This window comes from Typopeltis vanoorti, chromosome 8 (assembly GCF_054136105.1).
Source record: "Typopeltis vanoorti isolate ZY-2024b chromosome 8, IOZ_Tvanoo_1.0, whole genome shotgun sequence".
Taxonomy (NCBI): Eukaryota; Metazoa; Arthropoda; class Arachnida; order Uropygi; family Thelyphonidae; genus Typopeltis; species Typopeltis vanoorti.
The window spans coordinates 66,536,459-67,684,484 of NC_143556.1; the positions used below are offsets into that span (position 1 = coordinate 66,536,459).

Genomic DNA, 1,148,026 nt, shown 5'->3' on the forward strand with positions numbered 1-1,148,026 from the left:
TCAAAACATTTCTGGAATTATCTTTTGGAATGCTTTATTACTGTCACCAATATATTTGCATCCTTTCGAAGCATCCTCCAGATCTGAGAACAACCAAAAGCACAAGGATGATCCATTTTTCTGATCTGTGGACAATAGCATCATGTGCAGGAGGCGTGTCACACATGCAGTCACATAGCTCTGACTGACCATACGTGTGATAATACGAGGCTATTTCGATAGTTATATATATATATATATATATACTCAAAAGCTACTTCTGCAGTTCCAGCTAGATCCTTCAAAAGCACTTTCAGAGATAGTTGATTTGTTTCTGTATTTTTTTTTATACTTCTATAAATAAACGCTTTTGTTTACTTCATGTTCTGCTTTGCAATATTTCATGAATAACTTAACACGTTTTTTTGCTTCCAGAGTAATTACGAAATTTACTTCAAGGAATAAATTATGATGTTAAATTATCAAAGGTGTACATATTTATTACCTATTTTGTATTAGTGTTACCCCATTAAATGTCTTCCACTTAATATTTCTCCACTCTTTTCATAATCTCCAAGTTAGGTTTCTGAAAATCCCATTCCTTATTTCTGAAGTCAAATGCTCCAACACGTAGGAGTTCTAGGCAATTGATATAGTCTGTTCATTAATTCCTCTAATGTAATTATGAAATAAAATGAACCTATTTTCTGTAGTACTTACTCCTGTACAATGAAAAGATAATACATAATACACCTGTATTGTTTCAGACAGGTTAATAGTCATGTATTGTTTCAGTTGTTTTCATCATCATTTTCAGCTGTTTCATCACCTATCAATATATTTCAGGTTAAAACTGCACTTAATAATAGTTGGCTTTCCTTAACAGATCCAGAATAGCATCACCATGTTATCCATTATGATAACACATTTCCTACTAGTACCATTCAGTTTTCAGTCTACTGGAAGCCCATTTACAGGTCAGCACTTTCAATTATCCTCACATCATTATCCATCACAGAAGGCAGCCATTATCCAAATACTGATGCATCAAGCTCACTCCATTACAGAGTCCAATGGTAGATGAGATAAACAACATAACCCATGATTGCTAATTGATACAACTAAGCTAACATTCAATGGAACTTAGGTCATGCCAGCCCTCAACAAAACTTCAATCAGATGTTAAATTTCCATACCCTACCTTAAATGAACATCAGATCAGGTGGCATAAACTCTGCAAATGTGATCTATATATATATATATGATATACTAAAAATTTATTCAAAGTATTTTCTAAACTGTCAACCTTTCTATTACTAGGTAAAAATTATTCTTCACCATCCTTACTTGGTGATTACTATTTTCCTTTTTTAAATGCCTTATTTTGGATAAACTGCTGAAGTCAGAATTAGAGAACACAACGATTACATGAAATACTTAGAATATGAAAATATCATCCTAAATTCCATATCATTGACACTAGACTCTGAATTTACTAGCACTAAATGATGATAGTTCACAAAAGTCAATTCAAATTTGATCAACTTTTCATAGACCTGTCACCTACTTCACCTCAAAATCAGACCTGTTCAGATGACAGTATCAAATTTTAGAGTGATTACAATAAACTGAACTTTATTTAATGTTATTACATATATAATCTCAGTAGCACACTCAAGATTTAATCTTAGGGAGAGAGGCCCAGAGTTGAGTAGATGATTTGAGAATACACACTACATATGATCTATGACTGAGCATCTGCAATGATCGCTAATTCATAAGTATAGAAATAGACATAAATTTTTTTAAAAAACTAGTTTTTTCATTTTTCTTTGGGGGGGAGGGGGAGGCTAAACCAAAGAAAAATGCAGTGCCCCCCCCCCCCTGGGTGCAGCACTCCATAATAATGTTTTCAATTGTTCACTGGTTCCTTAGAATTCTAATAGCATGTATTCTCTTGTACATACTGTGAAATATAAAATAAAAGCCAATAAATCTTATTTTCTGTATGTTAAACATGTTTTTAATGTCTAACATGCATGTTTCTTGAAAAATTTAACTGCTTCTTCTATGTATAAATAACCTTCTCTTGTTAATCTCAAATCCTATTAACAGTTTTGCTGATGAGAGCACAATCCAATTTCCTCCCACACTTTGAAAGTGCTTAAATATCCCAAACTTCAAGAATAGTATGGAGACAAGTGTCTTAAACACTGATTTCCATATCATTCAAGTGAGATGCCCTTAATGTTATCAATCAAAACATAGTTCTGTCTTTTTTATTCAAAAATGATCATTCATTTTCCCTTACCTTTCATAACACCCAGCTCATCAGACAAGAGTAGAATCTCTCTTCTTTGGCTAATTTACCTTTAGCCTCCTTGACAAAACAAACATTGCATGGGTGGCTTCTTAAGTGTTAAAAAAAAAGGTTGGGGGGCATTCTTTTTCATTCAAGATTTTATTTTTTCATTTGTCCAGCTAATAAATCTGAACAAATGCAAAATCTGTCCAACTTTACAATACTGTTATCACATTTGAGATGGTGCACCAAAAACGCTCCCTATAAATCCTTGATGATTCATCTTTCACAGAATCAATCCCTGATTTACATATATAGTCTGTTTTTAGTGCATCTTTCCTACAGGTACTCACATGGGTGCTGTCCCGCTGAATAAAGTTCATCATTCCTCTTCCTTCTGGCAGGCCTACAATAACATGAGCAACAGAAGTCTGACATCCATTTGCAACCCAACAAGAACTCCATCAAACCATTGTAGTCTGCCTCTATTCTCTGGAATAGTCTTTCTTATGAGTGTTTTCCAAGGAATACAACCTCCACATGTTCAAAAAAAAAAATAAAAATAAAAAATAAATAAATAAAATAAATGAATAAAAATAAAATAAAATAAATAAATAATTATCTTCTCACTCTTGACCCCCTGCCCGATGCATGGGTACTGTACATTCCATGCATTGGGCAGGAGGTCAAGAGTGAGAAGCGAATTATTATTGTATTTCTTTTTAAACCAATCTTTAGAATGGTGTTTTCAAATGATCTCAGAGTGCAATATGCCTTGATATATTAGAGTATGAGACCTAACATTACCTTCATATACTAAACATTCTGAAATAAAAGACAAATCCTGTTAAGTTTCAAAAGCAAGTTAGGAGTGTTATTTGGCAGGATATTTAAAAAAAAAAAAAACAACCAACATTATCACAAAGATCTCTCTTAGCATCATATCATGTGATCTTTTGACTACAGAATTTAATTATATATTTCAAATTAAATAAAATACATTTCATTTCTGCTCAGGACATGGACTGGTTATTACTAACACAATGTTCTAATATAAACATGTGTGCAAATTCACATGGAAAGAAGAGGCAAGGAATAAGAAAAGCCTCACTGACTATGTTATTGTTTATAGTGATGTTTTCTCCCTGGTACAGGACATTAGAGTGTGTAGAGGATTTGAAATTGGAAGTGATCACCATTTAGTCTTGAGGAGGATAAAATTGAATTTCATATTGAAAAGAAGAACATGTAAGAACATTTTAAAACAACTCAAAGTCCAGCAGCTTTCAGATGTGAACTATAGACTAAAATACACAAACATTATTCAAGAAAAAATGGAAGAGATTCAGTACAGTTACCAAACTTTGGAGATTCAGTGGCAAATCCTGAAGAAAATATTGATTGATTCAGCCAGATAGGCATGTGGTCAGGTTGTCTGCAATGATAGAAAAATCAGAACTCCATAGTGGACACAGGAAGTTAAAGAAGCAGTGAAGGAAAAGAAGAAAGCATATCAAAAGTTCCTGACAAATAAGCCAGCTTGTGCTCTTAGAGAATACAGAGACAAATGTAAAAAGCTAAACACTGTGTAAAACTAGCTAAACAAAAGTCATGGAAAGACTTTGGTAAGAACATAGAAAATAAATATCAAAAAGGTGGCAAGATATTCTGGAGGGTGTTGAAGAAGCTCAGAAATGGAGGGAGGAGAGTGCTTTAAAAGTCAGAGAAGATAAAGGTGACATGAAAAAGATATCCTTGAAGTATGGAGTAATTACTTCGAAAAATTGCTAAATGAAACAACCAGTAACAGCAGTGGTAAAACACACTGACTAGGCATGCAAAAAGGATTATATATATATATCTATACTTGAAGTAGAAAAAACCATCAAAAGCCTGAAATGTGGAAAGGCAGCTGGAGGAAATGATATTTGACCAGAAATGCTCAAGTATGGAGGTATAAAAGTCTTACAGTCACTGCACTGCATAGTTCAGAAGGCCTGGACAGAGGGACGAATTCCAGATGATTGGAGTAGAGCTCTCATAGTACCCATATATCAAATGGAAATAATACTGAATGTGAGAATTACATTGGTATTTCATTACTGAGTGTTCCTGGTAAGATTTATGCAAGTATACTTGAGAAACGGTTGAAAAGGATTGTGGAAGGGAAGCTTGATGAAGAATAAGCTGGATTCAGGCCAAATAGAGGCTGTCAGGATCAATTTTCACTTTACGACAAATAGTTGAGAAATCATGGGAATATAACAAAGATCTGTATTTAAGTTTTGTAGATCTGGAAAAGGCACATGACAAGGTGCCAAGAGAAAAGCTATTCAAAACACTGCAGTTGTATGGTGCCAATGGAGCATTATATCCAGCAATACTTAGTCTTTATTTGAGTTGTAAGTCAGCAGTTAGAAATGAAATACAGGAAGATGGTTTTATGTTAAATCTGGTGTCAGACAAGGATGTACATTATCCCCTCTGTTATTTATTATCTATATGGATCACATTATGAAGGAAAGTGGTATTAAAACTGATATCAAAATTGGAGATGTTAATCTCAGCTCTTTACTTTATGCAGATGATGTTAGACTTCTAAATAAATCCAGTCCAAGTCTCCAAGATTCCCTGGCTAAACTGAATAACTGTTGTAATGGATTTGGTATGAAGGTCAGCAATAACAAGACAAAGAAAATAGGCAGAAGTATTGAAAATATGAATACATTGTGAATAGAGAACCTATAGAACAAATAAAACATTTCAGCTACTTAGGCATGATTTTTAGTGAAAATTGTAAATTAAATATGGAAATAGACAACAGCATCAATAAATCAATGGTAGGAAGTCAACTGAATAAATTTATATGGAATAAGAGAGAAATTAGTCAAAACACTAAATTAGCTGTTATACAAGACAATGTTCAAACCAATTTTAACTTATGGATCTGAGAGCTGGGTCAGAAGTAAAACACCATTGGACCAAAGACTAGAGACTGCAGATATGAGAGTCCTGAGAAAGATTAGGGGCATGATCATATCCTGTACATCCCTTGAGGATGTACAGGATATGATCATGCCCCAATTCCGGATACATATCAGGAATTTGATGATGATAAAATACATTTTATAATAATCAAGAATGGGCTTCAAAATTAAGAAAACTTTCTGGGGAGAGGAGTATCAACAGAAAATGAATTAGGAATCTCTGGTGTATAATGAAACATTAAAGTTGTGAAATTGCATAGTGACAGGCACAGTCAACTCTAAGGGACCACAGAAATAGTTTGTTATTATAAATAGCTTGCCTTTAAGTCGTTATTATATGTTATGAGGCTTTGGTGAGGACTATTCAGCAGTAGTCTTTTATGATTCAGTGTTTTCGATAGTGAAGGTTGGCTGTGTTAATGTTAATTTTCACAATTTTTTTTTCTTTTTTCTCTTAACTGATTTTATTTAAGTGGAGGGGAAAAAAAGACAGAGAGAGAGAGACTGGGTGAACATTTACAGTTTTTGGCAATTTAATGAAATCCAACACTCAAATCATTGAATCAGTAATTTGCCCAAACATGTTTATTTGAGAAAACAGAACATAGGGCTAACCACTTTTTCTGTAACCACTTAATTATTTTAATAATGTTCTGTTTACAATATGCCTTTTACATTCTTATATTTCGTTGTTAAATTAGGAACAGATGGGGATTAGGTACATTAATTATGTGTTGTGTTACTTACAAATAACAGAGCACTGAGTTATTTTGTAACATATTTTCTATAATAGCTACAATTATTACTCTGCCAAAATAGGCTAAAATGGATCAAGATGCACAGTACATGACGGTGATGCATTCCTGATCAAACTTGCTTGTGATGAATAAACTGACTCTACTCAACATAAAGTTACACTGTCATAATACATTATAACTGCTATTTTCTATGCATAATGAAGAACATCACATCTGTAACATATATTGACATGTCATTAAGAAACAATATATGAAAATAACAGTTTTATATCATGCATATAAAGTGATAAAATATATAAGAAAGCTTGGTCACTGTCTTTCATTATGATGTCTTATTAGGCTATACGCTCAGTGATTAAGAAGCATTATGAAGGTCAGTTCTTTTTTTTTTTTTTTGTTTCAATATATATATTCAGATTTAAATGAAACAAGCTTAACTAACAAGATTAATCTATTACACCACTACCTCAAGCTCTTTGACAGCACATGTGAGCTCATTTTTTCTAAAACATTCCATACTTTCAAGTTTATTTTTTTTAATTCATGGACTAGGAAAGAATTATGGAACTAAATCAGGTGCCTTGGCAGAGAATCTAAGCAGTCTTTATGGCACATTGGTAATGTTTTTTGTCGCACAAGTTGGGTGTTGCTTTGACAGATGAACAGATGTTACATTCACCTTTCCCATCTTCTCATAGCAGTTTTCAGTTTTGTAAGATTCAAATAAAACAATAACAGAGCATCATAGAATTATCCATACTATTATTCTAGAATTGTATGACCGGTTTTAAAGTAATTAATCACTATAATTCCTTTAGCATCTCAAATTATACAAAAAGTCATAACCTTTCTTACAGAAATTTTTGGTGATACTTAAAATTCCTTTCAGATGTCTCCATTGCTTACTTTTATACTTTAGTCTCAGAGTCAAGAGTACACCTAGGTTTCATTCACAGTTATACACATGAAGAAAAATTGTTTGAATCCATTCCTAAATTTTAAAAGTGCCTTGCTGTTGTCTTAATAAGATTATTCTGATCAAGCAGAAATACTCTCAGCGTGTCAAATGACAACAAAACTTGAATGACCAAATTTGCAAGGTCTCAGTTATTCTGATTGTTAAATTTCAAGCATCCATAATCACATTGTTATATTTTCTGTAGTCACAACTGTGAGTAGCTTTCTTGATTAATGTTCATCTTCACATAGCCATTTTTCCCTTTCAAAATTGCAGTACCATTTCTCAGTCACCAAACATGAAAGAAATGACTGTAATAACATTTTCTCAGCTTTATTTAATTTCCTTTGGCATCATATTTTTACAATAACATGCTTAATGAATTTGTAACATAAATAACATAAATTTTTTTGAAGGAAGTGGTAACTTTAGTTTTTTTTTGTAACTTTATATCTAATAGTAGTGGTAATATTCATATATATTTTCTTATTATATCAGGTTACTGAATTTTTCATAACTCCTTGTAAATGAAAAATAGATTCTGAAATGGAGAGCTTTGTCTGTTCTTTCTATCAGCCAATCTGAAACAGGAATCCTTTGTTTGTGCATTCTGATCATACGGGAAAGCCACCCTGTGGATGTTAACAGATTTATTTTGTTCTCTTATGGTACTCATATGTCACATTGTCTATTACAGGAAAAGTAAATAAATCTACTGAAAGAAAAATGTTGCCCATTATTCCTATTATGCTGAAGAACATCAAAGCTCAGTAATGTAGTAAATTAATTTTTTAAAGTTTATTGTGATTAGATGAAGGAAGAGGTTGATCTCTAAAGATATATCTATTCATTCATTCATATGTCACAAAGTAAATACTCTTTTATAACTGGGAAAAATGTTTACCAGTCTTATAAATCCATACAGACAGTATACTTACCTCAATACTGAAAAGAAAGTAGAGAATAGAAGTAATAATATAATCACCAACACATCTGATCTTGTAATATTGACAAAACACCATCCTTACCATCCATCACTGCTGTATGATGACTAAAACAGTTACACAATGACAATCTGCTTTAACAGTACAGAAACAAATAATATGGAACATAACATTATGCAATGCTGATATATCCACTAACAAAAATTCAGATTTTGATTCAAGATCTACAGATGCAAATATCGTTCTCTGTATGCAAACAATCTATGGAATATTAACCTAGTCTGCAAACAGTTAATACTTCTAATACTCTTAAAAACAGAAACAAAAAAATGTTTACAAAAATGAATTATCACATAAATTCTTTTACATTTCATTCTAAAATAAAAACAAACTGAACCACCATTATCTATAATAGTGGTTTAATGTCTTCAGTGGTATATTAAGCTGCAATCAATATTGGAACTAAGCTAGAAACAAAATGAAATTCAAAATTTGAAGAAGTTAGCTACAGAAATGAATTCTATAACTTTCATTTCTTATGGATTAAATATATACAGCTGCAAATAGTTTTTGCAGAGTAAATACTCCTATCAAAATATCATAATGTAAATTAATTTTTAAAATGTAATTGTAATTTTACATAAGGTTTAACGCAGTTAGTAGATAACTTTAAGAAAATTTCACGCATGCCAACAAAAAAAAAAAAAAAAAAAAAAAAAAGAAGCAATTTGGCCATATCTAAATCTCAGTCATGCTTTCAACAATTATTAAATATTAATATTAACTATCAAGAACATTATCCTTTTCTTTAGGTAAATATATAACATCAAGATTTTTCAACAAATTTAAGCACATGTAAGGATAAAATTTCATACTGTTTGTTTAAATAACAATATATGGAATTAAAAAATTGATTTGCACGCATATCCTTTGAGATCAAATGAACAATAAAATACTATTTTTTAGTACAGTTAATAAATATATATGCATAATAATACATAAAACTTCACTCTGATAAATATATGCTAAATGAAATGTGCTTCCTATACAAATTTTTAATTATGGCATATTACTATGACAACTCTGAATTCTGTTATGTAGAGCAGTGCTTCCCAAACTTCTGAATGTCAGGGCCCCCTTTGGAAAAATTAAAATATTTCACCCCCCCTTGAAAAAAAATCGTAATATAGACATATATTATTATAATATTTATTGTATTTATATTCAATACAAAACATACACAGCGAGTATTGCAAAAATCAAATGCAAATATTACATTTTTAGCATCTTACATACACATTTGACATGGCATATTATCTCATATTTTTATATAGATAGATATATTATTATTGTACATTTGCAGTACAAGCACATAAAACGTAAAATGATTAGTAATAAAGAAAGAATTAAAAACATAAAAGAAGTTTAATAACAATTTAATGTGATGGATGTGTTTCAATACTGCTACACCAATATCAGATGAAATATTTAAAACTTCAATTCTTAGATTTCTGCTTTGAAATGAAACTTATATGAATAAGCATATATTTACTAATATTCATTAAGCACCAAAATATGCAGGGAACATAATTTGTGAACCCACATCAATGTGTGATTTTTTTCCATTAAAATATAAAAAATAACAAAAAAAAAATTAAATATGTTTCTTTTAAGATAAAAAAAATCTACTTGATCTTAAAAGATTTAAAAATTTTTTTCATTATTTCATGCCCCCCCCCCCCCAACAAAACCTACAACTCCCAAGGGGGCTACGGCCCGCAGTTTGGGAAGCACTGATGTAGAGCATCAAATATCATGATGAGTATTGTCTTGTTATTGAGTATCATATTTTTCATATAGAACATTAAAGGAAAATACTTTGAGAAATGATCTTGAATGATTATCTATTACTTCTTTCAGAAACCAAAGCAAAACAAGACTTCTAAATGAACTGGATAAATTATGTTACAATACATCTAAATGTATAAGTAGTAACTACAATATATGTATATATATGTATATATATATTATAAAAACTATAATAAATGAAGCATCTTTTCCAAACCCTTTTTCCTTAATGAACGTTAAAATTTTGGCACATACTAGTCAAAACAACCAGTTATGCAGAGGCGAAAAATGTAAAGAGGTAAAATAATAATAACCAACAGAAATAAAAACAAATTTTCATTAAATATTCAACAAGTTAATCTAAAAAATACATCAAAAGAAAAAACTGCTGTCACATAATTATAAAAAACATTCACAGATGATTAAAATAAGCTGCTAAAATTATGATGTGATACAAAATGGTCTTTTCCATAGTCATGGAATAGAAGAAAGAAAAAAAAAATGTAAAAATAGTAACATTGTGACTCACAGAGGAAGAAATCAGATTTTACATTTCAGATGATGTGGAAGACATCTATGCTATCATTTGTATACTGTAACAGCTCACTTCAGAAATTTTCAGAATTAATACTACACAATGCTCAGCATACATAGAACTGTTTGAATGCTAGTCCACAGAGAAGTGTCTGTATTAGAGCAAACACCACATTCAAGTCCTCACTTATCTTCATAGTCATCATCATCATCTGAGTGAGGAAAATAAGATACAGTTATTAGTCATAAGCAATTTTCAAAATTATTAATCTTATTTTTGAATAATACCATAACATAGTTGGTAGCAATGATAATGTTTAGTGAAAAGATCAATCAGTATAAGCCTATCTATAATTGTAATTGGGCTTTGCCTCCCACAATGAGTCCTTATACTCCTTGGAGGTGTTACGCAATAATAATAATAGTAATAATGACTTTTCAACTCAAGGAGAGTTGGCCAATCTCACAAAGATATGACAAGGTTTTTATTCCCCACCAAGTCAAGTCTTTGTCCTTACAAAGCAGTCGATGGATATAAGATTAACCATGCTACAGTGCTTTAGCAATAATTAGGTTCGTGAAAACCAATATTACACTGCATTTTTTATTTTTATTTTTTGTATATATTTATTCTTACTTGAGAAGTAGAACCTGAAACACCGCAGTGCTATGTGGCAGGGTATACAGGTGAGGAATGAAAAAATGAATCTATCAACATTTTTCTTGAAGAGTTGGAGGTTTTGTAATTGTTGAGAAACCCTTTATAAGGAAGTCGTGAAACAACACTAGGAAATGATTTCCCACCCCACCCCCCGTATTTGCAGGTTTGCTTTCCGCAGTTTCAGTTACCTGCGGTCAACCCTGGTCCAAAAATATTAAATAGAAAATTCCAGAAATAAACATTTCATAAGTTTAAAATTGCATGCCATTCTGAGTAGTGTAATGAAATCTCACACATTCCCACCTGAGACGCGAATTATCCCTTTGTTTAGCGTATTCACACTGTACTGTATACACAACCCACCTGTTAGTCACTTAGTAGCCGTTAGAAAATATTAAATGGAAAATTCCAGAATTAAACAATTCATAAGTTTTAAATTGCGTGCCGTTCTGAGTAGCGGTTATCAGATTGACTGTTGTAGTATCAGTTGCTTGTGTTCAAGTAATCCTTATTTTACTTAATAATGGCCAAAGTGCAAGAGTACTGATGCTGGCAATTTGGATATGCCAAAGAGAAGCAGTAAAGTGCTTCCTTTAAGTGAAAAGGTGAGAGTTCTCGACTTCATAAGGAAAGGAAAAAGAAATGTATGTATGCCAAGGGTGCTAAGATTCCATTCACATAACTTTTATTACAGTATATTGTTATAATAGTTATATTTTATTATTAGTTATTGTTGTTAATCTCTTACTGTGCATAATTTATAAATTAAACTTTATCATAGGTATTTATGTATGTATGAACAGGAAAAAACATAGTACAGGGGGGTCCTCGAGTTACATCGGAGATCCGTTCCTATGGACCGACGTAAGGTGATTTTCAATGCGAACCTAACCTAAAACACCCTAAAAATGCGTGGCCAATGTTCGTTGGCATTTCTCCCTTTTTTGCCCTTTTAATAATGTCTAATTTCATTCTAATGTAATGGCTTTCCTTTTCTTCAACACACTGCCATCGGAAGAGTCTGCCTTACGTTTGGGAGCCATATTGAAGGGTAAAAAGTCACAAAAAAACACAAACACAAAAGTGAGAGAGTGGATGTAAACAAAGCATGTGGTACCCAAGTGATGCCACTTCTCCCAAACACACGCTGCGTAATGGCGTATATTCTTCCGCCGCACTCACAAACAAGTTCGCCCGCGACGTTTGAATTTTACGTTGCTTCAAGTCTAAATTTATTTTTAAAATTATTTATGGGATTACCACCGTAAAGTCAAAACGACACATGTCGAGGACCCCCCTGTATATATATATATATATAGAGAGAGAGAGAGAGAGAGTTCGGTATTATCTGCGGTTTCTGGTATCCACTGGGGGGTCTTGGAATGTATCCCCTGTGGATAAGGGGGGGGCTACTGTAGTATTTAATGCTTCCAATATAAGTGTTTGACCGATTATTTCAGCATTAAATTTTGCAAGAGGGAAAAAGTATTCCAGTCAGTGTGCCCCATTTTCCATATGGGCATTGTATAAAATATGGTTCCAGTGAAGACAGTGCAAATAACATAACAGGGAAATGATTTCATTACTTCAATAAATATTCTCTACAACATCCCAAATGAGCAGTGGAAAAAATGGCAGACTGTAAGATCTATTGCAGAAGTGAGCAAGTAGGCATAAGGAAGAAGGTGCTGACTCCATTATTAAGAAGAGAGAGAGAGAGAGAGAGAGGGGTCACGATTGTAGAGCATTCACCCTTGTCCGTTCGTGTTGAAACTATCCACAGAGTGTTATGTCCATTAAAGTCATCCATGATAAGTACGCACTCAAGTAATTGCACTATAAGATTATCAAGTACAATCTCATTTAATTCACAACCCAGTAGTGAATAATGGAACAAATTATAATAAGAAATCCCACAGATAGGTTAATTGCTACTGCTTCTAGAGCAGTATTAAGCTGTATATGTTGAAAGGAGAATGATTTTGCCAAAAGATTGATGATATCAATGTTATGGCAAAACCAACAACAGTTCCACTGTAGAACTGTTCTTATTGTTTGGCTTTGTAGACCTGTCTAATTTCAGAGATGTTGAGGATTTACCTTTGTCGGGCTCATAGTTAGCTTTAGGGCAGTATGGATGGTCAGAGTCCATCTCTTTTGAAAAAACATAATACACCTGGTCGTCGACTTACGACCTATGCGACCACACATACACACAAAAAAAAAAAAATAATAATAATAATAATAAATCAGGCAGCTGCACATACAATAACTATGGGATACGATAGTTATTGTACGATAACTATCTCTCACATACATTCAGTCACTTTCAGGCATCTGTTGCGTATGATGTATTAATTAATACTACCGAAATACTACCCATAAAATGGGTAGTATTTCGGTAGTATTAATTTAAGGATACTTAAGGACAAAGAAAGAATTCGGGAAGCTGTGAAAGGTTCCACACCTATGAAGTCTACAATTTTAATCAAACAACGGCAGGTACCCATCCATGAAATGGAGAAATTGTTGTTTATGTGGATGGAAGGTGTAATACAGAAAAATTACATCTGTATTTTTCTGTATTACATAAAAATAAAAAGTGTGCAATGGCTCATGGCTGAATTAAGAAAAATTCACCCATGAGCCTTTGCACAGTGCAAGCGAAGGCTAGAAGTCTGTTTCAGAGTTTAAAATCACGCACCGGAGACGATTAAGCAGAAGATTTTCAGGTTAGTACTGGATGGTTTAAGCGTTTTAAAAAAAGATTTGCTTTACATAATGTACATGTCACAGGAAAAGCAGGAAGTGCAGATGAAGATGAAGCCCAAAAATTCGTTGATAGTTTCGATTCTTTAATCAAAGAAGGTTATCTACTGGAAAAAAATATTTAACGTAGACGAAACCAACTTGCAATGGAAACGCATACCTAATCACATGTACACACACACCAAGAAGCAAAAAGGATGCCAGGATTCAAAGCCTTTAAGGATCAGTTGACTTTGTTGCTTGGTGGGAATGCTGCGGTTTTAAGCTGAAGCCTTTTCTCATTTATCGTTCAGAAAACCTGAACGATTCACAAAGATTGAACGTATCATTCAAGATGTTGTGCATTGTTATCGTGAGATATATGAAGAAAAAAAAGAAACAAAGTGTTCAAACAAAGCTCAGCATGTTCCTCATCAAGAGAACATCTGCTACCTCAACCCAAGAACATGACCCTGACGATCCACAACCCAGCACAAGCAAAGATTAAAAATTGATTTTGTAAATTTCATTTGTATTAATTTTTACATTAATTTTAGATTGTATTTTTGTGTTTACAGTACAGTATTATTTTTCACATTAGGTACAATATACATAATTATAAATTTAAAAGATTATAAAAATAAATTATAAAGATGATAAAAAGATTAGAAAGGTTAAAGAATACTGTTAATAAATATATGGCCGACATACAACCAAATCGACTTCGACCTGTCAGCCAGAACGGAAGTTGGTCATAAGTTGACGACCAAGTGTACATCATCTGATGTCTCAGGGTCCTTGAGCAAGTTTAGCTTACCTGCTGTTGATATGGAAGTGTCCATTTTTTCTATAATGTGTCAGGTGGTTTATCTTTAGATGAGATCCTTGCCATAATTTTCTTGACAAGTATGTTCTTATCAAATAAGACATTTCTGGAGTTGTTTTGGGAGTGAGACAGGTGGTTTGAATGATGTGCTCCACAGAGAATCACTCACGATCATAAAAGTTCAAATATAGAGAAATTATTAGATGGTGCAATAGACATACAGGTTTGAGTTGCTATTGATGTTTTCTTAAGTTACTTTCTCAGCATAAGAAGATTTCAAGATAGGTGTGGCATGGTGACTGGCTTCCTCTTTGAATCCTGATACGATATACTTTGTTCTGATTTTATATTTTTTGTTATTTCTTTTTCATTCTTCAGCTCTGACATGAACAGGAATTAGGCTAGATTATCTCGCTGACAACTGATACATTTAGCTTTCTTTGCAAAGCAAGGTTTATTATCATGCTCTTTACTACCACACTGGGCACAGGTTGTAGTAAAGAGCATGATAATACACAGAGACATATAGGTAGACTCTGCTTTTACAGATGTTAGAGGTTTATGGGCATGAAAAGTAAGAATGTTTTTCTAGTTGGAACCAGATGACTCTCTCTTCATATCAGGATGTACCTTGTACCTGTCACTCCCCAATCTTTAAGCTCTGAACTTACTCCTCATCTGGAACATCAAGGAGATCGCAATCTGATATCACTTCTCTAGAAGAGTTTTTAGTGTCTTATGAAGCATCATTGTAATTGGCATTGCATCCGATAATATTGAGTTTAGTCATTTTTCTGAGTGTTGCAGACTAGAGAAACACTCAGAATGTAGTTTCTTGACTGTTTTGGGAGATCCTGCCAGTGTCCCAAAACTTTTTAAATAATGAAGAGTGACATTGGCCTTTCACCTGTTGGTGTACAATGGTATATTTAAACTGGTATTGCATTTCTTCTGTTTCTTATTTCTGTTATCAAATGATGTAACTATAGTATCAATACTTGGTTGAAACTAGTTAGGGCTCCTGAAATATCTAAGGATGAAGAATTCATGCTCAAGAGATTTTTTGTTTGGCACCAGAACTCCCCACTCACCACAGAGCCATGCATGGATACCCACTCACTAGCAAGCAATCATTGCAGAAAGGCTAAGGAAAATTGTGGAAGGGAAGCTTGGTGAAGAACAAATTGGATTCAGGCCAAATAGAGGCTGTTATAATAGAGGATCAGATTTTCACTTTAAGACAAATAGTTGAGAAGTCTCGGGAATATAACAAGGATTTGTATTTAAGTTTTATTGATCAGGAAAAGGCACCAAGAGGAAAGCTCTTCAAAACGCTAAGTTATATGGTGTAAATGGGACATTATATCAAGCAATCTGTAAATCAGCATTTAGAATTGAAGGAAGTACAGGAAATGGTTTGAGGTAAAATCAGGTGTGTGACAAGGGTACACGTTTATCTCCACTGTTATTCATTATCTATATAGATCACATTATGAAGGAAAGTGGTATTAAATCTTATATCAAAAATTGGTGATGGTTAATCTTAGCTCTTTACTTTATGCAGATGATGTTATACTTCTGAATAAATCCAGTACAAGTTTGAAATTCCCTGACTATACTGAATAACTGTTGTAATAAATTTAGTATGAAAATCAGCAATAAAAAGACAAAGACAATGAAAATAGGCAGAAACATTGAAAACATCAACTGTATCTGAATGGTGAACTTATAGAACAAGTAAAGCATTCAGCTATTTAGGCACAATTTTTAGTGGAGATGGTAAATTAAATATGGAAATAGACAACAGAATTAGCAAAGGTGTATGGTAGGAAGTCAGCTGAATAAATTTATATGGAATAAGAAAGAAATTAGTCAAAACAGTAAATTAGCTGTATACAAGACAATGTTCAAACCAATTTTACCTTATGGATCTAAGAACTGGGTTAAAAATAAAACTCTTGATCAAAGACTAGTGAACTCTGATATGAGAGTTCTGAGAAAGAGTAGTGGAGTGAACAGATGGCAGTATCACATTAAAAATAAGGATATTAGGAAAGAACTTGCCATTGTTAGCATTTAGGAATGTGTCAGTAGAGCTAATCTCAGGTTGTGGTCACTTAAACAGAATGGAAGAGGAAAGATTAGCAAAACAGGTGTTCTTTGTCAGGTTGGCAGATAAAAGAACCTAGAAGAAGAGCAGGATGTAGATGGATTGGTAGAGTAAAAAGTGACTGAAAATACAGAAATATCTCATCTCATCTCTCATCTTCCTTTTCCCCTCTTTTACCTTGCAGTGTCGAGGGTCCATTGATCATCGGACCTCACTCCGTTTACAGGATAAGGTGGTCAGCCTTATGCCCCGGTGTATCCTATGGCCTGTAGTGTTCAGTTCTCAAGGCCAGTTTGCCTGCTTTGTGGGATGAAAAACCCCAGAATAAACTGGGGAAAAAACCCTGTTGTCCACACCCAAGACTGGCTAACTTGGCTATGGCTGAGGAAGATCCTTCAGCTCCTCACGTCACCGACGGGAATCGAACCTAGGACACTCCTTCCCCAGGCATATGGTTGCGAAGCGCAGAAATATAAGAAATATAATATCTGATAATATTGGAGTCTTGACAGATAACAGATTAATTTGGAGGAAAATTATTGATCAGAAGTTAGTAATGTGTAACTTTTTCATGTAATGCTATAATAATTATCCTGTACAGACTCTGAGAGTACTATTAGGAATTTGATGATGATGATGATTGTTTTCTGCTCTGAGGATGCTGATTTGAAATCTAATGAAATATAAGCCAGTTAATAAACATCTTTTTTATAATTTTGTTCATTTGGTGTTGCAATACTATTAAAATAAGTTATGAATATAAATAAATGATACATTTCAAGTATTTGTTTTCACTTCCAACTGCAGTCTTTAAAATTATACCTACTCTTAAAAGAAACTAAGTATAAGTTTTCTTAAACTCTACTCAATATTGGGTTGGCAAATAAATTCGTTCGGTTTTTCAGAGTGGAATGAAACACATTTTATTTAATATATAATACATACTAGTCAGTTATATTTTGACCCTATTTATCAATGACCTCTTGCCATCTGTCCACCAACTTCATTATGTCGCATTCATAAAACTCCTGAGGTTTACTGGTGAAAAACTAATCCAGGTGTCTTTTGGCAGCCTCCTCATTAGCAAAGGTTTCCCGTTCAGAAAAATTTTGCAATGATCGGAATAAGTGGTAATCGGAAGGTACAGCAAAACATCCCAGCCAAGATGCAACAATTTACTCTGGGTTGTTAACGATGTGTGGGGGTCTGACGTTGTCATGGTGAAAGACAACTCCTTTCCGATTTGCCAATTCAGGACGTTTTGTGCTAACTGCACGGGCCATTCGCGTTAACTGTGAGCAATAGACAGTTGAATCAATTGTTCTGCCTGATGGCAACACCTCGTAGTGGACAACACCTTTATAATCCCACCACACAGAGAGCATGATCTTCTTTGGGTGCAATCCCGCTTTCAAGGTTGTTTGCGGCGGTTCGCTCTTGTGCCCCCATGATCTTTTACATACCACGGTATCATACATGACCTATTTTTCATCTCCCGTAATCATCCACTTCAAACATGGGTCATTTTCTTGGCGACGTCGCAGCGAATCACAGAAGGATATGCGAGCAGTCATATTGGCCTCAGTCAATTCATGCAACACCCACACATATCCCAGCTTGTGCAAATGGTTTTCAACGCTTGTATGGGATATATTCAGTACTGCAGCAATCTTTGATTGGTGCAGTACTGAATATATCCATTGCCCAATCAGCAATGATTGGTGCAATGACTTTTAACTCTATTTCTTTTAGAATCCAGAAAATCACTGGCTCAAAACCAAATAAAAAATATATACTTTAATGAAACTAAAATATATATATACATTCTAAGTAAAATTACATAAATAAGTAGAAAATTAATTGGATCCAAGGCCTTCTAAAATAAGTATACACTTATTTTTTTATTAAATTTTCTTATTAAAAAAAATATAAAATCATTCATTTCTTTTTTCACAAGAAATTTTCACAACAACAAAATGCTCATTAGAATCAGCTTCTTTATTAGGCCCTTTCCAAATATATAAAATTTATTTCTTCCTTCCCACAGGATCCCTTTTTTTAATCTCCCCATTTATCATACATTTGCTCTGCCTCACTGCAGTACAAATATTCTTATGTTTCACAATTCAATATGATGCAAAATCATCAATTATTTACCAGAGAAACACAGTTTCTTCTACTTTTTCATAAATAACATATCGAAAGTAGTTCTTCATGTTAAGCCACTTTACAGTTTCAGATTTCAGGAATTGCTTTTTCCCATGGAATAATAAATAGATCTGGAATCCTTAAGACAGGAGACAAAACTTTTCATTCATTACTGAGATAAGAGCCAACAGGCTTCACTTCAGCAAAGTAAAATATTCAAAATTAAGTGGATATTGAATACCACATTATTTCTTAGCCGAATAAGAAACTCAAAGATAGGAAATCTAATCTAAGAGTTTCATGCCGAATATAGAAAACTATATAAAGTTCGGCGAGACCAAGCGTAAGCCAACACCAGGTAGTGCAATGCTGGGCAAGTCGTAGTAAAGGTGGAGTAAGCTTCAATCACTGTCTTTAGTATTTACCCATAATGTAAAACACAGCTCCTAGGAGATGTATTATTGTTCTACATTATGAGAGAAGGTCACTACCCAAAATGTCTACCTAGATGTAATACATCTAGGTCTACCTACTCTCTTAGAATAGATTTCCTATCTTTGAGTTTCTTATTCGGCTGAGAAATAATGTGGTATTCAATATCCACTTAATTCTGAATATTTTCATTCAGTGTTTCCACAAACATTGAATCATATTGTCAACTCCAATATCTTCTTTTATTTATTAAACACTTGTTGACAGTTAACTCTTCCAGTTTAAAGATTTACTGTGCTAAGATTCCTTTTCAGAATCTTCTATTAATATTCCTCTGACTGTGACGTTTTCTTAAAATCTTCTTAAGAACAAAATTCTCTGGTTGCTGTTCTCAAATTTTCACTCTCTCTCTCTCTCTCTTTCTACTTGTTTTCCTCATTATTACCGTGCTGAATGTTCTCTCTGTCAACCGTCAATCATCTATCAATCTCCTCAATGAGCATGCACACTTCATATAAATGGCAAGCGAAAAGTTACGTAGTTATGGATGTGTTTGTTAGCATAAAGAGAATGGCTTCACAAAGAACAAAGATATCTCAACACTTAAAAAATGTGAACCTCATTTAAGAAGAATGAAATTATTACAAACCATCAGAATGTAGTAAGTACATCAATTTCAAATGCTTTACATTTCTTTACAAATCAATAACGGTACATCGCAAGTGCCGATCATATGTGTTACAAAAGCAAAACTAATAATATACTAACACAGACAATCGGAAGAGCCTCTGTAGCTCAGTCAGTATAGACAAAGCCTTTGGTCGGTAAGACCTGGGTTCGATTCCCATCGGTGACAAGAGGAACCTTTATATGTTCTCTTTCAATGAAAGGTGAGTTAGCCAGTCTCATATGGAGGTGGGGGGGGGGGGGGATCGCCCGGAAACTCATGTTTTCTTGTCCCCAAAAAGAGGCAAACCGACCTCATGAACACACACACACACACACAGATTGCAATGCCCACAAAGTCATCTAGGGTCAGAAATGACTGAAAGGGAAAAACCACAAGCAGACAATTGTAAAAAAGATTCATAATTTTAAATTACGATTATTGTTACAAAACCATCTTCCTGTATTTCCTTCAGTTCTAACTGCTGACTGACAAATTAAATATAGACTGTATTGCTTTCTATAACGTTCCATTCACCCCATTTAATTGTAGGGTTTTAAAAAGATTTTCTCTGGGCACCTCAAATGTCTTTTTCAAATCTACAAAACTTCAGTACAGATCCTTGTCATATTCCAACGATTTCTCAACTTATAGTGTCTTATAGTGAAAATCTGATCTTGACAATCGCTATTTGGCCTGAACCCAGCTTGTTCTTTTCCAAGTTTCCCTTCCACAATCTTTCTCAATCTCTTTTCAAGTAGGCTTGTATAAATCTTACCTGGAACATGACAAGTAATCTACTAATGATTGTAGATTGCATCTACTACAATCTACTAATGATTGTAGTAGATGCAGAGCTCTACTACAATCATTGGAAATTTGACCTTCTGGCCCTCTGAATTATGCAGTATAGCCACTGCAAAACATTTATACCTCCATACTTAAGCATTTCTGGTCAAATATCATCTACTCCAGCTGCCTTTCCACATTTCAAGTTTTTGACAGCTTTTTACACCTCACATATTCATATGTACTCCTCTTTGTCTTAAAGCTATATCACTGAGAGGATATCTCCACATAGCCTTTAAAGGAATGCAGAGAACCGACCAGGGCTTCTGACCTAATGTCCAATCCTCACCTTCTCATGGAGCACCCTGTTGGGTATTTACCTGGATACTGAACGAACGAGGATGGGCTGCCAATTTGGGATTTAGCTGACCAAATTGTATTCTTATAGGCTTAAACCACAATATTAAATGATGGTACAACAAGACAAAATTTCATGCCGGCTGGGCCTCGCCCAGTTAAACAAGGCTCCCGTTGTTTTCACCAGGGAACCAGGGTGAACAGCGAAAAGTCAGCTACTGGATCAAACCCTAAAACACATCCCAACTCAATATCACCAGAGTTGAAGATCAGCACTATCAACATAAGAAATCTGAATGGCAAAGAAATAGCTGAGGAATTAGATAAGTACCAGATTGACATAATAGGGGTGACTGAAACAAAAAAGACAAAAACTGGTGAGATCTTTCTGAGTGATAAATACAAAATGTTATATTCAGGCAATGACAATCAAGGAAAAGTATCAGTAGCCATAGTATTCAACACTAAATACGAGGCTAATCTTCTTGAATGGCAGGCAGTCTCAAGTAGAGTGATATGGGCAAATATCAGAATGAGAAACTGAACAATGAGACTTATTTGTGCCTGTGATCCCACAGAAGGCTCTACTAAGCTAGAAGTGGAAGAATTTTTTGAGGCTCTAGAGAAAGCTACTGACACAATGAAAAAGGAAAATTTGGTCCTTGTGGAGGATCTAAATAGCAGAGTAGGAAGTGATTGTCAGACATACAAAAATATTTTGGGAAAATTTGGAGAAAAGAGCTAAGCTAACAATAATGGCAAATACCTGTTGAATTTCTACTCAGGAGATGGACTGGTTATTACTAACACCATGTTCCAACATAAAAATATGCACAAATTGACATTCGAGAGAAGAGGTGAGGAATAAGAAAAGTCTCATTGACTATGTTATTGTTGATAATGATGTTTTCTCCATGGTGCAGGACACCAGTATACAGAGGATTTGAAATTGGAAGTGATGACTATTTAGTCTTGAGCAGGATAAAATTGAATTTCATATTGAAAAGAATAACAAGTAACAAAGTTTTAAAGCGAAGAAAAATAGAGCAGCTCTCAGATGAACTGTAGACTAAAATACACAGATTATTGAAGAAAAAATTGAAAGAGTTTGAGAACAGGAACCAAACCTTTGAGATTCAGTGGCAAACCTTGAAGAAAACCCTGATTGATTCAGCCAGAGAGGCATGTGGTGAGGTTGTCTGCAAGGATAAAAAAATCAGAACTCCATGGTGGACACAGGAAGTTAAAGAGGCAGTGAAGGAAAAGAAGAAAGCATATCAAAAGTTCCTGGAAAATAAGTCAGCTTTTGCTCTTAGAGAATACAGAGACAAATGTAAGAAAGCGAAACACTGTGTAAAACTAGCTAAACAAAAGTCATGGGAGGACTTTGACTAGAACATAGAAAATAAATATCAAGAAGGTGTCAAGATATTCTGGAGGTTGCTGAAGAAGCTTAGAAATGAAGGAAAGAGTGCTGTAAAAGGAATTAGAGATGATAAAGGTGACATGAAGACAGGAGAAAAAGATATCTTTGAAGTATGGAGTAATTACTTCGAAAAATTGCTAAATGAAACAAGCAGTGATAGCACAGTGGTAAAAAACACTCAACAGGCATACAGTCAGGAATAAAGCCATCAAAGGCTTGAAATGTGGAAAGGCAGCAGGAGTAGATGATATTCGACCAGAAATGCTGAAGTATGGTGGTATAAAAGTCTTACAGTGGCTGCACTGCATAGTTCAAAAAGCCTGGACAGAGGGACGAATTCCCGATGATTGGAGTAGAGCTCTAATAGTACCCATATATAAAAAGGGAAATAAAACTGAATGTGAGAATTACAGAGGTATTTCCCTACTGAGTGTTCCTGGCAAGATCTATGCATATATACTTGAGAAATGGTTGAGAAGAATTGTGGAAGAAAAGCTTGGTGAACAACAAGCTTAATTCAGGCCAAATAGAGGCTGTCAGGATCAGATCTTCACTTTACGACAAACAGTCGAGAAATCATGGGAATATAACAAAGATCTTCTGTATTTAAGTTTTGTCGATCTGGAAAACGCATATGACAAGGTACCAAGAGAGAGAAGCTATTCAATACGCTACAGTTATATGGTGTCAATGGGGCATTATATCAAGCAATACTTAGTCTTTATTTGAGTTGAAAATCAGCAGTTAGGATTAAAGGAAGTACAAGAAGATGGTTTAATGTTAAATCTGGTGTGTGACAAGGATGTACATTATCCCCTCTGTTATTCATTATCTATATGGATCACATTATGAAGGAAAGTGGTATGAAACCTGATATTAAAATTGGAGATGTTAATATCAGCTCTTTGGTTTATGCAGATGATGTTATACTTCTAAATAAATCTGCTACAAGTCTGCAAGATTCCCTGACTAAATTGAATAACTGTTGTAATAGATATGAAATGAAGATCAGCAATAAAAAGACAATGAAAATAGGCAGAATCATTGAAAATGTCAATTGCGTTGTGAATGGAGAACCTGTGGAACAAGTAAAACATTTCAGCTACTTAGGCACAATTTTTAGTGAAGATGGTAAATTAAATATGGAAATAGACAACAGAATCAACAAATCTGGTATTGTAGGAAGTCAATTGAATAAATTCAAATGGAATAAGAGAGAAATTAGTCAGGACACTAAATTAGCTGTATACAAGACAGTGTTCAAACCAGTTTTAACTTATGGATCTGAGAGCTGGGTCAGAAGTAAAGCACTTAACCAAAGACTAGAGACTGCAGATGAGAGTCTTGAGAAAGATTAGAGGCATAAACAGATGGCATCAATGGCAATATCTTATTAAAAACTAGGATATTAGGAAAGAACTTGACATTGTCAGCATCCAGGAATGCATTAGCAGAGCTAATCTCAGGTGGTATGGTCACTTAAACAGAATGGGCGAAGAAAGATTAGGAAAACAAGTGTTTGCTGTCAGGTTGGCAGGAAAACGACCCAGAGAAAGACCAAGATATAGATGGATTGATACGGTACAATGTGCCTTAGACGACAGAAATATAAGATCTGATAATGTTGGAGTCTTGACAAGTAACAGACTGATTTGGAGGAAAATTGTAGATAGGAAGTTAGTAATGATATTAATTTTTCATGTAGTACTATCATATCCTGTTCAGGGTACATGGCAGGAATTTGATGATGATGATGAAAATTTTCTAGTATATTTCTATCACTGCTTGGTTTGTATAACAGTTTTTCAAAGTAATTATTCCAGTATCTAGGATATGCTTATCTTCAGTTTTCATGTCACCTTTATCATCCTTTTATAGTATCTTTCCTCCATTTCTAAGTTTCTTCAATAGCCACCTTCCTGATGTTTATTTTCCATACTCTTACCAAAGTCTTTCCATGACTTTTGTTTAGCTACTTTTACACACAGTTTAGCTTGCTTACATTTTTCTCTGTATTCTTTTATGGCATCTGTTGACTTATTTTTGCTAAGAACTTTTGGTATGCCATCTTCTTTTCCAGAACTGCTTCTTCAACTTTTTTATGCTAAGTTTTAGACAAATTAATTAAAGCTATAACAATGATTTTATATGAGAACAAATTAACATCCCACATATAATCTGGATGTTTAATGAAAAGAAACAACTTACAAAATTTTATTTTCAGTAAGAATTTCATCCAAGTCTCAGAACTATATTCTGTGCCAATAGGATAGATTGTTTATAAGCTCTGACTGGAACAGTAAGTTAAATTCTCATATGATAATAATGCAATAGTCATGCAGTTGCAGGTGCTAAACCATACTCAAAATGAAAATGTTAAGGTGAGTTTTAAAAGTCACAAACTAGGAAAAGCCTTGGATGATCATTTCTATTTAAATTTGATTTATAGAGAAGAATTCCTATAGCTGCATTTCCTTTCCTCTCTTTGTAGTCTTTTTTTTTTTTAAATAAAAACTGGAACTCTTATTAAATGCTATGTCTGGATGAAATTACATGTATGCAAACTTGCCCATTTCTTGGTAACCAATATAGACTTGGAACTAGAAGAGTGGTAGGTGTTTACTAATCTTTCTGTATCTGTACAAACTGTATGAGTACAAAAAACCACGTTAAACATAGCATTTCGTCAAATTCTACATAAGGCAGTGCATTAAACTTTTCCTTAGAAGACTATGAAAAGAAACAAAATTACATACTGTAACATGCAATCTTACAGAGTATGGAAGCCTGCTTATCGTTCCAGAAATGCACTGGACCACACAGGAATGGAAATCCTGTAAATACTGTCCGAAAACGATGGATAACGTTGTCCAACACATTTTCTATTTTTTCTATTAAACAGCTGTTACCGCAAAGCTTTTTATTTTAAACTAACAGTTGCTTGCTCAACAATGATGCTCTCTGGTTTGAAAAATCTAGTTTCAAAACCACATATTACATATGTGGTTTCAAAATGCAGAACCTTTATAAGGACTTTTCAAATGAAGGCGAGTTAGCCTGTCTCATATATAAGTGGCAGTGTTCTTCCTCCTTAACTCCTTAGAGGGCTACAGAGAAATGCTGAAATATGTTGACTACCATTATCAAGGTAAGTTATCTGCGTGGTTAGCCTAGTGGCTTTGCGCTTCGCAACCATATGCCTGGGGAAGGAGTGTCCTAGGTTCGATTCCCATCAATGATGTGAGGAGCTTAAGGATCTTCCTCAGCCATAGCCAAGTTAGCCAGTCTTGGGCGTGGTTAGCAGGGTTTTTCCCGCCGGTTTATCTGGTGTTTTTCATCCCACCAGTAGGCAAACCAGTCCGAGGACACACACGGATTACAGTCAGGAAAACTGACCCAGCCATAGGTCTGATTCATCAGCCTATGCCGGTTCCGGAGCCCGGATAAAATTTGGGGGGACTAGATGTTACCGTGAACTCCCATAACAAGGGGGAACGCAGTATCATCACACAGAATTTAATTTATTTAGTTATCAAGGTAAGTTGATTACTTAAATATGTTCAATTTGGTTTATATTGCCATGTGTTTGCACATAGTAGTTTCAGAGTATTATCAGTTTCATAATACTCTTACTGTCACCATGAAGGGCAAACAAATGAAATTCAAAAAATATGTTATCACAACTAAAAACTTGATTTTAGACTACTTATGAAATTTATATATGATTTATGAAACTGTAAAAAATGAACATAATAAGTAATTTATAATTATGTGAAAGTTTACAACAGCATAGACATAAGCAAGATTTTGGCAGGTGGGAAAGAACTTCAGGTCAACCTGTAAACAAAGGGTATAGTTAGGATGTATATGATGTTCAAGTTCTTCCATTGCAAATAGATTACCAATAGATTATGCTTTGTCTTTGGTGAATATGTTCAAAGAATGATAGGATAAATATTTAGGTGCTGAATGACATATAAGAGAATTGTCTCTCATGATTCCTTGGATTCTCTGGAGAAGCTGACACAATAATAATAATTTGAGATAAATTTAATAATTATCATTAATAAATATTTATTAATAAACTTACTATGCTTTCCACCTCTACGTCCTTGACAAGGCTTGCTAACTACTTTGGTGCTTTCACATTCTGAAGGCATACTACTTAAGAGGCGCATAACTTTGGTTTTCTGACCACTAACAGGATCGCATGGACCCCATTCTGATTGTCGATCATAACGGCAAACTAAATTAAAGAAAGTAAAAAATCATATATGTATATTTTTTATTTTTTTAACAGTCAACCTGGTTGGCTGACTGGTTAGTGTATCTGCTCTCTAGCCAAAACGCTGCAGGTTCCAATCCTGCAGTGGGCATGGATGTTTGTGATTGTCTGTGGAAATACCAGTGGTGCTGGTAGGCTGCATTGGTGTGGTTGTTGTTAGTTGTAGTTGGTGGGTTGAGTAGTGGAGACAGAGAGTTGTAGAGTAGGTGCCCTCCCTGGAAGTGTCAAGTAATAATAATAACAATAATAATAGACAAATTTACCTCTAATTTTGAGAGGACATACCATCCTCTCATTGTAGTGTTGGATCCTAATTCGTCTTAACCTATACTTTAGATCCGTCAATTTGTAAGTACGATGTTCTTAAACAAAAAAAATTAAGTTGCTAGTTGATTTCTAATCCAAATATAGAGAAAATTTATATTTATTGACTGCACCACTCTATATCTAAATTAGTCCAAGAATTAAAGTAAAACCAACTCTCAACTATTTCCCTTTTATGTGTTGTTATTATGTATATAGGCTGAGTTTATTTAACTTATTTTATTCACCCGCTTTGGTTCGATTATTTTATGAACGGTGCAGTAAAAGAGATTCAGGCAAAGTACAACTTTAGATCAATAAAACAAACATTTAATATAGGCTTACAAATTATACACTTTAGTTTAAATCACTGAATAAGTTATTACAAACATTTTAGCTCATCTGGTAATATAGTCATATAATTTCAGGCAATGGTTAATCTGTTGTCTGAAATACAGCCTTCACAAAATTCAATTAACCATTTGAAAAAGTTCAATGTCATAAATTCCTTAGTAACCAACTACATTAATATCTTATAGTTACTTAAGTTTCAATTACATATATAAGGGCGGCAACGCTTCTTCACAAGTATACACCCTTCAATCCACACTCCAGCTATTCTCCACAAAAGTTACTGTTAATGTAGGGATATTTTAGGAAGAAACACACATATATCTCTGCATAGGAGTAACAAAGTTGGTTAATTCTTACCGGTAAATTTCCTTGTTCATCTAATTATGTACGGACACCTTTTATAACTGTATTCACTTAAAACAATTAACAGCACTCATTAAAAAACAAAACAAATCCTCTTAGTAATAACTGAATAAATTAATGGTTGCAATTCACATAGTTAAAGGTTCTTGCTTGGAGCAAAACACTTGTACTATCTTTGACATCACTTGACCAATTTAGTATTCTACCAATAACTCATGAACTAAGGTAACACACAGTAATTCTTTAACTTGAAGTTTTTATGCACAGTAGCCTATTCTTCCAGCATTTAATTAATCTCTTAGGCACTATATCTCTTAACATAGCTATCGTTTAAATTTAACCTTGCTGCCTCTACTTATTCTCTTAGTTACTTCGTGCTATTCTTCAAGTTTCTGTGTGTTCCTGAAAGGTCGGTCCTGAGTCAAAATCCCAACAAAATTATCGCTAGTCATCCAGTTGCTACTTTGCTATCTTCCGTTGCTTTATTTGTTATTCAGCAACTTACTAGCTAACTCGCTCCTTGACTAGTAGACCTTAGCAAGCTATTTGACTGACTCGCCGACTTGCTGTTATCTCTCTGCTCATTAGTATCTCACTCTGATTCCCCCGAATGAATCGTTTTCTCTGTTCTTCGCTTAAATATCCCTTCTTCCCGCCGAAATTATTCTCATGCTCTCCTCTACTCAAATCCTTTTCAGCCTTTCAATACCGATCTGCCATGCTCTGTTCTAAACTCGCACTCGCTATCTTACATACGTCTTAATGACAACTAAAACAAAATATAATAAAACTGAGGCATTGCACAACGTTATACCTCTACATACAGGAACAAATAAGGAATATTTACATTTCAATTAATATGCAGTTAAATTGTTGAATACAAATTCTTATAACATTAACATAGCAATAAATAAAATAAACTTAATAATATTTTAATACAGAGTCTTTTCACTATTATTATATATCCTGATTAATTAATTATTAATAGAACTTAAAGATAGTTACATGAGCATTAATTCATAAACAAGTGATTTACATTAAATAATAATTACAAGTCTAGCTTATGTGATGGAAGATCATGTTGGATTCTGAAGTAAATATTAATTACTCAAATCTCTATATATTCAGAATCCAACAGTAGGATGGTATGTCTCCCAACTTGTCAAAAGTTAGTTCATCAAACAAATGTTTAACAAACATTTCCCATCTTTTCAAAATAAAACATTAAGTTTATTTAACTAATGAAACCTTAGATCTAAAATAACCTGTATCAACATAGCCTATATTGGGAATACTTTTGTTATTTGAAGTAAAGCACTGCATATTTTGCTAAGAGCATTATCAGAGTAAATATCTACCACAAACAGAAAGCACAAAATGTAAAAAATCTATGATTCACTATATAATAAAAAAATTTAAAAAACAAGTTATGTTTTTTGGAAATAAGTAATTTATAACTAAGAGAAGCTTATTATGTGTGTGATGCACCTAACACATATAATGGTTACTTTTTTTTCAACAGCTTGAAGAGGTTGGAATAGTAAAGGTCTAATGCACAGGACTGAATAAGTAATTTTCAAATGGCAGATAAAATGAGACCCTGATTTCTTTTTCAGACTGCTGAGCAAGCAAACAACTTTTCTTTGAAATGGTGGCAGGCAGTCATTTCATGTAAGGCAGTAAACTGAAACTAATTAATTTCATGATTTTCTACAGATGCATAAAAGTCCTGACTTATCTTCCAGCATTTCTCACAGTTGAACTACGAGAAATGTTGCTATGGTATTCATCTCTTAATTTTGTAGCTTCTTCCAGTCTTACTTATGTAAGCTTTGCAACAGGAACAGTAAATTTTATAGACAGTAGGATATTTCTAGAAAGAATACTATCTTTAGGAAGCTGTACAAACACTGAAGTTAAGTTTACTAAATTGTTTTATAAGATATCCACCCATATCTTGTAGTATGGGTAGAGAAATAGAGACCTTGCATCTGAAATATGTAATGGTGCATTTAGTGTCTGTGTACAATGATTGATATAGACAGCTCTTTATGGAAAACTGTCAAAAATGAATTATTTGTAGAGATGGTCAAGTGCTTATCTTCTTTTTTGTCTTTTTCTTCTTCTTCTAAAATTTGAACAGATGTATTTTTTAACATGGTAATAATGCCAAACATTTGCCAAGGGTGGTAAAAAGAGCTAGTTTGTAAATAAACTGGGTCTATGAACATTAAGTGATATGTTACTTCCTGTTTATTTCATTGATTAATGTGTCTAGAAAGGATAATTTGGTGTTTCTATTTTGATAGTGAATTTTATTTTGTGATGAAAATTCAAGATATTGTAAAAATATTCAATAATGAATACTGTAAAAATATCATTCATATGATGCAATCATGCTGATAGTCTCAGAGCAATCTCTGATAAGCTACTACTACAATTTCTCCATGTACAAATTTGCAGTTGAATGGAGAATCCATAGCTAATCCATATTGTTGATTAGAAATTCTTGCTTGTCATTTGAAGGAGGAAACAGATCTACGTAAAATCAGGTGGAAACAGATCTACATAAAAAACTGTTTCTTCTACTTTTATTGAGAACAACTCAAATGACAACCTGTTCACAAGTTGATGGTTTCAGAACAGCTTCTGATAAGAAGTGCTTCTAAGACCATCAACATCATATGAATACTATTTTTTACTCTTTGGCAATATAAGATGTGTATAACTTCTTGAATTTTCTTAATGGTTACCATCACAAAATCAAATTTACAACTGAAATAATAATAATAATAATAAAACAACCTTCCCTTTCTAGATACGTTTTTCTCGTGGAAAGGCTTAGACGTTGGTTATGTATTTTTACTAAATAGCTTAAGGAAATTACAACGTATACTAGGATATACATTAAAATAAATTTTAATACACTTCCAATATTTCGGCAACGTCACGTTGCCATTTTCACAGGAACTTAAAAGCAAGACACGTGCACGCAAGCACAACAAACAGTAAACGAGGATGAAGCAGGAAGCTATTCTTTCTCCTAAAAGTCCTGCTGGTGGTGTCCCCTAGCGGGCAATGTTGGTATTCTTGGGCGATTGGGCTGAAGGCCTTCTGATGTAGATTTCCAAAATTTGGGGCAGTCTCGTGCACCCAAATTTGTTGAGGTTTGGATTGTTTCTTAGGGCTGAGGCTGATTCCATGAAAAGCCTTTCGTATTTGAGTTTACTACGGTGTATTATCGTGGCTTTCTTCCACCGTATTCTATGGCGGGTATCCAGTGCATGGTCTGCAAGACCAGAGTGGCTGTATTGGTGAAACCGGATGTAGTCCTTGTGTTCTGAAATTCTGATATTAGCTGTCCTGCCTGTTTGGCCAAAGTAGGACAGCTTACAGCTGCAAGGAACCTGGTATACACCAGGTAGGTCTAGGGGGAGAGGTTGGTCTTTAGTAGAGCGGATAAGGGATGCCAATTTTTTATATGGTCTGTAACAAGAAGTTAAATCATGTTTTTTTAGGATTTTTGTAATTTTTTCCGAGGTGCTGCGGATACAAGGTATGGTGATGGATTTAGAGTAATCCTTGTTGTGAGGGGGGGGGAGGGTATTGGTTTCAATATTTTTTGGATTTTTTTTTTTTTGGGAGGGGGGTATTCATTGGCTGAGAAAGTGTTGAGAATATGGTTTAGTTCTGTGGTTAGGGCATTGTCATTTGAACAGATAAGTTCAAATGACAATGCCCTAGTATCAAAATCTAGATATGTTAATTAATGAAATAAATATGAGGTGGACTATTACTTGATGTTTATAGAAAACTGACCCATTACAAATCAATATCTACATATATTAGCTCTTTTCATCAACTATATCCTATTTTTTAGCATTTTACCATGCAAAAAATAGGGCTATTCATATTTTACAAGATGAAGATAAAAAAAAAAGAGCTTGATCTCTCCACAGCCATTTCAATTTTTAATTCACAGATTTATGATACTTTATTCTATTATACAATCTCCTAAAGACATTATTTCTTTCCTAAAGTATCCATCCATCCTATCCTATTACCTGCAAAATTTGCTTTCTTGTAGCAAAGCTTACATAGGTTAGACTATGAAGCTATGAAATTTGAGAAAATTTATAAACCATAGTAACAGCACTCATTGCTTATGTGTCTGAAAAAAAAAAAAAAAAAAAAAAAAAAAAAAACCATGAAATAAGACTGGTCCTTGATTTTGGTATCTTATCTTGAAAATGACCTTCTACTTGGCCCCATGAAGGAATGTAACAAAGTTTTCTCACAGCAGTGTGAATATCTATCAGGATTTCCTTTTATTATTATCATTATTACTATTATTACGGGCAACTCCAGGGAGTCATTAGACTCATCGAGGGAGGCCCCAAATCATATTCATCACAACTATTTGACATTCATACAGTATCTATCATACCTCGCCTTAAACTCATTCACTGTCACAGCATCCACTACAGACTCAGGGAGTGCATTCCACTCATTCACTACTCTAAAAGTAAAGAACCCAGCTCTAACACCCCTACTAACCACACTTTTGCCCAGTTTCCATGGATGTCCCCTAGTCCTCCCACAACCAGCCCTGTTCTCAAAAATATCTTCTGAATTAATTTTATAGAAACCCTTCAGTAATTTGAATGTCTCAATCATATCTCCCCTCCTCCGCCTATCAACCAATTTTTGCAACCCACAAATCCTCAACCTGTTCTCATACGGTTCATTCCACAGACCTGCTATCATCTTGGTCACTCGCCTCTGGATCCTCTCCACCTCCTCCCCATCAAGAAGAAACCTAGGTGACCAAATCTGAGCACAGTAGTCTAGATGGGGTCTTATCAAGGCTCGATAGAGAGGAACAATAACCTGCTTGTCTCTGCTTGTCAACGTATTCCTCAGCAACCAAGTGATTTGATGAGCTGTTTTGGTCACTTTTGCAATGTGTCCCCTAAATTTCAATTCCTTATCTACCAACACTCCTAAATCTCGTGCCTCATCAATTTCCTGGAGCAGGGTTCCACCAATGCAGTAATCTGCTGCCAATCTTTTCACCCCAAAGTGCATAACCTTACATTTTGCCACAGTAAACTGACATCCATTCTCCTTAGCCCAGACCTCCAATCTATCCAAATCATCCTGCAAAATTTTGACGTCATCTGCATTCACTATTGCCCTACCCAACTTTGCATCATCCGCAAACAAATGAACTGTTCCTCTCAGATCATTTCCTATATCATTTATGAACAAATTAAACAGCAGTGGTCCAAGAACAGATCCTTGTGGCACACCACTAGTCACAGGCCGTCTTGTGGACTCCACTCCCGAGTAAACCACTCTCTGATATCTCTCCGTCAACCACCCTCCTATCCATCTCACCAACCCCATGTCCATTCCCATATGCTGCAATTTACTGATTAGAATTCCATGTGGAATCTTGTCAAAGGCCTTGGCAAGGTCCAGCAGAATCACCGTAAACCCATTACCCTTATCCAGTTCAGCCGTCACTGTGTTATAATACGTGAGCAAGTTACTGAGGCATGACCTACCCTTCACAAAACCATGCTGTCCCCGATACAGTATCCCATTTTCTTCTATCCAATCTTGTATTTTCCTCTTGACTATTTTCTCTAAGACCTTGACAATGATTCCTGATATGCTAATCGGTCGGTAATTTACAACAGCAGTCTTGGAACCACCTTTATGCAGTGGAACTATTTTCCCCTCTTTCCACCTGCTCGGGACTAACCCAGACCCGAGACTCAAATTAAACAAAATGGTCAAGGGTACTGACAATTCTTTAGCTGCTTCTCGTACAACACGAGCTGGTATACCATCCAATCCCACAGATGTATTGACATTGAGGTTATGCAATAGACTACTCACCTCCACTTCATTAACCACAATTCCCGTATAATCTACTGGTTTATTCGTTTCTGCAATGTCACCACCTGGATGTGATGATGATGGAATCAGTAATCCAGTCCTGTAGTGGACTAGACTCAAGCATTTATCAACAAGCCATTCGAAACAATGACCTGTACGACAGGTGCATTACACATATAAGCTATTCTTGTCTCTGAACTTCTTGCAGTGAGAAGAACAGCTTCATATATTCTTTATTAGTGAATCATAAATTTTACATTGTAGCTATTGTAGATATTCACTCTAAAGATGCTGTCAAAAAAAAGGTTTTTTAGAGTGTGTTTTAGTTAAAAGAAATATATTGAAAGTATTCCTGATACATGGTTTACCTCTTGTTATAATTTATTTATTTTTATATTACTCCCACACATCGAACAAGTTGTTCTCAACAAGGATCTTAACTTTGCAGTCTGTCCTAAAAATTACTTAAAGAAATTCTATTAGCAAAAGTTGAATGAGCTACTTCTGTCTTACCTCTATGAGAGACTTCACTGACTCAATTCAAACCAGCACTTGTGATAAATGCAGTGAAACCGCCTATTGATAATCTTTCACTTTAGAACAGGCTGCTCTGAATAATCTTAGAAAAAATTCTGAAATAATGATCCTGCCAGCAGACAAAGGAAATGCTATTGTTATTCTTGGCACAGATAATTATAACTATGAAATTAAACAGCTTCTTATTACTGACACTTCAGTAGGTCATGATCCATTATGGATCATGACCTACTGAAACCTACTAACAAGCTTCAAAATTGCACCAATAATCTCTTGAAAAAACCTATGAGTTTAACAGAGATACCAGACTAACTCCCCAATTTCTTCAACCTCTTCTTCATGCCTATATGGGACTCCCAAAATTCATAAAGAAGGTGCACCCCTATGTCCAATAGTAGAAGGGATAGATTCTCTGACAGATCTTTTTATCAAACAACTAGCTAAAATACTTGATGATATAACAGGACAATCACCATCCTCTGTTTCCAGCATCAGCAACATTATCCTTGATTAAATTGACATTTTAGAAAGCTTTAATATAGTAAATCTGTTTACCAACATTCATACCAAGGATCTACTTATAGTGCTATAAGATAAATTTTCAAAGAAGGTTATGGCACTCTATTTCATTTGGATATTTAAAATATAAAAACACAATATACAAACAGAACTATGGTCTAGTCAACGGCAGTCTTTGGCCAGTTTTAGCAAATCTTTATAGAGAAACATTTGAAAAAAAGGTCCTAAAAGAATACCATCATAAATCAAAATTATGGAAAGGGTACATTGAAGATATCTTAGTCTGGAACCATGGACTACCTTCATTTCTGCTTTTTCATAAATACTTGAATCACCAGCACCCTAACATAAAATTTACCTATGAATTAGAATCTAATGGTTCAATCCCATTTTTGGATCTTCAAAATCAGGAATCAAGAAAATTAAAATTCTCTTATTTAGAAAGCCTACACACACTGATAGATATCTACATGCCTCTTCCCATCATATAGACCTCAAAAATTGGGTATCAGTTCCATACTGGGAGCAATAGCCCACACACACTCATTACTAACAAGGATGAATTAACTACAGAACTTCGACATTTAAAAACCACTCTCCTTCAAACTGCCTATAATGACCACATTATAGCCAGTTCTAATCATCACAAGATTAGAAATGTTTCTATCCTATCCTATTCCCTCAGGCATATGGCTGGTGAGGGTAGCTATATGCTACCAAATTAGGGAGATGATTATGAGCAAGGTAGTTTCCCATTGCCTTCCTTGCCATAGTATATTTTATGACTGTAGCCACGTGTGTTCACAGGACCAGTCTGCTTGTTTTGAGGGATGAAAAACCCAAGTTACTGGGAAAAAAAACCCTCACCTCTGTATGAGACCAATTAACTCACCTTTAGTCGAAAGAGACCAGATAAAGGTTCCTCACATCACTAATGGGAATCGAACCCAGGTCTTTCTTACCAAAGGGCTTTGTCTATACTGACTGAGCTACAGAGGCTCCAGAAATGTTTCTAATGAAGAGGAAAACAGAAGCTTCATTACACTTCCATATATTATTCCATATATCCATTTCCATAAAACTGGCAAAAATACTTAAAAAATATAAAATGAAAGTAGAATTTAGCCCCTTTATCAAGATGAGGTCACTAATCCGATCTACAAAATTTCAACGTAGCCCACTTAAATATCTGGAGGTTTATCAGCTGCGGTGCAATTGCCATCATCTTATTATGGACAGACAAAAAAAATCGATTGAACAACATACTGAAGAACATGTCGAAGAAATTGGATGCCGCAGGGGTAAGGAGTCAGCTTTGTCATCACGTGCTCTCTTCAGCTGACCCACAAGATGCTTCAGCAATGAGACATCAAGTGTTATGGGATAAATCAGAACTATTACACCATTGCTATGACATAACTGAGAGAAAATTTTGGAAATGGCATTAGATCTTAAACATCTAAATATAAACCCAATTATCAACTTATCTGAATACATCATAGCCATATGCATGCATGCGAACACCCACAATATGCTTGCAGAACAGTGCAATACACAATTAGGAATACTTTAAAACACATCAGTCTTTTTTATAAAGTAGCTGTCACCTTTGTTAGTCTTTACTGTTTTTCTACTGAAGAAATCCTACATAATTAGTATGAAATGTCATGTTGTTAATTAGAATAATTGTTACCTTTTTATTCTGGTGTTCTGCCTTATATATATATATATATCTTCTTATTATTATTCCTTCTCTCCTCTTTTACCTTGCGGTGTTGAGAATAAGATGGTTAGCCCTATGCCTCCTGGTATGTTCTATGTCTGTAGATGCATATGTTTATGGGCCGGTTTGCCTGTTCTGAGGGATGAAAAACCTGAGTTTCCAGGTGAAAATATCCCCTACCTCTGTATGAGACCGGCTAACTCACCTGCAGTTGAAAGAGTTCCAGATAAAGTTCCTCGCGTCACTGACGGGAATTGAACCCAAGTCTTTCTGACTAAAAAGCTTCATCTATACTGACTGAGCTACGGAGGCTCTGCCTTATATATATATATACAGGGTGTTCGGGATAAATTTGACAGTTTCGTAAGGAAAAAGAAAATCTTCTTTGTATCTATTAAATTTAATGAATTGACAAAAAAACATTACAGGCAGAGTTAATTACAATACTATCAACAAGATTTACTCAAAATAACCACCATTAGCATCGATCACAGCTTCAATTCTGCTTCGGAACCTCGAACAAGCTGATGCTACAGTCTCCCTGGGAAGGGCCGCAAAAACTGTTTTAATTTTATCCATTAACTGGGCTTTTGTATTACTGGAAGTGCGATTGGTGTCTTTTTCAACTGCGCCCCATACAAAATAATCCATGGGGTTAAGGTCTGGGGAGTTTGGAGGCCAAACATTTGGACTGGTGAAGTCGTAGAAATTTTCAGACAACCATTTTTGACTTTTCCCAGAGGTGTGGCAAGGGGCCGAATCCTGCTGCCATACATACGGCCTACCATTGGCTACCCTTGTTATCCAGGGCTTGACTACAGTTAGCAACTCCACGAACAAAGCCCGAATTCCAATGCCAGGGTTCTTCAACACCTGTTCCTGCAGATTTGCGAGGAATTCTGCTGTACGAACGCAATCAGATCGTCTGCTAGGGATCTTTCTTCTTGCTACATCCTCGTAGTCACCATTGCAAGTCTCTAGTTCATGCCTGATTGTTTTTACTGTATTCAGGGAGCATTGGGCAGCAGTCGTAATATCCTTATTTTGATGGCGGGCACGAATCATCATGATACAAGTTATTCTCTTCCATGATTCAGGTGGGTTCCAGCTATCCATCCTTTCTGACATCTTGTATATGAATGAAGAAGGGTCCAAACTTTTAAATGAAGAGAAGTGTGTGTTAATACATGTAACTTACGGAAAAATATAATTAATTATAAATATGTCAAATTTATCCCGAACACCCTGTATATATATATATTTTTTTTTTTTTAAATATATATATAACAAATCTGAAATCACACCCCAACTCAATATCACCAGAGTTAATCATCAGTACATAAGAAGCCTGAATGGCAAAGAAATGGAGCTAGCTGAGGAATTAGATAAGCACCAGATCGACATAAGGGGTGACTGAAACAAAAAAAGACAAAAACTGGTGAGATCTTTTTGAGCAATAAATACAAAATGTTATATTCAGGAAATGACAATCAAGGAAAAGAAGGAGTAGCCATAGTATTCATCACAAAATATGAGGTTAATCTTGAATGGCAGGCAGTCTCAAGTAGAGTGATGTGGGCAAATATCAGAATGGGAAACTGAACAATGAGACTTATTTGTGCCTATGGTCCCACAGAAGGTTCTACTAAGGTAGAAGTGGAGGAATTTTTTGATGCTGTAGAGAAAGCAACTGACACAATGAAAAAGGAAAAGTTGGTCCTTGTTGAGGATCTAAATAGCAGAGTAGGAAATGATTGTCAGACATACAAAAATATTTTGGGAAAATTTGGAGAAAAGAGCTAATCTAATAATGATGGCAAATACCTGTTGGATTTCTGCTCAGGACATGGACTGGTTATTACTAACACCATGTTCCAACATAAAAATATGCACAAATTGACATCGAAAGAAGAGGTGAGGAATAAGAAAAGTCTCATTGACTATGTTATTGTTGATAATGATGTTTTCTCCCTGGTGCAGGACACCAGTATACAGAGGATTTGAAATTGGAAGTAATCACTATTTAGTCTTGAGCAAGATAAAATTGAATTTCATATCGAAAAGAATAACATGTAAGAAAGTTTTAAAGCGAATAAAAATTGAACAGCTCTCAGATGAACTGTAGACTAAAATACACAAAGATTATTCAAGAAAAAATGAAAGAGTTTGAGAACAGGAACCAAACCTTGGAGATTCAGTGACAAGCCTTGAAGAAAACCCTGATTGATTCAGCCAGAGAGGCATGTGGTGAGGTTGTCTGCAAGGATAAAAAAATCAGAACTCCATGGTGGACACAGAAAGTTAAAGAGGCAGTGAAGGAAAAGAAGAAAGCATATCAAAAGTTCCTGGAAAATAAGTCAGCTTTTGCTCTTAGAGAATACAGAGACAAATGTAAGAAAGCAAAACACTGTGTAAAACTAGCTAAACAAAAGTCCTGGAAGGATTTTGGCAAGAACATAGAAAATAAATATCAAGAAGATGGTAAGATATTCTGGAGGTTGTTGAAAAAGCTTAGAAATGAAGGAAAGAGTGCTGTAAAAGGAGTCAGAGATGATAAAGGTGACATGAAAACAGGAGAAAAAGATATCCTTGAAGTATGGAGTAATTACTTCGAAAAATTGCTAAATGAAACAAGCAGTGATAACACAGTGGTAAAAAACACTCAACAGGCATACATATCCATACTTGAAGTAGAAAAAGCCATCAAAGGCTTAAAATGTGGAAAGGCAGCAGGAGTAGATGATATTCGACCAGAAATGCTGAAGTATGGTGGTATAAAAGTCTTACAGTGGCTGCACTGCATAGTTCAGAAAGCCTGGGCAGAGGGATGAATTCCCGATGACTGGAGTAGAGCTCTAATAGTACCCATATATAAAAAGGGGAAATAAAACTGAATGTGAGAATTATAGAGGTATTTCCCTACTGAGTGTTCCTGGCAAGATCTATGCAAGTATACTTGAGAAACGGTTGAGAAGAATTGTGGAAGAAAAGCTTGGTGAAGAACAAACTGAATTCAGGCCCAACAGAGGCTGTCAGGAACAGATCTTCGCTTTACAACAAATAGTCGTAAAGTGAAGATCATGGAGAAATCATGGGAATATAACAAAGATCTGTATTGAAGTTTTGTCGATCTGGAAAAGGCATATGACAGGGTGCCAAGAGAGAAGCTATTCAATACGCTACAGATATAGTTTCAATGAGCATTATATCAAGCAATACTTAGTCTGTATTCGAGTTGTAAGTCGGCAGTTAAGATTTAAGGAAGTACAGGAAGATGGTTTAATGTTAAATCTGGTGTGAGACAAGGATGTACATTATCCCCTCTGTTATTCATTATCTATATGGATCACATTATGAAGGAAAATGGTATTAAACATGATATCAGAATTGGAAATGTTAATGTCAGCTCTTTGCTTTATGCAGACGTATATGTATACTTCTAAATAAATCTGCTACAAGTTTGCAAGATTCCCTGACTAAATTGAATAACTGTTGTAATAGATATGGTATGAAGGTCAGCATTAAAAAGACAAAGACAATGAAAATAGGTAGAATTGTTGAAAATATCAACTGTGTTGTAAACGGGGAACCTGTGGAGCAAGTAAAACATTTCAGCTACTTAGGCACGATTTTTACTGAAGATGGTAAATTAAATATGGAAATTAAACAGAATCAACAAAGCTGGTATGGTGGGAAGTCAATCGAATAAATTCATATGGAATAAGAGAGAAATTAGTCGGAACACTAAATTAACTGTATATACAAGACAGTGTTCAAACCAGTTTTAACTTATGGATCTGAGAGCTGGGTCAGAAGTAAAACACTTGACCAAAGACTAGAGACCGCGGATATGAGAGTCTTGAGAAAGATTAGAGGCATGAACAGATGGAATCAATGGCAATATCATATTAAAAACGAGGATATTAGGAAAGAACTCGACATTGTCGGCATCCAGGAATGCGTTAGCAGAGCTAATCTCAGGTGGTATGATCACTTAAACAGAATGGGCAAGGAAAGATTAGCAAAACAAGTGTTCTCTGCCAGGTTGGCAGGAAAATAACTCAGAGGAAGACCAAGATATAGGTGGATTGATATGGTACAATGTGCCTTAGATGATAGAAATATAAGATCTGATAATGATAATATTGGAGTCTTGACAAGTAACAGACTGATTTGGAGGAAAATTGTAGATAGGAAGTTAGTAATGATGTAAATTTTTCATGTAGTGCTATCATATCCTATACACCCCTTGAGGGTATATGTCAGGAATTTGATGACGATGATAAATTTTATAGTGGCATTACAAATGAAAGCTGTTAAGCAACATATCTAAATACATTTTTATTTATTTAATGATTTAAACAGAAATAAGTACAATGAAAATTTGAGCTACCCTATCTCATTTATATATACAGTTGACCCTTCTTGAACAACGTGGGGGGTTAGGGGCACCGACCTCCTGTGTTGTTCAAAAATCTTGTTTAACTTTTGACTCCCCAAAAACTTAACTGCTAATAGCCTACTGTTGACCAGAAGCCTTACCAATAGCAAAAACAGTCGATTAACACATATTTTATATGGTATGTATGCATATATACTATATTCTCAAAATAAAGTAAGCTATAGAAAAGAAAATGTTATTAAAGAAAATCATAAGGAAGTGAAAATACATTCATAGTACTGTATTGTATTTATTGATACTGTAAGTTTATGTTGTCTGTTTACAAGATGAATTGTATGTCTATCAGTACCTACATCAATATTGTCTTATATGATACAAAACACTGTAGATGTTATATATATTACCAATGTTCCCTCTAAGCTGTGCACATGTGCGCATGCACACGTTTTACAACTAGTGCACAAAGCAAAAAATATGCACACACTAGATTTTCAAGATGAAATTAAAATTTATTAATTAAAGAAGTTCCACCTAAACATTAACCTATAAATTCTTTAAAAAATATGGTAACTCGGCAATGCTCAGGCCTATAACCTCGCATTTTTTATTACATTCTCGAAGTTGCACAAAACTTATAAATGATTAACAGTAACAATTTTGAGGCTAGCGATTTGATGCCAAAGTGAAAGTGGTGTGGCTTAAATGTGTAATTTTTAAGTAGTATACAGAATGGCGCGCGGTTTGTTTACATCTCAGGCCTGACTCATGGAAAATTCCCAAACTAGATTGGCTGATCAAATTAGTTCAAGATCATGACGAATTAAAACAATGGTTTCATAATTTTAATAAAAATAATTAAATACTTTTAAAAACTTAAATTAGAGTACAATTAAAAATATTGTAGCGTTTCAAAATTCTCTAATTTTTAAAAGGAATTTTAAAATAGTAGACTAAATAATAACACTCGTGTACATGCATTGAGATACAATCAAGTTAATTAAATCTAACCTCTAGGCATATCTTTTAGCGCTTGTGTTGCCCTCGGCAATGTTTAGTGTTGGTTCAGCTTTTGCCTTGCCAAGTTATTCAGTGAATAGTGTAAATTTGAAGAATGTTTTGTATTGTTTTTATAAATTTGTAAATTTATAAAAACAATACAAAACATTCTTCAAATAACAAAATTGCAAAAAACTGATGCATCATGTCAAATTCAAAGGAAGCAAAAGGTGTGAAGCGAAAACGAACTGTCTAGTTGCTTTACAAGTGAAATGGCTGGATGAAATAGTGAAAACTGTTACTCCAAAAGTTCATGAGTTGATAAACATTCAGCTGCGTGAAATATTTATGTATGATGCTACAATTGGTGTTGTTTGTATTTATTGTCGTGATGCAAAGGTTGCCGGGGATTTTGCTAATGGGAAGAAGTTTGATGTCACTTGGAAGTTGGACTTGGAATTTGACAAGTAAAATACATCTGGATGGTGTACACAAACGTAGGCAAAAAAATTGTTCATTGCCAGCTACAGGAATACTGCGTATGCTACGTGAAAGTTCAGATGACTGAGAAAGAAAACGATCAAACCCAGAGCAGATTAAAGTTTTATTGACAGTGTCTTATTAGTTGTTAAGATGAATAACTCTTTACTTTCAGTTCAACATATTAATGAACATATGGAAAAGTATGTTCAACTCCCAAACAGTTGGCGAAGCAAAAATTATGCGTTTGAATTTCTGGAAACAATCAATTTAATTGTTGAAAATGACATGTTTGAGCAAATTGCATCTACAAATTTCTACACCTTAACCATTGATGAAAGCACTGATATAACTGTTAACAAATGTCTCGTTTAGACCTAAAGATTGTAATGAATATAAAATATATTTTGGCAGAATAATTCAGTTGCAGGCATGTGATACCTCCTCTATTGTGTTAGCTATTAAACAGTTTTATCAAGAAAAGAAACTTGATCTCCAAAAAATGGTGATGTTTACCTCTGATGGAGCCACAGTGATGCTGGGCAAAGTTAACGGTGTCACTGCAAAACTTAAATTAGAAGTTCCACATCTTGTCCAGCAACACTGTGTAGCTCACCGTGAGGATCTGTGATATGTGAAAGGAAATTAAACTAATCAGAGATATTGATACATTAATGAGAACAGTGTACACACTCTTTTCTCATTCCACAGTGAAAAGACATGAATTTAAAGAAATTGTCGAGGCATCTGAAAATGAAGTTATTGCCTTCAGACCACTCAATGAAGTGTGGTGGCTATCTAGACATTTTGCATTACAGGCAATAATAAGAAACTATGAGGGACTGATCACATATTTTGAAAAAGACAAATCAAATGATCCCGTGGTTAATTATTGTCACAATAAATTAACTAACGTGACATTCAAAGTAGCTGTTAATGTTTTAATGATGTTTTTGATGAAATGGCTTCCCTGTGCAAAACCTTACAAAGGAGTAACCTTACACCACTATACAGTCATCATTTTGCCAGAGGGAAGATTAACAAAATCAGGAATCAGTATTTAGAAGGATTTAGTGACACTTGCTGGAGTGACAGAATAAATGCTTTACTTAAACAAGAAGAGACTGAACCAGTAGATACTAGGCCCTGTTAAATTTTATAAATTGATTATGTGCACATTTAGAGGGCAGATTCTCTAAGAATGAGATACAAGAATGGTCAGTGTTTGATATCTCCTCTATTTCACATTGTGATTTCTCATTTGGTAGTGAACATGTTAATGCCCTTTGTCTTAAATATCATGATTTTCTGGATGATACTACAGAAATAATTAGTCAGTTTAACCTACCTACTGGCCAATGTGGATGAAATAGTGACACCAAATTGCACTTCTTATCCATGTTATTCAATGGGTTTTAGAGCTTCATATCCAGATTTAGCTCGACGTCTATAGATGTCGTGGCCGGTTGGGGGGGTTAATGATTTCAAATTTTCTGTACAAGAAAAAATTAAATCCAAAATGATATCAAATTTTACACAAATGGTTGTATTTGCTCTTCAAAATGAGCAATTTTGTGATTTGGCAAAGTTGATGGATATTGGAGGAGCCTTCCTTGCAGCTAGTGCAGATTGTGAGCAAGGTTTTAGTCTAATGAATCAAATAAAAAACGAACTTAGAAACCGTTTAGGAGAATGTTATTTGGATATGCTAATGAGAGTGAAAAGTTACCAATTATATGGAAATTCAATTAATTTAGATAGTGTGTATAAAGAGTGGGTGAAGACAGAAGAGAGAAAAAATAAAGAGATAGAAGCTAGAACTAAACAAGATGAGAATTAGTAATGGACTTATTATGAATGTTTAACAAGGTGAGAATTAGTAATGGGAATATTTTATTATGTATGTTTAGAGTTATTTGCAAAGTTAGAAAATTTAATTAAAGGCAATCAGTCACTAGTGTTATCTTTTTTTTTTACTTTATTTTCTTACTTCTAATCAGATCAATATTAAAGACATATAAAATATTTATGTTAGCTCTGTGATTGATGTCACACAACTTACTTGGTGATGGTAATAATACACACACTTAGAATCCTATCTAGTACAGTCGGTATCGTGTTGGCCTCCCATGCGTGAAATCCCTGGATCGAGTCCTGCCCACGGCTTGTGAATTGTGATTTCCGACTGTTTACTGGGGAGGCTACTGCCATGTGTGGGAACACGGTGGGGAGTTGGGGTGACCTGGCTGACATCCCATTGACACCAGAAGGTAAAGAGTGAACTAAAATCTTTTAACTTTTTTGCTTAAATGATCAGTATGGTGACTCGTATGGGTGCGCACATACATTTCAAAATAAGGCAAATTTTGTGCACACTCACAGCAAAAAATTAGAGGGAACATTGCATATTACTAATACTAGACATCAAAATGAAAAGATAACATGGAAAAGAAAGTATTCATGTTTATTTACAGGTATAACAATTCATGCATTGATAACAACAAAGAAGCAGCAATATGATTGCTTTGTGGTAGACTAGTGCAATCTGTACAATTACTTTGTGGCAGCCTAGCCAATACACTAATGAATCAATTGTTACAAAATTTTTATTTTATGCTAATTAATTAATGTAATTAATTAATAACAGTTAATTTTATGCAATTATGATTTAATACTGCATGTTTACGTGTCTCTCGATTGCAAATGGCCATGTACAGTCTGTAGGTGTTTGTGTAAGTTTTGATAAATTTTAATTTTTTATAAGCGATTTGTGTATACTTTATGGTAGTAAATGATAAAGTAGACTAGTATCTACATATATTTTATGCATTCATAACACACCTAACTTTTTCTTAATTTTTTTCGATATTTCTAAGCTACAATTTTTTTTTGCAATTTTTTTTTTTTAAATTGTCACAAATATCCAAAAAAATTTCCAATATATTTGTTCATAAAAAACCGCATATAAGTGGACCCATGCTATTTAAACTGTGTTCTTCAAGGGTCAACTGAATATATATATATTAGAAATATTTTAAAATATTAAAATATGTATAATACTCACTCTTTTTGCACTTCTTTGTAACTATTCTTTGTGACTCACAAGAAGGATCGCTACCAGTTTTCAACTTGTCACTTCTGGTACGAGTGTTGCTAGCAAAGTTACAGGGATTCCATTCACCTTTTTCATATCTACAAGCTTTAGCATTCAAAAAGATAAAAACAAAATGGAATAAACATTTTAGATTTAAAATACTACCATTTATAGTTTTATAAAAACAGTGTTTTTATATTCCAGCTTAGACTACAATATTTTGGGGGATTAGTAAGAATAGCATTAATAACACAGGCCTGCATAGTTTTTGAAAAGAGGAGGTCTGAAAAGGCTTAACTGTCATTTATTAATTCAAGTTTACTAAATAAAAATAACAAATATTTTTCCCTATACTACACAAATTGTTCTCAAAATATTGTAGACTCCTTCAGACATTCAAATAAAATTGTAATAATAATATCTAGGGCCTCTGTAGCTCAGCTGATTTCAAAGATGTCCTTTAATTGAAAAGATCTGGGTTCAAATTCTGTTTAAGATATGAAGAACCTTCATTGGGGCTTTTCAAGTGAAGGTGAGTTAGCCAGTCTCAAGAAAGAAGCACGATTTTTTTCATCCAGAAACTTGAATTTTTCTATCCCACAAAACAGACAAACTGGCCAGAAGAACACATGTAATCGACAGCCATAATACAGATAGGATTAACTGCCCTATCAGAGTATTAATTAGGTTACCAAGAAGCCAAGTTACTTGGCCATGATAGGTCACTGAGTGTAACATGCAAGGGGCAATGGAATAATATTCTATGGTAGTATTAATATTCCTAATACCACTAAAAGAGGAAATACTATTAAAAAACTGTTTAACTAGAGACTACAGGTAGCAGCAACTCTACCAATGAAAATATGTTGTCTATCTGGGAATGTTCATTTAATTTCAAGTCTCAGCAAAGTGAAAATCCAGACAATTATAATAAAACTGATACTAACTTCAGAAAAGGTAAATGAAACTGAAAAAGGAATGTACAAGCAACATAGAATGTAGTAAGTATTATTTCATATAAAGAAGATGAAATAAATGAATTGTTAAAGCAAGCTGAATATGTTTAGTAACAGAAAGTTAAAAAGCACAAAATAAACAAATAACTATACAAATCTATACTCAAGAAAAATCGACCATAGAACCGACATTATTTCAGACAGTAACATATCCTGTTAGAGTTAGGTATCAAGAGATGGCAGCACTTGTTTTCCCATCTCTTCATTGGTTGCCACTTACAATTAGTGATAGTCATGGACCAGCTATCTCTGATTGGGCTACCGGTGAATATCGAACTGCCCACTCGGTCTCCAAAAGCTAGATAGGGTTAAAAGGCCTCATCTATTCCCTATAAGGGAATAAAAGGTGTTAGCTTATTATTACTATTATTTATACTGGGATTAAAAAGAAAAAAGGGCAAAGGTACATATGATTATGATCCACAAATTCATAAAAAAATATTGATTTCTGAGTGCTGCTGCCCTCAGAAATCAACCAAGTTTAAATAAAGGATGCATAAAACTTCCCAAAATTTGGGAAACAATAATTGTCAGCGGCTCCACTTTATCAGGTGATCCCAAGAGTAATGTCATTTTTTTAGGTAAGTTTTGAAAGGATATAAAAGATAAATCACTTGCTAATTTAATCAAGTATATATTTTCCATTTGAATCAAAAACACTCTTCCAGCATTGTGAAAGCTTCATAATACAATTTCTATAGAATTCAGGAGGTTTGGAGGCAAAGAAGTTGCAAAAGCTCAATTTCAGTGCTTCTAATGTATCGTATTTTTTTCATTAATGAAATGTCGCAAACTTTGAAATAAGTGGTAATCTGAAGGTGCAGGATTAGGAGAATACAGAGGAGGTGAAAGCATTTCCACAGCTGAGTTCCTCAATCTTGGTATACTATGAAGATGTGCATTATCATGGTGAAAAATACCCTTTCAAATGACCAGATAACATATATTTTCTTTTAATTTTTCATTCAATCGATTGGGTTGTTCCAGTATACTTTAGCTGTGTTTGTTTGGTTTTGTGGCAAGAGTTCAAAGTGTATAATACCAGCCATATCCCACCAAACGTTTAACAAAACCTTCTGAGGGTGAAGGTCTTGTTTCGGCTGAGGTTAAGCCTGTTCCCCTGAATGAACCCACTGCTTCAGCTTAACATTCATGTGAAGTAGCCACTTTTCATCACTGATGACTATACAACTCAAAAATGGAGAATGCACCCCTCAAGAATGAAGAGCAGTGCAGCAGATGTTGATGTGCTCTCTTCGATTTTTGTTGCTCATCAGTTCATGAGAAACCCAACTGCCAAGCTTACCAACTGACACTATTTCAAGTTCTTGCCAATGGTAATGGATGGTCGATGACAATGAATTAAGATCATCTGCTAAATCTTCAACAGTTTGCATTGCCATTTCTTGCAATAGCAGCATCCAGCATATTGTCATCAAGAGAGACAGGGCACCCACAATGAGGAGAGTTTTTCAAGCTAAAGTTCCATTGTCAAAATTTTTGGAACCATTCAAAATATTATTGCCATACACTTCCTGCACAAAAAAGGCAACAATTCTGTTAGCAGCATTGTTACCTTTTTTGAACTCATAAAGCACAATGTGTGCAGTGACCTCCATAGTAATAAAGAGTTATTTACACAATAACTTGTGTATGATGTTCTTGCAAGGTGGAATTCCTTAGAATGAGGCTGCCTTGGCTTAGCAATACTTATAAAGCTTTAAAAATTCATGTTTAGACAAGCTGAGAGACATTTGAACAAGCACAGTATATATATATAAAAAAAAAAAAAACGACATTACTTTTGGGATGACCTGATACATCCTAGGCCAACTACAAACACCCATAGAGAGTGCACCACTTGGTAGGACTTTAGAGTAACCCATGTGTTTCATTTAGTATTGTGTTATCTTTGTGTGTGTTATACAAAAGTTATTTGTAATCTCTGAAGATGGCTCAGTGACTGAAATATTGGAAGCATTAAAATTAGTTTGTAAATATTCCATTAAACATCCATCATGATGTCCTCCCAGCACTAAAGTCTTAACACACGGATGGCTGGTCATAAATAGCAGGTCATGCCGAAAATACTCTGGACAGAATGAAATGTAAAAAAAAAAAAAAAAAAAAAAAAAAAAAAAATGCTATGCTTTACCAGAGTAAATATTATTATTATTATACAGGCACCTTCATGAAGTCCAAAGACTCATCGCGGGAGACCCAATCTATCCACAAAATCTATCATACCCCTCCTTGAACCCGTTAACAGAAAAAGCACTCACAACTGACTTTGGCAACCCATTCCACTCATTCACCACTCTCCAAGCAAAAAATCTAGTCCTCACCCCTACTGAACACACCTTTATTCAACTTTCAGGGATGACCCATTGTTCTGGTTCCTAGCCAAATGCTGAAACATTTTCCCTGCATCTATCCTAAAAAAAAACCTTAAAGCAACTTAAATGTTTCTACCATATCCCCTCTTTTTTTCCTATCAACCAACTTCTGCAATCCACACACTTTCACTCTATCGTCATAGGATACATTCCACAGGCCACTCACCTCTGAATCTTCTCCACTATTTTCACATCCCCAAGAAACCTAGGGGACTAGACTTGTGCATAGTAATCCAGATAAGGGTGTATCAAAGCCTTATAAAGAGGAATTACAACTTCAATATCTCTATTTGTTAATGTGTTCTTTACTAGCCAAGTAATCTTATGTGCTACCTTAGCAATATGTGCTCTAAACTTTAACTCTCTGTCTACCACCACCCCTAAATCTCTAGCTTCATCTATTTCCTGGAGTACAATGACATCAATGTGATAAACGACTTGTAATCTATTTATCTGAAAGTGCATAACTTTACATTTCTCGACATTAAATGGACACCAGTTAACTTTTGCCCATACTGAGAGCCTATTTAAATCATCCTGCAAGCTCTCCACAATGCTTTGATTAACTATTATTCTACCTAATTTTGCATCATCAGCAAACAACTAAATAGGGGAGGCTCAGGGTGGACAGCGGTACACAGCGTGAGAAAGGTGGATGCTCCAAGAGGAGGTGAGAGCATGTGTAGGCAGGAAAGTAATGGGATGACCAGGGATCAAAAGAAAACAGATGGAATCGCAAAGGGTTCTAAAATGAAGAAGCAGAAAGGGAAATGGCCCCAGTCCAGCATGGAGAGATCACATCGAGTGAGTGGTATCAGTGGAACTATCTGTAGATCCAGAAATGAGTTGTTGTGTTTGTATACCAATGCTAGAAGTATAAGAAACAAGGTGGCTGAAATGGTTGCACTAATTGCGTCTGCGCACCCAGAGATTGTCGGAATAAGTGAGACATGGTTAGATGAGGACGACATCCTGACAGGAATAGAGATGGAAAGGTATGATGTGTTTCGTGAGGATAGAAGGGGTAAAAAGGGAGGGGGAGTGCTATTGATGATAGAGAAAGAGTTATGTCTATACAAGGTAGAGATGCAAGAGGGAAATAGAGCCAGTGGTTTTGAGGCAGTATGGTGTGAGATAGAGGTGAATAGAATCAAATACTTGGTGGGATGTTGTTATAGACCTGGTAATGTGGATGGTGGTGATAGTGAAATGTATAGCCAAATAAGCCAAGCAAATAAGAAAAGGGTGATCATTATGGGTGATTTTAATTATGGCAATACAGACTGGAATGAAGAGATAGCAACTGGAAGTAAAGAAAATGAGTTTCTTGAGTTTTTGAGGGATAACTACCTCAGACAGTATGTAACAGAGGGCACACGAGGATTAAGGGTTTTGGATTTGGTCATCTCATCGGAGGATGTAATTATCAATGAGGTGTCAAATCATCCACCAATTGGTGAAAGTGACCATGAGGTGATTACCTGGGTGGTTGCCAGCAGTGCAAGGACCCCTGTGAAAAAAGGGTATATGTGGAACTACAAGGAGGGTGATTATGAAGAGCTCAGGAGACAGCTTGCAGGTGTAGCATGGAATGAGGAATTAGCTGGAATAGAGATCAATGCAGCTTGGGGATTTTTCAAAAACTATTTAGTAGATGCAATGTCTAAATGTATACCACTGGTGAGAAGGTTAAATAAGGTAGGTGTGAGATGGATGAATGAAGAGATTAAGCATGCAATACAGAGAAAAAGGGCATTGTGGAGGCAGCATAAGAGAAGTGGAAGTAACCAATTTCATGAGGTCTACAAAGACCAGGCAAGGCAATGGTTGGTGAGAGTAGCTAAAGAGAGGTATGAACAGCAGTTAGCTAATGAAGCCAAAAAGAATCCTAGGGAGTTCTTTCGATATGTAGCCAGCAAAAGAAAGAATGATTATGGAAGGATGACATTGATTGGAGGAAATGGTATAAAGACAGCTGTTGCAGAATGTGTGGTGGAGATACTTAATGAGCAGTTCATAAAGATCTTTCAATCTTGTGAATGTGACTTCATGGAGAGATTAAGAGCAGTTGATGATGGGGAGGAGAGACTGACTGTAAGTGAGCAAGAGGTGTTTGGGGAGTTGAGTAAACTAGATGTACATAAGGCTGTGGGACTTGATAATATATCACTGCGTATTCTGAAGGAATGTGGCAGAGAGTTGACACCTGCCTTGACATATTTTTTTAATACGAGTCTTGCACTTGGTCAAGTTCCTAAGGAGTGGAAGGAGGGCAAGATTGTGCCACTTCATAAAGGAGGTGATCGAACTCAAGCATCAAACTATAGGCCTATCTGTGTGTCAGGTGTTGTGGTTAAGTTGTTGGAGAAGCTTGTGAGAACTAGGATCCAGAGTTGGGTTGACAACAATGGTATAATCTTTGATGGACAGCATGGATTTGCTAAAGGGAGGTCATGTTTTAGTAATATACTTACTTATTACAATAAAGTGACTGCTTCCTTGGACAGAGGAGAAGGATACACAGTAATATACTTGGATTTCGCAAAAGCTTTTGATAGAGTACCTCATGATAAGTTGACAGTCAAACTAGAGCAGATGGGGTTGGATATTAGATTAGTGCATTGGATTGGAGACTGGCTATCTGATAGATATCAACAAGTTGTGTATGGGGGTGCAATATCCAGGAAAAGGAAAGTCACTAGTGGAGTGCCTCAGGGGTCTGTTTTATGGCCATTACTATTTAACTTGGCGAAGATTTGGATGGAGATATTCAGTTGTTTGCCGATGATGCAAAGTTGGGACGAACCATGAAGTGTTGTGGCCTTGCAAGAAGACTTGAATAAATTAAGTGATTGGGCAAGCAAATGGGGATGTGAGTTCAATGTTGCAAAATGTAAGGTTTTAAAATTTGGAAAACAAAGACAAAGATGGGATGTAGAATTTATGCTTAGTGAGAATGTATTGTTGGAAGTAGAGGAAATAAGAGATCTGGGGGTTATAATGGATAAGGATCTAAAATTTAGGGGACACATCGCCAAAATTGTGAAGACAACACAAAGACTTCTGGGAATGATGCGGAGGACACTGACGTGTAGAAGTAGGGAGATTCTTGTTCCATTGTATAAGGCTTTGATTAGGCCACACATGGACTATTGTGCCCAGATTTGGTCACCTGGTTTTCAGTAGGATGAAGAGATGTTGGAAAGGGTTCAAAGGCGACTGACTAAGGTAATTTCTGGCCTCTGGAATGTCGAGTATGAGGAAAGATTGAAAAGATGTAATTTGCAGAGTCTAGTGGAGAGAAGGAAGAGGGGCAATATGATAGAGACCTACAAGTTGGTAAGGGGTTGTTATACGATCAATGGTGGAGAAGTTCTATAGAGAATAGTGGGAGATCAGGGGAGAACCAGAGGTCATCCCTGGAAACTGTATAAGGAGGGTGTGAGTAGGGGAGTGAGAGGCAGGTTTTTTCCGTGCAGAGTTGTGAGTGATTGGAATGCCTTGCCTGAGAGTGTGGTGTCTGCAAAGAGTTTGAATGTGTTTAAGACACGGTATGATGAGATGTGTGTGAGATAAAAGGACCTCCTAGATGAGTCTTTGACTTCATGGGGGTCTTGTTTAATAATAATAATAATATTTCTTTTCAGGTTATTTCCTATATCATTTATGTACAAATTAAACAGCAATGGTCCCAGCACTGAACCTTGTGGCACACCACTAGTCACTGTTTTCGCCTCGATTCTGCCTCTCCATATACCACTTTTTTGATATCTGTTCAGCAGCCACCTTGTTATCCACTTAAGCAGTGTCATATCCATCCTCATTTGTTCTAATTTGTGTAACAGTGTTCCATGTGGCATTTTGTCAAATGCCTTTGCAAAATCTAGCAAAATCATCGTGTAGCCATTTCCTTTATTCCAACTCAGCTGTTACTCTATTATAGGGGAGGCCAACTACGCTTCCTTTTGGAGCCAAAATAATTCCAGTAAGACTTAGAAGAGTTGCAACCTTTGACCAATGCAATGGTAGTGGAATAAGTGAGTGTGCACATGGAGAGGTTGTAATGAGCTTGTAAGAACTGCTTTGACTAATTACACACCTAATGGTGTGTAATTAGTCAAAGTTACAACAAAATGGATGCAAGAATGGCCTCTACTGGTGAATAAGTAACTAAAATGACTGTGTTCAACTTTAAAATTACTCTAATTGTTCAAAGTAAACTTCATTTAATGTGTTTCGAATTAAACTTTTTAATGCAGTAATTTTTATTAACTCTATTTCTCTCTCTCTCTCTCTATTTTTTTATTTTGTTCCTCTTTTTGTGTTGCCTCTTTTTCTTTTTGCTTATTTTTTCCCGGTAGATCGTAAAGAGCTGCATGCAGCTTGCGAGTCACGTTGTGGCCACCCCTGCTCTATTATAATTCAACTAGGAAAGATTTTTTTTTTGGTTTGTGTTTTTCTGTCTTTTGTTTTTTTTTTTTCCCTCAAACAGTTCTCTTGGCAACTTATCCTATGCCTTTTCCAGATCTACAAAACTTAATTACAGATCCTCATCATAGTCCCATGATTTCTTGGTTGTCTTAAAGTAAAATTTGATCTTGACAAGCCCTATTTGGCCTGAAGCCAGATTATCTACTACAAAATTTTCTTAGCCTCTTCTTCTTCGGTATGATTGTACACCTTACACACTGAGTAGGAAAATTTCTCTATAATTCTCACATTCATTTTTATTTCTCTTTTCATACATGGATATTATGAGAGCTCAATTCCAATTATCTGGAATTGAATCTTTTGATGAGGTGTGTTCTGAATGGTGCAGTAAACTTTATCTCATATTTTTAGCATTTCAGGTAAACTATTATCTATTTCAGCTGCATTTTCACATTTTAGGTTTCTGATGGCTTTTCTACTTTGGGTACTGGCATGTAGTCCTGATTGCATTCCTAATGTATCCACTGTTCTACCACTCTCATTTCACAGTCTTTCAAAGTAATTACTCTAGATTCTTTCTTTTAAGGTCACATGGTGATCAGCATTCATATTTATAAATTTAGGGACACAAAACACACGTGTTGAAAAGATTATTTTACTAATTATTAATAAAATAACAACTTGACGTTTCGACCTCTGTATTGCGGTCATCAGAAGGATACCTGTATAGGAACCAAGCTACATGCTGTTGCACTCTATAAAGGTGAATTAAATCTATGCTGTTAATTAATCTTTTTCTTAGCCTGACCTCTAGTGATAAAAAAAAAAAAAAAAAAAAAAAAAACTACAATAAACTCTGCTAAAGTCCTCACGTACTAAGATTCTTCTGGAATTGTACAGTTCATATTGTCATACGAGGTGGTATCAAAAAGTTTTGAGACTAGTTCTGTTTACGAGAAATTACTTTATTTATCTACGTTTACACACTATCACATAGTCCAACATAGTCACCTTGCATATCAATACAGTGCTCCCAGCGTTCTTGCCGCTTCTGGAATGTGTCCTGTAAGTCTTCTTTTCGAAGCATGTCAAGCACCTTCTGCGATTCGTGCTGGATCTCCACAATGGTGTCAAAACGGTGACCTTTGAGCTGGATCTTCATCTTCGGGAAGAGGGTGAAGTCTGCAGGAGCCAAATCTGGTGAGTAGGGTGGGTGCGGAAGTGAGATCTTGTTGTTTCTGGCGAGAAACTCACGTGTGAGGAGAGCTCGGTGACAGGGTGCATTGTCGTCATGGAGCATCCAGTTTTTCGCGCACCACAGATCTGGTCGCTTTTGCCGAATGTCCTCCCTCAGACACCTTAAAACCTGGCAGTTGAACTCGTTATTGACGGTCTGGCCCCTGAGGATGAATTCTTGATGCCAATGCCACGAATGTCGAAAAAGACGATGAGCATGCACTTTGTCGAGCTGCAGACCTGCCTCGCCTTTTTTCAGTCATGGAGATGATGGGCTCTTCCACTGTGAAGACTGTTGCTTCGTCTCAGGGTCATACCAGTATACCCAAGTTTCACCTACAATGACATACAATACCCGTATGTCAAGTTCCGGTAATGATCCTTGACATGAAGGATGGGTCATCCGTGGCACGCTGACGGAGTTCTTGGCAGACTTCGACGCGGTGTTCCTTCTGCTCCTTGGCCAGCAGCCTTGGGACAAACTTGGTAGCAACACGGCACATGTTCAAATCACACATGATGATTGCCTGGACTGTTCCGTATGACACACCGACAATGGCAGCAATGTTGTGGAGGGTGTCCTCCAACGATCCTCATGCACAAGTTGCCGAATGGTTTTGATATTTTTTGGGGTTGAGCTCGTTGAAGGTCTTCCTGATCTCTCATCGTCTTCCAGTGATGTTCTTCTGCTCTTGAAGTATGCGTGCCACTCAAAACACCTCAAACGACTAATTGCAGCATCGCCGTAAACTTGCCGAATCATGTTAAACGTCTCTGTGGCAGGTTTGTCCAGTTTCATGCAGAATTTCACGTTTGCTCTTTGTTCTAACTTGCTGTCCATGATGAAATTGCAGATGTGGTAACACAGGTGGTCAGAATAGCATCAGTTGCACAGCTCCCGATGTACACAGGATGATGTCTTTTGGCACACTGACTTATGAAGGTAGGTGCTCCCTGTGATTGTGCGTGCATCTGTTGGCATGTTAAAATCCTAATCTCGAAACTTTTTGATACCATCTGGTATTACAATTATCTTCTGGATTAGTACGGTTCAGATTGCTATTGAATGTTCAGGAAAAAAAAAACACTTCACCAAGTCTTCTTGTATTGAGATTTTTCTTTGTGGTTGCTATGAAGGTTGCAGATGGGCCCCTCCACATTCTTGGAATGGTTAGACCATCATTTATATTCAGATTCGGATTATGTTTCAAAGAAGCATGTGAAATGCTTCTTTGAATTTATGCTCAAACCAGGTTTTGGTGCGATGTAGGGACTTGGTACCTTCCAATCAATTCTGTGGTATGTTTGGAGTGCGTGGTCAGAAAGGCTGGTTTTTCCAAAATGGAGGTATGTAATGTAATGTGTCGTTTGTGTTCATCCTTCCTGATTGGGATGGTTCACCCTGTTTCCCCTATGTATGGTATGTTACATGTGCATTGTATTCACTCGAGGTCAGGCTAAGATCTCTAGGATAATCTAAGATAATCTTTTCATCACGTGTGTTTTGTGTCCCTAAACTCATAAATATGATAATTACTCTAGATAATTAGAAGATCATATTTTCAGTTTGTATGTCACCATTATCCTCTCTGATTTCTTTTATAATACTATTTCCTCCATTTCTCAGTTTCTTTCAATAGTCTCTGGAACATTTTTCTTCTTTTTCATGATATTTATCTTCTCTATTACTACCAAAGCTTTCCCATAGCTACTTTTACACATACTTAACTTTTTCATATTTTCTCTCTAACTTCTGAGGATATCTGCTGATTACTTGCCAGACATGTCCAATACCCCCTCCCCCCGACACTGCTTCTTTAACTTTCTGTGTCCACTACAGAAAGTTAAAGTCATACAATTGCACCATACATCTCCCTGAATGTTTTGTACAGTGTCTGCTACTGAGTTTCCAAGGTTTGGCTCTTCTTGTTTTCAAATTCCTTCACTTTTTACCCTTTGATAATATGTATGAGTCTACAATTTACTTTTGTAAGCTGCTCAATTTTGATTATTTTTAAAATGTTAAAAAAAAAAACTACTTTTCTTTTCAGTATGGTATTTATTTTTATCCTGCTAAAAACTCCTCCTAGTACAAATCCCTTGTACACTTTTGTGTCTTGAACAAATATTGAAAAACCACTGTCAACAATAATATAGTCAATAAGATTTTCTTTATTTCTTCTGGATTCCTTCCATGTCAATTTGTGCACATCTTTCTGTTGGAACATTAAGCTAGTAATGCCTAGTCCATGTACCAAATAGAAATCCATCAGGTACTTACAGTTATTAATTAGCTTTGCCATTTTCTCCAAATTTTCCCAAAGTATTCTATAACTGTTTTGGCAAAATATGATATATCTAGTACGATATGATATATCTGCTATTTATATCTCCAATAAGAACCAGCTTTTCCTTTTATTCCCCCCCCCCCCTTTTCTTTCCTTTTGCACCTGTCTTCTCAAATGATTCAAAAAATTCCTTCACTTCATCCTTGGTAGAAAAAGTCTCATTATTCAATTTATCATTTTGAAATTTGCCTGCATCATTCTACTTGATATTACCTGCCATTCGAGAAATTTATTTTCATGTTTAGTGTTGAATGCTATAGCTACCCATTTCTTTCCCTAATCCCCTATTGTCTGAATATAACATCTTATAGTTATCATTTAGCAGTAAGTCAGTTATTTTAATGCTTCATCTCTGTAACACCAGGTGCTAGCATGGTACTCAGAAGTGCAGAAACACTATGTCATAGGGACAGTTGCAAAGGGTGCCAGTAACATGATATTTTAAGTTACCAAAATTGTCACACTGGAGAAAAAAAAAGGCACGTAGTTATGAATTTGTGAAGAGTGCCAGTAACTAGCTATGCTCTGATGGTACTTCTACAAGTTCCACTTCTTTCCACACTGATATTTCTTATGCTACTTCTTGACTTTTTTTGCCGTTCACTCTGGTTTCCTGACGAGAGAGAGAGAGGAAGATTTTTAAACAAGTCTTCTACTTAATACTTCATGATGTATCATCATGACACTCCATGATGTTTTATCACTGTTTTGGTTTTGGGTTTAAATCAATACCAAGTAAAATTTGGTTGGCTAAGTCCAAATTGCTGCTGATCCTTATCAACATCAAGACGGTTACTTAACACAGAGGCACACCATGAGAAGCTGAGAACTGGACATTAGGACAGAGGCTCGGGTTGGTTCTCCACATTCCTTACAGTTTATTTGAAGGTCTCCTCCCAGTTATCTAGTTTGATAAGTAAAGTGATCCTTTGAAATTTTGTACTTTCAAATTTTTGAAGTAAATGCAATAAAGTAAACTTTTAATTTTAACAAAACATAATAATAAAATCTGTTCCACTTAAGAAGCCTTGCAATTTTTCTGTTTTGGTAAATGTATTTTACTGTGTAAGTTAAAATGATCAGAAGTTATTACTTATCAACTTTGAACTTGCATGCTTCTTATAATAAACAATGACAACAAAAAATATAAAAAAATTAGCATACCACTACCTTTCTTGCACTTCCTTGTTAACATTTTAGTCTGTTCACAAGAGGATGCATCACCTTTCTTCAGTGTTAAAGTACGCTGCTGAGTATTTGTTGATGGATTGCAGTCTTCCCAAGAACCTTTTTTATAGCGACACTCTCCACCTTTAATTTTCAGTGAATATAACCAATCATATAATAATGCACTTAATCTGTCTATAGCAAAAATGTACATGCATCTGCTATCATAGTAACATTAACAATATTTAATAATAACTAATGCAGTGCCATTATTTAGACATTAGTAATCAATACTAAATAAGACAATAAAATAATGATAATGCATAAAGACAAAGAAATCATAATTTAGTTCCAAGTAACATTAGTAACATTAACAATATTTAATAATAACTAATGCAGTGCCATTATTTAGACATTAGTAATCAATACTAAATAAGACAATAAAATAATGATAATGCATAAAGACAAAGAAATCATAATAAAAATGGATATCATAGTGAAGAGAAAAATGCATGTGAAATTTTTATAAAGAATCAAAGTCAAGCAACTTTTAGAGGTGAACTGTAGACTTAAATAGATAAATATTATTGAGGGATAAAAAAGTGAAGTTTGAAAACAACTTTAGAGACTGAGTATCAAAATCTGACCAAAATTGATTGATTCAACCAGGAAAACGTGTAGTGAAATTGTCTGCAAAGAGAGAAAAGTAAAAACTCTATGGTCACCACAGAAAATTAAAGAATCTACCATGAAAAGAAGAAATCATATAACAAATTCCTGATAAAAGTATATAAGTACTCCTTAAGAGATATGAGTACTGTAAGATACAGAATAAAATGGAAACCTAAGTTATGTGTAAAAGTAACTAAACAGACAACATAGGAAAATTTTTGAAAAGAATATAGAAGATAAATATCATAAAGATGGCAAAATGTTTTGGAAGCTAAGAAATGGAAAAAAGAGTAACACAAAAGAAATTGAGAAACTGAAGATAAGATATTTTGGTTGTCTAGTGTCAACAGGCTATGTGTATGGATGTTGTGTGAATGTCATTAGGCAGCAGATAAATTTTCCTAACCAGCACAAGACTACCAAAATGCTTGCTAAATGCCTGAAGTAGCTTGAAAAGCTCTGCATTTGGTATCCAGATTATCTAGCTCTTAGCCTGATCATAGTACTAATACTAATGTAATGTAACTACTTACAGACTTTTGTAGGTGAAATTCACATAAAAAAAATATATATATATATATTTATTAAATGAGGTAACAAATTATAGAACAGTGGTAGGAAATAACTATGGAGTCACAAAACACCAGGGCTCCGCCCCCCCCCCTGGTGCCTAGGGTGCCCAACCCCCCAAGTTCCGGACTGGTAGGCCGGTTCTCCTTGAATTCTGATGACTCAAATTTTGAAGACTCGACACTCAGGGTAGCCCCTGAGTTTCAAAAAACATGAATACAAATGTGACATAAAAAGGCTTATCATTTTATATATATAGGGTAAATATATATATATATATATTATTTATTTATTTTTTTTTTTTGTATATTTAATTTATTTTTCACATAGTTCAGAAACCCTGTTCTAGAGATCAAACATAGAACTTTTTCAAGCTACTTCAAGCTTCCAATAAGCAGGGTGGCGGTCTCACACCAGGTGATGAAATACATCTCCCACCTAAAGACAATCACAAATATCCATGCCCACAGTGGGATTCAAAACCCACAGCCAGCTAACTGGAGAGCAGGTAAGTTAACCACTTGGCCAACCAGTGACAGAAATTTTTTGAGTAACTTCTGCAAGGTGTCCCTTGAATTTCAACTCCCAATCTACATCACTCTTGCACTCCTTACCTTCTCCTCTTCCTCTACCTTGGGCTTAGTTCCACTAATATAATATGCTTCATTCTCATCCTATCTCCTAAGACCATTTCATCTCATCTTACCTTTGGCAACATTTAATTGTTATGTTGTTCATCTTCCTGCCCACAGCACTTTTCTCTTCATTTACAACAATAATTAGTCATGAAGAATTCTATGAAATGTAAAATCAGGGGAAAAAATTATCATATAAGCAGCTCCTCTGGTCAATGAAAGTTATCATCCAATTATAAAATATTGTTTGACCTGAAGTTCCATATATTTTCTTCAGTAAAGCCCTAATCTGTCTGGGAAGAGTTCTATTATCACTCTCTTTCTATTTTACATTAACATGTAGACCTACTACCATGCATGCTTTTGAAACCTGATCCAACAGAATAGGATGCTTAATCCTTATTCCCATAGTCTCCTATATCTGTATATTGTGTGTATGTGCATGCATGTGTGTGAGTGTATGTTCTGCTGACGCTTGTTTGCTTAGGTTTTGCATCCCACAAAAGAGGGATGCAAAACCTAAGTTTCTGGGGGAAAAAACGCCCTGCCACCTCCATATGAGTCCAGCTAACCCATCTTCCGATGAAAGTTCTTCAGGTCCTATAAGGGATTCAAACCAAGGTCTTTCCAACCATCGTCGAAACCAACTAGTGTTATCAAGTTGTTCCATTTAGCAATAATGTCTTCTGTAGTGATAATATTGAGCTTCATGGAAAGGGTCATATTCTGATCAATCTAATTTTGTATTCTATCTTCAGCTCTTCTCCAATGAGACAAGAGCTCCATGACTGACATATTAGACAACTTCGGTGCCTGCAACATCAAAGAGTCTATGATGGCAATCCACTCACAAGGCACCAACAAAAGCTTGGGAATGATTTTATGTGATATTTGGAAGTCACATATTAGATCTTTCCACATGTCAGACTGTTTTTAAATTTTCTGCTAACTATCATACATACGATGGAAGTTTTTTCACTTGGCTATGCTACCAATTCTATATTTGGTTTAATCCTTTATCCAAGTGCAAGCAAACAAAGTTTGCACCTGAAGTATTTTCAGGACTGAGGCAACTCGTGGTAAAGGTGGTATAAGTTCTGATCATTTGTCTTAGTATCCCATAATGCTTTGCATTATGGAAAGAGTCACTACCCAGACTGGTTTCGACCTTTATTGAGGTGCTGTTTAAGTAAAGACCTCTCTAAAAATTAGGCGATCCCCCCACCCCCAGACCACTTCCTACAAGTGACCAAAGGACCATCCAACTCAGTAGTGGTTCCACTCAGTAACAGGCTCACCCCACCACCAAGCAGAGCCATAATCTCAACAGTGGCCCCACTCAGAGACAGGCAAAAACCCCAAGCAGAGCCTCTCACATCTCAGAGAAAGCAACCACTTCTGCGCAAAAGCAAATCAGTGGGAGCCAGACCCAGAGGTGGTGATAGTAAGGTGGAAGTAATGCAGAAGTCATATCACCATATACCAGTTGCCAAAAGGAGTCAACACCTTATTATTAAAATTCTCTGGATTAGAGATAGTTAATGGAAGTTTTTTCACTTGGCTATGCTACCAATTCTATATTTGGTTTAATCCTTTATCCAAGTGTAAGCAAACAAAGTTTGCACCTGAAGTATTTTCAGGACTGGGGCAACTCGTGATAAAGGTGGTATAAGTTCTGATCACTTGTATTATGGGATACTAAGGCAAGTGATCAGAACTTATACCACCTTTACCACGAGTTGCCCCAGTCCTGAAAATACTTCAGGGGCAAACTTTGTTTGCTTACACTTAGATAAAGGATTAAACTAAATATATAATTGGTATCATGCATACGTATTGAACAATGACTGCCCCTTGACAACTTCCATGCTCGTGTGTTTTTTTGTTTTTTTTTAATTTACTTTGGTGTAACAGTCCCTACATGTTTGGTTTTAGTTATGTAATGGTTTGTGTTTTCAGCTTACTGTATTTTTTGTTCCTCCTAATCCAGAAGAAGCCACTAGTATATTATGACGACCTACTAGGAGTTAAACATCAGTTGTCATATGGGCTGCAACGAGATAAGGAAATTTTATATTTAAATGTGTACCAAGATTGTGCACATTTAAATACAGTGAGTAAATTGTACATTAAGTATTACTCATAAAATATTTGAGTGTGGAACATGGTGTTTGGATATATTTCTTAAACAATATTATCAAAAATTCACTGTTTTTGTTAGTACACTGATACAGCATGGTGGTGAAAGGCATATCATAGCATAGATCTGCACAGAAGACAAATAAGTAAACAGTGTGGATTTCTCAAAGGTATGGTACTGTGAATGTAGTATGTATACGTAGGAAGATATTGTGGATAATTATGTAGAGGCTGGATAAGAGAAAAGACCAAGTGTGCATATGTAGGAAATGCGATATTCTGATGGACCATGTGGCTTGCTTAAATGTGAGTTTAAATATGAGTAGGGAACATGGTGTGGTAAGTGACACAGCAGGTTGAAGATTGTGTGAATGTTCAGAGTGTGTGTAGAAGTGATAGTGAGAAAAAAGTTCAATTGATGAAAAAGCAGGAAATAACGATGTTGAAAAACAGAATGAAGTTAATGATAAAGTGGGCAACATTCCTTTAAATAAATATCCCATCCAATCCCACTGTTGCATTTGAATCATGTTCTTGCAATAGCTTTAATACCTTGCACTTCCCCTTGACAATCAGAGAGATAATGAGTCTTTGTGGATCTATACCTTACTAAAGTTTTCAGTCAACAATTCAGCCCCAGCATCAGATGCTTTCCTTTCTTTCCTATTACACTTTACACATTCATTAAACGAATTCTTCCTTTTTACTTGTCACAAAGAAAAAAAATTCTATTGGATTTTCCTTAGCCTATTCAGCTAATTTCTTTTCAAAGTCATGGCCCATTTCATTCTTCCTCTTTTTCTCTTCCATTCTTCCTGTATTCTTTGCTTTAGATCTACTGAGTCTTTTTGTTTACTATCCTGTCTTCCAGACCACCATCACTGGGATCCAACAACCTGCTGCCATGTTTACTATGCAGTGCGACCCACGTACATCCAGAAAAGGTGATCCTGATAGTCTTGCAATACTTTGGTCTCTGCTTCAGCAAGATGAGCAGCCCTGGATAGCTGGGCCAGGATCAATCCTAGTAGACTTTCCTGCAAGGAAAGCCTACTAGCATTGATCCTGGGTATTGATCCTAGAGACAGGATCCAAGGCTTGCTGTGGTGCTCTTATAGTGACCAGGGTATCCCTGATTTCCACTTTCAAGAACATTGTGTGCTTGCTTAGTGGGCATCCATATATGACTCTGTGGTGGATATGGAAGCTCTGGCACCAAACAAAAAATCCATTGAGTATGAATCTTTCATCATCAAATTTTCTGTGGTCTCACAAGGCCATAACTAAATGCTGATACCAAAGCTACATCATTTGATAACAGAAATAACAAACAAGAAATCTCACACCAGTGTCAATGTACAAGTGTTTCTCATCATTCATACAACAGGTGAAAAGCCAATAGAGAAATGTCACCATTCTTTATTCAAAAGGGTTTAGGACTGGCAGGATATCACCTACCAAAACAGTTAAGAAACTACATTCTGATGATATTCTTGTTGGAACATCATGTCAACAACATTCAGAAAAATTATTCAGAGCAACATCAATGGATGGAATACTGATTACAATAACACCTCATAAGACACTAAACTCTTCCAGAGGAGTTATGTTAGAATAAGATCTCCAGATGAGGAGATCCTAACATCTGCAAAAGCAAGAGTACCTCAATTGTCCTGTTAGGCAGTACATTCCTAATCTACGTTTTAAATGTCAAAAACATAGGCATATCCAAACTGCTGTTGTAGCTCTACCACCTGTGCCCGATATGGTAGTTAAGAGCATGATAATAAATCTTACTCTGCAAAGAAAGCAAAATGTGTCAACTGTCTGGGAGATCATTCAGCCTACTTCCGTGCATGTGAGAGGTGGAAGGATGAAAAAAAATACAAAAGATAAAAATATAAAAATTATCAGGATACAAAGAGAAAGCCAGCCAGTCAGCTCCCACAGCTGTCCTGATATCCTCTTATACTGAGGTGACAGTTAAGAAAATATGAATGGCAACTCGTAGGTGAGCTCATAGCTCTTAGATGTAAGATAGTTTAAGTTAGCTGTAAGCTAGCATGTAAGTTAGATTAGAAAAAGGATCATTTAATTGGGAAAAGAAACATGAAATATACAGAAAAGGTGGTGATGAGGCCACTAGAACAGAAGCATCAAGGCAGCCATTGAGACTATGTGGCAGCTGCTTCCTATGCCGCACAATTCAGGTGTGACGTGCAGGCACCAAATCGTCTGCAGAGGACCTAGGTACAGGTCTGGGTGTTGTGCAGCCATTGAAACTATGTGGCAGCTGCTTCCTATGCTGCACAATTCCTATGCAGGCACCAAATCGTCTGCAGAGGACCTAGGTACAGGTCTGGGTGTTGTGCTTAGAAGAGCAACCACCATATTGCAATCTATTGAGACTCGTATTACACCACCTGATAATTTCACCACATCTGAACTTTTTAATCATGAGTGCTCTTCTGTGAAGAACATCAGTCGTGCAGCTTATGATCTCTTCTGAAACAACTCCAAAAATGATCCCATCTGAGGAGAACCACTTGTCAAGAAAATTATGACAAGGATATCAGTGAAATATAAACCACCAAACATACTCACAGAAATAAATAGAATACTCGTATATCCACTTAAAGTAAACTAAACTCACCAGATGATCCTGACACATGATGTATTAAACATTTTTCCAGAAAAAATGCACATTGGTCATCCATACTTCTTAAAATCAATAGATAAATATAAGCCTAACAAAGGTAGGCCATCAACATCTCAGAAATTGGCCAAGTCTACAAAGCCAAAATTATAAGAAAATTTTTACAGTTGAATGCTGTGGATTTTGCCAAAATATTGATATCAAGGTTCTGCTGCAGAAAAACAAACTTCTCTATTTCTATCTCCAGATATCATATTTATAACCCAGTAAAGATCCCGCCTTAAGGAATTTCACTGGTGTTTGTAAGGACAGAACTGGAGATGGTCATGTTCTTGGTAGAGTAACTCTCCTAGAGGGCAATTGCGCTCCTTTTCGACATGTCCAGCATAATATTGCTCTAGAAGCCATAACAATTTGCCCTATTCATGAATTTCTTATTACAGTACGTTCATGTCATTAGCACAGTTATGAGTTAATACATCTAGTGGGTGACTTAAATGGACACAATATTTGTGGGATAGTATCAACACAAATGAATGAGGTCTCATCATTAAGCAAATGCTTGACAATCATGACCTCTCTCTTCTTCAGTAGAGTAAGTAGCTTCTTCCATATGTCTGCCCACTCATATTCTGTAACAGATCTTACAATATGCCATTTGTCCACTGCTCATTTGGGATGTTGAAGAGATCATCTATTGAAGCAATCATTTTTCCATTATGTTATATGTCTTCACAGAAACCATATTCTCCTACACAGATGCCCATGTGGAAAATGAAGCGAGCTGACTGGAATACTTTCCCCCATCTTGAAAATTTAATGCTGAAGCAATCAGTCAAACACCAATTAATGAAGCTGTGAAATATGTAACAGATTGTACTGTCCAGGCAACAAAAGCTACAATTCCAAAAACATTATCTTGATTTCCACTCTATCCAAAGCCATGGTGGAACTCGGTGTGCAAAGCAGCCAGAAAAGATCAAGACAAAGCATGGGGTATATTTCGTAGATACTATGATATTAATAGCTTTTAAACGTGCTCCAGCCAAAGCATGTTATATGAAATGTCAGAGTCAAAAACAATCTTGGATCCAATTTATATCAACAATTAATCAAACAACCAGTGAAAAAATTGTATGCGATAAAATCTGAAAAATGAAAGTTAGATATAGGACATACTGTTTGTTTACCCCCTGAAACATGATGAATGTGTTGTTGCTGATCAAAAGCTATTGCAGATACTTTGGGAGGAAATTTTGCTAGAATTTCAGCAACAGCTTCATATTGCACTGAATGTTTAATATCAACGCAGCATCAAGAAAAACAGCAGTGATGCTTTTCTACCAAATGGGCTAGAGTCATATAATCAGCTGTTCATTAAGTAGGAACCAAAAAGAGCTCATTTACTATCTCATGCCAGTGCAGTAGGTCCTGACGACATCCATTATAAGATGATAAAACATCTTCCATTATCTTCTATAGATCTCTTTCTCTTAGAGAATACTTACAGAAGAAGCATTTCCAGATTGACAAACTATATATGCTATTACACTATATTGACTAACTGTCTGTGCTTAGTCTATACTCTGCTAATAATCTTTAATAAATCTTTATCATCTGGAGTCATTCTTCAGAATGGAAACTCACTCATTAAACCTATATTCAAATAAGGAAGTGCTTCACAAATTTAAAAAAACAAAACAAAACAAAAAAAAAAGAATGGTATTTTTATATGAATAGTTAGTTTAAACTCTTTGAAAGCATAACCTGTGATATAATTTCACCTTTCTGTTCCAAATCAAACTTATAATGACACAGAAAAATAGATTGGTACATGGGAGATCTACTACTACAACTACCGCTAGTAATCTATTCGTATTTAATAATTATGCATCCTAATTCCTTGAGAGTAATAACAAGTAGATTTTATCTTAACTTACTTCCCTAAAGACTTTATCAGTATAAAAAATTTTATTTTATCCATAAACTCCAACATCTTAGATTTTCTGGAAACGATGGAATGGCTTAGGAGCTACTTGCTGAGGGGAAAAAGTAAGTAATAGTTAAAATTGGAAGCTCTCTATCATATATAATTCATTCTACATCTGGATACTTTAGTATTCTCACTTCAGTCTTTTGCTGTTTCTCTCTTTACTGCTGATATCTCCCAATCTATCCAACATTACATGGCCTTTTTGAGCTAATCTTGAAAAGGCAATGATAATGGTGCAAATATTATAATTATTATTATTATAAAACAAACTACTTTTTTTACAAAATAGCAGTTTACAAAATCTAAAAATTCAAGTGTAGAAATAATGACATTTAATTGAAAAGAAAGAGCTGTTTTTTTGCATTTCCTGCCATAGAAGGAAAACTAATACCTTATCTAATTACAAAATTACTGATGAATAGTTAAAGTGTTTACATTTTTAACACAAACACTTTAATTATTCATATATGAATAGTTAAATTTAACTTAACTCTAAATTAAATAGCTAAGAAGTCATACACTGATATGACTTCTTAGCTTAATCTTGAGAAATACAAAATCTTTCAAAGCATCTTGCCTCTACTGCTCACTGGTCCACAGTCACAAGTGAGTATACCAATCCAATTCCTTTATATCATTCTCTGGCATATTTTACAAACAGATTTTGATCATTCACTTTCAATTTGTATCCCTCGATCACAGTCTGACTTAATACTGTTATATAAAATACAATTGGCTCTCACTATAGCAAATACCATTATGACAAACACATCACTAAGCTAACAAATTCGAGTCATATACAATACTAGTCTAAAAGAAATCCACTAAAGAAAACAATTTCCATTGTTCCTATGAGTTCATTATAGTGAGAGTTGGCTGTAATTAATAACCAAACTAACTTCCTAAGCTCTTTGACCTAATTCCATTCTGTCCCTTGAACATTTCCAAAATGTTCTTCTGCAATTTTCAACCTAATATGCATACTTATTTATGTGGTCACTATATACAGTATAGCTAGTATAGTAGTATATAGAACTCCAAGTTTCTTTATATTTTAACACCTTCGATGGATCTTTTCTTATATGTATGTATGTATGTATGTATGCATGCAATAAGCAAATAAATAAGCATAAATATAAAATATGGCCATTTTTGAAATACAAGATACTAGCAAATTCAAACCAACATTAACGATCAAAGAAAAGATCATGAATGTGTCTTTCTACACTGCCCATAAAATATGTGAATCCATTCTTATTATTGTATGTTGCTGTTTAGAATTATGGATGAAGCAACTGAGGTTATAAGGACAGTGGATTATGTCTGTTAACTGAAGGCTTGTGCATGTTAGTTTAGTTTGAGGGTATTGATTATCTACAGCTATCTGTTCCAATGACCATGCCTTACTTACTTGCACCATACTTTCTTAGCTAATGGTTATAATCCCCATAGGATAGAAAAAATACTAAATGCTCCCCAGAAATCTCTTCCATTGCTTATTACACAAGACTACAACAAAACAGTTACCACCCCATACATTCAAGGCACATCTGAAAAGATATTCTAGAGTGTTTAATAAATATCAGCTATGCACCATATTTAAACCATATGTCAAATTGGCAACATTCATCCATTCACCTATGGATAAACTCTCTTCTTTATCACATCCAGGAGTTTATGAAATGCCATGTTCTTGTGAACTAGCTTACTATGGACAGATAGTAAGAACTGCTGACATCCTTAGTGAACATAAAAAATGCATTCAGCACTATCGTTATGGCAAGTTGGGTCTAGCAGATCATGCCTTGGATATCCCTTCACACAGGATCAAATGGAAGAAAACAAAAGTGATACAGAGAAGTCATTATAAATCAGAGAGATTGTTTTTTGGAATCAATAGCAGCTTTCAAACATACTCCAAACCTCAACAGGCATGGCTGTATAAATTTACCAAAAATCTGAGAAACAGTGATTTTAAGATCTACTTAATACTTGTTTTCTCTATTTTTCCAACATAGATGGCACTAATTAAGGATTTGGTTCCTTGTGCTGTCCATTAAAATTTTTTATTAAAATTTATTATGGTGCTCTGAAGATGCTAGATATAATACCAGCAAAATATTAGCTAATAAGTTAATAAATATTAATTTGTCTGTTAACTGTTTGTTCTTCTGGCAGTATGAAAAGTCTGAGTTTCTAGGAGGAAAAACAGTGCCACCTTCACTTCAAATGTTATCAAATAACTCACCTTTCAGCTGAAAAGCCCTTATAAAGGACCTTTGTATCCTAGAAAATATTTTTGAACTCAGTCTTTCCAACCAAACAGCAAGGTTATGCCAACTGGCTAGCAGACAGTTCTTTGGAGGTTCTGTGGCTCAGCAATTTCACAGTATGATATTCAACAGGTTAAGTATTTCTAGTTACAACTGAGATAAGACACATGGTGCACAGATGAAAGACAGTAACTCAGACTCTAATAAAATTATTATTATGCTTTTTTTTTAGGTGCTTCCACCGATCAATGTCCAAAAGATCACAAAATGGTGCTTCTTTAAACAAAATATAAATCCCTTAAAAAGGGATTTATACTTTGTTTAAAGAAGCCGCATGATTTCAAAAGAAACAATATATATATATAGTTTCTTAACATATAAGATTTAAAAAAGTTTAAATTATTTAAATTGTTTACTAAACCATACTCATTACAATATTAAAAGTACTTAAATAATGCTGTAGTATTCTTACCAACCTCTTTTTTTACCTCCGTGAACACCTCTTGTCACACGATATATGACTTCATGATCTGATTCCTTAACTAATTCATCAAATGAATTGGCTTCAGCAACAACAATTATAGCGATCAGCAATACTAGTGCCAATATATTATTTGTCCTCATTTTCATATTCTCTATAAATAAGAGATCACAACTGATCAGCGTGTTACAACATGTGGAAAAAAATGGATGTATATAAATATATATCAAAAATATGGAAAATATGAGGTAAAAATGCATAACACAGAAAAGGAGAGAAGAGAATACATTCAAAATGGCAGTAGTATTTAGTAAAGAAAGTAAACAAAATATAGTCATTTTTGTTTTAATTTATGCATTTTCAGTTTAATGCAACAAAACAACAAATACCACTTTTCAATTTAGGATATTTTATTTCTGTTTTGAATGCAGTTAGTAACAATACACATAGCAAAGCAAATGTTTGTGGATGTAGGTCAACATGCTGTGTATGAGAAAAAGTGAGGAATCAATGCCAAGTTGCAAACATACAGTTGTATGGAACAACTGTATGTTTGTTCCATATAACAGTGCTGCTTGGGTATGAAAGAGAAAGGGATGACCAGACATACTGTAATGTCATTCTGAGTTCATTTTTGAAAATTATGGAGACAACTACCATGTTTGAATAAAAACTTTAGTTTAATTTTAATATAACTAAGAGAGGGAATGAGTGAGAGGTATGGGAATGCTAGCAGACGAGAGGATGGAAACAGTAGGAGAGACGGAATGAGAGAGAGATATGGAAGTGATAGAAGAGGAGAGAATGGAAACATTAGGAGAGATGGAATGAGAGAGAGGTATGGGAATGCTAGAGGTATTCCCATACCTCTCTTCCGAGGTATGGGAATACTTGAGAGGATAGAAACAGTAGGAGAGACGGAATGAGAGAGGGATATGGAAGTGCTAGAAGTCGAGAAAATGGAAACAGTAGGAGAGGGGGAATGAGAGAGATGTATGGGCATGCTAGACGAGGAGAATGGAAACAGTAGGAGAGAGAGGTATGGGAATGCTAGAAGAGAGGATAGCGTAGAGGAGAGGGAATGAGAGAGACCTATGGGAATGCGAGAAGAGAGGATAGCATAGAGGAGAGGGAATGAGAGAGACCTATGGGAATGAAAGAAGAAGAGAGAATGGAAACAAAAGGAGAGAGGGAATGGTAAGAGGTATAATGTATGGCGACTCAATGATCCATGGTGTTCAAGACAGGATGTGCGAGGAGTGTTTGCCAGGAGGAACAATAGAAAGGGTGGCTATGGCAATTAAGAGAGAGGTGAAAGGGTGGATGAGATGATTGTGATGGTAGGAACAAATGACTTGAGTGGTAATGTAAGTCGGGCAGGGAGAGATATGAGATTTTTGCTCAAGGCTGTACGGAAGAAGACAGAGAGAGGAAAAATAGTGTGCGTGTTGCCTAGGTATGATAATGATGAGCTGAGCAGAAGAGCAATAATATTGAATGACATAATAGCTAGAATGTGTGACAAGAGAGGACTGGTATATGTGGATGCTTGGAGTGTGTTTGAGGAAAGAGAGGAATTGTATGCGAGACAACGCTTACATTTGAATGAGGAAAGACGTAGGCATCTGGAGAGATTGCTGTTCTGAACGAGTCAGTGTGTCCCAGGGAGGATGATAGCAGGGGTGGCCTCTTGTGGGAATGGATACTTGGGAGAAGAGAGACGACATCAGGTAACACTGAGCCCAGTGGAGTCTAGAGGGGATAATGCTGGGTATAGAAACAATGACATTTATATGCTTTATACTAATGCCAGGAGTATCTGGAATAAGGGAAAGGAATTGGTGGCGCAGATAGCATCAGCCTGGCCAAAAATTATTGGGATCACTGAGACGTGGCTGACAGAAGAGGATATAATAACAGGAATAGAAGTCGCTGGGTACAGCATTTTTTGGCAGGATAGGAGGGGAAAGCATGGTGGTGGGGTACTGCTTATGATAAGTGACGACCTATGCCCTCTAAGAGTGGAGGCTTTGGAAGGAAGTGAGACAAATGATTCTGAGAGCATATGGTGTGAGGTAGAGGTAGGCAAGACAGGATATTTAGTGGGGTGTTGCTACAGACCCAGGAGCACAGAGGATGGGGACCAGGAGATGTTTAGACAGTTAAGTTTGGCAAGTGCAAGAAGAATGATTGTTATGGGAGATTTTAACTACAGTAGTATAAATTGGAGAGAGGAAGATGCATGTAGCAATAGGGGAATGGAATTTCTAGAATTCTTGAGGGACAAATGTCTTAGGCAACATGTAACAGAGGGAACAAGAGGTTCAACAGTTTTGGATTTGGTTATAGCATCAGAAAAGTTGATAATAACTGAGGTGACATCTCTCCCACCAGTTGGAGAGAGTGACCATATGGTTTTGACTTGAAAAATGAATAGACATGCAGGAGTATCAAAGAGACAGGAATGTATATGGAATTATTAGGCAGGTGATTGTAATAGTCTTAGACGTCAACTTGGGGAAGTTTCATGGAGGGAGGAATTGGAAGGCCGGGATTTCAGATACTGAAGAGTATTCAGTATCTGAAACACACTCTCCTCCTGTACCTCTAAACCTCGAACCTGCCCTATCCCTCTAGCATTAAAACTGACTCCTGTGGGATGAAATACTCCAATAAAGTATGTTCATTGAACAATTCCATTATGTCCTCTGCATCAGTCACTCTATTCCCATTTTTATCCAACAATATCATTCTCTCACAATCATTTCTCCTCCTACTGGCCACATAGCTAAAAAATTCCCTAGGATTTTCTTTGGATCTTAGGGCCAATCTACTCTCATATTCCAGTTTTCACTTTCCTTACCACACTAGTCACTCTTCTGGCCTGTGTCTTATATTCTTCATGTATCTTCTCTTCACCTGTCTCCTTATATCTCTTCCATAGCCTCTTTTTCGCATGGAATTCCTGTTTAATATTGTTTGTCATCCACTTTACTCCAAATTGTGTCCTCTTCTTCACTTGTGGTATACAACTTACCATTGCTGCTAACAAATATTCTTTCACAATTTCCCACAAATGATATCCCAGCCTTCCAATTCCTCCCTCCATGAAACTTCCCCAAGTTGACGTCTAAGACTATTACAACACCTGCCTAATAATTCCATATACATTCCAGTCTCTTTGATACTCCTGCATGTCTATTCATTTTTCAAGTCAAAACCATATGGTCACTCTCTCCAACTGGTGGGAGAGATTGTCATCTCAGTTATTATCAACTCTTCTGATGCTATAACCAAATCCAAAACTCTTGAACCTCTTGTTCCCTCTGTTACATGTTGCCTAAGACATTTGTCCCTCAAGAATTCTAGAAATTACATTCCCCTATTGCTACATGTATCTTCCTCTCTCCAATTTATACTACTGTAGTTAAAATCTCCCATAACAATCATTCTTCTTGCACTTGCCAAACTTAACTGTCTAAACATAGGCCGGTCCCCATCCTCTGTGCTCCTGGGTCTGTAGCAACACCCCACTAAATATCCCGTCTTGCCCACCTCTACCTCACACCATATGCTCTCAAAATCATTTGTCTCACTGACTTCCAAAGCCTCCACTCTTAGAGGACATAGGTCATCATTAACAATCCAAAGATTTTAAAAATTGTTCACATTTATCAATATCACACCAAATAAGCAGCAATGCTGGTTATTTGGTGTGATCAGTCTAACAGTAAGCCAAGTGTTAGTGCACTTATTAAAACCTAGTCTTCTCGGGTGATTTTTTTTTTTTTTTCAGGTACCTCCTACTCAAGAAAGGTTTTGTAAATCTATAGTACATTCATACCGGGGATCGGCTGAAAAAAAAAAAAAACTTTTTTTAAAATTAATTATACATTTTTTGTATTTTTTATTTATTTCTACACAGTTCAGAAACTCTACTCTAGAAACCAAACCTGAACTATTTTAAACCAGTTTAGACCTCCAACAAGTGAGGTGGTGGTTTCGCAGTATATGATGAAATTCATCTCCCACCTGAAGGCATTCACAAACATCCATGCCCACAGTTGGTTTCAAACCTGCAGCCTGTTGGTTGAAGAGCAGACACAGTACCCAGGCCAGCAAATAATATCTGCTAATTAAAGTCTTACAACTACAACCACTGAAAACAGTAAGTACCCTTCTTTCTCTTTAATAACATATCTGATTTACTAGTGTGTCAAGTATTAAGAGAAATAGTTGTTTCAGTATCACATATAAGAGGGATAAACTAGCAAAGTAACTGCCATACTTGTCCATTCAACATGAACTCCCCTGCAGATCACTCAGCAGAAATCTAGTCAAAAAGTCACCGAGATGGTCAAAGTCACTCATGCACATACTCTGTCCTACAACAGGTATGGGGAACCAACATGTGATGAAGGGGCCATATTGCACCAGTGCTCCGGAACACTGGAAATCACCTTGAAGTCAAAAGGATTAACCAAATGAATAGAATAATATCCACAATGTTGAGAAAAAAATGAAATGTAAACAATGAAAAAAAAATAATAAAAACAATCACCAGGCAAATAGTGAAATGCAGCAGGATAAGTCCCTTCCTGATCTCACTATTACTGCTAATTTGGAGTTGCTCAAAAACATGGTAAAAGGAATATTTAATTCATACATGGTGCAACTCAACACCAAAAATTTCAGGAGTATGATCATTACAACAATGCACAATATAAAGTGCAATGTTGTAAGCACAAGAATGAAGAACTATGAAAAGTAAAGATTCTTAAGTACTAAATGGAGCAGAAAGAATGGGGGGGTAAAAAAATGCAAACTGATGGCATACCAGTCACAAGTATCACCTCTGTTAACAGAGGATCACAAGAAAACAAAGAGAGACCATCAACACTACCAGTGATTGCACACTTCAACAGTAAAAGCCTAAGAGATTACATCCTAGCTGCAAGCAAGGAAGCAAAGTCAACAACATCAATCCTCAACAAGGCCCCAACTCCACTCTACATAACAGAATACTGGACCCCAATACTTCAAAAACCTATTGTATAAAGCAAGGAAAACAAAAACATAAAAAAAAAATTATATATATATATATATATATATATATATATATATATATGTGTGTGTGTGTGTGTGTGTGTGTTTCTACAGACTGACTCCTCATAGGTATTTATGAGAAAATATGAAAATACTCGCATATACGTAATCTCATGTGAATCTGTGACCTAACCAGTCTCCCAGTAGAATGCATAATTCCACCATCTGTTAAAGGCAAATTTTACACCACTTCTAACTCTAACATGGCTACTGTAAATCTCAGCAAACAAGCTCAACTCGAAAATGTTAACTCTGAAGTTTTCGAATCTCTAAACAAGTTGTTAGACAGGAATGTATACAAATTCTGAAGTCACCATACTACATGCTAATATAAGAAGTACAAAAAAAATACTGATCAATAATAACCTGATAAATAATGGTGTTCGTGTTCTAATTTTAACTGAAGTTTCTATAAGCAGTGCAGAGGTGCCATGTACAATATTAACAATTACCAGTCCTATACCCCAAAAGAGGAGGCAGCATTAAGAAATCAACTGTTTTCCACAGTGTGACTGAAACTTTAACCTTTTTCAAACATGCATAATCACTACTCTTGGAAAACACAACTAATCATAGAAGCAATCTCAAATACACAACAAACACAATATACAGATCCACTCAGTTAACTTCATAATAAAGAAACGTGGCTAAATGGTATCAATAATTGCATAACACATAGGTTCATCCTAATAGGAGACATTAATATAAATATTGTGACTGACTGTAGCTCTTCAACCACTGACACATACCCTGGCATATTAATCCAGTACAACATAAAATTCTTCCAAGCAAAAGATGCCAGCTGATGGAAAAAACTCATATATCACAAAATTTGTGAAACAATATTCAAGTATGGTATAACTGTCTATGCAAGCACAGCAAAAGGTATCAAACTTAGAAAAAATATGCTGACAGCCTGTTTTAATGTTGCTTTGGAGGTCAAATACATACACAATTCAATAACTGATCCTATTATGGCAAAACACAAAATCTTGAGCATAAAAAATCTAAGACACTAAGTATGGTTACTAAGAAATTATTTCAATAATGCTTACCATAACAACATGTATTGCTACAACCAATGACAACCCTCTGCACATCCAGGTATTCCCCCCCCCCACCCCCCCCCCCCCCCACCCCCCCCCCCCCCCACCCCCCCCCCCCCCCACCCCCCCCCCCCCCCACCCCCCCCCCCCCCCACCCCCCCCCCCCCCCACCCCCCCCCCCCCCCACCCCCCCCCCCCCCCACCCCCCCCCCCCCCCACCCCCCCCCCCCCCCACCCCCCCCCCCCCCCACCCCCCCCCCCCCCCACCCCCCCCCCCCCCCACCCCCCCCCCCCCCCACCCCCCCCCCCCCCCACCCCCCCCCCCCCCCACCCCCCCCCCCCCCCACCCCCCCCCCCCCCCACCCCCCCCCCCCCCCACCCCCCCCCCCCCCCACCCCCCCCCCCCCCCACCCCCCCCCCCCCCCACCCCCCCCCCCCCCCACCCCCCCCCCCCCCCACCCCCCCCCCCCCCCACCCCCCCCCCCCCCCACCCCCCCCCCCCCCCACCCCCCCCCCCCCCCACCCCCCCCCCCCCCCACCCCCCCCCCCCCCCACCCCCCCCCATTCGGGCAGTTAAGTGCTAGGAGTGTAAACACCACTTCCATTGAGCTACTAATAATATTTATTTTTTAAAAAAAACTTACTGCTTGTAAACCCTCTATATCTCTTCCTCTCTAGTGATCTTTTTCTAAGTATGCATGGAATGATGATGATTATCTATTCTCTAGCATTTCAGAGTACAATCTTTTGGAAATTTTTGATTCCATATAGCCATTTTACATACTAAAAATGCCAAATGAGATGACGTTTGAGTATAATTGTTTTCAGCTTTTTGATCTAACCAATGAATGTATCACTGAAGTAATTTGTATTGGTGGAAATATTCTTTCTCCATTCCACAATAAATTCTATCCATAAAGCATCGGCTCTCCAAGAAATGTACCAAGGCTGTACAAGAGAACCAAGCATATCACAATTGGCTGTCATCAAAATCTACTTGTTTCTCTATTTATAGTAAAACTCAAAATAATTGCAAGCAAATTCTCAACTTATCAAAAATTAATTTTGAGAGCCAAAAGTAGAAAACTAGCATCTAGGCCAAATGGCAATATCATTTCTTGCAGTCAGATGGTTATACTGCACTGTTATCCTCTCCTTCCTCTAGAAAGAGCAAATCACTAGGTTTTTTACCTCTCAAATTCTTGAATTTTATGATCTTGTCCTAAGTGGATACCAAAAGGTCTCCTGGCCTTAATGACATTTCTATGATTGTGAAGGTTAGTGTTCCAGAGTTCACTCCTGTTCTATGCTGTCTATTTATTCTCTCCTATTCCAGTAGTATTTGTTTCTGCAGGCTGAAAAATAGTCCATATCCAATCCTAAAATAGCTAACAAATCTTTATCATCAATCCAATTTCTCTTACTTCAGTTCTTTCTAACGTAAAAGAGAAAGCCATTAACACTCAACTTCTACACCAGCTAGAGACCTATCAATTAATATGCAATTTTCCTGTATGGATTCATCCTGCCATCAATCAACTGGAAATATTCTTGCTTGTATCACCCGTCTCTGGACAAATGCCATGGAAAAATTTGGATTATCTCAAATAGTTGCTCTTAATATTTTTAAAGCATTTGACCAAGCTTGGCAAAAAGGCTTATTAAGTAAGCTCTATCAAGTGGTCTGTCTTTTCACTTCTGCAGCTGACCTTTTCCAGTTAGTGGCAAATCTAATCCATAGTTTTGCTAATGACAATACTCTGCACTCCTCTTTCTCATTTGACAAATCTTTCATCACACAAATCATCAAAACTTGGAAAATATCAATTGTTACAATTCTAAATTCTGATGCAGAAAGCATTTTTCATTGGAGTTCTGATGATACTGTGATTTCAGTGCTAGAAAACTAACTCACTGCTGTTTTTGTAATTGTTAATATTTGGTCCCTTTACACTAAGTATATGAAATTTTCTTTTGGATTTATTAGTGAACCATAGTTCTTTATAAATAAATACAATCTTCGACAAGTTTCGCCAGCTTCTTCAGGACAAGAAATGGGTACACTGATGTTAAATGCTAAAAAAAAGAATGGAGTAACAACAGTTAAATTAATTAAAATTACACATAACATCAAGAGCATGGAGCGTGAAGACTTAGCCATCGTTTGTTGATCGCGTTTTATAGTTTTTCGCGAAGTTGCGTTCTTCTAAACATAGTGAATTTATTAAGCTTTTCCAAATGTCTTTTAGTATCATGCCTTGATTTCTGTTGAGATTGTCTCCTGTCTGGAGTACCACTGCAGCTTCTTTAAAGTTTCTACATCTGAAATCTTCTTCAATGTACGTCATGGAGCTGTTGTCCCAAACAATGGAGTGGTTCGAAATCGAGAAATGATGGGCTAATCCTGAGGTATCTGTTCTGTTGTTGTTGACATCCCCTATATGTTCTTTTTTTTGGATTTCTGGGCTTCGTGATGTTTAGCCTATATAATTCAGTCCACAGAAACATGGGATGTTATATAAACCTGCGTACTTGTAGAAGGCGATGCTGTCCTTAGGAGATCTTAACATGTGCTGTGTAGTTTGAATAGGTTTGAAGGCAACCCTGATCTTGAAAGACCTCATGATTTTTGCTATTTTTGTTGAAACTGAGCCAGAGGTTGTTGCTGTGGGATGTTTCTAATGAGAATCTTTTGGATTATATTTTTTGGGTAACCATTTCTGGCTAGAGTTTAAGATATAAGTGAGAGTTCATCAAGCAGATCTTTTTCTTCTGTGATGATATTTGTTGCTCTATTTTTAAGCATATGTATAATGCTAAGTTTTTGTGCATGATGGTGAGTAGATTCAAAGTGAAGATAACATCCAGTGTCTGTAGGTTTGCGGTAGATTGTGAGCTTGATTTGTCCATTCTCTTGTTTTGTTATTAGTGTGTCCAGAAAAGGTAATTGATTGTTATTTTTAAGCTCTAACGTGATTTTGATTTTTTGGTGGAAAGAATTTATTTTTTGAAGGAACTCATGTAAGGCATTTTCTGTGTCTTTCCAAATGATGAAGACATCATCCAGGTATCTCCACAGACTAATGGTTTCAGATTTATTTTGGATAGGATGTCAGCTTCTAGTTTTTTTTTTCCATGAACAGATCCGTGCAAGGTGGTGACAAGTGACTGCCCATGGCTAAGCCATCAAGTTGTTCATACATTATATTATTTACTTTAAAGTAGTTTGATTTGAGACAATGGCGGAAAAGCTGAGCAATGTCATGTGGATAGAGATTTTCTATGATCTTAATCACTTCTTCAACTGGTACGTTTGTGAATAATGACACTATGTCTAGGCTTGCAAGTATGTCTGTATTTGAGATGTTGATACCTTTTAATCTTTCAATGAAATGCTTAATATTCTTTATAAAAGAGTCCGATCTCTTTATCTTCTCTTTCAACAGACTGGCGTGTTTGGCTAGTAGGTATGTTGGAGAATTTCTACCATCCACGATCAGGAGTGGAACTCCAATTTCACGAACTTTTGATACACCATATAAGTGTGGTGGTAATGGATGTAGAGATTTTAGATTTCGCTGTAATTCCGGAGGCCATCTAGTCATATTACATATTAAGAGATTCGTCTCTTTGTGGTTTTTCATGGTTGGATCTACATCGAATATATGATAGGTAGACGTGTCAGAAAACCGATCTTCGTTAATTTTTAATTTTAAACTTAAAAAAAAACTTCGTTTTTTTTTTAAGTTTAAAAGTGTTCTTAAGAGTGTTCTTAAGTTTAAGAGTGCTCTTCTTTAAGAGGAGGTAATATTATATTTCGGTGGTATTGAGGTAGAGAGGATGACAGTGCTTTTTAATCTTATGTCATTTGCTACTGTCTCTGAAAATGAAGAAAGTCCTTTTTCAATGTTGCTTATGAAATCTATTTTTGGGATGTGATTTGGAGCTATGGAGAAGTTAAAACCTTTTTTTAATATGTCCGATTCCTGTTTAGAAAGAGTGTGGTCCGAAAGGTTGAAAATAATTTTATCATCTGGGAGACATGGTCTAGAGTTGCATTTTCTTTGATAAAGTCTATCAAATTTTTTAATTTGTGATTCTTTACTAGATCGAAAAACTTTGTTGTAACTATTTTGTATACCATGCGGTCAATTATGTTCCAAATGTTATTAGAGATGTCATCAAAAAGATCCACGTTTGAGATCTATTTTGTTCAGTACGCATCTGACGTGCCTGGATTCTTTCCCGAAGTAAGGCTAAAGAGGTTTGAAAATAAATCCGTTTCGCTCTTACAGATTTTATCTGCTCTTTAATGATTAGGAACTTATGAATGATATTAAACTGTCTGCATCTTTTTAGGAAAGTTAGATGGTTAAGCAATCTTGCTTTTTTGCATTTTAGTTTTTCAAAAGAACGTACCTTGTGCTTTGTATATCCATCTAGATTATTCATTGTAACTGTTAATATTTGGTCCCTTTACACTAAGTATGAGAAATTTTCTTTTGTATTTATAGTGGACCATAGTTCTATATAAATATATACAATCATCGACAAGTTTCGCCAGCTTCAGGACAAGAAATGGGTACACTAATGTTAAATGCTAAAAAAAGAATGGAGTAACAACAGTTAAATTAATTAAAATTGAAATCATGCGTAACATCAAAAGCATGGAGCCTTAGTCATTGTTTGTTGATTGTGTTTTATAGTTTTAGATCATAGAAAATCTCTATCTACACAAAGTTGCTCAGCTTTTCTGCCATTGTCTCAAATCAAACTACTTTAAAGTAAATAATATAATGTATGAACAACTTGATGGCTTAGCCATGGGCAGACCCTTGTCACACCTTGCGCAATCTGTTCATGGAAAAACTAGAAGCTGACATCCTCTCCAAAATAAATCTGAAACCATTAGTCTGGTGGAGATATGTGGATGATGTCTTCATCATTTGGAAAGACACAGAAAATGCCTTACATGAGTTCCTTCAAAAAATAAATTCTTTCCACCAAAAAAATCAAGTTCATGTTAGAGTTTAAAAATAACAAGCAATTACCTTTTCTGGACACACTAATAACAAAACAAGAGAATGGACAAATCAAGCTCATAATCTACCGCAAACCTACGGACACTGGATGTTATCTTCATTTTAAATCTACTCACCATCATGCACAAAAACTTAGCATTATACATATGCTTAAAAATAGGGCAACAAATATCACAGAAGAAAAAGATCTGCTTGATGAACTCTCACTCATATCTCAAACTCTAGTCAGAAATGGTTACCCAAAAAATATACAGTAATCCCTCGATTAGTGCGCTAATGCGTTCTTTAAAACAGGCACATTAATCGAATATAATAACCTATGGGAAAATGCATAATTCGTTCCTCAGATTTCTTTTTTGACCCTTAATTTTTTTTATAAAAGAATTAGGGTATGTCTCAGGGCCTAGTTAAAGGAAAACCATGAAGCCTGAAAGATAATAAAACATATTTAGAATATAAATTTATTATTCTGTTTCTTAACAAAGAATTGAGCTAACATAGTTTGGCGGGCATTCTGTTTCTTTTTTTCATACACTGACGGTATGTCTTCTGTTGCCTCTCCTGCAAATTTTACTGGTTCTCTCTCTTCACCAAGGTCACTTTCTAAGCATTGCTGCTTAAAAACTTCGATTGTACGAAGACTATTTTCAAATTGTTTCTGTTGAACCTCTTTGGGCTTGTCAGCGATTAAATTTTCTTCATATTTCGTAAATATTCAGGGTCTTCCCGCTGTGTATCTAATTTTAGCAGGTCGGAATCATTCAACTTCTCAGAATGAGATTTAATTAACTTTGATTCATTTGAAAAGCCTTTAAAACCATTTGCACAATGTGGAAGAATGTGCTTCCAAACGGCTCGCATATTGCTAGCAGTAATTTTATTTGACTTTGAGACTTTATGACCAGGCTGAGATTTCTCTGATTAGTCTTGGAAGGCATTCGCTTCCAAAAAAAGGCCGGTTTCATCGACATTAAATATTTGTTGATCACAATAGTTTCCTTCTTACACAAATTCTTTTACTCATGATTAAAGGTTAGAAAAATAATTTAAAATAAAAAAGTAAGGAAAACAATTGCACGGGATATGATCAGCAAAATGTTATGTAAAGCAGACGACATAAATTTTGGCGGTAAATTTGGAACATTATCGAAATAAAATGATGCACTAATCAAGGGATTGCTGTAATCCAAAAGATTCTCAATAGAAACAACCCACAGCGACAGCCTCTGGCTTAGTTTCAACAAAAATAGCAAAAATCGAGGTCTTTCAACATCAGGGTTGCCTTCAAACCTATTCAAACTACACAGCACATGTTAAGATCTCCTAAGGACAGCATCGCCTTCTACAAGTACGCAGGTGTATATAACATCCCATGTTCCTGTGGACTGAATTATATAGGCCAAACATCACGAAGCCTAGAAATCTGAAAAAAAGAAATAGGGGATGTCAACAACAACAGAACAGATACCGCAGGATTATCCCATCATTTCTCGATTTCGAACCACTCCATTGATTTGGACAACAGCTCCATGCCGTACATTGAAGAAGATTTCAGATGTAGAAACTTTAAAGAAGCTGCAGTGGCACTCCGGACAGGAGACAATCTCAACAGAAATCAAGGCATGATACTTATTATTATTATTTAGTGTATAGCAAAAGGCATGATACTAAAAGACATTTGGAAAAGCTTAATAAATTCACTATGTTTAGCAGAACTCAACTTCACGAAAAACTATAAAACGCGATCAACAAACAATGATTAAGATTCCACACTCCACGCTCTTGATGTTACATGTCATTTCAATTTTAATTAATTTAACTGTTGTTACGCCATTCTTTTTTAGTATTTAATGTTCGCGTACCCATTTCTTGTCCTGAAGAAGCCTGACAGACTTAATTAAGCTGGCGAAACTTGTCGACGATTGTATATATTTATAAAGAACTATGGTCCACTAATAAATCAAAAAGAAAATTTCTTATACTCACTGCTGTTTTATTTCTCACAAAGAACTTTTTTTTTCCAAGCTCACTTTTGACAACATCCAATCTTTGATGAAGATGAGATTTCTCTTCTTGGAATAACTCCAATCTTTCTTGGCATAAATATATTATATTACCTCCTAGCATTATTATAACATTTCATAACAAATATGACCTTCTCATTACAAAAAATAAGGTTTTCTCAAGACAATAATTTACTTTGCCTGTGAATAGCTATTAACTCTATACAAAATTCAAATCCACCATTGAATGCAATTCCAAATGGAGTGGTTCTGCTAAGAACTTCACAAATACTTGAGTTAGTATAAAAAAGAGCAAACTCTTACCAATTCACTCCTCACTCTGGTGACATATGTCAATCAGAACACTTCGAGGACATTCAGAATGAAAAAAAGCACAAATCAAGACTGGCAGCACATATAACAGAAACAAACCACCAAGTAGAATGTCAATAAACTGAAATGCTCTACATTGATTACATTTTTACTCAGGAACATTCGAAGAATCAGCTGAAATGATGATGCATCCTCTACAGTGTAACAAAAAACAAGGGATGATTTTACATCAAGTCTAGTCTTCCTTAATCCATCATGACACGCTATCTACTAGCAGTATATTATAGCAACCCAGAACCAGCAGTCAGCATAATAGTGAATGCACACTTTTCATTGTTTAAACATTTTCAAATATTTTTCACTAGAAATGTTGTTAGTACTTGCTTTCTAGTTTTTAGTTTATTCATGTTATTTCCTGATGAAGTGAAACAAAGTAATTCATGAAACTAGTCAAAATAAAAACATAATTTCTATTTGACATCTTTGTTTGTGGTTTTATGTGAGAAGAAATAGTTCTAAAAATGTCCTATTCCCACAGAAGCCTATGCAACAAGGTTTTTTTTTTTTTGAATAACAGGTGTTCTACGCTGTTACTTTCTATGACTCCTGCATCTATATTTCACTGATGATTCAGTTCATCAGATGCCTTGTGATTTTGCAGTGACAATTATTTCAAAGTAGTGGTCTTGCTTCTCTGTAAATTATCTCTTCCTTCTGCCTCTAGGTTTTTTTCTTCTTTACGTCACCATCTCATGTTTTTTTTTTCTTTTTTTCTTGAAGAAATTTTTTGCTAATATCTTAATATCTTGTAGTGAATATCACTCACAAAGAACAAGCACAACTCTCTTTAACGGTGTCATTGTACTCATAACAAGTCCACAATGATGTTAGCATCTACGTTACAGTATATTCCATTGGTTTATGCTTGCAGTCAATATTCCACAGTTATAATACTATCTTGTCAATCTTTGCACACACTCTCTGTTACCTATTTTATCTCTATTTTTCAGTATTGCCCTTTTCTTGTCCATTACTAATCTCAGATCTCTATTTCTTTCTTTCTCAGCTTCCTGCAATAGAGCGTCAACAATAATAGTATGTAATTTAACATGCAAAACTCCATCAGCTAATGACTTTTATTCCTGTATAGGGAGTAGGGGAGGCCGTTTTAGCCCTATCTAACTTTTGGAGAACTGAGTGGGAAGTTCAATTTCCACTGGTACCCAATCAGAGATAGCTGGCTCAAGGCTATCACTAATTAAGCGGCACTCAGTGAAAAGAGAGAGACGACTGAACAAGTGTTGCCATCTCGTGGTCCCTAACCTCAGACAATATATTTTTTAATGTCTGAAAATAGTGTGGGTTCTACGGTCGATTTTCTTGAGTTTAAGGGACAAAAAACCTGAGTTTCTGGAGGAAAAAACCTGCTTGCCCATGCCAGAGATTAACTAACTCGGGAACCGGTTGAAAAATGGCTTAGAAAAATTTTCTCTAGTCGCAACTAGATTCAAAACAAAGTTTTCCTTCATGCAGTCAAGAGCTGTGTGTGGGGGGGGGGGGGCGTGCAAACGCCACATCCACTCCATATGTCAGTTAATTATACAAGATATATAACACTGAACTGATATCTATTCTTAAGCATCCACAATACCAGTTTGCTCAATCCTCCATCTTTTATATAGTTTTCATAATTAATATTAAATCTTTATATCTAAAAATTTACATTAAATAGAAATAAAGTAATTAGTGAACACACAGAGTGTATATGTATATATATATTATGTGAATTCTATCCTTGAAAGGTATTAACACTAATAAACACAGTACTGAAACAAGCTGGGTTTTGAGTTAGATATTCTTGAATCATGGCTCTAAAAGAACCAAATAGGTAACAATCCTATTGTTACCTATTTGGTTCTTTTAGAGCCATGCAGGTATGCCATCCACTTAGTCTGGTTGACTAAGTGGATGGCATACCTGCTCTTCAACCAATAGAATGTCTGAATCCAGTAGAATGGATGTTATGAAAGTATTCAGATGACTTTCTTGACTAGTGCAAGATTACTATCCACCTTATTGGAAGCCTGAACTGGCCTGGGGGAAAAAAGTATCAAGTTTGTTCTTTATTAAGGAATTATCTAACCTTCAGCCCATCCAACCACAGTACTAATGTACTATAGTTTTAGAATCGTATGAGCATAAAACTCACATTAAAAAAAAGGGTAGGGATTAAGTGTAAATTTGTATGCTTCATCCCCACCATAACCAATAACTGCCAAAGTTGGTATCCACACAGTGTCCCAACAAAGACAACCAAAGACTACTGAAATAAGTCAAAGTCACATAAATAAATAATCAAACATTCTGTAAGACATTATGGAAAGAACTGCAACTTTCAACACCATGTCTAAACACTTAACACCATAAACAAGTGAAAATCTTTATATGATTAAAACACACCACACACAAGAAAGTGACTATGCAGCCTTGTCCTAAGAGGTTGCGGGAAATTTTAGTCAAGAAAGGGTTTATGCAGAACTACAAAAAGGTGATTATGACAAACTTAGGCAGCAACTTGGAGCAGTGCCACAGCATAAGAAACTAAATGAAATGAATCTCATTAGTGCATGGGGAAGTGGTCAAGGATTGTTTGAGCGAGGCAGTATCAGAATGCATACCCAGGGTCAGGAGAATAATCGAGTAGGGATTAAGTTGATGACTAACAATAAAAAGTAGAAGCTGCAAAAAAAAAAAAAAAAAAAAAGCATTGTGGAAGGAACATAAACGATAAAGTCATCAGCATGCATAGTATATAGTACAAGTAGTATAAAGCACAAGGAAGAAAGGTAGCTAGTATGGTAAGGAAGGCTAAATCAGATTTCAAGAGAAAATTAGTAAGCAGGCCAAAAGAGTTTTTTCACTACGTAGCAAGTAAGAGAAAGAATTATTATGGAAAGCTAACTTTACTCATTGTCGATGGCAGGAAAGTGACACAAGCAGAAGAAATAGTTCAGTTATTAAGTGATCACTTTACAAGGATATATTATCCATAGTGACTTTGCAGTTACAGGGGGTCCTCGAGTTACGTCGGAGACCCATTCTATGGACCGATGTAAGGCAATTTACGATGCAAGTCGGAATTACCATAGCCTAAGTTACTTACCTAACCTAAAACACTCTAAAGTCATACATATATATCAAGAAACAGAACTAGACCATAGGAAAATGAAAGGGAGAACATAATTACTGTATAGTACAGAAAAATGACAAAAATGAAACTGTAATAAAAAACAAACAAAAATGAGAACAATCCCCAAAATGACAAATGAAACTATACATTCTGTACAGGTGATTAAAAAAAAAAAAAAAAAAAAAAAAAAAAAAAAATGAAAACAATTCTTTACCTTTTATTCTGTGGTTGAAGAGACAGTTGAGGTACCAGCACCTGCTGCAGGCCTCTCTACCTTTGTGAAAAAACGTTCCAGGCTAGTCTGGAATGATACCATCCTCTTCTCCTCGTATATTTCCCTATAACACTGCAGGCAATCCATAACCCCTCGGAAGACCTTTGTGTACCTAGCAGTGTTGGGATCCTCAGCCTCAAACTTGGCTAGCCCATCCTCAATGATGAGGGCAAAACCTTCTGCCAAGCCCTTGGTGGTGAATCTCCTGGTTTCAGGGGTTGGAACCGTTTCCTCCTCCTCGATCAGCTGCTTCTCTAACTGAATGAATCTTCTGCTGACAACTCCTCCCCATTAGATGCTAGAAGCTCTGTGACATTTTCGGCCTCCACTTCCAAATTCATCTGCTTCTCCAGGCAACAACCTTCTCTGTGACAACCTCAACTGTCTCCTCATAGCCATGGAAATCATTCGCAAACTGGGGACACAGTTTTTTCCACACACCATTCAAATTTGTCTGCTTCACTTCATCCCAAGCATGCCCAATGTTTTGTATGGCATTATAAATGCTATATGATTTCCAAAAGTCTTTGAGGGTTAAGTTCCTGTCTTTTTTTCAGTTGCCCTGAAAGCCATAGCAAATGTCCTGTGGAGGTAGTAGGCCTTAAAGGAAGCAATAACACCCTGGTCCATAGGCTGCAAAAGGACTGTGGTGTTTGGTGGAAGGTAAACCACCTTAACATTATGGTGAAAGTCATCCAAGTGGGCAGGGTGACCAGGGGCATTGTCTAGCACTAACAATGCCTTAAAGGGCAGACCCTTGGCTGTACAGTACCTCTGAACTTCTGGCACAAAATGGTTGGTAAACCAGTCCTCGAAGATTTGAAGTGTCACCCATGCCTTCTTATTGGACCTCCAGATGACAGGCAGTTGACCCTTCCAAATGCCCTTGGATTTTCAGCCTGATAGACCAACAAGGGCTTCAGTTTTAAGTTGCCAGCAGCATTAGACCCAAGAAGCAAAGTTAGTTTCTTCTTACCAGCTTTATAGCCTGGTGCTGCCTTCTCCTTGTTGGCGATATAGGTACGATTAGGCATACGTTTCCAAAATAGGTCTGTCTCATCCACATTAAACACTTGTTGAGCACTGTAGCCCCCTTCCCTTATTATCTCAGCCAACCCTTCAGGAAACTCACCAGCTGCTTTATCATCACCACTAGCAGCTTCACCTTGCACCTTAAGGTTATGTAAATTGCCCCGAGCCTTAAACCGCATAAACCAACCTTTACTAGCATTAAACTCTTCACCTGCACTCGTTTCCCCCCTTTCACTTTTCAATGCCTCAAACAATCTTTTTACCTTTTCTTAAATTAACATGAGGCTATATGGCATTAATGCTGGTCTTCCAGCCAAAGAACAAGAAACCTTTCAATCTCAATCATGAGCCTACTACGTTTTTTCGTAATCACAGTCGATTTCATGGGCGCCAATCCTTTCACATGTTCAAGGATGCGAACTTTATCCTTGATAAGTCCCAACTGTGCTACGACCTTTTAATAATGTCTAGTTTCACTTCTAATGTAATGGCTTTCCTTTTCTTCGACACACTGCCATCAGAAGAGTCTGCCTTACGTTTGGGAGCCATATTGAAGGGTAAAAAGTCACAAAAAAACACAAACACAAAAGTGAGAGAGCAAATGTAAACAGAGCACATGGTACCAAAAGAGTGTATGCTGGGACCCAAGCAACACCACCTCTTCCAAATAAACGCTGCATAACGGTGTATTCTTCTGCCACGCTCACAAACAAGTTCGTCCACGATGTTTGAATTTTACGTCACGCTGCTTCAAGTCGAAATTTATTTTTAAAATTATTTATGGGATTACTGTAAATAATTTAAAGTCGTAAAGTTGAAACGACGCATGTCGAGGACCCCCCCTGTACTTGGTGACAGAGACTGATGTGTGCACTGAGATATATGAACTGGAGATACTCAGTATACTGAAAAATATCAATGTGAATACAGCAGCAATCCTGAACAGTATGCCAGCTTCTGTGTTATGAGAATGTGCAGGTGAACTTGGTGGTGCCTCTGACAAAGTTGTTTAATCTAAATCTTAGCTCTGGCAAGGTTCCAAGAGAATGGAAAGAGGGTAGTTCCATTACATAAAGGTGGCTCCAAGACAGAAGTAGCAAATTACATACCAATTAGTATCTCTGGAGTGGTGGTTAAAACTAAAATTCAGGAATGAATGGATAGATACTCTATAGGCAGGACCGGTGGAAGCGGGCATGCAGAGCATGCGGGCGCTGCTACAAAGGAGGTGCTGCCGCCAGGGCACGGATCATAAGTCATTTTTTAGAAACAAAATTTTTATCATAAAAACAAAAAATTCTTAGAATGATCAATATTAAAATAAATAAGGCTGGATGTACCGAATAAAAATTTAAAAAAATTGTATATTGCCTCTATGATCAGCCGACTGTTTACAATTTTGCAGCAAGAGCAGGCTAAATGTTTGCCTGCAGAATTTGTTGTGTCTACTGCAGTCTATCTAAAGTGATTTTCGTACAAAACATTTGTTGCTAGTTAACCAGTCATATGGTACGCATCTCAGTAGGCTAGCATTGTCCTATTGAAATAATAGTCCGCACTGCACTACTGACAGTAGCGCAGTGCGGAATATTGTTTCGTCTCTGTGTCGTGTTGTGTAATAATTTCTTGTGGGTATAAAATAGAAATGGAATCAAAAATTTTAAAAAAAGTTATCCAGTGCACAAAATCATAAGTGTCATGCTGCGAAAGAAGCAGATATTAAGAAACAAACTGGGGCTCTTAATAAATTTATTAAAATATTAAAATATTCTGATGCAGATTGTAACCAACTCGATACATCAGAAATCAGATTTAAAGAACCATGCACATCATCCAGTTTGCATGAAAGTACTATTGCAACTATTGAACAAGATAACAAGACACATGATTTAAGTGAAAAACAGTTAGGAGAAGATTTAGTTGTAGTTGACCATGAAACTAACACATTGTTAGTCTCTGTAAATTTAGAAGATCCAGGTGAATGGTGAAATATTGATGAAAAATTACAAGTTGTTTTAATTGAAATGGGGCCTGTTCAAAAGAAAAATATAATATATCCCAGAAATACATATGATCGTAAATTTGGCGACACCTATTATAATAGAAAAATGGAAAATGGGAAGCACGTGCCAAGAACATAGCTCATTTATTCTGAAACTTTAAATTCTGTTTTTGCTTTTGTTGCAAACTTTTTGCACCTACTGAATCAAGTTGTCTTGCAGAAGGTTATAATGATTGGAGAAATGTAGGTACAACTTTGCATAGACATGAGACTAGTTTAACTCACATGAAAAATTTCTTAAAATGGAAGGAACTTGATAAAAATTTAAAACTCAAAACTCGTATTGATTGCCAGACTCAAAGCATGTATCAAATGGAAAAGAAACATTGGACGAATGTTTTAGAACACTTGATTGAAATTATAAAATTCCTTGGTAGCCAAAATTTAGCTTTTCACGGATCATCTGATAAATCATATGAAAGGAATAACGGCAATTTTTTAAAATTAGTCAAACTGTTTGCGAAGTTTGATCCCATTATGGAAAATCATATTGAAAAGGCCCTACAACAAAACAATAGAGTACACTATGTGAGTAAAGACAGTCAAAATGAAATATTGGAAACTTTAAGTAATGCAATCAGGGATAAATTTTATTATCAATATTGATTCTCGTAGACAGGCTTATACGTTGGTTATGCATTTCTAAATCACTTAGGGACTTGAAACAACGTAGATCCGAATATAAATTAAATTATACTTTAATAAATATTTCCGATATTTCGGCAATGTCACATTGCCATTTTCAAAAGGAACTTACAAATAGGCAGGTGCACACAGGCACTAACAATACAGTAACTGAGAATGAAGATATGAAGCTATCATTCTCCTAGAAGTCCTGATGGTGCCCTCTGGTGGGCTAAGTAGGCGTTCTTGGCCGTTTGGCTGAAGGTCTGCTGATGTATGCCTCCCAAATTTGGGGCAGTCGCATACAACCAAATTTGTTGAGGTTTGGAGAGTTTCTTAGGGCAGAGGCTGATTCCATAAATAGTCTTTCGAATTTGTATTTGCTCCGGTGTATTACTGTAGCTTTCTTCCACCGTATTCTGTGGCGGGTATCCAGAGCATGGTCTGCAAGACCAGAATGGCTGTACTTGTAAAACCGGATGAAGTCCTTGTGTTCAGAAATTCTGATATTCGCTGTCCTGCCTGTTTGGCCAAAGTACGACAGTTTACAACTGCAAGGGACCTGGTATACACCAGGTAGGTCTAGAGGAAGTGGTTGGTCTTTGGTGGAGTGGATAAGGGATGCCAATTTTCTGTAAGGCCTGTAACAGGAGGTGAGGTCATGTTTTTTTAGAAATTTGGTAATTTTTTCCGAGGTGCATCGGATGTAGGGAATGGTGATGGATTTAGAGTAATCTTTTTTGTGGAGGGGGGAGGGAAACTGTGGTTTGTAGGTTTTAATATTTTATGGATTTTTTTTGGGGGGTAGCCATTGGCTGAGGAAGTGTTGAGGATGTGATTTAGTTCAGTGTTAAGGGCCATGTCGTTAGAACAGATTAGTTTAGCCCTATTGTATAGTGTTTTCACCACTCCATATTGTTGTGAGGGAGGGGGGGGTAGGATTGTTGGTGAATGTATCTGCCTGTATGGGTGGGTTTTCTATAAACCGAGAAAACCAAGGTTCCATCAGGATGGCGGGTGACTAGTGTGTCTAGGAAAGGGAGGCAGTTGTTTTCCTCTTTTTCCAGGGTGAACTTGATTCTGGCGTGTTGGTTGTTTAAGTGTGTAAGGAAGGAGAGGAGTATTTCAGAGCCATGTGGCCAAATAGTGAACACATCATCAACGTAGCGAAGCCATATGGTTGGTTTTTGTGGGGCAGAGGCTAAGGCTTTTTCCTCAAAGGTCTCCATAAAGAAATTGGCCAAGGGTGGGGAGAGTGGTGAACCCATGGCTGTCCCCTCTATTTGTTTGTAGAATTTTACCTGCCAAACGAAATAGCCTGAGTTCGTTGTGAACTGAAATAGGGCTGAGATATCGGGAGAAAATTTAGCTTGGATTAGCTCTAAAGTTTCCTTGAGTGGGACATTTGTGAATAAGGAGGAGACATCAAAGCTGACCATTATGTCAGTATGTTGGAGTGTAAGGTTTCCTATGCTGGCTTTGAAGTGGGCTGAGTTTTTTATGTGTGATGGTGTGTTGCCAGTATAGTGTGCGAGCTCTTTGGCCAAATGTTTAGCTAATTTGTATGTGGGGGAATCAATGCCATCCACTATGGGACGTAATGGCACATTTTCTTTATGTATTTTTGGGAGTCCGTAAATACGGGGGGGGGGGGGGGGGGTATAGAGTTAAACGGCTTTAATCTGTTGGTAACTTCTACAGGCCAAGAAGTGACTTTCTTAAGGAGCCTGTGAAGTTTTCTAATTTGTGAGTTGGTGGGATTGTAATTGATAGGGAGGTAAGTAGCCCGATCTAATAGAAGAGCATTAAGCTTACCTTTGTAGTCCTTTTGGTTAAGTACTACAGTTGCATTTCCCTTATCCACTTTGGTGATAACTAATTCTTTATTATTTCTCAATTCCAGTAAAGCTTTAAATTCTTTGTTGGATATATTGGTTTTGGGTGGTTTTGCTTTAGAAAGGACACAAGCTACATCCAGTCTTACACTGTTGGCGATTTAATGTGGAAGGTGGTGGATTCCTCATTCGATTTGGATCATAATTGCTCCCAGAAAAATACCAAGTGAGGATATTATGATCCAAATCGATCTAAATTTAATCATTAACGATACAGTCAAAGTGAATGCAGATACAATTAGTTTCTTTGCAATTATTCAAGAAATATACAATTTCTTTTCATTCTCTTACAAACGTTGGGCAATCCTTTTAAAGTTTGTAAAAAAATTAACATTGAAACAGCCATCAGAAACGCAATGGGAAAGTAAAATTAATGCAATCCAGCCTCTACGATATCAGTTAGGAGAAATTTACGATGCACTTTTTGAAATTTTAAATAATGAAAATTTTAATAAAGAAACTCAGCATGAAGCACAAACATTACGTGCTAAAATAAAGTACTACAAATTTATTTGATCTCTTATAACTTGGCATGATTTACTTAACAGAATAAACCCTGAGTAAAATGCTTCAAGACAAAAATATGAACATTACACTTGCTTTATCGAAAACTTAAAAATATTCTTACAAAAGAGTATCGATCCGATACAAATTTTAAAGAAGTTCTAAAAACGGCAAAAGAACTGAGTGAAGAGGTGGATGGAGAACAAGAATTTAAACCTGGTATGGAAGTTCGACGACGAAAGAGGACACGACAATTTGACTACAAGCATCATGAAGAAACATCACAATCACCAGAAGATAAATTTAGAGTGAATGTGTTTTATAAACTTCTAGATGTTGCAATGTGTTCGTTAATAAAACGTTTTGAACAACTAAAAACATATTATGATAATTTCAATTTCTTGTATAGATTACTACAAATTAATAACGAAGATTTACGAAAAAATTGTGACAGACGATATAGAGATTCTCTTGAAGGACGGCGACAATAAAGACGTAAATGCAATAGAACTATATGACGAGTTATGTGCTTTCCGGGATATTTTTCTGAAAGATAATTTAAATATTCAAAACTCTTTCAATATTCTTAATTTTAATGTGTCCAATAATTTATCTTTCCCTAACTTTTCAATTGCTTTAAAAATACTATTAACCTTACCTGTTAGTGTAGTGAGTGGTGAACGTTCCTTTTCCAAGTTGAAATTGATTAAAACAAGTATTTCATAAAAAACCTTGTTAGTTTGGCGTAAATAGCTATTGAAAATGATATATGTGCAGAATTAGATGTTAAGACCATTATTTCTAATTTTGTGAATATGAAATCAAAAACCCTAAAATTTTAATAAAAAAAATTTCAAGTATAATTATGCAATTTAATTTATTTTCTGTTATTCTGTAAAGATGTTATTTTTTTAATACTTATATTAAATGTTCTAATTATTTCTGAATTCTTTTCTTATTTTCTCATCTATCTTGAGTTTCTTTTATTTTCCTAAAAGATAGTTCCACTTATAAAAATTATTACAAGTTACTAAGAATTTAGTAACTTGTAAAATGCAAGAATTTTTTAAAATTCAGTTCAAATAAATTTTAACTTTAATTAAAATTCATTTTAATTTTGTTAGCAATTTGGGTCGGTGAGAAGGCTATAATCCCTGTATCATTATATTCAACGATTAAAGTGAAGTGGCTTTATCAAAATTTGCTTTAACTTTTGAGAATTTTTTGAATATTTGGGTTTTTAACGATTATCCTGCCTAGTCAACACCCCGGGTCGTTACATTTAGCGAACCAACGTGTGGCTGTTCTGCCAAAATTTATTTAAGAAATTTTAAATAATTTAAATTTTTATTATCGTAAAAGAACCACACACGCCCGGATCTTTACAGGGGCGCTTAGATAGAAATTGCATGCAGGCAGCAAAGACCCTAGTATCAGTTCTGTCTATAGGATATGATACTTTATAGGGGCAGCATGGCCGTATAAAAAATAGGTCCTGCCTCGATAATTTATTCACATTTTATAATAACGTGACAACAGAACTGGATAAAGGAAATGGCTTCACCATGATACTGCTGGACTTCGCAAAGGCATTTCATAGAACAGCATGGAAAACCATTACAAATTGGAGCAAATGGCCATGGATAGAAGGATGGCTGACAGATAGACATCAGAGGGTGGTGTATGTTAGAGTGGAATCAAGGTAGATGAGAGTGAGTAGAGGAGTGCCCCAGTGATCTGTACTAGAACCACTGCTTTTTAATTTGTATATTAATGATAGCAGAAAATTTGAAGGGGGATATTCAGTTTTGCTGATGATGCAGAACTAGGGAGGGTGATAGTTGATGAAGGTAATGCATTTATCTTACAGGATGATTTAAATATATTGGCAGTGCGGGCAAAGGACAATGGTTGTCAATTCGATATTGTAAATGTAAGGTAATGCATTTTGAGATGAAACGATTACACACTTCATATCATACTGATGGTACTAGTCTAAAAGAAATTGGTGAGGCTAGAGATCTGCGGTGATAGAGATTTGAAATTCAAAGGACATATTGCAAGAGTTGGCAAAATAACTCAGAGGATTATTTGTATGCTGAAGAACACACTGACAAGTAAAAGGGAGGTTATTATTCCTCTTGATAAGGCTATGATTCAGCCACATGTTGACTACTGTGTATAGATTTAGTTGCCTGCATTTCTTGGAATTGAGAGGTGGTGGAGAGGATTCAGAGATGAGTGACCAAGCTAGTGAGAGGTCTGTGGAATGTTCCCTATGAGGATGAATTGTGCAGAGTTTAACTGACAAGCAGAAAAGAAGGGATATGATAGAAACTTATAACTTATTAAAGGGATTCTATAAGACTGACACAAAATAAATTTTTCAATACATGGCGAGTAGTGGAAAAATAAGGGTTGACACCTGGAAGTTGTCTAAGAGTGTGGTTGTGGACTAGGTTCTTTACTTGGAGAGTGGTGAATGAGTGAAATGGATTGTCAGAGGTGGCTGTCAGCACCAAAAATAGGTTTAAGATGTATGATAGGTATTGTGTGTTAATGGATAGAGTAGGTCTCCTGCAATGAGTCTTTTGACTCCATGGAGTGCCCATATAAATAACACACACACACACACAACAAATGCAATTTAATATAATAATTTCCAATTTTGGTTCCAAAAATTCCATCATTATATTGAGGTTTGGCAGTATAATAAGACTCCTGATTTTTTGTTAAATAAATCTTCATATTTGAAGGCATTTTTGTATAGCAACTTAGTATTTTACAACTAATATCCACTCCACGCTATGCAAGATTTATGAGGTCAAATCATGAGAAACAGCAAGAACAAAGACTTTAGTAGAGTCCAGTACAGAAAACAGAACTGTTACCAGCATGTTTCAAAAGGGTGTACACAACTTTGCAGAAAACTCAGAAAACTCAGAAGACGTACAAAAGCTGAGTGAGTGTCATAATGTAGTGAAACACATCAATCCCGAACTTTGGTCACATAACTTTATTACCAAATGACAACACTAGATGGCATGATATATTACACCATTCGAAAATGGCAACTTTCAATGGGGTGCAGAGCAAGTACATTGTGTGTTTTGGATTGAGAAAACGAAATCAGCAACACAAGTTCTGAGGAATTTCCGCATGCAATATGGTAAAGAACCTCCTAGTAGGTGCATGATCTACATGTGCATAATGATTTTGTGGAAATAGGCTGTTCTGTGCATCATCCAAGTTTAACAGGAAGGCTGCATGCTGCCGTGGAAGAAGTTCGGGAAAATTTCCAGAAAAGTCCTTGAAAGTCAACCAGATGGGCGTCTTGTTAAATTGGAATTCCACATGTGACTATGTGGCATGTTTTATGACAGCATCTACATTTAAAGCCCTACAAATTTATCCTCATACAACATTTACAGAAAGACGATAATAAGATATGCCAGTATTTCTGTATGGAAATGATCAGTAGAATAGAACAAAATTAGGACTTTTTTGGATATGATCGTTTTTGGTGACGAGTGTACTTTTTACATAAGTGGGCAGGTAAACACTCACAACTGCAGAAGTTGGGGAAGCAAAAATCCACACTTCATCATAGAATGTGTTTGTGGCATCCCAAAGGCTAACATTTTTTGTATCATAAGGAAGAAGAAAGTGTATAAACCTTTCTTTTTTTCGGAGTGTACCATTAATGGTGGTGTGTATCTGGACATAGCTACAAGGGTACCTAATACCACAATTAGACGACAATGACCACGGAGGATGCTTACATTTCCAGCAAGACGGAGCACCTCCTCATTACCTGACAGACATAAGGTCATACCTCGACACCCATTTTCCAGGTAGATGGATTGGTAGAGGGGGGGGGGGATGCCTGTAGTATGGCCACCATGTTCCCCTGACCTTACATGTTAGATTTTTTTCTTCTGGGGCTTTGCAAAAGATCAAGTGTTTGTATCACCACTACCAGACAATTTGGATGAGCTGTGTTCCAGAATTACTGCCATGACTGCTTAAGTTACACCAGATATGCTCTGCCATATATGGCAGGAAATTGATTACAAATGGGATGTCTGCATAATTACTGGAGGCAGTCATATCAAACTTTGACTGCCCTTTGAACTTTGAAGTTGAAACTTGAAGTGTTTACATTTGCATGGTAATAACAATTGTTCAACTATTGTTATTTACCTTCTATTGTCATTCAAAGTTTATATCCCCTTTTGAAACACCCTGTATTTATGAGAATGATAACTGCTGGATGAAGTATGAAAGTGATTATTAAACTGAATTTTTTGAGAATGTGGGCAATACATTCTAACATCTTTAACATATGGAATTGCTACTCTCTGTATATTAGGCAGGAAGCATATGTCTGAAGTTTTCGATAATTTTTGGCATGGCACCAATATTAGAGACATGGTGCTCTTGATTTTAGAGATTTCTAATTAAAGTAGGAGTCCTCAACTGTTGCTGTTTGTATACTGTGACAAAACTGCTTGTGGTATGAAGATGCTGGATAGAAAACCAACAAAATATCAGCAAATAAGTAAATAAATATATTATTTATTTTCTTATTAGTGTCTCATGTTGTGAATCAAACCATGATAAAAAATAACTCAACATGAACTGTCAACATACTGAAAACAAAAAAAAAAATTGAATGATTTGAGAGTGGCAATGTATGGAGATTTGATGATAAGAGGTGTGGTGAATGAAAAGGTGCACAAAGTCTATTTTCTGGGAGGTAGATTGAGCAGAGTAGTTGAAGCATTGGATAAGAGGAGTATGTGAGCAAGAGTTGGTAATGGTAGTTGACACGAATAATTTGACTAGTAACAAGAAGAATGTAAGGGGATGTCATGAGGCTGTTAAGGTGAGTGAAAGATAACAGTGTGGTGGGTAAGGTAGTCAGCATGTTGCCCAAGTATGATAATGATGAGTTGGAAAAGGCAAACATAGATTATGAAAATGGTATGCTAGCAGAGTTGTGGGTGGAGAAAAGAGTTCATTTTGTGAATGTGTATGAAGAGTTTGAGGGGTAGATAGAGCTGTATAAAAGAGATGAGCTACATTTGAATGAATTTGGTGTGAGTCAGTTGGAGAAACTATTGCTGCAAGAGAGAATGACTAAAGGGAATATAAGACCTGAGGAAGCAAGTGATATTGTAGAAGAGAAGGAAAGTAAGGTAGGCAACTTTGTGAATGGAGAAGTGAGTGGCACAAAAAGGAACAAAGAGTGGATAGGGAAATGGGAGAGGGCAAGGTGCACACTATGTGAAAAGTGTAGATGATCGTTTCAGGAATAGATATGTGAATGCACAAAAAAGGATTAAGACAGTCAAGGATGTGGGGAGTGACATTTAGATCTGGGGAAGGTTTAATATCAATGATGATAGATAGGAATGGAGAGGGCAGACTGTAGAGGAGTCATGTCTGAGAAGTTGGGTCAGTGGGACTTATTATAGAAACAGAAATGAGCTAGTGTGTGTATGTTTACAAATGCTAGAAGTATTCAAAACAAAGGAAATGAACTGTAGTGTTGGAAGAGTTCATTCACATAAAAATTGTTGGTATAAGTGAGACATAGTTAAATGAGGATGACAATCTGACAGAAAGAGAGAGAGATGGAGGGATATGTAGTCTTTCAAGAAGACAGGCAAAGCAAAAAAGGGAGGAGAAGTGTTATTAATGATGGCAGAGGAGTTGTGCCCATCTAGGGTGCAGGTGCAAGGAGCAAATACTGACAGTGGTTTTGAAGCAGTATGGCATGAAGTGGAGGTGGATATGATGAAATGTTTAGTAGGGTGTTGCTATACACCTGGCAATGTGGAAGGCAGTGAGAAGGAAATGTTTAGACAAATTTGTCTGGCTAATAAGAAAAGGATGATCGTTATGGGCAATTTCAATTATGATAATACAAACTGGAATTGCTACAAGTCTGCAAGATTCCCTGACTAAATTGAATAGCTGTTGTAATAGATATGGTATGAAGGTCAGCAATAACAAGTGAAAATAGGCAGAAGCATTGAAAATATCAACTGCAATGTGAATGGAGAACCTATAGAATGAGTAAAACATTTCAGTTACTTAGGCATGATTTTTAGTGAGGATGGTATATTAAATATGGAAATAGACAACAGGATCCACAAAGCTGGCATGGTAGGAAGTCAACTGAATAAATTTATATGGAATAAGAGAGAAATTAGTCAAAACACTAAATTAGCTGTATACAAGACAGTGTTCAAACCAGTTTTAACTTATGGATCTGAGAGTTGGGTTAGAAGTAAAACCTAGACCAAAGACTAGAGATTGCAGATATGATTCCTGAGAAAGATTTGAGGCGTGAACAGATGGCATCAATAGCAATATCATATTAAAAACAAGGATATTAAGTAAGAAGTTGGCATTGTTAGCATCCAGGAATGTGTTACCAGAGCTAACCTCGGGTGGTATGGTCACTTAAATAGAATGGGAGAGGAAAGGTTAGCAAAACAAGTGTTGTCTGCCAGGTTGGCAGGAAAAAGACCCTGAGGAAGACCAAGATAATAGGTAGATTGATACGGTAAAAAGTGCCTTAGAAGATAGAAATATAAGATCTGTCAAGGCTTCAACATTGTCAGATAGATAAGAAGTTAGTAATGATGTGAATTTCTATGTAGAACTATAAGGCAGGTGATTATGGCAAACTCAGGAGGCAGCTTGCAGCGATATCATGGAATGAGGAATTGCATGGGAAGGACATTAATGCTGCTTGGTCTCTACTCAGCAATTATCTGGCAGAGGCAATGACTGAGTGTATTCCAAGGAGATTAAATAAAGTGGTAGGTCTAAAACGGATGACTGAAGAGGTGATACATGCAATCAGGAAGGAAAAGGCATTGTGGAGGCAGCACAGGATGAGTGAAGATAATCAGTTATATGAAGAGTAGAAAGAGCAAGCAAGGAAGGTGACTCAGTAAGTGTAGCAAAAGTGCAGTATGAGTAGCAGTTAGCAAATGATGCCTAAAATAAATCCTAGGGAGTTTTTTAGATTTGTGGCCAGTAGAAGAATGAATGATTATGGGAGGATGAAGTTGGTCAGTGATAATGATAAACACTCAGGAGGATATAGTAGAGGTATTTTTGATGAGCAGTTCATTAAAGCATTCCTTCCTTGTGAGTGTAGCATAATGCAGAACTTGAGAGCAGTGGGAATGGGGAAGGAATCACTAAGGAATTAAGTAAACTTGATGTCAACAGGGCCATAGGACTTGATGGTATATCACCATGTGTCTTGAAGGAATGTTCCATGGAGTTAACACAGCTTTAACATACATTTTTAACATAACCTTATATTAGCCCAGGTCCTAAAGGAATGGAAAGATGGCAAAATTGTTGTGCATCATAATGGGGGGGGGGGGTAAGACTAAGGCTTCAAATTATAAACCAATCTGCTTGTCTAGAGTTGTGGTCAAGGTGTTGAAGAAGCTGAGGACAAGAACTGAGAACTAGGTGGACATCATGGGTTTGCTAAAGGAAGATGATGTTTTAGCAATTTGTTTACTTATAATAAGGTGACGAATGCATTGTACAAGGGGGGATGCATATACAGTAGTACATTTAGGTTTTGCAAAGGCTTTCAATAGATTGCCACATGACAAACTAATAGTTAAATTGGAACAGATGGGTTTGGATAGTAGATTAGTGCACTGTATTGGAGATTGGCTGTCTGATAAATATCAGCAGGTTGTGTATGGAGGACTGATATTCCAAAAGAGGAAAGTCACGAGGGGCATGCCCCAGGGGTTTCTTTTGTGGCCATTATTGTTTAATTTGGTCCCAAAACAAACAAAAATAACATCTGTTTGCAGATGATGCAGAGTTATGAGAAGTAGAGCAGATGTAGTTTTGCAAGAGGACCTAAATAGACTGCCTGAATGAGCAAGTGTGTGTGCGTGTGTGTGTGGGGGGGGGAGAATGTCAGCAAAGTGCATGTTTTAAAATTGGGGTAGCAAAGATGGGATGTAGAGTATAGGATTGGTGGGGATATTTTAGAGGAGGTGGAGGAGATGAAAGATTTGGAGTTATCGTGAATAGGGATTTGAAATTTCACAGACATTTTGCTAAAATTGTGAGGAAACCACAGCAGATTATGGGAATGATGTAGAGAACATTGATGTATAGAAGTAAGGATGTTCTGATTCCATTGTAAAAGGTTTTGATCAGACTGCATGTGGATTACTATGTACAGATTTGGTCGCCAAGTTTTCAAAAGGATGATGAGATGCTGGAGAGGGTCCAGAGACAATGACAGTTGGTGTCTAGTTTCTGGAATGTGGAATATGAGAAGACAGATTGAGAGAATGCAAATTACAGAGCCTGGTGGATAGACGGAAGAGGGAGACATGATCGAGATGTATAAGTTGGTAAGGGGTAATTAGAACTGTGCATGTCAGGTGGGACCTCCATGACAGGGGTCAAGAGGGTCCCACCCTCTTGACTCCATGAAGGTCTGTTGATAATAATAACAATAATAATATAAACTTTCTATACAACCCAGTCAATATTTATTCAACTACTATAATATAAATAAGCTTTGAGTCTAGTAGAATGAAACAAACTCTTTGAAATATTAACTAAAGCTAAATTATTTCCACAATTAATAAAAAACAACTGGTAACATATACAAAAATAATACCATAATAGTAAACACATAACATCCATAGAATGGATAAAAATAAATAGAGGAGTGTGGCAAGGATGTAGTTTGTCTGCAGTCCTTTTTTAATATTGAGATATTTAAAAAATAACAGTATGTAAACAACACAGGAATACAATTAGAATCAATTCACTGACTAAATGCATTATTATATGCAGATGATAAAATCTTAATTGCTAATACAGAACAAAACTACAAGATTGTTACCAAATATGGCATGAGAATATCTTCTAATAAAACAAAAGTAATAGCATTTAAAGGAAGTCAATAAGAAACAAATTCTAAACAACAAACAGTTGAACAAGTTAATTCTTGTCTAATTATCTTGGCTGTAATATAAGCAATACTGAAGAAACATACAACATAAAATGAATGCATTCACCAAAATATAGGCATGATTATTGATATATTTAAACCAAATTTAGTACAAAGAAATACCAGATCAAGAATATTCACTGTATTAGCTAAACTTGTATATTATATTTTATGGAAGTGAAACATGGACGATGAAAAAAAAATAGTGCAACAAACACCAACATCAACAGAAATGAAATTGTTAAGAACTGCGGGTTATACTAAATCAGATAAAAAAAGAAACAGAAATGTTACAATTTTACAAAAATTTCATTGAACAGACTACCAAAAAGAATACTAAACTATAAACCAAAAGGGGAAAAAAAAATAAAATAAAACAAAACCCTTAAAGAGAATGGCTTAAGGCTGGAAGACCAATAAGCCTTATATCATGAAAGGATGAAGAAGCAAAACCACCGAGATGATGCTGTTATTAAAACTATGTGAAATATAAACAAGAATATTTAATAAAATTAACAATTTTCTTTCTTTTTTTTTTAATTCACATTGTCAAATTCGGTTACTAACTAGACCATGCAACATGCCTCTATTTCTCAACATATAAAGAACTGGAAAGCTAGATCCCACACATTTACAAAAATAGCAATATTGCACATGATAGCAAATTAAAGTACAAAAAAAATCCCACAGACAGTTAATCCTGTAATGATTGCATTGCACTTCAAAATAACATGCTAACTTCAAATGATGAAAACACACCACAATGTATTTCTATGCTGAATGGGATGGCATTATATTTCAAAGAAACCTAAATTACACACATTTCACCCATCTAGGCATACTATCCACTAGTTTGTAAGTCAGATATTACCGATCATTCTCCTTTAATATAATCAACACATATGCTCAGTGCACTGATCTAGCCTGAACACCAAATATTCCACTTTGCCTCACAAGTGTTCTAGTCCGGTGCTTCCCAAACTTATGGATGTAAAGGCCCCCTTTGAAAAAATTTTAATATTTCACGGCCCCCCATTGAAAAAAAAAATCGTAACACAGACATATATTATTATAATATTTATTGTATTTATATTCAAGATTTTGGGTTTGTAAGCTTTTTGGTGCTTCTTATCAATAACTTTGAAACGAAACTTATATGAATAAGCATATATTTACTAATATTCATTAAGCGCCGAAATACGCAGGATGCAAAATTTGTGAACCAACACCAACGTGTGATTTTTTTCCATTAAAATATAACAAAAAAGAAATAATAAATAATAGAAATTAAATAAGTTTCTTTTAAGATTAAAAAAATAACTACTTAGTCTTAAAACATTTTAAATTTGTTTTCATTATTTCACAGCTCCCCTCAACAAAACTTGCGACCCCCAAGGGGACTGTGGCCCACAGTTTGGGAAACACTGTTCTAGTCGACTGAAATTTGTACTCAGTGCAAGGCAATCAAGTTTTTCCAAATCATTTTCCTCAAACAATATCATAACAGTACCTACAATAGGATTTAGTAATTGAAAGAAACATGAGTCTGTTCTGTAAAACTGCCACAATATAAAAAGTGTTCTAATTCATCAGCATTCATCCTAGCATGCACACACCACAATTTGATGCTTGACCCACACCACATGAAACTGCTTCAGACTTGCCACCGAAATTCACAGAAAGAATGATGCACTTGGGAATTAGGCATTCCCAAGGCACCTTTCCCCCTCTCCTCCCACGTGGCTTACAACTATGAAAGGCCATAAACCTATAGTAATACACGATTTAAGGTTTTTATAACTATTTTATGTATTTTTTAATATTTTTATTTATTATTTACATAATCCAGGAACTCAACTCAAAAGACCAAACATTTAAAGCCATATTAGGCCTTCAATAAACAAAGGGGTGGGGAAGAGGTCTCCAACCTAAAATCCTATCTGCCACACCCACACACACATCCAAATGAAATGGGTGTAATGTGATTCACTGCTCCATTTCAGAAACTTATAATGCTCTATGGACGTGTGGACCTCACAACTGGCTTTACATCAGTTTTTCTATGCTGTTAATTGTATGGCTGATATGTGGCTTACATAAAGCTGCCTTTTTGCAGAAACCAAGACTGTGCAACTCTTTACATAGTGTCCTACTGCGAACCTGAATCCTATGGATTACTGGTTGTTTGCTCCAGTTCTTTGTTTACATGTGCATTTCCTGGCTAAGCAGAAACACTTCACACTTCCATCAGGCTAATAATGTTGCCTATAGTTGATTTTGGGTAATTAATCATTTAATAATGTCACAAATAGATAGGCAAGTAGCAGTACACAGAAGCACAATCTATTCTAGGGGTATATCTGTTTAGCTTATATAGAAGATAGGCCATGTGTAATGACAGTGTGTTTTCAAAAATACATATATACATACACACTGTAAACCCAGTGTGTATGTATATATGTATATAACATGTAGACTGCCAGTTCATGAATATGTGAATAAGAGTTTATAAAGCAAAAAAGCAATCTTGTTTATTCCTTTTACCCAAGTGTATGCAAACAAAGTTTTCACATGAAATTATTTTAATTGACAACACGACATTTCATCCTAATTGAACAGGATTTCTTCAAGTGTAAACATACAAACTAGTTGACAAAATAGTAAGGACTAATAAAGGTGCCAACTATTATGCAGTTATGGAAGGGACTGATGTTATTTTAAAATATTTCTAATGGTATGTTGCATTGGTCAGAATGCTGTGCGTGGTTACACGTTCACATGCAGCTATGGTGCCATTGCCGGTCATTTTACTATGAGCAGACAGAAAATCCAATTGAACAATGTATTGAAGAACATGCCTGAGATATTGAATACCATAGGAGTGAAGCCCAAACTTTGTGGGGAAGCTAATTCAGCTAATCCACAAGATGTTTCGCAAATGAGACATCAAGTGTTATGGGATAAATTGTAACTATTACACCATTGCTATGATACAATGGAGAGAAAAATCTGGCAGTCTTTGGAAATGGCATTAGATCCTAAACATCTAAATATTAACCCAAGTACTTGTCTGAATACATCCTAGCATTGATTAGCTAAACACATGCACACGAATGCATAAGCATGCACAATGTTCTGAGCAATGCAACATACAATTCAAAATATTTTAAAATAACATCAGTATCTTCTATAACTGCATAATAGTTGTCATCTTTGTTAGTCCTTACAGTTTTGTCTACTAGTTTGTATGTTTACATCTGAAGAAATCCTGTGCAATTAGAATGAAACATTGTGTTGTCAATTAAAATAAATGTTATCATCTTATCTCAGTGTTCTGCCTTATAAACTCTTAGTCATATATAATATATATATATATAAGTGAATTCCATTAAATTAAATTGTTTTGATAAATGTGTTCTTAATAAATTATATTTGACAAGAAATCATACTTTTGTTTAATCTTTTTACCCAAGTGTGTGCAAAGAAAGTTTTTATATGAATATCTTTACAACTAAACTACTATTTGTACAGAGTATATAGGAACTGTTGCCTTCACATCAATTGCTCAGTATATCCAATAATACACAGCACATTACCTTTTGAGGGTGTATATTGCTATGCATTATAGGTATGGTCACCATCAAGATCTTATAAAGTGGGGGTTATCTCTAAAAACTTTGAGTGATCTAAAAGATCACTTTAAACATCAGTGAGTGAGTGATTTAAAGGACTCACTCTAAGCTCATTACTCCTGACTTGAATCACTCCAGGGAACTCAGCAGTGGCAGGCAAAACCTACCACCAAGCAGAACTACTCTACTCCCAGAAAGCCCAAAGACGAACAATATTAAAACATCAATGGGAGCCAGACTGAGGAAGATAATGAAGCTGAAGATCATCAATGCAGAAGGCATATATTTTACATATGGAAATAGTAAAAATGTATTGCATATTATTAAAATATTCTCGATCAGAAATATCTATAGAAAGTTTTTTTTCACTTGATACTTGACAAGAAATTATATTCTTGAGACCTCAATAAAGATCAAAACTGGTATGAGTAGTAACTCTTCCTATAATGCATAGCTATATGCCTCTCCAAAAGGGAGTGTGTTGTGCATTATACAGTTAATGTGAAGTCAACAACATCTATATATAAAGTGCCTAGTTCACAAGCAAACTTTGTTTGCTTACACTTGGATAAAGGAAGGATTAAATAAGAATATAATTTCTTGTTAAGTATAATTTACTTTGGAACCAAGTGAAAATTCTTTATACAAATATGTTCTTAGTTTAGATTTGTTCCTAATATCTCCAAAATGACAGATGACACAGATACCAGAATAGCATTTCTTTTTTTTTTGGTAATGAAATCTGTGAATTTGCAAGATATCATATGTTGTGGAAAATGCCATTCCCACAAGGCTGACCATTACCCAAGTAATCTGCTCACCTGACCTATCCTACATATCAGATACTTAATGAGATATGAGTTAATGCTGGAGTAACTTTCCATGTGATATTTGTCAAATGTCTGACTCATATCTCAAAATATCGGAGCATGTTCCTAAATTACTATATAATGCGAATCTAAAGAGAAAAACAAGAAACATGAAAGCATGACAAAAAGTTTTTAATTTATAAATAAATAACTTTTGATATTGCTTCAGGGTCAACACTAAATAAATGGGAGGAGTCCTCCAATAGTGCCTTTTAAAGAATGTGAAGAACCAATCAAGGCTTTGTCAATCCTTACCTTCTCATGGTGTACCCTATTAGTAGATATCTGAATGTTGAAAGAAAAATGAAGATAAACCAGCAACCTGGGATTAAACTAAACAAATTGAATTCTATACTGGCTTAACAAGATACAACAAGATAAAATAACATGCTGGATGGGATGCCACTTAGTTAAACAAGGCTCAGTGTTGTTTCGATCAATAAGCCAGGGAAAATAGTGAAAAGTCAACTACTGGTACAAACTCAAACTTACATTCAGCATCAACAGAATTCAAAACAGATACCAACAACCTAAAAAGTACCAAAAGAAGTGGGACTGATATTAGAGACATATCTTGTTGATATAATTGGTGTTACTGAAACAAAGAAGACAAAAACAAGTGAGATTCTTCTAAATAAGGATTACAAGATGTTATATTCAGGCAATGATCAGAAAAAAGGAAGGAGCTGTATTATTTGACACCAAACATGAATATAACCTTCTTGAATGACAAAAATAGTAGAGTGATGTGGATAAAGCAACAAATTGAAGAATGATCAGTCTTGTGAAAATGGAAAGAAATTTGTGAACATGAGAGACATATGTCTCTCAGGTTCACAAATTTCATTACCAAAAAATAAATTCTATTCTGAACCTTAACACTTATTGATATTGAACAACCATTCCTATTCTTCTACCCACAGTACCAGCCTATCCAAATTCATCTGAAATAATGTTGCATCAGAGTTATTTTTCATACCTCTTCCTAACTTTGCATCTGCAAACAATTGAATATCTCCCTTTAAATCAGATGCTATATCATCAATATATATATAAAATAAATAGCAGTGGCCCCCAATACAGAATCTGTGGTATTTGACCTATCACTTTCCCCTTGTGGGACACCGTTCCCCATAAGTAATATACTGATATATATTACTTAGCCAGTCTGCAATCCATGTCACTAATCAACTATCAATCCTCATCCCCTGCAATTTAAAAACTAATTTATCCAAGTGTACTTTATCAAATGTTACAGTATAACCTTCACCCTTGTACAGTACAATCATCACCTTGTTATAAAATATAGTCAAATTACTAATGGAAGACTTCCTTTAATCACTGACTATCTGAGAAATCCTTCCTCTCATCAATCCAATTCTGCATTCTAACCTTGACTAACTTCTCCAAGACTTCACTATGACCTGAGAAATACATACCAATTGGTAATTTGATACCTATGTTTTGAAATCACCTATATGCACTTCGTGACTTATTTTTTAACGGTATTAACAACACCAACAACAGTTAACAACAACGTTTTATTAACTGCTTATATTTCGCTGAATTTCAACTCGGCATCATCAGAGCACAACACACTTATACACGCAACAGTGAGTGAGTGAAACAATATAATTGCAATGGACAAAAGATCTAAAGTCCTATTTTTGGCACCATCTAACGGAAAAAAAAAAAAATAACAGCCATGCGGGAGTCTCTCTAAGGATAACAATCTCCCAAATTTTTGGCAAATTATCATTATTATTATTATCGGCAACTCCAAGGAATCCTTAAACTCATCAAGGGAGGCCCTAACATCATGTCAAGAACAACTATTCAACATTCACACAGTATCTATCATACTTCACCTTGAACTCATTCACAGTCATGGCACCCACAACAGACTCTGGCAGCTTATTCCACTCATTCACCACTCTCCCAGTAAAAAACCTAGCTCTAACACCCTTGCTAACCACACTAATTAATGCAACCATATTTGTTAAGGTTGGGAGAATTCTTCAAAGCCATTGTTGACTCAAAAAATAATCTTCCCAATCTGTAGTGACTCCTAAATAGCACAATCATTTTCTTCCATCTAATCTTGTGTGAAGGAGTGTCCAAAGAGTGGTCTGCCATTTCTGACTTGCCATAGTAATAGTAGCGAATGTATTTTTCATGTTCTTCCAGGCGGATGTTAACTGATCTTCCTGTTGCCCATAATAGGGCAAGTCACAGGGAACTTCATACACTCCTGGGTGTGCTAAAGGGTGAAGTCTATCCTTAGGCAAGCGGATCAGAGTTGCTAGTTTGACATGAAGTTTGAAAGTGGTGCAAAGATCATGTTTCATCAATACTTTGGCTATCTTTTATGATGTACCTCTGACACAGAGAATAGAGATGGTCATGTTGTGTTCTTGTGTATTAGGGGAGGGCAGAGTAATGGGACTATGTAGTGTTTTATCTGTTTTGTAGGGATTATAGCCATTGGCCAAGAATGTATGGTGCAGATATTTGAGTTCCGTGATCAAAGTTGTATTGTTAGAACAAATGGCTCTGTGGGTGTAAGTGTTTTTAAAATGCCATACTGTTGGACTGGATGATGATGTGATTGTTTATGTAGGTATCTTCCTGTGTGTGTAGGCTTTCTGTAAATGGAAAAAGATACTGATCCATCTGAAAGGTGGGTGACTAATATGTCAAGAAAAGGTAAACAGTTATTCGATTATTTTTCTACTGTGAAGTAGATTTTTGGGTGTTGGCTGTTTTATCCATGGGAGCCAGATGGCAAGCACATCATCTACATAGCATAACCATACTAGTGGCTTGTATGAAGCTGTGGTAAGTACTTTGTTTTCAAAGTGTTCCATGTAAAAATTTGCTAATGTGTGTGTGTGGGGGGGGGGACCCATAGCAGTACCATTAATCTGTTTGTAGATTTTTCCTCCCCGTGTAAAGTAACCTGCATTCATAGCAAATTTAAATAATTCAAAACTATCAGGGGGAAATTTAGACTTGATTAAATCAAGATTGTCTATAAATGGTAGATTGGTAAATAAAGAGGTCTCCCCCCTCCCATTCACAAATTTTTACATGATACACTTTGAAAACAAAGTACTTACCACTAGCATGGTTATGCTATGTAGATGATGTGTTTGCCATCTGGCCCCATGGATAAGACACTTTGCATGCATTTGTCACCTACCTAAACAGCCAACACCCCAAAATCTACTTCACAGTAGAAAAATAATTGAATAACTGTTTACCTTTTCTTGACACATTAGTCACCCGCTTTTCAGAAGATGGATCACTATCTTTTTCCATTTACAGAAAGCCCCCCCCCCCCTCACACACACACAGGAAGATACCTACATAAACAATCACATCATCATCCAGTCCAACAGTATGGCATTTTAAAAAACTTACACACAGAGCCAGAGCCGTTTGTTCTAACAATACAGCTTTGACCACGGAACTCAAATATCTGCACCATACATTCTTGGCCAATGGCTATAATCCCTACAAAACAGATAAAACACTACATAGTCCCATTACTCTGCCCTCCCCTAATACACAAGAACACAACATGACCATCTCTATTCTCTATGTCAGAGGTACATCATAAAAGATAGCCAAAGTATTGATGAAACATGGCCTTTGCACCACTTTCAATCAAACTAGCAACTCTGATCCGCTTGCCTAAGGATAAACTTCACCCTTTATCACACCCAGGAGTGTATGAAGTTCCCTGTGACTGTAACTTGGCCTATTATGGGCAAACAGGAAGATCAGTTAACACCCGCCTGGAAGAACATGAAAAATACATTCGCTACTATTACTATGGCGTAGTCAGGACTGGAGGACCATGCTTTGGACACTCCTTCATACAGGATTAGATGGAAGAAAATGAATGTGCTATTTAGGAGTCGCTACAGATCGGAAAGATTATTTTTTGAGTCAGCAATGGCTTTGGCATTAATTTGCCAAAAATTTGGGAGACTTATCCTTAGAGAAACTTCTGCATAGCTGGTGTTTTTTGTTTTTTTTCATTAGAGGGTGCCAAAAATAGGACTTTAGATCTTTTGTCCATTGCAATTATATTGTTTCACTCACTGTCACATGCGCAGTGTGTTGTGCTCTGATGATGCTGAGTTGAAATTCAGCAAAATATAAGCAGTTAATAAAACGTTGTTGGTGTTGTTAATACTGTTAAAAAATAAGTCATGAATTACAGTCAACACCTAAGCTTATCTGTTAGATTCACCTATATGTAGTGGTACCACTTTATCTTCTTTCCACTCCTCTGGGACTTTTTCTGGTTGCCAGACTTTCATTAAACAACAAAATCAAAGATATGCTTAACTCCCTAATGCATTCTCTTGAAATGCATGATGACATCTAATCCAATCCTAATTCCTATACTGCCATCAAGTTTGCTCAGTATATTATATATTCATGAATTCTTCTACTTTCGCGCCATTATTTTCTTCTTCCATATTGCAATCAATCCGAACATATTTCCACTACAATAAAATATGCTATCAAAATATAATCATTAAATATTTCTACCATATCATCTGCCTTAGCAGATGATAGAGTAGACATAGTATATAGTAAACAATATAATAAACACAGTATAGACAATAACATTTTTCAATAGTTGCCCTTTCTTCTACTGGCTATATGACTAAAGAACTCCTTAGGATGTTTCTTAGCTTACTGTGCCATTTTTTTTTTTTTTCTAATTTCTTAATGCTTATCATCTTGTTACTTTCCTATCTGTGCACCAATAATGAAGTCCTTTTTAGCAACATACTAAAGAACAGAGGCTGCCCAAAGAGGAGAGACCTAGCTTGGAGGATAGCATACACTAATCTCCCGGTAAACATTAACAAGTGGAGACACAACAGTAACTACAGCTCCATTTTGTAACGTGTGCTACAATCTTGATAGTGTCACCCATTTTTTTTTTAACTCTTGCCCCATTGCATGAATGCAGTTATCTGATAGACTACATATACTGCAACTCACTAAGGAACAAGTTATTTTTCTACAGTTCCCTATGCCCGTTAACAACAAGCAAAGAATCCTGATATCAATAATTAATGAACTGAAGTACCACACATGTAAAGTTCGGAAGAGACAAAAAAGATTCGCAGCCTCCAAGTCCTTTTCCAGTATATTAGATTGTATTAAGTTATACAATTCTCTTTGTTGTTTTCTGAACATCAAAAAGGAAACTTAGGCAAGTTTAAATTCAGGAAAACATGGGCAGTCCACCTATTTTATGTACCTTTAGAGATGGGTCGGTTAAATTTTGTCTGTTTCTGTAGTTTTACTTTCTCATCAGAATGTAATTTTGAGTTCTAATTCTTACAGAATCTTCTTGGGTCCTCTCTCCTCTATGGTCTTTCCTCAAATGAGTGGATGGCAACTCCAGACAGGGCAGGCTAATTCCAGGAGATCCAATCAGAAGGGGCAGATCATCCAGTTACTGCTCACCCTCAGGACCCATCTAACAAGGGTTTGTGAGTTTTATGTTACTTAGCACACGATGAAAGAGGCTAACAGATAGCTTTTAGCTAATAAGATGAGAACTGTGAGCTGAGGCCTTTTCCTACTACTTCTACTATTGCCACTTTTTTTTCTTTCTTTTCCTCCTCTCCTATGAACAGGCTCACTTGCCGGCAACTCTGTAATTCTTTCAGAGGACGATGATTTGAACCCATACACTTTCATCGAGAAGGGAACTGATGGAGTTTGAAAGGCACATTGTGGCAAGATGCCATGTTGCAGTCATCTGTTTGGTAAATTGTTGACAAATTGGACCATCCCAGGTCAAAATCAGTGATACCATAATGAAATGGAAGCAAAGGGAGTCAACTGCAAGTGCTATCTGCAGTGGATGACCCACCACACTCACCAAATGTCACCATAGGGTACTACAAAGGATGCATAAAAACCGCCATTTCTTTGCTGACACATTAAATGCAGAATCCTGGGCAACAACTGCAACATGAACCTGCCCATAAACACTCAGAACCAAGAATTGAATGCAGAATCCCAGGCATCAACAGCAACATGAACCTGCCCATAAACATTCAGAACCAAGGTTCATAACATGGGTTTCCATGGTAGGACCGCAATATTCAAGCCCCACATTACCCAAACCAATATGCAGCATTGCCTTCAGTGGTGCAAAGAGCATATACAGCAGGATGTGGAAGCTGTGTTATGGAACGATAAATCACGCTACTTCCTCTACTGAACAGATGGATGGGTGGATGTGAGCGTGGCAGATGCCCGAATGAACATCTCTTATCAGAGTGCATAAACCCCGACTATGAAATTCAGAGATGGTGGTGTGATGCTATGGTCCTATTTTTCCTAGTTTGGCCTCAGACCTGTGTTTGTGGTGTCACAAACATTGAACTCTGAGAGGTATCAAAACATTTTGGACAATGCAATGCAATGCTTCCTATTTGTAGCATTTCTACGGAACTGACCATTGCCTCGTTCAGTAATACAATGCACAGCATCATAAGGCTGTTCCTGTAACTGCATCGTTTATGGACATGAACGTCACCACACTTGATTGGCTTCCACAGAGCCCTGATCTCAACTTTATTGATCATCTGTGGGATGAACTGGAACATTGGGTGAGGTCAAGGCAGGGTTGCCAGATTGGCCATTTCATGGCCAAATTTCAAAAATTTGGCACTTTTTTGAACTCTGGGCCATGAAAAAATCAGTTTGGCCATTTATGCAAATATGGCCACTAATTTGGCTATTTTTACAAAGATTTAAAATCACATGCATAATTTACTTAGTTTAATATTGTTGTTGCATTGTAAGGCTAGCTGTTGGTACCCCTTTTATGCGGCGTTTGGTTGGCAGTGAAGCACTTGATGCAAATTGACTGTTACTGAAAATGTTTGTTCGATGATGTCATAATGAGCCTTTGGTTCCATTGCGTGATATCAGACATTTGGTGCTCTTTGGTGATAGTTCTATCTCATAAGCTTTCACACTGGAATATTTTGCATAAACTTTACCCACATTGTGACAATATGCAAGTAATATGCTCAATTTCGTAAGAATGGTAATTAAGATTTTAGTATAATTAATGAATAATTTTTTAAAATCGTTTATAAACTCAATCTTTATAATGCTTATATTTTTGTTATTTTCCCTTTACCAGATTGGTGTTTGCTGTGCCAGATTAGTATTTGTACAACAAATTTTGTAGTACTATTATCTATAATTTGTTTTTTGTTTCTTCATTTTCTCAATTGAGATATTTTGTTTTTTTCAAGCTCTTTAAAATGCCTAAGTATAAAAGTGATAATAGAGGCGGAAGAAAATATAAAAAAGAGTGGAAAGTAAAATATTTGTGGCTGAAATCTGATGATGGACAACATGCACATTGCATGTATTGCAAAATTAACGTGTTGCTAAAACTTTATAACATATCTGTTCATGAAAAATCAAAGAAACACCAATATAAATCTCCCAGTACATCACAAACAACTCTAGATAAAATTTGTCCATGAATGACCACGAAAAACAAGCAGAAATAGAACTTAGCCTTGCAATAGCATGTCATTCCTCAATTCGTGCTGTACATCATATATTATTATAATTATTATTACCACCCCAAGACCTCATGGAGTCAAAGACTTATCTGGGAGGTCCTTTTATCACACACACAGCTCATCACACAGTGTTTTAAACACATTCAAACTCTTTGCAGACACCACATTCTCAGGCAAGGCATTCCAATCATTCACAACTCTGCACGAAAAAAACCTGCCTCTCACTCCCCTACTCACACCCTCTTTATACAGTTTCCAGGGATGACCTCTGGTTCTCCCACTATTCTCTGTAAAACTTCTCCAGCATTGATCCTATAACAACCCCTTACCAACTTGTAGGTCTCTATCATATCTCCCATCTTCCTCCTGTCCACCAGACTCTGCAAATTACATCTTCTCAATCTTTCCTCATACTCGACATTCCAGAGGTCAGAAACTACCTTAGTCAGTCTCTTTTGGACCCGTTCCAACATCTCTTCATCTTTCTGAAACCCGGTGACCAAATCTGGGCACAATAGTCCATGTGTGGCCTAATCAAAGCCTTATACAACGGAACAAGAAACTCCCTACTTCTACATGTCAGTGTTCTCCACATCATTCCCAGAAGCCTTTGTGTTGTCTTCACAATTTTGGCTATGTGTCCCCTAAATTTTAGATCCTTATCCACTATCACCTCCAGATCTCTTATTTCCTCTACCTCCAACAATATATTCTCACCAAGCATAAATTCTGCATCCCATCTTTGTTTTCCAAAGTTTAAAACCTTACATTTTGCATCACTGAACTCACATCCCCATTTCCATGTGCCCAATCACTCAATCTATTCAAGTCTTCCTGTAAGGCCACAACACTTCATGGTTCGTCCCAACTTTGCATCATCGGCAAACAACTGAATATCTCTATCCAAATCTTCACCTATATCATTAATATACAAGTTAAACAGCAATGAACCTAAAACAGACCCCTGAGGCACTCCACTAGTGACTTTCCTTTTCCTGGATATCGCTCCCCCATACACAACTTGTTGATACCTATCAGATAGCCAGTCTCCAATCCAATGCACCAATCTAATATCCAACCCCATCTGCTCTAGTTTGACTGAAAACCTATCATGAGGTACTCTATCAAAAGCCTTTGCGAAATCCAAGTATATTACTGTGTATCCTTCTCCTCTGTCCAAGGAAGCAGTCACTTTATTGTAATAAGTAAGTATATTACTAAAACATGACCTCCCTTTAGCAAATCCATGCTGTCCATCAAAGATTATACCATTGTTGTCAACCCAACTCTGGATCCTAGTTCTCACAAGCTTCTCCAACAACTTAACCACAACACCTGACACACAGATAGGCCTATAGTTTGATGCTTGAGTTCGATCACCTCCTTTATGAAGTGGCACAATCTTGTCCTCCTTCCACTCCTTAGGAACTTGACAGAGTGCAAGACTCATATTAAAAAAATATATCAAGGCAGATGTCGACTCCCTGGCATATTCTTTCAGAATACGTGGTGATATATTATCAAGTCTCACAGCCTTATTAACATCTAGTTTACTCAACTTCCCATACACCTCCTGCTCAGCTACAGTCAATCTCTCCTCCCCATCATCAACTGCTCTCAATCCCTCCACGAAGTCACATTCACAAGATTGAAAGATCTTTATGAACTGCTCATTAAGTATCTCCACCACACATTCTGCATTACCTGTCTTTATACCATTTTCTCCTATCAATGTCATCCTTCCATAATCATTCTTTCTTTTGCTGGCTACATATCAAAAGAACTCCTTAGAATTCTTTTTGGCTTCATTAGCTAACTGCTGTTCTTACCTCTCTTTAGCTACCCTCACCAACCAAGTCACTGTAGACCTCATGGAATAGGTTATTTCCACTTCTCTGCTGCCTCCACAATGCCCTCTTTCTGTGTATCGCATGCTTCATCTCTTTATTCATCCATCTCATACCTACCTTATTTAACCTTCTCACCCTTGGAATACACTTAGACATTGCATCTACTAGATAGTTTTTGAAAATCCCCCAAGCTGCATTGATCTCTTTTCCAGCTAACTCCACATTCCATGCTACACCTGCAAACTGTCTCCTGAGCTCTTCATAATCACCTCCCTTGTAGTTCCACATATACCCTTTTCTCACAGAGGTCCTCGTACTGCTGGCAACCACCCAGGTAATCACCTCATGGTCACTCTCACCAATTGGTGGATGATTTGAAACCTCATTTACAATTACATCCTCTGATGAGATGACCAAATTCAAGACCCTCAATCCTCGTGTGCCCTCTGTTACATACTGTCTGAGGTAATTATCCCCCAAAAACTCAAGAAACTCATTTTCTTTACTTCCAGTTGCTATCTCATCATTCCAGTCTATATTGCCATAATTAAAATCACCCATAACGATCACCCTTTTCTTATTTACTTGGCTAATTTGATTGTACATTTCATTATCACCACCATCCACATTACCTGGTCTATAACAACATCCCACCAAGTATTTGATTCCATTCACCTCTATTTCACACCATACTGCCTCAAAACCACTGGCACTATTTCCCTCTTGCATCTCCACTTTATATGGACATAACTCTTTCTCTATCATCAATAGCACTACCCCTCCCTTTTTACTCCCTCTGTCCTCACGAAACACATCATACCCTTCCATCTCTATTCCTGTCAGGATATCATCCTCTTCCAACCATGTCTCACTTATTCCGACAATCTTTTGGTGAACAGACGCAATTAGTTCAATTTCATCTGCCTTGTTTCTTATACTTCTATCATTTGTATACAAACACAACAGCTCATTTCTGGATCTACAGCTAGTTCTTCCATTGATACTACCACTCACTCGATGTGATCTATCCATGCTCGACTGGGTCTATTTCCCTTTCTGCTTCTTCATTTTAAAATCCCCTTTTCAATTCCAACTGTTTCCTTTTGATCCCTGGTCATCCCATTCCTTTCCTGCCTATACATGCTCACCTCCTCTTGGAGCATCCACCTTTCTCATGCTGTGTACCTATAGGTGAAGTGGTTAAGAAACATTGCCAAAATAGTGTTCTTGGGCATTAAACTACACAGAACCAAATGTATTGCAATTATAGAAAATGTAATTGCTGCTTTATTGAAAGAGCAACTGAAGCATGATTTAGAAGGTAAAAAGTATGTATTAGTAGATGAATCTACAGATATTGCAATACAAAAGCATTTGTGCATAGTTCGTAGATTTTTTTGCAATGAAACAAATAAAATTCACTCAGCTTTCTTGGGTCTTATAGCTGTTGTAGAAACAACAGAGGAAGTTTTATTTAATAAAATTTCAGAAGTGTTAGCTTCATATAATCAAACTCTTAAGAACTGTATTGGATTTGCTAGTGATGGTGCTGCTGCTATGGTTGGAAGTAACAATTCCCTGTGGACTAGGATTAGAAATGAAAATCCGAACTGTATTCAAATGAAGTGCATTTGCCACTCTCTCGCAATTTGTATATAGCATGCATTTTCAAAGCTGCCATCCAATGTTGGATTCATTTTGACTGAAATTCCTTCGTGGTTTTCAAATAGCAATATGAAAAGAGAAGATTTTAAGGCTTTTTTTAAATTGACGAATTCAGCAGTTGAAGATGACCAGGAACGAGATGCACCCCTTCCATTTATGAAATTGTCCAAGACAAGGTGGTTAGTGAAAGGTAAAGTCTTCAATAATATACTGCTAAATTGGGAAGAAGTAATTGCCTACTTCACCTGCTGTGAACAATCTGGAGGTCAGGATACAAGGTATAAGGCATGGTTGATAAAAGAGATGTTACAAGATAGGATGAATTATTTTTACTTTGTATTTGCTACTCCCATTGTTAAAGAGTTCAAAAGGCTTAATATTATGTTCCAGCAAACCTATGCTGATCCTTACGATCTTGCCAAAGAACTGCGCACACACAGAGATGGTCTTTATCAAAGGCTGTACAACAAAGATGGAACATGCAAAATAGTAGAAAATGTAGACTTTGGAATTAAATTTGATCAAGAAATTAGGACGTACTTGATCAGCTTTAGCAATTCTCCTAATATGGAACAAGAAAATAATAAAATAAAGTCTGTGAAATTTAGGTGCCAAGCCATGCTTCAAGAATCATTGAATCAAGTGAACAAGCAGCTCCCTGAGTCAGCTGATATATTTAAAGGTCTGTCACTTTTAAATCTTACTGTTATTCTAAGCCAAACAGAAAAGGGAAAATTTTCTGATCTGCCGTTTTTCCACCTAATAAACGATGTTGATGTAGTCGAAGACCAATACAGAAAAATTAGCTTTGTTGCGTGGAATGAAGAAGAAAACTTCAAACAAGATGGAATCCGTAAGGAAGCTTTAGAATTTCGGCAAGCAGTATCCAAACACAATAAATTTAAAGAACTGTTGAATTATGCCTTATTGTGTAAGCAAGTAACGCAATAGTTGAACGAATTTTTTCTTATGTAACATCTATCAAAACTAAACCCAGAAACAGGATGCAAAGTAAACTGTTGGATTCAATTGTAAGAATCCGTTCATTCTTAAGTGATAACAATATGTGCTGCCAAAACTTTAAATGTACTCCCGAAATGCTACAAATGCACAACAGCAAAACCCTTTACGACTCGACTGCAGAAAAAGAAGAACCAGAACAAGATATTCAATATCTTGAGGAAGTGCTGTCAAATTAACAGCTGAGGTTTCACTGTAAGTATTTTAAGTTTAATTAAAAGTATTTTTGATGATATGTAATTGAATATATAGCATAATTTATGCACACTTAATTGTTGGTATGTTAATTCACACAATTCAATCATTTGATAACTTTGGCCATATTTTTGGCCTAATACTTTTCCAAAGTGGCATTTTTTCTTTAAATTTTGGCCATAAGCTATTGTGTTCATCTGGCAACCCTGGATCAAGGGATGCCAACAGTCTAGGACCTCGTTACATGCCTACAGGAAGAATGGTCCAAAATTCCCATTGATGGCTATCATATGCTCGTGGAAAGTATGCCCTGTAGGACTGTTGCAGTCATCGCAACAAAAGGAGTCCTACATTATTAAAGTATGTGTCATGGCTGTTTGTTCTGCAATATCTCTTATGGTGAAACAAAAAAAAATTTTTTCTCACCTATATCGATTTTACATATGTCATAAAATATACAAAATTAGAAGTGTATATAACCTGCTTTAATGTATTGAACTTTATATTATATTGTGAAAATGACTGAATGTAGAAATACAAGTATATGACTAAAAGGATTAGACAGGATTATGCTAGTGAGCTGGAGGTGAACAATAATCTCTAAGGTCACTAAAATATAGGAGTTTTGCTGCCAAGACCTAAAGTAAGCATAGGTGATGTCAGGGCGCTTCCGGAAAATCTGGGAAGTTTGGATGGTAAGACAAGGGACATCGAATGATATAAAAGGCCGTGATTGGTGAGTGAAAAGAGCTTTTTTTAAAATTTTTCTGGAGCCTTGGAGGAGAATAGCAGAGATCTTGGAAGTTCGCTGGTAGGTATCCCCCCCCTTGCACTGGGGTTAATCAGGAGAGGCTGTATTCAAAGGAACCTTTCTGAGATGGTCTTCAACAAAAGTAACGACCCACATGCATGCTGATATGCTACAACCAGAGCAGTTCCTAACATTGCCAAAGAACTATATTACTTTTCCAAGGAAGAGAACTTGCAAGACAACAACCGTCGAATAGTACCTGATCGCAGCCGTTTCACAAGAATGAGGAAGGAAGCAGATCTCACCCATACCCCTCGAAAACCCTAAGACTTTACAAGATACTGAGAGCTAGTAAGTAGATTGCTTTATGCTAATGTCCAAGATTGTTTGTGTAGATAATCAATGCTAGTCCTGTTAATCAATTGTAGTACGTAACTTTTTTGTTACGTAGAGAGCAGAGCGTTATTCTGTATGTGCATAAAAGATTGGTATAATTTGTATATTGCTTGTGTTAACTAATGCATAGAAAGCAATACATATATTCTATCTTAAATTCTATAAAATTGAATGCAAGACTTTGTGGGCTAAGGTCCTTTCACGTGATAAATAAGTTGAGTGTGAGATTTCTTTGTTTAATGTCTCAAGTGATTAGCATTACTTCATAAATTGTGATTCATGCACATGATATGCCCATTGCTGTTTGTAAAATATTTGTCTCAGGTTAAAATAAACATGTTGTTTGTAAATAGCTTGCCTGATCTTTTTTATCCAATGCACTGTCTCACAAAAAAACTAATTGGACCTGTGTGACCAAGGTAAAGTAACCGCCACGACTGCACAATTCAGAGTTGCTTGAGATTAATGAACAAAGGGCTCTTATATGTGCTTAGCATTTGTAAATCTTATATTGTAAAGAATAAAATATTTACATAGTCCTTGATGGCGAAGTCATTAACTAATATAAATTTTTCAAGGACTATTAAACATGAGCATTAGCATTCTAAATTGAGGATTTCCCCTTAAATAGGGGGTTTTTCCTTATTTCTCGACACTAGCACGTATAAGGGTATACCTTATGATGTTGAGAAGAGGGGGGGGGGAGTAAGTTAAGCAGATTACAAGTGAAGGTCAAGTAATAGTATCAGACGTGAGTTTTAAGATTAGAACATCTTAGGCAAAAATAAGAGATACCGTCTCAGAAGGAACTTAACATATGCTCAAGCAGACACAGATATCAATGTAGGGGGGGGGGACTCATTAAAGATAAGAGTAACTCAAAAACAGAGACAATTACAAATGGCGGAGTTCGAATAAATAGAAAAAATAATAATAAATAAATATCACAATGGCACAACCAAAGTAATTTTACAGTTTCTCACACTATGGTGTCCATTGACTTCTTTCCACATATCATATTATTCTACATATAGAATAATGTCATATGAGGAAGTTTAGGAGAAAATAAATATTGTCGACTCTACCACACTGGACATTAAAATTATGAAAATATTAATAACACAAAAGTGAAATAATTATATATTATATCATGGAGAACAGCACATCAAGTTAACAACAAATTTAATACTTACAACTTTAAAAAATGCAAAGCAACTACCTTATATATTTTATTTTTTTTTTAATCATCCTATCTGCATAATTATTACAATAATCATACATGTGCATACTTATTATAATTATTATTACTATGGCTCCTCCATGGAGTCTGTAGACTCATTGCAGGATGCCTACTAGCATTCAGAAAACAAAATACTAACCTTCACTTGCCAGCCTGGTTGGCCGAGTGGTTAGCGTATCTGCTAACCACTCGGTTTGAGTGGTGGAGACAGAGAATTGTAGAGCAGGTGCCCTACCTCAATGAGTCTTTGGACTCCCTGGAGGTGTCATGTAATAATAATAATAATAATACTTGCTTTTAACTCATTCACCGACAGAGTACTCACAACTGACTTGAACATTCCAAGCAAAAAATCTAGTCCTCATACCCTTGCTAAGCTCTTTCTTAATTTCCAGAAATGACCTGGTTCTCCCTATAACTTGTGATGTACTGAAAAAGTTTCATCCATAACAATCCTATAACAACCTTTAAGTAACTTATGTCTTTATCATATTCTTCTTTTTCCTTCTCCTATCCACTAATTTCTGTAAAACATAAATCTTCAATCTATCCTCATAAGGCACACCCAATACCTGCCACTATCTTGGTCACTAGCCTCTGGATCCTTTCCACCTCTTTTACATCTCTAAGGAACCCAGGCAACCAAATTTGTGCACAATAATCAAAATGGGGCCATATCAAGACCTTATAAGGAGGTATGATGACACTCATATGTCTGCTTGTTTGCATTCTTCAATTACCAGGTAATCCCATAAGTTATTTTAGTCATTTTTGCAATATCACCTCTGATCTTTAACTCAGAATCCACTAACACCCCTAAATTCCTAGCCTCCATAATTTCTTGCAGTTCAGTTCCGTCAATGCAGCACATAGCTGATAATCTTTTCATTGCAAAATGCATAACTTTACACTTTACACATTAAACTGATAGCCATTCTTCTTTGCCCAACACTGTTAGTCTATATAAGTCATCCTGCAAGATTTGCACATTATACAATGTTCAACATTATATAATATACATTATACAATGTTTATACAATATTATACATTGTAGAATAATACAATGTTCATGTATTAACTTTTTTTTTCTTATTCTTCAGTTATATTGTTCCTTTTAATCTTACAACTTATTTTTTAAAATAATAAAAATATATACAATATATATATATATATATATATATATATCAAAGAACGATCATTAACTTGGTTAACATACATATTTTGATAAAGAATTGAATGACTAGAACCAAGATTTAAGTAAAAAGGTTTTAATATAAAAACATGACTAGTTTTGACTTGTAACAGCCTTCATCAGGCGACGTTATAAAAGAGAGAAAATAGAAAAAACACTAAAACATGTTCATGTATTAACTTTTTTTTTCTTATTCTTCAGTTATATTGTTCCTTTTAATCTTACAACTTATTTTTTAAAATAATAAAAATATATACAATATATATATATATATATATATATATATATATATATATACTATATATATATATATATATATATATATATATATATATATCAAAGAACGATCATTAACTTGGTTAACATACATATTTTGATAAAGAATTGAATGACTAGAACCAAGATTTAAGTAAAAAGGTTTTAATATAAAAACATGACTAGTTTTGACTTGTAACAGCCTTCATCAGGCGACGTTATAAAAGAGAGAAAATAGAAAAAACACTAAAACACTGAAGCTTAAATAAACTATGAACATCATAGAGAGTCTCTATCTCGTGACTGGCGTTCATGAGATACTACTAGTGTATCTCGTGAAAGTGTAGCACGCACTTTCCAAACAATACAACTAACGAAAAAACAGCTTTAAATACAACCACAAAGATTTAATGTCAATTATGTATAGAGACTCTCTATGATGTTCATAGTTTATTTAAGCCTCGGTGTTTTAGTGTTTTTTCTTTTTTCTTTCTTTCATAATGTCACCTGATGAAGGCTGTTACAAGCCGAAACTAGTCATGTTTTTATATTAAAACTTTTTTACTTAAATCTCAGTTCTAGTCATTCAATTCTTTATATATATATATATATATATTGATTGTGTGTGTGTGTGTGTCAAAATCATGAAAAAGTAATTTAAATATATATATTGCAGAATATAAGTGTAAAGTGCACATATTTCACTAATTTCATAGTTACTTTATGCCCTGCAAGGAATGTATGAGACATTGTGATAGTAAACGATATGAATAAACTATACAGACAGAAAGTTTATTAACCTAAATAATCAGATATTTCAATCTTAAACTTTCAGATCTTCATTGTAATTTACATTTCCAAAACAAAAATATAATGAAAATAATAAAATTTAAATCAATGCATAAAAAAAAAAAATTAATAAGGATAAGACTACCAAATTTTGGTAGGAACCATCATTATGGTTCAAGTTGGCAATGTAGATGCACTTCAGCATTCTGTGAATAAGCACTCAAATTAAAATAGCATCTGTGTAAGAGGCATGTCCTCAACCAGAAAATTCTATGATTTGATCAAGCTGACCAGACTTTTTTTGTAGTATGCAGAACTGATGTTCTTGTAAGTTCTCATTAGAGCATTCTGTTCAAAATATTAGACAATGGCACCTTTATTAACAGTGACCAACGGATGCAGCACATTTAGAAATTGGTACTATTCAGTAATATTTTACATATTCATCTAATATATATATATATTTTTTTAAATTAATATGCAAAAACTTAGCAAGGAGAACCCTTAGCTTATTGAATTGTGAATTGTTTTTTACTGGCCTGGTTGGCTGAGTGGCAAGCATATCCCGCCGTGGGCACAGATGTTTGTGATTGTCTGTGAAAATACCGACCCCACCACCACCACCACTAGTGGTGGTGGTGAGGTCGGTGATAGATGGCATTGGTATAGATGATGACGGTTGGTGGAGACAGAGAGTTGTAGAGTAGGTGCCCTCCCTCAATGAGTCTTTGGACTCCCTAGAGGTGTTACATAATAATAATTATCCATATTAACTATTGTTCTACCCAGTTTTACATCATCAGCAAATAATTGATTATTTCCATTCAGGTCATTTCCTGTATCATTAATGTACAAGTTAAATAGCAGTGGCATGAATACTGTGGCACACTGCTAGTCACATGCCATATCCTGGACTCAACTCCTCCATAAACTACTCTCTGGTGCCTATCCATTAATATACCATATAATATAAATATATACTATGTGTATATATATATTATAGTATATATGATATATTACATATAATAACAATAATAATAATAATTATTATTATTATTATAGTATAGTATATTTGATTATATAGAGAAACCTCTGGAGAATTCATGACTAAATTTAACACACGTGAACCACAGTAGTAGGTTTTTTATTACGTAAATATTTCGTTCTAGGTATCTTAGGACATCATCAGTACAGTATGGCAATACTAGGAATGACAAAAGAAAGGGCGCGTATGTACAAAGGAATCCAAATTGCATGCAGTGGCGTGTTGTCGCCTGAACTTAAATTAAATTGAATTAAATTACTTACATTAAATAAAAATTAATTACAGTTAAGTTATTATTTTACACAATTTTGTATGACAATTTCCCATACTTTAGGGATGGCAAGAACATCATTGCGGTTTAGATTTGGTTTGTGGAGTAGGGCTTCAGCACTTTATATAAACGTTCATATTTATATGAAGATCTGTGTAGAAGTTTTGTCTTTTTTCAATGGATCTTGTGGTTTGGGTTTTCAACTCCGTGTTGAAGAGAGCTAATTTATGCGGTTTGATGAGGCTGATATGGTCCTGATGTTCCGAAATGCATTTAAAAACTGATCAGCCTGTCCGAAATAAGAGAGTTTACATGAACCAGGGAGCTCATATACACCAGGTAGCAGCATAGGTGAAAGTTTGTCTTTAGGCGAGGGTAACAAGTTTTGGATCTCGCTGATGGGTTTGTAGGTGGCAGCAAGATTGTATTTCTTCATAATTTTCGAGAGCCGTTTGGAGATGCCTTTGATATAAGGTATGGGAATCCTATGGGGTTGTTCTTGTCTAGGTTGAAGTGCAGAGAAATTGCTGATGATTTTTTGAGTTGTTTTGAGATTGTAACCATTTAGAGTGGCTGTGTTTTTGATTATTTCCAATTCTTATTTTAGAGAATCCTCGGAGGAGCATAATCTGTGTGCTTTGGTTACCAATGATTTAATGATGCCAAATTTTTGAGAGGGATGATGAGCTGAAGTATTGTGAATGTAGCGGCCTGAAAATGCCGGTTTGCAATAGACAGAGGTGGAGATGGAACCGTCTTCTTTTCTTTGGATGTGTAAATCCAGAAAGGGGATGCCTTGTGGGGATTCTCTTTCTAATGTAAATCTGATGCGAGGATGAAGAAGGTTGATAAGCTACTTCAGTTTTTTTCTAAAAACTGAAGTAGCTCTTGTTCGTAATGACTCCAGACTGTGAAGGTATCATCGACATATTGAAGCCAAAGTTTTGGTTTGAATGCGAGGATTTTTTTTTCTAGATGTTCTATAAACAGATCTGCCAAGTTGGGTGACAAGGGAGACCCCATTGCTGTTCCCTCCTCTTGCTTGTAGATTTTTCCTTTCCATGTGAAGTAACCAGAAGTGATAACAAATTTGAAAAGTTCAACAATGTCCGATGGAAATTTTTGATTTAATAGGTCTAAAGTTTCTTTATGGGGGATATTGGTATAGAGAGAGACGATGTTGAAGCTAATTAGCATGTCTGTTGTCAGCAGTTGAATGTCTTTTATTTTGGTGTGAAAATCTGTGGAGTTTTTTATTGAAGAGGTTGAATGGCCTATGTGGGGATGGAGAAGGTTTGATAACTTGTAAGTCGGGCTGTTAATTGAATCAACAACAGGTCTGAGTGGGACGTTTTTGTGAAGCTGGGGTAAACCGTATATTCTCGGAGGTCTAGCATGGTATCTTTTGAGTTTTTTTGAAGTTTCTTCATCTAACGACATTGTTTCATCGAGTAGCTTGTTCAGTTTCTTCAGCTGTCTTTCTGTGGGATCATAGTCCAGTTTTGCATAAGTATTTCGGTCTCAGAGTAGAAGATTCATTTTTCAGTCATATGAAACAGTATCAAGAACCACTGTAGTATTTCTTTTGTTGGCTCTGGTGATGATATTTTTATTATGTTTTAAGGTGGTAAGAGCTTTCAATTCTGATGGTGGAATGTTTAAAACTGAAGGTTTGGCATCAAAAATTATTTTTGCTATTTCAAAACGAAGTTTGTTGGCTTCAATACTGGGGAGGTGCTTGATGTTTCTTTCAATGTTGTGTATGAAATCTAGATATGGGAGACATTTAGGAGAATGACAAACTTATGGCCTCTTGCTAGAACATTTAATTCATCTTCTGTTAGTGGGTGGTTAGATAAGTTTACCACCCATTTTTCGGTCGGTAATTTATTGATATTTTTCTTAGATCGATTTAACAGGTTCAGGTATTTTTTCTGTAGGTTAATATTGCTTTTATGAAAAGCTTTGATCCCTGAGTTTTTTGAGACACTCATAATCACTTGTAGCAATTCTTGATTTAGCGTGTTTGACAAATCTGCATCTAGTTCTATACTTTTTAAATTATTTGTTGCCATTCAACCTCTTCAATAAAAATCTCCACAGATTTTCACACCAAAATAAAAGACATTCAACTGCTGACAACAGACATGCTAATTAGCTTCGACATCGTCTCTCTCCCTTTTCACCAATATCCCCCATAAAGAAATTTTAGACCTATTAAATCAAAAATTTCCGTCGGACATTGTTAACTTTTCAAATTTGTTATCACTTCTGGTTACTTCACACGGAAAGGAAAAATCTACAAGCAATAGGAGGGAACAGCAATGGGTCTCCCTTGTCAGCCAACTTGGCGGATCTGTTTATAGAACATCTAGAAGAAAAAATCCTCACATTCAAACCAAAACCAAAACTCTGGCTTCGATATGTCGATGATATCTTCGCAGTCTGGAGTCATTCTGAACAAGAGCTACTTCAGTTTTTAGAAAAAATCAACCTTCTTCATCCTCGCATCAGATTTACATTAGAAAGAGAATCCCCACAAGGCATCCCCTTTCTGGATTTACACATCCAAAGAAAAGAAGACGGTTCCATCTCCACCTCTGTCTATTGCAAACCGACATTTTCAGGCCGCTACATTCACAATACTTCAGCTCATCACCCCTCTCAAAAATTTGGCATCATTAAATCATTGGTAACCAAAGCACACAGATTATGCTCCTCCGAGGATTCTCTAAAACAAGAATTGGAGATAATCAAAAACACAGCCACTCTAAATGGTTACAATCTCAAAACAACTCAAAAAATCATCAGCAATTTCTCTGCACTTCAACCTAGACAAGAACAACCCCATAGGATTCCCATACCTTATATCAAAGGCATCTCCGAACGGCTCTCGAAAATTATCTAGAAATACAATCTTGCTGCCACCTACAAACCCATCAGCGAGATCCAAAACTTGATACCCTCGCCTAAAGATAAACTTTCACCTATGCTACTACCTGGTGTATACGAGTTCCCTGGCTCATGTAAACTCTTTTATTTCGGACAGGCTGATCAGTTTTTAAATGCATTTCGGAACATCAAGACATATCAGCCTCATCAAACCGCATAAATTAGGCCTCCTCAACAAGGAGTTGAAAACCCGAACCACAAGATACATTGAAAAAAGACAAAACTTCTACACAGAATCTTCATATAAATATGAACGTTTATATAAAGAAAGTGCTGAAGCCCTACTCCACAAACCAAATCTAAACCGCAATGATGTTCTTGCCATCCCTAAAGTATGGGAAATTGTAATACAAAATTGCGTAAAATAATAACTTAACTGTAATTAATTTTTATTCAATTTAAGTAATTTAATTCAATTTAATTTAATTTAAGTTCAGGCCGCAACGCGCCACTGCACGTAATTTGGATTCTTGTACGTACGCGCCCTTTCTTTTGTCATTCCTAGTATTGCCATGCTGTACTGATGATGCCATAACATACCTAGGACGAAATATTTACGTAATAAAAAACCTACTACTGTGGTTCACGTGTGTTAAATTTAGTCAGTATAGTATATATTATATTATATTATATACTATGTATATAATATCTATAATGTACAACTATTTCAAGAAACAAACTGGATTACTAATAAACAAAAGAAATGTTATTTTCGCTGGTTGTTGAAGAAGGGAGAGAGAAAAAGTGGGGGAGGAATGTCAGTGAAATTAACCCCCCCCCCCTAATCTATGAAAATACTCTAGTGCAGTTAACTGTCAAGATGCTTCGGGTTTTCTGCTCATTACCTCTCAACAAGTCTGCATATTAGTATCCCCCCCCCCCTCCCATTCGACTGAAAAATAACAATATGACCACCACCACTCCCCGATCCCGCCTTCTTTCTCCTCCTCTAAGCAGAAACCGAGAACAAACAGGTTTAACACATCCGCGAGAACAACCTCTCAAGACAACATGGCGCCTCTTTGTTTGTATTTCGACCATGCTAACGCGGTGATTCACTGAAATTTTTGCAAATCTTTAAAATGAAAACATGGGATAAAGCGTAACTGGGTACTGATTATGGACAGAAATAAATGTCTGTAGTCAAAAGAAAACGAAAATTCACTGATCTTATTAATTAGTAATAATTAAATTGCATTATCGGTCAGCTATTTCGTTTCATCTTCACAATTATAATTAAAAATGAAAATACGCTAATGCAATTGCATATAAATGAATAAAAAAAAATCCTTAATTATCAAACTATTTCCAAATATTAAATGTGAACCGAAGTGTTTCATTTCACTTCATTCAGCTGTCGTATTAAATACATTCTACACGAAAAATTATATTTTGTAAAATTTATTTAACTTAATATAAATTCTAAATGCACAATTCATAAAATGCTTACCTATATACGATGTGAATGATCTTGTTAAATTATGCTTAACTGACAAATAAGCTGAAATAAACGTAGTTAATTATAAACAAAAGGAAAAAAGTTTTACACATCAATAGCAAAGAACTATAAAGGAATATTCACCTTAAGTATCAATTAATCATAAATTAATAAATATTTGGAACCAAGAAGAGTCGTTTTTATTCATTATCTTTTAATATGGAATAAAACATAGTTTGTTAGATACTGTCTGATATAAAATAAACAACGAAAAAAAAATCTATCTAATCTTCCCTGGGAAAAAAACAAACAAACAAACAAACATAAATCATTCTTTGATGACTGTTTACATTCAAACATGAGTAAGAATCTGAATGATCAATGACCCAAGTTATTGATTTGGATCAAAATAATTATTCAAGTTCTCTTTTAAAAAACTAAAAAAGTAGTAAAAGAAACAAAAATCCTACTTTCAATGATAAAATGCAGCAGAATTTCAATGCAAAATTTTGCACTGCGAATGATACAAAAATGTGTTTTGGGTTAGGAGAGACGCATAAAGATTTTAAATATCAGTGAAAGGTATGAAGAAAAGTGCATAAAGATTTTATTATTAGTAGTAGCTGCTCAAAAAAAAATCACGAAAGAAGAACAGAACTTTAAAAGCGAAAACCTTGAAATAAATATATCGAGGAAAAAAAAAAGCTGACTTCTTTCCTTATACAAGATTGCTCCAGAAAACTATTAATTATCCCTAATGAATAATTATATTTTGAACTATGATCAATATATCATTCTTAAATCACTATTTAGGAATGGTTTAGATAGAAAGAGGATAAATCACATAACCTAAATATGATTAGTAGCACAGTTTGTAAGAGTTCTAAATTTAGCACCTGTTACAATAAGTTAAAATGACAATCAGCGGAATTTCCGAGGCCAATGCACAGTTTCATCTCCAAAGCTGGCACAAAATGTGTTCCTTAAAGTTAAGGGGCAGTATCTGCACATATACACACATTACACATAGTATTTGCTTCGTAGTTGAACAAAGTATAAAGTCTTTATCGTATTCAGAAAGAATAGAAAAAAATGTAGTAACTTAGTTAAGAGGTGACGTCCCACATTACTGTCCAATTATGAAGTATTTTTATCCAAGGGATAGGGATATCCAGCTACAGGGATTCCATCTCCCAAATTCTTCAAAGCATATGTATAATTAAGGACTGTTTATAAATTCATAATAAGCCCATCCACCAGCTATAAAAAAATTAAAAAAAAACTTTTCCTAGATATGCCAGTTTAAAAAAAATTTGCCTATATCCAAAACTTGCGTTATTAATATACCATATATGGAAAATTTCCACATCTACATCTTACGCAAATATCATATTCCTAAATTTATTTTTAAGTTTGTCAATTACTGCACATTTAGTTTTCAGATCCGATATAACGTGGCTAATCTTTCCAGTTCTGATATCAGTGATGCCAACGGAACACGTTATCCTCTTTGAGGATGAAAAAAAGAAACTTTAGGTGGTAATTTTAGTTTACATAAATGTAGCATTAAATATTTGTTAAAGTTGGCTGGTCTCTCTCTCTCCCCTACAAAGACCGTTTTGATCACGCGTGAAGTTTTATTAAACAGTGATGGCGAGATCAATTTATTGAAAATACCGTTCCTCTCATGCTCCGACTCGACTCTCACGCGCTTTCTCTCCATCTCCTATACTCTTAGCAAAGTGGTGAAGATACAGTATACATGAGCTGCAGTATTCTGTGAATAGTTGGTTTCTAAACATGTGGACGATGCAGTAGCACTACCAATAAAGTATGATTTCCACTAAACAAAGAAATTGGACACTCACCACCCACCGCACATCCAACCTCTTAGCTTCACCTCCTTAGATGAGACTAACAGCTTCAACGTTGTGACTATAAACCCACCCCATAGTAACCAAGAAACTGGTCGTAAACCGGCCACAGCTGGATACTGTACTCTCGAACACTGCACATTCCCCTTCTGCTGTTTTCATACTCGCAGCATCCGGGTGGTTTGATGGAGATGACACCGGAGTGCAAGTGGAGCGATGCTATGCTTTCGTGTTGTTCTACTTTCCTTTCAATAGGATGTTAACAATTTATCTTTTTAAGATGCACTGTAAGTTTCGTGCAATATTATGGTTTTCTTCCTTGGTTCATTACCTCCTGGTAAGGTTATAACGTACTATCAAAATCACAAAAAACTTCATTCCTTTCGCCCATAAATCGTTTGCAGATGAAACAAATCAACAACTTTTAGATTATAAATGTTTTTGTACCTATTCATATATATATAAAGTATTTGTGTATCTGTAAATAGCTTCTGTAACTAACGCATGTTTTGGTGCTCCCAGAAATAAATATGCTTTAATATAAACACCTGGCAAACAGTTGGTCGTTTTTTTTTTTGTTTTTTTTTTTTAATATAGAAATTTAGTTTTATGACTCTGTCTGGATCTTAGGTTATTATATTCCGTTTCGATCGTTTGAAAAAAAAGAAAAGAAAGAAAGAAAATAAAATGAATAAATAATAATGAGTCTCCTGACTTCAAGAGGTGTTTGTATAATAATAATAATAATAATAATAATAATAATAGAGCAATATTTCATAACATTTTAAAGGTTAACATATTTTCTACCCCAAACTTCAGTTAGAAACAAAATCATATCTCTGATGAATTTATATTATGATTAAATTTCATTTTCAAAACACTCTTGGAATGAAGAATTCTCCCTTTCCTTCAACCAGGAACAAATTCCTGGTTGTGACGACTTTCTACTGGCAAAAAAACGATCCAATTTTAAAGTTATAAACTTTTTTGTTGTGGCAAGAAAGTTTGTGAAAGTCTATCTTATACACGATTTTTTTCGTAGCCCTATGTGATACCACCAACAGTTTATTCAAAGCCCAAAATGGCTTGAAAAACAAAAATAGAAAGAAAGTGTTATGTTTTTCTGGAATGGGATTTCCAGATTATTCTTATTAACACAATATCTCCATGGAGTCAAAAGTCTAATCTTGTATGATCCCCACTATCTCACACACAAAAAGTAGTTGAACCATGCCTTAAACTCCCTCACAATTTTCATACTCACCAACCACTCTCTATCTATGCAAAGAACCTCCTAATTGCTCAGACCTTCATATGGTTCCAGTAATAATGGGATATAATCCTTAACCTAGTTATCATATATATATATATATGATAACTAGGTTAAAAATGCCCCACTCCTGAGAGTTTATTATAGCTACATACCAGCATTTTTATGGGGGGGGGGGAGCAAGAGGGAATACTACATATTATAATAATAGGCATTCTTCAGGATATTGTTGCATATTGCTCCTCATGACATCCTCGCCACATACTATTTTTTCTCTTATAAGGAACTGTGTATTGTGTTGTCCTCACAATTTTGGCAATACATCCTCTAAATTTTGGATCCTTATCCACCATCATCCCAATATCTCTTATTTCCTCCACCTCCAACAATATATCCCCACGAAGAGTAAATTCTACATCCCTTCTTTCTTTTCCAAATTTTAAAATCTTATTTGCAACATGGAACTGAGACACCCACTCTTGTGCCCATTCACTCAGTCTATTCAAGTCTTCTTGTAAAGCCACAACATCTGCCCTACTCCTCATAGTTCATCCTAACTTTGCATCATCTGCAAAACTGTATAGATCCCCATTCAAATCTTTCTAAATATCAGTAACATAAATAGCAATGGTCCTAAAACAGATCCCTAAGGCATACTACTAGTGACTTTCCTCTTCTAGGATATTGCTCCCCTCATACACAACTCACTGATATCTATCAGATAGCCCAGTGCTTCCCAAATTTTTCCTACAATGGAACACTTCACAAATCATGAAATTTTTAATGGAACACTTTGGTTAGAGTCACAGCATTTAAAACCATTCCAGGCTCATATTAATATTAATTTTGATAAATTTTCACAGAACACTTATTCACTTTCTGCAGAACACAATTTGGGAAACCCTGAGATAGCCAATCTCTAATCCAATGCACTAGTCTAATATCCAACCCATTTGCTCTAGTTTGACTATCAAATTATCATGTGGTAATCTATCAAAAGCCTTTGCAAAATCTAAGTATACTGCTGTGTATCTATCTACCTCATTCAATGCAGCTAGCTATTCACCTTGTTGTAATAATTAAGTAAATTACTAAAACATGAATTCTCTTTAGCAAATTCATGCTGTCTATCAAAGATAATACCACTGTTCTCAATTTTGGATCCTGATTCTCACTAGCCTCTCCAACACTTAACCACAGTACCTGACACACACAAATTGGCATCATATTAAACAAATATGCCAAAGCAGATATCAACTCTCTGGCACATTCCTTCAAAACTTGTTGTGATATAGCATCAAATCCCACAGCCTTGTTAACATTCCATTTGTTCAATTCCCCCATATACCTCTTACTCACTCACAGTCAATCTCTCCTCCTCCTCCTCCTCATCATCATCACCCAGTGCTCTCATAAAACTCTCCATGATGTCACAATCACAAGGATGAAAGACTTTAAACTACTCATTAAATACCTCAACCATATCATCTGCAGCAGTTTGCCATATTCTCTAATCATTGTCATCCAACCATAATGATTCTTTTTGAAGTTATATCAAAAGAACTCCATAGGTTTTTTTTTTTTTTGCTTCCTTAGCTAAGTGCTGCTCATGTTGCACTTTTGCTATCCTTAGGAACTGAGTCACCCTCCTTGCCTGCTCTTTGTATTCCTTATGAAATTGATTATTACCAATCATCTTATGTTCCTCTTCATAATCCCTTCTTTCTCTGTATTGCATGCTTAATCTCTTCATTCATCATTTCACACCATATGTCATTCATTTCAAAATAATCAGCATTATTTCTGCAGTGCACTTAATGAGCTAGGAAATCTGAGCATCGACAACTGAGCAAACCGAAGCATTCACTTTTTGTGAACTGCATTGCAGCAAGTTTCCTTTTCCATATTATTTTTTGTTATTATTACATGGCACCTCTATGAAGTCATAGAACTCATTGCAGAAGGCCACTGAATGCTACGCAATCCACTCAACTCCATACTATCACTCCAATGTATTTATGTCTGTTAATTTCTTGTGTTCTCTTACTGTTTGCAGATGACTTTCTGAAAGAAAAAACACTGCTACCTCCATATGATACTGATAATTCAATTTCAGCTGAAATAAAGTTCATATAAAAATTTGTTGTATTATGAAAAAATTATCGTTTTTATGATTTCCTGAGCTTTGAAACTGTTATTATTTTTACGTGACATCTCCGGGAGTCCAAGGACTCATCATGGCAGGGCAGGCACACTACTCTACTTCGCTAAACACATCTTGTCCTCTCCACCACGACACTACTATCAACGCCATCTATCTCCTATCATCACCAACAACAGTATTTTTTGTTTGTAAATTGTGTGTGTGTTCTGAAGGCTGATTTGTCTGTATGCGGGATGAAAAACCCAAATTTCTGGGAGAAAAAACCCTGTTACCACCATAAGAGATTGGCTAACTCACCTTTAACTGAAAAATCCCATGAGGATTCCCCCTCATCACGACGAGAATCGAACCCAGGTCTTTTCCAATCGAAGGGTCAATGTTTCGCTGTTCTTCCAATTGCACTAGTAAATGGAATGTTGTCCAGCAGAACTCTGAAGTATTCATCTAATTTTGAAAAACAATTTGTTCTACTTGTTTATATCAAACATTAACAGTCCTAATGCACTATCTATGGAATGCTCCCTTTATTTCTATAGATTTAAGGTTAGTGGTTACAAAATTTGGTTGATAGGGGGAAAAGTGGGATATCGTAGAGATGTATAAATTGCTGATGGAAATTTTTAGGATAGATGTTGAAGAAATGTTTCAATACATGACAAGAGGAGAGAGAGAGAGAGAGAACAGAGACCATCTCTGAATGCAAGGACTGGATTTTTTCTTGGAGAGTGAGTAATGAGTGGAATGAGTTACCAGAGGTAGTTGTGAGTTCTGTCAGTGAATGAGTTTAAAGAGAGATACGATGTTCATTATGTGAATAATGGTAAGTGTGGCCTCCTGTAACAAGTTCTCAGTCTCCATAGAAATGCCTTGATAATAATAATAATAGATCATTTTTAAATCCAAAGCTTCCTGCTTGGCCACTTTCTTAGTCAGTACCCTGTGATTAATCTCATTGATGGTGAATGATAGATCAACCGTATCACTAACTGATATGGTTGATCTATCACCTAGAAGTAATATCAAGACGCAAGACGTTACTGACTATAAGGGTAAAGCAAAATGCTTTTATAATCCCTGCTATCTGATAAGGTTGCTGTGTGAGGAAAAGTTTATGAGCCAAGTGCTCTGCCTGAATGGGTGCGATTTAAAGATCTTCATTTGGAAGTAAGATGGCCTTGGGTTCCCTATATTTGGAGAAGTCTGTTTCATCATAATTTGCTGCTTGTTGCACTAATTCATTTGGATGTGAAGAGGGTGCTGAGAAGAACTTTACTGCTGAAGACTGCAGGAAAGAGTAGATGTAGGGGATATTTGTATCCCGGTGGAGTTGGACATTTCTGATATATCATGGTGCGTTTAAGATCATGCGGAGACATTTGTTTTGCACTCTCTGTGTTTGAGGATATTTACTTGAGGTGTGGCTCCAGGCTGGGGATGCATAAGTAATAATGGGTCGATTCATCAACTGATAAAGGAGCAGTTTTATTTTGGTATCCAGCTTGCTATTCCTATTATAAGAGGGTAAAGCTGTGCAATGACTCTTGATGCTTTTGTACACGAGGCTTTTATATGTGGACTGAAGGTTAGTTTTCTGTCCAGCAGTACACCCATATATTTGGCTTCTGCTTTCCAGGGAATCTTGATATTAAATAGGAAGATGTCATCTTTGGGAGATATTGAGTTTTTAGTGAAAAGCATGGCGATATTCTTCTGAGGGTTTACTTGCAATCTTCATTCCGAGAACCAGTGCTCTAATCTCTGCAGGTTTTCTTGCAGTTTCTTGGTGACAAGGTGCGGTTTAATAGATCTGGTTAGTATAGCTGTGTTGTCTGTGTATAGGGCAATGATGGATGACATTGGATTGTGCGGAATGTCCGTCATGTAAATCGTGAAAAGTATCAGTGCCAGTAAGGACCCTTGAGGCACTCCTGCCAAGATGCATCGCTGGGTAGATAATATATCATTTAGTTTGACTTGCATTCGTCTGTCACTAAGAAATGACTTTATAATTTGGACTAGATCTAATAGAATGCCAGCTAAAATCAACTTGTATAGTAGTTCAAAGTGCCATAATTTGTCGAACGCCTTTTCTAAGTCAAGAAAAACTGCTCCGGTGTATTGGTGCCAATTGTAACTTGTGGTAATGAATTTGATTAGTCTATGAATTTGTTGGGTGGTACTGTGAAACTGGCGAAAACCAAACTGTTCTGAAGGAAGGATGTTTAATTTTTTTACTGAAAGTTGAATTCTGGAAAGGATAGCTTATTCTGCTATTTTGCCCAAATTAGAAATCAGACTTATGGGACAATAACTTTGAGGCTGCTGAGGATCCTTGCCAGGCTTGTATGCAGCTTCAACTTCCATGCAGAGGGAAAGTACTTAAACCTGAACATAGCATTTATTATTGTTGTAAGATATATGATGGCCTTTCAGGATAGCTGTTTAATAACTTTGTTGGATATGCCATCAGGCCCTGGAGCTTTTTTATTCTTTAAGTTCTTTATAATGTCATAAATTTCAGCTGGAGAAGTAGGTGTGAGTTGGCTGGTACAGGTATCAGGCCGTTTTAACACGTGTCTGACATGGCAGCAGACTTTGTAAATATGATTGAAATTTAGATTATTGTATGAAGGGCTACACTGTTTTTCTAAATTTTTAGCTATAGTTTCGGCTTTTTCTGCATCTGTGTAAACAATGTTCAGGTCAGATTTGAGAGGAGGAAGAGATTTATTTTTGTTTTTGATGTTTCTCAGGAACTTCCAGACGGTTTGATCACCAGGTGATATGGAGGCTAATTTGTCTTCCCATAGTTTGTTTCTGTGGACTTTAAATGCATCTCTCACTGCACTGTTCATTTTGTTGAGATATTTTTTATCTTGGGATGCTCTGGTGTTGTGGTATCTTTTCCTTGCTTTATTTTTTTCCCTGATTAAGTTCATTATGTCATCTGGTAGTCGTTTAGGCTTGAAAGCAATTGAATTTGAGGTGATAGATGCTATGGCTGTGTTGATTTGATCATTAAGTTTATTGACTGCAGAAACAATTTCTTCCTTGGAATTAATATGAGGGATGGGATCAATATAGTTTGGAAGCATTTTGGATAGTTTTTCCCAGGGAATGAAGGTGTGAGGCGAAGGGGGAAGTCCCCTCCGATAACCCAGTTGGAGCAGGTTGACATTCTGAAGGACAGCTATATCCAAGACGTCGGATGAGCCAGTGGGACTGTGGTGAGTTGGCACTGAGGGGCCAGCCACAGCTGCGCAATTTGAGCTTGTGTAGTTAAAGAGGATGCGGCCATTCCTATTTATAGACCTACTGCTCCAGGTGTGATGTTTTGCGTTTAAACCTCCGGTGATAATAACCGGTAGTTTAACTCCGAGGATAGCATCCAGATCTGTGGTCAGCAATGTTTTTGATGGTGGGTTATAAGCAGCATAGATTTTTATGTTTCCGATAGAGTTTGTGATGACATTGATACCTGTGACTTCGAGATTAGTGGTTGTAGGAATGGCTACAGCATGATGGTTGATGCGAGTTTTGATGAGGATGGCTGTACCACCACCTCTGTAATCCAGCCTATCATTCCTGTAAAGTTGATATCCTTTGAATTTAGGATTGTCAGCAGGTCTCAGGTGAGTTTCATTAATTAATAATATATCCGGATTATATCTGTCATTGAATTCCTGCACTTCTAGTATTTTATTTTTAAGGCCATTGGCATTCCATGCAATAATCATTAGAGAATCCTGGGGTAAATTTTTTCCTATGCATTGGAGAGTGCAGATAAAATGGACTGTGTTTGCTGCAAGAAACTTTTTTGTAGTGCTTAGTGATGGATTTGCATTACTGAAATCCTGTAACATATTTACAAGAGAAGAGGTGATGATGGCTGTTATATTTGAATGTGGATTTGGCCTATTCTGGTTATGGACTGCTTTTTTGGGGTGGGCCACATCAGCATATGTTCTTGTTTAGTGTTGAAGATTTATTTTCTTGGGGGGCTCAGTTGATGGTGGGGGAACACCTGTCATCTTGTTCAAACTAATAGGAGCCTGATGAACTTGAGCTTCTGGGCTCTCGTTTGTAATAGTGAGGTAGATTGACTGATTAACTCAGTTTGCCTGATTTTTGGGTGTCAAATGCACCCTCTGTTGGGGTGGGTGTCACCACATTTTAAACATCTGTATTGAGCTTTGCACAACTTCTGGGCATGACCAAATTTTTGGCATCTATGGCACTGCCCAGAAGAGGCCCTCTTCTTAAGTGGCTCCAGTGAGCCCTTAAGCCCACAGATTGTCTTCAAGTTATAAATATTTTTATAGATATTGTGTATTTCCACCAATACCAGAGGCATAGGGGTCTTGTTTGATCTGTACATTCTGCTGACCTTTATGGGAGGCAGATTTTGCATGTTGAGGTCAGCAGAGTGATATCAAGGTTGAAGTAATGCAGAAGTGATATTTCCATATACAAGTAGTCAAAAGGAGTCACACTGTATGCTACCGCATGTGTTGCACAATAATTTCTACTTTCCTGGGAGAGTTTATGTTAATAATTTCTTAAGTTTCGTTTCTCACTTTAACGTTATCCATATTCGTGAACCTTTCCTTAACAGCCAATTGTTTAAAGGTTAGAAGAAAGACATAATTACATGTCAAGTAACCAAGGTACCATGTGTCACTTCCTTTTATTTCCTTTTCCAAGCCTTTTATTATATCTTCTTCTGTATCACTTCCACTGAACTACACAGGCCTACAAGTTAGCATGTATTTCAAATTTAAAATAAAAAAATAAAAAAAAAGAATTTCATCATACATCATAGCATGAAAGTCTGTTTGCTTTGGTAGGGATTTTTATTCCTGTTATTTATTTTATTTTTGTTCTCACTAAACTTAATGACTGGGCTACTATATGAGGTTGATGAATTCACATCAGTTGCCTTAGTATCCCATAATTGGTTGCATTACACTTTGAAAAATATGATAAAATAGAGATTGGGCACATGTTCTCTGTATTAAAAAGAAAGTTATTCTAGAATTAAACGAAATGATAAAAATTGAGGAAATCCCATGTGTTATCCATGCAAAGAAGATGATCGGAATTTTGGTGATTCCAGGAAGACCACCTTCATGCTATAGGTGTAACAAAATAGGTCATCTAAGAAGGCACTGCGTGGAACCAAAATGCAAGAATTGCTTTTGCATTGGACATATGGCTGATAATTGTACAGGAAGTACATATGCTTCTGTTTTAAGGAGTAAAGTGGATGATCAGGAAATGAATGAAATAGAACAACTGGAAGGTCGTGCAAGATGAGGAAACAGCAATAAAGTCACAATCACGAGAAGAAATGATTCAGGATAAGAAAGTTATGTCACAGGAGAGTATTCAGACAAATTCTCATCCTCTGACAGAAATTACTGGAAAAACTGAAGCAGAAGATGATAACAAGCTTGGTACACCAGAAGATGATGCCACAAAAGAACCTGAAACAACCACGAAAAATGAAGAAAGTATTAAAAAATAAAATTTAAAAAAATACTTAGAAACAGAATCTGAACAACAGATTGAAAAAATTAGAAAAACAGATGAAAGTATTAAAAAAGAGCAGAAAACGTATATATATACTGGAAACAGAATCTGGACAGGGACAGGAAATTATTATTATATGACGCTTCAGGAAGTCCAAAGACTCATCGAGTGAGGGTACCTACTCTACAAGTCTGTCTCCACCACTCAATCCATCAACTACAACAAACCACAACTACCATCATCATCATCTACACCAATGCCATTTGCCACCCACTACCACCACCACTAGTAGTTTCACAAACACCCATGCCCTTGGTGGGATTCGAACCCGCAGCCATCTAGCTAGAGAGTGGATACACTAACTGTTCAGCTAACCAGGCCGGCAAATTACAAATAATTGAAATAACTCAAATTGAGAAAAATGAAGAAACAAAGGGTGTTCCTGAAACTACTGGTGACAAAATGCCAAGAGGAATAAAATATACATCACCAATGATAACAAGTGGCCTTTGTAACCCAAAACAAAGATGGATGAAAATAAAAGTCACTCCAAATATCACAAGAGCAAGAAATAAAAAAGGCAGTGAAAAAAAGAAATCCATACGAATGATAATATAAATAATACACAGCACGAAAGTTATGAGCCTAAATTATAATGGTCTAAATCATAAGGATACTCGAAATTTACTAGTACACCAAATATTTAAATCTTTTCTAGATAGTATTTCCTTACTGGGAGTAGGCGAGGCCTTTTAACCCTATTCCAGATATTATAATGCTACTTTTTTTTTCCACATTTGACGTCCGTAGATGCCGTGTGGTCACTCCTGTGCCTCACCAGATTTTTTTAAGACCAACCCCACCCCAGTCAACAAGCTTTATCTCTTAGCAGGCATAGCGCTACCAGGCATAAGACATCAAGTGGCCAGTGAGATGGAGAGAAAAAAGCAGATGGCAGACGAAAGACATACAATGTATTGTCATATCATCACGGCTTCTCGACTCAAATCGAGGTGTAGTTTTATGCAAAGAACTAAACCATTGATCCATAAACCTGAGGAGTGATGCCTTGTTCTATGGAGGCAATCGGTTCAACTTCAAGAAGTCCCCATAACTAAGGAAGAGTTAATCAAGGGATATCACCTACCCTACAGCACCTGGAGGACTCTGAACTGTCTTAGAGTGGGAGTGTCCAAATGCAGAAGCAACCTGATGAAATGGGGTTATGCAGATGATGACTGCAGAGATGTCCAAACTGACGAACATCTTTTATGTTTCCCAAATCTAATCGATGTGTGCTCCATGGATAACATTCTGACGGTCAATGACGAGGCGATACAAGCCGCTGTTTTTTGGAGGGAGAGGATATGATTATGTTCCAGACTCGGAAAGTAAAGTACCGGGTTTCAGGAGTGAGGTCTCCTACTAGAATAAGTGTAGGGTCGCAGATTCCCTTTCCACACAGAGTTTGTAGGACAATCACAAACATCCATACCCATGGTGGGATTTGAACCCACAGCCTCTTGGCTGGATAGCGGACATGCTAACCTTGGTCAACCAGGCCGGCTATAATGCTAGAAGAAACAAAAATTTGCTCTGTAGAACCCATACAAAATTTTGAAAAATTAAAACTGATCTATCTTAATCCACGAATTTTCAAATAATAGTAATAGTGTTGGACTGATACCTCTAATAAAACGCAACCCGGACATTCACTTATTTTCTCATGAGGTCAGTGGCTCACCCAGGGGGGACAAGGGGCCCTGTCCCTCCCCCCAAAAAATAGAAAAAGAAAAAACATTAGAAAATTTTCCAAAAATATTTTCCTAATTAAAATTCATTTTTTTATTTATGTTGTGTCGTCTTCTATTTCTATACTACTTATGAATTAGCGGTCACGTAAGGTGAGAATACCTTATAGCTCTCTGGAAATCACGGTCGCTGTGAATGAATTAGTGCGCGGGCGAACCGAGCACTGCTTCGTTTGTTCGAGACGGGCCAGAGGAGATCACGGGTTTTCGTGTATCGGCGATCACTGCAGATGTTCAGTAATAGGTCGTATGCAATGTTTGGTGGGTATTCTCAAATCGTCTACCCAACTCGCCCCCCCCCTTCCCCTGACCAAAGATTAAATCCTGAGTGCGCCACTGCATGAGGTACCCATAAGGCATAAAGTAGAAACAGATAGTAGTAGAAAACAAAGTATGCACATTTATTAATGTATATGGACCAACAAAACCTGCAGAAAAAAAAAATATAGGAAACAAATGAAACATCATCTATTGCAAAAAAAAAAAAAAAACATTGTCATAGTAGCAGGGTCTGCGCGGTTAGCCTAGTGGCTTTGCGCTTCGCAACCATATGCCTGGGGAAGGAGTGTCCTAGGTTCGATTCCCGTCGGAGACGAGGAGCTGAAGGATCTTCCTCAGCCATAGCCAAGTTAGCCGGTCTTGGGCGCAGGCAGTAGGGTTTTTTCCGCCAGTTTATCTGGTGTTTTTCATCCCACAAGCAGGCAAACCGGCCCCGTGAACACACAGGGATACAGCCAAGAATACCTTGAGACATAGGAGTGACCATTCTATCCTCGTATTTCGGTTACGAAATCCAAGCATGCTTGGAAGGTTGTGGGCCTTAAAGGCCTGTTAAAGCCATTGGGATAGATAGTAGCAGGGGACATGAACTTTATAGAAAATAAGGTAAAAGACCGCGAGAAAGTAACTGAAGTACCACAAATGAAACACACTAGCATCTTTTTAAGACTGTGGACTTACTGATGGTTTCAGGTTTTTATATCCTGTGAAAAAAGAATTCACCACTTCGCTCCAGACAGTGCATTTAGAATAGACAGAATTTACTTCCAATCCATCGAGGAACAACTGTAAAGAGCGTTAAGCATACTCCAGTCGTATGCTTAACATACGTATTCAGTGATCACCGCACGGTAGAGGCTAAACTTTGGTATTCCCAAAAAGAAAAACTAAAAACATTTATTAATCGGAACTTTCCATTATGGAAATTCAATGAAAAGCTAACAGAAGAAATTGAATTTAATACGGAAATAGAAAATATAATAGCAGAAGCAGAAAAACATGAAAATGCAATCAGTGCGTGGGAAACATTTAAATTAAATATCAAAAGGGCAGCTATCCAAAAAGGAAGTAGAAGAAAGAACCAGCAAAAGAGAGAACAGGAAGGAATCTAAAAAACGTTATCTAGCCTATAGTGCTCGGACAGAACAAACAGACAAGTGAAAGCAGAAATAAATCGATTAAAAAAAATAAAATAACAACACTATATGGAAATAGAAGGTGCATGGCTATTGGCGCGTTTAAAAGCTGAAGAAAATGATGAATACAAAACATCCATTGCCTGGCTATTCGAAAGAGACAGCAACGAAAGAAAGATAAATGCTCTGCATTATGAAGGGGAAAAACATTGCAAGAAGATGCAGACTTATCGAAGGTGTCTCACAAACAACTATTCACAGAAAAAGAGTGATGCTATTGAACGAAATAAATTCGTGTCATTTTTACCCACGATAATTCGAATGGATGCTGGAGAGATTGATGATCCCATTGCAATATGAATGCAAGAATAAAATAAAGCATCTGCCAACAGGAAAATCTCCCGGAGCAGATGGCTTAACTAGTGAATTCCACAAAAGATACTTTCAAAAGTTTGAAAACTTGTTTATGAGGATGATTAAACAAATGCTAGACATACAGGCAAAACCAGAAAACTTCAACACTGGATACATCACCTTAATACCAAAAGTTTCCGATCCAGAAAAACTGAATAATATAAAAAAATGGAGAGGTATAACATTGTTAAATACAGATTATAAAAGAATTTCAAAAATTCTCACAAACAAAATACAGAGATTTCTACAGAAACTTGTACTGCCTAATAAAGCATGTGCACTGAAAGGAAGAAATATAACAGATAATACAACACCTCTGAGATGTATATGTTACCGCTAAAGTGCGAAAACCGTTAATGTGCACATTACCTAGCTAATCTGCAGATTAACTGATTTGCTCCGTTTACGTGCGGAATCAAGAGTTTTCCGCATTTTACCTAGGTAATGTGCACATTAACGGCTTCCGTATCGTTAAAGTTCAAAAGTTTGTTTCTCTCATTTCCTTCCCCCCTCTCCCTCCACTTTTAGTTTGGTTTTTTAATAAGTAAACATAATTTTATCATATGTTTTTTTTCTTAATTGTAATAATATTTTAAACCGTTTGATTCCTTGTATTATATTAATTGATTGATGATTGATTCTATCAACTAATTGATTGTTTGATTGTATTAACTTGATTCTTTAGATATCAAAAAATAAATAAATAACATTATCTTAATTTAAACATACAGAAACGTTGCTGTTGTTCCAGCAAAGATCTTATTTTCACTTTAACGAGTGCCTAGTAGGTAATGTGCAGATTACCTAGGTAATTTGAGAAATGAAACAATTTTCCGCACATTAACGAATCACCGTAGTTAATCTGCACAATACCTAGATAATCTGCAGAATAACTGATTTCTGCACTTTAGCGGTAACATATATACGAATAATGTCAATTCACCAACAGACCATGCATATTACTAAGTCTAGACAGCGAAAGTGCTTTTGACACAGAATGCATCTTTGAAATAAAAAAAGAAATAGCATTTGGAGCAAATTTCAAGAACTGGTTAAAAATATTTTCTGAAAATGCAGAAAGTCGTATTATCATAAATAAAAAAAAACTCCCTGCACCTATCGAAATCAACTGTTCTGTACGACAAGGTGACCCCCCTCCCTCCCTCTCTCTCTGGCCTTGTTTGTATTAGCACTTGAACCACTAATTAGAGCAATAAATACATCATCATCATCATGTGGATCAAGGATTTAGGCCTAGCATGGCTTGTTCCGGCTTTGGAGGTCATCGTTTAAGAGGACGTCCTGGTTTTCTTTTTCCTAATGGATTGTACTTTAAGGCTTGTTTTGGTAATCTTTCTGTTTTCATTCTTTGAACGTATTCTATCCATTTATGTTTATATTTTTTAATGTTTTCTATTACTGGTTTAATTCTTTCATAGCAATAAACACATATAAACAAATTCAAGCAACAAATATTCATGGAGAAAGCGAAGAAAAATTGCTAGCTTATACCAATGACATAACACTCACTCTAGAACAGGGTTTCTCAAACTGTGTTCCGCCAGAAGTTCTGTAATTTTTCATTTTAGTTTTCTAAGCATTTTTCAGGAATAAATATTTTATAGTAGAAATATTCTGAGCAGAATAATATTCGTGAATATGTCGAAAAGCTCAGACCCAGAACGCCTAATAACATCTGTGTATGGTTAATTTTCACACATCGAAACCTTTCAACATTTGGGAAAGGGAATACCGCTGTTTATGACGGGTCATAAAAACTGCCTGCAAGCGGATTATAACAATGGGTGGCATAGCCTCTGTTCTCAAAACTGAAGGAAATGACATCTGTGTAGTAAATGGCAGTGATCAGGTGGCATATTTTTAAACATGGAAATATTCATGAATTATCGTTAATTTTAACACATCGAAATCTTTCAACAATTCGGGAAAGAGAATACCTCCGTTTATGACCGATCATAAAAATTGCCTGCAAGCCGATTACAACAATAGGCGGCGTGTTCTCAAAACTGAACGAAATAACATCTGTGTTGCAAATGTCAGTGACCAATTAGCAAGGAAGTATAAAGAAAATTTTTCCACTGAAATTGAAGATTCGAGGTAGTCTGTATCCTTCTCAACTCTATTAATACTGAATACTTTCTTCGCAAGTTCGTATTGCAGTGTGTAAGTGCTTGTTCTGAAACCGGAGTGCCGTGATTTTTTTTAAAGTAATAGGAATACTGATTTAAATTCTAATATGAATAAGAGACAAGGCACTTTGTTTAATCTTGGTATTAAGAAATCTCTTATTGAAGGTGTTTGTGACGGAACAGATAGTGAGTCATCCACCTCAAGCCTACAAAGATCTCCAGGATGTACAAGAGGAGGGGAAAACTACCAACACACAGGAGAAAAAGTCTACATTCACTCGTAAGTACTTATAATATAAATTTTTGGTGATCAGAATAGGATATGTCAATGAAAATCAGCACAAATTAATTTAATGATGGTGTAAATGATGTTTAATTAATTATTAATTATATCAATTATTAATTAATAATAATAAATCAGCTAAATTACCAATTAATTATTAATTAATACATTACAAAATAACCAAGGTGTTCCGTGAAAATATCAGGATTTGTGAAGTGTTCCGTCGTAGAAAAAGTTTGAGAAACCCTGCTCTAGAAAATGAAAAATCCATTCAGGAAACAATGAGAATATTGGACTCTTTTGCAAAAACCTCAGCTCTTAGGGTGAAAGTGGCGGAGTCTTGCTGTTTGGTAATCGGCGAATGGAAAAAGGAACCGAAAATACCGGCGGGAATGTTGAGAAAAAACTACTTGCCAGTATTAGGAATAAAAATTGGAGGCCCAGATAGATATGTAGATCAATGGAAAGAGTTGTGTGAAGCCATAAAAAAAAAAATGTGATATGTTAAATAGACATCTTTCTGTGAGAAGCAAAGCGAGGATTTGCAATATGTACTTAGCCTCTCGATTGTGGTACAAAATACATAACATTGCATACCACGGACAATGGGCAGATAAAATTCATAGGCTCTTTGCAACATACATATCGGGTTCACAATATGAACCAATGCGTCGTACAATGCTCTTCCACGAAATAGAAACCGGAGGTCTCGTTAACTGCTGTAAAAGCACATAATAAATCATACCAAGGATACGCAATTGATTTTTAAAAAAAAAGTTCCTTCCTGACAAAGTCAGTTCTCTTCCTTCAATCAAAAGAAGACCACCAAGAATGTTTCCTGAAATGGCTGAAGGATACTGGTTTATAGAAGAAAATTACGGCATTGAGAAGTTACAAATCAAGAGCAACATATGCAAAGCTATGTAGAACCATTTTCCTAATACCTCAGCATCGAGTAAAAAAAAAGAAAGAGAGAGAGAGATCAAACTAAGCTCAGTTTAAAACAATACTTCGTCTTCCAATAAGTCCGTTCTGCAAAATATTTTTCTTTTAAAATTCATCATGCATGTTTGCCAGCCGAAATGTGCGTTGTGGCAAAAGGAATACTGCTGGATGGTCTTGCAACATGTAAATTTTGTAAACAGACAGTAAAAAAAAAAAAAAAAAATATATATATATATATATAGAGAGAGAGAGAGAGGATCAGTTAACATGACAATTTCTGGAATGCTAAGTGAACTTTAAGAAAGCAAAATGCGTAAACAAATAACGGTGTGCTAAAATAGCTAATAATTAAATACTTCCATATCCATATGTTCACTGGGCATACAGATGCCGTATGGTCACTCAGATGCTCGGTGATGTGCCACACCAGTCCTCCCATGTAGTCCTGTTGTATACTTTTCTAGAGGCTTCAATTCTCTGAAAATCAGTCACTCCACACACACACACACACACACACACACACACACACACACACACGCACCATCCATCCACCTCATTGACGCTCTACCCCTTCCTCTTTTTCCAGGATCTTTACCTTCTATTACTTTTCTGAGAAGTCCTCCTTCCATCCTTTCAATGCATCCAAAATATTTTAACTTTCTTCTATCAATATCCTTAAGGAGCCTTGAAATTCTACTGATCATTTTCTAACACCCATTCATTTGTATCCCTTTCAGTATATGATATCCTCAACAACCTTCGGTAACACTACATCTCAAAAGCAGCTATCCTTTTCTCATCTGACTTCTTTAGGTTCCAGGTCTCACATCCATAAGTCGCTGTTGGAAAAATAACCGCATTCGAAATCCTCAACTTGATTCCCATGGAAATAGATCCAGATTTTAGACAAGTCTCTGACTGTTGTTTTAGCCATTCTTAATCTTCTTCCGAGTTCTTCTAAACAGCAATTCTTCACATTAATAATGGATCTCAGGTACTCAAACTTGTTGACTTCCTCAATTCTTTCTCCATTAAGGTACACGTTTCTCAAGAGCTTCCCTGTTTGTATTTCCTTTGAGAACCATAATCTTGCTAGGATTGAGTTGAAGTCCTCTGTTATTACTGATCTTGTTAACTTTTTCAAGAATTAGTCCTAGATCTTCCATGTTATTACAAAGGAGTACTGTATCATCAACATACTTCAGATTACTGATCAATCTACCTCTTATCCTAATTCCTGTCTTGAGCTTATCCAATGCTTCACGCATATGTCATTCGCATATATACTAAACAAGTGAGGATAAAGTAAACATCCCTGCCTAATTCCTTTGCCAATCAGTCAATCCAACACCTGTTCTTACCGTGGCTTCTTGCTCCCTGGCTTGCTCCTTGGTTATCAGCCTGATAGTGTGTTTAGGAAAACCCATTCTTTTCATTACTTCCCACAGTTTCACATGCTGAACACACCCAAAAGCTTTAGAGCATTCCAGGGTTCTCAACCTATGGTACACGTACCACTGGTGGTACGTGAGCCACTGCCGGGTGGTACGAAAACAAAGTATAAGATAAAAGGGTAAATTAACATACTTTTTTTTTACTTGCAACATGAGTTGAGAATTAAAAATGTATGCATCAATATTTAACAGTTCTACTTAAAATATTTCATGAAACTAAATGAAAAATTTCATTTAGTTTCATGAAATATTCAGTTATTACATTATGATTAAAAACTTTTGTATTATAATAATATACAAAAATAGTACGGGAGTTCAATTTGAATTTAATAAGTATTAATCAAATAACAATGACAAAGTAACGGTAACTGGAATATATTTGATCGGACAACAATGGGAAACAGTTTGTCCGTTGTCGTTTGTTTAGCCGCGAGCCGCAGTTACAGTTAAGAAAGTAGTGGTGTTAGATTATTGTCTTTGAATGCGAGATTTTATTTGTGAAATTGTCATATTTATATGTAGTTTTTGCCAGACGATGGAAACCGGAACATGAATAAGTGGTTAACGCGCAGGTCCTCAAAATGATCGAAGGGAGAAATGAGTATAAGCAGGGGGAAACAGTTCTTTTCTGCCAGAATCCACTACTTCAAATCCTAACCAATCGTGTTAAATCCTGAAAATCCTCATTTTCAGGATTTAACACGAAGGCTCTGGAGGCATCTCATGAAGTCAGTTTAAGAACAGCTAAGTCAGGAAAACCTCACACGATCGGAGAGTCATTAATATTACCAGCAGCTACAGATATGGTTAGAATACTTTTTTTTTGGGGGGGGGAGGCAGCAAAACAACTTGAAATTATTCCATCATCCAATGATGACACCGTATCACGAAGAATTTCAGATTTGTCTTCAAATGTTAAGGAGCAGTTAACAGAAAACGTTCAGGCTAGTAAATATTTTTCCATACAATTGGATGAAACTACTCACATTACCAGCATGGCCCATCTTTTTACGTATATAAGATTTATAGATGGGAAAACAGTGAAGGAAGAGTTCTTGTTTTGTGAATCACTGCCTGCTCGAACAACCTGAAATGAAATATTTTCAAAATTAGACCAATGTATGAAAATGAATGATATAGAATGGAAAAAATGTGTTGGTTTTTGTTCTGATGGAGCACATGCAATGGTTGGGAAACACACAGTGGCGTTGTTGCAAAAATTAAAGAAGTAGTCTCACAAGCAAAATTTGTACATTGTAGCATGAGGCTTTAGTCGCAAGAAATATGTATGTTGCTCTGAAGACAGTTTTGAATGAAAGTGTGAGAATTGTTAACTTCATTAAGTCCGGAGTTATGAATTCACGACTATTTTCTATTTTGTGCAATGAAACGGGTGCTGAACATGATTCTCTTTTACTTGACACCGAAGTTAGGTGACTGTCGAGGGGAAATGTATTGAGCAGCCTGTTTGAAATTCGTTCAGAAGTGTAGATTTTTCTCTCTGACAAATCCTCAGACTGAGGCTTGAATTATTTCACTGATGCACTGTGGCTTGCCCGGTTGGCTTACTTGGCAGATTTATTTTGCCACCTCAACCAGCTGAACACGAGCTTGCAGGGTGCGGGTACTTCCTTAGTCTTGGTACAGGATAAAACGGCGGCTCTTAGCAAAAAACTTCGCTTCATCATTAAAGAAATCGATACTGGAAACACGTATTCCCTTCCATTGTTGGATACTTTCTTAACTGAGAATGATTCTTCTTCATAGTAAATATGAAGAAGTACCTTGGGAGTCTAATCACAGATTTCAAGGAATACTTCCCTGAAAACCTAGCTTCAGAATTTTGGATTAGAGAGCCGTTTTCCATTGATGACACATTGCCGCCAGAAACGTTAACTCCTTCTGAGAAAGATAAACTGATCGAGCTCTCCTGCGACGGAAGTCTCAGGCAAATGATAAAGAGGATAGATTTAACAGACTTCTGGTTGGCAAGAAGAAATGAATATCCAATAATCTCAGAAAAAGCTGTCAAATTTTGTTGGTGTGTGCAATACTTACCTTTGTAAATGTGGGTTTTCTTCTCTCATTTATATCAAAAACAAGTACAGGAATAAGTTGCATGTTGAACCTGATTTAAGATTCAAATGAAGTCAATTGAAGCCAGACATTAAAAAGCTGTGTTTAGCTAAACAAGCACAACCTCAACACTGAAACAAGAATATGAGTGCTGTAATTAAAAATATGTTACATTTATAGCTTGTACTAATTGTAAGTTTATTTGAGAACTGGAGTAACATTATCAGCAATATGTGTTTGTCAAAATTTGTTTATGTATTCACTCATTATTATTTTAATAATAAAATATGTTACGAGCCTGTGTAGTTCAGTGGATGTGGCGTTTGCACACCACCGCGCTTGGCTTCACGAAGGAAGGCTTGGTTTCGAGTCTAGTCGGCGACCAGAGGAAATTTTTCTAAGCCTTTTTTCGACCGGTTCCCGAGTTAGTCGATCTCTGGCACTGGCACGGACAAGCGGGTTTTTCGTCCTGTAAACTCAAGAAAATCGACCGTAGAACCCACATTATTTCAGACATTAAATATATTGGGTTAGGGACCACGAGATGGCGGCACATTTGAGTCGTCTCTCTTCACTGAGTACCGCTTGATTAGTGATAGCCTTGGGCCATCTGTCTCTGATTGGGTACCAGTGGAGATTGAACTGCCCACTCAGTCTCCAAAAGTTAGATAGGGCTAAATGGCCTCGCCTACTCCCGTATACGGGAATAAAAAAGGGCATTAGCTGATTTTTTTATTTTAAAATAAAATATGTTCTGTAAAATTGTACATTTTACAGAACAATCCATTGAATAGATTCAAAGAGTATCATCTGTTTCTCCAATAAATATCTCAATAAAATAATAACTAAATAAATAACTAGTATTGTAGAGAAATGCTTATTTTGCCCCTGGGACCAACAAATCACGCTTTTCCAGAATAAATTTGTTTACTGGTATATCTAATATCCTGAATTAAATATAGGGATACGCCACTGGAAAAGGTTGAGAACCCCCTGGAGTAGTCTAAGGAACACATTACCACAGGGAGTCTGAATTCTTTATATTTTTCTATGATAGTTAAAACCTGGATGTAACTAATAATGTAATTAATGTCATAACTGTTCACTGTTAATGACTAAGAGAAGTAAATTCACAAAATGAATTACATGTAACAAATAGTAATACCCTTAAGAAGGTTAAAGCATATGTAAATATATGATGTATCTATTTATGATATATTTTAATTTTACTACTATGTATTTATTTGTTATTCAACCAATAACAAATAAATACCTAGTAGTAAAATTAAAAACATATCATAAATAGATAATATAGAAGGTCTTTCTTTGACCGGTTCCTGAGTTAATCGATCTCTGGGACGGGTAAGGGGTTTTTTTTTTTGCTCCTGGAAACTCGAGTTTTTCATCCTGTAAACTCAAGAAAATACTGTAGTACCCACACTACTTCAGACATTAACTTATCCTGTTAAGGTTATGTACCAAAGAGATAGCAGCACTAGTTTGCCGGTCTCTTCATCGGTTGTCGGTTTTAATTAGTGATAGTCTTGGGCCAGCTATCTCTGATTGGCTGTCAGTGGAGATCGAATTGCACACTCACTCTTCAAAGTTACATAACGAAAATGCCTCGCCTATTCTCTATAAGGAAACAAAAGGTGTTAGCTGATGATAACTTGTTGATAAGATAAAAATTACTCTTTATAAATTTGATTTTTCTTAATTTATAATTAAGCCACTTTAGCTTCAAAATGAAAATCAATCACTCTGAAGTTTGGAAACACTTTAAGCTGCTTATTTACATTTTCTTAACGTGCAAAAATTAGGAAGCAGCTCAGTGCAGTTATTGTCCAAAGCAGAATTCATATAAGGAATCGAATACTAATGGACTGATTAGGCAATTAGAACCCATGCATAAATCATGTTTCAAAAGAAGGGATGAGGAAAATACTGAACCCTCAAATAACTCAAAAACAAGAATTTATTATCTCATGGCACCTCCGAGGAGTTCAAAGACTCCACTACACAACACTTACCATTTCCACTATATCATTCTCCAATTACACAGAATGCTAATGCATTCTGTGTAATTGGAGAATGCATTAGCACCATCCACATAACACCATTTATCGTCCACTACTACCAATAATATTTTTATCTGTAAAATGCATAAGTTCTGTGCCAATTTTTCTGTATGCGGGATGAAAAACTCTAACTAACAGGAAAAAAAACAAAACTTGTTACCTTCAGCTAATTCACCTTAAACTGAAAAATCCCATATAACGATTTTTTTAGTCAACGAAAATCGAACTCAGCGCTTTTAGAATTGAAGGGAGCAATGACCAGTCATCCTTCGAATGGTGATTAGTTAATTATAAAATTTTGTAATACAAAAAAATTACATGGAATGGCATCTTAATTTGAAAAATTGCCAGTAGATGTTATAAAAAATAAAAATAAATCAGCTAACTCCTTTTATTCCCTTACAGGGAGTAGGCCTTGCCTACTCCCTGTAAGGGAATAAAAGGGATGTTTTAGATGCAACTCAATTTCATAGCAGAGTTATGGATTACTGAAGGACCAGTTATTTTTAGCATATCAATATCAAAAATTATTCTTAAAAATTAAAGGAACTAGATGAGCGGACTAGTAAAAAATATCAGCTAACGACTTTTATTCCTTTATAGGAAGTCTTATGGAAACTGAGTGGGCAGTTCATTCTTCATCACAAGCTGGCACAAGATTATCACTAATTACAAGCGGCATACAATGAAGAAACGACTGACAAGTGTCACCATCTCGTGGTCCTTGACCTTAAAATAACATGTTATTGTCTGAAATACTGTGGTTACTATGGTCAATTTTCTTGAATTTACGGAAAAAAAACCCGAGTTTTCTGGAGAAAAAACCGCTATCCGCTGTTTTTTTCTTCAGAACATGTGCCACAGATCGACTAACTCGGAATCTAGACAAAAAAAGCTCAGGAAATGTTCCTGTAATTGGCGACTAGATTGGAATTTAAGTCCATCTTTGGGCGGCCTAACGCATCCAACGCAAATGCCACTTTCACTGAGCCACAAATGGCTGAGTGGATTGGTGTCAGAAATAAAAGGTTATTCAACATTGTTGTTCATTCTGGTAATGCAAAAAAATTTTTTAATGTAATTTAATTAGTGTCCCTTCTCTCTGTCTCTCCTTGAAGGATTCTTTAACTCCAGATCCTTCTTGCTCTCCTCTTCAGGCTTTCTGGATGTAACCTACTAGGATAAGCACATATTCTCCTGTGTACCAGCAATTGTTCACTTTTGGCTCATTGAATGACTTATCAGAAGTAGTTGTAATTTTCGTTTGTTTTTCGTCTTTGTTACTTTCTTTGGCAGCTTTTTTTTTTCTCTGTTCTCTTCCACTGAAACTATTGGATAGTTTTGGGCTCCTCCAAAGATTAGATTTCACTAGTGTAGTTTTGAAGATGCAGTATTGGTGTAACGTTTTGCACTTAAGAGTTTGTCGTCTGCTCAGATTGTTCTCTTATTTGTTGTCATTGCCTTTTTGTTTCCTGGTATATTAGTGTTGGTTGCATTTTCAACTGATTTCTCGTTCTTGTGAATATATGGAAATGATTTTTTGATACGATTGTCTTTCTGGAAGTAGAAACAACGAAACGCTACATTGTTTCTACTTCCACAAGTACTTTGTACTGTATCAGTACGTATTATATCATGTAGTGCTACAATACGTTCTGGCCACTTCAGGAATTTGTGTTTATTACTTTTGGTTTGGATAACCAAACATAATAATAAACAGAAATGCATTGTTGCTGAATAACATCAATGCCGTTCGTGTTCATTAAGCTCAGTAAATTTTTTTAACAACTCACATAGTAACGAGAGAGTGTATATATCTTTGTCAACTGTAGAAAATCAGGAGAAACAGAACTTTTAACCTGAGTCTTATAAAAGATAACCTGTCACGATAAATTTATTCGTTGATCAGAAAATTTTCAAACTTATTTACGATTAAGAGAATATACTCACCGTGAAATCGAATATAGTTGCATAGGCTTCTGTGGACTGAGGACATGCTAAAAAGGTATTTCCTGATATTTTTCCACGTGAAAAAACATGCAATTTATACTACTCAACTAGTTTTGTGAAAATTCTTCTGTTTAATATCATCAGGAAAAGTGAATAAATTATTGGAAAAAGGGAATAAGTGAAGAAACGCGCATTTATTATGAACTTTGCTGGTTCATGGGCTGTTGTGAACTACAGATAATAACCGCGTATTTGTCGTGTGTAACTAGAGAAGACCAGGATTGATGGGAAACGATCCCTTTTTGTTGTTGTTAATGCACTGTTGAGGTTGTTTGATCATTTCAACTGACTCCTTGAACGCTTTTGATAAAAATGTGTAATCTAACTTTTTGGAAAGAAGTCAGCAAAAATCCCCATGAGCAAGGTGCATCCTGCCATGTAATTTATATCGACTACGTGTTTATAATTAAAAAAAAAAAAGAGCAGGGGTCAACTGCAAGTGTTACTCATAGTGGACGACCCATCACACTCATCGAACGTGACCGTAGCGTGCTGCGAAGGATAACATGGAAAAACTGCCATTTGTTGTCCAACACATTGATTACAGAGTTGTGGGAATCTACTGGAACACGAATCTGCACAAAAACATTCAGAACTGAGGCTCATAACATGGGTATCCATGGTAGGATCGCAATATGCAAGCCTCACTTGATCCGAACCAAAACATGCAGCGTCGTCTTCCGTAGTTCAAAGAGCATGCACAGCAGGACATGAAAGCTTGGAAAATTGTGTTATGGAGCGACGAATCGCGCTAAACCCTCTACCGAGCCGAGCAGGATATGTCGGTGTGGCGTCTCTTACCAGAGTGCATAATCCCAGCTATGAAATTCGGAGGTGTCGGTGTGATAGTATGTTCCTGTCTTTCCCGAGTTGTCCTCAGACGTGTTTGTGGTGCCACAAACATTGAACTCCGAGAGGTATCTGAAGATTCTGGACAATGCAATGCATCCTACCTTGTGGCATTTCTATGGAACTTACCATTGTCTGTTTCAGCAAGACAATGTGTCGTAAGGCTTGAACTGTAACTACATGGTTTGCAGACTTGAACGTCACCACATTTGACTGGCCTCCACATAACTCTGACTCAATCCTATTGAACCTCTGTGGGATCAGCTGGAGGTCAAGTTAGATGATGTCAAGGAACGTCTGCCCCACAACAGTCCAGGACCTTATTATATGCCTACAGGAAGAAGGGTTGAAAATTCTCATTTTCAACTATTGTACGCCTGTGAAAAGTATACCCGTAAGATTGCTGCAGTTATCGCAGCAAAAGGACGTCCTACATCTTAAGATGATGGTTTGGCTGTTTGTTCCACACACTATCGTCTGTTGACTTCTTTCCAAGCAGTGTATATGGAACCTTTTCGTTTGTTGCCATAATACTTGTTTGGTTACAGTTGTTTGTGCTGCTAATCTAGATTTGTGTTTTTCTTCGTTCTCTTTGTCCTTGATGTATGCACATTGATGTAGTTCTCCCGACCTTCCTGTCTGTCCTAGCGTAAACGAAGATTACACTTCATCTTATAGATACCAGAGTTTTTGACAGGCAAATGGGAGGGTTTTGTGGGAGATTAGAGACCTTGTTGAGGGGACGATATTCGATCTCATAGTAAGTTTATACCAATATAGGATTTTAATTGTAATGGGAACTCTAAAGCCTTATCTTTGTAAGGGTGAAGAAGAAACAATAAGGAATTATCAAAAAATTGAAATAACTGAACTATCTTAAAGAGATCACTGAACATATACTGAGTGGTCACTTTATTAGAAACACCTCATTAGAGGAAAATACTGTTCTTGAAGACAGTGAAGCTGCAGTTTGCTATATAAATCAGGCAGATGCATCTCATGGTTCTGCTTTTTTGTTTGATGCATTACATCGTATGATTTTTCATGACAGACGTGCTGGTATCAGTATCTCCCATACTTCTGGACTTTTCATGCACGGGTATACCAGGAGTGGTAATAAACAGATGACTTCAAGCCCATGGCAGTCCTGTGGAAGGAAACAACTTATTGATACATGAGATGCGAGAAGAATGTCAATGATATGAAAATTGCCAGGCCGACAGTAACCAGACAAATCAGAGATAAGCACAACAATAGTAGTCAGAATATACCTTGAAGTGCATAGTTCGTTGCACGTTGTCACGAATGGTGGTGACCATCTTGTCTCAATGCTGCGAGCTAAAAACAGGAAGATACAGCTTCCATGGCACATCTTCACCAACACTACACAAATGACAACTGGAAAAATGTCGCCAGGTTTCAAGAGTCCTGGTTTGTACTGTATCATGCTGATGGTAGATCCAGAATATGGCAGTAACCACGAGGCCATGGACCATTCGTACCAGCTCAGACTAGTGGCAGGGTGTAATAGTGTTGGGAATATTTTCCTGGCACACGTTAGTTCCCCTGATACCAATTGAAACCACCTGTCTTACATTTTGTTTATCACATTCACAGGTGCAGTTTGCTCATTATGAAATGGGCACTTCCTATAAGACAGTGCGTGATACCACAAAGCGGATTTTGGTTGAAGTGGTTCCATGAACAAGACAGCAAGTTTCTTTTCTTTTAGTGACCAGCTCAGTCAACAGGCCTCAACAAAATAGAACATATCTAGGATGAGGTGGAACGAGCAGTTCACAGCAGTAACTTGTCACGATCCTATCTGCAACAATTTTACAATGTCATTGTTCCAGTGCGGGCAAAAATCCCAGAAGGTTTCACACATGAATGAATGCCACAGAAAATATAGGCTGTTCTTAAAGCACAAGGAATTCCTCTTGTTGTTAAATGTTGATCCTAATAAAGTTGCAACTCAGTTATAGTACCATAATTTCTCTTTCTTGGTAATTTATTATAAATAAAAACATTTATATTCATTTATAAATTTGTTAATTAATATTATATAAATAAATCAACTGCCTTTTTAACCGTATCTAGCTTTTGGAGATGAGTGGGCAGTTCCATATTTGCTGGTAGCCAATAAGAGGTAGCTGGCCCAAGACGTCACTAATCATAAGTAGCAACCTTGTAGAGATGGGCAAAGAAGTGCTGCTTCATTTTGGTACCTAACAGGATATTTTGTTTCAAATAGTGAGGGTTCTCCGGTTGATTTTCATGAGTTTACAGTTCGAAAACCCCGACATTCCATGAGATAAAGTTCCTCCAGTGGGCGACTAGACTTGAACCTGTATGTGTTCGGTTGGTCTACCACACCGAAGACATACAGGTTATGAGGCATGGGAGTGATGCAAGCACCACTCCCATGGCTCATATTATTTGAAATAAATTAATAAAGATTAATAAATAAGCTAAGCTAATACCTTTTTATTCCCTTATAGGGAGTAAGCGAGGCCTTTTAACCCTATGGGCACTTCAATCTCCACCAGTAGCCAATCAGCGATAGCTGGCCCGTGACTATCACTAATTATAAGCCACCACCGATGAAGAGACTGGCAAGCAAGTGCTGTAATCTCTTGGTACAAATCCTAACAGAATATGTTACCGTCTGAATTAATGTGAGTGGGTTCTCAATTTTCTTGAGTTTACTAGATGAAAAACCCCGAGTTTCTGGGAGAAAAAATCCACTTGTCCATGCCAGAGATTGACTAACTCGGGAACTGGTTGAAGATATGCTTAGAAAAAGTTCCTCCAGTCGGGCGACTAGACTTGAACTGAAGGGTGGACTAGGCACAAGATGCAAGCATCACTTCCACTGAACTACACAGGCCTTGGATATTAATAAATTCATTTTATAAATTTTATTCAATTTGTTTAAAATTTAATTATAGTATAAATAAATATAAAATCTGAAAATATTCATCTAGTACACTTATCTGATATTTGGAATCTGTATCAGTAAAGCTTGCATGTGCGTGTGGGTATCAATAGTCATATAGTAACTATAGAAAAGGCAGGCAACTGAAACTGACCAGAACCTAGGAAGAGTAATAATAAGCATATTTTCTTATTTATCATTTCGTTTCTAAACTTAAGTGCTTTCTCTTAATGTATATCAAAATAGAATTTCTTTCCAGAGAATTCCCCCAGAGACGAAATTCTGAGGAAATTTACGAAACTTTCTAGTCGTGACTCGGAAAAAGCAGTTCGAGACATTTTAATTTTACAAGTCTGAATCAGAAAAAGTGCCGGATTTATTACAATTTTTAATTTTTGTAAAATGAGTATTATATTGTACAGATTACAGACGATGGATATTAAATTTCAATACGAATTAAAATACTCTGCTTGGAAAGAAGTCAATGGATACCCTCCATGGGTGAGGTACATCATACCATGTAACGAGTCACGTGTTTGTAGCTGGTATACATTGGAGGCATGTGATGCTCCCGACTGTGGCCAGGTAGGTTGCGAGAAGGGAACTGCCAGAATTTGAAATAGGCGTTGTGATAAGATGCCATGTTGCAGGACTATCTTTTCAGCAAATCAGACCAACCCAGGTCAACAATCAGTGATGCTGGAGAAAAAAACCACTACCTGCTTTTTTTTCTTCAGAAAACGTGCCACAGATCGATTAACTCGGGGACTAGACGAAAAAAGGCTCATACTGAGATGGAAGTGCAGGGAGTCAACTGCAAGTACCACTCGCAGTGGATGATCCACCACTCACTGAACATGACTAGGCAGCTAGAAGGATAACATGTAAAAACCGCCATTCATTGAATGCAGAGTTCCAGGAATCGACTGGAACACGAATCTACATAAAAGCATCCAGATCGATGTTCATAACATGAGTTTCCATGGTAGGATCACAATATGCAAGCCCACACATTACCCGAGCCAACATGCAGCATCGTTTTGTGGCAAACATCATGTAGTAGAATATAGATCGGAAAACTGTATTATGGAGCAGCGAATCACACTACCCCCCCCCCAACTACCGAGAAAATAGTGTGGGTGTGGTGAACGTTTCCTACTAGTGAGTGCAACCCCAAATATGAAATGTGGAAGCAGTGTGATGGTATGGTCCTGTTTTTCCTGCTTTGGCCTCAAACCTCTGCTTGTGGTGCCACAAACGTTGAACACATTCTGGACAATGCCACGTTACCTACTTTGTGGTGTTTCTACAGAATTGAACATTTTCTCTTTCAACAAGACAATGTACTGCCATAAAGCTGTTGCTATAACTGCATGGTTTGTGGACATGAACATTACCACACTTGTCTGACCTACATAGAGACCTGATCTGAACCCTGCTGAACATCTGTAGGATGAACTGGAGCATCGTGTGAGGCTAAGGGACATCCACCCCAGAAGAGTCCAGAATCTCATCACGTGCCTATAAAAATGGTAGAAAATTCCCATTGATCGATATCCTACGCTTGTCAAAAGTATGCCCGTACGATTGCTGCAGTCACGCAGCAAAATGAGGTCCTATATATATCTTAAGGCAATTGCCATGACTTTGTTCCTTACACTATGGTAGCTATTGACTTCTTTCCAAGAAATGTATTTATTCACTGCAACGAATACAATAGTATTTATTTTATACCTCTGTTTGCCAATATTTTCGATATAACAGTATTATGATTATTACTTGACACCTTCAAGGAGTCCGAAGACTCATCCCAGGAAGGCACTCTACTCTATTCCGGTACATACATCGTGTCTTCCAACCTACTTAATTCTCAAACTATACACGACACTACTACTATTCCTATCAAGCAACATTTTTTTTGTCTGTAAATTGCTTCTTCTCATGGTCAATTTGTCTCTACACAGGATGAAAAAAAAAAAACTTTTGGAGAGAAAAAACCCTGATACTTCTGAAAGCTTAGAACGAAAGATTCCTCTCGAAAGGATGAGAATCGAACAGAGGTCTTTTCCAGTCGAAGGACGCATATTCTGTTGTTCTCCCAATTGCACTACAGAGGCTGCTATTAATGTACTACTAACTTGATATGACTAATAATGACTATGAATCAAATGCAATAACAGTCACACATAAAGACATTTTTATTGCACTTAGCTACTCGAAGTCGATTCGTAGAGGGAATTATTCCTCTTATCATGCGATTTGTTAGTTACGAAAATAAAAGCTCACCTACAGTAGTCAATGGATTTTCATGCTATTGCTTAAATTATTCTTTTTTTATTTTTAAATTTCAATTTTATTTAATAAGTACATAAGATAAAAATTATTTCTAATTTTAATATAGTAGAAACTTGGTTCATAGTTGCTTTTCTTAACAGTATAAGTTTCACTTATGTAGGATGTTCAGGGTTTTTATTTTTTTTTGTAATAAATGTTTTAAGGCGTAAAGATTGTTTGTAATAAAATGTTTCTTTCTTATTTTCCATGCTTTTGTTTCTTCTTATGAAATCAGATGGTGTTAACTGGTGTATCATGCTTAATAGATCTACAATACAGTTGCTAAACCAACCTTACTTTATGGCAGTGAGATATGGACAATAAAAAAAAGCAGATGAAAGAAGAATTGAATCATCCGAAATGAAATTTCTGCGCAGAACTGAAGGAGTCACAAGCAGAATACCTAAACAAATTCTAAATTACCACCCAAAAGGTAGTACTCAATGCAGAGGAAGACCCTTAAAAAAGATGGAATTGAGTCCGGAACAGGCCACTTGGCCTATAAGCCTGGAAAGGAAGACATAGTAGTTTCAAAAGGAAAATCAATCCGAACTTTAGAAACACCAAGAAATGTGAAAATGTTGAAGCGACTCAATGCAATTATTATCCAAAGTAAATTTCATGTAAGCAGATTTAAGACTAGTGAAGTAAGGAGGCACTTAAAAGAAGTGCTGAGGAAAATATAGTCTTCCAACAGCTTAAAAAGAATATAGACTAATCAGTCAATTTTAAATTTCTATATAAAACAAGAAAAAGTGAAACCGTATCTAAACTGGCCGATGAAGATGGAATCTCAGTTCGAACAATTGCTATTAATAATAATAGTAATAATAATTAATTATTTTATACGCGTATCAATTTCAAAGCAGAATTATATGTATTGGAAAAGAAAAAGTTTGATATTTTAATGTTTAACTTTTGTGAACAGAAGTAGCAAATTATGTGATAATCAGGAATGGTGGTTAAGTTATTGGAGAAATTGGTGAAAGATTTCAGGATTAGGTGGATAGGAATATGATGCTTTATAAGGGAGAACATGGTTTTGTGAAGGGTAGGTCTTGGTCATAGTAATTTACATGCTTTGCATAGTAAGTGACAATGGAGTTGAATAAAGTCCTTTCTTTTCTTTTAGTGTTGCACGGTGATCAGCATTCATTTTAGAAATGATGGACTTTACAAATGTGTTATAAATAACTATTTTAATTTCTCGACATTTTGATCATATTAAGATCATCATCTGGAGTCTATACAAGGACAAGCTGAGTTACATTTCACACAGTATGTAAAAGAGACAATGATTTGATCAACGGTTATAATACTGGCATGACCTCTAGTGAAAATATAATATAAAAAAAATTATGTGTGTGTATATATATATATATAAACAGATAAAATTAATCATTTAGAAACTACATCAAAGCAAAGTTCTATTTAAGATAACATAAGAGAAACATTATTTCATATAGATAGTTTTCTTACAGTAACAATGATGTCCTAAGCATGACAATTGTTATATTAGATTTAAGATTCTGGATTATCTACAGTCCTGTTTATAGTTAACTCTTAGGGAAAAAGTTTTGTGGGTAGAATATGTGCCTTCCATATGCTTGGAATTTTCAGACCATTATAGTTCAGATTGGGATGGTTGATAAGAATCTCACAGGTTTCCTTAAATTTACATTCATACCATGTTTTGGTGTGATGTAAACAACTGGTGCTTTTCCAGTAAATTCTATGTAAAGTGTTCAGGGAATGATCAGAAAGGCCAACTTCACCATAGTTATTATATTTAATGTCTCATTTGTTCTTTTTGTCTGACAAGAATTGTGCATCTTGTTTCCCCTATATATGGTAGATTACAGGTGCAATAAATACGGTATACTCAGTGTGGGTCTTTAGATGAGTTGAGTAAGCGTTTTAATTTTGTAGAAGGTTTAAAGGTGGTTGTATTTCTGTAGTATTCTGTTTATTTTATCCGATGTCCCTTTAATGTAAGGAATAGTTATAGATTTATTGTATTCTGGTTTATCCTTGTTTTATATTGAGGTCTTGTAGAGAATTTGTTAATAGTGTTCTGGCTGTAACCATTTTTTAAGAAAGTATTGTTGATAACTTTAAATTCATCTTTAAGCACTTGTTCATTGGAACAAATCTTCAAAGCCCTGTTTTTTAGAGTATTAATGGCATTAGCTGATTTTTTTTTTTTTTTTTTTTTTTTTAATATTGGCCAGTATGTGTTGGTTTCTAGTAAACAGTGAAGGAAGACGTGTGATAAGCGTATCTAGAAATGGAAGTGTGTTCTGCTTTTCAATCGCAATTGTGAACTGTATGTGTTTGTGTTGTTTGTTTAGGTGGCTAAGGAAGGTGTCTAGTGTCTGGCAGCCATGGGGCCAGATTGCAAAAACATCAACATACCTAAGTCAGACTTTGGGTTTTAAAAGAGAGGAATCTAGAGCATGTTGCTCAAAATGTTCCATATAAAAGTTAGCAATAGGTGCAGATAATGGTGAGCCCATGGCTGTGCCTTCTTTTTTGTAGGTAGAAAGCATTTTGCCATACAAAATAACCAGAATGCAATACATGCGCAAAGGGTGCCATAATATCTGGAGGGAATTTGTCCTGTAAAAGAAGGATTGTGTCAATGATTGTCTTAGGCATCTTGGAGGAGAGTACTGCACACAACTGCTGCCACCTTATAGTCCCTAACAGGGTTTCTGAGTCTCTTTTATTTTTGTTCATGGGAGTTGAAACTTTTTCCAAGTCTGGGACTATACAATTTCTCTGGTGAAAATTATTTTTTAAAGTATATTTTTATGTGTTGTTTATATTTTTTTTATAAACCACATCACTGACTGCTAAATAAATAGCTGATAAAGACAGTAAATTTGCAACTGAGCATTAACATTGAAATTCCAGCATCATACATGCTCTATCTGTGGTTATTGCTACCAATAGAAGCGTCATCTATTCACTTAATAGATGACTCCCTCCAGTCACTTTCTCACAGGTGCTCTGTTTCTGCATTTTTTTTTTTTTTTTTTTAAAGGTGAAATACCTAAAATGGATGCCGCTCCACTGAACTGGCCACCACTATTCCTCTACCATGTATGAGCACAAGCAGTTGCTGGTCAAGATTCATAAAATCATTCAGCTCTGGATTCTCCAAAACTTCTCGTCCTCTTCCTTCATTCCACATGTTTATGTCCTTTGGAACAGTCTCCCCTGTACCATTTTCCCCAGTCCTATAACTTGAATTCTTCAAGAAACACACTAAAGATTTTGGAAGTTTATTTTTCACTTGGTTAGACTATAATAAATTTAGTTTAATCCTTTATCCAAGTGTAAGCAAACAAAGTTTGCACCTGAAAATATCTTCAGGACTGAGGTGAGGTAAGGTAGTGCAACACCAGGCAACTCAGACCAAGCTCTCATCACTCCTTGTCTCAGTATCTCTCATAATGCAACACACATCTCCTTGCGGACATGTATACTGCTATGCATTAAGGGAAGGGCCACTTCCCAGACCGGTTTCGACCTTGATTGAGGTCTTGTAAGTGGGAGGCAGACCCAAATGTGGAGATACTAAGGCAGAAGCAATAGGAGAGGTCATATTTACCTATATAAGTTGCCAACAGGTGTACCACCTTATTATTGAATTACTCTGGATAGAGAAAGATGTTGGAAGTTTATTTTTTACTTGGTTAGACTATAATGAATTTAGTTTAATCCTTTATCCAAGTGTAAGCAAACAAAGTTTTAGGCTGAAAATATCTTCAGGACTGAGGTAAGGTAGTGCAACACCAGGCATTATGGGAGATACTGAGACAAGGAGTGATGAGAGCTTGGTCCACCTTTGCTTGGAGTTTCCTAGTGTTGCACTACCTTACCTCAGTCCTGAAGATATTTTCAGGCGTAAACTTTGTTTGCTTAGACTTGGATAAAGGATTAAACTAAATTTATTATAGTCTAACCAAGTGAAAAATAAACTTCCAACATCTTCTCTAAATCCAAAGTAATTCAATAATAAGGTGGTACACCTGTTGGCAACTTGTATAGGTAAATATGACCTCTCCTATTGCTTTTGCCTTAGTATCTCCACGTTTGGGTCTGCCTCCTGACGAGACCTCAATAAAGGTCGAAACCGGCCTGGGTAGTGGCCCTTCCCTTAATGCATAGCAGTATACATGTCTGCAAAGAGATGTGCATTGCATTATGGGAGATAATGAGTTGCCTGGTGTTGCACTACCTTAACTCAGTCTTGAAGATATTTTCAGGCACAAACCTTGTTTGCTTACACTTGGATAAAGGATTGAACTAAATTTAATACACTAAAGATTCTTTTTCTTCTCTGTGACTACTTGTTCATACATGGCACAGCTGTTATTAATGGTCTTGAGACCTCTTGTGTGTTGGAGGAAGGGGAGTGATATAATAAAAACATCCATTACAGCTAATAAATTCATGCAGTGAAAGTATAATGTTGAATAAGCTGTCTGCTGACACCTACAAGAGTTAAAATAAAATTTTAAAATAGTGCTATTACAGTTAATTTTTTATATTAGAAACATACTAGAAAAAGTTTTATATATAAGAGAACTATTACAAAATGAACATATTCTAACTATAAATTAAGTGCCTTTATTGGGTATTTGGAAAAATGATGGCACATTGTCCTTTGAGTGGAAAAGACCTGTTTCAGTTCTTGTTGTGATGAGAGGAATCTTTACAAAGACTTTTTCAATTGAAGGTGAGCTAGATGATTTCATACACAGATAGCAGGATTTTTTCCTTTGCTACATTATCACACTACACTGTATACCTGTATGGTGTAATGTGTAAATGGTAGGTTAAGTAATGCTACTATAACTTACCATTTACACACAATGTAGAGCATCCTCCCATGATAAGTCCTTCAACTTCTTGGAAGTTTTACATAGTAATAAATGCTAATTCCAATGTAAATATATATATAAATTTAAATCTGACAGAGTCCTAAGACTAAATATAGGAGGCCCACACAATGTCTGTCACACCTCTTCTCAAACTGATTCACTGAATTGTTCTTCCCCACCACCACCACTACTAGGAATCCATTCCAATTGTTCATTACTCTCCAAGCAAAAAATCAATCTCCAATTATGACTCTTTGTTCTCTTCCCTTCTCTAACATGTAACTTATAACATATTTCCATTATATTTTCTTTTGTCAGCCAACTCTTGCAACTCACAAATCTTTAATTTATCCTCATATAATCAACTTTCACTATAGCAAACCATATAATAAATTATCATCATTACTAATAAGTCATCTCCATGGAGTTAAAGACAAATAATGGGAGACCCGCCCTAACCGTTATTTACACAATACCCATCACACTACTGAAAAGTTCTAACCAAAGCTCCATAGGTACAATGCTATTGTATCCATTCAAAACCATCCAAGCAAAAATTTGAATTTGGTCCTAACACCCTTTCTTACCAAGCTTTTATATTATTTTCAGGGGTAAGTGGGAGTGCATGGAGAGTGGTGAATGGGTGGAATGAATTGCCAGAATTATTTGCGCATTCCCTGACAATGAATGAGTTTAAGGAGAGAGAGAGAGAGAGATGATAGGTTTTCTCTGTAAAATATTTAGTTTGGGTCTCCCACAATGAGTCTCTGGACTCCATAGAGGTACCATATAATAATAATAAATTCGGTTTTCTTCCTTAAACCGAATTTATTATTATTATATGGTACCTCTTTTTAATATTAATCTCATATACACTAGAGATTACAAAACCCATAGCAGCACAATAATGCCCTTGATGCTTATTTACTATTTCTTTATAGATTAAAATCTCCCATAACAACCACTTTCCTTGTGCCTCAGTGAACTAATTTTCCAATCCATTTCATTTATATCTTGCACTTCACCCTTGGGAATACAACAGAAACCAGCTATATATTTTGTTCTGGCTGGCTATTTCACAAGAGACAGCTTCAAATGCCTTACCTCTCAACACTCCACTAATGCCAAGCATTTACTCCTTCACAATTCTGCTTTTATTTCATTCTCTATCTGTCTGCTATGAAAATGATACAGTCACAAGGTTAGAAGCCCTGTGACTGTATCCTCTCTCTCTCTTTAAACAAGTCTCCTTAATGCCTACAATTTTTGGTCAAGTTGAAATTGTAGGCATTAACGAGACTTGTTTAAAGAGAGAGAGAGGATACAGTCACAGGGCTTCTAACCAGTTAGATAACTGCTCTAATTTCTGATGTTACGTTAGTAAGTAGGCAGTATGATTCCCTCTTAGGCTCACAGGTACTACCAAGACCTTTAACAACGATCACATTCCAATTTGTAACCACTACTATTAATTAATATACAATAATTTACCATTTATCTGACATTCAAAAACAACGATCCTTGAATTAATACATCTCTGTATATCAATCAACTTCTGTTACAGCACCATGTAATTATATCTTAACTTATTCCAATCTTTCAATAATACAAATGTCAAATTACTTTCCTGCTGTGGTCAAATAAATGGTAGTTTACTGTATTTAAGTATCAAAAAAAAAAAAAAAAAAAAAAAAAAGTATATTGTTTTTAATCTGATGCATACATGCCCACTGAAATGATGTTTCAGTAAGCATGAACTTTAATTTAGTTTTCAGATAATTTAGAAGTAAACAAAATAACTGAATCAGTATTGTAAAGCTTATTTACATTATCTTAAACCAGAAAATCTTGCAAATATTCTTTCAGATCACATTAAAAAATTCCCAGAATATCAACATTAGTATTATTTTTCTGAATATGAGACTACTTGAAAATTTGTGCAGTTGTTACTCTATACAATCATGACTGAAGCAATTAAGGCTATGGTGCCAGTAATGTTACGTTATGTCTGCTAACTGCATGTTTTCTTCTGGCCAGTTGGTTTGTTTTGCAGGAGGAGATGAGATAGCTCACCACTAGTTGAAAAGCTTATTCTCTTATAAAAGGTCTTCACGTCCCAGACAGAATTCAAAGTTTTCCAACAAAAGAGCATCAAGATTGATTGAGCTACAGAGGCTTCCTATTCACTTGTGAAAGACAAAAATAACTTTTGAGAACAATAAAAGTTAGCTATAGAAAATATGCTAATTGGATAACTGATATTTTGATAAATGTTTTTCTTTCTTCTGTCTTTAGACAGCTGATTTACTGAAAATTAAAACAATTATTATTAATTGTAAATAATAATAAAAGTGTTAAGGAATAATACTTTTAATTAGGTATGAGAAACAAAGGAAAAAAGAAAGGTTTGATATTAAAAAAAAAAAAAGTATTAAGCATGTAGATTCTGCATTATAACTGATTTAATAGTCATTTTTAAAGAACAATTTTATTTGAAATAACATCTTATACTTATAAAAATATTAGCCATTTTAAAACAGGCATAAAGCATATTACAAATGTACAATTCCTGTTACATAAATAAAACTTTCAACAGCAGAACAGAATACAGTATTTAGTTAGATTTTATCAATAAAATGTACAATAAAAACAGTCCAATTACGTAATTAAACTTTCAAATTAATTATGTATTACTTAAAACGTAATAGATTAGTTTTATTATCATCTCTTACAGAGACCACCATATGAATATATTCATAATACAGTATGTGAATAAATATTTGTACTAAAAGTACAGAGTTGCTAAACCTGGAAAAATAAAGCTGATTTCTGCTATGGAAAATTCATAAACAATTCATGAAGCTGGAAGTATTATAATTAATATAACATTCAGCTATTACAAAATTATGATTCATTAAATGAATTTATACAGGATTTAACAGGTATAAAAACTCATTAAAATATTTATACAGAATCACTGGTATAAACTTATTTCTTCAATATATATTTTACAATCAATGGGAATATCCTACAAATTATTATACCACAAGTTTAGTGACACAGTTTAATAAAATATACTTAATGCTAATATTTAAAGCCTATTTGAATATTTTTTTAAAAAAATATCTAGTGTACTTTGAACTTACTGTATGAAACAATCCTGAGTATTTTATGTTATATGTTTGGCATTATTGGAGGAAAAAAAAGTGTAAATATTGCCACAAATTATTGGCACCTTCTTTATTTTCATAGGAAGCACTATTCAGTCAGCAAACTAATATATATATATATAATTCAATATCCTAAACAGCACAATGTGCCCATTGTCTTTGGCAGAGATTTGCCTCAAAAATCTACTTAACGTAATGCAAATGCTGACTTAACAATAAAAGTTTGGAATTAGGGATTAATCTTCAAACAGAAGAGCACAATGGATTTTTAAAATAATAGTAATTATAATTTATTAAAAGATAATTTATAATTATTTTGTGAACAATTCATGGTATTCTCTCTCTCTCTCTTGCAAGCATGCACGCACACACACACAATTTTTTTATAAAGATTAGCTACCCCTGATCACTGTAACCTAGCAGAAACTGATCTACTGCAAATAATGTCTGTGTTTAATGCTTGAAAAGTTTAAATATAGAATTAACTGATTTTTTAAAAAAAAAATTTAACCTATATTACATTCAATATCTTTCATTAGGTTTATGTATTTTAAGAATAAATTATTTTAATTAAACTTTACTAAATATAATAAAAAGTGCTGTGGATAGTTAAGCTATTACAGATGTAATAGCTTAACTATTACATCTGAATCAATCATGTTACAAAAAGAGAAAGTCTTTACCTTGGGATAATAATTAACTAAATATATTTAATTACCAAGCCAGTTTTCTGCCAGTTTATCTGGCGTTTTTCACTTAAAAGTGCATCACCCGTGCCAGCTCCTATGCTCCACATGTTTCTGTTTTTACTTTTATTTTTGTGTAATGGTTGCTACATATTTGGTTTTTAGTTATGTAATGATTCATATTTACCACTTGTATATTTGTCTGTTCTTCCTAATCCAGACGAAGCCACTATCATATGTGGCAAAACTAATAAGTTTAATTAAATAACTATTACGACCTATAAACCCGGTGTTAGTTATTTTTGTTAGATTAAAGTTGTACAGACCTGGAAAAAGGCATACAACAAGTGCCAAGAGAATAGCTGTTAAATAAAGGTCATTATACAGAGTAATATATAGTCCATAATTTTGCTATATGTCAGTGTCTAAAAATAATCCAAAATATTCGAACTCAGACCTTTGTATCCTGTATAAGTTTTAAAGACTCTTATCACTAAACTGAATAACTGCTATAAACAATCTGGCATGAAAATTGGCAATAAAAAAAAAAAAAAAACTATAAAAACAGTTAGGAACATAGAAATCAATTGCATTCTCAAAAGAGAATCTAGTAAATATTAATTTTTAGGCATGATTTTTTAATGAAGATGACAATAATAATGCTGCTGAAATCAACCATTTTTCTGTGACACTTTTTCAGTCAATGATCCCCACCCCTCAGAATCCACACATCCAGGCAACATCTGAAATTTGCATGAGTGCTTAAAAGTGCATCATCTGAACTACCCTTCAGGCCTTTTCAGAAATTACTCTCTTTCTCACCAAAAGGCTCTCTCTATCATCTAGATAAGCACTTCTTAAACTTTTTTCACTTGCGACCCCTTTTCAGTCGAGAAATTTTTACACGACCCCGTTTCGTTCGAGAAATTTTTACGTGACCCCAATTCACCTGAGAAATTTTACGAGACCCCAGGTACATAGGTATATAAAATAGGTATACAAATCAAATATTTACTGATAATATATCATAAAGAAATTTATTTTAAAACAATTCTTTGGTATACATACAATTTTACCATTTACATAAATAATTAAAAACAATAGCATCGAATCTGAATTAATTTTTGGTCGTTTCACATTCAGAAACCTTTTACTGTTGCCGAATTTTTCGCGACCCTCACATTTGGATACGCAATCCCAAATGGGGGTCATGACCCACGGTTTAATAAGCGCTGATCTAGATCATGCAGGCATCTATTAAGATTCTATACTTTGGAAAACTAGTAGCCATAGCTGCGAAAATCTGTATGGATAAACCAAGTTTTACAAACCATGCTACTGACTATGATGATTATCATACTAAGTGGGAAAAATTCTCTAATATACAGGTACAGATTTAAATCTGAGAGACTATTTTTGGAATAAGCCATTCTACAACATTTCTCCCAAACAACTGATGGGGGGGGAACTAATGACACCTCCAACTATTAATCAGATAATAGAAAAAACAATGAATACAATATACTACTTTCTATGGTATTTATAGATTATGAAAAAGCATTTGATACACTAGAAAGAACAGCAATAATAGAGGCACTAAATAACCAAGGTATTTAAAAACCATACATAACATAATAAAATTAATACAACATATATACCAGAATGCAACAAGTAATATACAATTAAATAATCTAAAAGCAAAGATTAAAATAGACAGAGGAATAAAACAAGGAGATGCAATGTCATCAATAATATTCAATGAATGTGTACAAGAAATATTTCAAAATCTAAATTGGGAGAAAAAAAAGTATCAGAATAAATTGTCAATATCTAAGCAATCTAAGATTTGCAGATGACAGTATACTATTTTCTAAAACACCTGAAGAGCTAAAAGAAATTATTAAAGATTAAGTACAGAAAGCAACAAGTCTGGTCTCAACATGAATATTGATAAAACTAAAATAATGTACTACAAAAATATAAACTACAACCAAAAGATAGAAATAAATGACAGAGAAATAGAAAATGTAACTAAATTCAAATATCTAATTCCTATTAAAAATCTAGACATAAGCGTAAGAAATTCATCATAAAATATTAATACCAGAATCACTTACGTTTAATATTTTTATTTATAAAATTTTCAGCTAAGTTTCATATCCATTGTCAATACAGTTATAGGAAAACTCTAAAAAGAATAATTTAATTGAAAGCACATGATATTATGTGCATTATAGGCTGCAGGAGAATAGCCCCATCTGCATTAAATAGATACTCAAAATAAATTAATTTAGTTAATTATTTTTAAATATAAGCAAAATTTAATTACAATTAAGGAACATATGAATGGTGAGTATTAGTTAATATAAAAATATAATATAAAAAAATTACAAATAAAAATATTAAACATATTAATATTAAACATGTAAAAATGATTCTGGTATTAATATTTTATGATGAATTCAAATATCTATGTCAAATAATTAAGATAGACAGAAATTGGGAACATTAAATAAAAAAAAAAAAAAGAATAAACCAAAGATGGAGACAATTTAGAAAATACAATAAAATTTTTAAAGAAAACATACCTATCTCTGAAAAGAAAAGTATGAAAAATATGAACACCGCATCATACCAGCTATGACATATGGAGCTGAAACTTGGACATCACAAGATGGCTGGACAATAAATTAGGAGCTGCAGAGAGAAACATGGAAAGTTAGATATAAAAAGAATAAATAAAATAAAAAACATAGATATCAGGAAAAAACAGGGTTAAAAGACATCATTAAAGAAATAAAGGTAAAAAAAAATGGAGAGAGGCAGGACACATTGCAAGACAGGGAGATAACCACTGGACAAAAATTTGTATAGAATGGTAGGCACAAGAAGACCTAACAGACCATCAACAAGGTGGAGAGATGCTACATCATTCAACGGGAAACAACTGGTGCTTCGTGAGACAAGAGAAATGTGGAAAAATATGGAGGAGATCATCGTCCAGCAGTGGATGGCTAAGGATTGATTATGATGATGATCTCTCTCCCCCAAACTGCTAAAAATCTGAGATACTGTCACTAGGAAACCAACAACATTCAAAATCACCATACTATGTCCAAAGAGGATCCTACAATTTCAATTAGTACTGCAAGATACATAGTCTATTGTTTGCCCATTCTATCTTTGTACCTATGAGAAATACTTCAGTGATGAACATATTGGCTCAGTAATTAAATATATTTAGATCCCCCCCCCACTTAGTTTTCTAGCTAGTTTGGCAAATAGACAGTGCACCTAGTCTCCAACGATCAGGCTGTGGGTCTGAATCCCCACTGTAAACATGGATGTTTTGTGGGTATAAATAGCACATTTGTGTACTAACTACTAAATAGTGTCTACTTTACATCTATAGGATAATTAGATTACTTCACCTAACCTTGCTCAGTACTTAAATGTGTGGGACTTATAACCTTTACTGGGTGGGATTCACAAAAAATAAAAATAAAAATAAATAAAAAAATAAATAAAAAAAAATGCAAGACATTTTTCATATTATATTACATAATATGCATGCACACACACGCACAAACGTGTGTGTGTTATTGGCATCCATGAATTTTTTAATACTGTTATTTGATTTATAAAAAGGATTATTTACTAAAAAAAAAAAAAAAGATACTTAAAGGAATGATAATCATTTTTAATACCTTAAACAGCATTTTGACATATTTAAATATCACAGATGAAGTGCATAGTTAAGAGATAAAATAACTAAATTCCTTCTTGTTGAAAGAATTTTAATGCTCCACTTATGCTTAGACATAAAATCTTAAGTACACTTGATCACAGTATAATTAAAGTAGTATCAGAGAACATAGTGTTTCTCATAAACAGAATGTGTTGGATGCTTTTAATGTTTTATTTGCATTATATATATATATGTCACTTTTTTTCATTCCATAGGAGATCCTCACCATAACTGTTCATAAGATAGCTGAACTGATTCTAAAACAAAATGGAAGTTCCTGCTCCTTTAATGTGTTACTAATTCAATCGATTTAGTAATTTCAATTAATTAAGATTCACTATACACAATGAAAAAACAACAAGCAACATTAGATGGAACTTGAAACTATACAATTTTTCATAGATAATTTCACAACACAAAAAAACGTAAGTGGAATTTTTCCAATTTGGAGTAATTTAAAATATGTTCAGTAATGCTGTTCTTTACTCTGAAACTGGAATGTTACTGCTGTTAACACAGTTTTAATAAACTCATAAGTTGTTATAATTTTCAAATTAAAACTACTGAATGAACATATCACACAAATAGTTAATTTTTTTATGAGTTTCCTAATGGAAAATTTAAGAATAATAGTCACTTTTACTATTAACTTTCAATTTTATATTCTGTATACAATCTTCATTATGTATCAACCAAGGCATATTAAAAGTAAACAAAAGTCTTAATGCTAAATTTAGCAGCTAATACATCAGAATATGAATACAAAAATGCACTATGATGCACTTAACTGAAGCAATTTTATAAGCACTCAATGAATGCTGTTCTACTACTACCTTTTATTTAATGTATTAAAATATTAAACTTAAAAAAACAAAATCTACAATAAAAGGTAGCTACCACAGAAGTTGGATTATAAATGAGCTACTATTTTTAAATGTTTCATTTAAAAATAGGACAAAAGTCCTGAACTTTTGCTACCATTTTTTAATTTTATATCAAGAGATACAAACAGACTGCACAGTCAAAGGTGGGAAGAATAATCACTAGGTGAGAAGATTATAGTTTATTTTTATGGAGAAGTGTGTGTGACAAGCCAAATTCATTCAAACTAATGATATACTTTGTTGCTAAGTATGCTCTGATTAAAATAAAATTTTTACTTTCGACTTCAGCTATCGCTTTGCTACTTTAAAATATGCAACAAAATTGAAGATATTTTTCCTGTTTATCTTATTAAAAGTTCTGTACAGGATAAGACTGAATAAATTTCTATTTAACCAGTTAACACACTTTCTTGTTCAGTTAATCAAAACTGAAACATTAAAGAAATCTCCCAGTGAGACAACTAAACTTATCTCAGTGGGCCTGAATTATTTTAACTAAATAAATCTTGTCAAATCAAATACTGTAATGAAATACCAACAATAACAAAGAACGAGTGAAGATAAAAAGTTGATTTATTTTTCTTTTAACATTAAAATAAACTTCTTTATACTTCTGGAGCAGTTTGAATAATTTTTCTTTGGCCTGTTTAGAAAACATAGAATACTGTAGAAGCAAATCTTGGAATTCAAAATACAAATACACTAAGTGATACAATATCCAGCCACTCAACAGTTATTCAATATCTGGCAAGCAACACAAACCATTCAGCTCATCCACAATGAGTCTTGTTGCCTATAGCACATTAGTATTATCCTAGATGGGCTTAAGTATTAGTAATATTGTGACTGCATTCCATGGAAGCTATATATAACAATAATAATAAAATTTATTAGGGTTGTCTGAAAAACTAGGTAATGAATGATTTTCATTGTCCCATCTTTGTTTAATGGAGACCTGAAGTTTAACAAAAAGGTTATTCTTTAAAATAGGTTTTCCAACTAACCTACAGACCAGACAAACACACACTGCTAGTGTAATTGTACATTTTAAAACCTTTGATGATTGGGACAGATACAGAAAATAAAACAATGTTAGCACTTTGATAACTATGAGAATAAAATTTTTAATATGCAACACCTATTAAAAGACATGCCAGAAAAGCAGTGATCAGAATGACAGTGAGAAACAAAGTCTATGAAGTCAGTATGTCTTAACTAAGTGTATCCTCAAGCTGGTTTATTTTATGAGATAAAAATCCAGGTTTTCCCAAAGGCAAACTGCCAAGAAAGGAAAAATGTAGATGAGTCAAAAATATATTTAGGTGTCCATTTATATTTATATAAATATATTTAGTTATCCATTCATAGTTTCAAAATCATCATCATTCATTAACCAGGCAGTCTTTGCTACAGAAATAACACTACTACTACCACCAGTGAAACAATAATTAATCATTAATATTAGATATCTCCTTTATCTCAAAATAATTCTATGAACACGGGAATATAGGGCTAATGTTCAATTAAAAGAATACACCCAGAGAAGAAAAAGAGGAAGATAAAGATGTAACAATTTCATACAAGATATTTCATTTGAATTAGTATCTCTGTATTAAGCTTTTATGGTTTAGAACCACAAAAATGATAACTAGGACTAAAAAAACATCCTATATATATATCAGTGGGCAAGTAATTCTGGATTTGGTACACAGAAATGAAGAAGAGAGAAAAGAAAACAGAGGCATATAAGATAAGAAACCATACTTTGTTTACATCTAAAAGGTGAGAGTGGAGTCTAGTTCCTCCCTTTCTTAAGAAAGATGTATGCTTCTATATCCACTTCAAAATAAGTATGGAAACCACCCAAGAGATAATAAAAAAAAAGGTACTTTCGGGCTTAAACTTGGGCTTCTACTAATATATCAGCCTATTTATAATATGCTATACTTACAAAATGCTGTTGTATTACTCTTAATTGAATTAATTATTTATTATTAATTAATTCTTAATTATTTCAATTCTTGAATTGAAATTTATTGATTAGTTCGATCAACCAGATAAAGCAGAACATTGTTGTACCATGAGGTCATTTGTTATGTTTTTATTTTTATGTTTTTATTATTATACACCTCCAGGGAGTCGAAAGACTCATCGAGGGAGAGTGTGCCAACAGCATCGAATGATTGGATCTCTTCCAACTACTAACCGCGCTCATACTTACTTAACTGAGCCATTAGTAGCAGAGGCTCTACCAATCAACCAACCATTGCCCCACAACTGAGAAGAAAATCTGTAGTACAAAAGCAAACACAGCTCTCAACACCACTGATGGTCTATGATCAGGTCATTTATAGTCATTTGTAACACCATATATTTTGAAACTAGTCCAGTTTCAACTAAAACAAATCTTTACAAAATTTAGTAAAGATACCAACTTGCATTATATCTGGCCAGAGTAGAGCAGCAGTAGTATGTATACAGAGGAGATAGAGAAACAAACAAATAGACCAAATATAACTAATAATGTGAAATCCATCTAATGACAGATGGTACACTTAACTACCATTTTTACATGCATAGATTTATCTGTATGGATTTTTTTGTTTGTATGTTTCTACTTGATAGAATAACAAACAGTTAATAATAAAAAATAAAAAAAAATGAACCATCTTCAGAAAAATCAAATCCCTTTGACCCCAAAAAAGTTCTATAATAATTGTATCTATGTCCTGTTAACTGCAAATACTCTCAATCTAATTTCTCTGACAAGAAGAAAAACTCAGGTTGTGAGCAAAAACTGCTGTTTCCATCTAAAAGCTAACTTATCTATGGTGAGTGGTCTGTGGAATGTTCCATATGAGGGTGTGTGGATTGCAGAAGTTGGTTGATAAGGAAAAAAAGAGGGGATATGATAGAAACATTTAAGTTACTTAAAGGGTTTTACAAGATTAATGCAGGGAAAGTGTTTCCACTTGATTAAAGGGGCCAGAACAAGGAGTAATCCCAGGAAGTTGAATAAAGGTGTGGTTAGCAGGGTTGTGAGGACTAGATTTTTTGCTTGGAGAGTTGTGAATGAGTGGAATGGGTTGCCAGAGTCAGTTGTGAGCTTTGTCTGTTAATGGGTTCAAGGAGAGGTATGATATGTATGGACCATTTGGATCTCCCGTGATGAGATTTCAGACTCCATGGAGGTGCTCATACAATAATCATAATAATAATCTTAAAAAAAGGCTTAGGTCACAGCTGAAATTTGCATCTAGCTCATTTTCCCAGGCAAAGTGATAAAGCTAACTCAGTCTCAGAGATAGGCTATTAGTATTGAAGAGTTAAAGTTCTGTTAAGATGAAGTTAGTAGATATAATTGCCTACAAAGGACACTTCTTGAAGGAACTGTTGAGGGAAAGAGAAGGAGAGGAAGACAAAGACTGGAGTGGATGAAAAACATAGAAGACTGGACCTATTTCTCATACGAGGGATGCAGCAGTGAGGCACAGAATATATGGTGGAGACACATGGTAGTCGATCTCCTGGTGGGAGAAGACACCTGACAGGACAGTAGATATAAAGAATTAGCCTGAATCTTTAATAATGAGCCTATGGACTCCAATCAAGGCTAGCAATATGATTTTATGTCTTACAATTTGTAAGGTTGCAATCCCATCAATTAATGATTACAAGCTCAGTTCATGCAATTAATTATACTTATCTTTTCATCTTAAAACTGTCACAACTTTAAGTTCAAATTGTACTTTTTTATTAATAAAAGAATTTCAATAATCCAAAATTGATTACAGAAAACTTTCTTACTGCTCCAGAGATCGCTACAGATATCAATAAACCTGCAGAAACAAAATTGTCACCAGTGTTCTCATTAAAAGGCTGATTGGTTTGTTGAGATGTACTTATTTTATTAATATTACAGATTTTCAATAACCCAAAAACTGATTACTAAAAACACAGAAAACTTTACTGCCCCAGAGATTGCTACAGATATCTGTAAACCCACAAAAGCAGTATCGTGACTAGTGTTCTCATTAAAAGGAAGGCTGATTGGTTTGTTAAGGTTAGAGGCAATTAAGGCTATATGCCTGTTAACAGCATATATTTTCCTAGATGGAATCTGAGTTTAGATTCCATCAAGGAAATTAGTCTTTTCAATAATGAGTATGTGTCAAAGACAACCACATAAAAAAGAATAAAGTTACAAATTAATTTTCTCGATGACTGGTTATGATGCATTAAACTTCAAATATATATCTTTATATATAAATATAAAGGTATATATTTGATATATAAATATATATATATCAAATATATACCTTATTAAATGCAGAAAAATATATCTTTCTGCATTTAATAAGGTGAATTATATACCATAAAATTCTACCATTTATTTAAAATAGTTATCAAAATTTATTACTTATTGAATTTACTTCTTCTTTTCTCTCTTTCTTTCTCCATGCTCATGTGCACGCACGCACACACACGCTCTCATATTGTTCACTGTATATGATTAATAAAGAAACAAGGTCAATGGCAAATCTCATTATAAATATACTACTTCACATAACACTGTGAATTGTTATATTTAATATAAATTACTTTGATATTGTGCATGCAATACACAGAATGGCACAGACTTGATGCTTTTAATTTTCTCTTTATGTTTATATTATTTGAGTTGTAAGTCAGCAGTTAGAATTGAAAGAAGTACAGGAAGGTGGCTTAATGTTAAATCTGGTGTCAGACAAAGATGTACAATATCCCTTCAGTTATTCATTATCTATATTCATTATGAAGGAAAGTGGTATTAAACCTGATATCAAAACTGGAGGTGTTAATCTCAGCTCTTTGCTTTATGCGGATGATATTATACTTCTAAATAAATCCGCTACAAGCCTGCAAGATTCCCTGACTAAATTGAATAACTGTTGTAATAGATATAGTATGAAGGGCAGCATTAAAAAGACAAAGACAATGAAAATAGGCAGAAACATTGAAAATATCAACTGCATTGTGAATAGAGAACCTATAATTATGGAGAACCTATACATTATCAAGAAAGTACTTTATATTGTCAGCATCCAGAAATGCATTATCAGAGCTAATCTCAGGTGGTATGGTCACTTAAACAGAATGGGAGAGGAAAGGTTAGCAAAACAAGTTTTCTGCCAGGTTGGCAGGAAAAAGACCCAGATATAGGTGGATTAAAAAGTGCCTTAGAAGACAGATATATAAGACCTGACAATGTTGGAGTCTTGATAGGTAACAGACTGATTTGGAGGAAAATTGTAGATAGGAAGTTAGTAATGGTGTAAATTTTTCATATAGTACTATCATATCTTGTACACCCCTCGAGGGTATATATCAGGAATTTGATGATGATATTAAAGGTCACAAATAACTTGGTTAAGATAGAAGTGTAGTATCTGCTCTAACAAGAGGAACATTAGGTTCAATGGAATTATTCATTTGTTCAATGGAATTATTCATTTGTCTTTTCTGTTATGAAATGAATGTGTTGCAGATCCCTTTCACATATCAACTACTGGCAAGTTAGCTATTTATTTACTATCTGGCCCACATATATAGTGTTATATAAATTTGGCCTCTGGTTGTAAAGATGGACAATTATGATGTTTAATAATAATCCCAGAGAGTAAATGCATTTCCAGAAGATACTGTGCAAATATAATTAATGAATTCCTATACCAGAATGTAAAAACTGTAATGTAAATCATATTAACTGTGATTTTTCAAATTTTTTTAAAAGCAATTCTGCATATTTGCTAATGATATTTTTCTTGAGGGGAAAAAAAAATTAATCTCCACCCCTTCTAAGAATAATGCAAAGAACTATGTCCAATAGCTATTAGTCCAAAGTCTGGACTAATAGTAAACAAAGACATATTCTTAAAATTAAGTAAACATACACATCTAATGTGTCAGTATGAAATTAAAATACTCTGCTTTCCATACCAGTCAAAGAAAGATAGCCTGGTGGTTTCCATTTAAAAAAAAAAAAAAAAAAAATTCATGATTTATTAGAAAAGTGTTGAAAATATTAAAAGGCAAAAGAAGTATGGGGGAGACCACACTCCTACCAGGCACATCCTCTGGGTGGCAGATGGGGGAAACCCAAATGGGTTGCTCTGAATAAAGAATAAAGAGCCGTGGACCAAATGATGTCACAGAGGCATGGCAAGCTGGCTACATTATTATGCCAGTAACTTTCATGAGCAGGAGAAAGTCTACAAACCGAGATAGTGCTACTGCATATGGGACAACCGACGTGCCTACTCGAAGACCACATAGAGTAGGTGAGAAATCAGCAATGTGGTCAGCCAAGGATGTGAAACATGTAGCCACGCTCAACACAAGATCACTATACCGACCTGGAAAATTGCGATTAGTCCAGGAAAATTTAAAAAGACTGAAATGGAGTATTTAGGTTTATCAGAGACACATTGGTGCGGAGATGGATTCATGGAATTACCAGATGGAAGACTGTACTTCTCAGGAAGAAAAGATAACATACACAGAGAAGGAGTTGCATTATTAATTGGAAAGAAACTTACACACTCAGTAATTGAAATAAACCAAGTGTCTCCTAGAATAATCACAGCCAAACTTCAAGCAAAAGAAAAGGTCAAACAATTAAAATAATCCAAATATATGCACCAGACAGTAACCATTCAGAGGAAGAAATAGAAAATTTCTATGAAGAACTACAACAGGAAATAGATAATCCCAAAAATAGAGAACTCATGATAGTGATGGGAGATTTTAATGCTAAAATAGGACAGTTCACAGCAAACAAAAAAGATGTGATGGGGAAATTTGGATACGGAGAGCTTAACGACAGAGGAGAACAATTACTCCACTTCTGTAAAGCAAACGATCTAATGATTACAAACACATTGTTCTATCAACACCCTAATAATAAATATACATGGACATCCCCAGATGGTAACATAAAGAACTGAATAGACTATATCATCATAAACAAACAATGGAAAAGATCAGTAAATAATGTACGAATATTAAGAAGTTTTGATTTTGACACTGACCATGAAATATTAACTGCCAAAGTGAAGATAAAATTCAAAAGGAAAAACAATATCAGAAAAGAAGAAAACATCAACTAAAAGATAGCTCAAGCAGAAGTCGATTTTTAGAACAGATGTGTTTGAAATTAAAACCCTCCATCTTCCAGAACAGCAGAAAATACTGGGAAGAAGGAAAAGAAACAGTGTTATCAATTGCAAAAGACACTCTAGGTTCCAAACCCAAAATAAACAAACAGTGGATAACCCAAGAAATCATAGCTACCATAGAAGAGAAAAGAGAGGCCAAGATACTTGTAAACCAACAAAACAATGAAGAGAACAGAGAAAAATACAGAGCACTAAAAAATAAAGTTGATAACCTATGCAAAAAAAGCCAAAGAAAAAGCTAAGAAATACCAACAAAACAACCTAAAAGTCTTCCATGATACTGTAAGAGAAATTACAAAGGAATTATCAACAAAAGCAGTAACAATGATAAACAACAAGATGACTGAAACCGGGAATATTGAATATATAAGATAAATCTGGTCAAACCATTTTAAGACTATCTTCCACCAAGGAAACAAAACTACAATGCCAACAATAGAAAATAATGATCACTCAGAAAAATTTTACAAGAAGAAGTTAGATACGCATAAAACAGATGAAAAACAATAAAGCACCAGGCATTGATACTATCCCTACTGAACTGTGGTCATATGGAGGTAGCATATCAATAGAATATTTAACAACCCTATTCAATAAAATACTACAAACAGGAGAGATCCCAGATGACTGGAGAACTGGAAAGATCATCCCAATATACAAGAAAGGAGACAAAAGAGACTGCAGAAATTAGACCAATCAATTTACTCCCTCACACTTATAAAATATTCATAAGAATTATACAAAATAGATTAAAAAACATCTATGAAGAAATGACAGGCATAGAACAAGCTGATTTTCGAGGAAACTATTCAACAATAGACCAAATTTTCACATTGCACCAACTAGCAGAGCTCAGCTGGGAAGACCATAAAGAACTATATTGTTGTTTTGTGGACTTTAAACAAGCTTTCGATAACATGAATAGAGAAATACTTCTTAAAATTCTACTAGAAAAAGCAATAGACAAATATATAATACAGTTTCTGATAAAATATTACTCTAAGACAAATGCAATAATTAAAAAGGACACACTCACAACAGAACCCATAGAGATCCAAAAAGGAGTAATGCAAGGATGCCCATTATCCCCATGCCTATTCAACATATATCTAGAAGAAGCTGTAAAGAAGACAATAGACAATGAGCCTGGAATCAATGTTAATGGTTTAAACATAAATAATATCAAATATGCAGATGATCTCGTCCTTCTTGCAAGAACCCCAAATGAACTACAAAAGTTGATCAACAAGCTAAACGAAATCTGACAATAAATATACAAAAGACAAAAGTGATGAAAATAGGGAGGAACGGAACTACCATCTCAGCCACCCTAAACGGAGAACAAACAGAACAAGTAGACAACTTCACATACCTTGGATCAAAACTAACAGAAACAATATATGAACTCAAAACAATCAAACACAGAATAGCGATAGGATGGACCACCATGGGAAAATTACAGAAATTCTGGTAAACAAACAAGATATCTAAGCAAGCGAAAATCAAATGATATGAAGCAATAATTATACCAACAGTCATCTAGGGAGCAGAAGTGTGAACAGTTAAAAAAAGAGAGGAGAAAAAACTGCTGGCATTTGAAATGAAATGCTTAAGAAAAATAAATAGAACAAGTTGGATAGAAAAGAAAACAAACATCACAGTGAGACAAGAACCATTGTATAAAAAGACAATAGAAAAAATTAGAAAACAACAACTGAGATGGTTTGGACACACTGTACACATGGACGCAGACAGACTTCCTAACATCCTAATCAATACTTTTCCAACTGAACAAAGAAGATCTGGAAGACCAAGAATTACCTGGCTGAAATTAATAAAGAGCATCTCAGGATGTAGAACATATAAGGAACTTTTTTGAACGGCAAGGAATAGAGAAGACTGGAAGATCCTGCTCAAGAGAAGACTCAACCCGTCTTAGACGGAAGAAGAAGAAGAAGAAAAGAAGCATTACTGACAGACCTGGGACTTATTCTTGGGAGGGGTGGGGGATGCTTTTTTTTTTTTTTTTTTTTAAGAAAAATATTATTAGAAAATATGCAAAATGTATGGTTTATAGTCTAAATTCAGTGCTGATGCAGCACTGAAGGAAAAGATCAAGAATGAATGCTCTCAAGATCAGTGCTTTGTTAATTGCATTTGATTTGATTTTATTCAAGGGATCTAGACTGGAAGGGCATCTACGATTCTCTACACACACAAGCTAGACATGGGACTGGTCATCTTTATCCCTCTATAGATGGCACATATTATGAAAATATTCTTTCTGTAGTTGCAAGACACTACAAAAACTAATCAATAAGTAAGACTTCGCTTATCTGTTGTAAGAATTTTATGGAGCTAATGTTCTGACTAATGTATGGAATTCTGTGAGTCAGCATTGCAGAGAATGATGTGACCAAGATTAATATCTGACAAACTTCAGTGCGTATGCCTTATTCCATGTGACCTGAAGAGTCAAGCAGCATAATTGTTAATACTGATGCACATAGAATCCCAAATGGATAAATATCCTAAAATATGTGATATGTTATTCACAAGTATTCTATTGGTCCCTTTTCTTATAAAGAGAATGCTTACCCCCCCCCAACTCACAAAGGTAATTTTTTTTCTCCAGGCAGTTTCAGAAGACTATACTGGTATAATGTAAGGTGGCTCATTCATGTAAGGAAAGAAAAGTCTAGTGGCTATAGATCTAGAATGTATGATGAAATACTAGAAATGTATGGTTTATAGTCTATATTCAATGCTAATGCAGCACTGAAGGAAAAGACATGGAATGAATGCTCTTAAGATCAGCATTTTGTTAATTGCATTTGATTTGATTTTTGTCAATCTACACTGGTAGGACATTTACAATTATCCACACACAAAAGCAAAAATTATACATAACTGTAATAGGACAATGCTAACTAAATTCAAGCAGTATGGGGAAAATGCCAAAACCATTTTTGTTTCAAATGTGCATATATTTGCTTTCCTTTAGCTGTGTACAAGACAAAGGATTTTTATCCTAGTAATTATAACTTGTAATTTGTTTTTCATGCTAAATTTTTATAGTTCCTAGGTAACTTAATGTAGAAATTAAGCTCAGATAGTATGAAAAAGTTCATTATGACAAACTTTTGTATAAGATGGGAAAGAACTTTTTGTCTTTATAAAGTTTTATCCAACCAAGATAAAATTTAAAGTTTATATTAGCATTCAATGTTTTACAGAAAATTAATCAATTCTCATTTTAAGTATAATATCAAGTATATAAAATTTAAGAAATATTAGCAGCATTGTATTGGTGACTTTGCCTGGCTGCACTGCTTTCACAAACATTAAAATGCAAATCATTAGATAGTTTTATTACTTTATGCATTATTCAAATTTAGTTATAAAATTTTACTAATTGTCTCAACTTACTAGACCTCTATGGTAAAAATAAAAAAATAAGATGCCTCAGACTTCCAAATACATAATAATTCAAATTAATTCATAGTGATACTTTTAAGTGTGGTATATGCTACACTTTTAAGAAAAAATTTTAGTCTTTTCAATTTATTCACTTAAATTTGGTTGCAATTTTCATTAAACATAATTATAAATAAGATGAAATAATGCTTTAAGATTACTATACAATGCAACAAACATTTTTATATGTTATGTAAGATTTTAACCATATTAAGAAAAATTCCATTAATATTGGATTTTTGAATATGGATATGTATGCATGTCTGTAAAAGATCTATAATTCTAGCAAGTTAAAATTCCTTTAAGAAATCATATGAAGATGCATTATTACCCAAACAATAAATATATCTGAAATATACATCAAGAAATTTTCCATCACCAACTATCAATTGCTGAATAAAACATGCTGGAGCAGTGTTCTAAGAATAACATATACTTTTCTATTTATACAGATTTATTTTTCAATATAAATTTAAGCCATAAACCAACTCTATTTCATTTGTATACATAACAGGTAATGTTCAGTTCAGATTCATGCTACAATGTTAAGTTGAAAAACATTTTGCTTATCAATCACCTAATATTACATATCTTCAGGATGATGAGCCATTACATGCATATAGTGCTAAACTGTTGCAAGATATGTATTGTATTGTATTTAAGCTCTGCTCAGAAGTAATCTACTTTTGCATTATAATGTGGAGACAGTGCACTGGGAAGAAAAGGGCAGGAAGAAGAAGGAGAGTGTGTGCTTACACAGCTCTGGGCACATTTCCATGTATGTTTCACAGGATTCATACCAGACAAATAAAGAAAGAAATCCTTGATGAAATACTGAATATCTATATTGTGTATGATGTTATCTTCTAAATGGATATCAAAACTAAAACTTTACTTTCTGAATCTATAGTTATATTCAGTTCTAAATTGCTTTTGCTTTCCTATACAATTTTATCTATTTTTTCTGGTTAATAATGGAATAAAAAATTTCAGATAAAAAAAATGGGATTCTTTTCTTTAGTCATGTCATGTAACTGCTACAACAGGAAGGGGCTTATTCATATAAATGATCATTTCCCTTCTCCAAATATGATTCACATGTAAATTAACTATAGGATCAGATTCTAGCCTTGGTATCCTTCAATATTGACTAATGGCAATTATTTAACTAGAAACCTTGTTAAAATTAAATGTGGTCTATTTTGGGGTGGATTTATTTATGGAAATAGACTTTACCCTTTTATCTGAAAAGAGAGGAAGTGCATACAATGATGATCATTAGGGAAAAAAAAATGAATGCATCCTGAAAGCTTCTCTATAAGATTTTTAGCAAAACATTAATTATCAGCTTCATCTGGCAGATAATAATATTAGTAAATACTATTTACTAATATTAGTGTTAGTGTTTACTAATATTAGGAAATAATATTTAATAAATATTAAATAAAATCCTAGATTTGTTGACAACTATTCTTTGTGAAAGAGGAAAATGTAATATGTAATACTGGATATGTTCACCCTAAATAGAACCGTAAGCACAAAACTGCTTGCCATATTGTTTTTCAGTTGGAATGGAATTTATGGTGATAACTTGGTTTAATGAGTATTAGAGCAAATGTTCAATTAACAATGGCTTTAGTGGGTCTGATAATATGATATGAATATGATGATATTCATTACATTAATTTGCAATGAAATTTTTTTTTCAGACCTGAACTATTATAACTTATGTATGACAAATGAAATAGAAACAGGGATTATTTTATGTTATTTCTGTTCACCATAAACTCTCATATTTGTGTCTTTACATATATTAGTTAATTTTTTATCTATTTTTTTTTTAAAGTGCATATTATGTAATCATATTAATAACACATTCTTTACATGAAAGCTGATGACTTCGATCTTTTTTTTTTTTAGCAAGACAAAGAATAAAATAGTACTTATAAGAATACATTTTAGATGACATTGCAGTTTTATGGAAAAATGAAAATAGAAAAAAAAAAATGTTTCACACTACACAGTGTTTCATTTCTGTAAAATATGAAGGAACGTTTAAGTTAATTTTATTTATTCAGATTTAATAACACATTAATTTCAAATAAAGATAATTATATGTCCATTAAATGGAAAATTTCAACTAACTTAATTTATTAAATCTCTGATATATATTTTAAAAAATACTGCAGCATTTTGTTTGAATATTTGATTTCCAGTACATTTAACAAATAAATAATTTTTGATAATTAATACAGTAATTAAAAAAATTCTGATTGTTAGCTGAAGTCACTATAAGTGCTAGTTACAATATTTTCTCTTTCATTTTCTCATTTTTCTACTATTATCATTTTTATTCCTTTCATGCTAAAGTGGAAACTATGAAAGGAAGGTTCAAGAATGTGACTTACCACACTGATCTTAAATATTCCTGAGTGCTCTCATCACTACTAAATATTTATGTACATTAGGGTAATAGACAATACATCCTAAAAATTAGCTCAAATTTATGTAAATATACTTCATCAACTGTAAAAAATTATTTTATAAACACTAACATTTTGTAAGCTGTGATCATACAGATGCAATATGCACCCTAAAAATTGTCAAGTCTTGAAAATATTACAACACTGCTTAATAATTTAATGAACTAAATTTTTATCAACATATTTGCTCACCACACTAGAATCCCACTTGCTGACTGAATCTCCATTAGAAAAATTATTCACATGAGATGCATTTGTTACTTGTGAAGCTGTATCCTTATGCTTAACAGATCCATTATAAGCAGAAAATACAGGATTTGTTTCATGAAAAGCTGTCTGTTGTGAAAGATATGCAGCTTGGAGACTATCTTCATAATCAACATTATCATACAGAGAAGGGGTTCTTGATAATCTATGAGTACTCTCTGGAGAACCACTGTTTCTATAATCAAGGTACTTTATAGTGTTGTTATCACATAAGGGCATTTCAAAGGGTGCTGAAAGATCAGCTATTGAAGTATTTGATGTATCAGCAAGAGAACTGCAGGAATCCAGAAAATCAATCCCCAAGTTACTCTGGTTATCTACTACATTATGTTTTGATTTTTTCCAGTCACTAATAGTTGAATAAATAATTCCAGGAGAACTTCTTCTTTTCCAAACAGGTGATTCATCTCCACTGGGAAATGACTGTTAAAAAGGAAACATTTATTATTATATTAAATAACAAAATAAGCAAATTAATTTTAACAAATCTTGACCGAAAAACAGTATTATTTGCATTTCACTGATGTTAACATTTACAAATTGTAGTAGATAGACATAGTCACCCAATCTGTAAATGTTCACTAAGCAGACCTAGTATTTTTCAAAAGTTGCTAAACTCTAAAGTTAACAATTCTATATGAAGGAACAAAAAGTAGCCAAATCTAATGACAAAAATGGCTATGCATATTTCATGTTCTATGAATGTGAAAGTGTACTTCGGTTTCAAAACATAATGCAGTGTATGATTGTAAACTGTTGAATAAGTGGTTAGCCAAACATTGTTAATTTCTAAACAAGCATGTGAAGAGCCAAATAGATTTTAAACCAAATAACTGCTTACAGCTTGTTTCTGATTATTAGAAATGTAATTAACAAAGAGAACTTTTGTATAAGTAAATGACTACCAATGAACAAATACCAATTACAATGATCTACTATTTTCCATTTGTAATATGTTCCTTAATATGACAGAAAATGATATAATGACAGGAATAGATGTAGCAGGGTATAGCGTTTTTCGGCAGGATAGGAAGGCCAAACATAGTGGTGGTGGGGGTGCTGCTTATGATAAGTGATGAGTTGTGTCCTCTCAGAGTGAAGGATTTGGAGAGCAATGGCACAAATAGTTTGAGAACATATGGTGTGAGGTAGAGGTATACAGGACTTGATATTTAGTGGGGTGTTGCTATAAGTCAGAGCACAGAGGATGAAGAGCAGATGTTTAGGCAGGCGAGCTTGGCGAGTGCAAAAAGAATGATTGTTATGGGACATTTTTTTAATTACAGCAGTATAAACTGGGAAGAGGAAACTACATGTAGTGGTAAGGAATGGAATTTCTGGAATTCTTAGTGAAACTGGAATATGAGAAGAGATTGGCCCTAAGATCCAAAGAAAATCCTAGGGAATTTTTTTAGCTATGCGGCCAGTAGGAGGAGAAATAATTGTGAAAGAATGACATTGTTGGATAAAAATGGGAATAGAGTGACTGATGCAGAGGACATTGTGGAATTGTTCAATGAACACTTTATTGGGGTATTTCATCCTGGAGAAGTAGGTTAGAGGGATAGGGCAGGTTCGAGGGTTTAGAGGAGAGTGTGTTTCAAATACTGAGTACTCTGGATGTCAATAAAGAAATGAGACTGGATGAGATTTCACCATGAGTTTTGAGAGAATGTAGTAAAGAACTGACAGCTTAATTGACCTGGCTTTTTCAACCAGAATCAAGGTGCAGGAAAAGTGCAAAAGGAGTGAAAGGAGGGTAAGATAATGGCATTGCATAAGGGAGGTAGTAGAATGGAAGCATCAAACTACAGACAGGTTTGTATTTCATCAGGAGTTAAGATTTTGGAGAAATTAGTGATTAAGGGATCATTTACAATATTGGGCAGATGAGGGTAATATTATCTGTGAGAGTCAGCATTGATTTGTTAAGGGGCACTGTTGTTTTCATAATCTATTTGCTATTTATAATAAAGTAATAACAAGAGCAGTTGATGAGGGAAAAGCATACTCTACCTTCCCCCCCCTTTTTTTTTTTTTTACAAAGCCATTTGGCAGGGTACTGTATGATAAACTGACATTTAAGTTGCAGCACATGGGTTTGAATGTCAGGTTAGTGAACTGGCTTGCTGTCTGATAATATATCACAGAGTTGTGTATGAGGGTACGGTATCAAAGAAGCAGAAGGTTAGAAGTGGAGGTCCCACAAGGCTTAGTACTGAGACCTGGATTGTTTAACCTATATATATCAATGACATTTTCAATAGATTGCAAAAGGATATTCAGTTGTTTGCAATGATGTGAAGCTGGGAAGGGTTATAGTAATAGTGCAAATGTGGTAGCTCTTCAAAAGGATTTGAATAAACTGGACATATGGACAAATTAATGGGAATACCAGTTTAATTCAGCTGTAAAACCTTGAAGTCTGGGATATATTGATGAGAGGCTGCATACCCTATTGGAGGAAGTGGGGGGGGGGAGTAAATGATCTTGGGGTGATGATTGACAGAAACCTGAAATTTAGGGAACATATCGCAAAGGTGGTGAAGGTAACTCAGAGGATTGCTGCAATACTGAGAAGGATGCTGACCAGCAGAGAACAGTTGTCATTCCATTGTATAAAGTCCTGATCAGGCCATACCTGGGCTACTGTGCTCAAATTTGGTCCCCAGGATTTGAAGGAGATAATTAACTTGGAAAGAGTGCAGAGGCAGATAACAAAGATGATATCAGAACGGGAATGTGGACTACAATGAGTCTTGCGACTATATGGAGGTCCCGAATAATAATAATAATATACTTAATTAACATCAAATTAGTAACAAAAATAATAAAAATACCTTGTTAAATCCATGCACAAGTGTTAAGTATATGCAATGAAATTATTTTCTGCTATCATAGGTTAAATTTCACTATAAGATGATGAGAATTTAATGCCAACAAAAGTAATTGCATCATCATTATATTTAAGACATTCCAATTCATAATATAAAGCATATATAATAATTATTATTGTTACAGACAACTCCAAGGAGTCCTTAGACTCATTGAAGGAGGCCCTAACCATCATGTCAAGAACTATTCAGCGTTCGCACAGTACCTATCATACTTTGCTTTGAACTCATTCACAGTTATAGCACCCACAACAGATTCTGGCAGCTTATTCCACTCATTCACCACTCTCCAAGTAAAAAAACCTAGTTCTAACACCCTTGCTCAGTTTCCATGGATGGCCCCTAGTTTTCCCCGCCACCAGACCTGTTCTGAAAAATTTCCTCTGAATTAATCTTGTAAAAACCCCTCAGTAACTTGAATGTTTCAAATCATATCACCCCTTTTCTGCCTATCAACCAATTTCTGTAGTCTATAGATCTTCAACCTGTTCTCGTAAGGTTCATTCCATAGACCACCTATTATCTTGGTCACTCATCTCTAGACCCTCTCTAACCTCCTCTTCCCCATCAAGAAAAAATCCTGGTGCCCCAGATTTGGGCACAGTAGTCAAGACAGGGGGTCTTATCAAGGCTCGATAAAGAGGAACGATAACCTGCTTGTCAAAGTGTTCTTCAGTAACCAAGTGATCTGATTTAGCCACTTTTGCTATATGTCCCCTAAACTTCAACTCCCGATCCACCAACACTCCCAAATCTCTAGCTTCATCAATTTCCTGGAGTATAGTTTTGGCAATCTGGTAGAATTGCAGGCTGGCTATAAAGTGTATATGGAGTATATATGTATATATATATGGTACATACATATATATGTATATGGACTATAAAGTGTGTGTGTGTGTGTGTGTGTGTGTGTGTGTGTGTGTGTGTGTGTGTGTGTGTGTGTGTGTGTGTGTGTGTGTGTGTGTGTGTGTGTATAATATATAAAGTAAACATATATATATTTTTGATCCTCTGTGAGCAAATGAGGCACAAATTTAGCAGACACTTTTCATTTGCAAATCTTCTGTTAAATCCACTGGCACGAACTCCATGACAAATTAGTCTCTTTAGAAGCTTGCTTAATGGTCTTTCGACAATCTTCAGTGATTGTCTGGCAAACCTTTTCGATGTTTTTATAATTTCTGCTTGTTAAGAATTATCTACACTAGCACAAGAAAAGTATATTTAATATACTGCCAGATATTTCAGTTTGAAAATAACAAACTATCATCAGTGGCTAGACAGAAAACAGTTTTTAACAAGGTAGAATAGAGACAATTGATCATTCAAAATTAGAACGAGCCACGTGATGTTACCTTGGTAATCATGATATCATTTCACTGAAGAAAGGCAAACATAAGAGTACAGAATAGTTACATGTATAAATTTACAATGTCATACAAAAAACTTAATTTAAAAAATCATACTAAAGATATCATTAGACAGATGTAGTACCTAGATTTCTTCATTAAAAAAAAAAAATAAAATAAATAAATTAATTAATTAAATAATGTGTTATTCGGATCAAACTTTCCCATATTTTTGACATAGGTAGGCAGTCATTACAATTCAGGTTAGGGCAGTGAAGTAAGGCCTCAGCACTCTCTTTGAATAGGTGTTAGAATTTATGGTGAATGCTCTATAGAAAAAACAAACAAACAAGAACATCAATCTTATATTCTTCACAACAAATCAAATTAGTCTGGATTGGCGCAACATGGAATAAATTCGAACGCCTATTCAAAGAGAGTGCTGAGGCCTTACTTCATTGTCCTAACTGAATTGTAATGACTGCCTATCTATGTCAAAATATGGGAAAGTTTGATCCGAATAACACGTTAATTTATTTTTATTTTTTTTAATGAAGACCTTCCAGATACTATATCTGTCTAATGATATTTTTAGTATGATTTTATAAATTTTTTGTATGACATTGTAAATTTATACATGTAACTATTCTGCACTCTTATTTTTGCCTTTCTTCAGTGAAATGATATCGTGATTAACAATGTACATCACACAGCTCGTTCTAATTTTGAATGATCAGTTGTTCTACCTTGTAAAAAACTGCTTTATGTCTAGTCACTGATGATAGTTTGTTATTTTGAAACTAAAATATCTGGCAGTATATTAAATATACTTTTCTTATGCTAATGTGTAGATAATTCTTAATTTCGTGTCACAAGTTTCTCTCAGAAGTAAAATTTCTGCTTGTTGAAGATCAGCCGAATTGTGGTTGGTCTTCAACTGATATGTCCCCATTTTTTGAAATGGGAAAACCACTCACAGGCATGAGTTTTACCTGAAGAGTAGTCCTTAAAGGCTTGCCAAAGCACAACAACAGTTTCAGCTGCAGTTTTACCCAAAATAAAACAATAATTTCACGCACGTTCTCTGTTCCTTGTAGTCAGCCATCACAAAATTGCCAATCTTGCTTGTAAGCACTAGCAAAAAAGCAGCCAGAACAATGAACCAGTTCACACAGCAGGGCACTACTTGCCAGACTGGTGCAGAAAACTTGCACACTTACAATGCCTAGCAGCAGCAGCATCATCTGTAACTAGAAATATGCACAAAGTTCATATTCTGGTTATTTTGGGGTAATCCCTCATATAGCTGCAATTCATCACTTTTCACAATTGGCTTAATGTAACAAGCAATTATGATCATTCATTCAGAAGTAGTGTTTAAAAAAATTGTAAATAAATGCAGATATTCACTTTTTTTTTTTTTTTTTTTTTACATAATCTACTCTTGTTTTTTATTTATTTCAACTTTGTGGAAACCATCCATAAATTTACAGCATTAATATAAATAATTTACATGGTTCTGCCTGACTAACCATACACACAATAGTATAAAATTAAGGAAAATAGATTACACATGGATAAAGGAACACCCTCACTCTAAGTACTCCAGGTATATACAAATCTTAGTTCCAATTGTCACAATGTGTTCATCGCATTGTGACAATTGGAACTAAGTCTTTAGTCTGGAAAATCATATTTACTTTTCTAGCAAAAATTCAAATTTCAGCTTCAGGCACTGTTGAAAATGGCATCTGGTTACTGTTCTTTTCTATCAAATTCATTTGCTGTTCCTACTGCTCTCCTAATGCTAATTATTTTGAACTATTTTGCTCTGTCTTTCTTAAATATGCTGACTGTCTTCAGTTCAACTTTCCTAATAGTGAGATGAGATCATCTTCCTTGGAGATTATTAATGCTTACAACTCAAACTGTTTTTTTTTTTCCTTTTCCAGTTGCACAGATCAAGCAGGTAGAGATACTGAGACATTTGCTATTACAAATGATCTTACACAGAATTGTTCACATGGCTACCAGAATACTAGAAAACTCTAACTACTCTGCAAGCATTCTAGTAATCCTTCTAGGTATAACATGGATGTTGTTGTTTGTCCTGTAGGCAATTCAAATCATAATGTAGTATTCATTCTTCTCCCAATAAGCAATACTCTCACAAGCACTCATCCACATGCTGTAGCTGATCTTTGTGACTTCTGAGATTCATTTCTTTGGTTAAATTGCTGTTTTCAGTCTTCCAATCTAAACATTTATACTAAATGTATCACTGAAGCAATTCTTATCAGTATGGAAACATTTGTTCTCCATTCCACTTATATTTGTTATACTTTATCTAAGCCTTGGTTCTCCAAGAAATGTGTTAAAGCTGTATAAGAGAAGAATTGGGCATATCACAAGTGCTACTACTGCTCCTTGGCATTACAGCCCATTTAGCACCTGGGCCTGTCTCAGGATAGCCTTCCATTCTTCACGATTCTGTGCCTTGCTCCTCCAGTTCTTTACTCTCATTTTCTTTAAATCATCCTCCACATCGTCAAGCCATCTCCTTTTTGGTCGTTCTCTGGACCTAGATCCACCTGGTCCAGACATGAAGACTTTTTTTACGGCTCTATCATCTCTCATTCACTGAACATGTCCTAGCCATCTCAGTCTTCTCACCTTTATTTCGGTAATAATATCCACTTCATTGAATTTCTCCATTATTTCTTTGTTATTCCTCACTCTCCAAAGTCCATTCTCATTAATTGGGCCAAAGATCTTTCTTAATACCTTTCGTTCCCATATTTGTAATTGGTTTTGATCTCTCTGGATCATTGTCCATGTTTCACAGCCATACAAAAGCACAGGTTTGAGGATTACTTTATATAGCTGGATTTTACTTTTTATCGAAATCAAATTCGATTTTAATAGTGGCTGAATACTATAATAAGTTCTATTTGCAGCAGCTATTCTATAGGTAATTTCAACTGACATATCATTACTTTCTGTTATTACTGAACCCAAATATTTGAACTGCTGAATTTGTTCAAAGGTTTCTCCATCTACTGTGAAACTTTGGCTGTTTCCCAATTTTTGTTTATCTCTGGCAACAATTAAGTATTTTGTTTTAGTTTCGTTTGTTTGTAGTCCCATTTTCCTTGCCTCCTCTCTCATTTGTCTATAACCTTCTCTAAGGCTTCTCTCAGTCCTTGCAATACAGTCCACATCATCCGCAAAAGTCAAAAACTGTAGACTTCTATTCATAATAGTTCCACCTCTGTTTATAATTACATTTCGTATTACCCGTTCAAGGCATAGGTTGAAAAGCATTGTTGATAGTTGATCTCCTTGTCATAATCCTTTGGTAATCCTGAACTTAGGTGTGAGTTTGCCCTGTATTTGCACTCTACCCATGGTATTTCTGAGTGTCATTTTAACTAATCTTATCAGTTTAGGTGGAATTTGGAATTCCTTCATGACTTTAAATAGCTTATCTCTATCGATGTTATCATAGGTTTGTTTAAAGTCCACAAACAAATGGTGCAGATTGATGTTGAACTCGTAGCATTTCTCCATTATAGTTCGTACTATAAAAATTTGGCCTGTTGTTGATCTATCATATCTAAAGCCACATTGGTAGTAGCCCAGAATTTTTTCTATAAAGGGTTCCAATCTAGTTGCTAGTACCTTTGCAAATATTTTGTAAATTACTGCTAACAGTGATATTCCTCTATAATTTTGGCACAGAGACTTGTCATTTTTCTTATGTATAGGAACGATAATAGCAGTGTACCATTCAGTAGGCATAGATTCAGTTTCCCATACCTCTGACAAGCACTTATGTATTTTGATTAATAGTGATTGCCCACCATATTTTAATAGCTCAACTGGTATTCCATCTTCACCTGGTGAAGATGGAAAACCAGTTCTCTTTAGGGCTAATTCCACCTCGTTTAATTCTGGTGCTTCCTCTGCCTTAGCTTTTCCGATACTTGCCAGGGATTCGTTAAACTCGTCTTCTTCTGGAAGAAGATCATTTTCCAAGCTTGTTTTATCCTGAAGGAGATCTGCAAAATATTCTGCCCACCTTCTCAAAATGTCCTCCTTTCAAAATTTTGCAGGATGATTTGGATAGATTGGAGGTCTGGGCTAAGGAGAATGGATGTCAGTTTAATGTGGCAAAATGTAAGGTTATGCATTTTGGGGTGAAAAGATTGGCGGCAGTTTACTGCATTGGTGGAACCGTGCTCCAGGAAATTGATGAGGCACGAGATTTAGGAGTGTTGGTAGATAAGGAATTGAAATTTAGGGGACACATTGCAAAAGTGACCAAAACAGCTCATCAAATCACTTGGTTGCTGAAGAATACGATGACAAGCAGAGACAAGCAGGTTATTGTTCCTCTGTATCGAGCCTTGATAAGACCCCATCTAGACTACTGTGCTCAGATTTGGTCACCTAGGTTTCTTCTTGATGGGGAGGAGGTGGAGAGGATCCAGAGGCGAGTGACCAAGATGATAGCAGGTCTGTGGAATGAACCGTATGAGAACAGGTTGAGGATTTGTGGGTTGCAAAAATTGGTTGATAGGCGGAGGAGGGGAGATATGATTGAGACATTCAAATTACTGAAGGGTTTCTATAAAATTAATTCAGAAGATATTTTTGAGAACAGGGCTGGTTGTGGGAGGACTAGGGGGACATCCATGGAAACTGGGCAAAAGTGTGGTTAGTAAAGGTGTTAGAGCTGGGTTCTTTACTTTTAGAGTAGTGAATGAGTGGAATGCACTCCCTGAGTCTGTGGTGGATGCTGTGACAGTGAATGAGTTTAAGGCGAAGTATGATAGATACTGTATGAATGTCAAATAGTTGTGATGAATATGATTTGGGGCCTCCCTCGATGAGTCCAATGACTCCCTGGAGTTGCCCACAATAATAGTAATAATAATAATAATAGTAATACATTTTCTTAATTTGTCCCGTATTTTTCAAAATCTCAATTTCATTTAGCCTTGCCTTTTCCCATTCACGTTTCTTTCTTCTACAAATCTTTATGGCTTGTTTTCGTTTTTCTCTATATTCATTCTCATTTGCTCAAGTTTTTCGTCCAAGCATCTTTAGACAAGCTGTATTTCTGTCTTCAACACATTTTCTACATTCTAAATCATACCATTCATTTCTTTTATCATTGTTTCTGGATCCCAGGACTTCTTCAGCCACTTGAGAAATTTTATTCTTGATCCATTCCCATTTTTTTTTTTTTATCTATAGTCATATTATTTATACGTTCATCCTCATTTATTTCTTCTCTCAATCTTTCAATATATTTTTGTCTGATTTTTCCATCTTTTAATTTTTGGATGTTATATCTTGGTGTTCTCTTTCCTCTACCTACTTTATTAATTTTTATCCTTTGTTTATATTTAATTCTTAACAAGTAATGATCTGTATCACAATCCACTCCTCTAAAATTTCTTACATCAATGATATCTGTCGCATGTCGTCTATCAATCATCACATGATCTATCTGATTTTCCGTTATTCCATCTGCCGATCTCCAGGTAACTTCATATACTTTTTTATGTGGAAAACAGGTTGTACATATAATCATATTTTTGCTACTTGCAAAATCAATTAGTCTCATGCCATTTTCATTACTTTCTTCGTGTGCGCTATCTCTTCCAATTGTTGCTCGGAAGGTCTCTTCCTTTCCTATTTTGGCATTCATGTCTCCTAGAACCATTTTTACATCCTGTTTCGGTGCCTGATCATGCATCTTCTCCAATAATTCATAGAAATTCATCTTGTCTTCTTCACAAGAGTCCTCAGTTGGTGCGTGTGCACATATAAGTGAAATAGTGAATATCTTAAACTTTATTCTCAGTACACAAAGTCATTCATCAACTGGTCTAAAATCAAGAACCAAGTGTTTCCATTTTTTATTAACCAAAAATGCGGTGCCAAAGGCTTTTTGATCTCCTCCACTGTAAAAAATAGTATGTGTTCTGGTATCAAATATGCCACTTCCTTTCCATCTCAGCTCCTGCAATGTTATCAGCACTCTATATCTCTGTATATCTGCACTCTATATTTGTAATGTTCTACAGTGACTTTAAATTAAAAAAAGGATGAATATTAAGTAAAAATTAAAATTTTGGAAGATTTTAAAAACAAACATACCTTATCTTGTGCAGAAATATTTCCTGCTAATATCTGCTCAAAATTGTGACTCATGATTAATCCAAATGGTCGCTGAGGATATTCATGAGGTGCAGCAGCACCAGGAAGTTCCATTCCTTGTTTCTGCAGCTCTTCCTTGCATGCCTGAAGTGCTTCAATAGCAGCATCATCATAATAACCAAAATCTTGTTCAAGTCGAATTTGTAAAAATTCAATCAAATCTTCCATTTCCATTTTCAGTAATGTTTCTAAGTATACAAAAAAGAGGAAAAAGACAGATGCACATGCAAAAATGTAAATATATTGAAACTAAACACATACAGCATCTTCTTGATTTAATGGACTAACTGGGGAAAGAGGGTGTCCATAAAAATCAAAAAGTCTGCTAATCAAAGAATTCATAAAAGTGTTTATATGAAACCAGATGTCTGTTAAATAAAAAAATTATATAGTTTGAAACACAATGAAACTCTTGTTTACAGGCCAAACACCAAATTTCACTCTCTATATAGTAATACATACATATTGCATTATTTATTTACTGCATATATCTTGATTTAATGGATTAACTGGGGAAAGAGGGTGTCCATAAAAATCAAAAAGTCTGCTAATCAAAGAATCCATAAAATAGAGTGTTTATATGAAACCAGATGTCTCTTAAATAACAAATTATATAGTTTAAAACAATGAAATTGTTGTTTACAGGCCAAACACCAAATTTCACTCTCTATATAGTAATACATATATATTGCATTATTTATTTACTGCATAATAGATATTTCATTAGGCAATACATAATCATAACAAAAAACTGAAGATCTGCAGTCATGCATAATGAATCATGAGAAAAGGAATTACTTTTGCACTTTTTCCCATGTTACTACTTCTTCACATCATATTCTTTATAAGCATGCATGACGGGTACTTCAGATTAATTTATCCATCAGTTCTAACTTTTGTTTTACAGTGAAATGTGTTTTTTTCTCCTCTTTTTCTATTCATCGTGGATTAATTAAAAAAAGAATCTGTAGCATAGAACAAACTTCGAGTTTCACTAGGCACAAAGTACTGTGTCCAGTGGCAGCCAAACATTCTGACATACATGTAATAGTGAAGTACAAAAGTGGTGACAACTCAAATTTGCTGTTGATTCTAGTTATGAGGTCTTGGTATTTCTCATATTTTTAGGATTCCTTTAAGCCAAAAATTGTTACAACTTGATTAAGCTGAGTAACAATATATAGATATCGTGTCATATTTACTGAAAAACTACACTTTTATATATTGGTTTTCCATGCAAACACAACCTGATGGTGCCAAATGAAAAATTTCATCTGTGAAATCCAAAATTCTCAATTTGACAGATCCATTAAATCAGGATCTGTCAAATTGAGGGTACCTGGATTTGACAACTTCACCGTATATAAATATGTACATAAAATCAAAATGTTTAACATTCCACAAAATGCATACTACATACCATCTTTATATTTTCGATTTTATTTAAGACAAGCTTGTAAGTATCGAAAATTTATGCTGACCAGATCAAAATTTGAGCAGAAATGATAACATATGGTCATTAAGTTAAGTTAGATAGCAATACTAAAGATCTGTTTGTTTGTCTGTCTGTGTGTGTAGAAGAGAGAGAGGAATTAACTTATATATGTGTAATGCTACACATATATAAGTCTGTGTAGTGTAACAATGATACACTACACAGACTGCATTTATCAAAATGACAAAAATAAATATTGCACATGGGAAAAATCTGTCTAGTCTGATGCACCATTAGATCATTTCATGTTAATGTATACTTCATAATGAAATAAATTACAAAAGTAAAATTCTTGTAACAATTATAAATATTCATAACATCTGCACTGTTTCTAATATTTGCATTTCATCCTACTCGTAGTTCTTTATTCTAATATATATATATATATATATATATATACACACACACACACACCTAAACCTCTTTTTTACGCGATAGATACATTCCTAAAAATTACACGTAAATAGAATTCACATAAAAAGAACTACTGACTCCATAGAAAAAGTGAAGATTGGTTCCAAACCTGAAATATAAGCAAAATAATGAAAAAAAAACAAACATTAAATTCGTTAGGATCATAAGATTTTTATTTACATTTCATGGAGAACACACACACATATAATGAATTTTAATAACTTAAAAAAAAACATATCCATTTCAGTTGTTTGCTAAGAAAAATTATGTTATTCGCTATCAGTTTCTGACAATAAACGTGAAAGCTTTCGTTTTCGCGAGACTGTAATATCACTAGAACTACTAGATATGGTATTATCGTCATCGCCTTCCACCTCAACTTGGGGAATTCTTCTTGTCATGCCTTGAACAAAACTACCATTGGTTGTTTCAGTAGTTTTAGGCATGAACTCAGTTATTAATCGCTGTGCTGATGCTTTAGATAAGTCGTGATATAATTCTCTGTATGAAGACATTAACAACTTAAACTCACGTGAAAACTCCCAGCACGTTTTTCATTTCGATCATGTTGGGCAAAATAATTGCCTAAATTACTGACCAGTTTAAGACCTTCTTTAATAATATCAGCAGTAAAAGTAGGATTATCTTGATCATTATCATTAACTTCTTTGCTTTCAGGAGTCTCAGAAACAATCTCCACTATTTCATCTTCGCTAAGAGGTTTATCAATTAACAATTCTTCAATATCTGCCAATGTAAGATCATCGAATACTTCTCCGTCAATTTCACATGCCAAACTTATTATATTGGGGAACAGGAGCATTCTCTTTAACACATGAGGGCCAAATAGCTTTCCAGCACGCATGCATAGTTTCTGGTCATAATTCAGATAGCGATGAGCATGTAGCTTGGTTCCGTATACACTTGTATTCTTCTGATGATGACCTCGATACAGGGGTTGAAACGTCAAGTTTTATTTTATTAGTAATTAATAAAATAATCTGTGCAACACGTGTGTTTTTGTGTCCCTAAATTTACAAATATGAATGCATGTAAATGATAATGTCATAAAATAATTTATATTTTTAAAAAAAATATTTCACTCACTTGAAGTCTTCCTCTCCCATAGAATGCAAACATTAATTTAGAACTAATCAAAATAATCTTCTAATGCCTTTTCATTTTAAACAAAAAGTATATAGAACTCTTTCAGCACTATCTTTAGAGACTACAAATTAAGACGACGAATCCAGCTCTGTTATGTCAATAACATCATCATCTGGCCAAAATACAGAAAACAACTAGAAGATTTTTAAGGCTATGTATGCATGCATGTTGTTTACAACATACAGCCATATCTGCTTCACATTAGAATTAGAACATAATAGGTCTTCCCTCCTATAAGTCTCTGACTAAAACAAACTCGTATGTGTTGTTTAGAGAAAGCTAGCATATACCAACAGAAACATCTATGCCACATCCTAACACTAAGGTCATTATCATATCTCTAAATGACAGGACGTACAACATCAAGTGATACTGAGAAGTGAAACCAAGAATTTAAGCTTCTGAGCATACCTTTATCAAAAAAATGGATATAAACCAAAAGCTACGAAAAAACATCCTATAACAGCAATTGAAAAACCCTCAAGTAAATAGGACAACTTTGGACTACAAAGAACCATAACTTTACCTTACATGCAATACATGATTCCCTGTATTTTTAAACCAGCCTAAACCATCTCATTCTACCAATAAAAAACCAGAAGTATACAAAAGCTACTACTTTTGTGACACTACTATCTAGAAAGACAGGCTGTTTTGGAGAGATCTGTATGGTAGAACACATCAAAGATGTTGAAAAGAAAAGAAAACATAAGTTAGGCCTAGCTTTCCAAACAACAAATTAACATCATCACATACTCTAACAGGGTGCTTAAGGGTCAAAGCTGTATAACTGAGAGGAGACCTCTACATAGCCTTTAAAGGAATGCAGAGAACCGACCAGGGCTTCTGACCTAATGTCCAATCCTCACCTTCTCGTGGTGCACCCTGTTGGGTACCTACTTGGATTCTGAACGAACGAGGATGGGCTGGCAATTTGGGATTTAGCCAACCAAATTGTATTCTTATTGGTTAAACCAAAATAAAAAATGATGGTACAATATGACAAAATTTCATGCCGGCTGGGGCATTGCCGGGTTAAACAAGGCCCACTTTGTTTTCGCCAGGGAACCAGGGCGAATAGCGAAAAGTCAGCTACTAGAAAAAATCTGAAAACACACCCCAACCCAACATCACCAGAGTTAAAGATCGGTACTATCAACATAAGAAGCCTGAATGGCAAAGAAATGGAGCTAGCTGAGGAATTAGATAAGTACCAGATCAACATAATTTTTGTCTTTTTTGACTAAAACAAAAAAGACAAAAACTGGCGAGATCTTTCTGAGCAATAAATACAAAATGTTATATTCAGGCAATGACAATCAAGAAAAAGAAGGAGTAGCCATAGTATTCAACAAAAATACGAGGCTAATCTTCTTGAATGGCAGGCAATCTCAAGTAGAGTAATGTGGGCAAATATGAGAATGGGGGAACTGGACAATGAGACTTATTTGTGCCTATGGTCCCACAGAATGTTCTACTAAGGTAGAAGTGGAAGAATGTTTTGATGCTTTAGAAAAAGCAAACTGACACAATGAAAAAGTAAAAGTTGGTCCTTGTTGGGGATCTAAATAGCAGAGCTAATAATAATGGCAAATATCTGTTGGATTTCTGCTCAGGACATGGAATGGTTATTACTAACACCATGTTCCAACATAAAAATGTGCACAAATTCACATGGAGAGAAGAGGCAAGGAATAAGAAAAGTCTCATTGACTATGTTATTGTTGATAGTGATGTTTTCTCCCTGGTGCAGGACACCAGAGTGTACAGAGGATTTGAAATTGGAAGCGATCACTATTTAGTCTTGAGCAAGATAAAATTGAATTTCATATTGAAAAGAATAACATGAAAGAAAGTTTTAAAGCAAATAAAAGTTGAGCAGCTCTCGGATGTGAACTGTAGACTAAAATACACAAAGATTATTGAAGAAAAAATGAAAGAGTTTGAAAACAGAAATCAAACCTTGCAGATTCAATGGCAACCTTGAAGAAAGCCCCGATTAATTCAGCTAGAGAGGCATGTGGTGAGGTTGTCTGCAAGGATAGAAAAATCAGAACTCCCTGGTGGACACAGGAAGTTAAAGAGGCAGTGAAGGAAAAGAAGAAAGCATATCAAAAGTTCTTGTCAAATAAGTCAGCTTGTGCTCTTAGAGAATATAGAGACAAATGCAAGAATGCTAGACACTGTCTAAAACTAGCTAAACAAAAGTTCTGGGAGGATTTTGGCAAGAATATAGAAAATAAATATCAAGAAGGTGGTAAGATATTCTGAAGGTTGTTGAAGAAGCTTAGAAATGGAGGAAAGAGTGCTGTAAAAGGAGTCATAGATGATAAAGGTGACATGAAAACAGGAGAAAAAGATATCCTTGAAGTATGGAGTAATTACTTTGAAAAACTGCTAAATGAAACAAGCAGTGATGACAGCATAGTGATAAAAAACACTCAACAGGCATACATATCGATACTTGAAGTAGAAAAAGCCATCAAAGGCTTGAAATGTGGAAAGGCAGCAGGAGTAGATGATATTCAACCAGAAATGCTGAAGTATGGTGGTATAAAAGTCTTACAATGGCTGCACTGCATAGTTCAGAAAACCTGGACAGAGGGACGAATTCCCGATGATTGGAGTAGAGCTCGCATAGTACCCATATATAAAAAGGGAAATAAAACTGAATGTGAGAATTACAGAGGTATTTCCCTACTGAGTGTTCTTCCTGGCAAGATCTATGGAAGTATGCTTGAGAAATGGTTGAGAAGAATTGTAAAAGAAAAGCTGGGTGAAGAACAAGCTGGATTCAGGCCAATTAGAGACTGTCAGGATCAGATCTTCACTTTACGACTATTTGTCGTAATTCTGAAATAAAACTGAATGTAATTCTCACATTCAGTTTTATTTCCCTTTTTATATATGGGTACTATGTGAGCTCTACTCCAATCAGCGGGAATTCGTCCCTCTGTCCAGGTTTTCTGAACTATGCAGTGCAGCCATTGTAAGACTTTTATACCACCATACTTCAGCATTTCTGGTTGAATATCATCTACTCCTGCTGCCTTTCCACATTTCAAGCCTTTGATGGCTTTTTCTACTTCAAGTATGGATATGTATGCCTGTTGAGTGTTTTTACCACTATGCTGTCATCACTGCTTGTTTCATTTAGCAGTTTTTCAAAGTAATTACTCCATACTTCAAGGATATCTTTTTCTCCTGTTTTCATGTCACCTTTATCATCTATGACTCCTTTTACAGTCGAGAAAGCTTGGGAATATAACAAAAATCTTCTGTATTTAAGTTTTGTCGATCTGGAAAAGGCATATGACAAGTTGCCAAGAGAGAAGCTATTCAATATGCTACAGTTATATGGTGTCAATGGGGCATTATATCAAGCAATACTTAGTCTTTATTTGAGTTGTACGTCAGCAGTTAGAATTGAAGGAAGTACAGGAAGATGGTTTAATGTTAAATCTGGTGTGAGACAAGGATGTACATTATCCCGTCTGTTATTCATTATCTGTATGGATCACATTATGAATGAAAGTGGAATTAAATATGATATCAAAATTGGAGATGTTAATGTCAGCTCTTTGCTTTATGCAGATGATGTTATACTTCTAAATAAATCCGCTACAAGTCTGCAAGATTCTCTGACTAAATTGAATAACTGTTGTAATAGATATGGTATGAAGGTCAGCAATAAAAAAAGAAGACAAAGACAATGAAAATAGGTAGAATCGTTGAAAATGTGAACTGTGTTTTGAACAGAGAACCTGTGAAACAAGTAAAACATTTTAGCTACTTAGGCATGATTTTTAGTGAAGATGGTAAATTCAATATAGATAACAGAATCAGCAAAGCTGGTACGGTGGGAAGTCAATTGAATAAATTCATATGGAATAAGAGAGAAATTAGTCGGAACAATAAATTAGCTGTATACAAGACAGTGTTCAAACCAATTTTAACTTATGGATCTGAGAGCTGGGTCAGAAGTAAAACACTTGACCAAAGACTAGAGACCGCAGATATGAGAGTCCTGAGAAAGATTAGAGGTGCGAACAGATGGCATCAATGGCAATATCATATTAAAAACGAGGATATTAGGAAAGAACTTGACATTGTCAGCATACAGGAATGTGTTAGCAGAGCTAATCTCAGGTGGTATGGTCACTTAAACAGAATGGGTGAAGAAAGATTAGCAAAACAAGTGTTTTCTGCCAGGCCGGAGCAAAACGACCCAGAGGAAGACCAAGATATAGGTGAACTGATACGGTACAAAGTGCCTTAGATGATAGAAATATAAGATCTGATAATGTTTGAGTCTTGACAAGTAACAGACTGATTTGGTGGAAAATTGTAGATAGGAAGTTAGTAATGATGTAATTTTTTTCAAGTAGTTCTATCATATCCTGCACACCCCTTGAGGGTACATGGCAGGAATTTGATGATGATGACATACTCTAACATAATATAATAGTTACATATGCAAATTCAAGGCAGTCTCCGAAATGCTATGTACTTCAACCTAATGTAATAACAATCAATGTTTTATTTTGTATCAAACATATCAACTGCATTGACATTACTGCACATGTACAATATTAATATAGACATGCATATAATTGTTGAACTAATTAAATGTTTATTCTTTTACCATTGTTTGAGCATTGTATTTGTCTTGAATTTTTACTTTTAGATTTTTATATACCTATGTGGGGACACCTGTAACCAGTGGCAAATTCTCCATGTGTGCTGTACAAGTTCATTAATTGAGAAAGAAGTAATATTTATTTGTTAATAAATATATGCATTTATAAGCATTCCATTTAGGAGTTTATTTTTGTAGACAGAAGACGTTTTAAGCTTGCATGGCAATAATTGAGCTTTGTGATGTGTATCGAAAGCCGACGCTAGTCAAGCTACCTTGGCTTGCTCGGTTGTGGGAGCATCCAGGTTCTCGCTTCAGCACTGTGATGTGGATCCCTCCACGTCATCTCACCCTGTTGCTTAAACACAGGCCATACTCAGTCAAAGTAGCTCTAGCTAGTGAGTTTCAGCCAGACTTTACAAGTGTGCATGTTGCTTGGGAAAATTAAGTTACAACCAACTTTTTATGGCGATGTTATTGACCAGTTCATAAAGAAGAACCATAGGGTAGAAGTTGTATTCAAGTAGCTAAATTGAAAAAAGATAGAATATCATTTGTAAAATAAATGTTGTATTTGTATGATTAACTGTGCATAAATTTCTAAATACAGGTAACCTTCGTATAACGTGGTTTCGATATAACGTGATCTAAAATTGTAGTAACCCTTGTTGAACACAGTACTTATACAACGCGATCTACAAATTGTAGTAGCCCTTTATCTTTTCATGTTTTTCACTGCGTGATTTAAAAATCAAATTTTATCTTCATTAAATTTGTGTCTGCCTGTATCCCGCATGTAATTATAAGTAGCAAATTTATATTAGGGGAAATACTCTTTGGAACGCATGTACCTCAATTGTTTACCATATAAAAAGTTTATTGTTGAAAATTGTTCTCATTTCTGCCGGGAAACTACATTAAAAATCATAAGTGTGTTCATCTCAAGCTGAGCACTTTATTTTCTGGTGAGTTACACACAATATGTAATGCTTGCTTTTTTTTTTGTGTAAAAAATCATTTATATAGTAATGACCACAAACTGCAATGAAAGGGAAAAACCAACATTGAAAACAAAATTATTTCTCTCGAAGAAAAAAATTCAAAATCTTGGATTGGTTGAAAAATGGAGAAAAACCCAGGAGTTTTTGCATGGACTTTGAATTTAAATGAATCAACAATTCAAACAATCAAACAAAATGAACATAAAATCTGAGAAAGTGTTTATTGCTGGGCCAACGATAAGTGCAAAGCACGTTGCTCGTGTACGTAATATTCTAATGGTAAAATGGAGAAATCGCTAATGATTTCGATAGAAGATTGCACCTCAAAAGAAAATTCCTATGGATGGAAATCTTATTAAACAAAAAGCTCTCAAAGTTTATAAACATTTTTAGTGCAGACCAGGTGTTCAATGTGGATGGATCCGGGTTATATTGGAAAAAAAAATGCAAAAATGCATCTATATTTTGAAAAATGAAAGATCAGCTCTGATTCAAATTCTATCTTTGGAAACTTTGAATCCAAAGTTTCCAAAGATAGAATTACTCTACTGTTTTGTAGTAATGCATCAGGTGATTACATCACAAAACCAGTGTTTATTAACCAATCCTCAAATCCTCGTGCTATGAAAGATTAAAATATGCACTATTTTATTTTGCCTAAAACATTTATGCATTATGTGTAATGAAGTTTAAGTACAATTTGTAATTTTTATACTATGTATTTGTTTCATAGTTTATATGTTTTCTTAACTTACATGAATTACCTGAATTAAAAAAAAATATTTTTTTTGGATATGTCGTTGTTTATATAATTTAAAAAAAAAAACGATTTCAGAACATAACTCTACTTTTTTCTGTGATCTGAGGCTTGCATAACACGATTTATATAACACGGCATTTCTGCGGAACCTAACATCTGCATTATACGAGGGTTACCTGTATATAGTTTTAAATGGTCAGTAATTCATTATTCTGCTAATTAAACTTCAATCACACCTCTCATTCCCCGAATGATAACAAGAGCAAGCATGAATTTCAAGACCAGCATTCGCCCCTGCCTGTAACCCCCATCGGTTACGTCCCCTGGTAGTGGATCGGGGAATGCTCATCATAGTTTACTATGAAGGGTAGGAGGGAAATAAAATACCTCCTGCAGACCAACAGGATAGCACTTCTCTCATAGGCAGGTCTGGGGACCTCGAAGGTGGCAGACCTACCACCAGACTCGGGTGCTGAAGGCTAATCCTCTACACACCATAAAATTTCACCCATAACAAAGAGATAGTTGAACTGCCTAAATGGTTAATGACAAAGCGAGGAAAAAGGTACATGAGATACGGAACATGGAACATTAAAAGTTTACATGGAAAATAAAACAAATTAATAGATGAATTTAAAAAATCGAGATTGGATCTGCTAGCAGTCACAGAAACAAAAAAGAAAGGTCAAGGTTGCAAGAAAATGAAAGATGGATATATACTTTTCTATTCAGGGGTAAACCCAAGAGAATGGAGAAAACAAGGGATAGCATGTATAATTAAACCAGATCTCAAAGAATATATTACTAAACAGCAACTAATAAATGAAAGGTTGTTGACAATCAATATAGATTTTAAATCAGATAACCAAGTATTCACTGTAATTGTTGCATATGGCCCAAATGATAATGCTTATAAAGAGATTAAAGATGCATGCTTTGAACTCTTACAAAAAAACAACTGAAGTAGTATAATATGCCCTTGTACTTCAGTTGTTTTTTTGTAAGAGTTCAAAGAATGCATCTTTGAACTCTTAATGGCCTCAATGGCCAGGTAGGGAATCAAGAAGATGAGGAAACGAAACAAGTGTTGGGATCACAAGAAGAAATAATCAGGAATAATAATGGAGAAAGAATAATAAATCTTTGCCTTATAAATAATTTAGTAATAGCGAATACTATGTTCAAGCATAAAGAAATCCATAAGTTTACCAGGGAAGAGGCCCAGTAAAAAAAATGAAAAATCTATAATTGACAACCCTATCAGCAGATCGTACTGGAAGTATACAAAATATGCAAGAGTCTATAGAGATCCTGAAATAGGTATTAGTATTGGAAACCATAAAATAAAAGTTGCAAAATGAAAGAAGTAGAAAAAGAGATACATGAAGATCAAGATGTAGAAAGCTGATACAGTTTCAAAACACTTCTAGAAAAACACAGAAATTTGTGGTGTATCATTAAACAATAAACAGAAGAAACATAAAACACCTTGGTGGACTGAAGAACTAAAAGAAATTAAAAAGAAAAAGCAATTGTGGAAAAGATATATAACATCAAAGCTGCATGTTGATAGAGAATTATACAACAAACAAAGAAATGAAGTTAAAACATTAGTGAAAGAAGAGAAAAGAAAATGGTGGGAAGACTTCTGACATACTTTAAAACACATTTTTAAAGGAAACCAAAAACTCTTCTATAATGTTTTAAGAAGAATGAGGTCAGAGAAAGAATGCCCAATAAAGTTTATCAAAAATAAGGATGGAAAGTTACTCACAAATTCCAAAGACATCATAGAAAGGTGGAAACAGTAATTCCAAGAATTATTGGAAGATGCAGGACACGGAAAAAATAGAATCCTAAGAGCAAGACATGTAAGCAAAATAGAAGATGAAAGTGAGGAAATTCATGCAAATGAACTGTTAGCAGCAATAAATAAAATAAAACTGGTAAATCAGCAGGCTATGACCATAATAACACCAGAAATGGCAAAGAATTTGAATGAAAGCCATAAAATTTATTTTACATCTATTCAATGTCGTATGGAAAAAGAAAATTATTCCCAAAGACTGGAAAGTAGCAATAATAATCTCTATATTTAAGAATGGAGATAACCATAAATGTGAAAACCATATTTATATGGTTTTCACATTTATAGGGATTTTGCTTTTAAGTGTTCCAGGAAAATTGTATGCCTGTATTTTAGAAGAGAGGCTTAGGAACTAAATAGAGGATACACTGGACAAAATGCAATATGGCTTTTGAAAAAAAAAGTACACAGGATCTTATCTTCAGTCGTAGACAAATATCAGAGAAAACATTGGAATACAGAAAAGAACTACATGCATGTTTTATAGATTTCGAAAAGGCCTTTGACCAAGTCCTCAGACACTTAATATGACAAACATTAAAGAAAAACAAGTTACAAGATAACTTAATAGCAGCCATACAAAACCTCTACAAAAGCAATAGATATTATGTAAGAACCTGTAATAATAGATCAAAAGAATTGGAAACAAATGTAGGAGTGAGGCAAGGCCGTATCCTCAGCCCTCTTCTTTTCATTATAGTAATGGATGAAATTTTAAAGGCATGCCAAACAAAAACAAAAAAAATTCCATCTAGGATACAGGAAACTGAAAGAAACCAGGATTTCACACATGGCTTTTGCAGATGATGTAGTGATTCTAGCAAATACAGCTGAAGATTTGCAGTATAACGTCAACATTTGGTATGAAGAAATAAAGAAAAGGAATATGACTATAAATATAAATAAAACTAAAACAATAATCATATCTAGAAACCAATCAAAACACATAATAAAAATAGAGAACCATGGAACAAGTTCACTCCTTTAAATACTTGGGATCATATATAGAAGATGAGAGACTAGACAGAAATTAACAACAGGATAACTGGGAGGAGCAAAGCTATTTTATGCAATGAAAGGCCCACTCCTAGATAAGAAAGAAATTACCCAGAATATCAAAATGGCAGTGTACCATTCAGTGTTTGTACCAACATTAACATTCAGTTGCGAGTCTTGGTGTTTAACAACAGGAAACACGAATAAATTACAAACAATTGAAATAAAATATCTTAGGAAAGTGGCACAAAAAACAAGATTAGACTGAATAAGAAATTAAACTATAAGAGACAACCTTCAAGTTCCACCACTGAACCAATCCATAACACAAGCCCAAATGAAGTGGTTTGGACATCTTAATCGAATGGAAGAAGGAAGAATAGCAAAAACTGCATATGAAAGCCAGAAAATAGGCAGGCCCAGGAAAGGCTGGCCAAAGGAAATTAAAGAAAAATTGGAAAAGAAAGGAATTAACTGGAAAAAAGCAAAAGAACAAGCCTTGGACAGGTCGGCATGGAAATCTCTTTCGCAAAATCTTGATGCTTAAAAGCACAAGAGATAATAGACGAAGAAGAAGATTTTTATATAAAATTAATTTTATATTCCTCCTGATGAAGCACACATCACAAGCTACAAGATCTGATTAGAAATTTGAATTACTGTATTTGCCAGCATATAAGACGCATATTTTTTTTTTTCTTTGAAAATAGGTCTGAAAAACAGAGCACGTCTTATACTCAGGTTTTTATTATTTTCATTTCTGGAAATTTTCTCTGTTCTGAGTTACACGATTTCTTTCTTACTTCCTTGCGTAGTCATTGACAATCACAACTATGTTCCTGTTCGTTTAAACTTTCCAATTGTGGTCACGGTTGTTGTGAACGATGATAAATTTCTGCCGTTAAATTTTCTCTAAATTTCTTGGCAAATTATGGCTGAAAAATGCCAGCATTGCTACAGTATTGCATACAAGCTATGTGTAATTGCGTATGCTAAAGAACATGGAAACAGGGCTACAGAGAGGCATTTTGGGCCACCCCCAACTAAGAAAAGGATAAGAACTTGGCAGAATCAAGACGATCTAAAAAATCTTTTTTTTCCTAAAAAATATGTACAAAAAAGGGGATGTGTCTTATAGGCCGGTGCGTCTTATAAGCCGGCAAATACGGTAATATATTTTTTTTTAGTTTATATTGTTTTTATGTGGCTAATATCTACAATCTGTTGACATGATCCACAGAAAACTAAGAGATAGATAATTATTTCTTATTTTTAATCTGACATTTAATAAGTATCAAGGGGGAGGGGGGAATCCTGGAAACCACGTTCAAGCTTGACATCCATGCACACTCATTGTCAGCTAATTAGTGATACACATAAATGAATTAATGAGACTTCCACTGTCTCTATCTACCACCTAGCAAAATCACAGCCAAGAGAATGGGCTGCTGAACCAGCAAGAAAACAAAACCTTGTCAAAGCATGATCGTAGTCTGACTTTTTGTGAAAAGATATGAAAGGTGTAGAATTAATGAACCAATAGATTATACGGGAATTGTGGTGAACGAAATGGAGGTGAATAGTCTATTACAAAACCTAAATGTCAATACTTCTGTGGGATTGGATGGTATACCAGCTCGTGTCATACATGAAGCAGCTAAAGAATTGTCAGTGCCCTTGACCATTTTTTTAAATTTGAGTCTCAGGTCTGGGTTAGTCCCATGCAGGTGGAAAGAGGGGAAAATAGTTCCACAGCATAAAGGAGGTTCCAAGACTGCTGTTGTAAATTACCGACCGATTAGCATATCAGGAATCGTTGTCAAGGTCTTGGAGAAATTAGTCAAGAGAAAAATACAGGATTCGATAGATGAAAATGGGATACTTAATGGGGGACAACATGGTTTTGTGAAGGGTAGATCGTGCTTCATTAATTTGCTCATGTTCTATAACACAGTGATGGCGGAACTGGATAAGGGTAATGGGTTTACAGTGATTCTACTGGACCTGGCTAAGGCCTTTGACAGGATACCACATAGAATTCTAATCAGTAAACTGCAGCATATGGGGATGGATAAGAGGGTGGTTGATGGAGAGATATCAGAGAGTGGTTTATTCAGGAGTAGAGTCCAAAAGACGACCTGTGACTAGTGGTGTGCCGCAGGATTCTGTTCTTGGACCATTACTTTTCAATTTGTTCATTAACGATATAGGAAGGATCTGAGAGGAAGTGTTCACTTGTTTGCTGATGATGCAAAGTTGGGTAGAGCAATTGTGAGTGCACAGGATGTCAAAATTTTGCAAGATGATTTGGATAGTTTGGAGTACTGGGCTAAGGAGAATGGATGTCAATTTAATGTGGCAAACTGTAAGGTTATGCATTTTGGGGTGAAAAGATTAGCAGCAGTATATCACATTGGTGGAACCGTACTCCAGGAGATTGATGAGGCCAGGGATTTGGGAGTGTTGGTGGATAGGGAGTTAAAGTTGGGGGGGGGGGGGGGGGGGCACATTGCAAAAGTGGCTAAATCAGCTCATCAAATAAATCACTTGGTTGCTGAAAAATACTTTAACAAGCAGAGATAAGCAAGTTATTGTTCCTCTGTATCGAGCCTTGATAAGACCCCATCTAGACTACTGTGCCCAGATATGGGCATCAGGGTTTCTTCTTCTTGATGGGGAGGAGGTGGAGAGAATCCAGAGACGAGTGACCAAGATGATAGTAGGTCTGTGGAATGAACCTTATGAGAACAGGTTGAAGATTTGTGGGTTGCAGAAATTGATTGATAAGCGGAAAAGGGGTGATATGATTGAGACATTCAAATTACCGAAGTTTCTATAAGATTAATTCAGAAGATATTTTTGAGAATAGGACTGGTGGTGGGAGGACTAGGGGCCATACATGGAAGCTGGGCAAGAATGTGGTTAGCAAGGGTGTCAGAGCTAGGTTTTTTTACTTGGAGAGTGGTGAATGAGTGGAATAAGCTGCCAGAGTCTGTTGTGGGTGCCATGACAGTGAATGAGTTCAAGGCGAAGTATGATAGATACTGTATGAATGTCGAATAGTTGTTCTTGCCATGATGTTAGGGCCTCCCTCGATGAGTCTGTTGACTCCTGGAGTTGCCCGTAATAATAATAATAATTAGTGGAAGGTTATCCTGTGGAAGCTAGTGAAACAATGCTACTTTCACAATTTCTTTACTGACTTAGTGGAGTGAAGGTAGAGAGGGTAGATCCTCTTTTTTATGATTCTAGACCTGAACTCTAGGTTTCTGTTGCCTGATGTGTAATCTATTCCAAGGAGAGTACAGGGCTACAAGGTTGACTGGGGGGGGGGGGTAGTAAGTATATCTGTCAAGAGGTAATGTGTCCTAGGTGATGTGTGAGTGCAAAGAGGACAGAAACTTTGCATACAGCAAAAGCCAGCTTGCTCTTGATTTCGTGTATCCAATTGTGTCATTCAATTGCATGACTTTTAAGCAAGAGTCACAATCAACTGTGGCAACAATCCAGTCAACTGGATTGTTGCAACAGATTATGCATAGCAATGTACTTTTTGATCTCTTTTGTTTTTTCCTATCATTGCAAAACAGGGTTTGCAATGATAGGAATTCTTCACTCCCTATTAGGAAATCTGAGCTGGGTTTAGACTGACATGAGCCAGATTATTTGTACCTACTGACGACTAGTCACCAACCGTAATCTAGCTCAGTACAAGAAGAACAGCAAGTTCAGATGCTTGGTACACATGCTTTTTTTTTCGTGGTGCAAAGATACTATCCACGGGATTAAGAATGACCACCTCTAAGTTAGAATCCTGTCAACAACAGCAATTGAAAAATGCCTAAAGTAAATAGGACAACTAGGATACAAAGGAACCATAACTTACATTTGAATGGATTTGGTGTGTGAAGACGGGAAAAAGTGTTGCTGAGTGAAGTGAGAGTGGATGCAAAATCAGAGAAACTAGAATTATTAAGGAGGGGAGGAAGTGGATATACAGACATCAGTGAGGCAGATGAGTGTAAGAATGTATATAATGAGCCCGAGCCAGTACGAAGGACAGGAAATCAGAATGGGATAGTTAGTATAACACATCAAGATAGGGGTGGGACAAATCGACCAGTGCATTTCATGTATACTAATGCCAGGAGTATTAGGAACAAGAAGGAAGAATTTTTGGCTTTGGTTGGCTCTTCCTGGCCACAGGTTATTGTCATTAGTGAAACATAGCTGAGAGAAGATGATATAGTTAGTGAGATAGAATGTGTAGGGTATAGTGTGTTCAGGAGGGACAGAGAGAATAAAATGGGGGAAGGAGTGTTATTGATGATAGCTGATGAACTGCAGCAAAGGAGAATAGAAGCTGTATTGCAGGATAGTGAAAAAGAGTTCATTTGAGGCTATTTGGTGTGAGATTGAGACTAATGGAACAAAATGTACAGTTGGGTGCTGCTATAGACCAGGTGATGGAATAGATGGTGGAGATAGTATGCATAGACAAATTGATGAAATGAGTGGAAGGAGGGTAATTATTATGGGGGATTTCAACTATGGTAACATTGATTGGAAGGAGGAGAGGACACATGTGAGGAAGGAACTGGATTTTATTAAGTTACTAAGGGATAACTATCTGAGACAGCAAGTAATGGAAAATACTAGGGGTTCGAGAACGCTCGACCTAGTAATAGCATCTGAGAATTTGACTGTAATGAATATGACCATGTTGCCACCTATTGGTGAGAGTGATCATAGGGTCTTGACCTGGGAGGTGGCTAAATGTGTGAAATTTTTGATTAAGACAGAGTACATGTGGAATTACTGTGCTGGCAAGTATGACAAGATTAGGAGATTGCTTGGTTCAGTGCCATGGCATGTAAAACTGCAAGGACTGGATGTTGATAGGGTATGGGAAGTGGTCAAGGAGCATTTGCAGGAGGTAATGGCTGACTGTATACCTAGAGTCTGAATAGTAAATCAAGTAGGGGTTAAATGGATGAATAACACCATTAAACTTGAGTTGCAAAAAAAGAAACAACTATGGAAGGAATTTAAGGAGAAAGGTGACCTGCAGGCACATGACCAGTATAAAGCGCAGGCCAGAAGGGTAATGAGTGTGGTAAGAAAAGCAAAAACGGATTATGAAAGGAAATTAGCCATGCAAGCTAAAGAGAATCCCAAACAGTTCTTTCAATATGCTGCAAGTAAAAGAAAAACTGTACACAGCAGAATGATTTTAAGGAATGCCGATGGTAGGGAGGTCACTGAATCAGTCGATATAGTGGAATTACTGAGTGAGCACTTTGCAAGAGGATATCATCTAGGTGGTGACATTGATGGAATGAATGAATCATTAGTTTATATGGGAATTGTGGTGAATGAAGTGGAGGTGAATAGTCTATTACAGAACCTTAATGTGAATACATCTGTGGGATTGGATGGTATACCAGCATGGGTTTTACGTGAAGCAGCGGCTAAAGAATTGTCAGTGCCCTTGACCATATTGTTTAATCTGAGTCTCGGGTCTGGTTTAGTCCCAAAGGGGTGGAAAGAGGGGAAAATAGTTCCACTGCATGAAGGAGGATCCAAGACTACTGTTGCAAATTACCGACCGATCAGCATATCAAGAGTCGTTGTCAAGGGAAATATACAGGAATGGATTGATGAAAATGAGATACTGCATGGGGGACAGCATGGTTTTGTGAAGGGTAGATCATGCTCAGTAACATTCAGGTTTTATAACACAGTGACGGCTGAACTGGATAAGGATAATGGTGATACTTACAGTGATACTGCTGGATCTGGCTAAGTTTTAAAAGAGGTAAACCGTGAGTAGACATATTGGTACACAATAAATAATGGAAAAAAACTCATGTAGAAAGATTATTTATTAGTATAATTTTCGCCTGTGTGTCACAGGCATCTTCAGTACATTAAGCTCAAAATTAAACACTAACTGACAATTCCAAAAAGTGCCACCTAAGTAGCTGGTGTAAGATAACTAAAAAGGTCAATAACTTTCCTAAAAAAAAAAAAAAAAAAAAAAAATTAATACAATAAAAGTTAGGAAAGATTAGCTGATTTGTAAAGTACTATCTCCCATAAAGGGGATAGACGTAAGCCGTCGGATCTGTTTAAGTTAGGAGAATGAAGTATAGTTTCACATGTTTCTTTATAAAGGCGTTCCATGAGAAACTGACTTTTGTGAAGAACTCTTGTCTTTCTCCAATGAACTCTGTGTCTAGTGAAGATGGCATGTTCAGAAAGTCCAGACTTTTCAGGTTTAAAGTATTCAATATAAGATTGGTGTTCTTCTAGCCGAATAGAGGCAGATCTTCCCGTTTGTCCGAAATAAGATAATGCACAAGAGCACAGAATCTGGTAGACACCTGGATGATTAAGATGTGGAAGCTTGTCCTTAGGAGAAGTAAGAAAGGTGGAGATTTTTCTAAACGGTCGATTTCCTCTGTGTTTGAAGAGGAAGACATATTAAAACTACTCAAAGTTCTTTTAATGAAGTAATTCTTATAACCATTAGATAGAAAGGAAGAAGTTATGTATTGTAGTTCTTTCTGTAAAAGATCGTCTGTAGAACAAAAGGAGTGGGCCCGATGAACCAGTGTTTTAATAGTTCCTGCCTTTTGACTGGGATGGTGACGAGATTCCGCATGGATATAATGGCCTGTATGAGTCTTCTTTCTATAAACTGAGAAATGTAGGTTACCATCTGGTTGGCGAAGAATTAGAAGATCTAAAAAGGCTAACTGCTTATTTGATTCTACTTCTAGGGTAAACTTGATCCTAGGGTGAAATGCGTTTAACTTAGTGAGAAATTGTTGAAGTTCATCAGAAGAGCCATTCCATACAGCAAAAATGTCATCGACATATCTGAACCAATGCGTAGGTCTGGGAGAAATATTGTCAAAGATACGTTGTTCAAAATGTTCCATAAAGAAGTTGGAGATAGCAGGAGAAAGAGGATTACCCATTGCTGTTTCTTCAATTTGTTGATACAACTTATTTTTAAAGGAAAAATAAGCAGAATTTATTACAAAATCAATTACGTTTACAATGTCCGAAGGAAATTCCTGTTGTAGTAATTCAATACTTTCTGAAAGAGGCACATTTGTAAATAAAGAAACAACATCTAAACTGATCATGATATCAGAAACGTCCAAATGAAGATTTGAAATTTTATTTTTGAAATCCAAAGTATTTTTTATATAAGTATCAGTTCTTCTAGTTGAAGAGGAGAGTAAATTAGATAAAAATTTTGAGATTTTGTAAGTGGGGCAACCTATACAATCTACGACTGGTCTCAATGGAATGCCTGGTTTATGAACTTTCGGAAGACCATACAATCTAGGTGGATGACCGAAGAAGGTTTTAAGTTTTTTCTTTTGATCTTCATTCCATGTAGATACATTATCTATAAGAGAATTAAGTCTCTTCAATTGAAGGAATATGAGAGAAAAATGTCTCTTTTACTTCGCGACTATTCAACTTATAGGCCTCTTACATCGGATCCTACCCGGAGTCAATTGAAGAGACTTAATTCTCTTATCAGTGAACGTATAGCAAAAGTTTTAAAACCACTGAATATTTTTGTTGCCTTTCGACCGTTTAGAAAAATCTCCACCTTTCTCACTTCTCCTAAGGACAAGCTTCCACATCTTAATCATCCAGGTGTTTACCAGATTCCGTGCTCTTGTGGATTATCTTATTTCGGACAAACGGGAAGATCTGCCTCTATTCGGCTAGAAGAACACCAATCTTATATTGAATACTTTAAACCTGAAAAGTCTGGACTTTCTGAACATGCCATCTTCACTAGACACAGAGTTCATTGGAGAAAGACAAGAGTTCTTCACAAAAGTCAGTTTCTCATGGAACGCCTTTATAAAGAAACATGTGAAACTCTACTTCATTCTCCTAACTTAAACAGATCCGACGGCTTACGTCTATCCCCTTTATGGGAGATAGTACTTTACAAATCAGCTAATCTTTCCTAACTTTTTATTGTATTAATTTTTTTTTTTTTTTTTTTTTTTTTTTTTTTTTTTTTTAGGAAAGTTATTGACCATTTTAGTTATCTTACACCAGCTACTTATGTGGCGCTTTTTGGAATTGTCAGTTAGTGTTTAATTTTGAGCTTAATGTACTGAAAATGCCTGTGATACACAGGCGAAAATTATACTATTAAATAATCTTTCTACGTGAGTTTTTTCCGTTATTTATTGTGTGTGTACCGATGGATCTGGCTAAGGCCTTTCACAGGATACCACATGGAATTCTAATCCGTAAACTGCAACATATGGGAATGGATATACGGTTGGTGAGATAGATAGGAAGGTGGTTGATGGAGAGATACCAGAGTAGTTTACTCAGGAGTAGAATTCAAAGATGGCCTGTGACTAGTGGTGTGCCGCAGGGTTCTGTTCTTGGACCACTGCTGTTTAATTTGTTCATTAACGATATAAGGAAGGATCTGAGAGGAATGGTTCATTTGTTCGCTGATGATGCAAAGTTGGGTAGGGCAATAGTGAATGCAGAAGATGTCAAAATTTTGCAGGATGATTTGGACAGATTGGAGGTCTGGGCTAAGGAGAATGGATGTCAATTTAATGTGGCAAAATGTAAGGTTATGCATTTTGGGGTTAAAAGATAAGCAGCAGTATATCACATTGGTGGAACTGTACTTCCGATAGATAATGTGTGAATGTCAAATAGTTGTGAAGGACATGATGTTTAGGGCCTCCCTCGATGAGTCTAAGGACTCCTTGGAGTCGCCAGTAATAATAATTTTACCTTATATGCAATACATGATTCTCTGTATTTATTTCTCTGTAATAACTCCATCTCCAACTGGCCAGTTGGAGTTGGTTTCATGCTTTATGGTATGACTCCCATTCTAGTGGCATCTCTGCTCCAGTAGTGAGACCACCAGAATGGAAGCACTAAGGCAGTCATCATTAAGATTCTACAGCCATTGCTTCCTATGCTGTGTAATGTGGACATCGAATTAAATGCAGATGACCCAGATACTGGTCTGGATGTCATGATTAGAAAGGAAGTCACCATATGATCTATAGGCTCATCTCCAACCTCAACAAAGGTCTAAACCAGTTTAGGTAGCAACTGTTCTCATGGCAATATACATGTCTGAAAGAAGGTGTGATGTGCATTATGGGATACTAAGGCAGTTTGATTTGAAGTCAGGTCATCTATCTCCCAGCATACAGATAGCTTATCAAATGTTACTCCACATGCTTATGGTTAGGTAAAGGATGAAAAAACAAGGATGCTGAGAAACATCAGCATCAAAAAGAGAAATCTGAAGAGAAAAGAAAACTGTCCACCATTACATGTAGTGAGCACAAGAAAGAAAACTGGCAACTGGATGAGTATATGACAGATCCTAGCCTTAGAAGTATCAAGCATAAGCAGAGATCCCTCCAAAACATTTTCATGGGTGATGTAAGCAAGAAGGGCTACTTATCTTGGGCAAGATAAAGGGCTGCTGGTCAACAATTACTGTTGATGATGTTCTCCATTACTTCAGAAAAGAACAGGCTAATGGTTTTGATGGCTGATTTTTTTTTTTTTTTTTGTGGGGGGAGAGGAATGCATGCTGTAGAGTGGATATGCCGGCTAAGTGAAATGGGGTAATGTAAAGCAGTGCTTCCCAAACTTCTGGATGTCAGGGCCCCTTTTGCAAAAATTAAAATATTTCACAGCCCCCCCTCGAAAAAAAATCATAAAGAGATATATTATTTTAATATTTATTGTATTTATATTCAATACAAAACATACACAGTGAATATTGCAAAAATCAAATGCATATATTACATTTTTTGCCTCTTACAGTTTGATTCTGAAGGGCTGTTCTGGTAAAATATGAAATACTGTCCTTTTTTGAGTCTGTTTCTGCTTCTTCTGATTGCTCGCAGGACTTTTTTTATTTTTTATCAGTCACTTATCAATCTCAGGGTTAAATTTTTTAATGTAGAATAGATCAAATAATATCACCACTTACCGATACTGGCACACCACAGACTGATAACATGAAATTAGTGAATATTACCTGAATAAGGGAATCCCCGGACCAGGAACATTTTTCTCTTTTTGTGACTTTTCTCCCTTTACGGTAATTAAGCCTAACGCGAAACAGACAGCAAAGGCAGGTTATTAAATCGTGCATATGATTGGTGTAATAACAAAAGATCACGCAACCGAAAGATAAAAGCATAGCTGACAATTGAGTTGAAATGCTAACTCTCTTCAACTGAATTCCATATGTGAAACTGCCATAACATTCATTATATATATATTATTTAGTTTTAACACTTTTACGAATTTTAACACATTCGGTTGAATTTTATTGCCGCCTTGGGAAATCGAACTCACACACATCTAACTAATAACAATAGTGTTTAGTTAGATACTGTGTTTGCTCATGCAACATATGGTTTTGTTTCAGTCTATACTGCATAGTTTCTGTATGAGGGGACATGTGATTCATTAATTAGTGTGTTTTTATCCCAGTTGTCTCTAATTGCACTATTTGTTGAGAAATATATTACACAGACTCCTCATACCTTATTCATTGGCATAATAAAAGTACTTGTTTTTATTGCCTCTGCAGTATAGTGGCTGTTAGGGAGGGCGTGTTGTTTACCACTGCAAGCGAGTTATTATCTCCCCACATGAACTTGTTTAAGCTTTTTTTCATGTGTGAAGTATATGCGAAAACTTTTATTGGTAACAGAAAACTAGCTCGGATGACAGTGATAATATAAAAAGAGTTTTGATATGTATATAAAGTCAATATCAACAGTCCCTGATTATGAACGCGTGATGAAAGGGACAAGAAGATTTGGAGCTTCCCTGGAGAGCATTTGAAGTAAATACAATTAACCACTGCTTTGAAATGAAACATGAATAAGCAATATTTACTAATATTCATTAATCGCCGAAATACGCAGAAAGCAAAGTTTGTGAACCAACACCAATTTGTGAATTTTTCCATTAAAATATAAAAAATAACAAAAAAGAAATAATAAATAATAAAAGTTAAATACGTTTCTTTTAAAATAAAAAAAATCTGCTTAGTCTTAAAACATTTTAAATTTGTTTTCATTATTTCACGGCCCCCTCAACAAAACCTACAGCCTCCAAGGGGGCCGCGGCCCACAGTTTGGGAAGCGCTGATGTAAAGGACAGGTGATAGTTCTTGGGCATATCTCTTAACTACAAAATAAGACCAGAAGGCTTTTTGTATATAGACTGTTCGAAATTCTTCTGCTGTCTTTTTTTTCCAAGGGTAAAAAGGCCATAGGAGGCACATAGTGCTATTGCTAAATTAAAGATACTAAGAAATTATATACTTGGTTTTATCCATTATTATTATTATTATTATTATTATTATTACGGGCAACTCCAGGGAGTCATTAGACTCATCGAGGGAGGCCCCAAATCATTTTCATCACAACTATTCGACATTCATACAGTATCTATCATACCTCGCCTTAAACTCATTCACTGTCACAGCATCCACCACAGACTCAGGGAGCGCATTCCACTCATTCACTACTCTAAAAGTAAAGAACCCAGCTCTAACACCTTTACTAACCACACTTTTGCCCAGTTTCCATGGATGTCCCCTAGTCCTCCCACAACCAGCCCTGTTCTCAAAAATATCTTCTGAATTAATTTTATAGAAACCCTTCAGTAATTTGAATGTCTCAATCATATCTCCCCTCCTCCGCCTATCAACCAATTTTTGCAACCCACAAATCCTCAACCTGTTCTCATACGGTTCATTCCACAGACCTGCTATCATCTTGGTCACTCGCCTCTGGATCCTCTCCACCTCCTCCCCATCAAGAAGAAACCTAGGTGACCAAATCTGAGCACAGTAGTCGAGATGAGGTCTTATCAAGGCTCGATACAGAGGAACAATAACCTGCTTGTCTCTGCTTGTCAACGTATTCTTCAGCAACCAAGTGATTTGATGAGCTGATTTGGCCACGTTTGCAATGTGTCCCCTAAATTTCAATTCCTTATCCACCAACACTCCTAAATCTCGTGCCTCATCAATTTCCTGGAGCACGGTTCCACCAATGCAGTAAACTGCCTCCCATCTTTTCACCCCAAAATGCATAACCTTACATTTTGCCACATTAAATTGACATCCATTCTCCCTAGCCCAGACCTCCAATCTATCCAAATCATCCTGCAAAATTTTGACGTCATCTGCATTCACTATTGCCCTACCCAACTTCGCATCATCCGCAAACAAATGAACTGTTCCTCTCAGATCCTTTCCTATATCATTTATGAACAAATTAAACAGCAGTGGTCCAAGAACAGATCCTTGTGGTACACCACTAGTCACAGGCCGTCTAGTGGACTCTACTCCTGAGTAAACCACTCTCTGATATCTCTCCGTCAACCACCCTCCTATCCATCTCACCAACCCTATGTCCATTCCCATATGCTGCAATTTACTGATTAGAATTCCATGTGGTATCCTGTCAAAGGCCTTAGCAAGGTCCAGCAGAATCACTGTAAACCCATTACCCTTATCCAGTTCAGCCGTCACTGTGTTATAATACGTTATTATCCAAGTGTAAGCAAACAAAGTTTGCACCTGAAGTATCTTTCAGGACTGGGGCAACTCTTGGCAAAGGTGGTATAAGTTCTCATCACTTGCCTCAGTATCTCCCATAATGCAAAGCACATCTCCTTGAGGACATGGATAATGCATAGCATTATCCATTATCCTTGAGGACATGGATAATGCTATGCATTAAGGGAAGGGTCGCCATCCAGACCAGTTTCGATCTTCATTGAGGTCTCATCAGTGGGAGCCAGGCCCAGAAGTGGTGATACTGAGGTGGAAGTAATGGAGAAGTCATATTATTAAAAATACTCTGGATTAGAGATAGATAATTGTTGAAAGTTTTTCACTTGATTATATTATAAATTAAAGATACCAAGAAATTATATACTTGGTTTTATCCATTATCCAAGTGTAAGCAAACAAAGTTTGCACCTGAAGTATCTTTCAGGACTGGGGCAACTCGTGGAAAAGTTGGTATTGCTGGTATGGTTAGATGTGATTTACCTTGATTGTCTATGCATGAGTTGAAAGAGAAGAATGATGTCAGGAGGTCAGCTCTGTCTTAGATATTAGGAGTAGAAGCTGCATTCAACAAGCTTTTACAAAAGATGGGGGGACAACTGCCATATGTGCAGGAAGCAAGTTTTTTTCATTTAGCACTTCTGAAATCAGCCAGGTTTGTTAACAGTTGCTTCACAATTGTTGCAAGCTTCAAAGCTGAAGAATTTGTTTCACACTACTTGGAATACTTCTTTGGCTGCTTTGATATGTCTGGGCTGAATACTGGCCAGGAATGTTGAATGGAATGGAGAATAAAGGCCTTTATTCCAACCTGGATAATTCTGCTCACTCAATCAGAGAAGTATTTGGATCAGCAGTCTCTTCAAAGAAAGGAGTAGAAATCTTAGGGGTCATTCCATTTGGCACTGTTGTAATACCAAGAGACAGAAAGTTGAGAACGGTTGAGGGAAGGGAAGGGAAAGGTGTTTTATTGGAGATTAAACTTAAACAAAATTATGGTCTGAGCTACAGAGAAGAGGCATGATTTCAACAGTGTGTTTGGAAAAAATGCTTTGGGGAAGAATAAAAAGACATACATTGGTAATCACACATCTGCAAGCACATGAGCAATATGAGATGGTACAACATTTGGACCAATGCTGATGATGCAAAACTGGGAAGAGTGACAGTAAATGAAGGTGATGGAGAGATCCTGCAAACTGACTTAAATAGAGTGGGTATGGACAAAGGTAAATGGTTGCCAGTTTAATGTGGCAAAGAGTAAGTACAATCTGGGAAGAAGAGATCACAGTGTGTACTATACTAATGAAACTGAACTCCTGGAAACTGATAATGCCAGGGACTTTGGGATGTTTTTGGACAGGGAGCTGAAGTTCAGATAGCATATTGCAAAAGTTGGCAAAATAGTTCAAAGGATTACCTGGATGTTGAAACACTGACTAACAAGACAGAGAGGTGATTGTCCCTCTTTATAAGATATGATTAAGCTGCATCTTGACTACTGTGCAGAGATTTGGTCACATAGGTTTTTTGGGGATCAGGAAGTATTGGAGAGGATTCAGATATGTGTGACTAAGCTGGTGACAGCTCCATGGAATGCTTTCTATGATTATCTTATAGAACTCCTTAGTTAAAGAGATTCTGAGATAGACACAAAGGAACTTTTTTTTTTTTTTCATTACATGACAGTGAATGAGTTTAAGAAGAGGTATCGTGTGTATAAAGGATAATGTGGATCTCCTGCAATGAGTCTTCTGACTCCATGGAGATACCTGTGTAATAATAATGATACAATAATAATAATAAAGATAGATTTCAAAAGATATGAGCTGCATGCCAGAATGGAACAGTGCTTTTTTGTATAAGGCCTATACAAAAAAGTTAACATTTACAATTGTGGACCTAGAATGATTCATTCTATAGAACAGGGGTGGCCAGAGTTTTTGCAGCAAGAGCCCTAGTTATCTACCAGAAATTGTTAAGAGCCACATCCCAAAGGTCTATGTCAGTCATATACAGGGTGTTCGGGATAAATTTGACAGTTTCGTAAGGAAAAAGAAAATCTTCTTTGCATCTATTAAATTTAATGAATTGACAAAAAACATTACAGGCAGAGTTAATTACAATACTATCAACAAGATTTACTCAAAATAACCACCATTAGCATTGATCACAGCTTCAATCCTGCTTCGGAACCTCGAACAAGCTGATGCTACAGTCTCCCTGGGAAGGGCCGCAAAAACTGTTTTAATTTTATCCATTAACTGGGCTTTTGTATTACTGGAAGTGCGATTGGTGTCTTTTTCAACTGCGCCCCATACAAAATAATCCATGGGGTTAAGGTCTGGGGAGTTTGGAGGCCAAACATTTGGACTGGTGAAGTCGTAGAAATTTTCAGACAACCATTTTTGACTTTTCCCAGAGGTGTGGCAAGGGGCCGAATCCTGCTGCCATACATACGGCCTACCATTGGCTACCCTTGTTATCCAGGGCTTGACTACAGTGTTTAGCAACTCCACGTAGCCACGTAGGGTTCTTCAACACCTGTTCCTGCAGATTTGCGAGGAACTCTGCTGTACGAACGCAATCAGATCGTCTGCTAGGGATCTTTCTTCTTGCTACATCCTCGTAGTCACCATTGCAAGTCTCTAGTTCATGCCTGATTGTTTTTACTGTAATCAGGGAGCATTGGGCAGCAGTCGAAATATCCTTATTTTGATGGCCGGCACGAATCATCATGATACAAGTTATTCTCTTCCATGATTCAGGTGGGTTCCAGCTATCCATCCTTTCTGACATCTTGTATATGAATGAAGAAGGGTCCAACCTTTTAAATGAAGAGAAGTGTGTGTTAATACATGTAACTTACGGAAAAATATAATTAATTATAAATATGTCAAATTTATCCCGAACACCCTGTACATACACATATAAATATAATATAATGTTTTTTTTGAAACATTAAATAAATATAATGTTTCAAAAACTTTTTTTCCCTTATTCATATCATTTTTAAGGAATAAGGGAAAAAAAGTTTTTGAAACATTATATTTATTATTACATATTTATTTTACATGTATTTACATTTTTTTATTTATTCTTTACTAGTAGAAGGTTTATGGATTTCTAAGTTAGCAACTAATTTTTGATAATTTGGTTTGTAATTAGTAATTGAACTTCTTTAAAATGTTTGAAAGAAGTTCAATTTAGTAAGTGAACTTCTTTCAAATGTTGGTTTGTTAATTGAGAACGATACTTGGATTTTACAAATTTCATTGTTGAGTACAGTGATTCAACATCATACGTCGATCCAAAAATTGATAATAAACGATATGCTGCATTTTTAAATGGCTGTACTTTATGATAGGTACACATTTCCAAAATTCATTGATTGAATTTACTGATTTATGTAACATTTTAAGACCTTCGTCTTCTTGCATTTCTATTAACTCTATTTCTCCTGATGCCGTTCCAGGAAGTAAGCTTTTTAAAAGCAGGAAACCGTTGTTAATTACATCATTTCAAATGGATTTAATAGAAATGCGATAGATGGTTTTAATTCTTGTAAGTCTACAAATTGTTCTTCCAAATCGTCCAACAGGTTGTTTAATTTTGCTCGATAGTTACTCATGGCTGTAGGAAGAATATCACATCTTGAAGTCGCTTTTTTCAAACGTGGAAAGTGATTGAATGTCTTTTCATTTATATTTTTTTGAAAAAGTTGTAATTTTTTTTTAAAACTAAAAATGCTCTGACTCAATTCTGAAGTATTCTTGTCTTGCAGTGACACATTAGATTTTTGTAAATGTTCCAATATATCGGTAAAAACATTAAGTCCTTCCTTGGATCCATTCATTGTTTTTTAATTACGGACATGATTGCTTCTTTATATCTAGGAATTCGATAATAGGTTCCAATAAAGCAACAAATTTGTTAAATACATCATACGTAGATAACCATCTCACTATGCAGTACAACGATAAATCATTTATTTGTTCATTCAAATCAAGTTCATCAATAAACTTTCGAAACTGACGGTGGTTTTTTTATTGGTCCAAATGAAATTTACGATTTTTATGAGTGGTGTAAACACATGTTCAAAATTAAAGTGTTTTGCAACAAGATGTTCTCAATGCAAAATACAATGAATTGGAATGAAATCGGGAATGCTTTCATCTTTTTTTAAAAGTCCAATTAATCCGATATTCTTACCTACCATTGCTGCTGCTCCATCAGTAGCCACACCTACTAATTTACTTTTTGGAACATTTTTAAGGGCAACATCAAAAGCTTCCTTAATATCAACGCCACGAGTACTATCTTTTAATGTTATTAAATCTAATAATTCTTCTTGCGTCACTCTGTCCTCAGAACAAAATGAATAAAAATTGTTAATTGTGGTTGGTCTGAAATGTCAGTTGATTTGTCAAGCGCCAAACTAAATGCTACATAATCTTTTATATCGTTTTCTAATTTTGATAATAAATCCACACTTATTTCTGAAATTCGACGTTTAATTGTATGTCATGAGGTAGGAATGTCGGTAATTAACTTTAAAAGTTTTGAATTATTAGGGTCCAGTGACTCAATTGTATTAAGAATGTTTTGCTTAATAAATTCCCCTTCGGTATCAGGCGTTTTGCACGTGCGATGTTCCATGATATTTTAAAACTAGTCTCTATTACAGTTTTAGATTCTTCAGTAAATTTTGTCATGAAGTTAATTTGGTTATTAACTGAAGATTTCAACGATTTAAGCTTTTTAATTCGCATTTCAGATTTTTCTGGAAATTGAGACAAATACTTGTGATGCAATTTTTCACAATGTTTTAAATTCTCTACTTTGAAATTGCTCACTGTTGAACTACAGATGAGGCAAAAAGCTTTACCAATTTCTCAATAAAAGCATTGTCTTCTTCCCATTCTTCCTTAAAATTTCTATGTTCGTCGCTATACTTCCGCTTCTGTTTATTTTCAAGAGTCATGCTGCAAAATATTCTATAATAAAATTTTAAAAATAAAATATTAATATTTAAATCATCATCATCAAATTCCTGCCACGTTCCCTCAAGGGGTGTACAGGATATGACAGTACTACATGAAAAAATTACATCATTACTAACTTCCTATCTACAATTTTTCTCCAAATCAGTCTGTTACTTGTCAAGACTCCAACATTATCAGATCTTATATTTCTATCGTCTAAGGCACTTTGTACCATATCAATCCACCTATATCATGGTCTTCCTCTGGGTCGTTTTCCTGCCAACCTGGCAGAGAACACTTGTTTTGCTAATCTTTCCTCTCCCATTCTATTTAAGTGACCATGCCACCTGAGATTAGCTCTGCTAACGCATTCCTGGATGCTGACAATGTCAAGTTCTTTCCTAATATTCTCATTTTTAATATGATATTGCCATTGATGCCATCTGTTCACGCCTCTAATCTTTCTCAGGACTCTCATATCTGCGGTCTCTAGTCTTTGGTCAAGTGTTTTACTTCTGACCCAGCTCTCAGATCCATAAGTTAAAATTGGTTTGAACACTGTCTTGTATACAGCTAATTTATTGTTCCGACTAATTTCTCTCTTATTCCATATGAATTTATTCAATTGACCTCCCACCGTACCAGCTTTGCTGATTCTGTTATCTATATTGAATTTACCATCTTCACTAAAATCATGCCTAAGTAGCTAAAATGTTTTACTTGTTTCACAGGTTCTCTGTTCAAAACACAGTTCACATTTTCAACGATTCTACCTATTTTCATTGTCTTTGTCTTCTTTTTTTATTGCTGACCTTCATACCATATCTATTACAACAGTTATTCAATTTAGTCAGAGAATCTTGCAGACTTGTAGCGGATTTATTTAGAAGTATAACATCATCCGCATAAAGCAAAGAGCTGACATTAACATCTCCAATTTTGATATCAGGTTTAATACCACATTCCTTCATAATGTGATCCATATAGATAATGAATAACAAAGGGGATAATGTACATCCTTGTCTCACACCAGATTTAACATTAAACCATCTTCCTGTACTTCCTTCAATTCTAACTGCTGACTTACAACTCAAATAAAGACTAAGTATTGCTTGATATAATGCCCCATTGACACCATATAACTGCAGCGTATTGAATAGCTTCTCTCTTGGCACCTTGTCATATGCCTTTTCCAAATCGACAAAACTTAAATACAGATCTTTGTTGTATTCCCATGCTTTCTCGACTATTTGTCGTAAAGTGAAGATCTGATCCTGACAGCCTCTATTTGGCCTGAATCCAGCTTGTTCTTCACCAAGCTTTTCTTCCACAATTCTTCTCAACCGTTTCTCAAGTATACTTGCATAGATCTTGCCAGGAACACTCAGTAGGGAAATACTTCTGTAATTCTCACATTCAGTTTTATTTCCCTTTTTATATATGGGTACTATGAGAGCTCTACTTCAATCATCGGGAATTCGTCCCTCTGTCCAGGCTTTCTGAACTATGCAGTGCAGCCACTGTAAGACTTTTATACCACCATACTTCAGCATTTCTGGTCGAATATCATCTACTCCTGCTGCCTTTCCACATTTCAAGCCTTTGATGGCTTTTTCTACTTCAAGTATGGATATGTATTCCTGACTGCATGCCTGGTCAGTGTTTTTTTATCACTGTGCTGTTATCACTGCTTGTTTCATTTAGCAGTTTTTCAAAGTAATTACTCCATACCTCAAGGATATCTTTTTCTCCTGTTTTCATGTCACCTTTATCATCTCTAACTCCTTTTACAGCACTCTTTCCTCCATTCCTAAGCTTCTTCAACAACCTCCAGAATATTTTGCCACCTTCTTGATATTTATTTTCTATATTCTTGCCAAAGTCCTCCCATGACTTTTGTTTAGCTAGTTTTACACACTGTTTAGCTTTCTTACATTTGTCTCTGTATTCTGTAAGAGTAAAAGCTGACTTATTTGACAGGAACTTTTGATATGCTTTCTTCTTTTCCTTCACTGCCTGTTTAACTTCCTGTGTCCACCAGGGAGTTCTGATTTTTTTATCCTTACAGACAACCTCACACATGCCTCTCTGGCGGAATCAATCAATGTTTTCTTCAGAGTTTGCCACTGAATCTATTTAAATCATTTGGAATTTAAATTATTACCTTTTTATTTAAGAAGTATGAAATTCAGTAATGTGGCTTTTTAAATTTTCTGAGAAGGTAATATAAATATAACTACATTGCCAAACAGCATATGAACAGCAAATTTCATCAAGCCACTCAAAAACATTGACCAATCGAGCAGCAAAATACAGCATATTAGGGATGGCAAACAAACATTGATGTTTTTTAGAGAAAAACGTCGCTTTTTTTCCCTTTTTTTGGACTTTGCCTCAAGTTTTATTAAATTATCATCAGCATTCAGAAAAACTTTATTAGGTGATTGCCCCATGTCTGCTAGAAAATTAAGAAAAATTATAAATATTTTTTATTTGTTGGTTGAGCAGCAATAAAACTTAAAAGAAGAGCCGCATGCGGCTCGCGAGCTGCAGTTTGGCCACCGCAGCTATACAAGATCAAAACAGCACATTTCTTTCTACACTCAGATTGAGTGTAGAAAGGCTTATGTGTTTGTCATAGATGTTGATTAATTTTGATGGTATATATTAGAACACAGACTGATAAGTAAATGTTTAATTTGATTTATTGCTGATATTCCACTGGTATTCTAACCAGCATCTTCAGAGCACAACAATCAGTTTGTCACAGTGCACGAGACAACAATCATCTGGTGTGACAATGAGACTAGTTAGAACAATTGTAGCTACGACCCAACAAACTAAAGTCCTAATTAGGCACCCTCTATGTTAAAAAAAAAAAACCAGAGATAACAGGTATTAGTTATGTCTTAAGATGAGAGTCTTCCAAATCTTAGGCAAATTTATACAGCCATACTTGTTGAGATTCGGAGTATGTTTTAAGTTTCTGTTGATTCTAAAAACAACCTCTCTGACTTGTAAAAGATTCTGTGCAGTACTTTAGTTTTCTTCCAGTTGATCCTGTGTGTAAGGGTATTCAAAGCATGGTCTGCTAGACCCGACTAGCCATAGCGATAGTGCCAGATGTATTTTCTATGTTCACGGTTCTTCCTGTTTGACCATAGTAAGCTTGTACGTCGTAGACTCCTGAGTGTGATATGGGAGAGATGCTGTCCTCGGGTGAATGGATGAGAGTAGCCAATTTGACACATAGTTTAAATACGGTGCGTAAATTACTGAAAAAAGTCACTTCCTGGCCTAAAGAAACAGTAAATAAACTCAAGCCCTTTCACATTAAAATATCCAGGATACACGGGGCACCAAAAATTCACAAAGGTACACCCTTAAGCTCTTTTGCTCGTTACAGCCGAGAGTTTGTTATTTTTGTGCTCGTTACAGCAAAGTTCAACTGTATTTTATAAATATCTTACAAATATTTTATAAAATATCTTAAAATTATTATTATAAATATTTGAATAATCAGCACATAGTAGCTATTATTTAGGTATTAAAAAACTAATTTTCACATACTTCGGTGTAATTTCAATAGAGTGTATGACATTGCTGTAAGCACCACCTCGCCTTCCAATATATAAACATCCCAAAGACGAAGGGTCAAACTAAATGGAACCTGAAAGGGAGAAATGCAAATATGAGAAGTAATAGCTGTTTACTAAACTTGTTCCTGAGTTTTATGAATAAATGAATAAAACATTATGGAACTGCAATTCAAGTGCTGCAAAAGGTCAGTAGTGAACACACGCACACACACACACACACACTGCTCAAAACAATTAAGGGACATTTTAGTTTCTGTCGGATAATTATAAATTTCTGCAAATAATTATAACTATTGGATACTTTATACATGAATAAATATTTCTTACTTATGGATAGGGTGTAATTGATGAGATATTGTTTAAATAATCGATATTTATTACAAATTTAACAAATTATACATTTTAGCGTGAAATAATTTTAACAAGAATAACAACAAGAATAGCCAAAAACGCATTTCTTAATTTTTAATATGGCGTATGGTCTCCATTAACAGCAGTACATCTTGATTGCATGGACCGGATATGATGATCAAACAGTTCTTGTGGGATATTTCTCCACTCTTCTGTGAGAGCAATTTCGAGCTCTTAAAGCAATCGTGGTGGCACCAGTCGAGCAGAAATGTGCCTATCTAAAGCATCCCAGGCATGTTCAATTGGATTACAATCCGGTGAACAGGCAGGCCAGTCCATTCGTTCAATAGCTTCGTCTTCAAACCACTCTTGTACCAAATTTGTACAGTGTGGACGAGCATTGTTATCCATCAAAAAAATGAATTCTTGGCCAATTGCAGCAGCATATGGACAAACTATAGGTTCAAAAAAAAAAAAAAAAGTTTCTCTAGCTTACTGTATGTAATGTAACTCAGCTTGTCCTGTATATTTGTATATGTTCCAGATGATGATCTTAATATGAAGATTGAAATGTCGGGAAATTAAAAGTTTTTTATAACACAGTTGTAAGGTCCATAATTTCTAAAATGAATGCTGATCACCATGCAACTAAAAGAAAGCAGTCATATTTAAACTTGCATCTATGTTGATGAGCTTTATCCCACTGGATATTGTGTTTAGTGTCAATACTATGTTGTGCTACACCAGACTTTGTATTCCATATAATACTGATGTTCATTAATTCTTTTTTCCACAGAACAGCTTGTTTGTCCAAAGTATGTTAGATTACATTCACACGGCATCTGGTAAACGCCAGGTAATGATAGAGGTGCCAGTTTGTCTTTTGTGGATGGCAACAGGTGAGAAATTTTGTTGATCAGAAAATATGTGGGAATGAGATGATACTTCTTCAAAATTCTGCCAATTGGTTCTGAGATGCCAGAAATATAAGGGATTGGAATCCTGCGGTCTGTTGAAGAATCCTGAGGTGTTGGAACATAGGAGTTAATTATCTGCTGGATTTGATTAGGGTTGTAACCATTAAATTCCATTTACGTTTTGATAGTGAAAAGTTCTTGTTGAGGGAGAGGAGCACACTTTATGTACTCTTCTTCCTCACACCTCTCAAAAAATTGGTGTTATCAAGTCTTTAATTAATAGAGCTGATCTCAAAACTCTTCAAATATAACAACACTGCATGTGAAGCTTAGAGAATGCTGAAAATGTTTATAGTGATGAAACAATATCTCATGCTCATGTATGTGAGTGACAAAAAAAGATTTTTGGATAGTCAAAAGACATGCATAAAGATCCAAAATCCAGTCAACCTAAAACTGTATAAAACTAATCAATATATGTACAAAAAAAAATAGAAATATGGTATGACTGTTTGCTGTTTAACAGCTAGAATAAATGTTAAGATGCTAAACATGAATAAAGAATCAATTTGCAAGATTCTGATCAAAGTTCTTGATACCAAGGAAAGTGTGCAAGAAGTGTCCAAGGTTGTAAACATGACAAAAAGACGAAGAGTCAAAATCAGCAGCGAGTTTCTTTGAACAAACTGAAACGTGTTCAAAATTGGCATTACTAAGTACAACAAGTTATAGGCATTCAAATATGATCCCAAAACTAAAACACAAAACCTCTAACAGACACTGATGATGTCTCTCTCTGACTAGAAGGAATAAACGTGCACTCCATAGTGAAAAGTGTTCATTGCATTTTTCAACTATTTTCAACAAGGTACTGTGCACTATGAATATCTTCCAGCAGGACAAATGGTTCACCACTATCTATATAAAGATGATTTTGGAGCATTTAAGAGAAAAAAGAAGAGAGCTGTGGTCCCAAAAAAAGTGGATTATTCATCATGACAATGCTCTTCCTCATTTAGTATTACTGGTGAAGCAATTTGTGACTCAGAAACAAATATAATAACCCACCCACCCCCACACACACACACATACCATTTGCCAAATCATATCTTTTGTGACTTTTTTGTTTCTAAACTTAGAAAGTTTCACAATGTTCTATACAACATACACCTGTAAAGACTTCCCCAAAGTTTTTTGAAACATGGAAAAAAAGGATGGAAAAGTGTCTTAGAGACAATAAGGGACTACTTTTGAAGAAGATAACTACTGAATTTTTTGTCTTCAATAATAAGTTTAGTTGTCATTTCCACATTTCATTTAAAAAAAAGATAAAGTCCTAAGTAGTTTATAACAAAATACTTAAACTAAAGACATCAATGGTAATTATGATTGTTGGGAGATAAATAATAGTATTTAATATTATAAAGAGCCGAGAGGCTATTTTTTATTTTTTTCCTGGCGGTGTAAATTAAGTTAAGGGGGATAATAAATCCCTCATTATTTTAAAGCCGGATACGAAACTCGGAGATTGAAATCTAAGAGTTTCATGCTGAAGAACTATTGGCCAGTCCAAGCGTAAGTCAACACCTGGGTGGTACAACACTAGGGCAACTCGTGTCAAAGGTGGAGCAAGTTCAGTCACTATACTTAATATTTTCTCATAATGTAAAACGCAGCTCCTAGGAGATGTATTACTGTTTTACATTATGAGGAGAGGTCACTACCCAGACTGGTTTAGACCTTTATTGAGGTCTCATCAGTGAGTAGGTAGATCTGGAATACCAAGATTTAAGTGAACCGAACTTACACATACCTCTACTAACGAATTGCCACACTGGTGTACCCATATATTATTATTACTACGATAAAGAGCCAAGAGGTTTTTTCCCCCCTTCTTTTCCCTTAACGTAATTTTACGCCGCCGGGGGAAAAAAAAATAGCCTCTTGGCTCTTTATCATAGTAATAATAATATATGGGTACACTGGTCTGGCAATTTATTAGTAGGGGTATATGTAAGTTCTGTTCACTTAAACCTTGGTATTCCAGGTCTACCTACTCACTGATGAGAACCTCAATAAAGGTCGAAACCGGTCCAGGAAGTGACCTCTCCTCATAATGTAAAACAGTAATACATTTCTTAGGAGCTGCATTTTACATTATTAGAAAATGTTAAGGATAGTGATGGAGCTTGCTCCACCTTTGACATGAGTTGCCCTAGCGTTGTACCACCCAGGTATAACACTAGGGCAACTTATGCTTGGACTCGCCGATAGTTCTTCGGCATGAAACTCTTAGATTTCGATCTCCGAGTTTCGTATCTGGCTTTAAAATAACGAAGGATTTATTATCCCCTTAACTTTGTATTTAATATTACTCATAGGGTAAATTTAATTACTTATCATTATAATATTATACTTTTTTCCATTATATTCATTAAATTTAGAATAAAGTAACAATTTAAAAATTAAAAAAATCTAGCTTTACACACAACACATAAAATTTAAAGCATACTCTATCCAAAAAACACTGAAAAAACCATTTCAGTGTATAAAGACTAGAATGGATTTCAAACTTGTCAAAATGAAGCTTCAGCTTTGGCAAGAAGTACATTAAGATTTTATCATGATGCTCTTGGAAGCGTTGCAATTTTGGAAATCCAGGAATAAAGAAACCTAAAAAGTTTTATTAAAATAAAACATATAAGCCTTCCAAGAAGAATTTAATATTAACAAATTAAATAAAGCAAATTTTTAATAATCATCTAAATTTAATTAAAAACAAGTAAAATTTTCATGATTTTAAGGCATAAATTTCTCAAAAATTAAGGGCATTAGGTAGTAGCTATAAATGAAGATAAAACTTTTTTGCAGTGCATGCAGTTTTTTTTTTTTTTTACTTTATTTGATTATTCTGCATAACCAAGAAATATCCCAAATATACAACGAAGTTTTAATGTGGACAAAGATGACTATAAGAAGATATAATTTTTGTTGTTGTTATTATTCAAATAATAACTTTTTGTATAGTGATGAAGCTTTTTTTATAGCTTAACTGGTAAAAGCAACTGCTTGTATACCACAAAGGCTGTGTATAAACATCCCATACAAAATCTGGATGTCTGTAAATCCAGTCTTGTGTAAAAATTCAAAGAAATGAACAAGCTTGTACATTGCCTTGAATTTATAAGTTTATTATTTTTTTATTTTATTTTTTGGGAGGGGGGGGGGGGTCATCATTCTGAAATATATACAGGTAACCCTCATATAACGTGGATGTTAGGTTCCATAGAAATGCCGCGTTATGCAAGACTCGGATCACATAGAAAAAGTAGGGTTAAGTTCCGAAATCGTTTTTTTTTAAAGATTATATAAACAATGATATATCCAACAAAAAAATATTTTTATTTAATTCAGGTAATTCATGTAGGTTAAGAAAACATATAAACTATGAAAAAAATACATAGTATAAAATTATAAATTCTACGTAAACTTCATTGCATATAATGCATAAATGTTTTAGGCAAAATAAAATAAAGTGTATACTTAAATATAAAGAGCTAATAAGCTTCATTTCGGCAATGAAAACATTACTTAAATTAAGGGGATATTAAATCCCACATAGTTTTAAAACCGAATAAGAAACTCAAAGATTGGAATCAGAGAGTTTCTTGCCGAATATAGTAAACTATAAAGTATCGGCGAGTCGTCCGATATTGTACTACGTACTAGGATCACTTGCATTTGCTAACGCTAGTGTCGCCGATACTTTATAGTTTACTATATTCGGCAAGAAACTCTCTGATTCCAATCTTTGAGTTTCTTATTCGGTTTTAAAACTATGTGGGATTTAATATCCCCTTAATTTAAATAAAGTGTATATTTTAATCGTCATCACTCTCTTCAAAACTAACATTTCATAGATGTTCTTTATTTACATGTGGACCGATGTCACCATCACTTGAAATCTCTTGCACATCATTTGTATAATTTTCATTGCATACTTTGGCTGGTTTAGTTATCACTAAGTCAGTAATAAGACCTTGCTTACCACTATGCTGCAATTTTTTATTAAGTTCATAATATGGAATTAAACAAATATCCAATTGTCTCGTGAATTTTCTGGAGCTCTCCATTGAGAGAGCATTATCCATAAAATAACTTTCTTGCCAAGTTCAGTCCTTCTGCTAATTTCTTTAAACTGAATTCTTTAACAGCTTCATCGCAATCAGAATCTTCGGCAGAACTTCCCCGCCATTTGGTTCGACGTCATCTATTAACTGTACCAGTTCCTTCTCATTTAAATCTATTTCCCCATCAATTAATTCACTAATTTCGTTTTCAACCATACCATATTGCAAAAGCACTCTAAGTGGCCATTAGTATAAAAATAAATTTTTTACATAAAAAAAAAACCCATTACATATTGTATGTAACTCACCAAAAAATAAAGTGCTCAGCTTGAGATTAACACACTTATGATTTTTAATGCGCTTTCCTGGCAGAAAACAAAGACAACTTTCAATAATAAACACTAACAGTAAACAATTGATGTACATGTGTGCTAAAGGGTATTTCCCCTAATATAAATTCACTACTTATAACTACATGCGCGATATAGGCAGACACAAATTTAACAAAGATAAAATTTGATTTTTAAGTCGCGCATTAAAAAATATATGAAAAGATAAAGGATTACCACAGTTTGTAGACCATCTTATATTGAAACCGCACTGTATAAATACCACGTTATACGAGGGTTACCTGTAAATTCTCATGAATGCTTAGTATCTTATTCAGGGATTGCATTGCATCACACTTTAATGAAGTTAAACACTAAGCAAATTAAATTACGGTATCAGTAGTACGGATGCTTCATGCAAAAAGATATATCATACTTCTTAAAAAAAGATAGAAAAGTAGATTCCATAAATAGAAAAACTAAGAATTTCTAAAGGAATACTTTAATGTATGTTTCAAATTTTATTTGATTCATTTAATTCCAGACTTTATTTTACCACAATCTTGTGCCATGCCATTCATTCTTAATAAATCATTCTAAGCCAAACCACTTACAGACCGTATAAAAAATTGGCATCCCTTATCGGCTTCACCAAAGACCAGTCACATTCCCTACACCTACTTTGAAGTTGCTAATTGTCCTACTGCAGCCAAACAGGGACAGCCAAGATAAGAATTTCTGAACACAAGGACTACATCAGTTCCACCATTACAGCCACTCAGGACTCATTTACAATTGGTTTCCATGATTAAAGATGTACATCTACAAGAAGATAAAATCTCAGCCAGCTTTGATGCCACTTCTCTGTCTACTAATGTACCCACATAAGAAGTATTAGTTCTTTTACAAGATAAATTATAAAAAAAAATCTCGACACTCTTAAGTCATTGTATAATTCAGGATATTTCATTTTTGGAAACAAGATCTATAAGGAAAATTTCAGGTTAGCCATGGGCAATCCTCTATCACCAGTACTAGCAAATATACATCTAGAAGCTCTCCAAGAAAAAGCAATAAACTCCTTTCCGGTAAAACCAAAACCCAAGATTATGGACAAGATATACAGATATATAGACAACCAACATCATAGGATAACATTTACTAGAAGTTAACAGTTCACTTCCTTTTCTTGATGTGAATCTTACTTATTCATCTGGAAAACTAAAAATCTCCATCTATATAAAACCCACACATATCAACAGATATCTTCAAATACACTCCCATCATTATCCACCTCCAAAGTTTGGTATTATTTCTACTTCAGGAACTCGTGTGCATACTCTCTCATCAGCAATTGAAGAAGAGATCGCCAAAGAATTAAACTTGCTTTTATCAATTTTTCAGAAGAATGGTTATCCTAAGCAGACAGTTTCAGAACTCTTGTTTAATCCTTCTACACACTGTACTGAGAGAGCAATGATGTGAAAAGTTATATCACCATTCCGTATATCAACTCTATTTCTAACAAATTGGCAAAAATCCTCAAGAAATATAAAATGTGTATACTATTCACCCCTTCAAGAAAGCTTCAGTCCTGGCTTCATCCAGTAAAACCTAAACATAACAGTTTGAAATATTCAGGTATGTACCATTTTTGGTGTAGCTGTAATATTCCATATTATGGACAAACAAAAAAATCAATCGAGCTTCCTATCAAAGAACATTTCAAAGATATCACCTATGGTAGAACCAGGGCCATGGCCTCATCCAGTCATGTGCTTAATTCTTCTGATCCAAATGATCATCAGTCCACTATACATTCAATAAACTGGAATAGATCTGAAATTATTTACAAATGCCATGATAAACTTGAAAGAAAAATCTTAGAATCAACAGAAACTGCACTAAATCCTGTTCACCTTAATGTCAACCTCACCCACAACATTTGATTGTTACTCCTATGTTATTCAGCTATGGTGATCACTTAAACAACTTTCACTCAGACATCAAGTTTACCATCGAAATTGAAGAAAATGGGTCTCTGCTGTTTTTAGACATCAAACTTACTAAGATGTCTGACTCCTTAAAAATCTCGATCTTCATCAGAAAATCAACACACACTGATAGATACCTGCATGCATCCTCACACCACTATCCAGCACAGAAGTTATGTATTGTCAGATGAGGAGGAGGAGCTGAAAAATGAACTACAACATCTCAAAAGAACCTTCATAAATAATGGCTACTCTTCAAAAACTATCGATAAACAACTATACCGCCATCCTCAAAACAACACAGAGACACAGGACAACCCCAAGGGTTATATCTCTTTACTGAACATCAGCTCATTCTCCTGGAAACTAAGAAGAATTTTGAAAAAATTTAATATGAAAACATGCTTTTCCACTCTTCCTAAACTCAGATTAATTCTAAGCCAACCAAAACAGGCTCACAACCATCTTCAGTTTCCAGGTGTATATAAAATCATATGTCACTGTGGGAAGCCATATTATGGCCAAACTGAGAAGTCCATCCTCTTGTGTCTTGAAGAACATCAGAGAGAGACATTGCTCATAGTAGAACTAGAGCAAGCGTCCTCTCAAGCCATGTCCTGTTCTCAGTGAACAAAAATAATGAAGGCCACCAACATGAAATAGACTGGAATACAACAACAAACATTCATATATGTTACGATGAAGTAGAACGCCGCATAGTTGAATCCAAAGAAATTATCCTAGACTCTTCTCACATCAACAGTAACCTTAGTTATAGTTTGGCAGACTCATATAGCTCTGCCATCAGATACTGGCACACTCGTGAAGTCACATGCTCGCATATGGCCTAACAATAGAACTTTAGCCCGGACTGTAGCTTCAGTTCATAGTCTGTTATTGTAGTAGTACAATGTTTCTTTACAGTGTTTTTTTATGTTTGCTTTTAATGTTCTCACGCCTGAAGAAGTGGGAATTCTGACGAAGCATGTTGTGTGTTAAATTAAATTAATTTGTTTTTCTAATTCTTGGAATTCAGTCAGTAAATACTATGAACATTATATATATATATATATATATATATATATATATATATTTCTCTACACACATTTTTTTTAAATATCAATCACAGATATTCAAGGTTGCAAAAACCTTTACCACATCACTATTGTATGTGGTCAAGAAGGAGCTTACTGATGTTTTTTGAACAACTGAAAGCTGTGTTCCTTAGGAGAAGATTGTGTGCAGAATTGTTCCAAGGCAGAGAAGTAGGCAGAATGAAAGAAGTAAATAAAAATTTGGTTCAGAACATTTGGAACTATACTAAGACATAAAAAAATAAGTCACAATATGACTATATTATTATTGATAGTGACATTTTCATGCTGCTTCAGGACACAAGATTACATACAAGATGAGATATAGCAAGTATCAATCACTTCCTATTTTCTCCTTCATTTAGTTTTGAGCAGGATACAAACTGAAAAGTGTGTAAAAAAGTTTTTAAAAAATCAAAGTTGAGCAGCTTTCAGAGTTGAACTACACACTCAAATACAAATATTATTCGATAAAAAATGAAGGAGTTTGAAAACAAGAACCAAACCTTACAGAGTTGCAGTGGCAGAGCCTGAAGAAAACATTGACTGATTCAGCCAGATAATAACATGAAAAAGTTGTCTGTAAGAAGGAAAAATCAAAATTCCATGGACTCTGGAAGTTAAAGAGGCAAATGAAAAGAACAAAGTCTTTTGAAAGGGAAGCAATATGTAAAAGCAGTTAAACCAAAAGTCATGGGAAGATTTGGGTAAAAGCATAGAAAATAAATAGCAAGAAGGTGACAAAATGTTCTGGAGGCTACTAAAAAAGTCCAGAAATGGAGAAAAGAGTACTGTAAAAGGAATCAGAGAAAATAAAAGTGACATGAAAACTGAAGTTAAAGCTATTCTAGATGTTTGGAGTAATTACTTTAATTTTATTTTCTAAATGAAACAAACAGTGACAGCAAGAGAAATGCAATCAAGTACATATATCAAAACTTAAATAGAAAAAGTCACATAAAACCTGAAATGAAGGCAGACAGAGTAAATGATCCTTTCTTTTAGGCTTACATGGTGATCAGAATACATTTTGGAAAATTATGGGGGCAACTATCGTGTTTGAGTAAAACTTTAGTTTAATATAAACCAAAATCAACACTCGACGTTTCAACCTTCATATCAAGGTAATCTTCTGCAGCATATATATACAGAGAAACAAACTGCACTACAATCTGCATGGTTTTCTAAAGTTACTGACCAACCATTATAACAATTATTGGCCTGACCTCTGAGGAAAAAAAAAAAAAAACCTGGACTACATCAACGCTAGAGTCCTATTATTATCGATTGGTTACAAAATTACATTGGGCTGGAGAGCAACATATATATATATATATATATATATATATATTAAAAACATGATTATACATATAAATTTCAACCAATTGGTATGGAATAGTTTCCAATACTAGCTGAAGGGTGCTTAAAGTCCTAAAGTATGCTAGATACTAAGTATTAAGTAGGCTGAATATGTGCCATCCAGATTCTTTGGAATTTTCATGACTTTTTTCTTCTGGGATATTGCTTCCCCATACGCAACTTGTTGATACCTATCAGACAGCCTATCTCCAATCCAATGCACTAGTCTAATATCCAACCTCTATCTTCTCTAATTTGACTAAACTTATCATACAGTAATCTATCAAAAGCCTTTGCAAAGTCTAAGTAAACTACTGTACATCCATGCTGCTGCTGCTCACCTTATTGTAATAAGTAAGTAGATTACTAAAACATGAATCTCCCATTAGTAAATCCATGCTGATGCTGTCCATCAAAGATAATACCAATGCTGTCCACCTAATTCTGGATCCCGATTCTCACCAGCCTCTCCAACACTATAACCACAGCACCTGACACACAAATTAGCCTATAATTTCATGCTTGAATTCTGTCATCTCCTTTATGAAGCAGTAAAATCTTGCCTTCCTTCCACTCCTTTAGAACTTGACCAAATGTAAGACTCATATTAAAAAAATATGTCAAGGCAGATGTCAACTCCCTGGCACATTCCTTCAAAATATGCAGTGATATATTATCAAGTCCCACAGTCTTATTAATAGCATGCTGTTGATTTTATGGAGTATTAACAGCACTAGGAAAGGATTAAATTATAATTTTAATGCTTCCAATATTTTGTCTCAGTCACTGATACATCTTCAAGACAACATGATACTTAATGAAACACATGGGTGACTCAAAAGTCCTTCTAAGTAGTGAACTCTCTATGGGCATTTGTAGGTGGCCTAGGATGTAAACTGGGACCCCTGACAAATATTGTTTTCCAAATTGTGGGAAGTTTTATGCATCCGTATTTGTTTAAAATAGGTTGATTTCTGAGTGCTACTGCAGATTCTAAAAACAGTCTTTCCTTTTTAAATTTACTATGGTGCAGAATGGTGGTTTTCTTCCAGAAGATCCTGTGAGTTGTGTCTAATACATGGTCTGCAAGGCTGGATTGACCATAGTTGTGATTGCAGATGTATGACTTGTGTTCATCTAAATGGATAGTAGCTGATCTACCAGTCTATCTGAAGGAAGCCAACTTGCAGGAGCAAGGTACTTCATATACTTGAGGCACTGAGAGAGGAGGGAGCTGATAGAACGGATAAGGGTCACAAGTTTCTGGTGGGGTTTAAAAGCTGTGTAGAGGTTGCACTTTTTTAAAGACCTGGCTAGTCTTTCCGATGTGGCACAGACGTAGAAGATGGTGATGGCCAAGGAATGGGGAGGAACTGATTTTTTTTAAATTCTGTAATCACTGTAGCCATTGGATAGGAAGGTATTGTGTATAAGTTGAAAGAGAGGTTCCAGTGGAACAAAGATTATAAGCTCTATTGATTCAAGTTTTAATGATACCATATTGTTGAGAGAGGTGGTGGGAAAGTTTGTGAATGTATCTGTCTGTGTGAGTGGGGTTTTCTATAGACAGTGATCTTACCATTCGGAAGGAATGTTACTAAGGTGTCAGGGAAGGGTAAACTATTGTTATTTTTCTTTTCTATCATAAAGTAGATTCTTGGATGTAAACTATTGAGGTGACTGAGGATGGAGTCTAATGTGTCTGGGCCATGAGGTCAAATAGAGAACACATCATCTACATATCTTAGGCAGAGAGAAGTTTTGAGAGGGGGGGGGGGCTGAGTCTATGGCTCATTTTTCAAAATGTTCCATGTAAAAATTGGCAAGGGGGGGGGTAATTGAGAGGTAGGGGAACCCATAGCAGTTCCCTCAATCTGTTTGTAAATTTTGTTCTTCTAAGAAAAATAACTAGAAATGATGGCATAGGAAAAGAGATCTAAGATATCAGAAGGAAAAATGTTTTTAAGAGTGTTAAGGTGTCATTTAAGGAAATATTGGTATACAGTGAGGTGATGTCAAAGCTTACCAATATATCTGTATTATTTAAAGTTAAATTTTCAATCGAGGTTTTAAAATGGGTAGAGTTTTTATATAGGATGTGGTAAGTCCAGTGAGGGGGGGGGGGAAGAGAGTTTGCCAGCTATTTTGATAGTCTCTAGCATGGAGCATCATTGGGGGGGGGGATGAGAAATGAAAGGTTTGAGTTTTTTTTGTAATGTCAGGCAACCAGGAAGATACTTTTTTTTAAGTAAGTTTTTTAATTTTTTAACTTACATTTATATGGGATTTTGATCTAATGGGATGTCGGTAGCATGATCTCAGAGAATAATATCAATTTCTCGATTATATTCCATGGCATTAAGGATGACTGTAGAATTCAGAAAAACTAGCCAGGTCTTAAAAAAAGTACAACCCTTACACAGCTTTTAAGCCCCAATGGAAACTGGCAACTCTTAGGTATTCCACCAAAGATCAGTTCCTTCCTCTCAGTGCCTGGAGTATATAACATTAACTCCTTTTTACCCTTTCTATTTTCATGAAATACATCATACCCTTCCATCTCTATTCCTGTCAGGATGTCATTCTCATCCAACCATGTCTCACTTATTCCAAATGATTGCATTGAATGAACTCAATGCAATCATTAATTTCTCTTGTTTCTGATACTTCTAGCATTTGTATACAAACATATCAGATCATTTCAGGATCTATAAAAAGTTTCACTGATACTACTGATTAGATGTGACTTCTCAATACTTTCCTTGAGCCATTTCTTTTTCTCTTCACTCATCCCATAACCTTCTTCAAATCCAACTGTTTTCCCTACATCCCAGGTCATCCCCTTCCCTTTTTTGTCTACACATGCATTCTCATCCTTTGGAGCATCAACTGTTCTCATACTTGGTTCCCCCGTCCGCTGAGTCTACCCTTTCCCTGTGTGTCTTGCATACTTGTTCTCTCATTTGCTATGCTTATGCTACTCACTTCTTCATTCATAAGCACCACTTCAATCTCTCCTTCCTTACACTCCTGCTCTTTCACATTGCCTCTTATTTGCTTAGATTCATTCTCTGCACTCATTACTCTCCCTTCTAGCAGCAGTTTCTCCAAATGACTCACACCGAAACCATTCAAATGCAGTCCATCACTCATACGATTCAGTTCTTCCTTCAAACTCATTCCACACATCAACAATCTGCACTCCTTTCTCTTCACACATTTCTGCTAGCATATCACTCATAATTCTTGCTTCCACCTCATCTCATCACTGTCATACTTGGGTAACACACTGACTACCTTTCCTATCATACTTGATATACTATACATCTCTGCTCTCCACTTTGTAACTCAAACCATAATCTTGTCCAGATCACTTCTCTACAGCACTTCCTCAACTGAACTGAGCTCCCTCAATCTGAGCCACAAAGCTGGACATTATGATCTACTTAGGAAAATTCTATCTTTTGTCCCATGGTATCAGTTACTGAATGGGAAAAATGTCAGCAATGCATGGGAATCTTTGAAGAAGTACTTCTATGAGATGGTATCTGAATGCATCCCTAAAATAAAGAATAAATAGTTTGGGAGTGAAATGGATGTGCAACCTTATTAACCAGAGATCCACAACAAGAAAATGATGTGGAAAGAATATCATGAGAATAATCAGAATATCATGAACTATATAAAGTGCAATCCAGAAAACTAATGAGTGTTGTGCAGAAAGCTAAATCAGAATATGAAAAGAAATTGGCCATGCAGGCTAAAAGCAATTCAAAAAATTTTTATCGTTATGTCACAAGCAAAAGAAAGAATTAGCATGGAAGAATAACTTTACTGAGTGCAGATGGTACTCTAGTGTCAGAAGCTAATGAGACTGTTCAATTATTTCAATACCTTGCTCAGATATATCAACCAGATGTATGTAACATAGTGCTACTGCTACATTGTATGAAGAGTTTGAGGTGCATGAAAATGAGTTGAAGAGCTGTTGGATAAGAATTTGTCAATAGGGACAGATGGAATGTTAGTACATTTGCTAAAGGAATGTTCAACCGAATTGGCTAGGCCTTTCAGATGTTTGTACAACTTGAGTCTCAGGAATGATACCACAGGAATGTATGATAGTTCTATTGTACAAGGATGGTGCACAAACTGATGTGTCTAACTTCCGACCCATCAGCATCTCTGGTGTGGCAGTGAAGATTTTATAGAAGTTGGTAAGAACTTGCATGCAGAAATGGGTAGACAAACAGGCTATACTCTGCAAAGAGTAGCATGGGTTTACTAAAGGAAGGTCGTGTTTTAGAAATTTGCTCATATTTTATAACAATGTTAAGACGGAGTTGGATAAAGGGAATGGATACACTATGATAATGATGGATTTTGTTAAGGCATTTGATAGATACCACACAAAAGGTTGTTGCATAAACTGGAGAATATGGGATTGAATATAAACTCTTGACTTGGATCAGTGGATGGTTGATAGACAGATATCAAAACAGTGGTATATGTGGGTGTTTATTTGCCAGATTTAAAGTGACCAGTAGTGTACTTCAGGGTTCAGTCCTTGGGCCACTGTTGTTTAATCTATATATTAATGACATTAGGAAGGGGTCTAACAGAAGATGTGCAACTGTTTGCCAATGATGCAAAGATAGGCAGGACAATCAGGGATGCTACTGATATCCAACACTTACAATATTATTTGAATAGGCTGGAAATTTGGGCAAACGAAAATGGAAAATGGCTATCAGTTTAATGTTAGTACATGTAAAGTTATGCACCTTGGTGTGATTAGATTTTCAGTGGCATATTATATTAGAGGGGTTATGCTACAAGAAACTGAATTCTTTTTTTTTTTTTTTTTTTTTTTAAATATGGTCAAAGGCATCAAAGGTCATACTGCACCAGGATACAGGTTACAGCAGTACATAGGGTAAACAGTTCTACTGTTTACCCTATGCAATCACAAACATCCATGCCCTTGGCAGGATTCGAACCTGCAGCCTCTTGGCTGGAGAGTGAATATGCTAACCATTTGGCCAATTAGGCCAGCCAAGAAACTGATGAGGTTAGGTATCTTGGTGCAACGGTGGACAGGAATTTGAAGTTCAAAGGTCACATAGCAAAAACTGAAAATACAACTCAGAAGATAGCTGCAATGTTGAAGCAAACTTTGACATGTAAGGATAAGGAAGTCATTTTGTCTCTTTATAAGGCCTTGATAACACTGCACCTGGATTATTGTGCACAGATTTGGTCTGGGTTCTAAGGGAATAAAGAAGAGTTACAAAGATTATATCTTTGTAACTGTGGGTAACAGCAGAGAGAAAGGTGATACAATAGCAGTCTATAAACTTCTGAATGGGTATTATAGGATATGGTCTGATGAAATATTTTGTTATGTGGAAGGTGGGGAGAGAACACAGGACATGCATGGAAGTTAAGTTTGTTTGCAGTGAAGAAAGGGATAAGAGCTAGATTTTTTTTTTTTCCCTCACAGAGCAGTAAGTGAATGGAGTTTGCCTTTAGGGGGTAGTGAGTGAATCTAGTGTGAATGAATTTAAGGGAAGATATGACACCTGATTTGGGTGATTTATGGCCTCTCTTGGTGAGTCCTTACTCGCTGGAGGTCCCAGATAAAAATAATAATATCTACTCCAGTGGGACTAAAGGAGTACCAAATAGGATGACCTCCATAATTTTTACTCCTCCTTTCCTTGGGCTGATTACTGTTTTTGCTCTTTTGAGAGCAAAATCCAAACACCTATTCCAACAGAATAACTGAAATAATTTTTACTGAAACAAAGATCTTAATCTGGAAATCTAGACCATTATTCAAACCTTGGTTTCTTCTATAGATGCATCAAGGCAGTCTAAGGATATAATTCGTGTTGCAGACAGATTCAAACCCAAACTCTAGCATTCCCCTCAGCCCACAATGCAGCATGCAACAGCAGCAAAAAGACTGCTGGCAAAAGTAAGACTGAAAGAAAAGGAGTTTTTTTTTTTTTTCCTTGCAAGAAATAAAACACAAGTTGATATTCTAGACCTTTTCTTGATGTTGATGTCGAAAGAGAAAGACAACTTCATCAGAATGTCATCACCAGCAGCAACAGCAAAACTGTGGATTGGATTTGCAATCAACAAGAAAAAGGTTAATGATGCACACAAAAAAAGATGGTAGGTAGAACAGATCCTTGTGGAACCTCAGCAATAGTTGCAGAGTCTGAAGATAAAGAATAATCAGCTATTACACATGATATGAATCTAGACAGAAAGCTGATAACCCAAGTACAAAAGTCAGAAGAGAGACTATATAATAAGCCTTTGTGCCAGACTCAATCAAAGGCCTTTTGGGACATCACATGCAATCAATCGAGTTTTCTGAAACTTTTTCATAAGATCTGTGCCAAGACGTGAAGAAAGATGATTCCCTGCTGAGTGACAATGGCAGAATCCATACTGGTGATAATTTATTAGTTGAAAGGTTCCTAGGTAGTGTAAAAATTGGGGGATAAACATTTTTTCCATTACTTAAGAAATAATCGAAGTGAGAGAAATTGGATGGAAATTTTATGGTACAGATCTGTCACCTTTCTTAAAAATGGAATGAATGGGAACTAATTTCCAGGCAGTAGGATAGATACCCATGGAAGACGTGAGAATAACAAAAGGCAAACTGAGAGCAATTCATGAATGCACAAATTGAAGATAAAAGTAAGAAGCTGGAAGATTGTTTTTTTTTTTCTGCAGGTAGCAATGCAGCAGAACTATATGAGTGCAAAAGAGGTAGAAGTAAAGCAAGACAAAAGTTATGGTAAATAGCTGTGGCAGGAGACCAAGAGGCATGACCATATTTTGACGTGATGCAAGTTAAGAAATAATCTTTCAACATTCTTCATAATTTACTCTGCATGATTCTTCTCTTGTACAACTTTTACATATTTTGAAGAACAAAGGTTTATATAAGCAATAAGAATTTAAAGTGGAAAATGGACTGAATGTTTCCATACAAGTAAGAATTTCTTCAGCAATATATTCAATGCAAATGTTTAGAAACTGAAAACAATAATCCAACTTAGGAAATGAGATGCAAAAATGGCAACAGTCGCCACTTGACATTCTTGTAATGCTAAACATGGATGAGGGTGGCTGTGTGAGTGTTCACTAGAGAAGAAATCAACACTAGATAGTAGCTTGAAATGTCTATATTTAAAAGGGTCACTAGAGTATTTGGAAAGTAGTTAGGATTACCCTTTATGATTATGGACATCTCTACCTGCTGAATTAACACAACAGAAAAGGAAGGCCAGATGGAGTAAAAATCTTCAAGGAAGATGACTTTAGTATCGGGAGGGTTGGTCTGGAGAAATGAAAATTTCTCCAGACCAACATTTTCATTTAAAGAAATGAAATAAATAAATAAAAAAATTCAAACTGATTGATGGTGAGATTTCATACCAATAAGAATTATTTCAGTGATCAGTGGAGATGTTTGGATGAGAAGACTGACAACAACAATCTAAAGAAACTAGGCATAGAAGTCAGAAAGATCATGGCATTCTTATGATGCAAGACATGGATGAGGGTGACTATATGATTGTTGCTCTAAGGAAGAAAAACTTAACATTAGAGATTTTGAATTTGTTAGAGGCTAGCTGTCAGAGAGGAAGAGATCTAGAGCATTTGCAGAATTATTAGGGTTATCTAGTATGCTGAAAAGCATATAAACAATATTTAAGATTACCTGTGACAGCAAATGTCTAAGTATCTCAACCTGCTGGACCAGTGTAGTTGGTCCAGCAGGTAGAGATCTAGGTCTAGCTTTTCTTTTTGGAAAGCTAGTTGGTTTTTCTGAAGACTAAAATCTCCAAGGACTCCACAATTAGGAAAGTGAGATGACAGAACAAAATCATCTAATCAATATTTAAAGAAATGAAATCAAAAAGTTAGAACGATTGGTGACATCGGTAAAGCCATAGGGATAGCTATTTTTAGTATAGCTTAATATATTTTAGTATAACCAGAAGGGGAAAAAAAAAAAAAAAAAAAAAGAGAAGATTATAAATGGGAAGCTTTCCAGTCTGGTATATTGGAGAGCAAAGGCACACATACAACCATCACAAACACCCCATCAACATTCCTCTAATCTAAATAAAACTACCTCACACTACAAAAGACTGGGACACTATAATAATTAAAATTCAGATATATAACCTGCTAATACATTAATGGATTGATGCAGCAAAGAAAAAAAAAGTTATTTTCATAGAATGGTGAGCGGGAAAGAAGGAATAGAACAAGAGGCCATCCATGAAAGCTTTTTAAAGAAGGGTGTGAGAACAGAAATGAGGAATACAAGTTTTTGCAAGAGATAGTTGGAGAGTGGAATGCATTACCTGAGAGAACAGTAAATTCAGAGTTTCAGTGCATAAGTTTAAGGCATAGTTTGATGTGTGTATGTGACATAGTAGGACCTCTAACGATGAGTGTTTCGACTTCAGAATACTCAGGATAACGATGATGAAAATGACTGCCAATGCACCAAGTAAATCAGGACTGGAAGATTATGCTATTTGTTACTCAGTCTAGTGTTTGCTTACCTTCTGTATGTACACTTGGAAAGAAGTCAATGGACATCCTTGATGGGCAAGGAGCATCATTTCATGAAATGAGTCACGTGTCTGTAGCCGGTATAAATTACAGGAATATGGTGCTCCCAAGTCAATGCAACTATATCCGAGTGAAATGGCCAAGAAGGAAACTGACAGAATTTGAAAGACGGTTATGACAGGATGCTAGGTTGCAGGCCTATCTGTTTGTTAAATTATTGACAAATTGGTCTATCCCAGGTCAACAATCAGTGATACCATACTGAGATGGATGTCCAGGAGGTCAACTGTAAGTGCTACCAAGAGTGGACGACCCACTACACTCACCGGATGTGACCATAGGGTGCTATGAAGGATAATATGTAAAAAAAAAAAAAAAAAAAAAAAAAAAAAAAAAAAAAAAAAAAAAAAACACCATTTGTTGGCTGATACATTGAATGTGGAGTTTTGGGCAATGACTGGAACACAAATTTGCACAAAAGCATTCAAAACCGAGGCTCACAACATGGGTTTTTCATGGTAGGCCTACAATACGTAAGCCTCACGTTACCAGAACAAACATGCAGTGTAGTCTTTGGAGCATGAGCAGTAAGATTTAGAAGCTTGGAAAACTGTGTTATGCAGCAAAAAATCACACTACACCCTCTACCAAACAGATGGATGGGTGTGGGTATGCCTGGTGAACATCTGTTATCAGAGTGCATAACCCCAACTATAAAATTTGGAGGGGGTGTGATGGTATGTTCCTATTTTTCCTGGTTTGGCCTCAGATTTCTGTTTGTGGTGCCACAAACATTGAACTCTGAACATTATGAACAATGCAATGATTCCTACTTTGTGAATATTTCTATGGAACTGACCATTCTCTTTCAGCAAGACCATGCACTGTATTATAAGGCTGCTGCTATAACTGCATGGTTTGTAGACATGAATATCAACCAGACTTCACTGCCTTCCACAGAGACCTGATCTTAACCCTATTGAATATCTTTGAGATGAACTGGAGCATTGGGTGAGGTCAAGGGATGTCCATTCTACAATAGTCCAGAATCTCATTACATGCCTACAGGAAGAATGGTCCAAAATTCCCATTATCAATATCATACAGTTGTGGAAAATATGCCCAATGGGATTGCTGCAGTCATCACTGCAAAAGCAGGTCCTAAGTGGGCACCATGGCTGTTTGTTCCTCACACTATGATGTCCACTGACTTCTTTCCTCGCAGTGTATATTCTTACCTTTATGTTTGTGCAGATGAATTGTGAGCAAGGTGTTGGGGGTGAAATACAGGCATAACAATTAAATAAAATTTATTGAATTATCATCTCCAGATGTTTCGTTCCATTAAACAAAAATAAGAATAATCATTGCCTAATCAGTATCCACATCAAGTTAGCAAAGCACTTTATTTTGTAGCATTTAACAGTATACATAAACTACAGTCTACAGGACACCCATATGAAATAAATATAATTATGGAAAACTTATATGAAAGAAACAGATGATTTGTAGATAACCATACTAAAAGAACATGCAAGCAATGGTAGCTATCACTGCATTTGCAAGATGGGTCTTGTGCTAGACTTGTGATATAGACTGGAACACTTAGATTTTTTATGCTAAATCATATTCAAAGAAGCTATGAAACTGACTGTTTACATGGTGACTTAAACTGAAAACCAAAAAAATCAAGTTACAACATTTGGAAGTTCCTAATAAGACAATGCAAACTAAATAGATTATGAAAAATCTGATATAGTAAAGCAATCCAATCAATCAATCAATCACTCACTCACACACACACACACACACACACACACACACACTTAATACATTGTATGTAGCATTCAACATATAAGGTAATGTGCTGAAAATCTTGGCATGAAGAACTACACAGTGCATTTATACACTGGTGCCCAAAAGCTAAGAATGAACTACATTATTACCTGTACATGAAAACTTTTCATGACTACAACCAAATGTGGACATAAATTTATTGCCAGCATACTAATAAATTATATTACATAAAACATGTGTTATAAATTTCATACAAATTAAATTGCAATACGTTTTTCGCTGGCCACTCGATTCGATTAATATTCTCAGTCTCCAGAAGTATCTCCACTGCTTGAGTACAATGTGGTCTGGCATTGTCATCCATAAAAATAAAGCATTCACCTACAGCACCACAGAACAATAGAACATGACATTGAAGAATTTTGTTGCAATATTATTCACCAGTCACAGTCCCTTTTTTTCCAGTACTTGTAGCTCAGTGCATCCATTAAGCATAATGCCTCCCCACACTATGACTAAAGCAATGCCGTATCTATCAATTTTAAGAACATTCTTGCAATGATAAGTAGTACCACTACCACACCAGATCAAGTGCTGTCCAGAATCGGAGAAAAAACTAAAATGACTCTCATCTGTAAAGAGCACATTAATCCATTGGTGTCTTGTCCAATTTTTATGGATACAACACCACTGAAAATGTGCTGTACAATATGGTGTGGATAAAAGGATGCAGACTACAGGCATGCAGGTCTACTTGTTGCAGACATCTTGCCACAGGTTGTAGAGATAACTGCATACCTCTGCTTGAATGGACCTGACTTGCAAACTGACCTGCCCATGGAGTGTCAATTATGTTTTACTGTTATAACCAATAATCTGTCTTCATGTTGTAGTCTTCTGTAGTGGAACAAGAGTGACGTCTTAGCAAACATCTGGAACACATTCCATTGGTTTTAACTGCTTGCCCAGAGACTGGATACAAAGCTATGTGAGATTCCAAATTCTCTGGCAATATTAGTAATTACCAGATTCTGCAGCCTTCTTCAAGCTTTTCAATAATTCTTCCCCACATGAAATCACACAAATGATGTTTTCGAGACATCACAAGACATCCAAGATTGCAACTTTATTCCTTCACGAAAAGAGCTTCCCTTAAAAACAATTCGCTTAGCGCAGTGTTTTGCTTTTTATGTTATTGAGTGCCAACACACGAACCTTTTGCACGTGATTTGGAAATTTGAATGTGTACCTGATTTTTACTTGAAGTTGTCAGTTATACAAATTTCCACAAGCTCATCCATCTGAAATTTGGTTGTAATCTTCAGAAATAGTGTTCGTCCTTAGGTTTTGGACACCAGTGCACTTTACTGTATGGGTTTTGTAATATTTGTTCTTTGGACATTACCTAAAGATGATATAACAAACAGAATGATGAAATGTAGATAATCAGTGTTCAAGTTTTCATTACAAGAAAATGTCCCTAATTATATATTGGGTTTTATCCTTTATCCAAGTGTTAGCAAACAAAGTTTGCACCTGAAATACTTTCAGGACTGGGGCAACTCATGGTAAAGGTGGTATAAGTTTTCATCACTTGCCTTAGTATCTCCCATAATACAAAGCACATCTCCTTGGGGACATGTATAATGCTATGCATTAAGGGAAGGGACTGGTTTTGATGGCTCTGCAATCTGTATATTCTATAAATACTTTCACAGGAAATGTTCATCTGAAACAGCATCAATAATTCCTCCACCCTGTACTAAACCCATTAGAATACGTACAGCTGCCGACCAACGTCCTTTTAACAGTACACCTCGAAACCCACAGAACAAGTTTCTTTTCCTCCTCTTTCATCCCTGCTACTGCAGTACTGTGGAACAGTCTTCCCCCTGACATATTTCCCAAGGAACACAATATGCAGGGCGTTTAAATCAAATGTAAACAAGTTTCTCCTTTCACAACCCATCACCCATATACGGTACTAACGTACTATAGGTTAAACAGCCAACCTCTTGCATATGGGCCCAACATAAAAAAAAAAAAAAAAAAAACTCATGGTGGTAAAGGTGGTATAAGGATAAAGGATAAAACCCAATATATAATTAGTAACATGGAAAAGTGAAAAAACTTCCATAAACTTATCTCTAATCCAGAGAATTTTAATAACAGGGTGTGACACCTTTTGGAAACTCGTATAGGTAAACATGACTTCTCCATTACTTCCACCTTAGTATCACCACCTCTGGGTGGTTTGGCTCTCACTGATGAGACCTCAATAAAGGTTGAAACCGGTCCTGGGTAGCGGCCCTTCCTTTAATGCATAGCATTATACATGTCCACAAGGAGATGTGTTTTTACATTATGGGAGATACTAAGACAAGTGATGAGAATTTATACTACCTTTACCATGAGTTGTCCCAGCCCTGAAAGAACTTTAGGTGCAAACTTTGTTTGCTAACACTTGGATAAAGGATAAAACTCAATATATAATTAGTAACATAGACAAGTGAAAAAACTTCCATAAAGAAAATGTCCCATTTTTATAATTAATTTAAAACTTCATACATTACTGTCATATAAACACACACATGCAGGTCTCATGTTGCACTGGTAATTTTTAGAGCATTGCTCTTGCCTAATTTTTTCTTCAATATTTGTATTAATTAATTTGTTTAGATTGTTTATATATTTAATGAAACCCTGAAGAAAGTTATCTTACCATGCATAGCATGATTATCATCACTCATGAGAATTGACAGAGCCCAAAATGCATCCTAGAAAATAATAGTAATAGTCAGATCTTTTAATCAAACAAGTCTTCTACAAGTATATAAAAAACATCCAAACTTATTCCAATGCTATGATCTCTTTCAGCCCAATACAATACAATACAAAAAAGTGATGCCAATATTTGCTACATATATTGGCATCACTTTTAAAAGACATAACTATGAGAAGCATCTCATAGTGATGTCTTTTAAAATACTCAGTTGCATTTTTTCTTCCATATTCTTAAAAATTTATATCCCTATATATTCTTATCAAAATCTGTTTGAATGAATTTTTCTTCTACATGATTCTGAATTGCACTATATATATATATATATATATATATAGTGTGTAGTTCAGAAATGGAACAAAAAGTAGGAACAGAAAGTAGGAATATCCACTGAGATTACTCCCATCTTCTTTGTTAAGTTATCAGATGCATCAATTGAAACGTATCACTGTCTTATGATCTGTGATTAAGATTTGGGAAGACTCAGTGTTTTGAGATTCTAAGATTCCGAGGATGAGTCAAGCCTAGATGTTGAGTCCAAATCTAAAAATGTACAAAAATTATTTTACAGTCATCCCTCGACTTACATCCGGGTTCTGTTCCATCTGGCAGGACGAAAGTCAAATTGGACGTAAGTCAATACATTAACCCAACAGAGTTATAGGGGTTAGGGACTTAACCGTAATAAGTATACCCTCATTTTAATTTTTAAACCTTATTCTAAAACTATACTGTGCCTTACTGCCACTATAAAACAGGAGAATAATCACCTCCACAATCACATCTTCATTACCTTCCCTGTGTGAATGATTGGGCTGTGGCTCTTCTGGTGTTACCTTTTTTTTTGATGAAAATGTCCGATGTGCTTTGCACATTCCTCTTTTTCTTTTCTTCATAAATTTGTTCATAGCAAGCAAACACATCATGTACTTTCGTTTCTATTATTAAGTAGCATTCAACATTGGAATCCATGTCTTCAGCCATTTTGAGAACATCGCTGACGCAAAGAACATTTCTGCAAGACGCTTCACTGTGAATTGTTTAACTACCTCTTCCTTTTCTTCCTTTTTTCTCTTCTGCAACAGCTGTCCCTCCAGTTCAACCAATCCTTCGTTGGTCAACTCTTCGGGAGGGAAGGGGGTACTTTCTATGAGTTGAATTATGTTGTCATCATTCACTTAGAGATTCAGATTGTTTGCTAGGCTCACTATTACAAACTTCCAAAATCATGCACAAACATTTTTAACATCTTTTTCCATATGCCACTCATACATTGAGAGGTTACTTCATCCCAAGCCACAGCAATATTTTTAATAGCATGATAAATATTGAATGTTTTCCAGAATTGCATGAGAGTCTAGTCATTTCCTTCAGTAGTAGAAATGGCTGGTGAAAACATTCTCTGTAGATAATAAGCCTCAAACACTGCAAGAACTCCCTAATCCATTGGTTGGATCAATGAAGTAGCGTTTGGAGGGAGAAACATGATCTTGAACTTGGTGAAGATCACCGCTATAAGAAGTATAAGACAGATGACTTATACTTCTTATAGCATTATCTAGAATTGATAAAATTTTAAATTCAACATTTTCTTTCACACAATAACTATTTATTTTGCTTGCATAAAGTTGATTAAGGCATCCTCAAACAATTTTTGAGTCAACCATGACTTGTTATTGCTGCGATAATGAACTGGAAGTAATGTTTTTGAAGATTCGTGGATTCTCATTGTGCCATATCAGAAATGGTTTCAGTTTATATCAGTCACATTACCCATAACAGAATCATAATACAGGCATTAAGAGCTTTAAAATTAGGTATAGATTTTAGCTTTTTGTGGATGAATGTCTGCTCGGGCATTTTTTTTTTTTTTTTTTTCAGAAACAAGGACTTCTCATCCATATTAAATATTTACTGAGACAAATAATTTTATCCAATTTTTTCACAAACTCTTTGACAAGCACTTGCAGATTCCAATATATTTTCACATTATGCAGCACAAAATGCTGCTCTTGAATCTCATGAAACTACCAGAAGAAGAGTTGAATTCGTAGTCATAATCGGGTTCTGCTTTCTCCTTCAACATATTGAAGAGACAGTGCCTTAGCAGTTATGGTCACAGTGCTAAGGGGGGGGGGGGGCATGTGCCTTTGGTTCAGGTCCTCTATGCATGATGCAAGTAGCTTTTCCATATCACCGAGAGGAGCTTGCCTTTGCTTGGTCACTCTCGTCGATTTAACGGAAGCAGATCCTTTCACAGCCTCTATGATTTTATCCTTATTTTTTAAAATGGTTGTCACTGTAGAATGAGACCATTCGTAGTCATGTGTGATCATATTGACTGGCTTACCAGCTTTATAACTTGCAACTTCTTTTCAAGATCAATTGCTCGCCTCTTTTTCTGTGATTCTTCACTAGGTTTTTTGATTGGGCATGTAGGGGGGCCGTGTTGCACAAAATATCGCGAAATGTTTAACGATAAATACACAAGTAACCCATTTCTCATATACAAAATCTACAGAGGAACTGTTGAAGACATGTGATGACTGCCGAAGGAGGCTGCCACTGTGCATACTTTACCTTACGCTCGCATGCGTCTTGTTCGAAAGTGTAGCCAAAAATGTTATTTATTCTCTTATGGGATCACAGACGTATCCTCGAAAGGACGTAACTCGAACAGATGTAAGTTGAGGGATGACTGTATTTGATAAACTAAAAAAAAATTTTTTTTTGAAAACAATTTCATCAAAATGCTTTACATTTGTAAATAAATTTTAATTGATGATAATTCACACTATTCTTCTTCTTCCTATCGCGAATTTTAGGCAAAGTGGCCTGTTCTGGTCTCATGTCATCGCTTTCTTGGTCTTCCAATCTTTTTCTATTTATTTCATATCCATATGGTATTTTTGGCACTCTGCTACTGTCCATTTGATTTAGACGTAACCATTTTTGTTTATTTTTACTTATACAGTTAATCAGTTTTGCATTCAAGGATTGTAAAATTCCTTCCTTTCTTTTTTGTTTAATTCACACTATTTTTATTTTTTTATGTTGGGCCCATATAGGAGAGGTTGGCTGGTCAGCCTATAGTACGTTAGTACCGTATATGGTTAGTGGGTTGGGAAAGAAGAAACTTGTTTGCATTTGATTTAAAAGCCTGTATGTTGTATTCCTTGGGAAATACGCCAGGGGGAAGACTATTCCACAGTACCTCAGTAGCAGGGATGAAGGAGGAGGGAAAAAACTTGTTCTGTGGGTTTCAAGGTGTACTGTGAAAGGATGTTGGGCAGCAGCTGTACGTGTTTCGATGGGCTTGGTACAGCATGGGGGGGGTATTATTGATGCTGTTTCAGATGAACATTTCCCATGGAAATATTTCTAGAATATACAAGTTACAGAGACCAAGCATCTATGTGAAAGTGAGGAGAGCAAGTTGGTGAGAGATAATCTAATTGGTCTCCTTATTGAGTGAAGCATTTTGAGGGAGCTTTTAGGAGCCCCACTCCAAATGTGAGAGCAGTATTCAATAGCTGGGCGGATTTGTGATTTGTATAATGTTAACAGCTGTTTAGAGGTGAAGTAGCATCTTGAGCAAAAGAGAAAATCTAGTTTTTTGGAAGCTGAGATGCAATGGTTGTGATGCGTTTATGCCAGGAGAGTCTCGATGTCAGGGTAATTCCGAGAAGAGAAATCTCGTCTGGCAATTTGAGTGTTATCAAAAACAATGGTGGGGGAAAATGGTTCTTTTTTGTGAGAAATAACACAGAACTGGGCTTTACTAGCGTTGAAGTTGACAAGGTTATCTGAGCCCCATTGGAGTATGTCTGGAGATCAGAATTAAGAGCAGTGGTGGTGGTTGATGTTCTGTGGGTTGAAGTGAGTTGTTTAGAGTAGGGTTTGTCAAATGAGAGGGAGGAGTGTAACGTGCTGTCATCTGCAAAACTGTGTATTGGGTTAGAGGTCAACTGAAGTAGGTCATTGATATATAGAAGGAAGAGGGTCGATGAGAGAACTGAACCTTGTGGAACCCCCAACATTAGTTGGATGGTGAAAGGATAGGGAGCCATCTACCATCACACATAGTGTTCGTCCAGACAGGAAGCTGGCAATCCATCTGCAGAAGTCCTGAGACAGTCCAAATGATGGGAATTTGCTTAGTAAGCCTTTGCGCCAGACTCGGTAAAAGGCTTTAGAGATATCAAGTGCAACTACTTGGGATTCAGCAAATTTCTCCATGGCATTTGTCCAGCGATGGGTGATGTATGAGAGTAGATCTCCTGTTGATCGGTTTCGACAGAATCTGTACTGGTGGTCGCTTAATAGTTGGGTACCTTCGAGGTAGAGTAGTAGTTGAGAGTTTATGGTTTTCTCCATCACTTTAGATAGGAATGAAGTGAGTGAGATAGGGCAGTAGTTAGATGGTATTTAATTTTGCTCTATTTTATTGCACTCATAAACACAGACACACACATATATATTATTAAAAAATTTTAATGACTGATACCGAGAGATAAAGAGATGACATGGTATATTTGAAAAGATACTACTAGTTTCATTGAATTGATCAACATCTTCAGGTATCACAATCAAAGAAATATATAAAAAATTACAGACTTAAAATTGCATTAACAGAACAAGTACAAAAGACAGTAGCGTGTTTGAAAACAAAATGCGAGCTTGAGTTCCAAATAAACGTAGACTACTACGCACTGTCACTAGTGTGCCAATACTGAACAGTGGCAACGTGTGCATCAGAGTGAATCTTTCTCTTGAGCTCATCATAGCACACAGGGATGTTAGAAGTTTGAGTCCAGTTCACAATGTGTTGGCGGCCTTCGTCTGAGTTAACTGAAAAGAGAATGTGGCTAGAGAGAGCGCTGTCTCTAGTCCTGTTGTAGGAGATATCTCTATGGTGTTCTTCCAAATGTAGAAGGATGGATTTAGCAGTCTGGCCATAGTATGGCTTTCCACAATCACATAAAATCCTATACACTCCTGGAAACTGAGTTGGAAGATGTTTCTCTTTAGGTTTACTAAATATTATAATATATATATATTTTTTTTAAAACATAGAATTAATGACTTAAAAAAACGAGATAACTTATAAAGATTTTAATGAGAATAATACAACTAGTTTTGGCTTATAAAAGCCTTCCTCAGGTATTCATAAAGGAAAAGAATAGTAATAAACATTGAAGTATCTAAAAAAACTGGAAATAACAGGCAAAAATTGCCATACATAATTGATACATAAAAAACGTTTTATTTATTTATATATATATATACAGGGTGCTTCAAAAGGGTGTATACAACTTTGCAGGAAAACAGAGAATAATTCAGAAGACATACAAATGCTGAGCGAGTGTCATAATGTAGTGAAACATCGATTTTTGGTCATGTAACTTAATTATCAAATCATAACTAAATGATGTGATATGTCACACCATTTGAAAATGGTGACTTTCAATGGCACAGAGCGAGCATGTTGTGTGTTTTAGTTTAAGAAAACAAAATCCAAAGTGCCACAAGTTCAAAGGAATTTCTGCATGCAATACGGCAAAGAACCTCCTAGTAGGCACATGTGGCACAAGAATTTTGTGGAAACAGCCTGTTCTATGCATCATCCAAAATCAATGGGAAGGCTGCATGCAGCCAATGCTTGTTGTGGAAGAAGTTTGGGAAAGTTTCCAGAAGCTTTGAAAAGCCAACCAGATGGGCATCCTGTCAAATTGGAATTCCACATGTGAATATGTGGCGTGTTTTATGACAGCGTCTACATTTAATGCCCTATAAATTTACTCTCGTACAACATTTGAAGAAAGATGATAAGCCAGAATTTCTGTATGGAAACGATCAGCAGGATAGAACAAAATGAGTACTTTGTGGACAATCATTTTCAGTGATGAGTGTACTTTCACATAAGTAGGCAAGTAAACACTCACAACTGCAGAATTTGGGGAAGCAAAAATCCACACGGCATCATAAAATATGTTTGTGGCTCCCTAAAGGCTAATGTTTTTTGCCCCATAAGCAAGAAGAAAATATATGAACCCTTTTTTTTTTTTTTTTTTTTTTTTTTTTGGAGTCTACCATTACTGGTGGTGTGTATCTGGACATGCTACAAGTGTTAAATTGTGAATGAAGAATTTTATGATTATTAATACTTCATTCATGATTTAATATAAATTGCATATCCTGAGCTAATTTTACTCCTAAGTAAATTCTAAATTAAATACTTACTGTTATTTTTTTTATTGAAATAATAATTGTAATTTTTTTAATTATTTATTCTGTATAAACTCATTATATAATTTGTAAATGTATCCTAAGTGGACTGTAATATGTGCATTTTATTTATTGTAAATGAAAATGAAAGTAAATTTAAGAAATTCTGCTAATGAGATTTCATTGGTCATGTCAAGGAAACAGAGTTAATTTTAGATAGCACGCGCGTGGAGTGTGAGCTATGGTATTCGAAGGGAGAAGGAGTTGATATGAGCTGAACTGGCTAGAACTGGATTTTGGCGGGAAGAATGAAGGTATTTTATTAGAAAACGAAAGAAAACAGGGGAGAAGCATTCAGGACAGCAGGGAGAAAAGTAATGGGTGGCAGCAAAGGGATTTTGATATGCTGTAAATAGATTAGGAAGGAACCGGGAAATTAATAGGCAATTAGGAATATTTATATGGAATTCTAAAATTACAACGAATTCCAATTGTTTTGAGGAAGAATAGTGCAAGGCTGAATTTAATGCATAGAAGAAAACAAGGAATAAGTAGATTATCTAAAGCAAGTGCGTCAAGACTTGTGAAGCTCTATGTTTAATATTTCAGTTATGTAGTGAAGATTCCTTTTGAATAGTGTTACTTCAAAGTGATAGTTAACTTCAGTTTTAAGTGTGCATATAGTGAATCCGATGTGCAAAGGATGTAACCCAGTAAGAGCAGTCCATTTTTTTCATATTTCAGCGTGAAGAAATAAGAGTTAGCTCCGCCTGATATATCCTAACATTAACTGCGGTATTCTACTAAAATCAGCCAAAGTATGGAGCTTTAAGGTGTTTACCCCTTGAAGTGATAGCTGCCTCGTAATTGAATTAAGTGTTTGTTGACTAAGAGAGAATTAGAGGGTTCTACTATAACAGTATTTACTGTCAAGATTCTGTAACATTGAACTGTGTGAACCATTTTAATTATTCGGAAGAATGTAGAATTGACAGCTGGATGTCTGATGCCTAATGTTTTATGTTTGTTATGAATACCTGAACTAAGTTGATTTGCATTATCTTGTTTTCAAAGTTATACTTAATGTACATGTTATATAACCCTGCATTAAATGTTTTGCTTTATTGATTCTAATTTGGTATTTGCCTGATTCTCCTTCATTGCACCACTCATAAAAAATATCGGACCTTGCAGAAGTCTTATATGATAATATTAACCTCGGCCTGTATAAAGTGAGATTGAAAAAGTTAATTGATGATTGATTCCTCTATATTATATAGTTATATAGACTAGCCTGAATATAGGGTGGCACAGGATAATATAAATTTCTCTATATTCAGATCAGTATCATTCAGCATCTAACAAATAAAAACGGATAATTTAAATAAGAATAACGTTCCAACAAGATGGTGGATTCAAAGCCAGGATGTACAACACAAGGGTACCTAATACCACAATTAGATGACGATGACCACGATGGATGCTTACATTTTCAGCAAGATGGAGCACCTTTTCATTACCTGACACATTACCTTGATGCCCACTTCCCAGGTAGATGGGCACCTGTAGCATGGTCACTGTGTTCCCCCGACCTTACACTTTTAGATTTTTTTCTTATGGGGGCTTTATGAATGATCAAGTGTTTGTACTACTATGACCAGTATGAATGAGATGCATTCCAGAATCACTGCCTCTACTGCTGAAGTTGCTCTAGTTGCATGTGGCAGGAAATTTATTACACAATGGGATGTCTGCTGAATTACTAGAGGCAGTCATATCAAACTTTAACTGTCTGTGTTGAAACTTCATTTGCATGGTAATAAAAATTGTTCATCTATCACTTTATCTCCTATTGCTATTCAAAGTTATACCCCGGTTTTGAAACACCCTGTATATATTTATATAAATATGTATATATATGATCCTTAGTGATTATACTGGTATCAATCTCAATTACATATGATTACATCAGTATATTTATTGGAATGTAACTGAGTAGAATAAAATATGTTTTTATATTTCATTTAACAAAAATGAATTCAAAAAAGAGCTAATCATTTTAGTTACATTTTGTATGTACATTTATATTATTATTATTTATATTATATTATTTTATATGTACATTTAGTTATATTTTACATTTAATGGTATTGAGTGTCAAGGGTACAGTATTTTGAGGAAGGATAGAGATGATAGGAGAGGAGGGTGTGTGTTGCTAATGATATCAGATGACCTGAATCCAGTTAGAGTTGAGTCCTATGATTGAAGTAGTACAACTAACAATATTTCATGGAGCACTGAGTTTGAAGCCATCTGGTGTGAGGTGGAATCTAACAAGACAAATTACATAGTCGGGTGTTGTTACAGACCTGGTGGATCAGTTGCTAGTGATGAAGAAATGTATTACCAAATAGAAAAGATCAGCATGAAAATTGGATAATGCCCCTGGACATCCTCAAAACCTTGCTGAAGTAAGAACACCATTGGATGTCAAGGTTGTTTACTTGCCCCCAAACACAACATCGCTTTTGCAACTGATGGATCAGGGGATTATATCAATCTTCAAAGCCTATTACCTCCGTATAACATTTATGGAAATGGTAAGAGTCTTGGACACTTAAGGAAAAATTATTAAAGACTATTGGCGGTCATTCCATATCTTGAAAGGCATTAACAACATCAAGGCAGCTTGGAACCAAGTGTCAGCAAAGTATTTAAAAGGAGAATGGCAAAAACTTCTTCCAGCAGTTATGCACGACGTCGAGGAATTAGAGCAAGAGGAGAATGTTATTGAAGACGTTACCAAGCTTGCGCGAGGGGTGGGATTGGACAATGTTACAGCTAAAGATGTCACAGATAAACCGCTTTCCAATGAAGACTTAAAAGAATTAGCCAAACAATTAAGTCAACATCCAAAGGAGGAGAAAGAAGACGAAGAAGGTCCTCTGAGAGATATAAAAACGGCTGCTTTTACAGCTTATCCTTGCAAGCATAGAGACATTGACTGATGAACTCTGTCAAATGGACCACGATTAGAAACGGAGTGCGAATGTAAAAAGGACTGTAATCGCATCTATTCGACCTTACAATGATCTTCTTAAAGGAAGAAAAAGAAAATCTAGGCAGTTAACACCAGATACTTTTTTTCAAAAAAAAAATGCAGGTGATCCGAAACCAGGAACTTCAACATAGAAATGTATAATTTCTTTTCGAAGTTTTTTGTTATTAATAATTTTATTTTAACAAACATATATGTATGTATTATCAAAGCTTTAAATATAATAATTACACATACTTCATGTGCATATTTTTTGACTGCTCGGAACATAACTTTGTACCTCCCATTAAAATTGGGTTTTGTTTTACGCCGATTCAGTTTACGCCCGTTTTTTTCAGGAACAGAAGTGAGGCATAAACGAGGGCTGCCTGCATTTACATTTTCCAACAAATGAATGTTGAGGTGATTAAATTTGTACTGCTAATATCTTCACAAACTCTTCAATAAACTTAAATATCTAGAAATGTTGAAACCATATCAAGCAGTGACTTCCAACATTTTAACATCCTTTTTTCTACTGTCAATTTGGGTTTTTCATCCCACGTACATACAGGCAAATTGGCTATTAGAACACAAGAAATTTACAGACAAAATAATACTGCTGGTAGGGATGGGTAGTAAATTGGCAATGATGGTAATAGTGTCATTGTGTGTGTAGTTGGAGAATAAAAATAGTAGGGAAGATGGTGAGATGTGTGTAGCAGAGTAGATTCGAGTGCCCTTCTGCAATGAGTCCTTGAACTCCTTGGAGATGGCATGTAATAATAATAAATAAAAAAAATAATAAATAAATAATAAGACTACTGATACAGTTACAGTCTTAAAATACCTAACTACATAATGAATATTTTTACTTAAATCATGAGAGCTAGATAATTCAAATTTGTCAATTTTGAATTCTTGTACTTCAATGTCTGAGAAATCACCTTCTTGACAAAGGTATCACCAAAATTATTCTCAAAGCCTTTGTTTTCATTTTCATCAAAAGTGCCTTTTTTCTGATAAAGAACTACAAACACCTAAATGCACTGTACGATTAAGGCATAAGTGATACAAAACTGGTAATTCATTAACCATAACTGACTATGATGCTAGTATAGTCACTAGATGACCCAACAATATGCTTCTCAACATTTATATTGAAAGTGCTCAAATTTGACTATTTCTACCAGTTGAGATACTGAACACAAATTATAAATTCAAATCAAGAGTGTAAATTTCATACTCATGAAAGCATGGAATGATACTATCATCTCTATCTTTTTCTTCTTCTTGTAAAAATTGTGAATCAACCATATAACATCTCTATCAGCCTTAGGAAGTTTATAACCTGAATTTGTTATGCCTTCTTCAATATAACTTGATTTTTGTGAGAACTGTTAGTGATACATTATTAACAGCAGCCAGTTCAACAACAATTTGCTCTAATTTTTTTTTCTTTTTCCTCACTAAATAGCTGCCAATAGTTTTGATTCTTTTAGATGCACTGCTTTCTTGCATTTCAATATCATTCTGCAGAGTAATGCCATGTTAACTTATTAAGTGTTGCATCATTAAAGCATTTCATCTTTATTTCATATGTTTATTGAACATTTAATGCATTGAGCTTATGAGTTTTCTACTCATAAGCTCAATGTTATCATGTTATCCTTATTTTGCAAGTTAAACAAGTTTTTAGTTCAGCTCAAAATGACTATCATATATTTCCCCTCAAAACTTCCATATTTCTATGTTGTTGCACCATGCATCTTCCAAATCGTCCTCTTCTATTGCTTATCCTATACCCAGCAATCAATTATTATTATTATTATTTTTTTTTTTTGAATGTTGAGCCCATACACAAGAGTTGGTTAATCAACCTATAGTACATTAGTACGGTGCATGGGTAAGGAGTTGGGAAAGGAGAAACTTATTTATATTTGATTTAAAAGCCTGTAAATTGTATTCCTCAGAAAACACATAAGGGGAAATTTTTATTGTACAATGAAACCTGTGGAGGATTCATGACTAAACAAACACAAGTAACCACGGTGATAAGTTTTAAGTTTTAATAAGTAAATATTCCATCCTAAGTATCATAGTACATTGCCAGTACAGTTAATTCAAACAATACTAGGAATAACATACAGCTAGGGTGCACGATTACAATGGAATCCCAATATGCATATAGTAGCATGTTATAGAATTAAATTAAAATATATCTGGAGAAAAAATAGATTACATTAAAATAAGATAACATATATAAAAATTATTTTACACAATTTTGTATGACAATTTCCCATACTTTAGGGATAGCAAGAACGTCATTACAGTTCAGATTTGGTCTGTGGCATACGGCTTCAGCACTTTCTTTATATAAATCTTCATGTTTATATAAAGATCTATGTAGAAGTTTGGTATTTCTCCAAAGGATCTTATGGTTTGAGTTTTCAACTCCGTGTTGTGCGACTTGCAGTAAGCCATTCCTTAGGCAGTAAGGAATGGCTTGCTTTCTGATAGATTTTATAAGCACCTGGTGATTTGATAACTTCCTTTAGTAAACGTTGGAATGAGTTTATCGCATCTGCACTTTTTTTAAAAAGAGATTCTGGCACATGGCTTACTCTGTTTCAATTGAGGTTTGCCTAGTAAGTCAGTCTTCTGTGCTGTCAGTTCTCCATGAAGGAATAAGACTTTACTATACAAAGAAGTAATGTTTAGTCATAAATACTCCACAGGTTGTACAATAAAGTCTTATTCCTTCATGAGTAACTGACGAGTTTCTAAACATGAATTAGCACCAAATAATTTAAAAATTACAGAATTAGAAGTGGAATTGTCAAATACGTTAAATCAAGAATTGCTACGATTGATTATTAATGTCTCAAAAAATTTGGGGATCAAAGCATTTGATAAAAGTAATATTAATCTACATAAAAAATACCTCATCATCATCATCATCATCATCAAATTCCTGCCATGTACCCTCAAGGGGTGTACAGGATATGACAGTACTACATGAAAAAATTACATCATTACTAACTTCCTATCTACAATTTTCCTCCAAATCAGTCTGTTACTTGTCAAGACTCCAACATTATCAGATCTTATATTTCTATCGTCTAAGGCACTTTGTACCGTATCAATCCACCTATATCTTGGTCTTCCTCTGGGTCGTTTTCCTGCCAACCTGGCAGAGAACACTTGTTTTGCTAATCTTTCCTCTCCCATTCTATTTAAGTGACCATACCATCTGAGATTAGCTCTGCTAACGCATTCCTGGATGCTGACAATGTCAAGTTCTTTCCTAATATCCTCATTTTTAATATGATATTGCCATTGATGCCATCTGTTCACGCCTCTAATCTTTCTCAGGACTCTCATATCTGCGGTTTCTAGTCTTTGGTCAAGTGTTTTACTTCTGACCCAGCTCTCAGATCCATAAGTTAAAATTGGTTTGAACACAGTCTTGTATACAGCTAATTTAGTGTTCCGACTAATTTCTTTCTTATTCCATATGAATTTATTCAATTGACTTCCCACGATACCAGCTTTGCTGATTCTGTTGTCTATTTCTATATTTAGTTTACCATCTTCAGTAAAAATTGTGCCTAAGTAGCTGAAATGTTTTACTTGTTCCACAGGTTCTCCATTCACAACACAGTTGACATTTTCAATGATTCTTCCTATTTTCATTGTCTTTGTCTTTTTATTGCTGACCTTCATACCATATCTATTACAACAGCTATTCAATTTAGTCAGAGAATCTTGCAGACTTGTAGCAGATTTATTTAGAAGTATAACATCATCCGCATAAAGCAAAGAGCTGACATTAACATCTCCAATTTTGATATCATAAAATATCAAATATCAAAAAAAATATCATAAAAAATACCTTACTTTGTTAAATCGATCTAAGAAAAATACCAACTTATTTAGCCGTCCACTAACAGAAGATGAATTAAATGTTCTAGCAAGAGGTCATAAGTTTGCCATTTCACCTAAATGCATTCCATATTTAGATTTTATACACAACATTGAAAGAAACATTGCCATCTTTCCAATATTGAAGCCAACAGACTTCGTTTCAAAATAGCCAAAATAATCTATGATGCCAAACCTTCGGACTTGAATATCCCACAGTCAGAATTGAAAGCTCATACCTCCTTAAAACGTAACAGAAACATAATCATCACCAGAGTTGACAAGGGAAATACCATTGTTGTTCAAGATACCAATTCATATGACCGAAAAATGAATTTACTACTCCGAGATATGCCAAATATGCCAAACTTGATTATGATCTTACAAAAAGACAGCTCAAGAAACTCAACAAGTTACTTGATGAAACTACTTCCTTAGATGAAGAAACAATAAAAAACTCAGGACACACCATGCTAGGCCTCCTAGAATATATGGTTTTACCTAAACTTCACAAGAATAACGTTCCACTCAGACCCATCGTGGATTCTATTAGCAGCCTGGCTTAAAAATTATCAAGATTTTTTTATCTAACCTTCTTCATCCTCTCACAGGCTACTCAGCCTCATCGATTAAAAATTCAACACACAAAAATAAAAGACATTCAACTGTTGGAAACTGACATGCTAATTAGCTTCGATACTGCCTCCCTCTTCACTAATATTCCCCATAAGGAAATGATAGACTTGTGAACTCAAAAATTTCCATTCAAATTTGCTGAATTATTCTAATTTGTAATTACGTCTGGAAGAGAAAATTTACAAGCAAGAGGAAGGAATAGCAATGAGGCCTCCCTTATCACCAAACTTAGCCAACCTGTTTCTAGAACACATCGAAGAAAAAATTTTCACATTTAAACCTAAACCAAAAATTTGGCTACGATACGTTCATGATGTCTTTGCTATCTGGGGTCATTCTGAACAAGAACTACACCTGTTTCTAGATAAAATAAACCTTCTTCATCCTCGCATCAAATTCACTCTAGAAAAAGAATTTTCACAGGGTAACTATCTCCTTTCTGGATTTATACACATCCAAAGAAAAGAAGATGGTTCCATCTCCACTTCTGTCTACAGCAAGCCGACATTTTCAGGTCGCTTCACAATTCTTCTGCTCATCATCCATCTCAAAAATTTAGCATCATTAAATAGTAACCAAAGCGCACAGATTCTGCTCCTCTGAAGAATCTCTAAACTAAGAATTGGAAAAAATCAAAAATACAGCCATACAAAATGGATACAATCCTAAAAGAACTCAAAAAATCATCAGTCACTTCCGCACACATCAACCTAGACAAGAATAAGCCTGTAGGATTCCCATACCTTATGTCAAAGGCATCTCCAAACGTCTTTCAAAAATTATGAAGAAATACAAACTTGCTGCTACCCACAAACCAATCAACCAGATCTATAAATTGTTACCTTCTCCTAAAGACAAAGTCTCACCTCTGATGCTACCTGGCATGTACGAGGTTCCATGCTCCTGTAAATTGTCTTACTATGGACAGACAGGTAGATCTGTTCATAAACGCATTTCGAAACATCAAGACCATACCCATCTTATCAAACTGTAGAAATCTTGCATTGCACAATCACGGAGTTGAAACCCCAAACCATAAGATCCATCGAAGAAAGACCAAACTTCTACATAGATCTTTATATAAACATGAACGTTTATATAAAGAAAGTGCTGAAGCCCTACGTCACACACCAAATCTGAACTGTAATGACATTCTTGATATCCCTCAAGTATGGGAAATTGTCATACGAAATTATGTAAAATAATTTTTATATATGTTATCTTATTTTAATGTAATATATTTTTTCTCCAGATATATTTTAATTTAATTCTATAACAAGCTACTGCATGCATATTGGGATTCCATTGTAATCATGTGCCCTAACTGTATGTTATTCCTAGTATTGTTTGAATTAACTGTACTGACGATGTACTATGATACTTAGGATGAAATATTTACTTATTAAAAGTTATTACTGTGGTTGCGTGTGTTTGTTTAAACATAAGGGGAAAGACTATTCCACAATACAGCAGTAGCAGAGATGAAAGGGAGGAAAAGAAACTTGTCCTGTGGGTTTCAAGGTGTACTGTGAAGGGATGTTGGGTGGTAGCTGCATGTGTTCCAATGGACTTGGTACTGAGTGGGCGAATTATTGATACTATTTCAGATGAACATTTGTCATGGAAATATTTATAGAATACATATATTGCAGAAACCAAACAACTGTGCAAAAGTAGGAGGAGTGAGTTGGCAAGAGATATCAATCTAAATAACCCATCTCATATGTTCTCCTCTGTATTGAGTCAAGCATTTTGAGAGGGCTCTTAGGTGCCCCCCCCCTCCACTCCAAATGTGAGAGCAATATTCAATAGCTGGGCAGATTTGTATAAGGTTAACAGCTGTTCAGAGGTGAAGCAATATCTTGAGCGAAAGAGAAATCCTAGTTTTTTAGAAGCTGAGGAGGCAATGGCTGTGATGTGTTTAGGCCAGGAGAGGCTTAATACTGGGACAAAATGGTTCTTTTTTTTTTTTTTTTTGTGAGAAATAAACCAGAACTAGATTTTGTTAGCACTGAAATTAACAAGGTTGTCTAAATTCCATTAGAGAATGGCTCAGAAATCAGAACTGAGGGCAGTTATGGTTGATGTTCTGCAGGTTGAGATGATTTGTGTAAAGTATGGTTTATCAAATGATGGGAGTTTGTTTAGCAGGCTTTTATGCCAGACCTCGTCAAAAGCTTTGGAGATATCAAGTGCAACCACTTGAAATTCACCAAACTTCTCCATGGCATTTGTCCAGAGATGAGCGATATATGTGAGTAGATCTCCTGTTGATTGGAAGCAACAGAATCCATACTGGTGATCGTTTATTAGCTGGGTACCTTTGAGGTATTGTATAAGTTGGGAATTGTTTGTTCTTTCCATTACTTTATAGGAATGAGGTGAGTGAGATAGGATGGTAGTTTGATGACAGCGATTTGTCAACCCTTCTTGGAATGGGTTGAACATAGGCCAATTCACAGTCTGTGGGATAGATACCACTGGAGTAAGAGAGAGTATATACAGGTGACAATTGGAGGAATGCCATAAAGGCCAGGAGACTTTTTTATGTCTAATTAAACAATATTTTCCTGATCACTTTCTGGCAAAAGGATATAGGGGACATTGTATACTGGGCATCTGGAATGATTTGGAGGCATTTACCATAGTCAGTTATGTGTCACTTCACACTTTGCATTGGGAGCAAAGTGTGAAGCGAGATTGGCTTTTTCTGTCAGTGATGATGCAACGGAACCATTTGAGGATGATGGGGTGGAATATGTTGGGCAAAAGTTGCAATCAATTGTTTTGGCAAGACAAAGAGGCTCAGTTACCATTTGGTTTGCGATTGTTTAGTGTGTGATTGTTTTCAACTGTGTGAAAACTTCCTTATACCACCTCTCTTTCTGACTCTCCTTTCTTGAAATCTTAATACTAGACTCAAGAATTCCATTTTTATTACTAGTAATCATTTTCAACAATGTGTATGATTGTCTGGGCTTGTGCAATTGCAACTTTGGTATCTTTAAGGTTAATCACATGACTCGAGGGTGGAGAACTCAAAAGATCGCAGGGCTTAATGAAGACAAGACGGAACAACTAAAAGAATATAAAATCAGATATGACGAGGATCCTTTTACTGTAGACACAATTGAGGCAGGTGAAAAACTGATGGACAAACTCACTGATGGTAGAAAGACGAGATGGAATGAAGCTACTTCAGGATTTGGATATGAAACAGAACTGCAAACGAGCATGGAAACTGATGAAGAATTTAAGCAACGACCCAACTAAAACTGAAGTTTACGTAACAGAGGTCACGCCAAACCAGATTGCTCACCAGCTATTATTGAATGGCAGGATAGACAAGAAGATATCAAAAACCAATCTTACATGCATTAAAGAAGCTGAGACTAATTTATTAGCCTCTCCGTTCTCCAAAGAAGAACTAAGAAAAGCTATGTGTCACCTGAAAGAGAATAGAGCTGCTGGCCTGGACGACATTTGGACAGAACGGATAAAGCATTTTGGTCCGGTAACCATCCATGGCTGGTGAAATTGATGAATAAGTGCATAGAATCCGTACAGTTGCCCAAATTATGGAGGAAAGCTCAAGCTTTATTTAAACCAGGAAAGGAACCCACAGAGTCGAAGAATTTTCGTCCTGTTTCTCTCCTCTGCTAATGTATAAAACTTTTGAGCGAATGATTCTGGAAAGAATAGCAGCCAATATTGACGAGAAACTTATACCCGAGAAAGCCGGTTTCCGTCCCGGAAAGTCCTGCTGTGGCCAAATTCTGAATCTCACGAAGCACATTGAAGATGGCTATGAGAAGCTTGTGACTAGAGCAGCTTTTATTGATCTTTCAGCGGTATATGATACTGTTAATCACAAGAAACTATTGGTCAAGCTGTACCAAACAACAAACGATTTTCACCTCATGAATGTAGTTAAAACCATGCTCCAGAATCAACGATTTTACGTAACTTTGCAAGGAAAGAAGAACAGATGGAGAAACCAGAAGAATGGTTTACCTCAAGGTAGTGTATTAGCTCCGATGCTCTACAATATTTATACTAACAATCAGCCACCCACCCACAAGCAAGGAGGTTTATCTATGACAATGACACAGCTATATGCAGTCAGGCAAAGAGTTTTGAAGAAGTTGAGAAGAGGTTGACAGAAGCCTTAGAAATACTCTCCACACTTACTATGAGACCAATTGCCTGAAGCCTAACCCAAAAAAGACCCAGATTTGCACTTTCCATCTGCACAATAGGGAAGCAAAAAGGCGGTTAAACATTGTCTGGAGAGGAAAATGCCTCTAACACTGCAGCAACCCCAAATATCTTGGAGTTAAGCTGGTCATATAAGATGCATTGCCAGGAACTAAAAGGAAAAATCTATGCAAGAAATAACATCATAAGAAAAATGACCGGCACGACATGGGGAGCTCAACCAAAGGCACTTCGTTCGACGGCTTCAGCATTATGTTTTGCTGAGGGGAAGTATGCTGCCCCAGTGTGGGAAGCATCCGCTCATGCGAAACACGTGGATGTGGCTTTAAATGATAACTGGATGCCTAAGACCAACCCTAGTCAACAAGCTGTATCCCTTAGCAGGCATAAGACGTCAAGTGGCTGGTGAGATGGAGAGAAAAAAGCAGATAACGGACGAAAGACACCCAACGTATGGCCATATCATCATGGCCTCTCGAATCAAATCGAGACGTAGTTTTATGCAAAGAACAAAACCATTGATCCATAAACCTGAGGAGCGACACATTGTTCTATGGAAGGAATCGGTTCAACTTCAAGAAGTCCCCATAATTAAGGAAGAGTTAACCAATGGATATCACCTACCCTACAGCACCTGGAAGACTTTGAACCAACTTAGAGTGGGAGTGTCCAAATGCAGAAGTAATCTGATGAAATGGGGTTATGATGACAGCTGTGATGTCTAAACTGACGAACATCTTTTATGTTGCCTAAATCTAACAGATGTGTGCTCCACGGATGACATTCTGATGGTCAATGACAAGGCGATACAAGCAGCTGTTTTTTGGAGGGAGAGGATATGACTGGTGTTCCGGACTCGGAAAGTAAAATAAGTATCACATGACAAAATATCCATTCCATTACGTATATGTTCAAATTGCAAACATTTAGGAAGAAAATAAAGTTCAATCCAGTTGAATTTGATTTCCTTCTTCCTCTTCTTCTCTATGAAGGTCAGATGTTAATAATAATAATTTACCTAACATAGCCACAAACAATGCTGCTTATATTTACAGGTCAATTAAAAATTATTTCCAAGATTTCTCAACTATTTGTCTTAAAGTAAAAATCTGATCCTGACAGCCTCTATTTGGTGTGAATCCAGCTCGTTCTTCACCAAGCTTCTCTTCTACAATTTTTCTTAGCTGTTTCTCAAGTATACTTTCATAAATCTTACCAGTAGGGAAATATCTCTGTAATTCTCACATTCAGTTTTATTTCCCGTTTTATAAATGGGCACTGTCACAGCTCTGCTACAATCATCAGCAATTTGACCCTCTGACCAGGCCTTCTAAATTATGCAATGCAGCCACTGTAAGACTTTTATACCTCCATACTTGAGCATTTCTGGTCGAATATCATCTACTCCTGCTGCATTTTAGATTTTTGATGAGTTTTTCTACTTCAAGTATGGATATGTAATCAGGACTGCATTCCTGTTGGGAGTTTTGTACCATCATGCTGACACTGATTGTTTCATTTAGCAGTCTCTCAAACTAATTACTCCAGACAGTTAGAATATCTTTATCTTCAGTTTTCATGTTACCTTTATCAAATATGATTCCTTTTTACAGTACTTTTTTCATCCATTTCTAAGCTTTTTCAATAGCCTCCAGTATATTATTATGCCACTTTGCTGATATTTATTTTCTATGTTCTTACCAAAGTCTTTCCATGACATTTATTTAGCTAGTTTTACACAGTGCTTCACTTTCTTTCATATTTTTCTGTGTTCTCTAAGAGCACAAGCTGACTTACTTGCCAAGAACTTTCCATATGTTTTCTTCTATTCCTTGACTGCTTCTTTAACTTCCATCATGGAGTTCTGATTTATCTAACCTCGCCAAATTCTTCTCTGGCTGAAACAATCAATGTTTTCTTCAGGGTTTGATTCTTGTTATCATACTCTTTCATTTTTTTTTCCCAATGATGTTTGTGTATTTGAATCTACAGTTCACCTCTTAAAGCTGCTCAACTTTGATTCATTTTAAAACTTTCTTACACTCTTTTTTTAATATGAAATTCAATTTTATCCTGCTCAAACTAAATAATGATCACTTCTTATTTCAAATCCTCTGTATACTCTTGTGTCCTGAACCAGTGGGAAAACATCACTGTCAACTATCATATAATCAATGAAACTTTTCTTATTTCTTGCTTCTTCTCTTCATGTGAATTTGTGCACATTTTTATGTTGGAACATGGTCTTAGAAGTATAATAACTAATCCATGTCTTGAACAAAAATCCAGCCAGCATTTACCATTATTATTAGCTTTGCACTTTTCTCCAAATTTTCCCAAAACATTTCTATGTGTCTGATAATCATTTCCCACTCTGCTGTCCAGATCTCCAACAAGGACCAACTCTTCCATTTTCACTGAGCCAGCTGCTTCATGCCTCAAAAAATTCCTCCATCTCTTCCTTGGTAGATTCTTTTGTTAGATCATAAGCAGAAATAAGTCTCATTGTCCAGTTCCCCATTCTCATATTTGTCCACATCACTCTACTTGATATTGCTATCCATTCAAGAAGATTATCCTCATATTCAGTGGCTACTCATGGCTACTCTCCCTCTTTTCCCTGATTGTTATTGCCTGAATATAACATTTTGTTTCTGTTGCTAAGAAAGATCTCATCAGTTTTTGTCTTCTTTGTTTCAGTCACACCTATTATGTTGATCTGGTATTTATCCACTTCTTCTGCTAGTTCCATTTCTTTTCCCACTGATGCTTCTTATGTTGAAAGTACCAATCTTGAACTCTGTCAATGTTGAGTTGGGACATCTTTTGGGATTTGTTCTGGTAGCTGACTTTTTGCTGTTCACCCTGGTTCCCCTAATGAAAACACGGGGGCTTTGTTTAACTGGGCAATGTCCCAGCCGGCATGAAATTCTATCACGTTGTACCATCATTTTATGTTGTGGTTTCAGCCAATAGAATTTGGTTGGCTAAATTCGAAATTGCCAGCCCATCCTCGTTCGTTCAGTATCCAGATAGATACCTAATAGGGTGTACCATGAACTGGTCAGTTTTCCGCATTCTTTAAAAGATTACATGGAAGTCTCCTATCATTTACACAGCTTTGACCCTTACTCTGCATTTCTTAAAAGGAATGTTGATGGTACTAATCTTGAGCTCTGTCGGTATTGAGTTGGGACATGTTCTGGTAGCTGACTTTTCGCTGTTTTCCCTGGTTCCCAACAAAAACAACAGGGGCCTTGTTTAACTAGGCGATGCCCCAGCTGACATGAAATTCTATCCTGTTATATCATCATTTTACATTGTGGTTTTCAGCCAATACAATTTAGACGGCTAACTCAGAAACTGCCAGTCCATCCTCATTAGTTCAGGTGCATCATGAGAAGTTGAGGATTGGATATTAGGTCAGAAGCCCTGGTTGGTTCTCCACATTCCTTAAAATGCTACATGAAGGTCTCCTCCCAGTTATACAGCTTTAATCCTTAAGCACCCCTATTTTTTTGGACAGGAAAAAATTCATGAAACTTAATCTTAGAGTTCTATTACAATAAACTACCTCTTCATTCAGGAACATAAGAAGAAGTGCAGCAATATGACTCATTCCTTGACAATAGCCAACTTCCTATGAAAATAAAATAACACAAAATTAATATTAAAAGTAAAATCAATGACATCAACAATTTTTATCTAATTTATATACACTGCTCAAAACAATTAGATGATATTTTGGTTTTTTGTAAATTATAAAGTTATAAAAATAATTTACAAATGTAACACATTTTAAAATATTCTTAATATGCAATAGTGTAGAACACACAACTGTATGTATGTACAAAATCATGTTAAGACTTGTCAAAACATCTCTTAGCCATATTAGCATGTGGGGGGGGGGAGTATAAAAGCCTGGCTTGTTGCTTGCGCTCACTTCCAAAGTGCATAATTATCACTTCAATTGTAAACTTGTGTCACCTACCACTCATTATATCTTTACAAATGGCAGAGCAACATGATATCCCGGAATCCATGATTTGGAGAGCCATGGGTCAATTATAATCGACCCATGGCTCTCCATTTGTCCAGCCTCTAATCAGAAGCTGGACAAATGCAGCAAGTTGTCGCTCAAGCATGTCGTCTATCTCAAAGCGTAATTTTGTGAGTTTGGAGTCTCTTTCTGGAGATGAGAAATGTTTGAAATGGTCTTCATGCCATACATTTATATGCTCGAAGACCAATGGTTTGCATTCACATTACTGCAAATCACAAAAGTGCCTGAAAAATTTTGGCACAGGAACACCACAATCGGGCAAATGAGGATTGGGCTCGTGTACTTTTTAGTGACAAGTCAAAGTTCAGTCTGCAACCAGATAACCGACGTACCTTGATATGGCGTGAAAACAGAACAAGAAATAATCCACAATTTGTTCGTGAAAAACCACAACATCAAGATGGGAGTTTGATGGTATGGGGTGGAATAAGTATAGGTGGCCATACTGATCTCTATTTTATCAGAAATGGTTATTTAACAACCCAATGGTATCGTGATGAGATTTTGGAACCTATAGTTTGTCCATATGCTGCTGCAATTGGCCAATAATTCATTTTGATGGATGACAATGCTCGTCCACACTGTGCAAATTTGGTACAAGAGTGGTTTGAGGAAGAAGGTATTGAACGAATGGACTGGCCTGCCTGTTCACCGGATTGTAATCCAATTGAACATGCCTAGGGCAGAAAGGTAGGCACGTTTCTGCTCGACTGGTGTCACCACAATTGTTTCAAGAGCTTGAAATTGCTCTCACAGAAGAGTGGGAAAATATCCCACAAGAAGTGTTTGATCATCTAATCCAGTCCATGCAATCATAATTCTTTGGCTGTTAATGGAGACCATATGCCATATTAAAAATTAACAAAAGCGTTTTTGGCTATTTTTGTTGTTGTTGTTCTTGTTAAATTTATTTCATGCTAAAATGTACAATTTGTTAAATTTGTAATAAATATCAATTATTTAAACAACATCTCATCAACTATCCTTAAGTAAGAGATATTTATTCATGTATAAAGTAGCCAATAGTTATAATTATTTGCAGAAATTTATAATTATCCGACAGAAACTAATATATCCCCTAAATGTTTTGAGCAGTGTAGATGATAAGTACTATTCTGATACGTACCAACAAGTAGTTTCACTTAATTATTATTTTAATATTGCATAATTAAAAATAAGTAATTCACAGACATTGTTACTGCTATAATGCACTCCTCATAAACTGAAAACATCTGCAAAACAGTGCTAAAGAGTTGGAATTCCATAAAATTGCTGTCCATGCAGGTTCCCCCCCCCCCCCCTTTCTCAGTTTGAGAGCAAATACATATCACTGACATGAGGTAGCAAGATGGTGAATAGGCTAGAAGTGTGATTAGCAGAAATCTTTTTTTTTTAGGTCAGTATGCTGTTTTCATGAAACATGTTGCAACATTTTACACACCTCAACTGACAAAACAGGTATTATTATTTTATTTTATTTGAGATTAACAAGGCTATGGATGTGATGTATGGGTCTATGCTAGATAGATCAAAAGGTAGTGTCAGCTTGAAAAGAAACTTGTCTTGAACTTGTCTGATGATCTGGACTAATTTTCAAATGTAAGTGGGTTGGGGAGGACTGATTTTTGGTAGCACTGAAAGTGATGAGAATGCTCTCACTGGTAAAAAATGGGATGAGGATTAGTGTTTATAGATCTCCAAGTACTGAAAATTTTCCTCTTCATTGTTTTATCAATCCTCTACAATCCTTTTAGTAATATGAATGATTTTAACATATACCCCTGTTTTCTGCCTATCAACCAACCTCTGCAATCTACAAACCTTCAAATCTATCATCACAAGGAGCATTCATAATGATACTTTTTTTATAAAAAGTATTTCTTGAAAGGTATGAAACACTACATCATTGCCCTAATCTTAAACAAACAGACTGCACACCTATCTCAAAGTTTTGGGAAGTAAGTGCCATCAATTGTTCATTATTTATTTATTATTATATATATATATATATATATATATAATACAGGGTGTTCGGGATAAATTTGACATATTTATAATTAATTATATTTTTCCGTAAGTTACATGTATTAACACACACTTCTCTTCATTTAAAAGTTTGGACCCTTCTTCATTCATATACAAGATGTCAGAAAGGATGGATAGCTGGAAACCACCTGAATCATGGAAGAGAATAACTTGTATCATGATGATTCGTGCCCGCCATCAAAATAAGGATATTACGACTGCTGCCCAATGCTCCCTGAATGCAGTAAAAACAATCAGGCATGAACTAGAGACTTGCAATGGTGACTACGAGGATGTAGCAAGAAGAAAGATCCCTAGCAGACGATCTGATTGCGTTCGTACAGCAGAATTCCTCGCAAATCTGCAGGAACAGGTGTTGAAGAACCCTGGCATTGGAATTCGGGCTTTGTTCGTGGAGTTGCTAACTGTAGTCAAGCCCTGGATAACAAGGGTAGCCAATGGTAGGCCGTATGTATGGCAGCAGGATTCGGCCCCTTGCCACACCTCTGGGAAAAGTCAAAAATGGTTGTCTGAAAATTTCTACGACTTCACCAGTCCAAATGTTTGGCCTCCAAACTCCCCAGACCTTAACCCCATGGATTATTTTGTATGGGGCGCAGTTGAAAAAGACACCAATCGCACTTCCAGTAATACAAAAGCCCAGTTAATGGATAAAATTAAAACAGTTTTTGCGGCCCTTCCCAGGGAGACTGTAGCATCAGCTTGTTCGAGGTTCCGAAGCAGAATTGAAGCTGTGATCGATGCTAATGGTGGTTATTTTGAGTAAATCTTGTTGATAGTATTGTAATTAACTCTGCCTGTAATGTTTTTTTGTCAATTCATTAAATTTAATAGATACAAAGAAGATTTTCTTTTTCCTTACGAAACTGTCAAATTTATCCCGAACACCCTGTATATATATATTTTTTTGAATTAACTGTTATTGTTATTGTTCCAGGCAACTCCAAGGAGTCGACAGACTCATCGTGGGAGGCCCTAACATCATGTCAAGAACAACTATTCGACATTGACACAGTATCTATCATACCTTGCCATGAACACATTCACGGTCGTAGCACCCACAACAGACTCTGGAAGCTTATTCCACTCATTCACCACTCTCCAAGTAAAAAACCTAGCTCTAACACCCTTGTCAACCACGCTCTTGCTCAGCTTCTATGCATGGCACCTAGTCCTCCCACCACCACCAGTCATATTTTCAAAAATATCTTCTGGATCAATCTTATAGAAACCCTTCAGTAATTTGAATGTCTCAATCATATCACCCCTCCTTCGCCTATCATCCAATCTCTGCAACCCACAAATCTTCAACCTATTCTCATAAGGTTCATTCCACAGACCTGCTATCATCTTGGTCACTCATCTCTGGATCCTCTCCACTTCCTCCCCATCACAAAGAAACCTTGGTGCCCATAACTGGCACAGTAGTCCAGATGGGTTACACAACCATACCTGGCATGGTTCCTTGGAACTTTATAAGTATTGTCTCCTGCTAACTCAGCTGCAACCGAGACATGTAAAAGTATTACTTATGTTGTTTGACTTATTCTTGTGTTAATATTTTGAATGTTTTAACCAATTCTTTTGCTCTCTCCCTGAATGGCACTTATGTTACAGTGACACAGGAGTTGTAAATAAATTCTAATTTCCTTTCATGTGTTAAAATGTTTTTTAAAAGTGTCATTATTTATGTCAAAAGTAACATTATGTATTAGAGAGCATTCCACAGATCACTCACCTCTGGATCCTATCTACCATTTCCTCATACTTAAGAGATCCAAGTGATCAGATTAAGAAATCCAAGTGATCTTTGCAGAGTAATCCAGATATTATTAAGACTTTATAAAGAAGAATGATAACTCCTATGAGTTGTCTTGGTCACCTGTGCAATATTTCCTCTGAACTTCACACCTTATCTACCTATATCCTCATATCCCAAGCTTCTTCAATTTCCTGAAGTTTGATCAATTTCTGTAAGAGAGAGAGTTCCGTGTAATATCCTGTCAAATGCTTTTGGAAAATCCAACAGTACCATCATGTAGTCATTCCCTTTATCCAACTCAAGTGTCACTATTATAAAAAGTAAGTAAATTACCAAAGCCATGCTGCCCCTACAGAGTATCATATTCTTACCCACCCATTCCTGAATTCTGGCTCTGTCCTACTTTTCCAATACCTTTACCACCCTACTGCATAAAGGGGGCTACAATATGGAAGTAGCAAACTGCAGACCAGTCTTGAAGACTGCATTCTGCAAAAGAACAATTTTCCCTTCCTTCCACTCCACTGGGACTTTAGCAGAACAGAGATTTAAGTTATGTTGCCTCACCAGAAGCAATGCCAATTCCATTGCACATTTCATAACATCCAATCTAATTCTATTATTATATTTATATTGAGATTCTCTCATATATTAAGTATGAGGGGGGGGGAGTGCAAAAAGTTCTGATAAACACCTAGAACAAAAATGATGTTAAAGCAACTGATATCACCACAAGAAAGAACATATCATAAAACCTTTTAACTCCCATGTTTCATCAAATTGTAGTAATTTGTCCTTTTTCTTTTAGGATTTATAAGACATGTCAGAGATTTTGAAGAAATTTGAACTTTTCAGCACCTCCCCCCATATTCCAAACCAATCAAACCTCTATTCCCACACCGGTTCCTCCCATATGTGTTACAGTAATATCTTTGATAAGACACAAGTATTCACAAGAATAAAGAATAATGACTTTATTATTGTATATATTTCAACAAGAAATTAATAGGACATCATCAGTGCATCAGCATAATCACAAGGTGAAGTTAAAATTCGAATAATTAACCTTGGAATAGAAAAATTAGATAAATAAAATGACTGAATGAAGTACCCTTGCGAACAGATTCCTCCTTTCTTCTCTTCCTCACACACTGTACTAATATGCTACAGGTCTTTGTAGTCTTTAGTGTGTAGATCAGATAAAAAAAAAATAAAAATAAAAAATAAAACCTGTGCTGTGCCACAGGTTTTTTAAAATAATTTTTCATATAAGACTGTGTTCTTGTAGTCATTTTTCAACCTGATAAACATCAGGTTCTGTTGAATCATCTTTCATGCTGAACCTGATAAACACCAGAGAGGGAGGGAGGTGAGAGCTGTTTATCTTTTGGGGATAGTAACTAGACAGAGATTTTGTTGATAGGAAAGAATTAGGAACTAAACTGTATCGTTTTAGGATCTCTGCAAATGCTTCTGATATGCCTGCAATGTATGGGACAGGGATTCGCCATACAGTTTTGGATTCTTAAGGATTGGCTTGTAACTGTCCAGGATGCATTTAAACTTTCTTGAGGTGAAGCCATTCTGTAATGATATACTGGATGCCCAGTTCTTGTTGGAGATCCTCAGAAGTGGAGTACTGAGCAAAGATTTGATTATGCCTATTTTTTGAGGTAGATGATGGGCTGAATTTTGTATGTGAAGGAAGGTTCATGGTAACATATGTTGTAAGTATTCCAGATGAAGTATGAGAAAGGAGGATGTCCAGGAAGGCTAATTTCCATCTTTTTTTTTTTTTTTTCGTAGTGAAGTTGATGCATGGGTATAGACTGCTGATTTTGGTTAAGAAAGTCAGAAGAGATGCTTCTGATTTTGAACAGATGGCAAACACATCATCCACACAATTTACCCATAAGGAAGGTTGAGGTTGCATTGAGAAGAATAGTCGAAGATGCTCTAAGTAGAAACTGACTGGTATAGGTGACAAAAGACTTCCCATTGTAGTTCCTTCAATTTGTTTGTAGAGATGATTTCTGCAGATGAAGTAGCATGCATGACAAAGTCGAACACTTCAACATCTGGAGGAAACGCCGATGATAACTGAGAGTGTTGGCCAGAGGTATGCTGGTAATTAAGGACTGGATGTCAAAACTGACCATGATGTCTGTAGACAGAAGAGTTTAGGTTTTTTGTTTCTGTCAGGAATTCTAATGAATTTTTCACAGAGGCTCATGTATGGCCTATATGGGAGCTTAAAAGATGAACTAGGAATTTGTCTAGGTGATAGATGAGAGCATCTATGCAGTCACCTATGGGTCTGAGTAGGATTCCTCCTTTGTGGATTATAGAAACAAGAGGTTCTTTGTAGGCCATAGAAACACGAGGTTCTTCCAAAATGGGTATTCAGGATGTATTGAGGTTTTTTGATGGTGTCTTCATCCCAGTTGATCACTCTATTGAGCAGAGAATCAGTTAATTGATTTGGCTATTGGTAGGGTTCTAAGTAATCTCAGAAAAATGCCATTAAAAAACAGAACATCTTTCATTAAAATTATCCTTTCATAGCCATTCTTCAATTTAGTTGCCAAAATAACTCTTTGGGATTTTCTTTGGCCTGCTTGGTTAATTTTTCTCATAATCTGAATTTGCCTTCCTGCTTGTGCCTTGTTGTATTGATCATGAGCTTGCTGTTCACCTTTCTCCTTATATGTATCTTCCAGATTTTTTTCTGCAGCTTCTGATCAATAATTCAATACTCATTTATCTAACTCGTAACTGATTTATCCTCCTGATCTTGGGTATACAGTGTGATAGGACTTCCTTCAGACAACCTTAACCATTTGCCATGCACTGCTAACATTCTTCACTTAAGGATTCTTATCCATGGCACCACTTCAAGCTTTCTCCTAAGCTTATCATAATCACCTGCCTTGTAGTTCCGTATATACCCTTCTAAACTGAGAATTCCACATATGGCCAATCTCTCAAGTCAGGATTGCCTGGTCAGAGCTTCTGATCCTAGGACCAGATCCAGCACTCACAAATCTTCACCAATCAGTCTCTTCCATCATATGATGTTTCAAGTAATTATCTCTTTGAAGGTGGATTCCATTTACTTTCCACCATGTGATTTTTCTTCCTTCCAATCTATGTCCCTAATTTAAGCCCATAATAATAATTACTCAACCTAAACTGTGCTAGTTTGCCAATACCATACATTGACAAATTAGAAGCAATCTATTGTATATTTTTTGTCCTACTAACCTCTATCTCACACCAAATTGCTTCCACATTTCTGTCTTCCTGATGATTTTCTACTCTTTTTGGCTGCAATTCATCATCTGCTATCATCAGCAGTATCCTGACTCCATTTCTACTTTATCCTTCCCGAAAATACTATTCTTCTTCTCATAATATCCCTGTAGTTACATCATCTACTTTCAACTTCTCCCTCTTATTCCTGACACTTCTAGAATTAGTATATTTAAATTGCAGCATGCCCTTAGGCCCATAACTGCCTTTACACCTTGTACTGACTGTACACCTTGTACAGTCAGTACAAGGTACTGACTTAATTATGTCACTTCAGAGATTAGATTCTACATTTATTGGTCATTATCACATCATTCACTCACCTCATGGTGCTCATGCAAGCTTGCACACACACCACACACACGTCACTTGCAGTCTCCCATTCCCCAAAAGCCCTAATTTCCTTGACTTTGCATTCTACTTTCAGCAGGCAATGCTTTCTCAAGGCACACAACTCTAAATCCATTTAAGAGCAATCCATCATCATTAAGACATTCCAACTTAAGCCTCTCACATTTCTTTTTTTTTTTTTGTTTCTTCCAATATTCTTCTCTCATTATTATTATTACTATTATTACATGATGCCTCCAAGGAGTTCAAAGATTCATTGAGGAAGGGCCAACTCTCCATCTCTACAAATTAATCTGCCAAATACAGCAAATTTCCACTACCATCATCTACACCAATGCCATCTACTGCCCACCACCACTAGTATTTTTTGTCTGTAAATTGCATGTGTACTTAAGGCCAATTTGTCTGTATGCAGGATAAAAAACCCTGTTACCTCCATATGAGACTGGCTAACTCACCTCCTTCTTATCATGATTAGAATTGAACTTAGGCTGTTTCCAATGAAAGAGTGCAAATTAATTAATTTATTAATAAATTAATTTTTGCACAGGAAACAATTTATTCTTGCTCTCATTAAATACTCCTCTTATCATGAATCACCATAAAAAATTTTCTCCTTACTTTCCTTCTCTCACTTGTTCATGAGTTCTTGTTTTTTCTTTTCTTTTCTCAGCTCTGCAATCATTCAATCTCAAGATTTCTTTTCACAGAAAACAGCTTGAGATTAAATTATTCAAAAACCTATGAAGTGCACAATTTCTTTAATAAAGTTTTTTGGTTGTTCTCCTGATCTTCTACCACTGAACTTCAATCAACAATCTTACAGACACTTACATGTTCCCAACTTCTGTCACTATTCTCCACTTTACTATGACATGTTTTTTTCTCTCCCAATACAACTTGCACTAACTTTAAAAACATTTCCTACCTATTCATTCACCATTCTTGCTTTCTTACACAAATATTTTCATCCCCTTGTAATGAACACATTTTACATGCACTATACTGAACAAAATCTTGCACATTAAACTCACCTAATAATTTGATTCTTTAAAGATACTTGTGACATTAGGATTATAAAATATATACACGTTTATACAAGAATATTATTTAATTTGCCAAATATTTCAGTCTGAATATTACAGACCATTTTCAGTGGCTACATAGGAATAATTTTAAAAAACAAGGTGGAATACGAACAATTGATCATTCACAAATAGAACGAGCCACGTGATGTCATAGAGCTAAGTATTAAAAGAGTAAACATTTTTTATTAGAGCCATTATTAAATTAAAGATATTAATTCAGAAATTCATGTAATAATCTTAAATAACATTAGATTAATATAAAGAAATTAAAAAAAAAAAAAATCAAAAATTCAAAATTTCAAAAAGAATTCTTGAAATTGGTTCTGAAATCCCAGAAACGTGAGGAATTGGAAATCGACATATTGAATCTTTGTTGTTTTGAGTTCCAATTCCTTACATTTCCGGGATTTCAGAACCAATTTCAAGAATTCTGAAGAAATATGATTTAACAGCCACTTATACACCTATTAACAAATTATCCACCCATTTTCCTTCATCTAAAGATAAACGCTCAACTATGTCTCTACCTGGTGTGTATCAAGTTCCGTGTAACTGTAATCTTTCCTACTTTGGAAACTGGACGCTCTATAGAAAAAAGAATTTAAGAGCATTAATCATCCATTCAACACAACAAACCCGGGAAATCTGGATTAACTCAGCATGGAATAGAAACAAGCTACAACATCCTTTGGTCCAAGACTCGCCTCCTATACAGATGTCGCTATAAATTTGAATGTTTATTTAAAGAAAGTGTGGAGGCCTTACTTCAACGTCCTAACTTGAATCATAACGACTGTATATCAGTATCAAAAATTTGGGAAAGTTTAATCAGGATAACACATTCATTTTTTTTTTAAATTTTTTTTATTTTTAAATTTCCTATATTAGTCTAATGTTATTTAAGATTATTACATGAATTTCTGAATTAATATCTTTAATTTAATCATGACTCTGATAAAAAATATTTACTCTTTTAATACTTAGCAATATGACATCACGCGACTCGTTCTATTTGTGAATGATCAATTGTTTGTATTCCACCTTGTTTTTTAAAACTATTCCTATGTAGCCAATGAAGATGGTCTGTAATATTCAGACTGGAATATTTGGCAAATTAAATAACATTCTTGTGTAAACATGTATATATTTTATAATCCTAATGTCACAAGTATCTTTAAAGAATCAAATTTTATTCCTTCATGGGGAAAACTTCACCAAAAAAAATGGTAAATTAGGTAAACTATCAGTAACACAAGGTAAATTGCGAGCGAGGATCATCTTTCAGAAAAAATGCCGCGACAACAAAATTATTCTTAATTTAGCTAAGATTAAAGAAACCATTAAATCTCCTGGAGCTCATAATATTTACAGGAATACCAGTTTATCTTTAATCTGTGATCTTGCTATTAACATTCATCAAGTTTCTGATCTCTGTACCTATATCTCCACAAACTTAGAACCACATCCTTCAAACATAGTTCTGAATGTAGCTAAATGCTCTATACAACATTCGTATAAAAACAGAATCACCATTAAACCACAAATATGAAGTTCTTGTTTCTAGACAAATCAAGTCATTCCAAGTTCCAGATAATTGGATCGTCAACATATTTGGTCACCCTTTAACTAATAGTGAAGCACTCATCCTCTCAAAAGGACATGAATTCTCTATAGTCCCTAAAAAGATTCCATATCTAGATTTCCTAGTTAACATCAAACGGAACCTCATTCATCTTTCAAGTGAAAAAGCTAATGCTCTCTGCCTAGAAGTTGCTTCTTTGCTACTTAAAGCCAAGTTTCCTCCTTTGAACATATCTCCTTTCAGAAAGAGATATGTTCAAAGTTATACATTATGAGAGAGGTCACTACCCAGACCGGTAGTGACCTCTCTCATAATGTATAACAGCATACATCTCCTAGGAGTTGTGTTGTACATTATGGGAAAATACTAAGGACAGTGATCAGAGTTTACTCCACCTTTACTACGAGTTTCCCCAGCATATACCAGGTGTTGGATTATGCTTGGACTCGCCGAACTTTTATAGTTTTCTATATATTTGGCATGAAACTCTTAGATTTTCTATCTCTGAGTTTCTTATTTGGCTAAGAAATAATGTTGGATTCAATATCCACTTAATTTAAATCACCTAATAATATATTTATACTGTAACTAAGGTAAATTATCTAGTCCATTGAGTTAAGACTTTGGTAAGAGTATGGAAAATAAACATTGGAAAGGTGGCAAAATGTTCTGGAGGCTATTGAAGAAGCTTAGAAAGAGAAGGAAAGAGTACTGTAAAAAAAAATCAAAGATGATAAAGGTGACATGTAACTGAAGATAAGGATATCCTAGATGTCTGGAATAATTATTTTGAAAGACTGGTAAACAAAACAATGACAGAACCGTACTCGGAAATTTTCAAGAGGAATGCAAAGAGGAGTTCATATCAATATTTGAGGCAGAAAAAGCCATCCAAAAACTTGAAATGAGGAAAGGCAGCCGGAGTAGATGATATTCGACCAAAAAACGAACTTAAGTATGGAGTATAAACATTTCACAGTGGCTAGTCATTCAGATGGTTTGATCAGAGCAGAGCTTTCTAGTACCCATCTATAAAAAAAGGAATAAAGCTGAATGTGAGAATTGCAGAGGAATTTCTCTACTAAGAGTTCCAGGTAAGATTGATGCAAGCATACTTGAAAAGAGGTTGAGAAAGGTTGTGGAAGAGAAACTTGGAAAAGAACAAGCTGGGTTCAGGCCAAACAGAGGTCGTGAAATCAGAATTTCACTTTAAGACAAACACTTGAGAAATCATGGAAAATCTGTATAACAAGGATCTAAGTATTGTAGTGGAAAAGGCATAAGACAAGGTGCCCAGAGAAAAGTTTTTTTAAACACTACAATTATATGAGGTGAATGGAACATTATAGAGATCAATACATAGTGAATATTTAAATTGTCAGTCAGCACTTAACACCTAGATAGGACTTTAGTGGGAGACACTAAAGTCCTATCTAGGTGAAGTGCCCTCTAAGGGCAGTTGTAGGTGGCCTGGAATGTAAAGTGGGACCTCTGGTGATAAGCATTTCCCAAATCTTAGGAAGCTTAATGCTACCATATTTGTTAAGATTTGGTTGATTCCTGAGAGCTGCTGCTGATTCTAAGAATAGTCTTTCTCTTTTGAATTTGCTGTGGTGGAGCATGGTGGTTTTTTCCCATGAGATCCTGTGGGTTGTATCCAAGACATGGTCAGCCAGGCCTGACTGACCATAGTCATGCTTGCAGATGTATGACTTATGTTCCTCCAGGCAGATAGTAGCTGATCTGCCTGTCTGTTCAAAGCATGCCAGTTTACAGGAACAGGGTACTTTATAGACTCCAGGCACTGAGAGAGGAGGGAGCTGATCTTTTGTAGAGTGGATGAGGGTAGCAAGTTTGCGGTGAAGCTTAAATGCTGTGTGTGTGTGTGTGTGTGTGTGTAGGTTGTACTTTTTTAAAATCTTGGCCATTTTTTCATATGTGCCACGGATGTAGGATATGGTGATGGCATTTCTAAACTTTTTTGAAGAGAAGACCGGGGAATGAGGGGAGGAACTGATTATTTTTCTAATGCTGTGATCCCTTACAACTGAGCTTGACCACATACACAACACTTTCCTCTCCAATGGCTACAGTGATCACATCTATTCTGGTTATTTTTCTTGGAAGAACAAAATCTTTAAGCAGATAGAAGGAACCGCCATGGGTTCCCCCCCCCCCCCAAACCTTCCATCTGACTAATATGTAGATGATGTGTTCTCTATTTGGCCTCATGGCCCAGACACATTAGAAGCCTTCCTCAGTCACCTCAACAGCCTACATCCAAGAATCCAGTTCACGATGGAAAAGGAAAAGAACAATTGCTTACCCTTCCTAGACACCTTAGTTACACGCCTCCCCAATGGTACACTTTCGTTCACGGTATATAGAAAACCCACGCACACAGGCAGATACATCCACAAATGCTCCCACCACCACCCTGCCCAACAATATGGCATTATTAAAACTCTTACCAAGAGAGCCCATAATCTTTGTTCCAGTGGAAATGCCCTTACAACTGAGCTTGACCACATACACAACACTTTCCTCTCCAATGGCTACAGTGATCACAGCATTAGAAAAATAATCAGTTCCTCCCCCATTCCCCGGTCTTCTCTTCAGAAAGAGTTTAGAAATGCTGTCACCATACCCTACATCCATGGCACATTTGAAAAAATAGCAAGATTATAAAAAAAATACAACCTACACACAGCATTTAAGCCCCACCGCAAACTTGCTACCCTCATCCGCTCTACAAAAGATCAGCTCCCTCCTCTCTCAGTGCCTGGAGTCTATAAAGTACCCTGTTCCTGTAAACTGGCATGCTTTGAACAGACAGGCAGATCAGCTACTATCCGCCTGGAGGAACATAAGTCATACATCTGCAAGCACGACTATAGTCAGTCAGGCTGGCTGACCATGTCTTGGATACAACCCACAGGATCTCATGGGAAAAAACCACCATGCTCCACCACAGCAAATTCAAAAGAGAAAGACTATTCTTAGAATCAGCAGCAGCTCTCAGGAATCAACCAAATCTTAACAAATATGGTAGCATTAAGCTTCCTAAGATTTGGGAAATGCTTATCACCAGAGGTCCCACTTTACATTCCAGGCCACCTACAACTGCCTTTAGAGGGCGCTCCACCTAGATAGGACTTTAGTGTCTCCCACGTGGTTGGGCTTAGTATTGTTTGTTATTTGTTTTTATGTTACATTAGTTTTTTTGTAATCCCTGAAGATGTCTCATTGACTGAGACGAAATATAGGAAGAATTAAATTCTGTTTTTAATCCTTTCTGAGTGCTGTATACAATCCATTAAGCCTCCAACATGATATATGGATCACATTATGAAAGACAGTAGCATTATGCCTGATATTAGAATTGGAGATGTCAAACTTAGCACTATGCTTTTATCCAGATGATGTTGTACTCCTAAACACATTTAGTTTAAGCCTCCAGGACTCCCTGACTAAAAACAGAATAACTATTGTAATAAATCTGGTATGAAAATCAGCATTAAAAAGACAAATACAATGAAAATAGGCAGAAACCTTAAAAACATCAACTGCATCTTGAATGGAGAACCTATAAGACAAGTAAAATATTTCAGCTAATTTATGCACAGTTTTTAGTGAAGATGGCAGGTTAAATCTGGAAATAGACTTTTACTTAAAATTGGTTTGAACACTGTATACAAGACAGTGTTCAAACCAATTTTAAGTTATGTATCTGAGAGTATGGTTAGAAATAAAGCATTTCATCAAGACTAGAGACCACAGATACAAGAGTTCTGAAAATAATTAGGGGAATGAACCAAAGACACCAATGGCAGAATCATATTAAAAATGAAGATATTAGAAAAGAACTTGACACTATTAGCATTCAAGAATGTGTAAGCAGAGCTAATCCAAGATGGTATGACCACTTAAATAGTATGTGTGAAGAAAGGTTAGAAAAAAAAAGTGTTTCATGCCAAGATGGAAGGAAAGCATCCCAGAGGAGGACTAAGGTCTAGATGGATTGATTCAGTCAGAACTGCCTTAGAAGAACAAAATGCTAGATATGACAATATTGGGGTGCTGACAAGTAATACATTAATTTGGAGGAAGATTGTAGATAGGAGATTCATAATAATGTAAACATAATCATATGGTGCTGTCATAGTAACCTGAACATCCCTTGGGGGATATAAATTAAAGATGCCAAGAAATTATATTCTTTGTGCATGAAGTCACTACACGACTGGGCTACTATATGAGGTTAATGAATTAACATCATTTGCCTTAGTATCTCATAATGCAATACACATATTGTTATGATCTGTATAATGCAATGCATTATGGGAAGAGCCACCACCCAGACTGGTTTCGACCTTTATTGAAGTCTCATCAGTGAAAGCCAGATAGAAGTGATACCAAGGTTAAAGTAATGCAGAAGTCCTATTTTCATATTCAAGTAATCACAAGTGGTCACTTTATTACTAAAGTGATTTCATGTGCAAACTTTGTTCGCTTACACTTGGATAAAGGATTAAACCATGAATGCAATTTCTTGACAACTTTAATTATAGCAAAAACAAGTGAAAAAACTTTGAACACCTATCTCTAATTCAGAGTATTTTTAGTAATAAAGTGTAACACATTTCAGCCATTTGTATATGGAAATAGAACTTCTGCATTATTTGGTATCACTTCTGGGTTTGGGTCCCACTGATAAGACCTCAATAAAGATTGAAACTGGTTTGGGTAGTGGCCCTTCCCATAATGCATTGCATGTCCATAGGAATATCTGCATTGCATTATGGGCTACTAAGGCAACTGATGTGAAGTCATCAACCACCACATACAAGTAGCCTACTTGTGAAGAGACTTTAAGTGCAAACTTTGCTTACACTTGGATAAAAAATTAAACCAAGAATATAATTTCTTGGCATCTTTAATTTAGAGAGAAGATTTTAAATGTGATTGAGACTTTCTTTAATTTAATTCTGAGAGTTTCTGAACTAAATCTGATGTAACTTTATGTAAGAATAGATGTGGTCCATATGATTCTATAACAGTTGGGTTAAGTGTGTTGACAGCAGGTGAGTCTGAGAATGCATCAACATGTATCTTTGGTAGTCCATGTCAAATGAATGAAACAGTTTGTCTGTTTTACAGGACAAACATTTTTAGCAAGAAACAAACTGTAAGGGATGATGGATAATGGGAGAGTAATATAGGTAGCATGTTAATATACGAGTATGTCAGCTCAAAGTTAAACATTAAACAGAAGAAAGTAATCCTAACTAATTGAAAGTTCAGTTAATAATATATTATTGAATAATAAAATAGAATTAATGAATCTCTCATTATTCATTAATTACACTATAGCTGCCATATACAGCAAAAGAGTATACCGCTAAGGTACTTCATTATTAAAGAAGTGCAATATATGTTGCTTGGAAAGAAGTTAACAGACATCAAAATGTGAGGAACAAACAACAATGGCACCCACCTCAATAAGACATATGACCCCCCTTTCAATGTAATAACTGCAACAATCCCACTGGGCATACTTTTCACAAGCGTACGATAGCCATCAATGGGAATTTTGACCATTCTTTCTGCAGGCATATAATGAGGTGGTGGACTGTTGTGGAGTGGATGTCATTTGACCTCATCTGATGCTTCAGTTCATCTCACAGATGTTTGATAAAGTTTAGATCAGGGCTCTGTGGAGGCCAGTCAAGTGTGGCGACATTCATGTCCACAAACTACCACAATTACAGAAGCAGCCTGACACTGTCTTGCTGAGTCAGTTCTATAGAAACTTCACAAAGTAGGAAGCATTGCATTGTCCAGAATATTCAGATACCTCTTGGAATTCAATGTCCGTGGCACATTAACAGAGGTCCAAGCTAGAAAAAACAGGACCATGCCATCACACTGCCACTTCAAAATTTCATAATTGGGGTTATGCACTCTGGTAAGAGATGTTCATTAGGCATCCACCATGCACACACCCATCCATCTTGGTAGAGAGTGTAGAGTGATTCATCACTCCATAACACAGCTTTCCAACCTTCTCACATGATCTTTACACCAATGAAGATGACGCTGCATGTTGGTTTGGGTAATGTGGGGCATGCATATTGTGGCTCTACCATGAAAACCCATGTTGTAAGCCTCGGTTCTGAATATTTCTTTGTAGATTTGCGTTCCAGTCAATGTCCATAACTCCACATTCAACATGTCGGCTGATGAACATTGATTTTTACATAATATCCGATCGTACCTCCCTACAGTCATGTTCAGTGAGTGTGGTAGGCCATCCACTGTGGATAGAACCTATAGTTGGCTCCCTGTACTTCTCCATCTCAGTATGGTATCACTGATTGTTGACCCAAGATATCCCAATTTGTCAACAATCTGCCAAACAGATAGGCCTGCAATATAGCATCCTATTGTAACACCTCTTTCAAACTCTGTCAATTACTTTCCAGCAGCCATTTTACCCGGACACAGTTGCACTGACTTTGGAGGATCACATTGCTCCAATTTATACCGGCTACAAACACGACTTGTTACATGGTATGGTGCACCTTGCCCATGGGGGGGATGTCCATTGACTTCTTTCCAAGCAGTGTAGATAGCATAGAAAATATACCACTTGTGATATGTCGCTATCACATTTATAGTGAATTAATCCAGTTTCTGAAGATAATCAACAGAATTCTAAAGTATCCATGAAATTAATTTTCATAATTTTAAACATGCTCTTAAAAGTTCAATACTCACACTGTTATACGTAGAATATGCAGATAAGATATGAAAAAGTTCTTTCTGCCTGAAAATAGTAAATTAAGGATCCATTTTAACTATATCATAATTCTTAAATTCATTTGACTCTATTATGAAAAATGAAAATAAATTTCATATTAACTATAAACAAATTAAATACTGTTTTACATTGGATCATAATGCTTAATCCATATTCTCATCTCATAAAACAGGATTAACTGCTTTAACTTAGTCTTGTTTTGTGAGGGAAGCAGCATCAGACTGCATACTCAGCACCAGGAGGAGATGGGAATTAAATGGATGAATAGTATCATTAAATTGCAAAAAAGAAAATGTTGTGAAGGTGAAGTTAATTACAGGATCTTAAAAAGTTTTTGTTATGTGGAAAGTGAAAGGAATAATGATTACGGAAAGATAATATGAATAAATGTTGATGGTAGAGCAGTAACAGAACAGTAAAAGACATAGTCGAATAACTGAGAAGTCATCTTTCAGGAATAGATAGTAAAGTATCAGTGTATAGCATCAGTGATTCACTCACATGGTGAATGAGTGGATTGAATTGCCAGAGGTGGTTACTAGTCCCCAACAGTGTAAGATATATGGTAGGTGTTGTGCTACCATATATCTTATAAAGTGGGTTTCCTGCGAATTTAGATGACATTTAGGATTAACCAAGGGTTAATCCTAAATGTCATCTGAAAATTTCTGATCAGATATCTTAGCACATTAGATTTTAATTTCTCCAACAATTACCTACAAAATCTGCAAAAATACACGCATGTATTATTATAGTCTCATTTGTGTTGGATTGTTTTCTCTTCACAATTATTCCTATTTTAACTTCAGCTGCATTCTTCATTTCTCCAAAAATTCTGAAGAGCCACCAGATTATAGGAACCAAAACAGTGAGTTTTATTATTTTTCTAGTGTACTATTAATGGCATAAAAATTCCCCAGTACTAATATGTTTTTTTAGTTGTAAAGTAAAAATTAAATGGAAAAGTTAATTAGGAATTGTGTCTAGATTCTTGGCAGGGATCTGAACACAGTATAGCATGGTTTCATTAAGGGCAGATTGGTTACCATGACAAATCTCCTTGCTTTTTATGATTAAATTGTAAGGGAAATAAGAAGACAAGATAATGCCTATGATGCAATGTGATTCATTTGGATTTTAGCAGTCCTTTGATAGCATTCCATACAAGGTCCTATTGATTAATACTAAATAAGTATTGATGATATCAAGTAAGATGGTTAAATGTTGGATGACAGGAAGTAGTGTTTCAAGAAAAGTCTTCAAGAGCCAGAGAGTCATGAGTGGGTTACCACAGGGTGCTGATATTTCATAATTTTTTTAAAAATAATTTCCCCTCACAAAAGATGGGAAACTTTTTAGTATAGGTAGGCTAAGGATTTTTTAATCATTTATTTATTTTTATATAATCCAGAAACTCTACTCTAGAGACCAAACATGGGACTTTTTATATGGTCTGGAATTCTGATACTCCAAACTCTTGGGGAAAAAAAAAAAAAAAACTGGTTATTTCAATTTATAAATAAATAAAACGTGTGTTTTGTGTCCCTAAATTCGTAAATATGAAAATATATATATATATATATAAGAAATAAAGTGGACTGCGATAACTATAGAAGAATTAGTCTTCCAAATGCAGGGTACAAAATATATGCAGTAATATTGAAAGAAAACTTTACAGTATTGTAGAGGACTACTACTAAAACAAAAATGGATTCCAAAAAAGGATTTTATATACATAAATTTTTACTCTAAAATTATTAACTGAAAAGAGAAGATAATTTCAAAAAGAAACACATGTAGCCCTCAATGATTATGAAAAAGCCTTTGATAAAATTCACAGACAAAAATTGTTTAAAATATTAATCAATCTAAATATACCAAGTTCTTACAGTCTATTTGGAAAATATATACAGGAAATAAAATAGCAGTGAAATCAGAACAAATGTCAAATGGAAAGACATATTAAGATGAGTATGGTAAGGATGTGCCCTATCACTTCTATTTTTTTAACATATATATATATATAAATAAAATTATAACAACCAGGAAACAGCATAATCCATTTGATATACAAATAAACTCAGAAATAAAGATAGTACATTATTATTTGCAGATGATCAAATTGTATTAGAATTATATTGTATTAAAATCATAAATGAAATTTCAAAACGTAATATAAGAATATCTAAAGTAAAGAGAAAAATAATAGTTTTCAAAGGAGAAAACTCAATAAGATCTCCACACTGGGCAACAATATCAAAAATGCACTGATTTAAAAACTGATTTATTATTGACAAATATCTATCTATAGATATTCATCATTTATATCTATAGCTATATATACAGATAATATAATAAAATAAAACAAATATTTTCAAATACCCGGGATGTGACTTAGCATACGAAGATGAAAAAGATATAGACATTAACATCAAATTCTGTTAAAGTAATAAATGATATATTTAAGCCATCCATACAAAAATGCACCAGAATCAGACTGTATACACCAACCAACTTTATTATATGGAAGTGTAACATGGACCATAAAAAAAAGAATGAAAATCACATTCAAACAGTAAAAATTAACTTTTCAAAAAACAGCTGGATATACCAAGTCCGACCATAAAACAAATGAAATTTTATAATACCTGAATATAAAACCAATTTACTATTATATAAGTAAATATAAGCAAAAATGGATACAGCATCTAAATCAAAAAGACAATAGCAGACTGCTAAAAATATTATACACATAACATATATGGAAAAAGAACTGGAAAACCAACGAGGTGATGGCATGAGATTGGAACTGGTCACATGGCCTAAAATCTATGATAGGAAGAAGAATATTTAAATATAGGGAATTTAATTATTATTATTATTTATATGGGTAGTCCATGGAGTCAAAAGACTCATCGCAGGAAAACCACTTTATAAGATATATGGTAGCACAACACCTACCATATATCTTACACTGTTGGGGACTAGTAACCACCTCTGGCAATTCAATCCACTCATTCACCACTCTCCAAGTAAAGAACCTAGTCTGCACACATTACTAACCACACTCTTAGACAATTTCAAGGCCTCTTGTTTTCCACCCTACTTGACATGTATTGAAAAATTTATTTTGTATCAATCTTACAGAATTCCCTTTATTAACTTATAAGTTTCTGTCATATCCCCTCTCCTCCACCTGTCAGCTAAGCTCTGCAACTCACACACACCTTCAGAGATGAGTCACTCATCTCTGAATCCTCTCCACCACATCTCAATCCCCAAGAAATGTAGGTGACCAAATCTGTGCACAGTAGTCAACATGTGGCCGAATCATTGTCTTATAAAGAGAGATAATAACCTCACTATCTTTACTTGTCTTCCTCAGCATCCAAGTAATCCTCTGAGCTATTTTGTCAACTCTTGGAATATGTCCTCTGAATATCAAATCTCTATCCAACATCATTCTTAGATCCCTAGTCTCTGCAAACCAGTACCATCAATATGATACAAAGTGTGTAATCTTTTCCTCCCAAAGTGCATTACTTTACATTTTACAACACTGGCTTAACAACCACTGTCCTTTGCAAACACTGCTAATTTATTTATATCATCCTGTAAGATATGTACATCAGCTTTATCGACTCTTGCCCCCCCCCCCTAGTATTGCATCATCGGCAAACAACTGAATATACCTCATCAAATCTTTCATTATCATTAATGCACAAATTAAAGAGTAGTGGTCCTAGTACAGAGCCTTGGGGCACTCCACTAGTTACTATCATTCACCTCAATTCCACTCCACCATGATGTCTGTCATTCAGCCATTCCTGTATCCATTCCCATTTGCTCCAACTTATGTAATAGTTTTTCATGTGGTGTTCTGTCAAATGCCTTTGCTAAGTCCAGCAGTATCATGGTGCAGCCATTTCCTTTATCCAATTCTGTTGTCACCTTCTTATAAAATGTGAATAAATTACTGAGGCAAGACAAAGCCATACTGCCTCCTATAGAGTATTATATTCCTATGCATTCATTCCTGAATTTTACTTTTAACCAACTTTTCCAATACTTAATCACCACTCCAGAGATATTAATTGGTCTGTAATTTGCTACCTCTATCTTGGAGCCACATGCATGTAATGGAACCATCTTACTCTCTTTTTACTAGCTTGGAACCTTGCTAGAACTTAATCAAAAGCACTGCCAGTTCACCTGCACATTCTCCACAGGCTGACACACTGTCCAGGACTGCTGCCGTATTCACATTAATATTCTTCAATATACTGAGTACCTCCAGTTCATGTACCTCAATGCTCACATCAGTCTCTGTCATATCAGTAACTGCAAAGTCACCACCTGGATAATATTAAGTGATCACTTTGCAAGGATATAACTGAACTATTTCTTTTGCTTGAAACAATGAGTAAAGTTATCTTTCCACAATCATTCTTTATCTTACTTGCTGTATAGCAAAAAAAACTCTTTTGTATTTACTTTGGCCTGCTTAGCTAATTTTCTCTTATAATCTGATTTAGCCTTACTTATTATACTAGTTACCCTTCTTGCTTGTGCTTTATACTATTCATGGGCATGCTGATCACAATCTTATTTATATCCCTTCCACATTACATTCTTTCGGGTTTTTTCCCCAGCTCTCCTGCTTTATATTGCTAGTCATCTGCTTAATTCCTACTCGGTTCATCCTCTGGACACTGGGTATGCACTCTTAATTTATTTATTTATTTATCGTATGGCATATATACATGGTTAAAAGGAAATAAAATAAAATACATACGAATATAGATAAGATACAATATATAAAATTATAAATAAGAAGTAAAACATAAACAAGCAGATAAAATACAGGTATTAAATGTATGACAAGCATCAAGCAAAAATTTAGTCATATTTTTACATTTAAATTTTAATCCAATTGATCGCTTCTGGGGATAGGTCAAAATTTCCTGCCGTTAACTCACATTCCTGAACTATGTGACAAATAGTTTGGGTCTAAGCTCCACAAGGGCAGTGGGGATTTGATATCTTTCCCCGTTTTGATAGTAAGTCTCTGCATACACCATGACCTGTATGAGTCCTGTTAGCAGTCTTCTATATATTCCTGGGCAGGTCAAATCCAGATGGTTTTTGAAGAATATTTATGTAGTTACGGACTTGAGGTGATACTGCTTGAGTCCACAGTGCATCCCACTTATACATCAAGCTGGCATTCTGACTGAGAAGATTACAGGTGGTTTTAATGGCAGGTCTTCTGGATTTTAATTTATCAGATAAAGCATCTGGAATAAACTCATGTATTGGGAGATTTTGGTTATTTTAGATTCTTTTATATTCAAGAAGCAGAGCTTCCTGTCATTGCAATTCTGGAGAAGAAATATGGCTCAGAATGGGGAGCCATTGTAAGGTTGTGCTTTTGATACAGCCTGTTATTAAGCACATAGTGAGATTAAGTTGAACATCTAATTTCTTGACATGGTGGCTATTAAGCCAGACAGAGACAGTGTGCTCTGCTGTGCTGTCAACCAATCCCAAAGCAGTGCACCAAAGAATTGTGATATTATTTCTAGTACGTACTTTAGCAGTGATATTAATCATATGTTGTTTATTCTTTCTTTTAGGGTTACACGGTGATCAGCACTCATATTTGTAGATTTAGGGACTCAAAAACACACGTGTTGAACAGATTATTTTATTAATCACAAATAAAATAAAACTTGACGTTTCGACCTCTATATCGAGGTCATCATCGGAAGAATACAACTGTATACAGAACCAAGCTACATGCTCATGCTTTCTATATCAGTAAACTAAATCTACATAGTTAATAAATCTTTTTTCTAGCCTGACCTCTAGTGATAGAAAGGAAAAACAAAAATAAATAAAGAAAGAAATAAAATTATATATATAAAAAAAAAATATATATATATATATATATATATATATTATAAATAGATAAATGCAACTACAATAAACTGTTAGAGTCCTCATATATTAATATTCTGGATAGTTACAAAATGATTTCTTTCAGTTGCTATTGAATGTTCTAAACACTTCACCAGGTCACCAGGTTGTCTTCTTGTAGTGGGAATTTTTCTAATGCTAGTTTAGGATGTTATACAGGTTGTAGATGGGTCCTCCAACTTTCTTGAAATGGTGAGGCCATCATTTTTGTTGAGATTTGGGTTGTGTTTGAGCATTTCACAAGACTATTTAAATTTTCTCTCAAACCAGGTTAAGGTGCGGTGTAGGGACTTGGTATTTTTCCAGTCAATTCTATGGTATGTTTGGAGTGCATGGTCAGAAAGGCCTGTTTTACCGAAGTGGAGGTATTTAATGTGTCGTTTGTGTTCGTCTTGTCTGATTGGGATAGTTCGCCCTGTTTCCCCTATGTATGGTATGTTACATGTGCAGTGTATTTTGTATACCCCTGGGTGTGCTATGTGTGGAAGAGGATCTTTAGAGGAACTGAGTAGGTGTCTTAGTTTATTTGGGGGTTTAAAGGTGGTTTTAATGTTGTATTTGCGAAGTGTTCTGTCTATTTTTTCAGAAATGCCTCTAACATAAGGAATGGCAATGGCATTCTTGAAATCTTTTTTATTCTTACTGGTATCTTTATGGAGGATCTTGTGAATAGTTTTTTTATTGTATCCATTTTTGATAAATGTTTGGTTGATGATTTTGTATTCTTGGTTTAGAGCCTGTTCATTCGAACAAATAGTTAAGGCTCTGTGTTTAAGGGTGCTTATGACACCTAATTTTTGTGTTGGGTGGTGGTAAGAATTTTTGTGTATGTATTGGCCTGTGTGTGTAGGTTTGCGGTAAACTGAGAAGGAGAGACAGCCAGAGGGAAGACGTGTGACAAGTGTGTCTAGGAAAGGAAGAGAGTCGTTTTTTTCCATTTCAATGGTAAATTGGATACGTTTGTGTTGTTTGTTTAGGTGGCTAAGGAATGTATTTAGAGCTTTGTGGCCGTGGGGCCAAATGGCGAAAATATCGTCGACGTATCTGAGCCAAATTTTGGGCTTTAGATATGCTGTCTCTAGAGCATGTTGCTCAAAGTCTTCCATATAAAAGTTAGCTATTGGGGGAGAAAGTGGTGAGCCCATGGCTGTACCTTCTTTTTGAAGGTAAAAATTGTTTTGCCATACGAAATATCCGGAGCGGAGTACGTGGGCAAAAAGGGCTGTGATATCATGTGGAAATATGTTCTGTAGTAGCAAGATCGTGTCATTGATTGGGACATTGGTGAAAAGGGAAGTTATGTCAAAGCTGACTAATAAATCTTGGTCAGTGAGTGTAATGTTTTTGATTTTACTGATGAAATGTTGTGTATTTTTTATGTAGGAAGGGGACTGACCTACCAATTCCTTGAGTGTGGCAGCTAATTTTTTTGCTAAGAGATAATTTGGGCTGTCAATTCCTTCAACGATCGGGCGAAGTGGTGTGCCAGGTTTGTGTATTTTTGGCAGGCCATAAATTCTGGGCGCACGGGCATACTGAGGTATTAATTTTTTTGTCGTTCTTCGGGCCATGTGTGGACGGATTTGATTAATTCAGTTGTTTTCTTTTTGTTACGTTTTGTGGGGTTGTAGTTAATTTTGGTAGGTGTTATGGTCCGATATTAACTGGTTCATTTTTTCAATGTATGTCGTACGGTCTAACAGGACGGTGGAATTGCCTTTATCGGCTTTCGTTATTATAATATCCTGGTTATTTTTTAAGGATTTAAGGGCTAGATTTTCGGTTTTGTTTATGTTGGTGTTTAGTTTTTTGTTAGAATTTAGTATACACGATGTTTCCATTCGTATTTTATCAGCCAGAATGGTGGGGAGGGATCGTAAACCTCTCTCGATATGATACACGATATCAAGCTTGTTTACTGACCTTGGAGCAATGGCGTAGTTCAAACCTTTCTTTAGCAGCGAGAGTTCACCTTCGGTGAGAATGTGGTTTGATAGGATGATAACTGAGCATTGATCCGATGGTGGTTGGTGGCTCCTAACATTGTTTGTGGGTGATTGGTTGCTCCTTATGAAGTCGGTTTGTGGTTGGCTGTTCCTTTTGTAATGGCGTCTTGATGATCTTGTGCTTTTCTGTTGTTGTAGGGCTTGAAATTTCATTATTAGTTTTTCTTTATTTTTCAGTAGTGAGTGCTTGGCCGAGTTGTCAGTGATTCTATCTAGAATCTCCCAAATTTCTGGAATAATGTAGTCAGATAATTCAAATTTAAGTAGTAGAACTTTGTTTTGGGTGGATGCTAGATTTTTACGTGCCTCGTGGATTTGTTCTCGTAACAAGGCTTTTTCCAAACGGGCATAAATATGGAGTGCTTTGGTTTTCAAATTAACAACTTCCTTATCTCTACTTGTTAATGTGTTCTTCAATAGCCAAGTAATCTTATGTGCTACCTTAGCAATATGTCCTCTAAACTTTAACTCTCTGTATACCACCATCCCTGAAGGTCTCCTGATGTACATCAGGAGACCTTCAGCCCAATGGCCAAGAATACCTACATAGCCCGCTAGAGGGTACCATCAGGACTTTTAGGAGAAACAATAGCTTCCTTGCTTCTTCCTCATTTACTGTGTGTAGCGCCTGCGTGCATGTGTCTGTATTGTAAGTTCTTTTAAAGATGGCAACGTGAAGTTGCCCGAAATATTGATTAAAGTTTAATTTAATTTATATTCCAGTGTATGTTGTGAATTCCTTAAGTTAATTAATAATTCCCACTTGTCACTACTAAAATATCTTCTGTAGTTTTATTGAAGGCTTCTTTACACTTTTCCCAGTTGGCTTCAATCTTATTTTCCTCATCATTTTCATTCGATTCTTACAAAACTGAGAATCTATTCTTCAGTTCATTGGTAAATTTCTCTTTTATTTTATTTTCCTTCAGTTTATCAATGTTATATTTAATTTTCTTATTCTTTCTTAGTTTTGAATTTCTTGCTAGCTTTAATTTAACTATTGTAGTTAGCAGAAAATGGTCTGAAGCTGCATCAGCTCTTCTTTTAATCCTTACATCTTGTAATGTCATCTTGAAAGTATTACATATTGCAATGTGATCAATCTGTTTTTTTTGTTTTTCCATGGGGGGAGATCCATGTTATTTTGCAAATTTCTTTATGTTTGAAGATACTACCTCCTATGATGAGGTTATTTAATTCACAGAAGGATGTAAAAAGTTCTCCATTTTCATTTTGTTCATCACTCGCTTTGTTTCCTATAGCACGTTCATCTTTCGTCTTTCTTTTCCCTACTTTAGTATTCATGTCTCCCATCAAAATTAACAAGTCGTGTTTAGGAACTTAATCAATCACTTTTTGGAGTTGATCATAGAATTGTGCTTTCTCCATTTCTTCAGCATTTATGCACCCACAAATGATGCATATACTTGTACGATGGTCAATTTCATGAATGGAGAAAAATCTAGGCTTTAATTATTCGGTTATTTATTGGGTTCCATTCCATCAGACTTTTCCTTGCTTTCTCACTTACAATCACTGCAACTCCTTTCTCATGTCTTTCATCATCTCCTGAACACAATATGCAATATTTATCAGTTGTTCTTATCTCACCAAAACCTGTCCTTCTTATTTCAGCAATTCCTAAGATATCAAGAACGTATTAACTCATCTCGTTGACTATCTGCCTAGTTTTTCCAATTTGGTACATTGTGCGAGCGTTCCATGTTCCGATTTTAAGTTAGTTAGGGTGAGTGATTGACTTCATCCGCAAATGAGGTTCCATAAGGCTTTGCCCCACCTGCATCATAGATGTTGGCTCCTCTCTAAAGTCCTGTAAATATTCGTCTGTTGGGAGACCACAGGTCATAGCACTCTGCCCCAAGGGATTTCTTGCTTCACTCATGGTTTCTGTAATCATGTTTTTTTTTTTTTTTGTTTTTACAAGGATGGGTGATTAGCTCATTGCTCAACCTTCCTCTTTTAACCGGGCTTAGGACCAGCATAGGGATGAACATAAACTCCAACTATGGCAGAGTTTCCATCCTTCTGTACCATATGCCAATCGTTTCTCCAGTTGCTCGAGCTCATGTTTTGTCCTGTGAAGGAGTAAATGTAAGCATGCAATTTCTTTCTGTGCATCTCATCATCCACAATATCACTTTGAACCACTTTCTTCAAACTCTCATTTGTATTTCTTCCACTATGATTCACTACTTCTGCTACATTCTCCACAACACTTCCACAATTCTGCCTTATATCTATAATATCAGTCACTTCATTCTTTCGCTCCCAACATGACTCACATTTCTTATATTCACTTATGAAACATTTCCAAAAAATATTCTCTCCATTCTCGCTCTCATACCACAAACCATCCATACTCTGTTTAATGAATACATTAAACACATGAATATAATTATATTATAATATTCTGTACATCCCGAGGGCATACATCAAGAATATGATGACAAAGTTAATTAACTGAAAAAACAAACAAAAAAAACCAACTAAGTACTTACTTTACACCATATCTCTCCCTAAACATGATGTGATTTCTATATGTTCTGTTAACATCTAAGTCAATTTGACGAATATCTGTTGAAAATGTTTTGGCTAATGCATACATCTCCTAAAAGGAATATGCAAGATAATACTAAGTTATCAATATAAGCAACACATTATGAAATACTTGAGGAGGGGGAGGGAGGGAGATTTTCAGATTAAATGATTTACTTTTGTAAATTTCTTAAATGCTTACTAATAAGCATTTAAGAAAAAGCTATTTAAGAATTATGCTCAACATTAAAATAGAATAACAAGAAGAAAAGTTATAAATCAGTATTAATTACTTCAGCAGGACAAATGACTGAATTTTGTTTTGAGATAAATCAATTATTGCTGCAAAATTTATAACTTGAGTGTTTAAAATTTATAACTCAAGTTATAAATCTATCTCCTACTAACATGACTTCTCCATCTGCAAGCCATGCAAATATATTCTCTAAACACATTTTCTTTCAGGAAGGGAGCAGGAAGCCACTCACTACCTTTCACCATCAACAAACTTGTGAATTCTTACAGCATGAATATACTCCTAATCTGGTGTTAATTACCTCTCACGTTGATGTTTAGAAAAAAAAAAGTCTCAAGATAATGATTAACTAACCAAGTTTATTTACTTAGGTGTAACATTTTGCCTTGATCAAAAATATAATTTTAAGAGCACTAAGAAATACACTAAGTGCATGCATGTAGGCACATCAGCAGGCAGGCAAATAGATTGAGTGTAAAACGCTTGGAACCTATGGTCCTAACTGGCACCCTATATGGGTGTAGTGATGGATCTCAAGATGATGACCTATCTCCTGAATTTATGGTGAGGCAGCCAAATTTGTTTATATATCATCATCATCATCATCATCAAATTCCTGGCATGTACCCACAAGGGGTAGACAGAATGTGATAGTACTACATGAAAAAATTATATCATTACTAACTTCCTGTCTACAATTTTCCTCCAAATCAGTCTGTTACTTGTCAAGACTCCAACATTATCAGATCTTATATTTCTATCGTCTAAGGCATTTTGTACCGTATCAATCCACCTATATCTTGGTCTTCCTCTGGGTCATTTTGCTGCCAACTTGGCAGAGAACACTTGTTTTGCTAATCTTTCCTCGCCCATTCTGTTTAGGTGACCATACCACCTGAGATTAGCTCTGCTAACGCATTCCTGGATGCTGACAATGTCAAGTTCTTTCCTAATATCCTCATTTTTAATTCGATATTGCCATTGATGCCATCTGTTTACGCTTCTAATCTTTCTCAGGACTCTCATATCTGCGGTCTCTAGTCTTTGGTCAAGTGTTTTACTTCTGACCCAGCTCTCAGATCCATAAGTTAAAACTGTTTTGAACACTGTCTTGTATACAGCTAATTTAGTGTTCCGACTAATTTCTCTCTTATTCCATATGAATTTATGCAATTGACTTCCCACTATACCAGCTTTGCCGATTCTGTTGTCTATTTCCATATTTAATTTACCATCTTCAGTAAAAATCGTGCCTAAGTAGCTGAAATGTTTTACTTGTTCCACAGGTTCTCCATTCACAACACGTTGACATTTTCAATGATTCTGCCTATTTTCATTGTCTTTGTCTTTTTATTGCTGACCTTCATACCATATCTATTACAACAGCTATTCAATTTAGTCAGAGAATCTTGCAGACTTGTAGCGGATTTATTTAGAAGTATAACATCATCCGCATAAAGCAAAGAGCTGCCATTAACATCTCCAATTTTGATATCATGTTTAATACCACTTTCCTTCATAACGTGATCCATATAGATAATGAATAACAGAGGGGATAATGTACATCCTTGTCTCACACCAGATTTAACATTAAACCATCTTCCTGTACTTCCTTCAATTCTAACTGCTGACTTACAACTCAAATAAAGACTAAGTATTGCTTGATATAATGCCCCATTGACACCATATAACTGCAGCGTATTGAATAGCTTCTCTCTCTTGGCACCTTGTCATATGCCTTTTCCAAATCGACAAAACTTAAATACAGATCTTTGTTATATTCCCATGCTTTCTCCACTATTTGTTGTAAAGTGAAGATCTGATCCTGACAGCCTCTGTTTGGCCTGAATACAGCTTGTTCTTCACCAAGCTTTTCTACCACAATTCTTCTCAACCGTTTCTCAAGTATACTTGCATAGATTTTGCCAGGAACACTCAGTAGGGAAATACCTCTGTAATTCTCACATTCAGTTTTATTTCCCTTTTTATATATGGGTACTATGAGAGCTCTACTCTAATCATCGGGAATTCGTCCCTCTGTCCAGGTTTTCTGAACTATGCAGTGCAGCCATTGTAAGACTTTTATACTACCATACTTCAGCATTTCTGGTTGAATATCATCTACTCCTGCTGCCTTTCCACATTTCAAGCCTTCGATGGCTTTTTCTACTTCAAGTATGGATATGTATGCCTGTTGAGTGTTTTTTACCACTGTGCTGTCATCACTGCTTGTTTCATTTAGCAGTTTTTCAAAGTAATTACTCCATACTTCAAGGATATCTTTTTATCCTGTTTTCATGTCACCTGTATCATCTCTAACTCCTTTTACAGCACTCTTTCCTCCATTCCTAAGCTTCTTCAACAACCTCCAGAATATTTTGCCACCTTCTTGATATTTATTTTCTATATTCTTGCCAAAATCCTCCCAGAACTTTTGTTTAGCTAGTTTTAGACAGTGTTTAGCATTCTTGCATTTGTCTCTATATCTTCTAAGAGCACAAGCTAACTTATTTGACAGGAACTTTTGATATGCTTTCTTCTTTTCCTTCACTGCCTCTTTAACTTCCTGTGTCCACCAGGGAGTTCTGATTTTTCTATCCTTGCAGACAACCTCACCACATGCCTCTCTGGCTGAATCAATCAGTGTTTTCTTGAAGGCTTGCCACTGAATCTCCAAGGTTTGGTTCCTGTTCTCAAACTCTTTCATTTTTTCTTCAATAATCTTTGTATATTTTAGTCTACAGTTCACATCTGAGAGCTGCTCAACTTTTATTCGCTTTAAAACTTTCTTACATGTTATTCTTTTCAATATGAAATTCAATTTTATCCTGCTCAAGACTAAATAGCGATCACTTCCAATTTCAAATCCTCTGTACACTCTGGTGTCTTGCACCAGGGAGAAAACATCACTATCAACAATAACATAGTGTTGGATTCTGATTATGTAGATATTAGAGTAATTATTATTTGCTTCAGAATCCAACATGATCTTCCATCACAAAGGCTACATTTGTAAATATTATTTAATGTAAATAACTTAAATTATAATTTGATATCATGTAATTACCTTAATTATATCTAATATTTAATTGTTTAATCAAAGATATGTGTTAATAGTAATAAGATTCTGTATTAAATATTATTAAGCTATTTTATTTATTGTTATGTCAATATTATAAAAACTTGTATTTGTAATTTAACTACGCATTTATTGAAATGCAAATATTCTATTTATTCTTGTTTGTGAAAGTTTAACGTTATGTAATAACTGAATGTAGTGGTATAACCTTATGTAACGTTAGCGAAAATGTTTACGTTTATTTGTTGTCATGGAAACGCGTGAAATAAACGAGCGCGAGTGGAACAGAGCGAGGGCGGGAAAAAGAATAATAAAAAAATATAAGAGGTAACAAGAGAGAGTTGGAACGAAAACTTAGAAGTGAAAGGAAGCAAGGGCATAAACTAGAGAAGTAGAAGTAAATGAAAGGTTCTTAAGGGCAGGAGTTAAGAGGATAATTTTTATAAGTGAGCAAGGACGAAGTGAATTTTATAGCTGAAAGTGAAGCCAGCAGTAATAATAAAAGGGAAATTGATGCTGTAATCGGGTAATATAAAAAGCTGGATGTTCAAGGAAGAATTCTGAATAAACCCAGTTGGTCTAGAATTGCGGCTTATTTCCGATTTGCCCTAAGGAGAACCGCACAGTGTTTTAATTAGTTTATGCGTGGTAACAAGGATAGTTGAAGTACCCTGCAGTCGATATCTGGATTTCTGAAGCGCGATTGATAGTGTTTTAATTATAACTGTGGATAAGTCTTGTAGATGTGTTCTTAAGTGAAATAAAAATAATTTAAAAGTTTGCTCACAACGTATTTGATGTACTAGGAACTATTTCCGGTAAGGACTATCTTAGTGTATTATTTCAATGCTTGAAGAATTGAGTGTTAATTACGCTACGCTTAACCTAACCTCAACTGTGGAAACTCTTCGTGATTGAGAGTTGAAGTTAAGAATTGTTAGAGAGATATTTTCAACTATTAGTGCCTGCGATATTTTGAACTTATAGCATGACTGAGAAGTGTGTGAAAACTGATTAGATAGGAAGTTCTATTATATTTATATATGTGCAGGAACTTTGTAACTCAGAAGCTGAGAAAGTGTATGTGAAGGCTTGGAAGGTTGAACTAATGTGATTGACTTGGCTTAATGTTTGACTTGTTTTTATTGTTTAAATTAGAAGTAGAATTTATGTATGTGTTATATAGCTTATATTAAATGTTTGTTTTTGTTAATCAAAAGTTGTATTTTGCCTGAATCTCTTTTACTGCACCATTCATAAAATATTCGAACCAAAGCGGGTAAATTAAGTAAGTCAAATATACTCGGCCAGTATATATATTAAGGAGAAATAGTTGAAGGTTGATTTTTCTTCAATTCTTGAACTAATTCAGATATAGAGTGGCGCAGTCTTTAAATATAAATTTTCTCTATATTTGAATTAGAAACCAACTAGCAACTATTTTTAGGTTAAGAACATCGTAGTAAATAACATGTCGGATCCAAGGTACAGATTAAGATGAAGTAGGATCCAACAATAGTCAATGAGACTTTTCTTATTCCTAGCCTCTTCTCTCCATGTGAATTTGTGCACATTTTTATGTTGGAACATGGTGTTAGTAATAACCAGTCCATGTCCTGAGCAGAAATCCAACAGATATTTGCCATTATTATTAACTTTGCTCTTTTCTCCAAATTTTCCCAAATTATTTTTGTATGTCTCACAATCATTTCCTACTCTGCTATTTAGATCCCCAACAAGGATCAACTTTTCAATTTTCATTGTGTCAGTTGCTTTTTCTAAAGCATCAAAAAATTCCTCCACTTCTACCTTAGTAGAACCTTCTGTGGGACCATAGGCACAAATAAGTCTCATTGTCCAGTTCCCCATTCTCATATTTGCCCACATCACTCTACTTGAGACTGATTGCCATTCAAGAAGATTAGCCTAGTATTTTGTGTTGAATACTATGGCTACTCCTTCTTTTCCTTGATTGTCATTGCCTGAATATAACATTTTGTATTTATTACTCAGAAAGATCTCACCAGTTTTGGTCTTTTTTGTTTCAGTCACCCCTATTATTTGTTTAGATTTGGAGAATGTTATGCTATGGCAGATTCCAGAAACAGTCTTCAGAAATTGAAATAATGCACAGCACTTCTTCCTTTTAAAGAAGTGCTGTGCATTATTTCCTGGTTTCAATCTTTACTGAGGTGTCATCAGACCTGGGAAGATACAGAGCTTGAATCAATGCAGAAGTCATATATCTTCATACACAAATAGTATAATGTTCTATCACCATATTATTAAAATATTCTGGATCAGAAACAGTTGCAGAACATTTTTTTCACTTAGTTAAAAAGAGATCAGATATCTGGATCGTAGATTCAGTGCATTTTTAATAACATAGTGATTACATCATTTTACTAACTATATATGGAAATATATGACTTCTGCATCATTAAAATCAATTATCATAGTTAGTCACTTGATATTTGAATCAAACATTAAATGTTAATTAAGAGAATACCTCTTGCACAAGACAGATTATTTCAATTTGACTATACACATGGATGATAATGGTACTAACAAGAAGTTCAATTATCATCCGATATCAAAAATTCCAAAACTAAATACTAACTCTTACCCAATATTTTCCTTCTTGTTCAAGCTTTACACGGGGAATGTTCAGTAAACGAGACCAGACTTCTCCTCGAACAGCATTTGGAATACCTTTATACACTCTTCTTTTCAACTGTAAATTTATATATGTCAGAAATTGTTCACTATATTATTTTTAAAAACATCATCGTCATCGTAAAACTAACTATAGATAGAGACCTTATGATTTGGTCTGGTCTCAATTTTAATCTAATATTCTCTTTTGAGACCTATCCAGCCTTTTTTTTTTTTTCTTCAATTGGTTTATATTTTATTAATTGTTTAGGATACTATGCTTTGGCCATTCAGTTTACATATTCTATCCAATGTTGTTTTTTTAGTTTTTCTTCTAATGATTTTATGTCTGGTTCTTTTAAAATGTCTTTGGAGCTTTTTTTTTTTGGTCTAATGTGTTTTTGCAGTTCTTTTCATGAACCTCATTTCACTTGTTTATATTTATTGTATATGCTGCTTACTGGCCAAATTTTTATAGGTACTGCTAAAGTACTGCATATTTTTAAGCATGTCTTTTTGTACAAGATTAGGATTGAGAGAGTTCTATTTATCATGCCTATAACAATATTGCAGTTTTTAGTTTTATGTACTTTTCTCTTAATATGATATTTCACATCTAAGATAATTAAAAGTATTATTTTTTATAATTATTATAATATAATAATAAGTGGCAATATAATTATTTTATAATGCCACTGTTTTAGTTTAATCAATAGGTCTTTTCATTCCAAACCATTCTATGGATGTTTCAAATATATATTGCTCTTTGTCAATTGTTTTCCTCATCTGATTATTACCTAATCATCTTCCATTAATAATATTTATTATTCAGTTAAATTTCTATATCTGGGTTATTTAAAATGCTTGACAAACATGCAGTGTATTAAAAATAGCATTAAACTTTAATATTTCTCTGAAATACAGCATTCCCAGTATTTTCAGAGATCACTTAATAAAGATTAGTTTACAGGTATTAAATATAAAATGACATAAAAATGTTCAAGGATAATATACAGATGCAATGAAGTGCTATAAGCATTTATGCTAAAGCCACTATAATGGAAGTAATTTTTTTTGAAGCGAGAAAATTTTTTAAAAAATAATTCTTATCTCATCTGAATTTTTTGATAAATTAAGAAAGCTTGCTTGTCTAGGAGAAGACATTTTGTTCAAGCATAGCTATCAGCTACCTGCAGAAAGTGATTTTTCTGTAGGAAAGCCCTAAAAATAAAAATAACATATATGGAATAATGAAATAAAAACAATAAATGAACATAAAAATCTGGTCTTTAAAAGATGGTTAAGTAGCAAAAAACAAGACGACAAACCTGAATATAACAAAAGATATGCAATAACCAAAAGAGAAACTAGAAAGAGACAGAATAAGCCCTACACATAAAATATTAAAACATGAGTACAGATATAAAAGAAACTGCAAATATCAGTTATGAAGTAGATTTAAAAGCATTCTTAGATCACTTTACAGATCTTTGGACAGATAATACTAGCATTAAAAAAAATTACACTGAAAACACAAAATTTCATCAGAGATTAAAATTTTCAAGTGACCAAATACTAATGGAATAGAATACAAAGTATAGTAATACCAATATTTAAATAAAATTTTTAAAATAAAATATATACAAGTGACCAAATACTAATGGAATAGAATACAAAGTATAGTAATACCAATATTTAAATAAAATTTTTAAAATAAAATATATACAAGTGACCAAATACTAATGGAATAGAATACAAAGTATAATAATACCAATATTTATAAATTAAAAAAAGGGGAGGGGGGATGGTAGAAAACTGCTGATTACATAGGAATTAATTTACTGAATATATGCTACAAAATATATAGCAGAATAATTAATGAAAAAGTAAAAATAAAGAGTGAAAGAATCATTGGTGTATCAAGTGTTCATTGGGTTAGATATTAATAAGGCTGTGGGAATGGATGACATATCACCACATATTTTAAGGAATGTCACAGTTAGCTATGCTCTTGACCTGGTTATTTAAGGAAAGTTTTGCAGTGAGAAATGTACCCAAGGAAGGCAAAATAGTTCCATTCCACAAGCATGGTTCCAGGACAGAAGTTTCCAATTATAGACCAGTCTGTATAACTGCAGTTGTTGTCAAGGTGTTGGAGAGATTGGTTAGGAAGAGAATACAAGATTGAATTTATGGACAGAGTATTCTTTATGATGATCAGCATGGATTTTTTTGAAGGACAGGCCTTGTTTAAGCAATTAACTTGCATTTTAACCCACTATAACCCATTCCTTTGTCCACGTCAAAAGTCTATTCAAATCTTCCTGAAATCAGCAGTACTGATATGATAAGGTAACGAGCATGTTAGATAAGGATGAATCATACATAGTGATATTCTTGGACTTTGAAATCATTCGATAGATTACCACATGATAAGTTGGAGTACAAGATACAGAGGATGGGAATAAATAGTATACTGGTTAGATGGATTGGTGATTGGCTTTCTGAATGATACCAGCAAGCAGTGTATGATAAAGCAGTGTCTCAAAAAAAGGAGGGTAAACAGTGACATGGCACAGGGTTCTGTTCTTAGACCCTTGCTGTTTAACTTCTTTGTAAATGATATACCATGTGGACTGACTGGGGATCTTCAGTTGCTTGCTGCTGGTGATGCAATGTTTGGGAGAATTATTAGTAGTACTGCTGATGTTGATTCCTTTCAGGAAGATTTGAATAGACTTTTGACATGGACAAAAGAGTGGGTTATATTTTAATATTAATAAGTGAAAGGTGTTGCATTTTGGAGTGCAGAAACATACTATACTGATGGTGTCATATTGCAAGAAGTGGATGAGATTCAAGAGTGATGTCAACCATCACTCTTGAATCCTCTACTACAAAGACTGCACATCATAGTACCGTTATGATAAGCAGCACACTAAACATGTAGGGATAAGGAGGTAGTTATGCCACTGTATAAAGCACTGTTCAAACCACACTTGGACTACTGTGCTCAGATTTGGTCAGCTGGTTTTCATTGTGATGTGGAAACATTGGAGATCCAGAGACAAGTCACTAGACAATATCAAGCCTCTGGAATGCAATTGAGAGGGAAAAAGTCAGAGGCTATCCTTGGAAGTTATGTAAGAGTGTGTGGTGAAGAAGGGTATGAGAAGTAGATTTTTTTACTTAACAAATGGAATGCATTACTTGAAATGTTGTTAATGCAGGAAATGTTAAGAATTTTAAGATTTGGTGCAAAAAATATGTTGTCAATTGAATGAACCTCTCACGACAAGTCTGATGACCCCATAGTTGGTGTAATAATAATAAATAAGAATGTAAAAATGGATTTAGAAAAGGATGCTCTACAATGGATGCAGCATTTTATTTAAAACTACTTATAAAGAAAATAAAAAATTCTCTTCTTTTCTCTACAAGTTATTTTAAACAAAATTTTGAACAGAAGATGAATTTAGAAAAATTTAGATTATGAAAAAAACATTTGACATATTACAAAGAACAAACATACCTAATTTTTTTTTCTTTTCTTTTAATGATACATATTTTAATGTTTATTAAATAAAAAAAAATTTAAACATATCTGAAAAACAATGCATAAAATTAAGGTAAAAGTGAGAGAGAGAGAGAGAGATGTCCTCTACTTCCAAACACTTTTTAATATATATATATATACATATATACTCTATAACATAGAATGATAAGCCTTTTTTGTAACATTTTTGTGTCACGTTTTTTTGTCAAGTTATTTGAAACTCAGGGGCTACCTTAGGTGTCACGTCTTCAAAATTCGAGTCATCAGATTTCAAGGAGAACTGGCCTACCAGTCCGGAAGTTGGGGGGATTGGTGCCGTAGGTGCCAGGGGAACCCCCTTTCGAGTGTTCAAAATTCAAGGCATCAGATTTCAAGGAGAACCGGCCTACCAGTCCGGAACTCGGGGGGATGGGTGCCATAGGTGCCAGGGGAACCCCCTTTCGAGTGTTCAAAATTCAAGGCATCAGAATTCAAGAAGAACTGGCCTACCAGTTCGGAACTCTGAGTGGGTGCCGTAGGCACCAGAGGAATCCCTCTTTCGAGTCTTTAGAATTCAAGGAGAACTAGCCTACCAGTCCCAAACTCGGGGGGGGGAGTAGGTGTCAGGGGAGCCCCCTTTCGAGTCTTCAGAATTCAAGGAGAACCAACCTACCAGTCTGGAACTTGGGGGGGGGGGGGTGCTGTAGGCCCCAGGGGGTAACCCCCTTTCGAGTGTTCAAAATTCGAGGCATCAGAATTCAAGGAGAACCAGCCCACCAGTCCGGAATTCAGGGGGATGGGCGCCGTAGGCGCTAGGGGAAAAACCCCCCTTTCGAGTGTTCAAAATTCGAGGCATCAGAATTCAAGGAGAACCGTCCTACCAGTCCAGAACCCGGGGGGTGGGGTGTCAGGGGAAACCCTTTCCAGTGTTCAAAATTTGAGGCATCAGAATTCAAGGAGAACAGGCCTACCAGTCCGAAACTCGGAGTGGGGGTGCCATATGCACCGGGGAACCCTCTTTCGAGTCTTCAGAATTCAAGGAAAACCGGCTTACAAGTCTGGAACTTTGGGGTTGGGGGCCGTGGGGCAGAATCCCCCTTTCAAGTCTTCAAAATTCAAGGAGAATCGGCCTACCAGTCTGGAACTAGGGGGGGGGACGGCATAGGCGTCAGGGGGTAACCCCTTTCGAGTGTTCAAAATTCGAGGCATCAGAATTCAAGGAGAACTGGCCTACCAGTCCGGAACTTAGGGGGGGTCGATGTAGGTACCAGGGAGGGGGGGCCGAAAACCCCTTTCGAGTCTTCAAAATTCAAGTAATCAGAATTCAAGGAGAACTGGCCTACCAGTCTGGAACTCTGGGGAGTTGGGCACCGTAAGCATCAGGCGGTGGAGCCCCTTAGTGTATATATAACTATTAGGGGTGAATATTCCGGGTGTGTTAGGTGTGCAATGCTCATCCACAAAATATCAGTATCATCAATATTATATTTTTCATTTATTCCCATTAAAGACTCACCCAATTGTTTGCAGACTTCACGCGATTCCTAAAATTGAACAATATACTGTACTAATGCTTCATGAAGAAGCCACTTTCTGCTTCGTAAACATTGTGTCTCATTCGCATTAATAGCCCGGGTGCGCTTTCAAAATGCATACACCTTTGAGCCATTCGAAATGATGTAAAGAGGGCACAGCATGTCAAATTCTTAGTGTTGTATTTTTTTTAAACCACTGAGAAGGCTTGACTAGGTGAGTTTAAATTTTGAGCTCACTCAGCACCTAGCGGCTGTGATTGGTTATTGTGTCAACCAATCCAATTGAATGATGTCACCTGTCACTATATCTGATGGCTTTATTACAAACAGCTGTTACACGTTTTCCAGAACTGAAAATTTGAAAGTGGATGATTAGTGATGTTAGGAGAAAAATGCTAATTATTTTTTCTTTTGCTTGTGCAGTATAGCATTTGTTGAGGTTGCAAAGTTTTTTAACGGTATAGAGATATTATTATTCTAGTCTTCGGAAACAACAGACAGTAAAAAATATCTATTCCTGAATAAAAATAAATATTCTGTGTATTGTAAGACGTTGATCTACAACAAAATACCTGTATATGTGAGATTGATAAGACAGAAGTCATACACGTTAGAGGTTTAATGGAATATTAACAGCACTGAGAAAGGATTAAAACTAATTTTAATACTTCCAATATTTTGTCTCTGTCACAGAGACATCTTCGGGGATTACAAAAACTTTCTGTAACAACACACACACAAAAACAATACAAAGTGAAACTAAAGTCCTATCTGGTCTTTAGTGGAGCTATCCGCTCCACTAAAGACCAGCTCCCCCCTCTTTCAGTGCCTGGTGTATATAGAGTGCCTTGTTCCTATAAACTTGCCTACTTCAGACAAACAGGCAGGTCAGCATCCATCCAGGAAGAACACAGTTCTTACATCTGCAAACATGATTATGGTCAGTCTGGCCTTGCAGACCATGTTTTGGATACATCACACAGAATCTCCTGGAAAAAACTACCATGCTCCACCATAGTAAATTCAAAAAAGAAAGACTATTCTTTGAATCTGCATCTGCACTCAGCAATCAACCTAATTTAAACAAACATGGTTGCATTAAACTTCATAAAATTTGGGAAACTTTAATTGTCAGAGATCCCTCTTTACATCCCAGGCCACCTACAAATGCTCATAGAGGACGCAGCACCTAGTAGGACTTTAGTTTCACTTTGTATTGTTTTTGTGTGTGTTGTTACAAAAAGTTTTTGTAATCCACGAAGATGTCTCTGTGACGGAGACGAAATATCGGAAGTATTAAAATTAGTTTTAATTCTTTCTCAGTGCTGCTAATATTCCATTAAACCTCTAACATGAATTCTTCACAGCACTTAAGCCTCAACACAGTGATAAGACAGAAGAACCACTGATAGTAAAAAAATAAAATAAAAAAGTAATGAATTTAGGATTCTCAAAAATGTGGATAATTCCGATAATAATTGGATGTTATGTATACCGAGTCTCAGTAAACAAAATAAAATTCTTGGAAAACAGAGCAAAATATACACAAACCAGAGAAATATACATAACATGTGCAACAAATTTTACGAGATGATTTGCTGCTCCATCAAACCATATTTATTTCTGCAATACTCTCTCTCTCTCATAAGGTTTTTTCTTTTTTTAATTATTCCATCATAAATTCACTTATTCATGTTTAGAATTTATAGTATCGTGCTATTTGCTCTACTCAGCAACTTTTTATTTTCTTTGCTTTTAAACTGAAGTAATTTAATTTAGGATTAATTAATTAGTTGATTTTTAAGAAAATATGCCAGTCAATTTTTTAATATATGAAATTGTGCTAAAAACTATTAATTCTGAATATCTTTTTTTTCCCCAAGAAATAAAGATCATTAAAATCGATGCAAAATGAAAATAATGTATTTATAGTTTACCTCAACAAATAATTACATAAAAAAAGCTAAAAGATGTTTATTGATGTAATTATTTAATTAAATCAATATTTATAAAAATTTATTGATGTAATTATTTGTCTCCAAGCTTCCCTCTCCTGGAAAATATGACAGCACACCCAACCGAAATGATCACGTGATGCCACCATATATATATATATATATATATATATATATAGTGAGAACTGAAAGATGGAAAAATAAGGCACTGCATGGAAAATACCTAGACACATCATAAAGGACAGCATTGACAGAAACTTGACCTGGCAATGGTTGAGAAATTGAGCACTAAAGAAAGAAACAGAATCGGTAATTTTTGCAGCACAAGAACAAGCCATTAAAACCAACTTTATGGAGGCAAAAATACAAAAAATTCAAGAAGACAGCAAATGTAGATTGTGCACAAAAAAGAAAGAAATGGTAGACCACATTATAAGTGGTTACAGCAAAATCGCACAAATTGAGTACAGTAAAAGGCATGATAACATAGCTAAGATAATTCACTGGCATTTATGTAAAAAGTATGGATTTAAAGTATCTAAAGACTATTGGAAGCATAAAGTTCACCAGAAAGTGGATGAGAATGAAATTCCAGAGCTAAAATGCTCTGGGATTTCAAAATTCAGACTGACATGTAATACACCCGATATAACAATGGTTGAAAAAAGTGAAAACAAGGGTGTTCAGTTTATCGAAATATCAGTACCAGGAGTAGTCGGATTGACAAAAAGAAACTGAAAAAATTATATCAAGTCGAAGTTGAATAAATCTGGCAAAAGAAAACAAAAATTGGTCCCATAATAATAGGTGCTTTAGGAGCCATCCCTAAAACATTGAATAAACATTTAGAAGCACTTGAGTTAGATGGCTTAAAAACTGGGCAGCTGCAAAAGGCCGCTTTGTTTGGTACAGCATTCATATTCAGAAGTATTTCCACAACTCATAGGCCATTGGGTATGGCTCGAATTAGTGGACGATAACCAGCCTTTTACTTAAGATTGCAGAAGCAAGTCAAGCTTGGATGAATATTATATATATAAAAGTCAGAGTTCAAGATCAGTACTATCAACGTAAGAAGCCTGAATGGCAAAGAAATGGAGCTAGCTGAGGAATTAGATAAGTACCAGATCGACATAATAGGGGTGACATTAATAGGGGAAACAAAAAAGACAAAAACTGGTGAGATCTTTCTGAGCAATAAATACAAAATGTTATATTCAGGCAATGACAATCAAGGAAAAGAAGGGGTACACATAGTATTCAACACTAAATACAAGGCTAATCTTCTTGAATTATTTGTAGTCTCAAGTAGAGTGATATGAGCAAATATCAGAATGGGGAACTGGACAATGAGACTTATTTGTGCCTATGGTCCCACAAAAGGCTCTACTAAGGTAGAAGTGGAGGAATGTTTTGAGGCTCTAGAGAAAGTTACTACACAATGAAAAAGGAAAAGTTGATCCTTGTTGGGGATCTAAATAGCAAAGTAGGAAATGATTGTGAGACATACAAAAATATTTTGGGAAAATTTGGAGAAAAGAGCAAAGTTAATAATAATGGCAAATACCAGTTGGATTTCTGCTCAGGACATGGAATGGTTATTACTAACACCATGTTCCAACATAAAAATGTGCACAAATTCACACAGAGAGAACAGGCAAGGAATAAAAAAAGTCTCATTGACTATGTTATTGTTGATAGTGATGTTTTCTCCCTGGTGCAGGACACCAGAGTATACAGAGGTTTTGAAATTCGAAGCAATCACTATTCAGTCTTGAGCAGGATAAAATTTAATTTCATATTGAAAAGAATGACATGTAAGAAAATTATAAAGCAAATAAAAGTTGAGCAGCTCTCAGATGTGAACTGTAGACTAAATACACAGATTATTGAAGAAAAAATGAAAGAGTTTGAGAACAAGAACCAATCCTTGAAGAAAACCCTGATTGATTCAGCCAGAAAGGCATGTGGTGAGGTTGTCTGCAAGGATAGAAAAATCAGTACTCCATGGTGGACACAGGAAGTTAAAGAGGCAGTGAAGGAAAAGAAGAAAGCATATCAAATGTTCCTGGAAAATAAGTCAGCTTATGCTCTTAGAGAATACAGAGACAAATGTAAGAAAGTTAAACACTGTGTAAAATTAGCTAAACAAAAGTCATGGGAGGACTTTGGCAAGAATATAGAAAATAAATATCAAGAAGGTGGCAAAATATTCTGGAGGTTGTTGAAGAAACTTAGGAATGGAGGAAGGAGTGCTGTAAAAGGAGTACGAGATGATAAAGGTGACATGAAAACAGGAGAAAAAGATATCCTTGAAGTATGGAGTAATTACTTTGAAAAATTGCTAAATAAAACGACCACTGATAGCACAGTGGTAAAAAAACACTCAACAGGCATACAGTCAGGAATACATATCCATACTTGAAGTAGAAAAGCCATCAAAGGCTTGAAATGTGGTAAGGCAGCAGGAATAGATGATATTCGACCAGAAATGCTGAAGTTTGATGTTATAAAAGTCTTACAGTGGTTGCACTGTATAGTTCAGAAAGCATGGACAGAGGGACGAATTCCTGATGAATGGAGTAGAGCTCTCATAGTATCCATATATAAAAAGGGAAATAAAACTGAATGTGAGAATTACAGAGGTATTTCCCTACTGAGTGTTTCTGGGTAAGATATATGCCTGTATTATGCAGTATACTTGAGAAACGGTTGAGAAGAATTGTGTAAGAAATGCTTGGTGAAGAACAAGCTGGATTCAGGTCAAATAGAGGCTGTCAGGCTCAGATCTTCATTTTACGACAAATAGTAGAGAAAGCATGGGAATATAACAAAGATCTGTATTTCAGTTTTGTCGATCTAGTAAAGGCATATGACAAGGTGCTAAGAGAGAAGCTATTCAATACACTAAAGTTATATGGTGTCAATGGGGTATTATATCAAGCAATACTTAGTCTTTATTTGCGTTGCAAGTCAGCAGTTAGAACTGAAGGAAGTACAGGAAGATGGTTTAATGTCAAATCTGGTGTGAGACAAGGATGTACATTATTCCCTCTATTATTCATTATCTATATGGATCACATTATGAAGGAAAGTGTTATTAAACATGATATCATAATTGGAGATGTTAATGACTGCTCTTTGCTTTATGCAGATGATGTTATACTTATAAATAAATCCGCTACAAGTTTGCAAGATTCCCTGACTAAATTGAATAACTGTTGTAATAAATATGGTATGAAGGTCAGTAATTAAAAAAGAAGACAAAGACAATGAAAATAGGTAGAATCGTTGAAAATGTCAACTGTGTTTTGAACAGAGAACCTGTGGAACAAGTAAAACATTTTAGCTACTTAGGCACGATTTTTAGTGAAGATGGTAAATTAAATATGGCAATAGACAACAGAATCAACAAAGCTGGTATGGTAAGAAGTCAATTGAATAAACTCATATGGAATAAGAGAGAAATTAGTCATAACACTAAATTAGCTGTATACAAGATAGAGTTCAAACCAGTTTTAACTTATGGATCTGAGAGCTGGGTCAGAATTAAAACACTTGACCAAAGACTAGAGACCGCAGATATGAGAGTCCTGAGAAAGATTAGAGGCATGAACAGATGGCATCAATGGCAATATCATATTAAACACGAGGATATTAGGAAAGAACTTGACGTTGTCAGCATCCAGGAATGCGTTAGCAGAGCTAATCTCAGGTGGTATGATCATTTAAACAGAATGTGCGAGGAAAGATTAGCAAAACAAGTGTTCTCTGCCAGGTTGGCAGGAAAATGACCCAGAGGAAGACCAAGATATAGGTGGATTGATACAGTACAAAGTGCCTTAGACAATAGAAATATAAGATCTGATAATGTTGGTGTCTTAACAATTAACGACTGATTTGGAGGATAATTGTATATAGGAAGTTAGTAATGATGTAAATTTTTCATGTAGTACTATCATATCCTGTACACCCCTTGAGGGTACATGTCAGGAATTTGATGATGAAAGCCAGAGTGCATTTAGTATCAAATATCCTCTTGGTGAGAAGATCTAAATTTGCTCTATGGTAAAGCCTTCTAGCCTGTTTCATTTTAATGTTTTCTTTAAAGGAGATAAACTTAGGAAAGATGCCATGGAATTTACAGCACTTGAGAAACCTAACCTATCCTCTTCAAGGTTTCTGGAAATACCTGATATTATTGTCAGTTGCCTCATCATAAGGACTAGAGATGTAGAAAAATTGATTTACTTGGTTGATATACATTTTTTTAAAAATTGAACGAACTAGATCGAAAAAGCTACCTCCTTTCTTCCTACTCTGTATTGAATCCATTTTCATCATCAATAATGCCAAACCCCCTACAGACAATATCTGGTCATCAGAATGGCAGGCTATTAAGAAGTTACAAAACAACAAAAATATAATTATTCTTCCCATGGATAAAGGCAACACCACAGTTGTTCTTAACATTAATGAATATCATAACAAGATGATGGAATTGTTACGGAGTGACACTTACTCGATCCTTGAGAGAGATCCCACCCATGAATTCCACAACCGGACCAACAATCTACTGAGAACTACCTCTGAACTACCTAGAAACATATGCCTTTCTCTTCGTTCTCTCCATCTGCTTATTCCACGATTATATGTACTACCTAAAATTCATAAGGAAGATACCCCACTTTGACCTATCATAGAAGGAATTGATTCACCAACATATAACCTTCCAAAATATCTGGCTAAATCTCTCAAATATTTTTCCAGTAAATCATATTCTTTTATTAAAAACTCTGCAGATTTTGTTTCATGTATATCTGTTTAATGTATATCTCCACAGTCAATCCCATTATTATTAAGGAAGATGAAATCATGGCTAGTTTTGATACAGTCTCCTTATTTACCAATGTTCCTATGGACGAAGTTCTTGTATTACTCAAAGATAAATTATCTAAAAAGATCAAGGCCTTACTTACTTATTGCATCCACTCAGGATACTTCAAGTTTCAGGATACCATCTATAAACAAAATTATGGCCTTGCAATCGGTAATCCGCTTGTCACCTGTACATCTATTTAAAAGATCTGGAAGTTAAAGCCAGCTTTTCTTATCCTTTAAAACCAAGAATTTGGAAAAGATATATTGATAACATTTTCCTGATTTGGAGCCTGGCTGTGAATCTCTCTTGAATTTCCTAGAACATCTAAATAATCGACCTCCGAACATAAAATTTATGGCTGTTTTTGAAGTAATGGTTTTCTTCCCTTTTTGGACATCAAACTGACCTGTTCCTCAGGGAAATTAAAAATCTCGATTTACAGAAAAGCTATCCACAGCAACAGATATCTCCACGATCAATCCCATCATTATCCTCCTGAAAAGTATGGAATCATTTCTACACTAGGACATCGTGCTCGCTCTCTTCTTGATGATGAGACAGAACTTAATAAAGAACTCAATTTTCTCAGGTCTACTTTTCAACTAAATGGTTATTCACAAAAAACAATTGACAAATTCCTATTAAATTCACTCGCTCGCTATAATGAAGAGACCAATAGGGTGAAAGGTAATATTTATATACCATACATAAGCTCTATCTCACCCAAATTGGCCAAGGTTCTTAGGAAATACAATATAAGAACTTTATTTACTCCTCTTCCGAAAATCCGCTCCTCAGTGAGTTGTCCGAAACCCAGACATCACAACCTTAAATATCCCAGTGTTTACCAAATTTGGTGCAACTGTGATACACCGTACTTTGGCCAAACAGAGAAATCGATCAAGTTACATTGAAGAACATAAGAGAGAGCGACGTCAGTTACAGGAGAACACGAGCCAATGCTTTGTCTAGTCATGTTCTATTCTTGGCCGATTCTAATGAAGAAAACTTTAGCCATATAGTCCTATGGGACAAGCCTAATAACATTTTCTATTGCCAAGATGAATTAGAAAGAAAGATAATAGAATCAAAAGAAATCATTCTCGACCCCCCTACATCTCAACCTGAGTTACAACCTTTCAGACTGTCACTGTGCTACGCTCAAATACTGGCATTCACAAGATGCTATATGCATGCATACGTCCAACTATGAAGCCAACGAGAGAACAATGTGCAGACTTCAACATTTCAACATTGAATATATATATATATACACTAACTTTTCGTAATATTTATAATTATTTCCTCTATGTTTTACTGGTTATTTCTTTTTTAATGTGCACCTGAAGAAGGCTGATACAAGCTGAAACTAGATGTGCTAATAAACTTTGTTTTCATTTTTCTCAGTTTCTAGTCATTCAATTTTTTAAAAAATGTATATCAACCAAGTAAATCAATCTTCCTACAGCTCTAGTCCTTATGATGAAGCAACTCACAATAATATCAGGGATTTCCAGAAAACCTTGAACAGGATAGGCCTGAATATCAGCAGGTTAGTGTTTTTCCTTTAAAGAAAACATTAAAATGGAATGGGCTAGAAGGATTTACCATGGAGCAAAGTTAGATCTTTGCTCTATGGTAAATCCTTCTAGCTATCTGGATATTTGATACTAAATGCACTCTGGCTTTTTTTTAGTAAAAACACCACGTTATCTCAAAAAATTGAACAATCTCTCTCTCTCTCTCTCTCTCTCTATATATATATATGTATATCAGGGGTGAATATTCCGGGTGTGCAGTGCTCATTTACGAAATATCAGTATCATCGATATTACATTTTTGCATTTATTCCTGTTAAAGACTCACCCAATTGTTTGCAGACTTTGCACGATTCCTAAAATTAAACAATATACTGTACTAATGCTTCATGAAGAAGCCGCTTTTTGCTTCGTAAACATACATTAAGACTGGTAGGGCTAATGTATTTGATACTTTTAGTCTGGTTTGTTTTTGAACTAGGTTTGGTTTAAATATAGAGTTAATTACACCTGTTATTTTTAAATATTTTGCAGTTTTTATGTTTATATCTTTTTCATTTTCATATGTGATCATACATCCTAGGTAGTTAAATGAATTCACCTGTTCTAAGATCTTGTTATCTGTTACTATTTTAGTTCTTGCTGGATCTTGTCCTTTAAAGGCAATAGTTTTTGATTTTTCTGTTGATATTATCATACCATAATCTTTGGCTATCTCATTTACATCTAAAATAGCTTTCTGTAAGTTATCTTCAGAACTTGTAATTATTATTTGGTCGTCTGCAAAAAGGAGTGTTTAAGTTCACTGTAGGAGAAAGTTTAATTCCTTGATGTAAATTTTTATTCCATTTTATTATTATTTCATTTAAGTAGATATTAAAAAGAGTTGCTGAGAGGGGACATGTTGGATCCCTTGGTTTATCTCTCTCTCTCGTATATGACAGCTTGTGATTTAATCTTATTTGTATTTGATTATTTTCATATATACTTGTGATAGCTTTTAGGATATTATTTGTATTTGTCTTTCTTTTAATATATTAAATAATCTGTTTATTAAAATAATAGAACAACTAAATACTTCAAATTATCCTGCATGTGAAATATCATATGAAGGAGAAAAGCACATCAAATTAAAAATGTCACCATTTTTACAGGTTATAGGCCTGAGAAATAGAACTATCAATCCTTATCTTGGACAAAAAGAAGCACACTTAAAAAATATACAGGTAGTTCTCACTTTACAAATTCCTGCTTCACAAATTTTTTGGATCAGAATTTTTATTTTAAATTGTGCACGGCAAAGGCAATTTGGGGCATGTATGGGGAATTATGCAGTATGTAATGACATAATGATCAGTCAGAGCAAGCCTCCATCTCTCACGAGCCTTGTCGACACAAATATGTTATTCACAGTTTTCTTCAATTACACCTAATTTTTTATTTTGTTTTCTTTTTAACTATATCCCTTTCACTTTTCCAACAATGTCAAAAAGAAGCAACAGTGCAAAACCAGAAAATGAGCAAAAGAAACAAAGAAAAGCAATTATGTTAGAGAAAAAATATGAAATTATTACCAGGCCATCAAGTTGGTAGCACTGTTAAAGCTCTTTCTGAGAAATTTTCTCTTGCCACTTCTGCAGTCTGCACCATTTTACAGGATAAAGAAAAATATTTGAAAGAAGTAAAAAAATGCACAATCTATGCAGTTTATATAGTTGCATAATAAAGAAACAGGCAGTAAGATTCCTCATATGGAAAAACTGTTGTTGTCGTCGTCTTGTCCTTTTGAAGAGTCTTAGATATTTCCGTGTGCTCCTTGTACTGCTTTGGCTATGTGATGATTTTGTTTGTATAGAGCTGTTGTTCAGGATTAGGATCTATTTCTTGCAAGGCTGCTGTAATTGCTGGACAGGTGAAGATGTGAGTGGGTGTCAGTTCAGTATTGGGGTAGTTGTTGCAGTTTCTATATGTTCTCGTATCATCTGTATTGATCGTCATTCCTCTATAATGTCCTGTTCGTAGTCTTGCTATCGTGGTGGAAGTCTTTCTGTCAGCAGTGATTTGGGGAATTTGATGTTGTATCACTGATTTCAGTGGAATTAGTTCAGCTTTTGCTAGTGCACTGGCATCAGCAAGAGGAAAAACTGTTAACTGCTTGGATAAGCAAGCAAACTCAACGATTAAACTGTTACCTATGTAACCATTTGTATTAAAGCATTAGCCATTTTTAAAATGCTGAAAGACCAAAAAGGGGATGACTGCAAAGAGACTTTTGCTGCAAGTAGTGGAGAGTTGACCAATATAAAAAGCAAACTGGTTAGCATAGCATTAAAGTACAAGGTGAAGCTGGAAGCGCTGATAGTGAAGCTGCAAAATGTTATCAGGAAAAATTAGAAGAAATAATTAAAGAAGGAAATTACTCACCATTGCAGATTTTTAATGTCGATGAGATGAGCCTTTTTTGGAAACGGATGTCTGCAAGAACTTACATAGCAAAAGAAGAATCCTCAATGCCAGGTTTTAAAGCATCAAAAGATCGCATCACTCTACTATTAAGAGGAAATGCTGCTGGCAATTTAAAACCTTTATTTGTGTATCGTGCATCAATCAGAAAATCCAAGAAGCTTAAAAGGAATTAATAAAGATACTCTCTCAGTAATATGGAAGGCAAATAAGAAGGCTTGGCTCAAAAGTCACCTATTCAAAGATTGGGTTATGTATCACTTTGTTCCTGAAGTGAAACCTTATTGTGAGAAAAAAATTCCATTTAAAGTGCTTCTGATAATTAACAATGCACCTAGCCATCCATTTGCCCTAATGTAAAAATGGTCTTTTTACCTCCAAATACAACTTCTCTTTTAAGACCAATGGATCATGGAGTAATTTGCAAACATTTTAAGCACATTATCTCAAAGAGACTTTTGAAATGTTAATAGAAGCAACTGATAAAAATGGAAACTTTCCTATCAAAGAGTTTTGGAAGAGATTCCACATTTTAGATGCAATTTGAGTAACTCAGAGAGACAAGCATAAAGTTTCCAAAAAAACTATGAAAGGAGTATGGCATAAACTTTGTCCTCAGTTTAATGATAATTTTGAAGGCTTCTCTGAAGACCAACAAAGATTGTGAATTCTGAAACTCAAGCAATCTTAGGTATGGCTAACCAGTTGCAAATGAAAGTTTTGGAAGGTGATGTTAATGAGCTGCTTCAATCTCACACTATCGAACTCTCACCCAATTATATCCTTGAATTAGAGAGATGAAGAAGAAAAAGACAAAGAAGATAATGAATATGAAGTTCCAACTTGGTTTTTCACTTTAAAAGGCTTAGAAGAAGCATTTAAACTTCTCAAAAAAACTCAAGCAATATTTGAATTGCAAGATTCAGACTTTGAAAGATTTAGTAAATTTTCCAAAATGAATAATGCTTCTGCTTGCTATCAAGTTATTTCAAATAAAAAGAAGTGAAAGTCAATGAAAATGCCACTTGAGGCTTTCTTTGAAAAAAAAAAAAAGATGCACCGAAGCTTCCTAATACATCTCCTACTACCTCGATTCACCTGGTGATATAGAAATGAGCTAATTTTTTTTTTCAAAGAATCTTTTTTAATTTAAAATTTTTCTTATGTTATTTTTTAAATATGTAAATCTTTGCGAAGTAAAGTATTTTCTTATCATTTAATATTCATTTTAGATTTTATATATTCCTTTTTACAAATGTAACTCTCACTTATAGCATTATTTCTAAGGCAAATAAACTCCTGCTTTACGAATTCCCAATTTGTGAATGGTCACCAGGAAACCAATTAATTTGTAAAGGCAACTACCTGTTTATAAAATATACTTTAGCAGTACCTACATGATTATATGACAGTGAAATTTTAGCAATAAATAAACAAAATAAACAAAGAACAAAAATGAGTGAAACGAGATTCATGAGAAAAAACTGCAAAATACACATTATTAGACCAATAAGAAAAAAAGGAAACAAAATTTCAACGAACTAAAAATGAAATTAGCATGACTTCCAAGCCTCCATAAAGTCTGACAACTCATTGTGGAAAGTTGAGCACTCAGCATAATAAATATTATACCTTGCCTTGAATACATTCAATGTTTTGAGTACTCGACACCCATTCTGGCAATGCATTCTACTCATTAACCACCTACTAAGCAAAAATCTCCTGTTTTGCTTTCTTGGAAAAAAAAAAAAGGATTAAAACCAAGTGTATCATTTTTTGGTATCTTTAATAAAAAGTCAATATTCAGGACTCTTGAATATTGATTGAGAACAGAATGTGGTCTTCAGAGCATAGCAGATAGGAGGAGAGGTGATATTATGATTGAGATGTATAAGTTGGTGAGAGGAGCCTATCAAATAGATGCAGGGGAATTTGCATAGGATAATGAACGATGCTAGAACAAGAGGTCATCTCTGGAACCTGTAAAAAGAACATGTGAGTAAGGAAGCAAAAAAGGAGATTTTTGCTTTCGGGCATGTATAATTATGGTGGGAGCAAGACCCAAGATATTCACATCTGAGCTACTTGTATATAGAGGCTAATGACCTCATATCACTTACCTTAGTATGTATCCCATAATGCAAATCACACCCCTTTCGGGCATGTATAATGCTATGCATAATGGGAAGGGCCACTACCCAGGAGAGATACCAAGGTTGAAGTAATTGAGAAGTCATATATATCTCATATACAAGTAGTCAAAAGGTGCTCAAACTAATTAATAAAAATCTCTGGATGAGAGAAAGATGTTGAAAGTTTTTTTACCCTGGGTATATTATATGTTAAAGATACTAAGAAATTACATACTTGATTTTAATCCTTTTCCCAAGGAAGCAAAACAAAATTTTGCACATGAAATATATTCATGTCTGAGCTACTTGCATATAGAGGCTAAAGACTTCATATCACCTGCCTTATTATGTATCCCATAATGCAAAGCAATGCATAGCATTATACATGCCCAAAGGGGGGGGGGAGTGCTTTGTATATTTCACATACAAAACTTTATTTTGATTCCTTGGGAAAAGGATTAAAACCAAGTATATAATTTCTTGGTATCTTTAATGTATAATATACCCATGGTAAAAAACTTTCAACATTGACTTTATTTGCCTCTGCAATGTTTCCTTATCATCAAGATCTCTCCTGGATCTGGCTCCCACTGATGAGACTTCAATAAAGGTTGAAACCGGTCTGGGTAGTGGCCTTTCCCATTATGCATGGCTTTATACATCCAGAAGGAGGTGTGCATATAACATACCCATAATATACATAATATACTTGGGTATATTATAATGTATGTATAATATACCTAAGGTAAAAAACTTTCAACATCTTTCTCTCATCCAGAGATTTTTATTAATAAGGTCAAGCAATTTTTGACTACTTGTATATGAGATATATATGATTTCTGCATTAATTCAACCTTGGTAACTCTCCTGGGTCTGGCTCTCACTGATGAGAACTCAATAAAGGTCGAAACTAATCTGGGTAGTGGTCCTTCCCATTATGCATAGCATTATACATGCCCAAAAGGGGTGTGTGCTTTGCATTATGGGATACATGCTAAGGCATATGAAGTCATTAGCCTCTATATACAAGTAGCTTAAATGTGAATATATTTCACAGGCAAAACCTTGTTTTGTTTCCTTGGGAAAAGGATTAAAACCAAGTATATAATTTCTTGGTATCTTTAACATATAATATATTCAAGGTAAAGAAATTTCAACATTGAATTTATTTGCCTCTGCAAGCTCTCCAATGTTTCCTTATCAACAACATAGCCAGGTGACCAGATCTGTCCAAAGGAATTCAAATAATCCCCAAGATCTCTTGCCTCCTCCTCATCTGAAAGCAAAGTTTTCCCAATATGGTAAACTTCATTCCATCTTCTCTAGGCAAATTGCATAACTTTACACTTAGCAACAGTGAAATGGCATTCTCATTCTTCATCCCAAAGCATAAAACTATTCAAATCTCTTGTAACAACAATACGTCAGAACTTAATAATTGCTCTTCCTAATTTAGCGTCACATGGTTCATGTTCCTTCACCAGCAACTAAAGTCAGTCTTCTATATTCACCCTTTCTTCTACTAGCAACAGAACTGTAGAATTCTTTAGGGGTTTTGCTTTATTGCTCCAGTTAATCTCTTCTCATATGCCAATTTCTCTTTTCTTACTACACTTGTCATTTTCCTACCCATGCCTTAATCTTCTCATGCTGCTGATGGGATATCCTGTTCTTTATATCTCCTGAATAACATGCTCTTTTTCAAAAACACTTGCATAATTTCATGATTTATTCATTTTAATCCTACTTTATATATTCTGTGAACCTTAAGAATACAATGTGACACTGTCATAAGTAACTGATTCTGGACCAAGTCCTAAGCATTGCTAACTTCTCTCCCATTCAACTGATTAAGCCTCTGCACATCACTAATCTGTTCTTAATATATCATATTCCCTTGCTCTGTAATTCCACACATCACTTAGTCTGTGAAGCTTGTACCTGCCTAAAACTCCCCATGTCAAAACCACACTATCACTCTCTGTACAACTGGTGACATCAGATTATCTTACAGTTCAATTTTTTTTTTTCAATTTTTAATGATGGCCAATTTTGAATAAATAAATAAATAAAAAGGAAAATTTAAGTTTTAGTTTTTATTATTGGGTTGGCAAATAAGTTTGTTCAGTTTATGCGTTAGTACAAATTTACGCCGCTTTGCCTATAGCTATTGTTGCACTACTGCACAATGCTATTGTGCAGTTGGAAGGCGACATTTCACATAACCTTTCAGTGAATTTTCGTTTGTCCTACTCCAGTTGCATGTATAACATATTTTTAGAAATGGAAAGAAATAACGTACACTACCAGCATATTTTGCTTTTTTATTTAAAAAAAAAGGCAAACAATGTCAAATGATGACAACTCGTATGGCAAAGTATAAAGTTCTCTTCGCTATAACCTCGGTATTACCTGGTCTACCTATTCACTGATGAGACCTAAATAAAGGTTGAAACCGGTCTGGGTAGTGACCTTCCACCATAATGTATAACATCAAACATCTCCTAGGAGATGTGTTTTACATTATCGGTAATACTAAGAACAGTGATCACAACTTTACCCACTTTTGCAACGAGTTGCTCTAGTGTTGAACTATGTGCTTTAGCTTACGATAAAGTCCATCAAAACTTTCATAGTTTGCTATATTCGACATCAAACTCTTGGATTCCTATCTCTTTGAGTTTCTTATTCGGCTTTGAAATGTGAGATTTAATATCCCCTTAATAATTTAAATAATGTTACATCGCCGAAGTGAAGCCTATTGGCACTTTAAGGAATTTATGGGTGCACCTTTTTGACAACTCGTATAGCAAAGTATAAAGTTTTCTTCGCAATAACCTCGGTATTACCTCGTCTACCTACTCACTGATGAGACCTCAATAAAGGTTGAAACTGGTCTGGGTAGTGACCTTCCACCATAATGTATAACATCAAACATCTCCTAAGAGATGTGTTTTACATTATGGGTAATACTAAGAATAGTGATCAGAACTTTATCCACCTTTGCAAAGACTTGCCCTAGTGTTGAACTATGTACTTTAGCTTATGCTACAGTCAGCAGAAACTTTTATAGTTTGCTATATCGGCATGAAACTCTTGGATTCCTATCTCTTTGAGTTTCTTATTCGACTTTGAAATAATGTGGGATTTAATATCCCCTTAATAATTTAAATTCTTATAATGAATTTTCTGTGCTCAAGGATAAAAAAGTAGTTTACACAAGAAAAAAAATTAGAACTTTAAAATTATCTTTGTATTTTAAAAAAGAAACTGAAATGTTAAAGAAGAAAAATGTTCTTTCTTAAGAAAGTTAATAACTTAAATGAATTAAAGGTACAAATATTTCATACTGAAAGTAACAGTACATCATCAAAGTAGAACAAACAGTTAAAGGAATGGAATACAAAGTACAGAACAGTCAGTGGATTACCAATTAAATTGTTGCCGCATGCCAGAAGATGAATATTAATAAAATATTATTAAATAATTCTTAAAAAAGCTATTTCATTGATGGTTGCATAAAATAACATAAAATAAGAATTTTCCAAAGTATATTGCAAAGATTTCTGAATTTGTTATACGTTCAGGATATTTCAGCTGTAAAAACAAGATCTACAAACAAGTTGAAGGTACTGCCATGGGTAGCCCTCTGTCTCCACCTTTGGCAAACTATTTTTTGAAACATCTGGAAGAGATCTTGTTTTCATCCATTCATCCCCAACCCTCTCTTTGGTTTTATTATGCGATGACGTCTTTGCTTATTTGGTCACATGTTGAAGAGGAACTTGCCACATTTCTACAACAGATAAATAGCCTTCACCCTCGCATTCAGTTCACCATGGAAAAAGAAAAGTCTGGTAGTTTATCATTCTTGGACATCCTCCTTACACGCACATCCTCTGGTACTTTGTCAACAAGTGTCTATTGAAAACCTACCTCTACTGGCAGATACATTCATCAAAAGTCTGCTCATCACACCTCTCAAAAAAATCGGTATTATCAAATCTGTAATTAAAAGAGCACATAAAGTATGCTCCTCCCCATTAACCCCTTAATGTACCAATTAAAAATCAGAAAGCGGTAGTTTTTCTGCCAATTTTTTGGCGAGGGTGATTTGCTGGATCAAATTCATCATTATTTGAAAAATAATGATGAATTTGTGCAAACGCAAACGAAATAGCCAATACACGCCGTTGGCAAGTTCTCTCGGGTGAAAGGAAATAGGCGCAAGATTGTCTAGCGTCTATATTTGGTTGTATTTATATGGGAAACCAAAATTCAAAATCGATGCAATAAACAAAAGACGTGTCACAGACGTCTTTGTATGTTAAGGGATTAAGCTTACAACAAGAACTTTTCACTATAAAAAGTTAAGAGAATCTAATGGTTACAACCCTAATCAAATCCAGCAGATAATGTTCCAACACCTCAGGATTCTTCAACAGACTGCAGAGTTCCAATCCCTTATATTTCAGGCATCTCAGAACCTATTGGCAGAATTTTTAAGAAGTATCATCTTATTCCCACATATTTTCCTATCAACAAAATTTCTCACTTGTTGCCATCTACAAAAGACAAACTGGCACCTCTATCATTAGCTAGTGTTTACCAGATACCTTGTGAATGTAATTTATCATACTTTGGACAAACAGGCAGTTCTGTGGAAAAAAGAATGAAGGAACATCAGTATTATATCGAATACATGAAATCTCATAAGTCTGGTCTAGCACAACATAGCACTGACACTAAACATAATATCCAGTGGGATAAAGCTTGTCTTCTCCACAGATGCAAGTTTAAATACGAACACCTTTTGATAGAAAGTTGCAAAGCTCTTTTCCATTGACCGAATTTGAATCGAAATGACTGTCTCTCTCTCTCCCAAAAGTTTGGGAGATTCTTATCTTATGCAACAATCCATGAAATAGTTTTTTAAGAATTATTTAATAATATTTTATTAATATTAATCTTCTGGCACATGGCAACAATTTAATTGGTAATCCACTGACTGTTCTGTACTTTGCATTCCATTCCTTTAACTGTTTGTTCTACACTAATGATGTACTCTTACTTTCAGTAGTAAATATTTGTACCTTTAATTCATTAAAGTTATTACTGTTGGTTTTATACATGTTAAGTTATTAATTTTAATTATGCCACAGGTACCTCTAAAGATTTCTTAAGAAAGGTTAAAGGTTCTGCACAACTTTTTTGTTGTTTTCAAAGAAAAAAAAATATCAGTTAGGTAAATTTGAATGGCCACTATTGAGAGGGGAAGAAACTGTACTTGATAAGACTGAAGTTAACTTTGTTTTTTTATACTGATCCCATACATAAGAGGTTGAGGGACCTATAAGAATATCAGTGCTGTGCATGTGGGGATACAGATGAGTAACTGAGATAGAAGTTTACTGTTTTTTTTTATTTTTTTTCAAAAAGCTTCAGGTTGCTGTTGTTTGGAAATACTTCATGAGGAAGGCTGTTCCAAAAGACAGAGGTGGATGGAAAAAAGATGAAAAACAGAAGGAGATTCGGTGTGTGTTTGCAGTTGCGCAGTAAAGGAGTGCTGGGAAGCTGCTGCTCTTGTATTAACAGATGAACAGAAAGTAGCAGAATAATGGTTGCTAATTCACTGGAGCAGTCACAATGGAAATACCTGTGGAAAGACAGAGTGCAGAAACACTGTGCCTATGAGATTATTATTACATAACACCTCCAAGGAGTCCAAAGACTCATCGAGGAAGGGTACCTACTCTACAACTCTCCATCTCCACCACCCCCACCAACCGCCTACATCATATACACCAACGGCATCTATCGCTGACCACCACCACCACCACCACCAGTATTTTCACAGACAAACATCCATGCTCACAATGGGATTCGAACCTGCAGCCTTTTGGCTGGAGAGCGGATGTGCTAACCACTCGGCCAAACAGCATATAGGTTGAAGAGATTCTGTAGGAGATGGATCATCTAAGAGCCTAATTGCTCATCTAAATGGCATCATGGATTTTAACAAGTTTTAGCTGAATCATCCCAAACATGTGAGCACTATTCTAAACATGGGTGGATTTGGGATTTACATATAGTTAAGAATTAGTTGGGTGTAAAACAGGCTCTTGAATGAAAGAGAAAGTTTCTTGGAATGCTGAATAGCATTCCAAGAAACTTTTATTCTGGAAACCAGTATGAAGATGACACACATAGCAAAGGTGTGACTTTCATGCTAACAACAGATGCTAGAAGAGCACTAATTGAATGGAAACCAGTTTCTGAAAGAATCATCAAAGCTAGATTTAAAACTAAATACAGAAATGCGACTATAATAAACATTTATGGACCAACAAACAATGCAAAAACAGAAGAGAAATCATTCATACCCACGTTACTATTTCCTACTTTTGCATTCATGCAAAAGTAGGAAATAGTAATGTGGGATATGAACGAATAATGGGAAAAGAAGGTTTAGGAAACTGTAACGAAAATGGGGAAATCCTAAAAGACTTTTGCACTTTCAATGATATGATCATAGGAGGAACCGTATTTAAACATAAAGACATCTATAAACAGACTTGGATATCACCTGATAAGAAATCCAAAAACCAAATAGAGAATATTTTAATAAACAGACCTTGGAGAACTTCTTTGATGAATCTAAGAGTTTGGAGAAGTGTAGATGCCTTTACAGACCACTTATTATTGATTGCAAAAATAAAAATGAAACTAAGAAAAATATTTAAAGGCAAGAACCAAAGAATTAGATACAATATATCCAAACTGAAAAGCAAAGATACAAAAGACAAATATAAAGTAACATTAAGGAATAAATATGGAAGCCCTATAGAATAACATAAGGAAATAGACATTGAAGAGATCTGGGAAAAAATAAAGAATATATTTAATAGTACCGCTAAAGTAGTTCTGGGAAGGCAGAGTAAGAATCGCAAACAATGGATCGCTGAAGAAACCATCAAATTATGTGAAGAAAGGAAAGCTTTATGGAATACACTTCTGCAAAGTACAGAAGAAAACAAAAGAAAGGATAAATGAAAGATACATGCTTAAAAACAGACAGGTACAAAAAAGTGCAAGGAAAGATAAAAGAGTTTTCCTGAAGGAAATGTGTAAAGAGGCTGATGAAGCAGCAAGTAAATTTGACCCAAAGAGATTGTTTGAGATAACAAGAAAGCTAGCTGGGAAGAGTTTTAAAAGAAAAGGGCCTGTAAAAAATAAACAAGGAAAGTTACTCACAAATGAAGCAGACATAGAAAAAAGATCGGTAGAACATTTCCAAGAAATTTTAAACAGAGAAATAGATAACCTAGAACAAGAAATACCAGAAGAAGAAATACTTAAAATAAATACAGGAACTATAACTAAGCTAGAAATAACTCATGCAGTAAAGAAAACAAAAAACAATAAAGCAGCTGGGAGTGACAATATACAGGCTGAACTACTTAAAGCAGATATAAACGCTGTCGAAATGCTACACCTGCTATTTAATCAAATATGGGAAAAGGAGGAATGGTCAGAGGACTCCTGGTTAAACTGCCAAAAAAAAGGGAGATATAACACTTTGTAAAAACTGGAGAGAGATTTCACTTCTAAATGAAAGCTAGAAACAAGAAAGCTAGCTGGGAAGAGTTTTAAAAGAGAAGGGCCTGTAAAAAATAAACAAGGAAAGTTACTCACAAATGAAGCAGACATAGAATTTTGCTAGAAAGAATGAAACAAGAAATTGAAACTAAACTGAGGAAAGAACAGGCTGGGTTCAGACCAAATAGATCTTGTATTGATCAGATAATAACATTAAGAATAATTGTTGAACAGTCAATAGAGTGGCAGAGTAGCCTATATTTGGGATACATCAACTTCGAACGTGCATTTGAAACGTGCACAGAAAGACTACATGGAAGTTAATGAAGCACTACAGAATTCCTCAGAAAATCATAAATATAACAAAGAAAACTCATGAAAAATACAAAATCCAAATAATAAATAATGGCAAACTATCAGAACCATTTGCAACAAACACAGGAGTAAGACAAGGATGTATACTCTCCCCAACCATCTTTCTGATTGTCATTGACTGGGTGATGAGGAAAACATCTGAAGAAAGAATTGGTATTCAATGGGGATGGTCAAATAAAATCAGTGACCTGGATTTTGCAGACGATTTTGTGCCTTTTGGCACAAAAACATCAACACCTCCAAAAGAAAATAGATAATTTAAACCAGGAAGCAAATAAATGTGGATTGAAAATAAATCATAACAAGACCAAAGTAATGAAGATAAACTCCAAACAAGAATTAGTCTTTGAAATACTAGGGAAAACACTGGAACAGGTAGATAATTTTATCTACCTGGGATCAGTGATCAGCACACAAGGAGGAACCAAACAGGACATACAAAATAGAATCCAGAAAGCACAGATTGCATTCAATATGATGAAGACAATTTGGGGGTCCAAAGAAATAAAATTAAAAACCAAAATCAGGCTCTTCAACAAATGTTAAACCAGTTTTACTATACGAAGCTGAGACATGGTCACTAACAAAGGAAAACATAAATAAAATACAGGTCTACATAAACAAATGCTTGAGAAAGATACTAGGAATATACTGGCCAAATAAAATAACAAACATAGAACTTTGGGAGAGAACAGGTCAAACCAACATCAGAAATGAAATCACTAAAAGAAAATGGAACTGGATAGGTCACACAATCAGGAACCCAAATAAAGAAATAGCAAAAATTGCACTAGAATGGAATCCCCAAGGCAAGAGGAAAAGAAGCAGACCCAGGATAACATGGAGAAGAGAACTAGAAATAGAGGCAAGGCGGCTGGGACATTCCTGGAAAGAGATCAAAAAAGAAGCATTGAATAGAGTCAGATGGAAGTCAATGGTTGTGGCCCTATGCTTCGCAGGGAGCGAAAAGGATAGGTAAAGTAAGAGGTCATGCAATAGAATAACTGTTGATCAATTCATTGTCTCTTTAGCATACTGTGTGAAATGTAACTCAGCTTGGCCTTTGTATATTTGAATATACTCCAGATGATGACCTTAATATGAAGGTCAAAACGTCGCGAAATTAAAAATAGTTTTTTTTTTATAACATGGTTGTAAAAAGTCCATAATTTCTAAAATGAATGCTGATCACTGTGTAACACTGAAAGAAAGGACTTATTCCTAATATGCCTTGCATTGGTGTATGAGCACAGTAGCCCACTTCTCACAATTCTTTATCTTATCATTCAAGTCTTTTGACTCTGCTGCTCCCATTGAGGCCATTCCTTATTTACAAAAGTAAACAATTTACAAAATTGGATGGAACATGTAAACCAAATGGCCAATACTCAATATCCTAAACAACTAATAAAATAAAAAGCTAATTTTAATCTAATGTGGCTATTAGATTAAAATGAGAATGGAACAAAATCATAAGGTTTACATCTGTATTTGAAGTTAATGATGAATATCTAAGAGTAAGCTTTGCCAGCTTCCATTAATACAAATATTAAAAAAAAAAAAAAAAAATCTAAAATACTGAACAAAGGTTAAATGAAAATCCTATTATAATAATATTTAGACTAAATTATCAAACAATTTCATAATAATAAAAAAAAAAGTGATAACTCACTTTTTCTCCTGTTGAATACTTTTCCCAGTTCTGAAGCATCTTCAGCCATTTTTTCAATCTTTCTTGTTCAATATCTCTGAGCTTTAAATAAATTACAGAAAACAAATTATAGATGCGGTAGCTTTTCAAAAATATACAATATAAAAACTGCTTCAATAACATAAGCTGCTATTAAAATATTAGTCTGGAAGATCAAGTGCTGAATATTCCAGTTTTATCACCAATACTATTACTACTAATAATAAAAGTTGATTTGAATTCATTCTTTTTTTTGTCTTTTTCTTTTTTTGATACTTCTTTCTAGAACCTAGACAATGACAAAACTATTTTCTTTTTCAAAAGCAAAAAGACCACTGAAAATATTAAAATGACCACTACATCTTGGCGTTTTGTAAACAATGTCATACTCTCCTAGTCATTGCTATTTATCATAGACCAACTGATCACAATATGTTAAGCAACTAATTGAAAAAGATACTGAACACTCAGAATCTATACAAAAGTCATCCTATCCCTACTAAAAGAACAAGTACAAAATGGTTACAGGATTCTTAATTGTTATCAACATGAAATATGCCCTACAGAAAGTAATACCTTTAAGGGAGAAAAAAACAGCCTTAAGATATTTAAAATGAAACAAAAACACAGCTATTGTGAAGGCAAATGAAAGAAATATCATGGTGATCTTTACTACAGACAACAACAATAAGATAAAAGAATTATTACTGGATATGTCAACATATTCCAACAGTGAAGGATTCACACATCAATAAAACATAAGACATATTACAAGCTGGATTATGGTAACCTTGTTCAAATTATTTTTTTTTTTTTTTACTTACACACACCAAAGCTATGAGGTCCTGGAGTGCCGCATCCCATCTTAGATTTCCATTAATTGTAGTGCTTATAAACTTGGTAAGCATCTGACAACAGAACTCAACAAGCATAATAGCAAGACACTGCCTCACATAAAAAGACTCCACACACTTTAAAACCTCTAAACACCTTCAAGTGGAGAAGGGAGATTGCTTAGTTAGCATTGATGTCATCTCTTTTCACTAATACATAGAGAAGTTTTTTCACTTGTTTAGAAAGTAAATTATACTTGCCATGAAATTATATTCTTGTTCAATCCTTTATCCAAGTGTAAGCAAAAGTTTGCATGTTAAGCATCCTCTCAACTAGACTACTTATATATAGAGGCTGATGACTTCACATCAATTGTCTTAGTATCCCGTAATGCAATGCATTAAGGTAGGATCACAACCCAGACCAGGAAAGATACCAAGGTTGAATTAATTCAGAAGTCACTTTTCTCACATATTTTTCATGTGTGTGTGCGCGCGCGTGTGTGTGTGTGTGTGTGTGTGTATATATATATATATATCCTATGTACATCTTCACATATATCCATCATCAACATCAAATTCCTGACATACCCTCAAGGGGTGTACAGGATATGATAGTACTACATGAAAAATTTACATTATTACTAACTTCCTATCCACAATTTTCCTCCAAATCAGTCTGTATCTTGTCAAGACTCCAACATTATCAGATCTTATATTTCTATCATCTAAGGCACTTTGTACCGTATCAATCCACCTAATCTTGGTCTCCCTCTGGGTCATTTTCTTGCGAACCAGGCAGAGAACACTTCTTATGCTAATCTTTCCTTGCCCATTTTGTTTAAGTGACCAAACACATTCCTGGATGCTGACGTCAAGTTCTTTCCTAATATCCTCGTTTTTAATATGATATTGCCATTGATACCATCTATTCCTGCCTTTTATCTTTCTCAGGACTCTCATATTTGCAGTCTCTAGTCTTTGGTCAAGTGTTTTACTTCTGACCCAGCTCTCAGATCCATAAGTTAAAACTGGTTTGAACATTTGAACACTGTCTTGAATACACCTAATTTAGTGTTCCGCCTAATTTCTCTCTTATTCCATATGAATTTATTCAATTGACTGCCTACCATACCTATTGATGGTAGGTATTGATTCTGTTGTCTATTTCCATATTTAATTTACCATCTTCAGTAAAAATCATGCCTCAGTAGCTGAAATGTTCTACTTGTTCCACAGGTTCTCCATTCACAACACAGTCGACATTTTCAACGATTCTGCCTATTTTCATTGTCTTTGTCTTTTTATTGCTGACCTTCATTTCATATCTATTATAACAGTTATTCAATTTAGTTAGGGAATCTTGCAAACTTGTAGCGGATTTATTTAGAAGTATAACATCATCTGCATAAACCAAAGAGCTGACATTAACATCTCCAATTTTGATATCATGTTTAATACCACTTTCCTTCATAATGTGATCCATATTGATAATGAATAACAGAGGGGATAATGTACATCTTTGTCTCTCACCAGATTTAACATTAACCCATCTTCCTGTACTTCCTTCAATTCAAACTGCTGACTTACAAATCAAATAAAATTTTTTTAAATAATGAAACCTGTGAAGCGATCATAATTAAAAGAAACACATGTATTAACCATAGTGAAAATTATTTAATTGTAAATATTTCGTCCTAAGCATCTTAGGACATCATCAGTACAGTAGTTTAAAACAATAATAGGAATAACATACAGTTAGGGCGCATGATTACAATAGAATCTCATCAAACATGCCTAATGTGTTACAGAAAAAAAAAAAATATATTTAATACAATTTTGTATGACAATTTCCCATACTTTAGGAATAGTAAGAATGTCGTTGCGGTTTAAGTTTGGTCTGTGTAGTAGGGCTTCAGAACTTTCTTTGTATAAACTTTCACTTTATATAAAGATCTATGTAAAAGTTTAGACTTTTCACAATGAATCCTATGGTTTGGATTTTCAATTCCATGTTGAGAGAGGCCAGATTTCTGCCGTTTAAAAAGACGAATGTGGTCTTGATGTTCTGAGATGTGTTTCTGAACAGACTTACCTGTCTGTCCAAAGTAAGACAATTTGCATGAGCATGGAATTTCATAAACACCAGGCAACATCAAAGGTGAGAGTCTGTCTTTAGGAGAAGGTAACAAGTTGTAAATTTAGTTGATAGGTTTGTAAGTAGTGGCAAAATTGTATTTCTTCATAATTTTAGAAAGACGTTCGGAGATGCCTTTGACGTAACGTATGGGAATCCTATGGGCTTCTTCCCGTCTGGTTTGATGTGTGGAGAAGTGACTGATGATTTTTTGAGTTGTTTTTGGATTATATCCATTTAGGATGGCTGTATTTTTGATTACTTCTAATTCCTGGTTTAAAGATTCTTCAGAGGAGCAGAATTTGTGTGCTCTGGAAACTAGTGATTTAATAATGCCAGATTTCTGAGATGGATGATGAGCGGAAGAATTGTGAATGTAGCGACCTTAAAATGTAGGCTTGCGAAAGACAGATGTGGTGATGGAACCGTCTTCTTTTCTTTGGATGTGTAAATCCAAAAAGGAGATATCCTGTGGAGATTATTTTTCTAACGTAAAGTTGACGTGATGATGAAGAAGGTTAATTTTATCTAGAAACAGTTGTAATTCATGTTTGGGATGATCCCAGACTGCAAATACGTTGTCGACATATCTTAACCAAATTTTTGGTTTGGGTTCAAAAGTGAATATTTTTTCTTCAAAGTGTTCTAGAAACAAATTTGCTAGGTTAGGTGATAAAGGAGATCCCATTGCTGTTCCTTCTTCTTGCTTGTAAATTTGACCTTTCCAGGTGAAGTAACCTGATGCAATAACAATCTTGAACAATTCAACTATATCAGACAAACATGAATTACAGCTGTTTCTAGATAAAATTAACCTTCTTCATCATCGCATCAACTTTACGTTATAAAAAGAATCTCCACAGGGTATCTCCTTTTTGGATTTACACATCCAAAGAAAAGAAGACAGTTCCATCGCCATGTCTGTCTTTTGCAATTCTTCGCTCATCATCATCCATCTCAGAAATCTGGCATTATTAAATCACTAGTTTCCAGAGCACACAAATTCTGCTCCTCTGAAGAATTTTTAAACCAGGAATTAGAAGTAATCAAAAATACAGCCATCCTAAATGGATATAATCCAAAAACAACTCAAAAAATAATCAGTCACTGCTCCACACATCAAACCAGACGGGAAGAAGCCCATAGGATTCCCATACGTTACGTCAAAGGCATCTCCGAACGTCTTTCTAAAATTATGAAGAAATACAACTTTGCCACTACTTACAAACCTATCAACCAAATTTACAACTTGTTACCTTCTCCTAAGGACAAACTCTCACCTTCGATGTTGCCTGGTGTTTATGGAATTCCATGCTCATGCAAATTGTCTTACTTTGGACAGACAGGTAGGTCTGTTCAGAAACACATCTCGGAACATCAAGACCACATTCGTCTTTTTAAACCGCAGAAATCTGGCCTCTCTCAACATGGAATTGAAAATCCAAACCATAGGATTCATTGTGAAAAGTCTAAACTTTTACATAGATCTTTATATAAACATGAACGTTTATACAAAGAAAGTTCTGAAGCCCTACTACACAGACCAAACTTAAACTGCAACGATGTTCTTACTATTCCTAAAGTATGGGAAATTGTCATACAAAATTGTATTAAATATTTTTTTTTTTTTTTTTCTGTAACACGTTAGGCATGTTTAATAAGATTCTATTGTAATCATGCGCCCTAACTGTATGTTATTCCTATTATTGTTTTAAACTACTGTACTGATGATGTCCTAGGATACTTAGGATGAAATATTTACAATTAAATAATTTTCATTGTGGTTAATACGTGTGTTTCTTTTAATTAAATCAAATAAAGACTAAGTATTGCTTGATATAATGCCCCATTGACACCATATAACTGTAGCGTATTGAATAGCTTCTCTCTTGGCACCTTGTCATATGCCTTTTCAGATCGACAAAACTTAAATACAGATCTTTGTTATATTCCCATGCTTTCTCAATTATTTGTCATAAAGTGAAGATCTGATCCTGACAGCCTCTATTTGGCCTGAATCCAGCTTGTTCTTCACCAAGCTTTTCTTTCCACAATTCTTCTCAACCGTTTCTAAAGTATAATTACATAGATCTTGCCAGGAACACTCAGTAGGGAAATACCTCTGTAATTCTCACATTCAGTTTTATTTCCCTTTTTATATATGGGTACTATTAGAGCTCTACTCCAATCATTGGGAATTCGTCCCTCTGTCCAGGCTTTCTAAACTATGCAGTGCAGTCACTGTAAGACTTGTATACCACCATACTTCAGCATTTCTGGTCGAATATCATCTACTCCTGCTGCCTTTCCACATTTCAAGCCTTTGATGATTTTTCTACTTCGAGTATGGATATGTATTCCTGATTGCATGCATGGTCAGTTTTTTTACCACTGTGCTATTATCACTGCTTGTTTCATTTAGCAGTTTTTCAAAGTAATTACTCCATACTTCAAGGATATCTTTTTCTCCTGTTTTCATGTCACCTGTATCATCTCTAACTCCTTTTACAGCACTCTTTCCTTTATTTCTAAGCTTCTTCAACAATCTCCAGAATATCTTACCCCCTTTTTTGTTATTTATTTTCTATGTTCTTGCCAGTCCTCCCATGACTTTTTGTTTAGCTAGTTTTACACAGTGTTTCGCTTTCTTAAATTTGTCTCTGTATTCTCTAAGAGCAAAAGCTGACTTATTTGCCAGGAACTTTTGATATGCTTTCTTCTTTTCTTTCACTGCCTCTTTAACTTCCTGTATCCACCATGGAGTTCAGATTTTTCTATCCTTGTAGACAACCTAACCACATGCCTCTCTGGCCGAATCAATCAGTGTTTTCTTCAAGGCTTGCCACTGAATCTCCACGGTTTGGTTCCTGTTCTCAAACTCTTTCATTTTTTCTTCAATTTGTGTATTTTAGTCTACAGTTCACATCTGAGAGCTGCTCAACTTTTATTCACTTTAAAACTTTCTTACATGTTATTCTTTTCAATATGAAATTCAATTTTATCCTGCTCAAGACTAAATAGTGATCGCTTCCAATTTCAAATCCTCTGTACACTCTGGTGTCCTGCACTAGGGAGAAAACATCACTATCAACAATAACATAGTCAATGAGACTTTTTTTTATTCCTTGTCTCTTCTCTCCATGTGAATTTCCTCACACACACTCACACACACACTTTCTAATATATGAGATAAAGAAGGTATTAAGTTTATGAATTGGATGGAAATAGACTTGTAAGTCAATCTGTCGAAGTAGTCTTGCTATTTTTTTCTGAATGCCCTTTAACATATGGAATATAAATAATTCCGGCAACTTCTTCTTGGGGTGGGTTAAGATGATGGCCATAATTGATTCTTTTATCGATATTTTTGTATTATAACCATTAGAGATAAAAATAGCTCTGATAATCAGTTCTTTGTTTAGAAGAGAAACTGTAAAACATATTTCATGAACTCTGTCTACTAGAGATTCGGCTACACCACATTTCTGACAAGGGTGATGAAATGAGTTGGTTTTCAATATCCTGAGAACATCCAGAAAAGGAAGGCAACTGTTATACTATTGATGACTATTGTTATACTTCCATGGTAAATTTGATTCTTGTGTTTACTGAATTGATTTTTTCAAGAAATTCATGAAGATTTGGTACAGATACGTCGATGATGTTTTTGCTGTATGGAACTCCTCCTATTCTGATCTTCATGAATTTCTTCATTTTTTTTTGAAAGCCTGAAAGAGATACCACAGAAAAACTTAAAATTTATTTTGTTAGAACTCCTAGGCTCTATGTTTACCTAAGAAAGACATTCCTCTTCATCCAATTGTTGATTGCATAGATTCACCTAATTACCAAATAGTCAAATTGTTAGCCTACATATTGCAAGCTCAGATTAGTAACTGCCACTAATTCATAAAAAATTCTTCTGATTTTCTAGATAAAGTAAAAAATGTTTCCCTAGAACCCACTGATATAGAATCTCACTTCACTATGTTCCTCTTGAGGATACATTACACCTTTACTGGTATCATTTGTCTTTGTTATTAACTCTGGATATTTTATTGTCAAAATAAGTTTTAGAGTCAAGTTGAAGGAACTGCAATAGAAAGGCCACTCTCCCCCACACTTGCTAACTTTCATTTACAACATTTAGAAGACATTCTTTTCTCATCCATACTCCTCAGCCTTCATTTTGGGTTTTAACAAACAGATGATGTTTTTGCTATCTGGCTTATAATGAAGAAACATTGCCTACTTTTTTTTTTAATCTAATATAAACAATCTGAATCAAATTTACTATAAAAATGTAAAAAGACAACGAATTATCCTTTTTAGATATTCTACTCTTCTGCTTGCCATCAGGTGAATTAACTACTTCCATTTATGAGCGTAATTAATTCCATAAAAAGCCAACTTTCACTAGATGCTACATTGAAAGCAATCAGCTCACCATCTATCACAGAAGACTGGAATTATAAAAACTTGATTACGACATGCTCATACTATTTGTTCTATACCTCAACTATTTCAGCAGGAACTCTTGAACATCAAACAATATATGAAAGTCAATGGCTTCTCAAGAAAGAAAAACACAACAGCTTTTTAATTCCTATAATCCTAGCTGAAATAACAAGGAACAGTATGTTGAGTTCAAATCACTTACATTTCTGGCATCTCAGATCCTATTTCCAGAATTTTTAACAAATACAATTTAGTACTTTTCTTCCTATCAACAAATTATCAGCATGGTTTCCATTTTCCAAAGATAAACAGTCTCCTTTGGCTCTTCCTCCTGGTGTCTAACAAGTTCCTTGTGACTGTCACTGTTCTTACTTTAAACAAACTGGATGCTCAGCAGAAAAGAGATACAAGAACACTAATCTTATATTAGCAATAGTAAATCTAAGAAATCTGGCTTGGCACAGCACTGAATAGATACAGATCACAATATCCTAAGGCCTGAAGAAACATGCTTATTTCATCAAGTCAGTATAAATTTGAACATTTGTTTAAAGAAAGTGCTGAGGACGTACTTCACCATTCGACTTAAATCAGAATGATTGCTTCTCTAGATATGAGAAAGTCTTATTCTAATCACACATCACTAAAGTTTTTAAATAGCTTATGAATAATTAATATTGCAATATTCCCTCAGTTATACCATTGTGTCGTTTTATGTATAACATCATGCCGTTCTTATTTTTTCATATCAATCCATTATTCATGTTTTACCTTGTAATTAACTATTGTCACTACTAATGCTGGCCTCTAATATTCAGGCTGAAATATATGGCTTTAAATAAATAATATTACCTATTCCTTGTGTTTTTTGTGTTAATTAAAAGAAACTTTCATGCCACAAATTATTTCTTTATCGCTTAAAGAAATAATCAGTCGGTGAATAATACTGCTTTCATCTACTCTGCCATTTGCAGTAGGAGGGAATCAGATTAGTGCAGCAAGTGTGTGTGTGTGTGTGTGTGTGTGAGGGTGAGGGTGGAGGATATGTCATGTTAGCGAGATTTGGGCACACTGTCTATATGGGTGGAATGTTTCCCATTATCAAGAAACCTTAGCAATCAAATCTGGACAGTATAGTCTCAATGTGATCACATCAAAGCCTTATAAAGAGGAATAACAGCTTTCTAATCCCTACTTGTTAATGCTTTTCCACTATTTAGCTCACTTTTGCAATATTCCTCTTTTCCTCTGAACTTCATGTTCACCATTAGTACCAAATTCCTAGTCTTATCCATTTTTTTCAGTATTGTCTCATTAGTGTAATAACACAGATGGGGACCATCACTTAGAAAAAAATTATATGTTTTAATCTTTCAGTCCAAAATCTTATGCTCTGCCACAGTAAACCCTCAACAATCATGCTTTGTCTAGGCCAAGCATGTCAAACTCAAAGGCTAACACGGGCCAAATATACGAGGTTTAAGTTTATGTGGGCCGCAAAAAACAAAAACTTCAATTTTCATAAAAATGCAGGTTTAATTTGAAAAGTAAAAAAAAGAACAAGAACAACGATAAAATTAATGTTTTCTCCCTGACACTCGGCATCTCTTCTCTGCTACTATCTCTTTCCTACTTCGGGGGAAATCTTGTTCGCAGTGATTACTTTCAAAATTGATCCAAGGTGAACATCAGTAATTCTGGATCTGACAGGAGACTTATTTCCCTTCATAATTGTAAATAACTGCTCACACCGATAAGTACTTCCAAACATGGATATAATTTCATATGCGAATTTTCGAGTATTTTTAAACCTGGCAGGTAAATATTTGTAAAATCCAGGCACGCCTGGATTTTTACAAATAGAAGCACACTATTTTTATATAATATTTATCATACCTAGGCAACATGCACACTATTTTTCCTCTCTCTTTACAGAGAGAGGAAAAATAGTGTGCATGTTGCCTAGGTATGATAAAGATGAAATGAGCAGAAGAGCAATAATATTGAATGACATAATAGCTAGAATGTGTGACAAGAGAGGAATGGAATATGTAGATGCTTGGAGTGCGTTTCAGGACAGAGAAGAATTGTATGCAACAGACCACTTACATTTGAATGAGGAAGGACGTAGGCACCTGGAGAGATTGCTGTTCTGAAAAAGTCAGTGTGTCCCAGGGAGGATGGTAGCAGGGGTGGCCTCTTGAGGGAATGAGTACTTGGGAGAAGAGGAACAATATCAGGTAACATTGAGCCCAGTGAAGTCTAGAGGGGATAATGCTGGGTATAGAAACAACGGAATTTATATGCTATATACTAATGCCAGGAGTATCCGGAATAAGGGAGAGGAATTGGTGGCGCAGATAGCATCAGCCTAGCCAAAAATTATTGGAATCACTGAGATGTGGCTGACAGAAGAGGATATAATAACAGGAATAGAAGTCGCTGGATACAGCATTTTTCGGCAGGATAGGAAGGGAAAGCGTGGTGGTGTGGTACTGCTTATGATAAGTGACGACCTATGTCCTCTAGGAGTGGAGACTGTGGAAGGCAGTGACACTAATGATTCTGAAAGCATATGGTGTGAGGTAGAGGTAGGCAAGACAGGATATTTAGTGGGGTGTTGCTACAGACCCAGGAGTACAGAGGACGGGGACCAGGAAATGTTTAGACAGTGGAGTTTGGCAAGTGCAAGAAGAATGATTGTTATATGAGATTTTAACTACAGTAGTATAAACTGGGGAGAGGAAGATGCATGTAGCAATAAGGGAATGGAATTTCTAGAATTCTTGAGGGACAAATATCTTAGGCAACATGTAATAGAGGGAACAAGAGGTTCAAGAGTTTTGGATTTGGTTATAGCATCAGAAGAGTTGATAATAACTGGGTTAACATCTCTCCTACCAGTTGGAGAGAGTGACCATATGGTTTTGACTTGGAAAATGAATAGACATGAAGAAGTATCAAAGAGACGGGAATATGTGGAATTATAAGGCAAGTGATTATAACAGTCTAAGATGACAACTTGGGGAAGTTTCATGGAGGGAGGAATTGGAAGGCCGGGATATCATTAGCGCATGGGAAATTATGAAAGAATATTTGTTAGCAGCAATGGTAAGTTGTATACCACGAGTGAAGAAGAGGACACAATTTGGAGTAAAGTGGATGACAAACAATATTAAACAGGAACTGCATGTGAAAAAGAGGCTGTGGAAGAGATATAAGGAGACAGGTGAAGAGAAGATGCATGAAGAATATAATACGCAGGCCAAAAGAGTGACTAGTGTGGTAAGGAAAGCGAAACTGGAATATGAGAGGAGATTGGCCCTAAGATCCAAAGAAAATCCTAGGGAATTTTTTAGCTATGTGGCCAGTAAGAGGAGAAATGACTGTGGAAGAATGATATTGTGGGATAAAAATGGGAATAGAGTGACTGATGCAGAGGACATAGTAGAATTCTTCAATGAACACTTTATTGGAGTAGTTTATCTAAGAAGAGTCAGTTTTAATGCTAGAGGATTAGGCAGGTTCGAGGTTTAGAGGTACAGGAGGAGAGTGTGTTTCAAATACTGAGTACTCTGAATGTCAGTAAACCTGTGGGACTGGATGGTATTTCACCACGAGTTTTGAGAGAATGTGCTAGGGAATTGAGAGTGCCTTTGACCTGGCTTTTCAAAGAAAGTCTGGCTGCTGGAAAGGTGGCCATGGAATTGAAGGAAGGTAAGATAGTGCCATTGCATAAGGATGGTAGCACACTGGAAGTGTCTAATTATAGACCAGTTTGTGTGTCACCGGTAGTTAGTAAGATCTTGGAGAAAGTAGTGAAGGACCGTATACAGCATCAGGCATATGAGGGTAATGTTATCTGTGAGAGTCAACATGGATTTGTGAAGGGCGTTGTTGTTTTAGCAATATGCTAGCCTTTTATGATAAAGTTACAAGAGCCTTAGATGAGGGAAAGGCATATACTGCCATTTTCTTAGACTTAGCGAAGGCATTTGACAGGGTGCCACATGATAAGCTGATATTTAAGTTGCAGCACATGGGTCTAGATGTCAGATTGGTCAACTGGATTCAGGATTGGCTGTCCGATAGGTATCAGAGAGTTGTGTATGGTGGGACAGTTTCAAGGAAGCAAAGGGTTACAAGTGGTGTCCCACAGGGCCCAGTACCGGGACCTATATTGTTTAACCTTATATCAATAACATTGTCAGTGGATTGCAAGGGGATATTCAGTTGTTTGCTGATGATGCAAAGCTGGGAAGGATTATTAGTAATAGTGCAGATGCAGCAGACCTGCAAGAGGATTTGAATAAGCTAGACAGATGGGCAAATGAATCGGGGTATCGGTTTAATGCAGCAAAATGTAAGTTCTTGAGGTTTGGGAAACATCGATGGGACTCTCCACTACTTCCTTCAGTATAACTCCTCCGAAAGAGTATGCAGTGTCCCATCGATGTTTCCCAAACCTCAAGAACTTACATTTACCTGAAACCATCTTTGTTATCTGCCTTTGTACCCTTTCCACGGTTAATTTATCCCCTTCAAATCCTGGGGACCAAATCTGAGAACAATAGTCCAAGTGTCTTATACAACGGAATGATAACTGTTTTATCTCTGCGGGTCAGTGTCCTTCTCATTATTGCAGCAATCCTCTGTGTTACCTTCACCACCTTTGCTATATGTCACCTAAATTTCAGGTTTCTATCAATCATCAATCCCAGATCTCTTGTTCTCAGATTTGGTCTCCAGGATTTGAAGGGGATAAATTAACTGTGGAAAGGGTACAAAGGCAGATAACAAAGATGGTTTCAGGACTGTACAATGATAGTTATGAGGATTGGCTGTGGGAATGTGGACTGCAGAGTTTGGTGGATAGAAGAAGGAGAGGTGATATGATTGAGACTTTTAAACTGTTGAGAGGTGGTTACAGGGTGGACACTGGGGAGTTCTTTAGCTTGGTTGAACAGCGGGAAGGAGTGATGACGAGGCCATCCCTGGCAGTTACGAAAGGAAAATGTGAGCAAGAGAGTGAGGAGTGGTTTCTTTGACTGGAGGGTGGTTGAACCATGGAATGCATTGCCTGATAGAGTGGTGAGAGCGAGAACGGTCAATGAGTTCAAGGAGTGGTATGATAGATTTTGTGTTTCTTAAGGGGGGGGCCTCCCCTTGATGAGTCTTGATAGACTTTGTGTTTCTAACGAAGGACCTCCCACGATGAGTCTTTTGACTCCAATAAGGCCTGAATAATAATAATACGACACCACTGAAAACGTTCAGGCAGCAGTAACCAAGATCCTCAACAGTATCCCAAAAACCGATATAAAAAACTAATTAATGAATTAATTGATCAAGCCAAACGCTGTATCGAAGTTGAGGGAGAGTATATTGATTGAAATATATGATTTGAATAATTATAATTGGCCTGTGTTTTATTTTTATCAAAAGTTCGGTTTCTTTTTGAACAGAAGGTGTTACTGCCAAAAAGAAACCGAGCAGGCGGCTAAGGTCAAGCAATCTCAATAATCAAGGAATGGGTCAATCTCTCTATCCATCCAGGGAATATCATCAAAAAAAAGAAGCAGACACTACCAGACGAGTGAGGAGAAATCTCATCCTGCTAGAATATGAGGGTAGGCTGGCAGTCCTCTGGTGTCACGAACAACTAAATATACATGGACGAGGCATATATTTTTCTATAGTGAAGAATGGCCTGCCAATCCTATTATTCACAAGATTGCTGCAAATGTTAACTTTTGGGTTATCTCTCTTTTGACCTCATGGCAAGATGGACTCCTCATTCTCCAGATACAACTGTTCTGTTTATCAACTTATCCACACATGTAAAGTGCTTCAGTGGAAAACACAACCTGGACATATGCTGGACACATTATGCATAGCACAATCTTTCATTTTCATATGATCATCACATATTTGATACGATATAAGTTTTAGTAAGGAAATACTGTGAGTAGACATATTACTAACTATTATAATAACGGAATTAACTCGTGTAAATTATTCTTTATTCGTAGAATTTTCACCTGAGTACCACAGGCTTCATCAGTACATTTACAAGGCTAATTAAACAATAACTGTTATATTCACAAAGCGACAACTAAGTAGCTAAGGTTAAATTTCCTAAATTTATTTTAATTATTTAGTTATTTAATTATTAAATAATAATTACTTAATTATTCAATTATAATAATTAAAAATAATAATAAATAAAAAAAAAATAAAAAAATAAATAATTTTTTTTTTTTATAAATATATATATATGTGTATACAATTATATGTCAGGAAAGATTTGCTGCTTTTTAAAGTACTATCTCCCACAAGGGGGAAAGACGTAGACCATCGGATCTGTTTAGGTTAGGGGAGTGAAGTAATATTTCACATGTTTCTTTGTATAGCCGTTCCATTAGGAACCGACTTTTGTGAATGGAGTTTGTCTTGTTCCACTTAACTCCATGTCTAGTATTGATGACATGTTCTGCAATTCCAGAGGGTTCAAGGTACTGGATGTATGACTGTTGTTCTTCTAACCGGACCTGAGCAGATCTTCCTGTTTGTCCGAAATATGATAATCCACATGAGCAGGGAATCTGGTAGACACCTGGATAGCTGAGATGTGGGAGCTTGTCCTTTGGAGACATTAGGAATGTGGAGATTTTTCTGATGGGTCGAAAAGCCACACAGATATTTAGTGGTCTATGCGTTCACTAACCCCGTGTACATAGGAGATAGGTATACGTGTAGGTGCTTCTGTACTTGAAAAGGATGCTGGCGCACGACTACTTAAAGCTCTTTTTATGAAGGACTTCTTATAGCCATTGGATATGAAGGAGGAATTAATATACTATAATTCTTTTTGAAAAAGTTCTTCTGAAGAACAAAAGGAGTTGGCTCTATGAACTAGTGTTTTTATAGTACCTGCCTTTTGGCTGGGATGGTGATGTGATTCAGCATGGATGTTCTGGCCTGTATGAGTCTCCTTCCTATAGACTGTGAATTGTAGATAACCATCTGGTTGGGGAAGAATCAAGAGGTCTAGAAATGCTAACTGCTTATTTACTTCTAGGGTAAACTGGATCCTTGGATGAAGTGCATTAATTTTTGAGAGAAACTGTTGTAGTTCTTCTGAGGTGCCCTTCCATAGCAAAAATGTCGTCCACATACCTGAACCAAATGTTAGGTCTGGGTGTAATGTTGTCAAAGATATGCTGTTCGAAATGCTCCATGAAGTACTTGGCAATAGCAGTAGATATTGGATTACCCATTGCTGTCCCTTCGATTTGTTAGTATAACTGGTTTATGAAGGAAAAATAACCAGACTTTATTACAAATTCAAATAATTTGACAAGGTCTGGAGGAAATTCTTGGTGTAGTAATTCTATGCTGTCCACCAATGGAACATTCATAAATAGCGACACAACATCTAGACTAATCATAATCTCCGAATTGTCTAGATGCAGATCGGAAATTTTATTTCTGAAGTGCACAGATATTTTGTAAGTGGGACAACCTATACAGTCTACAACCGGTCTTAATGGAATTCCTGGCTTATGTACTTTTGGAAGACCATATAATCTCGGTGAGCACCCGAAGGAGGTCTTTAGTGTTTTCTTTTTATCTTCATCCCATATCGATATTTTTTCTATGAGGGCATTAAGCTTTTTTATTTGACTACCGGTAGGATCTGAAGTGAGGGGCCTATAAGTCGCATAGTCGCGGAGTAACAGTGATATTTTTCTCTCGTATTCTCTTCTGTCTTGGATGACTACAGCCTTCCCTTTGTCAGCTTTCGCAATAATTAGATTCTTGTTATTTTTTAGTGATGTCAGTGCTTTTTGTCCAGCATACGATAGGTTCGGCTGCAGAGGCTTGGCATTAAAAATAATTTTTGCACACCCGAATCTTGTTCTGTTAGCTGTTTTTTGGGGTAAGGATCGAATACTTCTGTCTATACTATGGAAAAAGTCTATTATGGGTACTTTATTCGGAGCAACGGCAAAATTATGCCCTTTTGACAGAATGAAACATTCACTGTATGTCAGTGGGCGGCCTGATACGTTGATCACTACTCTATCTGTATCAATGACAGTATTACTAGATTTGGGGTGGCTCGCCAGTGAATCAAACCTTGCATTTCAATCTATCACAGGAAGCATTAAAAACCTTTCAGTATGACATTGATGAAATGCGTAAAACAGTGTTAAAATTTTCCGTCTTTAAGATTGGTTCCATAGCGTTCTCGATGTCTATTATTTCTTTGTTCAGAAGGGTAAGAGATTGCTTTGCTTCTTGTAGCTGACAATTTAACAGTGACCTACTGGCCTTTATATAAATCCGATGGGATCTTTGAGACTTAAAAACTTCTTTTATTTTACAGCAAGTAGGAATAACCTGAGCCAACTTACATCGCTTTAAGAATACTATTCTGTTAATGCAATTCGCCTTCTTAACTAATACTTTACCGTATCTGGCACATCATTTGGAAGTAGACTCTCCGTGAAATCTTGATATATATGTAGCCTGTTCAATAAGTAATAAAACTATATTTATACAGAAAACAGATTACCTTTAATCGTCATCATTTACATGGTCTTTTTCTAAGTAACTACCATGAGAAGCGATGCATTTGTCCGAACGTTGCGTCCACTTCTTAAACACATGTGAGAGTCCGTTTTTTGAGAGTTCTTTCAAAACCGCCTCCGCAACTTTTACACATGCTTTGTTGTTTTCGAAATGGCAGCCTCTTAGTGGTTTCTTGAGTTGAGGAAACAGCCAGAAATTGCATGGTGCGAGATCAGGACTGTATGGAGGGTGTGGTAGGATATCTGTGTTGTTGTTCTGCAACGTGTACTACACAACTAGCAATATGTGGCCTTGCATTATCGTGGTGCAATAAGAAGCCATTCGTCAAAAGGAAGCGTGCTTCCTTTTGACGTGCATGATGATAATCGCTGCTGTGTTGGTCACTGTCTCTGTGATGGATGCTGAAGGTCTTCCCTAACGTTCAAGATCTTCCACATTTTGCCTTCTTTCCTTAAAAGTTTTATGCCAGCAAAAAACACTTACCCTCAACATTGCTTCATTGTGGAAAGCTTCACGTATCATGTTAAAAGTGTCCGATGCCGATTTTTGCAAACGCACACAAAATTTAATCGCATAACGCTGTTCCTAGGATGCTTCCATTTCGAAGACTGGTCGCACCTCGTAGACGCGCTGATGAGCACTTGTGTTTAGTCATGTGACACTCTGGCACATCAGCCCGTATACGCCATCTATCAACCACTTTTGTTAATACAGACAGCAACATTTCTTTATTCCACAGAAATTAATATTGTGATGAGTGGTTTCGCCACAGTAAAATTAGTCTTATTACTTATTGAACAGCCCACGTAAGTTTCAGTAAGGAAATACCATGAGTAGACATATTACTAACTATTATAATAACGGAATTAACTCACATAAATTATTCTTTATTCGTAGAATTTTCACCTGAGTATCACAGGCATCATCAGTACAGGTACAAGGCTAATTAAACAATAACATTTATATTCACAAAGCACCACCTAAGTAGCTAAGGTTAAACGTGTGGACAGACTTATGTGTTCGTCGTACATGTTGTTTATTTTTTTTAACAGTATATATTAGAACACAGAAAAATAAGTAAATAATTAATTTATTGACTTATTGCTGATATTTCGCTGGTGTTATAACCAGCATCTTCAGAGCACAAAAACACAGTTTGTCACAATATGCGAGACTATAACAACATGATGTAATCAACGGACTAGTTAAACAAAAATTGTAGCAGCAACAGAAAAACTAGAGTCCTGATTTTGGCGCCCTCTATCTGAAAAAAAAAAAAAAAAATGCAGCTATCACATAAGACCAGAGTCCTAAACAGAGAAAAAAACCGGTACTAGTTTTTTCTCAAGATGAAGTCTCCCAGATTTTAGGCAAATTTATACAGCCATATTTGTTGAGATTTGGAGTGTGTTTCAGGGCTTCTGTTGCCTCTAAGAACAATCTCTCTGACTTGTAAGAGCTTCTATGCAGTACTTTTGTGTTCTTCCAGTTGATCCTGTGTGCAGGGGTATCCAAAATATGGTCTGCTAGGCCTGACTTGCCATAGTGATAATGCCGGATGTATCTTTTGTGTTCGTTGATGCGATGTTCACAGTTCTTCCTGTTTGACCGTAGTAGGATTGATTACACGAGCAGGGTACTTCATAGACTCCTGGATGTGATAAAGGGGGAATGCTGTCCTTGGGTGAGCAAATAAGGGTTGCTAATTTGTTCCACTGTCTGAATGTGGTGCGTAGTTCATGTTTATTAAGAATCCTTGAAATCTTTTCGGATGTGCCTTTAATGTATGGGATGGTGACGGTTTTGTTGTAGTTCTCTGTGGTATGGGGATTATAGCTATTGGCCAAGAAGGCCAATGGCTATAACCCACTGGCTATAACCCTCACAAACAATTCTCCCTCCTTTGTCAAAAATTCAGCCCACCTAAAAAGCATCTTACATTACCATACCCTAAAAAGCTCAGACTTAATGGTAAGCTTTGATATCACCTCACTATTCACAAATGTACCACTAATAGAAACCCTCAATCTACTGAAGTCACACTTCCCCCATGATATTTGAACTATTCAAATTCACAATACATGCAGGATATTTCACATGGAAAGGGAAATTATACAAACAAATAGATGGGACAGCCATGGGCTCCCCCCTTCCCTCCCCCCAGCCAACTTTTACATAGAACACCTGGAAAAACTAGCAATCGATACAGCCACTCTCAAACCAACACTTTGGCTATGCTATGTTGACGATGTGCTTGCTATTTGGCCACATAGCCCAGAGACATTGAAAACATTCTTAGCGCATTTAAATAGCCAACATCCAAAAATCCACTTTACAATGGAACGGGAAGTTAATAACTGTCTGCCCTTCCTGGATACACTTATCAGACGTCTTCCAGATGGTTCCTATCATTTTCAGTTTTTGGAAAACACACACATACAGGGAGATATTTACACAAACAATCACACCATCACCCTTCTCCACAATATGGCATTTTAAAAATGCTAACCCACAGAGCGAGAGCAATCTGTTCTAATGACGATACTCTTGCTGCTGAACTGGCTCACTTACGCCACACCTTCTTGACCAATGGCAAACGCTCCGAAGAAACCCCTCCCACTATCCATCACAGAGAACTACAACAAAACAGTCACTATCCCATACATTAAAGGCAGATCCGAAAAGATTTCAAGAACTCTTAATAAACATGAACTACAGTGGAGCAAATTAGCAACCCTTATTCGCTCACCCAAGGACAGCATTCCACCTTTTTTATCACATCCAGGAGTCTACGAAGTACCCTGCTCATGTAATCAAGCCTACTATTGTCAAACAGGAAGAACTGTGAACATCTGCATCAACGAACACAAAAGATACATCCAGCATTATCACTATGGCAAGTCAGGCCTAGCAGACCATATTCTGAATAACACCTCCACACAGGATCAACTGGAAGAACACAAAGTACTGCATAGAAGCTCTTACAAGTCGGAGAGATTGTTCTTAGAGGCAGCAGAAGCCCTGAAACACACTCCAAATCTCAACAAATATGGCTGTATAAATTTGCCTAAAATCTGGGAGACAGTCATCTTAAGAAAAAACTAGTACCGGTTTTTTCTCTATTTAGGACTCTAGTCTTATGTGATAGCTGCAATTTTTTTTTTTAGATAGAGGGCAGCAAAATTAGGTCTCTAGTCTTTGTGTTGCTGCTACAATTTTTGTTTAACTAGTCCGGTGATTACATCATGTTGTTATAGTCTCGTGTATTGTGACAAACTATTGTTTTCTGCTCTGAAGATGCTGGTTATAACACCAGCGAAATATCAGCAATAAGTTAATAAATTAATTATTTACTTATTTTTCTGTATTCTAATATATACCGTTAAAAAATAAACAACAATAGCTAAGGTTAAATTTCCTAAATTTATTTAATTATTATTATTTATTTTTAATAATTTAAAAAAATAATAAATAAAATAAAAATTAAAAAAATGAATGTTTTTTTTTTTATTTTTATAAATATATATATGTGTGTATACAATTATATGTTAGGAAAGATTTGCTGCTTTATAAAGTACTATCTCCCACAAGGGGGAAAGACGTAGACCATCGGATCTGTTTAGGTTAGGGGAGTGAAGTAATGTTTCACATGTTTTTTTGTATAGCCGTTCCATTAGGAACCGACTTTTGTGAATGGAGTTTGTCTTGTTCCACTTAACTCCATGTCTAGTATTGATGACATGTTCTGCAATTCCAGAGGGTTCAAGGTACTGGATGTATGACTGTTGTTCTTCTAACCGGACCTGAGCAGATCTTCCTGTTTGTCCGAAATATGATAATCCACATGAGCAGGGAATCTGGTAGACACCTGGATAGCTGAGATGTGGGAGCTTGTCCTTTGGAGACATTAGGAATGTGGAGATTTTTCTGATGGGTCCAAAAGCCACACATATATTTAGTGGTTTTAGCACCTTAGCTATGCGTTCCCCGTGTACATAGGGGATAGGTATACGTGTAGGTTCTTCTGTACTTGAAGAGGATGCTGGCGCACGACTACTTAAAGCTCTTTTTATGAAGGACTTCTTATAGCCATTGGATATGAAGGAGGAATTAATATACTGTAATTCTTTCTGTAAAAGTTCTTCTGAAGAACAAAAGGAGTTGGCTCTATGAACTAGTGTTTTTATAGTACCTGCCTTTTGGCTGGGATGGTGATGTGATTCAGCATGGATGTACTGGCCTGTATGAGTCTCTTTCCTATAGACTGTGAATTGTAGATAACCATCTGGTTGGCGAAGAATCAAGAGGTCTAGAAAGGCTAACTGGTTATTTACTTCTACTTCTAGGGTGAACTGGATCCTTGGATGAAGCGCATTAATTTTTGAGAGAAACTGTTGTAGTTCTTCTGAGGTGCCCTTCCATATGGCAAAAATGTCTTCCACATATCTAAACTAAATGTTAGGTCTTATATAAAAAATTCTGTCAACTTCAGAAATAAAATTTCCGATCTGCATCTAGACGATTCGGAGATTATGATTAGTCCATACGTTGTTTCACTATTTACGAATGTTCCATTGGCGGACATCATAGAATTACTACACCAAGAATTTCTTCCAGACATTATCAAATTATGTGAATTTGTAATAAAGTCCGGTTATTTTTCCTTCTAAAACCAGTTATACCAACAAATTGAAGGGGCAATGGGTAATCCAATATCTCTTGCTATTGCACTACTTCATGGAGCATTTCGAACAGCGTATCTTTGAGAACATTACACCCAGACCTAACATTTGGCGTTTTTGCCATATGGAAGGGCACCTCAGAAGAACTACAACAGTTTCTCTCAAAAATTAATGCACTTCATCCAAGAATCCAGTTCACCCTAGAAGTAAATAAGCAGTTAGCCTTTCTAGATTCTTCCCCAACCAGATGGTTATCTACAGTTTACAGTCTATAGGAAAGAGACTCATACGGGCCAGCACATCCACGCTGAATCTCATCACCATCCCAGGCAAAAGGCAGGTACTATAAAAACACTAGTTCATAGAGCCAACTCCTTTTATTCTTCAGAAGAACCTTTACAAAAAGAATTACAGTATATTAATTCCTCCTTCATATCCAATGGCTATAAGAAGTCCTTCATAAAAAGAGCTTTAAGTAGTCGTGCTCCAGCATCCTCTTCAAGTACAGAAGAACCTACATGTATACCTATCCGTTATGTACACAGGGTTAGTGAATGCATAGCTAAGGTGCTAAAACCACTAAATATCTGTGTGGCTTTTCGACCCATCAGAAAAATCTCCACATTCCTAATGCCTCCAAAGGACAAGCTCCCACATCTCAGCTATCCAGATGTCTACCAGATTCCTTGCTCGTGTGGATTATCATATTTCGGACAAACAGGAAGATCTGCTCTGGTCCGGTTAGAAGAACACCAGTCGTACATCCAATACCTTGAACCCAAATCTAGAATTGCAAAGCATGCCATCAACAGCAGACATAGAGTTAAGTGGAACAAGACAAAAGTCATTCACAAAAGTTGGTTCCTAATGGAACGGCTATACAAAGAAACACATGACACATTACTTCACTACCCTAACCTAAACAGATCCGATGGTCTACGTCCTTCCCCCTTGTGGGAGATAGTACTTTATAAAGCAGCAAATCTTTCCTGACATATAATTGTATACACATATATATATTTATAAAAAATTAAATAAATAAAATTATTTTTTTTAATTATTATAATTGAATAATTAAATAATTATTTAATAATTAAATAACTAAATAATAATAATTAAATAAATTTAGAAAATTTAACCTTAGCTACTTAGGTGTTGCTTTGTGAATATAACAGTTATTGGTTAATTAGCCTTGTACCTGTACTGATGATGCCTGTGATACTCAGGTGAAAATTCTACGAATAAAGAATAATTTACGTGAGTTAATTCCATTATTATAATAGTTAGTAATTTGATATGATCTGCAGAACCAGAAGAAGCTTATATGGATAGAGCTGTACATGAATACAGCTCTATCCACATATGCTTCTCCTGGTTCTGCAGGTCATATCAAATATATGATGATCATATGAAAATGAATGATTGTGCTATGCATAATGTGTCCAGCATATGTCCAGGTTGTGTTTTATGATGAAATTTGTAGCTCATAACTGACATGATTAATATTTCCTTACAGGAAATTGTTCAGCTGAAATAGCACATCACATGACTAGTGGCATCTGTATCTCAAGATGTGTTAGATGAGTGTAAATGTGTAAATGTAAATGTAGCTAAATCAATTAGCTGAAACTATGATATGTATGATTATATTTTCACATGAATAAAAATATGTAACATCACTGGAAAAACTTTTTGAAAGCTTTTCTTTGATCGGTTCCTGAGTTAGTTGATCTGTGGCATGAGCAAGTGGGTTTCTTCTCCCAGAAACTTGGGTTTTTCATCCTGTAAACTCAAGAAAATCGACTATAGAACCCACATTATTTCAGAAAGTAACATAACCTGTTAGGGTTAAGTACCAAGAGATGGCAACACTTGTTTGCCCATCTCTTCATTGGGTGCCGCTTATAATTAGTGGTAGTCATGGGCCAGCTATCTCATATTGGCTATCGGTAAAGATTGAACTGCCCACTCAATCTTCAAAAGCTAGATAGGTTTGTAAAGGTCTCGTCTACTCCCTGAAATGGAATAAAAGGCATTAGCTGATTATTATTATTTATATCACACACACACACACACACACACACACACACACACACACACACACACACACACACACACACACACACACACATGCAGTGTGACACTGATTATCCACTCAATCCACTGTTGAATGAAGGTCTTTACAAGATTTCTCCGTTTGGTACATGACACTGCAATGTGTTTCCTGATTCCATCCTGCTACTGGCTGAATGGTCATCTCCTAAGTCTTTTACAGTCGGAGGGGGGGTCCAGTTTATAATTTCTGTAGTCCATCGTTGGTGGTCAGATCTTTTAGTAATGCGGCCTACCCATTTCCATTTTAAGGTTTTCACATGGATAATGACATCTTTGATTCTTGACCATTCCTCTTATCGATATATTGTGTTTCTTATCTCTTGTAATTTCCAACATGCTTCTCTGAGTGGTCTCAGCCTTTAGATGTCTCTCTGGATAACGGTCCGAGTCTCTGATCTATAGGTAGGAATTGGTACGGTACGTTGGTTAAACGTTTTTCTCTTTAGACATAAGGGCAGGGTACTCTTAAAGATATTATGGTTTTTACCAAATGCACTCCATGCCAGTTTCGCATAAGTTTATTTCTCTCTGGATTCTGCCATCATCATTTAGTCTTCTCCAAGTTCATCTTCAGTCCTACCGCTTTACTTTTGTGCTAGTTCCCAAATTATGTTTTGTAATTCAAGTGGAATATTAGCAAAAATAATACTGTCATCAGCGAAACACAGATGGGTAAGGTAGTCTCCATTAATTTAGATTCCTTTTCTTTCCCAATTCATTGTTAGAAAAATACTCTGTAGTGCTGCATTAAAAAGCTTTGGTGATATGGTATCGCCATGGCATATTCCTTTCCCAATTTAACAGGCTTCATGCCTTCAAAAAGCATGATTCTTACTGTCACATTCTCACGCATGTTGGCAATAATTCTAATGTAGCTGTCTATGGAGCAAGACAATGTTCTTATTGAATCAAATCTTTCTCATAGTCAATAAATGCCAAGCAGAGTGGCAGTCTACTTGTTGGTCTTTTCTATCAGCTCTTATAGTACTTTAATGCAATCTACTGTACTGATACCTTCTTTTCATGTGGCTGAGAAAAGGATGGCCATTTCTCCAATGGTGCAATTGTACTCCCTGTAAAGTTTGTAAATTACAAGTAGGAGGTTAATGGGACTATAAATTAAAGATGCCAAGAAATAATATTCTTGTCATCCTTTATCCAAGTGCAAGCAAAACAAAGTTTGTACATGAAGTAACTTCATGACTGAACTACTTATATATAGAGGCTAATGACATCACATCAATTGCCTTAGTACCCTATAATGCAAAGCACATATCCTTATGGACAAGTATAATACTATGCATTATGGGAAAGGCCACTACCCAGACCAGTTTCAACCTTTATTGAGGTCTCATCAGTGGGAGCCAGACCCTGAAGTGTATAAGAAGTCATATTTCCATATACAAGTGGTCAAAAGTTGTCATATTTTATTACTAAAATACTCTGGATCAGAGACAGATGTTGAAAGTTTTTTTTTTCACTTGGTTATACTATAAATTAAACATGCCAAGATATTACATTCTTGGTTTCATCCTTTATTGAAGTACAGGCAAAACAAAGTTTGTGCATGAAGTAACTTCACAACTCGGCTACTTGTATACAGAGGCTAATGACTTCCCATCAATTGCCTTAGTATCCCATAATGCAAAGCACATATCCTTATGGACAAGTATAGTGCTATGAATTATGGAAGGGCCACTACCCACACCGGTTTCGACCTTATCAGTGGGAGCCAGACCCAGAAGTGATACCACAGTTGAGGTAATGCAGAAGTCCTATTTCCATTTAGCCTCTATATACAAGTAGCCCAGTTGTGAAGTTATTACTTCATGAACAAACTTTGTTTTGCTTACATTTGGATAAAGGATGAAACCAAGAATATTATTTCTTGGCATCTTTAATTTATAGTATAACAAGGTGAAAAAACTTTCAACAATAATTGAACTATAGTTTTTCAGGTTTTTCTCTGTCCCCTTTTTATGTAAAATAATCACTGTAGCATTGTTCCACTCCCTAAGAATTCAACCTTCATCAAGGCATTTTAGTAAACAGTTGGGCAAGTATTGTCTCTACTTCCAAACTAGCAACTTTTACAACTGCAGTAATACCATCTTCTCCTGGGTCTTTTCCTCAGCTCACTTTCGTGGTAGCATGGGTAACCTCCTCTGACAAGACAAGTGGTGCTTTTTCCTTAGGTGTATGATTTTTGCCATTATCATCTTTACTGTACAGTTTTTCCATAGAATTCTTTGACATATTCATTTTTAAGGGCAATCATTTGCTTCCGTTTTCCAGTTTTTTTTTTGTTTTTTTTTTAAATGTGGTTCATGCCTACAAATGGTTATTAATAAACTTATAGTACATTTGTACTGTAGGTGAGCTAAGGATTCTTTCCCATTTTTATCAATTTTATATATATATATATATTTTTTGCAATTTTTTTATTTATTTTTACACAGCATACATATACCTATACACATACTCATTTGGCTCATAACTCTTCTCGATTCACACCTAACATATCTTAGCAACAGACAAACTTTACTCTCTCACTCTTCTTTTTTTTTTCTTCTTTCAATTTTAAATTCATTCATACCTGCTAAAACTAGTAACTCTTTCTCACTTAGCATTCTAAAAATGGCACTAACATATTTATTCCTTACACCAGAAAAATATTCTTTCATGCACTCATCAAAAACATCATCATAAAACAAATGTGATTCTCTTGATCATGGAATTACATTCTTTGCCTCCTCGCTCTCTCTCACTTTTTCTTCAAATTTTAGGGCATTACTTATATTTTATATGGACAAATATATGAAGAATATATAGGAGAGAAAAAAAAAAAAAAAAAAATATATATATATATATATATATATAGGAAGGAAAAACCGGACATACCTTTGTGGGATGTTGCTGGCTGTCTTCTTTTCCAGTGGCATCCTAGCATATGGCGATATACATATGCTAGGATGCATATGTGTATCGAAGAAACAGCGTAAGACAGAAGAAAGCATGACTGAACAGAAGGGGAAAGGGTCGGAAAAGTGAGGTTTGAGAGATGTGGTAGAATTATTGGTGAGGCAAGAGGTATGTGAACTTTTTTGAAAAACCCGGGTTTTTTTATATTTTTTAAATTATTAAAGGTAGGCAGAGAATACTTTGGGATGGGGATGAACATGGAAATTTTTGGGGAAGCGTGTCATCTTCAGAGCTTGCAGGGGAAGTGGAGGCTATGTCATATTCTATTCATCGGAGTCGTGACCTAATTTTAACGTTATGGAGCTTCCAACTCTCGGAAATTATGTAGGGCAGTAAACGTTTATTGAGTTTTTGTCACATTTTATGGTTATTGTTTTCGATATTTTAAGCATTGTTTCATTTTCCTGTATGTCTCTACTATTATGGCCTTGTCGATTTTTGGGGTATGGTTCTGTTCTAGGACATGGACAGCTATTTTTGTTTTTCCTGTATTTTGTATTCTCTTTTTCTTTTGATTGTTGCATTTTTTATTATTTAAATGTTCTGGAATTGGGATGTTGCAGTCACAGAAGTGTTCTTGTAGTCTTGCTCACAAAGACTGCAAGACACTGCAGTCTTTGTGAGAGACACTACAAGAACACTTCCGTGACTGTAACATCCCAATTCCAGAACATTTAAACAATAAAAAACGGAACAACAACAGAATACAAAATACAGGAAAAACAGAAATAGCTGTCCACACCCTTGAACAGAAACATACCCCAAAATCGAAGTCCATAATAGTAGACATACATACAGGAAAACGAAACAACGTTTCGTTTTCCTGTATGTATGTCTACTATTATGTCTATCTACTATTATTGTATGTATGTCTACTATTATTATCTGAATATCGGAAACAATAGCCATAAAATGTGACAAAAACTCAATATATGTCCGCCAGCCCTACATAATTTCTGAGAGTTGGAAGCTCCATAGATCACAACTCTGACCAATAGAATACAACACAGATACATCAAGCAGGCATGACATAGCCTCTAATTCCCCCGCGAGCTCCAAAGACGATGCAACCCCGTTCTTCTACACCTGATCTTATTCCATAATATCCTTCTTCTTCTTCCCCAAAAATTCCTATGTTCACTTCCATACCAAAGTATTCTCTGCCCATCTTTAATAATTTAAAAAATATAAAAAAAAACGAGTTTTTCAAAAAATTTTCAAAAAAGTTCAATACCTCTTGCATCACCAATAATTCTCCCATATCTCTCAAACCCCACTTTCAATTCAGTCATACTTCCTTCCTTCGACAATGAATGTATATCGCCATACACCAGGATACCACTGAAAAAGAAGACAGTCAGCAACATCCCACAAAGGTATGTCCAGTTTTTCTTCCTATATGCATTTTTTTTTCTTCCTATATATTTATTCTTCATATATCTGTCCATATAAAACATAAGTAATGCCCTAAAATTTGACTAAAAAGCCAATGACATTATAAAAAAGGGTACTCCTAAACAAAAATAGGCTAAATAGCCATAAAAATAATATTTACTTAGAGGAACATGGGAATTTTCACAGAAATAATACTTCTTTCATATACATATATATATATATTTATTTTTTTATTTTTTTTTATCTCTCTGCTTGTTCTATTGCACTTAAGAGATGTTTCTTCAATCGCTCTGGTTCATACTGTTCTGTGAGAAACTGCATAAGTGTGCTAAGTTTGTTTCTTCTTAGTATGCTGAACGTACATTAGCATTTGGACAAAAACTGAGCACTAACTGTTCAGTTTAATTAGTGTTGTTTCTTTCTTGCTATTTTATATAACAGCATTAAAATAATTGCTTATTAAAATTTCTGAAATGTTAACATGACCACACTGTGAATTAACATTCCTTAATTAGAGCCTGTGTAGCTCAGTGGATGTGGCGTTTGCCAACCACGGCGCTTAGCCACATGAAGGAAGACTTGGTTGTGAGTCTAGTCGGCGACTAGAGGAAATTTTTCTAAGCCTTTTTTCTACCGGTTCCCGAGTTAGTCGATCTCTGGCACGGGCAAGCAGGTTTTTCCTCCCGGAAACTCGGGTTTTTCGTCCTGTAAACTCAAGAAAATCGACCGTAGAACCCACATTATTTCAGACATTAAATATATTGTGTTAGGGTTAGGGACCACGAGATGGCGGCACATTTGAGTCGTCTCTCTTCACTGAGTACCGCTTAATTAGTGATAGCCTTGGGCCATCTATCTCTGATTGGTACCAGTGGCGATTGAACTGCCCACTCAGTCTCCAAAAGTTAGATAGGGCTAAATGGCCTCGCCTACTCCCCATATACGGGAATAAAAAGGCGTTAGCTGATTTTTTTTTTTTTTTTAATTAGACTGAGATCATCACTTCCGAACCAGAACAATTAGTTTCTTTTTAGCATTTTTCAATTATCCAACACTCCTAACTAATACCAGTAAAAAAAATCAACTTGAAATTAGATTAAAGAAAGTTTTAAATTTGGAAAATATATTTACATACACTATCTACCAATAATTGTCTGGACACCCCTGTTGTTTGAAGTTATGAAACTTTCCAGGTTTTTAATAACAAGAACTGGTGTACAGATAGTAGGAAGCAGTATTTCATCATAGCAATTGAATCCAGGTGTGGTATGACAATATGATTGACTGTCACTATGGTGGCATGTGTTCATACATGGCATTATCACTCAACTGAAGCATCCAAAATCAATGGTTGGCGATTTCATCAACAAAAGGAGACATTCTGGCATCACTAGTGCATGAAAACACCCAGGGCAGCTGCCAAAAATGACTGATAGGGATAGGAGGGTGTTAAAATGGTTGGCATGCAAAACCCAGCTACAATTGGCACAGACCATCTGTGATGAGTTCTAGAATGCCACTAACACCATGGTGAGCACTAATACTGTACGAAAAGAACTATTTACTGGGTTTCCATGGAAGAGCAGTGGCACACAAGCCAAACATCATAACAATGAGCAAGGCAGCTCGTTTTGCCTGGTGCAAAGAGCATGTGAACTGGACAATTGACCAGTGGAAAACAGTACTCTGGAGTGATGAATCAAGGTTCACCTGTTTCCAGTCTGATGGCAGGGTGTGTGCTGTGTGTTACCACAGTGTGTTGTACCCACAGTAAAGTTTGGTGAAGGAGGAGTAATGGTGTGGGGTTCATTCAGCTGGTTTGGAGTGGGACCACTGGCTGATGTCTGTGGTTCTACGAAGGCAGCTCAGTACATTGATATTCTGGATAATCAGGTGCTGGCTACACTGTGAAGTATTTTTTAATGGAACGGACCCGAGTTACTATCAAGACAACAATGCCCCATGCCACAAAGCTGCACCTATTATGGAATGGTATGAAGAGATGGATGTTAAACAACTGCTCTTGGCCTATGCAGAGTCCTTACCTCAACCCCAAACACCTGACTTGACTGTGGGATGAATTGGAGCAGTGATCGAGGTCCAGAGCAGCACGTCCTTGATCTGTTGTTGAACTCAGTGCTACTTTGATGGAAGAATGGAGGCAAATTTCACCTGATGTCTGCTGCACATTGGTGGAAAGTCTCCCTCAAAGGGGTGCAGGAGATGATCAAAGCCAAAGGTGAACATTCCCAATATTAGAGCTTGCCTGTTGGTATCAATTGTAAATTGCTAGTGTCCAGACAATTATTGGTAGATAATGTATGTTAAATAGCTTATTTACTTTAGTTTTATATTTTTTCTTTAAATATCATTTCACCTCATTTTGCTATTAAAAAAACTTAATTAAAAGCCAAAATTATTTTTTCATTACTTTTAGTAAAGATGCTGAGTAACACATTAATTAAATTCCATGGTGAAATTATTACTCTATAGAATTTCTGAATATTTTGCCACTTATAAAAATGGTTTAAATCAAAATTGAAAAGGCTGGACAGTTTTTTAGTAGTAATCACAAATACAAATTTGAATAAAATGCTTTCATCCAAATTGCATGACAAATAAACTGATAAAGCATTGAACATAACTAGACAGGAGAGAACAAGGAGATAATTATAAACTTATCAATTTTTGATTAATAACTTGAAGCATTTTGTGATCAAATATAAAAAAATCAAATTATATAAGGAATTTTAAAAATATCTGAAACTATACCTTTGTTTCATGGGCAGTAAGTTTTTCTGGTAGTCGATAATCACTATAAAATAAAGTAACATTTAAAAATATGATAGTAATGGCATATTAAAATATGCATACACATTTTAATGTTTGCATATTTTCATACATATTAAATAATAGGTAAATAGTAAATAACAGGTAAATAATAAATAACATAAATAATTATGTTATTTATTATTTACCTGTTATTTATGTTATTTAGTAACAAAAGATTTTAATGATATATATCAAGTATCCAGTTATATATCAAAAATATGGCAAGTGGTGATGAAGAAATGTATAAGGAACATCAGTTAACAAGGAAAGGGTAATTATTATGGCTGATTTTAATTATAGGTATAAAGTGGAATGAAGAGATAGCATTAAGGAATATGGAAAATGAATTTCTTGAGTTTTTGAGAAAACTATCTCAGGCAATATGTAAAGGGAAGCACATGATGATCGAGAGTTTTAGATCTGATCATTTCATCAGAGGATGTAATTGTGAGTGGGGCTTCACACTTTTCTCCAGTTGGTGAGAGCGATCATGAAGTGATCACATGGGTTGTAGCTAGCCATATGAAGACTTCTGTGAGGAAAGGATATATCTTGAAGTACATGGCTGGTGATTATGACAAGCTTAGGAGACAGCTTGGAGCTATAGCATGGAATGAGGAGTTGAGTGGTAAGGAAATCCATAACAGCATTAATGGGTGGATGTATTCTGAAAATCAAAAGGCTGAATAAGGTAGATGTAAAATGGATGAATGAGGGACTTAAGTATGACTTTGGAGGCAATACAAGATGAATAATGATAACAATCAGTTACGTGAAGAGTATTAAGAGTAATCTAGGAGAGTGACTCAATAAGGACAACAAAAATGCAGTATGAGCAGAAATTAGCAAATGAGGTGAAGAAACACCCTAGAGAATTTTTTTTTTGATATGTGGCAAGTATAAGGAAGAATGATTATGGTAAGATGATGTTAATGAATGAAAGTGGTAAAATGATAACTGTTGCAGAAGACATTATTGAAGTATTCAGTGACAGTTTATAAGAGCATTTCATCCTCATTAGGGTGAAATCATGAGAAACTTAAGTGTAGAGGAGAGGGTGGCTTAATTGTGAGTGAGCAGGAGGTATTTGAGGAAATAAATAACCTTGATATCAGTAAGGTGATAGGATTTGACTACATAATGGAATGTTCCAGGCAATTATCAATAGCACTGGCATGCCTGTTTAATGAGAGTCTTACAACAGCACAGGTTCCAAGGGAGTGGAAAGAAGGTAAAATTGTTCCACTGCATAAAGGTTAGGATAAGGTTGTGGCTACAAATTATAGGCTAATCTGTATATGTAGGATTGTTGTGAAGGTACTGGAGAGTGATGAGAAGCAGGATAGAGAACGGGTTGATAAGGGTAGTACTCACTGTGGTTTTCATCATGGGTTTGTTAAAGGAAGATTGTATTTCATTCGATTCACAGACAATTCATCGCGGTAAAATTTATTGCAGGAAAAATCATCACAGAAAAAATTCCCTCAAAGTGTTATTTGCTAGAAAATTGAAGTCAGTTTGGTTTTTAACACGTTATGTAGAGGTTGTGATATTCGATAGTAAACTGTATCTGAGAGATACTGCAAACTCCGATGTCAGTATAGTATTGGTTTATTTTTTATTATTATTATTATTATTTACCATTAAAATGGCTGGAAAAATATATCGATAGGATAATGTCGAAGAGATTCAGCAAATGTTACTCGAGTCCAATGATGAGAATGATAGAGTCGAATGCAAAAGTGAAAGTGATAGCTGATAGTAAATTGTATCTGAGAGATACCATGAACTCCGATGTCAGTATAGTATTGATTTTTTTTTTATTATTATTTGTTTCTTTTTTTCAATAATTTCTAGATTGTAATTGAAAATAAATAAACCATCATGTATTATATTTGTACTGTTTTTTTTAAAGTTTTATTGCATTTCAGCACATACTAGTAATGAATGTATTTCTCGGATACAGGTGACCTAAGATGCAATTTTTTCGACAGCAACCTCCGCAGGGTTAAACTCCCAACCAGCCAGGACGTATATATATACGTCCAGCAACTCCTGGATAAGAGTCAAACCACCTGTTGAAAAAACATGCATCTCAAGTGCATTTGACTGTCATATCCATTAGAAGGTGTGATAATCCTTCATGCTGACAAGAACGTTTAACCAGATTACCTCATGTACGTAGCTACGTTCAGTTACCTATTGCCAGAAATGCAATTGCTTCCCGTTTGCTCGGTAACTGGAATCTAAAGCATGTTACCTACAAGTTACATTTATTTTTGCTAGTTGTTTTATTGTATAATTATAGTTTTTAATGCCAGTGCAAATAAGAGATCCTTTCATATTTCTTTGCTTAAGACTGTATCACTCTGGAGAACAATGCCACTATCAATTTTTTTTTTGCTAATTATCTTAGTCACCAATACATTTTATTCTCCAAGAACTTGATTCAAGATAATTATTTTGTCAAACAATTATTTTATAAATTCATAAAAATACGAATCTTAAAATAAATACAGCCTACATCTGTTACAAATTCATCATCATCATCAAATTCCTGCCCTGTGCCCTAAAGGGGTGTACAGGATAGTACTACATGAAAAATTTACATCGTTACTAACTTCCTATCTATAATTTTCCTCCAAATCGGTCTGTTACTTGTCAAGACTCCAACATTATCAGATCTAATATTTCAATCCACCTATATCTTGGTTTTCCTCTGGGCATTTTCCTGCCAACCTGGCAAACACTTGTTCTGCTAATCTTTCTTCACCCATTCTGTTTAAGTGACCATACCACCTGAGATTTAGCTCGGCTAATGCATTCCTGGATGCTGACAATATCAAGTTCTATCCTAATATCCTCATTTTTAATATGATATTGCCATTTATGCCTCTGTTCACACCTCTAATCTTTCTCAGGGCACTCATATCTGCGGTCTCTAGTCTTTTGTCAAGTCCATGCATGACTTATTTTTCACGGTATTAACAACACCACAAACACTTTTATCAACAAAGATGTTTTATTAATGCTTATATTTCGCTGATTTCAACTCAGCATCATCAGAGCACAACACACACATGTAAACGTTACAGTGAGTGAGTGAAACAATATAATTGCAAAAGACAAAAAATCTAAAGTCCTTTGGCGCCCTCTAATGAGAAAAAAAAAAAAAAAAAAAAAGCAGTTATCCAGGAGTTTTTCTTAGGATAACCGTCTCCAAAATTTTTGGCAAATTAATGCAACCATATTTGTTAAGGTTGGGAGAATTCTTCAAAGCCATTGCTGACTCAAAAAATAATCTTTCAGATCTATAACGACTCCTAAATAGCACATTCGTTTTCCTCCATCTAATCCTGTGTGAAGGAGTGTCCAAAGCGTGGTCTGCCAGTCCCGACTTGCCATAGTAATAGTAGCGAATGTATCTTTCATGTTCTGGTTTTTCGCTACTATTATCTTTCATGTTCTGGTTTTTCGCTACTATTATCTTTCATGTTCTGGTTTTTCGCTACTATTACTATGGCAAGTCGGGACTGGCAGACCACGCTTTGGACACTCCTTCACACAGGATTAGATGGAGGAAAACGAATGTGCTATTTAGGAGTCGTTATAGATCTGAAAGATTATTTTTTGAGTCAGCAATGGCTTTGAAGAATTCTCCCAACCTTAACAAATATGGTTGCATTAATTTGCCAAAAATTTGGGAGACGGTTATCCTAAGAAAAACTCCTGGATAACTGCTGGTTTTTTTTTTTTCTCATTAAAGGGTGCCAAAAATAGGACTTTAGACCTTTTGTCTTTTGCAATTATATTGTTTCACTCACTCACTCACTGTTGCGTTTACATGTGTGTTGTGCTCTGATGATGCTGAGTTGAAAATCAGCGAAATATAAGCGTTAATAAAACATCTTTGTTGATAAAAGTGTTTGTGGTGTTGTTAATATCGTGAAAAATAAGTCATGAATAACCATCTACACCTAAGCAAATCTGTTAGATCTTTGGTCAAGTGTTTTACTTCTGACCCAGCTCTCAGATCCATAAGTTAAAACTGGTTTGAACACTGTCTTGTATACAGCTAATTTAGTGTTCCGACTAATTTCTTTCTTTCTTATTCCATATGAATTTATTCAATATTGACTTCCTACCATACCAGCTTTGTTGATTCTGTTGTCTATTTCCATATTTAATTTACCATATTTATTTTCCATATTTAATTTTAATCTTCAATAAAAATCGTGCCTAAGTAGCTGAAATGTTTTACTTATTCCACAGGTTCTCCATTCACAACACAGTTGACATTTTCAACGATTCTGACTATTTTCATTGTCTTTGTATTTTTATTGCTGACCTTCATATTATATCCATTGGCGCACCCAGGGAGGGGGCCAAGGGGCCTGTCCCCACCCCCCCAAAAAAAAAAGAAAAAGGAAAAAACACTAGAAAAATTTCCAAAAATCTTTTCTTAATTAAATTTCATTTTTTTTTTTTTAAATTGATGTTGTGTCGTGTCTTCTGTTTCTATGCTACTTATGAATTAGCGGTCACATAAGGTGGGAATATCCTATAGCTCTCGTGAATCCTGGCCACTGTGAACGTAAGGCGAACGAAGTAGTGACCAGACACTATTTCGTTTGCCTGAGCCGAGCCTGAGGAGATCACGGGTATCATATATTGGCGATCACTGCAGATGCTCAGTCATAACTCGTATGCAATGCATAGTGTGTATTCTCAAATCGCCTACTCAACTCCCCCCCCCCCGCCCCCAAGATTAAAGCTTGAGTGCTCGGCCCCCCTCCAATATTACATCCTGAGTGCGCCACTGATCATATCTATTACAACAGTTATTCATTTTAGTCAGGGAATCTTACAGACTTGTAGAGGATTTACTTATAAGTATAACATCGTCCGCATAAAGCAAAGAGCTGACATTAACATTTCCAATTTTGATATAATGTTTAATACCACTTTCCTTCATAATGTGATCCATACAGATAATGAATAACAGAGGGGATAATGTACATCCTTGTCTGACATGAGATTTAATATTAAACCATCTTCCTGTACTTCCTTCAATTCTAACTGCTGACTTACAACTCAAATAAAGAATAAGTATTGCTTGATATAATGCCCACATTGACACCATATAACTGTAGCGTATTGAATAGCTTCTCTCTTCGCACCTTGTCATATGCCTTTTCCAGATCTACAAAACTTAAATACTGAGCCTCGTTATATTCCCATGATTTCTCCACTATTTGTCGTAAAGTAAAGACCTGATCCTGACAGCCTCTATTTGGCCTGAATCCAGCTTGTTTTTCACCAAGCTTTTCTTCCACAATTCTTCTCAATCATTTCTCATGTATACTTGCATAAATCTTAGTAGGAACAATCAGTATTCAAATACCTCTGTAATTCTCACATTCAGTTTTATTCCCTTTTTTTTATATATGGGTACTATGAGAGCTCTAGTCCAATCATCTGGAATTCGTCCCTCTGTCCAGGCCTTAAGACTTTTATAACTCCATACTTTAGCATTTCTGGTCAGATATCATCTATTCCTGCTGCCTTTCCACATATCACTGCTTGATTCATTTAGCAATTTTTCGAAGTAATTACTCCATACTTCAAAGATATCTTTTTCTCCAGTTTTCATGTCACCTTTATCATCTCTAATTTCTTTTACAACACTCTTTCCCCCATTTCTGAGCTTCTTCAACAACCTCCAGAATATTTTGCCACCTTCTTGATATTTATTTTCTATATTCTTGCCAAAGTCCTCCCATGACTTTTGTTTAGCTAGTTTTAGACAGTGTTTAGCATTCTTGCATTTGTCTCTATATCTTCTAAGAGCACAAGCTAACTTATTTGACAGGAACTTTTGATATGCTTTCTTCTTTTCCTTCACTGCCTCTTTAACTTCCTGTGTCCACCAGGGAGTTCTGATTTTTCTATCCTTGCAGACAACCTCACCACATGCCTCTCTGGCTGAATCAATCAGTGTTTTCTTGAAGGCTTGCCACTGAATCTCCAAGGTTTGGTTCCTGTTCTCAAACTCTTTCGTTTTTTCTTCAATAATCTTTGTGTATTTTAGTCTACAGTTCACATCTGAGAGCTGCTCAACTTTCATTCGCTTTAAAACTTTCTTACATGTTATTCTTTTCAATATGAAATTCAATTTTATCTTGCTCAAGACTAAATAGTGATCGCTTCCAATTTCAAATACTCTGTACACTCTGGTGTCCTGCACCAGAGAGAAAACATCACTATCAAGAATAACACAGTCAACGAGACTTTTCTTATTCCTAGTCTCTTCTCTCCATGTGAATTTGTGGATATTTTTATGTTGGAACATAGTGTTAGTAATAACCAGTCCATGTCCTGAGCATAAATCCAACAGATATTTGCCATTATTATTAGCTTTGCTCTTTTCTCCAAATTTTCCCAAAATATTTTTGTATGTCTCACAATCATTTCCTACTCTGCTATTTAGGTCCCCAACAAGGACCAACTTTTTCTTTTTCATTGTGTCAATTGCTTTCTCTAAAGCATCAAAATATTCCTCCACTTCTACCTTAGTAGAACCTTCTGTGGGACCATTGTCCAGTTCCCCATTCTGATATTTGCCCACATCACTCTACTTGATATTGCCTGACATTCAAGACGATTAGCCTTGTATTTTGTGTTGAATATTATGACTACTCCTTCTTTTCCTTGATTGTCATTGCCTGAATATAACATTTTGTATTTATTGCTCAGAAAGATCTCACCAGTTTTTGTCTTTTTTGTTTCCCCTATTAATGTCACCCCTATTATGTCGATCTGGTATTTATCCAATTCCTCAGCTAGCTCCATTTCTTTGACATTCAGGCTTCTTATGTTGATAGTACCGATCTTTAACTCTGGGGATGTTGAGTTGGGGTGTGTTTTAGAATTTGTTCCAGTAGCTGACTTTTCGCAGTTTTCCCTAGTTCCCTGGGAAAAAAACAATGGGAGCCTTGTTTAACCAGGTGACGCCCCAGCCGGCATAAAATTCTGTCATGTTGTACCATCATTTTGTATTTTGGTTTAAGCCAATAAGAATACAATTTTGTCGGCTAAATCCCAAACTGCCAGCCCATCCTTGTGTGTTCAGTATCCAGGTAGATACCCAACAGGGTGCACCACGAGAAGGTGAGGACTGGACACTAGGTCAGAAGCCCTGGTCGGTTCTCCGCATTCCTTTAAAGGCTATGTGGTCTCCTCTCAGTTATACAGCTTTGACACTAAGCACCCCATATAATATAAGGTGAGTTAAATCCCAAATTGCTACCCCTACTAATGGGGCACATTACATACAGATGAGGTTTGGACATTACACATCAAAAACCCTGGTCAGTTCTCTGCATTCCTTAAAAGGTTATATGGAGGTAGATCTCCAGCCAGATATCTAGCACTGACCCTGAAATGATCCCTTTTTGAAAGTATCATGAGCCAAAAAAAAAAAGTAATATTTATAAATATTATGTGATAAAAAACAAAAACCAATGTTAAAAACAATCAGCCAACAGTATGATCTATTGAAATGGCCAATACGGTGTGCTGGCCGTTTCAATAGATCATCATTCAGATAAGACAGAAAAACTAGCTATACGATTACAACTTCTGAAGACCAGCACACAATTATTTATACTGCTGGATGGTGATTTGAACACAATTTTTTTTAACTTATATTTTTATATTTCTTAATCTTTAAATTCATTGCCTTCCAAATGTTGTTTTATTTATGCTTTTATTCTTACTTTTGACATATCCTTACTCATATATTTGGTTTTCACTCTCCACACTGTTTCCCATTCATCATTTTTTGGCTCATTTTCATTAAAATTTGCTTGACATATCAATCAGATCTTCATATTATCCAAGTATGTATGATTTATTTCTTTCAAATTAAAAAATTTTAATTAATAAATAATCCATTAACCTTACATCTACAGGGTGTTGAAAATATTTAGTAGATAGTTTAATACATTGGTCTTTGCACCACTCTTGTGCAATGGGAATACCATACATTCTTTCCACTCATGTGGAATATTTCCTGTTCTGAGACTCAAATCATATATCCTGAATAAGCATTTGACAATAGGGACTGATGAGATACGTAATTAGGATTCTTTATTCAGTTATTTATTCAATTATCAACTACAAAATATCCAATAACGATTTATTGAATATTTTGTGGTCTATTTATTTATAGCATCTTTTTGTGCATAAAATAAATAATTGAATTGAATATCTCCAATTTCATACTTTGTTTAATGCCACTTTCCTTTTAATGTGATTCACATAAATAATGGTGAAGATAGCGACAAAGCAATCCCTCGATTAACGTGCCTAATGCGTTCTTTAAAACAGGTGTATTGATCGAAAATGCACTAGTCAAATATAATAACCTATGGAAAAAGTCTAATTCGTTCCTCAAATTTCTTCTTTGACCCTTAATTTTTTTTTTTATAAAAGAATCAGGATATGTCTCAGGGCCTAGTTAAAGGAAAACTATTAAGCTGAAAGGTAATAAGACATATTCAGAATATAAATTTATAATTCTACTTCTTAACAAAGAATTGAGGGCTAATGTAGTTTGGCAGGCATTCTGTTTCTCTTTTTCATACAACTGATAGTAATTTCTGTTTGCCTTTTTATCTACACTTACGGCTTTGCCTGTGATTCAAACATTATGTAGGCTATTTCTCTTTTTGAAATGCTCAAACCACCCAGCACTAGCATGGAATGCTTCTTCTTTTCCATCATTGAAAGCCCTTTCTTTCAAGATTGCAAACAGACTTAATGCTTTTGATTTAATAAGGTCAGTGCTTAGCAAGATCTGTTTTTTGGTTACAATTTTCGATCCATGTAGAAAGAAGTCACTCTAATTCAATCATTTAATACTTTGATTTCGAGTGGTCTGCATGCATGATGAACTTGAAGCAGCCTTGCCTTTCTCTCTGTGTTCAGCAGCTTTGCTTAAAATTGCTTTTATAGTTGATTCACCCATTTTGAGTTCTTGTCCTATCTTTGCTCTGGACTCACCTTGTTCATTTTTCTTTATTTCAAGTTTTTCAAGTCTATGAATGAGATTACTTTTCAAATCTTTTTCACACTTCCACTTTTTTGCTTACTAATTCTTTTACTCATGATTAAAGGTTTGGAAAATACTTTAAAATAAAAAAAGTAAGGAAGACAAATGCAAAGGAGGAACGAGATATGATCAGCAAAATGCTACGTAATTAGCAGACGACATAAATTTTGGTGGTAAATTTGGAACATAGTGTACATGGAAATAGTTTAGTACTGTATACCACATTAAAAAATAGCTTTGTAAAATATTTTAAATCAGTAACTAAATTATTTCATCCTGGTGAGTGATTTTTTAAAATAGTTATCCATAAAAAAATGTATAAATAGAAAATTTTTAAAATCTGTAACATTTATTTTTAAGATTGTATCTAAGCGCACTAATCGAATTTTAGAGGTGCATTAATTGCATTTGTATTCAGTATTATAATACTTTATCTACAAGAATTATCTACAATAATTGCATTTGTCTATAGAAAAAAAATGATGCACTAATTAAAAAAGTACTAATCAGAGATGCATTAATCAAGGGATTGCTGTATTAAACTTTATACCAAATTGGAAATATACTCAACAATTTGATGACTTTACATCAAAACCCTCAATTCTAACTACTACAGAAATATGAAATGTAGACACACTGCCTCTGTGTCTACATTTTACCTATTAAATTGCTCTGTACACATACTGCTCTTATAATGTCTCATTTACTCCATATAGTTGCAGCATTCTGAATAGCTTTTCTAATGGTAACTTATTGTACCCATTCTCAAGATTTACAAAATTTAAATAGAGATTTTGTTACATTTCCATGATTTCTCAACTATCTATCTTTAAGTAAAAGTTTGATCACAACACCTACTAGCATGAACACAGCTTGTTCTTCCCCAAGTCCTTCCATAATTTTCCTTAGCCTCTTCTAACATAAATCGTACCTAGAACATATAATATGAAAATTCTTTAATTCTCACATAAGTTTTCTTCTTTTCTCCTTTTACAGATTGTATGTTGAGAAATCTACTCCAATTATACAGAATTTGCCCAACTGACCAGGCCTTCTGAATTATGCAGTGTTACCACTATAAATCTTTTAAATTTCAATATTTGAGCATTTCTGGTTGCCAGCTGCTCAGGTTTCCAATGGCTTTTTCTACATGTACTGATATGTGTTTGTGATTGCATTCCTCTTAAATATTTTCTACCACTGTTCTGTCACTGCTTGTTTTATTTAACTATAATTTAACCAGAATTCTTTATCCTTTGATTTTATCTTTGTTTCATCTCTGATTCCTTTTACAGAATTATTCCTTCATTTCTAAGATTTTTCAATAGCTTCTATAACAGTTTGCCATCTTCATGACATTTATCTTCTATATTGCTACCAAAGTCTTCCCATGACTCCCCCCCCCACCAAATCCTTTTTATGCACAGCTTAGCATTCCTACATATTCTCTGTATTTTCTCAGGACACCTGTTGACTTACTTGTCAATGCAAATGTTTTATTTTTGATAAGCTTTCTTTTTTCTAGGACTGCCTCTTTAACTTCTTAAGCCCACCACGAATTCAGATTCTTCTGTTCTTACAAGGAACTTCGCTACATGGCTCCTTGGCAAAATCAATCAATGTTTACTTCAGAGTTTGCCAGTCAGACTCCAAGGTTTAGTCCTCATTATTTATAAAAATATTCAATTAATAATTTGAATTTGGAAGCTGGGCAAGAGCATGGTTAGCAGGGGTGTTAGAGCTGGGTTCTTTACTTTTAGAGTGGTAAATGAGTGGAATAAGCTGCAAGAGTCTATTGTAGGTGCTATGACGGTGAGTGAGTTCAAGGCAAGGTATGACAGATACTGTGAGAATGCCGTATAGTTGTGTGGACATGATGTTTAGGGCCTCCCTCGATGAGTCTAAGGACTCCCTGGAGTTGCCCGTAATAATAATAATAATAATACTTATTAACAATAAAAAATAATTTATTATTATTATTATACAGGCTATGGAGTCCAAAGACTCATCATGGGATACCACACTAATCATATTTGCTCATTCAAAGATCCTGAGATACACATGTGACCAGGTCGGTGCAATGTTTCCATATCAAAGCATTAATAAGAGGAATAATAACTTCCTGATAACATTCTGCATTACAGGATGTTCTTCAATAACCGATTAATGATTAATCCTATGAACTACTCTGACAACTTTTGCAGTACACCCTCTGACCTTCAACTCCCTATCAACGGTTACCCCCAAATCCCTAGCTTCATCAGTTTCCGGGAGAGTAGTCCCATTCAATGTAATACACAGTTTGTAATCTTTTCATCCCAAAGTGCATAACATAACACTTCTTTTCCACATAATTGGCACCATTATCCTTTTCACATACCAACTCTATTCAAGTCATTCTATAGTATCTCTACCTTGCTTTGATTAATTATTACTCTATCCAATTCTGAATCATAAGTAAACAACTGGAATATTTCCATTCAAATCATTAAGTCTTAATTCCTCTATCATTAAGGTGCAAATTAAGTATAGTCTCTCCACAGCTCAGCCAGTATTACATATTCATGAATGCATATGGCCCTTCTTCTGGGAAGACCTGGTGACTGATACAAAAAAAAGCAAACATAGCAGGCAGTGCAGATTGGATTAACTGCCCTATTCTTAAGCTATTAGCAGGTTTATAACCTTGCTTCTTATAATCATTTCATCTTCCCTTTTGTGTTAGGCTCAATAGTCTAGTATGAAAGGGGTTACATGGCAGAGTAACCCCTTTCATACTAGACTATTGAGCCTAACACAAAAGGGAAGATGAAATGATTTAAATGGTAATAATCCAAGCACAAGAGTCATGCAGCATACTGCTAGTGAAGTACCTTCTTCTGGATTTCACTCCTTCACATATACTACTCTTATGGTAATTTTCCATTAGCCACCTTCATATCCATATCACAAGCTTCATCATATTTGCTCGATTTGCTCTTATTTGTTTAACAGTATTCCAGGCGGTATTCTGTTGGAATTCCTGGGCAAAATCCAGCAATAATATCATCATATAGTCATTCCCCTTATTCAAATCGGTTGTCCCACTATTATAAAAAATTAGTAAATTCCAAAGACATGAAATTACCTCAAAGTCATGCTATCCCCCCCCCACCCCAAAAGAGTATCATATTCCTATACAACCATTCCTGAATAATTTTGCTCTTGTCCAACTTTTATCACCACTTCTGAGATACTGAATGGTCTATAATTTGAAACCTCTGCCTTGCAGCCTCTTTTATAATGCAATGAAACTATTTTTACCTTCATCCAAATCTTTGGACTTTATTAGAATTGAGATTGAAACTTAAACAGATGGGAAAGAGATACTACTATTAGTATCTCTGATACTAATAGTAGTATCTCATGTGCTTTCTCTTAATAGGAAGGCTGATACCCTACTTAATCCAATTTAAAATAAAAGAAATGATTAATTAGTTTACTGCACTTTAAATTCAAGCTTGTCTTCCAACACAATAGTTGCATATAGTTTTGCTATAACAGAACAATCCTCATTTACATTGATGATAACTTGTATAATGGAACTTTTTTTTTTTAGTTTTAGTTTCAAGTGTTGAATAAGATAATTTATTCAACTTATCAATTTATAATGGATAAGTTTTAGATCATTCATTAAACAAAGAAGTCATTCAAATAAATAAAATACCTTATTGTGAAAGGGAAAAATCACAAAGATTTAATCTTCTCTCAGTATAATCTGAGAGAGAGAACATTAAATATGCATTAAATCTGATCTATCGTGTATTTAAATTTCATTAAATGGCCTGAAAGAAAAGATTTCCATGTTTGGTATCTAAAGCAAGGTTTCCTCAATACATAATATATATATATATAAAATTTAAAAAAAAATCTATTTATATATATATATATATCTACTCCATAATATAAAATGATAAGGCTTTTTTTGTAACGTTTTTGTGTCATGTTTTTTGTCAAGTTATTTGAAATGTTTTGAAACTCAGGGCTACCCTGAGTGTCGAGTCTTCAAAATTCGAGTCAGAATTGAAGAACAGGCCTACCAGTCCGGAACTCAGGGGGTTGGGTGGGAACCCCCATTTTCAAGTCATCAAAATTCAAGGAGAACCAGCCTATCAGTCTGGAACTCGGGTGGTTGGGCACCGAAAACTCAGAAGGGGGGGAAGTACACCCTTTCGAGTTTTCAAATTTCCAGCCATCAGAATTCAAGGAGAACTGGCCTACCAGTCCGGAACTGGTGTGTGTGTGGGGGGGGGGGGGGTGTAGGCGTCAGAGCCCCCTAGTATATATATATATGAAAATAATATAAAAACCCTTAGCTGACTGAAGACTAAAAAATCGACATTTTTTCAAATTGTCAAAAAACATTATTAAAGTTCCTTACTGGAGAAAGCCATAACGATCTGTAACATGATATACTTCAAAGCCAGGATCTTCCCAAGGATCAATATTTTGTCCTTCTCTTCCAGCTTCATATTTATAAAATATATGCGCTTGCTCTGATTGGGTGTCTTTATCAATTGAAGTTAAGCTACCTATTGTTAAAAAAAAAAAGAAAGGAAGAGAGAAAGAAAAAAAAGAAATATATATATATATATAAACACACGCACGCACGTAGTATACATACATATACTGAGTTAGCTTTGCATTAGGAACATCCTCTATTTACATATTGGCACGATAACAAAGTACCACGTGATATCAACATTATGTGTGGCTACTATAAATGGGCACACCTATCCTCTGTACATAATCCGTAAACGTTTGCCAGTAATGAGGAAATGTGGAGACATAAGCCAATTTGACGACTGGCAGATAGTTGGGGCCTGGAGGCAGGTGCCAGTACTTGAGAAACAGCCACATTTATTGGTTGCAACTCTACTACTGTATCAAGGGTGTACAAGGAATGGATTAACCATGAACAGACATCCAGCAGAAGGGCTCACATTGGTCAGTCACACGTCATTGATCCTAGAGGTGAGCATCAGGTGTCACCACTGGTATCTCAGCAATGATATGCAACAGTCACACAGCTCACCCACCAGTATAACAGTGAAGCAGATCAACCCATTTCCACATGCACCATACCTTGCTTTGCCTGAGGTGCCACAGCCAGAGACAAATAATGGTACCCATGATGATGGCCAGGCATCACAAACAATGCCTCACATGAGCCAAGGAACATCGGCAATGAACCCCCAACAAATGGAAGAAGGTTGTCTGGAATGATGATTCCCTTTCCTGCTGCACCATGCTGATGGTCGGGTTTACATTTGGTATAAACAACATGAAGCTCTATCCCCTGATTGGGCAGTTGGGGAGTCAACAGGCCAGTGGAGGTGATGTTATGATCTGGAGAGCTTTTTCCTGGCACTGCCTATGTCCATTGGTTATGATTCCACAAACACTGAATGGTGAATGCTACAGAGACCTGTTAGCCTACCATCTCCATCCATATCTGCAGGAGGTCTATCCCAACCAACGTGCTATCTTTCAAGAGGACAACAGACCTTGTCATTGGGCTCATATAACTACTGAGTAGTTGGAGAAACAGAACAATGAATTCAGCATACTGCCTTGGCCCCCCAAACTCTCCTGACTATAACTCAATTAAACATGTGTGAGATATACCAAAATGGGATGTGAGAACTGCTGATCCTCCTCCACAGAATGAGAGTGAACTGATGAAGTTGCTGCAGCAGACAGGGGTCAAATTACGCAGGAAGGATGTTCAGCATCTTATGGAATCTGTTCCTAGGCATCTGTGAGCCGTGACTGCACATAGGTGGACCAACACATTATTAGGTGGGGGGGGGGGTCCTAATGCAAAGCTAACTCAATGTAATACTGATTGCTATTTTTCATTATATTTTATTTTCTTGATTATTTCTGCAATTAACATTATCAGCATACTATAAATTTCAATAATTAAACTCATTTTGTCTAATTAATTAGAAAAGGGCAGCAGGTCAGAGCCTATCTGGAGGTAAACAGGGCAAAATATACAATAAGAAGTATGATGATGAGTGTGAACTGAATAAACTAATTCAGCAAGAACATAGCAGGATATCACTATGAATTTGAACTGTGGAGAAAAAATAAAAAAATAAAAAGAGGCAATTATAGAGTTGAAGAACAACTCTTTTCAACAATGTGTGGTAAGACTAATTAAGTGACACATCTGGTAGAAGCTTCAGAGGATATGGCTATATGGGCATCCTCAACATCATGGAGTTTGTTATTCCCTGTTAGTTTTGATCTATAGCCTACTAACAAGGATAACAAGTTATCTGTATTTTGAGAGGTCAGTGGGGAATATGAGGAACACACGACATGCTTCCAAATTCATGCAAGACAACAAGAATATTATTTTACATCTAGAAGTAAATGACTCAACTCTTGAATAAAAATGTATTTATTATAAATATTATTATAAATTATATAAAAAGTAAATAAATGCATATATACAAGATTGGGCCATTGGTTAACTGGGGCAATCATTTATTTGGGACAAATCTTAAAGAACAAAACCAAATTGAGAAAACTGCCAGTTTTCTTTGCTTATTTTGGACAGAGACTGCAACACTCAAGATTATCCCTGTGAGGTAATCACTTGTAAAGGATCAGTAGTTTGAGGATTATTGACAAGAGGTCATACTGTGACAAACTACAGCTTATAAATGACTCATCAGCTTTGTTCCCCACTTGTTTTTGTGACACAAGTGAACGACTAATCACTCCTCTTAACAACTCAGGTTATACGGTGTATTACTTTTTTAGGGGAAACAGTTTCTAACTACTGTCAGTCGCATGTACTTGCCATCTTTCATGATGAGCCAACACCTAATCAGAAAAGTGTAGATTTTTCAGTGCTCTGTTTTTGGATTAATTTTGCTTTTAATTTTAAGTTTATAAATTTTGGACCCTTACCAAGATGCTAAGTAAAGATTTGTCACTAGCCAAAAAAAACTGCCTTATTAGACCAAATCAAAGGTCATTTCCCAAAACATCATCATCATTCGGCAGATATAACTGGGGTACCAAAATCTATAATTGCACACTCGATACAACCGGTAAGATAAACTATGAGAAGAATGGACATGGCATGGAAAACATCCCAAAAATGGAAGTGTGTAGGTAAGGTCCTGAAGTTGAGGATGCCCAAATTCAGTGGTTCTCCATTATAACTGGATGAGAAGTGTGCATCAGTGGTCTAATGTTAAAAAAGAAATCAGAGAAGCTAGTTAAGAAGCTGGGTCATGATGAGTTTAAAGTAACAGACGGTTGGTTGTCTAAATGGAAATGTAGGCACGGGTTAAATTCACACTGTGACAAAGATAGTGCTGATGAAACAGGCTTGTTTTATCGTACCACACCAGATAGCTCTCTCTCTCTCTACTACAATCATTTAAAATTGTCAGATTCTCAGAAAGCAATGGATTGCGTAACTGTATTATGCTGTTCAAACATGTCAGGATTTGATAAAAACAGAGTTAGTTATTGAGAAAAGTGCTAAACCTTGATGCTTTAAAGTTTACTGGTTGAGTGCTATGCTAATAAGAATGCATGGATGAATTCCAAAATTTTTAAGAAATGGTTAATGAGGTGGGATGTGGATTTAAACTGGAAATCAAGAAAAGTTGTTCTGATTCTTGATAATTGTGTAGCACACCCTCACTGTTCAGAGTGTTTGACCAACACTGCATCCTTAGTGCAGGCAATCGATATGGGAATCATAATAATTTGAAGATGTACCGCACAAAGTTGGCGAACCACATTCTAGAAAATTACTGACATCTTCCACAATCAAGGAAGTGAGTTCAAAAGTTAACCTTCTCCAGGCAGTACAGTTTGTTGCCAATAGTTGGAGATAATTAAGCAGAAGACAATTCAGAACCATTTTTCTCATTGTGGTTTAAATCATTCAGGTTTGGAGATATTTCAAACAACCAAAAGTTAAGATGAAGCCATTGCAGAAGTGCAAAAAGTTAGGAACTTTGAAGAATTTGAAGGTATTAACAATAATGCTGAATGTAAAACAATGAAAATAAAGATTGTGAGGATGAAATTATTAAAAGCATCTATCAAAATACCAAGACAAAGGAATAAAAGGTAAAGAAAGTAGTAAAGATGACACATCTGAATTTAAATGAGTGATTACAGAGTATGCCAGGAAATTTACTGATTGTTTACAACAATACTTCATGCAGGAAGGCAATGACCAGTGAAGACAGTCCATTATTTACACTAGATGTCCGTACTGATTTTTGTGCACCCAGAGTCAATCAAAAGAACATAGCAGGATATAATGGATAAATTCTTTCAGTAATAAGTATTAGGAACTAAAAGTTGAAAAGTATGTGCATATTTGTTATTGAAATCGCATTATATAAATGAGATGCATGGAAATGCTTATGTGTTCATAGTCCATGTTAATTCATTTTCACGGTATTGATGACAATACAGAATGATAAGAAAATAATAATTTATTAACTTATTTTCTGATATTTCACTGGTATTATATCCAGCATCTTCAGAGCATGAAAACAGTTTGTCACAGTACATGACATAACAACAATCTGGTATAACAATGGGATTAGTTTCAACAATTGTAACGGGCAACATAAAGACTAAGGTCCTAATCAGGTGCCATCTATGTTAAAAAAAAAAAAAAACTCACACCATCACCAATCTCAACAGTACGGTACCCTAAAAACTCACAGAGCTAGAGCAATTTGTTCCAATGACAATGCTCTCATAGCTGAATTCATTCATTTATGTCATACCTTCTTAGCCAATGGCTATAATACTAATTATAGCCATTGGCTAATAATACTAAATGCTCCTCAGAAATCCTCCCCACCATTGTCTACCACACAAAGACTACAGAAAAACTGTTAGCATTCCAAACATTCAAGGCACATCTGAAAAGTTATCTAGAGTGGTTAATAAACATCAGCTATGCACTGTATTTAAATCTCATGTCAAATTGGCAACTCTCATCCATTCATCCAAGGACAAAAGCTCTTCTTTATCACATCTAGGAGTTTATAAAGTGTCCTGTTCTTGTGACATGGGGTTACTATGGACAGACAGGAAGAACTGTGGACATCTGGCTTAGTGAACATAAAAAATACATCCGGCACCATCATTATGGCAAGTTGGGTCTAGCAGACTATACTTTAGATACTAATTCACACAAGATCAATTGGAAGAAACCAAAAGTGCTAAAAAGTCATTTTAAGTCAGAGAGATTGTTATTGGAATCAGTGCCAGAAGCTCTAAAATATGCTCCAAACCTGGAATCAAACAAATATGGCTGTATAAAATTATCAAAAATCTGGGAGAAAATCATTTTAAGAGCTAATTAATAACTTTTTTTTTTCCAACATAAATGGTGCCTAATTAGGACTTTAGTCTTTGTGTTGTTCATTACAATTGTTTAAACTAATCCCATTATTATACCAGACTGTTGTTGTTTCAAATACATTGACAAACTGTTTTTGTGCTCTGAAGATCTTGGATATAATACGAGCAAAATATTAGCAAATAAGTTAATAAACAATAGTTATTTTCTTATTATTCTGTGTTGTCATCAATACTGTGAAAATAAATTAACATATAAATCGTCTTCTTCTTTCACTACGTGTTATTCCCGCTTCCTATGCAGGATCCGCATGTTACTTAGATGAGACTTCTTGTTAGTACCACTCCCAACCGACCTGTTGCCTAGCCTGCCGTTGGGTGTGTGTGTGGGGGGGGGGGTTATATTTTTGACTGAAGACCGGCCCCGTGAAGCTTTTCTTCACGGGGCCGGTTTGTCGGCTATGCCTGAGGAAGATCCTCAAGTTCCTCATCTCTTCGACTGGAATCGAACCTGGGACACTCCTTCCCCAGGCATATGGTTGTAAAGTGCAATGCTACTAGACTAATCGGGTTCGATATAAATGAAATGTTTAAATAGCAAATATTTTCTAATGCTTTGTGTAGTTTGTTTTAATATAATTAAAACAAACGAGGGCTGTTCAATAAGTAATAAGACTAATTTTACTTTCACGAAACCACTCGTTACAATATTAATTTCTGTGGAATAAAGAAATGTTGCTGTCTGTATTAACAAAAGAGGTTGATAGATGGCGTATATGGGCTGATGTGCCAGAGTGTCATGTGACTAAATGCAAGCTTGTTTCAGTGTGCCTACGACTCGCGACCAGTCGTCGAAATGGAAGCGTCCTTGGAACAGCGTTATGCGATTAAATTTTGTGTGTGTTTGCAAAAATCAGCATCGGACACTTTTAACATGATACACGAAGCTTTCCACGATGAAGCAATGTTGAGGGCAAGTGTTTTTCACTGGCATAGAACTTTTAAGGAAGGAAGGCAAAACGTGGAAGATCTTAAACGTGAAGGAAGACCTTCAACATCCATCACAGAGACAATGATCAACAGCAGCGATTATCATCAAATATGCAGTATGCCAGCTGCATGTTGTCCTGAATATTTCTGTGGGAAGTGTTCACTCAATCATGGCTGAACATTTGGGACTGAAACGTGTGCTTGCACCCGATGGATTCCCAAACTCTTGACACTGGAGCAAATGCAGCATCGAGTGGATGTGTGCACAGAATGGAAAGAAAGACTGGAACAAGAAGGTGACAACTTCTTAAAACACATCATTACAGCAGATGAAGCTTGGTTGTATCAATATGATTCTACAATGACACAACAAAGCAGAATGGAAGCATCCATCTTCGCCTACCCCCAAGAAAGCAAAAACAGCTTTCTTGGGGGTAGGCGTAAAATCAGCTGGTAAAGTTATGACCATAATGTTTTTTTGACTACGAAGGCATTGTTTACCAACATGCTGTAGAACCCGGGAATACTGTAAACGGCTCATGCTATGCGGATGTTTTATTGACAATGGTACAGCACATCAAAAGGAAGCGTCCATTGCTGAAGAATGGCTTCTTATTGCACCATGATAATGCAAGGCCACATATTGCTGGTTGTGTAGTGGATGTTTTGCAGAAGAACAACATAGATATTCTACCACACCCTCCATACAGTCCTGATCTCGCACCGTGTGATTTCTGGCTGTTTCCTCAGCTGAAGAAACCACTAAGAGGCCGCCATTTTGAAAGCAACAAAGCATGTGTAAAAGCTGCGGAGGCGTTTTTGAAAGAACTCTCAAAAAACGGACTTTCACATGTGTTTAAGAAGTGGATGCAACGTTGAGACAAATGCATCGCGTCTCACGGTAGTTACTTCGAAAAATACCATGTAAGTGATGACGATTAAAGGTAATCTGTTTTCTGTATAAATATAGTCTTATTACTTATTGAACAGCCTATGTAGGTATTCTGATATCATAATTAATTTGAAGAATTATTTTCTTCTTAGTGAAATGTTTATCTTGATATATTTTTTTAAAGTATTAACATGAAACTTTGCATAATTGGAGCAGCCTCATAATTGGGCCTAAATGTTCTGGTTCCTACGTGTCCCAATTAATTGGAATCTACTGTATACATATTTATATAAATATATATATATATATATATAGGATAAATTCTTTTGATTTTACTCAATGGGTGTCTGTTAGGTTATTAAATTAGCATGGGTTCGATATAAATGAAATGTTTAAATAGCAAATATTTTCTAATGCTTTGTGTAGTTTGTTTTAATATAATTACACTGAAAGAATAGGTCTCTCACTGTCTTTGTTGATATTGACAATGAGGGAAATTTAAATATGTATGTATTCTGATATAATTAATTTGAAGAATTGTTTTCTTGCTTAGTGAAATGTTTATCTTCATATAATTTTTTAAACTATTAACATGAAACTTTGCATAATTGGAGCAGCCTCACAATTGCGTCTAAATGTTCTAGTTCTTATGTGTCCCAATTAATTGGAATCTACTGTATACATATTTATATAAATATATATAAATATGATAAATTCTTTTGATTTTACTCAATGGGTGTCTGTTAGGTTAATAAATTAGCATTAGATTTCTTAAGATTAACTGGATCTAAGTTCTAAGTGAACTGGAACTAAGTACAAAACTTCCTGATATTAGATCTGAACTCTATTAACTTGATAACTTTGTCAAGTTGGCTTAAAATTCATTCAACTGATTTTTTTTTTTTTCTAATGGTCAAAGAAATTAAACTGAGACTGCTAAATATTAAAACATTTCAAACTAAATTCTCACTGAAATAAAACTTGAAACATAAGACACAGCTCTTTTTTATAGCTTAGCAATTGATAGACTCATGCATTCTTATTAATGAAAGTGCATGATTTAACAATGAAATGTCTGGGTGCAATTACTTTAACAACTAAGAGTAAGTATCTTGTAAGCACCTTCACATGTACTCCTCAAGAAAGATACAAATATTAACCTTCTTAAAAGCAAGCATTTTTTCTATTTGCACATGATGTCAAGCATTCATTCCATGAAAAAATACAAAACGACTACCAAAACGACTACTATCTGAAAATTGGTACTCCAATTTTCAGATAAAATATACTTAATTAACTAGATGTTGATTCCTGGTGTGTGTGTGTTCCCCTTACTTCTGATAATACCAGATCTCAATTCAAGATCAAATTTCTCTTTGTGGACTGACTTATACATCTAGCTCTTCCTTGCACAAACACAAGTCCATAGCCTCAGCAATCTAAAAAAAAATGTAGTGTCCTCTCGAGTTCAGGACACAGTTTCTCACCTGCACTACTAATGCCATATTCAAATCTGCCAAATCAAAGAATACTGTTTTCATGTCTGGGATAGTGCATCAAAACTTCCCTGAAAATTGTTAATTTTATCCAGAAGAGGACAATCTACTTAACAGATAACACTTCTCTCAGAGATTAATTCTAATCTCTTTCTCACAAAACTTTCTGTCTATGCTCACATGCCTTATCTATAAGTATTTTCACAGGTACTGTTCTACCAAATTGGCCACCGTCATTCCTTCAATTTATCTAGGAAAGTAAAACCACAAGCAGTTGCTGGTCAGCAATTCAGCTTGAAACTGTGTGAGAAAGCTGTTTTGAAACAGCTTTCCTCACACAGTTTTGGCAGTGGTAGATGGCATGAAAGAGGAGGTGGTGGTGGTATAGAAGGTTTGAAATTTGTCTGCTGATTCAAAAAAGGGAAGAGAGTTTCCACAAATTAACACGATAACACAAGGAAAGAAAGAATAATATATTTAATATCCATATATTTTAACCTGAAAATTACAGAGAACACATATTGTAGTCAGCATCACTTCCATGTCGTACAAGGTCAGCTTTCCTATTAACAATTTAAAACTGGTGTGCTAGCATTTTTTTTTCTCTACTGAAAATCAAGTTTGTCTGAAGTTGGAAAGGTTACAGCCACATGGAACTTAGTAGATGCCAGGAAGAGCGAGAGAGGATCTTTAGAAGATGGGAACCATGATAATAGTTTGCTGAAAGAAATGAATAGCCATAGATTATACTTTTTAAGGATTCTAGAGATTGGTTCCAAGATGTCAGAAATGTATGGGATAGGAACCCTTCATACTGTTTCATTACTGTTTGAGCTCGGATTATAGGAATCAAAAATATGTTGTATGGTTTGCTCTAAGAAGTCATTACACACATCTGAGAAGATGCATCTAATGTAAAAGTTTGAAATGCTCCAGTTGTAATTCTTATGGCTTGATGGTAGATAGGGCCCAACCATAGCAGGTACACTCTCTGGAAGAAGTACAGACCTGGGAACCATAATCAAGTTTTGATCTAATCAGTGCACAGTACAATCAAAGCAAAGAACATCTGTCAGTACCTCAAGAGTAAGAAGATAGGGTGTGAAGAATGTTCATTGGTTTATAGCAATTATCTCATAATCGGCATATGTGAGAGAAGAAAATAAGTTTCTTTTCAAACATAAGCCCCAGGAACATGGCTTCTGCTACAAATGGCATTAAAGTTTGTCCTAGTCTGATTTCTGGGTCATGATGAAGACCATATCTGCAATAAATATGCATATAAACTGTCTTCTGCTGTGAAAACCTGAACACATTTACAAGTGCCCATTTTGAAAGATAGTCAATGGCTTACTGCAGCTGTCTTTCTATGACTGTCATGTTACATGAATGACAGAAGACGGTGGAGTCATCAACATAGAGGGAATTACTCACAGCTGGAGGAAGTTGTTTACCTTGGCTGCAAAATGTGTGACACTTAAAACTGAACCTTGTGGGATTCTCTCCAATTGGGTATGAAGTCAGAAAGAGTTCTCTGACTTCATACCAAATCTCTCAAGTCTGAGGTTTCTCCCTCAGACTTGAGAGATTTGGTTGGATAAAAAGTTCTTGATGAAAAGAGGGAGATTCCATCTGAAACAAAATGATGTGTAGGTCCTTCAGTATTCCATAGACAGATTATGCTCTGAAAAAAAGTTGTCTCTCTCCCTCCAGAAAACATAAAAGATGAGAGTTAACCATTTTTTTTTCAGAATCTTACACACACACACACACACACACACACACACAGTTGGTCAGAGCAACTGGTCACTAGATTATTGGTGATTCCGGATCCTTCAATTGGCTTAGGAAAGGCAATAAGACACTAGAGTCCAAAACCGAGGGTACAAACACTATTTCTGAAGATTTCAAATGCAAATGAATCGGTTATACAAATGTGGCAATTTGTATAACTGATGATTTTGAGTAGAAAGTGGTTACACACACTCAAATTTTCGAACTGCATGCAAAGATCATGTGGTAGCAGTCAACAATATAAAAAGCAAAACACTGAGCTAAGTGAATTGTGTTTGAAGGAAGCTCTTTTCATGAAGGAATAAAGTTGCAAACTTGGGTGTCTTGTAATGTCTCAAAGACATCACCTAGATGATTTCAGGAAAAATTATTGGAAAACTTGAAGGCCACAGAATTACTGATATTGTCAGAGAATTTGGAATTTAACACAGCATTGTATCCAGGCTAATGTTTCAAATCAATGGAATTTTGATCTACCATGCCTTGCTCTATCATGGAGCATGAAGACAGATTTTTGGTTATAAAAGCAAAATGTAACAGATATACAATGGCAGGTCAGCTTGCAAATTGGCTCCATTCAAACATAGGTATGCAGGTATCTCAACAAACTGTGGCAAGATGTCTGCAACAAGTAGGCCTATATGTCTGTAGTCTGCATCCCTTTATCCACAGCTCATTGTAGAGGATATTTTCAGTAGTGTTATTTCCATAAAAATTGGACAAGACACCACAGACTAATGTACTCTTTGCAGATGAGAATCGTTTTAGTCTTTCTTCTGATTCTAGATGACACTTGATCTGACCTGAAAGTGGTACTGCTTACCACTATGAGAATGTTCATGAAAGGGATAGATATACAGTGCTGAGAGTTATGGTGTGGGGAGGCATTATGCTTATTGAATGCCAAGCTACAAGTGATGGAAAAAGGGACTGTAACTGGTGAATTGTGTTTGAGTTCTTCAAAGTTCTTCAACATCATGTTTGTTTGTTCCTTGGTGCTGTAGACAAAGAATTCATTTTTATGGATGACAATGCCACACCACATTGAAAACTAGCAGTAGATACCTCTGTAGACAAAGGATATTAATTAGATCTCGACCCTACAGAAATTTTTTTGGATGCAACAGGGAGATGCATTATTGCTCCCAACTCCTCTCCAAAAAACAAACAAGGCCTTATCCTTGCTTTGAAGGAGGAGTGGGTTTTGCCTCAAGAACTGAATCACTTGGTGCTTGAGCATGGTATGATGTCACAAGAGTTGCATAACTGTTCGGAACAGCCTTATTTCATACTGAAATGTCTCTCTGCATAGTTTCTGTAAGCACTGTACATTAATTGCTTAACTACGTTCTTAAGATATTTGTAACTTTTGCCAAAAATGTATTGCAATTTAATTTGTATGAAATTTATAACGTGTTTTGTGTAATATAATTTATTAGTATGCTGGCAATAAATTTATGTGCACACTTGGCTGTAGTCATGAAAATATTTTCATATACAGGTAAAAATGTAGTACATCCTTAGTTTTTGGACACCAGTGTAATTGCCTTTTGCCAGGTATCTGAAAAAACATTCTCACAGAATATTCCATTGAACAGGTACAGCAAATGATCCTCTGCAGCTGGTGAAGGTGTTTGGTCCAATAGCATTGGGTTGACATTTAAGCAAATGCAGTTTTCATTTCTTCTTTTGTGATGGCGTGTTGCATTGTTCTGTACTGCTCAAAGAAAACAGAATTTGTTGTTTTTTTCTGCTTTACATTTTTTGTGCAAGAAAATCAGGAAGATAAGAAGATATTGCTGATGTTTTAGCAAAACTCTTCCAGAAAGTGTCAGAAATTGTGGTTGGGAATTATGCATTCATTAAGTTCAAAGATGGAGAGCTGGTTGGTGGTTGGTATTGTTATATCTGTTCTTTGTTTTCTGAATTTTGTCTCAAACTTGTATTGGATCCAGGATTCCTTTTGGCTCTGATGACAGATGAGTCTTGTTTAGGCACATATGAAAGTAATGAGGTTTGTTCTTGTGGGGTATCTGTGAGATATATATATATGTGTGTACACACACCCAAAGCTTTCTTCTGTGCTTAGCTGCTGTGCAATTAGCATTCCACAATGGTTTAGGGAATATGGAAACTGACTGGATGTTTTGGGAATTGCAGTTGTGGCAACTTGTGTAATAACACTCTGTTAGGATTTGCTGAGAGGAGATGAGCTGACCATAACAGAATCTAATTTTACTAGGATGGAAAGGGCGTGCCAGTCAGTTTGCTCAATTTTCCATTGTGATATCTGGAATGTAGTACATGGTTGCCAATACAAAAAAAAAGTGGATATATTTTTGTTGATGTTGACATATTTGTGGAATACCCATTTCTTCCCTTGTGGATGCTCTACTCGGTTTTCATTTTTTGAATCTCCTTTCATCTTTCCACCTTTGGCATGCTAGGAATATGCTGGGTGACCTCCCTCACAATAAGGGCATTTCAGTGTTTTGATCTTGCAGTCTTTGTTCTCATGATCTTTACTACCACACTGGGCACAGATAGCAGATCCTTGACAGGCAGTTTGAAAATGACCATACTTCTGACACTTAAAGCAGCTCAAAGGGTTCAGGATGCAGAGTCTAACAGGGTAGTTTAGATATCCTGCTTTCATGTTGGTGTTTATGGGTGCTGAAAGTAAGGATGATATTCTGGCAGGGACAATCCCTACATATGAGTATTCTCCTCATGGCTGTCACTCTTTGGTCTTTCATTTTGGAACAGATCTTTTCACTTGGAATATCAAAGAGGTTCCACTCTGATATTACTCCTTGAGAGTAGTTCAAAGTTTGGTGGGGAGGGTATATACCAATGAATGGCATTCTCCCAAATTAAAAAAGATACTCTGATTGCGATTATGTTGCTTATATGAGAATGTCCCCTGAAAGGAGTTTCTTTACTGATTTTGGAGCTCCTTCCAATCCTTTTGAATGAAGAAGGATGACATTTTCCAGTGGACATTCTTCAGTTGAGTGCAGTACTAAAAAGATTGGAACATTTATTGCTCCCTTTGATGTTTTTTTGCTTCTTTATTTTTTTTAGTTGATGTTTCAACGATGTTTATGGACATGGTTTGGGCTTGTTGAGCTGAAGATAGTGATAAATTTCATCATCATCAATTTCTTGATATGTATCCTTAAGGGGTGTTCAGGTTACTATGACAGCACTACATGATTAAGTTTACATTATTACATTAATCTCCTATCTACGATTTCCTTCCATATTAGTCTATTACTTGTGAGTACTCCAATATTGTCATATCTAACGTTTCATCTAAGGCAGTTCGATTGAATCAATCCATCTAGGACTCCCTCTTTTCCTGCCATCTTGGCATAAAGCACCTGTTTTGCTAACCTTTTCTCACACATTCTATTTAAGTGGCCATACCACCTCATAATAGCTCTGCTTACACATTATTGAATACTAATAGTGTCAATTCCTTTCTAATATCTTCATGTTTAATATGATTCTGCCATTAGTTTCCTCCCCTAATTTTTCTCAGTGCTCATCTCTGTGGTCTCTAGTCTTTGATCAAGGGCTTTATTTCTAACCCAACTCTAACAGATGCATATCTTAAAACAGGTTTGAACACTGTCTTGTATACAGTTAGTTTGGAGCTTTGGATAATATCTTTCTTATTCTATATGTTCATAAATTTATTCAGCTGGCTATCCACTATACCAGCTTTACTTATTCTGTTGTCTATTTCCAGATTTAACATGTCAATTTCATTAAAAACTGTGCCTAAATAGCTGAAATATTTTACTTGTTTTATATCATCTCCATTAAAATGCAGCTGAAGTTTTCTATGTTCCTGCCAATTTTCAGAGTTTTGGTTTTTTTATTGCTGATTTTCATGTCAAATTTGTAAAAGCTGTTATTCAATTTAGTTAGAGAAATCTAGAGACTTGCACTAGCTGTGTTTAGAAGTACAACATCATCTGCATAAAGAAAACATTAAGTGTGACATCTCCAATTCTAATATCAGGCCTAATGCCACTTTCTTTCATAATGTGATCCATATAAATGATGAATAAGAGTGGAGACAATGTGCATCCTTGTCTTACCGCTGATTTTACATCAAACCATCTTCCTGTATTTCCTTCAATTCTAACTGCTGACTGACAACTTAAATATAGACTATGTATTGCTCTGTATAATGTTTTATTCACCCCCATATAAGTGAAGTGGTTTGAAAAGCTTTTCTATGGGCACCTTGTTGTATGCCTTTTCCCACAATTTCTCAACTATTTGTCTTAAAGTGAAAATCTGATCTTGACAACCTCTATTTGGTCTGAATTCAGCTTGTACTTCTCCAAGTTCTCTTCCACGATCATTCTCAATCTCTCTTCTCAATATTTATTATTATTATTACATGGCACCTCGAGGGAGTCCAAAGACTCATCAAGGGAGGGCACAAACTCTACAACTCTCTGTCTCCACCACTCAATCCACCAACTACAATGAACTGCAACTACACCAATGCCATCTAAAACCCACCACTACTAGTAAATGCTAGTATACTAGTATGCTAACATAAATCTTACCTGGAACACTTAGAGAAATTTCTCTGTAATTCTCTCATTTAGTTTTATTTCCTTTTTTATAGATGGGTACTATGAGAATTCTACTCCAATCAATTGGAATTTGACCTTCTGTCCAAGCCTTCTGAGTTATGCAGTGTAGCCATTACATTTTATACCTCCATACTTAAGAATTTCTGGTTGAATATCATCTACTCCAGCTGCTTTTCCACATTTTAAGTTTTTGAAAGCCTTTTCTACCTCACATATACAGGCAGTCCCCGGGTCACGAATGAGATACGTTCCTGAGAATGTCTTCAAGTCAGATTTGTATGCAACTGAATCCCTGATGAACAGCGCATATGCGGTAATGTAGTAATAATAATAATACCAACACTATAATGGCTCATATGCGGCAATAATAACACAGTATAATACTGTAATAATAATAATACTATACTGTAATAATAAGTTACAGAAAATACTGTGCTCTCTCTTTTAATTCAAAGAAACAGAACATAAAACAAACTCATACAAAAGGTTTAGATAGGAGATAGGAAAAATTTCAAGAAAGAATATTAAAGGTTGCATCAATGTCTTGCTTACTGGAAGGGGCATTCCTGAAGCAAGAAGGTAGACTAACATTAATCGGAAGATGATGATGATGATGATGATGATGATGGAGATGGTGCTAGAGAGAGAGAGAGAGAGAGAGAATAGACCTGGTGCTGGAGAATCGGGATTTGATTCTGTTTCTGGAGGAGGGTGCTTACTACTGAGGTTGGTTTCTTGAAAAAGGTATCTAGGATTGTTTGCACAGCCTTTTTCTTTTTTTCATCATATAGCAGCTAATGTTCTCACTAACTACATGGTAAAACTTTGTAAACTGCTGAATGTTAGGATCCTGCTCCTCAAGCTCAGCAATCATGCTTCAATGAGACGAAAGGCTTCAGCTAATTCTTTTGTCGTAAACTTTCCTGGCTCTGGATCTTCTGATTCTTCATGTTCTTGTGTTTTTATCAACACTTCTCTATCTCCATAAGGTCTTCATTGGTTAATTGTTGTGAATGGGACTCTAGTAAGTCAACGACATCGTTTTCATTGATGTCCAATTCAGTGCATTGCCACTATCCACCACAGCTTTTCTGCTTCACCGATGTCTTCTGTGAAGCCACAAAAATCATCACAGAATTGAGGACACAGTTTGTTCCATGCTCCTTTAATTGTTGATTGCTTCACTTCTTTACCAAGAATCAACAATGTTTTTGATGGCATCATGGATGTTATAATTCTTTTAGAACTCTCTCTCAAGGTCATCAACATCATCGTCCGTAGCCCTGAATGCTTGCGGGGAATGTACGCCGTAAGTAATAAGCCTTAAATGCAGAAATGACTCCCTGGTGCATTGATTGTAGTAATGATGTAGTGCTGGGTAGAAAAATATGACCTTTACATTAGGGTGAAGGTCATCTAAAGATGTTGGATGTCCAAGAGCATTGTCCAGCACAAGCAGAATTTTAAAGGGAATTTTCTTTTATGAACAACTTTCCACAGTAGGAATAAAACAGTTCAAGAACCAATCTTCAAACATGGCAAGTGTGACCCAAGCCCTTAAATTTGGCTTTCAAATAACAGGAAAAGCTGCTTTAATAATGCAGTGAAGTGCATTATTAAATATTAAATCTTGTTTGTTTACATGAGTGAAAGAAACTAGTTCTTGAATTATTAATTTGTCTGCGCAGTTAGCCTAGTGACTTTGCACTTCGCAACCATATGCCTGGGGAAGGAGTATCCTAGGTTCGATTCCCGTCAACGACGTGAGTAGCTGAAGGATCTTCCTCAGCCATAGCCAAGTTAGCCAGTCTTGGGCGTGGACAGCAGGGATTTTTCCGCCAGTTTATCTGGTGTTTTTCATCCCGCAAGCAGGCAAACCGGTCCAAGGACACACACGGATTACAGTCAGAAATACTGACCCAGTCATAGGTCTGATTTTCAGCCTATGCCAGTTCCGGAGTCCGGATAAAATTTGGGGGAACTAGATGGTACCGTGAACTCCCATAAAAAGAGGGAACGCTGTATCATCACACAGAATTTATTTATTTATTTATTATTAATTTAATTATTTAATTATTAATTATCCTTATGGAATGCCTTGGGAGCTTGTTCATAAGTACAGAATGCTGTAAGTTGGGTCATCTGTAACCTGGGGGACTGCCTGTATACTCCTCTTTGCATTCCTCTTGAAAGTTTTCTAGTATAGTTCATTGCTTGGTTCATTTAACAGTCTTTCAAAGTAATTACTCCAGACATCTAGGATATAATTATCTTCAGTTTTCATGCCACTTTATCATCTTTGATTCCTTTTACAGTACTATTTCCTCCATTTCTAAGCTTCTTCAATAGCCTCCGGAACATTTTGCCACCTTCCTGATATTTATTTTCTATATTCTTATCAAAGTCTTCCCATGACTTTTGTTTAGCTACTTTTATGAATAGTTTAGCTTGCTTACATTTTTCTCTGTATTCTTTTAGGACATATGCTGACATAAGCAGATGTTATGGCCTTACAGGAAGACTTGAATAGATTGCATGAATAGGCATGTAAGTGGAATTGTCAGTTCAATGTTATAAAGAATACGGTTTTGAGATTTGATAAGCAACGATGGGATGCAAAGGATACACTTGGTGGGGGGAAACTTTAAAGGACAATGTGTGGACAAGTGTGGTCTCTGAATTTAAGGACAAGGTCCTTAAATCCAGAGACCACACTGCACAAGTTGTGAAGATGTCACATCAGATAATGGCAATGATATGGAGAACCCTGACATGCAGAAATAGAGTTTATGATGCCACTGTATAAGGACTTGACTCGTATGGCTTATTGTGCACAGATTCGATCGCAGGGTTTTCATGGTGATGAGGATATGTTGGAAAGGGTCCAGAGCAGATTCACAAAGGTAGTCAGTGGTCTTTGGAATGTGGAGTATGAGGACAGATTGAGAGAATGTAAGTTGCAAAGCTGCGTGAATAAGAGGAAGAGGGGATATATGATTAACACATATAAGCTAGTCAGGAGTTGTTATCAGGTTGACATGGAAGAGATTTTTCATAGAATAGGAGAGTGAAGTAGAACAAGAGGCCATAGCTGGAAACTGTCTAAGGAGGGTGTGAGCACAGGAGTGAGGAGCAGGAGAGTGGTTAGTGAGTGGAATGCATTGCGTGAGTGTGTTGTGAATATGGACACACCGAATCAGTTTAAGGCATGGTTGGATGGGCATTGTGTGCAATAGCATGTACTTCCCACGATGAGTCTCTAACTCCATGGAGGTCAGATGATGATAATAATAACAATAATAACTTTTGGTATGTTTTCTTCTTTTCCAGGACTGCTTCTTTAACTTCTTGTGTCCGCCATGGACCATGGTAGTGTTATTTTTCTATCCTTGCAGACAACTTCACTGCATAACTCCCTAATTGAATCAATCAATGTCTTCTTCACAGTTTGCCAATGAGACTCCAATGCTTGGTTCTTGTTTTCAAATGCACCACAAATGCATATGATGGTACTGATAAATTTGAGAATGAAAAATTACTCATTGTCAAACAGAGTATGTTTCAGTGCCAGAGCTGCCCACCCACCACAAAGTGACAAATGGACACCCACTCTCTGGCAAGGTAATGATTATGCTACAGAGTGAAAGGGCTATCCCAGATGCCATACAGTAAGCCTTAGGCCCTGGCCCAAGGGGAAGAAGACTTACTGCAACACTGTTCACCCTTGCAGGCATACACATTAGCCGACTAATCCTGGCTGTGCCATCCAGGATTGGATTGCCCATCTTGCTGAAGCAGAGACCAAAGTAGTGTGAGACTATCAGAATCTCTTTCCAGCTGTCCATAGGTCACACAACATGGCAGCAAGGCATTAGATTCCAGTGATGTAGTCTGGAAGACAGGATAGTAATAAAGACTCAAGAGAAGCAGATCAAAGTATACAAGAAAAAAAGCAAAAGAATAACGATGAAAAGTAGATGGTAACTGAGTGGCAAAGACTGAAGAGGCAATATGTGACAGGTATTAATTCTGGAGCATATAAGATTGTAGCACAATAGGTGGTATGTCATCAGAATCAAATGGCTTGTTTATGTCCAAGTTATTCAAGTTTCTTCTCTGACTTTTTCAGTCAGAAGACTACAGATGACATCAAGTGTGGTTCTTTGTGGTTAGTAATCATCAATGCAGGAATTGGAAGAGAAGAATGATGCCAGCAGATCAATCGGGCTTGTCTTGGGTGATGTTAAAATAGTACAATCTGGTTGTGTGAGAGAGAGTGGACAGAAGTTGCACCTGAAGACCTTGTTAGGGACTAGGATGGCTCAACTGCCATTAGAACAGGAGATAAGTTTGTGGCATTTGGTTATTTCAAAATGGGATTTAGATTTATTGATTTTTTTTTTTTTTTTTTTTTTTTGCATTTGTTGAAAGCTGCAAAGTAGACCAAGTGTTGTGTGAAGTTTTGGCCTCAAGCCATTTGTGTATTAATATTAATTATTATTGTATAGGCATCTCCATGGAGTGAAAGACCCAAACTATCCACATAAAGCACACATACAACTGACTCTGCCAACCCATCCCATTCATTCATTCACCACTTTCCAAGCAAAAATTCTAGTCTGCACACCCTTACTACCCTTATTCTTGCTAAACTTCCAGGGATGACCATTTGTTCTGCCCCATCCAGCCAAGTTCTTAAACATTTTCTCTGCATCAATCCTATAAAACTCTTTTTTGCCTATCAGCCAATAGTGCAATCCACAAACCCTCAATCTATCTCCTCATAGGGAAGATTACACAGACCATTTACCATCTTGATTATTCACTTCTTGATGTGGATGTATCACAGCGTTATAAAGAGGAATAACTTTCTTACCTCTGCTTAGTGTATTCTTTAATAGCTAAGTAATCCTATGAGCAACCTGGGCAACCTTGGCAATATACCCTTCTAAACTTCAACTCTCTCTTTCTACTACCACCCCTAAATCCTTAGTTTCATCTATATCCTGGAGTACAGTTCCATCAATATGGTACACAGCTTGTTATCTATTTAGACCAAAATGCATTACTTTACATTTCTCCACATTAAACTGACATTCATTATCTTTTGCCTATACTGATAGAATATTTAAATCATTCTGCAAGCTCTGCACATTGTCTTGATTAACTATCCTGCCCAATTCTACATCATCATCAGCAAACTACTGAAAGTTTCCCTTCAGATCAATTATGCACAAATTAAACAGCAACAGGCCTAGCACAGAGACTTTGCAGAACACCACTAGTCGTTTTCTCCTGGATTCTGCTCCTTCATAGACCTCTTTTGCATCCATTCCATCCATCAGCCACCCCCATATCAATTGCCATTTGTTCTAATTTGCATAACAGAGTTCCATGTGCTACCTGTCAAACACCTTTGCAAAATCAACCAGTGTTATCATGTAGTCATTCCCCTTATCCAACTTAGCTGTCTGTCGAAAGTTTATTTTTCACTTGGTTAGAGTATAATAAATTTAGTTTAATCCTTTATCCAAGTGTGAGCAAACAAAGTTTGCGCCTGAAAGTATCTTCAGGACTGGGTTAAGGTGGTACAACAACAAGGCAACTTGTTGCAAAGGTGGAGCAAGATACCAACACTCCTATCTCAATATTTCCTATAATGCAAAACACATCTCCTTGCGGATATGTCTAATGTTATGCATTAAGGGAAGGGCCACTACCCAGACTAGTTTCGACCTTTATTGAGGTCTCTTAGTGGGAGCCAGGCCCAAGTGGAGATATCAGGCAGAAGCATTAGCAGGTCATCTCTACCTGTAGGAATTGCCAATTGGTGTGCCACCCTTTTTTAATAATTTACTCTGGATTTAGAGAAAGATGTTGAAAGTTTATTTTTCACTTGGTTAGAGTATAATAAATTTAGTTTAATCCTTTATCAAAGTGTGAGCAAACAAAGTTTGCACCTGAAAGTATCTTCAGGATTGGGTTAAGGTGGTACAACACCAAGAGTTGCCTTGGTGTTGTACCACCTTAACCATATTGAGATAGGAGTGTTGGTATCTTGCTCCACCTTTGCAACGAGTTGCCCTGGTGTTGTACCACCTTAACCCAGTCCTGAAGATACTTTCAGGCGCAAACTTTGTTTGCTCACACTTGGATAAAGGATTAAACTAAATTTATTATATTTACCTGTCTGTCTATTACAAAAAGTTGGTAAATTACTAAATCATGATTGACCCTTAAGCAATACTGCTTCTCACAGAGTATTATGTTCTTATCCATGCATTCCTGAATCCTCTCTTTGACCAACTTTTCCAGTACGTTTACCACCATGCCTGAGATAATGACTGGTCCATAATTTGCTACTGCACTCTTAGAGCCCCTTATGCAAAGGAATTATTTTCTCCTCTTTCCACTCCTTTGAGACTGCCAGAGATGAGACAAAATTAGCCTATTCAGTGGCCATTTCCCTAGCACTGTCATAAAATGCATGCTAATAACTCATTGCATCCAACTGCCATATTTTACATTAAGAATCTGAAATATCCTAAGAATGTTCAATTCATCTACTTCTGTTCTCACATCAGTCCCAGTCAAATCTGTCGCAACAGTAATTTCACTTGGATGATATTATTATTATTATTCATGCCTCCATGGAGTCAAAGGACTCATCATGGGAGGTCCTACCTAAGAACATAAAGTCTGTCAAGACTCATCGAGGGGAGGTCTCCCCTAAGAAACACAAAGTCTATCATACCACTCCTTAAATTCATTGACCATTCTCGCTCTCACCACTCCATCAGGCAATGCATTCCACGGTTCAACCACCCTCCACGCAAAGAAACCACTCCTCACCCTCTTGCTCACAGTTTCCTTTCGTAACTTCCAGGGATGGCCTCTTGTCATCACTCCTTCCCGCTGTTCAACCAAGCGAAAGAACTCCCCAGTGTCAACCCTGTAACCACCTCTCAACAGTTTAAAAGTCTCAATCATATCACCTCTCCTTCTATCCACCAAACTCTGCAGTCCACATTCCCTCAGCCGATCCTCATAACCAAAATTGTACAGTCTTGAAACCATCTTTGTCCTTTCCACAGTTAATTTATCCCCTTCAAATCCTGGGGACCAAATCTGAGAACAATAGTCCAAGTGTCTTATACAACGGAATGATAACTGTTTTATCTCTGCAGGTCAGTGTCCTTCTCATAATTGCAGCAATCCTCTGTTACCCTCAGCAGTCCCAATATGTCCCCTAAATTTCAGGTTTCTATCAATCATCAACCCCAGATCTCTTGTCTTGCCTACTTCCTCCAGTATAACTCCTCCCATAGAGTATGCAGCATCCCATCGATGTTTCCCAAACCTCAAGACCTTACATTTTGCTGCATTAAACTGACACCCCTATTACCATTTGCCCATCTATCTAGCTTATTCAAATCCTCTTGCAGGGCTACCACATCTGCACTATTACTAATAATCCTACCCCAGCTTCGCATCATCTGCAAACAACTGAATATCCCCTTGCAATCCACTGGCAATGTCATTGATATAAAGGTTAAACAATATAGGTCCTAGTACTGAGCCCTGTGGGACCCCACTTGTAACCCTCTACCTCCTTGAAACTGTTCCACCATACACAATTCTCTGATACCTATCAGACAGCCAATCCTGAATCCAGTTGGCCAATCTGACATCCAGACCCATGTGCTCCAACTTAAATATCAGCTTATCATGTGGCACCCTGTCAAATGCCTTCGCTAAGTCTAAGAAAATTTCAGTATATGCCTTTCTCTCATCTAATTTTCTTGTAACTTTATTATAAAAGGCTAGCATATTGCTAAAACAAGAGTGCCCTTTCACAAATCCATGTGGACTCTCACAGATAACATTACCCCCATCTACCCGATGCTGTATACAGTCCCGCACTACTTTCTCCAAGATCTTAACAACTACTGATGACACACAGACTGGCTTATAATTAGACACTTCCAGTCTGTTACCACCCTTATGCAATGGCACTATCTTACCTTCCTTCCTTCCATTCCCTGGGCACCTTTCCCACAGCCAGACTTTCATTGAAAAGCCAGGTTAAAGGCACTGTCTTCTCTAGAACATTCTCTCAAAACTCATGGTGAAATACCATCCAGTCCCAAAGCTTTACTGACATCTAGAGTACTCAGTATCTGAAACACACTCTCCTCCTGTACCTCTAAACCTCAAACCAGTCCTATACCTCTAGCCTTAAAACTGACTCCTCTAGAATGAAATACTCGAATAAAGTATTCATTGAACAATTCCACTATGTCCTCTGCATCAGTCACTCTATTCCCATTTTTATCCCACAATATCATTCTTCCACAGTCATTTCTCTTCCTACTGGCCACATAGCTAAAAAATTCCCTAGGATTTTCTTTGGATCTTAGGGCCAATCTCCTCTCATATTCCAGTTTCGTTTTCCTTACCACACTAGTCACTCTTCTGGCCTGTGTCTTATATTCTTCATGCATCTTATAAAAAAAAGTGCCACCAGATAAAAAAAAAAATATATATATATATATATATTTTTATCTGGTGGGAAACTGCAGCTACTGACTAAGAGGGAAGTTCAGTAAGGAGAGCATTATCAAGGCAAATCAATTCTCTCTTTACCAATGCTTTTTTTTGGGGGGGGGGGGTTGTGGTATGACTGTTTATGGATGTATCTGTCTTTATATGTATGTTAAAGATGATGAAAGCCAAGAATCCATTAGGTTGATGCATAATCAAGTTATCTTTAAACACGGACCAGTGTTATTCTCTTTTTTTTTAATGTGAATTACATCACAGGATAGCACAACTGGTTGCTCAAACATTAGAAATGTGTTCACGATGTGTCATGGCTATGTGGTCAATTCAAAAGCAAATTGTCTGCATAGTGTATCCAAACAATAGATCTAAGTGGGGATGGAACGGAAAGATTTTTCTTCATAGGTCTCTGCAAAGAAGTTAACTGGGGAAGGGGGTGGGAGCCCATGGGTGCATGAGCTTTCTCTATTTGTTTGCAGAATCTTTCTTGACATACAAAACAGCCTAACAAAGTGAGCTGAAACTTTTGGTTTGGATTAGATCAAGAGTATCTTTATAAAAGTTGGACACTAGTGAACAAAAGGAAACACTGAAAGTGACCATTATATGAGTACTGAGGAGAAAAAAATTTTCTATACCAAACAAATTATCATCATCACCAACAACAACCATGGTTCCAATGCCCGTAGTGTCTGCTGCCATCTTGATATGATTGTTCCATTGCATTCTATTTTGTGCAAGATGACTCAGTTTGTGTATAGAGTTTCTGCACCATTTGACAATGTCATCCCCCTTTCTCTGTTTGGCCTTCCTCTTTTGTTCTTTCCTTCAATCATTCCAAACAGCAATGTTTTTAATTTTCTCTCATCATTCATTCTACATATATGGCCAAATAGAGGAAGTTTCCTTTTGATTATTTTCTGGATCAGGTTTTCATTTGGTTATATTCGTCTGTAGATTTCCTCATTGTTCACTTTCTGTATCCAGCTTATTCTCAAGATCTTTCTATAGCACTTCCTCTCAATTGCAAATATCCTCCTTTCAGATTCTCTCAGGAGTACCCAGGCCTCACATCCATAGAGCATGCTGCTGAAGATACAGGTTTCTACAATGCAGTTTAGTTTGCATCTTTATAGCTCAGCTCTTCCATATTTTGTCCATGGCTTTTAAAATAGTTGTTGCTTTGGTTATTCTAATTTTTATCTCTTTTTTGAGGTCCAAGTCATGCAGCATCCAAGATATAGATGCCAAACAGAGTTCTTTACATGCAAAGAGATGTTGCCAGTTTTCTAAGTAAGCACTTTGGCTAAGTGTTTGGTTACTTTAATAGCATTGCCTCAATCCTATTCACAACTGTATTAGCAGGATCAAAGTCAAATATAGAGAGTATATAGATGGATCTTTTAAGCAGGCAGTCAGCTTATGTGTATAATCAGAATTCGGACATCAGAAAACGGGAGAAAAAGATATCCTTGAAGTATGGAGTAATTATTTTAAAAAACTGCTAAATGAAACAAGCAGTGATAAATGACTGTCATTTATCAGCACAGTGATAAAAAAACACTGACCAGGCATGCAGTCAGGAATACATATTCATGCATACTTGAAGTAGAAAAAGCCATCAAAGACTTGAAATGTGGAAAGGCAGCAGGAGTAGATGATATTCAACCAGAAATGCTGAAGTATGGTGGTATAAAAATCTTACAGTGGTTGCACTGCATAGTTCAGAATGTCTAGACAGAGGGACGAATTCCCGATGATTGAAGCAGTGCTCTCATAGTACCCATATATAAAAATGGAAATAAAACTGAATGTGAGAATTACAGAGGTATATCCCTACTGAGTGTTCCTGGTAAGATATATGCAAGTATACTTGAGAAACGGTTGAGAAGAATTGTGGGAGAAAAGCTTGGTGAAGAACAAGCTGGATTCAGGCCAAATAGAGGCTGGATCAGATCTTCACTTTACGACAAATAGTGGAGAAATCATAGGAATATAACAAAGATCTGTATTTAAGTTTTGTCGATTTGGAAAAGGCATATGACAAGGTGCCAAGAGAGAAGCTATTCAATATGCTACAGTTATATGGTGTCAATGGGGCATTATATTAAGCAATACTCAGTCTTTATTTGAGTTGTAAGTCAGCAGTTGGAATTGAAGGAGGTACAGGAAGATGGTTTAACGTTAAATCTGGTGTGAGACAAGGATGTACATTATCCCCACTGTTATTCATTATCTATATGGATCACATTATGAAGGAAAGTGGTATTAAACATAATATCAAAATTGGAGATGTTAATGGCAGCTCTTTGCTTTATGCGGATGATGTTATACTTCTAAATAAATCCGCTACAAGTCTGCAAGATTCTCTGACTAAATTGAATAGCTGTTGTAATAGATATGGTATGAAGGTCAGCAATAAAAAGACAAAGACAATGAAAATAGGCAGAATCATTGAAAATGTCAACGTGTTGTGAATGGAGAACCTGTGGAACAAGTAAAACATTTCAGCTACTTAGTCACGATTTTTACTGAAGATGGTAAATTAAATATGGAAATAGACAACAGAATCGGCAAAGCTGGTATAGTGGGAAGTCAATTGCATAAATTCATATGGAATAAGAGAGAAATTAGTCGGAACACTAAATTAGCTGTATACAAGACAGTGTTCAAAACAGTTTTAACTTATGGATCTGAGAGCTGGGTCAGAAGTAAAACACTTGACCAAAGACTAGAGACCGCAGATATGAGAGTCCTGAGAAAGATTAGAAGCGTAAACAGATGGCATCAATGGCAATATCATATTAAAAATGAGATATTAGGAAAGAACTTGACATTGTCAGCATCCAGGAATGTGTTAGCAGAGCTAATCTCAGATGGTATGGTCACTTAAACAGACCAATAGGAAAGGAAAGGAAAGATTAGCAAAACAAGTGTTCTCTGCCAAGTTGGCAGCAAAATGACCCAGAGGAAGATCAAGATATAGGTGGATTGATACGGTACAAAGTGCCTTAGATGATAGAAATATAAGATCTGATAATGTTGGAGTCTTGACAAGTAACAGACTGATTTGGAGGAAAATTGTAGATAGGAAGGTAGTAATGATGTAAATTTTTCATGTAGTACTATCATATCTTGTACAACCCCTTGAGAGTACATGGCAGGAATTTGATGATGATGTATAATCAGAATATTTTATAATTACCATATTGTTATCCTTATTTTAGCTTTTATAAGTTTTTTTTTGTTCTTTAATTTGATTAATGTCTTAAAATTCATTACCATCCCATAATTCCATCACACTTCTGCAAAAGTTGGAGAAGAAACACAACCCAATAATCACCTTCATAACACACAAAAAAATTTCATCCCTTAAAAACTAGCTATAATTTGTAAATTTCCCTATTGTTTACCAAGTATCTCACTATGGCAGGCAAGACAGCCAACTTCAGAATCTCTGAATACAAACAATATATCAGGTATTATTTTAGTTGCTCAAGACTTGCAGGCCATGCATGGGATACCTGAGGCTCCACTGGAAAAGGCCACTTTGCTTCATACTTGTAGTCTTTCACATATGAAAGACTTCAATCTGCTTCTGCCTTGAACTATCTAACCTCAGTCAATCTGGATATATAAAACTGCCTCATGTCTAGGAACATCAGTCCAAAAGAGCTCAATCAAGCCCACCAGATGAAGCAATTTAGGAGTGATTTGATTTGAATTTAGGACTATACTTATTTGTTTCATTTATGTGGTATCTACATCCATCTAACTTGAAAAAATAGGAAACATTAATAAAATTATTTTAGTTACTATATCAAGTACCCTGTAATCTCCTTCCTAAAAATAACAAGATTTATTTAAGATAGTTGATTAGTGCCTCACAAGCTTCCTTAAGTTTGTGTTTGTACCAAACTGCACAATTTAAGAACTGAGAACCATTCCAGTCATGAGAAGAATGAGAAGGTAAACTTCATGAGAATGAAAGACCTAGTAGATAATGCAACAAAATTGGCAAATTAAGTAGATGAGAAGGTTGAGCAGCTTCAAAATAACAAATTAAAAAAATTGAATGAGACAAATAGTGAAACACCTAATCAACAAAAGTGGGGAAAGTCCATTATGAATGTAGTTCAGATTAAGCTTAAAACCTATAAGACAAAGGTATTCGGTTAATAGGGTTAGAAAATGCAAGAGTCTTAGTTCTGATAATCCAGTAACTTATGAGATGAAAATTAAAAAAAGGATAGTGAGTCTAATACTGAAAATGAAGAAAGTCAAGCTCCTGAAAACGTTTGTGAATTAACAATTACCGATTCGAATAAAGGTATATAAACAATTTACAAATTAAGACTCAGAGATCATGTTAACAAGAAGAAAAACCATGTAGAAAAAAAAAATCTTTGAACATTAAGCCATTGTAAAATCTCACATGATTAACAACGTATCATGTTCAATTTTACAAATTGTTAACTAGAAGGAAATTTATATAAGGAATTGTCATTGTCTATAATAATATTAAAATTCCTGTATATAATAACTTTATTATATTATAAGAAATATATCTTGTATTATTCAAGCTGGTGTCGCATGAATTGTGATACCAGCATATCTTGATGTAACATGGCTCTGAGATGGGAATCTCGAGAGACGCACATGCGTACCAAGTGAAGTCCACAGCTATAAAATCTCTTGCATTAGGAGGGAGAGAATCTTGTGGCTTTTGGTCCTTTTTCCCTGGGTCCACAGCCATGTGAGATCTAGGGATCTGAGGGATCGGCAAAGAAAGCAATCTTCAAATGGCCAAGATTGCCACTTTGCTTATGTATGGGACTCAGAAGATAAATAATATCAATGACAAAGAAAAAGAAAACAGCAGGAAAGAAAGAATAGGAATACAGTCAGAAGAAAAGGAATATTATCACGTAGATAAAGGAATCAGATAAGGTCTGTCCTGAAAGAAGTATATAGAGTTCAACTCGTCATAAGTACTTAGAGCACGAATTTCAACCGGTGTGCCGTGAGATTTATGAAAACAAATTAATTGAAAGAAATAATGTTGTAATTTGCGCATTTATTTATCAGTGTCTGGTCATCCATCTTCTTGCGTGTGTGTGTAATAAATCAATCAAAATTATGCCTATTTTTGCCAGATCATCAAAAAATTTAAAGAATATATTTTTAGTGTGCTGCAGAATTTTAATAATTAGTCTAGGTGTGTCGTGTTATGGAAAAAGATTGAAAATCACTGACTTAGAGGGATATGTAAATACTTCTGGACAATTCATGTAAAGTGTCCTTGTTCCATACTCAATTGTGCTAACATAATTATTCATGATGTATTTGAATAAGCATCTATAAGAGTAAGCGAACTGCTGTATGTAGTGAACGTAAGTTACTGTTAAACAAGCTCACGCTTGGCAAGTTATATGTTTAATGAATAGGAATGACTAGAACGTTTTACTAAATTATATATACGGGTTATGAGATAGAAATGTTAAGATTGTAGGAGAACTAAGCCTAAGATAGAATCATATGAAATTGTCCATGACTTGTAATTTATTTATGTCCATGCTAATATGTAGATTGAACATTATAAATGGATTTCTTGGTTTAATTAAATCAGTTTATCATTTAATTAAATTAGTTTGTGAAACAACACACTGAGACTGATGCACAATCACACAATCTAGATTGCACTATATCCACTACTATACATCTCCCATGCCCAAACTAAGTACATCACAATTCCTTTCACACAAGGCTGGCACCTATATTTTTTTATGAGATCTGACATAGCCTGCCAGAGAATGGCTAATATAGAATCCCATGCTTTTCACCTTCTCTGGTTCAATATTTCCTTGCCCCATTTAGTAATATTCATTTGTTGCATTTACCAGTCTCCCACAATGATGACCTCTTCACATTTCTTTCCATGAAACTCTACCATCTGTAATCTAGCTATCCAAATAGTGAGGTCATCTTCCTAGGTGACTTCAACGTTCATAATTCAATTAATGCAAATATACATATACCTACTTGAATTCCCGAAAATCCTCTTCACTATCCAAATATTCTGGATCTCTTATCAACCAGTTCTACTTCCAGATACACCGTAAAGGTCATTTCTCCTCTCAGTAACTTAGACTATAATCTTGTACAAGTCTCCTCTCTCAAAGAATGCCCTTCTAAAACCACTCCTGACCTCACATCCTTTAGCACTTTGCAGTGCCAGAGGATGTGAGGACCCAAACACTTGCTTTGAGTGAGTCACTGAAATTATTGCTTTCATTCCTCAACCCAAATTCCTGTCCTTCACTTTCCAACCCCAGATACAATAGAAAGTGTGCCAAAGCAGTTGACGAAAAATACAAATTACCACAGATGGCTTGAATCAACTTGGACACTAAAAAGTCTTCTGGTCCAGAAGGCATCTCTCTCTCCAAGTGTACTTAAATACTGTGCTCCAGAACTACCACCTATCCTATTGTCTCTACAATCTTTTATACTTAGTTTACACTTGTGTGGAAGCAATCTCATATCCAGGCTATTCCAAAACAGGGAGATAGAAGTTTACCATCAAACTACCAACCAACTGCCATCACCTTTGTCCTCTCCAAAATAGTGGAGAAAGTCATCAATAACCAACTTCTCCACTGTTTAGAGGTACACCAGTATGGATTCTGCTGTTGAAGATCTACAGCTAATCTCTTAGCCTACATCTCCCACCACTGGACATGTGCTGTGGAAAGGTTCAGAGAAACTTGTGCTGCCGCTCTTGACATTTGCAGAACTTTCTACTGTCTGTCATTGAGGCATACTAAACAAACTGCCATCCTTTAGTCTCCCTGCCACCCTCTGTAATTGGCTAACCAGCTTTCTCTATGGTCATTCTCTGCAAGTCATGAGAGATGGCTTCCTCTCATCGATATTCACCACCAATGTTGGAGTGCCTCTGTCCTATCACCTGCTCTCTTTCTCCTGTACATAAATGACCTGTCAAGCAGCACTGACATCCTAGGCTATAAGATAATCTACAACTAGTGCCTCAAACACGATTTACAAATTATCCTTCAATAGAGGTGAGAACAATCTTGTCTTAATCTCTCCTGGGTGCATAAGCACATCATATCAACAGTTTCCTCAGCATCTAAAAAAAAAAATCAGCATTCTCTTTCGTTCCAGACGCTACTTTACACTCAATCAACTCTTAACTATATACAAATTCCAAATCAACCCAGGCTAAGAATACTGGTCATGTTTGGGAATGACACACCTAAAGCTTTCCTAAAAAATCCTTGAAATTGTCCAGAGGAGAGCAATTTGGCTCATAGATTATCTCTCTCTCTCTCTCTCTCTCACAGATTCAATTAAATCTCTATCTAACAGATGCAATGTTTTTGGCACTGTCTATTCTACAGGTACTTCATTCCTCTGCTGAACAGGCAAACCCTCATTCAACCACCTTCTGTTGCACCTATTAATATAAGATCAGCAGCTTCCCAGCATCCTTTCACTGTGCAACTGCAAACACAAACTTGCTTCTCCTCTTCCTGTTTTATATGCACCTCTCTAGACTGGAAGCTGGAAGAGTATTTCTCATGAAGTATTTCCAAACTACAATAACTCTTTAAAAAAAACATCAATAAACTTCTATTGCACACATACCAACACACAGCACTGATGTGCTTATAGGTTCTTTGACCTCTCATGTGTGGGATCAATATATAAAGAAGAAAAAAAAAAGCATAATGATAGAATTCTTTTCAGGTCTTTAGCTTGTAAAACCGCCGATGGCTTTTATACTCAGTTTCTTTTTATACTTTCTTTTTCTACTTAGCTTTACATACACTAGTTGTAACTCTTCTGGCCTACTCCTAATAATTTTCATAACTGATGTCAATCTTATGTGCCTACAGTATTTGTTCCACATCAGCTTTTTCTTATGAATTACTTGCTTAATAAGATTATGCATCCACTTCTCCCCAACCCTATTTATTCTTCGAACTCTAGGGACACATTCTGATATTGCATCATTTAATTTTTTTTTAATAATATTCACACACTGCTGATATCCTTTCCATTTTTAATTCAGCATGTAACCTTTTCTGAACAAACTCTACCTCTTTATTTCTGATACTATTGGCATTCATGTGCAGACATAAGTTACTTGCATGTTTTTGCATACTCACCTCTGTAGCCTGTGTAATGCAGGTGAACAACTTGCAGATCTCCATTCTTATCTAATGCCTTGCTTATGCTGACTTCCTTGCACTTGCTCAATAAGTTTCAAAACTGGACAAACAATCATTTTTTCTTCATAAAAATTTCCATGGTAATGCACATTCCTCTCATTAACAAAGTTACATAACATGGTCGCTCTTTCACATAGATTCACACTATTCTTCCCATCACGATTAAGTTTTTCTAACTCTCTCTGTTAGATTAATCTCACACCAATTAATCTTAAGACTCTTGGCACCAAATGCATTCAAATGTAGCTGTCTCTCTTATACAGATCCATTCTTCCCACAATTTACTAAACAAATAAATACATCTGTTCTTTCTACATAACTGCACATCAAACTGTTTGTCATCATAGCCCTTCTTCCTAATTTATTTCTATCATATTTATGTAATATCCTTTTTTCACCTTCTCACTCATTACTCTCGCATCTTCCAGCAGCCCTTTCATATATTCTCATACTGTGTTTATCACTAGACAAATTGTTTGTTCCTAGCAAAACTACAAATCTCTTTTATTTTTTTTCAGCTTTTCAATAGCATTCGTTAATAAATTTTAAATAATTTTAATCAGTAAATTATTTATATGAATTGCTCTTTCTATGCAGTGTTTTTTTTTTTGCCTCAGAAACTTTGACATGAATCACTGCAATCCCACATACACTCTTTCTTAACTGAATATTCCACGTTTGGCAACCTTCATGGTCAAGACTGCATGATGTCTCAACAATCAGAGGAAAAATGTTAATAACTGTGAGTCTCCTCCATCATATGCTGTTTCAGGCAACAATATGTGCCAGAATGTGTCCCGAGAGTTTGAAGAATAAATAGGGTTGGAGAAAAATGGATGTGTAATCGTATAAAGAAGAGATTCATAAGAAAAGGATGATGTGGAAGGAATACTGTGTGCATAACAATGATGTCCATTATGAAAATTATAAGCAGCAGGCTAGAATAGTTGCAAATGTTGTATGGAAAGAAAAGTCTGAATATGAAAAGAAACTGGCTCTGCATGCCAAAAGAATTCTATCGATTAATTCTATTAATAAAGAATAACTCTTCTAAATGCAGATGGCATGAGGGTTACAGATGCAGAAGAGGTTGTTCAACTAATGAGTGTCCATTTTGTTAAAAGCTATCAATCTGGTGTACATGATGTGATTGAGCTCACTGCTACCTCTTCACTGGATGAAGAAACTCAGGTGTATGAGGACAAGGTATTAGAGCTGTTGCACAATCTGAATAAGAATTCAGCAATAGGGACTGATGGGATATCAGCACATGTGCTAAAAGAGTGTTCAGCTGAACTGGCTATTCCTTTGACCAGGCTGTTTAATATGAGTCTCAGAACAGGAAAGACTCTGCAGGAATGGAAAGAATATATGGTAATTCCATTGCACAAGGGTGGTGCAAAGACCGATGTATCCAATTATCAACCAATTAGTATCTCAGGAATGGTGGTGAAGATTTAAGAAAAATTGGTTAGGGCTCACATTCAGAAATGGGTTGACAGTGAATCCCTACTTTGCAATGAACAACATGGGTTTACTAAAGGAAGGTCATGTTTTAGACTTGCTAACATTTTATAAAAATGTTGCCATTCAACTAGACAAGGGGAATGGATACACCATGATACTTTTAGATTTTGCTAAGGCTTTTGACAGAATACAGCTTGGTAGACTGTTGCATAAATTGGAGAAAATGGGTTTGGGTTATAGAATATTAGCCTAGATAAGAGGATGGCTGACTGACATATCAAAAAGTGGTATACTGGGGATGTGAATTGGCAAGATTTAACCAAGATCTAGTTAGTAAGATATGGGAAGAGCATGGGGTAACTCAAAGGTTTACAAGCGCCACTATCTCTTTACATGGCGTATGGAGCGCAGATAGCTATAAGGACTTAAAACAGCTTGGATATAAAAGAAGGATATAAAAGTTCTTTTCTTGAGGGCCCCACAGGGCACACTGGTGGCATGGTGTTGCTGCCAGAGAATGACTACAATGATAGAACAGGCATAGGGTAAAACACTTGTAAAGGCTTAGGGTTACATCAAGTTTGGATGAGATATCTGGATGTGATGTAAGGGTAGTACTGCCCATAATTGGTACAAAGATTAATAACAAAAATAAATAAATAAATAAATAAAAATACATAAAAAATAACAAGTGGTGTACCACAAGGATCAGTGCTTGGTCCACTGTTACTCAATCTGTACAATAATGATATTGGAAGGATTTGACAAGCAACATACATACAGCTATTTGCTGATGATGCAAAGATAGGTAGAGGGAATCAGGGATGCTGCTGATATGCTGTACTTGCAGAATGATTTGAATAGGCTGCAATTGTGGGAATGGGAAAATGGGTGTCGGTTCAATGTCAGTAAATATAAAGTCGTTCACTTCAGCGTGATAAGATATCCAATGTTGTATTATATTGGTGGGATTATGCTAGAAGAAACTGATGACGCTAGGGATCTTAGAATGTTAGTAGATAGAAAGTTGAAGTTCAGGGCCAGGTAGCAAAGATTGCAAATACAACTCTTCAGCATTGCAAATACTTGCAATGCTGAAATGAACATTCACATGTAAAAATAAGGATGTCATTTTGCTCTTTACAAGGTCTTGGTAAGACCTCACTTGGACTATTGTGCACAGGTCTGGTCTCTTGGCTACCATTGTGATTCTGATATACTGGAGAGAGTGTGCAAAGGAGAGTGTTAAAAATGATATCAGGATTGTAGAATACTGATTATGAAGACAGATCGAGAATTTGTAGACTGTAGATACTAACAGGAGAAAAAGGGATGATATGATTGAGACTTACAAACTTCTGAAAGGGTCATACAGGATTTCAATTGATGAAATTTTTCAATTTATGGAAGGTGGGGAAAAGAAAAGAGGGCATCCTTGGAAGCTAAGAATGCATGTCACTAAGGAGGAGGGTGAGGGGTAGATTTTTCTCTCACAGGATGGTGTATGATTGGAATGGATTGCCAATGGTTGTTGTGAGTGCAAGAAGGGAATAAATTCAAGAATAAGTATGATAGCTGTGCATGTAGCATGTGGCCTACTCAATATAATAATAATAATATAAATAATAATAATTATTATTAATTATACATTTGGTTTAATCCTTTATTCAAGTGTAAGCAAACAAAGTTCGCACCTGAAGTATTTTCAGGACTGGGGCAACTCATGGTAAAGGTGGTATAAGTTCTCATCACTTGCCTTAGTATTTCCCATAATGCAAAGCACATCTCCTTGTGGACATATACAATGCTATGCATTAAGGGAAGGGCCACCTAGACCGGTTTCGACCTTTATTGATGTCTCATCAGTGGGAGCCAGACTCAGAGGTGGTGATAATACTAAGGTGGAAGTAATGGAGAAGTCATATTTACCTATACCAGTTGCCAAAAGGTGTCACACCTTATTATTAAAATTCTCTGGATTAGAGATAAGTTGATAGAAGTTTTTTTTCACTTGGCTATGCTACCAGTTATATATTTGGTTTAATCCTTTATCCAAGTGTAAGCAAACAATGTTTGTGCCTGAAGTATTTTAATTCCAGAGAATTTTAATAATAAGGTGTGACACCTTTTGGCAACCAGTATAGGTAAATATGACTTCTCCATTACTTCCACCTTAGTATCACCATCTCTGGGTCTGGCTCCCACTGATGAGACCTGAATAAAGGTCAAAACCTGTCTGGGTAGTGGCCCTTCCCTTAATGCATAGCATTATACATGTCTGCAAGGAGATGTGCTTTGCATTATGGGAGATACTAAGGAAAGTGATGAGAACTTATACTACCTTTACCACGAGTTGCCCCAGTGTCCTGAAAATACTTCAGGCACAAACTTTGTTTGCTTACACTTGGATAAAGGATGTAACTAAATATATAATTGGTAGCATAGCCAAGTAACAAAAACGTCTACCAATCATAATTATTATTATACGAGACATCGTACGAGACCCATGCTAACCTTTATACACACAAAACCTATCATATCTCTCCTTAAACTCATTCACTGTCAGGGCACTCACAACTAATTCTGGCAATCCGTTACATTCATTCACTACTCCAAGCAAAAAATCTAGTCCACACATCCCTACTAACCACACTCTTACACACAATTTCCAGGAGTGACCCCTAGTTCTTTCTTTCAATTTATCATTTACTGAAAAATTTCCTTTGTATCAATCTTAGAGAACTCCTTTAATAACTTATAAGTTTCTGTTATCTCCCCCCCTCCCCTGCCTCTTTTCCACTTATCAGCTAAACTTTGTAGCCCACACACCTTGAACCTATCCTCATGGGCAGCATTTGACAGACCTGTCATCAGGTTGGTCACTTGTCTCTAAATCCTCTCCGTCACTACCTCCTGATTCCCAAGAAACCAAAGGGAATAATTTCTTAATAGGAGTATAAATTCCATTTCATTTCCTTCATATCTTTATTCCTTATGATCTATGTATCCACAGATAAATTTGTCCAAAATAATTACTCTCTGCACTTATTGTGCTAATCTGTTAATGCTTGCCAACCACATATTGTTTTGCTTTCCCTTATATAGCAGCCACCAACTAAATATTTTGTCCTGACTGCCTCTGTCTCATACCATATAACAAGTGAACTGCTTTATGCATATCAACCTGCTGATTCCTACTCTTTTTGGCTTAAATTTTGTAAAAATTGCTCTTAATTCTCCAGCCTATTCTCTCTATCCACACTGAAAAATACTATATCTTCCCTGCTATTCCTGTCTGTCAAATAAGTTTTGCTAATTCTATAATTTTTCGTTAAGCATTAATGAATGCCAAAAACACATCTCTCTTATTCCAAATGTCAGAAGCATCAGGAATAAAGGGGTGTATCCCCTTGGGCTCACTACCATACTGACAGTGTGTTTTTACATCATAGTAAAATTCAGCATCTAGAGATAACATTCAGCATTTTTTGATTTCATTTCATCACTACAATTACTCTTCAAGGGCCTGAACACAGCTCTAGTTTTCTGATCCTGTATTCCAAACTCTTACTAAAAATTACTTTCTCAAGATATCTAACTCTAAGTCCTTTTAAGTGTAATCCATCAGTCATATAGAAGTCCTTCTGTCCATCACAAATTCACTTCACACATCCATAAACTGCACATCATTCCTCCTACACAACCTACATGTTAACTTCTTTGTAATCATGCTCTTCCTCTCAACTTACCTATATCATATTGGTACAGACTCAATATGTACTCGCCTTTCTTTTTTTGCTCAATCTATCAAATAATTCATACCTGTCAAAACAATCGACTCTTTCACTTTCCCTCTTTAAGGGAATTTTACACAGATTTAATGAACTTTGTAAAGTGGCTAACTTATTTTAGTTGTATTTTTAGAATTTGCATGCATATGTACCATCTCAAAGAATATGCAAAATGCTGTGATCAAATGCCTATAGAAGATTTTTTTAGTCTTTGAACATGAAAATGTTAATGGAATAAGTACAATTTCAATTACAATAAGTATACAGAAGTGATACAATTGAATGATTTTATAATTCTGCCTCGTTTGTATTTAAGTGCATATACCTTTTGTATAGACTCAATTAACAATAATCAAGAAAGCTTACTCATATTGACAGGTTCATTTGTATGCAAGCTTCAGGTTTCCAACTGGCTGATACATCTTCTTCCTTTTATCATTTTAGTCTGAAAATAATTAATAAAGCAAAAATTAACTCAAATTCACTAACACTTGTAGCTATTAAAAATGCAGTATACTAAACAGATTATGATAGTGATAAAAGATTTTATTACATGAATCAAAATCATTTTATGTTGTCAACCTTCGAGTGTTTATTGCATGACAATAATGTGGCTCAGTAACTCCAAGTATGAGGAAGCCAAGCATGACAGTTTCAATAATTCAAATCCATTACTACAAAGACATGTAACAGACTAGCTAGCTGACAATCATCAGCAGATGTGTGTGTGTAGCTTGTACACAGATCCACTGAGTGGCAAGCTGATTAATCATATCCTAATCATTCATTCAATTCTCAGAGACAAGGACACATGCCCATTTCAAGGTTCATTATATAAAGGAGGCAGGCAAATACAGAGATTGCATTTTATGTGTGTAATTAATTGCAATAATGGCCAGCTACAGGATCTATGTGACTTAGAACATGATCTGATATTTGCTGCCAGATATGTTAGTAAAAGTATCAAGAAAATTGCCATCCTGTTGGGATCTCATGCAGTCAATTTTAGGTCACCACTGGATGCATGTGTGAAATGTATTTAATGGTGGAGTCCATGCTAGATAAATTACAGCTGAGCAATATAAGGGGGGGGGAGGAGAATTGTTGCTTGTTATTTACGTAAGTGCATCCAGAAACTGACCACTCAATGTATATAACAGCAATAAACAGCAGAAATCAATTAATCCTCGCTGTACAAATGGTGAGATAAAAAAATAAATGTCTTCTTATCCAAAAAGAAATATAAAAAAATAAAACAAATAAATAAATATAATAACAACAATTCGCAAAACATCATACACTGCAATAATTGGGGAATTCATTCTTGTCTCTCCCAACACTAAGTACCTTAGTATTGGTTGCTGTAATGAAGTTAAGCAAGAAGTATCTTTTAAAATTTATCTTTTTATTTTTATTTAAAATTTATCTTTTTCAGGTAGGCTGCAACTCATCAGCTGTTGATGACAGCTGATGAGTTGCAGCCAAGAAAGTAGTATATCAAGATGATAGACATGTGAATGATAGTTCTTTTGAGGCAGTCTGGTGTGAAATAGTGACAAATGCAACCAAATATACAGTTGGTTGCTGTTATAGGCCAGTGGGTACAGGGGATGATATTGAATTCATGCATCAGCAAATTAGTGCAATGAGTGCTGGGTTAGCGATTATTATGGGAGATTTTAATTATGGTGATATGAATTGGAAGGAGGAAATATCACGTGGCAAAAAGGAAATGGAATTCATACATCTTCTATGAGATAATTACTTGAAACATCACATAAGTGAAGGGACACGTGGTGTGAGAGTGTTGTACCTGGTCATTGGTTCAGAGGATATATGCATAAGTAAAGTGTCATCGTTACCTCCAATTGGTCATATGGTATTGACTTGGGAGGTTGCAAAATTTGTGGATTTCACTCTTAAGAAGGGGTGTGTGTATATATATATATATATATATACACAGAACTACAGGTTAGGCAATACAAGCTTTGGAGTGAGCTTGCAGCCATCCCATGGAAGAACATATTGCAGGGGAAACATGTTAGCAGTGCATGGGATAAAATCAGTGGGAATCTGAGGAAGGCAATATCAGATTGTGTCCCCGTGGTCAGGAAGACAAACAAGGTAGGCAGTTAGATGGATCACTAGTAGTATCAAGCTTGATCAGAAAAAAAAAAAAAAAAAAAAAATGTTATGGAGAATTTACGAGGAGAAAGGTGATCAGTACATACACCCATGAACAGTACAAGGTTCAAGCTAGGATTTAGCTGTTCTTACCAGCATAGTAAGAAAAACTAAATCAGATTATGAGAAGACCTTAGCCATAGAAATCAAGGGTAATCCCAAAGAGTTCTTCCGCTATGTGGAAAGTAAAAGGAAAAATAACTTCGGAAGGATAACTTTAGTGGGTGCTGATGGTATTGAGGTGACAAATTCAGATGCAATAGTAGAGTTACTGAGTGATCACTTTTCAAAAGTCTATCACCCAAGTGAGGATATCTCTGTACCTGTAGCAATAATTAATGTGAGAATTGAAGTTAAGAAATCAGAGGTACTTAGTATATTGCAAAATTTAAATGTAAACATTGCTGTAGGTTTAGATGGAATATCAGCTCGGGTGTTGCGTGAATGTACAAAGGAATTGTCAACGCCTCTTACTTGGTTATTTAACTTAAGTTTGAACTCTGGTATGGTCCCTAGGGATTGGAAGGAAGGCAAAGTAGCTCCTTTGCATAAAGGTAGCTGTAAATCTGCAGTAGTTAATTACAGACAAATCACCATCTCAGGAGTGGTGGTAAAAGTACTGGAAAAGTTGGTTAAAGACAAAATTCAAGAATGGGTGGATCAGGATATGATACACTATAGGAGCCGACATGGTTTTGTTAAAGGTCTATCCTGCCTTAGCAATTTATCAACTTTTTATAATAGAATGACATCTGAGTTGGACAAAGGAAATGGTACTGAATTCATAGGCTTTTGACAGGATACCCCATGGAATACTGTTGTGCAAATCGGAGCAGATGGGAATAGATACTAAACTGGTGATATGGATAGGAGAATGGCTCAGGGAGAGATACCAGAAGGTGGTGTATATAGGAGCAGAGTCCAGGATGCGGCAGGTGACCAGTGGTGTGCCTCAGGGCTCTGTGCTTGGTCCATTGTTGTTTAATTTGTACATAAACGATATAGGAAATGGCTTAAAGGGAGATATTCAGTTGTTTGCTGATGATGAAGTTGGGTAGCGCAATAAAAAATCAAGCTGATGTTGAGAGTTTGCAGGATGATTTAAATAAGCTGGCAAAATGGGCAACAGGTAATGGAGTCAGTTCAATGTGGAAAAATGTTAAGTTATGCATTTTGGGATTAAAAGATTACCAGCTGTGCACTACATTAATGGAACGGTACTCCAAGAGATTGATGAGGATAGGGACTTAGGGATGTTGGTGGATAGGGAGATGAAGTTCAGGGGACACATTGCTAAGGTGTCGAAGATTGCACATAGGATTACTTAGTTATTGAGGAACACTAACATCCAGAGATAAAGAGGCTATTATTCCCCTTTATAAAGCGTTGATACTTCCACATTTGGATTACTGTGCTCAGGTCTGGTCATCTGGATTCCTTGGAGATGAGGAGGTTGTGGAGAGGGTTCAGAGGAGAGTGATGTAAAAAAATGCTCCCTACATTGATAGATTGAGAGCTTCTGGATTGCAGAGGTTGGGTGATAGGCAGAGAAGAGAGGATATGATAGAAACATTTAAATTACTAAAAGGTTTTTATAAGATTGATGTACGGGAAATGTTTCAGCTGTGTGATAGTGATGGAAGAACAAGAGGTCATCCCTGGAAATTAAGGAAAAAGTGTGGTTAACAAGAGTGTGAGAACGAGGTTTTTCGCCTTGAGGGTGGTGAATGAGTGGAATGCACTGCCTGACTCAGTTGTGAGTTCTTCATCTGTAAATGAATTCAAGAAGAGATATGATAGATATTGTTTTGATAGTTTGGGTCTCCCGTGATGAGTCTACTAACACCATGGAGATACCCATAATAATAATAATAAAAATCTAACGGTTCACCCACTTCCCTCCCCGTTTTTTTTTTTAATATTGCTCACACAGCCACAAGTCCTATAGTAAATAAATGTGGTGCTGGCTGGGGGACAAGAGCAAAGCAATATTGATATTCTTCTTAAAGAGCTGGAGTTTACAGTCCTTGAGAAATACATGCTGAAGACTGTTCCACAGAACCGAGGTAGATGGAATAAAAGATGACGGGAAGTAATTTCAGTGAGCCTGCTGTTTTCACTATAAAAGGATGTTGAATAGCTGATGCTGGTGTCCCTGTAGATTCAGCAGAAATGGGAAAGGGGGTGGGGGGATAAGTATGCCAAATTTTCTGGAAGCTGAAAATGCCATACAAGTGATTTGATTAAGCCAGCAAAGACTAAGAATAAAAGTCAGTTAAAAAAAGAGTGATCTGGTCTTCACTGTTAAAACTGAAGATTATCAAAAATAAGTGGAGAAGTCTTTTTTAAGATAAAACAGGCAAAACTGTGTTTTGGAAGCAGTGAAGGTGACTAGATTATTGTTGCTCCATTGCAGGATGGCATGAAGATCCATGTTTAGAGAGTAAGTATAACAGATGTTCTTAATACTTTGAGATGTTTGAGCACTGCAAGGTTTATAATAAAAGTAGGATGAGTGGAGAGTGTTATCATCAGCAAAACCGTAAATAGGATTTGAGGTCAGTGAGAGCAGATCATTTATATATATATATATATATATATATATATATATTCATTTTAATATAAACTGACTAAAAATCCGAGAATTATAACAAATTGAGATTTATTTGAAAACGCAACATGTTTTGTCGGGATTGACTTCATCAGGCATTAAGAACATAGAAAGCTATTAAAAGACACTGAAAAAAACATTGAGACACTCTAAAGCTATACAATTATAAAGCTATAATATTCGACTGTAAATTACAGTTATTATGAATTTGAGCTATAGTCCGTGTACAAGTTCTATTGTTGTACACTTGTGATTGTGTGGATGCGATCTCCAGTATCTGATAGTAGAGCTGAAAGCGTCAGCAAATTATAGCTGAGATTATTGGTCATATGAAGAGGGTCCAAGGCGATTTCTTCTGACTCGACAATGCAGCGTTCTACCTCATCGTGGCAAATGGGTAGGTTTGAAGTTGTTGTCCAATTTACTTCATGTTGGCGGCTTTCGTTGTTGTTGGTATTTATTGAAAACAGGACATGGCCTGATAGGGCAGTAGCTCTGGTTCTCTTGAAAGCAATGTATCTCTGGTGTTCCTCGAGACGTAGGAGGATAGATTTCTCCGTTTGGCCATAGTAAGGTTTTCCGCATTCACATGTGACTTTGTATACACCTGGGAATTGTAGAAGGTTGTGAGATTGTTTGTAGTTGCTGAAACTTGATCTTATTTTTGGAAGAGTCGAGAAGCACGTTTGTGTGTTAAATTTCTTTAAGATTCTACTCAGTTTTTTGAATAGTGTGCTGATATATGGCAAGGAGATATAACCTTTGGAGTCGTCCTGTGTCTCTACATTGCTATGCTGACAGTGGGATAACTGTTTGTTGATACTTTTTAAAGAGTAGCCATTGCTTTTAAAGGTCCATTTAAGATGTTGTAGTTCTTTTTTTAATTCTTCTTCATCTGACAGTACAGATCTTGCACAATTCGCAAGAGTTGATATAATACCCAACTTTTGCGCTGAATGGTGATGTGAGGACGCATGCAAATATCTGTCCATGTGTGTTGGCTTTCTAAATATAGAGACTTTTATTGATTCTTATATTTTTTTTATTTCTTATATATATATACATATATATATATATATAAGAAAGGATATGGCATGTGTCCATGGCATGTGTCCAGCAGTAGGTGATGTAGACCAGGAGATCTGCTGTGGATCTTGATTGGAAAATCCATATTGGCTCAATGATTAGTTGACATTTCTTCATAAGTTTGGACAACACTAAGATGAGCGTAATGGGGAGACACTTATCACTTTTTTTTCTTTATTTGGAATATGGCTTGCTTCCATTCTGAAGGGTGAGTGGCAGCTGAAAATAATACGGAAGAGAATAGATGAATGATAAAAAAGAACAGGTGTTTGTTCAGGGACACATCATCTCTTGAGCATAACAGGAGGACCAATAGGACCATAAGCCTTTTAAGTATCCAGGTTGTTCAAGATTCTTCTGATGTCTTTCTGAAAGGAGGCTACATGAAGCATATGATGCAATATTCTGGGTAAAGGAGGAGTGTGAATTAGATAATTTCTGTAACAAGATCACAATACGTATATGGATCTGGTCTTTTACATGGACAGGAGTCTGACCATGGAAAGGAAGAATAAAATTCATTATCTTTCCACTTAGCATTGTTTAAAGTTTGCACAAACTTTGTTTGCTCACACTTGGATAAAGGATTAAACTAAATTTATTATATTCTAACCAAGTGAAAAATAAACATCAAACAACTTTCTCTAAATCCAGAGTAATTTAATAACAAGGTGGCACACCTTTTGGCAACTCCTATAGGTAAGGATGACCTCTCCTATTGCTTCTGCCTTAGTATCTCCACTCCTCTCCAACTGACGAGACCTAAATAAAGGTCGAAACTGGTATGGGTAGTGGCCCTTCCCTTAATGCATAGCAGTATACATGTCCGTAAGGAGATGTGCTGTGCATTATGGAGATACTGAGACAAGAAGCTGAGAGCTTCATCCACCTTTGCTGCGAGTTGCCTGGTGTTGCCTTACCTCAGTCCTGAAGATATTTTCAGGCGCAAACTGTTTGCTCACACTTGGATAAAGGATTAAACTAAATTTATTATTTACTGTAGTCTGTATGTTGAGAAACAACTAATTTGCTGATCTTAATCAATGGACAGGAAGATATAGTGAATAAAGAAATCAAAAAATATAAGAATCTTCTGAGATATTTTTCTCAGCTACAAAGTCAGTCTATTCAAGTTGTTGTAAAACCTTTTGTCAAAAAGACTTGACAAAAACAGTCACTGGTGTCCTTAGCCTTGGCCAAAGCTTTGCACTAGCACTATGAATTATGCAAAAACAATAACATAATTATCACTAGAGATGACAAGGGTAATGCTTTTGTGATCATCAATGTGATTATAAATGGAAAATGAATGTGTTGCTCAGAGACTACACCATTTATAAACCACTAGATTATAATCCTGGCAATTCTTAGAAGAAGACGACATTAAAAAGATTTCTAAAAATTTCACATCTTGTCTTGGTTTCCTGAAATAGTTAAAAAAAAATTAAAAAATAAAAAAACTTGTCCCCCTCCCCAAATATATGGATTGCCTAAAATTCATAAAGCTAATAATCCTCTCTGTCCAATAGTGGATACCACTAACTCCCCCTCTTTTAAGTTAGCAAAGAGTTGGCCAAATCTTTAACCTCACTTATCTTGGAAGTTTTTTCCTCCACTTAGTTAGACTATAATAAATTTAGTTTAATCCTTTATCCAAGTGTAAACAAACGAAGTTCTTCATTGCTTCCACCTTAGTATCACCACCTCTGGGTCTGGCTCCCACTGAAGAGACCTCAATAAAGGTCGAAACCGGTCTGGGTAGTGGCCCTTCCCTTAATGCATATGCATAGCATTATACATGTCTGCAAGGATATGTGCTTTGCATTATGGGAGGTACTACGACAAGTAGCGATGAGATCTTGGTCCACCTTTACCACGAGTTGCCTCAGTCCTGAAGATTCTTCAGGAGCAAACTTTGTTTGCTTACACCTGGCTAAAGGATTAAACTAAATTTATTATAACCTTCCTTACTTGTCATACGTCATCTTATATTAAAAATTCCAACTCACTTCAAATAATGATATCATGGTGAACTTTGATGTCATGTCTTTATTTACCAATATTCCCCTTTCTGACACTTCAGCTTCATCATAAAATGTTTTCCTAGCTTATATCACTGATCTTTTCAACCAACTGACTGGCTACTTCACTTAGAAATACACCATATATAAATAAACATACAGTGTACTGCCATGGCACTGCCCTCTCTCCCCTTCTAAACAATTTCTATATGAAACATTTTGAAAAACATGCTCTTTCTAGCTATGAAACATTTTGAAAAACATGCTCTTTCTAGCTAAGACACATTTAATGATGTGTTTTCTATTTGCCCATATGATTCAGATACATTAAACTCCATCCTCTTCAATAGCCAGCACCCTAGAATCCAGTTCACTATAGAAAAAGAAAATAATAGACTGCCTTTTCTAGATACTCTAATCATGTGTCTCTCCAATAGCATCCTTTCTTTTATAATTTATAGTAAATCCACCCACATAGGTAGATATATATATACAAACTTTCCCATCATCTCCCTCCCCCTCAACAAACAGTGTCACAAAACTCTTGTCAACAGAACCTTCAGCCTCTGTTCTGCCAAGATTTCCCTTACAGCTCATCTCTCATTTATTTGCCATACCTTCCTACCCATTGTTATCATTGGGCTGCATGGTATGGCAAATAAAATATCCCAAAAAGATCAATAGATTAGTTGTTCCTCCCATCTCTTCCAACATTATTACTATTCCCTATATCTGGAGCACCTCAGAAAAAACAGCCAGAACTCTGAAAAACATAAACCCTGCACAGCTTTCAAACTTGCCATTTAAAGCTGGATGCCCTTATTCACTCCCCCTAAGGATCTATTCCCTCTTCTCTTTCTCTTCCAGGTGTTGTGTTTGCAAGGTACTTTGTCCTTGCAACTTATATTATGGTCAAACTGGGAGATCTGCCTAGAAGAACATAAGAAATACATCTGCCATCATAACTATGATCAATCAGGTCTAGGTAACTAAACCTTGGTTAGCTTTCATAAAATCAGATTGAAATAAACTGTGTGTTTCACAGCAACAAAACCAACTTAATCTTAAATAAATGTGGTTGTGCTAAACTGCCAAAGATTTTGAAAATTTTAATTCATAGACTTCCCACCCAACAACTAAGGCTAGATAACAGCACCACAAGGGTGCCTCTCATAGGAATTTAGACTTCTAGTCCAACTTTTCTTTCTCTTACTGTTTAGTGTGTTTTTCTGTGTGTTTTTGCAATTTTAAGATTGTATCTCTGATGATGTCTCTGTGAATGAGACAAAATACATGATCCATTAAACTTGTGGTTATTTTTTTTTTGTTGTGTGCGTGCTGTATTCATTCTATTAAACTTAATGAGTTGTTATTGCATAATCATTCTTTCTTTTACTTTCCACACAGTGACAGAACTCTTCAGGATTTTCCTCTGTCCTACTTGGCTAATTTCTTCTCATAATCTGATTTTGCTCTTCATACCAGGTGATTTGTATTACCTATGAGCTTGCTCATCACATTTCTCACAACATTCTGCTTTTTGTTCTGCTTACTTAATGTTAATACTCTTCATCCATTTAACTTTAGCCTGATTTAACCTCCCAAACTGAGAATGCAGTGCCAAATACTGCTTTCTCAAGCCATTCTTGACTATTTTTCATGCACTACCACTGTCTATCTCCATGCTACTGTTACCAACATTCTAAGTTTATCATGATTATTATTTATTTTTATTTTTTAAATGAAGAACCCATCCATGAGAGGCTGGTCAACCTACAGCACACTAGTACCATGGATGAGCAATAAGGAACTTGTTCACATTTGACTTGAAAAGCTGTGAATTATATTCCTTGAGAAACACATGCTGGGAGAATGTTCCAGAGGACAGCGGCAGAAGGGATTAATGAACAAGGGGAGAAATTTGTTCTGTGGGTTTGGAGTTGAAATGTGAGAGGATGTTGGTTAGCTGCTGCACATGTTTAGACAGATTTGCAAGAGGGTGAAGGAATTATTGATGCTGATTCTGATGAATCCACCTGCTGTTGGATTTTATCTTGAACCAATTTTTCCAAAACTTTAAAAACACCCCTTGGTCTGTAGTTTGCTACCTATGTCTTGGAGCCATCTTTACACAATGGAATGGAACTTTTCACTCCTCTGGAACCCTGACAAAGCTGAGAATTAGACTGAACAACTTCATAGTCAATTTTCCTCTTACTTGTTATGTAATGAAAAAACTCTTTTGGATTTATCTGATCCACATAACTAATTTCTCTCATAATCTGATTTGGTCTTTCTTACCATACTAGTCACCCTTCTTGCTTGCACTTTATACTGCTCAAGAGTATACTGATCACCTTTTTTTTTCTTTATATTCCATCCACAGTGTTTTCTTTTTTTTTGCAGCTCTTGCTTAATATCTCTATTGACCCAGTTAATCCCCACTTAGTTTATCCTCCTGACCTTGAATATGCAGTCTGATACCGCTTCTCTCAAACAATGCCTCACCACTTGCTATGCACTACTGACATTCTTTCCTTGTAGCTTCTCAAGTCATGGCACAGCTCAATGATGACTCCTAAATCGGTCATAATTACCAGCTTTATAGTTCAACCTAAAACCTTTCTTAACAGATAATTCCACATGCTTAGTAACCTCCCAGAACAATACTGCATGATCGCTCTCTCTAATTGCAGATAGAGTGTCTACATTGGTTATGGATATATATTCTGATGCTAATACCAACCAACATTCTCAAACCCCCCAGTCCCCTATAAAACATGATATTTCAGTTATAATTAATTATTCCATGTTTCCTTTCCACCCTTTAATCTATATTCCCATAGTTGAAGTCTCCCATAATAATTGCTTGAGTTTCACTCATGCTAATCTGTTGATGCATGGCAACTACATCTTCCTGTGGGATCTCCTGGTTTATAGCAGCAACCAACAATATATTTTATCGTATTGGCCTCAATCCTCACAAAAGATAGTCTCAACTGAACTATCTCCCCAAAACTTAAAATCCTCTTTAACTTGCAATTTTATTGGTTGTAGTTCTTCAGTTATCAGCAATACCCCACCTCCTGTCCTCTCTGAAAAAACATTATTATTACCACCCCAAGACCTCATGGAGTCAAAGACTCATCTGGGAAGTCCTTTTATCACGCACACAATTCATCATATTGTGTTTTAAACGAATTCAAACTCTTTGAAAACACCACATTCTCAGGCAAGGCATTCCAATCATTCACAACTCTGCACGGAAAAAACCTGCCTCTCACTCCCCTACTCACACCCTCTTTATACAGTTCCCAGGGATGACCTCTGGTTCTCCCACTATTCTCTGTAAATCTTCTCCAGCATTGATCCTATTACAACCCCTTACCGACTTATAGGTCTCTATCATATCTCCCCTCTTGCTATTGTCCTCCAGACTCTGCAAATTAAATCTTCTCAATCTTTCCTCATACTCGACATTCCAGAGGTCAGAAACTACCTTAGTCAGTCTCCTTTGGATCCTTTCCTGCATCTCTTCATCCTTCTGAACACCCAGTAACCAAATCTGGGCACAATAGTCCATGTGTGGCCTGATCAAAGCCTTATACAACGGAACAAGAATCTCCCTACTTCTACACGTCAGTATCCTCCACATCATTCCCAGAAGGCTTTGTGTTGTCTTCACAATTTTGGCTATGTGTCCCCTAAATTTTAGATCCTTATCCACTATCACCCTCAGATCTCTTATTTCTTCTACTTCCAACAATATATTCTCACCAAGCATAAATTCTGCATCCCATCTTTGTTTTTGAAATTTTAAAACTTTACATTTTGCAACACTGAATTCACATCCCCATTTCCGTGCTCAATCACTACAATCTATTCAAGTCTTCCTGTAAGGCCACAACATCTTCACTACACTTCATGGTTCGTCCCAACTTTGCATCATCTGCAAACAACTGAATATCTCCATTCAAATCTTCACCTATATCATTAATATACAAGATAAACAGTAATGGACCTAAAACAGACCCCTGAGGCACTCCACTAGTGACTTTCCTTTTCCTGGATATCATTCCCCCATACACAACTTATTGATACCTATCAGATAGCCAGTCTCCATCCAATGCACCAATCTAATATCCAACCTCATCTGCTCTAGTTTGACTGTCAACCTATCGTGAGGTACTCTATCAAAAGCATTTGCAAAATCGAAGTATATTACTGTGTATCCTTTTCCTCAGTCCAAGGAAGCAGTCACTTTATTTTAATAAGTGAGTAGATTACTAAAACATGACCTCCCTTTAGCAAATCCATGCTGTCCATCAAAGATAATACCATTGTTAACAACCCAACTATGGATCCTAGTTCTCATAAGCATCTCCAACAACTTAACCACAACACCTGACACACAGATAGGCCTGTAATTTGATGCTTGAGTTCAATCACCTCCTTTATGAAGTGGCACAATCTTGCCCTCCTTAGGAACTTGACCGAGTGCAAGACTCATTTTAAAAAATATGTCAAGGCAGGTGTCAACTCCCTGGCACATTCTTTCAGAATACGTGGTGATATATTATGAAGTCCCACAGACTTATTAACATCTAGTTTACTCAACTCCCCATACACCTCTTGCTCACCTACAGTCAATCTCTCCTCCTCATCATCAACTGCTCTCAATCCCTCCACGAAGTCACATTCACAAGATTGAAAGATCTTTATGAACTGCTCATTAAGTATCTCCACCATACATTCTGCATCAGCTGTCTTTATACCATTTTCTCCAATCAATGTCATCCTACCATAATTATTCTTTCTTTTGCTGGCTACATATCGAAAGAAGTCCTTAGGATTCTTTTTGCCAACTGCATTAGCCAACTGCTGTTCATACCTCTCTTTAGCTACTCTCACCAACCAAGTCACCCTCCCTGCTTGGTCTTTGTAGACCTTATGGAATTGGTTATTTCCACTTCTCTTATGCTGCCTCCACAATGCCCTTTTTCTCTGTATCGCATTTTTAATCTCTTTATTTATCCATCTCACACCACCTTATTTAACCTTCTCACCCTTGGAATACATTTAGATATTGCATCTACTAAACAGTTTTTGAAAATTCCCCAAACTGCATTGATCTCTTTTCCAGGTAACTCCTCATTCCTCGCTACACCCGCAAGCTGTCCCCTGAGCTCCTCATAATCACCCATCACCCCCCCCCCCTTGAAGTTCCACATATACCCTTTTTCATGTAATCACCTCATGGTCACTCTCACCGATTGGTAGATGATTTGACACCTCATTTATAATTACATTCTCTGATGAGATTACCAAATTCAAGACCCTCAATCCTCGTGTGCTCTCTGTTACATACTGTCTGAGGTAGTTATCCCTCAAAAACTCAAGAAACTCATTTTCTTTACTTCCAGTTGCTATCTCATCATTCCAGTCTATATTGCCATAATTAAAATCACCCATAATGATCACCCTTTTCTTATTTACTTGGCTAATTCGATTGTACATTTCATTATCACCACCACCATCCACGTTACCTAGTCTATAACAACATCCCACCAAGTATTTGATTCCATTCACCTCTATCTCACACCATACTGCCTCAAAACTACTGGCACTATTTCCCTCTTACATCTCCACTTTATATGGACATAACTCTTTCTGTATCATCAATAGCACTCCCCTCCGTTGTTACACCTTCTGTCCTCACAAAACACATCATACCCTTCCATCTCTATTCCTGTCAGGATGTCATCCTCTTCCAACCATGTCTCACTAATTCCGACAATCTTTAGGTGAACAGATGCAATTAGTGCAACCATTTCATCTGCCTTGTTTCTTATACTTCTAGCATTTGTATATGAACACAAAAGCTCATTTCTGAATCTACAGCTAGTTCCACTGATACCACTCACTCGATGTGATCTCTCCATGCTCGATTGGTGCCATTTCCCTTTCTGCTTCTTCATTTTAGAACCCTTTTCAATTCCAACTGTTTCCTCTTGATCCCTGGTCATCCCATTCCTTTCCTGCCTACACATGCTCTCACCTCCTCTTGGAGCATCCACCTTTCTCTGTGTACCCCTGTCCACCCTGAGCTTCCCCGTTTCCCTGCTCGTCTTGCACACCCAACTCTCATTTTCTATACTCATACCACTCATTTCCCCATTCCTATCCACCTCTTCAATCTCTCCTGTCTTACTCTCCTGCTCTTCCACATCACTCTCCTCTCAATCTGATTCATTCTCTCTATTCACTTCTCTACCTTCCAGCAGCAGTCTCTCCAAGCGACTCACACCATAACCACTCAAATGCAGTCCAACACTTCCATACAGCTCACTTCATCCCTCAAACTCACTCCACACATTAACAAACTGCACTCCCGTCTCCTCATACATTTCAGCTAGCATATCATTCATAATCCTTGCTCTCCGCCTCATTTCACCACAGTCATACCCAGGCAACACACTAACTACCCTTCCTGTCAAACTATTGTCTTTTATCCTTCTAAGCAGCCTCCTGATATCCATTCTGACACACTCTTTGTCCTCTCTCTCAAATCATTCGTACCTATTAATACTATTAACTTTTTTGCTCGCTCCTGCCTCATATCCAATGCCTCAATCACTCTACTCATTTTAGCACCTGGAAAACACACATTTAATAATGGAGTCACCACACAATGCCACTCGCTCATCTTTTGTTAACTCTTTCATGCCATCATTATTCATTTTAATAGTTTTTACTCAAATTTTCTTAATTTCATTCTGCATCCATTTCATTTCACCTTCCGAATCTCGCGACACATTCTCTCTATCATTCAATCTTTCTAGCTCTTGATCCCCTCTTCTCACTTTCACTCTCATTCATCCTTCTTTGTTTCCGTACTTTCGGTCCAACATGCGTTCAACTTTTGCTATCATTCTTCCCATTTTCACACTCATTCATCTTTCTTTGTTTCTGTACTTTCAGTCCAACATGCGGCGAACTTTCGCTATCATTCATTCTTTTTTCGCTATCATCCTTTCTTTCGATTTCTGCGTCCCGCGATTTCTAGTTTCAATCGTTCTCTCAATTTCGTTTTCTTCCGCCACTCTCACCTCGTTTTCGTCCCTTTTAACACCTGTTATGGTTTTCAAATCGCTCTTTTACTTTTTTAATGATTTTTTAACATTTTTTCGCCTCTCTTTCTCACCATCCTTTTCTTTCAAACGTGTACTCATTTTCCCCATGACAATTTCGCTAACAACACTTTCTGCCATCAATTTCATATTTGCATTCATCAATTCCTCGTTCACACTTTGCACACACACCCCCTTCCATCCTCACCAAATATCCACAAATCATTTATGTAATCAAAAGAATACATATAACAGACCTCACACTTAACGAAATGACTGAAATCTAAATTAATGTCATGGAATGACAATGCCGCCACCATTTTTTGCTGGTTACTAAGTCTAATAATAACGATTTTATAATTAAGTTTTGACAAAAAAAATCCCCCACACTAATAAAACCGGTAGCGCACAACGTTCACAGCCTCTCTTACTCAAACAATTACGCATATATATTTAATTATTCCTAGAAAACTTATCCCAATCAGGAGCTCTTCTTATACATATCACTGCGCATGACCCACGAGCACTCTTTTTCATAACATCCTTTACATTCTATCACTGTAACTATATTGTCTTCTATCAATCAGGTCTCACTGACATGTATAATTTTTTCCCAAGATGACTTTACTAATACTAAAAACTCCTCATCCTTATTCTTGATACTTCTAGCATTCATGTAGATGCATTTCAACATCTTCTTGGACCCCAATTACTCTTGTGTAATGTCATTGCCAATCCACTGAAATCAGAATCCTGTGAAATCGTATTCAGCATTGCATAATCCAGCATTTCCCAAACTTTTCCCATGACAGAACACTTCAAAAATCTGGAAATTTTAACGGAACACCTTGGTTAGTCGAGTATCATCGTTCTCATATTCAATATAAAGCTAAGTGCACACTATCGCCGAAGCAGGCTGTATTGCATCGCAAAAATGTGACAGCACATACTACAGGCATGCCAGGCCGCATAGTATTGCATTGACCTTGCTTGTGACTGCACATTTCCTAGAATAGATACCTCCATTACTTCACTCGCACTCGGAGGTGTCGACAACCGCTGGCGGTTGAGTCAAGGGCAGGGAAGAGATAGAAGTCAGAGGGAGCCAAATCTGGGGAATAGGGTGGATGTTCCAACAATTCATAGTGCAGATCCCTTAATTTTCCATTGCCAAAACACTTTTGTGGGCAGGTGCATTGTCCTGATGAAAGATGCTTTTTTTTCTTCTGCAAACTGGGTCTTTTCTCACAAATTTTTTCTTCTAGTCTAGCTAAAAGAGCAGAATAATATTCCCCGGTTATTGTTTTACCCTTTTCAAGATAATATTTAATAAACAAAATGCCGTTAGCATCCCAAAACACTGATGCCATGACCTTTCCTGCTGGTGGAACCGACTTTGTCTTCTTTGGTCCTGAACAACTTGCGACTGTCCACTGTTTTGACTGCTGTTTGAATTCTGATGTGTAATGGTGAATCCAAGTCTCACCAATAGTAATAAATTGACACACAAAATCAGTTTTATTCTTGTTAATACTCCAAGCATTGTTTAGAGATTTTCATGCGAGTGCATTTTTAATCTGCTGTGAGCAAGCGTGGCTCCCATCTTACACAACGCTTTTTCATTTGCAATTCTTCATGCAAAATATATCCTACACGTTCTTTTGAAATGACTATAGTCTCAGCAATTTCATACACTTTGACTCGCCGGTCATCCAATACCATAATCGTGCACTTGATCAATGATTTCTGGTGTTGTTACACTTTATGGATGTCGTTCACGTGGATCATCTTCAAGGCTGGTACGGCCACATTTAAACTTGGCAACCCATTTCTTAATTGTCAAAAACGAAGGAGAAGAGTGCCCATAAACTTTTATGAACTTTAATGAATTTCTTTTGGCATTAAACCTTCTTTTAAGAATTTTATAACTGCACGATACTCAATTTTATCCATTTGAAGGGATGCAGACAACACTTTTGCTTCAGACAGCTGTATAAAAGAAACTACTTGATAGAATGACTTGCAATTTCACATGGATTGTACCAACTTAGAAAAAAAAAATTTGCTGATAGTGTTGCCATCTATGGCCGAGGCCAAGAACTTTTCAGACCACCTTGTATTAACATAAAATTTATTTAACTGACACCTCCTCCTCATGTACACTGGTCACTCATCCACCATTTCACAGAAAATAATGCGGATTTCACATTACTGGAGCCTCATCTGACATCACTTGCACCAGCATGAAATATCCTAATAATGTGCTGATTAAATATAATTCGACTATATCTACTACAGTAATTACCCTGCGATTTCTATCAAACCAATATCATTTATCATTACTGTTTTTCCTTCTAATGGGATTTTTTTTTCTTCAAATGATTCACTAAACACTGCTTGTATGCTTTCTCTTTCCTAACCAAATATATCATCCTAGCTGCTCTTTATATGAGGTACACAATGTTCATGGACTGACCATATAAAAGTGCATACAACTGACAGAAAGGATTCATGGAAAATTCTTCCCAAGAAAATTCATCACGGTGATTATTTTTCACAAACTATTTCTTCGCAACATTTTATAATTTTACGATTTTTTTTATCTCTGTTTTGTAGATTATACCAAGGCATTTGACAGAGTCAATTGGGAGGTACTCTGGAAATGTCTGAACAAAATGGGAATTTCAAAATACCTAATCAACTTAATAAAGCAATTATATGACAGGAACACAGGATCAGTGAAAATAGGCCAAAATATCTCAGAATGGTTTAAGATAGAAAAAGGGGTTAAGCAGGAATGTATCCTATTTCCCAACCGGTTCAACTTTTATAGTGAATTCATAATGAGAAAAGCTCTCGATGGATGGAAAAATGGAATCTCAATTGCAGTTGATGCTATGAGTAGATGTTCGTCATATACTTGGTCTTATCTCTGTTAATTTTAAGTCCGTATTTAATGCTCTCCATTCTACTCTCCCAACAAAGGACATCAGTTCTCTTTCACTTCAGGTGATACTGTGCTTATAGCCAGCAGCGAAAGAGAACCGATGTCCCTTGTTGGGAGAGTAGAATGGAGAGCATTAAATATGGACTTAAAACTAACAGAGATAAGACCAAGTATATGATGATGATAAGAAAAGAAGAAACATCTACTCATAGCATCAACTTAGAAAAAGTAAAACAGTTCATATATCTTGGGGCCCTGATATATAATAAAGGCAGTTGCATACTGCAATAAAAAGAATTGCTTTGGGAAGGAATGCCATGACACAACTAAAAAAAGATATGGAAAGAGAGAAATATTTCTAACAATACCAAATATAAACTAATGAATACTCTTATTTTCTCAATCATTCTCTATGGTGCAGAATCATGGACACTTGGTAAGAGAGACAAAGAGACACTTGACAGCTTTGATATGTGGTGCTGGAGAAGGATGCTGAATATTTCATGGATGGATAAAAAAAACCAATGTCAGTATTCTCAATCAATTAAACATCAAAACGAGACTGAGTGACATAGTCAACAAGAAGATACTTCAATATTTTGGACATATATATTGATGAGATAGTGATAACATTGAGAAGGAAATTATGCAAGGAAAAGTAGAAGGAAAATGCATTAAAGACCAAGAGCAAGATGGATAGATCAAATCTAAAGAATCTCAAGACTTTCTTTCCTTGGAAGAAGCAACTGCCACGTCAAGAGATAGAAGTAGATGGAGAAACATTGCTGCCAAGGTCACAGGACCTCAGTCATGAGGTGATCGATGATGATGACTAAAATGATGCACATATATGAGAAACAAATACAAAATATGGAATACTTTATAAAATACAGTTTCTTTCTGTATTATTCATTTAATCAGATTTTATTTATTATTATTATTACACGACACCTCCAAGGAGTACAAAGACTCATCGTGGAAAGTCACCTACTCTACAGCTCTCCCTCTTCCACCACTTAATCCACCAATTAGAGCTACCCACCACTACCATCAACACAAACGGCATCTACTGTCCGCCGCTAGTATTTTTTTTGTCTGTAAATTGTGTGTTTTCTCAAGGCTAATTTCTCTGTATGTTGGATGAAAATCCCTGCTACCTCCGTATGAGATTGGCTAACTCACCTTCAATTGAAAAAAAAAACATATAAAGATTCCTCTTGTCACAATGAGAATCGAACTTAGGCCTTTTCCAATCGAAGGGGACAACGCACTGTCGTTCTTGCAATTGCACTATAGAGGCATTTAGTCTTATTTAGGTTTTTTTTTTTTTTTTTGTTGCATATAAAGTTAAATTAATATTTTGTATTTGCTAGTCAGTGAGGAGTGTGAGAAATTTTAATAAATTTTCTTTAATTAGATAATAAAGATCATACAGACACACACACACACATATATATATATAAGTATAAGTGTGCACGATGTATATATATATATATATATATATATATATATATATATACACATCGCACACACAAAAGAGAGGCCACAAGGTCTGTAGCACATAAATGTCATGCGTGAGCAGGTGTGATGCCATGAGGGTCAAAAGCAAAGTGATAAATATGTTAATATTCTTTTTCAAGATTTTATAGTCCTTAGGAAATATTTTATGAGAAAGGCTATTCCACAGAACTGAGGTAGATGGAATAAAAGATGACTGGAAGTAGTAGGTTCGGTGAGTCAGAAGCTAAAGTGTGAAAGGATAATAATCTGATGTGAATGGCGCAATTTGAATTCTGAACTTCAGATCCTTGTCCATCACAACTCCAAGATTTCTTGACTCTTCAACCTCCTCCAAAATTTCCCCACCAATTGTATACTTTGCATCCCATTCTTGCCTACCAAATTTCGGTACCATACTTTTTCTGCACTGAACTGAAAATTTGACACGCTTGCCCACTCATACAATCTGCTCAAGTCCTGTAACACCATTACATCTGCTTGATTCTTCATCACTCAACCTAGTTTTGCATCATCTGCAAACAGTTGTAAATATCTAGGTAACGTTCATCGTAATATCACTAATATATAACAAGTTAAATAACAATAGCCCCAAAACAGACCCCCTGTGGCCACAGTACTAGTGACTTTCCTCTCTCAGGATACTGCACCCCATACACAATTTGCTAATGCCTATCTGAGAGCCAGTTGCCTATCCAACTCACTAATCTATCATCCAATCCCATCTGCTCCAATTTAGTTACCAATTTGTGGTGGTGGCAATCTATCAAAAGCCTTTGAAAATCTAAGTATGACATTGTATATATATCGCCCTTGTCCAATACATTTGTCATATAATACAGTATACCTTCTTATAGTACAGTACTATAAGAAGACTTCTTATAATATTTATTATAGGGTTTGAAAGGGAGGTCATGTTTTTCCAACTTACTCAGGTGGAAAAACATGACCTCTCTTTCAAACCCATGGTGACGAGCACAAAGAATACCACTGTTATCAACCCACTTTTCTATTCTATATCTCACCAACCTCTCCAATACCTTGACTGCAACCCTAGATATGCAGATCAGCCTATAATTTGTTGCCTTAGCCTTATCACCACCATTTTTAAATAAAAAATTCATATTTGATGTCCGAAGGCACTGTATGGTCACTCTCTACCTCACCAGGTTTTGGGAGTGAAGTCTTCTGCTAGAAGAAGAAGTGGTAGGATTGCAGATGCCCTTTCCACACAGAGTTAGTAGAAAAAACATCCATGCCCATGGATGTTTTTTCTACCACTCAGACAACCAGGACAGCCCAACTTCGTGAAATGGAACAATTTTGCCTTCCTGCCACTCCTTTGGGACTTGTGTTGTTGCAAAACTCTTGTTAAACAAGTGAGCCATGGTTGTTGGAAGTTTTTCCACTTGGTTATACTATAAATTAAAGATGCCAAGAAATTATATTATTGGTTTAATCCTTTATCCAAGTGTAAGCAAGCAATGTTTGTGCCTGACGTATTTTCAGGACTAGGAAACTCATATATAAAAGCTAAGTTGGGAGCTTCCAACAACTCTTTAATCCAGAGTATTTTGACGATAAGGTGGGACACCTTTTGGCTACTCATATATGGAAATATGACTTCTGCATTACTTCAACCTTGGTATCACCTCTGGGTCTGGCTCCCACTAATGAGACCTCAATGAAGGTCAAAACCAGTCTGGGTAGTGACCCTTCCCAGACTGGTTTCGACCTTTATTGAGGTCTCATTAGAATAGATTTAATTGTAATAATGCCTATTTTGCTTTTCAAGAGGGCACTCTTGAAGTCATGCGTTTGGACAGAAAACTGAGTTTATCTGTATGGAAAAGAGTAGTAGCATATAGACATATGGACATGTATAATGCTATGCATTATACATGTCCATAAGGATATGTGCTTTGCATTATGGAATACTAAGGCAAGTGATGTGAAGTCATTAGCTTTTATATACAAGTTGCCCAGTCCTGAAAATACTTCAGGCCCAAACTTTGTTTGCTTACACTTGAATAAAGGAATAAACCAAGAATATAATTTCTTAGTATTTTTAATTTATAGGTCAGCCATGGCTAACACTAACTCTCTGGAACATCTCTTAAGTCCTGTTGCCTTATTGACATTAACTTACTTAACCCCCTCACATACCTCTTTCTCACTTAACAATAAGTCTTTCCTCAATTCATTCTGTACACCTGAGCTTTCATCAGGATGGAAAAGAGTTGGTACATGCAATGTAAGTTGATACACTCTTTTCCATACAGAAAAACTCAGTTTTCTGTCCAAAGCATGACTTCAAGAGTGCCCCCTCTTGGAAAGCAAAATAGGCATTATTACAATTAAACTTTTTCTGCCACACTAGTAGGAGGATAGAGTCAGTTTGACAGTATGTGTGTGTGTGTATATACACACACACACACATATATATGTTGCAAGTTACCAACACATTAGAGCCAAATGGTTGGGAAGCATCTTGATGTTATCACAGATTTCAGTCTCGTATGCTATCTAGCAGCCAATCTGCAAATCCACTTTACTGTTGTATCTTTGAATTGAGAGTCTGGACCTCCACAGTATATTTAGCATGTACCTAAAAGTATCATCCACACTCCATATGAAAAAGAGAAGTAGTGGATCAGTCTCCCCACCCCCTGCTCTTGAGACCAAACATGGTTACAGCAAATTTAGGCATCCAGTTTCTAGGCAATGTAAATTAAAGCATTTACATTACCTAGAAACTATGGCAGCAGTGCTCTTGTGATTTGTGGAAATGACTTACAGGCCACACCAGTAAGAGGATAATGATTGGCTTGAATGAGAGAGAGAAATTATATGTTGCTCTGCCATGTTATTAGTTGCAGAGATGTACTAAGTGAATTTACACTAAACTTGACAACCATATGGATGTTACAAAAGTTCTTGCGCACTTCTAGGTTTTGCAAATAAGAACATATAATTTACAATCAATTAAAAAGTTATAAATATTATTATTATAAAAGTGTCTCCATGAAGTCAGAAGACTCATCACAGGAGATCCTGCATTGACACATCAACAATTATTCACACAATACCTATCATACTGCTTAAATTCATTCACAGACGAAGCACTCATAACCATCTCTGGCAACACATTCCACACATTCAATATCATCCAAGCAAAAAAATCTAGTCCTAACATCCTAGTTAACCATATTCTTACACAATTTCCAGGGATGATCCTTCATTCTCTCCATTCTTGCACTGTACAAAAAAAATTCATCAGTATCAATCTTTGCTCTACTTCTCCTGAGTCTTTTTCACTATCCTTTTTCTAGACCACCATCACTGGGATCTAACGCTCTGCTGCCGTGTTTGCCGTGCGGTGCGACCTGTGGACATCCGGAAAGGGGGGATTCTAGTAGTCTTGCACTATTTTGGCCCCTGCTTCGACAAAATGGGTGGTCCTGAATGGCCAAGCCAGGATCAATCGGCTAGTGGGCTTGTCTGCAAGGGTCAATGGTGTTGCAGTAAGTCTCTCACCCCCATAGTCCGGGGTCGGGATCCTAGACCTGCTGCAGTGCGGTAAAGCATCCAGGGTAGCTCTGGCATTCCACACCTGAGCGCAGTCTTTGCTTGCTGGGTAGTGGGCGTCCATGTGTGGTTCCGTGGTGGGTGGGGAGCTCTGGTGCTGAATTAAAAATTCCTTAAATATGAATTCTTCATCCTCAAATGTTTCAGGGACCCTAACAAAGTCCCAACCAAGTACTGATAATATAGACACAGCATATGGAAACAGAAGTAACAAACAAAAGATATCGGATACTAACATAAACGTACCAACCTTTTTAATCATTCATGCAACAGGTGAAAAACCTATTGGGAAAATGTCACCCTTCTTTATCCAAAAAGGTTTAGAAGGACTGGCAGGACTTCCCAAAACTGTCAAGAAATTGCATTCTGGTGGAAACAATGTGCAAATAACATTCCGAGAAACTACTGAGAGCAACGACAATGGGTGGAATACAAATTACAGTAACACCTCACAGAACACTCAATTCCAGCAGATAATAAATCTTGCTGTGAAAAAAAAAAGCTAAATGTGTCAACTGTCAGGGAGATCATCCAGCATACTCTCGTGCATGTCAGAAATGGAAAGATGAAAAAAAGAGATACAAAAAATTAAAACAGAACAAAACATAACATATCAGGATGCAAAAAGAAAGCTGGCCACCATTACACCTCTTCTACGATCCTCTTATGCTGAAAAAGTAACAATTAAAAAAGTGCCAACAGCAACTCAAACATGTATGTCTATTCCACCATTTGATAATTTCACCATACCTGAACTTTACGATCGCAAGTGCTTCTCTGTTGAGTGCATTAATCACAAGACCTATGGCCTTACTCCAGAAACAACTTCAAAAATGGTCCCATTCGATGAAAATTCACCTGTCAAAAAAATTATGGAGACTTCACCCAAAGATAAACCACCAGACCCTCGCACAAAAAAAATGGATCCCTCGATTCCCACTGAAAGCAAACTAAACATACCAACTGACCCTGACACATTTGATGTTTTGAACACTCCACCAGAGGAAGAGATTGGACACTGGCCATCCATACTTCCCTAAAACAGTGGATAAATATAAATCTGACAAAGGTAAGCCCTCGACCTCTCGAAAACCAGACAAGCAATAAAATCAAAACAATAGGCTAATTTTTACAATGGAACTGTCGTGGGATCTGCCAGAATATTGACATATCAAGATGTTGTTGCAGAAACACAACCCTTTCTGTTTCTGTCTACAGGAAACTTACTTAAGACCCAATGAGGACTGTACCTTTAGGAATTTCACTGCTGCATGTAAGGATAGACTGGAGATGGTCCTGCTTGTGGAGGAGTAGCTATCCTAGTAGGCAGTCATATTCCTTTCCATCAGGTCCAAATTAATACTTCTCTGGAAGCAGTAGCGATTTGTTTCTCTGTGGGATTTCTCATTACAGTATATTCAATTTATTTACCACCAAATGCTGATTTAAATGAAATTGATCTTGATAACCTTATCTTGCAACTGCCTGAACCAATACTTTTGATGAGTGACTTTAACGGTCACAATACTATATGGAGTAGTGCCAACACTAATAGACTAGGTCGAATCATTGAAAAATTTCTTGATAATAATAACCTTTCTCTTCTAAATAATAAACTCAATACTTTCTTCCATATGCCTACCCCTCATATTCTGCAACTGATCTTACAATCTGTTCCCCTTCCATTGCTCATGTGGGACGTTGAAGAGAACATACATGGAAGTGATCACTTTCCTGTCCTTTGCACAATGTCTTCACAGGAACCTTGCTCACTCACATGGATACCTTATATGAAAAATGGACCAGGCTGACTGGAACACTTTCTCTCATCTTGTAAAATTTAATGCTGATGGGGGTCAGTCAAACACCTATCAATGAAGCTGTAAAATATATAACAGAATGCATTGTCCAGGCAGCAACAACCTCCATCCCAAAAACATCATCTCGATTCCCAGTCTACCCAAAGCCTTGGTGGAACCCAGAATGTCAGGCAGCCAAAAAAGATCAACACAGAGCATAGAGCATATTTCTTAGATACTCCACCACATCAAATTTAACAACTTTCAAGCATGCTCGAGCCAAAGCACGTTATGTAAGATGTCAGAGTTAAAAACAATTTATCATGGATCCAATTTACTACATCAATTAATCAAATGACCAGTCCAAAAATTGTATGGAATAAAATCTGGAAAATGAAAGGCAGATATAGTACACATTGTTTGTCCACCTTAGACTATAATGGAGGTGTTCTTGCTGATCCCAAAGTTATTGCAGATACTTTGGGAGAAACTTTTGCTAAAAATCTCAGCAACAGCTTCATATTCTCCGGAATTTTTAATAATGAAAGAGCAGCAAGAGAAACAAAGACTTAATTTTTCTTCCAACATTCTTCAGCCATATAATCAGCCATTTGTCAAGGAGGAACTAAAAAGAACTAACTGGCTCTCCTACAATCTCACTTTGGTGCAGTAGGACCTGATGACATCCATTATGAAATGATAAAACATCTACCATCATCTTCTATGGATCTTCTTCTCTTATTATACAATAGAATACTTGCAGAGGAAGAGTTTCCAAATTCTTGGCATAAGTCAATTGTCATTGCTATTCCAAAACCAGGAAAAGATCCAACACAAGCAAATAATTATCTACCCATTGCTCTGACCAGCTGTCTTTGTAAGATACTAGAGAAAATGGTTAATGCCAGACTTCTCTGGTATTTAGAAAGCAACAGTCTTCTCTCCAATACACAATGTGGTTTTCGTACATCGATCAACTTTAGACCATTTAGTTCGGTTAGAAATTGTACAAGAGATGCATTTCTGAAGCGAGAACATCTTGCCTCAGTTTTTTTTTGACATGGAAAAAGCTTATGACACAACCTGGAAATATGGCTTATTAAAAGACCTCTGTAACCTAGGTCTCAAAGGACACCTCCCTATATTTATTAAAAACTTTCTGTCCATGCAAACTTTCCAAGTAAGAGTGGGAAGTATGCTATCTCGACCATATCAAGAACAAGGTGTTCCCCAAGGGTCTGTCTTAAGTGTAACCCTTTTTGCTATTAAAATTAACTCAATTATTGAACAGCTTCCTCCCACTGTAGACAATGCTCTATATGTTGATGAGTTCACAATTTACTATCACTGTTGTGTTTACTTTTTTTTTGTTTACTTTTGTTTAATTTACTATCACTGTATTACTATCAGTGTTGGTAGCTTGCTACACCTTTGCAACGAGTTGCCCTGGTGTTGTATCACCTTACCCTAGTCCTGAAGATACTTTCAGGCGCAAACTTTGTTTGCTCACACTTGGATAAAGGATTAAACTAAATTTATTATACTCTAACCAAGTGAAAAATAAACTTTCAACATCTTTCTCTAAATCCAGAGTAATTTATTAAAAAAGGGTGGCACACCATTTGGCAACTCCTATGGGTAGAGGTGACCTGCGAATGCTTCTGCCTGGTATCTCAGCTTGGGCCTGGCTCCCACTGAAGAGACCTCAATAACAGAACCTCTGTGACAGATGGACAAACACCAACTGGGACTGGGAAAACTGGCTGACTTCAAGAGGCAGGCTAGGGAACTGTTCCAAAAATGTGGACGCGAAAGGGCCTACCAAAAACGCAAACGGCTGAGGGATCTCTACAGGGAACTCGGCTGGTACCGGACAAACGAACGGAGCGGAGTTCCCTGCGGAGATCTCATCAGACAAGTAGAAATAGAACTGCAGCAAGAGCGGCAGAGTAGAGTCGAGGACCTCGACTTTCGAACGACTCTATCTCAGACATTTGGAAACACCTTCCGCCGCATTCTACAACCAACAACGGGTGGCGGCTAATGATGAGAAAACAATTCACCAGATCGAGGAGAAGGGCCAGATTTTACGCTCAACCCACGAAATACTCCGTCACTTTCATCAGCAGTATATCGGTATCTTCTCTGACCGGCAGGGCACGGATGACTTCAGTGAGTGGGACGCATTACGTTTTCCCGATCATCTTAGTGCCCTGCAGGACAGGCCGATAACTGCAGCCGAATTAAAGGCCACGTGCAGAATGATGAAAACAAAGAAGACCCCAGGGCCAGACGGACTGGGGATAGAATTCTATAGATCTATCTGGGAATTTGCATTGGCAGCGTTAATAAACATCTTTAACGAATTCCTCACTTCGGGAAACATCCCCGAGGAATTCGTTAAGAGCCACACCATCTTTATCCCCAAGAAAGACCGAGATTGGGCTTTGTCGAATAACTGGCATCCAATCTCCCTAACCAACGTAGACTACAAGATTTTTGCAAAAATTATCTGCACGCGCCTTAAGGGCGGTATCGAAAAAATAATAACAAGCTCACAGGTCTACGGGATCCCTGGTAGATCTATGGAATTCAATCTCTTTTTGTTAAGAGACTTGATCAAACTGGCCAAAGAGAAAAAATACCCCCTGGCACTTCTCTCCACCGACCTGGAGAAAGCGTTTGACAGCGTCAACCACAGGTACTTGCAGAACATCCTACAAAAAACAGGCGTGGGCCCGAGACTTCGGCGTACAATTAAAAACATGTATGCGGAAGCCACGACCCAACTATCTATTAATGGGTTTCTAACAGAACCAATCTGCATAAAGAGAGGGGTTAGGCAAGGCTGCCCGCTAAGCCCCCTCCTCTTCTCCCTAGTATTAGAACCCCTAATCAAAAGAATTGATAACACCCCCGCAATTAACGGTATTCCACTGCCCCAAGGCTCCAGACAATGCAAAATAGTGGCATATGCAGACGATGTAGTGGCTACACTCAGAGACTCTGAGTCCATCTATATCTATCTGCACACGCTGCAAAAATTCAGCATAGTCAGTGGTCTTCGCGTTAACGCACAAAAAACCAAAATCAAAAGTTTCGGAAATTTCCATAGCACTGGACTTCCCTACGGTTTAATGCTACAGACACAGCCTCTAACTATACTAGGCGTGCCCTTTTCAGACACCCTAGCACTACCAATCCAAAAATTGCAGGAGACAAGTAGGGAAAGGATAAGGCTGTTCAAACCAACCTTCTTCTCCTTTTATGGCAGAGCGACAGTAATAAAAACAATCGTCACCCCAATGCTGATGCACACTGTCAATATCACAGGCATCACACTGGCACAAGAAAATAAATTATCAAAAGAACTCCTGGATTTCTTCTGGAATGGGAGAAAACGCGAAGTAAAGAAAGAATACCTACAACTCAAACAGGAAGAAGGGGGTTATGCTCTGCCCGATCACAGAAGCTTGCTACAAGCAAACACGTTCAAAACCGTACGGAAGGCCTTAAACTCCAACCACATTTCTGGCCTACTAATTAGATATTTTATAGGACTTTTCCTCCCCCTCTTTGGGATCACGGACTATGCTGGACCCTGCGCAAGGGGGGTGCCCAAGTGGTACCGTACAGTAGTGAAATCGATCACAACACTCAGAGACAGAGGAATAGCAATCCTCACACACAAACCCAAAGCAGTATACTGGGATTTCTTCCAACTTTCCAGGCGTGATACACCCAATCTTAGTACAAATAATGAAATTCTCTTCAGAAACATCAAAAATAGCTGGGGACAGCCTTTTCATCGGGATCTAGCCTGGAGAATAGCCTACGGGCGGCTCCCGGTGAAACTGGTGAAATCCCGGCATGTACCTAACCCGTGCAACCCATTCTGCGATGTCTGCCGGGACGTGGAAACGGTGGACCACTTCTTTTATTTTTGCCCACCAGCCCAACGCATCTGGCGGAGACTCAGCACAGCATTGGGAATCCCCATGCTGACAGTAGAAGAGGTCGTACGACTACAATTCCCGCCACCAGTCCAAAAAACCCAAAAGTTCACTATCTTCCTAATCAATGTACTGAAATATCACATCTGGAAAGTACGGAAAAAATCCCAGGTACGAGACGCAAATTTAATGTATGCAAGAATAAGAAAAGGTTTCTTTTTCTACTTACCCAAATTTCTTGCACAAGAAAGGCACTTACTAGGAGACTTGAAATTTGTGAATCAATACTGCAAACCACCGACAATATGCTTTCTTATACAAGGACGCATCAGGCCCTGTATATCTCTTTAGACCCCAAAAAACCCACCATCCCCCCCACCCCAGGAAAAAGAATAACCACTCTGTCTCCCCTAGCCACAAAGCTTTCGCTGGCACGGTTTCTTTACTCCAAACAAGGGGGGGAGAGCTGAGAACCCGGGCGGCGAAGGCTTACTGCGAGGCGGTGCCGCTCCTCGTGAGCGGCATCTCCCGGGCCAGTCTCTTCCCCATTCTAAGTCCCAGTGGTACCAGGTATACAAGTTCCTCAGTAAGTTCCTATTCATTCCTACTTACCGGACCTTAAGTCCTGCTATTTTAGATTTAAAATAAATATTTAAATAAGTCCTATTATTTACATCTGTTTTAAAAAAAAAAAAAAAAAAAAAAAAAAAAAAAAAATTTACCTGGAATAAAAATAAGGATATTATATCTAGTAACATAAAAAGAACCTCCATTAATACTGGAGTAAATCATTACTTTAGATAAAATAATATGTGAATTATAGACAAAAGTCTAGGTTTAACCTTTTTCTAAACAGGTAAATTGAGATTATATGTTACAGACCAATTAGCCAATAAGGCTAAACAGGTTGACTGAGGCCTCTTTTTACCTCCTACTATCCTACTCTATCTTATATCATACTCCTCTTTTACTATCTGCTGATCCTCAGCATGCTTTATTCTCCAAAGGCCAATGATGAGAGACATGAACTCCCATTCGACCTCAATAAAGGTCGAAACTAGTCTGGGTAGTGGCCCTTCCCTTAATGCATAACATTAGACATATCCGCAAGGAGATGGGTTTTGCATTAAAGGAGATACTTAGGCAGGAGTGTTGGTAGCTTGCTACACCTTTGCAACGAGTTGCCCTGGTGTTGTATCACCTTACCCTAGTCCTGAAGATACTTTGTTTGCTCACACTTGGATAAAGGATTAAACTAAATTTATTATACTATCACTCAAGTAACATGAGGGTAATTGAAAGGCAACTTCAGCAAGCAATTGTCATGTCTCTCTGTGGGCTCTTAATAATGGATTTAGGTTTTCAACAGAAAAAAGTGTCTGTGTACACGTCTGTCGAAAACGCACTCATCATCCAGATCCTGAACAAAGAATGGGACATGCTGTTATTCTAGTAGCTACAGAAACCAAGTTCTTGGGTTTCTGTAGCTACATCTTTGACAGAAAACTCACATTTCTAGCACATATTCGTCAACTAAGAGAAAAGTGCAAAAGAACTTTGAACCTTGCACTCTATCCTCTACTGAGTGGGGTGCTGATAGAGCTTCACTGTTCCATCTTTATCATGCACTTATATGTTCAAAGCTGGGTTATGGGTCCCAAGGCTATGGTTCGGCAAGACAGAATAACCTACGATGGTTGGATTCCATCCATCATCAGGGTATACGGATAGCTACTGGTGCCTTTCGCACCTCACCCACTCAAAGTCTCTATGTTGAAGCAAATGAACTGGCTCTATCACTTCGACAGAAAGAGCTGTCTCTTAATTATGTCCTAAAAATAAAATCTCTCCCAGATCACCCTACATGGAATAGTATCTTCTATCTGCATTGGGAAGCTCAATATTACACACATCAAACTGCTATACATCCTTTTGGTATGCATATTGAAGAAACTGTGCAAGCTGTTAGTATAAATGTTGACAACATTAGCTACACTAAACATAACAGTATTCCTCCATGGCAGGTTTGCACACCATTCTGCAACCTCTCACTTTGTCTGCTACAGAAATCTTATACCCCATCATCCATTTACCTGCAATTGTTTAATGTGCTGCTCTGTGTGCATGTCTGATTTCTTACCCATCTATACTGATGGTTCAAGAACTAACACCTCTGTTGGCTGTGCTGCTGTGTTTCCTGACAATCTCAAATCAGATCCCACCAGACTGCAGTAATTATACAGCAGAGTTCCATGCCATTCAGCTTGCACTTGTGCATATAAAAGAAAACTGTTACCAAAAGTTTATAATTTATACAGACTCATTGAGCACTTTAAAGGCTATCTCCTCTCCTATGTATAATACACATCCAGTACTTCATGAGGTGCTACACCTGCTTCATAGAATGAAAATCCTTAATTTCGATGTTCAGTTCTGCTGGATTCCCAGCCACATCGGAATCAAAAGAAATGAGGCTGCAGATGCAGCTGCTAAATCAGCCCATACCTTCTCCACATACTGTTTAACAGTTCCATATACAGACAACTTATAAGATCAAAGTTAATTGCTCAGTGGGAGTTAACATGGCAAGAGGCATCAACAAACAAATTATAACATTAATTTGGTTTGTTGACAGTTCCATATACAGACTACAGACAACTTATAAGATCAAAGCTAATTGCTCAGTGGGAGTTAACATGGCAAGAGGCATCAACAAACAAATTATAACATTAAACCTGAAATTAAACACTGGCATTCTAGTCAACGTACAAAGAGAAGGGAGGAGGTTGTCCTTGCTAGGCTCTGCACAGGTCAGAGTCACCTTGTGCATTCTCATTTACTGAGAGCTGATGACCCTCCCATATGTGAAAAATGCAATACACATCTCACTATTCATCATATTCTAGTAGACTGTCAAAAATTTACACGAGAGAGGAATGAAATTTTCACCTATATAACCAAGCCATATACACTCAGGGAAATGCTAGCAGACTCAGGGAAATTGCATGATGTTTTTAATATTTTAGAAAGAATTAATTTGTACAAACACATAAATTTGTTTATATGTAAATATTTTTTTGCTTAACTTTTATACATACATATTATTCATTAGTTTAAATCTGACCAATTATGTATTACCATAGGCCTTGATCTTGTATGTTTGTTTCACCCTGCTGTAATTTTGTTAATATGTACATACCATAATGTTAAACTTAAATTTTATGCATCAATGCTATATAATAATTCCTTTCCGACTCTTTAAGTATTAGTATAATAATAATAATTATTATTATTATTATTCAGGCCTCCATGGAGTCAAAAGACTCATTGTGGGAGGTCCATCCTAAGAACATAAAGTCTGTCAAGACTCATCAAGGGGGGGTCTCTCCCCCCCAAGAAACACAAAGTCTATCATACCACTTCTTAAACTCATTCACCGTTCTCGCTCTCACCACTCCATCAGGCAATGCATTCCACGGTTCAACCACCCTCCATGCAAAGAAACCACTCCTCACCTTCCTGCTCACAGTTTCTTTTCAACTTCCAGGGATGGCCTCGTCATCACTCCTTCCCGCTGTTCAACCAAGCGAAAGAACTCCCCAGTGTCAACCCTGTAACCACCTCTCAACACTTTAAAAGTCTCAATCATACACCTCTCCTTCTTCTATCCACCAAACTCTGCAGTCCACATTCCCTCAAAGGATCCTCATAACCAAAATTGTACAGACCTGAAACCATCTTTATCATCCGTCTTTGTACCCTTTCCACAGTTAATTTATCCCCTTCAAATCCTGGGAACCAAATCTGAGAACAATAGTCTAAGTGTGGTCTGATCAGACTTATACAACGGAATGATAACCCTTTTATTTCTGCAGGTCAGTGTCCTCATAACTGCAGCAATTCTCTGTGTTACCTTCACCACTTTTGCAATATGTCCCCTAAATTTCAGGTTTCTATCAATCATCAACCCCAGATCTCTTGTCTCCCCTACTTCCTCCAGTATAACTCTTCCCATAGAGTATGCAGCATCCCACTAATGTTTCCCAAACCTCAAGACCTTACATTTTGCTGCATTAAACTGACACCCCCACTCATTTGCCCACCTATCTAGCTTATTCAAATCCTCTGGCAGGGCTACCACATCTGCACTATTACTAATAATCCTACCCAGCTTCGCATCATCTGCAAACAACTGAATATCCTCTTGCAATCCACTAGCAATGTCATTGATATAAAGATTAAACAATATAGGTCCTCGTACTGAGCCCTGTGGGATCCCACTTGTAACCATCTGCCTCCTTGAAACTGCTCCACCATACACAACTCTCTGATACCTATCAGACAGCCAATCCCAAATCCAGTTGACCAATCTGACATCCAGACCCATGTGCTGCAACTTAAATATCAGCTTATCATGTGGCACCCTGTCAAATGCCTTCGCTAAGTCTAAGAAAATTGCAGTATATGCCTTTCCCTCATCTAATGTTCTTGTAACTTTATTATAAAAGGCTAGCATATTGCTAAAACAAGCACACCCTTTCACAAATCCATGTTGACTCTCACAGATAACATTACCCTAATCTGTCCAATGCTGTACACAGTCCCTCACTACTTTCTCCAAGATCTTAACTACTGATGATACACAAACTGGCCTATAATTAGACACTTCCAGTCTGTTACCACCCTTATGCAATGGCACTATCTTACCTTCCTTCCATTCCCTGGGCACCTTTCCCGTTGCCAGACTTTCATTGAAAAGCCAGGTTAAAGGCACCGTCTTCCCTAGCACATTCTCTCAAAACTCGAGGTGAAATACCATCCAGTCCCAAAGCTTTACTGACATCCAGAGTACTCAGTATCTGAAACACACACTCCTCCTGTATCTCTAAACCACGAACCAGCCCAATCCCTCTAGCATTAAAACTGACTCCTCTAGGATGGAACACTCCAATAAAGTGTTCATTGAACAATTCCACTATGTCCTCTGCATCAGTCACTCTATTTCCATTTTTATCCCACAATATCATTCTTCCACAGTCATTTCTCCTCTTACTGGCCACATAGCTAAAAAATTCCCTAGGATTTTCTTTGGATCTTAGGGAGAATCTCCTCTCACATTAGGGTTTCGCTTTCCTTACCACACTAGTCACTCTTCTGGCCTGTGTATTATATTCTTCATGCATCTTCTCTTCACCTGTCTCCTTATATCTCTTCGGTAGCCTCTTTTTTGCATGCAATTCCTGTTTAATATTGTTTGTCATCCATTTTACTCCAAATTGTGTCCTCTTCTTCACTCGTGGTATACAACTTACCATTGCTGCTAACAAATATTCTTCCACAATTTCCCACGCATTAATGATATCCCGGCCTTCCAATTCCTCCCTCCATGAAACTTCCCGAAGTTGATGTCTAAGACTATTATAATCACCTGCTTTATAATTCCACATAAGTTCCCGTCTCTTTGATACACCTGCATGTCTATTCATTTTCCAAGTCAAAACCATATGGTCACTCTCTCCAACTGGTGGGAGAGATGTCATCTCAGTTATTATCAACTCGTCTGATGCTATAACCAAATCCAAAACTCTTGAACCTCTTGTTCCCTCTATTACATGTTGCCTAAGACATTTGTCCCTCAAGAATCCTAGAAATTCCATTCCCCTATTGCTACATGCATCTTCCTCTCTCCAATTTATACTACTATAGTTAAAATCTCCCATAACAATCATTCTTCTTGAACTTGCCAAACTTAACTGTCTGAACATCTCCTGGTCCCCATTCTCTGTGTTCCTGGGTCTGTAGCAACACCCCACTAAATATCCTGTCTTGCCTACCTCTACCTCACACCACATGCTTTCAAAATCATTTGTCTCACTTCCTTCCAAAGCCTCCACTCTTAGAGGACATAGGTCGTCACTTATCATAAGCAGTACCCCACCACCACGCTTTCCCCTCCTATCCTGCCGAAAAATGCTGTACCCAGCGACTTCTATTGCTGTTATTATATCCTCTTCTGTCAACCACGTCTCAGTGATCCCAATAATATTTGGCCAGGCTGATGCTATCTGCGCCATCAATTGCTCCCTCTTATTCCAGATACTCGTCCCATTAGTATAAAGCATATAAATGCCATTGTTTCTATATCCAGCATTATCCCCTCTAGACTCCACTGGGCTCAATGTTACCTGATGTCGTCTCTCTTCTCCCAAGTATCCATTCCCACAAGAGGCCACCCCTGCTATCATCCTCCCTAGGACACACTGACTCGTTCAGAACAGCAATCTCTCCGGATGCCTACGTCCTTCCTCATTCAAACGTAAGCAGTCTCTCGCATACAATTCCTCTCTTTCCTCAAACGCACTCCAAACATCCACATATATCAGTCCTCTCTTGTCACACATTCTAGCTATTATGTCATTCAATATTACTGCTCTTCTGCTCAGCTCGCCATTATCATACCAAGACAACACGCACACTATTTTTCCTCTCTCTGTCTTCTTCCGTACAGCCTTGAGCAAAAATCTCATATCTCTCGCTGCCTGACTTACATTACCACTCATGTCATTTGTTCCTACCATCACAATCATCTCATCCACCTTTTCACCTCTCTTAATTGCCATAGCTGCCCTTTCAATTGTTCCTTCTGGCAAACACTCCTAATGCATCCTATCTTGAACACCACGGATCATTGAGTCGCCATACATTAAACCTCTTACCATTCCCTCTCTCCTATTGTTTCCATTCTCTCCTCTTCTTTCATTCCCATAGGTCTCTCTCATTCCCCCTCTCCTACTGTTTCCATTTTCTCCACTTCTAGCTCTTCCATATCCCTCTCTCATTCTGTCTCTCCTACTGTTTCCATCCTCTCGTCTTCTAGCATTCCCATACCCCTCTCTCATTCCATCTCTCCTACCGTTTCCATTATCTCCTCTTCTAGCACTTCCATATCTCTCTCTCATTCCGTCTCTCCTACTGTTTCCATCCTCTCGTCTGCTAGCACCCCCATACCTCTCACTTATTCCCTCTCTTCTACTGTTTCCTTTCTCTCTTTTTCTAACACTTCCAAAATTCTCTCTCTCCCCTACTCTGATTCACCTTGCATTTATTTCTTCCATTCTCCTAATCTTATCTTTCATACTTCTGCTCTCATTCACAAGACATTCCACCTCCTCTTTCAGCTCATCTATCTCCCTCTGCAGGTCAGTCACTCTTAATCTAAATTCACTCTCCCAAACAAAACCATCTCTTAAACATTCACAGTCACCCACACCTTCCACGCTATCAACTATTATTTTCTCATTCATATATATTTTTTTTTCATTCTCTCCTATTACACTACTTGTCTTCCTACATTCATTCCCCGTTCCTGGAGCATCAAGGTCAGATGGTGATATTTCTAATGCACTTATTTCCTCCAATTGCCTGCATTTTGTGCACATATGCTCTCCGCTTTCTTTCACAAGCCATATATCCAATTCCGAGCCGCATACATGCCGCAAGTACTGCATGACACAAAGTCCCTTATGATATTGCTTATAATAGAGTTCTTAAATGGTGGAGGACTTGGCGATATGCCACTTGCGTTTGTTTGTTGTAATCTAACTAGATGTAGACATTGCTTTCCTTGACTTGTTTTGTATATACATATTTTAACCTATAGTTATCTATTTATGTATTGCTGAAATCTCTGCAGTAATTTTGTTTATATGTAGATACTGCAACACTTAACATACATTTTGTGTATACATCTTATTTACTACTTTATTTTTCGAATAACCATGTAGTGCTATAGGACATCTTACCTACTTGTGTACTTTCTAGTAATTCTGTGTTATACTACATTGATAAATTTAATTTTCATCCGTGCATTTGTATATTGAAAGTTTATTTTTCACTTGGTTAGAATATAATAAATTTAGTTTAATCCTTTATCCAAGTGTGAGCAAACAAAATTTGCGCCTGAAAGTATCTTCAGGACTGGGGTAAGGTGGTGCAACACCAGGGCGACTCCTTGCAAAGGTGGAGAAAGCTACTATCACTGCTATCTCAGTATCTCCCATAATGCAAAACACATCTCCTTGCAGATATGTCTAATGTTATGCATTAAGGGAAGGGCCACTACCCAGACTAGTTTCGACCTTTATTGAGGTCTCTTCAGTGGGAGCCAGGCCCAAGTGGAGATACCAGCCAGAAGCGTTAGCAAGGTCATCTCTACCTATAGGAGTTGCCAAATGGTGTGCCACCTTTTTAATAAATTACTCTGGATTTAGAGAAAGATGTTGAGGGCGCAAACTTTGTTTGCTCACACTTAGATAAAGAATTAAACTATATTTATTATATGCATTGTAATAATCCCTTTTTGCCTATTTGTACTGCTATAAAGGCATCTATTATAATTTTACATATATGTAGATACTGCATTTCCTGGCTTAGTGCTTCATATATTATGTATTAACTTTTATTGTTAACTATTTTAGCACTACAGTAATAACCTCTGACCTTGTGTGTTGCTGTGCCCTCTGCAGCAGTTCTGTTTACCTAGAAATGCTGCTTTGTGAAACTAGATTCGTGTACAGACATTGTTTACAATTTTCTGTAAATGCTAATGTTGTAACCTTTAGTATGGCACAGTATGACCTTTGTAGTTTTTGTGCCAAATAAACTATAAACCAAACCAAACCATCAGTATCAAATCCTATAAAATCCCTTTAATAACTTATATGCTTCTCTCATATCTCCTCTCTTATGCCTATCAGATAGTTTTTGGAGCCCAAAGATCTTCAAGCTTTCTTTACAAGAAACATTCCACATACCTTCAACAACCTTTGTCACTCGCCTATGGATCCTCTCCACCATTTCTTCATCACCAAGGAATCCAGATGACCAGATTTGTGTGCAATAGTCCACACGTGTGGTCTTCTAAATGCCTTATAAAAGTGGAACAATAACTTCCCTATTCCCTGCTTGCAGTTCAGTTCATTAATATAGTACACAGAATTATTATAATTATTACGGGTAACTCCAAGGAGTCCTTAGACTCATTGAGGGAGGCCCTAAACATGTCTGGAACAACTATTCAGCATCCACACAGTATCTATCATACTTTGCTTTGAACTCACTCACAGTCATGTCACCCACAACAGACACTGGCAGCTTATTCCACTCATTCATCACTCTCCAAGCAAAAAATCTAGTTCTAACACCCTTGCTAACCACACTCTTGCCCAGTTTCCATGGATGGCCCCTAGTTTTCTCACCGCCAGACCTGTTCTGAAAAATTTCCTCTGAATTAATCTTGTAAAAACCCTTCAGTAATTTGAATGTCTCAATCATATCACCCCTCTTCCAGCTATCAACCAATTTCTGCAACCCACAGATCTTCAACCTATTCTCGTAAGGTTCATTCCATAGACCTATCATCTTGGTCACTTGCCTCTGGATCGTCTCTACCTCCTCCCCATCAAGAAGAAAGCCTAGCACCCAAATTTGGGCACAGTAGCCAAGATGTGGTCTTATCAAGGCTTGATAAAGAGGAAGAATAACTTGCTTGTTTCTGCTCATCAAAGTATTCTTCAGTAACCAAGTGATCTGATGAGCTGATTTAGCCAGTTTTGCAATGTGCCGCCTAAACTTCAACTCCCTGTCCACCAACACTCCTTAATCCCTGGACTCATCAATCTCCTAGAGTACAGTTCCACCAATTTGGTATACTGCTGCTATTCTTTTCACCCCAAAATGCATAACCTTACACTTTGCCACATTAAACTGACATCCATTCTCCTTAGCCCAGTCTTCCAATCTATCCAAATCATCATGCAAAATTTTGACATCATGTAGATTCACTATTGCTCTACCCAATTTTGCATTATTATTATTATTACCACCCCAAGACCTCATGGAGTCAAAGACTCAACTGGGAGGTCCTTTTATCACACACACAGCTCATCATACCGTGTTTTAAACACATTCAAACTCTTTGCAGACACTACATTCTCAGGCAAGGCATTCCAATCATTCACAACTCTGCACGGAAAAAACCTGCCTCTCACTCCCCTACTCACACCCTCTTTATACAGTTTCCAGGGATGACCTCTGGTTCTCCCCTGATCTCCCGCTATTCCCTGTAAAACTTCTCCAGCATTGATCCTATAACAACCCCTTACCAACTTGTAGGTCTCTATCATATCTCTCCTCTTACTCCTGTCCACTAGATTCTGCAAATTACATCTTCTCAATCTTTCCTCATACTTGAATAGGACTAAGGTAGTTCCAGAGGTCAGGAACTACCTTAGTCAGTCTCCTTTGGACCCTTTCCAACATCTCTTCATCCTTCTGAAACCCAGTGACCAAATCTGGGCACAATAGTCCATGTGTGGCCTAATCAAAGCCTTATACAACGGAACAAGAATCTCCCAACTTCTACACATCAGTGTCCTCTGCATCATTCCCAGAAGCCTTCGTGTTGTCTTTCACAATTTTGGCAATGTGTCCACTAAATTTTAGATACTTATCCACTATCACCCCAAGATCTCTTATTTCCACTACCTCCAACAATATATTCTCATCAAGCATAAATTCTGCATCTCATCTTTGTTTTCGAAACTTTAAAACCTTACATTTTGCAACATTGAACTCACATCCCCATTTCCGTGCCCAATCACTCAATCTATTCAAGTCTTCCTGTAAGGCCACAACATCTTCATTACTCTTTATGGTTCATCCTAACTTTGCTTTATCTGCAAACAACTGAATATCTCCATCCAAATCTTCACCTATATCATTAAAATACAAGTGAAACAGCAATGGACCTAAAACAGACCCATTAGGCACTCCACTAGTGACTTTCCTTTTCCTGGATATCGCTCCCCCATACACAACTTGTTGATACCTATCAGATAGCCAGTCTCCATCCAATGCACCAATCTAATATCCAACCCCATCTGCTCTAGTTTGACTGTCAACTTATCACGAGGTACTTTATCAAAAGCCTTTGCGAAATCGAAATATATTGCTGTGTATCCTTTTCCTCTGTCCAAGGAAGCAGTCACTTTATTGTAATAAGTAAGTAGATTACTAAAACAGGACCTCCCTTTAGCAAATCCATGCTGCCCATCAAAAATAATACCATTGTTATCAACCCAACTCTGGATTCTAGTTTTCACAAGCTTCTCCAACAACTTAACACCACAACACCTGACAACAGATAGGCTTATAGTTTGATGCTTGAGTTCAATCACCTCCTTTATGAAGTGGCACAATTTTGCCCTCCTTCCACTCCTTACGAACTTGATGTGCAAGACTCATATTAAAAAAATATGTCAAGGCACATGTCGACTTCCTGGCATATTCTTTCAGAATACGTGGTGATATATTATCTAGTCCCACAGCCTTATTAACATCTAGCTTACTTAACTCCCCATACACTTCTTGCTCACCTACAGTCAATCTCTCCTCCCCATCATCAACTGCTCTCAATCCCTCCACGAAGTCACATTCACAAGATTGAAAGATCTTTATGAACTGCTCATTAAGTATCTCCACCATACATTCTGCATCAGCTGTCTTTATACCATTTTCTCCAATCAATGTCATCCTACCATAATTATTCTTTCTTTTGCTGGCTACATATCGAAAGAAGTCCTTAGGATTCTTTTTGCCAACTGCATTAGCCAACTGCTGTTCATACCTCTCTTTAGCTACCCTCACCAACCAAGTCACCCTTCTTGCTTGGTTTTTGTAGACCTCATGGAATTGGCTATTTCCACTTCTCTTATGCTGCCTCCACAATGCCCTTTTTCTCTATATCACATGCTTAATCTCTTTATTCATCCATCTCACACCCATCTTATTTAACCTTCTCACCCTTAGAATACATTTAGACATTGCATCTACTAAACAGTTTTTGAAAATCCCCCAAGCTGCATTGATCTCTTTACCAGCTAACTTCTCATTCCACGCTACACCCGCAAGCTGTCTCCTTGAGCTCTTCATAATCACCCCTGTTATGTACCTACCCTATGTATGTTGTATATTCTTTAACTATATAACCGTTATATCTTTATCTACTCTTGTTTGTTATATATACCCTACACACTCATACAAATTTCCCATTCTTTAAGCAAGCTAAATTTAGGCCGCTCTTAAGTTTAGTCACGTGTACTTTAACTTATGATTAGGGCTTTGTCCAAGTATGGGATGCTGCCATTAAACATATCCTCTGAGACAGTTCACCTGATACTGACAAATTTATTTTTTAACTGCACCAGCCAATACTAAGGATAGACGAGACTCTTCACCAAGATGGCTCTCTCAGAGTGATACACTAATAAACTTCCAACAATAAAATAAACTAATTCCTGTTCTCTTTATCTTTGCATGCAGTCGTGGCTCTAAATATCAAATTATACTCGTAGGTCCCTGCCACTAGGTTTGGTAGTAATCTTATGAGTGGCTATTTGAATTCATATAACAAGCTGGACTCGGGCAAATGCTATGAAACATATTTATTAAATCAGAAATTTATACATGAGAAAATATGAATGCATGGTTAACTATATCGCGTTGCTAGCAAGATCTCAATTTCAATATTAACATTACAATACAAGAACAAATTACTTGGACCACTTCTATATATAACTTAACAAACTTCTAGCTTATGTAGCCTATCTTTCAACACTCATGTGGTCACTAGTTATATCTCACAACATATCACAATCATTTCTTATACAAATCCCTTCTAGGGAGACATTTCTCAAACAGGGACAGGTCAATGCCAAAATAGGGATAGTTCCTAAAGTTCTTTAATATGTCCATTACACAATATATCCTAATGAATTCACACACAAATCTTCAATTAGAAATCAGAATATGATAATCTACATTACTGTTCCTGGAATGATTTTCAGTTCTTTCTTCAGTCTTGTCTGGACATCAAGGCTCCTTTAAGGTCTACAATTCTCTGGGTTACATACGATAGCAGCACAGCCAGATTCTCCGAACTGGAATGGCGATGTGCCGCTCAGGACTTTCATCAGTATCGCAGGCACACATCTGGATTACCGTTGCACGATATAGCATAGCTATCATGATCTGAAAACTACCCCTAGCTCGCACGCTGCAGCAGACGACTCATAACTTCTACGGCCAGCCTAGATTCTTCTCCGCTGGCAGAGACCGAGAGCCAACGTCCACGAGGTCAGGAAACAGGAACCAAAAAGCCCCGTGTGGTGGTGGAGGTGGGGGGGGGGAATTGGCGTTTATATTACCCGCTTCAATCTCGGAGATTTGCGCATTTTGCCACGTTGTTTATTGCGCTACGTGCGCTCCTCCACGTGCACATGGTGTGTTTTCCTACAAAGCGTTCTAGTTTCCTTTTCGTATAACTTCACTTTCCCTCTGGCCATACGTTATTCTGGACGGCTAAAGTATGACCCTTGGACCTTAGCTTATACACCTTGCTTTTTTATACTACATGAAATGGGATACTTTACATAAATTAATACTTAAATAAATTTACTATTAGACCTCCTACAAAACAGGTAAAGCCTCACATATTATTCATATTAAATTATTTCTTCACTTCTATCTTTCTGTTATTTATATATATATACTGGCCATACGTTATTCTGGACGGCTAAAGTGTGACCCTTGGACCTTAGCTTATACACCTTGCTTTTTTATACTACATGAAATGGGATACTTTACATAAATTAATACTTAAATAAATTTACTATTAGACCTCCTACAAAACAGGTAAAGCCTCACATATTATTCATATTAAATTATTTCTTCACTTCTATCTTTCTGTTATTTATATATATATACACAGCGTTCATTGTCAAAACACGACATTCTCTACCTACAATCAAAGATCAGTTGTTCCTGAATAATTTAATGTTATGTCCCATTTATATTTAGATTATTCAGGACACAACACCCCCCCCTTGGAGTTCCATATATACCCTTTTCTCACAGAGGTCCTCGCACTGCTGGCAACCACCAAGGTAATCACCTCATGGTCACGCTCACCAATTGGTGAATGATTTTACACCTCATTTATAATTACATCCTCTGATGAGATGACCAAATCCAAGACCCTCAACCTCGTGTGCTCTCTGTTACATACTGTCTGAGGTAGTTATCCCTCAAAAACTCAAGAAACTCATTTTCTTTACTTCCAGTTGCTATCTCATCATTCCAGTCTATATTGCCATAATTAAAATCACCCATAATGATCACCCTTTTCTTATTTACTTGGCTAATTTGATTGTACATTTCATTATCACCACCACCACCACCATCCACATTACCTGGTCTATAACAACATCCCACCAAGTATTTGATTCCATTCACCTCTATCTCACACCATACTGCCTCAAAATCACTGGCACTATTTCCCTCTTGCATCTCCACTTTATATGGACATAACTCTTTCTGTATCATCAATAGCACTCCCCCTCCCTTTTTACCAATTCTGTCCTCATGAAACACATCATACCCTTCCATCTCTATTCCTGTCAGGATGTCATCCTCTTCCAACCATGTCTCACTTATTGAGTGAACAGATGCAATTAGTGCAACCATTTCATCTGCCTTGTTTCTTATTCTTCTAGCATTTGTATACAAACACAACATCTCATTTCTGGATCTACAGCTTGTTCCACTGATACTACCACTCACTCGATGTGATCTCTCCATGCTCGATTGGGGCCATTTCCCTTTCTGCTTCTTCATTTTAAAACCCTTTTCAATTCCAACTGTTTCCTCTTGATCCCTGGTCATTCCATTCCTTTCCTACCTACACATGCTCACCTCCTCTTGGAACATCCACCTTTCTCATGTTGTTATTCATGAACAAATTAAACAGCAGTGATCCAAGCACAGAACCCTGCGGCACACCACTAGTCACAGGCCTTCTTTTGGACTCTAACTCCTGAATAAACTACTCTCTGATATCTCTCCATCAACCATCCTCCTATCCATCTCAACAACCCTATATCCATCCCCAAATGCCACAGTTTACTGATTTGAATTCCATGTGGTATCCTGTCAAAGGCCTTAGCAAGGTCCAGCAGTATCACTGTAAACCCAATTACCCTTATACAGTTCAGCCATCACTGTGTTATAAAACAGTGAGCAAGTTACTGAGGCATGATCTACCCTTCACATGCTGTCTCCCATAGAGTATCCCATTATCATCTATCCATTCAATATTTTTCTCTTGACTACTTTCTCCAAAACCTTAACAAAACAACGACTCCTGATCAGTCAGTAATTTGCAACAGCAGTCTTGGAGCCTCCTTTATGCAATGGAACTATTTTCCCATCCTTCCATCCCCTCGGGACTAACCCAGACCTGAGACTCAAATTAAACAAAACAGACAAGGGCACTGACAATTCTTTTGCCACTTCACGTATGACCCGAGCTAGTATACCATCCAATTCCACAGATATATTCACATTAAGGTTCTGTAATATACTATTCACCTCCATTTCATTCACCTCAATTCCTGTATAAGCTATTGGATCCTTCATTCCTGCAATATCACCACCTGGATGATATACTCTTGCAAAGTGCTCGCTCAGTAATTCCACTATTTCAACTGATTCAGTTACATCGCTACTATTGGCATTCCTTAAAATCATTCTGCCATATACATTTTTTTTTTTTTACTTGCAGCATATCGAAAAAACTGTTTGAGATTCTCTTTAGCTTGTGCTGCTAATTTCCTTTCATAATCTGCTTTTGCTTTTCTTACCACACTAGTTACCCTTCTGGCCTGAGGTTTATACTTTTTGTGTGCCTGCAGGTCACCTTTCTCCTTAAATTCCTTCCACAGTTGTTTCTTTCTTCGTAGCTCAAACTTAATGGTGTTAATCATCCATTTAACTCCCACTTGATTTACTATCCAGACTCTAGGTATGCAGTCAGCCATTACCTCCTGCAAAAGCTCCTTAACCACTTCCCATTCACTATCAACATCCAGCCCTTGCAGTTTTACATGCCACAACACTTCCAGGCCAATTCCACATGTACCCTGCCTTAATTGAAAATTCCACACATTTAGCCACCTCCCAGGTCAAGCCCTTATGATCACTCTCACCAACTGGTGGCAACGTAGTCATATTCATTACAGTCAAATTCTCAGATGCAATTACTAGGTCAAGCACTCTCGAATCCCTAGTATATTCCATCACATGCTGTCTCAGGTAGTTATCCTTCAGTAACTGCATAAAATCCATTTCCTTCCTCCCATGTGTCCTCTCCTCCTTCCAATCAATGTTACTTAGTTGAAATTCCCCATAATAATTACCCTCTTCCGCTCATTGAGTCTATTTGCCTATGCATACTATCTCCATCACATGGTTTATAGCAGCACCCAACTGTATATTTTGTTCTGCTAGCCTCGATCTCACACCAAATAGCATCAAATGTGCTCTTTTCACTATCCTGCAGTTCAACTTCTATTCTCCTTGGCTGCAGTTCATCAGCTATCATCAATAACACCCCCCCCATTCTTTTCTCCCTGTCCCTCCTGAACACACTATACCCTTATACGTGTGGATAGGCTTATGTGTTCATCAGACATGTTGTAATAGATTTAACAGTATTGATATGAACACAGATGGATAAGAAAATAAAAATTCTATCCACCTAAAAAGTATTTTAGAAAACCACACCTCAAATAGTTCAGATATAATGGTGAGTTTTGATATCACCTCATTATTCACTAATGTACCACTGATTGAAACACTTAACTTACTAAATTCACTATTTCCCCCAGATATATTTCAGCTATTTAAATTCACAGTACAGGCAGGTTATTTTACATGGAAAAAAAAAATATATAAACAATTAGATGGGACAGCTATGGGTTTGTCCCTTTCTCCCCCATTAGCCAACTTCTACACAGGACATCTGGAAAAAACTAGCTATCAACACAGCCACTCTCAAACCTAGTCTCTGGCTACGCTATGTTGATGATGTGTTTGCTATTTGGTCACATGGCCCAGACACATTGAATACATTTTTAGTGCATCTAAATAGCCAGCACCCTAAAATCCACTTTACAATGGAACTAGGAGCCAATGACTGTCTGTCCTTCCTGGACACACTGATCACATGTCTTCCAGAAGGTTCCTCATCATTTTCAGTTTATAGAAAACTCACACATACAGGGAGATACTTACACAAACAATTACACCATCACCCTTCTCAACAATATGGTATCTTAAAAACACTAACCCACAGAGATAGAGCAATCTGTTCCAATGACATTGCTCTCACTGCTGAACTTTCTCACCTACATCACACCTTCTTAACCAATGGTTATAATCCCCATAAGATGCTAAATGCTACCCAAAAATCCCCTCTATCTACCACAGAAGACTACAACAAAACTATCACCATCCCATACATTAAAGGCACATCTGAAAAGAGATCTAGGGTGCTTAACAAACACCAACTACGTACAGTATTTAAACCTTATGTAAAATTAGCAACTCTCATCTGTTCACCTAAGGACAAATGCACTCCTTTATCACATCCAGGAGTCTATGAAGTGCCCTGTTCTTGCCATCAAGCCTACTATGGACAGACAGGAAGAACTGTGGACATCTGCCTCAGTAAACACAAAAAATATCTGAAACTTTCACTATGGCAAGTCAGGTCTGGCAGACCATGTTTTGGATACCCCTGCACACAGGATCAATTGGAAAGAAACAAAAGTAATGCACAGAAGCCTCTACAAGTCAGAGAGGTTGTTCCTGGAATAAACAGAAGCCTTAAAACATACTCCAAACCTTAACAAGTATGGCTGTATAAATCTACCAAAGGTTTGGGAGACAGTCATCCTAAGACCAAATTAATATTTATTACTTTTATTTTATTTAATTTTTTTTTCAAACTTTATAAGACTATTATTTGGACTACTATTTCAAAACTTTGAACTATTTTAGTTCAAAGTTTTGAACTAAAATAGTTTTAGTTCTTTTTTTTTTTTTTAACCTAGATGGTGCCCTATTAGGGCTTTAGTCTTATGTTGCACACTGCAATTACTTATACTAGCCCTACTGTTACACCGGATTGTGGTTGTCTTGCATCTGTAACAAACTTTGTGTTGTGCGCTCTGAAGATGCTGGATATAATACCAGTGAAATATTAGCTTTTACGTTAATAAATAGTTATTTTCTTATCCATCTGTGTTCATATCAATACCGTTAAATCTATTACAACACTATACCCTTCACATTCTATCCCACTAGCTATATCATCTTCTGTCAGCTATGTCTCACTAATGCCAATAACCTGTGGCCGGGAAGAGCCAATCAAGGCCAAAAATGTTTCCTTCTTGTTCCTAATACTCCTGGCATTAGTATACATGAAATGCAGTGATCCCTTTGTCCCACCTCTATCTTGATGCGTTATTCTAAATATCCCATTCCCATTTTTTGTCCTTAGTACTGGCTCGGGTACATTATATACATTCTTACACTCAACTGTCTCACTCATGTCCGCATATCCACTCCCCCTCCACTCCTTGGTAGTTCTAGTTTCCCTGGTTCTGCACATCCATTTTCACTTCATTCAGCAACACTTTTTCCAGTCTCCGCACACCAAATCCATTCAGATGCAAACTGCAGAATGTGATCACATCCTCCCGAAGTGCATCGTCTTACACTTAGCCACGTTAAACTGACAGCCATTTACCTTAGCCCATACCACCAGCATATTCAAGCATATCTGCATCACTTTCATTGACTATTGCTCTTCCCAATTTTGCATCAACAGCAAATAAATGGATATTTCCTGTCAAATTATTTCTAATATCATTAACGTACAAATTAAACAACATAGGACCAAGTAGTACTGAGCCCCAAAGATTATAATTCAGTTTCTAATTCATTCTTCAAAGATTTAGGTAACTCTTTGTCATCGATACAAAATTCTGTCCTGTTAACAAAAAAAAACTTTCATTTGCATTTTTTTTTTTTAAATCAAAGCATAGCATTCATATTTTTCTATCATAAAATTCATTAGCAACTGCTAATAAAAAAAAGAAGAAAAGTTTAAGAATATCGAACACATTAATTTCCTTATACTATCAACAACTTTTGGTTGACCATAATTATGCTATACCTTATGTTACCTAACCAGATAACAGTGGGCATAGCTGAAGTTCAAAGGGCATATTGCAAAAGTTGGAAAGATAACTAATTGGATGTTGAAATGATTATCTCTCTTTATACAGCTATGTTTCTGCCACATCTTGACTATGATACACAGATTTAGTCCCTAGGTTACAGTGTTCAGAGATGAGTGACCAAGCTGGTGAGAGGTCTGTGAAATGCTCTCTATAAAGATAGGCTGAAGATGAGTGGGCTGCAAAGTTTAGCTAATAGGTGGAAAAGAGGGGACATGATAGAAACTTATAACATATTGAAAGTTTTATAAGTTTCACACAAGGAAATTTTTCAACAGTTATAAATAGAGAGAGAGAGAACTAGAGATCACTCCTAGAAATTGTGTAAGAAGGTGGTTAGTAAGGCTGTGTGGACTAGATTTTTTGCTTGGCTACTATACACAGATTTAATGAATAGTAATAGAATATATTACTAGAATTAATTGCAAGTACCCTGACAATGAATGAATTTAAAGAGAGGTATGATAGATGTTTTGTGTGTGTGTGTGTATATATATATATATATATAAAGATTAGTGTGGGTCTCCCATGTGATGAGTCTTCTGACTCCATGGAGATACCAACATAATAGTAACCTCTGAGCATAAAAAATGATACTCCCAAACTTGAATCCACATCAAAATTATCATCACTATCTACATTAAATATTGGGTCAAAGTAATGAATTAATATTTCAACCATCTCCTTTTCTTTCCTGGTGTAACAATTTAAAATATCATAAAAATTTAATCATTAACTTCTTTACAAGTAATTAATTCTTCAGCAAAAAATAAAAATAGCACCTGCCAGCTCTTTATTATTAGGCATTATTACAATGTGCAACTGTGGAAATTATATTAATTATAATACAAATTATATTCCTGTTTAAATCCCATACCCAAGCATAAGCAAACAAAGGTCGTGAATGAAGTATCCTCATGACTAAGCTATATAGGGGCTGTTGACTTCACATCAATTTTGTTAGTATCTCATATTGCAAAATGCATCTCCTTTTGGACATGTGTATTGCTATGTATTATGGGAGGGATAACTACCCAAGTCAGTTCTGACCTTTATTCAGGTCTCTTTGGTGGGAGCTAGACCCAGGAATAATAATAATAATATTATTATTATTACAATGGGTATCTCCATGGAGTCAGAAGACTCATTGTGGGATATTCTATATTGACACACTAGCCATCATTTACACAACATCTATCATACCTGTCACTCATTCATAGATGAAGCACTCACAATTACCTCTGCCAATGCATTGCCCATTCACCCCAAGCAATAAATCTAGTCCTAACATGTGGTGACCCCTCGTTCTCTCCCCTCCTGCAGTCTACCAAATAAAGTCATCAGTGTCAATCCTATAAAACTCCTTTAATAACTTATATACTTCTATCATATCTCCTCTTTTACACCTAACAGCTAGTTTTTGGAGGCCACAGACCTTCAATCTATTCTCATAGGAAGCATTCCACCACAATCTTTGTCAATTTCCTCTCGATCCTTTCCAGCACTTCTTCATCACCAAGGAATCCAAATGAGCAGATCTGTGTACAGCAGCCCAGATGTGACCTTATTAATGCCTTATAAAGTGGAACAATAACTTCCATACCCCTCGTTGTTAGTATGTTCTTCAACAACCATGTAATCTGATGTACTATTTTGGCCACCTTTGCAATATGCCCTCTAAACTTTAATTATTTGTCCATAATCACCCCCCAAGTCTCTGCATCGTCAACTTCCTGCAGTTTAATTCCATCAATATAGTACACAGCATGTGATTTCATCCTCCTAAAGTGCATTACCTTATACTTAAATGGCATGTTAAACTGGCAGCCATTTAACTATGCCCATACCACCATTATATTTTAATTCAAATAAATGGATATTTCCTGTCAAATTATTTCCAATATCATTAGTGTACAAATTAAACAAAAGACGACCAAGCACTGAGCCTTGAGGTACATCACTAGTCACCTGCCTTCTCTTGGACTCAACTTCTCAATAAACTACTTTGATATCTGTTCATCAAACAATCTAATCCAAATCACAAGATTCAGATCCATTTCCATTTGCTCTAATTCATGTAACAGAGTTCCATGTGAAATCCTATTAAATGCTTTTGCAAAATTCAACAGCATCACTGAGTAAGCATTTCCTTTATCCATATAAATTAAAGATACCAAGAAATTATATACTTGGTTTAATCCTTTATCCAAGTGTAAGCAAACAAGTTTGCATCTGAACTATTTTCAGGACTGGGGCAACTAGTATAAAGAAGATAACGACTTCACATTAGTTGCCTTAGTATCCCATAATGCAAAGCACGTCTCCTTGTGGACATGTATAATGATATGCATTATGGGAAGGGTCACTACCCACTGACCTTTATTGAGGTCTCATCAGTGGGAGCCAGACCCAGAGGTGATACTAAGGTTAAAGTAATGCAGAAGTCATATTTTCATATACTTTATTGAGCTCCACTGTTACTTTATTATATTAAGTATATATTAAATAAGTAAATTACTAAACAAGACCAACCCCTCACAAAATCATGTTATTACTTATGAAGTATCATATTTCTGTCCTCCTAGTCATGAAGTCTTATTTTATCAACTTTTCCAAATCTTTAACCACCACTCCTGATATACTGATTGGCCTATATTTTTCTACTTATGTCTTGAAACCTCCTTTATGCAGTGGAATTATTTCCTCCTTGTTCCACTCTATTGGAAACTTTACCAGACCTGAGGCTTCAATTAAACAGTTTGGTCAGAGGAGATGCTAATTCACTTGCACATTCTCATAAAGCATGGGCCAATATGCCATCTTACCCTATGGAAGTGTTTCACATTAAGGTTCTGCAATATATTAAGCACCTCTATTTCTTCCATTTCTAGTCTCTCATCAGTCAGTGACACATCCAGCTTGCAATATCATGAACCAAGATGTAACATCATTGCAAAATGATACTTAGTAACTTAACTATTTGATTTCACAGGCTAATCACCTTTTTCTTTATACTCCCTCCACAACCTTTTCTATACCTGCAACTCCTCCTTGACTATTCATCCATCCTACCTCTACTTGATTTATCCTCCTGACTCAGAGTATACAGTCTAATGCTACTTTCCTTAAACAACCCTTGATAACCTCCATGCACTATCAACATCTCTCCAAATTCTCATGCCATTGCAATGCTGAAAGCTGACTTCTCAGCTTATCATAATCACCAGCTTTGTAATTCCACATATACCCCTTCTTAACAGAATATTCTGAACATCTGACAATCTCCCAAGTCAAGACCAGATGATTACTTTCCCCAAGGAGACAGCGGCAAAATTGGTTATCGATATGTTCTCCAATACTATGACCAGATCTAACACTCTCGAACCTCCTGTCACCTCCAATACATGGTGTCTCAGGTAATTATATCTTAACTGTATAAACTCTATTTCCTTCCTTGCGACCATTCCTTCTCCCAACCAATGTCTCCATAGTTCAAATCCCCCCTAATATCCCCCACTGCAAACTATCTACATTCTTGCTAATACCCCTGGATTGCAGCAGCAATCAATTATATATTCATTCTGTTGATCTCTATCTCACACCAAATAGCCTCAAATGTGCCCTCTGCATGCCTGTTCTTTTGAAGCACTTACTCATTTTGGCTTCAATTCTTTGGCTATCATTAGCAAAGCCTTACCCTATTCTGCCCTGCATAAAATACTGTATCCTTTACATTCATAGTCATAAGGATGATACAGTAATCCCTATGACTATATGAATTCTGAACATTTAGTCAACCACTAGTCTCACTAATTCCTATAAGTTTTGGCCAGGTTGCACTAACTAATGCCAAAAATTCCTCACACTTGTTCTGAATATTCTGGCATCAATATGCCAAAACTCCTTTCATCCCATTACCTCCATGTGCGTGAATTACCCTACTCTGTGCACAATTTACTTTCTAATAACATTTAATCCCACATTCACAGAGATTACTGATTGCAGTACTATTAACAGCTGACTATCACCTGCTTCCCTAGCAAATCCCATTTCCCTGTTTTTTTGACCATTTATTCTATCTTTTATCAATAAATGTTCTAAATGTCATATGTTCAATCTGTTTACGTGCAAATCATCACTCTTAAAAAATTTCCTTTCTTTTATCAATCTCATCCCAGACATTGAAAAAATGAATATTCAGTTTCATTTCTTTACACAAGTTTTGACACAATCTTGTTATCATACCATTTGCTGTAATCACTCCTCTGTACAATTCATCACTGTCAATTCTTGGTAGAACACTCATGATCGCTCTTTGCATTCATGGCTATCTTCAAGTCTTTCAAATCCTGTCTCAGAGAAAATCTTTCACTATCTACATCATTCATTCCCACTACTACAATATTTTCACTCACTCTATCCCTCAGCAACATCACAGCTTCAGTTATATCCCTAATCTTAGACAATGGATAACATGAATATATTTAGATTAAATTGATGTGAAGGTCATAGATTTCCCATACATAAGTAGTAAAACTGTATATCATATTTTTAATATACTTCTGCACCACGTGTATCTGCACTTAGCAAACTAAGTTTAAACATCTGAGCAAATTTTGATGCAATTGTGTATCCTTATACGTATCAACGATATGTTCTGATGAATTAATAAAATTCATCCCATTTGAACCCAATGAGTTCTATTATAGGCATAACTGAAAAAATGTGCTAAGGAAACATATGGTTTTTAGGTAATATATAATGAAAGTTAGTTTCTATCACCTTTGTATCAGCTTTCCTGGATATATAATTCAATCTTGTTTTATAGAAAACAAGCATAAGTAACACAAAGATGACTCTCAAATTTATTTGTACTCTCCTTTTAGTGCTACTAATAATAAAGGTTCTATACTAAAAAGTCAAAAGAAAAGAAGGTAACTGTGGATTTAAAGACTTTTTTCCTTTTGTTTATAAAAGTCTGATTACACTTTTATCATAATTAATTACTTCTTGAAATTTTATTAAACAAAAGGAAAAAAGTCTTGAAATCCACAGTTACCTTCTTTTCTTCTGGATTTAATCGTTTTGTATTAAAAAACTATCAAGTTTGGATTTTTTTCAAGATTTTTTTTTTAATACAAAACGATTAAATCCAGATGTGTGAACATACTGCTACATAATTATGCTTTAGACAAATGGGATAACAGGAATAAATCTGCATTTTTCTTGATGTAGGTCTTAAAAAAAAGTGGGATATTAATAGCTGTAAAAGTCAATATTTTGTAATTAGCAAGAATCTCCCGTTTTAAATAATACTGGATAATTGATTCTAAATTAAAAATACATTAGATGCAATTCACAAAATATCTAATAATTTAACGTTTAATTTTGTGGAATTAATATTGACTTCACCTTAGAGTGAAAGGGCAAACTGATAATGAAATGGATTGTGTGAAATAAATTCGTACTTGAGATTCTTGTATTTAAATAAATGCAAGGATTTGGCATAGTTGTTGTTGTTCGAAAGAGCGAGTTTCCTGTTTTCTCCTCTTTTCAAAAACATTACGGTGCTAACAACAACAAAAAAATCCTTAAAAATGACGGTATATACAACAAACTGAATAAAAGAGTGCGAAACATTACTTACGACAACCACCAAAATTCCGGGGTGCTCGCTAATGCTCACACCAGCTTGATTAGCTTAAAAGTAACCAAAGGAAAAATATAACGAAACAAAAGTAAATTTTCTGCACACCTGTAACGTTTGCGCTAACAATTCTGAAACAGTAACGCCCCAATCGTATCAGTAATACAAACGGCAAATGATTTAGTAAATGAAACGGCTTCTAAAATAATGTCATAGATATTGCACTGTTTCAAATGATATCTTAAGAGCCAATGTTACCTGGTATTTTTTTTTCCCAACTTCCACCAATAAGCAGGAAAAAAATTAACCGTTGACCTTGACAAATGAAAACTTGAAATGTGTAGGTCGATTGCCTAAACAGGATATTTGAAATTAGGACGTTTGTAGTCTAGGAAGAGTATCTTAGTTGTACTGTAATAGAAAATGATTTTTTAAGAAAATTCGTATTTCTTCTGTGCTCCAAATCAGTATCTAGTGTACGGCAGAATTTTATTGCGCTTTTTATGGAAAGCTATGCCTTATACACAGTATAGTACTTTGGAAGAACTGGATTCATAAAAATATTTTCAAATTTTGAATGTATGCTTTATGTATGTTAAGGTTATAACATACAATACACATATCACTGTTTACTTTCCAAGCTTAAAAACGAGGATAATGTCTAAGTTAATTATTTGTAAGCAGCAACCGTATTGGCTACACACACGATAAGTATTAAACATGGCGTCCAATAAACTAATAACAATGAGCTCCATGAAAATCTATCATTTGCCCTAAATCATGTTTGGTATTTATTCTTCAAGTTACTGAAAACTGAAAGTGTAAACTAAGTAACATTACATGGAACTGAACATACAACAATCATTTACTATTTTATTTTTCAAGAGTAGAACTTAGCCTTATTTTTTGAGGGGGGGGGGGAGATAAGAAGAATAGCCACATTGGAAATAACTTGAGCATAAATTCATTAATTTTTTTAAACATAAATTCCCTAAATCGTCTAATAACTTTTATTCATCAAAGGGGGGAGAATCAGTTTTAGCCCTAATTAATTTTTGATTATCGGTTCGGCAGCCAATTATTATTATTATATTTTATTTTACACGAATAAAATAACTTCTTATGTAGTTGAATTCTCAAAACGTTTGCCACCTATTGTGTTTAGTCCTAAGTTATTTATTTTTATTCGTAGCCAGCTGGTTTCGACCTCTTATCAATGCCGAAAGTAGTCTCGCCGCATATTAGAAAAGAAAAAATGTTGAAAATCCAAATAGTATTTTTTGTATACTGATACGCATGTCTCTCTCTCTCTCTCTCTCTTTTTTTTTTAAGTATGCTTGTTTTAAAATGTAGAGATAAATTTTATTACTTATAACGTCTGCAATTGGATAAAATAATATTTTATAATGTTTTGAAATCATAAAATAAATCAATAATTTGTTTAAAAAAATTGGCAAGAAAATTGCGATTTATTCGATTAGCTGAAGGCGGAAAAAATATAGATTTTTGCATACCAAAGAAAAAAGAAGAAATTGAGATTCACGCTAGACACTTAATAGAATCGTGCGTTGCCTCTTTCCTTTTTTTTTTTTTTTTAATTGTTTATTGGATCACAGCACCTTTTATAAGTCTAAAACTTCACCAACCTTGACAGTTTACAACAGTGGGTATCTGGAACTTGATAATGACATTTGGATTTCAAACCATTATTGAAAACAAAACTGAACAGATGCTGCTTCAAAACTATCAATACATAGTGTTGTCAGCTGGTCTCAAAATCATTCAGAGTTTTCAAGACACCACCAATGGAGGGGATGCAGCAGCATTCTCATTATCGGCTTTGCAAATCAAATATCCCCAGGTATTTCTGAAACGTTCCCCAAGCGGGCGGCGACTCTCCTATTATTTATAAAAACTCTCAAGTTGACTCCTACCTAAGCTTTTCCTTTCAGTGTTGGTGCAATAATTTCATTAAGTGGATGGCTTTTCTTTCTTTCTTTTTTTTTGTATTTATTTTTTTCATGATTCGTAAATTGTAGTTTCTACTCTTGGCTTGATCACTATACGTCTCTCAAATGCATTTTCATATTATTCTCTTTGACAAACGTATATAAACGAATGTCAGTTACCATCTGTTGTTTCACACTACTTTGGTATATTCAATAGAATGGAAGGAAGGGCATTTATTTTATCAGTCATCATGTCACTGGATATTCTAAATCCTTGAATATTTTCCGTGCAGTTAATGGTTGATTAACTATGGAACTGATGATAATTCACTTGATTGTTCTCGATGTATAATATAAAGAGAAATTCTGAATGATGGCACAAAAATAAAATACAGCATAAGTGATTTAAAATCACTTGTCTCCTGTCTTGTAAACAAGAGATCGTGGGTTCGCGATATTTTGCCGGCCTGATTAGCCGAGTGGTTAGCGCATCAGTTCTCAGCCAAAAGACTACGGGTTCGAATCCCGAAGTGGGCATGGATGTTTGTGATTGTCTGTGAAAAAATCTAGTAGTCATGATGGAAAGCAGATGGCGTTGGTGTAGATGATGCTGTTGGTGGATGACAGATGGATGAGGTTGAATGGTAGAGAGCTGTAGAGTAGATGTCCTGCAGCGATTGAAGGAACATAATCATCATCATCATCATACGTATCAAGGATTTAGGCCTAGCATGGCCTGTTCCGGCCTTAGAAGTCATCGTTGAATCGTTTAAGAGGACGTCCTGGTTTTCTTTTTCCTAATGGCTTGTTCTTTAAGGCTTGTTTTGGTAATCTTTCTGTTTTCATTCTTTGAACGTGTTCCATCCATTTATGTTTATATTTTTTAATTTTTTCTATTACTATATCCCTGGAGGTGTCAGGTAATAATAATAATAAATATCTTTGGCCAAGCTTTCAATAAAAGTGGAAAGTGGCCCCAGTCTTCGCTTGGGAGATTGTAAAAAATGAGGAATATTCTTAAGACGGTATATGTGGAAATACAAGGCAGGTGCTTATGACAAGCTTAGGAAGAAGCTTGAAACTGTGCCATGGCATAAAATCCTAGATTACAAGAAGAAACTAGCCGAGAAGGCCAGAGGAAATACCAAAGAGCTCTTTCGCTATGCAGCAAGTAAGAGAAAGAATGACTATGAAAGAATAACCTTAATAAGTGCTGATGGTCACGTGGTTACGGAAGCAGATAAAATACTTGAGTTACTGAGTAACATCACACTTTGCAAGGGTGTATCACCCAAGTGAGGTTAATGCTGTGACATATCTGACAAAGATTTATGTAGCAATAGAGGTGGATGAATTGAAGGTTCTTAGGATATTAATAATACAATTGTCGGATGGGACATCAGATCGCATTTTGCAGGAGAACTGGCAAAGCCTCTGAGTAGGTTCCTCAATTTAAATCTCAGCTCTGGTAGAGTTCCAAGGGAATTGAAAGAGAAGATTTTAAGACTGCAGTAGAAAATTATAGACCTCTCAATTTCTCAGGAGTGGTGTAAAAGTGATGGAAAAATTGGTCAAAAAGAGAATTCAGGAATGGGTGGATAAGAATAATACTGTAAGAGGAGTAATATAGTTTTGTGGAGGGTTGGTTAGAGGAAATGGATACAGGTTGATGCTGCTGGATTTTGTAAAGGCATTTGACCAAATACCACATGGAACTCTGTTACGCAAATTAGAACAAATGGGGATCGATAAGGTGGCTGCTAGACAGATATCAGAAAGATAGAGCTGCAGAATCCAGGCAAAAGCTGATGACTAGTGGTGTGCAGCAAGGTTCAGTGCTAAGACCACAACTATTTAATTTGTAGAAAAATTATATAGGAAATACCTGAAAGGAAATATTCAGTAATTTGCTGACGATGCGAAATTAAGTAAAGTAATAGTTAATCAAGTCGATGTGGAGAGCTTGCAGGATGATTTAAATATGCTGTCAGTATGGGCAAAAGATAATGGGTGTCAGTTTAATCTGAAGAACTCTAAAGTTATGCCTTTCGGGAAAAATAAATTATAAGCTCTATACCAAACTAATGGAACTGTACTCCAGGAAACAGATGAAGCTATGACTTTAGGGGTGGTGGTACACAGAGAGGCTGAAGTTTAGAGGATATAGTGAGAAGGTTGCTTAAAAGATGACTTCGATATTGAACACACTAAGCAGTAGAGATAAGGAAGTTGTTATCCTCTTTATAAGGGCCTGATATGTCCACATTTGGATTACTATGCTCAGGTCTAGTCTCTTGGGATTCTTGTGGATGAGGAAGTGGTGAAGAGGATTCAGAGGCAAGCAACCAAGATGATGAGTGATCTGTTGAATGTTTCTTATGAGGATAGTTGAGGGTATGCAGACTGCAGGAGTTAGTTAATAGGCAAAAAAGAGGGGATATGATAGAAACATTCCAGTTACTTAAAGGATTTTATAGGATTGATGTAGGGGAAAGGTTTCAACACTTGGCTAGAGGAGGAGGAGGAGGAAGAACATGAGATCATCCCTGGAAGTTGAGTAAAAGTGTGGTTGGTAGGGGTGTGAGGACTAAATTTTTTGTTTGGAGAGTTGTGAATGAATAGAATGGGTTGCCAGAGTCAGTTGTTAGCACTTGCTTTGTCTGTTAATGGGTTCAAGGAGAGGTATGGTAGATTGTGTGGATAGTTTGGGGCTTTTGCAGTGAATCTTTGGACTCCATAAAGATGACCATACAACAACAATAATAATAATTATTATAACAATAATGGTAATTTCGTGAATTCTTTGACATTATTGAAAGTGATGATGATGATGATGTATAGTTTTAATGGCGCAAGGACAGCCAAGGTCATAATGCATCATATTAAAGTTTATAGCAGTACACAAGGTAAGACAATGGGTGTCAGTTTAATCTGGAGAAGTCTAAAGATACCTTTTGGGAAAAATAGATTATAAGCTCTGTACCACACTGATGGAACTTTACTCCAGGAAACGGGACACAAACATCCATGATTCAGTGAGATTCGAACCTGCAATTGGTTGGAGAGCGGGTAGGCTAATCACTCGGCCAACCAGGCTGGCCATTATTAAAAGTAAATTCTTGGGGAAGACGTTACTTTTTCACAACCAGAAAACACCAATTTTTGAAGGAAGAGGAATCACTTTCCTTTTTTTCTGTTTTTTTTTTGTTTGTTTTTTTGATGATGAAGAATCATGTCATTGTGTATTATCACAAGTGATAATACACAATGACAAATTGAGATTTTTGTTCGTGATAAATAAGACAAGAATATATTTGGCAGCAATAGACTAGTTTGTCCTTGCCCGAGTTTAAGGCATAATGTTGTAGATCTTAAAGCTCGGGATGTTTGAAAACTAATAGGTTTATGAAATAAGTAAGAGAAATTGAGTATACTATCCTGAAATCCTGTTTTTAACAAAGCTATGGATACGGCTTTCGGTCAGTGATAGAATATTGTGTATATATTTGGGAAAGAGAGTGAGGAACTTAACGTTATAGAGCATTTCTTTGTGAAATCTTAAGAGATGAAGTCGTACATTACATGCAGTGAACAGCGAGGGGGGAGATTGAATCATCATCAGTGGTTCTAACAAGTCCTGAAGCACCTACAACCGTCCAAGCATCCTTGGATTTTCGCAACCAAAATTTAATAATAATAATAATAATAATAAATGTCAATTTATTATTATTATTATTATTATGTGAGACCTCTAGGGAGTCAAGGACTCATCGAGAGAAGCTATAAGTCAAACCAAATCCGCCATCATACCTTCCCTTAACATTCACACTAAATGCACTCACTACGCCTAAGGGCAAATTATTCCACTTACTCACTGCTCTCTGGGAGAAAAACCTAGCTCTTACCCCTTTCTTGACTGCAAATAAATTTAATTTCCATGGATTCCATGGGCGAGCTATCTCTGATTGGCTGCTGGTGGAGATTGAACTTCCCCCTCAATCTCCAAAAGCTAGATAGGGCTAAACCAGCCTTGCACTGCTTTCCATCCTCTGCCAGGTCTAACTCCTAGTGATCCAGTTTCTTCAAGCTTCTTAATCATAGTTCTCAGTGCTACAGCCGTCATAGGACCTGTACGCAGGTTATGAAGCGTTCTAAATTCCCGAAGGACTGCTATGGCATTGCACTGTTTGAGGTAAAACAAGTAAAGCACGCTGAGGCAAGGTAGGATGCATACTGAGCGCAATTCGTCAGTCATTCGAATAACTGCCTGAACATTCCCAATCCCTTTAAGTGGAATTGGTGGCGTGGCTGTCGTATGAACAGTAAAATTTGCATAATCCTTTTAACCTGCGTTTACTGCAAATATTTGACTTCTTTCGGCTCCGCCAGCGCCAAAATTTCCACTATCGGCAGCTTTTGGTACTAAATCTTTTTTTTGCAGAATAAAAGTTACATCTTCTCATGCCTTCGAAAGTCTCAATATAAAATTTGGTCTCATTCTGTTTATTGGTTTTAGCTACAGATGCCTCCAAAGAGGGAAAGTTATTTTATGGCCACCCTATATGCATTGTAACTCACCATAGAAGTAAGCTGAGCAGGGAAAGCAGCAGAATGATGTCAACTTGTCAGTGAAATGCTTACCATATTTACTCGAATGTAACTTGCCCTCACGTATAACTCGCACCCCTGATTTTACTTTACGAAAAAAGACATTAAAACGTTTTGCATATATCTTGCACACAAAAAATGTTTAAACATGTTCACGTCGAGCCGATAGTAACTCGCTTCCCACGGTTAACAACATGCCCTCCCAAACAGCCATTATACTGCAGATGCAAGAAAAACAAGTAGTTTTCTTGTATCCCTGAATAAGATACAGAGCCTTTTGCAGTCTGTGTAATATATTTCTCAACAAATAGTGCAATTACAGACAGCTGGAATAAAAACCAGGGGGGGATAGTCCTAAAAGAAATAGTGCCAAGGCTCAACCTTAGAAACAAAAATCCAGAGCATGAAGCATGGCATTATTATTATTATTATTATTGTGATGGCCATACGGCAGAGTGGTGGGCGTGGTTCTGAGAGGAACCGCGCCCACCACTCTGCCATATGGCCGTCGAGAAGGCTTGTGGTACACCCTACTATTACACTTTTCTTCTTAAAATACTTTCTCCAACACATTTAGCAAACTATAGCGAGGACACAGTTTCACAGAGCACACTACACGTTTTAACTTGTCAGGTCCATTGAACTTGTTAGAGGTGTAGGAATGACAAACGATCAACTGCGATGTGGCATTGGGTGTGGGCGCAACATTGTCAGTTTTCTTTGGTTTTGAAACTTCGAAACCAAACATAGACACAGGTCTTCTTCTCTTTTCTCCTACAGTCCTAAATGGACCATTGGGTCATTCATGGCTGGTAGGTGATATTCTTTGTTAGCCTCCTCCAATCATCTCGGTCTCTTGTTCTTGATGTAAGTTGAGAAAGGGAAGAATTTGTCCAATTTTTTGATGTTATCAGACCATTTTAATGGAGGTCGGCCCCCTAACTCTTGGTCCCGGAACGATTCCTTCTAGTGCTTGCTATTATCCCTCTCCACATACATGAACCATTTCATCTGTCTTCTTCTGATGACTGTTAGAATATTATCCATTGTTCTCCCATCTATTGAATCAATCGGTTTTCGGACATTTTCATTGGCTTCATGAACGGTATAGGGAATTTTCAAAAGTCTTCTGTAAGTTTTAATTTCAAAAGACAGAAGTCTCCTCTCATCTTCCCTCACTAAAGCCCAGGCCTCACAACCATACAAGAGGACAGAAATAGAATTCACCAAGGTGTCAATTAGTCTTAGTCTAGTTGTGATTGCTATTCTGTTATCTCCCCACAATGGTTTTAAATTCTGTAGGGCCATAGTTGCCTTAGCAATTCGGTATTTAATGTCGGTTTTTGAACGACCGTCTTGACTCAACGTGCTTCCTAGATAAGTGAACATTTTTATATTCTCAATTTCTTTATTGCCAATTTGTATCTTTAAGGATTCAATGCCTGATTTTGAGGTTATCATATCATTGTTTTTGTTTTTGTAGGTTTATGTATAATCCATATAGACACAGGCCATTGCCTTATTTTCTAAACGAAATGACAAGAGCGGCAAGCTACTATTTTTTGACCAAAAGTTGGAAATGCATTATAAGTCTCATTATTATAATTCTTATAATTTATTATAATGAATTTAAAAAATTTGATTTTTAAATCAGGGGTGTAGTCAGGCTTGCTTTAGAATGCCCAGGCCCAACTACACCCCCCCTGATAAAAACGGCAGTAACTAATGAATCACATGTCCCCCACCCTCTCATAGAAACTATGGTGTATAGAGTCAAACAAAACCATATGTTGCACAACACAGTATCTAACTAAAAGCTATTGTCCAATTTTTCAGTTACATGAAATAAATGTTTGTTTTATTGCATTTGGAATTTTCGATGTCATTATGACAGATCACAAAAGCTAACTTCAAAGAAAATTCTCCCACGAATTGAAACATGCCATATAATGCGTGTGTGAGTTCGCCTGAAAGCTCAAACGCAAACAAGCAGCAATAAAATTCAACAAAGTGTTGAAACTGTGTGAGTTGAGGAGTTGAGCCCGCCGGTCATGAGAAGTTCCATCAGAACGATAAACGACACCCTGTCGTGAATGTGTTAAAACTAAGAAATATATAGTGAATGTTGTTATGACAGTTTCAGATGTTATGGAATTCGGTTGAAGAGAATTAGTTTCAACTCAACAGTTTTCGGTTGCCTTTGTCTTTGGGTTGCGTGATCTTTTGTTAATACCACACCATATGCACGTCTTCATAGTTGCTTTTTCGTGTAAAACAAAATTTAACTTGTATGTATTGTAACAATTTAAAAAAAAAGGTTGAATAATTTATAAGCGTATAAAAGGATATCACCTGTAAATCGTTGACCTGCCAGCAAAATTCTCGGACGTGCCACCTCTGGCACGCATGCCATAGGTTCGCCATCTAGGGACTATGTTATGGAATCTAAGCCTCAGAACATGAAAGATTCCAGGTGGTGTCTCTGCAGTGGCGATCAAGATTTTGGAAAAGTTAGTAAGAGCTTGTATACAGAAATGGGTTGACAGAGAATCAATTCTTTGCAATGAATAGTCCGGGTTTACTAAGGGAAAGTCGTGTTTTAGCAACTTGCTCACATTTTATAATCACGTTACTGTTGAGCTAGACAAGGGGGACGCATGGATACACCATGACTTTTAGACTTTGTAGGGATTTCGACAGGACACAGCATGGGAGACTTGTATGTATTGGAGAATATGGTATTGGATTATAAAATATTAGTATGACAAATATTATAAAAGTGGCATATGGGAGATGTAATCTGCAAGATAGTAACCAATGCTGTACCACATAGATCAGTCCTTCGTTCACTGTTATTCAATCTATATTGGGAAGGATTTAACAGGTGACATGTAGCTGTTTGCCGATGATGCAAAGATAGCCAGGGTAATCATGAATGCAGTTAATATGCAGTACTTGAACAATGGGCTGGAATTTTGGGAATGTGAAAATGGCAATCACTTCAATGTTAGTAAATTTAAAGTCATGCACTTTGGTGTAAAAAGATATCCAGTGTCATCTTATATTGGTGGGATTAAGGTAGAAGAAACTGATCAGTCTAGAAATGTTAGAGTTTTGGTAGATATATGAAGTTGAAATTCAAAGGCCATATAGCAAAGATTGAAAGTATCCTTCAGATGATAATTGAAATGTTAAAATGAACTTTAACATGTAAAGGTAAGGGAGTCATTTTGTCTCTTTACAAGGTCTTGATACATCCTTACTCCGACTATTGTGTGCATAGTGTCCGTGCTGATGCTGATACAGTGGAGAGAGTTCAGATAAGTGTTAAAAAATACATTGGGATTGTGGAACACAGATTATAAAGACTGACAGAATTTGTAGACTGCATACTGTAACCAGGAGAAAGAAGGATGATATGACAAGACTTACAAATTTCTGAAAATGTCATACAGGACACCAGACGATGAAATTTTTCACTTTATGGAGATTGGAAGAGAAGAGAGAAGGCACTCATGGAAGTTGAGAATGAATGTTGTGAAGACGGCGGCAGAGTTAGGTTTTACTCTTACAGAGTGGTGCGTGATTAGAATGGATGAGTTTGGAGCTTCGGAGTGCAGATAGTGAACGAATTAAGAAAAGGAATGGCAGCTAGTTTGAATAATCTTTGATTATTCGTGACTCTCTTGACGATCAAAAAAAAAAAAAAAAAAATCAGCTAACGCCTTTTATTTCCTTAGAGCTCTGGTTCCCAAACTGTGTGTCGTGGCGCCCTGTGGAGCCGCGAAATATTCCAACGTTTTCACTGAAACAACTGAAATAACCGCACCAACTGCGCACTGCAACTGTTAGGTAGGCCTATGTTCTGACTTCGGGCGCCGTGGAAAAATCCTGATACACAAGTGTCCCTTGAACTGAAAAAATTTGCAATCAGTCTTGAGGGAGTAGATGAGGCCGTTTTAGCCCTATCTAAAGTTTGGAGACTGAGTGGGCTATTTTGATATCTATCTCCTTGAAGGTATGATGATGACGATGATAGAATGGATGACAACCGGAAGGACAATTCTGATTTTCAAAAAAAAAAAAAAAAGCTCTTCAAAGTAATTATGCCTAATAACTTGCCTACCAACCCAACAACATTTAAGTTATTCACTGGACTTCTATTAACTTCAATTAGTCAATATTTATCACGACACCAGTCTTCTGTCCATTGAATAAAAGAAATGTTGCAGAAACTCCTGAGGAACAATTGATTTTGAAAATTTTCGAAAAGACGAAAAGCCAACTTAATATATGGCATGTATTAATTACCAGAACATATTCCACTCCTTGTCACATACCTGAATAACAATATGTCTAGAAATTTTTGGAGTGAGTAAAACATCAGAAAATTCCTAACAGCTGTCATAACCACCTAGAAAACTCAGTTAATAGTCAACGCTTAATACAGTTCGAATCTTCAGTGATGACACGTATGGAATCTGACATGAGAAATGCCCAACACTCCACAGTTCGGGGAAAATTTTGGGGAAAATAACAGAAAATCACATTCTCAGATGCAAGGAAAATTAAAAACTTGTCAGAATGATTCCAATAAATACCTGGAAATTCTTGAGATGGACATTTTAAGTTCAGAGGAAAAAAAAAAAAAAACTGAATATCTGAAAAGTGAAAAGTTCTAAAATTCAAACTGGAGGCAACTGTAACAGCAATCAATACATGTGCCATCTCTGTAATAATAAGATACACAGCAGGGATAATTAACTATACACAAGCAATGGATGCACTTAATCGTAAGGCACGAAAATTAATGACAGTGAATCGTGCATTGCACTCATGCAGTGATGTGGATCTGTTGTACATAGCTAGGAAAAGTGGAGGAGTATTCATTACAAGTCAAGCAAACAGTAGAGAAGAAAAACGAGAGTTGAATGAAGCACAGAAAAGATGTTAAGTTAAGTTTTCAAAGAAAAAGTAGTGAATGGAGTAGATTCAAAAAAGCAATACAAGGAGAAAGAAGTGGCAAAACTATTAAAAGGTTGCAGAAATAAAGCGGTTTATGGTCAATATTTGAAGGATATTGAAAAGAAAATTGACAGTCGCCTAACTTGGCAATGGCTTCAGCACGGCAAAATCACGAAAGAGATAGGTCTGACACTTTCTACTCAATAACGAGTACTACAAATGAATGCAATAAAGGCGAAAATTGAAAAGATCCGTAATGGTAGTAAATGCTGACTGTGCAGAAATAAATAAGAGACAGTGGACCACCTGATTATTTCTTAGAGCAAGATTGCCATACAGTCTATAAACAAAGGCATGATCGGATAGCAAAAGCTGTATGCACTGGAGTTTACGAGGAAGCTTCCAAGCGAGTTTTCAATTTTTTCATCCCATTTAAAAAGTAGGATTTGTCAAATTGCGCAAAATAGTCATTGGCGGCCTTAATGACATCATCGTTCAAAGAAATTTTTTTTCCAAATTTTTAAATTTGGGAACAAGAAGTCACATGAGAAAGTCCAGAGAATGCGGTGGATGTGGAACCAATTCGAACCACAATTCGTGCAATTTTTCCATTGCGAAGGCCGATGTGTGGAACGGTGCATTGTCTTGATGAAAAAGCACTTTGCACCAATCTTGGCCGTTTTTTTCTTCAGTTCTTCTTTTAAACGGTCCAACAATGACTCGTAATAGGCTCCTGTTATTGTCTTAACCTTTTCCAAATAGTCCATCATGATAATTCCTTGGGAATCTCAAAAAACAGTGGCCATTACCTTCGTAGCTGACAAAATTGTCTGCTTTTTTCGGTGCTCTTTCACCGGACATTGTCCACAGTTTTGAATGCTGCTTGGACTGAGGTGTGTGTAGTGATTCAAGTTTCGTCTACAGTCACGAATCGACGCAAAATAATCCTGCAAATTGCGATTAAATATCGCCAAACACTGCATTGAAATGTCTTTTAGCATGCGTTTTTATCGACAGTCAACAAACGCGGCACCCATCGCGCAACAGCTTTTTCATGTGCAATTTTTCGTTCATGATATTATACAACCGTTAGTTGAGATGCCTATAAAATCAGCAATCTCACGCACTTTCACTCGGCTGTCTTCCATAAATACCATGGATTCTGTCAATCATTTCCTTCGTAGTGACCTCGGTCGGGCGTCCGGAGTGCGCGTTCCTCTTAGATGGACTTACGACCACGTTTAAACTCATTTATCCCAAAATAAATAGTGTTCAATGCGCGGCCGCCCACTTCTTCAAATAAAAGTGTTTTATCACTGCACGAAACTCGTTTTTCTCCATTTTGGTGAAAAATGCAGACACGGTCATTTTAAATGTTTGCCAAACGAGACCTCCGCATCGCATGCGGTTAAAATTTAGCCAGGGGGGTCATGAAAAACATTATACGTACGGACACTGGTATGAATGAAGGAATTGTGTCATCTATTGGAAATTTACCAAACTTTTCCCTCGTACGTCGACATCCCGACAAACTGTGGCAAGACGTCTGCAACAAGTAGGCCTATACGCCCGAAGGCCTGTCTGCGTGTCTTTATGGATCTAACGCCACATTTGCAGTGGTGTTAGATCCATAAAATTTGGACAAGGCATCAATGGGCTAGTGTACTCTTTGTAAGTCGTTGTAGTTTTTCTTCCGGTTCTAAACGACACTTGATCTGGCGTGAAAGTGATACTGCTTACCATCGTGAGAATGTTCTTGAAAGGGATAGATACAGCAGTACTGGGATCATGGTGTGGGGAGGCATTATGCTTAATGGACGCAGGGAGCTATAAGTGCTGGAAAAAGAGACCATGGCTGGTGAACGATATTACGACGAAGTTCTTCAACGTCATGTTCAATTGCTACGTGGTGTTGTAGGAGAATTTATTTTTATGGATGATAATGCCACTATGCAACACCACATTGTACACGAGCAGTGGAGATACTTGTGGAGACCGAGGGTATTAATCGAGTCGAATGGCCATCACGCTCTTTAGATCTCAGCCCCATAGAACATGTTTGGGACGCCATAGGGAAGTGTACTGTTGCTCGGAATTCTCCTCCAGAAAACAAACAAGGCCTTATCCTTGCTCTGAAGTAGGAGAGGGGGGGGGGCTAGTTTGCCTCAAGAACACTTGAATCACTTGATACGACGTTGTTAAATACATCGCAATTCTGGATGGGCATATTCTATACTGAAATTTCTCTCGCCACACAGTTTTCTGTAATTAGTGTACATTAATTCTTTAATTACGTCCTAAGGAACTTTGTAACTTTTGCCAAAAACGTACTGCAATTGAATTTTAAATCATATTACAAATTTTTTGTGTAATATGATTTGATAGTATGCTGACAATAAATTTATGTCCACATTTGGCTGTAGTCATGAAAATATTTTCATATACAGGTAAAAATGTAATTCGTTCTTAGCTTTTGGACACCAGTGGAATATTTATCTTCCTTTTATGTTTTATAGTACAGTTCTACAACTGCTACAAAGCAAAAGTGCCATATTCATTTCCAAATGGCTGTTATATTTTCAACCTACTCCCAGCATTTTTTTTCTTTCTTTTTTTTTTTTCATAGCTGACGATCTTGGTAAATCTCCTGCTACCACTTCAAACATACAACATTCAATGTTCCGCTTTGATTTTTCGCCAGATAGATAGATAGATAGATAGATAGATAGATAGAGAGAGAGAGAGAGAGAGAGAGAGAGAGAGAGAGAGAGAGAGAGAGAGAGAGAGAGAGAGATCAGAAGAATTGCCAAATTAATAAAAGTATCCTAGTCCGGAGAGTAATTCTCCGACTGTTCTGAAGTTTTTGTCACTACAGTTGGTTTATGCTCGGAATAACATGTCCACCTCATTTCAATCTCATCAGTTTTCTATACCTCACAATATACGAATCCCTAAAAGTAGACCGATCTACAGATCACCATATCTTTTGGGTACATATTTTTCTCAAGAATTTCATTTCAAAGAATTAAATTCGAGCACCTTGTGGAGCACCATCCAGTGATCCAAATGCTGCACAACTTTGCAGTAATCCATTGCGCGTTATGCGGAAGCAATAGCTGAGTAGTTCCAAAATTCACTACGAGGGGTGTTATAAATACCAATGCATGAAATTTGCATATCAAGAAACTCGGCAGGTGCCAGGAGGGTTTAAAAAAATGGACACGGGATTTTTTCCTGTGAATGAAGTTGCTACTGCCATTGTGGAGCAGGCAATGAATAACAGCGTTGTTTCCTACAGTGCACGTGCGATATCAAGACACATGGATGTATCTTACACAACTGTCTGGAAAATTACATGGAAGATTCTACATTTCTAACCACTTAAGATAACCCTTACACAGCAGGTGCTCCCGCACGACTTTGACAGTCGACTGACATTCGCTTTAACATTCCTTGCTCGAGTGGAGTTGGACGCTGCGTAGCTGTTGATGATTTTCTGTGGATATGAGGCTCACTTTCTCCTGAAGGAGTTTGAATACCAAGAAATGTCAGGGTAAGGGCTATGCAAAAACCAACAAATTCCTTTGTCTTCATTGGACCATAATTTTAGGACCTTCACCATCGGGCATGTGACCTGCTTAATTACTGCCGAGAGGTATCGCGATGTGATAAATAATTTTGTTGTGCCATAGTCACAGAAGCGCTTGTGCATGGATTCAGACATTTTCGTGCAGGATTGGGTCCTCCATACATCGGTTGATCCGTGCAGGAGGTTCTTCGAAAAATATTTCACAGAAGCTAGAGTGATCAGCAGTGCGTGTCCCATTGCATGATCGCCTCGTTCACCTGATCCGACCCCCCGGTGACTTCTGTCTCTGAGGATTTCCCAAAGACAGGATTTATCGGGATCATCTTGATAACTTACCAGCACTACAAGACAGCATAACGCAGCATGTGCGCAACATCAGTCCAACTAGATGCATTCTGCGTTTGAACACACTGTGCAAAGGATGCCGTTTGTGGCATACCGGGAAGGGTTGCATATTGAAACTCTAGCCCGTGAATGTATAATGGAAGTGAATGGAAATGTGTAATTTATGAATTATATATTTAGTTTAATCTTTTATCCAAGTGTAAGCAAACAAAGTTTGCATATGAAGTATTTTCAGGACTGATCACTTTCCTTAGTAGGAAAAGTGCTGACATGTATAATGCTATGCATTATGGGAAAGGTCACTACCCAGACCTTTATTGAGATCTCTTTTCAGTGGGAGCCAGACCCAGAAGTGATACCGAGTTGAAGCAATGCAGAAGTCATATTTCATTATAGTCTAACCAAGTGAAAAAACCTTCCAACATATTTCTCTAATCCTGAGTAATTTAATAACAAGGTGTGAAAACTGGCATATGGAAATATGACTTCTGCATTGCTTCAACCTTGTATCACCTCTGGGTCTGGCTCTCACTGAAGAGACTTCAATAAAAGACGAAACCGGTCTGGATAGTCACCCTTCCCATAATGCATAGCATTATACATGTCCGCAAGGAGATATGCTTTGCATTATGGGATGCTAAGGAAAGTGATCAGAACTCAATCCACCTTTGTCACAGTCCTGAAGATACTTCAGGCACAAATTTTGTTTGCTTACACTTCGATAAACGATTAAACTAAATATATAATTTATAGTCTAACCAAGCGAAAAAAAAAATCCAACGTGTTATTTATGCTTATGTCGCTTTTCTCCTTCTTACACACAGAAAATTACTACATCTACATTCGGTATATTATGCAGTGCCCCTCGCGGAAAATTTTGGAACAATGTTTTTTTTTTTTTTTTTCTCAGACATCGCTTCCGCATGACACGCAATGTATTCCTGCAAAGTTTGGCAGCATTTGAATCACTGGGTGGCATTAAAAATGGATACTTTAATTTTGGTCACCCTGTATATAAATATGACTATGAACGTCAAAGAATGGGAAAAACAACAAAAAAAAACCAGTGTTTTTATTGGATTCGTTTTCCTTCTATACAGAGCTACCTTTGTGTAGTAGCTGTGTATAGAAGAAATATTTACTCTTCGGCTAAAAAAACAAGTTTCGACTTTCGGATGCTAGCAACTTAAGAGCTTTTCAAGTGACGGTGGGTTAGTTCCGTTCACATACAAAGTTGGTAGGATTTTTTTTCCAGTATTATGGGTTTTTCATCCCTCAAGCATCTCAGTGTATCATGGATTCCCTTTGGTCACGAAGACCTGGATTCGAATTCTATCTAAGAAGCGATGAATCTCTATAAAGGATTTTCAACTGAAAGTTAGTTAACCGGTTTCATACGGAGTTGGAAGATTTTTACCTCTCGGAAATTCGAGCTTTTCATTCTGCAAAACTGGCTAGAAGAACACTCATTTAACATACATAAACACACGGGCCTCATAGTTGCTACACTCGTGATAACTACACTTTCTCCTTTATTCCTCCTTTACAATAAATAAAGGATGAATAAAGGAGAAAGCGAATCTTTTTGATTTTTGAGAGATGAGATGTGTGAATTATTTAGAATAGGAAGTGCACTGATAATGTAGCAACAACTGAAAATATTATTTTTGCTACTGACTAATGGGAATTCCTTCCGCTACCCATCTCTCTCTCTCTCTCTCTCTCTCTCTCTCTCTCTCTCTCTCTCTCTCTCTCTCTCTCTCTCTCTCTCTCTCTCTCTCTCAGCAAAGGCAATCTCTGCAAACAACTGAAGCCTAACCGACCGCCGATGTCAATTTGTGTCCAAAACATCCTAAATCAACCCGAGCAAGAAAATAACCCTGCTACTTTCGTATTAGATAGGCTAACTCATCCTCGACTGGAAAGAAAAAATAAAGCTGATTTGACTGAAAGTGTAGAAGAATAGCTATTTATTTATCCTGTAATTTACTTCCCCTTTTCTCAGTGCTGAGTTAGGCACATTTATCCTACACCTAAGCTAGTTTTAAAGAAAATTTTCTTTGAACTAGCTTTATATTTTATGTATTTTTTGAAATATAAAGCTAGTTTTCAAGATAACTTTCTTTACAATACAAATAACAGGAACAAAATAGAAGGGCTTAATACACAGATGAATTTGTCCTCATTTCTTGCTTGTCAAATGAATCTGGAAGGAATTTGGCATTCATCTGAGAGAGAAATCCAAGTTCTATCTATATTCAGCTTTTCCCTACTCACTAAGAGCTGGCTAGGTTATACCTGTGTTTGTTTATGAAATGTTCACAGCTACCGCCAGTTAACCGAAGTGAACTTATACAAAAAAAGCAGTTAATCAAAAACTATTCGAAATAAGGCAGTTCTACACTTATTTTCTTAAAACTTGACTCACCTTAATGAAGGGCATAATTCGGAACTAATTTATGATCTATTTTCATTAATAACTAGAAAATATTTGATTTGAATTGACTATTTCTTTCTAACCACCTTTTGTAAGCTCAGTTTAATTAATAAAAATTTCTCTCTCTCTGATATCTATTACGATAAGAGATATTTTTACTATTATCTCTTTGATTGATAAACGATAGTAATAAAAATATCTCTTATCGTAAGCTAGGTGAGGAAAGCCTGCATTTTATTCCACTGACAATCATATATCACATATTTCAATTAAATACATAAACATACATACATACAAACTTTGGCGAATTTAATTACGATACAATCGAACGTCACTTTTGTTTTATTTGCCGATTAATTCCCAGAATGTATGAAATCAATCATAAAACTATATACGACTGAATCAATAATAATAATAATAATAATAATAATAATCGAATTATAAATACTGCCATGCTAAAGCAGCCGAAATAATTCATTTTCATGTATGCAAAAAATATCGCTTTCCCACTTCTGATAACTGGTGGTAGCATAAAATAGAGACTGTATTGGAAAACGAAACAGCAAAAATTCTCTGGGACTTTCGAATACAAACTGATCAGCATTTGGAACACAATAGACATGACATCACAATTATCGAACATCGACAGGTTTGGATTATTGGTATCGCTGTATCCAGTGATAACAACATTAACAACAAAGAACTGGAAAAAAATTACTAAATATGGAGATCTGGCAATCGAAGTTGGCCGGCTTTGGCTTAAACACACCAAGTGCACCAATAGTTATCGGTGCACTTGGTGCAACTTCAAAGAAACTATCCAACTATTTACAGATTAATCATCAACGAAGTGACCCCATATGACCTACAAAAAGCATCATTACTCGGAACAGTCCATATTTTACGACGCTACCTGATGGACTATTCTTAGATTCTTGGGTAGAATCTAAATTGTTCTATCACCAGTCAAATTGTTGTTTAAATGATATCTTGTTTTGACTGTGTATCAATTTGACTGTGTGTATAAAAAATGTGATAATAATAATAATAAAGGTAAATTAGTTGGAATTTACTGATATTTAATTTTAATAAATTACAAATGATAAATGAATTTAAAAAAAGTCTGCAACTTTAACTTCAATTTTTGGTAGAAAATGAGATTTTTTTTTGTTGCAAGAAGATAGGATATTCCAAACGTCTGGAGTATGTGGCAAAAGTATTAGAATATATCGAATTAATAATTTTATTATCATTATTAGATTTCAATTTTTATGTTTTATATCTTCGCACTCCATTGAAGAAAATAAATCTAAATCGCACATAAAAGAATAACAGGAAGTGTACAGTCTATTATCAAAAATCTACTACGTTTCTTTAATTTGAAATTAAAATATAAAAATAAAATAAAATAAATCTTTTAGCATCTTTTATTCCCCAAAGGTACCAAGTGACCTTTAGCCCTAACTAACTGTTTTGATGACAGATTGGCAGCTAGTCTCTATCCTTCAGCTTTCACTGATAGTGAGTTCAAGCTATCAGTGAACCAAGATTTCCTGGATAGAGAAATAGAGAGAATACTACAGACAACTGTTACTATATCGTGTCTTGAACATTCGCATTACTCTCACCATTGTGTTATTTTTGAGCTGGGATTTAAAATCCCGACTTTTCGAAGGGGGATACCTTACTCCAGAGCAAACGATCGACTAACTCGGGAACAGGCAGAAGAAAGGTCCAGAAAAAGTTTCTCTAATCAACGACTAAAATCTAACCTATAACAGTCTTTCTTCTGGGGAGCAAACACCATTTCTACAGAGCCATATAGACACTTTAAGTTGACATTTTTCTTTCAAATTAATTTTCCTCACTATAAAAACTAATCTAAGGCAATCTTCTTTCCTGATGTTAAAGTTAAAGCGCTTAGTAAACATACCCATTTAGAAATACAAACTGCAACATTTAATTGCATAAGGCTTATTCACATATAACGCTTTTCTCTTTTTTTTTTTTTTTTTTTGCATGAAAGATGTAAAAATCGCAAAGTGTTTCTTATATGGGGTAATCTATCAGTAATGAAGGGTTTTAAACATTTAATAACTTTTTATTTATTAATTATTTTTATTCCTTTTTTGTTATAATGAAATACAAAATCAGGAATTTTTTTTATTAGTTAAAAGTTATTCACATTTTAAACCCTTTTGACTTATGGGCCTCCCTGTATTTCTATTACAAATTTGTCCAATAATTGCATAATGCCCATTCGTATCTCTTTTTAGTATATCCAAGCAAATTGGTTTTTTTTTTTTTTTCTGACTTCAAAAGTTTCAGAATTCAGTTTGCTGGTTCTTGTAAATGTTTCCCACAGAAATAAATACCATACATGCAGCATAATGCAGTATAGTGTGTATTTCTGTGAGTGTGTGTGTGTTCCCACATTACGTAAGTGCATGATATAACAAAGTCGTTCATTGTGTTGTAAAGCAGCTGCGTGTGGGTTGGTCGCACTTTCTTGAATCAAGAACACTGAACGCATAAGTTACACTTTATTTTTAAACATTTTATTTTTACTCAGTGATGTCACTAAAACGGAAGGACTTACCTCTTAGAGAACAAGTCGTTGTGATTATGAAGGGCCTGCCCAATAAGCCATCGCAAAATAAAATAGCAGAGAAGCGTGGCGAAATATCACAATTGCAGTCTTGAATGGTTTACTTATATAGTTACAACAATTTTTCCCCTGCGATTTTGTGTGTTTTATTTTTAATTAAAGCTACAACAAATCGCTATGTACATACATGTACTTTTGATAAAAATTACTATACAAATAAGCATTTTAATCTGTAATAGTTTAGGACTAAGCATGTTTTAATACTTTGTCTACAATGAATTGTTATCGTATTGTGTGGTTTCGATTATCTGACTACAATGATTATTATTGTACATATGTGGAAATATTCTTATAAGTGTAATATTGATTTTAAATTATTTAATAATAAAATAAACAAATAAATATTCTAACGCGATTTACCCCCCCCCCCAAAAAAGGGAGTACACGAAGTTCCTTTAGCCTTAACTTTCTGAAGACAGATCAGCAGCAATCTCCATTCTTCCGCTTTCACTTATGGTGAGCTTAAGATATCAATGAACGAAAGCTTTGGGGAGATAATACTACAGAGAATTGCCGTTACCTCATAAACTCCTATACTTGGTACCCTAAACTCCTATCAGTGTATTCTATAATAGTGTGGGTTGCATGGTGATTTTTCTGAAATGTAGTCAAGAATACCAGTTTCCATGAGAAAAATCCTACTTGTTCGTGCCAAAAATCAACTATCTCGGGAATCGGTCGAATAAAAAGCCTAAAAAAAAAGTTTCTTTAGTCGGCAACTAGAATCAAATCTATAAAGCTCTTTACCAGGGCGGCCGCCTAGCGATATTAACGCAAACGTTTGTAGGCACTAATAACATATAAACCATTCTATATTCCTCAACTATATGTTTATATCTTGGACTCAACATACTATTTTCGGGAAGGCCTTCGATTTTTTCCACTGCTGGTGTTATGTCTCAACCTTAATGACTAATTAATTTGAGATCGAAGAGAATTAATAAAGACCATTTTTCTTTTATCGAGAGGTTGCAGGGGGTTATAGATAGATAAGTTTAGATTATTTAAATAAAAAAACCTCTTTTTTTAATAATTTAATTTTAAATTAAATTATTAAAAAATTTTAATTTTATTTTATTTTATTTTCTAATAATTTAATAATTAATATTTAATTATTAAAAAGAATTAAATAATCTGATTCTTCATATTCATTTTGCCTAAGTGTTCCCAGAAACTCGGGTTTTTCATTCCGTGTACAGGCAAATCGGCCTTCAGAACACGCGCAATTTATAGACAAAAAAAATATTGTTGATGGTGGACGGTAGATGGCGTGATGGTAGCTGTGAGTAGTAGGCGAATTAAGTAGTAGGGGGAAAATTTAGATGTGAATAGTATAATGGAACAGAATGTCCTCCCGCAAGAGTCCTTGGACTCCTTAGGAGTCTAAGTCCAAGAACTCAAGTAATAATAATAATAATAGTATGATGCCATTCGTTACTGCGCACATAACTTTATTTTGACTAATTTTGTCACTAAAATAAGCTGACTGAAACCAAAATATTGAATTCACTTCAAATTTTAAGAGACGCAAAATACCAATTTCATTAAATTCCGAGAGAGAATTTAATCAAATTTACTTGGAGAGGAATTATTGTATATCCACAGTTCATAGCACAGGGTCTGGCAGATTGCTAAGAATAGTCAATTCATGCTGAAGGGGAGAAAGAAATAAAGGATATATGAATTGGTCACTAGCACGAGAAATCACGTGCTTTATACGTAAAATGTTCCAACTGTTGTATAATCAAAATAGTTACCACTTTAAAAACTAGAATTTTCATAAAAGAAAAGCTAATTTTCCGACTGGAATCCATTCCGACTCGGAATGGATTCTCCTTCTTTTGACATGCGCAGAAGTGTCGAAGGTTCTCGCACCTGTGGGCGTACAGTACTGTTATAATTTCGAATCTGCGTTAAAATCGGTTCAAGTATATTGGGGGAGGGAACGAAAAATCGTTCGTCAGCCTTAGAACTGTGTCTGGCAACATATTTGAAATTCTAACCAAACTAAGGCTATAGAAAACTAGTGCATTATGTATATTAACTAGGTGTGTGTTATCCGGCTGATTTCTATTTTTCTGTAAGACTGCAATCTACTGGACTAAGACGTTATTATTATTATTATTATTATTATTATTATTATTATTATTATTATTATTATTATTATTATTATCTTCCAGTACGCAGACGACACGGCCATAGTATCCATCATTCACAACAATGCAAATATCGCTTACACAAATACGCAACACGACATCAATCAAATCACTAACACTGGTTCACCGAAAACGGCATATACATAAACCCTGGAAAAACAAAGCTAATGGTATTCAAAAACAAAAACCCCCAAACCCTGCCCACAGAAACTAAATATCTCACTATCCAACATTCATCCTCCTATACACAAAGCGCAGAACCTAAAATCACAACCATCACACAGGTGAAAACAACACGCTATCTCGTACTTCACTTCGATGCTGATCAAAGTTGGAATAGCCATACAAACTACCTACATACCCAGCTTAGGATAATAGCAAGCAAACTATACAGATTAAAAGACATAAAACATAAAAATACTAATCTATAAAGCATTATGTGAAAACATTTTAAGATATGCAATCACATCATACGCATTCTGCGCAGACTACAGACTTAATAGGCTACAATGGTTGCAAGATAAAATGGTAAAACTGATATTCTGGGAACAACCCACTCTTGAATGCAGGAAGCACGGACAAAACACAAAATATTTAAGGTGAAACACTTATGCCACTACACAGTCATGTTAAAACATTACTACAGTCCAACATATAGAGTAACCAGAACAACATATCAAATAACAAGAGCACAATCAACAAACTACATAACATATAAATACAACAATCACACAGCAAAGCCACCTGAAACTTCTATGTACCTGACATGATAAACAAACTGCCGTTCGACAACAGAAACCTAGGAACATACAGAGAGCTGAAACAGGCACTATATAAATATTATAGCGAGAATGAAAATTAGAGCAATTCCTGTTTCTCTCTTCCCCCCCCCCACACAAACCTATGACAAAGTCCCTCTCAAAAAACCATCACTACAAGAACACAAAGAAACAAACATGCCATGTCTAAATCCAACCCTATTTGCACAAAAAAAAAAAAAGTTAAACTGTAATAGCAGTTGAAGTCTTTCAAGCACATACCAACAAACAGTAAAATCAACACCTGGCTTGTGACCAGTATAGGAACATAACCATGAAACCACCACCATCTATCATCTATTATCTTCCTCAGATAAGCTCTGCTAAGCTTCGAGGAAGAAAATTATTAACTTGCAAGTATCTGTTATTCCCAATTGTAATGTGTTATAAATATTATATATATATAATTATTATAGCATCTATGTATGCAATTTATCTGAGACATAAAAAAAATAAATAAATAAAAATTATTATTATTATTATTATTATTATTATTATTATTATTATTATTATTATATAAAACTGAATATGCATCAACTTATAAGACTGTTATAATTGTTTACATACACCACAGTTTGAAACTGCTTACAGTAGAATTTTCAATTGTCGATTGGATTCGGATGCTTGGATTTACGGACGAAGGAACTAAGGCTTTGAGACTAGTGCATTATGTCTATTAATTGCGTGTGTTCTCCAGTCTGCCTGTTTTACGAGATGAAATCTCCGTTTCTGGAAGACATCTGTGATTTCAGATTGTAGCCGAAACAAGTGAGGCTATGAGGCCAGTGTAGTTTGTCTGTAAATTGCGTGTGATCTTCTAGCCAGCTTGCCTGTTTTGCGGAAAGAAAAACCGTTTCCTGGAGGAGGGAAAAAAATCAATCGCGCCAGTATGAGACAAGCTGATTCACCATCAACTGAGTAAATCGTCATTTTTTGTGTGCTAAATGGGATTCTAACCCAGGTCTTACCAGCACCGTCGATACCGACTGAGCTACAGGAATCAAATATCGAATGGCGGTTCTTGTTTTAGAAATCCGAAGAGGGTGTCAAAATAAGTTAAAGTACATTTTATTAGTCCGAGTGGTTATGGGCTTCACAACCATATGCCTGTGAAAGGAGTATCCTGCGTTCGATTCCCGTCGTGATTCTTATGCTCCTCGAGTCGGAGCTTAAGGATCTTTCTCAGACATAGCCAAGTTAGCTGGTCTTGGGCGTGGACCGCAGAGTTTCTCTCCCCAGTTTATCTGCAGTTTTTCCTCCAGCAAGCAGGAAAACCGGCCCCCGTGAACACACGCTTCTACAGACATAGGATACCTCCAGGAATAAGGAGTAACCAACCTATTCCGTAGGATTTCGATTCCGAATGCCTATACGGTAAAAAGTGTAGGTCTACGCGTGAGAGTAAATCAGGACATTTGATTAACATGAAACCTCAACCCGTTTTTTAGTTTATGTACTGTATGCATACATTTTTATTTCATCTAATTTTGCCGATATAAATAGTCCTTTTGAAACGAATGTACAAACTATATTTTTAATTTAATTTAATTTAATTTAATTTAATTTTTATTTATTTATTTATTTTATTTTATTTTTTTCAGGAGAAAGCCTACACACACTGAAATACTCTACTAAAAGCAGTTTATATGCTATGTACCATTCAATATGCCTGTGCATTCTCTGTTTCAAATAGCTCGTAAGCGACTGTGGTTGTAGTCTATATACGTGTGATTTGCTGCAGGACCGGATAAGTAAGAAATCACTTATCTGGCGCCTAGGAGGTACATGGTTTCCGTTCAAACTGATGTGTGGGTGAACTAAAGGAGAGTGTCCTTTTTAAGATTACTTAAAAGGGAAAACACAAAAGTCATTTTCAAAGCCATTTTTATAGTGATTATTTTTTCTTCCGAGACATTATATTTCACCAGACAGTATAGAATTATTACTATCAGTTCCTTTTGCCAAATTTTGCCAATAAAATGGGTCCTACTGAAATGAAAACTGAGCAGCACAAACAAATGTACTGTATTAACTTCTGTCTAACCAGAACGGAGTTATGCATAATTTCGAAACATTTTCTACTTTGCAAAAGTTTAAAAATAAATAAATAAAAACATGATTATAAAGACTGAATTTCGATTAAAATCCGTCCAGAAATAATTACATACCGACGGACAAGACGAATCCAATAGACTGTTACATTTTACACCTATCTAAATTATCCGAAATGTCAAGTTTGAAATCTGCATTGCGCAATAATTATGAAGTAAATTAATAACAAAATCTTACAATAAACAATAATTTTTTTCGTACGTGTGCCAACAATCCCTAGTACATTAATTTTAATAATCACAAAAAAAAATTCCTTTTAGCTAACCAAAGTTTGGAAAGGAATAACAAACCTCATTTCTCTTACTTCTGGACGGTTTTTTATTTTTTCAGTACTGCTTGGTAGCACATGGAAGATTCTTCCTTTTTCTTTCTTTCCTTTTTGTTTTCAATATTGTTCTTTAAAAAGAAAAGAAAAGAAAAGAAAAAGAAATCGAACATAAATTTTGAAAAATGAAGAATAAAATTAAAACTGAAAATAAAATATTAAAAAAAAATACTAAGATCGAACAAACTGTGTAACATACCTTGGCCAAGTACCCGCAATAAGTAAGACGAAGTTCCTGCGACGATATTTGCCTTAGTTGTTAACTTTCAGCCAGGAGAATTTAGTCTGACGTCAAATCCGTCCAGTGTTCATTCTGCAATTTATTTTGCATCAGCCATAACTTTAAAGCAAAATGATTCTTCTAACCTTGACTGTAAAATATTCCGTAAGATAAAACAGTTAGTGAAATTATCAAATTCACTTACCAGTAGAAAAATTAAAAGAGTAATATTAGCAATTTTCAACTCTCATCTGTGATAGGTGACAGAGATGAAAAATTGATGTCATATAATCCTTAATGTAATCCTTACTGCGATTCTTCTTGCTTATTACTTAAACTAGTCATGTACAACTTTCAAGGGCGCAGCTATATAGAGACTTATAAAGGTATGCAGATTGGATAAACATACCCGCCGGCCATACATTGTATCTAATAAAAAGGTAAGAATACCTAGAATTTCTTTAGCAAAACAATTCCTAGTTATTAAAAAAAAAATACTGGAACAACGACAATTACACATGTTTAATGAGATTATTCAACTGCTAAACATTAAATTTAATCAACCAAAATGTTTTCAAACACTTAACGAAAAGTATTAAATTCAATTCAATTCACAGTTTAAGTTGAAAGGCCTTCAGTGACATACTCCTGAGAGTTCATGTCTCTCACAAGAGTCAATGTTCTAGGGAATACAAAATCCATTATTCATGTCCTCATTTTAGAATTCATAAAAGTCATTCTAAAGAAAAAATGTTCAAAGTTACACAAGAACTCTCGAAGAGGGTTAGTTATTCTCTAGCTGCAAGTGGGCACGATCATTTCGGATCTTTTGAATGACTATTATCAAAGCCATCTCTTTTCACATGGACCTATAAAACAGTCGTTTGCGATCCTGAATTTAAAGGTGCCCCAAATCCAAAAATGTTCTTGATAAAAATGTACTTGATATCTCCGCTAGTTTTGTATTATTGTTCTCGACAACTTAATATTGTAAAATATTGCATGACTCTTTTTCATGGAGAGTGGTTGATGATTGGAATGTATTACCGAATGAGGTGATGAGTGCGCAAACATTCAACCAATTGAAGATGAGGTATAATAAACATTATGTCTGTTAGAATGCATCTTACCACTGACCCACTTGATGAGTCTTGACCTCAGGAAGTGTTTGTATAATAATAATAATAATAATAATAATAATTTTTTTAAATATTTTTTTATTGTTCTCTCAAATATTTACATATGTACAATGAATGATTATCTATTCAGTAATTATTTTACAAGGTTCATCACTTTGTGCTACATATAATGATATTTCAATAGTAATGATGATAACGTAGTTTTTTTTCGCTATTTTTTTAAATAACAACACAGTAATAATTTACAATTATATTGTTCAGAGTTACATAAGTTATATAATATTACATGTTGTAGTTTACTTTTTTTTTTTTTCACAGTTTGAAAAGTGTGATTATACAACAGTATTTACACATATGCAATCAAAATATTATATTTCATAATTCTCATAAACATACAGTGTAAACTCATTATTTACATTTTTTTATTATATTACATACATTTTTTACAGTTACTATATACATTACATATGATACAACATTACTTACATTTGTTTACATATGATACTGATATTACATACATTTGTTTTTACATATAATACATACATTACATGCATTTGGTGACATATGATACATACTTTGATTTATTTATTTATTTATTCATTTTTTTTTAATCTTGGATTAGAAGTAATTTCTCAGCTTTCATCCTCGAAGCTTATATGTAAGCTTATCTGAGGATGACACTAGTTGGTTATTATTTATTGGTTTGTTTGCTGTGTTGGGATGCTACGACATAATGTTAGTGAAATAATGTTATGATTGAGAAATTCGCGCGCGCGCACGCACACGCACACACACTTTGTTGATTATTATTTATTGGTTTGTTTGCTGTGTTGGGATGCTACGAAATCTATGACTGAGAAATTCGCGCACGCGCGCACGCACGCGCACACACACACACACACACAAGCTTATCTATTATTTATTGGTTTGTTTGCTATGTTGGGATGCTACGAAATCTATGATTGAGAAATTCGCGCGCGCGCGCACGCACACGCACACACACACACACACACACACACACACACACACACACACACACACACACACACACACACACACACACACACACACACACACACACACACACACACACACACACACACACACACACACACACACACACACACACACACACACACACACACACACACACACACACACACAATAACTTGGAATGTATTGATGTGCCACTGAACTGGACGTCTGAACGAATATATTGTGTTTCATTAGGTTTGTATGATATTTTGGGTGAGTGTTTCTTGTTCAGAGTCCTTAAAGCTCTTTTCAGGCTATTGTAGTTTGTAAGGTTTCTGTATTCAAAAGGTAATTTGTTTATCATGTCTGGGATGTAGAAGTTTTGTGTGGCCTTTCCGTAGTGATTATTGTATTTAAATGTGATATAATTAGTTGTCTGAGGTCTTGTTATGCGATATGTATTTCTGACTGTCCTGTAGTTGGCATCGAAATAATGTTTTAGTAAAGCTGCATAGTGACATAAATGTTTTGCTGTCAGTATTTTGTGTTCTGACATTGAAGTGTATATAGAGTCGTTATTGTCTCTTTGTTCCCAAAAGATCAGTTTTTATCATTTTGCATTGTAACGACATTAATCTATTTAGTTTGTAGGATGCACAGAAAGCATACGTTGTTATAGCGTATCTTAGTATATTTTGGCATAGTGCTTTGTATATTAGTGTTTCTAGACGTATGGGAACTATGTCTTTTAACCTGTAGAGTTTGCCAGTTATTGTTCAGAGTTTGTTGTGTAGATGGTTTATGTGGATATTCCAGTTCATATCTGCATTGAAGTAACTTCCAAGGTATCGTATTGTTTCAATCTGAGTGATTGTAGTGGTTTTGCTGTGTTGTGTGTTTTTTATGTTGGAGAGTGGATGTTGGATGGTTATATATTTGTTATCAACTGGTCGAGTCAGTGGATTTTTTATGAGCCAGTCTGTGATCAGATTTATGTCATGTTACATATTTGTTTGGGCTATGTTTGTGTTATTGTGGATGGATATTATCGCTGCATCGTCTGCGTATTGGAATATCTTGCCTTTGAGAGGTAGCTGATTAATATCATGCGTGTAAATGTTGAATAGAGTTGGAGAGAGTACAGCTCCCTGTGGCACTCCACAGGTTACTGCTAGCTCTCTACTTCGGTTTGACCGGATACGTGTGATATGCTTTCCATTTTGGAGGTAGTTTGCAAACCACCTGTGCAGAGGCCTGTCTATTCCAACATGCCTCAGCTTTTCTAACAAGGTTTGATGTGTGAGTGTATCAAATGCTTTAGTTAGATCAATAAAGACTAACATGGCAATTTTGTTTTTGTCTAAGGCGGCATTAATTACGTTTGTAAAGTCTTCCAAGAGAGATGTTGTTCCCTTATTTTTCTGAAAATAATAATAATAATAATAATAATAATAATAATAATAATAATAATAATAATAATAATAATAATAATAATAATAATTTTATGGTTTGGTGTACAAAGGATCTTAACATGACGTTGGTTTCTGATTGTGAAAATCTTTAAGTATAGGGCATATGCAATATAAAGTATATTACGTAACAACAAAACGTTATATCGTTATAATCATTATATCATAATTATTTCATTATAATACAATTAAAAGATTACATATTGCGTATTATACTGATGGGACGAGACTGCAGAGAGGCTAGGAATTTTGGAGTGATAGTGGGATTTGAAGTTCAAGGACATATCTCAAAAGTTTACTTGGATGCCGAACTCCCGCATTGAAAAGCATAGATATGAATGTCATATCCCTCTTTATAAGGTACTGATATGATCACATCTGGACTATTACTCACAGATTTGGTTTCATGATTTTTTTGAGAAGTATTGGATAGGATCAAGAAGCAAGTTATCAAGATACAGTAAATGGGCCAAGAGAGAGCACACAATTCGCAGACGAAAATACTATTGATGTGGTAGATGGTGTGTAGATAGGGCCGTTGTGTGTCGATAAAGTATCAAAGTGGAGACAGTAGGTTGTGTGGAGTAGAGTGCGCTCCCATGATGAACCCTTAGGCTTATTATAGTTGGGTGGCATACATAATAATAATAATAATAATAATAATAAACATGGTGCTAATTGTGATTTTTTTTCTTTTTAAAGTCTTTTTACAGCAGTGAATTAGCTGCTCTTGGAATGTGTGCTTGAGGTTAGACCCTCCCTCAAAAATATAAAACCTCACCATCCATCCTGTAATTAGGCTTTAGTTCCCTAATTTACTTTAGGAATTACTTAACTAATGGAATTTATACCCACTGCTATACTAGACTATTTGCTGATAGAATGGTGAAATAATAATAATAATAATAATAATAATAATAATAATAATAATAATAATAATAATAATAATAATAATAATAATAATAATAATAATAATAATAATAATAATAATAATAAGAGACTGTATTGGAAAACGAAACAGAAAAAATTCTCTGGGACTTTAGAATACAAACTGATCGGCATTTGAAACACAATAGACCTGACATCACAATTATCGAACATCGACAGGTTTGGATATTCGATATTGCAGCACTTAGTGATAACAACATTAACAACAAAGAACTGGTAAAAATTACTAAGTATCGAGATCTGGCAATCGAAGTTGGCCGACTGTGGCTTAAACACACCAAAGTCATCCCAATAGTTATCGGTACACTTGGCAACTTCAAAGAAGCTGTCCAACTATTTGCAGCAATTAAAAATCAATGAAATGACCCCATATGACCTACAAAAAACAGCATTACTTGGAACAGTCCATATTTACGACACTACCTGACGGACTATTCTTAGATTCTTGGGTAGAATCTGAATTGTTCTGAATCACCAGTCAAAATTTTATTTATATGATATCTTGTTTTGACTGTGTATCAATTATGTGAATAAAATAATAATAATAATAATAATAAATCCTCTCTGTAAATATGGAAAACTGTTTAGATTTTAAAGGCATTCTTAATCTTGCCATATGTAGAAAGAAAGAGTGTGTGGGGGGGACGCTGAAGACACAATTAGAGTAGAAAGGTTGAAAGAAATAAGGGCTCTCAAGAAATTTAGTTTTTTTTTTTTTAATTTATTTATTTTACCGAACCATAAGACACCGCCAAATGAGACGAAATATGGATAACAATGTCAAAAATTAAAAAAAATCTGTTTCGAAAGAATAGGTGTGAGTCGCATGACATAATAAAAAATTAAATCGGAAAGCATCACAAGTCTTAACCAAGGAAAAGAACTACAACTTATACTCATTAATTTATCATTGCTAAAACACCATTAAAATTATTAATTAACAAGTTATAGAGGAGATCCATCTAAATGGATTACATACGGTTTTGTATTTTTTTTTTAATTTTTTATGTAGCTCCAGTCCACGAAAGGTTTTTGTGTAAACCTATATTACAATTAGTACAGTGGATGGGTTATGGATTATTTTATTTTATTTTTTATGGTTTTTGTATTTTTTAAATTTATTTTTACCTAGTCCAGAAACCCTGCTCCAGAGACCAAACATGGACTTTTTTGCAAGTGACTTCAGGCCTCTAATAAGCGGGGAGGTGGTCTCATTCTAGGCAACGAAATTCATCTTCCACCTAAGGACAATCGCAAACATCCATGACGATGGTGGGATTCGAAACGATAGCCTATTTGGAGACGGATACGCCGATATGCACACAGCTAATGCTTAATAAATGAAACTTTTTAGTTTCTAAAAGTAATTTAACACTTGAAATCTTATTGCCACACGAGGCCTGAAGATTGGCAGAAAAGAAGACAAAATATATGAAGATGTCCTAGAAAGTGGACGCGTAATGCTATCATTAAAACTGGCGACATAAATTACAAAGAGAACGTCAAAGAAGAGATTAACAAAAAAAAAGTACATATTAACAATGCACGCTGTTATTCATTCAGGAAAAAAAAAACTCTCTTCAACCCAAGTTAACAAAAGCATAAATTAATGTTTTATATAAAAATACATAAAACATTAATTTATCCCATCATAATATACGGATGTTAAGCATGGACCTGATCAAAATATGCAGAGACTGGAATAATGATATCCGAGAAAAAAATGTTGAGAATGATCTTAGGATCCAAAAGACACGAAATAATAGAACTGAGACAAACATAGTCTAGATCATGGGGAATATTTTATATGCAGTAGAATAAAGAGGAAAGACATAAACAAAATCGCCTTTAAATAACGTAAGAAAACGTCAGTTAGACGGACGGCCTCAGAAGGACCAAGTAGGAGTAAGATGAAATAAGAAGTAACACGAGATAAAATTGGAGAAGACGAGAAACTTCTGATCTAAATCAAAATAAAATGCAAATCAGTTGATAGGGTAGTCAAGAGCTCAAGAGCTCAAGTACTCATACTACTGCTACTGTTTGCTACTATTCAAATTAAATATTGTGCTTCTGGATTAGTATAAGTGTTGGTCTTCGAAGATAATCCAAACACATAAACTAGTGTTTGGATTATCCAATTGCAAGTGATAAAAAACACAGATTTCAACGGATGTGTTAAAATCTCTACGCTTGGAGAAAACACAGAGGACAGACATGTAGTATGAAATACCCAAGTTGCTCGTATGTTTGCCCAAGTTGTTCGGGCCATTTCAAATTTCTGGATAGTAAGATTTTTTTTTCATTTAGGAAAAAACATCGTGCTATCTAGGAAGAACTTTAGGAAGTTTGGGAGAGAGAGAGAATACAGCAGCAAACTGCCTCCATCTAGTGATCCTAAAAACCTAAAAGGAATGAGTTAAAATCCCTTGCTTCCCTTCTTCAAAGATCGACTAAATCGTGAACAGGCAGGGCGTAGAAAAAAAATTCCTCTATTCGGCGACTAGAATCGAATCTATAGTAGTCTGTGTTGGCAGATTATATCCAGGAGAATTAGCAGTGAACTGATCCTTTAAGCGATCTGGTTCGAACCTCAGTAGTCATATACACACATAAAATTAGTAAAGGACGATGACCCTTTCTGTATGTGATTACATTCAGATCGGCGTTCGCTATTACATACTTAGCTGAAAACAACAAGCAGATGCACAGTCTCAACAATTTCTGCTGGTAAGATATCGAGGGGCGAGTTTTCTCCCAATCCTATCATTTACTCCACATTCGATCTCCCGACAGCTGGCCAGATTAAACAAACGTAGTCACGTGACCTCCAACCCATTAGAGCTATCTTGCAATTACTCTGCTAACTTTGTAGGTTTGGCAGTTTCATATTTGTATTTAGCTCTTGTACCACTCTGATGGAATCAAGCGTTTCTGATTTTCTTGGACTATTAGATTCCTGACTAAACTTTCGGTTCTTGTGCTGATTTTCGAAAGAAATTTGAATGTTTTCCTACGGCGATGTGTTTGAACAATTGCAAAACTGCTAAAGTTGGTATTTCATTACAACACAGTGATATGTTTTCGAATAAAAAGGAATGTCATTCAGGTGCGGATTAAGCCGGCTGGGGACTCCTAACATTAAAATTTACGGGATCCCTAAAAGTGTTTATATATGTATGTGCTACAAATAGAACTAGGGCTCATTATAACAAAAATTAAACACACTAATATGTGATTTAATATCTTATTTCAAAACATTGTAATAAGTTTTTCTTTATAATAAAATCAGGCATAAAATTACCTTGATGGACCTGTGTTTCACTCAGGATTTCTCCATGAGTGCAGGTCACAAAGATGCCTCCAACGATCTCGATCTTGAGCCTCTCTCTTCCATGTTATACCCATAGATTTCACTAGTGGATCTTCCCATCTTGTAGGTGGTCTTCTTGGTTTTCTCTTTATTCTTGGTTAACAATTAAGTATATTCTATATGTCCATCTGTTGTCCCTGAATCTGGCTATGTGACCTGCCCATCTCATCTTGCTTTCGTATACTGTAGTTACCACATCTTTTATGTCTGATCTCTTTCTTAGTTCCCTGTTTCTAACATGTTCCATTTTGCTGATGTTACAAATCCCGTGTTCTATTGCACGCTGAGTTATTCTGATAGTCTCCTTCTTTTCTTGTCGTGTTCCATATTTCTGATCCATATGTGAGTGATGGAAGAATGTCACTATTAAATAGTTTTGCCTTCGCAGAGATGTCAAGATTTGGATCAGTAAGTATTTCTTTTAGTCTGTTAAATGATAGCCATGCAGCTTTCTTTCTTTTTGCTAGTTCTTCAGATAAATCGTTATTCATTTTTATTGTTTGTCCTAAGTAATTGTAGAAGTCAACTTGCTCTATAGGGATGTTATTAATACATAGGTGACTGTCACTTGTGTAGATGTTTTTGATCCATTTTGTTTTTTCTATATTCATTTCTAAGCCTATCTTATTGTTTCGCCCATTTCTTCTAGGTCTTTTGGGTTGTGAGATATCAGTACTAGATCATTGGGAAACATAAGGATTTGTAGTTTTTCGCCATCTATGCTTATTCCTCCGTTTAGGTCTATTTTTTTCAGAATGTATTCTAAAGTGCTGGTAAATAGATTTGTGTAGATCATATCGCCTTGGCGGACCCCTCACTTTATATCTATATTTATAGGTTGATCAAATAGGGTTATTTGTGTGGTCTGGTTTTTGTTAATTTCTTTTATCATGTGGATGTAAGTAGGATCCACATTTATTCCCTGATGACTGCATTGTGTTCTATGGTATGAAATGCTTTTTTTTAAATCAATAAAGTGGAAACATAGAGGGAATCGGTATTCTGTGCATTTTTCTGTTAGTTGTGAAATGACCTGGATATGATCTATTGTGGAGAAGCCCCTTCTGAATCCTGCCTGCTCTCTACTGGAGTTGTCTTCGAGAGTGTTTTGGATTCTGTTCAGTTATTACTCTGTTCATGATTTTATATATGTGAGAGAGTAGACAGATTGGACGATAGTTTTTTATGTTTTCCTTGTTCCCCTTTTTTTTTTGAATAAAAGTATGGTTTTTGAGTTCTTCCATTCCTCCGGAATCTTTCTCTCTTTGAAATACCACGTGAATCTGGCAGCCAAGGCTGTGAAAATAATTGGTCTACCTTGTTGGATTTCTTCAGCCTTGACATGATCAAGTCCTGAGGCTTTACCTTTACCCATTTTCTTAAGGGCATGTTCTAGTTCTTCTGGAAGTACATCTGGTATATTGCTTGGTTTTGGAATGATAGGTTCTGAAACTTGACACTTAGTTGCATATTTTTCAGGCTGGTTTTTGCCTGCATTGCTTCTCTTAGTTTTTGTATCCTGAAAGCTTTGCAGTCTTCTGGGATTCTTTTCCTTAGTAACTTACAGATAATTTTGTATTCCAGAAAATTTTCTTCAGATTTCTGCAGTTCTTTTCTCTTTTTCTGTAGTTCTATAGTTTGACGTGAGAGTCGTTCTCTTTTCTTTTGTTTCACAGCAATTTCTGATTTTTTATTACACTCGTTGAATTTATTAATAAAGTCAATACAGTCATCATTTATGTAACAGTTCTTAATAGTCCATTCTGAACTTGTGGTAGTCTGACCACAGACTCTGAGGAGTCTGTGGTCAGAATCTATGTTGAAGTATGTTTCGCCTATTGTACCAACATTTTGTATCAGTCTTTTAGAGTCTGTTAAAATGTAGTCAATTTCATTTTTTTGTGTCTCCATTCGGTGATTGCCAATTCCATCTTCTTCCTGGGCGCTTGATGAAAAAAGTGTTCATGATAAAGAGTTGTTCAGCTAATCTCTCTCTCTCTCTCCTCTTCTATTTCTTTCTCCCAGGCCATGTGGTCCTATAAACTTTTCGTTTTCTTTTCCACATCCTATTTTGGCATTAACATCACCACCAATGAATGTGTATGTTGACTTGTAATTTAATGCCTGTTCAAGATTCATGGAAAAGTTTTCTATTTCTTGATTATCTACAGATATTGGAGCATAGCAGGGTATTAATTTTATTGTTATATTGTTCTCTATTCCAATTAGGAGTACACCTATTCTTTCAGATAAGATGTTACAAGAAAGGATCGACTTGGTGAGCTTAGATTTAACAATGAAGCCCACTCCGCCTTGTTTGTCATTGTTTGAGGATGCTCCGAGGAGTATCTGTGAGCCATTGTGCCATCTTGCTGTCAGTTCTTTACATCTTTTTGTTTTGTTTCATTCACTAGAAGGATATCTAAGTTGATATTGGTTAGTTCTTTGATTAATAAATATATTCTGTAGTCTCTTGCCAAAGTTCGAGTATTGAGGGTACCGATTGCCATTTTCATAGATTTAAGAGGCGGCAGTAGTAGGGTAGCCGCTCTGAACAAGATTAAGATCAAGATAAGATAAGGAATCGTGACGTGATTGGTTGATAAGAAGATGACGTCATTGTGGACGTGACGTCATGAGATTGGAATGTTTGGAACTTTCCCTGGTGGCATATGTGTGTGTGTGAGGTCACGTTGTTTGTTTTGTTCACGTATGGAATTATGGGTGATGGTAGAGATAAGGATTCGTGTTTTGATTGGTAGGATACTCTGAACAAGATCAAGATCAAGATAAGATAAGGAATCGTGACGTGGGTGTGTGTTGTTATGAGATATAGATAGGTGACATCATTTGTTAGTTGTAAATAAGTGACGTCACGTCATTTGTTAGTTGTAAATAAGTGACGAGGCTAAGCAGACATCTTCTGGAGGAGAGGGGGTGAGGGGGAGTATTGCAGGGAAGACCTCTGTCACCCTCTTGACTACCCTTTCACTTCCACCACCTAATGCTATTTTTTTCCCTCCAAAGTTATCAGTATCAGTTGGAGGTGACATCACTAAAAGATATCCGCAAAAGATGAGCTCGCTCATCTCCACTAGGCTGAGCAGACATCTTCTGGAGGAGAGGGGAGAGAATAGGGGGTGACGGGGTTAGGTGCGGGAGCATTGCAGGGAAGACATCTGTCACCTTCTTGACGACCTCTTCACTTCCCCCACCTAATGCTATTTTTTTCCCATCCCAATAATTTCGAACATATGAGTGAGAGAAATAGTCATATGGTCTAACATCAAAAACACTTTTTGAGGATAAAATACTTAACATAACAAGGACAAATAATATAGAATACCCTTCAAGCCACAGAGATAAGATTTGCCCTATGATGTCTCAAAGTAAGATAATCTCACATCACCATCATATCCAACAGCATGTAGAAACATGTCCATGAATCATCTATGCAAAAGTTTCATTTTGGAAGGAATGGTCAGGGTTAAGGATCAGGTAAATAGTACTATAAGGAAAAACAAACGAGTCAAGTGTCTTTGCAGTTACGGCAATTCGTTCATCCCGTGCAGCTATCGTATTGTGTTGTGGTGTTTGGTATCTAGGAAAGTAAAGTAAAATAATTGGTGAGCCACAAAAGTCATTGAAAATTTCTTTCTTCAGGAAAATAGCACAAGACAAAACTCTTCACCTAGCTCTAAAAGGATGGAAACCGATTATTATTTTAGAAGACACGTACATTGTGATGTATTTATCCAGAACCACTTGAGAAAAGTTATGGGAAGTGGTCTGATATCCTTGGCTACTTGCAAAGAACAGCTGACTACGAAATGGACCTCGGTGAGGGTTATATTCTGAAATGCCAAGATGGGGAACTAATACTTGATGATACAGGAGCTGATGGAAGTTTAATTGATTGCCAATTTCTTTTGAATAAGAGTTCAAATTTATTTCCTAAAGAAATTTGTATTTCCGATGGAATTATTGCAAGATATGCATTGACAAAATCACCTTGTAGTTGGAAAGAATTACATGAAAGAGTTAAAAAACAGAATTATTGGTTAATAAAATATAACCATCAGCTGAAGTGGGAAATTGGTTCACTATCTCTGGATAAACTAAGAAATTGGATGATAGAATCAATATGCAAATATCAAGTATTACTCGCCAAAGGAAGAGAAAAATCAAAAACATTAACGAGATTAATAGGGAGGCCTGTTCTTGATTTAAATGAAATTGGATGCCCAAAACGTGAAAACATAACGTGTACTTTTAAATGCTTTTGGAAACATAACGAAAGATTCTGTGCTTTTAATAATTCTCAGAAGTATATGTATTGGTTTCAAAAAAATAAATATGCAACCCTTAATTTTACTACAGTAATAAATTCCCCAAATGAAAAATTAACTTTCAGATGAGAGTCACATTGTCAAAAACCACATGATGGCAATTCCACAAGCATGGGAAGAACCTTTGATGTATTTTTCAATTTATTTATTTTCTGAATTGTTAGATTCAATAAATACAATTTGTAAATAATATTTCATTCAAATAAAATGTGTAAATTTAAATGAACAAATTGGGTGTCGTTGATGTGTTATTACAAATTTAAGAAAGACGATGACATTTTTTATTTTTTTTCCTTGTAAAATTTCATGCCACAAAGTAACCAGAGACTTTTTTTTATTCATTGAATTAAAAGTCTTATTTGTTCATGCAAGCCCTCAAATATTTCATGAAAACTGTCAACTCTTGGAAGCAAAAGGAATAATCAGGTATTAAATTAATAGCCACAATTTTAGCAGAGAAGATATCACCTGAAAAGTCACAATACTGTTAAATTTGGTTATTTTACAGAGCCATTAGATATTTAAAACCAACGACATGTTACAAAAATTCTTAAAAAGATTGTTGTAGAAAAACGCTGCGGAGAGTTCAAAACCTTGTTTGTCTCATATCTGTTACTTAAAATTACTAATGCTAAAGAACAAATAAATAAAATAAATAAATTCTAGTTACAGAAATAGGTTAAGAGCACAAGGAATCGAAGGTAAAATTAATAGTAATATTGGATTTTTTTAAAAAAAATAAATAAATGTAAGCATTAATTTACTACAGAAATAATTTCCCATAGGAACCAAGAGTTCGAACCTTAACACACGATTTCTCAATTTCTCACCTACGTACAGCAATTTGGTGACCGGATAAGAGAGATATATTTAAGATAAGACTTAATGAGAAATGTACAGTGTTGGAAAATAAATTCACCTACATTTTATATATTTATTAATTTTGCTCAGTTATTCTGTTAGAATATGAATTTTAAAAGTAAAATACAGAAAATAACCAATCAATTTGAAAAAATAAAATAAAATAAAATAATAATAATTTCACTTGTCAGACTTCCATAATCTAACAGCATTCGGAATTCAAAACCGGAAATAACACTTACCCTAAACTAAATGGCGCATAGACTTCCCACCAAGCTTGGAAAATCATAGCATGAGCAACTGTGGGAAAGAATTAATACAGAGAACCAATCGGATAGTAAACTAAATTAAGTAGTCAAGTAGCTTTTCTGGTTATTTACAGAAATATCTTTCAACTCCTATATTTTGTGTTTTTTTGTGCTGTGAATATATGTTAGCCCCAGTAACCTATAATGAAAAAGTCAACTGCATTTTCAGACTTGTGATTGTGTTCTGTGCTGTGAATATATGTTAAAAATCAACAATTTGGAATATTCAGAAAACCTAGATAGCACCAAGATGTTCCCATTCTGGAAAGAAATGTAAGTTAATTTTGTTTATTTAACTTAAACATAACAATTGATAATTGTAATTTCAATAATCACTGATCGTGTGTTTTGGTAAGCATAATTCTAATAATGAATAGTTATGTTTTTCATAAGAATAATCATAGGGTACATATTAGAGTATCAACAGATATATTAGCGACTTTTCATGTCTAATGTGTATGTGTGTGTGTTTGAGGGACACCAGTATATAATTAATTTATTCAGAAAAGCTCGAAACAATGCCGCCATCACGACTTTCTCTAAGAACTCCCACCCTTTAACAGGAAAGAAATATCCCAAAATGTATTGGAAATTAGTACTACCACCTATAGAAGAAAAAAAACCTGTATGTTTGAGTGACATAGCATATAATTAAATTATACAGAAAACCTTGAAACTGTGAATTTCCGAACACATAACGTCACGATTCTTATCTCAAAAACATCGCCCACAATTCCATAGCCAAACCAAAACATAATGTGATGTCCCTGACATACGAGGGCCCCAGCGAAATTCCAAACATTCCAAACTCTATAATAACAAACATCCACGTCACGATTCCTTATCTTATCTTGATCTTGTCAGAAGTGTCCCACCAATCACGACACGATTCCTTATACACTAATATATCTCCCTTTCCATTTAAAACAACAACGTCACTTATTTACAACTAACAAAGGACGTCACTTATCTTCATCTGATAACAATAAACATTCACGTGACGATTCCTTATCTTATCTTGATCTTGTTAGAAGTGTCCCACCAATCACGACACGATTCCTTATCTCTAATATATCTTCCTTTCCATTCAAAACAATAACGTCACTTATTTACAACTAACAAATGACGTCACTTATTACAACTAACAAATGATGTCACCTATCTATATCTCATAACAACACACACCCACGTCACGATTCCTTATCTTATCTTGATCTTGATCTTTTTCAGGGTGTCCCACCAATCACAACACGAATCCTTATCTCTACCATCACCCATAATTCCATACGCGAACAAAACAAACAACGTGACCTCACACACACACACACATATGCCGCCAGGGAAAATTCCAAACATTCCAATCTCATGACGTCACGTCCACAATGACGTCATCTTCTTATCAACCAATCACGTCACGATTACTTATCTTATCTTATCTTGATTTTGTTCAGAGTGGCTACCGTACTGCTGGCGGCCTGTTTTCACTGCGAGATTCTTAGCACCCCTGGTCTCGCTCGGTGCCTTACTGCTGAAAGGTGAGTGTGGGCCGCGCAGAACTCGGGGCCGATTCTGTTGTTGTAGTATGGCATCTTTGCTGTGGTCGCGCATACACTTCTCCTGCCCAGGGTTCTGAAGTGTTTGCCAGAGCTCTGTTAGTGGTGTTGGGTCCAGGTCCGATAATGGTGCACCATGGGGAGGTAGAGCTGGACTTTGTAGGCATAAAATATATATTAAAAATATAAAAATTAAAATTACGACAAAATAATAAAATATTTTAAGAAAGAAAGAAAGAAATATATTTAAGTTGGAGAAAAAGTTAAATAAATTTTTCCTCGATTTTTCTCTAGCAAATTCATCAATTATTTTCGAAGTAACAATGTTATTTAATACTACTTGTTCCATATTACAATAGTGTTATACTGTTTAACCTTTCTTCTGACATCGTACCTCTTAGGTAGGTTTTTTTTTTTTTTTTTTTTTTTTTTTTTTATCCTTTTCAAGACAGATAAAGATCTTTCTCTCGATGACTTAGAAATAGGAATACTCAAAACATTTTAAAATAATTTCTACATCTGGAAAAGTTGACGCTCATGGCCGCCTTCGAGCTCTGGTCTCCTGGCGACCGACAGGTCCGACACCCGCTTGATCCGCCTCTGTTATTATAGTAGCAACAAGTAGCCTAGTTTTACATACACGTAGCCTAGTCGTGAAGAAACTTTACTAACCATCTTTGTTTACCTACACTTTGATAAGGGATGAAACAAGAATATAATTTCTTAGCAATTTTAATTTTTTAGGTCTATTATAGATCTTTAAGGGCCAAGTTACATATGGATCACTGTCATACACGGTACATCATATATACTTCACGGTTATTCTGCAACAAATATATAAAATGGTTTAAATAAGATGAATTCAGAGTCGACACTGGATACAGGAATATTATAAGCAATCAGCGGTTTTATTATAATTTTACAACGGTTTTATTATAATTCTCGTAATTCGTGCATGATAATTCCAAAAATTGTATTCATTATTCAGTAGAGCATAGATTTTTTTTTTTTCATAAGGAGTCAGAAGAAGAAGTGGAGGAGAAGAAGACGAGAAGTTTTTTTATTTATTTATTTTTTATTTTTTATGCGTAATATCTGTAGAGTTGAGAAGTCTAAAAAGAAGTTTCCTTTTCAACAGTAAATTACAAATATCCAATGAGTTACGTTAACCGACAAAACTCTTTGACTTCTACTTTATGTAATAAGACATGGGTGGGTACTCCGTGAAGAACTAAAAGTCCTTTGTATGTTGTTGGCTTAACAGCCCAATTGTTTACCCCACATCTAAAAACTGTTTTATATTTTTAGATAAAGGACTACATTGGATATAGAAGCAATGTCGCGAAGAGATAACCTGACCAGGGTTTGTTTGTTTTTCTCAAAATCGACGTGATAGTTTGACTGATGGGGAGGGCGAAGATCCCCCACCCTCCATCAGTCATATTCGATGCCATTATATCTACTTTTCGTGGCTCAGTGAAATAGTTCACAATAGAGACCAGAGAGAGAGTGTGAGTATAAATTTGGAGAATGTAATGTGCCAGAAAGTATTATAAGCATGTTGCTGTAATAAATTTGCTTCATGGACTATTTTTAACAATTTTTCACAAAAGAAAAGAAACCTAGATTATGACCAGAAGTGTTTAGGCAATGAATTTAGGTTAAAAAAAGGAATAATATAAGGTGCAAGGAGTCTTTATAGTTTGTACATTAATGAGCTATTTTTTTTAAATTTTCCTTTAATTTAAATATTTCCAAACTTAAAAAAGTGATCTTCCCTATCCAAGCTCAGAATTAAGAATTGTTATATTAGTAAACAAACCAAGTTGAAATTCAGGCTGGTTTATTTTTCAATAAATTGCTGTATGTAACTGTACAACTACACTGAATATTATTTGCACACAATGTGAAAATGAGTATATAAGTATAATGCACTGATAGTTAAACATAAAATAAAATAAATCCGCTAAGGCTTTATATTCCCCAAAGGAGCAGGTGAGGCGGTTATAGCCATATCTAAATTTCTGGAGACTGAGGGAGCAGTCAATCTTCATTCTTAGCCAATCAGAGATACTTGGCCCAAGGATATCACTGATTTTAAATGGTATTCAATGAAGGGAGTATGGCAAAGAAATTCCGCCATCTCTTGGTCGCTAACCCTAACGCCAGTCATAAAACTTAGCTTGATATTATTGTCTGAAATAATGTGAGTTCTAAGATCGATTTGCATTGATCTTTTCCAAATATAAATAAAAGACTCTCCATTGAATTAGTTCATAACAATAAAAAATCGCCTGGCTTCCTCAAACATATGTCTATATCCGAAAGCAATGCGCACATACTACTACTATCTGAGAAACACCGATTTTTCCACTACTCCAATACTACAGTACATTATACATAAAATTTGGCTTGATGAAGCAGTTCATAAAAGCTTGAGGCACGAGTGGAGATGTTTCAAGTATCTGTGTGCTAAATCCTCTACTCTTAAAAATAAATAAATAAATAAAATATAAAAGGGGATTTTGTGGGATCCCAGATATGGAAGCTGACTTCGATAAACATAAAAAAAGATTTAACAGAGACAAGTGGATAGGATTTCAAGATTTTGCACATTTTAGGAAAGAACAAAGATTCCAACAAGAAATCAAGATATTAAAGGGGGAAATGGGAGAGAATGAACACTAGGAAGGCGGAACATGAACATGATGGCTGACTGCTTTTGGATGTTACATATTTTTCTGGTTCGATAAGATTTTGAAAAAATCATATTGATCTAGAGAAATTCATATTTATTATGATGAATATAATCCTCGCGGACTGCATGCTGTACATAACTGACAAATTATGACTGTGTCAACCTACACCTATTGCCAACCAGAGCAGTGTTCTACTTACTTAACTGAACTTGATTCACTGAGACAGCGAGTGTCAAATCAGAGCTGCTTTCTGATGCGTTCTTAAAGACAATATAAAATTAAATAAATATGTTAATGATCCCAGAGAATCATTAAATGGTGAGTTTGCAGTATAAGTCTTGTATGGTAATACTATTCATTATTACAAAAACGAATGTTGTTGCTGTTTGGAATTATGGAAAAGCAACTAAGTTTATGAAGACAGTGCATTATATCAGTGTATGAACCGTATATGTTCTCCGGCCGGTCTGTCTATTTTGCATAATAATAATAATAATGAAAACTTTGCCATCTTTGTATAACAAAGGCCTAGCTCACCTTCAGGCGAAATCTCTTATGAAGATTTTTTGCTTCCTAGATGTGATTACACAAATGAACCTATAGCTGTTTTAATCTCATGTGCTGTAGATTTATATCGTGAAACGTGCTTCTTTTATACTTTGTCGGATCATTTTCATACTTGTTGATAGAATTCAGTTTATTTATTATAATTCATGACATCAATCTGTATCACTTAGAATCATTTAGTCTAGATGTGCAACTAAAATGGTCGATTTAAAACAAAACTGAAATGATGTCACCAATTTTAGAAAAGATATAAACATCAAATTTTGTTCATATCTCCAGTCAGAGTTGTTGCACGCAAAGAAATCAAATCTAATAAGTGCTTACGCATTGTAACTATCATGAAGGAAATTAAAAACAATATAATTTTGATAAAATGATCCGACAAATTATAAAAGAAGCACGTTACACGATATAAATCTACAGCACATGAGATTAAACACAGCTATAGGTTCATTTGTGTAATCCCATCTAGAAAGGATAATTTTATCTCCTCGAGAATTATAAGAAAACGTGAAGACTTCAAAGTGTTACGTGACAATTTTAAAAATTCACATCTTCTGAATGCAGATACCAAGACACAATAAACTAGTAGTTCAATAATGTCCTCGTGGAGGGATTTATGGCCACTAAAACGCATTTTACATTTCTAGAAGTAAACATTAGCAAGACACTATCAAAAATGGAAGACACTTATATTACCGATCTATATGGTTCCAGTCATAACTCTTTGCTAGAAAAAGCCTGTGCTAGTTTCATGTGGAAACTCCTATAAACGGCTACATAATACCCATTCAGAAGATATAGTGTTTTCAAAGCATATCAGTCAAAGAGTGTCGGTCAGGTGGAAAACAATACAATCCTGTTAAATAAAAGAACTGCGTCGGGAATCCGATCTCCTAGGAACATTCTTCGGATATTACTTCCGCTCCTCACCGAATAAATCAAAAAACTGAATAAGCCTAATATAAAGTGTGTGATTCTAGAGTGGCTTTTACGCATTTCAATTCCATCGATAATATTTAGTTACTTAAATATAAAGAGCCAATAGGCTTCATTTCGGCGATATAAACATTATTTAAATTAAGGGGATATTAAATCCCACATTGTTTTAAAACCGAATAAGAAACTCAAAGATTGGAATCAGAGAGTTTCATGCCGAATATAGTAAACTATAAAGGTGTCGGCGATTACTAGCGTGAGCTAATGCAAATAGTCCTAGTACGTAGTACAATCTCGGGCAACTCGCAGCAAAGGTGGTAAAGTTCTGATCGCTATTCTTGGTATTTTCCATAATGTAAAAACACATTTCCTAGGAAATGTATGCTGTTATTACATTATGGTGGGAGGTCACTACCCAGACCGGTTTCAGCCTTATGAATAAGTAAAGCCGTCTCTAAAAATTCGGATGATCCCTAGGCCACTCAATTGTGGGCGAAAGATCGTCTAACTCAGCGTTGGCTCCACTAAGTGATGGCCTTCCACCCACCACCACCACCGCTCATATTCCGAAGAAAAGCATTCACCGACAAAGCCCCTCATCGGGCCGGGCCGGAAAACACTTTACCCGGAGATTCAAATTGCTCCCTTAAGGCAAAAACCTTAAGAGAGCGAGCCGGTTTCAGCCTTTTTTGAGGCTTCATCAGTGAGTAGCTAGACCAAATTAATACCAAAGAGTATAGCGAAAAGAACTTATATACTCTGCTATACGAGTTGTCAAAAAGGTGCACCCATTAAGTTACTTAAATATAAAGAGCCAATAGGCTTCATTTCGGCGATATAAACATTATTTAAATTAAGGGGATATTAAATCCCACATTTGGTCTAGCTACTCACTGATGAAGCCTCGATAAAGGCTGAAACTGGTCTGGGTAGTGACCTCCCACCATAATGTAATAACAGCATACATTTCCTAGGAAATGTGTTTTTACATTATGGAAAATACCAAGAATAGCGATCAGAACTTTACCACCTTTGCTGCGAGTTGCCCGAGATTGTACTACGTACTAGGACTATTTGCATTAGCTCACGCTAGTAATCGCCGATACTTTTATAGTTACTATATTCGGCATGAAACTCTCTGATTCCAATCTTTGAGTTTCTTATTCGGTTTTAAAACAATGTGAGATTTAATATCCCCTTAATTTAAATAAAGATAATATTTAGAATATGTTCAGTAATACTGAAAATTACGTCTGTAGGTGGCATTTATAACATGATTAAAAATAATAAATATTGACGAAATCTGGATTGATGAATATAAAAATACGAACATCACAAAAAAAGCTATTTTAAATGCAAATATTTCACAAACGAAAATATTTAGTTACTTAACCTCTTTTTTTATGATAATGCAACCAACGAAAGGTTGTAAACCTATCTTAGATCAGCAAAAGCGGATGTGCTAAGGGTTCCATACACCAAGTATGAATTCAAGAGATTTCAGGTCTCCAATAAGCAGGTTAGTGATCTCATATTGTCGATGAAGTTCATGTGCCACCTAAAAATATTCACAAAACATCAACATCGTATTCGAATCCATAGTCGTTTGGTTTGGAGAGCAGTGGAACCGGCCGACCATACCTGTGATAGTTCTTCACCATTCAAAGAATTTTGTGCGCATAAGTATCCGTCCCATTCTAATCAGTTTTCCAGAATGGAGCTACGTTTACAATCTTTTCGATGTGATTTCAAAAAAAAAAAAAAATTTCTGTATGTTTTACAGGGCACCAAACCTGAGTCAATGATTCTTCAGCAACTAGAATGTAAGTGAATTTGCCAAGATAAATAAATAAATAATGAACCGGATAAGCTCTATTAGTTGTAGATCGCATATCACTGAAAACAGATAGACAAACCTGTCTGAATTCACTAAGATTATATATGAAAAGATGGAAGAGGTAGAGAACACTCTCTTCGACATGTTCATTATTTTCAGACGAAGCAATATTTTGCACTTCAGGGATATGCACAATTGCTTAATATAGGGTTGTGTTTTATTCACTGAATACCAAGATTACAAACACAGAGTGCTAGCTCCGACTTTTTCGTAAAGACATGCAAACACGTTTTTTTTTTTTTTTTTTTACATCTTAGAAAATTTCGCTCTTCCATAGTCTGAGAGATGTAAAGACCTAAAATTTTGGGAACACACTGATAATATCGTGAAGACAGGACAACGATTATGGCAATGATGCGAAGGACATCAACGTATAGAAGTCAGTTAATGTTATGGTTCCACAATATAAGACTTCGATTAGACCACATATGGACTTGTGCACAAATTTAGTTACCCGGTTTTCGAAAGGATGAGAAGATATTAGAAACGGTCTAGAGACGATTGACTAAGGTGGTTGAATGTTGAGTGTGAAAACAAATAGAGGAAATGTAAATTGCAGAGACTAGTGAATAGGAGGAGGGGAAGGATATAATTGAGACATATGTATAAGTCATTAAGGGGTTGTTACCAGATTAATGTGGATGATGTTTTACACAGAATAGGGAATAACAAAAGGAAAACAAGAGGTCATTCGTGGAAGATGTATAAGGACGGTGTCAGCAAGGGGGGGGGGGATAAGGAGTAGATTTTTTTGCATTGAGAGTGGTGGGTGATTTGAATGCATTACCTGGGAGTGCTGTGAATGCAGAGACAGTGAAGGCACGGTATGATAAACTGTGCGTGTAATAGTGGGACCGCCCACGATGAATCGCTTAACTCCATGGAAGTCTGATATAATAATAATAATAATAATAATAATAATAATAATAATAATAATAATAATAATAATAATAATTTAATAATTTAATAATTTTAATAATAATAATTATATATATATATATTAAATTGAAATGTATATTATGAAAAAATATATATGTGAAAATGTATATATAAATATATATATTAAAAATATTGACCGTGTGACATCAGTATCTGTGTATTACTGTCAACATTATTTCATAATTGCATCAAGAAACATGACGTTTCTTAGATAAGGACCAATTATCAAAAGCCAACTGTGAACGAACTTTTTGATATTCTCTAAAAGCGGGAAGTTGTGAGTTGTAATATAATTTATCCCAATACAAATCCATTCCACCTCTTCAACATCTCCAAGAATCCCAGGTGATCATATCTGTGCACAGCAGTCCAAATGGAGCCGTATCGAGGCCTTATAAGCTTCATATTTGCTTCTATGTACGTGTGTTGTTTAATAATAAGCAATCCTATGCATATCACTACGTGAAACGATTCGTAGTGGTATTTTTTAAGGATGTCTCGTTTATAGATTAACTGGCATTAATAAAATACGAAATACAATCTTTATCGAAAATTCGATTATTATATAATACAATGCAGAAACAACGCATGACAGCTATTTATTTATTTATTTTATTTTATTTTATTTTTTTGAAAACTTGTTTCGTAAAATGTAAAATATTTTTATGCGTACAGTGAAGTTTTATATTTATTCCTCTACAACTGATATTACTGATATAAAAAAGTAATTTTTTAATGTTTTTTTACTTGTGATACATGCTAATACAGATGACACGCCATTAAAAAGTTTGGCTAGTACTCTTTTGTGGCTGACTTTACATTTTAGACTTTCTAAAACAACAGAGTCTACTGACCTCATTGCAGATCCAATCAATCGCTAGTGAGACATTGCTGAAGAAATTTGACAAATTTCAATTTGGAGAAATCCATCCTTTTACTTGAAGTTACAGTTATGGTCAAAGTTCACACAATAAGTAGTAAAGCTTAAACAGCTAAGCGCTGAGACAAAATCATATAAAGTTTTGGAAATATTTCGAAAATATTGGTACCCGTAAATTTTTGAGGCTCAAAGAGAATGCATCGCAGTTTTTATCAATCAACAGTGAAAATGACTCCACGTGCAAGAATCGTAAAATTTTAACTTTCCTTGTTAAATATATCGTATAATCAACACTAAAAACTCGCGGAAAGATAACATATTAACATGATAATATTTAACATAATAAAAACAAAACGAAGCAATGTCTTCTTAAACTGTTCGTTTCTTTTAATCTCCCAGATTTTGTTTGTGGGTTAAACCACAAACAAAATTATAGCACAACGTGAAGAAATGTCAAGTTGGCTGGCAGGTTTCCCGCTAGAAAAATGCACCCACTGTTTCCCATAGAAACAAGGACAAACAGAAAAGTCAAATACTGGAGAAAATTCAATCTCAACAGATTGAAGATAGGCATCACAACGCGAGAAGATCAATGGAAAAGAAGTGGAATGAGAAAAAAATGGAGCTAAATAATAACTACTATAAGATGTTACATAGGAATTTCTCTTCTAAATGTTTTAACTAAGTTCAAGCAAGCATGCAATGCAATAAAAGTCTAGAAAATTTGTGGAGGAAAAACTTTGGGAAGAATAAGCTGGATTCAAGCCAAATAAGAATTGTTAAGATGAAATTTTTACTAAAGGACAAAAAGCCGAGGTATGTAATGGAAATACAACAGAGATTTCTATTGAGTTTTATAGATCTGGAAAAGACATATTCGATGCCAAGAGACAAGCTCTTGTCTCTTGGCAGCGAATAGAACAGTAAAATTAAATGGTGGATAATGGACATTACACAGAAAAATACATAGTCCATACTTAATGTTAGAACTGAAGGAGATTCTAAAATGTTCCAAAAGCGAAAATATTCACATATCTTTACACTTCTACATAAATTCTGGACTTTAGCTCTTTAACTAAACTGAATAACTTGTAATATATTTAGTATGAAAACAACCATCAAAAAGAATTAAAAAATACAAAAACAGCCAGGAATATGGGAAACATCAATTGTATTCTGAATGGAGAAACTATAGAACAAATAAAGTATTTTAGTTATTTAGGAAACATTTTAGTGAAGATGGCAAATTGAATTTGGAAATAGATAATAGAATAAACAAAGTTCGTACCGTAAGGAACAAGTTGAATAGATTTACGTGGAATAAGAGAGAAATTAGCCAAAGAACTAAACTAACAGTATACAAGAGTGTTCAATCCAAGTTTAACTTATTACTAATATTGCTATTAATACTTCTATTACGCCACACCTCCAAGGAATCCAAGAATTCACCGAGGGAGGGTATTCTACTCTACTGCACATAACTCACTGTCTCTACACATAACGCCATCTACCATCCACTACCAATAGTATGGGTCTGAGAATTGGTTAAAAATAAAACAGTTGATGAAAGACTAGAGATCACAGATATGAGCGTCCTGAGAAGATTAGGGGGGTGAGCAGATATTACCAATGCCAGCATCGGGTTAAAAATATATACAGGGTGTTCGGGATAAATTTGACAGTTTCGTAAGGAAAAAGAAAATCTTCTTTGTATCTATTAAATTTAATGAATTGACAAAAAAACATTACAGGCAGAGTTAATTACAATACTATCAACAAGATTTACTCAAAATAACCACCATTAGCATCGATCACAGCTTCAATTCTGCTTCGGAACCTCGAACAAGCTGATGCTACAGTCTCCCTGGGAAGGGCCGCAAAAACTGTTTTAATTTTATCCATTAACTGGGCTTTTGTATTACTGGAAGTGCGATTGGTGTCTTTTTCAACTGCGCCCCATACAAAATAATCCATGGGGTTAAGGTCTGGGGAGTTTGGATGCCAAACATTTGGACTGGTGAAGTCGTAGAAATTTTCAGACAACCATTTTTGACTTTTCCCAGAGGTGTGGCAAGGGGCCGAATCCTGTTGCCATACATACGGCCTACCATTGGCTACCCTTGTTATCCAGGGCTTGACTACAGTTAGCAACTCCACGAACAAAGCCCGAATTCCAATGCCAGGGTTCTTCAACACCTGTTCCTGCAGATTTGCGAGGAATTCTGCTGTACGAACGCAATCAGATCGTCTGCTAGGGATCTTTCTTCTTGCTACATCCTCGTAGTCACCATTGCAAGTCTCTAGTTCATGCCTGATTGTTTTTACTGTATTCAGGGAGCATTGGGCAGCAGTCGTAATATCCTTATTTTGATGGCGGGCACGAATCATCATGATACAAGTTATTCTCTTCCATGATTCAGGTGGGTTCCAGCTATCCATCCTTTCTGACATCTTGTATATGAATGAAGAAGGGTCCAAACTTTTAAATGAAGAGAAGTGTGTGTTAATACATGTAACTTACGGAAAAATATAATTAATTATAAATATGTCAAATTTATCCCGAACACCCTGTATATATTGGAAAGGTACTTGACACATTTACAACCGTGTGAGCAGATGAAAATATAACATGGTATGGTCACTTAAACAGAATGGTGTTTGATTCAACATGGCATAAAACACAATTGGTGTTTGGTGCCATTGAATTAACAATATTGAAGACCTGACAAATAAAAAATTAATTTGCACGAAAACTGTCGATAGAAAGCTAGTGATAAGCGGACTTAATCATGTGATACTATTACATTACCACATGACTAAGTCCACGTAAGGATACATGTAATTAAAATGTAAGGAATATAATGATGATGATAATGAACGGAATTCTTATTATGATTCTGAATCTTTTGGGGAATTTTTGATTAACACATTCCAAGTGAAGCCAAGGTGGAAGCTGAGAAATTTTAGTGACCATCCAAAATACCGAATTTCACTAAATCTATTTAACTAGGAGAGCGGAGTTACTACTTTGTATCATTTTGCTATTAGCCCTTGCACATGGTCAAACAGAAACAAAAATTGCGATGACTTAGCATAGTTAATAATTTTAATAAAAATATCTAGTTAGAATTTCAGTAAGAATTCCAGAGTAACATGAGTGCAAATGGATGGACAAAACAAATTTAATGGATGCTTACGCATTTATTGTAACAGACAAGGAACGACTGTGAATGTTATTACAAATCTCACCTTTCTGTTATTATTTCCATAATTACTGATTACTGTTTTAAATTTCTAATTATCGTGTTTTCCTTTTATTCGTAGTATATTTATTATTAATGAATTTATTCGTTTACTGATGACAGTCACCTGTAAACACTGATCTGATTGAGGCTCCGAATGTGAAAATTCTCAACTTCTCTTACGTGTTTCATATAAAAATATTGCATATAAAAAGAAATATTATAAAAGTATCAGACTTTTTCAATTCTGACGAAAAAATTCTGATTTTATAAGGTAGACATGAAAAGGTGTAGTTGACAAAATAAATAAATAATGAAATTAATTGAATAGTTATAATTAAATTAATAAATAATAACAATAATAATATTTCACTTTGTAGTATCATATGTTATATTTTTATAAGATATTAATAATATATATATAAAGCAGAAAATGCAGAATTATTTTGAAGAATCGGAAAACGAACTAGTACAATATCTAAATGGGAAGAATATGTATTTTTTACAACTGCTTTACTATGCTCTGAATTTTTATTACGTTTCGTAAGTCCATCTCCTTACTGTAATCGTAATATCAATCTTGACTGTAATATCTTTCGTTTTAAAGGAAATGGTTGCTTACTAAACTAGGGCAAAGTTGGAATGATTGATTAAAAGAACGAGGCTTACTGAAATATTCAGGGACTTTTATTTAAGCCAGATATTCTAAGAATAAAGCAGTAGTCGCAGCATGCTTTTGATTTATTGATCTCAAAGAACTCACTCCGATCTCAGAATTGACATAATAGTAGACATCAAATGTAAGCGTATTGCATTCTATTAAATTCTGTATAATGAATACCCAAATGTTCACCTTAGAAAACAATCTTTTAACCAAAATCCGACATTTTAAACGTAACGAGTATATTTATTAGATTTCCAAGATGCAGAAGTCGAAAAGAGCATCCTTCGTTTCTACAGTAACTAACTACGAATCCTCCTCTAACGTCAAGAGAGAGAGGAGGATGTTGCTGGAGACCGTGTCCGTATCGATCAGTCAAACGCCAACGGTCCGTGCTAACGGGCTACCGAAGCGGCTGGGTAAAATCGAGGTTAGGAGTACTGCCAATATGCCCTATGTCGTCGATGGAATGGGATTTCTGGAAACACCGTCAAGTTGTTGTTGAATATGGCAATCACAGTATATTCAGCCAGTTGCTTCAATGTAAATAATCGCACAAGTGACTGAAATGGCCGCCTACCTTATAGTATCTCTTATAATGACAACGAGGCATGACATTTACTCTTGATCTGATATCGATTATAGTTTTTAAACCGGAACCTATTTTCCGACTATCTGTCCTCCTTTCTAGATTTCTGTTTCTTCCCCTCGGTGCTATTTATTTGTTCGTAAAGCGTTAAAAAAAAAGATACGGCTAAAAAAGAAAACTGTCGATAACGTGTACGACTATGAAGTCCTCTATCGTCTTCCCTGTGGTAGTGCACGTTACCTGAGGTGTATTACGAGAAACGCAGTTTTTGTTTGTGTGCTGTCGAGAGGAGAAGAAGAAACCTTGGTTTCTACAGGTGTATTGCTTAACATGACTGTCGGGAAGAAACCTGGAAATTTGTAACTAGTCGGATGGGAGATTCCTCCAGCTCACAAGCTATAACAGAAGGCCGCAACGACGATCAGTCGGGTTTTATCAGTGTCCTCCGTCATATTGCTGGCGTCATTACAGATTTGAACCAGGTTTGAAATTTTCGTCACTATTTTTCTCATTTTCTGTTTTTTCCTTGCATCTTTTCTTTTTTTCCTTACTTGGTTAAGAGTCATTAAGAGTATGTGGTATAACGCAGGTTGTTTTGAAATTCTCGAACACAAAGCACTTGCAAACTCGGTTACTTGATTTCGTCAGCGTTAATGTTTGTGTTACTAAATATCAACATGTTATTATTTCTACGTAAGCGGGCTTTTATGTTTGTCAACGTATTTGTTCAAATTATTACAAGTCGAAGTAACCAAATAACATATTTGAATAGGTAAAGCATACAACAGATCCGTAGTTGTTGCAGTGAAAACATAATCATCTGGATATTCTAGTTTCTTTATTCCTCAATTTCGTAAACTGTTTTATCCTTTCAGACAGCTGCAACATCGTGAATGTCACGATTGCTAACTGAAGACGATGTTTAGGCCTAACAAATCAAAACAGTCATGAAAGGGTTCAACATTTCAGGATTGCTGGCAATAAAATAATAAAGCACCATGAATTAAATACCGCTTGTTTTTGTGAGAGGTGTGAGGTGCGAGATATGTTTTAGAAAGAATGTCATATTTATAAACACATCACATTGTGGGGGGTGGGGGGGGGAGAAACAACACAATTTCTTATCTCTTTTCAAACGCAGAAGAAAATAGTTTTAAAATCCAGATAATAAATATGCAATTATACAGTTAGAACTCGTTTTAATTAATAGTTAAAGCGGCAAAAAATTAGTCAAATATTTAATTGACTTTCAGCTAATAAAAAACTGCTAACTGGGAATGAAAACATTCCTATGGGTACAAAAATTTAAATTTCACACACACACACACACACGCACACGCACACGCACACATACATACACGTGTAGTTGTTGCAGAAATTAACAATACATTAGACGAGGAGGACTGCTGTTCAGAGGTCACAAATGAGGAAGAGAAATGGATTCAGATTCGGTTGGTTTAAAGATGGATTGGGTATGGATGACGACCAGCTGCTTTACGTATTTTCATAAGTTAAGAAGGAAGCAGAAGGATTATCGATGTGTCTATGGGTAATTAAGCAGAAATCCATTGAATTACCTGCAGAAAAGGTGTTAAGTAGAGAACCATGTGACAGAGCGGAATGAGTCACTGAGAGACCAGGGATGGGAAGTCGTCAATTAATCGGATTTGCCTCTTCTGAACTGAATCAAAAAAATTTCAGAAAGATTTTTAATACGCCACTCCAAATTTGGAAAGGGTACTCTAAGACAGAACAAATGTGGAATTTACGCGGAGGGATCAGTTTTAGAAGGAGAAGTAAAGTCAAACTGAAGAGAATAATGTCGAATGTTTTCATTGTTAAGAGAATTATATATGTGATTAGTTTGTGCATGGAAAGGCACAAAATAAATCTAATTCATCTAGGCCTAATATTTTATTCAAGAAAGAAGACGGGACTATGTTTCTCTTACATTGACGCTAACTAAATTATTCTCCCTATTGGAAAATGGCAGGGAGATTATCAGCAAAAAACAGAGTAGTGGGGTTCTCTGAAATTAGTTGACGACTCTAAAAACAGAAAATGCAAACCATAACAACAATAAGTGGCAAGATGATATAGGACCAATGACAAAAAAGAAGGAAGAAGACAGGGTGATAGTTTGGTAAGAAGACTTCAATGTGATAGTAGATCAATGTCACGAAAATTATAAGAGCAACTGCTTCAGTTTCTCTGGTTCTTTCCTCGTTGCTTAGATGTAATTCAAATTCAGAACCAATGGAATCTACGCTACCTATCAGTGGACATGCAATAGGTAGCATAGATTCCATTGGTCTGAATTTGAATTACATCTAAGCAACGAGGATTATCATGAAACGTGTGTCTGCATGGAGGAACACACACACACACACACACACACACACACACACTTTTTATTTTATTTTATTTATTTTTGAAGATATATTATCTATATTACAAAATCGTGTGGTTGGATGGATGATGCACCCTTTGAAAAAGAGCTGGGTTCAATTCTATTTCAACGGCTGTTGCAAGAGTATTGGTTTGGAATATAGAAATTTCTATTTAGTCGATCTCGTACGAACGTAACAGGAAGTTACCTGAAAATAAAAATAAAGAAATCGATTTGTTTATTTATTTATGATTTTTTCATCCTGCAAACGGCAGTGAAATCAAGCAAGAACATTGCGATGCATAATGGACCTGCTGTGGATGATTTGAATGTAAGTATTGGTTAGGAGTAGTTGAAGAGATGGGAGGGAGGGGAAGAAGTTCGCTCGTACCCTCTACCCAACCAACAGGCTTCGGGTTGGAATCCCACTGTAGCCATTGATGTTTGCGATTGATTTTAGACGAGAAATAAATTTCATATCTTATAAAACTATCTTAAAAAATCACAATAAAATATTTAAAAAATTGAGTATAAGTATAAAATTCTCCTGTCCACGGTACCGAGGTTTACAATATTTTGGGTAAGAGATTAAAAAAAACCGTACAACTTGAGTTAGAATATCGAATAATAGAATAATAACGTACAAATAGTTAGAATATCTGGAACCTGATGCATGGGGGAGGAGTCAGGAACTGGATTACAGATCATAAATAGGAAGATGTCTTGATAACCAATCAACAGACGATCCGAGGTACGGCCTGAAATGGCCGTACCTCGGATCGTCAATGTAAATATCCCCACCCCGTACTAGTTGCCAGTAGAACAGAAATGTATAAAGGCAAAAGAAAATTGAGTTGGGATATCCCTCTCTCTCTCTCTCTCTCTCCTTCTCTTGTTCTAGTGAAAAATCACAAAGCGAGCAGTATACTGTTTTTGGCATGAATGGAGGTGATTTCCCCAGGCCATCACCAGATGTTACAAGATCAGCTTCAGTTGTAAGTGATGTTAGTAGTACCTGTCTGGAATCATGGTTAGATAGACATGCCCATCAATGATAACCGTCCACCAGAAAGGATAACTGCTGTTTGGATATGAAGCGAGCTTTCCTGCATTTCATAACTAATTTTAGATTTGTAAATAGCTTTTTTTTTCCCTTTATTTCTAAAGGTGTTGGACGATTCTATTGGACATGGAGTGACATAATGTGCTTTGAGACGGAATTGCCTTGGTATACTTGTCAGTGAAAAAGTCTGCATAACATGTTATTTTTAGTGGAATTAGGAATGATGGTCTCCATTTCAGAAATAATTTTATCGGTAACTCGATCGCAGCGAATATTCAGATTACGGGAAATGAAATGTTATCTAAACTAGAAAAAAGATGAGTGGCAAAGGAATTGAGGCAAAGAGTAGTCGTGGGATGGGAGATTAAGGAATGACATTGCAACACAAAAATGTATGAAGTTATACTCTGAGTTGCCCATAAGGAAAGTTGACATTTACGCTATACATGGAAGAGCTCCTGGCTAGGAAAAGATCAAGTATACGCAGACTGCCTGAAATTCTTACTAAAAATATATATACATACACACACCTAGAAAAGTCTTGACGTTTATTAAAACGCTTTTTTTTTTTTTTTTGAAGAATCACACGGAATCAGAGTTATATTATATAAATGACAAAAAGCAAGAATCACAGTGACTGTTATTATTATTATTATTATTATTATTATTATTATTATTATTATTATTATTATTATTATTATTATTATTATTATTATTATTTTCAGTAGGACTTAAAGTAGGATATTTATATTTGATGTTTTCTGGTTACCTGTACAAATTTAGCCTTAGAATGCTGTTGTCAAAAAAAAAAAAAAAAGCAGAGAAATATGTAAGCGTATTAGTGTATAAATAAATCTAATTAAAGTATCCACAGTATCGTGTGACAATTACTTCAGATTTCTTATGAGTTATGAGAAAAATTAACAGTTATTTATATCTAATGATTCGGGCTTACGCAACGGTTTTTATATGCTATAACTAGTTCTTCAGCTTCTGAACATGAGCATTCATTTCCAAGTACGATATTTAATATAGAAATTAGATAACTAGCAAGTTAACTAACTAGATAACGGCCGTCTAGCTGCTTGGTCGGTTAGTAGTTATTTTACACGGAAGGGAAGATATATACAACAAGATGATAACACCTTATTCTCGTTCTCCTCTTCAAGAAATGTTTTCTGAACCGGAAAAAAACATACTTCTCAACCAGTTACACTCAAATCTACAGACTAATTTACTTGACAATTATTGATTATGTATTTCCTATTTGGTCTCATGTCCCCAACACATTAGATGCTTTAGTACATCTAAACAGCCAATATTCAAAAATACATTTCACTTTATATTGGTTGGAAAAAAAATCGCATAACTGTCTTCTTAGCCAGTTTATCTGCATATCATTCAAATGATTCACTATCGTTTTCTGATTATAGAAAAACCAAGACCTACCGTAAGATATTTACATAAAAATTATATAATCCAACCCAACAATATGGTATTCTTAAAATATTAACATATAGAACCAATTCCATTTGTTCGAACTTCCACGCAATGCTCACTAGCGAACTCGGTTATGGGCACTACACTTTTTCGTCAATGGTCACAATTACTATGAAAGAGGTAAAATACTACACCCTTTTCCCCATTCCCATGCCATAAACCGATTATAGTCCAACCATTCCTATCCGTTATAGTCGGAGTATCTAAAAGCATAACCAAAGTGCTACACACAATACGAGGGGGGGGAGGTGAGTTGAATAGTTCTGATAAACACCTAGAACAAAAATGACTGGTTTGTGCAACAAGGGAAAGACTTTTTTTCTCAGAGAATTGCAAATGATGCAGCAGCTTTGTAATAAGTGTATAACGCTTCGTGGGGAATATGTAGAATAATGTGTAAGTTACATGGTTCAATCTCGGTTCCTTCATGGAGATTATCACAACTTTTTAGCACATCCTCGTAAACCCTCATACCACTTATATATATATATATATATATATACATACTTTAAACCACACATTAAACTTACAATCCTTATCAGTTCTCCTGAGGACAAACCAATTTCATGTTTTTGCCCTTCGGGTTGGAAGGATATATATATTTGGCTCCTTCTAGGACGTGAGGAATTTTTATCAAGGATTTTCAATTAAAGATGAGTTAGTCAGCCTTCTACGGAGGTTGCAAAGTTTCCACAAAATAAACAAACCGGCAGGAAAACAAATACTGTACAATTACTAAACATAATATACTGACCTTGCAGTATATTATGTTTAGTAGACCAAGTTACTTCCGATATCCCAAAACATGCAAGCTGTCAGTTTTGGACAAATAGGAAGGTCTAGAAAAACATGAGAATATACACCTTACTACCAGGACTAGCAGACCATGCTTCAAACATTTCATAAAGAATTGCACAAAAGCATATATCGCAGCAATGGTTACTACTATGAGAGGCTATTTTTGCAGTTAACATCAGCAACAAAGCACTCGCTATAACTGCATTAACTGATCCAATATTTGGAAGGTCATCATTCAGAGACCATCGATGTGCTACAACCTTGACAGTGAGCTAGAAATTATTCGTTTTTTTTTTTTTTTTGGTTACAATTTGAATTGTTTCTAGTCATTACTTGATTGGCGCCATGTTAAAAAACACAAAATCTGAATGTAGAAAAATAGCAGGATTTTAATAAATTACAATAGTTTATTTTGGCTTTATATGGTATTTGTTAATACGGTTAAAAATTATGAAGAAGTGGAGCTTTTGGAATACCGGGTTATCATTAGAATTGTCGTATGATAAAAAATACATTAGTATTTCAAAGAAGCCAGTGCACATGCAGATACAAACATATACTATTTTAGATACCATTCAGACGAAGTAAAATAGAATCAGTTCTCTGTTTCGCATAAATTCAAGCACATCCTTGCAGAAATATAAATGCTAAGGAATGCATTTCAAACTATATAAAATAAATAAAAATAAAACAGAACAGGCATGGAGAAAGCATTTTCCCCGCTTCTCATTGAATGCAGTAGAGAAGTTTCGTTCCTCTATGTTTCTATCCGCTGTTCTACCCGACTAAGCCAAATTGGTACTGAATAAAAATTACATTTAATATAGAGGTGCTTTGATGGCGAAGAGTTGACTTCACTGTGCACTATAATGTGACAGTAATGAAATTAGAGTTAAATTATAGTATCTTTCCTCCTTGCTAATGCTCTGAGTTTTTAGTTGTCAACGTTTCTAAATAAGTTTCTGCTTTATTTTTTTTATTATTGTTATCATTTATTTTTTAGCCATTAAGGTTAAATGTTAGAAATAAAATTTGCATGCCCTGTATCATCTAGATGGCTATTAAATGTCCCGTTACCATAATATTTAGAAAGAGCAGCTGTCGATTATGTTTAGGTTTCATAGTAGTGAGAGTTGTGGTTGAATTCTATTCATATCAATAAGAATTTCTCTGAGGAAATGCAAGAGACTTACTTTTATGAACATATCATCATCATATCTAAATAAAAATAAAATTTATTTTTATGACGCGGTAGGTATTTTTTTAAAGAGATTCTAGAATTAAGTTTTGTCCTGTGATAACAGCAAAAAGAGCGTAAGAAAGCGGCCTACTTGTTTGCCATTTCCATAGTTCTGTAAAATAGCCTGTTTGGATGCAATATTGAAGCAATTGGTCATATTAGAAGAATATTTATTGCTTTTTAAATTTAAGCTTCATGTTAGTGGATAGCGATAAAAAAAATAGATAAGATCACATCGACTAACTGAAACATTATTGCTTTGATTTTAAATCGAAATTCAGGGATATAAAATGACGGGATTTTATGACAGATGTGTGGGCACAGAATATTTTTCAGGATTTATGATATGCTCGGTAGGTTGTAATTCGCCAATTCAATAAGTTACTAGTTGCAATAAGATTTTAATGGAAAAATTATATTAGTAACGTGGGCATGCTAAGGATTAAATAATCCGGCCAACTTGTACAGGAGCTGGATCATTCCTAGTGAAATCATCTGAAGGGGTGAGAGGGGACTGAAGCTGCAAAATGTTTGATTTTGATGAATGAAAATTATTTTGTCGCCCTATCCTTTAGACAGAATATTTCATATATATATTTTGTGGCATGCTATTAATTATGGTGGCCATTTTTAAAAGACGTATCCACAGAATTTTCACAATTTCGAAGGGTTTGAAAATTTATTAGAGCTTATTTGTAGGTTGCTCAATTTCTGATTTTTTTTTTTTACTGTCATTTTAATACTAAAGTGTATGTTTTGATTTCTACTTGCATTTTCAGGCAAGCTAATTTTTTTTCAACGACTCATTTTAGTTTGCAGGATGCTCTTTTTCCCCATTTTGTACTTTATCTTGTAGGCCGTAAATTAAATACCCAAGCCTGATTTTTGTGTATATATTATGTAAACATGTAGTTGAATATATGTGCCCTAAACCACCTTGATCATAAACTATCTTCTATGGAATAAAAATAGCCTCAAAATTTGCAACAAAAAAAATAAAATAAATTATAAACTGCTGAATCTGAAGCCAAAACAAGTTATGTGGAGAACAAACAAAAATATTACTATTAACATATTAATATAGATACTATTAACCGATGGCTATATAACAAAATTGGTTCCATTCTGTTATTTTCCTCCTCTCATCGTACACAGTCTTTTGAAAATGAAGAAAACCGCAATTTTCGTTGTATCTGATGAAAGTAGGAAACTAGCTGCATACCGATTTCCAAAAATTTATAACTAAAATAGTGCTCCCTAGTCCCTCCGTGAGCTGTTAGAGGGTTTTCTTTTTATTTTATTTTACTCTCATCTCGCGAACAGGAATACAGAAATGTGATATCTTATTATGCACCTCTCAAAATGTGTCCAGGTTGTTTTTCAGCAACTGAGTCAATTAATCCTGTGCGGCTATCTACATGTCACCTGACTACTTGATATGTCCACATTTCTTCAAGATTAAAGTATCTTAGTATATGCTGAAAGATAGCACATATGCAATGTAGACCCACCACCTACCTTATCTATAAACAGCAATTATATACCAGTGCCATCTGGGCCGCAAGAAAATGTGGCTTAAAATCATGGATAACAAACAAAAAACACTAGGAACTTGTAATAGATGCATGAGTAAGTAAATTGCAGCAATGGAGACGGACAATGGAATGAAACAGTATTTATAGAACCCGCTATTAATGAATTTGTTTCGAAAATGGCTTAGCATTTTGAAGCGATCTCATATCATTGTCACTCCCTAAAATTCTCCATTGCATTTTATCCCTCGGATTCCCTATCTTTATTGCATTCTCTAAATGAGAAATTAGCCTAAACGAATTAACTGGTATAATGTTTTCGCCCCACTACTAACAATATAACAATGAGTTATACTAGCAATAAATGAAGCAATGGATATTTAATAACAGATGCGTTATAAAATTATTAACCTTCGTGAAAAGGAGCTGCCAAAGTTAGCTAAAATTCTCAAGAAAGTTAAAATCCGTACTTCTTTTACTCCTCTCACCAAATTTCGTTCCTTACTTACTATACCTAAACCGAAACATGACGGCCTAAAGAATCCTGGAGTTTACGTCTTTAGTGTGACTGCAGGGTGCCCTATTTTGATTCAGATGGAGAAATCCATTGAGTTGCGTATGGCACAACATATGAGAGACGTCACGTACTAGAGCCAGCTGTCACTCATCCAATGATTTAGAACAGAAAACATTTTTAGATGTTACTGTGAGCTGGAGAGAAGAACTGTGGAATCAACAGAAATTGTCCTCATTCCATCTTAATACTAACATTAGCCTATCCTATAACCTATCCGATTGTCACTCTTTAGCTTTCCAGCTTTGGCGTACACGAGATCATGCTCGCGTGAATGTGCTCAACAATACTATGGCATCCAGAACGCCTTCCAATGTCAGCCAATACGTTTGCAAATTAATTTATAGCTGTTATTCTGTGTGTGTGTGTGTGTGTGTGTGTGTGTGTGTGTGTGTGTGTGTGTGTGTGTGTGTGTGTGTGTGTGTGTGTGTGTGTGTGTGTGTGTGTGTGTGTGTGTGTGTGTGTGTGTGTGTGTGTGTGTGTGTGTGTGTGTGTGTGTGTGTGTGTGTGTGTGTGTGTGTGTGTGTGTGTGTGTGTGTGTGTGTGTGTGTGTGTGTGTGTGTGTGTGTGTGTGTTTAGAGGGGGAGAGAGGTTTGAACATTTCAAATCAGCCATAGCACACGGTAGCATTTATATCATAAATTGGAAAATATGCAATGAAACTATAGTTTTAGTAGCATTTAGCTACGTGTGGCTCTCATTCTTACGAATAGGAAACAATTTTCTTAAATTTCCAGTGATAAAAGGTCATGCAGATATTCAAGTCAAACCTACCTACTTTCTGCCCTGAAGTTAAGCATTTAACTTTTTGCTTTTCAATAGGAGGGGGGGTGTAAAAAGAGAACATGGATGGAGAAAAAGCTACATAATCGGATTGGTAAGAATAAATGACTTTCTATAACTAATTTCTTTTTCCGTCTACTGTCCTGAACTAGTTCTATGCCATTAACGGAAAAGAAGCAGTGCCCTACACATATCTAACCACACATTGCGCATCATAATAGAGATTGAATAAGTGCATTACTGCTTCCTTTGAGAGAGTGTTTCTGACGTTTATTTCGCAAAGCACTTTAGCTGTTCTAATAGACCTATAAGGATGCTATTGGAAGAGTAATGTTATCAGCATTGCGACTGACTGACATCAAAAGCATAGAAACCGAAGTTCTTAGCGTGAATGTAAGGCTTGATTTCGTATACGATGAAAAGTAAAACGAAAAGAGTTTAAATCTTCACAAAAAATGGTAAAGAGAGTTTGAAATCCTCTTCCTTCTCATACATCAAGAGGGCTTCCGTAGCTTAGATGGTGGTTGAAATGCATGACTTGATTTGGTTTCTCCGACGAATGACACTGCTATCACACTTTAAATCGAATTCGGTGCACGTTTTTCTTTTTGGCTATCAGTAACTCAGTATTAGCTCCTTTACTATATAAGAACTGATTTTCGACTACTATGCAGTTCCCGATGCACACACTCTTTACTAAATCATTATATTATTTTTTTTAACATTGCAACTCACACTAAAGGTTGACAGCCTATAGGGAACTAGAGTAAAGTTTTTTTTCAATACATTACTTCTGAAGTAATTTTCGTTTCAAAATAATATAAGTTATTGGACTTCTTAGCAAACACGATGCAATATTATGTTGGAAGACATTTTATCTTATCTTTTATGTGTTTCCTAGAACGTTACTACTTTTGTTCATCCTTCTCTATGCCAATGATCTTCTCTCACGGACTTCAAATCCTATTCACATTTTTACGATAGGAGTACATACATTCCGTTGTATCATCTGACAAACGTTGTAGTACTCAAGTATTTATTTTTAATATTATTCATAACATATGCCTCAAATTCTGATGCCGTTGTCATAGGTTGAAAACAGTCTAGAAATTTTAATGCCAGCGAAACACAACCGTATCTTGTTTCGGAAATTTTTAGAGGCTGGTATTTACTTTCCGTTTTTTCTTGTACAAACATATTTACAACCAATAGTTACTTCAGATTCAGTTACTTCAAAAAAACTCGATCTCCTCATTTTGAGTTTTACATGCTATTTTTATCTTGTACAACTAGTCATCTGTTGTACAAATCACAAACAGAATACATTGAGTACTGTTCCAATATTCGCTAAAAACCTAGCTTAATGAGTCTTGTATTCAGAACAAGAAGAAAAGGAAGGCAATAACCGTCTTCATACTATATATCAATGACCTGCTTCAGCTTACCCAATACACAGCTTTGCAGACGACAGCACATTGCACTCTTCCCTTTTATTTTTGATAAACCTTACTCAACACAACTCACCTCAACCTACAGAACAGCAACCACCACTGCCCTCGATTCAGACCTCCAAGCCATTCTCCAATGGGATTCAGATAGCCTAGTCAATTTCAATGTAAATAAAACCCACTACTGTCTCATTTCTCACAAAAAAAGAACCATTTTCTCCTGGCATTATTTTCGACAACACCCAAATTTCCAGACAATCTGAGATTTCTCTTCTTGGAATTACCCTAACATCAAGCCTCTCCCGGAATAAACACATAACAACCACTACATCCTCAGCTTCTAAAAAACTAGGATTTCTCTTTCGCTCAAGACGTTACTTCGTCCCTGAACAGCTGATAACCTTATACAAATCACGAATCCGCTAAACCATCGAATACGTCTCCCACATATGGGGGTGGGGGCCCCCCAAATTTCCCTCAAAATGCTCGACTCAATACAGAGGAGAGCAATCAGACTTATTAATTACCCATCTCTTACCAACTCTCTCCCCCCACTTTCGCACAGACGATCGGTCTCCGCACTATGTGTTTTCTACAAATATTTCCATGGAAAATGTTCATCCGAAATAGCATCAATAATTCTCCCACTTAGTACTAAACTCGTTGGAACACGTGCAGCTGCTGCTCAACATCCATACACAGTGCACCTTGAAACCCACAGAACATGTTTCTTCTCCTCCTCCTTCATCCCTGCAACTACTATACTATGGAACAGTCTTCCCCAAATCCAATGTGAACAACTATCTTCTTTCCCAACCCATACACGGTACTAATGTACTATAGGTTTATCTGCCAACCTCTCGTGTATGGGCTCAACATAAAAAATAAAAAAAACTGATGATCCTCTTCTAATGACAGCCAGCAGCCTGCTCCTTATTACAATGGCTTGCACAATTAGGCGTTGCATAATGAATGTATAATTCTCTAATTCCATGCTACAGAGGAAACTTTTCATAACTAAACCACAAGAGGATGTAAACAATTAGTTGAAAACAATGATAAAGAAATAAGCCTCTAAAGAGCACAATAATTACTTCACCCCTGAACATTCACTTTCCATTAGCCCTCAAAATCTCCCCCTTTGTCTAAAGGTTTACGATCTCTCGGATAGGACACACAAAAAATAAAATAAAATTGATTAAATTTTAAAAAATAACACCAGCAGTAGCCATTTAACGTCCAACGTCCATCAGAGTCCAAAAAAATTCACCGAATCAATCTCTTTTTTCTTATCTTATATCTGCCCTCTACTAGGCATAGGCATTAAAGATTTATTTTATTTATTTGATAAATGAGAAATTCAGTTGAATTTAATACCATTCATTGAGACTATCCAGAATTCCAGTTTTTAATTAAACAAATAATTTTATTATTTATCATTCTTTATTTAAACTAAGGAAGGAAAATCTGTAAGCGGTATATCTCGTTTATATCAGCGTTCAAATGAAATCATCTTAACGCAAAATTCGAACATTCTTGTTTATTGAAAATATGTACTGGGTGTCCAGTTTATTAGTTACATCTACCATTTGTGAGTAGCATCTACTTCAGTCCTCAGATCAATTACACAGAACAGAACTGAAGTGGAAGGTACTCAGATCGGGACATGAACTTCACAGGGGTGCTGGCCATGACTCGATTGCATCTATGTTGACAGTTCGTTTCACATTACCCCGTGGGCGCACAACTGGGTTGGGAACGGATGAATGTACTCCTGAAACTGTAACTGTTCCTGAATGTCTTGTAGCATGGTGCATTATCCTGCTGGAAGTATCCATTACTAGATGAACAAATTGTAAACATAAAGAAAAGTGCCTGTTCGTTACATACCAAATAGCACAGGTATCTATCGCTATAACAATAAAATTTGATTAGGTTCCGTTATAGTGATAGATACCTGTGCTATTTGATTTTATATAAAAAAAGCTGCAGTTTTTTTTTTCATTAAGAATTTGACCAGATATTATGAATAAAGCTACAATCCCTCTGGGCAATTTGATTTTCAAAAAAAAAAAAAAAAATCAAACCTAACCTAAATTACGATCATCTCCCTTGTAATATTTTTATATTTCGGATTTAATTCGTTTTCCATGCGGTTCCTGCCGCCATGGCCAATAGCAATATGGGCATCGTGCAATATCTGAAATATTTCTTCAGCGTGAACGTAATATTTAATCAAATTGCCATAAGCATATTACAATACCAGTATATGATGTTTACATGTTATGCGCCAAGTCACTTTGGTTATTGACTCTTTCACTTTTTCTATCATTATCAAATACGTTGATTTTGTAAAAATTGGAGTGATTGGGCAAAGTTCCCATCACGTATCCCGACAAAAAGAAATCCGAAGAATCTCTCCTATCGCTTCTAATACTGCCAAAAAAGGTATCATTATTATCACTTTGCACGACCAGATGATAGCAGTATTCATACTGACCCGTCAATGTGATAAATTATGATAAACAACGTGAAATTTATTACAGTGTCCGATTTTGTTTTTCCTCATTCATAATGGCCAGGCATTATAAATAATGTCCATATTAATCATTTAGTCCATAATGTGTGTATATATATATACACTACGTATTGTGCATCATAGATAGTATACACTAATTGAAAAGACATTAACGGACACCATAGTGTGAGGAATAAACAGCCATGTCCCCGCCTTAATAAGATGTAGGATCTCCTTTTGATGCGATGACTGCAGCAGTCCTAGGGGACATACTTTCCACAAGTGTACGATAGCGATCAGTAGGAATTTTGGACCATTCTTCCTGTAGGCATATAATAATATCGTGAACTGTTGTGAGGCGGACGTCTCTTGACTTCACCCGACGCTCCACTTCATCCCACAGATGTTCAATGGGATTAAGGTCAGAACAGGCAAGTGTGGTGAAGTTCATGTCCACAAACCACGCAGTTGCAGCAACCTTATGACACAGTGCATTTCTTGCTGAAAGAGACAATGGTCAATTCCGCAGAAACGCTACAAAGTAAGAAGCATTGAATTGTCCAGAATGTAGTCCGAGGCCAAACCACGAAATACAGGATCATACCATCACACCACTACCTTCGAATTTCATAGTTGTGGTTACGCACTCTGGCAAGAGACGTTCACATACCCACACCCGTCTATCTGCTCGGTAGAGAGTGTAGCGTGATTCGTCGCTCTATAACACAACTGTCCAAGCTTCCACGTTCTACTGTACATGACGCTGCATGTCGGTTCGGGTAATGGGGTAATAATGTGGTCCTTACATGGAAACGCATGTTGTGAGCCTCGAAGTTTTGGTGCAGATTCGTGGTCCAGTCGATGGCAAGAACTCCGCATTGAATGTGACGGTTGACGAATTGCGGGTTTTACATATTAACCTTCGTAGCACCCTACAGTAACGTTTGGTGAGTGTGGTGGGTCATCCACCATGGGTAGCACTTGTAGTTGACTCCCTGAGCTTCCATTTCTGTATGGTATCACTGATTGTTGAGCTGGAATGGTCCAATTTGTCAAAAATTTGCTGAACAGATAGGCCTGCAACATGGCCTCCTATCACAATGGCTCTTTCAAACTCCGTCAATTCTCTTTTCGTAGCCATTTCATCCGGACACAGTTGCACTGACTTGGGAGCCATCCCATTTCTCCAATTTATTATTATTATTATTATTATTATTATTATTATTATGTAACACCTACAGGGAGTCCAAAGTCTCATCGAGGGAGGGCACCTACTCTACAACTCTCCGTCTCCACCAATCCACCACCCGCAACTACTTTCATCATCTACACCAACGCCATATACCGCCGACCACCACCTCTAGTATTTTCACAGACAACCACAAACATCCATGCCCACAGTGGGATTCGAACCCTCAACCTTTTTGCTGGACAGCGGATAAGCTAACCACTCGGCCAAAGAGACCGGCATACAGGCTAAAATAATTTATACTGGCAAAATAACGTGACTCATTACATGGCACGATGTACCTTACCCATTGGGGGGGGGGGGGTCCGTTGACCTCTTTCCAAGAGGTCAACGGACACTTAATGCCAAAACACATCTCCAAGAAGGAGATGCATGATTTAGCCCAGCTCCCACTGATGAGACCTCAATAAAGGTCGAAACCGGTCTGGGTAGTGGCCTCTTACCTTTAATACATAGCCTAGCTCCCACTGATGAGACCTCAATAAAGGTCGAAACCGGTCTGGGTAATGGCCTCTTGCCTTTAATACAAAACATCATGCATCTCCTTCTTGGAGATGTGTTTTGGCATTAAGGGTAAATATAAAGATTAGTGATCAGAGCTCATACCACCTTTACCACGAGTTGCCTTGGTCTTGCACTACCTGAAGGATCAGCTAGACTTGCATCACTTGCAGGCGCAAACTTGACTTATTTGCCTGTTTGCTTACTTGGGAAATGGAGTAAAACCAGGTTTAAAAATTGCTTGGTATTCTTAACATATATATATATATATATATATATTTTTTTTTTTTTTTTTTTAACGTTCTACGTTTCGATGCATTTGGCAAAGAAATAACGATGGATTTATAATATCCCGATTTCTATTGTCAGTTACTTATTATTGTCTTCTTCAGGACCAATTAAACACTGACAGAAACATGGCAAAAACAATAATTATATAAATTATACATGTACTGCACCAAGCTTGAAAAAAGTTGTTACCAAAAAAAGTCCTAAAAGCGAACCTTCTTTTCCGTTGTGTGAATGTATTTTTCCGCTTCAAATTCATATTATGGTTAGTCATATTATGGGGGGGGGGGAACTTTCTTCTCAGAAAAAACTCGGATTCTGCATCACGCAAGACAGGCAAACTGGCCAGAAGAATACGCATGCACATAACAGAATTACGGTGGCGAACAAATTAATCCGAACACTCACATTTTTAAGAAAAATTTTAATTTGAAAGAAAATAAGTGCCAAAATTAATCTCCCACTTTACATAATAATTAATATGTGTGTGTGTGTGTGCCTAATCTGTTTCTAATAAGTTGGTTAATTCGCTTAGGGGCATGGACTCTACCAATACATTTTTCTTATTTCTACATCTCGAAACAATACTTTTTGTAATGGACTGCATTAAGTTATCCTTTGTATCACAATTTAATTTTCCATGTCTCTTTTCATTATGGTCCACAAATTTCCCTTTGGGTTAATGTCAGGAGAGTTACCTGTTCACTGAAGGAATTGGATGGTGTGATTTTTGAGGAATACTTTCATTTTTTTCTTTTTAGTCTGTGGACAACCATCCCTGCTTCCAACAATCTCTATTGAAGTCTACAGCAGACAATAGTTTTCCTTCTTCGCTCACATTTTCCTTTACTGTCAGGAGGAAAGGTACCTGTCTCCCTAAGCCTCTTTAAAATCGCATTAACCGTATCCAAATCAACACCATGCTCACTGGCAATTTGTCTTTGAGAAAGAGTACACATTTTTGAACGCTTTCTTGGCGATGTATCCAATTTATAGCTACACAAAATAAAACACAACGAATGTCAACTTGTTTACAGTATTAAAAACGCACAATGTTATTAATAAACATCGTAGAGACGATTAAAACAGTCGAAACACTCGGCACTCAACCGAAAATAATAAACCAAAACCGAAAATAGTAAACCAAAATTATTATGAACTGAAACAAAAACCAAACCAAAAACTTGAAAATTCGACTTGTTCGGATTAATTTATTCGCTTCTGTATATTAATGGTGTCTCAGCGTTAATTGATTCTTCTGTAACTGAAGCCACACTAAACCAAAAGTGCCATAAAACATCCAATTCTGTACTTTTTCAGTTAATATATGATTTTTATAGTGTTATGTAAAAGTCATCTTTGATTTTTCTATTCGTTTGTATTCCTGTTTTTCTTTATGTGTCTCCTGATGTAAATAGATAAGGGAAGGAGGGAGGGAGAGAGAAAGAGGGGATCTGATGTTGCATTCGATTTCCCTATTTGTTCAACACAGCTATTTCTACACGAAATAGCTGTGTTGAACTAAGAAAGAACTATGTTGGACATAGAAATTACATAGTTGAAAATGAACAGTAAAAAGTAAAAAAATGCTTATTTCGTTTATATTTCTTCTACAGATTTATCACTATATTAATCCGCTGAAATAAAATTCATGTGAACATTTGTCAAATATTGTACGATATATTGGTTAAAAATTTTATATTTTGTTATTAAATATAAAATTAATTTTAAAAATGGTATTAATAAAAATTATCAGTAACAATCTGAAACTCCTTCTACCTTCTAAATATTGGTTTTGTGCCACTATAAAAGCGATTATATGTGAGCCGATTAGCCATAGAAGATAGAATTCCATTCTCAGTATATATTTAGGACTAATTAGCATAAAGAAATAGTATATAAATAACTGAATAAAATAAGTAAATAGCGGTTTGTCTTGATGCAAGTATTGCGAAGTTGGTTTTTTTATGGGGTTTGTAACACCATTCGGTATAACATCCCATTCGCTGACCGGAACAACTGCAGACAGGACAAGCCCATTTACTTCCCTCAGGGCAACCGACTGCCACGCTTTATTGAAAATAAATCACCTGGAATAACAACACTCCGTGTCACCGCTTTCTCTACGATTCTTTTTTTCCTTCCTTCTCACGCTCCCCCCCCCGCAGCCACACACACACACACACACACACACACACACACACACACACACATATATATATTGTAATTCAGTAACATTCTAACTGTTAGAGGTTCCTTTGATCTTGCTTTTGTTCGTCGTCCCTTTCAAAAAACTACCAACTTCACCCCCCCCCCCAGGGCTCACTCACTCTCTTCTCCTCGCACTAGGTGTTGTTGACCTTCGGTTACACACACACATGCTTCATACTGGTCCAAACCCACTGAGCTGTAACTCTGAAAGAATATATAAGCCTGAGCGTATACTGAAGATGGTCTGGGATTATCTGTGTAAGAAAACAGAGGAGAATATATGTGTGCATACACGCAGAATATACACGCGTGAGAATATACACCACGCACACAATAATTTTCGATATAAACTCGAAAATTATTGTTTGTGTGCGTGCGTGCGTAGGGATGAATGTTAATAAGTATTCTACTAATATGAATTCGTTAGTACGCAAATATTGGTTAAACAACTACAATTAAATAATTAAACCTCATTTAGTATTACGGATGACGCTAGATCCCAGATCCATAAAGGAAGCTAATTTTCCTGAATATCACAGTTGATAATTTCAGACTGCCTTACGCAAAATAGGTATATAATTGAGGAGAAATAGGAAAATATAAATAAATAACATATTTTAAAAGAATAATCAATATCAGGGAATATAATGCGATTCGAATACGATTTTTAATGTTAGTATAAAATATTAGGAAGGTGAACATAGGTTTAATATAAAAAATGTAGTAAACTATGAAAGATACCCGTGACATAATATGAATCGCAAATTCATATTACACAAAATTGCAATCATTGCAATTTTGTGTAATTCAAAAATTGAATTCATTGCAATCACAAAATGATTGCAATGAACTCACATGTTTAAATATTTAGACACGTGTTAGTTATTTATACATCAGTGGGAAAAGAAAGAAATACTTTAATAATTGAACGATATTCACCAATAACTATTGAAGCATGATACAGGTAAAGGTAAAATAAAATAAGCAAGTAAAGTAAGATCCTGAAAGATAAAGCACAGATAAAAGGTTAATTAAGGGCGTGAAACCCTCAGATTGGAATCCTAATACTGCGATTATCAGCTGTGATTACAATCACATGTGGCTGGTTTTGTTACTGTTACTGGTGAGGATATTTTGATTGCAGAAGCTGTTGAAGATCTGAAAGATTATCATACTCCATCAGAAAGAGAAATAAATCAGAATTCGACTATATTCAGAGGAAGCAATCAAGGCATTGAGGATATTTCGTCTCTGTACATATTTTATTTTATTTATCTGTGTTCTTAAGTATTCGTTAAAGCTGTAAAATTCCTTTGATTATTATTATTATTTGTTTAATTCTGAAGCAAAAATATTGAGTAGTGTCATGTTTCCCTTTCGCGTTTTTAATTTTGTTCCATTATTTATATCCAATTATTTTATTTTTCCAATTTTTAGATATCATCGGTATAGCTTTTTCTCCTTCAGACATTTTCTCCGTAAATATCTAAATATAATCACTTGTTCTTTATTCCCTTTTTCCCCCCTTTAATCCTTATAGCTCCTTTTTGTTTCCGTTATAGTTGATATATATATTTCTCTAATATTCTATGTGAAGAATCTAATGTTTTGGTTGTACATCCCTCCCCTCCCCCAGTTTTTGTGTATCATACTGTTTCAGTCCCGGATTCCTTTCTGATCTGTCTCCCCGATTTCTATTTACGGGAGACTTACGATTAATAAATCAGTATCTGATTTGGTTACTCACCTGAGGACATAATCTACAGCTCGCAGACCAGCATGCATTCAACATTTCCTCAAAAATAAACTTAATATTATTTGTTTAAGTTAAGGGATATTACATCCCATATAGTTTCTTAGCCGAATAAGAAACTCAAAGAGTTTCATGCCGAATATAGTAGAAACTATATAAAGTTCGGCGATTCCAAGCGTAAGCAAATACCTGGATACTGCAGCACTGATCCCAAAGGGTAGTGCAAGCTGGGGCAACTCGTGGTAGAAGTGGAGCGAGCTCCGATCACTATTCTTGATATTTGCCCATAATGTGAACTTAGCTCCTAGGAACTGTAATTTTTGTTCACATTATGAGAGAAGGTCACTACCCAGACCGGTTTCGACCTTTATTGAGGTCTCATCAGTGAGTAGCCAGACCAGTTAATATCAAGTTTGTAGCGAACAGAACTTGTACCCCTTCTACGAGTATTGCCGTGAGGTGCTCTAATAAATTATTAGATATGTGAAGAGCCAAAGGCTTCAATTCGGCGACATATAACTTGTTTAAGTTAAGGGATATTACATCCCATATAGTTTCTTAGCCGAATAAGAAACTCAAAGAGTTTCATGCCGAATATAGTAGAAACTATATAAAGTTCGGCGATTCCAAGCGTAAGCAAATACCTGGATACTTAATATTATGATGTTAGAGTTAATAGAAGTGCAGTTATTGCAAGATGCCGTTTCCTTCAAAATAGCTAAAGATAATTTTTTTAAAAAAATTAAAACAGAATGTGTATTTAAAAAAAAAATACAGGAAGAAAACATTAGAAAACTATACCAAATAAAACAGAAGATAATTTATTAGAAACATAGATAAATGAAAATGATAAATGAAACAAAGATAGAAAATGGATGAATATAACAACATTGGAAAAAGAGGGAGGGAAAGGACAGGAAAAGAAGGATCACAAATCGGAACAAACATACAGAGAAAGTAATAAAAGAGAAAAAAGGACGCATACAGAAAACGGTTATCATTCGATGCAACAGAAAAATAAACTAAATTATTCGAGAAAAATAATGCTATAAAGAGGAACCTGGAATAACTATATAAAAAAAAAAATACAAACAGATTTAGACAGAACACAGTCATCAACATATACAATTTCTAAAGTATCTCAGATTAAAAAACAAAGTAATACAGATAAACAAGTAAAAATGAATTAATTATTATGAAAACTAATGGAAATATGACGCTTTTAAAACTGCTGATATAATAAATGACTGCAATGAAATTATTCACAACAGACCTCCATGTAGTCAAAAGACTCAAAATGAAAACTAACACACATACACATGCACGCGCCTGGATATGATCGTAAATATAGAAGTATTTAAATATACTGGTTTAGAATTACATAAATAGATTATTCAATATCCATTAAAATACGCTCGTGCTAATACTGTATACTATAGGTTTATAACTTTTTGTTGATGAGAATGCATAAGAGTAAAAATAAAATTGGGAAAACTGGAAAAGTTCCAGACGATTAGAAGAAATTTATCGATATGTCTATAGTAGTAGAAGAACAATAAATTTTGAAAGGTTCACTGATGTCTTAATTCAGTCTTTACTTTAAAACAATTATTGAAAAACACAGATAATTCAATTTAATATTAATATTCTATTCATAAGTTATAAAAAAGCATTTTATCTAGTAAAAAGAAACACTTTTGAAATATTAATTCAAATTAAAATATCTCCACATTAATAAAAACAGCTGACAACAACATACATAAACATTATACCATAATAGTAAAAATCAGTGATATAACTACAGAATGGTGAAACGCAAACATAAATAATCACAAATATTTGTAAGGTTTGGGATGTAACGACTCCCTCTCCAGTTCTTTTAAATATATATATTAATGAAATATTACAAGAATAGCAAAGTGTAAATACCGAATGATTACAGTTGAATCGAATTGCCGAGTAATGCATTGTGCGGGTGGTCTGAAAACTTTTCGGCCTCGACCATAGATGGCAACACTATCGGCAAGATGTTTTTTTTTTCTTCTAAGTTTGTACATCTGTCATAAGCATCCACGTGAAATTGCAAGTCATTCTATCAAGTAGTTCGTTTTATACAGCTGTCTGAAGCAAAAGTGTTGTCTGTATCCCTTGAAATGGATAAAATTGAGTATCGTGCGGTTATAAAATTCTTTGTAAAAGAAGGTTTAACGCCAAACGAAATTCATTCGAAGTTCATAAATGTTTGTGGACACTCTTCTCCTTCGTTTTCGAGAATTAAGAAATGGGCTGCCGAGTTTAAACGTGGCCGTACCAGCCTTGAAAATGATCCACGTGAAGGACGTCCAAAAAGTGTAACAACACCAGAAATCATTGATCAACTGCACGATATGGTATTGGATGACCGGCGAGTCAAAGTGCGTGAAATTGCTGAGACTATAATTCGAAAAAAGAATATAGATAGGCTTATTTTTTGTAAGTGAACTGAACATCTACAATTTTATTATTTTGTCTGATTTCTTGAGAAAAGATCTGGGATTGCCTAATCATCTCTACTTTACCTTCCCCTGCTCTACTAATTTCAGAATGAATTTCGTATTAGGATGTGGCCATGTTGGATGGCTTTTGGAAGGATGAAAGCTATCTTCAAAGGTGATATTACCATTAATTTGAAGGGGAAAACGTTTTCGATCAGTGTGTCTTATCTGTAATTACATATAGCAATGAAAACGTGGAACTTAACTCAAAATTCAAAAACCTTCAATATGATTCACAAATTGAAAGTTACTTAGAGAATAATGGAAAGGAATATACTCAGTATGACACTTAAAGACAGGATACCCTCCTATTGGATAAGATCAAGAAGAGGTGTACAGGACATCATTAGTTACATTATACTTAACTCAAAATGGACTAGACACATTTCAGAATATAACTATGCAAGTTGGTCTAATTTAATGACAGAATGGACACCCACACACGCACACGCGCGCGCGCGCGCGCGCACGCACACACACACCACAGTTTTGTATCTCACAGTAGAGTAGACACATAAGAAGTATTACTATGAGGGAGCGACTAACAGGAGAAAACTCTTGTCGTGTTTTCTTTAAAAAAATTACAACTAGTTTTTCAAACTGATAATTAGTTTATGTTTAACTATTACATTTCTATTCTATTCTAGAATCAAATATAATATAATAGAAAAATCTCTGGTGTGAATTAGAGAACTAGTCTACATAAGAAAAAGTCTGGTACAAGCAAGATATTCGGCACCTCAGCAACTTCAGAATAATCTTCTTCCCCCCCCCCCATCACTTTTTTTTTACATGTTTTGTGATGGTAAATATTACTGGCAATGTAATTTGCTATTAAAGTTGCGTATTTCCTCAGCAGCTTTTCACAATTCCATTTTGTCACTAGGTATTTGCTGCATGTCGTTTGCTTTGGTTGCTTAGATTCACATCAAAGATATTTAAAAAATTCATGGAAAAGCGCATTCCAACAAGGTTTGATTGGAATTACGGCCGAAACAACTAGGCTATGAAGTGAATATATATATTATTTCTGTTGATTATATATTCCTCAAGTGGTTTGCTGGACGAAAAACCCTTCCACCTCTTCATGAGCTCAGTAAAACTCTTATAAAGGTTAATAGCATCCTAGACAGGATTCAAACCCCGGTATATCCAACAAAAGAGCAAAATTTGCATTATCCTATCGACTGTCCTACAAGATCAAAATTACAGACTGTAATTTATTTATTATTATCCACTGGAGTTTAGGAAATGAGATATCTTTTAAATAACATTTTGTGAACCCATCTCTATTCAATAATTCTTCTATAACAGAGAGCTCACAGTAATAACGACCTTAATGAAGACCATGAAATTTGAGATAACAAAAATGAAATGTGTAAAATACTTTTCTTGACAGTATTGCTTTGCAATTTAAACTATAATCGGTAATATCATATTTTAGATAAGGAAGATTTGGATACTAAACATTCCTTTAGATTTCGCAAGATACAATTGTGGAATTTTGATGTATTGGCTACTAGATATACTGTAGCACACACTGTAAAGAATATTATGTCTGCATTATATATATTGTAATGTCCTTAACTTTATATCTTATAAACGTTTGCTGTTAATATCATTAAGATCCTTATTGGAGTGAAGAATAAAATCCTTCCAGATATACAGCAAGCTATTTTTTTAAAAGTCTATTTGTAAAACGCAGTTATTTACGCTTCTTCATTTTCAAATTCTGCTCTCGTCGTTATCTAACCATATTAAAAAATGAGTTATGGAAAGCCTACCGGTTTTCTTTTCAATAATAAATAAATTACATATATTCTTTTACTGGAGTATTAGCATAGTAAAATAAAATGGTGCAATGTCGTATTTGACTGGCTTCTGTTTATTTCCTTCGTCTCTGCTCCACCTTCAGCATGTATGCGCTTCGCAAACAGTACCTTTAGTCTAGTAATCCATGACGTCATATATTGATTTCCACTTGGACACACATACACAAATGCACACAAAGACTACATCATCATTATCAACAGTTGCTGAGACGAGTACTGCTTGACTTAAAGAAACACGCAGAAGTTGGAAAACCCTTCGTGAATCATTAACCACAGAAGAAGGGGGGGAGTTGAGAAAAAGCATGAAAAGTGTATCGTTGGTCAAGGCCGGTTTACATCTTGTGTGGGAAGTCTGAAAGAAACTCAAAATGTCCCATATTGCAGAGTATCATTATGAGAGTAATGATTTCCAGAAAGTCCGTGCTATAAAAATACTATTGATCTTAAAGTTAACGACACGCGCTTGTTCTAAACCTTTATTTCACATAATGACCTAGAAACACTGTACTACATGTATAAAAATTTAATAAACGTACATATGTAGCTTGCGAAAGTTGCTTCAATTCCTCACTCTTGAATGAAGAAAAAGTTTTATTTTTTTTATAATCTTTCTTTTAAATAAATCAAAAACAGTTCAATACCGCTTCAGTTTTCTTTAATACATGCTAATAGGAGCAGAATTATTTGGGATTATGGCCGGTAAGCTGTGAGGCCAAAAAGTGTTTGCACATTTGCTTGTAAATTGTATGTTTTACTGGCCAGTTTGTCTGGTTTGACGAATGACCCCCCCCCACCACAAAATTTTTTTAAACGTATGCGATTAGCTAACTCCTTTCAGATGAAAGAAAAAAAATTATACAAGGTTCTTCGCGTCCTTTACAGGTCTTTCCAGTCTAATGTCATTGAAGATAGTGACTGAGCTAACGTTTTTTTTTTTTTCACCCGGAAACTCAGGTTTTTCGTCCCCCAGAGTATATATTAAATGACTTCTATCTGAGTTTGGAATCTTCTCGTTCGCTACTATCAGGGACGTAGTAACTGTTAATCTTGCTTATGAATCATCAAATTTTAAAATTTATAAAGGAATTCCATATTTCATGACTTTAACAATTAACGTTTTCAAGTTCGTCAAAATTAGGGGTCGGAAACAAATTGGTATTAGCACGCTAAAACATGTTGTTATAGGCTGAATAAAACGAAAACATGAAAAACAAATTCAAATATTGCTTTCAAACATAGACTATATTGCATAAATAAAATTTGCCTTCATTTTTAATGATGTTGGATGTTGCGTGTTTTGCCAAGTTACAATCATGACACAGCAAAGAAAATAAAATACAAAACTAATCCAAAGTGAATGCGGAATACCTTCGACCTAATACCATATTATTTGGTATCAAACGACGACTCAGTGGAACTTGCACGAATATGTACGAGTTATGAGAGCAAAGTAACAATTTAGTGTACATTTGTACGAAACCAATAGTTAGTTTATTTCTATTACTATTACTGACGTAATTTTGTCACATAATCATTTAACGATTATTATGCAGAAACTTATTTCTTAAATAGATCTACTATTGAAGAATACATTATTAAGTGGCTTTATCTTAATGAATAAAATTGGTTTATTTTTCTAAATACAATAAAATTTTAAAAGCTCTCTGAGTTGATTAATGTTTTACTGTGCCTAGAACTGCCGGTTATGGTTATTGACCTATGAAATGTTTCCGATCGCTGATATCAAGAAGATACATAAATAAATAAATAAAACGAATAAAAATGTCTTCGAATTCTATATTTGTCTCTATTCTATTTTTACGGATATTTATTCTTTCGTTTATCTTTGATCTAGTGAGGACACGCAGTGAGGTCAAACGGTCGTACAAATGTTGAAAGATAAAAATAGGCAATCTCCGTCAATCGATTCGTGAATTGGTTTGCCAACTTTACCTGACCTAAGAAAGGACAGATCCAATTTCGTGTCTTTCCTTTTCCTATTTAGGTCTCCCTAAAAATATTGAATCTGTGAGGAAATTGAATTTAAGAGTCAAAAATATACATTATAAAGTATCTAAACATATTGGGTAGAAGGATTCAGTTAGGATTCGAGTTCAGTTTGGTTCGATTTATCACTAGAATTAAACAAAATAAAATGTTTATAGTTTAAAAGCAAATTCATTGTAACGCCTATTTATAATCTATCTAATAAAATACCACCGTTTTAATTTGTACGCATCTCTTTCAGCCTTACTTTTGATAACACTCAAATCTTTGTACAAATATGAGATTCCGCTTCTTGAGATAATTTAACCTCCAATCTTTCTTGGCATAAACTTATTATAAATCTCATTCCCTCAGAATTAAAATAAATTATTATTTTTTTCTCAAGGTGTTATTTTACCTCTGACCAGCTAATAAAACTCTTTACAATCACAAAATCCATCCGATCATGGAATACTGTTCTCGCATTTGGAATGATGTCTCCTGCGAACTTACTAAAAATAATTCAGTCGAAAAGACAAGAAGAGAGAAATTAAGTTCATTAATGATCCATCCCTTACTAAGTCACTCCACATTATTTCCCGCCGATGTTCGTTCCTGCTGCTTGCATTTTCTACAAATATTTCCATGGCCACTGTCAATAATTCCTTCACTCTCCTCTAAATTTGCTAAAACTTGCAGCAGCAGTCAACACTCCTTAGCAGTTCAATTCCAAACTCACACAATAAATTTTTCTTTTTCTTCATTCATTCATTTCTTCTACTGCTGTCTTTTGCAGTAATCTTCCTTGTATGTATTTCCGAAATGGTACAACCTTGAGGTCTTCAATTAAATCTAATGTTAACACATTTCTTCTTTACTTCTTTATCATTACTAACTGATCATGGAGGTTCATGATAACTTTTACAGGATGATGGTTATATGGGAGAGGTGAGGGATGTTGATCCTAATGCACACTGCCTTCAGGTTGGTATTTATTTGGTTTCGGATTTATTTGCTTGCTATTTCAGGATTACGATATTTTACTCTCCTAAATCCAGATTTCAGATATTTTTTCCCCAGTCGAAAAATTCAAGTCATATTTACCATCACCTCCACAAGTTTCCAATTCCTGATACTGCTGTTAACTGTCACCAATGTGCACTACTCCTATTACACAGTCCAATGTCTGTTTGTGGGATGAAAATCCGAGTTTTTTAAGTGTGAATCCTGCCTACCTATGAAAGTTTGTAAACCTGTAGTGTAGTAACGTAAAGCTGGCCTGGTTGGCCGAGTGGCTAGCATGTTCACTCTCGAACCAATAGGCTGCGGATTCGAATCCCGTCATGGCCATGGATGTTTGCTATTGTCTTTAGGTGAGACCACCTCCCTGCTTATTAGAGATTTGAAGTGGCTTGTTTGTTCTCTTGAGCAGGGTTTCCGGACCAGGAAAAACTGATTTAAAAAATAGTATAAAAATCAATAAAAATAGACAAAAACTCCTTAGCCTACATACGGTACTAATGTACTATAAGTTTACAACAACTCGTGGGAGCTACATTGGGGGAAAAAAAGTAGCGTTGGTATGCTAAAGGTTAGCACTCCCACATTACTTGGCCATTTCTATCTTCCGGTGAGCAGAATAGTGGTCTCAGTGCTATGAAATTAATTTACTACTTAGAGATACTCGCAAAAATCCATGTCATTTGTGAGATTCGAACCTAAAGCGTACTGATTCGAAAGTAAGTACGCTATTCACTCAGCAAAACAACAACCCGAGGGAAATCCTGCTATCCTCTGTATTATAAGACTGACTAACTCATTTTCAGCTGAAGATTTAAAAAAAAAAAAACTTTCTTTCAGAGAAATGCTATTCATGAGAGTTCTTTTTGAACCAAAGAAAGGATGCATGTCATGTCTTCCGGAGTAAGCCTTTTGGTAGTGTCAAAAGTCAGTTGATCAGTAAGAATAATCAAGTAAATCTGAATAATGAGGGAATAAATTCTTGTCTTCAATGTCATTCCAGTATAGTTTTACACTGGAACTCCCTTGGCATTGCTAACGGGAAAGTGTAGTATCTGTTCTTACCATGGAAAGTTTCGTTTCACAGAGAAAACATTCGATTTTGTTGCTTATCCATAAAGATTTAGTTTTTAATCATCCATGACGATAATACTTATTCATTAGCTAAACTTGAAGCCCAAAAGTATAACTTAACTATCTTCAGTTATTTAAAGTACTGAAGAAATGTCCTAGTAGTTTGAATTTAGCTAATTTTACAATAAATAAATAAATTGATCTTGGTGGCAAGTAAAATACATCTACAACACAGCGTTGTCGGAGTTCAGATTTACCGGATAAAATAACAATCCACACAAGAAGTCCATCGTTATTTGATATTTGAGCAGTACAATGATGAAATCAACAGGTGTTGCTTATCAAAATAATAAAACTTCTAAGTTAAGCAGAGTTCGTACTATTTGAAATAAGTTCAGATAATGAATTTTCTTGTTGTTGTTAAATGAAAGAAATAGCAAAATAGACAATAATGACAAATAATTTATTTAATTATTTAATCTCTTAAAGTAAGAGAGAGTAGCTGTAGGGTTTTAAAATAATTAAACCCATTAATCAGATTTTTTACACCAAAATAAAACAAAAATGAGTTGTTTTTTTTATCATAACGTACAAATATTAGAACAGCCATTTCTTGGGCACATTTCTATAATTCTAAGCATAATAACTCAGAATACATTGGAGTTCCCTTCGCCTGTCACAGCCGGTGCACCGACAGACAGCAAACCGGGTAGAGATCTCTGTTTCATGTAAAAGGCGGATGGCAGTGTGTGTGTGTGTGTGTACCACGAAACAGTTTGTTTTTGTTTCTTCTTTTTTTTTCCACAGGCAAAAATAATCTTTCTTTTGAGAGCAGATAACAAGCGGTTTTTGAAACATATCTTTTGAAAAAGATGCGTTTCACGATAGTTTCCATGCACAGTGACACCAATCATTGTCATATTCTTACTACAAATGGCAAAAACAAAACCTATAACTAAACCTATCCACAGTTTGTTAATTGTAATAACTCGTTTAAAAAAATCCTATTATACACTGGCCTAATAATCTGCCACTAAAACCTCCCGATTGAATTTTAATAGAGACTCCTGAATTTTTAATAAGAACTTATTTTAATAGAGATCTTAAATATTAACTTCATTAAATCGTCCATATAAAACTGATTTTTTATTATCATTTCCAATCATTTTGTTAATAGAAACCGAAATGAAAACAGGGCTAACTGAAGAAATTTCAATCGTCATCTAAACACCAAATTTTACTCAATTCCATGCAACCAGAGCGAAGTCACTACTTTCTATAATTTCAAAACTTTCTGCCAAATTTTAGTTGTCAAAGACAATCCAACTGAAGCCAAAATTAAGATGGTACAACATGTTTTAGAAAGGATTCCAAATATCGAATTTCAATAAAAGCCAACAGCCAGAGCCAAGGAATAACATGCATACTAACGGATGGGAAAAACGAATCTAGTAGGTTCTAGTTATTTTGCAAACAGCGCAACCAAAAAAAAAAAAAAAAAAAGGAATGGAATGAGATGACAGAGTTTCGGAAGTTTTGTTTGCTCATGTTTCTTTGTATTTTTTTGTGATAAAAAGAGTAAATATGTTGTCGTGTGTGTGTGTGTGACTCAGGTGGCATTTGTGGAAGAATGTTGTCAACCATCCATGCAAATATATGCATTAAGACAGAAACAACTACTCGCAAAGCTCGATAAACCTCTGGTCATTGACGCTCTTATTCTCTACGCAGCATGACGCAGGAGAAGTATTACCACAATCAGCATACATAAGATTTCGTTCAAGATTTATTTTCACGTGGTAGTATAAACGGCTGGTAAGTTTCCAGCGAAGCGAGACGTATAGTGTCAATTATTCATTTCCTGATGATATTATGCAATAGCATATTTTACGCATTGTGGATGTGAAGTTAGTATTATATCACAAATTCTCAGTATGCTTTTAAAGCTTTAGTCTTACAGTGAAATCTTTGTTCAGACCTTTGGCTCAAGAATGTTACTATTCAGTTAAAAGCGAAAAATACTGCCCTTCTAAAATACCAGTAGGTTGTTTTTAGACTTGCGGGGAATATGTTTCCATTCTAAAATGTTAAAGAGGAATGTAGAATAAGAATTTCAAACAAATTCTCTCGAGACAAAATGTAAGCATTTATGATCATTTTGTCGTCTGCTTAATATAGATAGACTATTAGATATTAGAGATAATCAAATCCTTATTATGATAAGTCAATAACCACCTGAAAATTGCTGCTTAAATACTGTTTCTTTCTCACGCGAAAAAAAAAAAACGATTCTCGTACTTTTATCTCTAACTCAATCGCTGAAAGTCGGGTTCATTTTGGTATAAAGCCAAAAATGAACTACTTTCTTGGAACATTTACTAAAAGTGAAAGAGTTTTCCAGATCATCACAAACTTTACGTCCAATAAAAAAACAATCCACACAATCAGTAACAAAGAAAATTTCACTGCATCGTTTCTTTAAGCCTTTTTCGGAAACTGTACGATACTGCTCTATACTAGAAAACAAAAAATAAATATATTCTTAGTTACAATTCTTATATATGAAAAATAATTATTGTATTCAAAGAGAGCATTCGACAGGTTCTGCAACATATTCCTAATCATTACTGTAAAACATGCACTTTGTGACAGCATATTATCGTATTATAAGAAGAGTTAAGGATATGATAAGAAGAGTTAAGGATACTTTATATTATGCGAGCATAATCTTGCCGTCGTAGTTGGGCGAATGGTCTGCGTATCGAACTAACAGACTGTGCGTTCGAATCCACCACGGGCATGAGTGTTTTGCGAAAGTCTTTAGGTGGTGGATGAATTTCATAGATGTGCGAGACTGCTACCTTGCTTATTGAAGGACTGAAGCAGATTGAAAAAGTTTCATGTTTGGTTTCAGAGCAGGATTTTCGGATTATCTAACTCTTAGCACACTAACCGTATAGTAATGTACTATGTAGGCTAACAGCCTTCACTGGGTGCGATTAACATAAAAAAATCATTAAACTCAAGTCAGGGAGGGATGATTAGTCTCATCAATTATCATTGTTATTATTATCATTTATTAACAAACATTTCAAATCGTTTGTTAATAAAAAAAACGAGATTATAGAAAAGTGAGGGGGGGGGGGGAAACCATCAATCAAACTATCTTGAACCTGAGACTGGTTGAAAAACAAAGCTACTGCTCAACAATGGATTCATGTGATTAAATAAACATAGGCGTAACACACTCTTGTAATTCTATCATGAGAACTAGAACTATCATCATATGTCATTGAAGAGCTCTCTTGGATGATGGTATTGTTGTAAACTACCAAAGAGTGTCAAAAGTTATAACACTTTTAGGATTTTTTTTTTTTTTTTTTTGTCTTACGTACTCAAGGCTTACAGTCTCCGTAGCTGAGTTGGTTTCGAAGGAGATCTTCTGTTCGAAATACAAGAGTTTGAATCCCATCTATGGCGCGAAGAACCTTTATCAGGACTTTTCAGTCGTATATGAATTAACGGTCTCATACGGATGTGGATTTTTTTTTTCTCTCGGAAACACGGTTTTTCGTTTCTCAAAAGAGGCAAACCAGCCCCGTGAACATACATATCTACAGACATAAAAAAACTTGCCCTTAGGGGGGGATGCAGAAGAGAAATGGCAAGCAGGTTGCATTAATTCGCTATAACCTGGAGTCAGGGAACTCAATCTGTCTTAGGCGGATGAGAAATGGACTGGACTCAAGGTCTAATTTTGTTTTGCTTAATTTCGTTATTAAAACTGATCTAAGTAAACCGAAAGGAAACAACAAATTTTACTAAAGCTCCTGCATATCAAATTTTATTAAAATTCGATGTGGCCAGTTCGGAATTATTATTATCGCTTGGAAACCTTTTGCAAACAAAAGTAATCTGAATGAAATCAAACTTAAACTATGAAGTGGTGTGACAGGATAAATCCTAAATTCTACATTTTATTAAATTCCACCAAGTCAGAATGGAGATATTGCATAATATAATTCTGACAAATTTTGCCCTCTTTTAGTTATGACATAAAAATTTAGCTATATACATTACACACACATACTTACAGTAGTTCCACTACTGTAATACTATTCAACTAGAATTTGGGATTCTCGTAAAGCCACGTTAGTTGCACTCCCTTTTTTGGTGGTGGGATGTTTCCAAATGTTAACACTATGACACATTCATTTAAAGGAAATGTCTTCCAAACAGATCGACAAGGCACGCCTGCTTGTCAATAGAGCACTGCCAATCTACTTTCATCGTTATAGAAATTTTACCATCATCAGTAAATAATTCAATGCCGAAATGTCATAAAACGGTGTCATATCTATCGATCCTTCTCATCCCACTGATTATTAACATGTAGACGCTTATTCTCTTGGAGATCTGGAACACCACAGTTACTAGATTAACCTTTGAATTCTCTCGAAGGGACTAGATCCATTGATCTACTCGGTTGAGGTTCTGATTATCTGGTGAAGTATGAGTAACAGTCATAAAAGAATGTTTCCTGGTAATTCACCTATGAACAACAGGAATTTTTAGCGAATCAAGAATCGATCGTGCGTTTTCTTTATTTGTTGACTGCAGATGGCAATTTGGCTGTCTATTAATGTTAGAAGAAAGCCGAATTGCCATTTGTAAGTCATTAACAACCGATCGAGTTAAATGTCAGAACAAGTTGATAACTTCATAAGAAGAACTTGATGACAGCTGTTATCTTTTTTTTCAGCTGCAAAATATCACTGTTCTTTTTTTTTTTTTAATCAAAAAAGAAATAACAATGGAAACGTACAAAATTTAAAGAAACACCCATCTTTTCAAAGTTCTCGAAATCAATACTTACATTGTAAAATATTACGCATCCATAGTGATGTAGGTAGTCGGAAGCACAATGTGTATCGATTAGTTGGAAACAACTGGCTTAGAAGAATCTCATCTAGAAAGGGAAGAAGTTTTATAAGGGCTTTTAGATAAAGGTGAATTAGCTAATCTCGTATGAAAGGGAGAGATTTATCTCTAAAAATTTTGGAGTTTCCTCCGGCCACCAGACAAATGAAGCAAACCATTCGAACAACACATACATGGCCTCGTAGTTTTAATTGTCTCGGTGTAATCTTAAGCAACACCAGCTGTTATGGTTTATTTATAAATATCATGTAGAAACGACAAAAATGAAGTCATTAATTCAGTTTTATTTACAACTAAAATGAATACTACAATGGTGATGTCCTACACAGAACGGACATTCGGGCACCAGTAATCCCCCCGTCTCCGAGGTAGTGCGGACTAGCTAATAATGATTCTACCGAGAAAGATACAAGCATATGCTCCTTTTCGGACTCCTGGTTCCCAGACCTGCTCCCCCATCAAACACACCTCTTTCTCGACAGCTGGCCTTCTATCCAATATATCAGGGAGGTAATACTTTCCTTTGAGTTATGATGAATTATTGAAAATTTGATATTTGTACATTTATATATAAACTGTTCAATAACCAAAATTTTCTCGTAAAAATGTTTTTACATTTTCACGATATTTTTACAAATAAAAATTATTACTTTGATATATCCATTTCTTTACTTATTGCCAAAACTGACTGTTAAAATTAAATTCAGCCGAATATTGTAAGATTTATCTGTGAAAAAGAATTAAATTATTATAACAACTACAAATAAGCTACATTAGTCTTTAGACTGCTCAACAGATGGCTACACTTTCCATGTTTTGGATTTAAAAAGTATGAATAATTTCAGTCTCGACGGCTAGCTATTGGTGTTTATTTCAAGCGAAGAGAAATGATTAGGTAGGCAGAGAGAAAAACTGGTCAACTTCCTGTTTTCCGTTACCTCTAATAACAGTTTCGCCCACTACGCACACGTATAAAATAATAAGTAGCCATTATAACTTAAAAGCTAATTGTATTCTGAAATAATATTACAATATGAATGCAGAGGTTCTTCAGTTTTTTTTTTTAATATTTTACAGGGAGGAGCAGAACTAATGAAGACCGAATAAAAAAAGAAAATACTGAAATATATATATATATATATATATATATAGCAAATTATGTAAAGAAATGGTTCTACTAATTAAATATTTATCGACAAATTCTTTAGTATATTTTTATTTCTGCAATTCACGGTGGGAATAACTGCCGGGGATGTACAAATGGATAATGGATGGGAGGGACCTAGGCCCTAACTATGGGGGGGGGGGGGAGTTTGAAAATGTAAATTCTTTATCAACATTTAGTCGATTTTAATTTAGTTAATTTAATGTTTAATTTAAATTAATTATTGAAAACTAGTTGCAGTTTATAAATGAACTCCATGCTATTAAATACTTTTGTAATAATAATATCAATAATAATATTTAGGGTCTCCGAATTTCTTAACTGGAAAGAATCTAAATCGCTGTCATTTAATGATCATTTTGTCAAGCTAATTTTTTTCTCTTTGTCTGGAGCAATGGTTTATTTTTCGTTTTATTTTTAATATTTTAAAAAGTAATCATGAATATCATTTTCATTAAATGATTAGAACTGAAATAACAACAATAATTATAATTAGTCAGAACTAAAAGAGCCTTGCCTCCTCCCTTCTGGGAATAAAATGCGTTGGAGGATTTATTTATTAATAATATATTGGTAGATAGGATAAAGAAAGACGTATGGAATGTACATATGAATGCAAGACATTAGCTGCTTGAAGAAAAAAAAAAAAAAAATAAACAGATATGATATTCAGCCTGTATCTCTCCCCCACTGGTGGGTGAAGTTCTCTCCCACTGCAGGAGGATTGGGTCTACTTCTCCCCTGGTGACTCACTTCATACTTGGAGAATGTGTACACAGATAAATGGATTCAAACCGGCAGCCTTTTGGGTGGAGGGCGAATACGCTAACCACTCCGCCAACCAAGCCGGCTTATGATTTGACCTCAATGGAAAGACTATGAAGAGAGAGTAGGTTGGAATTACGTTCGAAGCAACTAAGCCTATGAGACTACTAAAAAGAAGACCAAAGAAAAATAGATCGCTGACCTGATAAAAGTTATAGAAGATAAAAGACTGATCACGATGATTTTTTGGGGATATATATATAGCTATTACATCCACTGTAATATCCCCTTCTTTTCAGATAATCAGAGTATATTTTAGTAAAATGTTAGACGTACCCTTGTTCCTATTTTAAATCTAGAAGAAGGCAATGCAAATGCAGAGGTGTAGTCCTAAAAGAAATAGTGCCAGGGCCAGGGCTCTACCTTGGAAACAAATATCCAGAGCAGAAGCGCGGCATTATTATTATTATTATTATTATTATTATTATTATTATTATTATTATTATTATTATTGCGATAAGCGACGGCCATATAGCAGAGAAACCGTCTTGTTTTCTGAAACGAAAATGACAAGAGTGCAAGCTGCTATTTTTTGACCGAAAGCTGGAAATGCATTATAAGTCTCGTTATTATAATTCTTGTAATTTATTATAATGAATTTAAAAATTTTGCTAGTTTTAAAAAAGTACCAGAGCGTCGCTCTGTAGCGCCCTGGCCCGACTACACCCCTGTGCAAATGCTGAAAACGTTATCCAAATAAAATAACAATTATTAAACTGTCTTTTTTGTTACGACGATATTGCAAATTTCAGTCATCATGAAGCTTAAGAGCTATGTATCATATGTTTATTAATAAATGCAATACATTAACTGAGATGCATAAGATTCTAGTATGTTAAATTCAACAACTCAAACTACTTCATAATTAATTTCAACAGAAAAAAAAAATAGCAAAATATCAAAGGAATCGTTTTCATCTGTCGTTATTATGACAACACACACACACACACACACACACACACACACACACACACACACATTGAATGTGTTATTCAAAATATGTTCATGAGAATCACATCGGTGCTCACTTGTGTTGTGCTACTCTTGCATTTTCTGTAAATGAGTTTTCTTAACACATTTTCTCTCTTCATTCAAAATGAGCAAATACAGTATATATATATTTGTGTAAACCAATGAACATAGGATATAGATGAGCAGACGCTGATTTCCGGTTGGCTAATATGGATTTGTTACAGTCTGTAAAGACATAGGGAAAAACAATCTCGGACATCCAGTAATGAATTGTGATCTTAACTTTGAAAAATCCTGTTAGCGGTACTTCCTTAGAAAATTACAACGGGTGACGGTAATTTTTCCTCCGTACATCTATTCTTGAATATGAGGTTAAGCCAACGGCTGTTCATCTGTCCTTGAGTTTCTCTTAATGAGTCTATTGCTATTTATCTTATTTATACTCTACTACAACATACTACATTTACATTATTTTTCCTTTTTCTTTCTTTTTTTCTTTTCTTTCTAATTCACAAAAGTATTTTCAGATGGAAATACTTTTGTGAATTAGTGCAAAAATTAGTGCACTTCTGTTCTTAAAACTGAAGAAATCTATTTGAATAAACACATTAAATAAGCAAACAATAAACACAAAACGAGTACAGAAATTAAATCATAGCTGGAAAGAATAATATCTCTTCTCTTCACTTCTCTCTCTCTCTCTCTCTGTTTTGAAACAGTGAAGGATTTGAGGGGTGACGACAAGTAGCACAAAGCCCGAGTAGCAAACTACGAGCGTGAATCAGGGCAAAAAGTCCAGCCAAGTGAAGTGCCAACTCCCATGAGTTCAGGCGGAGTTTGGTCTGAAGTAGTGAACCTAGTCACGTGTTAACTCCATACTTTGCGGAGGGGGGAGGGTTGGCGGACAGTAATAGACAGGACTGACCAAAATACTAGTAAAATAAATGTGTACTTATTTTAAATAAGCACACATTTATTATACGTTTAAATAAGTACACATATGTTATAAGACCAAAATATTTAAAAATATTTTGGTCTTATAACAATAAAAATATGTGATATATTCTTCAACCATTAAACTGACGGATTACTTTGGAAGATATATCAGTATAGCGTTGAGGAAAAAAACAATAAATAAGCGAAAGAAAAATCAAAAGGCATAGCAACAGGAAAGCATTCATTAACAATGGCACTTTACAGTAGAGTTTCCAGTATTTCCAGTTCCTGTGCTAGTGTTATTACAGCCTACTTAGTGACTACAATGCATGGCCCTCAATTCTGTGCTTGTTAACCTCGTTCCTACTGTGCTTCCAAGAGTTTTATTATCAAGTTTTTTGTTACTTTGACTTTCTATTTTAAATTGTTTGTTTCAACAAGCCTATTCTTTATCTGCTACTAAAATAGATAAAGAATAAATATCCTCTGAAATACGATATCTTGGCGCATTGGTAGGCTTTCTATTAAAGCAGCTGTGGAGCAAAACATGATTCTCCACACAACGTGTAGATAATGAATAGAGAGGGCGCGGTTATTGAATACAGATGAAGCAGTGCTGTGACGAAATGCTCTGATAACAGGTTTTAGGCGTAAACGTTCCCAGATTTTAGAGTAGCGGATGTCTTATGTAAAGGAAAAGTAAAAAAGGAAGATGTAATTATTTTGGACATAGCTATTGTTTTATTATTATATGAGTAAAATCTGCATGCAAATAAAGCACCAGTACACTTATCTTGTTCTTTGCCATTGAAAACTGAATTCTGCACGTAAAAATTAAATCAAAATATAGTTGGTCTCCGTGATATGTTATGTAGCGAATATCGTTAATAAATTATGAGGGAGTTTCAAACTGCATTTGAGGGATCAGGATCACTTACTCATTTTTGCATTTATCTTTTAATTTCATGTCGACGATAATATAATACTTGCTCACAAACTTGGCATTATATCTACAACAGGAAACAATACACATAGACTAGATTATCGAAAAATTAATTTTTCCAGTATGCCATACATAAGTGAGACAAATTCATCGAACTAAAAAGTAAACAGTAATATCATTTATTTCAATCATAAAAGGAAAATGCTCGTAGTCTTGTCAAAAGGGCATTTCCAAGTATAATATCCTCCAGACCCAAGTATACTTCGTTTTTCAACTGAACTTCAGTTATCTGATCTTACAGGTTAATTGTTCACCCTGCAAAAATAGTAAACTGGTCAAAAGAACACACGCAGTGAATATACAACACCCCCCCCCACACACACACACAGCTTCAACTATTCACGTACAATATATAAATAACCTAACACATATATATCTGAAAATGCCCATTGTAATACAGCAGAAAGCATTAATTAAATATTCACCATACTGCAAAGATTATGCTAAATAAATATACACTATATTGAAAAAAAATAATGGATATTCTCTCCAATTTTCACAACTGTATACATGCACGAAAAGGCATAAAAACAGGAAAAAGCCGCAAAAGTGATCTGCAAAATCAATTTTGACTTGAAATAGGGCGTGGTCTTAGTGTTAACTAACTTTCAGAGAGCATTTTTTTTATTGGCTCCCATATCAGACATTAATTAGTTCATGTAATTTTCGTATAATAAAAACATTCGAAATCGACTAAGACTATTGTCATTAAAAGAGAAACCTCATAATTTAAAAAAATGAATCCAAGAAACAGTCGGACAGATCACATAAACTGTCAAAAAAGATCGTGTATTCCTGTCGTCCAACGTCAGTAGAATGATGTTAGATGCTAGGTTGGTTCAGAGAATCCATAGCTCGAGATGTTTGTGCCACAACATTAGAACATTATACCGAGACTCGGTTTCCATTGAAGGGATGCCGTATACAAGATAAGCGTTGATCAAAACAATGCTCACTTTTGTGACATTAGCTGGGTTAACGTGAATGAAAAACAGACATTTAAAAAGGTGTTTCCTGGAGTGAAGAATCAAGATTACCGGCTCTTATAATCAGATGTTAACCGACATAAGATTTTAAGATGGGTATGGATTGCCAAGAAAACTGGCAAGATTTATTATTATTATTAGTATTGTTATCATTTTAGCATTGTATATCCTCCCTGGGTTTCACCACATAAAGAGGTGACAAGGGTTTTTCTCCTACAAAACAAACAAACCCAATGGGAAAAACGCTAGAATGGTTGATCGAGTGGATAGCGTCTCAGCTTTCCATCTAATAACCTGCGAATTTGAATCCCACCATGGACAAAGATGTTTGTAAATATGTTCAGGTAGCGAATGCTTTTCGTTGAAAACACGGACACTGCATGAAAAGTTCCATGTTTAGTCTCTAAATCAGGATTCTCGGACTAATCTTGAGCCCACCCGCCGTACTAATGACCTACAAGTTTACAAACTTTCCTTGGTGGGATTCATATATATACTGTATATGTAATATATAGTATATACACTGAAAAGATATATATATATATATATATATATATATATATATATACAATATATATATATAGAATACATTCAAGGATATGATTTGCACTTTTTCTCAAATAATCGCTTTCCAAATGACAATTTCTTCCTAAATCGTCTTTCACTGTTATTCTGAGTATTTTCTTAGCATGTTGTTGGAAGTTTCCCCTCTTGGTTATATTAAAAATTAAAAATACCAAGAAATTATATACTTCGTTTAATCCTTTATCCAAGTGTAAGCAAACAAGTTTGCGCCTGAAGTATTTTCAGAACTAGGGCAACTCGTATAAAGAAACTATTGACTTCACATCACTTACCTTAGTATCTCATAATGAAAAGCACATATCCTTACGGACATGTATAATGCTATGCATCATGGGAAGGGTCACTACCCAAACCGGTTTCGAACTTGATTGAGATCTCATCAGTGTGCTTTGCATTATGGGATACTAAGGCAAGTGATGTGAAGTCATTAGCTTCTATATACGAGTTGTCACAGTCCTGAAAATACTCAAGGAGCAAAGTTTGTTTGCTTACACTTGGATAAAGGATTAAACCAAGAATATAATTTCTTGGTATCTTTAATTTATAGTATAAACAAGTGGAAAAACTTCCAACTATCGCTAATAAAGAGTATTTTAATAATAAGCTGTGACACCTTTTGGCTACTCGTATATGAAAATATGACTTCTACATTACTTCAACCTTAGTATCACCTCTGGGTCTCGCTCCCACTGATGAGACCTCAATGAAGGTCGAATCCGGTTGGTGGTTTGATTCCCGGGGAGCAGAGTTTTTGCTCACCTAAGGTTTTTGCCTTAGGGAGCTTTTGAGCATCCAGGGATTTGGATCCGTTGGGATGGCCTTTATTAGGGCTTCCTTGGCTGATGCGTTTCCTGGAATATGAGCAGTTCTGCTTGGTGGTAGGGGAGCCTGTCGCTGAGCAGAGCCACCGCTGAGTTAAATGATCACTCAGGTCGCTCATTGTTGGATGATCTGAGTATCGCACGAGTCTTTGAAGAGGTAACCCCGCACTTATACAGGGAAATCGGTCTGGATAGTGACCCTTCCCATAATGCAAAGCATTATACATGTCCGTAAGGATATGTGCCTTGCATTATGGGATACTAAGGCAAGTGATGTGAAGTCACTGGTCTCTATGTACGAGTTGCCCTACTCCTGAAAATATTTTAGGCACAAACTTTGTTTGTTTACACTTGGATAAAGGATTAAACCAAGAATATAATTTCTTGGTATCTTTAATTTATTTTCTTAGCATGTTCCTTTATCAGTTTCGCTCTGCAATAATCCCCACTGCTGTATTTTATTTTGCAGTTTCATTAGTCACAGTTTAGTTTTGATAATACAGGTCATCCCTTAGCTAAGATTCACTGCAATAATCATCATTACTGTACTATTCCATCGCGACCTCTTGGCAGCTGATGAGTTACCAACTCGGTGTAATGGATTTTGTTTCAAGATCGGACACCACAAAAGTGCGAACGATCCGTAGCTGTTTCAAATAACACAATGGAATCTGAACTTATATTTAAATGAAAAAATTTAATATAAAGTTTTAAAATTTTCCATCGGGCTGTTTATTGAAGAATATGTGGAAAAAATACAAATGGGATAGCATAAATTCCGAACTATTAGAAACTGAAATATCATGACTGATGCAAGTCGAACTTCTGATTATGCACAATAGCGTATTGAAATGCAATGGACTGATCATGTATATTTATTCGTATTTACAGTGATACAATACATTTGATTACATCTGAGATTCGAGCCAAACAAATACACGTTGTACAATGCACACTCTAGTATCGCTGCCTTTTGTCATGCAAACCACAGCAAAATTGGTAGTTTTGAACTAGTCTAAAAAATCTTTGGAAGCAGTCGTTATGTATGTGAATGTTACAAGTTTTTTGATTGTTGTGTAGTTTTAGAATTTAATGAACTTTAAAATATATATATATATTTAGGTAAACTTTAAGTTTTTTTTTCCTTTCTTTTTCTTTTCTTTTCTTTTTCATTTGATAAAATAAATGTAATGTTCTCCAAGGAGCTTAGAAAACAATAAAGGAAGCATTATTGTCAGTCTGAACACTGCGTACAGCTGCTTTACGTCACTGATGACGTAAAGCAACTGCATGATCGTTACCTAGAGTATTGATTTCCTTTCTGCGTTTGTATATACTCTCTCTCTCTCTCTCTCTCTCTCTCTCTCTCTCTCTGTCTCTCTCTCTCTCTTGTGTATGAGTGCGCGCGCACAAACTGTGCATGTCATCTATGCATAGTATTATCGCAAACTTGAAATCATGGACGCATACCATGTTACGTTGTGTTATACATCGAGTACTTACTTTCATGGGTAACTTAGCATGTTTCTTGATTAACAATACTCATCTCTTCGTTTACGATTTCTAAATTATTATCTGCATTTCCTGAATATGCAAAGAAATGTAAATCACTTGGTGATAGATTATCCTATAATGTCTCATAAACCACATAATGCTTCAGATATTTCAACGCATTTGCGATATCTCGATAGCCACTCCTCTCCTCTCTTTCAAATGACGTGACGAAGCCATTCTGCAGAGGTTTCTTTACTCGCTTAGTTGAAAAATATTGCGTTGAAATCCCATCATAGATGTGAAAGCATTTATTTTTAGGCTCCCCCCACCCCCAATGAAGATTGACTTACTGGAGTTCAGGCTAATTGACGCAGTTCTTTCTCAGTGACTGGATTTTTCTCAAAGAAACAACTGCGATTGCATAATTGACAAAACCAAAACCATAGTAGAAACGTCGACATCGAGGTTTAGATATTGGTTTCAAATCGTGTTAAATAAGTGGTAAAAAAAATTCCTCATAGAAATAAATAAAAATTACTAAAATATGGAAATATTACTAATATTCACTATAGTTGATATTTAAAATTTTAGAATCTGTTATATACCTGTCAGCTTTACCCCCCCCCCCCCTCCTCCATAATCCGCTATTTATGAACAAGAAAGCTCGAGAAAAAAGGAATTTTTTTAAAGCTGGGCTAATCACGGAAAATAACAATATATTACTGACATCGAGTTTCTTTTTTAATGTTGGAACAGCAAGTGATCAGATCGTCTTCTGCATCTTACATGCGATATTGGGGACAGTAATCTAGCTGCCGTTAGCCTAGTGGCTTTGCGCTTCGCAACCATATGCCTGGGGAAGGAGTGTCCTAGGTTCGATTCCCGTCTATGACGTGAGAAGCTTAAGGATCTTCCTCAGCCATAGCCAAGTTAGCCGGTCTTGGGAGTGGGCAGCAGGGTTTTTTCCGCCAGTTTATCTGGGGGTTTTCATCCCGCAAGCAGGCAAACCGGCCCCGTGAACACACAGGTTACAGTCATAAATACTTACGGCAAGGAAGGCAACGGGAAACCACCTTGCTCATAATCATCTCTCCCTAGAATGGTAGCATTTAGCTACCCTCCCGCGGCCGTATGGCAGATGGGAACCAGAAGAATCTAGCTGCCAAGTCAGAGCTCTCTCGAGTCAGTGAAAACTACTAGTGTTTGTGCATGTGTTTGTGCACGTGTGTATGTTGGGGGGGGGGGGATATTATTTTCAAAATGTACGAAGCAGGCTAATGCGCATGGACATGGTAACTTTTCATCAAATAAATGTGTATAACAGTGAATATATCATGATCATGTTTGCACGTCATTCGTGATTTAATTAGTGATAGAGAAAGAAAGAATGATAATTTAGCCAGTGTATTAGCAGGCTTATCTTAAAGGCAGTAAATCATAAAATGTTCGTATGCAAGCAGGAGTGATAAAGTGCCTACGTGATAGTTCATGACCTCATGGTAAACATCGTGAACAAACTAAAGTCGACCCAATTATTGGATCTATAAAGAACAGTGTATTTCTTAAGTATCTCAGAAGGCTAAACAAAAATTAGTTTTTTGGTTGTTTGGGATTTATGGCAGAAGCAACTCATGCTACTTGAGGTCAGGGTACTGTCTGTTAATTGCGTGTATTCTTATAGCCAGTTTGATTCGAGAGATGAAAACGAGTTTCCGAGGGGAAAAAATCCTACGATCACACAACTAATTGAACTAACCAGAAACCAAGCACCACTGTGGCACTAGATGATATTTCTCGTCTGGTGTAATACCACCACTTGGATTATTGCAGCGCCCAAAAAACATGTTTGATTCCAAAAACAATGACGTATTTTTTTACGCTATTCCGTAAATCTCTATATATTATACTTGACCAAACTTAATAGAAATGCTTTAGCTTGCTGCCACAAATGTGTGAGGTGAGCACGGAGGGACCGAGATACTGACATGCTGGAGAACTTATGGAGGCCACGATTTGCAGAGTAGTTGGATTAAATTTTTTTGTATATGGCTTAGTAAAGTAAAGAATTCATTATGTATATTCCATGTCCCTCAAATTTGACTCAAACAACAAGCATGGAAACAGATCCCCATCTCATCATCTGTTGTGTGTGTTAGGCTCGATGGCCTGTCACGGCTATCGAGCCTAACAATATAATCACTTATACAACGAATAACTATAACGAATAGAATAACAATATAATTAATTATACAACGTTCAATTTCCCCTTTGATTTTTCACCAGAAAGGGATCAGGAGAATCTTGTCCAATCTGAATAACAAAAAAGTCTCCTGGTAGGGATGACATTTTTCCCGATTGCAATGAAGGTTTTCCCTTAGAGTTCGCTTTTATTTTATGTTGTTTTTTCCTATTCAACTAGTATTTATCCTCCAGGAAGCTTGAAAAACACATATTCAACTAATTTCTAAGAAGAACGACAATCTTTAGAATCAAATTAATGTTTCCTCACTTCAGTTCTTTCTGACTAAAGAAATCATTTTTTTTATAAATATTTCTATGGTCATACTCATGTAATACAGAAACCATTAATAGCCAACTACTACACCACATGAAACCTCTCGACTAATAATAAGTGCCGGTATTCTTATATCTTCCACATTTGTATACATGCCATAGAAAGTTTGGAAATGTGAATGATTTTTTTTTTTTTTTTGATATTTCTAAGACATTTTGATCGTGTTGGCACAAAAGCCTATTAAGTAAGCTTGCATAGTGTACTCTAACTTCTGACTTCCGACTTTTACTGGAGGTTGCTAGCTTTCTCTGTAGCTGAATGTTATGTGTAGTGGTGAATGAATCGGTACCTATAAACTTTGCAATTAATTCTTAGGTTCCACAGAGCTCCGTTCTTTCAACTGTTCTCTCCCTTCTGTCTATATTTATATATCACACCTTTCTGTAGTTAATCTATCCTTTTACCTACTTTCATTCATCTGAATATCAACAACCTCCTACAGTTGATTGTAAATCCAATCCAGTTTTATGAATAACAATACATTGCAGTCCTCTTCCTCATTTGACAAAAATTATAATCTCTAAACAATTCTTCAATAGGATTCTTATAATCTTGAAAATTCAATGCAGCAAAACGTAATGTGGTTTTATTTCACATAAAACAAACCCATTTCTTTCAGTCTTACTCTGACCCCCCCCTCCTACACCAAATCTCTTGTCAAGGGGAAATTTCTTTTTTTTACGATGACTCTAATCTTCATTTTTGTTTCCATAAACATATTACAAGCATCGTCTCCTCAGCATTTAAATGATTAGTGTCCCTCTCCCTTTCTCTCTCTCTCTCTCTCTCTCTCTTAAAGGCATTACTGTACCTCTGAAATGTGTCTTCTATAAATCGCAAATCTGTCCATTCATTAAATACTCTCACATTAAGGACAGTGTCCCTAAGCGATTCACAAAATAGACTCAGATCAGAAGAGCGCAATTAATAATAATGACCCATCATCACAGCCATTTTCTATCCACTGCTGGATAAAGGCCCCCCCCTCCAAAGTCCCCAATTCATTCCTTTACTTAAGTGTTCAATTTCAGCTGCTTGCAATTTTTACAAATGTTTCCATGGGTTGCATTCATCAGAATTATACCTTCATTCTATCCTAAATTTCTTAAAAGACGTATAGCAGCTTTTCACTCTTCTTACTAGTTCAACTCCAAACTCACAGAACAATTTGTTCTAGCTTTTCATTCATTCCTTCTAATTCTGTCCTTTGCAACAGCCTCCTTTTTTATGCGTTTCCTGAGGATTACGACTTCTTCAAATCAACTGTAAATACATTTTTTCTTGCTCTGTTTTCTGTCTATTGTACTACCATATGTCCCAATAGGATGAATTCGTTTGTATCGGATTCCATATAAAAGTGAGAGGTTCCACTAACTATAACTTTTTTGTGATCAACAGCTTCCAATTCATGACAGCAAGTTCTGAAATACTAGATTCTACAACTTGATTGTTTACAATGTGAACGGTACGTGTGCTTACCTGAGGTTTAAATAATGTAACTTATAAATAATTTCTCAAATCGCATTCTGTTTTTCATTTCATTCATAAAATATGCTAGAGAAACAACACGATTATGCTCGTAGATAACTCACTTAAATGAAAGCCTTTTCTCAATCAATAATCAATTTCACATTCCAGCAAGAACAATCTAACAGTTTGCAGGACAGCGAGAGATTTATATTTATAGATGCCAATTCTGAAGGGGAAAAAAAGAAAAAAAAAGACTGGAAACATCTGCAGAAAATGGAAATGAATGAAGAGACATGGAGAAGAAACAACGCTTATGTGTGTGCATCACTCTTCTGCACTAAGTCTAGAATTTTTAGGAGCATCACCCCTTGATGTGAGAATAATATTATATATTCTATGGTTCAGTGAATTTAACATTTATACCGGGTTAACAGCTGTTGTGAAAAGTAGCACCTAAAAAGTGAAAGAGAACTCGCGCGAACACACACACACACGGTTTTTCTTAGAGGATGGAGATGTATTGCGATTGTTCGATTTAGATTGAAATCAGCTCGCTTTTAAATCTTGCTCTGTTCATCTTATCAGCTGTTAATTGAGAAATGTAGGAAGTATCAGCACGTTCGGTAATAATGGACTTGCATTACAATTGCTTATTTAGTTATTGACAACATGTTTCAGAAGAAATATACATTGATTACTCCACTATGCACCACTTAGTAAACGCAAGTAAGACCTATTGTTACTAGGGAAATATGGAAGCCAAACATCGCATCAGTTATGATCTAAAAAGGAAGCTATTTTATAGACGGACGTATAAATTGCTCATTTTTTTACGCTAATAATGTCGGTCAAGTTGTTAATCGAAAATTCCGCTCTGAAGAATATGAGATGAAGAATATCATCTACCGTTTAAAACAGGTGTCATATATTTCCATACAGCAATAAAGGATCTGTGGATTAGGAAGTCAAAGCGAGGGATTACACACATACCGGCTAATAAATTAGAAACTTTTATTTAATACCATGTTGGACCACCTTTAGTCCGAATTACAGTACATATGCGGTACAATTCCATAAAGTGTTAGATTGCATCTACGTCTGCAACATATCAGGAGTTCTCCAGACTGTCATTTAACTATCTCAGATGGGACGGAAGAGGACTTTGCTTCGGGTTCTGTTTTTCTAACATGTTCCATTCATTCTCAATGGGGATTCAGATCTGGACTTCGTGGTGACCAGGGAAGATGGTAGAAGTCGCTGTAATGCTCGCTGAACGAACAATTTTTGTGCAATGGACTGTCGCCCATGAAACAACCGTCACCTGCTGGATAAAAAGTGAACATCGCAGGATGGACTTATTCGGCAACGATGTTCGATATTCCTCGAGAACACCAGGCCTTCCAGCTATATCAGGTGACCGGTTTCGTACCAACAGAACATGCCCCACACCACGATACCACCTCCAAAACCTTGAGTTGTGTTATAACGCAAGTCGGGTTCACTGCTTCATTTGGTTCCGCCAAACTCTCTCCCTATCGTCGGTGCAGACCAAGGTGTACCATGCCTCATCGGACCAAATGTCTTTTTTCCAGTCCTCCAGTGTCCAGTCACGGTGTTCCTGACACCACTGCAGACGAAATTTCAAGTTCTTCGCAAAAATCAGTGGTTTCTGTATAGGCATGCGACTGCTAATACTGATCTTCAAACACCTGCGCATAGCTCGGTGGAATATGGTCGACAACCGCCCTCATTAAATGCTTCGGTCAATTGCTACAGATGAAGTTGGTTCGTTTTGTCTGTACAAGTCTTCTCAGACAATGGCGATCTTGTTCCTGACAGACTATCTCAGGACCACATTTAGGCCGCTTAGACATGCAACGTTGATTATTTTTCCATTGATTAAATCCCCGGGATATCTCACCTTTTGAGAAATCAGTCAGCTCTGCTGTTTTCAAAATCGTGGCTCAAGCCAGATGGGCACCCCAAAATAAGCCCTTTAAGTGACATTTACGGACATCTGCATAAAGTTTGTAATTCAGTGGCCCTTATATGTGTATTTAAAACAATATTTAAAACGCATATTTGAGATTAAGATGAAAGAAAACCACCATACGCTAATACGCACAATACGCTGGCCGAGTGGTTAGTATCCGCTCTCCAGCCAAAAAGCTGCGGGTTGGAATCCCGCTGTGGGCATGGATGTTTGTGATTGTCTGTGGAAATACGAGTGGTAGTGGTCGGCGGTAGGTGGCGTTGGTGTAGTTGCGGTCAGTTGGTGGATTGAGTGATGGAGAGAGAGCTATAGAGCAGTGCCCCTCCCTCGATGAGTCTGGACTCCCTGGAGGTGTTTAATAATACTAATAATAAAACACATATTAGAGATTAAGATTAAAGACAATTAATAAAAGGAAAGTTGTCTTTCATGTATGTAAAAATATCCTCGAATTCGAAATAATATTTCTTGCAAACTGAATATCAGACACGAAATAGAAATATGCAATTTAGGTAATACGTGTCTGATTGCTTTTCCCTTAGCTTACAGAGGTGGAAGAAATAAATGGCATATTTATTCAAGTGGGAGTGGTTACCATCAGGAAGTAAATACATTACGAACATTTATTGTCATTATCGTACTGATTGATGCTGTTGGCATGAAATTAGGAAAATATATATATATATATCCCCTCAATTGGTAGCTGCGATTGTTTTCTCTTCTTACAGATCTATGCATTGGTGTGCATTTCCTAGACTTCGGAATATAGAAACCTATGGAAACACTTTTCACTAGAAGGTGGTCGTAGTACAGAAACCATAAATACAATTGGGAATACTATAGAGTATGTAATTATTTTAAATACATTCGGCAATACTATAAGGTATGTAAAGCACAAAATCTCACCCAGAAAATGGCACATAGTAAAATGGCATAACAGCAATATAAATTAAAATAGTACGTAAAACACCAATATACTTCCCTGAAAAGAATACTAATATACTCCTCCCTTTCCAACAAAAAATCAATAAACTAAAAAGACTACTAAATTAAAAAATTAAAAAAATCCAGTAAATTTAATCGTACGCCAGTCACTAAGGATTTTGAAAATTTTCGGCAGTCTGCAGATTTTTTTTGGAGTTGCAGATAAATGAAAGGATTTTGAGGAGAATATTACCACTGGGTTATATGAGTCGAAATTTTTCATATGTTGAAACAAACTTTTAGAAATCCTTCTGGTATTTTGCACTTAAATCCGTATGAAGGACTTTAAAAAAAGATGTTGATAAATAAGTTTGTAATTAATTAGGGCATCTCCAGTGCCTGAAGAGTGGATGTAACTTCATGTTAGGCGTTATCGCAAGGTTAATGTGTATGTGGCAACTTTTAAGCTACTAATTCGCGAGAACGACGTGGCATTTTCCCTTCTGTTGATCTGATACACACGAAGAAGGTTTTCTTCTCGAAAACTAGAATTTTTTCCTCCCAGGCAAACCATCCGGAGAATACATCCAGCTAACGGTAATAACACATTAAGGCTGCGCAAAAAGAAAAGATTAAATCAGTTTCTAGAGAAAAGATGTAATCAAAGGTATGGGTAGTTCCCCATTCCTCACAATTCGGAAGCGCTGCTAACAAGGAAACTCCATTTGTTCTCAAGTAAACAGTATTTATTTAATTTTCCTTCAATCTTTCATCATTTTTTCTGTTAAATTACTATTTCCTAAATTATTTTAGAAAACAAAAATAAATTGAAATAAATAAATATTTATTTATTTCAAATTTTTGTATCAATGCAATAAAATTTGACTGCATTCCGTCAATAAGTGTTTGCTTCCTCCTGTATTTTGAATGATATTCGTGATATTAGTAGTGGGTAGTAACGGGACACAGGACCGATTTAAACGACCGATATCAAATATGTACATATAATTTGTAAGCTTGGGAAAGGTGAACAGGTAAACCTCCCAGAAGTCTTTTCCATCGGGATTAAATATTTTCGGTACCTCTTCAGCTAGATGCACTGGTAGAAAAAACGACCTTGTCTACTCCCTATAAAGAAATAAAAGGCGTTTGCGATTTTTTTCTTCTTCTTGGTGCACTAATATTTAGCAAGTTTTAGTACTTGATATAAATACTATGTCACGTCGTCAATAACTCATAGGTTTCTCTTTCCTTTAATTTTTAGCTCATCCTCGGCGATAGTCGATCACTCTAGCTTTTGAAGACAATTTCTGTTAACAAACAGACAAATAAATAAATAAATAACAAAAACTGACTTTGGTATGACGTCAATGAATTTCTTTTGAAAGTACTTGAATACGATAAATCTGATGGATGTTAAATGAAAACCAAGTAAAAATAAATTTCAAATAAATAAATGAAAACCCTAGAAAATTATCCTAAATATAGATTAAATTTTCGAACTTAACAAGAATGAAATTAAATTGTTTAGTTATTTAGTCTTTTCATTTTGCAACATTGATTTCAGTGATGATTTCAGTAAAATATAACATTTCATGTCACTACGGAGGTAATGGACATAGTAAGAAGCAGATATGTGTAAGCAATGCGTTTTCTGAAAATAAAATAAAATAAAAGAGTTCATTTTATTGTTCCATCTTCCAAGTGCCTTTTGCATAACTTCAATGAAGTTATTCAATTCCCGTGTCAGGTATTTTTCTTTGAAATTTTTTGCGTCGTTCCCTAAATCAATTTCTTGCTTATATTCAGGGATACAATTTTATGAATTGTGCTACGAAATAAAGTTTCAATAGTAATACATCAACGCGATAAGAACTCTGGAGAAAAATGATCGATGTGTTCAGACTTTAATAACATACGAAGATTTCATGTTTACGGTAATCTTATTTAGATCATTCTGGTTAAGTTTACAGTATTGTTTAAACTTTCTTTTCAGTAATGAGCAGAAAATATGGATAAACAAGAATCTAAATGGAAATAAATAGATGTCGCTTTGTAGAAGCGATGTAATTTGCGTGAATACATCTCGAAAGAAAACGCTTTCAAATGAATCGTACAAATGTAATGCATATAACTAATAAAGGAAAGACAAATAAAAAAAAAGATAAAAGGAAATCCTATTCTCGTAAATGTGTTTTGCGTGCTCCACATAATTTTCCTACACATATCTAATCGCACACTGGCGGACTTTCTTTACTCTTGAATATGATGTGATTTACGGTCGGTCTTATCTGAGATCTTGTTAGATAAGTGTGTATACTCGGAGCAATTAGACGTACTGTTTGGAAATAAGATATTTCCGCAAACAAATATTCTTTATACATGTAAATGTATCCGTAGTAATAATTTGAAAAGAAAGAAAGAAACCTTTATAGTTTCAAAAAAAGTCGTCTCATCTCACAAATTGAAAATGCATTCTTACTAGTGTTATCCTTAGGTTGAGTCAAACCTGAGTTTTTAAAATTAAATTTACGTTTTAAATTTAAAACAAAATTTGTCAACAGCATATGTTGACAAATTCTATATTTAAATTTGAAACACCACCATTTGAAACAGATCCGTTCATCTGACAAAACTTCGAGAAAATATTTCTTGAGTCTTTGCCTGTTAAGGAGAAATCGAAATATGTTGCATTCTGCAAGTTGATATGCAGTTTAAATACCGCAAATTGTTTGATGATCAGCGACAATGATGTAAATTAATACTCTAAAGTAAAACAGGAAAGACGGTGTGTGTGTGTGTGTGTGGCTAAAACTGCTTCTCACTTAGATCAACCCGACAAAGACAAAAGAAGGATTTTCTTTTCAAGTGTCATCCGATCTCAGTGATGTAATGATAATTTTTAAAAACATTGCATTTTAAGAGCAGAATTTGAATAAAACATCTCTATATTTCAAGGTTGTGTGACGTAAGCTAAGCAACCTAACTCAGCTGAGAATTTTTTTTTTTTTTTAAGCTGGCATCATTCGATTTTATTCTTGAAAAACAAATGAAGTAATCTGAGAGTATACATAACCACCATAAATTACATATTCCCTTCCAAAAACTTATTTTACCCAGTTTCGGAGAAACGTTTCATGATAAATTTAGAAGTATAATAATATTTTTAATTAGAGATCCTAAGACCTACTCTACTATTGAAATTTTTAGCTTTCTTCAAAAACAAAAAACTAGAAAGAAAAAAGTACTTTGGCTACTAAATATGCCAACTAATCAGTCTAGAAACTTGACAGGTTTAGGTTATGTTTCGAACAACATAAGTACCTAAATATAAACCTATCATAAACATAAAGTACCTACACATAAGTACCTATCATACACGATAAGGATTCCCATTAAAAAAGTTTTCTTGCCATCAAGAGACTCTAATTTTTTGCTACTGACTCTCATCACGAAACAACAGTGAGTAAGAATTTATTTTACACACCATTTCGAGTTTAAGTCAGTTTTGATATTTGCTGAACTTCCAAGATGTTTAGAATGGGGTTTCCATGTCCTCAGACGATAGCTAATTCAAACAATTCTAATTCAGCAAAAGAGTGACCAGTTAGCCACACTTAAAATAATAACAGCCAGTGATACTTATTAAAAAATATACAAAAACAGCGAAGATCTTGCAGGACCAAAAAGGAAAGAAGGAGATAAATAAGTAAGACAAATATAACTTAAGTACATTAAACTAATCTTCATACTTCTCCACACAAGTGCCTGCAGTATATTAATCGTTGTCATTAGTGTGCCAGGCCAAAGATAACAATGCTTGCCAAATGGTTTGAAATAGAGAACGTCAAACAGAAACCAATCAGCACGCTCATTTTAGGAAGCAATCTTCATCAATTATCTTTTTTAATCAAAATCATTGCATGCTATTAAACAGAATGGATTCTTAAATCCGTACGACGTGAATCTCATTTTAGATGAGTGCTGAAGGAAAGAAAAAAAAAATTACGGAGTTTAAAGAGTACGTATAGAGATCTACATCTGAATGATTTCACAACACTATTTGCCAACTAAAAGAGAAAGAGAAATGAATAGCAAACGTAAGTAGTAGGTTGGTGAGCAAGAACTTGTATCGCGTGTTTTATAGATGTTCGATGAGCGTATAGCGAGGAGAACGGTATTATCATATCTGTAATCAATTGCATCCTAAAGTTACTGCGAGATGTGTCGGAAGAAGCGGTTATCGTTTTAAGTTCAGTAAATTGATAGCTCCTAAAAATTATGCATAAAATAAAATAAAAACAGAGGAAGGAGATAGTACTAAAAGGGAGGCCAACTAATAGTTCCCATCTTCCTTTAATTTTCTTGGGGAAAATGGTAATCTAGGACATCGATGCAGTTTGTTTCTTTCAAAACGGGCATTGCATGCAATGTTAATCAGGTCACAATAGCAAGGATGGCGGTTGTTTATGACAAAAAAGGTTCAAGACAACCATCGGATGACTCGAAAATTTTTATTATGCTCAGTAACTTCGAGGGAAGATTCTCAAGTTATTTTCTTTAATAACTTGAGAATCTTCTTCTTCTTCTAAACAGTAAACAACGGATCATAAAGTGAGGAGACACGTCCTCGACGTTAGTAATATGAAAATGTGCTTTCTGACTCGCCTTTAGAATAAAAACTGCATTGCTGAGTTATGTGATTTTTTATAGTTTCAGAATATTCGGAAACTATAAACATTAAATGATTCTAACTAAAATCAAGACTTTCCGTTTCACGCCTAGAAGTCTTGACACGACGTTAATAGCATTCACAGAATTTCAATCGGTTCAGTAACCTGAACTGCATTTTATGCTGTTTAAAGAATTAAAGAATCTGGTCGGTCACAGGTCTAGCTCATAATTTGAATTGCTAACCTCAGGGAGGGTTCGCTGGGGATTGCACAATTCTATATTTTTATGAGTTCTGATTAACTCCATTCGGAATCGTGTTCACATAGCTACTCTCTCTCTCTCTCTCTCTCTCTCACACACACACACACACACACACACACACACACACACACACACACACACACACACACACACACACACACACACACACACACACACACACACACACACACACACACACACACACAGCGGCAGCAACGAAAAAATAATAATCGCTTAGTGATAAGTCCGAGAAGGAAGAGAAATGGATGTGTAAGTAGAGGCTATCTCTGAAGCTTGGACTGCACGTGGAGATAACGATATGGAGCAATGCTATCTTGGAGACAAATAATTCCATTTTGCAGCTGTTCGCGTTGTTTTCGATCGATGCGTAAGCCGCTGGGTACCACCTTATCTTTTAATGTTGCGTAATATACTCTTTTACTGTGCTCGCACAAGATGGTCAAGCACAAGGCCATAATGTAAATTTTAGGTTAGGTTGTTTTACAGAACACAAGTTTTTCATAGTTGCAAGAGAGAAATCACTTCATGCTCTGTCCCGATTCACATTAGCTTTCTGTATGATGCGACATGAGAAGAATGATAACTTCTAAAACATGCATGACCAAGATAACTAATAAAAACAACAAACTATATACAGTAAAGCGATAACAGTACCCACAAATCACATCAGTATTTCCATTTTCCGATGGCACCAGCATATAGCAAACTTAGAGCTACAGATTTCATTCACTCTGATTTGCATTGACGTCAGTCAAAAAATACGTATATTGTAATAGGAAGATGAGAATGTCCACTTACTTGTAGCTGTAATTCAAAGTAATAGGAATTACCCTTGCACGTAATCATTGAAAAGTACAGCAAAAGCAAAAGAAACAATCAGCAAGAATGGAAAAAAAGTGTGCTTCCAAATACAATATTATATAAAACAGTTTCAAACGATTTCTATATGGCGTATTTCAGCGTGTCTTTTTTTTTTAATTTATTTGTTTGTTTAGGTGAAGCTCACCCACGAAACGTCGGAAATCTATCGTACGTTTAGTAGCGTGGGCATAATAAGATTTTTGCCCTACTCAAACCAAATACAGTTTATTGGAGGTCTGCTACCTTCAGACTTCCAATAAACAGTATAAGTAGTCCCACACCACGAGACGGAAATTTGTTTACATGTGAATTTTTGCGAATGTCCACTACAGACATTCACAAACGTTCATGTCATAGTGGGATTCGAGCCAACAGATCCACAGCTTATTGCTTAGAGTGCAAAAAAAGCTATGCACTCGGTCAACCATGCAGGGGAATGTGTCACCGTTAATAACAATTATTTTAAGCAATAGCTAGTCAATATGGATCTCAGAAACAGTCATATTCATCTGAAGATGATTATATGATTGTAGGTATATTAATTTGAAATACAACATAATATCTATTGTACCTGCTAACTTACTTTAAAGCAATAAAAAAAAAAAGTAATTAGAAGATGAAACATTTTTGACAGTTGCTCCGAGTCTTATATATATTCACACTTCATAAAATGCTAGCAGAAAGAAATTTTTTCGTTTTTTCGAAGTTTTCGTTTTTTTATCGGACACTTAGAGTCGCTAACGGTTACACGAACGATCACTGCAAATATTTAGTTTTCCTGACATGACTCTTTGAATTCAACTATCATCATTTGTTACTTGTCGGCACATGCAGGTTATGTGGTGTTTGGTGTTTAACTCCGAGTTAATGCTCCAGAAGCACGACTTAAAATGACCCTTTTCAAGCGTGGTCCAGAAATGAGAGGATAGGTATCTAATATAAACAATTCCATCAAAATGTATAATGTGCATGTGTGGAGCATTATTTCACTTAGTGGTGTTAAGTTCACTTCTGCCTTTTACAGAATAATAAAAAGCAAACCACGTTCTTTAAGGTCCTTTAGATAACTGCTAATAGAATCGTTAGTAGAATTTACACCCTCCGCACATCTGGAATATCATGTTTCACTAAAACAGACAAAGCCAAATTCCTAGGCTTCCATTACCGAAGAGACTGAAGCAGGGTTGTAATGAAGAAGTGAAATAACTTATAAAGGAAATCCTGTTTTGCGCATTTCTTAATCATTACATTTTTGGCATCTTTTCATCTTTCACCATATTTTTCAAAACATCTAATGGGCTCAAATTCTTTACAGTTAAGAGTTAATGAAGTTCGTTTAAATTACAAGCCGTTGATAATGTGATTTCTGTTTACAAAGACTGTTTCCGTGTTTCTTTGTAGTAGTTTCATAAAGAGGGAATCACGAAAAGACTGAGTTATATATAATATATAAAAATATAAGCTGCCTTGTAATTTCTAATAACGTTGTTCACATCAAAAGTGAGCGACTAAAGGAACGAGAGTTCGGTGCGTGTGATATCACTAATTTGGGATGATTATTAAAACGTATATTGCGCAGGGCCCACACTCTATTTCGTTATTAAATGGCACACCATCATGCGAAGATTTATTTCTTTAATTCAGACATTTGTTTTACATTAAAATTCCAAACTATCTTTTTAATTACATTAGCGTTTAAATAATACAGCACTGCTTTTATGGGTCATAAAATCCGTACTGTATTAAATGCTTTTCCTTTATTTCTGCCAAACGGTTCTTAGTGTTTCAAGACTAACATCAGAGCATATATTTCGAAAGCAAAACATTCCGCAAAGAATGTGTGTGTGTGTGTGTGTGTGTGTGTGTGTGTGTGTGTGTGTGTGTGTGTGTGTGTGTGTGTGTGTGTGTGTGTGTGTGTGTGTGTGTGTGTGTGTGTGTGTGTGGAATATACTTTAGAACTTCTTAAAAGTAAATCATCTGATAACGAAAATTCATTTTAAAAGTAATATAAGAGAATATGAACCAGTCCCAGCATACACTGGCATAAACTCAATAATTCTTATTCATTGTTAGTGTATGTGTGTGTGTGTGTGTGTGTGTGTGTGTGTGTGTGTGTGTGTGTGTGTGTGTGTGTGTGTGTGTGTGTGTGTGTGACATCGCATCTCATTATGGCCTAGACGAATCTTGGCCCACAAGTAAATCCTCGAGGTTCAATTTTAGCTGTCGTTTATTTTCAGCCACTTACTAGAAGATTGTATATAAACTTCGACTGCTATGGTAATATGATGAGTTCACGTAATTTTCGATTTTTGATAGTTCCGATTGTTAGCTGTTAACTGCGCGTTTCTCTCTCTCTCTCTCTCTTCACACACACACACACACACACACACACGCGCCCGCGTGCGCGCGGTGACTAGAAAAACTGGCTATCCAGTTTTTAGAAATATCGCAATTCTAATGTAAATTTTGCTTTGAAATAACAAGTTGCATATTGCTATTTTTCAGTTTATGTACTCAACTAAAAAAAATTCCAACTTTTTCAAGATATTTAAATATATGAATTTTCATGCGTCCAAAAATGACACTCCCATTTCATAATCAGAAGAGTGCGTACGCTTCCATCTTAAAATCTGTCCAAGGTGCGGGGATGTTTTTTGACGTGAATACGTCTTTAAATTCAGAACAGTACTAGGGGGTACGGGACGAAAAGTTAAGTGTAACGAAATCATTCAATAAGGTTTGGCTTAATAATTTCTAAGGTATTAAAGGTTAAGGTTTGGCTTAATAATTTCTAAGGTATTAAAGGTGGTCAAATCAAACTGATATCATTCGATAGCTGAGGGAATAAAGATTCGTCAGTGACCTTCAGATAACGCGCCGCTCCCCGCGGGTGGCAGTGGGGTCTCAGGCATTTTGTGTACGATCCGCCGCGCCTCGGAAACTTCCACTCAGTTTAACTTCGCACTCTGTCGCGGTACGACGCTCGTTTTAGTGTCAATCAACAGCTCTCGTCGAGATCTATCGATTTAACTCATAATTCCTAAATTTCAATACAGTGTTGGTAAAGAAAATGTGGATTAAAGTTGCAAAATTTTTGAAATTTCACAATGTCCGACTGTACTCGCCGGAAAGCCAGCCAGAAATATGCCAAACGCATACGACGGCAAAGGGAGGCTCGTCAGCTTTCCAATAATATCCCAATGTCTGGGTCGGAACGAATAAGGAAGTATCGGGAGTGAAAGAAATTGGAAGCGACGCAACGCGAAGCTAATGGTGTCAGTACTTCGGCGGCGGCGGCGCACGAATCCTTGGATGTAAATGACGTAAGCGACTATACCACCGCTTCGGAAGATGGACTGAACGAAATGGATGTGGATTTCGGAAGATCGGTGACAATGGAAGAGCACTGGAGGTAGGCGAGCCCGCTTGTGCCATAACGATTCGCAAATCGCAAGGAGGCACTTTCGATCGAGTCGTCTTTCAGTACAAGTCTCAACAAAATCAACAAAATGAGCAGAGTCACTTCTATCGACGGGCTGTATTTGAATAACGAGAGAGACTATTATAAATTTTATCACGATTACGGAAATTCAGTACCCACTGTCAGAGAGATGCGCGACGAATACGAGAGAATGAAGAAACACCACTTGCCGACGCTGGTTAAGCGAGTTGACAGTTTCTGTGGTCGACGATCGTCGACTGCTGCGATCACAGAGGGGGTCCAAATATTAAACGTAGATGATGATCATGACAACGGCGAAAACTCAAGGCGGGGAGTCTTACTTGTCTCAGCGATCAACGCACAGAGTTTGGTGGAGTACGCAAGATGTCGAAACTGAGTCCATTATGAACAGATCTGACCTTGGTCATCAGTGAAACCTGGATGGATGATGCCACACCTGTGAATGTATCTGGTTTCGAACCTAAAGCATGTAAGAATACAGCCATAGAAAGGCGACGCAATCAACCATCAACTTCGTCGTCATCGTCCAAACGCACCGCCGGTGGAGTCGTCATATACAGGAACCTCAACAGCTTCACCGATTATCTACGTATCGTTACTACTGATGTCAGTCATAAGCTTAGAGTCGAAGAACCATCAGTGGGAGATATATGCCTCCCACTGATGGTTCAACGATCAACGGTGTATCTAAATTTGTCCTGGGAGCTGTGTGCATTCATCCGAACGCTTCATCGTCAGCGATAGAATGTTGTATCTATCGATCCCTACTGCAATACTCGAAAAGCATAAAGAAAATAATCCCCCAGTATCGAGCCAGACCTGCATACGCCCATCATCATTACCGGTGACTTCAATGTCGATGTGTCACAAAACCGATCACTGCAGGACTTTATGGAACGCGAGTTCTCACTTATCGAATCTCACTTGAGTTCAGACCACGGCGACCATGCTAGGTAACACTTATATTGATTTGACTTCCACCAGAAACTTGGCTGTATCTTGTCTACCGTTTGTATCTTACTTCTCTTACCATAGACCTATGATAAATAAAATTATAATCGATTATTAAACTTGTTTTCATTTATTTACACTTCCTAACACATATATAATACGGCCGTGCTCCGACACAGCCACACCCGCTTTTTTAAAACCATATTTTAGTCAGATAACGAGAAACCTTTTTCCACATATTCCGGGAAATTTCAGTTTTTTTTCCAAATAAAGTAAAAATCTACAAAGCAAGAAGGGGGGGGGGGGGAATCCCAGGATCAGATACAGTCGACAAAACACAATATATGAATGTCGCTTAACATTAGTTGTCTAATCTATCTCTTCAGTTTATAGCAAGTTTTTTTTATGAAGCAATTCCAGTATTTTTTTAGTGAAGCTTGTGAAAAACAAGGTCACTGCAGGTCTTTGTAATTACGACTGAAGGCACAAAAGACAAATCGGTATTTGGTAGGATACAAGAAAAAAAAAAGTTATTTTTGAACTAGTGTAAAGGTAGTTTATATTATGAGAGTTTTAAGTCGGGTTTAATCACTTTCATGAATTAACTATCTAGGGAAAAAAATTATTGAATCATATCTTCGAACCAGCAGCAGAAATACAGAACCGTCTTCTAAGAATTATCTGAAAAGCTTCTGGATTCTGTTAACCTTGCTGCAAATCATACAAACTACGGTCATGAGATCCTCGATACTAAGAAGCTATAAATTGGTTTTAAGCTTAGCCTAATGTTCATTTCATAATGTAGTTTAGTATGTGATGGAGCAAGCAGAAGAAAGCTCATTCATAGCTTACTTCACAGTTTCCTGCTCATTGGAAAAAGATTATATTAGCATTTGGTAGGAGTCATTTTTTAAGTGAATCCACCAACGAAATGTTGTAAATCTGTCCTACATTTAGTACTCTTGGGTACTCTTGGTAAGATCAGGGTTAGATAATCGAGCATCACTGCTAGCGGAGACAAACTTGAACCTTTATTTACAAGTCACTTAAGTAATGAGGAAGGTTGTCTGACAGTGGACAGAGAGTTGTCTCCTACCTAAAGACTATCATAAACACCTACCACAGTACCTATAGCCTGTTGGAGAGCAGGTGCTCTATCCTTTCGGTTAAGTAGACTGGCGTGGACGAACGACCTTACGTGGTTACAAATTACAAACAAACTGTTCTCCAAAATGAACATCACATAAAATAAATTTCGGTCTATTCTTAATGAGAATAATTTGAAATGTATTCTTCACTTAGCATATTATCAGCATGGAATGACGCATTAATAGAGGTGAAAAATATCAAGTATTTCACTAAAATGGACCTCTATTGATTCAATTCTACTTAATACTCCTGAAATAAGATCAAACTGGTCGATATATCCGAGCTATTGCATCCAAATTCGCAATAATCAGTGTTTATTTGTTTATTAAGAGTATTTATTTAAGTTAAGGGATATTACATCCCATATTTTTTATAATTAGTATTAAGAGTATATTTTCTAATCCTCACATAGATGAAATTTTTTTTTTTTTTTAATATGAATCTCGCCCAAGAAAAGCAGGTAATCTGCAGCTCATGATATATCGTTCCAGGTAGGCTCATGGTTGAATAATCCAGTTGAATAATCGTAACATGGAACTTTTCGATCCACTTGAGATCTCCCATCAGCAGGGTGATAATCTCTCATTAAGCGACGCAAATCATCTTCACATCCATGCCACAGCGGGATTCGAACCAAAAGCCAGTTAATCTTTCCCTTGGGCTAATCGGACTGGCGAAAAGAAGTATTTAAAAATTTTCACATTTTCCTAACATGTCGCCAATATTGTGCACATTCGAATTATTTAGTTTGCGTATTTTTTCCTGGCTGATTTGTCTGCATCGAATATCAGAATATCAGAAAATAATAAGTTTGCGGTCTTTGCTTTTCTATCTTCCACATTGAACACTATGGAAAATTCGAAGACTTCTTTGATTTTGGTCTATTTTTAAAAGATGCTACTCATGCGTTTGCATACTTGTACGAACAACTGATACAACGGCAGTGCTATTCAGCTGGTGGAGCATGGTAATAGGAAGGCTCTTTCTCTCTCTCTCTCTCTCTCTCTCACACACACACACACACACACAGACTAGCACTCGCTACGGACGGTAGTGTTACTCCTCTCTCTCTCTCTCTCTCCCTTCCAAACTAAAAGTTTTTTTCTGTAAAGCAGAATTTTGAAATTAGGTATTTTTCTGCAGAGATCTTTTCTGCAGATTTACGCAATCAAATCTACGTAACCTTTCATTTTTTTAAATTAGTATAGTAATATTAAGGAGTCTAAATAGCTGTCGAATAAATTTTGCTGCTCAGTATTGCAAATGTACAGATATCGCAGTTCACAAATTTTGAACTTTTCCGTAAATGTCAAGGTAACTAGCATAGGTAAAAACATCTGTAATTTTCCGCGGGATATACTAACAGGCATTTTGGTTACGTATTATGTCAACTATATCAGATATCCTGAAGGCGGGGTAGGGGGGGGGGTGGAGATACAGCAGTGGCTCGCACAAGTTCTAACTTAGCCCTCCAGTCTGAATGTCTGATCAGCCTACGCAGAGAGAGAGAGAGAGAGAGAGAGAATTCTTGTGAATTGCTCGCCTTCACTATTTCGATAGTTCCAATCTCAAACTGCTACCTGCTTCTCCATACCGACAGCGTCTTGAGTATAACAAAACTTTTACTTCGAATTCGCAGAACTACAACAGAATATTTTGCGCTGGTGGCAATCTTTACTGCAGTGATCGTTCTGCTTATATTGCACAAGCCAACACTTTCAAATTTTGCATTCCAAACATATTTCACTTTGTCAACTACCTGCAGCAATGAATTTTTTAGTATTTTAATCTGCACCGGCCTGCCACCCATCGAGATATAAAGATAGTGAATTCATTTTTCCCCCGCTTTCGAATAGTTCTCATGAAGGAAACTCAGCATAATTCCAACAACTAATTTTTTTCTTATTTATTTATTTATCTATGCATTGCTAATTTATGACTGTTATGAAATTTGTGCATATGCAATATTAAGAAATTAGAGATAATTTATACAGTACTTATATTAATATCTTCTAAACTTTTGGGAAAAGTTTTTAGCTCATTTTCTTAGTTTACATTTTATGCTTCTAAGTTAAAAATGAAGAAAATAAAACATAATGAGATGTTTTATTTTTTTCATTTTTAACTGTGGTGCATTTCCATTCCATGATAAGGCTGCGAGTATAAAGCGAAACCAGCTAGCTATAAAGGAAATTAATTTTGAGTTCACTTGTGTTTGTAACTTAATAAAATACTCCACTTCCTAAATATTTCTGTGATCACGCTCAGGAAGATACGAGGATTCTTTAAAATAAGATAGTAACGTCATTGCCGGTATTCGATGTTTCTGATTATTATCAGTGCACTTCTACGTGCTGTTTGAGAGCATTATTTCTGATAAATTGCTTCGGGATCGATAGATTGCAGCAGTTGGACGCTGTTACGAAGGCTAATAGTTAAGCCTGGTGGCGTCTGGTCGCTCTGCTAATATCTTTGTTGCTTTGAATCACGAACACAAAAAGCAGCATATCAACATATCAACATCATTTCCTCTAGCTATATGTATATATATATATATATATATATATATATATATATATATATAGAGAGAGAGAGAGAGAGAGAGAGAGAGAGTAGTTCTGAGTGAAGGGGAGGAGAGGAATATATATATATATATATATATATATATATCAAATAAGCTGGTTATTTTCCTCTTTATTGAACAATAATAAGGAAATTGAATAAAGTATTCTCTCTCTCTTACACACACACATGCACACACGCATAAATGACGCGGAAACAAATGATCCATACTTAGACTATTGTCGAGGAAAAGCTGTTTCAAAAGATTAAAAATTTTCACCATAAAATATGCGCATTAGCAAAGGTAAACTAAAGTATGGAAGTGATCTGATGACAGAAAAAAACAAGGTATATTCCGTGCTAACTCTGGTTTTAATTTGGTTTAGAATTATGTTAAGGTGATTACTTAATTTTATTAAACTGAAATGGCTTGATAAATTTCAGTAAACATTCCACACTTTATTGAAATCCGTCCAGCTAGGGTGGCTCTATTATGTGCATATTGAAAGACGTATATGGACAAGGAGACGATGAGAGGTATCTACTGATTTGGTAAATTTCATCTAATTAAAGAAACAATTTATTACTACCGATCAATATGCTCCGTGTATTGCCAGTGACGTTTAATTCTCTGATGAAAACTGCCAGTCATACATTGAAGTAATACTTCGGTAAGAGTTCTAAGGATGTGCTTGACATTAACTCTACAAAGGTTTGAAGATAGCAGACACGATTACCCTTGTTTCCTCAGCATACATACTTCACAAGCAAATGTCAAGTGACGTAAGACCTGAAGAATAAAAAGATATGGGATGCCTGTATTCCTAGAGAGAGAGAGAGAGAGAGAGAGGCAATTTCGTGGATTATTATTTATTTGAGCATTATGTAGAGAAGCAAACCACCCACCATCTTGATGGAGCCATTGTTTGTCGAATACTAAATTAAGGTACAATTCAAAAGCGTTTGATTTAATTATCGAACAAATGGCTCAATATAAACCGTTCTGCATCGTTGAGAGATAGTAGCCTTCTTCGATCTTCGTACAATTTAGCAAGGCGAGCACGCACGCACGCACGCACACACACACACACACACACACACACACACACACACACACACACACACACACACACACACACACACACACACACACACACACACACACACACGGCACAGAGAGAGAGAGAGAGAGAGAGAGAGAGAGATGTGTGTGTAGCTCCGCCACGACGACATCCTTTGATCATAAAGACCTGGATTCGATTGCTGTTCGCAGTACGCGAGAGCCCATTCAAACCATACGCAATTTACAAACATAAAATATATAACCCTAATAGACTTACCTGTTGTGAAGTAATGTAAATAATCAAAACAAACATTTTTGCATACTGAACACAAACGGTACTATTATTTTCGATAAATAACGCCTAAGAACTTATCGGCTGTGTGAATAATAATAATAATAATAAAATCAATAAGTAAATGAAACAGAGTATTATCGCAATATATGAAACCTTTACTGACCTAAGTAAAGTTGCATAGTCACATATTAGGTATCGAACATTAATAAATAAACAACTTTAACAAAGTTAGCGAAATGAGTCTTATTATTCGACGAGTATTCAAATAACACCCATTAAAATCTAGATTCCTATTTACGGTACTACATAAATTATAAAATTGCGTTCTTTTTGTATAAATATACACTAAGAAAACCATTACTTCTGGATATTTATTCAATTTCCATAATAAGTTTCCGTGCTAAATTTTAAAATTTATTTTCATTTTAGTGACGATGGGTTAGATAATCACACAGACACACGCACAAAATATGTCAGCATAGATACTAAACCTATGTTATAGACGTAATGCTTCCTAAAAGCGAGTCAAAGAAATCTAATATTATCTGTTGGTAGTAATATAGATTGAAGAAATTTTATAAAGAGAAATTATGAAGCAGCATTATTATTTCTTTCCTTATTTCTTTTAATCATTTCAAGTTTTAGGGTATAAGATCCATGAAACTGATCAGGAACATTAACAGAAATTTAATGCGATATGTTCATGTGTCCTTTTAATCAGTTTGAAATGTTCAAGTGAAGTACTGCTTAGTAAACTATGATACTTGATTGTTGTTTTGATTCTTTATCCAGTCAACAACAAAACAAAATTCACTTCTAATATTTCTAATAGTAAAATCCTCTTTACCTTGTAAGTTTAATTTATAACGACTTTGAAAAGTTATATCTCATTAATGATTTCAGGTTTCACTTTTCAACTAACAGTCGACTTCTCTCGACACTAAAGTTTAGCCACAAACAGCATTAAAAGCTTTTTGCCAACTTTGACATTCTAATGTTACAAGTACATTTTACTGAAACTAGGTATTACTGTCTCGAGTACATTAAAATTAGAATTGTGACACAGCCTAATTTATTACGCTCTACAGGACTGGCAACGTCACAGCGAGATGCGATCACCTTCAATACCTAACTGAATGTTCAGTATTACGATTTTAATGCTATTTGTGTGATCGCGTTTATTTTAATTTATACGATACAATTTATTTCTTCTATTAACTTAGTTGTTAACATATCCACTCTCGAACCAACAAGCGGTAAATCCGAATCCCACCGAGAAGATGGATGATTATAATTGTTTATAATGGGAGATGAATTTCATCGATCGGTGTGAAACCACTTCTCAACTTACTGGCGACTTGAAAAAAAATTCCACGTTTAGTGTCTAGAACAGCGTTTTTGTAAAAAAATAAATAATAATATTTGCAACTTTTCGTAGGTAGACGATACTAAAATCTTTTAGATTTTAGATAGATACTAAAATCTTTTAGATTTTCGCTTTCTCAGATACCTGTTTCAGTTGGTCTTTTAGATTTTAGAAAATCTTTTAGATTTTCGCTTTCTCAGATACCTGTTTCAGTTGGTCTCACTTAACCTTATCTGAGAAAGTGAAAAAAAAATGTATGCAATGTCCCCATTACCTCATTAAAACATTAAGCATGTCTGCACTCCTGAAAACACGCTCAGTTGTTGCGTATTGTTTAGTATGGATATTTTCACAATGATGAATGTATGTGTGAATACACAAAACAAACGAATAGGGAGAAAAAATAATGAAATTACAAATTATGACAGTGAAATATAAAGTCGAATGGGCATGTGAAGGAAGGACCAGCTGAAAAAGAGATATATATTTTATTTATAGATTTTTTAATCAAAAATATTTCCTATGTTGTTCATTTTTTTCTCTTTCATTTCCAAGGAACATTTGTGATATAATTATAAGACTCGGACGCAAAACGTTTGGAAGTAGAACTAAGCAGCCTCTTTGCCACTTTATAGATTGCTTGAATGTTTCATTTAATTTTTATTCATTATTATTCTTTTATATGTAGCTCTCACCCACGAAAGGTTTTGTAAATTAAATAGCACATTCGTTTCGTGGATGGGCTAAGCATTTTTTTTTATATTTTTATTAATATATATGCTGTTATTTATTTTTACATAGTCGGAGAACCTTGCTCTAGAGACCAAACATGGTAGTTTTTCAAGCCACTTCAGACCTCCAATAAACAAATTAGTTGTCACACACACTGGGTGATGAAATTCATCTCCCGCCTAAAGACAATCAGAAACATCCATGCTCAAGCCGGGATTCGAACCAGCGGTTTGTGTGGGAGTTTAGTTACATGAGTTAATATATATATATATATATATATATATATATATATATATATATATATATATATATATATATATATATATATATATATATATATATATATATATATATATATATATATATATATATATATATATAAAAGGTTTTCATTTAAAAAATTGTCCTGAATGAAATCACTGACATTAAAAAAATACAAAAGTTATTTCACTGCTTAGTATTGTTCACAATTTGATTCAACTGCATGAAACACTAATATCTGAACATTTTCTAAATCTTAACTGTATTAAATTCCACAGCCCTATATCTAAAATGATATTTGGATACACCAAATGACTTCACAATATGTATCATTCTCTTGTTCTATAGCGTAAACTGTTAAATGTTAAAGCGTTAAATGTTAGTGAATGTCACTAACATTTAAATAAAATAAAAACTTTTACCCTTGATTTTTAGCTTTTCTTATTATAAAAAGCCAGCAATGTTCTTTACATGTTTAAAAATCCCCATTTGAACACCAAATGTCGCAGAAACTTTACAGTATCCCTTAAGCCCCGTATTACTTCACGAAAAGGCGAAGCAATAATTTGTGGAGTTCCAATTCTGAAAGTCTGTGCCTTGACTACGACACCACTACTCTATTACCTAATATTTTATCTGTAAAACAAGTATGAAGAAAGTAGGCTTCGACTCTTACATACTTTTCTTTTTAATATACCTATATTTTTACATTATGCCGAATAAATTGTCTCTCTTACGATGTACATTTATTAATCCAATAACATCAAAATTTTTACAGAATAAGCCGAGTTGCATTAAATCTTTAGTTGAACTTCAGATATTTTAATAAATCAGTGCTTATCTAATAATGAATAATTAGTTTATAAAAAAAGCGATCCATTCGCATGTTGGATTGATTTAATCAACTAACAAAAGAGGCTGTGCAGTCTCAACAAGTTCATTTCCTTAATTGGAAATTAACATATTGGAATTTTTATTTATGGAGTGAATGATCACAACACGAAGCAATATCGGTGGATCACACGAGCACAATGGCAAATGAATGATTTTTTAAGAGATCTTCTCCTTCACCGTTTTCCGCAGGTAGAGTGAAAATAGAATTCATGAAGCACCGCGAAATAATTAATAAACGGAGCGATTGTGTGACGTCACCAAGAAAAAGCAGAAATTATCGGAGCTAACCATAAATGACGTCACCAAGAAAAAGCAGAAATTACCGGAGCTAACCATAAATGACGTCATTAGTAATCAGGGCAAGCAGACTTTAAGAGTTTTGATAAATGTAGTCTAGAAAGTTTGTAACAAAATAATTTTGTATTATTTTGCTACTGAGATTTAAATCAAAATGATATGACACAGTAACATTTAATAAAGATTCTAAATATCAAATCAATAAAATCCATCCAGCCAGTAAGGATTTTTTATATGTGCTCCTAAAGACAAATGAACAGAAGATTACGCATTTAGAAAAGCACGCAATAAGACTTCTCATAAACCAAGTTAGCTTTAAATGATGCAAAATACAATCAATATACTGCATGTGGGACTCAGACAGGATTGGAGGAAAACTTTGTCCTATCTACATGAGTTATATGGATTATATACATCATGGGTTGTTTAATGATAATGGTATTTACAATTACATTAACATTACAATTGATAATGGTATTATCAATTGCCCAAAGAGATATCACTGACGTCTCTTAGATGATATCTTGCTCGATAACGATATTTCGAGTATTGAACAGATGATGCGGTTCAGCACAATGAATAAATTCTACAAAATATCATTTTGAGTAACATTTTGGGAAGAAATGGCTCAGTTAAACCGCGCAGGCACTCATGCATGTACACACACACACACACACACACACACACACACACACACACACACACACACACACACACACACACACACACACACACACACACACACACACACACACACACACACACACACACAAAATTTCAAATTTAATAATAAATCTCAGAACAATAAAAGCCGACCTGGTTGGCCGAATGCGAGTGGTTAACGTATTATTCTCCACCCAAGAGGCTGCGAGCTCGAATCCCGACATGGATGTTTGTCACTGTTGAAAAAATCCTTAGCCCACCCCACAGTACAAATGTACTATAGGTTGCCAACTTTCGTAAGTTGGAGTCACATAAAAAATAAATTACGAATGCTAGAGAATTAAGAAGCCATTCACAGTATTGTAATGACAAACATTTGTTTACAAAGCACAGGTCTTTAAACATTTTTTATGCTACCAACATAAGTGATTGATTGATATAAATGGGGTTTAAAATTTCCCTCCTGAGAAGCGTTTTTCAATTAATAAAAAAAAAAGAGCAAATAGTCGACATCTGCAAGCATTTAGGATTCTAACTAACTAAACTCTTGGTTATAGATTATCTAGTAACATATTTTTCTTGGTTAGGCTTCTCAAATTTTATAATGTAATGTTGTAAAAACCATTACCATTTAATACGATAGCCTTTTAAAATAGTTTTTGTAAAATGTATACGTTATACTGTCTTTTACATGTTGCTTTATGATGATCCACTTGAAACACTTGGCTCTCTCACTTTCGGGTAGACGTCTGAACAAGAATAGAAACGCGAATCATCTCGAAAGGTCAAAGTATGTTATAATCACTGGGCATCTTCTAAGTATTATACAAGTGACTGAGTGATTTTGACGAAGCCTAGACTGCACAAATTAAACTTTTAGACTGATAAGAAAAACCAAGATTCAGTGATGCGTGCTAGAAAAAAGAACAAGTGAATATTGCTAAATAATAAAATATTAAATAATATATCTCAGACCTAGAAATATACAGCAAGAGATTTCAAACTAGGTAGTTTTATTAGGCTACGTAACAGTGACTCAAAATAAAAATACTTGGGAGAACATAATTGCAGAGGACATTTGAATGTGTGAGGGAACGTTGATTTCAGATCAATATAACAATGTCTCAGTACATTTACATCGAGAAGTTTACGATCAAACATAAAGAGAGACCCGATTGGGATATTAGTTTTTCCGATGTATATATATAATTAAGAAAACCAGCCATTCTAGCTGCCGGAACATGATTTTACATATTTTACATATTTTCAATCAACGTTTTCACAAATAAGAAATTCGTTTTGGTTTTATATTAAATCCTCATGTCATCATTTATAAGTTCATTTTTTTAACTCATGTAACTTTACAGTAAGTAATCAACACTTCAAAGAAGAGTTGATTACTTTCCTATTAATCATTTTGCCCTTTAACTGATGACAGATCATTTGTCATTTTTAGAATGAATTTTGTTTACCTTTTGGGTGGAATGTTGATGAATTGTTTAACTTCCAAGACACGTAGCTACAACAATTGTTGTTATAACAGGACAGAGATAGGAGGCTACCGCAAAAATTTTAAGCGGATTTTCCAATTTTGAATTTATTAAATTGTTTTCAGTTTTGCATTTAATAAATAATTAATTAATAAAAATTCTATTCATTAATTAAAATATGAGTTTGTTCTAAGAAAGTTCATAATATTACAAAACGTACGGAGTGCCACTTAGAAAAAAATACTACAGAATTTCTAATATTTCACGTCAAAATCACAATTTTAGCGGATTTTCGGGCGAAACGCTTTTCAAAATACACAAAAATTGGACGATCCTTATTTTTCCACAATGCATAAACCTTATTTATATTGTAACATGCGAGTATGGATCTAAAGAAAAAGATTGAGCTATTTAGATTAACAAAGACAACTTTAAGAAGGTCACGATTTGCCTTGTGTGTTGCATTTGTAAACTGCATCAGTTCTAGAAGTGTGTGTGTGTGTGTGTGTGTGTGTGTGTGTGTGTGTGTGTGTGTGTGTGTGTGTGTGTGTGTGTGTGTGTGTGTGTGTGTGTGTGTGTGTGTGTGTGTCCCACCCACCACGGAAACATATAGTAACGTGGGCAGTGGCTAATGATTTTTTAAAATTAATATTTCTTTATCGTATCATTAGATTACATCTCAGCTTACATCAAAGCAACAAGATATGAGATAAGCTCACAGCTTCAGTTATGTTTGTAAGATGCACATATTCTCTGGTCAGTTTGCATGTTATATTGGATGAAAATCTCGAGATTCGCAGGAAATATCCTGCTTTATCTGTATGAGATCGGCTATCTTATCCTCAGCTGAAGAGCTTCTTCAGAGGTAAAACACATCCTGTTAAACATGAAGGTATCAGGCTTATATATTCGTCAAGCAACTTTCCTATTAAATCTAAGATAACATAACGAGGTGGAAGAGAGAGAATCCAAATTGTACTTTTAAATATAGTCAAGTATTGGCTACATTTAAATCTCTGAGGATCTTAAGCTTTTATAGATGATACTTCGTTTCTGCAATATATGGATGACATAAAGTGTTAGCAGCTGAAGAAGGTGCGATCTTTGATGAGGGGTATGAGTGGATTATTTTGCAGTCAGAAGAATCAACTGTAAAAAACAGAAGAAAAGCAAAATAAGCACCTCCCCCACCCTCGATTATTTGTAGAACATAGTATAATTGAATACGCATCAATGTGTGTGTGTGTGTGTGTGTGTGTGTGTGTGTGTGTGTGTGTGTGTGTGTGTGTGTGTGTGTGTGTGTGTGTGTGTGTGTGTGTGTGTGTGTGTGTGTGTGTGTGTGTGGCATCGAACTACAGGGAGTTTCATTGCTCCAAAATCAACAAAATGTTCAACTTGGTACTGACGAACTTGGTTTTTATTTACCTAGGTCTACAACCAACGTGAATTAAAAAAAAAAAATCTAGCATGTAAAACACAAATGCACCCAAAATTGGGAAAACCGAACATATCATTACTTATATTTAAAAACACATCGAAAAATAAATTATTAACTAAATGATTATTACCTAATAAATCTACAAAACGATCTCATCCCTTAGAGAAATTCTTAGTGCAACTAATCAATAAATAAATTCTAAGGTTTGCATTCAAAATGTCGGTGTATTTTTATTTTAAAATCCTAATAATCTATTGAAGAATTTTTGCCATATAATGCTAACAGCATTGTATTCATTTCACGGATGTGGTCTATACATCCGAAATCGGCAGTATATTGCGCTAGCTTTATCAGGACCATGAAGTTTGCATTCTTCCTTCCTTCCTGATCTTTTATTTTTATCTTTTTGCAACAGAATAAGAACTATTTCGATCTTCATAGAGAAAATCATCTTCATAAAGTAAATGATCTGAAATGATGTGAACTGCAGTGCGTAATGCGTACGACCAGAAATTTTAACCATTCTTCCAGTATTATGGGGATTTTTGGTTTTTTTAATTCATTAGAGTTGTAGCAGAGATACTTTAATAGAGAACAAAACAATAATCTAAATTTTATAGTACATAATTATATGTGTCCGTAGGTTCGATTTTTGTAAGAGAGGGGGGGGGGGTTACAAGTTTTTAAAAGTAAACGTTTTTATATTTTTACCTATTTATGTGCTATTAACTTATAACAAAAATCATTACGACATAAACTTCGCAAAAATGATAATGAGAAATCATTATTTTAGCGTGCTGGTCTTTCGCTACATGGTATATACTCATCTTAAAGGGAGTAATTCAAATCCATTAGATCCTTCTCTGAGTAGATACATATATTGATAGCATGTTGTTAGTGAGTAAAATAAAAATAAACTTAACAACGTAAATATGCACTGAAGTTTAAAAAGATTAAAGAAAATAAAAATAAGAAACAAACAAAAATACATGAAATAAACAAAAATGAAAGCATTAACAATGGGGAAAAAAGTCACATACAAAAACAACTTAAAACAGAACTAAGAACTGGGGATAAAGGGTTGCCCATTGCTAGGCCTTGGTTTTGTTTGTAAATGGAGTCCCTATATCTGAAGTAGCCGAATTGAATACAATGCTTTAATCTGAGAATCGTGGAGTCCAGAGAAATCCTCCTTAATCCTGAACATTTGAACATCTTGCAGAATACCTCAAGTGTTTCTCCAATAAATCTTCATCGTTCATCAAAAACACCACAGACTTCGTTTCTCATATCAAAAATATTTCAATCAGTGAAAATGATATCATAGCAAGTTTTGACATTATCTCATTAATTACTAACGTCCCTACTGAGGAAGTATTAACATTACTTAAGGACAAATTGTCTAAAAAGATATTTGCTTTATTAAATTAAAGCATTGTATATTCAATCTGGCTACTTCAGATATAGGGACTCCATTTACAAACAAAACCAAGGCCTAGCAATGGGCACCCTTTATCCCCAGTTCTAGCAAACATTTTCCTGGAAGATTTTGAAACAAAAGCCATATCATCCTTCTCATTTAAGCCGAAACTTTGGAGACGTTATGTTGACGACATTTTCATTATATGGAGTCACGGACGCACATCTCTTATGGATTTTCTTCAACATCTTAACAACCAGCATCTTAATATAAAATTCACTACCGAACTAGAACGAAATAACTGCCTTCCTTTCCTGGATGTAATTCTTACACGGTGCTCTGATAGATTTAAAATTTCTATATACCGAAAAACCAACTCATACTAACAGATATCTGCATTGTCAATCTCATCACTTTCCACCACAAAAGCTCGGAACTATTTCTACCTTAGGACACAGAGCACGAGCTATTTTAAATGAACCAGATGAACTCCAGAAAGAAATTGAACAACTCTCTTTTATCTTTAAACAAAATGGATAGTCTGAAAAAACAATTAAGAAATTTCTTCTGGATCCTCCTTAGGCAGCGTACTACGGAAACTACTGATTTTAAAGGTAGCATCTCAATACCTTACATTAGTTCAGTTTCCAATAAATTGGCTAAAGTCCTTAAAAAATACAACATCAGGACGTTTTTCACTACACTCCCTAAAGTCCATTCTCTTATAAGCCATCCGAAGCCTATTCATCATAACCTGAAATATCCAGGTGTTTACAAGTTATGGTGCGACTGTAATATTCCTTATTTTGGACAGACTAACAAATCTGTTGAACTGCGTATTGAGGAGCATAAGAGAGACATCTCCTATAAACGATCACATGCATCTGCACTATCCAGTCATGTTCTTTTCTCTAATAACCCTCATGACGATCTACAGAATCACTCAGTTTGCTGGGATAAATCCGAAAACATTTTTCGCTGTAGTGATGAGTTTGAAAGGAAAATCGTGGAGTCCAGAGAAATCCTCCTTAATTCTGAACATTTGAACAGCAATTTGAGTTATAACATCCCTGATAGCCATACTGCAGTTGTTCAATACTGGCTCTTACAAGAACCTGCAAGCACGCATGCAACAAACAATTGCACGTTAGATAGAACGACTTGAAAAATACAACGTTTTTGTGTCAATTATGTATTGCATTTTTTGCCTGTAATTCTCAGTTTTTTGTAACTTCAATTTTTTATTACTGTGTTTTACCTTTAGTGGATACTTGAAGAAGGCTGGAAAAGGCTGAAACTAGTTGAATCATTATCATTAAAATTTAATATTTTATTTGAGTTCAAAGTCATTTAAAAGTTATTCTTTAAAATGTATCTTTACAACCGAGTAGAAGATCAAGAATACACACACACACACACACACACACACACACACACACACACACACACACACACACACACACACACACACACACACACACACACACACACACACACACACACACACACACACACACACACACACACACACACACACACACACACACACACACACACACACACACACACACACACACACACACACACACACACACACACACACATATATATATAACGATCTGTAAGATTAACTCGAAATTGGGATATGTACATATTTATATATACTGACTTAGATCCGAGAACTGGAAGAAAACAATTAAATTTATTCAAAACGTAACATGTTTCATCGGATTGTCCGACTTCTTCAGGCGTGGGAACATAGAAACAAATAAAAAACACTATAAGAAACATTGTATCACTATAAAAACGACTATTATAAAATTCAGTTAGCTTTGAACTGTAGCTACAGTCCGTGTTGAAGTTCTATTGTTGGGCATTTGCGTGCGTCTGACTTCACGAGTGTGCCAATATCGGATAGCAGAACTGAAAGAGTCCGGGAGATTATAACTAAGGTTATTATTATTTATGTGATGAGGGTCCATAACAATTTCCTTAGACTCGATTATGCGGCGCTCCACCTCGTCACGGCATATATGAAGGTTTTGAAGTCGTTGTCCAGTTTATCTCATGTTGACGGCCTTCATCATTTGTGTTTACTGAAAACAGTACATGGCTTGACAGGGCACTTGCTCTAGTGCTTTTATATGCAATGTCTCTCTGGTGTGTTCTTCCAGACGTAGGAGGATGGATTTTTCAGTTTGGCCATCGTATTGTTTCCCGCTGTCACACGTGATTTTGTACGAATTTCAGAGGTATTACTCTGAAATTCGTACAAAATATATCAGAGGCGAATATTCCGGGTGTGCAAGGTGTGCGGTGGACACCCACGGAATAGCAATATCACCGATATCATATGTTTGAATTTATTCTGGTTAAAGACTCTCCTAATTGTTTCCTGGCTTCGTGCGATTTCTAAAATTAAACACAATATACTAATGCTTAATGAAGAAGACACTTTTCGACGTGTAAACATTGCATCACATTCGCGTTAACAGTCCGAGTGTGCGGTCACAAATACGTTCACCTTTGAGCCGTTTGAACCGACGTGCAGATGGCGCAGCTTGTCAAATTCTTATCGTGCTAGTGGTTCTAAACGGCCCAGAAGGCGAGGTAGGGTGTGCGCTCAGACAACAGCACCTAGAAATCGTTAGTGGCGGTTATTGGTTGTTGTGTGAAGCAATCCAATTGAACGTTATCATTTGTCATGAGTTTCTTTTTTTCTTTTCTGAGTTTCATCTGTTTTGTGTACGTGAAGTGCTAACCGACGTATTTAGGACACCGATATAGACAAGTTTGTAATATATAATTTTCTATAAATAATTTATAACTCTTTTGCCTATATTTACAATGGGTAACAGTGTTGGTTGATGATCTACTGAATGTCCCGTTTTCTGTCAGAGCTTTCGCGGATTGTATGATTACAGTCGAATGAGGTTGGACTTGTGTGTAATAAATAAGAAAAAGAAGTTATTTCAGCCTTTCTTTGGTTCAATCCGGAAAAATAATAATTTCCCAAGTGATTAATTTTTCTGATTTCTGTACGTATTATATGACTGTATATTTAAAAATCGTATCAAAATTCAAATTATTCTTGTTCTCATTCTAGTATTTGCCAATGGTAATCTAATCTCACCACGAAGCGCAAATTCTTTGTGCATCTCACATAAATGGCGCGCGAGAAGCATAAGCTATTGTTCATTTGACCTTTTTGCTTTCCATATTTAAAATTATATTAATGGATAAATTAAAGTATTCAAAGTTATCCTACAATTAATTGCACTTGACCAATTAAGATGAACCTAATGCATTATGCACTCTTAAAACTTTCATACGTCGATAAAAATGCAATAATAATTATATATATCATCATCATCATCATCATCTTCCTGCCATGTACCCTCAAGGGGTATACAGGATATGACAGTACTACATGAAAAAATTACATCATTACTAACTTCCTATCTACAATTTTCCTCCAAATCAGTCTGTTACTTGTCAAGACTCCAACATTATCAGATCTTATATTTCTATCGTCTAAGGCACTTTGTACCGTATCAATCCACCTATATCTTGGTCTTCCTCTGGGTCGTTTTCCTGCCAACCTGGCAGAGAACACTTGTTTTGCTAATCTTTCCTCTCCCATTCTATTTAAGTGACCATACCATCTGAGATTAGCTCTGCTAACGCATTCCTGGATGCTGACAATGTCAAGTTCTTTCCTAATATCCTCATTTTTAATATGATATTGCCATTGATGCCATCTGTTCACGCCTCTAATCTTTCTCAGGACTCTCATATCTGCGGTCTCTAGTCTTTGGTCAAGTGTTTTACTTCTGACCCAGCTCTCAGATCCATAAGTTAAAACTGGTTTGAACACAGTCTTGTATACAGCTAATTTAGTGTTCCGACTAATTTCTTTCTTATTCCATATGAATTTATTCAATTGACTTCCCACGATACCAGCTTTGCTGATTCTGTTGTCTATTTCTATATTTAATTTACCATCTTCAGTAAAAATTGTGCCTAAGTAGCTGAAATGTTTTACTTGTTCCACAGGTTCTCCATTCACAACACAGTTGACATTTTCAATGATTCTGCCTATTTTCATTGTCTTTGTCTTTTTATTGCTGACCTTCATACTATATCTATTACAACAGCTATTCAATTTAGTCAGAGAATCTTGCAGACTTGTAGCGGATTTATTTAGAAGTATAACATCATCCGCATAAAGCAAAGAGCTGACATTAACATCTCCAATTTTGATATCAGGTTTAATACCACATTCCTTCATAATGTGATCCATATAGATAATGAATAACAGAGGGGATAATGTACATCCTTGTCTCACACCAGATTTAACATTAAACCATCTTCCTGTACTTCCTTCAATTCTAACTGCTGACTCACAACTCAAATAAAGACTAAGTATTGCTTGATATAATGCCCGATTGACACCATATAACTGCAGCGTATTGAATAGCTTCTCTCTTGGCACCTTGTCATATGCCTTTTCCAAATCGACAAAACTTAAATAGAGATCTTTGTTATATATATATAATTATATTATATATATAACTATAATTATATATATATATATATATATATATATATATATATATATATATATATATATATATATATATATATATATATATATATATATATATATATAATATATATATATATATATATAAAAAAAAAAAAAATCAGCTAACGCCTTTTTATTCCCGTATATATATATATATAATATATATATATATATATATATATATATATATATATATATATATATATATATATATATATATATATATATATATATATGCGAGCGTGTGTGTGTGTGTGTGTGTGTGTGTGTGTAAATATATATGTGTAAATAAGTTTTTTTACCTTGGGTAATGTATATTAGGGTTACCAAGTAATTTTATAAACGTGGATATTTTACTCCTAATTCCAAGTAAGTAAAACAGTTAAGTTTGCGCCTGAACGTAGTTCAAGTCTAAAGGTGGTGCAACACCGGGCAACGCATTGTAAAGGTGGGTAAAGCTCTGATCAGTATTCTTTGTATTTTCCATAATGTAAAGCACATCTCACTAGGAGATGTATACTGTTATACATTATGAGTGTGGGGGGTCACTACCCAGACCGGTTTCAACCTTTTTTGAAGTCTCCTCAGTGAGTAGCTATACCCTAAATACCAAGGTTTTAGTAATACAGAGCCTTATCAACTTTACCTATACAAGTTACTACAAGGAGACCTCAAAAAAGGTTGAAACCGGTCTGGGTAGTGACCCCCCACACTCATAATGTATAACAGTATACATCTCTTAGTGAGATGTGCTTTACATTATGGAAAATACTAAGAATAGTGATCAGAGCTTTACCCACCTTTACAATGAGTTGCCCTGGTGTTGCACCACCTTTAGACTTCGACTACGTTCAGGCGCAAACTTAACTGTTTGCTTACTTCGGATTAGGAGTAAAATAACCAAGCTTATAAAATTACTTGGTAACCCTAACATATATATATATTAAGGGTAAATATTAAGAATAGTGATCAGAGCTTATTCTACTTTTACCATGAGTTGCCTTGACTTGCACTACTTTGAGGATCAGCTAGACTTGCAATAGGTGCAGGCGCAAACTTGACTTATTTTTCTGTTTGCTTACTTGGGAAATGGAGTAAAACCAAGATTAAAATAGCTTGGCATCTTTAACATTTATTATACCCAAGGTAAAATAATTTATATATATATATATACTTGATGAAGCCGAAAAATTCTTCTACCAAACTTTATGATAAAAGTGATTTCATTAATTAATTAATTAACATTTAATAGTCGTTAAATGTTACACTACTAAAATATATATCAACTATTTCGCACCCTTATATTCTGGTGGCTTCTTCGAGGCTATAATAGGAGAAATGATGAAAGTAACTGATGTTAAAACACAAACAAATCATTAGAACAGAAACAATCAACCCAATGAAATAAGAACGCATTAATGCGTAGCACGCGCCTGCAGTCTCTTCGGGTGATTGTTGGAGAAGTTAGATTCTGATCTGTCAAAGATCTAATTAGCGATTTCCAGATGTTATTCAAGATGAGGCCTTGGTTTCTGTTAAGATGGCCACATGAATGAATGAATGATGGCAGTAGTTACCTTACTCTGTCAACCAAAAAAAAAAAAAAAGTTTTATTCTAAAAACGGCATGGTGACTGCTTCCCAATCAATAGTGTGATTTGTCGTGGACATATGATTAGAGAGACCAGACTTCGGTTTGTCTGACCTAAGTTGGCTAGACCACAGGAACATTTACGGCTCTCAATGTTTTATCGGTTTCGTCCAAAGCTGGAATATAGTTGTTTCTAAGGTCTCATGATAATTTCTGCACATGTGGACCAAAATGGAAGAGAGAGTTGCAAAGAAAGAATAAAAAAAGTAAAATACTTCACTCATTTATTCCTTAGACCAGTGCTTCCCAAACTTATGGATGTAAAGGCCCCTTTGGAAAAATTAAAATATTTCATGGCCCCATCGAAAAAAAAAATCGTAATACAGACATATATTGTTATAATATTTATTATAACACTAGCAATGAAACATTAATTTAAAGCGCGAAAAACTTGGCCGTGTTAAATGAGCACAAGATTTTGCATTTGTAAGCTTTTTTGTGCTTCTTATCAATATCTTTGAAATGAAACTTATATCAATAAGCATATATTTACTAATATTCATTAAGCGCCGAAATATGCAGGGAGCATAATTTGTGAACCCCCACCAATGTGTTAATTTTTCATTAAATATAACAAAAAAGAAATAATAAAAATTAAACAAGTTTATTTTAAGATAAAAAATATCTACTTAGTCTTAATACATTTTAAATTTGTTTCATTATTTCACCCTCCCCCCCTCAACAAAACTAACGGCCCGAACGATGGCCACAGTTTGGGAAGCACTGCCTTAGACTATTAATTTCTCGCTTATTTTTACTACTACTACTAAACACAAGCACGCACCCACAGAAAGTGATCTCATACAAACCACCTCATATGTGAGCCAAGTACTAGAAGGTCGGTCGTAATGTAGAGGTTGTTAATCAGCTGATTAACAACCTCATGCATTTATTCCTTAGACCAGTGCTTCCCAAACTTATGGATGTAAAGGTCCCTTTGGAAAAATTAAATTGACAAAAAAAAAAAATGACTGTTTTTAATTGCTGACCTCTGAAATTCGAGCAATACTATGTAGCAGCACATTAACACCGCAAATATTTCCTCAGTATTTAGCTCACTCTTTTCTCTTTGTTACATATGAGAATTTTATGCGATTCAAAAGGAAAGAAGGGAGAGAGAGAGAGAATGAACTGAAACATTGTATTACGTAATTTATGGATGAATCCTTATGAAATATCACTGCTTGGCGCAACCCTAATTTCCTGCCACAATGCTATTTACAATAAATGCCGCTAGGATTGCAGTTGCAGCCACTCACAGTAGGCTGCAACTGTAATCCTAGCGGTCTAACGATTAATTTCACTTATATAATGATTAATTTTAATAATAACAATGAAGTATGCGAAATGTTGCGTAAATGGACTTAACAGGAATCTGCCTATCTAGATTTACCAAGCGAGCTCTTTTCTTTTTTTTTTCTTTTTCTTTCTTTTTTTTTCTTTTTTTTTACTAGGCTAACAGATGCATAAATTGGGCATCTCAGCTTATTACGAAAAATAAAACACATAATTGTTGTGCTATCATTTGAATTCAAGAAATCTCTTGCATACATACAAAGATAAGAATTTTCCGACCATTTTATTTTTTTAGCATTAACCTTTCACTGCGCAGTTAATGATTAATCGTCTTTTCCTCATTATTTCGGTAATCGAATATGCCGAATAATTTCCTGTAATTATTTTTTTTTCTTTTCTAATATGAAGATGAAGCATTTTATTACTCATTTCATGAGCAATTTCACCAGAAGCCTGAATTAGATAGAATGAAAAGCGGTATATAAAATAAGTGATCTTCGGACCGAAACTAAACACTGAGTGGCACTAGATCGATCGAACAATCGGACAATAATAACAACAGTCTACTTCAGAGGCCTATTATATAGTCTATTAATATGCTTCTATTCTGAATACAATGTTGTTATGGTAACATAACATTTGGGTATTCATGTATTCTATTCGTTAATAATAGCAGTATTATGCAAATTTAGATAATAACGAATAAGACATGAATGCTTATTCGTTATTATTACTTTTAATCGCTGCCTTCAAGGATGCAGGTGACCAGTTCAATTTTCCTTTCTCCCAAAAATCTGAATTCATACTTATAAATATCTATATTTATATACAGTTAGTGGTCAGTTTATATACTATACCTACCTACTTAACAGGAATGAGAATAATGTTACATAGGTGTAACTTATACAATGAGTGGTCAGTTTATAAGCTATATTTACCTAACAAGAATGAGGATCATATTAGATGGGTGTAATTTCTTTATACCTAAGAAAAAAAAATTAATTTGTTGAGATATGGACTCCACAAGCCATCGAAACATTCCACAGGGATGATGTAATGGCCCCTGCAAACTCGATCGTATTCCACAGGTGAATTATACTACAGTGATGAATATTTGTCTGAGCAGCTTGTCCGCAAGATTCATGAGAAATAAATAAAATAAATTTCGTGTGATGATACCGCGTTCCCCCTTTTTACGGTACCATCTAGTCCCCCAAATTTTATCCGGGCTCCGGAACCGGCATAGGCTGACGAATCAGACCTATGGCTGGGTCAGTATTCCTGACTGTAATCCGTGTGTCCTCAGACCGGTTTGCCTGCTTACGGGATGAAAAATACTATATAAGCTGGAGGAAAAAAACCATGCTGTCCACGCCCAAGACCGGTTAACTTGGCTATGGCAGATCCTTAAGCTCCTCACGTCTTTTACGGGAATCGAACCTAGGACACTCTTTCCCGAGGTATATGGTTGGGAAGCGCAAAGCCACTAGGCTAACCGCGCAGACTTCGTGAGAAATGACAACATGGAATGATGCTCAAAATGAGAGTTACGTTACCATACTCCATTGGCTTGTACAATCACCAGATTGCACAAGCCAATGTTTCTGACCATCTGACATTGGTCAGCAATGGGTTTTACCATCTGGATAGCCAAATAGACAGTATTTCTACTTTGCAACCAAGGCTGTTAAATTTTACTAATTTAACGTGAGAAATGGGACATGCAACTGAAGTTAATTAACCAATCTTAAACTGAAGTAGCCGGAGGGAGGGGGGGGGTACCGCCAACAAAATTACTTGTCAGTTACTTCGACACATGCAGCTGACACACATGATGAGGTTACTATTTCTCGAGCTTGAACTAACGGATGAAGGTTTTGAGAATTTTTCTAAGCAGAGAAAATTTTTCCAGTTCAACATGTATATTATCGTATTGATACTAAACGTTGCAGGTTATTTGTAATTTTCCTTAGAGATCAGAGATTTCATTTCATGACGGAAATATCATTCATTATCGCACATTTTCATTTTAAGACGGAGGTATCATACCATTATCACACATTTGAAAAATTCTGCAACTGTTTTGCCACCGTACTTAAAGGCATAAGGGGGGAAAATGAAGAAAACCTCTGCATGATTTATCATCAGCGCTAGAGAGGAGGAATAGATACTGCCTGCATACTGAAATGATAGAGTTTCTTGTAGAGAGGGATGACCTCTAGTTCGTTTATTGAATTTATAAAATTACCAAATACCATACTCTCATTGAATGTGTGCTGCACTTGTTCTAAATTATCCATTAGCTTTTGTACATTGGAAAATTCATAACCAGATAATGTACGTATGATACGAGTGATGTACACAGGCAATTTTGTACTTTACTGTAGTAATGATATTGCAAAGCTACAATCCTTGAATGAACTCCAACGCCCAATATAAATAGTTCAGATCCCTCACACACTCTCTATATACAGTGCATTATATATTACATATATTACAAAACCAAGAAGGCTTGGGTAAGCCCACGACCTAAGCATTCTTGGTTCTGTAACCATAATTAGGATAAAGTTGTTCGTATATATATATATATATATATATATATATATATATATATATATATATATATATATATATATATATATATAAGTTTATTGTGGCATCTGGTACCAACACGTAACAAGCAAATCTTTTAACTCTTGTAAATTACGAGTATATGGTTGAACCGCCGTAGAGCGGATGTGTTGTTCCAAACTCCATATGCTTGATTGGATTGATGTGTGGGGAATTTGAAGGTCAGGGAAATACCTGGGAGTATTCTTCGTGTTCCGCGAATTATTTTCGCACAATCCGGGTAGTGTGGCATGGCATATTATCCTGCTGAAAGAAAGCACAACCAGAGGAGTTGTGCCTGATTGCGTTGCCATGAACGGATGTGCCTAGTCTGAAATGATGTTTAGGTAGGTGGTAGACGCCATAGTTTCCTGCACTTCTTAGCAGAACATTGCGTAAAGATTTACACTGTCTCCACTCTCCATTGGCTTGTCCCCCCCACACACACACAGTGCATCCTGGTGCCAGCACTTCCTCACTAAACGACGCACACGTATCCGACCGTCCACATGGCGCAACAGGAAACGAGATTCATCGAACCAGATGACCTTCTTCCACTAAAGCAAAGTCCAGTTTTGCTGCCAGCGTGCCCATTTAAGGTACCTTCCGAAGGTGAATCGAGGTTAGCATGGGTACTCGGAGCGGCCTGCGGCTACGCAGTCCGATTTGCAGCAGGGCTCGATGTACTGCATATTGTGACATATTACATCCATCACCAGTATTCAAATTACTGGCGAGTTGCGCCACAGTTACCCTTCTATAGGCTCGTATCATCCGGGATAGTCTTCGCTCACCTCGAGCATCGATGAACCTTGCCGCGGTTCGTGGTTTTTCCCTCCTCTGACCACTTTTTGGAGGTGCTCACCACGCTGACCATGAGCATCCCACAAGTCTTGCCATCTTTAAAATGCTCTGACCAAGTCGTCTGGTCATCACAATTTGAGCTTTGTCAAATTCGCTTAAGTCCTGTCATAATGTTTTGGCTCTTCGGTGTGTGTGCGTGTGTGTTATTGCAGAAGGGTGGCGCAAATACTGATGCAACTGGTATCTCTGCAGTGGTGGTGAAGTTGCAAAAGGTAATAAAAAGAGATCGCATACAGAACTGGATTGACACAGAATTCATAATTTGAAATGAACGGTATAGATTTACTAAGGGAAGGTCATGCTTGAGCAACTTGCTCCCATTTTATAATGTGGTCAAGGGTCGAGTTAAATAAGGGGAATGGACACACTGTGATAATTTTGGACTTTGCTAAAACTTTTGACAAGATTCAGCATGGAAGGCGGTTGCATAAGTTTGAGAATTTGGAATTAGATTATAAATTACTAGTTTGAATAACAGGATGGCTGAATGACAAATATCAAAAACTGGTTATAGGAGACGCGAGTGCAATATTTGAGGTGACGACTGGTGTAGCTCAGGAATCAGTCTTTGGTCCATCGTTATTCAGTCTTTACATTAATGACATTGAAAATGATATAATGGTGACATACACAGCTATTTGTTGATTTTTCAAAGATAGGAAGAGTAATCAGGAATGCAAATTCCATGCAATACTTGCAGATTTGAATAGGTTAGAATTGTGAGCATGTGAAAATGGCTACCAGTTCAATGTTAGTAAACATAAATTATGTACTTTGGTGTAATGCGATAATTGCGTATTTTATTGGTGGGATTATGCTAGAAGAAACTGACCAAGGCATCTTGGAGTTTTAGTAGATAGAAAGTTGAAGTTCGGGGGTGGGGCTATATAGCAAAAACTGCGAATACAGCTGATGTTAACTGCAATGCTGAAACACTGATATGAAAGAATAAGAAAGTCATTTTGCCCCTACAAGGCTTTGATACGTCCTCATCAACTACTGCGAGCAGATTTGGTCTCCTAGTTTTTTTTTTTTTTTTCGTAAGGATTTCAAATTGCAATGAAATTCATTATTCATTCAGCCTCCCTGAATAACTTTCGAAACGTATAAAATGAATCTAATTGGTTTGCTTACGCACCTAAAAAATGGCAGTTATGGAAAGAACGTTTTGAACTATAGGTCCGTAAACTACAGCCCGCGGGACTGATCCAAGTGTGCCGCTAATTATTATTATTGTTAAGGCCCGCGAGTTAAGGATTGTTTTCAAACATATTTCGTCACAGAAATAAAACTGTCGCTCAATATCCACAAGGCTGCGTTAACATTAACAATATTATTAGTGAATATTGTTAATGTGAACACAGCCATGACCATTTATTTGTTTATTATGTAGCCGCTTTCGTGCCACAAGTATAGTTAAGGCAGTGACTATGTGTTGCAGTCCCGTCACCGCGCGGTGCCAGTGACGCTGCTCGCTCGCACACACACACACACACACACACACACACACACACACACACACACACACACACACACACACACACACACACACACACACACACAGTGTTACTAACTTACAGTGTTCTGAGTACCACGAATTTCTCGTCAGTAAATATTGCTACATATTTGTTAATATTCATATTTGGTAGTACGGAAAAGACATTTTCAAAGATGAAATGTGTGTCATCTTGTTGCAGATCTGTCTTATCTGATGAGCATTTACAATCGATTCTGTGACAGAGAAGGAACTAGAACTTTGAATCCCAGTTAAGCGAAATCATGTCTCTTACAACAGAAGTCCATGCTTCTCATTAATTTCTTAAAAATATGTTTATACACAATAACATATTGTGTTTGTTATTTGTTAATAAAAAAAGTTCTTAAATTTTAATTTTTATGTTATACATAAGTGCACGATATCCTAGGTTTTAGAGGGTCCAAGAAACACGCGAAATAAGTAAAGTCCAGCATTTATCTGTCATGATTATATTGATGTTTAAGAAGTCACTTGCGTGATCATTTCGTTCCGCAAAATTACACCAGCCCACCTTTATTTGTCGTGCAGCTGAAAAACTGAACAAAATAATTTATTTTATGTTTTATCAATATATTGATTATTACTGAGTACTTATTTGACTTTTATATATTATTTATTTTATTTATTATTATTATTATTTTTTTAAATAGTTTAGGTTATTCTGAGCTTGTTACTGAATCTCGTTTTCTTGCGACATTCTCATTAATGATGAATAACTAACGGTGCCAGAAGGCGATTAGTTACGGAATGTTCAATATTCCTCAAGGCAACTAAGGCCACAGGAACATGTATAATGGTGTTCCATTACTGCATTCTCTTGCCGGTTTGTCTGTTTTAGGAGGGGAAAAGATTCGTTTTCTCGAAGCGATTTCCCTTCAAGCTAATTCATTTTCAGGTGAAAATTCAATATTCTTTTAGCATTCCAGATAAACTTAGAGCAGGAGTATTTACAACCAGAGATGCATGTAGTGCTTATTAAGCTATGGAGGCGCTTTGTTAATAGGAATCACGGTAACAAAATCAATATTGCAATTACGATTATAAAATCATCATCATGCGTATCAAGGATTTAGGCCTAGCATGGCCTGTTCCGGCCTTAGAAGTCATCGTTGAATCGTTTAAGACGACGTCCTGGTTTTCTTTTTCCTAATGGCTTGTACTTTAAGGCTTGTTTTGGTAATCTTTCTGTTTTCATTCTTTGAACGTGTTCCATCCATTTATGTTTATATTTTTTAATTTTTTTCTATTACTGGTTCTTGGTTAAATTCTTTCATAATTTCTTCGTTTCTTTTGTGATCAAATAGGGTATACTTTTGCAGTCATAAACTTCATTTCTGCCGTTGTTAATCTTTGTCTTTTTGTTTTATTGTCCAGATTTCGCTTCCATACATTAAGACTGGTAGGGCTAATGTATTGTATACTTTTAGTCTGGTTTGTTTTTGAACTAGGTTTGGTTTAAATATAGCGAGTTAATTACACCTGTTATTTTTAAATATTTTGCAATTTTTAAGTTTATATCCTTTTCATTTTCATATGTGATCATGCATCCTAGGTAGTTAAATAAATTCACTTGTTCTAAGATCTTGTTATCTATTACTATTTTAGTTCTTGCTGGATCTTGTCCTTTAAAGGCCATAGTTTTTGATTTTTCTGTTGATATTATCATACCATAATCTTTGGCTATCTTATTCAGATCTAAAATAGCTTTCTGTAAGTTATCTTCAGAATTTGTAATTATTATTTGATTGTCGGCAAAAAGGAGAGTGTTTAAGGTTCACTGTAGGAGAAAGTTTAATTCCTTGATGTAAATTTTTATTCCATTTTATTATTATTTCATTTAAGTAGATATTAAAAAGAGTTGCTGAGAGGGGACATCCCTGTCGGACCCTTTGGTTTATCTCTCTCGTATATGATAGCTCGTGATTTAATCTTATTTGTATTTGATTATTTTCATATATACTTGTGATAGCTTTTAGGATATTATTTGGTATTTGTCTTTCTTTTAATATGTTAAATAATATGTTTCTTTTAACTTTATCAAATGCTTTTTCAAAGTCAATAAATGCAATATGTGTTTCTAAATTGTATTGCCTTCTTTTCCCTATTATTAATTTTAGGCAAAAGGCCGGGTCTATACATGATCGTCTTTTTCTAAATCCATTCTGTACTTCTAAAATAAAGTTTTCGGAATATTTAATTAGTTTGCTATTTAAGATTCTGCTATATATTCTGTAACAGGAATTTAGTATACTGATACCTCTATAGTTTTTCAGGGTGTTCTCTATTACCCTTTTTAAAGATAGGAATCAAAATTGCTTTTTTCCATTCTATTGGGGGATACCAGTTTAATAAATTTTATTTAAAAATAATAAGAGTCTTTCTTTGAATCTTGTTCCTGCATATTTATATAGTTCTGAACCTAGCTTATCTTCTCCAGGTGATTTTCCATTTCTTGTTTCTTTCATGCTGATTTCTAATTCTTCTTTAGTTATTTCCTTTTTATTTTCGTTAATTGTTTGCCAGTTGTCTTTTTTAAAAATATTTGTCTGTCCACAATCTTGTGTAGTAATTTAGAAATTCTTCTCATTTTAATTCGGTGTTTAATTTTATGTTTTCTTTGGTATCTGCATTTAAGTGTTTCAAAATCTTATATACATTGGGTCTTATTTTCTATAAATCATGTTCTAAATTAGAAACAAATTTGTTCCATGATTCTCGTTGTCTTTTTCTGACTTCTCTTTTAGCTATGGCTCTTATTCTTTTATATTCTATTTCTTCTAATCTTTTACTGCTTAACCATTTGTGATAGGCTTCTTCTTTCTTTTTGATTATTTCTTTGATTATATCATTCTAGATCTTCAGTTTTTCCCTTTTATTGAATTTGTTGGTCTTTCCTAAGCTTTCATTTCAATGCATTTAGTATCGTTTTTATATTAAGCCATTCTGTTTCTATTTCTTCATTTTGTTTTATTTTATCTAGATATTGGTTAATTCTTTGTTCATATGGCCATTGTACATTCAATAGTCTAGTTTTATAAACAAATGTTTCAATTTTTCTTTCTGTTCTTGTTTCTTGTAGCCATTTTGGTGGTAATCTTAATTTTATTTTAACAAGGAAGTGGTCACAGCTTATTTCATATCCTCTGTGAACTCTAGTTAGAGTTCACATCCAGTGAAAATTTTGATGTCTTTTCATTTAATATAAAGTAATCTAACATTGATTTCCATCTTCTTGCTGCCCAAGTATATTTATGTATGTTTTTATATTTATAGAAGGAATTCATTATTTTTAGGTTATTATAAACTACAAAGTCAATCAATTTTTTTACCATTCCTGTTTAGAGTATGTTCTCCATGTATTCCTATATTATTATTAATTTTCGTGTTTCCAATTCTTGTATTTAAGTCTTCTCCTGCTAAAATTACGTAATCATTTTTATTTATTTTGTTATATGTGTTTTGTAGCTGATTATAAAAATCAATATTATCCTGTTCTCTTCCTTCTTCCGGGGCATATAAACCAATTATTGTTAAAAAGCCTCTATATATTTTTATTCTAGCTTCTATTATTCTTTCATTCCATAATTTATAATGTTTTAACTGTTTTTAAAGGGAGTTATGAATCCAAATCATGACTCCTGCTTGTGCTTTTTTGGTCTCTGTGGACTCCACTGTATATCACATTAAAATTTTCTGTTCTCATAGTTCCTTTTAATTTCTTTTTTGTTTCAGTGATTACTGCTATTTTAAAATTTCTTTCATTTAATAATTGGTCTAGTTCTATTTCTTTATATGCTATTCCTCTTACATTCCAGTTTGCTATGTGTATTATATTTTGTCGTTTCCATTTTTGTTTTATCTTTTCCATTCCAGGGTCGTTTCCCATAGATTCAATCCGATTATCTTTTTCTGTCAGCTTACAAGTAGAATTATGTTCTCCATGTCAGGGGACTAGCCTGACGATGGAATAGTTCAATAGTAGGGCTGCTACCTTAAGGCTTCTGAACTAGCCTTCTTCCGAATTTAAACCCATACGATTATAAAATAAGTACATTTATTTTTCGGAATTAGAGTACTATTTATGAGTCTTATCAAAAAGAATATTCGGTTTGTCTATTTATTCATTATTATCAAATTACAAACACTTTTTAAATCTTTCATGTTATGATTGAAAAACTTATCAATGAAAAACGTATGTACAGTAGTGATAAAAAAAATCTACACATTTAGATTGAAGAATCTTCTTTAACATATGCATATGTTAAAGCATATTAACTTTATGCATATTAATATTCGATATATATTTAGTTTCTTAATTTGTCTGGTTATTTATCTAATGCATTGTTGCATAAACTTTATTAGGCATAGTTTTGCATCTATACCTCAAGATTTATTACATATTTGAGCTAATGTCAAGAAAATATTTCAGTTATTAGCAGAAATTAACCTAGCAGAACATTTCCTATCAAGCTAAATAAATAAAAAGACTTCCATAAGATGAAATGCATTAAAAAATGCAAAATAAATAAAGAAATAAAATAAAAATAAAAAAATTGGTCGAAAACTTTTCTTCGACCTTGCAGCAATCTTTTGATTTCTTTACCTTATCGGAAATATTTTAATGCTGTTTTAATTCTGCTAATAACTGAATAGTAATCAAATGCATTTACATGTCGATAAGAGATTATATTTTTACAGTGGCTCTTCTTATTCCTTTTATCATTATTGTTATTTTCTTTTTTGTAATTACTATATATTGCTATATATGTTTGTGTCTAAATTATTTTCAGGGGCGAATGCTGGTCTTGAAATTCACTTGCTCTCTTGTTATCATTCAGGGAGTGAGAGGTGTGATTGAAATCTGATTATCGGAATAATGAATTACAGATAACCCTCGTATAACGCGGATGTTAGGTTCCATAGAAATGTCGCTTTATATAAATCGCGTTATGCGAGACTCAGATCACATACAAAAAGTAGGGTTATGTTCCAAAATCGTTTTTTTTTAATATATATATATAAACAACAATGACATATCCAACAAAAAATATTTTAATTTAATTCAGGTAATTCATGTAAGTTATGAAAACATATAAACTATGACACAAACGCATAGTATAAAATTATAAAAATTACAAATTGTAATTAAGCTTCATTGCACGTAATGCATAAATGTTTTAGGCAAAATAAAAATAAGGGCATATTTTAATCTTTCATAGCACGAGGATTTTAGGATTGGTTAATAAACACTAGTTTTGTCATGTAATCACCTGATGCATTACTACAAAACAGTAGAGTAATTCTGTCTTTGGAAACTTTGAATCTAGGAGCTGATCTTTCATTTTTCGAAATATAGGTGCGTTTTGGCATTTTTTTTCCAATATAACCTGGATTCATCAGCATTGAACACCTGATCTGCAATGTTTATAAACTTTGAGAGTTTTTTGTTCAATAAGATTTCCATCCAAAGGAATTTTCTTTTGAGTGCATCTTCTTTCCAGTTAATTAGAGATTTCTTCATTTTTCTCTTAGAAAATTACGTACACTAGCAACGAGCTTTGCACTTGCCGTTGACCCAGCAATAAACACTTTCTCGGATTTTATGTTCATTGTGTTTGATTGTTTGAATTGTTGATTCGTTTAAATTCAAAGTCCTTGCAATGACTCCTGGTTTTTCTACATTTTTCAACCGATCCACGATTTTAATTTTTTTCTTCGAGAGAAATTTTTTTCGAGATGAATTTTCTTTTAAATATTAATTTTTTTTCCTTTTCAATGCAATTTGTGGCCATTACTATAAAAATATTTTTTTTACATAAAAAAGCATTACATATTAATTATGTATGTAACTCACCAGAAAATAAAGTGCTCCGCTTGATATAACGCACTTATGATTTTTAATGCGCTTTCCTGGCAGAAGACGAAGACAATTTTCAACAATAAACACTTTATACGGTATACAATTGACGCACATGCGTGCTAAAGGGTGTTTGCCCTAATGTAAATTCGCTACTTATAACTACCTGCGCGATACGGGCAGACACAAATTTAACGAAGGTAAAATTTGATTTTTAAGTCGCACGGTGAAAAATATATGAAAAGATAAAGGGTTACTACAATGTCTAGACTGTGTTTTTGTCAAAACCGCGTTGTATAAGTACTGCGTTGAACAAAGATTACTACAATTTGTAGACCGCGTTATATTGAAACCGAGTTGTACTTAACCGCGTTATATGAGGGTTACCTGTACTGACCATTTAAAACTATATATTTAGAAATTTATGTACATTTAATCATACAAATACAACATTTATTTTACAAATGATATTCTATATTTTTCAATTTAGCTACTTGAATACAAATTCTACCCTACGGTTCTTCTTTATGAACTGGTCAATAACATCGTCATAAAAAGTTGGTTGTAACTTAATTTTCCCAAACAATATGCACACTTGTAAAGGTTGCTGAAGCTCACTGACTAGAGCTACGTTGACTGCGTATGGCCTGTGGTTTAAGCAACAGAGTGAGACGACGTGAAATGGCTATGCCCGCGCATGAAATCACGGCGCTGCTGCGAGGACCTGTAAGCTCCTACAACCGAGCAAGCCAAGGTAGCTTTGACTAGACGAGCAAGCATCGGCCTTTGATACACAACGCAAATGCTCAATTATTGCCGCGCAAGCTTAAGACGTCTTCGCGTCTAAAAAATAAAAGCCTAAATGGAATGCTCATAAATGCATGCATTTATTAAGAAATAAATACTACTTCTTTCTCAATTAATGAGCTTGCGCAGCAAGCATTGCAAGCATGGAGAATTCGCCACTGATTATTTCGTTCCCACGAGTAAGATATACAACTTCCAGTACAGATTATTGTAGTTATAGCGACTTAAATTAGGAACGCTCTTCTATAAAAAATGCTAGATCTAATCATCTTTACTTTCCTCCATCCTTTAAAAATATGAATTCATATTTTTTTAGAGGGCTCATTCGGTTGGTTTCAGTTAAATCAACTGAATGACAACCACGGAGTCAAAATTTACTATTATACGTGTCTTGCATGGCCCTAAAACAATTAATTTAAGCATTCAAAGATATGTTTTAGGTTAACTTGCTATTTAAATTAATATATTAATATTACCGCACTGATACAGATGACTGTACTAGAGCACAGAATAGGAAATGGAAATAGATGTTTCCATTTCCTATTCCTTTTAAAGAATAAAGACAGCTAGTCATTGTTGGCTGTTTTGGATTTACTGCCGAAGCAACTAAGGCTATGATATAAGTGTATTATGTCTGCAAAGTGCGTGTGTTCTTCTGGTCGGTTTTCCTGTTTTACGGGATGAAAAACTCTGCCACCTCTGTATACGAAAGGAGAAAAAAATGTGATGTACCAGCAATATTTATTGCGCTGGCAATCGATCGCATACCAAGCTTTCTGGAAAAGAAATAGTAAAATTCTAAGTTAAGGACAAAGTATGCTTTGATGTGCTAAATGTCTCGTTTCCGGGACTACGATAATGACCTGCATGTTGGTTTTGAAACATTCGAGACATGAAAATTGGTGGGCAGTAACTGGTACCCACATCTCTGTAAAAAGTTTGAATAGTCTTCAGTAATTGTTCTGCCTTGACCTTGGTTGCTTTCACTACTGATTTCCACTATCGACCAAAGAGTAATGATGGGAAGATCACAATGTAGTACGCAGCACATATGATCAGAACAAACATAAAACTCCTATGAATATCTTTTGTTTTTATTTCACAGTGGATGGAGCGCACTTCACCTACTTCCCTACTGGTGAGCCTACTTGTTGATTGTCTCTACCATTTAAGTAGTCTCCAGGGTAACAGTCGTTCTAACGTCAACACGCGTATCTAAGTACTGCGAAAAGAGAACTCGCAGCCACTGACTGCTGCCAATGCGAAAGGGATCGGTTTGTCGACCTGCACGTGAGCAGTGATGGATCCTCAGGGTGAGTGGATCATGAACTACAATGCAGCAGTGCTCTGACATCGTTTACTAAAATGATGAGATCTACATCTTCTCTTCTTTCTTCTCTTACGGATGCGGACGAGAAATACGAACTTCCTGTTCTAGATACGGCCAGATCAGCAGTATCCATGGTAGAGGATAGAAATAAGTCGGTGACCGACAGAAGGGGTTCACTCTCCATCAGTTCGCTATCGTTTATATCAAGACAGGTAAGGTTACACAAATAGTTCACATAGGTGTGTTATGATGATATGCACAAGTTGCAAACGTTTCCTTGTAATTTTTTAAAAAAACTGTCCTAAAATAATGAAGGAAAGATTAGCATCATTGAATTTCTGTATCGTATAAAACAGCTGATGTAATAGTAATGAACTTCTCAAAAAAAAGAAATAGTTTTGAAACGAAATATAAGTCATCTTTCACTGTATACATGGCAAGGTACTGTTATTATTAGAGATAATAACACATCGCTAGAGCAGTCAGAAGAACAACGTGTGCCCTTTGAAATTCTATTTTAAAGTTGTTCTCGTCCTTTGTGATGATATAACGATAATATACTAAAAACCTTTTATTTATAGAATAGCGTTATATATATATTTTTTTTTTTTCATAAAACACAAGTACGCGAAAAGTATTTATAAAGACATTCCAAGTGAAGGTGAATTATGGAAGAGGCAGGATTTTTCCTCCAATAAAAGGCTTATCACTAATAAAAACAGAAATTGGCCAAAGAACACACAGAATCGGCAGATATAATTTAATTTACCTCATCGCTTAAACTGCCTTGGTGATTCTAAAGAATAACATTAAAGATATATTTCTGTTATGTAAGAAACAAGCCGGTGAAGAATGAGTATGCAAATTTTCAGATGCAAATTAAAATTTCACCCATGATTCCAAAATATATCATATTTTGGAATCATGGGTGAAAGCAGTGTGTTTGTCAGAGGGAAAAATCCATCTTTAATTCTACTAAGGTTTAGCAATTCGTATAAGAAAAAGTAACATTTCCATTTTCATAATAGGAGTGGTAGCATCAAATTTTCAAACTGTTTGCTACTCTGATAATCAGATAATTCAACAACTTCAAACAGAGACTAGCGTGCCAGATATTTGTGCAAAATAACAGTTTTTGCATTATTTACAATTGCTATTCAGACGTTAAGCTCATAAAACAAGTAGATCATATCTTTAAATTGCAAGCGTTCTCTGCTCCGTTTGTCTGTTTCGTAAAAAATAGAGTTTACCAGCTGGCGAATAGCTGCACACTACACAAAACTAATACTTTTATTTAATAAAAATAGCTTTCTAAACAAAAATCTGTTAACTTTGACAAAACACAGATATTTTAAGAAACACAGCAACACTAATCATTTATGAAATTCCTACTTATTTATTTCGATATATCATTAAAAATGGATCTTGGGCGAGTAATATTATTACGGGCCTAGTTATTGCATCTATAAAATAACACAATAAACACGTGACAATTTATGTTGTATTATAAACTTTCGGTAATTACGTGCTGAACACTGCTTCATATGATTCACACTTACGCCAAATATGCAGAACGCAGTTTAATTTTTTTTAAATGTGAATCCCACCTATTAAGATTGTAAACTAATAGTACATTAGTATTAGTACCATGGGTGGATAAGGGTTAGATAATCCGGATACTCTGCGACAGAAGAAACAGAATTTTTTCAAACCACTTCAGTGCCCCAATAAGCCGGGGGGGGGGGGCATCAGACCGGGAGATGAAATTAAACTACCACAAAAAGACATTCACAAAACATTCATCTGAGGCTGAATTCGAACCCCCATAGCATGTTGGCTGGAGAGTGAGTACACTATCCATTCGGCCAATCAATCCCGCTAACCTTTCGTTTATTAACTAAACGGATGTATTTTTTTTTTCTTGTTTGATTTTTCGTACTATGCATGCGCCGAAATTATAGTTATTTTATATACATTTTGGGTTAGTGCAGTACTACTTTGAAACCTTAGAGTAAATTTAGGATGGTGCTGGTATGATTTCTTATTTGAATAAGGACAATTTCCGACAAAAAAAGAAGATAAAAATAACGAGCTCATAAATATTAATATGCAATAATAGCTTTTGTGTGCATTAATAATGATAATGAGATACTTTTGAAAATTCTATTTTTATTTATTTTTTCAGTAGAAGTGATTGAAAAAATAAATAAAAATAGAGTGCAATGAACAAAATGCAGAACAGAACAGAACCATGTTCTAAGGTTTGTTTCTTTGACTTACATGGCAGTAAATAAATTCATACTTTTTTTTTGTTGTTGTTTTAAAAGGGGTTAAAATGCCAAACCAAATGTGCAAAATGGAACTGCCATTATCGAAAAAAAAATTAATAAAATAAAATAAATAAATAAACGAGCAAACTGGAGAAAGTTAAAGACAGGAGAGTTTTTCACGATCAGATATTAGGTTATCCTAACGTACCAGTTAAGAAACAGGGAATCCTTATTAGGTGTTGCTCTTAATATATGTACCTCTGCGTATTTACCGTGACCAATGGAAACGTTATTTCTTAGGAGGATGGGGGAAGTAGAAATACACTTATCTTGGGAGACTAGAGCGACACCTACGCAAGATCATAAAAGGAATATCTCGTTAACCTCAGAGGACAGAGAGAGTAACACTTAGAAACACTAGCTCAGAGGCGTATCGTCAAACGACTTCGCGATGTTTGGGTGCCCACGCATCGCAGTAGCTGTTATGATTTGTTATGCCATTCGTTGCTGTGTGAATTTATATGAATTTCAAACTAAGACTGAATCTTTTTAATGCATACGAATGAAAAGGTACAGAGTAAGTGCATGTGGAAAGATTATGAAAACTATAACGAAATCGGACAAAAAGACAAACAAAAAAAAAAGTTCTCAGTGAACTTTGTTTAAAATTGCATAGACGCGTTCTTTAAGCTGCGTGCTTCAGGTTTTAATCTCTTTCGTATTTTTATTAACTTAAAAGGCGCCAGGTAAAAAAGCGATAAATAAGACTTCGGTGAGGTCACTAAGATAGTAATGCCCGTTGTATTGCTTTCTAAAAGGAAGTAAAAACAATTCTCACCGAGTTTGCGACAGAGTACCAGTATAGCAAGACTTGTTTGAGAGCCTCAGACACTTTAAAAGTTTCGTAGCCTGATAAATAGTTAACTAGATAAACAGATAAATAACCTGTATGAAAATAATTTCCACATAGGTTATTTGTTTCGTTTTTCATCCATACTGTGGAAGTAAAAAAGTTTTGGTTGAAATTTCCAATTTAAATCAAAACTAAATTTAGTCAATAAATTTTAATCGGAATTTAGTACCGAATTTCACTCAACTCCATAGAACAAAATGAAAGAAATTGCAAAGAATATGAGCAAAATGCAGAACAGAACAGAACCATTGTTCTAAAAATATTGCGATCTTATGCTGAGATGCTGTGCTCGGCATGTTTGTATTTATTTATTATTTTTTTAGACGTTCGCTAGGTTAATTCGACTCCACTTGGTGGGTGTTTCCTTGACATGTAAAAATTGATCTCAGAGTACTTCTTACTTCCAACTCCTTTCTTAAGCTTTCAGTGAATTTGCTCGCGTGATTGTCAGACACGTCCCTAACCAAAGAAAGTACTACTAGTATACGATGGTAAAAGCCTAGCAAGCGATACACTAAGTTTCTCGCAGCAGCTTTTATAAATGCAATTTCTAAGTGAAAGTCATAGTAGAACACGCTCAGTCTCTTTATACCGGCATAAATTAGACCGAGTGGATAGCATACTCACTCTTCCACTTAAATCAATGCGAGCATAGAAGTTTGTGAATGTTTTAGGTGACAGATGGATTTCATCGTCCGGTGTGAGATCATCAACCTGCTTATTTAGAAACCAGTGGCTCGCAAAAAAGCTAATTAGATGTTTGGTCTCTAGAGTACGGTTTCTGGATTATCTATATACCCTTAGCCCATCCACTGATACTAATGTACTATAGGATCACAGTTTTTCATGGATTAGACTCACATAAATATACTGTAGATATATAAAAAACTTGATGATTTATAAACTGGATATGAAATCAATTGTAAATTTCACAAGCAGTGTATTTGGGATAAAGTACTATAAATTATAAGACGGATTCTAATCCAAACTTGTTAACTAAGGTTTAAAAACTCCAATACGTAATTGAATATTAGGTCTTTTCAGTAGTCCTAAAGTTTGTAAAACTCTGCAACAAAAGCTTTATCTTTAAGTACTATATTTAGTTTCCATTTTTGTCGTTTAATGGCCTCTTATTGACAACAAAATTACATTTTAATGACATGTTAATAATTATGGACTGAATCATATTACGGTCACACAAAAATTAATGTTGTTTATTAAGTTATTTAGTTGATGTATACGGGTATTAAGTTGTTGTTTATATTAAGTAAAAATCTAATATTTATATTTTTCATTTCGTAAATTAATTTTCCAAATTAAAATCCAATTTAGTTGGATTACAACAAATTTAAATTCCCTATTAACAAAAATCACGAAATCCTTGTATTTGTTGACTATTTCTAAAGCCTGTATAGATATAAAATCGATATGTCATTGTCAAGTATTAAATTAAAAATTGTTATTAAGGCATCGCCAACAACTCGTTTTTAGCATAGTGAAGAATCCTCTTGATGTGAGTTATAGTTTATTATGAATAAAGTGAATACGGAGAATAATAATATTCCCCACAGTCTTTATAACTGCGTATGAATAGGGTGGCAGTTAATAGACTTCCTGTTGTGTCTATTATTCGAGTGTGCTGTTCTGACAGGCTTGCCAGTTTTGCGAGATAAAAAGCCTTGATAAAAAGAAAATATATCTACCATCACCGTTATGAGACCAGATAACTCTATTTCAACTGAAAATCTTGATAAAGGCAGGTTCGCTTCCTACACGCGATTCGAATCCATGTTTTTCCAACAAGAGGGCATCGTCGATACCAAGTGAGCCACGAGAATACAAGGGTGAAGGAATTCCTTAAAGTAATTAGTTTGAACCTGTTCGCATTTCCATAAAGAGACATAAGTCCCTCTGCTTACAGAGCTTATTAGCGAGAGAGAGAGAGAGAGAGAGAGAGAGAGAGAGAGAGAGAGAGAGGGACTCCTCTTAAAAATCTATTCAGTAAGAAAGGAATTTTATTTCTAAGGAAAGAACAAATTTAGACATCCTTATTTTATTGGAAATTTTAATCCACACAAACACGTTCCCACGAACTTACGAACTTGATAAAGGTGACCTTTATTTGAACTTAATAAAAGGTGACCTTGATCAAGTTCGACTATGAAATGGTTGAAGAAAGTAGTTCAGATTAAACCGTCGGAGTAAAAACAGATCGAATATAACTTAGTGAAATGGTTATAAACAGCTGGAAATCAAGTTCGTGATGACGCTAATGATTGAGGCACAAACTGAAAAGTCAATATAATGCATGCGATGGTACTGAACTACATAATAGTTATGGCTCATCCGTTGTCAGAAAATAGAACATAGCGTGTCCAGTAAGCAACAGAAATATCTTTTCCCTTCAAATAATAGATGATATGATCCGCAGCTATATTTGTCACATTCTGTGAGAATCAACACCTTGAGATCACGTGGGAAGAGAACCGCGATATCAATACTTGATTGAATAATTCAGTCAATATAGTTGCCTACCAAAATCACATTTTACATATACTGTGTATGTGTGTGTGTGTATATATATATATATAGTTTTATTTTCCCCAATATTTAATATAACATTCAGGTTGTGACGGCATGGGTTGAAGAAATAAAAATGCAAAAGTTAGCCTGGCCTGCATAGAGTCTCCATAATAATATTCGGTGTTCATTTTGCAAGGCTTTATGACAAAGGATGGTATTCCAAAGTAGGAAAAGCATTAACACATAATAAATTACAGGCATCACACTAACAGATGGGAATTCTTTACACTATTGTAAAAAATTCCCCCATACAAATGACATTAAAAAAAATGCCCAAGTAATCTGAAGAGTTTATTGTGATTCGCTAGGTCGTATCACATCTTTTCAACCGTCTACTGTCCAATCACGGAAAAATCAAACTCAAGGATTTTCTTCGAGTTTGATTTTGATTTGAATTTGATTTCTTTTGATTTTGAGCAGCGCTTTCAAACCAAAGCACTGTTAGGGGTGTTTACTAACAGAGCAGCGCGATGACATTTCGATTTTTTAATGACATTAGCGTCGATTAATAATGAATGTTCAATGTTCAATGTGTGTTGAAATAGCAAGAACAGATTGAAGATTAACATGACAGTCAGTGAAATCATTAGAAATCAGATAACTGTAAATCAAGTCCTGTTTCACTATTTGCACACAGCTATAGGCAATTAGCGATTAGCTTACCCCTTACCTTTCTAGGCTACTGTTACATGTGATTGGCACAGAAAAAATGTATTTGCCTCATTTTTCAACACAGTGTGTGTTGAAAAATGTGTGTGTGTGTGTGTGTGTGTGTGTGTGTGTGTGTGTGTGTGTGTGTGTGTGTGTGTGTGTGTGTGTGTGTGTGTGTGTGTGTGTGTGTGTGTGTGTGTGTGTGTGTGTGTGTGTGTGTGTGTGTCTTCAAGTCACTTTACTTTTAAAAATATGCAGATCTCCAAACGTGATCAGATTTATTTTCTTAAGTTGACTTGCACCTCATTTCTTTCCTGGTACTAACACATCTCAGCTATAGGTTCGGCAGCCTTCACAAACTAGGTACATTGTCCAGCTCAAAATACGGCTTCTTACCTGTACAATTGCTGACATAGCATAAATCCCCAATCCTCCCAGTCTTGGAAAACTGCTCACACATTTTCGATGGTGAAACAGAATACTTCCGTAGGAAAGCTTTATGCTACCCAAGAGATGGTAATTCGATGTTAAATTATGACCCCCCTCACCTCTCTCTCTCTCTCTCTTTCTGTCTTTCCCTTTCACAGACGCATCCCAATCACTCTCTCAGAGACTTTCTTTTTATGTCTCTATATGCATTTTCATGAACAATGTCTACTGAACTTACCGAGGCTATAAAAACTGGAATAGTTGCTTGTCAACTTCTGTTTACTATCCAGTTTCAAGCTTCCTGCACCAACTTTTCTTCCTCTATGTTTCATTTCAGATACTTTTCTTTGGAAGAATCTACCCCATTCAGTCTTTACTATACGCTACAACCTTGAACTGTTCAAGAAACGTGTGAAGAGATTACTTATTTCTCTTTAACCTCTTGCTCACACAGGTATGATACAGGTTTTGCAACCTTTTGTGTGTGGGTTTGATAAATAAATGAAAGAAAAAATTCATCAATTTTGTGAATTTTAAAAATAATTATTTTTGTTCAAAAGATCTCAGAACAGCAAATAAACTGAAATAAAATAAAATTTTTCTGTTTTCAAGTCTTCTCGCATATAATGGAAGATCAATTAAAAACAGATTTAGATATGATGCTGTTATGAAATGGAAAATAATGACAGATTGGTAAATGAAAGCATCCAAGTTGTTAAAACAGAAAATAGGTACTACCGAAATGTATTTATATTCAGAGCATATAACAAATAATCGTTTTTCTTAACACGAATGCATTCAAGGACTGTTTATTTACGTCAACGCTTTTCCGATCCATTTTTTCTACTGCTCATGCATCCTACTCGATAAGTGTATATTTATTTAAGATTGAATAGAGTGAGCTCTACTTATCTAACGCAGCTTTATATTACGATTTTAGAGAATTTCCTTATTTTTAGAAGTGCTGACGTCCTTATGAAAACTTAAACCCTATACAAGAGAAATGTTAATAGACGAAACGAATGCTGCGCAATTTTACTTAAGTTTAAGTAAGCTGCAAGAAAAATTCACAACGCTTCTGTGGTATTGGCATTTTGCCAAGTAACTATTTCATTTGCGAACACATTGCGTGTCTGCCATAAATAACACACACCCGCATACGCTTCACTAAAATTCTTTTTTTTTTCTTTAACAGTTATAAAAACTCAAAATCGGCTAAAAGCTTTATCAATATATATTAAAGCGTCCAGCTATCTCTGTCAGTAGCGTACGCAGGAATGGGAATAAGATCTTTTATTCATGGGATCTCCCTTAAGAAGGATACTTCTATGCTGAAATATCGTCACATCGAAACTCTGTGCACCGATATATCAGTCAACTAGTTAATCTGTTCGAAGTATTTCAATAATCCAAAGGAAAGATAATTTGAATAAAATCTTCAATTTGATTAACATAAAGTAAACATAAATTTCAATGAGTAAAAATAAACATGGAGGCTGCAATTAAATGGTCTATCTTTGGGTCTTAGTCTAAGGTACCAAACAAGTTTTTCTATTAATAATAAGATACGGGGTCTAGAAATTGTTCAACAGAATAGTTGAAGAAAATCTATGTTCTACATTTCTTTCATTTTTCAAAAAAAAAAAAGAGAAAAAAAATCACGATCAGGTGTGTGTTTTCTAGTTCCACGTTTGTTCATTCTAATAAGAACAAGGATGGATTACGACTGGATTTTTGGTTTTCTCTCTCTCGTTGTGTTTCGAAAAAAGAAAATGCATTAAGCACCTATTCATTCGTTTTTCTGCTTGTCTTTACATAATCAGTACATTTTACGGACATTCCGTATTTGGAATCAGTTATCTGAATATTTGTTTGAGGGGAAAAAAGAGTACTTCCGCAACAAGTGGATAGTATTTTTTATTTTTATTTTTAGGTTGGTTCAATTTTGATTTGTGGATTTTATTTGTGTAAAATAATTCGAAATGATATTAATAAATCCGCTGGAATGCTATTAAGAAATGCATTTAAAAAAAATTTTTTTTTAGAACTAGTTTTCAATGATTTCCTTACTTGGCTTGATGGAATTTCAAGAAATTTGGTATTCGGGATCATTAAAATCTACCAATCTCCGTTTAGTACTGGCAAAATTAAACAAAATGCGATATGTCTATAATATATAACTCCAAATACGGTCAAAATGTTTTATTAACGATTAAAATTATAATAACGGAATAACTCACGTGAAAATTTATTAGTAGAATTTTCGCCCGAGTTTCACAGGCATCTTCAGTACATGTATAAAGCTAATTAAACAATAACTGACAATTCCAAAAGGCGCCACCTAAGTACTAATGTAAGATAACTTTTAGGTCAATAAATTTCCTAACTTATTTAAAAATAAAAAATAAATAAATATATATATATATATATATATATTTCAAAAAATATATTTAATGACTCCAAGACCGAGATAACATATAAAGATTTTAATGATAAATACTACTAGTTTCGGCATATAGCAGCCTTCTTCAGGTATTTATAAAGGAAAGGAATACTAATAAACAATGAATTATTTAAACAAACTGGAAATTACAGGTAAAAATTGCCTCACATAATCGATACATAAAAACGTTGTATTTTTCAAGTTGTTCCAACTGGCGTGCCATTGTTTGTTGCAATTGTGCGTGCAAGTTCACGTGAACGCCAATATTGAATAACTGCAGCATGGCTATCTGGAATGTTAAATAACTTAAATTATTATTTAAGTGGACCGGGTTCAGTAGGATTTCCCTTGATTCTACGATTTTCCTTTCAAACTCATCTTCACAGCGAAAAATATTCTGATCTATTCCAGCATACAGAGTGGCTTTGTTGGTCATCATTAGGATTATTTGAAAAAAGAACATGACTGGATAACGCAGTTGCATGAGATCTTTTGTATGAGATGTCTCTCTTATGCTCTTCTATGCGTTGTTCAATAGATTTGTTAGTTTGACCAAAGTATGGGATATTGCAATCACACCACAATTTATATACTCCAGGGTACTTAAGGTTGTGATGAGTAGGTTTTGGATGGCTGATTAGAGAGCGGATTTTTGGAAGTGTGGTGAAGAAGGTCCTGATATTATATTTTTTAAGTACTTGGAACAAGTTGAAAAATACAACGTTTTTATGTATCGATTATGTGAGTCAATTTTTACCTGTAATTTCCAGTTTGTTTAAATAATTCAATGTTTATTAGTAGTCCTTTCCTTTATAAATACCTGAAGAAGGCTGCTATATGCCGAAACTAGTAGTATTTATCATTAAAATCTTTATATGTTATCTCGGTCTTGGAGTCATTAAATCTATTTTTTGAAATGTATAACAACCGAGTAAAAGCTGATCGCCACACACACATATATATATATATATATATATATATATATACACACACACACACACACAATTAAAAAGTAAGGAAAGATTAGCTGATTTATAAGGTACTATCTCCCACAAAGGGGACAGACGTAAACCATCGGATCTGTTTAAGTTAGGAGAGTGGAGTAAAGTTTCACATGTTTCTTTTATAAAGCCGTTCCATAAGGAACCGACTTTTGTAAAGGACTCTTGTCTTGTTCCAATGAACTCTATGTCTAGTATTGATGGCATGTTCTGAAAGTCCGGACTGTCCAGGTTAAAGATATTGAATATAAGACGGGTGTTCTTCTAGACTCTACAGGGGTGGGGAACCCCTCGCCCGCGAGTCTATTTCAATTCGCCCCTTTGCTGATGTACTCGTATGTACATGTAAATAAAATTTTATAATAACTTAAATTTGTTATAATTAAATTTATTTAAATTTAAATAATTAAATATACAAAATCAAAAATAACTATATTACATGAAATATGATCGTCATACGTCTGGCAACCATCAAATCGAGATGGTTAAAATAAAAAGAAATCAGGAGCATTTCTCGCGGACAAAGCTCAGACTTTCTCTGATTGGTTGCTTCCCAATTACCGCCATGACATTTTCCCGCGTGTCAAAACATATTGACTTTTGACTTTGTTTTTCTCATGCAGTACTGCGAGTGCCTTCTAATTAACCAGTTGACAACTTTATTCAATTTATTTTTTTAAATGGCAACTTGTAGTGAAAAGCGTAAAAGAAGTGGTGAATGTGCACTGCTTTGTGAAAAATGGACAGAACTATACTTCTTTATTGAAATTAATGACAAGTGCATTTGTCTTATTTGTAACGAACATGTTGCAGTTTACAAAAAATATAATCTTGAACGACATTATTTGAGTAAGCATAAGAAATATGAAAATTTAAAAGGATCAGAACGTTTAGACAAGATAGCGACTTTGAAAGAAAAATATAATCAAAAGCCAATCTCTTTTTAAAAAGCTTATTCAGGAAAGACCATCTATAACTCAAGCTAGTTATGCGTTGTGTGAGCAAATTTCTAAAAAACTTAAAACCCATAATGAAGGCGAGTTTGTGAAAGATTGCATCCTTACTGCCATCGAGATTTTATGTCCAGAAAAACTGAGTTTGTTTAAAAATATTAGCCTATCAAGAAGAATTGTTTCTGACTATATTAAAGATATCGCTGATGACATCCAAACTTCTTTGAAAGTATATTCAACAGAATTTGTGTTTTACTCATTAGCCATCGACGAGACTACTGATCTGTCAAATACTGCACAAATGGCTACATTTATACTGGGAATAACTACAGATTTCAATATATGAAAAGAATTCCTTGCTTTAAAATCAATGAAGGGGACAACTAAAGGTGAAAATTTATTTGAAATGGTCAATTCAGCATTAAAGGATTTCGATTTACCGTATGAAAAACTGAGTGGTCTCGCTATAGATGGTGCTCCATCCATGGTAGTGAAAAAGGGCTCGTGGCTCTGATTAAGAATGAATTTAAGAAATGTCAATTGAACCCAAATACTTTAATTGTGTGCCATTGTTTCATTCATAGGGAAAATCTATGTGCAAAGTCACTCAAGATGAACAGCGTCATGAATGTAGTAACAAAGGCCATTAAGTTGATAAAAAGTAAAGGGTTGAACAACAGGGAATTCAAATAGCTTGAAGCCGAATATGGGGATTTATGTACCATTGTGAAGTTAGTTGGCTAAGTAGAGCTCAAATGCTCAAGCAATTTGATGAACTTAAAGACGAAGTGAAAATTTTCTTGGACATTAAAGGTGTCCCCATTAAAGAATTGGAGGATGAAAAGTTTCAAATTGATTTAGCATTTTTAGTAGACATAATTAATCATTTGAATAATATAATTTGAAATTATAAGGCCCCAATCAGCTAATTACCTCTTTGCTCACTCATATCAATAGCTTTGAATCGATGCTTCAATTATTTCTTACCCAACTGAAAAAAAAAACCGCTTTACACATTTTCCAAAATTAAGAGAGCACAATCCAAACTCAACAAGTAAGTATGTCGATGAGTGTCAAAGTGTTTTGAATCAATTTCAAAGAAGATTTGAAGATATAAAAAATCAAAGAATTGAGCTAAAAATATTTGAAACACCTTTTGATATACGCTCTGAGGAAGCTTCCGATTTCTTGCAATTAGAGTTGACTGATTTGCAGTGTGATAACACTGAGATCAAAATATAGTAATCTGCCTATATTGGACTTTTACAAATCTACTGATTCTGAGAAATTCCCTTCTTTAAAAAATAACGCCTTAAAAATAGCTTATCAATGCGAGCAATTTTTTTCAAAATGAAGTCTGGCAAAAAATCACCTTCGTACAAGACTCACTGACGAAAATCTTGCCAATGAATTACGAATAGCCATCTCATCAAGAGCGGCTAATATTTCTAAGCTTTCACAAAAAAAGCAGTTTCAGCCTTCTCACTAAAAAGTTTAAGATTAAAGGTAAGCTTCATTAACTTTGATGAAATATTTATTATGCTATTATTGCTTTAATAAAGTTCCCAGTTAAAATAAAATAAATATCATTTTTTAAATAAATTAAATATAGCCTTTGCTTGATTGTTATAATTATATGTCTACACAATTGTAAGTAAAAGATACCATATCAGATGAGAATGTTGCACATTTACTTATTGAGATATATATTGCACACTACATACACTATATGTAAGAGTTAAAATTTGCCAGTCGTCCGCGGAAGTTTTTAAATTAGCAATTTTCGCCCTTGATACTAAAAAGGTTCCCCACCCCTGTTCTAGACGAATAGAAGCAGATCTTTTCTGTTTGTCCGAAATAAGATAATCTACAAGAGCAAGGAATCTGGTAGACACTTGGATAACTGAGATGTGGAAGCTTGTCCTTTGGAGAAGTGAGAAAGGTGGAGATTTTTCTGAATGGTCGAAAGGCAACAAAAATATTTAGTGGTTTTAAAACTTTTGCTATGCGTTCACTAATGTCTTGCACATAAGGGATAGGAATACGTGTTATTTCTTCTGTATTTGAAGAGGAAGACATAAAACACTACTCATAGCTCTTTTGATGAAGGAATTCTTATATCCATTAGATAAAAAGGAGGAAATAATATATTGCAATGCTTTCTGTAATAGACCGTCTGAAGAACAAAAGGAGTGGGCCCGATGAACCAGTGTTTTAATAGTTCCTGCCTTTTGACTGGGATGGTGATGAGATTCAGCATGGATATAATGGCCTGTATGAGTCTTCTTCCTATGTTTTATTAACCACCATACGACTTTTGAACCATTTCAAACTGAACAATTTCAAGTGAATTGACAACCTCGTTGACTGAGTATAGTGTTTTTGTTTAAAAAAAAAAAAAAAGTTCGAATCCATTTTGTCATGGATGTTTTTAACTGTCCTTGTGATGTCACTTGTGAATTAAAAAAAAATGAAATAAAATAATCATCTTTAGTCTCTCGGAGTAAGGTTTCTGAATTATCTAACGATTAGCCTATCCATGGAAGCACTTAATGTGCTAGGCGGTTTCCCCTCTTCTTGTGAGTGTGATTGACATAAAAAAATGTATACATTGTATTACAGTAATTTTCAATTTATTAGACCTAAGACTCATTAGGAAGGTTTTTATTTTTAGTGTAATGTTTTCATTGTGTTGGTTTTTATTTGTTTTCACAACAGTTCGAAATTATAATAATAAATCATCGCTGACTTGATGGTAGTTAATAAAATTTGGTCTTTTGGAGTCACTATTAAATCTGGACCATTTAAATGGCATTTTAATTGGGCAAAACAAAGTTACGTCTAAGTATATATATATATATATATACGTACTCTAGTTTCAACTATTCTGATAATGAATCGTGTCGCGAAACAAGTATTTCATTGCTTGTTTAAATCAGTGTTAATTAGAAGATTATGAATTCCCATTTCTAAGAATGAAAAAATTATTCTATGAAAAAACTATGAACAACGGCAAATAAATACTTGCAGAAAAATGCATAATTATGAGATAACAGATAAGATATTCACAAAAACCTGTATCACAACACAAAAATCGCAACCGCTCCCTAAAACCAGCCCCCACAACAAACTCAAAACAAAGGTCAATGAAATCTAGGTAATTATTGTTCAAAACTCAAAGGGTAGAATAGAAATAGAAATGGAAATGAAAGCAGCATAAACTTGGCAGTTTTAATGAAACATACTTTTCCACTATACTTATTAGAAGCAGATCTGAATGATTTATAAACAGAATAAATAACTTAAGGTTTCGGCTGCTTTCAGAACGGAGAACCACTGTGGCTTCTTTGAAATTGCGACACCGGAAATTTTCTTCTAGATAAGGCATGGAACTTTTGTCCCATTCAGTAGTGTTGAAGAAGTTGAAGAAAATCCAGAACTATGTATTCTGTTGTTTTTAACATCCCTTACGTGTTCCTTTTTTTTCTTATTTCAAGACTTCTTGATGTCTGACCTATGTAGTTTAGACTACATAGGTCAGACATCAAATATGCTAGTAGTATACAAGAGCAAGGGATGTTGTATACTCCAGCATATTTGAAGAAGGCATTGCTGCCTTTTGGTGACCTTAATATGTTTCGGATCGTCTTGATCGGTTTGAAAGTTACTCTAATTTCAAAAGGTTTGAAGAGTGTTGCAATCTTTTTTGACATTGTTCTTTCATAAGGGATGGCAATTCAGGATTTATATTGTGTCTTGGCAGATTGTTGTTGTGTGGGATTGCTATGAAGAATCTTTTAAATTATATTTCTTGGCTAGCTGTTGTTTACCAGGGTCTGTGATATATGAGTTAATTCGTCCTGGAGGTCTTTCGTTTTCTGATATGATGCTGGTGGCTCTATTTTTGAGCCACCAATTTTGCTATCGCATCTAACCATATTCCAAAGGTCGACATTATTTACAACATAGAGACAGCACTCTCGTCTTTGTCCGAAACAATAGCCAATGATATTAGATTAAAGAGCGCTGTTATCCTTTCGTCGTCAAGACCACCAAACCAAACCAAAATATAACACCTTCAGAAAAGAGAGCTCTCTCTCTCTCTCTCCAACTTGAAGAAGGACAAATAAATCATCATTTTAAAGTCAGACAAAGGAAACTCGACGATTATCCTCAACAGTAAAGGCCTCATAGCTAAGATCACAGGGTTACTCTCAGATACATCAACTTATTGGATATTAGACTCAGACCTTACATGAAAAAAAAACAGAGGCCACTAATAATTTATTATGTAATATGAATAGTTGGTCTATAGAATCTACAACGGAGATTGAAGTCGTTGCACCCAGTGACATCGAGATTATACGGTTCTCCTAAAGTTCACAAAAATGGAGTCCCTCTACTCCCCCATGACGAATTAACTCATATATTAGAGATCCTGGTAAACAACAGCCATCCAAGAAATTTAATTAAAAAGATTCTTTATAGCAACCACAACAACAATCAAGACTCAATATAAATCCTCAATTGCCATCCCTTATGCAGGAACAGTGTCAAAAAAGATTGCAACACTCTTCAAACCTTTTGAAATTAGAGTAACTTTCAAACCAATCAAGACGATCCGAAACATATTAAGGTCACCAAAAGGCAGCAATGCCTTCTTCAAATATGCTGGAGTATACAACATCCTTTGCTCTTGTGGTCTAAACTACATAGGTCAGATATCAAGAAGTCTTGAAATAAGAAAAAAAAAAAGGAACACGTATGGGATGTTAAAAACAACAGAATACATAGTTCTGGATTAGCCCTCCACTTCTTCAACAAGCCACGCTACTGAATGGGACAAAAGTTCCATTCCTTATCTAGAAGAAAATTTCCGGTGTCGCAATTTCAAAGAAGCCACAGTAGTTCTCCGTTCTGAAAGCAACCTAAACAGAAATCAAGGAATGATCCTGCCTGACATATGGAAAACCTTAATAAGATCGCTAAATAACTTAATGATGTCGATTCTGTTGCATCCCGCTGCTGGGCGAAGATCTCTCCCAAATTTATTCATTCTCTTTTTCTTCTTCTTTAATTATTGACAGTTTAATTTTTAATGAAAATAACTGATCCCGTCATTGATCTCGTCATAAATAACGGCAAAAAGAGTATAATTAATCTCACCCTTGCATACGAAAAGGCAATAATTATGAGTGCGAGATTACCGGCGACCATCGGTAACATTCACTGGGAGAATTATTCGATGGCTGAATGGCATTGCAGATTATTATTATTATTAGAGAGAAAGCATATAAAATAATCATCAATAATGGAATGACGTCAAAATCTTAAAATGTATAAAACGATTATGTCACCCTGTGCACCCTGAACGAGGATGGAAAAATCAATAATGCGTCATAAGAAGCAATAATAATAATATGCTTCTTGTGTGGCACACGAACAAAAAAAAAAAAAAATCTCTGTCTCGTCATATGGTGATCGATGAATTAACATGTTAGTGTATTGAAGTTGGGTGATGTAATATTATATAAAAAACGAACAAACAAACAGATATTTCGCAACTGTAACGAATAAACCGCGAGAAACTTTCGATTTTAACACAGGAGGAAATAAGTGGATATTGATTCTGGAGAAGTGGTAAAGTGATGATTGCAGAATATTTGAGAGTAGGGAAAATTTTTTAGCTAAGAATATGGTTTTCGTGGTATTATCTATAGCAAAAAGTTTTCTTATAATTATATAGTGGACAGGTTTAGAGATATAATGTATTTGATTTTCTACTTTAAATGATTATTTAGGATAATTATTAGTTAAAAATAATTTTAAAAAAATAAAAAATAGACAAAAATAACACACTTTCCCCTCTTTGCAGTGTTTATATTTATGTAGTGTTTTTTTACATATACAAGAACACTACGATACAAAAACATCTCTTGGAGAGAGATATTTACATATAGATGAAATTACTATTATTATCCTATTTATAACCTACAACCGATACATGACAAGTGCATTCTTCATTAGACTGATGGAACAAACAAAATATAATTTAAACAAGTGTGAGAGATATTTCTAGCTCTAGCTTATGAAAATTTCTGTTTGCAGTCCATTATATTCAAAAGCCCATCTATTACCGGCATGTCACTTTCTTATTACATGAAAGTCACGCATTATATCAATCGACCCCTTGTCGATTGATAAAAGTATGTCAGCTGAAATGGAAGTAGCAGCATACTTTCTTCATGGCTCATATTTTAATATTGAGAATTATATTATACAATACAAGTTTATAATCAATGAAACTTAATTTAAAATATTGATTACCAAATTAAGTTATAAGCAATTCAGTAAAACGTGTATAAAACATTCTTTTTAGAGAGAAGATATGGGATTTGCGGTAGTCTTATTTCCCAGTTACTGTGGGACAAATTAAATCTATTGATGTTTTCAATAATAAATTGTTATTTATTATTTGCACACTGACCGTATTAATTTTATAAAAAAAAAGTAAATATCAGAGCCTCCTCAGCTCAGTCGGTATCGACAATGCGCTTTTTTCGGAAAAACCTGGGTTCGTCTAAGACATGAAGAACTTTATTATTATTGACTTTTCAAGTGAAGTTCAGTTAGCCGGTCTCAGAAGAATGCGGAAGGTTTTTTTTACCCCAGAACTCGTGTTTTTCAACCCATAAAAGAGGCAAACTGGCCAGAAGAATATACGTAATTTACTGTCTTATCAGAGAGAGAGAGAGAGGGAGGATTGGATTGATCGCCCTATCATAAAATAAACATAATCAGGTTTCTAAAAAAAGTCAAATTACTTGCCTGTGAGGCTGTTGAGTCTAACACGAAAGGAAAAATGGGATGGAATATAAATATAAAACGCATAATTAACATAATGTTTTAATAAAGATTTCTTTATTAAATTATCAGTCTTTTTTTTTTTTCACATTTTGTTGACGCATCGTACTGTGATTCTCAAATAGTCCAGTTATAAATGAATAAATCTAAAGAATTACGAATACTTCAGTCCTTTAAAATAGATGAAAACAGAATGAAGATTCAAGGACAGAAAGTCCAAGGATCTACAGCGGTTTGTTGAATTTAGAAGTAGGAGAGAAGAAGAAGAAATCATATTAATCAATCATTGCCATGAAAGATCCTGATGAACGAATTCTGCCATTGCATCGTTTTGATAGATTCGTTGTGCGTGTGTGTGTGCGATTTGTAATTTGGAAAGTTCAGATCAATGACAATTTAACTTTAATGTTTTCAGTTGATAATCTTTGTGTTGGATTAGAAGGTTGGAATTAAAAAACTGTAAATGAAGTAATTTTTATTAAAGCATGTGCGTCTGTTAAGTCTCTCTCTCTCTCTCTCTCTCGTTTATGTGTGTGTAAATGGATTTGAAAGAGTCTGGAAGGATTTCTTTCATCCATGGGCAATCGTCCTTTCATTGTTTTTATTATTATTCATGTTCTTTAAAGTAAAGGTTGGAGAAGCGATGTACTATTACGATGAAACTCTTGATATGTTGCAGAGTGAGAGTGATAGAGAGAGAGAGAGAGAGAGAGAGAGAGAGAGAGAGAGAGAGCATCATTCTCTTATGCAAATAATGGCACAATGGCCAGTGTGATTTGAAACTGAGACTAAAACTACTAAACCCACATAAAATATTTGCCTTCTTCTTCTTCTATATCGTCAATGATTTTAGCTTCTTTTAGGTAAACTGTTAATGGCCATTGATATATTCAAATGCTTTCTTCATGTAATAAATATATTTCGTATGCTTTTTTTTAACCATATTTCTTAGTTTTTCTTATTTATTTCGTTTTACATTTTGTTAGATCAGTATTTCTATTTTAGAAACTACTACATAATGACATGTAAAGATTTTCTGTTAACATGTACATCTCTTACAAGTGGAGCTAGTAAAATCGATTAGCAATGATATAGTCAATAACAGATCTCGTTCGCCTACCACCATTCCAAGTATATTTATTATATTCTTTTTTTTTTTTAGAAAAAAAATTAGTATATACTGTATTTTAAAATTATTAAATTTGCAAACGTCTAATAGTTCTTGACCATTATTATTTCTTAATATATATCAATAACAATTCTGGTCGGATTATTGCTTTTAGCACTAATGAACCCTGGCTATCAATATATAGCAATTTTTCTTGCCTTCTCTATAATCATTATTTAGATGTTTTTGTAGATATTTATGGAGTCTGCGTAGCTCAGTCGGTATAGACGAAGCTTTTTGGTAGGAAAGACCTGGGTTCAATTTCCGTCCATGACGCGAACCTTTATCAGGTCCTTCCGACTAAAGGTGAGCTAGGAGGTTGACCACCATGATGGCACTCATAGTTAACTGCGGGCGTAACGACATGCGGTGAGGACCCTATCTCTTCTACATATTGTAGTAAGTATTCATGGCTGTAAATCCCTGTGTTTTCACGGGGTCAGTTTGCCTATTTACAAAAGTGAATGTTGAATTTTATTTTTCGATTTTTCAATGTTCACTCCACTCAAAGCTCTGATGTCAGTCTACTCCGCTATATAACATCATACAATCATCTATATATATTTAGTTCTCTTTAATCTTTTTTTTTTGTTTCTGTAATCACTGCAATATTAATTTTTTTAGTTGTTTTCCTAATTCCAATTCCTTTGTCATCATACACCCTACACTCCAGCAACTACTTTTAGAATGTCTAAGATTCCTAATATTTTATATTTTTCCTTTCTTTACTGGTGGTACTCCGTTATTTTTATCAGATGAATTTTCTGCTTGAAGCTTCTGAGTTATAGATATTTTTATTTGGTAAAAATACACTAAACATCGCCTTGCACTAAACGCTCCAACCTGGAGTGTTAGTGCATCTTTCTTAATCTATTACCTACTTCTTGAACTGTCCAGCGAGGGAGGCCTTACAAGTAGTTTAACTACCGCTGACATAACTCTTGAGGTCGTTGATGTAGCATGCAATCCTCTTTACCACTTTAAAGTGGAGATACCATCAAGGAAGAAGTTAAATTCTATATTTAAATATGCTGAGGTTAATTTTTTCTGTCCGTTAAGTGATTACATTGAAGTTACTTTAACAAGAAAAGTCAATGCAAGATACTAGAAGACTTTTTCTTTACTCTGTGAAAAATAAACATAAAAATAATAATAACAGATAAAAAACTAACGCTTCTAGTGCCTTTTTATTCTCTAAACAGAGTAAATGGTATTCTTTCTGCTGGAGATGAATATGAATTAGTCGATGTGAATAAACGGAACATGACGAGATATGGCGAGCAACTGCCGCCACCTCATGTTCCTAATCCTAACTAGTGTTTATTGAATGTTCTCGTGGGAGTTCTACTGTCGATTCTGTTGACGGAGTTAAAAGTTATTTTCTTTCATAAGAAAATACTCCAATTCCAAACGTCGAATAATTCTGGAATATGCTGTGAAAAAATTATAATAATAAAGCGAGAAAAAGGTCCTCTACTCGGTTGTCTTTCTTCTATTGGTGAATGACATGGAAGTTATCACGATGCACTAATTCTTGGTTTTGGATTTTCTTCTCTAAACATTTTTTGTCATGACGAAACCGAATACCTCCTTATCTATCTTCTTTGTGTCCCGTGGTACACAAGGCCGGGATCTCTCTTCTCCAATAACCCTGTCTTTGGCAATTAATTCTGCTACTCTCCAGCTCTCCCAACCAGCCAAGTTGGTTTAGACCTGTCCCCTTTACTTTTTCCTTCTGGGATTCATGCTACAGTTGCCATTGGTATATCTTCTCTGTCCATTGTCAGTACATGTCCAATTCATTTCCATCTGCATCTTTTTATTTCACCGGTGATATTTTTTTGTTCTTTCTGTTTATATAATTTATCATTTGCTATACGTTAAGGACAAAATATTTTAATACTATACACAGACACTTTGTTTGAAAAACTATTTAATATAACTCCCTGTTTCTTTGTCAATTTCTATGTCCCTCTGATCCATATAACAACAGACCTTTACAATGCTACGCGAAATCTTCATTTTGGTTTTATTATAATATTTGGAGGTTTTCCATATATTATTCAGTCTTCTAAAACAGTATATACTTTGTCAATCTTTGTGTTATATCCTTTACAGTTCCACCGTTCGGTATCTATATTAGTCCCCAAGTATGTAAAATTCTTGGTCAGTTTTAATTTCTTTCTGACATTTGTTGTTCAATTTAAGAACTTTTGTTTTATTCATATTTATTTTAAGACCAACTTTTTCAGCTCTTTTATACAATGCTTTGCTTCTGATTTTGCTTGTATCCTAATCGTGACCTCCTCTCTTTTGAGAGGGTTGAACTTGATTACTAAGGAGATGATTATTAAGCAAGGTGGAAACCATTGCCTTCCTTGCCATAAGTATTTATGACTGTAGCCGTGTGTGTTCACGGGACCGGTTTGTCTGTTTTGACGAAAAACTCAGGTTACCGGGAGAAAAAAACCTTCCACCTCCGTATGAGACCGATTTACTCACCTTTAGTCGAAAGAAACCAGATAAAGGTTCCTCACGTCATGGACGGGAATCGAACCCAGTTTTTTTTTTTTTTTATGTTGAGCCCATACACAGGGAGGGTTGATTGGCCAACCTATAGTACATTAGTACCGTGTATGGGTAGTGGGTTGGGAAAGGAGGAATGTGTTTACATTTGATTTGAATGACTTTAAATTGTATTCCTTGGGAAACACGGCAGGTGGGAGACTGTTCCACAGTGCAGCAGTTGCAGGGATGAAGGAAGAGGAAAAGGAACTTGTTCTGTTTGTTTCTAGGTGTACTGTGAAGGGATGTTGTGCAGCAGCAGCTGCAGGTGTTCCAATGAGCTTTGTACTGAGCGGAGGAATTATTGATGTTATTTCGGATGAGCAATTCCCATGGAAATATTTGTAGAATATACATACTGCAGAGACCATACGTCTGTGTGAAAGTGGGGAGAGAGAGAGAGTTGGTAAGGGATGGATCATTGATAAGTCTAATTGCTCTCCTCTGCATTGAGTCGAGCATTTTGAGAGAACTTTTAGGGGTCCCGCCCCATATGTGGGAGCAGTATTCAATAGCTGGGCGGATTTGTGATTTGTATAATGTTAGTAGCTGTTCGGGGGTGAAGTAACATCTTGAGCGAAAAAGAAATCCTAGTTATTTTTGAGGCTGAGGATGGTAACTGTGTGTGTGTGTGTGTGTGTGTGTGTGTGTGTGTGTGTGTGTGTGTGTGTGTGTGTGTGTGTGTGTGTGTGTGTGTGTGTGTGTGTGTGTGTGTGTGTGTGTGTGTGGTTCAAACATCAACGCTTCTGTGTGCATCACGTTCAAGTCCATTAATATCTAAAGAGGGGAATCTGTGACAGTACATTTCATCGAAATCCTTTGCGGATTCATACTACTTAACAATTGCCTTTCTGATGTTACTGCTGATTAGAATAATGCAGAAAACGTTCAGACCATGAAGAATGCATATTATGCGAAATTCTTGTATTCTCCAGTATATAAGTTGTGTTTTAAGTGGTGAATAAAACCAATAACTCATTTTCTTTTGAAATCCTTATAAACGTATACCTCGCGTCGCATCCCATTCCAAGTAGACATTCTAGGTGGTAGAGAGTAAAGCTATTGATCATTAGAATGATAAAGTTCAGATTTTACAATTTTACAAGAATGATAATTCATGTAAAATTCTTTTCCAGTTTAAGCGTATTTTGTTTCGAAACAGTAGTTTATTTAGAAAGTGCTAGATGTTACATTTAGAATCAGAGTCTCAATCAGTTTTATTTAGTTTCTATTTAATGCTGATTTGTTTCTACTCACCGATATTTTAGGATTCTAAGTATTCGTTCCTACTTTTATGTAATGCTTAGCGGAGTGATTCCACCTGCACATATCGATTAGTACATTTTCTTTATAGAGATTAAAAATTATACTTAGCCTTTCCTGGCTATTCCTCAAATCCATAAAGAGGAAGTTATCTTTCTTGACTTGCATCATCATGAATTTAATGGATCCTTTCCTTTCATCATTTAGGAAATTAAAGATCTCCCTTGCCGAAATGTCACAATTTCCGAACCAAAAATAGCATTTTAGTTTTGTGTTGTGGTTTTCTGTTCTTTTATTTTCAAATTCTCTATGAAAAGTGCTAATGCAGGAGAAATCAATCACTATCATTCAACATACTCTTAAATTACTTTGGTATACAGAAAGAAGTAGATTTCCTGCATTCAGTATAACTTTACAACCAATCACTTTATTTGTGGTGGTGATAATGGTTTGTCAGTGGATCGATGAAAATCAAAAACAAACAAACAAAAAAATATATACTAAGTATACCACTACTGAATTCAACCCCAAAAAAAACCAATTGGAACAATTGGAACAAAAACAAAAAAGTAAGCATTAAAACTGAAACTAAAGACAGACACGCAGACAGACTCTATTCTATAATGGATATCCATTACTAACACCTACGCTTTAGAAATAATTGCTCATCTAAACTAAAAACTTAACTTTACAAGAGATCCGAATTTTTACCTGCTGATCTCTTGTAAAATTTAGTTTTTAATTTTTAGGTAAAATTCATGAACGTACGTCATGAATTTTACTAATAAGATTTCGACAATCCTAGAAAAGTTTCTCAAATAATTTGATTACGCCTTTTCGCAGAAAACTAGTTATATTCCTTTTGGTTATCAAAAATATATACGCGTGCTCTAGAACAGCGCTTCCCAAACTGTGGGCCGCGGCCCCCTTGGGGCCGTAGGTTTTGTTGAGGGGGGCCGTGAAATAATGAAAACAAATTTAAAATGTTTTAAGACTAAGCTGATTTTTTTATTTTAAAAATAACGTTTTTAATTTTTATTATTTTTTATTTATTTTTTGTTATTTTTTATATTTTAATGGAAAATTCACAAACTTTGCTTCCTGCGTATTTCGGCGCTTAATGAATATTAGTAAATATTGCTTATTCATATGTTTGATTTCAAAGCAGTGGTTAATTGTATTTACTTCGAATGCTCTCCAGGGAAGCTCCAAATCTTCCTGTCCCTTTCATCACGCATGCGTTCGTAATCAGGGACTATGGATATTGACTTTATATACATATTAAAACTCGTTTTATATTATCACTGTCATCCGAGCTAGTTTTCTGTTACCAATAAAAGTTTCGCATATACTTCACACATGAAAAAAAGCTTAAACAAGTTCGTGTGGGGAGATAGTGACTCGCTTGCAGTGGTAAACAACACCCCTCCCTAATAGACACTATACTGCAGAGGCAATAAAAACAAGTACTTTTATTATGCCAGTGAATAAGGTATGAGGAGTCTGTGTAATATATTTCTCAACAAATAGTGCCAATTAGAGACAACTGGGATAAAAACACACTAATTAATGAGTCACATGTCCCCTCATACAGAAACTATGCTGTATAGACTGAAACAAAACCATATGTTGCATGGGCAAACACAGTATCTAACTAAAAACTATTGTTATTAATTAGATGTGTGTGAGTTCGATGTCGCAAGGCAGCAATAAAATTCAACCGAACGTGTTAAAATTCGTAAAAGTGTTAAAACTAAGTAATATATATATATAATGAATGTTATGGCAGTTTCACATATGGAATTCGGTTAAAGAGAGTTAGCATTTCAACTCAATTGTCAGCTATGCTTTTATCTTTCGGTCGCGCGATCTTTTGTTAATATCGCACCAATCATATGCACGTTTTAATAATCTGCCTTTGCTGTCTGTTTCGCGTTAGGCTTAATTACCGTACAGGGAGAAAAGTCACAAAAGAGAAGCATGTTCCTGGTCCGGGGATTCCCTTATTCAGGTAATATTCACTAATTTCATGTTGTTAGTCTGTGGTGTGTCAGTATCGGTAAGTGGTGATATTATTTGATCTATTCTACGTTAAAAAATTTAACCCTGAGATGGATAAGTGGCTGATAAAAAATAAAATAAAATAAATTCCCGCGAACAACCAGAAGAAGCAGAAACAGACTCAAAAAAAAAAAAGGACAGTATTTCATATTTTACCAGAACAGCCCACATCGTCTTCAGAACCAAACGGTAAGAAGCAAAAAATGTAATATATGCATTTGATTTTTGCAATATTCGCTGTGTATGTTTTGTATAATATAAATACAATAAATATTATAATAATATATCTCTATTACGATTTTTTTTCGAGGGGGGCCGTGAAATATTTTAATTTTTGCAAAGGGGGCCCTGACATCCAGAAGTTTGGGAAGCACTGCTCTAGAAGACACTTGGAGTGTACAAGAGGCATAATACAGATCTCGTATAAATGTATGTATGACATATACTTTGACTTTCGTGCGCGCGCACACACACACACACACACACACACACACACACACACTCATTTTTCCGCATATCATTCAAGTGTCTTTAACCGAGAAGAACAGTGTGGTGCACATTGCCGTCGATCGCAAATCTCTTGCCAACCAACTGCAACTTAAGTGGTTTTAAATTGATTGGAAATATCAAGATTAGAACTGTGCGGAATCTTCCAATTTTGTATTGCAACGCTGAAGCTGCTCGTCTTTGGAGTTAGTATTGTGTCCGAAGGCGTTCTTGTGAATACATTAGAGAGAGAGAGAGAGAGAGAGAGCTTTCGAAGAAATTCATAAACATCCATGAGTTGCTTTGGTACAAGTTTTCTTGTAGTCTAGATGGTCATGAAACAATGCATTGCACACTACTTATATACCTTTGGGTAATGACATTCTTACACCAACGTCAAGACGTTTGTTCCGTATATTTTACTGGCTGTTGATAAATGTCTTCCAATATCTATCAGGCATATTCTTAACATTCAGAAATCGGATTAAGACTTCACCATGCAGGACAATGTTTCCAATCGTCTTGCCGTCTAGCAACTGATGGTGTGGTTGTGTGACATCCCTGTGATACTCTTTCGCGGTTTTATTAGGAAAGAGACTCTCTTCAGCTAGTCAATCCTAACCCCCTCGCGAACGATGCATTTCATGCTATTAACCTCATGTTTTCAGTTATTTTAACCTTATTCAGCTTAAAATGGACCGGAGAGAATTTTTAAAAAGAACGAATAATAAATATTAAAAACTTATCTGTTACGCATAACATTATTAGTAGCATTGCATTGACCAAGCTTAATTTTTAGAGCAGGCATTGACCTAAGTATTTTCGGTTATTTTAAGAGATACTAATATATTCCTTTAAAATATTTTCTTTTGCCTTTCTAAGCCATCGTGTAACGTGAATCTTTATTTGATGATAAATATGAAGGAGTTTATTTATACTAATGCATAAATAAACTGCCTCACAGAACAATCTTTTATATCTCTATTCTAAAAGATTCTTATTCAATACGCGTTTGAAATTTTGATAAGCTAAATGACTTTTTATTTTCAGTTGCAATTTTTCCTTCCTGTTTTTGTCATGCAGGTAGAGGTCAAATATATGTTATGAAAAGAAAAAACTCTTTTAATAACAAAGAGGCTATGAAGTAAGTACTCGTAAATATCAGTAAATGTTAGGTACCCTTAATGTTTATGGAATGATTTTATATTTACCAGAATATGAACGATGCATTAGAAATTAAAGAACATATCTGTTCAGTTTTTTTGTTTTTTTTTTTCCTTCAATACCCCTTCTTCCTTCATTGTTCCTCCATGTATTATAAACTAGGACATAAATGTGATGTGTTTGTTGTTTTTAATAACGGAACACAGCAGAGGAAAATTCAGTGAATTAGTGTAAGATATTTACAAAAAAAAAGCCTAAAAAGTTCCTCTAAGAAATATTTATAAGAAAATTTCCACTGAAAATGAGTTAGGACATAAATAGGACATAAATGTGATGTGTTTGTTGTTTTTAATAACGGAACACAGCAGAGGAAAATTCAGTGAATTAGTGTAAGATATTACAAAAAAAAAGCCTTCTAAGAAATATTTATAAGAAAATTTCCACTGAAAATGAGTTAGCCGACTTCATACTGAGGATACTAGGACTTTTATCTTGGAATCTACCCCCCCCCTCCCAACTCCTAAAACACAAACAGTATTAACTCTTTATGTAGCAACAGTTACAATTAGGTTTATGTAACCTATGTTTACTTGGACAACAAGATTTTGGATGCAATGCATGGTCTGAAGGATCATCACGACAAAAGCCGTTTAAATTTGCAAAGAATGCTCGTTCGAGAGAGAGTTCTTCCACTAATAGTATTATTGTTTTGTTTTGTTTTTTCATGGTTATTGTTGTTATTACTCATAACCTGATAAGTAGGATGTTTTGTATAGGTTTTTCATTTTTCTTTCATTCAGCAGTTGTGATCACGGAAAATATTCTGAAGAGATGGTGATAACCATCAAAATAGTTGTTGAAAATCTTTTATGAGAAGCACAATATTCTTTCTTGAGAATGACAAAATTTATGTAGTGCAATTCCAAACATAATTCACTGTAGGAATCAACATTTCATTCATATCATATTTCATTTCCGCATTAGACTCAATGGTTTGTTATGGCCAAGTAATTTGGCTCATTATATACTTAATTTTGTTAATTATACAACTTAATACCATCTCTATCACATGTGTTCATGTGTTCTATCAATGTGGTGTGTTCTCGGGTAGCTTGTCTGTTTTACAGAAGGGAGAACAAAATTCAAACCTAAGGTATTTTCAACCAGAGTGAGTCATCGTTACGATTGTGCTGCATAAGCACAAAACTTATGACCAACTAAAATCGGTAAGGGAAGATGCCATTCCCTTTCTTCAAAAGAAACATTAGTGTACCCCATCTAATTAGCAATAATTCATTAAATGTCATATTAACCGGGAAAGATTATGTTAAAATTAAAACTATTGGTACTTCTTTTTCCATGTTAAAGTTCTACAGAAGGAAAATTATTTCTGTCTGACTTTCTTTTTTTTTCCAGTTAACATCTCAACCAACCAGTTAAACTACTTAAAATCAATCAGTGTGTGTGTGTATACACACGTATATGTGTGTGTGTGTGTGTGTGTGTGTGTATCAAGCGTACGAACTAGAAGCTCTCTCTCTCTCTCTCTCTCTCTCACACACACACACACACACACACACACACACACACACACACACACACACACACACACACACACACACACACACACACACACACACACACACACACACGATTAACAAACAGTAAACTTGTTTTAAAAACTTTAATTTCTTTGGTATACTTATTAATAACATAATTCATCAAAACTATACTGAGTTTATTCTCCAAGCTTTATGTAAATAGATAAGTGTTCGATATTCATGCAATAAAAATGTCAATATTTATGCCGTAAGAGAAATTTTGTCTCCATAGTTCAATCCGAAGAACTCTTGGGTTAGAAAGACTGGGACTAAATCCCAATTTAGGGCTCGAGAAATTTTTTTTAATGGCCGTTCAATCGAAATGAGTTAGCCGATATCATACGTAGATAGGATGACAGAGAACACACGCGGTTAGCACATCAGATCCTCTTGTCTCAGCAATCCACTTACCAATTTATTTATTTTTTCAATAATTTGTTATTCAATTTAATTTTTAGATTTTCTGAAACAAAATCCGTTTATTTGCATTTATTACTTAAGTAATGCTATCATCAAGAATTCCAGCTTCATACCCTGCCTATACCAAAACATGCAACATATGCAAATCAGTCATCAGTAGATCCAAATCTGAATTCATTGAAGCCATCAGCAGAAAATCTGCCTCCTGTCCAAATGAAAGCAGTGCTTGTTAAGTCCGTTGGATGCATCTTCTGCTCTTCTACACTTCCACCTCTCTCTTTCTCTCTCTCTCTCATTCCCATGGCACCACTGTAACTTCACCCAAAAATAAATCTGACCTCCTGGCATCACTCTTTTTCTCAAACTCCTGCATAGATGATCAAGGGAAATCATCTCCTACCATACCGGAATCCAAACACCGTATGCCTCCAATAGTTTTTCGACAAAAAGTCATCAGAAAACTACTAAATAACTTAGACACTAAAACGACTTCTCGTCCTAATGGCATCTCCTCAGTTGTTCTCAAGCATTATGCTCCAGAACTAACACCCGTCCTGCATCGCGTCTATAATTTATTATACATATCAGGTACTTATTCCAATGCATGGAAGCAATCTCATCCATCCTATTCTCAAAAAGGTGAGAGATGTCTACTGTCAAGCTACCAATCAATTGCCATCACTTCTGTGCAATCCAAAATAATGGAGAATTATCAATAGCTAATTCGTCCACTATTTAAAGACCCACGAGTTAATCACCGAACCCCAGTACGGATTCCGCCATTCAAGATCCATAGCCGACCTTGTAGCTTACATCATCCACCACTGGACACGTACAATGGAAAAGTTCGAATAAACTTGTGCTGTCCTCCTTGACATTTCCAAAGCTTTCGACTGTTTGTGGCATCGAGTCGAGGCTTACTAAACAAGCTGCCACCCTTTGGTCACCTGTGTTACTGGGTAGCCGGTTCTGGTGATTCTCTTGGAGTCATGACAGATAGTTTTCTCTCCCTCCCTCCCTCCCTCTCTCTCTCTCTCTTCGAGCTTCACCACCGATGCTGGAGTGCTCAAGGCGCTGTCTTCTCATTCACTCTCCTTATCCTGTACATAAATGATCCACTTACAATAACTACTAATAATATCCACAGCTTTTCAGACGATAGTACTCTCTAGTTATCCTACTAATTTATAAAACCATGCAGCACTCTGACATCCAAGGTTACAAGAGATCATCTACAACTAGTGCCTAAAACGATCAACATACTGTCCATCAATGGGGAGAGGACAACCTTGTTATGTCCAATGCCCCCCCCCCCCCCAAAAAAAAACAGTCTTAGAATGCAAATCCAAAGACTGGAGGTAAACGATACCTTTTCTCGCGCAAAAGAGATCTCAGCTCACCTACCCTTACCTCATTAATACACAAATCACCAAACAAGATCAAATATTTTTGCCTAAAATATATCGTTTTACTATCGATATATTTTAATAATAGACTATCGTTTACCTCCAGTCTTTTCTGGCATAAACACATCACATCAATAGCCTCCTCAGCATCCAAAAAACTTGATTATTTTTTACCCAACCAACTCCTAACTATATGCAAATCCCAAATCCGTTCTTGTTTAGAATACTATGTTTGGGGTGCTAACCCCAAAACTTTCCTTAAAATCCTTGGCGCCATCCAGAAGCGAACAATTAGGCTCATAAATGATCCCTCCCTCTCTTACAGACTCCCTTCAATCTCTATCTCACAGAAGCAGTTTCAGCTCTGTGTCTTTTCTATAGGTACTTCCATGGTCACCGCTCCAGTGAAATGGCAACCATCATCCCTCCACTTTCTGTTGCACTTGTTAATATGAGCGTTATGCACTCCTTTACTGTGCAACTACAAACACACCGAACCTGCATCTATTCGTCCCTTTTATTCTGTCCATCTCTGTCCTCTGGTACAGCCATCCTCAAGATGTATTTCCAAACACAAATACAACCTGCAACTTTTCAACAAAAAAAAAAAAAAAAAACATCAAGAAATTACTGTCTCAGTCCTCATTTGCACCACAACGACAATAATGTGCCTATAAGTCCCTCGACCTCTCGTGTATGGGATCTCTCTCTCTCTCTACTATATATATATTAATCCTTCGAAAATATGTAATAAACAGTTCTCTACTAAAATAAAATAGCAATAAAATATTTTATGGAATCCATTTTTTTTATTATCGTATTGGCTTATTAAATTGGCTTTAAACTGAAAAAAAAAAGAAATGTCAATCAGGAAATTAATAATAGAAAGCAATGAAATATAGCACATAAAAAATAAATTTTGGTGTTAGAGGGGCATTATTTTTGAACACTAAATAAAAAAAAAATAGTAAATAGCGAATTATTTCTTTCTTTCAAATGTAAATCAACATCGGCAAGAAGGAAGGAAAATGTGTGTGGGGGGGGGGGGAGGGAAGAGGACCTATAGTAGGGGAAGATCCCACTTTAATTTGGGAGAGGAAATTAAAGAAAGGTGATTGAAAGAGAAATATTTATTATATTTTTAACATTTGTTTTGCCAATATAATGTAATATACTTCGAATTTTCATTAATAACATGTATTTTGAATTGTATTATAATGAATATAAATAACACCAACAACAACAGCGAAAAAAAAAAAGAGCAATTGGGTCAAATACAGATTCTAACAACTTGCATTCTCATAATAGCATATAAATAGTTTTTCTTTTTCATTATTAAAAAAATTAAATTTACAATATTGTTTTTTTCGAATTCTTGATAGGAGGGAATTGTTATACCCTTGATTACCCCTCCTTCTCGATCTGTTACTGCTCCCTAATTTACCAACACTGAGAACTACTGTAAATAGTTTTTGCTGCTATTGTGTTGAAAACAACCCTTTGTGTAAGCTCAGAATGTGACGGCAGACGACGCCTGTTCAAGGTCGCTGATAATGTGTTCCGCACTTTGGTGGTCATTTTAAGCTTTTAAGGACTGGCGAGTAAGGAGAAAGCGTAATAAAAAATAATGTACAAAAACCATAAAAGAACACTAAAAGAAATAAGTGTTAACCTTATTTACTGGAATATTACACATTTGCAAATGCCTAATAGCCATATTTTGGATAGCTGTTAATTCATTTTTAAAAAATATGAAGTCACTATTCAACGATCACTGATTAATGATAAACGCGTATTGTATTTACTTAAAAGTATAATGTGCGATCAGCAAGCTCACAGTTTCTTCATTCATTTAATAAAAGATGCTTTTAATTCTCTTTCCTCTCTGTTTAGTTTGCTATAAATGTCAATAAAAACTTCACTGTGAAACGTGATGTTCATCTAAAATAAGTTAGCAATAAGGGGCAATAAACCCGAGAGTATATTCCATTAACTTGAACACAGCTATGGACCACAAGGCGGTAGCAATATCAAATCAAAGTCAGTAGAAAACCAAATAATAAAAACAAAAACCGTTGAAATATTCAGAGTTAACAAACATTGGATGATGCTAAGTATCTAAATACAGAAATGAGTTTTGATAATGGATGAAGTAAAAACACCTAGCGTGACTATTTTTTTTTTTTTTTCTAACTTGGGTCACCAAACTTACAGTTCTTGCAAACACACGCACAGTAAAGCAGTTGAACTGTAAATGATTCGTGCGCACTAAAAATGGCATTTTTCCAAGACTAGAAATAAAACATTAACAATTAAGGTACGTAAAATAGCACTTAAAATCTCTTTCTTAACGCTGTGTCGAAAGTAATGCTTGCTTAATAGTTAGTACAGAACAACTTGTTCGAGAACTTGCAATCATCTAATATTCTTGAGAAGTATAAACAGTACTATATTACTAAAGAAATAAGTACTACTATATTTATTTGGCGTGCGTGTTAAGAAATACTAGAATGAACATTAAGGTACCCCAGCATTTCCAAAGAGCACTTTTACAGTGTATTTATATTATTTCGCTTTCTTAATATGCTTTCACAATTAATCAATCATACTGAAACTGTGCTTCATTGAATTTATATGAGTTCCAGTTCCAATTATTCTGAATTTTATTCATTTCGAACAATAATAAGAAGAATAACAAGAGTTATAAACTCATAAAAAGTTTCGTTGCTCCAACAACGAAAATAAAAGAATCAAAATAAAAAAAGAATTTTAATGCCGTTTAATTTGAAATCTCATTTTATTGACTAAAAGTTTTGTTTTAAGATGTAATAAGATATCTCTGATAATTATAATCATGATATTAAGACACTATATTAATCAAAAATTAAGCTTCTCTTGGATTGGACTGTATATATGAAAATGATGTCGTGATGTTTCTGTATGTTGGCTTACCTTACTCTTTCTATCCTATTCCCTCAGCCATAATCAATCATATTATGGGCTGGTGGGGGAAGCTATATGCTACCCTACTAGGGAGATGATTATGAGCAAGGTGGTTTCCCGTTACCTTCCTTGCCGTAGTATATTTTATGATCTGTAGCCGTGTGTGTTCACGGGTCGGTTTGCCTGTTTTGAGGGATGAAAAACCCGATTTACCGGGAGAAAAAAAAAACTCCACCTCCGTAATGAGACCGGTTAACTCACCTTTCGTCGAAACGCGTGACTGACAGGAATCGTACCGAGGTCTTTCCGACCAAAGGTCTTCGTCTATACTGACTGAGCTTCTATGACACTCAATTTAAAAAAAAAAAAAAATGATGAGGAAGAACAATAATAATTATCAAGTGAAAGGAAAATGTAAAATCATAGATAAAGTGAATAAAAATCGATTAAGATATATTAGGTTTTAAAAAATTAAGATAAAATAAAGCTATGGAAATGAAAAACCGGAAGAAAGAACTCTTAGAGAGAGAGAGAGAGAGAGGGAGAAAGAGAGAGAGAGAGAGAGAGAGAGAGAGAGAGAGAGAGAAAGCTGAAGACCGAAATTAAAAGTAACTACATATGACAGAGAAAAATGAACATGAATAATTCTAATGATTGCGTGGAAACAGATTGAAAGAAAGAAAAAGAAACGATATTCTCATTCAGAAATCTCAATGTAAAATTTTAGTGTTAGTACCAATAGCAGATCTGACTTTAGTTTCAGATGGGGGCCACTGATAGGAATTGTAACTAAGACCGAGAGAGACCAGTATATGCATGCCTACGTGTGTTCTCAGGCTAGATTATCTACGTCGAAGGTGGCAAAAAAAATAATAATAAAATAAAATAAATAAATAAATCAGAAGGAAAACCCTGATAATTTTGTGTTAGACTGGTTAACTCACCTTTGATAAACAGAAAAGCCTTTATAAGGGTATTAAATTGGATGAATCCTATACATCTTTTTTAACACAGCACACTGGATTACTGTTTTTATTCTTTTCATTCAAACACCTACTTTGAGTAAATTGCTGAAATCATTCATGCTGAAATGAAACAATTCACTTCTATTCCACCCATAATTTCCAACTGTACAGACTGTATTTTCAGAGGTGTGTGTGGGGGGGGGGGATTAAGGCACCCCAAGAAAAAAAATAACACACAAGTGTCTCGAAACAAAAACACCAGCTTTAAACTATCTTGCGTAATTACAACAGCTGCAAAAGAGACATTAACAAATTCAAATCCGACTTTGAAAGGAAAAAAAAAAAAACTCTAAACAAATATAGTCGTGCCATGATATCTGATCCCTTGCTATGAGCGCTGGACGTTATTCTTTGCTTTCCCTTCAAACCCTCTTATATCCAGATGGCACTAACACACTACCGAAAGATAATAATTCTCATCTTCTTGCATCATTATTCTGCTCCAACCTTCATAGAGCCGTCCTGGTTGCCCGAGTGATTAGCATGTCCACTCTCCAGCCAAGATGTTGTGGATTCGAATCCCACCAAGTAAACTCTGTGTGGAAAGGGATTCTCCGACCCTACCACTTCTTCTAAAAGAAGGCTACTCCCAAAACCCTATGGGGTACGAGAGCGACCATAAAGCGTTTAGGGACGCCAAATGTGAATAAATAACTAACCTCCAAAGATGACTAGTACAAATGTGTTCACATTATACCACGAACAGTATACTGTATTCCTCCTCTGGTCTTTCACATATCACAAAAATTGTGAATCTTCCGTATACTAATATGTCATCTGACTTGGAAAATTTTTATTTAATACTGTGTTGGATCTCCTTTAGCCAGAATTACAGCACACATGCGGTTTGGTATAGATTCCAAAAGATGGTGGATTGCATCTATGTCTAGAACTTACTACAAGGCGTTCACCAGACAGTCCTTTAACTGGCTCAGATTTGATGGAAGAGGACTTTGCTCCCAAATCTGTTTTTCCAATATGACCCATACATTCTCAATGGGGTTCAGATCTGGGCTTTGTGGTGTCCAGGGAAGAAGGTGAAAGCTGCTATCATGCTCACTGAACTAGTGCTGAAGAATTCTCGCGCGATGAAGAGTAGCATTGTTGTCCATTCCATGAAACAACAGTCACCTGCTGGATAAAAAATCAATATTGCAGGATGGACTTGATTGGCAACAATGTTCAGATAGTCCTTGGAGGACACCCGACCTTCAGCAATATTAGGGGACCGGTTCCGTACCAACAGAACATGTCCCACACCATGACATCACCTCCAGAAACTAAGCTGTGTTTACAAGGCAGCCTGGTTCATTGTTTCATTGGGCTCCGCCATATGACTTTTTTCCCAGTCTTCCAGTGTTCCTAATAGCATTGTAGATGAACTTTCTGGTTCTTCGCAGAAATCATAGTTTGCATATAGGCATGCGACTGACAATACCGATCCTCTTCAATTCCCTGTGCATAGTTTGGTGAGATATGGATCGGGAATAGCCTTCATTAAATGCTTCGATCAATTGCTGCACACGGAAGTTCTATTTGTCCGCACAAGTAGAACAAGTACGGCGATCTCATTCCTACAAACTGTCTTAGGACCACAGTTAAACCTCTCAGACAAGCAATGGTTATTTTCCCACTAATTAAACACCTAGGATATCTCACATTTTGAAAAATCAGTCACCTTTACTGTTTTCAAGTAAGCCTTTTATCGAACTCCGAAAAACGTTTTGTTTTTCCCATTGTGATCAACTCTATTTCCTATTACCAACCAGCACATTCTTAAAAAAGCTGTTTAGAACAAGTGGTGACGCACGTGTACGACCAAGTATTTTGCATATACGCTGTGTATGTGACGTTCACGTGCATCTGAATAAAGGTTTCTAATTCAGTTGTCGGTATGTATCTCCCCCACTTGTGCTTCAAAATTAACATCATCTATATTTTCTGTACAGATAGTCATCATCTGGTCTACATCATATAAGGAAGTCTATATCTCCATTCTAAAACTAAGTAATAAAATAAATAAAAACAAAAACAAAAAAGGTCCTCAAAAATGGAAAAGTTATTAACAATCTTCTTCTGCACATGTTGAAGCAAGATTGAAGGGTCCCTATTTAATTAGTGACTATTATTATAGGTTCCTCCTCCTCCCTCGATTCACAGCGATCTGAATAAAAGCTTCGTACGGACCTGGCGAGACTAGTTTCCATCCTTTTTAACGGAGTAACCAGTTTACTGTCTAGTATTTTACTGCCTGTCATAACAGATAGTTTCATCTCATTCAGATTTCCTTACTAATTTTGAAGTGCTCCAGGGATATGTACAGGGTGATCAAAATGAAAGTATCCCTGTTTAAGGCTTTGTGAACCCATCCAATGATCGAAATACTGCGAAACTTTGCAGTATTTCATTACCAAGGGCGTTGTAACCACCAAATGCACGAAATTTGCATATCACGCAACTCGGCAGGTGCCAGGAGGATTAAAAAATAGACACGGGATTTTTTTCCCCTTCATTCTGGTTGTTAATACTGTCCACAGTGGTGGCACAGACCTTGCCCCAACGTACTTTGCTCGTGAAGCTATACTACTAAACAAATGCAATGCTGATGCGGTAATCCGCTAATTTCGTCACCTGAACAAATGTCGATGAGGCCACTACCTCCATTTGTTCTGCGACGAATGATTAGTCGTTTTGAAAAAAACGGCATCGTTGGGAGTTAGATCTTGCAGAGGTCGCTAAACAATCAGTTCACAACAAGTGAATGAAGTTGCTACTGCCGTTTTGGAGTAGGCCTTGAATAACAGCGTTGGTTCCTGCAGTGCATATGCTGTATCAAGACACATGGATGTGCCTTACACAACTGTGTGGAAAATTCTACGGAAGATTCTGCATTTCTACCCTTCCACGATAACCTTGAAACAGGAGTTGTGCAATAGCAATAAATGTAGCAACTATAGAACAATAAGCCTTATTAGCCATCCAAGCAAAATCCTGTTAAAAATATTATTGTCAAGAATCGAAAAGAAAATAGAAAGCAGACTATCAGATGAACAAGTAGGTTTCCGGAAGTCCAGAAGTACAATCGACCATATTTTTACAATACACATAATAGGGGAAAAATACATAGAACATAACATTTTAGACCTTCAAAAAGCTTTTGACTCAATATGGCATGAGGCATTATGGAAAATTTTAGAATATTATGGTATAGACAATAAATCATTAGGATTATTAAATCTTTTTACTCCTCATCTGATATGAGAATTGAAATTAAAAATTACATCAGTGAACCGTTTCGGGCAGAATGGGGGGGGGTAAGACAGGGATGCATCTTGTCCCCTCTTCTTTTTAATTGTTTTCTGGAATATGTCATAGATGAAGCTCTTTATGAATATGACAATGGAATAGTAGTTCGCGGACTAAGAATAAACAACTTACGTTTTGCAGACGATATCGATCTTCTGGCAGAAAGTGAAGAAGAATTATAAGAGATAACCAGCCGCATTTTCGGATTAAAAAAAATGGATTATACATAAACCTGCAAAAAACAAAAACAATGATAACCTCAGAATCAGACATTAAACCATTAAAGATACAAATCGACAATAAACAAATTGAGAATGTAAACAAGTTCACTTATCTAGGAAGCACGCTGAGTCAAGATGGTCGCTCCAAAACCGACATTAAATACCGAATTGCTAAGGCAACCCTACAAAAGTTAAAACCATTGTGGAGAGATAATAGAATAGCAATCACAACCAGACTAAGACTAATTGACACTTTGGTGAATTCTATCCTCTTGTATGTATGGTTGTGAGGCCTGGACTTTATTGAGGGAAGATGGGAGGAGACTTCTGTCTTTTGAAATGAAAACTTACAGAAGACTCTTAAGAATTCCCTATACTGCTCACGAAACCACTGAAAATGTTAGGAAACTGATTCATTTAATAGACGGGAAAAAAAGGGAAAATATTTTGACAATCATCAGAAGAAGACAAATGAAATGGTTCGGACATGTGGAGAGAACTAATGGCATTCCAAAGCAAACGCTAGAAGGAATCGTTCCGGGATCAAGAGTTAGGGGCCGATCTCGATTAAAATGGACTGACAACATCAAAAAATGGACAAATTCCTCCCTTTCTCAACTGACATCAAGAACAAGAGGCCGAGATGATTGGAGGAGGATAACAAAGAACATCATCTACCAGCCATGAATGATCCAACGGTCCATTTAGGACTATGGGAGAGAAGAAGAAGATATTGTATTCCTTAGGGAAGACTGTTCCATAGTATAGCAGTTACAGGGATGAAGGAGGAGGAGGAGGAGTAGAAACATGTTCTGTAGGTTTCAAGGTGCACTGTGTAGGGATGTTGAGCAGCAGCTGAACGTGTTCCAACGAGTTTAGTAATAAGTGGGAAATTATTGATGCTATTTCGGATGAACATTTTCCATGGAAATATTTGTAGAAAACACATAGTGCGGAGACCGATCGTCTGTGCGAAAGTGGGGGGGGGGAGAGTGAGTTGGTAAGCGATGGGTCATTAATAAGTCTGATTGCTCTCCCCTGTATTGAGTCGAGCATTTTGAGGGAGCATTTGGGGCCCCATCCCCATATGTGGGAGCAGTATTCGATGGTTGGGCACATTTGTGATTTGTATCAGCGAATCAGATTTGAAGTAACGTCTTGAGCGAAAGAGAAATCATAGTTTTGTAGAAGCTGAGGATGCAATGGTTGTTATGTGTTTATGCCAGGAGAGGCTTGATGTTAGGGTAATTCCAAGAAGAGAAATCTCAGATTGTCTAGAAATTTGGGTGTTGTCAAAAATAATACTCGGGTTCTTTTTTATGAGAAATAAGACGGTACTGGGTTTGCCTGTTATGGACCACGTAAAACCCGCAAACAAATTCTTTTGAATTCGGGTTTGCAGCTTTGTCTATCATTGGGCCATTCTTGAAGGACACTCGCCAGTAGGGACCTGTGACCTGCTTAGTTACTGCCGAGAGGTATCGCAATATCATAAACAATTTTGTTGTGTCACACCTACAGCAGCGCCAGTACATGAATTCAGTCATCTTCATGTAGGATGGGGAGCCCACCACACATCGGTTAATCCGTACAGGAGGTTCTTCGAGAACACCTCACGGAAGATAGAGCAAAACAGCTGTCCGTTTCCTACTGTATGGCTGCCTTATTAACCTGATCTGATCCCCCACACACATCCCCATAACTGCTGGCTGTGGGGATTTCTCAAAGACAGGGTTTATCTGAATCATCCTAATAACTTGCCAGCGATGAACGACAGCAGCACTACGCAGCACATACGCAACATCAGTCTCGACCAGCTGCGTTCTGCCTTTGAACACATTTTTGCAAAGCATGCAGTTTGTGGCATACCGTAAAGGATAGCACAGCCCATGAATGCATAATGAAAATGAATAAAAATGTGTTATTTATGCTTGTGCCGCTTTCTTCCCCCTTCTTACATGCGTAGACATGCAGAAAAATTACTACATGTACATAGTTTGGTACATTTTTTGATCAACTCCCACCACCCCATCAAACTTTGCTTCCACATGACGCAAAATGTATTCCTGCAAGGTTTCGCGACATTTGGATTACTGGGTGGCACTCCACAAGGCCTTAAATAGGGATACTTTAATTTTGACCACTCTGTACTTTCGTCTACTCTTCAGTCTATACATAAATGATTTCTCATTAATCGCAAATTCTGTCCATAGTTTTGCTATGGCAGCACACTCCAATCCTCTGACTTTTATTTGAGCAACAAACTTTGGAATGCTCAAATATTGCAAGATTTATTTATTTATTTTTGTATCCGGTATTAAACACCGATTTTTTTGCCATTCTTCGGTGAGCTGAGGACATCTTTGTTACCAAAACACTGTATTTTCTTGGTTTTAATAAGAAAGAGTTTTGAGGTTACTTTCTCTTTCCCTTGATAATCTCCAGATAAGACAATATTTTGCTTTTTGTGCGTCATACTTGGTTATTACTTCATTACAGACATCCTCTATTTGATGAACCTCAGATATTAACGACAAAAACCACTGGACATCGTGATAGTCCAAACAGCACTCTATGTGACTCCTGCCACAACGCTGGTATTTTGTGGAATTATATTCTACGCTAGAGATTTTCAAAAATAGAATCCTCTGTTTTTGATCTTCTCTGGATAAAGGTTTCCTTGCCCAATTTAGTAACATTCACCTATTTTCACTTTAAGAATTGACAAAATTTATTATTTTTTTTTTGCAATTCAGCAACACCAACAGAAAGTCATCTTCCTTAAGTGACTCTCATGTACACATCTCCAACTGGCTTCTTATTTCCAATTACCCCGACTAAGTTGGAAGAGATGCAGAAGTATTTATTATAAACAATGATCTAACGTAAACATCCACCTAACAATAGGAATGCGAAATAATCATCTCCACTATTCTCCGACACTTTAGATGTTATCTTTCCAAGCACATTGCATAGGTCATCACTCCTCTCCGTAATCATGTGCAAGTTTGCTCTCTCAAAGAAAGCTCTTCCCTCCACCACTCTTAAGCTTGTTTCAGCTTTATGTCGTTTGGGCTGTCGCTACTCATGTTTTAATAGTCCCGGTGGAAAGAGAATGAATGAATGATCGATATCAGTTCAGCCAATGGAAGTACCTGGAGAAAAGACATAACGGGTGTGAAGAACCTTTATAAGGTTTTTTTTTTTTTTCGACTGAACGTGATCATCCAGTCTCATAGGGAGGTGGCAGAGTTTCCCTTCAGAAACTAGGTTTTACATCCTGCAGAAAAGGCAGACAGGCCAGAATATCAGACACAGTTAACAGACATAATACACAGGCATCACAACTGTAGTTGAAATAATCACAGCCCAAATTATTTTTTACTGCAAATCTACCGAACATGTTCTCTGGGACAGTAGGCTGTCCCAGAGAACATATTCTTTCATAGTGTTCGAAAGAGTACTTTAGAACCACAAAAAGATCAATACGTTCTTTCTTCCCACATAGTATTAATATGCTATAGATTCTAAATCACTTCGTGTATGCGACTGGTATAAAAAATACACGTCTTGCTTTTTCGTAACACGTCACAGATATAGGCTTTCAGTCCTCAAAACGTGATGTCATTTTCCAATCATGAAACTGCTGTTCACCTACTGTCGCTAACCTTATATAACTTCCAAATCGATCTCGGTTTTAGAATGTTGTTTTTCACACTTGGGTGGAACATCAAAAACCTTCTTAAAAATTCTTGTTTTTATCCAGATGAGGTCAATAAGGTTAATCTCTGCTCCCCCACAAGCCTACTCCAATCACTTTCTACCTAATACTGATCTTTCCTGAGCGTTGTTATGTTGAAGTAAGTTCCATCATTCTTTCACTCTCTTCTAAGTTTGTAAAAACATGAAAGGCTTTAAACTTACAGACCCAACTTCGATTTCCTCATTTATCCTTCCTATCTACTGCAGCACCCGTCCTCACACTATATATCTCCCCAAGGACAACAAATACCGGCTGTTCAAGAAAAACGTCAATATGTTTAGTCTTTACTACCCGCCTACACAAGGCACTGTTATGCTGTAATTTTCGCAACCTCCAGTCTGTGAGATTAACATAAAAAACAGTAATAAAAATCTTCCATTAACTAAAGAACATTTAGTAGATGAGCTAAGATCTGAACTACTGTTTTCGAACTTTCTGTGTTCGAGAGTCAAGGAAATTGAAACTTACAGGCAGAGCCGGCGCTAGGGTCTTTGCCGCCCGCATGCAATGTCTATCTAAGCGCCCCTGTAACGATCCGGGCTTGTGTGGTTCTTTTACGATAATAAAAATTTAAATTATTTGAAATTTCTTAAATAAATTTTGACAGAACAGCCACACGTTGGTTCGCTAAATGTAACGAACCGCGGGTGTTGGCTAAGCAGGATAATCGTTAAAAACCCGAATATTCAAAAAATTCTCAAAAGTTAAAGCAAATTCTGATAAAGCCACACACTTTAATCATTGAATATAATGATACAGGGATTATAGCCTTCTCACCGACCCGAATCGCTAACAAAATTAAAATGAATTTTAATTTTAATTAATTTAAAGTTTAAAAAATTCTTGCATTTTACAAGTTACTAAATTCTTAGTAACTTGTAAAAATTTTTTAATAATTTTTATAAGTGGAACTATCTTTTAGGAAAATAAAAGAAATTCAAGATAGATGAGAAAATAAGAAAAGAATTCAGAAATAATTAGAACATTTAATATAAGTATTCAAAAAATAACATCTTTACAGAATAACAGAAAATAAATTAAATTACATAAATATACTTGACATTTTTTTAAATTAAAATTTTAGGGTTTTTGATTGCATATTCATAAAATTAGAAATAACGGTCTTAACGTCTAATTCCACACATATATAATTTTCAATAGCTATTAACGCCAAACTAACAAGCCTTTTTTGTGACATACTTGTTCTTAAGTAGGTTTTAAATTAAAACTATTTTAAATTAAATTAAAACCTACTTTTAATCAATTTCAACTTGGAAAAGGAACGTACACCGCTCGCTACACTAACAGGTAAGGTTAATAGTATTATTAAAGCAATTGAAAAGTTAGGGAAAGATAAATTATTGGACAAAATAAAATTAAGAATATCGAAAGGATTTTGAATATTTAAATTATCCTTCCGAAAATTATCCCGGAAAGTACATAACTCGTCATATAGTTCTATTGCATTTACGTCTTTATTGTCGCCGTCCTTCAAGAGAATCTCTAAATCGTCATAATTTTTTCGTAAATCTTCGTTATTAATTTGTAGTAATCTATACAAGAAATTGAAATTATCATAATATGTTTTTAGTTGTTCAAAACGTTCTATTAACGAACATATTGCAACGTCTAGAAATGTATAAAACACATTCACTGTAAATTTATCTTCTGACGATTGTGGCGTTTCGTCATGATGCTTGTAGTCAAATTGCCGTGTCTTCTTTCGTCGTTGGACTTCCGTACCAGTTTTAAATTGTTGTTCTCCGTCCCCCTCTTCACTCAGTTCTTTTGCGTTTTAGAACTTCTTTAAAATTTGTATCTGATCGATACTCTTGTAAGAATATTTTTAAGTTTTCGATAGATTCTAAAGCAAGTGTAATGTTCATATTTTTGTCTTGAAGCATTTTACTCACACTTTACTCAGGGTTTATTCTGTTAAGTAAATCATGCCCAGTTATAAGAGAGCAAATAAATTTGTCCTTTATTTTAGCACATAATGTTTGTGCTTCATGCTGAGTTTCTTTATTAAAATCTTCATTATTTAAAATTTCAAAAAGTGCATCGTAAATTTCTCGTAACTGATATCGTAGAGGGCGGATTGCATTAATTTTACTTTCCTATCGGGTTTCTGATGGCTGTTTCAATCTTAATTTTTTTACGAACTTTAAAAGGATTGCCCAACGTTTGTAAGAGAATGAAAAGAAATTGTATATTTCTTGAATAATTGCAAAGAAACTAATTGTATCTGCATTCACTTTGGCTGAATCGTTAAGGATTAAATTTAGAGTATGAGCAGCACATGGCACGTAAAAATCTCGAGGATTTTTGTTTAAAAGCAAATTTTGGAGCCCATATTTTTTCCCTTTCATATTTGTCCCATTGTCATACCCTTGACCTCGCATGTCTTCAATGGGAATGTTCCATTTTTCCAGTTGTTCCATTATTGTTGCGCATAAATCACGTCCTGTGGAATCTGATATATCTGCAAAACCTAAAAAGTTTTCCCTGATCTTGACAATTCCATTGTCACAGGAAACAAAGCGAATAATGATGGTCATTTGTTCTGTTTTACTTACATCAGGTGTGCAGTCTAAAATTATGGAATAATATTTAGATTTTCGAATTGATAATAAAATTGTATCCCTGATTGCGTTACTTAAAGTTTCCAATATTTCATTTTGACTGTCTTTACTCAAATTGTGTACTCTATTGTTTCGTTGTAGCGTCCTTTCAACATGATTTTCCATAATGGGATCAAACTTCGCAAACAGTTCGACTAATTTTAAAAAATTGCAGTTATTCCTTTCATATAATTTATCAGATGATCCGTGAAAAGTTAAATTTTGGCTATCAAGGAATTTTATAATTTCAATCAAGCGTTCTAAACACTCGTCCAATGTTTCTTTTCCATTGAGTCTTTTTCATCAATCAATAGTAGTTTTGTTTTTTAAATTTTTATCAACTTCCTTCCATTTTAAGAACTTTTTCATGTGAGTTAAATTAGTCTCATGTATATGCAAAGTTGTACTTACATTTCTCCAATCGTTATAGCCTTCTACAAGACTACTTGATTCGGTAGGTGCGAAAGGTTTGCAACAAAAGCAAAAAACAGAATTTAAAGTTTCGGAATAAATGAACCATGTTCTTGGCACGAGGTCACCGTTTTCCATTTTTCAATTATAATACGTGTCGCCAAATTTATGATCATATGTATCTCTGGGATATATTATATTTTTCTTTTGAACAGGCCCCATTTCAATTAAAACAACTCGTAATTTTTCATCAATATTTCCCCATTCACCTGGATCTTCTAAATTTACAGAGACTAACAATGTGTTAGTTTCGTGGTCAACTACAACTAAATCTTCTCCTAACTATTTTTCACTTAAATCATGCATCTTGTTCAATAGTTGCAATAGTACTTTCACGAAAACTGGATGATGTACACGGTTCTTCAACTCTGATTTCTGATGTATCGAGTTGGTTATAATCTGCATCAGAATATTTTAATATTTTAACAAATTTATTAAGAGCCCCAGTTTGTTTCTTAACATCTGCTTCTTTCGCAGCATGACGTTACGATTTTGTGCACCGGATAACCTTTTTTTTAATTTTTGATTCCATTTCTATTTTATACCCACAAGAAATTATTGCACAACACGACACAGAGATGAAATAATAGTGCGCACTGCGCTACTGTCAGTAGCCTACTGAGAGTAGCGCACCATATGACTGGTTAACTAGCAACAAATGTTTTGTACGAAAATTCGTTTCTGCACATAAAAACCGTTTGACCATTTCACTTAAGATAGACTGCAGTAGACACAACATTCTTTAGGCAAGCATTTAGCTCTCGCTGCAAAATTGTAAACAGCCGGCTGATCAAAGAGGCGGCAATATACACTTTTTTTAAATTTTTATTCGGTGTATCCGGCCAATATTTATTTTAATATTGATCATTCTAAGATTTTTTGTTTTCATGATAAAAATTTTGTTTCTTAAAAACGAACTTATGAACGGTGCCCCGGCGGCGGCGCCTCCTTCGTAGCGGCGCTCGCATGCACGCTTCCGCCGGACCTGCTTACAGGAATGCAATAACAAAGACTGCGAACATAAATATGTAAAATAATGCTAAGAAACAGTCAAAATATATAAATAATATACTTGGAAAAGAGAATGTGTGACAACTGGTGTGGTGATGTATGACCTATCTCTATAAGTAATTGACACCTTGGAGGTTTTTGATGATGGTGATGATGCTGATGATAGTAATAAGATAAAATAATAATATAATAATATTTTGCTGTTTAGCTAAAACTTCATTTTTTTTCCTTCTTCTGTGAGCAAGAAAAAAGTGAATTTTCAAAAACGTTTTAAAAAAAGAGAATTGTCTACTTCTTGGTTGGTACATTAAGGATCTATATGGAGAAGAATAGGAGAACATCAGTATAAATAGGAACAAAACTACGAAATGTACGTTACAATATTGCAATTGTAACATCATTAAGTATTATCGTAATATCGCAAACTGCCTGCATTACGGACGCTTATGGATATAAGATGCTACTTCCGACTGATATTAAAAAAAAAAAAAAGCAAAGCGATTAGTGCACGAATAAAGTGTAAAACTCCATACACAGAAACAAATATCATCATGAAACAAAAATCATCAATTGGTCAAGAAACAAAAATCATCAAGCATTGATGATTTCAATCACACCTGAGGGTGTAATTAAAATCATCAGTGCTTGATGATAACTACACTGCAACATTACTTGAGTAGCGAAGTTACCACTCGTGCAATGAAAAATGCGTTTTGGTCTTTAGGTAAAGTGTAATTAATATCCGATTTTCCTAAAAATTAAAATTGCTTGACAGCTTTTCTTCAAAGCCATAAACATTAAGTTTCGTTGATATCAGTTTATTCGTTCTCAACGAATTTCAAAATTATTTGTTCGTTCGAGAGAGCGCCTAAAAGCTGTCAAATTATAAGCATTCCGCGATGTGCAGTGCGCCACACTGCAAAAATAATTCTGATTGATTCTTTATAAAAAAAACCACGATCATACGCTTGTGAGAAACCAGTATACATATAAATACGCAGCTAAGTTAAATTATTAAGATAAAATTTTACTTTATATTAATAAAGTAATTAAAAAGACATACCTGGTTAGATTTTTAGAAGGTATAGATAACCAAATATTCGGAGCCAAACTTTGTTGAGCTGAAAACATACAGTAAGAGAAAGGCATTATAAATGAAACTCAATTATTTGAACTTAAAAATATATTTTCAACAGTCGAAAATGAAACATAAATAGAAAGAGACAACAAGGAAAATGATGAATCCAATGGACTACTGATGTTGAAAAATTAAGAAATAAAATTATGAAAACTAAACAATTTGGAAAACAAAAAATTTAAAGACCAAAGAGGAACAAAAACTAGAAAAAACTGGCTGCTTTTTTTCTAGGATCAGTAACAGATATACAGGATCAGTAACATGGCAGCTCTGCTGGCCATTTCGTGAGAATCGTCATCAGATGATAAACAGCGCAAAAATGACCATGAGCTGCCGAATGGTTTAAGATTATGTATTAAAGAAATTCGGTTCGTTAGAGAATAATTGGAGTTTGAATGGTTCGAGATTAAGAGGAGGTGATGTGATTTATTTTGTTTAATTGTCAAGAGGGTGAGATTAGATAGTTCTGTTTATAGCATCCTGATTTGTTCTTATCACTAGAGATTCGGAGAAAATATAATTTGCTTTCAATATCTTGAAAATCAATTGATTTCCAAGTCTCCTTATTAGATGCCATTTTCTTTGCACTCTAGCACTTGATGTATGGATTTCGAACGACGTTCTTGTGCTTGGATCGGTAACGCCAAATACTGGCCAGTATTCAAAGTGAAAACTGGCATTTGCCTGGGATAATGCCAAACTTATCCACACATAAAACCTGTCCACATATTTTAATTAAAATATTAACTAAAAAAGGTGAAGAACTACAAGATGTTAATAAAAGAGTGCATAATTATATTTTCCAGCTTAGTGTTAGCGCTGCTGTTTGACATTATAAGGCTTTTCAAATGAGGAGTTCTCATACGGAGCGGCTACGAATATGTAGCCATGATATAAGTCATTACACATTTTATTGTTGTATTTCCAGACAGATTTCTACAACTTTTCAGGGGTATAGAATTTTTTTTTTTTTATCCCTAAGCTGGTGCCTACATGCGGCAGGCCCCTATTTATCCATTGAGTTCTTGCCTGGTTTTTATGGCCCTTCGGCAGGAGACCAATTATAATTTCCTACAGGCAGCGTATTATGTATGTTAATTGCGTGTGTTCTAATGGCCGGTTTGCTATTGTGTTACGCTTAGTTTTTTATCTGATGGACGAAAAACTCGAATTTCCGGGAGGGAAAAAACCCTCTACCGCAGTATGAGACCGGCTAACTCAGCTTCATTTGAAAAGCCCTGATAAAGGTTTTTCTGGTCTTTGATGGAATTTGAACCTAGTTCTTCCAACCGAAGAGCATCATCGAAACTGACTGAGCTACAGGGACTCACAGAAATAGTACTCCATTGAACTGTCATAGCCTATGATCTAGTAAAATTTATTGATTAGACATCTGATTCAATTCCGGTAGATGTCTGATAACGTTGGTATGAAAATGTAGCCAATGATGTAAGTCATTCCACAGTCAGTAAATGGAGGATGCTGTGTCACTGAATCGTACAGCACCCCACGAGTTGGATTAGCCTAATGTCCAGTGAACCGAGGACATCTCCTACAATTCAGATTAATGTTCAAAAAAAAACAATTTCTTGCAATGTGAGCCTTGTGACATGGCGCATTATTGTACTGGAAAACATAACTGTCTGAAACAGACACAATATGGTAGAGTGCACGTGATTTGCTGCACTGCTCGTAGGCAACGTAAGTCCTGTCTAAGTTGGTCAACAAGGAAAACATTCTGGCCAGCATAATATATCCCCATAGTATGATAACATCCCTACTTGTCTAGATGGCAAAATTCATTTACTAGGGATTCATCGACTGACGGTGTTTGTCCACAAACGCGTAGATGTCCAAGTGCAACAGTAGGACAAGCACATCTTATTGCACTCTTCCATGTATCCAATCGACGTGTTGTTGACACCATTTTCCAAGATAACATTCGATAAAGACAGAGTATCCTGTGTACCTTGTGCCGGAACTCCAATACCCTTGAGAGTTTGGTTTATCGTTATCTTGCATGCTGTTCCTGCATTCATCCTTCACGAACCACGTTAATGGAAGGTGGTTTCTTGTGTTTGGCACTATTCTACCAAACAGCAATGATTACATAGAATATCTGTGAGCTGTGAGCAAACAATAAGACACCATATTATCCGAGATGAAGCACTTAGTCCTCGAGCCTTAACAATTATGTCGTTTTCAAACTCCATGATATCGTTACTCTTTCCATGACCGCAGTTTTAACGCCCTTTTCATAATTATATATATCCAGCTAAAATATGTTGGGCCTTACAGCAGAAGTGTGTTTCACTCTCGATGAGAGCAGTCATTATTCAAGGCTACGTCAAACGTATACTGGATTTTCATTTATATTGCTTATCATAACAAGCAGTTAGCAAGTCGATTATGTATACATAATTAAACAGTCGCCCTTGCAATAAAATGAAACATGAATTCGTTATGTAAATGTTTAAGTGATTTTTATGATTTGTGGTTAAATCATAAACGTCAATTAACCATAAAAATCATGTGAGAGCTTTTACTTCATGAGTTTTCGAACTTGGAAATACTGTGAGTAAAGCAGTCCGGAACATCTGAAAAAAGAAAGGCCAAAATGCTGTGAAGAAGAACACTGCATCTGGCTGGCCCAAAGATCAGCAATATCATTTCTGAAACACAGTTTCATTCCAGACAGCAACTCTTAATCTTAAGACACCACAACTACAGAATAAGCATGCGCTCTACTGTTTTTGAATTGAATTCCCAATGCTTATCAGTCATTGGGAATTCATTGGGAATTTAGTCATTGATTCTTTCTAATTAAGTACTAGTTGTTAATTTATATGTTAATTTAATGAAGTTATTTAGCATCAGCTAGCGGAAACAATTTTGCAGCGTAAACATTTAAAACATTCCATATACTTTAAATGAGAGGTGTTTTTTTTTTTGAAGATATATCTTGATATATTTTTAGTTTAATTCCTTGATTATCAAGGAATCAAACTAAACTGTTTGATCTTTACTTAGGTTCTATTCTCTATTTTTATTTATTTATTTTTTTGCACACAATGGAGATTTTTCATTATATAATTACAACATTCACTGTTTTCTCTTACCGTTAGGAAGAAAATAACATTAAAAAAGACGTTGGTGAAGAGGAGGAAGAAGAAGAGGAAGAAGAAGAAGAGGAGGAAGAAGAGGATTTCGAAGGAGACCATGATGACAACTACGAAGTACTTCACCCAGATCCAACATTACACGAAAACGATGAAAGAATCACTCTTTACTTCAGGGAAAGCAACAAAAGAATCGATTTCGTCCTTGCTTATGAAGATGGAGATCTTCGGAAAGAGGAAAAACGACTCGTCTTCGAAGAGAACTTGCGAAAAGAGGGTCTGGAGTTAGAACTAGAGGATAAATCGGTATCGTATATTTAAATACATAAAGTGTTAGTGGAATTTGATTTGGTTTGAATTACAACCGAAGCATGAGGCCAGTGTATCATATCTGCGTTATTACTTTAATATATATGAGTAATATTTTATTTTGATATGTTTGTGTTTTTTTTTCTTTTTTTAAATTTTGAAAATGATGCTTAAGATAATACCGTATAAGTGCGATATCAGTAATCAATTCACATTTATCTTGGACCAAACACATCTCTGATTTCAGAATTTGCCAATATGTAAAAGTATATCCCAGCAACACATTTTATAATAACAATGTTGTCGTTGCATTTACCTGATAAAAACACCAAAAGTATATGAGCATCCCGGTGTTTTACAGATTTCAATACACTATTAGCAACGTAGGAAGTAATTTCAGATGCCACTATCTTGAGAAACCTTTACTTGGAATGTGATAATAAATGCACATTTTGGTCCACTTCTCCACCAAAATGATAATAAGTTCATGAAGCGAAAATGAATGCGTTGGTCCTTCGACTCAATGATGTTCTAACCTTTTCCGCAAACTATTTTATAGCTGTGTTTCACAAATCATGCTCCACCAATAACTGTTTCGACCGTTTGTCAAAATAATTTTCAAATGCTCAGGACAAATAAGTAAACATTTTATGATGTTAACATTGAAGAATAATTTCATTTATGTATTCACAAGAACATTAAGTCAGAGAAACGCAACAGGAATGACTAAGATCGTGGAAGCTTCTTCTTCTTCCGCGTAATTTCTCCTATCTCAATTCATTTCACCAGGTAAACAAATAACTTATTATGCAGGAAGATGAGATGTTGGAAGATCTCTCATCAGATGTCAAACATCTCAAACTTAAAATTTTTCGGACAAAGATAACAGAAATATGATTTGTTAATTGAAAATGTACTGGAGCCCTGCTACAAGCAGATTTTTCCTTCAAAACAGACTTTACGAAAGTAGAATTTCAATAGTCACTAGAACCAAGACCAAATATCGAAATGGCCGAAATTAAGACCTTCTTTAGTAAATCTCACACCAGACTTTGATAAAATATTCCATTATATGCATGTTTGTCAATTACATTCAAATCATTTATAATTCATTAAGAGGTTTAGATTAATCGCCATAATATGTGTAACAACATCATACTCCGATGCGTGATAGATATGCTATTAAAGTCAGGTACAGTGTCAATCAGTAATTGCTATGATTCATAAATGAATTACTTCAGTTTTATAGGTATCATTTCTGTGAAAATTCCCATGTTACTCCTCTAAAATACATTATTATTTTAATGGCTAATATAGCCTACTTTCGTTTAGGAGTGCCCCTTTTTTTAGAATGTCATTGGCTCTTTACCCAAAACTTAGGGCATTACTGAAGGCACAATAAGGAAAATAAGGAAACAGAAAAGGTATGTCCACATTTTCCACCCAACATAAATGATAAACATCATCACTTAAGGACATCAAGACATCTAGATTCTGTGGAACAGCCTCCAACACTTCAGTGATGCCCTAAGTTTTGGGTAAAGAGCCAATGACATTGTAAAAAAAGGGACACTCCTAAACGAAAGTTGGCTATATTATCCATTAATATAACTTCAATTTTATTTTATTTTTTTTTTTTTTTGTCGTTAAACAAATTTGTCTTAAAAATGCTCATAGACGGTTTACATAATAGAAATATTATTATTTGATGTACGATGACAGGGTTTTCAACACATGGCCCGCAGAGCTCTTTGCCGTGGCCCACCGGCCATTTTGAAAAAAAAAAAAAACTACTTAACATTAAAACGCGATTAAATAAAAAATAATTTCAATGAAGCTCGCGGGCCACTAAGCTATACTGCGGTATTTAGAATTGTAAGGTGATTTCCAGGTTCACAAGGACGCTGTGCATTTGATACTTACATAAAATCCTATAAAAGTAAATATTAAATTGAAATGCTTCTTCAGCCATCTACCAGCGCCAAGTGGCACTTAAGAACGTCGCAGGTAGATGGTTGAAACAGTAGTTCGTTCGAGTGAGTTGTCTAGTGCCTTCCAGATACATCTCGAAGGTTCTCGATACTTCGTTTTCATATAAATACAAGAGGATCTCATCCACAGTCAGTCAGTCAATCGTGAACAGTGTGATATTCTCACGTTCGTCGTGTCAGCCATAGCCTATTGTTTTATATTGCCAGACTTTTTTCATTAGTGTGAGACATATTCAGTGGGTAATAACCGTTACACGGCCATTTTGGATCATTTTTTGAGTTCACCTTCCGTTACTATGGGTTCTACGAGTAAAAAGCGTAAATCAAGTGATTCGTGTCGGGTTTTTAATGAAAAGTGGACCAATTTCTACTTTTTTTGTGCCGATCGACGATAAGTCGGTGTGTTTAATTTGTCGTGAGGCAGTGTCAGTATCAAAAGAATATAATATTAAACGATACTATGAGACAAAGCATGCGTCCAATTTCGATCACCTTCAAGGGCGGCTTCGTGTGGACAAAGTGAACCGTCTCCAAATTAATTTAAAATGCCAGTAGGGTACGTTTAAAAGCAGAGGGAAGAGAGCGAAGCGTGCGTCAAAGTAAGTTATGTAATAGCTGAAAAAATTGCTAAAAAATCAAAAGCCTTCTTGGACGCGAGTTTGTGAAAGAGTGTTATTTCTGTGGGGATATTCACCTGGGAATATTCTGTGCCCAAATAATAAGGAGTGTTTAAAAAACCGAGTTTGTCTGGGGTAACTGTAGCACAACATGTCGAAGAACTTGCCAATGACATTGAAGGAACTTTAAAAAAACGGTCATCCGAAATTACGTCATATTCACTTGCTTTAGATGAGAGCACAGATGTGAAGGATACAGCACAACTGGCTATCTTTGTCCGTGGCATTGATCAACAATTCAATGTGACATAAGAACTGCTAGCGCTCATACCTATGAAGGGAACGACGAAAGGCAATGATATTCTTGAAGCCGCCAAGAAAACGCTCCAGCGTTTCAACATCAGCTTAAACAACCTTGAGGGTGTGGTAACTGATGGTGCTTTTGCTATGGTGGGGAAGAACGAAGGGTTTGTTGCGCTGCTGTTTGTTGGAAAGAACCGGAATTAGAAGGAAAAGACTTCGTCCATTACTACTGTTTAATCCACTAGGAGAATTTGTGCGTGACAACTATTGGATTTGAGAATGTCATGAAAGTTATTGTGATTGTCGTCAACATTATTAGGCCAAGACGATTGAATCATCGTCAATAACAAGAGTTTTTGACCCAAGAGTGCGAAGCGGATCACGGAAATGTGGTTTATTATAGTGATGTGCGTTGGTTGAGCAGAGGGAAGGTTCTTAAAAGAGTCTTTGACTTAAGGAGCTAAATACAGCAGTTCATGCAAACCAAGGGGAATCTGATTGCAGAATTTAACGATCCGAAGTGGATGACAGACTTTGCCTTTGTGACCTACATCTCGTTGCATATGAATGACCTAAATACGGGGCTACAATCCAAAGATCAATTGGTGCACACGCTTTGATCACATCAAAGCTTTTGTGGCCAAGCTCAAACTTTGGGAGGCACAACTCGCAGAGTCCAACGGTTCGTCTCTTGAGGAATACTCTACAAAATGAGCCGTGTTGCGAAGTGAGTTCGAAGCAAAATTTAGTGATTTTTGTAACCAACAGTCTTCTTTAGATTTATTTTCAATGCTATTCAGTGTCAATGCCGCCGAAATGCCAGGCTCAGAACAAATGGAGCTGCTTGAACACTAAAACAACTCTTCTTTGAGAGAAAAATTATTCAATGTGCCCTTGCTTACATTTTACAAAGACTACATTTCTGCGGACGCATTCCCTAATCTTCGTCAGCATGCTCTGAATATTTTTTTTAATATTAGGAAGCACATACTAATGTGAGCAGTTCTTATCCAGAATGAAACATGCGAAGTCCAAGACAAGAATTCAGATTACGGACCAACATCTCGAGAATACTCTGCGCATAGCGACTTCCAACATTGATGCCAACATCGATAAGCTGATCAAGAAAAAACATTGCCAAGTTGCCCATTGACATTGTAAAAAATGAATGTTTTCTTCATTAAATTATCTTTTTTCAAGTAGTGATTGTATTTATATTTACTTATCATGAACCCGACTCCTACCTACGCTCTTAAAGCGTAGTTTGTTTATTTTTATAGGATTATATGTAAAGTATCAAATACACAGCTTTCCTTGTGAATCTGGAAAGCATCTTAAAATTCTAAATACCACAGTATAGCTCAGTGGCCTTCATTGCGGGCTTCACTGAAATTTTTAATGCGGCTTGCACTGTCTGAAAGGTTGAAGACCCCTGTACTATGATCTCAAAATACACCAAATAATAATTAACTGTTCGGTAAAATAATTGTTTCCCAAACGTAAAATAATGATTTTCCGTCTTGGATACACTGCTCTATAAGACTCAGTAGGGGTTTGTGCTGGTTAGTCCAAATGCATTCCTATTTCCTCAAAAAGCAGTCAATACTTCTATTTACACATTATCGACGACTATTCTACACATATCGACTACTGAATTTGAAACCTTTATGCAGATGTATCTTAACGTCACTTACGCAGTGTATATGCATAATACTTAGTCATATGCATCACCGCCTGTTCTAGACCAGGGGTTCTCAATCTTTTCCAGTGGCGTACCACTATATTTAATTCAATATATTAGATGTACCAGTAAGCAAATCAGTTTTCATACCACCCAGCAGTGACTCACGTACGTACCACCAGTGGTACGCGTACCATAGGTTGAGAATCCCTGTTCTAGACATTTATTTAAGAATGCTGATGGTCAGTAATCACCAATAATGTCAGATCACAATGTGAAAAACAAAACGCCTTTCCTGAGTTCAATAAAGGGCTTGTTGTGGGTGTCGTTTGGCTGGAGCTACGATTTTAAAAACAGTAGAGCTGGCTGTTTTCTCAAAAGGTGAGATATCCTGGTTGTTTAATTAGTGGGAAAATAACCAATATTGCTTTTGTAAAAGGCGTAACTGTGGTCTTAAGACAGTTTCTTAAAAAAAAAAAAAGTGAGATCACCGTCATCTGACAAGGCTTGTACGGAGAAACAGAACTTCCTGTATGAAGCAATTGGCCTAAACCTACCGATCATCTTCAAGGAATTGAAGATGATCGGTACTGGCAGCAGCATACTTATACGGAAACCACTGATTTCTGCGAATAACCGGAAATTTCGTGTACAGTGGTGTCAGGAGCACTGTGAATGAACACTGGAAGAATGGAAAAAAGTCGTGTGGTCCGACAAGTCATGATAAACTGTGTTCTGTACCGAAAGTAGACAGAGAGTTTGGCGAGAGCCCCAGGAAGCAATGAAACCAGCTTGATGCCTCATGAACACAACTCAAGGTTCTGGAGGTGATGTCATGGTGTGGGACATGTTCTGTTAGTACAGAACGGGTCTCCTGATATTGCTGGAGGGTCCGGTGTACTCCAAGGAATATCTGAACATTGTTGCCGATCAAGTCCATCCTGCAATGTTGACTTTTTTATCCAGAAGGCAATGGTTATTTCATGGACGACAATGCTACTGTCCATCGCGCAAGACTTGTTCAACAGTGGTGCAATGAGAATGACAGCCACTTCCACCATCTTCCCTGGCCATCACAAATCCCTGATCTGAACCCCATTGAGAATGCATGGGACATGTTAGAAAAACAGATTTCGGGAGCAAAGTCATCTTCCGTCAAATCTGACAGAAACCAGGTGTTCACCAGACAGTTAAAGGACTGTCTGTTGATCACCTAGTATGTTGTAGACGTAGATGCAATCCAACACCTCGTGGAATCTATGCCAAACCGCATATGTGCTGTAATTCGGGATAAAGATGGTTCAACACGGTATTAAATAAAAGTTTGTAATTCAGTAGTCGGTATGTATAGGAGAATACATTGCACCATCATGTGTTATCTGGGAGAAAAACTAATATAACATAGTGCATTATCATGTTTTCCCCGAGAAAAACTCTCCTACCCTCTGAAGAAGGATAGTTTCCTCTCGGAAACTCGGATTTTTCGTCTTGCAAACCAGCCCTAAGAATACATGTAATTAACAGAGATAATACACTGGCCTCGTAGCCTTAGCTGTTTCAGCTGTAATTAAGAATAACTCAGATTCAAAATAACCCAAATAATTCACCTGGTAGTTTCTGCAGAACATCCATTGCGTGCAAAAAAAAAATTTCAGAGTATCAAGATAGCATGTACTGTTCATTCTCGTTTTTTTTTTAGGGGGAGAGAAAGGGCCACTACGACCAGGAGCTCTAAAAAAAAGATGAACCAATGCCATGCTATAACCCCACTAGTACTATCGCCACACTTAGGCATCAGATACTCTAACACGCCCATCGAATCTGATGAATGTGTAGTGATTCATTTCTTCATGTCACAGCTTTGGAACAGTCTACTGAATAATACCGGTGAGCTTTGCATTTGAGCTATCCGGTTTGTCACTGATACTCAGTATTCGAGAAAAATAGGGATGTTGGAAGAAGAATTTTTGCAAAATAGTGCATATTTCTACACTCTCTACCCAAAACTAGTCGTAAATCCTACAGATAATCAGTATCAGTGCAGGCCTGCTTTCTGGCGGATCCGCTCCCCAACCAAGAGGTTGTGAGTTCAAATCCCTCTGTGGCTTGGATAATTGCGAAGTGAAAGGTGAAAGATGAATTTCTTCTCCTGGATACCACCACCCAATCCTATCATCCCGCTTATTGTAGACTTGAAGTGGCTTGAAATGATAACAAGTTTAGTCTCGAGAGCAGGATTTTCAGAGTATTTAACTCTTTTCAGACCCAAGAGTCTAAATACACAATAGGTGTTTACAAGCTTTCTTAAGCGGGATTCACATAAAAAAAATGAAGGTTTAAAAAATCTATGCAGAGTCAAAACTTTATTTTTTTTATAACAAAGATCCAGATTTGAGTTCAGACCGATATCCAGTTTATGTCAGTTCGAATAGATTTTTGAGGCCATTTTCCAAGTTAGATCTATCATACGAATATGAGCCCGATGCTTGAAATGAAGGAAGTTACGGCTATGGGTAAATAAAAAGTAGCCTGACCGAACAAATATAATCATTTAGTGGAGGAAACATACCCCAATGCAGTTTACTGTTTAATAAATTTTAAATAAATAAATAAATACAGTTTAATAAATTTCCAAATGGACAACGCCGGCTTGAATGCACAACCTCATGAAGACCTATGGCACCATTAACGCTTCTTGCAGCAATGAAAAATTTGCTGAATTAGAAAATTCAAATAATCCCGCTCATGAAAACTTAGAAGACTGAGATATGGAAGTCACCATGAAGGATCCATCGGTCAGAAAATTCCTTATTTCATTAATGTGTGATGATCTAGCGAAATGTGAGCGTGTTATATCATGGTGGAAGTAAATCTTTATTCCTATTCTCCAAAGACCGCAGTTCGTTTTGCAAAAATCCAACGTTTAAATGTCACTTCTCAAGATGAAGAGGAAATATGTACGATTCATTCAACTGGTAGCGAACGATAATAGACCATGGAATGACAGAAAAATGATTTTGTTTAAAAAACTTTCAGTTGTTCTGAGCAGGATAATCAAAAATACGCATAAATTCTCATAAACGAGACACTCTCATATTGCAAACTCATTCGTCAGTAAATTGCGTTTTGTATGCAGTTTACTGACATTGGTAATGCAAGTAGAAGATCAACGTTCTACTCTCCCAGATTCAAACGGTTAAATTTACTGGGGGTGGGGGTATGGACACAACAATCTTCATTTTGTAGTGCACTCAACAGGTGCAAACCGGGACTACACTGTGGCATTTGAATGATACTTCCTCCTCATCGCATTTTCTTGACCATGGGCACTCAGTAATTGAAAACACAGTACTGAATAAATCTCAGAAGATATCGACTATGCCTTCTGAGGTAGAAATATACTGTCCAGCTTCCCAACGGGAGGGAGGTTGGACCGGCCAATGTAGATGAAGAATTTTTCAGCTGGAAATTCGAGATTTTCATCCCGATAAACAGCAAAAAAGCCAGAACACATCACACAAAGGTTGTGAAGTATATGAGTGGCATACTCTGCGTGACATACGATCTCCAACGTAAGGAAATTAGGTGAGGGGATTTAAAACAACAGGAATACGTAAGACAAATGTTGATTTAAAAGGAGTGTATGATTGGAAAACCTTGGGAATCAATAGTCTAGATACTTAGAGTCACCAATGGAATGATCTAAAACAAAGAAAATCACTACCGCTTGAATCATACTAATTCGCTTTAACTTAGTTATTATGTGATGAATACAATCGCTTAGGACTAAAGGACAATTAAAAACTAAAACTATATTTAAACTAAGGTATTAATAATAGTCTTCGGTACTTATCGGCCCTAAAAGCTCACAACCAGATTGGCCTTCGTAACTATAATTTATATAAGGTTCACTCTTATGTCTAAATATACAGAAAATGCTTAAACTGCCTACATCTTAAGCATACAGAAAATGCTTAAACTGCCTACAGTTTAAGCATATCTGTCCTGTTTTATGGAATAAAACAGGCCTTTCTGGAAGGAAAAATCCTTTCACCTTCATAACAGACTTGCTAACTCACATTCAACTGAAAATCCTAGATAAACGTTCTTCGCGTCCTAGAAGGGATTCCGAACCCAGGTTTCCCAACCAAAGAGCTTTGTTGAAGCCTATTGAGCAGTGGATACTCTTTATTCTAAAGTAAATGAAATAATTTACAAAATACGGCAAGATATAAAGTGAAAGGGATTTTTCTACTGCCTTATAAAGCAGGGGCACCAAACCTACTGCCGAAGAAGTTATGCCAACTGTCTGAATTTGTTGTTATATCTTCGCACACACTGGCATTTTAATTTAGTTCTAAATGTAAACAATTTGGTTTCAAAATTTTAACATTTGATTTGATTTTTAATATTTTATATTCAGTAATTTCAATATTTTAAACTATCCTAGTGCAAATTATTTGATGTTTATTCTTTTATTTCTTTTTGTGCTATCCTCTAACTGAGAGTAACCTTAGAATTACCTTTTCTATATCTAGATGAAGTAAGATTTAGCGTTATGATTTTATTACTTTCCTCGCTCCATCACATAATTATGCCTTGACTGATTCAATTGTCAATTGAATTCTCCATTTTCCTCTTCGCGTGGAAAAAAAAAAAAAAGCCAGAAGAAAGTCTCTTCTAAGAGATGGTTAAACTAATTTGGTCTACAAAATATATCTATAAAATTCCTCTCTCTCTCTCTCTCTCTCTCTCTCTCTCTCTCTCTCTCTCTCTCTCTCTCTCTCACACACACACACACACACACACACACACACACTCTGTTTAGGACAACGTTTTGCGACGTTTATGAGATCGGAAATATATTTCCAAAAGTGTCAAGAAATACTTTGCATTTCATGCAAATACCATGTCTCCTTACGTCAGCGAAAGAAGACTCTTACTGACTTCAATTATGTTAAAAACAAACCCAAATTGTGTACGAATGATTATTTCAATAATTTTCTTTTCAAGTCAGTCAAAAATAAACTTAATGATTGAAAAAGCTAAGTTCTTTCCATGAGAATTCATATTGTCATCAAAATCATATTATTAATATTTCCGGTCTACTAAATAATACATAAATTACGTTAACTTTTATTCTTAGCGATCATACATTTTACTTACTTTTCGCAAAATGTGTAAGCACCTATAAAATTCATTTTGTCTGGCCATGTTCAAGTTATTCTACCAGACGGATTTTATTTAAACTTGGTATTTGAAATCCTCACAAAAATTTATCGAGTCATTCCAATTTTTGCTTCAATTGGTTTATATACAAGGGCACAAACATGTCGAAATTATACACTGCAATAATTCCGGTCTAGTTCAATGGAATTTAATAATATCTAGAATTTTGGATGTACATAACAAGATGTACACCGGGTTCAATTTTGATTTCAATCGACGCGACATCTTAATAGATTCTAGATCTCAAATTTATTAAATTCCATCCAGCCCACTAGAGCAGATAGATTCCTTTGTTATTGCAATCTATAATCACATAGGACTGTGTATTGGTTCATATAGGAGAGACTGAAGATTTATGGGTTACAAGCTGGTTGACTGGCGGATAAGGGGAAGTATATGATGGAGACATATAAGTTTCTCGGGGGGGGGTTATAGAATTGATATGCAGGAAATATTTCGCTACATGAATAATGTGATGATAACTAGAGGTCATCCATGGAAACTGAGTAAGAGTGTGGTTAGTAAAGGAGTGAGGACTAGGTATTTTGCTTGGAGGGTTGTCAATGAGTGGGTTAGATTGCCGGAGTCAGATGTGTGTGTGCTTTGTCGGTGAATGATTTCCAAATATGAAAGATATTGTACAGATATTGATAATAGTTGATTAATGTTTTTTTTTTCTTGAACTCCCCGATGGAGGTGTCTGTATAGCAATAATAATAATTCGATGCGTTTGTGCCGCTGCAAATGGTCCGATTTAAATAAAAATGGGAATGGCTTGACAAATTGGAAGAGAATTATTTCAGTTTATAGGGATAAGTCATCATATAAAGTGAAAAATTATAGATCAGAAGTCTTATTAATCTTATAATATAATTAAAAATAATGAAAATGATTAGAAATTGTATCTAGGGGTATTGAATAGTATCACTTGTTTAAGCAAGGCATGGTTAATGAAAGGATAGTTTTATTAATTGAAGATCGTATGACAAATATGCTTAATGTTTTTTTATTATAAAATACGGATAAATAAAACAAGGTGATCACTATGATTTATTAGGATTTTAGCCTATCTTTTGATAGAGTTTGTGTGTGTTATAGATTGTAATCTGATGATTTTTTCTAACAAGAGACGGAGAGCAGATTTAGCTGCGTTCATAACTCCGTTCTGGGCATAAGATTGATAACCGAATTGCTTGGCATAAGAGGTTAATTTTTTCTATTAGGGTAAAAAAGATCTGGACTGGCCTTCAGCAAAGCTTATTTATGCTATTACGAGATAGAATCGGCTTTATGGATTTAGAAGAGATTAATTAAAATTTACGCATAATTATTATTTAATGTTGAACAGGTCGATATTACGTGTTTTATGTATAAATATATACAGTATATAAGAAAGTAAAATAATTAAAATGAATAAAAGAATTAAAAAAGAATGTGAAAAAAGGAAGGAGAGGGAGAAGATATGTGAGTGAATATACAAATAAATATACAAAAGTCATCCTATACGTGGGTGGTGAATTTTGTGAAACACATATCGTTTGGCCAGAGTGATAATTATACAGCACGTGCTGTGCGTTTTGTTTGTTTGTTTTTCCCTAGCGCTGAGTTATTTGTTCTAACTGTTGATGTGGGATTCCCATCCTGGAACACATTTGGTAGTTACATGCATTCAGGTATAAATATAAATTAGAGAATAATTCTCGAGGTTATACGTGAAATTCTAGCCAGACTTGATAAAAGGCTAATAATAATAATTCCAAATCCCAAATTTTCTATAAAATACGTCTAGAGACGGAGTCCTAGACGTATTTTATAGAACGATGTCCTATAGTTGGAAAGATCCGGGTTCGTACCTCATCTAGGACGCGAAGAAAACGTCATACAGGATTTTCAATGAAGGTGAGTTAGCCGGTCCTATACCAGGGTGATAGGGTTCTTCCTCTCGGGAACTCGGTTTTTCATCCTGCAAAACAGGCAAACTGGCCAGAAGAATAGACGGAATTAACAGACAATACAATGGCTTTGTGGCCTCAGTTACTTCGCTCGTGTCTAAACATCAACAATAACAACTATCAAGAATAAACGGATGCTATATAAATTGAATCTTATTTTAGGTGCATATCAAAAAAAAAAAAAAATCAGTTCCCTTATAGGGAGTAGGCGAGGCCTTTATATCCTATCTAGCTTTTGGAGACAAAATGGGCAGTTCAATCTCCACCGGTAGCCAATCAGAGATAGCTGGCCCATGTCTATCACTAATTATAACAGCCACCGATGAAGAGGCTGGCAAACAAGTGCTGCCATCTCTTGGTACCAAACCCTAACAAGCTATGTTACTGTATGAAATAATGTAAGTACTAGGGTCGATTTTCTTGAGTTTACGGGACGAAAAACCCGAGTTTCCGGGAGGAAAAAACCCGCTTGCCTGTGCCAGAGATCGACTAACTCGGGAATCGGTCGAAGAAAGGCTTAGAAAAAGTTCCTCCAGTTGGCGACTAGACTTGAACTTAAGTCTAACTTCGAGCGACCAAGCGCAGAGGACGCAAGCGTCACTTCAACTGAGCTACACAGGCCTTAAATAAGAGAAATATATTGAGAAACTTACCTGAAAAAAAAAAAAAGATTTTTCAGTATTCAAAGCAGTTGTTAACTGGTTAGAGAAGAACAGGAAATGATACGTGTGAACGCATCATACCGCCATTTACCCTTATCAACAAAAAATGTTAGTTATCATGAGGAGAAATGTTCAAACCAAATTTAACTGCTTGAAAAATTCATTCTGATTTGGCGACTAGTGAAACAAATTTGATCCACGAGCAATATTTTAACTTCATTATATATTTTCGAAACTGTGTGATAATTAATATACACATAATACCAGTGACCCAGCAGAACTCATGGATTAGATCTAAGCATTAGATCAGTATGTTCCAAAGTGGGCTAATCACATAAAATGTTTTAAATTTCTATTTATTAGTATTATTTTATTTAGTTATCAAAGTTCGGTTATGAACTTTGTGTATTCACACTTTTGTGTGCTGCTGCTGCTGCTGATTATTATTATTATTATTATTATTATTATTATTACAACGTACATTTTTAAGTGCATCTCACGAAGTTTATGGACCTAAATCATCAACCGGCTAAGGAATTAAAATGATTCGAACCGATAGTCTGTTGGCTTGGGAGACTATCACTTAACCAACCATCCTACCAAAAGTGGTGTTATTATTAACATCGCAGATGTTGCTGTTAATGAAGAAGGAATAAAATATACAAATTTTTATTAAGACGCCAAAAGCAACAATAAATCTATTTTTTATAGAAAATTTTTGGTGTAACAATATATAATAAAATGTGTGAACCTACTTTTTTACTTGTCTCTGTGGAGAGCATGCGCTTACATTTAAACTATTATTAACTTTTATGTTACTTGTAGTTCAATGGAACAGCAATTTTAGAAATTGCTACAATTACCAAAGTAAAAAAATAAATAAATAAATAAACCGTGAAGATCAAAAGACATAGAAGGTGCGTGAGTTAAAAAGTTTACTTAAAAGATGTCCACGATATGGAAAAGTTTTGAGAATAGCTGTTGTAGATAATTCTTCACGTGGACTATAAACTGCATTTCGGTGGTTAATCGCAACTCCACTATAAAAGAGAAAATCAAATCTTTGTTTATTACATTTAGCCATTTTCTCACCTTATTTCTCCGGAAGTAGCTAAACTGTCTATGTGGTTAAAATATAGATGTTATTAACTAAATAACATCTATATTTTGAAATAACTGTTGTTATTGTTACTGAAAAACTTAAAATTGTATTTATTATACAAGAAATGTTAAAGAAAAAAAAAGAAATTAAGATTTTTTGGTAACCCTCCTCGAAAATCTTAATTCTCCCTCCCTAAAACTAAAGTCTGAATCTTTTCTTCTGTTCCATGAAGAAAAGTTATTTTCTTTTGGCCCTATTGAATATTATAATATTCCTATTGAATATTATTGGCCCTAAGAATTCTTGAGTAAAAAGCCAATGACATTTAAAAAGGGGGACTCCTAAACAAAAGCAGGCAAAATAGCCGTAAAAATAATAGTTATTTTCTGTTATTAAATCAGAATTGACTCCTAAAAGTAAATTGACTACCAACAAGATAATATAACCTCTCTTTCACTAGATATGGAAAAGAGATTGTTTTTGTGTGTCATTCTTATCGCAGCTTCAAGAAGAAATGCTGTTTAGAATACAAGTATGCCATGTATTCATTCCCTTTTCTTTTCTAAAGTAGTGATTCAAAATAAGTTTAATCTACTAACTTAATTACTATATACTGTGTTTTAGATAATTCACACCTATATGTTTTTTCCTAGCTATCTCAAGATGGTAAAACTTATTTTTTAAAGATTCATGCGCCCAAGGATGTACTCAAGAGGCATGCAGAAATACTAAACATAAAAATGCCTATAAAGGTAAGAAACACTTCAACATGACATTAAATTAATTTTATGTTGAAATGGATTAATCTGCAGGTTTATTTATTATTTTTTTATAAGATATGCATAATGAAAAAAAAAATATCGTCTCAGTTACCTTGCTCAGAGAATCAAATCTATTATCTAGAATTTAACAACAGTTGCTATATTTAAATAAGAAACAGCTGAGGGTTCTGAGTCCGACAGATGAATCTAATTTCATCTAATCTCAGTATAGCTTTCGTATCTTTGTAGTGTTAGCATCAAAGCTATATTTCACTTTCTGAAATCAGAGATCTTTTTCTGTTCTCTAATTAGGCAGTCATATTTATTCTTCAACGGTTAACTCAGTCTCATTCGGGTTTATATTACAGCCATTTTTATGCCTGTATGTCTCCAATGATAGTTCTGGGTGATGATATCTTATTGTGCAGTTAATGTTCTTTCAATCAATGAATAATCTGTTTGACTTTTGTAAATCAAAACATAACTGCAAGAAATTATATATAAATATATATATATATATATACATTTCAGCGTATTTTTCCGTACATTATTTTAGTTATTATGTATGTTTTATTAGTAACATTAGCAACATTAACAACAACAACAACAACAACAACAAAAAAAACTATTCTGCACTGAAAATGAGAAAGCTAAAAGAAATCAAGCATCTGTAAGTAATAAATAAATAAATTCTCCAACGCCTTAATTTATTCGCAAATGGAGTAGGCAGAAAGGCTATCAATGGCTACAAAGATAGACATCTAGGGAAAGAGTACGGCAAATAACTGCCGTCATCTCGTGATGATAAATTTTAACAGATATACATTTTTGTCTGAAATAGTGTAAGTACTACAGTCATAAATGAAAATCTGAAAAGGAAAGGCATTTAACATTAATAAAATAATCGAGTTTAATATTTTGTTGTATTCAGTTGTTCAGGACCGTTTTTCAATGATTCAAGCATTCTAAATATATCCTTTCTTCCATGCGGGATAACGGTGTGTGTGGATACATGAAAAAGGAATCAGCTGGATTAGCTCACTATGAACTCGTAATCAATCACGCAGGAAATAAGTATTTCATGATTAGAATATTAAGGAAAGGTTAAAAAATTCCCCGTTTCAAACTCGAGAATGAACTGCATTTTGGGATGAATGCTATTAAAAAAATATAAGAAGATTTCAGTTTTTCCCCTTTTCCTTATGTCCAGATTATGATGATGAAATATTCATTCTCCTATGGCCTAATGGATAATGAAAAAAAAAGTAGTCATCACTTCTATAAATAAAAAAAGCAAGAAGTATGAATTTACATTCATATCTCTATCTCAACAATAATACGAGTATTAATCACTCTTAGTCTATTATATGGAATCACCTTCACGCGATGAGCAACAGCGATCCATGACTCGCTTAGCAGTATAATGCTTTTAAGTTTCACGGGATTATCCCAGCTTGAAGATTTATTTTCTATTCCATATTGAAATTTGTAGTTAGATTTTCAAAGGCTGCCCTTTAGCTTTTGAGAATTTATGTAACTTCCGTGAACTTATACGTAAACCTCTAATTCCTCTAGCGGGTTGAGAAACATTGGCACATTGGTGCCGTGCGTAATCAAGTCTACTGAAATACTGTAGATCTCTTGCATTGATCTAGCCTACGCATCCTTGGTTACTCACCAGCTTTTGCAGATGCTAATAACAATTCCTTTGTGATCACTTAATATCAGATTTTGGTTTATTCCCGGAAGGGAAAAAACTGAAATTTGAAGTTTGATATATGGATAAAAGACAATAACACAAAATGTAAACCGCCAAAATTTGAAAAGTGGCACAGAGAAGACCTGGCATAAATGACAGCATGAAAAGTAAGTTCCACAGGATTATTGGTTATCTCACATCGTTCATTCACTAATGCTTGCATTATGCTGAAGTGCAATTTATATAGGTTAAGAGTAGTGTCAGTATCGCACATGCCAGGCTTTTCTAGGTATTAAACACAAGAGACTCCATTTATCGGATCGACCTATTTTCTTTGTTTGTTTGTTTGCTAAGAGATGCTATGCTATCTTAAACTGGTGTTCTGAAAACACGCTAGTAGTAGATAGTGTACTGAAAAAGTATAGTGTATATTTATGCAATAATTTATATATTTTATGCACAGTAATTTTGTGCATATTAATATAAATATGTTATGCTCTGCTGAGGCTAAATTTTCACTTGCAGTACTGTTTACTATAAAAATTAATATCTAATACTAAGTCAAGTATACGTGTTTTTTTAATTTTAATAAATTATCATCACCATCTAAATTTTCTAAGGTACAATTAAAATGCTTGCTAATAAATTATATTTTTCCTTTCTATTTCTCTCTTTCTCTTCGCCTTCCCCATCTGTGGACCTGCTGCTGCCTACCAGAAACAAGTTGATCGTGATTATGCTCGCTTTACTCATGACGCTGACTGTCACAAACAACTTCACCTCTCTAAACCTGTACCGAGACCTTTCACACAGGTATCCTGCTATTTTCCTCACCTATGTATCTTGCAACTAGTCTATGCTTGTGCTTAATACTACTAATTATTATAAATATACAATATAAAACACATTCAGAAAAGATATTCAATGAAATGTCATTGAATATCTTTTCTTAGCACCCCACAGCTTGTGCCGTTTTATGTCTCAAGGAATTTTACCCGAAAGCTATAAGCCATTTCACTTATAGTAAGCGCATGTCGTTTTTTTTTTTTACTGGGACCATTTATTAACCTACGGCAACAGCATAGTTTTAATGTGTCATGTAAAAAGTATTAATCTAACTCAATGCACTGGATCCCTCTTTGGAACCAACCATTCCTTCTCGCCATCTTTATTGCACCCTTCCGTGCCTTGACAGGAAATAGTCTTGCTTGTTTAACATCATCGTCATGCTTATTTTCAGCATTCTTTCTATACAGATATACTGCTGACTTGATGAGGAATAATTTGCATTCTTTTCATCTATCTTTCCTCTTATTCTTCCTAAACGTGCAAATGAGAACAGCTCAATTTTAATTTCCATCCACATGTAAATACTGTTTCAGGATATGAGAAATCCTATATAATGCTACTTTTCATAAATAGGGTGATATTCTATTTGACAAGCAGGATGTAATGAAGAGAGAAAAACTTGACAAGAGAATTTACCAGGAACAGGCAACGTGCCAAAATAAGTACGAAATCATTTCCGTCTGTTGCTATCTAAGAAAAATGCGCCTTTGAATGTGTGACATTGAAGGAAAAATTCTTATGAAACTTGTAATAACTTCATATACAGGACAAGTAGCATGTGATGTGACGTTCAGTTTAATCTTAACACTGGCTAAAGTTTCTATCATATATAATATATATATATATATAATATATTTTATATATATATATATATATGATTGGCAATTAAACTAAACCGCATCTGGAAGTATTAAAAAAAACCACAACAACTAGAAAAGAACATCTCATAACAGAGAATAGAGCGAGTCAATGAGAGAGAGAGAGGGGGGGGGGTTAGTTAACCTTTTCTGTTTACATTGGTTTTCATAAATTAAGGAAGAAAGAGAAAAATCATGATCACTTAACGATTGTGTGATAAATTTTTATGCAATTCGGTGAAAGGCAGTATGATATGATATGAAAGAAACACCCATAAAAATTCTAAATAAACAGTTTAATTCATTAATAAATGAATTAAATGAAGACAATGGTTAAAACAATTGTTTTAACCATTAAAGTAGATCAAAATGTGATTGCCAAAGTGCCTCAATGCCACAGGAGAGAACGTTTGAAATGTGTCAAATTCCGCATCAACTGGACGCAAGACCAATACAGTTGGTACTGTTTAACCATCTTACTTCAGGAAGGTGGTCTGTGTGCTAGGCGACCGGTAGTCTCACCTCTCACAGCAATACAACTCAGAACGATGTTTATACTGTTTATAGTGATGTCCAGGAGAGCTCAGTTGGTAGTAACAGCCATTGCACCTGCAGAGTTCTCCTAAGTCTCTCAAGGTCTATCTAGAAAATCCCAGACATGCTCAAGAGCATTAAGGTCAGGAAACTTGGCCGGCTAGTCCATACGTACGATAGTCGTTTCCTTGAAGATTCCGGTCTAAGAGCTTCGCTCGATGCGGACAAGTATCATGTTTTGCAGGATAAATGTCTTCCCTATTGCACCCTATACGGACGAACATACGAGTCCAGACATACGGAGGATGGACACATTCATGGTCGGTGCGTCCATCCCGTCCGTTTCAAGGATATTAGAGGGATGATAATGTGTCCCTAGTTCTCTCCAGATCACAGCATGTTTTGTATGGCATTGTAGAGCAACTGTGGTATGGGGATAGGGGCACGCAGACTACTGGCATGTTCGTGAATCCTTCTGCGCACAGTGGAAACAGATAATAATGTTCCTGAAGCCGAAGAGAGGTCAGATCATAGCTGACTCGGGATAGCACTTTTGTTTCGTCGAGCAGATAATTGGGGATATCAGTCACTCGCTGCAGTTGTAGCCCATGGATCTTCCTTCGCTGTATCTCTGGAATACTGTTTGTTACTTTGGAATTGAGAACCTCCGTCGGTATAGAAGAAGCCCTTTGGTCGGGAAGGGCTTTGTCACGTCACTGACGGGTTCGATTCCCGTCAGTGAAGTGAGAAACCTTTATCTGGTCTCTTTCGACGAAAGGTGAGTTAGCCGGTCTCATACAGAGGTAGGGGGTTTTTCACCGGGAAACTTGGGTTTTTCGTCCCCCAGAACAGGCAAACTGGTCCCGTGAACACATGCATCTACAGACATAGAACACACCAGGGGGGCATAGGGCTAACTACCTCGAGTATGGTTGCGGTTACAAGAATGCATACCTCGACACCGTAATAGGTAGAAGAGGGGAGGATTAAGAAATAAAGAAAGAAAGAACTTTTGGAATTGGTTCCATAGTATGTGAACCAAAAAAACTCACATGCTACCATCTGGCTACCTCTGCCTAAGTTTGGCCAGTCTCTAGTCTTACGATGGCTCTCCACCCAAAATTCATCTGTTAAACGATGTCTTGCAGACATATCCAAGAATTCTGCTATCATGAAAAGTCCTGTTCTCACTCCATACATGAAATGGAAAACCACCCCAAAACGCCCGCTTTTATGAGCTTCACAATGCGTATACCGCCAACAACGCCAATCATTTATTATACGATAATCAGATTCAGGATCACTTTGTACATAATGTACAGAACTTTCAAATGTTCTTCCCCTATTCCCGAGTTATCGCGATTTTTCCTCTTTGTTTCTTAATTTGCGGAAACTAATGTACATCAGAATACACTCTTTCCATATTCGAAAGGAATGAACCTGAAACAAACTTGAAACCTTCACGAAATCCCAGATTCTGTTAGGAATCTAAGGTCGCTAATCGATATTCTCTCTCTCTCTCTCTCTCTACTGATCCATTCCAAAGTTCACAAATATGAGAGGTATTTATTTTTGAGGGAAACAGGATTGTCAGCTTTATAGTTGCTGTGAGAATAAATTTGTAGTTAAAGGAGAGTGTCGAGATATCAGCATGCATGTAGATATTTTTTGAAATACAAATTGAGAGAAGTATCATGCAGAGATGTCCCCTTTTTACCACATTTGTCTGTAGGACTGATAAAAGAGTCTATCCCAGAAAGCATCGGAATAACTGTGAATAGAAAAATTTACATTATATAAAATATGCAGATGATATAGTATTATTTGCAGATAATAAGAAAAACTTAAAGCATATGATAACAGCAAGAACTACACAATGCAGATAAATTTTAGTAAAACCAAGTTCTCCATTTCTTGATGTGGAGAAGAATGCGGAAGTAAAAGGAAATAAACTGCAACAGGTTACAAATTAATTGCTTGAGTACGTTGACCACAGACAGGTTAAACTATGAAGAAACTATTAAACACAGAAAAAAATCCAGGGTTGTTTACTATGACTTAACTTTCAAATATATGGAAAAATAGACATCTCTCCAAAGAACTTAAAATCAAAGTATATATAAAATCAGAGTACAAAAGTTCAATGGTACTCCCCACAGTTCTTTATGGTGCGGAGACTTGGATTATGAAACAAAAGGAAGAACAAAGATTGACAAACTTTGAAAACAAGTGAATGTTTGAGGGAAAATAAACAAAACATCATGGGCTGGAACGAAAACCAATTAGGAGATTAGAGAAGAATTACAGTCATATTTCGATAATAAGAAGAAGAATCCAAGAAAAACAGTTACAGTGGTCTGGAGATGTGTATAGAATGCCTACTAAAAAGGTTTCATCAAATTCCCCAAAATAGCAGAGTGGAAGGAACGATCCCTCCAGGAAGACCTAGAAGGAATGGATAGAAAACATCAAGAGTATAATTGGTTTGTAACCGTTACAGAAATTTACTTGGTTGCTGATAGATTAGACAGAAAGCTTCTTCTTTTTTTTTTTTTTTGGTAGACTCAACCCGCCTCAGGTGGATGGAGAGGACAATAATGATGAGGTAGATTTTTTTTGGTTGAATAAAAAATTGAGTGTAATAGATTACATACAGCTGGAAACATACTAGGCATTAAGAAACATTTTAAACGGTTTGCAAAGCTATGAGGGTAAGTGTGGAGAAAATTATTAAAAAGAAATTATAAATTGATAATTCAATAAATAAATATAGAAAAACAGAGCTACATCATTTACCACTGAGAGTAATAATGGATATTATCAGTCTTGGCTGCTATATTATGTCTCATAGAATAACCCAAAATAGTATTCTGTCAGTAAGCAACGAGGAATACTTCTGCCATATAGCGCTGAGTACCTGGAGTATTTAAAGATTTTTGGAGGACGATCTGCTTTCCCTAAAAGAGGCTTAGACGTCTGTGTGATTAGCAAACACACTGTGTCACACGTAGACACAAGAAAGTTTATCAACTGAGGTATATAACTAAATATTTCGATCTGAAATTTCTTTGAAAATAGATTTGATATAAATCATCTTACGATGCGATTGGCAATTCAGATAGGTAGAATAACCACAATGGATTTCAAAAGAGATACGAGCCGGCTGCTAAAATGGTATAGTATAGTACAGTAGATATAAATTTGATAGATATATACGATTTAAAAAAAAGTTATTGTATATAATTAAAAAGTATCAGACTTTCCCGAATTTTTGGTAAGGAAACACAGTCATGTAGCAATATAAATGTAGTAGCGCTTGAATCAGTAAAATACGGATCTTCGACCAGTTGGTCCTGTTGTCGGTGAGCGCTGCGCTCAACCAGACATTTCAGATTTTTATAGAGGATATAGGAATTATTGTTCATGCAGCCTCTTCTCAACGGAAAGCACTGTTTTTCCATGGGTAAAGTCTGATCCTTGTTAATTGTAAACAATAACGTTTTTTTTTGTTGGTTTTAAATACTATACGTGTCAACTTCATATCCATTGTACTATACTACTCTAGCACGTAACTTGTATATATATTTTGAAATCCATTGTTATTTATATCCATTTGAATTGAGTCACATTGAAGATGATCTGTAAGTTTTGGATCGAAATATTTGATTATATATCTCAAGTAATAACTTTCTCGTGTCTATATGTTCATACGTTGCTTCACTAAAAGCATCGAAATTATTATAGTTATCACTGCAAGATACCACCATGGAGTGCAAGACGTGCTGAGAGAGTCTCTCTCTCGCTATGGAGAATCATCGCGGGAGGACCCTATTACAACACATAACCCACTGTCTAACTCATAATTCTGTATCCTTTATTTATACTATCCATCATCTATACACAACGCCTTTTATCGTCAACTAATAATATATTTGTTTGTTAACTGAATGTTCTTTAGCCAAGCTCCCTCTATGCAGGATGAAAAAAAAAAAAAAAAACAGAGTTTCCAGTAGGAAAAATCCTTCTATCTCTGTATGAGATCAGTGCACTCACCTTTCTACTAATAAGGGAAAAAAAAATCGAACTCAGGTCTTTTTCAGTCGAAGAAGGCGAACTATCTCTACACTCTTTCATTTGTGTTACGGAGGCGCTTATATGTTTGACAACATAACATTTATTGTTACACCATCGAACACTCAAAGAATGTAAATATAAATTTTGTATTCTGAATATACTTATATAAAAGGAAACAGCGTGTTGCTTTGGGACTATATCTGTAAACAAAGAATAGCTTCTCACTAATATATTCAAATCCTGAATATTTTATTTTATCTTATTTTATTTTTATTTTTACTTAAAAAAACTTAAGTTTGGAAGAAAAGGATTAAAACAGTGCTAACAATTTAATGAATATATCATCAAAGATAACATAAATCCTAAATAATGACAAGCACTGATATTATTAATGATTATGTTTGAATTATGTCATACAATATATGTGGGACTTGGAAAAATTCACTCAGAAAAACACTCAGATATACTCAGACAAGTATATCACTAGTCAGGTGTCAACTTCGTCGTGTGATATATCATAATCGCGTGTTCAATCGTGTTAGTGATCAATTTAAAAGCTTATGTTAATGAGCTGGCTAATTTGTACCCTATATAACTACTAATCTTGAAGACAATTATGTCGACTACTTATATATTAGTGCGTTTATTAGTATATGAGATATATAGAACAAACGCCTACATTTTATCAGTAACATATAACCATTCATTCTTATGCATGGTCATATGTTACTGATATGATAATTATATGACGATTAAGATAATGACACACGATAATTTCACAGTAGTTATAAATATGCTTGAATCACTTCTGTGGGCAAAAAAAAAAAAAGTCAATGTCTTCTGTGCCATTATAAACAAATGTTGATGGTAAAACATTTGAAATCAACATGGAAACTCAATAAAATCAAATCCTTAGGTCTGCACATGTTTTAACCGATCTAGTGAGGTTTCTGAATTCTGAGATCCGATTTCGGCAAAGGAACAGGGTCGGTGAAGTTACAGACATAGCAGCAACCGAGAAAACATTCGAAAAACGTTTACGAATTCAAAAATCAATATAAAGAAATTATATATTTTGAGGGTGCACTGTCTTTAAAAATATTTAAAATATTTTTAAAGACATTTAAAATATTTAAAAAATCTACAACATACTCTAACCGTCAAAACAAAATAAAATAAAATACGTTACTTACCTTCGCGAATAACTGGTGTTACTTTGCATTATGTCTGATCTCCCTTATATTTACTAGTCAATTAAAAATTCTCAGACAGACGAGCAGACGAGTGAATTTTTTAATCTCTATGTATGCATAGTGTGCCCGTTAAATAATGAGTACATGCTTATAGTTTTGACGGCTAGAGTATGTTGTAATTGCAGGTGCAACTTTCAAGTCGGGTACGTACGCAGTAATTTTCGTTTAGAAACCGTTGAAGTAAGAGTGTGTGAGTGGAGCATGTCAGAAGTTGCGTCATGGAGCAAAGAGCTGTGATAAAATTTTACTGCAAATAAGGAAAAATTGCTGCAGAAGTGTATCAAGACCTTAAAAAAAGTTTTCCGCGATGATTATCTGAGCTGTGCAGAAGGGTTCCGCTGGTTTTCAACATTTAAAGAGCGGAGAGAGTCCCTGGAGGATGAACCACGTTGTGGACGGCCAGTTTCTGCATGGACAAATAAAAATGTGATGAAAGCTAGGGAAATTGCTGCCCATGACAGGCGAATAACCACTACTCGCTGTACAGCTTTGTGTCGGTAAGGAAACGGCAGATTAATCTTAGAAATAGATTTACACAAGAAAAAGATTTGTTCTAGGTTTATGCCGCATACGTTGACACATGAACAGAGAGAGAGCACCGGGTTGCATGTTGTCAAAATTTCATCCATGCAGTTGATGAAGATCGTGATGTACTGCAAAAAATTGTCACCGGATGTAAGTTGGTGTTTTCAGTTTGATTCGGAAACGAAACGTCAGAGCATGGAATGGCGTGGAACGTCTTTATATATATATATATATATATATATATATATATATATATATATATATATATATATATATATATATATATATATATATAGAGAGAGAGAGAGAGAGAGAGAGAGAGAGAGAGAGAGAGTATATATATATATATATATGCTCAGTCAGTATAGACGCAGTCCTTTGGTCAGAAGGACCTGGGCTCGATTCCCGTCAGTAACGTGAGGAACCTTTGTCTGGTCTCTTTCGACGAAAGGTGAGTCCAGCTCATACGGAGGGCAAACAGGTCCCGTGAACACACATGGATTACAGTCATGAATATGTCACAGCCTTAGCGATCGCCAGGTTTAATTCCGCGACGTCTTTGACCTCTGGGAAAAATACTCTAGACTGAGAGTAGAAAAGCCAAGAAGCTGTGTTTGACCAGAAATGAAGGTCAGTTGTTCATTTTGCAATATTCAATATGGGGCAAAAAAAAAAAAAAAAAAAAAAAAAAAAAAAAAAAAAAGAAAGGAAAGTATCGAATTTCGACTCTACAACACATATCGTTGTAATTATTCAGTACTGTTTTTTTTTTTTTAGTCATATTTTAACGCTGAAAATTTTATTAGATATATTTAAAGTGCTCCTGCACACGCTGCTGTTATCATGAACTGCCTGTATTTATCTAACGAAAGTTATATCAAGGAATAATCTATTATTTATATGGCTTCTGTTTCTAATGCAGAAGGTACTAAAATCGAATTTTTACTGCACATGATTGCCAAACTTGACTTGAATTGCCTTTCCAATTATGAACGTCACTGAATTTGATATTCAGCTTTCATTCTCAGATGGAAATAAACAACAGAATCAAAAATAATAGAAATACGGTAATGTAAATCAGAATTCTGAAACAGTTGACTACAAGACATCTTGAGAATTCATAAAATATTAAATTACCGCAGCTAACGAGAGAAATTATATATTTTTTATTTCTCTTTGGTTCAATATTAATTTATTTGACTGAAATAATTACACGAATTTAATTAAATAAAATATTTTATATGAAACGTTATCTGATTTTATTTTCGTTTGGTGGCTTTTGTATCTCTTCTCCTGTCATCGATGGCCTACGACGAGAGGAGACAACAGTTTCAAAATTCTAACATAAAGTTATATTTAAAAAACAAACAAGTGAAACGAATTTTAAACAATTAACAATACATGAAAAGTCGTTAAAATTGTTAACAGATATGAATTCATTTTGATGGCAATTTCTTGTAAAGGGTCTTTTGTGTGAAGCGAGAATAACGCAGTTTACATTTTTTTTTAAGCAGAAAGACTGGGAAATTTTATTAAATATCAAATTTTTTATGCTTGCAGCACAAACACAGACCCTCTACTGCTTGGGTAAGTATTTGTTTTTGATTTTCAAATGTTATTTAAATTCTAAAACCTAGTTTATAAAATAAAATTAACTATATTATTTGCAAAAAATTGATGCATGCTAAGACAGTAAAAATATGCTAATAAGTAAAGTTTAATTAATAATGTTATTTTCAACGCAGTGCATCACTCTCTACAGTTCCTTAGTTTCCTGAGGAAAAACTTAAGAAGAAAAGCTGTTGAAATGTTTACATTATGTATTTCAAGCTCCTTGAGAAAGTTGGCAATGAACGCTTAAGAAACGTTCTTAAACAATGAGAGTACTGCAGCTATTATCCCATAGGTTGTGGAACAAACTACCCAGACATTGTTGCGTCGTCATGTACTTGCTTATTGGCTTATGGTATTTGCTAAATGAGTGAGCATTATTCCAGAATAGCATCACATAAAAAAAAAAAAAAAGTCAATAACATCTCTCGCAAAGGCGGTAGTAAATAGTCGCAGACTTTCACAGGAAACTGAATATTCATTCCCAGAAAGGGTTAAAAATATTACGGGCGTCATACAAAAGAAAGAATTTCACAAGTTTGTAGAATATTGCTAAAAATATTCACGTGGTCGTCCATCCTGTCCATGAAAATGGATCTTTTTTTTTTTTTTTTTTTTTTTTAAGGATAATTATTGCAATTGCGAAACTATGAAAGTTGCTTACTTATGTGCAATACAGTGCGTATAACTACGCATTCTCTCGATAATATTTACATTCATTTCATTTTATAACAATAATATAACACATATAAAGAGAGTATTATAGAGGATTTTAATTTTATTTTTGAAACAAACTTTCTCGATTGATTAAGCTTATCTCTTTCAGCCTGGAAGAGGTAAGCATGAATAGTCGCCACCTCTCTCTCTCTCTCTCTCTCACCAACCCCCCCCCCCCACACACACACACACAATACGCACTGTTGCAAATATTGTAAGGAACAACATATTTTACTACGTTCTAGACAGCAACGTAGAAAAGCAAAGAGGCAACATAAAATATTTCAAATTACTGTAGTAAGTACTGAAAATAGAGAGAGAGAGAGAGAGAGAGAGAGAGAGAGAGAGAGAGAGAGAGAGTAGTTTAGAATTAACTGATTCCAGCAAGGTTAACGTTATCATGGACTGTCATATTAGCCCCCAACCAATTTGTGCCACTGCCGTACAAATTACAGTATCCGAATTCAACTTTCGCTGATGTCATTAAAAGATTGAAAACTGATGCTCATGCATAAACGTTTTGCTCAAGCTTAGGTAAAAGACTGATATTTTTTTTATTTTATTTTATTTTTTTTTTTTTTTGTCCTTTATCACGTTGCCCACGCTAGAGCAGTTCCGCGGAAACGATCCGAGAAGTATCAACGTGATAATCCACCATGTCATACTGCAAGGGCTGTGGTAACACAATTCGAGGAAACTGGAATGCGAAAATTGGACAGGTTAGTTTTTAGAATTGTAGAGTGGATCTCTAGAGCCTTTGGAAAGAGTTAGAAAGTTGGTTTGAGGACGAGCTCAGATATATTCAACCTGACGAATTGAGCCAAAATGTCTGTTATCTATTTATCAGCATTTGGTGGAAATTCTGCCGAAAATAGGGACATCTGTAATCGCAGTCAAAGGTGGGTCTGTTACCAGTGTACTGAGATTTTGTGAAACATCTATGGGATGCCATGTTGCAGGTCTATCTGTTCGGCAAATTGTTTACAAACCGGGCCATTCGAGTTCAACAATCAGTGATACCATACTGAGATGGAAGCGCAGCGAGTCAACTACAAGTGATACCCATGGTGGACAACCCGCCACACTCACCGAACGTCACCATAGGATGTTACGAAGGATAATATGCAAAAACCATCATTCGTCGGCCGACAACACGTTGAATGCGGAGTTCCGGGAATCGATTGGAACACGAATCTGCATAAAAACATTCAGAACCGAGGCTCACAACATGGGTTTCATGGTAAGACCAAACATGAAAGCCCCCCCACACACACACACACATTACCCGAACTAACATGCAGCGTCGTCTTCAGTGGTGCAAAGAGCATGTACAGCAGGATGTGAAAGCTTGAAAAGCTGTGATGAACCACGCTACACCCTCTACCGAGCAGATGGACAAGTATGGATATAGAGGATGCTAGGTGGACGTCTCCTACAACAGTGCATAACTCCAACTATGAAATTCTGAGGTAGCGGCGCGATGGTATGGTCCTATTTGTTGTGGTTTGACCTCGGTAAGTGGTGCCACGAACACTGAACTCCGAGAGGTATCTGAGCATTCTAGACAATGCAATTTTCCTATTTCGTGGCGTTTCTACGGAACTGACCATTGTCTCTTTCAGCAAAACAATGCACCGTGTCATAAGGCTACTGCTGTATTGCGTGGTTTGTGGACATGACTCGTCTCCACAGAGCCCTGATTTCAACCCTAACTTCTGTTGTGGAATGAACTGGAGCATCGGGTGAGATCAAGCGACGTCCGCACCGCAACAATCCTAGACCTCATTACATGCCTACAGGAAGAATGATCCAAAATTCTTATTGATTGCTGTCGTATGCTTGTGGAAAGTATGCCCCGTAAGATTGCTGCATTAATCGCAACGAAAGGATGTGCTACATCTTATTACGGTGGGCGCTATAGCTGTTTATTCCTTAAACTATGGTGTTCAGTTCATTTCTTTCCAAGCAGTGTATATTCTAAACTTCGTATTTGTAGTTGGCTGTATAAATAAATAAATATATAAAATGCTCGGATATTTAATATTGTATGCTTAATAACCAGTATCTTGTTTCATCGCTAGTAAAATTTCATTTCCTTTCGGGAGTATTTAAATGTTAAATGAATACCTGAGTATTCATTTAACATTTAACATTATCTACTAAGCTAACGTATTAAATCTTTCACTGAATATTAAAATGATATTCAAAGAAATTGGAAGCAAAGTAGATTAATAAAATATAGATTACAATTCTATAATGATGTGCGGGTATTATTTGTGTATTACTGGTATAAGAATGATGTGCTGGTATTATTTGAACAGTTGCTTTGCACTGACATTGTTACTACCATGCAACGCACAAAATATCTGCGCGATTTCAAAATTTTATCTTCATCCGCCTTGGTTTTAATTTATAAGATGTTTACCAAGCAAGTGATGCATGAATAGCTGCAAAGCGAGTAGACGAAGCAACAATGACAACGAAGCTGTTCAAATCATACGAAGGCGTCTTTCTTACCTAACAGCAGGATAGTCTACGTATCTTTTGTGTATGCGTTTCATTTCCAATTTCTTTGTATATTATCTGATAAAAGGGAGTAGGAAAATAAATGTAGTTTTGATCAAATAAAACTGACACTATTATTATCTACTAAGATAACGTCATAGGAAAAATGTACTTTGTTTTGACAAAGTTAAAATTAGCCATATGAATTTTATAATAGTGTGTGTGTTGGGGGAGGGAGAATTACTAAGAAACTTGTTGATTAAGAGTAACAGAGAATATAAACCAGTTTTGTGGCGGAATAAAGCTAAAAAAGATGAAGGTACATATTAATAACGATACTAAGAAAATAAATTTACCAAAAATAGCAATACAGGTTTATGAATAATCCGATTAAATCAGGTATACTGTTTAAGACACTAAAAATACACTCATGATCTACAAGTACACAATAAAAGTACTATTACATATGAATATAAATAATCAAATGTCTCGTTGTTCTTGGAAATTAATCTCATCATGTATATATATGGCATATTTTGTACGTGCGTGCGTGTGTGAGAGAGGTTTATATCTTTCAACGGTCGCTCACAGTACGAGTTTGTAGAAGTGTTAAAAGCAAATCTAAACATTTAGTATGCATAGAAAAATCATAGAAAAGCATTTTATTACCTTCAACAAATTACAATACTTATCAAGTTATCCAGTTAGATGAAAGCGTGTTTTATTTGCTTGTTTGTGTTTCAGCTGGAATTATATTTTTGCTTGAATCAGTTAACTGCATTTTTCGATCATTTGTATATATTCAGCAAAAACACTCCCAGTTTCTAAGTTATTTTAAGAGATTTAAATTCTACTTATCTTAGAAATTTGCTTACACGACAGTTTAAAAACTAGTACCTGTTGATTTCACTATTCAAATGAAAACTGACTCCTTGCTAGCAAACGTTTGCTGTGAATGGCACTGGCAAATTCAAGGTTATCAATGTTGATAACAATAACAATTCTGTGATGCAAGTATTTTTTGGGAGGTCTGGGAGGTAAATCTCCCAACGGGTGCCTTTACTTCCCAGAACTTATAAGAACCACATAACAAGAAGCTAATTATTATTAATTTTTTAATGAATAATAAGATATACCAGGATGCTCTTGTGAACCTTAATCAACATTGATCAGACTGCCAGTGTATCAGGGAAATAATAGTATTTTTATAACCTTCATTGCAAAGTTTTTTCACACGACATATATGAAGCGAGTCATCAAGCAAACATGCTACAAGCTATGCTAAGAGACTAGTAGTCACCATACGACAACACCTTTCCTACAAGGTGCATAGTTTGCTTCATCAGTGTCTTTGTACCATTTAATTTTTTTGTACTTTTGTTATTATTTTATTAATTATAAAACATGAACAATAATTAAATCAGTCATAGACACTGGAACTTTAAAAAAAAAAACGGAACAAAAAATGCGGGAATAACAGGTCTTTGTTTCACAGTTAACTACTACGATCCCTATATTACTAAATTAAATAAATAAATATCCCACACAGGTTTTTTACATCATGATTCTCCATTTTTGCCTTCTGCTTCTTCTTCCTATCATGGAATTTAGGCCAAGTGCCCTGTTCCAATCTCATGCCATCGCCTTCTTGGTGTTCCAATTTATCTTTTTCCATTTATTTTATATCCGTATAGTATTTTTGGACTAAATCGAATGCTATTATCCATTCGATTTAGATGTTCTAACCATTTTTGGTTTATATTTACTAATAGTATTTAATTGGTTTTATATTCAGGGACTGTAAAATTTCTTCATTTGGAAAATTTTTCATTCTTCATTTTATGGTCCATGTTTCACTTTGATATAATAAAGTTGGTTTTGACAGAACGTTATATAATCTGATTCCGGTGTGTTTTTGTACCAATGATGGCTTAAATATATTATTTATTATGATATTTACTTTAATAAAATTTGATATTTTAATGTCTATATCTTTTTCATCTTCATATGATAAGTCGTATCCCAGGTATTTGAACGTACAGTATTTACTTGTTGTAATATTTTATTATCTATCGCTATTTTATTACTTTTTCGGTTTTTTCCTTTGAAATCCATTAATTTTATCTTTATTTTTGATATTTTCATATTATATTGTTCTGAAATTTCATTTAATGATTTTATTCAATTCTGTAGATCATTTTCTAATGTAGCTAATGCAATTTAAATATCTTCATTTGAAGATATATACAGTATATACAGATATATACAGTATACAAATAATACTGTATATATCTTTATTTGTGGGATTTTATATATATATATTTATATATATATATATATATATATATATATATATATATATATATATATATATATATATATATATATATATATATATATATATATATACAGTTGACCCTTGAAGAGCGCGGGTTTGAACAGCGCGGATTCACTTATACGCGGTTTTTAATGAATAAATATATTGGAAAATTTTCTGAAGGGACAGACTGGGTTAAAGGCAACAAATCCAGGAAAGGATTTGCGACAATTTTTCAGATTGTCGCAAATCCTTTCTAAGCTACGCAGACGAACCGCGTAGCTTAGAAATATCGAAAAAATTAAGAAAAAGTTAGGTATGAATGCATAAAATATATGTAGATACTAGCCTATTTTATCATAACTACCATATATATACCTAAATCTATTATTAAAAGTTAAAATTATCAAAACTTACGCACATAAATACTTACAGACCGTACATGGCCATTTGCAGTCGATAGAAATGTAAACAAACGTAAATATGCAGTATTAAATCATAACTGCATAACATTAACTGTTATTAATTAGGTATATTAATTAATTAGCAGAAAATAAAATTTTTATAACGATTCATTCATTAGTGTATAGGCGAAACACGAGACGATTTAAGATTTTCTACCGCGAAACAATCGTATCGATTGCACTAGGCTACCATAAAGCAATCATATGCACGAATCGTTATACCTGTAAATAAATATGAATTTCTATTTCAAGATATCTTTTCATTTTTGATGTCCAGTGTTAGTAATACGTAAAATGTGCACAGTGCTTTGTATCATATAAAACAATACTGATGTAGGTACTGACAGACAGACGATTCATCTTCTATACAGACGACGTAAACTTACGCTATCGATAAATACACAAAAGCAGCGTTTCCCAAATAGTGGGTCACGACCCGGCACCGGGCCATAAAAATTTTAGTGGGTCATGAAGATGAAGTATTAAAATAACCGGCTCACGGAAAAAAAGTTTGGGAAACCTTGCACCACTTTACTGTAAATGTATTTTCACTTCCCTATGATTTTCTTTAATAATATTTTCTTTCTCTAGCTTACTTTATTGTAAGAATACATATGATATAAAATATGTGTTAATCTACTGTTTATGTTATCGGTAAGGCTTCCGGTCAACAGTAGGCTTTAAGTTTTTCTGGAGTCAAAGTTATACGCGCAGATTTTCGAACAAACAGGAGGTCGGCGCCCCTATTAACCCCCAGGTTGTTCAAGGATCAACTATATATATATATAGTTGATCCTATATATATATAAAGCAGTGATAATAGGGTACATCCTTGCCGCTCCTCTTGATATGTCTTTCCATTCTGATATTTGTTCTAATTTGATTGCTCTCTTTTATTTCCTGTGTATATTTCTTGAATAAACTATAAGAGATTTTGAAATTACAGTAAATTACCCATTTTTCTAAATCTATTGTTTGTATTTTTACCTTTTCTTCTATTTCTTTGTTCATGTATTTTATTATTATTTTATAGGGTTTTGGTTATGGCTTCCTTTTCTTGTTCAATTACAAAATTGTTCAATTTCTCTTTATGTTTTTTTCCTTACTTCTCGTTTTGCAATTGCATTGTTGTTTTTTTTGCTTCTACTGGTTTGGATTTTTTTTTTTTTTTTATGTTGAGGATTTTGAACCATTTTTGGTAACTCCCTCTTTTTGTTTGTTTTTATCATATTTTCTATTTCTTTGTCCTAGTTTCGTATGTTCTCTTTTTCTATTCCATTTTTGTAAAATCAAAATTCAGTTGTTTGGAAACAGCATTATAATTACCTACAGAAGAAATAAAAAAGGAAATAAATATGACCTGGTATGGAATATAAAGTAGTATACCTGGTCAAAAATATACGATTTACTAGAACTAAGATGCTCAAGTGTAGAAACGTCACATTTTTAGGGCACTGAATCATTAAAAGGAAATTTCATAATTTTATCACTACCCTTAAACTTTTAACAGAAAAGTAAAAACTGAACTTTCATCTTTACCATAATCAGAGAAGGAAATGTTTCTTCGAGAAAAACAATGAAAACAGACTTCCTTAAATTTTCTACATTTGACGATACTTTTTATTTATTTTTATTTTTTTAAACTAATGACTAATATAAACAATAGTATGGTTTATATTAGTCATTATTATGCTAGCAATCTCCACGATCAAACAATTTCATTTAATACTTTCCAAAACAAATAATGCGGTTCAATATTAAGCTTGAATTCTTTCCTAAACAAATAATTACGAAGCAAATAATGTTTCTTGTTACTACAGTTGTTGCAATGTGTTTTCTTTTTTAATTTAGGAAGAAGAAAAAGCCAAAGAAGAAGAAATATGTTCATGCTCATCACTCTATTGTCCAACTTTTGATATTCCTTTTTCATATAACAAAAACCTTATTCCTGACGACAAAGAAAGAAGCTCTCCCTCATTTTTAAAAGATTCGGAAAAACAGTTGAGTATTATTTTCAATACATAGTTATCAGTTATAACTGAATTTCACTGTGTTAAAATAATTGACCTGTTAGTTGAGCATTACTCAGAGGAAATTGGAAAGATCGATACTCGATATTACCATTCTAGATCGAAAGCGTAGTACTTGGGTCAAAGCTCAAACCAGGAAGAGAGACACTATAATAACGATTAAAAGATCCAAATGGCAATAGGCAGGTCATATTGCAAGAAGTAATAATAGATGAATGGCATCCCAGAGATGGAAAGAGAAGTACAGGAAGACCGAAGAGACGGTGGGAGGATGACATTGAAGAGGACGGCACTCTCAGTGGCATAGAAAAGTTCAAGATAGGAGTGAATAGAGGATTTTGGGAGAGGACTTCGTCCACTGGTGGACAGAAAATGGCTTATGAATAAGAAAATAATTGACAACAGATCTTAATGCCGATAAAGTCTTGGATATTGAGATATTTTATTCAGTGAATAATATGTATTCGATTCAGTGACAAATAATTATAGAAATATTTTTAACAAAACAATATTTTTTTTAGAAAATATAGCCATTATGAAGATTACCATAAAGAAGTAATAAAAAGACCATTTTGAATGTTGTAAACTTAGCATTGGACAACAGTTACGTAATCCGGCTCCCCTGATCTAGAGAACAAACATAGTACTTTTCATGCCGCTTTAGTAATAAGTAAGGTGGTATTCTTACACTTGGGAGACGGAAATCGTCTGTCACGTTATCAGAAAATTTTTCTTCATCAGTCTTTCTTGGCGTATCATGCCAAATATATGTTACAGCCAAGTAATGTTTTTTTTTATAAGCGTAATTTTAGCAATGACAGTAGAAATAATATTTACTTCACTTCTAACGATTGAAACAGCTGTCTAAAAGAGAGTATCAGTAAAATATTTAGAAAAACAATAAACAACATCTAATACTAATTATATACGAAGATTTAGATTCATAAAGGATGAATCTTTTAAAGTTTTATGCTCACAAAAAGAGAAAATTGGACTGACAAACAAAAAAAAAGTTTCGTTAAAATTTGGAACTGTCACATGTGTAGATGTATTAAGTGATTATAGCTCAGTTATTTAGGATGATAAAAATATTGGTTGGTCATAGAAGCTAAAGGCAAACAAAATTTTGCACAGTCAAGTCCTTATAGTCTTACAGAAATCTTATTGTCCTTGACTGATTTCTTCATACCACCTCAAGTGTACCCACAAATATTTATTTAATAATACACAATTAAGAGCTCCTCTTTTCGCAGTACAGCGGAATTTATTTATATTTCTTTACAAGTCATACTCAAGTGTTACAAAAAAATAATGACGTTTTTGCTAAATACATCGAATTTCTTATTAAAAAGACTCATAACATTCAAAACAAGGAAACATGCTATAACACTAAAGTTGGGGAATTCGTTATCATATTATGAGACTATATAACGTGAGTTTATAAACCAGATTGCATGTTTTGCAGGAAAGAAAAAAAAAAAAACTTAGATCACTTGACAACTTACCTTGGGCAGAATCGTTGTCCCTTTGACCAAAGGGTCAGCGATTCTGCCTTCCAACCAACAGACTGTGGGTATGAATTCCACCGGGCCATGTTTGTGAAAGTGTTTATGTAGTAGATGATTTTAAGGTCGTATGAGATGCCATCTTTCTTTCTGGAGACCTGAGGTGCCTTGAAAAAAAAAAAAAAAAAAAAAAGAGCACCCTGTTTAGTCTTTAAGTAGGATTCTCAGATTATTTAATCCGCAGCCAGTCCATAGTACTAATGGACTATAGGTTTACAATTTGACGTAAGGATTGCCATTAAAGATTAAGCTATCATCTAAGCTCAATTAAACTTATTGCTTTTCCTATAATTAATTAATTAATTAATTAATTAATATATATTATTTATTTATTTACTTCACTTGGAATGTTTATTTAGTAGGACGGATCCTGAAAAATTCTTAACTTATGGACAGAGGAGCCGTATTGTATGGGAAATTCTAATGCGCACAGCCTATGACAAAGGGGACCATGCTACAACAGGTAAACCTGTGGGAATTTTATTATATTTATATGTTTAATTTAGTACTTAAATATGTAACAGTACACTGATATTTACACTGGTTTACTTTAATTAAAAATATTTTATTTTTTTATCATCTTCAAGGATACAAAAACTTAACACACACACACACACACACACACACACACACACACACACACACACACACACACACACACACACACACACACACACACACACACACACACACAACAACAACAACAACAATAATGTTTTAGATATTACACTTACTGCAATTTATTAAAATTCTTTGTGTGCTTTTCAGTAGAAAACACGAGAAACTTTTCACAGTTCATTCTGTAAAACTGTGAACATAAGTACTGTATATTCATATGTGATGATGATGTAATAAACATTTTACCCACCTCCCACTCATGCTTTCGTAAGGAATCTAGTAAGAACAGAACATATTAAGGGAATCAGTTCGGCACCCATTATGTACGTACATCGATTTAAAGCACACCTGACAAAAGATAACAACGCATTCATTTTAGAAAGATAATAAAAAAAATAATAAAATAACGTTGAATTCAACATCAGAATTAGGTTAGAGAATGCAAAAGAAAGTTAAACATCGAGGGTTCTTTCATCAGAACATTCACTTATCATTATTATTATTATTACGTGACACCCCCAAGGAGTCAAGGAACTAATCGAGGGAGGGCAGATTACTTTAGAAACTCTCTATCTCCACTACTTAATCCACCAACTGCACAGAACGCCATTTTCATCTCCACACAATGCCATCTACTTCCCACCACCAGTAGTATTTTCGTCTGTAAATTGCGTGTGTTCTCGTGGCCGATTTATCTGTATGCGTGATGGAAAATACGAGTTTCCGCACCTCTATATGAGATCGGCTAACTCACCTTCAACTAAAGAAAGAAAGAAAAAAACTCTTATAAGGTTCCTCTCGCCCTGACGAAAATCGAACTTAAGTCTTTTTCAAATGAAGGGCGCAACGTATACCGTCGTTCTTCCAATTGCACTACGGAGCCTCTTGATTAACCACATTTGGAGGGATGATGAAACTTTTTGGAGGGGACGAAGAAAAAGAAAGAGCACAAAGTAGGATAACAAAAATGATGCCACTATTGGGGAATGTTAGCTACGAGGATAGACTGAAGGTGTAAACTTCACAGTTTAAGCTGTTTATTTGCCGGAAGGTGGGAAGATTTCTCACATGGTGAAATAAAAGGAAGAGACTAGGGGACATCCCTAGAAAATCCGTAGGAGTAGTAATACACTCTCCATATAATAATATAATAATAATAATTATTATTATTATATGGAGAGTGGTTGAAAAGTGACTGCATTGATGGTATATGTTGGGAATATTAAAATCGTGAATGTTTAAGGTTCAGAATGATAGATATATTGCTGGCTGTAGACCCTTCTATGAAGAAAGAGCCTATGAACTCCATGGAGTTTTGTTGTAATAATTATTGTTATAATAACTTCACGTTCAATGAGTATAATAATAATAATAATGTTATTTAATGTATTGAATAATCATATTTCCTGTTTCTTAAACTCTTATCTTTATAATATTTATTTTACTGTTTTACAGGAATCCTTTTCCTTGTTAGCAATAATACTTATACTGCTGCCTATCCATTGCATGATGTAAGTAATTTTGCTTTAATAAGAAGATAAGAGAAATTGTGCGTTCATTAGTAGAGATATGTATAAACTACATATTTAATTATATCATATTATGATAATTTAACTATGCATGATTTAAGTATAAAATGGATGGTCTCGTTATTATCTGTGCTTTATTTAACTAACAGTGCTCAACTGGCAAGACTGCGGTTCCCCAAGGAATCTGGAATATTTTAGCAGTCGCAATAAAAATGAAAAATAAATAAATGAAAACCAAAACGCTTGTTTAGAATAACTAAAGGTGTATCATATTCGAGAAGTATTTCACTGCGAACTATATAAATGGTAGCCTTTCTTTACTTTTTAAATTCATAGCAAAATACATACAGATCACTCACAAAGTGATTAGAGAATAGCCATCTCCCTAGTACGGCTTCGTTTTCTAATTTCCTGAAAATGAATTTCGAAAAAATCGAAGCTGTGCGAAGCAGTTCAAATTCTCCTGCTAAAAATAAAATATAAATAAATACTACTGATTCTCAAAAGCTTTTTTAAATATATAGTTTTTTTTTATAATTGTCTATCTCATCCTCAATGTAATTCTAAAGCACTATTAAAATAAAACAATAGTTGCACAATATATTAGACTGGATGTCTTAATAGTGCAGTCTGGAAAAATAACATGCGCTCACTAGTTCGAATCTCGCTGAGGATCAGGAATTTTTCTGTATCAAACTTTCTCATTACGGAGGTGGCGGACTTTACCTCCAAGACTGTCAGATCTCCCCCCCCCCCAATCGCTAAAACAGACTAGCCAACCAAATAAAAGACAAAATATATTCGAAATATATCTGCCTTTGGTCTTGCTTCTACATTAGCCCTAAATAATTTATTGAAATGGCAAGCGATGCCTGAGTTACTCGATTCTTATTATTATTTTGAGAAAGCCTTAAAACTCTCCTGAAGCAGCAAATTGCTATGGGCAATTTGCTGCTTCATTTTAATACTCTTTCCGATTTCTTATATTCAAATCAAACAAATAAATTACATAATTAGATAATATAATAAACATGAAATAATTCTACATGTGCTGTTGTTCTTTTTTTCCAAGATGGCAAGCAAAGTTCTGCCGGTTTGGTTAGTCGAGTAGCTAGCGTTCTGCTTTTCAACCTGCGGCTGTGGGTTCGAATCTCACTATAAACATGGACATTTCTGAATGTCTTTAGGAGAAGATGAATTTCAACCAGTATAATACCACCACGCTCGTTTGTGTGTGTGTGGGGGGGGGGGGGGCTTAGCTTGAAAAAGTTCGATATTTGGTTCTATAGAGCATAGTTTAAGGAGTTTCTGGGGAGACGGTGAGATGTATCTAGGAGTAGAGTAGAGTGCAAGGGCTCATCGCAGGAGGCACTCTACTCTACTCTGCTAGACACATCTCACCGTCTCCCCAGAAACTCCATAAACTCTGATCTGTAATAATAGTAATAATATAAAATCTATAATAATAATTTATATAACCCTTAATATATCCAAGGCACTAATGTACGATGGGTTTACAGCCCTTCGTGTTTATAGCCTTTTGTGGATTGGATTACTACAAAAAAAATTTTCAGAGTAAACGTGCCTAAGTATACTAATGGTAAGCTATGACTTAGGTGATTACTTTCTAGAGTAACTAACAAAGAGGAGTTAAAAGCAAACTTTCTTGTGATAGTAGGGCTGGCTTACAAGTGAATACACTACTGGTTGTTTATTTCAGGGACCGTATGGAACAGGTGCATACAATCCGAATAAAGAAACGCCAAATGACCGAAGGGTAGGTACAGTTCGGTGTATAATATTGTTTAAATAGTTTGATGATAAATTTTGATATTTTTGGACCCAGAATATTCCATTTAAATTACTCTTATTTTCAGTTGTTGTACAGTGAATGGGCACGACCAAGCTGCTGGTACAAGAAACAGCCGTTAGAACTTATCAGGTAATTATCCGTCATTTCAAAAAAGAAATAAACATCATTGCATCTTGCTTTAGCGTTATGATTGCATTGGCTATCATGCCGTTTTAGACAAATTCATATAAAAAAGAACTTATGGATAAATTGGAGATTTTGCGTGAGGCCAATACTATAAGGATTTGTTTCTTTGTTTCTTTTTCTTTTTTTTTTTTCGTAAAGCATCTTCATAACTCCCTACAACCTCCTATAAAGAAAATATTTCTCTTTATAGGTCAGTAAAGTTTCTAAACATTAGAAAGTAATTCAAGTTTGTTTCTGTTTTGCGAAATTACCTTCTTAGAAATCACAATGTCAGGTTTAAGAAGAAAATAATAACGTTACTGGAAAATGTTACATTATAAAGCGGGAATATTTTAAGGGAAGAGAATGTAGCTTATGTTTTTTAAACATCTAAGTTGAAAGAAAGGATTATTCACGTACGCCATTTATTATATTTCAGACAAAAACCACGGCAAACTGAGGTCATGTGTGACCTATGTTTGGAAGGGAGAGGTCACAGGTGTATTACATGGTTATACATTTTATATTTCCTTTACTATATGGTTAATCATATTATATGATCATACTCACTATATTTCCCACATAATAAGTATAACCATATAATATATGATGCATACTTAATAATGCGTTTTAAAATATGATGCGATTATGTCTAGATATGATGCTACTATGACATATCTATCGTGCGATAGATACGCATCATATCTAGACTGACCGCTAGTACCACAGTAATAATAATGGCTAGTAATAATAATGGCTTTAGAAGACCTCTGAGATCATTCAGGGAATATCCACTTTTATAGAAAATTACGAAGTCTAACTCAGTATAGTACATTACCTCTATTTGCTTAAAATAATATATAAAATAGATAAAATAATTATAAAATTATTTTGAAAACATAATTATAGTTTTAACAAAAAAACTAAAAACATCTGATCTTTAGCTCTCACATGAGGATGACAGTATTTTCTTCAGCAAATAGAATAATATTTGCCATTGAGAAAGTGACACTTGCACTCTAAAATGGCATAGGCTGTCTTTCTATTGTATCAATTTTCTAGTCGAAGATAATTTCAAAAAACCAATTCTACTTCGCTTGTGAGCCTTCGTAGCTCAGTCAGTATACACGAAGCCCTTTGGGCGGAAAGACCTGGGTTCGATTCCCGTCAGTTACGTGAGGAACCTTTACCTGGTCTCTTTCAACTAAGGGTGGATTAGCCAGTCTCATACGAAGGTATGGGGGGATTTCACCTGGAAATCGGATTTTTCGTCCCCTAGAACAGGCAAACCAACCCCGTGAACACACATGGATTACAGTCATGAATACATCCTAGCCATATGCTGGTCCCAAGCTGGAGGGGTAGAAAAAGCAATGGTGAATTACCCTCTAAAAACCTCACCAGGAGTACTTTTTGCTTACAAAGGCACCTACAGTCAAAAATAACTGAAAGGGAAAACTAACTTAGCTTGTTGTCCTTTATTTTTTTAGTCTTTTAGCACCTACATATACATTTTGATTCTGTACATATACATTTTGATACTATTTATGTAAATAGTAAAATGAAGAGTTATGATCTATATATATATATATATATATATATATATATATATATATATATATATATATATGAATAAAAGACAAGTGATAAGAAAATTATAATCTAGAAATAATACTATCGAAAAATATTTAATTCCAATCCTATAACTTTACAGTAATCGGCACTAATGTTTGATTACATGTAACCAGTTTTAATCCATTGTTTTATAGGAAATATTTTGGGGAGAAGACGGGTTTATACTTTGCCTGGCTGGGATTTTATACTGCGATGCTTGTTCCAGCATCCATCTTAGGGATTCTTACTATGATGTATGGTATCTCTACCATGAACACCAACATCCCCACGTAAGTTTATATGTTCCGCTTGTTTTCTATAACAATTTATGCTGAACAAAAACAGGATACGTAAAATATAAACGCTTTTTTTGTGTGCTCCACGAAGTTAGCATGACCAGAAAATATATACTGTATAGTGGCTGGGTGAGAGAGAGAGAGAGAGAGAGAGAGAGAGAGAGAGAGAGTAAAAAAGGTTTACTGAGGTGGAACATGTATATAACATATTGGTTAATCATAGAGATATTATATATGTATAATACCTCTGTGTATAATATCCTCCCCCACCCCAAACTGACTGAAGTAACTGAAATATTAAAAAAAGAAATCAGGAAACATTATTCAACAGTCCTGATTAGTAGTTTATATAAATAATTTTGTTGATATTTTCTATAATAATAATAATAATAATAATAATAATAATAATAATAATAATAATAATAATAATAATAATTTATTAAATGAGCACACAACAAAATAAGACTCGTATTTCTCAAACCATCATTTTGTTGTAAGCTACGAGAAATTTCAGGAATCAGGGGAATAGCAAACTTGAATTTAAAAAAAAAAAAAAAAAAAACATTGAAACCGAACAAGAATATTCAGGTTCTTACAATAGTAAACAAGAGGTCCCTATTCATCTTTGACACGCTCTTTGCTTGAGCGCCTGGAGATTGTTTGTGAGTTTCTTGGGGAAAAGGGGGGGAAGCAAAACAGAAAATCTCTTGTAATATTATAAATAAAGAGATTCTTTAATCCAATTTTAATACCGTTTAGATGTTATCAAAGTGATATGGTGCTTTGATACGAAAATCGAATAATTTAAATGGTGCGTTACTAAACGAATACCTTTTAAATATTATAACAAGATTTTATAATGCATCCACACAGCACTGATAAGTACTGTCTCGAAATATTCCAATTTCATAACAGTAGGGCAGTAGCATTATTAGTGAGTGAATAGTATAAATACAAAAGAAGAGAATAATATATTCCTGAATAATATTTTACTATAAAGATTATAAAGTGTACAGAATGAATCTGCGATCTGTTTCAAAGAAAATAGAACTAATTAAACTAGTAGAGATAACTGGAAACAAACTGTAATTTGAGAAAATCCAATCTCATTCAAAAATTAAATTAATTTATAAAATTCAAAGAAATAAAATATGACTTTAATTATGTATTTTTGCATACAACTGAAATATTATATGTAGAAATTTGTATGTGGAAATACTATAAAGAATATGAATAAACAAATGAGGAATCGACTGAACCAATTCTATCCAAGCTTCCTACAGTTAGATCATCTTATACCAATGTCCCCTTAATGAGCTTGCCCTTCTTTTCTTCATAACAATCTACTCATCACGCGAATATATATATAAATTACAACAGCAAGGAAAAACCAAAACATTAGCATTTATCCAAAACGATAAATGCTAACCATTCAGTGACTGAATATTCCAGAATTCATGATCAGACACTAGTTGGACTAGTCAGAGAAGAAAATATTCAATGAAAAGCTAACATTGCAGCAAACTTTTACTTTACCAATTGTAAATTTTCTTCTGGAGAAATATAGTTCTGCCTTTATCGACACATCGTGTGAGATTTGGAGAAGTTAACCTATTTCAGTTATTTTGTCCCTGAAAAGATGGATGAACAGCTGGAATCTACATTAAACAGTTTCCGGAAGAAATTTCAATCATCACTAAACTTCAAGAGTAGCTTATAGAAATCCAAAATGACAAAATCGTTTCACTGAGATTTTTTTTATAATCAGGAATCACTGCATGCGTTCTGGATAAAAAAAAGCAAAAGGAAATTGAATTCTAGAAAGTATTTTGCTACATTCACTTGTACGAGGCAGGATCTTGGGCATGTTCTGGAAAGTGAGACTAACAATTTTATTTAGATTTCATTTTATGTTATATTAAATAAATAAATTTTATTATTCACATTGCGTTACTATTTCTCCACAGAAGTTAATCTAATGGTGAATTTCTGATGTATATGAATGCACAGGTATGAATATTAGCAAAGTAAACGTAAGTCGCTAATTTCATTAACTAAGATTAATGAGATACTTTCATTGTCATACGAGTAACTGCATTAAGATTATAGAGTCTTCAGCCAGTGATATATTATAGTTAAAGGGTTCAGAAGTGAAATTAAACTATCTGGAAATCACTATAAAGAAAATGTTTAAACTGATACGAAGAAAAACAAGAAACCTGGTTTCTTCATAATGAATATATATAATGAATCAAAAACTAGCCATTCGAAACAAGCACACGTTAATCGATCATTGTTAACGCATTTTTCCCTTCATAATCAAAATGTTTACAACGCATCATTTATCAATTCAGAAGGCTTAATTAACAATAACTTCTGTTTGCAGCCAAGAAATCTGTGATGCAAATAGCTCGGGGGCTATCTTCATGTGTCCTATGTGTGACAAGCTCTGTGATTACTGGGAGCTCAAGGAAGGATGTTTTTTTAGTAAGGTAAATTTTCATTTATAACGAAATCGTTTTAATTGAAATGTCAATTAGTAATTATTTTATGTTTACTATTTGTAAAGGATTTTTTAAAAATAATTATTTGCACTTTTGATGCTGGGAAACTTCAATGTAGCAATCAGTTTTGGAAATTAATAAATCTATCTGTATCGGAAACAAGTGACGCTACGGTTACAAACTGAATCCTCACAAATTCCTACCACTCATCTTTCGATATTTATGAACACGTGCGGAAATACATACACCTGGGAATATAAAAATGACTAAACTTTGCAATTTTACAAAGATAATTAATAAAATCTTCCTTGGTCAAAAGTATTAATTACTGGAACACTCAAAAAAAAAAGCGAAATATGAATTATTAAATTGATAAGAAATCGGTTTAAAATTAATGAATTTGGAAATGTATAGATTTTGTTAGTAGGTAAAAATAAAGTACAGTGATTTATAAACAAGTCTCACAGCTGTCCTAATTTATCTGGAGAAGTTCCTCACTAGGGATACTTCTCGGATTTTATGTAGTTTTTTTCTAATTATCCACTTTATTTTATTTTACTAATGCAGGTCTATTGTTGACTCAATTATCAGACTTCTCAATTGAAGGAGTTAGTAGAAGTAGATTTCCTTTCAGAAACGCGTAATTTTTCATCCCGCAAAAAAAAAAAAGCAGACAACCGGGCTGGAAGAACACACATGTAATTAACGCACATAATATACTGTTCTCAGTTGCTTTGGTCATAATTCAAAACACCATGAACCAACCATTATTTGATTAAATTTAAAAAAAAAAATCAAATAAATCATATGATTTCAATGATTTTTTTTAAAATTGAGATATAATTATCTTCTCATTTGTCATATTTATAGAATTTGTTTGGGTATCTCTTAATTTTTATTCACGTCTACCATGGAACACTGCAATACAGTGATATTTTGAAATAACATTTCCTACAAATGAAATAATGTTGGATCATCAGTATCCTTTATTTCTATATAATGCCAGCATATATGGCAAAATCCTAAGTGGTTAAGAAATGAATGTATAAATTAAAACAAAAAAGACGCTTCTTCAAATCTAAATTGCACAACAACAGATCGTACAGAACATATTACAGATCCTCCATCCCAGCGATGAAGCTGCTAAAACTTGCTGAGAGGAGGAGGAATGTTTCATACCGAAGATAAAAGATAACGATGTAAATTATATATAGAAATAGGGGATATTAAAGATCCAACTTTATTTCAAAGCTGAATAATGTGGAAACCTTGAAAGTTTCGAAATTTTGACCAGAAAGCTTATGAGAATATAATCCTCGACATCGCAGTTGCCTTAGCTTGAACTATTTAAAGGACACAAGCGCTGCCAGGCTTCCGTATATTCGCCTTTTATCCGTGCATGTGATAAAGGATTCACTGGCCTGACAGCTGTTTCGAATTTGGTTCTCTTCAGACCAGCAGAAACCTTAAGAGAGCAAAAACTTTCATTCAATACCAAAACAATCTTATGTCAGAAAGTTGTATTTTTCATAAATGAACTCTCGGTCGTGCGTAGTAGTAATTATCCAAAAAAGAGCCATAAAGCTTCATTTCGGCAGAAGTAAATTACTGTGTATAGAAATAGGGGATATTTTGAGTAATGCAAGTTAAGCAACTCCGATGCCGATGATTATATTCTCATGAGCACTCTGGTCAAAATTTCGGAACTTTCAAAGTTTCCACATATATTCGGCTTTGAAATAATGTTGAATCTTCAGTCTATATAATGCTAGCATATATGGCAAAATCCTAAATGGTTGTATAAATTAAAACAAAAAAGACGCTTCTTCAAATCTAAATCGTACAACAACAGATCGTACAGAACGTGTTACAGATTCTCTGTCCCAGTGATGAAGCTGCTAAAACTTGCTGAGAGGAGGGGGGGGGAATGTTTTATACCGAAGATAAAAGATAACGTTCATTATATGCTTATACAGAGTAATTTTAGACACAGTTAATATATTATAACAGACTTACTGGAAAAGTATGGGGATATTTCTGGCTGCCCTTTCTCTCCCCCCCGTTATATTTAAAATTAAATCAATCTTCTATCGCATGCATACTATGCTGACAGTTAAATTTTTCCATATATTTTATTTATCTTCCCTCATTATTGTTCCTATCCATATCTACGTGTATCAGGTCTGCACTGCACTGAAAGAAAATTTGGAAAAAGATTTCTTTTCACTTTCTGTTAAGGAATCTGTTTAAATTATTTGCTCAGATGGATATGTTAATAGAAATAGGGACTAGATTTTGCAAGACCAGTGGAAGTTCTAATCGAATTTGTAATACTCTGGATCTATATTATTTTGAAAATCACCGGAGAGAAATGTGAGAAAGGCTGATAGCAAACACAATATCTGAATACGATAATTAAGTTTTCTATATTTTATATTTAACAACTCTTTTACGGTATCATTGTACAGTTCACTTCATTCTTATGTTTATTTTTTGTACTAGTAATCCTAACGAAGCTACCAGATGTGAGTAATGAAACTTGTTGGCTATATTTCATTAATTTGTGTTTATTATAGCAAAATAAATCAGTTATTTTCACAAAATGAAATAAAATGGTCAAAAAAAAGTCTTCAACTTGACATTTAAAATTATTAAAAGAAAGTATTATTATACTTTTTTTTTTTTTTGAAAGTTAAATGTTTCGGCTATCTAGAATAGAATAATGCGCGTATATTCGCCTCATGAGAACCATTGCTTCGAAACAGCTATCAGCCAATCAAAAATCACTAATAAAAGAAGAATATATGCTCTTCTACGCCGAGTTAGTGTTTTAAGTACCAAAGCAATTAATACTGAAATTATATTCTCGTAAGGGATCACTCGTGGAACTTTAAAAAACAAAAAAGAGACAAGTATGTTGTCTATTTGGTTATTTAAAATAACAATGAATATTTATTCTCATTTTCTTTTAATAATTGGATATCATTTGTTTTCCAACAGAAAATACCGGCATCACGTATAAAAACTGCTCCATCTTAGACTCCATCTTTTCCATGTCTTTTCCATGAAGAGACGCTATGTAATCGATTATGCCACGAAGCTATCGGAAAAGGGAGGGGGGGGATTAAACAATTTCTTATTTTTTGGAACAGTAACCTAATGTAAAATCTCATTTTGTTAGTTTTTTTTTTCAATTTTTTTTACAAAAATAAAATAAAATTGCTTTGAAAGATAAAACAAGTTATGAAAATACTTAGTTACATATTCAAGAAATATTTTAGACGTTCTATTATTATTCACAAATTCTAAGCCCAGGTAGTGTAGTCTGAAAGACCGTATACTGCTTAAAAATACTTGAGACGAATAGTATTCGGGATATATGAAAAACTCTTCTACATCATTTTTCAATCGAGAGAATCAAATCTCACAAGGTAGTAATTTTTTTTTTCACCCTCCTAGGAACTATGATGTCCCCTCACGCAAAGAAACAAATCAGCTTGAGAACACACACACACACACACACACACACACACACACACACACACACACACACACACACACACACACACACACACACACACACACACACACACACACACACACACACACACCGAGAAGCATATGTAGCTTTAGTTTTCTCTGCGAGTGAACTAAAGTCTGTTTTTCAACTACAAATTATTATGAAACAAATGTAATGAATAAGATAAATCTCAGTAATATATGCAAGTTTTATATTTCGGTTAATTATTTAATTATAAAATTCATTATTTAATCACAAAAGCATTAATTTTTTACTTTTTTTTTCATTCCATTTTTTTTTCAGATAGTTCATATGTTTGACAATCCTGCCACTGTCGGTTTTGCAGTATTCATGTCTCTCTGGGGTAAGTAGAATCTATCTCGTATAGTAGTATTTTACAGCTAATATTTTTTCTACTGAAGATTTAATCAATAACACCACCAAATTTGAAAACTTCAAAAAAAAAAAAAAAAGAGAGAAATCGAAAAAAAAAAGAAAAAAGAAAATGAAATGCAATTGGTTTATTTACACGCAGCTAACTAAATAATGGCCATTTGAAATTAAACTTTCAGATAGTGGATATCTGAAAGGATAAGCAAATGACTAAATAATGACCAGATTCACAAATTCTAGGATGTTCAAATTTTGTTTCCCCCTCTAATATGGGATCACTGATGAAAAAGATTTCAGCTGATCATCGTGATTGCATATCGAACAGGCCAGTCTTGACATCTGCACAGCTTAATTAGCTTACTCAGAAAGCGAATAATTATGTCTTAATTGCAAACTAGAACAGCGATTTACGGACTGCATAAAGTATGTCTGAAGATGATTTTAAATTAAGGTAAGTGAATGAACACCCACTTTAATTAGTGATACTGTTTTGTCACTGAAAACACAGATGCACAAACTGACTAACGCATATTTCGTTATGGGGAAGCTCAACATACAATTTGTTCACGAGTCTATTTTTTTATTTATATGTACAAAAACACATTTGATTAAAAAGGAGGAATGTAAACGAACATTAAGATGTAAGAATGATGAGTAACATCTCTGAGATTTTTACCTATCCTTCTGATTTAAACCAAAATTGAACTATCTCGATTAGTAACGTTTGTCAAAAAGAAATGTTCGAAATTTCAAATTTTATTAAAATTCCTTCAGCCAAAATGGAGTTATTATATGTTTACAGAAACGGGTAGATAAAACAAATTAATGATGCCGTGAAAAAAATCTTTGAAACATTTTTCAAGATTTTTTTAGAAAATCATTTGGTTGTTTAGATTTATCTCTCCATATGCAAGTTATTCAAGTTATTGTGGGACTCTGGATGGATGGATGGATTTTACTGAATCTTGATATCTGGAATCCTTACAAAAATTTTCAACCCACTCCATGTTCTGTTTCGATAGGACCCTTTACAAGATCACGAAGGAAATGGGCTCGGTTGGATTGTTTGGAATTACAGTACAAGCAACTAAATCTATGATGCCAGTTACAATATATAAACAAAATTTCAAGAATGCTTACAACCTACTTGGTGATATGTGTTATTATTGAATGAAAGAACGATATTGGTATCAGCATCCGTGCTTCTCAATTTTGGAAAGACGGAAGACTGATCAACTCCTAGTCTCTCCAAAACAGACTCGATATGCCAGGACATCAACTCCGCATGCACCTGCCGCAAGTGGGCATATGGACGAATTGCTGCAGTTCCATCAGATTTGTTAGTGGTGGTGCTTGTCGCGAACATCTCATCCGACCACAATCCAAATATCCAGCTTCAAGAATTGAAATCCGATGGCAACGGCTGTGCGGGCGGGGGGGAGAACCGTTTCATTGACTTGCTTTTCAACTGACGATGAGTTAGATGATCTGATATTGCAGAGTTTTTCTTGCTGGAAAATCTGGTGCTTTATCCCCAAAAAAATGCAAACTGGCAAGAACACGCAATTAACAGACATAATACACTGGTCTTCAAATGAGTTGCTTCGACCATAGTTTTAAACTCTAAGTGAATTCATTTATTTATTCGTATGGAGTTTCCTCCCTTTTTCTCCTCCGTCTCTATTGGGGCGACTTGATCCCCTTCATGGGGGGGGGGTAAGTATTTATGGCTGTAGATCAGTGTGTTCACGGGGCCGGTTTGCCTGCTTCCGGGATGAAAAACGCCAGATAAACTGGCGGAAAAAATCCTACTGCCCTCGCCCAAGACCGTCTAACTTGGCTATGGCTGAGGAAGATCCTCCAATTCCTCACATATTTGACGGGAATCGAACCTGTGACACTCCTTCCCTAATCATATGGTTGCGAAGCGCACAGCCACTAGGCTAACCGCGCGGACAGCGAGTTCATTAAAATAAAATCACTGCAATGTTTCTGTCATATTCGTAGATGATACCTTCCATGGCGCATGTTGAAAGTGTTTGTTAAACGCATGGTAAATGGTTAACATCAATGGGTATACTCTGTTAGTAACGATAGTGCCAACTATCGTTAGTAATGATAGTATAGTACATCCATTTATGGTGCATTTGGTCGGCATTGCAAACAAACTAGACAGTGCTAAATCTTTTATGAGTATCAACTATAGAAATATTGACATATTACAAACAGGCGAAACGACAGCATAAGGATTTTATATGCATCCGATAAGCTTTCAATGTACAAATTTAAAACGAATTATTAGAATAATATAGATTTTGGTACTATTTACTTATGTTTTTATTGCAAAAGAACATTTCATTTTGATTTCAGTTTGAGGTGATTAAGACAACACAGGCTTTGCGAATTTTATAAGACTGAATTAATAGGTATCTGTTCATTTAATGAATAATCTATAACGCAATTTGTGTCCTATATTTCTGTCTAACAAATGTATTGCTGAGTACGTGCTTGCGTGTGTGTGTGTGATCCAACTACTTCCCATTTTTACACATAATTATTTTTATTGTATTTTGAAATAGCGTGCAATAAGACCAGCATTGAACCAATAATAATGAGTCAATAGGATTACAATCATAAAAGCAACAAGTAAAAAATTATCCAAGAAAATAAATAATAAAAAACAATAAACGCAGTACTACTCCCTATGATAGTAATTGAATCAAAAGTTATTTTTGCCTTATGTTCTGCAATGTGCCACATTTTTTTAATCTTTTGAATACTTTGCCTAATTGTGGCACTAAAATGGCCAGTTAAAAAAACTGAGATTACGAGACAAATTGTTATATAAGAACGAACAAAGAGACAGATAGATAGCTAAAGCAATCATATATAATTTAGGCATTTTATTGCCGTTAGTAATATATAATTTCGTATGGTTTCGAATAGTTTTTGAATAATTTTATTCCTGCAAATGATTCATTTTAAACCAAAAATAAAATGTCTCGATTAGAAACATAATCGAGAGAAATATCTGTGACAATTTCAAACCCAAATTTATTAAACGTTTAATCTGTAGAAATGGACAAATAAAACAAAGCTAATGATGGTGAGAATTTTGTGCAATGCACGAGTATACCTAAACTTTGTACGTGTGTGTGTGGGGTGGGGGGGGACTGATTAATTGTTTAGCTTTATCACTGAGTCATCTTAAGTAGTTATGTAATTAATTTGCATGTACAGTATGATTCCGAGGTCTGCTTATCTGTTTAGCGGAAGAAAGCCAGGTTTCAGTAAAAAATCTCGACTTGGAAAAAATCTTGAAGATACAAAAACTAGAAAAGTCCTCCTATTACAGTCTAAACCCATTTCTGTTAAACACAAGGGTGTTATGTCGTTGCTTTCTCTATATTTTACTGATTTATATCTTCCTTTTCTATCTTTCAATCGCTAATTCACTTCTTTAGATATCGGGCCTAATATATTTACATCTAGGATTGTTTCCTCTTCGGATACTGGCAAATTTATATTATGCTGCACCAGCCAGTATCCTATAGCAGAAAAAGATCCTTGCTCAGGGAGACAATACTAGATTCTGAGGGGTTCTTACACAATAATTTACTTTAACACGGCCTTATAGATTCAGACTGCAGTCATGACTTAAATTAATAATTATATACACATTCTAATTACTTCCCGCCAAAATAGGTTCTATTTTTATAAGTGGTAAATCGGAATCGTAATCAGGCATGACTCAGGTTTAGGTAAATAAAACATGTTTATTGGAATATCAAAGCAAAATACACTAAAGAAATTCACACATTCAATTTTAGTTTCAATGCTAAATAAGGAAGCTCGAGCTAAGAGATTAACATACTCTAAATTAAATGAAAGGTTATAAAGCATACAAAATACAGCAACTGACAATTGGGATAGATAGCAAATGATATGGTATTAAGCTAACATTCCTTTCCGCAAGCAATTCATAAGATAGTATAACAAACACTCTAATGTTATTCAGTTACTATAAATCTACAATCCTAATCTCGTTATGTTAAATCAATCACATACAACACAAAAGATCTCTTCCAAATAGTTCTTCTTGTTCTCAAAGGAGGCTAACTAATCAATTAGAGTCTGTCGACAAAGTTCTTTAGAATAATGTTCATAATTTACATTCACAAATAATTTTCTCTCTTCTAAGGAATTCTAAACACAAAATAGAGTAATTCTACTTTACCGAACTTTTTCTGACGTCTTTCAGCACCGCGTGTACACCTGGTTACCTCTTGTCTATTGGCTGTCCTTACGCCAGCGTAGGGGCTACGCTATCTTCATAATTACTGCCGATCACGGAACTCGATTTTTGCGTCTCAGGAAACATCTCTATTCCTTTCGATGGGACTTCTCTGAGAGGGCTCGATTCTGCTAGGCTGGAAATTTCACCTTCAGCTTTGCGTGGAATTCTACAGCATTCTCAGGAAAACTCGTCGTCCGACATCATAGCACTGACGCTTTATCCCCCCTCCCCCTTACTCGAACCACCCGCTAACTTCCGAGCCAGGAACGATTAAAACGAAAAGACAAGAGATAGTCGATACGGCGTTCATCCCCTTATATTCTTCGATCGAGCGCTCCCCCTTTTTGAGTCCATTTTGCACACGACCTATATCTTTCCTCCCCTTGGGTTCATCCCTTGCTCTCTCCTTTGCTGTTATGCTCTTGTATTCACGGAATTCGTGTCGACGTACATTCCGCGTTAACCACTGCCTTCGGCATTACGCTGGACATACCCTCTATGAATTGTTACTTTAATATCTATCTGGTGACTCAAATTCATTCTATACAGCTAAAGTGAGGCTTAAATAATATTAACAAATTCCTCTTTTAAGATATTCTCTAACTCGATCTTGGTATGATCGCAATAGATTAAATACATGGCACATAAAATTAATGTCATTTTATACATATGTGAAGAAGTTTCACTTTAATTTCAACTGATGTACAGGTATTTCTCTTTGTCTGTGTAGTTTAGTATGTTAGACTCTGAATGAATGATTTCTTTGCAAGATCCCTTCATTCAGGATCTAACAAGGGAAAAACATACTATCTAGGAAACTGTGCTTTAATGTATTGGTCATGATCTGGGATATCTTCTCCCCTTCCTCATTAAAAAGAAAAGCTGCTTTTTTATTTGTTGCTTGTATTAAAATCTGTAATTTGACATATAACTTAACCAGTTATTAAAAAATAAAACAAAAACTAGAAATGTGATGAAGAAGATCATTGTGTTAAACAAATAAAAAGATTTAACTGTTCTTTATTAATTTAATAATATTAAAGTATTCATGCATTTTTCAGTAAATTGCTATTTATATAGGGTAAATACAATCCTTTTCTGACAGCCACCCTGTTCATGGAGTTTTGGAAGAGAAAGCAAGCTACGCTAGCTTGGGAATGGAACTTAGCAGATCTTGATCATGACTTGGTATGGAATTCCATATATGACAGATTTATTTAAATAAATTACATTTCTTTTGGATATTTTTGCATTTTGTATAGATATCTAATTATACTGGAATAAGAAATTAGAACGTTTATCCTTTTCCTCTTGATAACAGCTGTTTCTTATCCATTTTTAGCACTGAAAGGATAATTACCTACAAAATTTCTATCACATCAGGATATCTAGGAATTAAAAGATTTTTTGTTTTCTTACTATATTACCATAATCCTTAAGAATGTATTAATGTGTGCACTGCTACTCTTCATGCAAGAGAGTTTCAGGCATTTTCAATACATTAATAAGTCAAAAATATGTTTTATATAATTTAATTTACTCAAAAAAAATAATAATAATTACAAATTTCCACTTTTTTATGACATTGAGTAGAATAAAGATTAGATAATCCTGGTGAAGGATTATCTAATCCTTTTGAATAAGCCGGTTTTTCATCCCGCAAGCTAACCAACTAGAGAATACACGCATTGAGAAACATAGTAAGATCTACATAGAATTAACTACCCTGGTCAGAGCATTAAATAATTTCCATAAAGCCAAATTACTTATGGCCAGGCCATTGGACTTATTCTGCAGGAAGAAGATGAGGAATGTTAGTATTTTATATAAGTGGGTCATTACGCGGAATAACACACTATAACTTCAATTTCTTTTATTTTTTTAGATTCCTTATTTCTTCTCTCTCTCTCTCTCGGCGGGTGAGAGAAAATATTGAGGACTGGGCTGGATTTAAACTTTAGATACATACACATATAATTAATTACATAATAAAAATTGAAGTTTTAGTATTGCATATATAACCACGTTGGTAACATTATACTAACACGTGGTTTCACAAAACTCACTACACTACTGTCCTGAGTAGACTTTCCTCTAAATGTCGATAAATGGACACATATATTTTGGCCAATGCCATCCCAAGTAATGTTCTAACTCTTCCTGATGTTACTGTATAGGATTCAGATCGAAACTCTGTACTAGATAGTCTAACTCTTATATTTCATCAACCCATGTCCCTACAACTTTTGCAGCATGAGTGAATTATCATATTGCTTCCACAGAACTACACAGCGTAACCAACCCAATGTCCAGTAATGTCCGGTTTCCGGACACTACAACAAGAGGTCGTAATCCAAGAGGTCGTATACTACATCACTGAGAACGAATTTAAAGATTGGATGATACATTTCGCATATCTGAAATGATTGCTAAATAATGTTCCCTTGGCACCCGCCATATTCAAATTCATCCATCTGATGAGAAGAGTGTGTGTGTGTGTGTGTGTGTGTGTGTGTGTGTGTGTGTGTGTGTGTGTGTGTGTGTGTGTGTGTGCGTGCGTGTGTGTGCGCGCGTGCGTGTGTGTGTGTGTGTGTGTGTGTGTGTGTGTGTGTGTGTGTGTGTGTGTGTGTGTGTGTGTGTGTGTGTGTGTGTGTGTGTGTGTGTGTGTGTCGTGATTCACCACTCTACATCGCCTTAACAACGGTCTATTCTCCATGCAAAGAAGGCTACACCATTCAGACTGAACTAGGGGATTGTTTGCCTTTTCAGCAGCCTTTCATGGAAACCAAGACTACTGAATTCAGGGAGTTATATTCTAAACAGATCCCTAGTTGTGGACAGCCAGATTCCAAGAGAATCCACTGATTCACAAAGTAAAACACCATTTTTTTACCCCTTTCCGTCAGTTTACATTGTCTGTCTGAGGATTTCTTTCAGCATTACATTTCCATCTTTTAATGACGTCGGCCACTGTTCTCTAATGTTTTAATTGTGCTGCAGCCATAATAACTGCTTGATAACCCCATGACTGATATCATAACATATGATAACCGGAGGTTGGATAACTGAACTACGTCATATTTCTAGTATTCTGAGCAACTACAGTCATTTACCTTGCGTTCTTGTGGTCATATTTTGCCGTGTCTCGTAGTTTGTCACTTGTATGCAGTATTCGAGAAAAAGCGGGCTCATAATTTTACGATTTTCCTTAAGAGGGATTTACAAAACATCTCTTATAATGCTGTTGCAACTATACAATATATTAACAATGTCAAAATTTGAAAACATTGCCGAATGACAAGTGCTTGTATAGTTGTGTGGAAATCACGTCAGCATCATTAGAGCTAGGCTGTCCGAAGAAATACTATGTTAGGTTCCATCCTAATCGCACTGAAGGAACTTTTCTAAGCCTGTCTTCGGACGAGGAAAAAAAAAATCAAATAATTAAAAATAAATAAAAATCTCCCGTGGAGGTTTTTTCCCTAGAAAATCGATTTATTAACATCTCCCCCCCCCCCCCCTCTCTCTCTTTCTCTCTCTCACACACATATAATTAATGAATTAATTATGTTTTCAATGTGGATGTCCGCTGATTTTGTGATTCGTACTGGCGGAAATAATAATTTGTTGAAAATCCCTTTTTCTGAGCATTAAGAAACACACATACTAATACAGAACGCACCAACGTGCTCTTCACCAAACTCGCCTAAGATGTAAAACTAACAGTGTGATTTCCATGTTTTCCAAGTTGATGATGATCACACTACTACTGCTACTACTACTTTAGGAGTCCGTTTCCGCAGCATGTACTGTGTTGATTAACACCAAAGACTTATATCGTTAAGAAATATAGAAATGAAACGAATAATAAATAGAATAATCGTGCTTCTTCTTCTTCTTCTTCTGAAAAGTTTTCAAAGTAAACAGAAAACTGTGGGCATAGTGATCTCCACTTTTCTAGCAGTCAAAAGAAATTGGTGATTTGAATATTCAGTTTCACGATTTCTGTGAGCGATAAACTTTACAGCCTAAGGAAATGTTATTTCACAACAAAGAAAAATATTGTGACATAGTTAGGTGAGAAATGATAAAAATATTCAAACTTATTATGGCTTGCAATGGAAATGATGCATATGATCCTGAAGGCATTTTCTCCAAAGCTGTACAAATTCCTACCAATACCTAGTTTCTATTTATCTCTTAACTTAGAAAATATCCTCAAATATCACTGAACCGATATTATTTTTGAATTGATTTTTCAATCATTCAATAAGTAAAAGCAGCGTTGGCAGTTCTAAGCAGCTGTTTATTAAAGTAAATGAAAATCTTTCATACAGAATACGCCTACACTATGCAGGAAGAACTTTTAAAAATAAGTTTTAGTAAGCTGCTTTAAGGGCAGAGATTGTCAAACTTAAATCTGCAACCATAATTAATTTAGAAATGTTAAAATACGCCAGTTACAATAAAGTTACCATGGAAATAATCAAAACGTTATTTACTGGTATCACATATGGATGGAGAAGGAGGCCATTTCTTCTGGGAAAGCTTTTTCCCAGTAGTTAGGACATTAAGGATAAATGCCGCAAAACTGCCACAATATAGGTACAGAGGAGCTGTCCAAAAAGACTACATACGATGCTTTATTTTTGAATGATGCACTGCAGAGGATATCATTCTCCGCTATCTAACACAATGTGTTATGGGCACGTGTAAATATAATCTTCACGTCTACTCAATCGGTGTCCTTTGGTTGGAAAAACTCACGTTTGAATTCGCCTAGGACGCGAAAAACTTTTGTAAGAATTTTTTTAAACTGAAGACATGTTAGCCAGTCTCATACAGAAGAAGAAGAAGAAGAAGAAGAAGAAGAAGAAGAAGAAGAAGAAGAAGAAGGGTTCTCTTACTGGAAAGTTGGGGTTTTTCATCCCAAAAAAACAACGAACACACTCAGTCAACAGCATACTTTGGACTCAAAGCCTTAGTTATTTTGGCCAAAATCCAAACAAACAAACAAAAAGACAATCTTTTTACTGTAAATGCCACTCACCTGAAAACTCATTACATCGGACGAACCACCATCACACTGCAAAGAAAAAAAATTATATATATATATACGACCTTTGCAGTTTTGGTGTTGTGTATTATGAGATGCACTCCAGTTGACTGTACAACACCAACTGGAGAACACATTGAACACAATTATGGACAACCTTATTGACTTATGGAGCTCTAATTTCATGTTTTTAAGGATTCCTTTTGGAAGGAAGGGGGAAGATCTATTTGTTGAATACCACATTAGTAATTTGCCTCTGCATGCTGCAGCAAGCTATGTTTGAATCGTTGAAACCAACCAAAGTTGTGAAGCTGTTATTATCATAAATGTCGTGAAAAGACGGAAGATTTTTTATTGTTTTCAGTTACTTCCAAACTTTCACTTACTTTTCACTCAGTGTTGACAGACATACGCAGGCTTCTGTGGCTTAGTTGGGATTGACCAAAGTAACTAAAGACTACGGTTTTATGTATGATTATTTCTCGCAAAAATGTAAATACTAATGCAGATGCAAATACTAAACTATTTACAAACGTCCATGAAACTTCTGTTTCAGTTCTGAAACACAGAGCGTTGTATAAATTAAGCAGAACAGGATATGCATCAGTGTTTAGAAACTTGCTTAGAACTGATGCGTGTCCTATAAGGCTAGGTTTATGTTCTGATCCAAAAGACGATCACATTATTTTAAAATGAAACTGTTGCATCTTTCGTCACAATCGAAAGACAAATCCTGTGATTGGTAATATAAATATTGCATTAGCAAAAATTGACATTTGATAACTGAAATATGTATGTAAATGTTGAATAACATTAATTTTACTTTATATAGGAACTGGTAAGACCAGAATACGAAAGTAAAGTAACCGCGTACCGACTGAATCCCATATCAATGGTATGTACGTGAAATTATATAATCGTGGTTCATTCATCTTTTGCACGAAGTTGCCTGTAAGTCACCATGTTGTGGTTATTTTGATGCTAAAAATAGCCACAGCGAGTTCACGCTTAAATCACAGTCATTCCTAATGAAAGGCGCACTTGCATTTCACTTTTCACTGCATGAAAAAGCTTCAAGCATCAATATTCACAGAAATAAGACAAGACTCTCTTTTTTTATTTTTTTTTATTTAATATTATTATTATTTACTGAATAGCCCATTATTCTAAAAATAACTTTAGAGTAAACATAAAATAAATATTAAACAAAATAAAAATTACTCTAAAAATAAAAAATGAAATACAGTTGCTTTATATCCTGATTATTACATAGCTTACTTTATAGATTGTTAGTATTCGTGGAAAGTGCGAATGCATTTCAACATCCATGTAGGAGTTTGGGGAGGATACAGTAAATTATTTCATCCACGGAAACTGCAACTAGTTAACATATATTTAAAGAACTTATTTCTCTGTAATCCGGGTGTTCTACAGAATAACACGCTGCACACTTGAACGACGTAGAATGTATTTCTAAATATTGCATCTCCACCATTAGTACACTTGCTCTCAGCATTGGATATTTTGAACATCGAAGGGACACTGCATTGATGATATTTTTTTTTCTCTACTTTCTTAGGTAGAATAATGATTTCACTCCTCAGCTCAAAATGTTTATGTTGATATCCACTGAAATAATTCTTATAGCTCTGGAGTCGTTTATTCCTCGCACAGTTTATTCCTCACAATCGTTTATTCACATACGGAATATGGTTTATTCCATATCACTTATAAAAACGTGCTTACGTGAGTACTAATTGTACTCACGTAAGCCCGTTTTTTCCATAAGTATAGCAAGACTATCCAAGATAAGTCAAGAATGTCATAAGTAGGTTTCTTTGAATTCTTTTTCATTTTTTCCTAAATTAAAACCGAAAACAGACGCAAACAAATTAATAACTAATCCAAAAATGATTTTAAAAAGGGCCAAAAACAGGAATTTTCATGCCCAAGTGCATTATCTAAAATTTGAATTTAAACGAACTGGTGGTAACTCTATCCAATCACGCGCAAACACCCCTTTTTTACGTGGTTCAAATAGTGCAACTAATATTAACATAACCTAAAAACAAAGGACATGTAGGAAATGTATAAAAACGTGGAGACAAGAAGTCTAAATTTTTACACTCGTACAATTACTAGCGTAGATGATCCAGGTTAACTTCTTCCTATCATAGAAAATTGTATTGACGTTGCAATATTTTCTGTGGGGTATTTTCTTTTCTTTTTTTTTTTTTGGATAGAAAGAGTTTAGAAGAATAACAATCGACTTGGAATACCGAAACCTCGTCCTATAGGATTGCTTCGATTACACTCAAAACGCTTGTTTAAAATGCTGCACCTATTTTTCGTCGCTTTTTCATGCGGTCCTATTCCGATGTCACTGGCTCAGTATCAAGAAAGCCTATATGTTGACCAATGAATTAGCTTTTGCTACCATTTCTTACTAGCAAATTCTTGCCGATATAGAGACTGCCAATGCTGATTCATAAAAGGTTACAAGCTTTTGATTAACGTTTCCTCATGTTGTTATCTATCATTATCTTTCGATATTGGATCACTTACCAGTTTCCTTGCTATCGGCATACCGTACTGGCTGTAGGACGGCGTTTCATTGGCCAACTTCAAGATAATACAAGAATATTTTATAGCTCCTCTTACACTCACTCTCCTTCCTTACAGAAAAAAGAACTCATCTATAAATAGCCGCAGATCCAGGTACATAATTTTGCAGATGAGAGTACAATATGTTCCTCTTTTTCATTAAAAAACCTTGAACTATGTAAATCCAAAATTTACAGAATATTTTCCTGGACCTTACTAAATACTGATCCTTTTCTATTTTCGAGGTTCAGCATCACTATCTTTATCATATCAATATCTTTCATTAAATGGTGACTCCAAATTAGTATACTATAAGCTAAATGAAGCGTAACTTTTGTTTTTACAAGATAACACACACACACACACACACACACACACACACACACACACACACACACACACACACACACACACACACACACACACACACACACACACAAATTAGAAATGAAGCTTTAACTTATCATATTAGAGCTAGATCAGTAAAATGTCAAGCTACTTTCATACATTAGGATTTAAAATAATGTGGGAAAAACACGAAAATAGGTTAACAAGCAGATGAATAGTGTGTGTGTGCATTGAATTAAGAATAAACTCTGGATTACACATGAGAAATTTCTTCAATTTTTAACTTACTAAGAGCATCCATGACAGAACACACCTAATATCTATCTGTACCACATCGATTTCTGTCACGGAAGTTAATTTGGTTTTATATAATAATCTACGCGAAGTTTTAAAATATCAATTTTCTTTTTTCCCGCTCTATTTTCTTTTTCTAGGCACTGGAACCATATCTTCCATTCTGGAATAAAATTGGCCGACTTCTAAGTGTTAACGCTGCAGTACTGTTTATCGTAAGTATAGTTATTAGCAAAAATTCAGTTTTTATAAATGCTTCTAGAGTCCGAAATTAGTTTTTAAATAACTGCTTTTACCTGGTTGTTTCCACCTGAAATTTTAGGCCTCTCTTCTCAAGGAATAACTAAGTCATAAACCCTAAGCGCATCTGCTTCTTCCGTCCTTGGAGCCACTAACGGAAATAAGGTGGCACATCAATAACAGTAGCTGTCTAATCCGATAATGAGCCTGCCAGATGCAATTGCAGACTGATTTTTGTGGGGTAATGAAAGCTAGAATTCGCGAAGTGTAGAACAGTCCTTATCTGCTTGTCCAATTTTATTTAACAGTATTCTCGTTGTATCAAGGCACAGATATTCCATGCGTAAGATTTTGAATGCAAATTCATTCTAATTTGGTGTGCTTTTCAAAATGAATAAACATCGATTAATGTCGTTATGAGTTTCTCTCATACATGTTCTCATAAACATGTGCGAGAAATACTCAAAAAAGTCTTTGCTATCATGATGGTTTATGTCCATTTTATGCCTACATGGAAACCGTTCCCTGGAACAGTTAGAAGTTCTAATTACTTTTTTCTTTTCTTTTCTTTGTTTGTTTACGGCAGGAGCAACTAAGGCTATTAGTTTCGTTTGAATTCTAGTACACTTCTTCAAGATGGCGACAAGAAATTTAAAAAAATAAAATAAAATATATAAAAACCTAAACCGATATTACATTGACCGGATTTTTCAAAAAGCAAGTTACGGTATTAGTAATACAGAATATTTAAAATAACTAACAATGTTGCATGTGCGCGATTTACGTTGTGATGACCAGAGAATGATGCGAAGCATAGCATGTCGGAGATCTGCTTGCTCCAAGTTTTGGATGAAAAAAAAAAAAAAAAAAACATCTTCCCTGTTACACTGATTTGGGTATTCCTTCGTCAGAACATTCAAAGAATCATCATAAATTTTAAAAAAGATGAATCAGTACAGTAAATGTACCCATACATGCAGTGGTGGAGCTAGAGCTTTTGTCGCCCTAGGCGGTCCCTGAGTTTGCCGCCCCTCTCAATACACACCAAAAATATTACAAAAAGTCAAAACGACGTATAGGGAAATAAATTAAAACACTATATTTATTTTTGAAGTAAAAATTTAATTTCAATATTCTAAAATGTTATTTTTCGTGCTTTTCTGTTAGCAAAATCGTCGATGACATTGGCGAAGTCTACTTCATTCGTGCTTTTCTGTTAGCAAAATCGTCGATGACATTGGCGAAGTCTACTTCATAGTAATGTAGGTAATTCTTAATCAATTTTATTTAGAAAAACTCCTCTCACAACTAGCAACACTTACAGCAATTGTGAGGAAAATTCGCAGTAGTATTACAATATTTGAAAATGAGTTCTCGAGACTGTATTTTAGAATTAACTGCGAAAGTTCAAAAAGGTTCAAAGTGCCTCCCGGGGCGGATCGTCCCCCTCCGCAGCCCCCCTCCCCCACCACCACCACCTAGCTACGCCTCTGCATACATGGTTCTATAGGTTGATTAACCAACTTCTCTTGTATGGGCTCAGGATTAAAAAAAAATGTACTACAGTATATTCTCCAAGTTTTTTTAGTATTAATATAGGGTTGCAAATTTTTTTTTTTTTTTCAAATTATGAACTATTATCCACAACTTTGTGTGTGGGGGGAGGGGGGTTATGTGATTACTAGTAACCGCAGCATCGTCCCCATGCCGTCTATGCAAATAAATAAATAAAAATGACAGAAAGAAAAATAAGAAAGGAAAAGAAGAGCGGAGAATGGTCAAACAGTCTGATGAATAGTTGGCATAATGGTTGAATGGTGATTGTTGCATTTCAAGTTGGCTACATAAGAACGCACAGATTGGCGAGTAGGACTTTCCTACGAAAGTAAAATTCCGGAATTATTCTCGATTCTGCAGTGTATATATAGAATATTTTTATTCCATACAGAATTCGCTTTTAAGAAAAATCGATAGATTTTGCAGAGAAAACACGCCGATGATAGAGTACACGATAACTTTTCTATCCTCAGCCTATAGCTCATGATGATTTAAAATTTCTTCCTTCTCCCCCAATCCTATAAAGGGCTATGTCCTGATGCCGCTTACTCCAAGGTATGCCTGAAATTTAAAAATATACATCTGCAGGTAATGCCAATATTGCAGAATGTGGAAGAAAGTTGGCAAGAATAATTTGTGATAACGACAATATCAGCTTGTTGCATCCACTACTGAGTAAAACCTCTCCTACGTTTCTCCACTCTTCTCTTTCTCTCTCTCTCTCAAAGGCATCACATCAAGGATGTTTCCTGTTGTTCCTGCGATCTTATTTCTCCACTATATCCTCTAGATCCTATAGAAATAAATATGTGAATCCAAACCCATATTTATTTCTCTTTCTGTTTACCTAGATACCCCAATTCTGCTTGAACGGTTTGGTTTTCTGAATGACATCAACATCTTTATGATATTTATAATAACATAATCATTTGCGACAATACAGGTCGGTGGTATCTTCAAAAGATGTTCAACATATTTAACCATTTGCTTCACCCCCTTTCCAGTCAAAGAGAAAATATACTTCCCTATTCTAGGTATAGAAACTAATTCGTACATATCACTAAGGTGGAGATAGGTTTATAGTTTGTTGAATTTAAGGAAAGTCTTATTCTAAAATGACTTCGCGAGGCGATTTATAATGTGCAATTCTTAATTTATAAAAAACCTTAATTCTGCTTGAACGGTTTGGTTTTCTGAATGACATCAACATCTTTATGATATTTATAATAACATAATCATTTGCGACAATACAGGTCGGTGGTATCTTCAAAAGATGTTCAACATATTTAACCATTTGCTTCACCCCCTCTCCAGTCAAAGAGAAAATATACTTCCCTATTCTAGGTATAGAAACTAATTTGTACATATCACTAAGGTGGAGATAGGTTTATAGTTTGTTGAATTTAAGGAAAGTCTTATTCTAAAATGACTTCGCGAGGCGATTTATAATATGCAATTCTTAATTTATAAAAAACCTTAACAAAAATATCAATGTAAGAAAGAAAAAGTTATTTTTTTTAAAAATTGAAATAAATGAAAAGAAAAATATAGTATTATGTTCGATTTATTTTCATCAATTGAAATAGCTGCTTACTTACATAGAGATAAATTGTATGTGGTGCTATACAAAACGATTGCGTAAACAAAAAAAAAAGGGGGGGGGGAACAGGTTTCTAACAATAGAAGTTCTACTTCCTGTAACACAAAGGCAGGAGTGTAGTAACGACGGTGGCAAGCATTACGACAATAGCCTTTCTTAGGTGAAGATCAAAGTCCCCTTGTACGTCTGTGACCTTGAGAACTTAAGCATATAATGAACGATAAAGAATTACTTTTTATGAAACCTGATGGTGGGGGAATATAGTGAGTTTTAATAGTGTCATTGCTCCAAAATTAAGAAAACAGCAATGGCAATAAGGCTATAACACATTAAACAGATATGCAGTTTTTTTTAGAGCTGAGTAGGAAAATTCAAATTCAAACCTCTTATATATATATATATATATATATATATATATATATATATATATATATATATATATATATATATATATATATATATATATATATATATATATATATATAGTATATCAGTGGAGGCGTGTGCCCATTATTTCGGTTGGGTGTGCTGCAAAATTTCACGTCAATTTGACCATATGCATGGGCGTGCGTCAGTAGAAAATTTTCCAGGAAGGCAAAGCTTGAAGACAAATAATTACATCAACAAATTTTTATAATTATTGATTTAATTAAATAATTACATCAATAGACGTCTTTTAGGGTTTTTTTTATGTAATTATTTGTCGATATAAACTATAAATACAATTTCATTTTGCATTGATTTTAATGATCTTTAATTCTTGGGGGGGAAGGTATTCAGAATTAATAGTTTTTTAGTATAATTTCATATTTAAAAAAATTGACTGGCATATTTTATTAAAAATCAACTAATTCATTAATCCTAAATTAAATTATTCAGTTTAAATAAAAAAAAATTGACCGGCATATTTTATTAAAAATCTACTAATTAATTCATCCTAAATTAAATTATTTCAGCAAAAAAATTATAAAACTAACAAGTAAAATAATATTAAATTACATCTACCTTTTAAAAATGTATATTCCTGTTTAAATTTGTCTCACTATAAATTTACAATTCACACTTAACTCAGTGACTCACTAGACACAGAGGGAAACTAACCGATCACTGTTCACAAATCAGAAAAAGATGAACCAAAAACAGGAACACTTGTTTTATTGCAGCAATAAAACATGTGTTCTATGGTTACTCCGTGGGCCGAAACAGGCCAACCCATAATAAAATTTTAAGACAGAGAGTGTAAGATTACATATCTAAATCAATTTTAAGATTATAATTTGTGGAATTTTTTAATCGATCCCGGGGGAAGTTCTCCGTCCCCCGGCGGACGCCCATGACCGTGCGATTGTAATTTTATCGATGTAAGAAAGTTTTGAGAGGGGCATAGCACATCAGCGCTCATCTTAATTGGTCCAATGCATTTAATTGCAGTATAACTTTGAATACTTCTGCGTAGAGTGGGGGAACAATCTGTTTTAGGATTTATTAGAAAACAACAATGGAGATTGCTATATTTGGTTGGTATATTTGAAATACTCAAAGATGAAAATATGTGAACCATCATTTATAAAACATGTAAGAATAGGAAAGAATAAGTGTGAGTAGAAACACTTTCATTAATGGTAAACGAATTATTAATAATTATCATTTGTGATATGTGTGTTCTATAAGTTGCTGGGTAGAGCGAATAGCACGGTCCTATAAAGTCTAAACATGAACAAGTAAATTTATGATGGCATAATTAAAAAAAAAACTTATGAAGAGAGAGAATATTGCAGGAATAAATATGGCTTGATGGAGCAGCAAATCATCTCGTAAAATTTGTTGCACATGTTATGTGTATTTCTCTGGTTTGTATATATTTCGCTCCGCTTTCCAAGAATTTTAAAAATTTTGTTTACTGAGACGCAGTATACATAACATCCAATCATTATCGAAATTATCCACACTTTCAGGAATCCTAAATTCATTAGTTTTTTTTTTTTTTTTTTTTTTTTTAGTATCAGCAGTTCGTCTGTCTTATCAATCTCACATATGCTGGCATTTTTGTTGTAGATCAATTACGTCTTATAATACACAGAATATTCATTTTTTATTCAGGAATAGATATTTTTACTGTCTGTTGTTTCCGAAGACTAGAATAAAAATGTCTCTATATACCATTAAAAAAGCTTTGCAACCTCAACAGATGCTATACTTTCAAGCAAAAGAAAAAAAAAACAATTAGCATTTTTCTCCTAACATCCACTTCAAATTTTCAGTTCCAGAAAACATGTATAACAACTGTTTGTAAGTAATACAGCCATCGATTACATAAAGCGCTCAACTCATGACAAGTGACAACTTCAATTAGATTGGTTGATACAATAACCAATCACAGTCGCTAGGTGAGCTCAAAATGTTAGCTCACCCGGCCCGCGCCTTCTCAGCGGGTTAAAAATATTAGAAAGCTAAGAATTTCACCGCTGCGTCCTCTTTACATCTTTTCGAAGGGCTCAAAGGTGTATGCATTTGAAAGCACACCCTGGCTATTAATGCGAATGTGACGCAATGTTTACGCGGCGAAAAGTGCCCTCTTCATGAAGCACTAATGCTTTATTACCTTCGTGAAGAGGACAATGAAGGATTAGTATATTGTGTTCAATTTTAAGTGTGTAAACAATTGGGGGAGTCTTTAACAGGAATAAATGCAAAAATATAATATCGGTGATACTGATATTTCGTGGATGAGCACCGCACACCCGGAATATTCGCCCCTTGGTATTTGGGATCTTTACTAAATTTGTCAAAGAGTCTTAATTGTAGTTTAAATTAGACCATTTTTTATCCAAAAATTGGACAAACCGATTCGAAGTTATTATAAAAATATGTTACATGTTGCATTTTCTATGGATTAGTCTTCATTATCAATTAAATGAACTAGAATTTTAAAAAGAACTTTGAAGCAGACAAACTGGAGATGCTCAGAATACTAGAAAATCTCAATGCGAATTTTTCCACAGGATTAGCTGGGATGTCTCCCCCTCCCAAGAATAAGCAGTTATTGTGATCAAAGGATAACGGATATTCTTTTAATGCAGTTTAATGTAAAATTATTCACTTTGGAATGAAAAGGTTTCAGTCTGCGTATTCTATTGATGCTGGAAATTGATGAGACCAGGGATCTGGGTTTTATGATTGATAGGTAACTAAAGTTCAGAGATCATATTGCAAATATTGGCAAAAACAGCTCAGAAGATCACTTGGATGCTCCCAAATACGTTGACTAGTAGGGACAAAAAACAACAACAACATTATTCCTTTTTATAAGTCTGATACGTCCACATCTGGAATACTGTGCTCAAATTTGTTCACCTGGGTTTGTTGGTGGTATGGAGGTGGTTGAAAGGATCCAGAGGAAGGTAACCAAGATGGTTTCGGGCCTGTGGAATGTTAATATTCTGGATAAAGAGATGTTGAAGATTTGTAGCTTACAAAAAACTGTCAAATGCAAGGAAGAGAGGTGACGTAATAGAAACATTCAAGTTGGTGAAAGGCTTTATATAATGAAAGTGAGAGAAAGCATTCATTATATGGCAGGTGGGGGATAGAACACGTCATCATTGGAAGTTGAATAACGCTTCAGTTAGCAAGGATATGAGGTCTAAATTATTTGCTACCAGGGTGACGAATGAGTGGAATGGATTGCCTGCAGCTGTTGCTAGTTCTTCGTCAGGGAATTTTAAGGAGAGGTATGATAGGTTGCTGTGTGAATAATGATTAGTTTCTACCTTCCATGGTGAAATTCTGGTTGATTGTGGGTGGTATGATAGGCATATTGTGAACAATTCTCCGGGCCTCCTGCGACGAGTCTTTATACTCCATGAAGATGCCCGTTAATAATAATAATAATAATAATAACAATTTCGTAATTACTATAGAATGATATAATTAGGTGTGTTTCGCCTTAGTGCAGCTTTCAGTTTCTTAATTTAGAACCCAAGGTAAATGCACACTTTCCTAGCTCTCGTTGGAGGTATTGCAATAGGATGATTATACTGCACCACATGCGAGATAGTTACACCTTTTCGAAACATTGAATAGCAGGGAAAGGAAGACTGGTTGGTTTCATTACCGCTTGGGGGACAACAACATCACGCACAGTAGGCACTCTTAATGACAACCGTCTCGTACCAAATCGACGAGTTGGAAACCTGGATACAAGAGGCACATTGCGGAGTGAGGAATCGTGGCGGATTTTCCAATAGGTGCAAAAAGGTACGCTCATAGACACCTCGAGATTTAAATAGAGTGGCAATACGATTTTTTTCAGCTTCTGAGCAGTCTACTTTCAGCAGGATCCCAGAGACATTTAGATCAGTTCCTAAATTTAGCTTAGACCCACTAACCCCCCCCCCTCCACACACACACACACACACACACACTGAGAAGTTTTGCGATGCGACAGTCACACACAGGCCACTTACACTAAGTGCTTCGAATGTATGAGTAGCGAAACTTGTTGAATATTTCCTTAGTTTGTGTCTATTGCAACAATAAATACAGTAATATAAAAAAAATCTTGACGTATAGTATTCAATAAGTATGGCAGTAATCGGGGGGGGGGGAATGATCAATTTTTTGCTCCTATACATAAACTTTCACTACTACGATTGTTACTGGGTGACATAATCAACCAGTCGATTAATTCATTCGATAAACAATGCAAATACTAGTTGTATTGCGATTTAACCTTTGTACTGTAGACTGAGTGTATTTATTATTTGCAACATAAAAGTTTGCGAAACTTCTAATCGTTTTTCATTTTCGACTGAATATAACATTGTTTAATTCAAAACTAAGAGAATATTAAAAAAAAAAAAAAGATCTCAGGTAAGGAATTTCAGATGCAGATACAGAAACAGACAAAACGAAAGTTTCTTAAGCATTATTACTCGTTGGAACTTAATCAAATGACATTTATTAACAAATTTTGTTTTTCTCTAGCATAAGCGCTAAGGGAAAAAACGGAGAAACCTTTAGTAAAAAAAATATAATACATCTTCATATAATATAATAATCATTACAGTATACAGGACCGTTGTTAGTGTATATGCCGCTTATAGGTAAACGCTGTTTTGAAGCCTAAGTCCGAGAAAATATGTAAAATTAAAATAAAGTAAAACAAAACTGTGTTTTTATGGTTGAGATACAACCATAGTTGCTGAATTATGAAGACCCTGAGGTTATATTTCATAACCTAATGATTATTTATGATTATGATGCTTTTTTATTCTTGGCCCCACATCTGTTTTGTTTAGGCTCCACGTATGCTAAATCCGCCGCTAGTTAGCACAGAAGACTGCATTGTCTAATAATTAAGGGGATACAAATCCCTTTTTGTTCAACTGCCAGTAAGCAAAACTCTAAGATCGAGAACTACGAATCTATGAGTTTCATATATACCGAAAAACTATCGGCGAATCCAAGTGTAAATGACCACTTGGTAGTACAACACCAAGGCAACTCGAAGCAAAGGTGGAGCAAGATCCCTCACTATCCTTGATATTTTCTCATAATGTAAAAACACAGCCCCTAGGGGATGTAATACTGTAATTACATTATGAGGAATAATGTAATTACTCATAATTAATTCCTCATAATGTAATGACAGTATTACATCTCCTAGGAGCTGTGTTTTTACATTAAGAGAAAATATCAAGGATAGTGAGGGAGCTTGCTCCACCTTTGCTTCGAGTTGCCTTGGTGTTGCACGACCAAGTGGTCACTTACGCTTGGATTCGCCGATAGTTCTTATGCATGAAACTCATAGATCGTAGTCCTCGATCTTAGAGTTTCGCTTACTGGCTGTAAAACAACAAGGGATTTTTATCCCCTTAATTTTAAATGACACATATAGCAACAAAACTGAGACTGAACCGCAGCATTCCACAGTATATACTTAAATGATCTAAAAAGATACAGCTATATTGCCAAGTCTATCAGTATGTAGATGACACAACTCATATACCATACACAAAGAATCACGAAGACATATTCGCTTATGAATAGCTTTATCATATTAAACAGCACTTACTCTCAACTTATTCATCCATTATGGGAACCCTAGTGTGATAAAAGATCTCTCACAAATATCACTTAAATGTCATACCTCACTCATACCCTAAAAAAATAAAAATATGCCTTGCTCGAAAATCTGGGAAGTAACAAATGCTAAATATTTTAAGCCTGTACTCTGAGTATACGAGGGTGAGCTGGGAAGTTCTGTTAAACACCTAGAACAAAAATGATATTAAAGCAACTGATATAACCACAAGAACGAACATATCATAAAACCTTTTATCCTCCACGTTTCATCAAATTGTAATAATTTGTTCTTTTTCTTTTAGGATATATAAGAAGACATAAAATTAATTAGAACATCTCGATCAAAAATTAATTAATTTTTGTTCTAGATGTTTATCAGAACTTTCCAGCTCCCTTACCCCTTGTAATATGCAATGAAACCTTCACATCACATCCCACGCATATACACGCAAAACAAACAAACAAAAAAGAAAATGCATTATTACTCTTTTAAATGCATTATCTACAAGATGTCCGTGTTTTTCTTCAACCCAGTGATTGGTGCGGTAGCAATACTATTTTACTAGGGGATTATTATAGAACAAGGTGGTTTCCCGTTATCTTCCTACCTGTCGATTTGCGTATTCATGGAGCCGGTCTGCCTGTTTTGAGGGACGAAAAACCTGAGTTTCCGGGAGAAAAAAAAAAAATCTTTACCTCTGTATGAGGCCAGCTAACTCACCTTTGATTGTAAAGTCTTGATAAAGGTTCTTCGTGCATACAGGGGATTCGAACCCAGGTCCTTCCAACCAAAGGATTCCATCGAAACCAAGTGAACTATGGAGGCTCTATCTACAAGATATATTACCAAAACCAGTAAGGGAGGAGAAAAAAAAAACATTCTGAGTCCTCACCTACACAGATTTCCGGTTTTTCTAATGTCATGGTTCTGTACTACGGTATTTATTCAATACTTATCATTCCCAAATAGATAGCTTCTGGAATTCCAAAATGACATCCCTTTTTCCAGTCATCAAAATATGCCAACAGCAAGTTTTCGCTGTAGTAACTGGACATTGAATTATCTTAATAAGATAATGTTTTTCTAAATAAAATACCGCACAATTATAACTATCCGATATCAAGTCAGGTCTCAGCATGTAGTGCACAAACAACAACAATAAAATTTGACATGGAATGTCTTATATCGTAAGTTCCATACGATATTTTGAAGAAAGAGCTGAAAAACATCTCAGTGATAACCGAGTGCTTTAGAAAAGGATGTTAAAAATTCGTGTACGTTTTAACTGAGAAGAGGAAACTAATTTTGTAACAAAATTCCTAAGGTCGTGCATCATCTTTACTGAGATCAGCTTCGATGCAGTGTCAGACTTCAGTTACTTTTCAACCGAAAGTGAGTTAGTAGTTGGTTCGATACGGAGTGGTTGAGATATACCTGAGTATTTACTTCTAAAAATCAGTTTTTTATGATTTTTTTAATACCGTGCTATCTAAAACAGACCGACAGCATGCAAACATGCAACCAAATCACCGAACGCTTCGCATGCTTCGCCGTTCTTGAGAGAGATACTGCCTTGTTTGGAACGTATTTATTATAATAAATACGTTCCAAACAGTGCACGTATTTATTATAATCCAAAACATTATAACCGAGAAAAAAAAACCATCTAACAAAAATGGAGCAAACCAAGACAATGCGTAGCAAAATAAAAACTGTCCTCATACTTTTAGAGGTTTGGTTGCCATCAATAACTCAGCTAATGACAGGATGAACTTTATAAGTTTTTTAAATAAAAATAAAAAAAAAAAAAAATAAAAAAAATAATAATAATAGGGATTTCCTCTTCCGGAAACTCGGGTTTTTGAGCAAAATATCCCGCAAAATAAGCATACCGGCGAGAGAAGAACAAACTCAATTACTAGACATAAGCCACTGACGTCATGGCCTTAGTTTCTTACGCCGTAATTCTAAACTGCAATCCCACCACTTCTCGACATATTTCAGTTCCATCGGAAAGTAGCACAATATAACCTGCGGCGATAATACTTTCAATCAACTTTTTTTCCAGTCATCAGAATATGCCAACAGCAAGTTTACTGCAATATGTGTGTGTGTGTGTGTGTGTGTGTGTGTATATATATATATATATATATATATATATTTTTTTTTTTTTTTTTTGAATTACTGAAGGAGCTCTAGTCAGCCGAAATGACTAGGGTTAGAGATCAACTTATTCTATTTACTTCCTTTTCTTTCTATTTCTATTTATTTTTATTTATTATTATTTTTTTTAGAGAGAGAGAGAGAGAGAGATAAGCAGATTAAGATTAGAGTCTCTCTCTGTAACATATCTTCTGATATCGTTACATCTGATAATTGAGATTTATATTTGGAAATCCGATTTCAGTAAAACGTTTTAACGTTTTTTTTTTTCAACTTTAAGAGCTCTTGCCTAACTTAAATATTAATACTTGTAATACAGAGAAAGAGATATGCTGCATGGCACGCAAGAATGAAATATTCTGTAGCACCTGCAAGGAGGATCTTTTGCTTCTACATCTTTATGTTAATTCCGATTCTTTGAACCGATCAATAGATTCTATATGATATGAATACTCATTAAATATACCTGCAAACTCTAGAGGTCTCCTTTCATTTATGTGGAGATGAAATAACTTTTCTGAATACGCTTTCCTATAGTTTCCTGTTAAATGAATTTAAGAAGTAGTATAGCCAGCATTATTTTGATTTTTAAGTAAAGTTCTATGGCCTTTTGCTACTGTTTGAAGTAATTTAATCGGAAAAAGTTAGATTTCACAAATAATGAGAATTATTACACTAAACTTATTTTCGTGTGAAATGTATAGAGAAAAAATGTATAGAGAAAAAATATTACACTTTTCGATTCCTCTTGGCAATTTGGATTAGATTTTTGTTTAATTATTTTAAAATGTTTCATAATAAATGCATTCACAGAGTCACTAAAATAATTTTTTCATCTTTTTCAGCTTAGCCTACTTATGTCCGCAGTCTTCGGGATGATAGTGTATCGCATCATTGTTGTAACTTTGTTAATCGCGAGCGACGATCCTTTATGGAGTCCTAATGCAAAAATAGCAACGTCCATTACAGCATCAGTTCTAAATCTCGTTGTCATCATAATCATGGATAGGGTTAGTTTCTTTTTATTTCTTTTCATTAACACAATGTATAACTCGAAAATCAAAAATGCAGTAGCACACAAATAATATTTATTATTTTTTTTATTAATAAAGTTTGATACAGGGAATGTGTTATTATTGTTTCCTATAGTTCTATAGTATTATTGACAGAGTAAAAGAAACTGTTAGTTCGTCAATGCAAAAGATAACACATTACTAAGTCAACGTCCTATTGCACAATTTCCATATATAATTGAAAAGTATTTATATGAACCTTAAAATAAATTTAAATATCTTTAAAATATATTTCATTAATAATAATAATAATAATAATAATAATAATAATATAGAAATCTGTTAATGTTATTTTATATATATATAGAGAGAGAGAGAGAGAGAGAGAGGCGTTTCTAGTCGGCTGGGATATAAAATGTGGTGTGAGAACACAGCAAACAACTCCATCAAATAATGTCCCTTAATCTTAACTAGAATTATTATGTATACTTATTGTACGTTTATGGTAATTTTTGTGAATCCCGGGCTAAAACCCGGAATTTCTTACGGTTTTCAGACGTTTCTTACAGGCCAAGTATCCTAGGCTAAAGAGCCACATTGTAGCTCTTGGGCCTATCGCGATCTGCAGTATTATTGCAGATCGCGAGATCTGCAAGATATTTACTAAAAAAGCGAATTACTAAAAATAATGAAATTTAATAAATATTAAATATAAATATAGACATAAATATGTCTGTGAAAAATATTATATTCTATCATGAATTTTTATCTTTTATGATAAATACGATAAAATGTAAAATTGCCTCGTGAGCAGCAATTTGGCCATGTCTCTCATATATCATAAAAATATGAGTCTTTTTACTGCAGAATAATCTAGGCTCAGATTTAATCAATCAGTATAGTAATGCATAGGTCATTAAAATAATGAACTCAAAAGCTTGATCTTTTTCTTCATAAACATTACTTCTTTTTAATCAATCCCTAAGACTTCATAAATCCCAAACCTACCCAACAACATTAAAATAATTGCGCTCACATCTGGGGGGGGGGACGCACCAAAAACCTTCCTCAAATGCTAGGTCGTATCCAGAGAGAGAGAGAGAGAGAGAGAGCTGTTCACTTAATAGATGACCTATCTCTCACAATGACTCTGTACAATCGTGGACGCTCTGTTCCTACATTATGTCTTTTCTGTAGGCATTCCCACTGACGCTGCCTCACTGAACTGGCAGCGATTATTCCTCCCTTCTTTCTAATCATGTATGAATAGGGGCAGCTGCTGGTCAACATCCATATAGTTCAGCACCAGACTCGCCGAACAACTTCTCATCCTCTTTCTTCATTCCACATGCCTCTGTCCTTCAGATCGGTCTTCCCCATAGCATTTTTCTAAACACACAATATTCTAAGTCTTCAAGAAACACATTAAAATTATTCCTTTCTTCTCTTTGATTACCCCTCCCCCCACACACACACACAGTGCACGTAGCCGGTATAAATTGGAAGAATAATGATGATCCTAAGTCAGTGCAACTGTATCCGGGTGAAATGGCTGTGAGAAGGGAACTGACGGAGTTTACAAGAGGCGTTGTGCTAGGATGTCATGTTGAAGGCCTAACTGTTCGGCAAATTGGGCCATCCCAGGTTAGTGATACCATACTGAGATGGAAGCACAGGGAGTCAACTGCAAGTGCTACCTGCAGTGGACGACCCACCACACTCACCAAATGTCACCGTAACGCACTACAAAGGTTAATATGTAAAAAACACCATTCTTCGGCCGATAAACGTTGAATGTGGATTCTGGGAATCCACATTCAACGTTTGTCGACTGGAACACGAATATGCACAAAAATATTCAGAACCGAGGCTCACAACATGGGTTTCATGGTAGGACCGCAATATGCAAGCTCCACATTACCCGAACCAACATGCAGCGCTGTCTTCAGCGATGCAAAGAGCGTGTATAGTGTGATGTGGAAGCTTGGAAAGCTGTGTTATGGAGCGACGAATCACACTACACCCCTACCGAGTAGATGGACGGATGTGAGTGTGGAGGATGCCCGGTTAACGTATCTTACCAGAGCTTAACCCCAACTATGAAATTCGGAGGTGGCGGTGTGATGGTATGGTCTTAGTTTTCCTGGTTTGGTCTCGGACCTCTGTTTTGTGGTACCAGGAACACTGAACTCCGAGAGGTATCTGAACATTCTGGACAATGCAATTTTCCTATTTCGTGGCGTTTCTACGGAACTGACCATTTCTGTTTCAGCAAAACAATGCACTGTGTCATAATGCTGCTGCTGTAACCGTGGTTTGTGGATAAGAACGTCACTACACCTCAGTGGCCTCCACAGAGCTCTGATCTTAACTCTAGTGAACATCTGTGGTATGAACTAGAGCGTCGGGTGAGGTCAAGAGACGTCTACTCCACAACAGTCCAGGACCTCATTACATGCCTGCATTAAGAATGGTTCGTTCACTGATTGTTATTTTGCGCTTGCGGAAAGTATGTTACGTAGGATTGCTGTAGTCATTGCAGCGAAAGGAGGTCCTACATCTCATTAAGAGGGAACCATGGCTGTTTGTTCCTTGGAACATGGTGTCCGTTCACTTCTTTCCAAGCAGTGTGTATACTATATATATATATATAAATGCTGAACAAATTTCGTTCTTGATACTTATATGCCCGTAGATTATAATAATATTCGAAGACATTTCTTCAGTATAATATTATAATACAAGCAGATTTTATTTTATTTCTATTTTTTACAAAATTTATATTTATGCATATTACAAGAACTTCTATATAATTTCTGCATAAATATTCTAGCATATAATCGGAAAACAAATTTAACAGTGTCAATCATTAACAGTGTCAATTATATATATATATATATATATATATATATATATATATATATATAATTTTTTGTAATATTTATTGTATCGAATTTAACATAAACGATTATTTCTTTCTTACTTGCAGGTGTATAGGACATTAGTGACTAAATTGACTAATATCGGTAAGTTACAAAACCATTAACTAAACTTAATTTGTTATTTGATATATATATATATATATATATATACACTTCTATCTTTTCTAAACCTAATGCCTAATAAATCAATTCATTAATTTTATGTTAACAGTTTCTAAAAGCTATAAAACTTATGTATTATGTAAATCTTATCTTTAGTAGGAATTTTGGACTTATGGATAGACTATGTGGATTTTTTTTGTTTTGTTTTAATGTGTAACGGGGTTCATTTCTTGTATTAATTAAATCCTAAAATGAAAAAGAAAACTCTTTGTTATTTCATTGCCTATAGGAATAAGATAAGTATAACAAAATATTTATTTTAGGCAAAACTGCAATATCGCTTCAGTGAGGCGATATTTTGATTATTCTCAAATTGTGATGGTCTCATAAATGTGATATTCTAATAAATGTGATAACTTCGAAAGCAGAATTATAATATACAATATCACATGATGCCATAATAGTGGCCGGTCTGTTCATAACATTGGTAAAAAATGAATCATACAAAATCAAAATCATGAGTTAATGGAAAATGAGGATACCATCTCAATCAACACACACACACACACATACACACATAAATTCTCGGTGCAGAGGTAAGGATCTTGGGGGCCGATATGGAAACGACTAACCAGAAGTTCAAAGAGTCTACAAGCTTAGTAACAGGGCACTATATAACGAGCTGCATATTCTCGGTCTCTGATGAAGAGCAGATGTACCTACTCTAAACATCGACTATTGACAATATTTTGTTAACTGATAACGACTATAGACAATTAACAGCCCGCAGTGTTAATTGTCTATAGTTAAGAGCGGTGTAAAGAACATCAAAATTGGTTAATAGAGCGTTGGAAGCTGTGCTATAAAGTAACATTATACTGCGTCCGCTACTGATCTAATGGGCAAGCGTGGGTATGGAGGATGACCAAGGAAAGCATTGTAATTGACTACACCATCCCAACTGTGAAGTTTGGTGGAGGAGATGTAATAGTCTAGAGCTGCTTCTCCTAGTTTAGACTATGGCTTTTGTTGTACTAACAGATGTAGGCTAATTCTGGATAATGTAGTGCTTTCTTTAATGACAGTTTTACAGAATGCATTTCAACATAGTATGTGCTTTGCGACATAGCTTGAGAAAGAAACTTGACTAACTGTAAAGAGCCCTGATCTCACAACAGAACACTTTGGGGACAAAATTAATACCAAGTGCGGGATAAACCAGTGTGTGTGTGTGTGTGATAGCTATAATGAAAGAAGAATAGTTTAAAATATCTAAATTCTCTAGTCCAACTCTAACAGATGGTAGGAGTAAATTCGATTCATACATCATAATTTATATTAAAGTACATAACACTACAAAAACTATAATAAATGTATATAATTTTGTATATTATACAGTATTATATACATAGCCACAGATAGAGCCAGATTGCAAAGATTTCAAAAAGAAGAAGAAAGAGAATATTGTATATATCATAAATCTTAATCAGCAAACCACGTCATGTATTTACGGAATCAGAAGTCACTAATACTTGTAATATAGACAATATATCTTCACAAATAAATAAAATAAAATAAAAAGTGTGTGTATGTGTGTGTGTGTGTGTGTGTTACAGATTCTGGACATTATCAAGACAGTGAAGTTATCATACGCTCAACTTGCTTTCACTTAGTACAATAAATTGTATTAAAAAAATTGAAGGCAAGCGGAGTATCTCTTCGATTTCTTCTCCAGTAGTAATTTCTCCGCTTAAACCAGCACACTGGTTCCACAAGAAGGTAAATTTGACACCACTGTTCTTCCCTCACCTATATTAATAAATATTTTCGATGATATCCATGCATGATAACAGAATTTAGAAATGATCGTTTACTGTTTATTTATCGAAAATCTATCAAAACAGGTAGATTTTCAATGTTTGTTGAAAGGCTTTCAGGCCTAGTCGAGTGATTAACGTACTCTCCTACCAACAGGCTGCGAGCCTGTTGGTAGGAGAGTACGTTCGCATCTCACGGTGAGCAGGGATGTTTGTGATTGTCATTAAGGTAGAAGATGAATTTCAATATGTGGTGTGAGATCACCGCCCCGTTAATTAAAGGCCTGAACTTTCTCCAGTCATGAATGTAAACCTTAAAAATCGACGTTTATTAATAATAAAAACATCCTCAACAAATCCTGACTCTCTCGTTCAACAACAACAAAATCATTCATTTTATGTAAAGGGGAATTTAAAATGTTTGGTGAGATTACTAAAGCAGATCAACTTGCAGCCGGCCTTAGCTAAATATTAGCTGTGTGTTTTATCTCAACCCAATAGTTGGTGGATAGCAATGCTACTTCACTAGGGAATTATTGTTATGGAAAACAAGGTGGTTTTCCTAAGATGAAAAGCCAAACGGCTATTTTTTTCTGGCGAAGTTAATTAAATTAAGGGGATAAAAATCCCTTATTATTTTACAGACAGTATGTGAAACTCTAAGATCGAAAACTACGATCTAAGAGATTCATGCAGAAGAACTATCGGCGAATCCAAGCGTAAGTGACCGCCTGGTAGTACAACACCAAGGCAACTCGAAGCAAAGGTGGAGCAACCTCCCTCACTATCCTTGATATTTTCTCATAATGTAAAAACAAACACTCCTAGGAGATGTAATACTGCTTCACATTATGAAGAGAGGTCACTACCCAGACCGGTTTCAACCTTTTTTTTTTTTTTTTTTTAGAGTTTCGCATACTGGCTGTAAAATAAGGCATTTTTATCCCCTCAATTTAATTAACTTCGCCAGAAAAAATAGCCGTTTGGCTTTTTATTTTAGTTATAATATAATATAATATATGGGCATATCTTTCTGGCATTCGTATAGTGAAGGTATGTAAGTTTTTTTCACTTAAATTTTGATATCATCCAGGTCTAGCTACTCACTGATGAAGCCTCAAAAAAGGCTGAAACCTGTGGGGGCTATTATGAGTTCGCTCTCTTAAGGTTTTTGCCTTAAGGGAGCAATTTGAGTCTCCGGGGAAAGTGTTTTCTGGCACGGCCCGATGAGGGGCTTTGTCGGTGAATGCTTTTCTTCGGAATATGAGCGGTTCTGCTCGGTGGTAGTGTGTGGGTGTGAAGGCCATCACTGAGTGGAGCCAACGCTGAGATGGACGGTCTTTCGCCCACAATTGAGTGGCCTAGGGATCGTCCGAATTTTTAGAGACGGCTTTACTTATTCATAACGTTGAAACCGGTCTGGGTAATGACCTCTCCTCATAATGTAAAGCAGTATTACATCTTCTAGGAGCTGTGTGTTTTTACATTATGAGAAAATATCAAGGATAGTGAGGGAGCTTGCTCCACCTTTGTTTCGAGTTGCCTTGGTGTTGTACTACCAGGCGGTCACTTACGCTTGGATTCGCCGATAGTTCTTCGGCATGAAATTCTTAGATCGTAGTTTTCGATCTTAGAGTTTCGCATACAGGCTGTAAAATAATAAGGGATTTTTATCCCCTTAATTTAAGGTGGTTTTCCATTGCCTTCATTGTCCAATAGTATTGCATGCCAGTAGAAATGTATATTCATGGGGCTAGGCTGCCTCTTTTGAGGGCGAGGTTCCTGGAGAAAATGTCCCGCCTTCGTATGAGACCGGTACCAGACTTTTAACCTTAAAGCCCTGATCACGCAATGTTCTTCGCGCCGTAGACGGGATTCAAACCCGAGTGTTTCCAAACAAATGGCTCCGTCGAAACCAACTGAGGCTCAAGCATTAGGTAAGAAAGAAAAAAAAAATTATTCTGCACTTCTCCAATGATTCATCACAGTAGTGAAGAATAAGCACGTTAAGCTTTAATTTTAATATTACAAATATTCGCATATTTATTAATTATTAATTCTAATTATTATATTTAGTTTTTTTGCCGTATATAGCTTTACTATCAATTATTAATTTATCTTCAATTTTATAATAGTTCTCTAACTACCATAATTCAACTTATTAAAATTTAATTATTAAATTCATATCTAATGATTAATGTTTTAAAGCGCCTCCCTAGCTCAGTCAGTATCGACAATGTCCTTTGATTCGAAAAGCCTGGATTCGAATCCCATATAGGATGCGAAGAACCTTTATCAAAAGTTTTCATATGAAGGTGAGTTAGCCGGTCTCATACGAAGCTAGTATGGTTTCCCTCACGGACACACGGGTTTTCTCATCCTGCAAAACATGCAAATCGACAAGAAGATCACATCAATTTACAGACAATGCAGATAAGATTAACCGCCCTGTCTCGTTACGGACCACTGAGTCTGACACCAAAAGGACGATGGGATGGGAACACTGCTTTATGTTATGCATTTAGCTACTATACTCTACTGTCAAAATGTGTCTTGTAACATTTTATTGCTCAGATAATGGCCAAATAAAAACTTAGCCGGTACTGGTAATAAAAAATAAGCATTTTATTATATGAGTCGTTATTTATCTACGGAACAAGTCCTCCAGCTGTCGCACCCATGTTTTAATAGTAATGAACAGTGGCGCACCCAGAGGGGGGGAGGGGGGGCAAGGGCACCCCCCAAAGAAAAGGAAATAACACTAGAACATTTTCCAAAAATCTTTTCCTAATTAAAATTCTTTTTTTTTTTTAATTTATGTTGTGTCGTGTCTTCTATGTCTATACTACTTATGAATTAGCGATCACTGCAGATGCTCAGTCATAGGTCGTATGCGATGCGTAGTGTGTATTCGAAAATCGACTACTCAACTCGGAATCCCCCCCTCCCCCCAAAGGTTAAATCCTGAGCGCCCGGCCCCCTCCAAGATTAAATCCTGAGTGCGCCACTGGTAATGAATATGTAATTATTATAAGTAATATTAAAACATGACGACAAAATTATTGTAGGCTTTACTGACATGCCCAAATCTACTTCTGCTATAAGCACAATAAAACTTTTAGAAATTTAAAAATATCAGCATAAAGGGCTTTGATTAACTGAAAGAGACTAACGAAAATGTCTGTTTTATTTCAAAATAGTAACGCATTATAAGTTAAACGCATTTGAAATCTGAATTTATTTAGTCTAAGACAGGGATGGATCGCCAAACTTCTTTGACCATCGACCCCTTCAAGAGTTTCTTGACTTTTTATCGACACCCTCTATTTTACTATTACGTAATTATAATGGGACAAGCAAAAAAGACGCTTATGTGAGTTTTTAGATTGTTTATTTTATAGTTACAGTGTTTATTGTATGTATAATATAGTATATATATTATTATATTACTTTTACTACTACTATTACTATCACTAGTAATATCACTGGTATTACTAGTGATATTAATAAACTACTGGTATTAATATCACTGGTATTACTACCAGCCCTGCTGAACTCTTCAACATAAAGAAGTTTAGCTCGTGAATGAATAACGATTGAATTATAATATGTATGTTGATGAATTAACGCTCACTTGTATGTCGATGCGCAAAAATGAGACTGGGATCAACACGTGTGCGGTTCTTATTTACTTATACTTACACGCATTCAATCTCGCTCCCGCCGCGCCGGCCAGGCGGGAACCACCCAAATCCGTTTATTGGTAAATACGTCATTTTGGCCTACTTGATTGGCCTTCGTAACTATTTTCATGACCTTGTTCCATCTTACAGGTCCTATTTAATGTCACTGTTCCCACGATTCACTCTTAATTGCGTTGTCATTCAGGATGGAGTAATCCAAGTTAGCTAAATTAAATATTACCCATACAATGATGTCTTATATTTTTCTATCGACCCCAATCGACCCCCTGAGCCCGAATCGACCCCTAACAATGTTATATCGACCACTCTGGCGACCACTGGTCTAAGAGATACCAAAACTTAATGGCGCTGTGTATATAAATTGTTGCGTGATGAAAAGTTCCTGAAGAGTCCAATACCGATGTTTAATTAATTGCATGCTCGTTCGCAGTTTTTTTTTTTTTTTCGTGTCCCTTCCACAAATTCATGCAGTTCGATCTATATAATCTACCATGCGATGAATAGATGTCAACACGTGCAGTAATAATGTTAACAACGGAATAATCCAGCTTTCCGTATAGATCAATTAAGATTTCAAGATATTTTCGCATAGCTGTTATATACCTACTGTTAGTAAAATATATCACAGAAGAAACCAGGAACTTCAACGGAATTTGAAGTTTAAATAACTATTTCAAAAAATGGTACACTGGACATTCAGTTAATTAATTAACTTACTTTAAAATGAATTTTACTAAAATAATTAAAAGCAACTGCAAATCAAAATTTTCAGTAGGACAAATATAGCAAGAAGTCCACGTGCAGTTTCGTGCATTGATACGGAAAACCAAAGATCACTGTTATTCCACGAGTAACGCTTATTAGTAATGGCAGTTATTTCGCTTTCATTCCTGTTCGCTTGAAACAAAATGTTCAAAATGTTTTGTATCTTGCCACAACTTAGTAAATGAGTGTTGCATAAACAATGCAATCAGCACCGACGACAAGTGACTGAATGCGAACAAACTCGTGAAGCCTTTATTAAATTTGTTGGACGGCGCAGTTTGATATTCGGAGATTAAAGTACGAAAAATTTCTATTCCAGAATTTTTCTAGTCATCTTGGTAAGTGCTGCAGCGCTTATTAAGAATCGTGATTGAAGATACTCAAGATATCATGATTCCAGATCCACTTTGGGAGTCTAAGATTCAATAAGACTAAAAATGATCGTATCACGAAAATTCCTTTGTACTGTTTTTGTTGTTGTGGTTGTACCTAGATGACCTTCAAAGTAATATTAACGGCATATATACTAAACAACAATGCAATTATAATCATCTTGGCTTCTGCCTACCTATTGATGAGTAAATTAAATCTATCCTTGAAAGACAAGAAATATCGGAATTAATATCTAAAGCCCGGGTTCCCAACCTGTGGGTCGCGACTCGTAAGGGGAATCGTCGTGGTTATTTTTAGCTGCAATTATTTTTATAGAAAATTTCACCACAAAGGTTTTCAACAGTGTTTTATTTCAATGTGACTACACTGCAATATTCTACTAGTGATTATAACACAGATTTTTGATAAATGAAGGGAAGTGACTTAAGGTCCACCACTGCGGATGCTTTAAAAATATCAAAGGCCCGCCGTGAATCCCTTGAAAAGAAATTTCAGTGGTACTTCCCTGAGCTTACAGAAGAAGAAGCTGCACTGGTACGAAACCCATTCTCTGCTTCCCTGAATGTAGCCAGCATTCCCGATGAAGTATCAGTCATATCCAAATGTATCAGTCTATGTATCAGTCATATCCCAATGTCACCATCCTTGCCTTTCGAGATTTACTTTCATTCTGCCTCTACATATCTCCGCGAGAGTGGATTTTAAACACTGCTACATAACAAAACAAAGGCGGCAAGAAACAGACTAAATGTTGAGGATGACACAAGGTTGGCTTTAACAAACACTCGGCCACGAATTTTGAATCTGGTTGCCCAAATGCAAGTACAACGCATTAAATACAAATACATTGCATTAAATGTTAGATTAATTAAATATTAGGTTAAAATTATATTCTGAAAAATCTATTTTTAATGTGTTTTCTTTACCCTATTAAAATGCATTTTTATGCAAATATGGCGGGGATTCACAAAAGATTGGTGGAAAAAGATTAGGAAACATGGATCTAAACTCTAAAGTGACAAAAATATTAGCACTTAGTCATCACATAATAATTAAAACTCACCACTTTATTGTCCTTTTAAAGGCATTTCTTATGACTGATTTTCTCTTTTCAGTCGTTTCCGACCGTAGGTGACTTTGTAGGCATTGCCCACAAAGTATTCCTGGTGAGATTTTTACAGGGTAGTTCACCATTGCTTTCCCCAATCCCACAATTTTATCCGGGCTCAGGACCGGCATATGGCTGGGACGTATTCATGACTGTAATCCATGTGTGTTACGGAATCGGTTTGCCTTGTTGTAGGGGACGAAAAACCCGAGTTTCCGGGTGAAAAAAAAAACCCTACTTTCGTATGAGACCGACTAACACACTTTTGGTCGAAAGAGACCAGGTAGGGGTTCCTCACGTCACTGACGGGAATCGAACCCACGCCTTTCTGACCCATGGGCTTCGTCTATACTGCCTGAGCTATGGAGTCTCCGACATTTCTTATGAAATGTGTAAATGCATATTTCGTCTAATATAACAAAACATGGGGAATCTTCTTAGTTATGTTATTTCACAGCATTGTTGAGAAAAATATGAAAATCCGATTTGCAAAAAATAACAGTGTAGAACGGTACTTACAAATCATGCGGAGAACTAAAAAAATTCAAAATTGTCAGATCATTACACTTTTGTTTTAATGCTGCGCTTGCATTAGAGATCATCCATCGTACAGTGGATAGACGGAGAGTAAGAGTTCCGCACTTCATTGGTTCAAGTTCAAATAATGCCAGAAACTAGCAGTGAACACTTTCAGCTGGCAGGCGTATTACAATTGTAACTTACTAGCCTCTTTGGAGGGGGGGGGGGGGGTAATTAGTAGAATTTAAAAGCTGAACCCATGAAATCCATGACCTTGTTATTTAGCCTGTGGTATGAAATATGATGCTTAGATTGGATACATTTCATTAAAATAACCATAAATACAGCTTTTATTACATATAGTTAACATTCATTATATGCAATTAATATATAATGACCTTAATTTAGAATTCATGAAAGCATACAAAAATAACTCGATGTCTGGTCTGTCTGTTTGAAGTGTCTGCCTGTCAGCATATAGGTATAAATGGAAGTGCTAGAGAAACGGTGCGGTTGGAGTAGCCTGCCTAATTACTACAGGTTTATTTAGTTAGTACAGTAAAGTTCAAGCAGCATTGCAGTGCCGTTTTTTTTTTTTTTCTACGAGAGTCACTGACCATTCTTATTACTCGAATCATTAGAGCCTAAATTCGTTAATTCTGATTTTTTTATCTCTTCTTTTTTTAATTTACAGAGATGTTCAGCAGGTCACAGAGTGCATATATTAAGTTTAACAACTTAAAATATGACAGTTTTCTATTAATCAGCGAGTCTCGAAAACTGCAAAATAGCAAAAAACGATAGGAAGACAGAAACAAAGTGGATTTGCGACGAAGAATTGGTAAGTAAGGGGGTGGAAGTCGTTGTCATGCTCGCTGAACCGCTACCGAACAATTCTTGCGCGATGGATAGTAACCATGTCACCTGCTGGATAAAAAGTCAACATTTCAGGATGGCCTTGGTCGGCAACAATGTTCAGATATTCCTTGGAGGACATCCTACCTTTCAGCAATATCAGGGGATCTATTCCGTACCAACAGAACATGACACCCCCTCCAGAACATTGAGTTGAGTTTACAAGGCAAATTAAGCTCATTGCTTCATTGTGCTCCCGCCAAACTCTCTGCCTACTATCGGTACAAAATAGTGTACTGTGAGTCTGTGACCCGTCGGACCACATGACTTTTTTCCACTCTTCTAGTGTCCAGTCACAGTGTTCCTGACACTATTGCTGACGAAATTTCAGGTTCTTCGCAAAAATCAGTGGTTTCCGTATAGGCATGTGACTGGCAATGGCGATTCTCTTCAGTTCCCTGGATCTAGTTCGGTGAGATATGGATCGGGAACAGCCTTCGTTAAATGCGTCGATAAATTGCTGCCAACAGGAAGTTCTGTTTATCTGTCCAAGCCTTCTCAGATGACGACGATCTCATTCCTGGCAAACTGTCTTAGGACCACAATTACGCCTCTTACACAAGCAACGTTAGTTATTTTCCCACTGATTGAACACCTGAGATATCTTACTTTGTGAGAAATCAGTCAGCGCTGCTGTTTTCAAAATCTTAGCTCTAGCCAGATGGGCACCCACAACAAACCCTTTATCGAACTCTGAAAGATCCTTTGTTTTTTCCATGTGATCAACACTGTTGCCTATTACTGACCAGCAGCATTCTTAAATAGTCGTATAGAACAAGTGGTGACGAAGTATTTTGCATATATGCTGTGTAATTGATGTTGGCGTCCATCTGCATAAAGCTTCTAATTATGTGTATCTAGGAAATATCATGCTGAGGGGGAAAAAAAGTTTTTAGAAAAGTGAAAATGTATATAAAAAATGAGGCAATTCATGAAAGCAATTACTGTCTTAGAAAATTAATAAATATTTAATCACATATTGTAACGTGCATAAACTAGAATTACTAAATATGAATGGCCTAGTAGTTCGTATGTCAATTTTTATACCAGGTTGTTTTTTTTTAATCTTGGGTGCTTAATTTCAAATAAATCCGGTTTAGTTTAGATGCTATTTTAGCTTATTTAATAAAAAATCACAGTAGATTCAGGCTATGATTTAATTTTCTTTCATATTATGGACAATTCTCCGTGTTGTGAATGCTTACTCTGTTGATCGTTATTTCTCAGAATGTATGGGGAAGTTTATAGGAAGGGAAAATATTAGTATCGATTCTAAATAGTTCAATAACTGTGCAAAGGTAATAACGATGCAAGTTGCTTTAATGGAACGGTGTTCAATATCGAATGTACTTTCTTTTGTATGCTAAGCAGGTCTTTTTGAGTCAGTAACGATTTGTCCAGAACAATAGTTGTCGAATGAAGCTTATATATATATATATATATATATATATATATATATATATATATATATAATTTTCGAAAAGTTTTCAATATTAATATTCGGTTAAGATACGAAGTTGATTACTTCTTATTGTAAGTTTAATCATGATGTTAATTTACATTTAACTTTTGCACTCAATCAGATGCATTTTATAATATATATACAGTATAACAGGGAAAAAAAAACAGTACTGAATGACTACAACGATATATGTTATATGGAGTAAAGGGGTTTATTAACAAAGAAATATATATTTACACGATGACATGTACGTCCACAACTATCGGTGGAATCTTGGTCGAATAAAGCATTAACGACGGTAGATTACGTGCTCGAAATGGGCACCTTATCCTCCAAGACAGGTTTCGGAGCTCATGCGAAGGTCCCCTGTCATCTTGGAGAACAAGAGTTGGGACATCTGCTGGACATATCGTGTAATTTTATCTCTTAGTTCAAGGTCTGAAGGCAGATCATGGTGGAATACACATTCCTTCAACATACCCCAAACGACGCTATCAAGTGATGTGAGATCAGGAGAACGTTCCGGGGAAGTGTTCTGATAAATACGCTCTAGAATCACGTGATGCGTGACGAGTTCCTCCGTCCTCGTGAAATACCTGTGCCAAATGTAATGTTTTTTGCACGACATATCCTATGCAAATCCTGAGCGGAACCAACACATTCTCGATGTAGCGTTCGCTATTCAGGGTCACGGTTATACCACCCTCTTCAATGAAGTAGGGCCCAATTATGTCATGGTCGGAAACCGCAAACTATGCGGTTACCTTCTCGCCGTGAAGAGGTTTCTCTTGGACAAATTGATTGAGGTCTCGAGAAACCACGAAACCTGTAGGTTTATTTATTTGCATGACCGCTTAGATGGAAATGCACTTCATACGAAAACCGGACATGGAGGAAGGATGGATCTTCATAGACACTGACAAGCATGCATGCACAGTATTCCAGCAGTGCAGTGTATTCGTTGTTGTTAAACACTGACCCACTTGAATGACGTAGGAAGAAACACCTAACTTCCTCGGTATCCCAAGTTTTACCGCTGTTTGCCATTGACTGCGTTTCGGAGACTAACGTTACACTTGCTCCAACAGACGCCCGTGATTCTCATTTGTCTCCCCGAATGCCCTTTGCATTGCGGCAGAACACTTCTGGCACGTCGGAACTTCTCAATTAAGGTAATGATGACCAGGCCCGGCTGGTGGCGTGTGAGAAGTGTGCAATATACACAGGCGCCGCAAAAGAAAAGGCGCCTAAAAGATGTCAAAAATTATGAGATAAGAGTTTAAACGAACAACGAATGGTACATATAATTATGAGTGTACGTCGTCTTCCGTTCGGGCCCCTTCAGATCTTCCCGGAAACGAACAAATAAATTCTGAAATTGTATCCTGGACCCGATTATATCACTGTAATATTTGATTAAAATTTACGAAAATATACCTTGACTTTACCCGTTTCAGTTGCTAAGGGAGAGAGAACATTTTCTAAATTACAATTAATAAAGAACTACCTGCGATCAAGCATGAGTCAAGAAAAACGAAATGGTTTGGCACTAATTTCAATAGAAAATAATATTCCTCAGTCTATCAACATTGATGTACTGCGAGAGGATTTCGCTAAAATGAAAGCCAGAGGTCCCTTTTAGCAAAATTAATGTAAAGAATATTTGAATAAATCTCTTAACTTTATATTACTATTTTATATTATTTTGAAAATTTATATAACTTGAAAAAAATTGTATAAGCATGACTAATCCGTAGGTAACATTATAATACTGTAAATTTTCTTAATTTATATTTATTTCAGAGCAGCCCCGAACTCAGCGTGAATACGAGGACAGTTTTACATTCAAGATGTTCCTGTTCGAATTTATTAATATGTATTCATCTTTAATTTATATAGCCTTCTTCAAAGGAAGGTATGTTGTTCATGTGTGTGTGCGCGTAAGGTTGATATCTTCGAAAGCTATTTTGTATCGAGAATGTGAAGTATTTAAGTAGAAACTATAAATATAATTGTTTTGCTTATGTATAGTATACTGATTTCATATTTTATTATCTACAGTATTTCAGAAAGTTTGTTTGCTTGTCTGTTCGAGAATGCCTCCTGAAAGGTAATACCAGAACTGTAAATTTAGCCAATACTTTTCGCTTATCATGGAGAAAAGTAACAGATTTTTTTTAACCATTAAGTCACATTATATTAAAGAAAAGCATTCGTTTAATCATTAAAAGCACTTTGACATATTTACAGAAACGACCAAATTATTTATTATCATTACTTTCTGATCCGTATTTAAGCTGACCCTAGAGCTGGCACGGCTGGCCGTTCTCCATCCAATGGACCATGGGTTTGAATCTCACAGTGGTCACAAGTGTTTGCGAATATCTTTAGTAGTAAATGAATTTCATACTTGATATTATATACCGAGCACCTTACGGGGAAGGCACCGACTTAGATCCCTCAGGTGACGAAGGATTAAAATGCATCGAAATTATATATATTGCAATAACTCCAATCCGGCTGGATAGAAAGTAATAAAATTTTACATTTCGGATAAACAGAAAATGTCCACTGGACATTTTGTGATTATTACTATCAGTGAAATTACAGTAATAACTCCGTACTGCTGAATGGAAATTAATAAAATTTTATGTTCAGGATCTCTTTCAAAATCTGAGTCGTTTAAATTTTGGTATCGATCGGACCATTTGTAGTAGAAAAATTGGGGAGAAATTCTGGCAATGAACGGTTGCATGCAAATATATTTTAATCAAAAAGCATTAAAAAACTTCCGTTGTTTTAAACAGAAATCTAACCTAGACTGTTTACTCATATCGGTAAAATACATTAATAAATAATTACAGTCAAATAAACGCCTTCACAGCGCCGTAATAACTAGTGCCACGCCACCTAGAAAGATAAAGGCCTCTGACATACAGAGTTTAGCCAGATGGTATTTTCCTCTTTCACGAAAGTTTTTTTTTTTTAATTAATTAGGAAACTATATTTAAGTTACAAATGTCTGTATGCTCTGGAGAACTTTTAAAAGTTTTTGCGGAACTTTAGGGCACAGCAGAACAGAGTACTTTAAGAAACACTAGTCTAGAATATAAAGCCAAGTAAGGAAATTATCATATACGGTTATAGCAAGTAAAGAAATAGTTTCTTCCAATAGTTTTAGTAAGCGCCAATAACCTTCCAAGCACCCTTGGATTTCCTAACCTTATTCCAGGATAGGGTGATTAGCACTATGCCTATGGTATAAATTGTATGCAAACAGAGTGCTCCTGGCCAGTTTGTCAGTTTTGCAGAGGGGAAAAATCCGAGTTTCCGGAATCAAAAACCTTGCTACTTTCGTATGAGGCTGCACTAAACATATTTCTTTCCAATTTTTGCCATTAACATTTGTTATAATTACCATACGTTTATACGCATAACTGTAGGATATAAGATGCTGACTGTTCATTAAAATTAAATGGTGTATTTTAAACTCATATCAGATGCGTTTAAGTATATTTGAATATATTCGATCAGGTTTATTTAATAATGTTAATCAAATTTAATTGTGCATTTAGCAATATTGGTTTAATCAAAATTGCTGTTAAATTTCAGTAAGATAATTAAGTAGAATAACCCCAAAACTACTACGGTGTGCATGAATCTGAAGAAACTACTAAGTAAATTATAATGGATTTGCTTAGATGAAACTGTATAATACTAAACTGTCTCGTGAATAGAATTACTTACTTATTATATGTGAAATCTATGCAGAATAGTTGTATAGTATGATATATAATTATAATTTATACGATTAATTTAATAGTAAATTACACCGAAGAAAAAAAAAAGTTAAAACTCATAGTACTACAATACTGTTGATCACCAAAGGTTAAACAGAGAAGCTCTTGAATGCAGAGAAAACTAGCCATTTATATTTTATTTCATTTACACCAGTGAATTTGTTCAATAAACATATTGAACAAAAAGTGCGCGATAGAGTTAGAAAATTCGAGAACCATGCTGTACAGAACAAACAATTTCAGACCTTCAATAAACAGGATAGTGATTTCACGTCGAGTGGTGAAAGTCAGGTCATCTACCATCTGAACACAAAAGTAGATTTGTTCTACTTTTGTGTTCAGATGGAGGTGAGAATTTGCAGGTGCAAATTTCAGGAAAGAAAATCAAAATGTTCTGAGAGGTATGCTTGGTTAGGCAGTGAACCGAATCATTCACACTACCTTATCTTGAACAAGTCTGTCATAGAGATCTCCTTAGTATGCTTTCATCCTATATTAGTCCTTTTACAATGAATTCCTTTAACAGTTTACCATCTCAGAGTACATCAATGTTCTCTTCTTTTGTCTATACTTTCCTTTATACGCAAGTGACTATCACTTACGGACTGCAAATCCCAACCATAGATTTGTTGACAATTCCCTTTGACCTCTCTCTCTCTCTCTCTCTCTCTCTCTCTCACACACACACACACACACACACACACACACACACACACACACACACACACACACACACACACACACACACAAACGAAAATATTACATTTGTGTGTATGTAAATATGTAAATATGAATACTGATACAAAAATATAAATATAAATGTTAATCAGTACCTGGAAGCTACATGTAATATATGCATTATATGCAATGGGGCATGTAGGAATAAATTACCTAATGGTAGGGTTACTATTGGGAGGAATGCGCAAAACACACACATACGTTCGATACTTTCTATCTGTGTTTATTAAGGTGAATAACCTTATATTCTACCACGAATCATTATTTTCCCCTACTAGCCACATATCGAATGAGGCTTATTTCATTCAATTTTCTTATTCAGCTAACTTCTTTTTAGATACAGGTTCCATAACATTTTATCTAACTCATGCTTTAAAGTTTTATTCATCGATTTATACTCCTGCGATTAAAGCAGACCTGTATAGCCCTATGGAAATGGCGTTTGCACCCAATGCACTCACAGTCTTTCAGACAATAATATACAGTGTTAGAGTTATCAGATGTCTCATGAAGTATCTGAGCTTGAAGAAGTAGTGTTGGTGAATGCTAATAAAATCAGAAAGAAAAAAAAGACACAAAAAGTTTTAAAAAATGTAAATACTTCCTATTACAGTTTGATGTTGGGAGCTTAAAACAAACTCTATGTTTTAAGCTCCTTCCTAGTCAACTAACAAACAAAACACTTTTCGGGCTATAATTAATTCCATTTATTTATCTATATTTTCGTTTCTTATTTAGATTTTTCGGTCACCCTGGGGATACTATAACACTATTTGGTTACAGACAAGATCAGGTAGGATAATTATTATATTTTGTTTCAACAGAAATCATTATGTAATTGACTATATTATTAAGTATTATTTATTAGTAATTATTTATTAATTATTATGTTAACAAAAAAGCGCATATATAAAGTATTACATTATGTCATTTCACCCTCAAAAAGTTTACCTTAAGTGCGCTTAGGGTTAGATTGGTTCTCAACAGGGAAGTTTGGTCAGTTACATTGATTGAAGAAGCATTAAAATAAATAAAATTATGGGTAAACAAATATGCTTTAAGAATATTTTACACGTTTCTTTTTTTTTTATTTGTTTCTATTTTTTGTTTTGTTTACAGTTTATCTATACATGAAACAATAGTTAAAATAAAAATAGTACAGCAAATTATATACTGTGTAATATTTTTTATTTTTTGTATTTATGGTATAGCAATAATTGAATTCGTTTAATAAATCACATTTGAAAGCAGAGCGTTCGAAAATAATGTTTGTATGAAAGGAGAGTTGATCCCAACAGAGTTTGAGAATCAATAAGAAACCCTGTCTTAAATGGCAAATGAAATTTATAAAACCATTTCAGGCCTCCAGTAAGCGGGGTGAGAATCTCATACTAAGAGACGAAACTGGTCTACTATCTCAAAACTTGTATGCCACAGTACGATTCCAACTGACAATCTACTGAATGGATGACGCTATTCGCTGGCCAGGCCTGCATAATGCATATTCTGTTAATTTGTGTAAGAACTCTACAGCAGAATATTTCAGATGTTGTTTCAAATATTTAAAAGTAGAAAATGTCTTGTAATGAACTAGGAATAGACAGTGCTCACTCCAGAACACTGATTAATAAATCTGGAGTTGTATATGCACTTTCAAGATATATCTAACTTGATAACGTCTATAAATCACATTATCCATAATTATCTCTTACAGATATCTATAATAACAAAAACCCGAATTTGTATCTGTTAACTGCTCCAACATAATATAGCACTAAGGACTATTTCGTAAATAAAATGGTTCTAGTGGAAACAGAAAGTCTCCAAAAGTTCATTCGGAAGACAAATGTCTTTGGTTAGAAGGACCCGGGTTTGAATTTTGTGTGGCAAGTTAAAGGTTTTTAACTGCATGCCAGTTAATCGGTCTCAAATGGAGTGAAAGGATTCCTTCTTTCCGCAAATCAGATAACTCGGCTGAACAACACTTAATTGATACACCTGATACAATCGCTTAATGGCCTAAGCTATCCAGTATAATTCCGAATGACAACAAAAACAACATCTAAGTGAAGAAATGGGGGAAAATACTTAAAACCAAAACAGTGCATTACTCCAGACATCTGGTATCTTTTTATTTTCCAAGACCTTCATTCAGCAAATTTTGCCTCCTTCCTGAATATTTATTTTCTGTATTTCCTTTAGTGTTTTCCAATAATGAAATATTTTTTAAATTCCTCTTACCATTTGCTGTTCTCTAATAATAGGATACTTTTAAGTGACGTCTAGCCATGAGAGGTTGCAACTGTCAATTCGTAGTACATTTACTGTAGTTTCGATAATCCAGAAGTCCTACTTATTAGAAACTAAACACTGAAGAATTTTTTCAAGCCAGTTTTCAACCTGTTGGATTGAAAGCCGCTATCCAATTCGGTAACTCAATATACCCTGCAAGCAAAGTTTGTGGTAGCCTGAAAAATAGCAAATCTAAATAACGTGTTTACTATCATTTTATGTTAAAAAAAGTTATATGTATGATATACATACAAAGAATATAAATAACTGTAATGATGATTATAATAATTTGAAGAACAGCAGAGGAAGGATAAACTAAAATAAAGTGGGGGGGGGGGGGCGGAGGAGTGGCAAACGAATAAAAGAATTACCGCATGGAGATATAATTGGTTATGCCGAAACAAAGAAGACAAAAACAGGTTCAATTTTTATAACTAATAACTACAAGATGTCACATTCATGCAATAGCGATTAGAGAAAGGAAGGAGCAGTAATAGCATTCAACATTAAACATGAAGACAATCTTCACGAATGGTAGGCAGTTTCAAGAAGATTCCTATGAGCAAACATCAAAATGGGAAATTGGAGAGTTAAACTTATTTGTGTAGAAATGTTTTCAGAAAATTTGGAGAAAATTTCCAAGCTAATAATAATAATTAGGGCCTACTGGATTTCTCTTCAGGAGATGGGCAGGTCATTACTAATACCATATTCCAACATAAAGATGTACATTTCAAGTAGAGAGAGAGATAGGACACGAGAAATACTAAAGATCTTATTGAGCATTTTATTATTGATAATGATTTCTTCACACTAGTTCAGGACAATAGATTATATGGTGGATTTGAAATAGGAAGCGATCGCCATTTAGTTTTAAATAGGATAAAAATTAATATCATATTGAAAAAGAAAAATATCTACAAAAGTTTGTAAAAAAAGAATCAAAGTCGAGAATCACTCAGAGGTGAACTATAAACTCAAATATTCAAAGATTATTTTAAAAAAATGGCAAAGTTTGAAAACAAGAATGAAACCTTGTTAACTCAATGGCAAACCGAACAAAACATTGAACGATTGACTGAAACACCAGAGAGGCATGTGGTGGAGCTGTTTGAAAGGAGAGAAAAATTAGAAACCTATGGTGGACTCAAGAAGTTAAAGAAGCAAACCTGAAAAAAAAAAGGGGGGGCGGGACGTATCGAAAGTTGCTGGCAAGTTAGCATGTGCCCTTAGAAAAACGTAAGAAAGCAGGGCAAGGCAGTGTGTAAAAGAAACTAAACAAACGTCAGGAGAAGAATAAGAGTATAGAAAATAAATATTCAGGAAGGAGGCAAAAAAATTTGCTGAATGAAGGTCATGGAAATTAAAAAGAAACCTGATGTCTGGAGTAATTACCTTTTTAAATGAAAGAATTATTATTATACACTCAGGCAATGCATTCCACTCATCAACCACCCTCCATGCAAAGAACCTGCTTCTCACTCCTTTGCTCACACCCTCCTTATACAGTTTCCAGCAATGGCCTCTTGTTCTACTTCCCTCTCCAATTCTATGAAAATCTCTTTTATATCTACCTGATAACAACCCCTGACAACTTTATATGTCTCAATCATATCCCCCCCCCTCTTCCTCCTATTCACGAGGCTCTGCAATTTACATTCCCTCAATCTGTCCTCGTGCTCCACATTCCAAAGACCACTGACTTCCTTTGTGAATCTTCTCTGTACCCCTTTCCAACATATCCTCGTCACCATGAAAACCCGGCGACCAAATCTGTGCACAATAATCCATATGAGGCCTGATCAAGGCCTTATACAATGGAATCATAACCTCTCTATTTCTGCATGGAGATAGAAAAAGCCATCCGAAACTTGAAATGTAGAAAAGCAGCTGAAGCACATAATATTCAAATTGTACTTTTTTAAAAAAAATTACGTGACTCCCACCCACGAAAGGTTTTTTAAAACCTACATTACAGTCGTACTTTATATATATACTTTATATATATCTCTGACTAAAAACTCGAGAGCTATAACAAAATGAGATTTATTTGAAAAACGCAACATGTTTCGTCGAGATTGACTTCATCAGGCGTTACGAACATAGAAAGATATTAAAAGCCACTGAAAATAACATTGAGACACTCTAAAGCTATACAATTATAAAGTTATAATATTCGACTGTGAATTATAGTTATTATGAACTTGAGTTATAGTCCGTGTTAAAGTTCTATTGTTGTACACTTGCGTGTGTGGAACCACGCGATCTCCAGTATCTGATAGTAGAGCTGAAAGAGTCAGGCAAATTATAGCTGAGATTATTGTTCATATGAAGAGGGTCCAAAGTGATTTCTTTTGACTCTACAATGCGGCGTTCATCATGGCAAATGTATAGGCTTGAAGTTGTTGTCCAATTTACTTCATGTTGGCGGCTTTCGTTGTTCGTATTTATTGAAAACAGGACATGGCCTGATAGAGCAGTAGCTCTGGTTCTCTTGTAAGCAATGTCTCTCTAGTGTTCCTCGAGACGTAGGAGGATAGATTTCTCCGTTTGGCCATAGCAAGGTTTTCCGCACTCACATGTGACTTTGTATATTACCTGGGAATTGCAGAAGGTTGTAAGATTGTTTATAGTTGTTAGTTCCATCTGTTTCCTAGATGTTAAACTCAACAAGACGCCTGAATCAATAAAAGTCTCTATATTTAGAAAGCCAACACACACGGACAGATATTTGCCTGCGTCCTCACATCACCATCCAGCGCAAAAGTTGGGTATTATATCAACTCTTGCGAATCGTGCAAGATCTGTATTGTCAGATGAAGAACTAAAAAAAGAACTACAACATCTTAAATGGACCTTTAAAAACAATCGCTACTCTTTAAAAAGTATTAACAACCAATTATCCCACCGTCAACGTAGCAACGTAGAGACACAGGACGACTCCAAAGGTCATATCTCCTTGCCATATATCAGCACACTATCCAAAAAGCTGAGTAGAATCCTAAAGAAGTTTAACATACAAACGTGCTTCTCGACTCTGCCAAAAATAAGATCACGTTTCAACAACTATAAACAATCTCACTACCTTTTACAATTCCCAGGTGTATACAAAGTCACATATGAGTGCGGAAAACCTTACTATGGCCAAACTGAGAAATCTATCCTCCTACGTCTCGAGGAACACCAGAGAGAGACATTGCTTACAAGAGAACCAGAGCTACTGCTCTATCAGGCCATGTCCTGTTTTCAATAAATACGAACAACGAAAGCCGCCAACATGAAGTAAATTGGACAACAACTTCAAACCTACACATTTGCCATGATGAGGTAGAACGCCGCATTGTAGAGTCAAAAGAAATCACCTTGGACCCTCTTCATATGAACAATAATCTCAGCTATAATTTGCCTGACTCTTTCAGCTCTACTATCAGATACTGGAGATCGCGTGGTTCCACACACGCACAAGTGTACAACAATAGAACTTTTACACGGACTATAGCTCAAGTTCATAATAACTGTAATTCACAGTCGAATATTATAACTTTATAATTGTATAGCTTTAGAGTGTCTCAATGTTATTTTCAGCGTCTTTTAATATCTTTCTATGTTCGTAACGCCTGATGAAGTCAATCTCGACGAAACATGTTGCGTTTTTCAAATAAATCTCATTTTGTTATAACTCTCGGGTTTTTAGTCAGTTTATATTAAAAATGAACATATCCCAACCCCGAGTAAATAGTAGTAGTCATATATATATATATATATATATTTTTTTTTTAAAAGAATTGAATGACATAAACCGAGTAAAGGAAAAAGGTTTAATGGTATCACACGACTAGTTTCGACTTTTTACAGCCTTACAAACTAGTCGTGTGATACCATTAAACCTTTTTCCTTTACGCTCGGTTTATGTCATTCAATTCTTTAAAAAAATATGTTTAACAACCAAATAAATCAACTTCAGTACACACACACACACACACACACACACACACACACACACACACACACACACACACACACACACACACACACACACACACACACACACACACACAGTGGTGTGGTCGGCGATAGAGGGCGTTGGTGTAGTTGTGGTCAGTTGGTGATTGATTGAGACGGATTTTTGTTGTAGAGCAGGTGCCCTCCCTCGATGAGTCCTGGGACTCCTTGGAGGTGTCAAATAATAATAATCTTCATTTATTTTTTACATAGCTCGGAAATTCCGCTCTAGAGACCAAACATGGAACTTTCTCAAACCATTTCAGGCCTCCAGTTAGCATCGAGAAAAGCTATTTCAAAAAGCTACAATTATATAATGTAAACGGGACATCATACACAGATAGAGTACAGAAAGATGGCCTAATGTGAAATCAGAAGTTAGGAAAGTGTGCGCATTACTTCACTCATTCATCATCTATATGTATCGTATTATGAAAGAAAGTAGCATTAAACCTGATACCAAACTTGGAGATGTTAATCTCTAAGTTTGATATCAAGTTTAATGCCACTTTCCTTCAGTTTAAAATTTTTATTCATGGTCTGTATAGAGTTGCAAGTTCTGATAACAGAATCGATAATTCTTTACTTTGTGAAGATGATATTATATTCTTAAATAAATCTTGTACAAGTTGTTAGGATTTCTTAACCAAAATGAATAACTACTGTAATATGTTTGACATTATAAGCAGAAATAAAAATATAAAAACTACGAAAATAATTATGAATACAGAAAATATCAAATGCATTTTCATGGAAAACTTATAAAATAGGTACATATTTCTGTTGTTTTCATGAAGAATGAAAATAAAATGTGTAAATAAGAAAAGTTGGTATGATGAAATCAAGTGAATAAATTTATCTGGAATAAGAAAGCAACTGATGAAAACATTGAACTAAAAGACAGTAGTATTCAAACAATTTTCAATTTATGGATCCAATCGCTTGGTTATAACAATTTGACTGAAGACTAGAGACCACAGATATGAAACTTCTGAGAAAAATTAATGGAATGCTTAGGTGGAATCACCTACAGAATCATATTAAAAATGAAGATATTAGGAAGACATATGACACCATGAACATTCGGGAGTGTATGTGCAGACTAATCTAAGGTGGTACTGGTCACTTAAACAGAATGGGAGAGGAAAGGTTAGTGAAGCAGATGTTTGATGCCAGGATGCAGGAGAAAATCTCCAGAAAATGACAAAGGTCTTGGTGGAGTAGTACAGTTCGATATATCTTAGAAGACTGAAATATGAATCATACTGAAGTCCTGAAAAATATCAGACTAATTTGGACGAAAATTGTCGACAGACAGTTAGTAATAATACAACCATAATCGTGTAGTATCATCATAGCAGCTATACACTCCTTAAGGATACTTATCGGGAATTTAGTTATGATGAAGAGGAGGAATAGCAGTGGCTTTTACCTCGGGACATGAAGCCCAGGTATCAATTTAGTTCAATATTATAGGAAGAGAGATAAAGAAAACTGTGATTTACTCTGGATTAGTTCACTCTCCTAAGTGATAAAATTAAGTTACGCAAAGTATGGTTATTTAGAAAGCAGTTCAGAGGAAGAGTGGAAGGAACAGATAAAGAGAGAGAGGAGAATATATATGGTAAGAAGTTAGTTAAGTTGGGGAAATGGTGAGGAATACATCCCTTCACTCTGTTATACCTGGGCTCCCTCCTCGCATCTTTCCAATTTTTATAACTAAACAGTGTCTCTTGCCAATTACAAAAACTAACCGAAACACGTAGCATTTTCTTCCTTTATATCGAGGTTTGCAATGCTATAGACCGAAAGAAAGCAATCTTCCCAACCAACCAGAACTCCTAATCCTAGATTATATCCTCCTATCATATAACTCTCTCTCTCTCTCTCTCTCTCTCTCTATTCCTCCGACTAATCTAATTATCCTTTTAGGATAATCCTCCGATTCCGATTATCCTAAAATGACTGCAGTTAAAACGTTCTTTCATTCAAAATTCACCGCTAATGGCTTTACACAAAGAATCCTCCTTTTAACATCTAAGAAAAACGAGCTTGCGATCTAAGGAAAATGAATTAAATTAATGAACGAACTCAGCGAACGTGACATAACTGAATGGGTAAAGTGGATAAAGTGTGAACTATTCCAGAAATGAACTAGATGAATTACTTCAGATCGATTCTTTTCAGCAACCTGTTATGCGTGAGTTAATGAAAGAAAATCCCCCAAACGAAACGATTTCGAACGCTATACTAACACAGACAATAATACATCTATCGTTTCCTGCCTGTATAAAGACATCCATTGCCATTATTAGGTATCTGACAAATATTATATTAAATTTTATTTATTTATTTATTTTTACGTTTTCCTCTAGTGTATCGGATAGACAATGCTTTAGTGTGGTTCTTTGTTTACTAATTTATCACGAATACCTTAGCATTCATGAAATTATGGCTTTGTGTGGCATTGTAAAAAATAAAAAAGTGAATCAATGAACTAAAAAAAAAAAACTCTTCCCCAAAAATGAGTGAAAAATCTCACTTAACATTTCTGACGAAAGCTCTGTGTGTGTGTGTGTGTGCGCGTGCGTGCTCATTAATATCAAGACTATTCACAATAAAATCTCAATAAAACAATTAACGAAATATCTATGCAAAAATCGTAGCCCTTATTATAATATATATATCATGGATCAATTGCCGTGATGACTACATACTTAAAAAAAAAAAAGTGATGGGCTTGAATAAGCGAAGCAATAATAAAAGAAAAGTAGGCACGCATAACCACTGAACATGAAACAAACATCAACCCCTAGATTGAAAGAATAAGATTAGTCGTAGGACAGCTACTGTTACCCAAGAAGCAATCTTGCTGCGAATACGTGGGAGATGCAAGACAGGAAATCGATAACACGAGTACACTAGAAATAGAGTATACGAGACGGCAGTAATCTTGCTGGAAACTAGAATTGTCCAGCTGCTAATAAATTTGCTGCAGTGAACCTCAAAAAGAAAAGAAAAGAAATCATTTCAAACATCACGCTTATAGTACATGCACTTCCTAATAATTTCAAATGAAATACTTCTTCACCCCCCCCTCCTCATGATTACTTCTTTTAGTCTACAAATTCGCTGTTATTTATGAGAATGAGAATCCGATAATACAAAAGACGCCGTCTCTTCCAAAACAGTAATGTCTGAAAGGAATGCTAACCTTCTCTCTTTCTAACGTCAAAATCCCCCCCCCCCTACACACACACACACAAAATAAATAAATAAATAAAATATTTTATATCTAAAACTATTTTCTATAAAATGTAACAAACTTACTTGGCACTTCTCATATATGTAATTTAGAGAAGATTTTTTTAAATAAATAGTAAAACGAATGACTTTTTATATTATTTTTTCTTACTTCATTTCTCACCGTCGGAGACAAACAGATTTCACGTTTTTCTCAATCAAATAAGACGTCTGGTCAATAGTGCAGAATTTTATAATAAAATATCAAGTACTCTGGCATTTGGCTCTCTATGTCTGATTTTACATTTCACTTTATGATTAAATGTAAAACTGAATAATACGCAGTTTCCAATTGCTTACTCTAGAAAATGAAGCAATCTCAAGTCAAATGACTAATTAATTTCTGAACACATTTGCGTACTTCTGCTTCGCTTTTGCCAAGGCTGCTAACGATGTAATATCTATTTAATAGCTTTCTTTTGATTGCCTAAATTGTTTTCCTAAACTTCGCCTTTTTCTGTCTTAAATGTTTGATATATATTTTTCTGAATCTGTATTCTAATATATACGATCATTTTAATCTCCAACGTAATGTGCAAACTGAAGCTCTCTCGTTTTCATTCATGTTTGCGCACTTCTCTCTCTCTCTCTCGTATCACAAGAAGAAAAAGAAAGAAAAAATGGAGTAGGGAAAACCGAAATCTCATGGCCAATGGATTTTGTGATTTTCTGTGGGTGAATTAAGAACTACATGGAGTTAAATTTTGACGTTCGAAATTCTAGAGGAAACCAGAATGGCCTTGTAAAGTTTGGCTGGAGATTCAGAAATGCAAAACTGTAGCATATCAGACAAAGAAACATTAACAACGCGCGCGCACGAACACACACACACACACACACACACACACACACACACACACACACACACACACACACACACACACACACACACACACACACACACACACACACACACAAATCCTAACAAAAATTGTGGGACTTCTCTTCCTTCCAAATGCAGGACTTATATGATTAATACATGAAGATTATGTTTATAATAAATGATATCAGCGTTTCATTCAAACGTCATTTCGATCTTGTATGCCAAACGGGAAAAGTTAACAGAGTTTCAGAGGAGAATAATACTTAGAGACAATTTCCCATTTGATTAGACAAGCCTAAAATATTGACTAAGAGGCGCTGACTTTCCTTCGGGAAGGTTGGTAATATCATCTCATCTCCAGAGCCTAGAGAATCTGTGGATGAAGATGCGAGCAACTACAAATAATCTCGAATGTACTAGAGCACGTCGGTAGATAGATTTTTTTTATTGAAAGATAACAATTTCATGTACAAAGATCACTCGGAATTAATTAAAATGGATTTCTCTGCACGAGAAGTCAGGTTTGAATCACTGTTTACATGATTAAAGATCATCATTCTTTTTCCCCTTGGGGTAGGATGATATTGCTGTTAGTTTGAAAAGTTGATGATGATACTGCCGCTCTGTTCAGTCAGGAATTGATTCCTTTGGTTCCAGTGTTGATGGAACAGATCACGGGTGTTGTTCCCCTTGTGGTGGTGTTCATGGAGCAGACGGCTTCTCACCTTTTGCATGAAGACTCTAAGCAGGTAGTCTGCTGCCTCTCTCGGTGAAGGTGTGTGCTATCTGTTCTTGTGTATTGAAGGATAACGTTGGTAGTTTCATATTAGATCCTTTCTTGGCTGTTCATGTATAAGGTTGAGGTATTCTTTTTCAGAATGCAGATGACTGTAGGTACGGCCTGTAGCCCCCCCCCCGAGAAGAACGGATCAGTTGGTTGTTAACGGAACACTCTAGACAGACATGCCAGACTGTTCCGGTTCGGTAGCAGAAGGGAAACGTTTCTTCCAAATTCCGGTTAAATTTGTATAGTTTAGTAGAGATGGAAAGGGGAGTTGAGCCACATTCGCCATTGTATGTCTGCATCGGGCTTAGCGGCTCTGCTCCGGTAAGGTGGATCCCACTTAATAGATGCATACTAAGATGACAACAGATTCTCTGATGGACATATGTGCTTTGTCTGTCCCACTAGGATTGCATATAATTTGTTAATTTTAGACGAATTGAGTGCCACCATAGTTGTATCGGTTTGCAATATACAGTATATGTAGGTATCAAGTTTTCTGCAGTTTGCTGTTGAAGACCTTCTTCGGATATTATTTCTGGCATAGCTGTTTGAAGCGCATTTCTCATGCATGCTTGTCTGTGATAGGATTTCTTATCATTTTGTTGTAGAAGAGAGGTTCCTTCAGTATTTCAGGAAGTGATGTTGTTTTTTTACCATGTGTTGCAGATCTAAGTTTACGACCTTCTAAGGAAATCTTTGTAAAGTGGTCAGCTGCATTGGCACATGAACTGCTGTTATCCTTAGAATAATATAAAGGGAGGGACCTCTGGTTAAAAAATGGAAAATTAATTATGTAGTTTGTTTAGTGCTTTTCATGAAGTTGAATCCTGAGGAAAAACAGATTAAAAAATCTTGTTATCTTGTAGTGAACTGGAACCAATGCCCGCCCTCCCTTCTGAAGAGGTAGAGAGCTTACTGTATGAAAACCAGTTGGTTTTGTTCCATACGAATCGATATACACTGCTTCGAAATAAATCAATGGACATCCCATGGGCAAGGCGAATCGTACTATGTAACGAGTCACGTGCTTGTAGCCGGTATAAATTGGAGGATTGTGATGCCCCAAGTCCGGGTGAAATGGCTTCGAAAAGGGAACTGATGGATTTTGAAAGAGACGTTGTGAGCATTGCGACCATTTGAAAGAGGTGTAGTGGGCATTGTGAGGCATTGCAGGCTCATCTGTTCGGCAAATTGTTGACAAATTGGGTCATCCCAGGTCAACAATCAGTTATACTACACTGAGATGGAAGCGCAGGGGAGTCAACTGCAAGAGACAGTGGACGACCGCGGGTTCACATTAGAGAACCGAGGGGCGCTACGAAGGATAATATAAAAAAAAAAAAAAACCGCCATTCGTCGGCTGACATGTTGAACGCGGAGTTCCAAACATCGCTGCAGCACGAATCTGCACAAAAACATTTAGAACCGAAGGTCACAACATGAGTTTCCATGGCAGGACCGCAATATGCAAACCGTACAACATGCATTGTCGTCTTCAGTGGTGCAAAGAGTATGTACAGTGAGACATGGAAGCATGGAAAGCTGTGTGAAGCGACAAATCACGCAAAACCATCTATCGAGCAAATGGATGGGTGTGGCGGATGCCCGGTGAACGCCTCTTACCAGAGTGCGTAATCCCAATTATGAAATTCAGAAATGGTGATGTGGTCCTGTTTTATTATTTTTTTTTCTTGTTTGCCCTTGAACCCCTGTTTGTGGTGTCACGAACACTGAATTCCGAGAGGTATCTGAATATTCTGGACAATGTAATGCTTCCTACTTTGTGACGACAAAGTAAGGATTGACTATTGTCTCTATCAGCAAGACAATGCACCTATCATGTCTCTATCAGCAAGACGTCACCACACCTGACTGGCCTCCACCGGTCCTGATCTTAACTCTATTGGACATCTGTGGGATGAACTGGAGCGTCGAGTGAGGTCAAGGAACGTCCTCCCCACAACAGTCCAGGACCTCATTACATGCCTACAGGAAGAATGGTCCAAAATTCCCATTGCTCGCTATCGTACGTTTGTGGAAAGTATACCCATTACGATTACTGTATTCATCCCAGCGAAAGGAGGTCCTATATCTTATCAAGGTGGGTGCCATGGCTATTTGTTCCTCACACTATTGTGTCCGTTGACTTCTTTCTAAGCAGTGTATTTCTGACTGTATTTTTTGAAGAATTTTTCTGGGGAGTTTGAATCTTTCGAGTATGCCAAAGCACACTGGAAGCTATCTGCTTGATTATTATTACTCTCCCTCGAATAGATACGGTGGATCGTACTTCTGCCCATTTTCCTACTATTTGTTTAAAATGTTCATTAGTGTTCTCCAGCTTTTGCTAGCATAGGAATGTGTTTCTAAGTTGGCTTCCAAGGTGTTTGTTTCCCCTCATAGGACATGTGGCCAGTCAGGAGAGTTGGTTCTACCTTTCCAATTGCCACATCATGGTTTTGTGAGGGTTTAGTTTTGTGCCTCAGCCCCCCCCCCGTACAGTTGATATGTTGATATGTTGTTGATATGTTGTTTGTATCAAGAAGTCCTCCACCTGATGGATTATGATGGTAATGTCATCGGCATAGGCTGTCAAGCTCACTGCTAGGAAGGGTTAAAGAACGAGCCTCTCTGAGTAGAGTGTTTAGTATGCACAGGAAAAGGCTTTATGGCCACTGTGTAAAGCCAATGAGAGAGAGAGAGAGCTGCATGCCATGAATTTTCATGGCAATGTCGATGTTAGTGAAATTCCATTGCTCCAAGAAATATGAACCTTGGAGCAATGGAATTTAACTGTGTGAAAAGCGACGAGTCATGCTACTCACTTTACCAGTCCATTGTTTCGTGCTGAGATGGTACCTCGAGAACCCATTTTATCTGCGTGTGTTGTTCCAATAATAAAGTTTGGCAATGTGATGATGTATGGTTGCTTCTCGTCGTATAACTAATTAGTTCCACTGATGGTAATGCACAGAATCATGAATGACAGGTCCTACAATGATATGATGTTCAGGACAAGTGTGCGTGTCTTGAATTGTGGCAATTTTATAGATACTGGCCGCTGCATTCTCCAACGCGATGATGTTCATGTCATAAACCAACGACTGCAAACATATGGTTTGGAAAGAATTACAATGAACTACTGCAGTAACCAGCATAAAAATACCTAAACCATCTGTGAGAAGAAACAGAACACAAAACTAAGACATGGTCAACTTACTAATTTAATAGAGAAGAAATGGAGCAGAATACTAACAATTTCCTACCAGAAATTAGTAAGTCTTTAATAATGCATCTAAGTAATTATTAAAACCATTAATAATTTCTGCCAATAAAAATATATTTTGTTTATATCAAAATCCTCATAGAAACATGTTTTGTTTGTACGTGTCCCATAATTTCTGGTAAGATAGTGTGGATATCTCTACAAATAAAATATCACTGCGCTTAACTCAGACTTTTAAGTAAAATATCTAAACCGCAATATCAGAACATCATCATCATTAGTTTTGATTTTTTTAAAAAAAATGAGATTGCTAAAGCTATTATTATTAATTTTACTTTTTTTTTCTTTTTCTTAATTGGCTTAGATGACTAATTAAGCGGTTATTTAAATAGCAAAGTAACCAATAATTCACGGCTTATCATACATTAAAATATCTTCAATTAATATGATTTTCGAATAAAGAGAAAGACGGAATCAACTTGTAAATATGCTAACGGAAAATAACCTGAATGTCTTTTGAACTTTATTTAGACAACAAATAATATATAAGGATTAAAAAACCAGCAAGTCAATGTACTCACTGTCAATAGTTTCTATAATACAAATGTTGCTTCTATACTGGAAAGGTTTACTTTGTTCGATATTAAGTTTATTGTGATGAAGTTTCAGTTATTCTACTTGTTCCCTCAGTGGAAAAGAAGGTGTTTCGCTCAATGTTCCCTGTAATATTTTCCCCCAGTCATGTATGGAATGAATTTTAAACTAGCATGTATTTAGGTCAGTTACTTGTATTTGAATATATTAGAACAGATACTTCAAAAATGAAATGTTAAAATTTTATGGGAATTTTTTAAACGACTAAGTAATAAAAAAAATATGTTCTTCAAACATATATTAGGAAATATTTTATATTTTTTTACAAACATATAATTCCAAATTCAAGAATTTAATTTTGTTTTTATTTTATATGCCTAGCATATAAATTTTTTTTTTCTTACGCACATGAAACCATCTTCATTTGCATGTGGGTCGCATGTAAAAGAAAAAAGCTATGCTTTGTTTTCCTTGTACATATGATGATATATTTATTAGGAAAGGCATAATTATAAATGTCTCTGTAGGATGAAAGTTTCTTTGCAATTTGTACTGCTCGTCTCTCTCTCTCTCTCTCCACTTAACCCATATTGTTAGAATGCGTATTACAGCATAAAGAAAATATTGTTTCCTCAAAAGATTTTAATATAGTCTTAAACTAAAGGAGATAATGAAATCTTCTTTCCAACATTTTAATAATATAATTTTAATGAGATTCTCCTTTACTTTCAAACCAAAATGAACTGTTTTGGAAAACATAGGTGGTTGTAAATTATCACAAAGATATCTCCGGAATCAACATCCTCAAAAAAGTACACAATAATGGATTTTTTTTTTAGAGCACGATGATGGATAGTGCATTTTTATTGCACTATTATGTCATTAAACACTATTTAAAAAGTAAATTATCTATACAATCATTTCTTGATAAGTTTTCAGAAACATTTCAATGGCTTTAAATTATTTAAAATCACTTTTAAAAAACATTGTAGAAAGACTTAACAGATAGTTATTAGGCCATTCTTATGAAGCCAAATGAGATGTGGCATGCTATCGACCCTAAAGGTAATGTGCAGCGGTAATATTAATTATCGGGCATGTTTAAGACGGTTAAGCACTTGTAACAGCCTTAAAATGCCTGCTCGATAATCTGAAAAGCAATGCAACCGGAAATGCAATTATTAGTATCCTAGGAGATTTCCAGGAGATTCAAATAATAAAGCAGTATCACTCTATGAATTGTCAAAAAACATTTGGAAGTACTGAAAGAAGAAAAAGTAGTCGCACATTCATCAAATAAGAGAACAGCGCAAGACAGAATTGAATCTTCTTCGCACTTATCCTCTTCTGAATGGGATACGGATTGATCTTCATTGCTTCGTACTTATCACACACTTATATGTTCAAAGCTGGATTATGGGTCTGAAGTCTATGATTCTGCAAGGCAGAATAACATGCAATGGCTGGATCCCATCCGGCTCTATCACTTAGACGGAAACAGTTGTCTCTTAATTATTCCCTAAAAATAAAGTCTCTTCCAGAGCATCCAACGTGAACTATTCTCGTTTCTCTGAGTTGTGATGCTCAATATCACACAGACCAGAATGCCATACATCCTTTTAGTATGCGTCTTAAAGAGACTATGCAAGCTGTTGCCATGAATATTGACCACATTGCCTACACCAAACGTTCTGTAACCTCTCACTTTGTCGACTTCAGAAGCCTCATACTCCATCATCTGTTGTGTCTATCTGCAACTGTTTAATGCACATAGAGCAGTCCACTCTGAATTTTTTTTTTTTTTTTTTGCCAATCTATACTGGTCGTTCAAGAACTGACACTCGATTTTAGTAGTAATTATACAGCAAAGTTGCATGCCATTCAGCCCGCACTTGTGCATATAAAAGAAAACCGCTACCAAAAATGCATAATTTATAAAGACTCAGTAATTTACAGGCTATCGCCTATTCTGTGTATCATCCACATCCAGTGCTGTCTGAGGTGTTACACCTGTTGTACAAAATTAAGCTTAATGAACACCTTTTTGATGTTCGGTTTTGCTGGATTCCCAGCCACAATGGAATTAAGGGAAATTAGACTGCAGCTTCAGTTGCTAGATCAGCTCATATTTTCTTCACGTACTACTTGACAGTACCATACAGACAGTTTACGGGTATAAGATCAAAGCTAATTGCCCAGTGCAGTCATCATGGTAGGAAGCAGTGAAAAATTACATGATATTAGCCTGAAATTAAGCATTGCAGTCTAGTCAGCGTAGAAACGGAAGAGAGGAAGTTGTTCTTGATAGGCTCTGCATAAGTCACAGTCATCTCACACATTCCTATTTACTGAGGGCTGATGACCCACCCATGTGCAAACAATGCAAACACACGCGTCTTACGAGAGAGATGTATAAAATTTTTACCTATCTAGCCGAGCCATAATATACCCAGGAAGATGTCATCAAATTCAGACAAATTGCACGACGTTTTTTTTTTAATTTTTTACAAAGAATAAATTCATATTCTTTGCATTCATAGAATAAATTCATATTCTACAAACACATTTGATTATAAATTTTATTATATGTAAATACCTCATTGCTTAACTGAATTTTTGTAATACATATTATTTACTATTTTATCTCTGACTATTTAATATTATTACCTTATATTCTGCTGTAACTTTCGCTATGGCGCAGCGTGACATGTCCTTGTGCCAATCAATCATAAACCAACCAAAATCAACTAATGTAATTTAAAGACGCATTTCAAGCAGTTTGTTGTTACGTATTTCAAGTAATATTGGTTATATAGAGAATATAAAATCAGAAAAACTGTTATTTCTAAAAGATTTTCTGAGTTTCTATTCTCTGTAATAGTGTCAATCGACTTAACATTTCAGAACAATTGCTTTACAAAACACATAGCTTATTAAGATTACTAATAGTCTCTGAACTATTTACATTCTTCTACTTACGCGTTGAATTTTCCACTCAAATAATATAGCTATTTATTGTCGTCTGCTTTATTGGTTTGACAACACGTTGGTAGTGATATACATAACCAAGAATAATCCGGAACAAAAAAAAGTAGCAAAACAGAGATAGCAACATTGAAAATTTAAGATTAAACAGTTTAACAGATTAAGATTACCAGATTTTATGATAAAGCTTATCATAAAATCTGGTATATAGTAAAACTTTAAATAATCTTAGGGTTAGATAAACGCAAACAAAAAAGTTCATTTGAAGTAACAGCAATGTAATCAAAAGAAAGTAAATAAAGTACCTCAAACATAAACTAGCAAGTCCATTCTGTGGAAATGTGAACAAGTAATTATTTACTGTATAGAATAATAACTGTACAGCTAAAAGCTTGTATGGTGTATTTATTAAACTGGAGAATACTTAAATTAACACAACAAACGAAAAAATACAACGTATATTTTAAGAAAGTGGCGCCACTTCTGTTTACTGCTACAAATCAGACCTCTGGAGTCAGACTCATCGCTTATGGAAACTAAAATAGGAAATTTAATCTGCACGAATAAATAAGGTATAAATAGGAAATTTAATCAGCACGAATAAATAAGGTTTAAATAGAAAATTTAATCAGCACGAATAAATAAGGTATAAATAGGTATAAATTAGTTACAAATAAATTAGGAATAAACTAGGTAATGTACTCTAAGAATTTTACTGTCAGATATATCATATTATTTAAATACTTCTGTAAATTATACGTAAGTCAATACACAAATTACGCAAATAGTCGAGAATATTAACTTACAAATCAAAAGTGATATAAAAACTATTCCATATTTAAACATCAAAGGCATCGATCGAAAATAATTTTTATGCGATTATTTTATTATTGTGAAGAATAATTTGAGAATTAAGGGCATTTATCTTTTCCTGGTTTCCGTTTAAGCGTTTGTATATTCACTTGTTAATTTACTAACTGTATTCTTAAACATGACTATCGCTGGATACATTGATCGTACTATTATTATTATTATTATTATTATTATTATTATTATTATTATTATTATTAATATATATATGTCTAAATCCAACCCTATTTCCACAAAAAAAAAAAAAAAAGTTAAACTGTAATAGCAGTCGAAGTCTTTCAAGCACGTACCAACAAACAGTAAAATCAACACCTGGCTTGTGACCAGTATAGGAACACAACCATGAAACCACCACCCTCTGTCATCAATTATCTTCCTCAGATAAGCTCTGCTAAGCTTCGAGGAAGAAAATTACTAACTTGCAAGTATCTGTTATACAATTCATCTGAGACATAAAAAAAAAAAAAATTCTGTATAATCCTTATTGTAAATACTGTAAATATTATTATTGTATGTAACTTATACTGAGACATAATAAAATGTTTAAAAAAATAATTAAAAAAAATTATTATTATTATTATTATTGTATCAAGTCTGCTGGAGTCAAAGGCATCCAGGAAGAGAGAGGGAGGGGGGGGTAATATGGTTTTATTAATATTTTGACTCATTAGCGCACTACATTTGTACCATAGGTGGATCAAGATATTTTTATTTCATTTTATCATGATTTTTAATCGTCTCTGGATGCATATTAAAATCATTGATAACTTTGGGATAGCTTATCTGTGATGGCTAAGGTTGGAGGTTGGTTGCCTATCTTCAAAACACCGATATGGAACTGTTTTTCCAGCCACTTCAGGCATTCATTTACTCGGGATGATGGTCTCACATCAGACGATGAAATTGGACTTCCACCTAAAGCCATTTGCAAATATTTATTCCCACTGCTGGATTCGAATCCACAGCCTGTTCGTTGTAAAGTAGATGCACTATCTACTTTGCCAACCATGCTGGTATTTGAATAAATGGCTAGGTAATGTGAAAGTTAGTGTCCTTTTTCACTAGATTCCCAAATTTTATCACCAATACTATCATTACTGCCGTTTCCTCTCATCGCCACCACCATCTACAAAGATTGGACAAATAATTTTTTTAATGATCTATTCTATTGATAATCGTACTCCTACAGTACTATATGTATGTGATTCAGTAATAATATCACAATAAAAGACACGCAGCAAAGTTGTTATTTTGTATTTTATCTAAATGTTAAGATTATACCGAGAAACTGTCTTTTAAATTATTGTTGAAAAACAGCTAAGATCATGATGAATGAATGAATGCATTATTCTGTTAACTAGGAAGTGTTCGCATAATGAACTCTATATATGTTTCTGCACTTCTGATCTAAACACCCATTTTAACTACTGGAATAAAGGCCTTTATCCTCTGTTTTCTCTTAAATTCGCGTTTTCTGTCCAAGCCTTCGATTTGACAATTTGACGATTGCATCAAGCAATCTAAGAAAAAAAATGTCATATTTCAAATAGCACTAGACCAAAATTCCACTTTCTCACTAAGCTCATCTGGTGCTTATAACAGCTGTACAAACCATTTAGAAATCAAAATCCGATTTTGAAATTTCTAAATGCAGAAAACTTACTTTCTGCTCAAACGAAATCGATCTTTCTAGCCACTTTCAAAGGCTGTCTGCTCATGCCTCCATCTCCTTTTTCTCTCTCGATTCAGGAAAGATAATATGGACCTCTTAGCAATATTACTTTTCTCCACTCTTCTATGGATGGACAAGGCAAGTCACTTTCCACCGAAGAACGAACAGCTTACTCCAAGCCTCTTCTAATCTTTCAGCAGAAAAAGATCAGAAGAATCCTTTAATTGTTTTTTGACCAACAAGTCTAGTCTTCTAGATCTGATGGTATTCTCAAAATTTCGATGAAAATTTATGATCCCATAGATTAGTTAAATAATGACAAAATCATATATTATCTTTACACTCCTTCCTAGTTGTCTGTCATCTACAAATCAGCAGGGAAACAAGACAACATTCAGTTCATTTCTGACTATCGTCTCGTTGCCTCCCTCATCATTGACCAATTCTTCAAACCCTGGAGGCTCACCAATTAATCAGTGACTGTTCAATAAGGACTGTGATACTCTCGTTTTCCATAGCGGATTCCTTTCTAACATCAATCGCCTCTAAAAATAAGCCATGGAAAGGATTAGAAAAAACTCGTTTGTTTATTCATCCTTTTCATTCTCATCCTTTATGGTTTCAATAATTGTTACTACCAGATGGATCGTTTTTCCGAAGAGTGAGAAATTTATGAAAGAATTAAAATCCCCCTTTCAAATCTTCATACTATAATTTTTAAACTGTTGTTATTGTTTGTAATTTATAATTATATGATTTAAAGTTTAGGGCTAATAAGATTTTTGATAAAATCTTATTAGCCCTAATAAAATCTAATAAAGCATTTCATTTTCTCAAAATATAATACAGCTTCCTGGTTCAAGATGATTCGTAAAAATTTGTGAAAATTTACAACAATTGTTTTACTTAAATTTAATTCACAATCAAATCCGTTTATTTTATTTATGTATTATTTTTTTGCTTGAAAGTTTATTTCAAGAAATTTAGTGCACTTTTTTTTTTCAAATGAGGAAAATCAAGTTCATCCGAGAGGTGTAACTGCTTCTGATCACGATTCTTTGGTATAAACAACCTGATGCTTGTCTCATTTGATAGATAATTATAACCTATACAAAACTATTATGTTTTAAAATAAAAATCACTGTTTAAACCATGTCTTCCAACCCCAAGAACAGCATAGAGAAAATATTCACTGGAATTAAGGATGTAGCCAATAGATCGATAAATTTTGAGATTTAATAGGCGGTTTTGCAGGATAAAACTCCGGAAATTCGTTACGAGTTTCCGAAGGAAAAGCCTCATCAACTCTTAATGAAATTAGCTGTTCCTCCCATCAGTTTGAAAGCCCTCATAAATATTTGTATGTGGTGTGCTTTCTCTCTCTTTCCCTGAGAGAGAGAGAGAGCTAGATAATAGTTCCTTTTTTGTTAATAAATATATTAATGGTTGAAATCTAGTGAACTGGATGGCTATAATTTCTAAATTATAATGGTTGTCCCTACTGTCCTAGATGGAAATAACAGTCATCTAGGATAGTAGAGGGAAAGGGAAACAAATAACAAAGTTGACAAGCTTGGATGTGTGTGTGTGTGTGTGTGTGTGTGTGTGTGTGTGTGTGTGTGTGTGTGTGTGTGTGTGTGTGTGTGTGTGTGTGTGTGTGTGTGTGTGTGTGTGTGTGTGTGTGTGTGTGTGTGTGTGTGTGTGTGTGTGTGTGTGTGTGTGTGTGTGTGTGTGTGTGTGTGTGAGAGAGAGAGAGAGAGAGAGAGAGAGTGTGTGTGTGTGTGTGTGTATGTGTGTAAATGAAAAAGGTAGCAAATTGAATAATACATAATGCTTAGAACGTGATGGGAATTAATTAACAAACACTCACTGCATTGAATGCAAGTATGTGATGTATTTGTGTTTCACTAATGGCACCGAGCTTGATGAATAAGCCACGATTTAAACATAGGGCGTATACGAGCACAGAGGAACTGCTGCAACATATCCCTGCGTACTAAAAAAAGTTTTAAATAATATATGATATAACCTGAAATGTTTGTCCTTTCTTAAATTATTTAAAATAACCATTTAAAAAATTTCATGTACATCTTTGAAATTGCCAAAAATATGCAGTAAATAATTTATTCTCTGGTTTATTTGTTTTATCATAATCGATACTAAACTCATATGTACCCCTTGCTCTCTCTGTTTGTCTCTCTCCCTCTAACTTTCTTTCCACTTCAGGACACTTTGACCGCGACTATCGTAACATAATTTCTTTTATAAGAAACAAAAGCATCATTCGTTAAAATTTGATTCATCCAAGTATTCGATTTCAAGTCTTATTTTAAATAAACTTTTTTTTGACAAACAAAATATCAAATATCTCAATTAAATACCTTGTTAAAACAATTTGTTTACCTTTGATAGGAAATTCTTTTGAAATACAGGTTTCATCTTTAGAAATACAAATTAGTTCCAGTATATGTTACATCACTGGGAACAAAAAAAGTATATCTTGCTATCAAGATATACTCGTGTTGACACTGTCAATACGAAATTATTATACTATTTTTGTTGATATAATTAACAAAATTACATTGGTCTTCCTGCTGATTATGTTTCTTCATTGCGTCCTATGTATAAATTCATCTTGCATAATACGCAAGATGAATGGTTAACAAACCGCTCTCCAATCATGAACACAATGCCCGCCTGCATGTGCGTGTGTGTTTCTAAAAGTAGCACAGTAATGCAATAAAGAACAAAACAGAAAGCAATGTAAACATATTGCTTTTGTTTTAAAATATGAACATATCATTGTATTAATACGCTTTCGTTAACATTTTGAAAAAAAAAAAGTGTATATTTTGGATAGATTTTTTTCATTTAGATATAAAATACCTGAATGTCAGAAACGACGCTTACTTGCTTATCTGCTCTCGGTTGATTGTATCATTTTATCAATTTGTTATGAGAAATCTCTCTCTCTCTCTCTCTCTCTCTCTCTCTCTCTCTCTCCCTCTCTCTCTCTTTATCTCCATTTCTTATTTAGTTTCTCATATTCAAGCTTCATTTCAGATAACTCGTCAGTATACCATGCCTTTGCATCTGTTGTTTCAATTAAAAAAGTGCGATCAGAACATTTTGGGACTGTTTGCCAGGTGGCACCATTACATTTAATACAATACTTCAATAATGTAAGTAGAATCGAATGTGCTGAGTCATTCACAGTTATTGGTAGTTGACAGTATTGAGAAGTACTAGTTTGTAAATTATGACTCTGTGTTGCGCGAAAAAAAAAAAAAAAAACAGCAGATGGCGGCAGGCTTCCAAAAAAGCAGCTTGTGTGTGTGTGTGTGTGTGTGTGTGTGTGTGTGTGTGTGTGTGTGTGTTTTACGTCTTTAGTTTTACGTCTTACATTCTCCCCCAGATCGAGGAAGATTTGAGATAGATTAGTTTATTAATAAAAACAAACAAAAAATGCAGGCTATATTTAATAAGTTCAAAATATAGTACTTTACTGCACACCTTAACAATAGTGTGAATTCCGAAATGAAGTATCGAAACAAATTTGGAGAAGAGAATGTCGAAAACCAAGTAAATGCCTTTATTGTAAAAATAAATAGCATAACAAAATAAAATGAAATGAAAAATTAAAATTTGATCACATTTCTTAAAATAAGAGCCTCCGTACCTCAGTATAGACGAAGCCCTTTGTTCGGAAAGACCTGGGTTCGATTTCTGTCAGTGACGTGAGGAGCCTTTATCTGGTCTCTTTCGACTAAAGGTGAGTTAACCGGTCTCAAACGGAGGTAGGGTTTTTTTTTTTCACCAGGAAACTCAGTCATGAATACGTCCCAGCCATATGCCGGTCCTGAGCCGGGATGAAATTGGGGGAGGGGGAAGCAATGATGAACTACCCTGTAAAAATCTCACCAGAAATACTTTGTGGGCAATGCCTACAAAGTCACCTACGGTTGGAAATGACTGAAAGGGAAAATCAGTCAATCAGTCTTAAATTAAAACATTTTTCGCCTTAAAGCAATGGAGAATTCTAACTTTACCTGTTTATCAAGAGGTTATTTCTGCTATAAAAAGCGCCAGTCTTTCTTTTCTTCAATTACATGTTTTTTTATTAAATAATTTTCAAGAAGAGTTGATTTATCAGTTGTTGCTAGTAATTCTTATAGGTATTCCAACCCACAAACGACTGTAAACCTATATTACATTAGTATTGTTACTTAGTACCGTGGACAGCCTAAATACTCTGGAAACCCTTCTCTAGCGACTAAACATTAAAGTTTTCAAGCCACTTAAAATTTAAGTAAGTTGGATAACGGTCTCATACACTTATCTCCCACTTAATGACATTCCCAAACATCCGTGCCTACAGTTGGATTCAAACCACAGCCTGTTTGTTGGAGAGTAGATAAAGCTAATCACTCCACCAACTAGGTTCTTTTACCAATTGCCATCGATAAATATCGTTAATAGTCTCTATGCAGAAAATTTTATCCCAGATATTTTTGATAAAAACTGGCATGTTGATTTCATTATATAATAGTATAGTAAATGTTCCTCTAAATATTCGCTTCATAGTCATTCTTCGAACATTTATTCCATAATGGAATGCTTGCAGAATGACTGGATCTGGAAACAGGTCTTACCATCCAGGGTGTCAATTTACACAAGGTACTTATTAATGAAAGCTAATATCATATTAACTTAATAATATTGTCTTAACCATATAACCTAATAATACAAGCTTACCCATATAACCTAATACAAGCTTACCCATATAACATGAACCATGATATGTGATAATGAACAAGGAAACTTTGCTAATTCTTTCCACATTGCATTTAAACAGAAAACTATGCTCCCAAACACATTTGTTTCTTCCTTGAAGTGATAAAACATGGTTCTTATAAGTCCAGTTAGGAAGTTGGAAATTTAAAAAAATAGTGAAATCCATAAAGTGTGAATCCAAAAAATAAATGATGTTGATACAGTTGTAAGTACATGAAAACACTCCCCCATATTTCCAGAGGTGGAGGAATAGACCTTCATGTTATAATGTTGTTTTCTGGGAGCTCAGTGAACTCCATTCTAAAAACCTTCAGGTGAATTTGAAACATTAAGCAGATGTAGCTGTGCGTTTTTACAGTATTTTGAAGACGTGGTATTTTTCCTTAGTATGATATTAGGTATCTCAAAATCTTGAAATATGTTGTTAAATCCGTCAGAGTATCAAGGGCAACTGGATATTTCTTCATATCATAATTTTTGGATTGTTCTCCGTATTTCTCTTATGAATTACTTTTGCAAGGTGAATAAAATATCAGTTAATTCATAACTGCTACTATGGTAGTGGATGAAAAAAAACGTTTTTTACATAACATTCAGAGAAATCAGAACTTTCAGTTTTGATGGAAGCCTGTATTCCTTTTCATCAAAATTTCATTCTAGAGTGTGCCTTTTCAGGAGTATTCAATAAAGGCTACAGGTTATTGACTCTTGTTCTGTATCAATGGATTTCTTTCCAAAGTTACAATGTAATGACATCCATGACTTATACATTTAAATGGATGGATAAGTATATTTTGCAAAAAGTCTATATATTTACAGAATAATAATAATAATAATAATAATAATAATAATAATAATAATAATAATAATAATAATAATAATAATAATAATAATAATAATAATAATAAAATAGGATGACTTACTGATTTCTGAAAATACTCTACATTTTTTTAAAAATTCAATGCAAAGTGCATTCAGTTATAATTCTGACTTCAATTCTGGTCAATTGTTCTGTTTTATAGTGCGAAATGGGAGGTTGTTTATTTGAAGTTTGTGTGCAGCTAGGAATCATCATGGTGGGGAAACAGATACTGAACAATATTGCAGAATATTTTACAGCGTAAGTATCATAATGATGTTTTCATATCCATATCTTTGATATTGCTTAATTAAGAATAACTTTCTTAAATATTATTCTAGTCTTTTAAAACAATTTCATGACAACTTGATAAGTGAATGCCAATCCTCATTGAAATTTAAAAACAAATTCTATGATTTGGTGGTAGTTGATGCACACACACACACACACACACACACACACACACACACACACACACACACACACACACACACACACACACACACACACACACACATATATATATATATATAATATTCATCAAAGCTTGATTTGCTTCCTCAGTCTTAAGAAAAGGCTGGTTATATTCCACTAATTCGAGCCCTACCCAAGGGCCTATGAGTTGTGGAAATACTTTCTGAAAATGAAAGCTGTGCCGAACAAAGCGGCCTTTTGCAGCTGCCCAATTTTTAATGCATCTAACTCCAGTGCTTCTAGATGTTTTTTCAATGTTTTAGGGATGGCACCTAAAGCACCTATTATTATGGGAACAACTTTCGTTTTCCTTTGCCAGATTCGTTCAACTTCGATTTGCAAATCGCGATATTTTGTAATTTTTTCATTTTCTTTGTCGTCAATCCGACTATCTCCTGGTACTGATATTTCGATAAACTTAACACCCTTGTTTTCACTTTTTTCAACCACTGTGATATCGGGTGTATTACATTCCAAGCATTTGTCAGTCTGGATTTTGAAATCCCAGAGTATTTTGACTTTTTCATTCTCAACCACTTTCTGCTGAATATATATATGTATATATATATATATATATATATATATATATATATATATATATATATATATATACAGCAATCCCTCGATATATATATATATATATACAGCAATCCCTAGATTAATGCGTCCCCGATTAGTGCGTTTTCGATTAGTGCATCATTTTTTTTCGATACCCAAATTCGATTAGTGCGCCTATAAAATTCGATTAGTGCTGGAATGACTTTTAATGGGATTATATCGATCAAGTGCATATAATAAAACTGTGTTATACCAACTAAGGCTGTTGGCATATTCAGGGTAAGGCATTAAAAAGTAAAAACTGTTACAAACTATAATCAACCGATTCCAATTATATTAAACAAAGAACAGAACGCATACAATACATGCATAGAGCGTGCATGATATCGCTTGTTGTTATTTAGGAACGTTCTATAGTTGGTATACAATAGTTGTTTATTCTACTATAGAACGTTCTTAAATAACAAGTGATATCATGCACGCTCTATGCATGTATTGTACACGCTCTGTTCTTTGTTTAATATAATTGGAATCGGTTTATTATAGTTTGTAACAGTTTTTTACTTTTTAGTGCCTTACCCTGAAGATGCCAACAGCCTTAGTTGATGAAACTAGTTGGTATAACATGTTTATTATATGCACTTGATCAATATAATCCCATTAAAAGTTATTCCAGAGCTATGTGGTGAAGAAAATTAAACGTTTTTAACATTCGATTAGTGCGCCTATAAAATCTTAAAAATAAATCTTAAAAATAAATATTACAGATTTTTAAAATGTTTCGATCTATACATTTTTTATGGCTAACTATTTTAAAAAAATCACTCACCAGGATGAAATAATTTAGTTACCGATTTGAAATATTTTACAGAGTTATTTTTTAATGGAATACTACACTATTTCCATGTACGCTATGTTTACCGCCAAAATTTATGTCGTCTGCTTTATATAACATTTTGCTGATTTTGTTTTCCTTACTTTTTTATTTTAAATTATTTTCCTAACCTTTAATCATGAGTAAAAGAATTAGTGAGCAAAAATAGAAGTGCAAAAATGATTCGAAAAGTAATCTGATTGGAAGAAAAACTTCAAATAATAAAGAAAAATGAACAAGGCGAGTCCAGAGCAAACATAGGACAAGAACGCAAAAATAGGTGAATCAACTGCTGAATACAAAGAGAAAGGTAAGGCTGCTTCAAGTTCATCAGGCATGCACTCGAAATCAAAGTATTATAATGATTGAATTATAATACTTTGATTATATAGAGAGAGACGTCTTTTGACACGGATCGAAGATTGTAACCAAAAACGGATTCTGCTAAACACTAGCCTTATTAAATCAAAAGCATTAAGTCTCTTTGCAACCTGAAAAGAAAGGGCTATCAATGGTGGAAAAGAAGAATAATTCCATGTTAGTGCTGGGTGATTTGAACGTTTCAAAAAGAGAAATAGCCTACATAATGTTCTAATCAACAGGCGAAGCTGCAATTGCAGATAAGGAGATATCCAGAGATTTTGAAGAAAATTGTGTAAGAATGGGATTATTGTGATCAACAAACATTCAATGTCCATGAAACCGACTTTTTTTTTGGAAGTGCCTTCCAAGACTTTTCTTACCAAATCAGAAATCTCAGCCTGATTATAAAGTCGTAAAGTCGAATGAAATTACTGCTAGCAATATGCGAGCCATTTGAAAGCATATTCTTCCACATTGTGCAAATGATTTTAGATGCTTTTCAAATGAATCTAAGTTAATTAAATCTCCTTCTGAGAAGTTGAGTGATTCCGACCTAGCTAAATTTAGATGCACAGCGGGAAGATCCTGAAGAATATGAAGAAAATTTAATCACTGACAAGCATAAAGAGTTTCACAGAAACAATTTGAAAATAGTTTTCGTACAGTCGAAGTTTTTAAGCAACAATGCTTAGAGACTGACCCTGGTGAAGAGAGAAGCAGTAAAATTTGCAGAAGAGACAATAGGACCATACCGTCAGTTGTATGAAAAACAGAAACAGAATGCCCGCCAAACTACGTTAGCTCAATTCTTTGTTAAGAAGCAGAATAATGAATTTATATTATCCTGTATCATGATTTTCTCTAATAAGTATTTTACTGAAAACAATCAAATCAAATCAAAAATTTTATTCCAGTCAGAAATACGTTTCCTTGTCAAAATTTCTGTAGCTGTAGTTACTACTACTATGATGAACAGCCTATTTTTCTACCCACTGCAGGGTGAAGGTCTCTCCCATTAAGGTAGGTTTGGGTCTACTACTACTCCCATGATGACCCAGTCCATATTAAAGGGTTTATCTTTATAACTGCATACACGAAGAGAGCAACAGAAATTCAGTTTACAGGCTGTTAAGATTAATGATGAAATTTATAATCACACTTATTAAATCAATATTAACCAGATAGAGTAAAAATAATAAATTTAGATAAGTGGTTATTTCTTATCACAAGCAACATATAGATTAGTTTATGAAAATGAAAAATGTAGTATGACACTTGTATTAATAATCATAGTAGCCGCTGTGAATAACCTACTAACACATATGACGAGCTACGCCAAAGTTCCTCCTACCGGCTAATAGAAACGCTTAGCGGCAAGACCTGAACTAATAGGCATTGTTGCATTGCTCAATTATGAATTAATCTTTTAAGCGTCGCCAATATAATTTGCATCATATTGACAATTGACAAGATATGAAAAAGTAAATCATTAACCCTTCCCATTAAGCTGAGACTGCTGGTAACATGCATATTCACAAGTGCTCTCTATGGCTGTGAATCATGGGTAATGGTCAAAGACTGTGAGACGAATATTGGCTTTCGAAAGAACATGTTATAGAAAGATTCTTCGAATTGAATGGGTGCAAAAGGTAACAAATGAAGAACTGTGTCGCAAAGTAAGGTGCAAAAAATCGAATGCAGAAAATAATTCAAAGGAAACTAAAGTTTTTTGGACACATCTGTGGAATGAATAACAGAAGATCAAAACCTTGATGCTTGTTACAATGTACGGTATAAATAGAAGAGGACGGCCAAGGAAAGAGTGGGTAGATGATGTAAAAGAATGGTGTGGAAAGGGTTCTCACAATTTGAGTTATCTGACGGTGGACAGAGAAAAGTGACAAAGGATGGTGAAACAGGCATGGACATCAACGTGCATTGAACCCATGGGTAATGATGATGACGATAATGAATATAATTTATAATGTTTCATCTAAAATTATATTTGTTTGTTCTGTTGTTTATAGTGTTCTGCGATTTTCGAAATAAAATTTAAAAAAAAAATCATTTCATCCTCTGTGTAAAGAGTAATTTTCCACCCCTCAAGTGCAGGTATGAACTGGTGGCGCAGCTGGTGGAGAGAACGAGATGGACCGAAAAATCGTAAAGCAACTACGCGTTGGGAGCAAGACTACAATCTACAAGACTGCGACAGGATGGCTCTTTTCGACGAATATTTAGAAATGGGTAAGTATATTTTTAAATTTGTCTTACATTTTAAAAATATCCTTAAAGAATAAGAATTGAACATTTCCATAAAGTTCATTAAGCTAATGTTCAATTTCCTTCGGAGCTCTTAAATTTACAGGAGTCCTCCCCTCTTATCTAGTGCTATCAGCTTTATAAAATTTGAGTAATTTTCTACAGTGAATACTGACTTGCTCAGTCAATAGCTGAAGAGAAATAGCATGAAAGGCAGAATAACAACGCCAATGACATACCGAAAGTGATATCAAAAAGTATATACTTCTAGATAATAAATTTTCAGATTGCCTTTAACTTAAATATAAAGCAAGAATTTTGCAAACCAGTTTTCATTAACATGACCAGCTACTTCACAAAAGAGAACACTGACCCTTGCAAAAAAATAGGTGCCTGCATGTGATATTTTAAATTACCAGAATTCTATCTTATATTTTGTTATTCATCTGTTCTCTTCTATATTTTAAATTTGTGCTTACAAATAAGACCTTTGTAAGTCAAACTGATTTGCCAGAGTGGTTAGCGTATCCCTCTCCAACCAACAGGCTTGCGGGCTCGAATCCCGCTTGGCCATAGATGTACGTATGTGATTGTTGTTATGGTAGAGAAATTCATCGCCCGATCTGAGACCATCGCTCCGCTTACTGGAGGGCTGAGGCGGCTTTAAAAAGTTCCATGTTTGGTCTCTAGAACGTGATTCCTGTACCAGATCAAAAACAAAACTTTTTTAACGCATCCATGCCTTAGGATGGGTAGAGTCCCCTGAGAGTCTACGAAGGCTCTCAAAAATATATTAAAATAAAAATATCTTGAACCATAATAATTAGTTATAATCTCTCAGTGATAAAAAATATTTAACTTTTGGAAAGAGAATTAAGACTAAGTGGGGAAATTATAACTAGAAAGTATCAGGGTAAAGTTTCAAAAAAAAAAAAAAAAAAAGCCAAATTTCAAAGTATGATTTGATATAGAACTGAGAAGTATTAATTGGGTGAGGTTATTTAATGGAAGGGATACTAATGCAAAATGGATAACGCTGAAGAACATCTTGCATAATTTAATATCCGAATTCATCTCTGGAAATAAATTTCGTAAAACGCTTGCAGTGAAATGAATGAAAAATATAACTTTCTCGAAGCTATATATTGTACGAAAATTTTCAATATATATATATATATATATATATATATATATATATATTGATATGAACAACCTTTGATCTTTTTTATTCTTTTTTTTTATTCTTTTTCACGATCTATACCTTTCGTGGTTGAATAAAGGACATACACAGATATATATATATATATATATATATATATATATATATATATTTATGAAAAATATTGAATGACTAGAACCGAGATTTAATTAAAAAGGTTTTAATATAAACACACTACTAGTTTCGGCCTGTAACAGCCTTCTTCAGGTGACATTATAAAAGAAAAAACACTAAACATTGAGGGTTAAAAGACTATGAACATCATAGACAGTCTTTATACATAATTAGCATTAAAACGTTGTAGTTGTATTTGAAGCTGTTCTTTCATTTGTTGCATTGTTGGGAGAGTGCGTGCTTGCTGCATCACGTGAACGCCAGTACATGATTACAGCTGAATGACTATCCGGGAGGTTGTAGCTTAAGTTGTTATTTAGATGAACAGGATTGAAGATGATTTCTCTCGATTCCACAATTTTTCTCTCTATTTCGTCACTGCAACGGAAGATGTTTGTAGATTTTTCCCAGCAGACTTTGTGACTTTGGTTATTATCATTAGGATTAGCCGAGAAGAAGATATGACTTGATAATGCACTTGCTCGCTGTCTCTTGTAAGTAATGTCTCTCATGTGTTCTTCCATACGCATTTCGACAGATTTGTCTGTCTGCCCGAAATAGGGAATATCGCAGTCACATAATATTTTATATACGCCAGGGTATTTGAGTTGATGATGACAAGGTTTTGGGTAGCTAATTAAGGAACGGATCTTTGGAAGTGGAGTGAACAAGGTTCTGATATTGTATTTTTTTAGAACTTTTGCTAATTTATGTGAAACAGTACTTATGTAAGGAATAGATATATTGCTTTTGAATCTATTTGTTTCTTCTGACATTTTCTTGGGACATAGAGCCCGTTCTCTTCTTGATGATCCAAATGAACTGCTTACAGAAATAAACCATCTGAAAACTTCTTTCGAAGTTAATGGATATTCCAAGAAAATCATTAACAAATTCCTTCTTAATCCTCCCAGACATCACTCAGAAGAAACAAATAGATTCAAAAGCAATATATCTATTCCTTACATAAGTACTGTTTCACATAAATTAGCAAAAGTTCTAAAAAAAATACAATATCAGAACCTTGTTCACTCCACTTCCAAAGATCCGTTCCTTAATTAGCTACCCAAAACCTTGTCATCATCAACTCAAATACCCTGGCGTATATAAAATATTATGTGACTGCGATATTCCCTATTTCGGGCAGACAGACAAATCTGTCGAAATGCGTATGGAAGAACACATGAGAGACATTACTTACAAGAGACAGCGAGCAAGTGCATTATCAAGTCATATCCTCTTCTCGGCTAATCCTAATGATAATAACCAAAGTCACAAAGTCTGCTGGGAAAAATCTACAAACATCTTCCGTTGCAGTGACGAAATAGAGAGAAAAATTGTGGAATCGAGAGAAATCATCTTCAATCCTGTTCATCTAAATAACAACTTAAGCTACAACCTCCCGGATAGTCATTCAGCTGTAATCATGTACTGGCGTTCACGTGATGCAGCAAGCACGCACTCTCCCAACAATGCAACAAATGAAAGAACAGCTTCAAATACAACTACAACGTTTTAATGCTAATTATGTATAAAGACTGTCTATGATGTTCATAGTCTTTTAACCCTCAATGTTTAGTGTTTTTTCTTTTATAATGTCACCTGAAGAAGGCTGTTACAGGCCGAAACTAGTAGTGTGTTTATATTAAAACCTTTTTAATTAAATCTCGGTTCTAGTCATTCAATATTTTTCATAAAACTATGTATGTTAACCGAGTCAATGATCATTCTCTCATATATATATATATATATATATATATATATATTAAATTACAATATTGATATGAACAACCTTTGATCTTTTTTATTCTTTTTTTTTTCAGTGATTCAATTTGGTTTTGTTACCCTGTTCGTTGCTGCTTTTCCTCTTGCCCCATTATTTGCCCTCTTAAACAACATTGTTGAAATTCGATTGGATGCCAGTAAATACGTTACCCAGCTTCGTAGACCCTTAACAGCAAGAGTTCCTAGCATTGGTAAGCTAATTTTCTCTTATTTTGAAAACGTTCATTTAAAGATGATTCATATGCATGTATATTGATTGGCCACTTTATTATATTTTGCAGTCCATTTAAAGCGGTCTCGGGTTTGGCTGTATTTTCGTATGCACATTAATGTTCAAAGTTTTTTTTTTTTTTTTAATGATCAGCAGGAGAGTGTGATGTTGTCAGGCTGAAATGCTATTCGACTTTAATCATTAAATTGGGAAACAATTTCATAACAAAGCGTTTGATTATACACTGCAAGATCTGTTGAATTCAGATCAATTCAAGCTTCTGATAATCGGCTGTTCTCTAGATGGTTATTAGTTTTTCATGAATGGTAAAATGGAGAAATCGGAACACAAATAATGGTGACAGAAAACATTATGATGATTCAAACTATGGGCTTTATCTGGGATTGTTATTGTTGTTTTGGAATTATCGCCAAACAACTACGGTTATGAGGGCAGTGTCTTTTATGTTTGTAAATTGCGTGAGTTCTTCGGATCATTTAACTCTCTTTTGGATGGATGAAAAACCAAAGTTTCAAAAGAAAAAAAAAAGCACACTTAAAAAGAAAGTCTATAACACCGGCTAACATTGGTTATCTTTGTTTTCTGCCATTTGAAAAACATAGTTAATAAATAAGCACTAAATGTTATTTATTTCTTTATTTGTTTTAATAAGAAATAAATATAAACATAGTCATTTATTCTATTTAATGTTTTTACAAGGCAATATTAACTGATATAACCACAAGAAAGAACATACGATGATATATTGTTACACCCTGATAACCAAGAATGTAATAAATTCAATTATCATGGTGTAACAAGAAAATAAAAATATAAAATCCTATGTAAGTAGCTAATACAAAATATTTAAAGACAGATAATATGCTTGCATCCAAGTAAAATAAATATAGCAGAAATTGCTATATTTATTTTACTTGGATCTAAATAATAAAAGGGAATCTTATTACAAAAAAAAAAAAAAAGGATATGAAAAAGATAGGTTAAGTAAAACAAAGAAGATTAGAGATAAGAATTTGTTTGTGAAAGGCTAGTTTAACACTCGAAAAAAGGAGATTAAGATATTCAAGTAAATTCTAAAAGGGGATTAATTTAGTATAGAAGCTAGTTTAAAACAAATGACGATCGCTTAAGGTCAATTCCCGAAGTGACACGTCGTCACGTGAGAGTCGCGTGCAAGGAACCGTAGCATGTTTTGGGCAGAAAAACACGACTTTAATTGGTGAGTGAGATCGACTCCAGTAGGAGGGCGGGCGGGAAGAAATTGAAGAAGGTGTCATGCAGATAAAAGGGTGAGGAACCCAACCCCACGAGGCTTTTTTTCCTCAGAGTTTCTTCACGAAATTTTCGTATAGGTAACACGGGTTTTCCTGAGTGACGGTGCAGGAGTTGTCTTCGTCCGACGCAACAAGGAAACAAAGTGTGCGGGAATTCGATCCCGTATTCCTATTGCAAGAGACGAGGAACGCCAGTATAGTTACAAGACGGAACGAACTGTTTATGTATCTCATCATCCAGTACTTGTATCGAGGGAAAGGAAATCAATAAAGAAGTCCGTGCCCACGTGATGAGTTCCATAGTGATAGAATAGAAGATCCTGTGTATGTCCTTTATTCAAGCACGAAAGGTATAGATCGTGAAAACCAGGGTTCGTCCTAGAAAGGTACTGAAAAATCTTGTATCAGTTGAAATCGCATATAGTTGCAATCATTGTTAATTACTGGACAGTCGAAGGTATGCTAGGACTTTAGTACAAATCAGAATAGAATAAGAGTAAACTACTTTATATTATTTGATAAGTATTCATGTATTAGAGATTTATGTATGTGCATGGTATTTCATATGAAAGTGTCTTAAAGGTCAAAAGTATGTATGAGCATAGTGAAAGGATAGTTTAACCTATATTCTTTTGTTTTGTAAGTTAGATAAGGTAAACTGAATATAAACATTAATGTCCAATGGTAATATAGCATTCTGACTAGTATAAGGTTAAGTAAAGTGTTAATTTTGTTCCAGGAATACATGTGTATATTTATATATATATATAAAGCCTGTTATGACGGCATGATCGCAAATTCCCATATAGGATTTTGCCCTAATACTTGTACTTCGCTTGTGAAATTTTTGTAATTTTACTCTTAGTATTGAATTGTGTTTTATATAATAGAAATTGAATTCTACCATGTATAAGATTTTAAATAAACTTTTGTTCATTAATAATACAGTTGTCTGAAAGTGCTGCCTAATTCACCGCTTGAAAAACGTACGAACCTAATCACGCGGGAAATTAATGTGTTAATTTACGAGATAGAGGGTCACGACTGCTTAATAGTTTCACGCTCAGACATATTTTTGTATTTTGCTCCTTGTTTTCCAATTATATATCTTAAACTAAATGTCCTGAAATGCGCAGTATAATATAAATATTAGGGACACTAAGGGGAGAAAAAGTTTAAATATTTGAATTTTGTAATATCTCGTGCATAGTTAAGTTTTGAATAAAGATAAAATAGAGATTCACTTGAAAGGATAAAAGAAAGTTTAATAATCGTAAATAGGGACACAACAATATGAATATAAGAACATAAGTCACCTTCATAACTCTGCTACTAATATGTTCTTTCTTGTGGTTATATCAGTTGCTTTAATATCATTTTTGTTCTAGATCAGTATTTCCCAACGTGTTTTGGATCATGCCCCACCTCAACGCCTCAAAGATTTTGATGTCCCCCCTCGCCGACAATGGTGAATGTTTTGAGTATATCAGCGATGAGATGACGAATGCAACATCATTTTCTAATTGTCTTAACGTGGGCGTACGCCCACATTTAGAAACACTGTTCTAGATGTTCATCAGAATTTTCCAGATCCCCCATCGTAGTTTATAGCAGATTAAAACAACCAGAAAATTTAGCAATGCCAATCTGTATCCGGTATTTTTAATCCAGACACTTTATCCAATAACAAAAAAGCACACTTAAAAGAAACCTATAACACCTGCTAACATTTATAAAAATAGATGTGAATTGAAATGTTCAGATAAGCAGTCTTCTTTTATAACATTACTGCAACTGGGAATTTCCTGATACAAGTCCTTGAGAATACATCCAGTTTGTAAGTCAGATAACTGCACACACACTACCAGCATAGCAGTACACGTCTATACTGTTGACTGAATGAGGTAATATTCTTCAAGAATTTTTTTTTCACCACCTTAATCCGATATTCGCTCATAGTTCTGATAAAACAGCCAGTCAATACGCCATTTTTTTTTTTTTTTAATCAAGATCACTGTTTTATCTGTAAATGCATGTCTGTATAATGGTATATCTGTAAATGATATATCCATTTTAAAAATAAAAAAGATGCTATTGTTGGATTCTGAATGAAGAGAAATTAAAATTATTAATACTCCTTTCAGAATCCAACATAATCCACCATGGCAAAGGCTACATTTGTAGATATTATTTAATGTAAATCTCTTTTTGTAAACTATTATTCATATAATTACCTTTGAGTTTTTTATTTAATTAATTAATCTAGGATATGTATTAATAATGGAAAGGACTCCATAAAAATAACGTTCAGATTATTTTATTTATTCCTATATTAATAGTAGAAGAATTTGTGTTCATCTTATTTATTTATATGTTATTTGAATTGAAAAATATCCTTTTATTTTATTTCTGTATGTAAAGGTATAATGTTATGTAATGCTTATGCTTATGTATTACTGTAATTGTTGTCATGGAGACAGAGTTAAAAGTAGAAAGTGCAAGCGTAGTAGCACGTGAGTTATGGATGTGAGACGGAATTGATATGAGCTAGATGGTGAGAACAAGTTTTGGCGGGAAAACGGAGTGAAAAGATATAAACTGAAAGCGAGAGTAAACAAGAGAGTGAGTAGCAGTTGGTCGGCAGAGTCAGCACTAGAACTAGGGACTGAGTACAATTGGAGCACTCAGCACAGTAATGACACTGAGAGCAGTACAATAGAGATGAGGAAATAATTTATTGGCAGCATGGAGTTAAATAAGAGGCTGTAGTACAAAGAATTAAGTGCTGTGATCAGATTACAAAGAATCGAAATGTAAATTGACAACTCAGAATATTGATATGGAATTCTGAAGTTAATGTTGTATTCCAGAACTCTCAAAGAAGATAAATGAAAGCTGATTCTATTGTAAAGTAGTATATGAGGAATAAGTGAATTTTCTAGTGCAAGTGTGTCTGCGTTTGTGATGTGCTGAAGTTAAAGATTAAGTTAATTTAAAGAAGATTACTTTTGAAATGTGTAGCCCCAGTGTGATAATTATCTAACGTTTTAAGTGTGCCTCAGTGAATAATATGTGCAACGATTTATTCCGGTAAGAACAGTTGTACTTTATAGCATTTTAGAGTGAAGTTATAAGAGTTATCTCCTTCTGTTAAATCCTAACTGTGGTGTTTATGCTGAAATTAGCCGAAGCTAGAAGATTAATAGTCTTCCTCCCCTTAAAGTGATAGCTATCTCCAGACTGAACTATGTGATTTCTGACTAAGGGATAGATAAAGAATACAATTTTTAAAATATTTACTGTGAATTTCAGTGGTAATGAACTTTAGAACTATCTTTGCCTATTAGGGAGAAATTAGATTTTGAAGCTCAGTGTTTAATACCAAAAGTTAAGTGAATGTTATGTGTAGTTGAACTGAGTTAATTTTGTATTATCTTGTATCCAAAGTATGCTTATATATATTATATAACCTTGAATTAAATGTTTTGTTTTATTGATTTCAATTTGTTGTTAGCCTGATTCTTTTCCACTGCACCGTTCATAAAATTATCGGATCTAGCTTGAACCTCAAATGTTAATGTAAAATTCGGTCTATATATAAACATTAGACTGCTAAAGTTAATTAATGTTTGATTACACTATTTTGCATAGGCTAATCTGAATATAGGGTGGTGCAGTATAATAGAAATTTCCCTATATTTGGATTAGTAATCAACAAACAATTAATTAACCTTAATAAGAACAACGTTAAAGCAAGAAGGCGGATCGAAAGAAAGGAAGGACGAGCCAACACTATGATTCTTTTTCCCTTCAGATAACATAAATGTTATATTCTCCTTAATCGCTTCACTTGTTCTTGCACATTTAATGAATCTTTATTCATTTTTGGGCATTATATATTAAATAATTATAATATTATATTATAATTAATATTACATTGTATTCTAATAATAATAATATGATTATATTATTTTACATTATATTATACAATTTAACAATTTATATATAATAATATTCTATTATACTAGTGTAACTATACTAGTTTAAGTTAAAAGATCATTTTCCATTTTTTTCTTCTTGTATACCGTGTATATGTGAAAGACTTTCGGTAGCACTTCGCACCAGAATTATTTTCAACACCTGTGTTCAGTACAAAAAGCTCTTACTAAACTAACGTACTGAGTCATGCTCGAATCTTGTTGAAATGTGAAGGTCGAGTAAGAAAAGCACTGCGAAATATATACCGCGAAATGTATCGTCTGCTTAACTGAAGTATTAAAAAGAGAGACAGAAAGAAAGAGAGAGAGAGAAAAAACAATGATGCACACAAACACAGTGTACAAGAATGATAAGAAGTCAACGCATGTTTTATGCCATTTGGTGAGGTGTCCAGATTTTATATGAACATATACCGGATATAGACTGGCATTGCTAAATATGTTTAGAAAAAGACGGAAGGAGTTTATGTCACATGCTGAATATCAGGACGTTAATTAATATACTGTCTTGTGTATATTGGTTTGAATAATGACTAATGAGCAAAATCGCCACTTGACGAAGACTTTTATAGCACTCAGCTCCACAAATAACACGATTCTCTGTTAATATTTTTTTTTTTTAAAAAAAGGACCTTCATATGATGCTTGAAAAGCAATACAGACCTTTTACTCATAATGTTTCATTACCAATGGACTGTAATCATTGAGAAATGTTAGCACTTTCAGTAGAAACCATTACTGAGAGAATATGATGACGATCATTCTTGGACTTCCTTCAAAAGAACACTTTGCTTTCCCTTCCATTTTGGTCTGCATTCTGAATGAGAAAACTGATTCTGGCAAAATCAAGTTTCGGTTTTTTCGACACTTCAGCAACTGTCGCCACTTCTCAGTCTATGACTGATCCCCTACTTAGATTTTTTTCTTCTTCTTTTAAATGAGTGACGCTCTTCTCTAGAGTTATTAATAGCTCTTTTCAATGTACGCCTTAAAAATGGATATCCGTGTCGTTCTTGAATTTATTCACCATTTACGTTACAGCATTGGCGGTTCATATGAATACTTCTTAGTGTCTTTGCTGCAATAAGAAATATGATAGCAGAGCGGAATAAAAGAAAATATTTACTGATTTGACATCATAAGTAGTGAATCTTATCACCGCGTAATAATAGATCACAGGCTATTAAACGCTATTCATAATTCTTTTATCTTAATAAGATTACAATAATCCCAGAAACAGATCATGATGGGTAATGATGAGTTTTAGGCTTATTGTTCCTTTAAAATATTTTTAAAGGAACTATATAGAATATTAATTAAAGTAATGAACTTAAATCATTACCTATTAATTATTAAGGTAGTTAACTGAATTATTAGGCTCTTCAAGATATATTTATTAATAATAATAATTTTAAAGGGTGTACTGGCCTTTTAAAAATTAATCCACTTAAATATTATAATTGAGAGACAAAATACTGCTCATTACAGTATTGTTGCCGTTTGGAATTATGTAGCACCACAATCATCACAGTTGTTTCTGCTCCATCACGTATGAGACCGGTTAACTCACCTTTATTTGAAAAAAAAAAAAATCATTATAAGAGAGAGACCGACCTTTCCAGCCAAGCAAATTTGCTTGGCTTGGTGGCTGAGTGGATCGCTTCCCAATTAGCTCTCGTGTTTGAACTTTATTACAAAACTTTGATGTTGGATCCGGCTTTTTCAATTGAAGGCGAGCTAACCGATCTCATGCGGAGGTAGCAGGGTTCCCCACCCAAACTCGCGGTTGTCATCCTGCGTACAGGCAAATCGGCCATGAGAACACACGCACGCAATTTACAGAAAATAATACTGTTGCTGTTGACAGATGGCGTTGATGATAGTTGTGCGTAGGTGAAGAAATAAGTAGTAGAGGAAACAGTGAGATGTGTATATTGACGTAGAGTAGAGAGCTCTCCCGCGATGAGTCCTTGGAGGTGTCACGTAGAATAATAATAATAATAATAAGTTTACAAGTTTTATTAAAATGTGCAAACTTAAGCCGAGTTACAAACTTTAATTTTTTTTGCACACTCTCTGAATACTGTTTTAATCTTTTGATTAAAATCAATTGATCTTATATTCGACGGGATTAAACAAGGTACTTAAGAATGCTTGGCTGACCAAATGGATCCTGTCGCCTTTTCGGCAGGTGAGGTTTGAGAAAGAAGAAGTCTATTAGCATTTTTCTTGAAGAGCTGGAGGTTGTAGTTGTTGGGAAACACTACATAAGGCGAGCCTGTTCCAGAGTTAAGAGGTATATGGAATAAATGAGGAATACAAGAAGCAGATGTTTGCAGTTGTACTGAAAATGAATGTTGGGCAGCAACCGCAGCTGCTGCTACTCTTGTTTTGACAGAACCAACAGAAAGTGGAGGAATCATTGTTTCCAATTCATTGCAATTGGAAATTCATATTCATAAGTCTATGTAGAAAGAGCTGAAACGGTGCATATTATGAGATACATTGTTTCAGTGTATCTATGGGATTTAGAGGGTGCAATTAGTTAGCGAGGAAGAAAAGGACGGGTGGATTTGGGATTGGTATAGTTAGTATCCAGATTGCTGAAAAGTAACGTCTAGAGCGGAAAAGGATGGATTTTTTGAGGGGGGGGGGAGGAATGTCTTGATAAGATGTGTTTATGGCAGGAGAAGCAGGATTTAAACGTCAGTCGAAGGGCGCAACGATAGTACGTTTCGACTGGAAAAGACCTAATTCGATTCTAGTTGTGACGAGAGTAATCTCTATATGGATTTTATTAATTGAAGGTGAGTTAACCGATCTGATACGGAAGTAGCAGAGTATTTTCTCCAGGAAACGCTGTTTTTCATCCCTCATACACACAAATCGGACTTGAGAACACACAGAACTTACAGACAAAAATACGAGTGAGTGGTGGACAGTAGATGGCGGTGGTGTAGGTGATGGTAGTGGCGGTTCGCTGTAGTTGGCGGATTATGTGGTGGAAACGGAGAGTTGTAAAGTAGGTGTCCTCTCCCCATGAGTCTTTGGACTCCTTGGAGGTGTCAGGTAGTAATAATAAATATGATTCTAGTGATCACCAATTATAACTAATTGTTAATCACTAGATATTTGATTTCAATTTTACGAACTAATTGTATATGGTTTATCAGAAAATTTACAAATAAATAATAAAAAAAAAAATCAGTCCGCCAATTACATTAAAAAAAACTTCTCTTACGTTTTTTAGTTCACTGAAAAAATAAAAATAATTGTAATCATCAATCACGCAACAATGTTTCGTAATTGGAATAATAGCAAAACATTCCGCCCTTGGATTGGAAAATACGTGAGTTCGATTCTCGTCGTAATGAGTGGAATCTTTATATGGGCTTTTTCAATTGAAGGTGAGTTAGTCAATCTCATTTCTGGGTAGCAGGGTTTTTCCTTCCCGAAAATTCGGCTTTTTCATCCCGCGTACGGACAAATCAGCCATGAGAACACACGCAATTTACAGACAAAAAACAAACAAACAAATACTGGTGTTGGTGGTGGTGATGGGCAGTAGATGGTGTTGACGTTAGTAGTGGTAGTGTGGTTGTGTGTATTTGGAGATTAAGTGTGTAGCAGAGTGAAGTGTACTCCCGCGATGAGTCCTTGGAGATGTCACGTGATAATAATAATAATAAGCAATATTCCATGTTACAAACAGATCCAATCCCTCCCTTCCTTCTTAATTCACAATGATGCACGTTTTATCATTCTGCCTTGAAAGTTTTGAGAAAAGTGTTTTATTTGTGATTTTTCTTTAAACGTTCGTATACAATGTTAGTTCTTTTTAAGGGGGAAAAAAAACACCTGAAACTGGATACTTAACGTGAAACTCAACTTGAAAATATTAAGAGTAAATGTGAAAATTAATATACTATTAATATTTACAGGTTAGAATATTCATTCCTAACCAATTCTTATAGGTGCATGGCAATCAATACTGAAAGGGATTTCCGTGTTTGCTGTCATTAGCAATGTAAGTACTGCTTTTTTCCCTTAATTTTTATATTTTTGTATTAAATAATACATGCCGTTTTTTTAAATGTCAGATTCCTTTTTGTTTTATGGACATTTTGAAAATTTTTTTATTTCTCAAAGTGAAATAATAGTAATGAAATCTATTATCTACGAAATACGGCAGCCCATACATAATACGTTCCGTTAAACGTTCGTAATTCATATGAACTCTGTAGAGACTTCAGATTCAGATCAATAATATAAAATTTGGCCTAATTTACAGCGACTCCTCTTATTTAAATGTTTGAAATTATCTACCTTAAAATAATAATAACATGATCGCTTTTATACCAGTTTTATAATTAGCGTTTTTTCCCCTTCTTTTAAATTCCCGCCTAAATTAATAATATTAAGCGTATTATTAAAATGATATTTTAATAATACGTTTCTGGCTTAATAAATCGACCTGAATATATTTTGAATAACCTACATCGATGCTATTGTGCTTTGAAAAACACGTTTATCTGCGATGCGCTTAAATATCTCAATTCAACTGGTATCTTTTTTTTTTTTTTTTTTTTTTTTTTTTTTTTTAAAGCTAGATAACCAATGCCTACATTACATGAAAGCAATTAAGCTACGAGACAAATATAAAACGCTGTTAAATCAGTTTCTATTCTACGGTTAATTCGGGTTTCGGTTTCACCTAAAAAACAACCTGTTTCTGTTTTTCACGGAAAAATTTGGCAAAAAGTTCCTTCCATTCTAAAGAATTTCAAATGCAAATCTTTCCAAAACCAAGATATATTTTCCTAATGCAGTACAAAGGCGTCATTAAAAACTTCATTGTAAACTTTTTTATACTTTTAATTTTAAACTTAATGCAGCATTTGAATAAACTTATTCTTATTGACTATTATTAAATAAAAATAAATTGCATTTTTATTAATTTTAAATAAAATTATTTTTCTTGAAAGTCACGGCATTTCATCGGTTCATAAAACTTGAGTTGCAAATCCATGTTCTCATAATAATCTGTTTCGAAATCTTTTTCCGTCCTCACTAAATGGTCGCGTGTATGTGTTCTGTTGATATCGATCTAGTAGGAATCGACAGCACATCATTCGAGTTTGAATAAGTGCCAGAGAAAATATGAAGAAACTGAAAAAGCCTCACTTCATTTGATATTGCACATGCATATGATCAGGTTGAAGTTAATTGTTGGTCAGTTGCCTCACTTCATTTGATATTGCACATGCATAATGATCAGGTTGAAGTTAATTGTTCCACTTTATAAGGCATTAATAAGATCGCATTTGGACTATTGTGCACATATGATAGAAGCATATAAATTATTAAAGAGATTTTACAGGATTCATACTGATGATATTTTTAAGACCAGTGCAGGAAGGGAGAGGACGAGGGGCCATCCCTGGAAATTATATAAGAGTGTGGTTAATAAGGGTGTTAGGACTAGATTTTTTTACTTGGAGGGTTGTAAAGGGGCGGAATGCATTGCCAGAGTGGTTGTGAATGCTTCGTCTGTGAATGAATTTAAGGAGAAGTATGAATGGTATTGTGTAAATAACAGTTAGTATGTCGATGTTGGGTCTCCCGCGATGAGTCTTTTGACTCCATGGAGGCACTTTACATAATAATAATAATAAGTAATTATGAACAGAATCTGACTCGTGATATCTAAACTTTTTTCCTAGCTTTTGCAAGAGCATGGTCAGTTGCCTATTTACTGTGTCACTTATGTGAATGACCTGATAATCTCTCTGTCCAAGACAATTGCTAAACGTGCTGAGATTATCGCCAAGGCTTTCATACAGTCAAAAAGTTATTGCAGCTATGCTCTGTTTCAAAAACTTTCGTCTGTAGCAAAAGCAAGAAATAGACACAGCGGTGTAATTTTATGCTGCTGGCCAATGGAAAAGGACAGTATATCACATGAATCAAAATTTATCAAAAGCTAATCCATACTGATCGTTGGGTTATGCTTTCGAGGGAAGCCACAGAGTATTTTCCTTTGTCTCTTGGCTCAAATTAGTGGCTGGTCTATCATGATCTAAAAAAGTCTTTTGTCAGAAGTCAATATGCTGCGTTGCTTTTTTTTTTATGGCCGTCTAACCCAAATTTACTTATGAATTCCAATCAACCGTGCACAGATGTAATAACCACACATTCATAATAAGCAAAAAAAGACTTAACAACATGAATTGCACAAAAATTTTGAAATATGGAATTCCAGCGCATATTATGGTCAGTCCCTTCATGTAAATTCTATGGAATGCTTGTAAGACAGGCCTGTCCAAAACATAGCCCGCGGTGCGATTTTGGGCGTCCCGCCTGTGGGTTTTCATTTTCACGAGCGAAAAAATAAAATAACAATTTGAATCGAATGCGTATTAGATATTTTAATTCTATCACTAATCGATAATCTCGATGCTGGTAATTTTATTTGGTGTTTTTACATCACTATGTACTCACGTGTTTTTCAAATATTAGATTTGTCAAAGAAGCATTCTTACACTGTTTTGTTCCAACGCGCATGCTCCGGGCGTTCACGGGGAACGTGAGCCCGCGATTAGTACCCAATTACTGCTGTTCGTCTGTTCAGCTATCGAGTAATACAGTACTTTTCTTTCTTATGAAATTTTCAAAAAAGTGCTTGCTAAACCTAACTCCAAGTAATTTAACATATTTACTGTATTATTATTATGGATGCGACCTTCGGATAAATCTTTTTCTTTTAATGCGCCCTTCAGATTACCTCAAGTTGGGCAGCCCTGTTGTAGGATATAGAGTGGCATATAAATGAGCAGAAGAAACTACCTACCTCAATTTCTCGCTTATGAGAATACTGAACACTGATAACATTGAATTATCATGCGTCGCCTTTCTCACAGATAAAGTTGTATTTGCAGTAGTACTCATTCATCCTACAAGAACAAGACTCTTCGTCTAGGAAAAAGTGCAACAGGGCAGAGTGCATATGGTCTGCTTTTTCGATCATAAGTTATTGAGTTTTGTCTAATACATGGAAATTAATATCTTTTTTTGGTTTATACGCAACACAGATCTGGATAATGTAAGTAGTACATGACTCTTGTAACTCGACTTCATATGGCAATATCACTTGTCGTTTATTCCGTAATAGGCATTGTGTCTTCGATGAGCATTCACATTCCATACTCCTTTATACTGCTGTCAAAAGAGTTTTTTTTTTCACTCCATTCTGTGTACACCTTAACCACTATAGGCCATGAGCAACCAATAATAAATACATATCCAAGCAAGATCAGCACACCACCCGAGAAGCATACATTTGCAGGTACTCCGTGATTTAATTTCGATTATTATAAATAATTAAAAATGGGAGAGTAATACTGGAAGAAACATCATCCAGGATGAGCTCTTCATTTACAAGGACCGCTGGATTGGAAGACACAATCACGGCATTCTTTAATAAAAGACTATAATCTCGAATAAAATAGATATTATTATTCATATTTATAATTCTTTAATTCGGTTTTCATTTCATAGGCTTTCATGATCGCATACACAAGTGATTTCATTCCTCGCCTAGTGTATATGTACGTCTACAGTCAAGATGGAACCCTTTGGGGTTACATCAACAACTCTCTCTCTTATTTCGATGTCAGGGATTTCACGGATAAGACTAGGCCCATATCAAATTTCACAGATAGCAATAAGTTTGTAACTGTATGCAGGTACGTAGCTCCAATACTGCTATTATTATGTTAGATTTATATAGAAAATCCATTTTATTCATTTGTTTTATCAGTTTAATACAATATAAATATTTTATCAGTTGTTCAGAGATGGCATATCGTGATCTATATTTCATCAAATTTTGGGCACCAGAATTAACACTCATTCTCTAAAATTTCCAAACTGTTATTATATCATACTCATTTGTCATCTGTCCAACAACATGAAAGCAAGCTTATATCTAGCCCATACAATAACAAGGGAGGTAAAAGTCTCCATCAAACTATCCTCGCATTTTTCTCATCTCTTTCTTTTCGAAAGAGATGGAGAAGGTCATCAGCAGCCAATTTCACTTTCTGGAAGTCCACCAATTAATTAGTACTCGCTAGATCCTGCTACACTCGTTCCACTGCCGATCTCCTAACTGACTTTACCTTCTTTCAGACAGGTGGAAAGATCTGAAGAAACCCATGTGGCCGCCCTTAAAATTTCCAGAACATTAGATCAGTCGCTGCCTCCTTATCAAGCCACCATATTATGGTCTGCAGTGTGCTTTTGCAACTAGTTGTCCGGTTTACTCTTTTGTTATTATATAACTACATTTTACCGTAAATTTTTTATTTTTTTTATTCTTCGAATTTCTCCATTATTGTCATAGTGTCTCAAGTCTATGTATTTTCACTCTTCCTCCGATGCATTAATGATTTTCTTCATTAACCTCAAGTCCCATCCATACTTTTGAATACTACATTACACTTCATATCTATCAGAGACTTCCTGGTGCTCAAATGAACCAAACTTTACGATCTACCATAACCAATGGCCATGAAACACTGATTTTCTTGCCATTCTGCAGACTTAGTGAACTTCAATGCTACCGACATACATTCTAGTCTTAATTCTCATTCGATCTCACTTGACCTCCCCTTAACTTTGATAACATTCCAGTGAAGGTCAAATTTTTTAGTCTGACTTATACTTCGTGCTTTCGTGGCAAAAGCATCCATAGCCTCCTCAGCCTCTAAAAAAAAACTTGGTGTCAGTCCTCGTCCATTTATGACACTGCTTCTCATCTGCAAAACTTTTAATACTATATAAATATCAAATTAATCCAACTTTAGAATAGCGTTCTCTCATTTGGAGTGGTACTCCAAAAGCCTCTCTAAAATATTTAATGCTATACAGAAGGGCGCATTCCAATCTATGAGAAAAGGTCCATCTATTAAAGATGAATCTTTTCTCATAGATTCGCTGCAATCATTTTCAACAGGGGTTGAATCTACTAATGTAGCGTTAATCACTATAGAAGTTTCGTTTCTATATTATACCTTTTCTACAGGTATTTTCATAGTCTCCACCGATGTGGCTATGATCCCATATATTTTCTAATTATGTTAAAGTAAAAGAGCAGCTGCCTTCTCAGCATGCCCAGTTCGATTTCAACGTTATCGAACCAATCTCATCTTGCTCTTTCCTTCCAGCTACTTCTCTTCTTTGGAATAGTCTCCCTCATAACCTTTTCCTTATGGACTACTACATCCAGCTGTTCAATAAACACATCAACAGGTTCCTTCTTTCTTCTCAACCAATCCTTCCTTTATACACATGTCACTGTGTATAATAGATTTTACGACTGTGCTCAGGAATTCCAACAAAACTTTTCGAAAGTCAATGAAATTTCAACAGATTAATTAGTACTTCTTGATTATTAACAAAAATAGAGCCTCCGTAGCTCAGTCGGTATAGACGAAGCAGTTTGGTCGGAAAGACCTGGGTTCGATTTCCGTCAGTGACGTGAGGAACCTTTATCTAGTCTCTTTCGACGAAAGGTGAGTTAGCCGGTCTCATACGGAGGTAGGGGATTTCTTCACCCAGAAACTCGGATTGGTTTTTCGTCCCTCAGAACAGGCAAACCGGCCCGTGAGCACACAACACGACTCTACAGTCATAAAATATGTACTTAATCCTTCACTAGGAGGGCTCAACCAGTCCTAAGGGGCGGTCGAGGAACGGGAAAAATCCCACACGAAATAAATAAAATTAGCAAAAATCAAAATTACTACTTTGCAATCAGCACTCACTTTTAATATTTGTGTACATTAGAACCAGGAATGGTATTCTGAGTTCAGTGGCGCCATTAGTTCGGGTATCTTTTATTGCATTTTTTTTTTTTTCAGCAGTAATATAGTCTTGTGGAAATGACGTTTCATCCATAGCTAGGATTCCCAAAGAAAGACTGTTCTAAGTTCGCTGCTAGACGTCGACTAGAGGGACGTTTTACAAGGGCCTGTTTCTGAGTTCATCTTGCTCTGGCACGGGGAAGTAGATTTCTCACCGGAAACACGACTGTTTATCTCCGAATTTATTAAAAAAAAAAATCGAACGATAGAACTTACTGTTAAAAACAGTAAAGGTGACCACGAGATGGTGGTCGCTGTCTGCCATACTGTCTCTTTCTTTCGTTCTCTCTCTCTCTCTCTCTCTCTCTCTCTCTCTCTCTCTCTCTCTCTCTCTAAAAAGCCTTGATTCAATGGTAATTAACTCACTATCAGTGAGGGCTTGAATGATGGAAATTGAATGCCTACTTGTCTTCGGAAAGTTATTTACAGTTAAAGGAACTCTTCCTTTTGGGGTATAAAAGGTGTTAGAGGATTTATTTTTTATATTTTTATTTATGTTTATTTAACAGATAAATAAATACTTAGACACGTTTGAGTCTGAGAACACGACACTTGGCAGCCGGTTGAGCACTCATTCCTCTTTTTTTTATTTTTTTAATAGCAGTATGCATGTTTTTATAGATCTGCATCAGCTTGTTCTTCCACTGAAACGCAAAATCAATATTAAGCATAAACAAGCTGATTTTTTAAATCTTTTAGCGAAATAAGTAAATGATTACCATAATAAGATAAGCAGTGTATATCATTTATGGAAACTGAAACTAGACCAAATTCAACATGCTCCATAAAAGAAATAGAAAAATCTCCAGATCAACTTTGCACTTAATAAAGTAACAATTCATCATAAGAAAGAGATCTAATTTTGTGGAAATTACACACTTTTATGTACTCATTATACAAGTAGGGTCTGCATGTTATATATATTTTTAAATCTAAGTTTTTTTAATCTAATTATTATGTGTGTGTGTGTGTGTGTGTGTGTGTGTGTGTGTGTGTGTGTGTGTGTGTGTGTGTGTGTGTGTGTGTGTGTGTGTGTGTGTGTGTGTGTGTGTGTGTGTGTGCGTGCGTGCGTGCGTGCGTGCGTGCTCTACAGATCCATTCAAAATTACTTATACCGTTAAATCTTTTACAACACGTCTGACGAACACACAAGCCTATCCACGCGTTTTCCCACTGTGTAGGGCATAAAAAAAAGGCTAAATGTTCCACTTTTTTTTTTTTTTTGAAAATCAAAATTTTACATTTCATTTTTCACCCTGAGACTGAAAACTTACAAGTCCTAACTTGTGAATTGGTCCCACCACCACATTTGTAAGTTATTTAGACGTGTTTTTTTCTAACAAGAATATGCAAGTTCAGACTTGAAAAATATAATTAAAATTTTGGTTTCTGGAATACTTGCTAAATTTAAAGCAGAAACTCTACGGAAACCACTATGCATTTTTGTCCATTGAACTAATAATGAAAGCAATCCAATAGCAGTTTAGTATAGTATAAATATGTTTGTTGTGAATGGTTTCATTAGTTATTCATTGCTTATTCAGACCTGCTAGAACTACATAAAGTGTCCACAACGATTCGAAACAAACCATTATTTATCGATTTCTTAAAGGACTTAAATTTTATATTTCAAGAAAGCTTCAAGAATGAACCATGCGCTGATATCTAGACCTAATGCAGCAGCTGGAACTGAAGGGTTTGATTTGATCACTGGTTCACAAAATTGTTTATCATTAAAGATAAGAAATCATGGAAAGTTCTTAAACATAAATTTCCTCTATTTACTTGTGTGGTTAACACATGCGGAGAACAAGCCAATAACTCCAGCCTTATCATCACATGATAAGACCGTGGATATTGACTTATGTAATATGATGTAATCATAACATATAATGACCTTGCTTTACTATTTGTTTGTACCGTACATTTATCATATTCCTGAAAAGAAAAGTGAAGATTAGAGAAAGCATGCGTGTTTTTTTTTTTTAATTATTATTGGAAACAAATTTCTAAAATAGCTGCGAGTGTATGTCTCATTTATATTTGTCCTAAAAAATAGTTGCAAGCTCCAATTGGATGACACGCGTTGGAATCAATACGGTTTCATAAAACAATGACTTTTTTAGAATGGAGCCTAGTACAAATTACAGAATATAAAAACTCGTACAATAATGTAATTGTTCTCATTTCTAGATTAATTCACCATCTTCTAACTGTTTGAATATTCCTATTTTTAATAGATATCAGGATTATAGGATACCACCCGAATCTCACAGGCGATATAATCTCTCCATTGAGTACTGGCATATTTTCGCTGCTCGCCTCAGTTTTGTTATCGTTTTTGAAGTAAGTCATTTATTTCATTCTATTTAATATGTCTAACTCAAACCTTCAAATACCAAGCCTGTCTTCTCAAATATGATTCTTTGCCTGAAATGAGATAATGTCATTCCGGTTGTTTTCTGCAAGCCTTAAAACTATCCCGCTACCTTTTGAAAACTCAAAACTGTTTTTGACGATAACTATACGGTTTTCGATAATCTTGAGCCTTCTCTAATTTTACACTGAATCATGACAACCGTATTTATCTAGAGCTTTACTACCCCCACAACAACTATTGTATGTTTGAAGGTTTCGATTAGAAGTGTAATAATTTCAATTATTCAATTCAGTTATTTTAAATTCAATTAATAGCCATTATAAACGTGTTTAGGTTTTTGTTTTCTATCCAGTCTACTCCAACTTTCTGTGACTATCTCAGTTCTTTCTTTCTTATTATTTTTTATTTTAAGAAATATATAAACATTTTCTAAACAACATTCAAATTCCAACAGAAATAGAGGTAATTCATTTGTAATTGAATTAGTCGTAATTAGTCACACACACACACACACACACACACACACACACACACACACACACACACACACACACACACACACACACACACACACACACACACACACACACACACACACACACACACACACACACACACACACACACACACATTGCGTCTTTAACGACATCCATTTCATAATTTAACAAAACGAAAAATTGTGTTTGCATGTTAGTTCCATTGACTCATTACCGAGTCAATCTGCCACCTTCTTTTCGGTTAAATGGCATCAAGAAATCCATATTCTGCATGGTTCCCACGTTTACTATATTAATGAATTCAAAGGGAAAAAAAATCTGTTCCTGTCTTTTTGACCAGCCTGTCAATGAAAATATATTTATCGTTTTTCTTGTCTCATTTCTTTATAACAGCACCTCAAAACTGAATTTTTTGGAATTTTTGCAGTTTAGAATTAGGAAATATATTTGTATATCGGAATTCAAAGCCATAGTAACGTAAGAAAATTAATAAGCGTCCATTTTAGAGTGAAAAGAGGCCAAAACCATTCTTGATCTGAATAATATATTTTCTCAGTCCAAAAATAATCTAATGTGGATTCATTTTTCATACGTACTCGTAGTTGTCATTTTCCTTTCATTAACATTTGTCTTTCTTACGGAATAATTTCTTAAGTCTCTCTCTCTCTCTCTCTCTCTCTCTCTCTCTCTCTCTCTTTCTCTCTTTCTCTCTCTATTCTTTGTCTATTGCAAGAAAGGAGAAAAATGTCCTACCACGTTCCAGATGTGCAGTTCTATGCATATATCTATGCAGTTCTATGCAAATATCATCATATACTTAATAAATAAATCATTGCGTAGTAAGACAAATGTAAATTAAAGGAAACTGATAGTACTCTAGAGTGTGGAAAATGAACTTTTTTTTTTTGACTAAGAAAATATATTAATTAGAACAAAATTAGCTTGGATCTTGTTTTTTTCACACAACTTTTCATGTCTGTAATGGTCGTTCTTAATATTCTCACATTTAATTCACTTTACTATGTCTTAGAATTCTAGTATACAGATATAATTTCCTAATTCATAAACTGCAAAAAAAAAAAAAAATCCATTAAAAGTTATTATAAGAACTCATAAATCACTAGAAATTGTATGAGAAAATTTGATAAGAGAGAGAGAGAGAGAGAGCGGGAGAGAATCTTTCTCATAATGAGAGAGTTATTACTTAAATTTGCTCCGAATTAACGATTAGTGATAAAGTAGAAAAGATTAATATTCTGAAAAACATGTCTATAATCTGGATTGTAATATTTCATTCTAGCAGGTGGCGTTTACGTTCTGAAAAGGATGCACATCATTAGAACATCAGGTAACTACTCTGTAAATCCAATGCCTACAGTTAAGCTCTGTGTTGGCACTTGTCTAGTTTAAGATCAGTCATATTAGTTGCATCACAAATATTTGCAAGTTGCAAATATTTGTGATGCATCTAATAACTAGCAAATTCTCTTCATCAATGGGTTTTCTTTTCTTTTATTCGAATTTCTAATTCTTTCCACTTATGGTAATTTTCAAAGTATCTTTGACTTTTTTCATGCGCAGCTAAAATAGAAGCATTTTTCCAGTCCCTCAATCCAGAATCAGCAACTGCCATTGATCAAATAATAAACAGCAGAAGCAAAATGAAGAATCCGTGGATTTTGAATACAATAACCACAGACGCTGCATTGTCTCGCCGTTAAATAGTCTTCGAGTATAATGAGTCATTGAAAATCTTCTATTATTGTTATCTTTCGGAAAATCAAAATTATGAATCTGTTTCAACTAATAGTTGACGTAATTGATTAATATTGGAAAATTTTACAGGACACCAAGTTGCTGGATCATTATAATTTAAATTTGTAAAATCAGATCCTTTTATGATTGGATCTGTAGAACAACCAGCTTCAGAATAAACAATACTCATATGATCTGTAGATTTCTCCTTCGATGTTTTAATCCGATATTTGGTATCTGTAGAATTCTCCTCCAATTCATTAATCCAAACTATAGACGAATTATCCAACGAATAATCTTGAAGAATTTCTTCTTGTATGCGATTGCGATCTTCTCGGCAAAGATATTTTAAAAATGCACCTTCTTGTTTTTTTTCAAACTTTCTTCCTTTTCCGCTTTACATTTGTGATAATGAAAACCCGATTTCTTTTTATCCATTTTCAAAATCCAGTAACTGAAATATTTATAAATAAAAATAAACTTAATTATAAAAAATATGGACTTTAAACTATTCAGTAATTCACAAATAAATTTTTATACATTTACTTAATGAAGTATTTATCAATTATATATACCTTTATAAGTTATAACTATATAACTTATCTATCATACATTTATAATCTAATAATTCAACAGTATTTTTCTATGAACATAATTGAAAAATTTCTCAAATGCATCTGACTTAAAGAATTTTGTAAATATTTTTAACGTGTTAAAGTACAGAAAATGAGCGTTCACCGCCAGCATTACAAACAGGCAGTGTCCAGGGCCGCATTTATACTTTTGGAGACCCGAGGCGCAACATCATTATGAGGCCTCAAAAATAAGCACTTTTTTTAGTTTATTGAAAATAAAAGTCAACATTTCCATCATAACTAATTTTAGTAACACAATACAACATTGGTATACATATATTTGCATTTTAAAAAAAAAGTATAAAAATAAATCAGTTCAAATTTAAATAAAAAAATCAATAACTAAAAGTTTTTTGTTTTTTTTCTGTCTTTGGTTTTAGCAAATATGTATAATGTCATCATAATTAATCGGGTCCATTATATCTTATTCAATTCATAATAACGACAGGTTACTTGTTTTATTTTGGTGCAAGTTGCTTCTTAAATAATTGTATAAGGATAAAAGTTTTTTTTTTTTAAAAAAAAGAAAGGAAAGAATTTAAATACAATCAAATTAAGCTTGCTAATCAAGGTAAAAATAGGAACTTCATCAACTGTAAAGTTCAGATATTCTCACTAAAAATAAAAATTTTGAATTTACGGTAATAAAAATTGTAGCAAAAATCATTACATTTATGGAATTTCAACATGGATCTAAATATAAATATAAAACGTTTCAGTTTGCAGTAACATGCACAGTATGCCTCCCTGGTTGACAGAATGGTTAATGTATCTGCTTTCCAACCACCCAACTTTAGGTCAAAGGTAAATTTTGTCGCCTAGTGCGAGACCACCTTACTTACTGGAGGCCTGGGATTCACTCACACACACACACACACACACACACACACACACACACACACATATATATATATATATATATATATGTGATCATAGGCTTTTACTCGGTTGTTGTGATACATTTTAAAACATAGATTTAATGACTTAAAAAACCTAGATAACTTATAAAGATTTTAATGAGAATAATACAACTAGTTTTATCGGCTTATAACAGCCTTCCTCAGGTATTCATAAAGGAAAAGAATAGTAATAAACATTGAAGTATCTAAAACAACTGGAAATTACAGGTAAAAATGTCCACACATAATTGATACATAAAAAACGTATTTTTTTCAAGTTGTTCTAACAGGCGTGCCATTGTTTATTACAAGTGTGCGTGCAGGCTCACGTGAACGCCAATATTGAATAACTGCAGCATGACTATCTGGGATGTTGTAACTCAAATTGTTGTTTAAGTGGACAGGGTTCAGCAGGATTTCCCTTGATTCTACAATTTTTCTCTCAAACTCATCATCACAGCGAAAAATATTTTCTCATCTATCCCAGCAAACGGAGTGACTTTGTTGATCATCATTAGGATTATTTGAAAAAAGAACATGACTGGATAACGCAGTTGCATTAGATCTTTTGTAAGAGACGTCTCTCTTATGCTCTTTTATACGTTGTTCAATAGATTTGTTAGTTTGTCCAAAATAAAGGATATTGTAATCGCACTATAATTTATATACACCTGGATATTTTTATAAAAAACGATTAAGAAATTTCTTCTGGATCCTCCTAGGCGGTGCACAACAGAAACTATTAATTTTAACGGTAGCATCTCCATTTCATACATTAGCACAGTCTCTAAAAAATTAGCTAAAGTCCTTAAAAAATAAAATATCAGGACGTTCTTCATCACACTTCCTAAAATCCGTTCTCTAATCAGCCATCCAAAGCCTACTCATCACTACCTAAAATATCCAGGTGTATATAAATTATGGTGCGATTGCAATATCCCTTATTTTGGACAAACTAACAAATCTATTGAACAACGTATAGAAGAGCATAAGAGAGACATCTCTTACAAAAGATCTCATGCAACTGCGTTATCCAGTCATGTTCTTTTTTCAAATAATCCTAATGATGATCAACAAAGCCACTCCGTTTGCTGGGATAGATGAGAAAATATTTTTCGCTGTGATGATGAGTTTGTGAGAAAAATTGTAGAATCAAGGGAAATCCTGCTTAACCCTGTCCACTTAAACAACAATTTGAGTTATAACATCCCAGATTGCCATGCTGCAGTTATTCAATATTGGCGTTCACGTGAGCCTGTACGCACACTCTCAATAAACAATGGCACGCATGTTAGTACAACTTGAAAAATACAACGTTTTTTATGTATCAATTATGTGTGGACATTTTTACCTGTAATTTCCAGTTGTTTTAGATACTTCAATGTTTATTACTATTCTTTTCCTTTATGAATACCTGAGGAAGGCTGTTATAATCCGAAAAACTAGTATTATTCTCATTAAAATCTTTATAAGTTATCTAGGTTTTTTAAGTCATTAAATCTATGTTTAAAAAAAAAAAAAAAAAAATATATATATATATAAGATTAATTCAGTTTCAACTTTATCGCATAATTATTAAGATTTATTCAACTCCAGATTTGATTTTTTTTTTTAAGTTGCAGTAATAAGCATAATAATTCCAGCTTTAGTTAAAACGTAGAAGCAATCAATAGTAACTTGCTATGCTCGCTAACATCCACTTTTTTACTCGACATTTTACCCTAAAATAACTAGAATCTTGATGCACAAAAAATGAACTGAAAAATCAATTTAATTTATAAATAATAATAAACTTGAAAATCAAATGCTCTGTTTATGTGATATAGAAACTGCTCTTACTTACTAATTAATACAAATATCAGCAGCATACAAAAAACCTCTGTTGTCTCAGAAACGTGTTTCAAAATGATCGCAAGTTCAATACTCAGCGATCTTCTTTCCTAACAGGATCCTGGGAAATCACAGGGTGAAATATTCTTAAGAACGTCATGGATTAAACTGACCGTATATTTAATCTCTGGATTAAACTGCTAAGTCAGTGATTGGTCAACACAAGTCAATCATTTAGTAAGAGAAATTTTCCAGAGAAGGAGATTGGAATTTAGTAATATTGATAAGAACAATCGTCCAGGTAGTTCAGAAGTGAAAACCATCTCTGACAAAATGAAACTAGTTTATTTAATTAAAAACACAAAAATACAACCAATTTATTAAATATATCTTTATAGAGTTCATAATTAAAAGGACTCTAATAATAATAATAATAATAATAATAACAGATTTCTACAGATGTGTCTCATCTTGTTTTGATATTATCAAAATTATCAAGTTATTCTGAAGCATTATGAATTTTGCTATTTTATTATTATGCCACTAATATTTCTTCAAATGTCACACTTTTTACAACAAAACTGGCTAAGTTATGTTGAATATATCTGTTTGCAAATATACTCAAAATCCCTTTGACCTAATAAAAATGTAGAATGCTGATGAAACTACATCAGCATAAGATATTTGACCCTTTTTTGTTGCACAATTTATTTATTGTGTCTCTTCCCAAATAAAAACAAATTTCACATGTGCGAAAATAAATAATAAATAAATAATCAAAACGTTTGTTTACGTTGGAAATATTATGTCTAATATTTATATTTTTTAAATAACATTTATTGAAATAAATATGAAATTTTGCTTTCCTTCCTTGCAAAATAAAATTATATGGGTCGCACATTTCAATTTTAGGAACGATTTTTTTTTTTTAATGAGCAACAAATGATGTTAAACTGCATTACTCGGGGTTTCCGATTGTGAGTCTTTTTAATTTATATCCAATGGTATTTTATCAGAGATTCTACGCCTTTGTCTTTTGCTTAAAACTGCAACAGTACAATTACTTTGGAACAATAACGAATTCAAACAAAAAGAAAGTGCACATATGTTATCTAGTAGTATTTTGTGGGTGGGTGGTGATAATTTTGGGAGGGGAGGGGAGTTAGCCATTAAAGGCGAATTAATTCTCTTATGAAAATTTTGGAAATAAAATTTCATTTTGACGCATGCACCTACACATGTTTCGAAGGATAAATTCGACTACCATTTGCTTTCTTCTCTACTACAACAATTTAAGTTTGACTATACGAGTTGCTTTGGTATTCAGAGCAATCAAGCAGTAATTAAAATAGTAGATTTACTAATATGAATAACATTACATAACATATTTGCTTAGTCATTTACATATCATCATAATTCTGTAGTTTTGGAATAATTTATCATTTTCATTTCAGCACCTTGTCTTTTTTGTTACCGGCATGGTGGCTTACCTCATCCCAGACATTCCACGTTCCATTCAACAAAAAATACAACGTCAGAGATTTCTAGCCAGAGAAGCATTATATAAAGCTCAAGCCGAAGAGACTCGACAAGCATTAGTAGATATGAATACCCTTACAGAGGATGGAGCAGCTTTACCTGTTTAGCATTTGATTGCATGCATTGTTCCAGAAACGTCTACTACATGGCAATAGAATCTTTAGTAGTTGTCCTGACATAAAGATTCAGTTTCAGTGATAAGAAAGGATCCTAAAGTTCGAGCTGGTTTATTTTTTAAAAAAATGACTTGAATTATAGGAGTCAAGTGAAACTTTTCATGTGTTCATATGTACAGTGTATAAATGAGATACTGAACATTTAAAAGATCCCTGAAAAAGGTCCTTTTTTCAGTTTCGTTGTCCAAATAATATTTTGTGCCTTTTACCGCTATCTATACAAAGGACCATAAATGACGAGATTCGTCAATAAAGCGCTGCATATATTGTAGATATTGAAAAACTTTGAGATGAAAATATGTTTAGTTAAAAGTCAAAACGAAAACTACTTTCAAGTGTCATTAGCAATGTACTGGACACTAGTAGAGATTGCTTGTAAACTGCAACTGTGTATAAAATTCCCTATATAGGTTATTATACATACGAAGGTCTATCAAAAATTTCGTATTCAACAAAATCTTTCCTCTAAAAAAGGTATGGTTTCCTAAATAGTCAAAGATTAACAAAAAATTAAAAGATTTCAGTGAAATCTTCATGAAATGAAAAGTATGCCTTTTCATTGTTTTCAATATTTAATTTCTCAAGTTTAATGTGAAACCTTAAACTCACAAATAAATGATCGTCTTTAGTTTCACAAGCACAAAATGGCATCTGACGATCACTTCATTTTTAAGTAGTATCCAATACGCACACATAAAAAACAGCATTATTTAGCTTAATGCTTACCGGGTGGAAAATTAAAATTATTATACGACGCTTTTAGATAGGCCTTCGTATATATGTATATATCATATTAAGAATCTTTAATTTTATTAAAAACCTTCCATGTTTTAAAAATAAATCACGTTAATGAATATTATTTTGTACATTGCTCTTTCTCTGTTAATTAAATCTCAATTTTTCTCTATTTCGATTATTTGAACTGAAAATACATATTTTTACATCATGATCATCTTAACCTATAAATTTCACAAAATGACTTCATCGAAGCTTTGATATCGAAGCCAGCATGTTTGATTGCATTGGCTTGTGGAGATAAAACGCAACGAACATAGGAAGTTGGATCAAAAATTGGAATTACACAGTAGCGTAGCTACATCACTGACTTCATGATAAGTGAACGGGAGGAGGAGGCTGATAACTGGAATTACCTTAACATGTATGAAAATTCAAAAATAAATGAAACATAATACTAAAATTGTATCTAAAGACTTCATGTTAAAAATAAATTATTCCTAACATAATTTTCGCTAGCTCTGAAATTCACCCCACCAGGAGTCCTATCTGATCATTCCGATTAAAACAAGTAAATAAATGTTGCTGACAATCACAGAAAGGCGATCTTTGTAATAGCGTTCTCCAATACTGTTCAATCACCGTAATCGAACGTTGACCTTTTAACCACTACTCGTTTCATGTGCAATATTAGTACACTTCTTCATGCGCAAAAATTATTTAAAAAAAAAAAAAATCGATATTACATTGACTGGATTTTGACGTGTAGCTAATAATAGCTATTATATTAGTAATACCGAATATGAAATGATGAATAGCGATGTAGGGTAGATCTTGCCTTAGCAATATGCTCACTTTCTATAATGAAGTAATAATGGAGTTGGATAAAGGAAATCATTTTTCAGTGATCTTGGACTTTGCAAAGGCATTTGACAAGATTCCACATGCAACTCTGTTGCATAAATTGGAGCAAATGAGTATGGATCCGAGACTAGTGATTTGGATTAGAGGGTGGCTAATGGATAGATATCAAAGAGTGGTTTATGGTGGAGCGGAGTCTAGTAGAAGGCAGGTGACTAATGGTGTGCCTCAGGGCTCAGTGCTTGGTCCTCTGTTATTTAATTTGTACATCAATGATATTGGGGAATAGTTTGAAAGGAGATATCCACTTGTTTGCTGATGATACAAAACTGGGAAGAGCGACATTTAATTCAGATGATGTGGATATCTTACAGGATGACTTAAATAGGTTGGTGGTTTGGGCTAAACTAAATGGCTGCCAGTTTAATGTGGCCACTTCGGAAGGATGAGATCACATGCTGTTTACTATATTGATGGAACGGAATTGCAGGAGGTTAATGAGGTTAGGGACTTGGGAGTTAAGTTATTGTGGACAGAGAACTTAAGTTTCGAGGTCATATTGCAAAGGTTGCCAAAACTTTACATCAGATTACATGATTATTGAGGAACATACTGAATCATTTCAGTGTGTTTCTCAATAATCAGCAGAGATAAGGAAGTGATTGTCCCACTTTATAAAGCATTAAACAGACCTCATTTTGACTATTGTGCACAGATCTGGTCACCTGGATTTCTTGGTGATGTGGAAATGGTGGAGAGGATTCAGAGACTGGTTACGAAAATTGTTGCAGGCCTGTGGGATGTCTCCTATGATGATAGATTGAAGGTCTGTGAACTTCAAAAACTAGTTGATAGACGTATGAGAGTAGATATAAATCAGGGGTCGACAACCGGCGGCCCAAACGTGCATTTTTGGCGACCCATAAAAGGTTGACCATACTTACATAGCATGTGCCCGTATGTTGAATTATTCAGTGATATATTCAGTATGATGAATTCATCAGTTTTGCAAAGAAGACGATAAGTCGCATTTGGAAGCATATACATATGCGAACATTTCTGCCACGAGTTTCAGAAAAACTGTTTGAAATATTCTTCTCGACTGACTGATGAAAATTTGCATATTCCTCGATTCGAATTTGTACCTGGTTATAAAGTGGATCTAGATAATTTGGCTAAGGGAAAACAATCACAAAAGTCACACTAAGCAGGGAGACACACATATTATGATGCATAAACTATATTACGTTATAATAATTTTTCACGAGTTTCATTTTCATGCTTGTTTCATATCTCGTAGTTTAATATGTCTGTGTTTGTTGAGATTGATATAATAAAAATTGATAACTTAAGTATTTTTTCACTCACTATTTTCTCTTAATTAAACGTTTGCGGCCCGATTATTAAAAATAAAAGTTGAATGTGGCCCGTGAGTCTGAAAATGTTGCCGACCCCTGATATAAATTATTAAAAGGGTTTTATAGGATTGATACTGATAACCTTTTAAGACCAGTGAAGGAAGGGAGAGAACGAGGGGTCATCCCTGAAGATTGTGTAAGAGTGTGGTTAACAAGGGTGTTAGGACTAGATTTTTTGCTTGGAGGGTTTGTGAATGGGTGGAATGAGTTGCCAGAGGTGGTTGTGAATGCTTCATCCGTGAATGAGTTTAAGGGGAAGTATGATAAGTATTGTATATATAACGGTTAGTATGTTGATGTTGGGTCTCCCGCGATGAGTCTTTTGACTCCATGGAGGCACCTTACATAATAATATATTTTTTGAGTACTTTATTATGTCTTGCATACATATAATGATTACATTATAAAATTATAGAAATGACAAAATTTAAAAATTCTAAAAATTACATACATATAATTTTTTTTAATTTTTTTTAATTTTTTATATTGATCTCTCAAATATTTACATATATACAATTATCATCTTGAGTAACATTTAGTATATTATTTTACAAGGTTCAGCACGAAATGCTGCATACAATGAAATTTCCATAATGATGATAACAGTTTTTTTGCTATCTTTTAAAATAACAATAATTTACAATTATATAGTTCGGATAATAATATTTTTTTTTAAATAATAATAATAGTTTATTATCTCTCAAATAATCACATGAATATACTAAAATTTAGGTAACAATGCAACTTTTTCTTGCAAATGGTTCAGTAAAAATTATAATTACTCGTAATATCATTATCATTTGCAGAATTTCTCATTGACACAAGAGTAAAAAGCATGTATTATTTCCATTAATAATAATAATAATCATAGTAATACTTTACACTTAATAACTCACAAGTTAAACAATATTACTTATGTTGCAGTTTACATAATAATAATGTTTTTTTAAATATGTAAATTAAATATATAATTTTAAATTTAAATATATAACTGAAGTATTACTATCACATTTTCTGTTTGCTAGAAGTATTCATTACAGAATGTTAAGTAAATAATGTTAGATAAATACTACTACTGGCATGTAATGTCTCAACTGCATTCTCGAAGCTTTGTAATTAGCTTATCTGAGGATGACACTGGTTATATATGTGTGTGTGTGTGTGTGTGTGTGTATTATTGATTTGGTTGCTGTGTTGGAAGTAGGCAGGTGTTTGGGAGGTCAAATGAATGATCTGAAAGGTCTGATCAAAGTGAAATTGTCAATATATCCTGTGTTATTTCATCTGTCTTGATGGTTCATATTCTTTTTTTTTATTGCGGGCTTCTTTTTGAGCTAATTAGGAGGCTTTTTTTTTCCGCAGTGGCAGCCTTTCTATGTCTTCTGAGCTTTTAATTTATATTGGCTTTGAAGTTTGTGACTTTCTTATGAATATTTTGGCATCTCTGGTCCACAAAAATTGGTATTTTTTTCCATTTTTGCTTTTCTTGCTTGGTACAACAGATTCTGGTTGAACGGTGTTAAATATTCAAATAGGAAGATTGATGTATTGTCTTGCTGTGCATTCAAGTCCTTGGCAACTGGTTTTTTCTGTCTGCTGGCTTTTATGAGATTGTCTCTTGTGGACTTGCTCGTAAGACGAATTATGACTGGTGCAGGTCGTGGCAAGCTTTGGTTTTTGCTCTTCCTAGGAATCTGACTTACGGTCTGAATAATAATTTTTTTTTTTAAATAATTTTTTTTATTGTTCTTTCAAATATTTACATATGTACAATGATCATCTATTCAGTATATTATTTTACAAGGTTCAGCACTTTGTGCTACATATAATGAGATTTACATAGTAATGATGATAACAGTTTTTTTATATATATAACAATCATAATAATAATTTACAATTATATTGTTCAGAGTTACATAAGTTGTATAATATTACATGTTGTAGTTTACTATTTTTTTTCAAGTTTGAAAAGGTGTGTTTATACAACAGTACACATATGCAATCTAAATATTACGTTTCCTTATTCTCACAAACATACGGTGTAAACTCATGATTTACATTTAAAAGAATTTTTTTTTACATTGCATACATTTGTTACAGTTATTATATATATTACATACATTTGTTTACATATGATACATTACTTACATTTGTTTACATGTGATATTTACATTACGTACATTGGTTTACATATAATACATACATCACATACATTGTTTTTCATGTGATACGTACATTACATGCATTTGGTTACATATGATACATCTTGGATGAGAATTAATTTCTTTGCTTTCATCCTCGAAGCTTATATGTAAGCTTATCTGAGGATGAAAAAAAAATAATAATAAAATGTCGGCGATCTACTTGGTCCAGGTTTTGGATGAAAGATCATACCTTGCTTCTTGTTACATTCTTGATTTCCAGTGATTCTTTAAATGCTTTTGACGAAGAAACTCTAATCGATGTAGATCATTTCTATGCACTGTCATAATACGTGATGTTGGAAGTTTTTCCACTTGGTTATACTATAAATTAAAGATGACAAGAAATTATATTCTTGTTTTCATCCTTTATCCAAGTGTAAGCAAACACAGTTTACTTACACTTGTAAGCAAAATAATTTGCTTACAAGTAAATTATTACTTCTAAGTAATTTCAAGACTGGGAAGCTCGTATAAAGAAGCTAATCACTTCACATCACTTGCCTTAGTATCCCATAATGTAAAGCACATATCCTTAAGGACATGTATAATACTATGCATTATTGGAGGATTACTACCTAGACCGGTTTCGACCTTTGTTGAGCTCCCAGTCCTGAAATTACTTCAGGTACAAACTTTGTTTGCTTACACTTAGATAAAGTGTGACCAAGAATATAATTTCTTGGCATCATTAATTTATAGTATAACCAAGTAGAAAACCTTCCATCATCTATCTCTAATCCGCAGTATTTTAATAATAAGGTGTGACACCTTTTTGGCAACTAATATATGAAAATATGACTTCTGCATTACTTTTACCTTAGTATCACTTCTGGGTCTAGCTTTCACTAATGAGACCTCAATAAAGATCAAATTTATCACTAGATGGCATAGACCAGCGCTTCCCGAACTGTGGGCTGCAGCCCCCTTGGGGGCCGTAGGTTTTGTTGAGGGGGGCCGTGAAATAATGAAAACAAATTTAAAATGTTTTAAGACTAAGTAGATTTTTTTAATTTTAAAAGAAATGTATTTAACTTTCATTATTTATTATTTCTTTTTTGTTATTTTTTATATTTTAATGGAAAAATTCACACATTGGTGTTGGTTCACAAACTTTGCTTCCTGCGTATTTCGGCGCTTAATGAATATTAGTAAATATTGTTTATTCATATGTTTCATTTCAAAGCAGTAGTTAATTGTATTTACTTCGAATGCGCTCCAGGGAAGCTCCAAATCTTCCTGTCCCTTTCATCACGCATGCGTTCGTAATCAGGGACTATGGATATTAACTTTATATACATATTAAAACTCGTTTTATATTATCACTGTCATCCGAGCTAGTTTTCTCTTACCAATAAAAGTTTCGCATATACGTCACACATGAAAAAAAGCTTAAACAAGTTCGTGTGGGGAGATAGTGACTCTCTTGCAGTGGTAAACAACAGGCCCTCCCTAACAGCCACTATGCTGCAGAGGCAATAAAAAAAAAGTACTTTTATTATGCCAGTGAATAAGGTATGAGGAGTCTGTGTAATATATTTCTCAACAAATAGTGCAATTAGAGACAACTGGGATAAAAACACACTAATTAATGAATCACATGTCCCCCTCATACAGAAAGTATGCTGTATAGACTGAAACAAAACCATATGTTGCATGGGCAAACACAGTATCTAACTAAAAACTATTGTTACTAATTAGATGTGTGTGAGTTCGATTTCCCAAGGCAGCAAAAAAATTCAACCGAACGTGTTAAAATTCGTAAAAGTGTTAAAACTAAGTAATATATATATATATATAATGAATGTTATGGCAGTTTCACATATGGAATTCGGCTGAAGAGAGTTAGCATTTCAACTCAATTGTCAGCTATGCTTTTATCTTTCGGTTGCGCGATCTTTTGTTAATACCGCACCAATCATATGCACGTTTTAATACCCTGCCTTTGCTGTCTGTTAGGCTTAATTACCGTAAAGGGAGAAAAGTCACAAAAGGGAAAAATGTTCCTGGTCCGGGGATTCCCTTATTCAGGTAATATTCACTAATTTCATGTTATCAGTCTGTGGTGTGCCAGTATCGGTAAGTGGTGATATTATTTGATCTATTCTACGTTAAAAAATTTAAACCTAAGATGGATAAGTGGCTGATCAAAAATATAAAAAAAATCCCGCGAACAATCAGAAGAAGCAGAAACAGACTAAAAAAAAAAACAGTATTTCATATTTTACCAGAACAGCCCTCACCGTCTTCAGAACCAAACGGTAAGAGGCAAAAAATGTAATATATGCATTTGATTTTTGCAATATTCGCTGTGTATGTTTTGTATTGAATATAAATAAAATAAATATTATAATAATATATCTCTCTATTACGATTTTTATTCGAGGGGAGGCCGCGAAATATTTTAAATTTTGCAAAGGGGACCCTGACATCCAGAAGTTTGGGAAGAACTGGTGTAGACCACCCAAATTATGCAATATTCACCAGAGGGAGATAAAATTCTGTCTATTTTGCTATGAGAGGTTTTTTAAATAGTTCCATCCTCTTAATTCAATGTAGTCTTATAGTCAATTGCAGGGATGACTGGAGAGCAATCCTAGACAGAGAATGCCATCTCAAGGTGGTTAACCCAGATGGGGGCTAACAACCTGGGTATCAGTCATCTTTGCGCTTTAGTTTCAATTGATTTTTTTTTTGTTGTTGTTGTTCATCTATATAAGATTGGTGAAAAAGGAAAACTAATAGCCTTTGGCTATATGATGATATAAAAGAGCTGAGGCCTTTTCTCTCTCATGCTATCTATCTGTCTTTTTTTCTCCTAATACTATCAGGCTTTCTTGCAAACCTATACTAACTATTCTAGGCCTATGATGAGCACCCCTTTACTTTTTCACCTCAATAAAGGTCAAAATCGGTCTGGGTGGTGACCCTTCTCATAATGCATAGCATTATATATGTCCGTAAGGATATGTGCTTTGCATTATGGGATGCTAAAGCAAGTGTTGTGAAGTGATTATCTTCTATATACCAGTTGCCGAGTGATGGAATTACTTCATGCGCAAACTTTGTTTGCTTACACTTGGATTAAGGATTAAACCAATAATGTAATTTCTTGGCATTTTTAATTTATAATACGTGATGTGTTTTTCTGTTATATGTACCACTGGTCGTGTTTTGTGCTTTTTTGTTTTTTCCAAATCACTTCTTTCATGTTTTCTGACATGCATATTAATAAATAACATACAATGGATTTAATTTACGTATATATATTTTTATACGTAATTTCGCCCTAGTATCATCAATTAAACAACAAGAATAGAAACCAGTAGATTCAAGAAGGAAACGTGAGAACTGCATATACATTAGCGTCATGGTCTAATTATATTAAGGTACTAGTAAACATAACTTTGACCAGATTTTTAAAAAAGTTTATTCATTTTGGAATTTGTGAAGAACTGCTTCTCATAAGAGGGGTAATTTAAGTCCATCGTTTCCATTTAGATTCGGTCGATTTAGTAAGAAATTATTACTTTTATGGAGAACCTTAATTTTCTTCGAAAGAACTCTGTGTCTTATGGTGATAACGTGCTCCGCAAGTCCCGACTTCTCTGGCTCATGGAACTTAACGTATCCTAAATGTTCGTCACAATTCATGCCTGCAGATCTATCTGTTTGGTTGAAATACGATAATCCACATTGGCAAGGAATTTGATAGACTTCAGGGTGTGCTAAAGGCGGAAGTGTATCTTTAGCTGAGCCTAGAAAATTAGATACCTTGTTGATAGGGCGGAAGGAGACACTTGTAGACCAACAGATAGTAGTTTGGCTATACTTCTGTGATGCCTTTAACATAGAGAATGGTGAGACACGACGGAACCTCTCTGTATCACTATTACAATGGGAGGTAGATGACAAGGAAGCTCAATGATGCTTAATTGTCTTGTTGACATACAATTCGGTAAAATCATTAGTAAGGAAGATGGACTTGATGTAATTTATTTCTAGGGAACAAAGATACTGTGCTCGATGTACTAAAATCTTAATGGTGCCAAATTTTTGACAATTATAATGGTGTGAAAGGGGATGAGTGTAAAGTCCAGCATGATATGTGTTTTCTTTCTGAATATTGAGAATTGAAGGATTCCATCAGGTTGACGAAGTAATAGGAAATCTAAAAAGGCGCCTTATTGCTCTCTTCTAACTCAGAGTGAATTGGATGGTGAAAAGTGGTGATCTTATTGACAAACTCTTGTAGAGCTTTCCGGGACCCATGCCAAACGGCGAAAACATCAACATATCTGTACCATAAGTACGCCTTAGGAAGGATGCTATTCCGCACCTTTTGTTCAAGTTTTTTGATGAAGTAGTTAGCTAGTGTGACAGAAAGAGGACTACCTATTGATGTGCCCTCAATTTTTTGGTAAAGTTTGTTTTGATATGTGAAGTAGCCAGATTGAATGGCAAATGAAGTAGTGAAATGAAAAGATTTGAACAGCGGATCACATTTACAGTAGTACAGAGAGAGAAAGAATAGAAGCCAATAACTCAAACTTCTCAGTCTATCCTTCAAAAAAATTGGTTATAAAAAATATGATACAGAACTTCCAATTAGAGTGCTCAAATACAATCCGTCACATATGAGATTTTAAACATTTTGCATTCACAAGGCATAAAAACAGAGACTTTCTCCCTGGTAAACAAGATGTCACCCATATATACTCCAAAATGTTGGAGTATACAAGATCAATGGCTGCGTGCAGAAATGGGACAATGGCATTGATTACGATTTCTCGTCAAGTGCATTCAAAGAATCATCGGAAATGTTTTTAAAAAAAACCTAATCAGTGTAACCCGAAACAAAGCGTGCGTGATTCTACATCTGGTTTTGATGGTCATCTTTCATCAAAATCTTGGCAAAAAGCAGAGATCCATGGTATTCTACGCATCACATCGCTAGTTATGATTTCAAATATTTTATGTTAGTCTATTCAAATATATTTTAATACCGATACCATAACGTTCTCGTGGGAAAACCCAGTCGATGTAAATATCGGTATAGATTTTTGTTTCTCCCACCTAAAGACATGTCTGAAATTCATATGAAACCAGAAGTTAAAACTTCAATTGTTCAACAAACTATCTTCATGTCTCATATATATACCAGACATAAAATTTCAACGTTTCTCATCTACAGAAATATCCAAAGCAACGAAATGAACTTAGTGCTATTTTCACATATGCATAAATACTATATATATATAACGTATAACGTTATATATATATATAACGTTATAACGCGGATTTTAGGTTCCATTGAAATGCCGCGTTACATGAATCGCGTTATGAGAGAATCAGATCACATAGAAAAAGTAGGGTTATGTTCCGAAATCGTTTTTTAAAATTTTTTTAAAATTGAATTTAAATTATATAAACAACACTGACATATCCAACAAAAAAATATTTTTATTTCATTCAGGTAATTCATGTAAGTTAAGAAAATAATATAAACTATGAAACAAATATATGGTATAAAATTATTAAAATTACAAATTGTACGTAAACTTCATTGTACACAATGCATAAACGTTTTAGGCAAAATAAAATAAAGTGCATAGTTTATTCGTTATCGCTGTCTTCAAAACTAACATTTCGAAGATGTTCTTTATTTACGAGTGGCCGGACGTCGTCATCACGTGAAATCTCTTGGACATCATTTGTATAATTCTCATTGCATACTTCGACTGGTAATAAGACCTTGCTTACCACTATGCTGTAATTTTCTATTACGTTCATAATATGGAGCTAAACAAATATCCAATTGTCTCACGAATTTTCCGGAGCGCTCTATCGAGGGATCATTATCCGTAAAATAACTTCCTTTCTTGCTAAGTCCAATCCTTCTGCTAATTTCTTTAAACTGAATTCTTTAACGAATTCATCACAATCAGACTCTTCGGTAGAACTTTACCCGCTATTTGGTTCGCTGTCATCTATTAATTGTACCAGTTTCTCCTCATTTAAATCTATTTCTCCATCAATTAATTCACTAATTGCGTTTTCAATCATATCGCAAAAGTCCTCTAACGGATAAATTTTTACATACAAAAAAACAAAACAAAAAAAACATTAAATATTGTATGTAATCTTCAAAATACAGTATTTTCTCACCAGAGAATACAGTTCTCTGGTGAGAAATTTTTCCAAGACAATTTTTCAACAATAAACACTTTATACGCTAAACAATTGACGTGCATGCATGTTAAAGGATATTTCCCCAAATATAAATTCGCTACTTATAACTACATGAGCGATACGGGCAGACACAAATTTAACGAAGATAAAATTTGAATTTTAAGTCGCGCGGTGAAAAAAATTATGAAAAAATAAAGGTTTACTACAATTTGTAGATTGTGTTTTATCGAAACCTCGTTGTATAAGTACCGCGTTATACGAGGGTTACCTGTATATATATATCATCATCATCATCATACATATCAAGGATTTAGACCTAGTGGCCTGTTCCGGGCCTTAGAAGTCATCGTTGAATCGTTTAAGAGGACATCCTGGTTTTCTTTTTCCTAATGGCTTGTACTTTAAGGCTTGTTTTGGTAATCTTTCTGTTTTCATTCTTTGAACGTGTTCCATCCATCTATGTTTATATTTTTTAATTTTTTCAATTACTGGTTCTTGGTTTAATTCTTTCATAATATCTCCGTTTCTTTTGTGATCAAATAGGGTATACTTTGCAGTTTTTCTCATAAACTTCATTTCTGCTGTTGTTAATCTTTGTTTGTCTTTTTGTTTTATTGTCCAGATTTCGCTTCCATACATTAAGACCGGTAGGGCTAATGTATTGTATACTTTTAGCCTGGTTTGTTTTTGAACTAGGTTTGGTTTAAATATAGAGTTAATTACTCCTGTTATTTTTAAATATTTTGCAATTTTTATGTTTATATCTTTTTCATTTTCATAAGTGATCATACATCCTAGGTAGTTAAATGAATTCAGCTGTTCTAAGATCTTGTTATCTAATACTATTTTAGTTCTTGCTGGATCTTGTCCTTTAAAGGCCATAGTTTTTGATTTTTCCGTTGATATTATCATACCATAATCTTTGGATATCTCATTTAGATTTAAAATAGCTTTCTGTAAGTTATCTTCAGAATTTGTAATTATTATTTGGTGGTCTGCAAAGAGGAGAGTGTTTAAGTTAACTGTAGGTGAAAGTTTAATTCCTTGATGTAAATTTTTACTCCATTTTATTATTATTTCATTTAAGTAGATATTAAAAAGAGTTGCTGAGAGGGGACATCCCTGTCGGACCCCTTGGTTTATCTCTCTTGTATATGATAGCTCATGATTTAATCTTATTTGTATTTGATTATTTTCATATATACTTGTGACAGCTTTTAGGATATTATTTGGTATTTGTCTTTCTTTTAATATGTTAAATAATATGTTTCTTTTAACTTTGTCAAATGCTTCAAAGTCAATAAATGCAATATGTGTTTCTAAATTATATTCTCTTCTTTTCTCTATTATTAATTTTAGGCAGAAGGCTGGGTCTATACATGATCGTCCTTTTCTAAATCAATTTTGTACCTCTAGAATAAAGTTTTGGGAATATTTCATTAGTTTGTTATTTAAGATTCTGCTGTATATTTTGTGACATGAATTTAGTATACTGATACCTCTATAGTTTTTAGGGTCATCTCTTACCTTTCTTAAAGATAGGAATCACAATTGCTTTTTTCCATTCTATTGGAGGGATACCAGTTGAGTAAATTTTATTTAAAAATAATAAGAGTCTTCCTTTGAATTATATATATATATATATATATATATATATATATATATATTTTTTTTTTTTTTTTTTTCACTAATATAACCGCTATAATGGCCCAGTCAAAGTGGCGAAGATTTCGACACCTTTTGCCCTTATATGTCTCTACAAATGTTCCGATTGCAACAAAAAATTGAAAAGCTGGAGAATTTTTGTAAGAATTTCAAATTCATCTGTTGTGATGATGACTGATCTCACAACAATAATGGCATTACGAAGAGCACTTCATATGATTGTGTTCTGATTATTACTGGTTCTCTTTGTTCTGTTCACTTCAATTTGCCATCTAATCCACTTATTTTCATAATCGGAACTATGTTAGAGGGCCAGTCGATGATCCTACTGCAGAAAGAGAGCAGATCCTGCTTTGAAAATTACTCCATTCTCATTCATTTGGATCGATTTGTATTTAAACATGTAGCTAATAAATTACGATATCGTTAAATGATCGGAAATGCAAAAGCAGGTTCGCTGTGACAATGTTTAATAATAAAATGGTAAGTTAGCTGTTTCATATGGAACTGGCAGGGGTTGCAAAAAAAAAAAAAAAAAAAAAAAAAACTGGAAGAGAGTAAGATATCAAGGTTCCCTTCCTCCCGAAAACACAATCAGTTTTTCATACTAATATCTCCCAGAAAATCAAATCGAACACCAGCACTATTGCAAAATTAATTTCACTATATTTGCATTTTTTTTTTTTTTACTTTGAATGTGTCTTCCAGGTAGTTTAGAATTACAGTAATTAAGACATAGTTTTTTCACAGAAGACGTAATTTTCTATAATTCGCATACAACTGTCATTTGAATTTTCAACAACCTGAAGTAATGAATTTTGGCTACCGAAATCTCCTCATTTTCATATTATCTTATTCCTGTAACTTAAATTTTGGACAATTCACAAGAAGCAATTAAAAATGGCCACTAGATTTCTTTTCACTAAGTTAATGTTCCCGGTACATACATAATATTAATACTGACTTTTCCAAACAAAACTTAATTATGTATTTCAGAAGTAATTCATTAGTAAGTATTCTCCGAAATGTAATTTATTGTGTAATAAAAAGTACCAAAAAGAATTTGTAAAATAGCCAACTCTTGACAATACGAATACCTCATACAACTGTGAGGAATTTCTTATTGTGAGCATTCTGAGAATTCGGAATTAGTTAACTATAATTATTCAAGAATTCACTTCATACCTTGAAAATTCATATTATGTTCACACTGAGTATAAACCTTTTATAAGTATATCATTAATCATAATTATTTCATTATAATTACATGGATGTGACATGTGTTGTAGTCAAGCCCAATCGTCTTCCACAAGATATCATGAATTTAATAAGAGAGAGAGAAAAAAACAAAGCAAGGAAAAGATATCTATTTGTATTGAATCATTCATGCACGCTACTCAACTTCTATTTAGATTAAGCAGCCCCATTATTGCTACCTTCATAATTGTAAAAATGTTCTCTTCTACCTTATATTGTCCTGGTAAAGATTGCGATTCCCAAACAACTGTAGTAGGCTCTGTGATTCGAGTATTTCTGCTAATTGCTTTAAATTTAAATGCTCGCCTACACTCGTACATGATTAAATATGATAACTATACGCAATATGAATTGTAATAAATACACTATATTTCCTAAATTATTCAAATCAAAAAATGAGACTCTCGGCTTTGGGAGAAAAAAAAAGGAAAAAAATGCAGCAAAATTCAATACCCAGAATGACCACCATGATTTTTTCTGAAAGCAGCAAATACTTCATTTTCAAAAATCATAGCCATCTCGATAAGGTTTTTTTTTGCCAGTACAAAACATTCCACATGTATTCAACAGCATTGATGCTGGAGCTGTGTGTGTGTGGGAAGGGGGGGGGGGTATGAGATAGTTATTTTCACATCCACTCTTTTAACAGCATTACAAAGCGCGTTATTATGTTCTGTGGTAATATTTTTTCTGTAAACAAATCTATCGTACACGTATATGAACATTTTCTAGACTTTTATGATACACCAATGTGTTTAGGTACGATAGTTAATGGTCCTAGGCAAAACCATGTAAAATACACTATAACTTTCACCAAATTTAATTCCGCCCTTGTGAATTCTTCTCAGCAAGTTCTGTGTTACATACATCACATGAGAAACTGTGAATCATCACTTCAATATACCTTCTATCACTTCTGAAGGGTCATTGCTTTTAATTTAATTTTATTTATATATTCATTCAAGGAATTACCGCATTATTTATTTATTTATTTTCACGTTACTTGCATAATTAGGCAGGACAACATCCTGGATTTTTTTTCTTCTTTATCGCAACTGCACTGTAGAAGATAGATTTATCCAATTCGTCATCCTCCTCTTACTCATGACTATACTCTACTTTTTTATCTTTTTTTTTTCTTTCAGCTTATCATGTTTCGAATTCTTTGATCTCTCTCTCTCTCTCTCGGCAGGTCCCATTTTTAAGTAATTATTTTGCCATCCATTACCACCGTCTCTCTCTCTCTCTCTTTTGAGGATTCAGGTCCCTCAAGAGCATGCATTACATTCATTTCTTTGGATTTTCATTAATTCATTACATTTCATTTAAGTGTAAATCTTATTTCTAGATAACAGCATATTGAAAGATAATAACACCATTCATCCACCATACTAGTGTTTCTTGCGCTTTCATGCAATCAAATTATACCTCTGAAGAAATCTCAGTTTAGAAGAGTCTCTTCGTATTTCTTTGATTCGAAATTTTCTCTCCCACTTTTAGCAAGATTTGCTCTTTGAGCTACAAATTCTAAACGTTCCTCCGATCTCTTTTTGTCGGATTATCTGCTGCCTAAAGAGTAAGATGATCTCGTTCATGGTATTTAGCATCCATAACCCCAAATTACTTCTGTTTTCGATCTCACTGACCAAACTCGGAGAGTTTGGTCATTGAATAAATAGACTAAAGTCCTATGAGGTGCCCTGTATGGGCGCTGTTAAACCTCCCAAAATTTGGGTAACTTTAATCTTTAGGCCACTCTCCCAGTATCTAAGGCTAGTCAACAGCACGTTTGGTCTCTAGAAATTGTTCATGGATTATCTAACTACCAACTCATGCCCATTGCTAAATTAGCTATATGTTTACACCATTCTTGGGTGGAATTGACATAATAAAAGAAGGCCGTTCTGCTAAGTGATTATCTCTCTCTCAATATATGTATGCGATGTAGCATGTGTGTGAGTACATTATGCTTATGTGTACTTATAGATCAATATGCTGCAAAAATTATACAGGAACACCTGTATTTGGAAACCTTTTATTTTTACAAACTACACATGCCGGCCATGAAATTAGACACTTTTATTTAATACTGTGTTGGACTTCCTTTAACTTGAATTACAGCACATGTGCGGTTTGGCATAGATTCCACAAAGTGTTAGATAGCATCAACGTCTACAACATACCAGGTGTTCATAATGAAGGTTGATTTTCTTAATCCTGAGAATTATTAATAATATTTTTGGTTTACAGATCAAGTGTTGATCAATTTTATTAACTTAACAAACTAGTTTCGCCAAACTTTAACTGTTGGCGTCTTCAGGGCACTTACATATAGGCTGAAATAATCTCACAGTTATGTGTAACTATAAAACTGACAACAATAACTGTAAAAAACTGACTAGAATTATTACAAATAAAATAGTATCGAACGTGCGTGAAACACGTATCGCGTGTACAAGATTAGCTAGCTGTTGCTAAGAAACTTTCCGTAGTTTGTATTAAAGTTCATTTCTTTTGTTTTTAAAGATTTGATTAGGGCTTTCCATATCTCTGGGAGTATTAGGCCTTGATTTATGTTAAGGGTGAGAGTAGAACTGGCGACTGTGGCTGCTTCTTTGAAAATTCTTGAATGGTAATCTTCCTCTAAGTAAGGGGAACAACTTTTGTCCCACTTGATGACATGGTTAGTTGTAGAGAAATGAGACGATAGGCCAGAAATGTCCTGTCTGTTGTTTTTGACATAGCCAATGTGCTCTTTTTGCCTGATTTCAAGGCTTCTCGAAGTCTGTCCGATGTAACTAGAGCCACACGAGCATGGAATATTATAAACTCCAGCATATTTATAGACAGGGTGGTTGTCTTTTGGAGATCTTATTAATTTACGAATAGATTCTACTGGTTTAAATGTTACTCTTATTTTGTGTTGTTTGAGGAAGCTGGCGAGCTTGTAGGAAAAGCTAAAAAAGATTAAGATATCGGATAATGATCTTCTAGCCAGCCTAGATGTCACCTCTCTCTTTACAAACGTTGTAGTGGAGGTCATTGCCATCTTACGTACCTTGTTCCCACAAGATATAACCTCATTGTTTGCTCACTGCCTAAATTCTAACTACTATTTGTGGAAAAATAAAATCTACCAACAATTAACAGGCTTGGCGATGGGGAGCCCACTCTCGCCTTCATGTGCTGACCTCTTTATGGAAGACTTAGAAAATAAAATTCTATCCCAAATTATTCCCAAACCTAAAATTTGGTTCAGATATGTAGACGATATCTTCATCATGTGGAACAACAACAAAGATGACCGATATGATTTTCTCAAGTTTTTTGATTAAGATGTCTAAAACCGTTCTCAATCAAAACATCTCAATCAAAAAACAAATTGATGGCAGTATAAATCTATCGGTGTACAGAAAACCGACCAATACAGGTCGCTACCTACATTTCAGCTCCTCTCACCACATCTCACATAAACTCAGCATTGTATACATGTTAAAGAAGAGATCGATTCGCCTCACAAACAGACAACGAGACCCTTCAAGATCAATTAACATTAACTTCCAACAATCTGTACTTGAACGGCTATTCAAGAAGACTAGTCAAGTGGCATCTCCTACAAGCTCGCCAGCCTCCTCAAACAACACAAAATAAGAGTAACATTTAAACCAATAGAATCTATTCGTAAATTAATAAGATCTCCAAAAGACAACCACCCTGTCTATAAATATGATGGAGTTTATAATATTCCATGCTCGTGTGGCTCTAGTTACATCGGACAGACTTCGAGAAGCCTTGAAATTAGACAAAAAGAGCACATTGGCTATGTCAAAAACAACAGACAGGACATTTCTGGCCTATCGTCTCATTTCTCTACAACTAACCATGTCATCAAGTGGGACAAAAGTTGTTCCCCTTACTTAGAGGAAGATTACCATTCAAGAATTTTCAAAGAAGCAGCCACAGTCGCCAGTTCTACTCTCACCCTTAACAGAATTCAAGGCCTAATACTCCCAGAGATATGGAAAACCCTAATCAAATCTTTAAAAACAAAAGAAATGAACTTTAATACAAACTACGGAAAGTTTCTTAGCAACAGCTAGCTAATCTTGTACACGCGATACGTGTTTCACGCACGTTCGATACTATTTTATTTGTAATAATTCTAGTCAGTTTTTTACAGTTACTGTTGTCAGTTTTATAGTTACACATAATTGTGAGATTGTTTCAGCCTATATGTAAGTGCCCTGAAGACGCCAACAGTTAAAGTTTGGCGAAACTAGTTTGTTAAGTTAATAAAATTGATCAACACTTGATCTGTAAACCAAAAATATTATTACTAATACCAGGTATTCATCAGCAAATCCTTTAATTGGCTGAGATTTCACAGAATAGGAGAAGTGCTCACGAATCTGTTTTCCTAACATGTCCCATACATTCTCAGTGGCGTTTAGATCTGCGCTTTGCTGGCCATGGAAGATGGTAGAAGTCGCTGTCATGCTTATTGAACCACTGCCGAACAATTATTGTGCAATGGACAGTAGCATTGTCGTTCATGAAACAACCGTCACCTGCTGGATAAAAAGTCAACATTGCAGGATGGACTTCATTGGCAACAATGTTTAGATATGTTTAGATATTCCTCGGAGAACACACGATCTTCTAGCAATACAGGGGGACCGGTTCCGTACCAACAGAACGTTCCCCACACTATAACACCACCTCCAGAACCTTGAGTTGTGTTCACGAGGTAGGTAAGCTGGTTTCATTGCTCTCTGAGGGGCTTTCGACAAACCCTCTCGCCACCGTCGGTACAGAATACGGTGTACCGTGACTTGCCGACCACATGACGTTTTTCCAGTCTTCTAATGTCCAGATTCTAATTGTTTCTGACATCACTGTAGAGATACTTTCCTATGTTCTTCGCAGAAATCAGTGGTTTCCGTATAGACATTCGACTGCCAATACCGATCATCTTCAATTCCCAGCGCATAGCTCTGTAGATATGGGTCGGGAAAAGCCTTCGTTAAACGCTTCGGTCAATTGTTGCACACATGAAATTCTTTTTGTCCTCGAACCTCATCAGACGACAGAGATCTTCTTCCTAACAGACTGTCTTAGGACCACAGTCTTCTCCTAGACAAGCAATGTGAGTTATTTTTCCACTGATTAAACACCTAGGACACTTTACCTTTTGAGAAACCAGTGAGCTCTTCTATTTTCAAAATCGTGGCTGCAACCAAACAGGCACCATAAATAGCCTTTTATCGAACTCAGAAAGATCCTTTATTTTTTCCGTATAGACGTTCGACTGGTCGGTAATCATCTACACTGTTGATGATTACCGACCAGTAACATCCTTAAATAGTTGCCTGGAACATGTGTGACACACGTGACCAAGTATTTTGCATATACGCTGCATAAGTGATGTTTACGTACATTTGCATAAAGATTGCTAATTCAGTGGCAGGTATGTGTAGTTTGATGAATGAGTGCGTTAGAAAAACAGCGCCTTCTTGACAGTCGTACACTTATTCATAAACTTATTTGAATGAAGTGATGCCCATTTGCTCTAACAGCACAGATTTATTCTTCAAATTGATTAAATGGGAATATTTTTAAATAAATAGATCCACTAACGGCTTTATTTCCCATAAGGAGTAGGCGACGCTGTTTTAGTCCTATCTAATTTTATTGGAGACAGGGGCATTTAGACACCACCATTAGACAATTAGAGGTGGGAAAATTTTAACAATCACAGTAAAAGTAGTTTAAAAATAGTAATTTTGAAATATACTGTACAAACACGCACTATCCAACAAATTAAAAACTATTATATTATAATGCTCATTCTAAAACCTGGAAGAATCAAATACTGTCCTACCTAATAGAACTTGCGTGGAATATAGGTAAACTTTCTTAAAGAATTACTTGACAATCACATACATATATAATAAACTTTTTTCCCCCAAAGAGTGCTATGAATTTCAATAAGGACATAAATAACACTTCCTACAAAATCTTATATTTTAACTAGAAAGTTAAACAGAGAAAGAAATACAAAGTTTTTTTTTTCTTTCAAAATGAGTAGAAATGGTAGTTGTGAGTTGAAAAAAAAAAAAAAAAAATAGAAATTCTGAAATTAGCAAACGTAAATTTCTCGACAAATGGAAAACTACTATTTTAATACGCATTCTAAAAACACTGTCCGACAGCACTTACTTCCATAAGGTGTCAAATTTCTGAAAGAATAATTCTTCAAGAACTCACATCAGATAATGTAATACACTTTAAATGTGTAAATTTCTCCCAGGCTCTAGCACTTTCTTTCAAATTTAATATTTTAACGAGAAAGTTAAAAATTTACAAAATTCCAGTCCAACTAAACTTAGCATTATATTCCTTACTACTTTTCTTGACTTGCCCCAGCTACTCGACTGTCTGGAGAACTAAATTTGCGACTAGCAAATATCTTTATGGAGTGGTTTGAAAAACAAGCCTTACAGTATTAGGAAATACGACCTAAAGTGTGTGGCTAAGGCACGTTGATGACATTTTCATCGTTTGACCAGGCTCAACTACCAACTAAAATAATTTGTCTCTTACCTTAACAATATTCGCCCTCCGGGATAAATTTTACTTTTGAGCTGAAAATCAACAGTTCTTTAGAGTTATTAGATACGCTCGTAGAGGTGTCCGAGCAGGACAAATGCAATTACTTGGTTTACAGGAAGCCTACCTACACACAGGACGATACGTGTACGCCAGATCCCAATACTGGTACAGAAAACTGGTATTACACAAACACTAAGAGATAGGGCATACAAAACCTCCACCAATATAAAAAAAAAGATAGGCAATATAGACAATATTCTCCTATATATATATATATATATATATATATTATGGTTGGTCACAGATAAGATTTTAAAGGTACATGAACAAGGTATAAAGGTTGCCTTCTATTCCCTCAACAAGATCTCTAATTTCCTCAGATTTCGAAAACCTCCCCATCTACCACTTGAAAACCTGGCGTTTACAAGATAAACTATGCCTGTGGGTTGGTTGCGTTACGCATGGCAGACATACAATTCAAGCGAGACACGCATGTCTGAAAATTCCAAGAACGAGGAGAACAAAAGAAGGCACAAATCAGAATTGGTAGTGCATACAGCAAATATCGAATCAAGCATTGTGGCAATAAGCTGAGGTGATCCATATATATTACATTTTCTACCCAAGAACGTTCAAAGAGGGAAAGGAAAAAACATACTCAACAATGCAACAAGAAACAAAACATGATTTGAACTTCTCTTTGTTTAAAGTTGTCTCGCAATAATTTAAACATTCTTATCACGAGATTTCTCTTCTACCCAATCAATGTTTGGATAATTAAAGTAACCTGCAATGATCACTTGTTTAATAGCCATAAGACAAAATTCACAATGCATTTCTTCATCCCCTGCAACTGTAGCAACCCCCTCACCATATATTTCATTCTGTTAGATTTCAACTCAAACTCACCGATACGTGACACTGTTACCATGATTGTTTTCTTGCGTTTCTACACTAAGAGGACTTAAGTCGTCTGATATCATTAGTAGCACTCTTCCCCCTTTCTCCTATCTGTTCTGTCATTCCTAAAAATAGTATACCCATTATACTCGATCCCATTTACCATATCTGATTCTGATAGTCAGGTTTCACTTATGCCAACAATCTTAGGCCACATCGTATACGATAAAGCAGGGGTTCCCAACCCTATGCCCGCGGGCACCATGGCATCCGTCGACCAATTTGTGTGTGCCCGCCGCTGTTCAACCGTGTGCCGTATAGTTTGAAATAATCACGCAACAATTCATGGCATGCTATATGACGCATGCGTTAATGACACATGACGAGTATTAAACCCATACAATGTAAAGTAGACGCGCATTCGAAGTTATTTATTCCAGTTTAAGAACTGGAATATCATCATATTCTTCTAATTATGAAGCACTGGCCAATGAAATGCAATGCCAAAGATCACACTAACTTACATATATATATATTTAAATTTTTATATAATGTAAACTTCTAAGTAATAAAACATTTGATTATAATGTAAACTTTGTATGTATTCATTTAACAAACGAATTAAAAAAATTTGCTTGAAAAAATAGATGGTGCCCGTCGCCCTATCGATATTTTAGAATGTGCTCTAGGAAACAAAAAGGTTGGGAATCCCTGCGATAAAGCAACGAACTCAATCCTTTTGTTTCTGATGCTTCTGGAATTTGCGTTTAGACATAACAAATTATCGCCTGGCCTATTCCTATAATTAGATATGCAAGCCATTTGGCCTTGTTATAGAACTTTCTGCTTTCCTTCCCCAGACATACTCAAAAGGTCCGAACCTAAAGCGTATATTTCGACCCTTTCACCAGATGCATAACCATGTTCAAAGCCATTCATATCTTTCGTTTGCATACTATAACTGAACTTTGAACCGCATTTCTCTCATTCATCCCTTAATGATCTAGTTTCCCTGACTCTCTGCATTAGGTCTCATCCCAATCAGTAATTTCCCCAGGCTCCTAATGTCCAGTGAATTCAAGTGTAGGCCGTCCCTCTTATACAAGTCTTTTCTGCCATCAAACCTACACCACCCCACACCTGCAAGAACTCGCATACATTTCTTCTACACAGCCTCTACATGGAATCATTTTCTATCATTGCCCTCCTTCTTAACTCAGTACTGCGTAGCAAACCTACAATTTTTACTAACTCATATTTCTTCTTGCTTCTTCCAACAGACCTTTAATATCTTCTCTCATACTATATTTGTCGCTACTTAAATTCCTACATGAACTGCCATCTCTTTTACTTTTCTTTTCTGATTTTCGATTACGTTTGTCATTATCTTTAATTTTCACCCAAGGGAAATTAAAAGTAGTGACTCCCTCAGCAAGTGCAAATGTTATAATTGAATCACTATATCACTATACACCATTACCTCTTTTTTCTTATATTTTAATTGACTTTCCTGGTTGTTATTATTATTATGGTGCATGTAATAAATTCACCAACTAGCTTCATCACAACAAATACGAAGATGTACAATATTAATCCAAAATGCATTTTGGATCAATGATAAACTCTCAAATTATATATATATATATATATATATATATATATCGGGTAATAAGCATAAATGTTATAATGTAGATAATGGTAGAACTTAAAGGAAAATTGTAACGGATGTAAATCGCGAAACAGAGTATTTAATTGATCACAGCGTTTATAAACTTTTAATCTTATAATAAAAATAATGATACTAAAAACCTGCATAATTATTTTACTTTATTTTTAAAATTATGTTCAGAAAATGATGTCTCACAGATAGCTTCCATCAGTGCGTACTCAAACTGTACCTATTTCTATCGAATTTCCTGTGAATCCGGCTCAAACGTTCTGTTAATAGATTCACCTCTGATAGAATTGTTGGTTTGTTTACATAAACATCTACTTCGGATATCCACAAAACAAACAAAACAACATTAAAGAAATAAATACTCTTAGGGCTGTCAAATCAGGAGCGTTTTCATGCGAATTGAAATCTCCATGTTTACAGATCATGCAATTGGGAAATATCATTCTCGAAATTTGTTCTCCATTTTCTTTGGAGAACCAATCTCTCCGAATGTGGAAGCAGAAAGCTTTGAATCATTTACCTGTAGCGATTATTTACAGTAGATAATAGCGTTTCTTCTTTATCTTTGAAAAACATGGGATTAGTCAAATTACCAGTTATCACACAATGCAACACTGAACAATGAGTTTTTGTGGGCTCAGTGTGACTAGAGTGGATTTTTATGAGGTTTTCAGTTCTCAAAAACTGCACTTCTGCTCGTTAATGAAGTCATTAAGCTCAAAATGAATTTAATCCATCATCATTAATATTGATGAAAAAACTTGATTTTGATGTATGACTATAAGTAAGACATGCTGTAGCATCTTTAGGTTTTACTTCTTGAATTGTCTACATTGTATTAGGCTAAAGGATATTGTTCACATTCTTGTTGTATGGATATTGATGGAGAGACATTGTTGATATCCCCATTTAAGAAACCACTTAATTCCAACTTCTGAAATCGGGCAACCAAATGCCCAGTTGACTGAGCATTTGGTGTGTTTACAATTCTCTTTGAATTTCTTTTTGTGTAGCAGTAATTCAAAATTTATTCGGGCTTACATCATGATAACCGCAGTCCATTGTTGTCGTCATGTACAGGGTAAAGGAATGCGCCTTTGGAGCATACTGCAGCAGGTGCAATGAACTAGGAGGAAAGGAAGCCTATTCAGTTGATTTGTGGTTGGAATGATAAAATATGACGACCAGTTGCTGCTGCTGACGTTTTTACTGGCTATGGGGAAAAAAGTTAAGAAGGATAGGCATGAGTTCAGTGGAGCAGCACACATCAAATTTTCTGAATATACTGGCCACTGAATTAAAAACTTCACAGAAATCAGTGGTTTCCATACCGGAATGCGACTGCCAGTACCGATCCTCTTCAATTCCATGTGAATAGGTAGGTGAGATACTGGAACAGCCTAAATTAAATGCTTGGTTATATTGCAGCACAGGAAGTTTTTGTTTGTACAAGCCATCTCAGACGATGGCAAAATCATTCCTGACAGGCTGTCCTAAGACCACAGTTACTCCTCTTAGACAAGCAATGTGGATTATTTTTCAACTGATTAAACCTTGGATATCTCACCTTTTGAGAAACCAGTCAGCTCAGACCACAGTAAACATTCACCACAACTGATAAAACCACAATAAGTATTCACTGCAGTGGATCTAGAACAGTAGCGATTTTATATGATTTAATATGTGCAAAGTGGTAAATAGAAAAGTGGAGACTCGAAGTTAGTTTTGTCTGTAGATGTTGCTATGATGGAGCCATCTGAATATGAATGAAATATTTGGATCCATTGTTTGTCAACACTGTAGTAGTCTTGGCTATGGATGAAACGGCACTGCTGCGATATGTATAAAAAGTGAGTTTTTATTTGGACGATGTTTTTGGTAAATGCTGTACTCTTTAGTGGAGACCGAGGGTTTTGTTGTAGTCCACTTGAGATATATTTTTTATTTTTGTTTATTTATTGGATAGGTCACATTGATCTAATTGATGGAGTCAAAGCTTTTATATTGATTCTGAATGGAATCAAGGGAGGAAGGCATTCATTCTAGAAGAAAAGCCATTTCGGTAACATGATCAGAGCAAGTGCTTTGACGAGAAGATACCCTTCGTTTTATTTCCTATATCATTTATGTACAACTTAATCCACTCATTCCTGAAATTTGTCTTTAACCAACTTTTCCAATACTTTTACTGCCACTCCAGAAATACTCATTGGTCTATAATTTGATACTCCAGTCTAGGTGCATTGTTTAGGCAAATTGGAATTTTACCATGGCTAAGATTTAAGTTTAACAGCCTTGTGAGAGACAATGCCAATTCCTTTTGCGTAGGCGATGCTTAGCTCTATGTTACTTTTTTTCTTTAACCAACTTTTCCAATACTTTTACTGCCACTCCAGAAATACTCATTGGTCTATAATTTGATACTCCAGTCTAGGTGCATTGTTTAGGCAAATTGGAATTTTACCATGGCTAAGATTTAAGTTTAACAGCCTTGTGAGAGACAATGCCAATTCCTTTTGCGTAGGCGATGCTTAGCTCTATGTTACTTTTGGAGAGTGAGTGGGTAGTTCAAAAAGTTTTCACATTTTGAAGTTTAAGTTGATATCAACTGGTTGTAGGAGTTAGTAGCGTGTCTGCTCTTCAACCAGTCTTGGTTTCGCCTCCCATAACTATTTGTGAATGTGTTTAGGTGGTGTAATACTGTTATCTCGTTTATCGGAGACCTGAAATGGCGTGATAAAGTTCCATGTTTGGTGTGCTGGTTTACATAAACAAGCCAATAAAAATACAAAAAAAAAAAAAAAAATAGCCCATCCATGGTTTTTATGTACTATAGGTTTACATTCTTCGTTTGGGAATCACCTAAAAAATAATATTATAGTAAGAAAATGATTTTTTTTCTAAGCACTCTTCTCTTCTCTTCCTAAAGCATGAAGAGCAAAGAAGATAATATTTTTATATCAGAATACGATGTTTCCTTGCCCCGTCACTTTTCACTTGCCAAGCCCTCTACTGTATTATGCTTGACGTTAATTAAATGTTCTCTTACTGACGGATATAGGTTAAATGTTTGGTAATACTAAAAATATTTTCGGCATGCCTTATTTTTCAAATAATACAGTTTTGATAGTAAATAACCAATCTTTTCACTTCCCGATAAGCTTATGAATTAATCACTCTAGCAGGAGGCTTCCTTCACCTCCCACATACGTCCATCTTTCAGAATATGAGATTAATATAAATAAGTTCTTATTAATTAAAAACTATTTCATACATATAAAAATAATCAATATACATAAACTTATAATAGCATGAATGAGAGTAGATGAAATCTTATTTAAATGTCAAAACGAAAGAAGTTTGCTAAACGAACTTTTTTCCCTCGTTTTGTCACCCCTTCAAGGTCAAAAGCACACTCTCAAACCCAAACATCAAATATTCCAAAATTGCCATATAATTAGATGGAAATAAAAGTTCAGAAATAGTATTATATTATTTTTCATTAAGATAAACTACATTATAATTTATAAAGCTATTTCGAAATAATGTTTCATTATCATTTGATTATATTCCTTTCATCAATGCTATCGCACAACGGCCGTAATCCACGCGCCATTTTTACCCTTTTGAACAAAGCGTGTTGCCGCTTGTGTCTTTTAGTTTAATATTCATAAATCAGAATGAGTGCAGTAGAGAAAAAGTCTGATTCTGTTGAAGGAAAGATTGTAGAAAAGGAAAAGGGTGCAGGTGATGTGAAGTCGGATACAGTTTCACATAAGCGACCAGCATCTGAGGTAAGATTTGTTGATTGAATGGTTGTCAAAATGAGTACAGCCATACTTGGTCTTCTTTTATTTATATCGCAACATTATAACAGAAATGTATTTACAGTTTTGTTGACATATTAAAATTATTTCGATCTGAGATATTAGCGAGAAACGAAAACAAAAGTTGTGAATATTGTCATTTTAAAGGTGAAAAAAAATATATTCCCACTGTTATCCTACATATATACATACAATAAAGCCGCCTGAGACAAAGAAATACATAATTTAAGGCTTTCATGGAGTCTGTGGTTTAGATATACGTGATTACTGCTTAGTATACTTCATTTGTTTTTGTTCAAAAGTTAGATTTAACCAGCACTTTAATAAATGTTCTGCGTTGCATTTTTTTTCTTTTTGAAATGCAATTGTTTTAAATTCCAGTTTGTGAATTTTCAAGAGCATGCTAGAATATCAATAGTAATATTCCTAAGTGCATATTTAGGTAAATTAAATAAAATGCTTATAATGCTACCCTTTTTTATACTTGTATTGTATATATTTTTTTATACTTGTAATAACCAGAATATTTTAAATATAAAATATTTTATCTTTTCTGTATGCTCTTATTTTCATGTGTTGTAAGTAATAAATTCGTTCATAAAGTATCATAATTTTATACACTGATAATTTATATACAGAATTAATTGCATGTATTTTTTTTTCTAAGCTTTGCCTAATTTAATGCTGTGTAAATTGTTAGCTACCACACATTAAACTTCTTGCTTGCCTAGTCATTTGTCAGTTTTTGGTATGGCATAATAGATTTATATATAAGCCCATTTAACAGATTCTGTTAAGTTAAATATCATGTTAAGTGTTTCACTAACTAATCTGTTGCATTTAAATTTTACACCCTATGTGTTGGCTATTAAATATAACTTAATTATTTTAAAAATGACTAAATTTTTTTATGATTTGTATATGGAATAAATTAGTCAGGTATTTTAAATGCTGTTTTTTTTTTATTATTAGAAAATTGATTATAATCAAAACGTATAAGTTTTATACATCATAGTGGAGACAAGGCTCAATAAAGTTTCTTCATTTAAGCAACAGTTAATAATAAATCTAAATTTTTAGACTTCTATCATCCAGTATGTATCTGCAGTGAGTATATACTGGGGAGTTCTTTCACTTGGTGGAACAATGGGAAGGAGCGATGACAAGGGGCCATCCCTTGAAGTTAGGAAGCTGTGAGCAAGATGGTGAGGAGTGGTTTCTTTGCGTAGAGGGTGGTTGAACTGTGGAATGCATTGCCTGATAGTGGTGAGAGCAAGAACGGTCAATGAGTTCGAGTGGTACGATATTTTGTTTCCTAGGAAGGTCCTCCCATGATGAATCCCTTGACTCCATGGAGGCCTGAATAATAATAATAATAATATGATAGATTCTAATAGTATTGGTAGTCTGACAGTTGTTTGTTATTATTAGATTGCTATTGCCAACTTTCTTCCAAATTAATATTGATTGTCACTTCTTCAAGGTGGTCAGATCTTATATTTAAGTGGTCTTCCCCCAACTACTACATTAGTCCACCAAGATATTAGCCTTTTCATGTCATCCTTGTATAAATATTGGCTTAGCTTACCTTACCTTTTCTGTGTAAGTGACCATACTATTTTAGGTTAATTCTACTTACATATTCTTGAATATCTAAGTTCTTTCATTTTTAATATGGTTTGTTTTGCCTACTGAACCATCTATTCACTCCTGTTTTCCATAGAACTCTTTTGAGTCCATTCAATAAAATTTGGTGTTCTGGCCGATTTCTTATTTTGTATAAATTAATTTATCCAGCTCTCTACTTTACTAATATTATTATCTATTTATATATTTACTTTGCCATCTTAACAAAAAATTGAATCTTAATAGCTAAAATAGTTTACTCTGTTTATAGGTACATCACAAATCTTGATATTTTCAACGTTCCTGTCTAATTTTCAGTTTTTTTTTTTTAATTGTTGACTTGCATGCCAAATGTTTTTTCAGCAGTCATTCAAGTAGAACCGAGTTGACTATTTCTGATTTTGATGTTAGGTTTAGGACCACTGTCCTTCATGCAATCCACATGCGTGATGAATAATAGCGGAGCTAACTGACATCCCTGTCTTATATCTAATTTTATGTATAACTGTCTTCCTGTTCATTCTTCAATTCTGACTTTTGACTTAACATTTTAAGTGTAGGCTATGTATTGCTCGGTATAACATTTAACAACTAGTGTTACTAACATATACCCCCCCCCCCCCCGAAGTACAGAACTTAAAATTGAGATCATTATGATTCCATGACTGTTTTAAAAGTAATTATTTGATCTTGCCAATCCCATCTTCTGGTGTATATGTGTGTGTGTGTGTGTGTATCATATAAAATCATACACAAATATCTTAATTGAAGTCTAAATCCCAGTTTGCTTTTATTATTTCTCCCACCCCCACAAAAAATAATTTGAGACCAATGTTAGAGATTAAAAGTATACTTTTATAAAATCTGTACACAAATATCTTAATTGAAGTCTAAAATTCCAGTTTGCTTTTGTTATCTCTCCCACCCCCACAAAAACTAATTTGTGACCAATGTTGCAGATTAAAGGTATACTTTTATAGAAGCTACACCAACCTCTAAAATAGCATCTCCTCCCCCTTCTGTTTTGTTTCCATTTCGGTGAAAAACCCTAGTTTTAAATCATCTAATATAAAAGGAACTTTTTTTTTTTTTTATAAGGGCTTTCCATCTAAAGGTAAGTCTTGTCAGGAGGTGACTTGACCTATCATGTCACCTCTATGTAGTATGGTTGTAGAACATGCGTGCATGCACACACATAACTTGATTTAAGCCTCAACTTTTTCATCATTACAGGCAACCAATCACTGGTTGGGTGGTTAGCGTACCTTGCTACAGACTGCGGGTTCAAATCCCACTGTCGGTGTGGATGTTTGAGATAGTTGTTAGGTAGATAGGAGATGAATTTATCACTGAGTGTGAGATCACTGCTCTACTTATTGGAGGCCTAAAGTAGCTTGAAAAAAGTTTCATGTTTGATTTAAAGAGCAGAGTTCTGGATTATATTAAATATATATATATATGTGTGTGTATGTATAATATTATATTATATATAACAATAAGTATATTAGTACCTACTGCAAGGGCTCAGGTTTACTTTCATGAGCGGGAGTCACAAGAAAAATCTGCTGGATTCAGGTTTTGACTGACATAGGCCATGCTTTTGTCTGGCATATTTGCCAGACAAAAGGCACTTTTTAAAAAATTATTTAATTTTGTAATTTCTAAAAGATATACACTTGGTATTCACGAAACACAAGTGTGGGAATTTCCAGTCTCACGAAACAAGCGTGGGAATTTCAAATCATGGAAACCTTGGAACTAGTTTAACTAGTTACGACATAGACCACTTTTTTTGGTATGCTTTATCTAATTTAAGAATAAAAATTCATCACTATTTATTTATAAGTTTTGTTTTCTTGCTTATCATTTTAGCTGAGGTGCTAAGGCTTAGTATCCCATAATGCAATCTACATATTATCCATACTAAGGCAATTGATGTGAAGTCATTAGCCTCTATATATGAGTTGCTCTGTTGTGAAGTTACTTCATGTGCAAACTTTGCTTACAATTGGATAAAGGATGAGACCAAGAATATAATTTTGACATCTATAATTTATAATATAACCAAGTGGAAAAACTTTTAATATATATTATTATTTAGATAAACTAATAAGTTGTTTGTGCATATATACAACATTACCAACCATATCTTCTACCACCATATTTACACCCTACACTTCAGGATAAACTCTCTTCTTCTTTGTTCATCTGCTTTTGCACCTGTTTTGTATCTTTCATTTCTGTAGATATAAAGTTTGGAATAATTCACAGATTGGAATTCTAATATTAACAGGTTCTTTACATCAGCTTTCCATCCCAATGTTTCAAATTACCAAAAATTTTTGCTTGCATTTATTGATAAGTGCAACTGCACATAATTTTTTTTTTTTGTAGCCTCTTGTTAAATAGTCAGTATCAGAATCATCAATTTGGGAACGTAGCATAGGTAAGTTTCCCATTAAACTTAATTAATATAGTAGAAAGGCTATTTTATTTTGGATCAGGTTTTAATTTCATGGCTCTCACTTGCTTTTATATAAATGCCAACTTGTGCCTTATTTCTATTAGTGTAGATGGAATTATGATTATTATACAAGCATCTCCATTGAGTCTAAAGAATCATCACAGGAGACCCAAACTATCCACACAATCTATGATTTCTCTCCTTGAAACCATTAACAGACAAAGCACTCAAAACTGACAAGCTTTGACAAACCATACACTATTCTGACATTTCAGGTTACAAGATCACCTATAACTAATGCCTTAAACATACCACCATATTTACACATGCTGTCCTCCAATAGAGCGAGGACAACTTTATGTTCAGTGCCACCAAAACAGTCTTGCATTTACTTGGGCAAAAGCGATTCCAGTTCACTTACCCTCAGCTCACTTAACATATACCTCCAGACTTTTCTGGAATAAACACATCACATCAATAGCCTCCTTAACATCCAAAAAACTTTGAATTGTTCTTCATTCAAGAACCTATTTTACACCTAACCAACTCTTCATTATATACAAATTCACCCATATTTAGAGACTGCTCACATGTTTAGGGGTATGGTCACTTAAACAGCATGGAAGAGGAAAGATTAGAGAAACAAGTGTTCTCTACCAGGTTGGCAGGAAAAAGATTCCCTGACTAAATTGAATAACTGTTGTAATAGATTATAATAAATTTGGTTTAATCCTTTATCCAAGTGTGAGCAAACAAAGTTTGCACCTGAAAGTATCTTCAGGACTGGGGTAAGGTGGTACAACACCAGGGCGACTCATTGCAAAGGTGGAGCAAGCTACCAACACTCCTGTCTCAGTATCTCCTATAATGCAAAACACATCTCCTTGCGGATATGTCTAAGTTATGCATTAAGGGAAGGGCCACTACCCAGACTAGTTTCGACCTTTATTGAGGTCTCTTCAGTGGGAGCCAGGCCCAAGTTGAGATACCAGGCAGAAGCATTAGCAGGTCATCTCTACCTATAGGAGTTGCCAAATGGTGTGCCACCCTTTTTTAATAAATTACTCTGGATTTAGAGAAAGATGTTGAAAGTTTATTTTTCACTTGGTTAGAGTATAATAAATTTAGTTTAATCCTTTATCCAAGTGTGAGCAAACAAAGTTTGCGCCTGAAAGTATCTTCAGGACTGGGGTAAGGTGGAGCCAGGCCCAGACGTGGAGATAGCAGGCAGAAGCAATAGCAAGATCATCTCTACCTATAGGAGTTGCCAAATCTGCAAGGAGATGTATTTTGCATTATGGAAGATACTGAGATAGGAGTGATGTGAGCTTGCTCCACATTTGCAACGAGTTGCCCTGGTGTTGTACCACCTTACCCCAGTCCTGAAGATACTTTCAGGCATAAACTTAGTTTGCTTACACTTGGATAAAGGATTAAACTAAATTTATTATACTCTAACCAAGTGAAAAATAAACTTTCAACATGTTGTAATAGATATGGTATGGAGGTCAGCAATAACAAGCCAATGAAAATAGGCAGAATCATTGAAAATATCAACTGCATTGTGAATAGAGAAACTATAGAAGAAGTAAAACATTTCAGCTACTTAGGCACGATTTTTAGTGACGATGGTAAATTAAATATTGAAATAGACAACAGAATCAACAAATCTGGTATGGTAGGAAGTCAAGTGAATAAATTTATATGGAATAAGAGAGAAATTTGCCAAAACAGTAAATTAGCTGTATACAAGACAGTATTCAAGCCAATTTTAACTTATGGATCTGAGAGCTGGGTCAGAAGTAAAACATTTGACCAAAGACTAGAGACCGCAGATATGAGAGTCCTGAGAATGATTAGGGGCATCAGTGGCAATATCATATTAAAAACGAGGATATTAGGAAAGAACTTGACATTGTCAGCATCCGGGAATGCATTAGCAGAGCTAATCTCAGGTGTATGGTCACTTAAACAGAATGGGAGAGGAAAGATTAGCGAAACAAGTGTTCTCTGCTAGGTGGGCAGGAAAAAGACCCAGATGAAGATCAAGATATGGGTGGATTGATACAGTAAAAAGTGCCTTAGAAGACAGAAATATAAGACCTGATAATATTGGCGTCTTGACAGATAACAGACTGATTTGGAGGAAAATTGAAGCTAGGAAGTTAGTAATGATGTAAATTTTTCATGTAGTACTATCATATCCTGTACATCTCTTGAGGGTGTATATCAGGAATTTGATTATGATGATGACCTCCCCTTCACAGAGCCATGTTGCTCATCCTGGAGTATCATATTTTTATCCATCCATTCTTTAATTCTCTTTTTGACCAATTTTTCCAGTACTTTTACCACCACTCCTGACATACTGATTGGTTTATAATTTTGATAACTGATTGGCATATGAAAAGGAAGGAAAAAATTACGCGATATCTTCTGACTGAAGTCAGTCGAGGAAGAGTGATTGCACATCATACCCAGCCAGGGCTTGAAAAATTTTTTGCTAGGTCACCAGTTATGCTGATATCTTACTCATCAGATGTTAGCCTGTGTGTGTGTGTGTTTACTCTACCACAATTACCTGATATCTATCTTATGTTTATTCCTGGATCTGGTCAGTTTAGAAGCCTTTTGTTAATGCTATGATTAATATTAATCCTGTATAACTATTTATGCTGAAGCATAAATTGTAACTGGAGAAAAAATTCGTGCATTTTATAAGTGTGATTATAAGATCATTTATTCTGTTTTTTTTTCCCTCAACATTTTTCCTTATAATATATCTTGAATTGCTTTTATGGCAAAAGGAACAAACACTTTATTTTGCCATTATAAGAAAACAAATCATAAAAACTCTTAAAATAAAACTCTTTGGTTTAAACATAACCAGACATGGCCAGGAATGTTTTTCAAGTTGCTGTCATATCATTACATGATATGACAGCAACTTGAAAAACAACTGAATAAAGTTTAGGTTAGAATCAATAAATGAACTATTTTGAGAAATACTTTTCTCAGTTTTCTAAGATTTAATATCCACAATTAATGGTTTCATATTCTGTATATTTTATTAGTGGGTAAGAAATAAGCCTTACCATTGTGTATCTACGAGGTGGCATCAAAAAGTTTCGAGACTAGGTTTGTAACACACCAACAGATGGCAGCACAAGGCTGCATGCACAGTCACAGGGAGCACCTACCTTCATAAGTCAGTGTGCAAAAGACATCATCCTGTGTACATCGGGAGCTGTGCAACTGATTCTATTCTGACCACCTGCGTTACCACATCTGCGATTTCATCATGGACAGCAAATTAGAACAAAGAGCAAACGTGAAATTCTGCATGAAACTGGGAAAATATGCCACAGAGATTTAACATGATTCGGCAAGTTTACGGCGATGCTTCAATGAGTCATTCGAGATGTTTTGAGTGGCATGTGTGCTTCAAGAGCGGAATAACATCACTGGAAGACGATGATAGATCATGAAGACCTTCAACGAGCTCAATCCACAAAAATGTCGAAACCATTTGGCAACTTGTGCATGAGGATCGTCGGAAAACACTCCACAACATTGCTTTCATTGTCGGTGTGTCATACGGAACAGTCCAGGCAATCTTCACGTGTGGTTTGAACATGCACTGTGTTACTGCCAAGTTAGTCCCCAGGCTGCTGACCCAGGAGCAGAAGGAACACCGCGTCATAGTCTGCCAAGAACTCTGTCAGCATGCCGTGGATGACCCATCCTTCATGTCGAGGATCATTACCAGTGACGAAACTTGGGTGTACGGGTATAGCCCTGAGACGAAGCAAGTCTTCACAGTGGAAGAGCCCATCATCTCCATGACCGAAAAAGGCGAGACAGGTCCGCAGCTCGATCAAGTGCATGCTCATTGTCTTTTTCGACATTCGTGGCATTGTGCATCGAGAAGTCCTCAGGGGCCAGACCATCAATAGCGAGTTCTACTGCCAGGTTTTAAGGTGTCTGAGGGAGGACAGTCAGCGAAAGCGACCAGATCTGTGGTGTGCGACAAACTGGATGCTCCATGACGACAATGCACCCTGTCACCAAGCTCTCATCACACGTGAGTTTCTCTCCAGAAACAACATGATCTCACTTCCATACCCACCCTACTCGCCAGATTTGGCTCCTGTAGACTTCGCCCTCTTCCTGAAGATGAAGATTCAGCTCAAAGGTCACCGTTTTGAACCATTGCGGAGATCCAGTGCGAATCGCAGAAGTTGCTTGACATGCTTCGAAAAGAAGACTTCCAGGACACATTCCAGAAGTGGCAAGAAGGCCGGGAGCGCTTTATTGATATGCAAGGGGACTATTTTGAAGATGATAGTGTGTAAACGTAAATAAAGTAATTTCTCGTAAACAGAGCTAGTCTCAACTTTTTGATACCACCTCGTATTTCAGGTTGCTGATTTGTGATTAACTGATTACTTTGCAGTTTGACTGCTCTGTAATGGTAAAATGATGCTCGTGTATTTGTGTTGTGTTATCTCATTGGTCACATTTTGTTATGACAAAATCAGTGATAATCAGTAAAAACAGATATTTCTAATGACCAGCATTCCCCAATGGATGCAATAAGTAAGTTAAACATATCCAAAAAAAAACTACTTATGACATAAAACACGAACATAAGCCATTCATTTAATAAAACAGGTGATTAAACCAAAATTCTTATTTTCTTTACTCATCAGCCAAAAATTCTCACTTGTTATGAACAAGTAGATGAGTTTAGCGTAGTTTTCAGTGAATGCTAGAGGGAACTCAGTATATCCCACGTGAAAAAAAATTTATATATGCACTTTCATGTTATGTAATAGTACTTTGTTTACAAAGTATGAACAAGCCAAAACTTCTAGAATCATGGTGACCCACTTATAACTGCTTAACAAGTGTGAAAGCTGTATTCTCCCAGCAGAGATTGTATAAAGTTGTCAGTTACCTGTTATGTTTGACTATACTGTTTCTAGTGTGTGGTCAGCCAGTCCCTTGAGTTAATTGTCTTTACAACAGGCAGGTAGGCTGTTTCCTTGCCAGAAACTTGAGTTTTTAACCCCACAACTTGTGATAAAAAATCAACCGTAGAACTTGTTCTACTCTAGGCAATATCAATTACGCTTTGGGAACAAGAAATGGTAAGCAGTGTACTAGCCCTGAAGTCTTAAATCATCATTAGCAGTGCAATCAATTATCAGTGATGATAAAGGGTGAAAACCAACTGAGTATTGATGACCAAAGGTTGGGCTTAAAGATGTCTGCCTACTCTAACTGGAGAATAAAAAGGATTCAGTTATTTATACACCTTAAAAATTTAGCGACTGGCTGTTCTATTGAGAAGAGAATCAGTGAACAGGAAAGTTTAACTCAGCAGGGTGTTGACACAATATAGAAAAGAAGTTCCTCCTCAGAAGCCATAAAATATTACTTTGTTTTTATGAGACCTAGCATCATTAGATGGCTGTGATACTTGCTATTCCAAAAACTATGAAGTACTGGTACTTAATAGTTGAGTTTGTTATGAACAAGCTGTTACTTTGACAGTTGTGTTTTTTGGCTTATGCACTGTATATTTGTTTGTCTGATTTTGCCATTAATTTTAATTGAGATCATAAATATTCAGCTTCATTTAGTTCAATCTAGCCAGTATAGACTTATTAATATCAGATAAAATCTGGCTTCTTCATGGGTAATATCATGTTTACATCCCAAATTCTGTTAAATTTCATTTACCCAGAGGGGAATTATTTCATTATATGACTTTTGCTTGACCCTTACTGCTTGTGCAATCCATTTGAAACAAAAACTCTAATGATTACAAATGTTTTTCATAATGATCTATCTGGCTAGTGCCCTGGAATAACTTATGTTGTGCATATTGACAAAATCAATCACAAGTACTTTATTGCTAAACTCAGCAGAAAATATAATAGTACTCTACCAGGAGTGTTCCAAGTATTAGTAATATATAGATCTGAGAGTTCATTTAGAAATAAAATGTTAAATTTGTTAATTCCAGCCACAAAAGGTTGCAAACCTTAGTATAGACATGCATTGTAGTGCTAACGGTTAAATAAGAGACATGTCTGGAAACAAGACTGCATTTTCTGCATAGCTACCACAGGAGGACAGATTATAGGAACGAGCAATATGTAGCTGATTTTGTTAATAGATCTTAATAAACAATTAACTGGAACTTTTTAAAATTGATGTATATAGATGTTGTTCCATTGTTTGCCTTTCATCTTGTTGGCTTGGATTTGGTCATCCCAAGAACGTTCATGAATGTCTTTAGGTAATCATTTTTGTTCCTGATATGTTATCTTGTTATAGACTTCAAGTGGCTTGAAAAAAGTATCATATTGGCTCTAGAACAAGATTCTCACACTGTTAATGTGCTTATTGGCAGGACTTGACAGATATGGCCACCCACTTGCACGTGGTGAGTAGATTTTGTCAGCTGGTGAATAGCTGAAGACTGCACAAAATAGAATATTTTTTTTATTTAATAAAAAAAGATTTCTAGTAATCTTTTTAACCTTAAAATAACAGATGCAGTACCAATAATCACTTCATGGAATTCCTAATGACTTATTGGGACATATTTAAAAAAATGAGAGGTCTTGAGTGAGTACATTTTGTGTGGCAAGTAAGGTTTTGTATACTTTTTTTGAACCCTGCTTGTTAGATTTACATATTTTGCTCATGCTCTGAGTGAGGTCACCATTTATTATTATATAGATATCTCATTGAAGTCAGAAGACTCATTATTCACGCAATACCTTTCATAACTCGTAACTCATTCACTGATGAAGCACTCACAACCACCTCTGGCAACCCATTCCACCCTCCAAGCAAAAAATCTAGTTCCAGCACCCTTACTATCCACTCTTAACAACTTCCACTAGTATTCTCCCATGTTCTCTTGCTTCTCGACATGTGCTAAAAAACTTCAGTGTCAATCCTATAAAACTCCTTTAATAACTTAAAATGCTCCTATCATGTCTCCTCTTTTTCACCTTTCAGCTAGTTTTTGAAGCTCACAGACTTTCAATGTATTATTTTGTCATAGGGAAGCATTCCATAGATCTGTCACAATCTCCAAGAGAGTGGAAATAGGGAAGATAGTGCCACTGCATAAAGTAGCTCCAAGAGAGCTCCTCACAATCTCCAAAGACTGGAAAGAGGATAAGAGGATAGTTCCATTGCATAAAGGTGGCTCCAAGACAGAGGTAACAAACTACAGACCAGTTAATATATCAGGAGTGGTTGTTAAAGTATTGGAAAAGTTGGTTAAAGTTGCTATCCAGCATTTGGATAACAATACAATACTACATAGTGGGCAGCATGGCTTTGCAAAGAGTAGGTCCTGGTTTTGTAATTTATTCGCATTTTATAATAAAGCGACAGTAGAATTTGATAAAGGAAATAGCTACATGATACTGCTGGACTTTGCAAAGGTATTTGATAGAATACCACATGGAAAACTATTACAAAAGTTAAAACAAATGGACATGGATGGGGGGGGGGGCTGACAGACACCAGCGAGTAGTATATGGTGACATCTAAGAAAATGAGGGTGACTAGTGGGGTTACCTCAGGGTTCTTTACTAGGTCCACTACTCTTTTAATTTGCATATCAGTGATATAGGGAAAGATTTAAGAGTGGGGAGGGGGTATTCAGTTTGCTGATGATGCAAAACTGATAGTTATCCTGCAGGATGATTCAAATAAATTGGCATTGTGGGCAAGAAATAATGATTGTCAATTTAATGTTGTGAAATGGTTATTCACTTTGGATTGAAAAGGTTACAAACAGTGTATCACATTGATGGTACTGGATTGCAGGAAATTGATGAGTCTAGGGACTTTGAAATAATAGTGGACAGAGTTTAAGTTCAGAAGGCATATTGCAATAGTTGGTAAAATAGCTAAAAGGATGACTTGCATGTTGATAAACATGCTAACAACTAAAAATGGGGAAGTTATTATCCCTCTTTATATGCATCTTCACTGCTGTGCTTAGATTTGGTCATCTGGGTTTGTTGGAATCAGGTGGTGGTAGAGAAGTTTCAGACAAGTTACTAAGCTGGTGACAGACAGGTTTATGGAATGCTCCCTATGAATATAGGTTGAAGGTGTGTGGGTTACAAAGTTTAGTTGATATGCAGACAAGAGAGAACATGATATAAGATTGTAAAGGGGTTTTATAAAATCGATGCAAAGGAAATTTTTCCATATATTGCAAATAGTTGGAGAACTAGGAGTCATCTGTGGAAGCTGTATAAGAGTGGTTAGTAAGGATGTGCAGACTAGATTTTCTACTTAGAGAGTGGTGAATGAGTTTAAGGTGGTGTATGATAGGTTTTGTGTGTATAATAATATACTTGATGGAGATACTGTATAATAATAATTTTTGTCACTCACCCCTGGATCTTTTCCACCACTTCTTTGTTCTCACAGAATCTGTGTCTAGTTCATGTTAGAAATCATGTGAACTAATTTGCTGTTTTGGTTACCTTCGCAGTATGCCCTCGAAACTTCAATTCCCTGTTTACAATTATCCCCAAGTCTCTGACCTCCTATATTTTATGCAGTTCAGTTTCATCAATATAGTACACGTTCATGATCTCTTTCAAAAGTGCATCACCTTACACTTTGCATTAAACTTGCAGTCATTTACTTTTGCCCATACTGCTAGTCTGTTTAACATGTTCATTGCCAATCATGCGATGCGAGCTCTCACCAAGTGGCCGATCACGCGTTATCGCGTGGCCATCGCTATCAAGTGAAAAAATTTGACCACCACACGAAATTCCAATTTTCTGCTTGGCAATGAACGTGTTAAGTCTTCCTGCATTTTCTCGGCATTATTTTTATTTATCATTGTTGTTCCCAGTTTTGCATAGTTCGCAAACAACTAAATATTTTTTGTCAAATCATTTCCTCTACCATTGATGCACAAATTAAACAACAGAGGACAAGTACTGAGCCCTGTGGTTATACCACTGAAGACTTGCTTTTTCCTGGATTCTGCTCCTCCATAAACCACTTTGTCCATCAGCCACTCACTAATCCAAATCGGCAGATTTGTATCCATTCCCATTTGCTCCAATTTATGCACTGTAGTTTTATATATAATCAGGAATGAGTATAATCTAGTGTACCCCCATCATCATTGTTACTCTACTCGAGGTTATACATTGTTTTGCTACTTAATCAAATAACCTGGTATGCACATGTGCTTTCAAGGGTTGTACAAAATATTATGATAGTACTACACAAAAATTTACATCATTACTAACTTCCTATCCACAGTTTTTCTCCAAATTAATCTGTTATGTTAGGACTCCAATTTTGCCAGCTCTCGTATTTTAGTCTTCCAAAGCACTTGATTCCTCCCTCCCCGGGTCTTTTCTTATACCATCCTAGCCTAGAACTTGTTTTGCTAACCTTTCCTTTCCCATTAAATAACCATACCATCTGAAATTAGCTCTGCTAGCACATTTGTGAATGCTAACAATGTCAAGTGATTTCCTAATATCCTCATTTTTAATATGATACTGCCATTGATGCTGTCTATTCACTCCTATAATCTTTCTCACATCTCTCTCTCTCTCTCTCTTAAATATAGTCTCCAATCTTTGATTTCTAACCCAGTTCTCAGATCCATAAGTTAAAATTGATTTTAACCCTGTCTTGTATATACCTAGTTTAATGTTTTGACTAATTTCTCTCTTATTTCATATAAACTTATTCCTTCTTTATTTTTGTTAATTCTTATCCATTTCCATATTTAATTAGTCATCTTCGTTAAAAATTATGCAAAATAGCTGAAATGTTTTATTTGTTCTGTAGGTCTCCATTTAGGATGCAGGTGATGTTTTCAGTGTTCCTGCATATCTATTATTATTACGGGTGACTCCAGGGAGTCCTTAGACTCATCGAGTCTAAACATCATGTCCACACAACTATACGACATTCTCACAGTATCTATCATACCTTGCCTTGAACTCGCTCACCATCATAGCACCCACAACAGACTCTGGCAGCTTATTCCACTCATTTACCACTCTAAAAATAAAGAACCCAGCTCTAACACCCTTGCTAACCACACTCTTTCCCAGCTTCCATAGGTGTCCCCTAGTTCTCCCACCACCAGTCAAAAATATCCTCTGAATTAATCCTATAGAAACCCTTTAGCAACTTGTATGTCTCAATCTCCCCTTTTCCGCCTATCAAACAATTTCTGCAACCCACAGATCTTCAACCTGTTCTCATAAGGTTATTCCATAGACCTGCTATCATCTTGGTCACTTGCTTCTGGATCCTCTCCACCTCCTCCCCATCAAGAAGAAACCTAGGTGACCAAATCTGGGCACAGTAGTCGAGATGAGATCGTATCAAGGCTTGGTACAGAAGTACAATAACTTGCTTGTCTCTGCTCGTCAAAGTATTTTTCAACAACCAAGTGAGTCGATGAGCTGATTTAGCCACTTTTGCAATGTGTCCCTTAAATTTCATCTCCCTATCCCCCAACACTCCCAAGTCCCTGGCCTCATCAATCTCTTGGAGTACGGTTCCACCAGTGTGGTATACTGCTGCGATATCTTCATCATCTTTCTTTTTTACTGCTGATTTTGATACCAAATTTATTATAGCAATTTTAAGCAGGATTCAATTCAGTTAAGAAATCCTACAGACTTGTACTGGATTTCTTTAATAGCATAACATCATCTGCATAAAGTAAAAGTTGATAGTAACATTTTCAATTTTGATATCAAGCCTATTGCAACTTTCCTTCATAATCCATATTGAATGAGTAACAGTAGAGATATGTGCACCCTTGTCTCTCAGCTGATTTAACATCAAACCATCTTCTGTTTCACCTTCAGTTAACTCCAATATATCAACTATATATTGCTCTCACATGTCTCATTTATACCATATAATTGTAGCACATTTAAACAGCTTTTTTCTTGGTGCCTTGTCTTATGCTGTTTCAGACTGTGCTATTCTCCCATGAGTTCTTGATTATTGTCTTAAATGAAAATCTGATCCTGGCCTCAGTCCAGCTTGTTCTTCTCTAAGTTTCTCTTCTGCAATTTTTTTAAGCCTTTTCTCCAGTATGCTTACCTTGTCATATGTCACTTCCAGGTATGTGTTATTCTCCCATAATTTCTTGATTATTTGTCTTAAATGAAATTCTGATCCTGTCCTCCATTTGGCCTCAATTCATCTTGTTCTTCTCTAAGCTTCCCTTCTGTAATTTTTTTAGCCAGTATGTTTGCATAAATCTTGATCCCCGGAACACTCAGTAGGGATGGAATATTCCTCTAATTCTCACATTGTTTTGTTTATTTAGATGAGAGCTCTTCTCCAATCATCTGGAATTTGACCTCAGATTTATACAGTGTAACCATTGTGAAAATTTCATGTTTGAGCATTTCTGGTTGAATATCATCTTTTCCAGTTGCCTTTTTGCCATTTTATGTTTTTGATGTTTTTTTTTTATTTTTATAGGTACTCCTGATCGCCTTCTTCAGTGTTTTCTATCATCTGTACTGGCACTGCTTGTTCATTTAGCAGTCTTTCAAAGTAATTATTCTGGACATGTGGAATATCTTTAAATTAAAGATACCAAGAAATTATATACTTGGTTTAATCCTTTATCCAAGTGTAAGCAAACAAAGTTTGCGCCTGAACTATTTTCAGGACTGGGACATCTCATATATAGAAGCTAATGACTTCACATCACTTGCCTTAGCATCCCATAATGCATTATGGGAGGGGTTACTACCTAGACCAGTTTCAATCTTTATTGAGGTCTCATCAGCTCTGGGAGCCAGACCCAGAGCTGATACTAAGATTGGAGTAATGCAGAAGTTATATTTTCATATACGAGTAGCCAAAAAGGTGTTGCACCTTATTATTAAAATACTCTAGATTACAGATAGTTGTTGAAGTTTTTCTGCTTGGTTATACTATAAATTAAAGATAGCAAGAAATTATATACTTGGTTTAATCCTTTATCCAAGTGTAAGCAAACAAAAGTTGTGCCTGAAGTATTTTCAGGACTGGGGCACTTGTATATAGAAGCTAATGACTTCACATCACTTGTCTTATACCTTTATCTTCAGTTTTCATGTCACCTTTATCATTCCCGATTACTTTTATGGTACTCTTTCTACTCTTTTGCCACCTTCCTGATAGTGACTGTCTGCCTCTTTAACTTCTTTCACAGTCCACCATGGAGTTCTATTTTTTTTTTTTTTTTTATCTTTATAGACAATTTCAGCACATGCATTCTCTGAATGATTCATTCATTGCTTTTTTAAGGACTTGCCACTGAGGGTTTGGTTCTGGTTTTCAGTGTGTGTGAAAGCTGCTCAACTTTCATTCTTCTTAAAACTTTCTTATGCACTTTTTCTTTTAAATCGACATTCAGTTTTATGGTGATTGCCTTCTATTTCAAATCCTGTACACTCTTTATGTTCTGATCAGAGTGAAGATATCTATCAACAATAGCATTCTGCTACTTGTATGTGAGAAATGACTGAATATTGAGATTAGTCTCCAGTATTTCAGTTATGTCTAGCTTTTTATTGTTAAGATTCCAATAAAATGAGAACCCATTTGAGGCGTGTTCTATTGTAGTATACTGAAAGCAGCTTTATGAAGTTACAGTAACTAGTTATGGGAAAATACTTGAAGTGCATCTTGTTTGTCTGTTTCACCCACACATTATAATAATGTGGTTAAAGTTATGGATGAATATAGTACAGTACTAACAAATGCTGGTGTTTAATTTTATTTCAGAAACAGTTCTGGATAACTATGTGAAGTTCAGTTATTTCACTACTGCAGTTAGGTACTGCTTAAAGAAAGTGATCTCAGTTGCCTGATCACCTTTTATAATTGAATAGTTTCCTAAAATTTCTGAACCGATAAGGATATAAAACATTTTTAATATGGATTCAGTTGTGTATTCTGGTGTATATTATTTGAAATAATCAGGAGTAATCATCTCAGGCCTAATCTGACATTGCTTGTTGGTGTTTTTTAAAATTCTTCCATTATGATCAGGCCGAAGCCTGATTATTATTGTATGGGCACCTCCATGGAGTCTGAAGCCTCATCACTGGAGACCCAAACTATCCACACAATCTATCATGCCACTCCTTGAACCCTCTAACAGACAAAGCACTCACAACTGACTGGCAACCCATTCCGCTCGTGCTCACACCCACTACTAACTACACCTTCATTCAGCTTCTAGGGATGACCTCTTGTTCTGGCCCCTCTAGCCAAGTGCTGAAACATTTCCCCTGCATGAATTGTTTTAAACCCTTTAAGCAGCTTAAATGTTTCTGTCATATCCCCTCTTTTTCTCCTGTCAACCAGCTTCTGCAATCCATACACACTCAATCTATCCACATAGGGAACATTCCACAGACTACTCACCATCTTCGTTGCTCACATCTGAATCTTCTCTGCCACTTCCTCATCCTCAAGAAACCCTGATCATTGCACAAGAATTTCAAGAAGAATCACTGAAAGCATAAGTGCCAGTGAGAAAGAGTGTGAAATCATTAAAATGAGCATGCCAAATGGAATGTCTTGAAGTAACTAATGAATATGAATTATGGAAAGGGAATAGTTATTCCTTATAATTGGTTATCGTGACGCTGTTGTAGAGAAGCTGCCTCTTAGACATTTTTTTATTAGTTGTCTTTTCCAAAGAGTTAGTCCATCCATATATTACCATAATATATGATAAGAACGTGAAAGAATTCAGTATCCAGTATTATGTAGCAAATTCATTTTAAAAGAAAATAAATAACTTGAAAATAAATTTTTCAGGTTATCTTGTAGAACAAGCAAATGTGAAATGTTGACCTTTATAATAATAATAAATTACAGTTGAGATAGATTATTGGAGATGTTATTAAAGTAAACTTAGAAACTAAAATATATTAAATGTTATGAAAGTGGACTTAATAAAGAGTTAAAAGAAAATGGCGAATATATGCAGAAGAAATGTTATCACCAGACTTCCAAAGTTGACTCGTCTTGTGAAATTCTTACTGTTAAACTTCCCTAATGTCATTTCCAGATGAAAACATTAATTTGCAGCCAGTATTGTCATTACAATTTTAACTTTCTATATGAAATAATTTAACTGTTTTGAGACATTGCTTGTTACAGTTTTATTGTAAAACAATGTCAGGGGCACTGTTAACTCTGGAACATTTCCTTAAAACATACTGCATCATGTAATCAGACTCCATTGCCTTATTAACATAGTTTACTTAACTCCTTGTACTACCTCCTGCTAACTCGCTCATGCCCTGCCTCTCTTCACTTAGTGATGTACGTTATAACTCTCACTAGCATGAAATACTTTGCATCGCTTATTAAATATTTCAACTACAACCTTCATAATGATTACTTGTCTACATTTCCATCAACTAATGCATGCATTGATTCATTGGACATCATCAGATGTATGGTCACTCCAGTCCTCAGTGATTGGCCTCACCATGTGGTCTTATTTGCTTTTCTGGAATCTTCAACTCTGAAGACCAGTCACTTTCAGACACATCCATTCATCTTGTTGAGGGTCTACTACTTCCTCTTTTTCCAGGAACTTTAATTTCATTTACTGTTTTGAGAAGTCCTAGCCTTTCAATATGTCCAAAGTATTTCGGATTTCTTTTGTTAGTATCCTTACGGAGCCTTGAAGTTCTACCAGTCATTTCTAGCACCCATCCATTTGTCTGCCTTTCATTATTTATATATATCCTCAATGACCTTCTGCAACACTATATCTCAAAACTGGCTATCCTTTTTTTATCGGACATCTTTAACTTCCAAGTCTCACATCCATAACTTGCTGTTGATAAAATATCCGCATCCAGACTCCTCAACTTTGTCCCTCTGGAAACAGATCTGTCCTTCCAGATTTTCGACGAGTCTCTGACTGTCTTCTGAACAGCAGTTCTTTTACATTAAGTTGGATCTCACTTGAATTTTCTGACTTCCTTACCGTGCTACATGGCACTTCCCTGTCTGTATTTCCTTTGAGAACCCTAAGCTTTGTCTTGCTAGGATGGGTTGAAGTCCTCTGTTCTTACTGATCTTATTAACTTTGTTAAGGATTCATCCTAGTTCTTTCTTGTCATTATAATGGAGTGCTGTATCATTAGCAGATCTTAGATTACAGATCCATCTGCCACCTGTCTTAAGCTCATCCAGTGATACACACACATATTAGCATAGAAACTAAACAGCAAGAAGCCGTAGTAAGAACAGGTGATGAATTAACTGACTGGCTTCAAGTAGGCAGGGGAGTTAGCCTACCTGAAGCCAGTTTAATTCATCACTTGTTCTTATTACGGCTTCTTGCTCGCTGTACATGTTACCTACAGTGAGCAACACATTATCAATATACTGGCACATGACACGTTAATGGAGTCCAAGAACCTAAACCCACATGACCGTGCTACATGGCAATCCATTTTACAGACTTTTTTTTTTTTTTTTTTCTCCTGTTGGGTGTTTGCCTATTTTACTGTTATCAAATAGCCAAGTGCTGAAATATTTCCTAATATAAAATAGTTACACAAGCCCATACAAATATGACTGGCTTGTTCTTGGCTAATTAAGAATATGAAGTTTTTAAAGTGCTGATTACAGTTCTGTGGATATCTTGCACATTAACAAACAGTTGATTGCAGTGGGATACTTAAGATTGTGTAATCAGTGCCTTAAACCCCCCCCTCCCCCCAACTGGCTGAGGTGGATGAAATAGCCAGACCTCCCTAGCTTTTTTCATGGATCAAAACATCATCGGCATTCTACTTTTTATCATGCTGTTACCTTCCTCTGCAGTTAATCCCGTTACGGCTATTCTAGAGCCATTAGTGGATTAACTGCTGGTGAGTGACCTTTGTGTCACCTGTCTTTACGTCTATTGTGTTATTTGGAATTTCCTTTACTGTCCTAAGATATTTGACCTTTTTGCCTCTAAAATGATTTGTCTCTTCCCAAAAAATTGAAACGAATTTCACATCGAAAATAATCAATCATGAAATGACCACCTTTGCAATGAATCTATTTAGTGATAGTAAATTTGCTGTATTTTATTCTTCAAATCAGTGCACTGGAAATGTTGCACAGATTGTTCTTTCACTTTATTTATAATATAGAAACTTTTTCTCGAATTTTTAAATGTTTGCTTTAAAAATATTATGGCAAATATTTTTGTTTTTAAATAATATTTATTGAAATAAATGACATTTTGCTTTCTTTCCTAGCAAAATATCATTATATGGATCATCACATTTCAGTTTTAGATTTTTTTTTTTTGTTTTTGTGTGTGTATGCATGCCTTTATGAACAACAAATGTTAAATTACATTACTTGGTTTTCTGATTGTGAGTCTTTTTTATATCAAAAAGTTATATCCAGTGATATTTTAGCAGTGATTCTTCGCCTTTGTCTTTTTTTTTTTTTTTTTTTTTTTGTATTATGCACATTATGATAATATCCTAGTAGATATGTTAAAAATATAATACGAAAGATATATATGGAATAATTCAAAATTTTTGCTCATTTTGAAGATTTGCTAATGCTTACCCCCCCTCCCCCCTTATCCTCCCTTGGAACTCAATTGCATAACGACTCTAAATTTCTACAGGTTTAAAAGCTTTTCTAGACAGTATTCAAAATCTGTTACTTCATTTTATTGTTTGACAAAAGAAATACGGCAATAAGGTTGTTGTACCATGAAGCTTCTAATTCTGTACTATTTCTCTGCAGTCTAAAATCAGCTGTTCTATTGTCTGCTGAAATTATTTAAAATTTTAGAAATACTATGCTATATTTTCACCATGCAAAATTGTTTATATGCATACCACACAAAAGAAAGTTCAGTAGTATTATTTTTGTTTGTTTTTCTTTAAAAAATCAAAATATTTCTACTGCTGGTTGCTATTTCTGAAATAATCTACGTCTTAGAAATACTTGATAATATCTTCTTAGCTGGAGGAAAAGCTAAAGGCTTATTACTCTCACTGCTATTGAGAAAGAAAAGAGAGAACACTAATGTGCCTCAAGCTGAAGTGCAGAATACATCAAGAATGTTGTTTCCTTTTCAATTGTTGATTAGCAGATATCCTAACAGAAATACTGACATTTCTTTTACATACCGATACATTATTTATGCCAAAATAATTTTTTAATTTATAATGATCAGTTTAACTTTTATTATCAAAAAATTATAAATTATAGACAGATTAATTAAAGAGGAATGCAGCTGATATTGTGGCATTTGATAGTGGCTATTATTTTCGTGTTATAAATGTGTATCTTTCTTGAAAAAGAGGATTTGAATTATTTTTAAAAAAAAGGAGCATATGCATTAAATCTTTTTTTTTGGGGGGGGGGGTATTTTATAAATGAAATTAGCAAGACAACTGTTACAAACGTAAATCACTTGGAGAACATGCCCATTCATTTTAGAGTAAAATAGTAGCAGAGAAACATGCCCAGTAGGCAGCACACTAAAGAGCCTCAAGCAATATCTGAATATTTTACAGGCAGAAATTTCTTGTTTGGTTCTGATATTGCATTTGTAGGATGACGGTTATTTTAAATATTAATTTTCCGTATTACCCAATATCACATTATTTCCTGATTTATAATAACCAGGAAATATGTATATTTTTTGATTTATATCTAACAGATAAGCTTAGGTGTTGATGGTTATTCATGACTTATTTTTCACGGTATTAACAACACCACAAACACTTTTTTTCAACAAAGATGTTTTATTAATGCTTATATTTCGCTGATTTTCAACTCAGCATCATCAGAGCACAATACACAAGTAAACGCGACAGTGAGTGAGTGAAACGATATAATTGCAAAAGACAAAAGATCTAAAGTCCTATTTTCGGTGCCCTCTAACGGGGGGGAAAAAAAAAAAACAGCAGTTATCCAGGAGTTTTTCTTAGGATAACCGTCTCCCAAATTTTTGGCAAATTAATGCAACCATATTTGTTAAGGTTGGGAGAATTCTTCAAAGCCATTGCTGACTCAAAAAATAATCTTTCAGATCTATAACGACTCCTAAATAGCACATTCGTTTTCCTCCATCTAATCCTGTGTGAAGGAGTGTCCATAGTATGGTCTGCCAGTCCGGACTTGCCATAGTAATAGTAGCGAATGTATCTTTCATGTTCTTCCAGGCAGGTGTTAACTGATCTTCCTGTTTGCCCATAATAGGCCAAGTCACAGTCACAGGGAACTTCATACACTCCTGGGTGTGCTAAAGGGTGAAGTTTATCCTTAGGCGAGCGGATCAGAGTTGCCAGCTTGACATGAGGTTTGAAGGTGGTGCAAAGGTCATGTTTCAACAATACTTTGGCTATCTTTTCCGATGTACCTCTGATATAGGGAATAGAAATGGTCATGTTGTATTCTTGTGTATTAGGGGAGGGCAGAGTAATGGGCCTATGTAGTATTTTATCTATTTTGTAGGGATTGTAGCCGTTGGCTAAGAACGTATGGCTCAGGTACTGGAGTTCAGTGGCCAGAGCTGTATCGTTAGAACAAATGGCTCTAGCTCTGTGTGTCAGTGTTTTTAAAATGCTGTACTGTTGGACTGGATGATGATGTTATTGTTTATGTAGGTATCTTCCTGTGTGTGTAGGCTTTCTGTAAATAGAAAAAGATAGTGATCCATCTGAAAGGCAGGTGACTAATGTGTCAAGAAATGGTAAACAGTTATCTGATTCTTTTTCTACTGTGAAGTGAATTTTGGGGTGTTGGCTGTTTAGGTAGGTGACAAAAGCATCCAAAGGGTCTTGTCCATGGGGCCAGATGGCAAACACATCATTTACATAGTGCAACCACACTTGTGGCTTGTATGTAGCTGTGGTAAGTACTTTGTTTTCAAAATGTTCTATGTAAAAATTTGCTAACGGGGGAGAGAGGGGGGAACCCATAGCAGTACCATTAATTTGTTTGTAGAATTCCCCCCCCCCCCATGTAAAGTAACCTGCATTCATGGTAAATTGAAATAATTTAAAAATATCTGGGGGAAATTTAGACTTGATTAAATCAAGAGTGTCTATAAGTGGTACATTGGTAAATAAGGAGGTGACATCGAAACTAACCATTATGTCTGAATCTTTTAGGATTAGATTTTTAACCAATGTTTTGAAATGGATTGAATTTTTTACAAAAGTAGAGGAGTTGCCAGTAAGAGGGGCAAGCAACTTAGCTAAATGCCGGGCCAGTTTATATGTGGGACTATCTATGCTATCAACTATGGGGCGTAGGGGAATATTAGTTTTGTGGATTTTTGGTAATCCATAAATACGGGGTGTTTTTAACATGAATTGGTTTTATTTTCCTGATGATTTCTTTGGGCCATGATGTCACTTTTTTCAGTAATTTTCGGACTTTTTTCTTTTGCGTCATCATAGGGTCTTGATGTATAATTTGGTATGTGGAACTGTCACATATGAGATCTTGCATTTTTCTGTTATACCCTTCTTTATTCATGATGACTGTTGCATTTCCTTTATCGGCTTTTGTAATAATAATATTTTTATTATTATATAACTTTTTTAGGGCAGTTATTTGCTTACGTGGTATATTGCTTTTTGGAGGCTTAGCCTTGTTTATAATACTTGCTATATCTAGTCGCATGTTATTGGCCATTGCTGGCAGAAGATCGTGGATACCCCGTTCTACTTTCATCATAATTTCTAGTTTAGGAATTTGTTTGGGCGTGACGGCAAAGTTATGTTCTAAACTGAGTGTTCTTGGCTTCTTCAGAGTGTTTCCGACTTTAGGTTTACGACCACGTTGTCTCGTCGAAGTTGCGGTCGGGACTTCGTATGTTGGCGCTGTTGTAGGAGTTCAAATTTCTTTAGGTGTTTGCTTTTTACTTTTGTGAATTCTTTTTTTGCTGCAACTTCGGAGATGTGCTGTAGGACCGTCCATATTTCAGGATTTAATACATTTATTAGTTCTTGTTGTAGACCGCGCGGTTAGTCTAGTGGCTTTGCGCTTCGCAACCATATGCCTGGGGAAGGAGTGTCCCAGGTTCGATTCCCGTTGTAGACGTGAGGAATTTGAGGATCTTCCTCAGGCATAGCCAAGTTAGCCGGTCTTGGGCGCGGTCAGTAGGGTTTTTTCCACCAGTTTACCTGGCGTTTTTCATCCCGCAAGCAGGCAAACCGGCCCCGTGAACATACGCCTCTACAGTCAAAACAATATATCCCCCCCCCCCCTAGCGGCAGACCAGGCGACGGGTCGGTTGGGAGTAGTACTAACAAGAAGTCGCATCTAAGTAACATGCGGACCCTGCATAGGAAGCGGGAATAACGCGTAGAAGAAGAAGACGAAGAAGATTAGTTCTTGTTGTAGAGCTGTGATAGAGCTGTTTAGCTTACTAAGCTCTATGTGAGTAGCGGCGATTTGTTCTCGAAGAAGTGCTAAACTCGCCCGTCGATAAATACGATGTGCCTTTGCCTATTGCAACTTTTCTTTGAATTTCAGAAAAGATGGATTTTTGATTTATAATTTGCTGATTTATAATAATCACCACCTAGTTTCTGTATCAAAAAATTAGTTATGTGGAACAATTACTAGAGAAAAATAACGAATTAAATAAAAACTGTGCCTATGTTTCATAACAATTTTTGGGTGTGTGATAGTGATGCAGCAGGGGGGTGTTTAAACTATCAAAGGTGAAATAAAGTTCAATTCTATTGTAAAAATATGGAAATGAAATTTCACATTTGATGCATATACATATTTTGAATGATAGAATATAAGCAAAAGTATCGCTTACTTTAAAAATTGGAGCATAATATCTGAACTGTGCAGAAAATATATACATATAAATTTAAATCACAACTGTTAATTTCATTTTGTAATGACCAATAATACATGGAAACCAAGAAAGTGAAAGTGCAAAGAACAGTAGATTACTATATAAAGAAAAAAATTTAGTGATATGATTAAAGATTTTCATGTTATTCTCTATAAAGCAAAGTCGATCAAGCACATCCTAAAGGAAGTCTGTGAAGTATTATTCAATTTCGATGATTTTGAACAAAAATAAAAATAATATAATTTGGAACATCAGCAGCCGTTTTTTTTTTTTTTTCTCCAAATAATTATCGTGAATTAATTTCTTCAAGAACACAGAAAATGTTTTGTCAAGTACGATTAGAAAAAAAATTAAAAATGAGATTAGTTCTCCAAGGTAAGGCAATATTTAAGTGAAGAAATTATGCAAGGATCTTTATTTTGTCCAGGCATTAAAATTATATTGTGCAATAAAAAGAGAAAACAAAAATATAAATAATTTATATTTTTAGTCTATCCAATATAACTATGATCCAGTTACCCAGCATAGAACAAGGAACTGCGTTTCTTGTTATAGGCAACTGAGACGCAGCTATATAATTTATCACACCTTCTAAACTTCATCATGGCCAAATTGCACTTCTTATCCATGTTCTTTCAACAGGTGGAAATCATATCCAGATTTAGTTGGATGTCTATAGATGTCCTAGCTGTTTGGGAGTTTAACCTCCTGTTGGCTATGAATGTTTTAAACATCAGCCAAAATATGGATATGAAGCATATGTAGAGTTGAATTAACATGACGTGCAAGCAATTGGTTTTTATCCACCAAGAAGTTAATGCTATATATTTCAAAATGTTTTGTCCTTGCAATGATTTGATTGTAATAATAATCAAGATAATTCTTCACACTCAGAAACACATAACTGAATTAAGGTGTATTCATATGTGCATTTTGGAGCCAGTGCAACTGAAAGCAAGAAACATGTAGTCCTTTATGTTGCACGCTTTTGGAGTAAAAAAGCACTGGAAAAAAATTAAAGCATGCTTAATTCTTCCAGTAACTACATAGACAAAAAGATTAGTCCTAACTAGTCTTGTCTACCTGAGGTGCCTAGTAGAGGCCTTGGTTGTAATATGGAATCCGAGGATTAATGTTTGGCTTCAACTTTTCAAAATATGAGATTCATATCTATTCAGATTAGACTGGTTTTTGATGGCAGCTACTGATTCTAAAAAAAAAAAAAAAAAAAAATTCTAAACTTGCTACTGTGTGCAGCATGGTGGTTTTTCTCATTCGATTTTGTGTATATATCCAAAGTATAGGCTGCTAGGTCTGAGTGGCTGTAGTCATGATTACAGGTGTTTTTATGTTCTATGTAGATGTTATTTCTGTTTCATGTTTGCATGCACACACACCAGGAGCTAAGAGTTAAAGGAGTTGGTCCTTAGAGAAATTGCTAAGAGTAGTCAATATTGAACTGAAGGCAGCGCAGAGGTTGTATTTCTTAAATTTTGGTTATTTTTTTGTTGATTGGGTGTTGGGGGGAAGGATAATGAGAATTTATGAATACATCTGTGGGTGGGTTTTCAATGTAAAGAATGGTTGATGTTTTGGAAGGCTAAACTATTATTAGTTTATTTTTCATGAAATGGATTCCTGATTGTTGACTATGCAGTGAAGGAATGTCTGTGTCTTAGCTGTCAGGTCAAATGGATAATTTACTATTATGCATTTTAACCAGGTGGATGGGTTAAGAAGGGTTGAGTCAAGATGCTTTTGATTTGAAACCTTCCAAAAGCCACGTATATTAATTCTCTTGTGAACAGTTTGTAAATACATTTTAATCAGGAATATCTGTAGTTTGAATAGGCATCAAAATACCCCCCCTCCCCCAAAGAAAGTTGAATTAATGTGAAGTTGAAGTTTTTTTTACCCTCTCTCCCCAAAAGGTGGCGATAAGAAATCAAAAGGTAATTTGATTATTTGGTTCAAATAATCAAATTGCAATGGAATGATCCACTTTTAGAAGTACAATAAATCCTCAATTTAACGGCTAAGGGGTGTCCATTAAATCGCAATTTTTTTAAAATAAAAATATCTGTAACATTACACCAATTTTTTCAATATTAGCACTTCAATAACAAAAAAAATTGTTTTACACACTTTTAGATAAGCTAATGTGAAGTTAATGTTTGATGTTGAGGCGCTTGGTTTAGGTAATCCTGCTTTGAAAAAGCTATCAAGTTTTTTTTTTTTTTTTTTTGAACTTTTGAATTCTGCTGTTTTTTCATAATGCTTCCTAAAATTATGAAAATGTGTGTAATAAAATTGCTGCAGAAAATCATGCCATGCGACAAAAGAACCAATTACAGTGCGATTGGTGTGATCACATCCTAATCATTCACTGAACATGTTTTATGAGCTGCGACTCATTTATGTCAGCTAAATTACTACAGTGTTTTTCCAACATATGAACATATGGTAGCCTATTTGCCAAAATTTGATAAAAGTAACAGGAAATTAATAACAAAAAATAACCTGTTAATTTAATTAAGCAAATCTTGGTTAAAAGCATTTCAAAATTAACAGTGTTAATTTCCACATGTGACTTACAGATTGGAAATTTTGTCCATTAAATCGAAGGATTACTGTACAGATGCAGCAGTATTGTTTTCTCTCTCTTTTTCAGAATGATAAAATGTAGTAGTAGATTTTGGATAATAAAACACAAATTGCTCCTGAAAAAAAAGTTTCAGACAAAATAGTTTTATAATTCTGTAATGGTGCTTATGGTGGGGGGGGGGATAAAATTTGAAATGCCTTCAGATAATTTGAAGGTTGTACTTATTTATAAATAAGTAAAACAAGTTATCTCAGCTTTTCTTTTGTTCATATCATTGGCTGTGATTAGTTATTATGTCAACAAATCCAATTGAACATTGTCATGAATTGCTGTTTTTGTTTTCTGAGTGTCATCTGTTTTGTGTGCATGAAGTATGAAAAATTCCTAAACTAATGGTTTAGGAATTTTGTGTAAATAATTCAACATTTTTGCCCATATTTGAAACATTTAAAAATAACAGGAGTAATTAACTCTGTATTTAAACTTAATCTAGTTCAAAATCAAACTAGATGTAATAAGTATATAATATATTGTCCCTAAAGTCCTATTATATGGAAGTGAAATCTAAAAAGATAAAGATTAATAACAGCTTAAATGATGTTTATGAGAAAAACTGCAAATATACTTTTTTCGATCACAAAAGAAATTATGAAAGAACTAAACCAGGAATCAGTAATAGAAAAAATAAAGAAATATATAAATGGATGGAACACATTGAAAGAATGAAAACATTAGGAAAAAGAAAAACAGGATGTCCTTAGAAGAGATTCAGTGATAACTTCTGGAGAGAGGCCAGAACAGGCCATTGTAGGCCTAGATGCATGAAAAGTATGATGATGATTTACAATGGGGGGAACATTGTTGATGATCTGAATGTCCTGTTTTCTGTTGAGCTTTTTGTGGATTGTATGATTGAAATCGAAGGAAATAAGGTTTGTCCTCCTTCTTCCAAATTTACTATTATATTTATACCTTTTGAGTAATTCAAATATACCAACCAAATATAGCATATGAAATTAATTTCTGCAGGATTTATTCAAATAAAAAAGTGGAAGCCTGAGTGAATTTTTTTTTTTTTTTCATTGCACTGGCTTGAACAAAAGATTATAGATAGTTCCAGTAATAAATAAATATATTGCTACAAGTGATTTTACATCATTCTGAAATTACTGAATTTCATTACCCATTGTGAGACCACTGCCCTGCTTATTGAGGCCTGAAGTGGCTTGAAAAATTTTGGTCTCTAAAGCTTAAAAATTAAAAAAAATAAAATAAATAAATGACAAAAATAGAAAAAAATCCTTAGCTCACCCATGGTACTAATGTGCTATAGGTTTACATACCCATTTTTTGTGGTTGAGAGCTACATAAAATGGAATAAACGTAAAGCAAAACATTAATATTGAAAGACAATTTCTGACATAGGAAATTCTGAGTAAAAGTTGACTTGGAATCAAGTGGTCTCAAAGGTTGTAATTCCATTGCAGTTGATCCATTAATGGATCTAAAAGTAAACTATTAATGATTGAGTAGGATATTTACAAGATGAAATCCCAGTAGGGGGATTTGAACACTCATTTCATTGCCATGTTTCAGGACACTAAGGAGAATGTTAACTTCATTGCCATTAAAACACAGTTCTGTTAGGTTTCATGCAAGGAAGACTATTTCAGCCCTTTTCCTTTTGATAATACTGTGATCTCCACACAGGATCAGATTTCTTGCACCAAAACTTGGCATAAATTCCAGTTATTTCCTACCTTTTTATGTCCCATATGACAATAATATTCTAGGAGACAGTGATGGCAAACCTTTTTACCCAGGTGTGTCAAACATCTTTTTTTTTTTTTTTTTTTAAATATTGACGTTGTTGATGTGCCACTTGCATACATGCATTATAAATTTAACTATTTAATCATAGGTGGTGACTTATACATATCAGGCTATTTATTTAATAGGACATTGATATACAATCTATGAATTCATATTATACAATTAATTTAATAAATGAAATTATTGAAATTAGTTTTTTCATCAGAATACCAGTATTTTTCAACATCCAAGGCGTGTCACCTGAAACTCTCAAGTGCGTCGGTGCTGACATGCGTGTCATAGGTTCGCCATCACTGTTCTAGGATAAAAGAGAAATTGGGATTTACTTCCTCATGGATTAAATGTTTCTGCATTATGCCTTTTCTGTTGGTATTTTAAAAGGTACTGTTCTTTTTCCTAAACACCAAGGCATTGTTTATAACTTGAAGCTAATAAACACAAGCATTGCTGGGTCCAAATATACCAACCAACTTCTTATGTTCCTCTTTCATTATCTATCTGCTTCAGAACAGTTGTATTCATAGTTTTCCCTTAAAGACTATAGCCCCTTTGTTCAAAAAACAAATCAACAAGCCTTTTGTTCTTTTCTTGACTACTTGCTCACGTACTGCACTGATGTACTAGGAGTTAACTACAAATTCTGATGAGCAATGAAAGTATTACTAATGAGACGTTAATAATTCATTTACAAAAGTGAGCATTGATTTCTTTCTAGCTTTAATATTTGGGAAATAAGATTATGCTTATTTGATTAAGGAAAGTAGAATATACATATTTAACTAGGTAAATGCTTTTGTTCCTGATTTATAAGAATGCTATTATAAATAGAAAATCACTTAACTCTATAGTGGTCACTTAAATTTGGAACTAGATTTATTGATGATTAATTACATTGTTTTAATTTAGTTCAGATAAGCTACTAAAACATTTAACTGCTTAGAGGAATTATTCATTTCTGATTACATTAAAATCCATTGTAATTTTATTAGAAAATCTATTTTGTTAAAGCTTTGTTAATGACATTTATTCATTGTTTATAACTTATTGATTATTAGTAGCCTAGATTTGCCACAGATGTTTGAAAGTCTTAAAGTATAAATTGTCTTCAATGGTACACACAGCTCGGAAATATAATATATTGTTGGTTTCTGATCATTGTCCTGTTTTTTGTCTTTCATTTTGTGAAATAGAACACTATATTTTTTTACAATTCTCCGTGTAATTCTATAATAATTTTTTTTCTTGTATATAGTTAAATAGTATGGTTTGTTTTTCATTTTTTTTTTTTTAAATAGCTTACATTGGGAAAAAAAAGTCACTGAATTTTTTTTGAATTTTTAATTAATCTCATCAAGAGAATATAAATAGTGAAAAGTGCATAAAAATTGAAAATGTAATTACACATGCCAAAATTAATATCTACGACATTGAATTTAAAAATGCTTGAATTATTCACATTTTTTTTTTTTTTTTTTGAGAAATGTTAATATTAACTATTGTTATATGGACTTTTCAGAAAGTAGTTGAATTTATTTAATTACCTATCTTTTCATTTGCAGGTAAGTAATCTGTCAATTCTTGACTATTGCAAGTGGTTTAATAGTTGATTTTCTTTTTATGATGGACTTTATATAACCAGAATTAGAAAATATAGTTTCAAGATTTGTTATACATTTTCCAGTTTTGATATAACTGCTCATTAAATTGATTTCATTACATTGAACCATTTGTGGCACAGATCAAATTCTAAAGATGATTTGCCCAGTAGTTAAACAGTGTGTATATATATATATATATATGTTAAGTTGAAAATTTATTCAAAATTTTTATACCTGTTAAAGTATTGTTTCACTTTAGAACCTTCGTGATTTCATTTTATTACTATTAATTTCATTGATGTTTCAAGAGACTCTGTGTCTTGTGAAATTTGTCAGTGGTAGCAAACTGCTGACATGGAGCGTTTAGTTTTTCGTCGAGTATTTTTCAAATTGAAGTATTATGATAGTTTTAACCCTTGTTCATTTAAAATTATAACCAGTATTCCTTCTAATTTTTCCAATTTTGCAGAATGATTTGTGTGCACCAATATTAGTGATACATAACACTTGCGGATTAACTTTATTATAAATTAAGTGCTGTAGTGACTTCTTATTCACCTTAGCAGAGTCAGGAACACTTAGCAAACCATTTCATTTGAATGTAGAATGTTATGCTTTTATTACCTTATATCCCATTCCAGTTTTCAAGCTTTATCTTACAGCACACTAACACTAATTACTAAAATATTAACAGCATACCATTCAAGTATTAAGAAATATGTCGACTTTCAAATAAAACAACCCTGTCACAACCCTCTTTTTGAAGCATCTCTTTGAAATCTCATTTATTTGACACCTTGTAATGAAATACAAAATAATAAATTATTTATGACAGTAATTATTTTTTCTAATATACATACATGTAACAAATATTTTTTTAATAAAAATCTTTTACGTCAATTTTTATTCCTTAATATCAAAATCTTGCGGCACACCTGAAAATCGCTGCCTTATCCCATTTTGGTAGGTCCAAGACCTGCTTTGTATGTTCAAAGCAATTTTGTACATGTTTCCTATATCTTTAACATTCAGTATATATTTATTTACAATGTTAACTCTCATGCCATAATAACACACTGAAATTCATCCTGCTGATGCTTTGCTGGATTCAGACTAGAATCTACAGGTCACAAAGTACTTGTCAGAAAGATATAGGCATTAACAACCAACTATATCTGTTGTGGTAACTAAAGTATAGAGAGGTTAAGAATAGAATATGGGATTTAACAAAAATATAACTATAGTTCGCCCACCGATTAGAGATCCCTTGACACTTCTGCGCATGTCAGGAAAAGGAGAATCCGTTCCGATAATAGGGTAATCAATTTGTCTTCTGGGATGAGTTTGTTTATTATTGCAGGTCGGAAAATTTAGCTGTTCTTTTATGAACATAGTAGTTTTTAAAGTGTAACTATTTTGCTTGTGTAACAGTTGGAAAAATGTACGTAGAGTATTAACAAAATTAAAAAAGTGTAGCATAAAACAAAAATTTAACAAAGTTTTTTTAAGAAAGTTTTCTATAAAATAAAAATAATTATACAGAAAAACAGAAATTTTTTCAAATGAACTTAGATATTCTAAACTCTCAGTTGAGAGAACTGAGACACTTTAATGTCCTAAACTGATTAATTATTTATGACTTGTTGTGACTCTTTTAACAAACCCATGCAAAAAAAAAAGTTGGAAAAAAATACCATTATCAAATCCTTTTTAATCTTCTCTGAATCGCTGTCCAAATCGCCATCACTTTCACTTAAACTGATCACCAAAGGTTCGCATAATTTTTTGATAATTCCGTCTCTGTCCCAATACATATTTTCCAATGAGGTGACATGAAAGCAATATTTTCCCCAGTTTTGAACTGTAATACTTTCAATCGCCTGTTCTGAACGCTTAAAAAGTTTTTTCGACATTTCAATATCTCCAGTTACGTTGCGATGGCGAATGAAACTTTTCACTTCTGCCCAAACATACTCAATAGCATTAATATCGCAATGATATGGTGGTAGCCTCAAAGCTAGAAATCCATGCTCTTTGAGTATCGTGTCGAATTTAAATAGTTTAGTTATGGGCAAGTTTCTTTTGACCAAATTAAGCAATTCAATTTTTTGCATATTTGGGGAATGAGAAATGTTATTTGCAGAGAGCCAATCCATAAGAACTTGCTTCTTATTAGACCAATTTGGAACTTTATTTAATCGAATAGAGTGATATGAAGCATTGTCAATTATAACAATGGCATTTTTAGGAAGGTTTGGAATCAGTTTTTCTTCTGCCCACTTTTCGAAGATCATAGAATTCATTTGCCCATGGTAATCTCCAGTAGTTGAATTGGCTTTGTATAGTAAGTTTGAATTCGGTAAAAAACCCATTTCTCCACCCGCACACAAAATTATTATGCGCCGCAAGTCATTTCTGGTTTGTAGCACTCCACATTCTTCTTTAGACTGCCAACATTTTACATAAGTTAAATTACTATCAATCCAAGTTTCATCTAGATACACAATCAGTTTTTTCTCTTCCCTGAAACGTCTTATTGCTCTCAAATACTGCGTTCGAGATAAAACAATGTCACTTCACTCCATGATAAGTTTCCTTTTATTCTGGGACTTTTTAAAACAAAATCAGATTTCATGAAGTATTTTCCTTAAAGTTTCTCTTTTCCAAGGGAAATTAATTTTTTCTTTAAGCACAGGAATCAATTGCGGAATAGTTGGCACTCTTTTCTCGACCACGTAAAATTCGTGAATATAACGTCTACATCAAATTATTCAAAGCTACAGTTTCGATGGTTTTCTTTACTCTGGCGCTTTTTTTTTTAGGAGATTTAAATTTTGGCTTACCTTCACCTTTTAACAGTCGACCCCGATATGCCCGCAATTGCACTTGCACGTTTTATGACTTGAGAAAGGGAAACAAGGAGACTATTCTTTTTCGCAGAATGTCAGCACATTATTCAATATTCGTTTGCAAGAGCTACTGAAACGTTTAACAACAGAACTTGTTGACTGTACTGGATCCATCATACAAATTAATAATAAAAAAAAATGCAAAAAAAAAAAAAAGCGACAACAAAAATCAAGCTAATATACTAGTACAGTGACAGACAAGAAAGCACGTGATTTTGCATGTTGCCGACCAATTCGTACATCCTTTATTTCTTTCTCCCCTTCGGCATGAATCGACTATTCTTGGCAAAATGCCAAGGAGATGTTAAATATGAATCATTACATAACTAAAAACACCAAATGTGTAGGAACCGATGCACAAAAGTGTAACAATTCCTATATGAAGCCACTAGCTTAAGTTGCAAAACTAGTATGTTTATTAAATAATTGACCTATAAACCCAATGTTAGTTATATTTTTATTAGTTTTTTGGTCAAAAAAATCAACATACTCATCAAGAATATGGGATTGTGTTGATGCCCATGAGTTTGTGAAAGGATAAGATGAATGTTTTCAATAAGGGAGACTCATATGCAGTGATATTCTTGTACTTTTCAATCATTTGATAGATTGACTTAGTGATGTAAAAGCTTGGGGAAGATGATGGATAATGATAAATTAGGTGAATTGGAGATTGCTCTCTGAACAATACTAGCAAGCTGTATATGGTAGAACAGTATCCCAGAGAGAAAGCTGACCAGTGGTGTGCCTGTAGGTTTGGTTCTCTTGGTTCCCTACTATTTTACTTATTTGTTTAATATTTCATATGGATTGAGAGGATCTTTATTAGCTGATGATGAAGTTGAGAATTTCAAGGAGTGATGCTGATGTCATCACCCCTTGTAATTCTCAACTTCAATTAATGATGTCAGCTGTCTTCAGGAAAATTGAAATAGTTTTAGCTTGGGTAAATGAATGGGCTGCACTTTGTAATGTAATGATATAAGGCTGTGTATCATATTGGTGAGATTTGGGGAGTGGATAATGGTCATTGCTATAAAGTTCAGAGGGTGCATTCAAGTATTGCATAGAGTACAGTGCATAGCTGCTATGATAAGGGTGCACACTGAACAGGAATAAGGAAGTAATTGTGCTTCTGTATAAAGCATTGGTCAGCCAGTTTCCATTATGACTGATCCAGAGATGAATAAGGCAATATCAGGTTAAAAAAGTTGGTCATAGGTTGTGGGAATGTAAATTGCAAGTTTTAAGTGGATGAGAAGAAAAGTAATATACTGTGACTATTTGAGAAGTTAATGAGATTTTAACAAACTAATAAAGAAAGAATTATATGTAATGGAAAATCATTAATCTGGTATGGATGCTTAGATGATTATCACTTAAGACAAAATACTGTTAAGGCCAGTATTTTGTCTTAGTCACCAAGGCATTTTCATGGGCACAAAGAAATACACTAGCATATGCATACACAAAAGCACACCAACAGGAAGTCAAACACAATGAATGCAAATGGTAGGATCTTGCAATCCTAATTGGCACCCTTTGTAATTGTGTTTTTGACTTGTCAAGATTCTGTCACCACACCCATCAGGGTTACCAGTTAGGACTGCAAGATCATGACCCCCCCCCCATGCTGTGGTGACCAAGATAAGATATTGGCCTAATAATTTAATTGCTAAATAGTTCTGGTTAATTATTGTCCCTAGTCATATTTATTCTCCTCTGAACATCAACATGAAAGATACAGTTGAAGGAGAGGAGAATGAAGAACATCAATATGCAATGTGAGTTTAGAGTTTTTTCCAAAAGAGGCCTGCATGCACATGAATATTTCCTCAGGAATTTTTGAAGGATGGAGTTTGTTCGGTAAATGGATAGTGGTTGCTGTTTTTTAATGTATTTTAAGTGTTATGATTATAGCACCTTAGTTATGTTTTCCAAAATATCCAAATACATAGGATGAGAATAGTTTTGCATGTGAAGAAGAGTTAAGAGTGTAATATTTCCTGTGCTTTTGTAGAGTATTTGCTAAAAAGCATGACGTCAAGAATTGAATTTAGTGGAAAGAGTTGCATCCTTGCAGAAAACAGTGTTTCTCCTCCATTCGTTACTGTTTGAACGTAGTACAATAGATGCCTTACTTTATGACGATTCCCCCTCATATGCTCCTTTTCAACTATGACTAATGTCCCTGTATATGGCATTGCATTTATTCATATAACAGTTTTAGCTGCAATACTCGCATGAATCGACCGATTTGTAGGTTTTGTGAGCTTGCAGTTGCTTGTTGCGAATTGTAAACTGTAACTATTATTTTATTGTTGTTCATAATGGCAGATAAAATTTAAAGTTCTAATATAAAAGAAAATGTATAAACGTGGCAATCTTATTTGCCAAAATGGAAACACTTATGGTGTAAATTGATGACCAAACTGGTTGGTATGTTCCCTTAAACCAAGCTATTGAGAATAACTTTTGCAAATGTGAAAATTATTCAAAAATGTTCATTTGCGTAACTGACATAAATTAATGCTTTATTTATGTCATTTATGCACATATATGATTACTTAAAACATTATTAAAGCGTTACGTGCATCGATAAGTAAAAAAAAGGAGGCGAAAAAACTAGTAAAACACTGTATTACTAGTAAAAAAAACACTGTGTGACAACTCGCTATACCATGGTGGTTTGGAACGTAATGTTTCGTATAGCTGGGGCATGCATGTGTATCGTTAAGCCTGATGGTGTGGGGACTGTGTATATCTACCCAACTGTTCATCTTATGGATTTCAAAAATAAGTGGTTGTTAATGCCTAATTCTTTCTACATATTTACTTTATTTTTTTACATTATTTATAAATCTGTATTCGCTTAAATTCTAAAATTTGAAACCTTTGATCAGTTTAAAATGATTACTTGTAAGTCATAAACTTTAGATTGAAAGACACCAAGTTAGGGGGAATGCTGGTTATAACCCTGGAACCTATACCATCTTAAATGTTATAGGCATGAAGTTTTCTTGAAATGCATTTTTTTCTTCTTCTGCAGAACATAAGTGTTTAATTTATGACATCAAAACAAACTTAATTAAATTCTTGAATGAAAGAAACTGTCAGCTTTTGTTATTCTTCAGCAAATTTTTTTAAACTTATTAAATTTTATTTTCATAGTTTTGTGTGAAAAATTTTCTGTAAGTGGTGTTTATTCTCTCATGTGACTCTTCTAAAAATTGTCTGAATCTTCAACCTTTAAAATAAAGTTATGTATTTTTTTTAGAAGCATCAGTATTTGCCATGTTAAATATATGTAAATAACTTATGAATTGTTAGCTGTAATTATTTTATTCACGTATTTACCCAAATGGAGTTATGATACATGTGCTGCAAGTAAATTAAGTTTAAAAGCTTGATTTGCATTATTGTGCTTTGTTTGGTATCTTGCTACATTTTTGTAGATGCTTTTGTTTGAGCTATATAACCAATATTTGCAGAATCCACTTCTAGTGAAAATGAAGTAAAAAATATAATGAATGAATGCTGAAATAGCATTAACATATTGTTTATTTACTAAACATCTTAGTTGCAGTTACATCATCTGCTCTGGATATATTGTTTCTGGATCATAACAAGGGATGAATGTTGTTTCTCTGCATGGTATAAAGGATGTGTGTGGGGGGGGTATCACTTTCTGGCAAACTATTTTAGTTTTTTTTTTGCAAAAAATGCAGTAACTCCATGAAGCTTCTTTGATAAACATGGCAAGTTCAAGATTTTCTTTATTGGAAGGTCCCTTACCAAACATAGTATAAGAATGATTTTCACTCTTTAAATATGTTCTTTCTACCTGAATCCCATGCAAATCCAAAATTGCATCTTTGGAAAAATGGATTAGTTATTATGAATAGTACTAATATAATGTTTAAATTATTTGTTAATGATATTTCATGTGGTTGGAGATCTTCAAATATTTGCTTACAATGCAAATTTAGATAGAAATATTATGTTCATTCTTTACAGGAAGATTTTGAATACTTTGTTGGTCAAATGAGTGAGGTTGTAGTTTTAATATTAAATGCACAGTGCTTCACTTTTGGGGTGCAGAGATATATAAAGCTGTATTCGTAGAGCTGTATTTCAGCAAGTGGATGAGATCCAGGATTTTGGAGGTGATAGTTGACAGCTCAGGTTCCAAGAGCACATTGCAAGTGTTACGAAGACTACATTATATTGCTGCTAATATATGAAGTACAAGGACATGTAGGTAGGGATAAGGAGGTGGTAGTGGCTCTGTAATAAGACATTGGTCAGACCACACAAACTGTTCAAATTTGGTCACCTAACCAAACTGAATGACTAAAGTGATATTAGGACTCTGCATTGTTGGCTATGTAGAGTGGATGTAGATTACAGGATTTGATGAAAAAGAGGTGGTATGATAGACATTCTAGTTAGTGAAGGGAGTTTCCAGTTTAATACAGATGGAATTATAAAAAGAGTAGATGTTGAGATGGGAAGAATGAGCAGCCATACCTGGAAATTATGTGAGGGTGTGAGGAGTACATTTTTACATGGAGAGTGATGAGTGAGTAAAATGTATTGTCACTGTAAGGAGTGTAAAATTTTAAGGCGATACATGCTGCTAATTAAATGAATTCAATCTTCTGACCAGGTCTGAATTATGCTAGCGACTGCACCACCATATTTGAGTATTTCTGGTTGATTATCATCTGCTCCAGCAATCTTTCAACGTTTTCAGTAATTAAATCTGAACTTCTAATATTGAATATTGTTGTTTATAAAAATTTCAGATTTTTAGAAATACAGTTTTAAGAGTAGTCTTAAAAAATACTACGCATAGTAATTTTTATTTCCATATTATGGGCTTACATTAAAATTATACTGAAAGATTGGTTAAAAATTTGGAATGTGCTGATTTGTAATTCTAGTAATGAAGCTGAAGCAAGAGGTACTTAAGCAGTCAGCTAGCCACTCCAATTCTTCTGTTCGTACCTTACATGTAATCAAATTATTTTCATTTCTTTTTTTTTTCTTTAAGGTAACAACACTTACCTGCTATTTTCCATCCTGTCCTTTTTAAAGTTTGATATAGTGAGTGTTATTAATGCAATTGTCCAAACATTTTGATCTTGTCTTATAAACTTGGCAAGTACATTCTGCAATTTTTATTTTATTTTCAAATCTTGTAATGCCATCATACTTTCTGTTCAGTGCAAACTTGAGTTTCCGAAAAAGAAGACTACAGGATCTGCAGAGAGTGAGGAGGATAAAGAATAATTTTACTGTTTTAAACGAGAAATTCTTGCATAAAGCAGCATTAATGTGTTTTATGGCAGCTGTCCACAGAAGCACAGCTTATTGTTCCATGAGTGCTTTGACATTTGGTATTTTATGACAGCAGAAATAAGACTTCACAGAGTAATATTTCTCAAGTGTTATAAAACAGTCTATATCTTTGAAAGAATTGTTAAATGACCCAGTTTCTATTCTACTTGCATGTTCTGTACTAAGTTTTTGATCACATCTAATATGTTAAAATGCCTGCTCAGAATGCCTTATTTTACTACCATGTTTTACTATTTTATTTTGTTAAAAGGTGGCAAATACACAAGTTGAGTTTTTATTATAGTGTGATTTTAGAGGTCCTCAAAACATCAAAAGAAATGAGGAAGACCAGAAATTAGGCATCTCATTAATGGAAGAAAATGAAAGCAATGAGAGGTTTTTTATTTTTATTTTTTATTTTTATTTTATTTTTTTTATTTTATTTATACATAAAGGAATAGGGATGCATCCAGAGTACTCCTCCCCTCTGCTTTTTTTTGTGTGTGTGTGTACATATGCTGGTGAAAATCTGATGTAATTTCATTGAAAAAAAAGGAATTTAATAACATTTAGCCAGTCTTAACTGTTTAAGGTGTTCACTTCTATGTCTTCTGGTTTGTGGGAGTAACAGTAAAAGTAAAGAGCAAGGATGCAACTTCATCCATTCTAGGAGCAAAAAGTCTATCTTCCTCCATATAGACATCTAAGGTCTCTTTCTTAACCTCCAGCTATTCATTAAGTTCCTCCTCTCTTCTTAACCTCTGCTCACAATTTTGTTCAATGTTCTGTAGCTTCTTCAGCGTTTTGTGTATGGGGTTGATATGTGGCATATCACAGTACAAAGCTTCTAGTTCAGGAGTTGTATTGAGCAGTACATTCATTATTTAAAAAAAATTATGGAAACACCTGTGTTATAGTAAAACTTAATATAAACCAAAATATGATCATCTAGGTTTTGACCTTCATATGAAGGTTACATTACATATTAAATGTAGTATATGCTAAGTTCACATGCCCCCTCCCCCCCAAGGTCAGGTCTCTGGGGTAGAGGAGGAAACCCTTACTACATCAAAAACCTAGAATCCTGTTATTTGTTTCCAATTCATTAAGAGATACATTAAGCTAGAGAGTAATGTGCTCTTACATAATTACAAATAAAGTAGAACAAAACAGTATACATAGTGTTAATAAAGGATGAAATTATTGCTTAGTCTTAAAGTATGATTTGGTGAAGAAATTGAAAGAACTTACATAGGCTGAATGCTTGCAGTCCAAACTCTTGGGATTTTTATGCCACCATTATTGTTTAGATTATGAAGGTTAATCAAAATTTTGCATATTTCCTTGAATTTGCATTCATACCAGGGTGTTAAGAGCACGACCCAAGAGTACTACTGTTTTACCATAATTGTCAATTTTAATATGTCATTTGTGCTTTTTTTTTTTTTTTTTATGGATTGGAATTGTGTGTCCAGTTTTCCAATATCAGTTAACTTACAGGTACAGTGGATTCGGTATATCCCGGTGCGGCAAGTGTTTAAAGTTTGATGCACGTGTGGCCAGATAACAAAACCATTGTCAATGTATCTAAGCCAAACTGCGTGTTGAAAGTAAAATAATCTAAAGCATGTTACTCAAAAGTTTCCATATAAAAGTTAGCAGTTGGAGAGGATAGTGGTGAACCTGATGGCTGTACTTTCTTTTTGTAGATAAAAATGATTTTGCCACACGAAGTAACCGGAACATAGCATGTGAACAAAGAGCCTTAAATATCAGGCAGAAGTGTCAAAAGTGACTAATAAATCATTTTTGCTGAATGTTATTTTTTAAATTTTGTTTATGAAGTGTTGTGTGTTTCTTATATAGGAGGGAGAATGACCTACCAATTCCTTGAGTGTTGATGCTAATTTCTTGACTGGTTGGCCAAGTGGTTAGAGTATCTGCTCTCCAGCCAAAAGGCTGCGAGTTCAAATCCCACTGTGGGCATGGATGTGATTGTTTGTGAAAATACTAGTAGTAGTGGTCGTGGACAGTAGATGGCATTGGTGTAGATGGATAGTTGCAGTTTGCTGTGGTTGTTGGATTGAGTAGTGAAGACAGAGAGCTGTAGAGTAGGTGCCCACCCTCGATGAGGCTTTGGACTCCTTGGAGGTGTCATAATAATAATAACTAGGGCTATCCCTCAGCTATCAGCCAAAGCAGAATGTTATGTTTGCATACTTTGGGAATCCCATAAATTCTGGGGGAGTGAGTGTAATGTGGTAAGTTTTTTAAGTGTCCAATGGCCAAGAAGTGACACTTAAATAATTTAACAGTTTTTTTCTTAATCCTGTTAGTTGGATTATAGTTCACAAGTTGATAAATGCTGCTGTCAGAGACTAATTGATTCATTTAATGAAGGTAAGCAGATCTGTTTAATACAACTGGAGGATTAGCTTTTAATGACTTGATGACTGCTAGTCCTGTTTTGGTGAGATTGCTTTATATGGGTTTCGTATTATTCAAAACATTACAGGTTTCTAAACCAATTTTATCAGCCATATTGCTTGTAAAAAATTTGCTCTTCCAGTTTGGTATGTGACATCCAGTTTATCGACAGTTCTAAGTGCTACTGTAAATAATGAATGAATAATACCGAATGCTGATCACTGTGTGACTATGAAAGAAAAGATGTGCAATATATGGTTTTTGGTTATAAAAATGCAGAATGAATCTTGTACTTGTTTTTTTTTTCCAGCTTCTCTGCTTACCATTGACTATTGCTTTGGTATTTAGCACATTCACAGTACTTTTAGTCTTCCCATCAGTGTAATAACTGAAATGTGATCCATAAATGAATGAATGGTGCATGCTTATTGTAATAGAGATTTTAAAGTATCGCCGGAGTAATTTTAGTTTTCTGAGATGGTTAGAGTAATTTTAACTGATAGTTGTCTGTTACATATGCATGCCTCTCTCATTTGTCAGTCTAATTATGTGTCTGTTTTTTAATATTCATCAGTTTCAGTTCTTTTGCTATAGATGTGTCTCCATTAGCAAATTCTGACTAGTATGGATTCTGTAACACTGCACTCTGAGCTCACTCCTGAATCATTGGATTAAAGGTATTGTTCTCTTTACATCCTTTTTATGGGATATGTTAGTATCTGTTCTAAAGAGAATATGATACTTTATCTAACAATTAGTAGAAATTTTTTATACATATGATTATACAGAGGGATATGTTTTTGAAACTTCCGTAGAATCTGATACTATCTTTTGAATTAGCAGATGCAAATCTGTTTCGACTGCTGATTCAAAGAAAATTTCAGTTAGCAGTCAAACTTCATTTGGATTGACTGCACTCTGCATCGTATTCTCATTAAAACTCCATCAGTCTATTGCAGGCTATAGCTTCTCCAAGATGACTTGAACTCTCTCTCTCTCCCTGCTTCCCCCCCCCCCCCCCCCTCATGTCACTCTTGATGATCTGATGACCTCATCAATCCAGTGAGATTTAAGTTGTGTCATTGGTTGTTTTAGTTCTCATGTAATTCAGTTGAACATTTCTTTGGTCTTGTCTTTGAGCAGTGTGTCCAGCCCATTTATGCTTTGGCTGTTTCACTCTTTCTGTTGTGCTAATTTCTGGTTGTTTCTTATCTGAGTATCTCTTTTCCAACTAACTCAAATACTGAGTATACATAACTATACTAAATTGTGCTGTTCTTAATATTTGAGTTTCCTTGACATCTATCATCCATGTTTCTCAGTATAGAGTGAATACTCTGACTAAAAATTTTCCTTTTTTTTAAGCTTGGTAATTGGTTTTTGAATGTTGACTGCAGTTATCCAAACACTTTCAAGCCAAGCAGTTTCCAGTTTCTTTGAACTTCCATGTGATTTTGATCCACTGATAGAGTGGAGATTTGTTTAATCATCTGTTTTATTATTTTTGGATGTGATAGGTTAAAGAGGAAAGTTTATATAGGAAAGTCAATAGCTATCTTCCAACAGCTATTTTGCAGAGTTATTCCATTACTACTTCTGCACCTGAAGTAAAAATAATTATCTGCAATGCATAAATGGTTTGTCTCCTGTTTATCTTGATATCTGTTTCTTTCCAATCAGGAGAGTTGAATATTTGTTCTAAACGTGTGAATTATATGAGGGAAATTATAACCTTGTTATAATTTCTGCAGTTGAGATGTTTTCATTAAATGAATTGTTGTTGTATTGATGTATACTGATTTGATGGTTCTTACATATTTCTCTTTCAGCTTGTTGATTTTGTAGTTCTTGATGCAGTAATAGATGTTGGAAAGGGTCCAGAGGCAGCTGACTAAGGTAGTTTCTAACCTCTGGAATGTCGAGTATGAGGAAAGATTGAGAAGATGCAATTTGCAGAGTCTGGTGGATAGGAGGAAGAGGGGAGATATCATAGAGACCTACAAGTTAGTAAGGGGGTTGTTATAGGATCAATGCTGGAGAGGTTCTACAGAAAATAGTGGGAGATCAGGGGAGAACCAGAGGTCATTCCTGGAAACTGTATGAAGAGGGTGTGAGTAGGGGAGTGAGAAGCAGGGTTTTTTAATGCAGAGTTGTGAATGATTGGAATGCCTTGCCTGAGAGTGTGGTCTCTGCAGAGAATTTGAGTTTGTTTAAAGTACGGTATGATGAACTGTGTGTATGATAAAAGGACCAGATGAGTCTTTGACTCCATGGGGTCCTGGGTAATAATAGCATTTTCAAAGGCAATTACAACATCAGTGGTTTTTCTCATAAGCCTGGGAGTTTGTTGAATATGATTATTATGATGAAGCCACTTCCAAAGCTCATGTATTCTTTTGGCTGTGCGGGATTTAGAGTTACGCAAAGCTATCACTGATAGTAGACTGGTGAATTGAAAAGTCATTTTGCATATGTTATTTTCCATGTTTTTGGAACATCATTATTCTTCAGGCATAGGGTAAACTGTTTAATCGGAGATGGAGATAGTCAGCTATCCTCTCCAGTAGGTTTTTCACTTTGCTTGCTCTTCATAAATTTACTGGTAGGATGTCTGGTATTTAATTTTTTTCAGTTCTTTTCCACTTGGCATTCTTATATAATACTGAGTAAGTTTTATTTTATTTATTATTATTATTTTTTTTTCAATTCTTTGTGCTAGCATATCTGATTAGTGGGTTTTTTTTGTAAAACAACAGGTGCCAGTACTCATTTTTTGCTAAATGGAAAAATTAAAAAGGATATAAAAAACTGAAATTATTTTACTAGTATTTTTATATATAGTTTGATAATAAATTAAGTATATAAGAGTTTATTATTTTGGGAAGTGATCACTATTAATCGTTCTTGAGTTTTTTAATTAAATGATTATTTAAAATAATTTTTATCTATGCAATTTACTACAATTGCTCCTTTGAACTCTAATAGTGTATATCATGTACTTCATTTGCGAGCGAGATGAGGTAATATACGCAGCTCATGAATTATGACTCATCATTTTCATTCATTTTTTGGATGTAATTAACAGTATCTTCCTGAATGCTGTCTATTTAACAGATGAAACATTGGTGTTATTGAATATATTTATATAATGTTTGTTCATGTGTAAGCTGTCAGTTAATTTAATGTCTAGTGCACATGCTCTATTAAAGCTATTAATTAAATAAGTTTATTTGTATACTAGGAAGATTAAAAAAAATTAATTTAATTAAACATTTAAATGTACTGCATTGATATGTCACTGTTATTAAAGATGTTGGTATGCTGTACTGTGATTGCAACTGTTCTTCTTTTTATCTGTTGCTGTTCAGTGCATTTTTGAGGCTACTGTTTGTTGTGTGTGTGTGTGTATGTGTATGTGTATATATATATATATATATATATATATATTTACAATTGAAATTTTGTGTTTCTTCATTGATAAGTTTTCTGATTTGTTTTTGCATAGCTAGAGTATATTTGTTTTATTCACTACGATTCTATAGCTTATTTGAAGATAAAATAAATGAAGTTACTCATAATTTTATCCACATTTGGTAAGTCAATGAATTCACTAAATGAGTACCTTAGTGATGACTCATTGCTCTTTTTGTTGAAGTATCTGGTAGGAGGGACTTCCAGGAGGTTGCTTAGGAAGTTGGCAATAAATGGGCTTAATATTGCATCCAATAATCCACGTGTTTTCAAGGGCTATGCCTGATATTTGTCTAGATTGGTCTGCAATGGTAATAGACATTGTAAATGAACTTTAAGCAGTGATATCAGTACAGAGTCACTGGGAGATTCCAGACATGATATATTATTTTCTGATATATTAACTTTTTTAGAAAGAGCTGATATACGGAGAGAATTAACACCACTACATATTTATAGTGCAATTTTTTTAATTGAATAAGAGTATTTTTTATAAAATGATTGTTGGTAAACCATTATGGAAGTAATTAAATAACATTATCAATAATATTCAGTAATGTTATCTGCATATGAATTATTTACTAATTTTTAAAGATAATTAGTATATTACTGATATATTGAAGTTGGATATAAAATTTATAAATCAGCTTGAAACAAAAGTTTAAAAAAATGCATGGTGCATATACACTGAAGAAAATAATTCTCCAACAGTATTATACAGATAATCAAAAATAGTCAGAATGCAGTACTTTATGCAATCAGATAAAACCATATTTCTTCACATTGTATTATTCAAGTATATGTTGCTTTCTGGTAACTTTTATTTTTCTTCACTTGTTGCATTGATTTCAAGTTAGTTCAACAATCATCAGCCTGCCTTTTCTTTATACCAAGTTGTGTACCTTGATAATTTTAGAGCTAAAAGTATGTCTTCATCTGCACAGTAAAGATTGTCACTGTCATGTCAGCTGAAACTAGGTAATAGGTATGGATTAAAGAAAAGCCCTAACTTACTGTATATGGAAAAAATGGAACATGTTGAAATTATCCCTTTTAATTTCCTTCTTATGGTTGATGTATGGGGTATAATTTACAAAATTGTAAATTCAGTATACACAATTTTCAGATAACTTAAAATTTATACTTTTTTTTTTTTGGTAATGAAGAAGCTGGCCTGAATGAGTTATTTGACAATGTGAACATTTCCATGGTCTTCAGAGTTAACACTGATTACAAAAACAACCATAACATTGGTAAGAGAGTAGACACTTGTGTAAGATTAGATAAGTTTTGTTATCTGCTTTCTTACCCAGTTTGCTGGAAGGTACTTAATAGGATGCTATTAAATTTGTTTATTTGCATCCTTTTGCTTTTATATTTAGCATTTTAATATGCCAGACATTTGAAATATTTGTAATGCAATTCCAATTTACTTATGCATTTTGTGCTGTTCTATCCTTTTCTATATTTAATGCTATTAAACTTCCAGATGAATCACAGTCAGTATGTTTAGAAGTTGAATCTTGGTGGGTCATGAATATTTTACCCCAGGTGGTAGTGATTTTTGTTGCCTGTGTCTCTAACACTTTATATGTTGCGGGTTTGGCCTTCAACAGATATGTTAACATTATCTTTCATTCAGAAACTATGGTCCTAATAATCTTTTTCAAAAATCTGCAGCAGATTATGCACGTAACTCAGAAAATGTCACCAAAAATTTTTAATCAAATCTGAAAAGATTGTTTTATTGGCATTTACAGTCTTAATTGATCATTGCATTGACTTCTGATAACTTTAAAAAAAAGCCATTCATGTTTAGTCCACTTTCTTGATAGATTTCAGTATGCTAAATAAAATCCTCCTTTAGTTGTAGTAGTTGTACTTGGTTGTACTTGTAAACACATGTAGACATGGTTGCATTTGTCAAAGCTCCCTCGATGAGTCGTTGGACTTCCTGGAGGTGTCACATAATAATAATAAAGGTTTTGTAAACCATTAGTATTCTTATTAAGTTATCAAGAAAGGAGAAAAAAATTGGAGGCTCTATTAGCTTAGCACAATATATAATAGTTTTTAATAAATTCTAATTCTCCTTCCATGTGTTAATTTTTTTTTTTTTCCCCCAAGTATTATGCCTTTGCATGTTTCTATAAAATGTCTAATATCAGTTTGCTTATTTGGGGACCTGAATTGTCTTGAAAAAGTTCATGTTTGGTTCCTCAAGCAGAGTGTCTGGATAATCTAACATTCAGTCAACCCATGGTACATAAGTACGACCCATTATGGATGAGATTCACATTAAAAAATATACTCGCCCATAGAGAAAAAGTTTCTGATAAATAGTCTCTATATTCTTGTAAGCTAACAGATCAATCTCTTTATTTTGGTAACATCTACATCTGGTTTCTCTTAAATATATTACTCCGAAATCTTACATATCTATTACCAAATTTTTCAGCTGTACATATAACATCTTAGTTTTTCAGAAGAACCCTCCGATTAAAATGTTATTGGATAAATCTTAAATTGTATATGAAAGTTTATTGGTACATATATCTTGTTTGACACTGGCTTGCAAAGTAACAGCTAATACATGGTGATCTGAAATAATACTCATATCCAAATAGATATATTTTCTAGTAATTGAGTAATGTCTTATTAAACTTTTTTCTTTCTTACTTTTAACCCACCTCTTCTTATTGTGGCCAACTGTTAGTACACTAATTTGTTATTTTGTATATTAAAGATTAATTATTTAAAAATGCTTCAAATTTAATGAAATAATGATCAGATTTGTGTGTGTATATGCACACAAGAGAGAGAGAGACTTGAGTTTACAAGCTATTATTGAGCATAGCAAGAATTATTGAAATAAGTATTGTTGAATGAGAAGTCATTCAGGATAGTAGTTTTTTGAAAGAGGTTTGTTCTGGCACCAATCTTCAGCACAATGATTGAGTAAATGTCTTGAATTTTAATTTTATTTCTATAAAATATAAAATTATTGAATATATATATATATATAATACTAATTCACTCAGTTGTTAAGGGCTAGGTGTAATTGTGTATTTCAGTGGGAAGTTTTTTTAATTTCCATACACAAAAGATTGAACTGAGAGTTCACCTAAGTTCAAAGTACATTCACCCATATCATGGGTGGGGTAAGGGTTAGGCAATCTGAAAAACTCCTCTGAAAACTAAATATGTAACTTGAAACATTTATAGCTCCAATAAGCGAGGTGATTGGGCTCACATCAGGTAAAGATATTCATCTTCTGCCTTGAAGTCATCGCTCATATACTCTGTTAGCATATAATTGAAAAAATTGAGTTGATAAGTGTGCATGTTGTATGCTGTTAATGTAGTTTATGAAAGCAACAGATGTTACTTTTGTTCTCCATTCTCTGAATGTAAAATGAAAATGATATGGGTTGTAAATTTCATACACCCTTCTAAGATTGTTTCTTGGATGGGGCTGGGGGGGGGGTGCCTGATCCCACAGTATATTACATGTGACTTCTTTACATTAACTGAAATTTTATTTTAAATTGTCATTTTAGATTTCACTTCAGAGCAAATGATAAGCAGGAGTAAATGATGCTGTTAGTATTAATGTGCTAAACACATGCAAATAAATATGCCAAATAAGCAATTCTAGGGACTCATCCTTAAAACATAAAATTTGGCTGCGTTGTGTGGCTTATATTCTTGTTTTGACATGTACATTTTTTAGTAGTATCAATTCTGTTGAAGTTTTCTTTCTAGATATTCTAGAAAGGAAACTTTTTATTTTCTAGCTTCCTTTCTTTGAAGATTTCTTTACTTAAGAAATGATTAAAAAAACTTCACAAATGCAGTATATTTGTGAAGCAATGGATATAACCTTGCAATCTACATAAATATACTGCATTCTAACTACAGTAAGGTCCTGCCTTGCACCATTTCACTTTGCCATGATCTGCTCATATGACAGTTTATAATTATTACCACACTCTATTTATACAATGGCGAATTCACTCATACAACTGTTTTAGTGACATGACAGTTGTTAATCAACCAGTGCAGAGTTTTTGTGGGCTCAGTTTGCTTATGATGTTTGCTTGCTACATTTCCATGTTTCGGTATTTTGCTGTGGATTATGAAGTGTTTCTACTATTTTATTTTATTGTTGTTAATAATGGCAGATAAAAATCAACCATCAAAAAGGATGAATTGTAAACCTATTACATTATATATAAAGTGACTAAATTTAGTGAAGATGATGTATTGAACACTGTGATTGGCCATGTACTAAACTTGCCTTGCTCTATTGTTATTGTTGTTAAAAACAAATAGCCCTTATTGAAGTGAAAAGTGCTACATCAGTTAATATTACAGTTATCTGTAAACACGAGACACTCTTATTGGCCTAAATGGAAAAACTTAATGGTGTGAATAGATGACCCAACTAACCAGTGTATTTTCCCTTCATCCCTCCTTTAATAATTTTCATTTCTAACTTTTCCGTTTGCAAAAATTATTCTAAATTTTCAATTAGCATAACTGATGTAAATAAATACTTAATTTATGTTAGTTATGCACATACATTATTTCTTCAAATGATATTAAACCATTACAAGTGAAAAAGCACTAGCAATTTGCTATTTAACAAAGTCCACTATGCAACAGCGGTCTGGAACTTAACATGTATAACTGAGGTATGCTTATATTTTAAAAAACATCACTTTGCCACAGATCAAAGACCTTCTGCCAGAAAAAAAAAAAAAAATGGAATAAGTATTTACTCTTGCCTCCCTGGTGGTTGGCCAAGTGGGAGAGTGTCCCAGTTCTTCAGCCAATTGACCATTGTTGTTTGGATCTTTTAGTGGTTTAATCTCTCATCCTAGTCTGAGTTCTGATCCGAGTATTGCACTTTCTATCTAGAATTGTAATACTGAGTGATGATTCTTCTATATTTCCTCTGTGTAATCCCCAACTTGTTGGTCATTTTTTTTTAGTCGAAGTTCACATTTCACTTCCCTATGTCATGACTGGAAGTATACAACTATCGAATATTTTTCTTTAAAGGCAGATTGGGATCCTTCCATTGAGTGTATCGTGGTGTTTTGCAGTGTTTATTACGCATTCCAAATTCTATAAATTGGATAGAATGCTCTCGCATGTCTTTGAAAAGAAATATGGGAGTATCTTCCAACATGAAAGTGGTTTTTCAGTGCACCATAAGCAATAGCTCAGAAGACTGAAGTCATTCTTAGATTTCAATATCAAATGACTACTTTAGGAGTAAACATAAGCCATATATACAATACCGAACAAATTGGAATAATTAATTCTCTATAGAACATGGGCCAACTCTTCTTAGTTGTGAGTTGTCAGCTTTTATTTTTGGTATCTTCTACTTGTTATGCATCTTTTACATACTGTTGCTTAATATAATAAATTTAGTTTAATCCATTATCCAAGTGTAAGCAAACAAAGTTTGCGTCTGAAGTATCTTCAGGACTGAGGCAACTTGTAGTAAAGGCGGACCAAGCTCTCATCACTGTCTTAGTATCTCCCATAATGCAAAACACATCTCATTGCAGACATGTATAATGCTATGCATTAAGGGAAGGGCCACTACCTAGACCAGTTTTTCGACCTTTATTGAATGTTCAAGTTTAGGCCAAACTCCAAAAAACTCTTTCCCCCTCAGTAACAGGCTCACCCTGCCACAGAAGAACTCTCAGAACTGGTTAGCTCTACACCGTGGCAGGCTCACCCCACCACTGAGCAGAGCCGCTTATTTGCTCATATCTCATCCGAGGGGTAACAGCAACAGCCATTCAGTTAACTTCACAGGCTATTGCCATTCATTAACCCCCAACCAGGACCTGGGTGACAGCAACAGCTGAGCCTCATTTAAAAAATTCATGGGCTACAGCATTGCCATTCATCACCCAAACTTCCAACTGGTTTCGACCTTTGTTTAGGTCTCATCAGTGAGAGCCAGACCCAGAGGTGGTGATACCAAGTTGGAAGCAATGGAGAAGTCATCTTTACCTATACGATTTGTTGGTAATTACTCTGGGTTTAGAGAAAGATGTTGGAAGTTTTTTAGGTAAAGATGACTTCTCCATTGCTTCCACCTTGGTATCATCACCCCTGGGTCTGACTCCCACTAACGAGAGTGTCTGGGTAATTCTTATACATGCCTGCAAGGAGATCTGCTTTGCATTATGGGAGATACTAAGACAAGTAGTGATGAGGGCTTGGTCCACCTTTACTATGAGATGCCTCGGTCTTGAAGATACTTCAGGTGCAAACCTTGTTTGCTTACACTTGGATAAAGGATTAAACTAAATTTATTATAGTCTAACTGGGGGGGGGGGGACTTCCAACATCTTTCTCTAAATCCAGAGTAATTTAATAATAAGGTGAGACACCTTTTGGCAACTCATATAGGTAAAGATGACTTGCTTCCACCTTGTATCACCACCTCTGGGTCTGGCTCCCACTGACGAGACCTCAATAAAGGTTGAAACTGGTCTGGGTAGTGGCCCTTCCCTTAATGCATAGCATTATACATGTCTGCAAGGAGATGTGCTGTGCATTATGGGCGATACTAAGACAAGTAGTGATGAGAGCTTGGTCCACCTTTACTACAAGTTGCCTCAGTCCTGAAGATACTTCAGGTGCAAAGTTTGTTTGCTTACACTTGGATAAAGGATTAAACTAAATTTATTATAGTCTAACCAAATGGGAAAAAAATATCAACAACTGTTGCTTAATGCTGTTTTGCTCTTGTGGTTTGTTACATGTTGGCCACTGAATTAGAAACTTTTATTTAATGCTGTGTTGGACCTCCTTTAATGACTGCCAATACTGATCCTCTTCACTTTCCTGCACGTAGTTCGGTGAGATATGAAGGGAACAGCCTTCATTAAATACTTCATTTAATTGCTGCACACAGATGGTTCTGTTTGTCCATGTAAGCCTTATCAGACAATGCCAATCTCGTTCCTCATATACTTCATAGTTACATCTCTTACACAAGCAATGTGGGTTATTTTTCTACTAATTAAACACCTGGGATATCTCACCTTTTGAGAAACCAGTCAGCTCTGCTGTATTCAAAATCAGCAGATGTGGATGCCCCTTATCGAACTCCAAAAGGTCCTTTGTTTTTCCTACTGCGATCAACACTATATGAATACTGACCAGCAGCATTCTTAAATAGTTGCATAGTACACATGGTGATGCACATGACCAAGTATTTTGCATATACTAAGTGATGTTTACTTACATCTGCATAAGTTTCTAATTCAATGGTAATATTAGTAATATATGTAATATTAGTTCATTGAACTTCATAGCTCATGTGATTTATTTTTACAGTATTGATGACAACACAGAATGATAAGGAAATGAATATTTTTGAACTTATTTGCTGATATTTCACTAGCATTATATCCAGCATCTTCAGAGCACAAAAACAGTTTGTCACAGTATGCGAAACAACAACAATTTGGTATAACAGTGGCACTAGTTTAAAAAAAATTGTAACAGACAACATAAGGAATGAGTCTTAATTAGGCATTATCTGTGTTGGAGAAAAGAGAGAAAACAAATATCTTAAAATGACTGTCTCTCAGATTTTTGGTAAATTTATACATCCATACTTGTTGGGGATTGGAGTGTGTTTTAAAGTTTCTGTTGATTCCAAAAGCAATCTGTCTCTCTCTCTCTTTCTGACCTATAATGACTTCTGTGTAGCATTTTTGTTTTCTTCCAATTGATCCTGTGTGGTATCTAAGGCATGGACTACTACTAGACCAGACTTGCCATAACGATAGTGCCAGATGTATAAGTGGAATATGCAAACGTATTAAAGATTTTCAGAAAATATTTGTCTTCTAGTCTAGGTAGATGTCTAATTCCAAGTATTTTCTTTTAAGTAAGAAATAAAATGAAATTAATTATGTTTAATTTAGTGGTTCAGATAGCTGAAGACAAGTATTAGTACTTTCAGCAAGTCAAAATGCCTTGGGTTTACATGATGATTTCTAAAAGATGAATGATTTTTACAATTATCTGAACTTCAAGAAAAGCACTTTACATGTGGTTAGCACCTCTTCCATTAATTGTTACTGTATAGAGAATTGGAGATTGAGGGAATTTTACACTTAATAAAAATAGAGTGCATCTTCTCTAAGTGTCACGAAGAAAAATTTTCTGAAAGTATTTCATTATTACATGAAACAGACCTATTTAGGCAATATAAATGTTAGATATGATGCTTGTCCTCCATATGGCCAGGCATCTGAGTGTTGGTCAAAATGTTACGTCAAGTTTGTATTAATAATGAACATGTACTTTTTTAAACTTGGTTTTTTTTTTTTTTTTTTTGGAAATTCATTCAGGTAAAAATGTCTTGTGCCAAATGAAAAAATTGAACACCCTATAAATATCTAAATTATTTCTTTGACAGATTTTTTCTACCTTTTTAAATATGTATTGTCACATGGCTATTTTAATATTAAACTAAATATTCAACCATTTATTAAGTTTACCATGCAAATACCATATATTGGTTTATTTCAAACTTGTAGAAAACATTACTTGTCTTTTATCTGTCAACTAGGTTGAGAGATAATTGTTAATAGAGGAACAGAAAAGTTATGAAAATAGCCAAATTTATAATAGGTTATTAAAATTTAGCATACAAAAGAATGAATTTGAAACATTAAAAATGTGTTTCACCATCTCTAGCTACATTTTTGTTTCTTCCAAATCTGGATCTGAAATCAGCTTTTAAAAGCTAATTGTTTCTGGGAAAAATGTAATTAACATTATGGTGATGAAAATTTATGTACATTTGTTATTGAAGTGAATTACCAGATGTTACTTTGTTGTCAAATACATTATTTAACTTGGTATAATTGCAAGTATGGTTAAAAAATAAAATGACAATGAGACTACCAGAAAAGTTATGAAACACCAAATAAAGCAGTTTTATAACTATGATCTTATCTTGGTAGGTCTTTGGCTTTTATTTATTAAGTGATATGGAGAGAATAATGATATGCTATATATGACACTGGTAACCAAGGTGAATTTTAAGTGATTATTCACTTAGAATTAGCTCTGATTATAAAATTGCAAGTTGAAATGGGGGAGGGGGTCATATTTTTAAGGCAGTTTCTCAAATTTGCACCTTTTTTATTATATGAAAACCTCTCAAATTATACTCACGTTATAAATCTCTCTCCACCCTTCCTCTCTCATTCCCCTTTATTTTTCTGATATCAAGTCCCGAAAAAAAAAAAAAACTCGAGACCTTTCATGTATTTAAATAGAAAAATCTAAAACAGAAAAAGGATCTAAGTTATTATATCATTGCGTAGGTTTCTATGGAGATAGGACATGCTAAGAAATGTTTTCTGCTATTTTCCTCCCCAGAAATCACATGGAATAAGCAGCTTTTTTTCTTGACTAGTTTCATAAAATTCTTTTGTTTCACTTCGCTGCGTGCTGATTCGTGGGTTGCTGTATACCAGTAGTAGATACAAGTATTTTGTGATGAATTATTGAAAACCCAAACTTGATGTGAAATTCTTATCTTGCATCAAATTTGTTTTTTGAATGTTTATTGCTTCACTTTAGAGGATGTTTCATCATTTTAGCTATGCTACCTGATATTTTGTTTTTGTTGTATGTGCTGCCAGTCCTGATTTGTCTCTCCAGATCTGCCTGTCTGTCCTATGTAGTGTAAACCACAACTAAAACTGATCTTGTAGCTATCTATTTTTTTCATTGATGAATGTGGTGGTTTAGCAGGTTTCCAGTAACCAGGGGTGGCTCGTGCATAGGCACTGCGGAACTGCAGCACCCCCTAATTTTTCTTGGTATATAAATATATTTATTAATTTATTTATATTTGCTTGTAATATTTAATTTTATATACAATTCTCTTATTTTGTGCAAAAAAATAATAAAAAATCCATCTTGTAGCACTTAGAAGGGCGAAGGACACTAGCAGCACTGTGTTTACCACAGTGTCATATTGCTACGCGTGCAAGCATATGCACATCATAGTGAGATGAGAGCTATTAGCGTGATGTGGCATTGTCTGTCGCCCAGTTTCACTGTTGTTTATATGCAGCTTGCACCAGTAGTAGAGTGTTCATAGTGCTTATCATGTTTACGGAGTAAACACTATATATCCCATCATCAACAAAGAAAAATTTGAAAAAACTGAACTTAGAGTATTCTACAGTAGATCCATATGCATGATTATTGTAAATTAATTGGCTTGTTAAAATTTATTACAGAAAATAATTTAGATTGTGTTCTTAGTGAATTACTGTATTGATGACAATTCCTATGACTACATCAGAGAACGCTGGTTTTCAACATTAACACGTTCGCTTCCAACTATGAGTATGCTCGTATGATGCTCTCCGCCGGGAACGAGATTACTCGTACTGACCTTGAAGAAATGAAATTGCTTGGCATGTGGAACGTGGCAGCGAAAGTGTGTATACTCGTAGATGGTATATGAGCCTCAAAAGCCAACTACGAATATACTCGTATGTCGATTACTGTTGGCAACGAGATTACTCGTACTGACCTTGAAGAAGTGAAATTGCTTGGCATACGGTAACAAACTATGTCCGAGGAGCGTGGCAGCAAACATGTTAGAGAGAATAAAAACATTACTGAGGATCACTATGAATCAGAATAGGTTAAATGCATTTGCGATGATTTCAACGGAGAAAAAATTCTTCAACAGTCACACAAACATCAAGGAAAAAGTTATTGACCTTTTCGCTTGAAACAAAACAAGAAAAATGGATTTTATTTTTAAGTAATTTTGAATTATACTAAACTGTATAATTTTGCTGATAATAAATAATATTTTTTCGTGAAACAAAACAAGAATATATTTTATTTTTAAGTAATTTTGAATTATACCAAGCTGTATAACTTTATCGATAATAAACTATTTTTTCATGTTTAATTTTTTTAAAAAAATTTTATCATAATTTTGATATTTTATCCAAACACCATATATACTGTACATACAGTGTGTATATATATTTCACAAGTTACAGCACCCCCACAATTTCAAGCCACGAGCTGCCACTGCCAGTAACTGAAGATCTTGTTGAATGAAGCAGACCTTCTCCTCTAAAAATCTTGGTTTTCTTCTGATTGTTTTGGAGGTTGAAGTAGAATTTTTTAATGTTCTACTGTAGTCGTATATTGGTGGAAATTCTCTATGCCCAATTATGTAAGGAATGAATGATTCCTATTTTTTTAGGTTGAGTGGTGATGAGATGTGGCATGTAGGTAATATCCTGTGTTTGTTGTCTTCCTATAGATTGAGAAGTTTGATTGCGTTTTGTTTGGGTACCTCAACTAGTGTATAAAAAAATTGAATTTTATTCGAGGATGAAGGTTGTTGAGGTAGATGACGGAATCTAATTCGGTAATAGTATTGTGCCAGATGATAAACATATTGTCAATATATCTTCACCTAATTTTAGGTTGTGTTCCTTGATACTGGAGTGCTATTTTTTCAAACCACTTCATGATAGGTCAACTATGAGTTTTATTATAAGAAACATAATTTATTATAATTTTTATTTTAGCCAAATGAGTTGCATCATATGGATTATTGAAGGAGATTAAAATTTTATTATGAATTAATGAACCTATTTAATGACTGCAATAAGTATAATCTTTATTTTATTGATTGATCTGTTTTTCTTAAATATAATACTACAATGTTATTTATAGCAATTATGCCTATAAATCAAGTAAAAAAACTTGCATGTACTTAATAAACATTTTTATTACTCCTAACTCTCCCCCCCCCTCCCCGTTATCAGGTGATTTGTTTGGTTTGGGAGGGGGATCACTACCAATAGAGTATGGACTTTTATGCCCTAATGCAAGGTGAAGTTATTTTCCATTTTTATTTTTAAATCTGAATCGTCGATTATAGCATCGGTAATTTAAAAATTGACTTATTTCAGTTAATTTTTCATAAATTTTTTTTTCCCATGTTAGCTTAAAAATGAAAATCAATCAATCCGAAGTTGAGAAACACTAAGAAATGTAAAAATTAGGAAGCAGCTCAGTGCAGTTATTGTTCAAAGCTGATTTCATGTAAGATAGAACAGTAGCGGAATGCTGAGGTCTTTAGAATGTATGCATGAATCACAATTTAAAGGGAGTGTGGAAAAGACAGAACCTTCTGGTAGCTCAAAAAAAAAAATGTGATCAGTCAGTTTCAAACCTTTTTACAAGAAAATTAAGTGAGATTGTATATAGATTGGCTGCTGAAAATGGAATCTCACTTTGAACAATTTGTTAGTAGCTGCTTTATATACAATTCAATTTCAAAGAAAAGTGTGTTACCAGAGAACTGGTCAGATATCTTTAAATTAATTTTAGACTTCTTGAAAAATAAGAGGAAATATCAATAATTAAGGAATAGAATAGAATCACCATTTTAGTCTTACATTGGATGAGTGGACGAGTATTGGAAATAAGGTATGTCGGTATTGTTGTTCATTCAGATGATTTGCAAAAATGTTTAATTTAGAATTAATTTGTATAATCAGAAAAAGTTTATCAACCAACTGACATTCAGAATATTGCGGACTTTCAAATGCAAGAATTTGGAATAATTTTGAAAAAACATTGTGGCTATAACCACAGATGAAGCAAGTATACATAAATTTGGGCACAGTAATAATGGATGCATTATTTCCACTAAAAAAAGAGTTCTATTACCTGTATATAGTTACAAACTAATTGTGCTCTGAAGGGTACCACAGTAATCCCTCAATTAATGTGCCCCCCGATTAGTGCGTCATTTTTTTTTTTCGATACACATATTCGATTAGTGTGCCTATATACATCTTAAAAATAAACGTTGCAGATTTTAAAAATTTTCTATCTATACATTTTTTATGGCTAACTATTTTAATAAATCACTCACCAGAATGAAATAATTTAGTTACTGATTTAAAACATTTTACAAAGTTATTTTTAATGGCATACTACACTACTTCCATGCACACTATGTATACTATGTTCCAAATTTTTACCGCCAAAATTTATGTTGTCTGTTATAGTATGCCCACAGATTCGAGACCCTTCCACACTTCTGTGCATGTCACAAAAAGGAGAATCCATTCTGATAATAGGGTAATCAATCAGTCTTCTGGGATGAGTTGTTTATTATTACACGTTGAAAAATTAACTTCTCATTTATGATCATTGTAGTTTTTAAAGTGGTAACTATTTTGCTTGTATAACAGTTGGGAAATTTTATCTATAAAGCACGTGATTTCGCGTTTTGGCGACCAATTCGTGTACGTCCTTCATTTCTTTCTCCCCTTCAGTAATAACGTCCAAGAGTTAATTAAATATCATTCTGAAGAATTGAGTGATTCCGACCTGCTAAATTTAGCATCAGTAAATGCACAGCGGGGAGATCCTGAAGAATATGAAAAAAATTTAACCACTGATAGTCAGCCAAAAGAGATTTCCCAGAAACATTTTGAAAATATTTTTTATACAATCAAAGTTTTTAAGCAGCAATGCTTAGAGGCTGACCCTGATAAAGAGAGAAGCGGTAAAATTTGCAGAAGAGTAGAAGAGGCAATAGGGCCATACTGTCGGTTGTATGAAAAAAAAGAAACAAAATGCCCGCCAAACTACGTTAGCTCAATTCTTTGTTAAGAAGTAGAATGATAAATTTATATTTGAATGTGTTTTATTGTCTTTCAGCTTCATGGTTTTCCTTTAACTAGATCCTGAGACATACCCTGATTAAAAAATCTGAGGAATGAATTATACATTTTCCCATAGGTTATATTCGATTAATGCGCCTGTTTTAAAGAACTCATTAGCCGCACTAATCGAGGGATTGCTGTATTTAGATTATTGAAACAAGTGAAATTATTAGCAGCTAAAAAAAAATTATCTTTTTTTTCCTATGGTGTGGTGAATTATACCTCAAATAAAATTAATCTCCAATCTAACGACAGTCATGCTGGTGGTAGAATTTGAATCCACTTCTGTTGGAGAGCAGACATGCTTATCACTTGGTCCACCAAACCAGTAGTATACAATCTGTTTGTGCTGTTGCCAGCCTATTTGACCGAGTAGATAGCATACCTGCTCTCCAGCCAATCAGTTGTAGGTTCGAATTCTAGCATGCATGTTTGTAAAAGTTTGCTCTATATGAGCTTCTATAGTTTTTTTGAGTTTATTAGGCTTTTTTTTTTTTTTTAAGTGGATTTTGTTTAGTACTTCAGTCTTTACTTTAAAGGATTCCATGTCTGAAAGATAGGTGTTGCAGATAATACTTTGTCGAGGTTACGTCTGTGAGTGTATTCATTGTGTTTTTTTAAATGAACCATTGTAGATCTAACAGTTATATCATAATATGAAAGATTACAAGAGCAAGGAGATCTAATACTACTGTCTTCAATATGAGGAAAGTCAGCATTTTTAAGACATTGCAGCCTGGAAGGAAGGAGGGAGATCTGTAGGTTTGTGATGTTCACAAGATTTTCTGATAGTTGTATCATATCTTCTATTTGTTTCTATTTTTCATTGTATTTAACATTGTTTTTACTCATAGGTTGCCCATCTATGAAGTATTATTCTAGGGTTGTGTGACTGTAGTACAATATATTAAGGCGAACTTTGTGAGAACTAGAAAGTTACATTTTGTAAAATGGATCGTATTTTGCTGTTTTGAAGGACATATTTGATAAATATTATATACACCTTTTATCAGTATTCAAACTTAACTAATATAATGGTGAATTTAAGGAGATTATCAGAAAAATGAATTTGTATGAATCAGTCTCCATGTACAGCTTGAAAATATCTAATTTTTTAAAGCCATCTCCTGTTGTCAGAGTTGACTACAGGATTTCTGATTTTGAGCTTGTTTGAACTGTATGCCTGTTTTATGGGAGGAAACAAGGTTCCAGGGGAAAAAAAATTCCCCTGCTATTGTTCAATAATAAAATTTTTCAGTATTAATAAAATCTTGTGTTTGAACCTAGGTCGTTTTGCAAGACCATTGCAAAATTACTTGGTGGTGATTGAATTTCATGTATGAATAGAGTCATATACCAAAAACTCATGGAAATAAAATGAACTGATTTGCTCACTTTCATTTAATGGTACATGATAGATCAAACTGGCTCATGTCAGATGTGTAAATAAAATAGGATGTTTTTATTATTTGATCTCTTTATTTCTAAACAATTATTTTTAATTTCTGAGTGTTTTTATTTTATTTATTTATTGGACAAGGGTTCACTCCGATTGGTGCAATGACCTCTTTTTTACTATTGCTTTCAGAATCCAAATAAATCACTGACTCAAGACTAAATACAAAATAAACACATTTAATGAAACAGAAACAATATATACATACACTTCAAACAAATTTACATACCTAACTACAGAATTAATTGGATCCAAGGCCTTTTAAAATAAACTTGCACTCAAGACTAAACACTTTGTTTGCACAATGACAAAATGTTCATAGTAGTCAGTTTTCTCTCTCTGTCAAGGCCCTTTTCCGAAGATATATGACTTTATTCCTCATTTTCATCGGATCCTTTCTCATGACTCATGTAGCACACATTAATTTTTCCTGACTCAATTCTTTTTCCTTTCCAGTAGAAATAATAATTAGATCCGGTGTCCTTATGACAGATGAAACTTCCTAATCAAAGTTTTCTCAAACATTCCTTTAGAACGTAAATAGCAATTTCTTCTTTTATTCACTAATGCTTATTGACAGTCTTCACTCTTCCACTTTAAAAAAATTGACAGTTCTATGATTCCATTTTTGGAATCTACTACTGATTTTCCAATTAGCATTTCCTCGAATATTCCTTTTAAAACATCTATAGCAATATTTTCTTTTATTTATCAATACTTATTCCATTTTGAAACTTCATAGTTCCACGATTCCTTTTTTTTGGAATATACTATTAATTTTCCTCCGAATCTAAATGTCTGGTGGCTTGTGTTCTAATTTCTCTCCTGAACTCTCTCTTGTTTACACTCATTACTTCGATACCAAAGCTGTCAATTATACATCAAACTTCTCGGCAAGCATGTGCACTCCATGAAACTGGCAAGCAAGGAGTTGGGTATAATGGCTGACACGCAGATTACGTTGGCTACAAGAGAATGTCTTCAAAAAAACACAGCTTAATATTTTAAACTACAATAAAATTGTTTGAAGTTACACAACTATTCAAATCCGGTAAGTACATAAAATTTTAACTTCTTTACATAATTGTTACTTTTAAGGAAAGAACAACGTATTTTATTATATTAACTAAATAACTTTAATTAATACTTCCAATATTTTGGTAATGTTACATTACCGTCTTCTGGGAACATAAAAATTAATGAAATTTGCACGCAGGCAATAACACTGAGCAAAAATGGCTTGAAGAAAATAACTGAAGTCAGTCCTGAAGGGCCAAATTGGGGTATTAATCTTGGCTGTTTGGGGTGATGTTCTAAGAATGCAAGCCTCCCATATTTGGGGTAGTCTCATGCATCCAAATTTATTGAGGTTTGGGGCGTTTTTTTAAGGCTGAGACTGATTCTAAGAATAATCTCTCGTATTTAAACTTGCTGTGGTGTAGTATGGAAGCTTTCTTCCAACGTATTTTATGACAGGTGTCCGAGGCATGGTAAGCAAGTCCTGAGTGGCTAACGGTGGAAACGGATATTCTTCTTATGTCAGATATCCTGATTTTAGCAGTCCTGTCTGTTTGGCCATAGTAAGACAGTTGACAACTACACGGGACCTGGTAAACTCCAGGTAGGTCTAGAGGAAGTGGCTGGTCCTTGGGAGAGCGGATAAGAGATGCCAATTTTTGATATGGTTTGTAACAAGTTGTCATGTCATATTTTTTTAACATTTTTGTTAACTTTTCAGAAGTACCATGAATATAAGGAATAGTGACAGATTTAGAGTAGTCCTTGTTGTGGAGGGGGGGGGGGTTAACTGGTTTTAATATTTTTTGGATTTTATGGGGATTGAATCTATTGGCTAAAAGGTGTTAAGAATATGAATAAGTTCAGTAGTAAGGGCATTGTTATCTGAACTGATTAATTTTGCTCTTATATAGGGTTTTTATAATTCCATATTGTTGGAAGGGGGGATGGTGTGAACGCTGGTGAATGTACCTACCCTGTATGTGTAGGTTTTCTGTAAACTGAGAAAGCCAGGGATCCATTAGACTTGCGTGTAATCAAAGTATCTAGGAAAGGGAGATAGTTATTGTTTTCTTTTTCTAAGGTAAACTGGATCCTGGGGTGTTGATTGTTTTCACAAGACGTTTTCGAGTATGTCTAGGCCACGCGGCCAAATAGCGACACATCTACATAGCGTAGCCAAACAATAGGTTTAAGTGGGGCTGACTTTAAGGCTTTTTCTTCGAAGGTTTCCATAAAGAAGTTGGCCAGAGGTGGGGAGAGTGGAGAACCCATGGCAGTCCCCTCTATTTGTTTGTATAATTTTCCTTGCCAAACAAAATAGCCTGAGTTCATGGTGAACTGAAATAGGGCTGAGTTATCGGGAGGAAATTTCCTTGGATGAGGTCCAAAGTATCTTTGAGTAGAACATTGAATAAGGAGGAGACATCAAAACTGACCATTGTCAGTCTGTTGGAGTGAGAGGTTTTCTATACTGGCTTTAAAGTGGGCTGAATTTTTAATATGTGAAGGTGTGTTTGCCAGTATATTGTGTGAGCACTTTGGCTAAATGTTTGACTAGTTTGTGGTACTTCTGAAAAGTTAACAAAAATCTTTAAGAAATGTGACTTACAACTTGTTACAAACCATATCAAAAATTGGCATCTCTTATCTGCTCTCCCAAGGACCAGTCACTTCCTCTAGACCAGCGGTTTCCAAACTGTGGGTTGCGGGGCGTACGTTTTGTTGAGGGGGACTGTGAAATAATGAAAAAATTTTTTTAAATGTTTTAAGACTAAGTAGTTTTTTTTTTTAATCTTAAAAGAAACTTATTTTTTATATTTTAATTGAAAAAATCACACATTGGTGGGGGTTCACAAATTTTGCTTCCTGCGTATTTTGTCACTTGATGAATATTAGTAAATATAAGCTTATTCATATAAGTTTCATTTCAAAGCAGAAATCTAAGAATTGCAGTTTCAAATATTTCACCTGATATTGACTTTTTGTATTGCATTATTGAAACACATCCATCACATTAAATTGTTATTAAACTTCTATGTTTTTAATTCTTTCTTTATTACTAATCGTTTTACGTTTCATGTGCTTGTATTGCAAATGTACAATAATAATATATCTATCTATATAAAAATATGAGATAATGTGCCATGTCAAATGTATATGTAAGATGCTAAAAATGTAATATTTGCATTTGATTTTTGCAATATTTGCCATGCATGTTTTGTATGGAATATAAATACAATAAATATTATAATAATATATGTCTATATTACGATTTTTTTCTGAGGGGGGAGGGGGGGGATGAAATATTTTAATTTTTCCAAAGGGGGCCCTGACATCCAGAAGTTTGGGAAGCACTGTTCTAGACCTACCTGGAGTTTACCAGGTCCCTTGTAGTTGTAAACTGTCTTACTGTGGCCAAACAGGCAGGACTGCTAAAATCAGGCTATCTGAACATCCGTTTCCACCGTTAGCCACTCAGGACTTGCTTACCATGCCTCAGACACCTGCCATAAAATATGTTGGAAGAAAGCTTCCTTACTACACCACAGGAAGTTTAAATATGAGAGATTATTCTTAGAATCAGTCTCAGCCTTAAAAAAAAACTCCCCAAACCTCAATAAATTTGGATGCATGAGACTACCCCAAATATGGGAGGCTTACATTCTTAGAACATCAGCCCAAACAGCCAAGATTAATACCCAATTTGGCCCACTAGGTGGCACCCTTTAGGACGCTAGGACTAGCTTCAGTTGTTTTCTTCAACCATTTTTGCTCAGTGTTAGTGCCTTCGTGCACATTTCATTAATTTTTATGTTCCCTGAAGATGGTAATGTAACAACACCGAAATATTGGAAGTATTAATTAAAGTTATTTAGTTAATATAATAATATATGTTGTTCTTTCCTTAAAATTAACAGTTATGTATCACCAACGTATAAGCTTATCTACAAGAATAACTTCTTGACATTTCATTTTGACAAAACAATTTCAATAATGGGCACATTGCAAGTGCCGACAATGCATGTTATGAAACTAAAACTAATAAACATTCTAACATAAACAATATGTAAAAATATTCAGAATTTTAAATGATTATTTTTACATCAGTTTCATCTTTCTCTGAAAATTTTTTTTTTTAAATTTTAAATATTTAACAAATCTTTAATGCTTATTCCTAGATTGTAAATAATAACGTGATTCTTACTGATCATTTTACACTCTCAAAATCACTAGTTTCAGAATCATCTGATGCTAGAGATAATTAAGAATGCCCTAAATCTACAGAATCATCACTATCAGAAAAATTCTACAGGTTTCTGAGATTCTTTATCCTTATTAACTAAATTAGAGATATTTTCATATTCCTCTGGTTTATTTAACTTTTTTAAGTTAACTAACCTATGATATTCTGCTATAATTTCATCAGTGTTAGAGACAATTTGATTATCATCACTCTTACATTGTAGATTATCTGAATTATGTACCTTGGGCTTTCTAAAATTTCCTGCACTAGGTTTTGTTTTACCCAAATTTAATTTTCTCCCTTGATATGTATTTAAATTATGAAGGTGGAAACTATTCACTTTCCTATTATTTGATTGTTAATGAGATGCACAAATAGCATCAGGGAAACAACTCTCATCTTTCAATGTCCTATTCATATTGTTTCCTAATATAACTAAATTTCTACTACCTAAAAAGTACTTTTTAACTTATCAGAGTGTACATTTATAATTTTACTACGATTTTTTGACATCTTGAATCCTAAAATTCACAGGAGAAAATTTGTCTAAAATTCTATATGGACCTGAAATTATCCTTCCTAATTTCCCAACCCTTTTTATACCAGATTTATCATCTAACAATACTAAATTTCCTGGTGCAAATGATTTATACTTTCTAAAACGATCTATATACTGCCTAGTTTTCAGTGAACTTAATTTACTTATTTCACCTACTAACCTGTGAATAGTGGAAAAATTTATAATTTTTTAAATGACTGAAACAAGTTCATTAAGAAAGATTGGATCAAAGCCATATAAAGCAAAAGATGGTTTTTCTTTGATAGCAGAATGAAAAGCAGATCTGCATGCAAATAATGCCCGAGAAAGATGTGAAAAATAATCATCCATTTTAGTGTTTGCCAGATCGGAAAGTATTTGCTTTATGTTTTTATTCAGCCTTTCACACATACTATTACACTGTGGGTGATAAGGTGTAGTAAAAATCTTCCTAACAATGAGTAATTTACATAACTGTAACAACAGTTCAGATGTGAAATTTGCACCTTGATCTGAAAGTAAGGTCTGAGGAGTTCCATACCTACAAATTATCATATTCAAGAACTTTCTTGCAATAGTTTTTGCAGTTTGATCCTTCCTTGAGACTGCTTCAGGAAATTAGTTAGCATGTCTATGGCTACTAGAATAAACTTGTTGCCTTTTTTTAGTAATCGGCAGTGGACCTACTACATCAACAGCCTGAAAAGGTCTAGTTGTGATTGGAAATGGTTGTAGTGGAGCTTTTCCTCTGAAAGTGGATCTTATTTGGCACTTATGGCATGATTTGACATATGTGAGTATGTCACTGATGAGTTGATGCCAATATTTTCACTTTCACCCTTCCTTCTTCCATTTGTCTAGATAACAGTAACCCATCTTTATCTAAATATAAGTTTTCCACGTTTAATAAAATTTACCCAGTTGAGTTTCACCCTTCAATACTGCCTCATAAATAGTTTTGAGTATGGGATCATCTTTCTGAGCTCGGACAATCTCATCCTTTTCCCAAATTTGTGAACTAGATTCCTTATTCTTTAGAGTCTGAATATTAAAGACTTCATCATCAGCATGTTTAAAAACTTCAGGAGACTGCTCTAATTTTCCATTGTCACCTGATGTCCTGTCTAAACGGCATTCTATACAGTGTCCACACAAGGACACTGTATTATCAACAAAATTGCATGCAAAAGCATGATGTTTCAGAAAATCAATTCCAAATATAAGGTGGACCGGAAATTATCAATTTTTTGAACTACACTTTTAATATAAATTTTATTAAAGAACAAATTAACATTATTCAATTTTGTAATCACTATTGTTAATTATAACCTTATTCCAACGATCCACTAAGTTTTGAATTCCTTTTATGAAAAAAGTTTTTTCTTTGGAGGAAAAAAAAAGATATCAAACTCCTTTGGACATCATCTTGGAAACGGAAGGTTTTATTTCTTATGCTGTGTTCTAAGGACCTGAATAAGTGATAGTCACTAGGGGCAATATCTGGCGAATATGGAGGATGTGGTAGAAGTTCCCATCCCAACTGCCTAATTTTTTCTTGAGTCATTCTTGCAGAATGTGGTTTTGCATTATATTGCTGCAAAATTACCCTTTTTCGATTGACAAGCGCAGGACATTTGATTAACAATGCTTGATGTAATTGCTCTAATTGTTCACAGTAGATGGCTGCTGTGATAGTCTTACCTGGTTCCATGAGTTCGTAATGAATAATTCCATGAATATCCCGCCAAACGCACAACAGAACCTTTTGTGGATGAAGTCCATCTTTAGGTGTTGGAGTTTGATTTGGAGAAAGCCACTGTTTTTTGCATTTAAGACTCGTTCCAAAAAGGGGTCATTTTGTTGTCTGGTCAACAATTGTTTTCTGACAGTTCATGCGGTACCCATACACCCTGTTTAAGAACCTTGCCACTTATGCAAGTACTCTTGGACAGTTTGACCATGATGAATTAAGTTTCTCTGCTAATTCTTGTTTGGTTTGTTTTGGATCTGATTCAACGAGAGTCTTAAAAGCATCGTCATCTAGAGTAAGAGGTCTTCCAGATAGAGGATGATCAGAGAGATCAAAATTTTTTTCTGCAAATCTAAACCATCGCTGACATTTGATAACCTTCAATATACGTCTCCATAAGTTGAGCAAATGATTTTGGTAGCCTCGGCAGCATTCTTTCCTTGGTGAAACAAAAACAGCATACAATGACGTAAACGGTGCTCTTCAACTTTAAAGTCCGCCATATTAAAAAAAAAATCTAAAATTAAAAAAAAAAAAAACACTTTTTTTAAATAAAAAAGTAATGCTAATATTTAAATAAAAATCAAATGTAATAATTTGTGTTATTTAAGAAAAAACAATCGGCTAAAAAATGACCTATTAAAAATAATTAATTACTTTCCGGTTCCCCTTATATTACTTGTATATTTGAATTTGAGGATTCTGGAAGAACTTTCAATGGAAAACAAGGAATTGAGATAAAAACATCTGTTTGCTTATCAGCTGAAATTTCTAATTCAAATATACCCCTTCATTTAATTGGATAGCATAAAACTGAAATATCATTCAGAATTAGAGATTTAATTCTGTTAAACAAACTATAAGAAATGAGTGAGATATGTGCACCTGTGTCAAGTAAGATTTCACAAGGCAGATCTTCAATAAATCCTTGAACTGTCAAAGGATTACCGCTATTAGCATAAGGAGCCAATGATACATCACTCTCTTTTAGGGTTGGAGCTTTACCCATGTCTAATGAGTAGTTTGGCATTTGTCTCCTTGCCAGTATGATATTTGAATAATAATTATTCCCAGTTTTGAAAACAAGATTTATCCCTAACATAAGTCTTATGTTAGGGATAAATGACCAGTAAAATGACCAGGTTTATTACATCTAAATCATTTTGGAACATATACCTCCTTTGAGATGTTATATTCCTATTAATACCATTAGATTCACAAGAGAAAGATTGATTATCTGTAAAATAATCAATCTGTAACAGATTGATTACTTAACATTATCTTGGATATTGTTAAATCAGATATCATCTTAAACAAAAGTTCCTGTCCTTTTACTATTGGTCTCTGTTGTCTTTCTATTTCTTCACTAAGAAATGTTTTCAGTTTCTCTAATTTTTCCAAATCATGTAATTGTACCTTCAAATCAGATTATGGAATATTTTCAATGAAATTCACAGAAGTTTCCTTAGACTGTTTCTTTTTCTTAGCACCTTTTAATTTTTGAAATTTTCCTTCTCTCACTTTATCTGTTGCCACAATGTCAGGAGAAAGAGTTTACCTGTTTATTGTTTGCAGAATGAAATATATCCCTAAGTCTGTCTTCCTTTTCCTTAACAAGTTGAAAACACTGTTCAAGATTTTTAACCTCTTTCTTGTATGCTGTTTCTTTCAAATTATCTTTAAGGCCATGCCTAAATTGATTAAACAGCAAACCATTCTAAAGAGGATTTCTCTTCAGATGAAACATTAAATTTATGAGCAATGCTCCAAAGTCTGATAATATTCTGAAACAGACTCCCTATTTATTACCTTGGATGCACTGATGAATTTTACAAAAGGCCCTAATTCTCTTACACTTGATAATTCTGATGTTAGCAAACTCTTAAATGTTGCATAACTGTCAGTGTCTCTCAGTAAAGGGGACATGTTTAAGAATGTTTTGGCTTTGCCCAATAATTTATTACAAAGTATAATTAATAAATGAAAATCTGACCATTTTCCCAAAACTAATTTTTTCTGCTTATTTAAAAAATGTTTTACAATTTCACTACTGTCTCCTGAGAAAGAAGGTATTACTAAAGTTGGATTAATTAACCTAAAAAATTCCTCATCTTTAACTAAAGAAACTTCACTACTAAAATTGCTATCTCCTGTAGCCATTTTACTTGAGTCAAGATTTACTTTCTGAATCTAAAAATAAGTTGTCACAACCAATCCTGTCGACTGCACCATCATAAATAAAATAGGATTTTTTTATTATTTGATCTCTTTATTTCTAAACAATTATTTTTAATTTCTGAGTGTTTTTATTATATTTATTTATTTATTGCACAAGGGTTCACTCCGATTGGTGCAATGATCCCTTTTTTACTATTGCTTTCAGAATCCAAATAAATCACTGACTCAAGACTAAATACAAAATAAACACATTTAATAAAACAAAAACAACATACATATGCTTAAACAAATTTACATAACTACAGAATTAATTGGATACAAGGCCTTTTAAAAAAACTTACACTTAAGGTTAGACTAAACACTTTGTTTTCACAATGACAAAATGTTCATAGTAGTCAGTTTTCTCTCTCTGTCAAGGCCCTTTTCCGAAGATATATGACTTTATTTATTTTCATCGGATCCTTTCTCATGACTCATGTAGCACACATTAATTTTTCCTGACTCAATTCTTTTTCCTTTCCAGTAGAAATAATAATTAGATCCGGTGTCCTTATGACAGATGAAACTTCCTAATCAGAGTTTTCTCAAACATTCCTTTAGAACGTAAATAGCAATTTCTTCTTTTATTCACTAATGCTTATTGACAGTCTTCACTCTTCCACTTTAAAAAAATTGACAGTTCTATGATTCCATTTTTGGAATCTACTACTAATTTTCCAATTAGTGTTTCCTTGAATATTCCTTTTAAAACATCTATAGCAATATTTTCTTTTATTTATCAATACTTATTCCACTTTGAAACTTCATAGTTCCACAATTCCTTTTTTGGAATATACTATTAATTTTCCTCCGAATCTAAATCTTGTCTGCCAGCTTGTGTTCTAATTTCTCTTCTGAACTCTCTCTCTTGTTTACACCCATTACTTTGATACCAAACGCTCTCCTTGTCAGCTGTCAATCATACATCAAACTTCTCGGCAAGCATGCATACTCCATGAAACTGGCAAGCAAGGAGTTAGGTATAATGGCTGACAAGCAGATTATGTTAGCTACAAGAGAATGTCTTCAAAAAACACAACTTAATATTTTAAACTACAATAAAATTGTTTGAAGTAACACAACTATTCAAATCCTACATAAAATTTTAACTTCTTTACATTTCATTTTGACAAAACAATTTCAGTAATGGGCACATCGCAAGTGCTGACAATGCGTGTTATGAAACTAAAACTAATAAACATTCTGACATAAACAATACGTAAAATAATTCAGAATTTTAAATTATGATTATTTTTACAGATGGTTCTATATGAGGCTAATCTTCAAAAAGAAGTTTGCTCATATATTGCCAAGAGCTTGGGATTTCTGTGTGCATTATTTGGCCAGTAGGGACCACGAGAACTTGATGTAGGTGATGGTGGATGTCTAAGTTGGTGTCCCAATGACCTCAGCTGACTTATTTGAATTCTGTTTGTTAAGGACCTTTGCTGTCTTTCTTCAAGAATGAACAGTATTAGGAATGTGATCGTGCCACATGTATCCTAGTTTTGTCCCAAAGATGTTGATATTAACTGCTCATTGATTAGCGATGTTCCATGTTTCGGTACCATATGGAAATGTGGTTTGGCTGATGTTTTTGTACAGATGAATTTTGGTATATATAGTTCTTTTTGGATTATTATTTCTGGCAAATCATCTGTAGTGAAGTTCACTAATGAATTATTCAGCAGTTTTTCAAAGTACTTCATTTTTGTCTTCAGGTATCTTCATGTTTTTATTTTTAATATCCTTTAGGCTTCTTTTCTTTGCATAAGGAATTAGCTACTTGGTACATTTCTCTGGTTTTATGTATATTTTGATATGGTAGTAATTTCTGACAGCCTGGATGTGATTTTCTTTGTCATTTCGAAAGGCCATCTATTTCATTTGGTTCTTTTAACTGTGTAGATTGATTCCCTTTCTGTATTGCTGCTTAATGGTATTGTGTTTCTTTATCAATTCTTCACTGGTTTTTGTTACCCATTTCCTTTGAGAAAAATGGAAGGCTTGATAACCAGAGTTTTTGCTGCTACCTCTGGATGGATTGCATAATATGAGAAGCTCTGGAATGGTTCTTCAGGCATTGGACCTTCTGTTAGTTTCTCTTGGAGTGTTTCTTTATATAGTAGAAAGAATTGAATCATTGCAGTGAAACTTATTTGTTATTCTTGCTTTAAGGTCAAAAGTGCTGAGATGAAGTTTTATATATGCACTTACTATTCTATGATTGGAGGTTTAGTTCAACATATTCGTGGGTGCATAGGTACAGGTTGTTGTTTTCTTTTGAGTTGGATTTAAAATGGTCATTCTCTTGGAGATGATGAGACAAGACTATAGATCCTTTCAACTAAGATTCTGATTCCTCTATTAAGATGAACGAAAGTCCTAATTTGAAGGGGAATGATGAGAATAATTTTTTTTTCTAGTTCATGTGGCTTCATTCCATTCAGAATGCATTACCCTTTTTTAAGTGATTATAAATGATGAAATTATGGGTAACACTCTCATTGCAGTGAATGGCTTGTTCCAACAAACTGCTAACAAAAAAAAAAGTTTGCATTCTATCTCGCTAATTATATTATCTTCTGTCAGCCATGTCTCACTAATGCCAGTAACCTTTGGCCAGGATGAACAACTGCAACCCCCCCCCCCTGTTCTGAATGCTCCTGGCATTAGTGTATATAAAGTGTAAAAGCCCTGAGGCTTGCTGCTATCCTGACAGTTTACTAACTATCCCATTCTGGTTTGTTACCAATGGTTCTAACTTAAGCATTTTATACACATTCTTACTCTCAACAGCTTCTCCCCTAAAAGCTCTAGTTTCCCCGATTTTGCATGTCTACTTTCACTTCATTCAACACTTTTACCCGACTCTGAACACCAAATCCATTCAGATGCAAACCATCCTTCTTGTGAAGTCCTTTCACTTGTCAAACTCACTTCCACACATCTACATACTTCACACCACTCCTGCATAACCTACACATCGAATGCTATTATAGCCCTCCTTCTCAGCTCCGCTCTGTCATACTGCAGCAGCAGACTCACTATGTTAACTACCACTCTTTTCTTTTGCTACTTCCAGTAATTATTTCATGCCCTCTCTCTCTCTTGCCATACTTTTCTCCAGCCAAAACAATCAACATTTTCACTTTACCCTTTTGTTCTCTGATAGCCTCACTAACATCATTTTTTTGCGTCTGGAAAGCACGATTTTGTCAATCTCTCGCCAATCACATTCTTATGATAGAATTGCCGTACAAGACTCGCTCCTTCATGTGATGGATTACAAAATTCCTGCTGTGTAATACACTACATTATCTTCTTTATTAAAACCACATTATCTAGAAAGAAAAATTCCAGAACTACAGGTGACTTATTATTGCTCTGGACTAAAGAACTGATATTGTGTGTGTGGGTCCCTCATCTGCTTTGTATTGGTGCTTGTGCTTCTTCCCACTGATGCTGCCTCCATATTTTCCTTTACTCTCATCCTTTCTTAGGTACGTGAACAGTTATAGCACCTTTTTAGCTTTGTTATGTGTTTGTCTTCCTAGATGAAGCAATTTCAAGGGATGAACAGATTTTCATGAAACTTACCAAGGAAAGATTGTTCATTTTTGTTAGTCAGATATTAATCTATTACATTATATAAAGAACTTGTTTTTGTCATTCCCACACAAGAGGATGCAGGAATTGTACCACATCACATAAGCAGCAAGTATTAAGATATTGATGATTTTTTGAATAGTTGGAGATTGTTTCCCACTTTTCCCACTTAGTCAGTTCCAGAGAATAGTTAAATGAAAATTTACGAATAAAAGCAGATTTCATATGGAGCTGAGAAAAAACAATTTAGCTGCAGTAGTGATATCAGTAAATTTACAGAGTAATGCACATGTTGACATCCACCAGTGATTTTAATCACTCTTGAGGTATTGATTGTACCCACTGAATGTAATTCTGCACTGCCAAGCTTTACTGCCTTTGATTTTTAAATTATTTCACATACCTTAATTCTTGTAGATAGGCTTATACGTTGGTAACATATGACTATTAAATTATTTAAGAAATTTACAACGTATACTGGAATATTAATTAAAAGAAACTTTAATAAATACCTCCTATATTTCGACAATGGCACATTGCCATCTTCATGGGAGCATAAACTATGACATGTGCACGTAGGCACTACAAAAAGCAAATGAGGCAGAAGATAGAAAACTACTGTTGTTCCTGTAGTCCTAAAGGTGCCCCTTAGTGGTTTATATCGAGTTGTCTTGGCTGTTGGGCTGAAGTTCTCAAGTTGCATGCTTCCCAAATTTGGGGCAGTCTCATGCACCCAAATTTGTTGAGGTTTGGGAAGTGTTTTGAGCTGAGGGAGATTCCATTAACAATCTTTCATATTTAAATTTGCTGCAGTGTATTAACGTGGCTTTCTTCCTCTGTATTCTGTGGTGGGTATCCAGAACATGGTCTGCAAGCCCAGAGTGGCTGCTGGTGAAACTGAATGTAGTCTTTGTGTTCCAAAATCCTGACATTTGCTGTACTGCCTGTTTGCCCAAAGTAGGACAGTTTACAGCTGCAAGGGATGTGGTATACCCCCTTGCAGCTGTAAACATGTGTACCTTAATATTTCAAATGTCCTACAATGTTATTTTGTTTATACATTTCTTAACTTGCTAATGTTAGTTTAAAACACATTGTAGTTATTTGTAATAGTTTTATTTATTGATCTAGTTACTTTACCACAGTTTTCAATGCCAGTTAATAATCACTGATAACAATTGATAATGTAATCAACAGCATAAGTTATTTTCTATAATCTGTCCTCTATCCATAATATATGTAATTCTTGACCACTCAGTGACAACTATGAATTGTTGTCACTGATGGTGATCAGTGACAACTATTTAAATTGTCACTGATCACCATATTAAAACTCTAAAAAATTCATAAATGAAGTTTTTATATGAGTTTTGACATTTTCTTCTGTTTCTTTGCTTGACTAACCCAAGATTATCTGTGTCGGTCACATCCATGAAAGGTTGTAAAATTATAGAGCATGTGTTGCAATTGTGCTAAAGGTTGGATAATACTCAGGAACTGTGCTTTGGAGATAGGCCAATAACGGGGAAAGTGGTCTTGCATCAGTCATGGAAAATCATCTACAACTTGAAGGTATTTATGAACATCCATGCTGTGACATGAATGTTTTGTGTGCCTATAGGTTGAATACTGGAGATGCTATCCCCCGAATCTATGAACAAAGTTGTAAATTTGTCTTTGCTTCTGTTAAGTACATCAGATCACAGTTGATTAGCTCTATCTTGTAAATATCATGACATCATCTTGCACACACACACACACACACTTAATGAATCGTCTGTGTATTTTTGATTAGCTTAGTGAAAAATGCAGTATTGGCCTTGTAAGCAAATTATAAGACAAAAGTTTTGACACCTGTTCGTGATTTTTATTTTTAAATACTTCTTGATGTTTACTAATTAAGTTTCATTATGATTACTGAACTTAAATATCCACCAAAATACACAATGCTTTTAGTAATGTTTTTCACAATCTTTAGATTCATTTTCTTTCATTCATCAAAAACTACCTTGTTACTCAAGTGGATATACATTTGCACTTACTCACATTAAACTTCACACTTTTTCAAACTTCCTCTATCAGTCTTAGTCAAAATTGTAATCCATCCCTCCTCCTCAAAGTTGTTTACAGGTGCAACACAGTGCATTCAACAGAACTTGCAAAATTTGAAGAATCATTATCAAAGGAGTTCATTTATTGTGCTTTTCTTGGAGATCTCTAGTCTTGAATTCCAACCAAGTACAGAAATACATTTCATTTGATAATGAAAGTAAGAAACATGTCTGATACATATGAGAAATGTATTTTTCATCATCCATCTAACATGTGAATGACAAATCGATCAATGGCACCTTTCTTTGTATAGAAATTTAGAAGGATTGTTAGGATCTCCAAAAGTTATAAAAACAGCAATTAAAAGAAGAAAAAAAATCTGTTCTTCTGATATTCATGTAGAAACATTGTCTACAGTACTCAAAGCTAATGTAGGTGACACCCATAGAGGAATGCCGATTTATAGTAACCACATGAAACGATCAGTAGTTTTCTTGAAATATCTCTTTGATGTTCTAAATAAGTTTGGAGCTAAGGCCAAGGAGTGATGAGTTGGCATCCTGATATGTATGGATGGTGGCCTTTTTCCAGCCTGGAATATCAGTATTATATTTAATTTTGACACACTTGAAAATCAGTCAAAGCTGGATATTTCAATTGCCCAGTAATACTCAGCATCCATTAGATGCAAAAAATATCAAAAATATGGGCATGCTCAAACTGCCCAATGATTATAGTATAGCGAAACATGTTAATAAATATGAAAAAGATACAAAAGATCAAGACTTAGTGGAACTCTGGAGATTTCGTATGAAAGTTTTCCATAATATGGTGAAGTCTTCATATGCTGAGAAGGCAACTTAAGAAAATAGCAAAAGGGACACAAACCTTTGACTAACCCCATATTCCATAATTTCAGTATCTCATCATTATGATCTTGGCTGCTGCTTTTTAGAGTGCATTAATTATTGCATGTACTGTTATGGTGTTACCCTTGAATCTCTGAACACATCTAGCAGAAATAGATACCATCAAATTGTGTGACCACAAATTTAAATTAAAGATAACTGCTATTCGTAACTGATAGACATACCAAATGATGTAATAACACCTGAGAAGTTGCATAAGGTCATAAGAATAGATAAATTTTAACAATGGTTCTTCATGGATTTTGCTCAGGTATTGGAATATCTTCATGAAGAGCAACTTCAAGAAGTTTCTCTTCTTGTGAGCAACTACTCCTTTTACTTAAAGGCCACCAAACTGGGGTTTTAAGTGTGATGTTATTTGTTTCTTAGTGGGATTTTTTATTGCAGTAAACACAGACTAACATTAATAATTTTATTGCAACTGCTTTTACCCATACTTAAATAACTTCGGTGGATGCAATACTCTGAAGTAGTGCCACCACCACCATTAGAGGTGTTGTATTGTTGAGCACATGCTTGAAGATGATGCCTCTTTCCCCTGAATGGAAGAAAAAATTTTTTTTTTCTTCCCATATGCATACATACTGTCATTCTGCATAGATTCTAGTCTGATATCCTACTATCTGCTTCATTAGTTTTGGGATGTTAAAGAGAGGATAATTATTGTCCTCTCTTCCAGTATACCATTACAAAATTCCTTTGTGGATGACAAAGTGGTAATTTGACCTGGCTTGACTGACTGGGAATAGCTTTTCACAACTTTCAGAATGTAATCGTGAATCAAAACATCAATTGTATTTTGCACAGGAAGCAGCAGCAGCAGCAGCTGCAATTCTGAAAACACCACCATTTCCACCCTGTTCAAAACTGTTATGGAACTCCAAGTACCAAGCAGCAAAAAAATTGAGAAAACATGGAGACATTTCATGTGGGGGTATCTGTGAAATGTTTTCATAGAAACCCCATATCAGACCTTATACTTTGAAATCTGCTCATGCCAAAGAACGTTATATTAGATGGCAGAGTCAAAAGCAATCTAGAATCCAGTTTTAGCTCATCTGTCAGTCAAAACATATGGTACCATTATGAAGTAGTATTGGATAAAATCTGGAAAATAAAGCATAGGTCAACACATGATTCTTAAACACATTCAGCTATATATCATGGATGTGTAGTTGCAAATCTTTAAGCAATTGCAGATATACTCTCAGTTGAAAGTTTTTCAAGGATATCCATAGCTTATATCCTCCTGAACTTTGATTCAAGAAACAAGAAAAATGACTGCTTAATTTCTCTTTGCATGGGCTCTAACATGTGAAAGAGAAAGTGAATGACTTAACTTTCTCTTCACATGGGCTTCTCACACTAGTCATACACATTGTTTTCATAGGAACTGAAAAGATTACTCTTCCATGCCAGTGCTTATAGAGCCTAATGAGATGATAAAACATACTCAATCTCCTCAATAAGTATTTTATGTAACAGAATATTTACCAAGGGCTGTTTTCAGATTTCATGGCAAAAGGCAATTGTCATTTCCTTCCCAAAGCCAATAAAAAGCATCACCCTGATTGGCTGAGTGGTTAGCATATCCACTCTCTAGCCAAGAAGCTGTGGGTTTGAACCCCCACCAGGGGCATGGATGTTTGTGATTGTCCAACTTAGTTTACCATATATACTGCTGTAACCTGTGTCCTGGCATAGTGTAAAAATAATCATAATTAAAATTTTGAATATTTTTACGTATTGTTTATGTTAGTATGTTTATTAGTTTTGTTTTCATAACACGCATTGTCAGCACTTGCGATGTGCCCGTTATGGAAATTGTTTTGTTAAAAGTGATATGTAAAGCACTTAAAAAATTTATGTATTACTGGATTTGAATAGTTGTATTACTTACAGGAATTTTATTGTAATTGAAAATATTAAGTTGTGTTTTATGAGGACATTCTCTTGTCGCTAACGGAGACAGCGTGTCAGCCATTATTTATACCTAACTTTCTCGCTTGCCACTTTAGTGGAGTGTGCATGCTCGCGGAGAAGTTGGATGAGTGATTGACAGCTAGCAAGAAAGCGTTCGGTATCTGAGTAACGCCTGAAAACAAGGGAGCGTTCGGAAGGAAATTAGAACACAGGCCGGCGGATATTTAGGTTTGGAGGAACTTAAGTTTTTTTAAGTGACAGTCGGAAGAAAATTAATAGTATATTCCGAAAAAGGAATCATGAGACTATGAAGTTTAAAGTGGAATAAGTATTGATAAATAAAAGGGGAATATTGTATAGATCATTTTAAAAGGAATATTGGAGGAAACGCTAATTGGAAGATTTATAGTCGATTCCAAAAAGGGAATCGTAGAACTGTAAGTTTTTTTTTTTAATTGGAAGAGTAAGACTGTCAATAAGCATTTAGTGAATAAAAGAAGAATTTACTATTTACGTTCTAAAGGAATGTTCGAGAAAACTCTGATTAGGAAGTTTCATCTGTATCTTAGACGCTGGATCTGACTATTATTTCTACTGAAGAAAAGAGACAGAATTAAGTTCGGAAGAATTAATGTGTGCTACATGAGTGATGAAAAAGGAGGATCCTGTGAAAATGAAGAATAGAGTCATATATCTTGGAAAAGGGCCTTGACAGAGAGGGAAACTGACCTATGAACATTTTGTGATTGTGCAAACAAAGTGTTTAGTCTAGTCTTAAGTGTAAGTTTATTTTCAAAAGGCCTTGGATCCAATTAATAGTTAGTTATGTAATATTTGTTTGAAGTGTGTATATATATTGTTTTTGTTTTATTAAATGTGTTTATTTTGTATTTTGGTCTTGAGTCAGTGATTATTTGGATTCTGAAAGAAAGAGTTAAGATCATTGCACCAATTGGAGTGAACCCTTGTGCATATAATAACATATAGGTACACTCGGAATAAAAAAAATAATTGTTAGAAACAGAGACATTCTCTATGGTAGGATAAATATTAAGATATAATATCTACGAATATCCTTATCTATATAAAAATCCACCTATTATTAACAATAGTATGTTTGATGTCTTTGCACCATTAAAAAAAATAATAATAAAAAAGCAGTAAAAGTTCCAAAAAACTAGCAAACAGTTAACCCCTCTTAGTTCTCTGTCCATTTATCTTTGTGATATCCTGAAGAAAATGATCAGGGTGCTTTCATAGACATTAATGTTGGATCACTTAGTCTAGTCCATTTAGAATAACTATCAGATGTCATATTTTGCATCTTATTTCAGGAATGCATTGAAAAGAGATAATGCAGCCTAGATCATATGGTCTTATTAAAAGACTTTTAGTTCCATCTGAAGCAAAAGGTTTTGCTTTGGATTGACATCTCTCTGTTTTTATTAAAAACTTTTGGGATGAACCTTAGAGTTCAAATAGTAAGCACTTTAATCTGATTGTATCGAGGAAGTCATTCCCTGATGGTTCTGCCCTATGTATAACAGTTTTTCTGTCAGACTAAACTCTATAGAAAACTTCTATTGGAGGCAATACTTTCATTAGAATTTTTACCAAGGCTATTGAAAGATAAGTACAACCAGCTCTTGATCAACTAATTAGACTTTTACAGTTTTTTATTATTTTTAACCCTGTGAGAATTTCGTAAATCCTACGATTTACGAAAGTTGTCGGGAACTATTATTTCAGTATGTTGTATAACTGAATAATAAAAAATGTGGTGTAATCACCAAAATATATCTTTTGAACCAATTAGCCACAGAAGTCTATGCCTGCAAAAAGTAGTTATTTTTTTATTTATTTCATTTTTATTATCATCTAATTTAAGATCCATGAATTCTGTTTCATCAGGATACTTTATGAATTGGATTGTTTGTTCCAACATTCGAAATTGCTCAAATCTAGAAGAAAACTGCTCAGTTACTGACTTTAGAACTTCGATAGATTGGTTGATATGTTGTTCACGATTTTTGGGGCTGGTTCGTTAAAAAAAATTTTTCACTCTTGGGAAATACTTAAAATTGTTACTTTCTAAATCACGTTGAAATATTTTGAGTTTATTCTCAAAGCCGAAGCCTACCTTAACCGAGAGCGATCTTACACGATTTATTGCAGTTTTTTCATCAGAATACCAATATTTTTCAACATCCAAGGTGTGTCACCTGAAACCCTCAAGTGTGTCATAGGTGTGCCATCACTGACCTATGTGGTACCTCCCCCCCCCCTGCAAAGTTCCCACTCAGTAATTCAACTGTTTAGTTTGTTTCTGTTACCTTCCCACCATCAGTACTTGCCACAACTCTAGGATTTCTTTTAGCCTTATCAGCTAGCTTTCTTTCCAAATAAACTTTGGTATTCCTTACCATACAGGTCACTTCCCCCCCCCCCCCCCCACCCTCTCTCTCCCTCTCTCTTGCCTGTGCTTTGTATTGCTCATGAACATGCTGATTACCTTTTCGTTATACTCACTCTACAACTTTTTCTTTGTCAATCCTGCTTCAATACTATTCATCCATCTTACTCCTACGTGATTTATTCTTCTGACTCTAGGTATACATTCTGATACTGCTTTTTTTCAAACATCCCTTGACTACCTCCCATGCACTACCAACACCTATATTTTTATGCCATGGTATTAATGAAAGTGACTTCTCATTGTCATAATTACCACTACCTGCCTTGTAATTCAATATATAGCCTTTCTTAAAAGAAAATTCTGTATGTCTAGCAATCTCCCAGGTCAAGACTACATGACTACATTGGATTAGTAACTGTTAAGTTCTCTACTATGAACAAATCTAGCACTCATGAACCTCGCATCCTTGGTTTTATATGCTGTCTCAGGTAATTATCTCTTAGCAGCTATATAAATTTCATTATCTTCCTTTCCTGTGACCATTCTTCCTTCCAATCTATATCCCCATGGTTAAAATTTCCTATAATTACTCAACTTCCAGTCATGCTAATTTGCCAATGAATGTCATCTACATCCTCTTTATACCCTCTGGATTATAATCAAGGTCAGTCAAGTTCACTATATCAGTGAAACTTGACTGACCAAGGATAATAAAGGAAAAGAATGAAAAAGATACAGTAACTTCGGAGAGAATAGAAGGAACATAATGAGGGAGAGTATTTGCTAATGAATTGAGGCCAAAAATCATATATCAGGACAGAGATGAAGAGGGCAGATTATTTGAGGGCTATATATTTTGTCTTGTCCTGTTGTCCTCTATCTCACACCAGATAGCCCTCAAATAATTTGCCCTCTTCATCTCTGTCCTGATATATGGTTTTTGGCCTCAATTCATTAGCAAATTCTCTCCCTCATTATGTTCCTTCTATTCTCTCTGAAGTTACTGTATCCTTTGCATTATTTTCCTTTGTTATCCTTGGTCAGTCAAGTTTCACTGATACCTATAACTTTTGGCCACATTGAGCTAACCAATGCATAAACCATCTTGCCCTTATTTTGAATATTTTTGGCATCAGTATATATACCCCCCCCCCTTTCATCCCACAATCTTCCTTACACTTTGTTACTTAGCCGACTAAAGTTAAGAATCTGTGGAGCTACATTCAGCATCATGTGATCACTTCCATTAGTAACCTCTAATTTGCCTGTTCCCACTCTGCAGTTTGGTTGCATTCATCAATCATATGGTCTCTTTAATTTCATTTCAAGTTCTTTTCATCTTTTCTTATGCCTTTTCAAAAAATATAAGTAAAGCATCTGTCTAAAATTGTCTTATTTTCCTTCTAATCATGTAATTCTAGCTCTACCCAGGTTCAGCAAATATCTGTTAAAAGTTTATAAAAAAAGCATCCTTAGCATCTCTTTAAAATCTGTGCTAGAAATGAAGAGGAGATTCAAGTTTGCAGGTTTATTCTTTTAATCTACCTCCCCACCCCCCAGGGTGATTATAATATGTAATTAACTTTTTGATACTCTGGTATATATGGTGTTTCCCCCCCAAAAAATAAAACTTCTATAAAATGTTCTATAAAACTTTTTCTTCACAATGGCAACAGTGATTAAAAAAAAACTAGTAATATTTCTCCATAAATACAATGTATATAATTTAATACCTTTTTGTTAATACCTGTGACTCAGATATTATAAGTTGATTCATATTCATGAAAATGAATAATAGTTTTAGTAATATAAAGGAGAGCCAAGATATTTCAGAATGAGTAATTATACAAGAACTCGTATATTCAAATAGGCTAAATTAAGTTTTTTTTTTTTTTTTTTCAATGAAAAATGTCTCTTCTTCCAAGACACTAACTTGATTCACTTTTTATTTAAAAGTAACAGCAAGCTCTCTTGAATATGCTATTAAAAATCTTATCAGCAGTTTTAACTAAAACATGCATATAAACAGCATCAAATTGCCATTAAGAATGAGAATTCTAAAATAAACACACTTTACTGTGCTCATTTTGATATGAAGTGGCAATCGGTATCCTTTCAGCTTTAAATGAAAGTAATCCTTTTGGATTAATCACTATTAAAAGCTTTTCTCATCTCTTTAGATAAGGACTCCTCCTCTGTCTTTTATTTCTAACTTTTCTTCCAATTTTTGCTCCATCTTCATATATTGAGGATACAAAGAAACTACACAATTTTCCTTTTCTACCCCCCAAACAGCTGAACACTTATTTAGTGACATTCCATTACATGCCCTTTTCTCCTGTGCATCCTCAGAACTATAATGGTGACTTCTGCTCTGGTCCACTATTGCTTTCAGCGCTGTACTTGAAATGACAATAATGTTCTTTTCCTAGTGCAGTAAAGTTTATTTAATTATAATGTCCTAATGAAACAACTAGAATTAATAACATTTCTCCACACAACACAAAATTCAGTACAAAAAAACAGTGTTTTTTTGTACTGAGGTAAGTTTTAACTTATTTTCACATGATTACAGTGGTAGCTCTTGCTTCTCTCATAACTATTCTCCCTTCTACGTTTAGCCCTATAACAGGACAGTAGGCCTATCTTAAGCCCTTCTACGTTGTACCTGTCCCGAGGTTAAGGTGACTAGCCCTATGCCTCCAGTATATTCTATAGCTGTAGCTGTGTGTGTGTTCACTGGACCGGTTTGCTAGCTTGTGGGGGGAAACATCCTGCTGACCATGCCCAACACCAGCTAATTTGGCTGTTTCTGAGAAAGATCCTTAAGCTCTTCATGTTGGCAATGGGAATCGAACCCAGGACACTCCTTTCGCAGGCATGTGGTTGCGAAGTGCATAGTCACTGTGTTAACCGTGCACACTTTTGTAAACATTTGTCTAGATACAAACATTTCAAAACTGATGCTCATATAAAATGATAATTAACCTCTAATATAAATGCATTTATTTTATGTCTAAGCAAGACTTCAGGCAAAAATAAATGAATCAAAATGTCTTGCATTAACTGCTTTTCAAAATATACTATATACCATGGCTGCCAGATTTTTAAGCACCTTTCATAACTGCTTGAAGAAACATCACAAAAGCATAAAATTTATTACCAAAGTCAGAAACCAGACTGGTTTTCCCTTTCAGTCGTTTCCGACCGTAGGCGCCTTTGTGAGCATTGCCCACAAAGTATTCCTGGTGAGATTTTTTACAGAGTAGTTCACCATTGCTTTCCCCAACCCCTCTTATTTTATATATATATATATATATATATATATATACACACACGAGGGCTGTTCTATAAGTAATAAGACTAATTTAACTGTCGCGAAACCACTCATCACAATATTAATTCCTGTGGAATAAAGAAATATTGCTGTCTGAATTAACAAAAGAGGTTGATAGATGGCATATACGGGCTGATGTGCCTCGTGACTAAACGCAAGCTTGTTTCGGCACGCCTACGAGCTGCGACCAGTCGTCAAAATGGAAGCGTCCTTGGAACAGCGTTATGCGATTAAATTTTGTGTGCGTTTGCAAAAATCTGCATCGGACACTTTTATCATGATACGCGAAGCTTTCCACGATGAAGCAATGTCGAGGGCAAGTGTTTTTCGCTGGCATGAAGGAAGGCAAAATGTGGAAGATCTTGAACATGAGGGAAGACCCTCAACGTCCATCACAGAGACAATGATCAACACAGCAGTGATTATCATCAAGGAGGATTGCAGAATTACAGTATGCCAGCTGCATGTTGTCCTGAATATTTCTGTGGGAAGTGTTCACTCAATCATGGCTGAACATTTGGGACTGAAACGTGTTTGCGCCTGATGGATTCCCAAACTCTTGACACCGGAGCAAATGCAGCATCGAGTGGATGTGTGCACAGAATGGAAAGAAAGACTGGAACAAGAAGGGGACATCTTCTTAAAACGCATCATTACAGCAGATGAAGCTTGGTTGTATCACTATGACCTTACAATGAAACAACAAAGCAGTGAATGGAAGCATCCGTCTTCGCCTACCCCCAAGTAAGCAAAATCTGTTAAAAGTTTATAAAAAAAAGCATCCTTAGCATCTAAAGAGATGCTAAGGATTAGGAAATAGGAAATAGGATAAGGATTAGGATTAGGAAATAGGATGCTAAGGAAATAGCACAGATTTTAAAGAAAATCTGTGCTAGAAATGAAGAGATTGACGTTTGCGGGTTTATTCGGCTGGTAAAGTTATGACCATAATGTTTTTTGACTACGAAGGCATTGTTTACCAACACACTGTAGAACCCGGGAATACTGTAAATGGCTCATATTATGCGGATGTTTTATGGACAATGGTACAGCACGTCAAAAGTAAGCATCCATTGCTGAAGAATGGCTTCTTATTGCACCACGATAATGCAAGGCCACATGTTGCTGGTTGTGTAGTGGACGTTTTGTAGAAGAACAACATAGATATCCTACCACACCCTCCATACAGTCCTGATCTCACACCGTGCGATTTCTGGCTGTTTCCTCAGCTCAAGAAACCACTAAGAGGCTGCCATTTCGAAAGCAACAAAGTATGTGTAAAAGCTGCAGAGGCGGTTTTGAAAGAACTCTCAAAAAACATACTTTCACATGTGTTTAAGAAGTGGACACAACATTGGGACAAATGCATCGCATCTCACAGTAGTTACTTCGAAAAAGACCATGTAAATGATGACGAATAAAGGTAATCTGTTTTCTATATAAATATAGTCTTATAACTTATTGAACAGCCTCTGTGTGTGCATGTGTGTATCTGGGCTCGGGACTGGCATATGGCTGGGATGTATTCAGAACTGTAATCCATGTGTGTTCATGGGAGCCAGTTTTCCAGGTGAGGGGGAAAAAAAAAAACCCTACCTCTGTATGAGACCAGCTAACCTTTTGTCGAAATAGACCAGATAAATCACGTCACTGATGGAATTGAGCCCAGGGCTTTGTCTATACTGACTGAGTTATGGAGGCTCTTCCAGCAATTCCACTTTGAACTAAAATAGTAATCAAGTACCTTAAAATAATACATTCTAGTATGTTGCTAGCATTAACCACACATACTTATATGGATGAAATATATTGCTCATCTTAAACTTAATATCCATGTTATTTCAATGGAATATTAATTTGCAGTTTGCATCCATTGCAACTTGATGTGTATACACATCAAGGTCAGTTGAGTGGTTAAATTCTTTAACAATAATCTCTGAATCTAATCTTTTAAGGTACCTGTTGCATGATTATTAATAACAAATTACACGATAATTACAGTAATTAAATTTAATGAAAGGAAAGTTCAGATATTTCGTACTCAAAATAACAGTACATCATCAGTGTGTAAGTTTTAAGAGGTATACCATGAGTAGACATATCGATACAAAATTAATAACGAAAAAAAACTCATTATTTCCGTTATTAATTTTGTATTTTATATCGATCATCAATGTGTAGAAACAAGCAATCAAAGGAACTGGATTTTAAGTACATGCAGCAGTAGGTGGTTTACCAATTAAAAACTTGTCGCATGTTAGAAATTAGTATTAATAAATAATATTACTAAAATTATTATTAAACAACTATTTTTGATGGAATACTCTAATCCAGAGTATTTTAATAATAAGGTGTGACACCTTTTTGGCAACTCGTATATGAAAATATGACTGCTGCACCACTTCAACCTTAGTATCACCTCTGGGTCTGGCTCCCATTGATGAGACCTTGAAGGTCAAAACCAGTCTGAGTAGTGGCCCTTCCCATAATGCATAGCATTATACATGTCCACATGGAGATGTGTTTTGTATTATGGGATACTAAGGCAAGTGATATGAAGTCATTAGCTTCTTTATACAAGTTGCCCCAGTCCTGAAAATAGTTCAGGTGCAAACCTGTTTGCTTACATTTAGTTAAAGGATTAAACCGAGTATATAATTTCTTGGTATGTTTATTTTAAACTATTTTTGATGGTTACATAAGATAAGAATCTCCCAAACTTTTTTTTTTGGGTGGGGGGGGGGGGAATTGTTCCGATTCAGATTTGGCTGATGTAAAAGGGCTTTGCACACTTGAGGAAGAGGAACACACTTTATGTGGTCCTCTCCCTCTCAAAAAATTGGTGTTATGAAGTCTTTAATTAATAGAGCATATAAAGTGTGCTCCTCTCCCTCAAGCTTACAACAAGAACTTTTCACTATCAAAACGTTAATGGAATATAATGGTTACAACTCTAATTAAATCCAGCAGATAATTGATTCCTACATTCCAACACCTCGGGATTCTTCAACAAACCACAGGGTTCCAATCCCTTATATTTCTGACATCTTGGAACTGATTGGCAGAATCTTGAAGTATCTCATTCCCACATTTTCCGATCAACAAAATTTCTCACCTATTGCCATCTGCAAAATATGAACTGACTCTATCATTAGCTGGCATTTACCAGATACCGTGTAAATGTAATCTAACATACTTTAGACAAACAGGCCGTTCTGTGGATAAAAGAATTAATGAGCATCAATATTATATCGAATACATGAAACCTCAAAAGTCTGGTGTGTCACAACATAGTATTGGAACTAAACACAATATCCAGTGGGATAAAACTTGTCTTCTCCATAGATGCAAGTTTAAATATGAATGCATTTTCAAAGAAATTGCCCTTTTACATTGGCCAAATCTGAATTGGAACGATGCCCCCCCCCCTCCCCCCTCCCCCCAAAAGTTTGAGAGATTCTTAAGTTGTGTAACCATCAAAAATAGTTCTTCAGTAATGATTTTAATATTATTGATTAATACCAATTTCTATCATGCAGCAACATTTTTAAACTGGTAAACCACTGACTGCTGTATGTACTTTGTAATCCGGTTCCTTTGATGGCTTGTTTCTACACACTGATGATGTACTGTTATTTTCAGTACGAATAACACGACCTCTTCAATGCAAAAAATCTAATACCTAGTTTGAAAAGCTACAGCATGAATTAGAAATGAGAATAGTGAGATGTTACTTCAGATGCATGATAAAAGTTTGAAGACAATTTCAGTTATAGTTAAGTTCTTGTGTGTTGCGGTATTGTGTTAATGACAAAAGAAAACCATTTGAAAGGCAGATCAGTGAAAGAATTAAAAAGCATTGTGCTTCAGATGTTGACAATTATGACACATATCTAGACATTCTGTACTTACCCAAACCTAATTTTTCACCTAAAATAATATGAATCAAATTATAGAAATTGCTTGATTGACAAGGAACTCATGAAAAATCAGGAAAGCATACTTCCACTGTAATTTGTTGTGTGGCAAGTATACATTTGTTAAATATATCTTTCAGTTTTATCTCATTTTCCAAATAGTAGATATCATTCTTCAGCTTTTTCCTTAGACGTGTGAAAAATTGCCATGTAATTACTGAAATATCAGCTCCAAGGTCAAAAAATAAAATAACTTTACAAGAAGCTGTACAATTTTTTTGGCATTCACCAAATTTAAAAGTTCTGAATTTCCTAGATCTAGAGGTGTTCAAGTATTAAGACAAGGTTGAGTGCAAAAGATTTACTGTCCAGCCACAGATACGAGACCCTTGGTTGTCACTGTACCAAGAAGAGTAAATTCATGTTGAAGTGAGAAAGGAATAAGGCAATGTGTGAATTTGTTACCAACACATGAAATCACATGCTTTGTATGTAAATTTTTCAACTGTTGTATAAACAAAATAATTACCACTTTAAAAACTAGGCATGTTTCGTACATGTAAAGAATGAGAACCTTTACGTGAGCATTCGAATTCATATATCCCATAGGATACTATTATTGTAATGTAGTTTGTTTCTTTGCATGTGCAGACTATTTAACTATCCAACCTTCAAATGTACAAACCTTTAATTAACCAATCCTTGAAGGGTTAGTGTGTCATTTGCATTGACATTGAACCACATGCAGTTCATCATACTGCGCCTTAAATATGTAAACTGTCTCCATGCTAACCACACTCTCAAGCAATGCATTCCATGCCAAAAAACCCTGCTCCTCACCCCCCTTGCTTACACTCTACGTATGCAGCTTCCAGAAATGATCTCTTGTTCTCTCCCCATCTTCACCCGTTCTATGCAAAACCTCATCAACATTAATCTGGTGATTACATTTTAGCAGCTTGTGTCTGGATCATATCCTCTCTACTTCTCCTATCCACCAATTTCTGCAAATTACATTTTCTCAATCTGCCCTCATACTCATTTCAGAGACCAAAAACTACTTTAGTCAATCATCTTTGGACCTTTCCAGTACATCTCTGAAACCCAGGTGACCAAATCTGCACACAGTAATCCATATGTGGCCTGAGCAAGGCCTTATACAAGGGAACCATAGCATCCTTACCTCTACAAGTCAGTGCCCTCTGCATCATTCCCATTATCTGCTGTGCTGTCCTCGCAATTTTAGTAATATATCCCTGAAATTTTAGGTACTTATCCAGAATCACTCCCAGTTCTCTCATCTACTCTGCATTCCTGCTCCCAAAAAATTTCAGAACCTTACACTTTGCAACATAGGATTGACATCCCCATTCAGCCAGTTTATTCAAGTCCTCTTGCAAAGCCACAGCATCTGCTCTACTCCTCTCCTGATAGCTCTCACCCACTTTGCATCATCTGCAAACAACTGCATATCATCATTCACCCCTCCCAATATCACAAATTAAACAGCAATGGACCCTAAACAGACCCTTGGGGTACACCAGTAATAACTTGCTTCTTCTGGATATCGCTTCCCCATAGACAACTCGCTGATACTTATCAGACATCCAGTTTGCAATCTAGTAACCTGAAATCGTTTAGCCCGATCATCCCAATTTAATTGTCATATGGTAATTTATCAAAAGCTTTTGGAAAATCTAAATATTCCACTATGCACTGTATGCCCACAGATGTGAGACCCTTCGACACACTTCTGCACATGTCAAAAGAAGGAGAATCTATTCCAATATTAGGGTAATCAATGCATTTTGTGGGATGAGTGTTTATTATTATATGTCAGAAAATTAGCTTTTCTTTTATGAAAGAAAAGCTAATTTTCTGACATATAATAATAAAGTTCTTAAAGTGGTAACTATTTTTCTTGTACAACAGTTAGGAAAATTTTTGTATGTTGGTGACCAATTCGTACATCCTTTATTTCTCTCTCCCCTTCAACATAAATTGACTATTCTTAGCACATTGCCAGACTCAGTTCTACGAAGTGTGGGCATACAATATGCATCATCTTTATCCAGTGCATTTGTCACTTTATTATAATAGGCAAGCAGATTGCTAAAACATGATCTTCCTTTAACAAACCCATGCTGGCCACCAAAGAGTATTTTTCTATTGTCAACCCAATTCCGAATCTTGGCGCTAACTAACCTCTCTAACACTTTAGCCACAACTTCAGACACACAGACGGGCCTATAATTCAAAATCCTATTGTTATCACCTCTCTTATGAATCAGGACAATTTTATCCTCTCTCTATTCCTTTGGAACTGCCCAGTGCAAGTCTCATGCTAAAAAGATGTAAAAGCTATCAACTCCCAGAAACATTCTCCCAAAATATGTGGTGATATAGTATTATATTATATGGTCCTACAGTCTTATTTACTTCAAATTTATTCAATTTCTCATATACCTCCTACTCACTTACTAACAGTTCCTCATCCTCCTTTTCCACTGCATTCAAGTTATGAATGATGTCACATTCACGAGAATGAAATACCTTTATAAATTGCTCATTAAATACCTCAAAGTATAACCTCTGCAGTGGCTAACCTTCTTCCATATTCACCAATCAATGCCATCCTTCCATAATCATTCTTTCTTCTACTGGCCACATATCGAAAAAATTCCTAAGGATTTTTTAGCCACATTAGCTAACTGCTGCTCATACTGCACTTCTGCTATTCTTATCAAGTGCGTCACCTTTCCTCACCTGCTCTTAGTACTTCTCATGCAACTGCTTGTTATAACCACTCATCTTGTGCTTCTTCCAGATTTGCACACCTTACCTCTCAATTAACCCATTTCATACCTGCTCTATTTACCCTGACCTTTGGAATACATTCTGATATTACATCCACCAAATAGTTCTTGAGTAGGACCAAAGCAACATTGATATCCTTTCTATCTAGTTCCTCTTTCCAATTTATTGCTGCAAGCTGTTTCTTGAAATTTTCATAATTACCAGCCTTATAATTCCATATATATCACTTTCTAACAGACTCAAATGACTGGTCACCCTGCAAGTGATAACCTCATGGTTACTCACCAACTGGCGGAAGATTTGACACCCAATTTATAACACTTGTGAGATGATCAAATCCAATACTCTTTGTTTTTGTGTTCCCTCTGTTATGTACTGCCTAAAGTAACTGTCTCTTACAAACTTTAGAAATTTGTTTTCTTTGCCCCTAGATGTAGTCTATATTACCATACTTCAAGTCACCCATAATGATCACTCATTTTTTGCTAGATAGGCTAATTATCTCCATATGCATCATCTATATATTTCCTTATCATTACCCTTCATATTACAAGGTCTATAGCAACACCCTACTAAATATTTCATCCTGTTCACCTCTACTTCACACCAAGCGACTAGTAAGTAATAAACTGGAATATTCATTTATCAGCTGAAGATAAATTTCACAAAAGGCTGCTATTTGCACCTTGCAATTCCACCTCAGGTGGGGCACAACTCATCTGCTACCATCAGCAGTACCCCCCCCCCCCTTTTTTTTTTTTCATCCCTGCCTGTTTTCATGAAAAATATCCGTTCATCTCTATTCCTATCAGGGTGTCATTCTCATCTAACCATGTCTTCAATTTTGGCACGAATAAACTCAATCAATGCAATAATTCCGTTCTCCTTATTTCGGGCTTAAGAAATCATTTCTGTTCTACAAGTCCTATAACCATCACTTCGCTGGTATGACTCTTCACTACCTTCCCCAGTCCCATCCTCTATATTACCACCAATTCTACAGCTTTTTTCACACCCAAATTCTCTCCTCCCATGGTGATCTTAATCCTTTTTTGCCCCCTCACACATTAACATCTAAATCTAGCATCCACCTGTTTTATAAAGTGTCCCTGTCCACCCTGACTCCCCTGTTTGCGTTGTGCTTCCACTCTTTCATTTACTACATTCATGATATTCAACCTCTCTACTCTACTTTTTTGCTCTTTCATATCATCTTGCACCACTTCAGATCTATTTATTACTTCTCTGTTATCTTTATCTTACTTCCTCTCTTTAATAATCTCCTAATACCCAATCTGGCATTGTTATTGTCCCCATCGAAAATCATTCGTCTCTACTATCAGGTCATTCCAAAAGTAATGTTTTTATAATTAAGTTTTGAAAGGATATAGAAGATAAATCACTTGCTAATGAATTATATATTCTCCATTTGAATTAATAGCTCTCTTCCAATGTGAGAGCTTCATAATGTCATTTCTATAGAATTCAGGAAGTTTGGAGGCGAGAAGTCGCATAGACTCAATTTCAGTTCCTCTTATTGTACTCTTTTTCATTAATGAAGTGTTGCAAACTTCGAAATCAGTGGTAATCTGAAGGGAAAGATCAGGAGGGTGTGGAAGCATTCTCAAGCCGAGTTCCCCAATCTTGGTAATGGTGATTCTTGCACTATGAGGGTGTGTCATCATGTTGAAAAACAGCTTCCTTTCGATTGCCAACACCTATTTTCTTTCATGTTTTCATTCAGTCGATTGAGTTGTTCACAGTATACTTCAGCTGTAATTGTTTGGTTTTGTGGAAAGAGTTTGAAGTGTATAATACCAGCCATATCCTACCAAATGCTTAACAAAACCTTATCAGGATGAAGATCTTGTTTTGACTGAGGTTATGCTTGTTCTCCTGAATGAACCCACTGCTTTCAGCGCATATATACCATTCTTGTAAAATATCCACTTTTCCATCACTGGTGACTACTCAACTCAAAAATGAAGATTGAACCCCTTGAGAATGTAGAGCAGTGCAGATTTTGATGTGCTCTCTTCGATTGTTGTTCGTCAGTTTGTGATGAACCCACTTGCCAAGTTTAGACAGTATTCCAAATTCTTGCAAATGGCGATGGATGGTCGATGACAATGAGTTAAGATCTTTTGCTAAAACTTCAGCAGTTGCATTGGCATTTCTTGTGATAGTGGTTTTCAGCATATCATTATTGAGAGAGACAGGACACCTAGAACAAGGAGACTCTGTCAAGCTGAAGTCCCTTGTCGAAACTTTTGGACCCATCGCTGGCACTTTTGCACATTGAAAACATTACTGCCATACACTTCTTGCACATTTTTTACAGTGTTAGCAGCATTGTTGCATTGTTTTGAACTCGTAAAGCATGATGTGCCTAATGTACTCTTTTCACTATCTCAGCATCTGCAACAGAATGTTGTGATAAATGATAATTAATTGACTTGTGTATTTTCTCCTGAGTGACATGCTGACTTTGTAGTTGAAGTTGCTAATCATGTATTTTATGTATGCTTGGTGCAACAGCACCAGGCCTGGATGTATCCCAAGTCATCATCTTGGAACTGCTACTATCTTGAAATGAAGGACCTGGCAAAAGGCGAAACTGCCATTCCAGGTAACAAAAGGAAGACACCAGCTTCAGTATCTTTTATCATACTTTGTGCAACTTGACAAGTAGTAGATAATTCAGGTGATACAGAATAAGGAACTAATATTTGGTTATCACCACTTGGCCCTGATTGTATGTTATTTGGGTAAGTTCTGATTAACTTAACAGCATTAAGAATAGGCATCGTATTCATTACTGGGATTAACATCAGATCTTGGAGCAAGTTGTCAAATGATGTCACTACCTGTGATTCCTCCATTTCTATTATTGTATCTTCAGTTGGTTGCAATCCTTTTACCAACACAACTCTGCACAGATGGAAGTAACTTCTGAGCTGGACTGATATATATTTGAATGAGAAAAACAGAAACATCACTTAGTGGAGAGTCAGTTCCCAACAGCTGTCCTGTTAGTATCCTCTTGTGTGTCTAGTTCATTTATTGTTGATGATACATTCGTCTTTATGCCATTACTGTTAGAACCATGAAGATATCTACTCAGAAGTTTTTCTCTTAATTAATGGTGACAATTCTGTGCGTGTTCTTTTGGTTGCACCTTGGCAAGTAAGAATGCCCGGTTACTTGAGTCATGTCCACTCTTCTCCTGAATATCAATATTGGAAGTATCCCAATGTGCAACCTCTGTACAGATCATATTCAATATTCAGACTTTTAACAGCACTAAGTAGCATAGAAAGTTGGCCTTGCGAAATGATGACTTCACCCTTGTACATATAATTATTTTTCAATCTGTATTTTATATCTTTGAGGATAACAATTGGATGTTTATACAAGTTTGGAATAAATATGCCATAAAAGAAAGAACTGTAGGCAGACAGTGCTATTTTGTGTACCTTAAGTCTCATACCTTCACGTACTAAAGCCGCATCTCTACAAAACTTTCACTAGAAAGTAATTCGTTAAAAGCAGTTTAAACAGATTTGCTGAGCTTCCATCTTTATAATTTAGTAGCTTTTTTTTTTTTTTTTTAAGCTGACCAAAACAACTACTTCTAGGTTGTTGTCTTCAGCAGTAATAGTGATGAAGCATATTACATACAAATTGTTCATCTACTTACATCCCAACTCCCTCTGTACCAGAACTGAATTATAACTAATTTTTATGTAATTTTCTACTGGTTGGAAATTTTTCACAGGGTGTACTTAATGTTTGAATATCTGTTACTTAATTTTACTGTATTTGAGAAAATAAATAAAGTAGTTGTTTCTGCCAAAGCAGGTATTTTTGAAACCAGACTATTTCTTTGTGATTTAATTATTCTAGTCATTACCATCTTTCCTTTCTGGGCCAACCATAAGTTGCTAAGATTACCGTGAACATTTGAACTTATTTTTACAAATTCATTTGTATTCATTGTAGAGTTTTGAGTTTACAGGTGTGCCCCCCCCCCCCAATTCCCCATTTCCTGCACGTTATTACTGCTGTTGCTGGTCACCAGCTGTCTTTAAAATATTACATAATTCTGTGCTATAGCAACAAGGGTGAAAGTGGACTTTCTCAATAGATGTCAGATGAATTACTGACATCTGGTATTAAGAAAAGGACATAAACAAGGGACACTCTTCGAGCCCCAAGTATACATAAGAAATTTTATGTTTGTTTTATATCCTTTTGATTGGACATCCCAAACAGAAATGATTTCTTTTGTGAACTGATAGTATTTTGCTAAAATTAATTCTCCCTAATTTTGCCAATACCACAAATTTGTTTTCAAAATTTCCTATTTTATAATTACAGCTTCATTTTATTATCGAAAAATTATAAATCGAATACAAATTACCTTGAGATAAATGCAACTATGTTACACGGATGTTACTTTTTTTGACTGGGTGGGTGGTGGAAGGGAAGAGATTAAGCAGAACAGAATATTCAAGCTACAAGAAGTTCAGAGTATAGTGTTTTTGTGTTCAGAAGAGAATCTAAAATGTATTTTCCGTTGGAAGCATGCTTTTGTTTCCTTTGTATTTCCTATTGGAAGGATATCTTTTGTTTTTTGTGAGAAACAGTAGTAAAATTATAGCCTATCAAAATTAGCAATGCACATTTTTTTGAAACATGCAATACTGCTTCAAAACAGTGCAATACTGCAGTATTATTTATTATTATTATGAAGCAGTATTGCAAAAACATGCAATACTGCTTCATAATAATATTTAATAGTGTTACATCTTAATGGGAAATGATCTTTTAAGAAGCAAATTTTATTCGTAATATGTTTTCAATTTTTCTCCCTCCAAAACAAAGTACAGGGGATTATCTCACTATTTCTAAACATGAAAATAAAGAATGACATCATTTTAGTTGTGTGGTAATATGGAGGTTTGCATGATGCATAGCATTTTATTAATTAACCTGGTTATTTCAATTACTAAATAAACTAGTCTGTACTATAAAATAATAAATAATAAAAAGAATAAGCATGAATATTGCATAGCTAATTAACCATAAACAAATTATGGATACATAGCTATGCATGTATATTATGATATACATGCATATCATTATATATATACATGATATACATTCTAGCTTTACAGAAATTGGTAAAAATCTAATAACTGATATATAAATCACTTGTCTTTATTTTTGAATAAAATTATATACATCAGTTAATAATATTGACATTCATCATTCATTTGAATGATGGTCATTCAAATGAATGAATATCATAATTCATAACTACTGTTAGTAAAATTATGACAATCCAAAATAATTTTGACAGTTGATTTTTTTATTTCTCTTACATTTACAATTTCATGTTATATTGCATTTTGGCATACTTCTATATATATAACGAATGAGAGCTAATGATATTATGGAAGTGTGTGTGTGTGGGGGGGGGCATAATAAAAAAATCAGGCTGGGTGCACAGTAGCACTTGTGTAGCACAGTGTATTGCGATTTCAGGAATCATTAGGAAAATATTTGAAACTTTGAAGGTTTTGTCCCTTCAAAGCAGTCCATTGTAACATAAGAGAGGACAATCATTTTTGTAAGTATTCCAAACATTGAATTTGGAATTGATTGAAATTGACAGTTTTTTCTTTTTTTTCTTCTTCTTATATTACCAATTTCATGTTATATTGCATTTTGTCATACTTCTATATATAATGAATGAGAGCTAGTGATGTTATGGCAGTGTGTGTGTGTGGGGGGGGGGGTGTAATCGAAAAAAAATCAGGCTGGGTGCACAGTAGTACTTGTGTAGCACAGCGAAGTGCAATTTCAGGAGTCATTCGGACAATATTTGAAGGTGAATTGCTGCAATTTCAAAATTTTGTCCCTTCAAAGCAGTCCATTGTAACATATAAGAGGGGACAATCATTTTTGTAAGGATTACAAATATTGAATTTCTATAAAATCATTTCATACAATCTAGGAATGATTTGTATGTGGATGGACAAAACAAATCTAATAGGTGCTTACACATTTTGCAAGGCTTTCTAAAATAGAATGCTATTTTAGAAAGTTCAAAAGCAGATATTGTAATTTCTTCCAAATGCAAGTCCATATTAAATAATATAGTTTTAAATTAATAGATGGCAGTGTTGAAATTGCACTAAACAACTCATGTTGCTGCACAGATTGCTCCATTATATCCCATGGATGTGTATACAGTCACAGATAAACGGGCACTTAAAGTGCTGCTCTCTTTACTAACTAGTCATTGTGCAAGTGTTTAAACATTATATTTACTTTGCTAGCATTAGTTAGTGTCTTGTCATTCAAATAACTGAATAGAATACTCATTTGATTTCTAGAAAGCAAGGCAATTTTATTTTTATGCAGCTGCTGAACAACAGACATTGCTCATTATAATGAGATGTTCACAAGTTTTGGATTTACTGAAATGTGTATCATGATGGTTGTCAGGAATTCATGTTTCTTTGCAAACAAATCTTGGATCAGTTTGTGTGCATATTATTTGCAAGCATTAAAATCGAGCATTTTCCACAAACATCCTGCAGATGTTAACGGGGGCAGCATTATTACAAAAAAATTTACAAGCTAATCAGAAAAATGGCAGAGAAAAGAGCTAGCTTGGATGGTAACAGCCAGTGGTGAACATATAATAAAAGCAGAATAATTTTGTAAGCATGTTATATTCCATTATTAGAGCATTTGATACCAGAGAATTTTAGAATAGAAATCAGCTCTCGACTCAGATTACAATAAATGCCATTTGTAGTTATGAATCAGTACTGCCAAATGAACATTTTATTCCCCCCCCCCCCTCCACAAAAGATATTTTTTTTTTGTAATCCACCCCACAGCACATCAATACTGTACGGTGGTAAGGATTTTCCTGTTTATTTTTTATTTTTACGTAGCCCACAAAAATTGCTCTAGAAGAAACCAAATGTAACTATTTCATGCCTCCACCAGTCATTGAAATCTCTCTCTCACTTGAGAACAATCACAAACGTTCATACCCATGAAAAAATCCACAGCCTGACTGCTAACATCTTTTCAGGAGGGGGGGAAAAAAATTAAAAACGTATCTTTTCCAGTTAGGTGCAAAAATCACCCAGCAGGCAGGGAAAAAAAAAAAAAAAAACTATCATATATATTATATATGATGCCGCCTATTTTTCTACCCACTGCAGGGTGAAGGACTTTCTCATTAAGGAAGGTTTTGGTTCTACTACTCCCATGGTGACCCAGTCCATATTGGGAGAGGTTATATATATGCGTATTTTTATTTATTTTTCTTGCTTTGTTTTCTTATAATGTAATATATTGCTGCATTGGTTTTAAAGAGGATGTGCTTTGTAGGGAAAGAAATTGCACAAATGTCTAATGCTAATGATACAGATTTCTGAGAGAGAAAATATGGTGTTTGTCAATAAATGAATTTTCTCATACACTCACGAGCGGTTGAATTAGAGAAATGGTGCTGTGGTTTTCCCGGCGAATGGAATAGTGGCGCCCGACGGGGATGTCGTCAGACCTTGTGCTGACCGTATGAGTAATAGTCGAGCACAGAATGGGGAAAACTCGATCTCAGTGAATTCGATCGTGGCCAGATAGAGCCAAGCGTATGGGGCACTCCATCTCCGAAATTGGAGATGGAGTGCCCCATACGTCGTGCAGGCACTGGGTTTTTCATGGGCCACTGTGTCAAGAGTGTACCGTGAGTACATGGAATTGGGTAAAACGACAGCCGCCAGGAAAAACTGCCATAGTGTACAACATGTCGATGGGGATGCGTCAGCTAGCTTGGATGGTAACAGCCAGTGGTGAGCTATAAGGGACTCATGTGAGCCCTTTGTTGAATTCTCAAATTTTCGAGCTCCTTGTTCTTGTTATTTTTTATTTTTTCAAAAAAAAAATTTTTTTTTTTTGAAACGTATTAAGCGACAAACTCATACGGTAACCTAACAAAAATTAGTCTATTCGGCAGTGTATAGATTATTTGGAATTATTGTTTCAACTCCACTATAACCAATGAACCAAGTTTGAAAATAAAATAAGCGCATGCACTATCTTTACCCTTCTTCCTTCTGGTGCCCAATCGTATGGTAAAACCAGTAGCCAATCAAATGTTTTATAAAAGATTTCATTTTATTATATTTTGATAGTTAAAAAATATTTTTCTTATGTAAGATAAATTAACACAGTTGATTGTGTGCAGCTCAGAGGAAGTGGCGCTTACATCCTCTGCACTTGGTCGCTTGAAGTTAGGCTTAAGTTCAAGTCTAGTCGCTGACTGGAGAAACTTTTTCTAAGCCTATCTTCGACTGATTCCCGAGTTAGTCGATCTTTGGCACGGGTAAGCGGGTTTTTCCTCCTAGAAACTCGACCGTAGTACCCACATTATTTCAGACAGTAACATAGCTTGTTAGTGTTAGGTACCAAGAGATGGCAGCACTTGTTTGCCAGTCTCTTCATCGGTGGCTGCTATAATTAGTGATAGACATGGGCCAGCTATCTCTGATTGGCTACCGGTGGAGATTGAACTGCCCACTCAGTCTCCAAAAGCTAGATAGGGTATTAAGGCCTTGCCTTCTCCCTATAAGGGAATAAAAGGTGTTAGCTGATTTATTTTTTTATTTTGATTGTTTGCAAATATTTAATGTTTAGATCATGAAATATTTGTTTAAAAATTATAGCCTTTAGAGATTGATTGTCCTCTTATATCTTTTGATTGGCATTTGTACACAAGCTGTATTAATAAAAGTTTTTGTGTGAAATACGGCTCTTTTTTTTTTTGCTCGACGATGCAAGCCCTTTGTTAAAATTTCCATAGCTCACCACTGGTAACAGCGGATAGATGGACCACAGTGCTGCAGATCACTCGCCAATTCAATGCTGGACAACAACAATGTTTGAGCAGCCACGCCATCCAGAATCATTTCGCTATGGGGGTACACAAGCCAGACTACGGTACCTCTGCTCACCGCACGTCACAAGGCACAATGATTAGCATGAGCTCAGGAACAGTTCCATTGAACCCTCAATGCATGGAAAAAGGTTGCATGGACTGACGAGTCAAGATACACACTGATGGCAAGGTACGAGTGCGTCGCCAAGCACATGAAGCGACAGATCCCACATGCCAGCAGTGTACAGTTCAGGCCGGTTGTGGTATCCTTGTATCGGGGACTGTTTACGTGGGATGAAATGGGTCCTCTGGTACGTCTACCATCGTCCATCACTGGCAAACGATACAGGAAACTGCTGTCAGTTCATGTGCACCCATTTCTGTGCCTACAGCAAGACAATGCACTGGCCCAGTACTCTCGAATTGTGGCCGAGTGGGTGGATGCTTGGCTGACCTCAATCCTATTGAACACATCTGGGATGCTGTCGAGAGAGAGATATATATGTGCCCCGGACCCTGCTCTGACCAATCTCCGTGCATTATTGGAGGCTGGGCAGCAGTCATGGATCAGTTTGGCTCCCCAATGCTTCCGGTGCCTTGTGGAGTCCATGTCACGCCCCATCACCACCGTCATTAAGGCAAAAGGGGGTGCTATCCGCTACTAGGCAGGTCTCTCTAATTCAACTGCTCATGAGTGTATATTATGATTAAATACATAGACCTAGATAATTAAAGCAGCAAAAATGATCCATTTTTCAGTAACATTTGCACCATTAGTTAATCTGTCAGTTAGTAAATTTTTTCTTCGAGTAATTTAAAATTTTGTTAGTCATAAAATACTGTTAAAAAATAACATTTTTTAGTTAGTTTGTCAATTTTTTGTTGACCAAGAGTACTTTCAAATGCATATAGACTTTGTGTAACATAAGTACATATGTACAAACACTTCGTAACTGCTGAATTTAAAACGTATTGCAGAATAAATAACTTTCTTTATCTACAATGCTCATGATATGGAATAAGTTATGTTCTGAAGTCTTTTACACAAGGCCCATAATTTGGTGTTCTTTGTGTGTGTACAAATGTGTGCCTCCCATGATGACGTTATCCATGTAGGCCTGAATTTAATAATATATAAGATATATCTAAGATATTAGAAGTAAAAAGTTTAAGAGTGTTAAGGTGTCATTTATGGGAATATTGGTACATAGTAGGTGATGTCAAACCTTATCAATATATCTGTATTATTTAAAGTTTGATTTTCAATCAAGTTTTAGAATGGGTGAGGTTTTTTTATACACATTCTATTACATTTACCATTCTATCACTTACCACATTCTATGTAGAATGTGGTAAGCCCAGTGAATGGGGAGGGAGGGTAAGAGTTTGCCAAACTGTTAAGCCTTAACATACAGACAATTTAGGATATTGCTGCACCTAATGCAAAAGATGGTTGTCATCTGTTTCTTTTGTGATGGACTTAGGAAAAAATTTAAAATTCCTCAACAAAATGCAACCAAAACTGTGGAATATGTATTATTTTTGCTTCTGGTACATGTTTGTGCACCTAAAGAAACTCTACCATCTGTTTTGAAGCCATACCTTTTCCATGTAGGTAGGCATCTGAATAGAATGATATATTTACCAGTCTACAAGTAATTTCTCAAGTATTTTAATTTAATAGAACTGATAGTGATGAAAAGCATAAGAAGATAAAACTGGAAACTTGCCACTCCATGGTAGTTATCATTTATAAATTTGACCACTTCATTGCTCTGTTAAACACTTGTGAAGCAGATAACAGAGTAGCAGGATATTATTTAAAAGTATTAGGGAGTCAACAAATTTTGTTGAATATTTATGATGAGTATGTGAATTATGACCCCTGCAATCACTTAATGTTGATGTAGAATGTATATGTCTGTATTCCCAATTCCATTATCTAGTATTTGGATTTTAAAGCAGCCAGAGATTACCCTTCTGGAAAAAGACTGTATATATGATGATAAAAATCATTGCTCAAGCTTGTTTGCCTTTGAGAGACCATGTTTCTATTGCAGTCAGTAGTGCACTTTGTTTGGAAAGACATATGTTAAATTGTACAAGAGCCATTAATGGTTTTAGATGAGATAGATGGTTTCATGCAAAAGACCAGCGATCTCATAAATATCCTGGTTGATTGAGTGGAAAGCAAATTGCATTTTGCCAGCAGTGTCGGGTTAGAGGCATCCTCCCACTCTGGGCATGGGTGTTTGTGAATGTTTTTAGGTAGTAGATGTATTTCAGTGGTCACATAAGACCACTACATGCTTACGTGGAATTCTGAGAGAAAGCTCCATGTTTGATCTCTAGAACAGAAGTTCTGAATTATGTAACTATGTCTGCACACAGTATTTTAATGTGCAGCAGGTTTTCGGTTGCCCTTTCCATAATTCCAACCAACCTCAGTATCACATGACTCAGAATTGAAGTGTCCTCATAATCAGCATACCAGTTCTTTCTCAAAGCAGATGGGACCAGCTTCAGGTACTTTCATATAACTTGTTAGATCTGAAATCGGCGCCTTCAGAATTTTCTGACGTCACCATTCCAGACTCTTAACAGTTTTACATAAAATCAAAATTACACACCTATCCTTTAGCAGGAAAAATGTTTTTTTAGTTGTAACCACTCTCTGTAATAATTTTGTGAATTTTGAAACTTATACCTGAGTGTCTAGAATAAATATAGATCAGAAAAAAAGGGCAGAATAAGAGAGAATTATTAACGAAATGATGTAAAGAAAGAATGCGAATTATTTCAACTATATAGGGTAAAGATCACCCTAAATGCAGTAAGGTCAGAAAAATACCTGAGGGCACTATATCCTAGAAAGTACGCTGACTCATACGTTCCCCGAACCGAAAAGTCCCGTATGTAAATTGGTCTGGTCACCCGAAGAGAGACCAATGGGTGAAGCGTTGGAAAGTTTCAAATGCGAAAAGGCGGCGCTTTTGAAGATGGTATATAACCCGTAACATGGAAGGAAATCTCTCCCCCCCCCCCCCCCGTTTTTTCTTATTCCAAAAGTTTCTCTTCGTTGTGCTTCGAGAAACCATCGCGGCTCAGCTCTCATGTTTGAGGGCTGACTTTCGATAGAGTTCAAATATGTCACCGTTGTAGAGTCGGCAAGAAAATTGCAAGCCATAGTAGAAGTCCATGCTATGAAAAATCTAGGCAGGAACCAATGAGCACGTGTAAAACCACGAGCATTGGTATCGAGAAATCCAGATTCGAGACAAAGGACGGCAAGATCCGAAGACAAAAGAATTAGATAAGTACTCTCACTTATTCTAGCCTTTTTGAGATTGACTTACATTTTAAAGTGTGGAATTTAAGATTGTATTGCAAGAAATAGTGAAAAGCTTAAATCTGAATCTAAATGATTACGTTTTCTCGAGACGAATTTTTGGAACTTTTAACCCGATAGAGATTCTGTATTGGTTGTGTTCTAAGAGAATTCGAAGAGTGTGTTAAAATGCCTTAATGAGAGAAATGAATTGTAAACATTTAATGTAATGTATGCTGAGTTAATGAGGTATTGAGTTTTGCTGATAATTTGAATTTAATGTATAAAGTAAATTGCAAACTCTAAGTGTAATATGTTCTGAGTCATTAAGATATTGGAATTTTGCTCATATTCTGAAATTAGTGTTAATATTGGATTGTAATCACAAGTGTATTATGTAATATTGTGTACTGAATTATTAAGACATAGAATTGCTGATATTTAAGGTGGAACATTGAAATTGATTAATGTCTGAAAGAGTGAATGAGAGATAATGTTTTAACCTTAGAATTTAATAATTAATTTAATTTATGTAGTATCTTCAATTAGATCTAAATAAATGTTTGATTCTTTAAATGTATGTATATCTGATCATGTTGACTGACTCTGACCCTTCATAAAAATCGAACCCGAGTAAGTGTGAGTGCGCGGGAATACCCCAAGAGAAAGTAAGGGCACGACTGCAAACAAGAATAATATTATGCCAGAGATTCCAAGTTTCTAGAGGTTTAAATATATTGTTGGTAACACCTGTGTCTCTGTAGTTTTCTTAAAGCTAGAGTCTATCCCTATCTTTAATGTTCAAACTGGTGCAGCATAAAAATAAATTTGTTTGAGTATTAAGGAAAATATATAGGATTCAGAGAACGGATAATCTTCTGGTGGTCCTAAAGATTAAGTTAAATAAGAAAATCATAAACGAAATGCAACATAAGGCTTAGTCTGTTATTACTAAAGTGGAACTCATAACTACAACGCAAGTCTACTCTATATAGAGACATATACGCCATAGAATTGACTTTTGCAATGCTAGTAATAATAAAATGATAATAAATAAGAAAGAAGCCTTTTATAACAATGGTGCAGCCGGTATGATCTTAATGTGTAAGGTTTTAATCAAGCAAAGGGATAGAATCGCGAAACAGTAAATTACTGTACGATAAGATAAAAATAAAATAAGTAATAAATAAAGAGCCCCCCCCCCCCCCCCATTGTAAAAAGACAACCCTTTGTAATAGACTATACACAGGAAAGGTGATAAGCCTATACCATATTGGTATTATGAGTGGGCCAAGTTTTTCTATTTTTTTTTTTCTTTTTACATAGTTTGGAAACTCTGCTCTAGAGATGAAACATTAAACTTTTTCATGTTGCTTAAGGCATCCAGTAAATGGGATGGTAGTCTCACACTGAGCATTGAAACTTGTTTCTCACCATTTGTAAACATTTGTGCCCACAGTGGGATTGAAACATGTAGCTTCTTGTTGGAGAGCAGATATGCTAACCACTCAACAAACACAGCTGCCATACTTGGGCTGCAGCCCCACAATTGATGTGTGACATTGAAAAAAATGCTGCATATCTATTAAACTAGATTTACATTATATCCAAATCTTCCTCCAGGAGGAGCTTCTAGAAATTTCATTCCTTATTTCAAGAAGTGTTGGAAATACTAGCAAGACTCATCATCAAATTCCTGTTGTGTACTCTCAAGGGGTGTACAGGATATGATAGTACTACATGAAAAATTTATATCATTACTAACTTCCTATCTACAATTTTCCTCCAAATCAGCCTGTTACTTATCAAGACTCCAACATCATCAGATCTTATATTTCTATCGTCTAAGGCACTTTGTACCATATCAATCCACTTATATCTTGGTCTTCATCTGGGTCGTTTTCCTGCCAACCTGGCAGAGAACACTTGTTTTGCTAATCTTTCCTTGCCCATTCTTAAACAGAATGGGTGAGGAAAAGACTACTGACTACCTTGCTGAATTAATCAAATTCCTTTCCATCCAATTCTAAAATTGCATTCATTCCTAGACTCTACAAAAGATAAATATCTTCCACTTTTGGTTACAATTTCCTTGAAGTCACTCCTTGACAAAATTGCCGAATTGCATCTAAGACAATATCTTACCTTTTGTATGCTTTAATGCAACGAACCTGAATTTTAATGAACCGCCTGTTGGAAGGGAATGGGTCCGATTTAGGAAATGGATTAATTCACAAACCAGTAATGAGCCGGAATTTTTGAGTTGCGCTGTTATCATTAAAATGTAAGAAATTGCCTAATATGTTACGTTTGTCATTTAAAGGGGAATGATTCCAAGTAACTGTACCCCCACTTTCGTATTCATCAGTTTGTAGAATTCCATGCTAATGTGACCTTTCTTATCTGCAAACTGGTCAGTCTGCTCAGATTTGTCTAGAGCAATGATTTTCAACCAATTTTACTGCCAAAGAATCAAAGGTGTTCCGCAAGATTTTTATATAAAGGAATAAAAATTTATGCGAAATAAATTTTTTGCACATTTTACCTACAAAGTATGAGGAGTCATAATGTTTATATTGCATCAAACTTAATCTTTACGAATGAATAAAATTTATGTTATATTGGTATAATATAGAATTATGATATCTGTTATTATAGATATGTATTGTATTTGTTTACTGGTTCCTCCATTTGTGCGACATTTATGGCATACGCTGTGCTTACACTGTGGCCATCGCTGCTGTATAAAGATGTGACAGGTTTAATTAGTGAACAACTGAAATCTTCGGGCATTTTTCTTGCTGACATAGCTGAATCGGTTTTATTTCTATCAAATCTAGATTTCAGTTCAGTATTTGTGAAGCTAGGTTCTTCAATGAACATTAGAAAAAACAAGAATAGCTCGTTGCTTGAAACCTTAGAAGATGATTTGAGGGTATGCCTATCTACAATCTGACCTCACACAAGGGATATAATGAATGAATGCCAAGCTCAGGTGTCTCATTGATTAAAAATTTACATTTATGTTACATGTATATATATTTCAAAAAATTAATAAATAATTAGTCATAAATAATTTTGATTATTCTTTTGTATTTCATTACAAGGCGTCATAAATAAATGGGGTTTTAAAAAGAGGGTTGTGATGGGTTTAGTCTTTATTTGAAACAGTGGAGAGATATTTCTTAATACTTGAATAGCATGCCATATGATTTTATTAATTAGTTTTAGTGTGCTGTAAGATTTAAAAAAAAAAAAAAAAAGTTGAAAAGTACTAGTCTGCAGGAACATTAAGAATATATTTGAGTCTGATAGGTTATGTCTGGCCAACCAGCAAATTCCACCAGAAGACAGAATTCATTGGGATAAAAATAACTTTTACACAAAAGTTATGTCTTGTTAGAAAGACTATCTGACATTCCATAGCAGCGTTTGTAGTATTTGCTGCCAGTTATTGCTTTGATTGGCAGAGATACAAGAAGAATGGTTTCTGCAATGATCCTTAAGATATTTGCAAGTTCACTATCCCCAAAGTTAGCCTCATTTGCTGTGACTCTGTATTGGTAATTGTCAGTTAATTAATATATAATGGTTTCATAGGCATACTTGTTTTTGTAATGGCATGAGTAATGTTGATTATGAGCCATATTTCTATTTCAGGAAAGAAAGAGGTGTCTGCAGATAATAATTAACTTTCATTTAGGCATTATTAAAAGACAATTTGCCTTTATCACCAAGGTTTTTTCATGGGCTATATAGGGTTGTAGATATGAAAAATATGCATCTGCTTGTGTGTACACATACACATTGAGTTTAAAATTCCAGAAATGTAATGTTGCCTGTAATCTCTACAGGTTTTAAGTGAAGTAACCTTAATAAATATAGGTTTAGGTTAAAGAATGCTGTGATGGATTTCAAAAATAGTTGGTGGTGTTTACGAGTATCTTGCAATCCGAGAGCAGCTGTAGCATAGATTTTGAATGTATGTTTTGTGTTGTCCAGTTGAATACTGTTCTTTTATTATTATTATAACTTTTGAAAATACAATTTTTAGTGCTAACCTAGATGTAAGGAATAATATTTTTGTGATCTGGTTTGGGAGGAAAATGTGCAATTTAGATCTTGTAGCAGAGAAGACATTTGCTGAAAACATAATAAGTGTGCATGGTTTCAGTGCAGATGCTAAGAGGGATTTGTTTTTGAAATCTGCATTACATATACCAAAAATTTGGGAGATTCATTAGGAAGCTGTTAGCTGGAAGGAAAAAAAATGCTTCCTTTACTCATATCCATATGGGTTACTAATTAGAACGAGATGGATATTTGCCATTTTGAACTTGCTCTATATGTTACCTTCCTACTTGTGCCTGTGCACACATGCATGTCTCATATCCTTTGTGCCTACGAAAGTGGGTGACCTGTGATGAGTCCTTTTGAGGTTTTATGGAATAATAATAATAAAAATAATAATAAACAAAAATGTCAGTTTTTAATAACTAAAGTTAATTATCCCAGGCCTCTCCCTTCCATCTAACAAATGCATCAGAGAGAGAAAATGTGATAAACAATAATGCAGCAAAGCTGCATTGGAAGCTCTGTTTGGAAACATTGCTCTATTGCTCTCCTAAATTCCACATTGCTGATTAATGCTCCTGAAGCACACATTTTTTTCGAATGCAGTTTAATTTTATCTAGCTTGCAAAGCTAACCGTGGAAAGATGATTCCTATGCAGTCTACAAATCACTTTGTGAAAGAGTTTATTCTTCAAGGCAGTTGTTAGCAGTACTTCCTATCTATGCATAACATTGAGTTCTAGGCAAGTGTTGTACCTTGCGCATTCCATGGATGTGTCAAAACATGGAATTTGTTCATAGGAAACAGAAAAGGATTAGTAGTTTTACATGTTTAAAAATTGCAAAGATTATGTAGCACTTTAGCATTCTTTCCAGATGTACCCTGGAGATAGGAATAGTTCTGCTAGTGGAAGGTGGAGGAGTGATCAATGTCAGCTGTGTGGAAGTATCTGAGAAAAGATAAAGCAGAAACATGCAAAATTTCAGATGGCAAAATATTCCTTGTTTTTCAAAGGTTGTATGCATGAGCTAAAAAAAACTGATATTGTTTGACGCTTAGAAAAAAAAATCCTCGCACATTAGAGATTGCAGAACCCGTAGTACGTTTCTACAGGAAAACTTCGCTTAACGCAGTTAATTACTCCGTCAATGCAATGCACACTAAGCAAATGCAGTAAACAATAGGAATAATTATAATTCCTCCATCAGTTGTGTAAATTTGAAAAAAAATTACAGTACAAGCTATATTAGATTATAAAGTCATCAAAGTTAATGAAAATCAATTGCATTGAATTTTTATTTATTGTCTAAACATTTGAATGAGCTACTTTTTTAACTATTCTGAATGGGAATCGAACAAGTTTCTCACATCTTCATTATCTAGTTCATTAAATCCAAGTTCTTTTCAGATATGCTAATTTCTTCAATAATGTTAGATATTGGATTTTGACACGATAATCTAACATTGGCTGGAGTTTAAAGTCTCCTTTTGCATGGCCTCCTAATAAAACTGTAAGACAATCTTTAGATACTCTGTATCCTGGGTGAGCTACTTCAGTTTTAGCTAGGAAAGTTTTTGTTGGCATATAGCTTATAAAAGATACCAATTCATCAATGCTGAATATTTGCCGATCACACTCCTGAATTATTCTTCGCAACTCTTCGGGAAACTTGGTTGCAAAATCTTTATCAGCACCAGCAGATTCCCCAGTTATTCTTACGTTATGCAGTCCAGTTTGATTTTTAAAATGGTCAAACCATCCTAAACTTGCAATAAAGCTTTCACATTCCTCTTGAAATTTAGTCTCTTTCAATGAGGTAAAAATATGTAGAGCTTTTGCCTGAATATTCCCTGTACTGAGAGGTATTCTTTTTTTGGTTATAATCCTCAATCCAGGGTGATAGAAGATGCTCCATCTCGATCATTAAATGTCTTCTATTTTGGGTGATCTGCTTTCTTAAAGAAGCAATAGCAACTTTCCCTTGTTCTTTGTATTCTTTGCTCTTATTTCATATAGTCCAAACTATAGACTTAATGACTTCCAGCTTTTCTACTCATTGCAGATTGGATACAAAAAATTTTGCCTAACGCAAAAAACTCATGTTAACTGATTAATCACTTGCTTAAAGCAGGAAATAGTATCATTTTACTCAATCGCTCATATCGAATTTGCATTAAGTGAGGTTTTCCTGTATTTTGAATCTGCAAGGATTAGGAAGAAGAAGAAGAAACACCTTAGTAGGTCATATTTCTGGACTGATATTCTTGTTGAAACTGCGGTAGTAGTTGTGGGAGGAACTTTGTGAGAAGGTCTGTTCCAGAAAGCTGGAGTAAGAGGAATGAGAGGAGGAAGATTTAGTGTATTTGCATTTGAATAGTATGCTAATATGTTAGTAGCTGCTGGTGTTTGTTAAAACAAACTTAGTGGAAGGTGGAGGAGTGATCAATGTCAGCTGTGTGGAAGTATCTGAGAAAAGACAAAGCAGAAACATGCAATATATGATAGCGGTTTATTAAAAAAAGTATTACTTACCAGAACTTCCCTGTTTCTGGATAGCATCACTTTTTAGCCAAGCTTTTTTGTTGCACCATCCTGAATGTGAGACTATTAATATTTTAAGTTTTGGAGGATTTGGGATTTGTATAGAGTTAATAGCTAGATAGCTGATATTTGAGTAGAAAAGGAAGTCAGTTTTTTTTAGAAGGTGAGAAAGCTGTTGATGTGATGTATCCCTTGCCAGGAAATGCTAGGAAACGCAGTATAATAATTGAGCATGGGGGTGGGGGAACAATCCTGTCTTACTCTTTATATTTTCAAATGTTAGAAGGGGAATTGGGTTTTTTGAGGCTGAACTGTGTCTTTGTAACACTGAAAGTGATATGGCTATCCTTTCCATTTTGAATAATGTATGAAAATCTGTTTTTTTAAGCCATTGGCTATAAAAATAAGTAGTATGAGGTGTACTGTTGTCTAAAAAACAATGTCATTGAGAAAGGTAGTTGAAAGAAGAGTACTGGTATTCCATTAGTGGAGAAGCCTGAAAAGAGTTCTTCCACCAAACACATAGCTCTTGACCTGAGAGAAAGAGGTAGAATGCTCTCCAATTAGAGGATGAAAGATAGATCAATGGATGATAGTTTCATGAGCATAAGCTTACTCATTGTCTGGTCAAATCCTTTCATGTCAAGAACAACAGTGCTGTTTTCTTCAAACCCTTCAATCGAACATGTGCAGATTTCATTGGTGCAAATTGTCCCACTGAAACATGGCCTTATGGGACTGTGTTTTTAGTATATCATTTCTGGACTGGATTCTGGAGTAAGGTAATCTTTGAGATAGTGTTGCTTTTCTGTAGATGGAGAATGATAGTGAAAATTTTTTTTTAAATGTGTATTTGTAATGTCTCCTGGAATATATCATAGCCAATTCTTTTTTTTTTGTAATGTATTTTTGTGTGCTGTCAATTTCAATGCGCTAAAAATTTAATGTGTCAGGGCCATGTAGCTGAAAGGCACATGGCTATGAATATCTAAATACACAGTATAATTCAGCTAGACTGAGGGTTTAATATAAAATAAAATAATAAAGAAAAAATGGTTTGCATAGAAATTGAAAAGGGGAATCCATGCCTATATGTTTTTTCTCATCCATCATGTAAATTAATTTTATTAATTCAAAAATGATAGGGATAAAACATCATTTGATAAGATCTTCAGAATTTTTTTCAGCATCAGAGAAGATACAGGAAGCCATTTATGGTGTTGGGATTTTTGAAGATATTTACTGAACTCTTTCTGAAATGCTTATATTAGAGGAGTCACTTGTGAAGGGAAAGTGGTTTCTTCACTCTCAAACAGAAGCCTTATTGCTGTATCAAAATGCTGAAGATATTTGGTATCGCCAAAAAATTTAACAAAACAGTATCTCCTTCACATGGTTTTATGGACAGTCCTGCCTATAAACTTGTCAGACATTTAACAGAATCACTCTTTCAGATCCTTGGCAGTTAACAAAAGATTATCTTTCAAAATTCAAATATGCAGTGACTTGTAGGTAATAGTTGGCATAGTTTGTCATCTGTACTGCTAATACAATTAACATTTTTCCCTAAATGTTACTTTAATCTTTGGTTTCTCTCTAAGCTACTTTTATAGGCAAACTGAATAGGCAGACTGCTTGAAGTGGTGAGCACTATTGAAATAAGGCACAGAAACTATAGATGAAGAATCCATTTAATGTTAGTCTGCACCAGTTCGTAACTGTCTCTTAGATCGCACATGATATTTTTGTGATCTTTGTCCTCATGAATTTCCTAACTATTCATGTCAAAGTTTTGGGCACGGAAAACTCCGTAGACAGTGGAATGTAAATAAATAAAGTAAGTTTAAATTCAGTAGTGTAAATAAAGTAAGTTTAAATTTCAGCTAGTAAATAAATAATTTACTAGCTGAAATTTAATTATTTACAAACTGAGCATTAACAGAGGCAATTTAACAGTACACACTCATTGAATACACAAACCAAAATGACTTGGAGAACAAGGACAATCATGTGCATGGAGGGTGATAGTAGTCTTCTTCATGGTGATTCCTATTGTCATTGCTGATGGATTGATAGATAGGGCAGTGAGTCAAAATCTTGGTAAAATCATATCATCCATTCTGTTAAAGTTAACCAGGTTCTATATAACTTATGCTGCTTCCAGGAACAGTTCCTTGGATTTAAACCAGAATTTGTGATGTAGCCATAAAGCGTACTCTCTCAACATGCCATAGAGAAAGAGCACTTCATAAAATGGAAGAATGCCTGACTACTTCACAAATCCTGGTTTAAATCGGAGAGGCTGTTCCTGGAAGTGCCACAAGTTGTACAGAACCAGGTTAACTAACAGAATGGATGATATGATTTTACATAGGGTGGTGTGCCAAAATATTCAGCTTTAACAACGGGAATCACGATGAATAGTGCCACTGTCATCCTCCATGCATGTGACTGTCCTTGTTAACCAGGTCATTTTGGTTTGTGTCTTCAATGAATGTGTAATGTTAAACTGCATCTGATAATGCTAGCGAAATTTTGGCTTGTAAATAATTTAATTTTAGGTAGGAAATTATTTATTTGCATACCATTGTCTACATAATTTTCTGTTACAGAAATTTCGGCCTGAATAATAGCAACAGCCATGGAAATTTAAACATAGAAATTCCTAACTAGTCTGACCTCAGTAAACCTTGCTTATCCAGGTCAGACTAGTCATTTCTAGCTAAGTTGAGTAAGTCTCTAACTAGTTTGAGACTGACTGATACTCATTTGTATCATGATCTGTGGTAATGACTATTAAGAAAATTCAAGTTATTTAATCTTCCATACTGTATTTTCAAACAAAAATATCTTCCATATAATGATATCATGTTGATTTCTTATTCTATCATGTTCATTTACTAAGGGTTCCTTTTAACCATTCTAAGAGCAGTTTTCTGTATTGTGATTTTTGAGCCCTTTGTTTTCTAAAGCACTACTAAACTCACTATTAAGTTTAGCTTCCTCTATAAAGAAATATCTAAATCAGAGATCCTTTTCCCAAATAAAGTCATATTGGTATGATCACTACAAACATAAAAAGTAAAAAATATTTTGTGTTCAAGTGCTGGCCTAGTGGTTAGCGTATCCGTTCTCCAGCCAAAAAACTGCTGGTTCGAATCCTGCCATGGGCATGGATGTTTCTGATTGTCTGTGAAAGTACCAGTGGTAGTGGTGGTAGATGACATTGGTGTTAGATGATGAAGGTTGGTGGAGTAATGAGACGAAGAGTTGTAGAGTTGATACCCTCCCTTGATGAGTCTTTGGACTCCCTGGAGGTGTGATTTAATAATAATAATTTGTTTTATGGTAAGAATTCTGAAACTGCTGTCACACTCATCCAAAAAAAAAAAAAAAAAAATCACTAAAGAGTTTAAGTGACAATCAGCACCAAATCATTTAGCTCAGTTGGTATTGATATGGGTTTGAATTCCTTTGAGGGGGTGAAACATGTTCGGGGTTTTTCAGCTGGAGTTGAATTAGCAAGTCTCATAAAAATGTCTGGGTTTTCCCTTTCTTGGAAACTCGGGTTTTTCATGCTGAGAAACCGATGAACTGGCCTCATGAACACAACATGTGCAATTAACAGATCACTGGCCTATTTGGTCTTAGTTAGCTGCTTCAACCATAAATCCACATTATAACAAACCATTGTATTAGCTGCAACTGTTTTGAATTTTAATAATAAAAATTGGCATAATGTATTATCTTCTTCAGATGAAGTAATGCAGAAAGAATTGCAACATATTAGGCCAGCTTTCTTATCAAATGGTTTCAGTTGTCTTCATCAATTAAAGCATTTAGCAGCTGTAGAATTCCTAACTCGTCTGCTCAAGAGGATATCACCTGTATTTTCCTCCCTCTGAAAAGTTTTGTGGCCTATCCTCCTGTTGGTAAAACCATAGATTTTCTCTCATCTTCTAAAAACAACTTTTTTGTGTTTACCGGATTCCTTGCTTATATGTGCTTATCTTTTGGACATTCTGGAAGATCTGCTTTTATTCATCATGAAATATAAGTGGCTGCCATTCACACTGTGTAGTACCTAAACCTCACCTCATTCAATGCTCTCACTCCCACATTTCCTGTACTGGTTGCTTCCATCTTTATGCATATGATTGGTGCAGTTATTAACAAAAGATCATGTGACTCAGTAACAAAGGGGAGCCGACGATTGAGTTGAAATGCTGAATTCCGAAATGAATTCTTCAAATGAATTCCAAAATATCTGAAACCGCCATAACAATATTCATTATCTTTTTTTTTTTTTTTTTTTTTTTTTTTTTTTTTTTGTGTGTGTGTGTGTGTGTGTGTGAAGTATATGCGAAACTTTTTAATTTCTTTTTTCATAAAGTAAAATCAGGGGTAAATTTGAGAGGTTAAATCTCGAATATAACTTGCGAGGGCAATTTATGAGTAAATATGGTACATATTTTGGAAAACCTCCAGAGAAACATGGAACTTTTGATTCCACTTCAAGTCTGATAAGTGAGGTGGTAGTCTTGTACTGGGCAATGAACTTCATCTCCTTCCTAAAGTCAATAACAAACATCCAAACCCACAGTGGGATTTGAACTCATGTTGTGTTGGTTAGAGAGCATATACTAACCACTCAGCTAGCCAATGTATGCATGTAGTTTATTGAAAAAGTCTGGCAGAAGACCACCACTTTGTTTACTGAAGGTGTGAGGTCACTTTTTTCCAGTAAAACCCATCTGTTTGTTCATCCTACTATATGACAGTATGGATGGGAAGATTTAAGAAGAAACTAGATAATTTTGGATATGAAGACCGGTAGTTATGCACTTTAGAAAATATATGAAAGGAAACCATTCCAAAAGATATTAATAAATAGAATGAATAGGAAGAAAAGTGGGAAGAAGAGGAGGAGTGACAGTCCAATTCTGATTAAGAGTGACCATGGAAATATAAGAAATGCCAGCTGTAGAAACTGAACATTTATGTAAAAGAGTGGAGTAAATTGATAAAGGATGAATAAATCGAACTGCACTTTTCTGTATAAAGGTAAGGATTTTTAGGACGTTCTTAGAAAAGTAATACCTTGTGAAAGAATAAAGTGCAATATCTTGGGTGCTAAATAATGTTTCATATTCATACCAAAAAAATTAGTGGTGTGAGTTCTCCTCTTGTTCAGAGTTTTGAGTGTTGTTTAAAGTAAAAAAGAAAGGGCAGACTTTTTTGTGATAAATCAGTGTTTTGTTTTTCTAGCAATGAAATTAACACATGAATTAGAACCCCAATGAAGAATGATATGGAAATTAAAACTTAAGATTATTGAAGTTATTTTGGTAACCACCATGGAGTCATAACAGACATGTCGTTGAAGGTCCACTCAACTAGCTACGCGTCGATCATAATGAGCTTTGAAGTTATTTACAGTATTTAGAAAATATATGAAAGGAGACCATTCCAAAAGATATTAATAAATGGAATGAATAATGAGGAAGAAAAGTGGGAATAAGAGGAGTGACAGTCCAATTCTGATTGAGTGACCATGAAAATGTAAGAAATGCCAGCAGTAGAATGCATTGTCTGTATTGACAGTGCATTCCACCCACTGACAACTCTCCATGTAATAAATCTACTCCTGATACCCTTCTCCACCACATCTTTATACAACTTCCAGGGGTGGCCTCTCATTCTTCTCATCTTAACATCGACTCATTTTATAATTCCTTCTGTATTAATCTGATAGAGTCCCTTAACTAACTTGAAGGTGTCTATCATATCTCCTCTTTTTCCTCCTATCTACCAACCTCTGTAATCCACATTTCTTCAAATAATCTTTCTGACCAACACTCTAGAGTTTGATATCACTTGGTCATTTGTCTTTGGACCCTCTATTGTTTCCACATTACATTATAAACTACGTGACCAGATCTGAGCACAATGGTCCATATGTTGTTTGGCCAATTCCTTTATATATAAAAGGCACCACCACCTGCTCCTCATTTCTACATGTCAATGCACTTTTTATCATAGCAGCAAAACGATGCTCAGTCTTTGCAACACTTACGATGTGCCCTCTGAACTTCAGTCCGTCTACCATTACTCCAAGATCCCGAATCTCATCCACTTCCTAAGTACAGTTCCCTCAAATACAGTACATAGCCTTATATCTCTGTATCCCAAATGCAACACCTTACTTTATTAATATTAAAAGTGCAATCCCACTCATTTGTCCAATCTAAAACTCTATTCAAATCTTGCTATAGTGAATGAACCACTCCTGATAATTCTACCTAACTTTGCATCATCGGCAAACATTTAAAGATCCCTAGTCATTCCACATGAAATATCATTAACAAATAAGTTAACAGGAAAAGTCTAAGAACAGAACTCTGGTTGGTTGGTTGGTTTTTGAGAGCTGCTGCTGCTTCTAAGAAAAGTCTCTCTTTCTTGAAAGAGAGACTTTTCTTAGAAGCAGCAGCAGCAGCTCTCAAAAACCAACCAAATCTCAATAAATACGGTTGCATTAAGCTTCTGAAGATTTGGGAAACACTCATCACCAGAGTTCCCACCTTACATTCCAGGCCACCTACTACTGCCCTTAGAGGGCGCTCTACCTAGATAGGACTTTAGTGTCACCCACGTGGTTGGGCTTAATATTGTTTGCTATTTGTATATATGTTACATTAATTGTTTTTGTAATCCCCGTAGATGTCCTAGTGACTAGGACGAAATATAGGAAGTATTAAATTCTATTTTAATTCTTTTTGAGTGTTGTAAAAAAATCCATTAAGTCTCCAACATGATAGCTCTATTTAAAAAATTGCTGTGCAGTATTTCTATGGAATATTTGAATAATTATTTTTTGTTAGCATCTTTGACAATTAATTGGAACAAAAATTTTAGTTATGCATGTGGTATGGGCTCCAAAAATGGGTTGCAAGAAATCGAGGTTTTAAAAAATAAGTTAAATTTTTTATTAGGCTCTATTTATATTTACTTCTTTAGTGTTCAAAATTCAACATATTCAGTCAACAAAATTTTGCTTAAATGTTACATTAATAATAAATTATAAATAAAATTTGTGTGTTATTATTAGAATGAAAATATCATTTTACATAGGTATTCATCACTATATTTATCCACTGTTGGCCACGAAAGTCGAGTGGGAAATTATTGAATTAGGCCATTCAGTTTTTGAAATGCAAGGCATATTACATAACATTATACATACATTTTGGGTAATTCAGTTACGTTTTAGTATCCGCAAACAGGGTTGTCCAATATATAAACACAATACTGTTATAGCAAATAAAAATTGCAATATGAATGTTGAGAATGCAGATGATTAGAACACAAAAATTACTAGAATTATGTAGTAAAATAATCGATTATGGAGTTTTATACATCATGCATGTGCCAGTATCTTTCCTATTGTGGAAATCTTCAAAACACACTCCTAGACAAGGTGGGACGTCACATTGCTTGCAGTATACAGTTGTGCACTTTCCTCCAGATGTTTGTTTTATTTTCTTTCTGTATTCTTCCCTTCTTCCTGGAGTGATGGGAATCACATATGGAAAATGATTTTTTTGCAATAAGACATCCACTTTCCTGAGAAGCTGCAGGTTGGAAGCATCAGTGTTTAGTCCAGCTATTATCACAAGACCTTCAACTACTTCTTCAACATATTGTTGTAGTTGGATATTCCTGTGAGTTTTGTTATATAATATATATGAGTTCACTATTGTGAGATCCAGGATATGAATGAACAGTTTCTTCCACCATTTCAATTGACGGCAATGGAAGGAGTAATGTGACAACAACTAATCACTACGATCCACTGCAAGTTTGATTATTGCAGTCAGCAACAGCAGCTGGCGTTGACCTCTCACATCAGTCTCCACCATTTCATCAGTATGTTTGGTGGACAGAATGTAGACATCTCAAACATTCCTCCATTTCACTGCTAGCAGATGTTCTTGTTGTCTTGATACTCGCTCTACTTGCTTCAGTTTTTGTTGGAAAGAAGCCTGTTTTGACATTTCATGTCTGTTTGGTATAACTGTCCCAACAGCTTTGGTATCATTTTGCCATAAATGGATAAAGGGTTTTGGATTTGAAAACAATATCCATTCTCCACCATAAATAAATGTAGATGGTGAAGCTTCTATTGTAATATGGAGCTGCGAGTCCACAATATTTGAAAGCAGAATTGAAATCTTCCTTATCAGTGCTCCCCGTATAGACTTCAGCCATACACACATATCCAGATTTCGCCTTACACATCTCAAAGAAAGTTTCATGCCATGTTTCTTAGGTTTCCATTTAATGAATACTGTGAAGTGTACTTTTCCTCTGAAGTCACAAATCCCTTCATCAACTGTCAGTTCTTCATCTGGAGTGTAGAAAGTTTGGAAATCATTGAGAAGTTTATTGAACACTGGATAAAGTTTGTACAGAGGGTCATGTCCAGGATTTCCCCCAGGAATGTACAATATGTCTCATTGTTATTGAGATGAAGGAAGGTTAGAATAGAAAAGAAATGATTACGAGATATCTGGAGGGAAGAGGCAAATTTTGAATCATAAACAGGTTTGGTAGACCAGTAATCCCTAATTCTGGGTTTCCTAACAAGACCCATTTGCAAAATAATTGCCAGAAAACGTTTCATTTTGGATATGGTAACATGTTTCAATCTTGAGAGGACTGAATGTTTAGGTAATGGCCCTTTCCTTTCTTCTGCTGCAAGTTGTTGTTGTGCAGCATATCTGTTGGTTTCGATTTTCATATCAGATATAACATTGTTATTTACGAATATTTTAAAAACTTGAAAAGGGGATAAATTTTCTTTGATGTTGGATGCACAAGATACATCAGGTACTGATGGAAAAAGGTGTCTTGCATACTACTTTCATTTTTCCAGTTCAACTGTGCAAACTTTGGTTGCCGACTGCAACTTCTCCCCGAAGCTTGCACGCCACAACCTTGTGTGCGAACACGACTCGCTGGAAGGACTTGAATTTGGTCACCCCTCATTCGAAGTTCTGCGTCACTATCGTTTGACTTGCTCACATTTGCAGCGAGATCTGCTTCCTCTCATTCTGGATCACTGTCTTCCCAATCATCTAATTCAGATCCTTCGTTATTGAGTATTTCCTCAAGCATTTGTTTTAATTCATGTTCATTCAAGAACCGTTTTACACCCCTGGGGTCCTGGTCTGTCCATGGTAACAGAACTTCAAACTGATCTCTCAGGTCACAAGAAGAGAGTCATGAATCCCTTATGTTGTTTAGATTGGAGCACCCACAGAGTTATGACAGCACGATGTAATATAAGCATGAAATGTGTGATCATATATTACGCAGCTGATAGGTAGACGTTACAATATACTAATATAAATTCATTTTTTATTGATAAGTCAACCATCTTCATGGATAATGAAACTGGAGGTTCAAATTTAACTACAGTACAGTCTGATAATGAATTTCATCGTATATTATTATTTTCGGAATTTTTAATTTAGCGATGTAAATATACATAGATGGGATACTGGGTTCATGTGCGAACAATGTATATTTACATCAATAGGGCTCGATGTTAAGGTAATGACATTTACATGCTTGATGCATATCACAGATTTTGGATTTCTGGAATTGTTATGAACCAAATAGTTGTTACCAGTATGTGTCCTTTGCATAAAAAAATAGGAAGTTGCCCAAGCAGAATTAAGTGAATGTTTGGTGATAATGGAATTTGTTTATACTTTTTTGGGGAGGAGGGTTAATTCTCAAAGAACTTTTTGTTCAAAATTTAACACTGTTGGACATAGAGCAGCAGTCAACTTCAGATCACAAACCTTAATCAGAACTAGTAGACTTTGGTATCCATTTTGGACAAGATTATTCTGATTACTTTCTGCAAAAAAAAAGCCAGTAAAGAAATAAAAATAAAACATTCAATTGAATGTTGTAGATTTCAAATGGAAGAGAACATCGTTTTTCATCTCTTGGCTTCTTATCAAGATGCATGGGGAAGAACTGCATTGTTTGTTGATTATTGATAAGAAGTGAATAGATTGAATTAATAATGAAATAGAGCCTTCTGAGTGCACAAGAAATGAAAGCTGGGTTGAACAAAGGTGACACTACTGGCTTTGGAATCAGAAGCTGTGACTATATCTTGGACATGATTCAAGTTTCCTGTTTTAAGTTCTTTCAAAATCAGCTTTCAATGTGTTGATAATTTGCTTGTAAATTTTGAATAGTATAAACAGATTATGTAATAATCATCTGATAATTTTCATCTTCCTAGAAATTCTTTGCCCATCCATTATAATTAAGTTTTATTCTGTAAAGAAATTTGTGGATTTAAATCATGACTCTTTTACAATATTCTCTAAGCACTCCCTGTAAACAACAATTGATTCAAATTGCTAAGTACAGCTACCAGAACCATCCATTTCTGTAGTTACTTATTGAATTGACTGGTAAGAGCACTTCATTTATTAATCAGCATATTTGAACTAGGATATGTCTAGCTCCAGCTGTTGTGAAATAAGGTTCGAAACACAGCCCAACATGTACATGTTAATAAATTCTCCTTGATCTTGTGTTCTGCAATAAATTGTTACACTTGAATTTATCTTCAACCCATCACAAAGATGTAACATTGTGATGGGTTGAGGTAATCACTGGTTTTGACAATAAACATATCTTGTTCTCCATTACATATGGAGAACAATTTCTGATGAGGATTTAGTGTACTGAAAATCAGAAATGGCATGTAATTTGTGGACAAGCCCTTTATTTATTATTATTATTATTATTATTATTATTTTTTTTTTTTTTTTATATTATTATGTATATATATGCAGCAGTCAACTCTGGAGAACAAACCTTAATCATAAATACAATTAAAACTAAGAGACTTTGATACAACTTAGGCGAGAATGTTCTGATCTCTTTTTGCCAAAAAAAAAAAAAGGTCTCTCCAGAGAATGTGCTTTCATAGATTATCAAATATAATATTGAATAGAATCATTGAAGGAAGACAATCAAGAGGCAGACCAAAAAGAACTTCCTTATAGTCTTCAAAGGAACGGTCACAATTATCGAGCTTCAGAGAGATGACAGAAATGTCTAGAAATAGAGCCAGATGTCCAAGATTTGTTTATAGGGGACTCAACCCATCATCTGATGGATGAGAAAGAAGATGTGCTATTATTTATTATTAAAACACTTAAGGAATTGAACAACGTAGTTAAAGATATAAATTAAATTAAACTTTAATAAATATTTTCCGATATTTCGGCAACGTCACGTTGCCATCTTCTAAAGGAACTTACAAAAAAAGTTTACGTGCACGTAGGCACTACAACACAGAAACTGGTAATGAAGAGATGAAGCTATTGTTCTCCTAACAGTCCTGATGGTGCCCTCTAGCGGGCTAAGTAGGTGTTCTTGGCCGTTGGGTTGAAGGTCTGCTGATGTAGGCCTCCCAAATTTGGGGCAGTCGCATACAACCAAATTTGTTGAGGTTTGGAGAATTTCTTAGGGCTGAGGCTGATTCCATAAAGAGTCTTTCAAATTTGTATTTGCTACGGTGTATCACTGTAGCTTTCTTCCACCGTATTCTGTGGCGTGTATCCAGAGCATGGTCCGCAAGCCCAGAATGACTGTATTTGTGAAAACGGATGTAGTCCTTGTGTTCCAAAATTCTGATATTCGCTGTCCTGCCTGTTTTGGCCAAAGTAAGACGGTTTACAACTGCAAGGGACCTGGTAAACACCAGGTAGGTCTAGGGGAAGTGGTTGGTCTTTAGTGGAGCAGATAATGGATGCCAGTTTTCTGTAAGGTTTGTAACAGGAGGTCAGGTCATGTTTTTTTAAGATCTTGGTAATCTTTTCCGAGGTGCCTCGGATGTAGGGAATGGTGATGGATTTAGAGTAATCCTTGTTGTGGAGGGGATCTGTGGTTTGCAGGTTCTAATATTTTTTGGATTTTTTGGGGGGGGGGTAGCCATTGGCTGAGAAAGTGTTGAGGATGTGATTTAATTCGGTGTTTAGGGCCAAGTCGTTTGAAGAGATTAGTTTAGCCCTGTTGTAATTTGTTTTCACTACTCCATATTGTTGTGGGGGGGGGGGGTTGTTGGTGAATGTATCTGCCTGTATGGATGGGTTTTCTGTAAACTGAGAAAACCAAGGTTCCATTAGGCTGGCCGGTGACTAGTGTGTCTAGGAAAGGGAGGCTGTTGTTTTCCTCTTTTTCCAGAGTGAATTTGATTCTGGGGTGTTGGTTGTTTAAGTGTGTTAAGAAGGAGAGAAGTGTTTCAGAGCCATGTGGCCAAATAGCGAACACATCATCAACGTAGCGAAGCCATATGGTTTGTTTTTGTGGGGCAGAGGCTAAGGCTTTTTCTTCAAAGGTCTCCATAAAGAAATTGGCCAAGGGTGGGGAGAGTGGTGAACCCGTGGCTGTCCCCTCTATTTGTTTGTAGAATTTTCCCTGCCAAACGAAATAGCCTGAGTTCATTGTGAACTGAAATAAGGCTGAGATATCGGGAGAAAATTTAGCTTGGATTAGCTTTAAAGTTTCCTTGAGTGAGACATTTGTAAATGAAGGGGAGACATCAAAGCTGACCATTATGTCAGTATGTTGGAGTGTAAGGTTTTCTATGCTGGCTTTGAAATGGGCTGAGTTTTTTATGTGTCATGGTGTGTTGCCAGTATAGTGTGTGAGCTCTTTGGCCAAATGTTTAGCTAATTTGTATGTGGGGGAATCAATGCCATCCACTATGGGACGTAATGGCACATTTTCTTTGTGTATTTTTGGGAGTCCGTAAATACGAGGGGGTATAGAGTTAAACGGCTTTAATCTGTTGGTAACTTCTACAGGCCAAGAAGTGACTCTCTTAAGGAGCCTGTGAAGTTTTCTAATTTGAGAGTTGGTGGGATTGTAATTGATAGGGAGGTAAGTGGCCTGATCTAATAGAAGAGCATTCAACTTACCTGTGTAGTCCTTTTGGTTAAGTACTACAGCTGCATTTCTCTTATCCGCTTTGTTGATAACTGTAATAAAGTAATCCCGAACTGTGTAAAATTCAAGCACCGGTTTGTGTCACAAAAAGCTCTCCGAATGTATAACGAACAGCTACACGAACAAATCACCGCCACGCGGTCGCTCATAGCGGACATTAACGAAGCTATTTGTGCCGTCGAAGATGAGCTTTCGTGCACTTTGAACCACGAACTTTGGTCGATTTTACATGACGTCTCATGTACCGCTGCCGAAAAAAGAATTTAAAAAAATACGAGGCCGACAGATAAAAAAGTTCGAAAAATTAAAAAAGAACTCTACCGTCTTTCCAAAACTTGCTACCAACACGGTAATCAACCTTTCTTCAGTCACCCTGAAGCACTCAACGCGCTATCATGTGGACACAACTTCGCCATTGCTCCCAATAAAATACCTAGTGAGGATATTATCATCCAGCTCGAACGCGGAATCCGCCACCTTCCACATCAAGTCGCCAACAGTGTAAGACTGGATGTAGCCTTTGTCCTTTCCAAAGCAAGACCACCAAAAACCAGTATATCCAACAAGGAATATAAAGCTCTACAGGAAATGAAGAATAATAAAGAATTAGTTATCACCAAAGCGGATAAGGGAAATGCAACTGTAGTACTTAACCAAAAGGACTACACAGGTAAGCTGAATGCTCTTCTATTAGATCGGGCCACTTACCTCCCTATCAATTACAATCCCACCAACTCTCAAATTAGAAAACTTCACAGGCTCCTTAAGAGAGTCACTTCTTGGCCTGTAGAAGTTACCAACAGATTAAAGCCGTTTAACTCTATACCCCCTCATATTTACGGACTCCCAAAAATACACAAAGAAAATGTGCCATTACGTCCCATAGTGGATGGCATTGATTCCCCCACATACAAATTAGCTAAACATTTGGCCAAAGAGCTCACACACTATACTGGCAACACACCATGACACATAAAAAACTCAGCCCATTTCAAAGCCAGCATAGAAAACCTTACACTCCAACATACTGACATAATGGTCAGCTCTGATGTCTCCTCTTTATTTACAAATGTCCCACTCAAGGAAACTTTAGAGCTAATCCAAGCTAAATTTTCTCCCGATATCTCAACCTTATTTCAGTTCACAATGAACTCAGGCTATTTCGTTTGGCAGGGAAAATTCTACAAACAAATAGAGGGGACAGCCATGGGCTCACCACTCTCCCCACCCTTGGCCAATTTCTTTATGGAGACCTTTGATGAAAAAGCCTTAGCCTCTGCCCCACCAAAACCAACCATATGGCTTCGCGACGTTGATGATGTGTTCGCTGTTTGGCCACATGGCTCTGAAACACTTCTCTCCTTCTTAACACACTTAAACAACCAACACCCCAGAATCAAATTCACTCTGGAAAAAGAGGAAAACAACAGCCTACCTTTCCTAGACATACACTAGTCACCCGCAAGCATAATGGAACCTTGGTTTTCTCAGTTTACAGACCCCCCCCTCACAGCAATATGGAGTAGTGAAAACAAATTACAACAGGGCTAAACTAATCTGTTCAAACGACTTGGCCCTAAACACTGAATTAAATCACATCCTCAACACTTTCTCAGCCAATGGCTACCCCCCCCCCCCTCCCAAAAAAAAAAAAAAAATCCAAAAAATATTAGAACCTACAAACCACAGATCCCCTCCACAACAAGGATTACTCTAAATCCATCACCATTCCCTACATCCGAGGCACCTCGGAAAAGATTACCAAGATCTTAAAAAAACATGACCTGACCTCCTGTTACAAACCTTACAGAAAATTGGCATCCCTTATCCGCTCCACTAATGACCAACCACTTCCCCTAGACCTACCTGGTGTTTACCAGGTCCCTTGCAGTTGTATGCAATTGTAAACTGTCTTACTTTGGCCAAACAGGCAGGACAGCGAATATCAGAATTTCGGAACACAAGGACTACATCCGTTTCCACAAATACAGTCATTCTTGGCTTGCGGACCATGCTCTGGATACACGCCACAGAATACGGTGGAAGAAAGCTACAGTGATACACCGTAGCAAATACAAATTTGAAAGCCTCTTTATGGAATCAGCCTCAGCCCTAAGAAATTCTCCAAACCTCAACAAATTTGGTTGTATGCAACTGCCCCAAATTTGGGAGGCCTACATCAGCAGACCTTCAGCCCAACGGCCAAGAACACCTACTTAGCCCGCTAGAGGGCACCATCAGGACTGTTAGGAGAACAATAGCTTCATCTCTTCATTACCAGTTTCTGTGTTGTAGTGCCTACGTGCACGTAACTTTTTTTTGTAAGTTCCTTTAGAAGATGGCAACGTGATGATGCCTTTGCCGAAATATCGGAAAATATTTATTAAAGTTTAATTTAATTTATATCCTTAACTACGTTGTTCAATTCCTTAAGTGTTTTAATAATACATAACCAACGTATAAGCCTGTCTACGAGGATGTGCTAGTAGCTCATACCATAAATTTCATATATTGTTCCTAGCTGGTTGCACCATTGTGATTTTTTAATAGAGGTATATATATAGCTTGTGTGTGAGAGAGAGAATCATCTTAAATACTATTAGTTTTGAAATATGCTAATATACACTGGAATATTTTGTTGCAGAACATACTGGGATGGGACTTGAATTTTGATAATTTCATTTTCTGTATTTAAATATTTCACATCTTGTATTAACCCTATGTAATATTAAAATTCTCAAGTTACTTTTGCATATCAGAGGAATATCATGTCTCTTTGAGTATGTGTCCTTTACATAAATTATGGACTGTTGACCAGATTTTGGAGGCCTTTGCGCCAAAGGTTTCACTTTATCTCCTAGAGTGGTTTGAGAATTACCTAACCTTGAAGCCTACCAGTAGTGCTAATAAGTGTGATAAAATTTCTAATCCTTCATGGTGATTATCATAAAAACTGCTTAAAAGTTATTATGAATAAGAATAATAAATTAAATTATAGAAAATTATGAATCATGAGCTGTATACGCTTTTGCCTTACTATAACTCCTCATCAAATTCCTGCCATGTACCCTCAAGGGGTGTACAGGATATGTCAGTACTACATGAAAAAATTACATCATTACTAACTTCCTATCCACAATTTTCCTCCAAATCAGTCTGTTACTTTTCAAGACTCCAACATTATCAGATCTTATATTTCTATGCTCTAAGGCACTTTTGTACCGTATCAATCCACCTATATCTTGGTCTTCCTCTGGGTCATTTTCCTGCCAACCTGGCAGAGAACACTTGTTTTGCTAATCTTTCCTCTCCCATTCTATTTAAGTGACCATACCACCTGAGATTAGCTCTGCTAACGCATTCCTGGATGCTGACAATGTCAAGTTCTTTCCTAATATCCTCATTTTTAATATGATATTGCCATTGATGCCACCTGTTCATGCCTCTAATCTTTCTCAGGACTCATATCTGCAGTCTCTAGTCTTTGGTCAAGTGTTTTACTTCTGACCCAGCTCTCAGATCCATAAGTTAAAACTGGTTTGAACACTGTATTGTATACAGCTAATTTAGTGTTCCGACTAATTTCTTTCTTATTCCATATGAATTTATTCAATTGACTTCCCACCATACCAGCTTTGCTGATTCTGTTGTCTATTTCTATATTTAATTTACCATCTTCAGTAAAAATCGTGCCTAAGTAACTGAAATGTTTTACTTGTTCCACAGGTTCTCCATTCACAACACAGTTGACATTTTCAATGATTCTGCCTATTTTCATTGTCTTTGTCTTTTTATTGCTGACCTTCATACCATATCTATTACAACAGCTATTCAATTTAGTCAGAGAATCTTGCAGACTTGTAGCGGATTTATTTAGAAGTATAACATCATCCGCATAAAGCAAAGAGCTGACATTAATATCTCCAATTTTGATATGAGGTTTAATACCACTTTCTTTCATAATGTGATCCATATAGATAATGAATAACAGAGGGGATAATGTACATCCTTGTCTCACACCAGATTTAACATTAAACCATCTTCCTGTACTTCCTTCAATTCTAACTGCTGACTCACAACTCAAATAAAGACTAAGTATTGCTTGATATAATGCCCCAGTGACACCATATAACTGCAGCGTATTGAATAGCTTCTCTCTTGGCACCTTGTCATATGCCTTTTCCAAATCGACAAAACTTAAATACAGATCTTTGTTATATTCCCATGCTTTCTCAACTATTTTTGTCGTAAAGTGAAGATCTGATCCTGACAGCCTCTATTTGGCCTGAATCCAGCTTGTTCTTCACCAAGCTTTTCTTCCACAATTCTTCTCAACCGTTTCTCAAGTATACTTGCATAGATCCTGCCAGGAACACTCAGTAGGGAAATACCTCTGTAATTCTCACATTCAGTTTTATTTCCCTTTTTATATATGGATACTATGAGAGCTCTACTCCAATCATCGGGAATTCGTCCCTCAGTCCAGGCCTTCAGAACTATGCAGTGCAGCTACTGTAAGACTTTTATACCACCATACTTCAGCATTTCTGGTCAAATATCATCTACTCCTGCTGCCTTTCCACATTTCAAGCCTTTGATGGCTTTTTCTACTTCAAGTATGGATATGTATGCCTGTTGAGTGTTTTTTACCACTGTGCTGTCATCACTGCTTGTTTCATTTAGCAGTTTTTCAAAGTAATTACTCCATACTTCAAGGATATCTTTTTCTCCTGTTTTCATGTCACCTGTATCATCTCTAACTCCTTTTACAGCACTCTTTCCTCCATTCCTAAGCTTCTTCAACAACCTCCAGAATATTTTGCCACCTTCTTGATATTTATTTTCTATATTCTTGCCAAAGTCCTCCCATGACTTTTGTTTAGCTAGTTTTACACAGTGTTTAGCATTCTTGCATTTGTCTCTGTATTCTCTAAGAGCACAAGCTGGCTTATTTGCCAGGAACTTTTGATATGCTTTCTTCTTTTCCTTCACTGCCTCTTTAACTTCCTGTGTCCACCAGGGAGTTCTGATTTTTCTATCCTTGCAGACAACCTCACCACATGCCTCTCTGGTAGAATCAATCAATGTTTTCTTCAAAGTTTGCTACTGAATCTCCAAGGTTTGATTCCTGTTCTCAAACTCTTTCATTTTCTTTTCAATAATCTAATCTTACTATAACTGGAAATTTAAATTCTTGGCACCAAGTGGAAAAACTTTCAACAAATATAATTGGAAAGGTATTAGCATCATTTGAACTGTGCAAAATATTATGAAAATATACTGTAAAGGTCCTTTTTTTTTGTCTGTTTGTAGTATATTGTTATTATGAAATGTAAATTGTAAGTTTCAGAAACTTAAATAGTGCTGACTAAAGGAAGGCAGCACATCCCTAGAGTTAAAATATTTAGTGACAGTTTAAATAAAGAAAGAAAGAAATGGTGAAATGCTTAAGAATAAGATATCTAGATCAGGGTACTATCATTAGAATGTTAGGTCACCCTCAGAGTACATTTTTATATGGGGTGGGGATGGAAACAAAATTGTTTTGAGATTTCAAAGTGCAAAAGAATGTGGGGAGACTTAGCATCTGTACTTATCACTGAAGTTTTTCTGAGCAGTAGTAGTGGTAGGAAATCATATTGGTATATTGTATATGTATGTGATAGCATGGCTAGACACTCTCATGCTTTTTTATTTTTTATAATAGTAGTATCAGCTACTTAAAATTTTTGCAGTGACTTCATAGTATTAGCAGTGCAATCCTGAGCATTGTACAATCATCAGCAGAAGCACGCATCGATGTAGAAAGTTACTTGGGGATATTGGAATTTTGCTGAAAAAACATTTGGGGAGAACAGAGCTTTGATTGCTTTCAAAGGGTTGTGTATCCTTTGATATATGAAGTTTACTTATTAAATATTTAATTCTAACATGTTTTTAGAAATAATGTGCTCCATATGTTATGGTTGTTCATGGAATTCTGTATTTGCCAGTAAGAGACAGAGATTCATTTCCTCTTTGGTATAAGAAGTGATGGTTGGGAGAAACATATTTTTAAAAGTCAAATAACTATTCTTTGACATAAGGAATTGATGTTTGATTTTGAGAGTCTTAGCATGTTACTAATGGCAATATTGTAGACATTAAAAAAAAAAGTCTATAATCATATTTACACATTGCCAGTTCTTTGGGAGCAGATGTTATGGCTTCATGGTCAAGCATTTTATTTCATATCTAAAATGTGAAGAACATATGGATTACATCCATTTCCAAAAATGTGGAATGTTGGGATTGGGTGAGTGGTATAAACATTGATCACTGTCAAATAGCAGGAATGTCTTTGATACATTGTTAATTCCTGTTTAAATATATATATAAAGGCAAAGATGTTATTTAAATTTATCTAAATTACATTTGGTTTTAATGTTAGTTGCTTGCGTCATCAGTGCATTCACTTTAATATTGCTACTCCCAGTGGACAAATATCATCTAAAAAGTATTAATAAATTCTGAGTTAATGAACGCTATTTTTTTTTTATGTTTTACATAATCAAAATGTTAAAAGTCGGGACAGATTTCTTAATACCAAGCATTTGGGAGGTTTCAGGAGGAAGAAGCCGTATATTAGATAAAGGATTAAATTTCCATTATATTTGGTAGTCTCATTGCTTACCGAAATTTCCCAAAATATGCAAAACATTAAATCTTAGGTATATTGTGTTACATCTGTGACTTCCTACTGATGCTCGAGGTTGTCATACCTGGTTAGGGCTTTACACTTACCTGCTAAGTTTGTTTTTTTGTTAAATTTTATATTGTACTCCCTACATGTGTCCTCTGACTGAGGCGAAACATTATACATTGGTTTTAATCATTTCCCTGTGCAGTTTTCACCACTCCATTAAGCCTGGAGCTTGTTTTTTTTTACTAATCACTGACAAGACTGGGAAAAAATTTTGATGTCAAGAGGCTTTATCTTTAGATGATGATATTATGAATAAAAATAACCCACCAGTGTGTGTGTGTGAGAGAGAGAGAGAGAGATTCAAACAAGAAAGTGCAGAAGTTGCATATAAGAGCCTTAGCAAGGGTCAAGACATCAGTACTGTTTTAGCAGGAGGCAAGTTTTTATTTGGATTTGGCCCATATGAAGTGTGTTTTGAATATTTTATTTATTATTCTTTTTTTTGTACCCAGTATGGACTGTACTTGTACCGTGAGGCGATTATGATGGTCAAGTTTAAGACTTGATGAATATATACTTAATTTTTAGCTTGGACTGCTTCAGCAGAATTGTTAAAGAACAGTAACTTGGACAGAGGCTGCAAGTGCATTTGAGTGAAATAGTAAATGAAAAAATTTTGCCAGTAAGTAGGGATGTAACGAAGATTCCGTTTGAAATTTTGCTGAAACAATGAATATTCAGACAAAGCATACTGAATTAAATTTTATACACAGATGTTTTATGGGGGATGGGATTCATTAAACAGATTAAAAAAAGTGTGTGCAGGTACATGCACACACTTCAAAACATTTATGTAAAGAAAGAAATTAATTCAGTATGTTTTGGCCAAATATTTGGGACATCCTACATTGTTGGTATTCTGAACTTGTCTTCTGCTTTGTTTTGTGATGCCTTTGTAAGTTTTGTTGTACGTCTCTGAAGATGTCTCTATAACAGGCAAAATATTGGAAGCATTGATATTAATCCTTTCTCCATTAAGCCTCTAACATGAGTCTCCACCAAGGCAAACTTCCTACTATACACATAAGGTGCTCACAGGCTCACCTGGTATACTTTACCAGGTCTTCTGGATTTCATCTGGAGACCATTAGAAAAAAAAAAAAAAACTGAATAGTCATGATACTAACTAGTTCCTTGCTCCAGATAGTATTTTCTTTTTTACTCCAGAATTAATACCCATCCTGTACAAGTGGTCATATTCATATGGCATCAACCCTAACTACATGGAAAGGAAGCAAGCCTGTTGAGTCTGTCTGTAAAATGGAAGGAAGGCATTTATCAAACTTTTGTCTAATTACCCTTACCTCAGTACCCTTAACAGTAAGGAAGTAATTGCTAATCACTATTATTTGGAGGTATGACACTGATCATGTGGGTTCTGCAAATCTTGTTCCATTGCAGATAGCCTTTGGATGTAAGCCATGGAAATGCTTTGAGAAACTTGCATGGTGGCACTTTTTGATATATCCATATGTTGTTTGTTCAAATCTTGTGTTTAGGCCTGGTTACTAAGATGTGATCTTAGTAATTGCCACTTTCCTGTCTGTGGTGGTGGGTGTGTGGGGTCGATCATGAGATTTTTATATATATATATATATATATATATATATACACACACACACACACACTAGCAAACAGGAGAAAGGGGGTGATATGATTGAGACTTACCTATTTCTGAAAGGGTCATACAGGATTTCAATTGATGGAATTTTTCAAGTTATGAAGGGTGGGGAAAAGGACAAGAGGGCATCCTTGGAAGCTGAGAATGAAGGCTGCCAAGAAGGGTGTGAGGGCTAGATTTTTCTCTCAGAGGGTGGTGCCTGATTGGAATGGATTGCCATTGGATGTTGTGAGTGCAAGCAGTGTGAATGAATTCAAGAATAAGTATAATAGCTGGTGTGTGTGTGTGTGTAGTATGTGGCCTCCCTCGATGAGTCTCTGACTCCCTGGAGGTCTTTCTTAATAATAATATATGACTTTCACTTACACGAGGTTATGAGTAAGTCGAGGATTTTTTCATATTTTTATTAATTTTTATAATTGGTACAGCTGAAGGAAATGTGCCAAGAATAATGACCCCACATTTATTGCTGACATAGTCAGTAGCATAAACACTGGATAGGAATCAAATATATCTGATTCATCCCTTGTCACCCTCAAAGCGTATCACAACTTTCAGTTGTTTTCAACATCGATATCCAATAATTTATAATGCATAATCCCAGTCATTAACAGTAATATTCTAACTCTGTAAGAATATTGATCTTGGTGTTTGATTTGACCTTAGCAGTCATTGCTAGATAGCTAACTTCAGCACTACAGTATTTACATGTACTTATAAGTTTAAGAAAAGAATGCTGAATATATGAGGTCACAAATAAATCTTCAGATATTTGAATTAAATTTTGAAATAAGATGGAATGGTTATTTATAGTATATGTTATTTGATTACATATTGTAAGAAGTTATTGGAATTTTTGTTTAGATACCTTGGGTTAAATCTATCTAGTTTCACTTTTGATTTAGGAATTAGGAATTTATTTCGAATATCACATAAATTCTTATGACTTTTTTTTTTTTTTTATTATTATTGGGAAGAAAGTTGAAGAAAAGTGTATCTTCTCAGAAAGAGAGTTCTGGGTGAAACTTTCATTCTGTGAATGGGCATGATCTGAGTTGCTCATTCTTTTATTCTTTGAATAGCATAGTCTACTCCTTGCAGAAATTGAAGCCATTTGATTCTACACGTAAAAGTGTGAATGAAAGTCCAGGATAGAGCTTCCTCTCCATACTGATGCACAGTATTCAGAGTTGAGTATATAAGTGTAAGTGATGTAGTTCTGATTGTTGCTGCATGGCTGTCACATAGTTCTATCTAGCTTACTGATAATGTTAGTTTGAAAAAAGTTTCAACTTGAAAAAGTATGTTGAGGGTAATTTAAACTGTGAAAGATTTACTGGAGGGAAGCACAGGAAAAATTGTTAGTTTTTAATACTGCAGAGTTGGTGTTTAACTCTGGATAATTCTTTATTCAGATGAAAAGAACTGTAAGTTGCTTGAAGGGATTTGTTTTTTAAGGCACTACTTCAGAAAATAATCCATTGTTTTTTCTATACTTATTAAGAGTTGTTTCAAGATTTTGGAAAGAAGATTCTTGAGTGGTGAGAGCATTTATAAACTTGCAACTTATTATTAGAAATTACTGATAAAGATATTAAAGCCGGGGAGAGGACTAAGCCTCATGGAAAAATCATTCCCATGCTTTGGGTATTTTCTCTGATGACATGGATATTTATATTATTATTGTTATGTGACACTTTCAGGTAGTCCAAAGACCTGTCAAGGGAGAGTGTGCCTACAGCATCAAATGATTGATTCCCTTCCAACTACTGACCGCACTCAAACTCGCTTAACTTTTTGTGTGAGCCATTAGTAGCAGAAATATTTTCTTGCATTTTAGGATATCATCAGTCCTAGTTTAAAAGGTTGGTTTTTTCAAACGATGCCCCCCCCCCCCTCACACACACACACAACATCTTGAAACACATCCATAGGAGAGTCATTGGGTTTTACTAACTTGTTTTAGATGCATGCTAAAGATTAATCCAATTCAAGGACATCAGGAGGAAGATTAGCAAGTCATTTTTCTAGCTTTTAGACCAAGATTTTCAAAAAAAAAAAAAAAAAATACTGGAACTGTATAATGTACTTTAGAACCTTGAGTGTCAAATGGGCTTTGTTCAGTTTTGCATTTTAAGGATAATAACAGTGTCATTAGTTCATTGATTTGCCAAATCTAAAACTGGAACAGAGATTTAAGTATAGCATGGGATTTCTCCAGTGCTTATCTTACTACACCTGTGCTCTTACAAGCATCACTTCTCTTTATTTTTTTGTAGGTATGCAATAACTAGATAAACAATTCACCAATTAAATAAAATATTTAATCACGCTTTCATAAAACAGAAAAATATTGTACATATGAGCCAAAATCCTGAAATAAGTAGAGCATGCTATCATGTATTTACATAGTCTGAGTGTCCTATGCAAAGCATGCACAGGACACTTTTTTTGTATGTCTTTTTGCACTTTGATACTACTCACACAATGTAATTAACACAAAAAAGCAAGTAAAAATTTGGTTAGTATGAAAAAAATCATTGCTCATTTCTGTGTAATTTTATAGCCTGGCATCTTCTGGAACAAGTCCATAGATACATGAATAGGTGCCAAAGTTTTTGTAATTAACCATACTTCTACTTTATTTCATTAAAACAGTTGAATACATAACCAATACACTCTTATGTTTGAGCTGAGTACATGTACATGTTTCCAGTAAATTTTGTAATACCATTAACATAAATTAATTATTGTATACCTTTTACTTATATCTTCTACTATTGTATATCTCACAGTGCCTGAAAACTATTGTTTTCCTTATGTATTTCCACGATCAGAAATAGCATATTCCTACCTTCTCTTTCTCTTCCCTCCCTGTTGGAAAAGCACTGTGTGCTCATCTATCGTTTGTTCGGACATAATCCTTATCCAGTTTGCATTCAACTTACCCCAACAATTAACTCAATAACTGTGGGTTGAAATTCCACTGTGTGCATGGAGGTTTGTAAATTGTCTTCATGCTTTATATGAATTTTATTCCTTGTTCTGTGACACTCTGCTTATTGAAAGGCTGAAATGATTTGAAAAGTTTCATGTTTTGTCTGTAGAGCAGGATTTGTTTATTTTCTAACTCTTACTCTGTTGTTGTTGTCTTGTCCTTTGAAGAGTCCTAGATGCCTCCGTGTTCTCCCCGCACTGCCCTGGCCATGTCTATGATTCTGCTTGTATATAGAGCTGTTGTTCAGGATTAGGATCCATTTCTTGCAAGGCCGCTGCAATTGCTGGACAGGCAAAAGACTGTAGGGATACAGCCTTTTGTGAGTAAGATTCAAATAACTTTCAACAGAAACCCAACTCATTTTTCAAGATGTAACTTGGTACTTTTTTGGCAAGTAGGATTTTGCATAATTTTTTGGGCCTTGCAAATAATATAAATTAGCAGTTCTCAACCTTTGAAAGCAGAGGATCCCTACTATTTTAATTTGAAAAATACGGCAGAATCCCCTTTGGAGCAGATTGGAGTTGACTAATTTTATCTTAAAATATGCAAATGATGCAGTTTGCAACATTTACTCTATGTCCAATTGTAGAGAATATTGACTGTTATGTACTTTGATAATTAGTTGGTTTTCTATATTTTGTGCCATTTCTTCAATTCTATCACTTTTGCATTGTTTTAAAACAGAATCATATTTAAATTATTTGACACTTTCTCCCATTGTAGCCTATGCGACACACACATACGGGCGTGTGCATACATACATACATACATACACAAAGCGTATATTTCTCGAAGTTAATTTTGAAAAAAGTTAATGGGCTTATAGCATTCATACTTTGTCTCCATTCATTGATAATGTTTCATAACAAACATCACATTGTGGGTTTGATTTTTCACAGAGCCAATATAAATAAAACTAAGAGACAAATAATTGTCAATATCGTTATGAATTTTCTTGTTTTGAACACGAGTTGTACTTCCTTTGACTTATGTTCAAAACAAGAAATTGGCTTTAGCCAGATCTATTTTCCCCTCTGCAGGCTGATGTATTGTTGCACCTCATGGCCTATGTTCAGTATGCTCTCATCAGTACAACAAAAGTGATAGAACATGCATTTGAGCAGAAAAGATACACTGATATGTGCATACATTGAGGTGCTACAATGCGTTGTCGTTCTGTACAGTCCGTGGTAGTGCATCAAGGCCCTTCATAACATCAATTATTTGTTCTCAAAAATGAATCCCTTGCCGACCACCAGGTTGGGAACTGCTGATATAAACCATTTTGCAACAAAAGATAATTAAAATATTCAGTAACATTAGTTTGTACGCATGCGAAGTAAGATGCATGTCAGTAACAAATTGATGCCATTCTCCATCTCTACAAATTGGTATTAAGATCTTTCCAACATCACAATTTAACCTCAAATCCACTATGTTCATGCATGCAGCATTAAGTTTTGTTAATTCATTATCAGAAAAATAAAATGTCTTCCCCCTTGTTTTGCTTTAAAATGCTTGGGTCACTTGATTAATAGTGATGAAAGCTGCATTTTTATTGCTAACATGACTTATCATTAATCAAGTTTTGGTGGGCCATGCTTTGGACACATTCACATAGAATAGGAAGAAAACAGTAATACTATATAAATGCTCTAACAAATCTGAAAGATTTTCTTCAGATTTGTCAGCAGTAGTTGAAGTGTTCTACTTTCAACAGGCATTGCTTCATTAATTTACCCAAAATTTGGAAAACTAATGATCATCTACAGCTCATCAATAAGTAGTAACTGAAATTGTATCTACTATACACATGATTGTAGTGTATGTTTTAATAGAAGACTACATAAAATTAAGGGGATAAAAATCTCTTGTTGTTTTACAGCCAGTAAGCGAAACTCTAAGATCGAGAACTACGATCTATGAGTTTCATGCCGAAGAATTATTGGCGAATCGAAGCGTAAGTGACCACTTGGTAGTACAATACCAAAGCAACTCGAAGCCAAAACAACAAGGGATTTTGATCCGCTTAATTAAGGTCGCCAGAAAAATAGCTGTTTGGCTTTTCATCTTAGTTAGAAGACTACATAGTTGATACAGCACTAGGTAACCTCAGTTAACTGTCAATGCAGCCTTTAAGAAATGTTTGAAGAACCTTTAAGAACAGTGTTCTGTTCTTTACCTTCTGTGATACTTCACATTTCTCTGTAACCACCTAGATTTCATATGAATTGAGGTTGATTAGGTAGTTTGGGACTTAGTCATCCAATTTGTATTTTGTATTGACTTAAATTTGCTGCACATGAATTTCTTTAATAAATCATACGTTACCATTGTGAGTAGTCTAAGGAGTCTAAGAAGAAATTGTAGGTAGGGGCCAAGGTTATAATGTAGGGTAGTAACTCGGGATGCCGTAGAATACATTCTACTTTACGTTGTGTTGCTTTGTATGCTTAAATTTATATTGTAGTCCTGAAGGTAGATGTGATAAATGAAAAACTAGAAGCATTAAACTGATAATTCATTGTTTGCTGTTTTCTTCTTAAAGGTCCAGCATTATGTATTTTTCATCCTTAGTCCTAAAGTTTTGTAACAGCATTTAAATTTTTTTTTTTTTTTTTTTTTCATATAGGAATGAGTTGAAATTTTGAAACCAAGTATATGAAAAACTGAAGCACCTCTATAACTTATTTAAATTGATGACATGTTATATGCTCTTTAATTGAAAAAGACCTTGGCTTAAATCTTGTTGCAGATGTGAAGGCAAGTTATTGTTCTCATATTTAGGTTTCAGATTTACTGCTTGGTAATTCCAGATTTTTCATTCCATGACCCAATATGATATAAACTTATAAGTTTGTATCATATTCCTTCTCTTTCCCATATCAGCTAAGCGCTGTGACCCACATACCCTAACTCTCATATGGAACATTCCCCAGAGATCACTCATCTCTGAATCCTCTCCATCACCTCTCGATCCTCAAGAAATGCAGGTTACCAACTCTGTCTACAATAGTCAACATTTTGCCAACCCTATTTTTACTTGTCAATGTGTTCAACATCCCAGCAATCCTCTAAGTTATTTTGCTAAGTCTTGCAATGTCCTCTGAATTTCAAATCTATCTGTTCCCCCCCCCTCCCCCCCACACACACAATCCCTAGCCTTATCAATTTCCCGTAAACTGCTTCATATCAGTATGATATGAAGTATGTAATATGTAATCTTTTCATCCCAAAGTACATTACCTTACAATTTACAAAATTGAATTGGAAACCTTTGTCCATTGTCATCACCTTTATCAACTATTGCCTTCCATAGTTTGGCATCATCAGTACACAACTGAATATCCCCTTTAAAATATTCTGCTATATCAGTAATGCACAAATTAAAGTATGGTCCTAGTACAGAGCCCTGGTGCACTCCAGCAGTCACGCTCATTCATTTGATTCTCCATCATACACCACACTGTCTATCAGCCGCCTCCTCTCCATGCCACCAGCCTCATTTCCATTCTCATTACCCCAACTTATGTAATAGTTTTTCATGCGGTATTCTGGCAAAGGTGCAAAGTCCAGTATCGTGGTGTAACCATTTCCTTTATCTAATTCTGCTGTCACTTTATTATAAAATGTGAATAAATTGCTGAGGCACAGGACCTACCTTTTACAAAGCCATGTTGTTCCCTATAGAGTATCATATTTCTATCCACCCATTCATGAATTTTACTTTTAACCACCTTTTCCAATATTAGATTTCTTTTGGCCATTGCACAGTTAGGCAGAATAATTCGAAACAACATGGATGAAAATATATGCCACGTAACTTCAATTTTGGTTCCACTTTGGCCATTATTTTATTAATAATATTATTATTATGTGACACTTCCAGGGAGTCCAAGGACTTGTTGAGGGAGGCACCTACTCTACAACTGTCTCCACCACTCAATCCATCAACTACAACAAACCGCAACTGCACCAACTCCATCTCCCACCCACCATCAACACTAGTATTTTCATGGACAATCACAAACATCCATGCCCACGCCGAGATTCAAACCTGCAGCCTTTCGGCTGGAGAGCAGATACGCTAACCACTCGGCCAACCAGGCTGAGCAATAATTTATGTGCATACTACTGCAAGTAATCATAAACTTTGAAAGCTCACTCTTTCTCCTTCTTCAAGAAACACCCAATTTTATTGGCATAATATGCAAAATGTTACATCTTTATTATATATAACAATATATTTTTAATTTGCTCCTTTAATGGAATGAAACCATCTTGGATAATAATAAACTGCAGTATCCTCATCTGCTCAGGAATATACAGACTAGTCCATTGACTTTATTATACAGATTTAAATCTTAAGAGACTATTTTGGAATCCTTTAGAGACATACATTATTCCTGTAATTTAAACAAACAGGGCTACCTCAAATTGCAAATAGTAAGGGGACCTATTGTGAGTCAGTCAATCAGACTGATAGAAGGTGTAAATTATGCCTGGTGGATGTTTGGTTCTGATTTGTGTATCTGTATGCATGTGAGAAGATTGTCTTGGTGACCCAGGTGTGAAATATTACCTTACAGTTAAATTTGTTTACTTGTCTCGTGCTTCTGTTCATAAAGCAGGAGCAATTTCTTCTTGTGTTGCACATTGTCTGTTATTAACTTGTATACAAAAATTTTTGGGAGAAAGTTGGGCACAGATGAGGTGTTTTAATCTTGCTGTAGTGTAAATCCCAAAATGAAACTAATGTTCTGTGTGCTAAATCACATGGTAAAACCATTTTCCCCAGTAGACCCAAATAAATAAAAGGAAAGCCTTGCTTAAAAAATCTTTTTAATCAAATTGTAACTTTCTTGCAGTTTGCACATAAAAGCGGAGTGCTTCAGTTACCATTCATCTAACATCAGATTTAAAAAAAAAAAAATGTGGAGTTTATATGTAACGTGACCAATTTTTTTACAATGAAAAGGAGGACGAAAAAATTTAAGAAAAAAGTACAACGTAAATGAATGAAACATTTTATTAATTTAAACAAAAATACACTAATTATGCTTACATCCCTTTTAATTATTTAATTAAATGAGTATTTTTCCATTGAATGAATATTTTTTGTCAATATATCATTTTCTAACAATATATTGGAAATTTCGGAGCAAGAAATATCCTTCATATTGAATTTTACGGTAAGTGCTGCATCTAGAGTATCAACATTCAATCTTCATTTCTCACTTGTCCAAAAATCATTACCAAATGAAAAAACTCTTTCAACTGCTGCATTAGTTCCACGGCAGCACAATGTAAATTCAACAAGAATAACTAAATTTTCATATGGAATGTGTTCATTTTTGAAATGGTTAAATATTTCCACCCATCTTTTATCAATTTCAACATGTTGATTTTCCCATTGTTCTAATTTCTTCAAACAGACAATTGTCATCGATTTTAATATCAGGAATTTCTTTTGATAAAAACTCAACACAATTTTCAATATCTGCCCAATTTACTTGCGATGAAGTCAAAAAACACCGTTGAAAACTGTTATTTCCTGTGATATTTGTTTCAGACCATTCTTCGACATATTGGAAACATGTTTGGCAAAAAATTCTGCACTTCTTTGGTAAACTTTTCCGTTATGCCCGGATTTGATTCCTCTAAGTCTGACAATTTTCTTTTTATTATTAAAGGAATAAATTTTTCTTCAAATCGTGATTTATATTGAAGGACAAAATCGTTCAAAATAAGACTAACTTCTGTAGCTGTAATATGTTCACCTTCAATATTTTGAATCGTTTTGTGGAAAATAGATGCCTGATTATGTACAAAATACATTAATATCTCCGATAATTCATAATTGAAAAAAGATTCCAGAATTTTTGGACATTTGTCTAAACTTAAAAAATATGAACGGAGAGGCTCAAATAATTGTAAAACACGCTCTATAGCAGGTGTTAGAGCGAGTCATCTAACTTTTGAATATCCTAAAAGTTTTTTGTATTCAACATTTGCGTCTTCACAAAATTGTTTTAAAGTAGTCGCACGAACAGTAAAACGACTAAAATACAAATAAATTGTCGTTATTATTATTTCTACATCAATTGGCATGGCACATGACGCTGTGTTGATTGCATTTGACAAAATATGTGCATTACAACCTATTCCTAGTATTTTCTTTTGGAGTAAATCTTGTAATTTTACATAGACATTATTCACTCCTTTGTGTCTTCGCCCACCAAAATTTGTGTTTGTATTATCAGTTGTTAGTGCACCAACCTTTAAATTTCAAATTGTTTTCATTTATTACTCTGCATAGGTGGTTTGACAAAATTTCAGCAGTTTCGCCCTCAATGGATTCTAAATTTAAAATTTTTACTTGAATGCCCTTGGTAACATTATAATACCTTACTAGTATTGGATACAATTTGGTTTCATTATGATTTGTTGCATCAGATAAAACTGTTACAAATGCTGCATTTTTCAAGTTTTCTGCAAGTATTTTATCACAGTAATTTTTAAATACTGATTTAATAATAGCCTCACATTTTGTCCTGGCACATGAAAATTTAGTATTGTGAAAGTTTTTCAATAATTTAGTTGTACAATCCATACTACGAAAACTTTGATTGTGAATTATGGTATGAAATGCAAATGTTCCCTCCATTACAGCTAACTGTTTTTCATCTTCAGAATAATTAGAAGTTTTAAAAAAGTAGGTTACTTTACTACTGGATGCTGATGCATCTAATGATTGTTTATGTTTGTTGGTGTTCAACTGTTTCGTTATAGCTGCTCTGCCTCCAACTGCAATACAAAATTCTCCTCTGCAAATATTGCAGAAAACAATGTTGTCTCTCTTTGATATGAGGAGTGGAAATTCCTTTTTCAATTGATCGTTGAAATGGCATTTCCTCTTTCTTGATTTTTCCATCCCTTAAAAATTGAAAATAAAATATAGAGCCACACGAACGATGCATGAATATTATGAATAAATAAAATTAATAATTAAAACTAAAACTTTATTAACAAAAGCGATAAAACTTTACTAAATCTATATTTAAATTATTTTACACTTGTGTTGAAAACAGGGTCATATAAAATTGAATTAATGAATTAATAAAACGTGAATTGTACTTACCTGAGTATAATATTCACTGAGAAAGAAATAATTTCGTATTTCCATTAGAAATAAACACGAAGTATAATATAGAGATAAAGTAAACAAAGTGAAGTGCGCAATGGTGTGAGACACGTGAAGTTCTCCTATGCCCTGCGCATGCGTTTCATAATCTTGTCTTTCCGAACTCTACCGTCACATGACGCGTAACAGTTCGGCACAGCATCTCTGAATACAGAGATTAACAGATTAGTTTTAAAATATCGAAAAGGAGGACACTTTCAAGAAAGGACAGAACCTACAAAAGAAGGACTGTCCTCCCTAAAGGAGGACGATTGGTCACCTTATTATATGTACAGTTATCATTTAATCTATATCAGGGGACAAGGACAGGGATTGCAATACTGATCAGCCAGTTTGCCAATTTATTGCTGAATGGCACAAAAATCTTTTAAATTTTACCAGTACATTCTGTGCTTTCTGTTGATATTTTGGTAAATCGAAAACATTTTTTATGCTTTTAAATTAGTCAACAATAAAATTATTGTTGACTAATAAAATTATTAGTCAACAATAATTTTATTGTTGACTAATTTTGTAAAATATGGTGACAGGAAACTGTTGGGACCTTAATGTGACTTATTGTGTAGTCACATGTTAGCTTTATTGATGTTGAAAGTTTATTTTTCGCTTGGTTAGACTATTGAGGTCTCTTCAGTGGGAGGCAGATCCAGAGTGGTGATACTCAGGCAGAAGCAATGGAGAGGTCATATTTACCTATATGAGTTGCCAACTAGTGTACCACCTTATTATTAAATTACTCTGGATTTAGAGAAAGATGTTGGAAGTTTATTTTGCACTTGGTTAGACTATAATAAATCTAGTTTAATCCTTTATCCAAGTGTAAGCAAACAAAGTTTGCGCCAGAAAATATCTTCAGGACTAGGGTAGGGTAGTACAACACCGGGAAACTCGTAGCAAAGGTGGACCAAGCTAACATCACTCCTATCTCAGTATCTCCCACGAAAACACATCTCCTTGTGGATATGTATAATGTTATGCATTAAGGGAAGGGCCACTACCCAGACTAGTTTCGACCTTTATTGACTCCCACTGAAGAGACCTCAATAAAGGGCGAAACTAGTCTGGGTAGTGTCCCTTCCCTTTTTCACACTGTCAGGCTTAATCTTAAGGTACAGTCAACACATCTTATTTCTTTTTAGCCACTTTCTTACATGTGAAACCGTTATAGGTTGTGCATCCACTTTGTTGTGTGCTTGCATGCATGCATGCATGGTGGTGGTATCATGTCATAGTTTATGGGTCTGCTCCCCAGAATAGTTTTTGTATTTAATAACTTATCCAGCTTTGTTCCCACAGAATTAGCAATATCCTGGCTTCTTACTTAGCTGTGCTGGTTGAAGCGAACCGACGTTAAATCTTGTCACTTTGTTAGTCTCATAAAGAAATGGGCTTTACCTCTTGCAAAATAGGCAAACCAGCTGGAAAAACATACAATTAAATTACATACATAATAAATACATTGGGCTCAAACTTAGTTGCTATGACTGGAATTCTGTGAAAGCAAACCAACTTCTAATAGTTGCACTGATTCTGGTGGATGTCTTGCTATTTGAAAAAAAAAAAAGCCAGAAGTCTTTGTTTTTCAGCAGTTATACTAAAGACTAAACACGAGATATTAGTATAACACTTTCGCATGCTCTAGTGTTATTTTTCTCTTGCCTTGTTAGACCTTTCTGTTCTAAGCTATAAGATAAATATCCATCAGATATTTATCATATAACTTGGTCACATTCAATCTATTCTTGAGAAAGATGAGTATTTTTTTGAAAAGCAATTGATTGTTCAATGCAATACATTGTCACATTCTGCACTACCTCAATTTTTCATCTAATCGTTACCAGTGTGAATTCTGGCACCTCTCTTTTGGCAAAATACAGAAGTATTTGATTTTTTCTGTACCCTTTAGAAAAGTGTGGATAGCATCATGGATAATCGCGGAGAAACCTAAGTAGTTACTCCTGATATTTGATCACATCTAGCAGAAAAGGGTTAATCTTATCTTATTCGAGCCTATGCAACTGGATTTCTAGCTGTCTGTCTAGTTGTGGCATATTATGTGCAGTGGTGGTGGTTGTAGGAGGGGGAAATACCTTCTCTAATTGACTGTAATCCAGTCTACATATTTTATTTTGCATATTATTTTAAAACATCAGTGTATGTTGAAGAATAATAACAGAAATTTGGATAATTGTACTCTTTTTATCTTGTTTGGTAAACCTTGCATTACAAAAAGTAACGCTAGAATATTCACTTCTATCACCTTAAAATCTGATCTCCAAATTAGTCCTTAATAAAATCAACTTACATTAACTGCCATGCTTAAATTTCAGTCCTGTCTTATTTCTAAAAGAAATAACCCCTTTCTTCAGGCTTGCTTTTATAATAAAGCACTCTATTCTCTCAAAAGACTTCAATTTTTTCTTGGCATTGACTCCTCAAGGCAGGAAACATGATTTGAAAGGTGTTTTTAGTTTGAGGAAATTTTCGTGGATTAATACAAAGGAGATTATGTATTAGAGAATGAGAGGCTGTTTCTGTAAGTTGAAAAAAGGAGTAATGAAGAGGGAAGCGAAGAGTATAGGTTTTTTCCTTTATTGACAGTGGTGAGTGAGTGGAATATATTTCCTGAATTTTTTCCAAGTGCTTAGAGTGTGAATGAGCTTACATTCTTACTAAATGAGATTGATTTTGGAAAGTTTTTTGATAATATATCGTTTAGGTGATTTTATGTTGAAACTAAAATTGCATTAAGAGAGTATTGGGGAGGAATCAGCAACAGTGATTATTGGGTTATTACAGCAAATATTTAACATTTTATCATACAATGCATAGCATGCTTCCTTTAAAAGATGTCCTATTAGATTCTCTCCTTTTACACAGACACAGTTCTCTACCATTTATCTAACTACATTGGACAGGCAATTTGCCATTCTAAGAATGGCAATGGTCAAAGAGAATTCAGGAATGGATGGATAGGAATATGAGAGACTATGGGGGACAACACGGTTTTATGAAGGATCAGTCATGCCTCAGTAATTTACTAACTTTTTATAGTGGAGTGAAGCTGGGTTTGAATATGGGAAATGGCTACACAATGATTCTTCTCGATAGGGGATTGATAATATATCGTTTAGGTGATTTTATGTTGAAACTAAAATTGCATTAAGAGAGTATTGGGGAGGAATCAGCAACAGTGATTATTGGGTTATTACAGCAAATATTTAACATTTTATCATACAATGCATAGCATGCTTCCTTTCAAAGATGTCCTATTAGATTCTCTCCTTTTACACAGACACAGTCCTCTACCATTTATCTAACTACATTGGACAGGCAATTTGCCATTCTAATAATTGAAGTAGAATTACTTGGTACTGTATGAGAAGTCAATTCATATCGAAGGATCAGATAAGTGGCAGATTATCATATTATAAATTTTGATCTCATTCACAAGAGGTAGAAATTTCACTTTTCTTTTAAAAGAGATGAGTTGTCTTAATATGAATACTATTGTGTCGTTTGTGAATACTTCATGAGGATGGCCCTTCGACACAGACAGACACAGAGAGAGAGAGAGAGAGATGGGATAAAAGAAGAATATAAGCAGAATTGGCGTGGGTTTGCAAATGTACTGAAAACATGTTGGCTAACTACTCTTCTTGTTTTAACAGGATCAGCAGAAAGTGGAGGAATGATGGTTGCTACTTCAGTGGAGCATTGACCATGGAATTACCTGGCGAACTGAAACGTTGAATTAAAGTTTTTGTGTAAAGGAGAAGTCATCTATGAGCTGAACTAAAACCTCCCTAAAAATTCTCAAGAATTTTTAGGGAGGTTTTAGATGCACCACTACCACCGAAACAAACGAACAGTATTAGTATTCCACAGTTGGATGGATTTTGAATTTGTATGGCATTAGTTAGTAGCATGGGTGAAATGTAGTGTTGTCTAGAGTGGAACAGAATGCCTCGTTGTTGTTTTTTTAGGTTGAGAATGTTGTTGATGTGACATGTTTATGCTTGGGGAGTCAGGATGTAAACATCAGTCCAAAAAGCTAGATCTGATCTTGTCTGGTGATATGTGCATTATCAATATCTCAGAAGTGGTCGAAAAATTGGTCAAAGAGAATTCAGGAATGGATGGATAGGAATATGAGAGACTATGGGGGACAACACGGTTTTATGAAGGATCAGTCATGCCTCAGTAATTTACTAACTTTTTATAGTGGAGTGAAGCTGGGTTTGAATATGGGAAATGGCTACACAATGATTCTTCTGGATTTTTCAAAGGCATTTGACAGAATACCACATGGAACTCTATTACACAAATTAGATCAAATAGGGGATGGATATAATACTGGTTATGAGAATAAGAGGGTAGCTGCTAGAACATCAAAATGTGATATATGGAGGAGAAGAATCGAGGTGAAAACAAGTGACTAGTGGTGTGCCACAAGGTTCAGTGTTTGGACCATTGCTGTTTAATTTGTACATAAATGATATAGGAAATAACCAGAAAGGAAATATTCAGGGAGAATAGGTAGAGTAATATCAGTCATACAGAGTCAGTTGTAACTCTTTGTCTGTTAAGAGGCTCAATGACAGATACATGATAGATTGCGCAGATAAATTGAGTCTTCTGCGATAACTCCAGAGGTGCCCATACAATAATAATCACTGAATAAAAGAGTAGGAGGTCTTGCTTTTCCTCTTTTTTGAGAAAAACAAATGAAGACTATTCATAGCTTTGAAAGTGATCAAAAAGGTTATCCTTGCTGCTTTCTTTTGATGTTATGGAAATCAATGATTAGGACACCATTTCAGTTAATCTTGAAGATTGGGGCTGTCCTGAATATCATGTGTTGATGGATGGAGTGTACTATCAGTAAAGCTGAGAGTAGGATGAATTGTGAGTGAGAGTAAGTCAACGTGCGTAAATGAAAAAAATGATGGCAAGTAGACTAAAAGATGGAAATTTGCTGTACATTTTGTCATACATTTCCATGGCATGTAGTGGTAGGTGATATTAGCAAAGAGGTCATCAGTGGATCTAGATTGGTGAAAATCCATATTGGTAGTTATTATCTGATACGTCACTGAGTAGTGGTGAAGTTAATCGTTGATGATTCTCATTATTTTGGAGAGGATTGAGTTGGTTGGTAGTTTTGCAGACTTTTGTCTCATTTTTTTTTGGAAGCAAGCATATACAGGTTGGGTATATGCTTGCTTCCATGCAATTGGTATAAGTGCTGGCTGTATATAGAAGATAGTGGAGATTATATTTGAATGGTGTTAGCTCTATAGAACAATTGAGTACATTTGGAGAGATACCATTAGGACTAGAAGACTTCTTAGTGTCAAGTTGTTTAGTAATTTTCAGGAATGGTTAGAGGCAGTTTCCCATGTCATCCAGGCAGGATATGCAGGAAGAAACTGATGCTAGTAGCTTTGTCTCTAAATGCATCAATGGTGGTGCCACCTGAATGAGAGAGTCGGTGAAAATTCAGGTGAGCAGATGTTGGATCCAATGGCCTTTGGAGGAGACCAGATCACAGCTTCCATTGAGACAGGAGGCAAGTTTTCTTCTGTTGGCTTTTTGTTAAGTCAGATATGCGGAATGGTTATTTTGCATTTATCAAGTACTTCAGCATAGGCCAATTATGAAGCTAGAATTCTTGTTGCAAGGTACTTGCAGTAAGCTGAGTCTGCCCCCAACACCAGTTGTTGCTTTGGTATACCATATCTCCCCCCCCCCCTTATCTGTGGTCAACCCCAATCCACAAATATTAAATGGAAAATTCCAGAAATAAACAATTTCTAATTACATTGGCAAAGTGGATGTTAAATCTAACATTATTTTAAAGCTGAATGTTTATAGAAAGTATGAAAATTTTAATAAGTTGATCTGAGAGCTTACTAGAATACAGTCCTCGGCATCCCCGAGTTGCCTTAGCTACTTAAGTAGTTGCAAGCTAAGGCGACTCAAGGATGTCGAGGATTGTAAGCTCAGGTCAAGTTAAAAGACTTTCATAGTTTCTACAAACATTCAGCTTTTGAAATAATGTTTAATCTAATATCCACTTTGCCTATGTAATTTTACATCGCCGAAATGAAGCCATATGGCTCTTTCTTTAATTTAAAAAAAAAAAAAAAATCGGCTAACGCCTTTTTTTTTTATTCCCGTATACGGGAGTAGGCGAGGCCATTTAGCCCTATCTAACTTTTGGAGACTGAGTGGGCAGTTCAATCTCCACTGGAACCAATCAGAGATAGATGGCCCAAGGCTATCACTAATTAAGCGGTGCACAGTGAAGAGAGACGGCTCAAATGTGCCACCATCTTGTGGTCCTTAACCCTAACACAATATATTTAATGTCTGAAATAATGTGGGTTCTACAGTTGTTTTTTTTGAGTTTACGGGACGAAAAACCCGCTTGCCCGTGCCAGAGATCGACTAACTCAGGAACCGGTCGAAAAAATGCTTAGAAAAATTTCCTCTAGTCGCCGACTAGACTCGAAACCAAGTCTTCCTTCGTGCGACCAAGTGCCGTGGTGTGCAAACACCACATCCACTGAGCCACACAGGCTCACTCTTTCTTTTAGTAATAGATAAATCATAAGTTTTAAAATTGTGCACTGTTCTGAGTAGTTCTCTGTTATCAGATTGACTGTCATGGTATCACAGTGCTTGTGTTCAAGTAACCCTTATTTTACTTAATAATGGTCCGAAAGCATAAGAGTAGTGCTGGCAATTCGAATATGCCTTTCTTTTAGTAATAGATAAATCATAAGTTTTAAAATTGTGCACTGTTCTGAGTAGTTCTCTGTTATCAGATTGACTGTCATGGTATCACAGTGCTTGTGTTCAAGTAACCCTTATTTTACTTAATAATGGTCCAAAAGCATAAGAGTAGTGCTGGCAATTCGAATATGCCAGAGAGAAGCCATAAAGTGCTTCCTTTAAAAAAAAAAAAAAAAAAAAAAAAAAGGTGGAAGTTCTTGACTTCATAAAATAAACAAATGATAATAATAATAAAAAAAAACTTAAGTTTTTTATTACAGTATGTTGTTAGAATTGTATTATCAGTTGTTAAATTCTTACTGTGCCTAATTTATAAATTAAACTATCATAGGTATATATGCATAGGAAAAAAACATAGTGTATGTATGGTTTGGAACTATCTGCGGAGCATGTTGGAACATATCTCCCACGGATAAGAGGGGGAGACTACTGTACTATTGATCTAAGACTTGGAAAGCAGACAAGAATTTTAGATAGAATGGAGAATGAATGCCTCTCAGTGAGAAAAATTACTGTGACTCGTTCAACTTGCTTGTTATTGTCAGAAGAGTGAAAGCAATGCTTTGACCATGAAAAGGAAGAGAAGTTCCAGTCTTACCACTTGGTACTTTTGTAGAACCTAAGGACAGAGAAAGGTGTATCTGGAAGGATTAAATGTTTTATTTTTTATTTTTTATTTTTTTTTTTTTAAATCAAGGTTATTTCATCTCATTCACGTTGGTCTCATCTTGGTCAGTGGTGTTGGAGTTGTTGGCATTAACATCACCAAGTAAGATAACTTGATTGTTTGGATGGCTGGATTGCAAAAGGATATGCTTCGTGGATAGGTAAATGAAGAGGTCAGAGTAGGTTTTTGAATTATAAGAGTGATTAAATACAGCAGATTTATGTTGCTGAATGATGCAAGAAAACCTTGAACCTGAAGATCAAAAACAGTGATTCTAAATTAGGAATTCTCTAGAATAGATTCTAGAGTGGAGCCTGTGCCACAGAGGCATTACTCTTGTGGTGAAAGGAATTCTGAAGTGTATAATTTGAACATTGAAAGTGGGGGGTGGGGGGGTAGCTGCTGTTTGGGTGACTGTGAAAAGTAGATTTAGTCCAATGTCTGTGAGGTTTATCATTTATAAGATTATATATATATAATTTAATTTAATCTCTTTAATTTTTTAAATCATTCAAACAACTTACACCAAGACATCAAATTAACAATGGAGATTGAAGAAAATGGATCTTTTCCCTTCCTGGACTTAAGACTTACTACGACATCTGGTTCTATTAAAATTTCAATCTTTAGAAAATCTACACACACACAGATAGATACCTACATGCGTCCTCTCATCACTATCCTGCACAGAAAGTGGGTATCATCTCAACTCTAGCACATTGTGCCAGATCTATACTGTCAGATGATGAAGAGCTAAAAAAAATGAACTACATCTACAAAGAACCTTCACAAGTAATGGCTACTCGTCGAAAACTATTAATAAGCATCTATACCTCTGCCATCAAAACAACTCAGAAACACAAGACAACCCCAAAGGTTATATCTCCTTACCATATATCAGCTCGCTCTCCACAAAACTAAGAAGAATTTTACGAAGTTCAACATAAAAACCTGCTTCTTTACTTTTTTGTAAATTAAGATCGATTTTAAACAAATACAAACAAGCTTACAACCATCTACAATTTCCAGGAGTGTACAAAATCACGTGTGACAGTGGGAAACAATACTATGGCCAAACTGAAAAATCCATCCTCCTACGTCTGGAAGAACACCAGAGGGAACTTCAACACAGACTGTAGCTACAGTTCAAAGTTATCTGAATTTTATAATAATAATTTTTATAGTGATACGATGTTTCTTATAGCGTTTATTCTTTCTATGTTCCCATGCCTGAAGAAGTCGGACAATCTGATGAAACGTTACATTTTGAATAAATTTAATTGTTATTCTAGTCTCGCTTCTAGTCAGTATATATAAATATGAATATATATATATATATATATATTTCTTTTTTTTTTAAATAGAGATCTTGCATGTTTTGTATAGTGTGCTTAGTTTGGCTTTTTTGTTGCAGTTTTTGAAAGATTTTCAATCGCATTATCACTGGTGTTTGTACGTTTCCAAGATGGATTGAAACAGGGATGTTGCATAGACCATACCACCTGAGATTAGCAGAGCTAATCTCAAATGGTATGGTCACTTAAACAGAATAGGAAAGGAAAAATTAGCAAAACAAGTGTTCTCTGCCAGGTTGACAGGAAAACGACCCAGAGGAAGATCAAGATGTAGGTGGATTGATACTGTACAAAGTGCCTTAATGATAGAAATATAAGATTTGGAGGAAAATTGTAGATAGGAAGTTAATAATGATGTAAATTTTTCATGTAGTACTATCATATCCTGTACCGGGTCGGTTGGGAGTAGTACTAACAAGAAGTCGCATCTAAAGTAACACACGGACCCTGCATAGGAAGCGGGAATAACGTGTAGAAGAAGAAGACTATCATATCCTGTACACTCCTTGAGGATACATGGCAGGAATTTGATGATGATAATGTTTCCACCATGCCACTACTTCACCTTTTTCTCTATGCATGATCTGGCAGTGGGTTTAATGCTGGCTGACTAGACTACTTCCTGATGGGTTTGGTCCTGGGACCAAACCCATCAGGAAGGTATCACCAATACTGCATAGAGTGTGTGTGTGGGGAGGGGGAGAGAAACAAGAATCCTTGCTGTGGAAGCTAATAGTATTTGCCATAGCTGGGTAGGTGGTTGTGTTTCACCAGGTGATGAAAGCAAGCTACTACCTGATTGGTCTAGTTGGCATTTCTTAGTCTGGAATCCATCCTGTAGCACAACTGTTTTTATTGATGTACCTCTGGAACAAAATCATGAACCATGGTATGATGAAAAAGGGGAGGGGCATTAACAGGAACCTCTGCTCTGGAGTGCCAAATGTATTTTCTACTTCAGGCCTCCAGTAAGCAAGGTAGTATTTTTTCCTTGACCGATATGTTCATCTATGAATCTAGTATGCATTTCTTGCAACTAGAAAGATATCTTTTTGCAATGGAACCCCCAAGAAATTCTTGATCTACCAGGAGTTCTTCTTTCTTCTAATTTTTCCTCCACTATTTGCAGACACGTTCCTTGCTGATCCTGCCATCTTGCACTTTTCTTTTATAATGTGTTCCACAAGCCCTCTTGCAGTTCCCCATTAACTTCACTACTTCTTTGTTAGTTTTTTTTTTCCCCTCCTTCTAAGTAATCTTCAGTGCCCTATAGCACCACTCTTCAATGGCCTGCCATTTTCTGATGATGTATTTTGTATATGTCCCTCTTCATCTTGCATCCATAATTCAATGTGAACCATACATAAAATTTTATTATCTTGATTTTAGCTTGTTTATTCTTGAGGTCATTAGTAATTGATTATGCCAAAATAAATACACTGCTAGAGTTGATAAATCTAATAATAATTTCCAGAATGCTTATATAACTTTTTTTTTCAAGATAGCCCCATGATTATTGTGATTAAGATTTGAAATGGTGGCTGTTAAATCTTCCATAAATAGTCATTGTAGACATTTGTATTTAAAATGACTAATATATAAAATCCTTGTGGAGTTACAATGGGTCATCTGTTTAAAACTAACATGCTCTGTGATTTTTTTTTTTTCTCCAGTTACCTCAATTTATGTTGATATGCTTTAATTCCTGCTGGTAAATTCTTCTAAGCAGACCTTTTGTTTTACTTTTGATGTGCGTTGTGTTTCTTAGTGTACAGGGGTCTGTTACAGAAATTTGTATTTATCCAGGAAAGAAAGTTTAGTTCAGACAATTAGTCATTCAAAATAAGCATATTAAATCACCTTTTTTGGCCACTTTTAGGATTTGTGGGTTACAGAAGTAGATTTTAAAGTATAAAAGTCTGATCAAATAGTAACATTTATTTATGGAGGAAAGTTGTGAAACTACTACCATCCAACACTTAATCACTGCACTGCCACTCTTTCAGTTATCCAAACACAGTAGGAGAGCAAGTTGCCTGTTGGATAATTGAAGAGTTATGTAATTGTGAAGGTGTTACGTATTGCTGTACCAGGAGTTAATTGACATGCTAATCTTTGAAGGTTCATTCATTTGAATATTGCATAATTATAGAGCATTCTATATATATATGTTTATCAATGTCTTATTGTCCTCTTACTTGCGACTTATCTTAGCCAGGTAACTGCTTGGTAGTGCTATGTCTTCTATATCATGCAGTTTTTGGGCTGGTCTCATATGGAAATAGCAATGTTCACCCTCTTGGGAACATATCTTTGCTGACCCTTTTATATAGTAAGATAATCATTGTTTTACATCACTGCTGAAGAATATTTTTTCTGCAGATAAAATATCATTAAACAACATCCAGTATATTATTATTATTATTACGGGCAACTCCAAGGAGTCCTTAGACTCATTTTTCTATTTTGGAAAAAAGACACTGGCCAGAAGAACATTGTATATTCTCTCGGCCAGTTTGTCTCTCTCTCTCTCTCGGAGGGTGAGAAACCATTCTTTCTGGAAGAATTCTTCTATCTCTTATAAAACCTGCCAACTCACCTTCACTTGAAAAGCCAGTCCTTAAAAAGGATTCTTTAAATCCTCAATGAGATTCAAACCCAGGTCTTTCCATCTGGTCCCACTTGGGCATTGCCATTACTAAATGAGCAGTGGTGGTAGTTCTTGTATGTATATATGTTACGGTCGAAGTAATTAATCGATTTATATTAATAATTACCAGCAATTATTAATACAAACCAAATAACGAGGTTAAAATAAATAATTTACGAGAATTAATCACATGAACCAGTAATTATTAATACTTCCCAACTATTGATGGTAAATATAATAATTTTCAATACGCAAAGTTTGGGGGGGGGGGGGTACCATGTGCCTCCCGGCTTTGGAAATTTATTTCTGTTGGTTTTAATGTACACTTAAACCCACGTTGAATGTTATGAGCAATTAATCTAATTATGCATTGATTAAATGAAAACTCGTGTAATTTCATGCAACATTTTTTTTTTTTTTTTTTTTTTTTTTTTTTGTCGAAAGTGCTAATGAAGCGTTACAGATACTTCTTCATAATTGATTTGTTTATAGGTAGATAACCATAATTGACAAGTTCGTTAATTGTCAACTGGACACGTTCATAATTTTGTGAGCCTGCTCTATCTATTGGCTGTTTTCATTATGAAATTCTGTGTATGGTTTTCAGAGAAAATTACACGTGACTCCCAGCTTCATGTCCCTGCCCTGGAAGAAGCTTAGTACTGATTACTACGTTAATGGGAGAGGTTGCTTTTTCTAATTTACATCAGTTACTAGTACTTGCGTACATTAATCCACATTTTCATTGATTTACGTACCATAAGCCTAACGGGAGATTTAGAAATAATGAGAACACGATTTAATGACCACGTTAATATGTTGAGATCGAAAAAAGGGGAAAATAATCAGTTATTCACAAGAGAAGAGCATTATTCATTTTTAGTGAAAGTTAAAAAGAACAAAGTTGGAAATGTTGAAAAACTTGTTGTACCTGTTAAAAATGAAAGAGACCTGATTATGTATTAAACTTTCTTGGAGGAAAATTTTCAGTTAATTCATGACACTCATTGCCATTGGCCATGGAGAATGAAACAGAATGATGAAAGAGCTTAAAGAGAAGTATAAGAACATCACAGCAGTTCAAATTGTTGTATATTTGAATCTTTGTGAACCAAAGAAATGGAGCATTCCAAAAAAAAAAAAAAGGGGGGGCTTGTTGTTAAACCAATTAAAAGCATCGAATTTAATTCTAGATATCAGATTGAGTTAATTGATATGCAGTCACAAGCTGATGGCAATTATAAATTTATAATGGTTTATCAAGACCATCTTACGAAATTTGTTCAACTTAGAGCTTTGAAAATGAAACGAGCTGAAGAAGATGCATATCATTTATTGGATGTAATAGATTTAGTTTAATCCTTTATCCCAGTGAGAGCAAACAAAGTTTGCGCCTGAAAATATCTTCAGGACTAAATATAGTGTTGTACTATCTTATCCAGTAAGTAGTGCAACACCAAGGCAACTCGTGGCAAAGGTGGAGCAAGCTACCAGGCACTTCTAACCCAGTATCTCCCATAATGCAAAACACATTTCCTATGTGGATATGTATACTGTTATGCATTAAAGGGATTGGCCATCTACCCAGACTAGTTTCGACCTTTATTGAGGTCTCTTCAGTGGGAGCCAGGCCCAGAGCTGGAGATACCAGGCAGAAGCAGTAGCAAGTCATCTGTGCCTATGGGAGTTGCCAAAAGGTTTATCACCTTTTTTTTTTAAAAATTACTCTGGATTTAGAGAAAGATGTTGAAAATTTATTTATCACTAGGTTAGACTATAATAGATTTAGTTTAATCCTTTATCCCAGTGAGAGCAAACAAAGTTTGCGCCTGAAAATATCTTCAGGACTAAATATAGTGTTGTACTATCTTATCCAGTAAGTAGTGCAACACCAAGGCAACTCGTGGCAAAGGTGGAGCAAGCTACCAGGCACTTCTAACCCAGTATCTCCCATAATGCAAAACACATTTCCTATGTGGATATGTATACTATTTGCATTATGGGAGATACTGGGTTAGAAGTGCCTGGTAGCTTGCTCCACCTTTGCCACGAGTTGCCTTGGTGTTGCACTACTTACTGGATAAGATAGTACAACACTATATTTAGTCCTGAAGATATTTTCAGGCGCAAACTTTGTTTGCTCTCACTGGGATAAAGGATTAAACTAAATCTATTATAGTCTAACCTAGTGATAAATAAATTTTCAACATCTTTCTCTAAATCCAGAGTAATTTTTAAAAAAAAGGTGATAAACCTTTTGGCAACTCCCATAGGCACAGATGACTTGCTACTGCTTCTGCCTGGTATCTCCAGCTCTGGGCCTGGCTCCCACTGAAGAGACCTCAATAAAGGTCGAAACTAGTCTGGGGAGATGGCCAATCCCTTTAATGCATAACAGTATACATATCCACATAGGAAATGTGTTTTGCATTATGGGAGATACTGGGTTAGAAGTGCCTGGTAGCTTGCTCCACCTTTGCCACGAGTTGCCTTGGTGTTGCACTACTTACTGGATAAGATAGTACAACACTATATTTAGTCCTGAAGATATTTTCAGGCGCAAACTTTGTTTGCTCTCACTGGGATAAAGGATTAAACTAAATCTATTATAGTCTAACCTAGTGATAAATAAATTTTCAACAACATTTATTGGATGTATTCACAATATTTGGAGCCCCATGCATCTTGCAAAGTGACAATGGCTGGGAATTCCCAAATAAAATTACAGTGTTGAAGAAGTCTGCGGAATGTGGAATGAGCTTAAGATTGTTCATGGAAAACCACGGCAAAGTCAATCAGAAGGCTCGGTTGAAAGAGCAAACCAACCAAGACATTGAAAAAAATGTTATCCGCATGGCTTGAAACAAAACAACAAAATGGTCGGAAGGGATAAAATTTATTCAATTTATGAAAAACAGAGCACATCACTCAGGAATACATCACAGTCCCTAATGAAGCTATGTTTGGCTGTAAAGCTAAGATAGGTTTGAAAACATACCTACCAGTCGATACCTTGTCAGAAATGACGAGTGGAGATGATATTAAAAGATCAAACTAATAAGGATGTTCAATGTCAGGAGATAATCTCAGAGGGAAAAGCGGTATTAGACAGAGAACGGTGACAATGTGGAAGTGGAAATAGATGATACGAGTGAAGACTGCTGGAGATCCAAACAAAAATAGAAATAATTAGCCAAATCGAAGGAAAACAACATTCTTTTGAAACAGGAATGATCCACAAGGAAGATAACAAAATAAAAAATATTATTAACGTTGAATTAAAAAATAATGAAAAAAGTACTCAATGAAATCACAGAAAAAAATTCAAGAATCTCGAAACTCTGCTAAGCAGTCACTTAAGAAGCAAGCTGAAAAAATGTTAAGACTTTCAATGACTAAATTTCCAATTGCAAATATAGGAGAAAATAATCAGATAAGAATTCCAGATGTAGACGGGGCTAAGACCAATAACTGAAATATTATAGCTGTTATAATTTCTATTGAGAATTAAAATCTATATAAATTAGGTACAAAATATGGTATTTTAAACCAACTCTGAGGAACGAATTTACCGTTTGTAAGGAAAATTTTATTTCAATTAATGAAGTTCCTGATAGTGAGATAAGTCTAAGAGAATGTGCCTGCAAGAATTCTAATTTAGGTGGTCAAGGTTTCCAGTATTGCAATTGTACAGCCCATTGTAACTCAAATCGCTGTAAATGTAAAAAGTCAGAAAACCTTTGTAATTCCAAGTGCCACAGAGGTTTTTTCTGCAAAAAAAAAAGTAATTTGTTTTTAACCGGACAACAATATAATCATATAATAAAATATTTCTCCTATTTTTTATATTAAATAAAATATTTTTTATAAAACATGTTTTTATTACATTTACCAGACTCCTATAGGAATTATTAATAATTACCAGTTCATGTAATTAATTCTCATAAATTATTTACTTTAACCTCATTATTTGGTTTGTATTAATAATAACCGGATTTATTACATTATCCATAACTTATATATCAATAAACAGTAAACAGTATTATTCTAGAATTTATTACTGCCTCAGATCCTTGATTATGGATAGAATTATATATTTAGTTTAATCCTTTATCCAAGTGTAAGCAAACAAAGTTTGCACCTGAAGTATCTTCAGGACTGGTGCCACTCATGGCAAAGGTGGATTAAGTTCTCATCACTTTCCTTAGTATCCCATAATGTAAAGCTCATCTCCTTGCAGACATGTATAACGTTATGCATTATGGGCGGGGTCACTACCCAGACCGGTTTCGTTGGTGGGAACCAGACCAAGAGGAGATTCCAAGGTTAAAGCAATGCAGAACTCATATTTCCATATGCCAGTTGCCAAAAGGTGTCACACCTTATTATTAAATTACTCTGGATTAGAGAAAGATGTTGGAAGTTTTTTCCATTTGGTTAGACTATAAATTATATACAGCCAATACCTTGCATAGTCTGGCTTCGATCAGTCCATTATTCACTATAGTTCAGTTTTAAATCCTAAAAAATTGGTACACAAAATTATTTTTTTTATACGTAAATATTGGGTTTTTTCCCCTTTATACAGTCAGATCTCTTTTTGTGCAGTTTATTTTTATGTGGTTTTAAAGTTATGCGATACAACATTTCAATTTTTTCCGGGGTTACCCCATTGTATATGTATGTACTTAGACTCAGCGAGAATGTAAACGCGGCATTAGGTTCAACATCTTAATGTGTAAGCTATATATAGTATGAGTAAGCAGTGGATGTTTGTGAACTTTAATGTTGAATTAACTTCTATGTCTATCAGTTTTCAATGCGCAAATCTACAGTAAAGTTAATTTGTGATAATTAAATTTTAATCCCATTTAAAAAAAATTACATAATGACTGCAAAAAGAAAATGTGAAAGTGATTCTGTCACCAAGAAATGTAAATGGCTCACTTTAGAACAAAAGCTCAATATAATCAAGCTTCATGAAAGGATGCACCTTCATGAAGAAGGTGCATCCTTTGCAAATATAGGCCGTGAAAAATGGAATGGACAAGTCATCAGTTTGAAAACTTATCAAAAAAAAAAAAAAAAAAAGAAGATCAATACAGATTGCAAGGTATGGCTATGGCTTCTTATTTATCAAAAATAGTGACTAAAACTAGAAGCACTCGAATGGTAAATATGGAGCGGCTATTATCCATATGGAACAACAACTTTGGCTATTTGACTAAGTAGAACTCAAAAGCGAGTTCTGCTTAGTCAAATAGAAATTCAAGCCAAAGCATTAAGTCTTTACAGTGACTTGAAGACTATTGATGATACAGAAAATGAAGGTGAGGGAACTAGCGAAAATTTTATGGCAAGTCGTGGGTGGTTTTTTCATTTTAAGCAACGAACTAGTATTCACAATGTTCATATTGTTGACAAATCTGCCAGTGCAGATAAAGAGGCTGCTTTAAGATATCCAAAGGAATTGAGTGAAATCATACAAAAAGGTGGCTACAAAGATGAACAAATATTTAACGTTGATGAAACTTGATTATTCTGGAAAAAGTTGCCATTACGCAATTTTATAGCTCACTTTTATTAATGAAAAGTCGTGACCTGTATATAAAATTTCAAAAGACCGTCTCACACTGTTATTAGGTGGAAATGCATCAGGGGATTTCAAATTAAAACCGATGCTTGTGTACCGTGCAGACAATCCTAGAGCTCTCAAAAATAATCTCCCAGTGTTGTGGCTTTCAAATAAGACAGCATGTGTCACGAGTTTTATTTAAAGATTGGTTCATCAACTATTTTTGCCCCACAACAGAACGTTATTGCACAGAAAAAGGATTAGATTTTAAGATTTTATTTATTGATCTTAGATAATGCCCCAGGTCATCCGACTGGTCTTTGTGATTTAAATGAAAATGTACAAATAACTTTTCTTCCACCAAATACAACGTCGGTGATCCAACCAATGGATCACAGTGTCATTGCGACATTTAAGGCCTATTATTTGCGCTGCACTCTCTCGCAAGCCATAAAAGCTACAACAGGAGAAAATGCACCTAATTTAATGAATTTTGGAATAGCTACAACATCAGAAACGTTATCGAAAATATAGCCGAAGCATTGCATGAATTAATGGCAAGTAATATGAGAGCAGTATGGAAACATATCATACCACATTGCACAAATCATTCGTTTTGAAACTCATTTTGCTGAAGTCACTAATAACATAGTGGAAATTGGAGAGCAACTTGGTTTCAAAGAGTTAGATTCCATCAGCATAATTGAGTGCATTGAATAGAACACTAATGAACTGGATAATGGAACACTTATTAACATGGATGAACAACGAACTTATGAAGAGCGGGAGGACAACTTAGACAACAACGACTGTGTTGAAGTGCCTGCACAAGAATTAACATCTGAACAACTATCAAAAATTATTTGAATGGTTGAAACCTTGTCAGAGCATATTATGGAAGTTGATCCCAATATTGAATGTAGCCTCACAATTTGCCGAATGATAAACAATGAAATTCGTTGCTACAAAGAAATGCATAAAGAGAAAAAACCAAAAAGAAAAATGGGCAGACGTCAATATTGCAATTTTTAGAGAATAAAAAACGAATTACGAAAATATTGTATTTTTTTGTTTAATTATTTTTAATAAAGATATTTGAATTTATTAATCTCGTTTTATTTATTGAAATATAGGAAGAATATTTTTTTTTTGAACCAATTATCATTTTTTGTGTGTATTTAGTTTCTTGATTAGTCCGGTTTCAAACAGAGCAGGATATCGGTGGAACTGATTACCCAGATTATGCGAGGTATTGCTGTATTTAGTTTAATCCTTTATCAAAGTGTAAAAAAAAAAAACCTTCCAAAAAATTATGGATAGAATCTGATAAAACTGCATTATAAATTCACATTGCTATAATCACTTTGTTTAAATGTAACATGCAGTTACCATTCTGCACTGCATGTTGTATTTAAGCAAAGTGTATAAATATAATACAGTCATACTCCGACTTGCGCAAATCCGGAGTTATGCGGTTTCTTATATGTACGTATTCCCGTCCAGCTTCACGCCTCACCACTAGTCGTATCTTTCAGGTGCCGGCTGCATTCGTCAGTGTTGCACATGCTGCGAACAAGCACTGACGTTTTTCGCGTGGTCTCCATTCATACATGATTTTTATAGTCTACAAACCTTGCGAATGTTTAATGTTATGTTCTTGATAAAAATTTTATCACATAAAAAATAATAGTGTTGTCCAAAAGAAGCAAGTCCAATTCTTCTACAGCTAGCAAGAAAAGGAAAACATTGAGTTTGGAAACAACTCAAGATTATTAAGGATTTTGAAGGCGAATGAAAATTTGTGAGCTAGCAAAGATGTTCGATCTACTGGAATCCACAGTAAGAACAACCGTAAAAGAAAGGTTTTCAGATTTTGGAGGACATAGATTCTAACGAGGAATGAATTGTAGCCACAAGGCAAGGAATAAAAAAATCATTAACTTGCTATGAAGAAATTTTATGTGACAAGAAAAAAGACATTATGCCGTCAGACGAATCTATTAGATTTTATGAAACCATCGACATCGAAATAACTTTCTTTTTTTGTGTACGAAAAACTACAATTATGATTATATTTCTTAAAAAAATAGGTGTTTTTGTAAACCTTTGGTCCCAATTGTATGTTTGTATATATAAATTACATGCAAAATTATACCCCGAGTTACGCGAATTCGACTTATGCGCTTTTTGTTGGTCCCACCTACCGCGTAACTTTGTATTCTACACTACAGATGCTGAATATTTATGCATTAATTGATCTTATTTACTTTAATGAAATTGTCATTACCTGTTATCTGATATCCTGCATATATACATTTATGCATGTAATCTCATAAATACAATAATGCTACACTCATAAGCCAAAACAACATACTAGTAGCATGTTGAGTCTCCTTTGGCTGAGAGAAACACTTGTGCTAGTCTTGGCATTGATTCCACCAAACCAATGTTTTCCAAAGTGTGGTATACATACCCCAAGAGGTACATGAGAAGTCTTTAGGGGGTACAGGACACTTTTTTAAAAAAAGTTTTATTCCCCCCCCCCCACCATAATCCTATCATTGTGTATTGTTAAAGATAAGGTGCAAGTGATATTAATTAATTTTTCAATAACTAAAAAATCTAAACAATACTTTGAAGAACGTGTCTCTTGGCTTGTACAAATCTCCATCATGGCTCTGCCTGATTGATGGCATGATCTCGTTCTAATGACATGGTTCAAACTGTTTGCATTAAAAGTTTAAATTGAAATAGTTCTAGCAATACAGTTGGAATGCTGCTGAATCTTGAGATCTTTCATATATTAAATTATAATGGTCCTTAATGATTGTTTTACCACTCAAGCAATGTCTATATATATATATTTAATCATGTCTGTTTCACAAGTTGCAACAGATATGCATGTTATTCGTGCACAGATAAATATTTTTGATTTTGTTTAGCAGTCATTGGTTACTAATCTTTAAGCTCTGTCAAATAATTAGTTTCAAAATATGTAATGTCTCTTTTGTATTAAACTTTAATATTGATCACTGGTTAAAAAAAAAACTTGTATATATAATTGCACAATGGAAAATAGTGAAAGAAATTAAAGTGATTTTACTTATCAGCAAAAAAGTGAATTTTTAGCTTTGAATGTTAGTAAAATTGGAAAATGTCCACTCCATTTTGAAATATTTGTATATTTGTCAAGTTTGTTATTTCCTAATTGTTGCATCTTGTACTAAAAAGAGCCAAATCTTAATAAAAAAAATAAAGGTGTTATATTATCTTCATTATTTGTGATAGTTATTGTCCCTTTTCAAATAGGGCATTCATATTTAATTACCAAAAAACACAGCAGGTGATGCAGTTTCTGTGAACATGAGTATATATACACGGTGTCCCATAAATTCCGAAATATTTCAATAATTCATAAAAATTAGAAAAATTGGTATATCAGAGTATAGTTTGCATGAAAGTGAATCTGAAAGAGGAGAGGGGAATTTTTTTGACAGGAATAAAAAAAATTACTTTTTCCACTGATAGAGGGTGCTGTATGCATTATCTGCAAATCCATGCAAAGGAGTTATATAAAGCACGGGGGTGTACCGCTGACATCTTGTAATGAAGAGCATGCAAATTCCCAATCATGGGGAAAACAGATTCGTCTTCGTGAAAAGAAAAATTTGTTGCTGTGATGCTTGCATTGTTAGTGAAGTTGTCTTATGTAAGTGGGAAATTGGTAGCGTAAGTTTTATGAAAGTTTCGAATGCAGAAAAGAATGAAGAAAGGTTGAGGTCTTATCACTGAATACAGTCTCTAATACGACATTTACAGAAAACTGGAAATTTGTCAGATCGTCCTTGAACATCCAGATCATTGTTATCCGAAGCCCGTACTACTGGCATTGTGGTATCGCAAATGATTGCCGTAGTGCCCCAATCAACGAGCGGTGTAAGCAGTGCATGGGAAGCTGCAAAAATAACAGGCATAGTGAAAACGTCAGTATTCTGCATCCTTCATGGTGCGTAAGCATCACAGCAACAAATTCTTCTTTTCACAAAAACAATTCTGTTTGCCCCATGAGTGGGAATTTGCACGCATTCATTACAACCTGCTAGTGGTACACCTTGCATTTTATAGAACTCATTTCCACGTATTTGTAAGTGATGCATTTGGTACAGCGCCCTCCATCGGTGAAAATTGAAGTACATGTTTTCTCCCCTCCAAAAATCCTCCTCCTTGCGATTCACTTTCGTGCAAACTGCACTCTGAAATATCAATTCTAATTTTTATGAATTATTGAAATATTTTGTAGCTTATGGGACACCTTGTATATATAATAGGAAAAAAACAAAATCCTTAACTCGTACATTTTGTACCATGTACAGGTTAAGGAATATCTGGAATACAAATAAAAAAACATAAATATCAAAGTCATAGAAAAGCCACTTGTAACATTTGTATTCCAGATATGTTAAAGAAACCACCATTTGAAAACAGAAACCTCGAAAAACTAGTTCTCTAACACAGTGTTTCCTCCCCTAAAATTTTAGTAATGCTAGTGCACTTCCATCCAGGCAAGGGTAACATGAGAGAGAAATTCAATATTATTGTATTATAAATAATCACCTAATGCCTTTTATTCCCTTATAAGAGAGTAAGTGAGGCCTTTTAACCCAATCTAGCTTTTGAAGACTCTCTCCACCATCAGAGATAGCTGGCCCATGACTCACTAATTATTAGTGGCAACTGATGAAGAAATTGGCAAAGACGTGCTGCCATCTCTTAGTACCTAACCATAACATGATACATTACTGTCTGAAATAATGTGGGTTTACGGGATGAAAAAACTGAAGTTTCCAGGTTTATTGTCCCGCTTGCCCATGCAGGAGATTAACTAACTCGGGAACCGGTCGAAGAAAGGCTTTAAAAAAAGTTTCTTCGGGCAGCCTAGTGCAGAGGATACAAGTGACGCTTCCACTGAGCTGCACAAGGCCTTCTCTTAAATATTGCATGTAAACATGAATAATTACAAATATATTTTTTAACATTTATATTATAATAAATTAATGCTTACATTCATTACAAATAATTGTCTTTAAATGATTGTCTGCACATATTGCATATGTGCAGACAATATCCAAACAATCATTTTAAAAAATAGTTAATTTCATAGTAACTTTCTTGTGTATTGACACTGTTTGGTGAATCTAGAGCTGTTGTTGGTATATGTAGTATTCATAGTAGTTTTTTTTTTTTGCCTAATTTGTCATTTGAATGTTCATTGAAATGATGGAAATGATTATCACACATCCTCTCTACCATGTTCTGCTCATTAAGGGAGGGTCACACTAATGGTTATTAGTACAAGAAACATATTTCTCTGAAAGTCACTCATTATTCCACTCATATACCTCTCTCCAAACAATAAAATCTACTTCTCATCTTTCTAACTACACTTATTCAACTTTCTTGTTGTCTCTCTCTTGTCCAGTCATGAATTATGAAATTTATTTAACATTTAGTCAATAAAAACCCCTTGCTTTTTTTGCCTATAATCTAAACTTGTAGCCCACAAACCTTGAATCTATTCTAATAGGAAGCACACCACAGACTGGTCACTGTTTTGGTGACTTCTGAATCCTCTCTGCACATCCCCGAAAAAACTCCAGTTGAGAAAATTTATTCTTAATAGTTCAGATGTAGTTTATTAAAGCCTTATAAAAAAAAAAAGGATAACTTCCTTAGTCCTGTTTGTTATTGTTTCTTAACATTCAAGTGATCCTTTTAAATACAAGTGTACTCTGGTCATACAACACGTTTGGTTTCAGACCACCATTGTGTAGTGAACTTTGTTGTATAGCAAATCATTAATGCTTTTCTCTCCTTCCCTCCCTGCACTTTGTAGATGCATGTAATGGTTGAATATCATTTTAAGCAGTAATATGTGCATAACTGATTTAAATGAAGACTTATGTCAGTTATGTGAATGAATAATTATTGAAAGATGGATGGAGGGGAACATGCTAGCTAGTTTGGCCATCTATCTACATCATTAAGTCTTTCCATTTCAGCAGTAAGACAATACATTTATGGCAACTGCTGTATTAACTGGTGTAGCACTTCACTAAGAATTTCATCTTTGTAACTTCATAATTTTTTCACACTTTGTAAAAGTGTGGGTTAATTTAGGTATTTTAGTGTTCGACACAATATATTGTCACTAAATTTAATCTTAGCATCTAATTTAATAGATTTGAGTCTTCTTTTCACTGGAAGCAGCAGAATCATTATTTTGAGTTTTATATGCCAATTATTAACAGTAGATAAATAAAATAATAGTTATAAACAGTTCATATTTCAAAGCAAATCACAAATGTTTAGTGAGCAAATGATGTAAACAAACAGTCAACAAAAGTATCTGTTGATTTGGTAATTTAAATGTTAACTTTATGCCGAGCGCAGGTTATTTCTGTCATTGGTCATAATTGAAAACAGTTGTATAACTGGGTTGTCATAATGTAAAGCATCATATATTGGCGTGTTATTATATTTTCTTATGTTTTGCATTGTGTTCTCTGAAGTTCAGTTCTTCACCCATGAATACACTTAAATCCATATCCTCATCATTTTTTTGCAGTAATTCTATCTATGCCTATGCAAAATATATGTATGTGTGTATATGTATATATATATATTTCTCCTGAAGTCCATAGCTTTACACTTTGCATTGAATTGGTAACTGTTATACTTCTCCCAACTGCTACAATAATATTAAGATCATCTGGCAGTATAGGAATGGCATCCTTATTTATTGTTGCTCTTCTCAGTATAGTGTCATCAGCAAACAAGTGGATATTATCCCATCAAGTCGCTGATGAACAAGTTGAACAGCTACAGCTTAAGTATAGAACTTTGTGGCACACCACAGGCCAGCTGTTTTTCTCTTTAATACCATGAGACACTACTCTCTTAGTTTGTCATTCATCAGCCACCCTTTTATCGATGTCAATAGCTTTGTGCCTAGCACAAATTATTCCAACTTTCAGTATTCTGTCAGATTTTAAATTTTATTATAGTGATCCTAGATATTTCCATTAACTTCTCTCCAACCAGGAACAGGTATTCTGAATAAACGAATATCAAATTGTTTTGCCAATGGAATGTAATTAATTGTAGGTAATGACCTTTCATCAGTGTCTTGATTGTAGCATTCGACACAAGTAATTTACATTACAACACTGTATGCATGTGACACCAAATAACCATTTTGCTTGGTGGCTATTATTGCTTACATACACTCCACTTTAAAAATGTTTATAGAGTTCAATATTTCATATGTCTAGAGAAAGGTTTCTGGGCTATCTAATATTTATGCCATGCATTGTCCTAAATGTATGATAGGTTTGCAACCTTTCATGGCTAGGATTTATATTATTTTTATCCTTTGTAAGTGGATTGTCAGCTTCTCTCTGTTCATTGTATGTCATGGTAAATGGTTCCATCTCATCTGATTTTTCCATCAATGCCAGAGTACCCCGAAACTCCATGCTTCGAATCTGCTATCTGCTCACCAACCAAAATCAGTTTAGTCTTCTCAGGCTGTGAGTATCACATCTAGTCTCTATTGGCTTGAGCACATCTCCACAGCCTCCAAAAATCTTTATTTTTGTTCTAAGCACCACTTCCTAACACTTTGTAAATCCCACATCTGCCCAACTTTAGAATATTGTCCTCACATTTGGGGTGGTGCTCCAATAACCTCTGACATAATGCTTGATTGTATTTAGAAGAGAGCTATTTATTCACTTAGTGACGACTTTCTCTTATTGATTTGAGATTTTCCTCTTCTATAGCTGACTTTCACCTCTGTCCTATCCTGGCAGATCACATGGCTATAGCCTCTTTGATCTTCAAAAAGCATGGTATTCTTTTTCATTCTCAACATTACTTCAGTTCTGCTAAACCTCCTAACTTAATAAATCCCACATCTGGCCAATCTTCAAATAATGTTTTCACATCTGGCATGGTACACCAAAAGTCTCCCTTTGAAGGCTAGGCTGTATCCAGATGAGAGCTATTCTCTTAATAGTTCTATAGGTGATGCTGCTATGCTGAACTGGCTGCAAATATTCCTCTACTCCCCTGTAATGTACAAATATGGACACCTGCAGGTCAATGTCTGTTTTCTTAATCTCAAACTGACCAAACCAATTTCTCATTCCCTTCATTCATTCTGTATATATTCCTTTGGAACAGTCTTAGAACATACCATTTTCTCCAATGCATATACATACTACCCCCAACTCAAGAAATGTATTAGCAGATTCCTTTCTTCGCTCTTTTGATCTGAAAATAAGAGGATTAGGTTTTATATTTGAATTTTAAATAAGTTACAGATGGTTGAGGAATTTTAATAATGGATCTGGGATTTAACCAACTAAGGTATGAGTAGGAAGGATCAGCAGATAAACTGCAGCCAACAATCATGGGAAATTTTGAAGAATTCTTGTCTGAGGTGAATGACCTTCACAAATATTCAGCTTTGCAAGATGAACAGAAGCTTTTGGGCTTCTGTTCAAACGACTGCATCATATTGATGTTATACTTTTTATTTAAGCTATGCTTGCATTGCTTTCAGTTTCTGTAACTGTTTTTTAGTCAGGCTCCAGGTTTCACTTGCATAAGTCAATGTTGGGAATACATCGGTTGTAGAGATTTCTTTTTAAGCAGTTTAGTAAATTGCCTTGATTTCTATTGCTTTGTTTTGGTTATGTAGCTATTAGTATATCATCAGTGAATTCAAAATTACTTTTAAGTATTCTCCATCAATATTCAGTCTTCTTTTCTCCCATTTTGTTTTTTCATAGCATATGAAGGGCTGTAGCAAATAATTTTGGTGAGTTAGCATCTCCGAGTGAAGTTTTTAGCATTTTTCTTAGGTCTACAGGGTTGGATGCTATGCTGAGGATTATGGAATACTGAGGCATTTTGATATAAAGTCAGTCTCTTTGATAATTGATTAAACAAGATATAATTCCTTGTCAGATATACTGTATCTGCTGAGCAACTGAGAAAACTTGCTACCACCGTGATAGAGTTGTATTTCTATTTCTGAAATCATGCCATTGTCGAAGCTTGGAAGAAATTGTTATGTTACTAATTTAAACATGATGGATTAGTTTTGAATGAAATCAATATTTCCTCTACTTCATTTCCCTAAGGAAATGAAGTAGAACTATCTTCCTTCCTTCTTCCATTTCCTTATGGGAAAAGTGGCTGTTGTAATGTGCATGCAGTATTTCATCCAAAAACTAAAGAAATTAATCCTTGTGTGTTTATGGCATCTGTAGTTGACTGTTACTCATGGTAAATAGAAATAGATTTTATCCTAATATCAGATTTTAACTTCATACTAACCGATATGATGTGGTGATACATTTTTGAAAATTGCACTCATTTGGCAGCACTTAAGCCACACAGCACTGTGGTTCAACATTATAATCAACTAAACAAATTTTACCAATGGTGTATCTAAGCAAGTTGACCTCAGTGGCTGTACAGCTGGGTGATTAAGGTGTCTGGTCATGTTTGTAGATTGTGTACAGTGTTCATGCATTGTTTTATTATATTGATATGAGGTTCTTTCTTAGCCTTTCTGGCTGAGTGGATAGCATAGTACTTCTCCAGCCATAGTCCATAGTTGGAGAAGAGATATGCTATCTGCTGTGGACTTTAATTCTACTTTAGGTAAGGATCTTTCCTGGTGTGTGACATTGCCCATGCTGCTGGAAGCCTTGGCTTATGAAATTTTCTTCTTTGGTCTCTAGAACTGAGTTCTTAGATTATTTTTTTAACTCTTATATGCTCACCTTTATACTTCTTTATCTTGTATAATGCATAATTTAGTCTTTATGACACCACAAACACATGTAGTATTTGTCCATGTTAAAATCTATTCACTAGATAGCTGGCCTGGTTGGCTGACTGTTTAGCACATCCACTCTCTAACCAACAGGTTTAAATCCTACTGTTGGCATGGGTTGCCTTAGGTAAAAGATGAAATTCATTACCTGATGTGAGACTCTCCTTATTATGGAGGCTTAAAGTGGCTTGAAAAACTTCCATGTTTTGTCTCTAGAGCAAAGTTTCTGGACAAGGTAGAAAATGAAAAAAAAATTCAAACAAAATATTTATCCCTTCCACAGTACTAATATATTATAGGTTTACAATTTTTCGTGGGAAGGAGTCGCATAAAAAACGATATCTTTAAAATTGTTTTATATAGATGGATTATATTTCCATAGGTGGGATTGGAATGTATTTGCATATTGTACGTGGTGGTGGTACATAATTCTACATGATTATACTTGGTGTTTTCACTCTTTCACCACAAATTTTTGTTACCAATCATTTACAATGGCCATTCAAGCAACGTCACTGTGCAGAAATGGTTGCTGCATTCCTTGCTATACCAGGAAATGAAAAGTCTAGAAATTGTCAAAGCTATTCATTATGTATGGTGCATAACCTGACATTAATGATAGATAGCTATAATAGTCAAATATTTTCAAAGATCAGGCGTATCATACACACTCAAGTGAAGAAAACGTGAAATTTGCTCTTTGATTTGAAGATTGGAGTTTGAATTCTGTCTAGGTCAAGGAACATAAGGACTTTTCAGCTGAAGGTCATTTGTTCTGATGTGGAAAGTGTCAGTTTCATTCTGCAAAATAGGCAAACTTGACTTGTGGCCTTGATTGTTTAGTGTAATTCTAACCAACCAAAACAGGAACCCCCATCTATGGAAAATCAATAAATTGAGTGAATAGGTTTGGCAAGGTCCCAAGAGCCTAAGATCCTTTTACAGTTGGGTGATTTATGTGGGTGGCGATGGTTAGAATGATATAAAATTTTTAAGGGGATAACATTAATGGGTTTTGAGAGGGTGAAAATTTTTTTCGTTTAAGGATAGTTCAGATCTTTTTGGGACTATTCCTCATTTTCAAAAGTGTTATCACTGGTAATGAAGTATAGGTTTATCACTGCAACTCGGAATAAGAAACCTGAAATGTAGAAAGGCAGCTGGGGTAGATTTTATGTTCAATTCAATATTGAACATAAAATGCTAAAATATCAATAGTGTAAAAGCTTTGAAATGGGTGATACTGCATAATCCAGAAGGCTTCATCCACAATCAATACCTAGATGTTTGGTATAGAGCTCTTATTGTACCAATTTAGAAAAAAATAATAAAAATTGGTATGCAAAAAAGCCAAAGGAAAGTTTAGGAACGATTTATGCAAGAATACTTGAAAAATGGCTAAGAACACATCTGTTAGACATAATTGGCAAAATCTGCTGCTACGAAATTACAGAAATATAATACAGGATCTCTATTTAAGCTTTGTTGATCTCATAAAAGAGGAGAACACGGTAACAGAAGAAAATCTCCACAAAACAATGAATCTGTATGGCGTATATGAACAGCTTATACATAAGGTGCCAATCAGCAGAAATGAAAGATATGCACAAAGTTGGTTTGATGTTAAATCAGGTGAGGCAAGAGTATGTTATCTCCACTGTTATTCAGCATTTATAGGAATTAAATAATAAGGAGAGTGGAATTAAATTTGACAACAAAATCAGATATATTAAATTTGATTCTTTATTCTTTGTTGACAATGTGATCTTAAATAAATGTCCTAGATGTATTCAGGAATGATTAAACCGCAATGCAGTGATAAAGTTGATCAGCAATAAAAAAAAGCAACTCAGAAAATATCAACTGAATGTTCACTGATGAAACTATGCAGCAGGCTACAGATTTTATCTATATTTAGTGATGATGACAAATATGGAAATAAATAACAGTTTAAGTTATTGATAACTCCTTAAATATAGTGCAGGCAGTGGCCTTGCTGGACACTTGGCTACTTAATTCTTTACCAAAGTTTAAGCAGTTTGCACATTAAGTATCTTCACATGAAAACTTTGTCACGTGTGAAATCAAGGTTGACCCAAGTCTTGGTAGTCACCTTTCCCTTGATGCTTAGCAATATAAACTCTGAAAGGAGGTGTGATTTGCATTATGGGATATTAAGGCATTTGATGTGTAATCAACAGCATATTGTGAAGATACTTCACTTGCAAACTTTGTTTGCTTACACTTGGATAAAGGATTGAACAAGAATATAATTTCTTGGCAGTTAAATACCAATTCCAAGAAGAAAGGATAAATATTCCACACATACTCCTTTCCCCCAACCATAACGTTTCTCTCCTCTCTGGAGAGGGTAGGTGATAAGAAGGGAAATGTGGGTTCTTGTTCGAAATGAATTCTACACATAAAATGTTTCAGCAATCTTTTTAAGAAAGGGCCTGATTGATAATCATTTTAAGCACTTTGTTAGATATCTGCTCAAAATAGTGAATCTATGGAGAACAATACTTCTATATGCGATAAAATGCATCTTAATACCCCTGTATTAAGATGCATTTATCGATGTTTATATATGTGCTGCATAGGAAGATGGGTTTAATATATTAAATCAGGTGTATCACAAGTTTTATGCATCTGCACTTTTTTATTTTTAGTACATGTGGAACACACCAAGAAAATTTGTATTAAATCTGATAATAAGATAAGAGATATTAAGCCTTACTTCAACACCAGTAAATGTAAGAGTTTGCACTTTTAATTTAAAAATGTAAATGCTGTGTATCATATTGGAGGTGTATTACAGGAAGTGGAGGAAGCAGGGGATATTGGTAGATAGAGAATTGAAGTTCAAAGGCCTATTGCAAAAGTGATTTAAAAAAGCAGCACAAAGAACTGCCCTAAGAAGAACACTGAAAAGTAGAGATAAAGATGTGGTCATTCCACTGTACGCTTTCATTAGGTAACATCTGGACTATTGTATGTCGATTTGGTTACCTGTATTCCACAAAAAATATGATTGAGACATATATTGTTACAAGAAATTTATCATATCTACCCTCTGTCCAAAAGAAACCAAATTTTTCGAAAATAGAAGAAACTAGTGGTGCTATCTGTTGTTGTCGAAAGTAACAGCCTTCATTAGTGTTGTATCAACTGTTTATGACATTTGTTTCATTAGAAGCCAAGGTATAGTGCCAAGAGTGACTGTGTGGTTTGATGAACGGTCGGAAAATGAGTTTCAAACAGAGAGCTGCGATTGACCGTTGTGTTAAACTTGGTAAAAGTTTTACCGAAACGCATCAAATGCTTCAAAAAGCATACGGTGATGAATGCTTATCCCGTACTCAAGTTTACAGGTGGTTTAAGCAATTTCAAAGTGGTCGTGAGACCCTTGAATATGATAAAGCCGTGCTGTCCAAAAACTGGACTGATGAAGTTAACATCCTAAATGTGCGTGATTTCATCAAAGAAAACCCGAAATTGTCCGGAGATTGATTGAGGATGAATTGGGGATTCCAAAATCAACTGTGCACAACATTTTGACAGAGAATTTGGGCCTTCGTAAATTGAATTCTCGATTTGTTCCCCACAAGTTAATCGATGACCAAAAAATGTATCGAATTGAACACTGCGAGGACTTTATTAAAATCGCTCGTGAGGACTCGAACTGCCTTGAAACGATCGTTACTGGTGGTGATGAAATGTGGTGTTTTGAGTATGAACCTGAAACAAAGCACCAGAGTGATGAGTGGAGACCGCCAGAAGAGGGGCATCCGACAAAAAATTTGCTTGGAGAAGGCAAAAGTAAAGACAATGTTGATTTGTTTCTACGATTCCAAGGGCATTACCCAAAGAGAATTCGTTCCAAGTGGTCAATGGTGAGGTTTATCTCGAAGTTTTAAAGTGATTGATAGCAAGAATTCGTCGCGTACGGCATGAATATCATGATGCAGGCAGCAGGTCACTTTTTGCACGATAATGCACCATCTTATCGTTCGAACATTGTGAGACAGTTTTTGAGCAAAAACCAAGTTTTTGTGTTGGATTACTCTACGTATTCACCTGATTTAGCACCCTCTTACCTCTTTCTCTTCCCCCGACTCCATTTGCCGATGAGAGGAAAGCAATATGACACCATTTAAAACGTTCAAACAGCAGTAACCATGACCCTCAACTATATCCCAAAAACCGATATAAAAACGAATCAATTGATTAATTCGTTTTTTATATCGGTCAATTAAAAAATTAATTGACTGTGCCAAATGTGTTATCGAAGCTGAGGGAGAGTATATTGAGTGAAATAAATGATAATTGCCTGTATTTTATTTTCTATCAAAAGTTCGGTTTCTTTTTGGACAGAGGGTTTAGATACTCAGGATGTTTTTCATAGGTTTGAAGGAGGGAATGTGGTAAGAGGTTATTCTTGGAAGTTGTATAAAGGTGTGGTGCATAAGACAGTGCACCATTTTTTTTTTTTTTTTTTTTTTTTTTTTTTTTTTTTTTTTGCATGGAGAGAGATTGGTCAGTGGAATGTTTTGCCAAATGAAGTGAGTGCACAAACATTGAACCAATATAAGAAGAGATGGGATAAGTATTATTTTTTTTTAAAATGCATCTTACTGTTGCTTCCCTCAATGAGCCTTGACCCCAGGAAGTGTTACTATAATATAAATGCAAAAATAACGTCTAAAAATTATGAAAATAGATAGGAATACAAAGCATGAAATACATTCTTAGTAGGGAACCTATAGAACAGGTTGTATAATTTAATATCCCAGCACAATTTTTCATGAAGATTGCAAATTAGATATGGAAATAGATAAGAGAATTAGTAAGACTGGCTGGTTGTAAAGAGAGTTAAATAAATTTATATGTAACAATCTAGCTGCTTATACACCAATTTTAACATGGAGACGAAAGCTTGTTTGGTAGGTGGGAAAATTTCATTGCCCAGTGTGAGACCACTGCCCTTGCTTATTGGAGGGCTTGATGGCTAGAGCAGATTTTCTAGACTATTTAAAAATAAATTAAACACACACACACACACACAAATTGATAAGATGTTTTGCTTTTAAAAATGAATGCAAATGCAAACTGCTTTCTTCCTTCCTTGTTTGTTATTAGATAAACCACATTTCCCCAAGGGAGCATTCAGGTTTCTGATGCCTACTGCTGCTGTGTGTCCATTTTGTTCATGTTTTAACATAAAGAATTATTTCATTGTAATTTGGTGAAAATGCTTTTTATTCATATTTACCACTAGACATTGTCAGAGTGCCTGTTGGAATTTTTTGGAGAAAATGAAAAATCCATTAGGTGGTCAAAGAGCAGCAATTTTGCATGTTAGTGATTGAAATAAGAGGTTCTTACCAATTAATAAATACTGTAGTATATTTGGCAGTATCAATGTACTTTTATATTTGCAGCTGATGTGCACGTTTCTTCAATTATGCAGTCCTGATTTGTATAGGAAGTATATAGCCCAATCATTCACTTTATTTGGGTGATTGCCTAAGATGATGAATTTCTAAATCCTTTGCATGGTGACTTATTTTATTGTCATGGGATGAATATTTTCATAAGGAAAAAAATTATGTAATTCTTTTGAAAATCCCAGTTTTCTCTAAATGTGAAAATATCTGCTGTTTTGACATGCCTTAATATTTTCCAGCTGTTACAATAATGGGAAAGGTAGTAATAGAAGTGCACGTCATAAATTATTAAATTATATAAAAGTTACATAAACTGCGCCATTCTTGATAATAATAATAACCAAAGTTCATTTTTTGAGCACAATGTTCTTGTATCTCGTGATCGGAATGGCTTTTTAGAAGGAACACTTTCACATTTCTCTATCTTGAGTTGTTTATTCAGAAATTCATCTACCACCTAAACACATTTAAAAAAAGACAAATGACTCATAGCATGATTCAAATCCATGCCAATTGATTAGAGAACAGATACACTAACTGCTCTGCCAACCAGTCCTACAATTATTTTGTATATTATATATTTTAATATTAATAAAAAATTTACTTTAGCTTCAAAAAAAGAAAAGATTTTAAATTAAAAGTTATATGTGAATTCCATGTGTGGTCTCAATGGTATGTAGATTATCTAGCTTGCCTATAGGATGTGATGATGTAAAAACATTATGATTATAAATGTATTCTAATTCAGTGGGCTAGGATGAGCATCCATTTTTTTTTTTTTTAATCTTTAAAAACACATCCAGAAATCACATTTTTTTAAAAAAAAATATTAACATATGACTCTTGTATATTAGACAGAAGTATGGCTTTTTTTTTTTTTTACTGTAGTTTATATTAGACAAAGGAATAATTTCACCCACAAGGGATCATAAACAGCTTTAAAAAAATGTAAGAATGGCAAAAAAAAAAAAAAAAAAAACCCCACCAAATTGTTTTGCAAGACCCAACTAAAGAAACATTGAAGTGGCAAGAATTCAGTACTGTTGATCACTTTGCATTCATAATAAACCACTCTGAGTTAAAGGTGCCAAGAAATTATACCCTTGGTTTCATTCTTTATCCAATTGCAAACAAAGTTTGCAAGTGAAGTAACACGACTGTTCTACTTGTATATAAAGGTTAGTGACTTCACACCAATTGCCTTAGTATCCCATAATGCAAAGCACGTCCATATATACATGTGTAATACTATGCATTAAGGGAAGGTCCACTGCCCAGACCTTTATTGAAGTCTCATCGGTGGGAGCCAGACCCACAAGAGATACCAAAGTTGAAGTAATGCAGAAGTCATGTCATATATTTCTCAAATTACCAGTAGTCAAAATGTGACAGCAAAAATAGCCAAACCATGATACTGCATGAAAAACCATTACACAAGTTGGAGCAAATGCGAATGGATAGGGAGGTGGCTGATAGACATCAGACGGTTGTGTCTGGAGGAGTGGAACCAAACCGGCTGAGGGTGACCGGCGGAGAACTCCAGGGCTCTCCACCAGCCCACTACTGTTTAATTTGTACATTAACAGTATTGTAGAAAATTTGAAGGGGGATATTCAGTTGTTTGCCGATGATGCAAAACTAGGGAGAGATAGTGGATAAAGGTGATGCATATATCTTAGAGGATGATTTAAATAAATTGGCAGTCTAGGCTAATTCATTGATGTAAAATGTAAGGTAATGCACTTTGGGATGAAAAGATTACACACTTTGTATCATATTGATGGCTGGTTTACAGGAAATTGAGGTTAGATATCTGGGGGTGATAGTGGATAGAGATTTGAAATTCAGAGGATATATTGCAAGAGTTAGCATAATAACTCAGAGGACTACTTATATGCTGATGAAGACACACAAGTAAAGATAGGGTGATTATTATTTCTTTTTTATAAGGCTATGATTTGGCCCATGTTGACTACTGTGCAAAGATTTGGTCGCCTGCATTTCTTGGGGATCAGGAGGTGGTGAAGAGGATTCAGAGATGGGTGACCAAGCTGGTTACCCATCTCTGTGGAATGTTCCATATGAGGATAGATTGAGGGTATGTGGGTTACAGAGTTTAGCTGACAGGCAGAAGAGAAGGGATATGATAAAAAAAGTTACTAAAGGGATTCTATAAGATTGACACAGAAGACATTTTTTCAATACATGGGGAGTAGGGGGTAAACAAGGAGGTCATACTTGACTAAGAGTTGACTCTAAGAGGGTGTACAGACTAAGTTCTTTACTTGGAGAATGATAAATGGTAGAGTGGGTCTCCCACAATGAGTTTTTTTGCTTTGGGGACTCCATGGAGTACCCATTTAAATAATAATAAATTATTCTTGAAAATTATGGTCTTGTGTAACCTTTATCTAAGTTAAGGAAACAAAGTTTCCACAAGTATCTTCACAGCTAGGCTTCTTGTATATATAGAGGATGTGGACTTTGCATCGGGTGTATGCAGTTATGCATTAATGGAAAGGCCCACTACCCAGAATAGTTTCAACCTTCATTGATATTTCATCAGTGGAAGTGAGCATTTAAAAAAAAAATTTTTTTTTCCCACTTGGTTACAAAGTAAATTATACATCATAAAATATTACCAGAATTACTTATTAATTAAAGTGTCTTTATTTGTAAAATATTTGGCTAAGTTTCATAGCCATTGTTAATACAATTATAGGAAACCACAATAAATCAAATCCTGAGTTGACAGAGCTCATAAAATATGTTCATAACAGATTCTCTTGATGTACCCAACTTGCAGGCATATAAGACACACTCTCTTTTTTGTACACAATTTTTAGGGGGGAAAAAAAGATTTTTTAGATCCTCTTCCTGATTCTGCCAAGTTCTTATCATTTTCTCAGTTGGGGGTGGTCCGAAATGCCTCTCTGCAGCCCTGTTTCCATGTTCTTTAGCATATGCAATCACACGTAGCTTGTGTGCAATATTGTAGCAATGCCGACGTTTCTCAGCATAATTTGCCAAGAAATTTAGAGAAAATTTAACGGCAGAAATTTATCACCCTGACAACAATTGGAAAGTTTAAACGAACAGGAACACAGTTCTTGATCTTAAACCTGATCGTCGATGAAAGCGCATGTGCATCCACTGAACTCTATGTAACTGGAATACTCTCGCACACCGCAAGGAAGAAATCGCGTAATTCAGAACAGAGAAAATTTCCAGAAATGAAAGTAATAAAAAAAACTGAGTATCAGCGTATAAGATGCATCCTGTTTTTCAGACCTATTTTCAAAGAAAAAAGTGTCTTATACACCGGCAAATACGGTAATTGAAAAACTATTGAAAAATAACAATTATGGCTGTTGTCCTAACCAGCCTCAAGAAGAAATTACCAGAAGTTGTACTCCATATGTTAAAGGACTCTCAGAAAAAATAGCAAATGCAATATCACACGCTTTCAATTGAATTGTAGTTTTTGTGATTTTCTATAATTGCATTGACAATGGCTGTGAAACTTAGTTGAAAATTTTATAAATAAAGAAATTTAAATTAAATGTACATGTTTCTGATAATATTTTTGATGAGTTCTTCCTCTTACATCTCAGTTTTTAAAAGAAAAAGTAAATTATACTTGACAGGAAATTATATTCTTGTTTAATCTTATCTAAGTGTAAGCAACCTGGATTCTTGCACTGGATTTGTTTGGGAGTATGTGATCTGCATGTAGCTAAGTTTGACATCTCTCTCTCTCTGGTTCTGATGTTAGGTTTTAATATCATATTTTTTAAAAAATGAGAGCCATATAGATGATGAATAAGAGTGAGGGATAGTGCTTGTCTTAAACCCAATTTTTTATCAAACTATCTTCCCATATTTCTTTTAGTTGTAACTGCTGATTACAACTTAAAATATAGACTGTATTGTGCGTATAATGTTATAATGCTTTCCATGATTTCTCAACTATTTGCAAAGCAAAAATCTCATCTTGACTACCTGTATTTGGTTAAAACGTTCATGATCCAAGTTTTACTTTCACAATTTTTCTTAGCCTCTTTTCTCAAGTATTCTTGCATAAATTTTATCTGTAATAACAGTAGGGAAATTAATATGTAATTCTTTTGTTTAGATTTATCTCTCTCTTTACAGATTGGAAATATGAGAGCTCTACTCCAATGAATCAGTCTGGAATTTAACCTTCTGACCAAGCTTTCTTAATTATGCAGAGTAGCCATTACAAAATTTTCATACCTTCATGTTTCAATATTTCTCTTTGAATATTGCTTGTTCTAGGTGCCTTTCCACATTTCATGCTTTGATATTTTTCTACCTCAAGTATTGATTTCTACTCCTGTTCACATTTCAGTTGAATGTTTTCCTGTGTTGTTCTGTCATTTTTTATTTAATTTAGCATTCTTTCAAAGTAATTTTCTTTTGAAAGTAAATTCTTTCAAAGCACAATAAAAAAAAAAAAAAGTAATAAGTTACTATAGATAGCCAGAATCTTTAGTTTAAATTTTCTACTCATTTTTATCATCTCTGAATTGAGTCATTGTACTCTGTCTTCCATTTTTAAGCTTTTTTTGAATAGTCTCCAGAATATTTTGCACCTTCTTGATATTGATCTTGTATATACTTACCCAAGTCTTCTCCTGACTATTGTTTAGCTGCTACATACCTGGCTCTCTTACATTTTTCTCTGTATTCTCTTAGGATATTTGTTGACTTGCTAGGAACTTTTTGTATGTTTTCTTCTTTTCTGGACTGCCTCTGTAACCTTCTAGCATTTAGTGTGGAATTCATAATTTTCTGTCCGTATATCTCACTAGCTGAATCAATGTTTCCTTCACTCTCTGCTACTGAGAGACTTCAAGGTTTAGTTCTTGTTTTCAAACTTTTATTTTTTCTTGAATAATATTTGTATAGTTTAAATTTACAGTTGACCAAAAAAACTAATATTTTATCTAAGAACAATATCTAAGCAAGGAAAGTTTCTTAGCTATTTTGTTCTTTTCAGTATGTATTCACTTTTATCCTACTTAAAACTAAATAATAATCCTTTGCGATTTCCTATCCTGTCTATATACTCTTGTATCCTGAACTAGCAATGAATGAGATATTTCTTATGTCCTACAGTCTTACCTTCACCTGTGAATTTGTGCACTTCTTTGTTGGAACGTGACATTTAATTAATTTACTGCTGTTTAGATCCATAACAAGTACCAACTTTTCTGTTTTTTTTTTTTTTTTTTTTTCCAGCTGTGATCTCTAATGATTCAAAAAATTACTTCACTTCTTCCTTCTTGGAACCATAGACATAAGTTTCGTTATTGAGTTTAATGTCTTGAAGATTGTCTTCATAACTCTTCGTGAAATTTCCTTCCAATTGAGCAGTTTATCTGCATGCTTGATGTTGTTGAATGCTATTGCCAATCCTTCCTTAATGTTGATGTTCAGCTGTGAATTTTTTTTTTTAAAGTGATGATTGCATTTGAACCTCGTGTCTCTTATTGCAGAATGATTAAAAAAATCACTCTTTTGATGCATATATAGATGTTTGACAAAAATTAACAGATTCTTAATACTGAATGATTTAAAAATAGTTTTTCAGTTACTTAATATTTTTAATATAATGTTAATTTTGTGATGTTTTTCTCTGAAGGGATGTATTAAGCTAGTGACATGCTTCACTTGTAAACTATATTTTCTTGTGCTTAGGTATAGGAATATATTCTTACCCAAGTTACTACTTCAAAGAAATGCTCATTTTATAAATCCCCCCCTCCCCCCCAATGAAATCGACACTGAAAATGTCAATGAATTTCACAAATAAGCTTACGTGCACACACACATACGCAGATTTCTCTTGGCGGTGTGGGGTAATCACCTTGCCATCACTGCCAATGTGAACTCCATGAAATGCTGTTGGCTTGTAGTATATTCATACTATAGATAGTTGATGGTTAAGATACTCTAAAAACTCTAGTTTAAAGACTGCTACAAGCCTCTGATTTGATGCCTGCGGTAGCTTGAAAAGTTACATTTGGTTTCATGCTTGATGACATTTTTCTACTAGCTAAAGATATTTGCAAAACATCCATGCCCATAGTGGTATTTAAATCTATAGGCTGTTAGTTGGAAATCACTGTCCACTTGGCGTACAGAAATTCCCTGTTGTGAAGGATGTGTTAGAGCAGGGGTTCCCAACCTTTTTGTTTCCTAGAGCACATTCTAAAATACTGATAGGGCGACGGGCACCATCTATTTTTTCAAGCAAATTTTTTGAATTCGTTTGTTAAATGAATACATACAAAGTTTATATTATAATCAAATGTTTTATTACTTAAAAGTTTACATTATATAAAAATTTAAATATATATATATATATATATATGTAAGTTAGTGTGATCTTTGGCATTGCATTTCATTGGCCAGTGCTTCATAATTAGGAGAATATGATGATATTCCAGTTCATAAACTGGAATGAACAACTTCATTAATGCATGCGTCATATAGTATGCCATGAATTGTTGCGTGATTATTTCAAACTATACGGCACACGGTTGAACAGCGACGGGTGCCATGGTGCCCGCGGGCATAGGGTTGGGAACCCCTGTTTTAGAGAATATGGGTGAATAGAATAAAAGAAAAACCTGGGTGGGTATCCTAGTTTGTGTATGTATTGATGTTGACCAGTTACTTACAAGGGCAATTATGGGTCTTATTTTCAAAATGCTTCTAACGTCTTACTGAGAAAAGACCAGGTGAATTATAAGATGTCCTGTTGTTATGTTATGAGCTCATTTTACAGGCCTGGTTGCCTTTAAGTGGTGCCATCTAATGGGAGAAAGATGGAAGCACCAGTGAACAGAAATTGTGCTATGCTAACCCATAAATTTGAGCCCAGCCACACAGACTTTTATTAGATATATTTATGCTTAGCTGAAGTCCAGTTTGCTAAATGTTGGCCTTGCTTCACTCTCACTTCGATCAGCTGACATAATATTTTTCAAACAAGATTATTTGATTGTGTTTTATTTTGCAAGTTTAAGCTTCCAGTTGTGAGAAGCTTATAAGAATGAAATGCATGTCTATGTTGGGAGAGTATGTGTGTGGCGGTGGGGGGGGGAATATCCCTTTAATAAGTTTCTATCTTTGAAATAACTAGGGCTTCTTCAGGAAGTTATGACAATCTTCCTGGAAATTATTTATCATAATATTATATGAAGAATTAAGCAGTGCTATTAGAATAAATTATTGTAGTTCAGTATAATTTTATTACATTTCTGTACACTTCCATCGGAATTGTTGCATGCATACCACACCTGCTTTCTGACAAACAAGCTAAATCCTATAGTGGGCATGGAATGTTTTGCATGCCTTTAGGTTACAGATGAATTTCTCAAAGGTCATTGCTCAGTGCAAGACAATCACCATTCTATTGCAGGAATGAAGCAGCTTGGAGGGTGGGGGGGGGGAGTTACTCTCTCTATAGCAAAGTTTCCAGATTGTCCTGAAGATCTGAAACGTTTCAGCCATTTCTGCTTTAATTTTTCTGCTGTAATACCATTTGAATGAATTATCCACAAACCCTAGAGACAGGGTTTGTGGATTATTCATCCCTTAACCGACCCAGGATACTAAAAGTCTTGCATTGGTAGGACACAGGTATATTTTTTTGCAGAAATTTCATAATCTTCATGGTATTCCACAATCCCCACCTACCTGTAGATCACTCCATTCCCCTATCTTCTTTTCACTGTATTTTTTCTTCAGTGATCAATTAGCTAGACAGATCAAATTTGGTTGGCTCATTCGATCTCCTTTACTCTTAAATGGGAAGAATTGTCTATCTCTGAAAGCCAATGTGAGATTTTCATACCAAATAAATTTGAAAAGTAATGAATCATATTGCAATTATAGACAATGTATTTGACAATCCAGTGGTATTTCACATGGTTAATTAGCAGCTTAAAAATTACTGTTAAAACCTCTAAATTCAGAAAGTCGATTTTTAGAAAACAAAAGTGTGGTTAGAAATTGCAAATGTTATAGGTGATACAGCTTGTAATTCAAGCTGGATAGAATTATAAGTACTGAAACATAATCTTTAAGAAATATGAGAATCTTTTTGCGGATTTGTAATTGTTAAAGAACATTTCAAGTATTTTATTTTCTATAAAAAGTGCTTTCTTCTCTTTAATCAGTATAGCAAGGCTAAATTTTCTGTTACAGATTTGAAAGAAACCAAATTATGGTATTAGCATATTAAACTAATATTGAATATTTAATTTTACTGCTGTAATAAGTATTATACTTATTTGAAAGCATTCTCTCTCTCTCTCTCTGAAAAGTGTTTTCATCTGATTCTATTTGTAAGGCTAAATTTTCTGCTACAGATTTGATATAAATAATTGTGTGTTTAATTTTACTGCTGTGATAACTAAAGAGGACACTTATTTGAAAGTTCCCTTCTTTTTTTTTTTTTTTTTTGGGATATGCTTTGTCATCAAGAATTAAGTAGGTGTGTTTGAAATATTGCATACCTGAGTCCAGCTTAAATCTGAAATGTGTTTAAAATTCGAGTAGAATGACATCAGTATTATTTTGATGTTTTAAAGTAGTTCTCTTAAATAAATTTCAGGGGGTGCTGGGGGAAATGCACCATTTTCCCTGGCATCAGCAGGTTCCCTTTTTAGTAGTGATGCACATGTTTTCGTTTTTGGAGAAATTGAGTATTTCTCCAAAAATGATCTTCATTTTTTTTTGGGGGGGGGGGGGGGGAATCACACTGCACACCCCATTGGGGAAGTGCTTAAGTTTCTAAAATAGTAATTGTATTAACTTATGTAAAAATCATGTCAAGTCTCATGTCATAGTAGCGTTTCAGTAACCAAATATTTTTAAATTCTCACCTTCAAAATGTATTGTGAATTTTTCTTTTTTACACAATATGTACACATATGCATAAAATTTTACACATACACAATACAGCAAAAGAAGTAATGAGATTAAATTCATATAACACATTCAAATTATAGTTAAGGAAATTATCTGTCTCCTTCAAAAGAATCTCTAAATACTTATATCCACACAGGCTTTGGAAAATTTTGAAACTTACCTGCTGTGATGGTATTTAGTTCTACCTTCCTCTGAATGCTATGAACTGTCAAATTGGCATCCTGTCAATCTGTTTCAACTGAAGAAACAAAGTCAGGAGTCCATTTGGCTTGTCACTTTTTTCTGTTTGAGTTCCTGAGCACTGCATCCCACTTATCAACCAGAAATGTATGAATTTAATGCTGTGATCAGATGTTAGATCAGATGCAACTCCTGCAGTATAGCTTACTCAGATCAAAAACATAACTAGTAGGGATGCCTAAGATCAAACCAAACCAGAAGTGATTCTCCCCCTCTCCTCCCTATACTTAGAAAATTAGTTATTAGATCTGAAGTCATGTTATTTACTGCAACAAGTAACATGATATCATGTATTTTTTTCCCCCTTTGGTACAGCAAAGGGGAAAAAATGAAACTAGTTGAGAACCCCCGGTCATTTACTTGAACTTGTCATAAACTAATAACCAACTACCATTCATAGTAACTGAGAAGCAGCATCACGAGATTCATGTCCCCCAACCAACCAAATAATTGATATTGGTGATACTGATTTTCTTGACTTACCTATGAACAACCTCCCTCTCTGTGAACACCATTGGTAACATATTACACTCTTCTTTAGCATGATGAACCTTACTGCATAAGCATTATTCTTCTAAAATATACTTCACCAACTCTTTAAATGTTATTCTGTTTTCTTATAGTCATTGTGGGGGTGTGAAAGCAGAGATTAATCCGCTGGTTCTCAAATTGTAGTCTGTCTGGTTCAAATTGGTGCAAATATAGCTGACTTTTTTGCAATGACCAAAGTCAATTAATGTTTATAATACAACAGTGTTTTTTTGTTCCTGTTATGAATTCACTTTTAACATGCAGTTAAAGAAAAAGAAGGAATGAAATATATTTCCAAAAGTATATGTTTTTACCTGTATCCTTTTGAGAATTGACCAGCATCCTAGAAATCTTCTTACTATGGCTACATGTGGTACAGTATGTATGTGACTTGATTGATTGATTTGATTTTTTTATGGCTCATAGACATAAAGGATCATACTGCACCAGGAAGTATAGGTCACAGCAGTACATATGGTAATTGGTCAGTAGGACAATCACAAACATCCATGCTCTTGGTGAGATTCGAACCCACAGCTTGTTGGCTGGAGAACGGATACTCTATCCACTCAACACAACCAAGCTGGCTGCATGTAGCACTGGCTTTTCTCCTCAGCTGCATCACATTGGTTTTGTCTTTTGACTGTGCATTCCTAATCTTACAATATTCTAATTTGAAACTCTTAAAAGCTGTTTAATCTCTCAAAAAAAATTCAGTAAATTCTGTGATGAGGTTGGATTTTGAATGCAATTGGTGGGTTGAAAAAAAAGACCACATAAAGTCTAGCTTGAACGTAGACATCATATTATTGTTCCCTAATGAAAACTATGCTTTTGCCCTTTAATTCTTTTACTCTTCAGAACACCTGATTCTCTGAAAAAGTATGCAGCAATTCTTTTGCTATAAATCCTTTACTCCAAATCAAAATATTTGCATACACATTGGAAATTAGCGTGAATTCAGGATAATCGAAATAAAATATCATATAGGGAGATCTACCCATTCTTTTCTGTACTGTACTAAAATAAGTTGTCCATTTCAGCCCACAGGCACATTATGAAATAGTGATGAGCTGTGATATGCAGTGGATCATTTTTTTATTGTAGTTGATACATGTTGGTCTAAAGTTTTGTCATTGTAGTATTCACATCAGTATTTCAGAATGTCCTGGATATCATATGCAACTACTTTGCATTTTTTTTCACGATGGTGTCTGCTCAGTTATGTGACCACTCAACAAACAAATTTCACAACAATCGTTATATTTTAACATGTATCAAGAAGAAACCATATGTTCTGTTTGTTTTCCTTACTCAGAATTAAACTTGCAATTTTCTGTTGATTTATTGCTAAGAATGTGAATATAAGCACCTGCCATTTAGATTTAACTAAGTCTTTTAAATGTATCTCCAAAACGTAAAATTCCATGTTTTTTTTTGTTTTTTTTAAATCCTCATAAGCAATAGCAAATTTTGGCATGCCTGTCCTCTGTATAAAAGCAGAACAAAATAGATTGCCATTCCAGTGTTTATCTGTTGCATATGCATATTTGTATATATATATCTTCACTGGACTAATGACAGTCATATAGTATCAACATACTAAATTGGGGGAGGGGGATTCATTCATACCATCCCCATGACAGAAGGGGGGGTAGATCAAGTGTAGCTGAGGTAATGAAATAAAAATACTGATGAGCTGAAATTGTCTTTGTCACCAAGTGCACCGGATTGAAGGCATACGCACACACTGACCTTATTATGGAAATTAATATGTACTGATGGACAGCAGGGAGATTCTAAGAGTAGCATCGATGTGAATTCTGAATGGAAAAGGAGAAGGCAGAAAATGACAGAAAAGAAAAGCAGAAAGGCTGGTTTGGAAGTTGAAGAAAAGCAGAATATGTGGCACAAAACAGGTATCTGGAAGAACTGATTTTGGCCTTATGTACCATGGGGCACAAAGAATATAAGTATTCATCACTAAGTACAATTATCCTCAGTACTGAAATGACTAAAAAGAATATTTACTAGTTTCGTTTGCTGGAGTAGGTTCTTGTGGATTCAACACAGGTCTTTGACCTCTTGATAAGTCACTGAAATGCTTTTATCTTACAATTAATTACTTTATAAAAAGATGGTGAACTGGAATTGTCTTTGTCACCAAGTGCACTGGATTGAGTGTGCTACACACACACTGCCCTTATTATCAAAGGGCTTTCAAATGACCTACAAACATCTTTGCATCTTGTTTCTACAACTTTAATAATATTTACCTTAGGACTTTAGGTGTGTTCCTCTACTTTATCTAAAGCCTCTCAAGAGGCAGACTCTTATGTGTTTAAACCACAATAATCAACTAAGTTGAACATTCCAGGACGAGAGGAGAATTTAGTTTTCAACTTTTATTCCTAGTGAAACATTTTTTTGAAACAGATTGACTGTTTTTTTACTTTGCCACTGCAGTTATTGAATACTACTACACAGTTATGTTCACTGAATATATGTGAGTATATTACTCCAAATGTTCACTGAATCCATATACACACACTCTGCTAAATAAGTATTGGGATAGCACTATATTTCAAAAATCCTAATTTGCACACATCTCAGTATGTGGACCCATTTTGGTCTAGGTCCGGGGTCGACAACCTTTTGAGTCGGAAGAGTCAAAAATTACAATTTACAAAATTTCAAAGTTTTTAAAGAGCCACAAAATTTTTTCTTGCCAACAATAAATAGTACTCGCATAAATAAAGTTTTTTGATAAAAAAAAAAAAAAACTAATCTATTTATTCATATATAAGTAGTGTTTTTCACAACAAATTAGATAATATATATATATGGCATTATTAGATAATTACTTATTATTTAAGTAAAAAATTAAAACAATTAAACATTTACTTACAACACTAACTTGTACTTCAATAACAAACAATTGAGCAAACAAATTCAATGGGAGCGATGGCTTTGCATGGTTATTCAAGTAGAAAATTTAAACTTTACTAAACAATGTAACTTGTACTTAAAATAAAAAAAACAATAACATACATTTGAGCAAACAAATTTAATGGGAGCGTTGGCTTTGCATGGTTTTAGAAAGTTTGGATAAATTTGGCTCATAACTTGTTGTTTTAAGTTTCAAACACGACTCTAAATTTTCATTTGTTAGTTGGCTTCTTACTTTACTTTTAATTATATTCATGCAAGAGAACGCCTGCTCGCACGAATATGTCGATCCGAAGATAGTCAGCACTCCAAATGCCAACTTCTTCACCTCACTGTAGCAATCTGGAAGACTATTCCATGCGTCGAATATAAGTGCCTCAACTCGCGGCATTTCTTTTAAAGCTGTCCACTTTTGTTGCGTTACGTACATACATTTCTGGACCTCCAACTCTTCCAACTTGCTTTTCAACTCTGTAAATTTTCCACTCCACAAAGCTTTACTTTTTAAATCGATCAATTGCATTTCTAGAGATCCAGTATCAATTCCAAATGGCTCAATGTGGATTTTGTTACTATTTGTGTTGAGAGGATTTACTATGAATGCTAGAGTGGTTTTGTTGGTTTTGAATTGCTCCAATCTGTCAGCAAATTCATCTTTAATTTTTTTTATAACTGTGCTGAAGTAATTCGTGTCAACAGTTGCACTGGTTTTATCGCGATATTGCTTTAGAAATTGAAAATGAAGTAATTTACCGCTCTGAATATCTTCTGCAAAAAGAATTAATTTTTCTTCAAAACAAACCAATTCTTCTACCAAAACATAGGCTGGGTTTCCCTTTCCTTGCAGTTTTAGATTCAGCTCATTTAATTTCGCTGTGATATCCACCATAAAGTAAAATTTTTGCAACCATTTGTCGTTCTCTAATTCAGGGTGATTAATGCCTTTTTCATTTAGGAATGTATTTATTTCATTCAAGCACAAAGCAAAACGTTTCAACACCTTACCTTTGGAAAGCCATCGCACTTTATTGTGAAGAAGGAGGTCGGAATACTGAGTCTCCATTTCGTTTAAGAATTCTTTAAACTGACGATGGTAGAGTGCTTTTGACAAGATGCTGTTAACAATCTTGATTACCAAATTCATGACCTCAACTATTTCGGCCGGAAATGTTTGGGCACAAAGCGCTTCTTGGTGTATTATGCAGTGAAACGTAAGAATTTCGTGGTTTATTTTGCTCTGAAGAATCGTTGTTGCCCCTTTATTTTTTCCTGTCATACTTCTGGCTCCATCAGTTGCTATTGAAACGATTTTATTTAAATCGATCTTATTGTCTTCAAGGCATTTTTGCACGGCATTCGCTATATCTTCCCCTCTAGTTTGTCCCGAGAGCGGTAGCAATCCTAGAAGTTCTTCTTTTGGACCTTGGGAAGACATATACCTGACAAAAAGGGCAACTTGTGCCGTGTCTTTTATGTCGCAAGACTCATCTATAGCAAGTGATAAGGCAGAAGAAAGTTGAAAATCTTCCACCTGCAAATATGTTACATTTGAAGACATTTTAGCTATTCTATCTTGTACTGTTTTAGCGGATAGTGGCAAATCTTTGATTTTTTTCAAGATTTCTGGTTTGTTTTTGAAATCACGAAACAGTTCTTCAGATGCATGTATGAAGCAATCTTTGACATACTCACCATCTGTGAATGGGTTGCCTTTTTTTGCAATTTCTAGTGATACCGCGAAGCTTGCCAGATTAACATTACTTGTAGATTGCATCCAGTTACTTAACATGGAACTTGATTGCTGTTTTTGTTTTTGGATCTCGTCGACAGCTTTTTTTCGTTCTTCGCCGGCTGGATATTTACTAGCAAACTGAGTATGTTTTTTTAGTGAAGTGTCTCTCTAAATTTGATTTCTTATTGTGTGCGAGTTTTTCGTGGCAAATGAGACAAGTCGGAAGGCCATCTGAGTTGCATTTGAAAGCGAACGACTCCGTCCAATCCCGATTGAATTCTCGATGCTCTTCTTCAGTTCTCTTTTTTTTTGTAGATGCCATGCTTACGGTGAAGCTGTAATAAAGAATTTTTAAAATTATTATTTAGGTATCCAAAACAGCAGATGACAAGTTTTGCAATTATTTACTATGTCAACCTAAGTAAATACATACGAGAAGCTGGGCATAATGAAATATAATTTATCAAAAAACATTTTATAACGATATTTCCCAATTAAAAATACCTACCTAAATAAAATAAATAATTCTCTAATAATTTAATTATTAAAATAAATAATTTAGACACGAAACACTGTTTGTCTCACTCTCTCACGTACTGATTGACTATAAGTACATAGTTTCGTCGCATCTGTGGTCGCCTCCCGTGTGCGGTGATCGCCGACTGGCACGAACGGACTTGTCAGAACGTGTTTATCACGGCGCAGTCTGCACATTTTATTTTTTTTTTTAATTTTGGCAAATATTAGATACTTAGTTTACGAGTAAAGGTGTTATGCCCAGCTATGCCGAAATCAATGAAAATTGCCAAACATATAAACAATCTAAAACTGCAAATACCTACCTACTTTGATCCTCAGAGTTCGAAAATAGGTTTATTAAATAACAATTTATAGGTACTTACACTTATAATTCTTATTTTAACGCTAATTTTTAAATAATAAAAGCTATAAAATAGATAAATAATAAAATAGGTAATTTATTAAATATATATTTTAATAAAAACACTTTCGCGGTAATATCCAACAGTAGTATTTTGTTTCTTTTTTGACAGTTCTTATTGACTTCAAAAAAGTAGTTAGGTATCTTATTTGGAAAAAAATATGTATAATATGTATTTTAAAAATATAATACTTATTATGTTGCCTACCTTTACTTCGGTTTTTTTATTATTATTATATATATATGTACATACATAACTTTGAGAAGATAATTCGCTTCTAACTCTTTTACTTGAAACAACAAACTATACGTCACAGCCAAAGCACTGGTGAAGACGCCAAATTGTCTTGCGTCGAAAGTGAATTAAAACCTACATAGAAATATCCGACGACGGCGTCATTCGAGAGCTTCCGACGGACTGACGACAGTGACGATGCATGTCACGGGGGAGGGGTGTGGTGAAAAGCGAGTACAAGTGGCTGAGAGATAGAATCGGTGCTTAATCCTCGTTAATCGATTCAGAACGATTTTTAAATTTTTTTTTTTTGATAAAATAAATAATATTTGCGTATGGAACTAAAGAGCCGCAGCTTCACATCCAAAGAGCCGCAGGTTGCCGACCCCTGGTCTAGGTCACACCTTCAGTCTTTTTTAGACATGCTAGATATACAATACTCTACACAGATGTGATGAAATAGATGATGTCCAGTGTACCAGAGCAGTCATTTCTATACTGCTTTTGATGATACATGGATACAGATGTTGAGAAATAAATAGATGTTCTTCCCAAATTTTCACCATGAAACACTAAAGGAAATGTTGTTTGTTTGATATTCTTTTGCCTTGACTACTTTCATACTCTGAAAGAAGTTGTGGGGAAATGAATTTATTGCACTCTCTAGGTATTTCAGTATTTTAAGGCAGCACAGCTTCTGTGATACCTAAATTAACTGGATAAATTTGACTATATTTTTATAATAAGGAATGGTGCTTATTATGGTGTTGCTCTGGTAATTTCTGCTAGTTTCGGAAATAGTACATACCAAAGCGTTAACTATGACCCAACCAATAGAATAAAAATGAAAACTGAGAAACTACTTGAATCCATTACTACATGGCCAGAAGAAAAACTACTTCCATGCTACACTCGTTCCCCTACCAAAGATACACAAACAAAACGCACCACTCCAGCCCATAGTCAAAGGTATAGATAGCCCAAATTATCACCTAGCCAAAAAATTAGAGGTCATTCCCCCTCCTATATCATAAACATAATCAAAGACATTACACTAGAAAAAGAAGATTTATTAGTCAGTTTTGACATCTCTGCCCTCTTTACAAATGTCCCAATCAATGACACTCCTTCTTTTACAGAACAAATTCCCTCCAGATATCACGGCGCTCTTTGCGCATGTATTACGTTCTGATTATTTTGTATGGCAAAACGCTTCCTACCTACAAAAAGAAGGCACAGCCATGGGCTCGCCATTATTCCCCCCCCCCCCCCCCCCACTGCTTACTTTTATATGGAACATTTTGAGCAACATGCTCTAGATTCCCCTCCTTTAAAAGCCAAAGTCTGGCTTAGATACGTTGATGATGATTTGGCCCCATGGCTGCCAGACACTAGACACTTTCCTTAGCCACCTAAACAAACAACACAAATGCATACAGTTCACAATTGTAATTGAAAAACAGAACACACTTCCATTTCTAAACGCACTTGTCAAATGTCTTCCTTCTGGCAGTCTTTCCTTCACTGTTTACCGGAAACTGACACATACTGGCCAATGTATACACATAAACTCCTACAACCACATTTGCTCCAATGAACAAGCACTGAAAGATGAATTTAAAGTTATCAGCAATACTTTCTAAAAAATGGTTACAGCCATAACATCATTAACAAAATTCTTTACAAGACCTCAATAAAAAACAAAGATAAACAGTTAAATTAAACAGAATACTACAAAAATACAAAGCCACCTTTAAACCTCCTGCAAAACTACATCCAAAGACCCACTCCCTCCGCTGGCCCACCCTGGAGTATACCGTATTTATTGCACCTGTAATCTACCATATATAGGGGAAACAGGATGCACAATTCCTATTAGACAAAAGGAACATAAACGACACATTAAATATCATAACTATGGTGAAGCTGGCCTTTCTGACCATTTCCTGAATACTTGACATAGAATTGACTGGAAAAGCACTAGTTGTTTACACCAAGACATGGTATGAACACAAATTTAAGGAAGCCTGTGAGATTCTTATCAACAACCCCAGTCTGAACAATAATGATGGTCTAAAAATCCCAACCACATGGAAGGCACATATTCCACCCATGGAACCTTTCTTTCTAAGAGTTAACTATAAATAGGACTGTAGATAATCCAGAATTCTAAATCTAAAATAACAATTGTAATGCTAAAAATAGGACATCATTGTTACTGAAAGAATATATTCTATCTATAAGAAAGAATATTTTCCCTGTTATCTTAAATAGAATTTAGTTTTGATGTAGTTTCTAAATAATTAATTATTTGTATTTTTTATTTTATTTTTTTTTTTCACCAGAAGTCATGCCAATAGATTAACAGGTGATCAAATCATTGTTCCTTACTGTGTATAATGTAACTCAGCTTGTCCTTGTATATTTGTATATACTTCAGGAAATTAAAATAGTTATTTATAACATGGTTGTAAAGTCCACAATTTCTAAAATGAAGGCTGTGGTAATTTAATTAGGACATATATGTTATGAGTGGGTTTTGAATACGTGTTTAGTAGTAGTAGTTCTGGTGGGGGTGGTATTTACATAATATCTGAGTGATTTTGATTATTTATTAGTATATGTTTATGAATATACTATACTACTGTAAAACACTTTCTGTATTCCAGGCAGTAGTAAAAAGATTTTATGAAAAAAAGGTTCGGTTTTTAATTATTTAGTAGTAACAGGGAAAGGTGGCCTAGAATATTTTGACAAGTTCATTTACAATTGACAGTGAAAAGTAGCATAACCAATTTGTAATTTCATTCTCCTAAGGAAAAATTGAAATTAGAAATGTTAATCCAGAATTATTTTATACTTTGCAAGCAAAAGCATTGAACAAATAAATTTATAATTAATTAAAATAGTTGCAGTGTTTGATTGTACCAACATACTCCCATTCATCATATTAAGCTGTACTTTGCATTTTAGTATCATAACATGATCAATTCTTTCTGTCCCCATATTTGTGTATTTCATAAAATTAATTTCGGTGATTCCATGAAAGACATTCACTTGAATCTGTAAAGGCTTGTATAAGATGTTCTTCATTTTATAATTCTTGTCATTCCTTTGAGTGACTCCATTAATGTTGGTAAGTGTTCTGATATCCTATTTATTAACTTACTATATACCACGTTTTCTGCCTTGTGAATGTTTTTTATGGCACATTTAATTGGCTCGCATGTTAATATAATACATTCTCACACAAATACTAGAATGAACAGTGGTTGACTGAATTTTATCACATATTGCATGTAACTTTTGGCATAGGTAAATTAGTGTTCATACATATTCTGTGATTAGTGCAGTGATATCATCACATCAACTTTTTTAATTTTTTTAATAAAAATAATTTGGTGGGATTAACTGAACAACTGTAATTGCAATGTTGTAAACTTCTGTTATTAGGCATTCTGAAATCACAACAGATGGGGGAAATGTCTTTTCATATATATGTGTGTATATAAATATATATATATATATTTTTTTTTTTCTTTTTTTTTCCCCGGTTAACATTTCAGCAATGTTGGTATATTTGGCCCCATTTGATAATCTCTCTTGTGCAGGTGAATAAAGAACTAGCATCTTCTTTGGGAAATGAGATCTCAAAGATCTTGCCATTGTTGAATACAAGAAAAGTAATGATTATGAAATCAATAAAACAAGTGATATTCACATGAGCTGCTGACCAGTTAGCTTCATATTCAGATTTAAGACTCAACAAGAAAGTAATGTTTTGCAGAGAAACTTATTTTCTTTAAAGATGGTGTATTAATAAAATTAATATTGCATTAAATACTGCATTTAAAGAGTACTGTTGGAGACTGGGATATTTTTCCCAATAGTATTTAAGTAGGGAAACTTTCTCTGATGTTAGTTATAAAAGTTACAAACATATTTCTTCAGATTAGACATTATGGTTAGAGGTAATGTGTTTAGAGAGAGAGAAAGTAAAAATTGCAATAAGGTAATTATTTTAGTTTTTCACATGCTTATGCTTTCTTTGCAAGTTAGCTTATTTGATTGTATAGTTCTTTGGAAATTCCTATTAGTATTAGAAAAGAATCTTTCTCTCTAACCAGAATACTTTAAACCTAAAGTACTATTCATTGATCAAATGTTAATACACATCATTACCAACTCACTGAATGGTACTTGGCAAAATTGGAGAATTAAAGTGAATTTTTTTTGTAATAGTTCGTTGCATGAAGAAAAGTAAGTCATTTCTTTCTCTATTACTTTCTTGTTGAATCTTTCCATGGCAGATAATGATGCTTACATCCAGTTATTTTGCTGACATATCTTTCTTTCTCATACCATATTTTTTTCACTTTTTAGCACTGGGCAAATTATGCAAAACCTAAATACGTGTTATTATAATACATCTGCTAATCAGATGCAGAAAAAAAATTCAGAATTGAAATGCTGTTTTCATTCAGAAATACCTGTTGATATAGTATAATATTCTTTCTCATTGGCATGATTTCAGAAAGCATGTAATTAGAAGTTTACAGCTTTGTAGTCACAGGTTTAAATAGAGCTGATACCAATGCATTACATCATTGAAATCCAAAATGGGCTACTGTCCTATTTTGATTTGACACCATGTCCCAGACAAAGTATCCTAAGCTCATGATGTAGACTTAACTCAAGTACTCAGGTACTTGGCACTTGAATCGGTAAGTATTCAGATATTAAATTAACATATTTCTGTGAGAAAAGTTATTTTTAAATAACATGTATGGTATTGAAATTTTTTTCTCTTAAAAGCTATTTGTAATAAATAAAAAAAACTCTGGTTTTAACAAAACTATATCTTTGAATGGAAATGGAAATAAGTAGAACAGAAATGATTTTTATTGTTTAGTGTTTTAGTTTTTCACTTATATATAACCAGTAACCCCTGAAAGTCTTTAGCTATTGTAGCAGCATTGCTTAGCTTGGATGTTTTTGATTTTTGGAAAAATCTAAAATTTTTAAATGCAACAGTGTTTTTATCAGATAAATTATAGGGATTAAAAATTGATACCAAAGAACATGGAGTGGAGGTTGACATCATATACCCCTGTTTGCATTTTATTTGGGGATGGAGGGCTGAAGCACATTCACACTTGTGACATCATTTTTTTTTTTAAACTTTTTTTTTGTAACCACAAAAAAGTTGTAGACTTAGTACAGCAGTGAACAACAGTACCATGGTGGGCTAAGCTCTGTGTGTGTGTGTGGAGAGAGAGAGTATTTATTATGTTGATAATTTATTACCTGGTCTGTATGGCTTGTTGTCACACAAACTCTTCATCAAAGCATAATTTTGTGCTTATATTCATTGTACTTATAGTCATTATCATAGGTAAATATTTCATATTCAATAATTTTCCTAAAATTAAAATATAATTAAATTAAATTATAATTAAATGCCCCCATATCACAATTGGAAGAACAGCAGAACATTGTGTTCTTCAACTGGAAAAGACATGGGGTACGAGGGAATCCTTATTTGGGTTTTTTTTTTTTTCATTTGAAGGTGAGTTAGCCAATCTCATATGGACATGGCAGGTTTTTTCCCTCCTGCAAACTCGAGTTTTTCATCCCAGTAAAGAGAAATGGTTCTTCAGAGCGCATCCACAGTTTACATACAAAAATACTGTTGAAAGTGATGATGGGCAGTAGATGGCGTTGGCAGTAGTGTCATAGTAGGAGAATTAAGTAGTAGTGGGGAGGTTGAGATGTATTTGGTGAGTCAGAGTAGAGTTCCCTCCTGCAATGAGCCTTGGACTCTCTGGATGTGTCAGGTAGTAATAATAATTTTTAAATTTCCAAGTCTGATGTAAATGTTACTCTATTCCATTCAAGATATGCTGATACATCATGATTCAGCACAGGATGTGTGTGTGTGTGTGCTCCTTAATTTTCGTGGAAACCAAGAGCAGTGGGTGAATCAGTATTTTAGCTATGCTCTGCACACAGAGGACCAAGAGAACAGTGAAAAGATAGATATGAAAGCAGCCATTGGTTAAATTGCACTGCCCACAAAGATGAGATTTTTCCATTTATTGTCCTTGCGAAAGAATATTTAGCTACCATTTGTTATGGAAATGATGCTACATCTGGGACGAGTCTAAACTAATTTAAACAAACCATCACATCATCTGCGATTTTCAGGACATTGTGAATTAGAAAAATGTATAGCATGTATGTATTAAAGCACATTGCTGATAAAACTGATGTATTATCTAATTTTACCAGTGAAAATAAGTTGGAGTTGCAGAAAATGAAACTTATTTCATTGGAAGTCCTAAAATCACCTGTAACTCTATTTAACTCTCATTAGCATAAATTGGATCTAAGTTGGAGACGGCATGTAGTAACATGGCTACTCCAGGTATATGCAAAATATTTAATGAAGTAATTCATGAATATGTTTAGTTTTGTAAAATATATAATACATTTTTGATCATAAAATACATCTTAAAATAATGAGAGAATGCACAAGTTGAGAAAGCTAATTGATTACATTCTACACTAGTGGCCAAAATTGTGGAAACCTTTGGAAAAGTGTATTTTTGAGGTTTGATGACTCATAACACCACTTTTTTTTTGGTGTAATACCATAAAATTATATATTAATGGAAAGATAATTTAATCAAGAATGTAATGCAACAAAGTTGGTTCAATTCTATGAAAAGTTATAGCCAAATAACCAGAAAAAAGAAGCACAACTTGCTTAGATTGATATGAAGTAGCTTTCCTTCATTTGAATGTAGCCAATGCAGATGAGTGTTTAGAGAGCCAATCAGGTGTCATCTTGTTTTGGCAATGAGCCAATAAGGTCACAGTAGGATTGGCTCTCTAAACACTCATGCTCATTGGCTACATTCAAATGAAGGAAAGCTACTTCATATCAACCTAAGCAGGACACATTTTTGATATTTTTGAATAAAATTAAAGAAATTGCGCAAAGAGTTGACTGGTCACCCAGAAAGCGATATAAAATAGTACTGTTAAGTGAACAAGGCTACAGTTATGAAGAAATTAGAAGAAAAATTGGTGGAAACTTTAACCAAAGGTGGTATTTCTAAATTTTTGAAGAGGTATAAGGAGACTCAGTCACTACAAAACCAGACTGGTAAAGGCAGGAAAAGGTGCACAACAGCAAGTGATGATAGAAGAATTGAGAGACTGTGCCTACGTGGCAGAAGAAAATCATCTGGCTGTATACAAGATGAAATGGCACAATACAATATGAAGTTGAGTGCAGGACTGTTCAGTGCAGACTGCAGGAATTTGTTCTAAATGCCAGAATTCCACGAAAAAAAGCCAGTTTTATCTCTCAAACAAAGGTTGAAAAGATTAAACTGGGCTAAAACCCCATGTTAATTGGACAGCAGAACAATGGGACGTTGTTATTTGGAGTAATGAGACCAAAATCTTCCTGTTTGGTAGTGATGGCATAAAATACGTAAGGAGAAGATTTGCATCCTGATTGCATCACACCTACTGTGAAACACTCGGTGTTATGATCTGGGGTTGTATGACATCAAAAGTGTGGGCAGAATTTGCGTGATTAATGGGAATATAAATGCCCAAAAATACATAAATGAAATACTTGAGCCCAAACTGAAGCCTTCTGCACGTGATCTTTTCCAAGATAATGAAGCATTTATATTTCAACAGGATTCAGCTCCATGTCATGTTGCTGCTGTGTGCAAAAAGTGGTTTCAAGATAATCATGTTCCACTGCTGAAATGGCCTGGGAATAGCCCAGACCTTAACCCAATCGAAAATCTGTGGAACCGACTAAAGAAACTTGTTAGTCGGAAGCAACCCACCAATAATTCAATCTTGGTTTCACATTACAACAGTGCAGAACTAAAAAAAACTTGTTTCACTCTATGAGAAGGCGTTGTAAGGCCGTAATTAACGCTAAAGGTTTCCCAACTAAGTATTAACTCACATTGTGAGAATTTTTGTACATCTCATTTTTTCTTTGTGTTTCATTTTTCTTCTTTATAACTGCTGTTCTAATAAAAAATCCTTCATGAAAGTTATTGCATTACATTCTTGATTCAATTATCTTTCCATTGATATATAATTTTATGGTATTGCACCAAAAAAAAAAAGTGGTGTTATGAGCCATCAAACCTCAAAAATACACTTTTTCCAAAGGTTTCCACAATTTTGGCCACTAGTGTAACTAGCAAAGAAATCATGGGAAAAAAGAAGAAAAAAAAACTGATATAAGATTTCTGACATCAGCATTAGGAAAAATAAAATTAACGACATCAAAGAATAAAATAAAACACAAATATACGCAGAAAAGCAAAACATATGATAGAATTACTCCAGGAAGAAAGTATAAGATGCCTATATCTGAAAAGATTTTAGATATGTTGGTTAAAAAAAAAAAAAAAAAAAAAAAAAAAAAAAAAAAAAAAATTAAATAAAATAAAAGACAAACACTAGAAGAAAAATTTTGTTCTCTTTAAAACAGACATCGAGAAGAAAAATGGACTAAGACCCAAAGCAGCAAACGATACACTAAGAGAAAAACAAACAAAACATTTAGTACAAAAACTAATCAAAGATGAACACCACATTAATAAAGAGGGGGAATTTCACAGATATCTGAGACAGATCAAATTCCTGAATGAAGAATATAAAACTACAAAATAAAGTAAGTAAGACAAGCAAAATTAAACTGGAATACAACACTACTTAAAAGAATTGAATCACGATTTTTGATACTCAAAGTAGAATCTGGAGAATAATACAAACTTCAAAGAATTTAAACGTTAACATACAACACTAACAAATATTGGATTGGATAAATGGAAAGATTAATTTCAAAAGCACAGTAAAGAATAAAGATAACATAACTGAAGATGATGTTTATGAAGAGGATAAAATTGTCAAATACAGTAAGAAAGAATGCAGGATACAAAATTGACAAATTAATGAAACCAATGAGATGAAAACATTTAAAAAAAAAAAATTAAGGTGATATTAATAAAAAAACAAATGTGAACAAAATATGGAACTTACATCAGATAATATTGTAAAATACAGCCAGTAAATGATCCAAAAACAGAAAGAAAAATGTGGGACAACATATGGGCAAACAAAGTACTGGATGTTAAAGGGAAAGAGAAGCAGAATAAAATAGAACAAGGCAGGATGGCCTTGAAAAGAGCTGCACAGAATAATTTGATGTCTGAGACCCAAATTGCTAGCCTATCCACTTTCATTTAAAATTCTAATGGAATGTACTGTGAAAAGGTACGGATTGGACAGAAACTGCAGCCAGTTGTGCAAATTTGATCATTAATGCAGTATTGGCAGAATATACATTTCAGGCTTTTATGCACTACTAACTGTGTTACCTCTCCTCCTCATTTTGTTTAATTGGCCATACTGTCAAACATTTGATTCTCATTCACATTATTATAATTGAAGAATTCCATAATGGCTAGTTTCTTTTTGATACATTTTTTTCTCAATCCTCCTCTTCTACCTTTACAGTGTCGCGGTTTATTTCTTGCAACTGCAACCCAAGAATAAGGTGGTTATACCTATGTTATGCATCTCGATGTGTCCTATATCTGTAGATGCATGTGTTCACGGGGCTGGTTTGCCTGTCCTGGTGGGTGAAAAACCTGCGTTTCCAGGTGATACCCCCCCCCCCCTCTTATGAGACCGGCTAACTCAGCTTTCGTCAGAAGAGACCAGATAAAGGTTCCTCACGTCACTGACTAATCGAACCTAGGTCTTTTTGATACATAACAAGTATGGATATCATACTGGTTATATGGATAGATACCAAAAAAGTGGTATATGGAGGAGCTGAATCAAGGAGAATGCAGTTGACTACTGGTGTTCTGTGAAAATTAGAAAACAGTGTTGATTTGTCACCTCATCACTGATATACTCAAAACACTCGCCATTGTCAGCGAGGGGGGGGGGGACATCAAAATCTTTGAGGCATTGAGGTGGGGCATGATCCAAAAAATGTTGGGAAATACTGAATTATGGTGATAAAACTTCATTGTTAGCAATAGACTTTAGTAAACTACAGCATGACTGTTCTGTATACCATTCACCCCAGCCTGATAACAAGGATAAAGGTTATAAATTGATCTATATTGTCTTGGATTTTTTGTATGTGGTGTCTTTTCCACCTTCATTTGTTTTTGTTTTTTTCCTGGATTCCTGTTTGTTATATAAGTACTTTGGATGGACCTTCCAGGCTCTTGGATCTGGTGGTTTTAGCAGACCAGAGTCTGGATGGTCCATTGTGGTCCAGATTTACTTTTTTTCATCTGAAAAGGGTTGGAGGAGAATACATATGTTAATGGGTATATCTTATTTTTAGGAGTTACTTCCATTATTCCATGAGCTTCAGTGAGAGAACTGAAAATATAGTAGAGGAAAAGTTATGGCCAACAGTCCTATAAAGAGACTAGAAGGCTCCATTGCCATTTGAGAAGGAGGCAAGCTTAGTGCATTTGAGCTTTAGCCTTTATAAAGTCTGCTACTTTAGATTTGCTGTTTTTTGCAGTTATTAGAGACTATTATGCAAGCTGAGTGAGGTTAGCACTAAAGCAGGATTCTGAAATTGGCTGGGATAAGGGCAATTGGCAGTAAATGGTCAAAGTTATGATCAGAGTTGTCAAGAATAGTGCTAATGCCATTGGAGTATTTCGAGTGATAGCTGGCTAAGAAAAAGTGGGTAGTTGGGAGATGATGAGATGATTTGGAATTTCTATTAGATATATAGGTTAACAATTGGTTAATAGGATGAGTTATTTATGGATCTGGAAAATTATGTTGAAAAATAACTTTTCTTTTATGAACATTGTAGTTTTTAACAATGTTCATAAAATACAAAATACAAATTTGCTTGTAAAAATACAAGCTAAATACTATTTTGCTTGCATAACAGTTGGAAAATTTTACATATAAAGCATGCAATTATGATGTTCAGTAAATCTAATGCCTAAATGCCTGAAATATTTTGTCTGTAGGTTCTCCATTGAGAATGCATTTGATGCGTTCCATGTTTCTACTTTTTATTGCTGCTTTTCATATCAGATTTGTTCTTGCAGTTATTCTGTTTAGTTCTTGGCAACATATATTGGATTTATTAACAATATAACATAACATCGTTTACATCAGGTAGGACTGCTTAATGTGCCTTTCCTTTCTCGAGCTTATTAATACCAATATAGTTATCATGCATCCTTGTCTTACCTTGATTTTACATCAAACCATCTTCATATACAGGGTGTTTCAAAAAGAATGTCCCAATTTGAAAATTGTATATCTCTGCAACCACGAACCACAAATGAATGGGACTTATACCATGTGAATGGCCTTTGGCCCAGAGTTTGATATGACGACTGCTAGGTGCCACTACTACTAGCGCCCAAATAGCCGCTACGCTTAGTTAATGAACACAAAACAGGAGGCGTTTTGTGTTCTCGAATTTAGCAAGACAGTCTGTGATTACGGTGCAGCGTACATTTAGATGCCGTTACGGAATTGATCCACCACTGGACAAAAACATTCATCATTGGTATCGACAATTTCAAGAAACAGGGTGTTGTGTAAGGGAAAGAGTCCTGGACGACCATGCACCTCAGAGGGGAATGTGCAACGAATTCAAGAGGCTTTTCAGCAAAGCCCGCGCAAGTCCACTCGTTGTGCTAGCCGAGAACTTACCGTTCCCTCATGTTGACTGTTTGGCATGTGTTGCGATGATGTGAAACTTTAGGCCTTACTTCATACTTGGTAATTTATTTTGTAACTGTACCATATTTTCATTATTAAATATAATTATTTGAAATTGGGTCATTCTTTTTGAAACACCCTGTATATCCCCATGATACATTGTAAATAAAAATTGTAAGGCATGGGCTTCTCTTTAAAGTGAAAATTTAATAATCTCAGTCTTGACTACCTTATTTGGCCTTGCCTTATTTTTTAAATACTAAAAGGACCTGTTTCTGATTATATGGGATTCAGCCTACCGAATCATACATATAGTAACTGTAACACATTTATACCTACTTATTTGAGATTTCTGGTTACTTCATTTCTTGAAGCTGCTGTTTCACATTTCAGGATTCTAGTGGCATTTCAACCTCAAGAATTAATATGCACTCTTGGCAGCATTCCTCTTGAACATTTTTTGCAACTATTCAGTCACTGCTTAATCTCATTTAATAATTCTGCAATGATGCAATTGCTCCAGTCATCCAGAATATCTTCATCCTCACTTTTTTGTTAATAATACCTCCCCCCCCCCCAATCTTATGTTAATCCGCATTTCTAACCTTTCATTAAGATACATAGTTTAAATGGGTTAGGAGGAAAAAATGAACCTTCCTGGAAGAGAGGGAAATTCTTCTGTTAATTCTCACATTCAGTTTTGTTTTGACCTTTTGGTCAACATTTTGACCAGGGCTTCTGAAGTGTGCAATATATATAACCACTGTAAAACTTTAATACCCCTTATTTGAGCATTTCTGGTTGGATGTCATGTTCTCCACCTACCCTTGTATAAAGCACAAAGGTAGGCGGCACACATACAGGCACAAAGGTGTAATAAGTAAGCTCCCATCACATTGTCTGAGTTCTGCAGTTTGGTTATCAGATTTTTTTTTCTGAATGTATGCTGTATGTTATGGTGGGTGGATATTTAACTATGGAACTGAAGTTCCACACTATTCATTGGAAGTTCTTTCACATACTCTGTTCCTTCCATATATTATTTTGATTGAAGACCTCCACGGAGTCAGGTTATCGTTGGAAGCCCATTGTCCATTACAAAATGTTCTTTATCATTGCACTCTGACCACCCTCAAAAAAAAAAAACTATCTATTTTCTCACCAATTCCCCTTGCAGCCCCCTAGAGGTTGTCCTTTGTTTCTTTCCGTGTGCTGTACTATACGAAATATCTTCCAGAGTCAGCCTGGACTTGTAATACCTCTCTGTGACATCATATCATTTTCTATCCACTAAACAATGCAGTTTGATGGATAGAAGATGGTGCAGTGTGTCCTCATAACATTATGCAACATTCTTATCATTTTGTATCTGACTGTGTACCATTTCCAAGATAACTTCCCCTTTGAATCCTTGTATGTGCACTTGAGTACAGTAATCCAGATGTGGTCTGATCAGGGCTTTATACAATAGAATCACCTCTTTATTATCTCTGTTGATTAAAGTCCTTAGTGTTGCAGTAGTCCTCTTCATCCCTTGAGTCCCTTCACCACCTTTGCAATGTCTATTAAACTTCAAATGTTTGTTGACTGTCATCTCATGATCCCTTGTCTCCTTTACTTCCTGTAATATACTGTAATTCCACTAATAAAGCATGCAACTCAGATATTAGTGAATGCCGAGTTTCAAGACCTATATTATTTGCATTAAACTGACTTGCCATTTGTTAGTTCACCTTTTCAGCTTACTCAAATTCTCCTGAAAGGCCACAGCATTTGTACTAATACTAGCAGTGCTAAGCTGCTGATTCACACCCATATATATAGTTGAGCTCTAAACTCATCAAACTAATTTCTCATCCTCCTCTTTCATTTCCTCCACCTCTGCTCTTTGGAACAGCCTTTGCCATACTGTTTGCCCAATGATTACATCTCTCATGTCTTCAAGAAACACCAACAAATTCCTTTCTTCTTTTAACCGCTTTCCCACACATGCTATTGTTGTCATAGGTCCTGAGACTGCTCATGTTTGGGATTAATTAAAAAAAGTAATAATAAAATAAAATAATCTCTCAAGCTTCATATTATCAGAAAATAACAAGATATTTCCTTGCAATCATGACCATTTATATAAAAGATTAACCTTTCTACTGGCCTTGACATATTTTTCTGCCTACCTAAATAGGTGTGATAATCCTTCACACTCAGGAGACCCCTTAACCAGGTTAACCAGCTACATCTGAGAGCCATAGGTACTAAGCAGCACACAGTTCTTTACCATTCATTGTAGCTGTAATTTTAATTAGAGATATAGACTAAACATATACGATATATTTTTAAATTTCCAGTCACTTTTATCATAAAAATATGGTTTATTGTTAAAGACAGGGCAAAATAAGAGAAACTTCCATTCTTAGATATGTATTTTTTCTTGGGGGAAGGGGGGGGGAACATCATCGATATATACAGAAAATGGTATTATTACTTCAGTAAGAAATTATCATAGTTATAGTCAATTACTTCACACAAATCTTGTATCAGTCTAGAAAAAGAAATGCCAGAATTTTTTTGTATTAATTTTACCTAATTACAGTTAGTCTTGCATTTTTATCCTCAGAAATCTTTATTAAAGAGGATTAGTGAATAGTTTGCTGTTTCTTCTGAATTGTCTGATTTAGAATTCTAGTTATAAATCACTTTGATTTACAAAACAAACCATGACATTTATAATAATGTATAATGTTGTCTGCAGTACTTGGGTTAAGATTCCCCCATTTTCAAGAATTGTGCATTGTGAATCAAAATAAAACTTAAATGAAACAAATTATGTATTAGCTAAGCCCTCTATAACTTTTTTTTTTTTTTATGTGACTCCCACTCACTAAACATTTATTTGTGAACCTACAGTACATTTGTATTGCGAGTGGGTTAAGGGTTTATATATATGCACACATTCACTGTTTATTGATTTGGTATATTTTTTGTATTTTTCCTTTATTTATTTATTTTGTCTGATCCAGTTATCAGGTTAAACATGGATCTTTTTCAAGCCACTTTGGACATCCAATAAGCAGGGCAGTGGTCTCACACTGGGCAATGAAATTCATCTCATACTTAAACATATAACTAAAGTAATATTCTTAATGCCATTTTTAAAATTATTTTTGATGTTCAGGTAGCAAAAAATAATGCCCTTTCTTTTGAGAAAAGAAAAAATTGTAAATGATCTTTTGGGTCTGAAAAAACAGTCACCTAATGAAAAAGAAAATACTAAATTTTACTTATTATTATTTGGTATTCTAGCAAAATCTTCTATGTTTTTGTGAAGTCAAGATAGTTGAAGTAGTGGTTCAAGATGTTCAGTAGGGTAGCTACCTTGTTCAGCTTAACATGAATATCTTAAATCTAATTTATTTATTTATTTTTAAAACCTTTAGAACCGTGGTTGCTGAAAAATCTCATGACAAGCACACAGCATTGAATGAATTAATTGTAGAAAGCAATTTAACTTGTAACTGAAACAGAACTCAAGTCCTTACATGGCACTCCCTCTATGGTCTAGATAACCATAAACTAGTTAATTAGTGGAAAATATCACGTAAGGAGTAAAGCACTTTAATGATGAATTAGTAGTAATTTCGTACAGCACTACTGTGTACTTCTTCAGATTGGAACAGAACAGAACACAAAAATGAAAAGCAGTATTTACAGAGATTTCTGACTAAAGTGTCATTATTTAAATTCATTTGACATGAGACAGATGTTGAATGTAGGAACGGTATATTGGACACACATTTCATTGTTACAAGATATTGCATAGCCTAATTCATTAGTATGTAGATCCTTTATATATTCTGTGCATTGTTGATTTAATGGATCTTGGTTTTTATTATATTGTGTCGGACATTGTATCATCTTACTTGACATGGTAAATTTAATTTACCATATATAATTTATATAATGTAAATTTGTTAAAATTTCATTAAAGGTTAACTAGTTTCTGCTTTAGCTTTTCTAATTGTCTGTCTCATCTTCATCAGTGGTAACGATAATAATGCTTGCATCCTGGAATATGAGATTGAAATGGTTAGAGATTTAATACTTAGCATTTTTTATTTTATTTTTTGTAATGTAATGACCGCTATCCATCTTATTGAGCTTCTGTAGCGAATTGTTGCAGTGTCATTTAATAAGGCACAATCAATGAACCTAAATGGTTAAAATCATTTATTTGTTCTGTTACTGAATTGCTTAAAATTGCTACTTTTTCTTTCTTCCTGTTTTTCTTGTTTCTGTTTTATTAATATTAGTTAATATCTTATTTTTTACAAGTTTCTTCCCATTTCACTATCTGGTAATGTAAATTAGGTTTTGTCTACAATTATGACTGCTTCATCTGCATCTTTCAATTTGGTGATAATCTGTTCCATATGATTAGTTCTTTCCTATTCATTATTACTTAAGATTTCTATAATAGAAGTTAAAAAGTAGGAATGAGAATAGTTAGCTTTGCATTATTGCTTGGTGTTCTAATAACATACTATTTAAAATATTTCATAATCTATCTGTTTAAGGATTTGAGGAATAGGAATATAAATTGAATTGAATGCTTGCTTGAAATTAAAAAGGAAAAAAAAAATTAAGATCTATCTCTTTCTGAACATATTTCTTATGTGAGATCTATTCTGCATGTTCTAGCTATTCAGGTTCTATAGAATTCTTTTAAAAATTTTATTTATATATGTGTGACTTTCTGTTTTTGGTCAGTAATTCTTGTCTCTTTTTCTTTGTTATGAACTAGGATCTGGTTAGGCAGTCATTCAGGATGGATCATGTTACAGTGATCTTGTTAAAAATGTTTTAATTTCCTTTGGAGATTTAGCCCTTCATATGTCAGGACTTCAAGAACCCTCCTTGAAACCTTAAAAAAAAATTGAAATAGATATTACGTGCATCACACTAAACTTGCCACTTTTCATGAATGCAGATGACAGTCTTTTAGTTGGGTTTGGACTGTCAGTAGATACTAGAGATGGCATCCAGAATGCCCAGGAATTTCTAGTGTCCCTGTAGGAGAGGCCACCAAACTACAGGAATTCTGTAGGCAAAAATTTTTTTATTCAAGTCAGGATGATGCTATACCCAGAAAATTAGTAAATGTGGAGTAGTTTATTGCAGTGTGTGTTATCATAGTAATAGACTGGGAGTAATAGATGTTTGAATTGTTCGACTGCCTCAAATTTGGGAAACCTACATCAGAAGACCTCAGCCCAATCGCCCAAGAATATCAACATTGCCTGCTAGGGGGAACCAGTAGGACTTGAGGAGAAAGTATAGCTTCCTGTTTCGTCCTCATTTACTGTTTGCTGTGCCTGCGTGCACGTGTCTTGCACACAAGTTCCTGTTGAAAATGGCAATGTGACGTTGCCGAAATATTGGATTTGTATTAAAAAGTTATTTTAATGTATATCCTAGTCTACGTTGTTATTTCCCTAAACTATTTAGTAATAATGCATAACCAACGTCTAAGCCTTTCCACTAGAATAATAGATGTTTGGTTGATGATAAAATGCAGGCGAGTAAGAAAAAAAGCTTTTAAGTGTCTTGAATAGAAAACATTTGTTTTTTATTTATGCACAAATTGAAAGAACAAATTTGTACACCTAATTAAATTTACAAATTCAGATTTTCTTTATTATAACTTTCAGTACTGTGGACAAACCATGACATGTTACTTGTTAGTTTCTGTATATTGTAAAATACTCTCTCAAATACTGCTCTTAGGTGTTTGATCTTCTCATGGACCAGGATGCATACACATTGCTTCTCTATATATTTTTGGTTAATACAATAACTGAATTATAATTATGAAATTTATTAGAACTACCGTCTTTTACGCCTTTGAATTCAAGATATTTATTTAATATTGCAAGCAGTACCAGAATTTCTATTATTAAACTTTATTATGTATTGATTTTGTTATTGTTATTAAAAAACTGAATTACCACAGTCATGATTTAGTAACTTTTATTAGGAGTAGCAGTAAAATGGAACATTTTTTGTCCAAAAGAGAAATGGAATGTAATTTTCTGACAAGCATATTAAGGCTTGCTATAGTCTTGTATTTATTATCAAAAGAGCAAAAATGTAAAATTTATGCTGTGTTACCCTCCAAATGCATACATTTCTATCTTTGTTGGGATCTGGATGAAAGAAAAGTTCCCTATGCATTTTAATATATCCCTCCTTTGACTAAAAGGTTTTGATAGAGTGGCTGAGAAAAAGTTGCATTAGTGTTATCAGCTCTGATATCAGTTTGTTGATAAAAATGCTTGTTAGTGTCAGCTTAGTATGGCATGTATTTGAAATGGAACATTTAAATACATATTCACCTATATACATACATACATACTAATTCTATACATTTATTTGGGGGGCATGAAAGGAAATCTACTTGTCTATCCATAAATACTGAATTATAATTCAGTATTTATGTGCATAAATGTGAACTGTGCTATCAGTAAATCATTCATAGCTTCAAATCACATACAAACCACATGGATAATGTGCATATAGCAGCACTTGATGTTTCAAATGTCCCCGCTTTTGCCTTCACACATGCCTAACGTCTGGAGTCACCTATCAATGGCAGCATGCACAACATTCAACAGAAACACTGCCAGTGCTTGCTCCAAATCCACCTTCAGGCTAGTGATGCTGGGCTGTAGTTTCTTGTAGTCTCTTTTCACAAACTCTGATCACAATTTGAAGTCCAGCGGATTCAGGTTGGGACTTCCAGATAGCCAATCAAATGACGATGATGTGTGGTCAGGCACATTTGCCTCTAATCACTGTTGTGTGATCCTTGCTTTATGTGCAGTATCTAAGTCCTGTTGGAAGGTCCATTGCCTACCGTAAAACAAGGTGTTATTCAGGGGCTGTACCACAGGTACTAGCACAGTGTCTTGATACAGTTCTGCAGAAGTTTTGACCCTCTCTCTCTCTCAGAAATACAACTTGGACATCCCTGATACCTCCCTCCCAAACTATCACTACACGGGATGGTGACCTTTCTGAATCCTGGGTACTATGGCACTTGCTGTGCAACCATCCAGGGCATATACCCAGTCGTTTTTGTGGTTGAATGACTCTTCAATTTGAAAATCGTATCATCTGTGGAGAGGATATCTCTGTCTATTGTTTGCATACTGCTGGAGAAGTGACTTTATCACCCTCTGCTGCATAAGTTGTGGCTTTAGGAAGAATGACAAAAGGTTCTTACCTGAGGTCACAGTTAGTACACATGATGTCATTCTCTGTGAAATTCATCTCTTGTGGCATCGCTTTCTGTGTTCTCACAAGATTACGACAGAGGCATGCCATCACAGCCCTCATAAGCTGTTGCATCATAATGCAGTGTTGTTGGCTTGTTCTTTGGTGGGCAGAGATGTCTTCTGTATCGTTATAACAGTTCATAGTCTAATACACAAACGAGTGTTTTTAGCATGCGGAAAATAACAGGTGGTTGCATTCCAACCTTGTGAAGTGCTATTGCAGCTACATGGTTTTCATTATCTCCCACTGCGTGTTAACCTGTACAGCTAGACATCTCTCTCTCTCTCTCTCTCTCTCTCTCTCTCTCTATATATATATATATACAGGGTGTTCGGGATAAATTTGACAGTTTCGTAAGGAAAAAGAAAATCTTCTTTGTATCTATTAAATTTAATGAATTGACAAAAAAACATTACAGGCAGAGTTAATTACAATACTATCAACAAGATTTACTCAAAATAACCACCATTAGCATCGATCACAGCTTCAATTCTGCTTCGGAACTTCGAATAAGCTGATGCTACAGTCTCCCTGGGAAGGGCCGCAAAAACTGTTTTAATTTTATCCATTAACTGGGCTTTTGTATTACTGGAAGTGCGATTGGTGTCTTTTTCAACTGCGCCCCATACAAAATAATCCATGGGGTTAAGGTCTGGGGAGTTTGGAGGCCAAACATTTGGACTGGTGAAGTCGTAGAAATTTTCAGACAACCATTTTTGACTTTTCCCAGAGGTGTGGCAAGGGGCCGAATCCTGCTGCCATACATACGGCCTACCATTGGCTACCCTTGTTATCCAGGGCTTGACTACAGTTAGCAACTCCACGAACAAAGCCCGAATTCCAATGCCAGGGTTCTTCAACACCTGTTCCTGCAGATTTGCGAGGAATTCTGCTGTACGAACGCAATCAGATCGTCTGCTAGGGATCTTTCTTCTTGCTACATCCTCGTAGTCACCATTGCAAGTCTCTAGTTCATGCCTGATTGTTTTTACTGTATTCAGGGAGCATTGGGCAGCAGTCGTAATATCCTTATTTTGATGGCGGGCACGAATCATCATGATACAAGTTATTCTCTTCCATGATTCAGGTGGGTTCCAGCTATCCATCCTTTCTGACATCTTGTATATGAATGAAGAAGGGTCCAAACTTTTAAATGAAGAGAAGTGTGTGTTAATACATGTAACTTACGGAAAAATATAATTAATTATAAATATGTCAAATTTATCCCGAACACCCTGTATATATATATATATATATATAAATACTGATAAACATGCGAATGTAGGCTGCACACACTCAGGGAATGGCACATGCAATTCTGTGGGCAGTGCAGGCCTATGTGGAAGTTGTAACAATATTTATGGTAAGACTGTGTATGTAGTTAAGTAAAGTATCCAATGTTTATTGTTAACTGTAAATTTTTGTCATGTTTATCGTTAACTCTCACATGGTTTATCGTTATTTGTGCAGGTCAACAGTGCAGATGATGATGTGAAACAGAAAGTTTTGAAGGTAAGAGTTGACTGGAATAAAGTGGTAGCTAAAAAATTAACAACATATCTTTACTATGAGATTCTTCTATATAGCTTTTTGAATTATATTTGATGACACTCACAGTAGTTAAAATCAATCATAGACATTCTTCATTACAAGATCACATGCTGTATTTGGATGCAAACCTTTTAAAATACAGATGTAAACATCTATAAAAAAATCTCTTATCGTGATTTACTTATATCCTTTTTTTTTTTTTTACAATACAGGAAAACCTTGCTTAACACAATTAATCCATCAATTACTGTGCGCTAAGTGAAATCGCATTAGCAAATACAATAAACAATAGGAATAATTATAATTTATCCATCATTTAGCATAAATTTGGTGGCGGGGGGAGATACAGTATAAGATATATTAGAGGATAAAAGATCAAAATTAAAAATCAATTGCTTAAATTTTTATGCAGTTACAAACTACTTTTTTACAAAAAAAAGTTAAGCAAAGATGTTTGAATAGTGCTAGACTTTTTCATCTTGTCATACAATTTGCTATAGCTGGCAGCTGCTTTATCAAGATTTTGGCAGACTTCGAAGCTTTGTTCCATATCAGAATCACATCAGATAAATTTTCCTTAGCATACTCAATGCGATTGAAAACTAGCTCAAGTTCTCTTGTTAGCTTCATAGTCGTAATATTCTCTTCTTGTTCGCACTCCTTACCATTCTCTTCTTGATATACGCACTGTTTTTCTAGTTGAAGGAGATCATTCTCGCTTAACTGGTCTGAATGGGAATTGAGCATGTTTTTCACATCTTCATTATCCAGTTCATTAAATCCACATTCTTTTCCAGTTGTGCTGATTTCTTTAATAATGTTAGGTCTTGGATTTTGTGCACGATAAACTAACATACGCTTGAGTTTAAAATCGCCTTCTTCATTGCCTCCTAATAAAAGCATACGACAACCTTTAGATGCTTCAGTTTTAGCTAGGAAAGTTTTTGTCAGCATATGCGTCCGAAAGAGACCAATTTCATCGACATTGAATATTTGACAATCATCATAATCACCCTCCTGAATTATCCTTTGCAATTCTTCGGGAAACTTGGTTGCAGGATCTTTATCAGCATTAGCAGATTCCCTAGTTATTCTTATGTTATGTTATGTTATGCAGTCCAGCTCATTTTTAAAATAGTCAAACTATCCTAAATCACAGTAATGCATTCACATTCCTTTTGAAATTTGGTTTCTTTTAATGAGGTAAAAATATTGAGAGCTTTTGCCTGAATATTTCCTGTACTAAGATACTAGGAGGTATTCTTTTTTGGTTATAATCCTCAATGCAGAGTGATAGAAGATCCATTTCAGTCATTAAATGGCTTCTATTTCGGGTGGTCTGCATGGTTAAAGAAGCAGCTGCAACTTTTCCTTGTTCTTTGTATTCTTTGCTCTTATTTAATATAGTCCGAAATGTAGACCAGCTGTATCACAGCTCTATAACAATCATTATATTACTAGTGCCACTTTCATGTCTCTTAATGACTTCCAGCTTTTCCTCTAATGTAATTACCTTTCTTCTCTTTTTATTACTTCTGCTTTGTTTATCAGTCTTTCTCTTTTCCATATCAGGGATTGAATCTAATAAAGCTTTATAATAGGTATCTAAATTAAAGCAAAATGCATGAAAAGTGATTGAGCAAAAGAACACAATTTGCACATGTATTCTCTTGTTTTGAGTCAACTGCTGAGTGTTGCCAGCCACCGCCTGCAGTACTGCCAATGCCCACTGGCTGCTATATTGACAAGTGCTGCCGCTCGCTGCAGATTAGTGACAAAAAATTTTGCACAACCTAAAAAAATTGCATTAACTGATTAATCACTCGCTTAAAGCAGGAAAGAGTATCATTTCACTCAAGTACGCATATCGAATTTGCGTTAAGCGATATTTTCCTGTATAATATGCACTGAGTAAAAATTTCATTAATGAGTTTCATTTCATTTTGTTATCATCATCATCATCATCATCAAATTCCTGCCATGTACCCTCAAGGGGTGTACAGGATATGACAGTACTACATGAAAAAATTACATCATTACCAACTTCCTATCTACAATTTTCCTCCAAATCAGTCTGTTACTTGTCAAGACTCCAACATTATCAGATCTTATATTTCTATCATCTAAGGCACTTTGTACCGTATCAATCCACCTATATCTTGGTCTTCCTCTGGGTCGTTTTCCTGCCAACCTGGCAGAGAACACTTGTTTTGCTAATCTTTCCTCTCCCATTCTATTTAAGTGACCACCTGAGATTAGCTCTGCTAATGCATTCCTGGATGCTGACAATGTCAAGTTCTTTCCTAATATCCTCATTTTTAATATGATATTGCCATTGATGCCATCTGTTCACACCTCTAATCTTTCTCAGGACTCTCATATCTGCGGTCTCTAGTCTTTGGTCAAGTGTTTTACTTCTGACCCAGCTCTCAGATCCATAAGTTAAAACTGGTTTGAACACTGTATTGTATACAGCTAATTTAGTGTTCCGACTAATTTCTTTCTTATTCCATATGAATTTATTAAATTGACTTCCCACCATACCAGCTTTGCTGATTCTGTTGTCTATTTCTATATTTAATTTACCATCTTCAGTAAAAATCGTGCCTAAGTAGTTGAAATGTTTTACTTGTTCCACAGGTTCTCCATTCACAACACAGTTGACATTTTCAATGATTCTGCCTATTTTCATTGTTTCTGTCTTTTTATTGCTGACCTTCATACCATATCTATTACAACAGCTATTCAATTTAGTCAGAGAATCTTGCAGACTTTTAGCGGATTTATTTAGAAGTATAACATCATCCGCATAAAGCAAAGAGCTGACATTAACATCTCCAATTTTGATATCAGGTTTAATACCACATTCCTTCATAATGTGATCCATATAGATAATGAATAACAGAGGGGATAATGTACATCCTTGTCTCACACCAGATTTAACATTAAACCATCTTCCTGTACTTCCTTCAATTCTAACTGCTGACTTACAACTCAAATAAAGACAAAGTATTGCTTGATATAATGCCCCATTGACACCATATAACTGCAGCGTATTGAATAGCTTCTCTCTTGGCACCTTGTCATATGCCTTTTCCAAATCGACAAAACTTAAATACAGATCTTTGTTGTATTCCCATGCTTTCTCGACTATTTGTCGTAAAGTGAAGATCTGATCCTGACAGCCTCTATTTGGCCTGAATCCAGCTTGTTCTTCACCAAGCTTTTCTTCCACAATTCTTCTCAACCGTTTCTCAAGTATACTTACATAGATCTTGCCAGGAACACTCAGTAGGGAAATACCTCTGTAATTCTCACATTCAGTTTTATTTCCCTTTTTATATATGGGTACTATGAGAGCTCTACTCCAATCATCGGGAATTCGTCCCTCTGTCCAGGATTTCTGAACTATGTAGTGCAGCCACTGTAAGACTTTTATACCACCATACTTCAGCATTTCTGGTCGAATATCATCTACTCCTGCTGCCTTTCCACATTTCAAGCCTTTGATGGCTTTTTCTACTTCAAGTATGGATATGTATTCCTGACTGCATGCCTGGTCAGTGTTTTTTATCACTGTGCTGTCATCGCTGCTTGTTTCATTTAGCAGTTTATCAAAGTAATTACTCCATACTTCAAGGATATCTTTTTCTCCTGTTTTCATGTCACCTTTATCATCTCTAACTCCTTTTACAGCACTCTTTCCTCCATTCCTAAGCTTCTTCAACAACCTCCAGAATATTTTGCCACCTTCTTGATATTTATTTTCTATATTCTTGCCAAAGTCCTCCCATGACTTTTGTTTAGCTAGTTTTACACACTGTTTAGCTTTCTTACATTTGTTTCTGTATTCTGTAAGAGTAAAAGCTGACTTATTTGCCAGGAACTTTTGATATGCTTTCTTCTTTTCCTTCACTGCCTCTTTAACTTCCTGTGTCCACCAGGGAGTTCTGATTTTTTTATCCTTACACACAACCTCACCACATGCTTCTCTGGCGGAATAAATCAATGTTTTCTTCAGAGTTTGCCACTGAATCTCCAAGGTTTGATTCCTGTTCTCAAACTCTTTCATTTTCTTTTCAATAATCTTTCTGTATTTTAGTCTACAGTTCACATCTGAGAGCTGCTCAACTTTTATTCGCTTTAAAACTTTCTTACATGTTATTCTTTTCAATATGAAATTCAGTTTTATCCTGCTCAAGACTAAATAGTGATCGCTTCCAATTTCAAATCCTCTGTACACTCTGGTGTCCTGCATCAGGGAGAAAACATCACTATCAACAATAAAATAGTCAGTGAGACTTTTCTTATTCCTGGCGTCTTCTCTCCATGTGAATTTGTGCACATTTTTATGTTGGAGCATGGTGTTAGTAATAACCAGTCCATGTCCTGAGCAGAAATCCAACAGATATTTGCCATTATTATTAGCTTTGCTCTTTTCTCCAAATTTCCCAAAATATTTTTGTATGTCTCACAATCATTTCCTACTCTGCTATTTAGATCCCCAACAAGGACCAACTTTTCCTTTTTCATTGTGTCAGTTGCTTTTTCTAAAGCCTCAAAAAATTCCTCCACTTCTACCTTAGTAGAACCTTCTGTGGGACCATAGGCACAAATAAGTCTCATTGTCCAGTTCCCCATTCTCATATTTGCCCACATTACTCTACTTGAGACTGACTGCCATTCAAGAAGATTAGCCTCGTATTTTGTGTCGAATACTATGGCTACTCCTTCTTTTCCTTGATTGTCATTGCCTGAATATAACATTTTGTATTTATTGCTCAGAAAGATCTCACCAGTTTTGGTCTTTTTTGTTTCAGTCACCCCTATTATGTCGATCTGGTACTTATGTAATTCCTCAGCTAGCTCCATTTCTTTGCCATTTAGGCTTCTTACGTTGATAGTACCGATCTTTAACTCTGGTGATGTTGAGTTGGGGTGTGTTTTCAGATTTGTTCCAGTAGCTGACTTTTTGCTGTTCGCCCTGGGTTCCCTGGCGAAAACAACGGGGCCCTTGTTTAACCGGGCGACACCCCAGCCGGCATGAAATTTTGTCATGTTGTACCATCATTTTCTATTTTGGTTTAACCAATAAGAATACAATTTGGTCGGCTAAATCCCAAATTGCCAGCCCATCCTCGTTCGTTCAGTATCAAAGTAGATACCCAACAGGGTGCACCACGAGAAGGTGAGGATTGGACATTAGGTCAGAAGCCCTGGTCGGTTCTCCGCATTCCTTTAAAGGCTATGTGGAGGTCTCCTCTCAGTTATACAGCTGTGACCCTTAAGCACCCCTCATTTTGTTATTTGATGAAGAAATCTTTAAAAGTAGATGTATGTTTTCATATTTATTAAAATGTTGTTGTGGTGATAGTAGCTTGCTCGCTATGAACCTAACCATCTGGCTAAGTGCGTGAAATTATCGAGAATTTTGTTCCTGCGTGTCGTCTGATGTGCCACTTTTCATAACAGTTTCTTCAATTGTAACTAATCTTGCATTGAGGAGAGGTGAATAAGCGAAAAGGAATGTTCTTTTCAGAATATATTAAAAACTAATTAAAGAGAATGATATATTTGATTATTAGTTACTATACTTGGTTTACTAAAACATGTAAAGCATAGCAAATATAAGGAAGAGAAAGAATAGGCATGAATAAAAATACTTTCAGTACCATAAAATGAATTACGTATAATGTACATATCTGTGATATTAAATGTGCACTTGTGTTATAAGTATCTGAGGGTGGAGTGACGTAATCTCTATAAACTTCATATTTGCATTTATGATGGCATAATTTAAAAAAAAAGTTATTAATAGATGAAAAGGGAATTGGTTTTGAAATATAAATAACTAAAGTGCATTTAGAGACAACTGGGATAAAAATGGCACTTCCTAATTAAACATGTCCCTTGTCACAGAAATTATGCTGCATAGATTCAAGCAAAACCGTTTGTTTTACCATCAAACAGCATATAATTGGAATCATTTGTCCAAATTTCAATGTCATTAAGACAGATCACAAATGTTAACTTCAAATAAAATTCTACCAAAAGAGTTGCACCTAACATGCCATTATAAACTTTGTGTCATTGAGGCTGCTTGATGCAGAAGTAGCACACAAACAAGTGACGATAAAATTTTACTGAAAGAGTTGCAGCTAACATACTGTATAAACTTTTGCATCAGTTCAGCATGCCTGCACAACAAAACACTTCCTGACATGAAACATGTTAATGCAGATGTGTTTAATATTACCGGAGCTGCATGTGGTTAAGATGTGGTGTTACAAAGAGATTTTGATAGCAGACTTGCTTACCATATGTTGTAATCCTTAGGGATTTACATAAAAAATGACATTACATTGCATCTATTGTTATGTTTGTTTATAGTAATGTTTTCTTATGCCATGCACTATGACAAAGGGTGAGCACTTTACCAATTGGAAGCCATGTTGTCACTAGAGTTTTCTCTTTGAATCATCTTAATGGACATGCATGTTACTAGTGAGTTTTTTGGACCAGCTGCTGCTGGTAAACAAGTATGCTACCAAGCGAGTAGGCAAGCAAGGAAGGAGAGCTAGAAAAGAAGAAGAAACTAATCAGTTAAGTTCTGTGATCTTGGAGAAGTTTTTATGTGTATCTGTCTACTCCCTCAATAAAAAACTGTGAAGTTAGTATTGAAGGACATAATGAGAATTATAAGTAATTTGTTAAATCTTTTGCAATCCCCAAAAGATATAAAAGGCACCAGATATGTTATAAATACATCAAGCTATTAGCTGAATGATGCCACACACACGCAGTTGTTATTTCTTGTTACAACAAAGTTCAAAATCACTGCTGTAATGACAAAATACCATAATGATTTTAATTTACACATATTCCCATACAGTTGCTCACTTATAAAATGAGTGTACTACACTAGTGGACCATACAAATCTTGGCTATACAAGCATTCTTAATTGCTCAGGTGGAATAGACCAAAATGAAAGGTGTGAGTCTGCTTTATTTTGCAAAAGCATTTGACAGAATACCACATGGAACTCTGTTATGCAAATTAGAACAAATGGGAATGGATATGGCACTGGATAAGGGGGTGTCTCCTGGACCAATATCAAAAAGTGGTATATATGGTGGAGCAGAATCGAGACAAAAACAGGTGACTAGTGGTGTACTGCAGGGTTCAGTGCTGGGACCATTGATGTTTATATTGCACATAAATGATTTAGGAAATAACCTGAAAAGAAATATTCAGCTGTTAGCTGATACAGGATGATTTAAATAGGCTATCCATAGGGGCAAAAGATAATGAGTGTCAGATTAATGTGGAGAAATGTAAAGTTATGCACTTCATAAACTGTGTATGAAGTTGATAAACTGCTAGTAAGTAGACGAAGCTAGGAGTTTTGTAGTGGTGGTAGTAGTAAACAGTTGAAGTTTGGAGGGCATATCGCTAAGATTGCCAATGTAGCCCGTAAGATAACTTGGCTATTGAAGAACACACAAATAGAGATAAGGAAGTTATTCCTTTTTATAAAGCCTTGATATGTTCACATCCAGTCTACAGCATAGGTCTGGTCTTCTGGATTTCTTGAGGATGAGGAAGTGGTGAAGAGGGTTCAGAGACGAATGACCAGAATTGTTAGTCGTCTGTGGAATGAGGCCTATGTGGATAGATTGAGGGAGTGGTTGGTAGGTGAAAAAGAGGGGATATGTTAGAAGGATTCTGTAGGATAGGTGAAAGTTTAATGGATGAATAGCATCATTAAGCAGAACTAAAGAAGAAGAAGAAAAGTTTGTGGAGGGAATTCAAAGAGAGAGGTGCAGCAGGCCCATGTGCAATGCAAAGCACAGACCAGAAGAGTGACTAGTATTGATGTAGGCAAAATCAAAGTACAAAAAGAGATTAGCTGTACAAACTAAAGGTCTTTTGGTATGTTGCAAGTAAATGGATTATGGTTATTTTGAAATATCCCTCTTCAGCTGCAATCACCTCTTGATGCGAAGAAACATGCTGACCACTTGGGAAGAGAGTTTCAGTTTTGGGAAGAGATAGAAGTCAGGGGGAGCCAAATCTGGGGACTAGGGTGGATGTTCCAACAATTCATAGTGCAGATCCCTTAATTTTCTGCAGGGGATATGCTTCAATACTTGGCTAGAGGAGGGCAGAACAAGAGTGGAAGTTGAGTCAAAGTATAGTTGCTAGGGACATGAGGACTAGATTTTTCACTTGGAGAATTGTAAAGGAATGGAATGGGTTGTAAGTGCTTTGTTTTTTAATGGGTTCATGTAGAGGTATGATAGATTGTGTGGATAGTTTGGGTCTCTTACAAGAAGTCTTTGGACTCCATGGAGGTGCTCTTACAATGATAATAACAGTTACATTTGAGTATTAATTATATATTATCAAATCATGAAAGCAGTTCTGCAGTATGGTAAACAGTTAATCATAGTGAAGAGATGAGTAAAGGCTTCCCACTCTTGCTTGTATTTTTTAACCTCTTTACAAGAACTTATGTTCTTCTAACCGGATCAGAGCAGATCTTCCTGTTTGTCTGAAATATGATAACCCACAAGAGCAGGGAATCTGGTAGACACCTGGATAGCTGAGATGCAGGAGCTTTTCCTTTGGAGACATGAGGAATGTGGAGATTTTTCTGATGGGTTGAAAGGCCACACAAATATTTAGTTGTTTTAACACTTTAGCTATGTGTTTGCTAATGCCTTGTACATAGGGGATAGGTATATGCATAGGGTCTTCTGTATTTGAAGAGGATGCTGGAGCATGACTACTTAAAGCTCTTTTTATGAGGGAATTCTTATAACCATTGTATATGAAGGAGGAATTAACATAATGTAATTCTTTTTGTAATAGTTCTTCTGAAGAACGAAGGAGTGGACTCTATGAATTAGTGTTTTTATGGTACCTGCCTTTTTTGACTGGGATGGTGATGTGATTCAGCATGGATGTACTGGTCTGTATGAGTCTCCTTCCTATAGACTGTGAATTGTAAGTTACCATCTGGTTGGCGAAGAATTAAGAGGTCTAGAAAAGCTAACTGCTTATTTACTTCTACCTCTAGGGTGAACTGGATCCTTGGATGAAGTGTATTTATTTTTGAGAGAAACTGTTGTAATTCTTCCGAAGTGCCCTTCCATATGGCAAAAATGTCGTCCACATATCTGAACCACAGGTTAGGTCTGGGTGTAATGTTGTCAAAGGTGCGTTGTTCGAAGTGCTCCATGAAGTAGTTGGCAATAGCAGGAGAAATACACTTCATCCAAGGATCCAGCTTTGTGAATATAACAGTTATTGTTTAATTAGCCTTTGGATGCCTGTGATACTCAGGCGAAAATTCTACGAATAAAGAATAATTTACGTGAGTTAATTTCATTATTATATTAGTAAGTAATGTGTCTACTCACGGTATTTCCTTACTGAAACTTATAACAGTAATTACTGCAATAATTGAACACATCTCCGTAGGATGGACAGTGATAACTCAATTACAAAACATTTGGAGAAGTAATATATTATCAAAACATTTCAAACTAAAACTATATGATTCAGTCATTCCCATTATTCTTTATGGAGCTGAAACATGGAAAATAAGAAAAGTTTCTTGGAGAACATGACCATCTTTTGAAATGTCTGGCCAGTTAAGAAAACATACTGGACAGAATTCAAAACAAATAAACATTAAGATAAGAACTTCATAAAACATATACAGTTGTGGATAGCATCAGGGTAGTACATGATGGGTAGAATGGTTTAGTCACTTAAAATGCATCCAGAGCCTAGTGGATTATGTGCAGGATGAAAAGATCACAATTCAAAGGAAAACCATTATTGAAATAGCTACATGCAATAATAGAAATTCAAAAATCATATGTGGGAAAGGAAAGATCTTTTTGCACAAGAAGCAGAAGAAAATGGTGAATTACTGTCTGTGAGGCTCAACCTGACCTACGATAAAAGAGAGAAGTATGCAGATAGAAAGTACTATTTTGTTCACAAGACAGTAATTGCAGTAGAATTCCCCTTACACCCATACTTGATCCCAGTTATTTTTTTCATAGTCTCTTCTCAGTGTTGAAGTCCAAGCTATGGAATCATCCTGGGATGCCTGGTTCAGATTATTTGTACTTTATGACAAATTCTTAAGACTAAGAAATTGTAGAAATATAACAGATTGTTATATTGTTTATATTATAATGTCAACTCCTTGAAAAGCATATTTTTTCCAAGAGGAGGAAAATTTTGAAATAACCTCTCACTATGGTGTAAACAAAAACAGATCATAAACTCTCTCTCTCGCACGCTCACTCACTTCCCCTGAATATCCTTTTTGCAAAAACAAAGCAGAAATCTGCTGTTAATATTGAAGCACGTGCGATAAGGTTGTTATATATCAAGTTGGTTATAAAATTGAGATTGTATTTTATATTAACTTTCTTTGTTCTTTGTAATATACTGGACATATCACCTGAAATTTTTTAAATTAAGATATACCATACACAGTGAATTTTCCCATTACTGAAAAATAGTACTTTATTTTTTCTTATTAGAATTAAGTTTAAAAAGTAACAAATGTATTTTCACGTGTTAACCTTATATGTGCCTTAAGGGGACATTAGGACACATTGGGAGGTAATGTTGGACATTATCCAGTATCATAATAATACCACTTCACATGGGAACCAGTTTGTGGTGGTGTGTGTGTGTGGGGGGGGGGGGAATCTCCCAGCAAATGGACTGACTCTTTTCATTCTTATTTTTCTTTGCTTTTCCTATACTCTACTTCTTTTGAGTCTTTTTATCTATCGTTTCTTCAAGATCACTGGGATCTAACACTCTGCTGCCATGTTTGCTGTACAGCATGACCCACAAACATATGACACAGGGGATCCTGGTAGTCTTGCATACCTCTCTCTCTCTCGCTCTCTGCTTTGCCAAGACAGATGATCTTGGATGGCCTGACAAGGAAGATGGGGCTCGAAGCTTGTTGTGGTGCAAACTCTATGCCTCCAGAGTAGCCCTGGCACTGAACAAAAAAAAAGTCTCTAGAGCATGAATTTTTCATCCTCAAATATTTTGATACCATAGATACATTATTGGATGACAGGAATAAAAAATTAAACAGGAAATATGTGATATCAGTATGAAAGTACCAGTTTTTCTCATCATCCATGCACCAAGTGAAAAAAAGCCAATATAGAAAATGTCACCATTCTTTATTCAGAAGAGCTTAAAAGGACTCGTTGGTTCTTCCTAAAAAGTTGGGAAACTACGTTTTGGTAACATCCTTGTGGAAACATCATGTCAGCAACACTAAAAAATTTTTCAGAGTAACATCAGTGGGTGGAATGCTAGTCACAGTACCACCTCATAAAACACTCCTCTCTTATAGAGGAGTGATATCAATCAGATGTTCTTGACGAGGAGATATGTTCAGAGCTTAAAGATCAAGGGGTGACAGGTATGAGGCACATCTTGATACATGGGGATGGTTACTTAGTTCTGATCAAGGACGTCATCCTTATTTTTGATACACGTAAGCCTCCAACATTTGCAAAAGCGAGGTATCTGAACTGTTCTGTTATGCTCTATATCTCTAATTCACTGAATCACTTTAAATGCTAGAAAATGGCATGCATCTGTTGTGGCTCTACCACCTGGGTCCAATGTGGTAAAGAGTATGATAATTCTTGCTCTGCCAAGAAAACTATGTGTCACCTGTCAGGACTGATGACCTGTCCTGAGATCCTTTTATGCTGAGAAGACCATAATGGATGTGTTGTTGCTGATCCCAAAGCTATTGCAAACACCTAAAGAAAATTTTGCCAGAATCTCAGCAAAAGCTTCATATCCTCCTGAATTTTTAATATTAAAAGAGTAATAAGAGAAATCGTAGCTAAATTTTTCCATCAATGGGATTGAGCCATACAATCAACCATTTTGTTAAGGAGGAACTAAACATTTTTTTATAGTCTCATCCCAGCACAGTAGGTCCTGATGACATCCATTCTGAAATGATAAAACATCTTCCATCTTTTGTTGGATCTCTTTCTCTTAATATACAGCAGTATACTTACAGTGGAAGAGTTTCTGGATTCTTGGCATAAGCCAGTTGTTACCACTATCCCAAAACCAGGAAAGAATCTAACATAAGAAAACAAGTATTGATATGTTGCTCTGACAAGCTGACTCTGTAAAATGCATATTAGAGAAAATGGTTAATATCACACTGCTATTTAGAAAGCAGTAATATTCTCTCCAATACACAATGTGGATTTTGTAGATATTGCTCAACTTTGGACATTTGGTCCATTTAGAAACTTGTATTAGAGATGCATTCCTGAAACAAAAACATCTGGTTTGTGTTCTTTGACATGGAAACATGTTGTGACACAGCATGGTGATATGGTATATTAAAAGATCTTTATAACTTTTGTCTCAGAGGACACCTTCCTTTATTTATTAAAAACTTTCTCTGGCTGAATCTTCCAAGTCATAGTGGGTAGTCACTCACTATCTTGACCACATCATCAAGAACAGGGTGTTTCCCTGAGACTGTCTATAAGCATGATACTTTTTGCTATGAAAGTTAATTCAATCACTGAACAGCTACCTCCCACTGTAGGCAGTGTTGATGGCTTCACATATGAAGGTAATTAAAAGACAACTTCAGCAAAGCAATTGATTTTCTCTCCATGGTGCTCTTATAATAATGAATTCATGTTTTAAAAAAGTGTCTGTGTATACTGCTGCCAAAAATGCACTCTGCACCCATCATGTTAAGAATGGGGCAAACTATTGTTCCATTAGCAACAGAAGCCAAGCTCTTGCAACTCATCTTTGACAGAAAACTTACCTTCCAAGCATATAGTCAACCTAGAGAGGAAAGTGCAAGAGAACATTGAATCTCCTTCACATTCTATTCTCTGCTGAATGGGGTGGGAAACGATCTTCATTGCCTTGTCTTCATCATGCACTTATATCATCAAAGTTGGATTATGGATCTTAAGTCTATGATTCTACAAGGCAAAATAACATGTAATGATTGGATTCTATTCATCATCAGAATATACATTAGCTAGTGGTGCCTTTTGCACATCACCCACTCAAAGTCATTATTATTACGTGACACTTCCAGGGAGTCCAAAGACTTATCGAGGGAGGGCACCTACTGCCAACCACCATCACTAGTATTTTCACAGAAAATCACAAACATCCATGGCAGAATTCAAACCTGCAGCCTTTTGGCTGGAGAGTGAATCAAGCAATACTTAGTCTTTATTTGAGTTGTAAGTCAGCAGTTAGAATTGAAGGAAGTACAGAAAGGTGGTTTAATGTCAAATCTGGTGTCAGACAAGGATGTAGATTTTTCCCTCTGTTATTCATTATTTATATGGATCACATTATGAAGGAAAGTGGTATTAAACCTGATTTAAAAATTGGAGATGTTGATCTCAGCTCTTTGCTCTATGTGGATGATGTTATACTTCTAAATAAATCTGCTACAAATCTGCAAGATTCCCTGACTAAATTGAATAGCTGTTATAATAGGTAATGGTATGAAGGTCAGCATTAAAAATACAAAGATAATGAAAATAGGTAGAATTGTTGAAAATGTCAACTGTGTTGTGAACGGGAAACCTGTGGAACAAGTAAAACATTTCAGCTACTTAGGCACGATTTTTATTGAAGATGGTAAATTAAATATGAAAATAGACAACAGAATCAACAAAGCTGGTATGGTAGGAAGTCAATTGAATAAATTCATATGGAATAAGAAAGAAATTTGCCAAAATATTGTAGTAAATTAGCTGTGTACACAACAGTATTCAAGCCAATTTTAACCTATGGATCTGAGAGCTGGGTCAGAAGTAAAACACTTGACCAAAGAATAGAGACTGCAGATATGAGAGCCCTGAGAAAGATTAGTAGCACAAACAGATGGCATCAATGGCAATATCATATTAAAAAAGAGGATATTAGGAAAGAACTTGACATTGTCTGCATCCAGGAATGCGTTAGCAGAGCTAATCTCAGGTGGTATGGTCACTTAAACAGAGTGGAAGAGGAAAGATTAGCATTAGTGTTCTCTGCCAGGTTGGCAGGAAAAATACCCAGAGGAAGACCAAGATATAGGTGGATTGATACAGTAAAAAGTACCTTACCTTAGAAGATAAAGTATAAGATCTGATGATGAGTCTTGACCGATTTGGTTGGTAACAGACTGATTTGGAGGAAAATTGTAGATAGAAAGTAAGTAATGATGTAGTTTTTCATGTAGTACTATCATATCCTCTACACAGCTTGAGGGTATATATCAGGAATTTGATGATGACTTAATTCATGGATGTAGGTAAATATTTATATTAGATTTTTTTTAAAAAAAGTAGGTAATGTCTTCATTATAGAGCCAGATAGCAAAAATGTGGGCTAAATAACAAAATTAAAAGGATGAGGCTATTTGGTTTGCAATGGAAACGACCAGGATGAAACATGTAATTGATTGCTGCTATAATCCAGGGGGTATATAGGAGAATCTAGATTTCAGACTTATGCACTGGCAGATTTGCATGAGTGTATATAGAGGAATCGTTATGTGGACAATGATTTGGAAAAGGAATGGTCACAAAGAAGGAAATGGAGTTTGTACACTTGTTAAGAGATAATTACCTGAGACAGTGTGTAATGGAAGGGGCAAGAGGATCGAGAGTGTTGGATCTGGTCTTAGCATCGGAGAACAGATTAATAACCAATTTAGTCTCATTGTCTATGTCTTGGGAAAGCGATCCTGTGGTCTTGACCTGCAAGATTATAAGAAATGTAGAATTTTCTCTTAAGAAGGAGTATGTATATGTGGAATTACAAGGCTAGTGATTATAGCAAGTTGAGAAGTTGGCTTTCAGCAGTGCTATAATATGAGAATTTGAAGGAGAGAGATGTTTACGATGGATGGGAGATTGTCAAAAGGTATTTGAGGAAAGCATCAGACTATATATCCAGAGTCAGGAGAATAAATCAAGTAGGAGTAAGATGGATGAATAGTATTATTAAGCAGGAGTTGCGGATGAAGAAAAAGATGATTAGCATACCTATGACCCAGATTAGCATTTCTTAAACTTTTACCACTCGCGATCCCTTTTCACCCGAGAAATTTTTACATGACCCCATTTCGCCCAAGAAATTTTTACAATACCCCAGGTATATAGGTATATAAAATAGGTATACAGATCAAGCATTTACTGATAATAAATCATAAAGAAATTTATTTTAAAACAATTCATTGGTATACATATAATTTTACCATTTACATAAAGAATTACAAACAATAGCCTCGAATCAGAATTAATTTTTGGTCGTTGTTCTTTCAGAAACCTTTTACTGTTGCCAAATTTTTTTGCAACCCTCACGTTCGATTATGTGACCCCAAATGGGGTACCGACCCGCAGTGAAAGAAGCTCTGCTCTAGATGACATATATGCAGAGGAAAGTTCATTTGAGGCTATAATCCTGGGGTGGGGGGCTATGATGGAAAATGTAGATGGTATGGATTGGCAAATTAGCATGATGGGTGAAGGTCAAGTAATTATTATGGGGGATTTTAACTGTTGGGACATAGATTGGGAGAAGGAATGATCACAAGGAAGGAAAGAAGGAAATGGAGTTTATATAGTTGTTAAGAGATAACTACCTGAGACAGTGTGTATTGGAAGGACAAGAGGTTCGAGAGTGTTGAATCTGGTCATAGTATCACAGAACATATCAATAACCAATTAAATTACGCTGTCTCCACTTTGGGGGAAGCAGTCATTTAGTCTTGATCTGGGAAATTGCAAGAAGTGCAATATTCTGCTAAAAAGGGGTATATGTGGAATTACAAGGCGGGAAGTCAGCTTTTAGCAGTGCCATGACATGAGAATTCGAAGGAGAGAGAGAGAGATGTTGACGATGCATGAAAGATTGTAAAAGAGTGTTTAAGGAAAGCAGTATCAGACTGTATTCCCCAGAGTCAGGAGGTAAAATCAAGTAGCAATAAGCTGGATGCATGGTATTATTAAGCAGGAGTTGCAGATAAAGAAAAGGTTGTGGAAGAACTATAAAGAAAAAGGTTTCAGCATACCCATTAGCAGTACAAGGAACTGGCAAAGAGGGTGACCTGCATGGTAAGAAAGGCCAAAGCTAATTATGAGAGTGAGCTATCCAATGAGGCCAAAAGAAATCCTAAGGAATTCTTTCACTTTGTTGCAAATAAAAGAAGGAATAACTATGGAAGGATAACTTAAAAGTGTTGATGGTAGGGAAGTAACAGAACCAGATCAAATAATTAGTTACTTAATGATCATTTTGCAAAAGTGTTCCATCTTGGTTGTAATATTGCAGTGTCAAATGTGTCACTTACTGATGCAAGTTGAGAGATTGAAGAAATAGAGGTGTTTAGTATATTGCACAACCTTAATGCTAACACTGCGATAGGAAAGATGGCATGTTGTCATTCTCTTAACACATGAGATGTGTTAAGAGAATGTGTACAAGAGAATTAGCACCTTCCTCTGACCAAGCTGTTTAATTGAAGCTTCAGTTCTGATGAAGTTCAAATAGAGTGGAAGGAGGGGAAAATGATTCCACTGCATAATAGAGGCTCCAGGACAAAAGTAGCAAATTATGGGCCATTCAGAATATCAGGAGTGGTGGTTAAGGTTTTGCAGAAATTGATGAAGATTAGAATTCAGGAGTGGGTGGACAGAAATATGATACTTTATAAAGTGCGACATGGTTTTGGAAATGATAGGGCTTGCTTATTTTCGATGTAAAGTAATAGTGGAGTTGGATACAGGAAATCCTTACTTGGTGATACTGCTGGACTTTGCAATGACATTGGACAGGATTCTGCATGGACTCAGTATAAATGGGAGCAAATGGGAATGGATTAGAAGCTGGTTGATGGACAGTTATCAAAGAATGGTTTGTGGAGGAGCTGAGTCCAGGAGAAGGCAGGTAACTAGGCAGTACTCAAGGCTCAGTGCTTGGTCATACAAATGTACACATTTGTAGTAATGTAAAAATTAATTATTATTAATTTGTACATTAATGATATTGGAAATAATTTGATAGGAAATATCCATTTATTTGCTGCTGATGGTATAAAACAGGGAAGAGCCATAGTCAATGAAGGTGATGTAGAGATCTTTCAGGTGAATTAAATGTGCTAGCACTATAGATAAAGTTAAATGACTGCCAGTGTAACGTGTCTAAGTGTAAGATAATGCACTTTGGGAGGATGATCACATGCTGTGTATTATATTAATGGAATTGAACTGCAAAAAATTGACAAGGCAAGGAAATTGGGGTATTGTGGACCAAGAACTGAAGTTTAGAGGGCATATTGCAAAGGTGGTCACAACAATGCATCAAATTACAAAAATTATAATTTCAAAAGAACATGTAGGATATATTTTGCATGAAGAATTGCAAATGAAAAAGCTTTGTGCAAGATGGGTTGCCACTCTTGTTCACATCAGATGAAAAACACTTGCATGAGAATCTCTGAACAATGCTTGGAGCGTTTTAGCATGAATAAAACTGATTTTGTGCATCGATTTATTACTATGGATGATACTTGGATTCACTATTACACACCAGAATCCAAACAGTGGAGAGAAGCTGGTTTATTAATTATCTTGAAAAGGGCAAAACAATAACTGGGGAATACCTGCCCACAAAGGTGTTTTGGCAATGGGAAAATTAAGAGATCTGCACTATGAATTGTTAGAACATTCACCCTGTTCCCCAAATTTGGCTCCCTCTGACTTCTATCTCTTCCCAAAACTAAACTCTTCCTCACTGGTCAGTTTTTATTCGAATCAAGAGGTGATTGCAGCTGTAGAGGAGTATTTTGCAGATCTTACTAAGAACTACTACAGGGATCGTATAATGGCGCTGGAGCATCGCTGGAATCAATGTATTAGTCTTCACGGAGATTATGTTGAAAAATAAAAAATAATTTTGAAATTATAATTGTTTTTTTTTTTCATTGTCAGGCCGAGAACTTTTCAGACCACTCTCGTATTTTATATATAGTTAATTTTCACTTTACGAATATTTTTGGATCAGAATTTTTATTTTGTGTGCGGCGAAGGACGTAATGATTGTATGAATGTAATGCCGTAATGATCAGTTAGAACGAGTCTCAGTCATTCACAAGCCCTGACAATGCAAGTGTGTTATTCGTGGTTTTCTTCTATTACACTTGATTTTTTATTTTGTTTTCTTTTTAACTGTAACTCTTTCACTTTTCCAACAATGTCAAAAAGAAACAACAGCGCAAAACCAGAAAATGAGCAAAAGGAACAAAGTAAAGCAATTACATTACAAAATACAAAATTATTACCAGCCATAAAATGGGTAACACTATTAAAGCTCTTTCTGAGAAATTTTCTGTTGGCATTCTGCAGTTTGCACCATTTTAAAGGATAAAGAAAAATATTTGAAAGTAGTAAGAAATGCACAATCTATGCAGTTTACATGGTTGCATAATAAAGAAACAGGCAGTATAATTCCTCACTTGGAAAAAACTGTTAACTGTTTGGATAAGCGACGATTAAACATGCTCATTATCTATGCAACAATTTGTACTAAAGCATTAGCCATTTTTAAAATGCTGAAAGACCAAAAAGGGGATGACTGCAAAGACACTTTTGCTGCAAGTAGTGGATGGTTTGACTGCTATAGAAAGCAAACTGATTGGCATAACAAAGTACAAGGTGAAGCGGGAAACGTTGATAGTGAGGCAAAATCTTATCCAGAAAAATTAGAAGAAATAATTAAAGAAGGAAATTACTCACCATCACAGATTTTTTAATGTCGATGAGTTGAACCTTTTTTTGGAAACCAATGCCTGCAAGAACTTACATTGCAAATGAAGAATCCTCAATGCCAAGTTTTAAAGCATCAAAAGATCACATCACTCTACTATTAGGAGGAAATGCTGCTGGCGATTGAAATTAAAACCCTTATTTTTGATCAACAGAAAATCCAAGAAGCTTAAAAGGAATTAATAAAGATACCCTCCCAGTAATATGGAAGGCAAAAAGAAGAATTGGCTCACCAGTTCCATATTCGAAGATTGGCTTATGCATCACTGTATTCTTGAAGTGAAATTTTATTGTGAGAAAAAACAAATTCCATTTAAAGTGCTTCTGATAATTGACAATGCACCTAGCCCTCCCTCATCTGTAGCTTACATTTGCCCTAATGTAAAAATTGTTTTTTTACCTCCAAATACAACTTCTCTTTTACAACCAATGGATCAGGGAGTGATTGTGACGTTTAAAGCACATTATCTGAAAGAGACTTTTGGAAATGTTAATAGAAGCAACTGGTAAAGATGGAAGCTTTCTATTAAAGAGTTTTGGAAGAGATTCAACATTTTAGATGCAGTTCGGGTAATGCAGAGCGCCTAGCATATAAAGTTTCTGAAAGAAGTATGGCATAAACTTTGTCATCAGTTTAATGATAATTTCAAAGGCCCTTGAAGGCCCAACAAAGATTGTGAATTCTGAAACGCGATGAGCTGCTTCAGCCTTGCACTCTCACCCAATGATCTTCTTCAATTAGAGGAACAAGAAAAAGACAAAGAAGATAACCAATATGAAGTTCCAACTCAGTTTTTCACTTTAAAAGGCCTAGAAGAAGCATTTAAACTTCTAGAAAAAGCTCACGCATTCTTTGAATCACAAGATTCAGACATTGAACGATTTAGTAAATTTTCCCATGAAATGAATAATGCTTCTGCTTGCTATCGAGCTATTTTAAACAAAAAGAAGTGAAAGTCAAGGAAGCAAATGACACTCGAGGCCTTCTTTGAAAAATAAGATGCACCAAAACTTCCTAATATATCTCCTACTAACCTCGATTGCTGCCGATTCATTTGGTGATATAGAAATGAGCTTCGGGTTTTTTTTTTTTTTCCAAAGAATCTTTTTTTTTAAATTTAAAATATTTCTTATGTTATTTTTTAAATATGTAAATCTTTGGCCAGTAAAGTCTTTTATAATTTTATATTTTATATATTCCTTCTTACAAACGTAACTCTTGCTTATAGCATTATTTCTAAGGCAAATAAACTCCCGCTTTACAAACTGTTGCCAGGAGCCTATTAATTTGTAAAGGCAGGAACTATCTGTATATATCTGATCCCCCCACACACACACAAGACCCATAGAACATTAGTGCCATGTGTGGGCAAGAGGAATAGAAGAAAGTAAGAATCTGTTCACATTTTGCTTGAACAACTGAGGGTTTTAATCTTGGGGGAATGCAGAGTGGGGGAGACTTCCCAAGGACAGAAGTAGATGGGATGAAGGTGCAGGCAATGAAATTAGTTCAATGAGTTTGAAGATGGACTGTAAAAGGATGTTGGTTAGCCATGGCTCTTGTATTAATGATTTTGGTGGAGAGTGGAAGATGAGTTGCATGAAGGTATCTAAAGAAGAGAGACAAGGCAGAAACTGAATGTTTGAGAGAGGGGGGGGGGGAATCATTAATTAGCTGGATTGAATCGAGCAATCTTAAGACAGGATTTTGGTGATCTACCCCAAATATGGGAGCAGTATTCCATGGCTGGTCAGATCTGGGTTTTGTATAGAGTTAGTAACTGTGATGGTGTGAAGTGTCTTGTGCAAAAAAGTACAAGTTTTTTGGTGGCTGTAAAAGCTATAGTTGAAAAGTGGTTGTGCCCGGAAAGATTGGAGATGCAGCCTGTTTGAGCAGACAAATCTGATCACATTTGGATATCTCAGTATTACTAAAGATAAGGGATGTGAGCTCTTTCTTGTGTAGTTGTGCCAGGAAAGATCGGAGGTGCAGGTCTGTCTGAGCAGAGAAATCTGATCATGTTTGGATATCTCAGTAATACTGAAGATAAGTTGCAAGAAATCAGACAGGACTGAGTTTTGGTGACATTGAAGTTTACAAGGTTGTCCTTGCCTCACTGGAATATAGCTAGGAGATGTGAATTCACATCACTGCTCATGGTAGATCTTGAGGATTCTAATACTTGAACACTACAGGATTTGTGGAGTGTACTGTCATCGGCAAAGCTATGGATAGGATTTTGAAGTCTGAGAGAGCAGATCATTTATATACAAGAGGAAGAGTGGGTGAAAGAACAGAACCCTGGAGTACACCTACATTGGTGGAAAAATATGAGGAGAGTAGACCATCCATGACACAGTGAGTAATCATTGTGAAAGTTGGTGATCCAGTTGCAAAGTGAGGATGGCAGTTTGTTAAGTAGGCTATAGTGCCAAATTCTATCAAATATCTTTGAAATTTCGAGGGCAACCATGTGAGTTTCTCCATGGCTTGAGTCCAGAGGTGGGTGGTGTAGGTAAGAAGATCAGTTGTAGATGACCTTCATAATTTTAGAGAAAACAGAAGTGAGAGCAATTGGATAGCAGTTTGTTGGGTGACTTTTATCGTCTTTTTTTGAATGGGCTAGATGTGGACCTGCTTCCATGTTGTAGTAGGATAGATTGAAGAGGTGATGCAGGATAGCTGATAGCTCTGGGACACAATTTTTTTTAACACAACACAATACCATCAAGACCAGGTGCCTTGTTTATGTTCTGGTTATTGAGGATTCTTCGGATTTTTTTTTTTTTTTTTTTTTTTGTCGGAAGACTATGAATGGAGACATTCTTGGTAGTGTGGAAGGAACTTTTCCCAGGTCATCAATGCAGGAATTTGAAGAGAAGAGTGATGCCAGTAAGTTGGCCTTGTCCTTAGGTGAGGTAACTACAGTACCATCTGGTTGTGAAAATGGTGGAAATCTGCATGAGTAGACTCCCAATGGCCTTGGCAAGGGATCAGATGGTGCGACTGCCATTTGTGCAGGAGATGAGTGTGCGGCATTTGGCCCTTTCAAAGTCTGACTTGGACTAGGTGATGATTCTTTTACAATGGTTGCGAACTTCAGTTTAAGCAGAGTGGATAGCTGGAGTTTTGGTCTTGAGCCATTCATGGTTAGCAGCTTTTTTTTTTTTTTTTCTTTTACAGCATTGGCACACTTTTTTGAGAACCAAGGCTTTGGATGGTGGCTGAGAATTGGGAATTGAATAAGGGATTTCTGTTATTTGGTCTTAGCAGGTGTTCCAATCAGAAGAACTGAAGCAGTAATTGCACCATGAGAAGGAGGAATAGAAGTAATGGAAGTCCTCCTGGTTGGCATCCTTGTAGTGCCAAAGAACACAAGACTGAACTGGTAGGTGAAGGTTGATCTGTGGCAGAAGAGACTTGTATGAGGTTGTGGTCTGAGTTACCAAGAGGAGAACTGACAACTGCACTATACCTGGAAGGGAAGCTTGTTAGGAAGGAGTCAAGTATGTGTTGGCAAATTTGATGAGGGGGTTATCTCTTTATGACTATTTATTAATACCTTGTGTACTGCTGTAAATTTGATATAGCGCATTATGACCCTTTGCTGTCCTTGCTGAGGACAGCAAAGAACTCCACACTGTTCACGATTCTTCTGACAAAAGTGTAGTGGTGGCTTGGATTCTTACTGTTGTTACGTGGCAAGTAATTTCAAATCAGAAATGTTTGTTTTTCTTTACAAAAGTTTCAGTTGAAGGTGTTAGTTGCACTTGTATGGAATAGGCAGAACTACAAAGAAAAATTAAATCTCTTTGATCTCCTCTTAAAATAAATCTGATATGTGTTTTCTGGACTTGGTATCCAAATTGAATAATTATTAAGAAATTTGATATGACATTCAGTAGTATAAATAAATGTATAACCATTGAATTACTGATCTTCTTGCCATTCTCAAGCAGAGGGTAGTGAATTTTATTACTGCCAAAACAGTTTTCCAGAAAAGTGGTTTCTTTTTTTCTAATTCTTCTAAGGAAAATAAATGAACTGAATTAGATAATGCCAATAAGACTTTGCACAGAGTGACCTGGTTGATTTTTTGGGGGGGGGGGGAGGTTATTTACACTGGTTGTGATAGATCAGAATGTTAGATTAGTAATGCAATGGCTAATGACTAGAAATATGTGAGTTTTTAGGAAAATTAAGCATAGACCCAAAAACTAGTATTACATTCTATCCTCTCTTTGCAAACAAAGCTCTCTCTCTCTCTTAGGTTAAATCTCATGCATTGTACTGATGCACTATAGATTCTTGGCATCTCTCTCTCATGTGTGGGATGTTAAAAAAAAAAAAAAAAAAAAAGGTACATTCTGAAAAGGATAATTTAGAAGTACCCAAAAAAGACTATTGAATGAATTTGTTTTATGTAGTACCACCACACACATTTAATGACTAATGAGTAGCTAGCATCTAGTAAAACAGTTTATATTTTCTGTAAAGACATGGTCAGTTTTGCACTACAATATTTTGAAATGCATAAGTTGTGTGCTTGTACATATATATAATATTTTGTTTTTTTCTTTTTGTAGACTGATCACAAAGGTGAGTTCTTCTCTATTGGTAAGATTTTTTATTTTGAAAATTCTTAGTCATGTCCTTCTGTTATCATTAGGTTGATTTGTTTGGTTATAAATATGAATAATCTCATTTTATGAACCTTGGTATTATTACATTTCCATGCTTAGAATCAAAACTGATATTACTGAAATCTTGGATAGATATTGTCAATTTTCTTATAAAATTCTAAACAATTATTATATTATTTTATTTTATTTTTATGTCTGATATTACATAAGGAAATTAAACTATCCGTGACTTTTGAAACATTCCTTTTTGTGATAATGTTTTTCATCACCTGGTATATATCAGTAAGATCTTGCATATTGGGAGCCAGAAGTTTCCTGAATAGTAAAGTACTGCTATTCCATATTTATCTAATCCTTAGCCCAACTACTAACATATAGTGGACTTATAACCTTTCCTCGTTAGGATATGTGGGAAAAAAATAATTTAAAAAAAAATCATTGTTTATAAAACTGCAGTGTATACAGAACCTGAAAAGTCTGGTAAGGCTTAAAACATAAATTTTCATTTTATTATAATTTAATTTTCACTATTCTACATTTCATTTTTGTAGTATTGAAATGGATTATATTGTCTCATTGAAATAGCAAGGAAATTGGGGTTTCACTTATAGGTTATGGGTGATCTTGAAGTTTTGAATCGATTTTTAATGTTTTTTTTATAAAATACTAAACAGTTTTTATTTTTTTATTATCTGTGGACTTTTTATGCTTTTGCATAAGTGAAGTAAACTATCAGTGAATTTTGAAACACTCTTCTATGTAATAGTGTTTGTCATCATATTATGTACACAGTTAGTTGGTCAAGTGAAGAAGAGGATCGAAGTTTACAGTCATTAGCAGTGCTATGTATAGCAGTTGAGGCCAGTGAGAGAAGATCCTTCATGCACATAGAGGAGAGTGGACAAAAGCAGAGCCCTGTAGTACTCCAGCATTGTTGTGAGAAACTGAAGAAAATGTGTGCAGTTGCAGTTCATATGAGGCTGGCCATAAGACATTTAGGTTGTTGAGCAAGCCTTTTTTCTAGGCATCAAATGCAGATATCACAGTGACTATGTGAACTTCTCCAAACCTTTATGCATCCACAAGTGGTTATGGGGATTGGCTGTGAATCAAGTCTATAGTTACTAATTAGCTGATAGTCTCCAGAGGTGACTATTGATGAGCTTCCCCACAATTTTTTTTTTCCCCTTTCTGTATGTGTATCATCCAAATTACTCTCACCTATCAAGTCATCAAACTATCATCCTAATTATTCTCACTTAAAAAAAAAAAAGTATTTAGGTTGCTAGCTTAAAGACAGATTTGATATTCCCCTTTGGAGGGGGCATAAATATATAATTACAGTAAAACCCCTTTTTTACACTTTTCGGGGAACTGATGGAAAAAAATTTTAAATAACAGGAAAGTGTAAATAGCAGTGTAAAATTTTGTAAATGAGTATGTGAGTCTACATACTCGTTTACAAAATTTAATAACTGAAAATAAATGAATTTACAATTACTTACATTTATCTATTTAAAAAAAATCTTTAATTGTTGATTTTTTTTTTTTTTTTTAATTTAATTTTTTATTTTTATTTGACATAGCACCAGATTGCTTTGCATCATGTTCAATGCTTGACCTGTTTTTTACTATCGTGTTCAAAGTGGACACGGAGAGTCCAACATCTTTTACTAAATGCACACATGTTCTGCCATGCCAATCTACACGTCACAGAATTGCCATCTTTTCTTCTACCGAAATACATTTTCTGTCTTTTTTTCTCCATGTCACTAACATGGATAATCCACCACTGCAACTTGAAAGCAACTTTCACACGCTAAATTACGTAGCAGAAATTCTGCGATATCAATTTGTACTGTGATTGAAAAATCACAATATCGCTCATCACTACATTACTGCTGCAAGTGTGCAGGTCATCGTGATGGTGGAAACAAAACTACAGCTGAAAGCAATGCTATTTGGGAACAGAAATGCGCAGATTTCCACAGAAATCGATTCGAAAATCAATATTGCTACCCGAGAAAAAAACATAATCACAGGAAATAATGTCCACATCAAGTTCTTAATGGCAGGAAAACAATATATCATAAGAAAAGACCTTAAGACAGGACCAACGGAAAATGACGTAAAAACAGGGTTTTACTGTATTTCCATGCTCTAGTTAACAAATGTTCTTAGCACAGTAGGTAGAATTTATTGTGTTAGAAGACTTGCTTTAAATTATATATTTAATTTAATCCTTTATTCAAGTGTAAGCAAACAAAGTTTGTGCCTGAAGTATCTTCAGGACTGAGATGACTCATGGCAAAGGTGGATAAAGCCTCACATCACTTGCCTTAGTATCCCATAATGCAAAGCATGTCTCCTTGCAGACATGTATAATGCTATGTATTATGGGAAGGATCACTACACAGACCAATTTCGACCTTTATTGAGGTCTCTTCAGTGGGAGCTAGACCCAGAGGTGGTTGAAGCAATGTAGAAGTCATGTTTACCTATACGAGTTGCTGAAAGGTGTCACACCTTATTATTAAATTACTCTGGATTAGAGAAAGATGTTGGAAGTTTTTTCTTCAACCTTGGTGTCACCTCTGGGTCTGGCTCTCAGTGAAGAAACCTCAATAAAGGTCGAAACCAGTCTGGGTAGTGACCCTTTCCATAATGCATAGCATTATACATGTCCACAAGGAGATGTGCTTTGCATTATGGGATACTAAGGCAAGTGATGTGAAGCTTTGTCCACTTTTGCTATGAGTTGCCCCAGTCCTGAAGATACTTCAGATGCAAACTTTGTTTACTGACACTTGGATAAAGGATTAAACTAAATATATAATTTATAGTCTAATCAAGTGGGAAAAAACTTCCCAGACTTGCTTTGTGTCCACACTGTTCAAGATTCTTCTGACAAAAGTGTAGTGGTAGCTTGGATTCTTACTGTTGTTACATGGCAAGTAATTTTCCATTGCTGTCAGCAAAATGTTTAAGAAGAAGAAAGATACTAGGTGGTCTGCCTTATTTTTAGGTGATGTTCCAATGTTTTTTAGAGTGAGTGAGAATTGTCGGAAGTTGTCCTTCGTCTGTTCCAGTTAAATTTATTTTTTGTGTTATTGCTAAAGACAATTTATTTGTCTTCTATATATATTAATAATATGCAGGAACTTAGCTGCTACTGCTACACTCAGCAGCACGAACTTTATATGACCTTTGAACATAACATTCAAATTCACCATTCGCTGGTATATTTGGTAAACTATTCTTAACAGGCCATGACATCTGTAGATGTCCAGCAAAATCTGGATACGATTCTGTAACACCTACTGAATTACACGGATAAGAAGTGCAATTTGGTCTCACTATTTTATCTGCCCCGGCCAGTAGAGAGGTTAAACAACATCCTGTATACCCCTTGAGGTGAGGGTATATGTCAGGAATTTGATGATGGCATAGTGGATAGTATTTTTTAAGTAATTAATTATGATTAGTTTATATCAAATATATCAGTTATGAATAATTAAGTAAGTTTGAATCGTAGACGTTCTACTGATTAAAACAATGTTACTCCAACATGTTTTCCTGTCTTTATATCTGATAGCATCTTTAGGAAGATATTTAAAAAAAAAAAACTATTGACAGTTTAATCACACCTATTATTAGGTACATCATGTGCAGTATTTCCTGCAAAAAATGCAAGTTTTGCTCTTCTGTGAACCGAAATGCAAAAATGCAGATCATACCTGCTGTCCATTGAGCAAAAGCATATCAGTTACATAATCTTCTGGCAAATTTAATATACTGAATATATGGAATGCTATAGATTCCAAGAGGGCTTAAAAAGGATTGCAAAAGATTGTAAATAAAGACTGTCTAGGAAATTCCAACATTTATACAGCAGAGTACACAAAAATACCAACTCTCTTACTACTAATAATTTGTATTAAAATTGTCTAATTATTATCTTGCATCCATAGCTCGGCTGAGTCTGAATCCCATTCTGGGATGTGAAGAACCATAAGTTAGCTGGTCTCATATGCAAATTTATATGCAAGTGGCAAGACTTTTCCTCCCTTTCTGGTTTTTTCTTTCACATACAGGCAAACCGACCAAAGAGAACACCACAATTTGCATATAAAGTATACTTATAAGCACAGGGCTTAACCAGTTTGTGCTGGAATCATGGTTGTGAAACCCAAGGATACCTTGGATAGTTATGGGCACTTAACAGCCTGTTAAGAGCTCTAGTCATAAAAGAAGAACAATAATTTTACTGAAATGGTGACTTCAATTCTAAGCCAAGGCTGGCTATGCTGTTATTCCAAGACAGATTTCAAAAGTTGATATCGTGGTCATTGTTGAAAAAACCACTAAGTTTCTATCGCATGAATGAATGAAGCATTGACCACAAATCCCACTTGGTCATCACAGACAAAAACCTATGATGTGATCTCTAAACTTAGGTCAAGATATCCAATCACTCCCAGATTCTGTAGAGTGCTAAAGTACATAAAGCGATCATCCCTCTCTGTCCAGTAGTGGATGGCAGGAGTTCTTCTGCATATCTTCTTTTTTAAACACCTTTCAAAATTACTCAAGCCTCATATTAGACATTCCTTCTGAAAAACTTAGCATATTTTTTAGAGAAATTTTCAGACACAAAAATTATCCCATCAAGTATATTAGCTGGTTTGGAGATAGTTTTGTTGCTAACAAACATTTCTAAGAAAGAATCTGTACCTTTCAGACCTATTTCCTCCTAATGTTACACATTTCTTTCATCATTGTCTTCAATTCTCATTTTTTTACTTGGAAAGGGAGATTTGACTACCAAAATTTATGTTCTAGCAATAGGCTCACCTCTGTTGCTCCCTATTGCTAAATTATACATATGGAAAAGCTTGAGGAAGAAGCCTGTAGCCACATGCCTGGTGGAGATATGTTGATATTTTTATTAAATGTTAGCATGCCCAGAAATACCTTGAAGATTTTGTGCATTTCTCAAATAATCAGCATCCAAAAATCAAATTTTAAGCTGGGTTAGAAGTAAAACACTTGACCAAAGACCGCAGATATGAGAGTCCTGAGAATGATTAGGGGCGTGAATAGATGGCATCGATGGCAATGTCATATTAAAAAAACGAAGATATTAGGGAAAAACTTGACATTGTTAGCATCCAGGAATGTGTTAGCAGTGCAAGTATGGTCACTTAAACAGAATGGGAGAGGAAAGATTAGCAAACCAGTGTTCTCTGCCAGGCTGGCAGGAAAAAGACCCAGAGGAAGACCAAGATATAGGTGGATTGATATGGTAAAAAGTGTCTTAGAAGATAGAAATATAAGATCCGATAATGTTAAAGTTTTGACATGTAACAGATTTATTTGAAGGAAAATTGTAGATAGGAAGTTAGTAATGATGTAAATTTTTCATGTAGTACTATAACATTAGTAGTTCACAGAAAACAAACTCTTATAGAATGTATATACATGAAAGCTCTTTCCATCACCCTCAACAAAAATTAGGTATTATCAAAACCTAATTGAAAAAAAAATAGCCTTTAATATACTCAAGAATGATGAAATTAAAAGATAAGAACTTCTAATTCTGTTTGACTGGTTCCTCCAAAATAGCTACTCAAAGAAGTTACTAAAGAAAAAACTTATTTTATGATGAATGTTGTATGTTAACCTGGAAATCAATTACATAGTCATGGTCTCCTTACCACATGTTGACAGTACATCAAGAAAAATAGCCCAATTATTAAAACCAGAACATCTTACAAAGTTTCTACAGATAGCAGTGCATTCTATAAACATCATGGGGGTATACAAGATTCCTTGTTCTTGCAGAAAAGTGTACGTGAGCTAGGCTGGGAGAAGTTTTAAAACTGTTGAAAAAACGTGGGTGATGTTAATGAAACTTGTCAGGTAATTAAAACTGTCAGTCCAGTATTTTTCAGTTTATAGAAATAACTGTTGAAAACGCTAGAGTAGTTTGTGTTAATTATTTTCCTGAAGACTCTGTTAGCCATAAAGGCAGTGAAACACAGTTAACATTCAGTTTTATGAGTAAAAGTTGTATGAGTCAAACCCAGTTAATTATTCACAATGGATAATACTTAATAGCATTCATGACATTGGTCTACAGGTATCATGGTCTCATGAGATTCTGGAGAAAACATCCTCCCTGTTTCTGGTGGACCTTAACATTGCTATAATTGCTCTCTTCAGATTTTTAACTAACCCTCTACTGCCTGCACATCATGGCTGGAAACAAGATCTAGCATCTGCTATTCTGGCAAGTATCCTTCCATTCTTAGAACATCTTAAGTATATCATTCCTCAAATAGCCTACAATATTGCCTCCTTTCTTCTGGTTTCCTACAATCTCATCAGATCACACACCTACAATATTCTCTATACTCACTTTCACTATGTTGCAATGTCATCTGGTGAGTGGGATGGACAATGGTGAAATTACGGGGTGGGATGGACCATTCTACTTTGTTGGGAGTTGGGTGAGGAAAGTTGGATTTATGAGAATCTCAAAATAACTTGGATATTGGCCACTAATGTTTTGTCCCACAGGAAGTCCATGTGCTATTAGATCTGCTTGAATAGGATGAAATTAACAAAAAAGAATAAGTGCAGAATAGTAAAAGGCTTCATTTCAAGTGAATCTATATTAATAGAGGATATAAATCCATCCTTATTTCAGAACTGAATGTACAGAATAGAAGCTCTTAGAAAATAGACCAAAGAACTTATGAGAATACAACCTCGACATCAGAGTTGCTTTGTCTTTGAACTTCTTCTGCCCAGGATCCTGGATATTATCCTTTTATTAGTGCTTTTAGGTTTTGCTGGCGTGGCAGATGTTTCAAACTGTTTGTTCTAATTACAGTACTAATTATTCGTACTTCTTACAGACACTGTAAGAAGGCAAAAATCCTCTGTTCACCATTATAGTAATCCCTTGTTAAAGTTGCTGGACTCTGATTAATAAATTAGACTCTTTTCTACAGAAGTTTCCAAAGCTTTCTTTTATTAAAGGCCCTACCTCATGTGTTTAAAAAAAAAAAATTCTTCTGAAAGTCCAAAAAAATTCGTGTGTGTGTGGGGGGGGGGGATATCGCCTTCCCTTATGCTTTGTTTTGCCATTGTTTCCAATTGCACCTAGATCTTTACTGATGGTATTGCTATATGATGTAAAAATGTCTTTTTATGTCACTTAAGTGTTTACTTGATTGAGATTATGCAAGTGGCAGTGTAATTTAGAGAAGGTATTTTTTAAAAAAAAAGAATGAAAATAGCATAATAATCCTGCAGATGAATGGTGCCTGTTAGATATCAAGGGACTAACATCCAGAGGCAGTTGTTCATACTATACAAATGTGTAAGTACACCAATTTGAATAGTTACTTCATCAAAAAAAACTAGTGGGTAACAGATAACTGCAGCAAAGATTTGTAGCTAATAAATGGAAAAGATTCCTAGATATGGAAAATGGATGCAAGCAGCATTATTTCTCTAGCACTAGTAAAATTTTGCATCAGATATGCATTTGCTTCTATCCTAGTGAAGATGGTCTGTTTTTGCTGCTGAATGGATGTACAGAATTGAACGAATGAATGAGTGGCTGAATTATTTCTTGCCACCATTACCATTGAACTGATTATTTAATACTCTGGCACTCATTGTTTTGATATAGCACATAACTAATTAGCATGTAGTGCTTATGTTTCATTTTACTTTATTTTTGGACTTAAAATCTAATTCTATCCATTTTGTATGATGATAGCGTTGGTGACAGTGCCTAGAATGTAGCAGTCGTGTTCAGTTAGGCTAGAAAACGTGTTTTTAAACTTAAGTATAGTGTGGCTTTTTTTTTCTCAAATTGTGCTGCAGTTGTGCATCGGTTAGATACAAGTGTCCTTCAGTGGTGTTATTGTTTGAAACTCTGTATTTTCACTTCTGTTTGTTTCACTACTTCAGCATCTAAAGATGGTGTCCAACAAGAAGCGCACGGCAGCGCCGCACAGGACTTCTATGCGAAAGGCTGGTTCATCGTTAGATTTTTCGCAATGGATGTGTTTCGGAAACTGCTACATGTATGTGCCGAAGAATGTGAAGGATCTGTGGACAGTCTGGCTAAATAAAAAGAATGAAAATGTCGACATGTGAGAAGTGTCGGGATAGACTGAGCGTTTAGGAATGGAAGCAGACATTGGGACCATAGCGTGAGAACTTCGGCAGGAGTTCATCAAAATGAAAAGTGACCCTCACCTTCTGCAAGAGGAATTGGAAGTGCTCAGTAAGGAGGTATTGAAAGTTAAAACTGAGTTAAATGGGTTGAACAGAGAAATTAGGACTATAGAGATTACTTTAGCTGAAGTAACTAGAACAGGATTATGTATGGGAGAGTCTTTGGTGAATGGTGAAGTAATAAATAGTATGAGAGTGATTGGGAGTCAACAAAATAAAAGCACAAGAGGTTTAGAAGAAACAAGATGTTGTAACAGTGAGGGAGTAAGTAAAAGAGCGTTGAGTAATGAAACTGGGAGAGTCATACTGAATAGCGTAGAAAATGAGACCACGAGTGACGCTTGTTTGGATGTGAATGAAGTTGAGAGTGGTAAAATGTATGGTGATTCTATGATTAAGGGTATGGAGAACAGTATGCCTGAGGAGTGCTTGGCTGGTGGGACAATAGAGAGAGTTGGTTTAGCAATAAAGAGAGGGCATGATGTATACAAGATGATAGTTATGGTGGGTACAAATGACCTGAGTGGTAGTATAAATCAGGTAGCAAAAGATTTAAGAACATTGTTAGATATTGTGAAGAAGAAAAGTTTCAATGGGAGGATAGTGTGTGTGTGCTGCCTCGTTTTGACAATTATGAGTTAAGTAGACGAGCGATGATAATGAATGATGTGATTGCAAGAATGTGCAAAAAAAGAGGTCTGGAGTGTGTTTGAAGGAAAAAGACAGTTGTATGCTAGAGATGGGTCATAAGCGATTGAAGAAGTTACTGTTTTCTGAACAAGTTGAAGTAATTGGGCAGGAAAACTAAAATGGAAAAGGTTGAGTGTAAGAGAGAGAGACTTTAACAGTGATTGTATATTTGTTGATCCTTATTCGCAGAATAAATTGCAGAATAGAGGGGATAAAAATCGGCATGGTTATTGAGGAACACACTAACATCCAGAGATAAAGAGGTTATTATTCCCCTTTATAAAGCATTGATACTTCCACATTTGGATTACTGTGCTCAGGTCTAGTCGCCTGGATTCCTTGGAGATGAGGAGGTTCTGGAGAGGGTTCAGAGGAGAGTGACTAGGTTGGTGAGTGATGTAAAAAATGCTCCCTACATTGATAGATTGAGAGCTTGTGGATTGCAGAGGTTGGTTGATAGGTGGAGAAGAGGAGATATGATAGAAACATTTAAATTACTAAAAGGTTTTTATAAGATTGATGCAGGGGAAATGTTTCAGCTATGTAATAGTGATGGAAGAATAAGAGGTTATTCCTGGAAATTAAAGAAAAGTGTGGTTAATAAGGGTGTGAGAAAGAAGTTTTTTGCCTGGAGGGTGGTGAATGAGTGGAATGCATTGCTGACTCAGTTGTGATTTCTTCGTCTGTAAATGAATTCAAGAAGAGATATGATAGATATTGTTTTGCTAGTTTGGGTCTACTGACTCCATGGAGATACCTGTAATAATTCTGAGTGATAAGACCAACCATTGGAGTCATTGTGTTTATGTTCAATTTTTTTAGATGAAAAATATTCTGGAATGCTAGTCTGAGCATTCTTGAAAGTCTTCGTAATGCATTTTCAACACAACTTTTTTTACTTTTTACATCAAACAATCGGAACCTTTTACTCATTATTCAAACAATGACAAGGGTGAGGGTCTGTCATTTGCTGCAAGGTTGACTTGTGTGATAGTTGAATTTATTTCATTAACATTTTATAAAAAAAATATTAATTGATGAGTGTGTGAATGACACTGAGTATGTACCATATGAAAGTGATATGGTATTTAATAGAAGACATGTCCTGGTTTTAAATGACTGGAATATGGAAACATTTTGTGTTTTGTGATGTTAATCCTCAACCCAAGCTGCTGTTAAAGTGTAATTTTAGGGACATCAACTCAAGTGTTGGTTTTTCCAGAAAATATAAGTGATTTAGTGTTGGAAAAAAAGTTTATCAGTGATGTTATAGATCAGTGGTTCTCAAACTTGTGCCTGCAGAGCTATATGCATGCACCTGCTGTCAATTATTAAATAAAGAAGAATAAAATTAAAACTGGAAAATATGTCTTCTCTTAGTAATAATATTTATTGAAATCGTAAAAAAAATGTTAACGCTTATGTTATGTTAGGAACATTTTGTAATTCTTGTCTTTGTGCATATGTTTTATATTTAGATGTGTCATCACTTCACCGTTATTGTTGGCACACTTTGACCATACATTGTTTTCTTATGTTTAAAATTTTCACCCGAAAATGTGAGTAATCCAACTAACCTACAACTAAAAAAAACGACTAACCTACAAATTCAACAATGTTTGGAAAGAAGACCATTGTTTTATCCAATTTAAAAAGAAGTGTTTTTGCTTCTTGTGTGATGGTTTAATTTAGTTGTATAATAAATGTTACATGTTTTTTCATAGTTAATTAATTTCTTAATTGTTATCATTTGATATGCTAAGCAAGTATAAATTTTCATAGAAAAAAATATTGGTACCTGCCACTCTTTTCCCAATCTCGAATGCACCCACGACCACAACCAGGTTGAGAACACCCATTATACTTTTTTGTAAATATAAAGCAAAGCCTTTTTTTATTGCTAAATCACAAACTAAATGGAATTACGAATATCACTCAGTTGAAAGCTTTATAAAAGTGATATTGGATATGTTTCTTACACTTCATTTTTATTCTGGAATATGTAAATATAGTGATATGAATCAGTAATGGGCAAGAATGCCTCTTGATCTAAACTTCCTTTTTTTTTCTCCAGTGCTACAATGAGTACAGACAGACAGGTACATATCAATATGAAGTTTTTGTGGTTTAGCAAAGTAAATATGGGAAAATGTACCTTCTAGCTTTTGGTAAGCTTTTGCAGAAATTTTAATTGAAAATGTGAATGTAGGAGGACATATCAATTGATAAAGCTTCAGTTCTATGGAAAGGATGACCTTAGCTTTCACAAAATGCACAAGATATAAAATTTGGCATAAAATCTCATGTTATGCTCTAAAATAAATACATTTGGAGTATACATGTCAAAAAGAATACTTTCTTGGACAGACACGTCATGTAATTGTGGCTGGCTGGTACTCTGGTATTCAATTAGCACACACATTTTAAAGACACATAATATAATTGTGACAATTCATCCTAATTAAGGATTAGTCCTAGGATGAGCCTCGTGATGAAAATCATGTAATGATATATCTTTTTTGCTTCCAAACAGTGGTGGCTCATGGCTTGAAATTATGGGGGTATTGCAAATTTTGAAATATACATACACATTGTAAGTACAGTGTATGTGTGTTTGGATAAAATATCAAAATTATGATAAAATTAAAAAAAAAAAATTAATCATGAAAAAATATTGTTTATTATTGATAAAATTATACAGTTTGGTATAATTGAAAATTACTTAAAAAATAAAATATTCTTCTTGTTTTGTTTCATGGAAAAATATTGTCTATTATTGATAAAATTATACGTTTAGTATAATTCAAAATTACTTAAAAATAAAATCCATTCCTTTAATTGTAATTAAAGGAATGGATTTGCAATTTTTGGACATTACAATTAAAGGATTTAATTGTAATGTTCAAATATTTAAAGAGACGGAGTAAACACGATAAACACTACAAACACTCTACTACTGGCACAAACTGCATATAAACAACAGTGGAACTGTGCGATAGACAGTGCCGCATTATGCTAATAGCTTGCATCTCACTATGACTTGCATATTCTTTCCCTCTTAGCAATATGACACTGTGCCGCTAGTGTCCTTCAATCTCCTAAGTGCTACAAAATGGATTTTTATTATTTTTTATACAAAATAAGAGAATTGTATAGCAAATATTAATAAATATATTTATATATCGAGAAAAATTAGGGGTGCTGCAGTTACGCAGTGCCTATGCACGAGCTGCCCCTGCTTGCAAAGAAATGAGAAGAAAAATCACTGTATGTGATAACCACAAAATATTCAGCTAGTTATATAGAAACAGGTCAAAAATAGGCTTTAGAGGAGCTGGAATATTTTACAAAAAATCAATTCACTTTGATATATATAATGAATAAGGAGGAGTGATTGATTACTCCTCCCATGTATGCATTTCCTCTCTGCAGCCTTTTCACCCATCATAATTCCATACACACTTCCTGAAACTAAGCCACACCACCTGATGTAAATGCTGCTGAATAGTTATTCTGCTTTCCAAAAATATCATAAATGGAAAATTTGCTTTCAAATGGCATGTTGTAATGATTATATGTCAAAATCTGGAAATGCATAATTCAGCAGGGATTGCTACTTGCACCATATTCATTGTCAGCAGTCCTCATGCAGGTCACAAGCAAAAACCTGAAAAGACTGCCCATGGTCTAGTTTCTGTTGAAGCTTTGCATTGTAGTTCAAATATATTCTTAAAATTCTTAGAGCATCCAACGGAACAAGGAAATGTTCCGTTGGATGCTCTGAAAAATAAGACCTGTGCAGTATACAACGCTTCACAGAATGGCAGAATAAATTAAATCCTTCTAATTAGGTAAGTAGTTCTTTCTATTTACTAAATTTGTCATTGATATATGCATCTCCACTCTGCAGCCTTTCCACCCATCATAATTCCATACACACTTCCTGAAACTAAGCCACACCACCTGATGTAAATGCTGCTAAATAGTTATCTTACTCTTATGTCAGTTATATGTTTATAAATACACATATGAAGACAAAATATAAAAATAATGTACTTTTCTATGAGGTCAGTGACAGTTTTATGCTACTTATGACAATATTTTACAACTCACATGGTAGGGATTAAAGGTGACATGTTAGAGGGAAGAATGTCAGGACAGCACTTTACATATATATTAAGCATTCATCATTGTGAGAATTCCTGAAGGTTGAAGTGTGCATTTTATGGATGGGAGTTGTTTTTTTGTAAAATAAATGCTTAATTTATTTTACAAATTAAAATTTTTTATTAGAATTATGCTATTGATTAGCAACAAATTCAGAATAGCAAACGACCTCCATTCATGACATAATATATAGCATATATTGTTTTGTTATGCATGTGGATGGATGGCAGGCAGTTGATGAGTTGCAGTTTGAAGTGGCTACTTTACTGACACTGCTTTATTATTTGTGGTACTGTTGTTGCTGTTGTTACGGTATTGCTCAAATTTCAGAGGGGAATTATATTTGCAACTGCCCAACTGGCTGGATGGAATATATCAAACATATTATGTTTTCCATCAATGTTATTTCAGTTTCTGTGGACACCTCATCCATCTTTTGATTGACATGTATACATCTTATGACCAGTATGGTGGTTGACAATTAAAACAATGTTGGTCAATTAGCTATTTCTGATTTGCAGCAAACATCTTTCTTTCACTGTTCTTGGCTTACTTTATTACCATATCAGATCACTTGTTTTTTAAATGAAGTGAAACAGTAGAATAAATTCCAAAAATCAGTTTTGCCTCTGCTGCTGTCTGTGGTATTTTTCTGAATAGGCCATTTGTACAGAAATTGTAGGGAACTGTTTCATATTTGGTTAAAAATATTTGAACAATGCAACCAGTTTCTGAGGAAGAAGCACCCCTCCCACCCACCACCACTTTTCCAATTACAACAGATTGAATTCTGCGTAATGATTCTTGTAATAAAAATAATTTTTGTCATTCTTAATAATTAGAAACGACTTGCCTTAAGATGTGACAAGTACTGTCTGACCACAGATGCGAGACCCCCCCCCCCAACACTTCTGCACATAGTAGAAGGCAAATCCAGTCCGATAATAGGTAATCAATGATGAGTGTTTATTATCATATGTCAGAAAATTGGCTTTTCTTTTATGAAAATTCTAGTTTTTAAAGTGGTAACTATTTTGTTTGTATAATAGTTGGAAAATTTTAAGTATAAAGCATGTGAATTCATGTGTTGGTGATGAATTCATACATTGTCTTATTGCTTTCTCCCCTTCAACATTAATTGATTCTTCTTGACACTGTGCCATCCAAGGTTCTTGCATTAGTCTGACAGTATATCCTTATATTCTCTTTCTCCCATCTATTAATAATTCTTCATTCTCACCCATCAGATGACTGGTTGAGTCCCCTGGGAACAAATGTAAAAATGCAGTTAGCTATCTCATTGCTAGTACTGTAAAAAACTATAAATACGTCAGATAGATACTACACCATTTATCTGCTTGTTTCAGTGCAAGAGGAGAACTTAAACGTCTCTTCTAAATATATATTTCAAAATTAACATCTATGTTGGGTATTTAACAAGATTATCTAATTTTTTTTTTTTTTTTAATGAGATTCCCACTTTTGAAAATGAAATCTTGTAGTAAATTCGTACCATAAATGGGACAAGGTGTTTTTAAATATATAGCCTGGAAACTGCTCTGGAGACCAAAAAAGAAACTTTTTCAAGTCACTTTAGTCCTCTGGTAAGCAGTGTTGTGGTTCTTATATTCAGCTTTTATGAATTGAAGAACTTCATTTTGTTCCAATGAACTGAACTAACTCTCTGACTAGAATAAGTGATAGGCAAGACCAGACTCAGGGCTGGCTCAGAGCATTGGTTTTCCGGACATGGCCCTATGCTCAGAGGTGCCCTGCACTTTCAAATTTCTCAGAAAATTTGATAATAGAATTTTTGATGTTTCAGAGATGTATTGATATGGGAAATATTTTAGTACATAACTATATGTATTTAATCTTTGTAAATTATGTTTAATAAAAATATATGATTTTTTGATTAAAAAAACATATACTTTTTTGCAAATGTTTTGGAAACGAATAACTTTTTCCTGAGGCTCTTCAAAAACCTCCAGCCAGCCCTGACCAGACTGTCTGATTTTTGCTATCTTGTATATCCTTGGTCTTGGTCTTGGTTGACATGTTCAGTTGTAGAAATGCTGATCACCTTGTTTGTCTGTAATATGATAAACCTAATGTAATAGTTCAAGTCAGCTCTTTTCTGCATTTTTCCTAAAAGATCTTGTGAATGAATCTTGAAGGTGACTGTGTATTTGTAGATTTGAGGAGCACATCAGTTTTTTATGCTAAACAAGCAACTTGCTATCAGAAATCACATTCACTTTCAGTCATGACCAGTATAGCTGTTGTCAGTCCCCCAGACTCAGAGGTGTGTGTTGAGTATGCCATAATTTAGCACTAGTTGCATCAAAATATGATAAACACAAACCATAATCAGTAGTATCTCCTTTCTCTCTTACTTCTTTTCTTCCTTCATAATACAATTTAATGGAATAACCACAGCACAAGGAGAAATAATATTGAAACTATTAAACCTGCTGTTTAATTGTTTCTCTTTGTGCTGTATACTCCTCAGTTCAGCATGTAACCTTTACTGAATGGAACATTCATAAACTTGGTCACTTCCCAAGTGAGTACTGCATGATCACTGTCACCAGCCGGAGGCAGAATAGTTATGTCTTTAACTGAAATGCCCTCTGACACTATAATCAAATCTAACATTCGTTGAACTTGAGCTCCTTCTGTCACGTGATGCTTGAGGAAGTCCCGCAAAAGCTTAATAAAAGATTTTCATTCTTATGAGATTCTACTGCTACCCAATCAATATTTGGATAATTAAAGTCTCCCATTATGATTACTCTTTCATGCTCATCTTTTCTATCTGGTGATGCATTTGTTCATCACTAGCAACTGATCCACCAGGTCTGTATGTAATTGATCTTGTTAGATTCCACCTCACACCAGATGGCTTCACACTCACTACCACAGGAAATATTGTTAGTAGTAGTAGTAATACCACAATCATTGGTCTCAACTCTAACTGGATTCAAGTTATCAGTATCATTAGCAGCATATCCTATCCTTGCTAAAAATACTGTACACTCGATACCATTTTGTAGGTCTGATCGCCAGGTTTCACTAATACCTACAATCTGAGGTCACAACATATTGACTATGGCAACAAATTCTACCAGTTTGTTTCTGATACTCCTAGCATTCATGTACAGACATAATAATCCACTTGTTTGTTCTTTTGTAAAGTCATGTCTGCAGTCTGCCTGACACACTTGGTTATTAAAACTTGCAGATCTTTATTCTTCTTTAATGCCTTATACATGTAGACATCTTTGCACACGTTTAATGGGTCTGAACCAGATGAACACAAAAGCCGAAATCGTTCCCTCCTCGTCATCATTTCCACGACAAAGCCCATTCCCATCATTAACACAGTTATATAACATTGTTTCCTCTTACACTCACATTCACACCATTCCTTTCTTTATAATTTAGTTTCCCTGATGCTCTTTTAGGTCTCATACCAGTTATTAGTTTTTCTAGACTCCTGATACCAAACACATTCAGGTGTAGGCTGTCCCTCCTCTTATACAAATCCAGTCTTTCCTCAAACTCACTCCACACATCCAAAAACTTGCATTCATTCCTTCTACACATCCTATGTATCAAATTGTTTGCCATCATAGCCCTTCTTAATTAATTTTTATCATAGCGAGGTAAAATACTGACGATTTTTGCTCTCACCTATCCAATCATGCATGTTTCATGCTCTCAGAATATTGCATAGTGCCATAAAACCTGTAATGACGTATTTTTCCTTCCCAACAAACTATTCCGGTGTTCCCATGTTATTTATTTATTTATTTTTACATGGAAATTAGCAGAATTTTATGGTATTGATTGATATGTGGAAATATATAGTTAGCAACATAATATGTTTGTTTCGGGGAATTATAAATTAATCTCTCTCTCTTTTTTTTTCTTTTTTTTTTATTATTATTATTTTAACAATTGCATTCATAAAAATGTTCATAAATTAAATAAATAATATAATGGGATTCAATGCCTGCACTTCACTAAGATACTTTCATTCTCAGAATAATTTTTAATTTATTATTTACCTCAAGAAGTGATGGCAAACTAACACTGTTTCATTTATCTTGCCATTATATGTAAATGTAAAGTCGAAGCATTAATGAAGTAGACAAAGTATATTTGCACCTGCATCCTTTGAAGTTAAGCCTAGTGAAATATAGAAGAAAATAATCTTCTTAATATAACTATACTTTTGAATAAAAAATGTTATGAGGGATATCATCTTGTTTTGTTGCATTGATTTAGAGGAAATTACACATATAGCAGTGTATTGGTAAACTTTCCATGCAATAATAAATTCATGTAGTTGTAGTCTGGAGAAGTACAGATATAATTGTTGAGGTGTTCTGTATACAGCAATGTTCCCTCCCCAAATTTTATAGTTTATTAATTTTATGTTTTCAGTAACATAATGCATGATATAGTCAATGCTCACTATATATAGCAAACTGCTATAACATACTTGCTCAGTATGAAATATTACCATACATCCCCAACTGGAGTACTATAGTTGCAGTTGTGCTAAAGCTATAACAAATTCTTAAATTGCAGGAAAGGTTTGCTATAGTGAACTCTGTATGTATGTAGAGAATTGATGAAGTATCCAACTGCCTAAAGAAATCAATTTTACCTATCAGATAATCACTCATAAACACAAATTCGAAGGTTAGAAGATTGAGAGCTCATCATATATAAATGTCTGCTGGTCATTAATGAAATTCATAAGTACATTGATTGTAATTTATTATACAAATTGTTCAACTTTGTTAAAATACTGCATGAAGGAAAAATTATTTTATTAGTTTGTCATGCAGTATGTTTGTTGAAGTACATATATTGTTTATCTGAAAATTGAGATTAACTGTTTTCTCTGCTTATTAGAAAATGACAAAGAAAATGGAGAATCACAAGAAGCACTTAAAGATGATGATGAGGAAGATAGCAGAGATGAAGATGATGGTGGACCTGAAGGAGAAGATGATTTTGATGATGAAGATGGAGATGAGGATGGTGCTGAGGATGAAGAAGGGGATGATGATGAAGAAGAAGAAGAGGCATAAGTGATAAGGTGACCTCAAGCAGGGAAGGGAGACTGTCTTGTAAAAAATTACAAAATAAAAAAAAAAAAAAAACTCCAGATAAAGAAAATGGGGGAAAATAGTGACCACATTCACATTTTTTTAAAAAGGGTTTAAAGAAAACTGGGAGCCTTTTTTTTTTTTTTTTTTTTTCTATTTTAATGTATAAGTTTTAACATTTGAACAAGTCCGTGTTTAAATGGTTTGACAAAGATAATGTTACTTGCTTCTGTGTGAATTCAGTAGAACGTGTTTGAGCTGTTCATAAAAAAAACATAGTTAGTTGGCCAGCACCATGTGTGACTGAGGTCAGTAACCATTCCCATTTGTATGTTCCATGTTTCATCAGTGTGTATGAAATTCTTTGAATGTGTGATTAGTATAGATTATATTTTCATTATCATTACATATGGAATTCTTAGAACTTTTAACCAATGCTGCTGTGTTGTAAATTGTTGCTAAAATCCAAAATCTCTAGGCTAGTTCTAATAAAATTTGTAATATGTGCGTGTGTGTATGCATGTGTGTGTGCATGTGTAACTTACAGTAAAGCATTTCCCCATTGGTAGCCAGCCTTTTACATAACTCATTAGTTTCAAATGCATATAGACATAGTATGAATGAGAATGGATTTCCTGCTCATTGTGAGTTATAGCATAAGTTACCGTAATAGATTATTCACTTGGTTTTCTGTAATGCTGTCTAATAAATTCATTTTGAAATGTTTACTTTTGGCATATAAATAAATTCTCCCTGAAATATTTGTGCCCATTTTCTGGCAAATGGAAAGAGGGGGGAAAATAATGATGTTCCTATAATAACACATACACAGAAACTTGGCTCCCAACCTCTTCTTTCTCCTCTCTCTTTCTCCCTACCCAATACATATTTATTTCATTGCATTTTAAGGTTTCGGTAATAAAATTAATTCATTGTAACCTGCAGCTTTCACATAACTTTTTAATTTGTCCTCTGTTCACGTGATTTTCACTGCCCTAATGAAATGAGTTGAATAAAGTGGGTACTTAAATTTTTGAATTGTTATTTCTTATATGTATTGTTATGCTTGTCTTTCATTTCTCTTTTACAGAAAGAAGGTACTTATGACGGGATGGATTCAGAAAATGTACCAAATTCATATTATCCCCCCCCCCCCACACACACACCTAAAATACTCCTTACTCAAATAAAATTTGGCATTTATACTTAAGTCTTATTCTGTTAAATGAAGCAAAGCACATCTATTTTTATTTGCTTTGCTTATTTATAAGATAAATTAGAAAACAGCTGTAAATTTCCAGGTATATATGACAGCTACAGCATATGATACTTCAATTAGAATTGGCTCAAGTCTCTATTACGTAAAAAGTTTATTTTTCACTTGGTTAGAGTATAATAAATTTAGTTTAATTCTTTATCCAAGTGTGAGCAAACAAAGTTTATGCCTGAAAGTATCTTCAGGACTGGGGTAAGGTGGTACAACATTAGGCAACTTGTTGCAAAGGTGGAGCAAGCTAACATCACTCCTTTCTCAGTATCTCCTATAATGCAAAACACATCTCCTCTCCTTGCGGATATGTATGCATTAAGGGATTGGCCACTACCCAGACTAGTTTCGTCCTTTATTGAGGTCTCTTCAGTGGGAGCCAGGCCCAAGTAGAGATACCAGGCAGAAGCATTAGCAAGGTCATCTCTACCTATAGGAGTTGCCAAACTGTGCCACATTTTTATTAAATTACTCTGGATTTAGAGAAAGATGTTGAAAGTTTATTTTTCACTTGGTTAGACTATAATAAATTTAGTTTAATCCTTTATCCAAGTGTGAGCAAACAAAGTTTGCACCTGAAAGTATCTTCAGGACTTGGGTGAGGTGGTACAACACTGGGCCAATAGGTAGAGATGACCTTGCTAATGCTTCTGCCTGGTATCTCCACTTGGGCCTGGCTCCCACTGAAGAGACCTCAATAAAGGTCGAAACTAGTCTGGGTAGTGGCCCTTCCCTTAATAATGCATTACATTATACATATCCACAAGGAGATGTGTTTTGCATTATGGGAGATACTGAGATAGGAGTGATGTTAGCTTGCTCCACTTTTGCAACGAGTTCCTCGGTGTTGTACCACCTTACCCCAGTCCTGAAGATACTTTCAGGCGCCAACTTTGTTTGCTGACACTTGGATAAAGGATTAAACTAAATTTATTATACTTTATTATGTCAGTCAGTGTCACTAGATATTCTATTATTCACCTGCACACTTAGAATTATGCCCTAAAATTGAGAGGGGATAGCTTCGTATTGATCCAAAGTGTGATGAAAAATTGACACTAAAGATAGAAACTTGGCATTTCTTTTTGACAAAAAATAATGCAGATGAAACAGCAGGTAATGATCTGGTTAATTGGGTTTTATACATTATATAATGAAATTATATAATTTCCTCAGGAAGGCTATTCCACTGTAACAAGATTAGTAAAACATAAATTTTTTTGTGATTCATCAAATTTTTGTCTACTGAAATCTGCTTGTCGAAAACAATTTGATATTATGTTTGTGCTATACTCTTAACACTAACCAACAAACAAAAAAAAAGCTTGAATGATCCAGTGATTATTTTTCAAAGGTCTACTTTTAAAAAGTAGACCTTTTACTTTACTGTGTGAATGGAGTTTTGAAGAAAATTGTCTTCCTGTCCTTTTGACATTATTTTACAAGTTGTGGTTTTTATGTGACTGCCACCCATAAAAAGTTGTAAACATATAGTACATTAGTACTACAATGGATGGGCTAAGTTTTTTTTTTTGTATATCTTAATTTTTTTTTTTTTTTTACATAATCCAACACTACTCTGTCAAAACGTAAGTCTAAACAATCCACACTTCAAACCTCCAGTAAATGGGAGGAAGTGGTCTCATAAGCAGTGAAATTCTTACACTAATTCTATGTAGCATGTTTTCTCGTTCCATGCATTGATTGTGAAAGTAAGCTAGCAATCATGAAATTGGATTGGTCAGATTTACGAGGGGGCACCCAGAAATAGTCTCAATTATTTTAAAAAAAATTTTTTTATTAAAGTTTATAATACCAAACGAGGTGTGTCTATTAAATAATGAGATAAGGTGTGCTGTGTAGCAGTGGGATGTGCTTCAGGTGTGAGTGACCTTGAAGATTCTAGAAGCAGTTCAGATGAGCATTATTTGCTGTCGCTCATAGTTAGCCTGTAAGCAGTTATAAAAGAAACGTGTGAAGTCGCTTTGCCGAAATAATGTCTAATGTTAAACTCAAGCAGTGCATTAATCTCAAATTCCAAGATCATCACATATGATGAGATGTGGATTTTCCTGTACGATCCAGAAACAAGGAGACAATCAATGCACTGGAAAACTCCTATGTCACCGAGAATGAAAAAAAGCAAGAATTAGCAAATCAAAATGGAAGGCAATGCTGATTTTTTTTTTTTTTTTTTTTTTTTTTTTTTTTTTTTTTTTTTTTTATATAATATATATTTGTATCAATGGCATGGTAATGGTTGAATGGGTACCAGAGGGTCAGACAATTAACCAACATTATTACCTTGAGATTCTGGCCAAGCTGAGAGAACAAGTGAAGAAGAAGAGACCCGATCTGTGGAAGAACAATGCTTGGATTCTCCATCAGAACAACGCTCCAGCCTACAGTGCACTGTCTGTAAAGCAGTATGTGGCTGATAAGAAGATTCCAGTGCCACTCTCCATGCGACTTTTACCTTTTTTCAAAGTTAAAATCTGCACTTGAAGGGCATCCATTTTCAGTCAGTGGATGGGGTAAAGGAGAAAATGGCAGTGCTACTGAAACAGAACACCTGATGACTTGCAGCACTGCTCCCAACAATGGAAAATTTATATGCAACATGATGTGTGTAGACAGAGGAGGGGATAACAATCAAGTTGTACAATTGTAATAATAAACCACATTTTTGCAACCAGTCTCGTTATTTAATAGCCACCTCATATTCTGGTCTCCTTTCAAAGTACTCTCCATGTCAGTCAGTGTGCTTGTCCTGACATTTTTCCCCACTGCTGGAAATAGTTCTGGAATACTGTTTATGTCCTCCAGCAACATTTCAATGAATCACTGCCCTTTCATGGTTTACTTGATCTGTGTGAAAATAAAAAAAAAAACGCTACATGAAGAGAGATCTGGAGGGTGGAAAACAACCGCTATGTTGTTTTTCGTCAAGAACTGGTGGACAGAAAACGCCATGTGGGCTGGGGCATTGTTGTGATGCAGCAACCAATCTCTGCTACTCCACATTTCTGGCTGTTTTCATTGCACACTATTACAGCATAGGCTTCCCAAAACATTGAGATGAAAATGTTGGTCTGTCGAGAAGTAACCAATTCTTTGTGTACAGTTCATTGACCAAAATCGGCTAGTTGCATTTCTAGATCTTTTAAATCCAACCACTCAAAGCCATCTAATTTAAGATCCATGAATTCTGTTTCATCAGGATACTTTATGAATTGGATTGTTTGTTCCAACATTCGAAATGCTCCATGCCCTTCGTATTTAAATATAATTTAATTTCATTTAAACATTCAACAAACCATTACTTGGCCACAACTTAACCATCGAATATTATTATACATTAATAGACCATTGTACACTGATTCAACTTTGCTTAAAAGTGAATTAAATTCTCGTTTGTTTATAGCCCTGGCAGCAATAAAATTAGTTACCTTTGTCACAATTCTCATCACATCATCCAAATCCTTTAAGCTTAATTTCGCACACAGAGTCTCCTGATGTATGATACAATGGAAACAAACCAGGGGGTGACCAACATATTCTGTAAATTGTTTGATAAAAACTGATATTACGGCCAACCATATTAGGCACGCCATCAGTTGTAATCGAAAATATTTTCGATAAATCTATCTGTTTCTCATGGAACACTTTAGCTGTCGTGTTTTGAGGTAAATTTTCTAACTTTATCAATTCCTCATGCATAGAATCACCATGAACATACCTTGCAATAATAGCCAATTGAGCTGATGACATAATATCTGTAGTTTCATCGAGACAAACGGAAAAACAATGGCATGAGTTCAAGTCTTGTTGTATTTGATTTTCTATACTAGCATTCATTGATATAACTCTGTCTTTAATAGTATTCCTACTTAATGGTAATTCTTTCATGCTCTTTACAATAGCTTCCTTATTATGAAAGTCCTCAAATAGAAATGGTGCACACTTTACAAAAGCTTCTTTAATATAATCACCATCAGTAAATGGTTTACCATGTTCAACAATAGTATGTGAAATACTGTAACTTGTGGCTACTAAATTTGAAGGTCCTGAAACAAATTTAAAGTCCCTGATTGTGATTCTGCCAGTTTTAGATGTTGCGATATGCATTCTTTGCGTTCTTCAACAGTTTTTTCTAGGAGCCATTTGTGCTTAGTTTCAAAATGTCTTCTTACATTACAAGTTCTACTCACAGATAGCTCATCACACAAATTACAGAGAACTTTATCGCCTCTATCAATAACACCATATTGTTCAGTCCAGGCATCTTGGAAATTTCTTCCACTTCCTTTCTGTGATAATTTTAGTTTTTTATTAATGCCTTGTAAAAGGGTTCACAAATTAAAAAAGAGCACAATTATATACAGCGGTAATTAAGCAGTAATAATTAATAAGAACTAACAATTACTGGAAATGAATTATACACCAGCAACTCAAATTACATAAGTGGCAGACCATGCAAGACTACCACTACTTCTTTCAGCAGGGTTGCCAGATTTATTACCAGTACGTTCATAGCAACTTTGTTACGTTTTACTCTCTATCATGCTACTAAATAGCAGCTGTTTAGTAGGTTTTGTTGCAACGACATCGTAAGTTGTTACTATTTGCATTATAAGTTTTTATATTATCATGACTATGTAGAAATTATAATGATGAAGAAAGAAAATCTAAACTTAAAACGCTCGTTGTTTATAGGCTAGTTACAAAATAAAATTGAAATAGGCTAACTATAAAATATAATTCTTTCAGTGAACCGAAACCTACCTTCGCCTTAACTGAGAGCGATCTTACACGATTTATCACAGTTTTTTCATCAGAATACCAATATCTTTCAACATCCAAGGTGACACACTTGAGGGTTTCAACCTTGGATGTTGAAACCCTCGAGTGTGTCAGTGCTGACATGCATGTCATAGGTTCGCCACCACTGATCTAGAGTATACACACACGCAAACACACATCTAAAGAAACAAGCTAAGTCAAGTCCCAATCTACATGGGATGCTAAAGTCGCACTGATTTGGTCAACCATCAACACTACTGACCTCTGGTAGAAAAAAAATCCTTACTACTTTAAAGCTAGAGTCCTGTCATCAAATAAATAGATAAATTGAATAAAAAACAGTATTGATGGTGACCAATAAGAGCTGAAATTATTGTTTAGAGTCTTAACTTTTAGAGGTTGTGCTTGGAGAACTTAGAAGATGTTATATAGGCTGAATATCTGCAGTCAATATTCTTGGGATTTCTATGCCACCATTATTATTTATATTAGAATGGCTCATTCAATTTTCAAAATTTTCAGTCTTCACTTTCACAAATTTAAGAATTTGCATTCATACCAGGTTTTTGTATGATGTAAAGAACAGGTACTTTTCTGATTTGTATGGTGTTAAGAGCGAGATTGATATTTACTTACCAAAATCGTTAAATTTAATGGTTTTTTTCCAGATTGGACTTTTCTGCCCAGTTTCACCATTATGAAGTAAGTTACAGGTGCAAATAGATTCAGTATACCTGGAAGTGGGGGCTTGGAAGAATTGAATGTGTTTTAATTTTATAGGTGACCTTAAAAGCAGCATTAAGGTTGTAATGGTATATAATTCTGTTTGTTTTATCTAATAACCATTTAATTTAATATACTGGATAACTATGATTATACTATTATCTGTATTTGCAATTTTAGGTGTACTTTTATGAAGAATTTTATTGATGGTATTTTTACTATAGCCATTGTCTATAAATGTATTGTTAATAATTTGTAACCTCTGCTTGAGGGTGTGCTCATTATAATATTGCCATAGGTCTGTTTTTAAGAGTGTTAAAGACTACGCATTTTTGTGAAGGGTAGCATGTATATATTGGCCAATGTGTGTAGGCTTGCGGTAGACTGTGAAGGATAAGCTGCGCGTGTGACCGGTGTAACCACTTACTTTCCAGGAAAGGAAAGTAAGTGATATTTGATTAATTTTCAATGATAAATTGTATGCACTCATGTTATTTGTTCAGGTGGTTGACAAAAGTGTTTAAAGTTTGGTGGCTGTGTTGCCAAACATGCATTCATGCAACATGAGTGCATGTTGCTAAACAAACAACATGAATGCATACAATTTATCACTTGAACTGAAGATCAGAACTCATTTTCAGGATATTGCTAGTCACATGTCTTCACTCAGCAGTCCATCCTTCATTGTTTACCACAAGCCTACACATATAACTATTTGTTCTAATGAGTAAGCTATTAAGCAAAGATTACAAATTATTAGCAATAAAATTCCTCATAAAATTAAACTGCATATACATATAGATTATAGTAAAAACATAGCTATTCCATTTTAAAGGGTTATCAGATAAAATAAATAGAATTCTAGACTATTACAACCGTAATGCTACTTTTACACCATCTATAAAATTAAAAAACACGGATTCAACTTCTCCAAGGATCCCATTGCCCACCCTGGAGTATACCAAATCCATTGCAACTGAAACTGAATTTCAATTTTTTTAAAATAAGGCAGCTAACTAAACACATTTGTCCTGACATCCACTGAAATTTTCAGTTCTGTAAAATATGTATAACAGCTGTTTATAATGCAGTCATTTGATAGAGAACGCACACAATTTATGCAGAAAGATCAATGAACATACACACTATATATATATATATAAACTTCAAATTGGTTTGAATTACATTTGATATCAAGACACTTCACAAATGCTAATTTGCAATTACCCAACACTGAAGCATCATACTTATGCCAAAGCTAGACACTCCCCCCCCCCATGCAGATACAGCCCTGCATGAACGTGTTAAAACTAAGCAATAATTTCTGCTCTTATTGGCTGCCATCATTACTGTTTTTGTTCTAATTTATCTGTGAGTAATCCTCTCTAGTGTTGACAGTTGACCAAATTTTAGCATACTATATATATATACATTGGGATGTAGCTATTTGCTTTATTTATATTTATATATATATAAACGTATACTCCAGATTATGGCTGACCTTGATATGAAGGTCTAAGTGATTATTTTGATTTATATTAAACTGAAGTAAATAGTAATCAGTTTACTATATAATTAAAAAATATATAAATGTAGTTTTAATTATATTATATATAAATATATCAAGTATCTGTAATAAATTTAGTTTAATCCTTTATCTAGGTGTGAGCAAACAAAGTTTGGGCCTGAAAATATCTTCAGGACTGAATATGGTGTTGTACTACCTTACTGGGGTAAGGTAGTGCAACTCATAGCAAAGGTGGACCAAGCTAACATCACTCCTATCCCAGTATCTCCCATAATACAAAACCCATCTCTTTGCAGATATATATATAATGTTATGCATTAAGGGATTGGCCACTACCCTGACTAGTTTCGACCTTTATTGAGGTCTCTTCAGTGGGAGCCAGGCCCAGAGGTGGAGATACTGTTAGCTTGGTCCACCTTTGCTACGAGTTGCCCAGTGTTTACTACCTTACCCCAGTAAGGTAGTACAACACCATATTCAGTCCTGAAGATATTTTCAGGTGCAAACTTTGTTTGCTCACACTTGGATAAAGGATTAAACTAAATTTATTATAGTTTGACTAAGTGAAAAATAAACTTTCAACATCTTTTTCTAAATCCAGAGTAATTTAATAAGAAAGGTGGCACACCTTTTGGCAACTCCTATAGGTAAAAATGACCTTGCTATTGCTTCTGCATGGTATCTCCACCTCTGGGCCTGGCTCCCTCTGAAGAGACATCAATAAAGGTCGAAACTAGTCTGGGTAGTGGCCAATCCCTTAATGCATAACATTATACATATCCGCAAGGAGATGTGTTTTGCATTATGGGAGATACTTGGATAGGAGTGATGTTAGCTTGGTCCACCTTTGCTACAAGTTTCCCGATGTTGTACCACCTTACCCCAGTCCTGAAGATACCTTCAGGCATAAACTTTGTTTGCTCACACTTGGATAAAGGATTAAACTAAATTTTTATAGTCTAACCAAGTAAAAAATAAACTGTCAATATCAAGTATCTGCTTTGCACTACTGGAAGTAGGCCACTTAACTTGAAGATGAGCCAGTTGCTTTCACATATTTTTTTTCTTTCAAAACTTGGTTTTTTCCTCTTGCAAACAAATCGAAACATTTGCAGTCTTAGAACTGATGGAGGTTGACACATGAAAAAATGGCACAAGAACATAGTGTAAACTGAAGATATATGAGGTGTGGCTATTAAAAAATGTGTTTTATTATTACAATTGTACAATTTAATTGTTATCCCTTTCAACATACTCCCTCTCTATTTATTCACCATTGCATGCGAATTTTCCATTATTGGAAGCAGTGCCGCAAGTCATCAGGTGTTATCTGCTTAGTAGCGTTGCCATTTTCTCCTTTACTTCATCCACTGACTGAAAATGGGTGCCATTCAATGCAGATTTCAACTTTGGAAAAAGGTAAAAGTCGCATGGAGCTAACTCTGGCGAGTGAAGTGGATGATCCAGGACTGGGATCTTCTTATCAGCCAGATACTGCTTTACAGACAGTGCACATCATCAGGTGTTATCTGCTTAGTAGAATTGCTGTTTTCTCCTTTACTTCATCCACTGACTGAAAATGGGTGCTGTTCAATGCAGATTTCAACTTTGGAATAAGGTAAAAGTCACATGGAGTGTAACAAAAGTCTGACAAGTAAAGTGGATGATCCAGGACTGGGATCTTCTTATCAGCCAGATACTGCTTTACAGAGTGCACTGTGAGGTGGAGCATTCTTTTTTCCACAGATCAGATCTCTTCTTCCTCACTTGTTCTCTCAGCTTGGCCAGAACCTCAAGGTAATAATATTGATTAACTGTCTGACCCTCTGTTACCCATTCAATCATTACCACACCATTGATATTAAAAAAAAAAGGGTTTTTTTTAAAGCAGTCATTCAATCTCCAAAGGAGAAATGAAAAATTGCTTTGGAAATACAGAATATTAATTAATGCATAAACTAAGAGTAGCAGCAGTATATTATTCAAAATGAGCAGTTTCTGTGGATTAAAACATGATACTCTGTCTAACCCTAAACTAAAAATTGTTTTTATCCCATAATAGAAGTTTGCAGACAATACAGTTAAAGTTCATCAATGATGCCTCATTAGAATAGTCATGAAGGGTACACAATATTCTTACAGCAAAATTAAAAATGGGCCATATGGAGAATGGATTCTCACTATAATGATGAAAAAGACCAAATAAACATGAAACTGCTTGACTATTTTTAATTAATTCCTGGACATATATTTTATTGTGAACACACTCATATCCACATAAATATTCCTAATCTTATAGATTAAGCATTCAGTTTGAAGAGTATTACTGCTTTTAATAAAACATCTCATTGCACAGGAATATGGAGTGATGACATGATAGAAATGTGTTTCTGGTATCCTTACGACATAAAAAAATGGGAGAGAATTTTTTTTGACTATTCAAGTTTCACATCATCAGGAGAAGTAAGTGAATAAACAAAATAAATCGGATTATAACAGGTATATATATATATATATATATATATATATATACCTGTTATAATCTATAGTGAATAACGATGAAAAATCACGTGCTTGCTGGTTTGTTATCAGCAATGAACCATTGATAAATGCATGCGTGTCAATTTTTTTTTTTTTTTTTTTGTGCTGTTGATGTTTAATCAACAGCACAAAAAGTCTTTTCAGATGGCTTGAATGATCTTGAGAAAAATGTGTATGTGGAGCATTTTGATTTGTTTATTTGATATATATACAGGGTGTTCGGGATAAATTTGACATATTTATAATTATATTTTTCCGTAAGTTACATGTATTAACACACACTTCTCTTCATTTAAAAGTTTGGACCCTTCTTCATTCATATACAAGATGTCAGAAAGGATGGATAGCTGGAACCCACCTGAATCATGGAAGAGAATAACTTGTATCATGATGATTCGTGCCCGCCATCAAAATAAGGATATTACGACTGCTGCCCAATGCTCCCTGAATACAGTAAAAACAATCAGGCATGAACTAGAGACTTGCAATGGTGACTACGAGGATGTAGCAAGAAGAAAGATCCCTAGCAGACGATCTGATTGCGTTCGTACAGCAGAATTCCTCGCAAATCTGCAGGAACAGGTGTTGAAGAACCCTGGCATTGGAATTCGGGCTTTGTTCGTGGAGTTGCTAACTGTAGTCAAGCCCTGGATAACAAGGGTAGCCAATGGTAGGCCGTATGTATGGCAGCAGGATTCGGCCCCTTGCCACACCTCTGGGAAAAGTCAAAAATGGTTGTCTGAAAATTTCTACGACTTCACCAGTCCAAATGTTTGGCCTCCAAACTCCCCAGACCTTAACCCCATGGATTATTTTGTATGGGGCGCAGTTGAAAAAGACACCAATCGCACTTCCAGTAATACAAAAGCCCAGTTAATGGATAAAATTAAAACAGTTTTTGCGGCCCTTCCCAGGGAGACTGTAGCATCAGCTTGTTCGAGGTTCCGAAGCAGAATTGAAGCTGTGATCGATGCTAATGGTGGTTATTTTGAGTAAATCTTGTTGATAGTATTGTAATTAACTCTGCCTGTAATGTTTTTTTGTCAATTCATTAAATTTAATAGATACAAAGAAGATTTTCTTTTTCCTTACGAAACTGTCAAATTTATCCCGAACACCCTGTATATTATATTTGACGCTTGGTTTCTGCTGTATGTGCTGCCAATCCTGATATGTTTCCTTTGTTTTTTATGACGTGCTCAGATTTGTGTAGCTTGCCCATCTACCCCACAGCACAAACTACAGGTACCTAGACATCAGGTTTTTTGAGAGATGGGATGGGGTTGTTTCATGAAATGTTGAGGGAATATAGCAAACTTATTATCCTTGATAACTTATCTGTGATAGACTATAGAGGAAACAATCACTGTTCCTCTGAAATTAGTCATGTTTTTCATGTTCATTTGATTGTCTTTGAGATTATACAATTTTTTTTGACCGATATTCTATGTCCTATTGTAACCATTCTTTGGTAGGACGGTACTGAAGTATTTTCATGTTCATCTGATTGTCTTTGAGATTATACAATTTTTTTTGACCGATGTCCTATTGTAACCATTCTTCGGTAGGAAGGTACTGAAGTATATTTGAACTCTCGGTTTCTTTTATTTATCTATATTATATTATAGAGATTCTGTAAGTTCTATCACGTAGGGAATGAACAGTCTACTTTTTTTGTGCCTGGTGGTGATGGGATGTGGCATGCAAGTATTGTCTGGTGTTCTGATGATGTGATTCCTTGCAACTTTTTGGTAAGTTTTACCAGTCCTAGTGGGAATTTGGCCCACAAGAGTGAAAAGAATCCCATTGTGTCGTATTTTTTTGGATGCTTTGGCAACGCGCAGAAAGATTGCCATGGGTCGCCCCCTGTGCTGATATTTTGTACAATAGAACTTGTCCAATGTTTTTTTTTTTTTTTTTTTTTTTTTTTTTTTTTTTTTTTTTTTTTTTTTAAATCCAAATGCGCGTCAGGGATGAGATTTGGTACTATAGTGACTTTGTACAGTCTGGTTAGTGTTTCTCCCTCAGCTGCTTTTCATGGGCATTGCAGGCTGATTGGGGGGATAGGGATGTCCAGTTTTTCCTAAGTGATAATTTCAGTTGGAGGAGGTTTTCATGGTTTGTGCATATTAACGTAGTATGTACCTTCTGGCTTAACTCTAAATCCTCGAAAGTTTAAGTTAAACTATCCCCCACTGATCCACAGCAAACGTCTGGTTTGCTGCGATGCAAAAATCTCATTTGTCTGCATCGCACTAAACCAGACGTTTGCTGTGGATCAGTGGGGGATAGTTTATGGTTCTGCGCGTAGAGCTCTTGTCATTTTTCAGAGCGTTTGGTTTTCTTTTTAAGGCAAGTCTTGTCTTCCATTGTTTATGTTGATAGTTTTTAAGCGCATAGCGAACTTCGTTCATAGTCCCGTTTAGTACATCCTAATAAGTTAAAAATGTTATCAAGAAGTCGGTCTGAGTGGCATCCAAAGCATGGCTATATACATTTACCTAGACTGATTCGAATAGAGCGGTCATTCGTTTTATCCATGGACTTGGGAAACCAATATTTTTAGTTGCTATGTCTAGGATCTGGCTGCCACGTTATATATAGTATTTAGGTTCTAGAGGTCGTAGAATCGCACCTGGCAACCGCAAAGTTGTTCAGGATCTTCACTTTTAACTTAGTTCTGTTCCAGGCTGGTGCTTGGGCTACTGCCACTACAGAGTTTATGTTCTAGAATTTCGGTTGTCTGCTTGCATTAACTTTGCACAGTTGCATTTTCTGGGACATGCATTTCCTGTTTGGACTCGGTACTCCCGTGATTTCTGTTCTGTTAATGGAAATTACAGTTTCGTTGTCTTGACAAACATGGCCATCCACAGGAGGGATGTCGAGTTTTGAAACTCAACGCAATGCAGCTTTACTGGATTGGGTTTAGCTTTTTCTAGTGGTTTAGAGTGCTATGGGTTATAGCAGCATCTAATTTAATGTGGGTACCCATGCAGTTGTTGCTGATGTGCTCATTTTGCTGCAATTGACAAAGATGAAAGAGTTTGAAGCTGAAAAACGTATTATATTATATTATATAAATGATCAGTCATAATATTTTACATTATACTCGACTGGTGTACGAATTTTGTTCTGATGTATTCATGCAGGCAACAAACCATGCCTTAGAGCTGGCCCTCGGTGGTGATTTAGAATGGAGTTAAGAACAAAGGTTCTTTCATAATGGTGTTAAAATCCATAATGCTTGAGTACCAACTAAGTTCGATTCTACTAGCCGACTAGATAGATCTTTTTCTAACAGCTTTTCTTTGACTGGTTCTTGAGTTTAGTCATCTCTTTCACAAACAAGTAGCTTTATTTTGTTTTTCCCTCCTTCAGTCAGGTTTTTAAACCTGCATCCTAAGACGGTCGACCATAGAATTCGCGATATTACGGACAGTAATACCAGTTTCAAGAGTGCAGCCATGAGAAAGCATTTATTGATGTTCACTATTAATAAAGTGCTTGAAGGATGAAGGATAGACTTCAAAAAAAATTAGGCTAAAGTAGTTCTGCCTATTCGTTTTGCAAAATGACAGGCATTAGAGCAATTTTTATTTCTTCTCCAGTTTATTTATATAAATAAACGCCGGCAAATGGTCGATTGGTAGAGCCTCAGCTACTAATGGCTCAGTTAAGTGAGCGCGATTAGTAGTTGGAAGGGGTCCAATCGTTCGATGCTGTTGGCACACTCTCCCTCGATGAGTCTTTGGACTCCCTGGCGGTATCTAATAATAATATAAATATAAAGGATATCTTAATAAGAACTCTTGTTCCAGTTGATGTGTATGCAGAGTGGCGAAATAAACCTGATCTGTTATGTACTGCTTTGCAAATTTTTTTTTTTTAATTTATCTCAAAAGTTCAATAGCTTTACATTAAACGTTTATCCCGTGGCAATGCATACTAGATGTTACCTCCATAAACAGGTTATTCATACTTAAATGTATTAGCAGCATTTAATCTAACTCTGTCCTAGAAAGTGAAGAAAAGAAAAATGAATTGCTGCGCATACTCCAACCCTTATCGATATGCTAGGAAACGTCCAAAAATACAATTTCTAATCCCACCCCACACAGAAATCATGATAGGCATTAGAGAGATTGTTTCGATCGATCTTCACCGCAGGTTTTCAAGCAAAATTACCAATCTCGACTCGATAGAGTGTCATATGTCTTACATACCTATTGTTATCCGTAGCATCTGCTCTTCAAAAGACCAAACCTTATGCGGGTTTACGAATTCCCTGTTTCTGTGGATTTCTAGAAGCTTAGAAAAGTATACTTAGAGCTGGCCATCAGTGGTGATATAATTAGAATGGAGTTTAAGAACAAAGGTTCTTTCATAATGGTGTTAGAATCCATAATGAACAGGTTTATATCACACTTTCACATAGATATGGATTGAGACAAAAGCTTTGCCTTATCTAGACGTAAGTTAAAGGAATATTTTCTCTTGGCTCAAGAAGAACCAAGGTCTGATTTAAGCGATATTTGCGTTTTTTTTTTTTTTTTTTTTTTTTTTTTTTGGTTTTAAATCAAATCTGTTCACAATGCATATATTTCAACTAATCGCCTCTGCATAATGCTGATAAGCTGATGGCTCGTCATTCCACCAACTGCCTCCATGTTTTCTATTATTTCTTCAACTCTGCTTATGAGATAATGAGCTGGGAAGCAGTTAGGTATAAAATTAATGCTGAAGTACAAAGCAGAAAATTATGACGGGAGAATATAGGTTCGGTCATATTGGTTTTAGTTGCTGAATGGTATAATATAATAATAAAAAAAGATGCAATATCGTAATGTGTCTAGAAATAATACCAGAAGGATGTGCACAGGACCGCATTTACCAATAGGTGCAAGCTAGGGCCTCACCCTATGGGGGGGGCACATTTTAAAACCTTTCTCCTCACAAACAACAATATAAAAAACAGCCTACTTATATAGTTCCAAAATAAAATACTTATTTTTAAATATTAAATTCATAATATAAAAATGTGAAGCCTCCATTTGAAATACATAACCCTTTCCTTAGAATATATAAAAGTAACAGGAACTGCTGTATATCGTGTACGTACCATTTCTTTGCTCTTCACCTGTTGAAAGAACTAAGAAGTGTATAAGAAGTAATTTGACTGTCATATCCGTTAGAAAGTGCGATAATCCATGCTCAAAAGAACACAACTATATTACTTGTCCTAAGTAGCTACGTCCATTGCCTATAGCAGCGTTTCCCAAATGGTGGGTCACCTAATCAACTCGAAAACTTAGGCATTTCGTTTTTGAGTTTTCTTTTTTTCACGAAACTAAAATAAAAGCAAATAACGTTTAATCGGGACTAATGAATGAATAATTTAATAGAAACAAACGCGCTCCGTCCGCGTTGCCATTTCACCGTCTCTTTGTTCGCGGTAAAGTAGCTCAACTAATGGCTAGAGTGCGCGGCGGCAACTGCGTAACAAGCCGAATCGTTTGGCTGGCGTTTGTTTTACTCGCCGGTCACGTTAAGCATCGAGAGAGCGTATTTTTTTTGTATTTACTGATGACGTGTACCTTTTCTCCAAATCTGAAGTTTCTAGTTAATAACAGCATTACACTTCTCATTAATAAATTACTTGGCTTTAGTTATAAAAAAAATCAGCTAATGCCTTTTTATTCCCGTATATTGGAAATAGGCGAGGCCATTTAGCCCTATCTAACTTTTGGAGACTGAGTGGGCAGTTCAATCTCCACTGGCAGCCAATCAGAAATATCTGGCCCAAGGCAAGATATCTCTGATTGACTGCCAGTCGCTAATTAAGCGGCACGCAGTGAAGAGAGAGAGATGGCTTAACAAGTGCCGCCATCTCGTGGTCTCTAACACTATAATTAATGTCTGAAATAATGTAGGTTCTACGGTCGATTTTCTTGAGTTTACGGGACGAAAAACTCGAGTTTCCAGGAGAGAAAACCCGCTTGCCCATGCCAGAGATCGACGAACTCGGGAACCGGTCGAAAAAAGGCTTAGAAAAATTTCCTCTAGTCGACGACTAGATTCAAAACAAAGCCTTCGTGCAGTCAAGCGCCATGGTGGGCAAACGCCACATCCACTGAGTTTATTTGTATCAACAACAGCAGCTGTGTACATTTAAAAATAAATAAATATACACATCCACTGAGCTACACGGGCTCTCTTTTGGCTTTAGTTTAATTTCTTTATATTTTTCTAAGAGTAAACGCTTCTTTATTATAATATTAATAAATTAAAACTCTATGAACATTCAAATCTGCTTTATTTTACCCATTGGCCATAAAACTTTTAGTGGGTCACGAAGATGAAGTATTAAAATAACCGGTCCACAGGGAAAAAAAAGTTTGGGAAACCTTGTCCTATAACAAGAAATGCAGTTGATTGCCATTTGCTCGGTAACCGGAATCTTAAGTTATATTAGACTAAATGCCTATGAGTTATATTCATTTTTACTACGTGTTGTATCGTAAAATTATAAAATTATATAAAATTATAGTTTTTAATGTCAGTGCAAAATAAGAAATCCTTTCATAATTTCTTCACTTCATATTGTATCACTTTGGAAGATCAATGTCACTATCAATGTTTTTGCTAATTATTTAATCGCCAATACATTTTATTCTCCCAGAACTTGATTCACGACAATTATTTTTGTCAAAGAATTATTTAATAAATTCATGAAAATCAGAATCTTAAAATAAATAAGCCTTCATCTGTTGAAATAAATTTTTTTTTTATTCATAATCTTAGCCGAATGTTGGTTAGTTCACAGACTGCGCCAAGGTTCGCACTTTTATGATTTTGCTTTATATAGTATCATACGTAAATCTTGAATCACATCACGTAATGCATGATTTTTATAAAGTAATTTGTAGGTTTTTCCACTTAAACTTTCCCCTAATCACTCACTACAAATCGAAATAAACGGCGGTTATGAATTCAACTGTTATGTACATATTTTCGGCAAATTTCGATATTATGCGGATGCTTTGAGGTAGCGATACTTTCCCTACAGCTTATCATTCGAAACATGTATAGGTGCATGCATCAAAATGAAATTTTATTTTCATAATAGAATTAACATTGTATTTCGCCTTTGATGTTAATTCTCCTCCCCAAATTATCACCACACACACACACACACACACACAAATACTTCTAGGTAACATATGTGCACTTTCTTTTTGTTTCAATTCGTTATTTTTCCCAAGAAATTTTAATATTCCGATACGAAATTAAATTGTGATTATTATAAATTGTCAAATTTTGTATATATATATATATATAATGAGAAAATATTTTCTCATTTATGTTATTTCCTGATAAGTATTAATCATCAAATTATGTGATATTGGTGAAATTGATGTTTAAAAAAGAGTTTCATCCTAGAAAAGCAATATCAGAATAAAATGTTTCAAACATCTGTAAAGGTGTAAAAAATATAAAGAAATTTGTGTGTGTATTTGGCTATTTGTTAGGCAATTTTTTAGTTTGTCTACTGGAAGTGTTCTTCCTCAATTTCTCAGTAATTTTCGTTAGCTTACAGACTGTTACTCGAAGAGAAATGAATAGGTCTATAACCCTCCCTTGCCCCAAAAAATAAATGATTATGTAATGTATATGTGCATTTTCTTTTAAATAATTCAAATCTTTTTTTTTTTTTTTTTTTCAAGATAATTTTATCAAATAATTCATACTTTTTCGATAATAAAAGTGAAACCGATCACTATAAATTAATAAATCATTTTGGCATAAATACTGTATCAGCCTGAAAAGAAATGTCAGTTTTTCTGAGTTAGGATGCCTGCTCTGAAAGCAAAACAAGACATTCTTGATCTGATATCAACTGGTCGTCATTTATTTGATACTAAGTAAAAAATACCGACAAGTTTCGCCATCTTAGCTGTTTGACTACTTTATGGTGAATAAAATAGATACAAAACAACTTAAATATTAAAACTGTTCATGAAATAATGAACCGAATACAATTGTATTTTTTACAATTTTTTTGTAAAAAAAAAAAAAAAATTGTATTTGGTTCATTCCTTCATGAACAGTTTTAGTGTTTAAGTTGTTTTGTATCTATTTTATTCACCCTGAAGAAGCCAAACAGATAAGTTTCGCCAACTTATCTGTTTGGCTATTTTTTACTTAGTATCAAATAAATTACTTCGACTAATATAAACCCAGTTGATGTCAATCTTTTCCATATTTCTTATGGTCGAAAATAACATAAATTCATTACATTTTTGATGTAATGAATTTATGTTATTTCCCCAGAAATTACACTAAATTGCCTACAGCTTGAGGCAATTTAGTGTAATTTCTGGGGAAACTTTCTCTCTTGTCTTTCTCAATAGGAGTAAGAGTAATATAAGCCCTTTAGCTTTTCCTTCAGCCAAGAGAATTATTATCGCGTATTTCTAAGACGTAATATTTAGAAAAATAAAATAATAATAACACTACTAAATTTTCTTTTGTGTGGTATGCATAAACGGTTTTACATATTGAAAATATAGCATAGTAATGCTAAAACAGAATAATTTCAGTCAACTGCTGAACAACTGATTTCAGATTGCAAAGAAATACTACAGAATTAGAAGCTTCGACGGTATAACAATATTGCTTTATTTCTTTTGTCAAAACGGTAAACTGAAGTAAAAAAAAGATATAATTTTGAATACTGTCGGAAAGTTTCAAACCAGTAGAAATTTAAAGTAGTCATGTAACTGAGTTCTAGGAGAGGAGAAGGGAGGGAGGTACAGTACAAAATCTTCAAAATGAGCATAAATTTTGAATCATTCTTTCAAGATACCCTTCATATTATATTTTCCACATATCTCCTATAATAAAAAAATTGTTGCAATTTTAAGCAAAAGACAAAGGCGAAGAGTCCCTGCTAAAATATCATTGGATATAAATTTTTGATATTAAAAAAGAAAGAAAGAAAAGACTCACAATCGGAAACCCCGAGTAATGCAGTTTAACCTCATATTTGTTCATAAAAAAAATCGTTCCTAAAATTGAAATGTGACGATCCATATAAAACAGTATTTTGCACGGAAAGAAAGCGAAATGTCATGTATTTCCATAAATGTTATTTATAAAATATAAATATTTGACATAATATTTTAAATGAAACAAACATTTGAAAATTCGTAAAAAAAATTCTATATTGTCCGTAAAGTGAAAGAACATATAGTTGTCTTGTTCCGTTACACTGATTTGAAGAATAAAAGGCAGCAAATTTGCTATTACTAAATAGATTCATTGCAAAGGCTGATCTCTAGTCATTTCTGGATTGATTATTTTCGCACATGTGAAATTCGTTTTCATTTTTGGGAAGAGACAATAATTGTGCAGAGGAAAAAAAATCGTAGGACAGTAAAGGAAATTCCAAGTAACAGTACACTTAAAGTCAAGTGACCAGAGTATACCCCATCTTGTTGACAATGAAAAGTAATTATAATTATATATGTTTTGAAGAAAAAAATATTGCATTGGTTCCGGACAAGATTTCATGGCATAGTTGCCTCTTAAATTTTAATGGATCAAAACTTCATCCGCATTCTACTTTTTATCATGCAATTACCCCCCCCCCCATTCAGGGATTAACGGTGGATTTAGAGCCGTTAACGACCACAGTTAATCCGTTAACAGCTCTAAAACCGCTGGTAATCCCTGAAGTCTGTGTGGAGAGTGGGGGAGGCTTTTCTCCTGTACCTAACAGGTAAGATATTCTTACCAGAAAATCAGTGCAGAGACCTGTGTAGCTCAGTGGACTGACAATCAAACCAAGAAAACTATATAAAACATTAAGTCAAGTGACATTCCCACCTCCCCAACACAGGGAAATAAGAAAAGGAGAAATTAGGCTAAGTCCGGTGCTTAGCAAAGTTTTCCGACTTCCAATATCACCAAAATACAAAACATTCTTCTATAAAGTACATTATGCCTGTCTCCCCACAAAAATGTGGTGTGTAGCAAAAAAAATCCCACTACAAGGCCCAGCGAAGTGTCATTTCTGTCCCGATCCAGAAACAATATATCATATTATGATGTTCTGTAGCAAAACGCCCACAGTATGGAACACCATACAGAAATTCCTACATAAGACACACCCATTCTCTGAAAACACATTATTTTGGTTGGAAGACCAAAAAATGAAAAAAAAAAAAAACAGAACTAATAATCATAATAATAACAATGTATGCAATATGGTCCCACAGATGTGACAAAATATACGGAAGAGACACCAGACCAGACATACTAGCAAAAATTAACAATTATTTAAAGGAAATTATCATAAACACACAGAAACCAAAAGCATAACAACACAGCAATGGAGGAAACTCGGCCTAATTGAAGAAGGAGAAGAAGGAAAAATAAAACTTATACCGATAATGGAACCCCCGTAGTTAGTGGTAAACAATAATGATAACCCACTATCTGAACAAAAAGCATAATCCCAGACAAAGGTGCTGTTAACGTAGGCCCATTCGCCACAATGAGAGGAATAATGACAACAAGATATCAAATCTAATAAAAAAAATAAATAAAAATAAAAAAATTAAAAAAAATATATATATGTATATAAAATAATTAAAATAAATAAGTAAAAGTTTAAAAAAATAATAAAAATAATAATATATAGGTACGCCTATATATAAGGGATAAGAATGTTATATATATGTATATATAATTGTGTAAAAAAAAGAAAAGTAAATAGCAAATTACTCCTTAAGATAAGTCAATACTACTCTAGTAATAAATATGTAGATTAAGATATATTACCACAAATATGTATATATATGTTCTTGTATATACAGACACAAGGACGGTAGAAATGTCAATTGTAAGAAATGCAAATAACATAAGTTCATAACATGATAATAACCCAAAATGTTAATAGAATATATTATCCATTTATAGACCTGTAACTAATTCTAGAATTCAGAAAACTTTGTATATAAGAAATTACAGATTTACCTCTTAAGTTAAGCAAACAATATAATGTTAAAGCAAGATGGAATTCTTTTTTGTAAAAATAAGAGTGCCTACAAAAAAATAAAATCTGCATGAGATATAGAGATACTACCAAAATATATGCATATATAAATGTAAATAAAAACATAAGCAATGTATGTATTTTAAGAATAAGATGTGCATTTAAATTAAGTTAATAAAATAATCATCCAAACTATGTGAACAAAGATATAAAATGAAGATATATATATGTAAAACGAATTGTACATATGGAAAATGTCAATGCTAACATATATATATATACATCGAGATATATATACATATATATATCTCGTTTATATATATATATATATATATATATATATAAACGAGAATAGACTGATCTGATAATGGAACTTATAAATAGACTGAAATCACTATGTAACATATACCAACAAAAATAACAACTCAAACAATTCAATAGGACAATAAGTGATTGTAAAACAGGTGTCATAAGTATATTGTAACGAGTAAATGAAAATGCCTAATAGAATTAGCAGCCTATGTACAAATTGTAAATAGCTGTATATATATATTTATTTTTAAATGTACACAGCTGCTGTTGTTGATACAAATAAACTCAGTGGAAGTGGCGCTTGGTCGCTCGAAGTCAGACTTAAGTTCAAGTCTAGTCGCCGACTGGAGGAACTTTTTCTAAGCCTTTCGACCGATTCCCGAGTTAGTCGATCTCTGGCACGGGCAAACGGAGTTTTTATTCCGTAAACTCAAGAAAATCGATTGTGGTACCCACATTATTTAAGACAGTAACATTTCTTGTTAGGGTTAGATACCAAGAGATGGCAGCACTTGTTTGCCAGCCTCTTCATCGGTGGCTGCTATAATTAGTGATAGATAGACATGGGCCAGCTATCTCTGATTGACTACCGGTGGAGATCTCTGATTGAACTGCCCACTCAGTCTCCAAAAGCTAGATAGGGTATAAAGGCCTTAGTTGATTTATTTATTTTTATTTAAAATCAATGCATTCTAAAGTCACTTGACTTATAGATTTATTTCCTTTTTTACCTTCTTAGGGCAATGTATTAAAAGCATGATTAGATTGTTTCTGGCTCCTTATAGAGTAATAGGGTGTGAGGGGCTCCATAGTCCTCAATAGGGGTTCTGAGTACAAGTACCCTTTGGGGTGGGGGGGGGTATGCCGTGAGAGCTCAAAAGTCGCTAAGTTGACAACACTGATACTGATTAATTTCTGGGAACTGAGTGACGAAGCACGGCTCTTTAGTTCATGTCTATACACGTTTGTCAATCCTTCCTCTTCCCTATCTGAGAGCCAAACAGCTGATCGCTTAGTCAAAAAGATCCATTCTGAGTGAATGTGCCTTCTTACTGTTCTATGTATTTGTTGCGATTTATTACTATGCTTAAATTTATTTTTAGTCTTCATTTTATTATGAAGTTAAGTGAAAGTGTTTTATCGATATTTTTGTTATTTATTTAGCGTTTGGCTAAGAATGTATGTACAGTATATGCAACACACACACAAAAAAGGACGTACAAGACAACAAAATGCATAAAAGAATACAATAGTGTGAAGAGACACTGCAGTCATATACACATTATTATTATGTAACACCTCCAGGGAGTCCAGACTCATCGAGGGAGGCACCCACTCCACAACTCACCAACTATACGAACGCCATCTACTGCCCACCACACTAATATTTCCACAGACAACAACAAACATCCATGCCGACGGCGGGATTCGAACCTGCAGCCTTTTTTGGCTGGAGAGTGGATACGCTAACCATTCGGCCAACCAGGCCAGCTGAAATATATATATGCATATAAAAATATACAAAAAAGCGTAAAATTAAATGTCTAAGTTCAACAGCATCTGTAGAAACTGTTACAGAGTCAGCTACTGGTCCCATGTAGCCTCTGTAAGGACAGTCAAACGTGATATGCTGTATAGTTTGGTTATTCTCATCACAGTCACAAGAGTTTGGTCTTATTCCCCAAGTGAATAAGGAAGCTCTGCGCCTACCATGGTTGATGCGAACCCTATATTTAGGGAGGTTCATATTTTTCGAGGTAGGTCGAACCCTGATGGAGGGCTGTTTGGGTTAAAGACAGTCTGCCAGATTACAGAGGTTTTGGGAGTCCATTCCCTTCTGCCATGCCGTTGTTGCATCATAACCCTCAGTGACAAGCCGTTGTGCTGTTATAATAGCCGAGTGTCTTGACTTCAGCCTCTGTGATGTAAAGCTGTCAATATCAGAATTGGAAAATCAGTATAGGAAGCAGCGGATTCCGGCAAATTTTGTTATATTCGCGAATCAGGTTGTCTGGCAGCGGTATGTGGCTCAGAATTGGTAGCCAATATGATAGAGTAGTCTTTATTGTTCCAGAAATGATATTCATTGTCTGATTCAGAACGGTATCAATTAATTTAATATGGACTGTTCAGCTAGACAGTTGTGTAGTATTCAGCAGTTGAGTAAATGAGGCTCAGAGCATATGTCCTTAATGTGGGAGCACAAGCTCCCCGGGTTGTTTCGACAAGTCTATGCAGTATGTTATTTCTAGTTCTGAGTTTAGCAGCAATATTGGAGAGTTGTCTATTAAAGGAGAGGGTTCTGTCCAGGATTATGCCCAGCTACTTTGGTTTAAAATTGTGCGGTAGTATGTTCCCATTTAGTGGCACTCTTGCCATGTCTCATGCCATGCTATTGTTCAAATGGAAACCGCATATAAGACGCCATGTCTCAAAGAAGTGGTTTAGCCCCTCTATAGTACAGAAGTTCTGGTGTCGGAATGTGATGCATAGATCACCAGCATATACGAATTTTCTAGACGTTGTCCTTGAAAGGTCAGAAATATAGAAATTGAATAGAAGAGGGGGGCGCCAGAACTGACCCTTGTGAGAGTCCATTGTTAATTGTTCTTGGCTTGCTCATATCATCATCTATAACTATCTCTATTAGATAGAGTAGCGTTAATCCGATTTTTTTTTTTTTTTTTTTTTTTTTTTACATTTCAGTATTTTAACGAGCTTGTAGATCATGACATTCCTCCATACGGTGTCAAATCTATAAAAAGACTGCACCAGTTTTAAGCCATTTTTCGAAACCAGATTCTATATGAGTTGTTAGGGCCAAAATTTGATCTTCTTAGTAGCGCCCAGGCCTAAAACAGAACTGTTCATGAGGGAGAGTGTCAATAATAGTTCTATTCTATTGTAAATTAGTCTTTCTAATAACTTAAGGCAGACACAGCAGTGATATAGGTCTATAGCTTTCAGGTTTATCAGCATGCTCTCCAGGTTTCAGGATGGCTATTATCTTTGATTTTTTTAAATTCTGCTGGTAATCTACCACTCTGTAGAATATTAGAAAATAATTTTGTCAGCCATTCCACTATATTTGGTCCAGAGTTTTTTAAAATTCAGGGGCTCTATCAGGAATAGAACCGCTCCATTCAAGATTTAACAAGAAGAACAATATCAAGCAAAAGCACACTTGTACTCTTGACAAAACAGACATAATATGTGAAAATGTAGATATTAACTTTGCTTAAAAAGGAATTAAAATATAAAAGAAGAGGTTGAATCTTAATTTAAAATGAAATCGAAGGAGGAAATAAATATAAAATTGTACTATGTTTAAGGTTATTGTCTAAAATAGATGGAATCTTAATTTGTCAAAAACATCAATATTAAAATTTGCCATGTATAAAGTCGTGTATCATCATGCGAATGAAAGTTCAAAGGTTGCAGTTTGACCACCAAAGATGACGTAACGAGCGATGAGTAGGCATTCGTGCAAGGCCCAAGAAATTCGCGTCCCCGAAAAATGCGATGCGCGTACAGCAAGGAGGTGACGTCACTCCGTGACAGCAAATGGGAGAGCGTTGTAGACAAGTTTGAAGTGCGGAAAGAGGACGCTATAATGGGGATGGGATTTAAAACGGATTCACATCGTTGAGAGGCCTCTTTGATTTTTTTTCTTACGTTTTTTCTTCTGTTTCCTGTAGTGTTCCTCGGTCGCGTATGTCCTCCCCGTGGTTATCCTGCTCGAAGTTCCGGAGCGGATCAGCATGCCTGATACCCGACAAGACGTGTGAAGACGGCAAAGCGGCAGACAGCGGGTTACCCGTTGCTGAGCGACGCGAATTGAAGAAAATATAGAACGAGATGACGGCAGTGTTCGAGTTTTAGACCATCGGTGTGGATCTAACTGATGAGAAAGCAGCAAAGGATTCCTTTGAAGGTAAATCTTGTTAGAAGTGGCGACTCGTAAGCCCAGAAGAAACAAGTGGCGAATTCGGGAGGAGTACGTGACTCCCACGTGCTCATCCCGTACAGAGGGACAGTCTATAACAAAGAACAGATGGAAGGATGGAGAAATCATCTAACAAGGTGGTAATGTACAAATCTTCCCTTTTTTGTGTTATATATTGGTGACCAAGGTGTAAAATAGACAGAGTTTAGAAAAGAAGAAAGAGATTTTTTGAGAGTTTCCTGTGTTATGTTAATGGAATTGGACTGGTAGTCTACGTTCATAAGTTGTCTAGACCAAGTTTAATGTGTATGGGTCGTTAGTAGCAGTAATCTAGATTAATACCGACATCCATGTTTGTGATATAGATGAACATAAGATTCTCATGAATGTGTTTGAATAGCCTGTCTGTTTGATTATTATTACCATGCTTTACTTGTATTTTAGTATTAACCTTGATTTGCTTGATTATATGTGTTGTTTAAGTTGTAATGTTCTTAGATAAATAATAAATGTGCTTTCCCATGTATACCTGAGTTTGTCTGAGTAAGAGATTGAATTTTACCACTTACGAAAATATAGAACCTATGTTTTTAGCGAAAAGGGGGATTTTAGATTGTCAAGGCCATGACTGTATACTGAGAACTCAATCTACCTAACTACTTAATTTATATAAGGTATTACTTGAATTCTGGGAAAGTTTCTTCGAATAAGAATTTCTATTCTAGAGTTCTGACTGGCGCAGCATTAACAAATAAATTTCGTCAGAGCTGTAAGAGAGAAACGGCCCCAGAAAGTCAGTTTAGAAGCCAGATCTCAGTAGGCACAAGGAGAACAATAGAGGTAAAATATTTAAGAAAACAACGACGCTAACACTTTCAATAAGATCATCTGCAACATCTATAAGTCCACTTTTCAGAGAGTACCTATATAAAGTATTTCGCTGGTTTTGCTCCAGCCAGGTATGTATTCTTCTCTATCACCTCTAGAGATGTCTTTTTTGGCTGTAGAAATTACTCTTTTCACAAATCTTCGGTAGTTACAAGGTTGTGGTAGAATCCAGCTCACATTTTTACCTAAATCTGATGAACAGCTGTTCCAATTTGCCTTGGCAAAATTCCAAACTGGCATTGGTGTAGTTTCAGTAGTTGGGATTTGAGGGCCCATCTCAATAAAGACAGGGCGGTGTTGACTGTGGGAATCTTCCTAAAGCACGATGGCTGGTTGGCACCTTTGATTGCTTGTAACAAAACATAAGTCAGGATTGGTGCCACTATTCCATCTAGCAGAGTTAAAAATAAAATTATCCTTGGAATCAAAAATCAGCCGTATGTTGTTTGCCTCTGCCCACTCAGATAGTTTGGCACCATTTGCATCAGTTTCTCTATAACCCCATTGGGTATGATGACTGTTAAAGTCTTCAATATAAACAGCAGGATGCATCAAGGCTGACAAAACTTCATCAGGCCAGATTGTAGATGGTGGCTTGTACACATTAATTATTTTTAGGTCGTTAACTTCTATAATAACGGTAGATATGTTTGAAACATCACTAGCAGAAATGAAACGGACCTTAGTGAGTTTCAGGCATAAGTGGCTACCCCATACATCTGCTATGTTGTTCCTATAAGATTGAAACCCGGAATGGAGCCTCTTTCTCGTAGTTGTGACTCATTGCTTGCATGGGTTTCTTGTATGATGCTGATACTTTCTATATTCAGCAGGCAGACTCTGAGCAGTCGTCCAAGGGACCAAGTCTTGGGCACTTCCAGTTGACAGGTTGAATCCTAGTTTCCGTCATTTTAACCTGATAAACTATTTGCATATGCATGTACACTAATCCAGGAGTCCCTAAGGTATTCTAGATGGCCAAGTCGTTCTAGCTCTTTAGCGTTACCCAGGATGCATCACGTTGAGTCGAGCTAGAGTTGCACCCCTATCGATATATATAATTTATGAATACAAAATTTAATGTATATATGTTTTATTTTAATCCCATAGTTATACTATAATTTTATCTATATACTAAAACTCTAGTTTTATCTATCTATACAAGAAGTACACCAGTTACATACACATTTCAGGTGGTACATGAAGCATAAAAAGTTGAGAAACACTGGTTCCCACTAAAACATTAACAGAATCAATACGTTCTTTTCGTGTTGAATGTTTCGTATCTTTTAAATTCGTTTACTCCCTATAAGGGAGGGAGATATTTAATCGTGGTAAAAAAAAACACGGTTTGGAGAAAAAGTTCTTGAGGTTTTCTCTGTGCAAGAAAATACCTGTAATATACATTCTCAATGGAACAAATGGAATATTTCAACTATTTAAACAGTTTTTGGTGAAAATGGTAAATTAAATTTAGAAATAGACAACAAAGCAAGCAAAGCTGGTATGGGTGGAGAGCCAGGTGAATAAATTTATATGGAATAACAGAGAAATTAGCTAAAATACGAAACTAGCAGTATACAAGACAGTGTTCAAATCAGTTTTAAGTTATGAACCTGAAACTTGGGATAGAAATACAGCAATTCATCGAAGACTAGAAAGTACAGATATGAGAAACATTAGGGGAGTGAACAAATGACATCCATGGCAGAATCATATTAAAAATCAAGATATTAAAAAGGAACACTGTTAGCATTAAAGCATGTGTGATCAGGGTTAATCTAAGGTTAATCGCGTATGTGGCCATACGTAGAATAGGAGTGGTTAGCAAAACAGGTGTCTCATGCCAAAATAGCAGTAAACATACCCAGAGGAAGACTAGGTGGATTGATTCAGTCAGAGGTATCTTAGAAGAACGAAATGTTAATTTTGACAATATCGGAGTATTGACAAGTAATAGACTAATTTGGAGGAAAACGGTTGATAGGAGATTGCAAGGAGACATCTGTGATGGTCTGCAGTCAAGTTAGGACCATCAAAATAGAAAATATCCTAATCCAGGTCACTACTAAGTGGGAGAAAGTGATCTACATCAAGCGAGAGAGGCATTTCAAAAGGAGATGCATCGTGGTTCTCTGGGGCGCTAACCTACTATGGACGTCAGGTTACCAGTGTCCAATCTAGTTAACATCGGCGCAGCAAGTCATGGTAAGCTAACCCGTACTACTGAGCCAGTGTCTACACTGCTCGATTGACCATCTGTGCCAAGACTGCTCGCGAGCTAAGTGTTTCAATTGCATTAAACATTGGGCATATTTCCAGTGCCCAATCCCCTGCAGAAAATGCAGCAGTCCAGACTATCAGATCACTAGCTGCCTATAGCACACATTTTCAGAACGGGCAGGGGAAGCCTATTGCGCTACTGACTGAACAAACACCCCATCAACAAAAAAGAATTTCAACAATTTTCCACCAAACACAACGGATAGGAACAATTCAAAAAATCTGGTGTTGGGTAGGTAAAGAAAGCAGCTATACCCACTACTTCTAAAGTTGATCCCATTGCAGCAGCAGCAGCAGTGACTACGGCAGAACCGGTACCTACTATCCAGTCAGTTACTTCGGATTTGGCAACTATTATCCAGTCGATAACTTTAACAGATACCATCGCCCAAGCCGCAATAACACTGAGAAGACTTCAATATAGTAAACAGCAACTCCTCTGCAGAAAAGTTGCAAATTGAAGAGTGGAGAGGGGAGGAATACAAGTTCAATTACATTGCAAATTAACAATCGAGAATCCTGCTTCCAGAGAAGACTATCGAAGAGAAAATCAAGTTTCACAGGATCGCCATTCAGCGACTATGCCTACAAAACGAAACTGACCAGTTTGCCTCAGAAGATAAACTAGTCAGCTTCAACATCAAGATGCAAACATGCGTTCGAAGTCCTAGTGAACTCGTATCCCAATCTTGAAGCAAGCCTGCAGGGTGGAGGAAGATTTTCTACTTCCTACGAACAGAATCTTTGCTAAGATTTGCAAGAAATGCTAATTAAGGATTTAGAAAGGTCATACCATCTAAAGGACGCCACCACCCTTTTGCATCGCTTCTCTTTACATTAGAGGCCTCAGTTCACAAAAGCTGGAGGAAGTATGGAAAGTGATGCCAGCGCTCAACATCAGGCTATTGTTCTTGCAAGAAAGACACACACTTCCATCACTTCAGAGATATGCAGGATCGTCATATTGGAGCTTCGTCACAATACACAGTGTTGGAGTAGGTGTATTTATATTAAGTCCTATCCTAGGAGCCTTTCATAATATCCAAAGGTAGCAGAGGGAAGCCTGGAAGTACTAGAGTTGAGCTAACAGGCTCATCAACATTGGAGCCAGGTGAGCACTGAAAGAGCATTGTTCTTCCAGGGTCTCAACAATTACTTCTCTGGCGCCTATCTCATCTTTGTGATGGACGATTTCAACTGTATCTCATGTTCAACTGTGGGCCTAGATACATAGTAGGGAATCCAACTGGGAAATCAATTAAGAATTGCTGAACTCGCTGACATCTGATTACTTCTAAACTCCCACATCATGTTCGGCCAGGGAGCACTTTTATTTAATATCGTCACCCCTTCGGAGAGTTGGAAGGTAAGTTTCGTCAACGTCAGTAGCAACAATAATTCACAAGTTAAATGCACTAACTTATCACTATCTAGAAAAAGTAGGCTTTAAAATTACCATCAAGCAGAAGTGGTACAATAGGACCATGAACATGCCCACTTCCACAAATTTCGGGACTGTAACCTCCACCAAGAAATGAGTTGTTTTGTAGCCAGTCTACGTAGGGGGATACCATCTGATAACAACATCCGAAAAATTAACGAAGAAATAGATACAGGAACAAAAGCAAGAGGAGGAAATAAATTTCAAGATCGGCACCCACCTTTGCTTAGAGGATAAACCATTGGCCGCCTTCTACAATAGGTGCTTTGTCAATTTCAGAGAGGAGAGAATTATCTTCAATATCATCGAAGACAGTTGTAATTACATTACAGTTCCTGACATCCTCGTCAGTTCCTGACGTCAGATTGTCCCATTACAGGCTAAATAACAGCATTCAAGGAATGTTGCAAAACAAAGTGCCAGGGTGAGATGGATTGAGGGGAAAGTTTTCTCATCAGCATAGATTTTATTCTGTGTTCTCATAGCATTCTACAATACTTTCCATAGCACCAAAAACGTGTCACACGCGTTCATCCCCAAGGACAACTCCATCAAGAACTATCAGTCTTTCAAATAAGACTACAGGATCCTCTCCTGAGTCATCAACAGTAGACCCAAAGTGTGGATGAGATACGTCTTCTAAAGGGCACAGTTGTATGGAGTCCCAGGCTGATAGATAGAATTCAATCTCTTCTTGTTCTTCCTTAAAGACTACCTCCATCTGGTATATCTAAAAAAATATCCATTGACATTGCTTTCTTTAGATCAAAACCGAGCATTCGACAATCTCTGGCATCCATTTCACTCTACATTCCCCAGAAAAAACAGACTTAGCAGGGACTCCTTTCCATGCTACAGGGAGGCTATCTCCATATCATTGGATTCTCATCCGAACCCCTTCAACATTCAAAAAGGGGTCAAACAAAAATTCCCATTGGCCCTTTCTTCTTTGGTCATTGAGCCCTTTCTGCAGGCAATCAACTACTCTCCCGCTATAAGAATCTATTACTACTATTGAATCTAAAACAATAGCATCCACTTCTTCCCAAAGAGATTTCGTGTCCAGACTAGCAGCTAATTCCGAGAAAACACAGCTAAAGATCGACAGAGATTGTTCCCTGGGTATAGTTCCTAAGGAAGACTCCCATATCATCCTAGAGGTACCCCTTTTCGGCATAGACTTAATTTAATATCAATTATATCATAGCTAAAAGTGTCTCATGGACTGGAAAATCAGACATCTGTCGCTTTCCTCCAGGGCAATAATAATTAAGACCATCTTATGCCTAATCTACCAAAAAGTCATGAATTCACTGACATTACAGGAAAGTTAAAGTTTGTTGAAAATCTATACCATCAAGATCATTCAGCAGCCAGAGAAGCTCATAGAGAGGCATCTTCCTCCCTTCACAAATACGATACTTAATACCGTTTTCATCTAAACAGAATACTGCAATCCAGCCATCTCAGCAGTTGGCTTGTTCAGTAGATTTCAAACTTCCTCTCTTAGGAATCACTGACCATCAAGGATCCAAAAGAGAAATTATCTAGGATCCTGGGAAGCAAGATCTGATACAATCTTCTTTTTTTACATCCCATGTATCGACATTCTGGACTTAGGGACCAAGACCAACAAAAAGATCATGTTTAGTCCCCTTTCTCTGAGGTTAACTGTTAAGAAAGAACCTAATGTGGAGGAAAGTTTATGAAAACATTCTAATCAGTCTTAACATCATCAAGAATCTCCTTTCTGTGCCTTCTGACACAGTAAATCACGCATGCCTTTTATTGAACACCGTCCACTTTCTCAAAACATTTGGAGGAGGTTAAGTGGCATAATCATCACCTCCTCTCGCAGGAGCAAAGAATAGGCAGAAGTTACGAATTTCATTATTAATTAGCGCAAATTTTATATTATCTTGAAGTTCAGGAAGAAATACCACCAGCATTCCTTGCAGCTGGATGGATGGAGGGATGTGTCATCCCCTGCTGTTGTTTTGGATTTACACGACGCTTTCTGCTTATAGAAAGGACTCTGGGTGAGCAGAAATTCAAGAACATCTGGTATTCCCCTCTCACCCTGTGTACCTTGAGAAATTGAATGATTAATTTTCAACTTTTGATTTTTTAACATCTTGCAACATCTCTAGTTCCACTTTTAACGTGTGGTCTTCCACTGGTTAAAACGAAATTTTAACACGTGGGTAGCAAAAAGGCAACATCTGATAGCCTTGAAATAGAAAGATAACAATTATAATCTGAGGTCTACTTGCTTGTTCTCCTCCTATCTCCCTCTCTCTCCAGAATCTTTTTCCCTTCTCTCTTGTATTCCTTTCGGGGAAGTCTGGCCTTTTTTTTTTCTTTTTTAAATCTTCAATAGGTTGATAAGTTTTCTTTACTCTTTCGCTGCAGAATTACTGGATATGACTGCAAGACATCACTTAAGCAATAAATTCAGGTGGTGAGCCATCTAGAGGATGGCTGAAGCCAGATATTTGGCTGTGAGTCATTTTGTGGTTCATATACTGTTGAACTAATTCCAACAGTCTGTGAACAGCATCTCGGAGATTCAGAGGAGGAAGGCTATGGGTTTCCACCGTACTGGGTGACCGATATCTCAGATTTTCTGCTATTCTCCACTTCACTCAAGAAAATGTTTGAAATGTGCTAGTCTTCATATAAACTGAACCCCAGACCTGTGGGGAGTCGTATTATAGACGAGTTTCGATTTTCTGTACAAAGCGATAATACTAGGCATGCAGAGCTGGAGAGAACCAGAGACCCATTGTGATGCTTTGGAGAGGTATCTCGTTGGGTGGACACACAAACTTGTGTGTATTCTTCCTAGCAACCATGAATGGTGCAACTTTTAAATGAGGTCCTGAACATTTATATTGCAAAACGAATGTTCATCCTTTTCGAGAGAAGCAGTAACTTCAAGAAGTAAATATTGTATATAATGACTTGCCAGTGTAAAATCGTGTATAGAAGGATTTTTATACAAATTTTCCTTATATACCGATTTTACTGGAAAACGAGAATCTATTCAATATACTTGTGATTAATCAGCAAAATCTGTTATGTTTAGTAATATAGAAATAAATTTTTGTGAATTGTTAGATAGTGTAACCACCAAAGTTTTGTAAAAAGAACAAAGAAAGTTAAATGTGAAATAATTTATGTCAAAAGAAAGTTCCAGACAAAGATATTTCCAGACGGATTATCTTATTAACTTATGACCTAGACAGTGGCGGTGAACATTTTTATGTGCGCGTGCCAAAAGTCTACAAATCGAGTTACTGGCGGGCCAAAATTTACCAATCAAGTTGATGACATGCCGGGCAGTTTTTAGTAGGGGAAAAATTAATAGAAAATCTATTAATTAATTTATAATAATATATATTTTATAAATAATATTTTATTTTATTTATATTTATTTATATAAATAGGCGTTTTTATTATTATTATTTATTTATTATTATTATTATATATTTAGCTTGCCGCCTTCTTCACTGCGTACCAATGAATCAGTGATAGCCTTGGGCCAGCTATCTCTCTGATTGGCTACCAGTGGAGATTGAACTGCCCACTCAGTCTCCAAAAGTTAGATAGGGTAAACGGCTCTGCCTACTCCCTATACGGGAACAACATAGGCGTTAGCTGATTTTTAATTCTGATTTTTTATATATATTTTATTATTATATATAGGCATTTGTTCCCGCCTATTTATATAAATAGGCAGGAATAAATAGGCGTTAGCTGATTTATTTTATTTATTTATATATAAATTTATATTATTCAGTGTAAAAGCCCCGCCTACTCCCTATACGTGCCCAAATAGGCGTTAGCCGATTTTTTTTTTAAATTGATTTTAACGTTGGTTTGTAAAAAAAAAACGGTAGTGAGAAAAATCTTTATGCATTTTAACTCACCATAGAAGTCAGCTGAGCAGGGAAAGCTCAACTTGGCGAAATGCTTATCGTATTTACTCGAATATAACTTGCCCTCGCGTATAGCTCGCGCCCGTGATTTTACTTGACGAAAAAAAAGACAAAAAAGTTTTGCATATTACCACGCACACGAAAAATGTTTAAACATTTTCACGTCGAGGCGATAGTAACTCGCTCCCCCTGGGTTAAAAACACGCCCTCCCCAAAGCTATTATACTGTAGATGCAAGAAAAACGAGTGTAGTTTTATTGTATCCCTGAATAAGGTACAGAGGCTTTTGCAGTCTGTGTAATATATTTCTCAACAAATAGTGTGATTCATTAGTTAGCGCCGTTTTATTCCAGTTGTCTCTAATTGCGCTATTATTGTCCCCTCCCACAGAAACTATGCTGTATACAGACTAAAATCAACAACTGTGTTTCAGTGCAACCATATGTTGCACCAGAAACACAGTATCTAACTAAAAACTATTGTCCAATTTTTCAATTACATGAAATAAGTGTTTGTTTTATTGCATTTGAAATTCTCGATGTCATTATGACAGATCACAAAGACTAACTTCAAATAAAATTCTACTACGAATTGAAACGCCATATAATTACGGTGACCATACGTCCTTTATTTAAGAGGACAGTCTTTTATTTCATTGCTCATGGATATTTTGTCCTTTATTTTGTGAATTGAAATAGCAAATTGAATATTAATGCCAACATATTTAAAGATGCAATTCATAAATTTTACCAAACCTGCATTGATTATTTAAATAACTAGGACAGTTGTTTCATGGAAATGGAAGTATTTGAATGGGTCCTACTACGAGAAATCCCTCTGCGGGCGAAGATCGAGGAAAGTGTTTTGTTCATTTCCAGTCACTGGAACTTAAATATAAATGACGGCGAACTATTTGATGAAGTTTCGTGTATTAAAAGTTATGTCACCAGTGAAAAGATCGAAGAATGGCGACAAAATGACGTAGTAGGGTTGAATATTTTAAATAATTCGCAGATAAACATTTTTTAAAAACATTTTAAAAATCGCTGAATTTTGCTTGTCTCCCTAAATCTAATGCCCCCACTGAACAAGTATTTTCATTAGTGAAAAATATGTGGACCAGTGAAAAAAAAAAAACAATTAAAAATCGAAACATTGAAAGCATGTATTTATACCAAATGGAAATTTGACATGAACTGAATACACTTTTATGAATTTTTAAAACACAAACCTGATTTATTAAAAAAAGTTTATTCTTGTTAAAAAGTATCAAAATTAAAATTTTTACGTAATAATATGATTGTTTAAAATGCTATGTATATGCTTATATTTTACAATAAACGTTATAAAGCTTTTTAGTTTTAGTGAAACAAATAAACGCAGCCTGTTTTTATGTATTTATTTATTTATTATGAAACAATTTCTGATTTGTCCTTTATTTTCTCCAAAAATAAATGGTCACTGTACATATAATACGCGTGTGAGTTCACCTGCCAGCTCAACCCAAACAAACAGGAATAACATTCAACCAGGGTTGAAACTTTGTGTGAGTTGAGCCCGCTGGTAATGAGAAGTTCCGTCGGAACGATAAACGACACCTCGTCGTGAATGTGTTAAAACTAGGAAATACATAGTGAATGTTATTATGACAGTTTCAGATGTTATGGAATTCGGTTGAAAAGAATTAGCATTTCAACTCAACACTTGTCGGCTGCCTTTGTCTTTGGGTCGCGTGATCTTTTGTTAATACCGCACCAATCATATGCACGTCTTCATAGCTGCTCTCTCGTATAAAACAAAATTTAACTTGTACGTATTGAAAGAATTAAAAAAAAAGTTGAATAATTTATAAGCGTATAAAAGGATATCACCTATAAATCGTTGACGTGGCAGCAAAATTCTCGGACGTGCCGCCTCTGGCACACGTGCCATAGGTTCGCCATCTGTGACCTAGGGCAATTACAATCACGAAGGTCAAATATGTACGGGGGGGGGGTTTCCCCCCGCCTTAATGCAACGACGGAAAAAGGTGGTGGGTGTAGTCCCCCCAACCCCCAAGGGATTAAAAACGTAGCAGAACCAAAGGTCAAAAGACGAAGATAAAAGGGATTTACGACACGACGAGAGAGGTTTGCTGAGACACGAGTTACGCCGAAAGTCACGAAAGGGTTATGGTGAGGTAAGTTACGCAGTTACGATGTAAGCTACGAGGGTTACGGCAAAGGAGGTTAGAGGTTACAGAGTCACAACGGAGTTTTGCCGATCGTCTTCAGGCGGAAGGCCACGCAGAAGGAGAGTCAGATTCGGTGTGTGTGTGTGTGGCAGAATAACTTCGTCTTCGTTCTGTTTTGGATCCAGATTCGGGAAAGCTTCCCCGATTCAAGGTCGGAGTCCTGCTTTCCAGCCGATAGATGCCAGAAGTGCGAGACAACTAATTTGAGTTGTGTTTGAAGAAAGTCCTTACCGTTTTCATGCCGCCAAGTTCCTGACGTACGCAAAGTAAGAGGTAATCTCACAAATCTCAGAAAGGGAAACTCGTGTGCATAGCAAAGATCGGAAAATATCGGAGGAAAGAGAATTCAAGAATCTATGAGAGTGGACTAGACTGCTATTTCAAAGTAAGGTTTTTATTTTGTTTTCACTAGAGACAGAATTGTGACGGTGATTTGTTTGAAGTTTTCTTTGTAATAATAATTGAGGACTATAGGCATTAAGCTATTCTTTGAATTATCTTGTTCAGTTGTATGAGAGAAAACTTAGCATACTTTAAGGTGAAATATTATGAAATGAAATGAAATGAAGTGAAATGAAGCCTGTCATTCTAAACAAAAGCCTGCTTTTGTTTAGAATGGAAGAATTGCTGTGTGTGTGTGATTAAGTGTTAACTAAAGAAATGTCGTGGACACGTTGTTTTACAACAATTGCTTACTTAAAAGGCGTAATTGTAATTGCATTTAAGAGTTGCTATTGAAGTATAGAATCTGAGTTTACTTGGAATTTTAGTATTAACCCTTTTGTACTTTCTTTCATTATGAATAAATTGTTTTCTTGTCTAAATATTTGCATGATTCCTACTTACCAATGCACTGCTCATAAATTTCGAATCTGTGTGTCCTAGAGTTGAATAGCCACGACTATAGAATAGAAGTTTTACGTTGCTAGATTTTGTATTAAGTAAGAGAGAAAGGTTCCGTGTTTTTCTTTGGAAGGATATTCATCTCCTATCCACGAAATTTGGTGGCACAGCTAGAAATCAAATAAATTTCCAAAATTCAATTTAGAAAAACGCCAGTTGTTCGGACAAAAAGATTGGCTCCAGCCAGAAGCATTTCTTAGATCTGAAGGTTTTGCACATATGAACAATAATATTTGCGGCCTTGAGACAAAAAGGGAATGAGAGGATTGAAATTTAAGAGATTAAATCAAGCAACGTATTAAGAACTCGGAGTTACGACTGTTAAAGTAAAGTAAAATTTTGAAAATTAGTTTTGAATAAGATAAAATAAAACGTATATTTAACAATGGCGCAGCAGACAAGGATTTAATAACATTAAAAGAACCACATTTTACACTAGCCAGGTCACATAACCTTAATCATGTCTAGGATGCTCTAGGTTGATGTGCTGCTGCTTTCAATACCCCACCCCAAAGGGGAAAACCTCGAGAACTTAGGAGAGCTTTCCAGGAACATTGAATGTTATTAGCAGGGTGTTTTCTCCCGGAAACTCGGGTTTTTCATCCCGCATACAGACAAATCGGCCCTTCAGAACACACGCAACTTACAGACATAGAATACCAGTTGTGGTGGTGGAGGGAGGTAGATGGCGTTGATGGAGACGATTCGTAGTAGAGGTTCGGTGTGTGGTTGAGACAGTTGTAGGTGTCCTCCCTACAACTGGAATAATAATAATAATTAGAAACTGTCAACAGTGACCACATTCCTCAATGAGTCACTTTGACAATTTCATTTTGACCACTGTCTTCCTGTATCCATTTGTTGCTGAATTAAACTATTTATTCACAAATTTTGAGGGCATTTATTTCGCATCTATCATACTGCTTTTCACCGAATTTTTGAATTATCCTGATTTTTCTCTTTGTTCCTTAATTTAGGGAAGCCAATGTAGTTAGTGCTAAAAGACCAGTGTCTCGTCTTCGGGAATGAAATGTGTTAGGGTTTTTATTTATTGTTAACATGTGAGAGCTTGGTCATGTGATTCAATAAGTTAAAGGCTCTTGCTCCAAAAGAAAGCTATTGGAATGTTTTGAAGTGGTTTCCTGTATTATTAATGCTATATAATAACATTAACCATACAGTATTACATAGCGATTGAATGGAATACCGTAATGGAGAGGTTTGCAATATCGACTATTAATTTTCTGTGTGGGCATGTTGTAGTTTTTTTTTTTAAATGATGTGGCTCTTCAGTACTTTTGTGTTTATTTATGGATCGTCCGAAGGCATTTGTTACTTATTAAATTTTTTCTTGCGTATCCTTCAATTGGAGTACGTTTTTGTTATCGAGAACTGCTGATTGTTGTGTTTTCAATAATTAGGGAGGGGTTCTCTCTCTCTAGCATTTCACAGTGTGGATTTTTTTGAAATTCTGTTTTCTTTTCTTGCAAGTGGAAAGCTAGCTGAATTGGAAGTTCATGGTTACTGTTTATTACTGCCCAGGTTTCGAAGAGCAGGAATACTGACTTTCTGCAGTGTTGCTTGGTAATGAAATCAGAAGGGGGGGGGGGTGAAAGAAAATACAGCGTGTTACGTTGAAACTTTAGCTTTTGCAGATACTGAGAGTTTGTTTACACTTATACCCTCAATAAAAGTTGACACCGTTGTGGGTGTTTATACCCTTTTCCATAATGCATAGCAATATACATGTCGGAAAAGAAGTGTTCATAGTGAAGAATTTATGGAGACACAACACACGTTAGAATAATTACTTTACTTAACATTAAGCAAGAAACAATCGATGTAGAACTCTGTATGGAGGTCATCATCAGGAAAACATACACACATATATACTATACAAAAGTAAAATAAATCTAACTGATATTGTAACATCAGTTAGATTTTTGGATGATGACATCATCCAAAAATGTAGTTCTTTTTTTCTCACCAGAGGTCAGGCTAGGATAAATGATTAACAAACATTTACTCATTTTACTTTTGTATATAGTACAGCGTCATGTAGCTTGTAAAATTCACGCAAGAAGTAATTTTGATAGAAAACACAGGCTTTTAATTAAAAATTGTAATTTCTTATTGATTCATAAAGTATACAGTATAGGGTTATGCATGGAATAGCATATCGGGTAAATGGCCTCCACGGCTTTGCTGGCACATACGCACTCTTTTGTCGAAATTTTCCATCACCGTTTTGCATAAATGTGGCTGAATTTCGTTGATACAGCGCTCAATTTCCTCCTTCAAGGCGTGGGTGGTCGTGGGCATAAACCTTAACTTCCAAAAACCCCAAAGAAAAAAGTCCAACGGCGTTAAGTCACATGATCTGGGCGGCCAATTCTGATCACCAAAACGGGAAATTACACGTCCAGGAAATGACTCATGCAGTAATTGAATTGTTTCTCGGGCTGTATGGCATGTGGCACCGTCTTGTTGAAACCACATGTCGTCCACATCCATATCTTGCAATTTAGGCACAAAAAAACTGGATTATCATGTCGCGATAGCGAGCACCATTAACTGTTATTGCCTTACCAGCCGCATTTTCGAAGAATGGACCGATGATGGCGCCAGCCCAAAATCCGCACCAAACAGTGACACGTTGTGAATGCATTTGTTTCTTAACAATCACTTGGATTTTCTGAACCCCAAATGCGACAATTTTGTCGATTAACGAAGCCATCAAGATGAAAATGAGCCTCATTGCTGAAGATGATTTTATTCGAAAAACGAGCATCCACTTATTGTAATTGTTCCATAATCCATTCATCGAACTCTCCTCGCTGTGTGTGGTCATTTTTAATAACCCTGAACTGTCAGCTGTCTTTTTTTTTTCTCGTTGGCAACACGTTACCGCACAAATGGCGCTAAATTTAAATCTTGCGTGAATTTTGGGACACCCTGTATGTTTTACTGATGATACCTCATTACAGAGTCCAAACGTCGATTATTACTTGCTTAATGCTAAGTAAAGTAATTATTGTAACACGTGTGTTGTCTCCATAAATTCTTCGCCATGAATACTGACCGCTTGTAACCTTAAAAGGAAGGAAAAGTATAATATGCAGTATGAGATATTATAGCCATTTGATGTAGCTCCATATAAAAATAGCCCGTACGTAAATTTGCTTCACATGCAAACTTTTTGTGGGTTAAAGATAAAGTTGTGTAATTTCTTGTCAGGTATACAGTATCGCTTTTAAGACTTGCATTTTAACATCACGTGAATATCAATATCTTTTAGATAAGATGCTTACTTTTTTTTTTATTTTGTAGTTTAATTTGCTGGAGGCAGTATTTTTTTTTCTTTCTTAACTGCAGGTGATATTTCTTTTATGATTTCGATAATACGCAAAAGCTGTTGAAGAGACCATTAAAAGGGACATTTTCCTACAAGCTAGGTGGCTTGTAGGAAAATTGGGTGCAAACACAGCGCAGCTACAAGTGTACACCGTTTAAATAGCTTGGCGGTCTACTACATAGCCAACTGTTTCAACTGTCTTGAAGATGGCATATCCAGAACCATGCAAAAAGTGAAAGCAAGGAACATGGTATCAATCACTTGTTCTCTAAAGCCATTCACTGAAAAAAACAACCGGCAGCACTTGCGCTCGTAAAATTACTGACATCAAAAACGAAGTTTCCTAAGCTGACTACCCAGCCAAACAAAAAAGGGGGTCACACAAAGAGCGCTGGACCACATCAAAAAAATCTGTGGTGCGATTTGCCTTGCTCAGGAAAAGGAAGTTTTTTTTCCCCTTCTATAAAAATCCATGAAGGATTTAAGCTAGTTCACACACACACACACACACACACACACACACAAAGTATAAATTTGAAGCAAGTGCCAGTTCACGCTCTCTCTAGAAGACAATTTAGAGTTGGAAAGATACGTAAGCTCCTGTATTGGGTGCAGGGGCTTTAATTTGCCTCTTTGAAAACACTGACGTGAGACCTAAGCCAGAGAAAGTTGTTAAAATTAAAATCATACCACTTTTTTTTGCATTATCCTTCTCAAAATGTCTTCTATAAAAGCATTTCCAAGAACTGGAAATTCATTCTAAGCCATAACATTTGCTGATGTTTCTTCAAGAAACATCCTTTAGTATGTTGATGAACAAAGAACTAAGCAACAGGTACTCCTGCTATCCTCTTGGTCCTGTGTGTGTGTGTGTGGGGGGGGAGGGGTATTGACTATCTCTCTCTCTCTTCGGATCCTTCTATAATTTACAGAGGGACATAAAAGGCAGAAATCTGTCAAAAAAAAGTCAATAGACTGGAATTATCAAGCATGCAAGGCGATTTAAATTGTATAATCACGGATTCGGCATTAGACAAAATAGCGAGAACCTTAATAGTCACAAAGAGATTCATAAGAGAAGGATGATGTGGAAATAATACTGTGTGCATAAGAATAACATCACTTATGAAGATTATAAACAGCAGGCCAGAAGAGTTACAACTTGTATGGAAAGCTAAGGCTGAGTATGAAAAGAAACTAGACTGCAAGCTATAGACAACTCAAAAGATTCTATCATTATGCTGCAAATAAAAGTGAATATGAAAGAATATTATTATTACATAAGCCCTCCAGGGAGGCCAAAGACTCACGAATGCAGTAGTATGCGGATGACCGATGCAGAAGAGAGGCTGATAGCTTTTGCTAAAAGCTATCAACCTGGTATATGCAACAGTGTGTTCACTGCTACCTCTTCAATGGATGAAGAAAATGGATGAAGAATTCAGCAATAGGGATTGATGGGTATCAGCATGGATGCTAAGCGTTCAGCTAAGGTGGCTATTCCTTTGACCAGGCTATATAATGTGAGCCTAGGAACAGGAAAGATTCCGCAGGAGTGGAAAGAATGCATGGTAATCCCATTGCACAATGGTAGTTGAAGATTGATATATCCAACTATTCGACCAATCAGTATCTCTGGAGTGATAGTGAAGATTTTGAAAAGTTGGCCAGGGCTTGCATACAGAAGTGGCTTGACAGTGGAACTATTGAACATGTGTTTACTAAGGGAGGTCATGTTTGAGCAACTTTTGAGGTAACATTATTATTATTCTATAATAATAATGTTACCATTCAGTTAGACAAGGGGGGGGAATAGATACAAGATCATACTTTGAGATTTTGCTAAGGCTTTTGACAAAATACAGCATGAAAGACTGTTGCATAAATTGGAGAATACATGATTGGATTATAAATTATTGGCATAGATAAGATGGCTGCCTGACAGATATTAAAATGGGGTATAGGAGGATATGAGTCTGCAAGATTTAAGGTAACCAGTGGTGTGCCACAAGGTTCAGTCCTTGATCTATTGTTATTCAATTTGTACATTAATGACATTAGGAAGAATTTGACATGCGACATACAGCTATTTGCTGATGATGCGAAGATAGGTAGAGTAATCAGGAGTGTTGCTGATATGCAGTACTTGCAGAATGATTTAGCTGGAATTGTGGGTATGTGAAAATGCTGGCAGTTCAATGATAGTAAGTGTGTGATTAGTATGAAAGAATTTATCAACAGGAATGACAGCTAGTGTGGCCTCCCCTCAATGAGTCTCTGACGCTTAATAATAACAATAAAATCCGAAAATCTGAATAACAATAAAACCTGAAAAACTAAAAAAAATTGTTTAAAGGAACATTATTAATATTTCTATGTAACCAATAATTGAAATGATCGAAGGTTTTGGCACAAAGGTAGACTGTTTTTATGCTCCTCCTCGTGATTAAAAAACGTACCACTAAACGGAGATATTCTGATCCACATACGGTCCTGATATCAATTTCATTGAAAAAGCGGTCCAGGGACCTTTCTAAAAAAATCCCTTGTTTTTTTCTCTGCCAGGCTTAAATATCTTTGTTCCGATTAGAATATACCTTGTGTAAAGTTTCAGCTACCTAGGTAGCTGAGACTTTACACAAGAGCACGGTTTCAAACATGCAAACAAGAAAAACATGGTATATCTAAAGAAGCTGGTTGCGAGCCAAGCAATGTAACACAATACTGAAAGCTATATTAGAAATAAACGAAAGTGATTTAGAAAGAAAAGGGATGAAAAAAAAATTCAAAATTAGACACTGGGCTGCTTTATTTTACAATAGGGGCTTCACAAAGTTCGGAGTGGAAACAATCAGCATTAGTGAAAGCGGACAAGACAACTATTATTCTAATTTAACAACTGATTAAAAATGTCGAAACTCTCAAGATTCGGAAAGTAGGAACACTATCGCTTTCTTCCCAAGACAGATTTATTACACTGATTTTGCAAGCTCATGTTATTGATACCTGGTACATTAATGAAATGTACCAGGTATCAATGCAACTGAAGAAAGTCTAGTATGTAAGAAACTTCACAGATTCTTTTAAGGTCACAGCAAAACAGAGAGGGAAGGATCCTCGTGGATTTCTAGAGAACAATAGATTCAGCTTACTAATACCGAAGCAGCGATATCTAAGGAAACCATCTGTCTATTAAGAAAGTTTATATAAAAAAGAACATGTAGTGTACTCCTTCGCAACAATCTGGGTTTCATCCTTCTACGTTTTGGGATCGCTAACTAGAACAAATGTCCCAATTCTGGGACAGTTCAAGAACAATACTGTAATCTATATCAATTATCCCAGATATCAGAGATCAAACATCTCTGATATCTGGGATAATGGAAATTGATCACTTTTTACGTCATCCAAAGTACCGAAGACAATGAGGAGGATTCCTTTAAGACTTTCAGTTAGACAAGATTTAACTTAAATGGTCTTCACGATATGGAAGCATCTTTTGGTGACTTTGGTAGGGGATAGATATATACTGTAGCTTTCTATATCCATCCCCTCTTCACACGGGTGTGGAATCAGCTATGCGATGCTTTATGCTTCCACTCCGTCCTTTCCCTACTCAGTGAACAATAAAATTAGAATGTTTATAGTTAACGAGATCATTTTCAATATCTGGAAGGTGAGAACGAAAGCAACGTAATTACTATTCTCGCAAGTTCTATGAAATCTTCAAAACGATCAGGTTCTATCACCTAATGCTCAGTTTCTTTTCTCTCCACTTTCTGGCAGTCTTCATTCGATGATGTATTCTTTCTTTCATGAGCAGCGAGATTTCTTGGTGATTTTCTACCTGCTCTTTCTGCATCAGCTTCCCTTGGCTCAGTATTATCTTCGGTGTCCTGCTTTTGGTCGCTATGAGCAATGTTGTCGATCATCAAGTTGTTTTTCACCCTCCTCCATTTCCATTCTCATTCTTAGCTGAAGGGAGAAGAAACCATTTCATTATTGCAGTTTCCTTTTTATTCATTTTATTCTATCATTATTCACTAATTGATGAGGATCCGTATCTTTCTTCATTGCAAGGACTACTAAAATGCAGGATTTTCCTATTCTTCTCTGAAATTATCTTTTTTTTTTTCTTCTTCTTTTTTTACTATAGATAAACTACTCTACAGTTTCCATGTACAAGATCAACTAATTACTTCCATGATAGAAAACAAGTACACTTGATAAAAATAGATTTATATTAGAGAGAGAGGTAATTCATAATTTTGCCCTTTCACCAAATGGGATAGTTTCAAAACATAACACGTAAAGAAAAAGAACGGAAATCGGTAATCATTTCATTCTCTATGGACATGTAACAAGTAAACGATCAAGTACACTGCCGATATTCCCAGTCAGAGTAATTATCTGGAAATACATCACAGTCCACGTTGTGATACAATTGATTGTTGCAGAAATTGTGAAGGAATCACAGAAAGTGAATATCTATGCACTGAACCCATAAAAAGAAATGGAAGCACAATCTAACTGATCTAAATAAAAATCTCTGTCTCCCATCTGCAAGTAACAGAATATACAGAGCTCAGAAAGCAGACTTGAAACAAATCATACTGGAAAATCCCAAAAAGACAGTGCACTCTAAGGAGACAGAGGAAAATAATTAAGGTGCCTTCAGGCAACCCATCTCTGACAAATATCTAACTGAAAATGAAAACAGACAAAAGAATTGAAGAGATCTACAAACAGCAATACATGTACACAACACTTAAGAGAAAAACTCCCTAAAGTAAACAAACTTCTCCACAAAAGTCAAGAATGTAGACACCTACCAAATCCCTCCATACTGCTCTATCAACATAATTAGTTGTTAGGATACACAGGAATTTACCATGTCAAGAACAACCGAATCTGTGTTGACTCGACTGCCCATGCTTAACTTCAGGCTTCACCTTGTGAAATCTGTTAGTGGTTCCTACTGTAGTCAGTGCCATTAGTTAATTAGCTCTGCTCTTATAAATTGTCTATATACGGGAGTTACAAAGTACGTAAAAAAAGCATGAACAATTTAGCACCTGCAGCTTCATTGCCTTTAATTCCAATGTGGTTGGGAATCCAGCACAATTGAATATCAAAATTAAGGATCTTCATTTTGTACACCAGTCACAGAACCTCACAAAACACTGGATGTGGATTGTACACAGGAGAGGAGATGGTTTGTAAAGAACTCAATGAGCTTGTATAGATCATACACTTTTGGTAGAGATTTTTCTCTTATGTGCTCAAATGAACTGCATGCAACTCTGCTCTCTAATTAATTACTGCAGTCAAATGTGATCTGATAATTTAAGGAAAACAGAAGTCTTAGATCTTGAACTGTCAGTATAGATGGGTAAGAAATCATAGTGCTCTTTGTACATTAAATAACTGCAAGTGAATGGATGATGGAGTGCGAGACTTATTCAGTTGGCACAGTGAGAAGTTGAATGATGGATTGCAATCCTGACAAGAAGGAATGCTGTTTTCTTCAACTTCTCTTTAACGTGCATCCAAAGGGAACCATGGCAGTCTGATGTAGCACTGAACTTCCCCACATAGGCCAAAACTACTAGTCCATATAGGATGATCTGAAAAACTATTTTTAGAGCATAGTCAAAAGACAACGAAGGGACAAAGCAGGTTATTTTGCTTTGCTAAATAATCTGAAAGGAGGATGTCAAAAGCACTACTAGATAGCTGTATATCTTGGTGAGGAGCAGGATCCAAATATTGCAGGCTACTCTCCCTTTCAGAGTGAACAAGTGCAATATAAAGATGATGTAATGAAGATCAATCTGCAACCTATTCTATGAGGATAATGCAAAGCAGATTCAATGCTCTCTTGCACTTTTTCAAATGTGGCTTCTGTTGCTATTGGAATAACACTTATTTCAATTCTTAACTCTGGATCTGGGTGAAGAGTGAATTTTTGTGCACTTCTGCTGAAAATTCACTCTTCACCCAGATCCAGAGTTAAGAATTGAAATAAGTGTTATTCCAATAGCAACAGAAGCCACATTTGAAAAAGTGCAAGAGAGCATTGAATCTGCTTTGCATTATCCTCATAGAATAGGTTGCAGATTGATCTTCATTACATCATCTTTATATTGCACTTGTTCACTCTGAAAGGGAGAGTAGCCTGCAATATTTGAATAATTTCAACAAGTAGTAGTGTCTCTTCATGAGCCCTTATTAATGGGTTCAGGTTTTTAGCAGGAAAAAAAAAAAGTCTGAACCCATTAATAAGGGCTCATGAAGAGACACTACTACTTGTTGAAATTATTCAAATACCCTCAATGTTACAAGGATGTGCTGAAAAGCTAAGATAATCACCATGAAGGAATTGAGGTAGAACAATGTAACTTACACATTATTCTACATATTCCCCACAAAGTGCTATAGACTTGTCACAATGTTGCTACATTATTTTTAATCCTATGAGAAAAAAGTCTTTCTCTTGTAGCCCAAACCAGTCCTCAGCTGCAGATATGAATTTATCATCTGTGGTAAATTTTGTTCCTTTCAAGTGTTTCTTTATAAATTTGGGAATAGGAAATAGATGGGGCAAGGTCTGGTGGATGAGGCAGAGACATTGAAAGTCAAAGTTGTGTATTGTCTGTTGGTTTATAGTTTGAAAAGAATAACACTGGAACATTGTAGCAGCCAGCATAGAGTCCCAATCTAAAACCAACATTGGGATGAATTAGAATGAAGAATTAACATTAGGACATACGGCACAGCCCACTGCATTCACTAATGCAAATGCAGTGAGATGTGTTTAAAAGACCAGAGCAAGGTCTAATATCAAATTAATTTCTCTCAATAAATGCATTTTGTTTATATCTGCACCAGTCCCATGTATTAGGATAATGTATGCTTTGCATTTAGATTACTGTGTGTAAATAGTTGGGCACAATACTTGTGTACTCATAAGAAATACAATAAAAACTTAATAAAGATGGAGTTCTTATTTTAGTATAAGGATATTTTAGTTCTTCTAATAAGTAATATTAGAAGCAATAAAATATCCTTAATAAAGCAGATTACAAAAAGTCATTTATGGAAGTCTTTATATAAATGTACGAATTACAAAAGAAAGTAATATAACAGGTATATAATTATTATTATTACACCATCCATGGAGTCAGATAATGTATGCTTCGCGTTTAGATTATTGTGTGTACATAGTTGGGCACAATACTCGTATACTCATAAGAAATGCAATAAAAACTTAATAATAAAGATGGAGTTAGTTAGAAGAAATAAAATATCCTTAATAAAGCAGATTACAAAAAGTCATGTATGGAAGTCTTTATATAAATGTATGAATTCCAAAAGAAAGTAATATAACAGGTATATATAATTATTTTCCTGCAGAAAGTTTCCCAGTTTAATATTGTGATGGAGGTGGTGACGGAGGAGGTGAGAGAAAACGCACCTTAGACTATGTTGTATGCAGATGACATCGTGCTGTGTGCAGAATCAAGAGAAGAATGTGGTAGCTAAACTGGAAAGTTGGAGGAAAGTACTAGAAGAGAGAGAGGTATGAGAATGAGCAGAAGTAAGACAGGGTATATGTGTTGCAAAGTGGATGGCAGCCAGGAGACAGATCTGGAGTGGAAGGAAATGTCATCAGGAAGGTCAGTGACTTTAGATACTTAGGTTCAACAATGAAAGAGGATGGTGAGGCTGAGAAGGAAGTGGGATGCAGGATGGAGGAACTGGAGAGAGAGATGGCTGGAGTGCTATGTGATAAGAGGGTGCCGATCAATCTAAAAGGCAAAATGTACAGGACAGTAGTGAGACCAGTTATGACGTATGCTATGGAAACTGTGGCCCTGATGAAAAATAACATCAGCAGAATGGAGGTAGCGGAGATGAGAATGCTTAGGTGGATGTGCGGTGTGACTAGAAAGGATCGTCTGAGAAATGACTATGTAAGGGGAAGAGTGAAAGTTACAAACTTAGAGGGAAAGTTGAGATGGTTTGGTCATGTGATGAGGAGGGAGGAAGAGTATGTGGGAAGAAAGGTCATGCAGATGGATGTGCAGAGGAGGAAGCGCAGGTGGCTAAAGAAGAGATGGAGGGAGATGGTGAAGGAGGACTTGAGGATGAAGAACTTGGATGTGGCTACAGCCCAAGACAGGAGGTTGTGGAGGAGACTCACCACAAACAGCAACCCTACTAAAGTGGGAAAAGCTGCAGAAGAAGAATATAATTATTATTATTGCACCTTCTATGGAGTTGGCACAGACTCATTGTGGGAGGTTCATTCAAATGACAACATATTTATCATATAGAATCTTAAAATCCTTAACGCTCCTTGCCTTAAACACATTCTGGTACTGCGTTCCATTCACTGACAATTCTCCATGTAAAAAATCTACTCCTCACACCTCTCTTCACCACACTCTTATATAACTTCCAGGGATGCCTCTGGTTTTCCCCCCTCATCTTCTACTCTTTTTATAATCCCACCTGGATTAATCTGATAACATTCTCTCACTAACTTAAATGTCTCCATAATAATCACCAAACTCTGCAATCCCATTTCTTCAACCTCTCTCTCCATAGCCAGCATTCCAAAGTCCTGATATTGTCACTCATCTCTGTACCCTCTCTAATGTCTCCACATCACACTGAAAAGCAGGTGACCAAATTTGAACACAACAGTTCAAGTGTGGTCTGACCAGTGCTTTATACAATGGCACAATCACTTCCTTATCCTTACATGTTAGAGTACTTATTATCATAATAGCACTATGACGTGCAGTCTTTGCAACACTTGCAATATGCCCTCTAAACTTTAGTCTACTGTCAACCATCACTCCGAAATCTTGAATCTCA

At 35.2% G+C, this 1,148,026-nt stretch overlaps 4 protein-coding genes across 16 annotated transcripts; 2 read left to right on the forward strand and 2 right to left on the reverse strand.

The window, feature by feature from the left end:
* Positions 1-5,777: 5,777 nt before the first annotated feature.
* Positions 5,778-93,309, reverse strand: LOC150104067 (uncharacterized). The gene is made up of 6 exons (XM_090397256.1): positions 93,220-93,309; positions 69,446-69,604; positions 58,029-58,175; positions 45,408-45,542; positions 26,565-26,720; positions 5,778-10,522 (listed from the first exon to the last, which is right to left on the reverse strand). The coding sequence occupies exons 2-6, from the start codon at positions 69,597-69,599 to the stop codon at positions 10,494-10,496; spliced, it is 621 nt and encodes a 206-aa protein (XP_090253382.1). The 5' UTR covers positions 69,600-69,604; positions 93,220-93,309; the 3' UTR covers positions 5,778-10,493.
* A 74,393-nt stretch (positions 93,310-167,702) lies between these two features.
* On the reverse strand, positions 167,703-783,591 carry LOC150104068 (USP6 N-terminal-like protein). 12 transcript variants are annotated; one of them, XM_090397261.1, is made up of 20 exons: positions 783,344-783,591; positions 704,350-704,516; positions 665,609-665,666; positions 656,591-656,690; positions 498,152-498,323; positions 497,918-498,023; positions 418,661-418,739; positions 381,444-381,594; positions 367,849-367,891; positions 337,859-337,939; positions 310,144-310,251; positions 304,146-304,255; positions 293,599-293,647; positions 276,189-276,254; positions 254,512-254,566; positions 234,983-235,143; positions 231,174-231,273; positions 197,577-197,824; positions 187,088-187,585; positions 167,703-173,091 (listed from the first exon to the last, which is right to left on the reverse strand). In XM_090397261.1, the coding sequence occupies exons 7-20, from the start codon at positions 418,662-418,664 to the stop codon at positions 173,029-173,031; spliced, it is 1,737 nt and encodes a 578-aa protein (XP_090253387.1). In that variant the 5' UTR covers positions 418,665-418,739; positions 497,918-498,023; positions 498,152-498,323; positions 656,591-656,690; positions 665,609-665,666; positions 704,350-704,516; positions 783,344-783,591; the 3' UTR covers positions 167,703-173,028. The 12 variants fall into 12 exon arrangements, with proteins under 12 accessions (XP_090253387.1, XP_090253385.1, XP_090253386.1 ...); XM_090397259.1 differs by lacking the exon at positions 704,350-704,516; XM_090397260.1 differs by lacking the exon at positions 656,591-656,690.
* Positions 618,979-820,290, forward strand: LOC150104069 (anoctamin-4). The gene is made up of 26 exons (XM_090396392.1): positions 618,979-619,155; positions 668,809-669,108; positions 683,302-683,400; positions 685,826-685,921; positions 692,949-693,172; positions 704,772-704,872; positions 706,483-706,538; positions 708,277-708,333; positions 708,434-708,498; positions 710,304-710,438; positions 712,831-712,936; positions 716,772-716,832; positions 722,264-722,346; positions 727,047-727,109; positions 729,601-729,675; positions 741,954-742,118; positions 745,111-745,147; positions 757,652-757,763; positions 761,125-761,179; positions 786,757-786,854; positions 790,970-791,109; positions 794,281-794,433; positions 803,721-803,773; positions 807,304-807,491; positions 811,913-812,018; positions 819,123-820,290. Exons 1-26 carry the CDS (start codon positions 618,979-618,981, stop codon positions 819,312-819,314), a joined length of 2,997 nt encoding a protein of 998 aa, XP_090252518.1. The 3' UTR covers positions 819,315-820,290.
* A 26,203-nt stretch (positions 820,291-846,493) lies between these two features.
* LOC150104070 (uncharacterized) lies at positions 846,494-1,098,948 on the forward strand. 2 transcript variants are annotated; one of them, XM_090396736.1, is made up of 4 exons: positions 846,494-846,696; positions 1,056,060-1,056,101; positions 1,079,616-1,079,646; positions 1,097,718-1,098,948. In XM_090396736.1, exons 1-4 carry the CDS (start codon positions 846,583-846,585, stop codon positions 1,097,894-1,097,896), a joined length of 366 nt encoding a protein of 121 aa, XP_090252862.1. In that variant the 5' UTR covers positions 846,494-846,582; the 3' UTR covers positions 1,097,897-1,098,948. The 2 variants fall into 2 exon arrangements, with proteins under 2 accessions (XP_090252862.1, XP_090252863.1); XM_090396737.1 differs by having other exon boundaries at positions 1,079,616-1,079,628; positions 1,097,718-1,098,675.
* The last annotated feature ends 49,078 nt before the right edge of the window (positions 1,098,949-1,148,026 follow it).

Bases quoted from the DNA above. Each gene is read 5' to 3' on its own strand.
- LOC150104070 (XM_090396736.1), top strand. From the start codon at position 846,583: ATGAGTGCAGTAGAGAAAAAGTCTGATTCTGTTGAAGGAAAGATTGTA. The intron at 1,056,102-1,079,615 runs GTAAGAGTTGAC...TTCTTTTTGTAG, and splicing joins TGAAACAGAAAGTTTTGAAG to ACTGATCACAAAGGTGAGTT. The intron at 1,079,647-1,097,717 runs GTAAGATTTTTT...TCTGCTTATTAG, and splicing joins AGGTGAGTTCTTCTCTATTG to AAAATGACAAAGAAAATGGA.
- LOC150104069 (XM_090396392.1), top strand. From the start codon at position 618,979: ATGATGAGATCTACATCTTCTCTTCTTTCTTCTCTTACGGATGCGGAC. The intron at 685,922-692,948 runs GTATCCTGCTAT...AAATTGCTGCAG, and splicing joins TACCGAGACCTTTCACACAG to AAGTGTATCAAGACCTTAAA. The intron at 757,764-761,124 runs GTATGTTGTTCA...TTTCTTATTTAG, and splicing joins ATAGCCTTCTTCAAAGGAAG to ATTTTTCGGTCACCCTGGGG.
- LOC150104068 (XM_090397263.1), bottom strand. The intron at 304,256-310,143 runs GTAAGAGTTAGT...TATTCCTTTTAG, and splicing joins AACAAGAAGGAAAATATTGG to GAGATGTATGCATTAGCCAA. The intron at 231,274-234,982 runs GTATGCTTTAAA...TCTCCCTTTCAG, and splicing joins TTCAGTGTTTTTTGGATAGA to GTTCCATTTAGTTTGACCCT.
- LOC150104067 (XM_090397256.1), bottom strand. From the start codon at position 69,599: ATGAAAATGAGGACAAATAATATATTGGCACTAGTATTGCTGATCGCT. The intron at 58,176-69,445 runs GTTGGTAAGAAT...TGAAAATTAAAG, and splicing joins TCACGGAGGTAAAAAAAGAG to GTGGAGAGTGTCGCTATAAA. The intron at 45,543-58,028 runs GTATGCTAATTT...TGAATGCTAAAG, and splicing joins GAAGTGCAAGAAAGGTAGTG to CTTGTAGATATGAAAAAGGT.